At 46.0% G+C, this 1,153,433-nt stretch overlaps 3 protein-coding genes and 1 pseudogene across 4 annotated transcripts; 2 read left to right on the top strand and 2 right to left on the bottom strand.

Moving 5' to 3' along the window:
* Positions 1 to 47,080: 47,080 nt before the first annotated feature.
* SLC45A2 (solute carrier family 45 member 2) lies at positions 47,081 to 188,810 on the top strand. Its single transcript, XM_073681493.1, has 7 exons — positions 47,081 to 47,614; positions 70,943 to 71,125; positions 76,778 to 77,097; positions 129,167 to 129,310; positions 141,385 to 141,508; positions 146,336 to 146,541; positions 188,502 to 188,810. The coding sequence occupies exons 1-7, from the start codon at positions 47,167 to 47,169 to the stop codon at positions 188,724 to 188,726; spliced, it is 1,650 nt and encodes a 549-aa protein (XP_073537594.1). The 5' UTR covers positions 47,081 to 47,166; the 3' UTR covers positions 188,727 to 188,810.
* An 81,698-nt stretch (positions 188,811 to 270,508) lies between these two features.
* Positions 270,509 to 273,408, bottom strand: RXFP3 (relaxin family peptide receptor 3). Its single transcript, XM_073681486.1, has one exon. It carries the CDS (start codon positions 272,768 to 272,770, stop codon positions 271,541 to 271,543), a length of 1,230 nt encoding a protein of 409 aa, XP_073537587.1. The 5' UTR covers positions 272,771 to 273,408; the 3' UTR covers positions 270,509 to 271,540.
* Positions 273,409 to 308,930: 35,522 nt separating this feature from the next.
* ADAMTS12 (ADAM metallopeptidase with thrombospondin type 1 motif 12) lies at positions 308,931 to 948,177 on the top strand. 2 transcript variants are annotated; one of them, XR_012321927.1, is made up of 25 exons: positions 308,931 to 309,348; positions 355,578 to 355,936; positions 614,534 to 614,702; positions 743,075 to 743,271; positions 744,759 to 744,842; positions 748,687 to 748,811; positions 757,372 to 757,521; positions 763,149 to 763,292; positions 764,286 to 764,430; positions 771,666 to 771,758; positions 778,081 to 778,226; positions 778,899 to 779,068; positions 784,941 to 785,074; positions 826,331 to 826,451; positions 829,290 to 829,534; positions 833,112 to 833,250; positions 848,485 to 848,611; positions 879,388 to 879,598; positions 880,195 to 881,268; positions 903,769 to 903,921; positions 906,399 to 906,572; positions 908,617 to 908,763; positions 921,852 to 922,005; positions 945,049 to 946,452; positions 946,498 to 948,177. XR_012321927.1 is itself a non-coding variant. In XM_073681470.1 (24 exons), the coding sequence occupies exons 1-24, from the start codon at positions 309,225 to 309,227 to the stop codon at positions 945,186 to 945,188; spliced, it is 4,725 nt and encodes a 1,574-aa protein (XP_073537571.1). In that variant the 5' UTR covers positions 308,931 to 309,224; the 3' UTR covers positions 945,189 to 948,177. The 2 variants fall into 2 exon arrangements, 1 of the variants encoding a protein (XP_073537571.1); XM_073681470.1 differs by having other exon boundaries at positions 945,049 to 948,177.
* A 114,979-nt stretch (positions 948,178 to 1,063,156) lies between these two features.
* On the bottom strand, positions 1,063,157 to 1,152,273 carry LOC141271384 (class I histocompatibility antigen, F10 alpha chain-like; annotated as a pseudogene).
* Between the last annotated feature and the right edge of the window lie 1,160 nt (positions 1,152,274 to 1,153,433).

Below are 1,153,433 nucleotides of genomic sequence, written 5' to 3'. Positions count from 1 at the left end.
GCCGCCCCAGAAAATGGCGCGTTCATAGAAGCGCCATCTTCTGGCGCTGTACCCAACTCATCCAGGGCCCTGGTGCGGTGGCTCACTGGGTAATAAAGGGGTTAAGGCCAGCTTGGCATTATCAGCTGGCCCTAAGCCCAAAATTCATGGGGTCACGCCAATATTAGACATGACCGCCATGAATTTCTAGTAAAGTATTTAAAAAAACACAACACCCAGAAAAAAGTCCTTTAATTGAAATAAACACACAATTCTTTATTGTTCTAAATTAAACCATACTTACCACCACGCCCATTCCAGCTGAAGCCAACGATCTCCTGCAATAAAAGTAAAATAATAAAGCAACCTCATCCTTACCTTTCCATGGCTCCCACGACAGCTTCAGCTCTGCTACATCGAGATGACAGGCTGGACCGCAGCAGAACGCTGCCATCCATCCTGTCATCCCGCAGACACTGAGAAGCGCAGGCATACTTCCACTCCTCAGTGTCTGGCTGTGACGGCATCCAGATGAGCCGAGGTCATGTCCAATGAACTCCGCTCACTTCATGTACGTCACTGACAGCGTGGGAAAATTCTCCTGCACTCAGCACTTCAGCGTGAGAATTTTCCCACGCTGTCAGTGACGTGCATGAGGTGAGCTGAGTTCATTGGACATGACCTCACCTCATGTATGTCACTGACAGCGTGGGAGAATTCTCACGCTGAAGCGCTGAGTGCAGGAGAATTTTCCCACGCTGTCAGTGACGTGCATGAGGTGAGCTGAGTTCATTGGACATGAACTCGGCTCATCTGGATGACGTCACAGAGAGACACTGAGGAGCGCAAGCATGCCTGCGCTTCTCAGTGTCTGCGGGATGACAGGCTGGATGGCAGCTTTCTGCTGCGGTCCAGCCTGTCATCTCGATGTAGCAGAGCTGGAGCTGTCCTGGGAACCATCGAAAGGTAAGGATGAGGTTGCTTTATTATTTTTCTTTTATTGCAGGAGATCGTTGGCTTCAGCTGGAATGGGCGTGATGGTAAGTATGGTTTAATTTAGAACAATAAAGAATTGTGTCTTTATTTCAATTAAAGGACTTTACTCTGGGTGTTTGTGTTTTCTTTTAACTTTGACTATGGGGTTAGTAATGGGGGTGTCTTATAGACGCCTCTCCATTACTAACCTGGGCTTGATGTCAGCTGGCATTATAAGCTGACATCAACCCCAACCCTATTACCCCCTGCCACCGCACCAGGGCAGCGTGGAAGAGCGAGGCTAAGTGCCAGAATTGGCGCATCCTATGGATGCGCCATTTCTGGGGCGGCTGACGGCTGGTGTTTCTAGCCTGGGAGGGGGCCAATATTCATGGCACCCTTCCTGGGCTATTAATATCAGCCCCCAGCTGTCTGCCTAGCCTGTGCTAGCTATTAAATTAGGGGGGACCCCACGTCATTTTTTTGGGGGGGTCCCCCATTTTAATAGCTAGTAAAGGCTAGGTATTCAGCTGGGGGCTGATATTAGTAGCCTGGGAAGCTCCGTGGGTATTACCCCCTTCCCAGGCTTCAAACATTTGCCCCAGCTGTCTGCTTAACCTCCGCTAGAGCCTAAAATTAAGGGGAACCCCACGCCAATTTTTTTTTAAATAAATCCTTTATTTTAACACTAAATGACAAGTACAGTAATCAACACTGTCACTGTACTTCATATATATGTGACTGACATGTTTCTATCTATCTAATCTATGTGTGATTCTCTATTCCTTCTATTCTAAATTGTCGGGTACAGATGCTGAATTGCCGGCCGGCTTTCTTAAAGAGACGGTGCATGAAAACACTATTATTTTTTTAAATAAATCCTTTACACTAAATGACAAGTTCTGTAAGCAACACTGTCACTGTACTTCTTATATATGTGACTGACATGTTTCTATCTATCTAATCTATGTGTGAAGCTCTATTCTGTCTGTTATAAATTGTCGGGTACAGATGCTGAATTGCCGGCCGGCTTTTTTAAAGAGACGGTGCACGAAAACACTAATATTTTTTTAAATAAATCCTTTACACTAAATGACAAGTTCTGTAAGCAACACTGTCACTGTACTTCATATATATGTGACTGACATGTTTCTATCTATCTAATCTATGTGTGAAGCTCTATTCTTTCTGTTGTAAATTGTCGGGTACCGGTGAATGCCGCTGATGAATTGCCGGCTTTTCATGTCATTCTACATTATTCTTAGTTGTTTTACTTCATGTAGAATTAACCTACAAGGAAAGAAAAGGTTTATTTTCATTCCGATATTTGTGTCCCATTGACTTGCATTGGTTTCCGGTATCGGAATCGGCGATATCCGATACTTTTTGGGTATCGGCCCGATCCAATCCGATACGATATTTCCTGATATCGGAAGGTATCGCTCAACACTACTGACGACCCATTTGGACGTGCTGTTTTGGTTTTCTAACAACTGCCCATTGACTGTTTAGTTACTCTGTGGGCTCCAAAGTTGCTTTGGGTGTTGGGGTAGCTGGTCCATGAGTGTGAAAGGTGCACTGCACAAATCTTGGAGAAGCAGTCAGTAAGAGAGCGAAGAAGAAGGTTTTGCCATGAATGGAGGGAGAAGAGGTTGGAACACATATCAACATTTGGCTTCCTGGGACCCTTGCTCACAAACCCCCACAATCACCCTGATCTTCGAAGCCTGGCCTGATAAAATCCATAAACTTTTGAGGGACTGCTTTTCTTTTTTTCCACCTCCTTCACAACATATCAACTGACTTTTCCAGCATTGCACCTTTATCTACTTATGCACCTTAATTGGCCCTCATTATACCCCAATTCACTCTTTTGGGGCCCACCTGAATGCACAAGGGGAGACAAGGAGGGAAGATTTAAAATGTCCCAGGTTCAATGCTGGCCTCTCCGTCTTCCTCCTGTCTCGGTCAGCATTCTCTGCTCTACTTTGCAAGGCTCTCCTGAGAGGATATGCTCTCAGGCCTCATTCACCTGTTCAGGTAACTCGTTGCCTGAGTAATCAGTTAGTTGCCATCCTAGAAGCCACTTCTTCACTGCGTTAGACCCTGTAGCAATCTCAGCTCTGCTACATGCTGGGAACTCTGCTATATTGTTGGTCAGTACTTCCTTAGACTCTGTGACAAACTCAGCTCTGCTATATCGATAAGTCAGCATTGGACTCTGTAACAAACTCAGCTCTATTATATCACTGAATAAACTCTGCTGTATCACTGCTAGTTCAGCATTGGACTTTGTGGCAAATTCAGCTCTACTATAGTGCTGAGCCAAGTCTGCCATACCGCTTCCAGTTCTGTATTAGACTCTGTGACAAACTAAGCTCAGCTATATGCCGGGGTCTCCTCTGCTTTCTTGTGGATCAAAATATTTTTATGATTGAAAGGGAACATTAAAACGTCTGTACAAATTGGTCCAAGATCGGACTGGTCTCCCCACCTGAGCAGGACTGCTTCATAGAAATATATAAAGCTGTCACACTTGGTTCGGGAGACCTGCGGCCAGTCCGTTCACTGCAGTCTGATCTCGGACTGATTTGTACGGACGTCTTAATACACCCTTAGGCCAAGTTCACACGACTATCTTCACTCTATTTTCATCCAGAAAAAAATTCATCTTTATTGTCATTGGCTGTTTTTATATAATAGCAGTAAATAAAATGAACAAGACCAAAAACCGTTTTGTGTGAACGTAGCTTCACCGTTATCTCAAATCTGTTTCTTCAGACTCAACAGCCAAACTGGACTAACCATTCCTAAAAGACCCTCATTGACTTTTATGGAGGTGCTCCAGCAGCTTTTTTTTTATTCTGGTGGTGCAATATGCCCATATATCTCTAAAAATTATTTTTTGATGTCTGTTGTCTGTTCTTTATGCATGGCCAAACGATAGGACCACTATGGACCAAATTTGGCACATAGATAAATCAAGCATTTCTGAATATGGGATTCAGCTCTTCAGGACCTACATGTTCACAAAAAAATGCAATTCAAAGGAAAATATTAATTTGCAGCCAACAACTGGATCAATCTGCCTTAAATTTGGCTCATGGGTAAATCGGGCACTTTCGAAGACGGGATTCAGATCCTAGGATATATTCTCTTTTTACTGTATTAAAAAAAAATGGAATACCGAAGCAAATATTAATTTACAGGCAAAAGACTGGATAAATTACCCGAAATTTGGCATACTGGTAAATCAGGGAAGGTTTTAAATCATATTTTAGCTTTTTAGGACATACTGTTTGAGATATTTGCCCAAAAAATGGAACACAAACATAAATATTAATTTACAGCCAATCTGCCTCACATTTGTGTTGCGCCCAACGGTTGCGCAAGTGGATTTGTGGACCCACTGTGCCACAGAGCCGGGCCTACTTAGATAGGGGCATAGCTAAGCGGCTACCTGGTGTTCACGACAGGTCCAGATGGTGGAGACAGGCTGGGCTGCAGGTAGCCGCCAGGTACCACTCATAAGGAGATGCTCGGGCTCCGTTCAGACTAATAGGTTCAGGATCACCACAGAACAGTTACTGACATGGAGACTCAGACTGGTACTTCAGAGATAGGTTGTATCAGTCCGAATACATGGGATACTCGAATAGGGAAATGTTCAGATACTAGCCGCACCGGGCCCAGAGGGCTTCGGGAACAAGACTGGCCACACAGGACCAGGGAACAATTTTCAGGCACTGGCCACACCAGGACCAGGGGTCTTCTGGGACAGGACTGGCCTCACCAGGACCAGGGGACAATGGTCAGACCAAGCCGCATTGGGAACAGGGGACTTTGGGGACAAGACTGGCCTCACCAGGACAAGGGATTCGGGTTCAAGACACTGGCCACACCGGGCCAGGGGACCTAACAACTCACGAGTAGGGGAGACTACATACTAATGAAAGCTGTTGCTTCGGCGACTACCTAAAAGGAGTCATCCTGCATGTGTACTTAGATACTAAATGCCTTCCAGCTATTTGCTGGGAGCATTTTATTATGTGTGTGTGCTTCCCCTTTAAGAAAGTGGTAGCGCTTGTGCGCGCACACTAGGCGCGCTGCCCAGAAGTGCGGCGTGCACAAGCAGGATACATGCCAGCAGAGGGGAACCACGCCATGGGGTCGGAGCAGTGATTATGCCAGCATCCCTGCATGGAGGGGGAAGGTAAACCATGCAGGGAAGCTGGCAATAGAATTACAATTTGCCACGTAGATAAATCAAGGAACTTCGGAAGGTTTTACACCAGGTTCAAGATCTCACCAAAAAACATAATACAAAAGTATTCCTTGGATATTCGCCAAGAAATGGAAGACGAAAGCAAACATTAGTTTACAGCCAAGCAACTGGACGACTTTGCCCCAAATCTGCCACTTAGGTAAATCAGGCACTTTGGAAGGTTTCATCTCTCTAGGAACTACTGTCTTTTGAGATATTCCCCAAAAAATGAAGCACAAAGCCAAATATTAAATACGGTCAAACAGCGGTACCGATCTGTACCGAATTTGGCATATAGGTAAATCGGGTTCTTCTGAAGATTTTACACCAGGTTTCAGCTCTCTAAAGGCTACCACTTTCGAGATATTTGCCAAAAAAAATGAACGCCAATGCAAAGATTTGTAGCAAATAAAGTTTTTAACTATCTACAGGCAACAAACAGTTAAACCAAATGAAGCTGGGTAATTACATTAGTAGTCCCATATAGTGTACATGCCTGTAAGACGTCACCTGTGTATTGCCCGCACGGACAGTCTTTGAAGCCATCATTATCCTATAATTACGCATCTTATCTCTGCTCTTAGCAATAGTCTTTGTGATGTTGAGCCGCTCCGAGGTCTTCGCCACCATTTTACAAGCCTTCGCGTCTGTTATAAGCAGAACGAATCGCAGTTTTCCGCATACTCTTATCTGGAGCTTTGTACATTTTTCATGCAGTTCACAGCTGAAACTGAGCAGCGGGTTGTGAAGTAGCCATATAATGATAAGACTACGGGAAGAAACCAAAACGCGTGCAAGTCATATCCAGTAGAGATTTCCAAAGGCAAAGGAGGGGGATGATGGATTAAGAGGCTGGAATGTTACATGTCTGTAGAATATCATCATCATAAAACAGATTCTCAGCTGTGTGTTCAACATTTCACGTCTTTTTCATGTTTCGACAGATGTTGCTGCTAACTGATCCTTCTACTGAAACGAATGGAAACCCTTGGATGAGCTCGTATTACTTGTCAGTGCAAAATTATTCTCTCTCAGAAGGAGAGATAACTACCTAGCTAGTGCCACCTAACGGAGATAGCTATACTGTCTGCTTAACAGACAGCTGTTTGGAGGTTTTACCCCTCGTCAATGCAGAGCAAGGTTTAGCTTTCTGTATGAGCAATCCTTGATGGGAATAACCCTTTAAGATATGGAATGATCACATCAAGATAAAGATGGCGCTCAGGTAGGCCACACGTCTCTTGCTTTTGAGTCACTTCAGCGATGTATTATGATGGCCGCCTCTGTCGCCCAGAAGCCTGGCCCGTCCCCTGTGTACCGTATTGTACGCCTCAGGTCTCAGCTCCCACAATTGTCCTAGTTCCTATCTCTAGCCTCACGATCGTCTGCATCCCGTCCGTCTGCCCACACGGATCTGGCTCTACTCACACGGATCTGAATCTGCCCACACGGATCTGGCTCTACTCACACGGATCTGACTCTGCACACAGATCTAGCTCTGCTCACACGGTTCTGGCTCTGCGCACACGGATCTGGCTCTGCGCACACGGATCTGGCTCTGCGCACACTGATCAGGCTCTGCGCACACGGATCTGGCTCTGCGCACACGGATTTGGCTCTACGCACACGGATCTAGCTCTGCTCACACGGATCTGCCTCTGCACACACATATCTAGCTCTGCTCACACGGTTCTGGCTCTGCGCACACGGATCTGATTCTGCACACACAGATCTAGCTCTGCTCACACAGTTCTGGCTCTGCTCACACAGTTCTGGCTCTGCTCACACGGTTCTGGCTCTGCGCACACGGATCTGGATCTGCGCACACAGATTTGGCTCTGCTCACACAGATTTGGCTCTGCTCACACAGATTTGGCTCTATGCACACGGATCTAGCTCTGCTCACACGGATCTGCCTCTGCACACACATATCTAGCTCTGCTCACACGGTTCTGGCTCTGCGCATACGGATCTGACTCTGCACACACAGATCTAGCTCTGCTCACACGGATCTGGCTCTGCGCACACAGATTTGGCTCTACGCACACGGATCTAGCTCTGCTCACTCGGTTCGGGCTCTGCTCACTGCTCTGGCTCTGCTCACACAGATCTGGCTCTGCTCACACGGATCTAGCTGTGCTCACACGGATCTAGCTCTGCTCACACGGATCTAGCTCTGCTCACACGGAACTGACTCTGCACACACGGATCTAGCTCTGCGAAAACATGGATCTGCCTTTGTTCAAATGGTTCACTCTTCCTCACACCAGACTCAGGCCTCGCTTCATTGGTTTCTCTAGCTCTGTAAATTGTTGCTATAAGCAAGCTGAGATGCTTCATACGTCTGTTCTGATACAGGTTCAGCCATTGACTCCTTCCCCTCTCTGCCCTCCGGGGCATTTTATAATTCTTAACTGCGACATAGTTATCACATGACCTGGTGTCCCTTCTTATCTCTTCCCTCCAGGAAACACATGGTTTGATATACAGTTTCAGTTTGCTCTCTTTTTGTTCCTGTCATTAGAATCTCTGGCCTCTGGATGGCGATGTTTACTTATTTTATCTTCACTGTACATTCAGAAGTCCTCGATCTCCTTACATGCACACAACATCTTTTTTCAGGCAGATTCAGCCTGAAAAACGCAGCAAAAAATTAACATAGTTTATATCAATGTAAAACCGACATTGTGCACATCTTCAGTCTTTTGTTATTTCTTTTAACCACTTCAGGGTTCGAAAATGTTGAAGTTGTTGAAAAATGTTTATCTCCTGTTATGATGGCCTTTATAAATTCCTGTATGACTTCATGTTAAATAATCCAGATATGATATGTCAGCAGCCTGTTAATGAATTCTAGACTTATCTCAGCCGAGCATCGGAGTCGCTGCTGCCTGTACAGAAATACAGTATGGAGGAGAATAATCACTAAACCATGATTGACAGGGAAGTATGGAGGAGTCCACATGTCTCCTGGGGAAAGCATTATTAAAGAGAAAGGGACAAGCAGGAATTCTCTGCCAGAAATCAGAAAGAGACCTTTCCCTTTTATGTGCAATTGAGTAAATGGTAAAATAAAATGTTTTCATACTATAATCCAAACGGCCATTTTTGCTTTATTTCAGGGGCAAAGTGTTATATACAGATATACACATACTGTAGATTGCACATAGGACGTCCTGTCACTAAGCATGTGATTTATGAAGGGAATTGCTTTCAACAGAAATTTTTAGGGACTTCATAGCAAAAGGGGCGAATACATATGCACATGCCAATTTTAAGTTATTTGATCCCATCAATTTAATTTATGCCTATATTTTTCTCACTTCACTTCACCAATTTAGACTATTTAGTTCTGATGACATCTCACACAAATCGGATTCCAAAAATATTTAAACACAGGTTATAATGTAACAAAATATGAAAAAAGTCAAGGGGTCTGAATACTTTCGCAAGCCACTGTATATATAAATATATATACACACACACACACACACACACATATATATATATATGTGTATACACACACACACACACACACACACACATTAATGGCTGAAAGTGCTGGCACCCTTGAAATTGTTCCAGAAAATTAAGACCCTGGAACTCTCTGGGAGAGGAAGTGGTGATGTCCAACTCACTTAATGAGTTCAAGAGAAACCTGGACGCCTTTCTTGAGAACAATAAAATTACATCTTATGCTTAGTGATAGTTAATTAATCCAGGGATTTAATCTGACTGCCAGATTGGTGTCGGGAAGTGAATTTTTCCTCAATGATGTAAATTGGCCTATACCGCATGGTTGTTTTTTTTGCCTTCCCCTGGATCAACGCTGCGGAATAGCTGCAGTGCACAAGAAATAGGCTGAACTGGATGGACGCTTGTCTTTTTTCGGGCCTTATAAACTATGTAACTATGTATTTATACAAGAAAATGATTGCGATTACACGTTTGTTATACACTATTATTTCCTTTGTGTGTATTAGAAAACCACAAAAAAACAAAAAACAAAGAAAAAAGGTAAGTTAAACATAATTTCACATTAAACCCCAAAATGGGCCAGACAAAATTGTTGGCACCCTAAACTTAATATTTGGTTGCACACCCTTTGAAATAAATAACTGCAACCAATTGCTTCCTATAACCATCAACAAGCCTCTTACACCTGGAATTTTGGACGACACTTCTTGTGCAGACTGCTCCAGGTCTCTCATATGTGAAGTCTTCTTCTCCCAACAGCAATTTTAAGATCTCTCCACAGGTGATCAATGGGGTTTAGATCTGGACCCATTGCTGCCACTTCAGATCTCTCCAGCGCTTTGTTTCCATCCCTTTCTGGGTGCTTCTTGAGCCATGACCTTTGATGTAAACCCAGCTTTCTGACTCTGGGCACTACATTGAGACCCAAACTCCGTTGGTAATCTTCAGATTTCATGATGCCTTGCACACAGTCAAGGCACCCTTTGCCAGAGACAGCAAAACAACCCCAAAAACATCTTTGAACCTCCAACATATTTTACTGTAGGTACACTGTTCTTTTCTTTGTAAGCCTCATTCTGTTTTCGGTAAACAGTAGAATCATGTGCATTACCAAAAAGCTCTATCTTGGTCTCATCTGTCCCCAAGGGGGTTTCTCAGAAGGATTTTGGCTTATTCACATGCATTTTGGCAAACTGCAGTCTAGTTTTTTTATGTCTCTGTGTCAGCAGTGGGGGCTTCCTGTGTCTCCTGCCATAGCGTTTCATTTCATTCAAATGTTGATGGATAGTTTGTGCTGACAGTGATGCACCCTAAGCCTGCAGGACAGCTTGGATTTCTTTGGAACTTAATTGGGGCTGGTTATCCACCATCCGGACTATCCTGCGTTGCAACCTTTCATCAATATTTCTCTACTGTCCATCTCCAGGGAGATTAGTGCCATGGGTTGTAAACTTCCTGATTATTTTGCACACCATGGACAGAGGGACACCAAGATCTCTGAAGATGGACTTGTAACCTTGAGATTGTTGATACTGTACAACAATTTTGGTTCTCAAGTCCTCAGTTCTTTTCTCCTCTTTCTGTTCTCTAAGGGTAGTGTGGCACACACAGACACACAATGCAAAGATTGAGTCAACTTCTCCCCTTTTTATAGGGTCTCAGGTGTGATTTCTATATTGCCCACACTTGTTACTTACCACAGGTGAGTTTGAGCGAGCATCACATGCTTGAAACAAAGTTGTTTACCCATAATTTTGGAAAGGTGCCAACAATTTTGTCTGGCCTATTTTTGGCGTTTTATGTGAAATTGTCCAATTTGCCTTTTTTTCTCAGTTTTTTTTTTTTGTGGTATTCGGATACACCCAAAGGAAATAAACATATGTATAACAAAACACGTGTAATTGGAATAATTTTCTGAGCGAAAGACATTATTTTCTGGAACAATTTCAAGGGTGCCAACACTTTTGCCTATAACTGTATCTGGCACGAGGATGAAACCTATGGAGCGCCAGAATGGTCACTTCCACTGACCACCTCCATTTCTGCCCAGCCCGAAGTACCTGCCCCGACTACCACTGTCGCAACCAAAACTGTATCACCAGTTATGGCTGACGTCCCGCCACTACCAATCATCGCTGTCCCCACTCAGCTGTAAGGTGCCAGAGGTCGTGGGCGAGCTGCTGCTCCATGTCGCCCTGGCACGTTTCAGAGAATTTGTGTCCCAGATCAAATGTGCTGGTGTGTGGGGTGCCATGCGCTCACTTAATTAACAGTCCGAGTACAGCATATAGCAACTACTAGCATTGGGCACCGCACTTTCCATTTCTCGCATCCACAGCAGAGTAAACTTCTGGATTTTCCATTCATTCTACCTGGACTATCGCTGCCGGCCCTGCTTCTGACAGTTCCACGGATTCCCAGCCCAGTCCCGCAGTCCCGTTCGAGGTTCATTACTTCTCCCACACGTGTCCCAACGTCAATCTTCCTCTGTACGAAAGGCGTTAATGTGCTCGCCACAGCACCAGACATTACAGGAGTATATTCGCCCAGGGATTTTAGTAAGGCCTTGTACTGCCAAGAACACAGTGTACTTTCCTTGCTGTCCAGCCCTTGCTTCCTACACAAACTTGATCTTGGCCCTCTCTCACTAACTATCAAGAAGTTCCCCACTGCCTTCCTACCTATCCCCTCCCACTGTGGGCTAGTCCCGAAGATTAACTCTTACCTTTCCATTACGTCACTATCCAACTACTGTCAACTACCTTATCCTGCCTATGTTAAGTCCTAAGCCCTATGTGACGATACAGAATAAAATCTTAATTATGCCAGACATACTTTCTGATGGCAAGAGCAGCATTCCTTTATTTTTATGTTGACTCTTTAATCTATGTTCTTCTTTAGTTGATTAACACAGATTACTATTTGTATAACCCTGAATGTTATCTGCTCTTTGATTCTGAAACAATGATGTGTATTTACTAGAGCCCCTGTGATACCAACTATGTAAATAGATTATCTCAAACAATGATAGGTGAGCTCTGTCCCTTTACCTCTAACATGTGATATACACACTAAGCTTTGGGGGGGAGGAGGGCGAGACCAGTTCTGCCATTCAGGGGGCTGCGCCTAGAGAAGTAGAAGGGACATGTGTTTCTGAGACAGAGGGAGTCTTGGGACAGAGATTCAGACAGACTTTGGAAGGAGAATGAGAGACATCCTCCAGGACAGCAGATGTATTGCATGGGATTACCAAAAAGACACAGATTTGAATTCTATATTATTCTAGCCTAAGGGTACCGGCCTTGACTGGAAAGATTCGGATCTGCTCCATTAACCGTCAAAGAGACATGGATACATTTTGGGGAGTCCAGGAGAGGACGAGAAGTCACCTGGCCCCATGGATATGTTGTTTTGGGGTTGCTAGGAGGGACCCACCGGTCGCCTAGAACCCATAGAGACATTTGGAGTTGCCAGGAGGGACCCACCAGTCGCCTGGCCCCATGGAAACTCTCGGAGAGGCCAGGTTGGGACCCTCGGGTCTCCTGGTCTTGTACCTCGATGGACTTCTAGCTTCCTAAGCTTGCCGCTACCTCCTCTCTGTGTGGGTCCGCCAGAAGCGGGGGGCCACTTGTTGATGTAGTCGGCCATGGAAGTCTCCAAAGTCGCAGCTGTTCTATCCCAGGCAGGCGGAGAAGGAAGGGTGAGACTGTGTCATGTTGTACCATCTTGGGCATTTGCTGGGACTGTTCTTTGTGTTTATTGTCTGCTTTGTGGTTCAATAAAGTATTGCCTCGCTGTTTTACCCTCACCCTGTGTTGTCTGAGTAGCATTACGCCCACGGAAGACCCCGGGTCTTCACACCCTATATTATGTCTTACTATGTGCTATCCTATGCTGTACACTACTACATTATACATTATCTTATCATACTCTATATCACAATACACTGCAATTCACATAGTATAACATGATTACACAATATATACCGAAAACCGCAGGACATAGTTTACACTACAATAATACGTGATTCGTGTCTTCAGGGGTAGGAACGCGATAGTACAGTCCACCACCTTTCACAGCTTGCACCTCCCGTCACTGTTACCAGCTCGCATGCACCATCTACTGTTTTTTGCTCCAGATTAGCCAGGCCGGGCCGCTTCCCCTCCTAACATATCTGAGGAGCCTGGAGATGACATCGTCCCACCACCCGAGATGAGGCCAGCAACACGACCCAGAGCTACACCATCTGCATATCACCAGCAGGAGGCGCAAAGAGACCCTTATGAAACCTGACGATCCAAGGCTAATGCAGAAAAGAAGTTCATCAAGAATTTCGCCTTACAATGACTGGAAGGCCTAAATGCTAAAGAAGCAGAAAAGAAAATGGTACATGGAACGGTGTTGAACTTTGTCAAATTCTGGGGCTATGTATTCATCTGCATAAACGCAACCAGACAGGACATGTTTGTCAACAGGAGGCAACAGAAGTGTGACAACCTATGCCAGAGCTTGCAGAACCTCAAGCCAGGAGTAGAGGTGAGATTCTTAAAGATGTGTGGACCAAGGGGCTGGTACGCCTTTGTCGTGACCCTCGTGGAAGAACTGACAGTTGCGGATCAGAACAACTGGGAGGATGCCAAAGGCCCCAAGGCAAAAGGCCAAACAAAGGGACTGTACCCAACAGACAGCGGTCGCAGGTTCGGAATCCTAACCCTACGGCCATCTGAGCCCCAATACCAGCCAGTAGCCAGCACTGAATCCACCACATCAACCGCCTCCTGAAGAGTCCCAACTCCAGTGGCCCCATCATCACTGTCCATCTATGCTAAGGGTCCGTGGCATACTATATGTCATCGCAGGCCAACCCAGTCCCAACAGACCAACTCTAGGCCAAACAACTCCCCAAAAAGGAAAAAGAGCCTCCAAGCAAGTGAGCCGCCGCAAGAAAAAAATTGAAGGAAAGTCGCTCAGTTGTGCTGTTTGCATTTTAACAATTTTAAAGAGACAGCTCCCTGTCTCTTTGCCAAGTGACTGTTCCTGCTGGGCCAGTCAGGCCCTGGGCTCCAGTTGTTGTTTGTTCCTTAAAGGCTGGAAAAGCCATGATTGTCACCATATATGAGTTATGAGGAACGGTTCTATGTACCCTCAAAGGCCGAAGCTAGGCCTATACTACCTGAAGAGATGGACAAGCTGCATTTTATTTTCATTTTTATTTGCACCTGTTGCGCCATTTTCTGCTGGATATCGGGCACTAAAGCGGCTGGAGGGCTCTACACCCTCAGGGATGAACTGTGCCATATCCATCTTAAGGACTATTTTTGCACTTTAATGGACCTTGCCCTGTTATAAGAAATGAACTGAGTTCCTGTCCCTCCTTTGTTCCAGGGTCCTTTCCCAGAAGAACTGGGGATCCCTGCTGTTTTGTCTTCTTACACGCTCTCAGAGTGTGCAATCTGACATACCGCATAAACCTCTTCTGTCTTCCAAAATAAGCAGTCTGTTCTCTGTAGTCTAACTTGTTTATTGGTCAACAGATGGATGTATAAAATCAAAATGTATGAATCTTTAGTAAAACTACAAGAATACAAATAACAGGTATTAGTATTGCGCTTAGAATATCACATAACTTTGACATTTACAATTAACAGTGAAAGCACACAGCAAGATGGAGCCTGTACATGTGAACACATGACTTAGTAACCATTACCATCTGATTTAACAACAGTTCTGAATAGTGTTGAGCATTCCGATACTGAAATATCGGGTATCGGCCGATATTCGCGGTATCGGAATTCCGATACTTAATTCCGATACTTTTGCAATATCGTATACCGGAATCGGAAGTTCCCATAATGCAATGAGCCATTTTCATTTTATTCAGCCAATGAGGATCCTAAGAAGTGTGGGCACATCCTGTTAGGCATGTAGGCATCTTAACTAATGGCATGGCTGTGATTGGCTGCTGAAATGATGTCATGGTGCACTATAAAAGCCGCCGCCGCCATTTTCAGCTCACTCTGCTGTGAATTCATTTAGGGATAGGACGCTGTTGTTCTGAGGGACAGTTTTAGCTACCTATTTGGTCTATTCTGCTTTACCCAAGCTACTTTATAAATCGCTGTGCCTTGCAGTGCTAGTGCACAGTTCTCTGTGCTGTTCACCGCTGTCTGCAAGGTCTGTGTGTGAGTGCAGCTCACGCTGTAGTGTGTGCTTCAGCCACGTCTGGTTGTAGTGCACTCAGTGTGTGTCACTGCCTCATACATTGTCCTTTTTTGCCAATTCATAATTTTTCCTGATATCTCCTATTAGTGTGGTGGTTCCATCCGTATTCAGCTAAATTGGTTCTAAACACACTATATAGGAGTAGATAGAGAATTTTTTTTTGTCTTGCAGTGCTAGTGCACAGTACTCTGCATCTGCACTGTTCACCGCTGTCTGCAAGGTCTGGTGTGTGAGTGCAGCTCACCCTGTAGTGTGTGCTTCAGCCACGTCTGGTTGTAGTGCACTCAGTGTGTGTCACTGTCTCATACATTGTCCTTTTTTGCCAATTCATAATTTTTCCTGATTTCTCCTATTAGTGTGGTGGTTCCATCCGTATTCAGCTACATTGGTTCCAAACACACTATATCGGAGTAGTTGGAGGAGCCTTTCTGCAGCATTGTGCCCTGCAGCCCCAGCCAGATTAGTATTAGCCTATTTTTTGTAGCCTCATCTATGTTGTGATCTGCTACAAGCACTAAGGAAAGACAGGAGATCTGTCCCTACAATAGAACTAAGCTAGATCCCTACGATGTAATGGGGAACCTGATCCTGCGATCAGACCCACTAAAGTCCTCAGCTAGTCTGAACGAAGACCTATAGATGTGAGGGAGGGATCCCTACAAGAACTAGGGACTGGGAGAAAGATGGACACCTCCTAGCAGAAATTGTAGCAGTAAAAGACAAACAAACAACATAGAACATAGAGGTCAAAAGACCTAGCTAAACTGACTGAGAAAGGTAACAAAGCACCTGGCTAGCTTAAGAGTAGAAATTACAATGAAGTCCAGCAAGGCCAGAAGGGCGGAGCAGGATAAAATAGGCAAAAACGGTCATGTGACCAGCAAGATAGAAAAAACCTAACAGGAGAGTTCTAACAGTACCCCCTCTTCTAAGAGGATCCTCCGGATCCCCTAGGCCCAGGCTTATCAGGAAGCCTCTTGTGAAACGCTCTGACAAGTCTGGAAGCAGAAACATCATCTGCCCTCACCCATGAGTTATCCTCGGGACCGAAACCCTTCCAAGCGACGAGATACTGCAAATTCCCTCTATACCATCTAGAATTAAGGATGCGGGAAATTTCATATTCCCCGTCCTCCACCACCGGAGGAACAGTGGCAGTGGCGTCTCTATCTGATGCATAAGCTTTTTTCAATAGAGAAACATGAAACACCGGATTAATCTTCCAGGAGGTGGGAATCTCCAACCTAACAGCAGATTGGTTAACTACCTGAAGCACCTTAAAGGGCCCTACAAACTTGGGACCCAATTTTTTAGAAGGAATCCTCAACCGCAGATTCTTAGAGGACAACCAAACCATGTCACTAACCATAAACAAAACCTCTTGACGTTTCCTGTCAAAGTACCTCTTAGATTTTTTGTTAGCCTCCTGAAGATTACCACGCACATCCGTCCAAACTCTTTCCAAATCACCGGAAAAACTCTCCTCCTCAGGCACAGCCGATACCAATTTGGAGAATGACCCAAAAGACGGATGTCTCCCAGAACAACAAAAAAAAAGGCGAACACCCAGCAGAAGAGGATGTATGGTTGTTAAGAGCAAATTCAGCAAGCGGCAGAAACTCAGACCACCCCTCTTGATTGTCTGCCACAAAACAACGCAAGAACTGTTCAACATCCTGGTTCTTCCTTTCTGTCTGGCCATTAGACTCAGGATGATATCCGGATGAAAACGACAAATGAACTCCCAACCTGTCACAAAAGGCACGCCAAAAACGAGCCACGAACTGAGGTCCCCTATCAGAAACAATGTCAGTAGGAACACCATGGAGTCTGACAATCTCCTTGACAAAGGCCTTAGCGAGTGTCTTAACGCAGGGAAGTTTGATGAAGGGAACCAAGTGACACATCTTGCTAAAACGGTCCACGACCACCCAGATGACCGTGAAACCCTCAGAGGGGGGGGGGTCAGTAATAAAGTCCATAGCCAGATGTGTCCAAGGTGCACTAGGAACCTCCAGAGGGCAAAGCAACCCCGCAGCAGGAGTATGTGAAGACTTAGATCTAGCACACACAGTACATTAAAGCACCCACTTAATGACCTCCTTCTGCCATCCAGGCCACCAAAAACTGCGACCCACAAGTCCCTTGGTCTCAGAAATTCCTGGATGACCTGCCAACCGAGACTCATGACACTCAACAAACAAGTCTCTCCTAAAGGTCCTAGGCACAAACAACCTCCCATGGGGAGTGTTAGATGGGGCATTCTCCTGTGCTTTAAGAATCTCATCTTCCAAAATGGAGTCCAATGCAGCAATCACAACACCTTCTTGCAAAATGCTCTCCTCCTCCTCAGCATCGACCATGGGAGAAAAGCTGCGAGACAAAGCATCAGCTTTAACATTCTTGGTACCCGGGATGTAAGAAACGGAAAAATTAAACCGCGAAAAAAAAAGTGCCCACCTAGCCTGATGGGCATTCAAGCGCTTGGCAGCATCAAGATAGATCAGATTTTTATGATCAGTGAAAACCTGAATGGGAAAATCAGCACCTTCCAAGAGATGACGCCAGTGTTCAAATGCGAGTTTAATCGCCAGCAATTCCCGATTACCAATATCGTAATTAAGTTCAGTCTCAGAAAAAATTTTGAAAAAAAGGCACAGGGATGTACTCCATCCTTGTTTTCCTGAGACAACACCGCACCGACCCCCACAGAAGAAGCATCAACCTCAACAAAAAACGGCTTAGTCACATCAGGCTGCATAAGGATGGGGGCAGAGCTGAACCTCTCCTTTAGAAACACAAACGCTTCAATGGCCTCAGTAGTCCACTGAACCGTATTAGCACCTTTCCTGGTGAGATCGGTCAGTGGTTTAACAATAATAGAAAATTTTTTAATGAATTTTCTGTAATAATTGGCGAAACCCAAAAACCTCTGTATCGATTTCAAACCAATAGGCCTAGGCCATTCCTCCACAGTTTGAACTTTCACCGGGTCCATCTCAAAGCCCTCGCTGGAGATAATGTAGCCCAAAAAACTAATTCTCTGTACAGCGAACTCACATTTCTCCAGCTTAGCAAAAAGCGAATTGTCAATCAATAACTGCAATACCTCACGTACACTCCGCCAATGGGACTCCAGATCTGGCGAATAAATCAAAATGTCATCCAAATACACAACCACATTTTTGCCGATCAAAGGTCTAAGGATGTCATTAATAAGATTCTGAAAAAATGCTGGTGCATTGGTAAGACCAAAAGGCATAACCAAATTCTGAAAATGACCCACAGGAGTGTTAAAAGCAGTCTTCCATTCATCACCCTCCTTCATGCGCAACAAATTGTATGCCCCCCGGAGATCAATTTTAGAGAACCACTTGGCCCCCACTAACTGTTTAAACAAATCAGGAATCAATGGCAGTGGGTAGGGATTGTGTACAGTAATTTTATTAATCTCGCGAAAGTCCAAACAAGGACGTAAACCGCTGTCCTTTTTTTTAACAAAAAAAAATCCAACAGCCACAGGTGACTTAGAGGGTCTGATATGACCGGCGGCCAAGCTCGTCTGTATGTATTCCTCCAAAGCCTTTCTCTCAGGAATAGTCAGATTAAATAAACGACTTTTAGGAAGAGTTGCTCCAGGGACAAATTCAATGGTACAATCGTAGTCTCTATGGGGAGGCAAAATTTGCGACTCCTCCTCAGAAAAAACTTTCCAAAAATCCTGAATAGGTACAGGTAATTCCCCTTTAACCACAGCAGCAATGCGCCCGTTACAACACTTGTCATAACACTTAGGGCTCCAGGACTTAATTTCATTGGTAGACCAATCCAGTACAGGATTGTGCAATTTTAACCAGGGCAACCCCAAAACTACTGGAGAAGGCAAATTATTTAATACCACCAAGTCCAAATTTTCTTGGTGAATACCATTAATAGTGAGGGGAAATTCATAAACTTTGTGAGTAACACATTTCAAGGGAGTGCCATCGACAGAAACCACGGCAATAGGGGATGACAAAAGTTTGGGTTTTAAATTAAGTTTTTCCAAGAATCCCCCATCAATCACATTCAGAGTTGAACCACAATCCACAAATACCCGAAATTCAATTAATTCTTCCTGAGCTGCGGTAGTAGCAGAAAGAAATACACCCTTAGTGTTTAAACAGGCTATACGGGCATAACTAACCTTTTATTTTTCTTTGTTCATACGAAGCACACAGTTCTTAATGAAATGGTCAGATTTGCCGCAATAGAAGCACAAAACTTCAGAAAACCTGCGGTCTTTTTCCTGAGAGCGGGGTGACATCGCCCCAATCTCCATCGGCTCTCCAGTGTCAGTACAGACCCTCTCAAGACTCGGAGCTGACATGGCAGAGGATTTACTCTCATTAACCCTTGCACGCAGTCTCCTGTCCACCCGTATAGCTAATTGCATTGCCTCCTGCAGGTTTCCAGGTGTAGGATAAGCAATCAGCAGATCCTTAACCCTTTCACCTAGCCCAGCAATAAACAAACTTTTCAGAACTGAATCGTTCCACCCCACCTGATCAAACCACCGACGGAAGTGAGTACAATAATTTTCCACATTACCTGATCCCTGCCTCAAATGTCTCAATTCCATCTCAGTTGATGAGACACGATCAGGATCATCATACAACAACCCCAAAGCAGAAAAAAAACTATCCACTGATCTAAAGCACGGATCACTAGGTTGGAGAGAAAAGGCCCATCCCTGAGGTTCTTTGCGCAAAAGTGACATTATGAACCCTATGCGCTGTGATTCATCACCAGAGGTTCTGGGTCTCAAACAAAAATACAATAAACAAGTATTTTTAAAGGAAAAGAAATCTTGTTGTTCACCAAAAAATAAATCAGGCAATCATACCTTTGGCTCCACAAAATGTGCTCCAGAACAGCTACTCACGTGTTGTTGGAGCTCGGCCACCTCCAGAGAGAGTCCCTGCAGGCGTTGAGCCAAATCCTGAACCGACACCATGATGGAAACAGGAAGTCTTTCCTTAGAGAAAATTTTTTGGGCTGGACTTACTGTTGTGATCTGCTACAAGCACTAAGGAAAGACAGGAGATCTGTCCCTACAATAGAACTAAGCTAGATCCCTACGATGTAACGGGGAACCTGATCCTGCGATCAGACCCGCTAAAGTCCTCAGCTAGTCTGAACGAAGACCTATAGATGTGAGGGAGGGATCCCTACAAGAACTAGGGACTGGGAGAAAGATGGACACCTCCTAGCAGAAATTGTAGCAGTAAAAGACAAACAAACAACATAGAACATAGAGGTCAAAAGACCTAGCTAAACTGACTGAGAAAGGTAACAAAGCACCTGGCTAGCTTAAGAGTAGAAATTACAATGAAGTCCAGCAAGGCCAGAAGGGCGGAGCAGGATAAAATAGGCAAAAACGGTCATGTGACCAGCATAATAGAAAAAACCTAACAGGAGAGTTCTAACAATCGAATGCATTGTAGGTTACCTTCCTACATTGTAATAGCTACAAAAAGTTTGTGATACTATCGGTATTACATCTTTGGGCACATCCAGTGTCTTTTTGTGACAAAAAAAAACCTAAATAAAGTTCACCAAACACTCCACTTTACAGTTGTATAGGCCACATTAGCTCATATTAAAGTCTAGTCCACTCTTTATAAAATTAGTGTTTCTTATACCTGTTAGCAGCTGTTCAGGAATAAGCACACTAAGCCCTTAGTACTTTTCTGCCTATCTTTATCAGTCTACCAAGATGAAGAAGGCAGGGAGTAAGGCATGTGGTCGTGGTCGTGGGCGTGGAGTTTCTGCAGGGAGAGGACGTGAGGATTCTGTGCCTGCAGGGAGAGGATGTGGTGATTCTGTGCCTGCTGCGGGCACCAGTGACTCAGCATCCCCCAGTTTTACCAGGGAACAGTCCTTTATGCACAGCTTTGTAGGAGCTAGCCGTACCCCACTGCTGCGGGAGGACCAAACTGAAGCCGTTGTCGGATGGATGGCAGCTAACGCATCGACTTCAATTTGTTCCAGATCCTCTCAGGTCCTGAGCACTGAAGAGCACACATTTGTCTCTTCACCACCTGCCAAATTGCCCAGGCAGTCAGAGAGCCCAGGACAGGAGCCATCTCTACTTCTGTTCTCTGAATCTCTTGGCTTGGAAAGAGGGGGCCAGCCAAGCAGAATTCGAGAATTTGAAGAAGAGGTAGTATGCAGTGATGCGCAACCGTTTTGTCTCTCTGAATCTGAAGAGGCGTTTGGGCCAGTGCCTATGGTCAGCAGTACACCTCAGTACGCATCTGATGATGAGACTCAGGTGCCACTTTCTGGTGCGTACTGTGCTGTCGAGACTACCCAGGAGAAGCAGTTGTTTGAAGAGGGTGGTGTAGATGATTAGGTCCTTGACCCATCATGGCGTGAGGGACAGGAAGGTGGTGGGAGCAGCTCTGAGGAAGAGATTCCCCGAACAGCCCAAAAAGGAGGGAGAGGGAGGGGGCAGACTTGGTTGCCTGTAGCCTCCACTTCGGCACCCATTAGGAGCATGGCTCTTCCAAAATCCAATGCGGGCGCTCCCAAGACTTCCAGTGCCTGGTCCTTTTTTGACACAGTTGCAGATGACATCTTTGTCAAATGCAAGCTGTGTAATCAGAGGGTGAAAAGAGGGAAAAGTGTCAGCAACCTCAATACCACAAATATGTGGAAACATGTGTGGACCAAGCACGTGGTGGAGTTACAAAAACACACTGAAGACCTAGGCCAACCTACAGCGCCACCTACCACCTCTTCAGCTCGTGTTGTAGCCTCTTCCTCCAGCTCACACACAGCTGGTTCGGCTTCCTCACAGGATCGCCATGGAAGAATCTCTGGCACTGTTGTACAGAGACACAGTGTAATTCCACCCACAACACCACTTTCCCAGTCATCCTCACACTCCCAGGCCAGTCTACAGCCATCGTTAGCACAGGCATGGGAGAAAAGGCGCCCATACTCGGCAAACCACCCCCGAGCACAGGCTCTGAATGCTGGCATTGCTAAACTACGGGCCCTTGAAATGCTATCATTCAGGCTGGTGGAGACTGACACATTCCGTAACTTTATGGCATTGGCAGTCCCACAATACAACGTGCCCAGCCGCTTTTATTTCAGCAGGCAAGCCGTCCCTGCCCTGCAACATCATGTGGAGGGAAAAATTAAACATGCGCTACAAAACACCGTCAGTAGCAAGGTCCACCTGACCACCGATGCGTGGACCAGTAAGCATGGACAGGGACGATACCTTTCCCTCACTGCCCATTGGGTAAATGTTGTGGAGCCGGGTACAGATCTTGAGAGTGGCGCTGTACGTGTTCTGCCAACTCCAAGGATTGCAGGAATCCAGTCTGAACACATTGACTCCTCCTCATACTGCAGTTCCTCTGAATCAGCGCTGCAGGAGCCGTCACGGTCTACCTCCACATCGACCCGTGAACGGGTTACCTGCTATGATGACCGATATGAGCACAGCCGTGGCCGAAACGTCAACAGGCCGTATTAAAATTAATTTCTTTGGGGAATCGAAGCCACACAGCGCAGGAGCTCTGGAATGTCATCAAGCAGCAGAGCGACGTGTGGTTTGTGCCAGCGAATCTCCAGCCAGGCATGGTAGTGTGTGACAATGGAGGAAATCTGGTGGCAGCTCTGGGCCTAGGCAACCTCACTCACATCCCATGTCTGGCACATGTGCTCAACTTGGTCGTGCAGAGTTTTTTGAGGGACTATCCGGATCTTGATTCACTGCTTCACAAGGTCCGCATAGAGTGCGCTCACTTGCGGCATTCCAGCAACGCAAGATCGTGCATTGCAGCTCTGCAGCGCCGATTACGTCTTCCGGAACATCGCATCATATGTGACCTACCCACCAGGTGGAATTCAACGTTACATATGTTGGAGAGGTTGTGTGAGCAGCAGGCAGCAGTAATGGAGTACCAGCTGCAGCAGGCGCAAACAAGTCACAGTGCGCGCCGTTCACACTTCACCACCACTGAGTGGGCCTCTATGAAGGACTTTTGCTACGTTTTGCGTGCCTTCGATTATTCCACGCGGATGGTGAGTGCAGATGATGCACTAGTCAGCATGACTATCCCCCTTATCTGCCTGCTTGAAAAAACACTGCAAGCACTAAGGGACGAGGTTTTGGAAGAGGTGGAGTCACAAATGCCATCTGCTTCTCTACAGTCTGCGCAACGTGGTTCCTCACAAAGGCCTAGGCAGGGGACACTTTGTGAGGAGGATGAGGAGGAGTCAATGGATGAGGAAGACATCTGTCCAGAGGAGGGAGGTACACAATGCTCTAGTAGTCAGTATCTAGAGCGAGGGTGGGGTGATGCAGAGCAGGCAGAGATCACGCCTCAAGCAGGGGACTGCGTTTCTTGGCCAGTTGGCAGTCTGCAGCACATGGTTGATTTCATGCTGCAGTGCTTGAGAAACGACCGCCACATCGCCCACATTCTCAACACGGCTGATTATTGGGTGTCCACCCTCCTAGATCCTCGCTACCGGGACAACTTACAAAGCCTCATAACACCGTTGAACCGGGAGCGTAAAATGCGGGAGTACCAAGACGCACTGGTGCATTCCATCATGTTCTCCATTCCAACCGAGAGCAGTGCTGCTAGTGCTTTACAAAGCAGCTCAGTGCGTCGAGGCAGTGGAGGAAGCTCTGCACAAAGAGGGAGCAGAAGCAGCGCCTCAGCACAAGGCAAGACCAGTATGGCCGAAATGTGGCAAAGTTTTGTGTCCCCGCCCCCACAAATGTCTACACCATCACAGACGGCTCCAGTCAGCAGGAGGCAACGTTTCCGTCAGATGGTGACAGACTACATGTCTTGCCCTCTTAGTGTACTCCCAGACGGCTCTTCTCCCTTCAAGTTTTGGGTCTGTAAGCTGGATACATGGCCAGAGCTTAGTCAGCATGCATTGGAGGTGCTAGCTTGCCCTGCTGCTAGTGTATTATCGGAACCCGTCTTTAGTGCCGCAGGTGGTGTACTAACAGACCACCGCATGCGACTATCCTCCGATAACGTTGACCGGCTTACTTTTCTCAAAATGAACAAGGCCTGGATCTCTCATGCATTTGCCAGTCCTCTTCCAGAATAAATAATTGGTTGGCAACAGTATCCAGGTCTTCTGTTGTGTTCATGTTTCTACCACCTGAACTGTAATCCCTGAGCTCCAACACTGCCAGTTGGCGCTCGGAAGTGCCGTCTGCACAGTCAACACTTGCTGCCGTGTTATTGGGGTTCAGTAACGTCAGCTGTTCCCCTGCTGTGTGTCCGGCAAATTCTCCTGCTTTGTCCACATCCACTGTACTACTGATTTAAAACTTGCTCCAATTACACCTCTGGCTCCTCTGTTTTCAGTATTTACCCTGGGCTCCAATACCGCTAGTTGCTGCTCGGATGTGCCGTTTGCACAGTCAACACTTGCTGCCGTGTTATTGGGGTTCAGTAACGTCAGCTGTTCCCCTGCTGTGCGGACGGCAATTTCTCCTGCTCTGTCCACATTCTCACTACTACAGATTTTAAAGTTGCTCCAATTACACCTCTGGCTCCTCTGTTTTCAGTATTATCCCTGAGCTCCAACACCGCCAGTTGGCGCTCGGAAGTGCCGTCTGCACAGTCAACACTTGCTGCCGTGTTATTGGGGTTCAGTAACGTCAGCTGTTCCCCTGCTGTGCGGACGGCAATTTCTCCTGCTCTGTCCACATTCTCACTACTACAGATTTTAAAGTTGCTCCAATTACGCCTCTGGCTCCACTCTGTTTTTAGTATTTACCCGGGGTTCCAGCACCGCCAGCTGTTTCCCAGCAGTGTCTTTGGCACGGGTACTCCCTCCTGCCCAGCCTGGTTCCAGCACGCCAGCTGTTTCCGGGTAGTGTCAACGTCACTTTGCCTCCAATGCGTTGTCCTGTCGTGTTGCGGTCGGGTTAGCCGACTCTATGGTGCCTGCAGTTTAGGTGACTCCTATGTGGGCTGCGGGATCTGGCAATGAAGGCTGGTTCCATAGTGCCAATAGGACAAGCACCCCCTGTAGGACTGTGGGTTTTGGTAACTGCGGCCGGCACGCGGCCTTGAAACTTTTTTTACATGGGTACCTTCTGCTACCCATCCGGGTTCCAGTACCGTTAGCTGGTTCTCGGCAGTGCCTTTGGATTAGGTGCCTCCTTCTCGGTATCCAAGTTCCACCAACGTCTGCTGGTCCTTGGTAGTGCTTTCTGGCACAGGTACCTCCTGCTTAGTAACCGAGTTCCAGTACCGTCAGCTGGTCTTCGGTAGTTCCATTGGCTCTTGTACCTTCTGCTACCCATCCGGGTTCCAGTACCGTCAGCTGGTCCTCGGTAGTTCCATTTGCTCTTGTACCTTCTACTACCCATCCGGGTTCCAGTACCGTCAGCTGGTTCTCGGCAGTGTCTTTGGCACGGGTACTCCCTCCTGCCCAGCCTGGTTCCAGAACGCCAGCTGTTTCTGGGTAGTGTCAACGTCACTTTGCCTCCAATGCGTTGTCCTGTCGTGTTGCGGTTGGGTTAGCCGACTCTATGGTGCCTGCAGTTTAGGTGACTCCTATGTGGGCTGCGGGATCTGGCAATGAAGGCTGGTTCCATAGTGCCAATAGGACAAGCACCCCCTGTAGGACTGTGGGTTTTGGTAACTGCGGCCGGCTCGCAGCCTTGAAACTTTTTTTTACATGGGTACCTTCTGCTACCCATCCGGGTTCCAGTACCGTCAGCTGGTTCTCGGCAGTGCCTTTGGATTAGGTGCCTCCTTCTCGGTATCCAAGTTCCACCAACGTCTGCTGGTCCTTGGTAGTGCTTTCTGGCACTGGTACCTCCTGCTTAGTAACCGAGTTCCAGTACTGTCAGCTGGTCTCCGGTAGTTCCATTGGCTCTTGTACCTTCTGCTACCCATCCGGGTTCCAGTACCGTCAGCTGGTCCTCGGTAGTTCCATTTGCTCTTGTACCTTCTACTACCCATCCAGGTTCCAGTACCGTCAGCTGATTCTCGGCAGTGTCTTTGGCACGGGTACTCCCTCCTGCCCAGCTTGGTTCCAGCACGCCAGCTGTTTCCGGGTAGTGTCAATGTCACTTTGCCTCCAATGCGTTGTCCTGTCGTGTTGCGGTCGGGTTAGCCGACTTTATGGTGCCCGCAGTTTAGGTGACTCCTATGTGGGCTGCGGGATCTGGCAATGAAGGCTGGTTCCATAGTACCAATAGGACAAGCACCCCCTGTAGGACTGTGGGTTTTGGTAACTGCGACCGGCTCGCGGCCTTGAAACTTTTTTTTACATGGGTACCTTCTGCTACCCATCCAGGTTCCAGTACCGTCAGCTGGTTCTCGGCAGTGCCTTTGGATTAGGTGCCTCCTTCTCGGTATCCAAGTTCCACCAACATCTGCTGGTCCTTGGTAGTGCTTTCTGGCACAGGTACCTCCTGCTTAGTAACCGAGTTCCAATACAGTCAGCTGGTCCTCGGTAGTTCCATTGGCTCTTGTACCTTCTGCTACCCATCCGGGTTCCAGTACCGTCAGCTGGTTCTCGGCAGTGCCTTTGGATTAGGTGACTCCTTCTCGGTATCCATGTTCCACCAACGTCTGCTGGTCCTTGGTAGTGCTTTCTGGCACAGGTACCTCCTGCTTAGTAACCGAGTTCCAGTACCGTCAGCTGGTCCTCGGTAGTTCCATTGGCTCTTGTACCTTCTGCTACCCATCCGGGTTCCAGTACCGTCAGCTGGTCCTCGGTAGTTCCTCAGCCTTTTTGTACCTTCTGCTACATTTCCAAGTTCAAGCTTTTTGAAATGGTTCTTGGTAATCACTCTGAATCTCCCTGACGAGGACCCTGAAGACGAGGACCCTGAAGACGACGAGGACCCCGAAGACGACGACCCTGAAGATGAGGACCCTGAAGACCACCCCGAAGAAGATGAGGACCCTGAAGACCACCCCGAAGAAGACGAGGACCCCGAAGACGAGGACCCCGAAAACGACGACCCTAAAGACGAGGACCCTAAAGACGAGGACCCTAAAGACGACGACCCTAAAGACGACGACCCTGAAGACGACGACCCTGAAGACCACCCCGAAGAAGACCAAGAAGATGACCCTGAAGAAGTTGACCAAGAGGACAAAGAAGAGAAGACAACCACCAAGATACAGAAGAACAAGAGACAGAAAACCAAGAAGCAGAAGTACAAGAAGCTGCAGAACAAAAAGCGGAAGAACATTAAGCATAAGACTAAAAATCAGAGCAAAAGATAATATCTAAACTATAAGCAGAAGATGACTAAGCAGTGTATCGGGTTGAGTCCGTTCCTCCTCGTGGTGCCCCTGGAAAAGACCTGCCGCTGCAGGCCAAACTGAACGCGGACAAATCCTGTTGTAAATCTTTTGTGACCGGCGGAACGAAAGGTGTAATGTTCAAACTTTTATAGATAACAACTACAGGAATGCCTGTCACAAATAAGAATATTATGAAGAAGAATATGAAGAAGATGAAGAAGTAGAATATGAAGAAGAATAATAGTTGAATAAGAAGAATATAAAGAATGTAAAAAAAAGAATAATACGAAGAAGGTGAAGAAGAAGAAGATGAAGAAGGTGAAGAAGAAGTTGATGAAAAAGATGCTGATGCTGAGGATGATGAAGGAGAAAGTGTGGGAGAAGTAAAAAAGAAGGTGAAGAGCATGGAAGTAGTGAAACATAAATATCTGACAAAATATAAAAATACTTAACATAGTCAATATTTCCGTAACTCAGAACGTCTTAAAAAAAATATTAATTCCTGCTATTCCATTTGATTGGGCTAAACCTCTATGCCTTTACTGTCTCCCCCACCTCCCCCAATACATTCTACATTATTCTTAGTTGTTTTCCTTCATGTAGAATTAACCTACAAGGAAAGAAAGGGTTTATTTTCATTCCGATATTTCTGTCCCATTGACTTGCATTGGTTTCCGGTATCGGAATCGGCGATATCCGATACTTTTGGGGTATCGGTCCGATCCAATCCGATCCGATATTTGCAGATATCGGAAGGTATCGCTCATCACTAGTTCTGAATACACAATACCACAGAACAGAGAGAGTTCCCTTACCAGATATACTTTATCCAGGATAATGGATGTCAGGGATCACCACAGCGACAACACCAGGGAGATCACGCAATATCTCACCGTGCCGTCACTATGCTAGTGATTTCGTCCGGAATCGCGAGCACACGATCCAGACTACTCACTCTTTAGGTATTGGCAAGCGACCAGCGAGAGTATGGCGTCACACCTCGGGATTCCAACGCATGGAATACGTGTTAATGCCCCCCGTATTGTCACTGTCAGCTTCACAATAGCCCAATTATTATTATTCCCTGCCACCACCAGCTGAGTTTGAATTATAATATAGGCCTGGCTGGACGCCTGCATTTTGGCAGCGTATATGGCTTCGGGGAAGGGAACGATTACAGGACAAAAGAAACAGAACTATAAAATTTTATATTTAATCCAAAAGGGAGGCAATGTTTAGGAAAAATATATACACAAGGATGTTACATAGGAGACATTAAAATACATAAGCAGTTACATAAAATAAACAGGATAAAAGAAGATAGCTTGCTATACGATCGCTATGACGATTCAATATAGGTGGAGGAGGGGCTCCCCAGTTTGATTTGAGTGTTATCGAACGCAAACCCATTGCTTATAATCCTTATACCCCCCTGGCAATGAGTGCTCCTGTATTTTCCATGGGTTCTCTTATACCTAAGAGAAGATCTGTCCACACGCCCCTTGTGGTGACATCATGTGGGCTGGACTCCAGCCTGCACATTTTTATTAAAAATGCTAACTTCTGCGATAACTCATCGCTCATTGATCGCAGAAGCTTGCAAACTACGCCATTTTTTACATTATGATTTTACCTGCATTTAGAGACCACACATCGCATAGTTGCAGTCTGCTATTCTGGTGTTTTTGCGCTACAGCTCCCTGATTTTGTTTACAGGAATGAAAAACTATGTATACCTTCCTCGGCTGTCCCTGCCACTAAAAATATAGGTCCCATTATTGTCAGACATATGAGATTTACAATATTTCATATTTCGTTTTGGAGTCAAAGTGTCTATAAACTTCTTTTTGAAGCTTGGGAAACAAGTTTTCCTAGTTACATGCAAATTAGTGCAATCCTGCCGCTAATTACCCCCTTCGTGTGCCAGGGACAAGATGCTCGCATCTTAACGAAGTTATAACACTTCTGGGATGCCAGCAGTTTGTTTGTGTGAGCTATTTTGGCTGTGAGTGATAATTTGCAGGAAGACACTGTAGATTGTCATCTCTGGACTGTGTTAATTGGGGCTTTGTGCTGAGATTTTTATGGAGACAGCTTGGTACTGACAAAGGGAGAAATGGTCAATATCCATGTCAGGGAAATATGGAAGAACATTTTCCTGACATCAATATCTCCCTGACAATGGAATTTCAGTAACATAAAGCAGGAGACAGTTTTACACAAATGTTCTGCTAGTCTGCTTCTTACAAAATGACTGCTTCACCAGGACCTTCTTACCCACAATGCATTGGTCCCTACCACAATGCAACAGATTGCTGTACAGAAAAACAACATGTAATATAATTAAACATGACCTGATGGTGCTATTACCACATTAGACATCACTAACAAAGTATTACAGCTTAATTAAGTGACAACAGAAATTTAAAATAGTCTTCTGCCCTAATGGGCAGAACACCTGCTAAAGACCTGCTTTTTTTTCTACAACTGCACAAGCTACCTCAATAGTTTTACCATAGAAACTGTCTATGCGTGTTGTTTACTGTTTTTACATGTTCTTATTTCTTATAGGGTAAAGAAGATTTGCAAGGACTTTTGTACTATTTTGATACAAGTTTCATAAAATGTGACATAGAAAACAATTGTATTCCATAAGGCCTCTCCAGTGAGGGGGCATTCAACCCCCTCTATCACACAGAATCTCCAGTAGGAGAAAGAGCTTACCATCTACAACCCTCCTTGAAGTAGAATTACACAATTGACATATGGGGCAGAAAGGAAATTAGTGGTAGCTAAGAAGCTACAAAACGAATTAAAACTCTTTTTGAAGTCCAGAATCCCTGGTGTGGACAGATAATTAAGATATATTTGCTGGGAATAGACATGAAGTATGGGGTTTGTTTGATAAAAAGCAGAGAAGTAGGCTCTTCTCTTCTCTGGGATGAGCTTCTATGATGAAAGAACTTCCCCAGACTTTGTGTATCCAATGTTCAGTTATTAATATTGGGGTTAGCATTGATTCGATATTGATGGGACATACATTTTTAACTTCATGACTAATAGGGGAAGAACATGTATATTTTTTCATAACTGTGAGACATGCCATTCAGCCCCAAATCAATAGTGACCAGATAGCTGACAACAGCCATCCAAGTTTCCTATCAATGAAAAGGTAAAATCCGGATAAAAAACATGACGGTGATGTCGAATGCCTGCGACCCTCCTGAGCAAAAAAATCATGAATGTTGGGAATATCATAATTTTCTGAAACTGAAGCCACATTGCATGACCAGCCCTGTTACGAGTTATCAAGGAGAGGTATGAGGGTATAACTTAGGTGATAATAAAAAGACAAGGCAAATTATGATCTGTGTTCAATGTTAAGGAAGATACATATCAGTGTAGAGTTGATCCACGATAACCAGATGTTTTTCACTCAGATTGCTACCATAAGATGAGCCATGTCTGTGACCAGCGTTTAGTAAATCTTTTATTAATCCTGTTTATTTTATGTAATTATATATGCTATATTGTGTTGTGCCCTTGTAAAATCTTTTGTATATACAGTACCTACAAGTAGTATTCAACCCCCTGCAGATTTTGCTGGTTGACACATGCGGAATTAACTTGGCATTGTGACATTTGTACTGTAGATCAGCCTGGAAGTGGGAAATGCACTGCAGCAACTTTTTTTTTTTTTAAACGTTAAAAGTTAATTCAGAGTGTCATTTATTATTAAACCCCTCAAACCACAAGAATTCTGTTTGGTCCCCTAAAGTATTAAGAAGTAGTTCAGGCACCAAGAATAATGAGCTTCACATGTGTGGATTAAAGATCTCTTTTGCCAGCCTTTTCTGACTATTTAAGACCCTCCCCAAACTTGTGAACAGCACTCAGACATGGTCAACATGGGAAAGACAAAGGAGCATTCCAAGGCCATCAGAGACAAGATCGTGGAGGGTCACAAGGCTGGCAAGGGGTACAAAACCCTTTCCAAGGAGTTGGGCCTACCTGTCTCCACTGTTGGGAGCATCATCCGTAAGTGGAAGGCTTATGGAACTACTGTTAGCCTTCCACGGCCTGGACAGCCTTTGAAAGTGTCCTCCCGTGCCGAGGCCAGGCTTGTCCGAAGAGTCAAGGCTAACCCAAGGACAACAAGGAAGGAGCTCCGGGAAGATCTCATGGCAGTGGGGACATTGGTTTCAGTCAATACCATAAGTAACGTACTCCACCGCAATGGTCTCCGTTCCAGACGAGCCCGTAAGGTACCTTTACTTTCAAAGCGTCATGTCAAGGCTCGTCTACAGTTTGCTCATGATCACTTGGAGGACTCTGAGACAGACTGGTTCAAGGTTCTATGGTCTGATGAGACCAAGATCGAGATCTTTGGTGCCAACCACACACGTGACGTTTGGAGACTGGATGGCACTGCATACGACCCCAAGAATACCATCCCTACAGTCAAGCATGGTGGTGGCAGCATCATGCTGTGGGGCTCTTTCTCTGCCAAGGGGCCTGGCCATCTGGTCCGCATCCATGGGAAGATGGATAGCACGGCCTACCTGGAGATTTTGGCCAAGAACCTCCGCTCCTCCATCAAGGATCTTAAGATGGGTCGTAATTTCATCTTCCAACAAGACAACGACCCAAAGCACACAGCCAAGAAAACCAAGGCCTGGTTCAAGAGGGAAAAAGTCAAGGTGTTGGAGTGGCCTAGTCAGTCTCCTGACCTTAACCCAATTGAAAACTTGTGGAAGGAGCTCAAGAATAAAGTCCACATGAGACACCAAAAGAACCTAGATAACTTGGAGAAGATCTGCATGGAGGAGTGGGCCAAGATAACTCCACAGACCTGTGTCAGCCTGATCAGGTCTTATAAAAGACGATTATTAGCTGTAATTGCAAACAAGGGTTATTCCACAAAATATTAAACATAGGGGTTGTATAATAATTGACCCACACTTTTATGTTTAAAATTGAATAAAATTCAACTGAGCAACATAACTTTTTGGTTTGTAAGATTTATGCTTCTGTTCATAAAACCTACTCTCATTTGCAGTTTGAAGGCTCTAACTTATTTGCATCTTATCAAACCAGCTAAATCTGCAGGGGGTTGAATACTACTTGTAGGCACTGTATTTAATTAACACTGCCTATTTTTCTGAATTAAATATAAAATTTAATAGTTCCTTCTGTTCTGTAAACCACACTCCTGAAAGCCATAAGCTACCTGTCAGGTGTAAAATCGGCCTATAAACGATTGGTGGTGTCAGATAATAATCTTACTTGGGTTATTGTGGAGTTAGCAATGACCATACCGAGGTATGTACATATTCCATGATTTGGAATCAGAGGTGTATATACCATACGCTCACCGTTAGTTCTCCAATAACTGCCCTAGTAGTGGAAACAGCCTGTGGACTCCTCCGTTAATCTTCAGTCAATTGTGTAATTGTCCTGACGATAGGGGGCAGCAGAGGGCTCTTAGTGACAAAAAGGTAACAGCATTGTGAGTTCAGCGTGACTCCCCTGGCTGAGATCTTTGGCAAACTGTTTTCAACTAATTTCGTACTGTACATGGATTGGATATATGTACGTAAAATGTTTTTATAATGTGTATTGAATGTTCTTACTGTTTTCACTTTAGTGCCAGAGGGCACCGTTGGGCTAGTACATGTTGCCTCTTCCAGTCTTTACTGCCCGTGTCCCATGCTTGGGGACAGGCATGTAAATGAAGGGTGAGGATGTAATAACATTATAGTAATACTCAACTCTAGGGTACCTTATTTATAATATGAACGTCTTGCACTATTTTCTGTAAGGGTTTGTATTATTGTCCACTGTGAGTCAGCACTTATTGCATCAGTTTAGAAAGTATATAGTTAACCTCTCCACTGAGCCAGTTTCTAGGAGAATATCTTGGTGGGAGGAGTTTTTGGGTGCACTAAAACTGCAGCAACCATAGTTTTCTTCAGTCTAGTCAAAGTTCAGTTGGAGATCAGCTAAAGGACAGTCAGAAAACATGTGAGGGAATTATTTCCCCCATTCCAGTGGGCCGTATGGTGATGGACTGACCTGAAGAAACCTGCAGAATAGCCTGAGGACTAGCACCCAAGGGGCAGATGTAATTCCCTTGTCTGCACAGCACACTTAGCCTAAAAAAACAATACGTCGTGGATGTAGCAGGAGGACTGGTCTGGAGTGTGGTCCCCCACGAGGAAGATGGGAACACAGAAATTATCACAACACTGTTGTTAGATATCCTGGAGCTAAGGGCTCCTTCCCTATCTCTAAAACTAGGGGCGCCCTAGCTATCCCTGCTCCTCGGCTTACTTCTAATGGTGAAGATGCCGGGGTAGCGTGCCTTGCAAAGCTCCTAAATCATCCTGTATCTGTCCCCTCCCCCACCCAGGGAAGTGGGGAATAGTAGTCTATAACAAAACACAAACCAGACTAAAAAGGGAAGACATACAGGGATAAATTAAATTACCAATCATACAAATATGCACTCACAAGCAACAGAGGGGAACACCGGGAAGGAAAGGGAAGGAGAAACCAAGTAGGAAAGGATGAGGTTATGCACACAGACAAATCAGAAAGCAAGAGTGTTTACTACACTGTTTAAGTGTAAAGTCCTACCTGTACTTTACATTTGGAGGCTTTTTACCCAGGAGAGGCTTATCTGATACAAAAAGTAAAAAATATTGTCACCTTGTCATGGCTTGTGGGCACAGAGGAATTAGCCAATTTATGCACTAAAGTACCTTCATAGTATTGTCTATGTGGCAGTAATGCAATATATATATTTTATATAATCAATGTCAAAATTTGCCACGTTTTGCTATTTTATGCCACTTTTGAAAAGTGGATGTGGTTACCTAGGAAAATTAGTTTTAAAAGGAATCTGTCATCAGGTTTTTGAGAGCAGCATAATATAGGGTAAGAGACCCTAATTCCAAAAATGTATCACTTACTGAGCTGCTTGCTGCAGTTTTGATAAAATCCCTGTTTTCTCTGCTTCTAGCAGTTCTCTGAATGCTTAGCTCTGTATAACCACTCCCACACCACTGATTGGCAGCTTTTGTGACCACTGTGCATAGGCAGAAAGCTGCCAGTCATTGGTGGGGACAGGGTTATACAGAGTTTGTGAATGTTGAGGATCTCATGGTAATAGGTTTACTAGTCCTCTAGTGATAATCTCCTGCTGATAAAAAGTCCAGTAAGTGACACATTGCTGGAATCAGTATATCTGTAAGGCTTTCACAGGGTCAATGTGTTCTGTTGCAACTCCAAACACCAGTGACATGGGATCCTCTGGGTGTGCATGCATTACTGGCTTATTCAGATATCTCTTACTCTAGTTGCATATTGTATGACTGTATGGGAACCCTCGATTTATGCTGTACACAAGGAAGATCTCAGACCACTTTATGAAAATAGAACGTTCTTCACTGTTAAACTTGTTAGCAACTATGTACACAAAGTAGCAGGTAGTCAATACATTACGCAAATCTTCTGCATAGAACAGAGCCATCAGCTAGATGGTTACAAGTGGTGGCATAGAGCTGACATAATACTTTTCAATTACACAGCATCTAATATATATAATTGTTTTATCCCGTCTGTCTGTCTGTCTGTCCAGGAAATCCCGCGTCGCTCATTGGTCCGGCCAGCGGTCAATCAGCGACGCAGGATTTCAGAAAAAAGATGGCGGCCGTTAGTGGCTCATCTGCCGGACGGAGGTCAGCGGCGATGCAGCCAGGAGATGAGCGGCGCTAGCAGCAGAAATACCCCGACCGGCGGCGCCGCTGACCTCCATGCGGCTACGACCACTGATCTCCCGACGGCAAGTGTGAATGGAGGACCAGGGAGCGGCGCCGCCGGTCGGGATGCTTCTGCTGCGAGCAGCCGCTCATCTCCCAGCTGCTCGCAGCGGAAGTACCCGCACAGGCAGCGCCGCCCCCCGGTCCTCACTAATACGACGCTGATTGGTCGCAGCCGCCGGCCGCGACCAATCATCGATATGGGCGGCAAATTTAAACGCCGCTCTGCTGATTGGTCGTGGCCGCTGCCCGGGACCAATCAGATATTTGGGCGCCAAATTTAAACTCGCTCTCCAGTACTCAATAACACGGTTCGCTGATTGGTCGCGGCCGCGACCAATCACCGATGTTGCTGCGAAATTTAAAACCCGCTTCTGTGATTGATTGCGCCCAGCCGGCCGCGATCAATCAGCGACGGCTGCAGCACGTCCGCGAATTGGCGCCGGATTTTAAACACGCAGGCCACCGTCTGGAGATCAGCGGCGACGCAGCCGAGAGATGAGCGGTGCCAGACGCTCATCTCCCGGCTGCTCGCAGCCCAAGTACCCCGACCGGCGGCCTCGCTCCCCGTTCCTCCCTTCACACTTGCCGTCGGGAGATTAGCGGCACTAGCCGCTGATCTCCCGACGGTCGCCGCATGGAAGTCAGCGGCGATGCAGCTAGAAGTACCCGCACATCAACGCCACAACGCGGTCGCGACAAATCAGCAGAGCGGCGTTTAAATTTGCCGCCCATATCGCTGATTGGTCATGGCTGGCCACCGCGACCAATCAGCATTATTGGCGCCAAATTTAAACCCCGCTCTGCTGATTGGTCGCGTTCGCTGGCCGCGACCAATCATAATTATTGGCACTAAGTTTAAACAACGCTTTGCTTAATGGTCGCGGTGGCCGGCCGCGACCAAGCAGCGATATTGGCGCCAAATTTAAACACCACTCTACTGATTGCGCCCGGTCGGTCACATACATATTCTAGAATACCCGATGCGTTAGAATCGGGCCACCATCTAGTAAAGCATAAATAACTTGAACTTTCCATCTCCATGTTATTTTCTTTCTGTCTATCTATAGCCCACTACGGCAGTAGTGGCCGTGCCTCGATCTGTTCAGCCTTGTCTTTTATTGCTATGGTTCCAAGACCAGCTTACACGTTGCCTCTTGAGCCCCACTGCTTTATAGCTGCCTTGGGCCCACAGCTCTATTTTGGACTTCAGGCTGTAATCACTAACTATACAACCAAAAAATTGATATTTGAAAAGGACACCATAAATATATTTTAGTATTAATTCAGATATATTAAAAAACACCAGATAAAATACAAGGACATGTTAAACTACAAAAAAACAATAAAAAAAACAATAAATAATGAATATAAAAAGTAGCTCAGGAGGGGGAAACAAGGGGTATGTCTATCATAAGCAAGATGTATACACCAGATTGGGGGGAAAGATAGGTAGTTATTACCATTTAATTATTTATATGATCATTGTCCATATATGTACAGTATATATTACCAAAAACAATACATAAATTAAAGTAAGTATAAATACCCACAGGAATTATATAAAAGTTATATATTCAAAAGTGCAAGTGCAAGTACTAATGTTATTATAATTCCAGAAATTAAAAATCAATCCGATCAAAAAATTAATTGAAAGTGAAAGTGCCCTATTATATACAGAATTGTACATCCAAAGATGACTCCTAATAAGTTATAATGGAGTAAGCAGAACAATGGTTCTCCATCCAGTCATAAGGCAGGAGAGTAAATTCCTGTGCTTCTCTTGAATCGTCCCTTTCCACCTGGTCTGGTAATTCTGCTACTCCTAAGTGTCGATCGGTCTCTTCAATGACAGGTGTTCGATTGTCAGATCTGTATTGGTCTTCATCTGTATTCCTTGGTACAAACTCTGATGCTTCGGGACTTAGTTCACTCTCCTGAGGGTGGTACATCCCTCACTTTGCCGGTCCAAGAAATAAAAAAGCGTGCTCTTCATCAGAACTCTCAAGGTCACTATCCACCTCCAGAGCTTCTGCCGGTGGTAGTCTCGGTTGATGGCGATCTGCTCCTGGGAAGTCTTGCAGTGATGGGAGATAATCACAGGGTAGTATTAAATTCCAATGGACTACTCTGGTTTTCTTGTCCCCTGTTTCCAATCGGATTTCATACACTTGATTATCATCGGCTTTCCTCTTCACGACCATATGCACCTTGTCTTCCAAGTACGAATGAAGTTTTCCTGGACCACCTTTTTCATGTACGTTCTTGACTAGCACCCAACTTCCCGGTGTCAATTCTGCTCCATAACATTTTCGATCACAGTACTCCTTACTCTTGCTATGCCCTTGAGTAACAACTTTGGACGCTATGTTGTATGCCTCTGCCATCCGTTCCTTCCATTTCCGAATGTACTCCGGATACGTTTTGTAAGTCTCTGACACCCGACTATCAAATATGATGTCGACTGGCAGTCTTGGCAATCGTCCATACAATAGGAAGAAAGGTGAGTAACGCGTTGCCTCGTTCTTTGTACAGTTATAGGCATGTACCACTTTTGACAGGGAACTCTTCCAGTCTTTCTTCTCGTCAACTGTTAAAGTGCGCAACATCGACAATAATGTCCGGTTAAAACGTTCCACTTGTCCATTACCTTCGGGGTGATAGGGCATTGTGTGGGATCTCTGAATTCTACAGTACTTTCCTAGCTTGGCAAAGAGCTGGGTCTCAAATTCTCTTCCTTGGTCGTGGTGTAACCTCGTGGGGAACCCAAACCTCAAAGCAAAATCATTGAAGATCTTTTCTGCCGCTGTTCAACCAGCTTTATTGCTGGTGGCATATACTTGGGAAAATCGAGTAAAATGGTCCATCACCACCAATATGTATTTGTAACCACCCTTGCACGTCTCGAAATGTAAAAAGTCTATTGAGACCATCTCAAACGGATACGTAGTTTGGATGTTGCCCATAGGTGCCCGGGTTGATGTGTTGGGACGTTTATCTTTCAGACACCCACACTCCCCGGTCACGTACTTCTCAATATCTCTCTGCATGCACGGGCAGAAAAAATGTTCACAGATTAAGTTGGTTGTCCTTTCCACTCCCAGGTGTCCCATGTTTTCATGAAGTTCTTTGAAGACCAACCTACGTAATACTCTGGGTAGTACCAACTGCAGGTTTTGTCCTCCTTTACAATACAGGATACCGTCTTCATTTTTTAACTAAAACAGATACTACTGGTGACTTATTTTCTCTCTCCCGTTTACTTGGAAACTGATTTTGATCCACATAAAGTAGTATTCTACCAATTATCTGATCTTCCCGTTGTGCTCTATGGATTTTTCCTTTTGGCAGTTATTGAATGGACAGGGGGTGATCTTGTTCTCTCGCTTTTATGGTGGTTTCCACCGTCAACGGACACCACAACGGTGTGTCTTCCTCTTGATAAGCTTGCACTGCTTGGGTAGTGCTCTCAATTGCTTCCAGACTGACTACATCCGAGCATTCTAGCATGAACTCCTCAGGCTCTAGTGGCATTCTCGACAATCCTTCAGCATCCGCATTGCATTTTCCTGGCCTGTACTTGATGCTGAAATTGAAGTCTGCTAGTTCAGCGACCCATCTCTGACCCATTGCATTCAGTTTGGCTGTAGTGAGGACATAGGTCAAAGGGTTGTTGTCAGTGTATACCTCAAACTCTTTGCTGTAGTAGAGATAATCTCTAAATTGTTCACAGATAGCCCAATAGCCCATTTCAATGCCAGGAACTCCAATTTACCGGAATGTAGATGGTAATTCTTCTAGGAGTCTGTCAACTTTCTAGAACCGTAACCTATGACTCTCAATTTTCCATCTTGATGCTGATACAGGACAGCTCCCAGTCCAACTTAAGAAGCGTTACAATGAAGAACAAATGGTAAATTGAAATCAGGATATCCCAAGATGGGTGGTTTTACCAGGTTGTCTACTAGTTCTTCCAATGCCTCCTGGTGGTCTGCTGTCCAGAAAATGGGCTGTTGGGACGAAACGGCGTTGTTTCTTTTAAGCCCAGTCCTACTCGCGTTCTTCTTTTTCTCCATGGGTGTTGTTGACTGTCTCCCCCCCAAGAGGAGGTATAGTGAGCCGGCAATCCCGGAGAAGTTCCGAACACAAGTACGATAGTAGGAGAGGAATCCTAAGATCTGCCTCAACTTCCCAACAGTAGAGGGCAGCTTGTCTTTTAAGGCCAGTACCAGAGCGATTTCTGCTGGGTCCATGGTATATCTTTCTCCGGACACAATTTTCCCTAGAAATCGGACTTGTCTTTTGAACAGTTCATACTTCTTTGGGGTCAACTTAACGCCATGTTGTTGATACTGCTGTAATACGGTCTTCACGTGTTCGGCATGCCCTCGGAAGGTTTTGCTGTGTACCACATTGTCATCCAAGTACGGCTGGCAGTTATCATCCCTCAATCCTTCCAAACAGGTCTCCAGGCTCCTCTGAATTTCTTCTGGAGCTGAACTGAGCCCAAATGGTATGCAGATCCACTCATATAACCCCCACGGTGTGATGAATGCTGTCAAGGGTCTACTGGACTCTTCAACAAACCGTTGATGGTATGCTTTACCCTGATCGAGGACAGAGAACCAGTTCCTGATAGGCTATCCAGCATATCTTGAATCTTTGGTATCGGGTGCCGATCAGGTACTGACTTTTGGTTTAGTTCCCGGTAATCACAGCAGAGTCTCAACATACCGTCCTTCTTCCTAACACAAACAATAGGAGAGGAATAAGACGTCTTCTACTTTTGGACCCATCCTCTGTTGATTAAATCTTGTAAATACTCTTTCACTTCACGGTGTAATGGTTTCGGCACAGACATGTAAATTCTGGTTACTGGGGTTGCGTCTTTCAAATTGATTTTCAATTGCAACGACGGGATACAGCCTATATCAGAGTCATCTTTAGAGCATGCATGATACTCTTCTCTCAGTATCTGTTTTGCTACCGCTCGATCTTAAGCACATAAGTGTTCCAGGGGTACTGGGGGATCCCAGTACCCCAAGGTAGGTAGTGCAATTTCCTCCCCTGGGCAACTCCTGTTCCTTGGTGGGGAGACTGAATTCACGGTAGACCCCTGGGCGGGTCTCATACTGGCTGGATATACAGTTTTAACGGTTTCGATGTAACCTAACACAGTCTTTGGATCCAGTCTAATTTCGTGTTTCATAGTATTCATCACCGGTACTGTCACTCGAGCAAACCCACCAGTAGGAATCGTAAGCACAGTCTCACCCCAACCATTTGGTTTGCAGGGATGATGGTTGGGCACCAGCCTACCTTGACTTCTTATAAGTCCATTGTATTCTGTGCTTTCTTTCCTTTATGAATCACATTTTCCGCCACGGTGTTGAATATGGCAAGCAATGTGGCAATTGCATCCACCACCAGAGTCCCTGACTTGTGTTTCATGATGACCTCACATTATAACCCAGGATAGAATCCTCTGCCACATGCTGATCACTGGTCATGAGAAAAGGTACCAAAATCTCAATAGCGTTGCTGTTCTTCGTGGCCCTCAGTTGGAAAGTCACTTCCACCCAACCTATGAGAGGCATTTTGATCTGGTTGATGGCTTTGCTGTGGAGTTCCATTGGTCCTAAAAGTTCTTTTAGCGACGGAAGGCAGGTATGTGGCAGGTAGCGCCTTCTCTATTCTTCATTTAAAAGGCTCGCTTACGCTCCTGTGTCCCACAGTGCTTTTACCAGGAGTCCATCTAGCTGGCACTGTATAAATAATCTTTCACCAATTAGGCTGATGAGGCTATCTTTACTGACCGAGGAATCCTCCTCCCAGGAGTACATCATTTGACCTCCACACTGGGCATTAAATAACTGATGCCCCTGTCTCTCTTGAAGTCGTTGTAGACGGGAACACACTTGGGATAGTACTGACGCAGCCTTTTTACCTCATGCGCTGTTCTGGGGTTTGGTGAGATTTGGATTTGCTTTTGGGGCCTCCTCCGTGTCGCAGTTACCAGTTGCCCTGCACTGGCAACCTCCTGCCTTTTAACCTCAAACGACCGTGACCATTGGCATTCCTTGGCATAATGTCCTTCCTCACCACATCTTAGACAGTGAACACACACCGTACTCCGATTTGATGAACGGCACGCTTCACAAGCCGGGTGTCTTCTGTTTTGGAACCCACTCCTGGGTCTGAGGGATACAGGTTCTGGCCTGGAACGAATCAACTTTTTCACCTCAATCAATTCGGCTCACAGTTCTCCTATTACTTCCTGCCAGTCAGCGCTGGCGGTCCTCTCTTTTGTTGGTGGCTCTGGAGGGTCTCCATGATTATCTTTATCATTTTTTCAATTAGGAAATTCATTCAGAATGCCAGGACCTTATAAGTACTGTTTCAGCTGCAACTTGATGTCTTTACTGATTAACCCTGTTCCCAATGATCTCAAGAACTTCTTCTGGACTAGTCCAGCATCAAACCTCCGCTTCTACACTGTGTTCCAAATTATTATGCAAATAATATTTTCTCAGATTTTACCAAATTACCTATATGAATTGCAGTCATTGTAATTTTCCAATCAAATAACTATTAGAGTACAATTGAAAGGTTTTTGTACAAACTGCCTATGATAACAGTATATTTTTTAAAAAATTAAAAACTCAAACTGTACTCAAAATGCATGTTCCAAATTATTATGCACAGCAGAGTTTTCAACCTTTTCATTTTAATAAAGAACAAAAAAATGGTCATTTTTGAAATTATAAGCATTAGCAGGTTATTACAAACTGAAATCAAACAGTTTTCAACTCAAAACTTTATTCTAGGTGATGCTACATTTGCACATAGGACCCCTTGTTAGAAAGGAGCTTCTGAACTCTCTCGGCCATTGCATTTGTCAGGTTTTGGATGGCTTCTTCTTTAATTGTTTTGCATGAGGACAGAATACCCTCCCAGAGCTGTTGCTTAGATGTGAACTGCCTCCCGCCATCATAGACACTCCTTTTGATGATGCTCCAGAGGTTCTCAATGGGGTTGAGGTCAGGGGAGCATGGGTGCCACACCATAAGTTTGTGCCCTTTTATGCCCATAGCAGCCAGAGATGCAGATGTGTTATGTGCAGCATGAGACGGGGCATTATCATGCATGAAATGATCTCGATGGTCCAGATGGATGGAGTGGAGGATGGCTGGTTGATGGACACTCCATGCAAACACGGCTATGGTGATAACAAGGAGGAGGTGGAGTAATGTTTTGGGCTGGAATCATGGGGAGAGAGATTGTCGGCCCCTTTAGGATCCCTGAAGCGGTAAAGATGAACTCCCTAATGTATGTGGAGTTTCTCAAACAGCACTTCCTTCCATGGTTCAAGAAGAAAAACCGTGCATTCCGCAGCAAGATCATTTTCATGCATGATAATGCACCGTCTCATGCTGCACATAACACATCTGCATCTCTGGCTGCTATGGGCATAAAAGGGGACAAACTTATGGTGTGGCACCCATGCTCCCCTGACCTCAACCCCATTGAGAACCTCTGGAGCATCATCAAAAGGAGTGTCTATGATGGGGGGAGGCAGTTCACATCTAAGCAACAGCTCTGGGAGGGTATTCTGTCCTCATGCAATACTATTAAAGCAGAAACTATCCAAAACCTGACAAATTCAATGGACGAGAGAGTTCAGAAGCTCCTTTCGAACAAGGGGTCCTATGTGCAAATGTAACATCACCTAGAATAAAGTTTTGAGTTGAAAGCTGTTTGATTTCAGGTTGTAATAACCTGCTAATGCTTATAATTTCAAAAATGACCATTTTTTTGTTCTTTATTAAAATGAAAAGGTTGAAAACTCTGCTGTGCATAATAATTTGGAACATGCATTTTGAGTGCAGTTTGAGTTTTTAATTTTTTAAAAAATATCCTGTTATCATAGGCAGTTTGTACAAAAACCTTTCAATTGTACTCTAATAGTTATTTGACTGGAAAATTACAATGACTGCAATTCATATAGGTAATTTGGTAAAATCTGAGAAAATATTATTTGCATAATAATTTGGAACACAGTGTACATCTCTGGATGCAAACACCAGTCTTTCCTTCAGTTCAATTGCTCTGAACAAGAAACTTTGGGGTGATTCATTATTTTTCTGTGAGAGGTTAATGAGTCAGTAGAACAACTCTGAAGTACTCTCTTCTTTATAGTGCCCTTTTAAAATCATCTTCAGCTGTTGCAAGGTCAATTGACTCTTTGTTTCTAGCATACTACGGAGGTTCAATCCTGGGCTGATCGCTTTCACCACCCCCTCAACTATCTCATCTGGCTGGTAGCCTTTCTGTAAGCCTGCATCGATCTGGTGCAACAAGTTCATATAAGACAGTTTCTCTTTCTGTTCACACTCTCCAATCTGTCCCAGGATCTTGAATTCTTTCCTAATGGTGATTTGTGGTGTTAGAGAGGACTGTCTTTCTGATTTATCTAACCCAAACAGGTTAAAGGTTCTGTCTAAGTCTGTCACCCATTCAGAGGCTTTGGTCGATTCCTGCAGGGCTGTTAGGGCTTTGAGTTGTTCTTTTAATTCTTGTAGTTCAGTCTGCAGATGGAGATTCCCGCTTTTGGTAATTGGTGCCGCCCCTCCATCCTCCAACTTCAACCTGGTTAGAAACTGTGTTAGCTCCTGGAGGAACGTCCCCATGACGTCTTCAGTTTTTCTGCCCCAGCTCATCCATTTTTGCATTAATGGCAGCTAACAGTTGACTGCGGTTGTGTGCTTTAGAAATCTGTTCTTCTGACATCTTTATATGTTCTGCTACTGTTGTCAATTCTTCACAGGCTAACTGAAAAAACAGCTAACTAGTTCTGTCCATTTGTATTTCCACATCCATTGCTGCTAGTGAATTTTCTTTAGGGCTGGTCCCCTGGTGTAGCAGAGTTGAATTGAGGTGCTGTGCTGCTGTGTTTTTCTAGAAACTTTTCCTCTTCTCCCTCTACATGCTAATTCCCGCTCAAGACTCCCCGTAGGGGCCACCAATGTTACACGCCACTAGGTTCAGATAGGGCGAGACGGGTTTCATGAATTCTTTGGAATCCTGGGGAACCATTACTCAGGGCGACCATAGGCTGCAGCTACTCTCAGGCACACAATAGATTCAGTTGCTGACCAGACACATCTGACAAGAGTCTTGTTTAACAGTGGAATTTAATCTGATGCACGCTCAGGGCAATTCAAAGATATTAAAGCAACAATCTTCATTACAGTACAGTCTCAGAAAGCAGGTACAGTAACGTCAGGGTCTTCAGTAGCATAATTCAGCACAGATTCGATCTCTTGGCAGCACACTTCTATGCATAAACAGCAGGCTTTTTATTCACAAGGACTCACTAGTACACATCATTCTTTATCCTGCATGGAGATGGAGGGGGGAGGGTTTGATGAGGGAGATAATCCCTGTGACACAATTCCTTCCAGTCCTTATCTTCCTGCCCGATAATACTCTGCACTGTTAGTTCAGGGAGTCTATCTGACCTGTGTTTAGTTTCTCTCCTGATCTGAATCCTGTTCAGTTGCCTTCTGTCAGATACAGATAACACACTACCTTTCTCTTCGGCTTCAGCCAGACTACAATAACAAGTTCCCCACAATCCCCCTGGGGCTCTGCTAAAACACTCCCTGTCTCCTGTGACTGTGTTAACCCCTCTAGTTGCTGGATGCTTCTGAAGCACAACAGTTCCTGTCTCCTGTGCTTGTGTTATTTGTAATAGTTGCTGGATGCCTTTGAAGCAACAGCATTACTTCTGCATATCACAGTACGGACCCCGAACTTTACTGTTCGGGTTCGCCCATCACTACTCATGAATATACCTAGAGGTATATTGCAGTTTTTGGCAATGATTTTTTGCAAAAATACAGTTCATATAAGATAACTGATTTCATCCATATATTCTTGCCAGACCACAGGTTTCATAATCCGACACCCAGCATCATATAAAATGTAGTAAATTATGGTCACAAGATCCAAAGTCATGTTGGAAGCTGTGATTGTACGGGTGAGAAAATATAGGAAAAAGCAGTTGTGTGAGCTTTGGCTTTGACTGCTCTGTGTGTATGCACCCTAAGGCCACGTTCACACGTTCAGTATTTGGTCAGTATTTTACATCAGTATTTGTAAGCTAAAACCAGAAGTGGGTGATAAATACAGAAGTGGTGACATGTTCCTATCATACTTTTCCTCTGATTGTTCCACTTCTGATTTTGGATTACAAATACTGATGTAAAGTCCTGACCAAATACTGAACATGTGAACTTGGCCTAAGGCTATGTACCCACGATGAGCTTTTGGTGACTTTTTGACATTGCAAAATTTCTGCACCATTTCTGCACTTATTATTCGAATTAGGTTACTTGCTTTTTTCATTGCGTTTTTGTGTGTGGTTTTTTAACGTGTTTTTATCTAGTTTTTTTTTGTCTCTTTTTGGTTCGTCATGCTTTAAATAAAGCTGCTTTGTTTTTGATTCTTCCTGGTATTTGGCCTTTTCAAAACTTTATGTAGTTAGGTGCAGATTACATGCGATTTTTATGTGTTTCCACAGCGAAAATGCACTAAAAATGTATGTGGGTTTTTTTGCCTGTGGATTTTCTGCATCTAATGCAAGTCTATGGGAAAAAATCTGCACAGAAAACTCAGCGTTTAAGAGAAATTGACATGTTGCGAATTTGAAACCCGCACTGCAGGTCAGTTACCCTGAGTAAAAGCAAAGTGGGCAGGAAATTTCTATAAATCCAATCTAATCTACTTTTTATGCAGAGAATATACACAGCATCAAAAACGCACAAAAAGTTTTGGGTGAGTTTTTGACACTGTTTATTTTTGAAAAAAATACAAGTAGCCTATCTTATTTAAGGGGTACAGAAATGCTGCAGAAAATCTGTAACACCAAAAAGCTCTTCATGGGAACATAGCCTTATAGTGTACATGGTGCATGTTCTTCTACATTGAAAAAGACCCAGCATGTACGTTCTTAAAGGGATCCTGCCATGTCCTCAAATGCTCTTAACCTGCACATGGAGTTAATTTACAGCTTAATAGAGTTACAAAGCTTCCTGGCTGCCCTTACTGAAAGCACAGCTGCTGGGAGAAAAAAAAACTTTGTTCCTCCTGGCAGCCCCTAGCTTTCAGTTACCATTCAGCACACAGTGAGCCGTGGTGACTGTAAGCAAGCGCCAGCACTTTAATAGACAGCTCGCTCAGATGCAGAGCGATCTTCACCTTGGTAAACTCAGCAGCGGCAGCGGCGTCTACATGTGGGCGTAACTTTGGAGAGGTTTTGGAGGAGTTTTTCTGTTCTAGAAGCAGTTTTGAAGAACCCTGAAATAATTTTGGTTTGAACATTTTTTTGCAGCTTTCTTCACACAGTTTGAAGCTGATTCCGCCTGGATCCTCTTCAAAGAAGCGAAAGGCACTTTTCTTTTTCTCCAGGAGTTTTGCAAAACCTCTTCAGTGAAAAAAAAAAAAAAAAAAAAAAAAAGCTCAAAAAACTTCTCATTTAAACAGCAAAGTGGATTTATCACAGAAATGAATAAGAAGAAGGTTTGGAAAAGGTTTTGGAGTGGAAAATTCTTCCTATTTATTTCTATGGAAAATCTACTTCAAAACCTGTCTGCACCGAGTCTAAGGCGACGTTCACATGTTCAGTATTTTACATCAGTATTTGTAAGCCAAAACCAGGAGTGGGTGAAAAATACAGAAGTGGTGACGTGTTTCTATTATACTTTGTTTGTTTCATTGTTCCTCACTTGGTTTTGGAATACAAATACTGATGTAAAAACAGTGACCAAATACTGTACGTGTGAACATGGCCTAATAATCCTGACCTGATATTGCAGACACCTTGCTTTATAACGAGGCACGTTACATATGATATCTCGCCGGAACATGGAGTAAATGAACCCCGTGGAGTTAAGACGTCTGAAGTTGACATTCACATGACTTTTTTTTTTTTTTTTTTGCTTTCTCCCAAACTTGTGATCGTCCAGCTATGTGAGGAGTCACGCCTTCCCTAAGCCTAGAAGCTGGAAGCTGCTCCATTACAAAGGAGAAAGCGTCTGACCCTCACTAACAAACCATGACTCTCTCCAAGGATGTGGAGTATCAGGCCCCTACTACTACTCTCATCATTGCAGGAACAAGCATGCAACCCCCTCCGGCTGACATTGACTACAGCAGCAGCCTTGAGCAGATGGAGGGGGTCTTCAATTTGGTGGAGCCCCCCAGAAGGTCGACTGGCAGGCTTATCATGCACGGCATGGCCATGTTTGGTAGAGAGTTTTGTTACGCGGTGGAAGCTGCGTTTGTCACCCCTGTTTTGCTGAGTGTTGGACTCCCTAGGAGTTTGTACAGCCTGGTCTGGCTCATCAGCCCCATCTTGGGTTTCATTCTCCAGCCGGTGGTAGGATCGGCCAGTGACCACTGTCGGTCTCGCTGGGGGAGACGCAGGCCTTATATTCTTACGTTGGGGATTTTGATGATTTTGGGTATGACGCTCTACCTCAATGGTGACACGGCAGTAACCGGTAAGTAGAATAACTCATTCATTATAATACACATTGTGGGAGATATATTAAAACTGGGGCAAATGGAAAATGGCGTTGTTTACCTGGCAACCAATCAGATTTCAGCTCTCATCTTTCAAAAGCCTTTTTTTAAATGAAAGCTGATTGGTTGCTATGGGCAACTGGTTTCCACCATTTCCTAGCCTAGGCCTTAGGCCATGTTCACACATTCAGTATTTTGTCAGTGTTGTTCATCAGTATTTGTAAGCCAAAATCAGGAGTGGAACAATCAGAGGAAAAGTATAATAGAAACACGTCACCACTTATAAGTACATAAAATACTGACCAAATACTGATCATGTGAATATGGCCATACCTAACGTTCTGATTCCTATAGAAAACTACACTTAAATATATGAAGTTGTCATAGCAACCAGTGTCTGAATATTAAGGATTTTAGCTCAGTGCCAATATAGTACAAAGGGGCACAAAATATATAAGGCGACTTGGCGGTACTTTGACTTCAGGTTTATTAATTTAGATGAAGAAAGAAACCCGCAGTCCTATGTAAAACCAGATATAAAATGGAAACAAGAAACCCGCAGTCCTATGTAAAACCAGATATAAAATGGAAACAAGAAACCCGCAGTCCTATGTAAAACCAGATATAAAATGGAAACAAGAAACCCGCAGTCCTATGTAAAACCAGATATAAAATGGAAACAAGGAACCCGCAGTCCTATGTAAAGCCAGAAAAAAAATGGAAAATGTCAGCTCTGCTACATTTAGGCTAGGATTATACATTGACAGTCATCCCATCTCATAACTTCTATTGATTTCATATGATGTCACATTGCGACTTGCCGCGACATCGATAGAGTCACAAACGTCATCAAATATGTTGGGCTTCGTGTTGTAAGACTCAAGTGGCACGAGAGTCGCTCTGCCTTAGACTTCAATGTGAGCCGCACGCGACTTATCAGTGATTTGGAAATTTTTAATTTTTTTCCACAGCAAAGTCATAGCTTTAAAAAATAGCCACATGGCTTAAACTTGTTTCTAGCTGCGTGACACTATCGTCATTGGGTGCCAGTCTTTCACTGTGTTTTTTGGAGGGGGGTTTGCTATGATTTTCTAAAATTTCCGCTGCAGTTTTCCTGCAATTTCACAAAATCTTTGCAAAAAACTCAATTTGTGATTACAAATATCAGACGCGTGCAGCACACACACACATCACTCAGGCGTCTGACGCGTGCAACACACACACACATCGCTCAGGAGTCTGATGCGTGCTGCACACACACACACACACACATCGCTCAGGAGTCTGATGCGTGCTGCACACACACACACACATCGCTCAGTTTCATCCAAAGAAGGTGAGAGTGAAGCGACCTATTATCGGCTGCTGACTGGCTGCAGGGCTCATGTAGCATAACAAGGTCACGCAAGCCCTGGGAGACGCAATGCCATCATGTCTGGAACAGCACCGACACCGCACAGGCTGCTGTTTTTATTTTACATTGGTTAATATAGCAATTGAGAAGTGGCTTTCTAAGTAGTGGGCATCCCCTTAAAGGGGATATCCGGGAATTAAAAAAAAAAATGCCTAAGTACTAACAGGCAGCTAGTTTCTACCTACTTGCCTGTTGTGCCCGGTGCTGTTTTCTGGCTGCACGCAGCAGTCACAGACTTCCTCTGACGTCACATCAACAGGGCAGCAGTTTCTCTTCCTGTTGACAGGGTGGGACTACTGGCGTCATGATGATTGACAGCTGGCTCTCCGCTGCCTAATTGGAGAAAGCCAGCTGTCAATCAACATGACACCAGTAGTCCCGCACAGTCAACAGGAAGAGAAGCTGCTGCTCTGACAGGGGGCACCTGAATCTCCAACAGAAGCCTCTGTTGGCAACTACCTGCTTAGTCACATTTTTTTTTTCTTAAGGCTCCGTCACACTAAGCGACACTACAGCGATTCCGACAACGATACGACCTGTCAGGGATCGTTGCTGCGTCACTATGTGGTCGCTGGTGAGATGTCAAACAGTCAGATCTTCCCAACGATGCGGCGACCCGTAACGTTCTGTATAACGATGCACGCCTATGTGTTTCTGTGTCTGAGTCATTAACAAGGTCGTTGGTAAGGTGTCAAACACACCGATGCATGCTACCCAGCGGGGCCTCAACGATCAAAGAAATGTCCAGACCTTTCCGACACGACCAGCGATCTCACAGCAGGGGTCTGGTCGCTGCTACATGTCAAACGTAACGAGATCGCTACTGAGGTCGCTGTTGCATCACAAAACTTGTGACTCAGCAGCGATCTCGCTAGCGATATCGCTTAGTGTGACGGGGGCTTTAAAGTCCCAAATATTCCCTTTAAAGCCCATTGTCACAGGTCAATAATCAGGAATGAGTGTTCCTAGAGAGCAAGTGACCCTACCGGCCAGTCTAAAACGCTTGTTTTTCAGGGAAAATTATTTTTAAATGGGTTCGCCGATCTTATAAGTAACGTCTGCTGAATCATGACAATCTGCGCTGCGCTTACTATCATGGTATCTCTGTATGGGTGGGTGGTCTCATCCATTCTTTCAATAGAAGAGCATAAAGGGAAGCCAAATGAGACCAGTCGGTGCCTGATCGCTACTACCTTGGAGAGCCCTCATTGGTTAATGCAGGAACCTATCACACAGTCTCTGCCATTGCCAAGAGCTTGTAATAACCAATGAGAGTTCTCCTTTGCGGTGATTGGTCATTGAGCAGCAGAGGAACTGCCGGCCCCAGCGGTCTACAGCTTTATGCAAATAGGAGCTGTGAGGGCCCCATGTGGTCTGGGTCTCGCGGGTTGTGCACCCATTCGAGTGGCTTTGCAAGTAACAATTTTTCTTTTTCGGAATGACTGTATAAAGGAAATAAATCGATCGCTAAAAATATTTAGTCAAAAATACAAGACCTCATTCAGATCTCAGCATCTCACAGATGTGAAAACCACAGATAATTCATGTGCCAATTATAGTCTATTGGGCTGTTTTTATGTCTGCTGTGTGCGTGTTTTTTTTTTTTGGGACATTTATGTTTTTCTGAGACTTTTCTTTTGTTTTTGATCCGATTTGCAGATCAAAACCACCTATTCAAATGAACGGGTCCATGAGAAAAAAAGCATAGCATTCGAATGTAGAAATGATCAATAAAGGTTCGATCTACCCAGAATCGGCATGCAGTTCGGTTCTCTGGCGCAGGGGCTAGTAAGTGGCAGTGGTGCCCAGGATGCCGGGCAGAGGATTACTGGCTCAGATGTCAAAGTCTTGGGATTTTACTGTAGTTAGTTGGCTGGATGTAAATCAGTGGATGATTGCTACTTCACTAGGGTTGAATGAATCTTTTGAACTTCGATTTTGTTGCCTTTGATTAATTTTCCTCCCAAAATTGATTTTTGATGAATAAATTAACTGCGAATCTCAATTCTAAAAGGCCTCCAATTGTCCTGTTTAGTATCCGAAACAACATGATTATATTACATTCTCCATACAATATAGCACTGAATTCCATGAAATAGTTTCGATTATTAAAAGATTCCTTCCTATGCTGAATCATGATATTAAACTCGCACAAATTTTACAGAACACGGATATAAGATTTGTAGCTAAAAAAGCCTGTACTTTGGGTAGTAATCTTTCACCCAACTATTATATGGATAAATCATTGCCTGCCAGTAATACAGGCACATGGTTATCTACAAAAGGCTTTTTTAGATGTGGTCATAATATTTGTAAGTCCTGCAATTATGCAAATGTTTCCCCAACCTTCGTATCTTCAACCAATGGACGTGAATATTCTATTAAGAGTTTCATAAACTGCAATACGACTTCTGTGGTTTATGTAATAGAATGTGTGATATGTAGGATGTACTACAGGTCCTCTTAAGAAACGCATTCGTAGACTGGAATTGGATGTTTTGCCCCAGGTACATTTCGCCCCCGCACATTTCACCCCAGCACATATCGCCCCCAGTTCGAAATGTGCGGGGGCGAATCTTCCTGGGGGCGAAATGTACCTGGGGGCGAACTGCTGGGGGCGAAACTTCCTATAACCTTCGTAGACCTATTTCTGACACTACTAGCACCTCTGCGACTAATATCTCTGCGGTTTCAAAGCACTTTACCACTAAACACGGGGGAGATACTCGATATCTAAAGTACATGGGTATAGAAAAAGTTTTTAAACCCGTCAGAGGTGGTGACTTCAGGAGAAAAATTCTGAATAGAGAGAGTTTTTGGATTTTTAAATTACAAACCCGTATCCCTTATGGTTTAAACACTCACCAGGATTTAATTCTACAGTACAATTGATGTTAGTTAATTCATGAGTTGGTTTTCTGGGGATTGTTTTTAGCAGTTTTCTTTTCTTATGGAGCTCGCGTTCCTCATATTGCCCGCTAGCTGTGTTGCTGATTTGAACCCTTTTCCTCCCATTTAGACAGCTTGTTATTTCATTCACTAATGAGTGCACCTGTTTCTGGATGGTGGCTTACTAACCCTATATATGTGAGTTGCCTCTTTTTGACTATAGATCATGAATAAGACTCAGTCTGAGTCGAAACGTGTCGATTTGACTGATGTAATTCCTCACTGGAGCAGATTGATGTGATGCTTGTATTTCTCGGATGAACTCAAAGATTTTTTTTTTTATCTTGGACTCAATAAATTACGACTATGTTTTAACTTTATCCTACTCTGGAGATTTTCCTCTTTTCTCTTAATTGTCCTGAAAAGACGCATGTGACACTGTGAGGTCTCCTAGGAGTGTAGTGAACCCCATGTGAGTTCTCAAAAGTAAACTTATCAACTGACTTCTGCTGCCCAAACAGCAGGCAGCATGAATCAGAGCCTGGTGCACAGTTCCAGCCAGGTATATTGTTTTATGAAATGCTCCGGTGTTTCGGAGAAAATAGCTTTAAAGATTCGGCTGCTGCAGATGATTGACAGCTCTTGCATAACAGAGTACCTATCAATCACCTCTAGAGGCGCTGGGAAGAGTCGGCTAGGGGCAGAGCCGGACTAGTCTACTCTATATAGTATTCTACTATACTTTAATTAAAAAGTCCCTATCCTACACTATTTAACAGATTTATTTTTTTTACTACTTCCTTTTTGAGAACACTTTGTTTGAGAATCCCATTGCATGCTGGGATACCAAAGCAAAGCATCACCAGGGGGCAGAGGCTGCAGTCACTGCAGCAGCTTCTGTCCCTATCCTGAAACGAAGCATCATCAGTGAGCATCGTTTCAGGGGCTACGTGAGTCCATGCTCTACTGAGCGTGTGTCGGTTGTTAATTCCAATGGATGCTCAGTAGATTCTTGTCACTGTGTGATGTGCACAATGACAGTGCACTCTCTCTCCGGTTAATGTGCTCTTGCAAACTCTGATCGGAAATAACGAGCCAGCAACAAAGCGCACTGACAGTACACAGTGTACTCTTTTTCAATGCAGGTCTGCTAACATTAGGACCATGGCTCCTTCTCCTTCAGTGCTTTTCCCTATCTGCCTAACAAGAGGAACCTAGTTCTTTTTGCCCACTTAGCTCCTACCACCTGGCCCCCTATCCACTGGCTAACTAGGTGTTGCAGGCCCCAAAATAGAAAAACTGCATATCAAAAATAGGAATGCATTCTATAACCATTAAATCTTCAAGGGGGAATGTCGACAGCTTCTCCACTCACTCTTTTACACAGCCAGGCTCCAATTCATGCGGTTCATGTTTTCTGTAACATGAATCACTTGACGGGTTCCCTTTAATGCAAACACAGCCTTCTTAATCTGAAAGTGACCTTAACATATCTGGCTAGGGAAAAAAGAGGGGACAGGACAAAAAAATCTAGGTCATGTCCCAAAAGCCAGCACGTCCAACAGGCCACAGTAGTCGGGTGGCATATATGGCTCTATATTGGACAATTACAACAAGGAAGTGTGCACATTTTTTTTAATGTTTTTAGAACACATGCACTTTACCCCCTAACAGGCTGCACTACACCGTGTCATGTAATAGCTCCAAGGCATGATAGGGAAGCCCATGTGGCTGCGCCAGATGTCATGAGCCCGCTCTATGGCTGATGTGTGAAATGGTACCAGGCGCTTTGCAAATTGTTTGAATTCGTTGGGACCTGCGATTTCCAGAAAAGTTGATTCACAGGGAAGTGATTGGCTCATCTCTACTTATTACCAATCTGCAGAATAGATGATTACTTGCTGATCTGTGGACGTCCAGTACTGGTTGGCAGATGCGGGAATTTTTATCTCCAGAAGAATGGCGTAGTGGTGCACATGCACGACCGCGCACAATTCATTCCCAGTTGGGCTGTCAAGCGCTGTGCTTGCTTTTTTCTGGCAGCTCCAAAATAAATGGAGCGGCGATTGGGTGTCCAACCTGCAGCACCATCTTGTAATTGGGTTAAAAGTTCCCTGATCTACTGATTAGTGTAACATACCTGGCGGCGTCCTTGCATAGTGGTCCATCTCCCACTGTGCAAGAGCGCGCACTTGATCTCCAATCTAGAATGTCTCTCTGGCTTCCCTCCATGCTGTCTGTTTGCTTCTGTTTCTGCTGCTTAAGGGAGGCGCCCGATCACTTCCTGCTTTTTGTACCTGCTGCAGACACAACCCTTGTGCGTCCTCAGCCTATTGCTGTCTGTCACCTGGTATTTAAACCAGCTGCTCCAATTAACCCATGCCTGAGCATCTTGCCCTGTCAGTTGGCTTCTTGTCTCTGACATGCCAGGTCCTGTGTATGTTACCTGTCTTGCAGTATCTGTTCCCGTGTCTGTACTGTGTCCTACCTGTGTATTCTAACCTGCAATCTGTACACGCTCTCTAGCCTGTTGTCTTCTGCCTATCCTGGAGGCTGTATTTCCAGGCCCGTGTGAACACGCTCCTAGCCTGTTCTTTCCGCCTTCTAGGGGCCGCATACCTAGACCTGTTCCTGTATCTTGCCTGTTCTTGTCTGTATACTCTCCTAGCCTGTTACCTGTTTTTCTCCATGTCCGTACCTTCACTTTTCTTGCAGAATCTGATCCCATACCTATCTCCTACTCGTTGTCTCTGTACTCCCGTTTGTGAGTTTAGAGTCCACTCGCTACTTCATTGCAAGCATCCTGTGTGTATCTGGTTCTGCCTTTCCCTTCCAGTCTGTTCCGTGTGAACAGAGCCCTGTCCCCTCCGCTCTGCCTTGCTTGCCCCTTCGGCGGTTCTTGCCTGCTCAGCCCTGTCCACCGCGTCAGCGGTTTCGCTTTGCTCAGCCCTGTCCACCGCGTCAGCGGTTTCGCTTTGCTCAGCCCTGTCCACCGCGTCAGCGGTTTCGCTTTGCTCAGCCCTGTCCACCGCGTCAGCGGTTTCGCTTTGCTCAGCCCTGTCCACCGCGTCAGCGGTTTCGCTTTGCTCAGCCCTGTCCACCATGTCAGCGGTTTCGCTTTGCTCAGCCCTGTCCACCGCGTCAGCGGTTTCGCTTTGCTCAGCCCTGTCCACCGCGTCAGCGGTTTCGCTTTGCTCAGCCCTGTCCACCGCGTCAGCGGTTTCGCTTTGCTCAGCCCTGTCCACCGCGTCTGCGGTTTCGCTTTGCTCAGCCCTGTCCACCGCGTCTGCGGTTTCGCTTTGCTCTGCCTTGTCTACCGCGTCTGCGGTTCTGCTCTGCTTGGCCTTGACTATCTCACCTGCGGTTTCGCTTTACTCTGTTTGTTTACCGCATCTGCGGCTCCGAATTTGTCTCCCAGTCTGTACTGGACCCTACCCAGCCTGCGCTCTAGTCTGCCTGTTCCTGTATTCCCCGGTGTGGGTTAACAGCCGTGTCCGGAGTCTGACCTGGAGTAGACCCTGGTCCCTCTGCTCGGTTCCTCCCTGGTGCACTGGCGTCGTATGCCGTCGTGCGACCTTGGTCGGATCTGGCAGATACTTAGTTACGCCCCTCCAGGCACTCTCCGGTTCATGGCACAGTGGAATCACTAAACACGCACACGCCAGTCAGTCCGGGCGTGTGCATTACAATTAGTAATGAGCAAGCATGCTCAACACTGCTTGATATTCGATCGAGCATCGGGGTGCTAGAGTACACTCGTTACTTGTGTTAGGAATCAGAATTCCATGCTCCCACCTGGGAATGGAGCAGGTCCGGTGCTATGCTACTCCTGTCGCAGGCGCCGCCTGTCCTGACCCTGGAGGCAGAGCTACTACATGTGCCCAGAGACTGTCCCAATCTTATGGAGCATCGTGTTCTGGTGTTGTAGGGTGTGTGAGGACGCGGGACGCCATGTCTGTCACTGATTTCACCAGTTGCCATGCAATGCAGGATGCTGCATTGTCTGGCACTAAGCAGTGGTGGAATTTTGTTCATTCTGCTGTGCAAGCTAGCAAGTAGTGGCTGTCTGGGGATGATTAGGAGGTATTCAACACCTGATCATTTGGCGGGCTATTTAATCCTGCTCCCTTCTCAGTCCTTTGCTGTTTATTGCAGTTTCTATGTGCTTGGTGGTGAGTGGTGCTAGCATTAGTGTTGCTATCTTTTCAGGGTTTTTTTCATTTACTCTTGCAGGGGTGCTCACCTGTTTCTTGACTAGACATCAGCCTTGTCACCAGATGCCAGCTGTCTGGTGACAGTGGGCCTGGGAAGTGCTCTGCCAAAGACTCCCTTTCATTTACTGGAATCTGGGTGAAGAGTATTCCCGGCCCTCAAGGGCTCGCCTAACTAGCTTGTGCCAAGGGCGTCTGTGGCTGCACCTTTGCTGGTTTGGTGCCGGTCTTGCTGGGCCCCTCTGCAAAGTGCATAACAACTCGATCAAGTATCCTCGGTGCTCGAGTCCCCTCCCCACATGTTTTGTGGCTGTTAGACAGCTAATAAACATGCAGCGATTGACTACCATACACGGTAATGCTGTAACCATGTTGGCTACTGGCACTACTGTGATTGGCCAGCCGCATGGCATCATATATAAAACTCGGTGACGCGATGCTCGGCAAGCTCTCCTCTGGAAGCATTCAGGGAGAGTTGATCTAGGAGGGAGAGGTTATCTAAGAGCAGGCTTATAGTTGGGGTTTAATTTCTATTGCAGTATTTGTATACCACAGCTGCACCATTAAAACAAAAGTCTTTTCAGGGCTACATACTGTCCTTTCTCTAGTAAAACCGCAGTTACCTGCATTCAGTGTAGGTAGCTCGTGGAGGAGGGATAGTTTTGGATTAGAGGCATATAGGCAGGGTTTATTGCCTTACAGTCCTTCTATAGGTATACAACCTAAAAGCAAAAGTCCTTTTCAGGTATACATATTTTCTTTTCCCTATGAATACCAGAAAGTTTACAGGCTTGTCATTTTCAGAGGGTCATCGGGCGGCCCTCGCTCATAATTTTTCCAGGATGTGTATGATGCCCTCCTTCATAATTTTTACAGGATGTGTATGATACCTACCTCTACAATTCTCTTATGTCGTTGCCACATAATGCGAGACGTTCTGAGATGATGTGCCTGTTCCAAATTAAATTGTAAAATTCAAATACATGCACAGAAGAACCACATCTGATACATTTGAGCATCAGGGCAGATCTGTTTTTATTACATTATTGGTCAGGGTCTTATACTTTGTTAATAGTCATACGTGGTAACAATATAATTGGCTCAGCTTATCTCCACATATGTGCAGACATTAGCATACATACATCTCATTGGCTAAGGGTAATTCTGTCTACACCCAGCTTTTAAATTCCTAGTTTCGTTATCTTCCTTATGTTTTCTCTAAGTCTTTAGACAAAGACATTCTAAAGACTCCTTATCTCACACACACATACTGACTCAAACTCCATTCTGGTAAGCAGAAGATACCCATACAAAAATGGAGTCAGGATAGGTAAACTAACTCCTGCTCTCACAATTACATATATACCCCCCAGGGATAAATGTTTTTCAGCCCTTGCACTTGGTGCATAGGCTTTACCAGTCTAGGAGTCCCACTCCTAAAAAATGGAAAAAAATGTTTTCTGAGGCCATCCTCTATGTGTCTTCCATGGTGTATTGCAGTTCCTCCTTCTAATTTTTGGCAGCCCTTGCACTTAGTTCATAGGCTTTGAGTCTAGGAGTCCCAGTACCTAACAATTTTAACAGAATGTGTATGAGGCCCTCCTTTATGTCTAATACAGGGAGTATCTGAGTCCCTCTTCCTTCTAAATTTTGGCAGTTCTTTTGTTGTTCGCACAGGCTTTGTGACTTTGAGTCCCTCCTTCATAAATTAAACAGATGTGTCTGACCATGTCACACACACCACATGCCCAGATAAGGTAGTAAAATGTTAAAACTACACTGGTAACTGTAATTTTATTTCCCTCCTACTATGTCATCTACTGTAGTCATAGGGGACGGCGAAATGAGGTCAGAGATGGCCCGGCTATTAAGGGGTGGAGGAGTAAATTTTTTTTTTCTCCTTTTAATCTTGCCTTATATGCAAGTCATTATACAGGAAAGCATGTTTCCTAACTTTTTTTTTCTTGTAAAATCCATTTTATCTTCGTTTTTGTATGTTTTATCAGTCTGTAAAAGTGGAGTAATACTCTGACAACATTGTTCCCAGCAGCGACCCGGGTGTCAGAGATGCTTCCAGGAGTCTTCCCCATGCTGTTCCCATTTGAGCATTGATTCCATCCATTTCAGCGATTTTTCTGCCCCCCCTCCCCCACCCAGCCCTGCTGTTAGGGTCTTCCACAAAAATGCTTGAGTTTCCCATTGACTTCCATCATGTTATTCAAGACCAGCCCGTCCGAGCATTTGACCTGATCGATTTGAGTACGGAGCACTCGAGCCCTTTACTGATCAGACTGGGACACCCATCAATCAGCAAGTTGTAACCCATCCTGGGAATAGGTAGTAACTTTCTTTAAATGGACAACCCCTTTAAAGACTATGAACACCTTTTTGGGACTTTTTTTATTTTTACGTGCATGTATTTTTATTAAAAAAAAATTTTTGCAATTGGGTTTCATTAAAAATGTAGCAGTTTGCTTTCTATCTCCTCTGCGTTACCTTGTTACTGGTTGCAGAATGTGAGACTGTTCAGACAAGGTTTGTCACTTTTTGGCTCCATTTCATGAAGACTGGAGTTGTTTGCCAAAATCTTGATGAGGGGGTGTGCTGGAGTCGGCATGTGCTGACTTCTTTGAAGTCCAGCGCAGACACTTTTATCATCCGGACTCCGAAAGCCTCCATCATGTGTAGTGAGTATAAACCTCAGGTCACTGTGTATGATAGAGGCGTTCTACGCCCACGTGACGCAAGTGTCTGCGCTGGATTTCACAGACGTCGGCACTGACATCACCTGGCTGAAGCGATCAATAAGAGAGAGGACTTTTCTTCATACCATAACTCAATGATTCTGCTAGTTTATCGTACTCAAACGGTGCAAAATTTTTAATGAGAGACAATTGTAAAAAATATATATATATTTAGCCCAAAATAATTGCATTTAAGTAAAATAACAAATTGCCCCAGAAAGTTTCCATATCCTTTTAAGATTTCTATGGTCTAAGAGGAGAGTTCCTTCATCTGGTGAAAGAGCTGTTCGTATGTCTAGAAATGTTGGTGCATTTAGAGGTGCAATTTTAATTGGAGAAAAAAAAAAAGGCTGCTGTTTTTTCTAATACGGGGTCACTTTTGTCCTTGGACTGTGCATTACAGTATTCATTTGAATGAGGCTAAGCTGCCTCAACATGACCCATGGACAAGCATGTGATAAAGGGAGCCTGTCAGCCCAAGCTGACAGTATAAATTAAGCACATAGGACATTCGGTTGAAAGTCATTGAGGTGCAGAGAACCACTGGCTCCCTGCACCACAATAGCTAAACAAGCTACTGGCCAATCAGAGGCCGGCAGCTGACAACGCTCGGCCTATTGCGGCACTGATATGTGCCAGACTCCCCCCACAAACCCTCTGCACCGACTATATTGAGCAGGGAGAAAACGCAGCTCATCATGGGAGCAGGGACTGGTAAGAAGAATTGCTTATTTTTTTTAAATGTGGGGCCAAGATGGGGGACATTAAAACAGGATGAGGGCCAGGACGGGTGCATTATTGCAGGATGGGGGGCCCTATTGCAGGATGGGGGCTAGAATGGGGGCAGTATAACATAAAACCCTTTATAGATGCATGCATTGGCTGTTTCGAGCATGGCTCACAGTCAGCAGTTAATGTGGCAATTGATCAACGTGGGCCCTTTCGGGTGCATATGAAACAAGAAGTAAGAGAAAAAATATGAGATGATGAGTGTGATTTTTTTTGCCCAAAAAAAAAGAGCAGGAGCAGCGGAGGTAATGCTTGATTCTTTGCACGTTTGCTAACTGGCTTCAGGCATTTGCAATCTTGGCCAGTGTGGTAAAAAAAAAAAATGTTCGCTATCTTTTGTTACTTGGATGAGATAGGTGAGGCCTATCGTACTTATGGGGGTATTGGTTGACTTTACGATGAAACGTTTCAGCAGAGGAAATTGGTCTGGCCTATTTTTCAATAGATGTGGGTGAGGTTGATGACAACACGCTGGTCTGCTCCTCAGTCCTTTGCCAGGTCCGCTTGAGGTTCTGCTGACTCTGGGCGATCTTTGGTGGGTACCCGGAATGAACTTTGCTGGCATTTTAATAAAAGTACAATTTTGTGGCTTTGTGTAGGTTTAAAGAGGTTGTCCACTACTATAGATAATGCCCCAATGTATTTAAATGGTGTAAATAAGTTGTTTGGTAAACACCTTGTGTTGTGCTTCTTGCCTGTGAGCGGCACTATCGCTGACCGCTCACAGACATCACGTGACCTCCGCATCTGCTGATGTCACATCAAGGTCCGTCTGCAGCCGGGCGTGACTCAGTGATTGATAGGCTGTGGGTGAGGTTTCCCTGCGCATCACAGCCCAGTATCCACCGCGCCCCACTCCCAGTGAATGAGGAGAGGGAAAGCACACGGTGGATGCTGGGCTGTGACGCGTGGGAAAAAAACAGTACCGGTGAGGTCCGTGGTCCATGTGCCATCCGTGTGCCAGTGTGACACCATCTGTGTGGCATACATATGTACATGTGTCTGTGTGCTGTCCGTGTGCACCATCAGTGTGACAAGAACTGGAATAGAATGAAAACTACAAATGACAGATGTTTAGGTGTTAGAGAAAGGTGATAGATAGAAATATGTCGGTGAGATATATAATCAGTGGTTTGCGTGTGTACTTTTCTCTACTTGTATTTATCTAATAAGTAAGTAAATAAATAATTTAAAAAAATGGCGTGAGGTCCCCTTTATATTTATTAACCAGTTGAGGGAAAGCAGTCTGGTGTTATTATTCTGGGAAGGGGCCAATATCCATAAAGGTTCCCAGCCTATTAATATCAGCTCACAGCTGTCTGCGTAGCCTTTACTGGCTATTAAAAAGGGGGAACCCCACATCATTTTTTTGAGGGGGTCCCCCATTTTTAATAGCAAATAAAGGCCAATTTTTAATAACCAACAAAGGCAAAACAGACAGCTGATATTAATAGGCTGGGAAGGGGCCATGGATATTGGCCTCTTCCCAGACTAATAACACCTGCCCTCAGCAGCCCCATAAATTGAGCATCCATTAGATGCGCCAATTCTGGAACTTAGCCTCGGCTCTTCCCGCTTGCCCTGGTGTGTTGGCAAGCGGGGTAATAGTTTTGGCATTGATGTTAGCTGTGTAATGTCCACTGACCTCAAGCTCAGGAGTTAGTAATGGAGAGGCATCTGTCAGACACCCCCATTACTAACTCCGTTGTCAAAAGTAATAAACACAAACTCAGAGAAAAGTCCTTTAAAAAGCACTCCCCGACCCTCTTTTATCCATTTATTACTATATATATATATATATATATATATATATATATATATATATATATAATATATACAGTACAGACCAAAAGTTTGGACACATCTTCTCATTTAAAGATTTTTCTGTATTTTCATGACTATGAAAATTGTACATTCACACTGAAGGCATCAAAACTGTGAATTACCACATGTGGAATTATATACTTAACAAAAAAGTGTGAAACAACTGAAAATATGTCTTATATTCTAGGTTCTTCAAACTAGCCACCTTTTGCTTTGATGACTGCTTTGCACATTCTTGGCATTCTCTTGATGAGCTTCAAGAGGTAGTCACTGGAAATGGTCTTCCAACAATCTTGAAGGAGTTCCCAGAGATGCTTAGCACTTGTTCGCCCTTTTGCCTTCACTGTGCAGTCCAGCTCACCCCAAACCATCTCGATTGGGTTCAGGTCTGGTGACTGTGGAGGCCAGGTCATCTGGCGTAGCACCCCATCACTCTCCTCCTTGGTCAAATAGCCCTTACACAGCCTGGAGGTGTGTTTGGGGTCATTGTCCTGTTGAAAAATAAATGATGGTCCAACTAAACGCAAATCGGATGGAATAGCATGCCGCTGCAAGATGCTGTGGTAGCCATGCTGGTTCAGTATGCCTTCAATTTTGAATAAATCCCCAACAGTGTCACCAGCAAAGCACCCCCACACCATCACACCTCCTCCTCCATGCTTCACGGTGGGAACCAGGCATGTAGAGTCCATCCGTTCACCTTTTCTGCATCGCACAAAGACACGGTGGTTGGAACCAAAGATCTCAAATTTGGACTCATCAGACCAAAGCACAGATTTCCACTGGTCTAATGTCCATTCCTTTTGTTCTTTAGCCCAAACAAGTCTCTTCTGCTTGTTGCCTCTCCTTAGCAGTGGTTTCCTAGCAGCTATTTTACCATGAAGGCCTGCTGCACAAAGTCTCCTCTTAACAGTTGTTATAGAGATGTGTCTGCTGCTAGAACTCTGTGTGGCATTGACCTGGTCTCTAATCTGAGCTGCTCTTAACCTGCGATTTCTGAGGCTGGTGACTCGGATAAACTTATCCTCAGAAGCAGAGGTGACTCTTGGTTTTCCTTTCCTGGGGCGGTCCTCATGTGAGCCAGTTTCTTTGTAGCGCTTGATGGTTTTTGCAACTGCACTTGGGGATACATTCAAAGTTTGCCCAGTTTTTCGGACTGACTGACCTTCATTTCTTAAAGTAATGATGGCCACTCGTTTTTCTTTACTTAGCTACTTTTTTCTTGCCATAATACAAATTGTAACAGTCTATTCAGTAGGACTATCAGCTGTGTATCCACCTGACTTCTGCACAACACAACTGATGGTCCCAACCCCATTTATAAGGCAAGAAATCCCACTTATTAAACCTGACAGGGCACACCTGGGAATTGAAAACCATTTCCGGTGACTACCTCTTGAAGCTCATCAAGAGAATGCCAAGAGTGTGCAAAGCAGTCATCAAAGCAAAAGGTGGCTTCTTTGAAGAACCTAGAATATAAGACATATTTTCAGTTGTTTCACACTTTTTTGTTAAGTATATAATTCCACATGTGTTAATCCATAGTTTTGATGCCTTCAGTGTGAATGTACAATTTTCAAAGTCATGAAAATACAGAAAAATCTTTAACTGATAAGGTGTGTCCAAACTTTTGGTCTGTACTGTATATAATATATATATTAAAAATAATCAAAAGTGGTCTGCCCTAAATCCATTCCACTTCCCGCGACGACAACGATCCCCAAATCTCCTACATCTGGATGCTGTGCTGAGCGGTGACATGAGTAATCTGATGGCTCAGTACAGCTGCCAGAACACAGACAGTAGCGTGAGAATGTGGCTGCAGTGACACAATTAAGGTTACCACCAGTCACAGGCAGCAATTCTCATGGTAACCTCTGTGTGAGCCGGACTCCGAGAAATTATGGCGGAGATTGAGTTAAACTTTCATAAAGGATTATAGCCAATGAGATATGGATTTTCAAAGTAAATACATAAGCTTCATTGGGCTTAAGAGATCGAGTTAGTAAGGTATGCAGTTTACATTGTGAAATCTGGTAACAGATCTGTTTTAAATTTGAGATTGTGTTCCATTAGAGAAAAATCCCTTCTGTTCTTCCAGAAGTCGCCATTCTTTTCCATGACTGTCTGATATTGCAGTATTTATTGAGTCTGGGGTATAATACCAGATACAGCCCATGTAGAAGATTATGCTGAGGATTGGCACATTAGATTACTATTCTAGTTGGTTGAATGTAATTTAGATGATTATTGGTAGTTGATATTGTGCTGTGACTGTCTGCTGTGCTAGTGTAGCGCCCTGAGGGTTCGGTTGCTACAGGGGTATTGCACCTCAACAAGAGGTGTGATATTCCACTCCCAGGTAAGGATGGAGTATGGACCAGGGCTCAGTTAGCTGCATACAGCACACACACCCCATTTCCAGGGGACAGCTCGACCGTGCTCCCAGCTGCGGGCACAACTGACCATGTCCCTGGCTGGAGTGGGGAGGGGGGAGAGAACCCAGTGGTGTAGGAGCAGAAAGGGGGCGGTTTCTGGAGCACAGGAAGGAGCTCATTGGGTGCAGGTCACCTGAGCTCAGACACAGAGAAGAAGATAAAAGGTGGGAGCCATCTTGAGTAGAGTAGAGAGAGAAAAAGGAGAGCAGAAGTTCAGTCAGAGCTGACAGGGAGCCGCGGCTCAGCCTGAGCTCAGCTCCACGAAGCAGGCCTAAAGAGAAGGCCGGGGCCGGAGAAGGAGGAAGAGAAGGAAGGAAAGAGGAGAGACAGAGGAGTAGAAAGGCTCCAGAAACAAGAAGGCAGAAGGGACCCTAAGAGAGCAGAACGGACAGCAACCGTTGCAAACCCGCGTTATATCAGGTGAAGGGTCAGGCTGTGGAAGGGTACCGGATTCCCAAGTTGGTGGAGGTAAATCATCCCTCAGCCAAGAACCAGAGGTCGTGATCATTTATTGGTGCGACCCCCCCCCCCGCCAAACCTGCTAGGAAGGCGCCATATAGGATAGCGGGAAGCGGAGGCCAACGCTTACCCGACACGGTCCGCGGTAGCTGGACAGAAGTTTGGTCACTGGTGGGGCATGAGAGGCCAGAGAAAGGACAGAAGGGGGTCCTGTGCCATACTCCTGAATTGCCTGGGGGTTGACCGAGCTCCTCACCTGGTGGACGCAGCACGGCTTGGGCTGTCATTGCTGACAGAAGTGACTTGGATAACAACTGTGAGTAAAAGACCCTGGACTGCATCATTGGACTCTGTGTGATTTCTGCTGCGCTGGCACCATCACCCCCAGCATCCACCTACACTGCCCTGAGGCTACACTCTTCCCGTGGGGAGTTATCCTATCCCTGTGCTGCACACCAACACCAGCCTCAGCGGTCTGCCTTGCAGCGGTGGTTATCTCTGACCGCAATCCACGGGTGGCGTAGTCGGACATTCAAAACACTAATAAATAGACTGCCACAATTTGGTCTGACCACCCTGAGCCACGGGATCGGGTTGCCACTACTACCCCCATCAGCACCGTACACCAGAAGGCCCGGTTCCGGGTACCCCACGGCCCTGGGGGCGAGTCAGCTTTGGCATAGTCGGCAGGATTGTGACCAACCCGCCACAAACGGGTATTGCGTGCCTGAAAAGAGACTGTTTCACTGTATTGAAAATGGCGCCCGCCCCGGCAGAACGGACACCATAATGTGCGCGCCAAAAGATAACAGGAAGCCACCTCCCATCGTGGGCCAGGTCCCAGAATGGCGCCAAAGAAGGAGCCCACCCCCAACAGCCATGAGTGCGGCTGTAGAGATGTCCATCAAGGTGGGGGGGCTGCCCCTGAGAGTGATTGTCAGCAGATTGCCCCGGGCCCACCCCCAACAGGGGCGGAAAGAGAAGAAAACCGAGGGGCAGGGTGTGGTTTGGATCAGTCTCGCCAGATCACACCCGGAGATGGAGAGGAGCACCAACTCCAGCACCCTGGCAAGCGGCCTGCTGCAGGCCGAGGCGTCCCCATGCAGCCTCACGGAGCTGATGGAGCAGCTCCCCGCAGAAGACCCTGAGTTCCTGCGGACTGTGCTGGAGGAGCTGGATCGGAGGATGGTCCGAGCGCAGAGGGAAGTCATCGTCGTATGGAGGGAGGAGATGGCCCGGCGGGTTGCGACCCGGCAGCAAGAGACGCTGCCAGCACCCGGCAGCGCGCCTGCCCCTGAGGACAGAGAGAGGGAACCGGAGGCCGAGAACAGCGCTGCCGCGGAGCCTGGTAAGGTGGACACCCCTGCCCCGGGTCCTGACGCCGTAAGCTTACCCCTGGATCCCGCCGCGGAGCCAGAAGTCCCGGGAGCCGCTGATGCTTCCACGCTCCCGCCACATGCACCTGGGCCTCAAGCCGCGAACACCACCGCAGAACCACGCCCCACGTCATGCCCCCTGACCCCGGATGCGGTCGGAAGCGGCCCGCTCTAGGCCCGGTTGCAAGGCCTGGCCTTCCCAGGCGCCTCCCAACCGCGTGCGCCCCCGGTCCCGAAGCCACCACCCCTTGGGACTGACCTGTGCAGCCAGCTCGCTGGACCCGATGGAGAACCGGTCCCCGTACCAGAGGGATGGGATCACCCGAGTCAGCGGAAAAACCTGTCCGCAGAGGACGGAGCCATGCTTCGTCCGCTCCTGCCTGCTCCCCAGTCCGTTGATGTCCCCCAGCTCCTGATCGAAGAGGTCCAGCACGAGTGGGACCAGGCGGGGGGGAGGACCTCATGGGGTTCTCGCAGGAGACGCGGGCGGCCGCAGCCCGCAGGCGGGAGTTCTGTCACCGATAGGTGGCGCTGTTGGAGAAGGAGAGGAGGGTGCGGCGCCAGAGGCATGAGCAGCTGCAGGCCCGGAGTGCGGAACAGAAAATGCGCGCCCGGCGAGACCCCCAAACTGTACGCAGTCCCAGAATCATAGGGACCGTGGTGAAATTCCAACAAGAGGTGGGGTAGGGTTTCATCAGAGACCCGACGACGGACACGGATGTGTTTGTTACCCGGAGGGACGTGGAGAGCCACCTGCCAGAAGGTCACCGGGGGCGGGATTTGTTCCCGGGAGATCGGGTGTCCTACACCAGACACAGAGGTCTGCGGGGGTGGTACGCCCTTAACATCCGGAGGGTGGAAGAGGAGCAACACTACCCCGAACCCGGCTATTCAGAGGACCCGGACGGGTCTGAAGAACACTATGAGGAGGAAGAAGGTGCGCAGGGAGGACACCGCTACTAATGAGCGGCAGCGTACAATGTATATAATTACCTGTCAGGGTAAAGAGACTGTTACATAGAGTTACCTGGCATCGGGTCAGTTAAAACCGGCTGAGGACTGGGAGCAGCCAACTTAGTGAACTATCCGGCCGAGGACTGGGAGCGGTCAACTTTGTATATATTTGCACTTCTTAAAGTGCCCCCTACTGGTTTTATAAAGTACTGCAACAACTGACCTCAGAACAAAAACCCGTTGGAGGTGGCTGAAGACGAGGTCCAGCAGCTGGATCAGCTACGCCCTGCAGCCACCCCAGGGCCTTCGTTGAGGGTTTACGAACGGGTCCCTCATGTTTGTGTTCATAAGTTTGCACTTAATAGAAAGATGGATACCTGGTCGCAAAGCGCACTGTGACCAGTTAACCAAAGTTTTACATGAAGAATGTTTATAAGAAAAATGTTTTATATGTGAAAAATGTGGTTATAAAACTGAAAAGAGTTTTATATATGAAGAAAGTCTTATAATAATTGCTAAAAGAGAAAATGTGCCAGTAATGTTAAAAGAGAAAAATTGCCTCCCATAAAGGGATGAGTAATAATGGTTTACAAATTTATATATGGATGCATTCTAAAAAACTTGCATGTTTTTGAATTGTTCTTTTGCTCTGTTCCAGCCCAAGGACGTGCTGTGGTTTACCAGGTGGGAATGTAGCGCCCCGAGGGTTCGGTTGCTACAGGGGTATTGCACCTCAACAAGAGGTGTGATATTCCACTCCCGGGTAAGGATGGAGTATGGACCAGGGCTCAGTTAGCTGCACACACATACACTCCCCATTTCCGGGGGACAGCTTGATGGTGCTCCCAGATGCAGGCACAACTGACCATGTCCCTGGCTGGAGTGGGGAGGGGGGAGAGAACCCAGTGGTGTAGGAGTAGATAGGGGACGGTTTCCGGAGCACAGGAAGGAGCTCATTGGGTGCAGGTCACCTGAGCTCAGACACAGAGAAGCAGATAAAAGGTGGGAGCCATCTTGAGTAGAGCAGAGAGAGAAAAAGGAGAGCAGAAGTTCAGTCAGAGCTGACAGGGAGCCGCGGCTCAGCCTGAGCTCAGCTCCACGAGGCAGGCCTAGAGAGAAGGCCGGGGCCGGAGAAGGAGGAAGAGAAGGAAGGAAAGAGGAGAGACAGAGGAGTAGAAAGGCTCCAGAAACAAGAAGGCAGAAGGGACCCTAAGAGAGCAGAACGGACAGCAACCGTTGCAAACCCGCGTTATATCGGGTGAAGGGTTAGGCTGTGGAAGGGTACCGGATTCCCAAGTTGGTGGAGGTAAATCATTCCTCAGCCAAGAACCGGAGGTCGTGATCATTTATTGGTGCGACTCCCCGCCAAACCTGCTAGGAAGGCGCCATATAGGATAGCGGGAAGCGGAGGCCAACGCTTACCCGACACGGTCAGCGGTAGCTGGACAGAAGTTTGGTCACTGGTGGGGCACGAGAGGCCAGAGAAAGGACAGAAGGGGGTCCTGTGCCATACTCCTGAATTGCCTGGGGGTTGACCGAGCTCCTCACCTGGTGGACGCAGCACGGCTTGGGCAGTCATTGCTGACAGAAGTGACATGGATAACAACTGTGAGTAAAAACCCTGGACTGCATCATTGGACTCTGTGTGATTTCTGCTGCACCGGCACCATCACCCCCAGCATCCACCTACACTTCCCTGAGGCTACACTCTTCCCGTGGGGAGTTATCCTATCCCTGTGCTGCACACCAACATCAGCCTCAGCGGTCTGCCTCGCAGCGGCGGTCATCCCTGACCCAATCCACGGGTGGCGTAGTCGGACATTCAAAACACTGATAAATAGACTGCCACAGCATCTGGTCTGACCACCCTGAGCCACGGGATCGGGTTGCCACTACTACCCCCATCAGCAGCGTACACCAGAAGGCCCGGTTCCGAGTACCCCACGGCCCTGGGGGCGAGTCACTAGGGGAGGGAGGGAGCTCCTACATTGAGAATTTGGAAATACAGGTAAACTTACTAATGATGTTCCTGAAACAGCACCTCACTTACTGGCATGAAGCTGAGCTGTTATACCAGAAACAACAAAAAGATTGTCGCTGCTCCCGTTTACGTTGGCAGCCAGATTAAGTGGCATTAGCTGGTATTATCTATTCTGAGAATTCAGGCTCTGCTGTTACTGCAAGAGATGAAGCTCTGGGAAATAATTTTCCTTCTTCACAGAGGATACGAGGTAGCATATCAAAAACGCAAAGGCCATTTTCATTAAAAACTAATTTCAGTACAAATGAAACAGTAAAATGCCAAAATAGAGGAAAATGTGATATCAGCACCAGGAACATTAACCCCTGGTGCTGTGCACACAGATCCAGCAGAGCCCGTCATCCTACATGAATACCGGGGAGGGATTTCTCCAAACGAGAGGACTTTATGCTTTTTGATTTTGAATGAACCTGAAATTGAGTCTGTAATTAATAGGAATGTGTGGTTTTATTTTAAGATTTCAGAGCAACAACAGTCAACGGGAGAATTTACTGAGACACCGACTTTTTAATAAATTGGTCACATCTTTGCCTAGTTGTGGTCCAAAAAATCAGATCTGTATCTGCCATGGTAAATTCTGGATTTGCTACAGTATTTCTGCCAGTTTCTGGGGCACATTGTGCTAAATCTGTCATTAAGAGGCCTCTCCCTTCTCACTAATCCCCACTCACTTTTTTCATCACTTTTTAAAAGTGACAAAAAAAAAGCACAAAACAACGAAAAGTCACATTTTTGTGTGCAAATGAGGCTTGCAACAAATGCATGACTTCTGTGTGACAGATTTATGGTATTAACCCAATTATAAATTCCCCCAATGAGTCTTTTATTCTATCAGTAAAAATGAAAAAAAATCCTATGCAAAAAAACACCTCTTTCACTGTGCCAATTTCTTCTTTCTCTCTTATCTTTTCTTCCTTCCTTTCTCTTTCCCCTTTCCTTCCTTTCCCCTTTCCTTTCTTTCCCCTTTCCTTCCTTTCCCCTTTCCTTCCTTTCCCCTTTCCTTTCTTTCCCCCTTTCCTTCCTTTCCCCCTTTCCTTCCTTTCCCCCTTTCCTTCCTTTCCCCCTTTCCTTCCTTTCCCCCTTTCCTTCCTTTCCCCCTTTCCTTCCTTTCCCCCTTTCCTTCCTTTCCCCCTTTCCTTCCTTTCCCCCTTTCCTTCCTTTCCCCCTTTGCCCTCTCCTTCTTAACTCCTTTGCCCTCTCCTTCCTTCCTCCTTTGCCCTCTCCTTCCTTCCTCCTATGCCCTTTCCTTCCTTCCTCCTTTGCCCTTTCCTTCCTTCCTCCTTTGCCCTCTCCTTCCTTCCTCCTTTGCCCTCTCCTTCCTTCCTCCTTTGCCCTCTCCTTCCTTCCTCCTTTGCCCTCTCCTTCCTTCCTCCTTTGCCCTCTCCTTCCTTCCTCCTTTGCCCTTTCCTTCCTTCCTCCTTTGCCCTTTTCTTCCACCCTTTTCCTTGCTTTTCCTTCCTTTCCCCCTTTCCTTCCTTTCCCCCTTTCCTTCCTTTCCCCCTTTCCTTCCTTTCCCCCTTTCCTTCCTTTCCCCCTTTCCTTCCTTTCCCCCTTTCCTTCCTTTCCCCCTTTGCCCTCTCCTTATTAACTCCTTTGCCCTCTCCTTCCTTCCTCCTATGCCCTTTCCTTCCTTCCTCCTTTGCCCTTTCCTTCCTTCCTCCTTTGCCCTCTCCTTCCTTCCTCCTTTGCCCTCTCCTTCCTTCCTCCTTTGCCCTCTCCTTCCTTCCTCCTTTGCCCTTTTCTTCCACCCTTTTCCTTGCTTTTCCTTTCTTTCCCTTCCCTCCTTTCCTTTTCTTTGTCTTCTTTTATCCCTTTCCCCCTCTGTACTCCCATTGTAAGTGCTAATGACTTCCAGTAGAGATTGTAGTACCTGACACCTCATTTTCTTGCCTTTTGCCTCCATACTTAGAACTTTAAAAATTAGCACAGTTCTGCAAATTGGGCACACCTGTTGATGCCAAATTCCGTCTCAGCCGGGGAAGCAGAGGCGGGTGGTGCTGTCATATTCCAGCGCATCATGTGATTTTACCTTCTGGCTGCAGGTGACCCGGGGAGATCTCAGCTCATGCTGTTATCAGATACAATACAGAACATATTTAGCTCTGCTACATCTTGAGAACAAGCTGGTGCGTCACAGTGTAACAGTCCTTTTTTTTATCTATTGCAGCTATATTTATGAACAGCAGCAGCTCGGAGAAGAAGACCTGGGCCATCGTCATCACCATGCTGGGAGTTGTGGCCTTTGACTTTGCGGCAGATTTCATTGATGGACCCATAAAGGCCTACCTGTTTGATGTGTGCTCGCACCAGGACAAGGAGCGCGGCCTGCACTACCACGCGCTGCTCACTGGTAAGAGCTACTACAGGTCTCTGCTCATTCCAAGCCATATTATAGTACAAGGAGGGGGCTGTGGTCATGAGACCGGGCGCACGTGACGCACCGCTGATTGTAGTCACACAACTCCCCAATCTCGGCACTAGAACTGCTTGCTCTGCAGCTATCCACCAAGATATTTCCAACTGTGCACCAAGACCGCCAGGGACCGGCCACAAGACCAAAGTGAATAAGTGAAGAAGATAAAATAAATCCTGCCGAAATGGCCAATGTCACACGTCCAATCTGATATTCTCCGCAAATTTGTTTCTTTTTTTCTTTTTCTTTTCCCTGCATTCCACAATCTTTATATTACCACCAATGTGGCCGTTATAAGCTTTTAATTGAAACATACATATTTTTTATTTCACCTCGGACACGTTGCAGCAGGGTGTCCGCTGTATGTTTAGGCTTAGGTGATTGTGTTAGAATAGCAATATTTAAAAAAAAAAAAAAAAAAAAAAAAAAAAAAGTCACATTGCAGGCAAGTTTCAGAGTCTAGAAGTCAGCAGCTCATAAGTTGCGACTTGGGACCAGCGACCATAAATCCAACACATGGAACGCACCTTCACGAAGACTGACATGGGCTTATGGTCCCTTTCCCCCTGGAGCGCTGGCTTATGGTCCCTCTCCCGCCTGGAGCGCTGGCTTATGGTTCCTCTCCCTCTGGAGCATTGGCTTATGGTCCTTCTTCCCCCTGGAGCATTGGCTTATGGTCCTTCCCCCCTCTGGAGCGCTGGCTTATGGTCCCTCCCCCCCCGGAGCGTTGGCTTATGGTCCCCCCCCCCCCCGGAGCGTTGGCTTATGGTCCCTCCCCCCTGGAGCGTTGGCTTATGGTCCCTCTGACGCGCCCCCTGGGCCGTGAGGTACTCGGTGCCGGGCCAGTCGTCACTTAGGGAAAGGTCAGTGGCGGTTACCCGGTCCGTGACCCAGGGCGATCATTCAATAGGGGATTTTTATAGGGGATTATGTACAAAGTTCGTGACGCCACCTGTGGTATGCGGCTAAGGAGCCGCCGCTGCGGAGCAGGTCCTCTGGAGCTGATGTTACTGCAGCAGGGATGGTGTGGCTCTCCACAGATAGAGCTTAACTCCAGGGCAGTGTAGATGTTATGGGTTATGCTGGGCATTGTAGTGCAGGGGTTGATGGCGCAGCAATAATCACAGAGACAATGAAGTGCAGTCCCCAGGGTCTTTACTCACTGTTGTTGCAGTCCAAGTTACAGGTACCATAGTTACTTCCCTCGTCGTGCTGCGCTTACTCAGGGAGGGGTTCAGTCCACCCTCAGATATCTCCGGAGTACTTAGCAGGACCCCCTTCTGTGTCCTTTCTCTGGCCGTCTCCCTGCACCTCATACCTAGTGTCTCAATCCAGTACCTGCGGGCCTTGTCGGGCGACGTCTGTTCCGTCCCCTGGGTCCTCTATGGCTACCTTCTTGGTGAGACTGATATGGACTGTTGGCTACAGGACTTGAAATACTGCAGCCTCCGGTTTCTAGTTCAGTCATAATGCTAGTTGAGGGACCGGTCCTCTTTGTGTGGCCTGACCCCTCCACCTCCCGGTAGATTCGGACGTACGGGTGGCTCCCAGCACTGCCCGTACCCCTGGGGTCCCTTCTTCCATTCCTGGAGCCCTTCCTGCTCCCTCTCCTCTTTCTTCAGCCCTGGGCCTCTCCTCAGGCCCTCCTCCTGAACAGAGCTCCTGCAGAGCCCTGCTCCACTCCTCTCACTGTAGACTGTTCTCTCTCTCTCTCTCTCTCCTCAGACTGAACTGACTTTCTAAGATGGCTTCCCTTTTTATACCTTCCTCTCATGTGCTCCCCTAAGCTACATCCTCCACCCACACCCACTACATAGTTCCTGCCCCCCCCAGCTAGGGACCTGGGACTGTGCTCTCCCTTAGGAGCAATCTCGCCCTACCCCCACTGCGGGTATGTGTTGGATGCAGGTGTTAGGGTCCTGAGCTGTACTCCTTCCTTACCTGAGAGTGAGAGACCATACCTCTAGTTGAGATGCAGTACCTCTGTGGCGACCGAACCCTCAGGGGCGCCACACCTCCCCCCCCCCCCCTGAAGCGCTGGCTTATGGTTCCTCCCCCCTGGAGCACTGGTTTATGGTCCCTCCCCCCTGGGGCCGTTGGCTTATGGTCCATCCACCCCATGGAGCACTGGCTTATGGTCCCTCTCCCCTGGAGCATTGGCTTATGGTCCCTCCCCCCCGGAGCGTTGGCTTATGGTCCCTCCCCCCACCTGGAGCGTTGGCTTATGGTCCCCCCCCGGAGCATTGGCTTACGGTCCCTCCCCCCTGGAGCACTGGCTTATGGTCCCTCCCCCTGGGGCGTTGGCTTATGGTCCATCCACCCCATGGAGCACTGGCTTATGGTCCCTCCCCCCCATTGAGCGCTGGCTTATGGTCCCTCCCCCCCTGGAGCGTTGCTTATGGTCCTTCTTCCCCCTGGAGTGCTGGCTTATGGTCCCTCCCCCCACCTGGAGCATTGGCTTATGGTCCCCCCCCCCCCAGAGCGTTGGCTTATGGTCCCTCCCCCCTGGAGCGTTGGCTTATGGTCCCTCCCCCCTGGAGCGCTGGCTTATGGTCCCTCCCCCCAGGGCGTTGGCTTATGGTCGCTCCCCCTCCCTGGAGCGCTGACTTATGGTCCCTCCCCCTAGAGCCCTGGCTTATGGTCCCCCCCCTGGAGAGCTGGCTTATGGTCCCTCCCCACCAGAGCACTGGCTTATGGTCCCACTCCCATCCCCGGTGTGCTGGTGTGTGGTTTACCCTTGACATGCTGGTGTATTGCCCCCCCTCCAGTGCACTGCCGTATTGTCCTGCCCCAGTACACTGGTGGATTGTTTCCCCAAGTAAGTTAGTGCATGATTCTACCGAATCAGCAATGTGCTGACGTATGATCCCCCATGGGGCGCTGGCATATGGTTCCTCCTCTACCTCCCCCCTCTCGGGGCACTGGTGTATGGCTTACCCCTGGCATGCTGGCATATGGTTCCCCCCCCCCGTGGCACTGGTGTGTGGTTTACCCCTGGTATACTGGCATATGGCGCCCATTCCCATTCCCTGGCATATAGCTCTGGTGCACAGTACTCTGCTGTGTTTATGAGTTTCAAAGAAAATCAGCGCTATCCGGGAATGACTGCGGGAACCGGCGTTAAGTAACAGCCGACAATCTCATTAATGGCTTTATAATGACTCTTGTTATCGATTTGATTCATGTTATAATTGTGGAATTTGCATAATTCTGGGTGACAGCAATTTGTTGCTCAACCTATGATTAATGCTCCCCACAATGGATCACCAAGAGACCGACCAACACTAAGAAAATCTGCCTGATAAATGAGGCCTAATGTGGAAGTAATTGTATAATGTGTCATGGCAGCTGCTTCTTCTCTGGATTGTAAGCAAGGGGCGCAGGTCAAAGGGAAAAACGTAAATGTGCTGAATATAGAATTAAAATACTAAAGAAGTGACTTCATTGTGATACATCACTTTATAAAATATTTCCATAAATTTAATTTCTGTTATTCATCATATTATTTTTAGGCACAAAGTTTATTTTTTTAAATTTCTTTATAGCAGTCAGATAGGCCTTTTTTTTCTGATACAAACGTCTAAATCTGCTGCATAGTAATAGATTTTAAAATATTGCAATGCGGTTACCTGCTGTCACCACCAGGGGGAGCTCACTGCATACAGTCTTATCACTGGGTTCAATGTTTAAACAGTATACAATAAACACCAGAGCTCCCCCTGGTGGTGGCTGCAGGTAGGTCTTAAAATGCAACCTTCTGACTATGTCAATGCAGCAGAAAAAGTTTTCACCTTTTATCAAAAAATATTATTTAGAAATTATTCGGCTCTAAAATTTGAAAGATTTTGAAAAAAAATATAGGTCCTAATTCATCATTTGTGGGGTTTGCTATTTTTTGACTTGGGATATTTAATTTTTTTTTTGCGACAGATTCTTCAAAATGGCGCAAGGGTTCATGAATTTTACAAAAAATTAAAAAATGTTCTTTATTTTTGTTTTTCAACTTTGGAACTTTTTAGTGTAAAAAAATGAGTTCTTCTTAATAATGTTGCATAATTTAAATGAAAATTCCAAGCGCACATAAAATCTTTTGATAAGGGAAGGGACGTTAGATTACAGTTGTGCAATTTTTTTTTTTTTTTGAAGTTGCAATTGATGAATTAGTTAAAATTATCTGTAAAGCCGAAACAACGCCGAACCTAAAAAAAATGACGAACTTATAGCAAAAAAACTGTTTAAAAAAGGCAAAAATTTAAATAAAAATAAGGCACAAATGAAGCTCAACGGGATTCGTCATAGGATGGATCTAACACTGTGTCATGGCTTCTGTATTGAGCCCAGAACAGAACAAAGTCCCCTAAAGTTTTTCTAAAAAAATGTAAATTAAATGTCTAAACATCATGTTGTAGAATCTGTACTGTTTAATTTCCTCATATATTTGAAAAGGGGCTGAAACTCCATTTTTCTGATACAGAGTTCCAAATTCTCTACATAGACAATGTGGTAATTGATCAAATTCTACCTGCCTGCTGCCACCACTAGAGGACTCTCACAGTCAGTGTGTGAACAGTATACTTTGGGCTCCCTCTAGTGGTGACTACTGTAATTTTTTTCATGACTTTTCTTGTTATATTTTCTGCAATAAATACAGCTTTTTCCCCGGTTGGACTTTGCTTTTATTACATCGTTACATGTGGTGCAGTTGGTTATCTGGCGTTTTCTTTCTCCACTTTATTTCAGTGTTTTCCTCCCCTCCACCCCCTCCGAGCTCTCCTGAGCATCTTCACAATGTATAATTTCAGAGAAGCCGACTCACGCTGCTTTATCAGTCCGTCATGAAAAGTATAGCTGAATACCGTTATTAAATCCTGCTTAAAATTCCCTTGGAAACCTTTTCTGTTTTGTTTTTTTTTAAGCCTTGGAACGAGAGATTCTTTCCAACAATTTATTCTATCCACCCACATGTACATTGCAAAAGGAAATTAAAGCTTATGTCCACTTTTACATTCCTTGTTTTTATCTCTTCGTTGCATCTAAAATAAGAAATGAATTAACTTTATTAAAAGGCTTGATAACAAAAATCTACCGTTTTGTGTTTACAGCTCCTATGTAGATCAATGTATTTCTGTGGTTGCAGACTACAAACAAACAGGGCGTAGTCTGACACTATAGTCAAACCCCATTACTTGGTCATTAGTTCTTACAAACTTAATTTCTATCAGCAGGCTAATTTTTATACGAGGGCGTTTTGAAGAGAGTCTGATCACTTTTGAGAAATCGTCATCTTTTTTTATTTACAGTTTCCCACCCGGGTCCCCAAGAATAAACAATGCCCATCACTCTGGTGGACCTGGTCCACCTATATGCTACACAGCGGGCCATTCAATTGAGTAGTTACATATAATACCATATTTTCCCTCTAGTGGCCGCTGTAGGGAAAATGAGCAGCTGTTGATCTTGAGAGCGATCAGATGATTTTTGGGCACCACTTTAATGGACAAGAGCCAATGTGATGGATTATGTTGGTGCTGTATAGATAATAGGCAATACATTCCCACCTGATAAACCTAATATCTGTTTGTCTTGCAGGACTAGGAGGAGCGCTGGGATATCTCACTGGAGCAATAGATTGGGGGTCCACGTTTCTCGGAAGATTGATGGGTTCAGAATTTCAGGTCATGTTTTTCTTCTCCGCTTTAGTCTTCGTCTTGTTCCTCGTCGTACATCTGTGCAGCATCCCAGAGACTCCGCTGAAAGACGAGACATCCGAAACCAAACTCCTTCTAAAACATGAAGGGTTTAATGTGTACGGATCCATAGACGGCGCTCAGAATAATAACATCGAGAAGAAGGAACTCCGAGTAAGATCTCTATCTATTGTAGAAGGCGAGGAAGAAGACGACACCAAGGTACGATTTATACATTGGAACGCTTTCATCTGACATCTCAAGCTGAGTGTTCTCTAGCCACAAATTCGTTACACGCTCTGACTTAAAGCTACGGATGACGGTCACGTGACACTTGATAAGGCGTCTGATAGGTGCCCTTTAAGCTCTTTCCACCTGGGGCCATAATATGTCATTCCAGGAAAATTCTATACTTTTACAGCACAGTGATGGTGTGGTGAGAAGAGCTTATGATAACCTCATCTGCAGATCAGCCAACACCCCACTCCAATGTCCGTGATCAGAGAGAATTCCAATCCCGGCTGTTAAGCCACTTAGGTCCCCACCTAAATTGGCAACAAATCAGTATCCTGCACTTATGACGGCAACTAACAATGACTCCCAGGTTTGCCATGTCCCATAGCCTTTTTGACTAAGGCAGAGCTAAGTTAATACATTGCAATCAAGAGATGAGAGAGACATGCTCATGAATCAAATCTCAAATTTTGAGAAATTTGACTCAAAGTCGATCCTCCCAGGATCGATCCGCTCATCTCTACTTTGGAAACATTTGCTAATTTGAGATGTTCATCTTGTGTCCTCTGTAAAAAGAGCCCATGTACCATAGAGGCAGATTATGGAGAGCAGGCCAAGCTGGGGCTGGTTATTGGCTGGCAAGGACTCTCCTCCCTAGAGGAACTGGATTTTTCACAGTAGGGTAGAGAATTGTCCAAAGGGTCATGGAAATAAGGTAAAGGGAAGGTCTTCAGACTTAATTGGCAAAAAAACTGCAGCCATGCAGCATAATGTACTGGTGGTTTGATCCAGGTGTCAAATTCTATGGGGGCATAAAATTTGGCCCCTTTCTTCTGCCTCCACTGTCAAAAGGTCCAGGACTCCACTGCCCTTGGCTATTTCTTCCTGGAGCAATGCTTGTGAGCTGTGAGTGCCAGTCCATCAGCCAGGAAGATGCCAATGCTCTCAGGGTAATGAAGTAAGCTTTGTCACCCTGGTCGCTGTCTTTGTCACACCGACTGCGGTCTTTGTCACCCTGGTCGCTATCTTTGTCACATCGATGGCTGTCGCTGCCTTTGTCACACCGTTTGCTGTCGCTGTCTTTGTCACCCTGACTGCTGTCTTTGTCACACCAGTCGCTGTCTTTGTCACACCAATTGCTGTCTTTGTCACACCGGTCGCTGTCTATGTCACCCTGGTCACTGTCTTTGTCACACCGACTGCTGTCTTTGTCACAACGGTCGCTGTTGCTGTCTTTGTCACCCTGGTCGCTGTCTTTGTCACCCTGGTCGCTGTCTTTGTCACCCTGGTCGCTGTCTTTGTCACCTTGGTCGCTGTCTTTGTCACCTTGGTCGCTGTCTATGTCACCTTGGTCGCTGTCTATGTCACCCTGGTCATTGTCTTTGTCACCTTGGTCGCTGTCTATGTCACCCTGGTCATTGTCTATGTCACCCTGGTCATTGTCTTTGTCACCCTGGTCGCTGTCTATGTCACCTTGGTCGCTGTCTATGTCATGGGCTGCACCACTCTGATTACTCATCTTGGCTATTTTGCCCTGCATAGACAGCAACACTACTGTATTGTGCAGATTTGTGAGAGGAGAGTTGGAAACCTGCTATGAGAGTGGTCTCGAAATAATATAAACTTAAAACACTAATATTATCATTTTTTATTTTTTTCAAGCCTTAAAAAAGAGCTAGAGCTAAGTCGAGGGTTAGGATTGGGGTAGAAAATAGTTAAATAAAAAAAGAAATAAAAAATAAAAATTTAGAACTTAATTAAAATGTTATGCCGGATTTAAAAAAAATAAATAAAAAAATCTAGAGGGTTAAAGGGTTACTTATAACTATACCAGGATTCTCATAAAGTACAATATATATCAATATATGTTCTTGGGGAATAAAGGTTTTAATACTGGACTAGTGGAAGGGAATCTGAGTTTTAGGGGGTGCAAAATACTTTTCTAGACCCAAGTGTTCGGGAAAACAGGCTACACCTGCGTAATTGGAGTGCTCATTTTGATCTTGGTAGGTGCCCACCTTTCTTCTATGTTCGCCCCTGTCCATGCACTGGTATGTAGGGGACACGTCCGATGCTTATTTTAGGGAAATCTCTAAAATTATACACAGAGCGTAAAGCCGTGTCCTATGCTTCTGTTTATTGTACAGTGCCAGATGTCAGCCATAGGTACCTTGCTTAAAAAATACACACACAAAAGTCATCGTCCATGGAGGGCATCTTTTCCCTCCGTATAGAAAAAGTGTAGCAGAGTATTCTTATGTGTTGAGAAAGTGTGAACTGAATGATATCTGCCCGGTGCGGGCTGCAGAATCCATCTATCGGGTGTACAGGGATCCATGGAGCCGCGCGCTGTGAGACTGAGCGTGTTGTGAATACCAAGCTCCTTTTATGAAGAGTCCTTCGTGGTTAATGTCGTCTATTAAAATCAATGGGAATAAACTCTCAGCAATCAACATCCATAAAGGCAGTGAAGTCTGCGGAGCGTTGTGTAATTAGCCACAGAGTGACTCACGCTGATGAGCACTGCTCGGTCTATGCCTTGTAGACAAGAGGTGCCGTTACCACCATTGTCTGCTCCATTCACTATAATAACAGACTCTCTTACACGGTGAAAGAGAATAAAGGATAAAAACTAAGAACTTCGTCGCCTCGGCCCACAGAGCGACCCGCCTGCGGTGTGTCATGGAAGTCTATCACTATATTTAACATCCATTTGCTCATGATTCGATTAGAGCACATGTGCGGTAAGCAGGGCTGAAATGCGGGGAAGATGGGGGTAGGCGGACACTTCAGGAATGGGGCACTATTTATGGACCAGATGAGCAAATAAATTCACAAACCTTGGGCCAACGACCACGTCAGTAGTCCAGATAGTTGGGAGGCCTGGAGATCTTGTCCCACATGCTGGTATCCCTGGCACCTTTTGTGATGTGTAGGCGTACACGTGATGTCATGCCAAGCCTAGTAATCAGAAAAGGAACTAGGGATGTAATTAGGTTGGAGGCCTTAAAGTGGGCACCGGACAAAGGTCTTGTAAATCTATTCCCTCAGCTCTACTCTTGTCTGTAGAACGGAGAAAGTGAGAATGACGATATTGTTATGTTCTGCTACCAGAGCTAAGGAAAGAGAGGAGATCTGTCCCTACGATAGAACTCAGCTTTATCCCTACGATGTAACAGGGGACCTGATCCTGCGATCAGACCTGCTAAAGTCCTAAGCTAGTCTGTACGGAGACCTATAGATGTGGGGAAGGAATCCCTACAAGTACTAAGGACTGGGAGGAAAATGGGACACCTCCTAACAGAAATAGTAGCAGACAGACAAACAAACAAAATATATAGAACACTGAGGTCCGTAGACCAAGCAAACTAACAGAGTTAGATACAGAGCACAGGCTAGCTAGAAAGTAGTTATACAATGAAGTCCAGCAAAGCCAGAAGGGCGGAGCAGGATTAAATAGGCCAACAAGGTCATGTGACCAGCAAAGGAAAAAACCTAAGAGCAAGGTTCTAACAGATATATATCTGATGGATTTGAGCTTCTCCGACAAAGAGAATGGGGGCTCAAGCAGAAGTCACACATGCGAAGCATTGCCCGTTCAAAGTCTATAGAATTAGCCGCTCCCCAATGTAGGATGTACCAATATGTCCTAGATTGGGTGCGGGGAATTGGGGAAGACTCTTATCACCTAAAATATATTGGATGACTCAGACCCATTTGTGGAGCTTATTTAGATGAAAGCCCAGCTTCAAACTTAGCAGGTAAAATGATGAGTTTTATGAGTTGTCCTGTCTGTACACCCTTTTGTGTCCTCTGTTATTTCTGTTAATGTCGATGATTATGGCTTTGTCACTCTGTCTCAACGACAGGAGGTCAGGGGCCTGAGCTGACCCTAAATGGGGGCCCTGACTAATCCCTCAACCTGGAGGTACTGTTAATGGTACAGAGGTCCAGGCCGCCAGCATAACCCTAAACTCCTGAATATCCCTGAACCTCAGTAATCTAGTCCTGAGAAGGACCCCGATCACAACAATGGGGAACAGGATAGAAAATGCCCAAACACAGTACTAAACAAACGAGACAGTACAAGGGGAAAACCAAAAACCACCTTGCATACAAAAACTCACACCACAATTACAGAGGGAACAACAACAGGTTAGGAGATAAATGATATAGGGAGGAAGGGAAGAAACCACACCGTATACTCTTCGCTCCGAACTCCACCAAACAACGATCTGCTCTGAAGGTCTGCAAGAAATGCTTTCACCGACAACTTCCCTATCAGACCAGCAGGTATTTGAAGGAATCCCAATCCAGCAGCATTAACTGCAGCTGGGCGAGGCTGAGCCTCGTCAAGCACAGAGGGAGAGAATTAACTCCCTCACTACCAAAACACAAAGCACCAAAAACTCAGCTGCGAGAAGTCAGGCTGTGTAGTCGCGACGATCTTCGTGGTGACACACCCGTGACAGTACCACCCCTTCTATGAGGGGCCTCCGGACCCTCAGGGCCAGGTTTATCCGGGTGAGTCGTGTGGAAGGCCCGAATTAACCGGTCTGCGTTAATATCTGACGCAGGAACCCACATTCTCTCCTCAGGACCATACCCTTTCCAATGAACCAGGTACTGAAGGGACCGGCGACTAAAACGTGAATCGATGACTTTCGATACCTGAAACTCCAAATTTCCATTGACCACCACTGGAGGAGGAGGTAAAGGTGACGGTATTATTGGCGCCACATACCTCTTAAGCAAAGATCTGTGGAACACGTTATGAATTTTAAACGTAGGGGGGAGGTCAAGACGGAATGCCACCGGATTAATTATAGAACTGATCCTGTACGGCCCGATGAACCTGGGACCCAGTTTCCAGGAGGGAACCTTGAGTTTTATATTCTTAGTAGACAACCATACCCGATCGTTCACACTTAGGTCCGGACCAGACACTCTCCTCCTATCAGCCATACGTTTGTATCGGTTCCCCATAGTACACAGATTATTCAGTACCCCTCTCCACACTGAAGCGAGTGATGACGAAAATCGTTCCTCCTCAGGAACCCCCGAAGAGCCCCCTCTACTGAAAGTACAAAACTGGGGGTGAAAACCATATGCCCCAAAAAACGGGGACTTACCAGTGGATTCGCTCTGCCTATTATTAAGAGCAAACTCCGCCAGAGGTAAGAAAGAAGCCCAGTCCTCCTGGTTCTCTGCCACAAAACACCGGAGATATGTCTCCAAACTCTGGTTCAGACGTTCTGTCTGACCATTGGTCTGAGGATGAAAAGCCGATGATAACGATAAATGCATCCCCCGCCGAATACAAAAAGCCTTCCAGAATTTGGACACAAGCTGAGACCCCCGATCCGACACCACATCGGAGGGTACCCCGTGAAGCCTCACAATCTCTCCAATGAACACCTGCGCAAGAGTTTTAGCATTAGGAAGAGCAGGAAGAGCGATAAAATGTGCCATCTTGCTGAACCTGTCTACTACAACGAGTATGACCGTTTTACCCGAGGACGGCGGGAGGTCCATAATAAAGTCCATAGACAGATGAGTCCAAGGACGCTCCGGGATCTTCAAAGGTAAGAGGGCCCCAGACGGACGGGTATGTGGGGTCTTAGAGCGCGCACAAACCCCACAGGACGCAACAACAGTTACCACCTCCTTATGTAAGTTAGGCCACCAAAACCGACGCGAGAGGAGATCCACAGTTGCTTTACTTTCTGGGTGTCCTGCCAAAGCTGAGTTATGGTGTGCCTCGATCACCTTTTGTCGTAGCTGATCTGGAACAAACAGTCTCCCTGGAGGTCCAACAGGGGCGTCCCCCTGAGCCTCCAATACCTTCTCCTCAAGCTCAGAGCATACTGCCGACACCACCACCCCCTCTTGAAGGATAGGAACCGGATCATCCGTATTCCCGGCCCCAGGGAAACTACGAGATAAGGCATCCGCCTTCACATTTTTTGACCCAGGACGATATGTAACGACAAAATTAAACCTGGTAAAAAACTATGACCACCTGGCTTGTCTGGGATTCAGACGTTTTGCGGACTCCAGATATAGCAGGTTCTTGTGATCGGTGATAACGGTGACCGGATGGACTGCCCCCTCCAAAAAATGGCGCCACTCTTCAAAAGCTAACTTAATGGCCAAGAGTTCCCTATTGCCGACATCGTAATTCCTCTCAGCGGACGACAATTTTTTGGAGAAAAAAGCGCACGGACGCCACTTACCAGGGGACGAACCTTGTGATAAAACTGCTCCCACCCCTACCTCAGAAGCGTCTACCTCTACAATGAACGGCTGTGACGCATCAGGTTGAATGAATATGGGTGCCGAGGCAAAACATTTTTTCAAGGAGGAGAAAGCTTGACAAGCCTTGTCAGACCACCTAGAAAAATCCGTCCCCTTTTTTGTCATGTCTGTGAGAGGTTTAACCATGGATGAGAAATTACGAATGAATTTCCAGTAATAATTAGCAAACCCCAGGAAACGTTGTAGTGCCTTAAGATTCTCTGGCAGATCCCACTCCAGAACTGCCCGCACTTTCCCTGGGTCCATACGAAAACCGGACGCTGACACCAGGAAACCTAAAAACTGGAGTTCCTCTATGGCGAACACACACTTCTCCCATTTGGTGTACAGTTTGTTATCCCGCAAGATCTGTAACACCTGCCTAACATGCTCCTGATGAGACACAAGATCAGGCGAGTAAATTAAGATGTCATCCAGATATATGACCACAAATTGACCCACCAGGTGGCGAAAAATGTCATTAACAAAGTGTTGGAACACCGCCGGGGCATTAGTCAGACCGAATGGCATGACAAGGTTCTCATAATGCCCCTCCGGAGTGTTAAACGCCGTCTTCCACTCATCCCCCTCCTTCATCCTAATCAGATTGTACGCCCCCCTGAGATCCAATTTAGAGAACCACTTGGCGCCCACGATCTGATTAAAGAGATCGGGGATAAGTGGGAGTGGATACGGATCTCAGACCGTAATCCGATTAAGTTCACGGAAATCCAGGCAAGGGCGTAGGCCTCCATCTTTCTTCTTCACAAAGAAGAACCCCGCGGCCACCGGGGAAGATGAAGGTCTAGTATGCCCCTTAGCCAGACTCTCTGAAATATAATCCTTCATGGCCTGCCTTTCCGGACCAGATAGGTTATACAACCTAGATTTAGGTAAATTGGCCCCAGGAAGCAATTTTACAGAACAGTCATACACGCGATGAGGAGGTAGTTCCTGACACCCTTTCTCCGAGAATACATCCTCAAAGTCCGCCAGAAATGGAGGTAAGACCCTAGGAGTGAGAGCACCGATGACCATATTCATGCAGTTTTTATTACAGAATTCACTCCATTGGCTTATCTCCCTGGATTGCCAATTAATAACCGGATTATGCTTAGTTAACCAAGGAAGGCCCAACACAATAGGAGTGGGAAGACCCTCCAACACGTAACAAGACACCAGTTCTTTATGTATCGCCCCCACTTGAAGATTTACGTTATGCACCACTTGCAAAAAACTTCCCTGACCGAGAGGCCTGGCGTCGATCGAAAATATAGGGATGGGTTTAGCCAACATATTCAATAGCATACCTTGAACCCGGGCAAACCGAGCGTCCACCAGATTAGCCCCGGCCCCACTATCTAGAAGAACAGATATCCTCTCAGTTCTCGTACCCACCACCACCTCCGCCGGCACGAGAAACTGAGACGAACCTAGGGACGAAATACCTACTCCCAGATTGCCGTCCACCACACAACCTGGGATCAACAGTTTTCCGACGACTCTTTACTCTGCAAAGGACGGGATGGACACCCCCCAATAAAATGTCCCTTTCTCCCGCAGAAGAAGCACCTTCCAGTCTTGTGGCGCACCGCCGGTCCCCTCCCCCGGAAAGATGTCCCTCCTAACTGCATAGGCTCCTCTGGACTGACCAGGGGAACCTCCATATGAGGGGACCTTGTAGGAGGTGGAGTCATCACAGGGAACGGAGTTATCCCGCACCTCTCCCGAAGCCGTCTGTCAATGCGAATAGCAAGGGCCATAGCGGCTTCCAGTGAGGCGGGAGGATCATACTGTGCCAACACATCCTTTAATTTGTCAGATAACCCTTGACAAAACTGGCTCCTAAAAGCCGGGTCATTCCACTGGGTGTCCGTGGCCCACCTACGGAACTCCGAACAGAATTCCTCCGCCGGACGATCTCCTTGGTGGATCCTACGTAACTTAGATTCAGCAAGGGAGATCCGATCCGGGTCATCATATACGAGTCCCAGAGCAGCGAAGAACCTATCCACTGACTGGAGAGCCGGGGAGCCCGGGGGAAGAGAGAACGCCCAAGATTGTGGGTCCCCTTGTAGGAGCGAGATGACAATTCCCACCCTTTGCTCCTCACTCCCCGATGACCGAGGCCGCAGCCGAAAGTACAACATGCATGCCTCCCGGAAAACAAAAAACTTGTCCCACCCCCCAGTGAACCTGTCAGGGAGAGCTACTTTAGGTTCTGGTCCGGCTTGCTCCTGGGGATACAAAACCTTGGACTTAACGTCCGCCAGCTCCATGGACAAACTCTGCAACTGCCGAGCAAGACTGGCTACTGGATCCATGGTGGCTGGAGAGAATTTTTTTTTTTTTTTTTTTGTGTGTCGGTCGGTGAAAATGTCACGCTGTCTCAACGTACAGGAGGTCAGGGGCCTGAGCTGACCCTAAACGGGGGCCCTGACTAATCCCTCAACCTGGAGGTACTGTTAATGGTACAGAGGTCCAGGCCACCAGCATAACCCTAAACTCCTGAATATCCCTGAACCTCAGTAATCTAGTCCTGAGAAGGACCCCGATCACAACAATGGGGAACAGGATAGAAAATGCCCAAACACAGTACTAAACAAACGAGACAGTACAAGGGGAAAACCAAAAACCACCTTGCATACAAAAACTCACACCACAATTACAGAGGGAACAACAACAGGTTAGGAGATAAATGATATAGGGAGGAAGGGAAGAAACCACACCGTATACTCTTCGCTCCGAACTCCACCAAACAACGATCTGCTCTGAAGGTCTGCAAGAAATGCTTTCACCGACAACTTCCCTATCAGACCAGCAGGTATTTGAAGGAAACCCAATCCAGCAGCATTAACTGCAGCTGGGCGAGGCTGAGCCTCCTCAAGCACAGAGGGAGAGAATTAACTCCCTCACTACCAAAACACAAAGCACCAAAAACTCAGCTGCGAGAAGTCAGGCTGTGTAGTCGCGACGATCTTCGTGGCGACACACCCGTGACAGGCTTACAGCCAATGAAAACACAAAAGTCATTAACTCAGTAAATTAGAGTAGTTAACAAAAAAACACCTGCAAAGGCTTCCTAAGCATTTAAAAAGATCCCTTAGTCTGTTTCAGTAGGCTCCACAATCATGGGGAAGACTGCTGACTTGACAGATGTCCAGAAGGCAGTCATTGACACACTCCACAAGGTCCCAGAGTCTGGGGGAAGAGTGGAGAGGCCACAATCCAAGCTGCTTGAGGTCTAGTGTGAAGTTTCCACAATCAGTGATGGTTTGGGGAGCCATGTCATCTGCTGGTGTAGGTCCACTGTGTTTTATCAAGACCAAAGTCAGCGCAGCCGTCTACCAGGAAATTTTAAAGCACTTCATGCTTCCCTCTGCCGACAAGCTTTTTGGAGATGGAAATGTTATTCTCCAGCAGGACTTGGCCCCTGTCCACACGGCCAAAAGTACCAACACCTGGTTTACACACAACAGTATCACTGTGCTTGATTGGCAGCAAACTCACCTGACCTTAACCCCATAGAGAATCTATTATAGAGAATCTATGGGGTATTGTCAAGAGGAAGATGAGAGACACCAGAGCCAACAATGCAGACGAGCTGAATGCTGCTATCAAAGCAACCAGGGCTTCCATAACACCTCAGCAGTGCCACAGGCTGATCGCCTCCATGCCACATTGCCGCATTGATGCAGTAATTGATGCAAAAGGAGCCCCGACCAAGTATTGAAGGCATTTACTGAACATACATTTCAGTAGGACAACATTTCAGATTTTAAAAACATTTTTCAAGCTGTTGTTATAAAGTATTCTAATTTACTGAGATAATGACTTTTGTGTTTTCATCGGCTGTAAGCCATAATCATCAACATTAACAGAAACAAACACTTGGAATAGATCACTCTGTTTGTAATAATTCTATATAATATATGAGTTTCACTTTTTGTATTGAAGAACTGAAATAAATGAACTTTTTGATGACATTCTAATTTAGTGAGATGCACCTGTATATATATGTGTGTGTATGCACCATGTTGTCTCGATGCAAAGAATACATACACCGCAAAAGTAGTAAACTAGAGCTGCTACTCTCAAAAATGTCCATGGACCATAGATAACTCTTCATCCTGTCTGGCATGGTCATTTGAGCATGTCAGCCCTACATAAAGCTGCCCCTGTCCCTAATTCCAGAACTTTGTGTCACCCAGGGGGAATATAGGGGGCTCGGTACTCGGGCCTTTTACCTTGTTTAGGAGGTCACGGCAGTCGGCTCGCGGGCCCGTACTCTGGGTCTCTCTTTAAAAAGGGGTTTTAGTATACAGTTTGTCTCGTGACGCCACCTGTGGTTTCCGGTAATGGTTACCGACGCTGCTGCAGACATCCGGGGGTGATGGGATGGCAGCTGGGATGTTTCTGCTCCCCACAGGCGGAGCAGACCCCCAGGACAGTGTACGCGCAGATGGTGGTGATGCTGGGGCTTGTAATGCAGGAGAGATGGTGCAACAGGGGATTCACTTCAGTACCTTTACTGGTGCGGATGTCAGGTACGGTCCAGGGTACTCGGTAGGAAGGGTACACTTCAGGACTTCTCACCAGTGAGCGGGTATAAGGCCTCCTCGTCCATGTCTACCTCTCTCTAAGCTCCTGGCCAGCCTGCAACTGGGCCTAGCTTCTGTGTCGTGCTGTTCCTTCACCTGTCGCTTGGTAGTAGGACCTTTTTCTGGCAACCACTATCCCTGGATGCCGGGGCCTTCATGGTTCCTAGTCCTGTAAAGGGTTTAGCTTCAGGTCGACCAGGGACTTGTAGTCCTCCTGGTATGCCGGTGATCCCTACTGGGTATAAAGGACCCTGTAGGCGCAGACCCGGTGTCCGGTTCATGTCTTGGGGTGAGCCTATGATGCTACTCTGCCCCCTCAACTCCTTTCTCCTCTCCTCTTTGCCTCCGGCCACACTCGGGGCCCTCAATAAAGCAGCAGATGTGCTGCGTCTTCGCTGCTCTCAGCGTCAGCACGCTCTCTAAACAACTAACTTCTGATTGAACTGCCTGGCTCCACCCTCCATATATATATCCCTAACAGGGCTCCCTCTGGTGGTATGAGGCGGAAGGGTGAAGGTGTTTGTTTGTAGTGAGGGCCTCTTGTGGAGAAGTCCATCCATGCACCCTTTTGGGTCCTGTGGTACCTGTAGTATAGCAGGGTGCCACATTTACAAAGGTCTGACAAGACCATTATCAAGTGAAGAAATGTGCAATTGTCTACAGATTCGCGAGTATTCAGAATTAGGAATGCCTGCCCATGATATTTTCTACGGGACTCTTTGACATCGGAAGATGCTGGTTTCTCTTCATGAGCTCAGATCAATGAGAATGTGGGAGCTTGTATGGTTGGTTATGCAAGGTGTTTGTATGGACCCATCTCCAACCTCTTTGGGCCAGGTAGAGGTCAATAGTAAATGACACCTAGAATATGGCGCCACACACACTCCATGGAAGGTCCATTGTATAAGATAAGAGAGGTACCCTGTGTTGGCAGTGGATCAGTCAGGATACTCTCAAACCGTGTTGACAACAGAACGAAGCTTTAATTAGCTATAAACAGGTACAGATATGATCGGCTTTGTGGAATCAGGAATATACATCTAATATATATAATTGTCTTATCCCGTCAGTCTGTTTGTCCAGGAAATCCCGCGTCGCTCATTGGTCCGGCCGCGGCCAATCAGCGATGCAGGATTTCAGAAAAAAGATGGCGGCCGTTAGCGGCTCATCTGCCGGACGGAGGTCAGCGGCGATGCAGCCGGGAGATGAGCGGCGCTAGCAGCAGAACTACCCCGACCGGCGGCGCCGCTGACCTCCATGCGGCTACGACCACTGATCTCCCGACGGCAAGTGTGAATGGAGGACTGGGGAGCGGCGCCGGTCGGGATGCATCTGCTGCGAGCAGCCGCTCATCTCCCAGCTGCTCGCAGCGGAAGTACCTGCACAGGCAGCGCCGGCCCCCGGTCCTCACTAATACGACGCTGATTGGTCGTGGCCGCCGCCCGCGACCAATCAGCGATTTGGGCGCCAAATTTAAACTCGCTCTCCAGTACTCCATAACACGGTTCGCTGATTGGTCGCGGCCGCCGGCCCCGACCAATCACCGATGTTGCTGCGAAATTTAAAACCCGCTTCTGTGATTGGTCGCGCCCAGCCGGCCGCGATCAATCAGCGACTGCCGCAGCACGTCCGCGAATTGGCGCCGGATTTTAAACACGCAGGCCACGGTCTGGAGATCAGCGGCGACGCAGCCGAGAGGTGAGCGGTGCCAGCCGCTCATCTCCCGGCTGCTCACAGCACAAGTACCCCGACCGGCGGCCTCGCTCCCCGATCCTCCCTTCACACTTGCCGTCGGGAGATCAGTGGCATTAGCCACTGATCTCCCGACGGTAGCCGCATGGAAGTCAGCGGCGATGCAGCCAGAAGTACCCCCACATCAACGCCACTCCCCGTTCTCAGTAACACCGGTCGCTGATTGGCCGCAGCCGCCGGCCGCGACCAATCAGCGATATGGGCGCCAAATTTAAACCCCGCTCTACTGATTAGTCGCGATCGCCGGCAGTGACCAATCAGCGATATTGGCGCCAAATTTAAACACCGCTTTGCTGATTGGTCGCGGTCGCGACTAATCAGCGATTTTGGCGCCAAATTTAAACACGCTCTCCAGTCCTCACTAACACGGTTCGCTGATTGGTTGCAGGCGGCGGCCGCGACCAATCAGCAGTATTGGCGCCAAATTTAAACCCCACTCTGCTGATTGGTCGCGTTCGCCGGCCGCGACCAATCATAATTATTGGCGCTAAATTTAAACAACGCTTTGATTATTGGTCGCGGTGGCCGGCCGCGACCAAGCAGCATTATTGGCGCCAAATTTAAACACCGCTTTGCTGATTCGTCGCGGCCGTGACCAATCACCATTATTGGTGCCAAATTTAAACACCGCTCTGCTGATTGCTCGCGACCGCCGGCCGCAACTAATCAGCATTATTGGCGCCAAATTTAAACCCCGCTCTGCTCATTAGTCGCTACCACCGGCCGCAACCAATCAGCGATTTTGGCGCCAAATTTAAACACGCTCTCCAGTCCTCACTAACACGGTTTGCTGATTGGTCGCGGCTGCCGCCTGCGACCAATCACTGATATTGCTGCCAAATTTAAACAACGCTTTGCTGATTGGTCGCGGTTGCCTGCCGCGACCAATCAGCGATTTTGGCGCCAAATTTAAACACCGCTCTGCTGATTGCGCCCGGTCGGCCACATGTATATTCTAGAATACCCGATGCGTTAGAATCGGGCCACCATCTAGTATATACTAAGTGTCTCTGTGCAGCATTAGCAGGCTGCTTCTCCTCTCATGCACAGACACAGGAAACTGAACACAGTCACATGGTCTTTTCTCTGTTTTCTCTGTGTGATCCTCTGGGAGTTTTTTTTAACTTTATAGACAATACACAAACCTAGCAATAGAACATTTTTCATACACCGGAATGGACTTGTTGCACTAAACATATTTCAACACCCCCACTCAACAACTACTTATCCTGTTAGTCCCATTGCGGTTTTGAAGTCCTCAAACTTGGCACTTGGCAATGGTTTTGTCATACCATCAGCTAACCTCTTGTCAGACTCACAATAGACTAACTCTAGTACACCACTTTCTACTAAGTCACGTAAGTGGTGATGTTTAACGTCGATGTGTTTAGTCCTTGCACTAATCTTCTCACTGCTGGCAAGTTTAGTACATCCTTGGTTGTCCTCATAGATAACTGTTGGCTGAGCTAGTGGCTTGCCGAAATCTTCCAAAAGTTGTTTCAACCAAATAACTTCTTGACTTGCATAAGCAGCTGACACATATTCTGCTTCTCGTGGACAGGCAGTTTTTGCATCTCTTGCCATGACTGTGGCTCTGATTCAGGAAGTGTTCTGACCATATAAGAAAGGCGTCCGGCTGGGATACCTTTGTTTGGTCTTTCTGATCTCCTGACTGGAGGTTGACTTGGTTCTCCTGTTTCTTTCTTGCTGGCTTCAGAGCTTATCCAGACTTCAGTGTTTTCTTTTTCAGTGTCTGAGTTTGGTTATTGAGATTCTTGTTCTTGGTTCTTGGCTTGAATGACTGGTGTAACTTCATGGAATTTGAGCGAAAAGGAGTTCTCATCAATCACTCCGTCTCTCCTGATTGTTACTGTGTTGGTCTCTGGGTGCAAGATTCTGTATCCCTTTTGAGTTTCGCTATAGCCCACCAGGACTCCTTGCTTTGCATGTGATTCCCACTTGGAACGTTTTTTCTTTGGGAACATACACAAACGTTTTGCTTCCAAATATCCTTAGGTGCTTCAAGTTAGGCTTCTCACAGTTCCATAGCTCGTATGGAGTTTTATTTGTGGCTTTCCCTGGCAGTCTGTTTTGAAGATAGCAAGCTGTCGTGATGGCTTCTCCCCAATACGTTGTAGGTAGAGATCGCATCAAACAACATACTTCTTCCACTTTCACAGAGAGTGCGGTTCTTTCTCTCTGCAATGCCATTCTGGGTTGTATGGGATGGTTAGTCTGCACCTTACCACTTGTATATTCAGTCCCATTATCTGCACGCAGGGCTTTTGGCATTCTTCCAAATTTGTTAAATACTACGGCAAGATATTCTTCAAGTTTCTGTGGAACTTCATCCTTACTGTGAAGCAGGTAGGCGACTGTATACCTGGAGTAGTCATCAATAAATTAAGGAAAGAGAAACAAAACAAAGCTTTAATTAGCTATAAACAGGTACAGATATGATCGGCTTTGTGGAATCAGGAATATACATATCTTAAGTGTCCCTGTGCAGCATCAGCAGGCTGCTTCTCCTCTCACGCACAGACACAGGAAACTGAACACAGTCACATGGTCTTCTCTGTGTGTGAGCCTCTGGGAGTTTTTTTTTTTAACTTTATAGACAATACACAAACTTAGCAATAGAACATTTACATACACAGGAATGGAGTTGTTGCACTAAACACATTCCTTGTGGTCAGGAGAAGTGATGGATAGTTGGGTGAAGTGCACAGCCCCCCTCTCCAGCGTGCTGCATGTGCCCCTAAATGCCGCTGTCATTAGTTAAATGCCGCTGTTAAATGCCGCGCTGGAATCGTGTCACTGGCTCCGCTCGATCACGAAAAATAGAGACGCTACGGATCTCAGAAAATGGTGCCTTTTTTTTTTTATACAAACTTTGGAATTTTTTTTCACCACTTAAATAAAAATGAACCTATACATTTTTGGCATCTACAAACTTGTAATGACCTGGAGAATTATAATTCCAGGTCAGTTTTAGAATTTAGCGAATGTGTTTTTTTTTTTTTTACCAAACAGTGGAATTGCACTTTCTTTGAATTTTTTGCCCATTTTCCAGTACACGATATGGTAAAACCAATGATGTTGTTAAAAAGTACAACTTGTCCCTCAAAAAATAAGCCCCCACATGGCCATATTGACCGAAAACTAAAAAAGTTATTGCTCTGGGAAGAAGAGGAGCAAAAAACGAAAAATGGCCCGGTCATGAAAGGGTTAAAGGGAGAAAATGGGGAGGATTCTAATCCTCCCCATTTTCTCCCTTTAAAATATTATTACAAACAATCATATTTGATTTGCCGCCTGACTGCCAAAATCTAAAATGATTTAAGCCATAAAATAAACACCACAAAGCAAAAAAAAAATTTGAAACTCCTGAATTGCCATTTTTCGGTCGCCGTGCCTCAAAAAATGCAATAAAAAGCAAACAAAACATTGTATGCGAGTCAAAATATTATCAATACATGCAAAAGCTTATGAAATACAAACCACCACACAGCTCCATCAATGGAAGAATAAAAGTTACAGATCTCAAAAACTTTGACACCAACCCATTTTTTTTTTCTGTTTCGGTTTTTAAGCAAATTTCAGAATTTTTTCACCACTAAAATACAGGTGCATCTCACAAAATTAGAATATCATCAAAAAGTTAATTTATTTCAGTTCTTCAATACAAAAAGTGAAACTAATATATTCTATAGTCATTACACACAGAGTGATCTATTCCAAGAGTTTATTTCTGTTGATGTTGATGATTATGGCTTACAGCTAATGAAAACACAAAAGTCATTATCTCAGTAAATTAGAATACTTTATAACAACAGCTTGAGAAATGTTTTTAAAATCCGAAATGTTGTCCTAGTGAAATGTCTGTTCAGTAAATGCCCTCAATACTTGGTCCGGCTCCTTTTGCATCAATTACTGCATCAATGTGGTATGGAGGCGATCAGCTTGTGGCACTGCTGAAGTGTTATGGATGCCCAGGTTGCTTTGATTCTCTATGGGGTTAAGGTCAGGTGAGTTTGCTGCCAATCAAGCACAGTGATACTGTTGTTTGTAAATCATGTATTGGTACTTTTGGCAGTGTGGACAGGGGCCAAGTCCTGCTGGAGAATGACATTTCCATCTCCATAAAACTTGTCGGCAGAGGGAAGCATGAAGTGCTGTAAAATGTCCTGGTAGACGGCTGCGCTGACTTTGGTCTTGATAAAACACAGTGGACCTACACCAGCAGATGACATGGCCCCCCCAAACCATCACTGATTGTGGAAACTTTACACCAGACCTCCAGCAGCTTGGATTGTGGCCTCTCCACTCTTCCTCCAGACTCTGGGACCTTGAGTTCCAAATGAAATGCAAAATTTACTTTCGTCTGAAAACAACTCCTTGGAGCACTGAGCAACAGTCCAGGTTTTTTTCTCCTTGGCCCAGGTAAGCCGCTTCTGGCATTGTCTATTGGTCATGAGTGGCTTGACACAAGGAATGCGACACTTGTAGCCCATGTCCTGGATACGTCTGTGTGTGGTGGCTCTTGAAGCAATGACTCCAGCAGCAGTCCACTGTTAGAACCCTCCTGTTTGTTTTTTCCATCTTGTGTTTTGCGGTCACCTGACCATCTGCCTTTATATTTCAGCTCCGCCCTTCTGGCTGTGCTGGACTTCAGTGCTTGACTGTTTCTCTAGCCTGGTGCTTTGGTGCCTTTCTCTGTCAAGTTCGCTTGGTCCTCTGGGACCTCTAGTACATTTTTGTCAGTTTGTCTTTTTGTGTTTTGCAACAACTTCTCTGTTTAGGAGGTGTCCCATTTTTGTCCCAGTCCTTAGTTCTTTTAGGGACCCCTCCCTTAATTCGATAGGTCTTCGTTCAGACTAGCTGAGTACTAAGGCGGGTCTGTTCACTAGGGATTCAGCTTAGTCTTTCTGTAGGGACAGCTTTCCCCTATCTTTCCTTAGTACATGTTGCAGATCATAACATCCACTCCTTTTGAATCTCCCCCAAATTTTTGAATGGCCTTTCTTAGCAATCCTTTCAAGGCTGTGGTTATCCCGGTTGCTTGTGCACCTTTTTCTACCACACTTTTTCCTTCCACTCAACTTTCCATTAATATGCTTGGATACAGCACTCTGTGAACATCCAGCTTCTTTAGCAATGACCTTTTGTGGCTTACCCTCCTTGTGGAGTGGGTCAATGACTGCCTTCTGGACATCTGTCAAGTCAGAAGTGTTCCCCATGATTGTGGAGCCTACTGAAACAGACTAAGGGACCTTTTTAAACACTTAGGAAGCATTTGCAGGTGTTTTTTTATTAATTATTCTAATTTACTGAGATAATGACTTTTGTGTTTTCATTGGCAGTAAGCCATAATCATCAACTTTAACAGAAATGAACACTTGGAATAGATCACTCTGTGTGTAATGACTCTATATAATATATGAGTTTCACTTTTTATATTGAATAACCGTTTGTGCAGACACATGCACATTTGTGGCCTGCTGGAGGTCATTTTGCAGGGCTCTGGCAGTGCTCCTCCTGTTCCTCCTTGCACAAAGGCAGAGGTAGTGGTCTTGCTGCTGGGTTGTTGCCCTCCTACAGCCCCCACCATGTCTCCTGGTGTACTGACCTGTCTCCTGGTAGCGCCTCCAGCCTCTGGACACTACGCTGACAGACACAGCAAACCTTCTTGCCACAGCTCGCATTGATGTGCCATCCTGGATGAGCTGCACTACTTGAGCAACTTCTGTGGGTTGTAGAGTCCGTCTCATGCTACCACAAGTGTGAAAGCTCAACCAACATTCAAAAGTGACCAAAACATCAGCCAGAAAGCATTGGTACTGAGATGTGGTCTGTGGTCCCCACCTGCAGGACCACTCCTTTATTGAGGGGGTCTTGATAATTGCCAATAATTTCCATCTATTGTCTATTCCATTTGCACAACAGCATGTGAAATTGATTGTCAATCAGTGTTGCTTCCTAAGTGGACAGTTTGATTTCACAGAAGTTTGATTTACTTGGAGTTATATTCTGTTGTTTAAGTGTTCCCTTTATTTTTTTTGAGCAGTGATATATATATATATATATATATATATATATATATATAATGTGTGTGTATATAGAAAAAAAACTTCACCAGCTTGGTACTGCTGTAATTGTCCTGATCTGGAGAATAATGTTAATGAGTAATTTTCATAAGGTGATTTTTAAAAGAACCCAAAAAAAACGACAGAATTGCATTTTATTCCCCATTTCAACACACCTGGAATTTTTTTTTTTTTCCAAAAGTAAAACCTCATATGCCTCTGCTGATAAAAAAGTTATGACTCTCGGAAGAAAAGGAAAAAGAACGAAAGCAAAGCAGAAAGAGCTTAATGGGGGAAAACTGCCAGGCTCTTCTGCCATTGGTGGGAAAAGTTAGCACCGAGTGGGGGGTGGGGTGGGTATTTGATTTTTGGCTAAGGACATCCTATTTTTTTGCACACCCTTCACATAGGGCTCCATTACTAAGTCAAGTGGAGGAGGCTCATAGGATCCAACTTCTCTATTGTATAAGCACAGAGGGTAAAGTCAGAGTCCTCACTGACGTTATTCCTATGGGAAACCCAAAGTATTGGACGATGTTTCAGCACATTGCGATACATGACAAATTCAGCTCGGCTACATCTGACATGCACAAATTTGCTTCTCCTGTAATTATAAACTCAATTGATGATCTCCAGTTGCCAACAATCAGCACTTGGGGAATAAAGATCTATTGTAGTTAAAGCACAGGGGAGAAGGACGAGAATGGGGGAGGATGGGCACAACAAGCTCGCTAATGATAGATTATCACAGGGTCAGATACTTTTTAGGGTTTTTCTTTTCTTTAACGCCTGAGGTGTGAGCCGCGGCAGAGCTCATTTTATCAGAAGCAGGAGTGTAAATCCCCTGGTGTCCAAGTGTACAGAAGTGTGAAATGAAAAAAGCACCCTAAGGCTGCGAAAACTTCCCGAAAGTGTAAAAAGCCAGACTTGTTCTTTATTAGCAGCCGACGCGCTTGTCTCGCTCAGTGTACTTGACATGATATTCTCTGCAGGATGTCAAGAAAACAAAGCACTTCACAGATAATATCCCACAGTACTCCAGTCTTTAAGGACCGTTTACTGACCCTTCATTTCATGCAGATAGCAAGTAAACACCTGACTCGAAGAGTTATATTGTGAGACAAAGCCTTTAAGGGGATCTCTAGAGTAGACAAACCCTTTAGGCTATGTGCCCACGATGCAGAAATGAAGCAGAAAATTTCTGCAGCATTTCTGCATCTCCCTGGCAGAAAAAACGCATGCAGATTGTACATGCAGATTGTGCATGCGTTTTTCCTGCAGAATACATGCGGATCCACATGCGGATTCACTTGCGTTTCCGCATGCAGATTGACAAGCTCTTTCCAGGCGATAGCATCACTTGGAAAGTGCTTGACAACTAGGTCACACTGTATAAATCCATGCAAACAGCATGGATTTATACAGTGTGAACCGTAAAAATTAAAACAAATAAAGCTATACTCACCCCCGATGCCCGGCGTGGCTGCAGCGCTGCTTCCTGGCTGGTTCCCGGCTGCCGACATATCGCGAGACAGAGCGGTGAAGGGCCTGCGGTCACATGACTGTGACGTCACCGCAGGTCCTCAAGCGATGCCGGCATTCAGAGAGAAGCCGCTGGACAGGTGAATATAAACTTTATTTGTTATTTTATTCTTTTTTTACAGGTACAATGGTACCCAGGTCTGGATGAGAGTCTCCTCTCCTCCAGAACTGGGTACCATCCGCACATAGAGACGCATAGAAGCCGCTTGTAAAAATGTACAGTCGCGGTTTCTATGCGTTTCAATGCAAGTCAATGGCGGGAGTTCCGCTGCACTTCCGCAAAATTAAATGACATGCTGCGGATTTTTGTACGCAGCATAAACGCTGCGGAAAAATCCGCAGCATGTGCATAGAACATGCGGAATCCCCTTGGGGACCATGGGGTGCGGATTACCTAGCGTTTTACAAGCGTTTCCGCTGCGGAAATTCCGCAGCATAAACGCTTGAAAAATGCTACGTGGGCACCCAGCCGAAATGCATTTGTCACACACCTGGGTAGAAGGAGAGTTGCTATAGAAGGTGGAGAGGAAGTAGTCGTATCTGGGTCTTGGTGACTAAGGGAGCTTAAAGGGGACCTATCACTTGCCATAAATATCTAACCCGGTATAAATGCCACTGTTCTCCTGAATTCAGCCTTGCTTTTCTTTTGTTTCTGTGCCTTAATGTTCCTGAGATATGGCCCTCTTTTCTCTGTATGTAAAATAAGTATTTTTCGTAAACAGGGCGTGGTCCCAAACTCTCCTCTGTGGGTGTCCTCTTCAGGACCACACCCACTTGCTAACAAGAAAAGCTTTACGTACAGAGAAAAAGGGGCCATATCTCAGGAATGGAGAGGGGTAGAAACAAAAGAAAAACATCAGCGGATTCAGGAGAACAGCCGTATTTGCACCAGGTAAAAAAAAATTACATACTTATGGTACGTGGCAGGTCTCCTTTTCGGCCCTTCAGCCACGCCACATAGAAGATGCCAATACTATAAATGCAGATGCTTCCCCAGCAGCTTCACCTGCTGCCATATTTATGCCCTGGATGTAGGCACATGTATATCTATATAGTTACAGTTATATGAAAAAGTTTGGGCACCCCTATTAATTTAACGCTTAATGTTTTATAAAAATTTGTGTTTTTGCAACAGCTATTTCAGTTTGATATATGTAATAACTGTTGGACACAGTAATGTTTCTGCCTTGAAATGAGGTTTATTGTACTAACAGAAAATGTGCAATCTGCATTCAAACAAAATTTGACAGGTGCATAAGTATGGGCACCCTTATCATTTTCTTGTTTTAAATACTCCTACCTACTTTTTACTGACTTACTAAAGCACTTTTTTTGGTTTTGTAACCTCATTGAGCTTTGAACTTCATAGCCAGGTGTATGCAATCATGAGAAAAGCTACTTAAAGTGGCCACTTGCAAGTTGTTCTCCTGTTTGAATCTCCTCTGAAGAGTGGCATCATTGGCTCCTCAAAACAACTGTCAAATGATCTGAAAACAAAGATTATTCAACATAGTTGTTCAGGGGAAGGATACAAAAAGCTGTCTCAGAGATTTAACCTGTCCGTTTCCACTGTGAGGAACATAGTAAGGAAATGGAAGAACACAGGGACAGTTCTTGTTAAGGCCAGAAGTGGCAGGCCAAGAAAAACATCAGAAAGGCAGAGAAGAAGAATGGTGAGATCAGTCAAGGACAATCCTCAGACCACCTCCAGAGAATTGCAGAATCAACTTGCTGCAGATGGTGTCACTGTGCATCGGTCAACTATACAACGCACTTTGCACAAGGAGAAGCTGTATGGGAGAGTGATGCGAAAGAAGCCGTTTCTGCAAGCACGCCACAAACAGAGTCGGCTGAGGTATGCAAAAGCACATTTGGAGAAGCCAATTTCTTTTTGGAAGAAGGTCCTGTGGACTGATGAAACCAAGATTGAGTTGTTTGGTCATACAAAAAGGCGTTATGCATGGCGGCAAAAAAACACAGCATTCCAAGAAAAACACTTGCTACCCACAGTAAAATTTGGTGGAGGTTCCATCATGCTTTGGGGCTGTGCGGCCAATGCGGGCACCGGGAATCTTGTTAAAGGTGAGGGACGCATGGATTCCACTCAGTATCAGCAGATTCTTGACAATAATGTTCAAGAATCAGTGACAAAGTTGAAGTTACGCAGGGGATGGATCTTTCAGCAAGACAATGATCCAAAACACCGCTCCAAGTCTACTCAGGCATTCATGCAGAGGAACAATTACAATGTTCTGCAATGGCCATCCCAGTCCCCAGACCTGAATATCATGGAACATCTGTGGGATCATTTGAAGAGGGCTGTCCATGCTCGGCGACCATCAAACTTAACTGAACTGGAATTGTTTTGTAAAGAGGAATGGTAAAAAGTACCTTCATCCAGGATCCAGGAAATCATTAAAAGCTACAGGAAGCGACTAGAGGCTGTTATTTTTGCAAAAGGAGGATCTACTAAATATTAATGTCACTTTTCTGGTGAGGTGCCCATACTTATGCACCTGTCAAATTTTGTTTGAATGCAGATTGCACATTTTCTGTTAGTACAATAAACCTCATTTCAAGGCAGAAACATTACTGTGTCCAACAGTTATTACATATATCAAACTGAAATAGCTGTTGCAAAAACACCAATTTTTATAAAACAATAAGCTTAAGATTAATAGGGGTGCCCAAACTTTTTCATATAACTGTGTGGGGGTCGTGATGACATTCCACTCGTCCTCTAGTCACTCCAAATTCAAACTATGAGCATGGGTCAACCATTCAAAGAATGAGTCAGACAACAAGCTGGTTCAAGCTCAGAGCATGCTCAGAAGACTACTACAGTCAACGTCCTCAGCATTGTTCTGAATTTATTTTTTACATGCACAAATCTAAATACACTACATAATGGGAGGGGAAAGGGGTTGTCCGGGGCGGGGTAAGCCATGAAAGTCCAATGTCTGGCCACTCCTGATTGGTCCACATCTCCTTATCTCAGTCTCTGGGCAGATATTGCAGCCGTCAGCTTATAATCTTGTTTCGTTTCTCTGAAATAAGTCTTGGCAACGCTGGAAATGTCTTAGTTTAAGTTTCGATTTGAGTATTACGTAGCAAGGAAAGCTTATTGTTATATGACACAAAATGGTGGTTAGTACATTAGCAAAAAATCGTATAAAAGTTACAAAAGTATAAAAGTTACAAATATATATATTCTCTTTTACCCCGACATTCCCCCCTAAACACTAAGCTTTCCTTTGCTTTGGGGCCTTTGAGACTGTCCATGTGTGGGGAGAGGGGAGGTGGATTTCTTCACCCAATCATCTTAGAAGCTGCCCCCTTATGGGACGCCCCCAGACAATCGAGCCCTACCCTAAATGACACATGGAGTTCTCCCAACTGATCCTAAACTGAATCTTTCAATTGAACTTTGTTATGGGGGGTCTGGTTAGACTTGTTCAAAGAAGTGTATTTCTCTATATAAGGGGACTATGCAGCACAGGACCACCAGGCCCAATACTAGTAGGCCTCCCATTACTAGACAAACTTGTTGGAAGAATCCCTTGAGCCCTCCCAACCAACTTGAGAAAAAGGAGGTATCTACCCCTGTGTGGTAGCTGTCCACCCTGGGACAGACAGTAAGCATATGGAAAGGATATAGAAGAACGTAGTCATCTTTTATAGACTCGTTCTGTCTCTCGTGCAGTGGGAGGCGTGAATCCAGGTGCTCTTGCCCTCAAGCTTCAGAGCCGTCGGGGTGGTGAGAAGCACAGTGTACGGTCCCTCGAACCGCGGCTGGAGGCAGTCTTTCCGGACAAACTTCTTCACATACACTAGATCGCCTGGGATGAAATCATGTACTGCTTCACCTGTAGATTCTGGGAGAGAAACAGATACTGGAGAGCGGGTGTTAGTCAATTCTCTAGACAAGGCAATCACAAATTTTACCACTCTATCATGTGTTTCAGACAACTCTTGGGGCCTAATCTCTCCTATCTTGGGTGGGGTCCCAAACAAAATTCTATAGGGAGTCAGCCCATGTTTGGCCTGAGAAGTGTGTGTGATATGATACAATACTATAGGGAGTAGGTCGGGCCAGGGGAGGGGATGATCTTAGGTCATTTTCAAGAGCTGGGTCTTGAGTGTGGAATTCATCCTTTCCACTTTGCCTGAACTGGCAGGATGGTATGGAGTGTGGAGGCCCAAATCTGTTCCCAACATGTTCCAGAGTTCTTCGTAGATATTTGCTGTGAAAGCTGGTCCTTGATCCGATTCTATGACTTGGGGAACTCCAAATCTGCAGGCAATTTCGGTGATCAGTTTCTTGGCTGTGACTTTAGCAGTCATGTTGACAACCGGGTAGGCCTCGGGCCAGGCTGAGAACATATCCACGGCTACCAAAACGTACTCCTATTTTCTTGCTTTAGACATTTGGATATGGTCGACTTGTATTCTCTGCCAAGGGTAGTCTGGTTTAGCCAGGTGTTGGAGAGGGACCCGTGCCGTACACGTTGGGTTGCAGGTAGCGCAGACAGAGCAGGATTTTGAGTACGCAGTCACAGTGGAAGAGATTCCGGGTACAAAGTACAGTTTCTTGATCCATGCCAAGGCTTGCGGCTTCCCATCCACTTGGTAAAGAGTCGAGTTGACCTTTGAATCTTTGCGACCTGCCAGCACGGCTCCTGCCGCTTTCCATTGCTTGACTTCTTCAGTGGGGGGGTCTTCCTTTGTTCCTCACACAATTTTTCTTTAGGCATCCTGACCCCCCTGGATTCCACTCGTGTCTCCACTGGACTTGTATGGTCTTCCGCCGGCTGTTTTTTTTTTTTTTTGGCTCTTGCTCTAGTGAGCGCCACAGCTACGGTTTGCAGAGTCTCCCCCATCTCTTCTTCCTTTTCCTGCCACTTTGATGACACATTCTCTACTGCTGCAGTCTTGGCTGCTTGGTCAGCTAGGTGGTTGCCCCTGGCTTCCCTGGAATCTAGTCTTCCATGAGCCTTGACCTTGATAACAGCAACCTGAATGGATAGTTCCAGGGCCTTCATTAGGGCCTTAATCCATGAGACATGTTTCACTGGTGTACCTGCAGCTGTGATGAATCCTCTAGACTTCCACAAGAGTCCAGAATCATTGCAAATTCCATGTCCATACCTGGAATCGGTATATACATATTCGCCTTTGTTCCTGCTGCCAGGTGGCAGGCCTCTGTGAGAGCCACAAGTTCAGCTTCTTGTGCAGACATGTATGGTGGTAGAGCTTCAGCCTTCAGAACTGTTAGGTCTGTTGTGACAGCATATCCCGTGTGGAACCTCCCTTGAGGGTCTGCGAAACGGGATCCATCAGTCCATAGGTGCAAGGCAGGGTCTGCGAGCGGATGTGCCACCATATTCTCTGGAGCAGAAGTCTCTTCCTGCAAAATTTTTATACAATCATGAGGTTCCACCAATGGATCTTCACCCTGTTCACCTTCCCCCCTAGAAGGTGGAGGCAAAGTGGCAGGATTGATAGTCAGACATCTGGTCAGCTGACTTGTCAAGGAGGATGTGAGCAGCGTGGAACGCCTTAAGGCACGGGGGGGGCAGTTCGGGCGACAGGGTCCAGGCGGGCTGAGTAGTAGCCCAAAGGCCGATACTTATGATCATAGCGTTGTGCTAGAACTCCAGAGGCATGACCTTCTGATTCCGAGACAAAAAGGTGAAATGGCTGAGTATAGTCTGGTAAGCCCAAGGCCGGGGCAAAAACAACAGCCTGTTTAAGGCGGTCAAAACATAGTCTGTGTTGATGAGAAACACGTGGATCTTCAGCATGAAGCCAAACTGAGCCTTCATCCTTGAGACAGTCGTACAGAGGTTGCATGAGCTTTGAGACATCAGGGATCCATTGCCTGCAGTAAGTGATGAGGCCCTGGAAAGTCTGCATAGTGGAATAGGTGGTTGGGAAGGTGATATCCACGATGGCTTGTTTTCTTTCTTCAGTCAGATGTCTAGCACCTTGTGATATACAATGTCCGAGGAAAATGACCTTGGGCAGACACCATTGGACTTTGCCTTTCGAGACTTTACAGTTAGCTGAGTGAAGAAACCAGAGAAGGGATGCTGACATCTCTGGCAAATTTTCTTCAGTGCCACAGAGTAAAAGATCATCCACATACTGTAGAAGGGTGACCTGAGGGTTCTCTTGAACCCATAGCTCCAGAATAGACTTCATAGAATGAATGAATTGGTTAGGAGAGTTCTGGGCTCTTTGCGGAGTCCTGGTCCATATAAGCTGTGCTCCTTGAAAGGTGAAGGCAGAAAGAAACCACGAATCTTCATGTAAGGGTATACTGAAGAAGGCGTTGGCCAGATCTAACACCGTAAACAAGGTGGCCGTTGGAGGCACCTGAGACAAAAGGGTGTTTGGGTTGGGTACCACTGGAGTTTCTAAAATGGTAGCTGCATTGACGGCTCTGAGATCCTGAACCAACCGGTATCTTGGAGGCTCTCCCGGAGCGGTTTTCTTTTTTACAGAAAAAAAGGGGTGTATTGCATGGATATACACATCTGACAAGGACTCCTGATTCCAGGAGGGAAGCGATTTGGGTACCCAAGCTTTGTTCTTGTGCAGCCTTGAGGGGGTATTGTGGCAACCGTGGATACTTGTGTCCAGGCTTGAGGTGTACTCGGACCGGGGGAACCTGCAGGAGGCCGACGTCCTCTGGCCCACTGGACCACAGAGAGTGAGGTTGTATGGTCATCATCATGAGAGGGAAGGCTTTAAGAACACAGCGGTCTTCAGTCCCTTGTTCGGAATGAGGGTCCCGCAAAAGAAGCTCCATACCATGGTTTCCGAAGGTAATTGTTGCCTTCATCCGCTCTAAGAGATCGGCTCCCAACAAATTAACGGGGCAAGTTTCAGAGACCAAGAATCTTGTGAGCACTCCGGTGAACGGTCCTGCAGACACAGGGACTGTGAGTGGAGAGGAAATATGTTGGCCTTCCACCCCAACACAGGTGAGGATATCTGGTGATAGGGATACAGAAGGAGGGAGCTGTGCAGAGGAAATGACAGATGTGGCCGCCCCAGTGTCCACCTGTAAAGTGACAGTCTCTGAGGATGTGGTCAAGGCTACCACACTCCCAACATAACATTCATCCTTCAGAATCACGAGATTGTCTTCTGTTTCTAGATGATCCCTTGTCATCTCTTCTGTCTTGTTTTCTATATGTGGGAGGAGTATCATCACCTGTGCCTTTAACCATTACCCACTTGATTCCATGTTGGTTGCCAGGGGGTGGGTAGCTTTCTTGAAGTTGATATAGCATGGCAGGTGCGGCTTTCTTCTTTGGCTTAGTATCTTTTTCCATTTTTAGCATTGATTTTTGGAAAGCTTTAACGATGTCCACCGCGTCGTTGAAAGAAGAAGAACGAATCTCGGGCCGTACTCTCAGGACTTCATCTCTGAGAGCGTCTTGTAGGCCATCTACTAGGGCCTGAACCAACAGGGCGGCCTGCGTCCTGACGTGAAGACTGTATCCGAGATCCTCAAAATGCATGCTGAGTCTTGCAGCATATCTTTCCACAGATTCATTAGGGTTTTGTTGAACATCTTGTACAGACCCAGCTTGATCTGACAAGCGATCCTGAGCCCAGGCCTTTAACTGTTTCATGTATTCTAGGCCGGATTCATACGTACTAAGGGGTCCTGCTTTTGTGGAAACCATGGCCTTTTGAAAGCTCTCCGTTTTCGGCTAAGTGAGCCTGGCATTCTGCAGCCAGAGTAGAACCAACAGCAAGGGAAATTTTGCGAGCCAATCCTCCAACATGGCTCATACAGGTGTTTGCAGGGTTGACTATGGCCCCCACCCGATGTGTAAGGATGTCACCATAGCCTATTGACAGAGTGACAGGGCGTCCTGATGGGTCTACTAGATTACGGGAGCGGCAGGGGTCCCAGACTTCTGAGAGGCTGGGGGGGGTGGTGCTCTTTCAGCAGTTGCTTGGAGCAAGGGCCGGAGTACGGGTAATGGATGTGGGGTGAAGGATGCCATAGGAGACGTATGGGGTAAAGGGGGGGGGGGCTGGAGTATCTTGAGCCCATCCCTCATCTGGCTCCGTATCGTCTTGAGTAACAGTATGTTGGCGGAGGGAGAGCAGTCTGGCCTGAAATTCTGGGGAGTTGAGGAGGATATCCCCAGGGTTGTGGGTGACTCCCATAGGAAACAGGGGAAGCGTCTCAGCATCGTGGACTGGAGCAGAGGGTGTCACATTAGTTTCAGATGGGTACTCTGGGACTACGGGCTTTTCCACCTGTGCTGGTGGCTGGTAATATGCACCGGACGGATCTAGTAGTGGATATAGGCTGGATTGGGGCTTTCCGGGCCTCCCACAACAAGTAAGAGGTGTAGCAAGATGGCTGTGGGAGGGAGGAGTTGGAATGGAAATGGGATAGTTCTTGGAAGCAGGAAAAGGTGTAGTAAGATGGCCGTTGGAGGGAGGAGGGGGGAGTGGGGGTGGGATTGTTCTTGGGGGCAGGCTGGGCATCGTGCCATGGGCGGCCCCCCCCCCACAGACACAGCAGAACTTCGGGTTCTGCTGTCAGCACATACGACACATCCATCCTTCCGATGATTTAGCGTCGGCGCCATTATAGGGTGGTGGCTGAGGGCTCGGTGTAGTGACAGGCATCAACGGGGTTACGGCCAATTTAGGGTCACATAACAAATCACATTCTGCAGCTTTCATGTATCCGAACAAAGGCTCGGCATTCTCTGTTCCCCCCTGCACCATCTACTCTAAGATGTGCTTGAGTCTGGTGCAAAAATCCTCACCCAACTTTCCCAACTTCTGTGTAACACATTCTTTCCAAACTGAAGACTAAAGCCTGCCTGTACTGGATAAGCTTATCATATTCTACAAATTCCTAACATTCTTCTTGCCTTCTTGCCTTCCCGTAACTCCACTAATTGGCTTAACTCCCACAGTAGCATTCCACAACTTACGAGATCTTTCAAATTTGAATATACTCAACATTTTCTTATAGAATGCAATGATCTGTCGCGACTCAGATCACTGGTGCAGTCCACAGGTCGCCATTCCTCAGTGTAGAGCCACCTCAATACACTGATGAGATAGAGAGACACCTCAATCTAACTCCTTTCCTAGCCTTGAATGGCGACTTTACAGTGCGACTCACCACGGCACCCTGACTACAGGTCACCACCCGTCAGTGTAGAGACACCTCGATACACTGATGAGATAGAGAGACACCTCAATCTATCTGCTTTCCTACCACGGTACCACCCGACAGTGTAGAGACACCTCAATACACTGTTTCCTAACCTTGACTTTACAGCAGTCTCTGTGTTAGACGAAGAGCACACCTCAATTCGTCACAGATTCTTTCTCCCTTACACTACAATTCAGGAATGCTTTGTAACCTTGACTATCAGTTACGGGAGGCAGCTATCTAAGAAAAGTACAGTGACCGGGGGAGGAGGAGGTGGTGTTCACACGAGCACGCGCAGGCATGCGACGTCACTCGTTTTAACACTTGCTGGTTCAGGACGTGGTGCGGGACGCCCAAGGTCTCACCACTCGACCGGTCACCCACCCAGATCCAACCTGACAACCCAACAGGAACTGCTGCGGCTGACACACAGGCAAGTGAGACATATAAAATACATCTCAACTTACCGTGTTCGATGGAGGTTGATCAGGCCTCAAATTCAGCCACCGCGGTCACCACCAGGGAAATCAGCAATATGGGTCCGGGAGGGCGGCGTACCGCTAGCCACGCCGCACGTTGAGCGCCATTTGTGGGGGTCGTGATGACATTCCACTCGTCCTCCAGTCACTCCAAATTCAAACTATGAGCATGGGTCAACCATTCAAAGAATGAGTCAGACAACAAGCTGGTTCAAGCTCAGAGCATGCTCAGAAGACTACTACAGTCAACGTCCTCAGCATTGTTCTGAATTTATTTTTTACATGCACAAATCTAAATACACTACATAATGGGAGGGGAAAGGGGTTGTCCGGGGCGGGGTAAGCCATGAAAGTCCAATGTCTGGCCACTCCTGATTGGTCCACATCTCCTTATCTCAGTCTCTGGGCAGATATTGCAGCCGTCAGCTTATAATCTTGTTTCGTTTCTCTGAAATAAGTCTTGGCAACGCTGGAAATGTCTTAGTTTAAGTTTCGATTTGAGTATTACGTAGCAAGGAAAGCTTATTGTTATATGACACAAAATGGTGGTTAGTACATTAGCAAACAATCGTATAAAAGTTACAAATATATATATTCTCTTTTACCCCGACAACTGTATGTACACCTATAATTGACTTCCATTTACGCTAACTCAGCTAACTTCCATCATAATGTAATAATCCAGAATTCAGGATGAACTCTCTACACTCCGCTAATATCCATGCACTCACTTCTCATGCGTCTAAATGGAGTTTTCACTGAAGAGGCATTGAGTTCTAATAATTGATACAATACAATATGTACCGAGATCAAAATGTGCTAAGTGATCATTTATGGCACGGAAAGGATAAAAGCGCAATGTAATCCATACAAGCTGCAGACAATGCAGGAAGATGAAGACTTCATATTAGAGGAGAGAGGTTGAAAACTAATACAGAAATGTATCAAGAGACACCGACATGCACTATAAACTCAAGAACTGGCTTGTATGGTTATATAAATGAAAAGTTCTTATACTTTCCAAGATATTTTGTATTTCAATTCTTTGCCATTTTCAAGAAGTGTAGCTGTCAGGAAAAGAGAACGCTCTTGTTTCCATTCAGAGGCAGTAACTTTGCACATAGCTGGTCCTGCTCTCAGCTGATACAATGTATCTATTACAGACAATGCTCTGTGAGCTAAACATCCGAACTCCAGACTGATACATTGAAACAATCCAGCAGAGATCTGTACAGCAGCTGATGATGTGTTTCGCTCACAGAGCATTGTCTGCACTGGATACATTGTAACAATCCAGCAGAGATCTGTGCAGCTGCTGCTGATGTGTTTCGCTCACAGAGCATTGTCTACACTGGATACATTGTAACAATCCAGCAAAAAAGAAGCAAGACAAAAATATATCTCATACCCTACCATAATTATATATAAATGTAAAGCAAAATTGCATAATAAATATAGGGTACTTAGTGAACTATTTTTGATCAAAAAAAGTATACAAGCCGTCCCACCAGCGGCAAGGTGACCCTAAATTGGGACGGTACCTATACTGCCTATATTAAAAACCTTACTGTATATCAAAGTTGAAGTAATGCATATAAAAGGGTAGACAAATAGGACCGGGTCCCAACTCCAGACCACCTAGGCCCGTGGTAAGCTACATATATACCAATCAGCTCAACAAAGGGCATGCCACACCCTTAAATTGCACAGAATGCAAACAAGTCAAAAAACCAGACAATGTGAACTGAGGTCTAAGATGGCAGACATACAAGAAACAGAGGCATGTTCACACTAGCAAAAAAGAAGCAAGACAAAAATATATCTCATACCCTACCATAATTATATATAAATGTAAAGCAAAATTGCATAATAAATATAGGGTACTTAGTGAACTATTTTTGATCAAAAAAAGTATACAAGCCGTCCCACCAGCGGCAAGGTGACCCTAAATTGGGACGGTACCTATACTGCCTATATTAAAAACCTTACTGTATATCAAAGTTGAAGTAATGCATATAAAAGGGTAGACAAATAGGACCGGGTCCCAACTCCAGACCACCTAGGCCCGTGGTAAGCTACATATATACCAATCAGCTCAACAAAGGGCATGCCACACCCTTAAATTGCACAGAATGCAAACAAGTCAAAAAACCAGACAATGTGAACTGAGGTCTAAGATGGCAGACATACAAGAAACAGAGGCATGTTCACACTAGCAAAAAAGAAGCAAGACAAAAATATATCTCATACCCTACCATAATTATATATAAATGTAAAGCAAAATTGCATAATAAATATAGGGTACTTAGTGAACTATTTTTGATCAAAAAAAGTATACAAGCCGTCCCACCAGCGGCAAGGTGACCCTAAATTGGGACGGTACCTATACTGCCTATATTAAAAACCTTACTGTATATCAAAGTTGAAGTAATGCATATAAAAGGGTAGACAAATAGGACCGGGTCCCAACTCCAGACCACCTAGGCCCGTGGTAAGCTACATATATACCAATCAGCTCAACAAAGGGCATGCCACACCCTTAAATTGCACAGAATGCAAACAAGTCAAAAAACCAGACAATGTGAACTGAGGTCTAAGATGGCAGACATACAAGAAACAGAGGCATGTTCACACTAGCAAAAAAGAAGCAAGACAAAAATATATCTCATACCCTACCATAATTATATATAAATGTAAAGCAAAATTGCATAATAAATATAGGGTACTTAGTGAACTATTTTTGATCAAAAAAAGTATACAAGCCGTCCCACCAGCGGCAAGGTGACCCTAAATTGGGACGGTACCTATACTGCCTATATTAAAAACCTTACTGTATATCAAAGTTGAAGTAATGCATATAAAAGGGTAGACAAATAGGACCGGGTCCCAACTCCAGACCACCTAGGCCCGTGGTAAGCTACATATATACCAATCAGCTCAACAAAGGGCATGCCACACCCTTAAATTGCACAGAATGCAAACAAGTCAAAAAACCAGACAATGTGAACTGAGGTCTAAGATGGCAGACATACAAGAAACAGAGGCATGTTCACACTAGCAAAAAAGAAGCAAGACAAAAATATATCTCATACCCTACCATAATTATATATAAATGTAAAGCAAAATTGCATAATAAATATAGGGTACTTAGTGAACTATTTTTGATCAAAAAAAGTATACAAGCCGTCCCACCAGCGGCAAGGTGACCCTAAATTGGGACGGTACCTATACTGCCTATATTAAAAACCTTACTGTATATCAAAGTTGAAGTAATGCATATAAAAGGGTAGACAAATAGGACCGGGTCCCAACTCCAGACCACCTAGGCCCGTGGTAAGCTACATATATACCAATCAGCTCAACAAAGGGCATGCCACACCCTTAAATTGCACAGAATGCAAACAAGTCAAAAAACCAGACAATGTGAACTGAGGTCTAAGATGGCAGACATACAAGAAACAGAGGCATGTTCACACTAGCAAAAAAGAAGCAAGACAAAAATATATCTCATACCCTACCATAATTATATATAAATGTAAAGCAAAATTGCATAATAAATATAGGGTACTTAGTGAACTATTTTTGATCAAAAAAAGTATACAAGCCGTCCCACCAGCGGCAAGGTGACCCTAAATTGGGACGGTACCTATACTGCCTATATTAAAAACCTTACTGTATATCAAAGTTGAAGTAATGCATATAAAAGGGTAGACAAATAGGACCGGGTCCCAACTCCAGACCACCTAGGCCCGTGGTAAGCTACATATATACCAATCAGCTCAACAAAGGGCATGCCACACCCTTAAATTGCACAGAATGCAAACAAGTCAAAAAACCAGACAATGTGAACTGAGGTCTAAGATGGCAGACATACAAGAAACAGAGGCATGTTCACACTAGCAAAAAAGAAGCAAGACAAAAATATATCTCATACCCTACCATAATTATATATAAATGTAAAGCAAAATTGCATAATAAATATAGGGTACTTAGTGAACTATTTTTGATCAAAAAAAGTATACAAGCCGTCCCACCAGCGGCAAGGTGACCCTAAATTGGGACGGTACCTATACTGCCTATATTAAAAACCTTACTGTATATCAAAGTTGAAGTAATGCATATAAAAGGGTAGACAAATAGGACCGGGTCCCAACTCCAGACCACCTAGGCCCGTGGTAAGCTACATATATACCAATCAGCTCAACAAAGGGCATGCCACACCCTTAAATTGCACAGAATGCAAACAAGTCAAAAAACCAGACAATGTGAACTGAGGTCTAAGATGGCAGACATACAAGAAACAGAGGCATGTTCACACTAGCAAAAAAGAAGCAAGACAAAAATATATCTCATACCCTACAATAATTATATATAAATGTAAAGCAAAATTGCATAATAAATATAGGGTACTTAGTGAACTATTTTTGATCAAAAAAAGTATACAAGCCGTCCCACCAGCGGCAAGGTGACCCTAAATTGGGACGGTACCTATACTGCCTATATTAAAAACCTTACTGTATATCAAAGTTGAAGTAATGCATATAAAAGGGTAGACAAATAGGACCGGGTCCCAACTCCAGACCACCTAGGCCCGTGGTAAGCTACATATATACCAATCAGCTCAACAAAGGGCATGCCACACCCTTAAATTGCACAGAATGCAAACAAGTCAAAAAACCAGACAATGTGAACTGAGGTCTAAGATGGCAGACATACAAGAAACAGAGGCATGTTCACACTAGCAAAAAAGAAGCAAGACAAAAATATATCTCATACCCTACCATAATTATATATAAATGTAAAGCAAAATTGCATAATAAATATAGGGTACTTAGTGAACTATTTTTGATCAAAAAAAGTATACAAGCCGTCCCACCAGCGGCAAGGTGACCCTAAATTGGGACGGTACCTATACTGCCTATATTAAAAACCTTACTGTATATCAAAGTTGAAGTAATGCATATAAAAGGGTAGACAAATAGGACCGGGTCCCAACTCCAGACCACCTAGGCCCGTGGTAAGCTACATATATACCAATCAGCTCAACAAAGGGCATGCCACACCCTTAAATTGCACAGAATGCAAACAAGTCAAAAAACCAGACAATGTGAACTGAGGTCTAAGATGGCAGACATACAAGAAACAGAGGCATGTTCACACTAGCAAAAAAGAAGCAAGACAAAAATATATCTCATACCCTACCATAATTATATATAAATGTAAAGCAAAATTGCATAATAAATATAGGGTACTTAGTGAACTATTTTTGATCAAAAAAAGTATACAAGCCGTCCCACCAGCGGCAAGGTGACCCTAAATTGGGACGGTACCTATACTGCCTATATTAAAAACCTTACTGTATATCAAAGTTGAAGTAATGCATATAAAAGGGTAGACAAATAGGACCGGGTCCCAACTCCAGACCACCTAGGCCCGTGGTAAGCTACATATATACCAATCAGCTCAACAAAGGGCATGCCACACCCTTAAATTGCACAGAATGCAAACAAGTCAAAAAACCAGACAATGTGAACTGAGGTCTAAGATGGCAGACATACAAGAAACAGAGGCATGTTCACACTAGCAAAAAAGAAGCAAGACAAAAATATATCTCATACCCTACCATAATTATATATAAATGTAAAGCAAAATTGCATAATAAATATAGGGTACTTAGTGAACTATTTTTGATCAAAAAAAGTATACAAGCCGTCCCACCAGCGGCAAGGTGACCCTAAATTGGGACGGTACCTATACTGCCTATATTAAAAACCTTACTGTATATCAAAGTTGAAGTAATGCATATAAAAGGGTAGACAAATAGGACCGGGTCCCAACTCCAGACCACCTAGGCCCGTGGTAAGCTACATATATACCAATCAGCTCAACAAAGGGCATGCCACACCCTTAAATTGCACAGAATGCAAACAAGTCAAAAAACCAGACAATGTGAACTGAGGTCTAAGATGGCAGACATACAAGAAACAGAGGCATGTTCACACTAGCAAAAAAGAAGCAAGACAAAAATATATCTCATACCCTACCATAATTATATATAAATGTAAAGCAAAATTGCATAATAAATATAGGGTACTTAGTGAACTATTTTTGATCAAAAAAAGTATACAAGCCGTCCCACCAGCGGCAAGGTGACCCTAAATTGGGACGGTACCTATACTGCCTATATTAAAAACCTTACTGTATATCAAAGTTGAAGTAATGCATATAAAAGGGTAGACAAATAGGACCGGGTCCCAACTCCAGACCACCTAGGCCCGTGGTAAGCTACATATATACCAATCAGCTCAACAAAGGGCATGCCACACCCTTAAATTGCACAGAATGCAAACAAGTCAAAAAACCAGACAATGTGAACTGAGGTCTAAGATGGCAGACATACAAGAAACAGAGGCATGTTCACACTAGCAAAAAAGAAGCAAGACAAAAATATATCTCATACCCTACCATAATTATATATAAATGTAAAGCAAAATTGCATAATAAATATAGGGTACTTAGTGAACTATTTTTGATCAAAAAAAGTATACAAGCCGTCCCACCAGCGGCAAGGTGACCCTAAATTGGGACGGTACCTATACTGCCTATATTAAAAACCTTACTGTATATCAAAGTTGAAGTAATGCATATAAAAGGGTAGACAAATAGGACCGGGTCCCAACTCCAGACCACCTAGGCCCGTGGTAAGCTACATATATACCAATCAGCTCAACAAAGGGCATGCCACACCCTTAAATTGCACAGAATGCAAACAAGTCAAAAAACCAGACAATGTGAACTGAGGTCTAAGATGGCAGACATACAAGAAACAGAGGCATGTTCACACTAGCAAAAAAGAAGCAAGACAAAAATATATCTCATACCCTACCATAATTATATATAAATGTAAAGCAAAATTGCATAATAAATATAGGGTACTTAGTGAACTATTTTTGATCAAAAAAAGTATACAAGCCGTCCCACCAGCGGCAAGGTGACCCTAAATTGGGACGGTACCTATACTGCCTATATTAAAAACCTTACTGTATATCAAAGTTGAAGTAATGCATATAAAAGGGTAGACAAATAGGACCGGGTCCCAACTCCAGACCACCTAGGCCCGTGGTAAGCTACATATATACCAATCAGCTCAACAAAGGGCATGCCACACCCTTAAATTGCACAGAATGCAAACAAGTCAAAAAACCAGACAATGTGAACTGAGGTCTAAGATGGCAGACATACAAGAAACAGAGGCATGTTCACACTAGCAAAAAAGAAGCAAGACAAAAATATATCTCATACCCTACCATAATTATATATAAATGTAAAGCAAAATTGCATAATAAATATAGGGTACTTAGTGAACTATTTTTGATCAAAAAAAGTATACAAGCCGTCCCACCAGCGGCAAGGTGACCCTAAATTGGGACGGTACCTATACTGCCTATATTAAAAACCTTACTGTATATCAAAGTTGAAGTAATGCATATAAAAGGGTAGACAAATAGGACCGGGTCCCAACTCCAGACCACCTAGGCCCGTGGTAAGCTACATATATACCAATCAGCTCAACAAAGGGCATGCCACACCCTTAAATTGCACAGAATGCAAACAAGTCAAAAAACCAGACAATGTGAACTGAGGTCTAAGATGGCAGACATACAAGAAACAGAGGCATGTTCACACTAGCAAAAAAGAAGCAAGACAAAAATATATCTCATACCCTACCATAATTATATATAAATGTAAAGCAAAATTGCATAATAAATATAGGGTACTTAGTGAACTATTTTTGATCAAAAAAAGTATACAAGCCGTCCCACCAGCGGCAAGGTGACCCTAAATTGGGACGGTACCTATACTGCCTATATTAAAAACCTTACTGTATATCAAAGTTGAAGTAATGCATATAAAAGGGTAGACAAATAGGACCGGGTCCCAACTCCAGACCACCTAGGCCCGTGGTAAGCTACATATATACCAATCAGCTCAACAAAGGGCATGCCACACCCTTAAATTGCACAGAATGCAAACAAGTCAAAAAACCAGACAATGTGAACTGAGGTCTAAGATGGCAGACATACAAGAAACAGAGGCATGTTCACACTAGCAAAAAAGAAGCAAGACAAAAATATATCTCATACCCTACCATAATTATATATAAATGTAAAGCAAAATTGCATAATAAATATAGGGTACTTAGTGAACTATTTTTGATCAAAAAAAGTATACAAGCCGTCCCACCAGCGGCAAGGTGACCCTAAATTGGGACGGTACCTATACTGCCTATATTAAAAACCTTACTGTATATCAAAGTTGAAGTAATGCATATAAAAGGGTAGACAAATAGGACCGGGTCCCAACTCCAGACCACCTAGGCCCGTGGTAAGCTACATATATACCAATCAGCTCAACAAAGGGCATGCCACACCCTTAAATTGCACAGAATGCAAACAAGTCAAAAAACCAGACAATGTGAACTGAGTATAGGTACCGTCCCAATTTAGGGTCACCTTGCCGCTGGTGGGACGGCTTGTATACTTTTTTTGATCAAAAATAGTTCACTAAGTACCCTATATTTATTATGCAATTTTGCTTTACATTTATATATAATTATGGTAGGGTATGAGATATATTTTTGTCTTGCTTCTTTTTTGCTAGTGTGAACATGCCTCTGTTTCTTGTATGTCTGCCATCTTAGACCTCAGTTCACACTATTGTAACAATCCAGCAGAGATCTGTGCACCTGCTGCTGATGTGTTTCGCTCACAGAGCATTGTCTGCACTGGATACATTGTAACAATCCAGCAGAGATCTGTGCAGCTGCCTCTGATGTGTTTAGATCACAGAGCATTGTCTGCACTGGATACATTGTAACAATCCAGCAGAGATCTGTGCAGCTGCTGATGATGTGTTTAGCTCACAGAGCATTGTCTGCACTGGATACATTGTAACAATCCAGCAGAGATCTGTGCAGCTGCTGCTGATGTGTTTAGCTCACAGAGCATTGTCTGCACTGGATACATTGTAACAATCCAGCAGAGATCTGTGCAGCTGCTGCTGATGTGTTTAGCTCACAGAGCATTGTCTGCACTGGATACATTGTAACAATCCAGCAGAGATCTGTGCAGCTGCTGCTGATGTGTTTAGCTCACAGAGCATTGTCTACACTGGATACATTGTATCTGCTGAGAGCAGGAGCAGCTATAGACAGGGTTACTGCCTCTGAATGGAAACATATACTGTATCTTTATATCTTTGTAGCCTGAAGTAATTGGTAGGACTAACTAAATATCTACAATGGTATGTAAAAGTTTGGGCACCCCTGATCAAAATTACTGTTAAGCAAGTTGAAGATGAAATAATAATCTCTAAAAGACCTAAAGTTAAAGATGGCACATTTCCTTTGTATTTTGGGCCCAAAAATATATATTTCCATCTTTTACATTTTAAAAATTACAAAAAGAAAAATAGCCCTATCCAAAAATTTGGACATCCTGAATGGTTAGTACCTAGTAGCGCCCCCTTTTGAAAGTATCACAACTTGTAAATGCTTTTGTAGCCAGACAAGAGTCTTTCAATTCTTGTTTGAGGGATTTCCATCCATTCTTCCTTGAACAATTCTTCCAGTTCTGTGAGATTCCTGGGTCGTCTTGAATGCTCTGCTATTTTGAGGTCTAGCCACAGATTTTCAATGATGTTCAGATGAGGGGACTGTGAGGGCCATTGTAAAACCTTCAACCTATGCCTTTTGAGGTCGCCTCTTGTGGATTTTGACGTGTGTTTAGGATCATTATCCGTTTGTAGAAGTCATCCTCTTTTCAACTTCAGCTTTTTACAGATGGTGTTATGTTTGCATCAAGAATTTGTTGAAATTACATTGAATCCATTATTCCCTCTACCCTAGAAATGTTCCCTGTGCCATTGGCTGCAAAACAACCCTAAAGCATGATTGATCCACCAACATGCCTAATGGTTGGCGAGATGTTCTTTTCCTGAAATTCTGTGGTCTTTTTTCCCCTCACATCGGTCCACAGGATTGTTTCCAAAATGCTTTAGGCTTATTTAGATGTTCTTTTGCATACTTCTGACACAGAATTTTATGAAGAGGACGCAGGATAGGTTTTCTTCTGATGACTCTTCCAGCTCCAGAGTCTGCTAAATCTTTCTGAAGGTCTTTTGCAGTCAAGCGGGGGTTCTAATTTGCCTCTCTGGCAATCCTACGAGCAGCTCACTGAAATTTTGCTTGTTCTTCTTGATCTTATCTTGACCTCCACTGTTCCTGATAACTGCCATTTCTTAATTACATTTTCAACTGAGGAAAGGGCAACTTGAGAACACTTTATCTTCTTAGGCTGTGTGCCCACGTAGCGTTTTTCAAGCGTTTATGCTGCGGAATTTCCGCAGCATAAACGCTTGTGAAACGCTAGGTAATCCGCACCCCATGGTCCCCAAGGGGATTCCGCATGTTCTATGCACATGCTGCGGATTTTTCCGCAGCGTTTATGCTACGTACAAAAATCCGCAGCATGTCATTTAATTTTGCGGAAGTGCAGCGGAACTCCCGCCATTGACTTGCATTGAGACTAGAGATGAGCGTTGTTCTACTCGAACTGTAAGCCAATCTCAAATTCGAGCTGTTTTGGGCGGTGTTCGAGCCGGTCGGCGAACACGAACAATTTGAGAAAAATTCGGCTGTTCGAGGTTATGTTCGATAACTGTTCGTGCACCAAAATCATAACTGGATTTTTTCTCAGTAATGATGAAAATAAATGTTAATACGCAGTTTGAGTGTACAGCGGGGCGGGGGGAGGGGCAGGGGATGGATCTCTGCAGGAACAATGAAGATCTCCATTTTTTTTTCTCTTTCCCGCATTTGCAGTGGGGAGGTGCAATCTGTCAGCCTATCAGCAGCGCACACACGGAGCGAAGTGCTTTTTTTCACACAAGCAAGGGCATGTGTGATTGGCAGTGTATGTCACATGTCCTTGCCCTATAAGACCAAGCCATTTTCCCCGTCGCCACCATTTTCTCACTGCTGCAGCTGCGTGTTAGACGGCACCGCTGTTGCTGTGTGCGCTATACCTTGTTAATTTCAAGCCAATTTTCGCACAAATATACAGATAGCTTGGGAGTAGGGAATAGTTGTGATTGCAGTCCTTTTAAGGACTAGGTTACAGCATTTCCTACGACTTTTATCAGGGAGGTCTGTGCTCTTAAATAGATAGATTGTGGGAGTAAAGACTAATTGTAATTGGAGTCCTTTTCAGGACTAGGTTACATGAGTTCCTATCAGTTTTTGCCAGGCAGGTCTGTGCCAGTGCTGTGCAAGTTTTTTTTACAGCATTTGGCTGAATCTAGCAAAGCTAATCCTTTTTGGCCTATTGCAGAGTGTGTTAGTCAGTGGAGTAGCCTATCTGTGTTGCAAGATATACCACCTGTGTATAGAATACCAATTTTTTTACTGCACCTAGTGAAGTAAAATCTTTTGGGCATAGCATCATTCTATTAGTCCATCTATACTGACCTCCATCAGGTTGCAAACTGAATATAATTTTTTTCTGCATCTAGCTCTGAAAAAATATTTGGGCTTCTAGCAGTGTGTGGGACTTGGTCTATTAGTCCATCTATACTGACCTCCATCAGGTTGCAAATTAAAAATATTTTTTTTCTTCATTTAGCTCTGAAAAAATATTTGGGCTTCTAGCAGTGTGTGGGACTTGTTCTATTAGTCCTTCTATACTGACCTCCAGCAGGTTGCAAATTTGAATATAATTTTTTTCTGCATCTAGCTCTGAAAAAATATTTGGGCTTCTAGCGGTGTGTGGGACTTGGTCTATTAGTCCATCTATACTGACCTCCATCAGGTTGCAAATTAAAAATAATTTTTTTCTGCATCTAGCTCTGAAAAAATATTTGGGCTTCTAGCAGTGTGTGGGACTTGGTCTATTAGTCCATCTATACTGACCTCCATCAGGTTGCAAATTAAAAATAATTTTTTTCTTCATTTATCTCTGAAAAAATATTTGGGCTTCTAGCAGCGTGTGGGACTTGTTCTATTAGTCCATCTATACTGACCTCCATCAGGTTGCAAATTAAAAATAATTTTTTTCTGCATCTAGCTCTGAAAAAATATTTGGGCTTCTAGCGGTGTGTGGGACTTGGTCTATTAGTCCATCTATACTGACCTCCATCAGGTTGCAAATTAAAAATAATTTTTTTCTTCATTTAGCTCTGAAAAAATATTTGGGCTTCTAGCAGTGTGTGGGACTTGTTCTATTAGTCCTTCTATACTGACCTCCAGTAGGTTGCAAATTGAATATAATTTTTTTCTGCATCTAGCTCTGAAAAAATATTTGGGCTTCTAGCGGTGTGTGGGACTTGGTCTATTAGTCCATCTATACTGACCTCCATCAGGTTGCAAATTAAAAATAATTTTTTTCTGCATCTAACCCAGCCAATAGTTTTGGCCTAATACCACAGTTTGGCCACTCAGCTCTGCTCGGTTACCATCCATTGTTTTTTTGTGCAAACAACTCCAGAGTTGTGAATTAGTTAACCACCAAAATGAGTGGAAAAAGGCCTGCTGCTGGTGGAAAGGGGAATAGGCGTGTTGGGAAGGGGAAAAAAGGTTGTGTCCGTGGGGTAGGTGCAGAAGAAAGACCATCTTCCAGCCAAACTAAAATGTCTACTTCTTTTAGCGGACAATGTGATAAGATCCCTTTCTTACGGCCACGCCAATCGCTACAAATTCCAGATGAGGCACAAAAACAGCAGGTGCTTCAACGGATATCAAGTGCTCCTTTAAGTGGGCTCTCCTCCACATCAACTTCAACATCACAAATACTCCAGTCCTCAAAGGTGTCACCCAAATCGCACTTACTTCCTCACAGCTCCCAAATCTCCAGCTGCCCGTCTGAGTATGAGGTAGAACAGATGGTTGAGTCTGCAGAGCTGTTTACTCATACTATAGCCTGGGAATCAGAGGTCGACTCCAGCGCTTCTGTGAATCCAGACGAGGAAATGATCTGCACTGATGCCCAGAATCTTTATGAGTCGGATCCAGGACCAGACGCAGAAGGTTCTGACCATAATGTAGACCCTCATTCCCAAACTGTAACTCCTGTTGGTGGAGACAATGAGGAAGACGATGATAAGACTCAAATACCTGATTGGAGCGACAACTTTAGTTTTTTGTCAGGGCAGGAACAGGTTGGCTCTGAGGACGACGGGTGTGATAACGCACAGGGTGATGATGATGAGGTCGGAGATCCCACTTACTGTCAACCCACAGTCAGCCAAGAGATGAGGTCAGCAGAGGAGGTGGAGGAAGATGCTAGTGACGACGAGGTCAGGTTGCGCCTTCCTGGACAGAGACGTAGTACTGGAAGCACGTCAACAACTGCATCCTCAAACACAACTCTGCCTCTCACCACAAGTCGTGGTGGCTCTTCAGGTCGCATGGGTGCTAAGCCTTGCATAGCCTGGGCATTTTTTCAGATCGATAAAGATGACCCAACTCGTGTTATCTGTAACATTTGTCAGCAAAAGCTAAGTAGAGGCCAAAAAATACATAGTTTGAGTACTTCATGCATGAACCGGCACATGGACATGAAGCATAAGTTGCAGTGGGAAGCTCAGTGTGCTACAATGCGGCCTAGCCGGCCGGGCCAACCACCGTCTGCCATATCTTGTGCATCCGCGGCCTCTTCATCCTCTGTGACTGGGGGGACAGCAGTCACACCTGTTTTGGGGCGCAGACCTGCCACCTCTTTACCCGCAACAGCCAGCGTGATTGGCAGGTCATCATTTTCTTTGGAGGTGGTAACACCAGCTGGTCTTGAGCGCTGTCCGACATCGATAGCACCACCTTTGGATCAAGGCAACCTAACATGTCCGCCTGCATCTTCCTCACAGACCGGCAGTTTGCCGGGGACACCCTTATCAACCCCGTCTAAGCACAATAGCCAGCCCTCGGTCCCTCAGATGTGGACAAGTAAAAGACCATTTCCTCCTAGCCATGAGAAAGCTAAGAGGTTGAATTTCACCATCTGCAAGCTCTTGGCTACAGAAATGCTGCCTTTCCGCCTGGTGGACACAGAGGATTTTCGAGACCTTATGTCCGTCGCAGTGCCCCAGTACCAGATGCCCAGTCGGCACTACTTCTCAAAGAAAGGTGTGCCTGCGCTCCACCAGCATGTCGCACACAACATCACCGCTTCTTTGAGAAACTCTGTGTGTGACAGGGTGCATTTCACCACAGACACTTGGACGAGTAGGCATGGACAGGGGCGTTACATGTCGCTGACTGGGCACTGGGTAACTATGGTGACAGCAGGACAAGGGGCTGCTGTCCAAGTCTTGCCGTCCCCACGAGTTGTGCGTCAATCATCTTTATGTCAAAGTTCCTCCACTGCTTCTGCCTCCTCAACCTCCTCTCGGTCTTCCACCTGCACCCAAAGCCTGTCTGGTCATGCCACAAGCTTTCTAACTGCGCAGAAGGGATCCTGCACACCTCCTTACTATGCTGGCAGTAGGGCTCAACGTCATCAGGCGGTTTTTACATTGAAATGTCTGGGAAATGTGAGTCACACAGCTGAGGAGTTGTGGTCAGCTCTGGAGAACCAATTTCATGAATGGTTGTCTCCACTGGACCTGAAACCAGGGAAGGCCGTGTGCGACAATGCTGCAAACCTGGGTGCGGCCCTTCGCCGGGGCAATGTCACACACGTGCCTTGTATGGCTCACGTGTTGAACCTGGTTGTCCAGCAATTTTTAGCCCACTATCCCAGACTAGATGGCCTTCTGCAGAGGGCACGGTCGCTGTGTGCTCACTTCCGCCGTTCGCATCCCGCAGCTCAGCGACTTACATCTCTACAGAAGTCGTTGGGCCTGCCACTTCACCGGCTAAAATGCGATGTGCCTACCCGGTGGAATTCAACTCTGCACATGTTGCAGCGACTGTGGCAGCACCGACAAGCCCTGGTGCAATACGTTCTGACGTATAGCCTGGGCCAACGAGATTCAGAGGTGGGGCAAATCACGCTGGAGGAGTGGTCTCGGATCAGGGACCTATGCACCCTTCTGCACAGTTTTGAAATGGCGATGAAGATGTTTAGTGCTGACGATGCCATTATCAGCATGACTATTCCGGTGATTTACATGCTGGAGCACATGTTAAACAGAATTCGGAGTCAGGTGGTGGCACAAGAGGAGGTGGAGGAAGTAGAGGAGGAGGAGTTGTATGCGGAAGGGCTAACATCTGCAAGGTCCAGACGGTCGGCAGCACCAGGGCGGCAGGCATGTGAGGGTGGGGGAGATGATTTTACCAGGGCGCATGGTAGCAGCCAAACTAGTGAGGAAGGTGCAGGAGCCCAGGAAGAAGTGGAGGACAAACTGATGGAAGACTCATCAGATGAGGGAGACCTTGATCACATTTCTGTTGTGCGAGGTTGGGGGGAGAGGACAGAGGAAGGAAGCATGATTGTTACCTCGCCACCAACACAACAGGGACTTGGTGCTCCTGGATGCGCAACACACATGAGTGCCTTCTTGCTGCACTACCTGCAACATGACCCTCGAATTGTGAGAATTAGAAATAATCCTGACTACTGGGTTGCCACACTGTTAGATCCCCGGTACAAAAGTAAATTTGCAGAAATTATTCCTGCCATAGAAAGGGATGCACACATGCAGGAGTATCAGCAGAGACTGTTGCAGAATCTTACATGTGCTTTTCCACAAAATACCAGTGGTGCACGTAGTGAATCTCACAGTTCCAACTTGCCAACCGTGGGACCGTCAAGTGTTCAGCACTCAAACCGTAACAGAACCACAGTATCTGCTGGTAACATCAATTTTGCGGAATCATTTCACCACTTTTTTAGCCCATCCTTTGCAAGGCCACAGGAGACAAGAAGTCTGACACATAGTCAACGCCTAGAGACGATGGTACAGGAGTATCTCCAAGTAAACATTGAAGCCACGACTGTGTCACTGGACCCTTGCTCTTTTTGGGCTTCCAATCTGGATAAATGGCCGGAGCTAGCCACTTACGCCTTGCAGATCTTGTCATGCCCCGTAGCCAGCGTTCTGTCTGAACGTGTGTTCAGCGCTGCTGGTGGTGTGCTGACAGATAAGCGCACGCGGCTCTCCACTGATAATGTAGACAGACTCACGTTCATAAAGATGAACAAATCATGGATCCGAAACGACTTTTCTACCCCTGTGTCATCCTGGGGAGAGTAAAAGCTTGATGATTGGTTAAAATCACCCTACCAACCGTTTTAAGCTTTCAAATTACTAATCATGTTTATCTGTATCTTGACTGGAAAATAATTTGGGCTTTGTAGCAGTGTGCAGCACTGATCCTATTAGGCCATCTATAATAAGCTTCACCAGATTTAAAATTAAAAATAATTTTTAGCTGCATCTAGCCCGGAAAATAATTTTGGGGCTCCGAGATGCGCAAGACACATAAGTGCCTTCTTGCTGCACTACCTGCAGCATGACCCTCATATTGTCAGAATTCGAAGTAATCATGACTACTGGGTTGCCACACTCTTAGATCCCCCAAACTTTTCGATCAACCTTTTCATTTTAATAAAGACCAAAAAAATGGTCATTTTTGAAATTATAAGCATTAGCAGGTTGTTAGAAACTGAAATCAAACAGTTTTCAACTCAAAACTTTATTCTAGGTGATGTTGCATTTTCACATAGGACCCCTTGTTCGAAAGGAGCTTCTGAACTCTCTCGTCCATTGAATTTGTCAGGTTTTGGATGGTTTCTGCTTCAATTGTTTTGCATGAGGACAGAATACCCTCCCAGAGCTGTTGCTTAGATGTGAACTGCCTCCCGCCATCATAGACACTCCTTTTGATGATGCTCCAGAGGTTCTGAATGGGGTAGAGGTCAGGGGAGCATGGGGGTCACACCATAAGTTTGTCCCCTTTTATGCCCATATCAGCCAGAGATGCAGATGTTTTATGTGCAGCATGAGATGGTGCATTATCATGCAGAAAAATGATCTTGCTGTGAAATACACGGTTCTTCTTCTTGAACCATGGCAGGAAGTGCTGTTTGAGAAAATCCACATACATTATGGAGTTCATCTTTAGCGCCTTCAGGGATCCTAAAGGGGCCGACAATCTCTCTCCCCATGATTCCAGCCCAAAACATTACTCCACCTCCTCCTTGTTGGCGCTGTAGCCGTGTTTGCGTGGGGTGTCCATCAACCAGCCATCCTCCACTCCATTCATCTGGACCATCGAGCGCTGCACGGCACTCATCCGTGAACAAAACAGTTTTGAAATCAGTCTTCATGTAATGTTTGGCCCACTGGAGCCGTTTCTGCTTGTGTGAAGTGGATAGAGGAGGTCGACAGGATGGCGTATGCACAGCTGCAAACCTCTGAAGGACCCTGCATCTTGTTGTTCGGGGGACGTTGGAGGCACAAGCAGCTTCAAAAACTTGTCTGCTGCTATGACAAGGCTTTTTTGCCGCTGCTGTTTCAACCTGACGTAATTGCCTGTAGGAAAGAGTCCTCAATTTGCCCTTATCAGCACGCACACGTGTGTACTGTGAATCAGCTACATACTTCTTGATTGCCAAGACACTTCATCCTGATCATCGCACAATGTTGATTGTAGTCATGCCTTGACCTAAACACTCCACAATTTGTTGCTTCTCAGCAGCCGACACATCCTTTTTCTTTCCCATTTTGGCAGAAAATGTAGGCTGCTTAATAATGTGAGAGAGCCTTCTTAAGTAGTCTTGCCTTTCATTGGACACACCTGCCAAACTAATTAGCACAGGTGTCTGCAATTGCTTACAGTGATATAAAGAGCCCTGACACACATCACCATCAATGAGTTTAACTGACAAACAAACAAATTCTTCCCTTATCACTCCTAAACACTTTTTGCATAATAATTTGGAACGCGGTGTACATGTGCTTTTCCACAAAACACCAGTGGTTCACGTAGTGAATCTTACAGTTCTAACTTGCCAACCGTGGTCTGTATGGAATTGTTCAATAAAGGGCCCAAAATTAAGATAACATAGATGGGAGAGGTCTCTATGAATAGGAATTCCTAAGTATTTGATACCCTGTGAGGGCCAGGCAAAGGGAAAGTTGGACTGGATGGAATCCTATATGGATTTAGGGAGGGAGACATCGAGGGCCTCAGACTTCGCTGCATTGATTTTAAAATTTTACCATGTAACAAAGTGATCTATTTCAGCCATAACAGCAGGGATGGATATATGTGATTGAGTGATGTATACTAGGACATCATCAGCAAATAGAGAGCACTTGTACTCGGTGCCTCCCACCTCAATCCACCTAATATTGGGGTTATGGCGAATTGATGAGAGCAGGTGCTCCGTCACTAGGATGTATAAGAGAGGGGACAGAGGACATCCCTGCCTTGTCCCATTGGTGATTGTGAAAGGTGATGAAAATGTTCTGACGCACCCCCTGGGCCTTGGGACACCCGGAGCCGGACCCTTTTTGGTGGATGCTGGTGGTTGTAGTCTTCGTGGCGGCGATCCGGTTCCGTGGCTCAGGGCGGTCAAACCAGTGGCGGAACTATTTATGTGGTTTTGATGTTTAAATGTCCGACTACGCCACCCGTGGATTGCGGTCAGAGTGAACCGCCGCTACAGGGCAGACCGCTAAGGCTGGTGTTGTGGGTGCAGCAGAGCGTAGCATAACTCCCCACGGGAGGAGTATAGCCTCAGGGCAGTGTATGCGGAGGATGGGGGTGATGGTGCAGGGCAGCAGCAGTAACGACACGGAGTCAGTGATGCAGTTCAGGGCCTTTACTCACAGTTCTTATTATCCAGACCACGTCTGCAGGTAACGGCTGCCCACGTCGTACTGTGCTCACCAGGTGAGGGGCTCAGACAACTCCCAGATAACTTTGGAGCGCTTCACAGGACCCCCTTTGTGTGTCCTTTGTCTGGCCTTTCTTACCAACACTTCTGTCCGGCTGCCTCGGGCCTCCTCTTGGTAAACTTGGCGCCAGTTTCCCTGACCCTATGTGGTGCCTTCCTAGCGGGTGGAGCAAGGGGCTGCGCCACATAAAATGTCAGAGCCTCCGGTTTCTAGCTGAGGGTCGTTTCCTGCCTCCACTAGTTCGGGGACCGGTCTCCCCCTTTGGCCTGACCCCTCCACGCAGGTGGATTCGGGCGTGCGGTGGCGACTCGCCCGTCCGCACCCCTGGGATCCCTTCATTCCTCATTCCTGGAGCCTTCTCCGCTCCTCTTCCTTCCTTCTCCCTCTTGCAGGCCTGGGCCTCTGTTACTAGGCCCGCCTCCGGAGCAGAGCTCATGCAGAGCCCCTGCTCCCTGCCACTTCTGCTCAGACTTCTCTGCACTGAACTAAGATGGTGCCCACCTTTTATACTCCCTTCTCAATGCACCCAGGAACTGCTTCCTCCCTGCTCCTGCACTGCAGGGTTCCCCTTCCTCAGTGTTCCCTCCCCCCACTCCAGCCAGGGACAGGGACTGTCGTGCCCATCTCAGGGGCATATTGGTCGCCCTGCCCCACGGCAATGTGGTGTAATGCATGCAGGTGTCGGGTCCTGATCCACACTCCATCCTTATCTGAGAGTGAGATATCACACCTCTGGGTGAGGTGCAATACGTCTGTAGCAACCGAGCCCTCGGTGCTACAGTTCCATTTATCTTCAGCCTAGGTGACGTATTGTGATACAGGGCCGTGATTTTGGCTATAAAAGGGTCCCCTAGACCCCTACCCCAAGCTTTTTAAGAGAATCATATATGGCGTGCCAGGAGACTCTATGGAATGCTTTCTCAGCATCCAACGAGAGTATCTACTTACAAATTTTTAACTGCATCTAGCCCAGGAAATACTTTGTGCCTAGTAGCAGTGTCTGCTAGTCAGCGGATTATCCCGGCTGTTAAGCAAGCTACACCACCTGTAGTTTGGACACTTAATTTTTTCAAAGGAAATGCTTCGGGACCACGGGATACTTAGTGAAGAGCATCAGGAGGCACCCCAAGGCATAGGGGCTGGGACTGGCACTAGGATGCCTTGCGGTGGACAGCCGAGCTCGATCCTTATAAAAGCTTTTTAACTGCAGCAGCTTTAGTGGACGCTACTGGAGCTGGAATTACGCGGCTGCTGGCATGAGACTTGCCCTCCAATAGATCCTTGTAAATGGATTTAAAGTGTATTCATTCAAATTAGAGGGACAATTTAAATTAAAAAGCTTAGAGCTGCCTCCACCACAGGGGGGCTCTCTCGACCCACCAGCGGACAGGCACCAGTATTGGGAGAGGGGGGCTGGCCGTCAGGGTTCACCGCGGCTCTGGCACAAACCCGGCGACACGGAGGTGGCACGGGCAGGAGCGGACTGGCTGTCTCGGCTTCTCACTTTTTGGATTTTAGAAGGGCATGACATGCCTATATCTGTGTCTCCCCCCTCCTTTTACTCCTCCACCTCTTTTCTTTTCGCATGCCTATATGTACTTGTCACTTTTCCATGTGTTAGTTGTGTCTTCTGAGCAGTTTGTCAGCTTTTGGACACCTTTGAAGGTGTTTTCTATGTGTTTCTATGTGTTTTTGTTTGCCTGCCATTGGTTTTAACGGTGTTCGAAGGAGTTCGACGAACAGTTCGGCGAACACACGGGTGTTCGACGAACCGAACCGAACTCGAACACTACGGGGGTGGCTCAACACTAATTGAGACGCATAGAAACCGCGACTGTACATTTTTACAAGCGGCTTCTATGCGTCTCTATGTGCGGATGGTACCCAGTTCTGGGGGAGAGGAGACTCTCATCCAGACCTGGGTACCATTGTACCTGTAAAAAAACAATAAAATAACAAATAAAGTTTATACTCACCTGTCCGGCGTCTTCTCTCTGAATGCCAGCAGCGCTGAAGGACCTTCGGTGACGTCACAGTCATGTGACCGCAGGCCCTTCACCGCTCTGTCTCTCGATATGCCGGCAGCCGGGAACCAGACAGGAACAAGCGCTGCTGCACACACCGGGGACTCGGGGGTGAGTATAGCTTTATTTGTTTTAATTTTTACGGTTCACACTGTATAAATCCATGCTGTTTGCATGGATTTATACAGTGTGACCTAGTTGTCAAGCACTTTCCAAGTGATGCTATCGCCTGGAAAGCGCTTGTCAATCTGCATGCGGAAACGCATGTGAACCCGCATGTGGATCCGCATGTATTCTGCAGGAAAAACGCATGCACAATCTGCATGCGTTTTTTTCTGCCAGGGAGATGCAGAAATGCTGCAGAAATTTTCTGCTTCATTTCTGCATCGTGGGCACATAGCCTTATAGTCTTCTCCTGCGTTGTGCGTTTCCACCATTTTCATTTTCAGAGTGCTAGGCAGCTGCTTAGAAGAAACCATGGCTGCTTCATCACCTGGCCTTTCCTAATGATGATGATGAACAAGCCATAACCCTAACAGGCTAATTAAGGTCTAAAACCTTGGTCAAAGTTATCTGAGCACAGAAATCTCCAAGGGTGCCCAAACTTTTCCTTTTTGTAATTTTTAATATATATATATATATATATATATATATATATATATATATATATATATATATATATATATATATATATATATATATATATATATATATATATATATATATATATATATATATATATATATATATATATATATATATATATATATATATATATATATAATATAATATAATATATTTTGCCTAAAACACCAAGGAAATGTGTCATCTTTACTCTTAGGCCTTTTAGAGATCATATAATCTTCAACTTGCTTAACTGTTCATAACAGTAATTTTGACCAGGGGGGCCCAAAATTGTATACGCCACTGTATGTATAAAGGTCTCCTTACTCTGTCACCTATAGAAAAAAAAAAAAATTATATATTAAAAAAATTCCCTTCAATGAAAACGCAAACACGCTCAGCAAATATAGAAGCGCAGACAGAAGGAATAGATGCTGAGTGTTCAGCCCGCAGCTTTAAGGAGGTAAACACAAATATGTTCAGATCATGTTTGCTCATATTTTAGTTTTCTATTATATATATTTTTTATATTTTTCTTCTTTTTTAGGCACAGAAGCGAATGACCCTGAAGTCTCTTATCCACGCTCTCTTAACAATGCCGTCACATTATCGTTACCTGTGTGTGAGTCATCTAATCGGATGGACGGCTTTCCTCTCTAACATGCTTTTCTTTACCGATTATATGGGACAGGTGAGCTGAAAAAAAAACAAAACAAATGAAAAACTAAGCTTAGACACAAATTTTCCCCCTTTGGAAACCACATTGTCCATTTTAATCTAATTTTTTTGGCCAATTAATTTCTTACTGGAGCTTTCGAGGACTTGAAGCTCAGTTTAAAGTGGACCTGTCACTATATATAAATATATATGTGTGTGTGTGTGTGTGTGTGTGTGTGTGTGTGTGTGTGTGTGTGTCTATATACACACACGTGTTCAAAATTGTTGGTACCCCTCGTTTAATGAAAGAAAAACCCACAATGGTCACAGAAATAACTTGAATCTGACAAAAGTAATAATAAATTAAAAATCTATGAAAATGAAGAAATGAAAGTCAGACATTGCTTTTCTGCTTCCACAGAATTTAAAAAAAAATTAAACTCATGAAATCGGCCTGGACAGAAATGATGGTACCCCTGAAAATAATGTGACAAAAGGGACATGTTAAATGAAGTTGTGTCCACTAATTAGCATCACAGGTGTCTACAATCTTGTAATCAGTCAGTGGCCTGTATATAGGGCTACAGATACTCACTGTGCTGTTTGGTGACATGGTGTGTACCACACTCAACATGGACCAGAGGAAGCAAAGGAAAGAGTTGTCTCAGGAGATTAGAAAGAAAATTATAGACAAGCATGTTAAAGGTAAAGGTTATAAGACCATCTCCAAGCAGCTTGATGTTCCTGTGACTACAGCTGCACAAATGATTCAGAAATGTAAGATCCATGGGACTGTAGCCAACTTCCCTGGACGTGGCCGCAGGAGGAAAATTGATGACAAATCAAAGAGACGGATAATATGAATGGTAACAAAAGAGCCCAGGATAACTTCTAAAGAGATTAAAGGTGAACTTCAAGCTAAAGGAACATCAGTGTCAGATCGTACCATCCGTCGTTGTTTGATCTAAAGTGGACTTTATGGGAGATGACCAAGGAGAACACCATTGTTGAAAAAAAATCATAAAAAAGCCAGACTGGAATTTGTCAAACTACATGTTGACAAGCCACAAAGCCTCTGGGAGAATGTCCTATGGACAAATGAGACAAAAATGGAAGTTTTTGGCAAGGCACATCAGCTCTATGTTCACAGATGGAAAAATGAAGCATATCAAGAATAGAACAGTGTCCCTAATGTGAAACATGGAGGAGGCTCTGTAATGTTCTGGGGCTGCTTTGCTGCATCTGGCACAGGGTGTCTTGAATCTGTGCAGGGTACAATGAAATCTCAAGACTATCAAGGGATTCTAGAGAAATGTGCTGCCCAGTGTCAGAAAGCTTGATCTCTGTCGCAGGTCATGGGTCTTTCAACACGTAATGACCCAAAACACACAGCTAAAAACACCCAAGAATGGCTAAGAGGAAAACATTGGACTATTCTGAAGTGGCCTTCTATGAGCCCTGACCTAAATCCTATTGAACATCTTTGGAAAGAGTTGAAACATGCCGTCTGGAAAAGGCAACCTTCAACCACGAGACAACTGGAGCAGTTTGCTCATGAGGAGTGGCCAAAATACCTGTCGAGAGGAGCAGAAGTCAGTTACAGGAATCGTTTGATTGCAGTGATCGCCTCAAAAGGTTGTTCAACAAAATATTAAGTTAAGAAGAACCATCATTTCTGTCCAGGCCGATTTCATCAGTTTAATTTTTTTTTTAAATTCCGTGGAAGCAGAAAAGCAATGTCTGACTTTCATTTGTTCATTTTCATAGATTTTTAATTTATTATTACTTTTGTCAGATTCAAGTTATTTCTGTGACCATTGTGGGTTTTTGTTAAATTGAACGAAGGGTACCAACAATTTTGATCACGTGTGTATGTATATGTGTGTGTGTGTGTGTATCTATATGTGTGTATATCTATATTTCTGAGCTCCCCTGATTCTGCCGCTCTATTCTGTTATGCTCTGTGTCGCTCCTTTGTTTGTCACATTTGTTGTTTCTGGAGCGCAGTATGTGAAATCTCTGCTTTTAGTACAACTGGACTTTTCTTCAGTTCATTCTCTAGGGACGTGCACCTTCACCATTCCTTCATAGACGCTGCCAATCACAGCAGTCTCAGACGCTGCCGAACTTTAAGGTGCCCAGGACGGTAGCCGTGGGCGAACTGCTGCTCCATAACGCCCTGGCATTTTACAAAGAAATCATGTTCCAGTCCATATGTGTTGTGATGTGTACACTGCATTGTACTCACTTGTAGGCTGGAGGTCTTCGCTGTCTCCACATCCTCAGTTCGATGAACAGCCGCACACACATCAGGGGACACCCAGTTCGTTTTAACAAGTTCAACTTTACTGGACAATTCAATTACTTCAGTCTTTAACACGCGGTATCCGGCACAGCACCCTCCAGTTCTTGTTTCATCAACACAGTACATTTCAAACATTTTCTTAAGTTGATCTCGGACTATCCCTACTTTAACAGGTCCTGCTAGCCCTAGGGATTCCCCATCCGGCACCACAGTATTCCCGAGATCCACTATGTTTCCCTCACCCAGTTCCACATCAATCTTCCACTGTACGGAAGGCTATCTGTGCTCTTCATAGCCCCCGACTTGAGCCTTGAGCTCCAGATGTTGCAGGAATGTCTGCTGGGAGTTTTGTACTACCTCATACTGCCAAAATGTTTTGTGCTTCAGCCAACCTGAATGTGACCTTGCCTCCAACAAACACTTTTACTGACTAAATCAGGAAGTAGTTCCCATTTCTACTTGTCGTAGCCCCCTCTCAATTCTGCTATAGTCCCAAAATAATAACTGTAACTCGCCCTACTGTATCTACAGTCACTATCTCTATCCTAACCACTAATCTATACCCTATACTTTCCCTACACCTGAGCTAAGTGCATGTTACTCAAAATAGACGTTACCTTTTACAGTATTTACACAGCAGCGTCAGTAACTACAACACTATACATTAGCTAAATTACATTACTAAAAACCGCATGACATAGTACACGCTTGACATGGCACAATAAAACGGAGTTAAACCGCATAACACTATTCTTGTGGTTCAACGCTGTCTTCAGGGGCAGGGACAGGGCGGTACACACCCTTACAGAACTATGATTGGCAGCGTCTGGAATGGAGTGGTGAAAATGCACGCCCCCAGGAATAAAAGACCAGTGGTGCTACAAGCAGAGATTTCACATACTGCACTCCAGAAGCAACAAATGTGAATATGCAATGCACTCTTCTGAGTCATGTGACTACAGCGCAGACTATCTGGATCACGATGTGCTGTATATGTGAGTGAGATGTCTATTTTACAATGTAAGTCAATGGAGCCTTGTTCTGATGCTGCATGATCTTGCATTGTAAAAACCACTCGTGGATCACACACAGAGCGCAGTGTGACCTGGAGAGTCTGAAGAGCAGTGACGTCACTCAAAATAGGACCAAAACGGAGCTGGATGTCGAAGAAGACAACGGTAGGTAAGCATATTAACACACTGACATTACAGTATACATTCATGGTTAGGGGGAAAAAAAGTTAATGGGAGGGTTTCTTTAAATATTTTGTAAAAATCCCTGAGCTCCCCTGATTCTGCCGCTATTTTCCATTTTGCTCTGTGTCGCTCCATTGCAGAGATATTCACATTTGTTGCTTTTGGAGCGTAGTATGTGAAATTTCTGCAGATCAACTGTGTGTTTCCTCAGAGTCTTCTCTCGGGGCGTGCACCTTCAACCCTTCCTCTCAGATGCAGCCAATCACAGCTCTGTTGCATCTGAGATTGATAGACTGCTAGATCAGCTGCAAGCTGTGATTGGCAGCATCTGTGAGGAAGGGATTAAAGCACTTGCCCCCAGAGAAGACTCTGGGATCTCACAATTAGTCTGCAGAAATTTCACATACTGCGCTCCAAAAGCAACAAATGTGAATATCTCTGCAATGGAGCGACACAGAGCACAATGGAAAAGACCAGCAGAATCAGGGGAGCTCAAGGATTTTTACAGAGTATTTTTAGGAACCCTCCCATTTACTTTTTTTTTTGAAGAAGAAGAAACGGCCACGTGCACTAAAAGCAGAGATTTCACATAGTACATTCCAAAAGCAATAAATGTGAATATCTCTGCATTGGGGCAATGCAGCACAAAACTAAAAAAAAGCAGCGTAATCAGGGAAAGCTCAGAGACAACTCAATACATATAGTATTTTTTAAGTACATTTTTTTTACTTTATTTTTTCGCCCCTCTTAGGGGGCTGGACTAATTGATTGTTTTATCTATGCTCTCAAATTCCATAGTATTTTAGTATATAGGGAAAATGTTGCCCTATGTAGCCCAGTGACACGTTTGGCTTCACATGAGAACCAAGATAGCAGTCATGGGGGCTTTCAGCAGACCCCAAGGTGCCATGGCAGCCCATTGGTGCTTTAAATGCTGTTGTCAGAGACAGTCAGTTGCATTCCTATGATGCAAACATCACAGGCAGATGCCAGCTGCATAAAACCACTCTCGAGACCACTCTATACACAGCACCCAATGTACGTGTACGTCAGGAAGGAGTTATAATGCCTCTTAGGCAGGGCCGGCTCCAGGTTTTTCTGGGCCCCGGGCGAAAGAGTCTCAGTGGGCCCCTTTAACACATACCATGATTCATGATGCACAGATACCGCAGAGAAATATATATATATATATATATTACAATGCAAAGATTTCACTTCTTACATTACATGAGCGATATCTATTGTAAATTCTACAAAAGCTCAGAAACGGGCGAATCGCTCCACACAGAATACTGGCCCCCATATAAGGCCCCATACGGAATACTGGCCCCCATATAAGGCCCCATACGGAATACTGGCCCCCATATAAGGCCCCATACGGAATACTGGCCCCCATATAAGGCCCCATACGGAATACTGGCCCCCATATAAGGCCCCATACGGAATACTGGCCCCCATATAAGGCCCCATACGGAATACTGGCCCCCATATAAGGCCCCATACGGAATACTGGCCCCCATATAAGGCTCCATACGGAATACTGGCCCCCATATAAGGCCCCATACGGAATACTGGCCCCCATATAAGGCCCCATACGGAATACTGGCCCCCATATAAGGCCCCATACGGAATACTGGCCCCCATATAAGGCCCCATACGGAATACTGGCCCCCATATAAGGCCCCATACGGAATACTGGCCCCCATATAAGGCCCCATACGGAATACTGGCCCCCATATAAGGCCCCATACGGAATACTGGCCCCCATATAAGGCTCCATACGGAATACTGGCCTCCATATAAGGCTCCATACGGAATACTGGCCCCCATATAAGGCTCCATACGGAATACTGGCCCCCATATAAGGCTCCATACGGAATACTGGCCCCCATATAAGACTCCATACAGAATACTGGCCCCCATATAATGCTCCATACAGGATACTGGCCCCCTTATAAAGCTCCATACAGGATACTGGCCCCCATATAACGCTCCATACAGGATACTGGTCCCCATATAATGCTGCATGCAGGCTGTTACCCGCCACATAATGCCCCATACAGGCTGCCCCCCCCCTTATAATGCTCCATGCAGGCTGTTACCCCCCACATAATGCCCCATACAGGCTGCCCCCCCTTATAATGCTCCATGCAGGCTGTTCCCCCCACATAATGCACTATGCAGGCTGTCCCCCCTCCCCCCTTATAATGCCCCATGCAGTATGTCACCCCCCCTCTCTTTATAATGCCCCATGCAGGCTGTCACCCCCTCTCTCCATAACGCCCCATGCAGGATGTCACCCCCTCTCTCTATAATGCCCCATGCAGGCTGTCACCTCCTCTCTCTATAATGCCCCATGCAGGCTGTCACCCCCTCTCTTCATAATGCCCCATGCAGGATGTCACCCCTTCTCTCTATAATGCCCCATGCAGGATGTCACCCCCTCTCTCTATAATGCCCCATGCAGGATGTCACCCCCTCTCTCTATAATGCCCCATGCAGGATATCACCCCCCTCTCTTTATAATGCCCCATGCAGAATGTCACCCCCTTTCTCCATAATGCCCCATGCAGGCTGTCACCCCCTCTCTCCATAATGCCCCATGCAGGCTGTCACCCCCTCTCTCCATAATGCCCCATGCAGGCTGTCACCCCCTCTCTCCATAATGCCCCATGCAGGCTGTCACCCCCTCTCTCCATAATGCCCCATGCAGGCTGTCACCCCCTCTCTCCATAATGCTCTATGCAGGCTGTCACCCCACCCCATATAATGCCCCATGCAGGCTGTCACCCCCTCTCTCCATAATGCCCCATGCAGGCTGTCACCCCCCCCATATAATGCCTCATGCCTCTGTAGCACCCTGAGGATTCGGCTGCTACAGGGGTATTGCACCTCAATCCAGAGGTGTGATATTCCACTCCCGGGTAAGGATGGAGTGTGGATCTGAGCTCGGTAGGCTGCATGCACTACATACATCCCATTTCCGAGGAACAGGCCGACGGTACTCCCACTTAGAAATGTGCAGGTACGACCGAGTCTGTTCCTGGCTGGAGTGGGAGGGGGGGTGGAACATCCCAAGTAGTGTAGGGGCAGATAGGGGGAGCAGCCTGGGTAAAGATAGGAGCTCATTGGGTGCTGGTCACCTGAGCTCACACATAGAGGGTGTATATAAGGTGGGCACCATCAAAGAACAGGGTCAGTCTGTCAGCCTTTGCAGAGAAGTCAGAGGAAGAGGAGCAGAGCAGTCCCAGAGAGAGAGAGAGGAGAAAGAAGGAAAGACCCAGAGAGGGGACAAAGAGAGGACTCTAAGAACCCAAATTCAATCCCCGGGTGAAGAGTCGGCATCAGGGTACCGGAACCCAAGCTGGTGGGGGCAAAAACACACCCCAGCCAGAGACCGGAGGCCGTGGGCAGCGTCTGCCACGGCCACCCACCACATCCACCACAAAGGCATACCACGTGGAGGGTCAGGGAACCCAAGGCCAAGGGTCTCCCAACAGAAGGCCCGAGGGAGCTGGACCTGGGTGGATCACTAGTGGGGACGGCCAGAGAAAGGACAGAAGGAGAGCTCAGGGTCACGCTCCGGACTCGCTTGGGGGTTGGCTGGATCCAGGACCTGGTGGACGCAGCACGGCTCGGGTGGTCACTTGAAGCTGGAGTGACCGGAACATCAGCAGTGAGTAAATACCCTAAACTGCACAACCCGACTCTGTCTTCATTTTACATCTACGCTGCACCACCACAACCCCCATCCTCTGCACCTGACCCCCTGAGGCTATACCCCACCCGTTGGGGGTTATACCACCAAAAGCTGCACCTACACCATCAGCCTCAGCGGACCCTGCTGCAGCGGCGGCCATAGTGACCGCAATACAACGGGTGGCGTAGTCGACAATAAAGAACTTATAACATCTGTAGGACTGCCACATACAACTGAGTTTGACACCCTGGGCACGGACCGGGTCACAGCCACTCGGAAGACTACAACCCCCATCTGATCCGGCTCCGGATATTCCCCCTAAAGAATATGGCCCAGGGGGCGCGTCAACTTTGGCGTAGTCGGCAGGATTACGTGCCCGCAACACCCGGGTACTGCGTGCCTGAAGAAAAGAACGAATTTACCTCAAAAAGAAGTCTCCTGCCGGTTCCGGAGGGTCCCCGCCATCGGACTCCATCGCAGGTCGATTCCCGCCGGTTGTCCGCCATTAACAGCTTTTTCCCGCCATCTGCAGAGTTTCCCGCCACTGGGAAGCGATTCCCGCCATTTCCGAAGATTTCCCGCCTTGGAAGAGCGGACGCCATTATGGGCGTGCCAGAGGGTGGCGAGAGGCCACCTCCCATCGTGGGCCAGGACCGAAAATGGCGCCAAAAGTGGAAACCGCCCCCACCAACAGAGACTGTGATGCTAGAGGTGTCTGTCAGCGTGAAAGAACAGCCCCTGGAGCTGACAGTCACCGAGTGGTCCCGGGACCGCCCTCGAAGGGGGAGGAGATGAAAGGAGAGAACAAAGATGGGTGTCGCTTGGAGCAGTCTAGAGCGAGCGCACCCGGAGGCAAGAGGCCGGGAGAAGAATATCGGAGGAGCTTACCCGGAGATGGCGAGAAAGCAGAGCAGCACCGGCCCGCTGGCCAGGAGCCTGCTGGAGACAGCAGAAGGAGAGCAGAGCAGCACCGACCCGTTGGTCAGGAGCCTGCTGGAAACAACGACCCCACTAGGCCTAGTGGAGGTCCTAGCACAGCTCCCCCGAGATCGGGAGTGTGCGCAGACCGCTCTGGAGGGCCTCGCAAGGAGGATGGCCCGGGTGCAGCGAGAGACGTTGGCGGAGTGGAGCCGTGAGATGGCCCAGCAGACCGAGACCTGTCAGCGGAGCACGCCACCCAAGACGAGGAGACCGACCGCCTCTGAGGATGGCGCGGGAGGACTCAAGGCCGGAGACGGCGCCGAGAAGGGAGCCGAACGAGTGGAGGCAGGTAAAGGGGACGTCTATACCCCAAACCGGGAAACCGCGAACCTGCCCCAGCTCCCCGTCGCAGAGCCCGAAGTCTATCCTGCCGTGCCCGTCGCTGCAACGTCACCGCCGCAGACTAGGCCTCAAACGGGAGCCGCGACCCCTGTGACGTCACACGCCTCGACCCCGGGCGTGACCAAGCAGGAAGTACCACCAGCCTGGTCGCAAGGCCTAGTACCCCCGGGCGCCGCAATACCAACAGCGCCCCCTACCTCCGCGGAGCCCCCGGCCTGGTCGCAGGGCCAAGTAGCCCAGGGCGCCGCCGTCCTTACGGTGCCCTTCACCTTCCAGATACCCCAGGCCTGGCCGCAAGGCCCGGGCAACCCGGGCGCTAACACCACCGCGCCCATAAGACCTAAAGTGCCGCATCTGGGAGAGGACCTGTACGCCCAGCATACGTGCCCGGATGGGCAGCCATTTATATGGCCACCGGAGTTCCACCATCCCCGACTCCGGAGAGAGAGACCCCTGGATGAACCCCTGATCCCGGCTCCAAAGCCCGTAAAGAGGATCTCGCCCCCGCTAGCGGAAGCGCAGTTCGAGTGGGACCCCACCGGAGAAGATCTCATGGGGTTCACTCAAGAGACTCGGGCAGCTGCAGCGGAGCGTGCTGAGTGCTGCCGCCAACAGCTCGAGGACTTTGAGAGGGAGCGGAGAGAGAGGCGGGTCCGGGAACAGCAAGCTCAAATAAGGAGCGCGGAGCAGAAGAGCCGGGCCAGGAGAGACCCCCGTGCAGCGCATAGTCCCCGCACCACCGGGACTGTGATAAAGTTTAATATGCAGCATGGGTGGGGCTTCATCCGAGACCACCGCACCCTAGGCGACGTCTTCGTGACCAGGAGAGACGTTGAGTCCCACCTACCGGAGGGACACAGAGGTCGTGACCTTTACATCGGGGACGAGGTCACCTTCACCCGGCACAAGTGTGCCAAAGGACCCTACGCCCTCCATGTGCATCGTCTGACGGAGGAAGAGCTGCGGTGTGAGGAGGAAGAACAAGAGGACCCGGACGGGTCTGAAACTAGAGCCAAAGGTAACCATAAAGCAAGAGCAGGAGGACGCCGTCGTTAAGTACAGCGAAGCAGGAGCTGTATATAGTTGCCCGTCGGGGCACCATAAACTGAAACTGAAACTGTTGCTGTTGCTAAAAATAGTCCCCGTTGGGACCAGCAAGTGTGAACTGTTACCCGTTTAACCCCTAAATCCCACTGACCGAGGACTGAGAGCGGTCATTCCTCCCCAATACCTGGCCGAGGACTGAGAGCGGCCATATCCCTGTATATAGTTGCGCGTCCTAAAGCGCCCCCTACCGGTTTTATAGGAAAACCAGTTTTCCAGAGAGACTGTCGCACTTTACCCGGTCACACGTTGCACAGTGACCGGAGGAGGAGCCAGAGGCGACGAGAATGTTTTATTTGCTAATATATGTTGTTTTATATGTTTATGCAAAAATTTGTATGTTTTTGTGTTATGTCTTACAGCCCGAGGACGTGCTGTGATTTACCAGGGGGGAATGTAGCACCCTGAGGATTCGGCTGCTACAGGGGTATTGCACCTCAATCCAGAGGTGTGATATTCCACTCCCGGGTAAGGATGGAGTGTGGATCTGAGCTCGGTAGGCTGCATGCACTACATACATCCCATTTCCGAGGAACAGGCCGACGGTACTCCCACTTAGAAATGTGCAGGTACGACCGAGTCTGTTCCTGGCTGGAGTGGGAGGGGGGGTGGAACATCCCAAGTAGTGTAGGGGCAGATAGGGGGAGCAGCCTGGGTAAAGATAGGAGCTCATTGGGTGCTGGTCACCTGAGCTCACACATAGAGGGTGTATATAAGGTGGGCACCATCAAAGAACAGGGTCAGTCTGTCAGCCTTTTGCAGAGAGAAGTCAGAGGAGGAAGAGGAGCAGAGAAGCCCCAGAGAGAGAGAGAGAGAGAGAGGAGAAAGAAGGAAAGACCCAGAGAGGGGACAAAGAGAGGACTCTGAGAGCCCAAATTCAAGCTACGGGTGAAGAGTCGGCATCAGGGTACCGGAACCCAAGCTGGTGGGGGCAAAAACACACCCCAGCCAGAGACCGGAGGCCGTGGGCAGCGTCTGCCACGGCCACCCACCACATCCACCACGAAGGCATACCACGTGGAGGGTCAGGGAACCCAAGGCCAAGGGTCACCCAACAGAAGGCCCGAGGGAGCTGGACCTGGGTGGATCACTAGTGGGGACGGCCAGAGAAAGGACAGAAGGAGAGCTCAGGGTCACGCTCCGGACTCGCTTGGGGGTTGGCTGGATCCAGGACCTGGTGGACGCAGCACGGCTCGGGAGGTCACTTGAAGCTGGAGTGACCGGAACATCAGCAGTGAGTAAATACCCTGAACTGCACAACCCGACTCTGTCGTCCTTTAACACCTATGCTGCACCACCACAACCCCCATCCTCTGCACCTGACCCCCTGAGGCTATACCCCACCCGTTGGGGGTTATACCATCACAAGCTGCACCTACACCATCAGCCTCAGCGGACCCTGCTGCAGCGGCGGCCATAGTGACCGCAACACAACGGGTGGCGTAGTCGACAATAAAGAACTTTATAACATCTGTAGGACTGCCACATACAACTGAGTTTGACACCCTGGGCACGGACCGGGTCACAGCCACTCGGAAGACTACAACCCCCATCTGATCCGGCTCCGGATATTCCCACTAACGAATATGGCCCAGGGGGCGCGTCACCTCCATACATTAAAAAAAAATAAATCAAATACTCACCTCCCTCCTCCTCACCTGCTGCAGCTGCTCAGGTCCGGACTCCAGCGTTGTCGGTGTCTTCCCGCTCTGCGCTCCCTGTGACAGCTCAGGGGGACGGCGCGGTGGAAAGACGTCACCGCGCCCTCTGACCTGAGACGTCACAGGGAGCGCAGAGCAGGAAGACAGCGGATCTGCGGAGGCACGGGGAGAGGTAAGTATCCGGCTGCCGGGGCCCTGAGCAAGCGGGAGGGAGCGGGCGCTGACACCGCTCTCCTCCGCCCATAGCCCAGCGGGGTGCGTGACTGCCAGTGGGCCCCTCTGCCTGCTCAGGGCCCCGGCACTTGCCCGGGTGCGCCGGGTGCTGACGCCGGCCCTGCCCTTAGGCTTATTTTAGTGTCCTCTGACTATCTGAAGGAAGGTCAATATTTCAGAATTGAGCATGCATCCTAAAAGGAATGTCTGAAATACAATAATAAGAAATTATGAATTAATAAGGGACTTTCAGGACCTTTCTTTAATATTTGCTCTACAAAATGGTGTTTTTCTCTTTGGAGGATCACACATTTCCCTATAATATTACATAGTCAGAACTTTGATTTCTAAGCTAATAATGCAATACTTCATTTCACCTCCGGTGGTGCTGTATTAAAAATGAACACTTCCTGCCTGAAACCTCAACTGAATTAGATCTGATTGAGAGTAAAATGCTGGATGCTCTTCTTTTTGTGGGAGTGATTGGGGGGAATTGGGGACACTTCAACAAAAGCGGAGAAAATAAAGGAAAATTTGCAGAAAATTAAGTATGTTTTCAGTGTAGCATTTTTTTGTTTTTTTAAACTGTTTTTTTTTTTTTTCCAGATTGTTTACCATGGGAATCCATACGCTCCTCATAACTCTACCGCGTACCTTATCTACGAGCGAGGGGTAGAAGTAGGATGCTGGGGCATGTGTATTAATGCCATCTCCTCATCCTTGTACTCATGTAAGTAAATGGCTGAGTTGTTCCTATAAATATGGAGTCAAAATCCCTCATTACATGTACTCTGTATATATCCACAAAGTGCATGTAGGATGCACAGCATTATTACAGTTACTGTGCATCCTCCATATTAATGGAATATGGAGGATGCAGAAGCTTCAGAAGCTGAGAGTGAGGAGGAAGGGCAAGGCTCACAGGATGGCAGTGTGCAGACAGGACAGGAAATAGCATACATATATATAGAGCATATAGTGTGTTGGAATTAGGATATTATTATAATACATACGGGACATGTATGTGTGTGTGTACAGAACAGCGCTGTTGTAGAATAGTTAATAATTACGCTTAATGCAAATTAAAAATTTGGGAAATTTTGGTTGCCAAAATCTACAGTGTCGGCACTGTGGGTGAGATTTTTAGGAAATCTTCTGACCCTGGAGAAAATTAGCAGCAGTGATTGATCTGTGCTGCAGATTCAACACTTGCAGCTTGTCCGTTTTCTGCTTTGGATGTTTTCCCGCAGTTTTCAAGTCATTTGCATTGCACAAGGTTGATCTCTGCCTTACTTAAATCAGCAGCAATTGCCTGCAAAATCCACACAAAGTGGTGCAAATATTGTCGCTATGCAGGTAAGTCCTATGTGATCAAACCCTAATAGGGCTCTCCAACAATGTAAAAAAAATGAGTGCAAATGATAAATCGCCCTCCGCTCCAGCACCACCGGTGGTCTCTGCCAGTGTTCTTGTGGATAGACCTTAGCGGCAAAGTAACTGAAGACCAGCAGCGACCTCTGGAACAGCAGCATCAGAGCAGGAGCTGATAAAAAGGTCATATTCCCCAATCATCCCCTGTTATAACACTTATTTTTATTTGTGAGGCAGGTCGGGTGAATACAGTCATGTGTTCCTTTTTCTTTTCTACATAATTGCATTGGTTTTAACATGTCGAATTGACCATGACCGTGTTGTTGGTGGAATATTTCTGGATTCTGGTCCCATTATGAATTTTGCCCAGTCTCACAATTTGTCAAAAACTTGACCTGGCCGTGCAAATTGGCTGATTTTTTTTTTTTTTTTAATTTTGATAGCAAAATTGCAGCATTAAAATAGTCACATGACAGCAAACTGAACAATGATTTTCTTTGGCCACACGACTTGTCTGAGAATTTCTGGCATGCAACACATCTCACCGTAAAGCCAAATTCTAAATTTGCTCACTCCAATACCAGATTTCTATTAGCGAGGAAAAAAAGGTGCGGCGCTCGACCCTTAAGATCTGTGTGGTAGACGACCCCTGACAAATGTCACTACTGTCCTTTAAGAACTCGACTTGGCTCTTTTGCGCTAAAGATTAAAAACAATTTCAATTATTGTCAAGAAAAATGTCAGGTTTGTGGTTCTGAGAACCCAAAAATTTTTCCCCATTTTTTAATTTTGATGTATTCTTGAATTTATACTTTAAAATAAAATCACATCACTATTTAACTGGGCAGCACAGTGATGATGGTATATTTCATGTCCTTCATTTACTCTTGATCTTTTTTATTTTTTTCCCATCCCCACTGTCCATTTAATGTCAATTCCCGGGAGGCCGGCTGGTTCGGAAGCTTTGATCTTGACTAGGAGTGAAGGAAGCAGAGCTTTTAATCTTGGCAGCGCATTGATCCATCCTAACTAAGTGGGAAGGTTTGATGGATTCTCTGCAAGTTTACGACATCTCCCTCTTTTTTTACAAAAAAAAATAAATTAGAATTTAATATGCCGAAATCTCTTATAAAATTTATTTATTAAATTATTTAGCAATTTTTTTTAATTCTTTAAAAAAATTGGCAACTTTGCAAATAAGCTTTATTAAATATATCCTACTGATTTATACAAGCAACGCAGAATAACACATAATGGTACTGTTGTGTACGCAGCTCCTAAGCAGACCTCTCTGACTTCGTGTCCTTTGCTTGATATTTGCTATTCACACTAAATAGTTGACGATCTCACCCAAAATGGCAGGTTCAACCGATTTTTGGTTAATGAGGATGACCTCTTTTAAGCCTTGGAGATCTGGAAATTCCTGCTGGGAGGCAGATAGAGTTGTTTAATTCACTGTCACCACACAGAATATTAAAGTAATAATTAACAAAAAAGTTAACAAACAAAGTGCAAATCACATTTTTCTTTTTCCACTTAAAAAAAATATAATAAAATTGGAATTGCCGTATCTATAAGAGTCCGATCTATCAAAATAATCAACTATTTAAACGGTATGCTAAATGCCAAAATTAAAATAAACATCGAAACTCCAAAATTTCCATTTTTTGGTCTCCACCTTTCCTCCACAAAAGGTATTAATAAAATTTCAGCTCGCCCTGCAAAAATAGCAAGCCCTCAAATAGGTGCATCAATGAAAGAATAAAAAAGTACCGGTCTCAGAATTTTATTTTATTTTTTTTTATACAAGGTTGTTTTCTAATAGACTTTCTATCTTGAGTGGCGTCCGTTTTGATGACCCACAGGTTCTTCTTCTGATGCTCCAGTTCTGTAATTTTTCTAGTTCTAGTTCCTGTGACGTCCCGTACTTTGATCATCTTGGTCTGGGGGAATGTTTGGGATTTCACAAGCAACTTTAAATATTAAGAGGCGACTGTGTCCACATTTGAGCTGGATTGGGTGAACTAATAAACTGCAAGGAAGCGTCTCTGCCAGTGTGAGACTTGATGGATATGGCAGTGCTGGAAGCTGCCTCATCTAGAAGTGTCACATGTAGGAGAGCATGATGGTGGTGGCTTTGTGCAGGGGGTGATAAATATACAGGGGCTTCTCACAAAATTAGAATATCATTAAAAAGTTAATTTATTTCAGTTCTTCAATACAAAAAGCGAAACTCCTATATTATATAGAGTCATTACACACAGAGTGATCTATTTCAAGTGTTCATTTCTGTTAATGTTGATGATTATGGCTTACAGCCAATGAAAACACAAAAGTCATTATCTCAGTAAATTAGAGTAATTAACAAAAAACACCTGCAAAGGCTTCCTACGCATTTAAAAAGACCCCTTAGTCTGTTTCAGTAGGCTCCCCAATCATGGGGAAGACTGCTGACTTGACAGATGTCCATAAGGCAGTCATTGACACACTCCACAAGGAGGGTAAGCCACAAAAGGTCATTGCTAAAGAAGCTGGCTGTTCACAGAGTGCTGTATCCAAGCATATTAATGGAAGGCTGAGTGGAAGGAAAAAGTGTGATAGAAAAAGGTGCACAAGTAACCGGGATAACCACAGCCTTGAAAGGATTGTTAGGAAAAGGTCATTCAAAAATTTGGGAGAGATTTACAAGGAGTGGAGTGCTGCTGGAGTCATTGCTTCAAGAGTCACCACACACAGACGTATCCAGGACATGGGCTACAAGTGTCGCATTACTTGTGTCAAGCCCCTCATGACCAATAGACAACGCCAGAAGCGGCTTACCTGGGCCAAGGAGAAAAAGACCTGGACTGCTGCTCAGTGGTCCAAGGTGTTGTTTTCAGATGAAAGTAAATTTTGCATTTCATTGGGAAATCAAGGTCCCAGGAGTCTGGAGGAAGAGTGGAGAGGCCACAATCCAAGCTGCTGGAGGTCTAGTGTGAAGTTTCCACAATCAGTGATGGTTTGGGGGGCCATATCATCTGCTGGTGTAGGTCCACTGTGTTTTATCAAGACCAAAGTCAGCGCAGCCGTCTATCAGGACATTTTAGAGCACTTCATGCTTCCCTCTGCCGACAAGCTTTTTGGAGATGGAAATGTCATTCTCCAGCAGGACTTGGCCCCTGTCCACACGGCCAAAAGTACCAATACCTGGTTTACACACAACAGTATCACTGTGCTTGATTGGCAGCAAACTCGCCTGAGCTTAACCCCATAGAGAATCTATTATAGAGAATCTATGGGGTATTGTCAAGAGGAAGATGAGAGACCCCAGACCCCACAATGCAGACGAGCTGAAGGCTGCTATCAAAGCCACCTGGGCTTCCATAACCCCTCAGCAGAGCCACAGGCTGATTGCCTCCATGCCACATTGCCGCATTGATGCAGTAATTGATGCAAAAGGAGCCGACCAAGTATTGAGGGCATTTACTGAACAGACATTTCAGTAGGACAACATTTCGGATTTTAAAAACATTTTTCAAGCAGTTATAAAGTATTCTAATTTACTGAGATAATGACTTTTGTGTTTTCATTGGCTGTAAGCCATAATCATCAACATTAACAGAAATAAACTCTTGGAATAGATCACTCTGTTTGTAATGACTCTATATAATATGAGTTTCACTTTTTGTATTGAAGAACTGAAATAAATTAACTTTTTGATGATTTTCTAATTTTGTGAGATGCACCTGTATTTGGGGGCACTTTCTGAAGTCTATTTAACATGGAGACACCTTTTTCCAAAATCTGTCTCTCTGTTGGAAAAAAAACCCTTTAATTTGTCCTCATTTTACAATTTGCAACACCCAATCATTTTTGAAAAACTGTCTGATAACTCCAAAAACTTTTTAAAAAAAGGTTATAGGTAGGGATTAGCACACCCGTGTAATTTAGGGTTCTGGTTCCCGACCCTAACTTTAGTCCAAAGTTTAGTTCGTGTACCTGAAATTGAACCAACAGAGCCCACTCCCCATTGGAGATCGGAACTTTGGATCTGGAAAAATTTCTATCTTTCTTTTTCTCCCCACCCTGGAATTCTGAACTTTTTTCCGGACACTACTTGTCCGGTACACTCATCTCTAGATATAGGACTAAATGCTAAGTTGTCAATTCACAAATTCCGAATATATATACTTTTTTTTTTTTGTAGACCTCCAGAAGGCTCTTCTACCTTTCATTGGATTAAAGGGTCTTTATTTTGTCGGCTATCTCCTGTTTGGATTAGGAACGGGCTTCATAGGATTGTTCCCCAACGTTTACTCCACGCTGGTTCTGTGTTCGCTGTTTGGGGTGATGTCGAGTACTCTATATACTGTGCCGTTTAACCTGATCTCCGAGTACCACAGAGAAGAAGAGGTAATTTATGACTGGAGTCATTTTTGAATGTTTGTGGCTCAATCTCAATTGTAAAATGTAATATCTTCATGGAGTTCTCCACTTTTGTACACTATCTACTTGAAAGGTTTCATTAACAATGTGCTGTTGTTTACACCCCAAGCAATCATCTGTAATTTGTGAATAAGCCTGACACTACGTGATCTACTTTGTTTTTTCCCTTCCCTTCTTCCCAGTGCCATAACTAAATTTTTCCATTGATCTAAATTTTTTTTTGCATGACCCGTTGTAGGTGTGAAGGACGCCATTCATTTTACTGCATACAGTGGATTTAAAAAGTCTACACACCCTTGTTAAAATGCCAGGTTATGTCAGGTAAAAAAAATAAACCAGAAGAATCGATTCAGAACTTTTTCCGCCTTTTAATTTAATTTTACCCATAATCTGTACAAATCCATTGAGAAACTGAAATAATTTTGAAGTGGGGAGGGGGCGAATAAAAATGACCAAACTAATGCCCCCGCAATCTGGCAGATGTGGAGCTACTGCAAGGAAGAGTGGTGCAAAGACCGCCAATTCTAGTTGTGCTCTGCCGATGGACTCCGACCCAAAAAGTCTGAATGCTGCCAGAAATTCAAAGGGAAAGCAAAATATTAGTAGAAGGGTGTGCAGATTAATTCAACCATATTATTTTCGTTCTCTTTTTTTCCTCTCGAAAAGATTTTAGTTTCTTTTTCTATTGAGTTGTCTTTTTTTAATGTTTTTAGTGCTTAAAAAAAAAAAAGAAGAACTTTTGGAAAAAAACATTGGATTTGTGTCGCCATTTTTAGTTTTCAATTGATGGAGTTGTGTGAGGACTTGCTTTTAGGGATGTGAGGCACAATTTTCAGTTTCTTACAACTTTTTAATTGCTTTTTACTTTACTTTAGAGAGAATTATGGCCTTATCTATAAGAGGACTCCAAGAGGTATTGTGTCATTGTGATACTGTTTCCACGTTTCTGGTGCTAGGAGGAAACCTCGTTTTCTCTTGGTAGCTGGTGTTTTAACCCATTTAAAGCCCAAGATGTACTAATACATATCAGTGCCCTGGGCTTTAAGAGCCTGGTACATATTAGTACGTCTTTGCGATCGCGCCCGTACACAGGCTGTGCAGGCGCGATCGCCGCCGGGTGTCAGCTGATTGTCACAGCTCACACCCGATGCTATGTGTAGGTAGCGGTCCCGCACCGCTCCCGGAACATTAACCCCCGCAATGCTGCGATCTAAGTCGATCGCAGCATTGCAGTGGCAAGGGGAGGTGATCGGGATACTCACCTCTCCTGCTGGTCTCCAGCGCTGTCTGCTGCGGCTTCCCGGATGTTGCCATGACGCCCCATTGTCGTCATGACAACATCCAGGTCACCAGACAGCAGGAAGATATTTTGGTCATGCGCATTGCATGACCAAAGTATCTTCTGCATCTGCAGTGCTGACATCCTGTATAGCACAGGGATGGGCTAGGGTTAGGGTTGGGCTAGGGGTGGTTTTAGGGTTGGGGTTGGGGTTAGGGTTGGGGTTGGGATTAGGTTTGGACTAGGGTTGTGTTAGGGTTAGGGTTGGGGTCAGGGTTGGGGTTAGGATTGGGCTAGTGTTGAGGTTGGGCTAGGGTTAGGGTTGGGATTTTTTTCAAAAGTAAAAAAAAAAAAAAGATGACGATATGGCGACTAGTGTTGAGCGCAAGTGCTCACTACTTGAGTTTGCATTGGGTGCTCAAGACTAACTTATTTAATATGATGACCTAATGTTATGAAATTCTGTGTTGTACCTCTGGGTTAAAAATGTTCACTATTCCCTTTGATAAAATCCTTGAGGAGTGTAGTTTCCAAAATGGGGTCACTTGTGGGGGTTTTCCACTATTTAGGCACATCAGGGGCTCTCCAAACGCGACCTGGCGTCCGCTCTCAATTCCAGCCAATTTTGCGTTCAAAAAGTCACACAGTGCTCCTTCCCTTCTGAACTCTGAGGTACTCAGGAGAAATTGCACAAACGTTTTTGGGGTCCATTTTCTCCTCTTACCCTTGTGAAAATTAAAAAATTGGGGCTAAAACATCATTTTTGTGGAAAAAGTTAGATTTTTTTATTTTCAAGGCTCCATGTTATAAACTTCTGAAAAGCACTTGGCAGTTCAGGGTGCTCACCACACATCTAGATAAGTTCCCTGAGGGGTCTAGTTTCCAAAATGGTGTCACTTGTGGGGGGTTTCCACTGTTTAGGCACATCAAAGGCTCTCCAAACGCAATATGGCGTCCGCTAATTATTCAAGCAAATATTACATTCAAAAAGTCAAATAGCGCTCTTCCTTTCCGAACCCTCCTGTGCGCCCAAACAGTGTTTTTTCCCAACATATGGGGTATCTGCGTGCTCAAGGGAAAAATTGCACAACAAATTTTGGGGTCCATTTTTTCCTGTTACCCCTGCGAAAATAAAAAAAATTGGGTCTAAAGTAACATTTTTGTGAAAAAAGTTAAATGTTCATTTTTTTCTTCCACATTCCAAAAATTCCTGTGAAGCACCTGAAGGGTTAATAAAGTTCTTGAATGTGGTTTTGAGCACCTTGAGGGGTGCAGTTTTTAGAATGGTGTCACTTTTGAGTATTTTCTGTCATAAAGACCCCTAAAAGTGACTTCAAATATGATGTGGTCCCTAAAAAAATTATTTTGTAAATTTGTTGGAAAAATTAGAAATCACTGGTCAACTTTTAACCCTTATAGCTCCCTAATAAAAAAAAAATAATTTGGTTCCAAAATTATGCTGATGTAAAGTAGACATGTGGGTAATGTTATTTAGTAACTCTTTTGTGTGACATATCTCTCTGATTTAAGGGCAGAAAAATTCAAATTTTGAAAATTGCTAAATTTTCAAAATTTTCACCAAATTTCCATTTTTTTCACAAATAAACGCAAGTGATATCGAAGAAATTTTACCACAATCATGAAGTACAATATGTTACGAAAAAAACAGTCTCAGAATCAGGGGGATCCGTTGAAGCGTTCCAGAGTAATTACCTCATAAAGTGACAGTGGTCAGAATTGTAAAAATTGGCCTGGTCATTAACGTGCAAACCCTTGGGTTGTAAAGGGGTTAAGCATATATTTATGTAGGTATAAGTCTCTCCTACACTTGTGAAATTGTTTTCCTGCGACTGTGGGGGGGATCTGGATGTGTTTTGAACTAGTTTATATTTCTGAAAATAAGTAAGGTTCTTCCTCTTGGGAGTGTAGGTTCCTTCCACCAGAACTTTGGTGAAGCTCTTGTCTGTGCTGAGTGAACTTTTCTATCTGCTTCTTGGTCATCAAATATTGCTTTTCCTTAAACATAAGCAGGTGAACTTCAGGGTTTCAATATTTTTTCCTTTTTTGAGAAAATGATCACAAGCAGTAATCTGTCCCTATCCGATCATTTCTGTCTCACTGGTGCTGTCCTGGTTGATAGGAAAAAAGTCATTACTTACGGTAACGTTATCTTCCAAAAACCATGACAGCCCCTTTCTAATTCCCTCCCTTTAGATATGGCAGAAGCATTCATAATTTTTTCTATTAAACATATTTACAGGGGCGACTCCTCCGGAAAATACTCTGTAAACCACCGAAGGAGGAAGTGGGTGTTACTTTTTTATTTTACGCTAGGCTTCCCGTCCAGCTGAGGACTCCTATCTCATTGGGGTTGTCACGTGTTCTGGAAACTAACACTACTGTAAATAATTACTCTTTTTTTTTTTTTTTAAATATTATTTAAAAGCTTTTGTTTTTCAAATTTTTTACATTTTTGAAGCCTTTCATTTTTTAAAAATTTTTTTTAGACTTTAACATTATTATTTTTTAATTTTTTCATGTTTTACAGATTTTTTAGACTTTTTTTTTTTTATCTCTTTACGTTTTTTACTTTCACATTTTTTCCACCTTTTTAGACTTTTTCATTTCTTTTACAATTTTTTTTTAGACTTTCGTTGTTTTTACTTTTAAATTTTTTGCATTTTTTTTTAGACTTTAATATTAGGGTTTTTTTTACATTTTTTTTCCCCCAAGTGAAATTGAACCTTCAACTGTTTGATACTTCAGTGTTTCAATATATAGTAAAATTAATAATTTCCTATGGAGAGCCACATAGGAAGTGATCGCGTTGTGTAAAGTAGGGTGCTGGACTATGGAACAACCCTCTACACCTAAATATCTGACATTGACAACGGAATTTCACTGGTTAAACATTAGTAGTCGGAGCTACAGTAATTCCAGTAGCTGCTGTTAGGGGCGGATGTCTGATTCGGAGCCTGCTCTATATACACGCACCCGACATCCACCGTTCACGTAGGGTGGGTGTCAGGAAGAGGTTGATTTCCCTACAGTGCCACCACTGGAGAAATTAAGTATTGCACTGCCAGACTCTTAGGACATCCACAAGTTTCTCCACCTTTTCCTTTCTGACCATCCATGAAAATCAAACTTGACTTGGGTGTCATCCGAGTACAGTCCAATTTTTTCATGAACTCGTAGACTTGCATTGCTTTTTTTAATCCGTTCCTCGGATAAAAATCGGACATGACTTCACTATTTTCTGTGGACCGCAAGGACATGTGAATGGCCCTAAAGACTATAACAGGTATGATTAATATCTGTGTAAAAAACACGTACGAGAAAATCAGATGTGTGAATGAGCCCCAACACTGCAGAATTTCTGCACCAAGTACGCCGCGGGTGCATTTACCGTAAATTTTCAGCATTCAGCAAATGTTTTTTTTTTCCGCTGCTAAATTCACACGGAAAACTTTGCACATGTGAATGTACATTTTAGTTTCTGAATTCTTAAATACTAAATTAAATGAATTTTCCTGGATTTTAGTCCATGATATTTTGGCCTGACATTACGTTATCAGTATGGGAGCTGGTTCTCCTCCGCTCCGGACTCGTTCATCAGTACAGCTATCGCCTTCCATTACCATCGCTCCCTCTTCTGCCTTTCATCTCCCTTCCCACAGGACAGTCCTCGCCACAAGACCACAGACAGGTCCGGAGATGAGATTAGCATTTAGAGTACTGAAGATAAAATAATTCTGTTTAATCCTCCATCCAGTTATTATATCTGCAGATCGCACTGAGCAGATGTCACTGGCCCTGCCAAATGCAATGAATACATGACTTTAGCGGAAAAGGATAAAAAGAAGTGCGCAGTCTATTTTCAGAATATGGCCGGATATTTTACACCATCGGTGTCTGGGCATAGACCAAATTAACTGGAGATAAAAGGTGGACGCCCATCAGATGGATATGTAGTGGTTCGCTATTACCTAGAGATGAGAGAATCTTTTAAAATTCAAATTTACAGCTTTGTTGCATTTTGCCAGGTAATTCAATTTGCTGCAGATTGAAAGTCTTCGAATGGGCTGAAAAGGCGTATTTATGTGATAGAATTGCAACAGTACTATAACCATACTGATCAAGCAAGGAGAGTCACTGTGTCTGCAGTGATTCTCCGGCGTCACGGATACAGTGACTCTCCCGCCTCACGGATGCAGTGACTCTCCCGCCTCACGGATGCAGTGACTCTCCCGCCTCACGGATGCAGTGACTCTCCCTCCTCACGGATGCAGTGACTCTCCCTCCTCACGGATGCAGTGACTCTCCCGCCTCACGGATACAGTGACTCTCCCGCCTCACGGATACAGTGACTCTCCCGCCTCACGGATGCAGTGACTCTCCCGCCTCACGGATGCAGTGACTCTCCCTCCTCACGGATACAGTGACTCTCCCGCCTCACGGATGCAGTGACTCTCCCTCCTCACGGATGCAGTGACTCTCCCGCCTCACGGATGCAGTGACTCTCCCGCCTCACGGATACAGTGACTCTCCCGCCTCACGGATACAGTGACTCTCCCGCCTGACGGATACAGTGACTCTCCCGCCTGACGGATACAGTGACTCTCCCGCCTCACGGATGCAGTGACTCTCCCGCCTCACGGATACAGTGAGTCTCCCGCCTCACGGATACAGTGACTCTCCCGCCTGACGGATACAGTGACTCTCCCGCCTGACGGATACAGTGACTCTCCCGCCTGACGGATACAGTGACTCTCCCGCCTGACGGATACAGTGACTCTCCTGGATACAGTGACTCTCCCATCTCATGGAAACTCTGACTTTCCTGTCACACGGATACAGTGACTCTCCCGCCTCACGGATACAGTGAGTCTCCTGGATACAGTGACTCTCCCATCTCATGGAAACTCTGACTTTCCTGTCACACGGATACAGTGACTCTCCCGCCTGACGGATACAGTGACTCTCCCGCCTGACGGATACAGTGACTCTCCCGCCTGACGGATACAGTGACTCTCCTGGATACAGTGACTCTCCCATCTCATGGAAACTCTGACTTCCTGTCACACGGATACAGTGACTCTCCCGCCTCACGGATACAGTGAGTCTCCTGGATACAGTGACTCTCCCATCTCATGGAAACTCTGACTTTCCTGTCACACGGATACAGTGACTCTTCTGCGTTACAGTCAGTGACTCGCCCGCCTCGCGAACACAGTGACTCGCCCGCCTTGCGGACACAGTGACTCTATTTCACTTCCTATTAATTAAATCAATACTATTCTCTTTTCCTCGCACATTAATTTTCTTCACTGTTGTTTTCACTCACTGACTGTATATGTTACGATTCATAGTTCCAGGCTCCCACCTGGTAATGGAGCTGGTCCAGTACGGCGCGTCTCTGGTCGCAAGCGCCGCTTTTGTCCTGACCCATGAGGTGGAGTAACCACGCATGCAGGCAATCTGTCCCAATCTGCTGTAGCTTCTAGTTCTGGTGTTGTGGGATGTGTGAGGACATGGGACGCCATGTTCATCACTGATTTCTCTGCCCAGGGAAGATGGGACGCTGTCTTCCTTGGTTGCCAAGCAAACGAGGACTCTGCTTTGTTTGGCAATGAGCAATGGTGGGATTTTGTCCAGCCTGTGGAAGAAGAGTGGCTGTCTGGAGATGATTGGAAATTAGTCAACACCTGATCGTTTTATACTATATGACTTGATAGCTGCAAGGCCATTTGAACCTTCCTTTCTGATGAAGTTTTCTGCAATATGTAACAAAGCCATGGTCATATCATTAGGCAATTCGCACAAAGAGAATTGCAAATTCCAAAAAATTGACATGCTGAAGATTCATGAGGAATAGATTTTCTCCTCTCTACTATTAACCCTTTTATTAAACCTCAATAGGAATACAATGACTCGCCCCCAGGGCCGTGGGGTACTCGGCAGCCGGGCCTCTGGTTGCCGGGGGATATCACGTTGGCTGGCCCGGTCCGTGACTTACTTGGATTGAAGTGAGGGTTTGGCTTCTGGCTATAGAAGTCAGAAGCCTCCGGTTTTTCCAGCCGAGGCTTGAAGCTGCACGACTGGGCCAGGGGCCGGTCCCCTTCTTGCGGCCTAGATCCTCCTGACACTTGGCAGGTTCGGGGTGTACGGGTGCCGCCTGCACTCGCCGTACTCCCCTAGGATCCCTTCTGTAGAATGGAGCTTGCTCCCTGCTCCCCTCCTGGGCCTCTGTCCTAGGCCTTTGTAGTAGAGCAGAGCTCCTACAGAGACTCTGCTCCCAGACTGTTCCTACTCCATCACACACTACTGTTAAGATGTCTACCTTTTATATATCTACTGTATGAGTGCTCCCATGAACTACTTCCTCCACCCACACCCACTACTGGTTCCCGCTAACTTTGGCTCCCCCGCCTCTACTCCAGCCAGGGTCAGGGCTCAGCAGAAAACTACATGGCGTCTTGCCCCTCCTGCTGGCCTGGGGTAGTGTAGTGTTGGATGCAGGTGTTGGGGTTCCGGGCAGCACTCCCTCCTTACCTGAGAGAAGTGAGACACCACACCTCTGGGTGAGGTGCAGTATCTCTGTGGCGACCGAACCCTCAGGGGCGCCACAACAACATACAGTGTATACCATCCTGAAGGTAAAGTAATTTAAATTAGGAAAAAAAAGCTCCTGGACATAGGACATTCATGTACGTGCGGCGGTATGGAGCGAGCTCAGGAGTTGAGCCCGTTCCAAACATAGTGAGTGCCAGCTCTAACAGCCCTGATCATTGCCATATATCTCTGGTAGCAACATTTAATTGGTTTTCAATTGTGTGGGTGTCTGTTTGGAAGGGCATCACTTGGACTGAGCTTCATAATAGATTGTTCATTTTGCAGAGATGCAAAACATTTTTTGGTTCAAGGGCCGCAATGCCATACTGAACCAATTCTAAGGGCTGCAAAACAATAAAAAAAAATTACACCAATACATCACCAGGACCAAGTTTTAAGAATTTGAGGAGGATTTAGAGAGATTTTTGTTAGTTTCTGCTCAGTTTCTTATACTGAGTTTTTTAGCAGAAACTGAGCAGAATCTCACCAATCCTCCTCATAAAACTCAAAGTATTGAGGATTTTTAACATGGCCATGAAGCAAGTTTTGTATTGCTACATGTGTACAATATCAAAACCACCGTTAGTACATGAATGTGGTGCCAGAAACACCGTCAGTCCTTGAATGCAGTGGCATAATCACCGTCAGTACATAAATAAATCACCAAGTATAACGATCATTTGGAATCTCAGGGTCAGCCCCACGTACAATTGTATCGGAAGAACCTACAACTCTTAGTATGTCTTTAACAATGGAAAGGAGACACTGGGAGTTGTTGTTAACAGTCATCAGACTGCAAACTATACAGGAACCACAGCACTGATGAAACATAGTATCACAAATAAACAATTACATCCAGGTACCTTTATATTTCACATCTTCTCTGATTGAAGTCATTCCCATCACTTTTTGTCTCCATGTAGCACAGATGCCTTGATGAGATTTCATGCCCGGAGCTGGTCTCTGCAGATTTCCCTCCTCTCTATCTTCAGCAGCAATTCCCGACACCATGCCCCTAAAAACTTAAGTATCATTATAATGCCCTATAAATAAAGATATATCCCATGCTGAATACCTGAATAATTGCCTGTGCTTTCTGTTCAAATTATCCCCCGCACACTGCCCCTCTGCAAAATGTCCCCCGCACTCTGCCCCACTCCAAAAATGTCCCCTGCACACTTCACCACTCCAAAATTTCTCCCACACACTGCCCCTCTCCAAAATTTCCACCTGCACTGTCCTTCTGCAAAATATCCTCCCTCTGCACTGCCCCACTGCAAAATATCCCCCATGTGCACTGCCCCACTGCAAAATATCCCCCCTCTGCACTGCCCAACTGCAAAATATCCTCCCTCTGCACAGCCCCACTGCAAAATATCCCCCCTCTGCACTGCCCAACTGCAAAATATCTCCCCTCTGCTCTGCCCCACTGCAAAATATCCCCCACCCACACTGCTTCTCTGCAAAATATCCCCCATCTGCACTGTCCCTCTGCAAAATATCCCCCTCTGCACTATCCCTCTGCAAAATATCCCCCCTCTGCACTGTCCCTCTGCAAAATATCCCCCCTCTGCACTATCCCTCTGCAAAATATCCCCCTCTGCACAGCCCCACTGCAAAATATCCTCCACCCACACTGCTTCTCTGCAAAATATCCCCCATCTGCACTGTCCCTCTGCAAAATATCCCCCTCTGCACTATCCCTCTGCAAAATATCCCCCCTCTGCACTGTCCCTCTGCAAAATATCCCCCCTCTGCACTATCCCTCTGCAAAATATCCCCCATCTGCACTGTCCCTCTGCAAAATATCCCCCCTCTGCACTATCCCTCTGCAAAATATCCCCCTCTGCACTGCCCACCTGCAAAATATCCCCCCTCTGCACAGCCCCACTGCAAAATATCCCCCACCCACACTGCTTCTCTGCAAAATATCCCCCATCTGCACTGTCCCTCTGCAAAATATCCCCCTCTGCACTATCCCTCTGCAAAATATCCCCCCTCTGCACTATCCCTCTGCAAAATATCCCCCTCTGCACTATCCCTCTGCAAAATATCCCCCATCTGCACTATCCCTCTGCAAAATATCCCCCATCTGCACTATCCCTCTGCAAAATATCCCCCCTCTGCACTATCCCTCTGCAAAATATCCCCCCTCTGCACTATCCCTCTGCAAAATATCTCCCCTCTGCACTGCTTTGCTGTAAAATATCCCCCACACTATCATGCTGTAAATTAGCCTCGGCAAACTACCCCTCTGCAAAATATACCGCCCCCCACTGTGCCTCTCCAAAATATCCCCCCACACTGCCCCTCTGCAAAATACCCCCCCCACACTGTGCCTCTCCAAAATATCCCCCCACACTACCCCTCTGTAAAATATCCCCCTTCCACACTGTACTTTGCAAAATGCAAAATATCCCATGCACTGTGCCTCGCCAAAGTAGCCCCCCATACTGCCCATCTGCAAAATATCCCCCCCCACACATTACCCCTCTCCAAACTGCACCTCTGTAAAATAGAATACTACTGAACTGCAATATATAGTAAAAGCAATCAAACAATCACAGATTCAAATCCTTCAAGGGATTAAAAAAAATGTTAAAATTGAAAAACTATAAAACCTAAAATGACCTCCCTTTTACCAATTCAAAATAAATAAATAACATTTGGTATCACTGCGTCCATAAAAGTCCGATCTATCACAATGTCTAATAATTTACGCCTCATGGTAAATCCTGTAAAGAAAAAAATAAAGGTCAGAATTGCTGATTTTTTTTTTTTTTTTTTTGGGGTCACACACCTTCCCCCAAAAATGCATTAAAATGTGATCAAAACATTATACAGTATATATCAATAAAACTACAGTAAAAACAAACACTCTGCAGAAAGAGAAAATGGTGATGCAAACCAATTTTTTTTAAAACAAAATTCAGATTTTTTTAAAGCCAGTAAAGCGCACCCCAGTCAGTACACACATCCACACCACACTTTTTGCAACCACCAAACGCTATTTTGATAGGGAACTGATAGATACCCTGCGTATGCCAGAGTGCAAGAAGAGTAACATAACATAAAGCTATACTCTCCTTCTTCAGGGTTGTGGGTACATTTCGAGCAGCAAGGAACAAACCTAATACATTTTAGATTTTTTAGATACAAAAAGATTGCAGAGCTTAAAAATAGTTTACAAAACATGAAATCATAAAAAGACATGGATATATAGGCAAAAACAATATAAAATAAAAGGGCCAAAATATAGATTCTACTTACAAACTGCATCTGTGAGAGCTTCTGGCACAGGAGAACGCCATGAAAAATATGGACAGATCTGCTTCTTTTTTGGGTCTGACCCAAATATTATCGGTATATGAGATAATATAAAAGGTCTCACCAGACCCACTCACTAAGAAGGGGACGGCTGATTATATGTGATATTAACGCAGTTTGGGCCCTAATTTCTTATCTGGGTCATATTTTCCCCCAGGAGCCTCCTAGCGAAACAATATGGCTGTCATTTTACGGAACATACATACTCCACACGTGAGAATGATATATCCATAATTCGGGGACATATTACATTTCGGTAGGTTGACAGCTAACAATACTTTTTTGTGATTTTACTCAAAGATACCAATATATTCCCAGATCATGGATTGTGTCAAATTTGGATTATTCTAAAGATCGCATCAAAATATTATTTTTCATTATGTCTTGTGGGCTCTCTGTAGCTGAGAAGTCAGAGTTTTTGGGGCTTCTGAGACCCTTTTTTCACCTCTGGTTAGCTAACGAGGAGGCATTGTGTTTTAGCTATCAAAAATTGCCAGTTATTTGCTAATTAATCTATACACAGAAACAATGTTTTATCTACCCAGGGATGTTCACATAGGTGGCACTGCCGGTCTTCAAATGACCTAAGATTTTGATTGATACAATTCATAACTCCATTTATAACAAGGAGGAAAAAATTAAAAATAGTTCAGATAAGAAGAGGCTAAAGCCTTTACAGACTCGGTCATTGGGTGGTAGAGAAAATACATCTTGTCTTGCAAAAATTCAAGCTACGTCGATGGAAAAAAAAAAAAAGTTTTGGCTCTCGAAAAGTATGGATGAAAAATGTAAAAAAAAAAATAACTGTCTGTGTCCTCGAGGCTCAAAATGTCTTTCTAAAAGTCGGCTGAACGCAGTTGTGAGGATAAAGTTGAAAGTATCTGTTGTATTTTGATGTTTGGCCGGGTTCGCTAATGTGCCAGTTTACGTGTTTGTTTGTGAAGGCCATTATGTGGAAACGTGTCATTAACTTGGAAAGAAAGCCGTATATCCAGGTAGTCAATTTACCCTGAAACCACTCGGTAGCGTTCCTTGTTGTGAACGCTTTTAATGTTTTGTCCTGTTCCCATTAACAATAGACGCTTGGCAAAAATATGCAAACGAGAAAAGATTGCAGAGATAATGGAGTGAATATCAAAATACCTTCACAAATTGAAGGAAATCGTTATTTCTGCTGCCATGGCTTCCAACTCTAAGCACATTATTTGGAATATTTTGCCAGAAATGGAGAAAGGATTTGGAGATCGATCCATAGTTTTATACATGGGTGTTAATATTGTGTACTCAGGGTCCATGAACTTTTATGTGGCTGGTTGATGCATGCTTTGGACACCTACTTTGGATTTAAAGGAAAACATTACTTTTGACTTCCTCAGAGATGATCGATCAGTCAATGTGCATAATACAGTGCGCTATGGTTATAGAGCCACCGGTGTCAAAATCTGTAATTTATAGTCTTTATTTATGGAGCAGCTTAGGAAACAGTAACCAATGCTGGGATGACATCTGTGCCCTTTTGAGGGGGCTGACATGGTCTAGTCTATTTGTAAAATAGATCCTGAAATATTTAGACAGTGACACAAGGTTTTTGCATTTTAGCTGTTTACCAACATGTATTCAAGGTATACTTATATAATCAATATGGGCTTAAAGTGCAGACTCTCTGCTTTAATTTCAGGGTATTCACATCCTAATTGGAGTAACAATTTAGGAATACCAGCCTTTTAATATGTAGCTACCTCTTTTTCAAGAGACCAAAAGTAATTGGATGATTATTTCAAAAGCTCTTTAATGGGCTGGATGGGCTTTTCCCTTATTAATCCATCATCAATTAAGCAGGTAAAAGGTTTGGAGCTGATTCCAGGTGGGGCATTTGCATTTGTAAGCTGTTCCTGTGAACCCACAACATGCAGTCAAAGGAGTTCGCAATGGAAGCGAAACATTATTAGGATGAAAAAAAGAAGAAATCCATAGGAGTGGCCAAATCAACAGTTTGGGAACTCAGAAAGTACTGGAGGTCCACGGAGGACAACAGTGATGGATGATCACAGAATCCTTTCCATGGTGAAGAAAAAACCCCTCACAACATCCACCCAAGTAAAGAAAACTCTCCAGGAAGTAGGTGTTTCAGAATCTAAGCCCACCATAAAGAGAAGACTTCATGGGAGCAAATACTGAGGGTTCACCCCAAGGTGCAAACCATAAATCAAAGGCCAGATTAGATTTTACCAAAAAAAAACATATAAAGAAGCCTCTCAATTCTGGAAAAGCATTCACAGGACAGATGAAACTAAGATCAACCTGTACCAGAATGATAGGAAGAAGAAAATATGGAGAAGGCTTGAAACGGCTCCTGGTTTTTGGCACAGCACACCCTCTGTAATACATGGTGGAGGCGGTGTGATGGCGCCAACATGCAAGGCTACCAGTGGCTCCGGGTCACTAGTGTTTATTGATGATGTGACTGAAGACAGAAGCAGCCGGATGAATCCTGTGTGTACAGGGCTATACTTTCTCCTTAGATTAAACCAAATGTTGGTTGGACGGCGCTTCACAGTACAGATGTACAATGACCCAAAACATCCTGCGAAAGCAAAGAGGAATATTCTGCAATGGCCGAGTCATCACTAGATCTCAGTCTCATCAAGTCGCATTTCACAGGCTTAAGACAAAACTTAAGGCAGAAAGACCCAAAAACAAACAACAACTGAAGGCACTGCAGTAAAGGCTGGCAAAGCATCACAAAGGAGGAAACCAACGTTTGGTGACATCCATGGCAGTGGTGTACCAACAATGGCGGCAGGCCACGCAACTGCTGGGGGGCGCGGTGTCAGTGCCCGCACCGGGCCTCCCCCTCCAGCCAGCCGTTACTTCATCGTGCCACACTGTATCAGACAGTGGAGCTGCTGAGGTGAGGAGATGTATTGCAGAGACTGAAGCAGCGAGGAACGAGGAGAGGTGAGTATTGTATTTATTTATTTTTAAAATCAGTGAGTACGTGGTGGCAATGATACTGGAGGACTGTGGGTGCATTTTACCCTATGGGGGCTGCATTATACTGTGTGGATGACTATGGGGAGTGTATTTTACTCTGTGGAGGAAGATGTGGGAGTTACAGTTGGGGGATCATACTGTGTTGGGGTCACCATACTTTTGCCTTGGGAGTTGAGGTTGGGGTACAGTAGGGTCATTATACTGTGCATGTGGAGTCTAATGTGGAGAAATTCACCATGGGGGTATCATACTGTGTTTGGGGGACACTTTTGTTGGCATCACACTTTATGGGGGCAATGAAAGAGGGATCTAGGACTTAAGCAGGAGGAAAATTACTATGTAACGGCTGCTGGAAAGTTGTGAGATCTGCTCTTCTGTGACCCCGACAAATATATGTAATTTTTCTTTTTCTTTTTTTTTTTTTGAAGGGGGCTTAATTAGAACTTCTGCTATGGGGCCCCATGATTTATATGTACGCCCCTGGTCCATGGCTTCCAGACGTTAGGTTGTCATTACCTGCAAGGGATTCTCTACATAGTATTAAAAATGAACAGTTTATTTATGATAATTTTAATTTGTCCAATTACATTTGAGCCCCTAAAATGAGGATGCTTTGTAGAGAAATGGTTGCAATTCCTAAACGTTATACAGGATACTTTTATTCAACACCTTTAATTAAACCTGAAAATCTCCACTTCAATTGCATCTCGGTTGTTTTATTTTAAATTCAAAATAGAGACCTGCAGAGCTGAAATTACAAAGATTTTGTCACTGTCCAAATACTGTATATCTGGTCCTAACTGTAGCATAGGTGGACTTTACAAATTGACAATTAAATAGAGTGGCTCCTAAACCTTGGCATAATTAGAAGCTCCCACATCCTAAAATCTGAAACGGAGTCCATGTGTCTTTAGGTACCCTGAGCCTTGGTGTGTCTATGTTACGATACTGGTGTAGTACTGCTGAAAACCAGTGGCTGAAGGAGCACGAACAGAAACAGCAAGCAGAAGTAGAAGTTCTTGGAGTTAGCAAAAGGAGTTGTAGGAAACATTCCGTAGATAGGTGAGAACAGCCTGGGTAAGAATGTTGAGGAGCTGGAGACTGGAACTAGGCTAACAGCTAGATACAATACTCAAGCACTGAGTGAGAGATCCATGCGGCTTTAAGTAGGCCCAAACAGGAAACCAGATGGATCCCACATGTTCAGAATCTGCCATCTTAGTAAAGGGCAATTGCAGAACACAACAGCAGCCTCCAGTGGTAAGGAGTGGGCTAGCAGCACAATTAAGGTGAACAGTAGCAGCCACAGGTGGTCAAACTGTAGAAGGACAACAGGAATTCTGACAGTCTGCCACCTAGGCACAGAGATGAGTACAGTTTCATATGGGACTGTGATACTGAGTTGTAAAGAGGTTGAAATTAAATTTTTACCCCCATGTATCAGTATTTTTATACTTTTTTATATAAGGCATACTGTATATGCATTGGATTTAAAAAGTCTACACACCCCGGTTATAATGACTGTTTTTTGTCATGGAAAAAATCATACCAAGAAGAATAATTTCAGAACTTTTCCATTTTTAATGTTACCCATAATCTGTACAAATGCATTGAAAAATATATTGAAATCTTTTTGGAAAAAAGAAAAAAATAAAGAACTAAAAGAATGTGTTTGAATAAATATACACACCCTTAAACTAATATTTTTGCTATAATAAATCATAGAATCATAGAATGGTAGAGTTGGAAGGGACCTCCTGGGTCATCTGGTCCAACCCCCTGCTCAAAGCAGGATTCACTAAATCATCTCAGACAGATGTCTGTCCAGCCTCTGTTTGAAGACGTCCATTGAAGGGGAACTCACCACCTCTCGTGGCAGCCTGTTCCACTCATTAATCACCCTAACTGTCAAAAAGTTTTTTCTAATATCTAATCTGTGTCTCCTCCCAAATTCAAAGGGTACTTCATCATTCAGCCTTTTGGGTCAGAGACTATGAGCACGGTACATCTAAAATTGCAATCTTTGCCCACTCTTCCTTGCAGTAGCTCCAAATCTGTTAGATTGCGGGGGCTTTTCCTGTGTATAGCGTCCTCCTCAGGTCACCCACAGATTGTCACTTGGATTCAGGTCTGGACTCTGTCTGGGCCATTTCAAAACTTTGATCTTCTTCTGGTGAAGCCATTCTTTTGCTGATTTGGAGGTCGCTTAGGGTTGTTGTAGTGCTGTAAGGTGAAATTCCTCTTCATTTTCAACTTTTTAGCAGAGGCCTAAAGGTTTTGTTGCAAAATGTACCAATACTTGAAACTGTTCATAATTCCCTCCACCGTGACTATAACCCCAGTTACAGCTGCTGAAAAACATCCCCAAAGCACAATGCTGCCTCCAAGATGCTTAACTGTAGGTATGAGGTTCTTTTGGTGATGCGCCAAACATAGCTTTAGGAATTATGACCAAATACTAGGTAATGTCACTGTCATGCCAAATTTAAGCCACTTCATGATGACATCTTCACAGTCCATGCTACATCTAATGACTTGAAATTATTTTTGTACACTTCTCCTGATAACTTTTATCAATGAGGTCCCTTTGCTGTGTTGTAAGTTGTTTATAGCTTATGCTGTAAAATGCAACTTAGAAAATGTTTGGTGAACTCCACAAGAACATATTAACTTTATGTGGGGTTAATCAGAGTCCCTTTAAATGTTAGCATCCATGTAGTGACTATTATGTAGCATGAATGTAAATGTGATTGATTTATTCTGAAACAACCACATCACCTATTGATGTGTTCACACTTATACAACCACATAATTTCAGGTTCATTTTTATTTCCTCATTTAAAATGATTTCAGGTTATTTCTCAATGAATTTGTACAGATTATGGGGGACAGTGAAGGTGGAAAATTCTGAAATTATTCTTCTTTTTATATATTTTTTTTTATCACCTGACAAAAACCTGACATTTTATCATGACTGTGTAGACTTTTTATTTCAGCTATAGGGCTGAACATCACCATATCCTAAAGGCTACTGAGAAAAATGGATAATTTGTAAAAAAAAAAACAAGTTAAGCTCCATTTACAGATTGAGAACATTAAAGAAGTATTCCAGGAAAAAATTACCTATCCATTAACTTTCTACGGGGCTGCTGGAGATGACAATTTTTTTCCAGCACACTTACTTATTGCCTGAATTAGGATCCTTGCTGCTATAATCACAGGTCTTTATTATCTAACTGGTGCTTTCTCCAGATGGACAAACCACTTGTATTTACCTCCCAGGGTAAAGGCCCTGTCACACTAAGCAATGCAGCAGCGATCCCGACAACGATACGACCTGTCAGGGATCGTTGCTGCGTCGCTAATACATCGCTGGTGAGCTGTCAAACAGGCAGGCTCACCAGCGATCAGGGGAGCAACGATATCGTGGAAAGAATCGTTCCACGATGTCCTGCTCCCGGTTACCAGCCTGCTGCTGAAGCAGGAGCAGGCTCGTAACCATGATAAACATCGGGTTACTAAGGAGGAAGAAACTCAAGGCGGGGCAGGGGCAAGACTGCAAAATAGGAGGACATCTAGGAACAGGTCCCTTCCTGAGTGTCATCCGTTTCTGCAGACTTATCCTTGACCCTCCCTGGTTGTCCTTTTCTGAGTCCGTCTTCCCCTTGTCCCTCTCTAGGGGTCCTCCTCTGTTTCTTTTTTATTATCTCTTCCCTGGGACTTTTCTTGTCTTTGTCCTTCCTTGGTCCTTCGTGGTCCTTCTCTGCAGCTTTTCTGATGTCATCCTCCTCTATAGATTCTTTTGGTTTCTCTCTGGGTGTCTTCCTCCTCCTGTAGTTTTTGTTCCTCCCTAGCTGTCCTCCTCCTATGCAGATTCTTTTTGTACTTCTCTGGGTGTCCTCGTCCCTGTCTTCTTCTTGTCCCTTCCTGGTAATCCTCCTCCTCTGCACACTTATCCTTGAACCTCCCTAGTTGTCCTTTTCTGAGTCAGCCTTCTCCTTGTCCCTCACTAGGGGTCCTCCTCTTCTGTTTCTTTCCCTTATCCCTTCCCTGGAAATACTCTTCTTTTGCAAAGAAGAACACCCAGGAGGAACCAAAGGAAGACTGCAGAGAAGGTGAATAGGACATGGTGAAAAAGCACCACATTGTTTTAATTTAGATACATGAGCATAGATGTGGTCTGGTTACTTGGCAGAGTCTACCTGACTACCTGTGCTCCCCTGAGATGTGAATCCAGTACTGAGCTCCGAGAATGGCTCTATGTGCTTCCCTCTATGGTGAACATATAGAAGAATGGACTAATATACAGATATAAGAATTCATACACAGATGGTTTGGAAATGACCTTTCACAAATCTTTCTTCCTTCCATCCTTGACACTCTGCAGCCTTTGAACTTGGTGTTTTCCTGCTAATACTAAGATTAATCGGTTTCTCTAAGACAGACGATCAATGCAACTTCATCTAGACAGCATGGCTGCCAGGTAGCTCACTGTTCAGTCAGGGGAAATAGGTCATGTTTTCGCTTCCAGCCTATAAAGCTTTTATAATGTCTTTTTCTTCCCAGAACTCACATGTGGCGTTTGGACATAATGGTGAAATTTACTGTGTTTAATCTAAAGAAATAGGTGCCAGACTCATTGTGTAGTACATAAAACTGCGAGAATATTCTCGTTCAGTTAATCGCTATTGCTAGAAGCCCCAAAGAGCTAATAGAAAATGTTGATGTTGGAGATTTATCTAAAAAGCGTCACAATGCCTTGCAAAATCACACAGATTTTTGGCCATATCCGGTCTTTCTTTATCGCATTTTTTGGGGAGAAGTGGGAATACTGCTATATATTTTGGCAGTGCTTGGTATTCCAGATCAGTACCATTTGCCTGATTTTTCAGTGGGCTGTAGCACCAGGCACTGTCAGTATCAAAAGTCTTTACTCAGACACTCAGTAGAGAGCCATGACTCCCACAATCGACTCCTTTTCAGTGGTGCTGAGAATCTGTCTCCAACCAATTTGATGTTGATGGCCAACCCAATCTTCTACAACTCCAAGGAACCTAATGTAATTTTTCTTAAAAAGGTTAACTGGAATTTAAACATGGATGGTCCATATTTGGTGGAGCAATGGTCACTGTTTCAGAGTCTAACTGAGATGGATATGGATCACTTGTTACATCGGCACATTGGCTTGTCTTTATAGACAGCCATTCCTGAAACTTTTGTTTTGTCACATTAAGTCAAATTTAGAGGTGTTGTTCAGTTGGAACAAATTATCAATTATTTTTAGGATAGGTACGAACTTATAGATTGGTGAGAGTCTGTCTGTTGGGTGCTCACCAGAACAGGGCTCTTTTATCCCCATTAGATTGGAGCTGCAGTGGGCATGGTTGACCACAACTCCACTTATTACCTATGGTGCTGCTGGAGAAATCAGAGTACAGTGATCTGGCAGTTCAGCATGTGCACTAATGCTTCACTCTTATGGGTATAAAAGTGCCCCGTTCTGGTGAGCTGAGAAGGTCCCAGCCTTTGTACCCCCACCGATCTAGAAGTTGTCACCTACCTTATGAATGGTGGATAACTTGCTCCAATTGAACAACCTCTTTTAGTTAACAAGACAGATTTCAGCACCTGAGAGGTGTGTATATGTAAAGAATGTAGGAAGCGACATCTTTGTGCTAATCTTAAGGATCAGAATCCTACTGATTAAACATTGATGAATTCCCCTAGGACAGAGCATAATTAAGTCCCCGAGAACCCATTTTGATCATGGCTTTAGCTGCTTCCTCTAGCTTTTGACCAGTGAGATTTCAGTATTATGTGCAGAGCTTTTAAAAAACTGCAGGTAAAGCAGGAAGTCTGTGAGAATCAGCTTCAACCAATAGCTACAGAGTAGGAAGTGACATCACAGAAAGTGGCAGCCATTTTGTTATAACCTGTAGTTTAGGGACATAGTACACAGAGCTTCTTGTAAACTTGCATTTCAGGGAGCAGAGTGGAAGAATTTTGGCCCTACGATATTATGAGGTCACTGGTGGATCCACAATTGGAGTTTCACTTTTATATGTTTTAAAAATATGATATATTAGTGAATCTGGAAGCACTTTAATAAGTGGCATGTCTCTTGGGCTTTGAAGGTTTCCATGGGGAAATCTCATTCTACATCACTGACCCATTGGGTTTCCATGAGCGTGTCTCAAACTTTATCAAATATGGAGTGAATTGAACAGGAGCAGGAAGGGCATGGACATCAACCTCATCCATCTAGTGATCAAAAGGTTTGCAGCACATGGATTAGGTTTGTTGTTAGCCAGTTTGTTTCAGTGGTACGTTAGAAAACGTAAAGGTAGAAATGCTTAATATTAGCTTAATCTAATTATTACACCTCAAACTATTGAATATATCAATGTATGCTCTACTGTATGTTCTCCTGCTCTCCAAAATTTTGGATATAATTTGGGGGCCACAATGCACAATATTGGTGACCCCTATGAAATTCTAGCATCGAACTAAGATCAAACCAGTTCATAAAAAAATAGATTGCTTCATGATGATAAAGAATTTTTTTTTAAGAAAACATAGTACAAACAGGGCTGGAGAAGTGCTTGAACCACTCGACCTGGTATTAGCTGAGAACCCAAGTCTTCTAACTTGAAAACAAAATAAGTGCCTCGTGCACACAACCTTCCATATCCTTTTGAATCACAATGCAATAAGCAAAGTACATCGGGTATCTTATTAAGGGCTTACTTTCATCTATTTGCTAACACATCACTGAGACATATCAGAAGAAAGATTGTGTGAGCCTTCCCATCATGTTGGCCGCTTCTTAGTGTTATTCTTATCTCCTACATGAAAGGCAGAGATGGGAATAACTACTTATAAGTTGCAACCACCAGACACGGGGTTTCGAAAATTGTTAAGCTAAAATGAATGGTAGTTGACCAACATCATAGCTCACATTACTGTGGTGTTTCGATAACTTTAATTCATTTCTACCTTTGAGTGATTCACAAAAAATGTATTTCAGCTGCACTCGGCTGTTTTTGTGTCTGCATCCCTGGTGGTCTGGACCTATAAGCCGATGCCTCCATCGAGTCAGGAAAGACAGAGTTCTCTTTTTAAGGTCCTGTTTTGTTTTTAAAATGTTTATATGTTCTTACAAAATTAGGTAGAGGATTGTGGTGTGTTTTCCTCAACACCAAGTATCACCTGCTTTCTTCCCCTTAATGATAATAATTTTTATTTCTATAGCTCCAACATAATCCGCAGCACTTTGCAATTCAGAGGGTACTTGTACAAACAATATAAGACATTACAGGTTAACATATAATTCAGTCCATACCATGCGGAGTGAGGGTCCTGCTCGCTAGCTTACAATCTATGAGGAAATAGGGGTAATACAAAAGGTAAAAATTAGGACATGGATGGTCCAGCCATCAGTATAATAAATAGGGGCATTCAAATAACAGTGCATGAACGGGTCACTAGCCAGTTTGTGTACAAGTACAGGTACAAAGTGCTACTGAGTACGTGGAAGAGCAAACAAAGAATAGTTGCTTAGATTAGTAAATTGGTGATAGAAATGTGTTTTTAGCTCGCGCTTAAATCTGTGGATACTGGGAATTAACTGGATTCTCCGGGATACCGCATTCCAGAAAACTGGTGCAGCACAAGAGAAAAGGCAGAAAAAGTCAGCTCACCCATACGAAGATCTGCTGCACGGAGACTTGTATTGTGGCAAGAGATTAACAGGAGCAAAACCGAAAATCCAGCATCAGATATTTCTGTTTAAAAGCGATAAATTCATTATACAAAGGACAGTCGTCTGAAATGCATTTGCACACCTTTTTAAAGATTTTTTGGAGGTGTAGTTGCGACTTTTTCTTATATATATATATTTTTTTTGTATGATAAAGTTATGAATTTTAACAGAAGAATCTGATGCTGGATTTTCACTTTTGCTTCAGCACAAGAGAAGTCCTGGAGATGAGTGAGGGGTTCAGATTATAGAAGATGTTAGTATTTGTTCATTAATGGAAAGAAGAGGATGAGTAGGGTGGTAGACAGAGATGAGGGAAAAGCTGTAGGATGGTGCAGAATTGTGGAGAACTTTGTGTGTAAGAGTGATAAGTTTATATTGTACTCTGGAGTGGATGGGCGACCAGTGCAATTACTGGCACAGTGTAGAGGCAGCAGTGTAGCGGCTGGACAGAAACCTGATCCTGGCGCTGCACAAACAATAGCAAGCACAATACTTTTGGTACATTTCTTCTGTGGCACACAAAGGCTCTCTTCTTATGTGTAACACACACTGCATATCTTTGGTATAGGTTGGTATTATATATGGCTGTCAGAGTACTTCACAGGCTTCCTCGCAGTGTTCTTACTTTCTTTATCCTCCACTGCAATGGGTGCCACGTATGCCCTACTGGTCAGAACACAAATTCTCTAAACCTCCAGAACCAGCTAACACGCTGCCCTGTAGCCCACTCCTTCTAGCTGCCTAGGGGAATTATGCCTCCTTCAGCTCTGCTATTGACGCGCCCCCTGGGCCATCTTCAAGGGATACCCGGAGCCGGATCTGTATGGGGGTAGTAGTCCTTGTGGCGGTGACCCGGTCCGTGCCCAGGGTGTCAAACTAAGTGGCAGTCTATGGCAGTAGATGTTAATTTGATGTGTCGACTACGCCACCCGTTGAGTGCGGCTTTGAAGCCGCCGCTGCAGAGCAGTCCACTGAGGCCGGTGGTATATGTGCAGCAGTGATGGTATAACCCCCAACGGGAGGGGTATGGCCTCAGGGCAGCAGGTGTGGATGATGGGGGTTGTGATGGTGCAGTAAGGAGAGGCAGAGTCAGGAGATGCAGTTTCAGGGTTTTTACTCACTGATGTTGCTTTAGTCACTCTGGCCTTGAGTGACCACCCGAGCCGTGCTGCGTCCACCAGGTCCTGGACTCGGCCAACCCCCAGGCAATTCCGTAGCGTGGTCCTGAGCTCCTTTCTGACTCTCCCTTCCTCTGGCCGTTCCCACCAGGGATCCACTTTTGGCCGGCTCCCTCGGGTCTCTTGGTGGTCAAGCCTCCTCTGGGCTCCCTGACCCTATACTTGGTGTGCCTTTCTAGTGGATTTGGTGAGGGTCATGGCAGATCCTGACCACGACCTCCGGTTCCTGGCTAAGGTTTGTTTTGGCCTCTGCCAGCTTGGGATCCGGTACCCTTGTCCGCCAACCCCTCACCCTTCTGTCCTTATTCTGGGATCTTGGGGTTCCTTCTGTCTTTCTCTGGGTCCTTCTGACTCCTCTCTCTGCAGGCCTTGCTCTGGAGCTGGGCCCAGCCGGAGCCACAGCTCCCTGTCAGCCCTCCTGGCTGAGCTCCTCTGCTCTTCTCCTCCTGCCTGAACTCACCCTGATCTAAGATGGTGCCCACCTTTTATACTCCCTCTATGTGTGAGCCCAGGTGACCAGCACCCAATGAGCTCCTAGCTTTACCCAGACTGCTCCCCCTATCTGCCCCTACACTACTGGGATGTTCCACCCCCTCCCACTCCAGCCAGGGACAGACGCTGTCGTACCTGCACATATACTGGTGGGAGTACCGTAGTTCTGTCCCCCGGAAATGGGATGTATGTAGTGCATGCAGCCTACTAGCTCAGTTCCACACTCCATCCTTACCCGGGAGTGGAATACCACACCTCTGGCTTGAGGTGTAATACCCCTGTAGCAGCCGAATCCTCAGGGTGCTACACTATGGCTGTACCCACTGCCAATGAAAGGGAACATGGTATTACTCCTTTAATCTCTGCACTCCAACCATGTAAGAAATCAGTTGCTGATGAACTTGTTCTTGAACTTGCTAACCTTAGATCTTTTGTGGCTGAACACACTTGTGGCCTATAATCTGACAGCACAATATAACCCGTTCTTCTTCTTCAGTAGTTTCTCTGCAACTCCTCACAAACAGGAAATAAGTGCCTACATGCCCACTTATCTCCTCCCAACCTGGGCTGACTCTAAACAGTTAACCCTGTCACCTCTAAAATAACAGGAAACTGCAGCCACATGAGAATAAGTCACATTAAACAGCAGGACCATACACCTGTGGTGTATTTATATATATATAATATATATATATATATATATATATATATATATATATTTATATTAGTACCTGGGTGTACAGTACTTATCTGTGTATATATTATAATGTGTGTATGTATGTTTGCATATATGTATGTGTGACTCGCCCCCTGGGCCTGTGCTGGGAACCCGGAGCCGGGCCTGTTGTAGGATGCTGGGGGTTGCAGTCTCCGTGTGGCGGTGACCCGGTCCGTAGCTCAGGGTGGTCAAACCAGTGGCAGTCTATTGGTATTGTAATTGTCCGACTATGCCACCCGTGGATTGCGGTCAGTGGGGACCGCCGCTGCGCTGCAGACCGCTGAGGCTGATGTTATATGCGCAGCCAAGAATGGGATGACTCCCCACGGGAGAAGTATTGCCTCAGGGCAGCTAGAGTGAATGATGGTAGTGATGGTGGGAGCGTCCCAGTACTAATGGTGCTGGTGCGGCGATGAAACACAGAGACGTGTGGTTGCAGTTCAGGGTCTTTACTGATGTTATAAGGCAGACCCTCCCGGGAGTACTGGCTAGTATAAGGGGCCTGGTCAGTCTGTGAGCAAGCAGGATCTCCCCTGGCCAGGCGGAGTTGTAGGCCTCCCCGTCTATCTGCACTCTTCCTGGCTACCTTGCTGTAAGCGGTTACAAGTAGCCCACGTCCCTGAGTATACCGTGTGGTGCTCACCCGTATGGCTGGTGACTTGGGGCCTTCTGTTAGCCTCCGCTCCAGGATGGCGGCGCTGGTCCCTTCTTTGTGACTGAGCCTCCGGGCTTCTATGGCCAGAGGACCTGGAATCCCCTGCCGGCTGGTTTCTGCTGCTGGGTGTATATCAGTCCCCACAGCCTCGGACTCCGGTGTCCGGTTACTAAGTTGCTCTCCCAGGGCGAGCTATATCTCTGCTTCCAGCCCCTGGTCTTCTGCTCCTACAGAGCTCCTAGTTCTTGCTTTCCCTGTGTCTGCTGTCCTCTAGACCAGACTGCATCTCTGTCTGGGACTTCACTCCCTAATCCCGCCCCAGACCCAGTTTATAAGGGCAGATTCCTCCCCTCCCAGGTCTGGGTGGGCCGTGTTGCATGCTTAGGGCTCCTGACCAGAGAAACCTCCCACTTGCTCTCAGACATAATATTTCTATTACTGTGGCAACCAGACCCCTGGGGTGCCACATTCCCCCCTAGTAAACTTTAGTACTCCGGGACTAAACACATTTTTAAAGAAACATAAATACAAGGTATAACAATAACAAGACAACATATTTACAAGAAACTTTAGTCTGTAGAGGTCACGGCGTGTCCGTAACCGGGTGTCCATATCACCCAAGGTGAAGTTTGTGAAACAAGGGGGTGTCCATGTCACCCAAGGTGAAACTTTAAGCGAAGTAGGGGACCTGTCCAAAGCAAACCCCTTGCGTTGGCCTTGGGCGTGGCTGCAAGGCTGGAGCTAACTACTTTAGGCCGCAAGGAGGCCACGCCAGACAGGTTTTCTCTTCCGCGGCCGTCTTCGCAAGAGGCACCAAGGTGCAACTATCTACAAAACTGTTCCGGTTATCCAGCGTCCATAACCTGTTAGTCCAAAGAACCCTGCAGGGTAACTGAGAAACATAATTAATAACAGGCAACAAACATAAACCATAAACAGTTAACAGATAAATTCACAGTGCATTAGTTTAGATTCTCCAGCGAGCGGGCATCTGACCTCTAGTGACTCTAGTGGACCTACGAAGCTCACTAACTGGTTCTGCACTACAGGGTGTAGGGGAGGTTGTAGGTAAGCTGGGCAGCTGTCTGCGCACTCTTTGGCTCACTAGGGGCACGGCAGGCTCACTACTAGCAGAGGGTTGATTCTCCTGGACTGCTGGTGTGGACTCTTCTGCCTCTTGGGCCGGCTGCTCTTCCAGCTCTACCGGTTCCTCTGTAGGCACTTGCGGGGCTGGCTGGAGAAAGGTGAGGACGGGTACCACGACAGCGCCGTTTACTTGTGTCCAAGACAGGGGGAAGTCTCCGAGTACGGTACTGATCATTTCTTCCCTTTCCTCTGCGGGTTGAGGGTTTTCTTGATCTTCTTCAGGGCTTTGCAGCTGCTCAGGACACTTCTTCAGGTAGTCTCTGGAGACAATGGCTGTGGTTTCTCCTCCATCCTTACTGATTACACAGATTTTTGGGTGCTCATGGCTTGAGGGCAGTACGGTGTACGGGTCCTTCTCCCACTGGTCTTCCAACTTGTGGAGCCGCCTCTTCCTCTTCAAGACCTGCTCTCCAGGTACCAGGGGAACAGCGGGAGCATACTGGTTATAAGCCTTCTCTTGCCTTTCTCTAGCTTGAGACAGACTTCGCTCGACGCTCTCCTGTACTTTCCGATACTGCTGCTGCAGTTCTGTATCCCAGTCTGCCTCTGGCGAGGTGTCCTCCCATATCCAGGTCAATAGGCAGCTTACCAGGTCTTGCTCTCATTAGGTAAGCCGGGGTACAGTTGGTGGAACCTACAGGGATGTGGTTATACAGGTCCACCAGATCGGGCAGTTTCTCAGGCCACAGACTGCGTTCTTCCAGGGGCAATGTTTTTAGCAGATCTATCACCACCTGGTTCATCTTCTCGCAGAGTTCATTGGTTTGAGGGTGATAGGGTGTTGTTCTTATCTTCTTGCAGCCATACAGGTTGCAGAACTCCTGGAAGACCTCCGCTTCGAAGGCTGGTCCTTGGTCTGTCAACACTTGGTCCGGGTACCCGTGTGAACGGCAGAAGTGCCGCTGGAAGGCTCTAGCTGCTCTTTGAGCTGTTAAGTCCTTGACCGGGACCACCACCAGGAACCGGGAGTAATGATCTACGATTGTGAGGGCGTAGACATACCCAGATCTGCTTGGAGCCAGTTTCACATGGTCCAGGGCTACCAGTTCCAGTGGCTGTCTGGTGATGATGGGCTGCAGGGGAGTCTTCTGGCTGGCACGGTCTTTTCTTCTCAGGTGGCATGGGCCACAGTCTCTGCACCACCTCTCGATGGCTCCTCTCATGCCTACCCAGTAGAACCGTTCACGCAACAAGAACTCCAGCTTCTTCCATCCAAAATGCCCTGCTCCGTTGTGGTATGCCTCCAGAACCATAGCCGCGTCTCGTCTTGGGACCACCACCTGCCAGGTCAACTCATGTGTTCGAGAGTTAACCATTCTCCGGCACAGCTTCTCCCTGTAGAGGAACAGCTTACTTTTCTCCTTCCACAGTTGCTTGGTCTCCTCCGGAGCGTCTGGGTCAAGACGGGCATCGGCCTGCGTCAGCATTTCCTTCACCAAACGGACTGCGGGATCACTGTCTTGCGTTTCCGCCCAGTTGTAGTGGGGCAAGGGATTGAACGTCACGGAGCACCTGTCCTTCACACGGTGGGAATACAGGGTAATCCCATGACGGTGGAACGCAGGGAGCTCGACTTCTTCCAGATCTTCTTGATCTTCCCCTACGTCCGGTAAGTTCGGCATTCTAGACAGGGCATCCGCGTTGGCATTTCAGCGTCCCGCCCGGTATTTGATGGTGAATTCAAAGTTGGACAGGCGGGCCATCCATCTCTGCTCCAGAGTACCGAGCCTTGCAGTGTCCAGGTGTGTCAACGGGTTGCTATCCGTGTACATGGTGAACTTGGAAGAGGCAAGGTAATGCTTGAAACGTTCGGTCACTGCCCACACCACTGCCAGGAACTCTAGCTTGAATGAGCGATAATTCTCAGGGTTTCTCTCCGTGGGCCGTAGCTTTCGGCTGGCGTAAGCGATTACCCGTTCTTTCCCCTGCTGGATCTGGGACAGTACGGCTCCTAGCCCGATGTTGCTTGCGTCTGTGTGGAGGATAAAGGGCTGGCTGTAATCAGGGTATGCCAGGATTTCATCCCCCGTGAGGGCCATCTTCAGCTGACAGAAGGACTCCTCTTCCAGCTTTTCCCACCTGAAGGGCGGCTTCTGGTTTTTGGCTTTCCAAGATTGACCTATCAGGAGGTCTTGCATAGGGGCTGCCATTTTGGTGAAACCGGGAATGAATTTTCGGTAGTAGCCTACCAACCCGAGGAACTGACGCACTTCCTTTATGCTGGAGGGTCTTGGCCAGTCCTTAATCACGGTGATCTTATCGGGGTCGGGAGCCACTCCGTCAGCACTCACCACGTGTCCCAGGTATTGCACGTTTGGTTTCAGGAGGTGACACTTGGAGGGTTTCACCTTTAGGCCGTAGTTTGCCAGAGCTTCAAACACTTCTGCCAGGTGTTTCAGGTGGTCCTCGTAGGTCTTGGAATAAACGATGACATCGTCCAGGTATAACAGGACCGTCTCTAAATTCCGGTGTCCCAGACAGCATTCCATCAACCGTTGGAAGGTTCCTGGTGCGTTGCAGAGCCCGAACGGCATACAGTTAAATTCGCTGAGTCCCATTGGGGTGGTGAATGCGGTCTTCTCCTGGTCCGCCTCTGCTACAGGAACCTGTCAGTACCCGCTAGTGAGATCCAAAGTAGAGAAGAAGTTAGCAGATTTTAATGCAGCTAAGGACTCTTCTATCCTTGGTAACGGGTACGCATCTTTGTGTGTGATACGGTTGACCTTCCTGTAGTCTACACACATTCTTATGGTGTTGTCTTTCTTTTTCACTAAGACTAGTGGAGCCGGCCAGGGGCTACAGCTGTCCCTGATTACCCCAGCCTCCTTCATGTCTCTTAGCATCCCCTTGGCGTGTTGATAGTGTGCAGGGGGTACGGGTCGGTATCTCTCCTTTATGGGAGGATGGTCTCCCATGGGGATGTGATGTTCTACCCCCTTTACTCGCCCGAAGTCTAGCGGGTGTTTACTAAACACTCTCTCGTACTCTTGAACCACCCGATAGACTCCCTGTTTTTGGTGTGAGGGAGTGGAGTCAGTACCCAAATGCAGTTGCTGACACCAGTCCTCCATTGGTTTCTTAGAGCCGTTACCTTCCTCTGGTTGAGATGGAGGCAAGGGTTCTACTGCCTGTACGGAGTTCTGGTTGATGGTGAACAATTTGGCTAACGTGGCATACCGGGGCAGGTATACTTCTCTCTCTCCGATATTTATGATGCGGACGGGCACCCTCCCATGGCGTACATCGACCACCCCCCGTGCTGTCAAAATGGTGGGCCTACTGTCCGAGTAGACTAGTTCTACCATTGCTTGGTAGTCTCTACCTCTTAGACCAATAGCTGCCCGGCACCAAATCATCATTTCACTTTTCGGGGGCATGGCAATAGGGAACGGGTCACACATCCTCACGCTACCAATCTCACCACCAGATAGTTCCATCTGTTGCCGCTTCATCAGTGCCCGGATCTCTTTTTGGAGCACACGCTGCTGGCCGGAACTCGCCAGTTCCTGGCAACCTGCTGTAAAATGAGAATCACCTCTGCAAGACAATTTTCAATCACATTAGTTCCCAAGGTTATTCTAGGGTGACTCTCATGACGGTCTATGTCCACTATAATCAGTCCTTGTGCCGCCAGTTCGACTTTACCGATCTTAATGGTCACCTCCTTGAATCCCACCTGCGGCACGGGCTGACCATTGCTGGCGATGATACTCAGGACGTCATCTGGGTAGCGGGTTATGTCCGAGTTATTACAGTACTGCTTAAAGAGCACGTACGGGATGGTGGTCACCTGTGACCCAGTGTCTAGTAGGGCACTCATAGGAATGCCATCCAGTACCACAGGCAAGATTGGACGTCCCCTTATGTATTTATCACGCCAGTTTGATGGGCCTGATGATCTTATGCCTGGGGGTTGGCCCTCTACCCCAGGTTGTGCCCGTTTAAATGATAGTACCTTGCCATATGTCCGGGTTGATTGCAGCGGCGGCAGATGGGTCGTCCGTCCTCGTTGTATCTGTCGCTGGGTCTTCCTCTGGCCGGTGGGGTCCTCCTCAGTCGGCGCCACGGGACGTCCTCCGGTCCGGATGCCAGCTGGATCTTTCCTGGAGAAGAGACCTGTAGAGACTGCACAGTTCTGGTTAGCTCGGCAACGCTCTTAGTCAGCTCTTGGATCTGATGGTGCAGGTCTGTAGCCGGGTTGTTGTTCAAAGCCTGCGCATCAACTCCCACAGGCCCTGCAGACAAGGGCGCCGCGTCCTGGTGATAAGTGATAGCAGGGCGCCTGTGGGTCACAGCGCCACCTGGTGCCGGTTCTCGGAGCACCCGGATGGCTCTGTCCTTGAACTGTGCAAAGTCCAGGTCAGGGTCCTGTAAGGCCATTGCCCGCAACTGGGTTCGGTGGGCATTGCACAGTAGACCCTCAATAAATTGTTCGGTCAACAGCTTGTCTTCATTTCCCACGCTGTCAGGGTCTGCCTGCTTAATGGCTCTCAGGGCCTCTTGTAGGTTTAGAGCATAGTCTCTTATATTTTCATGTGCCCGCTGTTTGCACCCGTAAAATCAGAGCTTTATTTCGGCTGAGGTGCGGGTGTCAAATGTGTCTTTCAGCCAGGCTAGTATTTCTCTGACAGTTCTCTTCCTCCTAGGTGGCAAGGACTTTACCTCCCTTTGGGCTGCCCCGATTAACTGGGCCACCAGGATGCTTACTTTTTGCTCCTCCGTGAGGGGGTATACCTGGAAGAGGCTATCCAGTCTTTCCCTAAAGTCACTTAGGGTATGTGACTCCCCTGAGTACTGGGGTAGCCAGGTTGCCCCCGGGATATAGGGCATGGTGAAAGGCATGACCGCAGCAGCGGTTGCGCTGGCGGCCGGTGTGGCGGTGGAGCTCCCCTCGGTGTCCGACATCCTCCTTCCCCCCTAGTGGACCGTGGCCTACCTTGCGATGCTCTTCTTCCATAGGCCGCGGCTCCGCAGTCGATCGTCGGGGTCGAGGACCTGCCGTCGCGCTCTGATGACGTCAGCATCGCTCTTCCTCCCTTCCAGGACCTTGCGCAGCGTCGGTGCGTGGGGCGGAGCTTCGGGTCTCGCGCGCTTTCGGCGTCCACGCCCCTCTTCTTCCTGCTCGGCGTCCTAAAGATGGCGTCCGATGGCGGGAAGCAGCTGCGGATGGCGGGAAGACGGCAGAAGATGGCGGGAAACGGTCCAAGATGGCGTCTGATGGCGGGAATCGGCTCCGGATGGCGGGAAACGACTCCGGACGGCGGGAAACTTCGCCACAGGTAAGTTACAAAAGTCTTTTTCAGGCACGCAGTACCCGGTGGTTGCGGGCACGAAATCCTGCCGACTACGCCAAAGTTGACTCACCCCCTGGGCCTGTGCTGGGAACCCGGAACCGGGCCTGTTGTAGGATGCTGGGGGTTGTAGTCTCCGTGTGGCGGTGACCCGGTCCGTAGTTCAGGGTGGTCAAACCAGTGGCAGTCTATTGGTATTGTAATTGTCCGACTACGCCACCCGAGGATTGCGGTCAGTGGGGACCGCCGCTGCTCTGCAGACCACTGAGGCTGATGTTATATGCGCAGCCAAGAATGGGATGACTCCCCACGGTAGAAGTATTGCCTCAGGGCAGCTAGAGTGAATGATGGTAGTGATGGTGGGAGCGTCCCAGTACTAATGGTGCTGGTGCGGCGATGAAACACAGAGACGTGTGGCTGCAGTTCAGGGTCTTTACTGATGTTATAAGGCAGACCCTCCCGGGAGTACTGGCTAGTATAAGGGGCCTGGTCAGTCTGTGAGCAAGCAGGATCTCCCCTGCCCAGGCGGAGTTGTAGGCCTCCCCGTCTATCTGCACTCTTCCTGGCTACCTTGCTGTAAGCGGTTACAAGTAGCCCACATCCCTGAGTATACTTTGTGGTGCTCACCCGTATGGCTGGTGACTTGGGGCCTTCTGTTAGCCTCCGCTCCTGGATGGCGGCGCTGGTTCCTTCTTTGTGACTGAGCCTCCGGGCTTCTATGGCCAGAGGACCTGGAATCCCCTGCCGGCTGGTTTCTGCTGCTGGGTGTATATCAGTCCCCACAGCCTCGGACTCCGGTGTCCGGTTACTAAGTTGCTCTCCCAGGGCGAGCTATATCTCTGCTTCCAGCCCCTGATCTTCTGCTCCTGCTCCTACAGAGCTCCTAGTTCTTGCTTTCCCTGTGTCTGCTGTCCTCCAGACCAGACTGCATCTCTGTCTGGGACTTCACGCCCTAATCCCGCCCCAGACCCAGTTTATAAGGGCAGATTCCTCCCCTCCCAGGTCTGGGTGGGCCGTGTTGCATGCTTAGGGCTCCTGACCAGAGAAACCTCCCACTTGCTCTCAGACATAATATTTCTATTACTGTGGCAACCAGACCCCTGGGGTCACATGTGCGTATGTGTATATATATATATATGTGTGTGTGTATACACATTATACACACACAGATAACTACTGTACATTCAGATACAAATATATATATACAGTACAGACCAAAAGTTTGGACACACCTCATTTAAAGATTTTTCTGTATTTTCATGACTCTGAAAATTGTACATTCACACTGAAGGCATCAAAACTATGAATTAACACATGTGGAATTATATACTTAAAAAAGTGTGAAATACAGAAAAATCTTTAAATGAGAACTTGTGTCCAAACTTTTGGTCTGTACTGTATGTGTGTGTGTATGTATGTGTATATATATATATATATATATATATATATAATGTGTGTACTGTGGTTATCTTTGTGTGAATACACAGATAACTAGAGATGAGCGTTGTTCAACTCGAACTGTTCGCCATTCTCAAATTCGAGCTGTTTTGGGCGGTGTTCGAGTCGTTCGACGAACTTGAACTATTTGCAAAAAATTCGAGGTTATGTTCGATAACTGTTCGTGCACCAAAAGCGTAACAGGATATTTTCACAGTAATACTGTTAATTAGTGATGACCGAGCATGCTCGCCACTGCTCGGTACTCGCCCGAGCTTGGGTCCCCGTTCTGCATATCTGGCGCTATTTAGAGCACCAATCATGGACGGATTGTCTGCTACTCACTGTAATGTCACAGCCATGGTGGTTGTGACATTACAGTGTTTCCCAAATCGATGGGAACAGTGCTCACAGTGAAACATGGAAAGCCAGCAATTCAGTAGCGGCGTACACCGGTACCCGACAATTTATAACAGAAAGAATAGAGCATCACACATAGATTAGATAGATAGAAACATGTCAGTCACATATATAATAAGTACAGTGACTGTTGGGTACTTTACTTGTCATTTAGTGTTAAAGGATTTATTAAAAAAAAACATTGGCGTGGGGTTCCCCGTAATTTTAGTCTCTAGCAGAGGTTAAGCAGATTGCTGAGGCAGCCTGGGAAGGGGGTAATACCCACGGAGCTTCCCAGGCTACTAATATCAGCCCCCAGCTTAATACCTAGCCTTTACTAGCTATTAAAATGGGGGACCCCCCAAAAAAATGACGTGGGGTCCCCCTATTTTAATAGCTAGCAAAGGCTAGGCAGACAGCTAGGGGCTGATATTAATTGCCCAGGAAGGGTGCCATGAATATTGGCCCCCTCCCAGGCTAGAAACAGCAGCCGTCAGCCGCCCCAGAAATGGCGCATCCAATGGCAGTGGGGTAATAGGGCTGGGGTTGATGTCAGCTTATAATACCAGCTGACATCAAGCCCAGGTTATTAATGGAGAGGCGTCTATAAGACACCCCCATTACTAACCCCATAGTGAAAGTTAAAAAAAACACAAACACCCAGAATAAAGTCCTTTAATTGAAATAAAGACACAATTCTTTAATGTTCTAAATTAAACTCTACTTACCGTCACGCCCATTCCAGCTGAAGCCAATGTCTTCTGCAATAAAAGTAAACCAACCTCATCCATACCTTTCCATGGTTCCCAGGACAGCTTCAGCTCTGCTACATTGACATGACAGGCTGGATCGCTGCAGAACGCTGCCATCCAGCTCGCCATGCCGCAGACACTGAGAAGCTCCTCAGTGAAGCTCCTCAGTGTCTGGCTGTGACGGCATCCAGATGAGCCGAGTTCATGTCCAATGAACTTGGCTCACCTCATGCACGTCACTGACAGCGTGAGAGAATTCTCCTGCACATGCGGTGCCGGCAAATAAAGTCACCGCTTGAGCAGGAGAATTTTCCCACGCTGGGACGGCATTGAGATGGCAGGCTGGATGGTAGCAGAACACTGCCATCCAGCTTGTCATCCTTCAGAGACATTGCCTGCGATACTACTACGTCTTGTAAGGAAAGTGATCTGAATGGAACCGCCATTCTACCTAAAGATATTTCTTTTTTTAATTTTCTTGTCATGACGTCTGGGTGTTGGTAGGCTGATTTTAGATATTTACTCCAGCCTTTCTTGATTTTAGAAGGGCATGACTTGCCTATATCTGTGTCTCCTCCTCCTTTTACTCCTCCACCTCTTTTCTTTTTGCATGACTATATGTACTTGTCACTTTTCCATGTGTTAGTTGTGTCTTCTGAGCAGTTTGTCAGCTTTTGGACACCTTTGAAGGTTTTTGTTTGCCTGCCATTGGTTTTAACAGTGTTTGATGGTGTTTGACGAACCGTTCGATGAACATGCCGGTGTTCGACGAACCAAACCGAACCCGAACACTACGGGGGTGGCTCAACACTACAGATAACCACAGTACACCAGTGCACAGAGATACAAATAAACACTGCACAGGTACATACAGTACACATACTTACATATGATGTCCCTCTGGCAGGTGCATTTCTCCATGCTGGTGGTCGTCTGTCCTCCAGAAGCACTACAGGCCAGATCTGCAGCTGTCAGCCAGTCCTGTCTCCTCACTACCTCTGATAGCTGCAGGGAGCAGTCTCCGAGCAGTCAGTGAGTCTGACACTTCTCCTCCTTCCTCCTGAGAAGTTCTAAGCTGTCTGACCCATATTAACATTGGCCATCACATCAATTTCCTCTCCCTTCTGTAGCCACTTACCACCCCTGCACTGAGGGGGCTTTATTGGGGAACTGAGCCATTCAGGCAGCATTCACACTGCAGCTACTGCTAGTGAATGGGCCAGTGCAGAGATTTTTCAATAACGCCCCCTCAGTACAGAGGGTGGAGGTAGCTGCAGGGGGTGCTGGGGGGATTGGTGTAATAGCTCATGCAAACATTGATCAGGCAGTTCATTTGTCAGAACTGCTGGGAAGGAAGAAGAGTTGTCAGATGCACTGACTGCTCCGATTCCAGCAGCAGTCAGAGGCAGTGAAGAGGCAGGAGACAGGAGTGGCTGAGAACAGCAGCCATACTCTGCCAGGCCTGCTTCCTCCTGCCTGTGCCTGAACTGAGAGGCCGGCGGCTTTTCCAGGAATCCCGAGCTCCTGCATTATAGAGCAGCAGCAATTAAGAGGAGAGAATGGGGCCCTGCTGACATATTTTGCAGAGTTCAGGCCCCTGCAAACGACTCAGTTACGGGTCCCCTTCCGCTACTCTTATTGCAGATGCTGCCGCTGGCTTTATGTGAGAACCAGACATTGCAGCTGCTGATCGGACCCTCTCTCCTTTGGGGCCCCTGTGCAGCTGCATCGGCGGTATGTCCGCCCCTGGACTTCTCCACCTTTTACAATGGTAAAGTTAACCAAATCTGCTGAGGTTCTGTCCAATATGGGCAGTGTATAGAATAACTAAAACAGTAGTACAGTTCTATAAGGAGGGTAGAGTAGGAATTCTCCACACACCCCTCACATATCATTAGAGACTTTTAGTAAGGGCATTTATCTGAGAGTAGATTAGACGATAGTGGAGGGTAGTGGACCAAGCGTTCCAGAAGTTTAGAGATAAAGGAGAGATTAGGTACAGGTCTGTAGTTGGCCGTGCAGTTCTGGTTGAGGAATGTTTTTTTTTTTGTTTTTTTTTTTTTTTAGTAATGGATTTCTGACGGCGTGTTTGAAAGAGGAGGAACAAATACCATAAGAAACTGAGAATTAAAATATTTTAGTTATGTGGGCAGTAACAGCCGGGGGAGGAGGTGAGAAGGAATAGGGTCACTGGTGCACATAGTAGGGTGAGAAGATGCAAGGAGCCCCGAAACTTCTTCTTTGATCAGTTCAAAGAGGGAAAGTGCACTTAGTGAAGTGCGGTAGGGAAGAGGAGCCATGGTATTGGGGGGTTGGGAGACTATTTACTGTCGTATATGATCAATTTTTTCTATGAAATAATTGGCCAGATCGTCAGTGCTGAGATTGGTGATCGGGGTGTATACTTTAGGACTGAGGAAGGACTGAAAGGTGTCAGATAGTCATTTAGGATTGTTGGATAGGGAGGTGAGGAGGGTGGTGCAGTCGCTTGTTTGAAGAGGTGAAGAGCAGAGTTGTATGTTTCTTCAGCCAAGGGGGGTATCAGCCAAATTTTCAGCCAAAAGGGATTTTCTCCACAGACGTTCGGCGCAACTGGAGCACCACTGGAGAAAACGTGTTTGCAGCGTGTGCCAGGGATGCCACCATCCGTGCAAATGTGCTGTGTGTGTAAGAGGTGCATCTTCACCCAGGGCACTTTCCGGTGTTTCATTATAATGTTTCAGAGCTGAATGAGGACATGAGGAGGAGAAGATGGGGGACCAATGATGAATGTAAATTCTTTATAAGTTGCTGGATATTGATGGCACATACAGTGTCTTGAAAAAGTAGTTATATATATTTGGTTTTGTGCTATTAATTATTACGTTTATGTCCCCTTCTTTGAGAAATTTTAGTGCTTAGATTTTTGTAGACCTCAGTCCAGAGCCTCTCATCTAGCCAAATCCGTTCTCATACTTTGCACTCACGAGGGGCAATACCCCCGAAACACAGTGTCCTCAAATTGAGATTCTGATTTGCCTTTTTTTCCTAAGTCATATACAAGGCTAAAGGGTCAATAATGACTTGTAGGATGGCTGCTTCCAATAGGTGGCGCTAGAGTCCAAGTCCTCTTCCTCTCTGAAGAGACAATTTGCATATTCAATTTTTGTAGTAGTCATTTACAGTGTTCCTGGGAAATGGATAATGGAACTTGCTCAAATCACAAAACCCTTTTTCAGCATTCCCTGTGGAGGTACGTGGGAGGTTTTATCCTAAAGTATCATAGTGTGTCTAGATTTTCTAAGCGATATCTAATATTAATGGAGTTGTCTTTTAAATGGTAAAATTGCAAAGTGCTTATAAAAAATTAGCAACTTTGCAATTTACCTCTTATTAAAATCCTTATGATTCTCCAGAATGGAGAGATTTTTAATCTTATAGTGTATAGCTCATTGCTAACGTTACCTGCCCCCCTGCAGTCTCGGAGCAGCTGGCTGTTTAGGCAGGGAGCGTGTGCCACTAGCACAGTTTGAGGCCCCCCAGAGTGTCGTTTCCCCACATACAATATGATGCCCTACAGTCTTCAAAACAGCATGGTGCACCCAAAGTGGCCCAACACAGAATGATGCCCTCACTGTCCTCCCACAAAACAGTATGATGCCCCCACAGACCCTCCATACATAGTATGATGCTTTCATACCCCCCCATACACGCAGCTTGATACCTCTTACAATCCCCCATACAGTATCATTCCCCCCCAGATGTATCAGACTTCCTGTCCCATCTCTGCTTGCTACTCCCTCCTGGGTTACTGAATTGGCCACATACAAGGCTCTACTTAGATGAAACAGTGGAGCAAGGAATTGTTGGCTGCTTGTGTGGTACCCCACGGCCCAGGGGGCGCGTCACTTTCTCCATCAATACATTCTACTGTGTCTGTGTTCTGTGGACACAAATGCAATTTAAGTTGGGACATATCCCCAACCTCCTAGGACAGTAGTACAGCTCCCGAAATTCAGATCTGTCCCTCTGGATCTGGGACAGTTGAAAGGCATACAAGCTACAGAATCAAAACTTTCCGCTAGCAGCCTAAGAAAGCGATCAGTTCAGAACATCAATGTGACTATGCAGAGCGTTAATCTTCAGGAGCGCACCAACCCTGAGAACCAGCAAGTCATCAGCCAGGACAAGGTCACCTGTTTAGAATCAATTAATTAACTCCATTCAACTCTGCCAAGGATCACAGGTCCCTTCCTTTTTACAGAGCCAAGTCCAAGAGGTGTTTTAACCTCTACTATCAGACAACTCTGGAGCCACTCAGCTGCCTTTTTACACCAGGTGCACCCACTGGATTGGAGGATTGGAACGACAAGTCGCGCCCAGCTTTTCGAGTCGTTCATAAAACCAGGACCCAAAATCCAGGCCAATTAAGAAAAAAACAAAAAAAAAAAACCACCTCTCAGCTCTATACGTGCTAGAGCCAGCTTCTCCGGGTTTCACATCACTGAGGCTTGGCACCTCAGTGACACACATACTCCATTTAGGACCTGTCTACCTGCTTTCTTACAACTTGTATAAAAAAATTGTTTTGTGTCACCATTTTTTGAGACCCCGTAAGTATTTCTCTGTCAGTGGAGTTGTATGAATGCCTGCTTTTTTGCAAGGTAACAGAACATATCTATTTATACTATTTTGGAGTATATTTAACATTTAGATACATTTTTATTACATTTTTTGGGGGAAGGCAACAATGGATATACCAGTGTTTTTTTGATTTTTTTTTTTCTCCTCTTTATGCTTTTTACTTCTATGGGTTAACTTAATATTTTGATAGATCTGACTTTTGTAGACACCAAACTATTTCTTTTAGTTTGTATCAAAAAGAAGAAGAGAAGAAGGTGGGGATTAAAACTTTTTTTTTAACTTATTTTTTTTTTATATTCTTAACTTTTATTTGTGTTTACTATAGTTTTAGCCCCCCCACCCCCAGGCAACTTAATCCTTTGATCATTTAACTGTCTATACTACTGTATATACTGCAATACAATTGTATTGCTTTATGTAGTAGAAATCTTCTATGAAGCAAAGCCTGTGGCTGGACTTCATGGGAGTATGAAGATGGTGGCAACAGGGGGCCTTCAGTAAGAACAGTCGCTACACTTGATCGCGCCACTTAAATTTAGCTCCTTTTAGAAGGGGGGTGCTGATTGTATAACACAGCTGTCATCTGCGTTATGAAGTTCTGTCTCAGCCCCTGATCTATATACTCGCACCTGACATAGGACATGCATGTACGTCACAGTTAAGGAGATGGTTAATTTGTGCTTGGCCATTGGGGCATCCCAAGCCACGGCTTTCCAATAGGTTTCCGCTGGATCCGGGAGGGTCTACAACTTCTCTGGGAGTTTTGCAGGACTCCCCTTTTGTCACGACTTTCCAGAAAGTAACCAAATAATGGATTGGATGACGTGAAGCTCATGGGTCCAAATGCAAAATTTGCTACAAGCCCTTCATCTACCAGCTGTCATTTATAATATTGGGACCCACCAGGGCCTGGGTGTAAGTTCTACCCTCACACCCCCTAATAACTACACCCCTGACAATTGCATTTTGAGCTCTTTTTTTAATGATATTTTTACACAAATGTATTTTCTGGAAACCAATGTAGAAGCTGATGGAACAAAAGGAGGATGTGATTATGGTCGTCTATGTCCTAATGTGTTCAGTCACTTTAATCATATCCATCAATATCTACATACAGGTTTATATCGCCATGTTACAATACGCGGCTTCATGATGTACATACAGCCGACCTCATTTACGGCCTCTCCGCACTCCACCCTATTATTACCACTCTCCATTTGCACATTTCTTGCAAATAGGTCTTTCATTTAAGCGGCGGCGATTTCCATCCACAATGACGAGCTGAAGTCACTTATTTTTTTATTCCTGTATCTGGAGCGTTGTAGCTTTTTAAATGAGATCTGGAAATGGATATTAGTGGCAGAACACAAAACGAATACAGTTATTATACTCACCGAGCTGGAATATATTAGGATATTTTTTTCTTTATTCCTTTACGAGGCATCTCCCTCCCTAATATCCTGCGATATAGAAAATGTGGTGGGTTTTTTTTTGCTTTTTTTTCCCTCCTTGGATAAAGAATGTGAGAAATTAATCCATTACTGCAAATGCAATCGAACATGTTAAGTGGCTAAATGTTTTATTAATGTCTTGTTGTAGGGCATTAAATATGGCTTCCCGGAGGGAAATAGGATCTTAATCCACCCATTCGATATGGGGATTTGGACAAACTTTTCTCAGGGCGCTTAGTACAAACTCTTTAATGTGTTATCAGCTATTTACAGGACTCTCACCCCTATCCTGAAAATGGGGCTCTGCAGTGTCCCCATGAATGGATCCATTGTCAAATATGAGGACCACTAGCGCTGTGCTTCCAGCCCCATAGATGATGAATCGAGCGAGGTGCTCAAACACTAATCTGTTGAGACTGGCTACACTCTCCGGATCAATGGGGGGGTCCCAGCGATCATCCAGTTAACTTCTATCCTGTGGTTTGGTAATTACTTGCTAATTTAGAAGGAGGATTTCTCCACATTATTGACTAGAAAACTGAAATAACAACCAATGCCAGGCAGCTGCTGCCAAGCATATCAGATTAAAGGATGCATTAAAATATTCAGCCAGTGGTACAAGGTCAAGTGTGACTGCCCCAGCCTCAATAAATGCAAGAATACCCGTCTCAGTATGGCACATATGGTGGTGATCGTGGCAGCTAATTCTCTTTTGTGAGGTAGTTTTGCACATAGGTGTTGCACTTTATTTTGCCTTCTAGTCTAAGTAGATGCAAATGTTTATGCATATGGAAATCCTTGAATTAAAAAAAACACTTCCCTTCCAGAATCAATAGTTTGCAAATTATACCGGACAATTGGCCATAACATCAAAAGTATAGCCAAGTGGTGGACAGTAATTAGATAACAATTTTTTCAGTTAGTGATTTCAATACTATAACATGCTTGAATGGTTTGTACACATGGTAATTTCAAACCTAATCCCAGTGGGTGGGAAGATCTAGTAGCTACAGCAAAATATACAGCTGACAATAATACGTCAAGGAAGGATAACAATAACCAACCTGTGAGAAAGTAGCCTGACTGAAGTTGCCCCGCACCCCGACGCACGTTGAATCCTGCATCCTCATACACGCCCCCTGAGGTAGTAGGGTGAAACTCACGTCAGTCAGGCTACTTTCTCACAGGTTGGTTATTGTTATTCTTACTTGATGTACTATTATGAACTGTATATTATTCTGTAGCTACAAGATCTTCCCACCCACTGGGATTAGGTTTGAAATTACCATGTCTACAAACCATCCAAGCATGTTCTAGTATTGAAATCACTAACTGAAAAAATTGTTTTCTAAATACTGTTTGTGCTATGTACCACTTAGGTATACTTTTGATGTTCTTATAGCTATATGGCCAATTGTCCGGAATAATTTTCAAACTATTGACTGTGCCTTGTACCATTAGGCTATAATCTAATAGATTAATATAAGGATTGTTGGTCATACCTTCAGTAATGATAATCTAGGGCTGGCTCGGCTTCAATTGACATAAGAATGCACTTCCCATCGAGTCCTTGGAGCCTTTGACTATCAGTGTTGAGCATTGAAGATTCACAAGAACTAGAGGAACGCAGTTTGCACACTACTGGCCAAGAACATCATGCACCTAATAAGAAATACATTTGTACGTTGCAGAGGGTCTCGATTTGTCATACACGGTAATGCCTTGTTCTATCATGGATGACACGACTTTTCCTGTGGTTCGGTGACTCGCACATAATAATCCTGATTTCCTGCTGTTTGATCTTTCAGGATGAAGCGCAGCTGGATGGAAAGATGAGCAAAGTTCACAGAGGAAAAGGAATAGACTGTGCGGCTCTTACCTGCATGGTGCAGCTGGCTCAGATCATTGTCGGCGGTGGTCTCGGATTCTTGGTCAGTCTCGCTGGGAGTGTGGTGGTTGTCGTCATTTCTGCCTCTGTCGCGTCACTGATTGGCTGCTGCTTTGTCGCATTGTTTGTCAGATATGTTGAGTAAACCCTGATCTCTACTTTGCTGCTATTTGTAATAAAAAATAAAATAACGTAATATAAAAGTTTTTGTAAAATAAAAAATTAAAAATGGACAAAGTTTTATTTTGTTTTGCATTTGAATGTCCAGATTTTGGGTCCTCATTGATGGGACAGAGTTACCCCCACTTGGTTTTTAGTATCCTCATACAGGGCAAAGGAGTTATTTTGGCCCCTTAGGTGCCTAGTTTCAGCTACAACCACTGTACTGTATATTTATGTCTCTGATTGTTTCCCATGTTGCTTTTGTTGGCCAATTCTGAAAGAAATCAGGTTTTTTAACTGGTTAGTGTAACTGTCTGATGTTTTTCATCGTGCAATCTAGGCGGTGAGACCACAACCATCTTCTAGAATATATCAAGGACAGCACATTGCAGCTTTGGCTCCCGATGGCTTTTTCTGGACAGGGATCCAAAGACTGAAGTGTAAGACTATGGATCACCTTTAGTACTCCAAAAATAAGGCGTGGGGAAGCTGGAGCTATAAGCTGATACCCTTGTACTCTCTTATATAATCAGGCACAAAAAAATGTAAATGTAAAATGTGAGCAAATGTATAGCATGTGGATGCAGCTCTGGCACCTCATAAAGCGTCCTGTGTACATGAGGAATCACTCTTTTGCTGGTTATTATTTGACTTGCATCCTGCATTTTCACAAGTTTTCTCTCTGTGAGCTCTGGCTCTATTTGTAAGTTGTCTGTGAGCTAGTGAGTGGAGACTAGCTGCTATGTTATCTCCCATTCACAACACTCACAGGCATGACGGATTCCGGCTCTTCAGTCTCTCTGTAGCACATATTCAGAAGAAGCAGCAACATAAAGGAAAATGAACAGCCGTACTGAGCAGAGTTGCTGTGAACTCAGAATTGAAGGTGAAAGATACTGTTACTGTCTCGGGTCTGGGCTCTGCTACCTTCATTCTTGACCACTGAACTCTTTTGTACCGGGCTTTGCAAGTGGCCCAGCGTGCTCTTATGTGATTGACTTCCTAAGCCTGTATAAGGCCCACCAAGACACGCGCCTGTGCCTTGGTATTAAGACTCTTAGTTTCCTATGTGCTGTCTGCCTGCGGTCTCCAGTGTTTCTAGTACCTGCTCTATACCTGCTTTCTGGTGTCCTGTCTGCCTTCGGCCTCCAGTGATTTTAGTACTTACTCCATACCTGCTTTGCAGTGTCCTGTCTGCCTGCGGCCTCCAGTACCTGCTCCATACCTGCTTTCCACTGTCATTTCTGCCTGTGACCTCCAGTGCTTCTATTGCCTGATCTGTACCTGCTTTCTTGTGTCCTGTCTGCCTGTGGCCTCCAGTGTTTCTAGTACCTGCTCCAAACCTGCTTTCCAGTGTCCTTTCTGCCTGCGGCCTCCAGTGCTTTTAGTACCCGCTCCGTAACAGATTTCCAGTGTCCTGTCTACCTGCGGCCTCCAGTGCTTCCAGTACCTGCTCCATACCTGCTTTCCAGTGTCGTTTCTGCCTGCGACCTCCAGTACTTCTAGTACCTGCTCCATACCTGCTTTGCAGTGTTCTGTCTGCCTGTGGCCTCCAGTGCTCCATACCTGCTTTCCAGTGTCCTGTCTGCCTGCGGCCTCCAATGCTTCTAGTACTTGCTCCATACCTGCTTTCCTGTGTCCTGTCTGCCTGCTGCTCCATACCTGCTTTTCTGTGTCCTGTCTGCCTGCTGCCTCCAGTGCCTCTAGTGCCTGCTCCATACCTGCTTTTCTGTGTCCTGTCTGCCTGCTGCCTCCAGTGCTTCTAGTGCCTGTTCCATACCTGCTTTCTGGTGTCCTGTCTGCCTGCTGCCTCCAGTGCTTTTAGTACCTGCTCAGTAACAGCTTTCCAGTGTCCTTTTTGCCTGCGGCCTCCAGTACTTCTAGTGCCTGCTCCATACCTGCTTTGCACTGTTCTGCCTGCCTGTGGCCTCCAGTGCTTCATACCTGTGTCCTGTCTGCCTGCGGCTTCCAGTACTTCTTGTCCTTGTTTCCTGCTTGCCTTACCTGGCTGCTGCACCAATGCTCGTGGCCCGTGTGCCCACCCTGACCTGGAGCTTGGAGGATCCACCTCATCAGGTGAGCTGAAACAAATACACTTACCAAACAGATGCAGATCTGTGCCTCTCTGTGCTTCTCTGTCTTCCATAAAAATTAATTTCCTTGTACTATTGATTTATGAAAAGTTTGCTAAAATGGCAGTGACCATTTAAAACTCTACAGTCCAAAATGAAATTTGCCGCTGTGACCTCCGCCTTCCATGTCCGATTTACAACACTGGTTGTTTCTTATGCGAATGGAAAGCGTTTCTGCACCTGTACCCAGGTGTACCTGCCAATACTGTACCCCAAAATTGAAGTTTTATGGGTCGACTGTGTACACTTAAGGAATGTTCTTATGTATTCATCAAATGTGCGCTCTGTCGTTTCTGCGTCATTGGTTACATTCCATAAATGCTCATTCAGTCTTCTGCCAGCATTGATTGATCTACCGGTCTCACTTAATTTCTGTGCGGCTTTTATTAAAGTGCATTGATTGGAAAATCATTTCATATTATTTCCCCATGTGTTCATCCTACAGTTTTATTCTTGACCTTTCCATTATTTCCTTAAGAGAATAAATTCCCCTTTAAAGCATACTTAATATAGAAGCAAATGGATTCCTACTTGGAAAACAAAATCTCCAGAAGGTAGACAAAGTAAGAAATAATTCACTTAGATCCACTGTGAAAGAAAATAGCCTGCAGTTTATCGCCTGGCTCCATAGTCAATACTGAAATCGGATTATGGCACATTTCCTTCCATAAGTAGAATATGCATTAAATTATGAGGAATCAGGAGCGTCAGCATGTAATGTGATAATAACGTGTAAGGACCACAGGGACCAAGAAATAAATTCATCACCAAACTCCTGGAAGATTTGGATTCTATACACACAGTAATATAAAATATATAAAGTGATAGAACATAAAACCAAATGTATTATTTCATTTTCCTTAAAGAGGTATTCTCATCTTTGACATTCGTTACCATTGTAAAGTCAGTTCTCACATGAAGTAACTAAGGTGACTATTTATTCTCCGTGTGTGATAATAGAAAAAGGGGGGTGATTTGAACAAGATTCGTTCAGGGATAACAGGGTAATTACAGAGGACAATGTTCAATATACAATAATATTACAGAGGTTATCAATGCACTATAACTCTTACAGAGAGACATTACATATATTCTGTTTCTGATGGGAGCAATGTTCATAGTTATAAGCGTGACACTACAACGTTAGTCTTTATATTGTAGGTCCTAGCGGGGGTCCAAAGTTCTGCCCGCTAGGCCGCAAGTCCTTTTGACATAGTCAATCAGTGCTCTCTGTGTCTCCTGCACTCTGGACATTCACCACCTCATAAGTTGCACCACCCTCGACTGACCCCTGTACCTATGTCAGTGTCGGAAATAATGGCCCGGCTCACTTGCGCCTCTTGGTCACTATCGTAGACGTCCACTCCCGGATTGGAGTCCTCACCCTAACTTCGGTGCTTGACCTGCGACGAGCGTCTGTTTGTTCAAGACGAACAAGGGCTGAACCTTGGGTCTTGCCCAGCGTAGTCTTGTCTCTTTATCTTGCAAAGAGCAGGGCTAGGTATCAGGTGTTGACCGGCCTGGTCTGGTCCATGGACCTCCCTGTGTCCACTTGGTGGATGACTAGCTGTGTATTCCCTGGTACACCCGTGATGATGGTCAGGTAGGGCCGGAACACCTCCTGCAGCTGATACCTCGGGTCTATGGATAGCTGCATTTTGAATTCTGCGTGCTCAATAGACCCTCTGTCCTGGGCTACTGTAAGCAGGGTCACCAGAACTTCACTCTTGCCTTCCTCGAGCAGGCTACACACAGGAAGGGCACAGGCTTCTCTGTTATGATGAGCTTTCATCATGTTGACATGGAAGACCTTCTGCCTCTTTCTGGCGTGGTCAGTATTGACCATGTAATTTACGTAGTTGAGGCGCTGATATGTGAGGTATGAACCTTCCCAAGCTGCCTGAAGCTTGTTCTGGGTCATAGGGACTAGGACCTACACCTTCTGACCCACTTTGTACACCAGCTCCCGGGTGTTTTGGTTGTGCTACAGCTTCTGGCTGGCCTTGGCCTGTACCATATTCTCATGCACCAGCCGCGTCATTGAATGCATTTTGTCATGGAGCCACATGACATACTCGATGATGGACACTTTGGGGGTGTTCAGTTCCCCTTTCCAGAATTCCCTTAGCAGGCAAAGAGGCTCCCGATTCGTCTTCCGTACAGGAGCTGGAGGTGGAGAACCCTGTTGAGGCCTTTGGTACCTCTCTGTAAACAAGCAGCAGGTGGGGAAGGTACCGTTCCTAGTGGCGCCCATGGGACTCAACCAGCATCTTAAGCATCTGTTTAAGGGTACCATTGAATAGTTCACACAAACCATTGGTCTGTGGGTGTTAAGAGCCTGATACCAGGTGCTGCATCTGCATTTTCTTACAGAGAGTCCCCAATCTGTAAGCATCTCCATGGAAAATCCTACTTGAGAAAATGTTGCCAAAGGGGGATCTGCCACCTTATCAGCCCTAATTAAGGACAGTGCCATTGCCTTCGGCACCGGGTAGCATAGTCTACCACAGTAAGGATGAAATGTTTTCCTGAGCTGCTGGGGATGGCTAGCGGAACAATGATGTCCATAGCAATCCTCTGAAACAGCTCCTCTATCACCAGCAAAGAGATCAGGGGAGCTTTGAGTGCAGGTCCTGACTTCCCCACTTTTTGACACATGATACAAGAGCAGCACTAGTAGGCAACATCGGTCCCCATTTTGGGCTAATAGAAATGGTGGGACAGCCAGGCCTTGGTTTTGCTGACCCCATGTGTCCAGCCGGCGGGATCTCATGCGCAATCTGCATCGACTCCTCCCTAAACTGATAGGTCATGGTCAGCTGTCTTTCCCTCAGTCACTCATGTTGGGGGTTACAGGGAACAGTCTCCCTGTACAACCGGGCCTGGTCACAGAATACCTTCTCCTTATCTGACTTGGAGATGGGCTTCTCTGCAAGGTCCCTAAATATTTCTAGACTGGCATCTGGATGCAGAGCCAGCTGGAACTCCTGGCTATAGACAGCCAGAAGCGACGTTAAGGCCCCAACTTCACTGGACCCCTCTGGGACCTGTTCTGGGTCCGCAACTGGTTCTGTTATCCCTCTGGATTATGAGGGTCCAGAAATCAGTGCTTACCTGTGTCCTAGGTAATCTGACTGCGGCTATGTAGACTGTCTCCCGGGGGGGGGGGATAACACCACTTCCCTGTCAACCTGACAGGCTATGGGTACTATTTTCCCATCCTCTTCTAATACCTCAGGGGGTAATCATGGGGCAGCTACCAACGGCCATGTCACAGTCCGCTTTGACAATGGTCAGCTGCACGGTACCACCTGCTTCATGATCACCGTGTCTGTCCCCATCGCCCTTAGCCCTTGCTCTCTTTAGGTGGTCTTCAGCAACATCACCCAGCACATCATCATCGTGCATAACTTTGCCATTCAAGTTATTGACATTGGAAATACAGGAAGTACCAGATCTGAGAGGGTTGTCAGGAATATATTGAGAGACCAACTGTCCCAGATCAGTTCCCAATAGAACATTTGTGAGGAGGTTCTCTGACATCCCCACTTCCCTTAACCCCCTCCCGGCACACAAATCTAGGAAAACCTGGGCCATCGGCAAAAGACAGTAGACACCCACAATCCCGGTGACAGTCAGGGTCTTCCCAAGGATAAGGTCTTCAGGGTACATCAATTCAGGATGGATAAAGGTTCTTTCTGCGTCATTGTCCTTGAGCCCCACAGTGATGGTGTCGCCCACAGTAACTGGCTGCAACTTGTCACAGGCCCTCCGGACCGCCCTACCCACAAAAAGAACAGCTGCATTAGGCTCTCCTGGGCCTTTGATATGAGGTTCTTATTCTGTCTCTGTGGGCTGGTGAAGTTGATGTGGCCAGTTTGGTCTCAGATATAGCATCAGCGGGAGTCCGATGCAGGCAGGGTGCTGGAAGATGGGAAGCAGGACCCCCCTGACGACCGGTTGGCAGGGACATTGGGTGTCTGCTTACCCCCTTTCCAGCTGGCGACTGCTGACTTTCACACCTCAGGTGTATGGTTGTCCTCATAGGTATCGGCAATGTGTGCTCCTTTGGCTCCCTGTCCATCACAAACTGTCGCACCTCCACAGGGCAAAGATGGAGAAACTGGTACGTCACCATCAGGTCCTTCAATTACTTGAAGGTGGTAGCCGATAGTCCCTGGTCCCACTGCTTGAAGTTTATTCTGAGCCCGTAAACCACATTACTGTAGCTGTCACTATGTCCACTTTTTCTGGTACACCTCAGGAGTCAGCTGATATTGCCTTATCAGGGCCTGTTTGATGGCCTCAGAGTCTTAATATTAATCTCGAAGGAGAGGCGCGAACACCTCCTTGTGTGGCACCCTGCTACCACAGGTACCACAGGACCCAAAAGGGTGCATGGATGGACTTCTCCACAAGAGGCCCTCACTACAAACCGACACCTCCACCCTTCCACCTCAGACCACCAGAGGGAGCCCTGTTAGGGATATATATATGGAGGGTGGAGTCAGGCAGTTGAGTTCAGTCAGTAGTTCAGTCGGAGAGTGTGCTGGCTTAGACCATTGAAGAAGCAGCACGTGAGCTGCTGTGTACTGAGGGCCCCGAGTGTGGCCGGAGGCAAAGAGGTGAGGAGAAAGGAGTTAAGGGGGCAGAGGAGCATCACAGGCTCACCCCAGAATACAAACCGGACACCGGGTCCGCGCCTACAGGGTCCTCTACACCCAGTAGGGAGTACCGGCATACCAGGAGGATTACAAATCCCTGGTCAACCTGAAGCTAAACCCTTAAAAGGACTAGGAACCACGAAGGCCCCAGCGTCCAGGGATAGTGGTTGCCAGAGAAAGGTCCTACTACCAAGCGACAGGTGAGAGAACAACACAACACAGAAGCTAGGCCCAGTTGCAGGCTGGCCAGGAGCTTAGAGAGGGAGAAACGGACCAGGAGGCCTTATACCCGCTCACTGGGTAGAGTCCTGAAGTGCACCCTTCCTACCGAGTACCCTGGACCGTACCTGACATCTTCACCAGTAAAGGTACTGAAGTGAATCTCCTGTCTGTCAGTTAGTCCTGCTGCGTCATCTCTTCTGCACTACAACGCCCAGCATCACCATCTGCACCTACACTGCCCCGGGGGCCCGCTCCGCCTGTGGGGAGCAGAAACATCCCAGCTGCCATCCCATCACCCTCGGAGGTCTGCAGCAGCGCCGGTAACCATTACTGGGAACCACAGATGGCATCACGAGACGAACTGTACACTAAAGCCCCTTTTTCAAGAGAGACCCCAGAGTACGGGCCCGGGAGCCGACTGCCGTGACATCCTAAGCAAGGTAAAAGGCCCGGGTAACGAGTCCCTTATATCCCCCTGGGTGAGACACTCTCTTTCTGGCGTCACAAACAGGATTTTGTGCCCGTTGCCACCGGGTACTGTGTGCCGTATTTGAACTGTTTGTACTGTGGTGAACATCGCCGCGCGGGAAGAAGAGGGGCGTAACCACGGGAACCAGAGAGGCGTGACTGTTGGTAGCGCGCAAAGCCCAGGCCCCGCCTCGCGCCTCGACGCCGAACCAGGAAGCGTCAGGTCCTGGAAGGAGACCATCGTCAAGCGCACGCTCTGACGTCAGCTGCGAGGGAAACGCAAGGTCCTGAAAGAGACCGTCGCCTGCGGAGCTGCGGCCTACCCGATCAAAAGTAAAGGAGGTAGGCTACGGTTCTCTAGGGGGGCGCAACCGTGGCCGACGACCAGAAAAACGCCGGCGCACCGGTTAACGCTCCTGATACTCAACTCGCACCCGGCGCTGCTCAGGCCGGCTCAGCCGCCCCACCAGCAGGGGTCCAGATTCTAGTCATGCCCATGGCCCTGCCGTACATCCCCGGAGCAAAATGGCTTCCTCAGTATGATGGCAAACCAGACACCCTGTCTGGATTCAAGAGAAAGATATGCGGTGTATTGGACATGTATTCAATGACTGGTAAACAGAGAGCTGCTGTTGTGCTGGGACAATTGACTGGTGCCGCCGAGCGGGAATTTGAAATCTGGCCAGCCGCAGACCAGGAATCAGTATCTATCATATTTAAGAGACTGCAAACTGTCTTTGAAAACCGCACTGAGACAGATCTCCGGATGAGGTTCTACCACTGTACCCAGGAACCTGAGGACAGTATCCGCGACTATGCCAGGCGTCTACAAGAGGCCTTGTGGGCCCTGAAACAGGTTAGTCCAGCCAGCATACATGATGAGGACAAAATGCTGACAGAACAATTCATCCGGGGGTTGAGGTCCCAGGAGGAGAGCAGAACCGTACGCTGGTGGGCCTTAGATCATCCAGATGCCACCTTTGACGCCCTGAAGGACATGGCTATTAAGGGTCTGCAGCCACTGGAACCATCAGATACTGCTATCCAGCGCTACCAGGGTGGGGCCACCCCAGTGCCCGCAGCACCCACTGCTCCTTCATTAACGGCTGAAACAAAGGTGCAAACAGTGCCCCCTAGTGAGCTGGACAGCCTGCGCTCTGAAGTGCGTCAGCTAAGTAAAACCCTGACCACTGTCCTGAGCGCCCTGCAACTACAGGCGGAGCCCGAGCCGGAGGGAAGGATCCTACTCGCCGACAGTCCTGAGGATGTCCCCTGGATGAGGAGAAGGAGGACCAACGACCAACGTCGCTCTCCAAGAGAATTCGTCTGCTACCGCTGCCACAAGGCAGGCCATACCACCCGGACCTGTCCTTTAAATGGGCAAACCCTGGGGCCGAGGGCCGACACCCAGGAGTAGACCAACCAGGCCCATCCAGCTGGTACCACCGGTTTGTAGGAGGAAGGCCTTTCCTGTCTATCGTGCTGGACGGAATAGCAACACCTACACTACTGGACACCGGGTCACAGGTAACCATCATACCTGACATCCTCTACAAAAGATACTGGTCCCTAGATGAACTCCATCCGCCAGTCCCAAATCTCTCTGTGTATGCATCCAATGGCCTTCCTCTTAACCTAGTAGGGGTTAAAGATGTGACAGTGAAAGTGGGGAGAGCGGAACTAAAGGACCAAGGGCTGATTGTAGGGGAGTCTAACCCTGGTGATACAGACTTGTATATGATACTTGGTACAAATGTAGTTGGTAACTGTTTGGGAGAAGTGTTGTTCTTACTCCAACAGATGGCTGACACTGCCAAACCGGGGCAGAGGAAGGTGCTCCAGAAGGAAATTCGAGCCCTCCTGTACCAGCAGCAAGTAAAACTAACAGGTGGTGAGATTGGTAATGTACGGGTGACGGACCCGATACCCATTGTGATTCCCCCAATGACTGAAATGCTGATTTGGTGTAGGGCAGCAATAGGTCTCAAGGGACAGAACTACCAGGCGGTAGTGGAGCCCATCAACTCGGAGCACAGACCTACACTCCTAACTGCTAGAGGGGTAGTTGATGTACGCAATGGGAGGGTACCCGTACGTCTCCTAAATTGTGGGGAGGAGGAAGTTAAATTGCCACGATACGCCACTGTTGCCAGACTGTATACTGTGAATAATGATGCCATACACAGTGGAATCCTTGACCCCACCGGATACAGTGGAGGACAATGACTCCTAAGCTCAGCTGGAGGAATGGTGTCAACAGCTCCATGTTGGGACTGACGCCACTCCTGTCCATCAAAAACACGGTGTCTACAGAGTGGTTCAGGAATATGAACAAGTGTTTAGTAAACCCCCACTTGATTTTGGAAGGGTTAAAGGGGTACAACACCACATACCCACCGGTAACCATCCACCCATTAAGAAGCGTTACAGACCCATACCACCAGCACATTACCAAAAAGCCAAAGAAATGTTGCATGACCTGAAAAAGGCAGGGGTAGTAAGGGATAGCTGTAGCCCCTGGGCAGCCCCCCCTGGTCCTGGTCAGAAAGAAGGATGGTAGCATGAGGATGTGTGTAGATTCCAGACAAATTAATTGAATAACACATAAAGATGCATACCCTTTGCCCTGTATAGAGGAATCCCTGGCTGCACTGAAATCTGCCAATTATTTCTCTACATTGGATCTCACTAGCGGGTACTGGCAAGTCTCTGTTGCTGAGGAAGACCGGGAGAAGACAGCCTTCACCACCCCGATGGGATTATGCGAATTCAACATCATGCCTTTTGGACTCTGCAACGCACCCGGAACGTTCCAGAGGTTGATGGAGTGTTGCTTGGGACACCGGAACTTTGAGATAGTGCTGCTATACCCACATGACGTTATCGTGTACTCGAGGACGTATGAAGACCATCTAAAGCACCTGGCGGAGGTATTTGAGGCATTGTCCCAGTATGGGATGAAACTAAAACCTTCCAAGTGCCACCTGCTCAAACAGAAGGTTCAGTACCTGGGACACGTGGTCAGCTCAGAGGGAGTAGCACCAGACCCGGAGAAGGTCACTGCCATCCAGAAGTGGCCTGAATCAAGGAACCTCAAAGAAGTACGTCAATTTCTGGGACTGGTCAGGTACTACAGGAGGTTCATTAAGGACTATACCAAAAAGGCAGCAGCTTTACAAGACCTCCTAGTAGGACAGTCCAAAAGAGGTAAAAATCCCCCTTTCCAGTGGGGCAAAGAGCCGACTGAGTCCTTTGCATTAATGAAGTAAGTCCTAACCAGTGAGGAAATCCTGGCTTACCCCGACTACAACCAACCTTTCCTGTTATACACAGATGCCAGCAGCGAGGGACTGGGAGCTGCGTTGTCCCAGAAGCAAAACGGCAGAGAAAAGGTAATTGCCTATGCCAGTAGGAAGCTTCGCCCTACTGAGAGGAAACCGGATAATTACAGTTCCTCTAAGCTGGAGTTCCTGGCCTTGGTCTGGGCTATCACTGAAAGATTCAAACATTACCTAGCCTCAACTAAATTCACAGCCTTTACCGACAATAACCCCTTGACACACCTGGAGACAGCCAGGTTGGGAGCCATGGAACAGCATTGGGTGGCCAGATTGTCGAATTACCAGTTCACAATCAAGTACTGGGCAGGTCACAAGAACACCAATGCTGATGCCCTGTCAAGAATGCCCCACCAGTCGGACACCGAGGATGAAGTGGATGACCTAGAAGTAATTGAACTACCTGCTTTCCACAGAAGCGGAATAGTCCACGAGCAACACGCCTCCAGAAGACGTCATGGTAAGACGTTAAATTCTCTACCTCATCACAGCTGGAAGGAGACCCAGGACAGTGACCCGGTTGTCAGCCTCATCAAAAGACTGATCACCCAAGACGGTTCTCACCTGGAGAAGGATGCTCTTCCACAAGCCAAACACCTGTGGAATGATAGAAGCCGGCTGTTCATCTACAGAGAGAAGCTGTGCAGAAGGTATGTCAACCCCAAGACCCATGAAATGGTGTGGCAGATTGTTGTACCCAGGACAGATATCCAGATGGTGTTAGAGGCCTACCAAGACCAAGCAGGTCACTTTGGCTGGAAGAAGCTGGAAACCCTGCTGAAGGACCGATTCTATTGGCTTGGAATGCGGAGTTCCATAGAAAGGTGGGGCAGGAATTGTGGGCCTCAGAAGGAAAGACTACGGCAGCCAGAAAGCACCTTTGCAGTCCATCAAGACAACCCAACCCCTGGAGATTGTCGCTCTGGATCACGTCAAACTGTCACTTAGCAGATCAGGCTATTCCTATGCCCTGACCATGGTGGATCACTATTCCCGGTTCCTGGTGGTAGCCCCTGTCAAAGATCTGACAGCAGAAACTGCAGCAAGAACGTTCCAAGCCTAGTTCTGCATACCCTATGGATATGCGGACAAGGTGCTAACAGATCAAGGCCCTGCTTTTGAAGCTGAGCTATTCAAGGAATTCTGTCACATGTATGGATGCAAGAAGATCCGGACTACGCCATATCATCCGCAAACCAACGGTATGTGCGAGAAAATGAATAACATCGTCATAGACCCTGCCTTTGGAAGAGAGGAACCAGTGGCCAGAAAAGCTACCTGACCTAGTGGACCTGTATAACCACATACCCGTGAGTTCTACAAATTGTACCCCAGTGTACTTTATGAGAGCAAGACCTGGAAAATTGCCCGTGGACCTGGAGCTCGGAGTGGTAGAACCTACTGCAGATATGTCCACTGAAGATTGAGACACGAGTCGGCAAGAGGAGTACAGGAAAGTACAGGCCTGTGTCGAAGACAGTCTAAACAAGGTGAGGGAAAGACAAGAAGAGCAGTATAACAAACATGCACCAGCAGAACCCTTGGCACCTGGAGAGATAGTGCTAAAGCGGAAAAGAAGAGGTCACAAGCTCGATAACCAGTGGGAAAGAGAGCCCTACACTGTGCTAAACTCCAGATTTGACAACAGTAAAACCTGCCTGATCAGTAAGGATGGAGGTAAGACGACCGCAACAGTCTCAAGAGACCAATTGAAATTGTGCCCAGGTCTACTGAAGACACCGGAGGAAGAAGCACCTCTAGTAATACCGGAGAAACCCAAGGAAGATGTACGTCATACAGTTCTAGGAGACTTCCCTGCTGCCTCAACTTCATGGAGCAGTTATTATACCAGTGATACACTTCTATCAGCAACCAGAAGAACCTCAACCACCAGTAGAAAACCTGTAAGCGCCCTAGAAGAACCTGCTCAGGAACAGGAAGAGTCCCCAGTATGAGGAGGATTACCCGTTGAGGCGGAGCCTGAAGGCCCAGTGATCAGTGCACTTGCCAGTCCCATAGAGAGATTGAGGCAGTTTTATGACTTACCTACACGTAGACCTGAAAGGTTGGCGGATAGTGTATGCACAAACACCAGTGCCACCCCAGTGCTACAAAGGTCCGCACGTAGCACACAAGGCCAAATTCCTGCCAGGTTAGGGATTCAAATACAAAATGCCTAAAGTATAAATAGTTACCCAGTTGGGTATTGTTACTGTTATTTGTTATATGAACTGCAAATAATGTACTCATTTAGTTTAGCCAAAAACTTTCCTTGTAAATAGTTGCACTTATCAAAGTGCCTCCTTATTTGTTGCATATAAAAAGGACCTCAGAACAAAAACCCGTTTGGCATGGCCGAAGACGTGGCCCAGCACCTGGATCACTTATGCCCTGTAGGGTTTTCAGGCGGGTCCCTCATGCTGCTTATGTTACACCTTCATCAGTGAAATGGACACCTGGTGACGGGACTTACTGTAACATTGTTATTGTTGTTGTAATTACGATTGTTGCTTTTTGTTACCTGTTTAAAATGTTTCAGTCCAGGAGTACTGAATTGTACTAGGGGGGAATGTAGCACCCTGCTACGACAGGTACCACAGGACCCAAAAGGGTGCATGGATGGACTTCTCCACAAGAGGCCCTCACTACAAACAGACACCTCCACCCTTCCACCTCAGACCACCAGAGGGAGCCCTGTTAGGGATATATATATGGAGGGTGGAGTCAGGCAGTTGAGTTCAGTCAGTAGTTCAGTCGGAGAGTGTGCTGGCACTTAGACCAGTGAAGAAGCAGCAAGTGAGCTGCTGTGTACTGAGGGCCCCGAGTGTGGCCGGAGGCAAAGATGTGAGGAGAAAGGAGTTAACGGGGCAGAGGAGCATCACAGGCTCACCCCAGAATACAAACTGGACACCGGGTCCGCGCCTACAGGGTCCTCTACACCCAGTAGGGAGTACCGGCATACCAGGAGGATTACAGATCCCTGGTCGACCTGAAGCTAAACCCTTAAAAGGACTAGGAACCACGAAGGCCCCAGCGTCCAGGGATAGTGGTTGCCAGAGAAAGGTCCTACTACTAAGCGACAGGTGAGAGAACAACACAACACAGAAGCTAGGCCCAGTTGCAGGCTGGCCAGGAGCTTAGAGAGGGAGAAACGGACCAGGAGGCCTTATACACGCTCACTGGGGAGAGTCCTGAAGTGCATCCTTCCTACCGATTACCCTGGACCGTACCTGACATCTTCACCAGTAAAGGTACTGAAGTGAATCTGAAGTGAATCTCCTGTCTCTGTCATTTACTCCTGCTGCGCCATCTCTTCTGCACTACAACGCCCAGCATCACTATCTGCACCATCAGCATCACCATCACCTTTTCTGCGTCGCACAAAGACACGGTGGTTGGAACCAAAGATCTCAAATTTGGACTCATCAGACCAAAGCACAGATTTCCACTGGTCTAATGTCCATTCCTTGTGTTCTTTAGACCAAACAAGTCTCTTCTGCTTGTTGCCTGACCTTAGCAGTGATTTTCTTGCAGCTATTTTACCATGAAGGCCTGCTGCACAAAGTCTACCTCTTAACAGTTGTTGTAGAGATGTGTCTGCTGTTAGAACTCTGTGTGGCATTGACCTGGTCTCTAATCTGAGCTGCTGTTAACCTGCGATTTCTGAGGCTGGTGACTCGGACAAACTTATCCTCAGAAGCAGAGGTGACTCTTGGTCTTCCTTTCCTGGGGCGGTCTTCATGTGAGCTAGTTTCTTTGTAGTGCTTGATGGTTTTTGCAACTGCACTTGGGGACACTTTCAAAGTTTGCCCAATTTTTCGGACTGACTGACCTTCATTTCTTAAAGTAATGATGGCCACTCGTTTTTCTTTACTTAGCTGCTTTTTTCTTGCCATAATACAAATTCTAACAGTCTATTCAGTAGGACTATTAGCTGTGTATCCACCATATTTCTGCACAACGCAACTGATGGTCCCAACCCCATTTATAAGGCAAGAAATCCCACTTATTAAACCTGACAGGGCACACCTGTGAAGTGAAAACCATTTTCGGTGACTACCTCTTGAAGCTCATCAAGAGAATGCCAAGAGTGTGCAAAGCAGTCATCAAAGCAAAAGGTGGCTACTTTGAAGAACCTAGAATATAAGACATATTTTCAGTTTTTTCACACTTTTTTGTTAAGTATATAATTCCACATGTGTTAATTCATAGTTTTGATGCCTTCAGTGTGAATGTACAATTTTCATAGTCATGAAAATACAGAAAAATCTTTAAATGAGAAGGTGTGTCCAAACTTTTGGTCTGTACTGTATGAAAGCCCGCATAGAGTTTGCTCAAAAACACATGAAGGACTCCCACACTATGAGAAATAAGATTCTCTGGTCTGATGAGACGAAGATAGAACTTTTTGGTGATAATTCTAAGCGGCATGTGTGGAGAAAACCAGGCAATGCTCATCACCTGGCCAATACAATCCCAACAGTGAAACATGGTGGTGGCAGCATCATGCTATGGGGGTGTTTTTCAGCTGCAGGGACAGGACGACTGGTTGCAATTGAAGGAAACATGAATGCGGCCAAGTACAGAGATATCCTGAATGAAATCCTCTTCCAGAGTGCTCTGGACCTCAGACTTGGCCAAAGGTTCACCTTCCAACAAGACAATGACCCTAGCACACAGCTAAAATAACAAAGGAGTGGCTTCAGAACAACTGTGACCAGTCTTGACTGGCCCAGCCAGAGCCCTAACCTAAACCCAATTGAGCATCTCTGGAGAGACCTGAAAATGGCTGTCCACCAATGTTCACCATCCAACCTGAGAGAACTGGAGAGGATCTGCAAGGAAGAATGGCAGAGGATCCCCAAATCCAGGTGTGAAAAACTTGTTGCTCCATTCCCAAGAAGACTCATGGCTGTACTAGCTCAAAATGGTGCTTCTACTCAATAATGAGCAAAAGATCTGAATCCTTATGACCATGTGATATTTCAGTTTATCTTTTTTAATAAATTTGCAAAAATTTCTACATTTCTGTTTTTTTTCAGTCAAGATGGGGTGCAGAATGTACTTTAATTAGAAAAAAATTAACTTTTTAGAATTTACCAAATGGTGCAATGAAACAAAGAGTGAAAAATTGAAAGGGGTCTGAATACTTTCCGTGCCCACTGTAAGCTTCATTGCGCCGCCTGTAAACAAACTGTTGATTGGCATTGCCAAAAAGCTCTATTTTTGTTTAATCTGTCAACAGAACATTTTCCCAGAAGGATTGTGGCTTGTAAAGGTACTCTTTGGCAAAGATCAGTCGTTCCTTTTTATGTCTTTTCTTCAGCAATGATTTCTTCCTTGGCCTTCGCCCCATAAAGCTATACTTGGTTTAATGTGCTGCGTATGGTACTTGTTGAAACCATGTCCTCAAACTGTTCCAGGTTGGCCTTCCGGTCTTTGGATGTTTGACGTGGTGATTTTTCCACTATTCGCACCAACCTTCAAAGATATCTCTTGTCAATTTTCCTCTTTCCCCCACAGGGATGTTCTTGACTGTTCCATGCTTGGCAAACTTCTTAATAACATTGCGCACTGTTGAAACTGGGATACCAAGGTCTTTGGAGATGGCCTTATACCCTTTGGAAGTCTTGTGTTTGCTAATAATAGCAGTTCTGATGTCCTCAGACTGCTCCTTTGTCTTCACCATTGTGGCAAAGGAACGGGGCCTACCATGTGTTTTTTTAAAACGCTGAAGTCATCATTCATTGGCTAATTCATGTCACATGGACACCAACAATTAATCACAGGTGAATCTCTTTTGTGACTTACCACACGCGAGTCAAAATGTGTTTCCATACTAAATTATTGTAAAGAGTGCCAATACCAATGATACAGCAAGCTTTAGGTTTTTCGATTTTTCCTTCCATTGTTTTTTGTTTTAACTTATTGTTTTTCATTTGCTCTTTTGTATTTAGCACGAGTGCTCTTTAAAAAAAATACGTTTTCACTTGATTCATTTTTTTCAGGAGATGTTCCACATTATAATAAGTAATAATAATTGACTTAAACTTCATGGGTGCCAAAATGGTGAGCAGGACTTTATGTATATACCCCCCATATGATCACTGCCCGCTCTGCAATAACAAAAAGAACTACTAGCTGCCACCACTAGTGTTGAGCCACCCCCATAGTATTCGGGTTCGGTTCGTCGAACACCGGGATGTTCGTGGAACTGTTCGTCGAACACCTTAGAACACCGTCGAACACCGTTAAAACCAATGGCAGGCAAACAAAAACACATAGAAACACATAGAAAACACATTCAAAGGTGTCCAAAAGCTGACAAACTGCTCAGAAGACACTCTCTTTAAAAAAGCCGGCCGGCAATTCAGCAGCGGCATACACCGGTACCCGACAATTTAGACAAGAAGGAATAGAGCATCACACATAGATTAGATAGATAGAAACATGTCAGTCACATATATAAGAAGTACAGTGACAGTGTTGGTTACTGTACTTGTCATTTAGTGTTAAAGGATTTATTAAAAAAAATATGCAGAGAGAGCCAATGAACATGCAGGGATTGTCTGCCACTCACTGTAATGCCGCAGCCATGTTGTCTTCAGGCCTATATCAGACCTGGCGCCGCCATGCTCGTCACAGTCTACCCCAGAATCAGGCAAGGTGTTGTATGAGGAACAGAATTGGTGGTGAAATAGTTAGATATAAGTAGTGGTACTCCAGGAGTATATATATATATATATCCATCTGAACTAACAGTCCTTCTGAGGACTAATCCAGCAGCATATATTAATCCTGATAGCAGGAGTTAGGCAGGCAGGGTTTGTGGCCGTGTATACAGCACAAGAGGGTCCATTGCAGATTCTGTCTGCTCCTGCTGTTACAGATATCCGTAGACATAGCCCCAGATATCAGGAGCCAGGGTTATTTTTTTTTTATCTTAATCCTGATTATTTGCTTAAAAAGCAATTCAGAGTACACCATTTTACTGCTCCATTTGCTTGTTCGCAGAATACAGACAGATCTTTTTTATTTTATTCACATTACTGTATTGTGGAAGCAGAGGAACTTTTTTCAATGATCAGACGCACGTGATCCATATGACTGCCATAATAATACAGAAATTTTGTGGAGCGTGCCAAATATTCCACTCCATTTAAAGTCAGCCACCTGTGTTTTATTGAACCAATTGACACTTGGTCGCTGACAAATACCATACTATTAGACGATTTCCTGAAACCGTGGCTATCAGATGTGATCCCATATGACTGCCCTAATAATCCAGCAATTTTTGTAATTCAAATATTACACTCCATTTAAAGTATGGCAGTTGTGGGTTCAAACCTATTCACAGTTAGTTGCTGTTAAATACCATATCTGTGAACTTTGTTGTCAAAGTATTACGCCACTTTTACGGACTGAAAAAAAAACATAGAAAAAACAAGTTAGAATGGAAAAAATGTTAAGAAACTTTCTTTCCATTGTAATGACTTGTATAAAAGGCCATATAAGGCCAAAGAAATACTAAAAAAAAAAGTTATGGACTGTAGAAGACATTTATGCGACCAGAATGAACACTCATCTGTAGCTGGTGATGATATCACCTAGCAACACCTGTCCCTATTGTAAATGCATTTAATAGCGTTATTAATAGGGAATAGAATAGATTTTACATTTTTTTGGGCAGCACCGGCAGCACGCAGTATAAGGCAATAATATCTGTTTGGATAGGTGTAATACGCTATCCATACTGCGATACCTCACCCGTAAATGAATTTCAGATAAGACAATTAATATTCTAGAATATAGAATCTATATGAATTGTCCTTCCCATTATTAAGGAGTGTGTCTACTATACTGTTATTGCATATGCAGCAATTTTAAGGGCTGCCAAAAATTAGGATGCACTCCAATACACATTTCAAAAGACATAAAAAAACAAAAAAAAACACAGTAGGATCTTTCTTTAGTATAAAAACCAGGCTCACCAATGTAACCACAATGTAATCACATTCTTAAGCTCCTGCACCTCCTCCTCCTGTTTGGCCTCCATTTCCAAAATGACCACATCAGTCACAAGCTGGAAAAACTGCAGCACCGCCTTGGTCAAGCAGCAATAGGCTGTGCTGAAGATAACATGCTTAATGCTTAGGTGACAAACCGCCCAGCGCTGCAGAGTTGTTGAAAGCTGTAACACAGCAGCTTGATCTGTGGCTCTCACCACTGAACATACAGCCAGGCATGGTCGTGTGTGACAATGGGCGTAACCTGTTGACGGAGAAATGACAGCCGCAGTACATACAGTTTCCCTGTATGCCAGTCCTTTCATCCGACCTAAAGTATATGGCTGTGGTGAAATATAACTCTCACCGAGAAGCCGCCCTGGCTAAGAATAGTTTGTGTGAAGGTTCCCGGACACTCTATGGCTGCTTTTTTTTACTGTGGATTGGACGTACTTATGAATGTTATTTCTTAAAACGCATTGCCAATCAGTCCATTGCCAAACTCTGTAGTCATAAAATTCAAGGCGCAAAGAAAGATCTTTGTGTGTCGAAGCACCACCGATAAGTGGGAGCTGATGTTGGATGGGCTGCCATTGCTTATGCAACAAGCTGCATTAGAGGACTTCCTGGGAAAAATGACACCCAGAGTAGATACGGTTTCCCTCTATGTCAGTCCTTTCACCGAGGTAAAGAATATGGCTGTGGTGAAATACAACTCTCACTGAGAAGCAGCGTCAGACTGAAGAGCATTAGGCCCACCAGAGGATTTGATTCTGAGGGTCCACCTTTCTCCCCCGCTCAAGAGCCCCTTAGCAGCTGCAAAGTTTGCACTATGAACTTTCCTGAAGGAGAAGCCAGGGCCCACTGGAGGAGTCTCTGGTGGGCCCGTCCAACCCTGCCGAGAAGCAGCCCTGGCTAAGAAAAGTCTGTGTGAAGGCTCCTGGACAGTCTATGGATGCTATTTTACTTAGGGGGAAACCCACGCAAACACAGGGAGAACATACAAAATCCTTGCAGATGTTGTCCTTGGTGGGATTTGAACCCAGGACCTCAGCGCTGCAAGGCTTCAGTGCTAACCACTGAGCCACTGTGCTTCCCTCTCTGTTCTCCCTCTGATATCTAACATGTTGGAGAAACTTGCACCTACTGCCACTCAGTATCTTCAGCTCCTTTGTGAGAAACTAATGCATTTGGGAAGCCACTCAGTCTACCAAATAAAATTCCTGAGAAGGAATTTGTGAATGGCTTCGCTACTGGTACTGGGGGCACTGCTAATACCATGGTGTTGTGCCATAGTTCACTGGAAATATTCCAGGCTGGTAGGAGCCAAGCTGATTCCCACAGAAAAGTACCAGCAGCAAGCTAAGGAGATGGTGGCCTCTATCATCATCATGACCTTAAAGGTTTGCACTATGAACTCTCCTGAAGGAGAAGTAAAGGCACACTGGAGAAGTCTCTGGTTCTCTGGTGGGCCCGTCCAACCGTGTCGAGAAGCTTAGAAAAGTCTGTGGGAAGGTTCCTGGACAATCTATGGCTGCTTTTTTTTATACTGTGGACTGCCTCCAACAATCTATAAGTTTGCAATCTATAAGATCCCATTGCCCAGAGACTCTAATTCAAAACCCTAACCATGACATGCAAAGCCATCCACAACCTGTCTCCTCCATATATCTGTGACCTAGTCTCACGGTACATACCTGCACGCAACCTCAGTTCCTCACAAGATCTCTTTCTCTATTCCCGTCTTATCTCCTCTTCCCACAATCGCATACAAGATTTCTCCCGTGCATCCCCCCTACTCTGGAACTCTTTAACCCAACATATCATACTCTCGCCTACTGTTGAAACCTTTAAAAGGAAGCTGAAGACCCACCTCTTCCGACAAGCCTACAACCTGCAGTAACCCTCGCTCCACCATACCGCTCCACGACCAGTTGTACCCACACCTACTGTATCATCACCCATCCCTTATAGACTGTGCGCCCTCACGGGTGGGATCCTCTCTCCTCTTGTACCAGTCGATGACCTCTTTTCACCTGTAAAGTGCCATGGAATAAATGACGCTATAATAATGAATAATAATAATTATACTACTTGTACTCTGGGTCAATTGATGGCACCTTCTTGGTGTCTGCCCATAAATTTATGAGTTTTGGCAGCTTTTGGTCCCGTTTGAAGGTGTTGTGTATGCATTTGGTTTTGGCACCCATTGAATCCAATGGCGTTCGACAATATTCGGTGAATATTTTCCAGTTACATTGGCGAATATTGCAAAAACAGCGATCGTAATCTGATATGAATATTGGAGTATTCGCTCGTCTCTAATCAGAAATTCCCTTTAAAAATTATGTGGACATGGCATGATGGTCACCCTGGTGATATGGTGGTGGAGGATGCGGAGAAGGAGGACGGCGACATAAAATAGAACAATTCCTGAAGCGTATACCCATGTTTGGGTGTGAAGGGGTGCATGGGAATAGACCCCCAAAAAAATAACCACTGGATTTGAGTTTATGTTCGATGCTATCATCTGGTAGTGTTGAGAAGCCTAATCCAGCACTTGTTCATTTTGATAAGTCAGCCTGTCAGCATTTTCAGTTGACAGGTGGATGCACCTATCAGTTATAACAGTTATAATGCCCCGGGCGGCACTAAAAATCATCTCTGACAATCATCTCTCCTGGCGGACAGGATCTCCAAGGCGTAGAGAGACAGTTCATGCAACATGTCCATCTTGGATACCCAACAGTTGTAATGCACAGCGAGGAATCATGGAGGACGCTGGTACGGTCGCCAAGGTAAACCTTCAGCATCTTCCAAAACGTTTCTTTCCTTGTCAGAGTACCCCGTGTATCAGGGCCTGGGCACTGGGAGGGTCTGAGAAAACTGTCACAGACCTTTGACAGCATTCCTCTACCGCGTCTGGTTTGTGTCTCCCTCCCTTGTACTCCTTGGTTGTCCAATGAACTGTCTGTGAGTCGTGAAATTTGCCGCCAGCATTGTCAGAAGGGAATATTTTTTTTGTTAGAATTCTATCTTCAACAAGAGCCTGAACTTAATATCTCCAAAATGAACTCCTTCGGTTTCCTACCTCTACTAACCTACCTATATCTGACATTGCAATTTACTTTAGGTGGTGCCACCATAATTCCCACTCGGCACGCCTAGTGTCTTGGAGTCATATTTGACACAATTTCCTTTATTCAACGTGAAAAATCACTCACTCGCTCATGTTACCTGCACCTTAAAAACATCTCCAGAATTTACCTTTTCTCACCTTTGATACTGCAAAAACTCTTACTGTTGCTCTTATTCACTACTGCAACTGTCTTCTAATCTGTCTCCCGCTAAACAAACGGTCTCCTCTCCAATCCCTTCTGAATGCAGCAACCAGGGTTGTATTTCTTTCAAGCCGCATCACAGACGCCTCTACCCTGTGCCAGTCATTGTTTAACCTAACCAGTGCAATCACTACAGAATACAATACAAACTCATCTCTCACCCACCAAGCTGTCCACAGTTCTGCACCACCCTATATCTCATCCCTCATTTCTGTGTATCACTTCTCCAAGGCCCTCCGATCTGAAACTGATCTAAGACTGACATGCTCCTTAATCAGAACCTCACACCTCCGTCTCCAAGAATTATCTCGTGCCGTGCCAGTTTTCTGTAATGCCCAAAATGAGTACAACGCAATTGTCACGGTAAAAGCAGCGGAACATAAAGTTGACCATGTGTTCCAGACTGCCAACAGCCAAGACTTCCCTGTTCTCACCAAGAGGATGATTGTCCATGTTTTTCCTCCTCCTCATTATCACCCAATCTGCGTTGAGATGAGATGAGGCTGGACTGCGTAGCATCACCCAGTATAGTTCCTTGCTCCGCCTGTAATGCCTCCTCTTTAATTGTGAGCAGCGAGAGTTTCAGTAGACAGAGAAGCGGGATGGTGACGCTAATTATGGCGTCATCATCGCTCACCATCTTGGTGGAGTCCTTATAGTTTTGGAGGACGGCACAGAGGTCAGACATCCATGCCCACTCATCAGGTCTTATGTGCGGAGGCTGACCTGAATGCTAACGGGCTTGTTGGACCTGGTACTCAACAACTGCTCTCTGCTGCTCAAAATCATTCCAAACATCTGCAACGTTGATTTCCAATGTGTGGTCACATCGCACACCAGTCGGTGAGCTGGAAGCTGCAAACGGTGACTTTCTGAAATGGGCACACACGCAGCGTACTTTCACAAGTCGCTCTGGCAGATCCAGGTAGGTTTTGAGAAACAGCTGAACCACTAAGTTGAGCACATGGGCCAGGTATGATATGTGTGCGAGCTTGCCTAGCTTCAGAGCCACCACCAGGTTCTCTGATATAGCTTTCAGCAACTCTGCAACAGTGTGCGGTTTGTCACCTAAGCATACAGTCCTGCTTATTGTTATTGGCACCCACGAAGTTTAAGTACATAATCTGGAATATCTCCTGAAAAAAATGAATCAAGTGATGGAGATGGAGGCTAATGATGAGGAAGATGAGGTGATGCAGGAGCATTAGAAGGTGGGGGCAACCCTGATTGACCCAGTTTATTATTGCGGCCCGTAGGTGGGTGGGTGGCTGGCTGCATACTTGCGCTTGCATTCCAAGCTAAGGAGATGGATGGCCTCATCATGAATAATTTGCTTGTTGTCTAGGAGACCGAACACTGCTGTTGTCTACATTCTGAACATTGTGTTGAAGCTTTATTGACCCAGGGCCCGCAATCCTCTGCGCTGGGAGGACATGCTCCGTCCCAGGGTCCACTAGATCACGGCTTCCACAATATTAACCCAGTGGTATACGTCAGTGAGATGTACCGTCCCTGGCCACATTCACTTGTCCATGTGTTTGTGGTTAGGCAGTCCTTCCCACTAAGTGCTCTGGGGACAGCACAGGCAATGTTCTGGGACCCGTGTTTGTGTAAGGCGGGGACGACATCGGGAGAAATAGTGGTGACTGGAGACCAAATAAGGAGCTGCCGCCATGAGTTCGTGGAAAGCTTCCGCCTCCACGAGCCTAAAAGGCAACATTTCAAGTGCAAGCAGTCCAGAAATGTGGCAGTTTAGTATTGCGGCCTGTGGGTGGGTGGCTGGCTGCATACTTGCGCTTGCATTCCAAGGATTGGGGTAGGGAAAACTGAATGCTGCGCTGGGAGAAGGACGTGGATGGTTATGTTGCAAGTCTGCAATGATACTTGCAAGGCGGGAGGCATCTTCGCATGCGCCATGGACAGGGGATTGGCGTGCACGCACAACAGCGGAAGAAGCAGTGGTGTCACCTGCAGACACTGTTTTTGGGCCTTGGTGTTCGGCCCAGTTAGTCGGGTGCTTTGTTGTCATGTGCCTGAGCATGCTGGTGGTGGCCAGGCTGGTTGTGCTAATAACTAACAAACAAAGTAGCACACTATGAATAGCATTACTGCTGTAGAAAATAGAAATAAATGAGAGGTCTTAGAGCATAAATTGGGCAATTCATGTGTACCTGGTAGCCGCGATAAGGTGTTTCTCAAAATACCAGGACCTTATCAATGTGAATACCTCTCTAAGGGACATCCATCTGCTTATGTGTTGGATTTTGAGAAATGCTATTCATGTTTCATATACGTCATGCTCGCATACTTAGCGTTACAGTGTGCTACTTTGTTTGTTAGTTATATATGGAGATGGCTGCTCCTAGTAAGCACCTGTTTACACCTATTTCTTGTTTTGGAAGTGCCGGTCAGTTTTTTTCTGTGGCAGTTTTGATGCTCTTGCTGATGCTGGCCTGGCAGATGTTGCAAATGGCCTTTTGGGGTTATCTAAACAGTCTTTAAAAAAGAACCAGACTCGGGAAGACCTAACAGTTGTACTGGCAACTTCCGTCGTGTTGGTGTTCCTGGGAACAGTTGCCCGCCTTGTGTCTGTGGCCACCACACTGCTTGTTCCTGCCTGTTTTGGTTCTACGCCACCCTCCCCCTGTGTGCTGCTGTCCTTGCTCTGCATGTCCCCTTGCCAGGTTGGGTCAGTGATTTCATCATCCACCGCTTCGTCTTCCACTTCCACACCCTGGTCCTTCTCCTGACTTTCTGTCCATTGTGTCTCATCATCATCCACCTCTTGCGACAGTAATTGCACTTTTCCACCGTCACCTTTGGATGGCCATGGCTGCTCAAATCGCTACATGCAATCTGCTATTGCCTTGCTTGAAGCTGGCCGGGCGAGAAGCCAAAATCTATCAATGGAAAGCTGAACAGCACTTGGGGTAACCCTGGACTCTAATCTCTCCTTCAAACCACATATCCAAGCTCTTTCCACTTCCTAGCGGACTGAGCGAGAGGCCAGAATCTATAAATGGAAAGATGAACAAAACAGCTCTTCGGAGTGTCCAAGTGTGGGATTAGTTGTCTCAGGGCACTCGGAATGGGTGGGAGGAAGTGCTCCCAGATCCGCACATTCCTCAACCACAAATCGACAAAAACACTAGTGCATGCCCTCATCATCTTCCGTCTCGACGACTGCAACCTCCTGCTCTGTGGCCTCACTTCTAAGGCTATGTGCACACGTAGCGTTTTTGGTGCGTTTTCGAGGTGGTTTTCCTGTTGTGCAAACGCTGCGAAAACTCTTGTTAATAGGTCTTCCATGCATAGCAATGCTAATCCGGATGTGCTGTGCACATAATGCGGAAATTTCCACTCTGGATTCACATTGCGTTAAAAAACGCAGCAGGACCATTTCTAGCGAGATCCCGCAGCGAATTTGCGCCCATTGAGGTCCTTTGAAACGCAGCAAACCCGCAGATATATGGGGATTTGCTGTGTTACAATTAAAGTCAATGGCCGCAAATTTGCGGTGTGGGTGGTACCCAGGTTGGAGAGGACGACTACAACTCCTCTCATCCCAACCGCCGCTCCCGCTGATAACAGCGGGAGCGGCGTGGATGGGAGGAGCAGTAGTCTTCCCAGCCAAGCCGGCTACCACGCGCTGTAAAAAAAAAAAAAGAAAAACAAAGTAAAAATAAAAAAAACCCTCATACTCACCTGTCCGGCGGCCTGCGGTGTCCTCCTGGTCCCCGGCGGCGATCCTCTCATCCCGGAGGGTGGCGGTATACTGCGGGGAGCGGGCTGTACTGAGCTGCCCAGGACCTGCGGTGACATCATAGATCAGCTGATCGGTCACGTCACCTAACCCTGGGAACTTTCAGAATAAAGTTCCCAGGGTAATATGGGTGAGAGCTCACCGGGGCTGATCAGCTGATCTTCAGCTGATGAACCCCAGTGACCTCCTGCACAGCAATGTACACTGACAGGGGTGATTTTACACCCCTGTCATTATACATTGCTGTCTTCTACAGCAGTGACATCATGATTGCTGATGTCCCTGCTGTAGAAGTGACACGGATCGTCGTGGGACACTCGTTGGCGGTACATGGACTGCATCGTTGACGGAGGACAGGTGAGAAATAGGGTTGTTTTTTATTTTACGTTTTTTTCAGAAGATCGATGGCTTTGCAGACCCGTACAATAAATTTTTTTTTAAAAACAGTGTGTTTTTTATTTCATTAAAATACTTTATTCTGGCTGTGTTTTTATTGAAAAGGCGATGAACATTTTACAACGCAATTAGTCTTATAGACGCCCTCCATTACTAACCTTGGTTTCACGTCAGCCACCAATACAAGGCTGACGTGAACCACAAACGCATTACCCCACTCGCCACCACTATAGGGCAGGGAAGAGAGGAGGCTAAGCGCCAGATTTGGAGCATCTTATGGATGCACCATTTCTGGGACTGCTGAGGGGTGATATTAATAGCCGTGGAGGGGGCTAGTATTCATGGCCCCTTCTCTGGCTATTAATATCAGCCCGCAGTTGTCTAGTTTAGCCTTTTCTGGTTAGATTTTATAGGGGGACCCCACATCAATTTTTTTTTGGGTCCCCCTGTAATCTAGCCAGTAAAGGCTAAACAAACAGCTGTGGGCTGATATTAATATCCAGGGAACATTGTTGGCTAATGGCCCTTTCCGCGGCTACTAATATCAGCCCCCAACAGTCGGCTTTCCCTTTTCTGGTTATAAAAATGAAGCGGGAGCCCACGCCATTTTTTCTTTTAAATTTTCGTCTCTGTGCCCACGATCCATCCACTATACCATAACATCTGTATGCTGTGGGTTTGACGCTGTATAAGCACACAGCATGTCAAACCTGCAGCTGCTCCTGACCGTGGCCACGTACCCAAACTCACCCACAGCATGTCAATTTCTGTAGCGGACACGCTACTTTCCGCTGCAGATTTTGACAGACTGAAGTGTCATTATATGCGGTGGATTCACATGTACCGACAACAAAAGTACGGCATTAGAACACCGCGTTTTGGACGCAACAATAATACGCTGTGTCCAAATCACTGCTGAGTGTTGATTGGGGGGATGTAGCGGCTAATGAACCAGCTGTGAGATGCTAATTATGGCCAAGGACCATGTTTGCAAATGGCACCTTCCCAGGCTAAAAATACCAGCTCACAGCAGCCGCATAAATTACATGAATAGAAATGCTAAAGAAGATTGGGTGAATTGGACTAGCTGACACCCAGCTCTTTTGTTTGGTAATAACAAGGTGTCAATCAGAGCTTTTCATGACCAAACTTAATTAAAGTAAAGTAATGAGTTAAATAAACACACAGAGCAAACACTTTATTTGAAATACAACAGACACATTCTTTAATCATTCAAATTAACCAATATACTCACCCCAGTTCTGATGGTAGTCTAAGGTTTAAGCAATGTCCCACCAAATAACTTTATTTAGCTCCAAAAAGCATTCATTGATGTACAAAAACCATATGTGTTTTCCTGCCAAGGATATGCAGAAACGCTCAGGAAATTTCTGCTTCAAATACGTATCGTGCACACATAGCCTAACATTCTCGCATTTCTCCAATCTATCCTAAACTCTGTTGCCCGACTAATCCACCTGTCCCCTCGCTTTTCCCTAGCCTTTCTTCTCTGTCAATCCCTTCACTGGCTCCCCATTGCCCAGAGACTCCAGTTCAAAACCCTAACCTTGGCATGCAAAGCCATCCACAACCCGTCTTCTCCATACATCTGTGACCTAGTCTCCCAGTACTTAACTGCATGCAACCTCCAATCCTCATAAGAGCTCCCCTCTTATCTCCTCTTCCCGCAATCACATACAAGATCGCTTCCGTGCATTCCCCCCTTCTCTGGAACTCTCTACCCCAACATTTCTGACTCTCACCTACTGTTGAAACCTTCAAAAGGCACCTGAAGACGCAACTCTTCCGACAAGCGTACAACCTGCAGTAATCCTCGCTCCACCATATCGCTGCTTGACCAGCTCTATCCTCACCTACTCTATCCTCACCCATTCCTTGTAGACTGTGAGCCCTCGTGGGCAGGGTCCTCTCCTCCCCTAAAGCAATCGCTGTCACATACATGCCTCACCTTTGGTGACTCATAACAGGGTTGGACTACAGAGAACTATAGGATGTGTTTTAGTCTTAAAGAATTATGAGATTCCCAACTTTTATACTACACCACACGGGACACATCCTCTATATACTACACCACACGGGACACATCTTCGATATACTACACCACATGGGACACATCCTCCATATACTACACGACATGGGGCACATCCTCTATATACTACACCACACGGGAATCATCCTCTATATACTACACCACACGGGACACATCCTCCATATACTACACCACACGAGATTCATCCTCTATATTCTGCACCACATGGGGCTCGTCCTCTATATACTACACCACATGTGACACATCCTTTGTATACTACATCGTACAGGACACATCACATACTATATCACATGGGAAACATCCTCTATATACTACACCACACGGGACACATCCTCTATATAATACACCACACGGGACACATCCTCTATATACTACACCACACGGGACACATCCTCTATATACTACACCACACAGGACACATCCTCTATATAATACACCACACGGGACACATCCTCTATTTACGACACCACACGGGGCACATCCTCTATATACCACATATCAAGGACTTATCACAAATATCACAGGCCGTGAGTCACTCAGAACCACCTGCTGTGATCTTTGTGTCGAACAGCTCTCTGCTGCCTCCTATCATCCTCACAATTACACGATTGGCCAACGATCAATGGAGAAGGCCACAGGCTGTTCGCACTAACAGGCCGGTTATCAGAAAACTAACAGTGACCATATGGTATATGCACCTCCAGATTCCAAGACATGGAATATGTATATACCTCCGTACGGTCACAAATAGCTCCACGATAACCCCAGACTATTTGCTGCCCCCACCAGTCATTTTTTTATTCAAAATACACAGGTTGACTGTAGGCCTGGTTTCTGGCAGAGTATGGCTTCAAGGCACAGTTACAGAACAAAAGGAACAGGAACAGAACTATTCAATTTTATATTCAATTCAAATGGAGGCAGTGTTTATGAAAAATATACAAAAGATTTTACAATGGGGACAACACCATACAGCATAAACGGTTACATAAAATGAAAGGCGTAAAACAAAAAAAACTTACAACATTGATTGCAGAGATGATTCAGTTTAGCTGACGGAGAGCACTTTGATTCGATATTCAGGGATCGTGATTCCTGCATTCATGATATGTATCTTTCTACATGAACTCAAATCTAATTCAGCTTGATCTTTTATAAACCCTTGAGTCCCACCCACGCACTCCCCCGTGATAACTTCATATGGGCCAGGTTGTAAACTGGTCTCAGTCCTTCATGATTTCATGAAATACCCAAGTTAAGCAATAACTCCTCTCTGGATGATCGCAGAAGCTCAAGATCGACGCCATATATTCCATTGAGATTTAATCTTTACTTAGGTAGTAAACATGGCATAGCTGTTGTCAGTTATCTTCCACTGTAGATTTGTGGCTCATTGGCACGGGTTACAGTTTTGAAAAATTATGTGTCTTCTTCCCGTTAGCCCGGTGCTGAAAATGTACATCCCATCCATATCGAGTTTATACAAACTCCAATATTCATACTTTTCTATCAGTGCCTCTGTGTCTATCAAATATGTTTGCATGAAAGGAATATGCACATGTGAAGGACAATAGCTATCTCTATGGCATGTGAGGTATTTAATCCTCTCCCAAACTTAAAAGGGCTTTTTTTCTGTGGACAAAAGGGCTACCACTGCTCTGTTTATGTATAAACACATGTACCCTTTTTTGTTGTCCAACTCTTTGAAAAGAGTTCTCTTGTCTTGATGTTAAATCTCTTTATCTTTCTCACAAAAGGCATCTTCTTTCAGTCATCTGGGCATCAAAAGGAGTTCATGCATTTTAACTAAGATGGTTCACATCTCAGAGACTTAAACCTGTCAGCTATTGTGTGATGCTGCACTCTGGGTGTCAGAAAAAAAGGAGGGAGGGGGGATGTGAGTGACTCCACAGATTTTTAATATTTTCTATGACACTACACCACACGGGCCACATCTTCTATATACTACACCACATGGGACACATTGTCTATATACTACACCATGTGGGACAAATCCTCTATATACTATGTAATGTGGCACGGGTCGATAGCCGCCGGTGAGACACTCTTCTGAAGCGCCCCAGCACGTTATATGAAAGTGGGGGTCCTGGCTGGGTGTGTGGACTTGTGCTGTTAAGGTTTTCCACCCGTGCTGGCCACATGTAACTGATGTTGCAGGTTTGCCAGAACCAGATGTTTCACAGTTCAATGAGGGAGACCACCATTCAAAAATTAATTCTTTACTGAATGGTAACTTGGTAAGGGTTATGTACAAGAGATAGCGGGTACAAAGTGTCATGAACAATTCCTTTACAACTTTAATCATTTTCCACAGAACTTTACTCCAGGGCTCTTTATGTCCACTCTTTCTCCCTACTTCACCAAAACTCAGCTTTAACACAAAAGTCCTGATCAACAAGTGTTATCTAAGTGTTCTGCGGTTCCGCGTCCTCTTTTCCCTTCAGTTTGCCAGTATGGCCGGTAAAGCTGATTCTCTAGAATTCCTGCCCGGAACACTTTGCTCACCCCACGACCTCAGTCCTGCTTTAGGCCCATTACCGTCAAGTGTTATAAACTCTGGGCCTTGTGGCTAGGTGTTCTCTCTCAAGACCTGTCTCCAGACGATCGCTCTGTTTCTTAGTCACTTATGTTCTGGATCTCTCTCTCCCTTTTAATAATAATGAATTTTATTTTTATAGTGCTAACATATTCCGCAGCACTTTACAATTTTAGGGGGGACTTATTATACAGACAATACAGAATAAGCATATCTCATATCGAAAGGAGTGAGGGCCCTGCTCATAAGCTTACAGTCTATGAGGAAATAGGGGGGACACAAAAGGTAAAGTGTACAAGTATTGTATAATACAGCCATAATATACTAAATAGGGGAAGTACATGAACTGGTCGCCAGCCAGTATGTGTACAGTATAGACGGAGGCTATTCAGTGCATTGATGGTATGAACATGATTTTGAAGAAAATTTTAATATGGGCCAAACTGGGACAGTTAGATAAGTGTGTTGAGGCTAAACGCCAGTCTAAAGAAATGTTTAAAACTGTGGGTATTGGGAATTAATCGAATTGTCCTGGGTAGTGCATTCCAAAGAATTGGTGCGGCACGTGATAAATCTTGGAGACGGGAGTGGGAAGTTCGGATCATGGAGGATTTTTTTTTAAGCCATTGGCAGAACGGAGGGCACGGGTAGGGTGGTAGACTGAGACGAGGGAGGAGATGTAGGGTGGTGCTGAAGCATGGAGTGCTTTGTGGGTAAGTGTGATAAGTTTAAATTGAACTCTGCATTGGATGGGCAACCAGTGCAATGACTGGCACAGGGAAGAGGCATCGGTGTAGCGGTTGGCGAGGAATATGATCCTGGCTGCTGCATTCAGGATGGATTGGAGAGGGGAAAGTTTAGTAAGAGGGAAGCCGATTAGTAAAGAATTGCAATAGTCCAGACGAGAATAAATAAGAGCTGCAGTAAGAGTTTTTGCCGAGTCAAAGGTAAGAAAATTTTTGATTCTAGAGATGTTTTTGAGATGTAAATTACATGAATGAGCGAGTGATTTGATATGAGGAGTGAAGGAAAGATCTTAATCAAATATGACCCCAAGACAGTGGGCATGTTGCTGGGGAGTAATGGTAGAGCCACAAATGGAGATGGCAATATTAGGCATAGGCAGTTTTTGACAGATTCAATTTTAGATAGAGGGAGGACATAGTGTTAGAGACCACGGAAAGACAATCACTGGTCTTTTGTAGTAATGCCGGGGTGATGTCCGGAGCAGAGGTGTATAATTGGGTGTCATCAGCATAGAGGTGGTACTGAAAACCGAATCTGTTGATTGTTTGTCCAATAAGAGCAGTGTATAAGGAGAAAAGAAGGGGGCCTAGGACTGATCCTTGAGGAACCCCGACAGTAACGGGAAGGGGAGAGGAAGAGGAGCCGGCAAAAGACACAGTGAAGGAGCGGTCAGAGAGATAGGAGGAGAACCAGGAGAGAACAGTGTCCTTGAGGCCAATATAGTGGAACATAGTGAGGAGGAGCTTGTGATCCACAGTGACGAATACTGCGGAGAGATCTAGGAGAATCAGTCTCCTCTCCCTTAGGGTCACCCCAGAATACGGTACTGCTCTCACTATGCACTCCAGGTCCTATCTAACTCTCTGACAGGAAATTGTCATTTTTCCTGTAACTCATCCCCTCCCACTCTGGGCTAGTCCCAAATATTAAATCTACTTATTCTAATGCCTATGGTCAAACTACACAAATCATTAACGCATAACACTATTAACATTACACAACACAGTTCACATTACATCATAACATTGCATTATATATTACATTTCACATTATACCACATAACATAATGACAATAAAACTTGTTTCTTCAAGAGGGAAACGTGGTCCATATCCTTTCAACTACATCATACAGGACACATTCTCTGGAACATTTATTTATATCAGCACGCAATGATATATATTTAATGTCTAATATTTGCTTACGTTTCCCATGAGTTGGTGTCTGCAAAACGTTCTATCGTCTTGATTTTCTATAACAAGTGCTTTTGTTTTACAGCGAGACTCATACAGGGGTTTCACGAGCAGAGTTTTCATCTTTCTTACATATTCATCCTCATATATATTTTAACAATATGTTCTGTTCGATAAGAGAAAAACAAGTCACAATCTCCGCTGCTACATTTCTGGAAATATTAGGCATTTTTCAAGAAAGGATTTTAAACTGAACTGATAGATTGGGAACGAAACATTGGTAGCATTGTCATAAATCTGCTATAGTCCGTGCAGCTGGGGCTCCAACATCTCGAAAGCTTCACATAATAGGTGTTTTTATTTGACATTTCTTGCTATTTTTTTGCATTTTCTGTCTTTCTTTGCAGACAGTTTTTGTGGTCGACTGAGTGGTTAAGAACAAGATTAGGACACGCTCAGGGAATTTGGCTTTATCTGCACTTTGTGGGCTCGGTTTGTCTTTCTCATAGTCCAACTATATGTAATATAAAGCAAAAGGGGAGAAATAGTAAAATATAAAAGGAAATTAGTGATAAAAGGCCACTGAAATGTATCCGCTTGGCCTTAAGAGAGAAGGAAACAGCCAAGGCTGTCCATAGTTAGTTTGGAATTGGAGAAGACGACTGGAAAATTAAGGCCCCAGCCAAGTAAGAAATCTTGTTTAAGACCTACAAAATGTGTATTGGAACCTCTCCAAATAACATCTACAGGAGCTTTTATGACATCTCAGTAATATGGAGTCAGTTCGTGGCAAAACTAGAGTTCTATGTTCCCTTTGGCAAACTTTGGACCTGGGCCCCACCAGCCTCTTGGTCAGATGTATGAGCCCCTGTAGTGTTCTAGGTCCTATAAAGACATCTGTTTGCTCCTAACCCCATTAAAAAAAAACCTGTAGATAAAATATGTAAATCTCATAGAAAAAAACAACAATAAATTGTAGTCATACGGAAACCAAATATCACCATACTGTTACTGAGCAAGTACAATATACCAAAATCACAAAATACCGCAACACCATAACCATATATTACCACAAAATAATGAATACTGAATAATACTACCATACCGATCAGTATAAAAAACCACAGTAGTAACTAATCAAACCACCAATGACATTATACACAGGAGTAGAGATGAGTGAATATGTTCAGGAAACGATCGCCAATTTTAAATTCGGCACGAATATGGCACATTCGGATTTGTGTTCGGTTACCGAGCTTTTTGCACAAAAATCGACAAAACACGATTATCCCTGGTTTCACTGCATCAGGGGCTGTGACCGGCGGTAAGATCGCTACCGCCGGTCACAGCACTGCAGGATCATGCTGTCAGGTGTCAGCATGATCCCGCAGCTGTGACAGTGACCCGCGGTAAAAAGCTTACAGAGGGTCACAGGTGCGGGCTGATGGGACTACTACCCCCATCATCTGGCACCTGCTGTCACGGTATACAAGCTGCGCAAGCGCCGCTGATGGGAAGAGTAATCTCTCATCATCCGGCGCTTGCGCATTGAAAGTGAAAGTTAAATAAAAAAGTTAAAATAAATAATTATTTAAATAAGAATAATAAATACATTATACTCACATACCACTTACCTACACCTTGACCCCGATGTTCCCATCTCCAGTAAAAAATAAAAAACATCATATGCTCATGTGGCACCCCAGGGGTCTGGTTTTCCACAGTAATGTAATGTTATGTCTGAGAGCAGGTGGGAGGTCCTTTGGTCAGGGATCCTGTGCATGCCACACCTCCTGCCCAGTCTTGGGAGGGGAAGAACTTCCCCTGTATAAACCCTGGGCTGAGGCAGGGTTAGTCAGTCAAGGAGAGTAGAGACAAGAAACAGTCACAGGAAGAAACAGCAGAAGCTCAGTGGGAGCAATACTACTACGAGTCAGGGGCTGGCAGCTGCAGAGCTCGCCCTGACTGAGAAGCTTTCTTACCGGACCCGGCGTCCGAGGCTGTGGGGACTAACTCTTACCCAGCAGCAGAAGCCGACCGGCAGGGGATTTCAGGTCCTCAGGCCCAGAAACCCGAAGGCACGGTCACACGCGTGGGACCAGCACCGCCATCGTGGAGCGGAAGCCATTAGAAGGCCCCGAGTCACCGGCCATACGGGTGAGCACCACACGGTACACTCAGGGACGTGGGCTACTTATATCCGCTTCTAGCAAGGTAGCCAGAAGAGTACAGTCAGTTTGGGAGGCCTACAACTCCGCCTGGCCAGGGGAGATCCCATCTGCTCAAGGACTGACCAGGCCCCGTTCACTAGCAAGTACTTCGGGAGGGTCTATCGTTGTTACCAGTAAAGACCCTGAATTACACCGCACCGTCTCTGAGTGGTTCCTGCTACCCCCATCATCCACATCTGCTAGCCTGAGACCATACCCCTCCCGTTGGGGGTTATACCATCTACGCTGCACCATCCATCCACCGGCCTCAGCGGACTGTCCTGCAGCGGCAGCTCCATAGCTGCATTCAACGGGTGGCGTAGTCGTCCTGCATCTACCGCTGTTACCTCGCCGCTCAGTTTGACTCCCTGGGCACGGACCGGGTCACCGCCACGAGACTACAACCCTCAAGAGATCCGGCTCCGGGTAAGCTCCCGCGTGCGCAACGCAGCGCGACACAGGCCCAGGGGCGCGTCAAATTTGGCGTAGTCGGCAGGATTTCGTGCCCGTAACCACCGGGTACTGCGTGCCTGAAAAAGAGACTTTTCAAACTTACCTGTGGTGAAGATTCCCGCCATCCGGCGCCATCTTCAGCCTTCTTCCCGCCATCGGTGAAGTTTCCCGCCATCCGGCGCCATCTTCTGCCTTCTTCCCGCCATCCGTGGAGTTTTCCCGCCATTGGACGCCATCTTGAGGACGCCGCGCGGGAAGAAGAGGGGCGTGGACTCCGAAAGCGCGCGAGAACTGAAGCCCCGCCTCACGTCCGGACGTTGCGTAAGGTCCTGGAAGGAGCCCAGCAGACGCCGACGTCACAGGAGCGCGACGGAAGGTCCTCAACCCTGACGATCCACTGCGGAGCCGCGGCCTACGGAACAGGATCATCGCAAGGTAGGCCACGGTCCACTAGGGGGGAGGAAGATGTCGGATACGGAGGAGAGCTTCACTGCCTCAACCCCCGCCAGCGCTACCGCTGCTGCAGTTATGCCCTTCACCATGCCCTATATCCCGGGAGCAGCTTGGCTACCCCAGTACTCAGGGGAGTCACATACCCTGCATGACTTTAGAGAAAAGCTGGATAGCCTCTTCCAGGTGTACCCCCTCACAGAAGAGCAAAAAGTGAGCATCCTGGTGGCCCAACTAACCGGGGCAGCCAAAAGGGAAGTAAAATCCTGGCCACCTGGGAGGAAGACTGTCGCAGGGATACTAACCCGGCTGAAGGACACCTTTGATACCCGCACCTCAGCCGAGATTAAGCTTAGATTCTACGGGTGCAAGCAGCAAGCGCATGAGAGTATAAGGGACTATGCACTAAACCTACAAGAGGCCCTGAGGGCCATTAAGCAGACCGACCCTGATGGAGTGGGAAACGAGGACAGGCTGTTGACCGAACAGTTTATAGAGGGACTGTATTGTAATACCCACCGAACCCAGTTGCGGGCAATGGCCTTACAGGATCCCCATCTGGGCTTTGCACAGTTCAAGGACAGAGCCATCCGGGTGCTCCGAGAACCAGCACCGGGTGGCGTTGTGACCCACAAGCGCCCTGCTATCACTTACCACCGGGAGGCGGCGCCCTTGTCGGCAGGGCCTGTGGGAGCTGATGCGCAGGCTTTGGACAATGACCCGGCTCCAGACCTACACCATCAGGTCCAAGAGCTAGCTAAGAGCGTTGCTGCGCTAACCCGAACTGTGCAGTCTTTACAGGCTTCCACCCCAGGGAAGATCCAGCTGGCATCCGGACCGGAGAACATCCCGTGGCGTCGACCAAGGAGGACCCCACCGGCCAGAGGAAGACCCAGTGACCGATACAGCGAGGACGGACGACCCATCTGCCGCCGCTGCAATCAACCTGGACATATGGCAAGGTACTGTTCTTTAAACGGGCACAACCTGGGGTAGAGGGCCAACCCCCAGGAAAAAGATCACCAGGCCCATCGAACTGGCGCGACAGATATGTGGGAGGACGTCCAGTCTTGCCTGTGGTACTGGATGGCATTCCCATGAGTGCCCTACTGGACACCGGGTCACAGGTCACCACCATCCCGTACGTGCTCTTTAAGCAGTACTGGAATGACTCGGATATTACCCGCTACCCTGACGACGACTTGAGTATCATCGCCAGCAATGGCCAGCCCGTGCCACAGATCGGATTTAAAGAGGTGACCATCAAAATCGGTAGAGTCGAACTGGCAGCACAGGGACTGATCATTGTAGATACTGACAAACATGAGAGTCACCCAAAAATAACTCTAGGAACTAATGTAATTGAAAATTGTCTTGCAGAGGTGATTTTCCTTTTACAGCAGGTTGCCAAGAACGCCAGCTCCGGCGAGCAGCGGGTGCTCCAGAAAGAGATCCGGGCACTGATGCGACGGCAACAGGTGGAACTCTCCAGCGGTGAGATTGGTAGCGTAAGAATGTGTGACCCTTTTCCTATTGCCATGCCCCCAAAAAGTGAAATGATGATTTGGTGCCGGGCAGCTATTGGTCTGAGAGGTAGAGATTACCAGGCAATGGTAGAACCAGTTTACTCGGACAGTAGGCCCACCATTTTGACAGCACGGGGGGTGGTTGATGTACGCCATGGGAGGGTGCCCGTTCGCATAATAAATATCGGGGAGAGGGAAGTGTACCTGCCCCGGTATGCCACGCTAGCCAAATTATATACCATTAACCAAAATTCTATACAATCTGTGGAACCCTTGCCTCCATCTCACCCGGAGGAAGGTAACGGCTCTAAGAAAAACATGGAGGACTGGTGTCAGCAACTACATCTGGGTACTGACTCCACTCCCGCACACCAGAAACAAGGAGTCTATCGGGTGGTTCAGGAGTACGAGAGAGTGTTCAGTAAACACCCGTTAGACTTCGGGCGAGTCAAGGGGGTAGAACACCACATCCCCACGGGAGACCATCCTCCTGTAAAAGAGAGGTATCGACCCGTACCCCCTGCCCACTACCAACACGCCAAGGGGATGCTTAGAGACATGAAGGAGGCTGGGGTGATCAGGGATAGCTGTAGCCCCTGGGCAGCTCCACTAGTCTTAGTCCGAAAGAAAGACAACACCATGAGGATGTGTGTAGATTACCGGAAAATCAATCGTATCACACACAAGGATGCGTACCCCTTACCAAGGATAGAGGAGTCATTGGCTGCTTTAAGATCTGCTAACTTCTTCTCTACCTTGGATCTCACTAGCGGGTACTGGCAGGTTCCTGTAGCAGAGGCGGACCGGGAGAAGACCGCATTCACCACCCCGATGGGACTTAGCGAGTTCACCTGCATGCCGTTCGGACTCTGCAACGCACCGGGAACCTTCCAACGACTAATGGAGTGTTGTCTGGGCCACAGAAACTTCGAGACGGTCCTGTTGTACCTGGACGATGTCATCGTATATTCCAAGACGTATGAGGACCACCTGAAACACCTGGCGGAAGTGTTCGAAGCTCTGGCAAGTTACGGCCTAAAGGTGAAACCCTCCAAGTGTCACCTCCTGAAACCAAAGGTGCAGTACCTGGGACACGTGGTGAGCGCTGACGGAGTGGCTCCCGACCCTGATAAGATCACCGCAATTAAGGAATGGCCAAGCCCCTCCAGCGTAAAAGAAGTGCGGCAGTTCCTCGGGTTGGTAGGCTACTACCGAAGGTTTATTCCCGGTTTCACCAAAAAGGCAGCACCTATGCAGGACCTCCTGATAGGCCAGTCCCGGAAGGCCAAGAACCAGAAGCCGCCCTTCAAATGGGAGGAGCTGGAAGAAGAGTCCTTCCGCCAGCTGAAGATGGCCCTCACGGGGGACGAAATCCTGGCGTACCCGGATTATAGCCAGCCCTTTATCCTCTACACCGACGCCAGTAACATCGGGCTAGGAGCCGTACTGTCCCAATTCCAGCAGGGGAAGGAACGAGTAATTGCCTACGCCAGCCGAAAACTGCGACCCACCGAAAGGAACCCCGAGAATTACAGCTCATTTAAGTTAGAGTTCCTGGCCGTAGTATGGGCAGTCACCGAGCGCTTTAAGCATTACCTCGCTTCTTCCCGGTTCACCGTGTACACGGATAACAACCCGTTGACACACCTGGACACGGCAAGACTCGGTGCCCTGGAGCAGAGGTGGATGGCCCGTCTGTCCAACTACGAGTTCACAATCAAATACCGGGCAGGACGCTCCAATACCAACGCGGACGCCCTGTCCAGGATGCCCAACCTGCCGGACGGAGGAGAAGATCCGGAGGTACTGGAAGAAGTTGAACTCCCTGCATTCCACCGTCATGGGACTATCCAGTATTCCCACCGGGTAAGGAGTAAGCAGGCTGCTACGTTGAACCCCTTACCCCACTACAACTGGGCGGAAACGCAAGACAGCGACCCTGCCGTCCGACTGGTGAAGGAGATGCTGACTCGGCCGGAGGCTCGCCTTGAACCAGACGCTCCGGAGGAAGCCAAACAACTATGGGCAGAGAAGAGTCGACTGTTCCTTTACAAAGGGAAGTTGTGCCGCAGAATGGTTAACTCCCGGACGCATGAATTACTCTGGCAAGTAGTGGTGCCACGAAGAGACGCAGCCATGGTGATGGAGGCATACCACGACGGAGCTGGACACTTCGGGTGGAAGAAGCTGGAGTTCCTGCTGCGCGAGCGGTTCCACTGGGTAGGCATGAGGGGAACCATCGAGAAGTGGTGCAGAGACTGTGGCCCGTGCAACCTGAGAAGGAAGGACCGTGCCAGCCAGAAGACTCCCCTGCAGTCCATCGTCACCCGGCAACCGTTGGAACTGGTAGCCTTGGATCATGTAAAACTGACCCCAAGCAGAAGTGGCTACGTCTACGCGTTAACCATCGTGGATCATTACTCCCGGTTTCTGGTTGTCGTCCCCGTCAAGGACTTAACGGCTCAAACAGCAGCTAGAGCCTTCCAGCAGCACTTTTGCCGTCCACACGGGTACCCGGACCAAGTGCTGACGGACCAGGGACCTGCCTTTGAAGCGGAGGTCTTCCAGGAATTCTGCAATCTGTATGGCTGCCGGAAGATAAGGACGACACCCTACCATCCGCAAACTAATGGACTTTGTGAGAAAATGAACCAGGTGGTAATGGATCTTCTAAAAACGTTGCCCCTGGAAGAACGCAGTCTGTGGCCTGAGAAGTTGCCCGATCTGGTGGACCTATACAACCACATCCCGGTAGGTTCCACCAACTGTACCCCGGCTTACCTAATGAGGGCAAGACCTGGTAAGTTACCTGTTGACCTGGAAATGGGAGTCCTGACACCCGAGGACACTTCACCAGAAACAGACTGGGACACAGAGAGGCAGCAGCAGTACCGGAGAGTACAGGAGAGCGTGGAGCGAAGTCTCTGTCAGGCTAGGGAAAGACCAGAGAAAACTTACAACCAGTATGCTCCCGCTGTTCCCCTGGTACCCGGAGAGCAGGTCTTGAAGAGGAAGAGACGGCTCCACAAGTTGGACGACCAGTGGGAGAAGGACCCGTACACCGTACTGCCCTCAAGCCACGAGAACCCGAAGGTTTGTACCATCAGTAAAGACGGAGGGGAAACCACAGCCATTGTATCCCAGGACCACCTGAAGAAGTGTCCCGAACAACTGAGGAACCCTGAAGAGGAACAAGAAGACCATCGACCCGTAGAGGAAAGGGAAGATATGGTTAGTACTGTGCTCGGGGACTTCCCTCGGTCTTGGACTCAAGTCAATGGTGCAGTTGTGGTACCCGTACTCACCTTCCTCCAACCAGCATCCCAAGCACCTACGGAGCAACAGGTAGAGCTGGAAGAACAGCCGGTCCAGGAGGCAGAAGACTCCACACAAGCAGAACAGGAGGATCAACCCTCTGCTTATAGTGAGCCTGCCGTACCCCTAGTGAGACAAAGAGCCGGTAGACAGCTGCCCAGTTTACCCTTGACAGCTCCTACACCCTGTAGTTCAGGGCCAGACAGTCAGCTCCGTAGGTCCACTAGGGCCACTAGAGGCCAGTTACCCGCACGCTGGAGGATTTGAAGTGTATAAATTGTTTTATTTATCTTTATCTGTGTATTGTTGCTTGTGTATAATTTTGTGTTTCCAGTTATTTTTAGGAATCCTTGGTGGATTTACCGGGAATCCTTGTACATAGTTGGAGCGTAACCCAGGATGGACTAGAGACTGTTAAGGACTCGGGGTAGGACAGACCCCTACCTGGTTACGTCTCCCTGTTTTGGTGAAATGGACACCTTGCTTTTCTTCAAAGACTGCACCCGGTTACGGACATGCCGTGACCACCTTTATGTGATTCTTCTTATTGTACTATTATTGTTGTTATATCTTGTTATGTTTTTTCTAAAATATGTTTAGTCCCGGAGTACTAAATTTCACTAGGGGGGAATGTGGCACCCCAGGGGTCTGGTTTTCCACAGTAATGTAATGTTATGTCTGAGAGCAGGTGGGAGGTCCTTTGGTCAGGGATCCTGTGCATGCCACACCTCCTGCCCAGTCTTGGGAGGGGAAGAACTTCCCCTGTATAAACCCTGGGCTGAGGCAGGGTTAGTCAGTCAAGGAGAGTAGAGACAAGAAACAGTCACAGGAAGAAACAGCAGAAGCTCAGTGGGAGCAATACTACTACGAGTCAGGGGCTGGCAGCTGCAGAGCTCGCCCTGACTGAGAAGCTTTCTTACCGGACCCGGCGTCCGAGGCTGTGGGGACTAACTCTTACCCAGCAGCAGAAGCCGACCGGCAGGGGATTTCAGGTCCTCAGGCCCAGAAACCCGAAGGCACGGTCACACGCGTGGGACCAGCACCGCCATCGTGGAGCGGAAGCCATTAGAAGGCCCCGAGTCACCGGCCATACGGGTGAGCACCACACGGTACACTCAGGGACGTGGGCTACTTATATCCGCTTCTAGCAAGGTAGCCAGAAGAGTACAGTCAGTTTGGGAGGCCTACAACTCCGCCTGGCCAGGGGAGATCCCATCTGCTCAAGGACTGACCAGGCCCCGTTCACTAGCAAGTACTCCGGGAGGGTCTATCGTTGTTACCAGTAAAGACCCTGAATTACACCGCACCGTCTCTGAGTGGTTCCTGCTACCCCCATCATCCACATCTGCTGCCCTGAGGCCATACCCCTCCCGTTGGGGGTTATACCATCTACGCTGCACCATCCATCCACCGGCCTCAGCGGACTGTCCTGCAGCGGCAGCTCCATAGCTGCATTCAACGGGTGGCGTAGTCGTCCTGCATCTACCGCTGTTACCTCGCCGCTCAGTTTGACTCCCTGGGCACGGACCGGGTCACCGCCACGAGACTACAACCCTCAAGAGATCCGGCTCCGGGTAAGCTCCCGCGTGCGCAACGCAGCGCGACACAGGCCCAGGGGCGCGTCACTCACCTTACAGCTAATCCCCGAAGCCAATGTCCCCTGCAATAAAGATAAAATAATAAACCACCATATTCCTCACCTGTCCGCCGCAGTCCATATAATGAGTGTCCCACGTCTATGTCCGGAGATGTGACCGTCCTATCAGGAAGGTGACGATACACTGACAGGAGCGCGCTCGCTCCCGCAGTGTATCGCAAGAAGCTGCCAGCACTGAGGTAACTGGAGTTCAAACAACTGAAGATCAGCTGAGCGCTCCGAGACCTCACTTACGGCACCAGTGCTGTGTGAGAATTTTCCCAAGCAACACTGATCATCAGCTGTTTGAACTCCGATGAACTCAGCCCCAGCAGCACAGCACTATACACTGACAGGAGTGATCACACTCCTGTCAGTGTATATAGTGCTGTCTTCTACAGCAGTCTCATCAGTGACTGCTGATGTGGCTGCTGTAGAAGTGACCCGGAGTTATGAAGTGTCCTGGTTATGAAGTGACCCAGTTAGTAATGGCGGCATCTTATATATGCCTCTCCATTACTAACCTGGACTTCATGTCAGCCGCCAATACAAGGCTGACATGAACCCCAACCCTATTACCCCACTTGTCACCACTACACAGCAGTCGGAAGAGCAGAGGCTAAGCGCCAGAATTTTCGCATCTTACGGATGGTCAGATGTATGGGCAATAGTAGCATTCTAAATACTATAAGGACATAAGAATTACCCCCTTTCCTCTTCCTGGTATATATGTCCCTCATCCTGGCTCCATCATGGTGTGTGTATATATATATATATATATATATATATATATATAGAGAGAGAGAGAGAGAGAGAGAGAGAGAGAGAGAGAGAGAGAGAGAGAGAGAGAGAGAGAGAGAGAGAGAGAGAGAGAGAGAGAGAGAGAGAGAGAGAGAGAGAGAGAGAGAGAGAGAGAGAGAGAGAGAGATCGATAGATATCTATATATAAATATATGTGTGTCCTCCATCCTGGTATATATGTTCTCTATCCTGTGGTATATATGTCCCTCATCCTGGGCACATCTGGGTATATATATTCCCTATCCTGGCATATACAGTGAAGGAAAAGGAAATAATTATTTGATCCCTTGCTGTTTTTGTAAGTTTGCCCACTGACAAAGACATGAACAGTCTATAATTTTAAGGGTAGGTTAATTTTAACATTGAGAGATAGAATATCCCCCCAAAAAATCAAGAAAATCACATTGTATAAATTAGATAAATTTATTTGCATTTTGCAGAGAGAAATAAGTATTTGATCCCTCTGGCAAACAACACTTAATACTTGGTGGCAAAACCCTTGTTGGCAAGCACAGCAGTCAGCCTTTTTTGTAGTTGATGATGAGGGTTGCGCACATGTCAGGAGGAATTTTGGTCCACTCCTCTTTGCAGATCATTTCTAAATCATTCAGATTTTGAGGCTGTCGCTTGGCAACTCGGAGCTTCAACTCCCTCCATAAGTTTTCTATGGGATTAAGGTCTGGAGACTGGCTAGGCCACTCCATGACCTTACTGTGCTTCTTTTTGAGCCACTCCTTTGTTGCCTTGGCTGTATGCTTTGGTCTTGCTGGAAGACCCAGCCACGACCCATCTTCAATGCTCTTACTGAGAGGAGGTTGTCACTCAGGATTTTACAGGACATGGCTCCATCCATCACCCCCCAAACATAATGTTTCCACCTCCATGCTTGACAGTGGGGACGGTGTTCTTTGAGTCATAGGACGCATTTCTCTTCCTCCAAACACGACGAGTTGCGTTAATGCCAAAGAGTTCAATTTTTGTCTCATTTGACCACAGCAGCTTCTCCTAATAACTCACAGAAATTCAGGTGTTCATTGGCAAACTTCAGACGGGCCTGCACATGTGCCTTCTTGAGCAGGGGGACCATGCGGGCACTGCAGGATTTTAATATTTTAAGGCATAATGTGTAATGTGTTACCAATGGTTTTCTTGGTGACTGTGTTCCCAGCTGCCTTGAGATCATTAACAAGTTGCCCCCGTGTAGTTTTATGCTGATCTCTCACCTTCCTCATGATCAAGGATACCCCACGAGGTGAGACTTTGCATGGTGCCCCAGATCGATGCCGATTGACAGTCATTTTGTATTTCTTCCATTTTCTTACTATTGCACCAACAGTTGTCTCCTTCTCACTCAGCGTCTTACTTATGGTTTTGTAGCCCATTCCAGCTTTGTGCAGGTCTATGATCGTGTCCCTGACATCCTTAGAAAGCTCTTTGGTCTTGCCCATGTTGGAGAGGTTAGAGTCTGACTGATTAATTGAGTCTGTGGACAGGAGCCTTTTATACAGGTGACTATGTAAGACAGCTGTCTTTAATGCAGGTAATGAGTTGATTAGGAGCGTCTAAACTGGTCTGTAGAAGCCAGAACTCATAATGGGTTGTAGGGGATTGAATACTTATTTCTCACTGCAAAATGCAAATAAATTTATCTAATTTATACCATGTGATTTTCTTGATTTTTTGGGGGGATATTCTATCTCTCAATGTTAAAATTAACCTACCCTTAAAATCATAGACTGTTCATGTCTTTGTCAGTGGGCAAACTTAGAAAAATAGCAAGGGATCACATACTTATTTCCTTCACTATATGTCCTCCATCTGGGTATACTGTATATGTTCCCCATCTTGGGCACATCCTGGTGTATATATTCCCCAAATATATACACCAGTGCTGGTGCGTTGGTAATCTGACCTGGTGTTGGTAAGTCTGGTTTCTTTTCTGTGACATTTTTGGAATTTTTGTCCTTTTCTGCGAGCTTTATTTATTCTCCATCCTGGTACTTATGTCCCTTATCCTGGACCCCATCCTCATATACTTATCCCCCATTCTGCCACTGTTCTTTAATGCATAGAAAAAAAAAAAGATAATATTGACCTTCCCTCCTCCGCTTGACGTCCTCTTCTGAAGCCGGTAGCTGACTTGAGCATGCAAGTGTCGGGAGCGCATGATGTCACTGCCATATGCCCCCAGTCACGTGCACGCCGACGTCAGCAACAGGCATCTAATTAGTCCGCAGCTTGTTTTGCAGCGCTCGGACCTGGTGGGTCCCCTGCGCCGTAATACACTTTAGCTGCGTGTGCGTCCGAGGACACACATACAGTTGAAGTTTGCGCTGGCATGGCCGTGCCACTACCTGCACGGAACTGGTCGCGTGCGTGACCTCTGCGACTGCGATCATTATCCCCCTGCTGATCACTTCTACAGCACCTCTGTCAGGTGAAGCTGGAAAGTGCAACAATGCTCTCCATACAATAATAATGTCCCCATCTCATTTTAATGTTCACCATTCTGTAATAATGTCCTCCATCCTGTAATAATGTCTTCCATGCTGCTGCTTTCTTGTAAATGTTTTATCTCACCCCAGAGCTGGAATCACAGCTACACTGCTCAGCACTGCAGTATAATGCCCCCATGTTGCTGCTGCTTCTGAACATGTGCTACATAGAGACAGTAGAGTAAGAACCCCTCATGTTTGTGTGCAGTGTATATGAGACATTAAAGCAGTTAGTCTTCAATTCTTCAAAATTTTGATTTTGATGCCTTAAAAAAAACTCAGCAGAGGCACTGGGTGACAGAGCATTATTAAGAAGTGCTCGGCTGGAAATACAAATCTTGGACAGAACATGAAACCAAGTGAGTCTGCAATAAACAGATTTGCAAGATGTGGAGGTGCAAAATCACAGTTCTTTGTTTTGTTTTTTTTGCAATCTATTACAATGAAGATTCATGAATCTTCATATGAGCTGTATACATAAAATGGGGGATTTTAAATCAAGGCCATAAGAAAAATTACATTTTAGATGAAATTTCACTATAAAACATGGTCACAATTGTGTATTACGCATTAACTAACTAGCAAGGGAAAGTTCACTGCAAGAAATAATCTGCTTAATATACAGAACCTGTTCCAAAAATGCCAGAATGTCACTTTCTGCTTCAAGAAAAATATATTGACCTTAGGTTTGCTATAAATATATTTAAGTACATGCCTTATAAATCAGAGATAAATATGGGTCAGATGACCTCATCTCCAGTTTCGGTCGACATTTTAGAGTAATTGGCACATTGGCGTGCTCTGATATACAGGGAGAGGTAGCGATATGATGGGTGACTGACAAGGTAAATACGACTCCCTATGGAGTATAATATTATGTCTGGTTGGTTTTGAAATAAGTGTTTTATAAAAGAAGCTTGCAGAGCTTGCTTGCTGGACCACAGAGTGAAGGCAAAAGGGCCAACAAGTGATAAGCATCTCTGGGAACTCCTTCAAGATTGTTGGAAGACCATTTCCAGTGACTACCTCTTGAAGCTCATCAAGAGAATGCCAAGAGTGTGCAAAGCAGTCATCAAAGCAAAAGGTGGCTACTTTGAAGAACCTAGAATATAAGACCTATTTTCAGTTGTTTCACACTTTTTTGTTAAGTATATAATTCCACATGTGTTAATTCATAGTTTTGATGCCTTCAGTGTGAATGTACAATTTTCATAGTCATGAAAATACAGAAAAATCTTTAAATGAGAAGGTGTGTCCAAACTTTTGGTCTGTACTGTAGATTCTGCCACGGGAACAGAACTGGTGATGATTCCAGTATTCTGATCTTTTTCCTGCACTTTCGCTTGCATGCGTTACACATTGGTACCAGGCAGTCATAAGATTTGCACAACTTCACTAAATTAACTGCGATTCTGGTGTTTAATGTGATCCTAATATTCATAGATGGGCGATGGCTACCTTTCTACTTATCTGCAATCATCCCCTAATACAAGGATGGATCATTTCCCCTTAACCCAGGACTGGAGCCTTTTGACTTCATGGGTAAATCCTCCCTGTCCTTTTCACGTGTGGAGCCCCCCATGCTCGGTATTTCTTATACTAATATTTTTTCTGTCTTTTTCCCCTCATGGGTGGAGCTCCTCTGCCGTGCTTCCTATGTGGGTGGAGCCTCCCTGCATTGTTCTTTTTATTGGTGGAGCCTGTCTGCATGGGCGGAGCTTTTCTTTATTGCCTTTTGTGAGGCATTGACTGGGATCGTATACGAGGGACGTTATATCTCCCCCAGAATGTGTACAGAGACCTATTAAATCCATTGGAGTGCATTGCAGTCACAGACACAGCTGCGGCTGCAATGCAGGAATGAAGGTGAGCATTGACCTGGTCAGACTACCTGGCTAAGGCAGATTAAGTAAAACCCGGCAGGGCCTTCATTTCTTGGGGGAGGCTACAGGAAGGCAGTGGGGCGGCCTCCTCCCTCCAACCCGGGTTTTCCAGTGGCTCTTGCCTCAGGTCCTTTAAAATCCCTGCACTAAGGATTAGTGGTGTTCAGTGTTGGGACCTGCTAGGAGCACAGCAGGAAAGCTCAGCAGGACTGTGTGTAGCTAAACCCACGCCTAGGAAGGCTCTGCACCCGTCAGGCTCTAAGCGGCCCGGCGCGACCGTTGCCCACGTTATTTATGGGCTTATGTTAACCCGGCTGCGAACCGGATGACTTTCTGTTTACCCGTAAGTTGCTGAATAAAAGCCGTTTATGTTGGACTTGCTTGGTTTACTGCCTCAGTTACTGCACGGTGTGAACACCGCCGCCTTACACTTTTCATGAGTTTAGCCTTCCAATCTTGTTTTCTTTATGGATGGAGTTTATTTCTTTCTTTTCTGTTCATAGGTGAACAGAAGGGTGGAGCCTTTATGCACTGTTCTCTCGGGAAGTAGTCTCCATTCCTTATTTTCTTCATGAGAACAACATCACTTTCCTGTTTTCTATATGGGTGAAGCCGCACTTCACTTCCATACTGTGTGTTCTACTGGAGTAGAGCCTCCCTTACCTGTTCAGTTTATGGGTGAAGCCTGGTTTTAGTATGTGTAGACTGAGTACCAGGGTAATCTCCCCAAAATACAGCGAGCTGTGGACAAACAACACGACCAGGCAACTCGTGAAGGAACTATTCTTTATTGCAAACGGAGCCTGAGTTCCTCCAACACAACGGAAAACACAGTAAAGTTTCACACACACCTAGTCAAAGTCAACAAGGACCCCTGTGCTGCACAACCTATAGGACTGGAATGTTCCATAATATACACTATAATTTGCCTGGTTTATGCTTCCGCCTAATGCAGGAGCCGAAGAGTTAACCAAGTAAAACAATAAAATTTGATGAGTGCAAGGGGCCGGTCAAGCAGTGGTGCAGCACAGCAGTTCACAAACTTAACGATTTTCTAACCCACCCTTGTCTAGCACCCACAGGTGATTCTCCGCGGAGAGGGTTTTGTTCAGAGTGTGTGTATATGAGTCTCTCTAATGCAGTGACCAATTAACTCGAGTTCATACAGTTCTGCTAGCAATCTCTCTGCCTGAGAATCTGCGTTTGGCGCCAAACTTTCTCTCTAGGTCTGCGTGCACACTCCCAACGTGATCGCTGTGGCGGGGCCTAAGCTCAGGACTTAACGACCATAGGCTGGTTGCTGAGGAGGCCGCCTGATCGTTCATTCGGCCGTTAGGAGGAAGGCCGAGGAGTGGATGGTGGACTTGTCGCACAAAGCATGGTTTAACCTGATAGTCTCGCAGGAGGCTCTCCACGTCACAGCAGATGGCTTGGGGGAAAACCAACTCTGCATCCAACTGTAGTCATCCCCCAAGGTAATTCTGTCCCTCTAACAGGTGTTACGGGATCAGGTACACATTTTTCCAGTACTGCAAGGATGGCAGCGGATCTCCTTCACGCACATCCTCCTCTTCTCCGCTCTTTCCTAGTTCTGAAAACTCCATGAAGTGTACAATAGAGTCTATCTAAGAGGTGACAGTGATGTCTTATGGCCAGAGACCAACACTGCGAGTCCATTCACCAACGTCTCACATATGGGTGAAGCCTTTATGCACTGTCCTCTCTAGATGTAGAGTGTCCCGTGTTCTGATTTAATCATGAGTGAAGTCACTTTGCCCTGTTTTGTGCATGGTTGGAGCCTCCATACCCTGTTTTCTTCATGGGTGGAGCTTCCTTATTTTCCTAATGAGTAAAGTCAGTCTGCCGTGCTCTCATTCATCATTGTGGAAGTATTCGCTGCTCTTTTCCTTTTATACTTGAATTTTTTGGAATAACTTATTGATTGCTGGTGGGACTCCGAACAATCACAGCCCAGGTCCCAGCGGTATGGAGCAACGATTGAATGTGTGCTGCATTCAAAGTGTATGAGACTGACGGAGATAGCCGAATGCGCTACCCGGCAGCTAACTGATTTGGACCTGTCACCAGATCAAAGGGATCAGTTTTTGCAAAACAAACTATGCAGAAGGGAGAGACCTAGCGGCTGGCATTTTGTAGGGATATTTTGCTTGCAAGAAAACCTTAAATTTATAAATTAAGAGAAATGCAGATTGTCTATTTATCACATTATCTCAAATTAGATCACGTTGTCTAAAATCAGTGACCATTTATAGGCAACCTGCCAGGCAACTCATCCTGCGCCAACCACAGGCAGCACAAATCGCACCTTGGCTGCGCGATGGCAGTCGGAGCATTTCAGATAACATGTACTTTAAAAAGTGGGTGACAAATGCAGATGTGGTGACGTGTTTCTATTATACTTTTTCCTCTGATTGTTCCACTCCTGATTTTGGCTTACAAATACTGATGTCAAATACTGACCAAATTCTGAGCGTGTAAACGTGGCCTAAGAGTAATAACATCCCATCAGTGTCTCAGCAGCTACCTTCCCGTCTCAGCCGGACAATGAACACTTGTCCGAGCGTCTAGAAATTGCAGTGAAAATAGACATGAAATTATTACAAAAGGACGAGTATTAATGGCTAAACAGAGATGAGAAAAAAAGATTTACAGGACTCTGGTCTGGTGACCACATGGGTAGTCCATGGTCACTGGACCAAAGCCCTACAGATCTACTCTTGCTTGCTGAGATCCCTGGCACCTCTTCAGATATTATGCCTAACGTGATGCCATTATTGCAGGCCTGCGAATCTTTTTGAACAACTGTACCGTTGAAGTTTACTGAAGTGACACAAAACATCAAACCTGGCTGCAAGAGGGAAGAATCAGAACCACCCAACATGGCACCTGCTTTACAACCAGCAATCTGGGATTGTGCTGACTCTTTAAGTGTTGGGTATTGTCGTCTGCTCCTAATGATTATTGCAAGGATCACATTTAATTGTTGCCTCCAGCTTTGAGCACAGCTTATATCACAGCAAATCTTATCATTCCAGCCTCGGCGGCACATAAACTACAACAGGAGAGACTGATGAAGAAATGCAAGTGTATAATTAAAGTAAATGGGTTTACACAAAACACTTTCTATCACTTTCACCAGCTCTTACCTCTTGCTTAGACCATTATTGATAAATTTGGTGCAAATTATGTCTCTACTTCGCTACCTTTAAACAAGGATCGGGCACATGCGTAATAAGGGTATGAGCAAATGACGTCTTTTTCAGATGGATTTCGCTCCAAAAACCACCTGAAAAAGCATCAACTAGACGTCAAATGATCCAAAAAATAACCAGCAATTCCTCTTGAAAATCTCAACGGGCCGGCGCTTGCTACATTTATATGAACTATATACAATGACTTCTCCACCAAAGAAAATGTAGATGAGCTGCTTTACGACGCACAACCTGTAGAGTGGGGTGGCGTTGTGTTTGGATGACAACACCCATGATTTTTACAATCTTTTCAACACATATTAATATGTTAAAAAAAAATTTGGGATTTATTCACACAAAGCATTTATTTTTTACTACATTCAGTTGTTTTTGGCTAAGAAACAAATGGAAAGCATGAAATGCTCTGCGCATTTTTTGTTCAGTTTTCTTTTTTGCACAATTTTCTGAGCATTTTTGGGAGTCTTGCTGTTTTTATAAAATGCAGTATATCCTTGGTGTGGTTCTTTTTTCTATATATTTTCCTATAGTCATCTCTATACGGAAAAAAAATGCATATGTGCATAAAAAAAATGGGCACAAAAATGATGGTAAAAAAAAGGAAAAAGGAAAATCATGGCTGTTTTTTTTTTTTTTTTTACAGTAAAAAGCACAACAAAAACTCTACAGATCAAATTGTTTTGTGCAGCAGGGACGCGAGTGTTCTCTCTGTACGTTACTGATGTTTGGATTTCAGTTTACCGTTCTAATTAATTTTCATGATCCCTGGAGCGTTTCTGAATCTCGTTAATTAATCTTAAGTGCTCCTGATAGTGGCCGCGATCTGATAGTGGCCGGGATCATCCTCAACCAGAGGGAAGACATCAGGATGAGTAATGAGGAAGGGGATGCCCTGGGAGGGTGCACATAAAAGAGAAGGGTCTCATCGACTGTATCCAGAAATGAGGCAATTGAGGTAATGAGCCGCAGTCACTTCGATGGACGGATCTCTTCAGTGAGCTACATGGATTTCTTTGGTTTTAACAGGGACAATTTTACACAAAGTGGGTCCCTGGGCAAAAATTAAAAGGAGGGGCCCCAAATGCTAACATATTGCACCTTCACACAGAAACATTTAAGGTGCGAGGTGTAACTAGTGCCATGTGACTATATTGAAGACGGTCGGTGCTTGTTTTCCAGTCTCTTTACACAGACTGATGAAGACGAAGAATGATGGGCGCAGAACGATCAGTCTTTCGGCAGCACATCTCTTATTTACACAGAGCGATGTGCTGCTGAGAACAATGATTTTTGCTAAACGATATACAAAAAACAAGACTGTTATAACCGCCATACGGTGACCATATAGTGGTAGATATCAGTTCTGAAGATCAAGTTAAGAGATTACAGTACAGCTATGTATAGTGACTTACAGCTGACGTTCTTTCTGATGGAATGGTTCACTTTTCCCGTCTTTTATATCTGGCCCAGACCGACATGACAACTTCTCCAGCAACGATTCGTCTGCAGAGATTACAACAAAGACATTTGATTGCTCACCTTTCCAGCACCATCAACATTTATTCCCAATCTGCACAAGCGCCTCATCCTACTGATACCCCAATACTGAGCAGCTGCTGCCGTATGTGTCCCTATTACTGCACCTGCTGTGTAGGACATAAACAGCGCTTCTCTTACTGCCCCACATACTAAAACACCCCCCACCCCTTTATGCCATCAAGATGGTAAAATTGCCCCCAAGTGGATATTAAAGACCTCTGAGTGCACTAAAAAATAATAGTGTTCACGTTTTGCTCCTAGAAAATAATAATGCCTCATGGGTTGCCTTGTGACTGATATAATACCCTGAGTGTCCCTATAATGTAATGATGACTCTTAAGTGCCCAGTTAACTTTTAATATTTTCCAGAGTGCCCCTAAAAATCAATAATGCCCACTAATGCCCCAACAGCCCCCTATACACAGTATGATGGCCCACACAGCTCCCCATATACAGTATGATGTCCCCTCACAACCACCTATATACAGTATCATGGCCCCCACAGCTCCCTATATACAGTATGATGGCCCCAACAGCCCCCTATATATAGCATGATGGCCCTGCAGCTCCCTATATACAGTATGATGGCCACCACATGTCCCTATATACACTATTATTTCACCTACGGCTCCCTATGTACAGTAATATGGCCCCCTCAGTTCCCTTTATACAGTATGATGGCCCCACAGCTACTTATATACAGTTTTATAGCCACCACAGCTCCATATATACAGAATGATGGCCTCTACAGTCCTTATATACAGTGCGGTATCCATATAGCTCCCTATATACAGTATTATGTCCCCTATAGCACCCTATACACAGTATAATGGCTCCCACAGCTCCCTATATGCAATGAGTCCCCCTGCAGCTCCCTATATACAGTATGGGGACCCACATCTCTTCCACAAACAGAGTGTTGACTCCACAGCTCTCCTATATACAGTATGATGTCCCCCACAGCTCTCTACTAAAATATGATTTCATTCACAGCTCCCTATGTACAGTATGATGTCATACAGTTTCCTATTTACAGTGTGATTCCCCCACAGCTTCATGCTGTGCATCCCAATATAGTAATAGGTAGAAGTCTCTTCGGCCCCGTTGTGACATAACTAACAAGGCTGAAGCCAACCTCTCTAGGGCCCCTGTTACATTCATGCCACTAGGTACAGATAGGGGCGAGACAGGTTACATGAATTCTTTGGAATCCTGGGGGAACCATTACTCAGGGTGACCATAGACCATATGCTGCAGCTTCTCTCAGGCACACAGGGGTATTGACCCTCAGGCACAGACACGTAGGTTGTTTCACTTTCTGACCAGACACACTTGATAAGAGTCATCATAAAAGGTAGAACAGTAGCATTTAATAAGAAGCCGTACAGCCAGTGCAAGTTAAGTCTTATGAGCAGCAGGCTCCAGTGACAAACAGCACAGTTCCCTTAGCAGCACAGCAGTTCACAGTCTTCCCAGTAGTACAGGACAGCACAGTTCTAATGCAAAGGCACATTAATGAACACAGCATTCTTTACAGCACAGTGAGATGGATGGGTGGGGGGGTTCTGAGGGCGATGATCCCTGTGACACCATTTCTTCCAGTCCTTATCTTTCTGCCTGACAATACTCTGCACTGTTAGTTCAGGAACTCTACCTGATCTGTGCTTAGGTTCACTCCTGACTTGAATCCTTTTCACTTGCAGGGGCGCTTCTGTGAGATACAGAACACACACACCACCTTTCTCTTGGCTCCAACCAGACAGTAAACAACTTCTCCACAATTCCCATGTGGTTCTGCTAAAACACTCCCCTTTTCCTGTGACTGTGTTAGCCCCTCTAGTTTCTGGATGCTTCTGGAGAACAACACTTCCTGTCTCATGTGTTTGTGTTACTTCTAATAGTTGCTGAATGCTTTTAAAGCAACAGCACTACTTCTGCATGTCACACTCTGCAACAGCACTACTTCTGCACGTCACACTCTACCCTCCTTTTTGAATGTCGTCCTCGACATTTTTCTTAATTGATCAATCTGACCAATTTTGAGACAGTGGTGAAAGTTGGATAACTTTATATACAAATTGGCATTGTGAAATTGGTATAACGTTCATAAACATTGATAACACACTAATCTTACAACCTTTTTCTTGTAGGATGCCTGTAAGAAATAAACAATTAACACAATTAAAACAATCAGCATCTCTTCAGCTGGAGCTTTTCGTACATATTCAACCAGCTCTCTCTCTCTATGCTGTAACAGTTCTTTGTTTCTACAAAGTCTTTTAAGGAAAATCAAAGCATGAAAACAAGTCTTTCCACCAGGCAACATCTTCAATACTGCCTCTCGGTGGTGAATACCACTCAATTGGGCTTACCTGGTCCACAGGCAGAGATATCTGTTTCCAGTCGACAGTCCTTGGCACTTGACTCGGTTCACCAAGTGTTTCATACGTCAGCATCACGGACCTCCTCACTTCTCGAGTCGACATCCTCCTGGTGAGTTGTTCCTCAGAGACCATGGGTTCTTCAGTCACAGAAGTTTCTTCTGTCGCACTCATTTCCCGTGCTTCCTCAGATGCTCTTGGAGCTGTCTCCGTAAGTTCCTGTACTTCTCGTGGGTCGCTTGTTTCCGCATGTTCTGGTAATTCCGCTCCTCCAGAGTGTCGATCGGTCTCTTCAGGGGCCGGTGTTCGATCATCAGATCTGAATTGGACTTCATCTCTACTCCTTGGTACAAACTCTGGAGCCTCAGGACTTAGTTCACTATCCTGAGGATAGTACATCCCTCTCCTTGCCGGTCCGAGAAATGCAACGGTGTGTTCTTCTCCATCGGAACTTTCAAGGTTACTATCCACCTCTGGAGCTTCAGTCTGTGGTGGTTCCTTAGTCGATCTTGGACGATGTCGGTCTACTTCTGGGAAGTCTTGTTATGGTGGGAGATAATCACAGGGTAGCACTGAATTCCGATGGACTATTCTGGTTTTCTTGTCTCCCTTTTCCAAACGGATTTCATACACTGGGCTGTCATCAGCTTTCCTCCTTACGACCACATACACTTTGTCTTCCCAGTATGAATGAAGTTTTCCTGGACCGCCTTTCTCATGTACGTTCTTGACTAGCACCTGGCTTCCCGGTGCCAATTCTGCTCCATAACATTTTCAATAATAGTACACCTTACTATTGCTCTGTCCTTGTGTAACCACTTTGGACGCTATGTTGTATGCCTCTGCCATCCGTTCCTTCCATTTCCGAACGTACTCCGGATACTTTCTGTAAGTCTCTGACACTGGATTATCTAACATGATATCGATTGGCAGTCTTGGCGATCGTCCATACAATAGGAAAAAGGGTGAGTAACCCGTTGCATCGCTCTTTGTACAGTTATAGGCATGTACCACTTTTGACAGAGAACTCTTCCAGTCTTTCTTCTCGTCAACTGTTAAAGTACGCAACATCGACAATTTTGTCCGGTTAAAACGTTCCACTTGTCCATTACCTTCTGGGTGATAAGGCGGTGTGTGGGATCTCTGAATTCTACAGTAATTTCCGGCAAAGAGCTGGTTCTCAAATTCTCTTCTTTGGTCGTGGGTGGTGTAACCTTGTAGGGAACCCAAACCTCAAAGCAAGATCTTCTCTACTGCTGTTCGACCCAATTTATTGGTGGTGGCATATACTTGAGCAAATAGAGAGAAATGGTCCATCGCCACCAAGATGTATTCGTAACCACCTTTGCACGTCTCGAGATGTAGAAAGTCTATAACGTTTTTTGGATGTTGCCCATAGGTGCCTGGGTTGATGTGTTGGGACGTTTATCTTTCAGACATCCACACTCCCTGGTCACGTGGTTGCTATTTGACCAAGAAGGAGAGTGATGGGGGGCTACGCCAGATGACCTCGCCTCCACAGTCACCAGACCTGAACCCAATCGAGATGGTTTGGGGTGAGCTGGACCGCAGAGTGAAGGCAAAAGGGCCAACAAGTGCTAAGCATCTCTGGGAACTCCTTCAAGAATGTTGGAAGACAATTTCCGGTGACTACCTCTTGAAGCTCATCAAGAGAATGCCAAGCAGTCATCAAAGCAAAAGGAGGCTACTTTGAAGAACCTAGAATATAAGACATATTTTCAGTTGTTTCACACTTTTTTGTTAAGTATATAATTCCACATGTGTTAATTCATAGTTTTGATGCCTTCAGTGTGAATGTACAATTTTCAAAGTCATGAAAATACAGAAAGATCTTTAAATGAGAAGGTGTGTCCAAACTTTTGGTCTGTACTGTACTTCTCAATATCTCTCTGCATGTACGGCCAGAAGAAACATTCACGGAACAAATTTGTTGTCCTTTCCACTCCCAGGTGTCCCATGTTTTCATGGAGTTCTTTGAAGACCAACCTACGGAATACTCTGGGTAGTGCCAACTGCCGGTTTTGTCCTCCTTTACGTTACAGGATACCGTCTTCACTGAGGTAGAGCTTCGTCCATTCTTTAATTAAAACAGATATTGCTGGTGACTCATTGTCTCTCTCCCGTTTACTTGGAAACCGATTTTGGCCCACATAAAGTAGTATTCTACCAATTATCTGATCTTCCTGTTGTGCTCTACGGATTTTCCCGTTTGGTAGTTGTTGAATAGACCGGGGGTGATCTTGTTCTCTCGCTTTTATGGTGGTTTCCACCGTCAACGGACACCACAATGGTGTGTCTTCCTCCTGATAAGCTTGTACTGCTTGGGTAGTGCTCTCAATTGCTTCCAGACTGACTTCCTCCGAGCATTCTTGCATGAACTCCTCAGGCTCTAGTGGCATTCTTGACCAAGCGTCAGCATCTGCATTGCATTTTCCTGGCCTGTACTTGATGCTGAAATTGAAGTCAGCTGGTTCAGCGACCCATCTCTGACCCGTTGCATTCAGTTTGGCTGTAGTAAGGACATAGGTCAAAGGGTTGTTGTCAGTGTATACCTCAAACTCTTTGCTGTAGTAGAGATAATCTCTAAATTGTTCACAGATAGCCCATTTCAATGCCAGGAACTCCAATTTTCTGGAATGTAGATGGTAATTCTTCTCTGCGTCTGTCAACATTCTAGAATCGTAACCGATGACTCTCATTTTTCCATCTTGATGCTGATACAGGACAGCTCCCAGTCCAACTTGAGAAGCGTCACAATGAAGAACAAATGGTAAATTGAAATCAGGATATCCCAAGATGGGTGGTTTTACCAGGTAGTCTACTAGTTCTTGCAATACCTCCTGGTGGTCTGCTGTCAAGAGAATGGGCTGTTGGGACTAAACGGCGTTGTTTCTTTTAAGCTCTGTCCTACCCGCGTTCTTCTTTTTCTCTGTGGGTGTTGTCTCTGTCGTCCGAAGTTCCAAACGTAAGTACGATAGTAGGAGAGGAATCCTAATACCTGCCTCAACTCCCCGACGGTAGAGGGCCGCTTGGCTTTTAAGGCCAGTACCGGAACGATTTCTGATGGGTCATTGGTATATCCTTCTCCGGACACAATTTTCCCTAGAAATCGGACTTGTCTTTTGAACAGTTCACACTTCTTTGGGATCAACTTAACTCAGTGTTGTTGATACCACTGTAATACGGTCCTCACGTGTTCAACATGCTACCGGAAGGTTTTGCTGTGTACCACATTGTCATCCAAGTACAGCTGGCAGATATCATCCCTCAATCCTTCTAAACATGTCTCCATGCTCCTCTTGGATTCTGCTGGAGCTGAACTGAGCCCAAATAGTATGCGGATCCACTCATATAATCCTCACGGTGTGATGAATGCTGTCAAGGGTGTACTGGACTCTTCGACAAACCCTTGGTGGTATGCCTTACCCTGATTGAGGACAGAGAACCAGGTGCTTCCTGATAGGCTATCCAGCATATCTTGGATCTTTGGTATCGGGTGTCGATCAGGTACTGACTTTTGGTTTAGTTCCCGGTAATCACAACAGAGTCTTAATGTACCATCCTTCTTCCTAACACAGACAATAGGAGAAGAATAATACGACTTCGACTTTTGGACCCAACCTCTGTTGATGAGATCTTGTAAATATTCTTTCACTTCACGATGTAATGGTTTTGGCACAGACATGTAACTTCTGGTTACTGAGGTCGTGTCTTTCAAATTGATTTTCAAATGTAACGACGGGATACAGCCTATATTAGAGTAATCTTTGGAGACACTCTTCTCTCAGCATCTGTTTTGCTACCGCTAGATCTTCAGCACACAAGTGTTCCAGGGGTACTGGGGGATCCCAGGACCCTGAGGTGGGTTGAACAATTTCCTCCCCTGGGCAACTCCTGTTCCTTGATGGGGAGACTGAATTCACTGTAGACCCCAGGGCTGGTCTCACACTGGCTGGATATACCGTTTTAACGGTTTCGATGTGACCTAACACAGTCTTTGGATCCAGTCTAATTTCGTGTTTCATAGTATTCATCACCAGTACTATAACTCGAGCAAACCCACCAGTAGGAATCGTAAGCACAGTCTCAACTTGAACTAGGCCTTCTGAAAGTTCTGAGTAGACTTTTGGCATGAACAGTCTTTTCTGGAATTTTCTTCCCGGGTCTTCACACTGCTCCCCCACCATTTAGTTTGCAGGGATGATGGTTGGGCTCAAGCCTACCTTGACTTCTTTTAGGTCCATTGTATTCTGTGCTTTCTTTACTCTATGAATCACGTTTTCTGCCACGGCGTTGGGTATGGCGAGCGATGTGGCAATTGCATCCACCACCAATGCCCCTATCTTGTATCTTGTATTTCGTGTTGCCATCACTGATTACATTATAACCACGTTCTGATCACTCGTCACAAGAAAAGGTACCAAAAGCTCGATTTTGTTGCTGTTCTTCGTGGCCCTTAGTTGGAAAGTCACTTCCACCCAGCCTATGAAAGTGATCTTGGTCTGGTTGACGGCTTTGCCGTGGAGTTCCACTGGTCCCAAGAGTTCTTTTAGTGACCGAAGGCAAGTGTGTGGCAGGTAGCGCCTTCTCCATTCTTCATTTAAAAGGCTCGCTTGGGCTCCTGTGTCCCACAGTGCTTTTACTAGGAGTCCATCTAGCTGGTACTGTATAAAGCACCTTTCACCGATTAGGCTGATGAGGCTATCTTTACTGACTGAGGAATCCTCCTCCCAGGAGTACATCGTTTGACCTCTGCACTGGGCATTAAGTAACTGATGCCCCTGTCTCCCTTGCAGCTGTAGTAGACTGGAACACACTTGGAGATAGTACTGTTGCAGCCGCTTTACCTCATGCGCCGTTCTGGGGTTTGGTGAGATTTGGATTTGCTTCTGGGGCCTCCTCCGTGTCGCGGTAACCAGTCGCCCCGCGCTGGTAACCTCCTATCTTTTAACCCAAGCGACCGTGACCATTGGCATTCCTTGGCATAATGTCCTTCCTCACCGCATCTTAGACAGTGGACACACACTGTACTCTGATTTGATGAACGGCACGCTTCACAAGCCGGGTATCTTCTGTTTTGGAACCCACTCCTGGGTCTGAGGGATACCGGTTCTGGCCTGGAACTAATCAACTTTTTCACCTCAATCAACTCGGCTCGCAGTTCTCCTATTACTTCCTCCCAGTCAGCGCTGACAGGCCTCTCTTTTGTTGGTGATCTAAGGTTCCCTCTTGGAGGTGGCACTGGAGGGTCTCTATGATGATCTTCGGACTTGCCACCGGGGGTCTCCAACTTCAGCTGAGTCATTTTGGTGATTTTAGGAGCAGAGCCTTTTTTTTAACTTCTGTTCACTCTCTGACTCCAAACTAGCTGCCTCATTCATTTTTTCAATTAGGACTTCATCCAAAATGCCAGGATCTTCTAGGTACTGTTTCAGCTGCAACTTGGTATCTTTGCTGATTAACCCCATTCCCAATGATCTCAAGAACTTCTTCTTGGCTAGTCCAGCATCAAACTTCTCTTCAGCTTCTACATCTCTGGATGAAAACAACAGTCTATCCTTCAGTTCAATTGCTCTGAACAAGAAATTTTGGGGTGATTCATTATTTTTCTGTGAGAGGTTAATGAGTCAGTGGAACAACTCTGAAGTACTCTCTTCTTTATAGTGCCCTTTTAAAATCATCTTCAGCTGTTGCAATGTCAATTAACTTTTCATTTCTAGCATACTACGGAGGTTCAGTTCTGGGCTGATCGCTTTCACCACCCCCTCATTGATCTCATCTAGCTGGTAGCTTTTCTGTAAGCCTGCATCGATCTGGTTCAACAAGTTTCTATAAGACAGTCTCTCTTTCTGTTCACACTCTCCAATCTGTCCCAGGATCTTGAATTCTTTCCTTATGGTGATTTGTGGTGTTAGAGAGGACTGTCTCCCTGATTTATCTAACCCGAGCAGGTTAAAGGTCCTGTATGAGTCTATCACCCATTCAGAGGTTTTGGTAGATTCCTGCAGGGCTGTTGTTAGGGCTTTGAATTGTTCTTTCAATTCCTGTAGTTCAGTCTGTGGACGGAGATTCCTGCTTTTGGTAACTGGTGCCGCCCCCTCCATCCTCCAACTTAAACCTGGTTAGAAACTGTGTTACTTCCTGGAGGAATGTTCCCATGACATCTTCAGCTTCTTTCTCCCCCAGCTCATCCATGTTTGCATTAATTGCAGCTAACAGTTGCCTGCGGTTGTGTGCTTTGGAAATCTGTTCTACTGACATCTTTATATGTTCTGCTGCTGTTCTCAATTCTTCACAGGCTAACTGAAAAAGCAGCTCACTAATTCTGTCCATTTGTATTTCCACATCCATTGCTGCTAGTGAGTTTTTCTTTAGGGCTCTTACTCTTTAACGGGTGTAGCAGAGTTGAGTTGAGGTGCTGTGCTGCTGTGTATTCCCAGACACTTTTCCTCTTCTCCCTCTACACTCTAATTCCCGCTCAGGATTCCCCGTATGGGCCACCAATGTTACACGCACGCCGCTAGGTTCAGATAGGGGCGAGACAGGTTACATGAATTCTTTGGAATTCTGGGGGAACCGTTACTCAGGGTGACCATAGACCAAGTGCTGCAGCTTCTCTCAGGCACACAGGGGTATTGACCCTCAGGCACAGACACGTAGGTTGTTTCACTTTCTGACCAGACACACTTGACAAGAGTCATCATAAATGGTAGAACAGTAGCATTTAATAAGAAGTCGCACAGCCAGTGCAAGTTAGGTCTTATGAGCAACAGGTTCCAGTGACAAACAGTACAGTTTCCTTAGCAGCACAGCAGTTCACAGTCTTCCCAGTAGTACAGGACAGCACAGTTCTAATGCAAAGGCACATTAATGAACACAGCATTCTTTACAGCACAGTGAGATGGAGGGGGGGAGGGTTTTTCTGAGGGAGATGATCCCTGTGACACCATTTCTTCCAGTCCTTATCTTTCTGCCTGACAATACTCTGCACTGTTAGTTCAGGAACTCTACCTGACCTGTGCTTAGCTTCACTTATGACTTGAATCCTTTTCACTTGCAGGGGCCTTCTGTGAGATACAGAACACACACCACCCTTTCTCTTCGGCTCCAGCCAGACAGTAAACAACTTCCCCACAATCCCCCTGGGGCTCTGCTAAAACACTCCCCTTCTCCTGTGACTGTGTTAACCCTTCTAGTTGCTGGATTCTTCTGGAGCACAACACTTCCTTTCTCACGTGCTTGTGTTACTTCTAATAGATGCTGAATGCTTTTAAGCAATAGCACTACTTCTGCATATCACCCTCCCATAGCAGCTGCATGGACTGTCTCTCTGTTCCATTATGATTCCTATATATTCCGAGCACTAGAACAATATTTCTCGCCTTGTCATTCTCCTATAATTAATGTGACAAAAGATCAATGGTCTTGAACCTTATACAGTATATGTTTAAATGATGCTTGCTGTAGATGTATCCTATATGTACCATACATCATCTCACTCCCGATATGTGTACCATATGATATCCATCTTCGTTCAGCTTCTTGAGTAATGGCGCTACTTACATGAAGTACTTTACATCGCGATTAACCTCCTGGCACATGACAAGATCTTACGGGAGATCTCGGAGTATGGTGGTCTGTGCTGAGCACATTTCATTTCGCTGCCTCATTCTTTGTTTCTGATGGCACTTAATGTAAATGGGGGCATGGATATGATGAATCGAGATTTTGTTCCCATAGCAGAGATGAATGGCATGAGATTAAAAGCCCTCCTCTCTACATTAATGTCTTTACAATTAGATCTGATCTAGATGGTGGAGTAATATATATTGGATGCATTGAGCGCAGAATAGATATAAATACAGTGGTGGCCAAAAGTATTGGCACCCCTGCAATTCTGTCAGATAATACTCAGTCTCTTCCTGAAAATGATTGCAATCACAAATTCTTTGGTATCTTCATTTAATTTGCTTGCAAGGAAAAAACACAAAAGAGAATGAAGCAAAAATCAAATCATTGATCATTTCACACAAAACTCCAAAAATGGGCCAGACAAAAGTAGTGGTACCCTCAGCCTAATACTTGGTTGCACAACCTTTAGCCCAAATAACTGCGAACAACCGCTTCCGGTAACCATCAATGAGTTTCTTACAATGCTCTGCTGGAATTGTAGACCATTCTTCTTTGGCAAACTGCTCCAGGTCCCTGATATTTGAAGGGTGCCTTCTCCAAACTGCCATTTTGAGATCTCTCCACAGGTGTTCTATGGGATTCAGGTCTGGACTCATTGCTGGCCACCTTAGAAGTCTCCAGTGCTTTCTCTCAAACCATTTTATAGTGCTTTTGGAAGTGTGTTTTGGGTCATTGTCCTGCTGGAAGACCCATGACCTCTGAGGGAGACCCAGCTTTCTCACACTGGGCCCTACATTATGCTGCAAAATTTGTTGGTAGTCTTCAGACTTCATAATGCCATGCACACGGTCAAGCAGTCCAGTGCCAGAGGCAGCAAAGCAACCCCAAAACATCAGGGAACCTCCGCCATGTTTGACTGTAGGGACCGTGTTCTTTTCTTTGAATGCCTCTTTTTTTTTCCTGTACACTCTATGTTGATGCTTTTTCCCAAAAAGCTCTACTTTTGTCTCATCTGACCAGAGAACATTCTTCCAAAACGTTTTAGGCTTTCTCAGGTAAGTTTTGGCATACTCCAGCCTGGCTTTTTTATGTCTCGGGGTAAGAAGTGGGGTCTTCCTGGGTATCCTACCATATAGTCCCTTTTTATTCAGACGCCGACGGATAGTACAGGTTGACAATGTTGTACCCTCGGACTGCAGGGCAGCTTGAACTTGTTTGGATGTTAGTCGAGGTTCTTTATCCACCATCCGCACAATCTTGCGTTGAAATCTCTCGGCAATTTTTCTTTTCCGTCCACATCTAGGGAGGTTAGCCACAGTGCCATGGGCTTTAAACTTCTTGATGACACTGTGCACGGAAGACACAGGAACATTCAGGTCTTTGGAGATGGACTTGTAGCCTTGAGATTGCTCATGCTTCCTCACAATTTGGTTTCTCAAGTCCTCAGACAGTTCTTTGGTCTTCTTTCTTTTCTCCATGCTCAATGTGATACACACAAGGACACAGGACAGAGGTTGAGTCAACTTTAATCCATGTTAACTGGCTGCAAGTGTGATTTAGTTATTGCCAATGTAACGGGTCCGGGAGGCGGAACCTCAGAGCTACTATACAAGGGGGCGGCCCTTGTAAGGGAGCGGGTGGCAGTCTCTGGGTGAACGGACAGGGAGTTACGGCAAGTGATCAGGGCAGTCTCTGGGTAAGGGGTAGGTACGACCTGTGATGGCGGAGCCTCCGGGTAGGCTAGCAGGCAGATGGTAGATGTGTGCTCCCAGGTGAGCAAGCGAGAGTCTCTGGAATAGCAGGTGGTCACGGCACGTGACGGCGGAACCTCCGGGCTGGCAGGCAGGTAGGTAACGGAGAAGCGCTCCCAGGTGAGCGGGCAAGAGTCTCTGGAATAGCTGGTGGTCACCGCACGTGACAACGGGACCTCCGGGCTGGCAAGCAGGCAGGTAACGGAGATGCGCTCCCAGGTGAGCGGGCAAGAGTCTCTGAGATAGCTGGTGGTCACAGCACGTGACAACGGAGCCTCCGGGCTGGCAAGCAGGCAGGTAACGGAGAAGCGCTCCCAGGTGAGCGGGCAAGCTGGTCCATAGACAGACTGACCGGAGTTGTAAGGCAGACCGTCGGACCTCAGGCTAGCAGGCAGGTAGCTGATGTGCGCTCCCAGGTGAGCGGACAAGTTGGTCCTTAGACAGACTGACCGGAGTTGTAAGGCAGACCGTCGGACCTCAGGCAGGCAGGCAGGTAACAAGTATTCAGGCAGGAATCAGGCAGGTAACTAGCAGGAAACTGGCAGGTAACTGGCAGGTAACTGGCAGGTAACTGGCAGGTAACAGGCAACGGGACCTGAGGGCTGAAGCACAGGTGAGACACAGGTGCAAACAACATTGCTCGGGCACCTCCATTTTGGAGGAGGTGCCTTTTATATGATGAAGTCCTCCGGCCATTGGCCGGGGACTCTTTAGGGCGGCGCGCGCGGCCCCTTTAAGAGGAGGGGAGCGCGCGCGCGCGCGCCCTAAGCACAGGGGCCGGGAAGGAGCGCGCGCCGAGAGCAGAGCAGGAGGAGGACGCCGGGACGGAGCGCGTGCTGACAGCAGAGCGGGGAGAGGACGCCGGGCAGGAGCGCGCGCTGATAGCAGAGCGGGGAGAGGACGCCGGGCACGGAGCAGAGCGGTGAGGGGAGCAGCGTCCCTGCCTAGCAGAGGGCAGGGACGCCAGCGCTACAGCCAACACCTGTTAGGTGCCACAGGTAAGTTACAGGTGCTGTTAATTACACGAATTAGAGAAGCATCACATGATTTTTCAAACAGTGCCAATACTTTTGTCCACCCCCTTTTTTAGGTTTGGTGTGGAATTATATCCAATTTGGCTTTAGGACAATTCTTTTTGTGTTTTTTCATTGAAGACAAATTAAATGAAGAGAATAATACCAAAGAATTTGTGATTGCAATCATTTTCAGGAAGGAACTGAGTATTATCTGACAGAATTGCAGGGGTGCCAATACTTTTGGCCACCACTGTATGTATTTCCTTACTTTTCCTCCTTACTTGGAAAAAGTGGAATAAAATTGCCATCTTTGAAATAACACATGATACTCTGTCAGGAGATGTTTATGCTATATGTGTCTAAGTTTGGCCACTCCATGGTTGCAAAAGTACTATGATGAATTGGTTACTTTGATATGGGGCACAATATTGCAATATTGACTGGTGTCTGTATGACACTATTATCTGGGTGCTATATTTATTTTATTTAGTGGCTGAACGACTTGATGGATGAATGCTCTATAGGAAGATCGATCTTGTGCAAGCCTAGATAGGTCCTCCTGTGTTTTCACCGCCATTATCTTGATAGTATAAAGCCATCGGGTTGCTGGTCTTCCTCTTTGCCTTGTTCCTTCTAATCTCCCGACCATGATATCCTTCTCCAGTGAATGCTCTTTGTATCATGTGTCCAAAGTAGGCAAGTCGTAGCTTGGTGATCGTTACATCCAGTGACATGTCTGGCTTGATTTGTTCCAAAATTGATTAGCTTGTTGTCAGAAAGAGGTTTTTCCAAGTATCACTAACTGTCATAGTGGCGTCAGGGTCTGTGCAATCCACAGATTCTTACACTTTTCCTTCTAACTTCAATGATAGCTATGATCAGCGCAGGATGACTCGGGTGTTGACTCTAAGAGCTGCAGCTCCTAGGCAGATTAGCAAGAGTTAAATCTTTGCAGAGCTAAGCTTGTTAAATCTCCTTTAGTCACATGATGTGGGAAAACCAGTCATGTCTGCTCTCCTTCAATATATGCTGGTGTGACGCCTCTCAAGCCCTGCCCTGGGAAGATGGGGTACTCGGAGCCAGGTCAGATGTTGAGAAAGGGGGATGCAGTCGTGGCCTTGACCCAGTTCCGTGCCCAGGGCCGTCACATTGAAAATAATGTTAGAGCTATCCGGGTTGAGTGGTAATTGTCGACTACGCCACCTGTGGTGTCTGGTGATGCGCCACCAGCGCCGCTAGCAGTCCGCTGAGGCCCGGTGTCATGGCGGCTAAAGTTCTCGCTGCTCCCCACAGGCGGAGCGCGGTCTCAGGGCAGGCAAGGCAGGATGAAGGGAGTAGTAGTGTGGGAGAGGGGACGTGGCGTCGCACTGTATGGCGCGTAATGAACAGTCCGGAGGCCATAGGGATGAGTTTCCAAGGCTTTACTCACAGTTCTCATGAGCAGCGCAAGGCTTCTCCCTGCTCCTCGCGGAGTCCTGCGGCCACCAGGGACGAGGGTTCGACTACCTCCAAGGAAGTCCAGTGTTTGGTAGCGTCCCTACACCAGAGTGTTCCTGCACTACAGACTTTACCCTTTCCCGTCTGTGCGTGTGTAGATAGGCCGGGTCTCCCTCTGAGCTCCTCTTAGGACTAGGGCACGGGTGGCAATTCCTCTCCAGCCGAGGCCCGCCGGGATCCTCAGGGCCTAACCGGGCTTTCCCGTCCTGGACATAGAGTACGAGGTCGGGTGTCGGGGGCCGGTACCCCTCTTGCAGCCGGAATCCTTCTGAATAGATCAGGTAGAAGAGGACAGGTGGCGTACTCCGCTCAGTCTGCATCTTCCCCAGGACCCATTTGCTAGGGAGCCACACTCTAAAGCTCCCGGGCCTTCTTGATCCTGGTCCTTGGTCGGGTTGAGACATTCCTTGTCTGTAACCTACCTCTCGTCCCATAGATTGGGGTACGAGGGCTGTGTCCCATGCCGGTGCAGGCCACACAGGATCTGCGCTCCCGGAGGGAAGTCACTTTGCACACAGTATTTTGACAGCACAGTGCGACCACTTGACAGTCACACTGTCGGAGACCACACAGGTCAGAAGAACAAAGGACCTCAAGACCAAGATCAAAGATGGCATTCTATTAAATATGAAATTAGAAGTCTCACTAACTAACTGTTCCTCCACCCACACCCACTAAATGGTTCCTACCACTTTGTGTTCCCCAGTCTCCCTGTAACCAGGGGAGCAGCACCTAGTGCATACTAGCTCCCTCTGGTGGAAATGTGTGGTGTTGGATGCAAAACTAGGTAGCTACCATCACACCGGACTTACCTCAGAGGAGGAACACCACACTCCATTAAAGAAGTGCAGCATTCCTGTGGCGGCTGAACCCTCAGGGGCGCCACACTGGCTTTACTACGCAGGTAAGCCAGCTATAGTTAGTCTATCCTGGCCTGGAGAGGTGGACACATCCTGAATAACTGGTGGTTATTCCAAAGTTGTAGTTTTAGGGGAGCTAGTAAGGCAATCACTCAGACCTGCAGCGGATAAAAACAGCTACCACAGGCTGTGAGGGTTTTAAAATAGTAAACAATCAAAGGATAGATCTTCGCTGGACTGAGTGAGTTAAAAGCATAGGAATTACATGAACGTAGAAGTAGTACACTTAACAGATTAGTGCTACTCAGGAGCATAGTGAGAAACGAGACCCAGGCGTCCCCACCATCAGGGGTAATCCTGGGGACAGGGATAGCTAGGGACCCCTAGACTGAGGAACAGTGTAGGAGCCCATTTGCTATCTCACAGTCACACCATGATATTTTTCTTCATCTAGCCATCCATGGTATTAATAGTATCCTTCTCCAGCACCATATTTCTAAGGGGTTGATTCTTATTTTGTCTTGTTTCTTTATCGTCCAGTTTTCGCATCCGTATGTTACCACAGAAAAGACAAAACTATGTACAAGCCGTGTCTTCCTCGACGGTGAAATCTTCTTTGACTTGAAGACCTTGTCCAGGGACTTATTGTTTATTTGCACATAGCTATTCTTATATTGACTTTCGGTGTTGTCGCTGTATCTAGAGTGAACATTGATCCGAGTAGGTTAAAGTCTTTTACAAATTTTGTTGCCGTCAGTCAAAGATCACAGCCAGGGATTTTGTCGCTTAACCTGCCATGCTGTTATGTTTGCAGCGAACAGCTCTCTGCTGCCTCCTATCATCCGGACAATTACACTATTGGCTGATGATCAACGGAGGAGGTCGCAGGCTGGCTCCACTAATAGGCCAGTTATGGGGAAACTAACAGTGAATGTATGGTATATACACCTCCAGATTCCAATGCATGGAATATATGTATATACACGGTCACTGCTAACTCCACGACAACCCCAGAAAGATTATTAGCTGCCACCAACAGTCGTGTTTTAATCAGGCTCACTGGAGGCCTGGAAGGTAGCATATAGGTTCGAGAAGCAGTTTACAGAACAAAGGAACAGAACTATTAAATTTTATATTTAATCCAAAATGGAGTGTTTATAAAAAGTATACAAAGAGGACAAAACCATACAGCATATACAGTTATATAACATAAAAGGGATTAACATGAGAATTTACTACACTGATCTCAGAGATGATTCCGTTTAGCTGAAGGAGAGTGCTTTGCTTGGGGCCATTTAGTGAACGGGATTCTTGCCTACATGATATATATTTCTCTACATGAACACGGATCAAAATTCGGCTTGATCTTTTATTAGCACCTGAGTTACACCCACACACCCATCCCCCGTGACAACCTCTCATGGGCCGGGTTGTGTGCCCTCCTCAGCCCTTCAGGATTTTATGAAAATCCCACTTATGCGATATTCCTCTCTGGATAATCGCAGAAGTTTGAGAGCGGCGTCATAATTTTTATTGCGATTTTACCATTACTGTCAAGATTATCACAGGCCGGTAGTCACGCAGAACCACTGACTGTGATCTTTGTCTCGAACAGCTCTCTGGTGCCATCTATTGTCCGGACAATCACACGATTGACCCACGATTAAAGGAGGAGCCCGTAGGCTGTGTGCACTAACAGGCCAGTTATCAGAAAAATAACAGTGAGCATATGGTATATACTGTACACCTCCAGATTCCAACACATAGAATATATGTATATAAACCCATATGATCATCGCTAACTCCACGATAACCCCAGACTACTCTCTGTCACCACCAGTTATTTTTACAGGCTAACTGGACGCCCAATAGGTAGCGTATGGCTTCGAGGTGCGGTTACAGAACAAAAGGAACAGAGCTATTAAATTTTATATTTAATCCAAATGGAGGCAGTGATTATGTCAAATATACAAAGGTCTTACAAAGGGTACAAAACAATAGCACATAGACAGTTTCATGAAATAAAAGGGCTGTAGCCTTCCTTACTGCAAATAAGAGAGGGGAGGAAGGAGAAGGGTGAAAGGGGTTTCTGAGATTTTAATATTTTCTATGACACCGTCCATCTCAAATGTGCCCTGGTCATACCTGGACATAGTCAATATCTTTATCTTCTTTGTATTGAGTAGCAGTTGTTGGAGCTTTCCATCTTGACGCTCTGTAATAAGTCCTTCCTTCCATCTGCGCTTGTTGCTATCAATGTTGTGTTGTCTGCGTATTTAAGATTGTTGATGATTCGTCCAGCAATTTTTATTTCTTCTTCTTTTTCGGCAAGTCCAGCCTTCCTAAAAGTAGTTTCTGTATATAAATTGAAGAGAAATGGTGACAGGATGCAGCCTTGCTTGACGCCTCGCTCTACTTTGAACCATGCCGTGTCGCTGATTTCCATTTGGATTGTTGCTTATTGGTCGATGTAAAGGTTCCTAATGAGGCTGATCAGAGTACCTTCATGGTATTGCAAAAAATCAAACCCGCCAAGAAATTAGAAAAATAATTTGTGCACCTCCACATGCCTTGTACATCCTTGGGAGCAATTTTCAAACATCGGAAGGTACCACGGTCATCTGTACAAACCATAATCTGCAGGTCTACATACCATACCGAAGAAGATTCATTTGGTTACCTACAGATTTTTACTCACCTGTTCTGGCTCCGATGTCGGGCTCTGTACCTTTCGGCCTTTATGGCCAGCTCACTGTCTGCTATGCCGTGCTGATGTCATAATCAAACATATTTTGACGCCAGCTCAATAGCTGCGTTCTGCCTGAATATTGAGGCAGTATAGTACTCTATTGCCAAGTGTTTGTCAACTTACTTTTACCTTGTACTTAGCTCAGCTTCAGCCAGATGTCTAATTATCTCCTCAGCTACTCCTGCCTACTTCTGACTTCTAGATATTTACCAGTTTGCCTATACATCTCTGCTATTCCTGTGTGTAACTCCTGTTGCAAGATACCAGTTCGGTTACACATCACTGCTATTACTGCATGTACCGTAACTGTACTCCAGTGCAAGATATCATTTTGCCTATACATGTCTGCTATTCCTTTGTGCAACTGAACTCTTGCTGCACAATAGCAGTTTGCCTATACATTTTTGCTGTTCCTGTATGTAACCTTACTTCTTTTGAAAAATACCAATTTGCCTATACATCTCTGCTCTTCCTGTGTGCAACTGCCCCCCTACTGCATGATACCAGCTTGCTTATGTTACGGGTCCGGGTGGGGGAACCACTGTGCCGTGGTACAAGGAGGGACCAGAGGGGCGTGACTAAGTGCCTACCCGGACCAACCCTGGCTACACGGCGGCTTAGTCAACTCCGTGATCCAAGGAGGGACCGAGAAGGTGGACCAGGTGCCACTCTGGGACCGACCTCATGTGAGAGCAGGCGACTCCCACGGGACTGACAGTCGAAGCAGGCAGGCACGGCAGATGAGCATGGCTGGTAGGCAGGCGGGCAGCGCAGGAAGACAGGCAGGCTTGACTGACAGGTGGACACGGCTGATGGACAGGCTGGCGGGCACAGCAGATAGACAGGCTGGCAGGCTCGGATGATAGACAGGCTGGCGTGCACGGCTGGTAGACAGGCTGGCGGACACGGCTGATAGACAGGCTGGCGGGCACGGCTGATAGACAGGCTGGCGAGCAACACTGGAAACTGAGGGCTGGAGAGAGTAAAAGAACACTAACAACAACTTTGCACAGGCACCTCCTTTTTGGAGGAGATTCACTAAATAACAGAAGTCCTCCGTCCATTGGCTGGGGACATTTTAGAACGGCGCGCGCGGTCCCTTTAAGAGGCAGGGAGCGTGCGCGCGCCCTAAGTAAAGTGCCCAGGGATCTGCGCGTGATGTGTGCACCCTGGGGAGATGCGGCGATGGAGTTAGACAGAGAGGTGGAGGATGCCGGACCAGGGCCGCGACGGTAAGTGGATGCAGAGACGCCGACGACACAGCTTACATATCACTGCTATTCCTGTGTGTAACCACACATCTGTTGCAAGATACCAGTTTGTCTATAAATCTCTGCTGTTCTTGTACAATCCGCACATCTGTCTCAGCTGCATCTAGTGCTTCCCACTCTGCTTGCCCATCTGCTGTCCTGCGTGTCCTGCATGCCCTGCTCCTCACTGATCATTTTCTCATCCGGCAAGTCTCGCTACACTGCACTGTCACCTCCAGACTGTACTATTCTTGCTGCCTTACTGTTTAGAGAATCCACCCCAACAGTTGAGCCCATGATATAGACCAACGTACTAAACGCCATGAAAGTACGCAGCCATCATAACATTCAGGAATGAGACCCCTAAAACTACATCTCAAGACATTAAGCAGAAAGTAAAAGCTTGAGCACAAATATGTCTTCTAAATAAACAATGACCCAAAAATATTTTCAAATTTGTGACAAAATGAAAAGATATATATCAGATTTTGATCCTATTTATCTTGCATATTCCAGTAAATGGTTCCACAAAAATAAATAACATTTGATGGACGAATCGGAAGCTTCTTCTATCATTAGTCATTGAAATACAGACAGCAAAAAGATGCCATTTGTGTTGTATCCAAATGCAGTCTGCTTATCACTGACTTTCAACTTTCATCAGTTTTTAAGCTGGAGAAATGGAAAATAAAAATTGACACGGATGAAAATCGGATCCAGCAAATTGATAAAAAAAATTGCCCATTTTTGGGCATAAAAGAAAAAACACTAACAGGTTAATTGGGCCTGAAAGTCCCATTGTGGTCCCACAAAAAGTAATAAAAAGTTTAATAAAAGGTGACCCAGTTACATTGTATTATAATGCTGGATCTCCTTTCGTGGTTCCTGCATGTTTCCTGTAATATTTCTGTGTCCTGCTATGAACTGATGTTTAGTGTAATGTTTTGCAGACAAAGGTGACATTAAAAAAATACCGTACAGATAAAGCCACCGACGACGAGGTAAAGCCAAGGATATCACTTCTCATCTGATGCCCTGCATAATGCAAGGAGCCGGCGTCAAGACTTTTGTGTTCTTGTATTGCAGACACTTTATAATGATATTACTTTATACTATTGTAAGGCTTTATATTACTGCAAAGACCCCGTGCACTCCCTGATTAATCTACCTGCCAATCATTTAAGAGCATGTATATCATAGAGGTAGATCCCCTTTAATATTGGCTGATGAGAATCTGGGCTGGACTCCCCTCCCTTGAGGAGCTGCATTATGGAGGAGGGGACAGGCAGTACAGTCACATTAATGGTGAAGGGTTTTTCTCATGTCTGCTTTTCATGGCCGAGATGGGAATAACTACTTCTAGGTCCCGGCCACCTGATTTGAGGTTGTTGCATACCACAGTTCCTACAGGTGTTCCCTTCTTCTCTCTTGCAATCTGCAACCTTTCTGATGAAGGTCTGCATGGTAGACCAAAACGTCAAAATTGTTATAATACATTCAACTATTTTGAATTGCACCAAATATATTTTCTTTGTAACTTACATATTGACAAGTGTGAGTTTTTCATATTATTGCATTAAGGATTGGACTCGGGCAATACCCCTACACGGAGCGACGTATGCTACATATTAATGTATATTAAAGAAGGTTAAGGTTTCAGCAGAGTAACCTGTATCGCAAAATTAAAGGAAAATTTTCTATGAAGTAGTTCAATGAAAAGAAACAAAGAAAAATATTCACCCGAAGAGATTGTCTGTCGTGATTGGCTACATAGAGGCTTATCAGTGGCCATTTACTGGCCTTTTATCTGGACCAACAAAGATTCTGTGCATGTAAAGTGATTGTTGGCACAATCGTTCTGTGTACATAGAATACCATGTTCTCTGCAGCACTTGTGCTTTTCACACAATGATTGGGCGTTTTGCTCGTTTGTTAGGTGATAAGACAGGCAGATAATCAGGTTCCCTGATCATTGGCCCAACTAAATGGCCCAATACTGTCACTTTTCAGCTTGTGCAGGGTCAGCACTTGCTTTATCATCATCACAGGCAGGTCCTGGGTGCCAAATAAAAACTGATTATTAATGAGAGGGGTCAGAACAGAATATTTTTTGTACTAATAATTTTCTACTTCTTAAATTTTTTTACTCTTCTTGGATCGTCAGGTGTCATGGCAGCATTCAGCATTTCATCTTCCACTGTCATCTATTCATTCTTTGCCTGGCTCGTTCAGCACAGGGCACTAAGCTCACAATTTCCCGACACTCCAAGAGGTTTGTTCTGGATGGATATTAAAGGTGATGTGCTATGTGGAAAGTAAAGCCAAGGTCCTTCATCATCATCATCATGTGTAATCCCTGTCATCTCCACAGTGACAGAGACGATCTGTGTAATGCTGAAAGTTTCCGGGATCTAAATACAGTATATGGAGAAAAGTATGAGCCCCCTCCACATCCTCCTGTTCTACATCCATAGACATTAACATGGAGTCGCCCCTCTGCAGATATAATGGCTCTCGCTCTTGTGGGAAGAATTTCTACAAGATTTTGGAAGTGTCTGTGGGAATTTTTGCCCCTTCATCCAGAAGATCATTTGTGGGGTCAGACCTTGATGTTGGAGGAGGTCGGGCTCATAATCTCCATTATAGGATGGGGCTGAGGTCCGGGCTCTGGGTGGCCGCTCATGTTCTCCCCCTCAATGTCTGTATGGAGCTTGTGCACTGGGCACAGTCATGGGGAACAGAAAAGGGTCTTCCCCAAACTGTTCCCACAAAGCTGAAGCTACAATTGTCCACAATGTCTTGTACTTAACCATTAAGATTTCCCTTCACTGGAACTAAGGGCCCAATGCCAACCCCTGATAACAGCCCAATAACATTATCCTCCTCTACCATTTGTACAGCGGGCACAATGGAGTCAGGGGTAACGTTCTGGGCCGGATGTCATACACTGGGGGCAATGGGGCTGAATGTGAAACCTGAACTCAGTGATTTTGATGTGCAGACAAAGACTTTTCTCAATATTTTGTACATTTAGTACATTTTTCAACTTTACAAAATTGCACCATCAAGAAAAAAAGTTGTGTAATTATGGAAGTCACAGGCTGACAAAGCATGAAGACGATGTATCAGATCACTCAGTCCCCATACATATCATGTTATTGACAGCATATCTCCTGTTTACACAGGGCAATGTGCTGCCGAGAAAAATGATCTTGTTAAACAATATACAGAAGCCAAGCCCGAAATTACTGCTATACAGTGACTATATAGTGGTGGGGATACCAGTTCTAAAGGTCATGTTAAGAGATTACAGTACAGTTACAGATAGTGACTTACAGCTGACGTTCTTTCTTATGGAGTCGTTCACTTTTCCCGTCTTTTCCATCTGGCTCAGACCACAATGACAACTTCTCCAGCAACAACTCGCCTGTAGAGTTTACAACACAGACACATTTGACTTCTCACATTTCCAGCACTGTCCTCATCTATTCCCAACCTGCACAAACTCCTTATCCTGCTGATATCCCAATGCTGAGCTGCTGCCATATGTGTCCCTATTACCTGCTCTGTGACATGGTAAAAATGCTCCTCTTACTGCCCCACATAATAATGCCCAACATTGTGCCCCTTACATAGTAAAATGTCCCCTTATGCCCTCTAGGTGGTAAAATTACACCATAGAAAATATTAAAACCCTCTGTGAGTGCCCTAAAAAGTAATAGTGAGCAAAATTACAAAATAATAATGCATCTTGTATCCTCCTCTGACAGTTATAATACCCTGAATGCCCCTGTAATGTAATGATGCCTCTTAAGTGCCCATTGAACATGCAATATTCTCCCCTGAATGATGGCCCCCTCAGCTCCTCTATATACAGTATGATTTCCCCAACAACCACCTTATATCCAGTGTGATGATCCCAACATGATCCCATTTATATACAACATGATGGCCCCACAGCTCCCTATATACAATATGATTACCCACATCTCCCCCTGCATACAGTATGATGCCCCCACTTCATTGTTATATGGTAAGGGCCCCCCACAGCCACCTACATACAGTATAACATCCCCATGGTTTTCTATACACAGTAATGGCTCCCCACAGTTCCCTACAAGCAGTATTATATCCCCCACAGCTCCTTATATACAGTATGATGGTCCTAACACATAGTCTATATTAAATATCATGTCACCTACAGCTCCATATATACAGTAAGATGGTCACACAGCTCCCTATATACAATATGATGGCTCCACAGCTCTCTATATACATTATGATTTTCCCCAAAGCTCCCTATAGAGTATGATGTTCCCACAGCTCCCTTATTTTCAATATCATGGCTCACAGCTCACCTATATATAATGTGGAGTTCCCCACAGCCCACTATATACAGTATGGGGCAAACACAGCATCCTATATACAGTATGATGCCCCATCAGCTCCCTCACATACAGTATGATGGCTCTACAGCCCCCCTATTTACAGTGTAATGTTCCCCAGAGCCCCCTATATACAGTATGATATCTACCACAGCATCCTATAAACTGTTAGGAATTGTGGTTCTGTGCTCCCACCTCAGAATGGATCAGGTCCGGTACTACACTACTCCTGTCGCAGGCGTCGCCATTGTCCTGACCCTGGAGGTGGAGCTACTACGTGTGCAGGGAAACTGTCCCAATCTTATGGAGCATCACTTTCTGGTGTTGTAGGATGTGTGAGGACGCGAGATGCCATGTCTGTCACTGATTTCTCTGCCCAGGTAACATGGGACGCTGTCTTCCCCGCATGCCAGGCAACACAGGACGCTGCTGTGTCAGGCACTAGGCAGTGGTGGAATTGTGTCCATTCTGCTGTGCAAACTAATAGGGAGTGGCTGTCTGGGGATGATTGGGAGGTATTCAACACCTGATCATTGGGTAAGCTATATAATCCTGCTCTCTGCTCAGTCCTGTGCTGTTTATCGCAGTTCCTATGTGCTGTGGTGGTGATTGGTGCTAGCAGTAGGTTTGTTATCTTTTCAGGGGTTTTCTCTTTTTCTCTTCTGCTACACTTCCTGGAGTTCTTGCAAAGGTACTCACCTGGTCCTTGACTAGGCACCAGGCGCATCACCAGACGCCAGCTGTCCGGCGACAGTGGGTCCTGGAAGGGCTCTGCCAAAGTCCCCTTTCCATTTACTGGGAGCTGGGTGAAGAATATTCCCGGCCCCCAAGGGCTCGCCTAGCTGGGCAGATTGTGCCAAGTGTATCTGTGGCTGCGCCCTTGCTGGTTTGGTAGTTTGGGTCCCTTTGTGTAGCGCATATCATGAACAGTATGATACCCCACGGCACCATATATGCAATATGATGTCTCCCACAGCACCCTATATACAGTGTGATGCCCCACGGCACCCTATATACAGTATGATGTCCCCTACAGCACCCTATATACAGTATGATGTCCCCCACAGTACTCTATATACAATATGATGCCCTACAGCAACCTATATACAGTATGATGATCCTAACAGCTTTCTATATACATTATGATGTCAAAACTAGTGATGAGTGAGCATATTCTGTTAACCTTTTTGGCGAGCATGCTCAGGTGCTCGCCGAGTATTTGCAGCGTGCTCGAATGTTATGTTTGAGTCACTGTGTGTGCATGATTTGTGATAGTTTGACAGCTTTAATACATGTGTGGAATGACTAACAAACAGGCATTCCTCACATGTATTAAAGCTGTCAAGTGACTCAAACATAACTCCCTATATACAGTATGATGCCCCAGAACCCACTATATAATGTATGATGTCCCCCACAGCACTCTATACACAGTATGAAGCCCCCACATCCCCCTATACAGTATATTAGCCCTTACAGCTCCTTATTTGCAGTATGGGACCCCCTCAGCCCTCTATATGCAGTATAGTGTCCCCACATTCCTCTAAGGCTGTGTGCCCACGATGCGTTTTTAATGCGTTTCCACAGCGTTTTTGCAGCTGCGGAAACGCATTAAAAACGCATTAAAATGCATGGTAGAAGGGCAGCAATATTCCCCAATGATAATCCGCATGTGCTGTGCACATGCTGCGGAAATTTCCGCTGCGGATTATCATTGCGGACAAAAACGCAGCACTCCCAATTATTTTGCGGAAATGCTGCGTCTTCGCCGCCATTGACTTGCATTAGACCTCATGGATTATGCATCACTGTATATGTAGATGCGTAATCCAAGCGTTCTAATGTGCGGATGGTACCCGGGTGTAGAGGACAGGAGACTCTCCTCCACACCCAGGTACCATTAAAAATCTGTAAAAAAAGAATAAAATAAAAAATAAATGTATACTTACCTTCTGTCGGCCCGCGCACCGCTCCTGCTTGCTTCCCGGCACTTTGCAGTGAGTTGAAGGACCTGCGCTCACGTCGGCAGGTCTTTCAATTCATTGCTGCCGGCAGCCGGGACCGAGCGAAACAAGCCAGCGCGGGCCATCGGAGGGTAAGTATACATTTATTTTTTTATTTTTAACCACTCTCTCGGTCACCGTATATAAATCCATGCAGTTTGCATGGATTTATATAGTGTGACCTAGTTGTCACAAGCACTTTCCAAGTGATGCTAATCGCTTGGAAAGCGCTTGTCAATCCGCATGCGGAAATGTCAGTGAATAACGCTCCATTTCTGCATGTCCCTGGCAGGAAAACGCATGTACAATCCGCATGCACAATCCGCATGTACAATCCGCATGTACAATCCGCATGCGTTTTTTTCTGCCAGGGAGGTGCAGAAACGTTCAGGAAAAAATCCTGAGCATTTCTGCATCGTGGGCACATAGCCTAAAAGTGCTGACTTTTACAATTAACAATAAACTCAATATACTCACCACTCCCTGAGTCTTCCAGCATAGTCAGCGCCCGATTGCGGGTGTAGTGACATGGTGACATCATCACACCATCTGTGCCAGTTCCTATACGTGCTCCTGGCGTTCTATAGGTTACAGGTGTAAAGGAACCTGCGGCTTACAGAACTGTGAGAGTTAATGCAGGGAGACCATGTCGCTCTGCTCTACTGCAGAGTTTAACTGTGCTTGCTAATATGGTTGTAAGTGACGGTCACTTCTGGTGGGCCCCTTTATGTGTGTGGGTTTGGGGCAACCCCCTTTGCTCTGCTGTACTATTGCTGAGGACCCCCTACCTCCGGCCCTGAGCTCAGGATGGATAGATATGTTAATGATTCGCAAACAGTCTAATATTTTTCACTGACAGTGTGTGCCCCCCACTATACACAATGTAACAGGTAATCCGCCCCATATATAAGATTGCACCCATATATGATATCCTGGGCTTCCTCTGGAGCAGTGATGTAGAGGGTGATTACCTGATACATTGTGCAGTGCAGGAGCACACAATGTCAGTGTACAATTTTATACTACTGATATTACTTTTTGAGTCAGCAGTTTCGCTCTTACTGCTGCTGCCCCCGGAAGAAGCCTGGATTCCTATTATACAGTCACACTTCTAATTTTAGTGGAAGCCCTGATGTCTTTTATGTCATTTTTTAATGTTATGCAAATGATGAAAAAATGGAAACAGAATTTTCAAAACTTTGCAATTTCTCAAGTCTGGAGTCTGAGCCACATGCAGAAATCCCGGCACTTCCAGCCTTGGCTGCTGTCACTGAGGAAGGATCTGCTGTTGAATGCACTTGGGGAAATCATCAAGATCTGCTGCTGGCAGCTCCTGTGTAATCACGGACCAATGACGTCCTAAATGTGCTCGATGGGAGACAAGTCCGGAAACGCTTTGGCCATTGGTGCAAGTTTAGGGCACGCAGGCGCTCACCATAACACCAGCAATATGCCTCCTGGTGTTGCTGAGTTTAAGAACAGCTAGTGGGTCACTTTCATGGCGCTGCCCACATGGTTGTCAAACCAATCTCCGAATTTTATTGCATTCAAGACAATAGCGGGACTCATCACTGAATAGGACAGACCACCATTCCAGCCTCCTAACGAAGATTTTTGAAACGCGCGTTGGGGTCGGGGACACACGACTGTCACTATTGTCATTAATGTAAAGATTTAAAGCTTATATGTATATACGAGTTTTTGTCACTGTTTTATTATTTATGTATTGCGGTATTGATCATTATTGGATGCAATTACTATCCCAAGCTTTTAAACTTCACATATAGTGTATTATACTATACATGGCAGTTTTGTGTTCCCTTTTATGTTTTTCCTTGTCATTAGAAGATTAGATTTCTTTGAGAAATCACCACTATTTTTCTGTGGTTTTATGCTACATACAATGCAGTTTCCTTCATTATTACATGTTCCCATGAGGGTTGTGTTGTTTTGCACCATGATGGCCTGTGATCGGGGACATGAGGTCAATGGACACCTGTATCTGGACATCTGGTTCGTAGCCGAATGTTGTGCAAACGCTTTCTGATGGTTGGTGTAAACACTGATTGATGCCTTAGGCTTGGTATGGATCTAGTGATCCACTGAGTACAGAATGGATCACTATGTTCCATTCTTCTAATCTGAAGGCAACGTCATGAAGAGGCCTACATGAGAGAACATCACACCGGTCATGTTTATGGGATTATGATGTGGGGAGGAATAATGTACAATGGCCGGACCCCTCTTGTCTTCATTCCGGCGTTACATTGATTTCGTAGAGGAATCAATGGTGAGGTAATTTCTGCAAAGTGTCCCAGGAGCCATTTTTCAACAGGACAACCCCAGGCCATATGTTACTCATGCTACTGTGAGCGCCTGTGTGGCCTAAACCTGCTCCAGTGGCTGCAGCTTCTCCAGACTCGTCCCCCATCGAGCACATCTGGGACGTCATTGGTCGGTGATTACACAGGTGCTGCCAGCAGCGGATCTTGATGATTTGCAGCAGAACCTTCCTCAGATGACTATTAATAACCTCAGTGATAGCAGCCGAGGCTGGAAGTGCTGGGATTTCTGCATGTGGCTCAGACTCCGGACTGAGGAAATCAAGATGTTATGAAAATGTTGTTTCCATTTTCCACCATTTGCAGATCATTGACGTCTCTATCCGGTGATTTCCGTGATTTCCATCATTCCACCACTTTTCCTTCTTGGTGTTATAATTTCAATGTTGAGCAGTCAAAATGAGAACCTGGAAGCAAATGTTCAGTTCTCTACAGCGCCACCGCAGGGGAAATGAAGCATTACACAGTTCATAAGTAAAGTCAATGGGCTGGATATGCCATGGGCTATCATCCCAGGTTCTCCAGAGAGAGAGAAGCCCATTCCAGCTCCTGATAATCGGACCTCTGCCCCTTTATTAGCCGATGTTCCCTAACAGGCTGCAGTCATTTACCTTTTCCTTTTGGTTATTTTGCAGCAGTGTGTGCCACTGACAAACCCAGCTCTGCTACACTGGCACACATTAGTGTCCGTACTAGAAATGACACTTTATTGCATTTTCATTAACAAAATAATATTTATTTATTTAAACAAAAAAAAACAAAAAAATTAAAAAAAATCCTCTGGAGCTGATGGAGAACGTGTTGTCATTAAATACGGGACAATTAAGGCTGCGCCTTTAAGTGGTTGCTATATGGCTGAATGGGTCATAAAAAGCGTGTGGCGCTGAGCAGATGGCACATAAAATGGATATTTACACTGCTCATCTCAGGATCGAAGAAATCCTCCCCCACAGTGTATACAGAAGGTGTGGATATACAGATGCAGCAGAGCCGAATGTGTCCTTCATTGGGCTTTATGCTTTGCTCGCCTTTATTAGGTTCGCCTGATAAACATCACCATGCACTACATGACAAACTCAGCTCTGCTGCATCTGCACACTACATGACAAACTCAGCTCTGCTGCATCTGCACACAACATGGAGAAACCTAGCTGGGAAATGCAGTGACTGAGATTTTTTTATAATCATGTGTATAACCTTGTGTCGGGTGAATAAAATCAGGACTAACATGTCTCTGAATCTTGATCACAGGGTGGTATAAAGAAGATGTAGCAGAGCTGGTTGTGTTTTCAAGCAAACATCACACATGGAAACAGGTGAGTGACATAGTGGGCTCTGCTTCATCTATAAAAACACTATCATTAATGAATTGGAGAAAATAGCCCTAATCAGAAGTGACCTCATGTCTAATGATTATTTTATGCCTGTTCCCTCCCACACTGCATTTATGCAAAAATTTCTCTTTAATAAAAAAAAAAGATATTGAGGCCATGTTTACATGAACAGCTGTAAAATCATTGCATTTTTACATAGAGAAAAAAATGCATAGTGTGAACATCCCTCAAGTGATATTGTGCTATATCCAATGACATTTACCATTTGTATCCAAAAGAGTCTGATTAAAAAGAACATCTTCAATAATTCCTCTGGAAAGATCCTGACATAAAATAAAAAGTCTTGGATACAGATGTAGCAGAGCTGAATTTGTCATCTTCCCATATTAATGAGTATGAAGCTCTACAACTCCCTACAATTCCATCTGTACAACTCACTACAATTTCATCTGTACAACTCCCTACAATTCCATCTGTACAACTCACTACAATTTCATCTGTACAACTCCCTACAATTCCATCTGTACAACTCACTACAATTTTATCTGTACAACTACCTACAATTCCATCTGTACAACTCCCTACAATTCCATCTGTACAACTCTCAACAATTCCATCTGTACAACTCTAGACAATTTCATCTCTAAAACATCTGACAACTCCATCTCTACAACTTCAGACAATGTTAACTCTACAACTCCTGACAATTCCATCTCTACAATTCCTGACAACTCCATCTCTACATCTCCTGACAATTTAATCTGTATTACTCCCGACAATTCCATCTCTACAAATCCAGGCAATTTTATCTTCATAACTCCGGACAATTCCATCTTTACAGCTCCTGACAACTCCATCTCTACAACTCCCGACAATTCCATCTCTACAACTCCCGACAATTTAATCTCTACAACTCCTGACAACTCCATCTCTACAACTCCTGACAATTCCATCTCTACAACTTCCGACAATCTCATCTCTGCTCCATCTGTAAGCACAATGTGCTTGACATAAGCATATCCTATATGCATCTTTTTATATATATAAAGGCATGTTCCTTTAAATGTCACATAAAGGCTAGATCCTGTAATACAGGACCTTCATGTCTCCTGGTGGCCAGTCCTTCTCCAGTCCCTGGCAGGCTAGTAGCGCTGCCCTGTGGAGCTGCTCGGTAGAAGATCATATCTGCCATTGTAGATCACAGCTCCAGGAGGGTAACAGATCACATCAGGTTCCACAGGGTTCAGGGGCACCATGCCATGACCCTGCTCATCCTGCTCGGGCTTGGTTGTGGCAGTGAAGGGTCGCATGTTGGTAAGAGAAGGAGAGGTCATCCTCCAGAAAAGGTTCTTCAAGGCTTTGCGAAATTCCCTGCGCATCAAGCAATAAAGAATGGGGTTCAGGCAACTATTGGAGTGTGCCAGGCAAACTGTGATGGGGAAAATGTAAGCCTGGGTGGTAAAGTACTCATAGCCAAACTGCACCACATTCAGCTTGATCAAGATCCCCCAAGTAGTCAATGCTTGGTTGGGTAACCAGCAGAGAAAGAAGGACAGGACCACAATGGTCACAGACTTGGTCACCTTAGATCTCCTCTTGGTGCTGGAGGAACTGACATTTCTATCACTGATAAAACGAACCAGCAGTAAATAACAAATAGTAATGATGGCTAAAGGGATGACAAAGCCCACCAGGACCTTCTGGGCATGGTAAAGCCCCAACCAGAACTGGGCATTGCCATGGTTGACTGGAAACTTGACCAAGCAGAGGACCTCACTGGAGACTGTGGCAGTGGTGGAAAAAATGGCATTGGGTAAGGATGCAACGATGGCTGAGACCCAGATCAAGACACTCACCCACTTAGCAGAGCATCCTATAGGTCTGCGCTTGGATTTCAGCGCTGAAGCCACAGAGTAATACCTGGCCACACTCATGGCAGTGAGGAAGAACACGCTGGCATACATGTTCATGGCTGTCACATAGGACACGATTTTACACATGGCTTTACCAAACAACCAGCTGAAGTCCAGGGCATTCTCCACTGCCCAGAATGGTAAGGTCAATACAAACTGGAAATCAGTGATGGCCAGGCTGGTGACGAAGAGGTTAATGGAGGATTTCTTCCATCCTTGCTTGGTCTTCATGAGGTAGAGCACCAGGACATTGCCCACCAGCCCCAGGGCGCAGACCACCGAGTAGACGATGGAGATCATGATCCTCACTATGGCAGAGCTGTCCCCGATGATGTCCGATTTCTCAAAGTTGAAGCCCCTGAAGAAGTCCTGCAGGGACTCATTGCTGCCGTTCAGTTGCTTCTCCTCGAAGAAGAGTGGAAACATCCCCAGCAGATCGCTCTGCTCTGCCTCCTGCATGATCGCTGCTACTGAGCAATTACAGTCCAAGCCATGGCACAAGGGGGCTCATCTGCAACCAGTCCACAATCATCACTGTCCGATGCAGGTCCAATCTTTATCTACATCCAATGCAATTATCATCCATGTGCATTAGGCAGCAGGGAGTCCAACCAAATCCCAGGGCAGAGCAGTGATCAGCCCAGGCTGCAGACAGGTGCACAGTCCTATGTGTCTGCCCTCCAGTGAGGAGGGAAAAGTCTGCATGACTTCTTCATGGCTCCAACTTATATTTCATATTGAACCCTCGTCATTCAGGGCTATCCCTGTGCTGGAGCATGCGCAGTACCTGCTGCTGTAGCTATCCAGGGTGCTGGAGAGATCAGTGCAATGAGCTGCAAGTGACAGGTGGTGTTCTCCAAGGTGCTGAACTGCTGCCTCCAGAGAGCACAAGTGACAGCAGACTACTGTGCATCCATCATGGATGAGATAGAGGAGAGGGATGCAATAGAAATAGCCCCTTTAAGTGGACATGCAATGATATAATACAAGGTAGTCACTGGCTGTGACTGGCAGGGTCTGCAGAGCTCCAGTGGGAGTCAGCAGCATTTCCCTCTCCTGGATACATTGTACCTGCTGCATCCTGCACTGGAACAAGGAGAAGTGTAAATATTTATTACAGACTTGCAAATGTATCAATTCAGGCAAAGCAGAAAAAAAAGAAAATACCTTCTAATGGCCACCAGGGGGAGATCATGGTATAAGTTCTTAGAAATAGCTCCTTTCAGGGGAGGAGGAGGGAGAGGAGGAGGAGGAGGAGGGGATCCAGGAATATTTGGACCACAGATCTATTTTTATGTTGCTACAAGTCAAGTTTTGTGATTGTTATGAATTGATCGTCGTGGTGGTAATAATCCGGGTCACGTCATAAGGGCTCTAGGATGATATTGGAGAGCGCATGATAGGAGGTTAATAAAGGCAAGATCAGAAAATGCATTTTTGTAACTGAGTGGATGTGAAAAAGCCTCAATTTGTTTTCTGTTGTTTCTTTAGTGACAACGTATTCCGTATCTGATGTATTCAAGTCATCAAGGTGGTGCAGGGGTAACTCCGGCCTCATTCTACAGAATACCTATCGTACTAATTTATCACTTGTTCAAGAAATCTGCATGCAATCATTGAATATGAACTTTCATTGCGAGATATAAAACTTGTGATAGACATGTGATGGACACATAGGTGCACTGTTGCTTACAGTTACAGTACTATTACATCTTGTATCGAGCCATGCACCCAGGGGCGGACATATCATTTGTGCAACTTTTGCAGCCGCACAGGGGCCCAACAGGTGAGGGGGCCCCTTTTGACCTCCAAAGGTGCAATTGTGCATTATGAGGAGTTATTGGACTGGAAAGAGCATGGATATTGTTCTTGCATTGTCCATGTCCATCAGTGCGTGCACCTGTGTATGCTTCTCATGACCAGGACAGAGGATTATCCATTGGATGTAATAATTAAAGTTTCTGTTCAATGACAGAAAGCAGAGATCTAGAGAAAAAGTCAATGCATTTGTTATATTTCACATGGTAAGGAGGATCCTCCAAACCCTCGGATGAGCAGCACGGACAGATGACGTTGGTGCAGCAGGGAGGTCCGCATGGAACAACAGAAGCTGTGGTGGCAACAAGTAAATCAGATCCAATCAAGCAGAGTGGATCCAGTGATGAAGATCCGGCAAAGCTGGAACGAGTATCGCAATGATGTGGCAGTGGTAAAGCAGAGCTGAGTTTGTCACAGAGATCAAAGTTGAGTATCAAGGAACATAGCAGAGCTGGGTTTGTCAGAAAGTTCAAGCAAGAACTGGGCAGCAAATTAGAAGAGTACCCAATGATGTAGCAGGACGAGTTTTGTCAAAGGGTCCACGGAAGGCAGTCCATGGTAACAGCTTAGGCACCAACCATCTGAATCCTTAAAGGGGTTGGGGCTCAAGTCTACAGTCTCTGTCTGGACTGAAGACTTCTGAATCCTCACTGCACACACATTGTTTGCTGTCAGGATTCACTGGTGTCGGCATGGTTGGTCATGTGACCACAAGTATGTGATTCGCATAGTTCCGGTCACATTCGGTCTAGACGTGACCGGCTTTGCTCCATTGACTTGTACTGAGCATGGCTCGGCATGTCTAGTTGGCATGTGACCGAATTAATGCAAATCACATACTTGCACCCACCGCCCCCAGTGCCAGCACTGGAGAATCTGCACAGCGGGCACTTGTGCGAGCTGTGAGGCTTCATAAGTTTGCCGTCTCATAGAGTGACTGCAGACTTAAGCCCTAAGCCTGGAAATCCCCTTTAAGGGTGCTGCTGCCTAAGCCGGCTATAATGCCTCGAAGCTTGATGTTATAGGAATGTATGAGATTACAATGTCAATACAACATGACAAAGAGCATGGAGAGCCATAAGAAGAAGCTCAGTGCTGGATGTAGGAGAGGTAATGTTAAAAAATCAATGCCCCTGGAAGGCTAGCTCATGGAAAGCAGATGCCTGGTGCTTACTACTGAGCTACTGGCGCAATTAAAGGGGTTGTTTCAGGAAGGCAGTCCCCTCCTATATTCAATAATAAAGCATATGGACATCAGAGGGGACCCCCTCTAAGAGAGAGGATGGAGAGCAACTAATGTACAGTACAGACCAAAAGTTTGGACACACCTTCTCATTTAAAGATTTTTCTGTATTTTCATGACTATGAAAATTGTACATTCACACTGAAGGCATCAAAACTATGAATTAACACATGTGGAATTATATACTTAACAAAAAAGTGTGAAACAACTGAAAATATGTCTTATATTCTAGGTTCTTCAAAGTAGCCACCTTTTGCTTTGATGACTGCTTTGCACGCTCTTGGCATTCTCTTGATGAGCTTCAAGAGGTAGTCACCGGAAATGGTCTTCACTTCACAGGTGTGCCCTGTCAGGTTTAATAAGTGGGATTTCTTGCCTTATAAATGGGGTTGGGCCCATCAGTTGTGTTGTGCAGAAGTCTGGTGGATACACAGCTGATAGTCCTACTGAATAGACTGTTAGAATTTGTATTATGGCAAGAAAAAAGCAGCTAAGTAAAGAAAACCGAGTGGCCATCATTACTTTAAGAAATGAAGGTCAGTCAGTCCGAAAAATTGGGCAAACTTTGAAAGTGTCCCCAAGTGCAGTTGCAAAAACCATCAAGCGCTACAAAGAAACTGGCTCACATGAGGACCGCCCCAGGAAAGGAAGACCAAGAGTCACCTCTGCTTCTGAGGATAAGTTTATCCGAGTCACCAGCCTCAGAATTCGCAGGTTAACAGCAGCTCAGATTAGAGACCAGGTCAATGCCACACAGAGTTCTAGCAGCCGACACATCTCTTCAACAACTGTTAAGAGGAGACTTTGTGCGCTGGCCTTCATGGTAAAATAGCTGCTAGGAAACCACTGCTAAGGACAAGCAACAAGCAGAAGAGACTTGTTTGGGCTAAAGAACACAAGGAATGGACATTAGACCAGTGGAAATCTGTGCTTTGATCTGATGAGTCCAAATTTGAGATCTTTGGTTCCAACCACCGTGTCTTTGTGCGACGCAGAAAAGGTGAACGGATGGACTCTACATGCCTGGTTCCCACCGTGAAGCATGGAGGAGGAGGTGTGATGGTGTGGGGGTGCTTTGCTGGTGACACTGTTGGGGATTTATTCAAAATTGAAGGCATACTGAACCAGCATGGCTACCACAGCATCTTGCAGCGGCATGCTATTCCATCCGGTTTGCGTTTAGTTGGACCATCATTTATTTTTCAACTGGACAATGACCCCAAACACACCTCCAGGCTGTGTAAGGGCTATTTGACCAAGAAGGAGAGTGATGGGGTGCTACGCCAGATGACCTGGCCTCCACAGTCACCAGACCTGAACCCAATCGAGATGGTTTGGGGTGAGCTGGACCGCAGAGTGAAAGCAAAAGGGCCAACAAGTTCTAAGCATCTCTGGGAACTCCTTCAAGATTGTTGGAAGACCATTTCCGGTGACTACCTCTTGAAGCTCATCAAGAGAATGCCAAGAGTGTGCAAAGCAGTCAGCAAAGCAAAAGGTGGCTACTTTGAAGAACCTAGAATATAAGACATATTTTCAGTAGTTTCACACTTTTTTGTTAAGTATATAATTCCACATGTGTTAATTCATAGTTTTGATGCCTTCAGTGTGAATGTACAATTTTCATAGTCATGAAAATACAGAAAAATCTTTAAATGAGAAGGTGTGTCCAAACTTTTGGTCTGTACTGTAAATCTGAGCCATATATTATATGGATGATCATTCTTCAGATTAATAATGGCCTCGATGTAATACCACATTTCTCCACTCCACTCCACTTTGAAACAAGTTGTCACTGATGACACTACCCATATAAAGGACAATTACAAGTTGCTGTTTTTTTCAAATAGACAAGGCAAACTCTAAATTGGGACCCACTAAACATCCAGCAACTGAAACCATAAAAAGCAGCTATTATCTCTAGGCAAAATTGCCAGCAGTCGCACAACTCTCCTTCAGTAGCCGCCCACTGGTGAAAACATGGTATTACATGGCACTCTTTCCAGTGAATTGGCTTCATAAACTGGAACTGGCAGTGAAGGTAATTGACACAAGGTGCTATAAACATAAAGGTCAAGTCACGCCTTGCAATTATAGTGCAGTTTTACCACAATTTAAGGAAAATTGTGTTACAAAGCAAGATGTCACCTCACCGTGTGAGCAGTCTCTTGGTGTGAATCTCTATGCTTTATCATTATGACATTTTTAGAAATCTTGAGTTGAATAATTTCTTAACACACTTTTATAGCAATCAGAGCTCCGTTTCTCTTATCAAGAGCTCCATTGCATTGTTATAGATAAAAAAGTCGTTTTGTCTACATGCAGTCGCCACTAGAGGGAGCTCCAGAGCTTTCTACATACTGTGTTATTATAATTATGAGCTGTAAGCTCCCTCTAGTGGGAGATACAGGTAGCAAACATGCTGTATTTTCACTCGTTAGGGAGGGGATTTGTAACTGTGTATCAGTAAAGCAAAGCTTCTACTGTTCTAAAGATATATTAGAAATTAAAATAGAACAGAATTCTGAGACTTTTTAAATTAACTCCTTCCTCCCCCAACCGATAGAATATTTTTAACCTATCCTGTGCTTCTGTTATAAAATTTACAGGTAGCAGGACATCAGAAAATGATCTATTGTTTATATCAGGTTTTGTGTTACATGTATTTTACATTTTTGGGGGGAAGGTGGGGGGGGTGCGGAGTCAAGTTTTTCATACAACAATTTTATAGTAATATATATATATATATATATATATATATATATATAGATAGATAAACTTGCCATTTTCACATTTCCACACTGGCCAATGGGGCTTTTTTTGACTGATACCTCTTGTCCTTTCAGGAAGAGTTTTCAGCAGCCTCATTATCATCAGAGACAGGATTAAAATGGCAGGTAACACTGCTGGGCATCTATATACAGGATCCACCAATCACAATAGGTAATGTTACAGCTCACCTCCTCCCCCTCCTGTATAATGACTGATAACACCTCTATATTCAATAGATGGCACAGGATCCACCATTCACAACATGTGATGTCACAGCTCACCTCCTCCTCCTGTACAATGACTGATAACACCTCTATATACAGTAGATAACTCAGGATCCACCATTCATAATAGGTGATATCACAGCTCACCTCCTCCTCCTCCTGTACAATGACTGATAACACCTCTATATACAGAAGATAACACAGGATCCACCATTCACAATAGCTGATGTCACAGCTCACTTCCTCCCCCTCCCTTCACAATGACGGTTGCACATGCTTATTAGACACTTTAATACAAAAATATTGGGCCTGAGTCTGCTAATATTCATGTGAAATTCCAAAATTAACAGGAAATAGTAGTCTCGCTGAAAAAAAATCTTACATCGTTTTCACATTCCCTTCAAAGGTTTGATTTCCTCTTTAACGAGGATGTCCAGGATAAGAAAAACAGTTTTTATTTTTTTTTCTTGAAACAGTGCCTCTCTTGCCCAAAGGCTGAATCTGGTATTACACTTTGAATGGATAAAAATGAACTGCAATAAGAAACACAGTCTGTGGGCAATTGTGCTGTTATTATCCCCCCTCCCCCAAAAAAAATATATATAAAAAAAAATCCTATTTTGGCAGGTATTTATGGCAAGTGACGGATCCTTTTTAGGCAGTTTTGTTCTCCAAAGAGGACGGCCTTGTCTAAGGATAAAATCCTTTTGTAAAGTGACATAAATAGATTTCCTATATTGTCTGACAGGTGCTCCTTTTTAAAGGGACGGCAGCTACGTTCCTATAACGCTTTGACCTTGGGCTCGTCTGAAAGCTTCGGAAGAGAAGTGGTGATTACTGACATTAATCATGTGCAATCACGGTACTTGTTCACACGTGAATCCGCCGATGCACTTCTGAGATGATTGAGGCTGTTCTCTATATGTCTGGCGAGGACATTTTGTCATGGGGAGGGAGGGGCAAAGTTATAACTTAAACAATTAAAGGAATAAAAATAAAATGTCATTGTAAGGTAATGGGAAATAAACTCAAGAAAGTGAATTATTACAATAATTACACTGAAATATTTCCCTGAAATAAAAAAAAAAATAATATAGAAATTATATCTACAATGTAAGTATAAATATAGAAATTTGCAAAAGTGTTTAACTCCCTTAACGCCGGGAAGCAAATATCTTAAAAGAAGAATATTGTTGCACCAAGTACATCTCCTAGGGGATTGAACACTTGTGAAAACTTGCTTTTAGGTTTAAGTGAACAATCCGCTGATCTGTGAACATAGTGGTCTGTAATGAAAACTCTTTGAAATATTGGGTTTAGATGGGCATGCTTAAACAACTCCTAACCCCATTCTATGCGCACAGACCGATCATTAAAACAATAGTTCTGTACGCATAGGACATCATGTTATCGGCAGCACATCACATGTTTACACAGGACGATGTGCTGCCAAGAACAATGATTTGAAAACTTGGCTTAAAAAAAACATTTTCCCGACGCTTATTCGTCGGATGAAATGATTCTTAAACCAAGTTTACAAATTATCATTCTCAGCAGCACATCGTCCTGTGTAAACATGTGATGTGCTGCCGATCATATGATGTTCTATGCGCACAGAACCAATGTGCTACTGCATTCCCTGCCTCGGCTTTTATGCAGGCTACAACAGTCCCTCCTGATTGGCTGCGCAAAAACACCTTTAATTAAAGAATGGAATGAAAAGAAATAACACAATGCAGCAGACGATGCTTCAGTGCCGGACTTACTTTATTATCTTGTTATTTTTACTTTATTCTATTTTTTTTTATTTCTATTTCTTATTTTGTAAGATGAAACTGTGGCCTGAAAAGTGAGTAATAATAACATGGAGCATCTGCTCCACATCGGCGTGGAGGACAGGAGGGGCGCACGTCTGATACTTCACATAATTCACTGGTGTAATAACTGAGCTTCAGCCCTTTAACTAACTGAGGAGCGAGAAGTCCGCCGGTGCCGTGTGTGATGGTGGCCCACGTAATCCGCGAGATTGCAGCTGATGTATGTGATAAATGCAGTAATCATGGCGGCAACACGGTCCAGATATTCCATTCTTGATCCCTACTTGCCCCTAGTTGGATGATTTTATTTCCTTTTTTTTATTTACATTTTAAATAATAATAATAATAATAATAATTCATTATTATTATTATATATATTTTATTATTTTTTATTGATTGACTTTATTTCATTTTCTATTTTAATAATAATAAAATTTATTAAACAATGAAATACAATCAATCAATACAAATGAGTAAAATAAATCTAAAGTATGCAATAATAACAGTAATAATAATAATAATAGTTACCTTTCTTTATCATTTTTATTGGTTTTGTCAGTTTTTATTTTATTATTAATAATACTAATAATAATAATAATAATAACAACGACAACACTTACTTAAATAAAAAATGAAATAAAACCAATGAATAAAAATGAATAAAATAAATATACATCATAATAAAAGGTAAAAGGTAATAAAATAAGTCAATCAATAAAAAATGATTAAAATAAATATAAAATACGCAATAATAAATAATTAGCACTATCATTATTATTATATTTATGTTACTCATTTTTATTGATTGATTTTATTTATTTTTTTCATTATAATAATAACAATAATAATTATTTAAATTAAAAATGAAATTAAATCAATAAAAATTGATAAAATAAATATAAAATATAATTATTATTATTATTATAAAAATTGAACAAAATCAGTCAATCAATAAAAACAAATAGAATAAATATAAAATATACAATAATAATATTATTGGTATTATTATTAAAATTAAAAAATGAAATAAAATCAGTCAATAAAAATAAAGAAAATAAATCTAAAATGTAATAATAATAATTATTATTATTATAAAAATTGAATAAAATCAGTCAATCAATAAAAATGAATAACATAAATATAACATATACAATAATAATATTATTATTGGTATTATTATTATTATTATTATAAAAAAATGAAATAAATCAATTAAAATAAATGTAAAATATACAATTATTATTATTATTATTGTATTTTATATTTATTGTATTCATTTTTAATTATTTGGATCGTTTAGATGGTGCCCAATGTGGTACATTTTATTAATGCCCCAATGGTTATAAGCTACCATGTAGCAATGTAAAAATCACACAGAATATAAATAACACTGCCATAAGGAGCACAACATAATACCGTCATATAGTTTTCTCCACAGCACTGGAAGGCTCAGGGCCACCATCACCTCTTACCATGGTGATAAATTATGTGCCCTTGTACATATGACCAATATGAGGAGTCCACTTGAGAAATGTGTTTTATGCTTATACTATTAATTTGTCACATTTTGCACTATGCTGCCACCTTTTGATATCATGTAGGACCTTAAAGACTCTTTTTTGCTGTTTTGCAATAGTTGGGCAAAGTATGGACCAAAATATTGCACCCTGGTCACTTTTAGACAAATCTGAGCACAGTATGGCACTACTATGTATGTACTATATGGCTCTATGTTGCAAACTACTTAGTGCTACAGAAAAAAGATTCCTGTTCCCTCTCCTTCAACCTTTGATAGGGTGGCAATTAAGGTAGTTGTCTAGGGCAGCCATTTTTCAGGGGCTCTTAGGAGAGAAAGGAAAAACATTACTGAGCTCTGACTTCGCCTGAATGCTCTTCCTGACAGTCTCTTAGTATTATGTAGCAGTGTATGGTGGTATTATTGAAGGGCAATATTATGTGTATTATTTAGACGCTGCTTAATATTTGGGAACTACAGTATATGGCGGTAATATATGCTGTATTTGTATTATGATATGGGCACTGTATGGGAGTATTATTTAAAGAGGACCCGTCACTTGCCATGTACCAGAATGCCAGGTCAATATTTCCATAGAAAACAGAATATCTGTGTCTGAATATCGCCATATAAAGCTTAAAGGGGATCTGTCACTTGCCAAAAATATACATATATTTTCACTTGGTGTAAATGCCGCTGTTCTCCTAAATCCGGCGATGTTTTTCTTTTGTTTCTGCCCCTCTCCATTCCTGAGATATGGCCCCCTTTTTCCTTGCATATAAATGTAGCCATTTAAGCCAAGTGGAGGTAATCCTATGGGAGGGCCTTTTAGGACCACGCCCATTTGAATAACAAAGCTAGATTTAAATACAGGGAAGATGGGACCATATCTCAGGATCGCAGAGGCGCAGGAAAAAAAGAAAAACAACTTTGGATTCAGTGAAACAGCGGCATTTACACCAGGTAAAAAAATATATGTATTTATGGCAAGCGACACATTACCTTTAAGTGTTATATGGCTGTATTCAGACACAGATATTCTGTTTTCTGTGGGAAAATTATCAGACCTGGTATTATGGTAAAAGCATTGGAGTAAATAGTATACATTTATCTGTTTCTTGTATGTGCATTTCCACAGTTTAGTCCATTAGTTTAGAGAAGTCGCCGCTCACATAGCCATAAGCAGTAAACCAGCATGTTAACCTCCCATTCGTAAAGAGCAGACAATCAGCAATAATAACAAGACTGAGAACCGCACGCATCCTCTAATGGCCCATTAACTCATTTAGTGTGCATTAGGTCTGATTGTGTATTAACCTTTTAATTGTGGCTTATAATAAAAAAAATGAGGATATTATTCAGACAAAAGTTTCATTTTTTTTAATGTTTAAAGAGAATCTATAAATAAGTGCAACTTCTATGTAACGGAGGACTTTTTTGTGCACCATCGAAGGTGCATAGAAGTTCTTTATTGAGATATCATCAGGTACTTTGAGGCTTTTGGGCATCAATTTCAAGTAAAAAAAATAGCCTCAAAATGCGTAGTACCTGATGATATCTCAATAAAGAACTTTTATTCACCTTCTACATCTCCATCTGGTCATCTGCACCCTCCACTACATAGATGCTCCTTTTATATCCCAGTGAGGTTTGGCACACCCGACTTGGTTGTAGGACACAGTCTCCTATGGCTTTGCATTCCTACTGGAGTCATGTCTACAGTATAACTTTTCAAGGCGAGCCTTTTTGACCAGTGTATTGTCGATTCTCTCCGGACATACTTACCCTATTAGTGCCTTCTCTTTTTTGTTGGGTGCAGATGCCTAATGTATTCTACAAATGGAAAGAATGGCAACAAAAATGGAAAATCCATTGGGATACATGTAAAAAGGGACACTTTTCCTATTCCCTCTCTCCACAAAACAGGCTACTCTGGTCCTGGATAGTGGGCAGTAAACCCTGCAGTTCCTAAATTTCCTTTTTGCTCTTAGTACCCAGAGTGCAAAAAAATATGAATTTTTTGCTGCAGTTTGCAAAAACTGTGGTTAGAATACAGCCTCAACCAAAAGAATTTGGTGCACAAGCCCTATTTATTTACTATTTTACATGAGTCCATCCACGAGAAAGGGTTGGATCCATGGCAGCATTGAATGGCCACTGTACATTATATTGTGAATATTTGGTCGATATATGGGACTGTTACTTGGGCACCATATTGTGCGATGCAGATAACCAGGCCTGTACAAATATTTGCAGTGTGTATGACACACATTATAAAATGTAAGGTTTAAGGCTGGCCCCGATCATCTTACACTCACTTTTCTGATTTGAGGTGATGACTGTCGGAAGCAATTTTGGTTAGTAAGTATTTGTGAGGATGGTCTATGATTTAGGGTGCTTTCACATTGCGTTTTGTCACACGCTTGGTGGCCCTATCAGGGCTTGCATCCGGACGCCCCCACATTTGGGCGTATGCGTCGACAGTGCCACAGACTATAATGGTGCTGACAGAGTGGACATGTGCTCTGTCGTGCATCATTTTCAGCCATATACGCCTACTGGAGATGGACACCCATGTAGTAGACTGCATCTGGGTGTGCGTCTCCTGGAGGTGTATACGCCCGGAAATGATGCATGGCAGAGCATGAGTTCACTCTTTCGGCACCATTATAGCTATGGCTCCGTCGGCAAATACGTCTTACGGAGGGGTTTGGACATAAGCTCCGACGGGGCCAGCGAGCATGTGACAAAACACAATGTTAAAGCGCCAGTAGGTTAAGATACATAAAGACATTTTGTAGCGCTACGGATTAATATTAACTATCAACCTCCAGCTGCAGCACACATACATTGAGCTGCATGTCATCTTGTCATGAAACAGGTAAACGCATCAGGAGGACAGCAAAAAGTCTCCGTGTAGCCCGGGTTTTATTTGTGGACCACCTTAAATTAGCCACCAGCTCCTCTGACGCTTCGTGGCTCCAGCCTGATGCATTAACCATGATAAGATTATATTCTTGGGTTCATCAGGAGAATTTCCCATCTCTGTAATGAGTGATATGATTACATGCAGGCGATCTGCTCCCGGGCAGTCACATATGTGTTGGCTGTGGAAAGTGATGTTTTGCGGATATGTGTCTTGGGAGTCACATATTGTATGTTGCATGCTGCAGGAGCAGATATCATAATGGCAAGATTTCACTAAAGCATTCATTATAATTTTACTTTGCAATAGTTATACATTGTAACAAACACCATATATATCGGACAGTAGGGAAATCCATGTCTATGTGCCACCACTTTTCCCGCTACTGAAAGGGTAACTAAACCTTTTTTTAAAAAAGAGGGTTTAAAAATGTTGTTGTCCCTGTTTAGTCATTTTTAATCGCTGGGGGTCCACGTCCTGAGATTTCCTACGGTTGCCTAAACCAAGGAACAAAAGTAAAATAAAAGCAAAATTAGCACATAAATAAATAAATAGCAATAGTACATGAAAATAACATAAAGTACATAGCATAATTTTGATTAAAAAAAAGCAAAAGCCTTACCACCGCGTCAAGGTGACCCTATTTGGGATGGTCCTAACCTCTAGTATTAAAATTTTACAATTTTTTTGGCTTCCAAAAGGGAGTCAAAATTGCCACCTTACCAGTATAAAGTTTATTATTTGCTATGTGAAGCTCACTAAGCTTTTGCCTAGAAAATACTTGCTGACTAGTGATGGGCAAGCCTGAACAGTAAAGTTGTTTCCCCCGCTGTCATCTTTCTGACAATGCGAAAAACACTGGCTCTGATTGACGATAAGTTAGTTACCACTGGTCAGATGACAGCATGTGAGCCAGCAGTTGTGACCAGCGGTAAAAAGATTACCGCCGTTCACAGGCGTCGGCTGATGAGAGTACTACTCTGATAGCAGCGAGAGCAGGCCAGGATGATGACAGTATTAATCAGCCGGCGCCTGTGCCATAAATAAATACTTTTTTTTTTTTTTAAAAAGGCGTGATTTCCCCTCTATTTTTGATAACCAACACAGGTAAAGCTGACAGCTGTGGGCTGCAATCCCCAGCTTTCAGCTTTATATTGGCTGGTTATCAAAAATAGAGGGGACTCTTTATTTGAAATAAAACTCCCCATCCTCTTTTACCCATTTATTTTCAAAAATAAAAAACACCATATTTCTCACTTGTTTGACGAGAAGATAATCCATATCTGTCCCACAACGATCCGGATGGTTGAGAGAGCAGTCACATTAGTGATGATTACACTCCTGCAGTGTATAGCGCTGATGTGAGGAAGGTCATCTCACTTATGGCACCGCTCACTGCATGAGAACTTTCTAGTGTGGAGAGCAGTCGCAACACTGATGTGACAGCTCTCCAATTAATCCGGATCGTCTTATAGACGCCTCTCCATTACTAACCTGTGGGCTTCTTGTCAGCGGCCATAAAATAGCTTACATCAACCCCACATATATTACCCCACTTGCCACCACACCAGGGCAAGTGGGAAGAGGCGAGCAAAGAACCAGAATTGGCACATCTAATAGAAGCACCTTCTCTGGGGTGGTTGTGGGCTGTTATTTTTAGGCTGGGGAGGGCCAATATCCATAGCTCCTTCTCAGTCTGAGAATACAAGCCCCCAGCTATCTGCTTTAGCTTGGCTCGTTGTCAAAAATGGGGGAGGCCTCACAACATTTTTTAAAATTATTTAAAAAAAAGCTGTCAGCTTTACCTGCGTTGGATATCAAAAATAGAGGGGAAACCACACCATATTTTTATTATTTATTGCATAGGCACCGGCTGATGAATACTCTGAAAAGCCTTGCCTGCTTTCACTGCTATCAGCGAGTACAGGTGTACGCTGATGAGAGTAGTACTATCATCAGCCGAAGCCTGTGACCGGTGGTAACCTTTTATTCTCTGGTTACAGCTGCTGGCTCACATGCTATCATCTGATTGCATAGGAACAGTTGCTTTCTGACCGGCGGTAACGATCTTACCACTGATTAGAGCCCGTGTTTGCCGCACGGTCACGCAGATGACAGCGTGGGAAACAATGGATGTTCAGGCCCCCGTTTTTCTGAATGGGGTTAGGGTTCGAGTTCGGGTATGGTTCTTGTACCCGAACCAAACTTTTTTTTATGTTTTGCCGAACCCGCAGAACATGAACATCCACGGGTTCACCCATCACTACTATTCGACCAAGAGACCCTTTACGACTCCCTGCAGAGCTTCCCCATCTGTGCCAGGATTAGGGCTACAACAAGTAGCCAAGACAACAGCCATCACATTTTATTTGGACCAAATATTTTATCTGTCACTTCTCTAAGCTGCCACACTTCAGCAAGCAGAGACGCAACGGCTGAACAGCCAAGTTCAGTTGTACCTAGGCTGTGTCCTTTCTCAGGCAGATACCCTGAGCCCAGATCCCATGGACTTTTGGTTCAGCAAATTGGACCACTGGCAAAAACTGGCCCAGTTTGCCATGGCTGCACTGTTTAGTCCAGCTTCCAGTGTACTGTCAGAGAGGGAATTCAGCACAGCAGGTGTCCTTGTCACATCAAAGTGGACCAGATTGTCTTCCACAAGCATGGAAAACCTTACTTTTGTCAAAATGAATCTGGCATGGATTAGTGCAAAAATTCATTCACCTAAAGTTGATACCAATGATAAAATTGACCTTAGCATCTACCAGCATGTCCATTGTGTTCTGTACTGTTCTGCTGCCACCAGTTCTGGGTCCCTCTCCCACAGCCCAGCATCTCCTGCTTGTCTATCATGTTTTATCTAAACCGTGCTACTGCTGCTACCTGGGCTGCTAGTGCAGGCCATACACCGCTTAACATCCCTTTACAGATCCTTTGTATTCTATAATGTGCGGATGCTGCCACTACTACTAAACAGCCGCACACATCTCTGCCTTGTCCATTTGTAGCTATACTGTACTGTTGCTGGGAACCCTAAACTGTACAAGAAAACTTGAGACTGCTCATAAATTAGGGATTATTTTTAGATGACTTGTTAAAATGCAATTGCTTCTTCAGTTAACAAACAAAACTTGTTTCTATTCCCCAATCTGGAAAATTTTTGGACCAGCGCTTGTCAAAAATCTACGACGTATTCCGTATGCATCACCTGCGAATAAACACTTGCAAGTCAGACTTCTGCCACCAAAAAGGGATAATTTTTGGAACATGTTTACATTTTAAAAAGCATAACAAATCTGATGCTGCAGTTATCATCCAGTTCCCCCTAGCCAGATATGTTGAGTTCACTTGGACATTACTAAAGCTGTGTTTGCGTAAAGAGCTCGAAAGGGGTCCAATATGATCCTAGGAGACCACAGATTGTTAGTCACATATTTTTCCAGGCAATTAGAGGCTTTGAAGTTCGCGGTGAAACAAGTTGCTGAAAATCACATTTTTGGAAGTAATTTGGCAAAGCTGGCGAATCTGAATTTCAAAAGATTTGCTCATCTCTACCATTTACCCATCTCCATAAATAATGTGATAACTTTCTAGTTGAGGCTGTTCTGGAGAAATTATATATGTTTATATTATACACTGTTACATGACATTCATTTAATAAAATCTTTGTGTGTGTTGTTACATTTTGTTTCATTTTGACATACTATTTTACATCTTTTTCAACTATTTGTGTCTTAGTAAATCTTTATATATTTGTACCAGTATACTAGTATAATATGCCAGATAGTAATACTATTAGTATTGACCGAGCGTGCTCGGTTAACCATTTCACTGAGCACGCTCGGGTGCTACCCGAGTATTTTTGGTGTGCTCGACAACTATGCTCAAGCATAGTTGTCGAGCATGCCAAAAATACTCGAGTAGCACCCGAGCGTGCTCGGTGAAAGGGTTAACCAAGCACGCTCGGTCAACTCTAAATACTATGGCAGAATCTTTTTACAAAAGTTTGGGAAATAGTAGATGGCAATATAAATGAAAAAAAGTTGATTCCAAAGAAACTTCTATTATAAACATAATTGTAAGCTCCCGGGCCCAAATATAAAATCTGTATCAGGGCCTACACGTACCATTTGCTATTTTTAATACTGGTATCTTCCTGTCTGGTAGGAGGATTTTTGGCCCACTCTAGGCTAAAGGCCCAGATGCAAGCATTATCTCCGCACCAATACATATACTTCTGCTCATCTCTCTTGATTTCAGTGCTAAATACTGCAGAACAGTCCCATCACTTCCCCTGTGCGTCTGGTGGCAGTGGCAACCTGACCCTCTCTAGTGATGTCATCCACCTGGGTCATTTAAATCTGTCTGAGTATTCAGATTGTTGAAGTCTTACTGCTATATCACTTCATTCTATCAATTGGCCATCTCGGCTTCATCAGCCCTCACTATAACAGCTCTGATACATCAGTCACCACTGTGCCAGCTTTGCTACATCAGCTATCTATGTGCCATTTCTGCTGCTATATATCATCTTATCTGCTACATCAATTTCCATTGCCTCATCATTGGTGTCCCAAGTCTACTCTGCCCTGCTGTTCCAGCTCTGCTCATTCAGCTGCCTTTATCTCAGCTCTGCTACTTCAGCTGCCATTATCTCAGCTCTGCTACTTCAGCTGCCTTTATCTCAGCTCAGCTACTTCAGCTGCCTTTATCTCAGCTCAGCTACTTCAGCTGCCTTTATCTCAGCTCTGCTACTTCAGCTGCCTTTATCTCAGCTCTACTATTTCAGCTGCCTTTATCTCAGCTCTGCTACTTCAGCTGCCTTTATCTCAGCTCTGCTATTTCAGCTGCCTTTATCTCAGCTCTGTTACTTCAGCTGCCTTTATCTCAGCTCTGCTACTTCAGCTGCCTTTATCTCAGCTCTGCTACTTCAGCTGCCTTTATCTCAGCTCTGCTACTTCAGCTGCCTTTATCTCAGCTCAGCTACTTCAGCTGCCTTTATCTCAGCTCTGCTACTTCAGCTGCCTTTATCTTAGCTCTGCTATTTCAGCTGCCTTTATCTCAGCTCTGCTACTTCAGCTGCCTTTATCTCAGCTCTGCTATTTCAGCTGCCTTTATCTCAGCTCTGTTACTTCAGCTGCCTTTATCTCAGCTCTGCTACTTCAGCTGCCTTTATCTCAGCTCTGCTATTTCAGCTGCCTTTATCTCAGCTCTGCTACTTCAGCTGCCTTTATCTCAGCTCAGCTACTTCAGCTGCCTTTATCTCAGCTCTGCTACTTCAGCTGCCTTTATCTCAGCTCTGCTACTTCAGCTGCCTTTATCTCAGCTCTGCTACTTCAGCTGCCTTTATCTCAGCTCTGCTATTTCAGCTGCCTTTATCTCAGCTCTGCTACTTCAGCTGCCTTTATCTCAGCTCTGCTACTTCAGCTGCCTTTATCTCAGCTCTGCTATTTCAGCTGCCTTTATCTCAGCTCTGCTATTTCAGCTGCCTTTATCTCAGCTCTGCTACTTCAGCTGCCTTTATCTCAGATACTTCAGCTGCCTTTATCTCAGCTCAGATACTTCAGCTGCCTTTATCTCAGCTCAGCTACTTCAGCTGCCTTTATCTCAGCTCTGCTACTTCAGCTGCCTTTATCTCAGCTCTGCTACTTCAGCAGCCTTTATCTCAGCTCTGCTATTTCAGCTGCCTTTATCTCAGCTCTGCTATTTCAGCTGCCTTTATCTCAGCTCTGCTATCCTAAGTCTCCACTGTTCCAGCTCTACTACATCAGCTGCTGTATTCTCAGCTCTGTTGTTCCAGGTTTGTACCATTCCACTCTACCAGCTCGGCTTCATCTGTAACTGCTGTTCCAGCTGTGCTTCACCAGTTTGGCACACACTGAATGTTAGGATGTTACTTTTTCTCCATCTGCAAGATTAGTATTGTAAATTTGACAAGTACAACTTAAAGGGAACTTGTCACATTGTACATAGTGTCTGATCTGAAAGCAGCGAGATATAAAGGAGGAGAAGCTGAGCAGATTGATATATACTTTTCTGGAGGAAGAATCAGTATAACTTCTATTTCACACATTGAAATCTATGTTTAGGAGTCCTTATTCAGGGAAGGCTGTTGATCACAGATTAGGACCACCTACTGGACTCCTAAGCCTAAAGTGAGAAAGGATTTCAATGAATATACAGTAGTACAAGTTATACAAAATCTTTTCCTCCAAACCTATATATCAATCTTGTCAGCTTCTCCTGCTCTATAACACGCTGCCCTTAGTGCCCCATTTATAAGGTGACAGGTTCCTTTTAACAAATACATTAAACAAATACATGAAAATAATTTAAATAAAATGATGTTACATGAGATTGATCTAAATGTGAGGGAAATCAATGTAATTAGATATGTACCGTATTTTTCGGACTATAAGACGCACCGGACCATAAGATGCACCTAGGTTTTAGAGGAGGAAAATAAAAATAAAAAAATTTAAGCCAAAAATGTGTTCATGATGCACTTTTAAGGGGGAGGGGGTCTTCTGCTGACACTGGTATAGGGGTAATGTCCCCCAATTCTGACAACATCCCCCATCCTGGAATATATGCCCCCCCTTCCTTTTATAAGTGGTCCCTATCCCCATCCTGGTATGCATGGAACCCCTCCATTCTGGTATGCATGGAACCCCTCCATCCTGGTAGGCATGGAACCCCTCCATCCTGGTAGGCATGGAACCCCTCCATCCTGGTATGCATGGAACCCCTCCATTCTGGTAGGCATGGAACCCCTCCATCCTGGTAGGCATGGAACCCCTCCATCCTGGTATGCATGGCTCCCTCATCCTTATCCTGGTATGCATGGCTCCCTCATCCGTGTCCTGGTATGCATGGCACCCCTCATCCCTGTCCTGGTATGCATGGCACCCCTCATCCCTGTCCTGGTATGCATGGCACCCCTCATCCCTATCCATGGCACAGCAATCCCCATCCTGGTATGCATAGCACAGCAATCCCCATCCTGGTATGCATGGCACCCCTCATGGCACCCCTAATCCCTGTCCTGGTATGCATGGCACCCCTAATCCCCGTCCTGGTATGCATGGCACCCCTAATCCCCATCCTGTTATGCATGGCACCCCTAATCCCTATCCTGGTATGCATGGCACCCCTAATCCCTATCCTGGTATGCATGGCACCCCTCATCCTTACCCTGGTATGTATGGCACCCCTAATCCCTATCCTGGTATGCATGGCACCCCTCATCCTTAGCCTAGTATGCATGGTCCCCCTAATCCCCAACATGCTGCACATAAAAAAAAAATAAACACTCCTACTCACCTTTCTTCTCTCCTCCAGCTCTGCGTCCTATCTGCCCGCACTGATCTCTCCATGTGAGTCGCGCATGGCGTCACTGCCATGCACGGTTCACAAGGAGAGATCAGCTGCCGGAAATCACTGCTCCCCACGCCGGGACTGAGTGCGCGGGGAGCCGTGACTTCACTCTCCTTCATAGCCGGCACACAGCGGAGTCGAGCTGCGGCTCCTGCTGCTGCCGGCTATCTCGTGTGCCCGCTTATTAAAGGGCATGAATATTCACCCCTCCCCACGCCCATGGGAGTGGAGAGAGGTTGAATATTCATGCCCTTTAACAGCGGGCACAGGCGATTCCGGCAGTAGCAGGAGCTGCAACGCGGCTACACTGTGTGCTGCTATTAAGGAGCATGAATATTCAGTGCTCCCCACGCCCCATGGGCGTGGAGAGCAGTGATTATTCATTTTCTTTAGCAGCGGGGGACAGAGTAGGCTGCAGCAGGCGGCTGCTGCCTCCTGTGCCCCGCTCCTCCACCGATACCGCTCCCCCCACACCACACATAGATATACACCCCCCCCCCGACATTCGGACTATGAGACGCACCCCCCATTTTCCTCCAAAATTTTGGAGGAAAAAAGTGCGTCTTATAGTCCGAAAAATACGGTAATTAACCTCCAGTTCTAGGTCAGGGATTAACATCGGTTACTAAAAAACGATTAACTTTCCGTGTAATTAGTGATATAATTAAAACATATTATTAACTATCAATGTCACTGATGGCTGGATAATTCCTTTTTGTTGAGGAGAGGGAGCACCACATGTGGCACATTTCATGGACTGAACATTTGCCTGTAATGCTAATGGTCGCCACTAGATGGCTGTTTTCATCACAGAATATAAATAATGGCTGTAGACTGGAAGTGAGTGAGATTGTGGCTGAAACCACGGCCGGCTCCAGGTTTTCATGGGCCCCGGGTGAAAGAGTCTCAGTGGGCCCCTTTAACACATACCACGATTCATGATGCATAGATACCGAAGAGAAATATATATATAGTACAAGGCCAAAGATTTCACTTCTTCTATTACATGAGCGATATCTATAGTAAATTCTACAATAGCTCAAAAACCGGTAAATCCTCGAAGCGCACAGAGCAGACTGGACAGTATAGTCCTCCATACAGTATTATGGGCACCACATAGTCCTCCATACAGTATTATGAGCCCTATATAATGCTCCACACAGAATAATGCACCCCAAATAACGCTCCACACAAAATAATGGACCTCATATAATGCTCCATACAGAATAATGGGCCCCATATAATGCTCCATAGGGAATAATGGGCCCCATAAATTGCTCCATACAGAATAATCGGCCTGGTATAATACTCCATACAGTATAACGGACCCCATATAATGCTCCATACAGAATAATGGACGCCATATAATGCTCCATGCAGAATAATGGGTCCCATATAATGCTCCATACAAAATAATTGACCCCATATAATGCTCCATACAGAATAATGGGACTCCATATAATGCTCCATACAGAATAATGGACCCCATATAATACTCCATACAGAATAAAGGAGCCATATAATGCTGCATACAGAATAATGAACCTCATATAATGCTGCATACAGAATAATGGGTCCCATAAAATGCTCCATACAGAATAATGGGCCTGATATAATGCTCCATACAGTATAACGGACCCCATATAATGCTCCATACAGAATAATGGGTCCTATATAATGCTCCATACAAAATAATTGACCTCATATATTAATCCATACAGAATAATGGACCCCATATAATGCTCCATACAAAATAATGGACCCCATATAATGCATACAGAATAATGGGACTCCATATAATGCTCCATACAGAATAATGGACCCCATATAATGCTCCATGCAGAATAATGGACCCCATATAATATTCCATACAGAATAATGGACCCATATAATGCTGCATACAGAATAATGAACCTCATATAATGCTGCACACAGAATAATGGACCCCATATAATGCTGCATACAGAATAATGGACCCCATATAATGAACCCATATAATGCTGCATACAGAATAATGGACCCCATGTAATGCACCATACAGAATAATGGGCCCCATATAATGCTCCATGCATAGAAAAATAAAAAATATCAAATTCCTCTCCTCCGGACTCCTCGGTGGACGCACTGTAGTGACATCAGCGCGCCCTCTGACCTGAGATGTCAAAGTGTCAGAAGACGCCGCAGCTGCGGAGGAAAGGAGAGCGGTAAGTATTGCAAGTGCCGGGGCCCTGAGCAAGCAGGGGGGGCCCAGGTGTTGGCACCAGACTCCCCTGACTCACGGGCCCCATAGTGTGTCAGGGTCCCCGAAGGTGAGTGGGCCCCCCCCGCTTGCTTAGGGCCCCGGCACATGCCCAGGCGAGCCGGGTGCTGACGCCAGTCCTGGCTGAAACCCCCTGAGAGGTGACAACGTGAACTCACCAAGTGGACCACCAAGTGCTGAAGCGCGTGACACATGATTGTATTTCTTACTATGTAATTCTAAACTACCTCATAAAGTGACATCAGCACAAGAACTGTGCACTGGGAGCTTCATGTTCAGCTACTTGACCATGCAAGCCATATATCACCAAGAACAATGCCGAGCGTCTGATGGAGTGGTGTAAAGCCGCCACCACTGGACTCTGGAGGAGACGTGTTCTGTGCAGTGACGGATCGCTCTTCTCTATCTGCATCTGATGGAGGAGTCTGGGTTTGGTGATTCCAGGAGAACGTTCCTCCTGACTGCATTGTGCGCTGTACAGATGGTGGAGGATAATGCTATAGGGAATATTTTCCAAAAGTTTGGTCCTGCTCCAGGTGACTTCACAATCTGCCCATTTTATGGTCTCTACTCCATTCTTTCCTTGTGAACCTGTGAGTAGTGTCCACCAGCAGCGGCTACTTGAGTGTCCACCAGCAGCGGCTCTATGAGTGTCCTGGCATTCAGACCTCCACTAATTAGGAAGTGAGGGTCTAGAAATGTGACATCTGACAAATTACTGTTGGAGGAAATCACGAACTACTACAGAGGTGACAATTCATTCATGCTCCAATATCCACTAACCATTGGACCAAGTCTTATTGCGACCATGACCGTCACAAAATATCCAACACATCACACACAATCTTTCCACCATAGACATTAGCGCATGTGATTCCTCTACAATTTGGCTATGTCATCACTTCTAAATTATAGCTCTGAAGGTTGCAGACAAGTCTTTTTGGTCAGATGTGTCATCTTCAGTTACTCGAAACCCAAACCCCATAAATCTCCTTTCAGAGTGCTGAATAACACATGTAATTGCCTTTGCCGTGATACATTGACGATGCACATCTCAGCATCATAGATATGTGAATTGGTCTTTTCAGGGATCTGGGAAAGCTGAGTGACAACCTCCATTGTGAGATTTTATAGCAGTCAGATGCATAATTGTAGGACCTGCAAAAATTAGCGAAAAACTGGGCTTCTAATGGTCGTCCTTCGGGACGCAGAAGATGACAGGAGATGAGCTTGTTCCTTCCCGAGATGAGGACATTTCAATAATGCACATTATTTACTCGTCTCCCCAGGAATGCGCGGCCATTGTTTGCTGCAAACATCTGAATTTACGGAGACTGCAAGAAGCTCAATATCCAGGCAGCAACATGTAGTGTGAAGATTAAATACGAGGCAAAGAGAAGCTCCTGCAGAAACATGAAGACACTCCTACAGAGCTCCAAACTACATGGTGACCCCAGCACTGAATCCGAACCTGTCCAGTGGCCATGGACTGCCCAGAGAATAACACCAGACTGTATAATATAAGTGAGCCATACAATGCACAAATGTTACCGCTATACTGTCCTCATATAGCACTGTCCATATAGCACCAAAATACAGTTGCAATCAAATTTATTCAATCCCCATTACACATTAGGTTTTAACCAAAATGTACTCCTTATGAAAAGCGTAAGGAGACTTATAGGCCATGCAATGCTCCTCTGCAAATAGCCTTCTCAAAAAGAAACAGGACAGAAACTTTACTAACTATTGGATGTAGGAATCTTAAAAGTCAATATCGACCCTTTAAATGGGGCTTTGCCACATAACCTAGGATACAAGCCAAACCAGAAATTCCATAGACTGTAAATGTCCTGGCTTTGAGCATATTACTCTGCAGTGGCGCTCCAAAAAAGTGAGCAGCTGCACAAGATCATGCAAGTGCAGGGGCTGAAAGCCTTTGTCAGACACAGCTGATCTCCCCATAGAGACGGCAGAGATGGTCTATTACCATTTCTGCCTTTCTGATTGCTGTATATGAGCAAGTATTGTGTATATAGCACTGACAGTGCTTCTTTCTCCGGACCCAGTAATCGTGTGATCGCCAGGTAGAGGAGAGAACAGTTGTTGCTAAGTCCTAGGAGACCATGTCCGCTCCGCTATGCAGGAAGGAGGCTAAATTTACCCTGTACCTGGGGCTTTTATGTCAGTCCCAGTTACAGGGAAAATCAAATGTACAAAAAAGTATCTTGAAATGTTGAAATGTCTTTTATGAACTCATGGGGGACACAATGTGTGAAATAAATAAAAGAATGCATGTCTATAAAAAGCAGGAAAATAAATAAGAGCAGCTGCTTCCAATCCTAATTGCTGTTGCTAGCCCTGCCCCAATGGAAAAAAATATATATGTGTCGATATATATAAAACATTCTAATACAAAGGGGAACAAAACTGAAAATGTATTTCAGTGGTCCTTTGTGGTCATAGAAAAAAAAATTAGAATAAAAAAGTTTGAAAAACAGACACTTATTTCAAGGACGCTTATATTAAAAAAAAATGGAAAAAAAAACAGAGTTCTTAAAACTTCACGTATGAAAAACCACAAAATGTAGCTGGTCAGGAATTGGGGACAATTGGCTGCTCTTGAACTGGTTAATAATGGCTTTTTTTGTAGGACAGATATAGGACTGTATTGTCCTTCTAGGTGATAACAAGTACTACAGACTCTCCTCATGAAGAGGTGAATGATCCTGAGACCGCAGGAGTCGGTAAAAGTGACATTTTGCTCTATTTTCCTCTTGTTATTTTAGTTTTCTTCAGTTATTGAAAACAGCTGAAAATTTGTACATTTAATGGGAAGGAGGAGGGTGAATAATTGTGATTGCAACTGTAACAGTCGCATCTGTTGTCCAAGCACTAACACTACAAAGTATTCATATAACCGCCACATGCACTACATAAGTAATACCACCATGCCATGCACTGTGCAAACAATAGCAACATCCCAAACACACTGTGCTCATCAGTATAACATTACCATGCACTGCTGAAACAGTACCACCATAGAGTACTTACTGTATATAGCAGTATCATGCGCTGCCTAATAATGCCAACGGATAGTGCCCGATTCACAGTACCAGGGGCGTAACTAGAATAGACGCAGGGGTTGAATTCACACACGGGCCCTGGAACCTAAGGGGCCCAAAAAGTCCCTTTGGCCACATGTAAGGAGTAGGATCAATATTATTGAAGAGTTATTATTGGGGCCACGTTGGAGTTTTTGCATTGGGGCCCATGAGCTTGAGATTACGCCACTGCACAAAACCATCACATAGTAATCATACAGCAATGCATTACCTTATAATACCGTTATACAGGACTCGTATAACAGAACTATGCATGTCCAACATATACAACCGTACTGGACCCATATAATAGTGACATGCACTGCCCAAATAATACCATCATACAGTACTCATACAGCATAACAGCATTGTGCTGCACACAATGATAACATCATATAGTTATCCCTTATACTGCCACACACTACTCTTACAATCACCAGCACTGTGCAAATAATACCCTCATATAATACCTTTATAACAGTACCATACAATACCCAAATAATACCACCATATAATACCTTTATAACAGTACCATACAATACCCAAATAATACCACCATATAATACCTTTATAACAATACCATACAATACCCAAATAATACCACCATATAATACCTTTATAAGAATACCATACAATACCCAAATAATACCACCATATAATACCTTTATAACAATACCATACAATACCCAAATAATACCACCATATAATACCTTTATAATAGTATCATACAATACCCAAATAATACCACCATATAATACTTTTATAACAATACTATAAAATACCCAAATAATACCACCATATAATACCTTTATAATAGTATCATACAATACCCAAATAATACCACCATATAATACCTTTATAACAATACCATACAATACCCAAATAATACCACCATATAATACCTTTATAATAGTATCATACAATACCCAAATAATACCACCATATAATACTTTTATAACAATACTATAAAATACCCAAATAATACCACCATATAATACCTTTATAATAGTATCATACAATACCCAAATAATACCACCATATAATACCTTTATAACAATACCATACAATACCCAAATAATACCACCATATAATACCTTTATAATAGTATCATACAATACCCAAATAATACCACCATATAATACCTTTATAACAATACCATACAATACCCAAATAATACCACCATATAATACCTTTATAATAGTATCATACAATACCCAAATAATACCACCATATAATACTTTTATAGCAATACTATAAAATACCCAAATAATACCACCATATAATACCTTTATAATAGTATCATACAATACCCAAATAATACCACCATATAATACTTTTATAGCAATACTATAAAATACCCAAATAATACCACCATATAATACCTTTATAATAGTATCATACAATACCCAAATAATACCACCATATAATACCTTTATAACAATACCATACAATACCCAAATAATACCACCATATAATACCTTTATAATAGTATCATACAATACCCAAATAATATCACCATATAAGACTTTTATAACAATACTATAAAATACCCAAATAATACCACCATATAATACCTTTATAATAGTATCATACAATACCCAAATAATACCACCATATAATACTTTTATAACAATACTATAAAATACCCAAATAATACCACCATATAATACCTTTATAATAGTATCATACAATACCCAAATAATACCACCATATAATACCTTTATAACAATACCATACAATACCCAAATAATACCACCATATAATACCTTTATAATAGTATCATACAATACCCAAATAATATCACCATATAATACTTTTATAACAATACCACACAATACCCAAATAATACCACCATATAATACCTTTATAATAGTATCATACAATACCCAAATAATACCACCATATAATACTTTTATAACAATACTATAAAATACCCAAATAATACCACCATATAATACCTTTATAATAGTATCATACAATACCCAAATAATACCACCATATAATACCTTTATAATAGTATCATACAATACCCAAATAATACCACCATATAATACCTTTATAATAGTATCATACAATACCCAAATAATACCACCATATAATACTTTTATAACAATACTATAAAATACCCAAATAATACCACCATATAATACCTTTATAACAATACCATACAATACCCAAATAATACCACCATATAATACCTTTATAATAGTATCATACAATACCCAAATAATACCACCATATAATACTTTTATAACAATACTATAAAATACCCAAATAATACCACCATATAATACCTTTATAACAATAGCTTACAATACCCAAATAATACCACCATATAATACCTTTATAATAGTATCATACAATACCCAAATAATACCACCATATAATACCTTTATAACAATACCATACAATACCCAAATAATACCACCATATAATACCTTTATAACAATAGCTTACAATACCCAAATAATACCACCATATAATATTTTATAATAATACCATACAATACCCAAATAATACCACCATATACTCCGCATATAACATTGCTTTGTACAGCCAAATACAGTAATACCAATATACAGTGTGCATACTGTATAAAAGTATTGTGGTCCCCTATGATATCACCCATTAATAATCCTCCAACAGGTAACTGCACGGTCTAATAATACTGTCATATGATGCTATTATAACAATATATGCAGGGGCCAAATAACACGCTATATAGTACTGTTATAACAGTACCATACAGTGCTCAGATATCACTGCCATGTAGTGCCTACAGCATAAAAGAATTGTAAGAATTGTTTAACCAAAACGGCAAAAAATGATTAAGCGTGACATAGGAAGAGACTTTCCTATTCCTATTTCCTTTTCTTTTTTTACTGCCAGAAGAATAATTATCTGAGAATTTGGAATATTTGCAGACTTCTCGGAATTCTTTGCTCCCACACTGGATATCTTATCACACAGCCACAGACTAAGAAGAATGGAAAGAGCATGACGTCCTTCTATAAACGTGGGGAATCGGTCATTGAACAGTTACATTGTGATATGTGGGGTCCAACTCCCCTCCCCCACTACCGGGACTCTGCTTATTAGCAATATATAGGGGGTCTTTCCATAGTTTGTACCATGCACAAGGGACTGGCTGCAAAACCAGGCAGATCTCCCACATCCAGCAGATCCATTGTCGAAATGGAACTTGGGGAAAATTGCTTTTTTTACATTTGCTGGTTTTATTTGGTTGTTTTTTTAAAATTAAAACAAAATGCATAAGATTCCGAATTTGGGGAGGTCATGGGAATGCCCCAACTGCAATCACATCCATGTGTCCTCAGTACACAGATAGAGGTGAATGCTGATGGAAGGAGCTGGCGGATCCTGGCTTCATCATTCTGTCTAGGTCACACATGGCAAACTCTGGCCTGTGGGCTAAATCTGGCCCTCAGTGTGATTATATTTGGCCCACAACGCTGGGGACTATGTGGGGCCATTATTCTGTATGGAGGACTATGTGGGGCCCATTATACTGTATGGAGGACTATGTGGGGCCATTATTCTGTATGGAGAACTATGTGGGGCCCATTATACTGTATGGAGGACTATGTGGGGCCCATTATACTGTATGGAGGACTATGTGGGGCCATTATTCTGTATGGAGAACTATGCGGGGCCATTATACTGTGTGGAGGACTATGTGTGCCCATTTTACTGTATGGAGGACTATGTGGGGCCCATTATTCTGTATGGAGGACTATGTGGGACAGATTATACTGTATAGAGGACTATGTGGGGCCCATTCTACTGTAAGGATGACTATGTGGGGCCATTATACTGTATGGAGGACTATGTGGGCTCATTATTTTGTTGGAGGACTATGTGGGGCCCATTATTCTGTATGGAGGACTATATGGGGCCCATTCTACTGTAAGGAGGACTATGTGGGGCCATTATACTGTGTGGAGGACTATGTGGGGCCCATTGTCCTGTAAGGAGGACTATGTGGGGCCCATTCTACTGTAAGGAGGACTATGTGGGGCCATTATACTGTGTGGAGGACTATGTGGGCCCATTATACTGTATGGAGGACTATGTGGGGCCCATTATTCTGTATGGAGGACTATGTGAGGCCCATTATTCTGTATGGAGGACTATGTGGGCCCATTATACTGTGTGGAGGACTATGTGGGGCCCGTTATACTGTATGGAGGACTATGTGGGGCCCTTTATTCTGTATGGAGGACTATGTGGTGCCATTATACTGTATGGAGGACTATGTGGGGCCATTATTCTATATGGAGGACTATGTGGAGCCATTATTCTGTATGGAGGACTATGTGTGGCCCATTATTCTGTATGGAGGACTATGTGGGGTCATTATACTGTATGGGGGACTATGTGGGGCCCATTATACTGTATGGAGGACTATGTGGGGCCCATTATTCTGTATGGAGGACTATGTGGGGCCCATTATTCTGTATGGAGGACTTTGTGTGGCCCATTATTCTGTACGGAGGACTATGTGTGGCCCATGATTCTGTATGGAACACTTTATTCTAAGTTCTATTAAATAAAATGTACTTTGTTCGTGGGACAACTCCATTAAGTTTGTTTCCATATGAAAAGTTTAATCGCTATATTTGATGATAACGAAAAACTTCCTCAGTTGTAGACCTTTTTTTTTAATAAATATGAAGGTTGGCCTGCGACTTTGTCCAAGTTTTTAATTTTGGCCCTCTGTGTATTTGAGTTTAACATCCTTAGTCTCGGTGTAGTCTGAAAGGCATGCAAGGACCGTCAAGTCAAATGACCTCAGAATGTCACATGACTTGAAGTTCTGGGCAGGTTTTCAGGCTCAATCTAGGTTGGCAGCACAGACAAGTAGCACAGGAACAGTGAGCAGAAATTTGACAAGTGTGATGCTTGTGTGGGGGTACATCATACTGTGTGTGTGGAGTGGAGGGCACCATAATATGTGGGGTAGCTGTGGGGTTATTATACTATATGTGGAGGGCTTTGGGGTGTCATACTGTGAACACTGGAGGTATGATAATGTGTGTATGGGGGACACTGGGGGCATAATACTCTATTTTTGGGGGACACAGTGGCATTAAACCGTGTGTGTGTGTCTGTGGGAACAACTGGGACATCATACTGTGGTGGGAGACTAGAACGTAGTGATTACCTATTTTCTATGGCAGTAATGCAGTTCCAATTTTCTAAATTTACTATTCTTAGCATTTCAGAGTGCAGCTATATTTTCTCTTAGAAGTGCCATACTGTGTGTATGGAGGACACTGGGTTATCACACTGGTATAGGGGGACACTGGGGACATCATACTGTGTGTGGGGAACACTGGGGACATCATACTGTGTGTGGGGAACACTGGGGACATCATACTGTGTGTGGGGAACACTGGGTACATCATAATGTGTGGGGGCATCAAACTGTATGTGAGGGACACGGGGCATAATACTGTGTGTGGGGAACACTGGGTACATCATAATGTGTGGGGGCATCAAACTGTATGTGAGGGACACGGGGCATCATACTGTGTGTGGGGAACACTGGGTACATCATAATATGTGGGGGCTTCAAAGTGTATGTGAGGGACACGGGGCATCATACTGTGTGTGTGGAACACTGGGGACATCATACTGTGTGTGGGGAACACTGGGGTCATCATACTGTGTGTGGGGAACACTGGGGTCATCATACTGTGTGTGGGGAACACTGGGTACATCATAATGTGTGGGGGCATCAAACTGTATGTGAGGGACACGGGGCATCATACTGTGTGTGGGGAACACTGGGTACATCATAATGTGTGGGGGCATCAAACTGTATGTGAGGGACACGGGGCATCATACTGTGTGTGGGGAACACTGGGGACATCATAATGTGTGGGGGCTTCAAAGTGTATGTGAGGGACACGGGGCATCATACTGTGTGTGTGGAACACTGGGTACATCATAATGTGTGGGGGCGTCAAACTGTATGTGAGGGACACGGGGCAGCTTACTGTGTGTGGGGGGACACTGTGTGCATCATGTTTTTCCAGGCTGTAGTGGAGACACCAGGGGCATCATACTGTGTGTGTCAGGGCCTGGATGCATCATACTGTGTGTTGTGGACACTGGGGCATCTTACTGTGTGTCGGGATACTGGGTGCATCATATTGTTTGCAGGCTGTGGGGAAAACACCAGGGGCATCATACTGTGTGTTGTTGACGCTGAGGACATCTTACTGTGTGTGGAGGGGTACTGGGTGCATTATATTGTTTCCAGGCTGTGGGGGAGACACCGGGGGCATCATACTGTGTATGTGTGTGCATCATTTTATTTATGGGGAGGACACTGGTCACAATCACATCATACAGTGTGGAGGACTGTTGGGGCATAATACTGTGTGGGGCCATCAGTTCGGCATCACATTAACATAGTAACATAGTAACATAGTTTGTAAAGCCGAATAAAGACTTGCGTCCATCAAGTTCGACCTGTTAGTTCTGTAATTGCTAAAGTTGATCCAGAGGAGGGCAAAAAACCCAAATGATTTAGCCAATCTTCACCTGAGGAAAAATTCCCTCCCGACTCTGAAACCAGCAGTCAGAATAAATCCCTGTATCAACCTACTATTTTATTCTATTTTTAAGTATATGCTGAAATCTGCCTGGTATCTAGAAATGCATCCAGTCCCCGCTTGAACTGGTGTAGTGAATCCGACATTACCGTCTCCTCACTCAGTGAATTCCATATTCTCACTGCTCTTACCGTAAAGAACCCCTTCCTATGCTGGTGCTGAAACCTTTTCTCTTCCAGTCTTAGTGAATGCCCTCTTGTTACCGTAATATCCCTCCTTTTGAACAAATCCCGGGCAAGATCTCTATACTGTCCCCTAACATATTTGTACACATTTATTATGTCCCCCCTCAACCTTCTCTTTTCCAGGCTGAATAGTCCTAGTTTTGCCAACCTCTCTGGGTATTGCAGTCCCTCCATTCCCTTTATTAATTTTGTTGCCCTCCTTTGTACCTTTTCAAGCTCATTTATATCCTTTCTATATATTGGGGCCCATAACTGAGCACAGTATTCCAAGTGTGGTCTGACCAGTGCTTTGTACAGTGGAAGAACAATGTTCTCATCTTTTGCAGCTATACCTCTTCTGATACATCCCATTACCCTGTTTGCCCTTACAGCAGCCGCCTGACTTTGGGCACTCCAATTTAGTTTGCTATCAATCAAGATGCCCAAGTCCTTCTCCATCTCTGAATTCCCCAATGATTTCCCATTCAGTGAGTACTGGTGACTTCCATTTTTCCTTCCCATATGTATGACCTTACATTTCTCCTCATTAAACCTCATTTGCCATTTAATGCTCCACCTACCCAGCTTATCCAAATCCCTCTGTAGGTCTGCATTGTCCTCTTTTGTATTAATTGTTTTACATAACTTTGTGTCATCTGCAAATATTGATATTTTACTATTTATCCCGTTGACTATGTCGTTAATAAAGATATTAAATAACATTGGGCCTAGTACAGACCCCTGTGGTACCCCACTAGTGACGCTTACCCAATCTGAGTATATTCCATTTATAACCACCCTCTGCCTTCTATCCTTTAGCCAGTTAGCTACCCACTTGCAGACATTTTCCCCCAGCCCCATCATTCTCATTTTGTATACCAACCTATTATGTGGCACGCTATCGAACGCTTTTGAGAAGTCGAGATACACGACATCCACTGGTTCCCCCTGATCTACTCGAGAGCTAACCTCCTCGTCAGTCAATCAGGTTTGTTTGGCAGGAGCGATTCCTCATGAATCCATGTTGGTTCGGGATTAAAAGATTATTAGCATCAAGATGCTCCGTAATTGCCTCATTAATGAAGGTTTCAAAAATTTTGCCCACAACGGACGTCAGACTCACCGGCCGATAGTTTCCGGTGTTACTTTTTGCTCCCTTTTTGAATATTGGCACTACATTCGCCTGTCGCCAATCAAGTGGTACAGACCCAGTCTCAACAGAGTCCTTAAATATAAGATATAACGGTCTGTCTATCACATTACTTAGTTCCCTTAGTACCCGTGGGTGTATGCCATCAGGTCCTGGTGATTTGTTTATTTTAATGTTACTGAGGCGTTTCTGTACCCCAGCTTGGGTTAGATTTGTCATACTTAGTGGAGGATTAAGTTTGTCACTTCTCATTTCTCCTGTTAGTTCTATTTCCTTTGTGAAAGTTGTCGAAAAAAAATGATTTAATAGATTAGCTTTATCCTCATCTTTCTCTATGATTTTGCCTTCCTCACTTTTTATTGGTCCAATATTATCTGATTTAATCCTTTTACTATTTATATACGTAAAGAATAGTTTGGGATTTGATCTACTTTCCCTAGCAATACGTCTCTCTGTTTCCTCCTTCGCTATTTTTATTTGTTTTTTGCAGGTTCTCGTTTTTTCCTTGTAACACATTAGTGCCTCCTTACTGTTTTCCTGTTTTAATCTCTTGAATGCCTCTTTTTTGCTATTTAACGCCCCTTTTACGTTCTTGTTCAACCATATTGGTTTCCTCTTATTTCTGGCCCTTTTATTCCCATACGGTATATACCTCTCGCACTGAGTATTCAGAATTCTTTTGAAGGTTTCCCATTTACTATTCGTATTCCATTGATTAAGTACTTTGTCCCAGTCAATAAGTTGAAGGTTTTCTATCAGCTGATCAAACTTCGCCCTCCTAAAGTTTAATGTTTTAGTTGTTCCCTTATTGATAACCCTACTGAAGGGCATTTTGAAGTCGATAATATTATGATCGCTATTACCTAGGTGCCCCCCTATCTGTACCTCAGTTATTCTATCAGGCCTATTAGTCAATATTAAGTCCAACACGGCCTTCCCTCTCGTTGGTTCCTGCACTAGTTGGGAGAGATAATTATCCTTAATATTTGTCAAGAACCTTTTTCCTTTCTGCGATCTACAGGTTTCTGTTTCCCAGTCAATATCCGGGTAGTTGAAATCCCCCATTACAATCACTTCATTATGTTTTGCTACTTTGTCTATTTGTCCTAATAGCAGATTCTCATTCTCCTCTGTTATATTTGGTGGCTTATAGCAGACCCCCAGTAATATTTTATTATTATTTTTAGTTCCCTCTATCTCTACCCACATGGACTCGACCCCCTCTTCTCCCTCTCCTATATCTTCCCTTAGTCTGGGCTTTAGACATGACTTTACATATAAGCAGACTCCTCCGCCTTTCCCCTGTTTCCGGTCCCTTCTAAATAAACTATAATCTAATAAATTTACCGCCCAGTCGTAGCTATCGTCTAGCCAAGTCTCTGTTATACCTACGATGTCATACCTCTCCTCCGATATAAGCGCCCGCAGCTCATCCGCCTTATTGGTCAGGCTTCTTGCGTTGGTCAGCATGCAAGATAAAACTTTGGGGTTATTTAGCATCCTATTCTTCTCTAACGATCTAACTGTACTATCCCCACCCCCCTCTCCACCCTCATTATATTCACTTCTCCCCTTCCCCCTTGCTTGCCTCACATCCCACCTATTTCCTTGGTTCCCCCCCCCCCGTCACTAGTTTAAAAACTCCTCCAACCTATTAGCCATCTTCTTCCCCAGCACCGCTGCACCCTCCCCATTGAGGTGCAGCCCGTCCCTACGGTAGAGCCTGTAGCCGACCGCGAAGTCGGCCCAGTTCTCCATGAACCCAAACCCTTCTGCCTTGCACCAACTCTTTAGCCACTTATTCACCTCCCTAACTTCCCGTTGGCGCTCCTGTGTGGCTCGTGGGATTGGTAGTATTTCTGAGAAAACTACCTTGGAGGTCCTTGCCCTAAGCTTCCTACCTAGGTCCCTGAAATCATTTTTAAGGACCCTCCATCTACCACTCACTTTGTCATTGGTGCCGATGTGGACCATGACCGCTGGGTCTTCGCCAGCCCCACCCAGTAACCTGTCAACCCGATCCGCGATGTGCCGGACTCGAGCGCCAGGGAGGCAGCACACCGTTCGGCAATCCCGGTCTTTGTGACAGATTGCCCTGTCTGTCCCCCTAATAATAGAGTCACCCACTACCAGAACCTGTCTTGCCTGCCCTACACTTCCCCCCTCCCCCTCATTACTGGAGCATACACTCCCCCGGCGGTCAGAGGATCTGTCGTGCTCCAATAATGCCGGTTCTGAACCAGCCTTCCTATACTTCTTCCCACTATCCCTCCTAGCTGTTATCCAGCTCCCTGCCTGTTCAGCCTGCACTTCCCCTCTATGCTCCACCCCCAGTATTGACCCATTGAGTGTCTGCTCGGTGAGCAGCAAACTCCATTCCATGTTGTCGATGCTCCTCAGTATCGCTATCTGAGCACTTAGATCCAGAATTTGGGCTTCCAAGTGCACGATATGCTCACATCTCTCGCAGCAGTATGGATCCTCGAGCGGTTGCTCACGGAATGCATACATTGCGCAAGATGTACACTGCACGGCTCCGGCCAACATGGACGTCATTCTAAATATGGGGATACAGTCAGTATATATATACAAGTACAAAACACAATTATTTATATATAGGTGTATGGACAGGGATCAATTAGGGATGTGCAAGTGTATCAATTAGATATCGGCGGGGGATCAGTTAAGTATGGACGGGGGATCAATTAAGTATCAAGTATGGACGGGGGAATCAGCTAAGTAGGTCAGGTGGATTAATTAAGTAAAAAGTAAAGTAAAGAAAGAATGAAATACAGTCAGCAATTCAGTCCTAAGTCCTCCCTTCCAAACTCCCTGAATCCAAAGTCACTGAAAAACAAGTCACACACTTACTTTCGTTCGCACTTACGCTCCGGACACACGCAGCTCGTTCACACTCGCAAACTAAGAGATTTAAAGAGTTTTTTTTTATTTTCTTTTCCTTTTCCAGCATTGACTGCGTGGCGGCACTATTTTAGTGTGGGTACATATAAGGAACTGGCATGGTTAGAAGTTTGGATTAGCTACCGAAAATTAAAAAAATTGTTGTGCCATGCCGTGGGCTGCACATAGGGGCTCTTTTTCTTCAGGTTGAGGTATATCATGGTACTTGGTATAGCTGTATGTACACTATACAAAAAAACTAAAGCTGGCCCCGTCGTTGCTCCTGTGGTCAAAGCAAATGAGAAGCTCCAAGGAATAAAATTTCTGTTGCTAGTATAGCGCCAATATACTCCATGGCGGTGTACAGGTATCGACATCAGTCCCACCAGTCCCCATCCATTAGGATTGTCTGTAAGTTTTTGGAATGTGGGAGAAGTTGTAGATCCAAGGGGTAACGTTTCTCCTTGTGGAGAGTGACATGTCAAGGTGAGGAGACTTTTAGGCTGCAATGCACTAAAGTTCTAGTCCACTTCCTCCCTGAAGAGACAATTTGGAGAAGTTGTAGGAAAACCGGCGGAGAACATACAAATTCCATGCAGATGCTGCACTTAGTTTACTGGAACAATCCCAGCTCTGCTACCTCGTATACAGATGGAGGCTGTTTGCCTGCGCTGACATGGAAGAAGCGAGAGAAGGAGGGTCACAGAAAGTTTATTGTGTGGAGTGGAAAGTGAAGATTTTCCTGGGGCTAATGAAACACTAGAATCTAAGAGCAGAAGCATGTAAGGAGAGGACTCCCTGGGAACTCCCAGATGAAACCCTCCTCTTAAGAAACCAGACACTGGGGCCTGGAATCACTCCCCTCTCCCAAATACAGGAATGCACTTTCCCCCCAGCACCAGGACAGTGGGCTTCGTCTGCGCTCCACTCACTCTCGGGAAATCCTTCTTTTTGCGCTTTTAATGACGATTTTTGCGCTTTCTTCGTGGCCGTCTCAGACATGCTGCCATGTGCGCGCAGAGACTGGCATCTCCCCTTTTTGATTCCCTTTCTCTACATTATCTCTTCTTGTGGAGGTGAAGATGTCCGGCTCTCAGACACACACGTTCTACACAGCAGGAAAGGTGAGTGACTCCTGCGAGCGCCGCCTGCTGTTACCTGTGTCAGGCTACCTTATGGCTGTCATTTGATGTTTTTGTGGTTTATCCCTTTAAATATTTACATAACGTGTCAATGTTATTTAATTGCGTGCTACGTAGGCGCAGCTTATCGCTTTATTGCAGTACCGGTCTGTGACAGATAACGTCTGTAGGAAATACCTTCTACAGTGACGACCAATAAATTGTAGTGCTCCATCTATAATAAAAAAGATTCTTCAGCAGCTGCAAGGGGAACATAGATGGGTAAAGCTGCTGTGAAAATTCATGTTACATACATCAGCTGCTGCAGAACCTCATAATACACCTTAGCTGCTGCAGAACCTCATAATACACCTCAGCTGCTGCAGAACCTCATAATAAACACCTCAGCTGAGCAGAACCTCATAATACACGTCAACTGCTGCAGAACCTCATAATACACCTCAGCTGCTGCAGAGCCTCATAATACACCTCAGCTGCTGCAGAACCTCATAATACACCTTAGCTGCTGCAGAACCTCATAACACACCTCAGCTACTGTAGACAGAACTTCATAATTCATCTCAGCTGCTGCAGAACCTCATACTACACCTCAGCTTCTGCAGAACCTCATAATACACCTCAGCTGCTGCAGAACCTCATAATACACCTCAGCTGCTGCACAACCTCGTAATACACCTCAGCTGCTGCACAACCTCATAATACACCTCAGCTGCTGCAGAACTTCATAATACACCTCAACTGCTGCAAAACCTCATAATACACCTCAGCTGCTGCAGAACTTCATAATACACCTCAGCTGCAGAACCTCATAATATAACTCAGCTTCTGCAGAACCTCATAATACACCTCAGCTTCTGCAGAACCTCATAATACACCTCAGCTTCTGCAGAACCTCATAATATAACTCAGCTTCTGCAGAACCTCATAATACACCTCAGCTTCTGCAGAACCTCATAATACACCTCAGCTGCTGCAGAACCTCATACCACACCTCAGCTTCTGCAGAACCTCATACTACACCTCAGCTGCTGCAGAACCTCATACTACACCTCAGCTGCTACAGAACTTCTTAATATACCTCAGCTGCAGAACCTCATAATACACCTCAGCTGCAGCAGAACCTCATAATACACCTCAGCTGCTGCAGAACCTCATAATACATCTCAGCTGCTGCAGAACCTCATAATACACCTCAGCTGCTGCAGAACCTCATAATACACCTCAGCTGCTGCAGAACCTCATAATACACCTCAGCTGCTGCAGAATCTCATAATATACCTCAGCTGCTGCAGAACCTCATAATACACCTCAGCTGCTGCAGAATCTCATAATACACCTCAGCTGCTGCAGAACCTCATAATACACCTCAGCTGCTGCAGAGCATCATAATGTACCTCAGCTGCTGCAGAACCTCATAATATAATTCAGCTGCTGCAGAACATCATAATACACCTCAGCTGCTGCACAACCTCATAATACACCTCAGCTGCTGCAGAACCTCGTAATACACCTCAGCTGCTGCAGAACCTCGTAATACACCTCAGCTGCTGCAGAACCTCGTAACACACCTCAGCTGCTGCACAACCTCATAACACACCTCAGCTGCTGCACAACCTCATAATACACCTCAGCTGCTGCACAACCTCATAATACACCTCAGCTGCTGCACAACCTCATAATACACCTCAGCTGCTGCACAACCTCATAATACACCTCAGCTGCTGCAGAACATCATAATACACCTCAGCTGCTGCAGAACCTCATAATACACCTCAGCTGCTGCAGAGCCTCATAATACACCTCAGCTGCTTCAGAACCTCATAATACACCTCAGCTGCTGCAGAGCCTCATAATACACCTCAGCTGCTGCACAACCTCATAACACAGCTCAGCTGCTGCAGAGCCTCATAATACACCTCAGCTGCTGCAGAACTGCATAATACACCTCAGCTGCTGCAGAACCTCATAATACACCTCAGCTGCTGCAGAACTGCATAATACACCTCAGCTGCTGCAGAACCTCATAATACACCTCAGCTGCTGCACAACCTCATAATACACCTCAGCTACTGCAGAACCTCATAATACACCTCAGCTGCTGCACAACCTCATAATACACCTCAGCTGCTGCACAACCTCATAATACACCTCAGCTGCTGCAGAGCATCATAATGTACCTCAGCTGCTGCAGAACCTCATAATATAATTCAGCTGCTGCAGAACCTCATAATACACCTCAGCTGCTGCAGAACCTCATAATACACCTCAGCTGCTGCACAACCTCGTAATACACCTCAGCTGCTGCACAACCTCATAACACACCTCAGCTGCTGCAGAACCTCATAATACACCTCAGCTGCTGCACAACCTCGTAATACACCTCAGCTGCTGCACAACCTCATAACACACCTCAGCTGCTGCACAACATCATAACACACCTCAGCTGCTGCAGAAAATCATAACACACCTCAGCTACTGCAGAACCTTGTAATACACCTCAGCTGCTGCACAACATCATAATACACCTCAGCTGCTGCAGAAAATCATAACACACCTCAGCTACTGCAGAACCTTGTAATACACCTCAGCTGCTGCACAACCTCATAACACACCTCAGCTGCTGCACAACCTCATAATACACCTCAGCTGCAGCAGAACATCATAATACACCTCAGCTGCTGCAGAAAATCATAATACACCTCAGATGCTGCAGACCCTCATAATACACCTCAGCTGCTGCACAACCTCATAATACACCTCAGCTGCTGCACAACCTCATAATACACCTCAGCTGCTGCACAACATCATAATACACCTCAGCTGCTGCATGTGATCACAATGTAAAATATTTGGTTTTGAAATGTTGTAGTTCTCACACTGACCACTAGAGCATAAAAAGTCTTATGCAGCTCACTTGCCAGCTTTGCTATACAGAGTGAGACAGAATGAGTAGAGTCATCTCATAATTATTATTAGAAGGTGAGAAGTTAATGATGGCTACAGACCTAGATAAGGCAGGATGATAACATCACTTCCTGAAGGTTTAATAACCTATAATATTTCTATGTAAAGTAACTTCCAATCTTTACAGCTTATACCAGGGGTCTCAAACACACGGCCCGTGGCCTTCAGGCTGCTTCATGCGGCCCGCAGGCACCATAGACCCCGATCGCGGCCCGGTCCAGGAGCAGCCGGCAGCTGCGCTTCAGTTCAGTGTATTGCCGCGCAGGGACTGGTTCTCTGCACAGCAATACCTGTGCCAGCCGCCGACCTATCAGAGGCCAGCAGCTGACATCTGCGCATGGCAGTGACATCATATGCTGCTGTCTGCACAGCAATTCCGGCGGCTGGCACTGGTATTGCTGTGCAGAGAGCCGGTGTCTGCGCGGCAATACACTGAACTGAAGCGCAGCTGCCGGCAGCTCCAGGACCGGGCCGCGATCGGGGTCTATGGTGCCTGCGGGCCACAGGTGCAGAAAGGACGCCGAGGGAATGGAGGACAGGTGAGAAGAATCTTTTTTTTCTCTTGTATGTGTAGAACGGCACAAGGGACAGTCCTTCAAGCAGGGGCGTACATAGGAATCATGGGGCCCCATAGCAGAAGCTCTAATTGGGGCCCCCCCCAAAAGAAAATGTAAATAATAGTTGGGGTCACCAAAGATTAGATCTCACAACTTTCCATCCTTTACATAGTAATTTTCCACCTGCTGAAGTCCTAGATCTCTCTTTCATTGCCCCATAAAGTGTGATGCCAATAAAAGGGCCCCCCAAACACAGTATGAAACCCCCATGGTGAATTCCTACACATGCACAGTATAATGACCCTACTGTGCCGCACCTCAACTCCCAGGGCAAAGTATGCTGACCCCAACACAGTATGAGCCGCTAGAGAGGATGGTACATAATAAGAGAGGGTGTTATACATAATAAAAGAGGAAACTATATAACTAAGGATGGCGCTATACATAATAAGTGAGTACACTATATACTAAGGGACTGTGCTATACATAATAAGGCTACATTCCTGCATCTGTGTGCAGTGTCGATGTGCTGCCCTGCATTGAGCATGTCCTATTCTAATCCTCAAAATCGGATCAGAACAGGACATTCTCTGACCCTCTTAGATCTCATTCTCAGATCCGTGATTTTCATGGATGTGTGAATGGATCTATAAAACTGTACGAGTCCGTGGACCATCCGTTAAAAAGATCTGGCAGCACACGGACATTTCACACAACTGTGAGAATGCAGCCTAAGGGATTTTACAGATCACACTATCACTCCAAGTCACACAGCGCAGATACAGAATAATATTTACATCCAGGCACTTACCGCTGACGTCTCATCTGATTAGAGCCGGTTTCTGCTGCTTCTTCTCCGTCTGGTCAGACCTTCATGTCGACATCTCCCAGCCACGACTCGTCTTGCCACGATGATCTCCAGCCTAGAAAATAACAAGGTCACATATTGTATGTATACATGTGTCTCCCCAGCTCTGCGTCCTCGAATACAGATATGTAACCCCCCCCCATTAATACACTATTAGCCACTTAGTAATCAAAATATAAAGTGATAAGCAGCACTGTGCCCCCCATTAACTATAATCTGCACCGGCCAATGATATAAATTATTCATTCTCTGTGACTCTCCCCAATTAACTGTAAGGCTATGTGCACACGGAAAACATACAAGGCTTCACAGTACAAGCAAAGTGAAACCCCCATCATTTCTCTCTCCCAGCACCCCCATCATTGCTCTCTCCCAGCACCCCCATCACTGCTCTCTCCCAGAACCCCCATCACTGCTCTCTCCCAGAACCCCCGTCATTGCTCTCTCCCAGAACCCCCGTCATTCCTCTCTCCCACCACCTCTATCATTTCTCTCTCTCAGCACCCCCATCACTGCTCTCTCCCAGAACCCCCGTCATTCCTCTCTCCCACCACCTCTATCATTTCTCTCTCTCAGCACCCCCATCATTGCTCTCTCCCAGCACCCCCGTCATTGCTCTCTCCCAGCACCCCCGTCATTGCTCTGTCCCAGCACCCCCGTCATTGCTCTGTCCCAGCACCCCCGTAATTGCTCTGTCCCAGCACCCCCGTCATTGCTCTCTCCCAGCACCCCCATCATTGCTCTCTCTCAGCACCCCATCATTGCTCTGTCCCAGCACCTCCATCATTGCTCTGTCCCAGCATCCCATCATTGCTCTGTCCCTGCAACCCCATCATTGCTCTCTCCCAGCACCCCCATCATTGCTCTCTCCCAGCATCCCTATCATTGCTCTCTTCCAGCAACCCCATCATTGCTCTCTCCCACCACCCCCATCATCATTGCTCTCTCGAACCACCCCCATCATTGCTCTCTCCCACCACCCCCGTCATTGCTTTCTCCCAGCAACACGTCATTGCTCTCCCCTTCCCCACCATCCCCATCATTGCTCTCCCCAGTCCTATCAGCCCCATTATTGCTCTTCCCAGCCCCATTATTGCTCTTCCCAGCCCCATCATTGCTCTCCCCAGCCCCATTATTGCTCTTCCCAGCCCCATCATTGCTCTAACCAGCCCCATCATTGCTCTCACCAACCCCAGCAGTCCCATTGCTCTTCCCAGACCCATAAACTCCATCATTCCTCTCCCCAGCCCCATCATTGCTCTCCCAAGCCCCATCAGTCCCATCATTGCTCTCCCCAGCACCATCATTTCTCTCCCGAGCCCCATTATTGCTCTTCCCAGCCCCATCAGCCCCTTTATTGCTCTCCCCAGCCCCTTCATTGCTCTCCCCGGCCCCATCAGCCCCATCATTCCTCTTCCCGGCCCCATCAGCCCCATCATTCCTCTCCCCGGCCCCATCAGCCCCATTATTGCTCTCCCCAGCCCCATCAGCCCCATTATTGCTCACCCCAGCCCCATCATTGCTCTCCCCAGCCCAATCAGCCCCATTATTGCTCTCCCCAGCCCCACCATCCCATTATTCCTCTCGCCAGCCCCAGCCCCATCAGCCCCATTATTGCTCTTCCGGCCCCATCATTCCCCTTCCCGGCCCTATCAGCCCCATCATTCCTCTCCCTGGCCCCATCAGCCCCATTATTGCTCTCCCCAGCACCATCATTCCTCTCCTCAGCCCCATCAGCCCCATTGTTCCTCTCCCCAGCCCCATCATCTCATCATTCCTCTCCCCAGCCCCATCAACTCCATTATTCCTCTACCCAGCCCCATTATTGCTCACCCCAGCCCCCAGCAATGATGCGGATGGTGGGGCTGGGGAGAGCAATGATGGGATCATCATTGCTCTCCCCAGCCCCACCATCCCCATCATTGCTCTCCCCAGTCCCCGTCATTCCTCTCCCCAGCCCCATCATTGCTCTCCCCAGCCCCACCATCCCATTATTCCTCTCCCCAGCCCCATCAACCCCATCATTCCTCTCCCCAGCCCCATTATTGCTCTTCCCAGCCCCATTATTGCTCTTCCCAGCCCCATTATTGCTCTCCCCAGCCCCTTCATTTCTCTCCCCAGCCCCATTATTGCTCTTCCCAGCCCCATTATTGCTCTTCCCAGCCCCATTATTGCTCTTCCCAGCCCCATTATTGCTCTCCCCAGCCCCATAATTCCTCTCCCTAGCCCCATTATTCCTCTCGCCAGCCCCATTATTGCTCTTCCCAGCCCCATCATTCCTCTCCCCAGCCCCATCAGCCCCAATATTGCTCTCCCCAGCCCAAAAACCCAATTTTTCCTCTCCCCAGCCCCATCATTCATCTCCCCAGCCCCATTATTGCTCTGCCCAGCCCCATCAGTCTCATTATTGCTCTTCCCAGCCCCATCACTCCTCTCCCCAGCCCCATCAGCCCCATTATTGCTCTTCCCAGCCCCATCATTCGTCTCCCCAGCCCCATCAGCCCCATTATTGCTCTCCCCAGCCCCACCATCCCACCATTGCTCTCCCCCCACCTCTCCTCCCCAGCGTTTCAGTAAAAAAAAAAACAAAAAAAAAAAACAACAAAGCTCGCTCCCCTGCAGCATCCTCCTGGTTGCCGGCAGCTTTCTTCCTGACCCAGGCGCGCGCTGCATGGTGACGTCATCAAGCTGCGCGCGCCTGGGTCAGGGAGGAAGCAGAGGACGAACCCTCCAGCTCCGCTGACAGCAGCAGAGCTACAGGGATCGCTCACTTACCGCCACGTGCAGGGAACAGCTGCACATTGCGGGCCCCTTGGTGCAACAGCATGATGGGGACCCGGCGCAGCTGCACCGGCGACGGTATGTCCACCCCTGGACTGCTATGGGGCCCCCCGGCTCACGGGCCCCATAGCAGTCGCGTGGTCTGCCGCCATTGGCGGTACCCCACTGCCTCCAAGATGGGGACCAGGCTGGGGACAGTCCTCCAAGATGGGGACCAGGCTGGGGACAGTCCTAAAAGATGGGGACCAGGTTGGGGACAGTCCTAAAAGATGGGGACCAGGCTGGGGACAGTCCTAAAAGATGGGGACCAGGCTGGGGACAGTCCTCCAAGATGGAGAGCAGGCTAGGGACGCGTTTTTGATGCGTTTTTTGCGGCGGTTTTCCTGCCGCGGAGTTGCTGCGAAAACACTTGTTAATAGGTCTGCCAGCTATTGCAATGGTAATCCGGATGTGCTCAGGATTACCGTTGCAGAAAAAAATGCAGCATGTCCATTGTTCGGGCTTTTCCTGCACGAATTCGCGCCCATTGACTTGCAAGTCCACAGGTATAATATCTATATCATGATGACTTTTCACATCCACATCTCATTCTCCGGTCTTGTACAGCACAACCTCACACGATATCCTTAAAAATAATAGTGTTGTTATAATGTCCCTGAATAAAAATATCTACCCTACTCTGTGTCCTTGAATAAATAATTGCCCCTCACTGTGCTCCCTGCACAAATCACTCCCACACTGTCCCTCTTTGGTACATATTCTCTATACTGTCCCCTCCTATAACATATTGCCTCCACACTGTCCGCCCTTATGAACTGTGAGGCTATGTGCCCACGATGCAGAAATGAAGCAGAAAATTTCTGCAGCATTTCTGCATCTCCCTGGCAGAAAAAATGCATGCAGATTGTGCATGCGTTTTTCCTGCAGAATACATGCGGATTCACATGCGGGTTCACTTGCGTTTCCGCATGCAGATTGACAAGAGCTTTCCATGCGATAGCATCACTTGGAAAGTGCTTGACAACTAGGTCACACTGTATAAATCCATGCAACCGGCATGGATTTATACAGTGTGAACCGTAAAAATTAAAACAAATAAAGCTATACTCACCCCGGAGGCCCCGGCGTGGCTGCAGCGCTGCTTCCTGGCTGGTTCCCGGCTGCCGGCATATCGCGAGACAGAGCGGTGAAGGGCCTGCGGTCACATGACTGTGACGTCACCGCAGGTCCTCAAGCGATGCCGGCATTCAGAGAGAAGCCGCCGGACAGGTGAATATAAACTTTATTTGTTATTTTATTCTTTTTTTACAGGTACAATGGTACCCAGGTCTGGATGAGAGTCTCCTCTCCTCCAGAACTGGGTACCATCCGCACATAGAGACGCATAGAAGCCGCTTGTAAAAATGTACAGTCGCGGTTTCTATGCGTCTCAATGCAAGTCAGTGGCGGGAGTTCCGCTGCGCTTCCGCAAAATTAAATGACATGCTGTGGATTTTTGTACGCAGCATAAACGCTGCGGAAAAATCCGCAGCATGTGCATAGAACATGCGGAATCCCCTTGGGGACCATGGGGTGCGGATTACCCAGCGTTTAACAAGCGTTTACGCTGCGGAAATTCTGCAGCATAAACGCTTGAAAAACGCTACGTGGGCACACAGCCTGACACCACACTGTTCCTATCTTCAGTGCCCCATTTCCATAATGGACCCCCACTTCACACTAATGACAATAAAAACTCCTCTGTATCTTATGCTCCATTGGAGTGCTTACCTTCCCGCTGTCTTCTCCTTTTCTGCAGCTCATCAGTGACATCAGCAGTGTGATCAGATGATGTCATCAAGCTGCTGTATGTCACATTGACTTGGAGGTGTGGGCAGTCAGAGCTTCTATTGCACTCGCGTCTGCCACTTGTGCACTCACTTAGCTCCTCCACACAAACAAGCGCTCACTCAGCCCTGCCACACATAGACACACTCAGCCCTGCCACACATAGACACACTCAGCCCTGCCACACATAGACACACTCAGCCCTGCCACACATAGACACACTCAGCCCTGCCACACATAGACTCACTCAGCCCTGCCACACATAGACACACTCAGCCCTGCCACACATAGACACACTCAGCCCTGCCACACATAGACACACTCAGCCCTGCCACACATAGACTCACACACTTATATTTGCCTGTGTCTTGCACCTCTTCCCTTTTTGTCACTGTCACCGATGTGACCAGAGACCATTACGTGACCCCATGTTCCTGGCAGATGGAGGAAGGAGCTGTCGGTTTTTGCAATACCATTATATCCAGCTGCAGGAATGACCTTAGGATGTCGTGACATAGGAGACACCACAGATCGCTGCATGAGGCTAGATGCTAATCTCACCTCGTGGAAGAAGTGACCCATGGACGCACCACTGCTGACAGTACAATAAAACAATCCAAAGTCTTTAATGTAAGCCTAGTTAAAGTTAGAAAAAGAGGAAAAAATGCAAAAGCAACTCTTAGTAATGAATGAATAGTGCACTGCGCTGCACATGTTCCAATACCATCCTCATTCATTAACTGCTCATCTTCTGTCATCTTGGTTGCTGCATATGCCCCATTGCCCCAGTGTATAACATCTTGCCCCTCACCATCGGTGTATATCCTCCGGCCCCCCGCCATGCCGTCTGCAGTTACTGACATGTGACAGAGCGGCCGGTGGTGCAGATCTCACTGATACCAGTGCGGTCCTGTAATAGGAGCCACTGGGGTAACCAGTCCGTCTATGACATTTCTTCCCCCATCAACTGTGAGTGATATTACTGAGAAGTGGAAGGAACCGCAGAAACTCAGGGATGAAGTGGAGACCCCCTAACGTTACAGAGTGGGGGGCCGAGTGCGGAGGAGCAGAGGGCAGAAAAGTCACCACCGCTCTGCTGACCCCATAACTGCAGAGTCCAGACCTCTTCATCAGCACAAACACTGTACCCCCGCCGGGAGTTTCATGGCCGAGCAGCTGCATGCAAGCTTACATCACCAAGCACAATGCTGAGCGTCGGATGCATAGTATAAAGCCGCCACCTCTGGACTCTGGAGGAGACATGTTCTGTGCAGTGACGGATCACACTTCTCTATCTGAGTCTGATGAAGGAGTCTGGGTTTGGTGATTCCAGGAGGACGTTACCCCCTGACTGCATTGTGGCCGCTGTACAGATGGAGGAGGAGGATTATGCTCTGGGCTTGTTATCAGGGGTTGGCATTGGGCCCTTAGTTCCAGTGAAGGGAAATCTTAATCTTCAGCACAAGACATTTTGGACAATTGTAGCTTCAGCTTTGTGGGAACAGTTTGGGGTTCTCCCTTTTCCTGTTCCCCATGACTGTGCTCAGTGCACAAGCTCCATACAGACATGGAGGAGAACATGAGCGGCCGCACAGAACCCGGACCTCAGCTCCATCCTACAATGGAGGATGTGAGCCCGGAGCCCCCAACATCAGGGTCTGACCTCACTATTGATCTTCTGGATGAAGAGGCAAAGATTCCCACAGATGCCTCCAAAATCCTGTAGAAATCTTTCACAGAAGAGAGGAGCCATTATATCTGCAGAGGGGCGACTCCATATTAATGTCAATGGATATGAGATGGGAGGTCAGAAAATCTCCAGGAAGGGGAATTTGGAGGGGGCACATACTTTCTCCATATAGTGCAGGTATTATTCATATAGTCAATGTTCTCATATACTTTAGCACTCATTGTGCTGCTGGATGTATTTCTATGCATCTGTAGAGCAATCAGTCCTGTTCACATTTGCTTCACCGTGTTAGGAAATGTTTCACATGTAGTGACCCTGTAGAACGCTTGTCTTGCTCTTAGCTGATGCAATGTATCCAGTGTAGACAATGCTCTGTGAGCGAAACAGATTGATACATTGAAACAATCCAGCAGAGATCTGTGCAGCTGCTGCTGATGTGTTTAGCTCACAGAGCATTGTCTGCACTGGATACATTGTAACAATCCAGCAGAGATCTGTGCAGCTGCTGCTGATGTGTTTAGCTCACAGAGCATTGTCTGCACTGGATACATTGTAACAATCCAGCAGAGATCTATGCAGCTGCTGCTGATGTGTTTAGCTCACAGAGCATTGTCTGCACTGGATACATTGTAACAATCCAGCAGAGATCTGTGCAGCTGCTGATGATGTGTTTCGCTCACAGAGCATTGTCTGCACTGGATACATTGTAACAATCCAGCAGAGATCTGTGCAGCTGCTGCTGATATGTTTAGCTCACAGAGCATTGTCTGCACTGGATACATTGTAACAATCCAGCAGATATCTGTGCAGCTGCTGCTGATGTGTTTGGCTCACAGAGCATTGTCTGCACTGGATACATTGTAACAATCCAGCAGAGTTCTGTGCAGCTGCTGCTGATGTGTTTGGCTCACAGAGCATTGTCTGCACTGGATACATTGTAACAATCCAGCAGAGTTCTGTGCAGCTGCTGCTGATGTGTTTCGCTCACTGAGCATTGTCTGCACTGGATACATTGTAACAATCCAGCAGAGATCTATGCAGCTGCTGCTGATGTGTTTCGCTCACAGAGCATTGTCTGCACTAGATACATTGTAACAATCCAGCAGAGATCTATGCAGCTGCTGCTGATGTGTTTAGCTCACAGAGCATTGTCTGCACTGGATACATTGTAACAATCCAGCAGAGTTCTGTGCAGCTGCTGCTGATGTGTTTCGCTCACAGAGCATTGTCTGCACTGGATACATTGTAACAATCCAGCAGAGATCTGTGCGGCTGCTGCTGATGTGTTTCGCTCACAGAGCATTGTCTGCACTGGATACATTGTAACAATCCAGCAGAGTTCTGTGCAGCTGCTGCTGATGTGTTTCGCTCACAGAGCATTGTCTGCACTGGATACATTGTAACAATCCAGCAGAGATCTGTGCAGCTGCTGCTGATGTGTTTAGCTCACAGAGCATTGTCTGCACTGGATACATTGTAACAATCCAGCAGAGATCTGTGCAGCTGCTGCTGATGTGTTTCGCTCACAGAGCATTGTCTGCACTGGATACATTGTAACAATCCAGCAGAGATCTATGCAGCTGCTGCTGATGTGTTTAGCTCACAGAGCATTGTCTGCACTGGATACATTGTAACAATCCAGCAGAGATCTATGCAGCTGCTGCTGATGTGTTTAGCTCACAGAGCATTGTCTGCACTGGATACATTGTAACAATCCAGCAGAGTTCTGTACAGCTGCTGCTGATGTGTTTCGCTCACAGAGCATTGTCTGCACTGGATACATTGTAACAATCCAGCAGAGATCTATGCAGCTACTGCTGATGTGTTTCGCTCACAGAGCATTGTCCGCACTGGATACATTGTAACAATCCAGCAGAGACCTATGCAGCTGCTGCTGATATGTTTCGCTCACAGAGCATTGTCTGCACTGGATACATTGTAACAATCCAGCAGAGATCTATGCAGCTGCTGCTGATGTGTTTAGCTCACAGAGCATTATCTGCACTGGATACATTGTAACAATCCAGCAGAGATCTATGCAGCTGCTGCTGATGTGTTTAGGTCACAGAGCATTGTCTGCACTGGATACATTGTAACAATCCAGCAGAGTTCTGTGCAGCTGCTGCTGATGTGTTTAGCTCACAGAGCATTATCTGCACTGGATACATTGTAACAATCCAGCAGAGATCTATGCAGCTGCTGCTGATGTGTTTAGTTCACAGAGCATTGTCTGCACTGGATACATTGTAACAATCCAGCAGAGTTCTGTGCAGCTGCTGCTGATGTGTTTCGCTCACAGAGCATTGTCTGCACTGGATACATTGTAACAATCCAGCAGAGTTCTGTGCAGCTGCTGCTGATGTGTTTCGCTCACAGAGCATTGTCTGCACTGGATACATTGTAACAATCCAGCAGAGATCTGTGCAGCTGCTGCTGATGTGTTTGGCTCACAGAGCATTGTCTACACTGGATACATTGTAACAATCCAGCAGAGATCTGTGCAGCTGCTGCTGATGTGTTTAGCTCACAGAGCATTGTCTACACTGGATACATTGTAACAATCCAGCAGAGATCTGTGCAGCTGCTGCTGATGTGTTTGGCTCACAGAGCATTGTCTGCACTGGATACATTGTAACAATCCAGCAGAGATCTGTGCAGCTGCTGCTGGTTTCGCTCACAGAGCATTGTCTACACTGGATACATTGTAACAATCCAGCAGAGATCTGTGCAGCTGCTGCTGATGTGTTTAGCTCACAGAGCATTGTCTATGCTGGATACATTGTAACAATCCAGCAGAGATCTGTGCAGCTGCTGCGGATGTGTTTAGCTCACAGAGCATTGTCTGCACTGGATACATTGTAACAATCCAGCAGAGATCTGTGCAGCTGCTGCTGATGTGTTTAGCTCACAGAGCATTGTCTACACTGGATACAATGTAACAATCCAGCAGAGATCTGTGCAGCTGCTGCTGATGTGTTTAGATCACAGAGCATTGTCTGCACTGGATACATTGTAACAATCCAGCAGAGATCTGTGCAGCTGCTGCTGATGTGTTTGGCTCACAGAGCATTGTCTGCACTGGATACATTGTAACAATCCAGCAGAGATCTGTGCAGCTGCTGCTGGTTTCGCTCACAGAGCATTGTCTACACTGGATACATTGTAACAATCCAGCAGAGATCTGTGCAGCTGCTGCTGATGTGTTTAGCTCACAGAGCATTGTCTATGCTGGATACATTGTAACAATCCAGCAGAGATCTGTGCAGCTGCTGCGGATGTGTTTAGCTCACAGAGCATTGTCTGCACTGGATACATTGTAACAATCCAGCAGAGATCTGTGCAGCTGCTGCTGATGTGTTTAGCTCACAGAGCATTGTCTACACTGGATACAATGTAACAATCCAGCAGAGATCTGTGCAGCTGCTGCTGATGTGTTTAGATCACAGAGCATTGTCTGCACTGGATACATTGTAACAATCCAGCAGAGATCTGTGCAGCTGCTGCTGATGTGTTTAGCTCACAGAGCATTGTCTGCACTGGATACATTGTAACAATCCAGCAGAGATCTGTGCGGCTGCTGCTGATGTGTTTGGTCACAGAGCATTGTCTGCACTGGATCCATTGTAACAATCCAGCAGAGATCTGTGCAGCTGCTGCTGATGTGTTTCGCTCACAGAGCATTGTCTGCACTGGATCCATTGTAACAATCCAGCAGAGATCTGTGCAGCTGCTGCTGATGTGTTTCGCTCACAGAGCATTGTCTACACTGGATACATTGTAACAATCCAACAGAGATCTGTGCAGCTGCTGCTGATGTATTTAGCTCACAGAGCATTGTCTACACTGGATACATTGTAACAATCCAGCAGAGATCTGTGCAGCTGCTGCTGTGTTTAGCTCACAGAGCATTGTCTACACTTGATACATTGTAACAATCCAGCAGAGATCTGTACAGCTGCTGCTGTGTTTAGCTCACAGAGCATTGTCTACACTGGATACATTGTAACAATCCAGCAGAGATCTGTGCAGCTGCTGCTGTGTTTAGCTCACAGAGCATTGTCTACACTGGATACATTGTAACAATCCAGCAGAGATCTGTGCAGCTGCTGCTGATGTGTTTAGCTCACAGAGCATTGTCTACACTGGATACATTGTAACAATCCAGCAGAGATCTGTGCAGCTGCTGCTGATGTGTTTTGCTCACAGAACATTACCTGCACTGGATACATTGTAACAATCCAGCAGAGATCTGTACAGCTGCTGCTGTGTTTAGCTCACAGAGCATTGTCTACACTTGATACATTGTAACAATCCAGCAGAGATCTGTACAGCTGCTGCTGTGTTTAGCTCACAGAGCATTGTCTACACTGGATACATTGTAACAATCCAGCAGAGATCTGTGCAGCTGCTGCTGATGTGTTTAGCTCACAGAGCATTGTCTACACTGGATACATTGTAACAATCCAGCAGAGATCTGTGCAGCTGCTGCTGATGTGTTTTGCTCACAGAACATTACCTGCACTGGATACATTGTAACAATCCAGCAGAGATCTGTGCAGCTGCTGCTGATGTGTTTAGCTCACAGAGCATTGTCTGCACTGGATACATTGTAACAATCCAGCAGAGTTCTGTGCAGCTGCTGCTGATGTGTTTCGCTCACAGAGCATTGTCTGCACTGGATACATTGTAACAATCCAGCAGAGATCTGTGCAGCTGCTGCTGATGTGTTTAGCTCACAGAGCATTGTCTGCACTGGATACATTGTAACAATCCAGCAGAGTTCTGTGCAGCTGCTGCTGATGTGTTTCACTCACAGAGCATTGTCTGCACTGGATACATTGTAACAATCCAGCAGAGATCTGTGCAGCTGCTGCTGATGTGTTTGGCTCACAGAGCATTGTCTACACTGGATACATTGTAACAATCCAGCAGAGATCTGTGCAGCTGCTGCTGATGTGTTTAGCTCACAGAGCATTGTCTACACTGGATACATTGTAACAATCCAGCAGAGATCTGTGCAGCTGCTGCTTATGTATTTAGCTCACAGAGCATTGTCTGCACTGGATACATTGTAACAATCCAGCAGAGATCTGTGCAGCTGCTGCTGGTTTCGCTCACAGAGCATTGTCTACACTGGATACATTGTAACAATCCAGCAGAGATCTGTGCAGCTGCTGCGGATGTGTTTAGCTCACAGAGCATTGTCTGCACTGGATACATTGTAACAATCCAGCAGAGATCTGTGCAGCTGCTGCTGATGTGTTTAGCTCACAGAGCATTGTCTACACTGGATACAATGTAACAATCCAGCAGAGATCTGTGCAGCTGCTGCTGATGTGTTTAGATCACAGAGCATTGTCTGCACTGGATACATTGTAACAATCCAGCAGAGATCTGTGCAGCTGCTGCTGATGTGTTTAGCTCACAGAGCATTGTCTGCACTGGATCCATTGTAACAATCCAGCAGAGATCTGTGCAGCTGCTGCTGATGTGTTTCGCTCATAGAGCATTGTCTACACTGGATACATTGTAACAATCCAGCAGAGATCTGTACAGCTGCTGCTGATGTGTTTAGCTCACAGAGCATTGTCTGCACTGGATAAATTGTAACAACCCAGCAGAGATCTGTACAGCTGCTGCTGTGTTTAGCTCACAGAGCATTGTCTACACTTGATACATTGTAACAATCCAGCAGAGATCTGTACAGCTGCTGCTGATGTGTTTAGCTCACAGAGCATTGTCTACACTGGATACATTGTAACAATCCAGCAGAGATCTGTGCAGCTGCTGCTGATGTGTTTTGCTCACAGAACATTACCTGCACTGGATACATTGTAACAATCCAGCAGAGATCTGTGCAGCTGCTGCTGATGTGTTTAGCTCACAGAGCATTGTCTGCACTGGATCCATTGTAACAATCCAGCAGAGATCTGTGCAGCTGCTGCTGATGTGTTTCGCTCATAGAGCATTGTCTACACTGGATACATTGTAACAATCCAGCAGAGATCTGTGCAGCTGCTGCTGATGTGTTTAGCTCACAGAGCATTGTCTTCACTGGATAAATTGTAACAACCCAGCAGAGATCTGTACAGCTGCTGCTGTGTTTAGCTCACAGAGCATTGTCTACACTTGATACATTGTAACAATCCAGCAGAGATCTGTACAGCTGCTGCTGATGTGTTTAGCTCACAGAGCATTATCTACACTGGATACATTGTAACAATCCAGCAGAGATCTGTGCAGCTGCTGCTGATGTGTTTTGCTCACAGAACATTACCTGCACTGGATACATTGTAACAATCCAGCAGAGATCTGTGCAGCTGCTGCTGATGTGTTTCACTCACAGAGCATTGTCTGCATTGGATAAATTGTAACAATCCAGCAGAGATCTGTGCAGCTGCTGCTGATGTGTTTAGCTCACAGAGCATTGTCTGCACTGGATACATTGTAACAATCCAGCAGAGCTATCTGTGCAGCTGCTGCTGATGTGTTTGGCTCACAGAGCATTGTCTGCACTGGATACATTGTAACAATCCAGCAGAGATCTCTGCAGCTGCACTGGATACATTGTAACAATCCAGCAGAGATCTGTGCAGCTGCTGCTGATGTGTTTCGCTCACAGAGCATTGTCTGCACTGGATACATTGTAACAATCCAGCAGAGATCTGTGCAGCTGCTGATGATGTGTTTAGCTCACAAGAGCATTGTCTGCACTGGATACATTGTAACAATCCAGCAGAGATCTGTGCAGCTGCTGCTGATGTGTTTCGCTCACAGAGCATTGTCTACACTGGATACATTGTAACAATCCAGCAGAGATCTGTGCAGCTGCTGCTGATGTGTTTGGCTCACAGAGCATTGTCTGCACTGGATACATTGTAACAATCCAGCAGAGATCTGTGCAGCTGCTGCTGATGTGTTTGGCTCACAGAGCATTGTCTGCACTGGATACATTGTAACAATCCAGCAGAGATCTGTACAGGTGCTGCTGTGTTTAGCTCACAGAGCATTGTCTACACTGGATACATTGTAACAATCCAGCAGAGATCTGTGCAGCTGCTGCTGATGTGTTTAGCTCACAGAGCATTGTCTACACTGGATACATTATAACAATCCAGCAGAGATCTGTGCAGCTGCTGCTGATGTGTTTCGCTCACAGAGCATTGTCTACACTGGATACATTGTAACAATCCAGCAGAGATCTGTGCAGCTACTGCTGATGTGTTTGGCTCACAGAGTATTGTCTGCACTGGATACATTGTAACAATCCAGCAGAGATCTGTGCAGCTGCTGCTGATGTGTTTGGCTCACAGAGCATTGTCTGCACTGGATACATTGTAACAATCCAGCAGAGCTCAGTGCAGCTGCTGCTGATGTGTTTAGCTCACACAGCATCGCCTGCACCAGATACATTGTAACAATCCAGCAGAGATCTGTGCAGCTGCTGCTGCTGTGTTTAGCTCACAGAGCATTGTCTACACTGGATACATTGTAACGATCCAGCAGAGATCTGTACAGCTGCTGCCGATGTGTTTCGCTCACAGAGCATTGTCTGCACTGGATACATTGTAACAATCCAGCAGAGATCTGTGCAGCTGCTCCTGATGTGTTTCGCTCACAGAGCATTGTCTGCACTGGATACATTGTAACAATCCAGCAGACATCTGTGCAGCTGCTGCTGATGTGTTTCGCTCACAGAGCATTGTCTGCACTGGATACATTGTAACGATCCAGCAGAGAGATCTGTGCAGCTGATGATGTGTTTACCTCACAGAACATTGTCTGCACTGGATACATTGTAACAATCCAGCAGAGATCTGTGCAGCTGCTGCTGATGTGTTTCGCTCACAGAGCATTGTCTGCACTGGATACATTGTAACAATCCAGCAGAGATCTGTGCAGCTGCTGCTGATGTGTTTGGCTCACAGAGCATTGTCTGCACTGGATACATTGTAACAATCCAGCAGAGATCTGTGCAGCTGCTGCTGATGTGTTTCGCTCACAGAGCATTGTCTACACTGGATACATTGTAACAATCCAGCAGAGATCTGTGCAGCTGCTGCTGATGTGTTTGGCTCACAGAGCATTGTCTGCACTGGATACATTGTAACAATCCAGCAGAGATCTGTGCAGCTGCTGCTGATGTGTTTGGCTCACAGAGCATTGTCTGCACTGGATACATTGTAACAATCCAGCAGAGATCTGTACAGCTGCTGCTGATGTGTTTAGCTCACAGAGCATTGTCTGCACTGGATACATTGTAACAATCCAGCAGAGATCTGTGCAGCTGCTGCTGATGTGTTTAGCTCACAGAGCATTGTCTACACTGGATACATTGTAACAATCCAGCAGAGATCTGTGCAGCTGCTGCTGATGTGTTTCGCTCACAGAGCATTGTCTACACTGGATACATTGTAACAATCCAGCAGAGATCTGTACAGCTGCTGCTGTGTTTAGCTCACAGAGCATTGTCTACACTTGATACATTGTAACAATCCAGCAGAGATCTGTACAGCTGCTGCTGATGTGTTTAGCTCACAGAACATTGTCTACACTGGATACATTTTAACAATCCAGCAGAGATCTGTACAGCTGCTGCTGATGTGTTTTGCTCACAGAGCATTGTCTGCACTGGATACATTGTAACAATCCAGCAGAGATCTGTGCAGCTGCTGCTGATGTGTTTCGCTCACAGAGCATTGTCTGCACTGGATACATTGTAACAATCCAGCAGAGCGATCTGTGCAGCTGCTGCTGATGTGTTTAGCTCACAGAGCATTGTCTGCACTGGATACATTGTAACAATCCAGCAGAGATCTGTGCAGCTGCTGCTGATGTGTTTAGCTCACAGAGCATTGTCTACACTGGATACATTGTAACAATCCAGCAGAGATCTGTACAGCTGCTGCTGATGTATTTAGCTCACAGAGCATTGTCTACACTGGATATATTGTAACAATCCAGCAGAGATGTGTGCGGCTGCTGCTGATGTGTTTCGCTCACAGAGCATTGTCTATACTGGATACATTGTAACAATCCAGCAGAGATCTGTGCTGCTGATGATATGCTTAGCTCACAGAGCATTGTCTGCGCTGGATACATTGTAACAATCCAGCAGAGATCTGTACAGCTGCTGCTGATGTGTTTCGCTCACAGAGCATTGTCTGCACTGGATACATTGTAACAATCCAGCAGAGATCTACGCCGCTGCTGCTGATGTGTTTCGCTCACAGAGCATTGTCTACACTGAATACATTGTAACAATCCAGCAGAGATCTGCGCAGCTGCTGCTGATGTGTTTCGCTCACAGAGCATTGTCTACACTGGATACATTGTAACAATTCATCAGAGATCTGTGCAGCTGCTGCTTATGTGTTTAGCTCACAGAGCATTGTCTGCACTGGATACATTGTAACAATCCAGCAGAGATCTGTGCAGCTGCTGCTGATGTGTTTAGCTCACAGAGCATTGTCTACACTGGATACATTGTAACAATCCAGCAGAGATCTGTGCAGCTGCTGCTGATGTGTTTAGCTCACAGAGCATTGTCCACACTGGATACATTGTAACAATTCAACAGAGATCTGTGCGGCTGCTGCTGATGTGTTTCGCTCACAGAGCATTGTCTACACTAGATACATTGTAACAATCCAGCAGAGATCTGTGCAGCTGCTGCTGATGTGTTTGGCTCACAGAGCATTGTCTACACTGGATACATTGTAACAATCCAGCAGAGATCTGTGCAGCTGCTGCTGATGTGTTTGGTTCACAGAGCATTGTCTACACTGGATACATTGTAACAATCCAGCAGAGATCTGTGCTGCTGATGATGTGTTTAGCTCACAGAGCATTGTCTACACTGGATACATTGTAACAATCCAGCAGAGATCTGTGCAACTGCTGCTGACGTGTTTAGCTCACAGAGTATTGTCTACACTGGATACATTGTAACAATCCAGCAGAGATCTGTGCAGCTGCTGCTGATGTGTTTAGCTCACAGAGCATTGTCTACACTGGATACATTGTAACAATCCAGCAGAGATCTGTGCGGCTGCTGCTGATGTGTTTCGCTCACAGAGCATTGTCTATACTGGATGCATTGTAACAATCCAGCAGAGATCTGTGCTGCTGATGATGTGTTTAGCTCACAGAGCATTGTCTACACTGGATACATTGTAACAATCCAGCAGAGATCTGTGCAGCTGCTGCTGATGTGTTTGGCTCACAAAGCATTGTCTGCACTGGATACATTGTAACAATCCAGCAGAGATCTGTACAGCTGCTGCTGATGTGTTTCGCTCACAGAGCATTGTCTGCACTGGATACATTGTAACAATCCAGCAGAGATCTGCGCAGCTGCTACTGATGTTTTTCGCTCACAGAGCATTGTCTGCACTGGATACATTGTAACAATCCAGCAGAGATCTGCGCAGCTGCTGCTGATGTGTTTCGCTCACAGAGCATTGTCTACACTGGATACATTGTAACAATCCAGCAGAGATCTGTGCAGCTGCTGCTGATGTGTTTCGCTCACAGAGCATTGTCTACACTTTATACATTGTAACAATCCAGGAGAGATCTGTGAGGCTGCTGCTGATGTGTTTAGCTCACAGAGCATTGTCTGCGCTGGAAACATTGTAACAATCCAGCAGAGATCTGTGCAGCTGCTGCTGATGTGTTTAGCTCACAGAGCATTGTCTACACTGGATACATTGTAACAATCCAGCAGAGATCTGTGCAGCTGCTGCTGATGCTTTTAGCTCACAGAGCATTGTCTGCACTGGATACATTGTAACAATCCAGCAGAGATCTGTGCAGCTGCTGCTGATGCGTTTGGCTCACAGAGCATTGTCTGCACTGGATACATTGTAACAATCCAGGAGAGATCTGTGCAGCTGCTGCTGATGTGTTTCGCTCACAGAGCATTGTCTGCACTGGATACATTGTAACAATCCAGCAGAGATCTGTGCAGCTGCTGCTGATGTGTTTCGCTCACAGAGCATTGTCTGCACTGGATACATTGTATCAGCTGAGATCAGGGCAATGTACAGGGTTCCTGCCTCTTAATGGAAAGAATTGTCCTCATTCACTGACAGCTATTGCTGTATATCTTGAAAATGCAGAGGATTTGAAGCACAAAGTCTATGAGAACTTTTCTTCTATTTTCTGGTTTTCGTGCTGGTGTTGGTAGTGCCCCGTGGTTATCGCAGATGATACACACAGGCTCCAGCCCTGCAGATCTACATGGTTTCTCTGGATTTTCTCACGTCCGTCATTCTTCTTCATTTTCTGCCTGCGATGGTCAGATCCGTGCACGGCTGTGATGTGCGGCTCCACATGGGAGCTCTGCGTACAGACAGATATGCTCAGACCGCAGGGCGCTCTATCTATCTCATCTACGCAGGCTTTAATATCATTTTTCATGTGTAAATTCAATGAATTTCATTTTTTTTTGTCTGAAGGATTAGTGGTAACATTATGGGAAAAAAAATGTATCAAGGGAAGTCGCTGTTCAAGGAGACACGAAGGAGACGCTGTTCAAGGAGACACGAAGGAGCCGCATGGCGTCGGCTTCATTTACAGATAAGAATATTCCGGATTGCGAGAACGTATTGTGAAGACCATGAAGCATTAAATGACCGATTATGTGCCGAGGACCGGACACATTCCACTTATCGAGCTCGCTGACAGTAACAACATGTGCACAGGAAATGCCTGACGAGAAACACATGTCATCAGATTTCCAACGACGTCCAGTATCTAAATATCATTAGTTGCATTAAAGGAAGTAGTAAAATAGTCAAAGCTCAGTCCTGGACTTAATGCACATGGACAACATATTGTACGCAGATCACAGTGACATCTAAGGGGTTAAACAGCTGCAATAAGGGTTAGCTCCAGTGCTGGATGTATAACACAGCTGGCACCCGCAGTGTACGGAGCACGCTCAGCTCCTGGGCCTGCCACGGATATCCTCAGTAGATGTATATGTCGCCAGCAGATGATCTTGAAATTTCTGTCACATCGGTGCTCCTGTCCACCCCCTGAGCAGAGAACTGCAACATTCAGATGTTTCTTTACCTTTGATCTGAGCTCTCGTGAAATGATCACCTTGGAAGAAAATTTTGTTTCTATGATACTCTGTCAGGAAATGTTTCTACTACAATATTTGTGGCCATTCAGTGGTTGTGGGGTGTATTGCAGCCTGTTAATTATTTTTCTAGCATGTTGCTATGATTTGTATCAAGAGAATTTGGAGTCCTTAAAGAGGCTTGAAGAAAGATGAGAGTGTATAATGCAGGTAAACAGTATGCAACAGTGGAGACACAGGTGGATCAACAGTATATTTATTTTATTTAACAACTAATATTAATTGTAAAACACGTATTATAGGGTAACAATTTCTTTACAATGTTTGACAGTAAAATAAGTAGGAAATCACATAACTGAATAAAATATCTGAATACACTAGAATTCAGGGGCTGGTAGTTTTAAAATGATCTACTGAAGGGAAGGGGAACTAGATTGTCATTACCTATACCGGGGTAGTCTTTTAAAGCCGTGGCAATACTCTGTTCCTATCACAACTCTCTGCCCGTTTCCCCCGTCACTCTCTATCCACTTTTGCGATGCCGCTCTGGCGTCTGCTGGTCGCCATATGACCACTCTCTTTCCCTCTATCTGTGCCCGGTACCATATGTCTCTGTCAGAGGTGACGGCTTGTCTCGCGCGTCCATCCTGGTCGCCAACCCAACTGTGAATCTCCGATCTGACACCTCTGACAACTTCTGTGATGTCCTGTCACTGGTGCACATGTCTGAGAACCGTTCCGCCGCAACCTGATTCCGTTTTGTCGACCAACGTCACCCGGGTGAGGAACCTTGACTGGCTTCACTCGGATCTTCGGGGCTTGACTGTCGATGTCTGGGCTGGGAACCTTGACTGGCATCGCTCGGGTCTTCGTGGCTTGACCGTCAACATCACTCGGGTGAGGAACCTTGACTGGCGTCTCTCGGATCTTCGGAGCTTGACCGTCGATGTCAGAGCTGAGAACCTTGACTGGCGTCGCTCAGGTCTTCATGGCTTGACCGTCGACTTCACTCGGGGGAGGAACCTTGATTGGCGTCGCTCGGACATTCGGAGCTTGACCGTCGACGTCTGGGCTGGGCGGATACGTGGCACCTTTCTTCCTGACAAGAGCTTCTGTCGCTCCTTCCGTCTCTCTCTTCAGCATCAGACTCACCTTAGAACTTGCACATGAGCTGATTTTCTCCTCAGCTCATTTCCCTGACATCACTGTCCCCAGAGTCCTGATCAAACTCCTCCCCTTTGCCACGCTTCCACGCTGCTCCGGTTCCTCAATGTCTTGTCTCCTTACAAGTGGACCATATGTAGTTCCCCACTAGGAGGTAGTTCTCACCCAAGCGGGAGCCAGCAGGAACCATTAAGTCTAAGGCTGGTTCTACACACCCTTCTGTTACGGTCTAAGTATTGACCGTCCCTTGGTCTCCTGACCTACAACAGCTTCATATACTGCCTAGGAGGCTTAAATTGGGCCAGGGACGATTTGGACTTTGTGGACCGTACATGAACTGTGAACATTGGACTTTGATACGAGTCTAGCTAGCACTGTGACCCCTTCATTGTAAGAATTAGCGGTGGTCTTGACATTCAGTCCCCCATCAATCTGTATATACTGGTAATTACCTTAGTCGGAACACCAAACAATGGGGTTGTCCATAGGATAGATGATAATTTATCGATCAGTGGAGCCGCACCGATCGGTAGAACTGGCAACTTTTATCCCCATTAGAATGGAGCAACGCTGCAACATTCATTCTCTATGGGTCTGCTGGAAAATGGAGCACATCGCTCAGCAGCCCCATAGAGAATGAATGAAGCAGTAGTTGATCAGTGCAGATCCTAGCAGATGTTCTCCCCCCTACCGGTTAACTATCTTCACTGGACATTCCCTTTAAATTACATAGAAATCATATTTTCCACACTCTGGGGGTCCACACTGTGCTTTATACAAACGGACACAGATGGATTTTTCACTGATTTATAGGAAACGTTCCATCACCTTCCACATTATACACTGCTCAAAAAAATAAAGGGAACACTTAAACAACAGAATATAACTCCAAGTAAATTAAACACCATGTCTCGCTCCATCCACCAACAGACTGTCCAGGAGTTGGCGGATGCTTTAGTCCAGGTCTGGGAGGAGATCCCACAGGAGACCATCCACAACCTCATCAGGAGCATGCCCAGGCGTTGTAGGGAGGTCATACAGGCACGTGGAGGCCACACACAATACTCAACCTCATCAGGAGCATGCCCAGGCGTTGTAGGGAGGTCATACAGGCACGTGGAGGCCACACACAATACTCAGCCTCATCAGGAGCATGCCCAGGCATTGTAGGGAGGTCATACAGGCACGTGGAGGCCACACACAATACTGAGCCTCATCAGGAGCATGCCCAGGCGTTGTAGGGAGGTCATACAGGCACGTGGAGGCCACACACAATACTCAGCCTCATCGGGAGCATGCCCAGGCGTTGTAGGGAGGTCATACAGGCACGTGGAGGCCGCACAATACTCAGCCTCATCAGGAGCATGCCCAGGCATTGTTGGGAGGTCATACAGGCACGTGGAGGCCACACACAATACTCAGCCTCATCAGGAGCATGCCCAGGCGTTGTAGGGAGGTCATACAGGCACGTGGAGGCCACACACAATACTCAGCCTCATCAGGAGCATGCCCAGGCGTTGTAGGGAGGTCATACAGGCACGTGGAGGCCACACACAATACTGAGCCTCATCAGGAGCATGCCCAGGCGTTGTAGGGAGGTCATACAGGCACGTGGAGGCCACACACAATACTCAGCCTCATCAGGAGCATGCGCAGGCATTGTAGGGAGGTCATATAGGCACGTGGAGGCCACACACAATACTCAGCCTCATCAGGAGCATGCCCATTCATTGTAGGGAGGTCATACAGGCACGTGGAGGCCACACACAATACTGAGTCTCATTTTGATTTGTTTTAAGGACATTACATCAAAGTTGGATCAGCCTGTAGTGCGTTTTTCCACTTTAATTTTGGGGGTGACTCCAAATCCAGGCCTCCATTGGTTGATAAATTTGATTTCCATTGATGATTTTTGTGTGATTTTGTTGTCAGCACATTCAACTTTGTACAGAACAAAGTATTCAATGAGAAGATTTCATTCATTCAGATCTAGGATGGGTTATTTCAGTGTTCCCTTTATTTTTTTGAGCAGTGTAGATGTCTCCTGTGACCCCAAGGCTCTGAGGCACCAGGCGGCAGCACATTGAGCACCTATGGATCCATAGTAAGGCATCGTCAGGGCTCCATCTGCCGCCATACAGGCTCTGCACACTTTATTGCCGATGACCCTTTGCTTGTCATCTATCTACAGTATTTACTATAAAAATGATTTATTGATCATCTCATTAGCGCAACATGAAATCAATATCCCGGCTTTAGCCTGAGGAAGGATCGTGATTTAGGAGTCTCCTGAGCTATGGAAATCCATTAGTAGATTGTAGTGATATTGGCAGATTGTTGGGACTTATTAGACTGGTGAAGTGTGAAATGGTGGCGGATCTGTGTGCCCGGAGCCCGTACAGAAGCACCGGGCGACCACGAGCCTCCGAACTCTGGAGTCATATGTGTGCCTCCATGTGGAGGATCACTATGTCATTTGGTTATTCTGAATAATACCTCCGTCCAGTTGGGCATGCCATCATTATGTTCTTTGTTGGATTCAGTATTACAGCCTCAGTATTGGTTAACATCTGTATTATCACTCCATAGGCATCATGGGAGCCATGTTTGGTTACATGGATCTATCATATATTAAAGTGCACAAACCCTTTTAAAAAAATTAAACTGGCGACCATCTCTACTTGTTGATATTTAAGTGTTATCGCTGGTATAATTTACTATACAGATTATACGATTGTGACTGGTTAAAATAAAAAAAAAAATTAACGCTGTTATCAAAAGGCATAAAAACCATCCCACTGCGACAAGGTGTACCTTTTGGGACGGCTGTCTCCATTGGGCCCTGCCCTTCTCTGCCCTTATTCACATTGACGCTGTATGACACGTGGTAAGGTCTTAATACTAGAGACAGGTTAGGACAGTCCCGTTGGGTACACCCTGTCGAGGTGAAATGGCTTTTATGCTCTTTTGATCAAAATATTAACTTAGTCCCCTATGTTATTTACATGTAATATTACTATTTACTTACTTTACTTGCTTTAGGGTATAGGGTATGTTGTTTGTTTTTTTGTTTTTTTCTTGGGTTACCAGCCTATAGTCCAGCTCATTTCTTTGGCTTGCTGTTGTAGTACGTTTTAATATACAGTTTTCTCTTTGCTGCCACCCCCGTATCAAGTACCAATATAGAAAAATGCACAGGGCTAATAGAGAAAATCATACGAGCAGCGCTCGCTCTCGAGAGTCTCATTCTTTCTATCTATTGATTTTTTTTTTTCCCTGATAATCCACTTGACCAAAGAGTCTGGCAAATTGCTCGCGACATTTCAAGTATTCAAAAGCAAAACTCGGTCATTGTATCATTCAGTGTTTGCGTATGTGCCGTAACTAATACATATGACAATACCATCAGATATTACACCCAGAAATCTGATTACAATGACATTGGTGATTAATGACCTTGTGATGACCTTATGTTACGATACTGACATAGTATTGCTGAAAACCAAGGGCCGAAGGAGCACAAGCAGGAACAGCAAGCGGTAGTAGAAGTTCTTGGAGATAGCAAGGAGTTGTAGGTAACAATCTGTATATGAGTAGAACAGTCTGGGTAAGAATGTTCAGGAGCTGGAAAACTGGAACTAGGCTAACAGCTAGACACAATACTCAAGCAATGAGTGAGAGATTCCTGCGGCTTTAAGTAGGCCCAAACAGGAAACAAGATGGATTCCATAGATTCAGAATCCGCCATCTTGATATAGGGCAATTGCAGAATACAACAGCAGCCTCCAGTGGTAAGGAGTGAAACTGCACACAATATTAAAGTAAACAATAGCGGCCACTAGTAGTCAAACTGTAGAAGGGCAACAGAATCCTGACACCTTGTGATTCAATCTAAATCTGTTAGGTCAGCATTTTGATTTTTCTTTTCTTTGCGGCTTTTTCTCTGCAGGTTAATTAATTTTCATACGCATCAATACTGAATATGGTTATTATTTTATTCATTTTCATTTGTTTTTTAGCATGGATAACTTTTTAGGTTTTTTTTAACCTTTTTTTATATATTTTTTTACAGTTTTGAATTTATTTTAGACTTTTTTTGCATATCTTTCTACATTACACTTTATTTTAGTGTTTGACAGAGATATTTAAGTAGTTATACAGCAGTAATATGAGTTTTCTCTGTTCTCTCCTACTAGAGGCAGGTGCTGGCTGTATAACACAGAGGTCACCTGCCCTTTGGAGAACGGGAGCAGCTACCGAGCCCACTGCACAGATCCCAACCCACTCCATGATGGATATATACACTTGGTGTGTGCATGGGTTTATTTTGTACAACATTAGTAAATAAATATTTAATTAAATTAAAAAGTAATTTAAAAGTTTTTGAAAGCTTTATAAGAAGCAGATTGAGTGCAGTTACGTGAGATTCATGGGAAAACCCGAAGGTCACAGTATAAATAGTTCGCCTTTTTCGTCCACAGCTGCAAGAAGAACTGGGATGGTAAAAGTCAGATAACATTAACTCCTTTCTGAGTCTTTGTGCTTTTACAGAGAAATATTGCTGAAGTCTAATTTTAAAGTCAATGTCAAACTGGACTTGGAAATAAAGAAGTGCAGATGTTTATTTCATCATCCGGGTGATGAAAAATGTCCAAATACATTACATAAGGAGAAGCATTAGAAGCGCAATGTTATATCAGATGCTTGGCCTCTATTCACACACTGTAGATTACATTAAAAAAAATTGACCAAAGTCCATAAAGTACAACCTTATATCTGGAGAAATACAAAGCGACAAAGTCAATGACTGCATGTAAAAGTCACTAGTAGCCATAACTTGCCCATCAGAGGCATGCGGAGGTCGATACGGCCTCGTAGAAACCTATGGGTGTCCTTCTTCAGGAGTTGTTAATTCAGGATCCACTCTACCTTCTATTTGGGTGTCCACCACTTTTGTGTCTATATTCATCTATGTGGCACGTGTGTTGTATAGGAGACTTTCTTCCTGTGCTACATCGACTTATTTTTAAGTTCTCAGGAAAAAGGAATCATGATGAGGGGTTGAGAACGCGTTCTACAAAAAGGGGGAAAAGGGCAAGAACAAGAAAGATTGCTCGTCATGCTGTGTCTACCTATTCTCCTAAAATGTTCCAGAGACTCCAGGGAAAAGGGATGACATTCTGGACTCCTGGAAGTGCAAGCAAATGCCTTATCCTGACTAAATACTCCTAAACTCCTCTCCTAATGCCACCAGAGACAATGCCAGGAGGCCACGGACGGCATCAGGACATTGCCTGCATTTAGGAGGAAAGAGGACTTCAAGCTGCAGAAACATGGAGACAATGTGTAGAGTTGGGTTGAAGGTTTGTAATTGTTCAGAAGGTCAGTATTAATATAGGTGGTCCGGGTCTGGTATTAGCTTAGGTTCTCTGGTTTGGATATGTATTTGCTTTGGGGGTGTGAATTTGTTTGGTGAGTCTTGTCTGGGGGTTTGTTTTTCTTCGGAGTGTCTGGTTTTGGAGTAAAAAAAGATGGATGTGTGGCACCCCAGGGGTCTGGTTTCCACAGTAATGCAATGTTATGTCTGAGAGCAGGTGGGAGGTCTCTTGGTCAGGAATCCTATGCATGCCACACCTCCTGCCCAGTCCTGGGAGGGGAAGGACTTCCCCTATATAAACCTGGGGTCTGAGGCAGGGTTAGAGAGTTGAGAGGGAGAGTTCAGCCAGGAGGGCTGACAGGGAGCTGTGGCTCCGGCTGGGCCCAGCTCCTGGGCCATGCCAGAAGTAGAGAAGAGAAGCAGCATAGGAAGAAACAACAGGAGCTCGGTGGGAGCAGTGTTACAAAGAGTCAGGGGCTGGCAGCTGCAGAGCTCGCCCTGACTGAGAAGATTTCTTACCGGACCCGGAGTCCGAGGCTGTGGGGACTAACTCCTACCCAGCAGCAGAATCCGTCAGGCAGGGGATTTCAGGTCCTCTGGCCAAGAAACCTGAAGGCACGGTCACACGCATGGGACCAGCACCGCCGTCGTGGAGCGGAAGCTACTAGAAGGCCCCGAGTCACCGGCCATACGGGTGAGCACCACACGGTACACTCAGGGACGTGGGCTACTTATACTTGCTTCTAGCAAGGTAGCCAGAAGAGTATCGTTAGTTTGGGAGGCCTACAACTCCGCCTGGCCAGGGGAGATCCCATCTGCTCAAGGACTGACCAGGCCCCAACCGCTAGCCAGTACTCCGGGAGGGTCTATCTTTGTCACCAGTAAAGACCCTGAAATACACCGCATCGTCTCTGAGTGGTTCCTGCTACCCCCATCATCCACGTCGGCTGCACTGAGGCCATACCCCTCCCGTTGGGGGTTATACTATCACGCTGCACAATCCTACCACCGGCCTCAGCGGTCTGCCCTGCAGCAGCAGCTCCTTAGCTGTACTCAACGGGTGGCGTAGTCGTCCAACATCTACCGCTAATACATCGCCGCTCAGTTTGACTCCCTGGGCACGGACCGGGTCACCGCCACGAGACTACAACCCTCAACAGATCCGGCTCCGGGTAAGCTCCCGTGCGCGCGATGCCGCGCGACGAAGGCCCAGGGGTGCGTCAACTTTTGGCGTAGTCGGCAGGATTTCGTGCCCGCAACCACCGGGTACTGCGTGCCTGAAAAAGACTGTTCAAACTTACCTGTGGTGAAGATTCCCGCCATCCGGCGCCATCTTCCGCTTCCTTCCCGCCATCGGTGGAGTTTTCCCGCCATCCGGCGCCATCTTCAGCCTTCTTCCCGCCATACGTGGAGTTTTCCCGCCATTGGACGCCATCTTGAGGACGCCGCGCGGGAAGAAGAGGGGCGTGGACTCCGAAAGCGCGCGAGAACTGAAGCCCCGCCTCACGTCCGGACGTTGCGTAAGGTCCTGGAAGGAGCCTAGCAGACGCCGACGTCACAGGAGCGCGACGGAAGGTCCTCAACCCTGACGATCCACTGCGGAGCCGCGGCCTACTGAAGAGGATCATCGCAAGGTAGGCCACGGTCCACTAGGGGGGAGAAGGATGCCGGATATGGAGGAAAGCTTCACCGCTTCAACCCCCGCCCGCGCCACCGCTGTTGCGGTCATGCCTTTCACCATGCCCTATATCCCGGGGGCAGCCTGGCTACCCCAGTACTCTGGGGAGTCACATACCCTGCATGACTTTAGAGAAAAGCTGGATAGCCTCTTCCAGGTGTACCCCCTCACAGAGGAGCAAAAAGTGAGCATCCTGGTGGCCCAATTAACCGGGGCAGCCCAAAGGGAGGTAAAGTCCTGGCCACCTGGGAGGAGGACTGTCGCAGAGATACTAACCCAGCTAACCGAGGAGGAGCTGCAGTACTACCAATACGAGGAAAGCCAAGAGGACCCGGACGGGTCTGAGGACTACCCTCAGGAGGGAGCACAAAGAGGACATAGCTACTGAAGGGAAGTAGCGTGAATAAAGAGCTGTAAATAGTTACCCGTAAGGGTACAAGGACTGCTGCTAATTAAAATATGGTCCCCGTTGGGATTAGTGAATTGTTCCCCATGTGCCCCTATCTTAAACCAGGCTGAGGACTGTGAGCAGCCATTCCTTATCCCCACTGGCCGAGGACTGAGAGCGGCCATATCCTGTAAATAATTATGTGTTTCTAGTAATTTATGGGAGTCTTTGGTGGATTTACCGGGAATCCTTTGTACATAGTTGGAGCGTAACCCAGGACGGACTAAAGACTGTTAAGGACTCGGGGCAGGACAGACCCCTACCTGGTTACGTCTCCCTGTTTTGGTGAAATGGACACCTTGCTTTTCTTCAAAAACTGCACCCGGTTGCGGACACGCCGTGACCATCTTTACATGTTTTTCTTATTGTACTATTATTGTTTATACCTTGTTATGTTTAAAAATATGTTTAGTCCCGGAGTACTAAATTTCACTAGGGGGGAATGTGGCACCCCAGGGGTCTGGTTTCCACAGTAATGCAATGTTATGTCTGAGAGCAGGTGGGAGGTCTCTTGGTCAGGAATCCTATGCATGCCACACCTCCTGCCCAGTCCTGGGAGGGGAAGGACTTCCCCTATATAAACCTGGGGTCTGAGGCAGGGTTAGAGAGTTGAGAGGGAGAGTTCAGCCAGGAGGGCTGACAGGGAGCTGTGGCTCCGGCTGGGCCCAGCTCCTGGGCCATGCCAGAAGTAGAGAAGAGAAGCAGCATAGGAAGAAACAACAGGAGCTCGGTGGGAGCAGTGTTACAAAGAGTCAGGGGCTGGCAGCTGCAGAGCTCGCCCTGACTGAGAAGATTTCTTACCGGACCCGGAGTCCGAGGCTGTGGGGACTAACTCCTACCCAGCAGCAGAATCCGTCAGGCAGGGGATTTCAGGTCCTCTGGCCAAGAAACCCGAAGGCACGGTCACACGCATGGGACCAGCACCGCCGTCGTGGAGCGGAAGCTACTAGAAGGCCCCGAGTCACCGGCCATACGGGTGAGCACCACACGGTACACTCAGGGACGTGGGCTACTCATACTTGCTTCTAGCAAGGTAGCCAGAAGAGTATCGTTAGTTTGGGAGGCCTACAACTCCGCCTGGCCAGGGGAGATCCCATCTGCTCAAGGACTGACCAGGCCCCAACCGCTAGCCAGTACTCCGGGAGGGTCTATCTTTGTCACCAGTAAAGACCCTGAAATACACCGCATCGTCTCTGAGTGGTTCCTGCTACCCCCATCATCCACGTCGGCTGCCCTGAGGCCATACCCCTCCCGTTGGGGGTTATACTATCACGCTGCACAATCCTACCACCGGCCTCAGCGGTCTGCCCTGCAGCAGCAGCTCCTTAGTTGTACTCAACGGGTGGCGTAGTCGTCCAACATCTACCGCTAATACATCGCCGCTCAGTTTGACTCCCTGGGCACGGACCGGGTCACCGCCACGAGACTACAACCCTCAACAGATCCGGCTCCGGGTAAGCTCCCGTGCGCGCGATGCCGCGCGACGAAGGCCCAGGGGTGCGTCAGATGCTTCTAGTTAATACTCAATAGTACCTTTATTACGCGTTTCAAGTTCCTACCAAACTCTTTTTCAAAAATAGACTACATCCCATGGTCTGGGGGTTTCCATTTGTTTAAGGGGTCTAGTCTTGGGTTTGGTTTTGTGTTTGTTCATGGGGTCTAGTATGGGGGGTTGTATTTGTTTAGGTTGACTGGTTCTTCATAGGGTTTTTGTTTGTTTATGGGGTGTGCTCTGAGGGTTTACATTTGTTTAGGGGGTTTAGTCTTGGGGTTTTTATTTGATTAGATTGTCTGATCAGGGGGTTTGTGTTTGTTCACAGGGTGTCGTCTGGGGGTTTGCATTTGTTTAGGGGTGTTGTGTTTGTGTTTGTTCACAGGGTGTCGTCTGGAGGTTTATATTTGTTTAGGACATCTGGTACGGGGGGGTTGTATTTGTTTTGGGGAGTCTAGTCTGGGGGTTTGTATTTGTTTAGGGGGGTATAGTTTGTGGGGTTGTGTTTGTTCCGGAGGTCTCATTTGAAGAGGTTGAATTTGTTTAAGATGTCTGGTTTGGGGGCTTGTATTTGTTTGGGGGGTCTGGTTTGGGGGTGTATAATTGTTTAGGGAGTCTGGTATGGGGGGTTGTATTTTTTGGGAGTTTGTATTTGTTTAGGATGTATGGTTTGTGAGGGGTGTTTTTAATCAGGAGATCAAGTGCTGGGGTTTGTATTTGGTTAGGGGATCTGATCTGGGGGTTTGTATTAGTTCACTGGTTTTGGTTTGGGGATTTGTATTGGTTTAGGGCACCTGGTTTGAGTCTACATTAGTTTAAGGATTCTTGTTCAGGGTATTTTTTTAGTGGGTGATTATTTGTTTCTGGGATCTAGTCTGTGTTCTGGTATAGTTTAGGTCTTCCGGTTTGGGTCACTGTTTGTCTGGAGATTCTTGTCTGGGGTCTAATAGTAATTAAAAATATAAATAAAATGGGAGTAACTCTACACTGTTGAAGAAGAAGAATCCAGTGTTCTTCCAACACTTATTCATACATTCATTAAAGAGCGTCCCACAACCTCTTCAACCCCTTAAAGACAAAGCACATTTTCATTCTTACCTTTAATTTTTGTTAGAACTCTCCTGTTAGGTTTTTTCTAGTTTGCTGGTCACATGACTATTTTTGCCTATTTAATCCGGCTCCGCCCTCCTGGCCTTGCTGGACTTCATTGTATTTTCTACTCTTGAGCTAGCTTGGTACTCTGTTACCTTTCTCTGTTAGTTTTGCTAAGTCTTCTGACCTCTATGTTCTATGTGGTGTGTTTGTCTTTACTGCTACAATTTCTGCTAGGAGGTGTCCAACTTTATCCCAGTCCCTAGTTCTTGTAGGGATCCCTCCCTTGCATCTATAGGTCTTCGTACAGACTAGCCGAGGACTTTAGCGGGTCTGATCGCAGGATCAGGTTCCCCGTTACATCGTAGGGATCCAGTTTAGTTCTATTGTAGGGACAGATCTCCTGTCTTTCCTTAGTGCTTGTAGCAGATCATAACAATTTTTTTCTTCCTCTTCTTCTAAGACTAGTGTTGAGCGATACCTTCCGATATCAGGAAATATCGTATCGGATTGGATCGGGCCGATACCCAAAAAGTATCGGATATCGCCGATTCCGATACCGGAAACCAATGCAAGTCAATGGGACACAAATATCGGAATGAAAATAAACCCTTTCTTTCCTTGTAGGTTAATTCTACATGAAGTAAAACAACTAAGAATAATGTAGAATGACATGAAAAGCCGGCAATTCATCAGCGGCATACACCGGTACCCGACAATTTACAACAGAAAGAATAGAGCTTCACACATAGATTAGATAGATAGAAACATGTCAGTCACATATATATGAAGTACAGTGACTGTGTTGCTTACTGTACTTGTCATTTAGTGTAAAGGATTTATTAAAAAAAAATATTAGTGTTTTCGTGCACCGTCTCTTTAAAAAAGCCGGCCGGCAATTCAGCAGCGGTACCCGACAATTTATAACAGAAAGAATAGAGCTTCACACATAGATTAGATAGATAGAAACATGTCAGTCACATATATATGAAGTACAGTGACAGTGTTGCTTACTGTACTTGTCATTTAGTGTAAAGGATTTATTTAAAAAAATAATAGTGTTTTCATGCACCGTCTCTTTAAGAAAGCCGGCCGGCAATTCAGCATCTGTACCCGACAATTTAGAATAGAAGGAATAGAGAATCACACATAGATTAGATAGATCGAAACATGTCAGTCACATATATATGAAGTACAGTGACAGTGTTGATTACTGTACTTGTCATGTAGTGTTAAAATAAAGGATTTATTTAAAAAAAAATTGGCGTGGGGTTCCCCTTAATTTTAGGCTCTAGCGGAGGTTAAGCAGACAGCTGGGGCAAATGTTTGAAGCCTGGGAAGGGGGTAATACCCACGGAGCTTCCCAGGCTACTAATATCAGCCCCCAGCTGAATACCTAGCCTTTACTAGCTATTAAAATGGGGGAACCCCCCCAAAAAAATAACGTGGGGTCCCCCCTAATTTAATAGCTAGCACAGGCTAGGCAGACAGCTGGGGGCTGATATTAATAGCCCAGGAAGGGTGCCATGAATATTGGCCCCCTCCCAGGCTAGAAACACCAGCCGTCAGCCGCCCCAGAAATGGCGCATCCATAGGATGCGCCAATTCTGGCACTTAGCCTCGCTCTTCCACGCTGCCCTGGTGCGGAGGCAGGGGGTAATAGGGCTGGGGTTGATGTCAGCTTATAATGCCAGCTGACATCAAGCCCAGGTTAGTAATGGAGAGGCGTCTATAAGACACCCCCATTACTAACCCCATAGTCAAAGTTAAAAGAAAACACAAACACCCAGAATAAAGTCCTTTAATTGAAATAAAGACACAATTCTTTATTGTTCTAAATTAAACCATACTTACCATCACGCCCATTCCAGCTGAAGCCAACGATCTCCTGCAATAAAAGAAAAATAATAAAGCAACCTCATCCTTACCTTTCGATGGTTCCCAGGACAGCTCCAGCTCTGCTACATCGAGATGACAGGCTGGACCGCAGCAGAAAGCTGCCATCCAGCCTGTCATCCCGCAGACACTGAGAAGCGCAGGCATGCTTGCGCTCCTCAGTGTCTCTCTGTGACGTCATCCAGATGAGCCGAGTTCATGTCCAATGAACTCAGCTCACCTCATGCACGTCACTGACAGCGTGGGAAAATTCTCCTGCACTCAGCGCTTCAGCGTGAGAATTCTCCCACGCTGTCAGTGACATACATGAGGTGAGGTCATGTCCAATGAACTCAGCTCACCTCATGCACGTCACTGACAGCGTGGGAAAATTCTCACGCTGAAGCGCTGAGTGCAGGAGAATTTTCCCACGCTGTCAGTGACGTACATGAGGTGAGCTGAGTTCATTGGACATGACCTCGGCTCATCTGGATGCCGTCACAGCCAGACACTGAGGAGTGGAAGTATGCCTGCGCTTCTCAGTGTCTGCGGGATGACAGGATGGATGGCAGCGTTCTGCTGCGGTCCAGCCTGTCATCTCGATGTAGCAGAGCTGAAGCTGTCGTGGGAGCCATGGAAAGGTAAGGATGATGTTGCTTTATTATTTTACTTTTATTGCAGGAGATCGTTGGCTTCAGCTGGAATGGGCGTGGTGGTAAGTATGGTTTAATTTAGAACAATAAAGAATTGTGTGTTTATTTCAATTAAAGGACTTTTTTCTGGGTGTTGTGTTTTTTTAAATACTTTACTAGAAATTCATGGTGGTCATGTCTAATATAGGCGTGACCCCATGAATTTTGGGCTTAGGGCCAGCTGATAATGCCAAGCTGGCCTTAACCCCTTTATTACCCAGTGAGCCACCGCACCAGGGCCCTGGATGAGTTGGGTACAGCGCCAGAAGATGGCGCTTCTATGAACGCGCCATTTTCTGGGGCGGCTGCGGACTGCAATTTGCAGCGGGGGTGGCCCAGAAAGCTTGGGTCTCCCTGCGCTGCGGATTCCAGCTCCCAGCTGCCTAGTTGTACCTGGCTGGGCACAAAAATAGGGCGAAGCCCCACGCATTTTTTTTTTTTAATTATTTCATGCAATTCATGGAATAATTAAGAAAAAAAGGGCTTCCCTATATTGTTGTGTCCAACCAGGTACAAATAGGCAGCTGGTGGTTGGGGGCAGCCCATTCCTGCCTGCTGTACCTGGCTGGACACAAATATAGGGCGAAGCCCCACGTCAATTTTTTTTAAAATAAATCCTTTATTTTAACACTAAATGACATTTGAGGAGTTAATAAAGATGCAGTCCCTAAATTATTATTTATTTTTTAATTAATTTTTCCCAAAACTTTTGACGTGGGCTTCGCCATATTTTTGTATGCCAGCCAGGTACAGCATCCAGCCATTTTCCGGGGTGGCTGCGGACTGCAATTTTCAGCGGGGGGCAGAAAGCTTGGGCCTCCCTGCGCTGCAGATTCCATCCCCCAGCTGCCTAGTTGTACCTGGCTGGACACAAAAATAGGGAGAAGCTTCACGTATTTTTTTTTTTTTTAATTATTTCATGAAATTCATGAAATAATTAAGAAAAAAAGGGCTTCCCTATATTGTTGTGTCCAACCAGGTACAAATAGGCAGCTGGTGGTTGGGGGCAGCCCGTTCCTGCCTGCTGTACCTGGCTGGACACAAATATAGTGCGAAGCCCCACGTCAATTTTTTTTAAATCATTTCAGGAAATTCATGAAATAATTTAAAAAAATTGATGTGGGGCTTCGCCCTATATTTGTGTCCAGTCAGGTACAGCAGGCAGGAACGGGCTGCCCCCAACCACCAGCTGCCTATTTGTACCTAGCCGGACACAACAATATAGGGAAGCCCTTTTTTTCTTAATTATTCCATGAATTTCATGAAATAATTAAAAAAAAAAAAACGTGGAGCTTCTCCCTATTTTTGTGTCCAGCCAGGTATAACTAGGCAGCTGGGGGATGGAATCTGCAGCGCAGGGAGGCCCAAGCTTTCTGCCCCCCCCCCCCCGCTGAAAATTGCAGTCCGCGGCCGCCCCGGAAAATGGCGTGTTCATAGAAGCTGGATGCTGTACCTGGCTGGCATACAAAAATATGGCGAAGCCCACGTCAAAAGTTTTGGGAAAAATTTATTAAAAAATAAATAATAATTTAGGGACTGCATCTTTATTAAGTCCTCAAATGTCATTTAGTGTTAAAATAAAGGATTTATTTTAAAAAAAAATGGCGTGGGATCCCCCATAATTTTAGTCTCTAGCGGAGGTTAAGCAGACAGCTGGGGCAGATGTTTGAAGCCTGGGAAGGGGGTAATACCCACGGAGCTTCCCAGGCTACTAATATCAGCCCCCAGCTGAATACCTAGCCTTTACTAGCTATTAAAATGGAGGACCCCCCCCAAAAAAATGACGTGGGGGCCCCCCTAATTTTAGTCTCTAGCGGAGGTTAAGCAGACGGCTGGGGCAGATGTTTGAAGCCTGGGAAGGGGGTAAAACCCACGGAGCTTCCCAGGCTACTAATATCAGCCCCCAGCTGAATACCTAGCCTTTACTAGCTATTAAAATGGGGGACCCCCCCAAAAAAAATGACATGGGGTCCCCCCTATTTTAATAGCTAGCAAAGGCTAGGCAGACAGCTGGGGGCTGATATTAATAGCTCAGGAAGGGTGCCATGAATATTGGCCCCCTCCCAGGCTAGAAACACCAGCCGTCAGCCGCCCCAGAAATGGCGCATCCATAGGATGCGCCAATTCTGGCACTTAGCCTCGCTCTTCCACGCTGCCCTGGTGCGGTGGCAGGGGGTAATAGTGGTGGGGTTCATGTCAGCGCCAGCTGCCATGAAGCCCAGGTTAGTAATGATGGCCGTCTATATGACACCCCCATTACTAACCTACAAAGTGTTAAAAAGAAAAAACACACTACACCCAGAAAAAAAAAATTTATTTGAAATAAAACACCATTTTATTTAATTCTTAGTTTACTAAAAAAAAAATAGTTACCTGTCCACGTTCCTGCGCTCATCTCCCATGCACAGCTGTCACATCTGGAGATGGTGACAGCTGTGCATGGCTGCTGTAAGCTCACGCTGCCGGGAACACGTCCGCTCCCGGCAGCGGGAGCCACTGACTGAGGTCACCGGAGTGCATTCAGGCAGCGCAGCTCCGGAGACCTCCTTTACGGCAGTGCTGTACCGTGGGAATTTCTCACGATACAGCAGTGCCGTAAAGGAGCTAACCGGAGCAGCGCTGCCTGAACTCCGGTGAACCCTTACGGCCCCGTCATTCTAGCGGCGGCAGCGGTTCAGAGCGGTCACATTCTATGTGGCTGCTCTGAACTGGAGATCTTCGTGGGACACTCGTGGACTGCTACGGAGCGGTAAGGATAAGGTTGTGGTTTATTATTTTATATTTTATTACAGGAGATCGATGGCTTCGGGGAATTAGGTGTCTAGGTGAGTATAGGTGTAGTTTTTTATTTTTTACTTTATTTTAGGTGGCGATCGGCGGGGACAGGTAATGTATGAACTAATTTCTTTTAGGTAACCACTGGCCACCAATGACATGTATTTAAAATTTATTGGGGACACAGTAGGGCAATTTAAATAGCAGGATCAGGCTGATGGGAACTACTGCTCCCATCGAGCTGATCCTGCTGGCAGGAGTGGACGGGGGACAGACATAGGCCGATGGGAGTAGTAGTGTCACATCGGCCTATGTCTGCCTGCACGCACAGACACCCCGCACACACACCCCGCACACACACACACCCCGCACGCACACACACCCCGCACACACACACACACCCCGCACACACACACACCCCGCACACACACACACACCCCGCACACACACACACACCCCGCACACACACCCCGCACACACTAATCATGACGGGTTTGGGAGGAGTGGCTGACCTGTGCGGCCGTGGGAAAGTTCATGTGAGTTCATGCAGTCAAGCATGAACTCACATGAACCCTCTGAGGGCACCGCGGCTACTTCAAATTAACAGCTGATCGGCATCACCTGATACCTCAGCTGTTCATTTGAAATAACCGGCGGGAAAGCGCAGCACAGAACGGGAAAGCCGGCGGTGAAGTCTTTTCACTGCCGGCTTCCCCGCCCGGGTCCTTCGCTCCTTGGTGCTGCACTCCCCGCCCGGTCCTAATTTACGATTGGGATTGGAGGTGGCGAGGGGAGCGGAGGATCGGGGTGGGAGGCTGCGGGGAAGCAGTATGGGGCTGCGTGATTGTTTAAAAGCCGGCGGCTTTTTACCGCGCGCCGGCTTTTAAACAGTCAGGAGAATTCTCCCACGCTGGGATGGCATTCTGATGACAAGCTGGATCGCAGCTGAGCGCTGCCATCCAGCTTGTCATCCTTCACAGACACTGCAGAGCGCAGGCATTATGGGAACTTCCGATTCCGGTATTCGATATTATAAAAGTATCGGAATTAAGTATCGGAATTCCGATACAGTGAATATCAGCCGATACCCGATATTTCAGTATCGGAATGCTCAACACTATCTAAGACCCATAACTTTTTTTCATCTTCCCTCCACATTGCCATACGAGGGCTCATTTTTTTGTGGGACGATTTGTGGTTTTTACCATATAATGACTAAAAAAAGGAAAAAACTTGTAATTGAGATGAAATGGTGGGAAAAAAAACATTTCTAGCAGCATTCAGTGTGTGGTAGAAGTGACCCAATGACACGATTCTTTGATGATACCGAACGTGTATCATTTTTGCATAGTTTTAGAATCTTAAAAACAATTTTATCTTTTTCCATTGATAGAGCTGTGTGAGGGTTTGAACCAGCGCTGTCCTTGGGCGATGATGCCGTAACAAACATCAGATATTCATATACAAGAGAAAACCATATACATATACATTTTATATACAGGTCAATGGTCAAAGCACCAAAGAGGATGAAAAATACAATTTCTAAATGGCTGTGTTTAAGCCCAGAACTCCAAAATTTAGACTGCATCAATATAGGCCGCGTGGCCACTGAACCATGTCTGAAGATGTTTGTGACAATCCATAAGTACTAGTATGGAATATAAAAGGCAAGAAACACAATGTGGTCAGACTGCACTCAGCACGACATCAAAGGTTACACAGATACAAAATAGGTGAAAACAAACAATTTATTCTTCTGCGCTGCAGAGATGTATGGAGAGGTGTAGTATAAAACGAATGACCAAAGCAAATATTATCTTACATCTTATTCAATATCAAAGTGTTTTGAAACTCCATGGGCAGACACATCAGAGCTTTTATGCCTCAAAAGTGGCAGAAAAGTCGTAAAATTTTTGAGCAAATATTTAGCTATTTTTGGTATTTCCACACCAGTTTGAATCAGCTCTGCCGAAATAGATGGCGCTAAAGAAGAACCGGGATAGGACAAGCATGGTCACAACCACCCGATCCGTTAAAAGTGGCATTTTATATGCCAGAAATGGTACTCCAGTCCCCAACATTTTTCTGTTTTCACTGCTCTCAGCTGAGAAGTAGATACATTGTTTCCAGTGTAGACAAGGCTCTGTGAGCTAAGCACATCCGTACCAGCTGCACAGATCTCTCTGATGGTTTGTTATAATGTATCAGCCTGGGGTTCAGGATGTTTAGCTCACAGAGTATTGTTTACACTGGATACAATTGTTTCTCGATTTTATTCCTGACCATGACCTCCTGAAACAGACCCAGCACTCTTTGCAGCTACTCTATGGACACAACCCAAGGGTCCCTGCATTCGTCCAGATCCCTGTATAGGGGTTAAAAAATAAAGCCCACGGTTCAACTGGAACCTTCTAGTTTATGTCGCTTGTTCAAATTCTGTCTGTGGAAGCCCTAGTATGAGCTGCAAGCCTTCCATTGATAGTGCCCCATCACAATTTTCACGTGAGAAATACAGGGCAGTATTTTGTGTCCTCCTGTAGTCAGAGTTATTTGTAGTCAGCATATTATTTAGTCAAAAATGGAGTAGCCTTGCTGGCGCATTACACTCCAGTAAGACTGGTGTTGTGTGAGCATATGCTATGCCATTGTTGATGAATCGGCCCCTATGAGCCAAAAAGACTTTGGAGCATTGTCACATGTTGTCGTGCGGAGTACAGTCCGGCTACATCTTCTTTCTGTAATTTGCCTTTCATATTCCACACTAGTACTTATGGATTGTTACAAATATCTGTTGACCTTGAGTCCTAATTCTGTAGCAGAACGGTCAATACTGTTATATTCCAACTACCGGAGCTCTGGGCTCAAACCCAACACCGGAGGCTTTATGAATTATGTATGTGTAATGCAGGTGCCGGAATGGAACACACAGAGACACAAGGCAAGGACAGTCAGAGATGAATATAAACAGTTTATATATAGATATAACAGGTATTCTAAGCAAGGGAATGGCAACAGGGGTAATGAACGGTAATTTGAAATATTAATAAAATGCGAAGTCTCTCAAGGTAGTGTGGTGCACCCAATCATGGGAGTCACCACGTCAGTTCTTTAACTCTGTATATGGCCCTCGCGGGGGTCACCAGTTATGTCCGCTAGGCCGAAAGTCTTTTCTGGACAAAGTCAATTAAATCACGTTTAGCTTCTGCCGCCCCAACCGTTCCCCTCCCAACCTGAGTATATAAACCCAACTGGCCCCGGTACCGTGAGTGAACAGTAGAAGTGACGGCCCTGTTCACGTATGCAGCTCCCCTGCTTTCACTGGCGTGACTTTCCTGGCGCAACCGTATCCCAACTCCTCTCTTCTTGGCTGTTGGAGGCAGTCTCTCAAGTCTTGGATAGGGGGGTCCAGAACTTGTCTGTCGGCAGACGACGTCGGGTTCCGCAAACTCACTCAGCACCGCAAGCAAGCACCGAGTCTCCTCAGCAGGCACAGCGCTCGGGGCACATCTGTGAGGGATCCGGCTGTGGCACCTCGCAGGCCCCTGGCTTAGGCCTGCCACGCGGGTCTTCTCAGCACGTAGGGAGCATGTCTGCTCCTCTCTGTTGCTTGGCGCCAAAACCACCTCAGGCTTGGCGCGCTGGCCTCTTATACCTAGGAACTCCTTCCTAGACGTCACCTGACTGGGTCCAGTGTCTAAATCTGCTACCCCTTCAACTTCCCTTGCACATCTTGGTTCCGCTTGACTGTGCCTGACCAGCAGATGGCAGTCTCTCTCCATATTTGAAGCATCCTGTAAGAATTCTCTTAAAGCCTCTCTCGCCTCTACTACATATGTATCAATTATGTATTTTATTTTCCATCTTCTCTGCTGTTGTGATCCAGCTCTAAGATGTCATTTACTTTTCTTGATTTATCGTGTTCATACTTCTCTGATGTTTGTTTGCTTTAATGTCTGCATTACGGTCTGAGGAAGGCACTGCCAAAACGTGCAGCCATGGTTTTATATAAATGTATGAATAAATGCTTAGAAAAGACACCTGGGATTCATCCAGTGTTACTCCGGCTCTTTTATATTTTTAATTATTGTTGGATTCAACGGCAACCTCCCCCAGCCGACCGATTAGACGGAAAGAGCGGCAGCTGATCCTCTACATCCCAAAGCATTGTGCCTGGTAGCAGCACATCCATTATCCTAGCCCCGTTTGTCCACATGCACGTCACACACTTTTTTATTCTTTTAATCACCGTTCTGCACTATGGAGCATTCTGTGTTTTTCCTGTTTCTCTTTTGGTGATTATTTCCCAGGGTCTGTATTTGTTTAGAGGGTCTCTTTGGGTCTATGCTTGTTTCCGTAGTCTGTATTCATTTTTGGTTCTGGCCTGGGGTCTGTATTAGTTTTGGGGGGTCTAGTATAAGGTCTATATTAGTTTAGGCAATCTGGTTTGGTTGAGTATTTGTTTGGGGTATTTATTTGCATAAATATTATTGTCTGGGGTCTAAATTTGTTGAGGGGTTTTTGTTTGGGTCTATGTTTATATTGGGGGTTTGTATTGGTTTATAAAGTCTGAATTGGGGGATGTAATTGTTTTGGGGGTCTGGTCAGGGGTATGTATTAGTTTAGGGAGTTTTGTCTAAATTTTATATTTTATTTGGTTTTGTCTATTATAAAGAGGGTCTTTATTCTGGAGTCCCGTTTGAAGTCTGATATCTGTATTTGTTTTTTGTAGTCAGTATTTTTAGATGTTTCTTGTGTTGCGTCCGTAACTATTCTGAGGTCACATCTTGGAAGCTGATTTAATTTCGGGAGTGTGGTCTGGGGTCTGTATCTATTCTGAGGTCATATCTGGGGGCTGATGTAGTTTAGAGTAGAGCGGTCTGGGGTCTGTATTAGTTTAGGCAGTTTTGTCTAAGGCTTATATTTTATATGGTGTTTTTTGGGTCAATATTTATATAGAAGGTCTTTAGTCTTTATTCGGAGGTCCTGGTTGAAGTCTGTATTAATTTAGGAATCTGCTCTGGTATCTGTATTTGTTGTGGTCTGTATTTTTAGATGTTTCCTCTGTGGAGTCCGTATCAATTCTGGGGTCACATCTTGGGCACTGATGTAGTTTATGGATTGTGATCTGTATCTTTTCTAGGGTTGATGTAGTTTAGGGATTGCGGTCTGGGGTCACATCTTTGGACTGATGTAGTTTAGGGATTGCGGTCTGTGTTCACGTCTTGGGGCTGATGTAGTTTAGGGATTGCGGTCTGGGGTCACGTCTTGGGACTGATGTAGTTTAGGGATTGCGGTCTGGGGCCACGTCTTGGGGCTGATGTAGTTTAGGGATTGCGGTCTGTGTTCACGTCTTTGGACTGATGTAGTTTAGGGATTGCGGTCTGTGTTCACGTCTTGGGGCTGATGTAGTTTAGTGATTGCGGTCTGGGGTCACGTCTTGGGGCTGATGTAGTTTAGGGATTGCGGTCTGGGGTCACGTCTTGAGGTTGATGTAGTTTAGGGATTGCGGTCTGGGGTCACGTCTTGGGGCTGATGTAGTTTAGTGATTGCGGTCTGGGGTCACGTCTTGGGGCTGATGTAGTTTAGGGATTGCGGTCTGGGGCCACGTCTTGGGGCTGATGTAGTTTAGTGATTGCGGTCTGGGGTCACGTCTTGGGGCTGATGTAGTTTAGTGATTGCGGTCTGGGGTCACGTCTTGGGGCTGATGTAGTTTAGGGATTGCGGTCTGGGGCCACGTCTTGGGGCTGATGTAGTTTAGTGATTGCGGTCTGGGGTCACGTCTTGGGGCTGATGTAGTTTAGTGATTGCGGTCTGGGGTCACGTCTTGGGGCTGATGTAGTTTAGTGATTGCGGTCTGGGGTCACGTCTTGGGGCTGATGTAGTTTAGGGATTGCGGTCTGGGGCCACGTCTTGGGGCTGATGTAGTTTAGTGATTGCGGTCTGGGGTCACGTCTTGGGGCTGATGTAGTTTAGAGATTGCGGTCTGGGGTCACATCTTGGGGCTGATGTAGTTTAGGGATTGCGGTCTGGGGTCACGTCTTTGGACTGATGTAGTTTAGGGATTGCGGTCTGTGTTCACGTCTTGGGGCTGATGTAGTTTAGGGATTGCAGTCTGGGGCCACGTCTTGGGACTGATGTAGTTTAGGGATTGCGGTCTAGCGTCACATCTTGAGGTTGATGTAGTTTAGGGATTGCGGTCTGGGGTCACATCTTGGGGCTGATGTAGTTTATGGATTGCATGCTGGGGTCACATCTTGGGACTAATTTAATTTAGAGAGTGGTGTGGGGTCTATATCTATTCTGGGGTCAAGACCTTGGTCTGATTTTGTTTAAGGAGTATGGTTTGGGGTATTTAGCTATTCTGGGTCCTGTCTTAGATCTTTTAATTTAGGGAGTGTGATTGGGGGTCTGTATCTATTCTTGGGTCTGATGTATTTGGGAAATGTTGTCTGAGGTCTTTATTCTTGGGTCACGTCTTGGATCTGATTTAGTTTAAGGAGTGTGGTCTAAGGTCTGTATTTATTTCAAGGAGATCATACTCACTACTGGCTTGGGGCATGCTATGGCTGTCAACTCAGTACATCTAATTTTGGAATTGCCCCAAAGTGACTTACCAAAAAGAGGCAAATATGTGTTATGTGTTATGTACTGTCTGGTTGGCCAGACAAAGGCTTGGTGGACAATGTAGCTTTAGACTTCTAGATAGTTTTGATAAAATGAAAGCTGCGCTGTGTCTGGTTGGTGTTGTAATATTGTAGAGTACATAATGGAGGGAGACCTTCATAGTTATTGTTGTACAGACATAAGATACTAAGTTTTTCCATCTCTCGGTTCTTTCAGAACATCTCACCAGGAACTTACCTCCAGCGTATGAACTGGTTGATCCCGTCAAGGTAGACGAGTACGGAAAATTCTTATCCTATACCCTAACCCATCATGAAAATCTCCGGCGAAGAAAGCGGGACGCCCATCCTGAGAAAGTGCACTACAGGGTCCAGCAGGGAACTACAGACTTATACTTCAACATGACCGTAAATGAAGGATTTCTCTCTGATGACTATATTCTTGAGAGACGAACTGGAAACCAGATTGGAGTAAGGATTACCCCTCGATCGGGACTTACCTGTCATCTCACTGGCACGGTGCTACATCCTAAGGTCGGGATCGGATACGCGACTTTTAGCGCTTGCAATGGACTGGTAAGAAGAAACTAAATTGATATTATATAAAGATCTAAAAAGTATTTCTACCAAAATGTTACATTTTTTTTTTAATTTATCATTTCCTAGTTATCTGGGAAAAGCCTATGACAACCAATATTGCCACCAGTATAGCTTCCACTGTATTTGTCACTCCTTGACTCCAGACTCCTCGATATGGAGACATCAATGTTCTCATGTACATGATCTCTAGAATACTTCGCCCTTCACCAGTGTTCGTAGCCCTCAACGCATTTCTGTCCACCGAGATGAGAATTGATGAAAGCATCTCAAAAAGTCATGGGCAGCTGCCATTATTGTCAACACATCACTTTATTATTTTTGCATCTTAGACTAATTACGGTAAATTTTTCTTCCAGATTAAATTTTAAAAAAATTCCTTTTCTGCGTCAAAAGGCTCATGTTGCTCTGATGATTTCGGTATATCCTATAATATTATGTGTTGAACCCATGCTTAAAGGGTCACCAAACTTTAGAAAAACTTTTCATACATTGTAGATACTCTTTAGCAATTGGTGGAGGTCTACCGATTGTCATTACTAAAGATCAGCTACAACAAAAACTACAAAAGTTTTTTAAAAGTTTCTTAATTCCTTAACAGTTCATATTTTAGAAATTCCTTCTGTGCTGATATTCAGTGTAAAGGGTCAATATGGAGGATTAGTAATGGGCACTTGATTTGTGTTTGTTTTTGACTCACTGGTGGTAGTATTTGGAAATTGTACTATTACTGTACTGTATATCATCTTAGGGAAATATTATAAACTTTTTAAGAAATTTTATTTGGATGTAGCACAACATTTGGACGATATATCATGTAGGCTGTATATGGTGGAATTATCTTTGCTTTATATAGCAGTATTATGTTGGCTGAAATTATAGAAAAAAAACCTTTTTAAAAATGTCAAATGGGTGGCCTACGTTTGCTTGTTTCCCTGCTTAATTGTCTGTAAATCGGGCCCTGGTAACACCCAGACTTAACATGGTCCTGCTGAACCAGATCAGAAACCTATGGCGATCTACATTTGGATCAGCAGAACTGTGACCATCTGTATTAAAATGTGTTTGTGATTGGATGGAAAAAATGCATAATCCTTTAGAGCCCCTTACCTGTGCTATACTGCCATTTGTATGCCTTTTTGTTGTTTTTACTGCTCTCAGAAGTGGGTACATTGTATCCAGTGCAGACAATACTCTGTGCGCTAAACACATCAGCAGCAGCTGCACAGGTCTCTGCTGGATTGTTACAATGTATCCAGTGCAGACAATGCTCTGTGAGCCAAACACATCAGCTGCAGCTGCACAGATCTCTGCTGGATTGTTACAATGTATCCAGTGCAGACAATGCTCTGTGAGCCAAACACATCAGCTGCAGCTGCACAGATCTCTGCTGGATTGTTACAATGTATCCAGTGTAGACAATACTCTGTGCGCTAAACACATCAGTAGCAGCTGCACAGATCTCTGCTGGATTGTTACAATGTATCCAGTGCAGACAATGCTCTGTGAGCAAAACACATCAGAAGAAGCTGCACAGATCTCTGCTGGATTGTTACAATGTATCCAGTGCAGACAATGCTCTGTGAGCCAAACACATCAGCTGCAGCTGCACAGATCTCTGCTGGATTGTTACAATGTATCCAGTGCAGACAATGCTCTGTGAGCCAAACACATCAGCTGCAGCTGCACAGATCTCTGCTGGATTGTTACAATGTATCCAGTGTAGACAATACTCTGTGCGCTAAACACATCAGTAGCAGCTGCACAGATCTCTGCTGGATTGTTACAATGTATCCAGTGCAGACAATGCTCTGTGAGCAAAACACATCAGAAGAAGCTGCACAGATCTCTGCTGGATTGTTACAATGTATCCAGTACAGACAATACTCTGTGCGCTAAACACATCAGTAGCAGCTGCACAGATCTCTGCTGGATTGTTACAATGTCTCCAGTGCAGACAATACTCTGTGTGCTAAACACATCAGCAGCAGCTGCACAGATCTCTGCTGGATTGTTACAATGTATCCAGTGCAGACAATACTCTGTGCGCTAAACACATCAGCAGCAGCCGCATAGATCTCTGCTGGATTGTTACAATGTATCCAGTGCAGACAATGCTCTGTGAGCTAAACACATCAGCAGCAGCTGCACAGATTTCTGCTGGATTGTTACAATGTATCCAGTGTAGACAATGCTCTGTGAGCGAAACACATCAGCAGCAGCTGCACAGATCTCTGCTGGATTGTTACAATGTATCCAGTGCAGACAATGCTCTGTGAGCTAAACACATCAGCAGCAGCTGCACAGATCTCTGCTGGATTGTTACAATGTATCCAGTGCAGACAATGCTCTGTGAGCTAAACACATCAGCAACAGCAGCAGAGATCTCTGCTGGATTGTTACAATGTATCCAGTGCAGACAATGCTCTGTGAGCGAAACACATCAGCAGCAGCTGCGCAGATCTCTGCTGGATTGTTACAATGTATCCAGTGCAGACAATGCTCTGTGAGCTAAACACATCAGCAACAGCAGCACAGATCTCTGCTGGATTGTTACAATGTATCCAGTGTAGACAATGCTCTGTGAGCTAAACACATCAGCAGCAGCTGCACAGATCTCTGCTGGATTGTTACAATGTATCCGGTGCAGACAATGCTCTGTGAGCTAAACACATCAGCAGCTGCTGCACAGATCTCTGCTGGATTGTTACAATGTATCCAGTGTAGACAATGCTCTGTGAGCTAAACACATCAGCAGCAGCTGCACAGATCTCTGCTGGATTGTTACAATGTAGTCAGTGTAGACAATGCTCTGTGAGCTAAACACATCATCAGCAGCTACACAGATCTCTGCTGGATTGTTACAATGTATCCAGTGTAGACAATGCTCTGTGAACTAAACACATCATCAGCAGCTGCACAGATCTCTGCTGGATTGTTACAATGTATCCAGTGCAGACAATGCTCTGTGAGCTAAACACATCAGCAGCAGCTGCACAGATCTCTGCTGGATTGTTACAATGTATCCAATGCAGACAATGCTCTGTGAGCTAAACACATCAGCAGCTGCTGCACAGATCTCTGCTGGATTGTTACAATGTATCCAGTGTAGACAATGCTCTGTGAGCTAAATACATCAGCAGCAGTCGCACAGATCTCTGCTGGATTGTTACAATGTAGTCAGTGTAGACAATGCTCTGTGAGCTAAACACATCATCAGCAGCTACACAGATCTCTGCTGGATTGTTACAATGTATCCAGTGCAGACAATGCTCTGTGAGCTAAACACATCAGCAGCAGCTGCACAGATCTCTGCGGGATTGTTACAATGTATCCAGTGCAGACAATACTCTGTGAGCTAAACACATCAGCAGCAGCTGCACAGATCTCTCTGCTGGATTGTTGCAATGTATCCAGTGCAGACAATGCTCTGTGAGCTAAACACATCAGCAGCAGCTACACAGATCTCTGCTGGATTGTTACAATGTATCCAGTGCAGACAATGCTCTGTGAGCTAAACACATCAGCAGCAGCCGCACAGATCTCTGCTGGATTGTTACAATGTATCCAGTGCAGACAATGCTCTGTGAGCTAAACACATCAGCAGCAGCTGCACAGATCTCTGCTGGAATGTTACAATGTATCCAGCGTAGACAATGTTCTGTGAGCTAAACTCATAAGCAGCAGCCACACCGATCTCTGCTGGATTGTTACAATGTATCCATTGTAGATAATGCTCTGTGAGCCAAACACATCAGCAGCAGCTGCACAGATCTCTGCTGGATTGTTACAATGTATCCACTGCAGACAATGCTCTGTGAGCTAAACACATCAGCAGCAGCTGCACAGATCTCTGCTGAATTGTTACAATGTATCCATTGTAGACAATGCTCTGTGAGCGAAACACATCAGCAGCAGCTGCACAGATCTCTGCTGGATTGTTACAATGTATCCATTGTAGACAATGCTCTGTGAGCGAAACACATCAGCAGCAGCTGCACAGATCTCTGCTGGATTGTTACAATGTATCCAGTGTAGACAATGCTCTGTGAGCTAAACACATCAGCAGCAGCAGCACAGATCTCTGCTGGATTGTTACAATGTATCCAGTGTAGACAATGCACTGTGAGTGAAACACATCAGCAGCAGCTGCACAAATCTCTGCTGGATTGTTACAATGTATCCAGTGTAGACAATGCTCTGTGACCGAAACACATCAGCAGCAGCTGCACAGATCTCTGCTGAATTGTTACAATGTATCCAGTGTAGACAATGCTCTGTGAGCTAAACATATCAGCAGCTGCCGCACAGATCTCTGCTGGATTGTTACAATGTATCCAGTGTAGACAATGCACTGTAAGTGAAACACATCAGCAGCAGCTGCACAGATCTCTGCTGGATTGCTACAATGTATCCAGTGTAGACAATGCTCTGTGAGCTAAACACATCAGCAGCAGCTGCACAGATCTCTGCTGGATTGTTACAATATATCCAGTGCAGACAATGCTCTGTGAGCGAAACATCAGCAGCAGCTGCACAGATCTCTGCTGGATTGTTACATTGTATCCAGTGTAGACAATGCTCTGTGAGCCAAACACATCAGCAGCAGCTGTACAGATCTCTGCTGGATTGTTACAATGTATCCAGTGTAGACAATGCTCTGTGAGCGAAACATCAGCAGCAGCTGCACAGATCTCTGCTGGATTGTTACCATGTATCCAGCGCAGACAATGCTCTGTGGGCGAAACACATCAGCAGCAGCTGCACAGATCTCTGCTGGACTGTTACAATTTATCCAGTGTAGACAATGCTCTGTGAGCCAAACACATCAGCAGTAGCTGCACAAGTCTCTGCTGGATTGTTACAATGTATCCAGTGCAGACAATGCTCTGTGAGCCAAACACATCAGCAGCAGCTGCACAAGTCTCTGCTGGATTGTTACAATGTATCCAGTGCAGACAATGCTCTGTGAGCGAAACACATCAGCAGCAGCTGCACAGATCTCTGCTGGATTGTTACAATGTATCCAGTGTAGACAATGATCTGTGAGCCAAACACATCAGCAGCAGCTGTACAGATCTCTGCAGGATTGTTACAATGTATCCAGTGTAGACAATGCTCTGTGAGCTAAATACATCATCAGCAGCTGCACAGATCTCTGCTGGATTGTTAGAATGTATCCAGTGTAGACAATACTCTGTGAGCGAAACACATCAGCAGCAGCTGCACAGATCTCTGCTGGTTTGTTACAATGTATCCAGTGTAGACAATGCACTGTGAGTGAAACACATCGGCAGCAGCTGCACAGATCTCTGCTGGATTGTTACAATGTATCCAGTGTATACAATGCTCTGTGAGCCAAACACATCAGCAGCAGCTGCACAGATTTCTGGTGGATTGTTACAATGTATCCAGTGCAGACAATGCTCTGTGAGCGAAACACATCAGCAGCAGCTGCACAGATCTCTGCTGGATTGTTGCAATGTATCCAGTGCAGACAATGCTCTGTGAGCGAAACATATCAGCAGCAGCTGCACAGATCTCTGCTGGATTGTTACAATGTATCCAGTGCAGACAATGCTCTGTGAGCTAAACACATCAGCAGCAGCTGCACAGATCTCTGCTGGATTGTTACAATGTATCCAGTGTAGACAATGCTCTGTGAGCTAAACATAGCAGCAGCTGCACAGATCTCTGCTGGATTGTTACAATGTATCCAGTGCAGACAATGCTCTGTGAGCTAAACACATCAGCAGCAGCTGCACAGATCTCTGCTGGATTGTTACAATGTATCCAGTGCAGACAATGCTCTGTGAGCTAAACACATCAGCATCAGATGCACAGATGTCTGCTGGATTGTTGCAATGTATCCAGTGCAGACAATGCTCTGTGATCTAAACATATCCACAGCAGCTGCACAGATCTCTGCTGGATTGTTACAATGTATCCAGTGTAGACAATGCTCTGTGTGCTAAACACATCAGCAGCAGCTGCAAAGATCTCTGCTTGATTGTTACAATGTATCCAGTGCAGACAATGCTCTGTGAGCAAAACACATCAGCAGCAGCTGCACAGATGTATGCTGGATTGCTACAATGTATCCAGTGTAGACAATGCTCTGTGAGCTAAACACATCAGCAGCAGCTGCACAGATCTCTGCTGGATTGTTACAATGTATCCAGTGTAGACAATGCTCTGTGAGCTAAACACATAAGCAGCTGCTGCACAGATCTCTGCTGGATTGTTACAATGTATCCAGTGTAGACAATGCTCTGTGAGCCAAACACATCAGCAGCAGCTGCACAGATTTCTGGTGGATTGTTACAATTTATCCAGTGCAGACAATGCTCTTTGAGCTAAACACATCAGCAGCAGCTGCACAGATCTCTCTGCTGGATTGTACAATGTATCCAGTGTAGATAATGCTCTGTGAGCTAAACACATAAGCAGCAGCTGCACAGATCTCTGCTGGATTGCTACAATGTATCCAGTATAGACAATGCACTGTGAGTGAAACACATCAGCAGCAGCTGCACAGATCTCTGCTGGATTGTTACAATGTATCCAGTATAGACAATGCACTGTGAGTGAAACACATCAGCAGCAGCTGCACAGATCTCTGCTGGATTGTTACAATGTATCCAGTGTAGACAATGCTCTGTGTGCGAAACATCAGCAGCAGCTGCACAGATCTCTGCTGGATTGTTGCAATGTATCCAGTGTAGACAATGCTCTGTGAGCCAAACACATCAGCAGCAGCTGTACAGATCTCTGCTGGATTGTTACAATGTATCCAGTGCAGACAATGCTCTGTGAGCGAAACACATCAGCAGCAGCTGCACAGATCTCTGCTGGATTGTTACAATGTATCCAGTGTAGACAATGCTCTGTGAGCCAAACACATCAGCAGCAGCTGTACAGATCTCTGCTGGATTGTTACAATGTATCCAGTGTAGACAATGCTCTGTGAGCGAAACATCAGCAGCAGCTGCACAGATCTCTGCTGGATTGTTACAATTTATCCAGTGTAGACAATGCTCTGTGAGCGAAACACATCAGCAGCAGCTGCACAGATCTCTGCTGGATTGTTACAATGTATCCAGTGTAGACAATGCTCTGTGAGCGAAACATCAGCAGCAGCTGCACAGATCTCTGCTGGATTGTTACAATGTATCAAGTGTAGACAATGCACTGTGAGTGAAACACATCAGCAGCAGCTGCACAGATCTCTGCTGGATTGTTACAATGTATCCAGTGTAGACAATGCTCTGTGAGCGAAACATCAGCAGCAGCTGCACAGATCTCTGCTGGATTGTTGCAATGTATCCAGTGCAGACAATGCTCTGTGAGCGAAACACATCAGCAGCAGCTGCACAGGTCTCTGCTGGATTGTTACAATGTATCCAGTGTAGACAATGCTCTGTCAGCCAAACACATCAGCAGCAGCTGTACATATCTCTGCTGGATTGTTACAATGTATCCAGTGTAGACAATGCTCTGTGAGCCAAATACATCAGCAGCAGCTGCACAGATCTCTGCTGGATTGCTACAATGTATCCAGTGTAGACAATGCTCTGTGAGCTAAACACATCAGCAGCAGTTGCACAGGTCTCTGCTGGATTGTTACAATGTATCCAGTGTAGACAATGCTCTGTGAGCTAAACACATAAGCAGCAGCTGCACAGATCTCTGCTGGATTGCTACAATGTATCCAGTATAGACAATGCACTGTGAGTAGTGTTGAGCGATACCTTCCGATATCAGGAAATATCGTATCGGATTGGATCGGGCCGATACCCAAAAAGTATCGGATATCGCCGATTCCGATACCGGAAACCAATGCAAGTCAATGGGACACAAATATCGGAATGAAAATAAACCCTTTCTTTCCTTGTAGGTTAATTCTACATGAAGTAAAACAACTAAGAATAATGTAGAATGACATGAAAAGCCGGCAATTCATCAGCGGCATTCACCGGTACCCGACAATTTACAACAGAAAGAATAGAGCTTCACACATAGATTAGATAGATAGAAACATGTCAGTCACATATATATGAAGTACAGTGACAGTGTTGCTTACTGTACTTGTCATTTAGTGTAAAGGATTTATTAAAAAAAATATTAGTGTTTTCGTGCACCGTCTCTTTAAAAAAGCCGGCCGGCAATTCAGCATCTGTACCCGACAATTTATAACAGACAGAATAGAGCTTCACACATAGATTAGATAGATAGAAACATGTCAGTCACATATATAAGAAGTACAGTGACAGTGTTGCTTACAGAACTTGTCATTTAGTGTAAAGGATTTATTTAAAAAAATAATAGTGTTTTCATGCACCGTCTCTTTAAGAAAGCCGGCCGGCAATTCAGCATCTGTACCCGACAATTTAGAATAGAAGGAATAGAGAATCACACATAGATTAGATAGATAGAAACATGTCAGTCACATATATATGAAGTACAGTGACAGTGTTGATTACTGTACTTGTCATTTAGTGTTAAAATAAAGGATTTATTTAAAAAAAAATTGTCGTGGGGTTCCCCTTAATTTTAGGCTCTAGCGGAGGTTAAGCAGACAGCTGGGGCAAATGTTTGAAGCCTGGGAAGGGGGTAATACCCACGGAGCTTCCCAGGCTACTAATATCAGCCCCCAGCTGAATACCTAGCCTTTACTAGCTATTAAAATGGGGGACCCCCCCAAAAAAATGACGTGGGGTCCCCCCTAATTTAATAGCTAGCACAGGCTAGGCAGACAGCTGGGGGCTGATATTAATAGCCCAGGAAGGGAGCCATGAATATTGGCCCCCTCCCAGGCTAGAAACACCAGCCGTCAGCCGCCCCAGAAATGGCGCATCCATAGGATGCGCCAATTCTGGCACTTAGCCTCGCTCTTCCACGCTGCCCTGGTGCGGTGGCAGGGGGTAATAGGGTTGGGGTTGATGTCAGCTTATAATGCCAGCTGACATCAAGCCCAGGTTAGTAATGGAGAGGCGTCTATAAGACACCCCCATTACTAACCCCATAGTCAAAGTTAAAAGAAAACACAAACACCCAGAGTAAAGTCCTTTAATTGAAATAAAGACACAATTCTTTATTGTTCTAAATTAAACCATACTTACCATCACGCCCATTCCAGCTGAAGCCAACGATCTCCTGCAATAAAAGAAAAATAATAAAGCAACCTCATCCTTACCTTTCGATGGTTCCCAGGACAGCTCCAGCTCTGCTACATCGAGATGACAGGCTGGACCGCAGCAGAAAGCTGCCATCCAGCCTGTCATCCCGCAGACACTGAGAAGCGCAGGCATGCTTGCGCTCCTCAGTGTCTCTCTGTGACGTCATCCAGATGAGCCGAGTTCATGTCCAATGAACTCAGCTCACCTCATGCACGTCACTGACAGCGTGGGAAAATTCTCCTGCACTCAGCGCTTCAGCGTGAGAATTCTCCCACGCTGTCAGTGACATACATGAGGTGAGGTCATGTCCAATGAACTCAGCTCACCTCATGCACGTCACTGACAGCGTGGGAAAATTCTCACGCTGAAGTGCTGAGTGCAGGAGAATTTTCCCACGCTGTCAGTGACGTACATGAAGTGAGCGGAGTTCATTGGACATGACCTCACCTCATGTATGTCACTGACAGCGTGGGAGAATTCTCACGCTGAAGCGCTGAGTGCAGGAGAATTTTCCCACGCTGTCAGTGACGTGCATGAGGTGAGCTGAGTTCATTGGACATGAACCCGGCTCATCTGGATGCCGTCACAGCCAGACACTGAGGAGTGGAAGTATGCCTGCGCTTCTCAGTGTCTGCGGGATGACAGGATGGATGGCAGCGTTCTGCTGCGGTCCAGCCTGTCATCTCGATGTAGCAGAGCTGAAGCTGTCGTGGGAGCCATGGAAAGGTAAGGATGAGGTTGCTTTATTATTTTACTTTTATTGCAGGAGATCGTTGGCTTCAGCTGGAATGGGCGTGGTGGTAAGTATGGTTTAATTTAGAACAATAAAGAATTGTGTGTTTATTTCAATTAAAGGACTTTTTTCTGGGTGTTGTGTTTTTTTAAATACTTTACTAGAAATTCATGGTGGTCATGTCTAATATTGGCGTGACCCCATGAATTTTGGGCTTAGGGCCAGCTGATAATGCCAAGCTGGCCTTAACCCCTTTATTACCCAGTGAGCCACCGCACCAGGGCCCTGGATGAGTTGGGTACAGCGCCAGAAGATGGCGCTTCTATGAACGCGCCATTTTCTGGGGCGGCTGCGGACTGCAATTTGCAGCGGGGGTGGCCCAGAAAGCTTGGGTCTCCCTGCGCTGCGGATTCCAGCCCCCAGCTGCCTAGTTGTATCTGGCTGGGCACAAAAATAGGGCGAAGCCCCACGCATTTTTTTTTAAAATTATTTCATGAAATTCATGGAATAATTAAGAAAAAAAGGGCTTCCCTATATTGTTGTGTCCAACCAGGTACAAATAGGCAGCTGGTGGTTGGGGGCAGCCCATTCCTGCCTGCTGTACCTGGCTGGACACAAATATAGTGCGAAGCCCCACGTCAATTTTTTTTTAATTATTTCATGAAATAATTTTTTTAAAAAAGGGCTTCCCTATATTGTTGTGTCCGGCCAGGTACAAATAGGCAGCTGGTGGTTGGGGGCAGCCTGTTCCTGCCTGCTGTACCTGGCTGGACACAAATATAGGGCGAAGCCCCACGTCAATTTTTTTTAAAATAAGTCCTTTATTTTAACACTAAATGACATTTGAGGAGTTAATAAAGATGCAGTCCCTAAATTATTATTTATTTTTTAATTAATTTTTCCCAAAACTTTTGACGTGGGCTTCGCCATATTTTTGTATGCCAGCCAGGTACAGCATCCAGCTTCTATGAACGCGCCATTTTCCGGGGTGGCTGCGCACTGCAATTTTCAGCGGGGGGAGGGGGGGGGGGCAGAAAGCTTGGGCCTCCCTGCGCTGCAGATTCCATCCCCCAGCTGCCTAGTTGTACCTGGCTGGACACAAAAATAGGGAGAAGCTTCACGTATTTTTTTTTTTTAATTATTTCATGAAATTCATGAAATAATTAAGAAAAAAAGGGCTTCCCTATATTGTTGTGTCCAACCAGGTACAAATAGGCAGCTGGTGGTTGGGGGCAGCCCGTTCCTGCCTGCTGTACCTGGCTGGACACAAATATAGTGCGAAGCCCCACGTCAATTTTTTTTAAATCATTTCAGGAAATTCATGAAATAATTTAAAAAAATTGATGTGGGGCTTCGCCCTATATTTGTGTCCAGTCAGGTACAGCAGGCAGGAACGGGCTGCCCCCAACCACCAGCAGCCTATTTGTACCTAGCCGGACACAACAATATAGGGAAGCCCTTTTTTTCTGAATTATTCCATGAATTTCATGAATTTAAAAAAAAAAAAACGTGGAGCTTCGCCCTATTTTTGTGTCCAGCCAGGTACAACTAGGCAGCTGGGGGCTGGAATCTGCAGCGCAGGGAGGCCCAAGCTTTCTGGGCCCCACCCGCTGCAAATTGCAGTCCGCAGCCGCCCCGGAAAATGGCGCGTTCATAGAAGCGCCATCTTCTGGCGCTGTACCCAACTCATCCAGGGCCCTGATGCGGTGGCTCACTGGGTAATAAAGGGGTTAAGGCCAGCTTGGCATTATCAGCTGGCCCTAAGCCCGAAATTCATGGGGTCACGCCAATATTAGACATGACCACCATGAATTTCTAGTAAAGTATTTTAAAAAAACACAAACACCCAGAAAAAAGTCCTTTAATTGAAATAAACACACAATTCTTTATTGTTCTAAATTAAACCATACTTACCATCACGCCCATTCCAGCTGAAGCCAACGATCTCCTGCAATAAAAGAAAAATAATAAAGCAACCTCATCCTTACCTTTCCATGGCTCCCACGACGGCTCCAGCTCTGCTACATCGAGATGACAGGCTGGACCGCAGCAGAACGCTGCCATCCAGCCTGTCATCCCGCAGACACTGAGAAGCGCAGGCATACTTCCACTCCTCAGTGTCTGGCTGTGACGGCATCCAGATGAGCCGACAATGAACTCGGCTCACCTCATGTACGTCACTGACAGCGTGGGAGAATTCTCCTGCACTCAGCGCTTCAGCGTGAGAATTTTCCCACGCTGTCAGTGACGTGCATGAGGTGAGGTCATGTCCCATGAACTCGGCGCACCTCATGCACGTCACTGACAGCGTGGGAGAATTCTCACGCTGAAGCGCTGAGTGCAGGAGAATTTTCCCACGCTGTCAGTGACGTGCATGAGGTGAGCTGAGTTCATTGGACATGACCTCGGCTCATCTGGATGACGTCACAGAAAGACACTGAGGAGCGCAAGCATGCCTGCGCTTCTCAGTGTCCGCGGGATGACAGGCTGGATGGCAGCGTTCTGCTGCGGTCCAGCCTGTCATCTCGATGTAGCAGAGCTGAAGCTGTCCTGGGAACCATGGAAAGGTAAGGATGAGGTTGCTTTATTATTTTACTTTTATTGCAGGAGATCGTTGGCTTCAGCTGGAATGGGTGTGGCGGTAAGTATGGTTTAATTTAGAACAATAAAGAATTGTGTCTTTATTTCAATTAAAGGACTTTTTTCTGGGTGTTTGTGTTTTTTTTAAATACTTTACTAGAAATTCATGGCGGTCATGTCTAATATTGGCGTGACCCCATGAATTTCGGGCTTAGGGCCAGCGGATAATGCCAAGCTGGCCTTAACCCCTTTATTACCCAGTGAGCCACCGCACCAGGGCCCTGGATGAGTTGGGTACAGCGCCAGAAGATGGCGCTTCTATGAACGCGCCATTTTCCGGGGCGGCTGCGGACTGCAATTTGCAGCGGGTGGGACCCAGAAAGCTTGGGTCTCCCTGCGCTGCAGATTCCAGCCCCCAGCTGCCTAGTTGTACCTGGCTGGACACAAAAATAGGGCGAAGCGCCACACATTTTTTTTTTTAATTATTTCATGAAATTCCTGAAATAATTAAAAAAAAATTGACGTGGGGCTTCACACTATATTTGTGTCCAGCCAGGTACAGCAGGCAGGAACGGGCTGCCCCCAACCACCAGCTGCCTATTTGTACCTAGCCGGACACAACAATATAGGGAAGCCCTTTTTTTCTTAATTATTCCATGAATTTCATGAAATAATTAAAAAAAAAAAAACGTGGAGCTTCTCCCTATTTTTGTGTCCAGCCAGGTACAACTAGGCAGCTGGGGGATGGAATCTGCAGCGCAGGGAGGCCCAAGCTTTTTGCCCTCCCCCCCCCCGCTGAAAATTGCAGTCCGCGGCCGCCCCGGAAAATGGCGCGTTCATAGAAGCTGGATGCTGTACCTGGCTGGCATACAAAAATATGGCGAAGCCCACGTCAAAAGTTTTGGGAAAAATTTATTAAAAAATAAATAATAATTTAGGGACTGCATCTTTATTAAGTCCTCAAATGTCATTTAGTGTTAAAATAAAGGATTTATTTAAAAAAAAAATGGCGTGGGATCCCCCATAATTTTAGTCTCTAGCGGAGGTTAAGCAGACGGCTGGGGCAGATGTTTGAAGCCTGGGAAGGGGGTAAAACCCACGGAGCTTCCCAGGCTACTAATATCAGCCCCCAGCTGAATACCTAGCCTTTACTAGCTATTAAAATGGGGGACCCCCCAAAAAAAAATGACGTGGGGTCCCCTCTATTTTAATAGCTAGCAAAGGCTAGGCAGACAGCTGGGGGCTGATATTAATAGCTCAGGAAGGGTGCCATGAATATTGGCCCCCTCCCAGGCTAGAAACACCAGCCGTCAGCCGCCCCAGAAATGGCGCATCCATAGGATGCGCCAATTCTGGCACTTAGCCTCGCTCTTCCACGCTGCCCTGGTGCGGTGGCAGGGGGTAATAGTGGTGGGGTTCATGTCAGCGCCAGCTGCCATGAAGCCCAGGTTAGTAATGATGGCCGTCTATATGACACCCCCATTACTAACCTACAAAGTGTTAAAAAGAAAAAACACACTACACCCAGAAAAAAATAATTTATTTGAAATAAAACACCATTTTATTTAATTCTTAGTTTACTAAAAAAAAAATAGTTACCTGTCCACGTTCCTGCGCTGATCTCCCATGCACAGCTGTCACATCTGGAGATGGTGACAGCTGTGCATGGCTGCTGTAAGCTCACGCTGCCGGGAACACGTCCGCTCCCGGCAGCGGGAGCCACTGACTGAGGTCACCGGAGTGCATTCAGGCAGCGCAGCTCCGGAGACCTCCTTTACGGCAGTGCTGTACCGTGGGAATTTCTCACGATACAGCAGTGCCGTAAAGGAGCTAACCGGAGCAGCGCTGCCTGAACTCCGGTGAACCCTTACGGCCCCGTCATTCTAGCGGCGGCAGCGGTTCAGAGCGGTCACATTCTATGTGGCTGCTCTGAACTGGAGATCTTCGTGGGACACTCGTGGACTACTACGGAGGGGTAAGGATAAGGTTGTGGTTTATTATTTTATATTTTATTACAGGAGATCGATGGCTTCGGGGAATTAGGTGTCTTGGTGAGTATAGGTGTAGTTTTTTATTTTTTACTTTATTTTAGGTGGCGATCGGCGGGGACAGGTAATGTATGAACTAATTTCTTTTAGGTAACCACTGGCCACCAATGACATGTATTTAAAATTTATTGGGGACACAGTAGGGCAATTTAAATAGCAGGATCAGGCTGATGGGAACTACTGCTCCCATCGAGCTGATCCTGCTGGCAGGAGTGGACGGGGGACAGACATAGGCCGATGGGAGTAGTAGTGTCACATCGGCCTATGTCTGCCCGCACACACACCCGCACACACACACCCGCACACACACACCCCGCACACACACCCGCACACACACCCCGCACACACACACACCCCGCACACACTAATCATGACGGGTCTGGGAGGTGAGGCTGACCTGTGCGGCCGTGGGAAAGTTCATGTGAGTTCATGCAGTCAAGCATGAACTCACATGAACCCTCTGAGGGCACCGCGGCTACTTCAAATGAACAGCTGATCGGCATCACCTGATACCTCAGCTGTTCATTTGAAATAACCGGCGGGAAAGCGCAGCACAGAACGGGAAAGCCGGCGGTGAAGTCTTTTCACTGCCGGCTTCCCCGCCCGGGTCCTTCGCTCCTTGGTGCTGCGCTCCCCGCCCGGTCCTAATTTACGATTGGGATTGGAGGTGGCGAGGGGAGCGGAGGATCGGGGTGGGAGGCTGCGGGGAAGCAGTATGGGGCTGCGTGATTGTTTAAAAGCCGGCGGCTTTTTACCGCGCGCCGGCTTTTAAACAATCAGGAGAATTCTCCCACGCTGGGATGGCATTCTGATGACAAGCTGGATCGCAGCTGAGCGCTGCCATCCAGCTTGTCATCCTTCAGAGACACTGCAGAGCGCAGGCATTATGGGAACTTCCGATTCCGGTATTCGATATTATAAAAGTATCGGAATTAAGTATCGGAATTCCGATACAGTGAATATCGGCCGATACCCGATATTTCAGTATCGGAATGCTCAACACTAACTGTGAGTGAAACACATCAGCAGCAGCTGCACAGATCTCTGCTGGATTGTTACAATGTATCCAGTATAGACAATGCACTGAGTGAAACACATCAGCAGCAGCTGCACAGATCTCTGCTGGATTGTTACAATGTATCCAGTGTAGACAATGCTCTGTGTGCGAAACATCAGCAGCAGCTGCACAGATCTCTGCTGGATTGTTGCAATGTATCCAGTGTAGACAATGCTCTGTGAGCCAAACACATCAGCAGCAGCTGTACAGATCTCTGCTGGATTGTTACAATGTATCCAGTGCAGACAATGCTCTGTGAGCGAAACACATCAGCAGCAGCTGCACAGATCTCTGCTGGATTGTTACAATGTATCCAGTGTAGACAATGCTCTGTGAGCCAAACACATCAGCAGCAGCTGTACAGATCTCTGCTGGATTGTTACAATGTATCCAGTGTAGACAATGCTCTGTGAGCGAAACATCAGCAGCAGCTGCACAGATCTCTGCTGGATTGTTACAATTTATCCAGTGTAGACAATGCTCTGTGAGCGAAACACATCAGCAGCAGCTGCACAGATCTCTGCTGGATTGTTACAATGTATCCAGTGTAGACAATGCTCTGTGAGCGAAACATCAGCAGCAGCTGCACAGATCTCTGCTGGATTGTTACAATGTATCAAGTGTAGACAATGCACTGTGAGTGAAACACATCAGCAGCAGCTGCACAGATCTCTGCTGGATTGTTACAATGTATCCAGTGTAGACAATGCTCTGTGAGCGAAACATCAGCAGCAGCTGCACAGATCTCTGCTGGATTGTTGCAATGTATCCAGTGCAGACAATGCTCTGTGAGCGAAACACATCAGCAGCAGCTGCACAGGTCTCTGCTGGATTGTTACAATGTATCCAGTGTAGACAATGCTCTGTGAGCCAAACACATCAGCAGCAGCTGTACATATCTCTGCTGGATTGTTACAATGTATCCAGTGTAGACAATGCTCTGTGAGCCAAATACATCAGCAGCAGCTGCACAGATCTCTGCTGGATTGCTACAATGTATCCAGTGTAGACAATGCTCTGTGAGCTAAACACATCAGCAGCAGTTGCACAGGTCTCTGCTGGATTGTTACAATGTATCCAGTGTAGACAATGCTCTGTCAGCTAAACACATCAGCAGCAGCTGCACAGATCTCTGCTGGATTGTTACAATGTAAACAGTGTAGACAATGCTCTGTGAGGGAAACACATCGGCAGCAGCTGCACAGATCTCTGCTGGATTGTTACAATGTATCCAGTGTAGACAATGCTCTGTGAGCTAAACACATCAGCAGCAGCTGCACAGATCTCTGCTGGATTGTTACAATGTATCCAATGCAGACAATTCTCTGTGAGCGAAACACATCAGCAGCAGCTGCGCAGATCTCTGCTGGATTGTTACAATGTATCCAGTGTAGACAATGGTCTGTGAGCTAAACACATCAGCAGGAGCTGCGCAGATCTCTGCTGGATTGTTACAATGTATCCAGTGCTGACAATTCTCTGTGAGCGAAACACATCAGCAGCAGCTGCGCAGATCTCTGCTGGATTGTTACAATGTATCCAGTGTAGACAATGGTCTGTGAGCTAAACACATCAGCAGGAGCTGCACAGATCTCTGCTGGATTGTTACAATGTATCCAGTGTAGACAATGCTCTGTGTGCGAAACATCAGCAGCAGCTGCACAGATCTCTGCTGGATTGTTGCAATGTATCCAGTGTAGACAATGCTCTATGAGCCAAACACATCAGCAGCAGCTGTACAGATCTCTGCTGGATTGTTACAATGTATCCAGTGCAGACAATGCTCTGTGAGCGAAACACATCAGCAGCAGCTGCACAGATCTCTGCTGGATTGTTACAATGTATCCAGTGTAGACAATGCTCTGTGAGCCAAACACATCAGCAGCAGCTGTACAGATCTTTGCTGGATTGTTACAATGTATCCAGTGTAGACAATGCTCTGTGAGCGAAACATCAGCAGCAGCTGCACAGATCTCTGTGGATTGTTACAGTTTGTCCAGTGTAGACAATGCTCTGTGAGCGAAAAACATCAGCAGCAGCTCCACAGATCTCTGCTGGATTGTTACAATTTATCCAGTGTAGACAATGCTCTGTGAGCTAAACACATCAGCATCAGATGCACAGATGTCTGCTGGATTGTTGCAATGTATCCAGTGCAGACAATGCTCTGTGAGCTAAACACATCAGCATCAGATGCACAGATGTCTGCTGGATTGTTGCAATGTATCCAGTGCAGACAATGCTCTGTGATCTAAACATATCCACAGCAGCTGCACAGATCTCTGCTGGATTGTTACAATGTATCCAGTGTAGACAATGCTCTGTGTGCTAAACACATCAGCAGCAGCTGCAAAGATCTCTGCTTGATTGTTACAATGTATCCAGTGCAGACAATGCTCTGTGAGCGAAACACATCAGCAGCAGCTGCACAGATGTATGCTGGATTGCTACAATGTATCCAGTGTAGACAATACTCTGTGAGCTAAACACATCAGCAGCAGCTGTACAGATCTCTGCTGGATTGTTACAATGTATCCGGTGTAGACAATGCTCTGTGAGCCAAACACATCAGCAGCAGCTGCACAGATTTCTGGTGGATTGTTACAATGTATCCAGTGCAGACAATGCTCTGTGAGCTAAACACATCAGCAGCAGCTGCACAGATCTCTCTACTGGATTGTTACAATGTATCCAGTGTAGAAAATGCTCTGTGAGCTAAACACATCAGCAGCAGCTGCACAGATCTCTCTACTGGATTGTTACAATATATCCAGTGTAGACAATGCTCTGTGAGCGAAACACATCAGCAGCAGCTGCACAGATCTCTGCTGGATTGTTACAATGTATCCAGTATAGACAATGCACTGTGAGTGTAACACATCAGCAGCAGCTGCAAAGATCTCTGCTGGATTGTTACAATGTATCCAGTGTAGACAATGCTCTGTGTGCTAAACACATCAGCAGCAGCTGCAAAGATCTCTGCTTGATTGTTACAATGTATCCAGTGCAGACAATGCTCTGTGAGCAAAACACATCAGCAGCAGCTGCACAGATGTATGCTGGATTGCTACAATGTATCCAGTGTAGACAATGCTCTGTGAGCTAAACACATCAGCAGCAGCTGCACAGATCTCTGCTGGATTGTTACAATGTATCCAGTGTAGACAATGCTCTGTGAGCTAAACACATAAGCAGCTGCTGCACAGATCTCTGCTGGATTGTTACAATGTATCCAGTGTAGACAATGCTCTGTGAGCCAAACACATCAGCAGCAGCTGCACAGATTTCTGGTGGATTGTTACAATTTATCCAGTGCAGACAATGCTCTTTGAGCTAAACACATCAGCAGCAGCTGCACAGATCTCTCTGCTGGATTGTACAATGTATCCAGTGTAGATAATGCTCTGTGAGCTAAACACATAAGCAGCAGCTGCACAGATCTCTGCTGGATTGCTACAATGTATCCAGTATAGACAATGCACTGTGAGTGAAACACATCAGCAGCAGCTGCACAGATCTCTGCTGGATTGTTACAATGTATCCAGTATAGACAATGCACTGTGAGTGAAACACATCAGCAGCAGCTGCACAGATCTCTGCTGGATTGTTACAATGTATCCAGTGTAGACAATGCTCTGTGTGCGAAACATCAGCAGCAGCTGCACAGATCTCTGCTGGATTGTTGCAATGTATCCAGTGTAGACAATGCTCTGTGAGCCAAACACATCAGCAGCAGCTGTACAGATCTCTGCTGGATTGTTACAATGTATCCAGTGCAGACAATGCTCTGTGAGCGAAACACATCAGCAGCAGCTGCACAGATCTCTGCTGGATTGTTACAATGTATCCAGTGTAGACAATGCTCTGTGAGCCAAACACATCAGCAGCAGCTGTACAGATCTCTGCTGGATTGTTACAATGTATCCAGTGTAGACAATGCTCTGTGAGCGAAACATCAGCAGCAGCTGCACAGATCTCTGCTGGATTGTTACAATTTATCCAGTGTAGACAATGCTCTGTGAGCGAAACACATCAGCAGCAGCTGCACAGATCTCTGCTGGATTGTTACAATGTATCCAGTGTAGACAATGCTCTGTGAGCGAAACATCAGCAGCAGCTGCACAGATCTCTGCTGGATTGTTACAATGTATCAAGTGTAGACAATGCACTGTGAGTGAAACACATCAGCAGCAGCTGCACAGATCTCTGCTGGATTGTTACAATGTATCCAGTGTAGACAATGCTCTGTGAGCGAAACATCAGCAGCAGCTGCACAGATCTCTGCTGGATTGTTGCAATGTATCCAGTGCAGACAATGCTCTGTGAGCGAAACACATCAGCAGCAGCTGCACAGGTCTCTGCTGGATTGTTACAATGTATCCAGTGTAGACAATGCTCTGTCAGCCAAACACATCAGCAGCAGCTGTACATATCTCTGCTGGATTGTTACAATGTATCCAGTGTAGACAATGCTCTGTGAGCCAAATACATCAGCAGCAGCTGCACAGATCTCTGCTGGATTGCTACAATGTATCCAGTGTAGACAATGCTCTGTGAGCTAAACACATCAGCAGCAGTTGCACAGGTCTCTGCTGGATTGTTACAATGTATCCAGTGTAGACAATGCTCTGTGAGCTAAACACATAAGCAGCAGCTGCACAGATCTCTGCTGGATTGCTACAATGTATCCAGTATAGACAATGCACTGTGAGTGAAACACATCAGCAGCAGCTGCACAGATCTCTGCTGGATTGTTACAATGTATCCAGTATAGACAATGCACTGAGTGAAACACATCAGCAGCAGCTGCACAGATCTCTGCTGGATTGTTACAATGTATCCAGTGTAGACAATGCTCTGTGTGCGAAACATCAGCAGCAGCTGCACAGATCTCTGCTGGATTGTTGCAATGTATCCAGTGTAGACAATGCTCTGTGAGCCAAACACATCAGCAGCAGCTGTACAGATCTCTGCTGGATTGTTACAATGTATCCAGTGCAGACAATGCTCTGTGAGCGAAACACATCAGCAGCAGCTGCACAGATCTCTGCTGGATTGTTACAATGTATCCAGTGTAGACAATGCTCTGTGAGCCAAACACATCAGCAGCAGCTGTACAGATCTCTGCTGGATTGTTACAATGTATCCAGTGTAGACAATGCTCTGTGAGCGAAACATCAGCAGCAGCTGCACAGATCTCTGCTGGATTGTTACAATTTATCCAGTGTAGACAATGCTCTGTGAGCGAAACACATCAGCAGCAGCTGCACAGATCTCTGCTGGATTGTTACAATGTATCCAGTGTAGACAATGCTCTGTGAGCGAAACATCAGCAGCAGCTGCACAGATCTCTGCTGGATTGTTACAATGTATCAAGTGTAGACAATGCACTGTGAGTGAAACACATCAGCAGCAGCTGCACAGATCTCTGCTGGATTGTTACAATGTATCCAGTGTAGACAATGCTCTGTGAGCGAAACATCAGCAGCAGCTGCACAGATCTCTGCTGGATTGTTGCAATGTATCCAGTGCAGACAATGCTCTGTGAGCGAAACACATCAGCAGCAGCTGCACAGGTCTCTGCTGGATTGTTACAATGTATCCAGTGTAGACAATGCTCTGTGAGCCAAACACATCAGCAGCAGCTGTACCTATCTCTGCTGGATTGTTACAATGTATCCAGTGTAGACAATGCTCTGTGAGCCAAATACATCAGCAGCAGCTGCACAGATCTCTGCTGGATTGCTACAATGTATCCAGTGTAGACAATGCTCTGTGAGCTAAACACATCAGCAGCAGTTGCACAGGTCTCTGCTGGATTGTTACAATGTATCCAGTGTAGACAATGCTCTGTCAGCTAAACACATCAGCAGCAGCTGCACAGATCTCTGCTGGATTGTTACAATGTAAACAGTGTAGACAATGCTCTGTGAGGGAAACACATCGGCAGCAGCTGCACAGATCTCTGCTGGATTGTTACAATGTATCCAGTGTAGACAATGGTCTGTGAGCTAAACACATCAGCAGGAGCTGCGCAGATCTCTGCTGGATTGTTACAATGTATCCAGTGCTGACAATTCTCTGTGAGCGAAACACATCAGCAGCAGCTGCGCAGATCTCTGCTGGATTGTTACAATGTATCCAGTGTAGACAATGCTCTGTGAGTTAACACATCACACTAGCAAAAAAGAAGCAAGACAAAAATATATCTCATACCCTACCATAATTATATATAAATGTAAAGCAAAATTGCATAATAAATATAGGGTACTTAGTGAACTATTTTTGATCAAAAAAAGTATACAAGCCGTCCCACCAGCGGCAAGGTGACCCTAAATTGGGACGGTACCTATACTGCCTATATTAAAAACCTTACTGTATATCAAAGTTGAAGTAATGCATATAAAAGGGTAGACAAATAGGACCGGGTCCCAACTCCAGACCACCTAGGCCCGTGGTAAGCTACATATATACCAATCAGCTCAACAAAGGGCATGCCACACCCTTAAATTGCACAGAATGCAAATAAGTCAAAAAACCAGACAATGTGAACTGAGGTCTAAGATGGCAGACATACAAGAAACAGAGGCATGTTCACACTAGCAAAAAAGAAGCAAGACAAAAATATATCTCATACCCTACCATAATTATATATAAATGTAAAGCAAAATTGCATAATAAATATAGGGTACTTAGTGAACTATTTTTGATCAAAAAAAGTATACAAGCCGTCCCACCAGCGGCAAGGTGACCCTAAATTGGGACGGTACCTATACTGCCTATATTAAAAACCTTACTGTATATCAAAGTTGAAGTAATGCATATAAAAGGGTAGACAAATAGGACCGGGTCCCAACTCCAGACCACCTAGGCCCGTGGTAAGCTACATATATACCAATCAGCTCAACAAAGGGCATGCCACACCCTTAAATTGCACAGAATGCAAACAAGTCAAAAAACCAGACAATGTGAACTGAGGTCTAAGATGGCAGACATACAAGAAACAGAGGCATGTTCACACTAGCAAAAAAGAAGCAAGACAAAAATATATCTCATACCCTACCATAATTATATATAAATGTAAAGCAAAATTGCATAATAAATATAGGGTACTTAGTGAACTATTTTTGATCAAAAAAAGTATACAAGCCGTCCCACCAGCGGCAAGGTGACCCTAAATTGGGACGGTACCTATACTGCCTATATTAAAAACCTTACTGTATATCAAAGTTGAAGTAATGCATATAAAAGGGTAGACAAATAGGACCGGGTCCCAACTCCAGACCACCTAGGCCCGTGGTAAGCTGAGAGCCAAATACATCAGCAGCAGCTGTACAGATCTCTGCTGGATTGTTACAATGTATCCAGTGTAGACAATGCTCTGTGAGCGAAACACATCAGCAGCAGTTGCACAGGTCTCTGCTGGATTGTTTCAATGTATCCAGTGTAGACAATGCTCTGTGAGCTAAACACATCAGCAGCAGCTGCACAGATCTCTGCTGGATTGTTACAATGTAACCAGTGTAGACAATGCTCTGTGAGGGAAACACATCGGCAGCAGCTGCACAGATCTCTGCTGGATTGTTACAATGTATCCAGTGTAGACAATGCTCTGTCAGCTAAACACACCAGCAGCAGCTGCACAGATCTCTACTGGATTGCTACAATGTATCCAGTGTAGACAATGCTCTGTGAGCTGAACACATCAGCAGCAGCTGCACAGATCTCTGCTGGATTGTTACAATGTATCCAGTGCAGACAATTCTCTGTGAGCGAAACACATCAGCAGCAGCTGCGCAGATCTCTGCTGGATTGTTACAATGTATCCAGTGTAGACAATGGTCTGTGAGCTAAACACATCAGCAGGAGCTGCACAGATCTCTGCTGGATTGTTACAATGTATCCAGTGTAGACAATGCTCTGTGTGCGAAACATCAGCAGCAGCTGCACAGATCTCTGCTGGATTGTTGCAATGTATCCAGTGTAGACAATGCTCTATGAGCCAAACACATCAGCAGCAGCTGTACAGATCTCTGCTGGATTGTTACAATGTATCCAGTGCAGACAATGCTCTGTGAGCGAAACACATCAGCAGCAGCTGCACAGATCTCTGCTGGATTGTTACAATGTATCCAGTGTAGACAATGCTCTGTGAGCCAAACACATCAGCAGCAGCTGTACAGATCTTTGCTGGATTGTTACAATGTATCCAGTGTAGACAATGCTCTGTGAGCGAAACATCAGCAGCAGCTGCACAGATCTCTGTGGATTGTTACAGTTTGTCCAGTGTAGACAATGCTCTGTGAGCTAAACACATCAGCATCAGATGCACAGATGTCTGCTGGATTGTTGCAATGTATCCAGTGCAGACAATGCTCTGTGAGCTAAACACATCAGCATCAGATGCACAGATGTCTGCTGGATTGTTGCAATGTATCCAGTGCAGACAATGCTCTGTGATCTAAACATATCCACAGCAGCTGCACAGATCTCTGCTGGATTGTTACAATGTATCCAGTGTAGACAATGCTCTGTGTGCTAAACACATCAGCAGCAGCTGCAAAGATCTCTGCTTGATTGTTACAATGTATCCAGTGCAGACAATGCTCTGTGAGCGAAACACATCAGCAGCAGCTGCACAGATGTATGCTGGATTGCTACAATGTATCCAGTGTAGACAATACTCTGTGAGCTAAACACATCAGCAGCAGCTGTACAGATCTCTGCTGGATTGTTACAATGTATCCGGTGTAGACAATGCTCTGTGAGCCAAACACATCAGCAGCAGCTGCACAGATTTCTGGTGGATTGTTACAATGTATCCAGTGCAGACAATGCTCTGTGAGCTAAACACATCAGCAGCAGCTGCACAGATCTCTCTACTGGATTGTTACAATGTATCCAGTGTAGAAAATGCTCTGTGAGCTAAACACATCAGCAGCAGCTGCACAGATCTCTCTACTGGATTGTTACAATATATCCAGTGTAGACAATGCTCTGTGAGCGAAACACATCAGCAGCAGCTGCACAGATCTCTGCTGGATTGTTACAATGTATCCAGTATAGACAATGCACTGTGAGTGTAACACATCAGCAGCAGCTGCAAAGATCTCTGCTGGATTGTTACAATGTATCCAGTATAGACAATGCACTGTGAGTGAAACACATCAGCATCAGCTGCACAGATCTCTGCTGGATTGTTACAATGTATCCAGTGTAGACAATGCTCTGTGTGCGAAACATCAGCAGCAGCTGCACAGATCTCTGCTGGATTGTTGCAATGTATCCAGTGTAGACAATGCTCTGTGAGCCAAACACATCAGCAGCAGCTGTACAGATCTCTGCTGGATTGTTACAATGTATCCAGTGCAGACAATGCTCTGTGAGCGAAACACATCAGCAGCAGCTGCACAGATCTCTGCTGGATTGTTACAATGTATCCAGTGTAGACAATGCTCTGTGAGCCAAACACATCAGCAGCAGCTGTACAGATCTCTGCTGGATTGTTACAATGTATCCAGTGTAAACAATGCTCTGTGAGCGAAACATCAACAGCAGCTGCACAGATCTCTGCTGGATTGTTACAATTTATCCAGTGTAGACAATGCTCTGTGAGCGAAACACATCAGCAGCAGCTGCACAGATCTCTGCTGGATTGTTACAATGTATCCAGTGTAGACAATGCTCTGTGAGCGAAACATCAGCAGCAGCTGCACAGATCTCTGCTGGATTGTTACAATGTATCAAGTGTAGACAATGCACTGTGAGTGAAACACATCAGCAGCAGCTGCACAGATCTCTGCTGGATTGTTACAATGTATCCAGTGTAGACAATGCTCTGTGAGCGAAACATCAGCAGCAACTGCACAGATCTCTGCTGGATTGTTGCAATGTATCCAGTGCAGACAATGCTCTGTGAGCGAAACACATCAGGAGCAGCTGCACAGGTCTCTGCTGGATTGTTACAATGTATCCAGTGTAGACAATGCTCTGTGAGCCAAACACATCAGCAGCAGCTGTACATATCTCTGCTGGATTGTTACAATGTATCCAGTGTAGACAATGTTCTGTGAGCCAAATACATCAGCAGCAGCTGCACAGATCTCTGCTGGATTGTTACAATGTATCCAGTGTAGACAATGCTCTGTGAGCTAAACACATCAGCAGCAGTTGCACAGGTCTCTGCTGGATTGTTACAATGTATCCAGTGTAGACAATGCTCTTTGAGCTAAACACATCAGCAGCAGCTGCACAGATCTCTGCTGGATTGTTACAATGTATCCAGTGCAGACAATGCTCTGTGAGGGAAACACATCGGCAGCAGCTGCACAGATCTCTGCTGGATTGTTACAATGTATCCAGTGTAGACAATGCTCTGTCAGCTAAACACACCAGCAGCAGCTGCACAGATCTCTGCTGGATTGCTACAATGTATCCAGTGTAGACAATGCTCTGTGAGCCAAACACATCAGCAGCAGCTGTACATATCTCTGCTGGATTGTTACAATGTATCCAGTGTAGACAATGTTCTGTGAGCCAAATACATCAGCAGCAGCTGCACAGATCTCTGCTGGATTGTTACAATGTATCCAGTGTAGACAATGCTCTGTGAGCTAAACACATCAGCAGCAGCTGCACAGATCTCTGCTGGATTGTTACAATGTATCCAGTGCAGACAATGCTCTGTGAGTTAACACATCAGCAGCAGCTGCACAGATCTCTGCTGGATTGTTACAATGTATCCAGTGTAGACAATGCTCTGTGACCGAAACATATCAGCAGCAGCTGCACAGATCTCTGCTGGATTGTTACAATGTATCCAGTGTAGACAATGCTCTGTGAGCGAAACATATCAGCAGCAGCTGCACAGATTTCTGCTGGATTGTTACAATGTATCCAGTGCAGACAATGCTCTGTGAGCTAAACACAGCAGCAGCAGCTGCACAGATCTCTGCTGGATTCTTACAATATATCCAGTGTAGACAATGCTCTGTGAGCGAAACATATCAGCAGCAGCTGCACAGATCTCTGCTGGATTGTTACAATGTATCCAGTGCAGACAATGCTCTGTGAGCGAAACATATCAGCAGCAGCTGCACAGATCTCTGCTGGATTGTTACAATGTATCCACTGCAGACAATGCTCTGTGAGCTAAACACATCAGCAGCAGCTGCACAGATCTCTGCTGGATTGTTACAATGTATCCACTGCAGACAATGCTCTGTGAGCTAAACACATCAGCAGCAGCTGCACAGATGTCTGCTGGATTGTTGCAATGTATCCAGTGCAGACAATGCTCTGTGATCTAAACATATCCACAGCAGCTGCACAGATCTCTGCTGGATTGTTACAATGTATCCAGTGCAGACAATGCTCTGTGAGCTAAACACATCAGCAGCAGCTGCACAGATCTCTGCTGGATTGTTACAATGTATCCAGTGCAGACAATGCTCTGTGAGCAAAACACATCAGCAGCAGCTGCACAGATCTATGCTGGATTGCTACAATGTATCCAGTGTAGACAATGCTCTGTGAGCTAAACACATCAGCAGCAGCTGTACAGATCTCTGCTGGATTGTTACAATGTATCCAGTGTAGACAATGCTCTTTGTGCTAAACACATAAGCAGCTGCTGCACAGATCTCTGCTGGATTGTTACAATGTATCCAGTGTAGACAATGCTCTGTCAGCTAAACACACCAGCAGCAGCTGCACAGATCTCTGCTGGATTGCTACAATGTATCCAGTGTAGACAATGCTCTGTGAGCTAAACACATCAGCAGCAGCTGCACAGATCTCTGCTGGATTGTTACAATGTATCCAGTGCAGGCAATTCTCTGTGAGCGAAACACATCAGCAGCAGCTGCGCAGATCTCTGCTGGATTGTTACAATGTATCCAGTGTAGACAATGGTCTGTGAGCTAAACACATCAGCAGGAGCTGCGCAGATCTCTGCTGGATTGTTACAATGTATCCAGTGCTGACAATTCTCTGTGAGCGAAACACATCAGCAGCAGCTGCGCAGATCTCTGCTGGATTGTTACAATGTATCCAGTGTAGACAATGCTCTGTGAGTTAACACATCAGCAGCAGCTGCACAGATCTCTGCTGGATTGTTACAATGTATCCAGTGTAGACAATGCTCTGTGACCGAAACATATCAGCAGCAGCTGCACAGATCTCTGCTGGATTGTTACAATGTATCCAGTGTAGACAATGCTCTGTGAGCGAATCATATCAGCAGCAGCTGCACAGATTTCTGCTGGATTGTTACAATGTATCCAGTGCAGACAATGCTCTGTGAGCTAAACACAGCAGCAGCAGCTGCACAGATCTCTGCTGGATTGTTACAATGTATCCAGTGTAGACAATGCTCTGTGAGCGAAACATATCAGCAGCAGCTGCACAGATCTCTGCTGGATTGTTACAATGTATCCAGTGCAGACAATGCTCTGTGAGCGAAACATATCAGCAGCAGCTGCACAGATCTCTGCTGGATTGTTACAATGTATCCACTGCAGACAATGCTCTGTGAGCTAAACACATCAGCAGCAGCTGCACAGATCTCTGCTGGATTGTTACAATGTATCCAGTGCAGACAATGCTCTGTGAGCTAAACACATCAGCAGCAGCTGCACAGATGTCTGCTGGATTGTTGCAATGTATCCAGTGCAGACAATGCTCTGTGATCTAAACATATCCACAGCAGCTGCACAGATCTCTGCTGGATTGTTACAATGTATCCAGTGCAGACAATGCTCTGTGAGCTAAACACATCAGCAGCAGCTGCACAGATCTCTGCTGGATTGTTACAATGTATCCAGTGCAGACAATGCTCTGTGAGCAAAACACATCAGCAGCAGCTGCACAGATCTATGCTGGATTGCTACAATGTATCCAGTGTAGACAATGCTCTGTGAGCTAAACACATCAGCAGCAGCTGTACAGATCTCTGCTGGATTGTTACAATGTATCCAGTGTAGACAATGCTCTTTGTGCTAAACACATAAGCAGCTGCTGCACAGATCTCTGCTGGATTGTTATAATGTATCCAGTGTAGACAATGCTCTGTGAGCTAAACACATCATCAGCAGCTGCACAGATCTCTGCTGGATTGTTACAATGTATCCAGTGCAGACAATGCTCTGTGAGCTAAACACATCAGGAGCAGCTGCACAGATCTCTGCTGGATTGTTACAATGTACCCAGTGCAGACAATGCTCTGTGAGCTAAACACATCAGCAGCAGCTGCACAGATCTCTGCTGGATTGTTACAATGTATCCAGTGTAGACAATGCTCTGTGAGCCAAACACATCAGCAGCAGCTGTACAGATCTCTGCTGGATTGTTACAATGTATCCAGTGCAGACAATGCTCTGTGAGCTAAACACATCAGGAGCAGCTGCACAGATCTCTGCTGGATTGTTACAATGTATCCAGTGCAGACAATGCTCTGTGAGCTAAACACATCAGCAGCAGCTGCACAGATCTCTGCTGGATTGTTACAATGTATCCAGTGCAGACAACGCTCTGTGAGCTAAACTCATCAGCAGCAGCTGCACAGATCTCTGCTGGATTGTTACAATGTATCCAGTGCAGACAATGCTCTGTGAGCTAAACACATCAGCAGCAGCTGCACAGATCTCTGCTGGATTGTTACAATGTATCCAGTGCAGACAACGCTCTGTGAGCTAAACTCATCAGCAGCAGCTGCACAGATCTCTGCTGGATTGTTACAATGTATCCAGTGTAGACAACGCTCTGTGAGCTAAACACATCAGCAGCAGCTGCACAGATCTCTGCTGGATTGTTACAATGTATCCACTGCAGACAATGTTCTGTGAGCGAAGCACATCAGCAGCAGCTGCAAAGATCTCTGCTGGATTGTTACAATGTATCCAGTGCAGACAATGCTCTGTGAGCTAAACACATCAGCAGCAGCTGCACATATCTCTGCTGGATTGTTACAATGTATCCAGTGTAGACAACGCTCCGTGAGCTCAACACATCAGCAGCAGCTGCACAGATCTCTGCTGGATAGTTACAATGTATCCACTGCAGACAATGCTCTGTGAGCGAAGCACATCAGCAGCAGCTGCAAAGATCTCTGCTGGATTGTTACAATGTATCCAGTGTAGACAATGCTCTGTGAGCGAAGCACATCAGCAGCAGCTGCACAGATCTCTGCTGGATAGTTACAATGTATCCACTGCAGACAATGCTCTGTGAGCGAAGCACATCAGCAGCAGCTGCACAGATCTCTGCTGGATTGTTACAATGTATCCAGTGCAGACAATTCTCTGTGAGCTAAACACATCAGCAGCAGCTGCACAGATCTCTGCTGGATTGTTACAATGTATCCAGTGTAGACAACGCTCTGTGTGCTAAACACATCAGCAGCAGCTGCACAGATCTCTGCTGGATTGTTACAATGTATCCAGTGCAGACAATGCTCTGTGAGCTAAACACATCAGCAGCAGCTACACAGATCTCTGCTGGATTGTTACAATGTATCCAGTGCAGACAATGCTCTGTGAGCTAAACACATCAGCAGCAGCTGCAGAGATCTCTGCTGGATTGTTACAATGTATCCAGTGCAGACAATTCTCTGTGAGCGAAACACATCAGCAGCAGCTGCACAGATCTCTGCTGGATTGTTACAATGTATCCAGTGCAGACAATTCTCTGTGAGCTAAACACATCAGCAGCAGCTGCACAGATCTCTGCTGGATTGTTACAATGTATCCAGTGCTGACAATTCTCTGTGAGCGAAACACATCAGCAGCAGCTGTACAGATCTCTGCTGGATTGTTACAATGTATCCAGTGTAGACAATGCTCTGTGAGTTAACACATCAGCAGCAGCTGCACAGATCTCTGCTGGATTGTTACAATGTATCCAGTGTAGACAATGCTCTGTGACCGAAACATATCAGCAGCAGCTGCACAGATTTCTGCTGGATTGTTACAATGTATCCAGTGCAGACAATGCTCTGTGAGCTAAACACAGCAGCAGCAGCTGCACAGATCTCTGCTGGATTGTTACAATGTATCCAGTGCAGACAATTCTCTGTGAGCTAAACACATCAGCAGCAGCTGCACAGATCTCTGCTGGATTGTTACAATGTATCCAGTGTAGACAACGCTCTGTGTGCTAAACACATCAGCAGCAGCTGCACAGATCTCTGCTGGATTGTTACAATGTATCCAGTGCAGACAATGCTCTGTGAGCTAAACACATCAGCAGCAGCTGCACAGATCTCTGCTGGATTGTTACAATGTATCCAGTGCAGACAATGCTCTGTGAGCTAAACACATCAGCAGCAGCTGCAGAGATCTCTGCTGGATTGTTACAATGTATCCAGTGCAGACAATTCTCTGTGAGCGAAACACATCAGCAGCAGCTGCACAGATCTCTGCTGGATTGTTACAATGTATCCAGTGCAGACAATTCTCTGTGAGCTAAACACATCAGCAGCAGCTGTACAGATCTCTGCTGGATTGTTACAATGTATCCAGTGTAGACAATGCTCTGTGAGTTAACACATCAGCAGCAGCTGCACAGATCTCTGCTGGATTGTTACAATGTATCCAGTGTAGACAATGCTCTGTGACCGAAACATATCAGCAGCAGCTGCACAGATTTCTGCTGGATTGTTACAATGTATCCAGTGCAGACAATGCTCTGTGAGCTAAACACAGCAGCAGCAGCTGCACAGATCTCTGCTGGATTGTTACAATGTATCCAGTGCAGACAATTCTCTGTGAGCTAAACACATCAGCAGCAGCTGCACAGATCTCTGCTGGATTGTTACAATGTATCCAGTGTAGACAACGCTCTGTGTGCTAAACACATCAGCAGCAGCTGCACAGATCTCTGCTGGATTGTTACAATGTATCCAGTGCAGACAATGCTCTGTGAGCTAAACACATCAGCAGCAGCTGCACAGATCTCTGCTGGATTGTTACAATGTATCCAGTGCAGACAATGCTCTGTGAGCTAAACACATCAGCAGCAGCTGCACAGATCTCTGCTGGATTGTTACAATGTATCCAGTGCAGACAATTCTCTGTGAGCGAAACACATCAGCAGCAGCTGCACAGATCTCTGCTGGATTGTTACAATGTATCCAGTGCAGACAATTCTCTGTGAGCTAAACACATCAGCAGCAGCTGCACAGATCTCTGCTGGATTGTTACAATGTATCCAGTGCTGACAATTCTCTGTGAGCGAAACACATCAGCAGCAGCTGTACAGATCTCTGCTGGATTGTTACAATGTATCCAGTGCAGACAATTCTCTGTGAGCGAAACACATCAGCAGCAGCTGCGCAGATCTCTGCTGGATTGTTACAATGTATCCAGTGTAGACAATGCTCTGTGAGTTAACACATCAGCAGCAGCTGCACAGATCTCTGCTGGATTGTTACAATGTATCCAGTGTAGACAATGCTCTGTGACCGAAACATATCAGCAGCAGCTGCACAGATCTCTGCTGGATTGTTACAATGTATCCAGTGTAGACAATGCTCTGTGAGCGAAACATATCAGCAGCAGCTGCACAGATTTCTGCTGGATTGTTACAATGTATCCAGTGCAGACAATGCTCTGTGAGCTAAACACAGCAGCAGCAGCTGCACAGATCTCTGCTGGATTGTTACAATGTATCCAGTGTAGACAATGCTCTGTGAGCGAAACATATCAGCAGCAGCTGCACAGATCTCTGCTGGATTGTTACAATGTATCCAGTGCAGACAATGCTCTGTGAGCGAAACATATCAGCAGCAGCTGCACAGATCTCTGCTGGATTGTTACAATGTATCCACTGCAGACAATGCTCTGTGAGCTAAACACATCAGCAGCAGCTGCACAGATCTCTGCTGGATTGTTACAATGTATCCAGTGCAGACAATGCTCTGTGAGCTAAACACATCAGCAGCAGCTGCACAGATGTCTGCTGGATTGTTGCAATGTATCCAGTGCAGACAATGCTCTGTGATCTAAACATATCCACAGCAGCTGCACAGATCTCTGCTGGATTGTTACAATGTATCCAGTGCAGACAATGCTCTGTGAGCTAAACACATCAGCAGCAGCTGCACAGATCTCTGCTGGATTGTTACAATGTATCCAGTGCAGACAATGCTCTGTGAGCAAAACACATCAGCAGCAGCTGCACAGATCTATGCGGGATTGCTACAATGTATCCAGTGTAGACAATGCTCTGTGAGCTAAACACATCAGCAGCAGCTGTACAGATCTCTGCTGGATTGTTACAATGTATCCAGTGTAGACAATGCTCTTTGTGCTAAACACATAAGCAGCTGCTGCACAGATCTCTGCTGGATTGTTACAATGTATCCAGTGTAGACAATGCTCTGTGAGCTAAACACATCATCAGCAGCTGCACAGATCTCTGCTGGATTGTTACAATGTATCCAGTGCAGACAATGCTCTGTGAGCTAAACACATCAGGAGCAGCTGCACAGATCTCTGCTGGATTGTTACAATGTACCCAGTGCAGACAATGCTCTGTGAGCTAAACACATCAGCAGCAGCTGCACAGATCTCTGCTGGATTGTTACAATGTATCCAGTGTAGACAATGCTCTGTGAGCCAAACACATCAGCAGCAGCTGTACAGATCTCTGCTGGATTGTTACAATGTATCCAGTGCAGACAATGCTCTGTGATCTAAACATATCCACAGCAGCTGCACAGATCTCTGCTGGATTGTTACAATGTATCCAGTGCAGACAATGCTCTGTGAGCTAAACACATCAGCAGCAGCTGCACAGATCTCTGCTGGATTGTTACAATGTATCCAGTGCAGACAATGCTCTGTGAGCCAAACACATCAGCAGCAGCTGCACAGATCTATGCTGGATTGCTACAATGTATCCAGTGTAGACAATGCTCTGTGAGCTAAACACATCAGCATCAGCTGTACAGATCTCTGCTGGATTGTTACAATGTATCCAGTGTAGACAATGCTCTTTGTGCTAAACACATAAGCAGCTGCTGCACAGATCTCTGCTGGATTGTTACAATGTATCCAGTGTAGACAATGCTCTGTGAGCTAAACACATCATCAGCAGCTGCACAGATCTCTGCTGGATTGTTACAATGTATCCAGTGCAGACAATGCTCTGTGAGCTAAACACATCAGGAGCAGCTGCACAGATCTCTGCTGGATTGTTACAATGTACCCAGTGCAGACAATGCTCTGTGAGCTAAACACATCAGCAGCAGCTGCACAGATCTCTGCTGGATTGTTACAATGTATCCAGTGTAGACAATGCTCTGTGAGCCAAACACATCAGCAGCAGCTGTACAGATCTCTGCTGGATTGTTACAATGTATCCAGTGCAGACAATGCTCTGTGAGCTAAACACATCAGGAGCAGCTGCACAGATCTCTGCTGGATTGTTACAATGTATCCAGTGCAGACAATGCTCTGTGAGCTAAACACATCAGCAGCAGCTGCACAGATCTCTGCTGGATTGTTACAATGTATCCAGTGCAGACAACGCTCTGTGAGCTAAACTCATCAGCAGCAGCTGCACAGATCTCTGCTGGATTGTTACAATGTATCCAGTGTAGACAACGCTCTGTGAGCTAAACACATCAGCAGCAGCTGCACAGATCTCTGCTGGATTGTTACAATGTATCCACTGCAGACAATGTTCTGTGAGCGAAGCACATCAGCAGCAGCTGCAAAGATCTCTGCTGGATTGTTACAATGTATCCAGTGCAGACAATGCTCTGTGAGCTAAACACATCAGCAGCAGCTGAACAGATCTCTCCTGGATTGTTACAATGTATCCAGTGCAGACAATGCTCTGTGAGCGAAGCACATCAGCAGCAGCTGCAAAGATCTCTGCTGGATTGTTACAATGTATCCAGTGCAGACAATGCTCTGTGAGCTAAACACATCAGCAGCAGCTGCACATATCTCTGCTGGATTGTTACAATGTATCCAGTGTAGACAACGCTCCGTGAGCTCAACACATCAGCAGCAGCTGCACAGATCTCTGCTGGATAGTTACAATGTATCCACTGCAGACAATGCTCTGTGAGCGAAGCACATCAGCAGCAGCTGCAAAGATCTCTGCTGGATTGTTACAATGTATCCAGTGTAGACAATGCTCTGTGAGCGAAGCACATCAGCAGCAGCTGCACAGATCTCTGCTGGATAGTTACAATGTATCCACTGCAGACAATGCTCTGTGAGCGAAGCACATCAGCAGCAGCTGCACAGATCTCTGCTGGATTGTTACAATGTATCCAGTGCTGACAATTCTCTGTGAGCGAAACACATCAGCAGCAGCTGTACAGATCTCTGCTGGATTGTTACAATGTATCCAGTGCAGACAATGCTCTGTGAGCTAAACACATCAGCAGCAGCTGCAGAGATCTCTGCTGGATTGTTACAATGTATCCAGTGCAGACAATTCTCTGTGAGCGAAACACATCAGCAGCAGCTGCACAGATCTCTGCTGGATTGTTACAATGTATCCAGTGCAGACAATTCTCTGTGAGCTAAACACATCAGCAGCAGCTGCACAGATCTCTGCTGGATTGTTACAATGTATCCAGTGCTGACAATTCTCTGTGAGCGAAACACATCAGCAGCAGCTGTACAGATCTCTGCTGGATTGTTACAATGTATCCAGTGTAGACAATGCTCTGTGAGTTAACACATCAGCAGCAGCTGCACAGATCTCTGCTGGATTGTTACAATGTATCCAGTGTAGACAATGCTCTGTGACCGAAACATATCAGCAGCAGCTGCACAGATCTCTGCTGGATTGTTACAATGTATCCAGTGTAGACAATGCTCTGTGAGCGAAACATATCAGCAGCAGCTGCTCAGATTTCTGCTGGATTGTTACAATGTATCCAGTGCAGACAATGCTCTGTGAGCTAAACACAGCAGCAGCAGCTGCACAGATCTCTGCTGGATTGTTACAATGTATCCAGTGCAGACAATTCTCTGTGAGCTAAACACATCAGCAGCAGCTGCACAGATCTCTGCTGGATTGTTACAATGTATCCAGTGTAGACAACGCTCTGTGTGCTAAACACATCAGCAGCAGCTGCACAGATCTCTGCTGGATTGTTACAATGTATCCAGTGCAGACAATGCTCTGTGAGCTAAACACATCAGCAGCAGCTGCACAGATCTCTGCTGGATTGTTACAATGTATCCAGTGCAGACAATGCTCTGTGAGCTAAACACATCAGCAGCAGCTGCAGAGATCTCTGCTGGATTGTTACAATGTATCCAGTGCAGACAATTCTCTGTGAGCGAAACACATCAGCAGCAGCTGCACAGATCTCTGCTGGATTGTTACAATGTATCCAGTGCAGACAATTCTCTGTGAGCTAAACACATCAGCAGCAGCTGCACAGATCTCTGCTGGATTGTTACAATGTATCCAGTGCTGACAATTCTCTGTGAGCGAAACACATCAGCAGCAGCTGTACAGATCTCTGCTGGATTGTTACAATGTATCCAGTGCAGACAATTCTCTGTGAGCGAAACACATCAGCAGCAGCTGCGCAGATCTCTGCTGGATTGTTACAATGTATCCAGTGTAGACAATGCTCTGTGAGTTAACACATCAGCAGCAGCTGCACAGATCTCTGCTGGATTGTTACAATGTATCCAGTGTAGACAATGCTCTGTGACCGAAACATATCAGCAGCAGCTGCACAGATCTCTGCTGGATTGTTACAATGTATCCAGTGTAGACAATGCTCTGTGAGCGAAACATATCAGCAGCAGCTGCACAGATTTCTGCTGGATTGTTACAATGTATCCAGTGCAGACAATGCTCTGTGAGCTAAACACAGCAGCAGCAGCTGCACAGATCTCTGCTGGATTGTTACAATGTATCCAGTGTAGACAATGCTCTGTGAGCGAAACATATCAGCAGCAGCTGCACAGATCTCTGCTGGATTGTTACAATGTATCCAGTGCAGACAATGCTCTGTGAGCGAAACATATCAGCAGCAGCTGCACAGATCTCTGCTGGATTGTTACAATGTATCCACTGCAGACAATGCTCTGTGAGCTAAACACATCAGCAGCAGCTGCACAGATCTCTGCTGGATTGTTACAATGTATCCAGTGCAGACAATGCTCTGTGAGCTAAACACATCAGCAGCAGCTGCACAGATGTCTGCTGGATTGTTGCAATGTATCCAGTGCAGACAATGCTCTGTGATCTAAACATATCCACAGCAGCTGCACAGATCTCTGCTGGATTGTTACAATGTATCCAGTGCAGACAATGCTCTGTGAGCTAAACACATCAGCAGCAGCTGCACAGATCTCTGCTGGATTGTTACAATGTATCCAGTGCAGACAATGCTCTGTGAGCAAAACACATCAGCAGCAGCTGCACAGATCTATGCGGGATTGCTACAATGTATCCAGTGTAGACAATGCTCTGTGAGCTAAACACATCAGCAGCAGCTGTACAGATCTCTGCTGGATTGTTACAATGTATCCAGTGTAGACAATGCTCTTTGTGCTAAACACATAAGCAGCTGCTGCACAGATCTCTGCTGGATTGTTACAATGTATCCAGTGTAGACAATGCTCTGTGAGCTAAACACATCATCAGCAGCTGCACAGATCTCTGCTGGATTGTTACAATGTATCCAGTGCAGACAATGCTCTGTGAGCTAAACACATCAGGAGCAGCTGCACAGATCTCTGCTGGATTGTTACAATGTACCCAGTGCAGACAATGCTCTGTGAGCTAAACACATCAGCAGCAGCTGCACAGATCTCTGCTGGATTGTTACAATGTATCCAGTGTAGACAATGCTCTGTGAGCCAAACACATCAGCAGCAGCTGTACAGATCTCTGCTGGATTGTTACAATGTATCCAGTGCAGACAATGCTCTGTGATCTAAACATATCCACAGCAGCTGCACAGATCTCTGCTGGATTGTTACAATGTATCCAGTGCAGACAATGCTCTGTGAGCTAAACACATCAGCAGCAGCTGCACAGATCTCTGCTGGATTGTTACAATGTATCCAGTGCAGACAATGCTCTGTGAGCAAAACACATCAGCAGCAGCTGCACAGATCTATGCTGGATTGCTACAATGTATCCAGTGTAGACAATGCTCTGTGAGCTAAACACATCAGCATCAGCTGTACAGATCTCTGCTGGATTGTTACAATGTATCCAGTGTAGACAATGCTCTTTGTGCTAAACACATAAGCAGCTGCTGCACAGATCTCTGCTGGATTGTTACAATGTATCCAGTGTAGACAATGCTCTGTGAGCTAAACACATCATCAGCAGCTGCACAGATCTCTGCTGGATTGTTACAATGTATCCAGTGCAGACAATGCTCTGTGAGCTAAACACATCAGGAGCAGCTGCACAGATCTCTGCTGGATTGTTACAATGTACCCAGTGCAGACAATGCTCTGTGAGCTAAACACATCAGCAGCAGCTGCACAGATCTCTGCTGGATTGTTACAATGTATCCAGTGTAGACAATGCTCTGTGAGCCAAACACATCAGCAGCAGCTGTACAGATCTCTGCTGGATTGTTACAATGTATCCAGTGCAGACAATGCTCTGTGAGCTAAACACATCAGGAGCAGCTGCACAGATCTCTGCTGGATTGTTACAATGTATCCAGTGCAGACAATGCTCTGTGAGCTAAACACATCAGCAGCAGCTGCACAGATCTCTGCTGGATTGTTACAATGTATCCAGTGCAGACAACGCTCTGTGAGCTAAACTCATCAGCAGCAGCTGCACAGATCTCTGCTGGATTGTTACAATGTATCCAGTGTAGACAACGCTCTGTGAGCTAAACACATCAGCAGCAGCTGCACAGATCTCTGCTGGATTGTTACAATGTATCCACTGCAGACAATGTTCTGTGAGCGAAGCACATCAGCAGCAGCTGCAAAGATCTCTGCTGGATTGTTACAATGTATCCAGTGCAGACAATGCTCTGTGAGCTAAACACATCAGCAGCAGCTGCACATATCTCTGCTGGATTGTTACAATGTATCCAGTGTAGACAACGCTCCGTGAGCTCAACACATCAGCAGCAGCTGCACAGATCTCTGCTGGATAGTTACAATGTATCCACTGCAGACAATGCTCTGTGAGCGAAGCACATCAGCAGCAGCTGCAAAGATCTCTGCTGGATTGTTACAATGTATCCAGTGTAGACAATGCTCTGTGAGCGAAGCACATCAGCAGCAGCTGCACAGATCTCTGCTGGATAGTTACAATGTATCCACTGCAGACAATGCTCTGTGAGCGAAGCACATCAGCAGCAGCTGCACAGATCTCTGCTGGATTGTTACAATGTATCCAGTGCAGACAATTCTCTGTGAGCTAAACACATCAGCAGCAGCTGCACAGATCTCTGCTGGATTGTTACAATGTATCCAGTGTAGACAACGCTCTGTGTGCTAAACACATCAGCAGCAGCTGCACAGATCTCTGCTGGATTGTTACAATGTATCCAGTGCAGACAATGCTCTGTGAGCTAAACACATCAGCAGCAGCTGCACAGATCTCTGCTGGATTGTTACAATGTATCCAGTGCAGACAATGCTCTGTGAGCTAAACACATCAGCAGCAGCTGCAGAGATCTCTGCTGGATTGTTACAATGTATCCAGTGCAGACAATTCTCTGTGAGCGAAACACATCAGCAGCAGCTGCACAGATCTCTGCTGGATTGTTACAATGTATCCAGTGCAGACAATTCTCTGTGAGCTAAACACATCAGCAGCAGCTGCACAGATCTCTGCTGGATTGTTACAATGTATCCAGTGCTGACAATTCTCTGTGAGCGAAACACATCAGCAGCAGCTGTACAGATCTCTGCTGGATTGTTACAATGTATCCAGTGCAGACAATTCTCTGTGAGCGAAACACATCAGCAGCAGCTGCGCAGATCTCTGCTGGATTGTTACAATGTATCCAGTGTAGACAATGCTCTGTGAGTTAACACATCAGCAGCAGCTGCACAGATCTCTGCTGGATTGTTACAATGTATCCAGTGTAGACAATGCTCTGTGACCGAAACATATCAGCAGCAGCTGCACAGATCTCTGCTGGATTGTTACAATGTATCCAGTGTAGACAATGCTCTGTGAGCGAAACATATCAGCAGCAGCTGCACAGATTTCTGCTGGATTGTTACAATGTATCCAGTGCAGACAATGCTCTGTGAGCTAAACACAGCAGCAGCAGCTGCACAGATCTCTGCTGGATTGTTACAATGTATCCAGTGCAGACAATTCTCTGTGAGCTAAACACATCAGCAGCAGCTGCACAGATCTCTGCTGGATTGTTACAATGTATCCAGTGTAGACAACGCTCTGTGTGCTAAACACATCAGCAGCAGCTGCACAGATCTCTGCTGGATTGTTACAATGTATCCAGTGCAGACAATGCTCTGTGAGCTAAACACATCAGCAGCAGCTGCACAGATCTCTGCTGGATTGTTACAATGTATCCAGTGCAGACAATGCTCTGTGAGCTAAACACATCAGCAGCAGCTGCAGAGATCTCTGCTGGATTGTTACAATGTATACAGTGCAGACAATTCTCTGTGAGCGAAACACATCAGCAGCAGCTGCACAGATCTCTGCTGGATTGTTACAATGTATCCAGTGCAGACAATTCTCTGTGAGCTAAACACATCAGCAGCAGCTGCACAGATCTCTGCTGGATTGTTACAATGTATCCAGTGCTGACAATTCTCTGTGAGCGAAACACATCAGCAGCAGCTGTACAGATCTCTGCTGGATTGTTACAATGTATCCAGTGCAGACAATTCTCTGTGAGCGAAACACATCAGCAGCAGCTGCGCAGATCTCTGCTGGATTGTTACAATGTATCCAGTGTAGACAATGCTCTGTGAGTTAACACATCAGCAGCAGCTGCACAGATCTCTGCTGGATTGTTACAATGTATCCAGTGTAGACAATGCTCTGTGACCGAAACATATCAGCAGCAGCTGCACAGATCTCTGCTGGATTGTTACAATGTATCCAGTGTAGACAATGCTCTGTGAGCGAAACATATCAGCAGCAGCTGCACAGATCTCTGCTGGATTGTTACAATGTATCCAGTGCAGACAATGCTCTGTGAGCGAAACATATCAGCAGCAGCTGCACAGATCTCTGCTGGATTGTTACAATGTATCCACTGCAGACAATGCTCTGTGAGCTAAACACATCAGCAGCAGCTGCACAGATCTCTGCTGGATTGTTACAATGTATCCAGTGCAGACAATGCTCTGTGAGCTAAACACATCAGCAGCAGCTGCACAGATGTCTGCTGGATTGTTGCAATGTATCCAGTGCAGACAATGCTCTGTGATCTAAACATATCCACAGCAGCTGCACAGATCTCTGCTGGATTGTTACAATGTATCCAGTGCAGACAATGCTCTGTGAGCTAAACACATCAGCAGCAGCTGCACAGATCTCTGCTGGATTGTTACAATGTATCCAGTGCAGACAATGCTCTGTGAGCAAAACACATCAGCAGCAGCTGCACAGATCTATGCTGGATTGCTACAATGTATCCAGTGTAGACAATGCTCTGTGAGCTAAACACATCAGCAGCAGCTGTACAGATCTCTGCTGGATTGTTACAATGTATCCAGTGTAGACAATGCTCTTTGTGCTAAACACATAAGCAGCTGCTGCACAGATCTCTGCTGGATTGTTACAATGTATCCAGTGTAGACAATGCTCTGTGAGCTAAACACATCATCAGCAGCTGCACAGATCTCTGCTGGATTGTTACAATGTATCCAGTGCAGACAATGCTCTGTGAGCTAAACACATCAGGAGCAGCTGCACAGATCTCTGCTGGATTGTTACAATGTACCCAGTGCAGACAATGCTCTGTGAGCTAAACACATCAGCAGCAGCTGCACAGATCTCTGCTGGATTGTTACAATGTATCCAGTGTAGTGTTGAGCGATACCTTCCGATATCAGGAAATATCGTATCGGATTGGATCGGGCCGATACCCAAAAAGTATCGGATATCGCCGATTCCGATACCGGAAACCAATGCAAGTCAATGGGACACAAATATCGGAATGAAAATAAACCCTTTCTTTCCTTGTAGGTTAATTCTACATGAAGTAAAACAACTAAGAATAATGTAGAATGACATGAAAAGCCGGCAATTCATCAGCGGCATTCACCGGTACCCGACAATTTACAACAGAAAGAATAGAGCTTCACACATAGATTAGATAGATAGAAACATGTCAGTCACATATATATGAAGTACAGTGACAGTGTTGCTTACTGTACTTGTCATTTAGTGTAAAGGATTTATTAAAAAAAATATTAGTGTTTTCGTGCACTGTCTCTTTAAAAAAGCCGGCCGGCAATTCAGCATCTGTACCCGACAATTTATAACAGACAGAATAGAGCTTCACACATAGATTAGATAGATAGAAACATGTCAGTCACATATATAAGAAGTACAGTGACAGTGTTGCTTACAGAACTTGTCATTTAGTGTAAAGGATTTATTTAAAAAAATAATAGTGTTTTCATGCACCGTCTCTTTAAGAAAGCCGGCCGGCAATTCAGCATCTGTACCCGACAATTTAGAATAGAAGGAATAGAGAATCACACATAGATTAGATAGATAGAAACATGTCAGTCACATATATATGAAGTACAGTGACAGTGTTGATTACTGTACTTGTCATTTAGTGTTAAAATAAAGGATTTATTTAAAAAAAAATTGGCGTGGGGTTCCCCTTAATTTTAGGCTCTAGCGGAGGTTAAGCAGACAGCTGGGGCAAATGTTTGAAGCCTGGGAAGGGGGTAATACCCACGGAGCTTCCCAGGCTACTAATATCAGCCCCCAGCTGAATACCTAGCCTTTACTAGCTATTAAAATGGGGGACCCCCCCAAAAAAATGACGTGGGGTCCCCCCTAATTTAATAGCTAGCACAGGCTAGGCAGACAGCTGGGGGCTGATATTAATAGCCCAGGAAGGGTGCCATGAATATTGGCCCCCTCCCAGGCTAGAAACACCAGCCGTCAGCCGCCCCAGAAATGGCGCATCCATAGGATGCGCCAATTCTGGCACTTAGCCTCGCTCTTCCACGCTGCCCTGGTGCGGTGGCAGGGGGTAATAGGGTTGGGGTTGATGTCAGCTTATAATGCCAGCTGACATCAAGCCCAGGTTAGTAATGGAGAGGCGTCTATAAGACACCCCCATTACTAACCCCATAGTCAAAGTTAAAAGAAAACACAAACACCCAGAGTAAAGTCCTTTAATTGAAATAAAGACACAATTCTTTATTGTTCTAAATTAAACCATACTTACCATCACGCCCATTCCAGCTGAAGCCAACGATCTCCTGCAATAAAAGTAAAATAATAAAGCAACCTCATCCTTACCTTTCGATGGTTCCCAGGACAGCTCCAGCTCTGCTACATCGAGATGACAGGCTGGACCGCAGCAGAACGCCGCCATCCAGCCTGTCATCCCGCAGACACTGAGAAGAGCAGGCATGCTTGCGCTCCTCAGTGTCTCTCTGTGACGTCATCCAGATGAGCCGAGTTCATGTCCAATGAACTCAGCTCACCTCATGCACGTCACTGACAGCGTGGGAAAATTCTCCTGCACTCAGCGCTTCAGCGTGAGAATTCTCCCACGCTGTCAGTGACATACATGAGGTGAGGTCATGTCCAATGAACTCAGCTCACCTCATGCACGTCACTGACAGCGTGGGAAAATTCTCACGCTGAAGTGCTGAGTGCAGGAGAATTTTCCCACGCTGTCAGTGACGTACATGAAGTGAGCGGAGTTCATTGGACATGACCTCGGCTCATCTGGATGCCGTCACAGCCAGACACTGAGGAGTGGAAGTATGCCTGCGCTTCTCAGTGTCTGCGGGATGACAGGATGGATGGCAGCGTTCTGCTGCGGTCCAGCCTGTCATCTCGATGTAGCAGAGCTGAAGCTGTCATGGGAACCATGGAAAGGTAAGGATGAGGTTGCTTTATTATTTTACTTTTATTGCAGGAGATCGTTGGCTTCAGCTGGAATGGGCGTGATGGTAAGTATGGTTTAATTTAGAACAATAAAGAATTGTGTGTTTATTTCAATTAAAGGACTTTTTTCTGGGTGTTGTGTTTTTTTAAATACTTTACTAGAAATTCATGGTGGTCATGTCTAATATTGGCGTGACCCCATGAATTTTGGGCTTAGGGCCAGCTGATAATGCCAAGCTGGCCTTAACCCCTTTATTACCCAGTGAGCCACCGCACCAGGGCCCTGGATGAGTTGGGTACAGCGCCAGAAGATGGCGCTTCTATGAACGCGCCATTTTCTGGGGCGGCTGCGGACTGCAATTTGCAGCGGGGGTGGCCCAGAAAGCTTGGGTCTCCCTGCGCTGCGGATTCCAGCCCCCAGCTGCCTAGTTGTATCTGGCTGGGCACAAAAATAGGGCGAAGCCCCACGCATTTTTTTTTTAAATTATTTCATGAAATTCATGGAATAATTAAGAAAAAAAGGGCTTCCCTATATTGTTGTGTCCGGCCAGGTACAAATAGGCAGCTGGTGGTTGGGGGCAGCCTGTTCCTGCCTGCTGTACCTGGCTGGACACAAATATAGGGCGAAGCCCCACGTCAATTTTTTTTAAAATAAGTCCTTTATTTTAACACTAAATGACATTTGAGGAGTTAATAAAGATGCAGTCCCTAAATTATTATTTATTTTTTAATTAATTTTTCCCAAAACTTTTGACGTGGGCTTCGCCATATTTTTGTATGCCAGCCAGGTACAGCATCCAGCTTCTATGAACGCGCCATTTTCCGGGGTGGCTGCGCACTGCAATTTTCAGCGGGGGGAGGGGGGGGGGCAGAAAGCTTGGGCCTCCCTGCGCTGCAGATTCCATCCCCCAGCTGCCTAGTTGTACCTGGCTGGACACAAAAATAGGGAGAAGCTTCACGTATTTTTTTTTTTTAATTATTTCATGAAATTCATGAAATAATTAAGAAAAAAAGGGCTTCCCTATATTGTTGTGTCCAACCAGGTACAAATAGGCAGCTGGTGGTTGGGGGCAGCCCGTTCCTGCCTGCTGTACCTGGCTGGACACAAATATAGTGCGAAGCCCCACGTCAATTTTTTTTAAATCATTTCAGGAAATTCATGAAATAATTTAAAAAAATTGATGTGGGGCTTCGCCCTATATTTGTGTCCAGTCAGGTACAGCAGGCAGGAACGGGCTGCCCCCAACCACCAGCAGCCTATTTGTACCTAGCCGGACACAACAATATAGGGAAGCCCTTTTTTTCTGAATTATTCCATGAATTTCATGAATTTAAAAAAAAAAAAACGTGGAGCTTCGCCCTATTTTTGTGTCCAGCCAGGTACAACTAGGCAGCTGGGGGCTGGAATCTGCAGCGCAGGGAGGCCCAAGCTTTCTGGGCCCCACCCGCTGCAAATTGCAGTCCGCAGCCGCCCCGGAAAATGGCGCGTTCATAGAAGCGCCATCTTCTGGCGCTGTACCCAACTCATCCAGGGCCCTGATGCGGTGGCTCACTGGGTAATAAAGGGGTTAAGGCCAGCTTGGCATTATCAGCTGGCCCTAAGCCCGAAATTCATGGGGTCACGCCAATATTAGACATGACCACCATGAATTTCTAGTAAAGTATTTAAAAAAAACACAAACACCCAGAAAAAAGTCCTTTAATTGAAATAAACACACAATTCTTTATTGTTCTAAATTAAACCATACTTACCATCACGCCCATTCCAGCTGAAGCCAACGATCTCCTGCAATAAAAGAAAAATAATAAAGCAACCTCATCCTTACCTTTCCATGGCTCCCACGACGGCTCCAGCTCTGCTACATCGAGATGACAGGCTGGACCGCAGCAGAACGCTGCCATCCAGCCTGTCATCCCGCAGACACTGAGAAGCGCAGGCATACTTCCACTCCTCAGTGTCTGGCTGTGACGGCATCCAGATGAGCCGACAATGAACTCGGCTCACCTCATGTACGTCACTGACAGCGTGGGAGAATTCTCCTGCACTCAGCGCTTCAGCGTGAGAATTTTCCCACGCTGTCAGTGACGTGCATGAGGTGAGGTCATGTCCCATGAACTCGGCGCACCTCATGCACGTCACTGACAGCGTGGGAGAATTCTCACGCTGAAGCGCTGAGTGCAGGAGAATTTTCCCACGCTGTCAGTGACGTGCATGAGGTGAGCTGAGTTCATTGGACATGACCTCGGCTCATCTGGATGACGTCACAGAAAGACACTGAGGAGCGCAAGCATGCCTGCGCTTCTCAGTGTCCGCGGGATGACAGGCTGGATGGCAGCGTTCTGCTGCGGTCCAGCCTGTCATCTCGATGTAGCAGAGCTGAAGCTGTCCTGGGAACCATGGAAAGGTAAGGATGAGGTTGCTTTATTATTTTACTTTTATTGCAGGAGATCGTTGGCTTCAGCTGGAATGGGTGTGGCGGTAAGTATGGTTTAATTTAGAACAATAAAGAATTGTGTCTTTATTTCAATTAAAGGACTTTTTTCTGGGTGTTTGTGTTTTTTTTAAATACTTTACTAGAAATTCATGGCGGTCATGTCTAATATTGGCGTGACCCCATGAATTTCGGGCTTAGGGCCAGCTGATAATGCCAAGCTGGCCTTAACCCCTTTATTACCCAGTGAGCCACCGCACCAGGGCCCTGGATGAGTTGGGTACAGCGCCAGAAGATGGCGCTTCTATGAACGCGCCATTTTCCGGGGCGGCTGCGGACTGCAATTTGCAGCGGGTGGGACCCAGAAAGCTTGGGTCTCCCTGCGCTGCAGATTCCAGCCCCCAGCTGCCTAGTTGTACCTGGCTGGACACAAAAATAGGGCGAAGCGCCACACATTTTTTTTTTTAATTATTTCATGAAATTCATGGAATAATTAAGAAAAAAAGGGCTTCCCTATATTGTTGTGTCCGGCTAGGTACAAATAGGCAGCTGGTGGTTGGGGGCAGCCCGTTCCTGCCTGCTGTACCTGGCTGGACACAATTATAGGGCGAAGCCCCACATAATTTTTTTTTAATTATTTCATGAATTTCCTGAAATAATTAAAAAAAAATTGACGTGGGGCTTCACACTATATTTGTGTCCAGCCAGGTACAGCAGGCAGGAACGGGCTGCCCCCAACCACCAGCTGCCTATTTGTACCTAGCCGGACACAACAATATAGGGAAGCCCTTTTTTTCTTAATTATTCCATGAATTTCATGAAATAATTAAAAAAAAAAAAACGTGGAGCTTCTCCCTATTTTTGTGTCCAGCCAGGTACAACTAGGCAGCTGGGGGATGGAATCTGCAGCGCAGGGAGGCCCAAGCTTTTTGCCCTCCCCCCCCCCGCTGAAAATTGCAGTCCGCGGCCGCCCCGGAAAATGGCGCGTTCATAGAAGCTGGATGCTGTACCTGGCTGGCATACAAAAATATGGCGAAGCCCACGTCAAAAGTTTTGGGAAAAATTTATTAAAAAATAAATAATAATTTAGGGACTGCATCTTTATTAAGTCCTCAAATGTCATTTAGTGTTAAAATAAAGGATTTATTTAAAAAAAAAATGGCGTGGGATCCCCCATAATTTTAGTCTCTAGCGGAGGTTAAGCAGACGGCTGGGGCAGATGTTTGAAGCCTGGGAAGGGGGTAAAACCCACGGAGCTTCCCAGGCTACTAATATCAGCCCCCAGCTGAATACCTAGCCTTTACTAGCTATTAAAATGGGGGACCCCCCAAAAAAAAATGACGTGGGGTCCCCTCTATTTTAATAGCTAGCAAAGGCTAGGCAGACAGCTGGGGGCTGATATTAATAGCTCAGGAAGGGTGCCATGAATATTGGCCCCCTCCCAGGCTAGAAACACCAGCCGTCAGCCGCCCCAGAAATGGCGCATCCATAGGATGCGCCAATTCTGGCACTTAGCCTCGCTCTTCCACGCTGCCCTGGTGCGGTGGCAGGGGGTAATAGTGGTGGGGTTCATGTCAGCGCCAGCTGCCATGAAGCCCAGGTTAGTAATGATGGCCGTCTATATGACACCCCCATTACTAACCTACAAAGTGTTAAAAAGAAAAAACACACTACACCCAGAAAAAATAATTTATTTGAAATAAAACACCATTTTATTTAATTCTTAGTTTACTAAAAAAAAAATAGTTACCTGTCCACGTTCCTGCGCTGATCTCCCATGCACAGCTGTCACATCTGGAGATGGTGACAGCTGTGCATGGCTGCTGTAAGCTCAGGCTGCCGGGAACACGTCCGCTCCCGGCAGCGGGAGCCACTGACTGAGGTCACCGGAGTGCATTCAGGCAGCGCAGCTCCGGAGACCTCCTTTACGGCAGTGCTGTACCGTGGGAATTTCTCACGATACAGCAGTGCCGTAAAGGAGCTAACCGGAGCAGCGCTGCCTGAACTCCGGTGAACCCTTACGGCCCCGTCATTCTAGCGGCGGCAGCGGTTCAGAGCGGTCACATTCTATGTGGCTGCTCTGAACTGGAGATCTTCGTGGGACACTCGTGGACTACTACGGAGGGGTAAGGATAAGGTTGTGGTTTATTATTTTATATTTTATTACAGGAGATCGATGGCTTCGGGGAATTAGGTGTCTTGGTGAGTATAGGTGTAGTTTTTTATTTTTTACTTTATTTCAGGTGGCGATCGGCGGGGACAGGTAATGTATGAACTAATTTCTTTTAGGTAACCACTGGCCACCAATGACATGTTTTTAACATTTATTGGGGACACAGTAGGGCAATTTAAATAGCAGGATCAGTCTGATGGGAACTACTGCTCCCATCGAGCTGATCCTGCTGGCAGGAGTGGACGGGGGACAGACATAGGCCGATGGGAGTAGTAGTGTCACATCGGCCTATGTCTGCCCGCACACACACCCGCACACACCCGCACACACACACACCCCGCACACACACCCCGCACACACACACACCCCGCACACACACACACCCCGCACACACACACACACACACCCCGCACACACACACACCCCGCACACACACACACCCCGCACACACACACACCCCGCGCACACACACACCCCGCACACACTAATCATGACGGGTCCGGGAGGTGAGGCTGACCTGTGCGGCCGTGGGAAAGTTCATGTGAGTTCATGCAGTCAAGCATGAACTCACATGAACCCTCTGAGGGCACCGCGGCTACTTCAAATGAACAGCTGATCGGCATCACCTGATACCTCAGCTGTTCATTTGAAATAACCGGCGGGAAAGCGCAGCACAGAACGGGAAAGCCGGCGGTGAAGTCTTTTCACTGCCGGCTTCCCCGCCCGGGTCCTTCGCTCCTTGGTGCTGCGCTCCCCGCCCGGTCCTAATTTACGATCGGGATGGGAGGTGGCGAGGGGAGCGGAGGATCGGGGTGGGAGGCTGCGGGGAAGCAGTATGGGGCTGCGTGATTGTTTAAAAGCCGGCGGCTTTTTACCGCGCGCCGGCTTTTAAACAATCAGGAGAATTCTCCCACGCTGGGATGGCATTCTGATGACAAGCTGGATCGCAGCTGAGCGCTGCCACCCAGCTTGTCATCCTTCACAGACACTGCAGAGCGCAGGCATTATGGGAACTTCCGATTCCGGTATTCGATATTATAAAAGTATCGGAATTAAGTATCGGAATTCCGATACAGTGAATATCGGCCGATACCCGATATTTCAGTATCGGAATGCTCAACACTAATCCAGTGTAGACAATGCTCTGTGAGCCAAACACATCAGCAGCAGCTGTACAGATCTCTGCTGGATTGTTACAATGTATCCAGTGCAGACAATGCTCTGTGAGCTAAACACATCAGGAGCAGCTGCACAGATCTCTGCTGGATTGTTACAATGTATCCAGTGCAAACAATGCTCTGTGAGCTAAACACATCAGCAGCAGCTGCACAGATCTCTGCTGGATTGTTACAATGTATCCAGTGCAGACAACGCTCTGTGAGCTAAACACATCAGCAGCAGCTGCACAGATCTCTGCTGGATTGTTACAATGTATCCAGTGTAGACAACGCTCTGTGAGCTAAACACATCAGCAGCAGCTGCACAGATCTCTGCTGGATTGTTACAATGTATCCACTGCAGACCATGTTCTGTGAGCGAAGCACATCAGCAGCAGCTGCAAAGATCTCTGCTGGATTGTTACAATGTATCCAGTGCAGACAATGCTCTGTGAGCTAAACACATCAGCAGCAGCTGCACATATCTCTGCTGGATTGTTACAATGTATCCAGTGTAGACAACGCTCCGTGAGCTCAACACATCAGCAGCAGCTGCACAGATCTCTGCTGGATAGTTACAATGTATCCACTGCAGACAATGCCCTGTGAGCGAAGCACATCAGCAGCAGCTGCAAAGATCTCTGCTGGATTGTTACAATGTATCCAGTGTAGACAATGCTCTGTGAGCGAAGCACATCAGCAGCAGCTGCACAGATCTCTGCTGGATAGTTACAATGTATCCACTGCAGACAATGCTCTGTGAGCGAAGCACATCAGCAGCAGCTGCACAGATCTCTGCTGGATTGTTACAATGTATCCAGTGCAGACAATTCTCTGTGAGCTAAACACATCAGCAGCAGCTGCACAGATCTCTGCTGGATTGTTACAATGTATCCAGTGTAGACAATGCTCTGTGAGCAAAACACATCAGCAGCAGCTGCACAGATCTGTGCTGGATTGTTACAATGTATCCAGTGCAGACAATGCTCTGTGAGCTAAACACATCAGCAGCAGCTGCACATATCTCTGCTGGATTGTTACAATGTATCCAGTGTAGACAACGCTCCGTGAGCTCAACACATCAGCAGCAGCTGCACAGATCTCTGCTGGATAGTTACAATGTATCCACTGCAGACAATGCTCTGTGAGCGAAGCACATCAGCAGCAGCTGCAAAGATCTCTGCTGGATTGTTACAATGTATCCAGTGTAGACAATGCTCTGTGAGCGAAGCACATCAGCAGCAGCTGCACAGATCTCTGCTGGATAGTTACAATGTATCCACTGCAGACAATGCTCTGTGAGCGAAGCACATCAGCAGCAGCTGCACAGATCTCTGCTGGATTGTTACAATGTATCCAGTGCAGACAATTCTCTGTGAGCTAAACACATCAGCAGCAGCTGCACAGATCTCTGCTGGATTGTTACAATGTATCCAGTGTAGACAATGCTCTGTGAGCAAAACACATCAGCAGCAGCTGCACAGATCTCTGCTGGATTGTTACAATGTATCCAGTGCAGACAATGCTCTGTGAGCTAAACACATCAGCAGCAGCTGCACAGATCTCTGCTGGATTGTTACAATGTATCCAGTGCAGACAATGCTCTGTGAGCTAAACACATCAGCAGCAGCTGCAGAGATCTCTGCTGGATTGTTACAATGTATCCAGTGCAGACAATTCTCTGTGAGCGAAACACATCAGCAGCAGCTGCACAGATCTCTGCTGGATTGTTACAATGTATCCAGTGTAGACAATGCTCTGTGAGCTAAACACATCAGCAGCAGCTGCACAGATCTCTGCTGGATTGTTACAATGTATCCAGTGTAGACAATGCTCTGTGAGCGAAACACATCAGCAGCAGCTGCACAGATCTCTGCTGGATTGTTACAATGTATCCAGTGTAGACAATGCTCTGTGAGCTAAACACATCAGCAGCAGCTGCACAGATCTCTGCTTGATTGTTACAATGTATCAGTCTGGAGACCATGATGCTTAGCTCACAGAGCAGTTTCTACATTGCTGAGAGCAGATCCAGCGATCTACCGGGTTAATGTAACATTGTCATTCAATAACAGCAAGTGCAGATCTAGAAAATGATGAGGAATTGAATGCAGAAGCCGCGATTCATTTAGTGGCTTCAGTATTTTCACCTTATTCAATTTACATTTTGTGTCATTTTTTTAGGTTGTCTTTCGCTTTTTTAAACCTTTTTTTCTCAACAACTTTGCTTATCCAGACACATCTTTTAGACAGATTTATGGAATGCAATTTTTTTTTTTTTACCAAATGTTGCACTTTTTTGGTACATTTCACTCTAGTTTTCACTCTCTGGAATAAGTTTTCTGGTGGAGTTTTTGGTGCATACTTTTTGCACTAACAAGTTGCAAAAAAATTGTTAAAGACAGAAATAAAGAGCATTTTTTTAATCTTTTTTTGTTCCAAATTCATAAATTGCGATCGCTATTTCGAAGAATTTGGCACAAAAAATATAATACCACACAAGACAAAAAGAAAAGTGACTTAAAAAATAATGAGTCGGGGCCAAGGTATATTAGAAAGTTGGAGAACTTTATATTTCTAGAACATTTAACCTGTATCCATGTGAAACTGGAATCCCCCTTTAAATTTAGACAAGAACGCCGCTGCCTCTTTATTTTCGCGTTTGTCTCAGAATTACAAAGCTTTTCCGATTTTCTGTTTGACTTACAAAATGTAGAGAAACAGCTGTCGCTTTTTTTCCCGGCTTGGATATTAATAACCCGATATAAAGCAGCCAGAAGCCGTCTGTTGACAGTGAATGCGCCGACGGTACCAGCTGCCTGTTTTGGACACTGGTTTTAGACAATGCGCCGCTCTGCTTGTTTGGCATTTTTAAGGATCGCTTTGAAGAACTCTATCCTTTTGTAGAAGAAAAGGAGCAGCCATGCGGACGGCGATTGAATGATGAGTGTTGTTGTTTTCTCAGCAGTTTTAAATAATCTAGTTTATGCAGAAAATAGCTGAAGAAGCACTACATGTATTCAGTGCCAGGCAGCAATATCTTAAGGAAAGAAATTGGATAATCCTTTACATACAAGTATATTGTTTCTGCCTGTGAGAGTCTGGCTGCCAAAAAAATTGCATTCTGTCATTTTGGATGGAAAAGTGTAAAGATTAATTAAAGGGGTTGTCTTATCAGTAAATATCCCTTTAAAGGAAACTTATCAGTATGATATTACTACTGAAACTAGTGGTACGGGTGTTTAGGTCATATTACAACAATAAAAATGATACCTGTCTTGTAGCAATCCGATGTGCCATAGCTGAGAAATCAAGCTTTGAAATAATATGCAAATTAGCCTGGAAGTGCTCTTCAAATGTTTGACACGCCCCCAATGCACTTCCTGGCAAATATGCATGTGACTTCAAAGTTTGATTTCTCAGCACTGGTACATCCGATTACTACAAGACAGGTGTCATTTTTATTGTTGTACTAGAACCTATACAGCCGTACCACTAATATTAGTAGTAAAATGGTCCTGACGGGTTTCCTTTAATTGAGGTTTAGCGCTTCAAACACATCAGAAAACAGTTGAATTTTGCAGGGGCAATCCAGAGTCAAACATATGAGCTATCAGTGTGCATAAATTTATGAAGGTTTCTATGTTGCCATATGGTGTCTCCATAATTCTAAGGGAAAATACCTCCATAATGCAGAATCTCTTGTAACATGATACAATTGTTTTGGCAGGTTCATTAGAGACATTCTAAAGTTCAGTAGGGTCCATACACGTCTATGGATGCCTAATATTGCTCCTTACAACTCAGTGATCAGTCACATTATGCAGTAGTACAGCATTGCAGCAAAGCCAAATTAAAGGCATGATTTTGTTTTTTATTGTTGCTTTTTTTTGCAGTGTGGTAAAGCCATAATTGTGAGTAAAATGACATTACAGTTAAAAGGAAGCACTAATTAAAAGTAGACCAGGTACAGAACCTGAGCATGTAGTAAAAGACACAGGCACAAAAACAACAATGTTGGTGTGACGAAACAGCTTCTTATCTTAATCAGACAGATGTCTAAATTTGTTAAGCCAAGAGAAATACACTATTGTGTTTGTGTTGACTTGTGAATGTATATGTATTTCTGTGGCTGCTCAAGAAGCACATACTATTATGTGTATAAACCTGAATGTTGACTTCTCTTAGTCTGGAAACAATAATGTTTGTTAATATGCTAATTGCATATTGTACTAAAGCCAGCTAGATGTCGATTTACAAGAGCCCCCTGCTATACCAACTATGTAAATTGATTAAATGCTCAAACAATGAGAACTGAGCCCTGTGGAATAATACCCTCCATAATCCTTGACCTGTGGATGTGTGCTTGAAAGAACAATTGTGAACTATTTAAGGAAGAAGGCCTCTGTAGCACGCAGACTTTACAAAGAGAATCAAAGATCAGACAGACTCTTCAGGACATCAGCTTGGTAGCATGGATCGATCCAGAGAGACACAGATTTGGATTCTACGTGATTCCGGCTTAAGGGTATACGGCCCTAACTGGCAGGATATGGATCTGCTCCATTGACCATGAGAGAACCCATGGATACATTTGGGGAGACCAGGTTGGGACGATGAGGTCATCTGGCCCCGGGATATGTTGTTTGGGGTTGCAAGGTGGGACCCTCCGGTCACCTGGAACCCATGGAGACATTTGGAGAAGCCAGATTGGGACCAGTCGGTCATTTGGCCCCATGGAAACTATCGGAGAAGCAAGAGTGGGACCCTCGGGTCTCCTGGCTTTGTACCTCAATGGACTATCAGCATCCTAAGCTTGCCGCTATCTCCTTTCTGTGGGGGACCACCAAAAGCGGGGGGCCACTGGTTGAGGTAATTGGCCCTGGAAGTTCCAAAGTCGCAGTTGCACTATTCCCATCGGGCCAGCAGAAAGATGAGACTGTGTAATTTTGCACCATCCTGGGTATTTGCTGGGACTGTTCTGTGTGTTTATTGTCCACTTTGTGGTTCAATAAAGTATTGCCACGCTGTTTTACCCTCACCCCATGTTGTCTGAGTAGTATTACACCCACAAAAGACCTCGGGTCTTCACAGTTGAAGGACGCCTTAGTCCCACAACGTTCCTTCCTTAGTTGCGCACCGTTCAATTCCACTCTGGGACTTGCAGATGAGGTTTATGTAAGCACAGCTTTTTTTTTCTGCCCAAGACACCAGAAATTTGCCTAAAAATGAAAAAATGAGGGCGGTTGACATCTATGTAATAATAATTAAATAATAATTTCCATAGCGCCAACATATTCTGTAGCACTTTACAATTCATAGAAGACGTGAACGAACTATATAAGACATTACACAGTAATACATTATTCAACAATTAAGCAAGAGGAGTGAGGGTCCTGCTCACAAGCTTACAATATATGAGTAAATAGGGGGATACAAAATGGAAAAAGTGCTTGTCATGTATGGTCATTCAGATAACACTGCATAAACCGGTCATCAGACAATATCTACAGTATATATGTACAGATACAAAGCGCTATTGAGTGCATGGAGGGAGTGGGAACAGATTATAAGAGGAATGAGATTATCTAGAAAGGTCAGGAAAGGAGAACAGTGAATAGTTTGATTAATAAGGTGAGGAGACAGGCCAATCTAAAGAAATGTGATTTTAGATCACGCTTAAAAATGTGGATACTGGAAATTAACCAGACTATCTGGGGAAGTGGTGCAGCACAAGAGAAGTCTTAGAGACGGTAGTGGTAAAGGTACGGAGTATAATAGATTTAGCCTTAGGTCATTAGTGAAATGGAGAGGACGGGTAGGGTGGTAGACAGACATGAGGAGGAGATGTAGGGTGGTGCAGAACTGACCCCTCAGAGGAAGCTGAACGCGAAACGCGCATCAGGGGTGCTTCTGTGGCTCCCACGCAGGCTTATTCACCTCCTTTCACCTCATACCATTATTGGTTCTATCTTCTCTATACAGCTCTTGTTTAGTCCTGCCCTGGGCTATGACCACTGTACAATCTACTGACCTTTAACTATTCTAGTGGTTTCTATAGGGGGATAATACGTATTACTTTACATTTGACTTATTATTTGGTTTTTAGAATTGCTCTTTCTCCTGAACCAGTGATTATACTCCTGAGGCTATTGCACTAACTCTTTTTATCAAGGATTTGTCTTGTTCACATTTTTCTTCTATCAGCAAAGATTTTCAATACCTCTAGTTGCTCTTTGGAATCTATTCATTTATTTGTAGACAAAATTATTCCACTTTGTGTTCAGCGTATTTCGATGCTAACCTTAAGAAATCAACCATTCTATTGCTGTACATTCTCTTATGTCTATATATGAAATCCTTGGTGTGTATATGTACTACTATTTTGACTACCGTTAGCCTTATCTGGAGGCGTCCTGTTTGGCTTTGCATATGTCTGATGCTCTCCTTTTAGATTGTTTCATCATGTCTTGAAATTTTGTTCAATAAAGATTTGTTCTTTTATCTTTGGTTACATAGTCCTGTATATCTATAAATTTTTGGTTGCCCTTTATGATGTTGGTTGATTAGGTAATTCTGCTTTCATAGTCTTGTGCTCAGGTTTTTGGTTCTTGCGGCGTTAATGTCGTGGGGCAGTGTCATTGATGTCAATAGGCGGCGTAAGGAGCTAGGTGAATGTAATGTTTTTTCTTTATTATTTTTAATCCTGTTCAGCCATCTAAAGAAACAAGCAAAATGACGTCCAGAATACGAAATTTTAGGTAAATTCGTAATTAATTTGATTTGTTGCTATTGTAGTGGCTCATCGCTGCACATTACCAATAAATTACCAAGGTACCAACATCAAATGTCACCATTCAAAGAAATTACATTGTAGAAAAAGGAGTCAAGTGGCCACATAAGGAGACGGCAGTATATATATGGCACATGGTGGTTTTGGAACTTTTTTTCTTCTGCCTATGCTTATTTATCTAAGAATACCTATAAAAGATGAGTCAAGAGTTTAGTTCTCTTTGTTTGTTCCAATTTTGTCTCATATGACAAATAAATCTGGGAAATATATAAAGAAGTGTTCTTTGAATTTAATGAACCATGTTCCCTCTTCCTCAATGTCATGTGACTGTTCGACATCCGGCTGCAGCAGGAGCCTCCCCCCTCTGCCCTGTGTGCAGCGGGACAATAAATTGCTTAGCCACACAGACTTGGCTAAGGAGCCGGAAGCAGCAGCCGGCCACCAACTGATCCACAGCAGATCAACCTTTGTGTTCTCTGCAGGATTTCTACAAGACTGACTGATCATGCAGAAAATTCTGCAGACTAACAAACAGTGAGGACGACTATATTTCTGTTTTAATTTAAAATTTAATTTCTAGGCTTAGCATTTTTAAAGAAACACTCCATACAAGGCTATTCCCAGTTTTATGCATAGTACTGGGTCCGAGGAGGAGGAGAAGACGCAGATATTCAAATTTACTGTGTCACGTTCCGCCCCCTCGGAACAAGCTCTATACATAACACAGTATATCGATCCATTTAAGTACAATTGAACAATTTCTTTAATTTAAGAGAATGGATACTTTGATTTGCACCCCCCACATGAGGCCAATCACTGGCACCAGCACCGAAAGAACCGAAGACCTCCGCAGAGCACTGGAGAGCTACCATCAGATGGGGACCTAGGAATACCCTTTATTATTCTTTAACCTCTGTCCTTCCCTGCATGTATTATGTTTTTGAGTCCGGAGAGACCTCAGAGCATAATAAATGTATTTTCTTAACAATTGGGATACTTTTCATCCAGATCAGTTTGAACCGAATCAAATCTGGCAGGTAAATTGAGCAACTCTGCTCAAAACAAATTTTGAGAGTTTCGCTCATTCCTAGGAGAAAGAAGAAAGTGAATATCAGTCATCTCCGGCGGCGTCTTATCTCCTGGAGGGACAAAAGGATTGGGGCTTAAATCCATAAATCAGATAGTCAATCAGTTTACCGAAATCTGCTGATTTGACCAAAGTTTGCAGAAAGCATGCGGAGGCCCCTGAGGTGGCATCAAGTCCTACCGTCCATTGCCTATGATTTAGGATGAAAGGGAAATCCTACGCAGAGACTTGGCTTTTGTAGATTCCGCAATAAATTTTTCTGCAGTTAATTTGTACTTGAAAGAACGTGAAATATTAAGTAAGCCGAAGAACCGGGCAAAGTGTATCTGACATGTACACAGCGAGAGCAAGAAGACATCAATGTGCGGGCTACAGGCTGCATTGTGCAGTAGGTCACGCTGTCGCTCCAAGCGATAAAACTGCCCGGACTATTAAGTCATTTCTCGAAATGTTAGGAAACGATGTTTAAGGTGTTACGGAATGTCTGGAGGAAATATTCCGTTCACACGTCGCCGTCTTATAAATCACGGTAACTATGTAATTTTACTGTCACATCTGCGCTTTCCATAACCCTAAAGGAAAAAATAATCGTAATTAAAAAATCAGCAATAACAGAATGGAAACAAAACTTCTTAAATTTCATTATGACAACATAAAATTAATGTTACTCCGAGCAGGTGGGTGTAGGAGGGGAGTCATCACCTTCTCTCTGCCTCCATTACTGTACATCAGAACAGGCACAGTGGGTCACGGACTATTGGCATTCAATATAACTCGTGATAATGTGTGTTATTAGCTTTCAAAAAAAAGTTTTACGTAAAATCTGTTTGGGCGAGATACAATAACATGGGAGTTATAGAGAATTCTTAGAAGCCGACAATAGACGTTTACACCGACGCTATCCTTGGTGGTAGAATGGTCGATCTCCTGCTGATTTCTTGGCTTCCAGCTAGAAAAAAACAATAGAATCTCCGTATACTGTGTAATTTTATTTGATCGGATAGCACTCGGCTCAATGTTATACTGTGGGGCAGTGCAGATCAGTGTTGTCATCCGAGTGCAGTCCGATTACCACGAATGCCGGAAATGGCGAAGATGGAGAAATTACTTTCTCCGTCTCCTCCGCACCTGTGCTGTGATTCTCTCATGCCAGAGGATCGGAGCACAGAGCACTGACACTCGGATCACGCTCGCAGCAGAATTTGAGCCGAGTGTCATTTGCCCAATTCTCTCACACGAGGGAATCGACGGCTGTGTGACCCCGGCTTTACAAGAAAACCAGGATTGTTCTGCAGGACAAGGTTCCAATGCAGCATGGAAGTCTCCACTGCTCGGTGCCAGGAAAGGCCCTAAAGATGAATATTGATCTGACCCCGTCCTCACCGGACCTAAACCCTATTGAGAACTTTTGGGCCCGTCTTAAACAGGAGATTTGCGGTGAAGGAGAACAGTCACCTCTCTGATCAGTGTCTGAGGCTATGGTCGGTGCTGCCCGAAAAGTTGATCACCAGAAGAAGACACTGACAGACTCCATGGATGGAGCTTATAGCTGTTATTGAGAAGAAGGGCGGCCATATTACTATATTGCCCAATGAGATTTTTTTTGCCAATTTTAAGAAATGTATTTTGTACATTGAGCTGTTTGGTTCTTATTCTTATTGCAACTGATGAAAAGAAACCATTGAGATGGAAAATGTATGTTTTTATCTAGTCGCTCAATAATTCTGCACAGAGAGATATTCTCCTAAGAAAGACAAAACCACACTTTTACTTTCTTAAACATTCAGGTTCTCAGGTTTACTAACCTTTTGGATTGACCGACAGCGCTGGAGATGTTCAATAATAAAATTAATGATCAAAAATACAAATTGCCTAATAATTGTGCACACAGTGTAAAGCCAAATCTAGGATTCTAAGGGGTTAGACAACAGCGACCGGAGTTTTGCTCCGGTTGATGCTGTTAGCGGCTGATACCGGTTGGATAATGTTACGTGGTGGGCTTGACTCCTGAATCCTCTTCATATACAAATTATTATCCCTTCCTGAATGTATCTTGTTTGTAGTGGGCCCCGCGATCAGCCTTCTGGTTCTTCTTATTCCTACAGCACAAGCGTAAGACATATACAAGCATTAGACATGTATAACAGAAGGAAAGATTGGGAAAATGGTCCAGGTCAGGGGTGATATAAGCTAAGCAGGCACGTTGTAACCTTTCATGCTCTGTTGCATTTGTTTTCGATGTTGCATCGTCTATGAGCAGATGATTCGGAGGAAAGTGAAGGGTCCCGGGTCTCTGTGGACATCATGCTCCCTGCTTTCTGATTGCTGTAGACATTTGCACACCTACACTCCACCAGGTACCAGACGGAGCCGAGCGCTGCAGCAGATGAACCCCCGGAGACTCCTGCTGTAATGGGGGTCCGTGATTGATCTCTCTGCCCCCCTTCCACAAGCCGCACACTGGAGACTGCAAAAACTTTACGGCAATAACAGCATGACAAAACTTCTAACATGTTAAGTCTAGTTTTTTTTTATTAAAAAATCCCCAGATTGTGCTTTTCATTATGAAGTAATACTAAAATAAAGCTACATAAAACACAAAAAAGTGCACAAAGATGTGGGGCATCACAATCCCTCTGCTCAATGAGACTGCCCCCCATAAACTTACTCCTCGACCCTCCAGAACAGAAGGTCCTCCAAAAGTCACCCCTGGCTTCTGACCAACCTGACACTCCAGCATTTATGAAGGTTTGGCTACTTTAAAGGCAACCTTCGATGGTTAGCATACAGAAGAAGGGCAACTTATTGGCCCAACTGTCTCTCTTTTCAAGGTCAAGTCCCTCCATTGACAATTCTTTGCCCCTTCCATGCCTCTGTTCTCATCTACCCTAGATGTCAGGGAAAGACAACCTTTCTCACGTTGATTGGGGGAGGCTTCAACTCTTTTTGGCAGGGTCTGTGCTTTGGCCACTTTTCCAAAGTCTAGGGTTTCTCCCCCCTTTTCTTGTAGCCTCCTGGACACTTTGGGACATGTTGGAGATTTGCTTAATGATCCATCACTGCCTTACATTTTTTTCTTTTTCTTTTTCTACTGACTGTGTGGCTATGTGTGGTGTTGATTTATGGGGGAGAAATGATATTTTTCTGCTTTCTTTGAAGTTACGTATAAATTACTTTGTGTAGAATATAGGAACAAATTAACTGTTTTTGCAATTTTTTGTCACCAAAAGTAGAATGTTTTGCAAAAATGGCGCAAATAACGCCCTTCAAATATTGATGTTCTCCAATAAAACACCAGGTGAAAGGCGACTGGAGCAGAGTTGGTCCAAGTTTTGCAACTGTTTAAAAAGTCGCAATTGACGAATTAGACGAAAGCATATGAGTTAGGTGCGGACAAAAAAGAAAGGCATAAAACTAGACAAAAAACAAGAACAATGATGAATCGAGCCTATAAGTCTTGATGTGGCTTCCTACTAGGTGTGAATTGAAACTTGTGGAGGTTTTTGCAAACTTTTATGAGAATTAATTGAATTTAAGCCACTACTTGCAGAACTTTGCAGAAAATCAAGGGTGGACACATCTGAATAACGGGGTCCACCATCTTGGCGGGAAGAATGGAGATGCATGCTCCATTAAATAGGACAGCATTTGCAATGGCGGCTCCCTATACAAACGTGGCCTAATTGATTTTTTTCTATGACTTTGATGCTATCGGTTTCATTAGCTGAAAAGTTTCACATATAAGTGTTGAATTCCAGATATTGGAACAGTTTGCACAACATGTGTTCCACAGATTCTCACTTGCTGCCAATAATCCGATCCCTGTGGGTGTAGATGGGAAATGGTATTTGCATTTTACGGTCTCTTTTTGCTTTCATTACATAGGAAATTGGTGTTTGGGGATGTTGACGAGATCAGCAGAGTGAAACAGCTGAACGCCGGGGATGAAAAGTTCACAATGGTTCAATAACATGTTCGAGCCAATGTTCCTCTAGGCAAACTCATAATCAAGCTTAGGTTTTTATTTTTGGAGAAGTAGGAAATCCAAAAAAAAAAATGGAAAGAAAAAGTAAAAATTAAAAAAAAATTGTAATTCATTATTTTCTCTACCCATTTTTACATCAATGTCATTAATATTGCCGTAATTGGGAAAAGATGCCTTACAATTCTATCTGAAATTCTGTATCCGTTAACAAGTGTTATCCATCAAGTTACCCCCATGAATACAATAAGATTTATTGTGGTACAACTTAGTCAGTAGACAGTATGGGTTGGCTTTAGTGATGAGTGCAAGTGCTCGTTACTTGAGTTTGCCTGTGTATGCACCGAGTATTGCGGGTGCTCAAGTGACATGTTCAAGTCCCCATGTATGCCAGGCAATCCCCACATGTTTTGTGGCTGTGTAACAGCAGCGAAACATGCGGCCGCGGGGACTCGAACATGTTACTCGATCACCCGCGATACTCTGTGCATACCCGAGGTCCCTCGGCAAACTCAAGTAACGAGCAATTGCGCTTTCTTTTTTTGTTGGCACTCGCGTTTTTACGAAATGTAGAATAAAACCTGTTCACCCCGAATATGACGGCTACTGTCCTCGGCACGGAAGAAGCCACTCCAGTCCCAATTGTGGCATCACATAAACCCAAGTAAGACTATACTCCAGCCGTGTGATTCCAGAAAAAATGATTGATTTTATTCCAACAAGGTTAATAAAACGACATCCAAATGTAATATGTGACTTTCCAACGTGTTTCAGACTGCAGCTTTAAGGACTAAGCTGCAGTCTGAAACGCGTAGGAAAGTCACATATTACATTTGCATGTCCTTATTCATGGATCAGTCACTCTCATTTTTACACACAAGTGTTGGTAATGTCTGGCACACGTTGGCACATTTTAAGCCATGTCCACTTTCCTCTAAGCAGCATCCTTCGAATGAGGTGCAGAAAGTGTCAGAAACATAATATATACCACCCCTAGGTGTAAAATCTGATGCCACATTATACAGAAAAATGCACCAAATTTTCACCAAATTTTCACCAAGATTTAGGCAAGCCTTTAGAACTTCGGCTATAACAAAACGACAACTATCAGCATTCTCTGAGAGATATACCCTTCTGGCAGATGTAGTTTAGTAACAGCTGGGGTTCACCTCTGATTTACATTAGTAAAACTGGTCCAACCCCATTTTTGGGGGGCAGCACTGGGGCACAGCAATTTAGTCCTTAACAATGTTGCTCAGGGCTCAAATCTGTCCAAAGACAACCTATGTGAGCTTATATATTCTCTCTCATTCATGTCCTGCTCCGCGGGGGCGTGGTTTTGGCAACTTCTGTCGTTCAGCCCAGAAACCTGCAGCAGTAGTTATTATCTGTGGTGTAGGAACCTGTACTGTACAAAGCATAAGGAAAATGTGCATATAGGTGACCAGAGTGAAAGAATTACCAACCCCAATGAGATTAATGAGACAGTCTAAGGCTACATTCACACATCCATGTGACATGTCCTGGAGCTGGCCGTTTTTTTTTCTCGGCTGTACACTGACCCATAGACTTTCACTGATCCATACACACATCAGTTTTAATAACAGGTCCGTGGGACTCAGACGGCGTCCTATTCTCAACCGATTTAAGGATAAGACTCGGCCATTAAAGTCTATGGGGATCTGTGTGAAATGGATGACGCTCTAAAGACAGAACTTTGTACTCTAGAGTATCCATCCGAGTTTCAATCGTTTCTAACTGATCCATTGATCCAAACTGATCCATAAGTCATTCGATCATAAAGTTAAGAAAAAAAAAAGGGATGAGAAAAAATCTGGGATGACAAATAAATAAATCGCTCTTGGATGGCGTCACTCACACGGATGGGAGAATGAAGCCTATGAGGGTTTTTTTTTTTGCAGAAAATGCGAATTTAGTCTGAGAAACTTGTATGCCCCAATACATGGACTTAAGATGATCAATACACATTCTGCCGGGGTGAATGAGTCCTAGAACGCTGCTCCGACAATGGCCGCTTATTCTACACTCAGCGTAAGACGCCATTAATCTCCGTTTTCAGTTCTTAGAAACCTCGTCTTAATATCCTGGCTTGGTTAAAAGCATCGATCAACCAATTTAAAGCTAATATTACAAATCTTACAATTACGTTACTCTCTCTGTGTGATATAGGTATAGACGGAGACCTGGCCTTCATTAATATTGTGTTATCACAACTGCATATACTGTGAGTCTACTCCTGGGATGAAAAAGAGAATATGTACTCTACAAAATGTCATTATCCAGATATTAAAGGAGTTTTACAGGATTAGAAAATCATGTCTATATTTTTTTTTAGAGAGCAGCGCCCCTCCTGCCCACAGGTTGTATGTGGTATTACATCTCAGCTCTATTTACTTCAGTAGATCTGGGCTGCAATGCCAAACATGTACAGATGTGGTGCTGTTTCTTCTGTACAACTAGTTTAACCTGTTCTTAAAGGCAGTGTAACATCTAGATTATTTTTAATAATTAAAACACTGATATATAATATATTTTTTTTCCAATCTGTCTTTATTTTATAATTGTACATATTTTTTTTTTTTATTCTCTGCACATCATTATGAGGGTGGCCACCGAGTCTGAGCTTCTTGTTAACAGCATTTCTTCCCTGGTGACATGAATTTATGAAACCTTTCACCAGCATGAGCAGTTGTAGTGCGGCACGGACATATGAGGTTGGTGCAGTGGAATCACCATGGAGGATGTAGAGATTGGATAGAAACTTGCCACGTTACAGCCACAAACTGAAATGTATTTTTGGGATTTTATGTGATACCAACACAAAGTAGCAAGTATTTGTGAAGTGTAAAGGAAATGATACAAGGTTTTCTAAATATTTTAAAAATATATATCTGAAAATTGTGAGGTGCATTTGTATTTAGCCCCTTAGTCTGTAAACCCCTAAATAAAATCCTGAGTGACCAATTGCCTTCAGAAGTTACATAATTAGTAAATTGCTTCTACGTGTGTGTAATTTATTCTCAGTATAACTACAGCTGTTCTGTGAAGGCCTCAGAGGTTTGTGTGAGAACATTAGGGATCAAACAGCATCATCAAAACAAGGGAGCACAACAGACAGGTCAGGGATAAAGTTGTAAAGAAGAATAAAGTAGGATTAGGTTATAAAAATATCTCAAGCTCTGAACATCTCACTGAGCACTGTTCAATCCAAAAATGGAAGGAGTATGGCACAAACCTACCGAGACATGGCCGTCCACCTAATCTGACATCCCAAGCAAGGAGAGCAGTAATGAGAGAAGCAGCCAAGAGGCGATGGTCACTTTGGAGGAGCTGCAGAGATCCACAGCTCAGGTGGAAGAATCTGTCTACAGGACAACTATTAGTCGTATACTCCACAAATCTGGCCTTTATGGAAGAGAGGCAAGAAGAAAGCAATTTTTGAAAGCCATAAGAAGTCCCGTTTGCAGTTTGCAAAAAGCCAAGTAGAGAACACAGCGAGCATGTGGAAGAAGGTGACGAAGGAGCCGGCTGCATCAGAAGTAGGACAGAGAGCACAAGAATGGAGTTGAGACAGGTGAGTAACAATTTACAGATCAGCTTTACATCAGCCATGTGGACAATAGGCAGCAATAGTCTTGAGATGTTCATTGAGAGTGTTGTGGGTATGCTGTGTGATGTGTGCAGAGGTCATGGTGCAGGGAAGGGGAGCAGATGAGCTAAAGCAATTACTTAAAATGGCATGTAAAAGTTTGGGCACCCCTGGTCAAAATTACTGTTATTGTGAACAGTTATTAAGCAAATTGAAGATGAAATGAAAGATCTCTGAAAGGAGTAAAGTTAAAGATGACACATTATCTTTGTATTTTAGGCAAAGAAAAAAAATATTGTAATTTTTTTACATTTTTAAAAATTACAAAAAGGAAAATGGGCCAATGCAAAAGTTTGGAGATTTGTGTTCTAAGATAACTTTGACCAAAGTTTCAGACCTGAATTAGCCTGTTGGGGTTATGGCTTGTTCACTATCATCATTCGGAAAGGCCAGGTGTTGCAAATTTCCTGGCCTTATAAAAACCCAGCCTCCTCTAACCTTGTGCCAAAACCAGCAGCCATGGGTTCTTCTAAGCAGCAGTCTAACACTCTGAAAATGAAAATGGTGGAAACCCAGAAAGGAGGAGAAGGCTATAAGAAGATTCAATGAAATTTCAACAAATTGTTGACGCAAACATAAGACTATTTGTTAAAAAGCTGAAGGTGAAAAGAGGATGGCTTCTACAAATGGATAATAATCCTAAACACGCATCAAAATCCATAATAGACTACCTCAAAAGGCACAAGCTGAAGGTTTTACAATGGCCCTCACAGTCCCCTGATCTGAACATTATTGAAAATCTGTGGCTAGACTTCAAAACAGCAGTGCATGCAAGACGACCCAGGAATCTCACAGAACTAGAAGAATTTTCCAAGGAAGAATGGATGAAAATCCCTCAAACAAGAATTGAAAGACTCTTTTCTGGCTACAAAAAGCGTCTACAAGCTGTGATACTTGCAAAAGGGGGGCGCTACTAAGAACTAACTATGCAGGGTGGCAAAACTTTTGCATTGGCCCATTTTCCTTTTTGTAATTTTTAAAATGTAAAAGATGAAAAGATATATATATATATATATATATTTTGCCTAAAATATAAAGGAAATGTGTCATGTTTAACTTTAGGCCTTTCATCTTCACCTTGCGTAACTGTTCACAATAACAGCAATTTTGACCAGGGTTGCCCAAACTTTTCCATGCCCCTGTACTCTGTCATTGGATTCCTGTATGTGATGATAGTGAGAACTGCTGAAAAGTCATCTCTACAGAACATGAAGTGGCCGCTTCTGCTGTGCAGATTGAAAAGATCAGCTTGAAATTTTGCATTTGGGCTACCGAACTGCAAAAAAATAACTAGATAACAGCCCCACCACATTACATGGGCGAAGTAGCTACATGCCTACAAGTGACAGATTCAGGCCCATAGTATACACAGTACCTTGAAAATTTTAATATATGCTTGCATCTGTCTGGGCATATTAAGAATTGTAGTTTCACAACAGTTGGAAAGACACAGATCAGAGGTCGAGATCTGCCGCACCCTCTGAAGCCACCACCACACAGTATATTTCTCTTTCTAGGAAAGCTCAGTACATTTTTTTCTTTTTGAAAGGTTAAGTTTAAGGTAACGTCTAATTTCATGTCATCAGCTAAACATGAAAAATCAAGTGGAAAAGTGCCCTGCAGCCAAAGCAAACCTGCTAAGCATATAGGCATACACCTGCACATTTTTTACATACTTCATTTGTCCCGTAGGACATTGTACATGATGGTGATGGAAAGCATGTAAGCGGCACCGATGAAACGCATCAAGATCGGGGTCAACTTCTCTAAGTACAAATCAAATGTCAAATGCAAAAAAAATAAATAAAAAATATAAGAAATTACAAGAAAGAAGAACCAGAAGGCTCAGCTTTATACTTTCCCATGAAAGGAGACGGTCATTGGTGAAGGTTCATGCAGTTAGAAAAGTCGCTAAGTGCTAAAATATTGATGACCCATTCAATATGTGATGTTATGCTTGTGTAGCAACTCACTTGGCAAAATAGGTAATATGTGACATGCAGAAGTAGTGCTGTTGCTTCAAAAGCATCCAGCAACTAGAGGGGTTAACACAGTAACAGGAGACGGGGAGTGTTTTAGCAAAGCCCCAGGGGGATTGTGGGGAACTTGTTATTGTAGTCTGGCTGAAGCCGAAGAGAAAGGTGGTGTGTTATTTGGATTTGACAGAAGGCAACTGAACAGGATTCAGATCAGGAGAGAAACTAAACACAGGTCAGATAACCTCCCTGAACTAACAGTGCAAAGTATTATCAGGCAGAAAGATAAGGACTGGAAGGAATTGTGTCACAGGGATCATCTCCCTCATCAAACCCTTCCCCCTCCATCTCCATGCAGGATAAAGAATGCTGTGTACTATTGTGTCCTTGTGAAGGAAAAGCCTATGATTGTGTATGCATAGACGTGTGCTGCTAAGAGATCTAATCTATACTGAATTATGCTACTGATGAGACTGCAATACTGTGCCTTGTGAAGAAACTACTGTATTGTTATTGAAGCCATTTGCTCAAGAAACTCAGACTGTACTGTAATGAAGATTGTTGCTGTAATATCCCTGAATTGCACTGGCCGTCGTTCAGATTAAATCCCACTGTTAAACTGTTGAAAAAGACTCTAGTCAGATGTGTCCGGTCAGCAATTGAATCTATCGTGCGCCTGAGAGAAGCTGCAGCCTATGGTCGCCCTGAGTAATAGTTCCCCCAGGATTCTAAAGAATTCATGAAACCCGTCTCGCCCCTATCTGAACCTAGTGGCGTGCGTGTAACAAATATACTAAAAACTGCAATTGACTCTGTGTCTCTGCAGGTTCCTGTATAGACTAGAGGTCCTGACCCCACAGTCCCTAGTGGTTCCTGAATGAGCTGAGATGGCCCTAACCACAGACTAGACGATGGTAACTCAGACATATGCAGCCTGAAAGGCTGTTGATGTTGAGCGCTTCACACTCCTCCTAAAAAACTGGAGAGCAGAGTGTAAATTACCTATAGCAGTATGGCTGGACATCCAAATCAGACTATCACTAGCAGGAAATACCATCAGGGAGAAACTATATAAAGCTGCACCCGAAAGGTGATCGGGCAGACAAATGAGTAAATGTAAACACCAGTTACCCTAACAAGACTGCAATAAGGATAACAGAAACTAAGCACCCGGAGAAAAGGTGTATCTGCTGTAGCTTGGCAGACAGATTAACCGACCACAAAGCACAGGCTCAAGGGTTTGAACCCAGATGCATGACTGGTAGAGTGTATACACCGTATCCACTGGTAGAGCAAAGACACCTGGTGGCCCTTTTAGTATAATGATTGTTTTCCCAAAAACGACATTGGAAATAGACAATGATTACACTACAGCTGAACTTTGTATGCAGAGGTAGATCTGTGAAGTGACTCATGGACCCCATTAATTTAATCTGGTGGGCTACAGGGGTTTAATCAATGTTTTCATAATTTTGACAGTGAGAATACTGAAAAAAGTGACTGACACGCCAACTGAACTCCTGATGGAGTCCTTGAACTGTTATGTCTGCTAAGGTAGATTCTTGAAGTTCGGTGTCTGGGTAAGTAGTTCTTATGCAGCATGGACATTTGGCATTGGTGCAGCGGGGAGATTTATAGAATCAACGGTGGCAGATGAGGAAGGGCGGCTTTATGACAATTAAAGTAGCAGAGTTGTAATCCGAAATGAAGCAGAGTTGGAGTAATGGCAACTGGTCTAGTGGAGTAAGTACAAAAATGAAGTACAGTTGACTCAATGATGTAGCAGAACTAAATTTGCAGCAAAATTCAATATGATGAGTTGTCATTGCGATGTATCAGTGCTAAGTTTGCAGTGGAGTTCAATATGGAAAACTGGCAAAGCGATATAGTAGAGTTGTGCTCAGTGATGAAGAACCTGTGTTGTAGAGCTGAGTTTGTAACAAAGTTTAAAAAGCAGAGATGGCGTAGGGATTTAGCAGTGCTACCTTGAAATATGAGAAAGGAGTAGCAGAGCTGCATTTGTAATAGAGTTCAATACAAGTGTTGGCAAAAAATTTATGATAATGGCATGAATTCCACCTACCGGAATACTCAAGGTGATGTCCGGCCACCTAAGCCGGACTTTATGGCCCAAGAGAATGACATCACAGGAGTGCGTTGGGTTGCTTCAGGCTGAATGAAAAGGAGGACGCAGTGCCTGACATTGGAGCCAGGACAGGTGAATAATTAAATAAGTGTGAACAGATCCTAATATCTATATCCAAGGAATTAGATAATGGCAAGAAAATGTGCTTATTGTTCTAAACATGTCCTTGCTATCATAAAATAATGACTTCCAACAGGGGGCACTACAGAGACTGAGAGACTGCTTACTTTTGTCTGAGAAGAACTAATTTGCATGCACAGACTTATAAGACTTAATAAGACAGCTCAACGGCCCCCAAAAGGAGAAACAGTGACCCCCTAGACCCAGAGCATGCTCAGCAGGACCCCTTGGCTCTGTGTTCCTCCTGCTTGGTCTCTGCTGTGAGTAGAACAGTTTGGGGAGGGTTTTGATGCTTAGTTATGTCTATTTCCAAACCTACTGCTCTATTATGGTGTTTCCGAGAATGAAAAGGGAAAAATAAATGACCCCAGGGAAATGCAAAGACCATAATATTATCGGTCGCCTTTCACCCTTATACAGAGAAGTGGACTTTGCTGCAGGGTCAGAAATCCTGGAGTAGCGGCCAAATAACAGGTCACAGCTAATGGGCGAAAATGATGGAGTGAGGTCATACACAGAAGTGAAGAAGACAGACATCAAAGGAGAGGAAGAGGAAGGAATCAGTCAGGAGTCATCCAAGGTCAATATCCAGAGTAGTAAAGAAGTCTCAAAATGTGACAGTGCAGAATTAAGCAACAAGAACATCAGAGCTAAAAACCCCCAAATCGACCAAATCATAGGTCATCAATATCAGATCAGTGGTGGTCTTGTACCCCTCGATCAGCTGTTTGCAGGCATCAACCGGATGTAAAAGTGTACAGCTCTATGTAGTGACCGATCTCAAGTACTGGAGATCAGTTCCCATTGAAGTGAATGTGATTTGAAGATGCAGTACTAAGATTGAGTGTGATCCGATTTTCGAGGATGAGGAGAAGATGGAAAAAAAAATATCTCCATCTTCTCCATTGTGTCAGTCCATGGAAATCGGACCACACTTGAATATCATCTGAGCGCAGTCCGAATTTTTTCCATGAACTCAATGACTTGCATGGCCAAGCGCGATCCGAATACCGGATGCAACTCATGCACGCTGCAATTTTTGTCCTCAGACATGTGAACGGCCCCATAGAATAACATTGGCCTGAGTGCGATCCCATGTGTTGTCAGATCGCAGTTGGACTGAAAATCTTGTTGTATGCACGAGCCCTAAGGAAAAGCCATTAACATCTAAGAACTGGAGGACCACTTTGAAAGGTTTTTGGTTTTATACAAACGATCTGTAAAGCTTAATCAGTGCACGCAATTTTCTAATATGATATTTTTACCATTTTTATAATTTATTTTTCCAGTCAATGAATGAAAACCCTTTTATTTCTCCATTCAGAGGCAGTAACCCTGGACAAAGCTCATGCTTCTCTGTGCGGAGAAGTGGATACCATTGTATCCTGTCTAGAAAAAGTTTTACTCCAAATGTCTTAAAAAAACAAACACTTAACAGGTTTACAGATTTTGATAAGATTTTTAGTGCAGTTTTCGACTTTACGGTCCTTTAGGGCATCCAGGAGTTTTTTGGCTGACCCCGCATGCTCCAGTGTCAGTCGGTAAGGCATCTCCTGCGGGGACTGAAGACTTCATTAGTGTCTAACACACCAATTATTGAGCTGACGTCGGCAATTATCACCTCACGACCTTTCCGAGACCTTTACACAGTCTCGCTCGTCAGGGCTTTGTGATGACAGCCTGGAATGATCCTTGTACTTGTGCGAACCTTCACGGTCACGTTGGCCGCCCGCCCGGGCCCATCATGGAACTGTGACGTTTTCATACACACCCGTCTCCCGCAAAGAGAGAGAATAAAAGTGAATCTGTAATGCAGTAGATATTTAATACCTAATGGTGGCCGCCATCTTCCCATGTGCAGGTCCAATTTATATTCCCTGGGAGAAAACATTGAAATTCCTATTGAATAACAGCAAGCAGAGGTCTTCGAAATAGGAAGCAATAAAAAAAATTTTTAATAATGCCCCATGTGCACCTTTGACAATCACAGTAGTCTGAGTGTTCCTATAATGAGTCATACCCATATGTGTGAAAAAAAAAAAACGTTCCGATATCTGGACCGAAAAAACGGACGAGTGCCATGCGTTTTCTCACCTAATATCCATATGCAATCCGTATGCAATGCAATTTTAATATGGGCTTTTACATAGGGGAATTGTCTAGGTCATTTACACAATTTTCTATCGCAATATTCTTCACTACATATATAAATAAGTGTATATATATGTATATAGATAGAGAGATATTTTTATTTATCTATCTCTCTCTCTCTCTCTCTCTCTATATATATATATATATATATATATATATATATATATATATACAGATTGATAGATACATACACAAAATCAGATTTATATATACATATATATAAATATATGAGTGAGTGATTTATATATATTCTGTGCATGTAATTTATTGTTAAATTAAAGAATTTCATTAAAAAAAATTGGCGTGGGGTCCCCCGTAATTTTATTAACCAGCAGAGGTTAAGCAGACGGCTGGGGCAGATGTTTTTAGCCTGGGAAAGGGGTAATACCCATGGAGCTTCCCAGGCTACTAATATCAGCCCCCCAGCTGAATACTTAGCCTTTACTGGCTATTAAAATGGGGGACCCCCAAAAAATGGCATGGGGTCTCCCTATTTTAACAGCTAGCAAAGGCTATGCAGACAGCTGGGGGCTGAAACTGAATATTCGTGAATAAGGCTAATTTGGATATAAACAGATATCTATTGTGATCCAAATAGTTTTCTACCTATGGAAACTGGAGACTGCTGGACACCTGTGAGACCAGTTTAGTTGTACATATAAGCAGTTTCCTCTTGCTACGTATAGCATAATCACTTATATCCAATTTCTTGATAAATAAGCCAGCATAATAAAGGGAATAGTGTGTGTCGAGTGTGATTATATTGAGGATTCACTATTTGTGGCTATTCTGAAGAACTCGAAGTACAACTGCTATTATATAAGCACAAGCACTTTAATAGTTATGGGTCATATAATAATCCATCGCTGAATTATTATAAACATCCAGTATAATGTGTTTTTAAAGTATGTGTTATTTTTTCCATTAATAATACAGTATCTAAAAATCGAAATAAAAGTTATGTTTTATATTTAGGTCTTTATTAAGGGATTTCTATTTGCCTTTGGCAATTTGTGTGTACGTTAAGTTATCCCTAAGCTGACCTTTGAACAGAATTTCTGTGTCTAATTCTGGCACTTAGCCCCACTCTGCCCACTGCCCACTGCCAGGTTAGTAATGGAGAGCCGTCTATAAGACGCCCCCATTACTAACCCCATAGTGAAGGTGAAATGTAAAATAAAGACACCCACACCCAGAATAAAATATTTTATTTGAAATAAACACATCTTTTAATGTTATAAATTAAACCCTACTTACCATCACGCCCATTCCAGCTGAAGCCATTGTCACCTGCAAGAAAAGTAAAATAATAAAGCAACCTCATCCTTACCTTTCTGACGTGAGGAAGATCCATGTGTCCCACGGGCCGTGACGGCTCCAGCTCTGCTACATCTAGATAGTACAGGTGAATTTAGAACATTAAAGGGTGTCTGTGTTTATTTCAAATAAAATATTTTCTTCATGGTGTGGGCGTCTTTATTTTGCATATCACTTCCACTATGTGGTTAGTAATGGGGGCGTCTTATAGACGCCTCTCCATTACTAACCTGGGCTTCATGTCAGCTGGCATTATACATTGGGTATGGAAAGTATTCAGACCCCTTTAAATTTTTCTGTTTCATTGCAGCCATTTGGTAAATTCTAAAATGTTAATTTTTTTTCTAATTAAACCACACTCTGCACCCCATCTTGCACCCCATCTTGACTGAAAAAAAACTGAAATGTAGACATTTTTGCAAATTGATTAAAAAAGAAAAACTAAAATATCACATGGTCATAAGTATTCAGACCCTTTGCTCAGACACTCATATTTAAGTCATTTCCTTGTGATCCTACTTGAGATGGTCTACTCCTTCGCTGGAGTCCAGCTGTGTTTAATTAAACTGATAGGACTTGATTTGGAAAGGCACACACCTGTCTATATAAGAGCGCACAGCTCACAGTGCATGTCAGACCAAATGAGAATCATGCGCTCAAAGGAACTGCCCAAGAAGCTCAGAGACAGAATTGTGGCAAGGCATAGATCTGGCCAGGGTTACAAATTAATTTCTGCATTACTCAAGGTTCCTAAGAGCACAGTGGCTCCATAATCCTTAAATGGAAAAAGTTTGGGACCACCAGAACTCTTCCTAGATCTGGCCGTCCAGCCAAACTGAGCAATCGTGGGAGAAGAGCCTTTGTGAGAGAGGTAAAGAAGAACCCCAAGATCACTGTGGCTGAGCTCCAGAGATGCAGTAGGGAGATAGGAGAAAGTTCCACAAAGTCAACTATCACTGCAGCCCTCCACCAGTCGTGCCTTTATGGCAGAGTGGCCTGATGGAAGCCTCTCCTCAGTGCAAGACATGTGAAAGCCTGCATAGAGTTTGCTCATAAACACATGAAGGACTCCCAGACTATGAGAAATAAGATTCTCTGGCCTGATGAGACGAAGATAGAACTTTTTGGTGATAATTCTAAGCGGTATGTATGGAGAAAACTAGGCACTGCTCATCACCTGCCGAATACAATCCCAACAGTGAAACATGGTGGTGGTAGCATCATGCTATGGGGGTGTTTCTCAGCTGCAGGGACAGGACGACAGGTTGCAATTGAAGGAAATATGAATGCGGCCAAGTACAGAGATATCCTGGATGAAAACCTCTTCCAGAGTGCTCTGGACCTCAAAGTTGGCCGAGGGTTCACCTTCCAACAAGACAATGACCCTAAGCACACAGCTAAAATAACAAAGCAGTGGTTTCAGAACAACTCTGTGACCATTCTTGACTGGCCCAGAAAGAGCCCTGACCTAAACCCAAATGAGGATCTCTGGAGAGATCTGAAAATGGCTGTCCACCAACATTCACCATCCAACCTGACGGAACTGGAGAGGATCTGCAAGGAAGAATGGCAGAGGATCCCCAAATCCAGGTGTGAAAAACTTGTTTCATCATTCCCAAGAAGACTCATGGCTGTACTAGCTCAAAAGGGTGATTCTACTCAATACTGAGCAAAGAGTCTGAATACTTATGACCATGTGATATTTTAGTTTTTCTTTTTTAATAAATTTGCAAAAATTTCTACATTTCTGTTTTTTTCAGTCAAGATGGGGTGCAGAGTGTACTTTAATGAGAAAAAAATGAACTTTTTAGAATTTACCAAATGGCTGCAATGAAACAAAGAGTGAAAAATTTAAGGGGTCTGAATACTTGCCGTACCCGCTGTAAGCTGACATTAACCCCAACCCTATAACCCCACTGCCACCTCTACAGGGCAGTGGGCAGAGCGAGGCTAAGTGCCAGAATTTTCGCATCCTATGGATGTGACTTTTCTGGGGAGGCTGAGGGCTCCTGTTTCTAGCCTCAGAGGTGGGCCAATATTCATGGCCACTTCCTAGGCTATTAATATCAGCCCCCAGCTGTCTGCCTAGCCTTTGCTAGCGGTTAAAATAGGGGGACCCCACGTCTTTTTGGGGGGGTCTCCCATTTTAATAGCTAGTAAAGGCTAGGTATTCAGCTGGGGGCTGATATTAGTAGCCTGGGAAGCTCCGTGGGTATTACCCCCTTCCCAGGCTTCAAACATCTGCCCCAGCTGTCTGCTTAACCTCTGCTGGACTATAAAATTATGAGGGACCCCACGTCAATTTTTTTTTAAATAAATTCTTTATTTTAACAATAAATGACAAGTACAGTAATCAACACTATCACTGTACTAATTATGTATGTGACTGACATCCTTCCATCTATTCTATGTGTGTTGTTCTATTCTTTCTGTTCTAAATTGTCGGGTACCGCTGTGATTTTACAGTACACCGGCTGATGAAATGCCGGCTTTTAAAGAGACGGGTGTGTGAAAATCAGACAGCAATTGCATGGTCCGAGTGCCGTGCAATTTTTTTCATGCACCCATTGACTTGCATTGGCGCATCTCGTCCAAGATACGTGGCAAATCGCAGCATGCTGCGATTTTTTTCTCAGCCCGATTTCAGCTGAGAAAAAAAATCGCAGATGGGATGTCACTCACTGATTAACATTGGTCCGAGCGCAATCTGATTTTTTATCTGACTGCACTCGTCCGTTTTTCTCGCAAGTGAGTTTGAGCCCTTACAATAATTCTTAAGTCCCCACTTAACATTTTAAAGAGATTTTCCACTACTGATTTAACCTCCTTTCATTAGTCCTCCTAACTCTTCCTAGCTAACACTTTTTCTAATACACTTTTATTACCTGCCCTGCTCCTGTAAGCTCATCTCTCTGTGGGTCATATATGATTCTGTTTTGATACTGGCTTTGCTAGTTTCCATCTGGAGACTGGAATTAGATGAACAAAGCAACGCACATCACTGGTGGGGGCGGGGCTACATCTTGGTGAGTGACAGCAGTCTGGGCACGCATACTAAGGTCAGACGTCACTCTCCTCTCTGCTTGGAGATGACACTTCAAAACATCAGCAGACTCAGTCTGCGCATGACTGAGCTCACAAGCCGAGCTGTTCCTTCAACTGACAAGCCCTGTGATATACTTTCTAATGATCAGCACATCGCAGAGCTTGTCAGCTGAACGGACGGCACTTCAAATCAGCATCCAAGCAGTGAAGAGAGTGAAGTGTGATCTGAGCATGAGTGTTAATTAGGAAGAGCTAAGACTAATGAAAGGGGGTGAAATTAATAGTAAAAAATCTCTTTAATAATGTCCCCTGAGTGCCCCCATGTACGGTTCCCCCATACACAGTATGATGGGCCGACAGCTCCGCTATACATAATATGATGGGCCCACAGCTCCCCTATACATAGTATGATGTCCTCACTGCTCCCGCAAAACAGAGTTAAGCTCACCGATACAGTTAAGTGTAGCGTAGCATCAGGTGGGCACCTCTGAGCGTGGGGCCTGGGACTTCCACACCCTCTGCTCTCCAGTAACTACGCTACTAAGAGCTGGGCTTTGCTACCTTCCCTGATGGCTTGTTCCTTTTTTGCTAGTCTCTCCTGGCTTACTATGGTAGGGGGGTAACCATCTCTAATGTCATCATCTAAGACCTATGAATAGCAGCTGAGGCAGTTGTGTGCCACCTGAGTATTCAGGTTGTAGTGTGCTCTGCTACCATCTGCTTTCCTGGAGCCATACCACGCTTCCCACTTGGTTGTGCTCAAGCCAGTTGACTGATTATCTTCTCAGCTACCCGTGACTGATATCCAGCAGATAGCTTCTACTACCAAGGTCAGTTACTGCTATCCTAGTGTTATCTGAACCCTCAACTTTGCTTAATCAAGACACTTGATTACAAACTTGTCTCTGCTATTCTTGGTGTTGTCCACACCCTCAGCTTTGCTGAATCAAAGTACCTGATTACGAATAAGTCTCTGAGGCTACTTTGTACTACTGCGCTGCTACAAGAAGATCCCAGATTTCCTACACATCTCTGCTGTTCCTGTGCTGTCTGCACATTTGGCTCTGCTGTATCTAGTACTCCCAGCTCTGATTATCCACCTGCAATCCTGTATATCCAGCAATACTGGTCCTCACTTTACCATGTGCAGTCCCGCAAGTCCAGCTTTACTGCATCATCGCCTTCAGTCCGTGCTGCTCATCCTCATGTATGGCTTGAGAATCTACCTCATTAGATGAGCCCATAACATTTATACTGCCATACAGATTCCTGCACACCCAATGCCCTGTTCATGAGCCCAAAGGGTGCTTCTGGACTTGGTGTCGGCACTCGACAAACACTGGGGGCCACTGCTCCTCGGAATAGCACTTGATCCAGATTTTCTGACTTATACGGCGGATGTGTATACGGATTGTATGGCGGACTCAAAAGGTTGCAAGCTGGTTCTAATTGCAGCAGTTTAACCCCTTAGATGCTGCAGTCAATCATTACAGCGACATTTAATAGGTTACATATTGGCATAAAGTAATTGCGAGGTGCTGATGGCATTGTCATGGCAGCCGTGGACCTACTGATAGCTCCCATAAGAGAACGGTAACTTTACAATATACTGCAATATTACAGTATTGAGGTATTGTACAAATGAGCATGTGATCGAAGGTTTTTTTATTTTTGCAACTTTTGTGTTGGAGCAAATCAGTATATCCGGAGGAAAAAGTGAAATTCACTGTGAAAACGCAATGCAAGATCTGTACCAGGCCCCCACTCATCATGTGTCATCTATAACACTGGGGTCTTTGATGTGGCAGAGAGACCTTGGGACCCCTCCGGCTCCAGGGCCCAGGTGCGTTTGCTGTCTCTGCACCCCCCATAGCGATGTCTGTGACATTGGAGTATCTACAGCGTCTCCGTTGCCTCAGCTCCAGCCTCACCCGTGGCTCCAGGCCGCCTCGGCTGCTCCAGCTGCACAGATGTCTTATGCTATCAGCTAGCAGATTCTTCTTCACCTTCCTGGACTACCCGAAGATCAAGAAATGGGTTTATTAACCTATTAATGACCAGTGTTTTGGTTCTAAATGGCACCATTTTTTATATTACCTAATTTTATTTATTTTTTTTTTTTTTTACTTTTGTAAAATTATTAGGACTACATTGTAAAAAAAAATAATTAAAAAAATGACAGTTCTTTATATGTTTTTTTTTAAAAATTTGCAAAATTCGAACTAAATAAAATTTATTGTATAGAGTCCTCTTTTAATTTTGGTCACCTTGGATGCATATGGTAGTTTTTTTTTTATAATTAATGAGGCGGCATTGTCTGGGGTTCAGAATGGCGTTGAAACGTTTTTATAGGTAGTTTTTTTTTTGCATTTAATTTGACATATTTACAAGACATGTGTTGCATTCCCTAGCCCAATAATAATGCCCAATTTAGAAAGTATTAATGGCCGATAAAAAAGTAATGATATCCTCCGGTAGCCCCTCTAAATTATTATTATTTAACTGCCTTCAGCTCGATCTGGAGCCATGGAGTCTTGATGGATGAACACTTTGTAGGAAGATCGATCTTGTACAAGCCTAGATAGGTCCATCAGGGTCTTCTCCACCGTTATCTTCATTGTATCAAGCCATCAGGTTGCTGGTCTTCCTCTTCGCCTTGTTCCTTCTATTCTTCTGACCATGATGTCCTTCTCCAGTGACTGCTTTCTTCAATATGATTGTGTCTTTGCTTCCAGTGACATGTCTGGCTTGATTTGTTCCAGAATTGATTTCTTTGTTCTTCTTGCCATCCATGGTATTGATATCATCCTTCTCCAGCATCACATTTTGAAGGTGTTGATTCTTCTTCTGTCTTGTCTTTTTATCATCCAGGTTTCTCATCTACATGTTACTACAGAAAATACCAGACTATGTAAGAGCCGTGTCTTCGTCACCAGTAAAATGTTCCTCGAAGCCCCACTAAAACTAAAAATAAAATTTATACTCCCCTAATCCAAGCAACTAAGAACTCTTCTCCCCGGCACACAGATGGGGGCGAAGCAGTGCAGTGACGTCATGATGCCACTGGTGCCAGGAAGCTGACGACTTATTGCCCATTGATCTGTAGCAGCCTGCTGTCATGGGTGTGGTCTGGTGTTATAGACATTCGCTCTGGATCTGGCTGTAGAAGGTCACTGTGCTTGGCATTGCAGACACCTTCTTAATCCTTCTTCTTTTAAGACCCAGCGGCGACCTCCCTCCTGCTGTTGATTTACACACCGTAGCATGGAAGTTAAAAACTCTCAGTTTGCTGCAGGGAATCACCGGTGATACTTCTATGTACCTTTGTGCATGCTTGGAGCACTAGCTGTTGGCTGGCTTCTTCTCTGGTGCCCTTGGAGGACAGTTGGTGTTACTCCTCTGGTGTCTGCTCAAGCTAAGTTTATCCCTTTTGTTTGTCTACCTTGTTGTCTTTAGTTTGTAGTGGGGCCTGACTAGTGCTCACTGCTCCCCCTCCCTATCTAGGGCCAAACTCTAGAGATATACAGGGTTTAGTGTCCTGCTCGGCGATAGGTGTGGAACCTATATAGGGATGGTAGAATAGGCAGGGTGATAAAAGATCTGACTAGGGGTCTCCACTCCCACTTTCCCTAGTGTTCGGGCTTCTTCCCCCTCTTCCGTCCGTGTTGCACTTAGTCTTTCCCACACCTTGCGTGACACCTGCAGGATGGAGCGTGATGGGGCAGGTCATTTCCTTCCTTACTTCAGGTTCCAACCTCATCTGCATTAGGTTGATGCCAATATGGCACAAGGTTACATTTGCTCGGAGATCAGGGCACTTTGGCATTAGCACTGCCCCAAATCTCCAAATTTTGTATCCCTTAGAATTTTGTGCCCAAGCCACCCATCCCTGTGCCGCCCATCTCTGTGCCCCCATCTCTGTGCTGCCCATCTCTGCGCCCCCATTTCTGTGCCCCCATATCTGTGCCCCCCATCTCTGTGCCCCCCATCTCTGTGCCCCCATCTCTGTGCCACTCATCTCTGTGCCCCCATTTCTGTGCCACCCATTTCTGTGCCCCTCACTCTGCGCCCCCATCTCTGTGCCGCCCCTGTGCCCCCCACTCAGCACCACTGCCTATTTGTACATACTGTATATCGTTTTCTTTGCACAATAATTCTCCGAATAACTTTGGTATTCACCTTTATGGATTGATTAATGCCCTTTTCCTTTGGTATTCATAGCGCCCCCTAATAAAGCGGAGAGCAGCCATCTTTATAGACAACAGAAAGTTTTGTTAAATGGGTGGAAAAAAAATCCAAAGCACTTAAAGTGATAAAAAAAAATGATGATCCAATCTTGTCTTTCTTGTCTTGGGAATATCTGATTAGCCAATCACTGGCTGAGGTGAGGCATTGGTGCCGCCACTGATTGGCCAACTATCATATTCTGTCATTTCCTGTTATCAACACGGGAGCAGGAAGTAGACACTCATGCAGACTGAGTAAGGAGCTGCGGCGGATCCGTGAAGCAGGTAAGTATCACCTCATTTATTTATTTTTTTTAGACCTCTCTATAAACCTATATGAAAAATATTGTCAGCTGGACAACCCGCTTAATCTGGAACAATGTTTTTTTTTTACTTAAATGCATGTATTTGAGGCTAGTAATCAATTTTGCAATCGGGTTTCATTAAAAATGTTGCACCATTTGGCTTTTACAGACTCTTTATTTTCCCGCACATTCAACTTTGTGGTCATTAATCAGCTGATAGGCGCTGAAAAAAAGGCAGATAAGAGTTAAAAACTCTCCACTTAGATTGTCAGAATGAGCTCACTGACAGGTCCTCATTTAACTCAATCTGCAGCCAACAATAGACAGTATAATATAGAGGATATAGAAGGCAAATGGTGCAAACTTTTTAATGACACCCAATTCCAAAAATGATTTTTAGCCCAAAAAACATGCAGTTAGGGAAAGAAATGCAAAATTGTCTCCTAAGGTGGACAACCCCTTTAAGTACATAAGGATGCATTGCCGCTGGCTCTGTTCGCGCTGGGCATTGAGGGCATAGCACTTGCTATTGCTGCATGGCAGGAACCTGAAGCCCATGCGGTGCAGTGTTGTGCTGTAGACGGCTCGCTGAACGCGGCTGCACCCTACCGCCCATAAATCATGCTGACAGCTGTAGTATGAGGTACATCGATATTGTGGACATCACGCTGGTTAATGGCATATTTCTGGAAGTATTCCAGCTGCGTAGACACAACAAGGTGATGTTTTAAATGAGGAATGTGCCTTCTATTTGTGCTGTCAAACCGTGCCAGCATCAGCAGCCTGTATTAAATGAGCCCCCGTTACAGCGCGGAGCAGATCAATACGGGGTCAAGGTTTGTGTGATTCTTGTTATAACTCATTATCTATAGAATTATAGAATTATAGAATCATAGAATGGTAGTGTTGGAAGGGACCTCCTGGGTCATCTGGTCCAACCCCCTGCTCAAAGCAGGATTCACTAGATCATCTCAGACAGATGTCTGTCCAGCCTCTGTTTGAAGACGTCCATTGAAGGGGAACTCACCACTAGTGTTGAGCCACCCCCGTAGTGTTCGGGTTCGGTTCGGTTCGTCGAACACCGGGATGTTCGAGGAACTGTTCGTCGAACTGTTCGTCGAACACCTTAGAACACCGTCGAACACCGTTAAAACCAATGGCAGGCAAACAAAAACACATAGAAACACATAGAAAACACCTGCAAAGGTGTCCAAAAGCTGACAAACTGCTCAGAAGACACTCTCTTTAAAAAAGCCGGCCGGCAAATTCAGCAGCGGCATACACCGGTACCCGACAATTTAGACAAGAAGGAATAGAGCATCACACATAGATTAGATAGATAGAAACATGTCAGTCACACATATAAGAAGCACAGTGACAGTCTTGGTTACTGCACTTGTCATTTAGTGTAAAGGATTTATTAAAAAAAATATTAGTGTTTTCATGCACCGTCTCTTTAAAAAAGCCGGCCGGCAATTCAGCATCTGTACCCGACAATTTAGAACAGAAAGAATAGAGCTTCACACATAGATTAGATAGATAGAAACATGTCAGTCACATATATAATAAGTACAGTGAGAGTGTTGCTTACTGTACTTGTCATTTAGTGTAAAGGATTTATTTAAAAAAATAATAGTGTTTTCATGCACTGTCTCTTTAAAAAAGCCGGCCGGCAATTCAGCAGCGGTACCCGACAATTTAGAACAGAAAGATAGAGCATCTCACATAGATTAGATAGATAGAAACATGTCAGTCACATATATATGAAGTACAGTGATAGTGTTGGTTACTGTACTTGTCATTTAGTATTAAAATAAAGGATTTATTATTAAAAAAATTGGCGTGGGGTTCCCCTTAATTTTAGGCTCTAGCGGAGGTTAAGCAGACGGCTGGGGCAGATGTTTGAAGCCTGGGAAGGGGGTAATACCCACGGAGCTTCCCAGGCTACTAATATCAGCCCCCAGCTGAATACATAGCCTTTACTAGCTATTAAAATGGGGGACCCCCCAAAAAAAATGACGTGGGGTCCCCCCTAATTTAATAGCTAGCAAAGGCTAGGCAGACAGCTGGGGGCTGATATTAATAGCCCAGGAAGGGAGCCATGAATATTGGCCCCCTCCCAGGCTAGAAACACCAGCCGTCAGCCGCCCCAGAAATGGCGCATTCATAGGATGCGCCAATTCTGGCACTTAGCCTCGCTCTTCCACGCTGCCCTGGTGCGGTGGCAGGGGGTAATAGGGTTGGGGTTGATGTCAGCTTATAATGCCAGCTGACATCAAGCCCAGGTTAGTAATGGAGAGGCGTCTATAAGACACCCCCATTACTAACCCCATAGTCAAAGTTAAAAAAAACACAAACACCCAGAATAAAGTCCTTTAATTGAAATAAAGACACAATCCTTTATTGTTCTAAATTAAACCATACTTACCATCACGCCCATTCCAGCTGAAGCCAACGATCTCCTGCAATAAAAGAAAAATAATAAAGCAACCTCATCCTTACCTTTCCATGGTTCCCACCACAGCTTCAGCTCTGCTACATCGAGATGACAGCCTGTCATCCCGCAGACACTGAGAAGCGCAGGCTTGCTTGCGCTGCTCAGCGTCTCTCTGTGACGACATCCAGATGAGCCGAGTTCATGTCCAATGAACTCGGCTCACCTCATTGCAGGAGAATTTTCCCACGCTGTCAGTGACGTGCAGGAGGTGAGCTGAGTTCATTGGACATGAGCTCACCTCATGCACATCACTGACAGCGTGGGAGAATTCTCCTGCACTCAGCACTTCAGCGTGAGAATTTTCCCACGCTGTCAGTGACGTGCATGAGGTGAGCCGAGTTCATTGGACATGACCTCGGCTCATCTGGATGCCGTCACAGCGAGACAGTGAGGAGCGCAAGCATGCCTGCGCTTCTCAGTGTCTGCGGGATGACAGACTGGATGGCAGCGTTCTGCTGCGGTCCAGCCAGTCATCTCGATGTAGCAGAGCTGAAGCTGTCGTGGGAACCATGGAAAGGTAAGGATGAGGTTGGTTTATTATTTTTCTTTTATTGCAGGAGATCGTTGGCTTCAGCTGGAATGGGTGTGATGGTAAGTATGGTTTAATTTAGAACAATAAAGAATTGTGTCTTTATTTCAATTAAAGGACTTTATTCTGGGTGTTGTGTTTTTTTTAAATACTTTACTAGAAATTCATGGCGGTCATGTCTAATACTGGCGTGACCCCATGAATTTTTGGCTTGGGGCCAGCTGATAATACCAAGCTGGCCCTAACCCCTTTATTACCCAGTGAGCCACCGCACCAGGGCCCTGGATGAGTTGGGTACAGCGCCAGAAGATGGCGCTTCTATGAACGCGCCATTTTCCGGGGTGGCTGCGGACTGCAATTTGTAGCGGGGGGGGGGGGGGGGCAGAAAGCTTGGGCCTCCCTGCGCTGCAGATTCCAGCCCCCAGCTGCCTAGTTGTACCTGGCTGGACACAAAAATAGGGCGAAGCCCCACGTACTTTTTTTTTAATTATTTCATGAAATTCATGAAATAATTAAGTAAAAAAGGCCTTCCCTATATTGTTGTGTCCGGCCAGGTACAAATAGGCAGCTGGTGGATGGGGGCAGCCCGTTCCTGCCTGCTGTACCTGGCTGGACACAAATATAGTGCGAAGCCCCACTTCAATTTTTTTAAATTATTTCAGGAAATTCATGAAATAATTTAAAGAAAATTGACGTGGGGCTTCGCCCTGTTTTTGTGTCCAGCCAGGTACAACTAGGCAGCTGGGGGCTGGAATCCGCAGCGCAGGGAGGCCCAAGCTTTCTGGGCCACCCCCGCTGCAAATTGCAGTCCGCAGCCACCCCGGAAAATGGCGCGTTCATAGAAGCGCCATCTTCTGGCGCTGTACCCAACTCATCCAGGGCCCTGATGCGGTGGCTCACTGGGTAATAAAGGGGTTAGGGCCAGCTTGGCATTATCAGCTGGCCCTAAGCCCGAAATTCATGGGGTCACGCCAATATTAGACATGACCACCATGAATTTCTAGTAAAGTATTTAAAAAAAACACAACACCCAGAAAAAAGTCCTTTAATTGAAATAAACACACAATTCTTTATTGTTCTAAATTAAACCATACTTACCATCACGCCCATTCCAGCTGAAGCCAACGATCTCCTGAAATAAAAGAAAAATAATAAAGCAACATCATCCTTACCTTTCCATGGTTCCCATGACAGCTTCAGCTCTGCTACATCGAGATGATAGGCTGGACCGCAGCAGAACGCTGCCATCCAGCCTGTCATCCCGCAGACACTGAGAAGCGCAGGCTTGCTTGCGCTCCACAGTGTCTCTCTGTGAGGGCATCCAGATGAGCCGAGTTAATGTCCAATGAACTCGGCTCACCTCATGCACGTCACTGACAGCGTGGGAAAATTCTCCTGCACTCAGCGCTTCAGCGTGGGAGAATTCTCACACTGAAGCGCTGAGTGCAGGAGAATACTCCCACGCTGTCAGTGACGTGCAGGAGGTGAGCTGAGTTCATTGGACATGAGCTCACCTTATGCACGTCACTGACAGCGTGGGAAAATTCTCCTGCACTCAGCGCTTCAGCGTGGGAGAATTCTCACGCTGAAGCGCTGAGTGCAGGAGAATTCTCCCACGCTGTCAGTGACGTGCAGGAGGTGAGCTGAGTTCATTGGACATGAGCTCACCTTATGCACGTCACTGACAGCGTGGGAGAATTCTCCTGCACTCACCGCTTCAGCGTGAGAATTTTCCCACGCTGTCAGTGACGTGCATGAGGTGAGCCGAGTTCATTGGACATGAACTCGGCTCATCTGGATGTCGTCACAGAGAGACGCTGAGCAGCGCAAGCAAGCCTGCGCTTCTCAGTGTCTGCGGGATGAGAGGCTGGATGGCAGCGTTCTGCACGTCACTATGGATGCGCCATTTCTGGGGCGGCTGACGGCTGGTGTTTCTAGCCTGGGAGGGGGCCAATATTCATGGCTCCCTTCCTGGGCTATTAATATCAGCCCCCAGCTGTCTGCCTAGCCTTTGCTAGCTATTAAATTAGGGGGGACCCCACGTCATTTTTTTTGGGGGGTCCCCCATTTTAATAGCTAGTAAAGGCTATGTATTCAGCTGGGGGCTGATATTAGTAGCCTGGGAAGCTCCGTGGGTATTACCCCCTTCCCAGGCTTCAAACATCTGCCCCAGCCGTCTGCTTAACCTCCGCTAGAGCCTAAAATTAAGGGGAACCCCACGCCAATTTTTTTAATAATAAATCCTTTATTTTAATACTAAATGACAAGTACAGTAACCAACACTATCACTGTACTTCATATATATGTGACTGACATGTTTCTATCTATCTAATCTATGTGTGAAGCTCTATTCTGTCTGTTATAAATTGTCGGGTACAGATGCTGAATTGCCGGCCGGCTTTTTTAAAGAGACGGTGCATGAAAACACTATTATTTTTTTTGATAAATCCTTTACGCTAAATGACAAGTACAGTAAGCAACACTGTCACTGTACTTCGTATATATGTGGCTGACATGTTTCTATCTATCTAATCTATGTGTGAAGCTCTATTCTGTCTGTTATAAATTGTCGGGTACCGCTGCTGAATTGCCGGCCGGCTTTTTTAAAGAGACGGTGCATGAAAATACTATTATTTTTTTTGATAAATCCTTTACGCTAAATGACAAGTACAGTAAGCAGTACTTTCACTGTACTTCGTATATATGTGGCTGACATGTTTATATCTATCTAATCTATGTGTGAAGCTCTATTCTTTCGGTTCTAAATTGTCGGGTACAGGTGTATGCCGCTGCTGAATTGCCGGCTTTTCATGTTTCACTGTTGGCACTGTTCCCATCGATTTGGGCAATCACTGTAATGCCACAACCACCATGGCTGTGGCATTACAGTGAGTGGCAGACAATCCCTGCATGATTGGTGCTCTAAATAGCGCCAGACATGCAGGACACGCTTTTGGTGCACGAACAGTTATCGAACATAACCTCGAACAGCCGAATTTTTTGCAAATCGTTCGGGTTCGTCGAACAACTCGAACACCGCCCAAAACAGCTCGAATTTGAGATTGGCGAACAGTTCTAGTCGAACACCGCTCATCTCTACTCACCACCTCTCGTGGCAGCCTGTTCCACTCATTAATCACCCTAACTGTCAAAAAGTTTTTTCTAATATCTAATCTGTGTCTCCTCCCATTTAGTTTCATCCCATTGCTTCTAGTCTTTCCTTGTGCAAATGAGAATAAAGATGATCCTTCTACAATGTGACAGCCCTTGACATATTTGTAGACAGCTATTAAGTCTCCTCTCAGTCTTCTTTTTTGCAAGCTAAACATTCCCAAATCCTGCAACCGTTCCTCATAGGACATGGTTTGCAGACCAGTCACCATTCTGGTCGCTCTTCTCTGAACTTGCTCCAGTTTGTCTATGTCTTTTTTAAAATGTGGTGCCCAAAACTGTACACAGTATTCCAGATGAGGTCTGACCAAAGAGGAGTAAAGACCAATAATGACTTCACGTGATCTAGACTGTATGCTTCTGTTAATACATCCCAGAATTGTATTTGCCTTTTTTGCTGCTGCATCACACTGTTGACTCATGTTCAGTCTATGATCTATTAGTATACCTAAGTCTTTTTCACATGTACTGTTGCTTAGCTCTATTCCTCCCATTCTGTATATGCTTTTTTCATTTTTATTGCCCAGATGTAGTACTTTGCATTTTTCCCTGTTAAAAACCATTCTGTTGGTTGCTGCCCACTGCTCCAGTTTATTTAGGTCTTTTTGAATCCTCTCTCTCTCTTCTCTAGTATTAGCTATCCCTCCTAGCTTTGTGTCATCAGCAAATTTAATCAGTTTACCCTCAATTCCTTCATCTAAATCATTGATAAAGATGTTGAACAATACAGGTCCCAGGACGGAGCCCTGTGGTACCCCACTTGAGACATTCATCCAGCTGGATGTGAAGCCATTTACAATCACCCTTTGAGTCCGATCACTAAGCCAGTTATGAATCCACCTAACAGTTGCCTGGTCCATTGCATGCTTGGTCATTTTTTCAATAAGGATGGTGTGAGATACTTTGTCAAATGCTTTGCTGAAGTCAAGATATACTATATCTACAGCATTTCCCTGATCCACCCAGTCAGTGATTCTGTCATAGAAGGAAATTAAGTTAGTCTGACATGACTTGTTAGTTATAAACCCATGCTGACTCTGGTTAATCACTTCATTCTTATCCAGGTACTTACATACATGTTGTTTAATAATTTGTTCAAAGATCTTTCCTGGTATAGAAGTCAGACTCACCGGCCTATAGTTCCCTGGGTCTACCTTCTTCCCCTTTTTGAAGATAGGAACAACATTTGCTCTTCTCCAGTCTTCTGGGACTTCTCCTGTTCTCCAAGAATTTTCAAAGATTATGGAGAGTGGTTCTAAAATTTCTTCTACGATCTCCTTCAGTACTCTGGGGTGTAATTCATCTGGACCTGGAGACTTGAACTCATTTATGTTAGCTAAATATTCCCTCACAATCTTTCTGTTTACAGATAACTTGGATTCTTCTATTCCTTTAAAAGGACAGTGAAGATCAGTTGATGTTACATTTTCTTTCTGAGAGAAAACAGATGCAAAATAGGAATTAAAAAGTTTGGCCTTCTCAACATCCTCTCTTACCATTTCTCCATTTTCATCCTGTAAAAATCCTATAGCATCTTTGACTTTTCTTTTACTTTTGACATACCCCCAAAATCCTTTTTTATTGCTTTTGACATCTCTTGCAAGCCTTAATTCATTGTCAGCTTTAGCTAACCTGATACATGCCCTGCAGGATCTGCAGACTGCATTATAATCTTCTTTAGATATGCCTCCCTCTTTCCATTTAATAAACATTTCTTTCTTTCTTTTTAGCATGTGTTTAAGTTCTGTGTTCATCCATCCTGGTTTCCTTAAATGCTTCCCATTCTTCCTACTTTTCGGGATTGTTAACGATTGTGCTTTGAGAATCTCATTTTTAAAAATTTCCCATCCTTCCTGGACATTTTTGTCCTTAAGGACATCCAGCCATTGGATCCCTCCTATTCTCTTTCTGAGTCTCTTAAAATCTGCCTTTCTAAAATCTAACCTTGAAGTTTGAGTCTTCACATGTCTTCCTCCTCTAGTTATCCAAAATTCTATAATAGCATGATCGCTGCCTCCTAGGGTCCCAGCCACTTTTACCTCCTCAACCATTTCCTCCTTGTTTATAAGGATTAGATCCAAAGTAGCAGATCCCCTTGTTTTCTCCCCTACCTTTTGGAAGATAAAGTTGTCAGCAAGAGAGGATAAGAATTTGCTTGACCTGTTAGTTTTACTTGAGAGAGATTCCCAACAAATGTCTGGATAGTTGAAATCTCCCATGACCACTACGTCATATTTTTTGGAGAACTTGGTCATTTGATACATAAAGAGTTCATCCATATCTTCAGCTTGCCCAGGTGGCCTGTAGTAAATGCCTACAATGGTGTCCTTTCCGTTGTTCTCTCCTTGTATTCTTACCCAAACAGTTTCCACAGAACTCCCAGTCTCTGAAGCTTCAATCTCTGTGCAGATATACGCTTTTCTAACATACAATGCGACACCTCCTCCTCGTTTATCAAGTCTGTTTCTTGCAAATAAGTTGTATCCTTTTAGCCTTTTATTCCAATCATGTGTATCGTCCCACCAAGTTTCAGTGATTCCAATGACATCATATTCCTTTTCCTGCATTAGTAGTTCCAATTCTCCTTGTTTGTTGCCCATGCTTTGTGCATTTGTATAAAAACATTTTAGTTTGTGATTGGTTTCTCTTCCTGCCATATTTTTATTATTTAAATTGTTTTGTCTTTGTTCTTCTTTTCCACTTCCAGTAGCAGAGATCTCAATAGTATTTGTCAGCTGTATGGCTGTTTCTGGCCTTTTGCTTCCCTTCCCACATTGTTCTAGTTTAAAGCTCTCCTGATGAGTGCAGCAAGGCAATTTCCAAATACACGTTTTCCAGTCTTCGTAAGGTGCACCCCATCTCTAGCAAGTAGTCCATCGTATAGGTAATTCATTCCGTGATCCAGAAATCTTGTCTGGTTATTAATCTAAATAATTATCAGCAATGCTCCATGGGAAAAAAGTATGCAAATTAAAATTAGAAGAAAAATATCTCCCTAGTGCCACCTACTGGTGATGGCTATAATTCAATGTTCCAATTGATTTAAAGGAGTTGTCCACTATTAGGGTGAAAACATTTTTTACTTAAATACATAAATTCAGGACTAAAAATTATTTTTGCAATTGGGCTTCATTAAAAATTTTGCACCGTTTTGCTATTACAGGCTCTTGATTTCTCTGAACATGTGGTCATAAGTCAGGTGAGAGGAGCTCTGCTGGGTGGGAATTTGCCCATAGGGTTCATCAACATGTGACGGTTACATGCTGATTTTGTCTCTAGGGGCATGTGCACATGTTAAGTATTTGCTGCATTTTTGTTGCATTTTTTTTTCCATGCAGATTTATCACAAAATCTGAAGTATTTCTTAGCATCAGTAAAGTGAATGAGATTTCTGAAGTCTTCGTGCACACATTGCATATTTGCAGCGTCAATTCTTTCATAATTTTTGCAGTTTTCACTCATTCTGTGACTGCAAAAAAAATGCATAAAAAAAAAAAAAAAAATCATAGAACTTTGCTTATTTTATTGCTTATTTTATCATTAGGCTATGTGCCCACGATGCAGAGATGAAGCAGAAAATTTCTGCTTCATTTCTGCATGTCCTTGCCCGGAAAAACGCGTGCGGAATTTTACACGCGTTTCTTGCTCGTTTTTCGTGCGTTTTGCACATGCGGAATTGCCATGCGGAAAAATCCACAGCATGGGCATTGAAAGTGCGGAATTTCATTGGGGACCATGGGGGAAGGATTACAAAGCGTTTTCCAAGCGTTTACGCTGCAAAAATTCCGCAGCATAAACGCTTGAAAAACGCGTCGTGGGCACGGACCCTAAATATATAATATCTTAACATCTTTCCGCTCAGTTTCCACCCAGTTTCCGCCCAATTTCCGCTCACTTTCCACTTTTTCCTCCCAGTTTCCGCCTACTTTCCGCCCAGTTTCCTCTCATTTTTTGCCCAGTTTCCACCAAGTTTCGGCCCTGTTTCCACCCAGTTTCTGTCCAGTTTCCACTGTTTCCTCCCAGTTGGCGCCTACTCCGTTCACTTCCCGTCCAGTTTCCGCTCAGTTTCCACCCAGTTTCCGCTCAGTTTCTGTTCCAAAACCTACTCACTGTGTACAAAGGTTTCACAAATCAGTTATTTTTGTAGATAAATCTCAGACGCTTTAGGCTATGTGCCCACGATGCAGAAATGCTCCGGATTTTTCTGTATCTCCCTGGTAGAAAAAACGCACGCAGATTGTACATGCGTTTTTTCTGCCAGGAACAAGCGGAAGTGAAGCGTTTTTTGCATGCATTTCCGCATGCGGGTTGTCAAGCGCTTTTACAAGCGATTTTAGCATCACTTGGAAAAATGCTTGACAACTTAGTCATACTATATAAATCCATGCAACCAGTATAGATTTATATAGTTGTGACCAAGTTAAGTAAAAAAAAAGAGTAAAAATGGTGAAAAATAAAAAAAACATTATACTCACCTTCCAATGGCAATCGGTCTCCTTCTCTGGTGTCTTCGGTGGCTCGTGGTGGTGTAAAAGGACCTTCCATGACGTAATTTAGTCATGCTACAGGTCACGCGACCGCCGAGACTACGTCAGCGGTCGCGTGACCTGTCACATGACTAAATGGAAGGTCCTTTTACACCACCACGAGCCACCGTGGAGCCAGGATGCTCCATACCGGAGACCGGGGGCCATCAGAAGGTGAGTATAATGTATTTTTTTATTTTAAATTATTTTTTTTTTTACAGGTACTATGGTACCCGGGTCCGGAGGAGAGTCTCCTCTTCTCCGGACGCCGGGTACCATCCGCACATTGAATCACTTAATATCTGCATGTGGACATGTAGTCATACGAATATTAAGCGATTCAATGCAAGTTAATGGCGGCGAAGACGCCGCACTTCCGCAAAATAATTGGTAGTGCTGCGTTTTTTTCCGCAATGATAACCCGCAGCGGAAATTTCAGCAGCATGTGCATAGCACATGTGGATTATCATTGGGGAACATGGCAGACCTTCTACCAAGCGTTTTTTAAGCGTTTTCGCGGCAGAATTGCCGCTTTGGAAACGCTTAAAAAACGCATAGTGGGCACACAGCCTAACAATTAATGTGCCTTTTCATGTGTCTTTTTTTATTGCCGACTGATTATCTGTTAATGGGTAAGAGAAGCTAAGAATTTATATATATAAAAAACAAGGATTGTAAAAACTGATCAAAAACAGATCAATTACGCTGAAAAAAAACATGGACTATTTTTCATACATGAGAAAAAAAACTGCCGTGAGACCGGGGTATGGGGTAAATGCACACGGTGAGGATTTGGTGCACATTTTCTGCAAGGAAAAACTGCAGTGTAATACACTAATGTCTAAGATAATGAGACTTTAAAAATTGTATCTACACGTTCTGGAAATTTTCCGCACATAAATTGTCCTGCTTGGTGGATTTTAATATCAGCGGGTGAACTGTTTGTCTGGAATTCATTGCGCTCTTCGCTCATGCAATTCATAGAGTGAAATTCTCAATAAAATCAAAGAGCACGAGCAGATTTAGATGCAGAAACGGTGCGGATACACAGCAGAAGATCTGCTTCAAGTCCACAATGTGTGCAGTCGGTTTATGGGCGAATTCCCAGACTGCAGATTTTGTTGCAGAACTTTCTAGGCCCCATAGCAAAAGTCCTAATTGCAGCTCCGCACCCTCTTATCAGTCCCCACAACTAAAGGAGGGGTCATACAACTTTTATAAATAGGTAGAGGAATATGTATTGTGACACGTACACAATAATTATACCAATACTGAATCCCCTTAGTGTTCTCCACCCTACCATACCCCTTTCATGGCCATTAAAGGGTATTGCTTCCACACACATGTGGCACGCCAGGGGTCCGGTTGCCACAGTTGGCATTGCCTCCCTCACAAGGGGTGATGCCATGCCTGGAAGGGTCCCCTAGTCAGGTATACTAGCATGCAACACTTTCCTGGCTCCAGACCGGCAAGGGGAGCTCCTCCCCTTAGCAACTGGAATCTGGAGGCGGGGTTAGTTAGAGTTAGTGAGGGGAGTTGAATACAGGACAGCGACGAGGAAAGACCTGGGGAGTGGAGCTGCACGGCAGCTCACCCCAGAGAGGAGCGCAGAAGAACCGGACACCGGAATCCGAGGTTGTGGGGCTCTGAAGGCCGAGCAGCAGAAACCGGAGGGCAGGAGACTGCAGGTCTCCTGGCCCCACCAGACGCCCAGAGGCTCAGCAGCACGATAGGGCCCAGCACCGCCACGTGGGAGCGACGCTCCAAGAAGGCCCGAGCTGCCTGCCATACTGGAGAGCACAAAGACATTTTACTCAGGGACAAGGGCCGCAGCACAGCTATAAGCAGCAGGGCCAAAGAGATTAGCGCAGAGGGAAGGCCTACAACTTCACCTGGCGAGGTGGATCCCCAACCTGCTTCCAGGCCGCCTGGACCTCTACTACCAGCTAGTATCCGTGCCCCGTTCTGCTTAGCAACCGCAAGTAAAGATAAGAGGAAACCGCCATTAAGTTGTGGACTGGTCATTATCTGCGCCATCACCTGCATTATACCGCACCAACCACATCCACCCTCCATATAGCCGCATACCACAGGTGGCGTCATGAACATTATATATATAAAGACTTTATTCCCCTTTTACCTTCCCCTTTTATTGACCGCCCTGGGTCACGGACCGGGTCACTGCTATCGTGACATCCCCCAGCATCAACCGGCCTGGCTACCGAGTACCTCACGGCCCAGGTGGCACGTCACACACACACAGCATGATACCCCAACACTGAATCCCCACACACATTATGATGACCCCCACAATGCCTCCAGCATAGAATGATGCAGCCACAGTGACCCCAACATCATTTATTGTCTCCCACAGCATTTGTCCCACACATAGTATGATGACCCCATAGTTCCCTTCCCCCACACACAGTATCATGTCCCACACACACAGAATGATGCCCCTACAACTACCACATACAGTATGATGGCCCCCATAGTCCCCTACACAGTATGGTGGACTTCAGAGCCTCTCACACATGGTATGATGCTCTCCACACACAGTATGATGCCCTCACAGCCCCACTAACACAGTAAGATGGACTTCAAAGCCTCTCACACACAGTATGATGCCCTCCACACACAGCATGATGCCCCCCCACAGCCTTTCCTCCTCACAGTATGAAACCACACACACTCAAAATGATGGCCCACACAGTATGATGCCCCCACAGCCCCGCCAACACAGTATGATGGACTTCAGAGCCTCTCACACACAATATAATGCCGTCTACACACAGTATGATGCCCCCACAGACCTTCATCCTCACAGTATGAAACCCCACACACTCAGAGTGTTGGCCCACACAGTATGATTCCCCCACAGACCTTCCTCCTCACAGTATGAAACCCCACACACTCAGAATGTTGGCCCACACAGTATGATGCCCCCACAGCCCTACAAACACAGTATGATGGACGTCAGAGCCCTCCACACACAGTATAATGGACGTTAGAGCCATCCACACACAGTATGATGGACGTCAGAGCCCTCCACACACAGTATGATGGATGTGAGAGCCCTCCACACACAGTATGATGGACGTCAGAGCCCTCCACACACAGTATGATGGATGTGAGAGCCCTCCACACACAGTATGATGCCCCCACAGCCCTACAAACACAGTATGATGGACGTCAGAGCCCTTCACACACAGTATGATGGACGTTAGAGCCCTCCACACACAGTATAATGGACGTCAGAGCCCTCCACACACAGTATGATGGATGTCAGAGCCCTCCACGCACAGTATGATGGATGTCAGAGCCCTCCACACACAGTATGATGGATGTCAGAGCCCTCCACACACAGTATGATGGACGTTAGAGCCCTCCACACACAGTATAATGGACGTCAGAGCCCTCCACACACAGTATGATGGACGTTAGAGCCCTTCACACACAGTATGATGGACTTTAGAGCCCTCCACACACAGTATGATGGACGTCAGAGCCCTCCACACACAGTATGATGGACGTCAGAGCCCTCCACACACAGTATGATGGACGTCAGAGCCCTCCACACACAGTATGATGGACGTCAGAGCCCTCCACACACAGTATGATGGACGTCAGAGCCCTCCACACACAGTATAATGGACGTCAGAGCTCTCCATACACAGTATAATGGACGTTAGAGCCCTCCACACACAGTATGATGGATGTCAGAGCCCTCCACACACAGTATGATGGACGTTAGAGCCCTCCACACACAGTATAATGGACGTCAGAGCCCTCCACACACAGTATGATGGATGTCAGAGCCCTCCACGCACAGTATGATGGATGTCAGAGCCCTCCACACACAGTATGATGGACGTTAGAGCCCTCCACACACAGTATAATGGACGTCAGAGCCCTCCACACACAGTATGATGGACGTTAGAGCCCTCCACACACAGTATAATGGACGTCAGAGCCCTCCACACACAGTATAATGGACGTCAGAGCCCTCCACACACAGTATGATGGATGTCAGAGCCCTCCACACACAGCATGATGGATGTCAGAGCCCTCCACACACAGTATGATGGACGTCAGAGCCCTCCACACACAGTATGATGGATGTCAGAGCCCTCCACACACAGTATGATGGATGTCAGAGCCCTCCACGCACAGTATGATGGACGTCAGAGCCCTCCACAGACAGTATGATGGATGTCAGAGCCCTTCACACACAGTATGATGGACTTTAGAGCCCTCCACACACAGTATGATGGACTTTAGAGCTCTCCACACACAGTATGATGGACGTCAGAGCCCTCCACACACAGTATGATGGACGTCAGAGCCCTCCACGCACAGTATGATGGACGTCAGAGCCCTCCACACACAGTATGATGGACTTTAGAGCCCTCCACACACAGTATGATGGACTTTAGAGCCCTCCACACACAGTATGATGGACGTCAGAGCCCTCCACACACAGTATGATGGACGTCAGAGCCCTCCACACACAGTATAATGGACGTCAGAGCCCTCCACACAGAGTATGATGGACGTCAGAGCCCTCCACACACAGTATGATGGACGTCAGAGCCCTCCACACACAGTATGATGGACGTCAGAGCCCTCCACACACAGTATGATGGACGTCAGAGCCCTCCACTCACAGTATGATGTCCTTCACCAGATAAATAATACTTCTCTTCCCCATTTCCCTGCTGCTCCGGTCTGTACAGTGTGCAGACTGAGGCTCTAAACAACAGGCATGATCTAGTGACATAACCGTGTCTGCTGAAGTCTCGGACGCACAGACTAAATGGTGCAGCAGGGAGCCGGGACTCTCTCCTCCATCATTATGGTCAATTGTATCTTCATCTTGAAGATGCAAATACAATTGAAATTGTGGCAATAGATTGGTGGTAAAGGGCAAGGCAGAGATGTTCGGCATGCCACTATATAATCTTGCTGCATTTTTTATGTTTTTTGTTGTGGCGCCTCCATATAGGGTAGAGAATCCCAGCGACACATATCTCTCACACTGGCATACAAGGGGTCTCTGCGGCGTGCATTCAGCAGACGTGTCATCCATAGTAATGATCGTCCTGGGATTTCACCACTTTATTAAATGCAGGAAACTTTCCCTTGATTATTGGTCAAGACTGAAATAGCGATTTTTCTGTTTCTCGTATACAAAATCCATTGGGAAATCTACTTCCAATAGATTACATATAATTACCATAATAAACCGAATAATGGGATGGGAAATATGTCAATTACTGGAGAAAATCATGGCGCGATATGAACGAGGGAAGGGATTTATAAAGCGTAAACGGCGGCATTACCATCTCGTATGCTAATTCCCCGACTCTTCTAATTATGGACCAAACTGAGTCTTAAATTGACTTTTAGATGATGTATTAAAGTTTTACTATTTCTTCACCCCATGGAATAACAATGTGTAAGAGCGGCTGTTAGCCCATAATCCTAGATGGTCCTGTGGCGCCCCTGAGGGTTCGGTCTCCACAGAGGTACTGCATCTCACCAAGAGGTGTGGTATCTCACTCTCAGGTAAGGAAGGAGTACAGCTCGGTACCCTAACACCTGCATCCAACACATTCCACACCAGTGGGGGCAGGGCGAGATTGCTCCTAAGGGAGAGCACAGTCCCTGGTCCCTAGCTGAGGGGTGGAACTATGTAGTGGGTGTGGGTGGAGGAAGTAGCTTAGGGGAGCGCATGAAGGAAAGTATAAATAGAGAAGCCATCTTGTTTAGAAAGGTCAGTTAGTCAGAAAGATCAGTCTGAGGAGGAGAAGTGTGGGAGCAGGAGCTCTGTAGGAGCTCTGCTCAGGAGGAGGGCATGAGGAGAGGCCCAGGACTGAAGGAGAAGGAGAGAGGAGCAGGAAGGGCTCCAGGAACGAAGAAGGGACCCCAGGGGTACGGGCAGTGCTGGAGACCACCCGTACGGCCGAATGTACCAGGAGGTGGAGGGGTCAGGCCACACAAAGGGGACCGGTCCCTCAACTAGCAGAGGACTTTATGTCTCAACTAGAAACCGGAGGCTGCAGTATTTCAAGTCCTGAAGCCAACAGTCCATATATTAGTCTCACCAAGAAGGTAGCTATAGAGGACCCAGGGGACGGAACAGACGTCGCCTGACAAGGCCCGCGGGTACCGGATTGGGACACTAGGTATGAGGTGCAGGGAGACGGCCAGAGAGAGAACACACAGAAGAGGGTCCTGCTAATTACTCCGGAGATATCCACTGGTGTGGAATGTGTTGGATGCAGGTGTTAGGGTCCCGAGCTATACTCCTTCCTTACCTGAGAGTGAGATACCACACCTCTGGGTGAGATGCAGTACCTCTGTGGTGACCGAACCCTCAGGGGCGCCACAGTCCCCACTGCTCCGCTCTTAAAGGGAATGTCTCGTTTATGTGCATTTTACTCTCATTGATTAGAATGGAAACATCGGGGCAGATTTATTAATAATAAGATGGAAATAGACCGACGCTACGAGAACAGTTTGGGTTATTTTGCTAAACATGTTAGAAACTTTTTTCAGCTTTATTGCACTTTTTGTCTAGTTTGCTTTAAATCAACTTTTGTAACAAAACTTTGGTGCGTGCCATCTTTTAATCTGCTGTATTTTACGGATTCTCTTAAAATGGCTTTGTCCAGGACTTTAATATGGGTGACGTTTCCTTAGTACTTGATGCGCTTGCAGCTCCTATAGTGTATGGAGTCAGAACAGCACAGCGCCATACATCGTGTAGTGGCCATTCTCCATACTGCAACTCAACTCCAATTTAAGTGACTATGATCTGAGCTGCAGTACTTAAGAATGGCCAGTACACTCTAATAATAATAATAATCTTTATTTATATAGTGCCAACATATTCTGCAGCGCTTTACAATTCAGAGGTTCATATACAACAGTCATAAGTAACATAGCTAAAGATAAGGGATGAGGGATGAGGGATAGATAAAGGCTGCATGAGCTCATCACCAGCCAGTATCTGTGGTGCTTTTGGGTGCGGTGGAGACTTATGTTTGGAGAAATAATGAATGGGCTATAAGAAGATAAAAGGACTTTGATTAGGGAACGAGATAGGCCGCCCTAAACAGGTGTGTTCTTAGGGAGCTCCTAAAACTGTGTAAGTTGTGGTTCGTCCTAATTTCTCGAGGTAGAGCATTCCAAAGAATAGGTGCAGCTCGGGAGAAGTCTTGGAGCCGGGAGTGGGAGGTACGGATTAGTGCGGAAGTTAGTCGAAAGTTGCTTGCGGAGCGTAGAGAACAGATAGGCCGATAAACAGAAATGAGGGAAGGGGGGTGCCACACTGTGGAGAACTTTGTGGGTGAACACAAGCAATTTAAATTGGATCCTATAATGTATGGGCAGCCAGTGCAATGACTGGCATAGAGCGGAAGCGTCCGAGTAACGATTAGCCAGATAGATGACCCTGGCTGCTTCATTAAGGATGGACTGGAGAGGGGAAAGTTGAGTGAGGGGGAGGCCAATTAATAGAGAGTTACAGTAGTCGAGGCGGGAGTGGATCAGGGCAACAATGAGGGTTTTTTGTTGTTTCCAAGGTGAGAAAGGGGCGAATTCTAGAGATGTTCTTCAGGTGCAAGCGACAAGAGCCGGCAAGAGATTGTATATGGAAGGTGAAGGAAAGATTGGTGTCAAACACAACGCCCAGACAGCGCGCCTGCTGGCTCAGCGTTATTGTGGTGCCACGCACGGAGAGGGAGATGTCAGATTACACTGTGCTGTTCCAACTCCATACACTGTTTACTGCAGTGTAAACAGCTCATCATGGGGGTAGCTGGTGTCAGACCCCCCCACCAATATAACATTGATAAGGAAAAGTCATCAATATATAAGACTTGGACAAACCTTTTTGACCAAACCTCTCATTCTAAACTCTAATTAGGAGTTAATAATATGTAAAAACACATGGTAAATTTGTCCACTTTTGGGGCACAATTTGCAGCACAATACCAAAATTTCTGCAGGAAAATCAGAGTATATTGTAGCAGATCTTGCTGCTAAAAGAAATAACATTGGGCCGTTAGCAGTTCTTTAGATCTGGCTGAAGAAAAATAATAATAATTGTATTTCTACGTCTGTGCAGCTAATAAAATATTACATTATTTTACACAAACAATTAATGCCATAAAGTGAAAAGAAAAAAGAAAATAACTAAAACAAGCAGGAAAATGTTAGGATACAATGCCTTAAAAAAAAGAAAAAAAAAGAAAAACAAATGAATAATAATAATAAAATTACAAAATATATATATCATAATATTCATACACATCAAAAAAGGTGATAAAAATTAATAACTGGATCTCACAATTTCCTGGCACTTTCGGTACTTTTTTTTTTATTCTGAATTCATTAGGGAAAAATTAGAACAAATCCACAAGTGATCGACTACATAATATTGTACAGATATGGACCACGTGATAAATGAAAAATACACAAATAATATACAGTAACTACAGCATATTTCACATAGAAATTGCATAAAGTGTAACCATCCTTTTGATTTGTATTCCATAAATCAGTAGGACAAGTGAAAAGAAGAAACTTTGTAATATGTCTTATGAGGAAAATTTGATTCTTTATCTACTAGGACTGACATTCATTCTTACTTCAGGGATATAATCTGTAAAATCTGTAGTCAGTGAAGATAAATATCCCTATTACTGAGATAGGAGATGACAGTTGGTGCTTATTAAATTCTATGGAGAGGGGAGGAGTTAGAGGCAGACACAGACATTCTAGGGAGGAGCTAGAGGAACACATACATTCTAAGGAGGAGCTAGAAGAACACACAGAAATTCTAGGGAGGAGCTAGAGGAACACACAGACATTCTAGGGAGGAGCTAGAGGCAGACATAGACATTCTAAGGAGGAGTTAGAGGAACACACATACATTCTAGGGAGGAGCTAGAGGAAGAGACAGACATTCTAGGGAGGAGCTAGAGGAACACAGATATTCTAGGGAGGAGCTAGAGGAACACGCAGGCATTCAAAGGAGGAGTAAAAACACATAATTTGAGCTTGGTTTAAGTTGATATACATGCAGCACATAAATGCATGTTCACAATGGTCATAAATCAGAAAAAACCTACAAGAATCAAAATGAACATAAACCCTGCTGTAAATAAATAAAAAGCAAAAGTCAATTTAAATAAAATAGGGTTCTTAGTAACACTGTTTTTCATCAAAAATAGCATGATAGCTATCCTACCACAGCAAGGTGAACCATTTCAGGATAGTCCTACTCTGTAATATTAAAAACCTTACCATGTGTTAAAGTTGACCTTAGTGTGTGAATAAGGCCAGATGTTCATTTAGCTTCGGGTAAGTTTATTCTAAGAAGGAGTTAGAGGAAAACACAGACATTCTAAGGAGGAGCTAGATGGACACACAGATATTCTAGGGAGAAGCTAGAGGTAGAGACAGACATTCTAGTGAAGAGCTAGAGGAACACACAAACATTCTAGGAAGGAACCAGAGTCAGAGACAGACATTCTAGGGAGGAGCTAGAAGCAGAGACAGACATTCTAGGGAGGAGCTAGAGGCAGAGACAGGCATTCTAGGGAGGAGCTAGAGGAACACATGCATACTAGGGAGGAGCTAGAGGCAAAGACAGACATTCTAGGGAGGAGCTAGAGGAACACAGACATTCTAGGGAGGAGCTAGAGGAACACACAGACATTTTAGGGAGGAGCTAGAAGCAGAGACAGACATTCTAGGGAAGAACTAGAGGAACACACAGACATTCTAAGCAGGAGCTAGAAGCAGAGACAGACATTCTAGGGAGAAACCAGAGGCAGAGAAAGACATTCTAGGGAAGAGCTAGAGGAGCACAAAGACATTCTAGGGAGGAGCTAGAGGAACACAGACATTCTGGGAAGGAGCTAGAAGAACACAGACATTCTAGGGAGGAGTTAGAGGAACACACAGACATTCTAGGGAGGAGCTAGAGGAACACACAAATATTCTAGGGAGGAGCTAGAAGCAGAGAAAGACATTCTAGGGAAGAGCTAGAGGAACACACAGACATTATAGGGAGGAGCTAGAAGCAGAGACAGACATTCTAGGGAGAAGCTAGAGGCAGAGAAAGACATTCTAGGGAAGAGCTAAAGGAACACAAAGACATTCTAGGGAGGAGCTAGAGGAACACACAGACATTTTAGGGAGGAGCTAGAAGCAGAGACAGACATTCTAGGGAAGAACTAGAGGAACACACAGACATTCTAGGGAGGAGCTAGAGGAACACACAGATATTCTAGGGAGGAGCAAGAAGCAGAGAAAGACATTCTAAGGAAGAGCTAGAGGAACACACAGACATTCTAGGGAGGAGCTAGAAGCAGAGACAGACATTCTAGGGAGAAGCTAGAGGCAGAGAAAGACATTCTAGGGAAGAGCTAGAGGAACACAAAGACATTTTAGGGAGGAGCTAGAGGAACACACAGACATTCTAGGGAGGAGCTAGAGGAACACATAGACATTCTAAGGAGGAGCTAGAGGCAGAGACAGACATTCTAGGGAGGAGCTAGAGGCAGGCGTGGATTACAGCGTCCTAAAAACGTTCTACCCATTATTGGGGAGTGGGTCTCCCTTAGTTTTCGCCTTTGCATTGAAAAGCAAAAGCTGACTAAAATTAGGAGAAAATGCAATGCCCGTTGGAAGAGTCGTGGAGGTTAGAGGTAATTAAAAACAACACTTCAATGCCCCTTGGAAGAGCTGTGGAGTTCAGAGTGGCTTAAGAAGACGCTTTTAATGCCCCTCGGAAAAGACGTGGAGGTCACAGTAGCTTAACAAGACTGTTTTAATGCCCCTTGGAAGAGACGTGGAGGTCCCAGTGGAATAAAAAGACAATATCAATGACCCTTGGAAGAGACGTGGAGGTCACAGTAGCTTAACAAGATGATTTTAAAGACCCCTACAGGAGCCATGCAGTACAGCATATTAAAAACATTATTCCCATTATTGGGGAGTGGGTCTCCCATAGTCTTTGCCTATGCCTTCGAAGCAAAAGCTGCCAAAAATTAGGACGGAGGAACTTGCAATGCCCCTTACAAGAGCCATGCAGTACAGCATATTAAAAACATTATTCCCATTATTGGGGAGTGGGTCTCCCATAGTCTTTGCCTATGCCTTCCAAGCAAAAGCTGCCAAAAATTAGGACGGAGGAACTTGCAATGCTGGCAACATGGACCACGGTTACCCTGGTGGTATAGTGGTGGTGGAGGCTGAGGATAAGAGCCAAAAACAGCCGAAATGAGGAAGTGCATACCCATGTGTGGGTGTGAAGCAGTGCATGGGAATACACCTCCCGAAATAACACAGTGGATTTGACTTTATGTTACTCTGCTGTCATTTGGTGGTGATGAGAAGTCTGGCCCAATCCAGCCCTTGTTCATTTTGATAAGGGTCAGCTTGTCAGCATTGTCAGTTGATAGGCGAGTGTGCTTATCAGTTATAATTCCCCCAGCGGCACTAAAAACACGCTCCGATAACACGCTAGAGGCAGGGCAGGCCAGGACCTCCAAGGCGTACAGAGCGAGTTCATTCCAAGTGTCCAGCTTGGATACCCAATAATTAAAAGGCACAGAGGAATCACGGAGGACGCTGGTACGGTCGGCAAGGTACTCCCTCACCATCTTTTGAAACTTTCCACTCCTTGTGAGAGTACCCCGAGCCTCAGGGCCTGTAAGCTGGGCGGGTGTCAGAAAACTGACCCAGAACGTTGACAGTGTTCCCCTGCCTCTGCTGGATTGGAGTTGCGTCTCTCTCGCCTGTACGCCTTGGTTGGGCAACGAACTGTGTCCTCTGCCACTAGCGTGTTCAGATGGGAATTTTTTTAACAGTTCTGCAGCGAGGGCCTTCTGGTACTGCCCCATTTTTGTAGACCTCTCCACCTCAGGAATAAGAGAGTGAAAGTTCTCCTTGTAGCGGGGGTCTAAAAGTGTCACCAACCAGTAATGACTGTCACCCAACATTTTGACAACGCGAGGCTCACGGTTAAGGCAGCGTAACATAAAGTCAGCCATGCGTGCCAGACTGGTAACGGGCAAGACTTCCGTGTCCTCACCAAGATGAAGACTGACCATGCTCTCCTCCTCCTCCTCCCCCCTGTCCTCAGGCCACCCACGCTGAACCAACAGTATGACAGTTGTACAGGTACTACCGTCTACAACGCATGTTATCCAGTTCCTGTTCTTCCTCCTCCTCCTCCTCCTCTCCCCCATTGTCCCCCAATGCACGTTGGGATGAGATGAGGCTGGGCTGTGTGTAATCGCCTGCTATGGCTTCTTGATCCATCTCATCATACTCTGGCTGCAATGCCTCCTCTTTAATTCTCTGCAGAGAGCGTTGCAAAAGACAGACAAGTGGGATGCTGACGCTAATGATGGCGTCATCGCCACTCACCATCTTGGTGGACTCCTCAAAGTTTGTCAGGATGGTACATTTTTCAGACATCCAGGTCCACTCCTGAGGTCTTATGTGTGGAGTCTGACCTGAATATCGACGGCCTTGCTGGTACTCCACAACTGCTCTCTTCTGCTCACAAATCCTTTGCAACATTTGGAGGGTAGAGTTCCAACGTGTGGGGACATCACACACCAGTCGGTGTGCCGGAAGCTGCAAACGCTGCTGCAACACAGCAAGGGCGGCGGAAGCTGTTGCCGACTTCTGAAAATGAGCTGACAGGCGGCGTACTTTGACGAGCAGATCTGGCAACTCGGGGTACGATTTAAGAAACCGTTGAACCACGAGGTTAAGCACATGAGCCAGGCATGGTACGTGTGTGATCTCGCCTCGCCTCAGAGCCGCCACCAGGTTACGGCCAGTGTCACACATGACCATGCCTGGATGTAGGTTCAGTGGTCTCAGCCACAGATCTGCCTGCTCTTTCACAGCTGTCCACAACTCACAAGCAGTGTGAGGTTTATCACCTAAGCTTATGAGTTTCAGCACAGCCTGTTGCCGCTTGGCTGAGGCAGTACTGCAGTGCTTCCAGCTTGTAACTGATGTGGTGATATCTGAGATGAAGGCTGAACATGAGGAGGATGATGTGCAGGAGTTGTTCACTGTGGGGCAACTCTGACTGACATAGGGCCCGCAATGCTCGGTGTGGGGAGGATGTGTTCCGTCCCAAGGTCCGACTGGGTCCCGGCTTCCACTATGTTTACACAGTGTGTCGTCAGGGAGATGTACCGTCCCTGGCCACAAGCACTTGTCCACGTGTGCGTTGTCAGGTGGACTCTCCCAGTAACTGCATTGTTGAGGGCACGGCAGATGTTTTGGGACACGTGCTTGTATAGTGCGGGGATGGCGCATCGGGCAAAATAGTGTCGGCTGGCGACCGAGTACCGAGGGACGGCCATCGCCATAAGGTTGTGGAAGGATTCCGTCTCCACCAGCCTAAAAGGCAGCATTTCCAACACAAGCAGTCGTGAAATGTGCGAATTTAGGACTGTGGTCTGTGGGGCGTTGGCTGCGAATTTGCGCTTTCGTTCAAAGGTCTGGGATATGGACAATTGAACGCTGCGGTGGGACGTGGACGTGGACGTTGATGCTGTTTCTTGAGAAACTGCCATAACAAATGAAGACTGAGAGGAGAGGGCATCTTTGCATGCAGAACGGACAGGTGATTGCCTTCCACGCACAACAGGGGTTCTCTCACACGCACAACAGCGGAAGAAGCAGTGGTGACACCCGCTGACACTGGACGTGGACCCTGGGGTTCGCCCCACAAAGTCGGATGCTTTGCTGACATGTGCCTGATCATGCTGGTGGTGGTCATGCTGGTAGTTTTGTCACCCCTGCTGATGCTGTCCTGGCAGGTGGTACAAATGGCCTTTTTGGGATTATCAGCAGAGTCTTTAAAAAAATTCCAGGCTCTGGAAGACCTACCGGTTGTACTGGCATCGTCCCTCGTGTTGGTGTTACGGGGAATGGTTGCCCGCCTTCTGTCTGCGGCCACCACACTGCTTCTTCCTGCCTGTTGTGGTACTCTGCCTCCCTCCCCCTGTGTGCTGCTGGCCTCGCTCTGCCTGTCCTCCTGCCACGTTGGGTCAGTTACTAGATCATCCACCACCTCCTCCTCTTCCACTTCCGCACCACGGTCCTCCTCCTCACTTCGTGGCAATTGTGTCTCGTCATCGTCCACCTCTTGTGACAAATTGCCAGCATCGCCTACCTGTGGCCGTGGCTGTTCAAATATTTGGCCATTGCTACATGGGATCTCCTCTTCCACCACTTCAAGCGGAGCAGGCGAGGGGCCCAAATATGGAAATGGACCAGTGAACAGCTCTTCAGAGTGTCCAACTGTGGGATCAGTTGCTGTATGACGACACTCGGCATGGTGGGAGGAAGGAGCATCAGGGTGAGAAGGAGTCGAGACTCACGGCTACTAACACTTGACCGTGTGGAAGACAGACCGGAGGTGGTGGTGCCCAGGTGACTGGAAGTATTATCTGCTATCCAATTAATAACCTGTTCACACTGATCAGTTCGCAATAGTGGTGTTGTTGTGTGCTTCCCTAGTAATTCGGTCAAGAACTGGGAGCGAGAAGATGTGGTTGTTGGTTGTGGCACATTTTCACCTTGGCCACGGCCCCATCCTCTGCATTCACCATCACCAGAACGTCCAGTTCCACGTCCCTTGCCACGCGCCTTGCCCATTGTATATGACGTAAAATAGCTTACACTCGCACTATCAATGGCAAAAGGGTAATAAAAAGGAGATTAGAACCGTGGAAGAGGAAAACCACAGTTCTATTTCTCTGGCCTACACCAGAATCTTTTAAACAGATATATTTGTGCCTGAACAGTCAGCGAGACACTCAAACTGTTTATTTTTATGGAAAAAAGGCAAAAAAGTGGATAATACAGAGATTTGAACTGTGGAACTGCAAAACCACAGTTCTAGTTATCTGGCCGAAACCAGACTCTTTTAAGCAGATATATTTGTGTCTGAACACTCACAGACACACTCAATTTTTTTTTTTTGGGGGGGGGGGAATACCAAAAGGTTAATAAGACGGGTATTTGTACAGTCTGACTGAGGCTGGGGGGGGGGGGAAAGAGGATTTAGATGAAAAAAAAAAAGGATTTTTCCTGGCCCCTGAGACCTGGGGCTAAGTCTAGCAATTTGAGCAGCAGCAGCACACAGGACTGTAATGCAGTGTTTGTTGGTATAACCACTGCGTCTCCTATACAGCCTGCCTGCCTGCCTGATATCTGGGATGGATATTAGTCCTCAGAAGGACTGTTTGTTTGATTTTGCAGGCTTTAGAGACCCTACACTACCTATTTCGCGGTATAAATCTCTCCCTAACTCAGCGGCACTCTCCCTACACTGTCTGATCCGGAGCGACTGTGTTCAAGATAGCGGTGCCCGATTTTAAATACTCGAGGTGACGCTGTGCGACCAGCCAATCACTGTAATGCCCACAACCAACATGGCTGCGGCATTACAGTGACTGGCTGGCAATCCCTGCATGTTCATTGGCTCTGTAAAGAGCGCCAAACATGCAGGGCGGAGACCCGAGCTCCCGCCCGAGTAACCCGGAAATGCTCGGTGCTCGCCGAACATCCCGAGTAGTGAGATGCTTGGGCGAGTACCGAGCAGTGTTGAGCATGCTCACTCAACACTAGTAGTTATGTCTTTTTTAGACCTTAAAGGTGTTGTCTACTACATGGACAGAGTGGTGGGAAAAAAAATTATACTACCCTTCTCAACAATTCAAATGGTGTCCCTCTGGCACCAACCTTCGGTGGGACATCATGGTTGCTGATCAGCTGCAGCCTTCACATTGTGGACAGCAGGGTTTAGGGCAGAGGAGGCACAAGAGTCCCACAGAGGGCCAGTCACCGGGAGTACACAGAGTGCATGGCTAGTGTTGTGTAACTAGTGCTATAAAACTAGTAAACATGACATCATTATATGGTACTCGGCATGGGGTATGGGTCTGATGTAACAGCACCATTTTACCTATTACTAGGACAAATGCTTAGGACTTGAGGAGGTCGATGTGTTTATGCTTCACCTAGTGACAGAGATAGATTTAGAGCATACCTCCAGCCACCACTAGAGGGAGCTTGAGAGCTCACTGCATACAATCAGTATGATGTCAGCTCTGATGGCTGCAGAGATTGCACGTGTTTGCGATTGTCTTTGCAGGAGATTTAGAGCACAATCCATGTCGAATGTTGAAACTATTACTCTTAGAAAACAGAAAACGGTATTTAAGGCTGGGAATTCACTATAAAGAGGTACAAGGTTTACATCTGTAGAATCTGTCTCCTGAGCAGAGAAATCTATATCTCCCATTACCTGCGTCATTGCATTTCCTTTTCGAATGAATCCGGCCACAAGCGACGTGATTTTGGAGCAGAGAAGGAAGCTCAGATGTAATAATCTGTTCTGCAGACTCAGAAGGAGAATAGTGAAGTGTTACAATATTACTCGTGGGTGTATTTAATAGCGTCCCGGAGGAGGAAATGGCATTTAGTGTCAGCATTCACATATGTAACAAACTGAGCAGAGGAAAGACGTCTGAAATCTGGAAAAAAAAGGGAAAAGTTCAACATCGGGAGGAAATAACAGAATATCATGAAAGAATGGCAGAAAATTCTCTACCAGATTTATTCCTAAGTGCGATATTCAATAAAGGAACAATGAAAAGGGAGACATTGTATCAAGCGAGTGTCGGGGGAGACCTCATAATTACCAACCACTGAGGGGCAGAAGCCACAGAGCGATGTGATAACCCCCCCCCATTATTACAGGGTCCTCCAACCTGTAAATCACAAATAGTGCACATGAGCCCTCCATTACACCCCAAAATGTATTCAGCTCCTAGACTAGATCCCCAAACTAATACAGACCCCAGACCAGACCAATAAACTAATACAGACCCTGGATTAGACCCATAAACTAATACAGACCCCGGATCAGACCCATAAACTAATACAGACCCCAGACCAGACCAATAAACTAATACAGACCCCGGATCAGACCCATAAACTAATACAGACCCCAGACCAGACCAATAAACTAATACAGACTCCGGATTAGACCCATAAACTAATGCAGACCCCAGACCAGACCCATATACTAATACAGACCCCAGACCAGACCAATAAACTAATACAGACTCCGGATAAGACCCATAAACTGATATAGACCCCAGACCTGACCCATATACTAATACAGACCCCAGACCAGACCCATAAACTAATACAGACTCCATATCAGACCCATAAAATAATACAGACCCCGGATCAGACGCATAAACTAATACAGACTCCGGATTAGACCCATAAACTAATACAGACCCCAGACCAGACCAATAAACTAATACAGACTCCGGATTAGACCTATAAACGAATGCAGACCCCAGACCAGACCCATATACTAATACAGACTCTGGATTAGACCCATAAACTAATACAGACCCCGGATCAGACCCATAAACTAATACAGACCCCAGACCAGACCAATAAACTAATACAGACTCCGGATTAGACCCATAAACTAATGCAGACCCCAGACCAGACCCATATACTAATACAGACCCCAGACCAGACCAATAAACTAATACAGACTCCGGATCAGACCCATAAACTGATATAGACCCCAGACCTGACCCATATACTAATACAGACCCCAGACCAGACCCATAAACTAATACAGACCCCATATCAGACCCATAAAATAATGCAGACCCCCGGATCAGACCCATAAACTAATACAGACCCCAGACCAGACCAATAAACTAATGCAGACCCCACACCAAAACCCTAAACTAATGCAGACCCCGGATCAGACCCATAAACTAATACAGACCCTGGACCACACCCATAAACTAATACAGACCCCAAACCAGGCCTCCTAAGCTAATACAGACCCCAAACCAGACCCCCTAAACTAATATAAATCCCAAACCAGCCCCCCTAAATTTACAGTCCCTAGATCAGACTCCCTAAGCTAATAAAGACCTCAGACTAGACCTCATAAACTAATACAGGTCCCAGACCAGACCCCCTAGACTAACACAGGCCCCCAAAACAGACCCCCTAAACTAATACAGACCACAGGCCACACCCCCTAAACTATTACAGATCCCAAACCAGACCCCCTAAACTAATACAGACCCCAGACAAGACCTCCTTAAGCTAATACAGACCCCAGACCAGACCCCTCAAAATAATGCAAACCCCAGACCCGATCCCTAAACTAATACAGACTCCAGTCTGTATTAGTACAGACCCCTGACCAGACCCCTTGAAATAATATAGACCCCAGACCAGACCCCCTGAACTATTACAGACCCCAGACCAGACATACAGACATTCAGCTCATCCAGTCCCTGCTCCTGATTTTACTCCGGGGCTCGTCTGCAGAAAATGTTCAGAGATCGGTCCCACAGTCCTGATATCACCATCAGTCCTGATTTTAGTGGGACGGTCATCTGAAGCGGTGTGTGGCTTATCAGGGCCATGCCCACCAGGGGCCATTCGGGGGCGTTCCTGTGCATTTCAGGAGCAGACACTATAACTAGATAAAGGTTACATGTAGTGTATTTAGGCAGCACAGACTTTTCTCCGGAGATCTTTCCCGTCCCACCTTTCTATTAGAGAAGATTACAGCTCCCTCAGTCGACATTAATTAATCTGTTTGACGTTTGTCGACAGTTCAAAGAAATTCATTTACCAGGCGGAGAGATACAAGTGATAAATGACTCCGGGCGACGACTAATCTGTCAAATTACAATTAAAAATTCTATTTCTCATAACTCCTGGGTTCAAGTTTAGTGCCGCTCCCCCGCCACGTTCCTATAACAGATGCCGCGTGCTGAAAATGACTGCGCTGGGCTTATATAAGCCGATCCACAGTTATTTGTTACTTTTCTGGTTCAATGTCAATTTTGCTCAGGTTGTAACTTCCTCAAAAATGTATGGAAAACCCTTTGCAGAACTGTAATCTCCACCAGTATTCTGTATGCTATCTCCAGTCATCCACAGGAGTCAAGAGGGTGTGTCTATGGAATAAAGACTCCACCCTATTGTCATTTTCTTTCCATGGGCTGAATAGTTTGATGAACTGTTAACACGCTCTGGTGATTTATAGCATTGCCTTTCCAGGAGCACACTTTATCTGCAGTGAAATCTCACGAGTATTAGGTGATGACCATTATTGAACCTATTAGCCACCATCACAATTCCACTAATGGTTGTCACCCAGATTTCCTAAGAACTGTAGGAAACTCCACAATGAAGTTTATGTTGTGGACTCACAGGGAGAGATGGATTATCTAAGTCACAGGTCAGGGTGAACAACATGGCCCCAAGGCAATGGCAAAGAGGGCAGGCCTTGCCAGATGGACCAGGACAGCAAGGTATGCTGGACAGGGATGCAGGAAACATCAGAAGACACAGATCCAGGAACTGAAGATTTATAGTTGTTCCAGTACTTGTAATGTGAACAGCTACAGAGAAGAGTTTGTTATGCCTACAGCAGATTATGGGGCAATCACCACACAAATGGATAGCTATTGGCAGCAGTGATAAGAAGGCAAACTAGATTGTAGACAATATATACTCTGTTGCAGCAGAATTTGTAGCATGAATAAGTCCAGATAACAATTTCTAATACTTACAGCGGATGAAGGGGTAATTGCAGGTCTGAGAAGTAAATGCAGATTGTAAAAACAATCAGGAGTTTGTTCGCTGATTGCAGCTGAAATAACTGGGGTGACAAACTCCATGGCACAAGGTAACTAAACACAAACATTACTCAATACTCAAATACACATGGATTTCAAAGTTGGGTGAAAAAAGCCTTGGTTGATGATATCACTGGAGTTCACTGGTAACTTGCAAAACCCGGCACCAGCACAGTAAAGGGTGATGGCCTTAGAGGAAGGCAGCAGGGCCTGGCCCTATATCTGATACAGGCCAGTAACAGTTGATTTGACGAAATCAAGCTGTTACTCGCCTGTATCGGAAGGGAGTATTTGTACTCAGCTGTATCGGAAGCAACATTTGTAGTGTGAAAAAATCCAGATGTTATGCTTACAGCAGGTAAAGGGGTAATTTCAGGTCTAAGCCAACAACTAAATGCAGCTGGTAGAAACAACAGGAGTTTGTTAAGATGGTTGATTATGTCACTGGAGTTCACTGGGTAACTTGTAAAATTCAGCATGCAGCTCAGTAAAGGGGGGTTGGCCATAGAGGAAGGGAGCAGGACCTGGCCCTATTTCTGATCCAGGCGAATAACAGTTGATTTGAGGAAATCAAGCTGTTACTTGCCTGTATCGGGAGTATTTGTACTCAGCTGTATCGGAAGCAGCGTTTGTAGTGTGAAAAAATCCAGATGTTATGCTTACAGCAGATGAAGGGGTAATTTCAGCTCTAAGCCAATAAGTAAATGCAGCTGTTAGAAACAACAGGAGTTTGTTAAGATGGTTGATTATATCACTGGAATTCACTGGGTAACTTGTAAAATTCAGCATGCAGCTCAGTAAAGGGGGGGGTGGCCATATAGGAAGAGAGCAGGACCTGGTCCTAGAGCTAATCCAGCGGAGTAACAGTTGATTTGAGGACATCATTTTACTTTACACAATAGAATTACATTTCTTGTTTCATAAATTCTTTGTTATGTCATAAATTACCAAAAATAACCGAAACAACGGTGATTATAACTGTGTAATTGCTCTGCCGAAGGGCATTCATTGGTCTCTTCATTACGTCATGTATTTCGCTCTGTCTATTTATACCTTATATATTCTAAATGTGTTTTTTTGTGTGTTTTATTACAATTCACTCAGGTTATAAGTGATTATTATTATTAGATACTATTATTATTGCCCTCAGGGCCTTCAGGCTGTATACACTTTTATATACTTGCAGAGCAGCTTTTGCAGCAATATCAGCTATTAGATAATGGAGGTCACAACCCTGTCCATATGTCTAATAAAAGCATATGGACATCATATAGGGAGGTACCCTGGTCTGGACGCCCATGAGCCCAGCTGCTCTCATTGTAGCAGTGAGCGCTCATCCATGCATTAGCATGTTAACGAATGCCTTGTAATGGTACTTGTATGACCACACATGGCTTCTCCGATCACCCTGCCAACTTTTATTTAAAAAGGATTTGTCTATATGAGACAACCCCCTCAACCCCATCCTCATTTAAAATGTACCTCTCCTTTCACGAAAAAAAAATGTAGAAAAATATGGAAGTGCTTTCATACCACAAAACAAGGGTAAACTGCTTTTTGTGCATTTGTCAAGGAAGTGATCTGACTATCATGATCTGTTAATTAATATCCGCTTTTTTGAGTGGAAAGCTCAATTTCACCAGTGTTTTACCAGCACTATAGGTTCTGGAACTTCCTTTCCTCTCGTTTCCCAGCATGCTTTGAGGCTGCAATTGCCCAATGACCTGCCTGCACTCAACCTGCAAGTCTGCCTCTCTGTTATGCCTGTATGCAATGTGACATACAGAAGATATGGACTTGAGCTTAGGAACGCACCCCCATATCGTGTAGATAGAGAAGACCTGCCCCCAATATTTTAAAGAAAGACAAAGACTCACCCCATTTCCTATAGAGAAACTAAGACCCTTCTCCACTCCTTATGTACACACGAGGGAGAGACGTATCAATCACCATTAGTGGTGCTGAGAAGAGCCGGTCAAGACGGCACTGGACTCGTCTCGTCTTTGGCTATGAATTCAAAATCCTGGAGCATTACGGTGAAAATATATCTGGCTTCAATTGTTCAACCAGGCTCTGATTCATGCTGCCCATGGTTTAAGCAAAAGGAATCAGCTGACAGGTTCCCTTTTAAATATAAATATTCTGGCTGCCAGCATCCACCACTAGTGGGAGCTCATGCGCTAATGCTCCCTCTAGTGGTGACTGCAGGTACAAAATATTGGATTTACCTCTATATCTACATGGAGTATATACAAAAACAAAACTCCAGCGCTTATAAAGATATATAAAAAAAAAAATACCTGCCATAAAATTTTAAAACAAATCAGGTGAAAAAAACAATTAAACAAATAAAACAAATGTTTTCCAAGTTTGGAAATGTAATTCATATACATATGTGTTTGGAAAATGTTTTTAATTTTTGCCAAAGTAATTAAAATTATCATCATATGAAAACAATCACTGTGGTTTCGTATTGCAGATTCAGATAGAGCGAATCAGAAACATTCAAAATCGCTAAATATTTTATATAAGGAGAAAATGTCCCCTTGTTATCTGGACTTGTTCACACTACAAACGCTGCTGCAACCTAATGTGTTTTCTCTACAAACTAGATTCCCTCTTTATCACCGCTGCCAGCTGCTATCCATTTGTTCGGAGATTAACCCTTCATCTGCTGTAAGCACAAGCAAACTCTTCTCTGGAGCTCTTCTTTTTTTGGCACTTAATGAAACGATTTTAACAATATTCCGAACACTTTGTTGTTGTGTTTTGCATTGTTGTCATATTCATGATGTTTTCGTGTGTGGCAGGGCTCAGGTGCATAACAAATATAAAATATTTGGCCCGAGATGCTTGTAAACACTTGACAACGGCGTCATCAGGTCATGGATCCATATCTCGTTCCTATCCGGAGTCCCAGGTGTTTAGAGGAAGATAAATGTGATTTAATCATTTTAATGCTCTGAGCAGCTGTTTAGGGCTGATAAACTGCACCATTGTAACGACGCCTCCGTGCCGGGATCCGTACAGGACATTCCCTGGCCGAACCAACTCTGACGGTCTCTGATGTTCTCATCGCTGAATTTGTACAGGATGACGATTATTCTTTGGCCGGGGACATTTATTAGTTCCTGTTCACATATATCGAAGACTATGATTGTCCACCTTCTAAACCAAATTTAGTGTTCCAATAAATCTAAAATAAAAAATTAGGCAACTTTTGCAGATAGTTTCAGTAAAGAAAAAGCCTCTACCGTTTTGTGTACACAGCTCCTATGCAGACCTTAAAGGGATTTTGTAAGATTTTGCAATATGGTAAAATACAGAAATTACAAGCTCTTTTCTCTTGAGCTTGTAAGCGCTATTTTGATGCTGGCCAGGATCGCCGGAGTGCGCGGTTACCTCCTAATCCTGGCCAGCTTCAGTGCAGCGCTTACAAGCTTGACAGCAGCGGTGGTCGATCTCCTAGGTAACAAGCTATAAACAAAAGAAAAGTTTTAATATCTCAAGAACGGCTGCAATTTTTAAGAAACAGTAAATTGCAAAAATGTTTCTATATACAGGCTCTGTCCGACGGTATTCACTAATAACCCTTTAAGGATATCTACAAAGTTGCTTCATTCCTTGAAACAGTTCTAAAATATTGTTGTAAAGGTGATCTTAATCAATTTATTCCTTAGGTTATGTCATCAATTGACTACAATTATTATTTTTATTTTATTTTACTTGCTTATATAGCGCCATTAGTTCCACAGCTATGCAGACATTATCATCACTGTCCCCATTGGGGCTCACAATCTAGATTCCTTATCAGTATGTTTTTGGGGGAAACCGGAGTACCAGGAGGAAACCCATGCAATCACGAGGAGAACATACAAACTGGATGATGTCATCCTTGGTGGGATTTGAACCCAAGATCCCATAGCTGCAATTGTAAAAAAAAATGTATATCTCATGGGTAGTCTAGGGTATACAAAAAATACACTTTTGGCATATACTGGGTACATGGGGTCATACATAATGGAAAACGAGATGAACAAACAGTGGCCCACCTTATAAGACTGAACAGGCCATGGTACCTGGTCGTGGGTGCCAGACCATGGACCGATTGTTGCCTACTCATATAATAAACATATTGAAAAAGGAGAAAACATGAGTATAGTGGCATAAAAAACATTATTTTATTCGATAAAGATTACATAACAGCGTATACAAAAATCACATTTAGAGGATGAGATATAAAGTGCAAGGTGCCAGACAAGCGAGGGTCATCAATGGTGGATCATAACAAGTATATACATATAGATATGGCTCTATATAGGAATTAGTGGTGAGTGTGGGGATATGTACCATGGGAATCACCATTTCAAATTATGCTGCACAGTGCTAATGGAAACCTGTTGAACCAGGGTATGTAGGTAATCCCACTTCCCATATGACAGACCCCCCTGGCCTGATAACATCGCAGGCAGCACTTCACCCAAAAGTTAGAGCAGTAAAGTCCTCAAGCCACTGTGACCCCCTGGCAGTCGTGGTGAAGATGACAATGCGCCCCGACGCGCGTTTCGGCTACCTTTCTCAAGAGACGCATATCTATTTGTGTATACTTGTTATGATCCACCATTGATGACCCATGCTTGTCTGGCAACTTGCACTTTACATCTCATCCTCTAAATGTGATTTTTGTATACGTTGTTAAGTAATCTTTATCGAATAAAATAATGTTTTTTATGCCACTATACTCATGTTTTCTCCTTTTTCAATAATGGAAAACGAGGTCTGAATGGAGTCCAATACCACCATACAATGTTCAAATAATACTATCAGTTGATGCATAAATAATATTGCCATATAGTACTCTAATAATTCTGCAGAGCAACAGTTCAACAACAACACTAAGTAATACCTAAACAATATCATAAAAACATCACCATATGGTGCTCAAAAACATAAATATATGGAGCATAAATAATACCGACATTCATTGCATAAATACCACTACCCAAAGGATATTGCTCGGGCCATGTATTTCCACAACTTCTAACTCTAACACTTCAAGGATTTTAAGTTTGGAGTTTGGAGAAGGATGTTAGTAGTTACAGATGGTGGAGGATACGGGCACTTGCCTCTTTCCTTACATTATCCCCTTAATATATGGGATCAGGTATGTGGGGATATAGACGGTATAACTCCTGATTGCATGTATCTTTCCTATCACAAGCAGAAGATTTAAGGTCACATATCCTTATGTTACTCCAGTTTTCTGGCTGATCACAAAGAACCTGTCTCATGTCCTGGCGATTATCCTCCACCATCGCTGCACAAACAAGGACCCTGCAGCAATGAAACACAAACTTCTCATATTCAAGGACTAGCATTTGCATGCCATTACCGGCCAGACCCTGGAAAGCAATACATCAAATGCACAAAATTAAGATATTGTCATGTCCCAGTAGCAAACATCTGCGCACTTGGAAAGGATTACTCGCTAAAATTAGGGAGTCAACGATGTTACAAGTCGTTGTGGAGGATAACAGAACAGGATGTAGGGATTTTTCGTGCCTAACACATGTAATTACTGATCATATCTGTCTCTACTCCTCTTGTATAATTCTAACTATTTACTAAAACAGTTTCCAAAGCTTTTTTTTTATTTTTCAAAAAATACTGCCCCCTCTAGGGCTATGTACGATATTGCAACTCATCCTATCCACAATTATTAAAACGTGGCTAATTTCTTTCAAAAACAGCGCCACACTCATCCTCAGGTTGTGTCTGATATTGCAGCTCAAGCTGCAATTCACTTCAATAGATCTGAGCTGCAATACCAGATACAACCCCTGGATAGAGGTGGCGCTGTAGCAAGTAATTTCTTGGCTCATACCAGTCTAATATGACAAAGAACTGTCCTGATTCTCATGCTTTTAACTTGCTGTTCACTCTTTTTGAGTATGTGGTTCCTCCTCCTAAAATTTCTGCCAGAACTATAGGTACAGAAACTTCCTTGCCCTCATTTTCCAAACATGAATGACTCTTGCCATTATCTAATGGCTTCCTGTCCTAATCTTAAAGCTGCCTCTTTGTCATGTCTGTATTTAGAGAGACAGGAACATTGTCTCTCTTTTCCTAAGACCCACCCCAACCTCATGTAAAAAGACAAAGGCCCACCTAATTTCCTGTAGAGAGACAGATGCCCACCCCCACTTTCTGTAGAGAAGCAAAAACTCGCCTCCACTTCCTGTTGTGAGACAAATGACCACCCCAAGTTCCTATGGACCATCCCCACTTCCTGTAGATAGACAAGGACCCTCCCCCACTTACTCTATAGAGATAGACCCTCCCCACTTACTGTGAAGAGACTGCCGCTCTACAGTAAGTGGTCGAGAGTTTCTAAGACCTTCACCCACTTTCTGTAGAAAGACAAAAACCCTCTCAATCTTGTTCTGGTGAGGCAAAAACCCTACCACACTTATTGTAGAGAGGCAAAGACCCTCCCCTACTTACTGTACTTAGACAAAGACTCTCTCACTCGTCTTGTAAAGGGACAAAAACCCTCCCCCACTTACTGTAGAGTGGAAAAAACACTTCCATACTTAATGTAAAGAGGCAAAGACCCTCCATCACTTACAGTTTAAAAACAAAGACCCCCAATCACTTATTGTAGAGAGGAAAAAAGATCCTCCTCAACTTATTGTATAAAAGCAAAAACCCTCCCTTACTGTAAAGAGGCAAATACCCTCCCCCACTTACTGTGGAGAAGCAAATACCCTCCCCCACTTACTGTGGAGAAGCAAATACCCTCCCCCACTTACTGTGGAGAAGCAAAAACCCACCCCCACTTACTGTAGAAAGACAAAGACCCTCTTCTTCTTCTTGTAAAGGGACAAAAACCCTCCCACTCTTACTGTAGAGAGGCAAAAACACTACCACACTTACTGTAAAGAGGCAAAGACCCTCCCCCACTTACTGTTTAAAGACAAAGACCCTCCCCCACTTACTGTAGAGAGAAAAAAGACCCTCTTCAACTTATTGTATAAAAGCAAAATCCTCCCCTACTTACTGTAAAGAGGCAAATACCCTCCCCCACTTACTGTAGAAAGACAAAGACCCTCACCCACTTACTGTACAGAGGAAAAAAGACCCTCTCCAACTTTTTGTAGAGAGGCAGAAACCCTCCCCTACTTACTGTAGAGAGGTAAACACCCCCATCACTTAATGTAGGGAGGCAAAAACTCTCCCCCACTTTCTGTAGGAGACAAAGACCCTCACCCAACTTGGTGTAGAGAGACAAAGACCCTCACCCAACTTAGTGTGGAGAGACAAAGACCCTCACCCAATTTACTGTAGAGAGACAAAGACCCTCACCCAACTTAGTGTACAGAGACAAAGACCCTCACCCAAGTTAGTGTAGAGAGACAAAGACCCTCTCAAACTTCCTGTAGAGAGACAAAGACCCTTTCATATTTCCTATAGAAAGGAAGACCTGCTCCCGACTTCCTATATTCCATATCAGTGTCTCTGCAGCTCTGTTAAAAAAGGATTACACCTGACAACAGGCAGAAGACAGAAAACTAAACAGAAGGGCCAGTGGAGGATACTAAGGAGTGATTTTTGGGATAAAACAACATAATTTTTAAATGTAATGATTTGCGAAAATGAGATCACGTTGTCTGAAAGTGCAGGGACCATTTTAGATCTGCAGTGTCCGTACGTGACCTTAATAGCACCACCATATCCCAAAGTGCAGTTCATTCATTCTTCTAGGAGAACTGAAGACGTTACTTCTGAATGCAGCTCTGTTGTGAGGAGCTGAACATATTCTCAGATTTCTAGTAATTCTCTCAGGCTACGAATTCCAATCCCCTGAATAGAATCGTTATTAATTTTGGAAGGTAATGAACTGAATGGCAGACATAATAAAGTGCTGCTCGTGTGGAGTCATGTCGGGTATTGACAGAACAGGTCTGTGCGCTGAGATAATGGAGCCTTCTCTCCCTCGTCCTCTGCACTGAATAACAGGTCAATTTGCGGAATGTGGCGGTATTCTGTTTCATGGCTTGCAGAGAAGAATGAAATACATCTTAAACACCATGCAAAAAAATGCAAAGTGAAGGCGAATGGCTCCATATATATGGAGCCCACTGGAGGTAGCAGAGGTCCATCCTAAGAAGCTCCATACTTCTGGGCACTGCTGTATTGGCCCTTACTGGTATCGGAGCAGAATGATGTTTCGCCAATGTCAAAGGTAAAGCTCGCAGGTCGGAGACCTTGTGCAAGTGCATCGCTATGAGTTACAATCTGGCACGTTCCTGTATGCTGAGTGTTGGGGTGAAGGAAAGCCTAGCTATGGCTCTGCCATGTGCATTATATGTACTTTGCTGGTGGCATTGCATCATAACTAGGGATGAGCGGACTTTTGGAAATTCGGGTTCTGGTACCCGACCCAAACTTTATTCCAAAGTTTGGTTCAGGTACCAGAACTGTAACTGAACATGAAGCAGAACCCGAACCCCATTGCAAACAATTAGGACCTGAACTTTTGAGCTGAAAAATTCTCTCTCTCCCCTCTCCCGGACATTCCTTTGAACTCCGAACATTGCAATGGACTTCCAGGAGATGTCCGTGTTCAGTGTTTAGCACCTGGCACTAACCCCAAACCTTTAAACTACAAACCCCAAACTTTTAAGTTCGGGTTCGCTCATCTCTAATCATAACCCTCCTGTGATTTTAGTACAGGTTTTTAAAAACAAGGTGGTGATCTTGACAGAGATATAACTGGAGGATTTTGCGCCTCAGTGCACAATCTCTAATGGGGCTCCTACTTTGTGCCATTTATGATGCTGGTGTCTTCTTTTGTGCTGGAGGAGACTATGGGCACCCTTCGGCACCAACGTGTGCATAGTATTGGCACAGATGTACAATGGCCACGTTGTAGGCTCAGGTTAGTCTTTGCTGGACACACTTGCAGTAGGGTGGCCATCATTGGTAATTACTACCAATGTGGAGTGTAGACAAGACGTGCACACTTGGCAGGATATGGTCATAAACCACTGAACCTGGATATTCTGGATGTCACTGGGCACTGGTCTGCTGACAGGTAGTCCACACTGCTATTACTTAGCCTATAGCTGTAACATCCCTGGTGGCGTGCTGGCATGGCTTACCACCTCCCACCATGCAAGACCGCCATCTTACCTATCAGTCCTGGCTGCACATTTTGCTCCAGTACCTGCTGTGTGCATGTCTCTTATCTGATTGCTCAGGGCGGCGGCGCGGTTACTGCCTGATTCTTATAGTTATTGTGTGCGCACTCCTAATGCATCCCCAGCCTATTGCTGTGAGTCACTGGATGCTTAACCCCCCTCCACCCAGTAGGAGGTGCCTGAGCAACACTTTCTTTCAGTGTGTTCTGTGCAACTGAGTTGCCAGGTCCTGTCCTGTATCTTATCTGTTTCTGCCACCCTGGGGGCTGAGCACCCAGGCCTGTTACCTGTATCTGTGACTTCTAGTCTGTTCCGCCACCCTGGGGGCTGTATACCCAGGCCCGTTATCTGTATCTGTGACTTCTAGTCTGTTTCCGCCACCCTGGGGGCTGAGTACCCAGGCTCATTCCTGTATCTTATTCCTGGTTCAGTTCCTGCCTGAACAGTGTCCTAGCCCATTACTTGTTTGTCTCTATTTTCGTATCTTCCCTTTTCCTGCAGTGTCTGAACCTGCACCTAACTCCAACTCATTGTCTCTGTACTTCTGTTTGTGAGTTTAGTGTCCACTCGCTACTTCATTGTAAGTACCTTGTGTGTATCTGCTCTGCTTTGTAATGCACACGCCCGGACTGACTGGCGTGTGCGTGTTTATGTAGTGATTCCACTGTGCCATGAACCGGAGAGTGCCTGGAGGGGCGTAGCTAAGTATCTGCCCGATCCGACCAAGGTCGCACGACGGCATACGACGCCAGTGCACCAGGGAGGAACCGAGCAGAGGAACCAGGGTCTACTCCAGGTCAGACTCCGGACACGGCTGTTGACCCACACAGGGGAATACAGGAACAGGCAGACTAGAGCACAGGCTGGGTAGGGTCCAGTACAGACTGGGAGACAAATTCGAAACCGCAGACGCGGTAGACAGAGCTGAGCAAAGCGAAAACCGCAGACGCGGTGGACAGAGCTGAGCAAAGCGAATACCGCAGACGCGGTGGACAGAGCTGAGCAAAGCGAAAACCGCAGACGCGGTGGACAGAGCTGAGCAAAGCGAAAACCGCAGACGCGGTGGACAGAGCTGAGCAAAGCGAAAACCACAGATGCGGTGGACAGAGCTGAGCAAAGCGAAAACCGCAGACGCGGTGGACAGAGCTGAGCAAAGCGAAAACCGCAGACGCGGTGGACAGAGCTGAGCAAAGCGAAAACCGCAGATGCGGTGGACAGAGCTGAGCAAAGCGAAAACCGCAGACGCGGTGGACAGAGCTGAGCAAAGCGAAAACCGCAGACGCGGTGGACAGAGCTGAGCAAAGCGAAAACCGCAGACGCGGTGGACAGAGCTGAGCAAAGCGAAAACCGCAGACGCGGTGGACAGAGCTGAGCAAAGCGAAAACCGCAGACGCGGTGGACAGAGCTGAGCAAAGCGAAAACCGCAGACGCGGTGGACAGAGCTGAGCAAAGCGAAAACCGCAGACGCGGCGGACAGAGCTGAGCAAAGCGAAAACCGCAGACGCGGTGGACAGAGCTGAGCAAAGCGAAAACCGCAACGCGGTGGACAGAGCTGAGCAAAGCGAAAACCGCAGACGCGGCGGACAGAGCTGAGCAAAGCGAAAACCGCAGACGCGGCGGACAGAGCTGAGCAAGGCGAAAACCGCAGACGCGGCGGACAGAGCTGAGCAAAGCGAAAACCGCAGACGTGGCGGACAGAGCTGAGCAAAGCGAAAACCGCAGACGGGGTGGACAGAGCAGAGCAAAGCAAAAACCGCAGATGCGGAAGGAACAGGGCTCTGTTCACACGGAACAGACTAGAAGGGAAAGGCAGAACCAGATACCCACAGGGTACTTGCAGAGAAGTAGCGAGTGGACCACAAACTCACAAACAGAAGTACAGTGACAACGAGCAGGAGTAGGTACGAGTTCAGACTCTGCAGAAAAAGGAAAGGAACGGACATAGAGAAAAAAACAGGTAAAAGATAGGAGAGAGTTCAGACTGGAACTGAGTGTACGGAGGAGACCGACACTGCAGCGGGATACAGGAGCGGGTCTGGGAATACGGCCCCCAGAGAGGCGGGACGAACAGGCAAGGAGCGTGTTCAGACTGGCCTGGAAATACAGCCTCCAGGAAGGCGGAACGAACAGGCAAGGAACGAGTACAGACTGCAGGTTAAGGTACACAGATAGGACACAGTACAGACATGGGAACAGATACTGCAAGACAGGTAATATAGACAGGACCTGGCATGTCAGAGACAAAAGCCAACTGACAGGGCAAGATGCTCAGGCATGGGTTAATGGGGCAGCTGGTTTAAATACCAGGTGACAGACAGCAATAGGCTGAGGACGCACAAAGGGTGTGCCTGCAGCAGGTACAAAAAGCAGGAAGTGATCGGGCGCCGCCCTTAAGCAGCAGACACAGAAGCAAACAGACAGCATGGAGGGAAGCCAGAGAGACACCCTGGACTGGAGATCAAGTGCGCGCTCTTGCACAGTGGGAGATGGACCACTATGCAAGAACGCCGCCAGGTATGTTGCAGTACCCCCCCCTTACGCCCCCTCTTCTTCAGGCCTGCCAGAATGTTCCGCAGGGAATTCAAGGGCCAATCCTTTACTTCAAGGAGATCACTTCCACTGTCCACTGGAGAAACTGGTCTCATCTGGGTAGCTAGGATGCTACCTCCTATCCAGCCATCCTCAGCAACAGACGAAACAGGTGGAGTACCAGGAACAGCACACAGGGAAGTCTCTCTCCACTTATTATCAGGTAGCACCCCAGAGGGTTCAGGAGACAACTGGAAGTCCTCCGCCGGGTTGAAGGAGTGCAGAGACTCGGGGAAAACCTCTGCTTCGAGGTACATCTTGTCAAATTCACAGGAAGAAATAGACAGGTTATCAGGTACAGGGTGAAAAAAAGTCACTGTCTCTTTGTTATCTGGTGGTACCCCGGAGGAGTCAGGAAACAACTGGAGGTCCTCTGCCGGGTCAGAAGAGTGCAGAGGCTCGGGGAAAACATCTGCTTCAGAGTACACTAGGTCGGACTCACTGGACGAAGCAGGTGAGGTATCGGGTACCGAGTATTGGAAAGTCTCTGTCCATTCACCACCAGGTGGCACCCCGAAGGGTTCTGGAGACAACTGGAGGTCCTCCGCCTGGTCAGAGGGGTGTAGAGACTCATGGGTAACCTCTGCTTCAGAGTACACTAGGTCGGACTCACTGGACGAAGCAAGCGAGGTATCAGATCCAGGATATAAGAAAGTCTCTGTCCATTCACCACCAGGTGGCACCCCGAAGGGTTCTGGAGACAACTGGAGGTCCTCCGCCTGGTCGGAGGGGTGTAGAGACTCGGGAGTAACCTCTGCTTCGGAGTACACTAGGTTGGACTCACTGGACGAAGTGAGCGAGGTATCAGGTACAGAGTATAGGAGAGTCTCTGTCCTTTCGCTACCAGGTAGCACCCCGAAGGGTTCTGGAGACAACTGGAGGTCCTCCGCCTGGTCGGAGGGCTGTAGAGACTCGGAGGTAACTACCACTTTGGGGTACCCATTGTCAGGCTCACAGGACGAAGCAGACAAAGTATCGAGTACCGGGTGTAGAGAAGTCTCTCTCCATTTGTCATCGAGTGGTATCCCGGAGGATTCAGGAGGTAACAGGGGGCCCTCCGCCAGGTAGTAGAGGTGCACAGACTCTGAGGTAACCACAGCTTTGGAGCATCCTTGGACATGCACACCGGTTAAAGTGGGTGAAGCATCTGATGCCGGGTGCAGGAAGTTCTCCTGTGTGGAGTCTGGATGGGCAGAAGTCTCTTCGGGCAGGAGAACTGGTGCACTACCCACGCACATTACCCGTTGGGGCTTCTCCAGGATACAGGGAGATGAAGCTTCAGTAGGGACTTCAAGGTTGGGGTCAGGAGGTCTCAGGGAGGACAGACCCTGGCGTGACGGCTTGCCTCTACGCCTAGCACGTCTGGACTGCCTCTTGAGGTTGGGAGAAGTATTCCGGAAAGCGTAGTCACCCTGTGAGGATTCTGGGTGGGCAGTAGTCTCATTGGGCTGGAGGACTATTGCGCTACCCACACACATTACCCATTGGGGCTGCTCCGGGATATTGGGAAGTGAAGCTTCAGCAGGAGCCTCCGGGTTAGGATCATCGAAGACCATTAGAAAGGCCACCAGGAAGGCCATTAGGTCCAGGAGGATCGGATCCTGTGTTTCATATAGGGGGTTGATCCATTCCAAGGCATCACCCGCCAGGTAAGACATAATGCATGCCACCTTAACCCGATCGGTGGGAAAACATAGAGGGTAGAACTTGAAGTGTAGCATGCATTGCTCCACAAATGCACGACTTTGTCTTGGATCCCCATAATAACGTAGCGGATCCGCAGGAACGAGAGCAGATAGATCCATCTGGACGGGTGCGTAATTCGCCTGGAACTCCGCTAAAGGGAAAAAAAAAAATTTATTTATTTATTTTAATGCATGTATTCGCTGGAAAACTTCTCAGAGAGCGAAGGCCGTGGGGCTCAACGGGAACCATGGCCTGAGCATGCTGTAATGCACACGCCCGGACTGACTGGCGTGTGCGTGTTTATGTAGTGATTCCACTGTGCCATGAACCGGAGAGTGCCTGGAGGGGCGTAACTAAGTATCTGCCCGATCCGACCAAGGTCGCACGACGGCATACGACGCCAGTGCACCAGGGAGGAACCGAGCAGAGGAACCAGGGTCTACTCCAGGTCAGACTCCGGACACGGCTGTTGACCCACACAGGGGAATACAGGAACAGGCAGACTAGAGCACAGGCTGGGTAGGGTCCAGTACAGAGTGGGAGACAAATTCGAAACCGCAGACGCGGTAGACAGAGCTGAGCAAAGCGAAAACCGCAGACGCGGTGGACAGAGCTGAGCAAAGCGAAAACCGCAGACGCGGTGGACAGAGCTGATCAAAGCGAAAACCGCAGACGCGGTGGACAGAGCTGAGCAAAGCGAAAACCGCAGACGCGGTGGACAGAGCTGAGCAAAGCGAAAACCGCAGACGCGGTGGACAGAGCTGAGCAAAGCGAAAACCGCAGACGCGGTGGACAGAGCTGAGCAAAGCGAAAACCGCAGACGCGGTGGACAGAGTTGAGCAAAGCGAAAACCGCAGACGCGGTGGACAGAGCTGAGCAAAGCGAAAACCGCAGACGCGGTGGACAGAGCTGAGCAAAGCGAAAACCGCAGACGCGGTGGACAGAGCTGAGCAAAGCGAAAACCGCAGACGCGGTGGACAGAGCTGAGCAAAGCGAAAACCGCAGACGCGGTGGACAGAGCTGAGCAAAGCGAAAACCGCAGACGCGGTGGACAGAGCTGAGCAAAGCGAAAACCGCAGACGCGGTGGACAGACCTGAGCAAAGCGAAAACCGCAGACGCGGTGGACAGAGCTGAGCAAAGCGAAAACCGCAGACGCGGTGGACAGAGCTGAGCAAAGCGAAAATCACAGACGCGGTGGACAGAGCTGAGCAAAGCGAAAACCGCAGACACGGTGGACAGAGCTGAGCAAAACGAAAACCGCAGACGCGGTGGACAGAGCTGAGCAAAGCGAAAACCGCAGACGCGGTGGACAGAGCTGAGCAAAGCGAAAACCGCAACGCGGTGGACAGAGCTGAGCAAAGCGAAAACCGCAGACGCGGCGGACAGAGCTGAGCAAAGCGAAAACCGCAGACGCGGCGGACAGAGCTGAGCAAAGCGAAAACCGCAGACGCGGCGGACAGAGCTGAGCAAGGCGAAAACCGCAGACGCGGCGGACAGAGCTGAGCAAAGCGAAAACCGCAGACGCGGCGGACAGAGCTGAGCAAAGCGAAAACCGCAGACGCGGCGGACAGAGCTGAGCAAGGCGAAAACCGCAGACGCGGCGGACAGAGCTGAGCAAAGCGAAAACCGCAGACGCGGCGGACAGAGCTGAGCAAAGCGAAAACCTCAGACGCGGCGGACAGAGCTGAGCAAAGCGAAAACCGCAGACGCGGTGGACAGAGCAGAGCAAAGCAAAAACCGCAGACGCGGAAGGAACAGGGCTCTGTTCACACGGAACAGACTAGAAGGGAAAGGCAGAACCAGATACCCACAGGGTACTTGCAGAGAAGTAGCGAGTGGACCACAAACTCACAAACGGAAGTACAGTGACAACGAGCAGGAGTAGGTACGAGTTCAGACTCTGCAGAAAAAGGAAAGGAACGGACATAGAGAAAAAAACAGGTAAAAGATAGGAGAGAGTTCAGACTGGAACTGAGTGTACGGAGGAGACCGTCACTGCAGCGGGATACAGGAGCGGGTCTGGGAATACGGCCCCCAGAGAGGCGGGACGAACAGGCAAGGAGCGTGTTCAGACTGGCCTGGAAATACAGCCTCCAGGAAGGCGGAACGAACAGGCAAGGAACGAGTACAGACTGCAGGTTAAGGTACACAGATAGGACACAGTACAGACATGGGAACAGATACTGCAAGACAGGTAGCATAGACAGGACCTGGCATGTCAGAGACAAAAGCCAACTGACAGGGCAAGATGCTCAGGCATGGGTTAATGGGGCAGCTGGTTTAAATACCAGGTGACAGACAGCAATAGGCTGAGGACGCACAAAGGGTGTGCCTGCAGCAGGTACAAAAAGCAGGAAGTGATCGGGCGCCGCCCTTAAGCAGCAGACACAGAAGCAAACAGACAGCATGGAGGGAAGCCAGAGAGACACCCTGGACTGGAGATCAAGTGCGCGCTCTTGCACAGTGGGAGATGGACCACTATGCAAGGACGCCGCCAGGTATGTTACATGCTTGTCTACCGCACCTGCGGTTTTGCTCTGCTCTGCTTGTCTATCGCACCTGCGGGTTTTGCTCTGCTCTGCTTGTCTACCGCACCTTCGGGTTTTGCTCTGCTCTGCTTGTCTGCCACACCTGCGGGGTTTTCTCTGCTCTGCTTGTCTACTGCACCTGCGGGTTTTGCTCTGCTCTGCTTGTCTACCGCACCTGTGGGTTTTGCTCTGCTCTGCTTGTCTACCGCACCTGCGGGTTTTGCTCTGCTCTGCTTGTCTAGCGCACCTGTGGTTTTGCTCTGCTCTGCTTCTCTACCGCACCTGCAATTTTGCTCTGCTCTGCTTGTCTACCGCACCTGCGGGTTTTGCTCTGCTCTGCTAGTCTACCGCACCTGCGGGTTTTGCTCTGCTCTGCTTGTGTACCGCACCTGCGGTTTTGCTCTGCTCTGCTTGTCTACCGCACCTGCGGGTTTTGCTCTTCTCTGCTTGTCTAGCGCACCTGTGGTTTTGCTCTGCTCTGCTTGTCTACCGCACCTGCGGTTTTGCTCTGCTCTGCTTGTCTACCGCACCTGCGGTTTTGCTCTGCTCTGCTTGTCTACCGCACCTGCGGGTTTTGCTCTTCTCTGCTTGTCTAGCGCACCTGTGGTTTTGCTCTGCTCTGCTTGTCTACCGCACCTGCGGGTTTTGCTCTGCAATGCTTGTCTACCGCACCTGCGGGTTTTGCTCTGCTCTGCTTGTCTACCGCACCTGTGGGTTTTGCTCTGCTCTGCTTGTCTACCGCACCTGCAGGTTTTGCTCTGCTTTGCTTGTCTACCGCACCTGCGGGTTTTGCTTTGCTTTGCTTGTCTACCGCACCTGCGGGTTTTGCTCTGCTCTGCTTGTCTACCGCACTTGTGGGTTTTGCTCTGCTCTGCTTATCTACCGCACCTGCGGGTTTTGCTCTGCCCTACTTGTCTGCTGCACCTGCGGCTCTGTTCCTGTATCCCAGTTTGTACTGGTCCCTATCCTGCCTGCGTTCCTACCTGCCAGTACCCACCTGTCTGTATACCAGCCGTGCTTGTCAGTACCCACCTGTCTGCATACCAGCCGTGCCAGCCAGTACCCACCTGTCTGCATACCAGCCGTGCCTGCCAGTACCCACCTGTCAGTATGCCAGCCTAACCTGCCCGTTCCTGCATTCCCCGGTGTGGGTCAACAGCTGTGACCGGGGTCTGACCTGGAGTAGCACCTGGTCTCTCTGCTCGGCTCCTCCCTGGTTCACGGAGTCGATTGAGCCGCCGTGCAACCTTGGTCGGACCGAGTTTATACTTAGTTACGCCCCTCCATGCACTCCTCGGTTCATGGTCTAGTGGGATCACTAACCACGCTCACGCCAGTCAGTCCGGGCGTGTGCGTAACAATAGCTTCTGCCTGTACGTGGCGCCATTATCATCATTAACACTGAAGGTATAATAACTCAAATGGAGAACATGTAAACAGAAAATGGGTGTACTGAACACAATAACGTCACACAAATGTCCAGATACCTTCGTCGGCATCAGCAGACTAACGTTAATATTAAGTCTACGTGCTCAACTGGGATCATAGTCATTACGTACATTGTGCTGGAGCAGATTTATTCCCATACTTTCTCCCCAATGCTGTTACTATTTGTATGTATTCCAATACACAGACTTTATACTGTAATATTAACAGTTACCACTAGATGTCTCTATTCTAGTAGAGAACAGGAGCAGATACTATAAAGGAGCTGTTAGCAGGAAGTAGAGTCTGTGTGTGGCTGAAGCCACTTAAAAGGCACAGAGCCCCTGCTACTTAGAAGAGAAGAAAGCCATGGATCAGATCCCTGCCTGTGATATCAGTACAGCCTGAAAGCCAGGGTTAGGGCTAGACAGAAACATAACTCAAAGCTTTGAAACTCCATCTATCCCACCAGTGGTATTTATAATGCTGATTACTACATCTGTGCCAGAAGAGTCTGAGGGCACCAGAGTGCATCTATATATAGATACTACAGGCACTGATGCATGCTAGGTGCAAAGTAATTCTGAATAACAAACACTCTGTAGGCTCAGGTAAGTGCAGTTACAGTCTGCACTTTGCTCCGGCAACAGGTACTGCAGGGGGCATCGGGAGATGTTTTAATTACCTGTGTTTTCTTAGGGGTAGGGTCATATGGGTCCACGCGTATCGCTATGACCCTAGTACCCTGAGTCTTTGCCTATGTCAGTCCCGGGGCCTCTCGTTGACGCTAAGCTCCCTGTTTTAGTACTCACAGCAGAGCGCTCACATTTCCCAAGGTCCCCATCTTCCCCTGCACTGTACTTTTCCCAGACTTGTAAGCTTTCCTTTCTGCAGGGGTCCCTTCTTGCCTGTGATATCCTGCTGCCCCTGTAGCTAGCTTCCTCTCCAACACACGGCCTACTCAACACTGGCTAAGTACTTCCTATATCCCTATAACCTTCCCACTGGTTCCCCCCTATAGGGACACCCTCCTATACCCCCTGGGGACTGCGTTTCAGTTTAACCCTACAGGAACCTGACACACACAGACCGGCCATAAGGATAAAATAATTTTTATAATTAGCATAAACTTTAGCCATGCAACATATCAATTTTAGCACACTTGTCACGACGTCTTCTTGAGGGGGACAGGACTCATGTACAGGGATGGGCTGGCCCACCAGAGAACCGGAGAATCCTCCGGTGGGCCCTGACTTCTCCTTCAGGAGGGTTCATAGTGAAAACCTTGCAGCAGCTATGGGCCTCTTGAGTGGGGGAGAAAGGTGGGCCCTCAGAATCAAATCCTCTGGCGGGCCCAATGTTCTTCAGTCTGACACTGCTCATGTCCACCCTTTCACACTGGTCATCGACCACCCAAACTTCATAGTCTAGGGGATGCAGAAAGAAACATTGCGGTTCTGCTTTTGCAGCATCAGTTCCCAAAAGTTTTAATGAGTATTCGGCATTACTTTGCTGACAGTTAGCACGCACTATATGCTCATGACAAGTACTACATTTTCTTAATCTTCTTCCACCATAGCACAGTAGCTCCATGTTATTACATTCACGCACTCGATCAGACGCAATTACTTAGCCTACAGATCCCATCTGTTCCTAATGCAATTATCATCATTATCACTAGAGGCGCCATAGCTGAAAAGCAAAACATGTAAACAGCAAACAGAAAATGGATGCACTAGCCAAATCCCTTATTTGTCCAGTAGCATAAATATTCTGTCTGCGTGCTCAACTGTGTACTCGGTATTATACATTGTAGTGGAGCACCACCTTACAGACTTTCTTGCATTGTTTTTCTTCACTCCTGTAACTATATAATGTAATATCAGCTGTTACCACTAGATGGCCCTGAGTTAGTAGAGAACAGAAGTAGAGAGGCGGTAGCAGGAATAAGAGTCAGTGTGTGGCTGAAGCCACACTAGAGGAAGAGGTCCTCCCGCTGCTCAGTAAGAAGAAAGCCAGGCCAAAATATGAAGTGGTTTCCATAGAAGGAGCCTGACAGAGGGGGAACAGTCTTCAAGCGCATTGTATCTGCAGTGAGACAAGATACTGATGATTGGGCCCCAGGCAATACCCTTTGGGAAATGATAAGAGACTATGGCATGGAAGACAATAGCCCAGAGGACTCTGCACTGAAACTGACTTTTTGACAATATTGATTCAGATGGAGAGTTCTTTGGCAGTGGAGCAGACAGTGTGCATTTTGCCCCGTTCTGACTGATGTCTGTTGACAAGGTTCCTTCATTGCATGTTCTTGATATTAGATGTGAATAGATTTATCCCAAGCCATGCAACCTCACAGTGCACTGGAGGGGAGATGGTGGGCTGCCTTCCGGCCCACTGAAGTCACCAAACTATACAAGCCAGAATAAGAATTACACTTCTGGATAATGGCCTCTTGGGAATGACCATCTGGTCCAGAGATCTCCGGTTTTCTGCAGAACAGACACGCATGTCTCTTGCTGTACGCTCCGTCTCTGGAATTAGCTATAGATAGATGTGTGAATATATTTTTTCGTAAAGCTGAACTACATAGCAGTAACTGCCTACATGGCATTTAACCCTCTAAAACCTGGAAACCCCTATTGTTAATTAAAGGGAAATTCTCAAGATAGTAAGTTATCTCCTATCTATGGGATCCAGAATAAGTCAGTGATTGCTGGGATGCCCAGTGTTCCTAGGAATGGATCTCTAGAACTAGAGGAGTGGGCTCTTCAGATCCCTGTCTGGAATGGAGCAGAGGTGGACATGCTCCACTTCTGCTCCATTCTCTATGGGAGTTTTGGAAACAGCTAAGTATAGTGCTGCAGAATCATGGATGTTGTATGGAGTGGAGGTCAAGTATGCACATCTGTGCTTTATTCAAAACGGGACTTTCCAAGTTCCAAAGCTTCCGATTTCTAGATGGTGAGTGGAGTCTCTTATCGATGATGATATGCCGTAAATGTCCGTCATGGGAACTTCCCTTAAAAGTCCAGGGACCAATAGAGCATCAACACTTAAAGGGGTGGTCGGAAACTAATATTGATTTTCATCCTAAATGCCTCTCTATCTTAATAATTTAATACTTTTTTTAATACAGTTTAATTAAAAAGTCCTTACCCTTCCCTCTCTAATCTTACTGCTTTATTTTATTTTTTTCACTCTCTTCTGTTTTCATGATGTTTCATTTGAAAATCCCCAGTGCATGCTGGGATACTCAAACGAAGCATCATCAAGGGGCAGAGGCTGCGGTCACTGCCACAGATTCTGTCCCCACCCTGAAACAAAGCGTTATAAGTGATATCCGTTTCAGGGGCTGGACTAGTCCCTGCTTTACTGTGCATGCGCTGGTTGTCAATTCCAGCGTATGCTCAGTACGAGCTCCTATTGTGCAATATTCCTCTTAGTGCGCTCCATCACCGGGTCTGATGAGAAGTGAAGAGCCAGCAAGAGAGCGCACTGTCAGTTACTTGAAACCACAGCTACCCTTTAAAGGGGTAGTGTGAAACTCATATAGATTTTCATCCTAAATGTCTCTCTATTTAATTTAATAATATAATATTTTTTCTAATATGGTTTATTAGTTGGATGTCAGTTCTGAAGTACGCTCAGTACGAGCTCCTTTCTTACTGTGCAATATTCTTCTCAATGCGCAGTGACAGTGCGCTCCTTTGCCGGCTCTAATTAGAGATAATAATCCAACAAAAGAGTGCACTGTCAATGCACATGGTAAGGAGAGAACGCAGCAAACAGGGACCATCCCCATCCTTGAAAGAGATGCCACTTTCAGGGGGATGGCTGGTCTCTGCTTGCCATGCGTGTAGATGAGGAATAATACTTTCTCTGGCCATTATATCTCTTGTATCCTGCAGATTTACCAGTTTCTCTCTCTGAAGGCTCTACCACTTAATTTGCAGGTCACGCTGACCTAATGGTATGAGAACAGCTGCTACAACCTCTCCCCTGAACAGTTATTAAGGATTGCTGCTCTTCATTCCTTAGTTAGCACACAGACAAAAGCAGGAGTGGTATATAGGACATTGTACAGCAGTACTGAGAAATATGGATGTGAATCCAGCTCTGTATGAGGAGCAGAGTGAGAAAACAAGAAGGAGACACAGAAAGACCATGCTGAGCTTTATAGCAAATCTACTCTACTCACTTTCTCACTCTCCCCCACCTCCTCTCTCCATAGACTATAATGGGGGTGTAACCTGACATCTCCCTGCCATGACAGTTGAGCTGTTTTTAGGAGGCAGCGAAAGGGAAACAAGTGGCTCATAAGTGGGGAAGGAAGCAGACTTCTCTAATTAAGATATATTACAAAGTTTATTATATTCACCTGTACTATTGATTTATGCAAAGTTTGTTGACAGTACATTTCCCATTTAAACCAAATCCCTGGAATAAAAATCGTTCTTAAAAGTAAAACGTGCAGCTCTGTAGCACAGCACAGATCTCAACGGAGTTTAGCAAATGATTGCACAATCAGGAACACTCATACATAAATAAAAATATGAAGACAATGTAGTGAGACTTCAGAGACCGGGAACCTTAACTTTTCCGATGTTGTACATGCTCAGACATAAATTTTAGAAAAATAATGCGTTTGAGGTTTTGCAAATTCCCAGCAAGTGCAAGTCTGAAATCTCGTCCTGTTCTGCCCACCAAAATTCTCATAGTAAAAGGTGAGTCCATGTTGTGCAGGAGGTAGTAATATACAGAGGTTAGGTTCCTACTAATTAGCCTTGGCCTTCATAGGTCTCTAAAGGACAATAAGAGCATGATCTATGTTAATATCGCTAATTACAATTCAGTAAGTTTGTGTCTTACTATATTTAACCCCTTTTCCCCCTGCACAGGGAAGCAGCTGGGATACACCGGCCAGCCTTGTACATGTATCCCGCTCAGCAGCGGTGACGTTGTTGGCTGTGTATTCCCATGCATTCTAAAAAAAAAAAAAAATAACAAGTACAGAAAAAAACGCTAGTAAAAGAAATAAAGTTGTTGTTTTTTAAGTAAAAAAAGTAGCAGAGATAGTAACTAGAATATTCTAAAAGATATCTGGATTAAATAAAAATGATAAAACATCAACTAGATACTAACTGCAAAAAAAGATAAAATATTATATGTACGGTAATTAAAATAAAATCAGAAACAGAATAAAATGTCTTTGTTTTGTTTTTTTCTTAAAGACATTGTCCGACCAAGATTTCTTAATAATATATATGATAATTATTATCATTATTATTAGTATTATTAATAAATAGATAATAATTATTATAAAAACATATTTGTTTTTAATAGATTCTAATAATAATAGTAATTAATATAATTATTAATTAATAATTAGTATAAAAAGTAAAGATATTTTAATAATACTAATAAGTATTGTTAATATGCAAATTCATATTAATTATAATTATGTATTGATTACTTATGATTATATAATAATAATAATTATATTTATTATTATTATTAATATTAGCTCTTAAAAAATATATATATTTTTTTTTTAACAAACCTTCTTGGCTCCATTTCCGGCGATGCCATGGTTGCCCAAAGGTCATCATTCTCCCTCTTCTGACTATATAAGCATGTGAACGAGTTGTTAGTAAGTGATTGCTCGGGCAAAGTGTTAGCTCCTTCGTGATCAGCAGGCTGAGTATGGTCATCATTAGGGCCAGCTCCCTGTAGATCCTTCTTGGCTCTTATTTTTTATCTTCTCCTTCCTGGAGCTATAAGATTTTTTTTTTTAAGCCAATAGAGTTGTAGCAGGACTTGTCTTTTGCAGTCCAACATGTTTTTTTTTTTTATCATTACTGTTTTGGGCTCTTTTTATTCCATAAAGAACAGTAATTCTGCCATTTTGATTTTTTTTTCGGGCAATCACCATATGCGAAATAATATTCTGATATTTTATTTGTTCAGACAATTACTTTTTAATTTTTCAGATTTTAATTACGTCCCAGGAAAAGAGGATTGGGGTGATATAAACTTTTATTATTTTTTTTTTTACATTTTTAATATTTTAATTATTTTTTTTATTTACCTTTTTTTTTTTTCTGGGGGACTTGAACCTGCGATCACTTGTTCAATATACTCTAGTACTGTAATATTGCAGCGTATTATAAAATTACCGCAGGTTGGCCTCCAAGGGTGAGATATTAGATATTACATGACAAACAGAAGGGACAGCTTCCAACATTTCCAACCAACTGACAGTGGCATCTAAGGGGTTAACCTTAGGGGGGTCTATCAGCAGTAAAGAAACACCATTATATTAAATAAATAATTACCCTTATAGACGACTAATATCTCACCCTTGCAAATCAGACCTCTTGCTTTACACTGATGAGGGGCGAAAACTCCAAAACACATGTCTGCAAATGGAGTTTCTGATTTTGGTTCCTAAGTCATGCGCCAAGGCATTGAATTTTAGGATTGCTACTTCCAATAGGAGGCGCTAGAGATCAAGTCCTCTTTCACTCTTGCACATTTAACTTCCCAGGGGAACATTGCATGGCCTATAAGTCTCCTTACACTGCCTTGGCACCCTCTACAAGGAGAGATGTTACCCTTTAGACCCTACGATCTCTACAGTGATAGCTCAGAATAATGATACCTACAGCTGACATCTAACTTCCAAAGCTTAAAAATGCATTAAAATCTGCAATAATAGATAAAAAGTAAATAGAAAAAAAATTGCAGAAAGTAATTACCAAGAAAGCCAAGTACTGAAGGATCTCAGTATTCAGACATCTTCATGCAGATAACATGCTGACTGTCTCAGCAAGCAATGTCTTACATCTACTGACTGTCGCCACTTGTAAGTCGTCACATTATACTCAGCCATCGGTGATTATATATTTATAGGATGGAGAGAGCCGGATTTATGTAATGCAAAGTGCTGTCTTCAGCGATTCAATAGAATAAATGTTGGTCTGATTTAGCGCCACGGCTCGGGATTTTCACGGCTGCCAAATATTATTAAGGAATTGTAATATAAAATAAATATCATAGTGGTACATAATGTCTAGCCCCGAAATATTCAACCTCGAGCAAAAAATAAATGAAACATCAGCGGCAGATCCTGTAAGTCTTGTGCGTTGCTCCACGAATCAAACTTGTTTTCCAGCCCATCCAGTAGATGATGTCTCCAAAGTGCCAAAATTTCGTTTGGATCTAAATCACCACCTTGATCTTTGTCTTGTTCTTCAGACCATTCCTGACCGACCATTGTCCTGCTGAAAAAGGCATTGCCGGTCAAGAATCCCGCAGCCATGAAGGGGGTTCTGTACAATGTTTATGTATGTAGTTGCTACATGTCCCATCCACATTGTGCTGGGACCCAAGGTTTCCAGCAAAAACGTAAGAGTTAGCTCTCCAGGATCAGCCAATGAAAGGGTCCATGGAGCACCAAAACGGTACAAAATTGTATAGTGTTTGTGAATGATTCTGTAACTCTCTCATTCAAGTGAGCGTAAGTCTTGGGCGTTCATGACCCTGTCACCAGTTCTCCAGTTTTCCTTTTTTGAGAAAACCCTGCAAAACCAGTCGTTTTGGAGATGCTCTGATCTACAAGAGGTCACAATTTGGCACTTACGCTTGCCCATTTTTCCTGCTTCCACATCAACTTCAGGAAAGACTGATAACTTTCCTCTAGTCATGAACGAAATTTCTGAAATTCAAATTTATCAGTTCACTCAAATTTGGCCCAAAAATTATATTCAAGCTGGGGTTTCTGATAAGGCGTAGAGTGAAGATGCAGAAGAGGACATGGTGTGCAATGCAGAAGGAACGGAAAGACTGGTGGGAGGTGAGGGACAGGTCAGCGGTGGAGTTTTGTTGTGTATTCATTGTTTTTTCACCCCTTTCTTGGCCCTCCACAAACCATTTTGCTGAAGTAGCGTGAAGCGAGTCACAAAAAATCTGAATAAAAAAGTCCCAATTTTTGCAAAATTAAATTGTACCCTGACACGTGTTATGTGGTGTATATCAGTTTTCTTACTCCCATGAACTGATGGAAGCCCATGCAATATCTGGATGTATCGCTTCATTATGCAGTGCCTGATCGCTCATATCAGATATGCAAATCAGTTTGATAATCAGATGATTTCTATATTTTTTTTTCCATTCCATTTACTGCTCGGCTTAATTACCTGCAGCTAATTAAATTAATTGAAGTAAAACACTTGTTTCTCCATCGTGTAATTAACCGAGGCCGGCTAAATTCAGTCAAAAAGTGAGAAGCGGATGAATGCCTCCCTCATGTAATGGATTGTGCAAGCATGTCTAATCCAATTATTCATAGACGATCTCCCATGGAGTAAAAAGTGTTCGATGCTCGCTGTGCACAAAATATTATAGACCATCAAAAATCTGCCAGTGATGGCAGAATATCAGAAAAAAAAGTCAACAGGTCACCATTAAAGGGGTCATCCAGGACTAATTTTTTTTTTTCTACTATGGGCCTTAAAAAGAGAGCCTGCAGAAATCGATGCCGGGCACAACAGGCAGATACTGTAGATGGCAACTACCTTCCTGTTAGTTTTTAGACCATGCTGTCTATCCATGTGACCACTACAGCCAATCACTGGCCTCAGTGGACTCATCACTAAGGTCAACGATTGGCTGCAGTGGTCACATGAGTAGACAGAACATGATTGCTGCAGCAATGTAAATAGAAACTGACAGAGAGCACCGGAGTGGCAAGGATTTATCTGACAAGTCATATTTATTTTTTCATTTTATTCCTTTTAGCCTGCTTTTAGTCAATCCTGAAAACCTTATTTCTTCACAGACTTCTGTCTATAACATAAAAACAATCAAGTCTTTCAGGCTGACAGTCATTTTTCAGCCATTTTTATTGTGATATTTAACAGCTTATTTTTCAGTTCTTAACAAAGTTGTCCACTACCCTGAAACAGTTACTGGTTTTGCCATCAATTCTTAAGGCTAATGCCCCTAAATATCCCCATATACCTTTTCTGCCAAGTAGAAATTTTTGCTTTTCTTCCTGTGTCCTGGCACCAACTCTGTTGTCACAGCCATCACTTCGTCTTCAGAATCCCCTGCTCCCTTCTTACTACATTTTCCATCATTCCTTGTGTTGGGCTGCAAGCCAGCAGTGAGCACAGACCTGTAACTCAGCCTACACCCCTCCTACTCCGCCCCCAGAGTCACACACATTCCCAGCATGACCTCCTGTACTGGTTACTGCTGGGAATAGAATAATACACAAAGCACCATTACACCAACCCTGACAATAAAGATTATACCCTGCTCCCAGTCACTGACATGGATGATGGGGTGGATCAACGGATGGACGGATGAGGAGAGATCTGAATGTAAATAATCTCTTCACTATTAGTTTATGAGACAAAATGATTTACACAAGTCTCATACATAGAAGATCTGTGGTCAGTTCTACAAGATAATTGGGACATCTTCTTGCCAAGTTCCTTCAAAACCTTTGCGCAAGTGACAAGTGTATCTTTAAGAACTGATCAAAGCAAAGGGCGGTCAGCAAATATTGATTTGATTTAAATGTTCAGTCACTTTGAATTGTGCCAATTGGTAAAATTAAACTATTAACTCTTCTATTTCTGAAAGCTTCTTACTTTGCAGTATTTTTTCCACACCTGACTAAAACTTTGCACAAAACTATAAATATAGACTTATATGTGATAATATTTCACAACCTTATGGAATACCATGAGGATTATTCTATTTTTTATATGTTGCATTAACCCATTCCTATGTAACAAGGGTACTTTAGATGCAGTGACACAGAAACACAGAGCAGCCAATACAGGGTTAATAAACAGGGGTGGTTTATGATAACAGGGTCAATCTCCACGCAGGGAGTAACAGGGGAAAATAAGGGGAAAAACAAGGGAAGTAGCAGGTAAAAATCTATAACTGACAGTTCACAGTTTAACTAGATCTAGCAGAGTCGAACCGGTTGTAATCGACAGTTTTTACACTTAGCTGACTCTTATCCTCCACAAGGCAGTTGCCAGCTGATGCCGGTGTTGCTTTCTTCAGGCTTCCCCGCCCAAACAATGCTCCGTCTTCTGACGGCAGTGGGCGGTCTCCGGTTTTACCCGCTGAGCCCCTAGTCCTTAACACGGCACCTAACGTGCTCGGCTCCATGGAACCTGCGTCTCTTCTCCCTCTAGTCGGCTTGACTGCTCCGGTCCACTGCACTCGGATCTTGCTCCAAGTACTGGAGCCAGGAGCCTGGACCCTCTCACACTGCTCTGCTGAGCGGGACTCTCCTGCCGCTTTCCCACACAAATGTCCTCGTCTCCCCCTCTGTCTAGCCACGCCACCAGTTTCCCAGTCACCTGACCTCCCTGCTCTCACTCTGGACACGCCCCCAGCTTCCCAGTCACCTGACTCCTGTGCTCTCAGTCTGTCTTCCCCCTGCAACCAGAGTTACGGCCCCAGCAGTTCCGGATCCCTTGTTCTGAAAGTACTTACACCCCGGTCTTCCCCCTTACACCTACATCAGTGGTGTAATATAACAGCGTGCGCTATTTTGTCAAACAATGTTTATTGTAACATACGGGCCAGCGATAGGAAGCGAGTAAGTGCGATGACACATGTTAATTATCTTCTAAGCTTTACATCATTGTTCACCACTGCGCTGCCATAATGTTACACGTAGATGACAGTATGATGCCATTCACATACCCGTCACCACCGCAAATCTGCGCTGTCAAACCCAACACTGTAAGATATAAAAACATATATAAAGTGTCTGCATCTCTGCAAGAGAAATGTATGAACTGAGGAGAAAATTGTCATTTGAAATCTCCAAAAACTGTCAGTAAAGTATTAGACCTAAATATGGAAGGAGATCAGTGATTGTCAAGATTCATTCACAGACCAATGTGACCAACGTGTTTCCACCTCATCTGACGAGTAATCTGGATTTCATTTTATACCAGGACAGTAGTAAAGATCGACCAATCTAAAAGGCAAATACTGTGACCCAAGGAAAGCAATCAAGGATGGACCGGCCCCCCCAGAGTAGCAGAGGACCCTCATTTAAGTGCAGATTCTGACAATATAATACGCCCATAGATTTACTTACCAACTTTTTAAGTCTGCTGTCCAAGAGAGAACTTAGTTTGGAAGGTGAAGCATGAGGATAGGAACCTTCAGGCAGAGCTACTTTTTGGGTTGTTTCTCTGTAGATTTTCCAGAAGGTCTCACCCTCACGGACATTTCAAGGGCGTAGCATAGTGGGGGGCAAGGGGCAATTACCCTGGCACAAAATTTCTATCCTCCCCACCTCCGATCCAACTGCCTACTGTCTACTCGGCAAAGCTGCCAAAAATTTGGTGGAACTCCAATGCCCCTTGCAAGAGACGTAGAGGTCAGAGAGCCTCCTAAAAACAATGTTCCCATTATTAGGAAGTGGGTCTTCCATAGTGTTTGCTTATGCAGTGAAGCAACGGCTGCCAACAATTTGTAGGAACTCCAATGCCCCTTGGAAGAGACGTAGAGGTCGGAGAGCCCCCTAAAAACAATGTTCCCATTATTAGGAAGTGGATCTCCCATAGTGTTTGCCTATGCAATGAATGCAAAAGCTGCCAAAAATTTGGAGGAACTCCAATGCCCCTTGCAAGACAAGTAGAGGAGGTGATATAGTAGATATGGTGGTGAAATAAATGGTGATGGAGGATGAGGAGAAGGAGGAGGACAAGAGCAAATGGACAAAATCAGGAAGCATATACCCATGTGTGGGTGTGAAAAGGTGCATGGGAATACACCGCCCAAAAAAAGATACTGGATTTGAGTTTATGTTACGCTGCTATCATTCGGTGGTGTTGAGAAGTCTGGCCCAATCCAGCTCTTGTTCATTTTTATAAGAGTCAGCCTGTCAGCATTTTCAGTTGACAGGCAGATGCGCCTATCGGTTATAATTCCACTGGCGGCACTAAAAACCCGCTCTGATAAAACGATGGCGGCAGGGCAGGTCAGGACCTCCAAGGCATAGAGAGCCAGTTCATTCCACGTATCCAGCTTGGATACCCAGTAATTATAAGGCACAGAGTAATCACGGAGGACGTTGGTACGGTCGGCAAGGTACTCCCTCACCATCTTCCCAAACTTTGCACTCCTTGTGAGAGTACCTCAGGGCCTGTAAGATGGGAGGGTCTGAGAAAACTGTCCCAGAACTCAGTTCCCTGCCTCTGCTGGATTGGAGTTGTGTCTCTCTCGCCAGTACTCCTTGGTTGTCCAACAAACTGTGACCTCTGCCGCCAGCGTTTTCAGATGGGAATTTTTTAAATAATTCCGCAACAAGGGCCTTCTGGTACTGCCCCATTTTAGTAGACCTGTCCGCCTCAGGAATAAGAGATATAAAGTTCTCCTTGTAGCATGGGTCTAGAAATGTCACCAACCAGTAATGACTGTCACTCAAAATTTGGAGAACGCGAGGGTCACGGGAATGGCAGCTTAACATAAACTCAGCCATGCGTGCCAGACTGCTAACAGGCAAGACTTCCGTATCCTCACCAAGAGGACGACTGACCATGCTCTCCTCCTCCTCTTCCTCCCTGTCCACCACGGTGAACAGACGGTATGACAGTTGTGCACGTAGTACTGTCTAAAGCGTATGAAACTAGCTCCTCTTCCTCCTCTTCCTTATTGTCACCCAATCCACGTTGGGATGAGATGAGGCTTGGCTGTGTGTAATCACCCGGTATGATTCCTTGCTCCATCCCATTGTGCTCCGCCTGCAATGCATCCTCTTTGATTGTGAAAAATTCATGGAAAACAGCAGCATACTAAATATAATATAATAATAGGCAAAGAATTAATACATACTACTGTAGATGCTATCTGTTGGACTCATATGGACAGATCATAACACGTTTATAGAAAGGGAGGGAGAAAAAATGATCATAAAGTCCACTTATTAGGTGAAAAAATATCACATTTATTATTAAAAATAGTCACAGCAGACTGGGGGACGTAATACATATGCAAAGGGGTATGCATAAGATGCACAGGTCAAGAGCATATCATAACAATGGCTAATCAGATTACATAATTAACATAGTACATGACAGTAATAAGCCATAACATGTTGCAACTACCACACATGGCAATAAATAACATAAGAGCACTTGGTCAGTAACAGTAGTAAACCATGCATAATGATAGTGGTGTCAGAGAACAGAATTCTAACTCATCAATCTAAAGAATGCATTACCGTGTATGGGTGCTCAAAAAGGACCTGCGCGTCCGCCCCCCACACAGGTCCTGTTACTGACCAAGTGCTCTTATGTTATTTATTGTCATATGTGGTAGTTGCAACATGTTATGGCTTATTACTGTCATGTACTATGTTAATTATGTAATCTGATTAGCCATTGTTATGATATGCTCTTGACATGTGCGTCTTATGCATACCCCTTTGCACATGTATTACGTCCCCCAGTCTGCTGTGACTATTTTTAATAATAAATTTGATATTTTTTCACCTAATAACTGGACTTTATGAACATTTTTTCTCCCTCCCTTTCTCTTTGATTGTGAGCAGAGAGCATTTCAGAAGACATAAAAACGGGATGGTGACGCTAATTATGGCATCATCGCCGCTTACCATCTTGGTGGAGTCCTTAAAGTTTTGGAGGATGGTACATATATCTGACATCCATGTCCACTCCTGAGGTCTTATGTGTGGAGTCTGAACTGAATACCGACGGCCTTGTTGATGCTGGTACTCAACAACTGCCCTCTTTTGCTCACAAATCCTTCCCAACATCTGCAGTGTAGAGTTCCAACGCGTGGGGACATCACACACAAGTCTGTGAGCCGGAAGCTGCAAACGCTGCTGAAACACTGCAAGGGCGGCGGAAGCTGTAGGTGACTTTCTAAAATGGGCACACAGGTTGTGTACTTTGACAAGCAGATCCGGCAGCTCCGAGTAGGTTTTGAGAAACCGCTGAACCACGAGGTTAATCACATGGGCCAGGCATGGTACGTGTGTGATCTTGCCTCACCTCAGAGCCGCCACCAGGTTCGGGCCATTGTCACACACGACCATGCCTGGCGGTAGGTTCAGCGGTGTCAGCCACAGATTTGTCTGCTCTTTCAGAGCTGTCCACAACTCTTCAGCATTGTGTGGTTTGTCACCTAAGCATATTAGCTTCAGCACAGCCTGCTGCCGATTGGACGAGGCAGTGCAGCATTGCTTCCAGCTTGTAACTGATGTGGTAATTGTTAGAATCTGTGTCTTTTTGACCATTCGCCATTTTGTTGTAGTTTCTGGCTGCTGATCTTTTTCCCTAGTGTTGGGTTTGTTTTGGTCAGGTGATTGTGACGCGCCCCCTGGGCCTGTGTTGTGCAGGGGAACGAAGAACCGGGCCTGTTGTTGAATGCTGGGGGTTGTAGTCTCCGTGTGGCGGTGACCCGGTCCGTGCCCAGGGTGGTCAAACCAGTGGCAGTCTTAATGTATAGCAATTGTCCGACTACGCCACCCGTGGATTGCGGTCAGTGGGGACCGCCGCTGCGCTGCCGACCGCTGAGGCTGATGTTGTTTGCGCAGCCGAGTATGGGATAACTCCCCACGGGAGAAGTATTGCCTCAGGGCAGCTAATGTGAGAGATGATGGGAGTGATGGTGTGAGGGTCCCAGTGCTAATGGTGCTGGTGCGGCAAGGAATCGCAGAGACGTGAGGTGCAGTTCAGGGTCTTTACTGATGGTACAAGGCAGACCCTCCCGGGAGTACTGGCTAGTATAAGGTGCCTGGTCAGTCTGCGAGCAAGCAGGAGTTCCCCTGGCCAGGTGGAGTTGTAGGCCTCCCCGTTTATCTGCACTCTTCCTGGCTACCTTGCTGTCAGCGGTTACAAGTAGCCCACGTCCCTGAGTATACCGTGTGGTGCTCACCCGTATGGCCGGTGACTTGGGGCCTTCTGTTAGCCTCCGCTCCTGGATGGCGGCGCTGGTCCCTTCTTTGTGACTGAGCCTCCGGGCTTCTATGGCCAGAGGACCTGGAATCCCCTGCCGGTTGGTTTCTGCTGCTGGGAATATATCAGTCGCCACAGCCTCGGACTCCTGTGTCCGGTTTTAGTAACTTCAGCCAGGGCGAGCTATATCTCTGCTCACAGCCCCTGGCCTTCTGCCTCTGCTCCTACAGAGCTCCTGTTCTCACTTTCCCTCTCCAGGCTCTGACTGCTCTGCTTGTTCTGCAGGCTCTGTCTCCAGCTTCACTCTCTAATCCCGCCCCAGACCCAGTTTATAAGGGCAGATTCCTCCCCTCCCAGGTCTGGGCGGACCGTGTTGCATGCTTAGGGCTCCTGACCAGAGAAACCTCCCACTTGCTCTCAGACATAATATCTCTATTACTGTGGCAACCAGACCCCTGGGGTGTCACATTCCCCCCTAGTAAATTTTAGTACTCCGGGACTAAACACATTTTTAAAACATAATAACAGGGTATAAACAATAATACGATAACATATTTTCAAGAAGCTTTAGTTTTTTTTTTAAAGGTCACGGCGTGTCCGCAACCGGGTGTCCATATCACCCAAGGTGAAGTTTTAAGGGAAGTAGGGGACCTGTCCAAAGCAAACCCCTTGCGTTGGCCTTGGGCGTGGCTGCAAGGGTAGACTAACTACTTTGGGCCGCAAGGAGGCCACGCCAGACAGGTTTTCTCTTCTGCGGCCGTCTTCGCAAGAGGCACCAAGGTGCAACTATCTACAAAACTGTTCCGGTTATCCAGCGTCCATAACCTGTTAGTCCATAAAAATCTGCAGGGTAACTGAGAAACATAATTAATAACAGGCAACAAACATAAACCATAAACAGTTAACAGATAAATTCACAGTGCATTAGTTTAGATTCTCCAGCGAGCGGGCATCTGACCTCTAGTGACTCTAGTGGACCTACGGAGCTCACTAACTGGTTCTGCACTACAGGGTGTAGGAGGTGTTATGGGTAAGCTGGGCAGGTGTCTGCGCACTCTATGGCTCACTAGGGGCACGGCAGGCTCACTACTAGCAGAGGGTTGATCCTCCTGTACTGCTGGTGTGGACTCTTCTGCCTCTTGGGCCGGCTGCTCTTCCAGCTCTACCGGTTCCTCTGTAGGCACTCGCGGGGCTGGCTGGAGAAAGGTGAGGACGGGTACCACGACAGCGCCGTTTACTTGTGTCCAAGACCGGGGGAAGTCTCCGAGTACGGTACTGATCATTTCTTCCCTTTCCTCTGCGGGTTGAGGGTTTCCTTGATCTTCTTCAGGGCTTTGCAGCTGCTCGGGACACTTCTTCAGGTGGTCTCTGGAGACAATGGCTGTGGTTTCTCCTCCATCCTTACTGATTACGCAGATTTTTGGGTTCTCATGGCTTGATGGCAGTACGGTGTACGGGTCCTTCTCCCACTGGTCGTCCAACTTGTGGATCCGCCTCTTCCTCTTCAAGACCTGCTCTCCAGGTACCAGGGGAACAGCGGGAGCATACTGGTTATAAGCCTTCTCTTGCCTTTCTCTAGCTTGAGACAGACTTCGCTCGACGCTCTCCTGTACTTTCCGATACTGCTGCTGCCGTTCTGTATCCCAGTCTGCCTCTGGCGAGGTGTCCTCAGGCGTCAGGACTCCCATATCCAGGTCAATAGGCAGCTTACCAGGTCTTGCTCTCATTAGGTAAGCCGGGGAACAGTTGGTGGAACCTACAGGGATGTGGTTATACAGGTCCACCAGATCGGGCAGTTTCTCAGGCCACAGACTGCGTTCTTCCAGGGGCAACGTTTTTAGCAGATCTATCACCACCTGGTTCATCTTCTCGCAGAGTCCATTGGTTTGAGGGTGATAGGGCGTTGTTCTTATCTTCTTGCAGCCATACAGGTTGCAGAACTCCTGGAAGACCTCCGCTTCGAAGGCTGGTCCTTGGTCTGTCAACACTTGGTCCGGGTATCCGTGTGGACGGCAGAAGTGCTGCTGGAAGGCTCTAGCTGCTGTTTGAGCCGTTAAGTCCTTGACCGGGACCACCACCAGGAACCGGGAGTAATGATCTACGATTGTGAGAGCGTAGACATACCCAGATCTGCTTGGAGCCAGTTTCACATGGTCCAGGGCTACCAGTTCCAGTGGCTGTCTGGTGATGATGGGCTGTAGGGGAGTCTTCTGGCTGGCTCGGTCTTTTCTTCTCAGGTGGCACGGGCCACAGTCTCTGCACCACCTCTCGATGGCTCCTCTCATGCCTACCCAGTAGAACCGTTCACGCAACAAGAACGCCAGCTTCTTCCATCCGAAATGCCCTGCTCCGTTGTGGTATGCCTCCAGAACCATAGCCGCGTCTCGTCTTGGGACCACTACCTGCCAGGTCAACTCATGTGTTCGAGAGTTAACCATTCTCCGGCACAGCTTCTCCCTGTAGAGGAACAGCTTACTTTTCTCCTTCCACAGTTGCTTGGTCTCCTCCGGAGCATCTGGGTCAAGACGGGCATCGGCCTGGGTCAGCATTTCCTTCACCAAATGGACTGCGGGATCACTGTCTTGCATCTCCGCCCAGTTGTAGTGGGGCAAGGGATTGAACGTCACGGAGCGCCTGTCCTTCACACGGTGGGAATACAGGGTAATCCCATGACGGTGGAACGCAGGGAGCTCAACTTCTTCCAGATCTTCTGGATCTTCCCCTACGTCCGGTAAGTTCGGCATTCTAGACAGGGCATCCGCGTTGGCATTTGAGCGTCCTGCCCGGTATTTGATGGTGAATTCAAAGTTGGACAGGCGGGCCATCCATCTCTGTTCCAGGGCACCGAGCCTAGCAGTGTCCAGGTGTGTCAACGGGTTGTTATCCATGTACACGGTGAATTTGGAGGGGCAAGGTAATGCTTGAAACGTTCGGTCACTGCCCACACTACTGCCAGGAACTCCAGCTTGAATGAGCTATAATTCTCAGGGTTCCTCTCCGTGGGCCGTAGCTTTCGGCTGGCGTAAGCGATTACCCGTTCTTTCCCTTGCTGGATCTGGGACAGTACGGCTCCTAGCCCGATGTTGCTTGCGTCCGTGTGGAGGATAAAGGGCTGGCTGTAGTCTGGATAAGCCAGAATTTCATCCCCCGTGAGGGCCATCTTCAGCTGGCAGAAGGACTCCTCTTCCAGCTTTTCCCACCTAAAGGGCGGCTTCTGGTTTTTGGCTTTCCGAGATTGACCTATCAGGAGGTCCTGCATAGGGGCTGCCATTTTGGTGAAACCGGGAATGAATCTTCGGTAGTAGCCTATCAACCTGAGGAACTGCCGCACTTCCTTTATGCTGGAGGGTCTTGGCCAGTCCTTAATCACGGTGATCTTATCAGGGTCGGGAGCCACTCCGTCAGCACTCAACACGTGTCCCAGGTACTGCACCTTTGGTTTCAGGAGGTGACACTTGGAGGGTTTCACCTTTAGGCCGTAGTTTGCCAGAGCTTCAAACACTTCTGCCAGGTGTTTCAGGTGGTCCTCGTAGGTCTTGGAATAGACGATGACATCGTCCAGGTATAACAGGACCGTCTCGAAGTTCCGGTGTCCCAGACAGCATTCCATCAACCGTTGGAAGGTTCCTGGTGCGTTGCAGAGCCCGAACGGCATACAGTTAAATTCGCTGAGACCCATCGGGGTGGTGAATGCGGTCTTCTCCCGGTCCGCCTCTGCTACAGGAACCTGCCAGTACCCGCTAGTGAGATCCAAAGTAGAGAAGAAGTTAGCAGATTTTAATGCAGCTAAGGACTCTTCTATCCTTGGTAACGGGTACGCATCTTTGTGTGTGATACGGTTGACCTTCCTGTAGTCTACACACATTCTCATGGTGTTGTCTTTCTTTTTCACTAAGACTAGTGGAGCTGTCCAGGGGCTACAGCTGTCCCTGATTACCCCAGCCTCCTTCATGTCTCTAAGCATCCCCTTGGCGTGTTGGTAGTGTGCCGGGGGTACGGGTCGGTATCTCTCCTTTATGGGAGGATGGTCTCCCGTGGGGATGTGGTGTTCTACCCCCTTTACTCGCCCGAAGTCTAGCGGGTGTTTACTAAACACTCTCTCGTACTCTCGAACCACCCGATAGACTCCCTGTTTCTGGTGTGAGGGAGTGGAGTCAGTACCCAAATGCAGTTGCTGACACCAGTCCTCCATTGGTTTCTTAAAGCCGTTACCTTCCTCTGGTTGAGATGGAGGCAAGGGTTCCACGGCCTGTACAGAATTCTGGTTTATGGTGAACAATTTGGCTAGCGTGGCATACCGGGGCAGGTGTACTTCTCTCTCCCTGATATTTATGATGCGAACGGGCACCCTCCCATGGCGTACATCGACCACCCCCCGTGCCGTCAAAATGGTGGGCCTACTGTCTGAGTAGACGGGTTCTACCATTGCTTGGTAGTCTCTACCTCTTAGACCAATAGCTGCCTGGCACCAAATCATCATCTCACTTTTTGGGGGCATGGCAATAGGGAACGGGTCACACATTCTCACGCTACCTATCTCACCACCAGATAGTTCCACCTGTTGCCGCTTCATCAGTGCCCGGATCTCTTTTTGGAGCACACGCTGCTGGCCGGAACTGGCGTTCTTGGCAACCTGCTGTAAAATGAGAATCACCTCTGCAAGACAATTTTCAATCGCATTAGTTCCCAAGGTTATTCTAGGGTGACTCTCATGACGGTCTATGTCCACTATAATCAGTCCTTGTGCCGCCAGTTCGACTTTACCGATCTTAATGGTCACCTCTTTGAATCCCACCTGCGGCACGGGCTGACAATTGCTGGCGATGATACTCAGGTCGTCATCTGGGTAGCGGGTTATGTCCGAGTCATTCCAGTACTGTTTAAAGAGCACGTACGGGACGGTGGTCACCTGTGACCCAGTGTCTAGTAGGGCACTCATAGGAATGCCATCCAGTACCACAGGCAAGATTGGACGTCCCCCTACGTATTTATCACGCCAGTTTGATGGGCCTGATGGTCTTATGCCTGGGGGTTGGCCCTCTACCCCAGGTTGTGCCCGTTTAAATGACAGTACCTTGCCACATGTCCGGGTTGATTGCAGCAGCGGCAGATGGGTCGTCTGTCCTCGTTGTATCTGTCGCTGGGTCTTCCTCTGGCCGGTGGGGTCCTCCTCAGTCGGCGCCATGGGACGTCCTCCGCTCCGGATGCCAGCTGGATCTTTCCTGGAGAAGAGACCTGTAAAGACTGCACAGTTCTGGTTAGCGCGGCAACGCTCTTAGTCAGCTCTTGGACCTGATGGTGCAGGTCTGTAGCCTGGTCACTGTTTAAAGCCTGCGCATCAGCTCCTACAGGCCCTGCTGACAAGGGCGCCGTCTCCTGGTGGTAAGTGATAGCAGGGGGCCTGTGGGTCACAGCGCCACCTGGTGCCGGTTCTCGGAGCACCCGGATGGCTCTGTCCTTGAACTGTGCAAAGTCCAGGTCAGGGTCCTGTAAGGCCATTGCCCGCAACTGGGTTCGGTGGGCATTGCACAGTAGACCCTCAATAAATTGTTCAGTCAACAGCTTATCTTCATTTCCCACGCTGTCAGGGTCTGCCTGCTTAATGGCTCTCAGGGCCTCTTGTAGGTTTAGAGCATAGTCTCTTATACTCTCATGTGCCCGCTGTTTACACCCGTAAAATCTGAGCTTTATTTCGGCTGAGGTGCGGGTATCAAATGTGTCTTTCAGCCGGGCTAGTATTTCTCTGACAGTCCTCTTCCTCCCAGGTGGCCAGGACTTTACCTCCCTTTGGGCTGCCCCGATTAATTGGGCCACCAGGATGCTCACTTTTTGCTCTTCTGTGAGGGGGTACACCTGGAAGAGGCTATCCAGTCTTTCTCTAAAGTCATTTAGAGTATGTGACTCCCCTGAGTACTGGGGTAGCCAGGTTGCCCCCGGGATATAGGGCATGGTGAATGGCATGACTGCTGCAGCGGTTGCGCTTGCGGTGGCTGTGGCAGTGGAGCTCCCCTCGGTGTCCGGCATCCTCCTCCCCCCTAGTGGACCGTGGCCTACCTTGCGATGCTCTTCTTCCGTAGGCCGCGGCTCCACAGTCGATCGTCAGGGTTGAGGACCTGGCGTCACGCTCCGATGACGTCAGCGTCTCTCTTCCTCCCTTCCAGGACCTTGCGCAGTGTCAGAGCGTGGGGCGGAGCGTGGGGCGGAGCTTCGGATCTCGCGCGCTTTCGGCGTCCACGCCCCTCTTCTTCCCGTGCGGCGTCCCGAAGATGGCGTCCGAAGGCGGGAAGCAGCTGCGGATGGCGGGAAGAAGGCAGAAGACGGCGGGAAACGGTCCAAGATGGCGTCTGATGGCGGGAATCGGCTCCGGATGGCAGGAAACGTCTCCGGACGGCGGGAAACTTCACCACGGGTAAGTATAAAAGTCTCTTTTTCAGGCACGCAGTACCCGGTGGTTGCGGGCACGAAATCCTGCCGACTACGCCAAAGTTGACGCGCCCCAGGGCCTGTGTTGCGCAGGGGAACCCGGAACCGGGCCTGTTGTAGAATGCTGGGGGTTGTAGTCTCCGTGTGGCGGTGACCCGGTCCATGCCCAGGGTGGTCAAACCAGTGGCAGTCTTAATGTATAGCAATTGTCCGACTACGCCACCCGTGGATTGCGGTCAGTGGGGACCGCCGCTGCGCTGCCGACCGCTGAGGCTGATGTTGTTTGCGCAGCCAAGTATGGGATAACTCCCCACGGGAGAAGTATTGCCTCAGGGCAGCTAATGTGAGAGATGATGGGAGTGATGGTGTGAGGGTCCCAGTGCTAATGGTGCTGGTGCGGCAAGGAATCGCAGAGACGTGAGGTGCAGTTCAGGGTCTTTACTGATGGTACAAGGCAGACCTTCCCGGGAGTACTGGCTAGTATAAGGGGCCTGGTCAGACTGCGAGCAAGCAGGAGTTCCCCTGGCCAGGTGGAGTTGTAGGCCTCCCTGTTTATCTGCACTCTTCCTGGCTACCTTGCTGTCAGCGGTTACAAGTAGCCCACGTCCCTGAGTATACCGTGTGGTGCTCACCCGTATGGCCGGTGACTTGGGGCCTTCTGTTAGCCTCCGCTCCTGGATGGCGGCGCTGGTCCCTTCTTTGTGACTGAGCCTCCGGGCTTCTATGGCCAGAGGACCTGGAATCCCCTGCCGATTGGTTTCTGCTGCTGGGTATATATCAGTCCCCACAGCCTCGGACTCCTGTGTCCGGTTTTAGTAACTTCAGCCAGGGCGAGCTATATCTCTGCTCACAGCCCCTGGCCTTCTGCCTCTGCTCCTACAGAGCTCCTGTTCTCACTTTCCCTCTCCAGGCTCTGACTGCTCTGCTTGTTCTGCAGGCTCTGTCTCCAGCTTCACTCTCTAATCCCGCCCCAGACCCAGTTTATAAGGGCAGATTCCTCCCCTCCCAGGTCTGGGCGGACCGTGTTGCATGCTTAGGGCTCCTGACCAGAGAAACCTCCCACTTGCTCTCAGACATAATATCTCTATTACTGTGGCAACCAGACCCCTGGGGTGTCACAATTGTATCACCCTTTATTACCCAGCACCTGCCTCCTAGTCCTTGCCGGACAACAGTGTTTATCCGTTAGTGTTCTGGCCAGGAGGTTTGATAGTAGTGTTTCTGTGTTTAGTTTTGTGCAGTTCTGGGATCTTCTAGTTCTGCCTGCTGAGATTCCTTTTAGTCCTTTTTCGTTACTGCAGCTTCCTCTTTTCCTTCTAGGAGGACACCTGTTTGTTATCCCAGCCCTTAGATCTTTCAGGGTTCCCTTCCCTCTTCCTTTAGGTCTTCTATTGAGTTTAGTCTAGGAACTGTTGGTGGGTCTATTCGCCAGGAATAGTTTGCCCACTCAGTCGTAGGGCTACAGACTAGACCTAATGCAGGAACAGCTTTCCCCCTCTTGTCCTAGTTCTTAGTTGCAGTATCGTAACAGTTTGTCCGGCCCGGAAAAAATAAAAAATGAACAGCGTCCAAGAGTTTGCACAGCGCCTGCAAGGGTTAACTCAGCAAGTAGCCAGTCTGCAGCAGCACGTGAGTAATTGCCCTGGGGCACGCCCCAAAGAACCAAAGGTTCGATTAGGCTGCGTGCCCACGTAGTGTAGCACCCCGAGGACTCGGCTGCTACAGGGGTATTGCACCTCGAACCGGAGGTGTGGTATTCCACTCCCGGGTAAGGATGGAGTGTGGAACAGGGCTCAGTTAGCTGCATGCACTAAACTCACCCCATTTCCGGGGGACAGACCAACGGTACTCCCACCAGATAGATGTGCAGGTACGACAGCTTCTGTCCCTGGCTGGAGTGGGGAGGGGGGAGGAATATCCCAGTGGTGTAGGAGCAGACAGGGGAGGGACTCTGGGCATAGGTAGGAGCCCATTGGGTGCTGGTCACCTGGGCTCGGGTGTCAGAGGGAGTATATAAGGTGGGCACCAGACGAGATCAAAGTCAGTCTGTTCAGAGAGGAGCTCAGCCAGAGAGGGCTGACAGGGAGCTGTGGCTCAGTCTGGGCCCAGCTCCAGAGCCAGGCCTGGAGAGGAGGCCTGAGGCAGAGAGAGAGAGAGAAAGAAGAAGAAGGAGGAACAGAAACACCAGGAAAGGCCCAGAGACGCAAGAAGAGAGGGAACCCTGAGATCCCACGAGTTAACGGGTGAAGGGTTGGCAGAACAGGGTACCGGATCCCAAACTGGTGGAGGCCAATTATCCTCAGCCAGGAACCGGAGGTCGTGGTCAAGTCTTGGCGCGACCCCTCACCATATCTACCAGGAAGGCATACCACGTATAGGGTCAGGGGAGCCGGGAAAGGTTCCGCCACCAGAAGGCCCGAGGGAGCCGGACAAAGGTGGGTCCCTGGTGGGGACGGCCAGTAGGAAGGAAGAGAGGGGAGCCCTGGACCACGCTCTGGAATTGCCTGGGAGTTAGCCGAGTCCCTCACCTGGTGGGCGCAGCACGGCTCGGGTGGTCCTTACTGCGCACAAGTGACCTGATAAAGAACTGTGAGTAAAGCTGTGAAAACTGCAACCGCACGTCTCAGTGATTCCTTGTCACACCACCACTTCCACCATCATTCCTCCCTGCCTCACTAGCTGCCCTGAGGCTATACCCCTCCCGTTGGGGGTTATACCATCCACGCTGCACCACCGTACCACCGGCCTCAGCGGTCTGCCCTGCAGCGGCGGCTTCATAGCCGCAATCAACGGGTGGCGTAGTCGAACTCTATAACATCTATTAAATTCCGCCACTTAGTTTGACACCCTGGGCACGGACCGGGTCACCGCCACAAGAAGACTACTACCCCCATCGGATCCGGCTCTGGGTATCCCCCGCATGCGCAACGCAGCACAACATGGCCCAGGGGGCGAGTCAACTTTGGCGTAGTCGGCAGGATTACGTGCCCGCAACCACCGGGCACTGCGTGCCTGAAGAAAAGTGCATATATACCTCAAAAAGGAGTCTCCCGCCAATTCCAGAGGGTTCCCGCCATCGGACGCCATCTGGGGTCGTTTCCCGCCGTTTGCCCGCCATCTGCAGCCTTTGCCCGCCATCTGCGGAGTTTCCCGCCAACAGTGGACGATTCCCGCCATCTTGGACAGTTTCCCGCCCTGGCAGAGCGGACGCCATTGCGGGCGTGCCAGAGGGTGGCAAGAGACCACCTCCCATCGTGGGCATGGTCCCAGAGTGGCGCCAAAGGAAGAGACCGCCCCCACCAGCCGAGAGTACAATAATGGAGATGTCCATCAGAGTGGGGGGGCTGCCCCTGAAACTGACAGTCACCAAGTTGCCCCGGGACCACTCCCAATGGGGGCGGATAGAGAACAAAACTGAGAGGATGGGTGCGGCCTGGAGGAGTCTGGATGGATCGCACCCGGGAATGGAGGAAGCGCCCAGCAATGCCAGCACCTCGGGCCGGGGCCTGCTGCAGGCCGCAACGCCAGACAGCCTAGTGGAGATCCTGGCACAGCTCCCCAGAGATCCGGAGCGTGCACAGGCTGCGCTGGAGGACTTGGACCGGAGGATGGCCCGGGCACAGCAGGATGCGCTGGCCGAGTGGAGAAGGGAGATGGCCCGGCAGGCTGGGATCCGCCAGCAGGAGGCGCCACCTGCAACAAGGAGCATGTCCGCCTCTGAGGATGGTACAGGAAGGACGAAGGCCGGAGCCGATGCCGCGGAGGGAGCTGCAAGGATGGAAGCAGGTAACGGGGACGTCATTACCCCGAGCCCAGTAGCCGTAAGCCTGCCCCAGCTCCCCGTCGCAGAGCCCGAAGTCCTACTCACCGCGCCCGTTGCCGCACCGCCACTGCTCCCAACTAGGCCTCAAGCGGCAGGAGCCGCGGTCACGCCCTCTTCCGCGCCACGCCCCTTGACCCTGAGCGCGGCAAAACAGGAAGTGCCACCGGCCTGGTCGCAAGGCCTGGTGGACCAGGGCGCCGCTGCCCCTCCAGCGCCCTCTGCCTCAATGGTGCCATCCCTAGTACAGAACAGAATTCCCCCGGCCTGGTCGCAAGGCCGAGTACCCCCGGGCGCTGCCGCCCCTACGGCGCCCTCTACCTCCACAGTGCCACCCCTGGGCGCAGATCTTTACGCACAACATACCAGCCCGGACGGGCTGCCCTTCGTGTGGCCACCGGAGTACGTCAACCCCCGACTCCGGAAGGAACGGCCCCTGTGTGAGCCTCTGATTCCGGCTCCTGCCAAGATTGCTCCGATCCCGTTAGAGGACGCCCAATTTGAATGGGATCCGACCGGTGAGAACCTCATGGGGTTCACCCAGGAGACCGGGCGGACGCAGCCCGGCGTGAGGAGTGCTGCCGTCAACAGCTGGAGGTATTTGGAAGAGAACGGCGAGAGAGGCGGATCCGCGAGGAACAGCTGCAGGCCCGAAGCGCGGAACAGAAGCGCAGGGCCCGACGAAACCCCCGTACCGCCCACGGTCCCCGCGCCAACGGGACCGTAATAAAGTTCCAGCTAGAGAATGGCTGGGGCTTTATCCGGGACCACCGAACTCCCGGCGACGTCTTTGTCACCCGCAGGGATGTCGAGAGCCACCTGCCGGAGGGACACCGCGGACGTGACCTCTACCCGGGTGATGTGGTCGCCTTCACCCGGCATCAGTGTGCTAAAGGACCGTACGCCCTTCACGTACACCGGCTGACTGAGGAGGAGATGCAGTATGAGGAAGACCAAGAGGACCCGGACGGGTCTGAAGACTACCCTCAGGAAGGAGCAGGAGGACATTGTTACTAATGAACGGTAACTGAAACTGTATATAGTTACCAGTAAGGGTACCTGTCATGCTGCTAATTGGAGTGTGGTCCCCGTTGGGACTAGTATGGAGTTATTAAAGGGACTGTTACCTGTGTGCCCTAATCCCTAATCAGGCTGAGGACTGTGAGCAGCCATTCCCTATTCCCACTGGCCGAGGACTGAGAGCGGTCAACACCCTGTAAATAGTTGCGCTTCTTAAAGTGCCCCCTACTGGTTTTATAAGGAACTGTTTTTCTACTACGGAATTGGTGACTGTTGCACTTTACCTGGTCACAAGTTGCACCGTGGCCAGAAATCAAGAATATGTTCTGAAAACGTTGTATGTGAAAATGTCTTATAATAGAAAGTTTATTATGCTGCTAAAACAGTAATGCCAAAGTCTTGCATAATGTTTTACAAAAGAGTTCCGGTGGCATTAGCCAGATATTTTATAATGTCATAGGAAAATGTTTTATACCTGTAACGTTCTAAGAAAAGAGTACCTCCCATAAAGGGATGAGTTCATAGTTAATATCTTATATGTGAGTGCACTTTAAAATTTTTGTATGTCTAATTGTTTTGCTCTATTCCAGCCCGAGGACGTGCTGTGATTTACCAGGGGGGAATGTAGCACCCCGAGGACTCGGCTGCTACAGGGGTATTGCACCTCGAACCAGAGGTGTGGTATTCCACTCCCGGGTAAGGATGGAGTGTGGAACAGGGCTCAGTTAGCTGCATGCACTACACTCACCCCATTTCCGGGGGACAGACCAACGGTACTCCCACCAGATAGATGTGCAGGTACGACAGCTTCTGTCCCTGGCTGGAGTGGGGAGGGGGGAGGAATATCCCAGTGGTGTAGGAGCAGACAGGGGAGGGACTCTGGGCATAGGTAGGAGCCCATTGGGTGCTGGTCACCTGGGCTCGGGTGTCAGAGGGAGTATATAAGGTGGGCACTAGACGAGATCAAAGTCAGTCTGTTCAGAGAGGAGCTCAGCCAGAGAGGACTGACAGGGAGCTGTGGCTCAGTCTGGGCCCAGCTCCAGAGCCAGGCCTGGAGAGGAGGCCTGAGGCAGAGAGAGAGAGAAAGAAGAAGAAGGAGGAACAGAAACACCAGGAAAGGCCCAGAGACGCAAGAAGAGAGGGAACCCTGAGATCCCACGAGTTAACGGGTGAAGGGTTGGCAGAACAGGGTACCGGATCCCAAACTGGTGGAGGCCAATTATCCTCAGCCAGGAACCGGAGGTCGTGGTCAAGTCTTGGCGCGACCCCTCACCATATCTACCAGGAAGGCATACCACGTATAGGGTCAGGGGAGCCGGGAAAGGTTCCGCCACCAGAAGGCCCGAGGGAGCCGGACAAAGGTGGGTCCCTGGTGGGGACAGCCAGTAGGAAGGAAGAGAGGGGAGCCCTGGACCACGCTCCGTAATTGCCTGGGAGTTAGCCGAGTCCCTCACCTGGTGGGCGCAGCACGGCTCGGGTGGTCCTTACTGCGCACAAGTGACCTGATAAAGAACTGTGAGTAAAGCTGTGAAAACTTCAACCGCACGTCTCAGTGATTCCTTGTCACACCACCACTTCCACCATCATTCCTCCCTGCCTCACTAGCTGCCCTGAGGCTATACCCCTCCCGTTGGGGGTTATACCATCCACGCTGCACCACCGTACCACCGGCCTCAGCGGTCTGCCCTGCAGCGGCGGCTTCATAGCCGCAATCAACGGGTGGCGTAGTCGAACTCTATAACATCTATTAAATTCCGCCACTTAGTTTGACACCCTGGGCACGGACCGGGTCACCGCCACAAGAAGACTACTACCCCCATCGGATCCGGCTCCGGGTATCCCCCGCATGCGCAACGCAGCACAACATGGCCCAGGGGGCGAGTCATAGCGTTTTTCAAGCGTTTATGCTGCGGAATTTCCGCAGCGTAAACGCTTGTGAAACGCTAGGTAATCCGCACCCCATGGTCCCCAAGGGGATTCCGCATGTTCTATGCACATGCTGCGGATTTTTCCGCAGCGTTTATGCTGCGTACAAAAATCCGCAGCATGTTCATTAATTTTGCGGAAGCCCCGCCATTGACTTGCATTGAGACGCATAGAATGTGCGTCTGTACATTTGTACAAGCGGATTCTATGCGTCTCTATGTGCGGATGGTACCCAGTTCTGGAGGAGAGGAGACTCTCCTCCAGACCTGGGTACCATTGTACCTGTAAAAAAAGAATAAAATAAAAAATAAAGTTTATACTCACCTTTCCGAAGGCTCTCTCTGCATGCCGGCAGCGCTGAAGGACCTTCGGTGACGTCACAGTCATGTGACCGCAGGCCCTTCACCGCTCATTCTCGCGATATGCCAGCAGCCAGGAACCAGCGAGAAAGCAGCGCTGCAGCACACGCCGGGACATTTGGGGTGAGTATAGCTTTATTTTTTTATTTTTACGGTCACACTATATAAATCCATGCCGTTTGCATGGATTTATATAGTGTGACCTAGTTGTCAAGCACTTTCCAAGTGATGCTATCGCCTGGAAAGCGCTTGTCAATCTGCATGCGGAAACGCATGTGGATACGCATATGAATCCGCATGTATTCTGCAGGAAAAACGCATGAACAATCTGCATGCGTTTTTTCTGCCAGGGAGATGCAGAAATGCTGCAGAAATTTTCTGCTTCATTTCTGCATCGTGGGCACATAGCCTTACCTGAGTTTTTTTCTGGTAAACGGCAGGAATTTTTTACGTTTAAAAATGCATGTTTACTGTATTTTCAGCTTAGACCTGCTTCTTCAGGGAGCAAATTACAGCGTGTGGGGGTTGTTATGTTTTTATTGCGAGGCAAACCCCAAATATGGGCATTTTCATTGCATCCTAATGATCCTTGTTTGACGTCAGTAGAAGCATTTTGTACTGCAATGGGGTTGTTATATGATGATCCTGATCGAGTCACACCAGCTGAGGCAGAGCTCAGGCAGCTTAAACAGGGTTCTAGTGATGCTGAGAAGTATTGCACCCTGTTCAGACGATGGTCCGCAGAGGTCACATGGAATGACCTAGCACTCAGTTTCTGGCAGGTTTGAATGAAAGGGTTAAAGATTTGCTCATTGCATATCCTGCTCCTGCCACTTTGGAAACAGCTATGCAGCTAGCTATCCCTGTTGATAGAAGATTGAGAGCCAGGCTAAGTGGCGAAAGGGGTCTTGTAATGTTGGACCCCGTCTCTCAGGTTGGTCTCATCGACAGCAGGGAACCGATGCAAGTTGGGTCATTGTCCTCCTGTTCCCAGGAGAGGGACAGGAGGCTCTCTGAGAGGCTGTGTTTGTATTGTGGTAAGGCTGACCATTTTGTTATATAATGCAAGGTGTGCATAAGGAAGGAAAAAACATTCTTGCGTTCCGCAGGAGTGTTTTTATCTGGTAATACCACCTTTTGTGGCCATTCTATTGATTTTCAGTTAATGGTTGATTGTGGCGCTGCTCTTAATTTGATTGATCAACAATTTTTAAACAAGTATAAGTTTGATTCTGAACCACTGTCGTCTCCTTTCCCTGTTTTGGCAATTGATAACACTCCCCTGGAGCATGGGCTCATTTTTCGGAGGGTCACCGGGTTCCCACTAATTGTGACTATGGAACATAAGGAGAGTATAGACCTATTTGTACGTGCTGATTTGCCTGTTCCAGTGGTCCTGGGCTTACCTTGGTTAAAGGCACACAATCCATTGTTGGACTGGTCGTCTAGTACTATAAGGTCCTGGGGTCAGGGGTGTTATGGTAATTGCTGTAGTATTCACATTGCTGCAGTTTTGAAGAGGGAGCTACCTGAGGCCATTCAGGATTTCAGGGAGGTATTTTTGGAAGTTGAGTCGCAAGCTCTACCGCCCCATAGAGAGTACGATTGCGCTATTGAGTTTGTCCCAGGGGCTACACTCCCTAAGAGTCATTTATCATATATTCCTGGGACAAAGAATGTTAAAGCGGATGCCCTGTCTCGTAGTTTCACTCCAGCAGTTAATGCTGAGAGGGAAGAATGTATTTTGCAGAGAGGGGTGGTGGTAGCAGCATTGGGTTCGGAGTTGGAGAATAGCATCTTAGACGGCCCAGAATGTTGCACCAACAAACACTCCGTATGGTAATTTATTTGTGCCTAAAGCCTTGAGGAGAGCTTTATTTGCTGAATGTCATGAGTTTCGGTTGGCGGGTCATCCAGGGATTTCAGAAACTAGAAAGTCGATCGGTCGAAGTTTCTGGTGGCCAGGGTGGCAAAGAGAAATCATCAAGTGGGTGCGTCAGTGTACTGTGTGCTCTTGGTCGAAGGCCTCACATGCCCCGGCTGCGGGGTTGCTATGCCCTTTGGAGGTCCCTAGTTCACCATGGATGCATCTTGCTATGGATTTTATCACCGATCTGCCGGTCTCTGAGGGTTTTTCGGTCATCTGGGTTGTTTTTTGCACAGCTTCTGGATACCCACAGTTGCGGTAGAAACTTCACAGAGCAGATTACATGGGATAACAAGCTTTTACTTCTCAGAACATGAGGTAAAGGAAAAAACGCAGTCACACAGTACTGCACCAGGATGTAAGAACAAAACAGAAAGTACAAGAGAGACTTTTTTCTTTTACAATACAGTAAACAAGGAAACTTTACACAACATCGCCATCTACTGTCAGATCAGCATAAAGCCCTCCTTCACACAAACAAAGAAGTCCACAACTGTTGCATATACCAACTCCCTTTCTCATCAGTAAGGACTTATTCAGTCAAACCTAATTTCTTCATTAGTCTCTGATGTTTTTCAGCATTCAATGCCTTTGTGAAAATGTCTGCTGTCATATCTTCAGTTGGACAATATTCTAATTTCAGGATTCCTATTTTCTGATGGTCCCTCAAGAAATGATACTTCACATCAATTTGCTTGGTTCTTGGGTTAACTCTTTCCATCTGAGCAAGAGCAAGATATCCATGATTGTCCTCATTTATTTTTGTAGGTTCCAACTGTGCTTGTCCTAGGTCTGTTAGCAATTGTCTTAACCATAGAACTTCTTGACTCGCATGTGCTGCTGCAACATATTCTGCTTCTGTTGACGACAGCGTTACTATTGATTGTTTTTTACTAGTCCAACTAATTGGTCCACTACATGTGAGGAATGTGTAAGAAATAGACATTCCTCACATGTAGTAAAGCTGTCAAACCGTCGTAAATCATGCACACGGGAGTGATTCAAACATAACACCGAGCAGCTGTAACTACTCGGTGCTCGCCCGAGCATACTCGGCGAATGGGTTTACAGAACATACTCGCTCAACACTACCCATAACCTGTTGCACAGCTTCTGGATATCCACAGTTGCGGTAGAAACTTCACAGAGCAGATTACATGGGATAACAAGCTTTTACTTCTCAGAACATGAGGTAAAGGAAAAAATGCACAGTCACACAGTACTGCACCAGGAAGTAAGAACAAAACAGAAAGTACAAGATAGACTTTTTTCTTTTACTATACAGTAAACAAGGAAACTTTACATAACATCGCCATCTACTGTCAGATCAGCATAAAGTCCTCCTTCACACAAACAAAGAAGTCCACAAATGTTGCATATACCAACAGTTGTGGACCGGTTTAGTAAGATGTGCAATCTGGTCCCGTTCAATAAACTACCCTGCGCCAAGACTCTAGCTAAGGCTTTTGTAAAAGAGATTGTCAGGCTCCATGGTGTCCCCATGGACATTGTTTCCGATAGAGGACCTCAGTTTGTGGCTCGCTTTTGGCGTGCTTTCTGTGACAGATTAAAGGTTCATTTGTCATTTTCGTCTGGGTATCATCCGGAGTCCAATGGACAGACCGAAAGTAAGAACCAGGATGTCGAGCAGTTTTTAAGATGTTTTGTAGCAGACAATCAGGAGATGTGGTCGGAATATCTACCACTAGCTGAGTTTGCTCTTAATAACCATACGTCTTCTTCGGCTGGGTGTTCTCCTTTTTTTTGCTGTACAGTGAGGCATCCATCTTTCGGACCATTTTCTAAAATTGGGGCGGCGGTGCCTGAGGAGGAGAGTTTTTCAGGAAATTTGGAAAGGGTTTGGACCAAGGTACGCCATAATCTAAAAGAGGCGAATAGGAGGTCCAAAAAGTATTTTGACAAGAAAAGAAGGGAGACGTTGTTTGCAGTTGGGGACATGATCTGGTTGTCCTCTAAGAATCTGCGTTTGAAGATCCCTTCTAAAAAACTTGGGCCTAAGTTTATTGGACCCTTCAAAAGTGGTCCAGGTGGTCAACTCGGCAGCAGTGAGATTAGACATCCCCTCATCCTGGAGAATTAATTCAGTTTTTCATGTACCTTTACTGAAGAAAGCGGACACGCCAGATAAGGAGGCTATGCCGACTGTCCCTCCAGTTGATGAGGACGGCGAATTTGAAATTTCTCGCATTTTAGATTCTAGGTGGCACAGAGGAAGGTTACAGTATCTCGTGGCCTGGAAGGGGTTCGGTCCCTAGGATAATTTCTGGGTGAAAGCTGGGGACGTCTCGGCCTCAAGGCTGATTAAAACTTTTCACAGGACATTCCCGAATAAGACTCGGCCAAGAGGATCCGGAGGATCCTCATTAAAGGGGAGGTACTCTTAGAATCTGTGTCTTTTTGACCATCCACCATTTTGTTGTGGTTTCTGGCTGCTGGTCTTTTTCCCCTAGTTCTGGGATCTTCTAGTTATGCCTGCTGAGATTCCTTTTAGTCCTTTTTCGTTACTGCAGCTTCCTCTTTTCATGCTATGAGGTCACCTGTTTTTTATTCCAGCCCTTAGATTTTATTCCAGCCCTTAGATCCAGCCCTTAGGTTCCCTTCCCTCTTCCTTTAGGTCTTCTATTGAGTTTAGTCTAGGAAATGTTGGTGGGTCTATTCGCCAGGAATAGGTTGCCCACTCCATCATAGGGCTACAGACTAGACCTAGTGCAGGGACAGCTTTCCCCCTTTGTCCTAGTTCTTAGTTGCTGTATCGTAACAGTAATTTCGGAGATGGATGCTGAAGAGGAGGCGGAGGAGGTGCTGGAACTGTAGAATGTGGGGGCAACCCTGATTGACCCAGGGCTCGCAATCCTCGGTGTCGGCAGGACGTGTTCCATCCCAAGTTCAGACTGGGTCCCGGCTTCCACTATGTTAACCCAGTGTGCTGTCAGCGAGATGTACGGTCCCTGCCCACAAGCACTTGTCCACGTGTCCGTGGTTAGGTGGACTTTCCCAGTAACTGCGTTGTTGAGGGCTAATATTGTGGGACACAAGCTCGTGTAATGCAGGGACGGCACACCGGGAGAAATAGTGGCGGCTGGGGACTGAGTACCGAGGGACGGCCGCCGCCATCAGGTTGCGGAAAGCTTCCATCTCCACGAGCCTAAAAGGCAGCATTTCACTCGCAAGCAGTCGCGAAATGTGGGAATTTAGTAGTGTGGCCTGTGGGGCGTTGGCTGCGTATTTGCGCTTGCGTTCCAAGGACTGAGGTATGGACAACTGAACGCTGCGCTGGGACAAGGATGTGCTTGTTGATGGTGCTAGTTGAGAATGTGCCATGTGTAAGGCAGCGCTAGTCATCATAATGGCGGATACTCGCTGCACCGGGTAAATTAAGCACACGTGCAATGTCCTTCCGGTATTTTCTCAATACAGCAGTTTATTATGTTATCATAAACCACTGTTCACACACATAATGTCCATCTTAGTTTGTCACCGGCATGTTTACACACTTAACATCCGGGAGTCTCTCAAATAGCAGACAGGCCCAATTGGCCCAGGTCACAGCCTTCAGCAAGGTAATAAATTATCAATGTCCATAACACAGTCCATGTAACAAAGTGTATTACCTTTGCCGGGTTTAGTTGCTGCAGTCCCTTTAATCCGCCAACACTGTGGCTTTGTGGCTTCCCAGGTAGGGGTCTCTAGCCGTCGTCCCGTCTAAGGCTACTGGAATGTTTCACTCACACACATCCAGTCTGCGCCTTTCCGGACTCTTCACCAAGTCTCTGCCTTCCAAGGCCACTAGCATCCACTCACAGGATCCAGTCTCAGCCTTTCAGGCTGCCAGGCTTCACTCAGCCTCACTAGGCAGAACGGTGTCCCACACACATGGGGAACAGGCCTCATGTCTCTCACACCGAACACACCTGTCTCCAATTACCGGGGTTTATATATCCTGTGCACACATACACCCATACTGACAGGACCTGTGTGATGTCACAGTCATGTGATCAGTCAGCTGTATGTATAGGTCCTGTGTGCTGTCCCAGTCATGTGTACAGACCTTTACTGTGCATACAGGACCTGTGTGATGTCAGAGTCATGTGACCATTCAGTTAAAGGGGAAGGTACATGGTCAGGTAAAACACATCCTGGACCATTTACAGTAATGCTAGCAAGCTGCTGCATTACACATGACAGGTGCAGGGCAGGAGGCATCTTTGCATGCACTATGGACAGGGGGTTGGCTTGCATGCACAACAGCGGAAGAAGCAATGGTGCCACCCGCAGACACTGTTCCTGGACCCTGAGGTTCGGCCCACAAAGTCGGGTGCTTTGGTGCCATTTGCCTGATCATGCTGGTGGTGGTCAGGCTGGTTGTTTTGTCACCCCTGCTGATGCTGGCCTGGCAGGTGGTGCAAATGGCCTTTTTGGGGTTATCAGCAGAGTCTTTAAAATACAACCAGACTCAGGAAGACCTAACAGTTGTACTGGCAACTTCCTTCGTGTTCGTGTTACGGGGAGCGGTTGCCTGCCTTCTGTCTGCTGCCACCACACTGCTTCTTCCTGCCTGTTGAGGTGCTCTGCCTCCCTCCCCCTGTGTGCTGCTGTCCTCGCTCTGTATGTCACCCTGCCAGGTTGGGTCAGTTACTATATCATCCACCACCTTGTCTCCCACTTCCGCAACCTGGTCCTCCTCCTGACTTTCTGGCAATTGTGTCTCATCATCTTCCACCTCTTGTGACAGTTTCCCACCATGGCCTTCGTGTGACTGTGGCTGTTCAAATATTTGGGCATTGCCACATGCGATCTCCTCTTGCCCCGCTTCAAGTGGACTGGACGAGAGGCCCGAATCTATAAATGGAAAAGTGAACAGCTCTTCGGAGTGTCAAAGTGTGGGATTAGTTGTCTCCGGGCACTTGGCATGGTGGGAGGAAGGAGGATCAGAGTGAGGAATATGCGGTCCAGACTCACGGCTACTGAGACTTGACCGTGTGGAAGACAGGGTGGTGGTGGCTATGTGACTGGAAGCATTATCTACTATCCAACCAATAACCTTTTCACACTGCTGTGTGTTCAATAGTGGTGTTCTGCGGTCCCCTATTAATTGGGACAGGAAGGTCGAGCGAGAAGATGTGGGTGTTTGTTGTGGCAAAATTTCAGCCTGCCCACGGCCTCGGCTTCGTCCTCTGCATGCACCATCATCACCATCACGTCCACTTCCCCGTCCCTTGCCACGCGCCTTGCCCATTTTAAATGGAGGACAATATTTTCCACGTTCAGTACAAATGACTGGATTTGAACCGCAGTGATATGTGATACGTGTGATGGAAAACCATAGTTTTAAATAGCTGGCCTGTAGATAACTATTTTAATCTGCAACCTAGTGTCAATAACTTTGCTGACATACTGCAACAAAATTTCAATGGAGGCCAGAAATGGCAGAATTTTCAGCTCAATTATATGTGATCCGTGTGACGGACAAACCACAGTTTTAAATAGCTGGCTTGTAGGTAACTATTTTTAACAGCGCTGATCTGGTGTCAATAACTTTGCTGACACACTGCAACAAAATTTCAATGGAGGCCAGAAATGGCAGAATTTTCAGCGCAAATATATGTGATCCATATGACGGACAAACCACAGTTTTAAATAGATGGATTTTTAGCTCTGTAATATGGAAAGGATCTGGCTGTATTCTGCAGTGCCAACAAGCAAATGGAGCAGAAAAACTGTGTTCTCTGGATTGCTTTTTAAGCAAATAATCAGATTCAAAATAAAATTATTCCTGGCCCCTGATACCTGGGGCTATTTCTAGAAATATCTGTAAAAGCACCAGCAGACAGAACGGGAATGGACCCTCCTGCTATATGCACTGCAGTCTGCCACATACACTGCCTGCCCAGCACTGATATCTTTGCAGCTGGATTAGTCCTCAGAAAGACTGTTAGTTGAGATGGATATGTGTAGAATATGTTGTGGTATACCTACACTAAGTAAGAAACAAGCGAATCTCTCCCTAGCTCGGCAGCACTTCTCCCTACACTGCCTGATTCCAGAGTAGACTGTGACGAGCATGGCGGACCAGGTCTGATATAAACCTGATGACGCTGTGCGACCAACTAATCACTGTAATGCCACAACCAACATGGCTGCGGCATTACAGTGTGTGGCAGACTATCCCTGCATGTTCAATGGCGCTCTAAAGAGCGCCAAACATGCAGGGAGGGGACCCAAGCTGAGCAACCTCGGAAATACTCGGCAAGCGCCGAGCATCTCGAGCAGTGAGATGCTGGGGCGAGCACCGAGCAGTAGCGAGTATGCTCACTTATCACTAATCTAGATCAGTGCTACAGGATTCTTGGCAGAGCACAGCAGTCGAAAAGAGTTTGTCTTTGGCTGCTTCACTATGCATAGGGAACAAGCGAGATAATAAAGTTCTCACTATGATGAAGTGAACTTTGTCATCTCAGTCGCTGTCATGCAGAGAGCAGCAGCAACTTATCACAAACTCATTTCGATTGCTGCACTCTGCATTGACAGAATCTTACATGAGAAAGGCTGCACTCTGTGTTCCCAACCTCTCCACTCAATTGCAATTTTGTAGACCTGCTATCACGCAAGGTGTGGGAAAAACTTTGTGCAACACAAAGGAAAGAGGGAAAGGGAGCCCAGACTCTAGGTAAAGGTGGGAGTGGAGACCTCCTAGGCTGATCTAGTGTCACCCTGTCTCCACTAACATCCCTATATTGGTTCTTCACCAGTCACCGCATGCGTACCTCACCCTGTCTTCCCCTAGCATTAGGCTCAGGCTAGGGAAGGGAGGGGATGAGCACTAGTCGATCCCCACTGAACACTAATAACAACAAGGGAAAATCGCTTAGCTTTAGTTGACTCCAGACAAATGTGCACACGTCCTCTAGCACCAGAGAGGAAAAAGTACTGCTCTTGCTCAAGCCTTCACTAGGAGTAATGTAATGAATATCGCCGACACCTCCCTCTTGCACACAGCAGGTATTTATACACCCAGGCCGGGGTGTTAAATAGCCAGAGGAAGGTAGCCGTTGGGTCCTAGGGATACAGCTTCTAAGAGGTTGTCTGTAATGCGAAAAGAAGAGATCTCCTGCAACCAACTGCAGGATGACTGTCTGTCACTTCTGACACACTCATGACACCTGCTGGGAGAGCTCTCCCAAATTTTAAAACGTGTCCCCTGAGATAAACAAAAATGTCATTAATGTAATACTAAAATTAACTCTAGTAAATTCTTTTTCTAACTTGGGTTAGCAGTGGGGTTAAGTCTAAGGTTATGACTAGGGTTAGGGTTAGAGTTCGGACAAGGGCTCGGACTAAGGTTAGACTAGTGATAGGGTTAGGTTTAGAGCTGTGGTATTAAAATAGTTTAATAAGCACGAAAATGTAATGAAAATGAAAAGAGTAAAATAATATAAGCATACTGTATATAACTTTATTTTTTACATTTTATGTCTAATGGTCCACTGGCTTCGATGCCCAAAATACTTGCCTTGCCCCCGGCGTAGGCAACACATGCTACACAACTGTCCCAATAGGTCTAGGAGAAGATAACCCCATTGGTCTTGAAGTGAGTCAATTTTGAGTTTGTGGATTATGACATTTAACCCCAGACCCCACACGTAGATTACACAGTGGTCTTAACCTGGAACAGGTGTTTACTCAATCTTAGGCTTCTCTTATAGCTGTTATACAAATATGGCACAAATCATGGCTATTATATATTCTGTTAGGAACAGTCTAATGGTAAATCATCGCAACATGAGACATAGGAACCATTTCAGAAACACTTTAGGAAGTGCTAAGGAGATTTGCCGTCCCTACCTGGAGTCCCCTTTTCCCAAATACCATCCTGATGATGAAGTTGGCAGGAATGAGAACTCCTTAGGGGACGGAGTCGCATGCAGGACCAGAACTGGGTTCTTGTTCTCTAAGAGTCTCATAACATCTAACTTTATGGAACTTTCACCCTTGGACACCTGTTTTGTTTTTTTTTGTACCCTACGTACAGTAATTAGGAAAACTACACCTAAAAGTAAAGTAGCCAAACGGGATGCAGAGTCATGATTATCAATATTGATATTGGGAATTTTGGGATATATTACCCCCACATGAGACCACCCGCTAATCCCACCCTGTTTCACCCATTCAAGGGCTACTTTTCTGTAAACAACATTTCCTTTCAGTCCAAGATATCCCCAAATTTGCTGGCACCGCTCCCGAATAATTGGGAGAGTCCTGGCAAATCCGGGACTGTTAGAATATATGCAGAGGTGGGTGCTTGAGGGGGTCAGAAAGACCACCTATGACCATGCTAGCATGATACACATGGAGGGCAGGTTTTGCACTGGTGCTCGACCATGAGTAATGAATCTGTGCTTGCATGTAATCGGTCCAGGTGCGGTGATATTTTGGGCAGTAGACATGTTCCGCTGATCTGGAGTGCCGTTGCTCTTCAGACATTTTTGATAGGTCACTTAGAGGTGATCCTGGCACATCGAGTCTCACATCACGCTTTCATGTTCTTCACACATCGTCATGGCATCAGTTTGCCAGGAGTAGTTCTTGGAAGCCATCTGGGATAAAGTCCAGCTATTGTTTGCTTTCTACGTGTGCATGCCAGGAAATGCGAGACCATAAAACGTATGTGACATTCACCGCAGTCCATCTGTCTGACATCCCGAGTGTCACACGCATTCCACACCTTGCAGGAAATTTCTGTTTCCAACTGAATAGAATTCGCACAACCTTTATTTTACAACGCAAAAGTGATCTGCAGATGAGGAATTGCCAAGAGCCGCTCAGGTATAAGACAGAAGCAGATAGCTGCAGTGCCGAACCGGAAAACATGGCTGACAACATTGCAAATATATATATAGGATATACAGTACCAGTCAAAAAATTTGGACACACCTGTTCATGCAATGGTTTTTTTTTTGTTTCCATATGTGTTCCTTCGAGGTTTTGCTGCCTGCAGTCTGAATCTATAATGTGCACATGCCATTAATGAGTAAAGAGACACATGTGAAACGAACCAGAATGTGTGTTTCACCTTAGATACTCTAATGATGGCTTTATACTCCTTTGGCATTCTTTCCAACAACTTCACCAATTTGTCACCTGGATTGGCTTCCAACAGTCCTGAAGGAGTTCCCAGAGGCGCCGAGCACTGATCGGCTGCTTTGCCTTCACTCTGTGTCCAGTTCATCTCAAACCATCTCAGTTGGGTTGAGGTTGGGTGATTGTAGAGACCATGTCCTCTGACGCACTCTACTTCCCTCTCCTTCTTGGTCACATAGCCCTTCCACTGCCTAGAGGTGTTTTGGGCCATTGCCTTGTTGCAACCCAAATGATGATCCCACTAAAAGCAATCCTGTTGGGATCATCACAGAACACTGTGGTCACATGCTTGGTGCCCTGAATTTGGAATAAGTCCAATGGGCGGGTTATTTTCTGGGCTCCTCTTAGCTGATTTATGACCTCAGACCACATCAAAGTTGAATGTGTCGGGAATCAAAGATCCTATAGAAGCCAAGCACTGCAAAATTTTGAATAAAACCTAACTGTAAAATTTACCTTTAGCCTCAAGTACATGCATATAAGTAAATAAAATTGTCCCCAGAGCCAAGGGAGGGGTAATCTTTCCGCCATGTTTCCCTAGAGGTTTCCTCTAAAACATGTCAAACTCTGGCCTGTGGGCCAAATCTGGCCCGTAGGGTGGTTATATCTGGCCCCTGACACCAGAACAGCCACCCCTATGTGGGGCCATAATTCTGTATGGAGGACTATGTGGGGCCGATTATTCCGTATGGAGGACTATGTAGGGCGCATTATTCTTTATGGAGGACTATGTGGGGCCGATTATTCCGTATGAAGGACGATGTGGGGCCCATTATTCTGTATGGAGGACTATGTAGGGCCCATTATTCTGAATGGAGGACTATGTGGGGCCATTATTCTGAATAGAGGACTTAGTGGGGCCATTATTTTGAATGGAGGACTCTGTGGGGCCATTATTCTGTATGGAGGACTATGTGGGGCCCATTATTCTGTATGGAGGACAATGTGGGGCCATTATACTGTATGGAGGACTATGTGGGGCCATTATTCTGTATGGAGGACTATGTGGGGCCATTATTCTGTATGGAGGACTATGTGGGGCCATTATTCTGTATGGAGGACTATGTGGGGCCCATTATACTGTATGGAGGACTATGTGGGGCCCATTATACTGTATGGAGGAATCTGTGGGGCCCATTATACTGTGTGGAGGACTATGTGGGGCCCATTATACTGTATACTGGTTGGACTTTGTCCAAGTTTTTCATTAGCCCTTCATGTGTTTGAGTTTGACATTCCTGCTCTAAAGGGATTTTTCTTGCCCTGAGAGGTGTAGGATGACTGTTTGTTAGTTGGGTGTTTGTTTAGCCTCCTTTTTTTACAGCTTTTTTGTAGCATCTAGTTTATTTGTCCACTACATTAAATTAAGTGTAAAAAAAAAGAATGTGTCAAATGCAGCTTGGAATCTTTTTCTAAACTGTCACAGCTTTGGTTTAGGAATCAGGTGGAAGTTGCAGGCAAGTTGCGGTGGACTAATTTTATCTAATGCAGGATGTAAAATCTCATGGTGGTGAACAGGCTCGGCTATGGGGGTGCCAACCTGAAGAATGTGGTATGGAAACGTCAATTAGGGGTATATGCGGTGGTTAAGCACTGGAATGAGGCTCTTCAGTAGGGTCGATGGTGCACTTCGAGAGAAGCTAGCATTAGAAAATATATGTCGTTTTTTTTAAAATTGTTGACATTGTTTTAATATAGTACAATCTTTATTAAAAATAAAAAATAAAAATCTTGCAATTTTCATACCGGCCACTGGGGCTTTTTTAGACTCTAACTTCCTGTTGGTTCAGGAAATCCACATGCACATTAGCTACAATGAAAATACACCAACCCTATTTTTTGTATTAAAGCATCTAATGAGCGTGTGCTCAAGGGAGAGGGAGCTGTGACATCAACCTATTGTGATTGGAAGATCCTTTGTTATCAGCTGTGTACAGAGATGTTACCTGTCATTGTAATCCTGACTCTGATGATAATGAGACTGCTGAAAACTTTTCCTGAATTATGAATCTAAAAAAGCCCCAGTGGCCAGTGTGAAAATTACAAGGTCACAAAGTTTGTTTTTACTAAAAATCACGACATGCAAAAATGCATGTAACACAAAAACCTAATTTAAAGAATAGGTTATTTTCTGATGACACATTCCCTTTATAGTTTACTGGCTCTGCTATAATGGCAAACCAGTGCATGCCGTCCCTTTATGGCTGTCTGGCCCAGTGTGATATGTCAGACTGTGGGGGGTATTACAGTATTGTAGATTACTTTAGTTTGCACCCCGTCTCCTTTCGAAGGTTCAGCACTGTTGCGTTCCTGGCCATAGAACTTTTAGTGCTGTTCTAGGTGTCCGAGAGGCCGTGCAGCAAGGCAGGGCGGGCCTTTGGAAGGGGTTCTTGCTGACCCTGGATCAGACAAAAGCCTTTGAATCGGGTTAACCACAAGTACCTCTGGTCCACTCTTTTGAGGTATGGTCTGCCTGGAGGGTTTGTGGACTGGTTTAAGACCTTGTATGCAGGGGCTGATACTTTCTCTCTGGTAAATGGGTGGCTTCGACAACCTTTCGGGGTAGGATCTGGTGTCCGTCAGGGCTGTCCTCTTAGCCCTTTGCTTTACGCGTTTGCAATTGATCCCTTCCTCAAAAGGATCAATTGTGGACCGTTGGTGGGGGTGCGGATGGGCGGGGGGTGCCAGAGGCTATCCTGAGAGCAGTGGCCTACGCGGACGATGTCACCGTCTTTGTTTCTTCGCAAGAGGAGGCAGTGGTGGTGATGTCAGAAATGGAGCGCTACTCGGAGGCATCCGGGTCCAAGGTCAACCAGGATAAGTGTGAGAGTCTCCGGCTGGGATGCGGAGATCCCGGGTTTGATCTTCCAGACACACTCCCCGAACCCCAAGAACATGCCAAAGTCCTGGGCATCGAATTCGGCCAGGGTGATTACCCCACGAAAAACTGGAAAGGCAGAATTAAAGATGTCGCCCAAAGAGTGGACCAATGGAGGAGTTGGTCTTTGACCCTGAGGGAAAGGGTTGGCCTGTGCAAAGCTTTCCTGCTCCCCTTGCTAATCTACTTGGACAGTGTCTGTTTCCCTAGATGTTATGGGGGAACAGACTGAACCTAGTCAAGCGGGAGAACACTTATCGCACGAGGAGACTAGGGGGTTTGAATATGGTGAACCCCGTGGTGTTCCTAATGAACACCTTCTTGAAAGTGAACGTGGCAAACCTCTGGAAAGAGAGGGCTCCTCCGTGGGTATTCTCCTGCAAGGGATGGTTTCAGTCTTTTGACGCGCCCCCAGGGCCGTGGGGTACTCGGCAGCCGGGCCTCCCTGTTGCCGGTTGGGGGATATCACGGTGGGTGGCCCGGTCCGTGGCCCAGGGCGGTCACTGAAAAGGGGAATTATTAGGGGATTTTGTCGTGACGCCACCTGTTGTGTCTGGTGAGGATCACCAGCGCTGCAAGAGTCCTCTGAGGCAGATGTTAGGGCAGCTTGTGATGGGACGGCTTCCCACAGGTGGAGCAGGCCTCCGGGCAGTGTAGTAGAAGAGAGTGGGTCGCGCTGGGCGTTGTAGTGCAGGGGGAATGATAGCGCCGATGAAGAATGGACAGAGGCAGTGCAGCGCAGTCATCCAAGATTTTACTCACAGTTCTTTAGACACTTCACAGGTGCACTATACAGGTAAAGGCCTCCCGCGTCGTGCTGCGTTCACCGGGCAGAGGTTCAATCCTTCCTCAGGCAACTTGGGAATACCTGGCAGAACCCCACGTTCTCGTGTTCCTATTTTGACCGTCTTTACTCTGGTCCTTCTCCCTCCTGCTCTGCGCTGCCCACTCTCAATCCCGCTCGGGTGCTCTGGAGTCCTTCCTGTACGTCGGATCCGGGACCTACTTGACCCTGCTGGGGATTAGAATGCCGCAGCGATCCCTCTGTCTTCTGACAGATGCGGGGTGTACGGGTGCCTTCCTGCACTCGCCGTACCCCCTGGGATCCCTTCTCAAAATGGAGCCTACTCCCTGCTCCCCTCCGGGGCCTCCTGACTTGGCCCTAACTGCAGAGCAGATCTCCTAATGAGACTCTGCCCCCGGACTGTTCCTCCTCACCTCAGGGTGAGGTGCAGTACCTCTGTGGCGACTGAACCCTCAGGGGCACCACACTTTCTTCCAGGAATGGGAGACAGGGGGAAGATTGAAGGATCTTCACACACCACATGGGCATCTCCCGCCTTACGTTACCCCGGTTCTGAAAATGATCCGCCTGTGGGGTCTGGGAATGTGGGAGGTGTGGTCCCTCCCGAGGAAACTCCTCGATATGAGGGTCTTGCTTTCTCATTTTCAGAGTCCATTGGTCCTCAAGGACTGCCCAAGTCGGGATCTGGAGGTTGGGTTGAGTTTGTTAAATTCTAGCAGGATCCCCAAGAAGTACTGGGACTTGAAGTGGCGCTGCTTCCAAGGTAAGTTGTATGTGAGGGACAATTTGAAGTACAGGAACTCCGGGGACAGGAATTGCCCCCGTGAGGCTTGTGCTAATGTGCAGGAAAGCATGGAGAACTTCCTGCTTCATTGTCTCTTTAATACAGAGGTGTACAACAGGGTGGGAGCTTCCATTGGTTGGCCGCGGCTGGCTACTCTGTCCTATGCCGGGTGGGCCTATGGAGCATTCGGAGACCTTGGGAGAAGGGACCGAACCACTTTTTTCATAGTAAGCACAGTGGTCCGGTATTTCACGTGGAAAGCACGAGTTTTAGTTTCGACGCAGAGCAAAATCCTCCATGTAGATGAAGTTTGTAGGAACATCCTAGGTGACCTGGTGAAGGTACGTTCTCTGGAGTATGAAAGACAGGGTGCCCGGAGGGGCTTTTCCTTCAGGGTGCCTTAGTCCGGTAGTACTCCTATATCCTGGTGGTGGGCTGATGTCTTTGCACCCTAGATTTTTGTTTTGTATTTCTGTTTTCTGAATAGAAGGTTTGCAGGTATCGAACTTGAGCCTTAGATGGTGAGTATGTGACGCGCCCCTGGGCCTACTTGGTGTAGCGTTGCGCACGCGGGGACTACCCGGAGCCGGGCCTGTTGGGGGTAGTAGTCTCGTGGCGGTGACCCGGTCCGTGCCCAGGGAGTCAAACTGTGTGGCTGAGTATTAGCAGTAGATGTTGGACGACTACGCCACCCGTTGAATGCAGCTATGGAGCTGCCGCTGCAGGGCAGACCGCTGAGGCCGGTGGAAGGATTGTGCAGTGTGGATGGTATAACCCCCAACGGGAGGGGTATGGCCTCAGGGCAGCCGACGTGGATGATGGGGGTAGCAGGAACCACTCAGAGACGATGCGGTGTAGTTCAGGGTCTTTACTGGTGACAAAGATAGACCCTCCCGGAGTACTGGCTAGCGATCGGGGCCTGGTCAGTCTTTGAGCAGATGGGATTTCCCCTGGCCAGGCGGAGTTGTAGGCCTCCCCAACTAATTGTACTCTTCTGGCTACCTTGCTAGAGGCGGGTAAAAGTAGCCCACGTCCCTGAGTGTACCGTGTGGTACTCACCCGTATGGCCGGTGACTCGGGGCCTTCTAGTGGCTTCCGCTCCACGATGGCGGTGCTGGTCCCACGCGTGTGACCGGGCCTTCGGGTTTCTTGGCCAGAGGACCTGAAATCCCCTGCCGATCGGTTTCTGCTGCTGGGTAAGGATTAGTCCCCACAGCCTCGGACTCCGGGTCCGGTGGTAATTCTTCAATCAGGGCGAGCTCTTCAGCTGCCAGCCCCTGATTCCTTGTAGCACTGCTCCCACTGAGCTCCTGATCTTTCTTTCCTTTAGCTGCTCCTCTTCTTAACTCACTAACCCTGCCTCAGCCCCAGTTTTATATAGGGGAAGTTCTTCCCCTCCCAGGACTGGGCAGGAGGTGTGGCATGCACAGGATTCCTGACCAAGAGACCTCCCACCTGCTCTCAGACGTAATATCTCTATCACTGTGGCAACCAGACCCCTGGGGTGTCACATTCCCCCCTAGTGAAATTTAGTACTCCGGGACTAAACATATTTTTGTAACATGACAAGTAAAAACAGAAACAGTACAATAAAGAAAAACACATTAGGATGGTCACGGCATGTCCGCAACCGGGTGCAGTCTTTGAAGAAAACAAGGGTGTCCATTTCACCAAAAACAGGGAGACGTAACCAGGTAGGGGTCTGTCCTGCCCCGAGTCCTTAACAGTCTTTAGTCCGTCCTGGGTTACGCTCCAACTATATGCAAAAAGGATTCCCGGTAAATCCACCAAAGACTCCTACAAATAACTAGAAACACATAATTATATACAAGCAACAACAAACAGGTAAACATTAATAAAATAGCTTGAACATTTAGATCCTCCACCGTACGGGCAACTGGCCTCTAGTGACCCTACTGGACCTACGGAGCTGGCTGACTGGTCCTGTGCTACAGGGTATAGGAGCTGTCAAGGGTAAACTGGGCAGCCGTCTACGGACTCTTTGGCTCACTAGGGGTATGGCAGGCTCACTATAAGCAGAGGGTTGATTCTCCTGGTCTGCTTGTGTGGGGTCTTCTGCCTCCTGGACCGGCTGTTCTTCCAGCTCTACCTGTGTCTCCGTAGGCACTTGGGATGCTGGTTGGAGGAACGTGAGGACGGGTACCACAACAGCACCATTGACTTGAGTCCAAGACCGAGGGAAGTCTCCAAGCACAGTACTAATCATATCTTCCCTTTCCTCTACGGGTCGAGGGTCTTCTTGTTCCTCTTCAGGGTTCCGTAGCTGTTCGGGACACTTCTTCAGGTGATCCCGGGATACAATGGCTGTGGTCTCCCCTCCGTCTTTACTGATTGTACAGATCTTCGGGTTGTCGTGGCTTGAGGGCAGTACGGTGTACGGGTCCTTCTCCCACTGGTCGTCCAACTTGTGGAGCCGTCTTTTCCTCTTCAAGACCTGCTCTCCGGGCACCAGGGGAACAGCGGGAGCATACTGGTTGTAAGTTTTCTCTTGTCTTTCCCTAGCTTGACAGAGACTTCGCTCCACGCTCTCCTGTACTTTCCGGTACTGCTGCTGCCTCTCTGTGTCCCAGTCTGCTTCTGGTGAAGTGTCCTCGGGTGTCAGGACTCCCATCTCCAGATCAACAGGAAGCTTACCAGGTCTTGCCCTCATTAGGTAAGCCGGGGTACAGTTGGTGGAACCTACAGGGATGTGGTTGTATAGGTCCACCAGGTCGGGCAGCTTTTCAGGCCACAGACTACGTTCTTCCAGGGGCAATGTTTTCAGAAGATCTATCACCACCTGGTTCATTTTCTCACAAAGTCCATTAGTTTGCGGGTGATAGGGTGTTGTTCTAATCTTCCGGCAGCCATACAGGGTGCAGAACTCCTGGAAGACTTCCGCTTCAAAGGCAGGCCCCTGGTCCATCAGCACCTGCTCCGGGTATCTGTGCGGACGGCAGAAGTGCTGCTGGAAGGCTCTAGCTGCTGTTTGAGCCATTAAGTCCTTGACGGGGACGACAACCAAGAACCGGGAGTAGTGATCCACGATGGTTAACGCGTAGACGTAGCCACTTCTGCTTGGGGTCAGTTTTACATGATCCAAGGCTACCAGTTCCAACGGCTGTCTGGTGATGATGGACTGCAGGGGAGTCTTCTGGCTGGCACGGTCCCTCCTTCTTAGGTTGCATGGGCCACAGTCTCTGCACCACCTCTCGATGGTTCCTCTCATGCCTACCCAATGGAACCGCCCGCGCAGCAGGAACTCCAGCTTCTTCCATCCGAAGTGCCCAGCTCCGTCGTGGTATGCCTCCATCACCATAGCTGCGTCTCTTCTTGGCACCACTACTTGCCAGATTAGTTCATGCGTCCGGGAGTTAACCATTCTGCGGCACAACTTCCCCTTGTAAAGGAACAGTCGACTCTTCTCAGCCCACAGTTGCTTGGCTTCCTCCGGAGCGTCTGGGTCAAGGCGTGCATCTGGCCGAGTCAGCATCTCCTTTACCAGTCGGACGGCAGGGTCACTGTCTTGCGTCTCCGCCCAGTTGTAATGAGGTAATGGGTTGAACGTAGCGGATTGCTTACTCCTTACACGATGGGAATACTGGATAGTCCCATGACGGTGGAACGCGGGGAGTTCAACTTCTTCCAGTTCCTCTGAATCTTCCCCTACGTCCGGTAGGTTCGGCATCCTGGACAGGGCGTCCGCGTTGGTATTGGAGCGTCCTGCCCGGTATTTGATTGTAAACTCATAGTTGGACAAGCGGGCCATCCATCTCTGCTCTAGGGCACCGAGTCTTGCAGTGTCCAGGTGTGTCAACGGGTTGTTATCCGTGTACACGGTGAACCGGGAAGCAGCGAGGTAGTGCTTAAAGCGTTCGGTGACTGCCCACACCGCTGCCAGGAACTCTAGCTTAAATGAGCTGTAATTCTCAGGGTTTCTTTCGGTGGGTCGCAGTTTTCGGCTGGCGTAAGCAATTACCCGTTCCTTCCCCTGCTGGATCTGGGACAGTACGGCTCCTAGCCCGATGTTACTGGCGTCGGTGTAGAGGATAAAGGGCTGGCTATAATCAGGGTACGCCAGGATTTCATCCCCCGTGAGGGCCATCTTTAGCTGGCGGAAGGACTCTTCTTCCAGCTTCTCCCATCTGAAGGGTGGCTTCTGGTTCTTGGCCTTCCTGGACTGGCCTATCAGGAGGTCCTGCATAGGAGCTGCCTTTTTGGTGAAACCGGGAATGAACCTTCGGTAGTAGCCTACCAACCCGAGGAACTGCCTCACTTCCTTTACGCTGGAGGGGCTTGGCCATTCCTTAATTGCGGTGATCTTATCAGGGTCGGGAGCCACTCTGTCAGCACTCACCACGTGTCCCAGGTACTGCACCTTTGGCTTCAGGAGGTGACACTTGGAGGGTTTCACCTTTAGGCCGTAACTTGCCAGAGCTTCGAACACTTCCGCCAGGTGTTTCAGGTGGTCCTCGTAGGTCTTGGAATAGACGATGACATCGTCCAGGTATAACACGACCGTCTCAAAGTTTCGGTGTCCCAGACAGCATTCCATCAATCGCTGGAAGGTTCCTGGTGCGTTGCAGAGTCCGAACGGCATGCAGGTAAACTCGCTAAGTCCCAGCGGTCTTCTCCCGGTCCGCCTCTGCTACAGGAACCTGCCAGTACCCGCTAGTGAGATCCAAGGTGGAGAAGAAGTTAGCAGATTTTAAAGCAGCCAAAGACTCCTCTATTCTTGGTAAGGTGTACGCATCTTTGTGTGTGATACGGTTAATTTTTCGGTAATCTACACACATTCTCATGGTGTTGTCTTTCTTTTTGACCAAGACTAGTGGAGCTGCCCAGGGGCTACAGCTATCCCTGATTACCCCAGCCTCCTTCATGTCTCTGAGCATCCCCTTGGCGTGTTGGTAGTGTGCAGGGGGTACGGGTCGATACCTCTCTTTTATGGGAGGATGGTCTCCCGTGGGGATGTGGTGTTCTACCGCCTTGACTCGCCCGAAGTCTAACGGGTGTTTACTAAACACTCTCTCGTACTCTCGAACCACCCGGTAGACTCCCTGTTTCTGGTGGGAGGGAGTGGAGTCAGTACCCAAATGCAGTTGCTGACACCAATCCTCCATTATTTTCGTAGAGCCGTTACCTTCCTCCGGGTGAGATGGAGGCAAGGGTTCCACAGACTGTATAGAATTTTGGTTGATAGTATATAATTTGGCTAGCGTAGCATACCGGGGCAGGTATACTTCCCTTTTCCCGATATTTATTATACGAACGGGCACCCTCCCATGGCGTACATCAACTACCCCCCGTGCTGTCAAAATGGTGGGCCTACTGTCTGAGTAGACTGGTTCTACCATGGCCTGGTAATCTCTACCTCTCAGACCAATAGCTGCCCGGCACCAAATCATCATTTCACTTTTCGGGGGCATGGCAATAGGGAAAGGGTCACACATTCTTACGCTACCAATCTCACCACCGGAGAGTTCCACCTGTTGCCGTCGCATCAGTGCCCGGATCTCTTTCTGGAGCACTCGCTGCTGGCCGGAGCTGGCGTTCTTGGCAACCTGCTGTAAAATGAAAATCACCTCTGCAAGACAATTTTCAATCACATTAGTTCCTAGAGTTATCTTTGGGTGACTCTCGCGCTTGTCAATGTCTACAATGATCAGTCCCTGTGCTGCCAGTTCGACTCTACCGATTTTAATGGTCATTTCTTTAAATCCGATCTGTGGCACGGGCTGACCATTACTGGCGATGATACTCAAGTCGTCATCTGGATAGCGGGTTATATCCGAGTCATTCCAGTACTGCTTGAAGAGCACGTACGGGATGGTGGTGACCTGTGACCCGGTGTCCAGTAGGGCACTCATAGGGATGCCATCCAGTACCACAGGCAAGACTGGACGTCCTCCCACATATTTGTCGCGCCAGTTCGATGGGCCTGGTGATCTTTTTCCTGGGGGTTGGTCCTCTACCCCAGGTTGTGCCAGTTTAAAGGACAGTACCTTGCCATATGTCCGGGTTGATTGCAGCGGCGGCAGATAGGTTGTCCGTCCTCGTTGTACCGGTCGCTGGGTCTTCCTCTGGCCGGTGGGGTCCTCCTTGGTCGACGCCACGGGATGTCCTCCGGTCCGGATGCCAGCTGGATCTTCCCTGGAGTGGAAACCTGTAAAGACTGCACAGTTCGGGTTAGCGCAGCAACGCTTTTAGCTAGCTCTTGGACCTGATGGTGCAGGTCCGGAGCCGGGTCATTGTTCAAAGCCTGCGCATCAGCCCCCACAGGCCCTGCCGACAAGGGCGCCGCCTCCTGGTGGTAAGTGGTAGTAGGGCGCCTGTGGGTCACAACGCCACCCAGTGCCGGTTCTCGGAGCACCCGGATGGATCTGTCCTTGAACTGTGCAAAGTCCAGATGAGGATCCTGTAAGGCCATTGCCCGCAACTGGGTTCGGTGGGCATTGCAATATAGTCCCTCTATAAATTGTTCGGTCAACAGCCTGTCCTCGTTTCCCACGCCGTCAGGGTCGGTCTGCTTAATGGCTCTCAGGGCCTCTTGTAGGTTTAGTGCATAGTCCCTTATACTCTCATGTGCTCGCTGCTTGCACCCGTAGAATCTAAGCTTAATCTCGGCTGAGGTGCGGGTATCAAAGGTGTCCCTCAGCCGGGTTAGTATCCCTGCGACAGTCCTCCTCCCAGGTGGCCAGGACTTTACCTCCCTTTGGGCTGCCCCGGTTAGTTGGGCCACCAGGATGCTCACTTTTTGCTCTTCTGTGAGGGGGTACACCTGGAAGAGGCTATCCAGCTTTTCTTTAAAGTCATTCAGGGTATGTGACTCCCCTGAGTACTGGGGTAGCCAGGCTGCTCCCGGGATATAGGGCATGGTGAAAGGCATGACTGCAGCAGCGGTGGCGCTGGCGGGGGTTGAGGCAGTGAAGCTCTCCTCTGTATCCGTCATCTTTCTCCCCCCCTAGTGGACCGTGGCCTACCTTGCGATGATCCTCTTCCGTAGGCCGCGGCTCCGCAGTGGATCGTCAGGGTTGAGGACCTTCCGTCGCGCTCCTGTGACGTCAGCGTCTGCTGGGCTCCTTCCAGGACCTTGCGCAACGTCCGGACATGAGGCGGGGCTTCAGTTCTCGCGCGCTTTCGGAGTCCACGCCCCTCTTCTTCCCGCGCGGCGTCTTCAAGATGGCGTCCAACGGCGGGAAAACTCCACGGATGGCGGGAAGAAGGCAGAAGATGGCGCCGGATGGCGGGAAAACTTCTCGGATGGCGGGAAGAAGGTAGAAGATGGCGCCGGATGGCGGGAAACCTCCACGGATGGCGGGAATCTTCACCACTGGTAAGTTTGAACAGTCTTTTTCAGGCACGCAGTACCCGGTGGTTGCGGGCACGAAATCCTGCCGACTACGCCAAAAGTTGACGCGCCCCTGGGCCTACTTGGTGTAGCGTTGCGCACGCGGGGACTACCCGGAGCCGGGCCTGTTGGGGGTAGTAGTCTCGTGGCGGTGACCCGGTCCGTGCCCAGGGAGTCAAACTGTGTGGCTGAGTATTAGCAGTAGATGTTGGACGACTACGCCACCCGTTGAATGCAGCTATGGAGCTGCCGCTGCAGGGCAGACCGCTGAGGCCGGTGGAAGGATTGTGCAGCGTGGATGGTATAACCCCCAACGGTAGGGGTATGGCCTCAGGGCAGCCGACGTGGATGATGGGGGTAGCAGGAACCACTCAGAGACGATGCGGTGTAGTTCAGGGTCTTTACTGGTGACAAAGATAGACCATCCTGGAGTACTGGCTAGCGATCGGGGCCTGGTCAGTCTTTGAGCAGATGGGATTTCCCCTGGCCAGGCGGAGTTGTAGGCCTCCCCAACTAATTGTACTCTTCTGGCTACCTTGCTAGAGGCGGGTAAAAGTAGCCCACGTCCCTGAGTGTACCGTGTGGTGCTCACCCGTATGGCCGGTGACTCGGGGCCTTCTAGTGGCTTCCGCTCCACGATGGCGGTGCTGGTCCCACGCGTGTGACCGTGCCTTCGGGTTTCTTGGCCAGAGGACCTGAAATCCCCTGCCAGTCGGTTTCTGCTGCTGGGTAAGGATTAGTCCCCACAGCCTCGGACTCCGGGTCCGGTGGTAATTCTTCAATCAGGGCGAGCTCTTCAGCTGCCAGCCCCTGATTCCTTGTAGCACTGCTCCCACTGAGCTCCTGATCTTTCTTTCCTTTAGCTGCTCCTCTTCTTAACTCACTAACCCTGCCTCAGCCCCAGTTTTATATAGGGGAAGTTCTTCCTCTCCCAGGACTGGGCAGGAGGTGTGGCATGCACAGGATTCCTGACCAAGAGACCTCCCACCTGCTCTCAGACGTAATATCTCTATCACTGTGGCAACCAGACCCCTGGGGTGTCACATATGTAGGTTGTGTTCTGTGATGTTGGTTTCTGTATATATTGTGTATAATGTATAACAGGGGTTTTTAGTTAGGTTGGGTGGGGGATTTGGGAGGTTTTCATCAGCGGTGATAAGATGACTGATCTGGCCTGGCCTAGGCCCCACCTAGGGAAAAGCTTTGGGGCCTGATCTTAGGTCGGAGTATCCTGAACTTTGTGGCCAGAGCTGGATTAGGGGTGGCGGGATAGTTAGTGTAGGTGTGTGTTTTATATATATAAAAATAAATAAATAAAATTAAAAAATATATACCGTATTTTTCGGACTATAAGACGCACCGGACCATAATACGCACCTAGGTTTTAGAGGAGGAACATAGGAAAAAAAATATTTAAGCAAAAAATGTGATCATGATGCCCTGTTACAGGGGAGGGAGTCTGCTGCTGACACTGGTATTGGGGTAATGTCCCCCAATTCTGTTAATATCCTCCATCCTGGTATGTATGGCCCCTCCTTCCTGGTATACGTGGCCCCCATCCCATCTTGGTATACGTGGCCCTCATCCCCATCCTGGAATGCATGGCACCCCTTCATCCCCCCATCCTGGTATTCATGGCACCCCTTTGATCTACCATCCTGGTATGCATGGCACCCCCTGATCCCCATCCTAGTTTTCATGGCACCCCTTGATCACCCATCCTGGTATGCATTGCACCCCTTGATCCCCCATCCTGGTATGCATGGCACCCCTTGATCACCCATCCTGGTATGCATGGCACCCCTTGATCCCCCATTCTGGTATGTATGGCACCCCTTGAGCCCCCATCCAGGTATGTATGGCATCCCTTGATCACACATCCTGGTATGTATGGCCCCCCTCATCCCCATCCTGGTATGCATGGCACCCCTTGATTCCCCCATCCTGGTATGCTTGGCACCCCTTGATATCCCATCATGGTATGCATGGCACCCCCCTGATCCCCATCCTGGTATGTATGGCACCCCTTGATCACCCATCCTGGTATGTATGGCACCCCTTGAGCCCCCATCCTGGTATGCTTGGCACCCCTTGAGCCCCTATCCTGGTATGCATGGCACCCCTTTATCCCCCATCCTGATATGCATGGCATCCCATTATCCCCCATCCTAGTATTCATAGCACCCCTTGAGCCCCCATCCTGGTATGCTTGGCACCCCTTGAGCCCTCATCCTGGTATGCATAGCACCCCTTGAACCCCCATCCTGGTATGCATAGCACCCCTTGAGCCCCCATCCTGGTATGCATAGCACCCCTTGAGCCCCCATCCTGGTATGCTTGGCACCCCTTGAGCCCCCATCCTGGTATGCTTGGCACCCCTTGAGCCCCCATCCTGGTATGCTTGGCACCCCTTGAGCCCCCATCCTGGTATGCATGGCACCCCTTTATCCCCCATCCTGGTATGCATGGCACCCCTTTATCCCCCATCCTGGTATGCATGGCACCCCATTATCCCCCATCCTGGTATTCATAGCACCCCTTGAGCCCCCATCCTGGTATGCTTGGCACCCCTTGAGCCCTCATCCTGGTATGCATAGCACCCCTTGAGCCCCCATCCTGGTATGCATAGCACCCCTTGAGCCCCCATCCTGGTATGCTTGGCACCCCTTGAGTCCTCATCCTGGTATGTTTGGCACCCCTTGCACCCCTTGAGCCCCCATCCTGGTATGCTTGGCACCCCTTGAGCCCCCATCCTGGTATGCATGGCACCCCTTTATCCCCCATCCTGATATGCATGGCACCCCTTTATCCCCCATCCTGGTATGCATGGCACCCCATTATCCCCCATCCTGGTATTCATAGCACCCCTTGAGCCCCCATCCTGGTATGCTTGGCACCCCTTGAGCCCCATCCTGGTATGCTTGGCACCCCTTGAGCTCCCATCCTGGTATGCTTGGCACCCCTTGAGCCCCCATCCTGGTATGCTTGGCACCCCTAGAGCCCCCAATCATACTCACCTTCTCTCTCCTCCAGCGCTGTCCCGCTCTGCTGCTGACACTCTCACTGCGTGAGCCGCGCATGGCGGGGCGCGCATGGCGTCCCTGCCATGCGCCCTCACACAGTGTGAGAGAGCGCACACTGTATCGCAGCATGGCTCCTGCTGCCGCTCTGCGGTCAGTGTGCCTGATATTAAAGACCATGGATATTCACTACAACCCATGGGAGTGGGTTGTAGTGAATATTCATGAGCTTTAATAGCAGGCACAAAGACCGCAGAGCATAGCCAGAGCCGCGCTGCGGTACAGTGTGCCGGCTATTAAGGAAAATGAATATTCCCTGCTCCCCATGCTCGCTGAAATATTCATTCTCTTTAGTAGCGGGCACAGCGCAGGCTGCAGCAGTCGGCTGCTGCCTCCTGTGCCCCACTGATCCCCCTCTGCTGCTCCCCCAGACCTCCTACCACGCAGAGCCACAGTATATACTGGGAGATAGTATTCGGACTATAAGACGCACCCCCCACTTTCCTCCAAAATTTTGGAGGAAAAAAGTGCGTCTTATAGTCCGAAAAATATGGTATATAAAAAAATGTCATTGTCACTATTGTATATATTGTTGTTTTTGGTTTGCTGTGGTGTGAATGAGGTGCAGTAGGGGTGTGACTGTAAGGTAAGGCAGTGGGACCAGTAGGTTAGTATTAGTTTCCGGTTGTATATACGTTGTGTGTTACATTATATTTAAGTTTAGTGTTTTGTGTTTATACTGGTTTTATTGTATATAATATTGTATATAGGACGGCGTGTTTTAAGTGTATATAGGACAGTGTGAATGTTGTGTGGGTTTGTATATAGTAGTATGAATTAAGCTAGGCCGGTGGTTTTATAGGATTTTATAATATTTATTTATTGTTTATATAAAAAGAAAAAAAAAAGTATATATATATTCCTGTGGTGATGGTTATTTTGTTACTTTAATTTTCTAATTTTTGTTTTTTTTTCTCAGTAGATCGAATCTTCTCCCCTTTTTTTTTTTGGTTGATTTATTTTGCTTCTATTTTCTGTGATTTGTGTTGGGTTTTGTCGTCTTGTTCTGTTCTGGAGTTTTGTTCTTATGTTTTGTGTCCTGTAATGTATTACTTTTGTGTCATGTAGTGTACTTCTTCTATAAAATAAAAAAGACCTACAGTATTGTAGATATGGTTGTTTAAAGGTGGAATGAGGGTCCATCTTGTGTCCATGAGTCGTGTACCCTCCTCACTCTTCATAGAACTTTCTGTTCGGTTGTCGCTGTCTCTTCATTCTCCAGAAATCTCCGGCTGAAGCCTCATTTCTTATCTGTTTGTTACAATATAATTAAAATTCCTTCAATTAACATTTCACCTAATGAATATTCTCACTGATTCTTTTTGATAAATCCTCTGTAGAGTTGCCAGCGTCTTCTTTGATCTTTAGTTTTATGCTACAATTTCTCCATTCTTTTGACTCGACCCATGAAATTTCACAGCAGCCTCCGTACTGTGCGACTGCAGAAGAATCAAAAACCTACTTCTATAGAGAGAAAATGAGAAAAGGCTCAGTCCTTAAAAACGGGACCCCCCAGCGATCATAAGAGCAAGGGCCCGAAACAATGAAGTGTTCATGTATGCACACTAGGACCAATCACGCTGGACACTTTAGGGCCCCTGTTCTTGAGTTCAATGAAGGTCTAATCAGTCGGATCCTCACCGATCATAGATTTATTATGGTTAAACAAATTTATCAAAATTCAATTCAGACAGATTGGCTCAATTCAGGGGGGAAATTGAATTTGTATCGAATAAATTAGATGCCAATTGAATTGACGAGGAAGTGGTTAAGAAAATTCTTAGATTTCTTAGCTCTCCCAGTACTTGTCCTGCCACCACTGGTCCTCCAATCCTTCCTTTCAGTTGGGTCTTTTCTTATACTTCTCAGCCCCCCTTGTACTTGTCCTGCCACCACTGGTTCTCCAATCCTTTATTCCAGCCAGGTCTTTTCTTCTACTTCTCAGCCCTTCCTGCACTTGTCCTGCCAGCACTGGTCCTCCAATCTTTCCTTCCAGCCGGGTCTTTTCTTCTAATTCTCAGCCCTCCCAGCACTTTTCCTGCCAACACTGGTCCTCCAATCTTTCCTTCCAGCCGGGTCTTTTCTTCTACTTCTCAGCCCTCCCAGCACGTTTCCTGCCAACACTGGTCCTCCAATCTTTCCTTACAGGTGGGTCTTTTCTTCTACTTCTCAGCCCTCCCTGCACTTGTCCTGCCACCAATGGTCCTCCAATCTTTCCTTTCAGCTGGGTCTTTTCTTATACTTCTCAGCCCTACCCGCATTTGTCCTGCATTTGTCACTTTTACTGACTACTAGTGTTGAGCATTCAGATACTGAAATATCGGGTATCGGCCGATATTCGCGGTATCGGAATTCCGATACTTAATTCCGATACTTTTACAATATCGAATACCGGAATCGGAAGTTCCCATAATGCCTGCGCTCTGCAGTGTCTGTGAAGGATGACAAGCTGGATGGCAGCGCTCAGCTGCGATCCAGCCTGTCATCAGAATGCCATCCCAGCGGGGGAGAATTCTCCTGATTGTTTAAAAGCCGGCGGACAGTAAAAAGCCGCCAGCTTTTAAAGAATCACACAGCCCCATACTGCTTCCCCGCAGCCTCCCACCCCGATCCTCCGCTCCCCTCGCCACCTCCCATCCCGATCGTAAGTTAGGACCGGGCGGGGAGCGCAGCACCAAGGAGCGAAGGACCCGGGCGGGGAAGCCGGCAGTGAAAAGACTTCACCGCCGGCTTTCCCGTTCTGTGCTGCGCTTTCCCGCCGGTTATTTCAAATGAACAGCTGAGGTATCAGGTGATGCCGATCAGCTGTTCATTTGAAGTAGCCGCGGTGCCCTCAGAGGGTTCATGTGAGTTCATGCTTGACTGCATTGCATGAACTCACATGAACTTTCCCACGGCCGCACAGGTCAGCCTCACCTCCCAGACCGGTCATGATTGGTGTGTGTGGGTGTCTGTGCGGGTGTGCGCGGTGTGTCTGTGCGGTGTCTGCGGGTGTGTGCGGTGTCTGTGCGGTGTCTGCGGGTGTGTGCGGTGTCTGTGCGATGTCTGTGCGATGTCTGGGGGTGTGTGTGCGATGTCTGGGGGGGTGTGCGGTGTCTGCGGGTGTGTGTGTGCGGTGTCTGTGTGATGTGTGCGGGTGTCTGTGCGGGTGTGTGAGGGGTGTGTGTGCGATGTCTGCGTGTGTGTGCGGGGTGTCTGTGCGATGTTTGTGCGGGTGTGCGCGGTGTCTGTGCGTGCAGGCAGACATAGGCCGATGTGACACTACTACTCCCATCGGCCTATGTCTGTCCCCCGTCCACTCGTGCCAGCAGGATCAGCTCGATGGGAGCAGTAGTTCCCATCAGCCTGATCCTGCTATTTAAATTGCCCTACTGTGTCCCCAATAAATGTTAAATACATGTCATTGGTGGCCAGTGGTTACCTACAATAAATTAGTTCATACATTACCTGTCCCCGCCGACCGCCACCTAAAATAAAGTAAAAAATAAAAAACTACACCTATACTCACCTAGACACCTAATTCCCCGAAGCCATCGATCTCCTGTAATAAAATATAAAATAATAAACCACAACCTTATCCTTACCCCTCCGTTGTAGTCCACGAGTGTCCCACGAAGATCTCCAGTTCAGAGAAGCCACATAGAATGTGACCGCTCTGAACCGCTGCCGCCGCTAGAATGACGGGGCCGTAAGGGTTCACCAGAGTTAAGGCAGCGGTGCTCCGGTTAGCTGCTTTACGGCCCTGCTGTATCGTGAGAAATTCCCACGGTACAGCAGTGCCGTAAAGGAGGTCTCCGGAGCTGCGCTGCCTGAATGCACTCCGGTGACCTCAGTCAGTGGCTCCCGCTGCCGGGAGCGGACGTGTTCCCGGCAGCGTGAGCTTACAGCAGCCATGCACAGCTGTCACCATCTCCAGATGTGACAGCTGTGCATGGGAGATCAGCGGAGGAACGTGGACAGGTAACTATTATTTTTAGTAAACTAAGAATTAAATAAAATTGTGTGTTTTATTTCAAATAAATTATTTTTTTCTGGGTGTAGTGTGTTTTCTTTTTAACACTTTGTAGGTTAGTAATGGGGGTGTCTTATAGACGCCCATCATTACTAACCTGGGCTTCATGGCAGCTGGCGCTGACATGAACCCCACCACTATTACCCCCTGCCACCGCACCAGGGCAGCGTGGAAGAGCGAGGCTAAGTGCCAGAATTGGCGCATCATATGGATGCGCCATTTCTGGGGCGGCTGACGGCTGGTGTTTCTAGCCTGGGAGGGGGCCATTATTCATGGCACCCTTCCTGGGCTATTAATATCAGCCCCCAGCTGTCTGCCTAGCCTTTGCTAGCTATTAAAATAGGGGGAACCCCACGTCATTTTTTTTGGGGGGGTCCCCCATTTTAATAGCTAGTAAAGGCTAGGTATTCAGCTGGGGGCTGATATTAGTAGCCTGGGAAGCTCCGTGGGTTTTACCCCCTTCCCAGGCTTCAAACATCTGCCCCAGCCGTCTGCTTAACCTCCGCTAGAGACTAAAATTATGGGGGATCCCACGCCATTTTTTTTTTAAATAAATCCTTTATTTTAACACTAAATGACATTTGAGGAGTTAATAAAGATGCAGTCCCTAAATTATTATTTATTTTTTAATTAATTTTTCCCAAAACTTTTGACGTGGGCTTCGCCATATTTTTGTATGCCAGCCAGGTACAGCATCCAGCTTCTATGAACGCGCCATTTTCCGGGGCGGCTGCAGACTGCAATTTTCAGCGGGGGGGGGGGGCAGAAAGCTTGGGCCTCCCTGCGCTGCGGATTCCAGCCCCCAGCTGCCTAGTTGTACCTGGCTGGACACAAAAATAGGGAGAAGCTCCACGTTTTTTTTTTTTAATTATTTCATGAAATTCATGGAATAATTAAGAAAAAAAGGGCTTCCCTATATTGTTGTGTCCAACCAGGTACAAATAGGCAGCTGGTGGTTGGGGGCAGCCCGTTCCTGCCTGCTGTACCTGGCTGGACCCAAATATAGGGCGAAGCCCCACGTCAATTTTTTTTGAATTATTTCAGGAAATTCATGAAATAATTAAAAAAAATTTATGTGGGGCTTCGCCCTATATTTGTGTCCAGTCACGTACAGCAGGCAGGAACGGGCTGCCCCCAACCACCAGCTGCCTATTTGTACCTAGCCGGACACAACAATATAGGGAAGCCCTTTTTTTCTTAATTATTCCATGAATTTCATGAAATAATTTAAAAAAAAAATACGTGGAGCTTCTCCCTATTTTTGTGTCCAGCCAGGTACAACTAGGCAGCTGGGGGCTGGAATCCGCAGCGCAGGGAGACCCAAGCTTTCTGGGCCCCACCCGCTGCAAATTGCAGTCCACAGCCGCCCCGGAAAATGGCGCGTTCATAGAAGCGCCATCTTCTGGCGCTGTACCCAACTCATCCAGGGCCCTGGTGCGGTGGCTCACTGGGTAATAAAGGGGTTAAGGCCAGCTTGGCATTATCAGCTGGCCCTAAGCCCGAAATTCATGGGGTCACGCCAATATTAGACATGACCACCATGAATTTCTAGTAAAGTATTTAAAAAAAACACAACACACAGAAAAAAGTCCTTTAATTGAAATAAACACACAATTCTTTATTGTTCTAAATTAAACCATACTTACCATCACGCCCATTCCAGCTGAAGCCAACGATCTCCTTCAATAAAAGAAAAATAATAAAGCAACATCATCCTTACCTCTCCATGGTTCCCACGACAGCTTCAGCTCTGCTACATCGAGATGACAGGCTGGACCGCAGCAGAACGCTGCCATCCAGCCTGTCATCCCGCAGACACTGAGAAGCACAGGCATGCTTGCGCTCCTCAGTGTCAGGCTGTGACGGCATAAAGATGAGCCGAGGTCATGTCCAATGAACTCAGCTCACCTCATGCACGTCACTGACAGCGTGGGAAAATTCTCCTGCACTCAGCGCTTCAGCGTGAGAATTCTCCCACGCTGTCAGTGACGTACATGAAGTGAGCTGAGTTCATTGGACATGACCTCGGCTCATCTTTATGCCGTCACAGCCAGACACTGAGGAGCGCAAGCATGCCTGCGCTTCTCAGTGTCTGCGGGATGACAGGCTGGATGGCAGCGTTCTGCTGCGGTCCAGCCTGTCATCTCGATGTAGCAGAGCTGAAGCTGTCGTGGGAGCCATGGAAAGGTAAGGATGAGGTTGCTTTATTATTTTACTTTTATTGCAGGAGATCGTTGGCTTCAGCTGGAATGGGCGTGATGGTAAGTATGGTTTAATTTAGAACAATAAAGAATTGTGTGTTTATTTCATTTAAAGGACTTTATTCTGGGTGTTTGTGTTTTTTTTTTAACTTTGACTATGGGGTTAGTAATGGGGGTGTCTTATAGACGCCTCTCCATTACTAATCTGGGCTTGATGTCAGCTGGCATTATAAGCTGACATCAACCCCAGCCCTATTACCCCACTGCCACCGCTACAGGGCAGTGGGAAGAGCGAGGCTAAGTGCCAGAATTGGCGCATCCTATGAATGCGCCATTTCTGGGGCGGCTGACGGCTGGTGTTTCTAGCCTGGGAGGGGGCCAATATTTATGGCACCCTTCCTGGGCTATTAAAATCAGCCCCCAGCTGTCTGCCTAGCCTTTGCTAGCTATTAAATTAGGGGGGACCCCACGTTATTTTTGGGGGGGGTTCCCCCATTTTAATAGCTAGTAAAGGCTATGTATTCAGCTGGGGGCTGATATTAGTAGCCTGGGAAGCTCCGTGGGTATTACCCCCTTCCCAGGCTTCAAACATCTGCCCCAGCCGTCTGCTTAACCTCCGCTAGAGCCTAAAATTAAGGGGAACCCCACGCCAATTTTTTTAAAGATAAATCCTTTATTTTAACACTAAATGACAAGTACAGTAACCAACACTATCACTGTACTTCATATATATGTGACTGACATGTCTCTATCTATCTAATCTATGTGTGAAGCTCTATTCTGTCTGTTATAAATTGTCGGGTACCGCTGCTGAATTGCCGGCCGGCTTTTTTAAAGAGACGGTGCACGAAAACACTAATATTTTTTTAAATAAATCCTTTACACTAAATGACAAGTACAGTAAGCAACACTGTCACTGTACTTCGTATATATGTGACTGACATGTTTCTATCTATCTAATCTATGTGTGAAGCTCTATTCTTTCTGTTGTAAATTGTCGGGTACCGGTGTATGCGCTGATGAATTGCCGGCTTTTCATGTAATACATTCTACATTATTCTTAGTTGTTTTACTTCATGTAGAATTAACCTACAAGGAAAGAAAGGGTTTATTTTCATTCCGATATTTGTGTCCCATTGACTTGCATTGGTTTCCGGTATCGGAATCGGCGATATCCGATACTTTTTGGGTATCGGCCCGATCCAATCCGATACGATATTTCCTGATATCGGAAGGTATCGCTCAACACTACTGACTACTGCAATTTAAGGATTACTCACCCCATTCATGACCAGTGTATTCAGTACTTACGAGTAGTAGAGCCCATCTGGTTGTTATGACTTGCTGCCCCTCTGGCTGTTATCAACTGCTGCAAACATCATGCATAACCAGACACCAGCTTCTGGCAGTGTTTCTGAGAAATCTTAGCCCATTCCTCATGGGCAATGACCTCCAGGTCACTAATATTACTGGGTTGTCAAGAAAGTGCTCCAAAAAGTGAAGAGTGTAAATCTTTGCCTGCACAAATCAGGAGAAGGAGACAAAAGAATGTAAAAGTATTGAATATCCCTAGAGATATGGCTGGAAGCAGAGTTCACAAGTTCAGAGTTACAAAAACACCAACTACAGTACTTAGACGTGGCAGAAAGAGGAAGCATGGTTTTGGCTCATTGATAACTACAGTAAAGCATGAAGATGGCTCAATAATGCCTACAGTGAAGCATAGCAGTAGCTCAGTGACGTCTACAGTGAAGCATTGCAGTGGCTTGGTAATGTTTACAGTGAAACATGGAGATGACTCGGTGATATCTACAGTGAAGCATGGCAGTGGCTCAATGATGCCTATAGTGAAGCATGGTGGGGGCTCAGTGATTCCCACAGTGAAGCATGGTAGGGGTTCCATGATGTCTACAGTGAAGCATGGCAGGGGATTAGTGATGTTTACAATGAAGCAATGCAGCAGCTCAGTGATTCCCTTTAGTAATGCATGGTGATGGCTGGATTTTGAGGCTTATTGCAGGAATGTAATAATGAGTGTAGAGCATTGAACGGTATTATACTATATGTATGGGCACTGCTGAGGAATCATACTGTCTGATGTGCACTATGATAGTACCACAGTAAACATGACACTATGGGTACATCATATTGTGTGCTGGCACTATGTGGGAATAATTAGGTGTGAGGGGATCACTGTGGGGGCATCATAACGTATGAAGTGCACTGAGGGGCATCATACTTTGTGAGGTGGAATTGCGGGGGGAACCATAATGTATGAGGTGCCTTTTGGGGCATCATACTGTGTGTATGTATGGGGCATCATATTGTGTTTGTGTGTGGGGCATCAAACTGTGTTTATTTGTGGGGCATCATACTGTATTTATGAGTGGGGCATCATACTGTGTTTATGTGTGGAGCATCATATTTTGTTTATGTATGGAGAATCATACTGTGTGTGTGGGGCATCATACTGTGTTTGTGTGCGGGGCATCATACTGTGTTTGTGTGTGAGGCAGCATACTGTGTTTATGTGCGGAGCATCATATTGTGTTTGTGTGTGGGGCATCATACTGTGTTTGTGTGTGGGGCATCATACTGTGTTTATGTGTGGGGCATCATACTGTGTTTATGTGTATGGCATCATACTGTGTTTGTGTGTGGGGCATCATACAGTGTTTGTGTGTGGGGAATCATACTGTGTTTGTGTGTGGGGCATCATACTGTGTTTGTGTGTGTGGCATCATACTGTGTTTATGTGTGGGGCATCATACTGTGCTTATGTGTGGAGCATCATACTGTGTTTGTGTGTGGGGCATCATACTGTGTTTATGTGTGGAGCATCATACTATGTTTGTGTGTGGGGCATAATACTGTGTTTATGTGTGGGGCATCATACTGTGTTTATGTGTGGGGCATCATACTGTGTTTATGTGTGGGGCATCATACTGTGTTTATGTGTGGGGCATCATACTGTGTTTATGTGTGGGGCATCATACTGTGTTTATGTGTGGGGCATCATACTGTGTTTGTGTGTGGGGAATCATACTGTGTTTGTGTGTGGGGCATCATACTGTGTTTATGTGTGGGGCATCATACTGTGTTTATGTGTGGGGCATCATACTGTGTTTATGTGTGGGGCATCATACTGTGTTTGTGTGTGGGGCACCATACTGTGTTTGTGTGTGGGGCATCATACTGTGTTTATGTGTGGGGCATCATACTGTGTTTATGTGTGGGGCATCATACTGTGTTTATGTGTGGGGCATCATACTGTGTTTATGTGTGGGGCATCATACTGTGTTTATGTGTGGGGCATCATACTGTGTTTATGTGTGGGGCATCATACTGTGTTTATGTGTGGGGCATCATACTGTGTTTGTGTGTGGGGCATCATACTGTGTTTATGTGTGGGGCATCATACTGTGTTTGTGTGTGGGGCATCATACTGTGTTTATGTGTGGGGCATCATACTGTGTTTATGTGTATGGCATCATACTGTGTTTGTGTGTGGGGCATCATACTGTGTTTGTGTGTGGGGAATCATACTGTGTTTGTGTGTGGGGCTTCATACTGTGTTTGTGTGTGTGGCATCATACTGTGTTTATGTGTGGGGCATCATACTGTGCTTATGTGTGGAGCATCATACTGTGTTTGTGTGTGGGGCATCATACTGTGTTTATGTGTGGAGCATCATACTATGTTTTTGTGTGGGGCATAATACTGTGTTTATGTGTGGGGCATCATACTGTGTTTATGTGTGGGGCATCATACTGTGTTTATGTGTGGGGCATCATACTGTGTTTATGTGTGGGGCATCATACTGTGTTTGTGTGTGGGGCATCATACTGTGTTTATGTGTGGGGCATCATACTGTGTTTATGTGTGGGGCATCATACTGTGTTTATGTGTGGGGCATCATACTGTGTTTGTGTGTGGGGCATCATACTGTGTTTATGTGTGGGGCATCATACTGTGTTTATGTGTGGGGCATCATACTGTGTTTATGTGTCGGGCATCATACTGTGTTTATGTGTGGGGCATCATACTGTGTTTATGTGTGGGACACCATACTGTGTTTGTGTGTGGGGCATCATACTGTGTTTGTGTGTGGGGAATCATACTGTGTTTGTGTGTGGGGCATCATACTGTGTTTGTGTGTGGGGCATCAGACTGTGTTTGCATGTGGGGCACGGTGAGGTATCATACTGTGTTTGTGTGTGGGGCATCATACTGTGTTTGTGTGTGGGGCATCATACTGTGTTTATGTGTGGGGCATCATACTGTGTTTATGTGTGGAGCATCATACTGTGTTTGTGTGTGGGGCATCATACTGTGTTTGTGTGTGGGGCATCATACTGTGTTTATGTGTGGGGCATCATACTATGTTTGTGTGTGGGGCATCATACTGTGTTTATGTGTGGAGCATCATACTGTGTTTGTGTGTGGAGCATCATACTGTGTTTGTGTGTGGGGCACGGTGGGGTATCATACTGTTGAATGGGCATCATGCCAAGCAGGGGCAATGAAAGAGGTATCATAATGGGTAGAAACACTACAGGGCTTGACTATGGGCACTATTGAGTTGATGCATTATAAGTACTGGGCAAGTATAGGAGAGGGGTTTAGCAAAACACACTTTCCTGTACTTCAGAGTTGGAAGGTATGATAAGTTTGATAATACTGACGTCAGGAGAAGTAGAGGATCATCCAGTCGCTGCGCCTACTGTATGACGTGGAAGCCTCAGCCGCATAAGAGCTTTTGTATTAAAACCTGGAGGAGAAATAACTGTATGATTGTGACTGTAAATTACACAAAGCCCTGCGCTCACTGCGATCACTTTACCAGCCCCGCGCTTCAGCTTCAGACATAAGAGAGGAATATAGTGCGCACCTGATGTCTCCCAGCTCCCGCGCCCCTTCTCTTGGATTTCTATATTTTATGGTAACTGCGGTGCACAATGCTTCCAGATGTCATATCAATGGCTGCTCCCGTCATAAAGTCCCCACAATAATTGTAATCAATAATGTCCCTCCACATGCGGGAACACGGGGGAGATAAGTGGCAGCTGAGCAGAATTACAATTGTGCCTCAGTCTTGTAGCTTGGTCCATTAACAATGCAAGCGCCGTGCCAAGCAGATGACGAAGCATGCAAAGTACAAACAAGGGGTGGGCAGGGAATATTACATGGCTGCTTCACTCAATAGTTTGTGCTAAGGCCTAGCCCCCTCTAGTTGTCAATCATCTCCTGTATTAGGGGCCACAAGCCGCACGACTCTTAGCTTAAACCATCAATATCTGATCATTTTGGGTTCGTCCCCTGCAGATCCTTCATTGTTCGCCAGGCACAGCGCCATACATTCTGTAGTGGCCGTGTTTGGTACTGCAGCTCGCTGCAATGAAATCCAAGCGAATGATATTTAGCTGCAATACCAAGCACAACCACTACAAAGTATAAGCGCTGTGTCTAGAAATCGATGGAGGTGAGTACTACGACCCCTTTAACCCTTTCATGATGCCATTTTTCATTGATGAGTTTTAATTTTTTTTCTCCTTGATTTCCAAGCGTCACACATCTTTTTTTACTTTTCAATCGATATAGCCGTATGATGACTTTTGTTTCTAGCGTCACAAGTTCTGGTTTTGAATGAAAAAAAACTAATTTTACTATATAACATACTGGAAAAACAGAAAAAAAAAAGATCCAAGTGAGGTGAAATGGGGAAAAAAAGGGCAATTTTACCATTTTTTTAAATATTTTCCTTATGCAGTGTTCACTGTGCATTAAAAATTAGCTGATGACATTGTTTTCCAGGTCAGTACACTATAGCGATGCCAAACTTTTTCAAGGAGTTTTTGGAGCTCAACGGAAACTCTCCAAATCCTCCTCAAAACGTATCAAATACTTTGAGTTTCTGATCAGTTTTCCTTCCAAAAATTCAGCAAAATTATTCAGTCACATGCCCTTCCTTATATAGCTTTTCTTTTATTCCTTTAGTAGCTGAAAAAAAAAATTAAATAACATTTTTGAGACTAAGATTTTTATTTGAGGGCTTACTGTATCTCTCGCATTCCGAGCTGTATTTTTCTTTGTATTTGTATTGGTAACATTTTGGGGAAATCACAATGTTTTAAAAACTTTTTCCCAGCAGCTTTTCAAGTATGTTTTTCTCTGAAAATCTGCAGCGTTTAGAGTCAAATATACCTAGCCAGAGTCCAACACATGCTGCTTGTGGATCGGGCAGCATATATCTGCTGTCAGGTTCACTCTAAGGCTATGTGCCCACGTTGCGGACCTGAAGCATATTTTTTACGCTTCTCCCTGGCGGAAAAATCGCATGCGGATATTACATGCGGTTTTCCCGCCAGGTAGAAGCGTTTGTGGGGCGTCTTTGCATGCATTTCCGCATGCGGGTTATCAAGCACTTCTCCAAGCATCACTTGGAAAAGTGCTTGACAACTTGTTCAGAATGGTAAAAAATAAAAAAATAAACTTTATACTCACCTTCTGATGCATTCTCTGCCCCGTCCGGAGTCTTGAGCGGCTCACGCTGTTGTGTGCAGGACCTGCGGTGACGTCATTAAGTCATGTGGTGGGTCACATGACTCAATGACGTGGCAGGTCCTTCAGACAACAGCGCGACGGAGGGAAAACATCGGAAGATAAGTATAAACTTTATTTTATTCTTTTTTTTACAGGTTCTTTGGTACCCAGGTCTGGATGAGAGTCTCCTCTCATCCAGACTTGGGTACCATCCGCACATTGATTCCGCTGCGCTTCCGCAAAATTAATGAACATGCTGCGGATTTTTGACCGCAGCATATATGCTGCGGAAAAATCCGCAGCATGGGCATTGACATTGCGGAATGCCATTGGGGACCATGGGGTGCGGATATACATGCGTTTTTCAAGCGTTTACGCTGCGGAAATTCCGCAGCATATACGCTTGAAAAACGCTACGTGGGCACACAGCCTAAGACTAAATGCCAGATTGTTATACTTTGATACATTGAAGCAATAAAAAAGGATGCAAAGGTGAACATATTCTCTAGAGGCCAACGCCACTGCAACAAATGAGCTACAGATTGCAATGTATTACTTATCTATATTGCTTGCAGCCTTCTTAGTGTATTTTCAGCTGCCTATTAAAGTCTATGGAGTGGTACATAGACTTCAAATACCTGTGTTACTAGAGCTACCTGTATGAGTTCAGGTCCTATCTGGGTGACCAATATATAAGTACGTTTAGCTACCTATGCAGAAGTGGTCACCGGCTGTTGTACCTACTATACAGCAGAATGGATCTTCAGGCTGCACTTTCTTGCTTTTAATTGAGAAGCAGACCTGGGCTCCAATGCCCTTTCTGTAACGGGTTCCCCACTTACAGTGTGGTATACGTTAATTCTGACAAAAAAGTATATCTCTCATTTCAGGTGACTTTTCAGAATAATCTGTCCCGTGTGTACATGAGGAATTACACTATTTCTGGCCATTAAATAAAGTCTATTCTGGATTTTACACCAATTTTTGTCTCTAATTTTCAGTTGTCTCTGAGCTAGTGAGTAGAGACTAGCTGCTATGATGTCTCCCATACACAGCACACGCAGGTATGAGGGATTCCTGTTCTCCTGTCTCTGAGTTCAGAAGTAGCAGCAGCAGTATGGATGATATTATACAGCAGTATTAAGCCATGTAGCTGTGAATCCAGCTATGAGATAAGATAATACACTTGCTACAAATAAGCAGCACTTTCTCTTATCTCTCCTTTCTCCAAAGAGTGAAATCTGATCCCTCAGTGACAGTCTGTTTTGTCTTGTGTTTTTTTTTTATAGTCAATGAAGGATTCAGGAGGAGGCATGGCTAAGAGAAGTGGCTCCTAAATGGGGAAAGAAGCAGCATCTGATCAGCTATATTATAAAGTTTTTTAAAATTGCTTGTGCAAAGTTTGTTAACACAAAAGTGACCGTTTGATAACATCTACCACAAGATAACAGAATACAGTTTGGAAATAGAGGATAGAAATCCAGGGTGATGAGACTGGGAAGAGGCCGGGAACCTCCTTTATTGACCATCTATGATACGGTTAATATGACCGGGCAGTTCCCGGTGACGTCTGTCATATTCATCCATATTATTCCTGGCCTTTTTTTTCTCCCCATTCCTATTTTAATTAGCTAAAAGTGACGGATTCCTGCCTTAAGGTATAAAGGATTGGAACAATAAATCACAAACTGTAATGATCCCTGTAATTACACCGGCTCAGATGACAACAGCGAGTAATAGAAAAGTAATCTCAGTAACAATTCTATTATATAACGTGATAATAATGTATCACACAGGTTCACTATTGATATAATGGGCTGCAATGTGCCCGAATACGAGATTTAAAGGGAAGCTTTACTTAGCCATAGGGTTAAAAAATAAAGACATTCTGAAATTACCAACGATCTCCTACCTATAAGAGACGTCGCATCGATCAACTGATCGCTGAGCGCTAAGAATCTGGTCAATGAGGGAAGCTGCTCATTTTCCCTAGAGTGGCCTCTACAGGGCAAACGTACGTAGTTTTGCACACTGCTATTTAAGTGTTTGTCCATAACACATATGTATGCACTATATCTATATATCTGTATATATAGATATAGTACACACACAAAATACTGAAAAATATCTACATTAAAAAGCTAATGTTATATAGAATTTGGTGTTCCAGTATGTGGTAGTTACAAGCTAAATATGTGTTCTATCCAAGAATTACTCTGCTTTCCAGGGGGTTCTGGGAATCTTCAGTAACACTCATGAGATTTGGAAACTAATCTGGAAATCTATAAGGTTCCTGGACGCTTCAGGACAGTCAGCAGCTGTGTTGCGAGGGCAGAATACCACCGAATACTCTCATCAGTCAACGTCACAAAAAACTTGTACGAAGTAGCTAATTTATTGAGCAATATTAACAACTCTGTAGTTGAAATCTCTCCTCAACTAGTTTTGTTCTCGCTTGATTCAAATCAACTCCCCCCAAAAAATTAAACATCTTGCAATTCATCTATTTGCAGTAACAAAAATACTTATAGCATCTAAGTGGAAATCAATAAATGTTCCTTCCCTTCCAGAAATAATGAAAAGAATGTCTACCCATTTCAGGGAGATATTAATGTCAGGAAAATGTTCGTCCATATTTGTCTGACATAGATATTCACCCCCCTCCCTTATCCCCTTCACCACTTGTCAGCACCGAGCTGTCCCCTTTTGCTCAGCACAAAAGCTCCAATTAACACACACCTGAGAAATAGCTTACGCAAACAATGCCAGCCAAGGAGTGTTATAACTTTGTTAGGAAACAAGCATCTTGTTTCTGAAGGACAGATTCTTCTTTGGATAGAACTTCTTACTTACTTGTTTAGTTGAACTAGTTTTAAATCATTCTGTTTCATCACTCACTTTATTGACTATAATCCTCTCCCTAAAAATTGTTAAAAAATCCCCCAAATAAAAAGAATATTATTGAAAAAACTTGTACGAATACAGAGGACTTATTGGTATAAGTACAATGTCTTCATTTTGAAGAGCCCTTCCCTTGTTTCTCCTCATCAACTTCTATTGGTTCACTGTATCTGTGTGATTCTGTGTGTAACGAGCAGACAGGATAGAGCGATGACAGCGCACACGCACTGTCATTATGTGCACTCGGCTGTTGGGCTCCTGCAGTGCCAGTGTGGACATGAAGGGCCCGGGAATTCAATTCAGGCAGTTCTCACTCTGGGCAAGTGAGAGCTGCCAGTCAAGGTAAGGAAAAATGTGCAGCATGTTGATTCAGGGGATGGACTGGTGCATTAAACCCTTGGCCATGCCAGAAATGCACTGACAAGTAGGGATAAGCAGACCCGTGGAAGTTCAGGTACGGCGGGTTTGGCCAAACATGAGTCCAAAGTTCGGTTCGGGTACCCGAACGTGACCCGAACTTGATCCTGGACCCAAATCCCATATATAATAATAATAATATAATAATACTTTTTATTTTTATAGCGCCAACATATTCCGCAGCACTTTACAATTTTAGGGGGGACTTATACAGACAATGAATAAGCATATGTCATATCGAAAGGAGTGAGGGCCCTGCTCGCAAGCTTACAGTCTATGAGGAAATGGGGGAGACACAAAAGGTAAAGTGTACATATATTGTATAATGCAGCCTTGATATACTTAATAGGATAAATAATACATGGACTGGTCGCCAGCCAGTATGTGTACAGTCCTGACCGAGGCTATTAGGTGCATGGTTGGTATGAACCTGAAATTGAAGAAGATTTTAATATGGGGGAAAACTGGGACGGACAGATAGTGTGGGAGTATAGTATGGGAGTAAGAGAAGGACAATTGCCTCGCAAACAAATATGGATAGGAAAATTACTTAAAATAACATAGAATAAAAAAATAAATACATATAATCTTTCACAACGTCAAACTGGGTCACGTTCTGCGCCGGCTAATCACAGCCATGCCAATACTTGGCATGGCTGTGATGGGGCCAGAAGTGCCCACAGCCTTAAAACTTGTTGATTGGCTGCGCATCAGCCTTTCAACAAGATTTTTTAGGCTGCCGAACCCAAACAGTAACATGGACTTACAGTAAGAAGTCCATGTTCGGGGTTTGGTACTGGACACTAAGTGTCCAGTACGAAACCGGAACTTTACATCTCGTGTTCGCTCACCCCTACTGAAAAGCTTTCTTTTGTAAAGGCAATAAAACTCTTTTTGAGTATTATTCAAGATGGGACATCTATATTGCAGGAGTGAATTTTATAGGGTTAATTCTCTTTTAATTCTCTTTTAAGGCTGTATAAGCAGTTTAATCAAGTTTTGGGGATGTCAGACTTTCCTGAAACCTCGCCAGGCTTCTCACTCAGTGTCAGTGCAATTACTTCTGGTTCTCTTCCAGTTCCTGTCTTCTCGCCTGCCTCAAGTCATCTACCACCTGTACTCTGAGTCTCATCCTGGTATCTATTCTGAAAGGGAACCTGACAACAATATCTACACCTATTAACTAATTATATGGCTGCATTTATCTTTTAATGATGATTTCAAGGCAAAGTTTACAGTACACTATATAAACTTTCACCTTTGCAAAGTTATTTCACTACATATTGTTACGAATAGGACTAGTCCAAAAGGTGTCCTGTCTAGTTTCTCATTAGCATACCCATTGGGACCAGTCCTGCCCAGTTTCTCAATAGCATACCCATTAAGACCAGTCCTGCCCAGTTTCTCAATAGCACACTCATGGAGACCAGTCCTGCCCTTCTCCACGTCTCTGTCCTAGCTCCACATCTGGTCTTGTTCCTTTACAATCATGACTACTTGATCCAGTTGATAACTGTGGACAATTCTTGGTGTCTGACACCCATGGACTACTTTACGGCAAAGCCTATGCCTCCTTGTAGGGGCTAGAGTTTAGAAACAGGGATCACTTTGATTGCACACCTCAGGACCGATCCGATTAGAGAGTTTAGTATCTAAGTCCACCATTAAGAAACATACCACTCATACCTGAGAGATCAATGTATGATTTTGTTACTGATAATGCTCCACATTTGTGCCATTTTGGATATTAAGAGTAAAGACTTGACCCTATATACTGTATATATATTTATATCGCTCTCAAGTCTGTCTGGGATTACATGAAGAGATGGCCTCATACACAAAAGATCTGAGGTCAGTACTCCAAGATGTTTGGAACAACCTCCTGCCGAGTTCCTTAAAGGGGTTGTCCACTACTTTTACATTGATGCCCTATCCATAGGATGTATGATTGGCCGGGGTCAAGCACGCGGCACCCCCGCCGATCAGCTGTTATCGGTGCCGGCGGTGGCCAGAAGTGCTCACCTGCGGAGCTCCGCCGTCAAGTGGTAATGGCCGCTGCAGTGTACTGCAGATCCGCCTCCCATTCAATTGACACTACAACTTGACGGTGGAGCCCCGTAAGTGAGCACTTCCGGCCGGCGGCCGCCACCGCCGGCACCGATAACAGCTGATTGGCGGGGGTGCCCCGTGCAAGACCCCGGCCGATCATACATTGATGACCTATCCTATGGATAGGGCATCAATGGACAAGTAGTGGACAACCCCTTTAAAAAAAAACTGTGTGCAATTGACAAGAAGAAGTGATGGAGGCGACAGTCAGTCACCAGATACAGATGATGGAGGCGATGGGCGGTCACCAAATATTGAAGCGATTTATAATTCTCTTTTGTTTATTCACTTTGAATTTTATTAATTGATAAGAAGAAACTGTTACTATTATTATTTCTATTTTCGAAAGCTTCTCACTTTACAGCATTTTTCTTAAACTTTTGCACAGTTCCGTATATTGTCCTTCCGTCTAAGTGCAGACATATCTGCCTCTGTATTTGCTTGGGCTGTCATTTTTCTTTTATACCTTTCATCCTGTCACTTTGCCATCCCTCTCCAGCTGCCGATATAAATAATGAAGCCTTACAATACCCACTGGCTAATGCGCAATGACTCCTAATTACCATAGCGCTAAATTAATATGCAAATGAGTTCCTTTTACAGGCGCCATCTAAATACAGGCACAGATATTTCCTCTCTGACTAAAAGCTATAAAGTTAATCACATATTGCGTGCAATTTACATTTACGCATAATTGATCCAGGTTTTTTACCCCTCATATTGAAAAAAAGTGGTAATTGTCGTATATCACAAAGGTTGGCGTGCAGAGGTGGACAATTAGCATAATAAAGCAATAGGTGATTGACTTTTCTTTTCATATTAACCTCAGGTTTCGTCACTTTATAAAATAACCAATATTACCATGTATGAGCTGAACAGGTATGTGTGTGTGGAGGGATGCAGGCTGCTATGTGCTGTTTCAACGCACTAATGATGTTAATATTTAATAGCAGAACCTTCTTGTAAAATAAAGTATTGAAATGAATTCCCCTTTCTGGTATGATCAGTTTGATATATGACATGCATAGGTTTAGACTCATCCCGAAAAGAATCTCTTAGGGGAGGAGCTATATATGCTAATAAATTAGTATATGTGGTGCACTGTGACGTAAAACAATAGGAGGAGGAGCATTTCATATTCATGATTTGATGATACGTGCCCTAAATGAAAGTCATGTTATAGAGTCCCATCTACAATATGCTTTTAAAATTCTGGACCCCTCAGGCACTAGGGCCCCTACTTCTAACTGCTGGCTCTAAACTCACTAGTTGTACCCTTGGGATAATTAGCATATACACAGTAGCCAAGCTTTAAAAAGAGACACTTGATACCTTGATTTGGTGACAGTTCCCCTTCCAATAATAATGCTTCACACTGAAGTAGAGAAGCAGTGTCGTAACTAGAGTCTGATGGGGCCCCGGTGCAAAATTTAGACCCGGGCCCCCATCTACATGTTGGTCAGGTGTATGGGCCCTTGTAGCTTTCTAAATCCTATAAAAACTTACATGTTGGTTCCCCCCATAATGTAATAATGTCCCCCATCTTATTCTAATGTCCTACATCCTGGGCCCCTTCCAGTAATAATGTCCATATCCTGGTGTAATATCTCCATCCTGACCCCTTCCAGTACTATATGTCCCCCATCCTGGACACCTTCCAGTAATATATGCCCCCCATCCTGGACTCCTTTCAGTAATAATGTCCACCATCCTGGTGTAATGTCACTATCCTGACCCTTCCTGTAGTATATGTCCCCCATCCTGGGCTCCTTCCTGGTATAATGTCCCCCCTCCTTGGCCCAGCCTGTAATAATGTTCCCTATTCTGCTGCTGTTCTCTGACTTTGGTGTGCCTGCTATGGGCGATGTATGACGTCACTGTTATGCGTTGCCTGTGACTAACACGCCGATGTCAGCTGCTGGCCTTTGATTGGTGTGCGGCCAGTATTGCGGTGCAGGGGCCAGGCAGGTCCCTGCGCCTAAATACATTTCAGCTGAAAGTGCGTCCTTGCAGGAACATCCGGCTGAAATAGGCGCTAGTATCAGCAGGCCCCCCTCCCGGTCGAGTTCGCACCGTCTGCAACTGTTAGCGTTACACCCCCGTAGACAGGTAATTTGTGAGCCAGTGCAAAACCTGTAATAGCCATTACAATTTCCACTTGCCATTCACAATACTGATGTCTTCTTATGTGGCGGATGGGCCCCAATATGGCTATTAGCACTGAAGCCCCTTTTACTATAACTTGCTTATGGTGCTTGAAACTGTGTTGGGACTTCCTGCTGAGGGAGAGGAAGAGAGAGCTGCCTCTCTCTCCTGAATGTGAGCTAGAGATTAGTTTTGGGCAGATTTGATTTGCTCTGAATCAAAAGGAACCCAATTGCTGTATGGGGAAGGATGGGGTTAAAAAAACATCTGCTCATCTGTCCTTATTTTTCTTACTCCACCACAGCTCATTGGTCCTACGCAGCTGTTTTCTTTTCTTCTGGCGTTTAGGGAAATCTGACACTTGTGATTGGTCTCACATGGTCACGTAAGAGGGCAATAGATGCCATGATGTGCATTTCCCATTCCCTCAACCCATCTGACCCTCACCCACAAGAGGCCAGTCACAGACCTTAGAATGGCCGTAATGCCGGAATGGAAACGTTAAAAAAAAAACAATGGCTTGATCAACCAGGGATGGTTGTGGTGTGGATGGTGTGGAGGTGATGTAACAACAGCTGAGGACAGGAGAATATGAAGTTTTTTTTTAAGTATTTCTATTTTTTCCCAGCCATCAAGAGAATTTAGTAAAATGGCCTTTATGAGGTTTCAATATTCCCAGACAGGATGAAGTTGTTTTTTCATTTTTCCTTTAAAAAGTAACTAAACTTTCTTTTTTTAATAATTTTGTCCTGCAAGGAAAGGTGGAGTGCTGAGCCCATTCCTGCATGGGGGCCCACTGGTGGATCCTCCTGTTCTCCTGTGGGCCAGTCTGAGGCTAGGCGTGAATATAGACTGGGGAAAAGCCGGGGGTTTGGAAACCATTTACATGCAATTTTTTACAGGAATGAAGAAAAATCCCATATTAAAGTGATTTGCAAAGTTTTATAACTTTCCATGTTGGACAAAACTATAAAAAAAAAAAGTTTATTTATTTTTACTTATTGTAATTCTTTACATATCTATTCTTCTTAACCAATGAGAAGTGAGTTCTGCACCTCTACGAGTAATTTTGCTTAAATCGGATTGACAGAAGACTCACAAAAATGTAAGGGAATGTCTCACCAGATTGTTTAAATCTGTTTGTGTTATTTTTTGGGGGGGTAATTTTTTTGTTCATATCACAATCTTTATTAAAAATAAAAAAAAATCTTGCAACTTTCAAACTGGCCACTGGGGCTTTTTTAGACTCCTACTTCCTGCTGTTTCAGGAAATCCACATGTACATTAGCAGCAATAGAAAGGTCATTGTGAAAGGAGGGGGAGGAAGTCTGCTGGGATATGCCCTATTGTGATTGGTGGATCCTGTTTTGTCAGCTAAACTTAGAGGTGTTACTTGTCATTGTAATCCTACCTCTGATGATAAGGAGCTTGCTGGAAAGTCTTCCTGAAAGGACAGGAAGAGTAAAGCATCAAATAGCCCTAGTGGGCATTATGGAAATTGCAAGAATACTATTTTATTTTTTTTTTTTTTTTTGTAAGATCGTATATGAAAAAAATACAAAAATACATTTCAGCAAAAATAGATAATTTTTTGTGACACATTCCCTTTGCGCACTTTGTAAGGAGCGGTGAGCAGTGGTAATACTCTGCATTTTGCATGCTGAATTATATGAATTTTATTGTTTTGGTTTCCTGATAGTTTCTCTATAATTTTAGAAGGTTTCTCTGTTCCTGGACAGGATCAAGAGTTCATTAGAATTCCGGTCTTTGAATATTGTAATCTGTATCTGCCGCGCCGATGACAACTGATCTGACCTCGACAAGTAATTCTGCCGAAACCTGATTGAAATTGTTCCTGGAGAATATTCCCACTGCGTTCTACCCTCTTGTTGTGGAGAGTCGTGCCATTGTAGGACGTGGATAGATTGCTTTTTATGCTGATTACATGTTATTGGCTGCTCCGGGGGCACGGGGAACTTTTCATAAAATATCGACTTAACTTTTTGAACTTACTGGATTTGACTACAATAAAGGGACGGCTGCAGAAAATATAGGAGCCAGTGGGAGAAAATACAATGATGTATGCAAATCATACCAATCAATATACACTGTACAATAGATACAGGTGTAACAAGCGCTACCTTATAATGAGATGGCGGAAGGAGAATGAGACTTCCAATAATGCACATAGTGCAGAGTTTGGATATTGTTGGGATTGAGAGGAACAAGAATTTATAGGTTACCTGAGCTTTTTTAAATCCAAAAAAATATACTGTAGATAGATAGATAGAAAGAAAGAAAAACTCTACACACCCCTGTTAAAATGTCAGGTTTTTGTCATGTAAAAAATCTTACTAAGAAGAAAATTTTCTGAACTTTTTCCACCTTAAATGGTCATCCATAATCTGTACAAATCCATTGAGAAACAAACTGAAATCATTTTAAAGGGGAAATAAAAATAACAAAATTAAAATAATGTGATTGCATAAGCTTGAACACCCTCTTATAAATGGGGATGTGGTTGTGTTGAGTCAATCCCATTTACACACATTGCATAGTAGTCAGTGCACGACCACCAAAATTTACAGTGATTCTGATTAACCCCCACATAAAGTTTTTGCTGTTTTAGAAGGATTTCCCTAACATTTTATTAGTTGCTGACAACACAGCAAAGGGATCTTGTTGTCAAAAGTTATCCATCAAGAGCTTTAGATCACTGAAGACTGTCATCTAGAAGTGTCTTAAATTTGGCACAACAGTGACATTACCTACTACTGGTCGGCACTCAAAAACTGATGAAAAGACCAGATAAAAATTGGTCCAAGAGGCCTACAGGCACATTAAAGGAGTTGCAGGAATTTTTGTCAATTACTGATTGTGTACTGCATGTAACTACAATCTCCCGTATACTTCATATATCCGGCCTGTGGGGTAGGATGACAAGATGGAATCCTTTTATTACAAAGAAAAACATCCGAGTCCGGCTATGCTTTGTCAAAACCTACATCATTTAATGAGATCGAGGTTGAACTTTTTTGGCAATAATTCCAAAAGGCATGTTTGTCATAAAGCAAATATAGCATATCACCAAAAGAACATCATACCCACAGTGACACATGGTGGAGACAGTAATATGCTTTGAGGCTGTTTTTCGGCAGATGGAAATAGGGTTATAGTCATGGTTGTAGACACACTTGTATGACTAAAAGCCAGCAGCTCCTGGGAGAAATAAAGTTTATTTTCTCCTGGGATCTGCGCTTTCAATACAGTGACCAGGCAACTTCCTTATTCTATTATCCTACAGTTTAACTCTATATCGGGCAGGATAATAGCGATATCTGACTTGGCCGGTTCCATTTAAAAGGCTGTAAAAAGGTGGCACTGAGATAAAAGAGAATGCCTTACCTAGTAGGCAAAGAAACCTCCGGTAGCTGAGACCCTGGAGTGCTGGTTCATTTTTTTTCAGTTCCTTATCACGTTAGTGCAGTCATTCAAAGAATCTAGGTGATGATGTTAAAAAAGTGAATCTCCTAGTAAAAATGATTTCTATCTGACAAGATACAATTTGCCAAGCCCACCTGTACCATCTCGCCCACCATCACCATCACGTCAGAAAATGACTGCAAGCGTATACAGTGGGTACAGAAAGTATTCAGACCCCTTTAAATTTTTCACTCTTTGTTTCATTGCAGCCATTTAGTAAATTCTAAAAAGTTCATTTTTTTTCTCATTAATGTACACTCTGCACCCCATCTTGACTGAAAAAAAACCAGAAATGTAGAAATTTTTGCAAATTTATTAAAAAAGAAAAGCTGAAATATCACATGGTCATAAGTATTCAGACCCTTTGCTCAGTATTGAGTAGAAGCACCCTTTTGAGCTAGTACAGCCATGAATCTTCTTGGGAATAATGCAACAAGTTTTTCACACCTGGATTTAGGGATCCTCTGCCATTCTTCCTTGCAGATCCTCTCCAGTTCTGTCAGGTTGGATGGTGAACGTTGGTGGACAGCCATTTTCAGGTCTCTCCAGAGATGCTCAATTGGGTTCAGGTCAGGGCTCTGACTGGGCCAGTCAAGAATGGTCACAGAGTTGTTCTAAAGCCACTGTTATTTTAGCTGTGTGCACTGCTTAGGGTCATTGTCTTGTTGGAAGGTGAACCTTCGGCCAAGTCTGAGGTCCAGAGCACTCTGGAAGAGGTTTTCATCCAGGATATCTCTGTACTTGGCCACATTCATATTTCCTTTAATTGCAACCAGTCATCCTGTCCCTGCAGCTGAAAAACACCCCCATAGCATGATGCTGCCACCACCATGTTTCACTGTTGGGATTGTATTGCGCAGGTGATGAGCAGTGCCTGGTTTTCTCCACACATACCGCTTAGAATTATCACCAAAAAGTTCTATCTTCGTCTCATCAGACCAGAGAATCTTATTTCTCATAGTCTGGGAGTCCTTCTTGAGTTTTTGAGCAAACTCTATGCGGGCTTTCATATGTCTTGCACTGAGGAGAGACTTCCGTCAGGCCACTGTGCCATAAAGGCCTGACTGGTGGAGGGCTGCAGTGATAGTTGACTTTGTGGAACTTTCTCCCATCTCCCTACTGCATTTAAGGAGCTCAGCCACAGTGATCTTGGGGTTCTTCTTTACCTCTCTCACCAAGGCTCTTCTCACACGATTGCTCAGTTTGGCTGGACGGCCAGGTCTAGGTAGACTTCTGGTGGTCCCAAACTTCTTCCATTTAAGGGTTATGGAGGCCACTGTGTTCTTAGGAACCTTGAGTACTGCAGAAATTCTTTTGTAACCTTGGCCAGATCTGTGCCTTGCCACAATTCTGTCTCTGAGCTCCTTTGGCAGTTCCTTTGAGCTCATGATTCTCATTTGGTTTGACATGCACTGTGAGCTGTGAGGTCTTATATAGACAGGTGTGTGCCTTTCCAAATCAAGTCCTATCAGTTTAATTAAACACAGTTGGACTCCAATGAAGGAGTAGAATCATCTCAAGGAGGATCACAAGGAAATGGACAGCATGTGACTTAAATATGAGTGTCTGAGCATAGGGTCTGAATACTTATGACCATATGATATTTCAGTTTTTCTTTTTTAATAAATTAGCAAAAATTTCTACATTTGTGTTTTTTTCAGTCAAGATGGGGTGCGAGAGTGTACATTAATGAGAAAAAAAATGAACTTTTTAGAATTTACCAAAAGGGTGCAATGAAACAAAGAGTGAAAAATATAAAGGGGTCTGAATACTTTCCGTACCCACTGTATATCTCCCAGTTGGCACCCAACATAATCATGAACCAAGTTCATTGATTCCTGATAGGATTTATCACATAGATTAAACTATCACAGTGGCCAAAGTCATCAACGCAGCAGAGAAAAAGGTTACTAGGTTTCTGATTCATCTTTCATAGGGCACAAGGTTTTTAGTGTTAGCTTAGTTTACTTTTTTTTGTTAAAAAAATAAAAAAAAATAAAGCAAAAGGAATAAAATAAAATGACATATTATTTTGTAGTGGGCAGGAATTCTAATAAAATGGCCAGGAAAATGTACAATTAAAGCCTCCAATTGCCCTGAAAATATATGTAGAGCACAGTCTCCCGGGACTGTATTGAACTAATGAAAACAAAGCCTTATTAATGTCCAAATGACCTCAACATATCTCGCTATGAGTAATCAGATGGTAGCTGGTTTTCTCTGCTGTGCTGTAACACACTATCTGTACAGTTTGTTCAGTGTTTTATTATTTTCTTTCCCAATTAACTAAACTGTGAGCTGTGATGTCTTTTCACCATCCAGATTGACTTCAAAATGACTGCTGCATTCCCTGCCTCAGCTTTCATGCAGGCTATGATAGTTCATCCCGATTAGCTGTGCCAAACCTCTCACTCTAGGGATTACTAATCGTGAGTGTTCCTAGGAAGTCTTGTTTCCCAATAATTGCACATTGTAAATAGGCGGCCAATCACTCAAAGAATGAGCAAAACACTCGCTTGTTGGGGGAAATTAAAAAATCGTCATTCTCAGCAGAATATGATCCTCGGTAAACAAGACCGGTGCTGCTGAGAACAATGGCAGCCTATCTAGTACAAATTGTTCTGTGCATATGACAAGTGCAGTTGGATTGTCTGAACAGATAAACTGACCACCGATCGGCGCACTTTTAGCCACTTGGTGGTCGCTTAACATTGCAAGTCATCTAGGCTAAATCCACTCTAGAGCTGAAGATGTGCTAAGATGAGACAATTTTTTCGTCTCATGGCTCTCTTTCATTACTTATCAGTAATCACCTTCTAATTAATTGTTCTGGCCAATGTGACTGCTGGAGATAAGGAGGAGAAATGTGGAGAGAACATCCTCAGGATACAACATACAAGGATACAAGGATACATTTTTTACCACACTACCATTCTGAGCTCACATCGATGCTTTATTACATGCATTGAAATTTATTCATATGTTGAGCTGAAGTATATGAGCGATTACTCAATCATATATATATATATATATATATATATATATATATATATATATATATATATATACAGTACAGACCAAAAGTTTGGACACACCTTCTCATTTAAAGATTTTTCTGTATTTTCATGACTATGAAAATTGTACATTCACATTGAAGGCATCAAAACTATGAATTAACACATGGGGAATTATATACTTAACAAAAAAGTGTGAAACAACTGAAAATATGTCTTATATTCTAGGCTCTTCAAAGTAGCCACCTTTTGCTTTGATGACTGCTTTGCACACTCTTGGCATTCTCTTGATGAGCTTCAAGAGGTAGTCACCGGAAATGGTTTTCACTTCACAGGTGTGCCCTGTCAGGTTTAATAAGTGGGATTTCTTGGCTTATAAATGGGGTTGGGACCATCAGTTGTGTTGTGCAGAAGTCTGGTGGATACACAGCTGATAGTCCTACTGAATAGACTGTTAGAATTGGCAAGAAAAAAGCAGCTAAGTAAAGAAAAACGAGTGGCCATCATTACTTTAAGAAATGAAGGTCAGTCAGTGCGAAAAATTGGGCAAACTTTGAAAGTGTCCCCAAGTGCAGTTGCAAAAACCATCAAGCGCTACAAAGAAACTGGCTCACATAAGGACCGCCCCAGGAAAGGAAGACCAAGAGTCACCTCTGCTTCTGAGGATAAGTTTATCAGAGTCACCAGCCTCAGAAATCGCAGGTTAACAGCAGCTCAGATTAGAGACCAGGTCAATGCCACACAGAGTTCTAGCAGCAGACACATCCCTTCAACAACTGTTAAGAGGAGACTTTGTGCAGCAGGCCTTCATGGTAAAATAGCTGCTAGGAAACCACTGCTAAGGACAGGCAACAAGCAGAAGAGACTTGTTTGTGCTAAAGAACACAAGGAATGGACATTAGACCAGTGGAAACCTGTGCTTTGGTCTCATGAGTCCAAATTTGAGATCTTTGGTTCCAACCACCGTGTCTTTATGCGATGCAGAAAAGGTGAACGGATGGACTCTACATGCCTGGTTCCCACCGTGAAGCATGGAGGAGGAGGTGTGATGGTGTGGGGGTGCTTTGCTGGTGACACTGTTGGAGACTTATTCAAAATTGAAGGCATACTGAACCAGCATGGCTACCACAGCATCTTGCAGCGGCATGCTATTCCATCCGGTTTGCGTTTAGTTGGACCATCATTTATTTTTCAACAGGACAATGACCCCAAACACACCTCCAGGCTGTGTATGGGCTATTTGACCAAGTAGGAGAGTGATGGGGTGCTACGCCAGATGACCTCCACAGTCACCAGACCTGAACCCAATCGAGATGGTTTGGGGTGAGCTGGACCGCAGAGTGAAGGCAAAAGGGCCAACAAGTGCTAAGCATCTCTGGGAACTCCTTCAAGATTGTTGGAAGACCATTTCCGGTGACTACCACTTGAAGCTCATCAAGAGAATGCCAAGAGTGTGCAAAGCAGTCATCAAAGCAAAAGGTGGCTACTTTGAAGAGCCTAGAATATAAGACATATTTTCAGTTGTTTCACACTTTTTTGTTAAGTATATAATTCCACATGTGTTAATTCATAGTTTTGATGCCTTCAGTGTGAATGTACAATTTTCATAGTCATGAAAATGCAGAAAAATCTTTAAATGAGAAGGTGTGTCCAAACTTTTGGTCTGTACTGTATATATACATATATATTTATATACGCTGCTCAAAAAAATAAAGGGAACACTTAATCAACAGAATATAACTACAAGTAAATCAAACTTCTGTGAAATCAAACTGTCCACTTAGGAAGCAACACTGATTGACAATCAATTTCACATACTGTTGTGCAAATGGAATAGACAATAGATGGAAGTTATTGGCAATTATCAAGACACCCTCAATAAAGGAATGGTTCTGCAGATGGGGACCACAGACCACATCTCAGTACCAATGCTTTCTGGATGATGTTTTGGTGACTTATGAATGTTGTTTGTGCTTTCACACTCGTGGTAGCATGAGACGGACTCTACAACCCACAGAAGTTGCTCAGGTAGTGCAGCTCATCCAGGATGGCACATCAATGTGAGCTGTGGCAAGAAGGTTTGCTGTGTCTGTCAGCGTAGTGTCCAGAGGCTGGAGGCGCTACTAGGAGACAGGCCAGTACACCAGGAGACGTGGAGGTGGCCGTAGGAGGGCAACAACCCAGCAGCAGGACCCCTACCTCCTCCTTTGTTTAAGGAGGAACAGAAGGAGCACTGCCAGAGCCCTGAAAAATGACCTCCAGCAAGCCACAAATGTGCATGTGTCTGCACAAATGATTAGAAACCGACTCCATGAGGGTGGTATGAGGGCCCGACGTCCACAGATGGGGGTTGTGCTCGTGGAGAGCGATCTGCTGCCTGCAACATCCTTCAGCATGACCGGTTTGGCATTGGTTCAGTAATTGTGTGGGGTGGCATTTCTTTGGAGGGCCGCACAGCCCTTCATGTGCTCGCCAGAGGTAGCCTGACTGCCATTAGGTACCGATATGAGATCCTCAGACCCCTTGTGAGACCATATGCTGGTGTGGTTCGCCCTGGGTTCCTCCTAATGCAGGACAATGCCAGACCTCATGTGGCTGCAGTGTGTCAGCAGTTCCTGCAAGATGAGGGCATTGAAGCTATGGACTGGCCCGCCCGTTCCCCAGACCTGAATCCGATTGAGCACATCTGGGACATCATGTCTCGCTCCATCCACCAACGTCACGTTGCACCACAGACTGTCCAGGAGTTGGCGGATGCTTTAGTCCAGGTCTGGGAGAAGATCCCACAGGAGACCATCCGCAACCTCATCAGGAGCATGCCCAGGCGTTCTAGGGAGGTCATACAGGCACGTGGAGGCCATACACAATACTGAGCCTCATTTTGACTTGTTTTAAGGACATTACATCATAGTTAGATCAGCCTGTAGTGTGTTTTTCCACTTTAATTTTGGGGGTGACTCCAAATCCAGGCCTCCATTGGTTAATAAATTTGATTTCCATTGATGATTTTTGTGTGATTTTGTTGTCAGCACATTCATCTTTGTACAGAACAAAGTATTCAATGAGAAGATTTCATTCATTCAGATCTAGGATGTGTTATTTGAGTGTTCCCTTTATTTTTTTGAGCAGTGTATATATATACTGTAATATAACATGGAAACCTCTCACAGTTGCAGTTAAAAAGTGTCTGCAAGACGTGCCATGGCTTCTGAAATGATTATCTTTTCTTCTAAGAAAATTTTCCATTTCACTCGTAGCTCTAAAACATGAGTAGTATTGCAATATAGAGGTTGGTGACTTCCATCTACACCGCTCCAGGGAGAAGATACAAGGTTTTATAGCTCATTTATCCGGTATGATGGGTTCACCTGCCGCCATGTGCTACAGAAAAGACCCCATGCGACCACCAGAGCAGCTTCAATCTGAGTCCCAGATGTCTCCTCACTGGTAAATAGGAGCGATTAACCCCATCTAGCTCTGCACGTAATAGTCTATTAACCTCGTCTCTGCTCTTCTGATTGATATCTTTCCAGCACTCTGACTCCCCCAGTAATCACACAGGATGGTCTGTTTTGAAGAAAGTGAACCAGTTTCTTCTATGTAATTTGCAAAGTATCAAGTGTGTTATATAGACTGAGCACAGGGCTGGACTTAGCTATTGGTGGCCTTTGGATGATAATGTGACCCTTTATGAGTATGGAACTATAGTGGCCCTTGTTCTAGAGTGATTGCCCTACTTAGTTATGGTGGAGAAGATGCAGGTGTACAGAAGAGACAGTCTAACAATTTCACTGCAAAGAGGATGTGAACTTGATGGTTATAATGAGTTTGATGGTTTCAATATTACAATCCTGCTCACTCCCAAATGCTACCCACACAGGTGACACATATCAGTTTATCATGCACTGTATTCATACACCCCTCTACTCACTCTGTGGAGGCACCCCTCTTCACACTAAGGCCCTCACTGTGGTGGCACTCCTCTTCACAAAAAGGCCCACCTCACTATAGTGCCACTCCTTTTCACACAAAGGCACTCCTCACTGTGCTGGCACTCCTTTTCACACTAAAGTACTCCTTACTCTGTGCTGGCACTCCCTTTTACATCAAATCATGCTTCACTCTGCTGGCACTCCTCTTCACACTCAGGCTCTCCTCACTATGGTGGCACTCCTCTTCACACTCAGGCTCTCCTTATTATGATGGCACTCCTCTTCACACTCAGGCTCTCCTCACTTTGGTGGCACTCCCCTTCACACTCAGGCTCTCCTCTCTGTGGTGGTAATCCTCTTCACACTCAGGCTCTCCTCTCTGTGGTGGCATTCCTCTTCACATTCAGGCTCTCCTCAATTTGGTGGCACTCCTCTTCATACTCAGACTCTCCGCACTCTGGTAACTCTGCTCTTCTCACTCAGAATCTTCTCATTGTGGTGGCACTCCTCTTCACCATAATTCACTCCTCACTCTGTGGTGGCACTCCTGCATGCACCAAAGCATTCCTCACTCTGTTCTGTGGTTGTCCTCCTCTTCACATCAAAGCACTCTTCAATACTCATTCTTTCATGGAAATATTTTTTCATATTCAGTTCTTCCTCACTCTGTGGTGGCACTCTTCTTCAAACCAAAGCAGTCCTCACTGTGGTGGCACTCCTCTTCACGCTGAGGCACTCCTCACTCTGTGGTAGCTCACCTCTTCATACTCTGGTCCTCTTGTCTTTGTGCTGGCACTTCTCTTGTCCAAACACCCTCTCTGAAGACTTCTCTTATGTTATTGTATGAATTTGCTGTTTTATGTGACATAGTTATGTGATTGTACAGTCTTTAATCTGAAGCAGCTTGTTAGCCTAGGATAGGGTTAACAGTTAGTGACAGCCCAGGTGGGGAGGAGTTACTGGGGCATTTGTACAGGAAGCTGGTCCCTGTTAGTCAGTTCTGGTTGAGCTACTGAAGCAATAAGAAGTGTGATATAGCTACAGGCCACAAGTAGAAGTGTGGAGCAACTGGAAGTTCAGATCAGGATTCAGAACATTGCTAAAGAAAATTACACAGTCCAGAGCCTCTCACCCAGCCAAATCAGTTCTCATACTTTGCACTGATGAGGGCCAACAGCCCGAAACACCGTGTCTGCAAATTGAGATTATGATTTGGCTTTTATCCTAAGTCATATTGCACGACTCGTTAAAGGGTCGATTGTGACTTTTAGGATTGCTGCTTCCAATAGGTGGCGCTGTAGAGTTCAAGTCCTCTTTCTCTCTGAAGAGGCAATTTGCATAAAGAAAATTACTAACATCTATATGGATGGAATACAGAGACAGCAAAGGGAGTCACAGCGACACCCATTGACCCGTGTGACTTACTGTATATAGAGGGTATTCTTCACTGACTATGACTACCTGCACAGGCATTAAATAGAGCTGACGGAGGTATGCTCCCATAGGCTGCTAGTGTGGAGTGGGCTACTGACAATGTGTGAAACCGGCCCTGGAGGTGTAGAGATGGCATCCTATTGTGGCCACAGAGGAGCACGGGGTCCTGCACCGTAGTGTGGGATCTTTGAAGCATAGAACATTGTTCTTCCTCTGTATAAAGCGCTGGTAAGGCCGCACTTAGAATATTGTGCACAGTTCTGGGCTTCGGTGCTCAGGAAAGACATATTGGAGCTAGAGAGGGTACAAAGGAGGGCGACTAAGGTAATAAAGGGAATGGAGGGACTAGAATACCCAGAGAGGTTGTCAAAATTAGGCCTATTTACGTTGGAAAAGAGAAGGCTTAGGGGAGACCTCATAAACATGTATAAATACATCAGGGGGCAGTACAGAGATCTCTCCCATGACCTGTTTATACCAAGGATGGTGACAAAGACGAGGGGGCACACTATGCGTCTGGAGGAAAGGAGGTTCCTGCACCAGCATAGAAGGGGATTCTTTACGGTCAGAGCCGTGAGACTCTGGAACTCTCTGGGAGAGGAAGTGGTGATGTCCAACTCACTTAATGAGTTCAAGAGAGGCCTGGACGCCTTTTTTGAGAACAATAAAATTACATCTTATGCTTAGTTAATTAATCCGGGGATTTAATCTGACTGCCAGATTGGTGTCGGGAAGTGAATTTTTCCTCAATGATGTAAATTGGCCTATACTGCATGTTTTTTTTTTGCCTTCCCCTGGATCAACGCTGCGGAATAGCTGCAGTGCACAAGAAATAGCCTGAACTGGATGGACGCTTGTCTTTTTTCGGCCTTATAAACTATAAACTATGTAACTATGTAAGAAGATATGCCATTTGTGTCTGTAACTGAAAATAAGCCTCTGCCTGAAGCAGGAGAAATGTGCAAGGTTTGCCATGTTTTCTACTAAGAAATGTTTTATGTGAAGTTTCACAGTAAAAATGTTTTTAACTTTTTAAAACAGACTCTGGCTCTACTGAATTATGGCAAAAGTAAAAGGCCCCCATTCCATCATCCCACTTGTGGCCCGAAAAGGGGTAATCAACTAGTCCCCTCAAAGCACACGCACACTCGGGTACCATAGCAGGGTGTTTTGGGAGGTAGAAAGTGATGTTGGCCAAATCCCTACCTTGCAACCCAATGGCAAACCCTACCGTAATTTGTGATGGCACTTGTCTGCACACTCAGGTTCTTCTTACTCTATGGTGGTACTTCTCTGTACTCGTTTAGATTCCCTCTGGTGTAGCACTTTCTAAGCTAAATTTCACCTAATTGTCAGATGTGTCTTTGCAAGACTAAGACTCTTTGCTCCCCTCTGGGGCAGTAGTCCTCTATTACTCTCAGCAATGGTGGTACTCTATGCAGGTGGACCATTCGCCTCAACCTGAAAAAAGCTACAAAGACAGCAGAAGAGACTGGAGCTTCCTATTTGCTCCTCTCTGGTGCTCTCTTTAGCCCCCAGGTAACCCATTATACAGATATAGTAGGCTTTAAACAAACAAACATGACAGTCTACAATCTTAACACGCTAGAGTGCTTCCACAAAGTTTCCGCAGCACGGCCACTCATTTAATTTGTATTAGAGCAGCTATGTTACACAGCTTTTGTACCAATGTTTTTTTGTCAGCAAAAGAACACTTGTGGCTTAATCAATGTTTGTCCAACAAATGATACATATTTTATACTGAGTTCTACTCACCCTCACTTCTAACTTGCTGTAATGCAGGCTCTACCACTTCTTCCTCCTTCCTCACAGGCTGTTTTTCTGCATGTGTCTTGACTGTTACTAGTGGGAAATGGAAACTTTGTATACTCTCTGTCCTGCTTAAATTGTACTGGGAATAGTATTATGGTGCTGACTCTACACTGCTTTCTGAACATGACTTCTCACAAGCATTTTAGTCCAATAGTTCTTAAAGGACACAGCTCAATTCTTGTTACTAATGAGCAGCCCTTTTGACTTTCTCACCACTACCAGTGGCATTTTGGCAGCCCACTAGGTATTTCTTGACAAGGGCTGTTATGGCATTCATACATTTTGTCACATGTGATGTAGTACTGTCACAACACCCACACTCATAAATGGCTGTCAATAGTTAATATTAGTAGCACATCAATTAGCATTGCAGTGTGTACCTAACTATATGTGAATAATGCTACCTAGCAATAGTGTAAATAGCTGGTAGCAGTAGAAACATAACATAATGCCTTGGTACTCTTTATACTATAGCTACCACCAGGTTTGGACTGGCCCACAGGAGAACAAGACAGTTCTCCGGTGGACCCCCTCTTATATGAGCAGTACTTGGCACTATATACTTGAATCACTATGTACAGACAAAGGCAGCGTATTATTCATTTAACAATCTACCGAGTTCATTGTTATATAAGTTTGTGATTGAGGATAATGTCACATTTCCATGTGGTTAAAAAGTGGGGACCTGGAGTTTGTTACTGGTGCGCCGTTGGCTCCCCAGTCCGAAATTGGCTATCACCCTCCTGTATATAAAAATAGCAGATCAAGTTACAGGTTATAAATATTTTTATTACCCACATGTCCTAGAATCCTGAATGACCAAACTCTATATTAATTAAAAGTGTCTAACAGTATATAATAGCACCACACCTGTTATCAGGTAGTGCTTGGTATTGCAGGTCATCCACATTCACTTCAATGGAGCTGAGCTGCAATGCCAGATACAACCCATGGACAGTCGAGATGCTGTTTTTAGAAGAAAGCAGCAATGTTTTAGTAACCCTGTGCCTTTAAGTAGCGACCATGCTTTTCCAGAAGCTTACTAACAAGAAATCCTCTTTTATGTGAGTTCGGGGATGGTTAGTAATCTGGAGCTCCTCTGCCGCTCGCCATTATACTTTAGGTGCAATGTAGAAGTGACTGGAAGGTTTAGACAGAACCATTACTATAAATCACAATAAGTATAATAGGAAATCCTCCTGGTGCCTGTCTGGGTGACAGTGACAGACCGGAGGATAATATTACTAGCGGATACAAGAGGTGGAATTGGTTTTCCAGGTTTGCATTTCACATATGGAGGAACGCAATGATTAAAGGGAACCTGTCAGCACAGTTTTACCTCTGAGACTACTGGTATTGCTATACATGTCTGTGAGGCAGTGACCGGGATCGTATACGAGGGATGGTATATGACTCGCCCCCTGGGCCGTGGGGCACCCGGAACCGGGTTTCAGTGATGATGGGGGTAGTAGTGGCAACCCGATCCCGTGGCTCAGGGTGGTCAGACCGAATACTGTGACAGTCTATTTGTAGAGTTATGAATGTCCGACTACGCCACCCGTGGATTGCGGTCAGAGTAACCGCCGCTGCAAGGCAGACCGCTGAGGCTGGTGTTGGTGTGCAGCACAGGGATAGGATAACTCCCCACGGGAAGAGTGTAGCCTCAGGGCAGTGTAAGAGGATGCTGGGGGTGATGGTGCAGGCGCAGCATAGATCACACAGAGTTCAATGGTGCAGTTCAGGCCTTTTACTCACAGTTGAAATCCAAGTCACATCTGTCAGCAATGACTGCCCAAGCCGTGCTGCGTCCACCAGGTGAGGGGCTCGGTCAACCCCCAGGCAGTTCAGGAGTATGGCACAGGACTCCCTTCTATCCTTTCTCTGGCCTCTCGTGCCCCACCAGTGACCACGCTTCTGTCCAGCTGCCTCGGGCCTTCTCTTGGTGAAACTTGGCGCCAGTTTCCCTGACCCTATGTGGTGCCTTCCGTAGCGGGTGTAGCAGGGGGTCGCACCAATAGATGATCACGACCTCCGGTTTTTGGCTGAGGGATAATTTACCTCCACCAGCTTGGGAATCCGGTACCCTTCCACGGCCTGACCCTTCACCCGATATAACGCGGGTTTGCAACGGTTGCTGTCCGTTCTGCTCTCTTAGGGTCCCTTCTGCCTTCTTGTTTCTGGAGCCTTTCTACTCCTCTGTCTCTCCTCTTTCCTTCCTTCTCCTTCTCCTCTCTGGCCCCGGCCTTCACTCCAGGCCTGCCTCGTGGAGCTGAGCTCAGGCTGAGCCACAGCTCCCTGTCAGCTCTCTCTGGCTGAACTACTTCCGAGAACTGAACTCTCCCATTCTCCACTCTCTTCTGACTTAAGATGGCTCCCACCTTTTATCTACCTCTCTGTGTCTGAGCTCATGTGACCTGCACCCAATGAGCTCCTTCCTATGCTCCAGAAACCGTCCCCTCTGCTCCTACATCACTCGGTTCTCTCCCCCCTCCCCACTCCAGCCAGGGACATGGTCAGTTGTGCCTGCAATAAATGGGAGCTCCGTCGAGCTGTCCCCCGGAAATGGGGTGAGTGTAGTGTATGCATGCAGCTAACTGAGCCCTGGTCCACACTCCATCCTTACCTGGGAGTGGAATATCACACCTCTGGTTGAGGTGCAATACCCCTGTAGCAACCGAACCCTCGGGGCGCTACATATATATCCCCAGAATGTGTGCAGAGACCTATTAAACCCATTGAAGTGCATTGCAGTCACAGACACAGCTGCGGCTACAATGCAGGACTGAAGGTGAACATTGACCTGGTCAGGCTATCTGGCTAAGGCAGATTAGTAAATCCCGGCAGGGCCTTCATTTCTTGGAGGAGGTCACAGGAGGCAGTGGGGCGGCCTCCTTCCTCCAACCCGGGTTTTCCAGTGGCTCTTGCCACAGGTCCTTTAAAAACCCTGCATTAAGGATTAGTGGTGTTCTGTGTTGGAACCTGCTAGGAACATAGCAGGAAAGCTCAGCAGGACTGTGTGTGGCTGAACCACCGCCTGGGAAGGCTCTGCACCTGTCAGGCTCTGAGCGGACCGGCGCGGCCATTGCCCACGGCAACCGTTGTTTAAAGACTTGTGTTAACCCGGCTGCGAACCGGAGGACTGCCCTGTTTACCCGTGAGTTGCTGAATAAAGCTGTTTATGTTGGATTTGGTCACTGCCTCTGTTACTGCACGGTGTGAACACCGCCGCCTTACTGTTTGGTGGAGAATGCGGGCATAGTGACTGAGGCACCCCAACCGGCAGCTGCATGGCCACAATCCGACCTGCCACCTTTCAGTTCCACCCCATGGACAAAATGGAGGAGCTGTACTAACAGTGGATACTCTCCCAGCAGCAGCGTGATCAGCAGCAACAGTTACTGTCCCTGCAGCAGCAGAAAACAAACAAACTGTTGCTGCAACAGATTGTTGCCATGCGGAAGACGCCGACGGCACCAGCCCCGGAACATCGAGAGGCCCGGGACAAGGTTCGCTCAGCGTTGAGGAAGATGGGACTGGAGGACGACAAACTTATGGTGTGGCCCCCATGCTCCCCTGACCTCAACCCCATTGAGAACCTCTGGAGCATCATCAAAAGGAGTGTCTATGATGGCGGGAGGCAGTTCACATCTAAGCAACAGCTCTGGGAGGGTATTCTGTCCTCATGCAAAACAATTGAAGCAGAAACCATCCAAAACCTGACAAATTCAATGGACAAGAGAGTTCAGAAGCTCCTTCCGAACAAGCGGTCCTATGTGCAAATGTCACATCACCTAGAATAAAGTTTTGAGTTGAAAACTGTTTGATTTCAGTGTGTAATAACCTGCTAATGCTTATAATTTCAAAAATGACCATTTTTTTGTTCTTTATTAAAATGAAAAGGTTGAAAACTCTGCTGTGCATAATAATTTGGAACATGCATTTTGAGTGCAGTTTGAGTTTTTTATTTTTTAAAAAATATACTGTTATCATAGGCAGTTTGTACAAAAACCTTTCAATTGTACTCTAATAGTTATTTGACTGGAAAATTACAATGACTGCAATTCATATAGGTAATTTGGGAAAATCTGAGAAAATATTATTTGCATAATAATTTGGAACACAGTGTACATACGTGAGGGCTCAGCGTGTATTTTCATGGGCCTATGTGGAGACCCGACCTGCCCGGTCTCAGGCTTATGACCTTCTGCAGCTGGTAAAGAAGTGGCTCCAGCCTGAGACTTTGTCTCCAGCCCAGATGGTGAGGAGCGTGGTGGTTGACCGGCTGGTTAGGACTCTGCCAGCCGCTATCCAACGTTGGGTGGGGCAAGGGGACCCCGACACCCTCGACCAGGTGGTCAGTCTGATCGAGAGCTACTCGGCCACTCAGGACTTCATTCGAGACTCTGCCCCCTCTTGGCTGTCACGCCGATCCCTGCCAACCCAGGAATCGGGAAAGGGGTCGCGTTCCTCTGCTGAGGACAGTCAGCACCGTGCCCGTGCTGAAGGAGCACTCCGGAGTGAGAGTGGCCGGAGACCGGTTCCCTCCCAAACAGTCATAAGACCTAACAGTACCTCCAGCATTAGGTGCTGGCGGTGTCAGGGGCCGGGACATGTGGTTGCTAACTGTCCCCTGACTACGGAACCCATGGACTGCGGGTATAACCGCCGGGTCTCAATGTATGCCCAGACCGTCTGCATGGCGAGCGCCGACCCCCGGGACATTGAACTCCAACTATGCCAGGTACTGGTTAATGGGGACCCCACGGAGGCTTTCTGGACTCAGGGAGCCTCGTGACTTTGGTACATGGGTCGCTGGTGGCAGGAGGCAACCCGGCCAGTCGGGGTTGTGTGTATCCATGGGGACCTCCGAGAGTACCCAACTGCCTAGATAGTTTTGTCCACACCATGTGGAGATATAAAACATGTGGTGTGGGTGGTAAAAACTCTTCCCTATGGGACTGTGTTGGGAAGAGACTTGCCCCTGTTCTGGCTTCTGTGGAGAAACAAAATTCACTCTCCCCTGGTAAAATGTATTACAGGCGCTGTACCCGACGAACCCGAGTCAGGGGAACCTGCCGTAGGGGTGTCCAACATAGGGACAGAGTGTGACCCCGATAGGTTTCCCTTAGAGGTGCTAGCAGGAGAGGTCGAGGAGACTCCATCGATCCCCGAGCTGGAAGTGTCCCGGGACACATTTGGGACGGCTCAGCTACAGGATCCCACCCTGACTCAGGCGCGGGAAAGGGTGGTAGAGGTAAATGACATAGCCCAACTGCCCGATGCAGATACTGTATTTCCACGCATGGTAGTCAACGGTGAGTTGCTTTATAGGATAGACAAGATCAGGGACGAGGTCGTGGAACAGTTAGTGGTACCTCAGTCGTACCGTCGGGTGGTTCTAGATTTGGCACACACACACCTGCTGGGTGGACACTTAGGGGTTAAAAAGACACAAGAACATATCTTGCAGCGGTTCTTTTCGCCGGGGGTTTACGCGGAGGTCCAAAGGTACTGCGAATCCTGCCCCGAATGTCAGTTGACCACACCCACCGCAAGTTTCCGTAGCCCATTGGTACCCCTGCCAGTGATAGATGTACCTTTTGAACGGATTGCAATGGACTTGGTAGGGCACATTGTAAAATCCGCCCGTGGTCACCAACATATACTGGTGGTCGTCGACTATGCCACCCGGTACCCGGAGGCTATACCGCTACTCCACACCTTGGCAAAACTGATTGCACGGTAGCTGTTTGCCATGTTCTATCGCCTTGGACTACCTAAGGAGATCCTAACGGATGAGGGGACCCCTTTTATGTCCAAAGTGACATGGGCACTGTCCAAATTGCTAAAAATTAAACAATTGCGCACTTTGGTGTACCAGCCTCAAACCGACGGGCTAGTAGAACGGTTCAATAAAACCCTCAAATCCATGTTAAAAAAGGTGGTTTCTAAGGACGGAAGGGATTGGGACATGTTGCTATCCTATTTAATGTTCGCCATCCGTGAGGTACCCCAGGCTTCCACAGGATTCTCTCCCTTTGAGTTATTGTACGGCAGACACCCTAGGGGTCTGTTGGACGTAGCCAAAGAGACATGGGAACAAGAGCCGACTCCACATAGGAGTATAATTGAACACGTGGCTAGTATGCAGGACCGGATCGCGGTGGTCATGCCCATCGTGAAAGAACATCTGTTAAATGCCCAGGCAGCCCAGAGGCACACAATAAAAGAACCAGAGTCAGTTCTTTTAACAAGGGCGATCGGCTATTAGTACTGGTACCCACAGCCGAGAGTAAGCTCATGGCCAAGTGGCAAGGGCCATATGAGGTTCGAGAAAAAGTGGGAGAGGTAAATTACCGGGTGTATCAGCCCGGAAGGAGGAAACCTGAGCAGCTTTATCATGTAAACCTGCTAAAGCCTTGGAAAGATCGGGAGTGTTTAGTTACAGATGTCACTCCGGGCATATCGCCTCAGAGTGCTCTACCTTCAGCCAGGGAGGCGTCTGGGGGAGAGGTCAGGTTAAGTGATGCTCTGACAAAACAGCAGCGATGGGAGGCTCGCTCACTGGTGCAGCACAATACCGACGTGTTCTCAGAGCTACCGGGTAGGACTACGTTTCTCCAACATGACATTGGGGTAAGGGTGCGAATGAGACCGTACCGGATACCCGAAGCCCGGAGGCAAGCCATCACGGCTGAGGTAAAACAGATGCTTCAGTTAGGCGTCCTAGAGGAATCACGGAGTGAGTGGGCTAGCCCCATCGTACTGATTCCAAAACCAGACGGATCGTTACGCTTCTGTAACGATTTCCGGAAATTTAATGAAGTGTCAAAGTTTGACCTCTATCCAATGCCCAGGGTGGACGAGCTGATTGAGAGACTGGAGCAGGCCCAGTACTTTACCACGGTCGATCTCACCAAGGGTTACTGACAGGTACCTCTCACAGATTCGGCGAAGGAAAAGACCGCCTTCGTAACTCCGGAGGGTCTATACCACTATGTGGTCTTACCTTTTGGGTTACATGGGGCCCCGGCTACATTCCAGGAGGTTGATGGACATAGTGCTCAAGCCTCATCAAGAGTACGCGTCCGCGTATCTAGATGATATTATCATCTTTAGCACCGACTGGTATACGCACCTTTCACATGTACAAGCAGTCCTGGATTTTCTCAGAGCCACAGGGTTAACGACAAACCCAAAAAAATGTGTGATAGGGCTAGAGGAAGCCCGGTATTTGGGGTATGTGATAGGCCGAGGAGTTATCAAGCCCCAAATCAATAAGGTTGAGGCCAAAAAAACTGGGCGAACGGCGGCCCTGACCGATCTCAAATTGGTAATGGTTCAGTGGAACCCTCAGGCAGAAGAAGCCTTTCAGTCCATGAAGGTGGTCCTGTGTGGACAGCCAGTCCTCATCAGCCCCAACTTCAAGGAAACCTTCATTATACAGACAGATGCCTCGGAGGTAGGCCTAGGGGCGGTATTGTCACAAAAAGTGAATGGTGAAGAGCACCCGGTCACCTACTTGAGTAGAAAACTTGTCCCGGCAGAGAAAAACTATAGCGTGGTTGAGAAGGAGTGTTTGGCTATTAAGTGGGCCTTGGAATCGCTACGTTATTATTTACTCTGGCGTCAGTTTCGCTTGGTGACGGACCACTCACCCTTTGTATGGATGAGAAATGCCAAGGAGAGGAATGCGCGAGTCACCAGGTGGTTCCTGTCACTGCAAAATTTCAGTTTCTCTGTAGAACATCGCCCTGGGATGTCGCAGGGAAACGCGGATGCCCTGTCCCGGGCACCCTGTATGATGGCAAATGTTCAACCCCACAAGTTTGAACAGAGGGGGGGGATATGTGAGGCAGTGACCGGGATCGTATATGAGGGACGTTATATCTCCCCCAGAATGTGTACAGAGACCTATTAAAACCATTGGAGTGCATTGCAGTCACAGACACACCTGCAGCTGCAATGCAGGAATGAAGGTGAGCAAAGACCTAGTCAGGCTATCTGGCTAAGGCAGATTAGTAAAACCCGGCAGGGCCTTCATTTCTTGGAGGAGGTCACAGGAGGCAGTGGGGCGGCCTCCTCCCTCCAACCCAGGTTTTCCAGTGGCTCTTGCCACAGGTCCTTTTAAAATCCCTGCACTAAGGATTAATGTGGTTCTATGTTGGAACCTGCTAGGAGCACAGCAGGGAAGCTCAGCAGGATTGAGGGTGGCTGAATCCATGCCTGGGAAGCCTCTGCACCTGTCAGGCTCTGAGCAGCCCGGCGCGGCCGTTGCCCATGGCAACCGTTGTTTAAAGACTTGTGTTAACCCGGCTGCGAACCGGAGTACTGTCCTGTTTACCCGTGAGTTGCTGAATAAAGCTGTCTATGTTGGACTTGCTTGGGTCACTGCCTCAGTTACTGCACAGTGTGAACACCACCGCCTTACAAGGTCCTAGCACAACAATAAAAATGATACCTGTCTTGTAGTAATCTGATGTGCCAGCACTGAGAAATCAAGGTTTAAAGCCACATGTAAATTAGCGTGGAAGTGCATTGGGGGCGTGTCAATAGATTCTGAGTACATTACCACTCCCCCAATGCACTTCCATGGGTCCTTGAGGGTGTTCATCATTTATGTGAAAACATAGAGCTGGATCTAATTCTTTTTTGTTAGAAAATGTAACATAATCTGCAATTAAGGCAGATGTGAACACTGTCTTATAGTACTGTCCAGTGTCGGACTGGATTGGCGAAGGTCTATCAGTAACATTGATTTTTGTGGCCCACTGGTTAGTTACCTGACCGTAGTACACTAATTTACTTTTGCTCCTATGTAATATTAATTTGGCTAGCTTGTTTAATAAATTACTAAGTTATACCTTTTTCTGCAAATTGTGAATCAAGTCTAATAGCACTCATTCACAGCGGCCTACCGGAGGATTGTCCTGTTCCACCGTGGGCCAGTCCGAGCCTGGTACTGTCTCCTCCTGAGGGGAGAAAACCTTTTTGGCCATGATCTGGATGTGACGGCAATCGCTCTACGCCTTATAGCACTGTTGCTACTGATACTATGTAGCAAGCTCACCTATGTCAGGCCGCATTATCACAAAGAATGTTCTCATGCACTGACAGCATCCGGATGGCTCGAACATCGTGAGGGATTGATACAATTACTTTTCAGGATTTACTATAGTTTTCTTTCTGATAATAGACTCATTTTGGTGACTTTTCCGACTATGTTAATGTAATTGTGGTGTGTTTGTCAGTAACAAGCTGTCACTAAGGCACGGAAGAAGAAAGATCCGATCGGAATCTTTAGGTTGTCACATTCATTGTCATCTTATACAATGTAGGAGAAGATGGATTCCTGCATTCAAGGTTAATGATCCATCCACATTCATTAGTGTCAGGATTCGACAGTCAGGTCTTCTATCTCCATGCTGATTTACTTTGATCACTATAAAGGCATGTAAGTTGTAACACGTCACATAGTACACACTATGAAGGTACTGAACACCACTACGAAGGTTCAGTAACTCACGCTGGATGCTAAAACACATTAAAGTGAACCTGCTGTATCAGAGGACCTCAGAATCAGCTGTCATGTGTGTACGTGTAGTAAAACAATACCTCTGGCCATAATAGGACTTCTTTGTCCTGCATTTTTCACCAGTTTTCCCCTCTGCAGGCTATAGCTCTAATTTTCAGTTGTCTCTGAGCTAGTGGGTTGAGTCTAACTGCTATGATGTCTCCCATACACAGCACACACAGACATGAGTGATCCTCGCTCCCCTTTCTCTATTATAAATTAGTGAATCTATTGAAATTAAAGTTTGCTGACTTTGCCAAATTTTCCTCAAAAATATTATTCACAGAGAATAAATTTGAAATGAAATATGCCGGAAAGCTTGTAATTGCTCAGAAAATATACGTGGGGGAGAGGATAGCGAGAGGCCATGCTGACCATAAGAACTTACACTCTACAGAAGATAGAGAGGATCCTGCTGACCATAAGAGCTTACACTCTACAGGATAGACAGAGGGGACATTGCTGACCGTAAGAGCTTACACTCTACAGGAGAGAGAGAGAGAGGACCCTGCTGACCATAAGAGCTTACACTCTACAGGAGAGAGAGAGAGGACCCCGCTGACCATAAGAGCTTACACTCTACAGGATAGACAGAGGGGACATTGCTGACCGTAAGAGCTTACACTCTACAGGAGAGAGAGAGAGAGAGGACCCTGCTGACCATAAGAGCTTACACTCTACAGGAGAGAGAGAGAGGACCCCGCTGACCATAAGAGCTTACACTCTACAGGATAGACAGAGGGGACATTGCTGACCGTAAGAGCTTACACTCTACAGGAGAGAGAGAGAGAGAGAGAGGACCCTGCTGACCATAAGAGCTTACACTCTACAGGAGAGAGAGAGAGGACCCCGCTGACCATAAGAGGTTACACTCTACCGGAGAGAGAGAGGACCCCGCTGACCATAAGAGCTTACACTCTACAGGATAGACAGAGGGGACGTAGTGGACCATAAGAGCTTACACTCTACTGGAGAGAGAGAGAGAGAGAGGACACCGTTGACCATAAGAGCTTACACTCTACAGGATAGACAGAGGGGACATTGCTGACCATAAGAGCTTATACTCTACAGGAGAGAGAGAGGTCCCTGCTGACCATAAGAGCTTACACTCTACAGGAGAGAGAGAGGTCCCTGCTGATCATAAGAGCTTACACTCTACGGGAGAGAGAGAGAGAGGACCCCACTGACCATAAGAGCTTACACTCTACCGGAGAGAGAGAGGACCCCACTGACCATAAGAGCTTACATGCTACAGGAGAGAAAGAGAGGACCCCACAGACCATAAGAGCTTACACTCTACCGGAAAGAGAGAGGATCCCGCTGACCATAAGAGCTTACACTCTACATGAGAGAGAGAGGACCCCGCTGACCATAAGAGCTTACACTCTACAGGATAGACAGAGGGGACATAGTGGACCATAAGAGCTTACACTCTACTGGAGAGAGAGAGAGAGAGGACCCTGTCGACCATAAGAGCTTACACTCTACAGGATAGACAGAGGGGACATTGCTGACCGTAAGAGCTTACACTCTACTGGAGAGAGAGAGAGAGGACCCCGCTGACCGTAAGAGCTTACACTCTACAGGAGAGAGAGAGGACCCCACTGACCATAAGAGCTTACACTCTACAGGATAGACAGAGGGGACATAGTGGACGATGCGAGCTTACACTCTACGGGAGAGAGAGAGAGAGGACCCCGCTGACCATGCGAGCTTACACTCTACAGGAGAGAGAGAGAGGACCCCACTGACCATAAGACCTTACACTCTACAGGAGAGAGAAAGAGGTCCACGCTGACCATAAAAGCTTACAATCTACAGGAGAGAGAGAGAGAGGACCCCGCTGACCATAAGAGCTTACACGCTACAGGAGAGAAAGAGAGGACCCCACTGACCATAAGAGCGTACACTCTACCGGAGAGAGAGAGGACCCCGCTGACCATAAGAGCTTACACGCTACAGGAGAGGAAGAGAGGACCCCACTGACCATAAGAGCTTACACTCTACCGGAGAAAGAGAGAGGATCCCGCTGACCATAAGAGCTTACACTCTTCATGAGAGAGAGAGAGAGGACTCCGCTGACCATAAGAGCTTATACTCTACAGGATAGACAGAGGGGAAATTCTGGACCATAAGAGCTTACACTCTACTGGAGAGAGAGAGAGGACCCCGCTGACCATAAGAGCTTACACTCTACTGGAGAGAGAGAGAGAGAGGACCCCGCTGACCATAAGAGCTTACACTCTACAGGATAGACAGAGGGGACATAGTGGACCATAAGAGCTTACACTCTACTGGAGAGAGAGAGAGAGGACCCCGCTGACCATAAGAGCTTACACTCTATAGGAGAGAGACAGAGGGGACATTGCTGACCGTAGGAGCTTACACTCTACAGGAGAGAGAGAGGTCCCTGCTGACCATAAGAGCTTACACTCTACGGGAGAGAGAGAGAGGACCCCGCTGACCATAAGAGCTTACACGCTACAGGAGAGAGAGAGGACCCCGCTGACCATAAGAGCTTACACTCTACAGGAGAGAGAGAGGACTCTGCTGACCACAAGAGCTTACACTCTACTGGAGAGAAAGAGAGAGAGAGAGGACCCCGCTGACCATAAGAGCTTACACTCTACTGGAGAGAGAGAGAGGACCCTGTCGACCATAAGAGCTTACACTCTACAGGATAGACAGAGGGGACATTGCTGATCGTAAGAGCTTACACTCTACTGGAGAGAGAGAGAGGACCCCGCTGACTGTAAGAGCTTACACTCTACAGGAGAGAGAGAGGACCCCACTGACCATAAGAGCTTACACTCTGCAGGATAGACAGAGGGGACATAGTGGACCATAAGAGCTTACACTCTACTGGAGAGAGAGAGAGAGGACCCCGCTGACCATACGAGCTTACACTCTACAGGAGAGAGAGAGAGGACCCCACTGACCATAAGACCTTACACTCTACAGGAGAGAGAAAGAGGTCCCCGCTGACCATAAAAGCTTACAATCTACAGGAGAGAGAGAGAGAGGACCCCGCTGACCATAAGAGCTTACACGCTACAGGAGAGAAAGAGAGGACCCCACTGACCATAAGAGCGTACACTCTACCGGAGAGAGAGAGGACACCGCTGACCATAAGAGCTTACACGCTACAGGAGAGGAAGAGAGGACCCCACTGACCATAAGAGCTTACACTCTACCGGAGAGAGAGAGAGGATCCCGCTGACCATCAGAGCTTACACTCTTCATGAAAGAGAGAGAGAGAGGACTCCGCTGACCATAAGAGCTTATACTCTACAGGATAGACAGAGGGGACATTGTGGACCATAAGAGCTTACACTCTACTGGAGAGAGAGAGAGGACCCCGCTGACCATAAGAGCTTACACTCTACTGGAGAGAGAGAGAGAGAGGACCCCGCTGACCATAAGAGCTTACACTCTACAGGATAGACAGAGGGGACATAGTGGACCATAAGAGCTTACACTCTACTGGAGAGAGAGAGAGAGAGGACCCCGCTGACCATAAGAGCTTACACTCTATAGGAGAGAGACAGAGGGGACATTGCTGACCGTAGGAGCTTACACTCTACAGGAGAGAGAGAGGTCCCTGCTGACCATAAGAGCTTACACTCTACGGGAGAGAGAGAGGACCCCGCTGACCATAAGAGCTTACACGCTACAGTAGAGAGAGAGGACCCCGCTGACCATAAGAGCTTACACTCTACAGGAGAGAGAGAGGACTCTACTGACCACAAGAGCTTACACTCTACTGGAGAGAAAGAGAGAGAGAGAGGACCCCGCTGACCATAAGAGCTTACACTCTATAGGAGAGAGACAGAGGGGACATTGCTGACCGTAAGAGCTTACACTCTACAGGAGAGAGAGAGGTCCCTGCTGACCATAAGAGCTTACACTCTACGGTAGAGAGAGAGAGGACCCCGCTGACCATAAGAGCTTATACTCTACCGGAGAGAGAGAGGACCCCGCTGACCATAAGAGCTTACACTCTGCATGAGAGAGAGAGAGAGAGGACTCCCTGACCATAAGAGCTTATACTCTACAGGATAGACAGAGGGGACATTGTGGACCATAAGAGCTTACACTCTATTGGAGAGAGAGAGAGGACCCCGCTGACCGTAAGAGCTTACACTCTACAGGAGAGAGAGAGGATCCCGCTGACCATAAGAGCTTACACTCTGCAGGATAGACAGAGGGGACATAGTGGACCATAAGAGCTTACACGCTACAGGAGAGAAAGAGAGGACCCCACTGACCATAAGAGCTTACACTCTACAGGAGAGAGAGAGGACCCCACTGACCATAAGAGCTTACACTCTGCCGGAGAGAGAGAGGATCCCGCTGACCATAAGAGCTTACACTCTACATGAGAGAGTGAGGACTCCCTGACCATAAGAGCTTATACTCTACAGGATAGACAGAGGGGACATTGTGGACCATAAGAGCTTACACTATACTGGAGAGAGAGAGAGGACCCCGCTGACCATAAGATCTTATGTAGCACCCTGAGGATTCGGCTGCTACAGGGGTATTGCACCTCAACCCAGAGGTGTGATATTCCACTCCCGGGTAAGGATGGAGTGTGGAACTGAGCTCGGTAGGCTGCATGCACTACACACATCCCATTTCCGAGGAGCAGACCGACGGTACTCCCACTTAGAAATGTGCAGGTACGACCGAGTCTGTTCCTGGCTGGAGTGGGAGGGGGGTGGTACATCCCAAGTAGTGTAGGGGCAGATAGGGGGAGCAGCCTGGGTAAAGATAGGAGCTCATTGGGTGCTGGTCACCTGAGCTCACACATAGAGGGTGTATATAAGGTGGGCACCATCAAAGAACAGGGTCAGATGCAGAGAACAAGTCAGCAAGCTGAGGAGAAGAGAGACCCAGAGTGAGAGAGGAGAAAAGAGAGAAAGACCCAGAGGGGGTGAGAGAAAAGGACTCTGAGAACCCAAATCCAATCCACGGGTGAAGAGTCGGCATCAGGGTACCGGAACCCAAGCTGGTGGGGGCTAAAACACACCCCAGCCAGAGACCGGAGGCCGTGGGCAGCGTCTGCCACGGCCACCCACCACATCCACCCCGAAGGCATACCACGTGGAGGGTCAGGGAACCCAAGGCCAAGGGTCTCCCAACAGAAGGCCCGAGGGAGCTGGACCTGGGTGGATCACTAGTGGGGACGGCCAGAGAAAGGACAGAAGGAGAGCTCAGGGTCACGCTCCGGACTTGCTTGGGGGTTGGCTGGATCCAGGACCTGGTGGATGCAGCACGGCTCGGGAGGTCACTTGAAGCTGGAGTGACCGGAACATCAGCAGTGAGTAAATACCCTTAACTGCATAACCCGACTCTGTCTTCCTTTAACATCTAAGCTGCACCACCACAACCCCCATCCTCTGCACCTGTCCCCCCTGAGGCTATACCCCTCCCGTTGGGGGTTATCCCACCAAGCTGCGCACCCACCATCAGCCTCAGCGGACCCTGCTGCAGCGGCGGCCACAGTGACCGCATCACAACGGGTGGCGTAGTCGACACAAAAGAACTCTTAATAACATCTGTAGGACTGCCACATAACACTGAGCTTGACGCCCTGGGCACGGGCCGGGTCACAGCCGCTCGGAGACTACAACCCCCCATCTGATCCGGTGCCGGGTATTCCCCTCAAAAAGGAATATGTCCCAGGGGGCGCGTCAACTTTGGCGTAGTCGGCAGGATTACGTGCCCGCAACACCCGGGTACTGCGTGCCTGAAGAAAAGTGCAAGTTTACCTCAGAAAGAAGTCTCCCGCCGGTTCCGGAGGGTCCACGCCATCGGACCCCATCACAGGTCGTTTCCCGCCGATTGTCCACCATTTCCAGCTTGTTCCCGCCATCTGCAGAGTTTCCCGCCACTGGGCGACGCTTCCCGCCAAATCCGAAGATTTCCCGCCTTGGAAGAGCAGCGGACGCCATTATGGGCGTGCCAAAGGAGGGCAAGAGGCCGCCTCCCATCGTGGGCCAGGACAGAAAATGGCGCCAAAAGTGGAAACCGCCCCCACCAACAGAGACTGTGATGCTGGAGGTGTCTGTCAGCGTGAAAGAACTACCCCTGGAGCTGACAGTCACCGAGTTGCCCCGGGACCGCCCTCGAAGTGGGAGGAGACGAAAGAAAAGAACGAAGATGGGTGCCGCCTGGAGCAGTCTGGAGCGAGCGCACCCGGAGACAAGAAGTCTAACGAGGAGTCTGGAGCGAGCGCACCCGGAGGCAAGAAGCCTGGAGAGGAGTGGCGGAGGAGCTTGCCCGGAGATGGAGAGAAAGCAGAACAGCACCGGCCCGCTGGCCAGGAGTCTGCTAGAGACCGAGGAAGGAGAGCAGAGCAGCACCGACCCGTTGGTCAGGAGCCTGCTAGAAACCACGACCCCACTAGGCCTAGTGGAGGTCCTTGCACAGCTCCCCCGAGACCGGGAGTGTGCACAGACTGCCCTGGAGGGCCTCGCACGGAGGATGGCCCGGGTACAGCGAGAGACATTGGCGGAGTGGAGCCGAGAGATGGCCCAGCAAACCAAGACCCGGAGCACGCCAGCCAAGATGAGGAGACAGACCGCCTCTGAGGATGGCGCGGGAGGACCCAAGGCCGGAGACGGCGCCGAGAAGGGAGCCGAACGCATGGAGGCAGGTAAAGGGGACGCCTATACCCCAAGCCGGGAAACCGCCCACCTGCCCCAGCTCCCCGTCGCAGAGCCCGAAAGTCCCCCTGCTGTGCCCGTAGCCGCCATGTCACCGCTATGGACTAAGCCCCGACCGGAAGCCGCCGCAGCGACCCCTGTGACGTCACGCGCCTCGACCCGGAGCGTGACAAAGCAGGAAATACCACCAGCCTGGTCGCAAGGCCTAGTACCCCCGGGCGCCGCATCACCAACAGCGCCCCCTACCTCCGCGGAGCCTCCGGCCTGGCCGCAAGGCCAGGTAGCCCAGGGCGCCGCCGTCCTAACGGTGCCCTTCACCTTCCAGGTGCCCCAGGCCTGGCCGCAAGGCCTGGGCAACCCGGGCGCCACCACCACCGCGCCCGCGCCCGTAAAACCAAGGGTGCCACACCTGGGGGAGGACTTGTTCAGCCAGCTCACATGGCCGGACGGGCGGCCCTTCATCTGGCCCGAAGAATTCCATGAGCTGGAACGGCAGCAGAGATTAGGGCCCTTGTGTGAGCCCCTGATTCCGGCTCCGAAGCCCGTGGCACGGATCTCGCCCCCGCTTGAAGAGGCCCAATTTGAGCGGGACCCCACCGGAGAAGACCTAATGGGGTTCACTCAGGAAACCAGGGCAGCTGCAGCGGAGCGTGCTGAGTGTTGCCGACAGCAGCTCGAAGAGTTTGCGAGGGAGCGGAGAGAGAGGCGGGTCCGGGAACAGCAGGCCCAAGTACGGAGTGCCGAGCAGAAGAGCCGGACCAGGAGGGACCCCCGTGCAGCGCATTGTCCCCGCACCATCGGGACAGTGATCAAGTTCAACCAGCAGCATGGGTGGGGCTTCATCCGAGACAGCAACACCCCCGGCGACGTCTTTGTCACGCGCAGAGACGTGGAGTCCCATCTGCCGGAGGGGCACAGAGGTCGTGACCTCTACATCGGAGACGAGGTCACCTTCACCCGGCACAAGTGTGCCAAAGGACCTTACGCCCTCCACGTACACCGCCTGACGGAGGAGGAGTTGCGGTGCGAGGAGGAGGAGCAAGAGGACCCGGACGGGTCTGAAACTAGAGCCAAAGGTAACCAAAAAGCAAGAGCAGGAGGACGCCGTCGCTAAGGACAGCGAAGCAGAAGCTGTATATAGTTGCCCGTCGGGGCACAGTAAACTGAAACCGTGAACTTAAACCGTGAAACTGAAACTGAAACTGTTGTTGCTAATATAGTCCCCGTTGGGACCAGCAAGTGTGAACTGTTACCCGTTTTTCCCTTAATCCCACTGACCGAGGACTGAGAGCGGTCATTCCTCCCCAATACCTGGCCGAGGACTGAGAGCGGCCATAGTCCCTGTATATAGTTGCGCGTCCTAAAGCGCCCCCTACCGGTTTTATAGGAAAACCAGTTTTCCAGAGAGACTGTCGCACTTTACCCGGTCACACGTTGCACAGTGACCGGAGGAGGAGCCAGAGGCGACGAGAATGTTTTATCTGAAAAGTTTTATATATATATAATGTTTTATATGTTTTATATGTTTATGCAAAAAAAAAAAAAAAAAAAATTTGTATGTTTTGGTGTTTTGTCTTACAGCCCGAGGACGTGCTGTGATTTACCAGGGGGGAATGTAGCACCCTGAGGATTCGGCTGCTACAGGGGTATTGCACCTCAACCCAGAGGTGTGATATTCCACTCCCGGGTAAGGATGGAGTGTGGAACTGAGCTCGGTAGGCTGCATGCACTACACACATCCCATTTCCGAGGAGCAGACCGACGGTACTCCCACTTAGAAATGTGCAGGTACGACCGAGTCTGTTCCTGGCTGGAGTGGGAGGGGGGTGGTACATCCCAAGTAGTGTAGGGGCAGATAGGGGGAGCAGCCTGGGTAAAGATAGGAGCTCATTGGGTGCTGGTCACCTGAGCTCACACATAGAGGGTGTATATAAGGTGGGCACCATCAAAGAACAGGGTCAGATGCAGAGAACAAGTCAGCAAGCTAAGGAGAAGAGAGACCCAGAGTGAGAGAGGAGAAAAGAGAGAAAGACCCAGAGGGGGTGAGAGAAAAGGACTCTGAGAACCCAAATCCAATCCACGGGTGAAGAGTCGGCATCAGGGTACCGGAACCCAAGCTGGTGGGGGCAAAAACACACCCCAGCCAGAGACCGGAGGCCGTGGGCAGCGTCTGCCACGGCCACCCACCACATCCACCCCGAAGGCATACCACGTGGAGGGTCAGGGAACCCAAGGCCAAGGGTCTCCCAACAGAAGGCCCGAGGGAGCTGGACCTGGGTGGATCACTAGTGGGGACGGCCAGAGAAAGGACAGAAGGAGAGCTCAGGGTCACGCTCCGGACTTGCTTGGGGGTTGGCTGGATCCAGGACCTGGTGGATGCAGCACGGCTCGGGAGGTCACTTGAAGCTGGAGTGACCGGAACATCAGCAGTGAGTAAATACCCTTAACTGCATAACCCGACTCTGTCTTCCTTTAACATCTATGCTGCACCACCACAACCCCCATCCTCTGCACCTGTCCCCCCTGAGGCTATACCCCTCCCGTTGGGGGTTATCCCACCAAGCTGCGCACCCACCATCAGCCTCAGCGGACCCTGCTGCAGCGGCGGCCACAGTGACCGCATCACAACGGGTGGCGTAGTCGACACAAAAGAACTCTTAATAACATCTGTAGGACTGCCACATAACACTGAGCTTGACGCCCTGGGCACGGGCCGGGTCACAGCCGCTCGGAGACTACAACCCCCCATCTGATCCGGTGCCGGGTATTCCCCTCAAAAAGGAATATGTCCCAGGGGGCGCGTCACTTACACTCTTCAGGATAGACAGAGGGGACATAGTGGACCATAAGAGCTTACACTCTTCTGGAGAGAGAGAGAGAGAGAGAGAGGACCCCGTTGACCATAAGAGCTTACACTCTATAGGAGAGAGAGAGGTCCCTGCTGACCATAAGAGCTTACACTCTACGGGAGAGAGAGAGGGAGGACCCCGATGACCATAAGAGCTTACACTCTACAGGAGAGAGAGAGGTCCCTGCTGACCATAAGACCTTACACTCTACATGAGAGAAAGAAAGAGGACTCCGCTGACCATAAGAGCTTACACTCTACTGGAGAGAGAGAGAGGACCCTGCTGACCATAAGAGCTTACACTCTACAGGAAAGAGAGGACCCCACTGACCATAAGAGCTTACACTCTACTGGAGAGAGAGAGGACCCAGCTGACCATAACAGCTTACACTCGAGAGAGGACCCCGCTGACCATAAGAGCTTACACTCTACAGGAGAGAGAGAGAGAGAGGACTCTGCTGACGACAAGAGCTTACACTCTACAGGATAGACAGAGGGGACATAGTGGACCATAAGAGCTTACACTCTACTGGAGAGAGAGAGAGAGGACCCCACTGACCATAAGAGCTTACACTCTACAGGAGAGAAAGAGAGGACCCCACTGACCATAAGAGCTGGCAATCTACCGGAGAGAGAGAGGATCCCGCTGACCATAAGAGCTTACACTCTACATGAGAGAGAGAGAGAGGACTCCGCTGACCATAAGAGCTTATACTCTACAGGATAGAAAGAGGGGACATTGTGGACCATAAGAGCTTACACTCTACTGGAGAGAGAGAGAGGACCCCGCTGACCATAAGAGCTTACTCTCTACAGGAGAGAGAGAGAGAGGACTCTGCTGACCACAAAAGCTTACACTCTACTGGAGAGAGAGAGAGAGGACCCCACTGACTATAAGAGCTTACACTCTACAGGAGAGACACAGAGAGGACCCAGCTGAGCATAAGAGCTTAAAATTTAAAGGCGAGTGAGAGAGAAGACCCCGCTGGCTGTAAGAACTTACAGTCTACATGAGAGAGAGAGAGAGGACCCCGCTGACCATAGGAGCTTACACTCTACTGGAGTGAGAGACTTACTCAAAGACTTTTGAGATGGAAAACAACTCTGCTGTACAAACTGTGCTCCATTGGGAATCTCTGATTTCTGATGGCCCAGGTACTGACCACACTGACAAGGTATGATAATCCGTAAAATGAAATAGCGGCAGGACATTATGGGGATGCCGGCGCAGCAACTCAAGATAATGTGAGCCCACTCTCTGATTTTTCTTCAGCATTGGAAATGGTGCCGGCCAATGTTTTTCTTTTGTGCAAATCGAATCTCTAAATGTTCAAATACACATGGAATTGCGAATTTCAGGAAATTACACTCGAACTTGATTCTATGCAGATTGATCTGCTAATCTTTAGTCTCTATATAGGACATGTTCAAAATAAGCAGCAGCATGGAGAACATTATACAGCAATACTACTGAGCATTATAGCTGTGAATCCAACACTAGTGAGATAAAAGACTAGAGACATGATGTAGCCTTACTGAGCAGTGTATATGTGAATCCACCTCTCGGGCAAACTAAAACACTTAATCAAAAGCTGCAGCAGCAGTATGGAAGACTTTATACAGCAGTATTGAGCAGTATAGGTCTAAGTTTAGGTCTGGGGTGAGATATAACATTTACTATGGAAGAAGCTGAACAGGTCTGTGCGGGTTGGTGCCCAAATTCTGGTACCTCTTTCTTCTATCAGCTGTAATCTAATTTCTAGCAGTCCATCTTATTTTGAACAAGATGGATTTTAGTAGTTTTCAAGAGTGAATGATGAGTTCAGGAGGCAAAGAAAAAATGGCTCATATGTGGAGAAAAGAAATCATATTTCTCTGGTAACATATATTACAGAATTTCTTTTATTGACTTGTACTATTGACTTATGCCAAGTTTGTTGAAATGACAGCGACCATTTAAAGTCCAATTCCATCTTAACTTTGGCTTTATAATTGGCAAAATGAAATCTGTCATGTCATATATTTCCATTAAAGTGAACAGAAGTAGCAAACGCCAAGCTAAGGGCTGTAGCAAGAGGTTGGCACAGGATTCTATTTCAATAGCGCAGCCTGATACAAAGCACTTTGTGTTAACTTAAAACAGACACACTATGCAAATTTGTTAGATCTCTACCTCCCGTGATCCACTTAAAACCATCTGAGGATATGTCTTTTAATATGTAAATTCAACCTTCAACTTTAGTATTCAGAAATTATGTTTTATATTGTTTGGAAGCTTCATTTACCAGATTTTCAGTATAGGACATAGTAGAATTTAAGTTACTGCAGTCATTTACTTCCTCCCTGCTGATATAAGCTGAAAAAAACAGATAGGTAAAGAGATAGAAAGTAGAGAGAGAGATCTTAAAGGAGTTGTCCACTACTTTCACCTTGATGCCCAATCTATAGGATAGGGTATCAATGTATGATCGGCTGGGGTCCCGCACCCGGCACCCCCGCTGATCCGCTGTTATTGGTGTCGGCGGCAGCGGCTGCCAGCCGGAAGTGCTTACCTGCGGTGCTTGGCCATCCATCTGTAGTGGCCGCCGGGGGGGTACTACACATCCGCCTCCCATTTTGTTGAATAGGAGGCGGATGTGTAGTAACAAGCACCGGCCACTACAACTTGATGTCAAAGCACCAGAGGTAAGCACTTCTGGCTGCCGGCACAGATAACAGCTGATCGGCGGGGGTGCCGGGTGCGAGACCCTGGCCGATCATACATTGATACCCTATCCTATAGATTGGGCATCAAGGTGAAAGTAGTGGACAACTCCTTTAAACTTCTTAAGTATCTTACCCTAACAGGGAATTATAAGCTATCCGTGTGTATGTAAAGGACAGTTACTAACCAAACAAAAGTCCTGTGATTACGGCAGCATCAGCAGTGATTTAAGCAATGTTCAAAGTATACTATAAGGAGAAGGAAGAGAGGAAATATAATATTGGCTATCAAGCTTGTAGAGACAATGGCCGGTGACTGGATTGCAGTGGCACTCTATATCACGAGAGTCGGTAAAGTAATTTCCAAAAGTTCTTTATATGAGGGTCTTGGAGCAACAGGGAATCTGTCAGCAGGATTTCACCCCCCAAACTATTTATATGCATATGTTGCTCTTTCAAAGACAAATCCAGCAATTCTATTATATGGCCAGTCTTTTACTCAATTACTGAGGCACCAGCGTATGAATGGATATGCAAATGAGGCTGAAGTGCTTTCATTGCATGGTAGCACTTTCCAATCCTCCGGCTTTATTAACTGCCCAGTGCTGCCTCCCTCAACTTTTTACTGACTGTTCCTTTTCTGTGTAACTTCAAGTGTCAGGCAAGCAGAAGGAGGCGATGCTGGGTGAGGAATAGAACCGGAGTGACACAGGCTTGGGAAGAGCTTTCTCATACCGAAAGCACTTCAGCCTCATTTGTATATCAATTCCAAAGCTTATTTCTCAGTCATTAAGGAACGGACTGGCCATGTAAAGGTATTGCTGAAATTGTCTTTCAAATAGCTGCATGAGCATATGAATAGTCTGTGGGGGTGAAATCCTACCGACACATTCCCTTTAAAGCTTTCTGCCTATTGCTGGCAAATATGTGAATATCATTCCGAAAAGACTTGATGTACTGAGCAGATACTTCACTGATTTTATTTGGTACTTTATTATATTTTTAATTTTTAGATATAATACCAAGCAGTAGCAGTGGATATCTGATATTTACAGAGGTCTTATCACAAGTGAAGTCTCACCTCTATGCCTCCAATTACTCGGAATATGCTTCATCATCACCGCTGGTTACTTTTTTTTGTCTTGATGTTTTTCCTCCTTCCACAATTTTTGTGACCTTCTCCAGGGAATTGAAGTGCTTTAGGCTTTTGGAAATAACCAGACCGTAGTGGAGGAACGAGGATTGATTATCTTGTAAGGTGCCCACCTCTACGGCTCACCCTTCATTTCCCGCAGTTCTTTTCGCTCGATTGTAGGTCTGTAGTTTGTGTGATTATTTTTCACATGAAGAAGCAGAAGATTGTCAGGTTGTTTCGGAGTTGAAGTATCTTCCGTGTCACCGTGTCGTGTTTACAGTCAGAAGGGAGCTGGTTGGTTTCTTGATCCATTTTCCCAAATGACTTTGTGCAGATTACGGAATGATGAGGATGAAGGGCAGGGAGGATTTTTTTTGAAGAGTGAAAGTACTCAGAGAAGAGACAATGAGAGAAGATCAGCAAAAGAAAAGGACCCTTTCTGCAATCCTCTTGCCATTGGGGGCAAACTAATGCCATGTTTGATTTTTCACATTTTTGTTTTATAATTTCAAGGGCAAAATTTTACTTTTTATTCTTCACGACCATACAGCATTTTAGGATTTTTTATATCTCATCATTTTGAGATTTTTTTATTTTCACAGGACAAGCTGCAGTTTGCACATGGACCATTTTGGGCACATATATTGTATGCTCACATTTCATTTTATTAGTTTATTTTTAGGAGGAAAAACAAAGAAATGTTGTCATGTTATGTGTTTTTTTGCTAAGTTTTTCACCACTGACTCCTACAAGTGTAGACATTTATGGGGCTAGTTATCATGGTTATGGAGATAAAAAAAATGAGTTTTTTTATTACTCATGTACAGTATGCCAGTTGATATGACTGATATGTCCTAACAGACTTTTACAAGAGACAGTGTCACAGGTTTACCACGACAAAGAGGGGCCAGAAAACCGCAGCGTCTGATTTCACATACTCCCGGACTGATTAGAAGCACTTCACCTTCATATTAGACAATACAGGTTTCTGCTAGAAGTGCAGGGGTTAATCTGTTCAGTTGAGAGCTTCTGAAGCTTTCCTGCTTTGATGGTCTCAGCTGTTCAGTGTTGTCCACTCCCCCCTACTATATATACTATATACTAGCCTCTGGCAATCTGGGGTTGCCAGTTTTAGTTCATACTGCCTGGTTCTGGAGTAGGAGGTGTTGGTTATTTGAGGAGGCGTTTGGGGTGTTGCTATAAAGACTGTTGTTTGGTAATTTGTCTGTGTGCATTTCCTCATCATCTCCTATTTGGTTTTTCCTTCCCTTTACTCCCTGGTGTTCCACTCTGTTGTTTGTGAGTGCATATTTGTATGATTGATATTTTCATTTATCCCTGTACGTCTTCCCTCTTTAGTCTGGTTTGTGTATTCTTAGATGCTACTACTTCCCACTTCCCTGGTGGGGGAGAGGACAGGTAAGGGCTGATTTAGGAGCTCAGCAAGGCACGTGGCCCCAGCGTCTTCACCTTCAGAAGTAATCTGGGGAGAAGGGATAGCTTGGGCACCCCTAGCTTTAGGCATAGGAAAAGAGCCCCTAGCTCCGGGATATCCTACTACAGTGCCATGACAGACAGCCCTTTATATGATCCCAAGTAGTCTACATAGTGATAACGACCCAATGGTCTGACCATGACAGCCTCTTATAATAGATGATGCCACAGTTGACCACTGCTCGTCCAACTTCTGAAAACCTTGGCGATCAGCTGACATCATCAAGTCAACTATATATCTGCCTTTCGACTGAGAAACTTCTGGATGGCAAACTTGCAAAGTCTGTATATTCTGTATATATATATATATATATTTTTTTTTTACATGGCAACCATTCAAGTGAACGCCCATCCAAGTAATAGAAACACAGGCCATGTCTGGCAAAGTGGGAGTGAAGGCTCATAGTGGAGGGTCTAGAGTGGGTCCACTAATACAGTGTATGGACAGAGGCTGTACCGTTATTTGGATTACTATGAAATTAGCCAAAGGTCTCATTCAGACGTCTCTGAATCACATCCGTATTCCCTCTCTGATTTTCTGGCTAGAACACATACTCATTACCATAGGCTTATTATAATGAGGGCAATCTGGGCTACTGCCTGGGGCTCCAGGGGGCCCGGGGCTCTGGGGGGTCCATGGCCAGATTGCCCTCATTATAATATATGTGGCACCGCGGCACATACCGGCAGTCAGAGGCGGGGGGCCCCCGAACCGCTCCCCCAGCAGCGGCGCACGGCCGCTACTTCTTCTTCGGCCGGGCCAGCACTGCACCTGTTAACTTCCCTGTGTGCTGGCCCGGCCGCGTCACAGCTAGGAGACACGGTCCTATGCGCGGCCATGTCTGCTAGTGTGACGTCACGCAGTGCGCGCCCGCCCTGCACTGCTGCACCAGAGAGGAACTGGAGGACTGGAGCCGGGGGATGGTGAGTGTGTGTGTGTGTGTGTGTGTGAGTGACTTAGTGAGTGTGTTTGTGTGTGTGCAGGCAGATATCATTGTGTGATGTCTGTTTATATGTATTTTTGTGTTTCAAATGTGTTTATGCGTGTATGTATATGTCTGTATATGTTTGTATGTGTGTGCGTGACTGCGTGCGGCCTCCCGCTGTGTATAGATGGCGCCATGCGGCCTCCTGCTGTGTATAGATGGCTACGTGCGGCCTCCCGCTGTGTATAGATGGCTACGTGCTGCCTCCCGCTGTGTATAGATGGCTACGTGCGGCCCCCTGCTGTGTATAGATGGCTACGTGCGGCCCCTGCTGTGTATAGATGGCTACGTGCGGCCTCCCGCCGTATATAGATGGGTACGTGTGCTCAATATTAAGCCATACAATTAATGTAAGGCTATGTGCCCACGATGCAGAAATGCTCCGGATTTTTTTTGAGCGTTTCTGCATCTCCTTGGCAGAAAAAACGCATGCGGATTGTACATGCGGATTGTACATGCGTTTTTCCTGCCAGGGACATGCTGATGTGAAGCGTTCTTCACATGCATTTCCGCATGCGGGTTGACAAGCGTTTTCCAAGTGATTTTAGCATCACTTGGAAAGTGCTTGACAACTTGGTCACACTATATAAATCCATGCAACCGGCATGGATTTATATAGTGTGACCGTAAAAGAATGGTAAAAAATAAATATATACTTACCTTCTGATGGCCTGCCGACGTCAGCGGTCGCGTGACCCGTCACATGACTAAATGACGTCACGGCAGGTCCTTTTCAGACCATCGTGAGCTGCCGGCAAGCCAGGACGCATCGGATAAAGACACGGGGGTACAAAACGGACACGCCGACCAAACACTGATGAAAATCGGTTCCGAAACACTGATCAAGCTGGGACCATTTTTTAGCATACAAAAAGAATCACAGACATCTGAATGAGGCCTTAAAGTATGTCGTAAGGGAATTAACGTTATTTGCAGTACGGCACATACAGTGCTGGCCAAAAGTATTGGCACCCCTGCAATTCTGTCAGATAATACTCAGTTTCTTCCTGAAAATGATTGCAATCACAAATTCTTTGGTATTATTATCTTCATTTAATTTGTCTTCAATGAAAAAACACAAAAATAATTGTCCTAAAGCCAAATTGGATATAATTCCACAACAAACCTAAAAAAGGGGGTGGACAAAAGTATTGGCACTGTTTGAAAAATCATGTGATGCTTCTCTAATTCGTGTAATTAACAGCACCTGTAACTTACCTGTGGCACCTAACAGGTGTTGGCAATAACTAAATCACACTTGCAGCCAGTTAACATGGATTAAAGTTGACTCAACCTCTGTCCTGTGTCCTTGTGTGTACCACATTGAGCATGGAGAAAAGAAAGAAGACCAAAGAACTGTCTGAGGACTTGAGAAACCAAATTGTGAGGAAGCATGAGCAATCTCAAGGCTACAAGTCCATCTCCAAAGACCTGAATGTTCCTGTGTCTTCCGTGCGCAGTGTCATCAAGAAGTTTAAAGCCCATGGCACTGTGGCTAACCTCCCTAGATGTGGACGGAAAAGAAAAATTGACGAGAGATTTCAACGCAAGATTGTGCGGATGGTGGATAAAGAACCTCGACTAACATCCAAACAAATTCAAGCTGCCCTGCAGTCCGAGGGTACAACAGTGTCAACCCGTACTATCCGTCAGTGTCTGAATGAAAAGGGACTGTATGGTAGGATACCCAGGAAGACCCCACTTCTTACCCCGAGACATAAAAAAGCCAGGCTGGAGTTTGCCAAAACTTACCTGAGAAAGCCTAAAACGTTTTGGAAGAATGTTCTCTGGTCAGATGAGACAAAAGTAGAGCTTTTTGGGAAAAAGCATCAACATAGAGTGTACAGGAAAAAAAAAGAGTCATTCAAAGAAAAGATCACGGTTCCTACAGTCAAACATGGCGGAGGTTCCCTGATGTTTTGGGGTTGCTTTGCTGCCTCTGGCACTGGACTGCTTGACCGTGTGCATGGCATTATGAAGTCTGAAGACTACCAACAAATTTTGCAGCATAATGTATGGCCCAGTGTGAGAAAGCTGGGTCTCCCTCAGAGGTCATGGGTCTTCCAGCAGGACAATGACCCAAAACACACTTCCAAAAGCACTATAAAATGGTTTGAGAGAAAGCACTGGAGACTTCTAAGGTGGCCAGCAATGAGTCCAGACCTGAATCGCATAGAACACCTGTGGAGAGATCTCAATATGGCAGTTTGGAGAAGGCACCCTTCAAATATCAGGGACCTGGAGCAGTTTGCCAAAGAAGAATGGTCTACAATTCCAACAGAGCATTGTAAGAAACTCATTGATGGTTACCGGAAGCGGTTGTTCGCAGTTATTTTAGCTAAAGGTTGTGCAACCAAGTATTAGGCTGAGGGTGCCAATACTTTTGTCTGGCCATTTTTTGGAGTTTTGTGTGAAATGATCAATGATTTGATTTTTGCTTCATTCTCTTTTGTGTTTTTTCATTGAAGACAAATTAAATGAAGATAATAATACCAAAGAATTTGTGATTGCAATCATTTTCAGGAAGAAACTGAGTATTATCTGACAGAATTGCAGGGGTAAAACCTACAAAAGACAAAAATATATCTCATACCCTACCATCATTATATATAAATGTAAAGCAAAGTTGCATAATAAATATAGGGTACTTAGTGAACTATTTTTGATCAAAAAAAGTATACAAGCCGTCCCACCAGCGGCAAGGTGACCCTAAATTGGGACGGTACCTATACTGCCTATATTAAAAACCTTACTGTATATCAAAGTTGAAGTAATGCATATAAAAGGGTAGACAAATAGGACCGGGTCCCAACTCCAGACCACCTAGGCCCGTGGTAAGCTACATATATACTAATCAGCTCAACAAAGGGGATGCCACACCCTTAAATTGCACAGAATGCAAACAAGACAAAAAACCAAGCAATGTGAACTGAGGTCTAAGATGGTAGACATGCAAGAAATAGGAGCATGTTCACACTAGCAAAAAGAAGCAAAACCTACAAAAGACAAAAATATATCTCATACCCTACCATCATTATATATAAATGTAAAGCAAAGTTGCATAATAAATATAGGGTACTTAGTGAACTATTTTTGATCAAAAAAAGTATTCAAGCCGTCCCACCAGCGGCAAGGTGACCCTAAATTGGGACGGTACCTATACTGCCTATATTAAAAACCTTACTGTATATCAAAGTTGAAGTAATTTTTTGTCTTGTTTGCATTCTGTGCAATTTAAGGGTGTGGCATCCCCTTTGTTGAGCTGATTAGTATATATGTAGCTTACCACGGGCCTAGGTGGTCTGGAGTTGGGACCTGGTCCTATTTGTCTACCCTTTTATATGCATTACTTCAACTTTGATATACAGTAAGGTTTTTAATATAGGCAGTATAGGTACCGTCCCAATTTAGGGTCACCTTGCCGCTGGTGGGACGGCTTGTATACTTTTTTTGATCAAAAATAGTTCACTAAGTACCCTATATTTATTATGCAACTTTGCTTTACATTTATATATAATGATGGTAGGGTATGAGATATATTTTTGTCTTTTGTAGGTTTTGCTTCTTTTTGCTAGTGTGAACATGCTCCTATTTCTTGCATGTCTACCATCTTAGACCTCAGTTCACATTGCTTGTTTTTTTGTCTTGTTTGCATTCTGTGCAATTTAAGGGTGTGGCATCCCCTTTGTTGAGCTGATTAGTATATATGTAGCTTACCACGGGCCTAGGTGGTCTGGAGTTGGGACCCGGTCCTATTTGTCTACCCTTTTATATGCATTACTTCAACTTTGATATACAGTAAGGTTTTTAATATAGGCAGTATAGGTACCGTCCCAATTTAGGGTCACCTTGCCGCTGGTGGGACGGCTTGTATACTTTTTTTGATCAAAAATAGTTCACTAAGTACCCTATATTTATTATGCAACTTTGCTTTACATTTATATATAATGATGGTAGGGTATGAGATATATTTTTGTCTTTTGTAGGTTTTGCTTCTTTTTGCTAGTGTGAACATGCTCCTATTTCTTGCATGTCTACCATCTTAGACCTCAGTTCACATTGCTTGGTTTTTTGTCTTGTTTGCATTCTGTGCAATTTAAGGGTGTGGCATCCCCTTTGTTGAGCTGATTAGTATATATGTAGCTTACCACGGGCCTAGGTGGTCTGGAGTTGGGACCCGGTCCTATTTGTCTACCCATTTATATGCATTACTTCAACTTTGATATACAGTAAGGTTTTTAATATAGACAGTATAGGTACCGTCCCAATTTAGGGTCACCTTGCCGCTGGTGGGACGGCTTGTATACTTTTTTTGATCAAAAATAGTTCACTAAGTACCCTATATTTATTATGCAACTTTGCTTTACATTTATATATAATGATGGTAGGGTATGAGATATATTTTTGTCTTTTGTAGGTTTTGCTTCTTTTTGCTAGTGTGAACATGCTCCTATTTCTTGCATGTCTACCATCTTAGACCTCAGTTCACATTGCTTGGTTTTTTAGAATTGCAGGGGTGCCAATACTTTTGGCCAGCACTGTATAATGCACTCACACACACAATCTGCTGGTACTGTGGTTTTTTTTACTGCTGAGAGTCCTGATTTATTCATCGGTTGAGGTGCACTTTATGTTTGAGAAATCTTTCATCTCATCTGGTTCAATGACCATGAATCAGTCTCACTCTTCATACCGCAATTTCTTCTGAGCAGTGAGAGATCGGTGAGAGTAAAACTGCTGATTTACGAGATACAATCCGGCAATCACGCACCACCCGTCCAGCGAGAGCAGTTTACCTTATTTGCTTTGCATTCTGCAGGTCTCTTTAGGGTAAAATCCGTGCACGCAACAAATAACACGGAAGTGCTTCACAAATCCAATCAATTCTTATAGGAAAATCAATTTTCAGAAGACAAGGAAAAATATCAACGTGTTCTCAATGGGAAAATGTTGTGTGTGCAGAGTTCCCCATGAAAAAGTGTAGGCTGAGATCTATTTTTTTTTCACAAATATAAACTTTCTACCATTTTTGCAACTTGATTCATTGTATAGAAATTGTAAAGATGTGCAGGTGACATATCTTTGCACAATGTGTTCTTCTTGTAGCTTCTACTTATGGTATGCTGGAGAAAAGATAAAGATTCATTACTTGACTTTCTATTCGAGTGACCATCTGGGATGGACAGAAGTGACCCTTTTGGAACTATCTATATTTATGCATTGATTACTAATAAAATGTGGTCTTTGAGATGAAACTAGAATTGTGAGTGTCCATTAAGTAAAGGCACACAAAGCCTGGTTACTGACAAATCGGTTCTGTACTGACTAAATTGACTTGTCCAAGACATGCGTCAAGGCAAACAACTTTCAGAAGACCTTAAAAGTCATGTTATAGAGATGCAAGAAACTGGAATGGCTACAAAAGCTAAAGACCTGGGAATACGTCCATTCCTAATTTACAAAGTCATGACTGTGTGGCAATTCAGAATGGGTTAAAAAAAAGTGAGTCTTATTTTTCTTTTTTATTATCATGTTTTAAACTCAAATTTCTTAATCTTAAAACTATTTGCATTTTGGCAAATAGAGATGAGTGAACCCAAAGTTAAAAGTTGTTAGAAATTGTGGTTCTGTGCTCCAACCTTGGAATGGATTAAGTCCGATTCTGCGCTACTCCGGTCGCTGGCGCCGCCATTGACCTGACTCTGGAGACTGAGCTACTATGCGTGCAAGGAGACAGTCCCAATTTTATGGAGCGTTGCGTTCTGGAATAGAAGGGTGTGTGAGGACGCGGGATGCCCACTGATTTCATTGCACGAGGAACATGGGATGCTGTTTTCCCCGGTTGCCAGGCAATGCAGGACACTGCTGTGTCTGGCACTAGGCAGAGGTGGAATTGTGTTCATTCTGCTGTGCGAGTTAGCAGGGAGTGGTTGTCTGGGGCTGATTGGGTGGTATTCAACACCTGATCTTTCCTTCAGCATTGGGCGGGCTATTTAACCTGTTCCCTGCTCAGTCCTTTGCTGTTTACTGCAGTTCCTATATGCTGTGGTGGTGAGTGGTGCTAGCATTATTGGTTGTTATCTTTCCAGGGTCTTTCTTAGGGGTTTTCTCCTTCCCCCTTCATTCTTCCCAGGCGTTCCTGCAGAACTTCCCACCTTGTTCTTGACTAGGCACCGGCCACGTCACCAGATGCCAGCTGACCAGCGACAGTGGGCCTGGGAAGGGCTCTGCCAAAGTTCCCCTTCAATTACTTGGAGCTGGGTGAAAAGTTTTCCCGGCCCTCAAGGGCTCGTCTAGCTGGGCAGCTTGCGCCAAGTGCATTTGTGGCTGCACCTTTGCTGGTTTTGTGCCAGTCTTGCTGGGTCTCTTTGCATTAGTGCATTCGTACTGGACAGTTAGCGTCCGGTGCTAAACACCGAACATGGACTTCTCCTGGGAGTCCGTTGCAATGTTCAGAGTTCTTGGGGAAGTCCATTGCAGAGAGAGAGGAAAGAGAGAAATATGTATTTTTCCTGTTCCAAAGTCCAGCTCCCCATTGTTTTTTTGGCTCTGGTACAAGTTCGGGCACAGTGCTGGTACCCAAACTGAACTTTGGAATAAAGTTCAGGTAGGGTACCAGAACCCGAACTTCCACAGGTCCGCTCATCCCTACTGGCAAATCAAAAAATGTTTGTGAAATTCGAGGTGAATTCACGGTTTGCTTCTCTCTACTAGTGGATTGTTGGAGAGTTGCAAGAAAATAGTAAGGCAAACAAAGCCAGGTTGCTGACATATCGGTTCATCTCAAGAAAATTGGCTTGTGTGAGTCATGCCTCGCAGCAAACAAGTTTCAGAAGACTTTAAAGACATGTTATAGGGATGCAAGAAACTGGAATGGCTGCAAAAGCTAAAGACTAAGGAGTACATCAATCCCTGATCTACAAACTCATGGCTGTAGGTCATCTCCTTTCAAGTGGCTGTCCTGTTAATCACTCCAGAATATACGGTAAGTAATTTCAAAGGATCCACTTTTTTTTCCTGGATCTCTCTAACAATTCATCAATCAAATTCACTTTGAATTTTCACCCCCAAAAAATGGATTTGCCAGAATCTATATTTTTTACAACTCAATTTGTGCTTATTCAAAAAGGGTTAAACAAGTGAATACTATCCTAGTTTTATTATCATACATTTTCAACTCTCTTTTTAACTCCAGTTTCTTAGCCCTTTTCGTAATTTGTGCATATCATGTTGCAAAAATATTTGCATTCTGGCAAATCAAATTGTTTATGAAATTCGAGGTGAATTTGCTTATCTCTACTGGTTTATTGTTGGAGAATTGCAAAAAAATAGTAAGTGAACCCTTTGAAATTACTTTTATTTATCTTTTTCACCTTCCTTTATTATGCTGTAGGGTCTGCATTGACCCCAGAGTATAAAAAGACACATTTGACATTCAGGCTTCTTGTACAGTTTTAGGGAGTAGTATTGCCTCTTAGTTACCCAGAGTCCCTGATTGTCCCAATTTTTTGATGAGTACTGTCAAATTCAACAATGTCCTTCATCAAAAACAAAGACGCCACAACCACACATGAGTGGTCCCATTGAATTTGGGGTGGAATTAAAGTCATTCCTGGGTGATACTGGGGACGGCACTTACACATCCTACATTACCAACATCAATTTTGGTAATGCGATCCAGAGAATGTAAATTTCATCATCTTTGTAGACCAAAAGAGAATAACAATTAACACTTTATCGACTTAGATGCAAGGGATTTTTTAAATTATAAAAACAAAAAATTGTCGAAAAAATACTGCTGTATTTTTCTACACTCAACTTTGGAAACTATGAACTTTTCCGTAAACTTCTACATAATTCAGACCTGCAAATAATTTATACCCTCAGATCAAAGCTCATGGTGGGTAACCTCTGAAAAATAACCTGTCAGTGACCTGTGGACAATGGCATGGAGGAAATATCGAGACAGACCGTTGTTTTTTGCTCATAATTTGACAAACTAATGGTGTGCGTACAGTATCTGTTCAATGCCAGAGTAGACGGGGGCTACATAGGGGCTTATGGCCGGCAGTAAATTGCTTGGACTTGTAATTTGATTTGGGTATTATTTCAGAAATATACAAAACTTCTTTATTAGACTTTAAGCATGTAAAAGCTATGATTTTCTAATATATGTTTCCAGCTGTGGCTCAAAATCACTGGAAGTCGCTCAGATTAATTTGTGCACAAGAAATTAAAACTCCAGCATACGGAGAACAAGGGCAAGCTGGCTCTTTCGGATTGTATTCATACAATTTTAAATTACACGTTTTGGGTAATAATAGAGGAGGATGTTGAGCCATTGAAAGCATAAGATTGAAATGACAGTACTATGAATGGAAACTTTAAAAAGAAAATATGCACAAGACTGTAATTTTGGCGTATTGGTCCATTTTTATTTATTTTTCGTATATTTTTATTGAATTTATGATGTCCAATTCCATTTGAGTCACTGGTTGGGCAGTGGGTGAGATAAATGTCAGCATACATCCCATCATGTTCAATCTAATGACATGAAAGAAGACAAAAATCTTGATTTTTTTTTTAGTGTACAGGGGATATTTCTTGGTTATCTTTTTTAGATAAGAAATAGTAAGGAAAATCCAACAGAGGAGGAATGTCAAACATCCAAGGTGGAAATTTCAGAGTTGTCAGGCAAATATGAGCTCTGGAAAATGGTATCATCAATTTTTTAATACACGGTCTCATGTAGGATGCCGAGTAGAGAATATACAGGATTATTCTGACTCCATAGCTATGCTGGGAGTGTGAGGCTCTTGAGATACCATTTCTATGGCTGTCTCTATGTACCAGTACTCACACGAAGAGATTTCATCAGATAGCTTTACTCGACTGCAGAGGCACGTATGAAGATTCCAGAAGAAGGTTTATTTTCAAGCTGAATTTTCATAGTTATGCACAATTACAGTAGGTAAAAAAGACTATTCTGAACCAAAGATGCAAGACATGAGGTTCTTAACATGGCTGACATACTCAGAATGAGGAAGAAGAAGGGAAAGGTAACTGACATCAGAGCTAGGGAGGCAGAGAGGGAGAGAGGGAGGTCAAACTTTTAAAAGGCAACCTTATTGCATAGCAATGCAACAGCAACAATACAATACTGTATGGTTCCCAAGTCATGGAACATGATAAGAATGGTTCTGTAGACAAAACAGATGATTGCCAATCTTTTAGTCACCCATGCATACCGTGCAGGATTGTAGATTTTCATTACTGGTAAAGTAGAAGAGGAGACATGCTCAATTTGCCTGTTTCTTCTAACTCTAGCTGGCGTCTACCATTCATCTGCCTTTTGTAATTGGCTTGTAAGGTTAACTGCAAGGTGGGAAGAAGTTAACTGGTGTTTGGTGTTGGTTCCAACAGCCTCTTTGCTGAGAAGTCAGTAATTTGTTACCAGATCAGAAGTGCTTCACTTGTTCTGGATCTAGGTGTTGGTTCTTCCAGGGTTACTTGATAGGTAAGACTTCGGTTAGGATGCTTCCGCAGTTCAGGTCCCATCTGTGGGTTGTTTCTGTATGTTTGATGGTCTCATGTGATATTGGGTCCAGGTTCTACCCACTTTTTCTTACTGCAAACAGTGACTTTGTGGAACTTGACCTCCTTTTAGTCTCTTGTTGGGGTCAGAGTCTCTTTTAGTGTCCACTTGCTAATTCCTTCTATATCTTTCATACCTCAGCCTTCAATCAGACATGTCAACTCACCCAGTTTAACAAGGAGTTAACCTGTTTTCAGCCTCCTTTACCGGAGCACACTGTGAGATGTACTGTAGGCATCAACTTTTTTTGTGGTGAGTGGGGTGTGGTAGTGCGGACAGGGATAATTGGACTGTGTATTCTTGCACTTAGATTTACTTTTTTCTGGTGCAATCACACATATTTGGCTTCATGGTTTTGGTACTGTTTATATAAAGTAAACTTGGTTCTGTTACTGTATATATGTAGCGATCTTGGTTCTGTTACTGTGTATATACAGTGATCTTGGTTCTGTTACTGTATATATGCAGCGATCTTAGTTCTGTTACTGTACATATATAGTGATCTTGGTTCTGTTACTATATATATACAGTGATCTTGGTTCTGTTACTGTACATATACAGTGATCTTGGTTCTGTTACTGTGTATATACTGTGATCTTGGTTCTGTTACTGTACATATACAGTGATCTTGGTTCTGTAACTGTGTATATACTGTGATCTTGGTTCCGTTACTATACATACATAGTAAAGTTGTTTTTTTTTTATCTGTAATTTATTAAGCTCTTACTATTATAGCACTTGTGGCATCAAGGAATATTATTACAGCGGCCACTCACTCCCAGAAACTGGCTATGCTGCAGTTCCCAAAGGTCAAATCCCATCAATCATACAGTGATTGCATATCCTAGCCACATATGCCATTACTCTATAACATGAGAATACATTTTCAAAGTCTGGAAATCTAACTATCCAGCAACCAATTTCCAGATTATGGGAGGTACATGGATTTTTATTTGTATACCCAGTAAACAGCATGCATAAAAAGTTCATGTCCAGATCCATTAGAACATTTTTTCATCACTTTCTGAAGTTCACCTGGGATTAAAAATGAAGGACTATGAAATAACGTGATAGCTCCTGTCAAAGCCGCTTCTGTTACCCTGTCCGCCATTAATTAGACATTTACCATCCACAGCGAGCTTTGCATTTGGTCGATCTCCCTTTGTTCTCAGAGTTTGTCCTCCAAGCTTCTAAATGATTCCCGGCAGATGAACATATTGATTAAGTGAGATTGCAATATACCATACTACAGGCGGTTTCAGCTAAAAGTCACTTTATTTAAATTGCTAAGAATAATTAAAGCCGTAAAAAGATAGAAATACATGACCCAAATCGTAAAAACCAATTACATAAAAAGTAATAACCTTTATGTTTGCAGATTTTTATGACATGGTCTAGTGAGCAATATCCAGCTGCCATATAGAACAGGCTGCGAGTTACTTGCATGACCCTAGGGTTCATATTTCATAGAAAATCCATTTTTGGTGAGAAGACTACCCCAAGTGTTAACAGATTAGTGCTGGAACCCTCAAGAGGTTGGCTGTGATCTATATCCTAAGTTCACTCAATAGGAAAAATGAAGTATTACTCTTCTTCTCCATCAACTGCCTTCCAGTGTAATGGAGGACCAATGGGCCCGGCCCATCAGAACCCCAGAAAGAGAGATGCTCTTTGTAGCCACTTTCCACTTCGAGTAGCAGATGCTATGGACCCCTTTTATTAATTGAAAATGTTCCAACAGGCTGCATGAAGGGTAATTTTCCCAAGGTAGTAAGTTATGCCCTGTCCATTGGCATACTTACCAACAATGGAATCCCACATTCTTCATCCCTACCTCATTCCACCGAAGAGAGTCCTAGCAATGGCCAAAATCCATTAATACACATCCTACATTGGACGTTAACCCCTTCATGACCTTGCGATTTTCCGATTTTGCTCTTTCATTTTTTCCTCCCTTTCTTCCAAGAGCCATAACTTTTTTATTTTTCTGTCAATATGGCCATATGAGGGCTTGATTTTTTTTATGGGACGAGTTTACTTTTAAATGACACCATTGATTTTACCATATAGTGTACTGGAAAATGGGAAAAAAAATCCAAGTACAGGGAAATTGCAAAAAAAAGTGCAATTCCACGATTGTTTTTTGCCTTTTTTTTATTGGGTAAAACTGACCTGGTAATATGATTTCCCAGGTCAGTATGAGTTTGCAGATACCAAACATGTATAGTTTATTTTATTCAAGTGGTTAAAAAAAAATCTGAAATTTGTAAGAAAAAAAAATTTCACTTATGTCGCCATTTTCCGAGACGTGTGGCGTTTTTATTTTTTAGGATCTGGGGCCTGGTGAGGGCTTATTTTTTGAACCATGAGCTGAGGTTTTTATAGACACCATTTTGAGGTAGAAACGATGTTTTAATCGCCCATTATTGCATTTTATTGCAATGTTGCGGCAACCCAAAAACTTAGTTATGGCTTTTTGATTTTTTTTCTCGTTACACTGTTTACCGATCGTTGATAGATCGGACTTTTCTGAACACAGCGATACCAAATATGTGTATTTTTTTAATTGTTTTATTTTTAATAGGGCAAAAAGGGGGGTGATTTGAACTTTTATGTTTTTTTAATTTTTTTCATATTTTTAAAAACTTTTTTCTTTTTTATGACTGGCTTCTATAGTCCACTTAGGAGACTTGAAACTGCTATTGTCCGATCGCTTGTGCTATACATAGCAGAAATCATGATCTCTTATGCATGTCGGCCACGAGCCGGCGTTCACAGGAGTATTGTAATGACAGGCACGGGGGTCTTCTGCAGAACCCGAATGTCATAACTCATCGGCGCCCCCAATCACGTGACAAGGGCGTGATGGTGCCTATGGGCACGATTTGTGATGTGTTTCTGTTGGTGCGTGTTAAATCCCACTGTCAGCTCTTCTCCACCCACAGCTGTTAAAGGAACATGCAGAATAATTGCATGTAAATCTAGTTGTATTAGCCAAGTGGGCGTTGTCCTCAACTGTTCCTCATGGGTGTTTTCTTGAAGACCACACCCGTGTGGGCTAACAAGACATTATTGACATACAAGGAAGAGGAGGCCATATCTCAGGACCAAAGCGGCACAGTAACAAAAGATTAACAATGCTGGAATCAGGAAAACAGCAGCATGTACTCCAATTTACATATTTATTGTAGGTGATAAATCTTCTATAACCACTGTGCTATGTGTACTATACTATACATTCTACATACTTCAATATTGACATTGGCTATAATACTATCTGACTCTCAGAACTATAGGATGAGCCACCAAAAACAGAACCATGCTGTAAGAAACAATACTTGCATTGGTGATCAGTTATCTGATCATAGTATTGCCGGGAGATCACAATTTTATTGGAGAATACTGAACCCAATTTTCATTTTCCCCCTGGGCCATCATGTATTGTTCTGTGAATTATCACACCCAAATATATGTACTTGTACCTCATTTTCGGGCTAAAGCCCCAAATTCATCAAGACTCATGTCAAGTATCAAAAATAGTTTTGAGTGATCTGGTATAACTACTTTTGATTCATAGAAATTATTGAATCTTTTGAAATGTGAATTCGAAAGATTACACAATTTATTTCTAAAAAATTAATTTGCAGCAAATTATCCCCTTTAAAGCTCTTTAATACAAACACAGCCTTAGTAATTTCAAAGTGACCTCAGCACAGAGACAGATGGTAACCGGGTAGTAACCAGTAGCCCATTAAATTCCTGCTCACTAACAGACTTTTCATGTTTTTTTAAAAATTAAAAAATTGTCCAAAAATTATCCTTCTTCGTCATTTATGCTCAGGAAGGTTCAGTGATGCTCTCCACACTGCTTTATGTCTTTCAAAGGACATTGTTTAAAAAAGGAGGGCACAACCTGACAGTGCTCCGATAATGCCTCTGTTTATTTGACTTTTATTCAACCTCTTTGTTTGTCAGGTCTCTGCTGGATGTCAAAAGGCAGGAACAATAACAGTGATCGAAAGTCTGCATTGCTATCTGTGGGCGGATTTTCTCAGACTACATATCCCAATATTCTTCAGAGTTGTAATGTAATGGTAAATCTCTATGCAGTTATCAGAGATCAGCAAATTGACTTGTAGCAAATCTTATTTCTCATGGATTTTTTAAAAATACCGGGATCTGGGAAATCTGAAATTTTTGGGACTAAGTTCTGATGAATAGAGCGGCAGAAGATCCAAAGATTGGAGGGAAGGAGCAGAGGACCGGGTTTGTAGCAGCAGCCAGACACGTGAATGGAAGGTTAGGACATATAGGTCTAGCGCTGCAGCCAATCAGCGAGTTCAGCAGTTCTACCTGAGTTGGTGGCACAAGCCAATCAAATCTACTTAGCTCACTGATTGGCTGCCGCACTGTCAATTTGACGTCAGCACTGCAGACAATGGGAAGAGCAATGGAGACTCAGTCCTGGACTAGGGGAGGATGAGTAAAGGATAGTTTACTGCATTTGGGGATACCAAAACCGGAACACCCCTGTGAAGAGTCTGGGCCTGATTGGACGGCTCTAAAGTTTGTAAAGACACTCTGTCAACTGGTAACACCCAGTTGTCAATTTTTTCAGAAATCTTCAAGAGGAATAACAAAGGAGAGACACAATGCAAAGTTCTAAGTAAAGCTCCTCCAGAACTGATTATTATTTTTAGACATTTCCAGTTCTTGTGCAAAATGCTACAATTATATGGTGAAGATCTTATTACGTCACATCATTAATAGAAAAGATCCGTTATTCTGCTGCCAGGTGGAGTAAGATCCTGTCTGCTGCTCTTGGTTTCTCTTATTTAGATGATGATTGTGAATTCATTATCCTGTATTATTTTATCTCTTATTTGATGAGAACCTTTGCTCCACACGTTCCATTGCTAGTTGCGTCCATCAATCATGTTTATTCATCGCGTGAGCAGAGGAAGCCGAAGGAGAAAATCAGCTTCCAATTGGCGATGTTTCCCGCAAATCATTACAAGACAAACCATATTGATTAGTCGAGAAGGGAAGTCCTTGGGATATAGCAACGAAACATACTAATGGGTCTATTATCTATTAAGGGCTTGTCTAGAAAAATAAATAAATCAGTAAAGACGCTCAATGGATGAGACGTTTATATTCAGGAAATATGTTTTTTAGGTATTCTTTTAGCAAGCCGTGGTTTGCGCTTAATATATACATTAGTAATAAATAAAATGAGCAAGGTCCAGGGTGGAGTGTGGAGTATGAGAAACAGGCAGCAGATTAAAAATTATATTTTTTATACTCCTAAGCACTCAAGCTGCAACATCAAGAATGAGAAGTCTTGGAGGCGAACGAATAAGTGTGGGTGAGAGGAGGTGGTCTTGGGAGGACCGGAGAATACGTGAGGGAATATATTGGGAGATTAGTTCAGAGATGTACGGAGGAGAGAGGTTATGGATGGCTTTGTAGGTCAGTGTTAGTAGTTTGAACTGGATACGTTGGGCAATTGGGAGCCAGTGAAGGGATTTGCAAAGGGGGATAGCAGAGGAGTAGCGAGGCGAGAGATGAACCAGTTGGGCGGCAGAGTTAAGTACAGACTGGAGGGGTGCGAGAGTGTTAGCAGGGAGGCCACAGAGGAGGATGTTGCAGTAGTTGAGGTGGGAGATGATGAGGGCATGCACAAGCAGTTTAGTAGATTGAGGGTTGAGGAATGGACAGATTCTGGAAATTTTTTTGAGCTGGAGGCGACAGGAGATGGTGAGGGCTTGGATGTGTAGTTTGAAGGACAGAGCAGAGTCGAGGGTTACGCCAAGGCAGCGGATTTCTGGTACAGGGGAAAGAGTGATGTCAGTTATTGTGATAGATAGATCAGATGGGGAAGATATGCAAGATGGGAAAGATTCCTAGGACCCTGGTCCATTCTTATTGATGGTCCGTGTTCACCCCTTCTAATTAGTTAGCCCATCACGACATCATGCGTCACGGTCACACCACAACATCACCACACCGTGCCTACAAATCAAAAGAGGTGCAGGGTATGCCGGCAGGTAGGAGGCTGTTCGCAGAGCTCCTGTCCGGCAGCCACTGAAACAGGGTTCTGCAAATCGATTTGCCCATTTTTACATTAAGAAAACCTGTCATGTGATTCATTCTGCCAAAACCACGAGCTTCCGGATGCAAGAGCAGAGCTCAGCAACCCCATAGAGAAAGAATGGAGCAGCAGCTGGCAATGCACACCACGCTCCATACTAATGGAAATGAGAGTCGCCTGTTCTGGTGATCAATGATGGTCCCAGTGGCTGGATCTGTAAATTATCACCGATCCTGTGGATGGGTAAAAACATCTTTTCACTGGACAAACCTCTTAAAATCTCACAAAGCCAAATACATATCTATGTTTCCTCAAGTATTTCTGCAGCTCACGTGCTCCTCACTTTTTTTTTTGAGCATTTCTGTAGGAACCTTTGCTTTTATGAACATGTCTTGACTAAATTTGGGTGCATTTTGGCATATTATGTCTCTTGTAGTTCCTGGTTGCGGCTCATTGATAAGTCGTCATCGCTTCATGGGAAGGAGGAGGTTTGCGGCAAAGTTGGTGTGGCTTAATATATGCCAATGTGCGGCAAAATTTTGGTAAAAAAATTGGTGTAAAAACAATCCAACCAAGTAGTATAAGGTTAGATAAAAGGATTCAGCATGAGCCACTAGCAAATTTGGCGCAATGTAAAGCCGACTCGTGTAAATTTATGCTATGTATCTATTAGGCGTAGGATACAGCTGGATAATATCATCTAGACTTTATTGGGTAGATTATTTTTTTTCTGCAGTTTTAAGCATTAAATATGTTTTTCTTTTTACATTTTTTTGCAGATAATTTTCATCTCTAATGTTTTATCTACATTTCAGGCCGGATTTTTCCGTCTTCCCCATGGAGATTATTTCATTGAACCTTTACATAATAAAGAAGCTGCAGGGAGGCAACATAAGCATATAATATACAAGAGAGAAGCGGCACCCCGGCAGCGGCATCGCAGAGACCTTCACTTTACTGGGAATCGGTCATGTGGACTAATTGGTAGGAATTTCATTTCCCTATGTATATGTTAAGCTGCCGTGATGAAATGATTCAGAAGCGTTACCTGTGGCACCGGCGGCTATTTCTGCATTGTTAATGATTGATTTCTGCTTAAACCTGACTTCACACAGGTAGAAAACGTGACGCGCGCTCATCATACAGTCTTTTTGATTTTCTTTTTCAACCTCTCACTCCAATTTTTGGTTTGAGGGCCATTAGGTTCTTTTATTTTTTGTTTTGCCTCTTTCTGATCAGATCTTTCCAGATAACAATGTCGACCTTGTCTTTTTTTTTTTACATATTTGGATTAATTTCTCCACAAAACTTCACGTTACCCAATTTACCAAGCAAATTTTCCATGTACAATAATACCGAGATGCTCTACTTATCTGCATTTAATTTCCTAATTCAAGCGCATATCCCCCCAATTTACCCCAGGAATGGGAGCCTTCTAGGGATGATAGGAAAAGTGGAGCCTCAATATTGTCCTTTTCAAGAGGGGAGGCTAATTGCTTTGTTCTCTTCATGGCTGGAGGCTCATTGCCTTGTTCTCTTTATGGGTTGAGCCAAACTGCCCTACTCTTTTAATGGATGGAGCTTCACTGACCTATTCTCTTCATCTCTTCATGGGTGGTACCTCACTGTTATATTCTCTTCATGGGTGGTGCCTCACTGCCCTGTTCTCTTCATGGGTGGAGTCTCACTGATCTATTCTCTTCATTCGTGGTGCATCACTGCCCTATTCTCTTCATGGATGGAGCTTCACTGACCTATTCTCTTCATCTCTTCATGGGTGGTGCCTCACTGCCCTATTCTCTTCATGGATGGAGCTTCACTGACCTATTCTCTTCATCTCTTCATGGGTAGTGCCTCACTGTTATATTCTCTTCATGGGTGGTGCCTCACTGCCCTGTTCTCTTCATGGGTGGAGCCTCACAGACCTGTTCTCTTCATCTCTTCATGGGTAGTGCCTCACTGCCCTGTTCTCTTCATGGGTGGAGTCTCACTGATCTATTCTCTTCATTCGTGGTGCATCACTGCCCTATTCTCTTCATGGATGGAGCTTCACTGACCTATTCTCTTCATCTCTTCATGGGTGGTGCCTCACTGCCCTATTCTCTTCATGGATGGAGCTTCACTGACCTATTCTCTTCATCTCTTCATGGGTAGTGCCTCACTGTTATATTCTCTTCATGGGTGGTGCCTCACTGCCCTGTTCTCTTCATGGGTGGAGCCTCACAGACCTGTTCTCTTCATCTCTTCATGGGTAGTGCCTCACTGCCCTGTTCTCTTCATGGGTGGAGTCTCACTGTTATATTCTCTTCATGGGTGGTGCCTCACTGCCCTGTTCTCTTCATGGGTGGAGCCTCACTGACCAAATCTCTTCATGGGTGAAGCCTCACTGACCAATTCTCTTCATTGGTGGAACCTCACTGTCTTATTCTCCTAATGGGTGGAGGATCGCTACCTTGTTTCTTCATGGGTAGAGCCTGTATTCCCTGTTTACTTAATTTTCATCGTGGGTGGCTTCTATGTTAATCATTTTCTGCTATCAAGAAAGTTAAAGGTGTGGTCAAGGTTGTCTTTAAATTAGAAATAAAAAAAGCCTAGCAGCAGTAAAATAATAAAATATCCGTTAGTTACTTCTTATTATCTAGTGATGCAGCTCCATTGGTCCCAGATGATCATGTTGTTATTCACCATTCATATGATAGCAAACTTCAGCAGTCACATGCCATCCATACAAATGTCATTGCTGAGGATAATGGTTTGCTGCAGTTGTATCTTGAATGATCAATGTGACATTATCATTGAAGGATTACTAAGGAGTGGACTATCCTTTTATTCTTTTTTAAAGAATGCCAGGTGACCCCTTTAAGTGTTGAAACTGGTTACTGAGTCACAAAGCAATTTTATTTCACTGACATATATTTTTTCACGATTCGTCAGGGTGATACACAACAGTCTGCCAAAATCAATAATCCTGCTTTATGGCAGGTTGACATATGTTGTTCTGTCCCTGACTGGGTAAATTTCACTTTTTGTGCTTTAGTTTTTTCCTCCTTTCGCTTAAAAGTCATAATTTTTGTAATTTTGCATGTACACACCCGTAAACAGGCTTGGACTGGCCCACAGGAAAACAGGGAAATCCTCTGGTGGGCCCCTATGCAAGAGTAAGCCACTTACCTCCAACATGAGCAGTAGTTGGCCAATACATTAATTCATTATGTACAGACAAAAGCAGGATCCCATCATTCATTCATTCATTCATTCATTCATTCATTCATTCAACAAACTACCTAGTTTATTTTTATATCAAAGCAGAAGTAAATTTGTGAAAGAGGGTAATATAATATTTGCATGAAGCTAAACAGTGGGCCCCCAGAGTCAATGTTACTGGTGGGCTCTTGCCAACCCAGTCCAACACTGCCCGTAAAGGCTTGTTTTTTTGTGGGACAAGTTGTAGTTTTGAAAGACACCGCTCACATTATTATAAAATGTACTGAACAATTTTAACAAAAAATTACAAAAATGAATCTTCTTTCGGATGTTTATCAAGTGGTAAAAATGACCTGACCACATTATCCTCTGCATCCACATGATTGCTGTGATACCAGATTTGTATTGTTTTTTATGTTTATTTGTGGTTAAAGCTTTGTGATCTTTGTAAAAATACATTTAGTTTGTGCAAACATTTTCATAACTTTTTAATTTTTCTATCAAATTCCTTATTTTTTTTGCTTACCAAGCTGTCGTTTTTATTGGTACCATACAATATACTGTATATGCAATGTTTTTGGAGCGAGGTGCGGTGACCAAAGAAATAGCAAATCTGACATTGGGAATTTTTTTTTCTTTATACTATTTGCTCCATGGGGAAAATTATTTTATATTTTCATAGATTGGATGCGGTGATATTAAATATGTTTATTTTTTTTATTTTCTTATTTTTGATTTTGGGAAAAGCTGTGGTGAGTCAAACTTTTATGATTTTATTTTTTTTTTTATGTTTTTTTTTTTTTTTTTTTTTTTAAACTTTTATTATTACTTTTCACTTATTTTTTTTTATATTTTCTTTAGTGACTTGGACCTGCGATGGTTTCGTTGCTTTCTACTATATACTTCAGTATTGGAGTACAGTATATGGTAAAAATTATACTCCCCTATGAAGCCAAGTTACAGGCTGGACTTCATAGAAGTACAAAGATGGCAGTGACAGAGGGCTTCAGCTAATCACACACTGCTATGGCAATGCATCAGCAGCTCATCTTCTTGTTGATAGGAGCCTGAACGGACACCGACACGGGCGTTGCGCCACTTAAGTTAAAGTGGGAGAACAGCAGCAATCAGAGTTGGATCCCATTGCTACTGTTAGAGGCTTGTATAATACAGCTGGCACCTGCCCTGTATGGAGCGGGCTCAGCTGCTGAGCCTACTACATACACCTGCACCTGACTATGTATGTCCTATATCTGGAAAATGTTAAACTGGTTTTACTTTCTTTGCTCGGATCCTACATTTTGTAGTCGGCCATAATTTTCATAAAAGAGTTTCACTATCTATAAGTGATAAAATATAGGAAAGAAAGGAACCAAAGCTTGAATAATACTCCGGGAACATGAAAAATGAAATGATGGATAAATCTGCCGAAATTAGAATTTGTCAGCTTCGCTCGAATTTGGCCAAGAATTTTGATTTGCTTCGAAGTTATCCGTTGCAAATCGATCGTTCCTTATTATATTCTGAGATCTCCCCAGACTTTGTAGGTAGAAAAAAAAATGACTAAAAAATAACTCACCTCGCATGGTTGCTTCCATCAGTTCCTTTCAGTCATTGGTGCAGCTCCCAGACATCGCTCATCCACGTAGTCATTCGCGCAGCAACCAGTAATCTAAACAGCTTCATCCATCTAGCTCTCAAGCTACGTCCTCTCCGACTCTTCCAGAAATCTCCAATCACTACTGGCGCTTCCAGTGCCGAATAGGCCTCTGACATCAATATGTGCATTGTGACTTCAAAGGCTTATTCAGTGCAAAAAGCCCCGGCACAGAGTGAAGATGCTGGAAGAGCCTGGAGGACATTGCACACAGTGCTGGTAAGAGCTGCTCGGAGGTGTTCTGTAGCCGTGGGACATGTGAATGGCGAAGTACTGTTTTTTTTTTTTTCTGACCCTCTACAAGTCAGCAAAATTTACGAATCACAAAAAAATCAGATTCTGGAGAACCTGATTTTTTTTTCCAAAATTCTGGTGAATTCGGTTTTCTTCAAACCGTTTTGCATATTTCTAGTAACAGAAAAAATACAATTACAGTTTATAGAAGGGAAGGAACCTAATGGAAGTCATAAGTGCGGTATAACAATATAACACAGTCATGGACATTAGAAGGAATTACGGCTTATAAAGGGAAAATCTCCCCTCTAAGTACTTAGAAGAGTAATAGAGCCGAAAGAAAGTCTCCGATCCCATTCAGAGGAGTAATTAACTGCAGAAATGTATAAAGTGAATGCCGACAATAGCTCCGTGCTGGAAATTATTGACTTCATAGATGTGTTTTATACAGGCACATTTTGTGGGTAAAGCAAGAAGAATGACTTTAAAAAGGGGATTTAAAAGCACATTTGTATCCGAGGGTGAACACAATAAGAACCCTCCAACCCACCAAAAAAAAATAATGATGTACATACATTATATTTTTTTTCATAGGGTGATTTAGACATTAGTGATAGTATTCATGGTAATATTCACAATGGGCAGCATGGTGGCACGGTGGCACCTACTCAGTCCCTTGAACTAGGGGCGCCCTAGTATATCCCTGTCTCCCGGATTACTCCTGAAGGTGGAGATGCCGGGTTCTCGTACCTATCTATGCTCCTAATTTTTTCCTGAGCGTTTCTGCATCTCCCTGGCAGAAAAAAACGCCTGCGGATTGTACATGCGTTTTCCTGCCAGGGACATGCAGAAGTGAAGCGTTCTTCACTTGCATTTCCGCATGCGGGTTGACAAGTGCTTTCCAAGTGATTTTAACATCACTTGGAAAGTGCTTGTCAACTTGGTCACACTATATAAATCCATGCAACCAGCAACCGACATGGATTTATATAGTGTGACCGAGAGAATGTCAAAAAATAAAAAAATAAATATATACTTACCCTCCATGGCCCGCGCTGTCTTGCTTCACCGTCCCGCTGCCGGCAGTGGTGGATTGAAGGACCTGCCGACGTCAGCGTCGCGTGACCCGTCACATGACTCTGACGTCAGCGCAGGTCCTTCATTCCATCGCGAACTGCAGCCAAGCAAGGAGGAGCGCACCACGGGCCACCGGAAGGTAAGTATATATTTATTTTTTATTTTATTCTTTTTTTTACAGTTTTCAATGGTACCCAGGTCCGGAGGAGAGTCTCCTCTTCTCTAGACCTGGGTACCATCCGCACATTAGAACGCATGGAATGCGCATCTACCTATGCAGTGATGCGTAATCCATGCAGTCTAATGCAAGTCAATGGCGACGAAAACGCAGCACTTCCGCAAAATAATTGGTAGTGCTGCATTTTTTTCCGCAATGATAATCTGCAGCAGAAATGTCCGCAGCATGTGCACAGCACATGCGGATTATCATTGGGGAACATGGCAGGCCTTCTACCATGCATTTTTTAAGCGTTTCTGCAGAGTTTTTGCCGCTGTGGAAACGCTTAAAAAACGCATCATGGGCACACAGACTAAATACCGACTCCAAACACTGAACTTTCTCCTTCACCACCAAACCAGGAAGTAGAACTATCACTGGCAACTGTCTGCAATGCCAAATGTAGAGATCTCCTGCAACCCACTGCAGAGCGACTGTCTGTCACCTCTGACACACCTGTGACACCACCGTCAGATTGCTGCCCTCCTTTTTCCCACCAATATTCGGTAGTGAAACTACACAAGACGAAAAGCCATGTGGAGAGCAGGGACGAACCCTCCCTACTCCAGTGAGCTGCGGTTCTCCCTGACCTTCATAGTTGCAGATGGGACTTAATATGGCTACGGGCAGGGAAAGTCTAGGGCACAAGCGACTTTACGTTCTTCTCTCAGTTATGGCGCAAGGATTCAGAAGCTTTAATTGTTGACTTGAGCTTTGCTATAATGCTACATCAGTGATCTTGCTCATTAGTATTTCTCCTGTGTATGTACCAGCAGTGTTCTTTACAAGGGATTAAATGGAGGAATTAGTAATCTTTATGTAAATTTTCCAGAGGATATACAGTACAGACCAAAAGTTTGGACACACCTTCTCATTTAAAGATTTTTCTGTATTTTCATGACTATGAAAATTGTACATTCACACTGAAGGCATCAAAACTATGAATTAACACATGTGGAATTATATACTTAACAAAAAAGTGTGAAACAACTGAAAATATGTCTTATATTCTAGGTTCTTCAAAGTAGCCACCTTTTGCTTTGATGACTGCTTTGCACACTCTTGGCATTCTCTTGATGAGCTTCAAGAGGTAGTCACCGGAAATGGTTTTCACTTCACAGGTGTGCCCTGTCAGGTTTAATAAGTGGTATTTTTGCCTTATAAATGGGGTTGGGACCATTAGTTGTGTTGTACAGAAGTCTGGTGGATACACAGCTGATAGTCCTACTAAATAGACTGTTAGCTGCTTTTTTCTTGCCATAACACAAATTCTAAGTACAGAAAAATGAGTGGCCATCATTACTTTAAGAAATGAAGGTCAGTCAGTCCGAAAAATTTGGAAAACTTTGAAAGTGTCCCCAAGTGCAGTTGCAAAAACCATCAAGCGCTACAAAGAAACTGCCTCACATGAGGCCACCCCAGGAAAGGAAGACCAAGAGTCACCTCTGCTTCTGAGGATAAACTTATCCGAGTCACCAGCCTCAGAAATGGCAGGTTAACAGCAGCTCAGATTAGAGACCAGGTCAATGCCACACAGAGTTCTAGCAGCAGACACATCTCTTCAACAACTGTTAAGAGGAGACTTTGTGCAGCAGGCTTCATGGTAAAATAGCTGCTAGGAAACCACTGCTAAGGACAGGCAACAAGCAGAAGAGACTTGTTTGGGCTAAAGAACACAAGGAATGGACATTAGATCAGTGGAAATCTGTGCTTTGGTCTGATGAGTCCAAATTTCAGATCTTTGGTTCCAACCACCGTGTCTTTGTGCGATGCAGAAAAGGTGAACGGATGGACTCTACATGCCTGGTTCCCACCGTGAAGCATGGAGGAGGAGATGTGATGGTGTGGGGGTGCTTTGCTGGTGACACTGTTGGGGATTTATTCAAAATTGAAGGCATACTGAACCAGCATGGCTACCACAGCATCTTGCAGCGGCATGCTATTCCATCCGGTTTGCGTTTAGTTGGACCATCATTTATTTTTCAACAGGACAATGACCCCAAACACACCTCCCGGCTGTGTAAGGGCTATTTGACCAAGAGGGAGAGTGATAGGGTGCTACGCCAGATGACCTGGCCTCCACAGTCACCAGACCTGAACCCAATCGAGATGGTTTGGGGTGAGCTGGACCGCAGAGTGAAGGCAAAAGGGCCAACAAGTGCTAAGCCTCTCTGGGAACTCCTTCAAGATTGTTGGAAGACCATTTCCGGTGACTACCTCTTGAAGCTCATCAAGAGAATGCCAAGAGTGTGCAAAGCAGTCATCAAAGCAAAAGGTGGTTACTTTGAAGAACCTAGAATATAAGACATGTTTTCAGTTGTTTCACACTTTTTTGTTAAGTATATAATTCCACATGTGTTAATTCATAGTTTTGATGCCTTCAGTGTGAATGTACAATTTTCATAGTCATGAAAATACAGAAAATTCTTTAAATGAGAAGGTGTGTCCAAACTTTTGGTCTGTACTGTACATACATTACACGCAACCTTAGTGACCTCGTGTTTAACATGTGTATAATGGCCGGTGAACGCCAGCACTGCATGTCCTCCAGCCTCAAAGATTTAGCGCTGTTGGATTTACCAGTATGTCACGCCGCACAGGAAATTACATTGGTGCACTGGTGGGATTCTCCAACGGAGGCTGTGTAAGGTGCACAGGGAGGTAGTCGTGGGCGAGGGGCAGCTGTGTTCCCACACCCTGGCACCCAACAAACAAACGATGTCCCAGTTCCCAAGTGCTGTAAGGGCAGCGCAGTTCACTCACGTTTTGGTCGCAGGCCTCCACTGTCTCCATGATCCCTGATCCAAGAACAGCCGTATATTCAATAGGGGATGCCTGGTTTGTTTTAAAAAGTTTGTCTTTATTAAACAGTTCAAGTACAGCCATCTTTAATACACAGTATCGGGCATAGCACCCTCCGTCACTTCCTTCCGCCACTCAGAACATCTCACTCCAGTTCTTATGTTCAGCATAGATTTCCCCTACACTTGATCCTCCTGTCAGCCCCAGGGTTTCCCAATTCGGCTCCGCAGTATGCCCGAGATTCACAACATTTCCCTCACATGGTTCCACCCCTATCTTCCACTTGTCTGAAAGGTTGTCAGTGCTCTCCATAGCACCCGACTCAAGCCTTAGGCTCCAGATGTTACAGGAATGTCCATAGGGAGTTTTGTGCGACTGTTAGAATCTATGTTGTTTTTCTTTTCAGCCATCTTTTTGTGGTTTTCTGGCTTCTAGTCTTTTCCTCTGGTGCTGGGTGTCTTGGTCACGTGATCTCTTCACTCTTTATTACTCAGCACCTGTCTCCCTTTCCTCGCTGGACATCAGTGTTGTTTCGCTTGTGCTCTTGCTAAGTTGCCTTGTTAGTTCTTTGTGCTTAGGACAATTGATATCCTGGGACTTCTTGTTCCACCAGTTTTGTGTCCTTTTATCTTGGCTTCTGCAACTAACTTTTCTTTTAGGAGGTCTCCTGTTTTTGCTCCCAGTCCTTAGATCTTTCAGGGACACCCTTTCCCCTTCCTTCAGGTCTTCGTTTGAGTTCAGTGCAGGATCGTCGGTGGGGCTATTCACAAAGAATAGGGCACCCACCCCAGCATAGGGTTTAAGCTGAGTCTCAGTGCAGGGACAGCTTTTCCCTCCTATTCCTTAGTTCTTAGTTGCATAACATAACAGCGACCACATACCGCCAGAACGTCTTTGCCCACACCATACTTCAGCCCACTGCACTTTGAACTCGCCCCAGCAACTGTCACCAACAAACTCCTTCACTGACTCACTAAACCAGGAAGTCGTTGCCTTTTAGTGGCTTTAGCCCTTCCCATTTTGGGCTTGACCAATCACTAACTGTCTCCTTTCTCTTTCGCAGTCTGTTGCTGGGCAGACTTCACCTTTCACTTATTTAACTTCAGTCACTACCTTTTAACAGTATGCACTGAACTTCCTATATCTAATGTGCCCCCAACTAAATCTTCCCCCTTCTAACTTAATCCCTAAGTCCTTTGCTATGCTTTATATACTCTAAACTTAACTCTACACCTAAGCTGAGTGCATGTGTAGCACCCTGAGGATTCGGCTGCTACAGGGGTATTGCACCTCAACCCAGAGGTGTGATATTCCACTCCCGGGTAAGGATGGAGTGTGGACCTGAGCTCGGTAGGCTGCATGCACTACACACATCCCATTTCCGAGGGGCAGGCCGACGGTACTCCCACTTAGAAATGTGCAGGTACGACCGAGTCTGTTCCTGGCTGGAGTGGGAGGGGGGTGGAACATCCCAAGTAGTGTAGGGGCAGATAGGGGGAGCAGCCTGGGTAAAGTTAGGAGCTCATTGGGTGCTGGTCACCTGAGCTCACACATAGAGGGAGTATATAAGGTGGGCACCATCTTAGATCAGGGTCAGTCTGTCAGAGTCAGTAAGAAGCAGAGGTCCAGATGAGCCTGCAGAGAGAGAGTGGAGCAGAGAAGGAAAGACCCAGAGAGGGAAAAAGAAAGGACTCTGAGAACCCAAATTCAATCCCCGGGTGAAGAGTCGGCAATAGGGTACCGGATCCCAAACTGGTGGGGGCAAAAGCACACCCTAGCCAGAGACCGGAGGCCGTGGGCAGCGTCTGCCACGGCCACCCACCACATCCACCCCGAAGGCAAACCACGTGGAGGGTCAGGGAACCCAAGGCCAAGGGTCTCCCAACAGAAGGCCCGAGGGAGCTGGACCTAGGTGGATCACTAGTGGGGACGGCCAGAGGAAAGGACAGAAGGAGAGCTCAGGGTCACGCTCCGGACTTGTTTGGGGGTTGGCTGAATCCAGGACCTGGTGGACGCAGCACGGCTCGGGTGGTCACTTGAAGCTGGAGTGACCGGAACATCAGCAGTGAGTAAATACCCTAAACTGCACAACCCGACTCTGTCTTCACTTAACATCTACGCTGCACCACCACAACCCCCATCCTCTGCACCTGACCCCCTGAGGCTATACCCCACCCGTTGGGGGTTATACTACCAAAAGCTGCACCAACACCATCAGCCTCAGCGGACCCTGCTGCAGCGGCGGCCATAGTGACCGCAATACAACGGGTGGCGTAGTCGACAATAAAGAACTTAATAACATCTGTAGGACTGCCACATACAACTGAGCTTGACACCCTGGGCACGGACCGGGTCACAGCCACTCGGCGACTACAACTCCCATCTGATCTGGCTCCGGGTATTCCCCCTAAAGAATATGGCCCAGGGGGCGCGTCAACTTTGGCGTAGTCGGCAGGATTACGTGCCCACAACAACCGGGTGCTGCGTGCCTGAAGAAAAGAACGAGTTTACCTCAAAAAGAAGTCTCCTGCCGGTTCCGGAGGGTCCCCGCCATCGGACCCCATCACCAGTCGATTCCCGCCGGTTGTCCGCCATTAACAGCTTTTTCCCGCCATCTGCAGAGTTTCCCGCCACTGGGAGACGATTCCCGCCATTTCCAAAGGTTTCCCGCCTTGGAAGAGCGGACGCCATTATGGGCGTGCCAGAGGGTGGCGGGAGGCCGCCTCCCATCGTGGGCCAGGACCGAAAATGGCGCCAAAAGTGGAAACCGCCCCCACCAACAGTGACTGTGATGCTAGAGGTGTCTGTCAGCGTGAAAGAACTGCCCCTGGAGCTGACAATCACCAAGTGGCCCCGGGACCGCCCTCGAAGTGGGAGGACTGAGAACAAGAGAACAAAGATGGGTGCCGCCTGGAGCAGTCTGGAGAGAGCGCACCCGGAGGCAAGAAGCCTGGAGAAGAGTATCGGAGGAGCTTACCCGGAGATGGCGAGAAAGCAGAGCAGCACCGGCCCGTTGGCCAGGAGCCTGCTAGAAACAGAGGAGGGAGAGCAGAGCAGCACCGGCCCGCTGGCCAGGAGCCTGCTGGAAACAGTGGAAAGAGAGCAGAGCAGCACCGACCCGTTGGTCAGGAGCCTGCTGGAAGCAACGACCCCACTAGGCCTAGTGGAGGTCCTAGCACAGCTCCCCCGAGACCGGGAGTGTGCACAGACCGCTCTGGAGGGCCTCGCAAGGAGGATGGCCCGGGTGCAGCGAGAGACGTTGGCGGAGTGGAGCCGTGAGATGGCCCAGCAGACCGAGACCTGTCAGCGGAGCACGCCACCCAAGACGAGGAGACAGACCGCCTCTGAGGATGGCGCGGGAGGACTGAAGGCCGGAGACGGCGCCGAGAAGGGAGCCGAACGAGTGGAGGCAGGTAAAGGGGACGTCTATACCCCAAACCGGGAAACCGCGTACCTGCCCCAGCTCCCCGTCGCAGAGCCCGAAGTCTATCCTGCCGTGCCCGTAATCGCCACGCCACTGCTGCAGACTAGGCCTCAACCGGAAGCCGCCGCCGCGACCCCTGTGACGCCATGCGCAATGACCCCGAGCGTGGCCAAGCAGGAAGTAACACAAGCCTGGTCGCAAGGCCTAGTACCCCCGGGCGCCGCAACACCAACAGCGCCCCCTACCTCCGCGGAGCCACCGGCCTGGTCGCAGGGCCAAGTAGCCCAGGGCGCCGCTATCCTTACGGTGCCCTTCACCTTCCAGATACCCCAGGCCTGGCCGCAAGGCCCGGGCAACCCGGGCGCTAACACCACCGCGCCCATAAGACCAAGAGTGCCGCATCTGGGAGAAGATCTGTTCGCCCAACATACGTGCCCGGATGGGCAGCCCTTTATATGGCCACCGGAGTTTCACCATCCCCGACTCCGGAAAGAGAGACCCCTAGACGAACCCCTGATCCCGGCTCCAAAGCCCGTAAAGAGGATCTCGCCCCCGCTAGAAGAGGCCCAATTTGAGTGGGACCCCACCGGAGAAGATCTCATGGGGTTCACTCAGGAGACTCGGGCAGCTGCAGCGGAGCGTGCAGAGTGCTGCCGCCAACAACTCGAGGTCTTCGAGAGGGAGCGGAGAGAAAGGCGGGTCCGGGAACAGCAAGCTCAAGTAAGGAGCGCGGAGCAGAAGAGCCGGGCCAGGAGAGACCCCCGTGCAGCGCATAGTCCCCGCACCACCGGGACTGTGATCAAGTTTAATATGCAGCATGGGTGGGGCTTCATCCGAGACCACCGCACCCCAGGCGACGTCTTCGTGACCAGGAGAGACGTTGAATCCCACCTACCGGAGGGACACAGAGGTCGTGACCTTTACATCGGGGACGAGGTCACCTTTACCCGGCACAAGTGTGCCAAAGGACCCTACGCCCTCCATGTGCATCGCCTGACGGAGGAAGAGCTGCGGTGTGAGGAGGAAGAACAAGAGGACCCGGACGGGTCTGAAGCTAAAGGTAACCACAAAGAAAGAGCAGGAGGACGTCGTCGTTGAGTACAGCAGAGTACAAGCTGTGTATAGTTGCCCGTCGGGGCACAGTGAACTGTTGCTGATAATATAGTCCCCGTTGGGACCAGCATGTGTGAACTGTTTACCCGTTTATCCCTTAAATCCCACTGACCGAGGACTGAGAGCGGTCATTCCTCCCTTATACCTGGCCGAGGACTGAGAGCGGCCATATCCCCTGTATATAGTTGCGCGTCCTAAAGCGCTCCCTACTGGTTTTACAGGAAAGCCACGAGTTTTTCAAGAAAAGACTGTCGCACTTTACCCGGTCACACGTTGCACAGTGACCGGAGGAGGAGCCAGAGGCGACGAGAATGTTATTTATATGAAAAGTTTTCTGATATATATATGATATTTTATATGTTTTTATTATGTTGTTTATATGAAAAAAAAATTTGTATGTTTTGTGGTGTTTTGTTCTTACAGCCCGAGGACGTGCTGTGATTTACCAGGGGGGAATGTAGCACCCTGAGGATTCGGCTGCTACAGGGGTATTGCACCTCAACCCAGAGGTGTGATATTCCACTCCCGGGTAAGGATGGAGTGTGGACCTGAGCTCGGTAGGCTGCATGCACTACACACATCCCATTTCCGAGGGGCAGGCCGACGGTACTCCCACTTAGAAATGTGCAGGTACGACCGAGTCTGTTCCTGGCTGGAGTGGGAGGGGGGTGGAACATCCCAAGTAGTGTAGGGGCAGATAGGGGGAGCAGCCTGGGTAAAGTTAGGAGCTCATTGGGTGCTGGTCACCTGAGCTCACACATAGAGGGAGTATATAAGGTGGGCACCATCTTAGATCAGGGTCAGTCTGTCAGAGTCAGTAAGAAGCAGAGGTCCAGATGAGCCTGCAGAGAGAGAGTGGAGCAGAGAAGGAAAGACCCAGAGAGGGAAAAAGAAAGGACTCTGAGAACCCAAATTCAATCCCTGGGTGAAGAGTCGGCAATAGGGTACCGGATCCCAAACTGGTGGGGGCAAAAGCACACCCTAGCCAGAGACCGGAGGCCGTGGGCAGCGTCTGCCACGGCCACCCACCACATCCACCCCGAAGGCAAACCACGTGGAGGGTCAGGGAACCCAAGGCCAAGGGTCTCCCAACAGAAGGCCCGAGGGAGCTGGACCTAGGTGGATCACTAGTGGGGACGGCCAGAGGAAAGGACAGAAGGAGAGCTCAGGGTCACGCTCCGGACTTGTTTGGGGGTTGGCTGAATCCAGGACCTGGTGGACCCAGCACGGCTCGGGTGGTCACTTGAAGCTGGAGTGACCGGAACATCAGCAGTGAGTAAATACCCTAAACTGCACAACCCGACTCTGTCTTCACTTAACATCTACGCTGCACCACCACAACCCCCATCCTCTGCACCTGACCCCCTGAGGCTATACCCCACCCGTTGGGGGTTATACTACCAAAAGCTGCACCAACACCATCAGCCTCAGCGGACCCTGCTGCAGCGGCGGCCATAGTGACCGCAATACAACGGGTGGCGTAGTCGACAATAAAGAACTTAATAACATCTGTAGGACTGCCACATACAACTGAGCTTGACACCCTGGGCACGGACCGGGTCACAGCCACTCGGCGACTACAACTCCCATCTGATCCGGCTCCGGGTATTCCCCCTAAAGAATATGGCCCAGGGGGCGCGTCACATGTTACTCACAATAGGCATTACCTTTACAGTATTTAGTTAGATTATATTACTAAAAACAGCCTGACACAGTTTACATTTCACATGGCACAGTAAAACGCAGTAAAGCTGCACAACACTATTCTTGTAATACGACGCTGTCTTCAGGGGCAGGAACAGGGCAGTTCACACCCTTACAGCTGCTGTGACCGCCACAAGCCTGAGGTTGGGGAGGAGCATAAGAAAAACACTTAGATCCCGGACTGTCAACCTCATTGGGGTTGCAATCAGTAAAACTTATTGCAGCAATACGGAAAAGAGAACTGGTAAAGCTTCCTTTGTTTCCTCCATACCAGTTACCACAATTATTTAGGAGATTAATAAAACAAAATATACCGTATTTTTCGGACCATAAGACGCATTTTTTTCCTCCAAAATTTTGGAGGAAAATGGGGGGTGCGTCTTATGGTACGAATGTTGGGGTGGGGGTATATTTATGTGGGGTGTGGGGGGGAGCGGTATCGGCGGAGGAGCAGGGCACAGGAGGCAGCAGCCGCCCGCTGCAGCCTACACTGTCCCCACTGCTAAAGAAAATGAATATTCACCATGGGCGTGGGGAGCACTGAATATTCATGCTCCTTAATAGCGGTATACAGTGGAGCCGCGCTGCGGCTGCTGCTGCCGGCTATCTCCTGTGCCCGCTGTTAAAGGGCATGAATATTCAACCTCTCTCCATGCCCATGGGCGTGAGGAGGAGGTGAATATTCATGCCCTTTAATGAGCGGGCACAGGAGATAGCCGGCAGCAGCAGCCGCAGCGCGGCTCCACTGTGTGCCGGCTATGAAGCAGAGTGAAGTCACTGCTCCCCGCGCACACAGACCCGGCGTGGGGAGCAGTGACTTCTGGCAGCTAATCTGTCCTTGTGAGCCGCACATGGCAGTGACGTCATGCGCGGCTCACATGGAGAGATCAGTGCGGGCAGACAGGACGCAGCGCTGGAGGAGAGAAGAAAGGTGACTATGAGTGTTTATTTTTTTTTAATGTGCAGCCTGATGGGGATTAGTGGTGCCATGCATACCAGGACAGGGATTAGGGGTGCCATGAATACCAGGACAGGGATTAGGGGTGCCAAGCATGCCAGGACAGGGATGAGGGGTGCCATGCATACCAGGACAGGGATGAGGGGTGCCATGCATACCAGGATAGGGATTAGGGGTGCCTGCATACAGGACAGGGATGATGGGTGCCATGCATACCAGGACAGGGATTAGGGGTGCCATGCATACCAGGACAGGGATGAGGGGTGCCATGCATACCAGGACAGGGATGAGGGGTGCCATGCATACCGGGACAGGGATGATGGGTGCCATGCATATCAGGATAGGTATGAGGGGTGCCATGCATACCAGGATAAGAATGACGGGTGCCATGCATACCAGGACAGGGATGAGGTGTGCCATGCATACCAGGACAGGGATGATGGGTGCCATGCATATCAGGATACGGATGAGGGGAGCCATGCATACCAGGACAGGGATGATGGGTGCCATGCATATCAGGATAGGTATGAGGGGTGCCATGCATACCAGGATAAGGATGAGGGGTGCCATGCATACCAGGATGGGGATGGGGACCACATATAAAAGGAAGGGGGCGGCATAGATACCAGGATGGGGGATATTGTCAGAATTGGGGGACATTACCCTATACCAGTGTCAGCAGAAGACCCCCTCCCTCTTAAAAGTGCATCATGACCACATTTTTTGCTTAAATTTTTATTTTTTTATTTTCCTCCTCTAAAACCTAGGTGCGTCTTATGGTCCGAAAAATACGGTAAGTGAAAGTTTATTAAAAAAAAATTCAAATGTAATAAAGTCGAATCATTTCCTTCTCTTTATGTTATCCAAAAATAATAAAGTAAAAAATGTAAACAGAACAAAAACCTATTTTGTTATCGTTATTCCCTAAAAACCTGATCAATCAATAAATAAATCAACTCAAATGGTAAACTGTATAAAGACAAACAAATCTAAAAACCATCAGTCCTCCATTAAAGAAAATGTCATATGTACCCCAAAATAATACCAATGAAAATGACAGCTCACCAATCAGAAAACATCTCCAAAAAGAAAAAATTACAGGTCTCAGAAAGTTCAGAAGTTTTTTTAACTACTAAAATATTACCAAAAAATACAAGTTTGTTATCGTCGTAATCAGAATGATCTGGAGAATCACATTGCAAGGTTATTATTACCCCAAAATAAATTCTGTAAAAGCAAAACCTTGCAAACATTTTTATTCCCCTTTCCCAGTAAATTATTTGGTAAAATGAATTGTGCCATGAAAAATTACAACTCTTCCTGCAAAAAAACAAATCCTCCTACTTCTATGTCGATAAAAAAAAAACAGAAGCACAAAAACTAAAATTAAATAAAAGAAAAAAAAGTAAAATCAAAAGTGAAAAAAACCTTAGTGTAGAAAAAAGTCAAATAAAGCTTCTTAAAATTATTGTGAAAAAAAGTAAAAAAAATTATATACTGTACATGTTGCATATATATGATTTGTGATAAACATATCATTTAAACAAACGCTCATAATACATAGGATGTACTAATTAATATATAATAAATTACACTAAGTTATAGGGTAGGTTCACGCAACTGATGTCTCCATATCCGTGAAAAATGGAGCGATTATTTTGATCAGACTTTGATCAGAGGGTGATCCCAGTGTCATCAGCTTCTTTCATACGAGGAGGGTAAAATGAAAAGTTTCTCCACTTTCTCCTTTATGTCAGTCGGAACACACTTGGATGTCACCTGAATGTGGTCTGATTCTTTTCACGGACCCATAGAATTGCATTGCTGATTTCGCTCTGACACCTTGGATCAAAATCAGACATGTTTCCAATTTTTTCTGTGGTCCCCTAGGTCCGAGGAAAAAATTGGACATGAACACGGTCCCATAGAATATCATAGGTACGAGTGCTGTCTATGAAAATCACAGATAGAACTTGCGGAAGAAACTCGGACTAGTGAACCAGCCCTTATAGATATAATCGGCATCCCATACAACAAATGCCGTATTTTTCAGACTATAAGACACACTTTTTCACCCCTAAATATTGGGGGAAAATTGGGGTGCATCTTATAGACCAAATTTAGCTTATCAGGTGGCAGGCGGCAGCAGGAGTCGGGCTATACTGCAGGTCCCGAGCTTGGAGGAGGCGCCGAGGTCTCAATCTGCGCAGGCGCCGCCTCCGGTGGCCATTTTCCTGGAGTCCACCGCATACAAAACCTGGAAGTGCGAGGGCTCAGCACTTTCACAAAATGTCGACGTAGCCCCCGCACTGCAGAGTATCACCAAGAACCGTCAAACACACCCTCCTACGTACCCTGGGACACCCCCTCCTCCAAGCGCATGACCCGCAGCATCGCCCGACTCCTGCTGCGAAGCACCGCTGAGCAGCCCTTTCTTCCAGCCTGGGATGGGACTCGGAGCATCATCCCATTGCTTCGCACCTCCGAACACCTCCTGTGTCCCTGCTCGACCACCGCCGCCGCCCCTCGCCGGTAAGCTGAATTCGGATTGTAAGAAGGTTCCCCTATTTCACACATTACATTTTTTTCCTTATTTTCCTCCTGAAAATTTGGGGTGCGTCTTCTGGTCCGGTGCATCTTATAGTCCGAAAAATACGGTAAATGTATGATGAAAAAAAAAGAAAGAAACTGTGGCACAACTAATTTTTTCACTTAAAAAAATGCCTGCCTGGACCCTAAGAAACTGGACCAAAGGATGAGTCCTCATAAGACGACATTGACTTTATAGGGGATTTCAGCAGCAGGACCCACATTGTACAAATGGCCACTTGGTTTTGTGTTTTCTGAAAGAGAGTAATGCAGTCAGAAACAGAAAAATCTGATCATGTCATGTGCGCTATTTCTGAATATTATTCTCTGGTACCATCCTAGCGTATTCAATGACAGTCACACTGCAATTAGAATTTGCAATCACGCCGTGCTCCTCGCTGTTCCATGATGTTACCTGATTGAGTTGTAACGTACCAAGATTTTCATTAATTAAATTCTAAGGTGAATGAGAATGTAATTGCTTTTATGATGTAAAACATAAGAAGACTTTATATCTGTGACAGGTAAAACACAGTAATGAGATATGGCGACGGGTTCCTAATTATCGCTGCACTCAAACGAATAGAAAATGCCGCAATGGAAGATGTAGTAAATCATTGCAAAATATTACGAACTCTAGAAAATTTCTCTAAAGTCAAAAACATACAGGATTGAAGATTTTTTTATGTTTTTCCCAAGTATTGACCAGTGTGTGGTCTCATGTGAACAAATCTGAGTCCTGGTGGAAAATCCAGATGCCCACAGTAGATCTAAGTGAAAAAAAGCAAACTTTTTCTGCCATTGGTATCGGTGACGACAATGGGTGTGTGTGGACCCACTGCACCACTGGCTGGGCTTACCTTGGAGGGGCATAAATAAGTGACTACCTGGTCTTCACTGGAGCCTCTGATGGTGAGGATAGGCTTGGCCCAGGAGGGTAGTCACCAGGTGCCACTTCAGGGCAGTGCCCAGACCTGCGGGTTAGAGGCACAAATACGAAGCACAAGGGGCGAGGACAGAGATGTGGTCAGACAGTCCGAGGTCAGGGCGGGTTGAAAATACAGAACCGGGGTCAAGAACGGAGAGATCAGGCTAAATGAGGAAACAAGCCGGGTAAGTAACACGAGAATCAACACAATAATGCACCTAGACAGGAACCTAGTAGTAACTGCAGCTAGAACCTAAGCTCAGGTGTGGAGGGAGGAGCTGCCTAAAATATCCACTGCTGGCAGGGGATAGGCCAGGGAAGCAAAATGTGACAGATACCACACATGGTGTTGTTCAGCATCCAGCAACTGGAGGGGTTAACAGGGTGCAGCTAGGGGGAGTGGCCAGGCCTGCCTCATAGTGATGGGTAAAATGCGATTTTTTGGTGAGCCGGCTCTTTTGGCTCCGAAAACGGCTCTTCATTTCCTATTACCTTTGGCTTTAAATTTGAAGCCAAATTCTGGTATGTTTTAACCCATGATTGTATACCTTTTAGTAAAAATCTACACATGTGCCAATTTATGACATAAAACAGAATAGTTTCCAGAATAACCAGATTTTATATTATTTGCTGTAAAAACTTTAACAAACACAAAATGAACATGCAAAATACCAACAAGATACTAATTATCAGTGGCACATTTTAAAGCTACCTTCACACTTGGCGAGTTCGCTGTGGGCTGTCTGCTGCAAACAGTCTGCAGCAAAACTGCAGTGTCAAATGTGGCATCTGCATCCAGGCGGATTTAGATAAGGAATTTGCTGCGGAATTCACCCGTCCATTGACTGCAATGAATTTCGCATATCGGATATTCTGCACATATTCACATGCTGCTGCTGAAGCCAATTTCACACCTCACGTCAGATTCTGAATTTTTCCACGAAGTGAGAATGTGTTTTGGATAAAAACCATTGCCACTGTTGGCTTCTGTAAATGCCATGGAATTTCCACGCTGATGATCTGCATGGAAACTCCGCTGCAAATCCACAAAGTGTGAAGGCCGCCTAGAATTGTCTTTAGGGCCCATTGGATAGATAAACTAAGTGCCATAGCTTGGATTCACTGATTCAGTTTATTTCCTCTGTTATTATCTGTTTTGGACAAGACTGTTTTTTTGGTGTCCCATCAAGGACCAATGTCTTTTGCCATCACTAATATAATGTCATTAAAGGGGTTGGATCACATGGGCATTAGTGGCATTAATTGAAGAGAACTTTTTAAAATAGGTATATTCTCCATATACTTATTTTAAAAATTCTGCTTCAATCCTGCTGGTATTCCATAAAAACCTATGTAACTGTTTACATGGGTTTCCATGGAAGTTGTCCTGTGCCGGAGCCCTATTCAGCAAAAGACACACAGGATGCGACCATGTTGTCGGCCAGCGCTCGCTGACTGACCACATGGACCATGCAGCACCCGAGCCTGCGATCCAGTGATGCTCAATCCAGCGATGGTATGTCTGCAGAGGAGATCCTTATCTGCCCTGCCCATATGCATCGCTGGATCATTTGTTCTCTTCCATTCAAGTGAATGGGAGAGAACAAGGGACGCACATTTACATCCGCTGTTTCTCCCTCGCTCAGCGAGGATTTACAAGCTGGCGGTAAATAACTATAATCAGGCTAAATCCAGATGTCCGTGTTCCTTTAATAAAGTGCCTGACTGCTGCTTGCTTGTCACAGATTGGAGGGGTGCGGGGCTGTGAGTCAGTGCTATGTGCGGCAGCAGGAGGAGCAGGCATTCTCAGTCTCCTGGATAAGATCAGAGTGACTACTGCCGGGAGGGAGGGGCCGGGAGGGGCGGGGCCAGAGGGGAGGGAGGGGCGGGGCCAGAGGGGACTGACTGTGGAACGTGAACTGGCAAAGAGCCGTTTAAATTTCAATTGGCTCCCTGCCAGGAGCCGACTCATATGATTCACTATATAGAGCCGGCTCGTTCAGGAGCTACCCATCACTACTGCCTCAGAGAGTCTGAGGAGAGTCAGTTCTGAGTTGGGGAGCAAGCTTACAAGATGCAGACCTCTTCACCAGGCTGATGAGGACCCTGGGACTCTCTCACTACCACTGCCGTCTGGTTGCTAGTGGTATCTACAGGAGAAAATAGTGAAGAAAGGAGTCAACTGTTGTCTAGCAGAAGCAAGGATTGAACACCCCATCTGAGGACTGGACTCATACTTCTGTTCTAACCCCCCCTCGTACCTCATTGCACTAGAACGTAAAGCCTGTGACACTGTGGACCAGGGACTGCTGGTGGGAGCACTGCTTTTGACGCGCTCCCGGGGCAATGGGGTACTCGGCAGCCGGGCCTATGGATGCTGGTGGGGGATATGTCACAGTGGCTGGCCCGGTCCGTGGCCCAGGGCGGTCAACCAAAAAGGGGGATTGTAACTTGGATAAAAAATAAAAATAAAGTAAATAGTTTGTGACGCCACCTGTGGTACCTGGTAAGGTTTACCAGCACTGCTACAGACCTCCGGGGGGTGATGGGATGGCAGCTGGGGTGTTTCTGCTCCCCACAGGTGGAGCGGGCCCCCGGGGCAGTGTGGAGTTTGATGGTGGTGATGCTGTGACTTGTAGTGCAGTCGGATGACACAGCAGGAGTAACTGACAGAGACAGGGGATTCGCTTCAGTACCTTTACTGGTGCGGATGTCAGGTACGGTCCAGGGTACTCAGTAGGATGGGTGCACTTCAGGACTTCTTCCCAGTGAGCGGGTATAAGGCCTCCTGGTCCGTGTCTCCCTCTCTGTATGCTCCTGGCCACCCTGCAACTGGGCCTAGCTTGTGTGTCGTACTGTTCCCTCACCTGTCGCTCGGTAGTAGGACCTTCTGTTGACAATCACTCTCCCTGGACGCTGGGGCCTTGTGGTTCCTGGTCCTGTAATGGGTCTAGCTTCAGGTCAGCCAGAGACTTGTAGTTCTCCTGGGATGCCGGTGATCCCTACTGGGTATAAAGTGACCCTGTAGGCGCGGACCCAGTGTCCGGTTTGTATATCAGGGTGAGCCTATGATGCACCTCTGCCCCCTTAACTCCTCTCTCCTTTCTCCTCTTGCCTTCGGCCACACTCGGGGCCCTCAGAACTCAGCAGCAGACGAGCTGTGTCTTCGCTGCTCTCAGCGTCAGCACGCTCTCAGACTCTCCCTGTCTGACTAAACTCTAAAACTGACTGACTGCCTGGCTCCACCCTCCATATATATATCCCTATCAGGGCTCTCACTGGTGGTATGAGGTGGAAGGGTAGAGGTGTTTGTATGTAATGAGGGCCTCTTGTGGAGAATTCCGTCCATGCACCCTGGGTCCTATGGTACCTGTGCACAGCAGGGTGCCACACTTTTGTGTATGAATAGAGGTTTGCTGCTAAGAGATCTAATCTGTGCTGAACTGTGCTACTGAAGAGACTGACTTTACTGTGCCTGCTTTAATAGACTGTACTGTTGAGAAGCCTGTTACTTCCAAAGAGTTAAATGGTACTGGCCATATTTGATTAAACTCCACTGTTCTACCTTTTATGAGGACTTTTGTCAGATGTGTCTGGTCAGCAAGTGAATCCACCCACCTGTCTGTGCCTGAGGGTCAATACCCCTGTGTACCTGAGAGAAGCAGCAGCATATGGTCTATGGTCGCCCTGAGTAATGGTTCCCCCAGGATTCCAAAGAATTCATGTAACCTGTCTCGCCCCTATCTGAACTTAGGCGGCGTGCGTGTAACAAAAACTCTGTAGGACACAGTGGAGTTTGGGCCTCTCTGTAGCTGGGTGGGGACTCACCAGCAATAGAAGGAAGTTGCAGTGCTAGAAGTATTGCATGAGGCAGCTCAGCGAGATGTTTTGATACTGGGAGGAGCAGAGTGGTGCACGCAGTGAGTACAACAGCACCTATGATAGTATGTTTTTCGTATTCGATCCTTTTTAATATTTCACTGCAGATTGTGGATCTGTTATATTAAGGATTCTTAAATTAAAAATAAGGGAAAGTATTGCCCTTGAGTTGCGCTCAAGAATAATTCCTGAATAACAGATATATTATGTTTGACCAAGATTATTAGTCTTTTTTCCCAATATTTGCCATTGTGTTGTCTGTTATGTGTACATCTCTGTCCTTATTGCAATGGAGGCAGCATTATCTGCCTCTCTCGCAGCAGAAAAATCCAGATCTTCACAGTAGACCTAAGTGCAAATGAACAAAGAAATTATTTTCTACCAGAAGACATTGAGAAAACTTTTAAAATTCAAATTTGCCTAGTTTTTTTAAAAAAAAAAATGATTTATGGTCAATCACAGTGAATCTACTTGCTCTGAAATGATGTGTGTAACACTCTCAAATGTCCTATGACTCTATCATACCCCTTTCATACTCTTTTAACACAAAAATACCCCCTTAGTAATGTCAATGTCATAGTGACCTCAATATATATAGCTATGGATAAACAGATGTTTCTTCACTGCTGTGCCATCACACACTATATGTAATGTTTGTTCAGTGCTTATGGCTTTCTCTCCCTGTTGTCATGGATAAGATGTGACGTCCTCTCACTATCCAGATTCACCACAAAACGGCAGCTGCATTCCCTGCCTATGCTTTTATTCTGGCTATGACAATCCCTCCTGATTAGCCATGATATTCCATATGATGTGATAGCTGCAAGGCATTATGGTGGGATCGCACCACAGTTCTAGCTGATACTGTCTTCTAGAATGTGAAAAATGACAGAGGCCATTTTAGATGATTCCCTCAAATCAAATTGCAAATTGTTCAAATTCTATAAAAAATTCTACACGGATTCATATCAAATCGATTCGCTCCTCTTTATGTACCAGAGCTGTATTTTATATACAGTGGTGGCCAAAAGTATTGGCACCCCTGCAATTCTGTCAGATAATACTCAGTTTCTTCCTGAAAATGATTGCAATCACAAATTCTTTGGTATTATTATCTTCATTTAATTTGATTGCAAGGAAAAAACACAAAAGAGAATGAAGCAAAAATCAAACCATTGATCATTTCACACAAAACTCCAAAAATGGGCCAGACAAAAGTATTGGCACCCTCAGCCTAATACTTGGTTGCACAACCTTTAGCCAAAATAACTGCGAACAACCGCTTCTTGTAACCATCAATGAGTTTCTTACAATGCTCTGCTGGAATTGTAGACCATTCTTCTTTGGCAAACTGCTCCAGGTCCCTGATATTTGAAGGGTGCCTTCTCCAAACTGCCATATTGAGATCTCTCCACAGGTGTTCTATGGGATTCAGGTCTGGACTCATTGCTGGCCACCTTAGAAGTCTCCAGTGCTTTCTCTCAAACCATTTTATAGTGCGTTGGAAGTGTGTTTTGGGTCATTGTCCCGCTGGAAGACCCATGACCTCTGAGGGAGACCCAGCTTTCTCACACTGGGCCCTACATTATACTGCAAAATTTGTTGGCAGTCTTCAGACTTCATAATGCCATGCACACGGTCAAGCAGTCCAGTGCCAGAGGCAGCAAAGCATCCCCAAAACATCAGGGAACCTCCGCCGTGTTTGACTGTAGGGACCTTTCTTTGAATGCCTCTTTTTTTTTCCTGTACACTCTATGTTGATGCTTTTTCCCAAAAAGCTCTACTTTTGTCTCATCTGACCAGAGAACATTCTTCCAAAACGTTTTAGGCTTTCTCAGGTAAGTTTTGGCAAACTCCAGCCTGGCTTTTTTATATCTCGGGGTAAGAAGTGGGGTCTTCCTGGGTATCCTACCATACAGTGCCTTTTCATTCAGACGCCGATGGATAGTACGGGTTGACACTGTTGTACCCTCGGACTGCAGGGCAGCTTGAACTTGTTTGGATGTTAGTCGAGGTTCTTTATCCACCATCCGCACAATCTTGCGTTGAAATCTCTCGTCAATTTTTCTTTTCCGTCCACATCTAGGGAGGTTAGCCACAGTGCCATGGGCTTTACACTTCTTGATGACACTGCGCACGGAAGACACAGGAACATTCAGGTCTTTGGAGATGGACTTGTAGCCTTGAGATTGCTCATGCTTCCTCACAATTTGGTTTCTCAAGTCCTCAGACAGTTCTTTGGTCCTCTTTCTTTTCTCCATGCTCAATGTGGTACACACAAGGACACAGGACAGAGGTTGAGTCAACTTTAATCCATGTTAACTGGCTGCAAGTGTGATATAGTTATTGCCAACACCTGTTAGGGGCCACAGGTAAATTACAGGTGCTGTTAATTACACGAATTAGAGAAGCATCACATGATTTTTCAAACAGTGCCAATACTTTTGTCCACCCCCTTTTTTAGGTTTGGTGTGGAATTGTATCCAATTTGGCTTTAGGACAATTCTTTTTCTGTTTTTTTCATTGAAGACAAATTAAATGAAGAGAATAATACCAAAGAATTTGTGATTGCAATCATTGTCAGGAAGAAACTGAGTATTATCTGACAGAATTGCAGGGGTGCCAATACTTTTGGCCACCACTGTATGCATTTTGATAATAATGAAGCATATTACATGTAATGGGAAGTAGTGCTCTGACGTGATATAATAGGGACATTATATTCTGGCCAGAAAATTATATTCATACTGTTCAATATTCAATCTTCCGAGTCTGCGGCTCTGTCTCCTTATAATAATCAATATATGACATTGTACTAGAGGACGTACAGCAGAAAATGTAAAAACACATCTACTGAAGAATACAGACAATAGCAAGCCGTGATTTTCTAGACAGAGAACATGTTATTATTATCCACGTGAATGTCTAATATGCGCTGAAATAATTAATGTTCAACCTTTCCATTGTGTTGTTATTTCCTTACTGTAAAATGATGTATATATAAAAGACAATGTACAGAGCCAACGAGAGATCAATCTCCTCCGCAGCTATCAGAACCAAGGCTGGGAAGAAGGTTACCAAGTTCGAGCCACTTACAGTAGGTCTATGACAGATCTTTTTCTTCTATCCATGTAATAGAGATGAGCAAAGTGATTTGATGTAAGTTGAACTTGTGTCAATTTTTTAGAAACTTGCTGAACTCAGGTAAGTTGAACAATATGCGCTCTGTGTGAATTTCCGAAAATTTTCAAGGGCATTTTACACATTGCAGAAGATTGTACAAACTAGAGAAGGCTCCCATGACCTCAGGTGCAGCCTGAGCAGCTATCACGTTATATGATATAGCACAGGAAGGACTATCCTAGCCAGTATAAAAGCCAATGCAGGGAATGCAGCAGACATTTAGTGGTAAACCTGGATAGTGAATGACGTCACAGCTTAGAAATAGGGAGAAAAAGCCATAAAACATGCATGAAACCATACAGATAGTGTGCGATAGCACAGCAGTGAAAAAGATCAGTGTGTGAGGAAATGTTTTCAGGCAAATGGACACTTTGGAGTACTTTGAAATCACAACAAATTTATCTATCTATATCTATTATCTATCTATTATATATTATCTATCTATTATCTATCTATTATCTATCTATATCTATTATCTATCTATATCTATTATCTATCTATTATCTATCTATATCTATTATCTATCTATATTATCTATCTATATCTATTATGTATCTATTATCTATCTATTATCTATCTATTCTCTATCTATATTATCTATCTATCTATTATCTATCTATTATTTATTATCTATCTTTTATCTATCTATATTATCTGTCTATTATCTATCTATATCTATTATCTATATATCTATTATCTATCATCTATCTATTATCTATCTATCTATCATATATCTAGTATCTATCTATTATCTATCTATATATATTATCTATCTATTATCTATATATCTATTATCTATCTATTATCTATCTATTATCTATCTATATCATCTATTATTTATCTATTATCTATCTATTATCTATATATTATCTATCTATCTATTATCTATCTATATTATCTATTATTTATCTATTATCTATATATATATTATCTATTATCTATCTATTATCTATCTATATTATCTATCTATTATCTATCTATATCTATTATTTATCTATCTACTTATCTATTATATTATCTATCTATTATCTATCTACAGTGCCTTGTTAAAGTATTTGGCCCCCTTGAACTTTTCTACCTTTTGCCACATTTCTGGCTTCAAACATAAAGATATAAAATTCAAATTTTGGGGGGAAGAATCAACAACAAGTAGGACACAATCATGAAGTGGAATGAAATTTATTGGATATTTCAAACTTTTTTAAAAAATTAAAAACTGAAAAGTGGGGCGTGCAATATTATTCGGCCCCCTTGAGTTAATTCTTTGTAGCGCCACCTTTCGCTGCGATTACAGCTGCAAGCCGCTTGGGGTATGTTTCTATCAGGTTTGCACATCGAGTGGCTGAAATTCTTGCCCATTCTTCCTTGCAAAACAGCTCGAGCTCAGTGAGGTTGGATGGAGGGCGTTTGTGAACAGCAGTTTTCAGCTCTTTCCACAGATTCTCGATTGGATTCAGGTCTGGACTTTGACTTGACCATTCTAACACCTGGATACATTTATTTTTGAACCATTCCATTGTAGATTTTGCTTTATGTTTGGGATCATTGTCTTGTAGGAAGATAAATCTCCGTCCCAGTCTCATGTCTTTTGCAGACTCCAACAGATTTTCTTCCAGAATGGTCCTGTATTTGGCTCCATCCATCTTCCCATCAATTTTAACCATATTCCCTGTCCCTGCTGAAGAAAAGCAGGCCCAAACCATGATGCTGCCACCACCATGTTTGACAGTGGGGATGGTGTTTTGAGGGTGATGAGCTGTGTTGCTTTTACGCCAAACATATCATTTGCATTGTGGCCAAAAAGTTCGATTTTGGTTTCATCTGACCAGAGCACCTAATTCCTCGTTATCAGTCATTTAGGACAACATTGGATCATTCAGAGATCCTCACTGAACTTCTGGAGTGAGTTTGCTGCACTGAAAGTAAAGGGGCCGAATAATATTGCATGCCCCACTTTTCGGTTTTTCATTTTTTTAAAAAGTTTAAAATATCCAATAAATTTCGTTCCACTTCACGATTGTGTCCCACTTGTTGTTGATTCTTCCCAAAAAAATTTGAATTTCATATCTTTATGTTTGAAGCCAGAAATGTGGCAAAAGGTAGAAAAGTTCAAGGGGGCCAAATACTTTCACAAGGCACTGTATCTATTATCTATCTATCTATCTATCTATCTATCTATCTATCTATCTATCTATTATCTATCTATAATCTATCATCTATCTATATAAGGAGAATAATAGGCCCTGATTCCTCATTGGTCCAGCAGGTGGTCTAGAAGTGCAGCAACGAGGGTGCAGCCAATTTCCGTCCTCAACAGATGGACATATAGATTAAAATAGGAATCAAATACCAATGAAGGAACCTGAATCTGTTGTGTAGTTATGGAATCTGCTTTCTGTACAGAAGTCATTATGGTTTTCTCTCATTGGATCGTCCTTTATAGCTGCACACGCCTGACCGATTTCCTATTATACCATAAATACTAACAGTAATATTGACCACATGGGTGAACATTTCCATTTCATACAAACCCTTTGTGCATAATAAATGTCAGTTGTATCATTAACATCAATTAACCACATCAGCGGGCGCTGAGATTGCACTGCTTTTTGTAATAAATATAATTAAAGCTTAAATTTGCATATGCGGCAATGTATTTTAAGCATCCGATTTCAACGAGCATCCAAAATAGTCACTGTTATAATATACTGGGCATAAACAAGTAGTGAAAATAAGAACAAGTGAGAAGAAACATTGTAATATACCTTATTTAAGAAATGCCCTTCTTTCTCCAATTATGAGCCACTTCTACGCCCCGCCTCCTGCTTGCATCATTCAATTTAAAAAAAAAAACAACTCTCAAGACGACTGTAAGTTCAATGAGGAATCAGATGACATCTTTCTATTAAAGTCTTTGAAGAGAGGAAAAGAGAGAAAGAGATTAAGACCCCTGTTGAAGCTTTCTAGTGTGTTTCATCTCATCCCAGAGTTGGATTCACAGCAGCACTGCTTAGCACTGCTGTATAATGTTCTCCACGTTGCCACTTTCTAAGTCTTTTATTTCACCCCAGAGCAGGATTCGCAGCAGCGCTGCGACATCAGTATGTCCAAAGACATACTGACAGAGAATGTAGATTGTGAGCCCCAATGGGGACAGTGCCAATCATATCTGTAAATTGTCTGAATTGTAAAGCGCTGCGGAATATGTTGGCGCTATATAAATAAAAAGTTTATTATAATGTTCTCCATGTTGCCACTTTCTATTGTCTTTTATTTTACCCCAAAGCAGGATTCACAGCAGCACAGCTGTATAATGTTCTCCATGCTGCTGCTTTCTATTACAGAAGCACTCCTCCCATCAAAGTTTTTATCCTTTTATTATATTGCAGTCATCATATTATATAGCACTGTGCACTCACAGTTGATCATTTTGCCTTCCTACCCAGCTAAATCTTCTCTTTTCTCTGCTCTATGTAGAAACAGGAACTATCTTGTGCCTGCAGAAATTATTCCCCTCTTCAACTCTTGACCCAGCTGATCCACCCTTCCTCGCTCCATTGACTTTTGCCCATGTACAGTACATAGAGACATGAGAGATTCTTGCTCTCCTGCTTCTGTAGCACATGTCCAAAAGCAGCATAGATGACAACATACAGCGTTACTGAGCAGTGCTGCTGTGAATCCTGCTCCGGAGTGAAATAAAAGACTTAAAGAAGCACTCCCATCAAAAATTTGTCTCCTTCCCCATTATCCTGTAGCATGTAAGCAGGGTCCTCTCCTTTCTGTACCAGTCTGTCATTGTTCCTTGGCTGTAATTTATATTTATACCTTGTATATAACCGTTTCTCATGTACAGCACCATGGAATCAATTGTTCCCTAAAAATAAATAATAATAATAATAAAGGAAAAGAGAAGAATTAGCTGGGTAGAAGGGAAAAATTAGCAATTGTTAGTACACAGTGCTATATAATATCATCTCTGCAATATATTGAGAGGATAAAAACATTGATGGGAAAAGTGATTATTTAAGCAATTAAGCTTTCGAGAGTCCTGATTAGGCATAGTAACATCTTTTCAGTTTAGTCATTAAAAGGTATCAACCACTGAGGACTCTCAAACTTTAGTGACGCGCCCCCTGGGCCGTGGGGTACTCGGTGCCGGGCCGGTCGTTGCTAGGGGAGATGTCACAATGGCGGTTACCCTTTGCGTGACCCAGGGCGGTCATTAAAAGGGGTTATATTTACAGGGGATTTATAGTTTTTATATACAGTTCGTGATGCCACCTGTGGTATGCGGCTATATGGAGCCACCGCTGCTGTGCAGAACCTCTGGAGCCGATGTTAATGCAGCAGAGTTGGTTTAGCTCTCCACAGGGCGGTGCTGAGATGTTATGAATGTTGCGATGTAGTGCAGGGGATGATGGCGCAGCAATAACTTCACAGAGACAGTGGGCTGCAGTCTTCAGAATTTACTCACAGTTGTTAAGTTCCTGAGGTTTCACTGTCCAGCTTACAGCCTCCCACGTCGCACTGCGTTCACCAGGCAGGGGTTCAGCAAACTCCCAGGTGTGCCTGACAAGACCCCGTTCTGTGTGTTCCTTCTGGCCATCTCCCTACGCCTCACACCTAGTATCCAAATCCAGTGGCCTCGGACCTTGTCGGGGGACGTCTTCTCTGTCCCTTGGGTCCTCTATGGCTACCTTCTTGGTGAGACTGATGTGGACTGTGGCTGCTGTACTTGAAATACTACAGCCTCCGGTTTCCTAGTTGAGACTTGAAGAACTCTGCTAGTTTAGGGACCGGTCTCCTCTGTGCGACCTGACCCCTCCACCTCCTGGCAGATTCGGGCATACGGGTGGCCTCCAGCACTTCCCGTACCCCTGGGGTCCCTTCCACGTTCCTGGAGCCTTTCCTGCTCCTCTCTCTCTTCAGTCCTGGGCCTCTCCTCAGGCCCTCCTCCTGAGCAGAGCTCCTACAGAGCTCCTGCTCCCAACTCCTCTCACTGTAGACTGACCTCTCCTCTGACTGATCTGTTCTTTCAAGATGGCTTCTCTATTTATATCACTTCCTTTCCTGTGCTCCCCTGAACTACGTCCTTCACCCACACCCACTACATAGTTCCACCCTTCAGCTAGGGACCAGGGACTGTGCTCTTCCTCAGGAGCAATCTCGCCCTGCCCCCACTGAAGTGGAATGTGTTGGATGCAGGTGTTAGGGTCCCCGGCCGTACTCCTTCCTTACCTGAGAGTGAGATACCGCACCTCTGGGTGAGATGCAGTACCTCTGTGGCGACTGAACCCACAGGGGCGCCACATTAGTATTTTCATCAAGCTACAGAACAATGAAATAGAGACATCCTTGTACCGGAAACCAATCGACCGTCCTACATACCTTAAATGGGACAGTTTCCATCCAAAACACATAAAAAACTCTATTGTTTACAGCCAAGCCATCAGATACAATCGGATATGTTCCAACCCTATGGATAGAGACAAACACCTTGATGGCCACAGAAAGACCTTTTTTAATCAGGGCTTCCATCCAAGAACAATTGAGAACCAGATTACTAGAGCCACCAGAATATCAAGGAATCATCTCCTACATTACAAAACCAAACAAGAAAACAACCGGGTGCCTCTAGTAGTCACTTACAATCCAAATCTGGAGGCGCTATGAAGAGCTGCACGGAAACTACAACCCTTACTACAAAAAGATGCCCGATTACAATCCATATTTCCAGACCCCCCCACTTCTGTGTTTCAGGCAGTCCCCAAATCTAAGAAGCATCATTGTCAGAAGCTCCCTGTCATCTCCACCAGCTACAGGTACCTTTCCTTGCAACTAGAAAAAATGTAAAACCTGTCCGTTTATAACGACCACAGACAAGGTAAAGATCCCCAATTCACATCAGGACTATGTCATTCTACATCAACTAAGGAATGTGCTCCTCAGAATTTTGAGGCCATCACAACACTGGACCTAGTCACAGGACAATAAAACCTTCACACTCCTTATCTATTAACTGCTAAAATATTTATAGCCAGAACTGTTTATCTCTTCCATAATAACTCTGCTTTTCATCACCTGTCTTACCTATTGCATTTTTTGTGTGTCTTATTGTGTATAAATATGTGACTCTTCAGATTTTGTGGTATACTACGCCTGATGAAGAGACCTGAGTAGTCTCGAAAGCTTGCAATCTGTTACCATCTTTTCAGTTAGCCATTAAAAGGTATCAACCACTGAGGACTCTCAAATCTAAGTATTTTCCTTAAAAATAGAAAATTGAAATATGACGCAAAAGAGAATTGTTGGTTTTGCATAAATAAAGTGCGGCTCTTACATAATGAAATGATTTTTTAGTATTTTTAGGATCTCTACTTGCTCTTAGTAAATAGAAATATAATTTAAGGGAATCTGTCAATAGATTTTTAATACATCACCAGCAATGTATTGACTCCTTCAAATCCGCCCAGCATGTCCTTATCAAAGAAATCCATTTAAGCAGTTTTGAAAAACTCACTTTTTTAATAGCATCACATATGTAACTCGCCTACACCTGGCAGCAGGCAGCAAACAGAGTCATTCATGTCACCATTTAAACATAAAGAAATCTTTCCTCTGTGTCCCAACAGATCAGCTCTCTGCTCTCTTAACCTCTTCATGATCCTGTGTCTTTGGACTGCATCTGGTTGCAGCAGAAGCCTCCCCCCACTGCTCTGCCTATTATTAATAGAGAGCCGCGCATGCGCTGACACTAGAGATGAGCGAATCTGATGAAATTTTCCAGGAAATTCAATTTCCTGGCAAATGAGGAACGCTAAGAGGATTTGGGAATCTTTAGCTTGCAAAAGAGAAGACTGAGAAGAGACTTAATAGCTGTCTACTAGTGTTGAGCGAGTATGCTTCATTAACTCTTTCGGCGAGTACGCTCGGGTGCTCGCCGAGTATTTTGGCGTGCTCGGTTTTTTTTTGTCGAACAGGCAATCTCTGCATATGTCACAGCTTTCTAACAGCCGTGACACTTGCAGCCTCGGCGGCAGTAAAAAAAAAAAAAAAAACGAGCACGCCAAAATACTCGGCAAGCACTCGAGCATGCTTGCCGAAAGAGTTAATGAAACATACTCGCTGAACATTACTGTCTACAAATATCTGAAGGGATGTCACAGTGTAGAGCAGGGCTCTCAAACACGTGGCCCGAGGGCCGCATGAGGCCCCTGAGGCTGCTTAATGTGGCCCACAGGCACCGGAGCCCCGTAATGATTGCAGACTGGTCCTGAGGGCCGACAAAGTCAGTGATTCTTTTCAGTTGAATGTTCTACAAGTAAGGGACCAGCATGGGCCATTACTGTAAGATAGGGACCAGGATGGGCACATTACTACAAGATGGGGACCAGGATGGGCGCATTACTACAATATGGGGACCAGGTTGGGCCCCTTTCACCACTCTCTGGGTGATGTCTCTCTGGCAATAATTGAGTGCCGCCCCCTTTCACTTCCATAGGTCGTCCTCTGTGTGGTGTGCGCTTCCGTCTTGCGGGCGGAGCTGGTTGCCGGGGCGACGCGTCATGTGATGTCGTCCCTCTCCTCCCTCTGTGCTGACGCGTCGGCCGGTGGGTGGAGACAGGTGACGTGGAGCACTGCAGCCTTGGACTTCCGCTCTGCCTTAGCTTCCGGAAGCGCCGACACAGCCACACATGCTACCAGTGTAGCACTATATAAGGGAACACATATGGCTCCTATGAACCACTCCCCCGAAGAAGCGGAACGCGAAACGCGCGTTGGGGCTGTCTCTTCCTACAGTGACAAGTTTGTATTGCTTCCTTTCCGTATTTTGTTCACTTTAGTGCCTAATGGATTCTTTGCATTTCGTGGTTATCTCTTGATTTATCAAGATTGACACTTGTCTATTATGTTGCCTCTATTTGCCCTATACAATTTGTTGATATTCATCTCCATGGCATTAGGACTGTATTGAAGCTTTTTACTCTAGACATATTATATCTCCACTAAGGGATATTTTTCTCCTATATATTTTGGTGGTCACCCTTTAACCCCTGATAATCTTTTTTCATTTTTTTACTAGATGAATAATTTTGAATACTGATTCACTTTTTGCATTAAGCACGTGTCACTTTATTGCATCAGGTTAATTGATGGGATCCAATATTTGGGATACTTTATGTCCATTTGAATAATGATTTGTCATCTATACCACTTGTCATTGTGGGTACCTTCATTGTTTCACTTCTCCTTTATGTAATATTATCCTAATTTTTTTTAAATAATTTAATAACATTTAAGAATCTTTTTTTAAAAAAACGTGCATTTATACTTCCTTGGTTTGATTGGATGTGTGTGGGCACATTACTACAAGATGGGGACCAGGATGGGCACATTACTACAAGATGAAGACCGGGATGGGCACATTACTACAAGATGGGGACCAGGATGGGCACATTACTACAAGATGAAGACCGGGATGGGCACATTACTACAAGATGGGGACCAGGATGGGCACATTACTACAAGATGGGGACCAGGATGGGCACATTACTACAAGATGGGGACCGGGATGGGCACATTACTACAAGATGGGGACCAGGATGGGCACATTACTACAAGATGGGGACCAGGATGGGCACATTACTACAAGATGAAGACCGGGATGGGCACATTACTACAAGATGGGGACCAGGATGGGCACATTACTACAAGATGGGGACCGGGATGGGCACATTACTACAAGATGGGGACCAGGATGGGCACATTACTACAAGATGGGGACCAGGATGGGCACATTACTACAAGATGGGGACCAGGATGGGCACATTACTACAAGATGGGGACCAGGATGGGCACATTACTACAAGATGGGGACCAGGATGGGCACATTACTACATGATGGGGACCAGGATGGGCACATTACTACAAGATGGGGACCAGGATGGGCACATTACTACAAGATGGGGACCAGGATGGGCACATTACTACAAGATGGGGACCAGGATGGGGCACATTATTACAAGATGGGGACCAGGATGAAGCATTACTACAAGATGGGGACCGGGATGGGGCACATTACTACAAGATGGGGACCCGGATGGGCACATTACTACAAGACGTGGACAAGGATGGGCACATTACTACAAGATGGGGACCAGGATGGGCACATTACTACAAGATGGGGACCAGGATGGGCACATTACTACAAGATGGGGACCAGGATGGGCACATTACTACAAGATGGGGACCAGGATGGGCACATTATTACAAGATGGGGACCAGGATGAAGCATTACTACAAGATGGGGACCGGGATGGGCACATTACTACAAGATGGGGACCCGGATGGGCACATTACTACAAGACGTGGACAAGGATGGGCACATTACTACAAGATGGGGACTGGGATGGGCACATTACTACAAGATGGGGACCCGGATGGCACATTACTACAAGAAGGGGACAGAGATTGACACATTACTACAAGACGTGGACAAGGATTGGGACTATATTACTATAAGAAGTTGGTCAAAATTACTATATGGTGCTAATAGTAAAAAAAAAAAAAATCACATTAAGTGGCCAATTAGGGGACACAAAAAGGAAATAAAAATGGTAAAACTGTACCATAGCCCATAAAATGAATGACATTTAAAAGAATAAAATAAAAAAAGCAAAAATGTTCAAAAAATTATCCAAAAGGTGTTTAGAAAAAACAATATGTTATCATTAAAAATTTCATATCATCTTGCAAAGAATGCGGCCCTTCAAATTAACATTTTTTCTATGTGCTGCCCATATACTTAGCCGAGTTTGAGACCCCTGGTGTAGAGGGATCATCCTTATTCTCATTAGCACATGGAAGCACGAGAAGCAATGGAATGAAACTGAAAGGGAGAATATACAGATTAGATATGAGAAAAAACTTTCTGACCGTGAGGGCGATCAATGAGTGGAACAGGCGGCCACGAGAGGTGGTGAGTTCTCCTTCAATGGAAGTATTCAGAGGCTGGACAGACATCTGTCTGAGATGGTTTAGTGAATCCTGCATTGAGCAGGGGGTTGGACAAGATGACCCTGGAGGTCCCCTCCAACTCTAACGTTCTATGTTTCTATGTTTAATTTGCATCAAAACTATTTGTTGCTGGTAAAAAGCTGTTTATTGTGCTCTGATTATTCTCCAGACCCCATATTATAACATTTTTAATTTTCTAACCCCTCTATTTATTATTTTCACCTCGCCCCTCACCAGTCATGGTTCACAGCTTCCGATTCAGTCTTCATTTACTCCCTCCAGCTTCAGACTATTATCTTCGGTCTTCTTCACCTTTTGGCACCTTCATTGCTCAGTTTAGTACTTCTCACGTGACATTATGATGTCACCCGAGGCCTTAGACGTTGAAGAGTGAACTTAGAAGAGAAGACTGGAGTCAGGGGTGCTAAGACAAGTAAAGGGTAAAGTGAATATAATGGGAGTTTTTAATATTTTTTAACCTCTTTCTATCTCTAAAAGGAATCAGCAAACCGCCATTTTGCTTGATTTTACTGCGTTGAATGAAAAAAAATGTTGGCTTTGTTGAACCCAATTTTTTTTAAGTTAAAAGCGAATTTAATTTGTCTCAAATCAATTTACTCAACTCTACCTGACACCTATTCATGTAGGCAGCACACAAAGGGGCCCCCTATACAGGGTACATGTCGATATGCCGATTATATATGTTTATACTCTGATAGAGCCAGAACGGCTTCACATTGAGATGGTGCAACTAATTCCAACAATACATGTACGATATAGCACATGGAGGTGACGCAGCTCAATCCAATGATGCCTGTACGACAGCACTTAGAGGTGGTGAAGCTCATCCTGATGGAGACTGGACGGAAGCACATGGAGGTTGTGGATCTCATTCTGATGGAGCCTGTATCGCAGCACTTGGAGGTGGTGCAGCCCATTCTGATATGGCGCCTATATGGCAGCACTTGGAGGTGGTGCATCTCATTCTGATGGAGCCTGTATGGCAGCACTTGGAGGTGGTGCAGCTAATTCTGATGGAGCCTGTACGGCAACACTTGGAGATGGTGCATCTTATTCTGATGGAGCCTGTATGGCAGCACTTGGAGGTGGTGCATCTCATTCTGATGGAGCCTGTATGGCAGCACTTGGATGTGGTGCAGCTCATTCCGATGGAGCCTGTATGGCAGCACTTGGATGTGGTGCAGCTCATTCTGATGGAGCCTGTACGGCAACACTTGGAGATGGTGCATCTTATTCTGATGGAGCCTGTATGGCAGCACTTGGAGGTGGTGCATCTCATTCCGATGGAGCCTGTATGGCAGCACTTGGATGTGGTGCAGCTCATTCTGATGGAGCTTGTATGGCAACACTTGGAGATGGTGCATCTCATTCTGATGGAGCCTGTATGGCAGCACTTGGAGGTAACATAGTAACATAGTTTGTAAAGCCGAATAAAGACTTGCGTCCATCAAGTTCGACCTGTTAGTTCTGTAATTGCTAAAGTTGATCCAGAGGAGGTGGTGCATCTCATTCTGATGGAGCCTGTACGGCAGCACTTGGAGGTGGTACAGCTCATTCTGATGGAGCCTGTATGGTGGCACTTGGAAGTGGTGCAGCTAATTCTGATGGAGCCTGTATGGTGGCACTTGGAGGTGGTGCAGCTAATTCTGATGGAGCCTGTACGGCAACACTTGGAGGTGATGCAGCTCATTCTGATGGAACTTGTATATCAGCACTTGGAGGTGATGCAGCTCATCCTGATGCAGCCTGTACAGCAGCACTTGGAACTGGTGCAATTAATGCTTATGGAGCCTGTGCAGCAGCACTTGAATGTGGTGCATCTCATTGTGATGGAGCCTGTATGGAGGTAAATGGAGATTGTGCATCTCATTCCAATGGAGCCTGTACTGCAGCACTTGGAGGTGGTGCAGCCCATTCTGATATGGAGCCTGTGTGGCAGCACTTGGAGGTGGTGCAGCCCATTCTGATATGGAGCCTATATGGCAGCACTTGGAGGTGGTGCATCTCATTCTGATGGAGCCTGTATGGCAGCACTTGGAGGTGGTGCAGCTAATTCTGATGGAGCCTGTACGGCAGCACTTGGAGGTGGTACAGCTCATTTTGATGGAGCCTGTATGGCAACACTTGGAGATGGTGCATCTCATTCTGATGGAGCCTGTATGGCAGCACTTGGAGTTGGTGCATCTCATTCTGATGGAGCCTGTACGGCTGCACTTGGAGGAGGTGCATCTCATTCTGATGGCGCCTGTATGGCAGCACTTGGAGGTGGTGCTTGTGACTCGCCCAGGGGGATATATATGGGGGAGACTCGGTACCCGGGCCTTTACCTTTTTTGTAGGATATCACGGCAGTCGGCTCCTGGGCCCGTCCTCTGGGGTCACGCATTAAAAGGGGTTTTGTTAACAGTTTGTCTCGTGACGCCACCTGTGGTTTCTGGTAATGGTTACCAGCACTGCTGCAGACCTCCGGGGGGTGATGGGATGGCAGCTGGGATGTTTCTGCTCCCCACAGGCGGAGCGGGCCCCCGGAGCAGGGTTGATGGAAGGGATGCAGGTGAGAGATGGCCCGGTCAGGTCAGAGGGAATGACGGACACGCACACAGGGGAATCGCTTCAGTACCTTTACTGGTGTAACGGCAGGTAGGGTCCAGGGTACTTATTAGGAACGGTGCACTTCAGGACTCTCCCCAGTGAGCGGGTTGTAGGCCTCCTGGTCCGTGTCTTCCTCTCTCTAAGCTTCTGGCCAGCTTGGAACTGGGCCTAGCTTCTATATCGTTTTGCTCTCCTCCTGATTACTTGGTAGTAGGACTTTTCTTTGGCCACCACTATCCCTGGACGCTAGGGCCTTCGTGGTTCCTAGTCCTTTAATTGATGGTAGCTTCAGGATGACCAGGGGTCTGGAAGCCTCCTGGTATGCCGGTTGTCCCTACTGGCTGTACAGAACCCGGTAGGCGCGGACCCGGTGTCCGGCTTGTGTCTTGGGGTGAGCTTCAGATGCTCCACAGCCCCCCTCAACTCCTTTCTCCTCTCTCCTTGTCTCGGCCACACTCGGGGCCCTCAGCACAGCAGCAGATGTGCTGATCTCAGCCTGCTCTCTGACTGACTAACTACTCACTAACTAACTAACTAACTAACTGCCTGGCTCCACCCTCCATATACAGTTAGGTCCATATATATTTGGACAGAGATAACATTTTTCTAATTTTGGTTCTAGACATTACCACAATGAATTTTAAACAACACAATTCAGATACAGTTGAAGTTCAGACTTTCAGCTTTCATTTGAGGGTATCCACATTAATATTGGATGAAGGGTTTAGGAGTTTCAGCTCCTTAACATGTGCCACCCTGTTTTTAAAGGGACCAAAAGTAATTGGACAATTGACTCCAAGGCTATTTCATGGACAGGTGTGATCAATCCCTTCGTTATGTCATTCTCAATTAAGCAGATAAAAGGCCTGGAGTTGATTTGAGGTGTGGTGCTTGCATTTGGAAGGTTTTGCTATGAAGTAAACATGCGGTCAAAGGAGCTCTCCATGCAGGTGAAACAAGCCATCCTTAAGCTGCAAAAACAGAAAAAAACCATCCGAGAAATTGCTACAATATTAGAAGTGGCAAAATCTACAGATTGGTACATCCTGAGAAAGAAAGAAAGCACCGGTGAACTCATCAATACAAAAAGACCTGGGCGCCCATGGAAGACAACAGTGGTGGATGATCGCAGAATAATCTCCATGGTGTAGAGAAACCCCTTCACAACAGCCAACCAAGTGAACAACACTCTCCAGGAGGTAAGCGAATCAATATCCAAATCTACCATAAAGAGAAGACTGCATGAAAGTAAATACAGAGGGATCACTGCACGGTGCAAGCCACTCATAAGCATCAAGAATAAAAAGGCTAGACTGGACTTTGCTAAAAAACATCTAAAAAAGCCAGCACAGTTCTGGAAGAACATTCTTTGGACAGATGAAACCAAGATCAACCTTTACCAGAATGATGGAAAGAGAAAAGTATGGCGAAGGCGTGGTACAGCTCATGATCTAAAGCATACCACATCATCTGTAAAACACGGCGCAGGCAGTGTGATGGCTTGGGCATGCATGGCTGCCAGTGGCACTGGGTCACTAGTGTTTATTGATGATGTGACACAGGACAGAAGCAGCCGAATGAATTCTGATGAATTCAGAGCCATACTGTGTGCTCAGATCCAGCCAAATGCAGCCAAACAGATTGGTCGTCGTTTCATACTACGGATGGACAATGACCCAAAACATAAAGCCAAAGCAACCCTGGAGTTTATTAAAGCTAAGAAGTGGAGTATTCTTGAATGGCCAAGTCAGTCACCTGATCCCAACCCAATTGAGCATGCATTTCACTTGTTAAAGACTAAAATTCAGACAGAAAGGCCCACAAACAAACAGCAACTGAAAACCACCGCAGTGAAGGCCTGGCAGAGCATCAAAAAGGAGGAAACACAGCGTCTGGTGATGTCCATGAGTTCAAGTCATTGCCAACAAAGGGTTTTCAACCAAGTACTAGAAATGAACATTTTATTTACACTTATTTAATCTGTCCAATTACTTTTGGTCCCTTTAAAAACAGGATGGCACATGTTAAGGAAACTCCTAAACCCTTCATCCAATTTTAATGTGGATACCCTCAAATGAAAGCTGAAAGTCTGAACTTCAACTGCATCTGAATTGTTTTGTTTAAAATTCATTGTGGTAATGTCTAGAACCAAAATTAGAAAAATATTGTCTCTGTCCAAATATATATGGACCTAACTGTATATATCCCTAACAGGGCTCCCTCTGGTGGTATGAGGTGGAAGGGTCGAGGTGTCTGTTTGTAATGAGGGCCTCTTGTGGAGAAGTCCGTCCATGCACCCTTTTGGGTCCTGTGGTACCTGTAGTATAGCAGGGTGCCACACATCTCATTCCGATGGAGCCTGTACGGCAGCACTTGGAGGTGGTACAGCTCATTCTGATGGAGCCTGTATGGTGGCACTTGGAGGTGGTGCAGCTCATTCTGATGCAGCCTGTACAGCAACACTTGGAGCTGGTGCAGTTAATGCTTATGGAGCCTGTACGGCAGCACTTGAATGTGGTGCATCTCATTGTGATGGAGCCTGTACGGAGGTAAATGGAGGTTGTGCATCTCATTCCAATGGAGCCTGTATCGCAGCACTTGGAGGTGGTGCAGCCCATTCTGATATGGAGCCTATATGTCAGCACTTGGAGGTGGTGCATCTCATTCTGAGGGAGCCTGTATGGCAGCACTTGGAGGTGGTGCATCTCATTCCGATGGAGCCTGTACGGCAGCACTTGGAAGTGGTGCAGCTCATTCTGACGGAGCCTGTACGGCAACACTTGGAGATGGTGTATCTCATTCTGATGGAGCCTGTACGGCAACACTTGGAGGTGGTGCATCTCATTCCGATGGAGCCTGTACGGCAGTACTTGGAGGTGGTACAGCTCATTCTGATGGAGCCTGTATGGCGGCACTTGGAGGTGGTGCAGCTAATTCTGATGGAGCCTGTACGGCAACACTTGGAGGTGATGCAGCTCATTCTGATGGAACTTGTATAGCAGCACTTGGAGGTGATGCAGCTCATCCTGATGCAGCCTGTACAGCAGCACTTGGAGCTGGTGCAGTTAATGCTTATGGAGCCTGTACGGCAGCTCTTGAATGTGGTGCATCTCATTGTGATGGAGCCTGTACGGTGGTAAATGGAGGTTGTGCATCTCATTCTGATGGAGCCTGTACAGCAGCACATGGAGGTTGTGCTTCTGATGCGTCCTCTGGGGCCGAGGGGTACTCGGTAGCTGGGCCGGTCATGTATTGGGGTAGTCACGGTGGCAGTGACCCGGTCCGTGGCCCAGGGCGGTCAATAAAGAACAGTCAATTGGTCAATTTGGGGAAATAAAGATTTGGGGATAATGTTCGTGACGCCACCCGTGGTATTTGGCTATATGGGGCCGCCACTGCGGTGCAGATCCACTGGGGCTGATGGTGACGCAGCAAAGATGGTTTAGCTCTCCACGGGTAGAGCTAAGCTCCAGGGCAGTATATGGTGATTGATGAGGTAGATGTTGCTGGTGTAGTGCAAGGCAGGTGGCACAGCAATTATTCAAGGACACAGCCGGGTGCAGTCTTCCAGTATTTACTCACAGTTATTAAAATGCTCCGGGTTACAACTGCCAGATTATAACCGCCCACTTCGTCCTGTGTCCTCCGGGGAAGTGAACCAGCCAACTCTCAGATAACTTAGAAGCGCTGGATCTCGCCCTCCTGCCCTGCGCCTCACACACACAGTGTCCCGAGCTAGTGGCCGGAGGCCTTGTCGGGCGACGTCCAGTCTGTTCCCTTGGTCCTATATGGCCACCTTTTCAGCGATTATGTGTGGATTTTGGCTACAGCACATGAAGATATAGCAACCTCCAGTTTGCTAGCTGAGCCTTAAAGTACTCCACTAGTCTGGGGCCGGTCCCCTTCTGCGGCCTTGCTCCCTCCACGTCAGCGTGAACTCGGGCACACGGGTGGCATCCCACACTCGCCATGCCCCTAGGATCCCTTCTGTTTCTGGAGCCTTTCCCACTGCTCCGGTCTTCCCTCCTCACTCTCCTCCTGGTCCTCTCTGACTGGGCCCCTTTACTCCATGGTCCACTGAACTCCTCCCTTGCTCCCCTGAGCAGAACTGAACTTCTGCTCCAAGCACTGGAACAGGAGACTGGACCCTTCTAGATGTTTCTACCCTTCTTTTATACTGTTCTGTCTGTGCTCCCCTAAACTACTTCCTCCACCCACCTCCTCTACTTAGTTCCACCTTCCTGACAGGGACCAGGCCTGTGCTCTCCCTTAGGAGATATCTGGACCTTCCCTTATGTAGTGGTGTAGTGTTGGATGTGAGTGTTTGGGTCCCGGGTAGTGCTCCCTCCTTACCTGAGAGTGGGGTACCACACCTCTGGCTGAGATGCAATACCTCTGTGGTGACTGGACCAGCAGGGGCGCCACACATCTCATTCTGATGGAGCCTGTACAGCAGCACATAGAGGTTGTGGATATCATTCTGATGGAGCCTGTATGGCAACACTTGGAGGTGGTGGATCTCAATCTGATAGAGCCTGTACGGCAGCACTTGGAGGTTGTGGACCTCATTCTGATGGAGCCTGTACAGCCACATATGGGGGTGGTGCATCTTATTCTGATGAAGCCTGTACGGCAGCACTTGGAGGTGGTGCAGCTCATTCTGATGGAGCCTGTTTGGCAGCACTTGGATGTGGTGCAGCTCATTCTGATGGAGCCTGTACGGCAGCACTTGGAGGTGATACAGCTCATCCTGATGGAGCCTATATGGCAGCACTAGAAAGTGGTGCAGCTCAACCTGATGGAGCCTGTATGGCAGCACTTGGAGGTGGTACAGCTCATGCTGATGGAGCCTTTATGACAGCACTTGGAGGTGGTTTAGCCCATTCTGATGAAGCCTGTATGGCAGCACTTGGAGGTGGTACAGCTCATGCTGATGGAGCCTGTATGGCAGCACTTGGAGGTGGTACAGCTCATGCTGATGGAGCCAGTATGGCAGCACTTGGAGGTGGTACAGCTCATGCTGATGGAGCCTGTATGGCAGCACTTGGAGGTGGTACAGCTCATGCTGATGGAGCCTGTATGGCAGCACTTAGAGGTGGTACAGCTCATGCTGATGGAGCCAGTATGGCAGCACTTGGAGGTGGTACAGCTCATGCTGATGGAGCCTGTATGGCAGTACTTAGAGGTGGTACAGCTCATGCTGATGGAGCCAGTATGGCAGCACTTGGAGGTGGTACAGCTCATGCTGATGGAGCCAGTATGGCAGCACTTGGAGGTGGTACAGCTCATGCTGATGGAGCCTGTATGGCAGCACTTGGAGGTGGTACAGCTCATGCTGATGGAGCCTGTATGGCAGCACTAGGAGGTAGTGCAACCTATTATGATGAAGCCTTTACGGCAGCAAACAAAGATGGTGCAGCTCTATTCTTGGCCATGTGTACAGGTCCTAACCCACAAATACATGGACTGTGTAACAAATACAGTCTCCTAATCTATTTTCTGTACACACGGTTATCAGTCATATTTATTACAGCTTTTCTTTCCACTTTATAAATAATAACATTATAATTCTTATCACTGAAATGAAAATAATGAAATAGTCGACAACTAATTAAAATTGTATCTGATGCCAGAGGGTAAAAAACTCAATTGCGAGAGCATGAAATGTGTTCTCTGCAGGTTTCAATAGTATAAATTAATTTTATTTTGTGTTGTTGAATGATAGATAATGAGATAATTCCCCCTCCATCTAAATACGTGAACTGCGAGATCTGGATTGTTATTGCGAGGTCTGCGCTAACCGGAGCAAAGATGCAGTAAAATTACAACCTCTCTGTCACTTTGCATTAATGTCACAGAATGATCGACATTTTACCATGACCTGGAAGCAATTTCTAAATTTCCTTTGACTCCAACTAGATGCCAAGATCTCAGTATTACCAGTATTGTGTACAAAGTACTGACAGTGGACGGGCAGTGCATAAATCCTGTGAGTCAGTTTCAACCAATAGCTGCAGAGCAGAATGTCTGTGAGTCATGGTTTCAACCTATAGCTGCAGAGTAGAAAGTATGTGAGTCAAAGTTTCAGCCAATAGCTGCAGAGTAGGAAGTCTGTGAGTCAAAGTTTCAGCCAATAGCTGCAGAGCAGGAAGTCTGTGAGTCACAGTTTCAGCCAATTGCTGCAGAGCAGGAAATCTGTGAGTCACAGTTTCAGCCAATAGCTGCAGAGCAGGAAGTCTGTGAGTCACAGTTTCAACCAATAGCTGCAGAGCAGGAAGTCTGTGAGTCAAAGTTTTAGCCAATAGCTGCAAAGTAGGAAGTCTGTGAGTCAAAGTTTCAGCCAATAGCAGCAGAGTAGGAAGTCTGTGAGTCAAAGTTTCAACCAATAGCTGCAGAGCAGGAAGTCTGTGAGTCACAGTTTCAGCCAATTGCTGCAGAGCAGGAAATCTGTGAGTCACAGTTTCAGCCAATAGCTGCAGAGCAGGAAGTCTGTGAGTCACAGTTTCAACCAATAGCTGCAGAGCAGGAAGTCTGTGAGTCAAAGTTTTAGCCAATAGCTGCAGAGTAGAAAGTATGTAAGTCACCGTTTCAGTTAATAGCTGCAGAGCAGGATGTGACATCAGAACACATGAGCATCATTTTGAGTCCCAACTCCCTGGAACTGGGGTTGGTACTTTGTCTCTTTACAGGAAGTGGGGGTAGGTCTGCTCTTGATCTTCTGTCTGTCAAGTTGCATACTGGCATAATACAGAGGCGGGTATTAATTCAGGATACACAAGCCATTGGATATTGACAGGTGCAACGCATACTGGAAGATGATGAAATGGAAGATGTAGCACCTATAGTGCTGATAGGATACTGATGAAGTTGAAACTCATCATAGAGCATGAGAATCAAGACTTTTCCTCTACATTAGACAGGTATGTGCACTAAAATTAGTTTTATCTTGTTATGAGGTATGAGAGCAGAAGACCATTCTTTTCTACAAGTTTTACGTGAAAAACAGGTAGACTAAGCTTTACTTATATATAACTAGAAAATCCATTTTTAAAAACTTTCCTGATCTTGGCTCTTTGCCAAGGCAGAGAGCAAATATTTCTGCCGGTTATATGTTGTACATTTATCATTTACAGTAGATCTTTCACCAGATTTCATAGGATACATTATTAAATAGATCTCTAAAATCTGATGAGGCTGGTATACTTACTATGAAAGTAATGTCAGAATGGCTGCCGCTGCTAATCAGCTTGCGGACGCTGGACTCATTTTAGTATTAGGTAGGAAAACATTCACAAGGGATTACATAGCCATTCAGACAAGGATTTTCACAGTAAATACACCAGCCTCATTAGGTCTAAATGATCGATCTAATTATGTAAGTACTTTGTATGGTGAAATCTGGTAACAGATCCTCTTTAATGTGTTAAAAGTAACTTGTAAAGGGGAGTATGAGATTTATGGCCAGATCAGGAAGGCACAAGTGGGAGAACAAGAGGGACTTGAACTAAGATATGACTGTGGAAAGACAAGATGGCAGCTCATGTTATTGCTTATATAGTAAAAAAGGTATTTATGAATAGTATATGGCCAAAAGTATGTGAACCTCCCAATTAGTAGGTTTTTCAGTTTCAGTCACATCCGTTACAAAGAGAAGCATAAAATGAAGCACACAGTGATGCGAGCACCATAGATAAAGATGGGGTCGTACTGAAGAGCTCAGTGACTGTGAACATGGCGCTGTCGTAGGATGACAACTGTGCCCACTCGTCAGTTCACTTATAGCTTTATTTTTTACGTTATGTAATGTAACGAAGATTGACCATAAATAGCAGATGATGAAGGTGGGGAAGATTTCTGTTACAGAAAGTTTCCCCCCAGCTAAACATACTGAACTGAACCCGGACACATTAGCTGAGCGTCAGCTAGATCGATCAGTTTTGGCTGCCAGACGACCATCAAATGTACACAGAGGCCTTATGGGTTTCCCGGACTGATTACGCCAGAGACAGGGAGGATTGGGCATGTAAATTTCAACATGCCTGATCCTTTGTTTTCATGGGAGGTAAGCCATCACCATAAGGAGCCCATACATATTAGATAAAAGTTGTCTAAAGCCACGGCCCCAAATCCAGGTGAGGAACAATCAGAGAAAAGGTATAATAGAAACAAGTCGCCAATTCTGCATTTATCACACACTCCTGGTTTTGGCTTCCACTCCTGAGAAAAAATACTGACCGAATACTGATAGTGGGGCCGTAGCCGAAAGCCACCGCTTTTGGCCAACCATCTAATCCATATGGGGGCCTCCCAATTCTACTTTTGTTCTGCAGGCAGTTATTTTTGATGAGCCTGGCAGCGTCTTACTCTGCTCTCCCCATAGAGAACACCTGAACGTTTTGCTGTGTTTTTATTTGTGTAGGTTAGGAAACACTCAAGCGTGCACGAGTTCTCAGTGGAGAGAAAAGGTGACTATACACTTTATACTTTACATGTATACACTATATACACCTTCTAGGCTATGTCGGCTGGCTAACCTATATGAAAAAAAACTCAGCAAAATCTTCAGGTGTTTTTTGTTTTCCATATGCAGAAACAGGGAACATTTATACCAGAAAAAGGCCAAGGATAAGGGGACATTTATACCCGGAAGGGGGACATATATAGCAGGATGGGGGACATAGAAATACCAGGATGGGCCCAAGGATTGCAGACATATACCAGGAAGGGGCACAGGATAAGGGACATACTGTATATACCAGGAAGGGGGTCATATATACCAAGATAGGAGACCTATATACCAAGAGGGGGGGGCATATATACCAGAATTGGGGACATATATACCAGGGCAGGAGACAATATACCAGGATTGGGACATATATTTCAGGATGGGAGACATAAAGGTGATTCTCACAAAATTAGAATATTATCAAAAAGTTAATTGATTTCAGTTCTTCAATACAAAAAGTGAAACTCAAATATTATATAGAATCATTACAAACGGTGATCTATTTCAAGTGTTTATTTCTGTTAATGTTGATGATTATGGCTTACAGTCAATAAAAACACAAGTCATTATCTCAGTAAATTAGAATAATTAACAAAAAACACTTGTAAAGGCTTCCTAAAAGTTTAAAAAGGTCCCTTAGTCTGTTTCAGTAGGCTCCACAATCATGGGGAAGACTGCTGACTTGACAGATGTCCAGAAGGCAGTCACTGACACACTCCAAAAGGAGGGTAATGTGACATGCAGAAGTAGTGCTGTTGCTTAAGAAGCATCCAGCAACTAGAGGGGTTAACACAGTCACAGGAGAAGGAGAGTGTTTTAGCAGAACCCTAGGGGGATTGTGGGGAAGTTGTTTACTGTTCTGGCTGGAGCCTTAGACAAAGGTGGTGTGTTACCTGTATCTAACAGAAGGCAACTGAACAGGATTCAGATCAGGAGAGAAACTAAACACAGGTCAGATAAACTCACTGAACTAACAGTGCCGAGTATTACGGGCAGGAAGATAAGGACTGGAAGGAATTGTGTCACAGGGATTATCTCCCTCATCAAACCCCCCCATCTCCATGCAGGATAAAGAATGCGGTGTACTATTGTGTCCTTGTGAAGGAAAAGCCTGCTGTTTATGCATAGAAGTGTGCTGCCAAGAAACCTAATCTGTGCTGAATTATGCTACTTAAGAGACTGACTTTACTGTGCCTGCTTTATGAGACTGTACTGTAATGAAGATTGTTGCTGTAATATCCCTGAATTGCACTGTCTATGCTTCAGATTAAATTCCACTGTTAAACTGTTGAAAAAGACTCTTGTCTGATGTGTCTGGTCAGCAACTGAATCTATCGTGTGCCTGAGAGAAGCTGCAGCCTATTGTCGCCCTGAGTAACGGTTCCCCCAGGACTCCAAAGAATTCATGAAACCCTTCTCGACCTATCTGAACCTAGCGGTGTGCGTGTAACATTGGTGGCCCGTACGGGGAGTCCTGAGCGGGAATTAGCGTGTAGAGGGAAAAGAGGAAAAGTGTCTGGAAAAACCCAGCAGCACAGCACCTCAACTCAACTCTACTACACTAGTTAAAGGGGACCAGCCCTAAAGAAAACTCACTAGCAGCAATGGATGTGGAAATACAAATGGACCGAATTTGTGAGCTGTTTCTTCAGTTAACCTGTGAAGAATTGAGAACAGTAGCAGAACATATAAAGATGTGAGAAGAACAGATTTCTAAAGCACACAACCAAAGACAAGCTGCCATTAATGCAAAAATGGATGAGCTGGGGGAGAAAGAAGCTGAAGACGTCATGGGGACATTCCTCCAGGAACTAGCACAGTTTCTAACCAGGTTGAACCAAAAGTGGGAATCTCCATCCACAGACTGAACTGCAGGAATTGAAAGAACAACTCAAAGCCCTAACAACAGCCCTGCAGGAATCGACCAAAACCTCTGAACGGGTGATAGACTCAGACAGGACCTTTAGCCTGCTCGGGTTAGATAAATCAGGAAGACTGTCCTCTGTAACACCACAAATCACCATAAGGAAAGAATTCAAAATCCTGGGACAGATTGGAGAGTGTGAACAGAAAGAGAAACTGTCTTATATGAACTTGTTGCACCAGATCGATTCAGGCTTACAGCCCAGGACTGGACCTCCGTAGTATGCTAGAAATGAAGGGGGGGGGGACCCCAGAACGGTGCATGAGGTAAAATGGCTGCGTCAGTACTATCCTCACGTGTCTTCCCGTCTACAACAGCGGCAAGGGAGACAGGGGCATCAGTTACCTAATGCCCAGTGCAGAGGTCAAACAATGTACTCCTGGGAGGAGGATTCATCGGTCAGAAAAGATAGCCTCATCAGCCTAATCGGTGAAAGATGCTTTATACAGTGCCAACTAGATAGACTCCTAGTAAAAGCAGTGTGGAACACAAGAGCCCAAGCTAGCCTTTTAAATGAAGAATGGAGAAGGCGCTACCTGCCACATACCTGCCTTCGGTCGCTAAAAGAACTCTTAGAACCAATGGAACTCCACGGCAAAGCCGTCAACCAGAACGAAATCCCTTTCATAGGCTGGGTGGAAATGTGTTCAGTGGTCCAAGGTGTTGTTTTCAAATGAAAGTAATTTTGCATTTCATTTGAGGTTCCAGAGTCTGGAGGAAGAGTGGAGAGGCCACAATCCAAGCTGCTTGAGGTCTAGTGTGAAGTTTCCACAATCAGTGATGGTTTGGGGAGCCATGTCATCTGCTGGTGTAGGTCCACTGTGTTTTATCAAGACCAAAGTCAGCGCAGCCGTCTACCAGGAGATTTTAGAGCACTTCATGCTTCCCTCTGCCGACAAGCTTTTTGGAGATGGAAATGTCATTCTCCAGCAGGACTTGGCCCCTGTCCACACTGCCAAAAGTACCAATACCTGGTTTACACACAACAATATCACTGTGCTTGATTGGCAGCAAACTCACCTGACCTTAACCCCATAGAGAATCTATTATAGAGAATCTATGGGATATTGTCAAGAGAAAGATGAGAGACACCAGAGCCAACAATGCAGACGAGCTGAAGGCTGCTATCAAAGCCACCTGGGCTTCCATAACACCTCAGCAGTCACAGGCTGATCGCCTCCATGCCACATTGCCACATTGATGCAGTAATTGATGCAAAAGGAGCCCCGACCAAGTATTGAGGGTATTTACTGACCATACATTTCAGTAGGACAACATTTCGGATTTTAAAAACATTTTTCAAGCTGTTGTTATAAAGTATTCTAATTTACTGAGATAATGACTTTTGTGTTTTCATTGTCTGTAAGCCATAATCATCAACATTAACAGAAATAAACACGTGAAATAGATCCCTCTGTGTGTAATGACTCTATAGAATATAGGAGTTTCACTTTTTGTATTGAAGAACTGAAATAAATTAACTTTTTGATGATATACTAATTTTGTGACAAGTACATGTATACAGTATACCAAGACAGGAGACATAGACTGTATACTAACATGGGAGACATCTATATCAAGAGGGGGGAACACTGTATATACCAGGATTGGAGATATATATACCAAGATGGGAGACATACAGTACAGACCAAAAGTTTGGACACACCTTCTCATTTAAAGATTTTTCTGTATTTTCATGACTATGAAAATTGCACATTCACACTGAAGGCATCAAAACTATGAATTAACACATGTGGAATTATATACTTAACAAAAAAGTGTGAAACAACTGAAAATATGTCTTATATTCTAGGTTCTTCAAAGTAGCCACCTTTTGCTTTGATGACTGCTTTGCACACTCTTGGCATTCTCTTGATGAGCTTCAAGAGGTAGTCACCGGAAATGGTTTTCACTTCACAGGTGTGCCCTGTCAGGTTTAATAAGTGGGATTTCTTGCCTTATAAATGGGGTTGGGGCCATCGGTTGTGTTGTGCAGAAGTCTGGTGGATACACAGCTGATAGTCTTACTGAATAGACTGTTAGAATTTGTATTATGGCAAGAAAAAAGCAGCTAAGTAAAGAAAAACGAGTGGTCATCATTACTTTAAGAAATGAAGGTCAGTTAGTGCGAAAAATTGGGAAAACTTTGAAAGTGTCCCCCAAGTGCAGTTGCAAAAACAATCAAGTGCTACAAAGAAACTGGCTCACATGAGGACCGCCCCAGGAAAGGAAGACCAAGAGTCACCTCTGCTTCTGAGGATAAGTTTATCCGAGTCACCAGCCTCAGAAATCGCAGGTTAACAGCAGCTCAGATTAGAGACCAGGTCAATGCCACACAGAGTTCTAGCAGCAGACACATCTCTACAACAACTGTTAAGAGGAGACTTTGTGCAGCAGGCCTTCATGGTAAAATAGCTGCTAGGAAACCACTGCTAAGGACAGGCAACAAGCAGAAGAGACTTGTTTGGGCTAAAGAACACAAGGAATGGACATTAGACCAGTGGAAATCTGCAAAGGGTCTGAATACTTATGACCATGTGATATTTCAGTTTTTCTTTTTTAATAAATTTGCAAAAATTTCTACATTTCTGTTTTTTTCAGTCAAGATGGGGTGCAGAGTGTAGTTTAATGAGAAAACAATTAACTTTTTAGAATTTGCCAAATGGCTGTAATGAAACAAAGAGTGAAAAATGTAAAGGGGTCTGAATACTTTCCGTACCCACTGTATACCAGGATTGGGACATATATATCAGGATGGGAGACATATATAAAAAAAAACAGGAGACATATATACTAGCATAGGAGACATATATATCAAGGAGGGGAAATATATACCAGGACAGGAGACATATATATGGTACTTGTATGAGGGACATATATACCGGAATGGAGAACATATATACCAGGATGAGGGACATTAGTACAGGACGGGGGACATTATCACATAATGAAAGGGAGGGCGAAACACATATATCTTTATAGGATTTTAAATGCTACAAGGGCCCATACATCGGACCACCATGGGAAACCCATGTCCAAAATTTTGCACCAGGTCCTATTGGACTCTACATACGCCACTGAGGAGGATTAAATGTAAAGGCACGGAGTATTTCCTACTAAAGATTTTTATGACAGTTTCACCTCTGGTACCTCATTTATCTCCAAAATGGGAGTCCCCTGACCCCGTCCTGACTAGTGAGACGTCCGTCACATCGGAAACAGCTGAACTCATTATAAAGAAATACTCACGAAATGACTATATCTATATGATGGACAAGAGCGTATCCTTGGAGATACCTTCTACCTGGGGTTGCAGACCACAATCACTCGTTCCTGCTGCTGCCGGTGAATCTACCGTGAAGTTCAGGCTCAGATTTATTGATATGAGCTCGGTGTTTGTGCACAGTTAAGACTGTAGTAAAATAATTATGTAAAGGGCCATTAACCTTTATCTCCGCATCGATCCTGGAAGGAATATATTGATTTACACACAGTAAAACATTCTCTCTGTAATGTGCTGCAGTCAGTCACCAGAAGTGTTAGTAGGATTCTGCATCGCTAACAGGGACGGACATTTCACTTTGGTCAGAATCAAATCTGAAGTGAAGGTCAAAACTGAATATTTAATGGGGTTCATGAAATTATAAAAACGTAGCTGTTTTCTTCCAGAAATAGCGCCACTCGTGTTCTCTGGCTGCGTCTGGTATTACAGCTCATTTCTATGCATGTAAATATTATAAGATGGCCACCGGGCAGGTCCTCAAGGGGAGATATGTGTCATCGAGGTGGTTAATCTCGATGATGTAAACCTAAAAAACATCCTCCAGCACAGATAGTGCTAACAATGTTAATAGGGCTTAGAAAGGGCCAGGCTTAGGAGCAGTCAGAAAGATGGGTGGGACTGGCTGCTCCCATATCTCCTCCCTTGGGTGTGGTATGGCCTATATAAAGCAGCCAGACTGTCTCAGTAGTATCTGTGTGTGGAGGAGGTTTTATTGCTCAGACTTTGTCAGAGCCTGAGATTGGAGGACGGTTAGCAGGTGATCTCCTGCGGTATATACAGACTATTTATTTTCTCTTACCTTTATGCCCAGAAAATGTCTATTTTCTGTTCATATCGACTTTACTGAAGTTTATGACGGTTAATAAACTTCCAAAATACTTTGTACCAGAACTAAAAAGGCCTGAGCTTTTACCTCAACTACTGCCAGAGGCTTAGAAAATAATGATCCTCAGCCTAAATATTTTTTTGGAAGTATCTTTTAAAGAGGTTGTCCGGGCTTTCTGTATAATTTGTGTGTGTGCGTAGTCTGCAGAATGCTGACAGGTTGTCTGATAGACGCCTCTCCATTACTAACCCCAGGGCTTAATGCCAGCAGACATTACAAAGCTGACATCAACCCCAGCTACCATTACCCCAATTAACACCGCACCAGGGCAATCGGGAAGAGTCGGGCCAAACGCCAGAATTGGAGCATCTGATGTGATGTGCCATTTCTGGGGCGGCTGCGGGCTGGTATTTTCAGGCTGTTAAGGGACAATAACCAGGGACCTTCTCAGCCTGATAATTGAAGCCCGCATCTGTCTGCTTTACCTTTGCTGGTTATTAAAAATAGGGGGAACCCCACGTCATTTATTTCTATTTATTTATTTGATTAATACAAAGCTGTACAAGAAGCTGTACATGCCAGGCACTAAAGGGTGACATTTTATAATGTCTTGTGTGGTTGTGAAGGTATATCTATCTTTCTATTATCTATCTCTATATGTATCATTATCTTTGTACATTCTTAACACATAAAAATCAGTCATTTCTTGAATGCATTTTATTCCGGTACGTGTCACATGGACGGCACAATATATACACAGATGGTAAAAATGAACCATGCCACACTTTCACGCGTACATGTGAAGGAGGCCTAAGATGTATTGTCAGGTTCTATAGCAGCTGAGGTGTCTATTATGAGGTTCTGCTGCATCTGAGGCAAGCATTATGAGGTTCTGCAGCAGCTTAGGTGTGTATTTTGAGGTTCTGCAGCAGCTGAAGTGTATTATGAGGTAGATATATACAGACACATATTTACACTCTTGCGCACACACATGACTATAGACTTTTCACTTCACACAACTCGTATGTCAGGGGTGATGTGGAGATATGTGAAGTTCTATCACTACTGTGGATGTGGATGTGGAGTGATTGTGCTGCTTTCCACAGATGAGGACACAGGATTGCTGCTGTTATTTCCAAAACTGGAGTGATGGAGGGTGGAGGAGTGATGGAGGGTGAAGGAGTGCTAGAGGGTGGAGGAGTGATGGAGGTTGGTGGAGTGCTGGAGGGTGGAGGAGTGCTGAAGGGTGGAGGAGTGATGGAGGGTAGATGAGTGCTGGAGGGTGGAGGAGTGATGGAGGGTGAAGGAGTGCTAGAGGTTGGAGGAGTGCTGGAGGGTGGAGGAGTGCTGGAGGTTGGAGGAGTGCTGGAGGGTGGAGGAGTGCTGGAGGGTGGAGGAGAGATGGAGAGTGGTGGAGTGCTGGAGGGTGGAGGAGTGCTGGAGGGTGGAGGAGTGCTAGAGGGTGGAGGAGTGATGGAGGTTGGAGGAGTGATGGAGGGTGGAGGAGTGCTGGAGGGTGGAGGAGTGATGGAGGGTGGAGGAGTGCTGGAGGGTGGAGGGGTGATGGAGAGTGGTGGAGTGTTGGAGGGTGGTGGAGTGATGCGGGGTGGAGGAGTGATGGAAGGTGGAGGAGTGATGGAGGGTTGTGGAGTGATGGAGGTTGGAGGAGTGATGGAGGGTTGAGGAGTGCTGGAGGGTGGTGAGTGATGGAGTATGGAAGAGAGCTGGAGGGCGGAGGAGTGCTGGAGGTTGGAGGAGTGCTGGAGGGTGGTGAAGTGATGGAGGGTGGTGGAGTGATGGAGGTTGGAGGAGTGCTGGAGGGTGGAGGAGTGCTGGAGGTTGGAGGAGTGCTGGAGGTTGGAGGAGTGCTGGAGGGTGGAGGAGTGCTGGAGGGTGGAGGAGTGATGGAGGGTGGAGGAGTGATGGAGGGTGGAGGAATGCTGCATGTTGTGTGATATAACGGGCTACCAGAAAAAGTGACAATGACCGGCTGCAGCTCTGCTGTATCTGTAACATGTCAGACAATCTTTGTGTTAGTGAATTAGGAGGAAGGAAGTTTTTAAAAGAGAAAAGATGGTGGATTGCATTAAAATCCTCCCTCCGAGCTGAATATCCACACACATATATTATCTATCGGCGTCTGTACCCATTCCAGTTCTGCTTTATTTTCCTGGTGTTCGAGCTTGATCTGTCTGGCAATTTACATAAAGGTTTTTTTGGGGGCTTTTGTATAATCTAGTTTCTATTTTGATCTTTTCATTTTTTATGTTTTTTTTTTACCTTTTTGCAGTGAGTTCATAAATCGTAGGAAACAGCTGCCACTGCTAACGAGAATGGTAAAGAAATTCCAGGATAGCAGGCAGGCAATTAGATGGCTTAATTCAATTAGATGAAAAGCTTTGTAGCTTGGAACAAACAAAATAATAATAACTCTGTTTTCCAACTATAGATGAAGGGGAGCCGAGAAAAACAAACATCGCTCGCCTGGATGACGTTCACATTAACTATCGGTGACAGGTTTTATTATCAGACACGCCAGGGAGCATGACCAATACGCACCTGTACACACCACCTGATGACTCCTCAGTATGGCGTTGGCCATACATAGCTACTCAGTGGTCACCTGGTTCAGGAAAATAATTATCAAATAGCCTGATAGGAAATTCGGAGTCCATATTTGGGGGGATCCTCATCTATTAATCAGAACCAAGAGTGGTCCTTCTTTCTGGAGGACCCAATTTGTCAGTGTATCACACGGACAACCCATTGGTATGAATGTGCACTGTGTAATGGTTCATCTGTCTGACGCACCCCCTGGGCCGTGTGTGTGGGGGAATACCCAGAGCCGGGTCTCTGTGTAATGCTGGGGGTTGTAGTCTCCGTGGAGGTGACCCGGTCCCATGGCTCAGGGTGGTCAAACCAGTGGCGGATCTGTTTATTTGCTTTTGTAATGTTTAAATGTCCGACTACGCCACCCGTGGATTGCGGTCACTGAGAACCGCCGCTGCGGGCAGACTGCTGAGGCTGATGTTGTGTGCGCAGCAAGGGGTAGTATAACTTCCCACGGGAGAAGTATAGCCTCAGGGCAGTGAGTGCAGATGGTGGGGGTGATGGTGCGCGGGAACAACAGTAATGACTCAGAGTCCAGTGATGCAGTCCAGGGTCTTTACTCACAGTTTTACACTCCAAGCCACTTCTGCAGGTAATGGCTGCCAACGTCGTGCTGTGCTCACCAGGTGAGGGTCTCGGCCAACTCCCAGGTACCTTTGGAATGCTTTTCAGGACCCCCTTCGTGTGTCCTTTCTCTGGCCAGTCGTACCCCACAATTGACCACGTTTCTGTCCAGCTGCCTCGGGCCTTGGCGGGCAAACGTATGTTCCATTTCCCTAAGTCCTATATGGTGCCTTCCTAACGGGTGTAGTGAGGGGCCGTACACGTACAATGCCACGGCCTCCGGTTACTAGCTGAGGGTAGTTGCTCTCCTCCACTAGATGAGGGATTCAGTTCCCTTTCTTTGCCTGACCCCCCTACTCTGGTAGCGGCGGGCGTACGGTGGCGACTGGCCGGTCCGCACCCCTGGGGTCCCTTCACTCCACTCCTGGAGCCTCCTCCGTTCCTCTCCTCTCCTTTCTTCTCCTCCAGGCCCAGGCCTTGAGATTTGGCCTGCCTGCGGAGCAGAGCCCATACAGAGCCCCTGCTCCCTGCCTCCTTCTCTCTCTCTGCTCTCCCACTTTCTACTCTGACTCTAAGATGGTGCCCACCATATATACTCCCCTATACAGTGCACCCGGGATCTACTCCCCCCACCCACACACTACCGGGTTCCCCCTTTCTAGGTGTTCCCTCCCCCCACTCCAGCCAGGGACAGGGGCAGTTGTGCTCACCCTTGGGAGCATTGTCGCCCTGTCCCCCGGAAATGTGGTGTAGTGCATGTGGGTGTTAGGGTCCTGAGCCACACTCCATCCTTACCTGGAAGTGAGATATCACACCTCTGGGTGAGATGCAATACCTCTGTAGCGACCGAACCCTCGGGGCGCTACATTCCCCCCTGGTAAATCACAGCACGTCCGCGGGCTGGAACAGAGCAAAAGACAATTGATTTCAAGACATGCATAATTAAAGTTTTTTTTGTTTTGTTTTTGTTTTTTTTGTTTTTTTAAACGTTACTTGTTATAAAACTTTTCTCTTTTCAAAAATATTATAATACTTTCTTCACATACAGTACATAAGACATTATAAAACTCTTTTCACTTGCATAAACACATCTGTCACATATAAAACATTTTTCTTCATAAACATTCTTTTAAGTAGAAAATATAAAACATTATCAGCAACATTTCAACGGCGAAGTCTCTTTAACAGACTACAGTCCTTGCCGCGACCAGGTGTCCATGTCACCCTACAAGGTGCAATTTTACTAAGTGCAAACTTTCAAACACCTTCAGGTGTCCGTTGAGGTAGGTGTCTATAAAACCAATAGGGAGCACTTTAAGAAGTGCAACTGTTTACAGGGGTTGGCTGCTCCCAGTCCTCAGCCGGATAGAAAGGGTTGGCTGCTCCCAGTCCTCAGCCGGATAGTTCACTGACCATTTTCGGGTAACTTTAGCAAACAAATACACTGTCAACAATCCCAAACCGGGTAAACTCTTTATAATCCGCAAATGGCATAACTCTTTTTCCTTCACCCTGACGGGTAACTATGTACAACTTCTGCCGCTGCTCTCTAGTGGCGGTGTCCTCCTCGTGGACGTTCCTGCTCCTCATAATCTTCAGGCCCGTCCGGGTCCTCGGTGTAGCAGGATTCGGGGTAGTGCTGTTCCTCTACCCGCTGAACGTTGAGGGCGTACCACCCCCGCAGGCCTCGGTGTCGGGTGTATGACACCTGATCCCCCGGAAATAGATCCCGTTTCTGGTTACCCGCGGGCAGGCGACTCTCCACATCCCTCCGATTGACAAAGAGGTCTGTGTCGGTTGTCGGGGCCCGAATGAACCCACACCCCTTCTCCTGTTGGAACCTGACCACGATCCCGGTGACTTTGGGACCGCGTGCAGCCTGGGGGTCTCGGTGGGTCCGGGTCTTTTCCTCCGCGCTCCGGGCCTGTAGCTGTTCCTGTCTCTTGCGCCGCGCCTGCTTCTCCTTCTCTAACTGTGCAATCTCCCGGCGGCAGAATTCACGCCTGAGGGCTGCGTCCGCCCGCGTCTCCTGCGAGAACCCCATCAAGTCCTCCCTGGTCTGGTCCCACTCTATTTGGACCTCTTCATCTGGGAACTGGGGGATGGTGACTGGCTGCGGAGCGGGCAGGAGCGGAGGAAGTGGGGCTTTGGCCGCTGCGGACAGGTCCCTCCGATGGCAAGGGTGAACCCATCCGCGTAGCAGGGGGACCGGCTCTCCACCAGGACTGGCAAGCTGACTGTATAAGTCCGTGCCCAGGGGTGGCAGTGTTGGGACCGGGGGCGCCCTTTGGTGGAAGGCGCCTGGGGGCATCAAGCCTTGCGACCAGGCTTGGAGCGGGCCGCTTCCGGCCGCACCCAGGATCAAGGGGCACGGCGTGGGGCGTGGTCCGGCAGCTGCGCTCGGGGCTTGGGGCCTAGGTGGAGGCGGCGGGAGCAGAGTAGGTGCAGCGACTCCCGGGGCGATCGGCTCCACGACGGGGTCCAGGGGCAGGCTAGTGGCATCAGGGCTTGTAGCAGGGGTGTCCCCCTTACCTGCTCCCGCTGCAGCGCTGCTCTCGGCCTCCGGTGGTCTCTCTCTGTCCTCAGGGGCAGGCACGCTGTCGGGTGCTGGCAGCGCCACTTGCTGCCGGGCCGCGACCTGCCGGTCCATCTCCTTCTTCCACCCAGCGATGGCCTCCCGCTGCGCCTGGACCATCCTCCGGTCCATAGAATCATAGAATCATAGAATGGTAGAGTTGGAAGGGACCTCCTGGGTCATCTGGTCCAACCCCCTGCTCAAAGCAGGATTCACTAAATCATCTCAGACAGATGTCTGTCCAGCCTCTGTTTGAAGACGTCCATTGAAGGGGAACTCACCACCTCTCGTGGCAGCCTGTTCCACTCATTAATCACCCTAACTGTCAAAAAGTTTTTTCTAATATCTAATCTGTGTCTCCTCCCATTTAGTTTCATCCCATTGCTTCTAGTCTTTCCTTGTGCAAATGAGAATAAAGATGATCCTTCTACAATGTGACAGCCCTTGACATATTTGTAGACAGCTATTAAGTCTCCTCTCAGTCTTCTTTTTTGCAAGCTAAACATTCCCAAATCCTGCAACCGTTCCTCATAGGACATGGTTTGCAGACCAGTCACCATTCTGGTCGCTCTTCTCTGAACTTGCTCCAGTTTGTCTATGTCTTTTTTAAAATGTGGTGCCCAAAACTGTACACAGTATTCCAGATGAGGTCTGACCAAAGAGGAGTAAAGACCGATAATGACTTCACGTGATCTAGACTGTATGCTTCTGTTAATACATCCCAGAATTGTATTTGCCTTTTTTGCTGCTGCATCACACTGTTGGCTCATGTTCAGTCTATGATCTATTAGTATACCTAAGTCTTTTTCACATGTACTGTTGCTTAGCTCTATTCCTCCCATTCTGTATATGCTTTTTTCATTTTTATTGCCCAGATGTAGTACTTTGCATTTTTCCCTGTTAAAAACCATTCTGTTGGTTGCTGCCCACTGCTCCAGTTTATTTAGGTCTTTTTGAATCCTCTCTCTCTCTCTTCTCTAGTATTAGCTATCCCTCCTAGCTTTGTGTCATCAGCAAATTTAATCAGTTTACCCTCAATTCCTTCATCTAAATCATTGATAAAGATGTTGAACAATACAGGTCCCAGGACGGAGCCCTGTGGTACCCCACTTGAGACATTCATCCAGCTGGATGTGAAGCCATTTACAACCACCCTTTGAGTCCGATCACTAAGCCAGTTATGAATCCACCTAACAGTTGCCTGGTCCATTGCATACTTGGTCATTTTTTCAATAAGGATGGTGTGAGATACTTTGTCAAATGCTTTGCTGAAGTCAAGATATACTATATCTACAGCATTTCCCTGATCCACCCAGTCAGTGATTCTGTCATAGAAGGAAATTAAGTTAGTCTGACATGACTTGTTAGTTACAAACCCATGCTGACTCTGGTTAATCACTTCATTCTTATCCATGTACTTACATACATGTTGTTTAATAATTTGTTCAAAGATCTTTCCTGGTATAGAAGTCAGACTCACCGGCCTATAGTTCCCTGGGTCCACGTTCTTCCCCTTTTTGAAGATAGGAACAACATTTGCTCTTCTCCAGTCTTCTGGGACTTCTCCTGTTCTCCAAGAATTTTCAAAGATTATGGAGAGTGGTTCTAAAATTTCTTCTATGATCTCCTTCAGTACTCTGGGGTGTAATTCATCTGGACCTGGAGACTTGAACTCATTTATGTTAGCTAAATATTCCCTCACAATCTTTCTGTTTACAGATAACTTGGATTCCTCTAAAAGGACAGTGAAGATCAGTTGATGTTACATTTTCTTTCTGAGAGAAAACAGATGCAAAATAGGAATTAAAAAGTTCGGCCTTCTCAACATCCTCTCTTACCATTTCTCCATTTTCATCCTGTAAAAATCCTATAGCATCTTTGACTTTTCTTTTACTTTTGACATACCCCCAAAATCCTTTTTTATTGCTTTTGACATCTCTTGCAAGCCTTAATTCATTGTCAGCTTTAGCTAACCTGATACGTGCCCTACAGGATCTGCAGACTGCATTATAATCTTCTTTAGATATGCCTCCCTCTTTCCATTTAATAAACATTTCTTTCTTTCTTTTTAGCATGTGTTTAAGTTCTGTGTTCATCCATCCTGGTTTCCTTAAATGCTTCCCATTCTTCCTACTTTTCGGGATTGTTAACGATTGTGCTTTGAGAATCTCATTTTTAAAAATTTCCCATCCTTCCTGGACATTTTTGTCCTTAAGGACATCCAGCCATTGGATCCCTCCTATTCTCTTTCTGAGTCTCTTAAAATCTGCCTTTCTAAAATCTAACCTTGAAGTTTGAGTCTTCACATGTCTTCCTCCTCTAGTTATCCAAAATTCTATAATAGCATGATCGCTGCCACCTAGCGTCCCAGCCACCTTTACCTCCTCAACCATTTCCTCCCTGTTTATAAGGATTAGATCCAAAGTAGCAGATCCCCTTGTTTTCTCCCCTACCTTTTGGAAGATAAAGTTGTCAGCAAGAGAGGATAAGAATTTGCTTGACCTGCTAGTTTTACTTGAGAGAGATTCCCAACAAATGTCTGGATAGTTGAAATCTCCCATGACCACTACGTCATATTTTTTGGAGAACTTGGTCATTTGATACATAAAGAGTTCATCCATATCTTCAGCTTGCCCAGGTGGCCTGTAGTAAATGCCTACAATGGTGTCCTTTCCGTTGTTCTCTCCTTGTATTCTTACCCAAACAGTTTCCACAGAACTCCCAGTCTCTGAAGCTTCAATCTCTGTGCAGATATACGCTTTTCTAACATACAATGCGACACCTCCTCCTCGTTTATCAAGTCTGTTTCTTGCAAATAAGTTGTATCCTTTTAGCCTTTTATTCCAATCATGTGTATCGTCCCACCAAGTTTCAGTGATTCCAATAACATCATATTCCTTTTCCTGCGTTAGTAGTTCCAATTCTCCTTGTTTGTTGCCCATGCTTTGTGCATTTGTATAAAAACATTTTAGTTTGTGATTGGTTTCTCTTCCTCCCATATTTTTATTATTTAAATTGTTTTGTCTTTGTTCTTCCTTTCCACTTCCAGTAGCAGAGATCTCAATAGTATTTGTCAGCTGTATGGCTTTTTCTGGCCTTTTGCTTCCCTTCCCACATTGTTCTAGTTTAAAGCTCTTCTGATGAGTGTAGCAAGGCGACTTCCAAATACATGTTTTCCAGTCTTCGTAAGGTGCACCCCATCTCTAGCAAGTAGTCCATCGTATAGGTAATTCATTCCGTGATCCAGAAATCCAAATCCTTGTTGACGGCACCATCGACGTAGCCAGTTGTTCACCTGTAGAATCTTATTCCACCTCATTGTTCCATGGCCATCCACTGGGAGGATGGATGAGAAGACCACCTGCGCTCCCAATTCTTTCACTTTCTTGCCTAAGTCTTCAAAGTCACTGCAGATGGTTTCCAGGTCCTTTCTTGCGGTGTCATTTGTCCCCACATGTATTAGCAGGAATGGGTAGTGATCTGTAGGTCTGAAGAGTCTTGATATCCTGTCAGACACATCTTTAATTTTTGCTCCTGGAAGACAGCACATTTCTCTTGAGGTTATGTCTGGTCTGCAGATAGCGGCCTCTGTTCCTCTTAACAGGGAATCCCCCATGACCACCACTCTCCGTTTTTTCTTCACAACATTCTTCTTTCTCCATCCAGGAGGATTCTGAGGGCTTACAAGGTTATTCATTGCTGGCAAAGTCTTATTTTGCTGTATTTCTTCATGGTTCTCCTGCGTGAGAGCCTGGTACTGGTTCCTGAGCAGTATGGGTGCTGACTGCCTCTCGATCCTCCTGCTTCTGTGGGTCACATGCTTCCATTCCTCTGTTTCGTCAGGTGCAGTTCGAATTTCTTCTCTTTCTGAATCATGAAGAGATAATTCTGCTCTGTCTAAGAACTCTTCACCTTCCTTAATGATTTTCAAGGTAGTTAACCTCTCTTCTAGATTTCGCAACTTTTCCTCCAACAGGGACACAAGCTTGCATTTCTGGCATGTGAAGTTTGGCTCTTCCACTGGCGAGTCTGTGAACATGTAGCAGGATATGCAGCTCACCAAATGGCTCCTGGACTCTTCCATGTTCTTATTGTTAATGTTCTGAAAACAGTGAAAAAAGCTTAAAAAAAAAGCTGCAAAATGCGCGCGCCGATAGGCGCGCAGTTTACCGATGTCCTCTTTTCAGCTCCAACAGCCAAAATCCAGTGTTCTTTGAGCTCGCGGAGACTCTTCACTTACCCCAAAATGCAGTGGGAATATGCAAATTATCTCCTCAGGACTCCTCCCCTGGTTTACCGATGTCCTCTTTTCAGCTCCAACAGCCAAAATCCAGTGTTCTTTGAGCTCGCGGAGACTCTTCACTTACCCCAAAATGCAGTGGGAATATGCAAATTATCTCCTCAGGACTCCTCCCCTGGTTTACCGATGTCCTCTTTTCAGCTCCAACAGCCAAAATCCAGTGTTCTTTGAGCTCGCGGAGACTCTTCACTTACCCCAAAATGCAGTAGGAATATGCAAATTATGTCCTCAGGACTCCTCCCCTGGTTTACCGATGTCCTCTTTTCAGCTCCAACAGCCAAAATCCAGTGTTCTTTGAGCTCGCGGAGACTCTTCACTTACCCCAAAATGCAGTAGGAATATGCAAATTATGTCCTCAGGACTCCTCCCCTGGTTTACCGATGTCCTCTTTTCAGCTCCAACAGCCAAAATCCAGTGTTCTTTGAGCTCGCGGAGACTCTTCACTTACCCCAAAATGCAGTGGGAATATGCAAATTATCTCCTCAGGACTCCTCCCCTGGTTTACCGATGTCCTCTTTTCAGCTCCAACAGCCAAAATCCAGTGTTCTTTGAGCTCGCGGAGACTCTTCACTTACCCCAAAATGCAGTAGGAATATGCAAATTATGTCCTCAGGACTCCTCCCCTGGTTTACCGATGTCCTCTTTTCAGCTCCAACAGCCAAAATCCAGTGTTCTTTGAGCTCGCGGAGACTCTTCACTTACCCCAAAATGAAGTGGGAATATGCAAATTATCTCCTCAGGACTCCTCCCCTGGTTTACCGCTGTCCTCTTTTCAGCTCCAACAGCCAAAATCCAGTGTTCTTTGAGCTCGCGGAGACTCTTCACTTACCCCAAAATGCAGTGGGAATATGCAAATTATCTCCTCAGGACTCCTCCCCTGGTTTACCGATGTCCTCTTTTCAGCTCCAACAGCCAAAATCCAGTGTTCTTTGAGCTCGCGGAGACTCTTCACTTACCCCAAAATGCAGTGGGAATATGCAAATTATCTCCTCAGGACTCCTCCCCTGGTTTACCGATGTCCTCTTTTCAGCTCCAACAGCCAAAATCCAGTGTTCTTTGAGCTCGCGGAGACTCTTCACTTACCCCAAAATGCAGTGGGAATATGTAAATTATCTCCTCAGGACTCCTCCCCTGGTTTACCGATGTCCTCTTTTCAGCTCCAACAGCCAAAATCCAGTGTTCTTTGAGCTCGCGGAGACTCTTCACTTACCCCAAAATGCAGTGGGAATATGCAAATTATCTCCTCAGGACTCCTCCCCTGGTTTATCCTCCAAATCCTCCTGTCCAGCCCGGAGGAATTCAGGGTCCCCTTCGGGGAGCTGGGCCATCAGCTCCGCGAGGCCGCACGGAGCCGCTTCGGCCTGCAGCAGGCCACTCGTCAGGGTACCGGGGCTGGCACTCCTTGCCATCTTCGGGTGTGGTCTGCCAAGGCTGATCCAAACCACACCCTGCCGTTCGGTTTTTTTGTCCTTCCGCCCCTGTTGGGGGTGGTCCCGGGGCAATCTGCTGACAATCACTCTCAGGGGCAGCCCCCCCACGTTGATGGACATCTCTACAGCCGCACTCATGGCTGTTGGGGGTGGGCTCCGTCTTTGACGCCATTCTGGGACCTGGCCCACGATGGGAGGTGGCTTCTTGTTGTCTTTTGGCACGCACATAATGGCGTCCATTCTTCTGGGGCGGGCACCACATTCAATACAGTGAAACAGTCTCTAGGCACACAATACCCGATGATAACGGATTGGTTTAGATCCTGCCGACTACGCCAAAGTTGACGCGCCCCCTGGGCCGTGTGTGTGGGGGAATACCCGGAGCCGGGTCTCTGTGTAATGCTGGGGGTTGTAGTCTCCGTGGCGGCGACCCGGTCCCATGGCTCAGGGTGGTCAAACTAGTGGCGGATCTGTTTATTTGGTTTTGTAATGTTTAAATGTCCGACTACTCCACCCGTGGATTGCGGTCACTGAGAACCGCCGCTGCGGGCAGACCGGTGAGGCTGATGTTGTGTGCGCAGCAAGGGGTAGTATAACTCCCCACGGGAGGAGTATAGCCTCAGGGCAGTGAGTGCAGATGGTGGGGGTGATGGTGCGCAGGAGCAACAGTAATGACTCAGAGTCCAGTGATGCAGTCCAGAGTCTTTACTCACAGTTTTACAATCCAAGCCACTTCTGCAGGTAATGGCTGCCCACGTCGTGCTGTGCTCACCAGGTGAGGGGCTCGGCCAACTCCCAGGTACCTTTGGAATGCTTTTCAGGACCCCCTTCGTGTGTCCTTTCTCTGGCCTGTCGTAACCCACAATTGACCACATTTCTGTCCAGCTGCCTCGGACCTTGGCGGGCAAACGTATGTTCCGTTTCCCTGGGTCCTATATGGTGCCTTCCTAACGGGTGTAGTGAGGGGCCGTACACGTACAATGCCACGGCCTCCGGTTACTAGCTGAGGGTAGTTGCTCTCCTCCACTAGACGAGGGATCCGGTTCCCTTTCTTGACCTGACCCCCCTACTCTGGTAGCGGCGGGCGTGCGGTGGCGCCTGGCCGGTCTGCACCCCTGGGGTCCCTTCACTCCACTCCTGGAGCCTCCTCCGTTCCTCTCCTCTCCTTTCTTCTCCTCCAGGCCCAGGCCTTGAGATTTGGCCTGCCTGCGGAGCCGAGCCCATACAGAGCCCCTGCTCCCTGCCTCCTTCTCTCTCTCTGCTCTCCCACTTTCTACTCTGACTCTAAGATGGTGCCCACCATATATACTCCCCTATACAGTGCACCCGGGATCTACTCTCCCCACCCACACACTACCGGGTTCCTCCTTTCTAGGTGTTCCCTCCCCCCACTCCAGCCAGGGACCGGGGCAGTTGTGTTCACCCTTGGGAGCATTGTCGCCCTGTCCCCCAGAAATGTGGTGTAGTGCATGTGGGTGTTAGGGTCCGGAGCCACACTCCATCCTTACCTGGAAGTGAGATATCACACCTCTGGGTGAGATGCAATACCTCTGTAGTGACCGAACCCTCGGGGCGCTACATGTCCAGCTGTGGCGCTGCAGTGAAATAGAACACTTGCTGCTACGTTCCTTCACAGTTCATAGCCGATCGCCAGTGATTAGGGGTGAGCGGATCGCTTTCTGCTACCCCAGTCCACCATCCAGGTCTGTGCTCTCTGGCTGTTAAAAGGAGCTGCGTGAAGTTCCTTACTCTCCCAGATCACAGGCTCGGCTTGTGATCAGCCAAGCTGGCGAGACGTCGCCTCTGTGCCGCACAGGTGATTTCACGCCAGGCTGGAGAGTCAAACACTGCGCAAAGGAAATTCACGCAGCTCCTGTGCACGGCCTGAGAGCACGGACCTGGACTGTGGATTTGCGCAAGGCGATCTGCTCATCTCTTCCAGAGACCCACCATTGGGGCACCTAGTGATCAGCTTTTTTTGGTGGACCCTGAAGACGCAAATGGATTTCAAAAGGGGCATAAAAGGATTTACAAACGGGAGAACTTTTATATTGGTCAAGTATGCATGGTATTCCATGAAGTGATCGAGATAGGAGGGTGAGGCCACTCACCACCTGCGGCAGATTCTACGGACCTGGCTTCTCTTTCCATGCATCAGCTATCAGGGAGGGGATGACGCAATGGACGAGGCATGCATCCCGAAAGTCCTGGCACAAGCTTACCTTTCCAGAGCACTCCGCCCTCTCTATAATGTGGACTGTTTCTTCTGCCCAAAAAACCCTGATCAGCACAAAACCAGAACTCTAATGAGGCCACTGGACCTCCAATTGATGAAATTGTGTGCAGGAAAGCCATAAATAAGACTCTTTTGCTTGAAAAAAAGTGTGAGACAAACCTCCCACAATATGGTGGCCAGGGAAATAGGCCCCATATATACATAATAGTACCCCACATACTTGGGTAGCTTAAAGGGGTTTTCCAGAATTAAGACATTGATGACCTGTTCATTGGTTAGGTTATCAATATCCAATCAGTGGAAGTCCTACAACCAGCATTCCCACTGATCAGCAGCTTTCAGCTCCAATGGCGGCTGGTTCTATGGTGAATTGAGCAAAAATGGCACAGCTCCGTTCATTGTGTATTGGCCATTCCAGGTACTGCAGCTTAGCGCAAATTACCTCTAATCGGACCTAAAATGTAGTACCTTAGAACGGCCACTACATAGTGAATGGAGCTATGCTGTTGGGTTCAGTTCACGGTTCACATCCGGCCTTCTTTGGAGCTGAAGACAGTTGATCAGTGAGGATGTTGGGGGTCGGACCCCTGCCAATCTAGTATTTGATGGCCTATCCTGAGCAACCATAATATGGTGGCCAGGGCAGTGGTTCATTGTTCACAATAGGCCACATATGCACTTGAAAGTGCCCTACGTTCAGTACCTCAAAGGGGTTTTCCAGAATTTAGATATATGACCTATCTATAGTTTAAGTAAACTGTATTCAATAAGTGGGAGCCCAACACCCAGCACCCCCGACTGATCAGCTGTTTTCAGCTCCATCTGTGGTGGTTGTAAGCAGTGAACTGAGCCAAAGAGCATAGCTCCATTCACTGTGTAGTGGTCATTCTGGGTACTGCGACTTAACTAAACTGCAGTACCCAAGAACAGCCACTACACAGTGAACGGAGCTGTTCTGTTTGGCTCAGTTCACTGTTTACAGCCAGTGGCCATTGGAGGTTTAAACAGCTGATCAGTGAGGGTGTTGGGGGTGGGACCCCCACTGAACTAATACTGATGGCCTGGAAAACCTTTTATGCAAAAGTATCCAGTAGGATGTCAGTCGTGTCATTGGTTTCTAATAACTATAATGCTCAGCCAGTGTTATAGATATTGCATGACTTAGTGATGGCATGGTCCCCCGCTGGTCTTTGGTGGTACTGCAGCCTCCGTAATTTATTATGACACGTTTTATATTTTTCCACATTGGCGTCCAATAAAATCTAAGGTCTCCGTTGCGCGTCTTAAACAATAAACCAGCAAGTAAATTATGGCGTTAGATTCTTACAATAATGTATCTATGGACCGAGTCCTCCTGTTAGCCTCAATGTCTAATTTTGATAATTATCAGTAATTTACTCTCTTTATCTAGAAATGCTTCTGTCCTTTTCATTCTGAAGGTCACGTCACTTCATGCAGCTGACTTGCCCTTGGATCATATTGTAAAGGGCTTCTCCAGAATAAAATTCCCCGCGGGGCTATTTCAGAAATTAATTGTCAAAGTAACCTCCATGTAAATGGCCATGACAATTAAGAAGGTCTGGAATGGCGGAGGAAAGGGCCGCCGCAGTTATCTCCCTGCCATACCGGAAGACAATGGCACGTTGAATGGTGGCCACAGACTTTGATGAGACGCTCATTATATTAACATGCATTTTAATTGTGCCAGTAACGTAATTGAGGGGGATGCAATTAAATTATACCAACCTCAATTAGTGAAGCCGAATCCGCAGGAGAGTTTCATCCTAGCAAGAACAAAGAGATGGAAATTTATGTCATATAGAAGGGACGGAAAACGAGAGAAGATTAAAGATTGGAAACTCAGACGCTATTCAGTGTTATCCAACTGTGGTCGTTACGGGAAAATAAGATGGGATTTGTCCAGAGATAAAAAAAAGTAACTTTTTTCCTTATGATAAGTTATGTGAAGCCGTAGAGTAAGACAGTGCACCGACTCATTGTATAGAAAAGGCGTATTACTGGACTGATACCTCCAGTAGATACCTCCAACTAGAGATTTCTTTCTTTTTCTTTCTTTCTCTTTCTTTATATTTCGTTCTTTCTGTCTCTTTCGCTCTTTCTTTCTCCCTCTTTCTTTATATTTCGTTCTTTCTCTCTCTTTCTCTCTTTCTTTCTCTCTTTTTTTCTCTTTCTTTTTCTCTCTCTCTTTCTTTCTCTCTCTTTCTTTCTCTCTCTCTCTCTCTTTCTCTCTCTCGCTCTTTCTCTCTCTTTCTCTCTCTCTCTTTCTCTCTCTCGCTCTTTCTCTCTTTCTCTTTCTTTCTCTCTTTTTTTCTCTTTCTTTTTCTCTTTCTCTCTCTTTCTCTCTCTTTCTTTCTCTTTCTCTCTCTCGCTCTTTCTCTCTCTATCTCTCTCTTTCTTTCTCTCTCTTTCTTTCTCTCTTTCTCTCTCTCTTTCTTTTTCTCTTTCTCTCTTTCTTTCTCTCTCTTTCTTTCTCTTTCTTTATCTTTCTTTCTTTCTCTTTCTTTCATTCTTCCTATGCCTACTGGCAGTCTCAACAAAAAGAAATGGTGTACCACTTTCCCACCAGACTTCCATCGAAGTCCTTACACCAAACCAACTAGTATCCTGCAATGTATTGATGAGAGACAATAACAGGTGTCTGTAGATGGGCTGATATACTACATCATTTTCCGTTTTTTCCTTCCCTTCTTCCAAGAGCCATAACTTTTTTATTTTTCCGAGGGCTTGTTTTTTGCAGGACAAGTTGTACTTTTGAACGGCACCATTCATTTTACCATATAACGTACTGGAAAAAAAATTCCCAAAAAAAGTGCAATTCCACAATTGTTTTTTGTTTTTTTTATTTACCACGTTCACTATATGGTAAAACTGACCTGGCAATATGATTCCCCAGGTCAGTACGAGTAAGCATATATCAAACATGTATATCCTTCTTCTTTCTTTTTTTTTTTTTATTTAGGTGGTGAAAAAAAAATTGGATATTTACAAATAAATAAAAAAATATATTGTTTTGTTGCCATTTTAGCATTTTAATTTTTGGGGATCTGGGTCTGTGTGAGGGCTTATTTTTTGCACCCTGAGCTGACATTTTTATTGATACCATTTTGGGATAGATACGATGTTTTGATCGCTTGTTATTGCATTTTATCGCAATGTTTGCAGCTGCCCAATGTAGCGCCGGCGTCCCTGCCCTCTGCTAGGCAGGGACGCTGTTCCCCTCACCGCTCTGCTCCGTGCCCGGCGTCCCTCTCCCGCTCTGCTGGCAGCGCGCGCTCCTTCCCGGCCACTGTGCTTAGGGCGCGCGCGCGCGCTCTCCCTCCCTCTTAAAGGGGCCGCGCGCGCCGTCCTAAGGAGTCCCCGGCCAATGGCCGGAGGACTTCACCATATATAAGGCACCTCCTCCAAAATGGAGGTGCCCGAGCAATGTTGTTTGCACCAGTGTCTCACCTGTGCTTCAGCCCTCAGGTCCCGTTGCCAGATACCTGCCAGTTACCTGCCAGATTCCTGCCTGATTACTTGTTACCTGCCTGCTAGTCTGAGGTCCGACGGTCTGCCTTACCATTCCTGTCAGTCTGTCTAAGGACCAGCCTGCCCGCTCACCTGGGAGCGCACATCAGCTACCTGCCTGCTTGCCTGAGGTCCGACGGTCTGCCTTCCAAACTCCTGTCAGTCTGTCTATGGACCAGCTTGCCCGCTCACCTGGGAGCGCACATCTGCTACCTGCCTGCTAGCCTACCTGGAGGCTCCGCCGTCACGTGCTGTGACCACCTGCCTGTCCAGTGACTCCTGCCCGCTCACCTGGGAGCGCTCATCTGCTACCTGTCTGCTAGCCTACCTGGAGGCTCCGCCGTCACGTGCTGTGACCACCCGCCTGTCCAGAGACTTCTGTCCGCTCACCTGGGAGCGCTCATCTGCCGCCTGTCTGTTGGTCTTCCTGGAGGCTCCGCCGTCACATGCTGTGACCACCCGTTCATCCAGAGACTCTCGCCTGCTCACCTGGGAGCTCACGTCTATCTTCAGCCGCCACAGGTCGTACCAACCCTTTACCTAGAGACTGTCCCGGTCACTTGCCGTGACCACCAGCCCGTTCATCCAGAGACTGCCTCGGTCACTTACCGTGACCTCCAGCCCGTTCACTCAGAGACTGTCCCGTTCACCTGCCGTGACCACCAGCCCGTTCATCCAGAGACTGCCTCGGTCACTTGCCGTGACCTCCAGCCCGTTCACTCAGAGACTATCCCGTTCTCCTGCTGTGACTTCCAGCCCGTCTTTCCTGGTCGCCACCCGCTCCCTTACAAGGGCCGCCCCCTTGTATAGTAGCTCAGAGGTTCCGCCTCCCAGACCCGTTACAGTTTGCTCGGGCCATGGAACCCGGTGGCACCCAAGCTCCCTCGCTCTCGGACTTGTGTCATGAACTGTCCCGTCAAAGGTCCCAACAGGAGTCCATCCTGGGTCACCTGCGGAATGTCAATACTCGCCTGGACACTCTGACTGCTCCACCAGCAACCTCCGCCAGTGCCATGACTCGCAACCCGGCAGCCCCGCTGCCCACCAATACCATGGTACCTTACCCCGGACCCCGGCTTTCTGCACCTCCTCGCTTCGGAGGCGACTCCGCCCAGGCTCGGGGCTTCATAAATCAGTGCACCCTGCACTTTGAACTATTATCTCACCAGTTTAACTCCGACCGGGCCAAAATTGCATTCATCATGTCCCATCTCACCGGGGAGGCCCTGGCCTGGCTAAATCCTCTATGGGAGAGAGGAGACCCCCTGGTATCCAACTTGCCTGCTTTTCTCACGGCTTTCCGGAAAGTCTTCGACGAACCCGGACGGAAGACCTCATCCGCATCATCTCTGCTACGCCTCCGTCAGGAAAGTCTCACCGTGGGCCAATATGCCATACGGTTCCGTACCCTTGCCTCGGAGCTGGCCTGGGATAACGACGCTCTGGTATCCGTCTTCTGGGAGGGTCTGTCCGGCCGTATTAAAGATGAGCTTGCCGGCCGGGACATTCCTACCACTCTCGATGACTTAATAACTCTTGCTACCCGGATTGACCTACGGTTCCAGGAGCGTGCCAGAGAGGTCACCCGTGAGAGGAGATTACCCCGTCTAGCTCCTACTTTTCAGAAACCCGTCATTCCTTCTGTCTCTTACCAGGTACACTCTCCTGAGCCTATGCAGGTCGACCAGACCAAGATGGTCAAGACCCGTCAGGACTTACGCCGTGCCGAGGGGAGCTGCTTCTACTGCGGCAGTAAGGAGCACCGGATCCGTGCCTGCCCGGAGAGGTCGGGAAACGCCTGTGTCTAGGTTCGCTCAGAGAGGTCCACCTAGACAAGAATAAATCCTCTCCATCCCTGCTGTTGTCAGTTTCAATCGTCTACGGGGAGAACCGTTATTTCGAACTAGCCCAACTTGACTCTGGAGCAGCCAGGAATCTTATTTCACAGTCCCTGGTAGAGAAATACCGCATCCCCACCAAACCTCTGGCTGTACCCTTGCCCGTTGCTGCCGTGGATGGGGGGCTCTTACCACGCCCCATCCAACTCATCACCGAATCCATTACTCTGCAGGTGGGAATGCTGCATTCTGAAAGTATCTCCTTCCATGTTCTGCCTGGACTCTCTCACGCCCTCTTGCTAGGTCTACCTTGGCTCCAGAGACATGCACCCGTTCTTGACTGGCAGACCGGAGAGGTCCTTCGCTGGGGACAGGGCTGCCATAAGACCTGTCTGGTTCCCGTTCATCCCGTCCGTCCTTCTCCTACCCCAGCTAATCTACCTGGACTTCCGATCCCGTATTGGTCTTATGCTGATGTCTTTAATAAAAAGGAAGCAGAGACACTACTCCCTCATAGACCATACGACTGCCCTATCGACCTGTTACCTGGTACTTCTCCTCCCCGTGGGCGTATTTATCCATTACCCGCTGCTGAGACCCGCTCGATGTCCGAATATATTGAGGAGAATCTGGCCAGGGGATTCATCCGGAAATCTACCTCCCCGGCGGGAGCAGGCTTCTTTTTCGACAAAAAGAAGGACGGCTCCCTCCGTCCCTGTATAGACTATAGAGGCCTTAACCAGATCACGGTGAAGAATAAGTACCCCCTTCCGCTCATTCCGGAGTTATTTGATCGTCTGAGGGGGGCTAGAATCTTCACCAAACTGGACCTCCGTGGGGCGTACAACCTGGTTCGTATCCGTCAGGGGGATGAATGGAAGACGGCATTCAACACCCGGGACGGCCACTATGAATATCTGGTAATGCCCTTTGGCCTCTGTAACGCTCCTGCCGTCTTTCAAGAGTTGGTCAATGACATCTTCCGGGACCTTCTCTACTCCTGCGTAGTGGTGTACCTGGACGACATCTTGGTCTTCTCTCCGGATCTCCAGACTCACCGGAGGGACGTTCGTCAGGTCCTGCTCAGGCTCAGGCAGAACCATCTCTACGCTAAATTTGAGAAGTGCCTCTTTGAGCAGACCTCGCTTCCGTTTCTGGGCTACATTATCTCTCAGACCGGCCTACAAATGGATCCTGAGAAACTGTCTGCCATCGAGAAATGGCCCCGACCGGAGGGGTTGAAGGCCATTCAGCGATTCCTGAGCTTCGCCAACTACTACCGCCTCTTCATACCACACTTCTCTTCCCGGACGGCCCCAATTTCCGCGCTCACCCGTAAAGGTACTAATCCCAAAGAGTGGCCACCCGAAGCAGAGGAGGCCTTTCTTTCCCTGAAACAGGCCTTCTCTTCCGCCCCGGTGCTGCATCGCCCAGATGGCAACAAGCAGTTCTTCCTGGAAGTTGACGCCTCCTCCTCTGGAGCCGGAGCGGTACTTACTCAAAAATCATCCTCCGGGAGGATGGTAACTTGTGGCTTCTTCTCAAAACTCTTCTCCTCCTCAGAGCGCAATTATTCCATAGGAGACCGAGAGTTATTGGCCATCAAACTGGCATTGGAGGAGTGGCGTTACCTGCTCGAGGGGGCTCTTCACCCGGTAATAATTTACACTGACCACAAGAACTTGGCTTACCTCCAGCATGCCCAGAGACTTAACCCGCGCCAAGCCCGGTGGTCCTTGTTTTTTGCTCGCTTTGATTTTGTTCTTCATTTTCGCCCGGCTGACAAAAACGTCAAAGCAGACGCCTTGTCCCAATCCTTTCTAGTGTCAGATCTCGAGGATGAACCTAAACATATCATCGATCCCGCCAGAGTAATGCAGGTGGCTCCCGTGAGTCTAAATCGTCTCCCTCCCGGTAAGACGTTTGTTTCAGTACCTGATCGGGAGAAGATCCTACACTGGGGCCATTCGTCTAAACTAGCTGGCCACGCCGGTCAGAAAAAGACCCTCCAGCTTATTGCCCGGCACTACTGGTGGCCTACCCTGCACAAGAACGTAATAGACTTCGTTTCTGCCTGTGTGTCCTGCGCCCGCAACAAAGTCCCGAGACACCTGCCAGCCGGTCGCCTCCTTCCGCTTCCTGTGCCTGCTGCCCCCTGGCAGCATATTGCTATGGACTTCATAACTGATCTCCCAGTCTCTGCCGGTTGTACGGTCATTTGGGTGGTCGCTGACCGCTTTTCCAAGATGGCTCACTTTATTCCTCTGCCAGGCCTCCCGTCTGCACCCGAGCTGGCTAAAGACTTTATCCGCCACATCTTCCGTCTTCATGGCCTGCCCCTCCACATCGTGTCGGATCGTGGGGTACAGTTCACCTCACGTTTCTGGAGAGCCACCTGTAAACTGCTAGACGTCACCCTGGACTTCTCTTCCGCTTACCACCCACAGTCCAATGGTCAAGTGGAGCGGATCAATCAGAACCTGACCAGTTACCTCCGGCACTTCGTTAATGCCCATCATTCAGACTGGGTGGATCTCCTACCATGGGCCGAGTTCTCTTATAATAACCACCAGAGCGAATCCTCCTCCAAATCCCCGTTTTTTGTAGTCTTCGGTCAACATCCTCGGATTCCTTTTCCTGTCTCCACCTCTGTGGACAACCCGGCTGCGGAATCTCTCGTTAGCAAATTTTCCTCCATTTGGGAGAGTACCCGATCCGCACTCCTTCAGTCGTCCGAACGGATGAAAAGACACGCTGACAAAAAACGCCTGGATCCTCCACAATTTCGTCCTGGAGATAAAGTCTGGCTCTCATCTAAATATGTCCGACTCAAGATACCTTCTTACAAGTTAGGGCCTCGGTTCATCGGTCCTCTGGAGATCATCAGCCAGATCAACCCGGTGGCCTATAAATTGAAACTCCCGGCCAACTTACGGATCCCTAACTCTTTCCATGTATCTCTCCTCAAACCTGTGGTACTTAACTCTTTTTCCAAGTCTACAGGTACGCCTCCTGCTCCGGTTTCTGCTGAGGACGAGTTTGAGGTAGAGAACATTCTTGCCACCAAAAGGGTAAGAGGAAAGACCTTTTTTCTAGTAGATTGGAAGGGGTTTGGTCCTGAGGAGAGAACGTGGGAGCCCCGGGAGAACATCCATGCCCCTCTCATCTTAGCTAAATTTCTGTCTGGCCTAAAAAAGGGGGGGCCTAAAGGGGGGGGTACTGTAGCGCCGGCGTCCCTGCCCTCTGCTAGGCAGGGACGCTGTTCCCCTCACCGCTCTGCTCCGTGCCCGGCGTCCCTCTCCCGCTCTGCTGGCAGCGCGCGCTCCTTCCCGGCCACTGTGCTTAGGGCGCGCGCGCGCGCTCTCCCTCCCTCTTAAAGGGGCCGCGCGCGCCGTCCTAAAGAGTCCCCGGCCAATGGCCGGAGGACTTCACCATATATAAGGCACCTCCTCCAAAATGGAGGTGCCCGAGCAATGTTGTTTGCACCAGTGTCTCACCTGTGCTTCAGCCCTCAGGTCCCGTTGCCAGATACCTGCCAGTTACCTGCCAGATTCCTGCCTGATTACTTGTTACCTGCCTGCTAGTCTGAGGTCCGACGGTCTGCCTTACCATTCCTGTCAGTCTGTCTAAGGACCAGCCTGCCCGCTCACCTGGGAGCGCACATCAGCTACCTGCCTGCTTGCCTGAGGTCCGACGGTCTGCCTTCCAAACTCCTGTCAGTCTGTCTATGGACCAGCTTGCCCGCTCACCTGGGAGCGCACATCTGCTACCTGCCTGCTAGCCTACCTGGAGGCTCCGCCTTCACGTGCTGTGACCACCTGCCTGTCCAGTGACTCCTGCCCGCTCACCTGGGAGCGCTCATCTGCTACCTGTCTGCTAGCCTACCTGGAGGCTCCGCCGTCACGTGCTGTGACCACCCGCCTGTCCAGAGACTTCTGTCCGCTCACCTGGGAGCGCTCATCTGCCGCCTGTCTGTTGGTCTTCCTGGAGGCTCCGCCGTCACATGCTGTGACCACCCGTTTATCCAGAGACTCTCACCTGGGAGCTCACGTCTATCTTCAGCCGCCACAGGTCGTACCAACCCTTTACCTAGAGACTGTCCCGGTCACTTGCCGTGACCACCAGCCCGTTCATCCAGAGACTGCCTCGGTCACTTACCGTGACCTCCAGCCCGTTCACTCAGAGACTGTCCCGTTCACCTGCCGTGACCACCAGCCCGTTCATCCAGAGACTGCCTCGGTCACTTGCCGTGACCTCCAGCCCGTTCACTCAGAGACTATCCCGTTCTCCTGCTGTGACTTCCAGCCCGTCTTTCCTGGTCGCCACCCGCTCCCTTACAAGGGCCGCCCCCTTGTATAGTAGCTCAGAGGTTCCGCCTCCCAGACCCGTTACACCCAAAAACCGTAATTCTGGCGTTTCGATTATATTTCTCGCTATGCCATTTACTGATCGGATTAAATGTTTTTCTATTTTGATAGATCGGTCATTTTTTAACGCAGCGATACCAAATATGTGTATATTTTTAATTGTTTTACTTTCAATGGGGCAAAAGGGAGTGATTTGAACTTTAAAAACTTCTTAAAGTCAGTCTTGAAGCTATCATTCGATTGCCTGTGCTATACATAGTAGGGCTTCAGAATTTGTAATGTGCTTCCGGTTGGCGAGTGTTAAATCCCGCTGTCAGCGATTGACAGCAGAGTTTAGCCACCTTTTGATTTGATGACTGCTTTGCACACTCTTGGCATTCTCTTGATGAGCTTCAAGAGGTAGTCACCGGAAATCATAGAATCATAGAATCATAGAATGGTAGAGTTGGAAGGGACCTCCTGGGTCATCTGGTCCAACCCCCTGCTCAAAGCAGGATTCACTAGATCATCTCAGACAGATGTCTGTCCAGCCTCTGTTTGAAGACGTCCATTGAAGGGGAACTCACCACCTCTCGTGGCAGCCTGTTCCACTCATTAATCACCCTAACTGTCAAAAAGTTTTTTCTAATATCTAATCTGTGTCTCCTCCCATTTAGTTTCATCCCATTGCTTCTAGTCTTTCCTTGTGCAAATGAGAATAAAGATGATCCTTCTACAATGTGACAGCCCTTGACATATTTGTAGACAGCTATTAAGTCTCCTCTCAGTCTTCTTTTTTGCAAGCTAAACATTCCCAAATCCTGCAACCGTTCCTCATAGGACATGGTTTGCAGACCAGTCACCATTCTGGTCGCTCTTCTCTGAACTTGCTCCAGTTTGTCTATGTCTTTTTTAAAATGTGGTGCCCAAAACTGTACACAGTATTCCAGATGAGGTCTGACCAAAGAGGAGTAAAGACCGATAATGGTTTTCACTTCACAAGTGTGCCCTGTCAGGTTTAATAAGTGGGATTTCTTGCCTTATAAATGGGGTTGGGACCATCAGTTGTGTTGTGCAGAAGTCTGATGGATACACAGCTGATAGTCCTACTGAATAGACTGTTAGAATTTGTATTATGGCAAGAAAAAAGCTGCTAAGTTAAGAAAAACGAGTGGCCATCGTTACTTTAAGAAATGAAGGTCAGTCAGTTTGAAAAATTGGGCAAACTTTAAATGTGTCCCCAAGTGCAGTTGCAAAAACCATCAAGCGCTGCAAAGAAACTGGCTCACATGAGGACTTCCCGAGGAAAGGAAGACCAAGAGTCACCTCTGCTTCTGAGGATAAGTTTATCCGAGTCACCAGCCTCAGAAATCGCAGGTTAACAGCAGCTCAGATTAGAGACCAGGTCAATGCCACACAGAGTTCTAGCAGCAGACACATCTCTTCAACAACTGTTAAGAGGAGACTTTGTGCAGCAGGCCTTCATGGTAAAATAGCTGCTAGGAAACCACTGCTAAGGACAGGCAACAAGCTGAAGAGACTTGTTTGGGCTAAAGAACACAAGGAATGGACATTAGACCAGTGGAAATCTGTGCTTTGGTCTGATGAGTCCAAATTTGAGATCTTTGGTTCCAACCACTGTGTCTATGTGCAACGCAGAAAAGGTGAACTGATGTACTCTACATGCCTAGTTCCCACCGTGAAGCATGGAGGAGGAGGTGTGATGGTGTGGGGGTGCTTTGCTGGTGACACTGTTGGGGATTTATTCAAAATTGAAGGCATACTGAACCAGCATGGCTACCACAGCATATTGCAGCGGCATGCTATTCCATCCGGTTTGCGTTTAGTTGGACCATCATTTATTTTTCAACAGGACAATGACCCCAAACACACCTCCCGGCTGTGTAAGGGCTATTTGACCAAGAAGGAGAGTGATGGGGTGCTACGCCAGATGACCTGGCCTCCACAGTCACCAGACCTGAACCCAATCGAGATGGTTTGGGATGAGCTGGACCGCAGAGTGAAGGCAAAAGGGTCAACAAGTGCTAAGCACCTCTGGGAACTCCTTCAAGATTGTTGGAAGACCATTTCCGGTGACTACCTCTTGAAGCTCATCAAGAGAATGCCAAGAGTGTGCAAAGCAGTCATCAAAGCAAAAGGTGGCCACTTTGAAGAACCTAGAATATAAGACATATTTTCAGTTGTTTCACACTTTTTTGTTAAGTATATAATTCTACATGTGTTAATTCATAGTTTTGATGCCTTCAGTGTGAATGTACAATTTTCAAAGTCATGAAAATACAGAAAAATCTCGTGTCTTCATCACCAGTGAAATGCTCCTCTATTTGAAGACCTTGTCCAGTGACTTCATTGTTGATTTGTCCATAGCTATTCTCCTATTGACTTTCGGTGTCATTGCCGTATCTTGACTTACTTAGAAAAAAGCCACATGTAATCCACATGTAATATCTGCTGGTACAATAATATAACCTGCAACTGGAAATGCAAATTGATGGGGTATAAACTGTATAAATGGAGCCTAAAGTATTCTTCCACTTTTCACAAGGAAGTTTTGGATGTATCTGGTTAGATTCCCTCGTAGTTCTGAGAGTAGTCACAGTCCAGTACTGTAGCTGGACTAAGCGGTGATGACAGAGCTATAGAGCACTTGCATGGTCAGAACAATAAGTTATAACAATCCAGAAGGGGCAAATAAAGGCAGAATCAAAGGTCAGGAGTCCCAATCAGGAAATACACAGGAGAGCGAGGATCCAAAGGTCAGGAAAACAGGAATCATAGAATCATAGAATCATAGAATGGTAGAGTTGGAGGGGACCTCCTGGGTCATCTGGTCCAACCCCCTGCTCAAAGCAGGATTCACTAGATCATCTCAGACAGATGTCTGTCCAGCCTCTGTTTGAAGACGTCCATTGAAGGAGATCTCACCACCTCTCGAGGCCGCCTGTTCCACTCATTAATCACCCTAACTGTCAAAAAGTTTTTTCTAATATCTAATCTGTGTCTCCTCCCATTTAGTTTCATCCCATTGCTTCTAGTCTTTCCTTGTGCAAATGAGAATAAAGATGATCCTTCTACAATGTGACAGCCCTTGACATATTTGTAGACAGCTATTAAGTCTCCTCTCAGTCTTCTTTTTTGCAAGCTAAACATTCCCAAATCCTGCAACCGTTCCTCATAGGACATGGTTTGCAGACCAGTCACCATTCTGGTCGCTCTTCTCTGAACTTGCTCCAGTTTGTCTATGTCTTTTTTAAAATGTGGTGCCCAAAACTGTACACAGTATTCCAGATGAGGTCTGACCAAAGAGGAGTAAAGTGCGATAATGACGTCACGTGATCTAGACTGTATGCTTCTGTTAATACATCCCAGAATTGTATTTGCCTTTTTTGCTGCTGCATCACACTGTTGACTCATGTTCAGTCTATGATCTATTAGTATACCTAAGTCTTTTTCACATGTACTATTGCTTAGCTCTATTCCTCCCATTCTGTATATGCTTTTTTCATTTTTATTGCCCAGATGTAGTACTTTGCATTTTTCCCTGTTAAAAAACATTCTGTTGGTTGCTGCCCACTGCTCCAGTTTATTTAGGTCTTTTTGAATCCTCTCTCTCTCTTCTCTAGTATTAGCTATCCCTCCTAGCTTTGTGTCATCAGCAAATTTAATCAGTTTACCCTCAATTCCTTCATCTAAATCATTGATAAAGATGTTGAACAATACAGGTCCCAGGACGGAGCCCTGTGGTACCCCACTTGAGACATTCATCCAGCTGGATGTGTAGCCATTTACAACCACCCTTTGAGTCCGATCACTAAGCCAGTTATGAATCCACCTAACAGTTGCCTGGTCCATTGCATACTTGGTCATTTTTTCAATAAGGATGATGTGAGATACTTTGTCAAATGCTTTGCTGAAGTCAAGATATACTATATCTACAGCATTTCCCTGATCCACCCAGTCAGTGATTCTGTCATAGAAGGAAATTAAGTTAGTCTGACATGACTTGTTAGTTACAAACCCATGCTGACTCTGGTTAATCACTTCATTCTTATCCATGTACTTACATACATGTTGTTTAATAATTTGTTCAAAGATCTTTCCTGGTATAGAAGTCAGACTCACCGGCCTATAGTTCCCTGGGTCCACCTTCTTCCCCTTTTTGAAGATAGGAACAACATTTGCTCTTCTCCAGTCTTCTGGGACTTCTCCTGTTCTCCAAGAATTTTCAAAGATTATGGAGAGTGGTTCTAAAATTTCTTCTACAATCTCCTTCAGTACTCTGGGGTGTAATTCATCTGGACCTGGAGACTTGAACTCATTTATGTTAGCTAAATATTCCCTCACAATCTTTCTGTTTACTGATAACTTGGATTCCTCTATTCCTTTAAAAGGACAGTGAAGATCAGTTGATGTTACATTTTCTTTCTGAGAGAAAACAGATGCAAAATAGGAATTAAAAAGTTCGGCCTTCTCAACATCCTCTCTTACCATTTCTCCATTTTCATCCTGTAAAAATCCTATAGCATCTTTGACTTTTCTTTTACTTTTGACATACCCCCAAAATCCTTTTTTATTGCTTTTGACATCTCTTGCAAGCCTTAATTCATTGTCAGCTTTAGCTAACCTGATACGTTAAAGAGAGAATGTTCAGACATGGAGGGTCAATATACCCATGTACCAGCTTGACAATCGAAATATAATATAACTGGGCACAATAATACTATATTATAAATCATAATAACAAAAGAACAATTTGTATAACTTTTCTCAGGTCTTTGTTCATCTCTCAGAGGTCACATCCAGGACTGTTACCCCTCATAGTTCTGTCTCAGTCTTTGCACTCTGAAATTGTCCACCAAACTAGACCCTGCTGAAGGATTGTGTCTACTCATGTCTCCACTTATGGTGCCATCCAAGAAGCTATCTTATTCTGGGAGAGCCAAGCCAAACTTCAGTCCTTTCCAAATCTGCTCAGTAACGCAGCCACCCCACTATAGCCCTGACTTTTAAGGGCATCCGTTATGCCACCTTCCTCTCCATATACTTTACCCAGTCCAGTCTAGATTGTGACTATACCCAAGCAGTCCCGCAGGGTAACCAGATCTCACTGTAGCTATTTTTCTGGCCCACAAGACCCGAGATCTTCATTGGACAGTCTCTCACCACACTGGCTTCATTATTGGACTAACTATCCCACAGCCCCAGGACATTAGTGAACACTTCTCCTCTAAGGCCAGACATTATCGGACCAAAGGCCATTAGTGTTCACCATCTGTCATGGGACAGACGCTCAAGGTCCATCTGAAATGCTTGCAGGTGACCTTCCTTGTCAGCTCCACACTGGCCCACAGCTCAGTTTTTAGCTGTAGTCCACCGATGCCACATCCATCAGTCCTCCCTGCATCTCCACAGAGGGACAATCCCTCTGGCAGCCAGATTTTGGCCTCCATATATCTCCATCTGTGCTCTCTCTCAGCCAATAGGCCTAATCCACAATGGCTCAATCTATGCCTATCTCATTATCGATCAGTGTAGGTTTCCATAACACTCCATGCGGCTTCAGCCACAATCTGCCCTCTTATTCTCTTTTCAGCTCATTGAACCACAATAACCTCCAAAACAAAGGCATAAAAGAAATCTATAATTGCATTTCAAGTGCATATAATCTCGTGTACACAGCATAAACTAATAAATATTTTCACCAGTCTTTAATCCAAATATGTCCATATAAAAGACCCATGCGAGGGTCCATTGCTGAAAGGGAAAGGCGTGTTTTACCCCCTTGCATGCTTCCAATATGGTTATCCCAGTTGATCAAGCAGCAAAAAAGAATCACTCCTCTGCCATATTGTAATAATACTAAGAAAACTTCCCTCCAGTGAACATCAGCTCATTGTATCCACACGGATAATGACCATTAATATGGAAAATGACGCATTCGGGCGTCTGTTTACTCGCTGCTGATTTCTGAATAAATGGTGCAGAACATGTCGTCGTATAAAATGTATTCATTAATAGCAGCAATTAAGAGCAGCGGCAGCACAGATCTATATACCTTACAACCTGTTCGATGAAGCGTCCATCAGACCTAGAACATGGCGTCCGGCTCTGCGGTGTAGATATATGAGAGTCGGCTGTAAGTGCTGTGTTATCTGGCCAATAATTGTCCTTAAGGAGCTTTTTCTAGATAAATATATTGATCCCAATATTTATTAGGCTAGTTACTGTGATAACCGGCTCCACTTGGGTTGTCACATACACAAATGTGCATGGCGTCCGAGCAATCACGTCCGTAGCCCAGCATAATATGTGCATTGTGTAACCGATACAATGTACCACCATGATATATTGTGCCCGTCACGAGACTCCCAATACAACAATGGATTACTCGTCTGCATATGTTGCTGATTATTTGCTCTATGGAGAAAGTGGCTACGCTTTAGGTAATTGCAGTTTTTGCTAAAACTGGTTTCTTGGGATTTCTTTCCATTAACTGCAGCAAATGTGCCATAATCTAAGGTTATGTCTCATGCTGGCATGGCTATAGCTGAGCTGGAATCAGGACCGTATTGTGGAGGTATCGCTGTATCCCTTGTGACAAAGTCACTGGCAAAGTACTGTAGGGGAAATATGAATCACTGAGGTTATTAGCTTCAGTGATATGAACCTAGAAAAGTACTCCAGCACACTATGTGCTGAATGGGGTTAATCGGCCATGTTTAGAGCTAGGTTGATTGAACAGCTGTAGACTGGGTGGGAGGCTGTTCACCATATCTCCATCCCACGGTGGAGTCCAGAGGATAAATACACAGCCTTCTAGCTCATTTATTGTTGGGTGTGTCTGGAGTTAGTGTAGCATCCCTGGCGGCGTGCTTGCATAGTGCACCACCTCCCACCATGCAAGACCGCAATCTTACCCATCAGTCCAGTCTGCAAACCTTGCTCCAGTTCATGCTGTGTGCATGTCTCTTGTCTGACTGCTTAGGGCGGCGGCCCGGTTACTTCCTGATTCTTATACCTGCTGTGGGTGCACTCCTAATGCATCTCCAGCCTATTGCTGTGAGTCACTGGATATTTAAACCCTCTCCACCAAGAAGGAGGTGCCTGAGCAACACTAACTATCAGTGTGCTCCTTGCCTCTGAGTTGCCAGGTCTTGTCCTGTATCTTGTCTGTTTCTGCCACCCTGGGGGCTGCATACCCAGACCTGTTATCTCTGACTTCTAGTCTGTTTTCACCACCCTGGGGGCTGTATACCCAGACCTGTTATCTGTGACTTCTAGTCCATTTCCGCCACCCTGGGGGCCGTATACCCAGGCTCGTTCCTGTATCTCGTTGCAGTATCAGTTCCTGTCTGAACTGTCTCCTAGCCTGTTACCTGTTTGTCTCTATGTCCGTACCCTCCCTTTTCCTGCAGTGTCTGAACCTGCACCTAACTCCAACTCGTTGTCTCTGTACTTCTGTTTGTGAGTTTTGTGTCCACTCGCTACTTCATTGTAAGTACCTTGTGTGTATCTGGTTCTGCTTGTCCTTTTTCCCTTCCTCCATATCTACCTCCTGTGTTCTAGCCATCTTCCTGTATCTTCCAGTCTGTTCCATGTGAACAGAGCCCTGTCCTCTCTGCCTGCACCGTCAGCCCTGTTCTGCTCTGCTTGCTCACCGCTCTGGCGGTTTTCCTCTGCTCTGCCTTGCCCACCGCTCCGGCGGTTCCTCTCTGCTCTGCCTAGCCCACCGCTCCGGCGGTTCCTCTCTGCTCTGCCTTGTCCACCGCACCTGTGGTTTCGCTCTGCTCTGCCTTGTCCACCGCTCCAGCGGTTCCTCTCTGCTCTGCCTTGTCCACCGCTCTGGCGGTTTCGCTCTGCTCTGCCTTGTCCACCGCTCTGGCGGTTTCGCTCTGCTCTGCCTTGTCCACCGCACCTGCTATTTCGCTCCGCTCTGCTTGCTCACCACTCCGGCGGTCTCGCTCTGCAATGCCTTGTCCACCGCTCCTGCGGTTCCGCTCTGCTCTGCCTTGTCCTCCGCTCCAGCGGTTTCGCTTTACTCTGCTTGACTACCGCATCTGCGGCTCTGTTCCTGTCTCCCAGACTGTACTGGACCCTATCCAGCCTGCGCTCCAACCTGCTAGTACCTGCCTGTCTGCACTCCAGCCGTGCTTGTCAGTACCCACCTGTCTGCATACCAGCCGTGCTGCCAATACCCACCTGTCTGCATACCAGCCGTGCGTGCCAATACCTACCTGTCTGTATGCCAGCCTAACCTGCCTGTTCCTGCATTCCCCGGTGTGGGTCAACAGCTGTGACCGGGGTCTGACCTGGAGTAGCACCTGGTCCCTCTGCTCGGTTCCTCCTTGGTTCACGGAGTCGACTGAGCCGCCGTGCGACCTTGGTCCGATCGGGTTGATACTTAGTTATGCCCCTCCAGGCACTCCTCGGCTCACGGTACAGTGGGATCACTAATCACGCTCACGCCAGTCAGTCCGGGCGTGAGCGTAACAGTTTGCTCAGGCCATGGTTCCCGTTGAGCCCCACGGCCCTTCGCTCTCAGAGACATTTTGAATCCTTGTCTGGCGAATACGTACACCAAGAAAAAAAAAATGTCTCAAGCTGTGGCCCAGGCGATTTACGCACCAGCCCAAATGGATCTATCAGCACTCCTTCCTGCGGATCCACCACGTTACTATGGGGATCCAAAAGGAAGCCGTGCATTTGTGGAGCAATTCATGCTGCATTTCAAGTTCTATGCTCACTATTTTCCTACCGATCCGGTTAAAGTGGCATTTATGATGTCCTACCTAGCAGGTGACGCCTTGAAATGGATCACCCCCCCTATGGGAAGCATGGGACCCTATCGTCTTTGACCTGCAGGCCTTCCTGGTGGCCTTTCTAATGGTCTTCGATGACCATAATCCTGAAGCCTCTGCTAAAGCTTCCCTTCCCAATATCCCAGAGCAGCCCCGATGGGTAATGTGTGTTGGTAGCCTACCAGTTCTCCAGCCCGAAGAGACTGCTGCTCACCCAGAATCCACACAGGATGGCTATGCTCCACAGAATACTTCTCTTCCCAACCTCAAGAGGCAGTCCAGACGTGCAAGGATTAGAGGTAAACCGTCACGCCAGGTTCTGTCCTCCCAAAGACCTCCTGTTCCCCAGCCTGTAGAGGCAGCTTTCTGCACAGAATCCATGAAGGATGACTATGTTCGTCAGGCAAAGCAGAGGCCAGAACTCAGTCACAAAATCGGATTGCGGTCCCGCTGTGGTTGTTTGGAACCCCCTGACGGTCTTTGTCCAGCGAAGGTTGGAGAATCCCAAGACATTAGGCCTGTAGGAGAGGCTGCCTTTGGCGTAAGTGTTTCCTCTCCACAGATGACCATGACTGTCTCCATGGCAAGTGAAGGCCTCGGATTAACCGGAAGTTTTGGGCTTAAAGCCTTGAAGAGTCGGTGTCTGATTCCCGTCCGACAACTCCAGAAGCCGGTTTCGGCATTGTCAGCAGAAGGACGAGCCCTACTCAGAAATCTGTACAAATTAAGTTCCAGATTGGAGCATTACAAATGAAGAAGTTCACATTCCAGGTACTGACTGGCTTACCCACAGGTCGTCCAGAGCCGAGAGATCTAGTGCTCACTCAGGTCTGGAGATCCTGCATGGTGTATCCTGGGGGACTGCTAAGGTACAAGGGGTGTCCAGTTCCCATATCTTCAGGACAGTCAGCAGTTTCTTCTTCTTCACCAGATCTGCTAGTCGCTGACTCGCTGTGCGCTGAAGGAAGAGAAGCGGAGGTGATGTCCCCACACAGTCTCGACGATTGTAGCAATGATCTGTCTTCAGGTACCGTCCCGCCTCACAGACATGTCATCTCTAAAACTAGATTGAAGATGGTCCCAAAGCAAGGACCCTCCATCTCTAATAAATTTGGTCTTATGTCCATCAAGGCGGTGTTTACCCCCGAGTCTCTGCACCCCTCCAACCAGGCGGAGGACCTCCAGTTGTCTCCTGAATCCTCCGGGGTGCTACCTGATAACAAATGGAGAGAGACTTTCCTACACCCTGTACCTGGTACTTCGCCCACTTCATCCAGTAAGCCTGGCAAAGTGTACTTCGAAGCAGTGATTACCCCCGAGTCTCTGCACCCCTCCAACCAGGCGGAGGACCTCCAGTTGTCTCCTGAATTCCTCGGGGTGCTACCTGATAAACGGAGAGAGACTTTCCTACACCCGGTACCTGGTACGCCGCCCACTTCATCCAGTAAGCTTGGCAAAGCGTATGTCAAGGCGGTGGTTACCCCCGAGTCTCGGCACCCCTCCAGCCAGGCAGAGGACCTCCAGTTGTCTCCTGAATTCCCCGGGGTGCTACCTGATAAAAGGAGAGAGACTTTCTTACACCCGGTACCTGGTACACCGCCAATTCATCTACTAAGCTTGGCAAAGTGTACGTCAAGGCGGTGGTTACCCCCGAGTCTCTGCACCCCTCCAAGAAGGCGGAGGACCTCCAGTTGTCTCCTGAATCCACCAGGGTGCTACCTGATAACAAATGGAGAGAGACTTTCCTGTGTGCTGTTCCTGGTACTTCACCCACTTCATCTGTTGCTGAGGATGACTTGATAGGAGGAAGCATCCTAGTCACCAAGATGATGAGACCAGTTTCGTTTCCTCTAGTGGACAGAAGAGGTAATCCTCTTGAAGAGAAGGATTGGCCTCCAAATTCTCTGCAGAAGACCCTTGCAGGCTTGAAGAAGAGAGGGCGTAAAGGGAGGGGTACTGTAACATCCCGGCGGCGTGCTTGCATAGTGCACCACCTCCCACCATGCAAGACCGCAATCTTACCCATCAGTCCAGCCTGCAAACCTTGCTCCAGTTCATGCTGTGTGCATGTCTCTTGTCTGACTGCTTAGGGCGGTGGCCCGGTTACTTCCTGATTCTTATACCTGCTGTGGGCGCACTCCTAATGCGTCTCCAGCCTATTGCTGTGAGTCACTGGATATTTAAACCCCCTCCACCCAGAAGGAGGTGCCTGAGCAACACTAGCTATCAGTGTGCTACTTGCCTCTGAGTTGCCAGGTCTTGTCCTGTATCTTGTCTGTTTCTGCCACCCTGAGGGCTGCACACCCAGGCCTGTTATCTCTGACATCTAGTCAGTTTCTGCCATCCTGGGGGCTGCAAACCTAGGCCTGATATATCTGACTTCTAGTCTGTTTCCGCCACCCTGGGGACTGTATACCCAGGCCTGTTATCTGTGACTTCTAGTCCATTTCCGCCACCCTGGGGGCCGTATACCCAGGCTCATTCCTGTATCTTGTTGCAGTATCAGTTCCGGTCTGAACTGTCTCCTAGCCTGTTACCTGTCTCTATGTCCGTACCCTCCCTTTTCCTGTAGTGTCTGAACCTGCACCTAACTCCAACTCGTTGTCTCTGTACTTCTGTTTGTGAGTTTTGTGTCCACTCGCTACTTCATTGTAAGTACCTTGTGTGTATCTGGTTCTGCTTGTCCCTTTTCCCTTCCTTCGTATATCTACCTCCTGTGTTCTAGCCATCTTCCTGTATCTTCCAGTCTGTTCCATGTGAACAGAGTCCTGTCCTCTCTGCCTGCACCGTCAGCCCTGTTCTGCTCTGCTTGCTCACCGCTCCGGCGGTTTTGCTCTGCTCTGCCTTGCCCACCGCTCCGGCGGTTCCTCTCTGCTCTGCCTTGTCCACCGCACCTGTAGTTTCGCTCTGCTCTGCCTTGTCCACCGCTCCAGTGGTTCCTTTCTGCTCTGCCTTGCACACCGCTCCGGCAGTTCCTCTCTGCTCTGCCTTGTCCACCGCTCCGGCGGTTTCACTCTGCTCTGCCTTGTCCACCGCACCTGCAGTTTCCCTCCGCTCTGCTTGCTCACCGCTCCGTCGGTCTCGCTCTGCTCTGCCTTGTCCACCACACCTGCGGTTCCGCTCTGCTCTGCCTTGTCCTCCGCTCCGGCGGTTTCACTTTACTCTGCTTGTCTACTGCATCTGCGGCTCTGTTCCTGTCTCCCAGTCTGTACTGGACCCTATCCAGCCTGCGCTCCAACCTGCTAGTACCTGCCTGTCTGCACTCCAGCTGTGCTTGCCAGTATCTCCCTGTCTGCACTCCAGCCGTGCTTGCCAGTACCCACCTGTCTGCATGCCAGCCGTGCTTGTCAGTACCCACCTGTCTGCATACCAGCCGTGCTTGCCAGTACCCACCTGTCTGCATACCAGCCGTGCTGCCAGTACCCACCTGTCTGCATACCAGCCGTGCCTGCCAATACCCACCTGTCTGTATGCCAGTCTAACCTGCCTGTTCCTGCATTCCCCGGTGTGGGTCAACAGCTGTGACCGGGGTCTGACCTGGAGTAGCACCTGGTCCCTCTGCTTGGTTCCTCCTTGGTTCACGGAGTCGACTGAGCCGCCGTGCGACCTTGGTCGGATCGGGTTGATACTTAGTTACGCCCCTCCAGGTACTCCTCGGCTCATGGTACAGTGGGATCACAGTCCGGGCGCGAGGGTAACAGTTAGGAGCTCCAGAGCTGTGTCTGAATATAAGGAAAGTTGAACCTTTTATGTTTGTTCCCTGAGTGGACGGATCCGCAGCATCACAGACTGTGCCATACATTATGTTCTTGTTTTTCCATTAGGCCAGAAAGGCCGTGTTTGTTTTTGCTAACACTGCACTGGTTTCTGCAGTATCTTTAATAAACCAGTGGAAGATTTAAAGAAATAGCATTCCTCTATCTACCTCTATGTGCAGCCGAGTGAGACGAACTACCACATCCTATACAGGTATGAATGTGCACCTATATTGTATATCTACACCATTTCCCCGACATTTTACGTAGTATGCAGGTAGTTTGTGGCTAGAAAAAATTATGCATACATCCTTGAAACCATTTGTCTAAAATTGCGTAAGACCCCTTTGTGCTTTGACCCTCAGGGGCATAAACTCCACGAGATCTTTGCTGGAGTCCTGTCATAACTACTACCATTATGAGAGTAATGGATCCTTAAATTGGACTTGTTTTCCAGCACGTCCGTTAGATAATTGATCAGACTGAGATTCGGGAACTTGGAGATGAGTCATCACCTTGATCTTTGTCACGTTCTTCAGATGATTCCTGAAATAGGCATGTAGGGAATATCGCTGCCATGATTAAAGGAGTTCTCCAAAACTGGCATGCTCATTCTTCAGGACCCCCACAGATCCAGCACAGGTGGATCAGGACATCTTTGCCGGCTAAAGAAGTGATATCTGCTCTGTTCGGAAGTTAGTAGGACTGCTGCAACTTATGATTGGCACATGTCATACCTGCATTTTACCAGGTGCCAAGGTTTCCCAGCCGAACTGTAAGGCTCCCCTGTTGAGGTAGATTCACAAAGCAGCAGGTCAGTGTGTACTCATGGACCCTGGGTGTTGGCATAAAAGGCACATAGGACAGTAAGGACTTGGACACACCAGAAGCCATGGAAACTGGAGGCAGATGAAGTCGAACAAGGCAAGTTGCAAATAATGAGTTTCCCAGCTAGTCTAAGAGTTTGTAGGAGTCACAGGAGATTGCAAAGATGAATGGTTCATAGTATGAATAGTCTGTAAATATCTGTTTGTGATGCTTACCGCAAATGATGGGTTAACCAGTAGGTAGCAAGTGGAGGGTTAGCCTGCAGGAATCACAGGAGTTTGTAAAGATGAATGCAACAGAAAACACTGGACGTCAGAGTGAAAGAACACATTAAAAAGTCAGTTCTTAGACACACAGGGTGTGTCCAAGAGACCTTAAAAGGCTTTGGAAGATGATGTCACAGAATAACATCAGGCAAATTGGAAGACCCACATGGAACACAGCAAAGGGTGGTGGCCATAGGGGAAGGAAGATGTGCTTGGCCCTGAAGATGAGACAGGTTAGTAACCATTGCATCTTCACTCTGCCTCTGCTGGCTTGTCTTCTTCCCACAGTGCATCTTGGTGCCATTTCTTTCCTCAGGTAACACAAGATGCACAAATCTATGTCGGTGCCTGCCCTTCCTGTCTCTGCTTCTGTCACTCTCTTTTTGTGGATGACGTGAGGCGACTTCTCAAGTTCAGTGTCCTCAGGTACCTGTAGTTCTGTCCATAGTGGGAGAACAGGAGTTATTTTTTTCTGTGTTTACTTCCTTCTATGTGGCCTGGGTGTGGCTGGAAGTTATTTAAGCTCCTGAAAGCCTGCTGTCACTGCCAGTTATTTGACTTGCTCCTAGAGAACTTATCATCCTGCTCGACTCGATTTTCCTGATTTTGACAATGGTTCATTTTTTGACTACTCTCTTGCCTTGTGATTTTGTCCCTGTTCAGATCCAGCTACCGGACTATTCCACTTGCCAACTTGCACCACGGAACAGCAGCTAACACCGTGGCACCAGCCTTGGGGTCCTTGTTAAATCCACATCCCTGTATATGGGTTTAAGTGTGAAAGCCTGGGTAATCCCTGGGATCTGGAAAACGGAGCAATGTCAAACCTGTTCATGGTAGCCCTCTTTAGAGTTGCCAGTGCAATTCATCAGAGCAGGCCTCCTCCATTGCTCCATGGTCCATTTCTGATGCTTACATGTTCAATTTAGTTGCTTTCAGCAAGGAATAAGGGTCAGCATATGAACTGTCAGGGTTTCACAAGGGCGACATGGGGGAGATCACACAATAACTCACCGTGCCGTCACTTTGTCAGGATTTCGTCAAGGATTAGCGAGCACACTATCCCAACTACTTACTACGTAGCTATCGGCAAGCAATCAGAAAGCGTATGGCATCACACCTCCGGATTCCAATGCATGGAATATGTGTATATGCCCCATATGGTTACTGCCAGCTTCATGAAAGCCCAATTATTATTATTCGCTGCCACCACCGGCCGAGTTTGAAATATAATACAGGCCTGGCCAGACACCGGCATTCTGGTAGCATATGGCTTTGGGGGAGGGAACGATTACAGAGCAAAAGAAACAGGACTATTACATTTTATATTTAATCCAAAAGGGAGGCAGTGTTTAGGAAAAATATACAATATTTTACAAAAGGGGACAATTACAGTACAGAATATACAGTTACACAAAATAATAAGCATTAAAGAAGAAACTTACTATAAAGATCGCTGAGACGATTCAATATAGCTATAGGGGAGTTCTCCTATGACCGTTCAGCGAACGCGACCCCTTGCTTATGATACATATACTCCCAGCAACGAGTATGGATCAATCTTCAGTTGGATCTTTTATGCCGAAGAGGGGACCTGCCCACACTCCCCTTGTGCTGACATCATGTGGGCTGGGCTCCACCCTTCATGTTTCTATTAAAAACTCTACTTCTTTGATAACTCCTCACTGGTTGATCATAGATCATAGAGGCCTGAAAGTGATACCACTTTTTCCGAAGAGACTACACATGGCATAGTTGCGGTCTGCTATTTTGTTACTTTTGCACCACAGCCCCCCAGAGGGGCTTACAGCGATGGGAAAATATCCATATTGTTCCCTAGCTGACCCTGTCGCTAAAAATATAGGTCCCATTATTATCGGAATTATGGAACTTACAATATTCAATATTTCGTATCGGCTCTGGCCGTCTGCGATACCTCTTTCCTTTGAAGTCCTGGGAATAGAAATTCCTCAGAGAGATGTAAATTGTCGCAAGCCTGTGTCTAATTATCCCCTGCCTTGGCCAGGGGGAAATACACTCGCCTCTCTTGTGCCAGCATTTGTTTACAAGCCCCTTGTGCTGTGGGTGATAATTTGCAGAGAGATCGCTCTTTAGATTGTCAGCTCTTCTCTTGTGACAAATACTATAGGAGGGGGGGTGAGAGGGGCTTCAGGGAGAAATTGTTAATATTTTCTTAATATCTCCATGACAGGAACGATGACCAGTCTGCAATTTCACAAACCAATACACCTTACCTGAACCACTTTTGGTATTCACTAATCCAAGAACACTCCACAAGCCCTGCCATATACAGGAAACGCCACACAAGACCTTCTGTTTTGCATATGTTCTGACCTAGAGGTGTAGACATCACAACTTGGCCATTTTCAAAGATGCTCAGATCTTTGCACTTGTCCATTCCTCCTGATTCCAACGCAATAGCTTGAACTGACTGTTAACTTGCCTAATATATCCCACTTTAAAATAAAGTAGCAGTCGAGCAGCCACTCGAGTCAAAATCTGATAGAGGTAACCAAGAGCGATAGAAATCCCTCAGATTCCTGACAGATGGATCCCCAGAACCCAAAAGAATATCAAATATCATTTGTATCCTTGTATAGATAATAACATTAAATAGACAAAAAGTATGTGACCCCCCACTTTTCACCTACAGGAGATTTTCTGACCTCCGATCCTACATCCATAGATATTAATATGGAGTCACCCCTCTGCAGATATAACGGCTCCCGCTCTTCTGGGAAGGATTTGTACAAGATTTTGGAGGCGTCTGTGGAGATTTTTGACCCTTCATCCACAAGATCATTTGTGGGGTCAGACCCTGATGTTGGGGGGCGGCCGGGCTCACAATCTCTATTATAGGATGGGGCTGAGGTCCGGGCTCTGTGCGGCCGCTCATGTTCCCCCCTCCATGTCTGTATGGAGCTTGTGCACTGAGCACAGTCATGGGGAACAGAAAATGACGAACCTCAAACTGTTCCCACAAAGCTGAAGCTACTATTGTCCACAATGTCTTGTGTGGAAGATTAAGATTTCCCATCACTGAAGCTGAGGGTCCGCGGCGCCCTCTGATACCAGCCCAGAGCATTGTCCTTCTCCTCCATCTGTACACAATGCAGTCAGGGGGTAAGATCATCTTGGAATCACCAAACCCAGACTCCTCCATTAGACACAGATAGAGAAATGCGATCCGTCACTGCACAGAACACGTCTCCTCCAGAGTCCAGTGGTGGCAACTTTACACCACTCCATCCGACGCTCGGCATTGTGCTTGGTGATGTACGGCTGCATGCAGCTGCTCTGCCATGAAGCTCCCGGCGGGGGTGCAGTGTTTGTGCTGATAACAGAGGAGGTCTGGACTCTGCAGTTATGGGGTCAGCAGAGCGGTGGTGACTTTTCAGCTCCTCTCCTCAGCACTCAGTGACCCCTCTCTGTAAAGTTACGGGGTCTCCACTTTGTGGCTGAGTTGCTGCGGTTCCTTCCACTTCTCAATAATATCACTCAACAGGTGATGGGGGAAGATTCAGGAGGACGGACTTGTTAACCCGGTGGCTCCTATTACAGGACCTCGCTGGGATCAGTGATCTCTGCACCACCGGCCGCTCTGTCACACGTTAGTAAAGGCAGACGGCATGGCAAGGGGGGATGGAGGTTATATACCAGGGGCGAAGGGCTGGATGTTATACACCGGGGACCGAAGGTTATACACCTGTGGCCGAAGGTTATATATCGAGGGCCGGAGGTTATACACCGGGGGCGATGAGGCCAGATGTTATACACTGGGGGACAATGGAGCCAAACTTTTATGCGGGGAGAAATCGGACTGAATGTGTAACCGTATGTCAATCATTAAGCTGTGTGTCCCAACACACTGTGGCTCGTTGTCTTCCATATAATTTCTCGAGTTGCTAATTTCTTTTTTACATAAAATGTAGTTACTAAAATTGTAAGTATAAGGGATAAATCAATGATCAATAGCAGTCTGACCACTGGGACTCCAGCGATCCGGATAACAGGGCTCTGGATCCCAGCTCTGCAGAGCACCATCTTGAATGGAGCATGGGTGCGAATGCTTGGCCTCTGCTCATTCATTACAGGACCGCCAGATATGTGAGCCTTGTTCTCAACTTTCTCTGCCAGTCCCAGTGAATGGAGTGGAGGTCGAGCATGAGCACTTCCCCGCCAGTCCAGACGGGGATTTACATAGACTGGTTCCTGGGATATAGAGTCTCAATCTTAGGATCACTGGGGGTCCCAGCGGTTGAAATCAGTAAGTTATCCCCCCTTCTATGGCTAGGTGATAATTTGAAATTTTGAGAATAACTCTTAAAGCTTTCCATTAACTCTTGCCAATCCCACCAATTTTTTGTAAGGCCATAATGCCGTTCTCCCTTCCTCTCTATGCAAGGACACGATTTTCGCTCGTAAAGTAAAAACACATCAGGTATTCTTCCATCAGGACGGTGTCAGCCGGGACAGAGCTTCCATCCTAATTTATAGCCTATAAAGATACAAGGTGACCAAGTTCAAAAACAAAAAACGAAGCGCTTTTCTTATTGTTCACTTTTATGGCATTCAGCAAAGAACAGTCTGATTAATTCTTGAGCCCCGAGCTATATATCTCCAACAAAGCACAAAATAGATTAAAGGCTAAAGACGGCTTCACCGAGGAGGGGGCACTTATTTGTCCAATATCTATATATACAATGGATGCATTAAATAAAAAACAGCTGTGAATCCACATTAGTGATTGAAGGCCTGAAAAAATAGTCATTATGGGAAAATCAATGATGATCCTAATAACATGGGGTAAAAGTCATAAATGGTGCGGTGCGATATACGAGCATCGCCTATAAATAATGCCCTATAATAAAAGTCCTGGGGTCATCGTCTCCTCTCAGGTCGCCATCCCCGGACTAATAATGTAATGATGGCTTTATTGCTTGTCACACTTGTTTTCCTGGACACATTCACAGGAATAATTAAGCATCCTATAATATTTAAGGATAACTCAAATCCCCATTATTGGAAGAAAGTGGCCGTCATTTGTAAACTGTGAATGGAGCAACAACAGCACAGCTCAATACACTGTATAGTGGCCATTTTAAGTACTGCAGCTCAGCTTACATTCATTAAAATAAGAGCCAAGTAGTACCCGGGAGCAGACAAGTTCCAGTACCTATTGTGCTGCCAGAATGCTAATAAAGAGGAACCACTACAATCTGCCTTTAAAGAAGAAGAATTCTAGTTTGATCTTTAGGCAGAGTAAATCCTCCTGTACTTAGAAGTGACCCTGCTGCTCAATGCTAAAGTTTCTGTCTGTCATGCTACAGGATGTGAGTTGGAATCCTGCCATACACCACACTCGTTTGTTGTGGAAGACACAAGACACCACAGTTCTCCAGGAACAGAAGCTCCAGTGCTGCTCTAGGAAGTGAATATACACTGTTTTTTTATATGGAGCACTGATTTGATTAACTGGGGTTTTCCAGTAGTATTCAACCTCTTTAAGCATAATTTTGCCAAACACATGCATCGGTATTACATATAGTACCATAACTTTCTTATGGGCTTGATGAAGATAAAAAAAAAATCATGCCATCTTTACTCCATTTACTGATTACTGTACATAAGCTGTTCACTATATTTTACATATTTTACAAGTTGTTACAATTACAGTGATATCAAATATGTTGGTGTTATTTATTAATTTCTGCCATCTAGTTATTTTTTTTTTAACTGTGTATTAATAAATGTGCCAGTGAAATTGTTTTTCATTATTTTTTAGCAATTTTATTTGCAAAAAAAATATCAGTGAATTTTATTGTATCCCCTAATATACAAGTATATAGAGAAGCAACTCTAGGTACCCGTACAAAATGCCTGTAAAGAAGAAGAATACTATTTAGATCTTTAGGCAGAGTAAATCCTCCCATACTAAAGTTTCTGTCAGTAATGCTACAGTTTGTGAGTTTGAATCCTGTCAAAAAAAAAAAACACACTTCGCGAAATAATTAACTATGTACTGTATGAAAGCATCTACAGGGCATAGACAAATATCAGTGTGCTGAGTTGAAGAAGGAGAATATACACTTGGAAAAAAATAAAAAATCTATAGCAGCGTCCAGACTTAGTGTGACTGAGCCCTTACGCAGCTGTGTATGTCGTATCCCCGCCTCGGTTCTACCCTGATATACTGTACATTTTGTACATGCTTTTGACAGTAGTTTTTGCACCAGCATAGGAGACTGCTTCACATTGCTGCACTAATTGGCTGAATGGAAAATGGAGGCATGAGAAAAAACTGCTTTTGGTGCACATATCAGTCTAATATGTCCAGGAACCCAATTCTCATGCATTTTTAAGGAATGGGCGGTATCTAGAGTTGCATCTCTATATAAATGTACACGCCTACAGTGGCATGTAAAAGTTTTGGCACCCCTGATCAAAATGACTGTTATTGTGAACAGTTAAGCAAGTTGAAGATCAAATGATCTCTAAAAGGTCTAAAGTTAAAAAATAATACATTTTCTTTGTATTTTAGAAAAAAAAAAAATATTGATAATTTTTACATTTTAAAAATTACAAAAAGGAAAATGGGCCTATGCAAAAGTTTGGGCAACCTGCATGGTTAGTACCTAATAGCACCTGCTTTTGCAAGTATCACAGCTTGTAAATGCTTTTTGTAGCAAGACAAAAGTCTTTCAGTTCTTGTTTGAGGGATTTTCATCCATTCTTCCTTGTAAAATTCTTTCAGTTCTGTGAGATTCCTGGGGTGTCTTGCATGCTCTGCTATTTTGAGGTCTAGCCACAGATTTTCAATGATGTTCAGATCAGGGGACTGTGAGGGCCATTGTAAAACCTTCAGCTTGCGCCTTTTGAGGTCGTCTATTGTGGATTTTGATGTGTGTTTAGGATCATTATCCATTTGTAGAAGCCATCCACTTTTCACCTCCAGCTTTTTTACAGATGGTGTTATTATAGGTGTCATTGAATTCATTCTTCCCTCTACCAGTAAAATGTTCCCCGTGCCATTGGCTGCAACACAACCCAAAAGCATGATTAATCCACCCCCATGCTTAATGGTTGGCTAGGTGTTCTTTTCCTGAAATTCTGTGCTCTTTTTTCTCCACACATACAGTATACGGGTGTGGCTGCACTAGAGGGGGCGCAGTCACAGGTCCTACACAGGGGCTTTTCTCTGTTAGTGTCCTCCTCTGGGTTAGTATGTGTTCTGTACAATGCTATTAAATGAGAAATTTACTGAAATGCCGATAAGAGCTGAAATATTTATATTTTCGGCGATGTTCTTTTTGTGAAAGACACTTATTGTACTTCACCCGAGGTAGCGGCTCTCAGCAGCATCCTCTCATCACTCCCTTCTGTTCGGCAGCTCGCTCATCTACTCATTAGAGCTGTCAGTGAGAATGACAGCTATGCAGAAATCCCATAATTGGCTGTAAGGGAGCGCCCTCATTATGTCATCAATTGTGTTAAGTGGAAATATCACACACACAAAGTTTCACTTTTGTAAAAGTTTTTTTCAGCGAGGAAATGACAAGGAGTAAGACGATTCCCTCTTCTGACATCCTGAGATGGCAATTATTTCCCAATGATAGATACTGATGTCTGCAAAAAAATGATGTTGTGTAATGCACTGGATCTGGTTCTGGTTCTGTCTGGAGCAGAAAAATCCTAAAATAGTTATAACGGTGGGGAACCACATTACCGGGGTTTTATGGTTCAGGATTACAAGTGTAATCCATAGTGATGAGTGCAAGTGCTCGTTACTTGAGTTTGCCGAGGGTGCTCGGGTATGCACCAAGTATCGCAGGTGCCCAAGTGAGATGTTCACATACCCGCGGCTGTTAACCACAAAACATTCGGGGATTGCCTGAAGCTAGATACTTCCTATGATACATTTAATTGATATTGCATATGCACTTTTATATGGCTACTCTTCTATATTCTAGCTTACAGCTATTTTGCTTATAGATGCATTCATATACAGTACAGACCAAAAGTTTGGACACACCTTCTCATTTAAAGATTTTTCTGTATTGTCATGACTTTGAAAATTGTACATTCACACTGAAGGCATCAAAACTATGAATTAACACATGTGGAATTATATACTTAACAAAAAAGCGTGAAACAACTGAAAATATGTCTTATATTCTAGGTTCTTCAAAGTAGCCACCTTTTGCTTTGATGACTGCTTTGCACACTCTTGGCATTCTCTTGATGAGCTTCAAGAGGTAGTCACCGGAAATGGTCTTCCAACAATCTTGAAGGAGTTCCCAGAGATGCTTAGCACTTGTTGGCCCTTTTGCCTTCACTCTGCGGTCCAGCTCACCCTAAACCATCTCGATTGGGTTCAGGTCTGGTGACTGTGGAGGCCAGGTCATCTGGCGTAGCACCCCATCACTCTCCTTCTTGGTCAAATAGCCCTTACACAGCCTGGAGGTGTGTTTGGGGTCATTGTCCTGTTGAAAAATAAATGATGGTCCAACTAAACGCCAACCGGATGGAATAGCATGCCACTGCAAGATGCTGTGGTAGCCATGCTGGTTCAGTATGCCTTCAATTTTGAATAAATCCCCAACAGTGTCACCAGCAAAGCACCCCCACACCATCACACCTCCTCCTCCATGCTTCACGGTGGGAACCAGGCATGTAGAGTCCATCCGTTCACCTTTTCTGCGTCGCACAAAGACACGGTGGTTGGAACCAAAGATCTCAAATTTGGACTCATCAGACCAAAGCACAGATTTCCACTGGTCTAATGTCCATTCCTTGTGTTCTTTAGCCAAAACAAGTCTCTTCTGCTTGTTGCCTGTCCTTAGCAGTGGTTTCCTAGCAGCTATTTTACCATGAAGGCCTGCTGCACAAAGTCTCCTCTTAACAGTGTTGAAGAGATGTGTCTGCTGCTAGAACTCCGTGTGGCATTAACCTGGTCTCTAATCTGAGCTGCTGTTAACCTGCGATTTCTGAGGCTGGTAACTCGGATAAACTTATCCTCAGAAGCAGAGGTGACTCTTGATCTTCCTTTCCTGGGGCAGTCCTCATGTGAGCCAGTTTCTTTGTAGCGCTTGATGGTTTTTGCAACTGCACTTGGGGACAGATTCAAAGTTTTCCCAATTTTTCGGACTGACTGACCTTCATTTCTTAAAGTAATGATGGCCACTCGTTTTTCTTTACTTAGCTGCTTTTTTCTTCGCCATAATACAAATTCTAACAGTCTATTCAGTAGGACTATCAGCTGTGTATCCACCTGACTTCTGCACAACACAACTGATGGTCCCAACCCCATTTATAAGGCAAGAAATCCCACTTGTTAAACCTGACAGGGCACACCTGTGAAGTGAAAACCATTTCTGGTGACTACCTCTTGAAGCTCATCAAGAGAATGCCAAGAGTGTGCAAAGCAGTCATCAAAGCCAAAGGTGGCTACTTTGAAGAACCTAGAATATAAGACATATTTTCAGTTGTTTCACACTTTTTTGTTAAGTATATAATTCCACATGTGTTAATTCATAGTTTTGATGCCTTCAGTGTGAATGTACAATTTTCATAGTCATGAAAATACAGAAAAATCTTTAAATGAGAAGGTGTGTCCAAACTTTTGGTCTGTACTGTACATACTTTGTGGGGAAGCAATTTATTGTTTTGGTGACATAATCTTTGACATCTAACAGATTTGAGGATTGACCAAAACATTATAATGTTGTGGCCATGTATATTTGCATAGCGTTTCTTTGCTTTTCTTAATTGTTTTTAACATGTTTTGTTTTGGCTTGTTTTGTTAATAAATTATCTGATTCTATCTGGTGATTCGTGTCAGTACATACTGCTTTTTCTTATGTATGCTACAAAATGTCTTGGTATATTACATGAGCACGGCAGTCAATATTAGTATAGTTTAATTAAATTAGTGATATGTATGAAAGTAATCAATGCCCTACCAATGTCCTAGGTAAACTATGCCTGACCAACTCAATTCCCTACCTGTCACGCCAGGTGTGGGAAAGACACAGAGGGAAGAGGGAAAGGGAGCCCAGACACTAGGGAAAGGGGAAAGTGGAGACCTCCTAGTCTGGTCTAGTGTCACCCTGTCTCAACTACCATCCCTATATTGCCTCTTCAGCAATCGCCGTACGCATGCCTCGCCCTGTCTTTCTCTGGCGTATGGCTAAGGCTAGGGATGGGAGGAGATGAGCCCTAGTCGATCTCCACTAAACTATATAGACAACAAGGGTAGACAAACAGGGGGAGAATGCTTAGCTTGAGACGACTCCAGACAAATGCGAACTCGACCTCAAGCTCCAGAGAGGACGAAGTACTGCTCTTGCTAAGCCTTCACAAGTAGAAATGAATACAGCCGGCACCTCCCTCTCAGACACACCAGGTATATATACACCCAGGCCAGGTAGCTAATTACCAGAGGGAGGTAGCTGCTAGGTCCTAGAGACAGTCTCTCATATAAGAAGATGTCTGTAATGCCAAACGTAGAGATCTCCTGCAACCAACTGCAGGGCGACTGTCTGTCACCTCTAATATACCTGTGACGCTACCAATGTCTTCAGTAAACTATGCTTGACCAACTCAATGTACATACTGCTTTTTCTTTTGTATGCTACAAAATGTCTTGGCATATTCCATGAGCATGGCAGTCAGTATTAGTATAGTTTAATTAAATTAGTGATTTGTGTGATAGTAATCAATGCCCTACCAATGTCATAGGTAAACTATGACTGACCAACTCAATGCTCTACCAATATATTAAGTAAACTATGCCTGACCAACTCAATGCCCTGCCGACTCAATGCCCTACAAATGTCTTAGGTAAACTATGCCTTTCCAACTCAATACCCTACTAATGTCTTAGGTAAACTATGCCCGACCAATTCAACTCCTCCCCCCGCTGTTTGCAATTGTGTATTTTTTCATGAACTTAGGTGAACTTTTTGGTTCAGACTAGTCACTAATTTTTCAGACAAAAGAAAGCTTTTTCCACTAAATAACTTGATCAAATTGCCCTTTTTTTTTAAAAAAAAAAAAAAGGTTTTATGGTTTGCCATACGTCTTGCATTGGTGGCCTAAAATTGTTCATACTTTTAGGGTGTAAGCAAAGCTGAACTTTTGGATCCTGAATAATGCAGCAAGTTTGCAGTCTGCAGGTTTTTTTACTGCCAAGAGATCAGGTTTTGGCTGCAGAAATAAAAAAAAAAACAGCAAAAAAAGTAATGTGTGAACATAGCCTTAAGGGGTTTAATAGTATTGGTTTATAAATCAAAAAAAGTATTTTAGAAAATCATTCTTCTTTTCACATCAGGGTGCATTTATCAGCCGAAATCTTTAGAAACGACTATTAATATATTCTGAATTACTGAAGGATATTTCCGCCTATAGTTTTCCATTACAAAAATCCCTCTCCAGCTTCGGCGCCTATAATATCCAGCGGAGCGTAATAATTACCGGCATTTTGTTTACCTATTACAGCATCTGTGCTCTGTGTGCAGCCGGCCATCGCTCCGGGCCCTGAGAACCACGACTATAGAAAGTGTTCATATATAGAAGATAAAGTTAGCTGGGGACCAGTCATTAATGATGGCTATAATGCGATGTCGCCATACAGTGACATATGTCGTTAATAGGCTCCCATTAGGAGAAAATAATTGTTATATGCTCATCATCTCTGCGTGGAGCAGCGCAGTCTACTATCCATATCCATACAGTTCTAAAAACCATCTGTTTCCTTCTGGCCCAGCAATTGCAAAAGGACGTTATTTTGGAAAATAATGGATCAATAAAGCCCTACGGCTGCTTAGCGGCATATTGTCGTTGCACAGTTGTGTAGTTTTATATCTCACACTAAAGATTCTTTTTTTTTTTTGACGTTATTACTGAACCATATTTTATTAATTTATTTAATTTTTGCATCACTGAGTGCGATGACTTTTATAATTTACTGTTTTTTTTGCATATATTAGCACTACTTGGGGGGACACAAAACAAGCAAGTTTACCTATAAAAGAACATGAAAATAACCCTTTAATTTTTGCACTTTTTACCATGTGACGGACTGGAAATAACGTGTTACCTCTACATTACCTACAACAATATTCTCAGAAGAGTCAGTGTAACCCCCCCAGAGTTATAATCACCAGCCACAAATACAGGAAAAAGCTGTGGACAATCACCAATCAGAAATGACTGATAAACTTCTATATCCTGCATATACAACCTCCATGTTCCCTCTATCCTTCGGGTCAGTGTGACTACGGTCAGTGTGATTATGGTGATACAAATTGAAATAGTTTTTTTTAATGTTTTTCTACTTTTAACACTTAATAAATATCAATATTTAGTTTTTTTGTGTTACCGGATTGCAAAAGGCAAAGCTTTTTAATTTTTCTGCCATATGAAAGTTTGTTCATATATTTAAATAGGACTATTTTGGAATACATAGAATTTATTAATTTTTAGGGAGGATTGAAAAAATAATGAAATCTCACTCTTTTTTGGGGTGTTTTTTACAGCATTTAATAAAATCTGTCATCCCACCCAATGCTTCATCAAGGGCGTCTCATTCAGGGGGCGAAACCGTGCTTTATCCAAGGAAGGTCAAGTAGCATGAAACAGCTGCCTGTAGATAGCGCTGGTTTGGTTAATATCCCTTGTCATGGTGCAAGACATATTAGAGGGTCGGACATTGACTTATAGGGAGGCTACAACCAAAAAGTGACGCTAGACTGTTTTATTTCTTATTGGAAGAGCGATGATACAAGTTTTAGTTCACAATTATATTTTTTAAATACGCAAATTACCTCTTCAGAGAGGAAAAGGACTAGAACTCTAGCGACATCTATTGTAAGCATAGGTGGTGCTAGAGTTCTAGTCCTCTTCCTCTCTGAAGAGGCAATTTACATATTTAATTTCCCAGAGGAGCATGTAAGGCCTATAAGTCTCCTCATTCTGACATGCCAGGCTTGGCTTGTCATTCTCCAAAAGGATAAACATTACTTCTTAGACCCCAATCTTTTAAAAACGCAATTGTGCCTCTATATACAGGAGGATGGAGAAAACATCAGAGGGGACAGGGGGAGCTGGTGGGGCATTTGCTCCAGATATTGAGAACAATGGTGGAGGGAATCTGTCACCTGTTTTTGCTATATAATCTGACAGCAGCATGATGTAGGGGCAGATACCCTGATTCCTGCGATGTGATAAATGTTTCTACTTTTCGACACTAAAAAAAAAAGCAGCTCTGGAGCACGATAATTCTGCTCTAGGACATCAGCTGCCACAAAGCAAGATCAAAGGAACGTTCCGGAGAACATGGCAGGAAAAAGCAATCTTGGAAATCCTGAGATTCTAGAACGTCCTCCTGAATTTAACTCTCTTTGGATTCTATTGTATCTATTATTCTCAGCAAGTTGATACATTGTTGTGAAACATAACGACACCATTAGTCATTCTACCCGTCTGCACCCCGCCGGACCCTAAATGTCTTTTTTATTATTATGATTACATTTCATATGCGATTCTCGGAATTTCTGATTACACGCGGAGGTTTTTTTTTCCTCTTTTTATTTCATTGTATCCACAGTGAATGTTCAATGTCCAATTATATTCCTGCAGGTTTATGGTTGCTGAACTCCGGGGGATGTGTAATCCCGTAATGTGTGTGTTCTGATAGTAGATTGTCATTTAATAATTAAATGTAGCAGGAAGAAATGAAAGTATCTCAGTATCGAGACGATATGTATCTCACGTGAGGAACAATGTCTTCCTTTCGTTTGGTTTTATAGTCCTCTGAGTCCTTCCTTGGATGGTGCCTTGTGTGAGTGCCACCACCTCCTGCATATAGTGCCCGGTCATGCACTTTACAAATGGTGATACCAGACGGTACCTAGATAGGCTTCACATTGTTGGGATGAGCAAAAAGATTTTTTTTACCCTGGTCAGGTATCCAAAATGGCAGCTGGAACAAGGCTGGGTGACCTTCCTTGGCCGATGCTCAACTACAAGAAACCTCTTGCAAAAAAATGCTGTGGTGCCACATCACGATGCACATCATGATGTCGCGTGTGACCTAGTAATTGCTGAAGACTCGCTGGAGGCTTCTCAAGAACCGGCCAAGGAAATCGGCATTGCCCTGGAGCACCTGTTCCATGGTGTAAAAAGTTGGTCTTCAGTCCAGGTTTGCGTGACTCTTTAATCTCATCTCTACCCCATTGGTATGGTGCCCAAATACCAAAACTTTGGAGAAATAAGGGCAACATTGAACTAAAAACAACTCGTTTTTGCAGGTGACAATGGGATCTCTGCTGCAAATTTCAACTTTGAAAAATTGGCTCTGTGGGTTTAATCCGCAATTGGCCACTGTTCCCACGTTAACTATTTCTATAAAGTGACATCTCATTTATTTGTAATGGTATATGGAGTAGGGGGTGGCACTTGCAGAAAGACTTTCTATAGGTGACGCGTCCTTTATTAAATCCAAAACTATCTGGCGGAATCAGCAGCAACGTGGATCTCCCGAAGATTTTGGTGTAGAATGCGGGCAAAAATCAATGTAAGAAACCAAAACATTCCGTCCACAAATCTGAAAGCCACCAGTGTTCTACATTCCACATAGTAGATCATGCATGGCCCGTGAGGCTCCTAGACCCCTATTCATAATAGGACCCCCCACCTACAATGTGCCACCATTGATAATTCTGATCGCTTCTTATGTAGAAGGAACGAGGCTCCAGGTAAAATCGGTATCTTCTGTCACAAGCTTCTATGGCTAATGGCCGACAGTTCAGATTTTACTGGGAATATCCTGCAGTTCTACCTGTAAAGGGGGCACGGTGTGCCAAAGCCGCCCAAAAGTGGGCTTCTACAAGGCATTCCTGAGCATTCATTGGGGCTGGGCTTCTCAAATGTACAAATTTGGGGGATTAAAATGTTTAAAGGATCGTCCACCACTCAGGACCTTATTTTGTACTTAAATGCATGTATCAATTTTGTAATTGGGTTTCAGTGAAATTTTTGCTAAATTTGGCTTTTACAGTCTCTTTGTTTCCCTGTACCTTCTCCTTGGATGTGATCTGTGGCCATAAATCAGCTGAGAGGAGCTCAGAAAAAGACAGAGAAAAGAGTTACAAATTCTCCCATTGTACCAGCAGAACAAACTCACTGAAGGATTCTCAGTTAACTCATTCTGCAGCCAGCAATAGTCAATGCAACACAAAAGGAGTAATAGAAGTCAAATGTTAAAGTTTTTAATGAAAACCAATTGCCACCGCCATTTATGAGTATGCTTATAGTGAGACTGCTTGCCGTTACTGAGGCTACGGAAAGGCAGTCAGTCGATGGTCCTGGCTTTACAAGCCTAGTTACACCCTATGAGGGTCGCCCCTGAGTGTTCCCCCGCTGATATCCCCCTCATGTTCTGTACGGATTATTCCAGGAATGAATTGCAGTGTTAACCGTTTTCCTCTGTGAGGTTAAATAATTCTACACCCCACAGCGGAGCACCGACACCGCAGCTTTACAGACGGAGGCTCCCGGGTAACACTGCGCAGAGGTCACATCATTTATTATTTCATGCCTGTCCATCAACAATTCTGTCTCCTGCTCACAAGACCGAATCATATTCACCGGAGCTGCAATCAGCGACACAATACAGACAGAGATACTGTACGAGCGGAGCAGCGAGCACAGACACCGACTGCAGAAATGCAGGACGACATGTGAGTCACATCCTGCCGCACAGACAGATCAGCAACACAGGAGCCGGGGGGAGAAGCCACAGAGACAAGAGGGGAGAAGCGGAGTAATGTGGGACAAAGGAGGAAAGTGACACAATGTAATGTATCTACACAGTGACTGCAGAATAATGAGCGCAGCTCTGGATTATAATACAGGATGTCATTCAGGATCAGTACAGGATCAGTAATGTAATGTATGTACACAGTGACTGCACCAGCAGAATAGTGAGTGCAGCTCTGGAGTATAATACAGGATGTCATTCAGGATCAGTACAGGATCAGTAATGTAATGTATATACACAGTGACTGCACCAGCAGAATAGTGAGTGCAGCTCTGGAGTATAATACAGGATGTAACTCCGGATCAGTACAGGATCAGTAATGTAATGTATGTGCACAGTGACTGCACCAGCAGAATAGTGAGTGCTGCTCTGGAGTATAATACAGGATGTAACTCAGGATCAGTAATGTAATGTATTTACACAGTGACTGCACAAGCAGAATAGTGAGTGCAGCTCTGGAGTATAATACAGGATGCAATTCTGGATCAGAACAAAGTACAGACTAAGGATAAATAGATACTGTAGATAGTGGTAGACTCTACTTATACTCTTCTCTTTCTTTATAGAAACATGGAAAATCATAATCAAGAAGGATTTGGAGAATTAGTTTAGTATATTCTGTTTCCTAGAAGCCTCGGGTCATTTCCGTACATTTTGCCACATGAATGATTACATACATTGAAGCTGATTGATGTTCCATGACAGCTTTATAAATGCATCACCACTGCCCCTCAGCGACTGCACCTAATGCCGTTATTATTTCTTTCTCCAACTAAACCGTGAAACATTAAATTCTGAATAACTTATTCTCAGACTCCAGCCTGGTGCCGACACAAGGACCGGACCGTGCCCTCCAGGAGCAGAACATGAGCTCAGGGTCCCTTGTATGAGTTGAGGAGAACGATCATTTTGGATTTTCCTATTAATACCTCGATCCCATTGAAGAAATATTTTAGTGTAAATATTTTCATTGTGGACTCAATATTTATAGAACACAAACATTTCTCGGCTGTTATGTCCTCCTCTGCTCCTGCACAATGCTCCTTTGTTTATTTTTCTGGAGCAGTGACATCATGTACATCCACATGACCTTTACAGCCAATCACTGGCTTCATTGGTGATGTGAGCATGAATGGTCAACGCTGCTGAAGTCAGTGATTGGCTGCATCAGTCACATGGAAAAAAAAAAGGCAAAATCATCCTTGTCTCTTGAAAATAAGTTGATTGCAACGTGCTGGAACTCCTATGATCATCTGTCACCTATAGGAACCTCCGGCAGTTATGTCCCAATTCATTAAGGCACCAAATTCATTAGGAGGTGTGCTGTGCACTTTTTTAATTAATTTAGTGCATCTTTCACCTGCCATCCGCCAGAGGCAGTGTGCGCTGGTCAGCGGGTGACACATTTCTCTCATGATTTATGTCACTTTGTGGTATTATTTATGGTGCATTTGCTGGGCGCGCTTAGCCTTCCCCCATCCTGTCTGAGCTTTGCCCACTTTTCTAAAAAATTGGCATAAAAAAACTAAAGTTGCTCCATTTTTACACAATTTTGAGTTGCGCAAAATTTTAGCAACATTTCAAAAAGTTTTACAAACTGCTTGATGGATTGGACATCATTGCTTTTATGCTTTTTCTTGTTTAGGTTTCTATACTTTTTTACTTCTTTTCACCTTAGTCATCTTTTTATTTGTACCTTTTTTAAAGTCCGTTTTTTATTTTCTCATCTTGTAAAGGACATATTAATATTCATGCTATCCAAGTGTGAAGGATGTATTGATACTCATGCTATAGCAACTCCATTTTGTCTGCTTGCTTTAAAATCATGTTATTATACTCCTTGCATAACATACATTCTTTCCTTCTTTTCTCATGCAACTTTCCCACACTAACCTTTTCTCACAAGAACATTCTGTGAGACACCCCGCTCCTGTTATCTGACTAGTCTGAGCCAGGATGGGAAACCTTGTAAATTTCCATCCTGTGCCGAACTAACGATAATATGACCATATGTGTATTTCCGTAATAATTGTACTAACATTGGTTCAAGCCTGTAGTATGTCTGTAGGTGATTGGCTATTGATATACTCAAAACAATAAAAAATGCTAAGTAGAAATAAACGAGATTAGAGATTCTCTGAATCCTCCCATACAGAGCACTGCCTCCGTTTGGTTTTCTGTTGGATTGCACAATCAACATAATAATTTGACACTCACTTGGTCAACCGTGAAGGGAAGTTGGTGCCCTCCCTCAACAATCTGTTATTTTTTGTTGTTTTTTTTTTCAGTTCACCCTTATGGTTGAGGTTTAAGATTTTACAGATGTTTCTGCCTGATTCATCATTTGCAACTTTTTGAAAATTTGCTACATTTTTGCGCAAATCTACTCTAGGACCCCAATCACCACCTCCTCCGGAGTGATTTTAGGTATGCCACGATTATTATTTCGTTGTGCAAAATTTGGCAAAATGTGAAACTTTTAGAGCTTAAAACGTCACAACATTTTTGCTCATCTTTATGTTGCACAAAAATATTGCGACTTTTCTGGCGTAATCTCTTTGATGAATTGGGGTCTGTGTTTCCCTGCACATTTAACTCTGATGTGATTTGTGGTTATAAATCACCACAGAGGAGCTAAAAAAATATACAGATGAAAGAGTTACAAACTCTCCCTTCTTAGCATCAGAATGAGCTCACTGACAGATCCTAAGTTGACTCATTCTGCAGCCAACAACAGATGTGAAACAGCCTCTACATTCCATGGACTGGAGGTCAGCACCGCTCTCTGCTTCTCTTCAGGGAGAATGTAAACTAGAAGTTGGGTATCGCTGTAATCGTACTGACCTGGAGTATACCGTTATCAGGTCATTTTTACCGCACAATGAATGTTGCAAAATTTAAACACGTAAATAAATAAATGGAAGAATTTAGTTTTTTCATCATTCCTCCCCACTTGGAATTTTGATGAATTTTTATGATATGCTAAAATGAATGTTGTCATTCAAAACTGCAAATTGTCCTGCAGAAATACGAGTCCTCATTCGGCTATATGGACGGAAAAATGAAAAAAAGTTATGGCTGTAGGAAGAAAGTGGGAAAATGGTCCTTAAGTTGAGAAAAAGAAGTCGAGCTCTGATTGGGCAATGAAAATCATTTTGTTTAAACAGTTTTGATCAATAAACCCTGTTTTTGTGATTGATTTTTAGATTTTTTTTTATCTAGTTTCCTATGTTACTGCATTAAAAAAAAGTTTGAAAAAATTGCAATTTTCATATTGGCCACTAAGACATTAGGCTGACACTTCCTGTACATTTGCAGCGTGTGCTGTGTACACTTTGGGGCATCACCGGCAGGATTACTATGACTTCTATTATAATGCAGGAGGCTGATAACACAGGATGCACTGCTGATGACAGGGATGTTCACAGTTCACCTCCTCCCCCTCACCGCACTGGTTACTGAGCATGCCAAACCACCGATCATGCCCTTTCACCACACAGTTCACTGAGCATGCCCACAACACTGAGCATACTCTCTCACTGCACAGTTCACTGAGCATGCCCACAACACTGAGCATACTCACGAACTGCACAGGTCACTAAGCATGCCCACAACACTGAGCATACTCTCTCACTGCACAGGTCACTGAGCATGCCCACAACACTGAGCATGTCCTCTCACTGCACAGGTCACTGAGCATGCCCACAACACTGAGCATACTCTCTCACTGCACAGGTCACTGAGCATGCCCACAACACTGAGCATGTCCTCTCACTGCACAGGTCACTGAGCATGCCCACAACACTGAGCATACTCTCTCACTGCACAGGTCACTGAGCATGCCCACAACACTGAGCATGTCCTCTCACTGCACAGGTCACTGAGCATGCCCACAACACTGAGCATACTCTCTCACTGCACAGTTCACTGAGCATGCCCACAACACTGAGCATGCTCTCTCACTGCCGAGGTCACTGAGCATGCCATCTCACCACACAGTTAACTGAGCATGCCCACAACACTGAGCATGCTCTCTCACTGCCCAGGCCACTGCACATGCCCACAACACTGAGCATGCCATCTCACCACACAGGTAACTGAGCATGCCCACAACACTGAGCATGCGCTCTCACTGCCCAGGTCACTGAGCATGCCCACAACACTGAGCATGCCATCTCACCACACAGTTAACTGAGCATGCCCACAACACTAACCATACTTTCTCACAACACAGTTACCTGAGCATACCCACAACACTGAGCATGCTCTCTAACTGAACAGGTCACTGAGCATGCCCTCTCACTGTACATGTTTCTGAGCATCCCCAAAAACACTGAGCATGGCCACTCGCCACACTGGTCACTGAGCATGCCCACAAAACTGAGCATGCCCTCTCACCGCACAGGTACCCCGCTGGGTATGGGGAGAACCCAGCATATAAAAACAGGAAAAGGGAAGGGTGCCCTACAAGTAGGGAAAGGGGGAGTGGAGACCTCTAAACAGCTCAAACAACAAACCCTGACTCCCCTATGAACATTCTACAGGTTCTGCACCTATCGCCGAGCAGGAAACCTGGCCCTAGCTGACCCTAAAGCTAGGCCCTAGGTAGGGAGGGGAAGGGGGGAGCACTAGTCAGCCCTACTGCAAACTAAAGTACACAAAAGGGTATCAAACAAGGGAATACACTTAGCTTCAAGATGACACCGGAGAGAAAACAAGGCAAAAATCCACGAAGGAACTCCGAGAAAATTCTAGCCAACTACTAGAATTCCAGGCCTGAACAGGATCAGAACACTCTATCGCCAGCAACTCTCTGGGGAAACTGAGTGTATTTAAAGGGGTATTCCCATCTCCAATATCCCAATATGTAGTAGGTGTAATAATAATAATAATAGCAATATTAGCAATTACCTCCAATTAGAAATGTAGTATAGTTCTTCTGATTCGCTATGTCTCTTTCCTCATGTGCAGGCATTGAAGGACCTTAGGTATCCATGGTTACGACCACTATTATAGTCACTGTTAGTTAGCTGGCTGCTAGTAGTCGTAACCATGGATACCTTAGGTCCTGCAATGCCTGCACATATGAAAAGAGACATAGCGAATCAGAAAAACTATACTACATTTCTAATTGAAGGTATTTGTTAATATTATTATTATTATTACACCTACTACATATTGGGATAGGATCTTGGAGATAGGAAGACCCCTTTAAGGGTACAGTTAGGGCGTGCTACTTAGCAGCAGAAGGTGTGGATAACCGCTGGGTCCTAAAGTGAGAGGGATCATGAAAAGATCAGGAAGATGTTTACAAGGCTAAACGCAGTGAACTTCTACAGCCGGACCCGTATGACTGTCTGTCAACCCTGACACACCCGTGACAACAGGTCACTGAGCATGCCCTCTCATCAGACAGGTCACTGAGCATGCCCTCTCATCAGACAGGTCACTGAGCATGCCTTCTCACCAGACAGGTCACTGAGCATGCCCTCTCATCAGAAAGGTCACTGAGCATGCTTTCTCATCAGACAGGTCACTGAGCATGCCCTCTCATCAGACAGGTCACTGAGCATGCCTTCTCATCAGACAGGTCACTGAGCATGCTTTCTCATCAGACAGGTCACTGAGCATGCCTTCTCATCAGACAGGTCACTGAGCATGCCCTCTCATCAGACATGTCACTGAGCATGCCTTCTCATCAGACAGGTCACTGAGCATGCCCTCTCATCAGACAGGTCACTGAGCATGCCCTCTCATCAGACAGGTCACTGAGCATGCCTTCTCATCAGACAGGTCACTGAGCATGCCCTTTCATCAGACAGGTCACTGAGCATGCCTTCTCATCAGACAGGTCACTGAGCATGCCTTCTCATCAGACAGGTCACTGAGCATGCCCTCTCATCAGACAGGTCACTGAGCATGCCCTCTCATCAGACAGGTCACTGAGCATGCCTTCTCATCAGACAGGTCACTGAGCATGCCTTCTCATCAGACAGGTCACTGAGCATGCCCTCTCATCGGACAGGTCACTGAGCATGCCTTCTCATCAGACAGGTCACTGAGCATGCCCTCTCATCAGACAGGTCACTGAGCATGCCTTCTCATCAGACAGGTCACTGAGCATGCCCTCTCATCAGACAGGTCACTGAGCATGCCTTCTCATCAGACAGGTCACTGAGCATGCCTTCTCATCAGACAGGTCACTGAGCATGCCCTCTCATCAGACAGGTCACTGAGCATGCCCTCTCATCAGACAGGTCACTGAGCATGCCTTCTCATCAGACATGTCACTGAGCATGCCTTCTCATCAGACAGGTCACTGAGCATGCCTTCTCATCAGACAGGTCACTGAGCATGCCTTCTCATCAGACAGGTCACTGAGCATGCCCTCTCATCAGACAGGTCACTGAGCATGCCTTCTCATCAGACAGGTCACTGAGCATGCCTTCTGATCAGACAGGTCACTGAGCATGCCCTCTTATCAGACAGGTCACTGAGCATGCCTTCTCATCAGACAGGTCAGTGAGCATGCCTTCTCATCAGAGAGGTCACTGAGCATGCCCTCTTATCAGACAGGTCACTGAGCATGCCTTCTCATCAGACAGGTCACTGAGCATGCCTTCTCATCAGACAGGTCACTGAGCATGCCTTCTCATCAGACAGGTCACTGAGCATGCCTTCTCATCAGACAGGTCACTGAGCATGCCCTCTCATCAGACAGGTCACTGAGCATGCCTTCTGAACAGACAGGTCACTGAGCATGCCCTCTTATCAGACAGGTCACTGAGCATACCCTCTCATCAGACAGGTCACTGAGCATGCCTTCTCATCAGACAGGTCACTGAGCATGCCTTCTCATCAGACGGGTCACTGAGCATGCCCTCTCATCAGACAGGTCACTGAGCATGCCCTCTCATCAGACAGGTCACTGAGCATGCCTTCTCATCAGACAGGTCACTGAGCGTGCCCTCTCATCAGACATGTCACTGAGCATGCCTTCTCATCAGACAGGTCACTGAGCATGCCTTCTCATCAGACAGGTCACTGAGCATGCCCTCTCATCAGACATGTCGCTGAGCATGCCCTCTCATCAGACAGGTCAATGAGCATGCCTTCTCATCAGACATGTCACTGAGCATGCCTTCTCATCAGACAGGTCACTGAGCATGCCCTCTCATCAGACAGGTCACTGAGCATGCCTTCTCATCAGACATGTCACTGAGCATGCCCTCTCATCAGACAGGTCACTGAGCATGCCCTCTCATCAGACAGGTCACTGAGCATGCCCTCTCATCAGACAGGTCACTGAGCATGCCCTCTCATCAGACAGGTCACTGAGCATGCCTTCTCATCAGACATGTCACTGAGCATGCCCTCTCATCAGACAGGTCACTGAGCATGCCCTCTCATCAGACAGGTCACTGAGCATGCCTTCTCATCAGACATGTCACTGAGCATGCCTTCTCATCAGACAGGTCACTGAGCATGCCTTCTCATCAGACAGGTCACTGAGCATGCCCTCTCATCAGACAGGTCACTGAGCATGCCTTCTCATCAGACAGGTCACTGAGCATGCCTTCTGATCAGACAGGTCACTGAGCATGCCCTCTTATCAGACAGGTCACTGAGCATACCCTCTCATCAGACATGTCACTGAGCATGCCTTCTCATCAGACAGGTCAGTGAGCATGCCTTCTCATCAGAGAGGTCACTGAGCATGCCCTCTTATCAGACAGGTCACTGAGCATGCCTTCTCATCAGACAGGTCACTGAGCATGCCTTCTCATCAGACAGGTCACTGAGCATGCCTTCTCATCAGACAGGTCACTGAGCATGCCTTCTCATCAGACAGGTCACTGAGCATGCCTTCTCATCAGACAGGTCACTGAGCATGCCCTCTCATCAGACAGGTCACTGAGCATGCCTTCTGAACAGACAGGTCACTGAGCATGCCTTCTCATCAGACAGGTCACTGAGCATGCCTTCTCATCAGACAGGTCACTGAGCATGCCTTCTCATCAGACAGGTCACTGAGCATGCCCTCTTATCAGACAGGTCACTGAGCATACCCTCTCATCAGACAGGTCACTGAGCATGCCTTCTCATCAGACAGGTCACTGAGCATGCCTTCTCATCAGACAGGTCACTGAGCATGCCCTCTTATCAGACAGGTCACTGAGCATGCCTTCTCATCAGACAGGTCACTGAGCATGCCTTCTCATCAGACATGTCACTGAGCATACCCTCTCATCAGACAGGTCACTGAGTATGCCTTCTCATCAGACAGGTCACTGAGCATGCCTTCTCATCAGACAGGTCACTGAGCATGCCTTCTCATCAGACAGGTCACTGAGCATGCCCTCTCATCAGACATGTCACTGAGCATGCCTTCTCATCAGACGCGTCACAGAGCATGCCCTCTCATCAGTCAGGTCACTGAGCATGCCTTCTCATCAGACAGGTCACTGAGCGTACCCTCTCATCAGACATGTCACTGAGCATGCCCTCTCATCAGACAGGTCACTGAGCATGCCTTCTCATCAGACAGGTCACTGAGCATGCCCTCTTATCAGACAGGTCACTGAGCATGCCCTCTCATCAGACAGGTCACTGAGCATGCCTTCTCATCAGACAGGTCAGTGAGCATGCCTTCTCATCAGAGAGGTCACTGAGCATGCCCTCTTATCAGACAGGTCACTGAGCATGCCTTCTCATCAGACAGGTCACTGAGCATGCCTTCTCATCAGACAGGTCACTGAGCATGCCTTCTCATCAGACAGGTCACTGAGCATGCCTTCTCATCAGACAGGTCACTGAGCATGCCCTCTCATCAGACAGGTCACTGAGCATGCCTTCTGAACAGACAGGTCACTGAACATGCCCTCTTATCAGACAGGTCACTGAGCATACCCTCTCATCAGACAGGTCACTGAGCATGCCTTCTCATCAGACAGGTCACTGAGCATGCCTTCTCATCAGACGGGTCACTGAGCATGCCCTCTCATCAGACAGGTCACTGAGCATGCCCTCTCATCAGACAGGTCACTGAGCATGCCCTCTCATCAGACAGGTCACTGAGGATGCCTTCTCATCAGACAGGTCACTGAGCATGCCTTCTCATCAGACAGGTCACTGAGCATGCCTTCTCATCAGACAGGTCACTGAGCATGCCCTCTCATCAGACAGGTCACTGAGCATGCCTTCTCATCAGACAGGTCACTGAGCATGCCTTCTCATCAGACAGGTCACTGAGCATGCCTTCTCATCAGACATGTCACTGAGCATGCCTTCTCATCAGACAGGTCACTGAGCATGCCTTCTCATCAGACATGTCACTGAGCATGCCTTCTCATCAGACAGGTCACTGAGCATGCCTTCTCATCAGACAGGTCACTGAGCATGCCCTCTCATCAGACATGTCGCTGAGCATGCCCTCTCATCAGACAGGTCAATGAGCATGCCTTCTCATCAGACATGTCACTGAGCATGCCTTCTCATCAGACAGGTCACTGAGCATGCCCTCTCATCAGACAGGTCACTGAGCATGCCTTCTCATCAGACATGTCACTGAGCATGCCCTCTCATCAGACAGGTCACTGAGCATGCCCTCTCATCAGACAGGTCACTGAGCATGCCTTCTCATCAGACATGTCACTGAGCATGCCTTCTCATCAGACAGGTCACTGAGCATGCCCTCTCATCAGACAGGTCACTGAGCATGCCTTCTCATCAGACATGTCACTGAGCATGCCTTCTCATCAGACAGGTCACTGAGCATGCCCTCTCATCAGACAGGTCACTGAGCATGCCTTCTCATCAGACATGTCACTGAGCATGCCCTCTCATCAGACAGGTCACTGAGCATGCCCTCTCATCAGACAGGTCACTGAGCATGCCCTCTCATCAGACAGGTCACTGAGCATGCCTTCTCATCAGACATGTCACTGAGCATGCCCTCTCATCAGACAGGTCACTGAGCATGCCCTCTCATCAGACAGGTCACTGAGCATGCCTTCTCATCAGACATGTCACTGAGCATGCCTTCTCATCAGACAGGTCACTGAGCATGCCTTCTCATCAGACAGGTCACTGAGCATGCCCTCTCATCAGACAGGTCACTGAGCATGCCTTCTCATCAGACAGGTCACTGAGCATGCCTTCTGATCAGACAGGTCACTGAGCATGCCCTCTTATCAGACAGGTCACTGAGCATACCCTCTCATCAGACATGTCACTGAGCATGCCTTCTCATCAGAGAGGTCACTGAGCATGCCCTCTTATCAGACAGGTCACTGAGCATGCTTTCTCATCAGACAGGTCACTGAGCATGCCTTCTCATCAGACAGGTCACTGAGCATGCCTTCTCATCAGACAGGTCACTGAGCATGCCTTCTCATCAGACAGGTCACTGAGCATGCCCTCTCATCAGACAGGTCACTGAGTATGCCTTCTGAACAGACAGGTCACTGAGCATGCCTTCTCATCAGACAGGTCACTGAGCATGCCTTCTCATCAGACAGGTCACTGAGCATGCCTTCTCATCAGACAGGTCACTGAGCATGCCCTCTCATCAGACATGTCACTGAGCATGCCTTCTCATCAGACGCGTCACAGAGCATGCCCTCTCATCAGACAGGTCACTGAGCATGCCCTCTCATCAGACAGGTCACTGAGCATGCCTTCTCATCAGACAGGTCGCTGAGCGTACCCTCACATCAGACATGTCACTGAGCATGCCCTCTAATCAGACAGGTCACTGAGCATGCCTTCTCATCAGACAGGTCACTGAGCATGCCCTCTTATCAGACAGGTCACTGAGCATGCCCTCTCATCAGACAGGTCACTGAGCATGCCTTCTCATCAGACAGGTCACTGAGCATGCTTTCTCATCAGACAGGTCACTGAGCATGCCTTCTCATCAGACAGGTCACTGAGCATGCCCTCTCATCAGACAGGTCACTGAGCATGCCCTCTCATCAGACAGGTCACTGAGCATGCCTTCTCATCAGACAGGTCACTGAGCATGCCCTCTCATCAGACATGTCACTGAGCATGCCCTCTCATCAGACAGGTCACTGAGCATGCCTTCTCATCAGACAGGTCACTGAGCATGCCCTCTCATCAGACAGGTCACTGAGCATGCCCGCTTATCAGACAGGTCACTGAGCATGCCTTCTCATCAGACGGGTCACTGAGCATGCCCTCTGATCAGACAGGTCACTGAGCATGCCCGCTTATCAGACAGGTCACTGAGCATGCCTTCTCATCAGACAGGTCACTGAGCATGCCTTCTCATCAGACAGGTCACTGAGCATGCCCTCTCATCAGACATGTCACTGAGCATGCCTTCTCATCAGACATGTCACTGAGCATGCCTTCTCATCAGACAGGTCACTGAGCATGCCTTCTCATCAGACAGGTCACTGAGCATGCCTTCTCATCAGACAGGTCACTGAGCATGCCTTCTCATCAGACAGGTCACTGAGCATGCCTTCTCATCAGACAGGTCACTGAGCATGCCCTCTCATCAGACAGGTCACTGAGCATGCCTTCTCATCAGACAGGTCACTGAGCATGCCCTCTCATCAGACAGGTCACTGAGCATGCCTTCTCATCAGACAGGTCACTGAGCATGCCCTCTCATCAGACAGGTCACTGAGCATGCCTTCTCATCAGACAGGTCACTGAGCGTACCCTCTCATCAGACATGTCACTGAGCATGCCCTCTCATCAGACAGGTCACTGAGCATGCCTTCTCATCAGACAGGTCACTGAGCATGCCTTCTCATCAGACAGGTCACTGAGCATGCCTTCTCATCAGACAGGTCACCGAGCATGCCCTCTCATCAGACAGGTCACTGAGCATGCCCTCTCATCAGACAGGTCACTGAGCATGCCTTCTCATCAGACATGTCACTGAGCATGCCTTCTCATCAGACATGTCACTGAGCATGCCCTCTCATCAGACATGTCACTGAGCATGCCTTCTCATCAGACAGGTCACTGAGCATGCCTTCTCATCAGACAGGTCACTGAGCATGCCTTCTCATCAGACAGGTCACTGAGCATGCCCTCTCATCAGACAGGTCACTGAGCATGCCCTCTCATCAGACAGGTCACTGAGCATGCCTTCTCATCAGACATGTCACTGAGCATGCCTTCTCATCAGACATGTCACTGAGCATGCCCTCTCATCAGACATGTCACTGAGCATGCCTTCTCATCAGACAGGTCACTGAGCATGCCCTCTTATCAGACAGGTCACTGAGCATGCCCTCTCATCAGACAGGTCACTGAGCATGCCTTCTCATCAGACAGGTCACTGAGCATGCCTTCTCATCAGACAGGTCACTGAGCATGCCCTCTCATCAGACAGGTCACTGAGCATGCCTTCTCATCAGACAGGTCACTGAGCATGCCCTCTCATCAGACAGGTCACTGAGCATGCCCTCTCATCAGACAGGTCACTGAGCATGCCTTCTCATCAGACATGTCACTGAGCATGCCTTCTCATCAGACAGGTCACTGAGCATGCCCTCTCATCAGACAGGTCACTGAGCATGCCTTCTCATCAGACAGGTCACTGAGCATGCCTTCTCATCAGACATGTCACTGAGCATGCCTTCTCATCAGACAGGTCACTGAGCATGCCTTCTCATCAGACATGTCACTGAGCATGCCCTCTCATCAGACATGTACTGAGCATGCCTTCTCATCAGACAGGTCACTGAGCATGCCTTCTCATCAGACAGGTCACTGAGCATGCCCTCTCATCAGACAGGTCACTGAGCATGCCTTCTCATCAGACAGGTCACTGAGCATGCCTTCTCATCAGACAGGTCACTGAGCATGCCTTCTCATCAGACAGGTCACTGAGCATGCCCTCTCATCAGACAGGTCACTGAGCATGCCCTCTCATCAGACAGGTCACTGAGCATTCCCACAACACTCCCCAGAAACTGAATCATTTTCTGATGTATCATTTTATGGCTTTGATTAGTAAAACACGTCCAGAGAATACATTTCCTTTAGGATATAACAATATTATTTTCCCCAAACGACTTTATTTCCCCAAAGTTTTACCTCCAAATTACTTTCTCAGTTTTCTTCATTTATTTGTTTGATTTCAACCCTACAAGTGAAAAGTTAATGATATCTGAGCCAGAATGCGCGCCTCTCCGGGAAGGTGATAATTGCTGCCCCTGGACGGATCTGTCTGTAAACTGACGGTAAATACCGCAGGATTATTTATCAGAAACGCTTTGAAGTTTTTCCTTAATTTCAACCATGAAAAACACATTTCACAGCGAAAATGAAAACGACAGCGAGCGCTTCACATTAGTAATTCATGTGACAGCGATAAATGGCTTGTTGGCCTCCACCATTACAGTAATTTAATGTCGACTCCGGCTCCGACGCAAAACTTATTATTTGTTACAAAGTCGAGAGAAAGGAATTGACTTCATCGCCGCGTATCGGCAGTAACATTATGTTATTTCCACGCTGCCGCTTTTCCTATTAAAGGGTCACTGTGAAGTTGTCAGAAAACATTAAAATGGAACTTTTGCTTCATAATGTCGATCTTGGTGGAGGACGACGGCTCTCCTTGTTATAATTTTTATTATGTGATAATAAGAAGCAACTTTGTAATATATCTTATCACAGAAATCTGCTTCTTTCTCCTTCTTCTGCCTTCTCAATTCATGGTTAACATCTGTATTCAGTGAAGACATTACTGAGATAGGAGATGACAGTTGGTGCTTTCAAAATTCTATGGAGGAGAAAGCTAGAGTCAACACAGACATTCTAGGGAGGAGCTGGGGGCAGACACAGACATTCTAGGGAGGAGCTAGAGGAACACACAGACATTCTAGGGAGAAGCTAGAGGAACACACAGACATTCTAGGGAGGAGCGAGAGGCAGACAGACATTCTAGGGAGGAGCTAGAGGAACACACAGACATTCTAGGGAGGAGCTAGAGAAACACACAGACATTCTAGGGAGGAGCTAGATGAACACACAGACATTCTAGGGAGGAGCTAGAGGAACACACAGACATTCTAGGGAGGAGCTAGAGGAACACACAGACATTCTAGGGAGTAGCTAGAGGAACACACAGACATTCTAGGGAGGAGCTAGAGGAACACAGACATTCTAGGGAGGAGCTAGAGGAACACACAGACATTCTAGGGAGGAGCTAGAGGAACACACAGACATTCTAGGGAGGAGCTGGGGGCAGACACAGACATTCTAGGGAGGAGCTAGAGGAACACACAGACATTCTAGGGAGGAGCTAGAGGAACACACTGACATTCTAGGGAGTAGCTAGAGGAACACACAGACATTCTAGGGAGGAGCTAGATGAACACACAGACAGTCTAGGGAGGAGCTAGAGGAACACAGACATTCTAGGGAGGAGCTAGAGGAACACGCAGGCATTCTAGGGAGGAGCTAGAGGAACACAGACATTCTAGGGAGGAGCTAGAGGAACACACAGACATTCTAGGGAGGAGCTGGGGGCAGACACAGACATTCTAGGGAGTAGCTAGAGGAACACACAGACATTCTAGGGAGGAGCTAGAGGAACACAGACATTCTAGGGAGGAGCTAGAGGAACACACAGACATTCTAGGGAGGAGCTGGGGGCAGACACAGACATTCTAGGGAGGAGCTAGAGGAACACACAGACATTCTAGGGAGGAGCTAGAGGAACACACAGACATTCTAGGGAGGAGCTAGAGGAACACATAGACATTCTAGGGAGGAGCTAGATGAACACACAGACATTCTAGGGAGGAGCTAGAGGAACACAGACATTCTAGGGAGGAGCTAGAGGAACACAGACATTCTAGGGAGGAGCTAGAGGAACACACAGACATTCTAGGGAGGAGCTAGAGGAACACACAGACATTCTAGGGAGGAGCTGGGGGCAGACACAGACATTCTAGGGAGGAGCTAGAGGAACACAGAGACATTCTAGGGAGGAGCTAGAGGAACAGATAGACATTCTAGGGAGGAGCAAGAGGAACACACAGACATTCTAGGGAGGAGCTAGAGGAACACAGACATTCTAGGGAGGAGCTAGAGGAACACACAGACATTCTAGGGAGGAGCTGGGGGCAGACACAGACATTCTAGGGAGGAGCTAGAGGAACACACAGACATTCTAGGGAGGAGCTAGAGGAACACACAGACATTCTAGGGAGGAGCTAGAGGAACACATAGACATTCTAGGGAGGAGCTAGATGAACACAGACATTCTAGGGAGGAGCGAGAGGAACACAGACATTCTAGGGAGGAGCTAGAGGAACACAGACATTCTAGGGAGGAGCTAGAGGAACACACAGACATTCTAGGGAGGAGCTAGAGGAACACACAGACATTCTAGGGAGGAGCTGGGGGCAGACACAGACATTCTAGGGAGGAGCTAGAGGAACACAGAGACATTCTAGGGAGGAGCTAGAGGAACAGATAGACATTCTAGGGAGGAGCAAGAGGCAGAGACAGACATTCTAAGGAGGAGCTAGAGGAACACACAGACATTCTAGGGAGGAGCTAGAGGAACACACAGACATTCTAGGGATGAGAAAGAGGCAGAGAAAGACATTCTAGGGAAGAAACAGTGGAACACACAGACATTCTAGGGAGGAGCTAGAGGCAGAGAAAGACATTCTAGGGAGGAGCTACAGGCAGAGACTGCCATTCTAGGGAGGAGCTACAGGCAGAGACAAGCATTCTAGGGAGGAGCTAGAAGAACACACGTTCTATGGAGGAGCTGGTGTCAGACACAGACATTCTAGGAAGGTGCTAGAGGAACACACAGATATTCTAGGGAGGAGCTAGAGGAACACACAGACATTCTAGGGAGGAGCTAGAGGAACACACAGGCATTGTAGGGAGGAGCTAGAAGAACACTCAGACATTTTAAGGAGGAGCTAGAGGAACACACAGACATTCTAGGGAGGAGCTGGAGGAACACACAGACATTCTAGGGAGGAGCTAGAGGAACACACAGACATTCTAAGGAGGAGCTGGGGCAGACACAGACATTCTAGGGAGGAGCTAGAGGAACAGAGAGACATTCTAGGGAGGAGCTAGAGGAACAGATAGACATTCTAGGGAGGAGCAAGAGGCAGAGACAGACATTCTAGGGAGGAGCTAGAGGAACACACAGACATTCTAGGAAGGAGCAAGAGGAACACACAGACATTCTAGGGATGAGAAAGAGGCAGAGAAAGACATTCTAGGGAAGAAACAGTGGAACACACAGACATTCTAGGGAGGAGCTAGAGGCAGAGAAAGACATTCTAGGGAGGAGCTAGAGGCATAGACAAGCATTCTAGGGAGGAGCTAGAAGAACGCACCTTGTATGGAGGAGCTAGAGGCAGAGACAGACATTCTAGGGAGGAGCTAGAGGCAGACAGACATTCTAGGGAGGAGCTAGAGGCAGAGACAGACATTCTAAGGAGGAGCTAGAGGAACACACAGACATTCTAGGGAGGAGCTAGAGGCAGAGACAGACATTCTAGGGAGGAGCTAGAGGCAGAGACAGGCAGTTACTGTTCTCCCTAGAATTTTATGAGCACCATCTGTCATCCCCTATCTCAGTAATGGGAAAGTTAGTCTACACTGGAGATAAATTTTATCCATGAATTTCGAACACTGAGAATGAAAATTCAGTCTATGAGGAGAAAGAAGCAGATTGCTCTGATGAGATACATTATAACGTTTCTTATTTTTACTTTTACTATTAATTAAAAATAAATAAATAAATAAAGAGAAAATCTGAGAATAGATTCTAATTGGTGAAATATGCAAATTAGCTCACTTCAGAAGAAGGAAACTCACAAGTGCCACCTACTGGAGGCACCTATGCTAAAAGTCAGTGTCTGAAACCTCAGGGCTTATAAATTGGATGTGTGCTATTTGATTTTTGGTTGGACACACACAGACTGAACACTGACCCATGTTCTTCCATAGGACTGTTCAGGTGAACGATTTTTCTCTTGGGCCGACCGTCTGTGAGAAAAAAACGGCAGCATGCACTATTCTAAAATTAGTTGAAAATTGTTCAAAAATCAAGTTTTCTGGAAACTCGGGTGATTTTTCATATACTGGGGAGTCTTGGCATTAAGTGTTTAATTTCCCTGCAGCATTGTGTCGGGTCCTCCAGAGGGAGAGATGCTTTTTACAACATCTCTGACCAAGAAACAAGAGAATAAAATCACCAAATGGAAATATGGAGCTTTCCAGTTGATTAAAAAGAAAAGGAAAAAATAAAATATTTATTACAAAATATAATTTTTCTTGGTGAAAAATAATTTCCACGGTTCTCCCTTTGGATCTTCACTTCCTTTTGGGCACGTTAATGATAATCTCTGCCAGTTTTCTAGCACAAGGCACAGAAATAATCTCATGATAGGGAAATACGAAAGAGTTTGGGCTCAATATGAGATAAAACAATTTACAGCATCAGGGGCTGCTCTATCCCCCGTCACATCGCTCCGGGGCTGGGGAGTTTTATGTGCGGAGAAGGATCAGGACCTTAAAGTGCTGGCAAACTGATCACGCCCTGGAACTGATAGCAAAGAATTAGTACAGTGGGATTGGAGTCTAAGGGGTAGCGTTTCTCATTGTGGAGAGTGACAAGCCAAGCTTGGCATGTCAGAGTGAGGAGACTTGTAAGCCATGCATGCTCCTCTGGGAAATTAAATATGCAAATTGTCTCTTCAGAGAGGACGAGGACTAGAACTCTAGTGCCACCTATTGGAATCAGCGATCCTAAATATGAGGCAATATTGACTTTTTCCAATAAGTGGCGCTACAGTTATAGCCCTCTTCCTCTCTGAAGACACAATTTGCATATTCAATTGGATTGAAATTCAGCAAAAGCATCAAAGACTCAAGGTGGTCAGATAGTTCGTGTGATGGGAGGTCGCACTTTTGAAAGGAGATAGACAGCAGGCATTTATTAGGATTGTGCATGGGGTCGGTGCAGCCGTGCACTGAGATCATATGGGAGCATATTACGGAACTATAGGAGCTTTGCGAGGCTGCCATACTGTAGCTCAATGAGGCGCCGCTTGGCTCCTTAATGCAACAGCAAATCTGTAAAATTTTACAATTATGTTGAGCAAAAGAGAGGGTTCATGTTCCATATTTTTTTTCTTTTATTTTTAATCAAATTTATATTTAGTGATTGCATTCTCTTGTCTCTTGACTCCTCTCTTGCTCCTCACTCTGGAGGACACAACACAACTCATTGTTGTGAATGGGCACAGAGTAATATTTTATTCTCCTTGTGTTGGTGCTGCAGGGAAAATACTTTTACATGAGTTTTCCAGTTTTGGAAAATCCCTGTCTTCCGGCTTCTTGCTTTTTTTAAATAAAAAATAACATACCAACTGCGCCTTTCTCACCCTCCCTAGGTCCAGTGCTCAGTCTCTGCCACTGCTCCCAGTTCAATCACTGCAGATTGATATATAGTTTTGTGAGAATAAATTTAGTATAAATTGCAATTTCTTCATTTTAGTTCCAGCTCATTTTAGGATTAGGAGTCCAGTGGGCGGCACCACTCTCTGATTGACAACTAGCTCTATATGCACACCTAGAAAAGTAAGGCTGTCAATCACTAATAAGACCAACCACTGGACTCCTAAGCCAAGAATGAACAGGAATTAGAATAAAATAATTGTAAGTTACACAAGTAGACCCAGTCAAATGAATGACAGTGTGTCAGTGTGTTTACAAGGGCTGTAAGTCCGTGGGAAAAATGCGCTGACATGTCCGTTTTTTGCACGCAGCATGGGCCGCAAAATGTCCCTCACACGTGCACACCGATGACACACGGATGACATCCATGTGTCATCAGCGTGACGCGTACCGGTGCCTGGGAATCAGTGGTACAGTTAGTTCTGTTCCTCAGTGTCGGGTGCTGAATGCAGCTCACATCATTGTCGCCTGCTCTCCCTGCGATCAGCGTGACCAGGCAACAATGACGGGAGTTGTATTCAGCATCCGCAGTGTACATTGTGTGTAAAATCAAGAACTAAATAAAAAAATTAGCGTGGGCTCCCGCCGATTATTCATAACCAGCAGAGGGAAAGCCGCCTGCTGGGGGCTGATATTACTAGCCAGGGAAAGGGGCCAATAGCCCAAAATGTTCCCTGGCTATTAATATCAGCCTACAGATGTCTGTTTAGCCTTTGCTCGTTAGAATTTATAGGGGGACTCTATGTAAATTTTTTTCTGGGGTTCCCTTGTAATCTAGCCAGTAACTGCTCTGAGCTGTTGTTAATGTCGCCTGGTTGCGTTGATCTCAGGGAGATCAGGCGACAATGATGTGAGCTGCACTTAGCACCCGGTGCCTCAGAACAGCGCAAACTGTGCCGGCATTTCTCAGGCGCTGGTACGTGTGATAATGATGCAGCACACGGTTGCCACATGTGTGCCACATGTATAAAACAAATGGACAGGCATATTTTTGGTACTGCCTTTTCCAGTACCGGAAATATAAGGACGTGTGAAAGAGGCCTAAAGCAGTATTGCTCCAGAAAATGGGTGTGAATACCTTGATGAATCGGGGGCCTTAGAGTCAGCTTTTCATGTGGTCAGCAGTCAGATGGGCGGGTCTACTCTTTGATTGACAGTTCTCTCTGTGTGCACACTCATAAAAGGAATTCTTTCAGTCACTAATAAGACTGGCACTTAGAATTTTAATAAATGATTTCCCATAATATTATATATCAATCTGCTCAGCCCGAAATACTGAAAAACCTGCCGCCTTCTCAAAAAACTGACTGGGTTTGTGTGCGTTGTAGAAATCCGGGGCGTATGAGTAGAACTTTTAAATGACGTCCAAGTGCTGAAAACACACATTAGCCGCATTGTTCTGTGAAATACATGAATATAGTAAGAAAATTACAGCTGATTAGTTTCCGGGTCATGATCCCTGGAAATTATCTATGCAGAACATCAACCTGTTCTCATGTGTCATGTGGAATAAATTGCTTATCAGCCGCTTGTCATTGTGAAATGTGTGTCTGAAGTCAGGTGGGAATATTCCTGAGACGTGTTCAGCTGCTGAAACCTCCAAAAAAATGATGAAATTGCTCCTCCATTATGTAAAAAAAAAATCTCTTTGTTGCAAAACTTCACATAAATATCAAATCATCCAGTGATTGCAACCAACCGGCTGTGACGATGTGACGTCGTTTACGGGATTACTTATCTAAAACCATTTATCATATTCACGTATTATTGGAAGGATTAACCCATCAAGACAACCGGTTTCCCTGCCTACGGGTGTAATACAGGAGGTCTTCCATTTGGGATCTCGTTTGTGAGACACAACAAAGTTGTAAATAGTCATTAAAATGCTGATTCTTCTGACTTCTGTCTCCTGACTTCCTGTACACATGCACACTCTCTCCAGCACAGCGTGCATGTGATCTCCGTAGGAAATGGGTGGGAAATCGATGCCAGACACCTCTGGTGGTTTAGCTCTCCTAGAACAAAAGGATTGGAGCATTGGCTTCTTATCTCCCCCAATCTTGTGTCAGGATGCCCCCCCATACACATAAAAGCATAAGACAATAGAAATCTCTACCATATCCATTCTCCATATCCGGCTACACTCCTCCATGCCCTGTCCAAACTTTTGCTTGGCATTTCCCTATCAGAGAGAGGACCGGTGTCCCCCATAAGTTTCCTAGAGCCGAAGTTAGAAAAGAGCGTTCCTTGGGTTGTGCCTCTATCATGACTAAGCCGTACTGTCTTGTCCCCATGAGAAGTGGCAAGTAATACTCTGCCAACACAAAACTTTGGGGGACATCCCAATACAGACCCTCTCCCAGTCTGGTAACATACTGGGAGGAGGAAGAGAGGGTGATTATTGTACTCCCCCCAATGGCAGATGCTATCGGAGTGCTACCAATGAGGGTTTCCACCTACATCACCCACAAGTGGTTTGGTCTCCTCATGGATGCCTCCAGGGGTGACACCAATATTTGATGAGTCTCTCCATAGATGCATTCAAAAGTGACATCTATGTTTTGGTCATTCTCCCAATGGATGTCTTTAAGAGTTTCACCAATGTTTGGTGGGTCTCCCCATGGATGGCTCCTGTAGTGCCACCAGTGTTTAGTGACTCCCCCATGGATAGCTCTTGTAGTGCCATCAACATTTTGTGATTATCCCCATAGATGGCTCCTGTAGTGCAACCAATGTTTGTGATTCTCCCCATGTATGGCTCTTGTGGTGTCACCGATGACAGGTGATTCTCCTCATGGATGGCTCCTGTAGTGCCACCAATGTTTTGTGAGTCTCCCCATTGATGCCTCCTGTGGTGTCACGGATGTTTGGTAATTCTTCCCATGGATGGCTTGTGTATCAACTCCACTGTTTGATGATTCTCACCATGAATGTCTCCTGTAGTGCCATCGATGTTTAATGAGTCTCCCTATGGATGGCTCTTGTAGTGCCACCAATGTTTGGTGACTCTCCCCATGGATGCCTCCTGTAGTGCCACCAATGTTTGGTGACTCTCCCCTTGGATGCCTCCTGTAGTGCCATCGATGTTTGGTGACTCTCCCTATGGATGGCTCTTGTAGTGCCACCAATGTTTGGTGACTCTCCCCATGGATGCCTCCTGTAGTGCCACCAATGTTTGGTGACTCTCCCCTTGGATGCCTCCTGTAGTGCCATCGATGTTTGGTGACTCTCCCCATAGATGCCTCCTGTAGTGCCACCAATGTTTGGTGACTCTCCCCATGGATGCCTCCTGTAGTGCCACCAATGTTTGGTGACTCTCCCCATGGATGCCTCCTGTAATGCCACCAATGTTTGGTGACTCTCCCCATGGATGCCTCCTGTAGTGCTATTGATGTTTTGTGATTCTCCCCATGGATGGCTCCTGTAGTGCTATTGATGTTTGGTGACTCTCCCCATGGATGCCTCCTGTAGTGCCATCAATGTTTGTTGACTCTCCCCATGGATGGCTCCTGTAGTGCCATCGATGTTTGATGATTCTCCCCACGGATGCCTCCAGGAGTGCCCTGACAGATGGTGGTCCTTAACCATGACTGATGCTTTTCCCAAATATTTTTGTCCATTGCATCTCTAGATACATTAGTTTACTAATGACTGTGTTGTCCAGATAATGGAAAAAATGACAGTGATACATTGCAACACACAGGGAACAGCACCAGGATAATAGAGAAGCACCAGGTACATTAATTTTAGTCTTACCAGTCTTTGGATCTTTTCGTGTTTTACAGATAATTTCAGCTCTGTTGTCCTGCAAGAACGCCAAAGGGAGAAATGGGAGAGGACGCATCTGAAGAATAGAAAAATCTCACCACGGTCAGTCAGCAAAGAACGATGGGTGGAAACGCTGGTGGTTGCCGACACCAAAATGATTGAATATCATGGGAGTGAGAGCGTAGAATCCTACATCTTCACCGTGATGAATATGGTACGTTCTGTCCATAGTGTTATCTCTCCACCATCACAAGTTCATTGTTTATAAAGGCCAATGTGTAATCCTGCTTTTCTCCTGTGGGGGCGCTGCAGAGGAATTATACACAGACCTTCTCTTCTCATTTTATTATTTTTATTGGTAGTCCTTACCTCCATGGTTTTAAATGTGTGGTCCAACAGATTAAAAAAAAATATTTTGTAGAGCTGTAGGATATGTTTAAAACAAATAAAATAAGTGATTACCTCACCAACCCCCGCCACATTCGTTCTGACACTTTCCTGGTCCCTGCTGGTCCTCACTTTTTCAGGAAATGTCCTCTCAGCCAATCACAAGCTGAGGCCAGCAAACTCAGCGACTGGCTGGTTCCTAACAATTCCTAACATTTCCGGTATGTGTCGAAAGCCCCGTGGGCACTGGGTCGGAGTGGAGCTGTGGGGGATCTGTGAGTTGAAGTCAGACATTAAACAAGTCTGTGTTCTATGAAAAATATTTTTATCTGCTGGATAAGATAATCCCAGAGGGAGTCTGATGGTCCTTTCTTCAGGAGCGCTCCTCTCTCCTGCCTTCAGATTTCCTGCCTTCCGGAGGCGGGGTACTCCTGATGATTGACAGTCTGGACCAGTAGCATGTCTGCACCTTTGTCCAGAATTGTGCACTCTCCCATGCTGCTAGCAGACAACGCTTTATCCCTGTAGCATAGGAGGAGCACAATGGCAGCGAAACTATCCGGTCAGCTTCAGATCTGCACTTACAAGCTTTATGGCAAAGAAATTGTGAGCGCTGCTCTCCTTGTCCAGGACACCGGCCACTATTGATAGACTGCAACAAGCAGTAAATTCTAGAATTAAAAATCTCTTCCGTTCTTGATAGCAAAGAGGATTTTTAATAAAGGTTAAGTTGCAATTTTGCTCGTTTTTGCAAGTATCCACTTAGTCTGCGTTCACACATTGCGACTCCATTGCATTTTTTTGCCTCAGTTGTGCTAGAGCTGCAACATTTTTCAGTAACTTTTTTAAATTGAGACAAAACTATACATTTTTGCTACACTTGTTCACACATCACAGATTTGTAGCAGATTTCCGCACAGAAAATCTGCAGTAATTTGCAGTACAATGGTGCGGATTGGTGCTGATTCTCGTTCAGAATTTCATTGTGGGTTTCACATTATTGGAAACTTAGTACAAGAATAGGATGAAAACTGCAGGAAAATCCGCAATGAAACCTGCAAGTAAGACATGCGGCATCATCCAAATCCGCAGCAGAAGTTTTCTGCGAGGAGTGAACACGGCCTTAGTATTCCTGTTTGTTCTTTGCATTATAAAGCTGATTTTACACTTTTTCTTCTCCGGTAACAGAATATCAGACAATGTAGTAATTGTTCTCATTCTTTCCATGCCTGCTGGTTCTGATGACACGTGCGCAGCAATGCTCGTCTCCCGGGTTATCACAGGTCACTAATTACCTCTCATTATTTCTCACAGGTAGCCGGATTGTTCCATGACCCAAGCGTTGGGAACGCAATTCACATAAAAGTGGTGCGGGTGATATTGCTGGAAGAAGAGGAGGTAAATGGCGACACTGTATCATCGCTCGCCATCTCGTCACTTATATTTACTGTATTATGATGATTTCTCTACTTCGACTTTAAAGGAGAATCGCACTTTTAGAAAAGTGGACCCCAAACGTTTCCTGTAGTTAAAAAAATCCATTAGTACTCACCCTCCCCTGGTCCAGCACCGGCTCTCTGCTACTGTAGCAGGGGTTAAAATCACGTCTCTCTCTGCCACTTCTCCAGTCTCAGTGGTTTGGCTGCAGCGGTGACGTCATGTCGACAGCTCACATCACTTCTGCAGCCAATCACTGAGCTATGCAACTCAACCAATGAACACAGCACAAGCCACTGAGCTGAGTGATTGGCTGAAGTGGTAATGTCACATCGCTGATGCAATCAATCGCTAAGCTCTGCAACTCGACTGATGTAGAAAGCACAAGTCGCCGAGATCACTGATTGGCTGCAGTGGTAACGTCACATCACTGATGCAATCAATTACTAAGCTCTGCAATTCGGCTGTTGTAGAAAGTACAAGTCGCTGAGTTCAATGATTGGCTGCAGTGGTAATGTCACATCAATGATGCAATAATCCACTAAGCTCTGCAACTTGGCTGATGTATAAAGCTTAAGCCGCTGAGCTCAGTGATTGGCTGCAGTGGTAAGATCACATCACTGATACAATCAATCACTAAGCTCTGCGAATCAACTAATGAACACAGCACTAGCCACTGAACTCAGTGATTGACTGCAGCGAAGCATTACATCACCAATGCAATAAATTACTACGTTTTGCAACTCGGCTGATGTAGAAAGCACAGGTCGCTGTGCTCAGGGATTGGCTGCAGTGGTAACATCACATCACTGATGCAATCAATCACTTAGCTCTGCAACTTGGCTGATGTAGAAAGCACAATTCGCTGAGCTCAGTGATTGGCTGCAGTGATGGCATCACAGTGACAGCTCACATCACCCCTGCAGCCAATGACTAAGCTCAGTTACTTGGCTAATGTAGACAGCACGAGCCACTGAGCCCAGTGATTGGATATAGAGGTGACATCACAGTGACAGCTGACATCACCGCTGCAGCCAATCGCTAAGCTCAACTTCTTGGCTCATGTAGACAGCACACTCCACTGAGCGCAGTGATTGGCTGCAACGCTGATGTGATGTGACATCAATGCTGCAGCCAAACTACTGAGACGAGAGCAGCAGCAGAGACCCGACGCTGGCCCGGGGACGGTGAGTGCTATATCTGCATTTGTTATTTTACATTACAGGAAACATTGAGGTCCATTTCTTTAAAAATGCAAAACTCCTTTAAGCACTTGTCTGTTTGCACCCTGCACTGGCAGGACCCGGGCATTGCTGCTGATGTGCAGGACAGAAATGCGTCGGTGACATAATCTACAACAGTCATAAAGCAGCGCCGCGTTCGGCTGACTGACACATAACTCCAATAATAGGGAGAAGGGAACTGGAATATATGACGAGGTCCACAGAGGTCACAGGCCTCATATTGTGCTGATATTTGGTCAGTTTATTACTCCTGTTGTCAGGCTGTTTGGATTCACATTTGCTTTCAGCGTTGTCAGACTATTGGGATCAATGGAATAATCAATGTCATTGGATGTGGATCTGACACAGAGATTTATGCTTCACCTTAGGGAAATCAGAGTTAAAAGCTGCTACCAGGTGCTCGCCACTTATAGGAAAGCCTTATAGACCATGTGTGAGTATACATGTGTGATGTAGTTTCAATAAAGTTTATAGAAATCAATAGTACAAGGGAATAAAATAAACTTTAATATACAGTATATCTAATCAGAGACATCTGCTTCTTTCTTCACTTCACTTCCCCTTCTTCTGTCTCCTAACCTTATCATTAATTCTAAAAACGTATAAAATAATTCCTTATAAAGACAAGACGTATTGTCAACTACACCGCAATTAGATAACAGCTGAATATTTTAGTATATGGAGAGGGGAGAAGCAGAGTGAAAGAGAGAGAAAGAGGTAGAGACAAAGACATCAACCAGTGATTTTTTTAAGTGTTTCTCCCACCCTGGTGCTGGATTCACAGCTACACTACTCAGCAGTACTGTGTAATACTTTCCTAGCTTCTGCCGCTTTCCTGTAGGTGTATTATAGATCTAGCAGATGTTACATTGACTACAGATAACACAGCAGTGAGATATTACAGCACAAAAAGTGTAATTTGTCTTCTACAGTAACTTGATATCAGTCAATGGATTTTGCATTGTTATCTTAATAATCTTTATTGAGATAACTTGTAACAGAAAGTTATCAAGATGATACATTGTGAGTAATGATAATCTTTGCTACATCTGAACCTCACCACAGAGATGGATTGACAGCTACACAATGTGACACTGATTCACTGCTCACGGACAAGCTGTGAGACGGGATAGTCAGGAGGTCCGAGGTCAGATATCAGGAGAGCTCTTAGTACAGAGGGGCAAGACAAAGGTGTGGTCCAGTCACAGTCTGGGGTCAAATGCCAGGAGGGTACGTTAAGGTAAATGGATAAGAAAAATGGATAGTCAGAGGCCAAGTCCGTGGTCAGGTACCTGAGGTCAGAGAGCGTCAAGAGCAAAAGGGATAACACACACGAGGAGTCAAGACAAATCCAAGATCCGGCAACAAAGTTCAGGAAATCAGACACAGAGCACTGAGCACACACATCACTGAGCAAAGCTACAACTGACAATGGTCTGCTCATGGCTAGTTAGTTAAGTAGCTAGCGGATTATCAAGAACAGGAGACACCTGGAGTAAAGCTCCCAGGCTAGGCCAAACTAAGCAGCAGGGCTGTCAATCAAAATACTGGCAACCCAGCACGCCCCAGCCTCAGATTACACGACTGGGCTGCCACTCATCATACTGACAGTCCAGCACACTCCAGATCCTATAGGGTGGCTGTGCTGTCACTCATAGTGTCCCTAGGCCACAGTGAGTGATGATACTGTGACACGCTGCTTAGTACCGATGTATAATGTCCTCCATCCTGCTGCTGCTTTTGCACATGTGCTGCAGAAAGACAAGAGAACTGGAATCCCTCATGTCTGTGTGTGCTGTGTATGGGAGACATCATAGCAGATAGTCTCCACCCACCAGCTCAGAGAAAACTGAATACTGGAGGAAAAAGCCTACAGAGGGAAAAGCTGGTGAAAAATGCAGGACAGAGAAGTCATATAATGGCCAGAAACAGTGTTATTCCTTATATACACACACGGCAGTTTATTCTGAACTGTCGCTCGAATTTACAGGTAAAGCTTTAAAGAAGCTTCCCACTAAGTTTTATATTCATTAAATGAGTGTACATGCATGTAATGCAGTTTGAGTGTATTAATGTACTCATCTATTGCTGCTTTCTCCAATGTCTAGTGCTGTTCTCTTCTCAGCGACCAGCCGGCACATTCTGTGCACTTTGCGTGAGGCGAAAGTCGCTGTTACAATGAAAACCTATGGAGCCGCGTTCTGACGCTCTATAGACTTATATTGTAAAAGGTACATCAGGGTCACGCAGAGTGCAATGGTGGTCTGGCCAGTCACCCACCCATGGCCTGGTGGTAGAGGAGAACTTGAGGCTTATTTGCCTCCATCTTATTAAAATGATCTTTGGGTAAATAGAAGATCTGGTAACATCAAACTGGACCTGGTGGTGGATTCCTCTTTCTTTTTTGCGTTACATTTCCTATATACAATGTTTTTCTTTAAAATGTCCTATTTATTCTCCAGCACTTTTGGATGAATAATATTTGCCCCCAATACTATCTCTGAAATGTAAAAGAATTGCTGTTGTTGAAAAAAGTATTGACCTCATTGTTTCTTGTCCAGGAAGGCCTGAAAATCGTCCACCATGCCGATCAGACTTTGGCCAGTTTCTGTAAATGGCAGAAAAGCATAAACCCGAAAAGTGATTCCCACCCAGCACATCACGACGTCGCCGTGTTATTAACAAGGTATTTATCGCTCACATAGAAAATACATTTATTTGTCTGTTTCCTTTTAAAGGTAACATTTCACTAGAGAAGGACATGTCATTAAATAAGATATTTTGTTTACTTGTGTAGAATGGGGCACATTCAGCAGAGTCATCTCATTAACATTAGACAGCAGTGTTATCCAATGATTGTCAGCAGCATAGACTTGTTGTCCTTAACAAGCAGGGTCAGCAGAGTCATCTCATCATTAGAAAGTGGTGTCAGCAGAGTTTAAAGATTAGAGAATAAAGTCAGCAGGGTCATCTCATTATCATTAAAGGGAAACATCAATAGTCATCTCATTATTATTAGAGGGTAAGCTTAGAGTTACCATGTAATTACCAGTAGACACAGGGGTGAGCAGAGACATTCTTATTACATTAGGTGGAGTGGTCAAAAGAGTTATCTCATCATTTAAGAACAAAGTCACCTCATTATCATTAAAGGACAGAGTCTGCATAGTCATCTCATTATCATTAAAGGACAGAGTCTGCATAGTCATCTCATTATCATTAAAGGACAGAGTCAACAGAGTCATCTCATTATCATTAGATGACAAAATCAGGAGAGTCAGGTCATTAAGAACTAGAGGACATAGTCAGCAGAGTCAGGTCATTATCTCCAGAGGACAGAGCCGGGAGAGTCAATTCATTATCATTAGAGAACAGAGTAAAGAGAGACATGTCATTATCATTAGAGATCAGGGTTGTGGCACCCCTGCGGGTTCAGTCGCCACAGAGGTACTGCATCTCACCCAGAGGTGTGGTATCGCACTCTCAGGTAAGGAAGGAATACTGCCCGGAACCCAAACACCTGCATCCAACACTACACTACTCCAGACCAACAGGCAAGGCAAGATGCAGTGGCTTATGCTGAGCTCTGTCCCTGGTTGGAAGTGGGGGAGGGGAACCGAGTGAGGGGGAACCATATAGTGGGTGTGGGTGGAGGAAGTAGTTCAGGGGAGCACCTTCAGTAGGAGTATAAGAGAGGAACCATCTTGTGGGAGACAGTTCAGTCTGAGAGGAGGAAGAGTGGGAGCAGGAGCTCTGTAGGAGCTCTGCTCAGGAGGAGAGGAGGAAGGAGCGGGCCTAGTCTGGGAGGCCCAGGAGGACAGACTGAGAGAGGATGGGAGCAGAGGGAAGGCTGTAGAGGAACAGAGGGGATCCCAGGGGCACGGGAAGTGCAGGAAGCCACCCGTGCGCCCGAATCCACACGGACGTGGAGGGATCAGGCCGCAGAGGAGACCGGCCCCTAAACTAGTGGAGAACAATCAGGCTCAGCTAGAAAACCGGAGGCTACTGTACTTTAAGGGTGCAGCTGCCCAAAACCACAATTACATCGGCGAAAAGGTGGCCACATAGGATTCAGGGGACTGCACGTCGCCCGACAAGATCCGAGGCTACTGGCTTGGGACACTGATTGTGAGGTGCAGGGCAGGATGGTGAGAGCCAGCGCAGGAAGACGATCGAGGAAGGCACATAGAACGGAGTCCCGTTAAGTACTCTTGAAATACCTGAGAGATTGCTGAACCCTTTTCTTGGTGAACGCAGGGCGACGTGGGAGGTTACACACTGGCGCTGGTAACCTGGAGTCTGAACAACTGTGAGTAAACCTTGAAGACTGCACCCCATTGTGTCCTAGAATTATTGCTGCACCATCACCAGCCCTGCACTACACAGCACCAGCAACATTTACTTCATAACATCACTATTTCCTGCCCTGGAGCTAAGCTCTGCCTGTGGAGAGCTGAACCAACTCTGCTGCGTCACCATCAGCTCCAGAGGATCTGCACCGCAGCGGTGGCTCCATATAGCCGCATACCACAGGTGGCGTCACGAACATTATCTATAAAAACTGTATTCCCCTTTTACTAATCCCCTTTAATTGACCGCCCTCGGTCACGGACCAGATCACTGCCACCGTGACACCCCCAGCACCGACCGGCCCAGCTGCCGAGTACTCCACTGCCCAGGGGGCACGTCAGGGTCATAAGAGTCATCTCACTATCATTAGAGGACAGAGTCAGCAGAGTCATCTCATTATCATTACAGGAGAGAATGAGGAGAGACATCTTATTATCATTAGAGCTCAGAGTTAGAAGAGACATTTCATTATCATTAGAGAAAGAGTCAGGAGATTCATCTCTTTATCATTAGACAGCAGAGTTATCTCATTACAGGAATTAATCAGGAGAGTCATCTCATTATCATTAGAGGACAGAGTCAGAAGAGTCATCTCATCCCTAGAGAGAGAATTAGCAAAGTCATCTCATTATTACAGGACAGAATCAGCAAAGACATCTCATTATCATTAGAGGGCAGGGTCAAGAGAGTCATCATATTATCATTAGAGGACAAAGATAGAAGAGTCATCTCATTATCATTATAGGACAGAGTCAGAAGAGTCATCTCATTATCATTAGAGAACAGAGTCAGCAGCATCATCTCATAATTATAGGACAGAATCAGCAGAGTCAGAAGACACATCTCATTATCTTTAGAGGGCACGGTCAAGAGAGTCATCTTATTATCATTAGAGGACAAAGACAGAAGAGTCATCTCATTATCATTATAGGACAGAGTCAGGAGAGTCATCTCATTATCACTAGAGGACAGAGTCAGGAGAGTCATCTTTTTATCATTAGAGGACAGAGTAAGAAAAGTCATCTCATTATCATTATATGACAGAGTCAGAAGAGTCATCTCATTATCACTAGAGGACAAAGTCAGGAGAGTCATCTTTTTATCATTAGGGGACAGAGTAAGAAAAGTCATCTCATTATTATTAAAAAGTGTCAGGAGAGACATCTCATTATTTTTAGAGGGCAGGGTCTGCAGAGTCATCCCGCTATCATTAGATGGGTGCACATACATGAATTTGACAGTCCTGGCAAATTTGGAACATTGGCAACTATGGCAGAGTAATATAATTACTACTAGAGGAAGGGTTCAGCACAGCTGATTATTATTAGAACCGATAGGTATAGCTCAGTTTATTCTTATGTTTTTCACATGTTCTCAGGTAAACTACTTTCATCTGCACCTTGTCCAGCCCACAAATACTGGCCATCAGCCTCCTCCAATTGGATGAGACTGACCGAACGATGTGGTCACACGCCGCTCCATCAGCAGCCAACATAGGATAGGAGATCTGTGCAGTTTGTGAGGACGGAAGAGGAGAACCTGTAATCCTTTTTATGTTAGTAAACGCCACAAAACCATGACTCCAATATATTTGGTAAAATAAATAGAAATTGAACAACCCCTTTAAATGCATAGTCAGGGAGTATTTAGAAGATCTGACCAAAAATAAAAAAAGCTAAATGTTTTTGAAACTGTAATCCATTTTAAGGATTAAATTGAATGTGCCATCTATGCAGCCGCACCTGACATGACGCAATTGCGCATTTGCTTAATACAATATCACCAATGTAGATAGCATTTGGCTGTGCTCGTCATCTCATCTGAACGTCCCCTCGGCTTCCCGATACCATTCAGACACTCAAGAGATTTGATTTCAAAATAAGTACTCGTCAGAAAGTTTCAAGATGGATATAATCAAGCAATAGGACACTCGTCCTCGAGGGACGACTCTTCTAACTTTTTGAAGAAGTTGAGTTGGGTGAGTGCAGGCTATTAATCAGGAATATTATGCAGCTAAAATATGTAATGAATCGAATTGTTTTTAAGAATTTCTGTCTCAGAAGATTAAGATTGACATTAACTTTTTATGTCTTTCTTTGGGGAAGTTTACGCTACAATTATTCAATAATAAACAGGGTTCCATGAAAAGGCTGAAAATACTAAAAATGACAGCTGGGAAATGTGCAGCGGCACTAAAAAGAGGAGATTTTCATGGGAAACTAATGCACTGTTCCAATTGAGAAAGTTGAGGATCTGCTGTATGAATAGGTGGGAAGCGCCATAATTAAGGATGTTTAGAAGAGTTTCGCATGAGCATGCTTCTTCTGGGACATAACATGTGAGGGGACCATTAGACACAGCAGAAGACCAAAGCAGGGCACCAGTGTCAGAGCTCCTGCTAGAGAGAAAGGGAGAGAGAGCTCACAAATCAAAAATTCCCATAGATATTAGAAAAAACTTTTTGACAGTGAGGGTGATCAATGAGTGGAACAGGCGACCACGAGAGGTGGTGAGTTCTCCTTCAATGGAAGTCTTCAGAGTCTGGACAGACATCTGTCTGAGATGGTTTAGTGAATCCTGCATTGAGCAGGGGGTTGGACACGATGACCCTGGAGGTCCCTTCCAACTCTAACATTCTATGTGCAAGGTAAATATCTAAAGTAAAATCCCATCTTTATACATATACAGTCAAAGTGACATAAGGTAAAAGAGCTGGGAGTCAGAGACCCACTGAATACAATGCACGTTTCGCTTGGAAAACTTCTTCTTGGGCTGACTGGGTGCTGAAAGGCTTAATGCTTGGCTCTTCATTTACTAGATTCCCAGGGGTTGCCCTGGCCTTCATCATTTAACCCTTGTACAGGGTTGTGGACTTACCCAGGTGCCCCTGGTTTGGGACACTGGAGTAAGCTGCTGGCCGGTGTAGCAAGGTAGCGTCAAGAAGGTTTTTCACGCGTACCATGAGGTAAATTCATAGGCTGAATTGCTAGGCATGAGAATCATCAGAATATGGTAAACACAAGCAGAACAGGAGCAAACAGGCAGAAGATAACCAGAGTAGTATTCACTGTAACTGGCACCGACAACTGACTCTCAGGAGTTTATATAGAGTGCAGCCCCACCCAGTGGTCACAAAAGGGAGAAACACTAACTAGCCAAAAAGAAATCCCCAAGCTGCCAAACTGGGAGGAAATCACAAGTCCCAAGAGTAAAACAGAGCTACTGCATTCTTGCCCTGGGCTGCCAGCCAACCGAAGCGGGCACAGAGGGGACAGGCACCGTGACGGATGTCACAGTACTATGTTTTCTGTGTTCGTGACCCGGTTGACTCAATGTGAAAAGTCAATCAGGATGACCCACTTCACGCCATCTATATTCCTTGCTGTTTGCACTCAGTGATCCAGAACTGTTCCTAGTTAATCTCGCCATAAATCTACATGGACAGCACGGGAGGAGAGTATTGACCGACAGGCAGAGTTAATTAGGGGAATTGGACTTTTATATATGTACAATACTTTTGCATTTGCTAAATCAGTGAGTTCTGCTCCCATTCATCCAATACATTTATGACTTATCCTATAACTATCCCAGAATTGGAAGTAATTACGGGAAATCTCCTCCTTTCATTGGTTATAACTTTATTATATACATATTTATTTCTGCTTATCACTTTCTATGTCACACTGAGCAGTGGCCCTCACAGCGTGCGGACGCGTCCTGTATTCTGTTTGTCGACCAGCGATTTTCCATTTTGCGAAATTTACTTCCCCACCCCCCCTTCATTCAGAAGCCATACGTTTTTTATGTGAGGGTTTGGCTTCCGTGTGGCAAGCTAACATTTCTATTGATACCATTTTGAGATACATATCACATTTTTGTTGCATTTTTTGCTGGATTTATAGCCCAAAAAAACACAATTCTGGCTTTTTTTTCTTTCTCATGGCAGCATTTATCGATTGGGTTATTTAATTTTAAATTTTGATTGATCAAATTTTTTTAAGTGCAGCAATAGGAAATACAGTTATATGAAAAAGTTTGGGCACCCCTATTAATCTTAAGCTTAATGTTTTATAAAAATTGGTGTTTTTGCAACAGCTATTTCAGTTTGATATATGTAATAACTGTTGGACACAGTAATGTTTCTGCCTTGAAATGAGGTTTATTGTACTAACAGAAAATGTGCAATCTGCATTCAAACAAAATTTGACAGGTGCATAAGTATGGGCACCCTTATAATTTTCTTGTTTTAAATACTCCTACCTACTTTTTACTGACTTACTAAAGCACTTTTTTTGGTTTTGTAACCTCATTGAGCTTTGAACTTCATAGCCAGGTGTATGCAATCATGAGAAAAGCTACTTAAAGTGGCCACTTGCAAGTTGTTCTCCTGTTTGAATCTCCTCTGAAGAGTGGCATGATGGGCTCCTCAAAACAACTGTCAAATGATCTGAAAACAAAGATTATTCAACATAGTTGTTCAGGGGAAGGATACAAAAAGCTGTCTCAGAGATTTAACCTGTCAGTTTCCACTGTGAGGAACATAGTAAGGAAATGGAAGAACACAGGCACAGTTCTTGTTAAGGCCAGAAGTGGCAGGCCAAGAAAAACATCAGAAAGGCAGAGAAGAAGAATGGTGAGATCAGTCAAGGACAATCCTCAGACCACCTCCAGAGAGCTGCAGCATCAACTTGCTGCAGATGGTGTCACTGTGCATCGGTCAACTATACAACGCACTTTGCACAAGGAGAAGCTGTATGGGAGAGTGATGCGAAAGAAGCCGTTTCTGCAAGCACGCCACAAACAGAGTCGGCTGAGGTATGCAAAAGCACATTTGGAGAAGCCAATTTCTTTTTGGAAGAAGGTCCTGTGGACTGATGAAACCAAGATTGAGTTGTTTGGTCATGCAAAAAGGAGTTATGCATGGCGGCAAAAAAACACAGCATTCCAAGAAAAACACTTGCTACCCACAGTAAAATTTGGTGGAGGTTCCATCATGCTTTGGGGCTGTGTGGCCAATGCCGGCACCGGGAATCTTGTTAAAGTTGAGGGATGCATGGATTCCACTCAGTATCAGCAGATTCTTGACAATAATGTTCAAGAATCAGTGACAAAGTTGAAGTTATGCAGGGGATGGATCTTTCAGCAAGACAATGATCCAAAACACCGCTCCAAATATACTCAGGCATTCATGCAGAGGAACAATTACAATGTTCTGGAATGGCCATCCCAGTCCCCAGACCTGAATATCATTGAACATCTGTGGGATCATTTGAAGAGAGCTGTCCATGCTCGGCGACCATCAAACTTAACTGAACTGGAATTGTTTTGTAAAGAGGAATGGTCAAAAATACCTTCATCCAGGATCCAGGAAATCATTAAAAGCTACAGGAAGCGACTAGAGGCTGTTATTTTTGCAAAAGGAGGATCTACTAAATATTAATGTCACTTTTCTGGTGAGGTGCCCATACTTATGCACCTGTCAAATTTTGTTTGAATGCAGATTGCACATTTTCTGTTAGTACAATAAACCTCATTTCAAGGCAGAAACATTACTGTGTCCAACAGTTATTACATATATCAAACTGAAATAGCTGTTGCAAAAACACCAATTTTTATAAAACATTAAGCTTAAGATTAATAGGGGTGCCCAAACTTTTTCATATGACTGTATGTTTAGTTTTTTTTTATTTATTTTTTATTGGGGAACTTTTTAATTCTAATTTTTTATATATTTTTTTATATATTTTTTTTTTACTTTATTTTTTAGTCCCCTTAGGGGACTTGCTTGATTGCTTATACTATCTACCACAATACCACAGTATTGCTATATATGAGGAAATTTAATTTCTATGGAGCTCAGCCTGTGGCCGAGCTTCATAGGAGTACCAAGATGGCCGTGATGGGGTCTTCTGCAGACTCACAGCTGATATGATAACTCATTAGAATCCGTGATGGTGATTTGTCATGCGTGTTCACCAGCAATTGTGTCATTTAACTTCCATTGTCAGAGATTGACATGAGCATTTAAATGGCAGCATTACAGCAAATGGAGAATGCTCCGGACGCTGCAGTTACCTGCCAATGTCAGCTGTGTAACACAACCGATATGTGCCTGGAATGGTGCCTCAACCCGCCCCAAAATAAGGGACCAGAAATCGGGCGTACTATTATATCCTTTGTCTTGAAGGGGTTAATATTATGAAAGTCAGGGGTACAATGAAGAAGGATCCACCATAGACAGCTTCGCTCCTCCTCCCTCTCTGCACAGTGACCTCTGCACATGTCACCAAGCATGCCCACTAAGTCAGTAAATTATTTCTTATTTACTACAGGTCAGAATGGAAATGTTTTATCGATTTATTAGTCATTCAATCATTAGGATGTAGGATACAACATATTATGTTGCATTGTTCTTGGCGATCCTGTGAATTATGCTCATATAAGCTGAGGAATATCTATTAAGTGCGTCCCCAGGGTGATAGTTAGTGGATACCATTGCATATGGATAAGTAAGCTCCAGGACACAGGTCTCCTAGCTTTGCTTCCCTGCACTCCGATGCGTCACCGCGCTGATAAATGAACGCCATTCCAATATATCTGCGGCTGATCGATACTATTAACTGGAATATATGAAAAGTTAATGCTATTTGTAAACCACTGGGCAATCGCCCGGTTTTATTTCCTAAAAGAATTCATAAGAACGGTGATGGAAACAAAAGAATATTATGTCTTTTCTATTTTCTATTTGCTTCTATATTTATTTATATTTTTCAATATTTTATTTTTTTAAATATTTTTCTATATCAATTTTAGATACTTCATACGTATATACATTTTATTCTATTTTCTGTCATTTATATATGTAAGGTTTAATTCACAATTTTTGTTTATTTTAGGAAGGATATCTGTGCAGGTAGGAACAGTCCCTGTGAAACTCTGGGATTGTCCCATCTGTCCGGGATGTGTCAGCCGTTCAGAAGCTGCAACATCAATGAAGACTCGGGCCTTCCAATGGCGTTTACCATCGCTCATGAGATTGGACACAGGTAAGATGGATGGGTGGGTGGGTGGATGGGATGTGTGGATGGATTGGTGGGTTTTGGATGGATGGGTGGGTTGGATGGATGGGATGAATGGATGGGTGGGATTTGGATGCATGGATTGGTGGGTTTTGGATGGATGGGTGGGTTGGATAAATGGATGGATGGAATGAATGGATGGGTGAGATGGATAGATGGGTGGGATGGATGCGATGAATTAATGGATGAATGGGATGTGTGGATGGATGGATGGTTGGGTTTTGGATGGATGAGTGGGATTTATGGGATGGATGGATGGATGGGATGGATAGATGGGCGGGATGGATGGGATTAATTAATGGATGGATGGGTGGATGAATTAGTTGGATGGATGAATGGATGGGATGAATGGATGGGTGGGATGGATAGATGGGTGAGATGGATGGGATGAATTAATGGATGAATGAAATGTGTGGATGGATGGATGGTTGGGTTTTGGATGGATGGGTGGGTTGGATGATTGGGATGGATGAATGGATGGGATGAATGGATGGGTGGGATGGATGGATGGATGGGTGGAAGGATGGGTGGGATGTATGGGTGGGATGGGTGGATGGATGGGTGGAATGAATGGATGGATGTGATTAATGGCTGGATAGGATAGAGGGAATGAAATAAAAAGAGGCAACTCTGAAATAAAATTTTGAAAAAAGTGGACGTTTATTACACCATGTAGCAACGTTTTGTTCCCACCACAAGACCTTTCACAATCCCTTTTCACTGGCATGAAAAAAGTCCTGTGATAGGACCGAAACATCGCCACATGGGCTAATAAAAGTCCACTTCTCGCACAATTTTATTTTTATTTAATTCTATCAAGTGGACAAATTGAGGATATGTCCAGAAGGCTTTAGTACCTACCATTATGTATATTTGAACTGCTCCTCCACTTTATGATGGTAATTAGATAGATAAATAGATATTTTCCTGGTATTTTTGTATCATTTCCTTCCATAATTAATGTTTATGAAATCTGAGGGAAAATAATTGATAGCGATAAATGATATGAAACGTCCGGATATCTGATTTGGTTGCTCTATCAATCAGTGTAATGGACGGTTATGGTCTTTTTCATTCAGCTATAAATATAGCAGATATTTCTGGACATTAATAGGATAATCTAATAAATCCGCACATCTTATCATTTCATATTTAGATCAACTTTTAATTGTATTAATATAGTAAAGTGTTACTAATCTCACAGATCAGCTGGAAATTTCCATCCAAACATTTCTATCACGCAGAATTTATCCTTCATTTGCTTTTGAGCGTGAAAAGCTTGAAAAGATATTTAGATGTGTTATTCCCTTACGTTTTCTAAACTTATAACGTGTAACTCAGGATGTATAGCCAAGTAAATTAGATGGGGGGAGGGGGGCGTCTGAACTGTACAGCAAAAGTTGGCAAAAGCAAACCCCTACTCTGACATTAGTTCCTGCCCAGCGGTTATTGGTTGAAACTAATGCTTACAGATGTCCTCCTCTGTCAGCATGCACTCTGCACCATGTACTCTTTATAATGGGAATTCTGCTCCATTTTAAGTATATCCAAAAAGCAGGGAGAATTGTGGTAACAAAGCAGAGTGTATGCAGAGGTGGGCAGAGCAGAAAAAGTCTGCGAGGAGCAGCTTCAGCCAATAGCAGCAAAGCAGGAAGTCTGAGAGGAGCAGCTTCAGCCAATAGCAGCAAAGCAGGAAGTCTGAGAGGAGCAGCTTCAGCCAATAGCAGCAAAGCAGGAAGTCTGAGAGGAGCAGCTTCAGCCAATAGCAGCAAAGCAGGAAGTCTGCGAGGAGCAGCTTTGTAAGAGGGTGACCGGGACGGTCATTTGCCTCTTCCCTCTTAATGCACATAATGCTGTGTTCTATGTTTATATATGAGCATTCATATGATCTAATGACCGATGCGGTCGCAGGTTCCCTCCTTAAGCAGGAAAAATGGTTATAAATTGTGTGTTAAATAGAATTATACCTTCTGCATAGAATCTCATAAGCACTAAAGTTACAAGGTTAAAGTACTGCTTTAATATGTTTTCTGCTAAATGCATAATGTTCTTGTGTCACATGTAGAGATTAGTGCCTAGATCTGTGTTAAGAGACAGTTAGAGGTTAGGTATGAGAGTAAGATGTGGGCACTGTAGCACACAGAGTATGCAGTTATAAGTTAGGAAACAGTTAATAGTCTTGTGAGCAGCTTTAGTGTGGGAGGAGCAGGTTCAGTGAAGGATGGAGACACTTCCTGATTGCAGGGAGTTGGAGTTGAGTGAGGGACAGTAACCAGTGGAGATGTGTCAGGAGGACACAGGAGAAAGTACAGGAGAAGGGTGTGTGTGTGTCACAGTTTGGGAGTTGTCGGACAACCAGAACAGATGTACAGTACATGAAGAGGTCAATGTGGGAACTTCACCTTACATGCCAGGACAGGACAGCCTCATCAGGAAGGTGGATCCAAGCAGGTCAGGCAGTGGGACAGAGAATGGAGTTACCCGGAAAGCTGGCGCATTCGGCATTAATCTTCATATCCAAATCGGCGTCTGTGTCTTTCATCACTGGTAGAGTGCCGCTGTATGTGAAGAGATCACAAAGAGACTGTATCACTTGTTACTCCTTGTATGTGACTGTAGCTGCAAGTAAAGAAGTTTTTACGTTTTCAAGCTGGTCTGGTTTTCTCCTTCTGAAGGCTAAAAGACTCAACATCCGGGACGGCGAGACAGAAGTGCGTATGGAGGTATCCTCCATGGAGACACCACAACACACACACACCCAGGGACGCTCCGAGTCCCCTTTTTCTGTAGCGGGCCAGGGTGAGGGTTTAATCACTGAAACTGACGTGCCACTCGCCACCGACTGCCACCCTGCCCCCCGTTACAGCTTCAGCCAATAGCAGCAAAGCAGGAAGTCTTCGAGAAGCAGCTTCAGCCAGTAGCAGCAAAGCAGGAAGTCTGTGAGGAGCGGCTTCAGCCAATAGCAGAAAAGCAGGGAGTCTGCAAGGAGCAGCTTCAGCCAATAGCAGCAAAGCAGGAAGTCTGTGAGGAGCGGCTTCAGCCAATAGCAGAAAAGCAGGGAGTCTGCGAGGAGCACATTCAGCCCATAGCAGCTAAGCAGGAAGTCTGAGAGGAGCAGCTTCAACCAATATCTGCAAAGCAGGAAGTCTGAGATTAGCAGCTTCAGCCAATAGCAGCAAAGCAGGAAGTCTGAGAGGAGAAGCTTCGGCCAATAGCAGAAAAGCAGGAATTCTGGGAGGAGCAGCTTTAGCCAATAGCAGAAAAGCAGGAAGTCTGAGAGGAGCAGCTTCAGCCAATAGCAGAAAAGCAGGAAGTCTGAGAGGAGCAGCTTCAGCCAATAACAGCAAAGCAGGAAGTCTGAGAGGAGCAGCTTCAGCCAATAGCAGCAAAGCAGGAAGTCTGAGAGGAGCAGCTTCAACCAATAGCAGCAAAGCTGGAAGTCTGAGAGGAGCAGCTTTAGCCAATAGCAGAAAAGCAGGGAGTCTGCGAGGAGCAGCTTCAGCCAATAGCAGCAAAGCTGGAAGTCTGCGAGGAGCAGCTTCAACCAATAACTGCAAAGCAGGAAGTCTGAAATTAGCAGCTTCAGCCAATAGCAGCAAAGCAGGACGTCTTCAAGGAACAGTTTCAGCCAATTGCAGAAAAGCAGGACATCTGAGAGGAGCAGCTTCAGCCAATAGCAGAAAAGCAAGAAGTCTGAAAGGAGCTGCTTCAGCCAATTGCAGCAAAGCAGGAAGTCTGCGAAGAGCAGCTTTAGCCAGTAGCAGAAAAGCAGGAAGTCTTCGAGAAGCAGCTTCAGCCAGTAGCAGCAAAGCAGGAAGTCTGAGAGGAGCAGCTTCAGCCAATAGCAGCAAAGCAGGAAGTCTGAGAGGAGCAGCTTCAGCCAATAGCAGCAAAGCAGGAAGTCTGAGAGGAGCAGCTTCAGCCAATAGCGGAAAAGCAGGGAGTCTGCGAGAAGCAGCTTCAGCCAATAGCAGCAAAGCTGGAAGTCTGCGAGGAGCAGCTTCAACCAATATCTGCAAAGCAGGAAGTCTGAAATTAGCAGCTTCAGCCAATAGCAGCAAAGCAGGACGTCTGAGAGGAACAGCTTCAGCCAATAGCAGAAAAGCAGGACATCTGAGAGGAGCAGCTTCATCCAATAGCAGAAAAGCAAGAAGTCTGAAAGGAGCTGCTTCAGCCAATAGCAGCAAAGCAGGATGTCTGCGAAGAGCAGCTTTAGCCAGTAGCAGCAAAGCAGGAAGTCTTCAAGGAGCATCTTCAGCCAGTAGCAGCAAAGCAGGAAGTCTTCAAGGAACAGCTTCAGACAATAGCAGAAAAGCAGGGAGTCTGCGAAGAGCAGCTTCAGCCAATAGCAGCAAAGCAGGAAGTCTTCGAGGAGCAGCTTCAGCCAATAGCAGAAAAGCAGGGAGTCTGCGAAGAGCAGCTTCAGCCAATAGCAGCAAAGCAGGAAGTCTGTGAGGAGCAGCTTCAGCCAATAGCAGAAAAGCAGGAAGTCAGAGAGGAGCAGCTTCAGCCAATAGCAGCAAAGCAGGAAGTCTGAGAGGAGCTGCTTCAGCCAATAGCAGCAAAGTAGGAAGTCTGAGAGGAGCAGCTTCAACCAATAGCAGCAAAGCAGGAAGTCTGTGAGGATCAGCTTCAGCCAATAGCAGAAAAGCAGGACGTCTGAGAGGAGCAGCTTCAGCCAATAGCAGCAAAGCAAGAAGTCTGAGAGGAGCAGATTCAGCCAATAGCAGCAAAGTAGGAAGTCTGAGAGGAGCAGCTTCAACCAATATCTGCAAAGCAGGAAGTCTGAAATTAGCAGCTTCAGCCAATAGCAGCAAAGCAGGAAGTCTGAGAGGAGCAGCTTCAACCAATAGCAGCAAAGCTGGAAGTCTGAGAGGAGCAGCTTCAGCCAATAGCAGAAAAGCAGGGAGTCTGCGAGGAGCAGCTTCAGCCAATAGCAGCAAAGCTGGAAGTCTGCGAGGAGCAGCTTCAACCAATATCTGCAAAGCAGGAAGTCTGAAATTAGCAGCTTCTGCCAATAGCAACAAAGCAGGCGTCTGAGAGGAACAGCTTCAGCCAATAGCAGAAGAGCAGGACATCTGAGAGGAGCAGCTTCATCCAATAGCAGAAAAGCAAGAAGTCTGAAAGGAGCTGCTTCAACCAATAGTAGCAAAGCAGGAAGTCTGCGAAGAGCAGCTTTAGCCAGTAGCAGCAAAGCAGGAAGTCTTCGAGGAGCATCTTCAGCCAGTAGCAGCAAAGCAGGAAGTCTTCGAGGAGCAGCTTCAGCCAGTAGCAGCAAAGCAGGAAGTCTGAGAGGAGCAGCTTCAGCCAATAGCAGGAAGTGGTGTATGATACGGGGTGTGGTGGTGGCAAATACAACCCAGTAATATGCAGCAGTAGTTGGTGTATAGATTTATAGAGCTCAGAGCAACATGGAAACTTGGACTTAAAGGATCTTCAATAAAAAAATGTAATTCAATTGTAATGTCACATGACCTTTATAGACCCATTTTTCTTATTTTAAAAATTAGCATTTTGAGATTGTAATATGATTGTGTGAATAAGGTTCATGACATTTGTTCAGAAATGTAATGTCTATTCTCATTTTCATCCAGTTTTGGAATCCAGCACGATGGCCAAGGAAACGACTGTGAATCTTCAGGAGGACAACCATACATAATGTCCCGTCAGCTGCAGTATGACACCTCGCCACTGACATGGTCGCCCTGCAGCAAAGAATATATTACCCGGTTTTTAGAGTGAGTCACCTGGGATTCTGTTTACTCCTTGATACTATTAATATGTGACCGTGGCCCAGCCCTACAGACCCCTGCAGACATAAAATCTATGCCTCTCATTTACCACCATATTTTTATTGAAATAGTTTTAAAATTTTGTGCTGATTTCTGTGATTATTTCCTTATAAGAATTTGAAGGTTTTTTTTCTCATGCAGAGGTCCAAACCCCCAACATAGACATAGATTAAAATAAAACATTCTGGATGCCAACAGTCACCACTAGATGGTGCACAAGTGCTGCCGGTATACATTTATACAGTGCACTCAATAATAACACAATATGCTCCCTCTGGTGGTGGCAGCCGGTAAGAGCAGATTTCATTTAGATCTACAGTATGCAGAAGTTTTGCAGCTCTGTATCAGAAAAGAAATAATAAGAAATTCATATAAAGTGTTGATAATTATAGTTGATTCGCTTTTTAGAAGTTTTTCAAACCTGCAGTGGATTTTTCACTTAAATTTTTCAACACACGGCTTTTCGGATCTATGTATCCGTATCTGGTACTTCAACTCAGCCCCATTTACATAGATGGGGCTTCACTGCAGTACCAGATGCAGCCACATGGACTAGAGTAGCATTGTGTTGGTACTGCCATTTAGGACTGAAAAAAAATCTACTAATGCTTCCTGGAAACCATCAAAAAGCAGGAGTTGTAGAGTTTGATAGTTTGATATACCATTCTAAATAATGATGGGTCCTTTACGTCTTCATACCCCCCCAGTGTACCTACATTAATGATTAGCAGAGCACTTGTGCGTCAGGTTTTGTCGGGCAGAAAACCATTCAAAAGAGAAACAAAAGAATGAAATCCATAAACCACAGTTGGCATACCTGCTGACAGTTTCTAGAAGAGTAATAATGGATAGATCTTAATGTTGCTAAGCTTTTATTATTCATTGGGTAATCTATGTCTTATGACGTGGCTTTGATTTGGTTCTCTTCTTGCTCTACAGTCGCGGATGGGGTTCCTGTCTTGATGACTTACCTGCAAAGAAGGATTTTAAGCTCCCACTGATTGCCCCGGGAGTGCTGTACGACGTCAATCACCAGTGCCAGCTGCAGTACGGACCCAACGCTACCTTCTGCGAATTAGTGGATGTAAGTCCGTATCCTTTACTCTATTCGATAGATATTGTAGGGTTGCAGCTGGACAGGTCGTGGACGGGAGGTATGTGTCCCCAAGGTGCCAAGCTTCGGTGATGTAGGACCCGGAGAAGCAGGCTCCAGCACATATAGTGCTGAGAGGTAGTTAATGGGCCCGGATTAAACGGCCGGGTTTTACGAGCAGCTGAAAGAGCTGGGGGGGACAGCTGCTCACTTATCTCCAGTCCAGGTCTTGGAAGGCTTGATTTTAAGACAGCTGCGCCTGTCTCAGTGGTGCTGTGGGTTGTGCAAGGTGAGCGGACCTTACATGTGCTGCTCAGACTCTGCTGGAGGCAGAGAAAGGCAACTGCATTTAAACGGCTGAGGCCGTGCTGTATGGACTTGTTATTTTGAGTTTTGTTCTGTTATACCCTTTTGTGCCAGAAAGAAGCTGTTATGTTTTGTTTTCCTGACTAGTTTATGGACATTTAATAAACCACCAGTTTGTTTTGGAACCTGCGGACTGCATCCCTGTGTGAACTTTCCTCTACCCAAGAGCTAATCCTTCCCTTCACTGTATAAATTTTGTCACTCTCCACAAGGATAAACGTTACCCCTTAAACCTCAGTCCAGAGCCTCTCATCTAGCCAAATCAGTTCTCATACTTTGCACTCATGAGGGTCTACAGCCCGAAACACCGTGTCTGAAAATTGAGATTCTGATATGGCTTTTATCCTAGGTCATATTGCACGACTCGTTAAAGGGTTGATTGTGACAAGTGTTGAGCGAATTTGTTCGGCATTTCAAATTCGTGTTCAGGGTTCCGGCTTATTCACGCCAAAAAAATCAGCTCCGCCCATGAACATTCCTGATTTGCCACAATGTCACACAGATGTTATCTGCGTGACATCATGGCAAATCAGGGATGTTCGTGGGCGGAGCAGATTTTTTGGCGCAAACAAGCCGGAACCCCGAACACGAACCCGAATTTGAAATGGCAAACAAATTCGCTCAACACTAATTGTGACTTGTAGGATTGCTGCTTCCAATAGGTGGCGTTATAGAGTTCAAGTCCTCTTTTTCTCTCAAGAGGCAATTTGCATATAAATTTGGTAAAATTCCATATGACCCTTTGGCTCTCCGTAGAATCAGTGCCCTTGGTTGGGCACAGACTGCGGGGAGCTGCAGTGCAAAAACTGGTCAGTACCAACTTTTATGTCACATCCCATAATTATTGCCAAAGACATACTTTTGTCCCCATATGCATGTCCATGTACCTCAACACAGACTAGATAGTAAATCTTCAGACCGTCAAGAGAACCTTAGAATGAAAAGTTATTTTCAGATCGTTGTATCCTCAAAACCTCTTTCTGGATGAACAGATGTTAAGCTGCACAGACAGGCGACACTGATGCAGCTGGCAGATGAGTCTGTAGTGTAGCAGTACTGGAGATGTAGAGATTTGCAGTAGTGTAGCCATGCTGATGTAGCAGAGCTAAGAAGCCTAACTGGAGTAGAAAAGACTGTATGTAGCTGAGCTGGAACAGCGGAATTGTACCGGAGGAGATCAGATGAGGCTGAGCTGGAACAGCAAAGTTGTAATAGAAAAGACCAAGTGTGGCTGAGCTGGAACAGCTGAGTTCTAATGAAGGAGACCAGGTGTCGCTGAGCTGGAACAGTGGAGTTCTAACAAAGGAGACCAGGTGAGGCTGAGCTGGAACAGCAGAGTTGTAACATAGGATACCTGGCGTGGCTGAGCTGGAACAGTGGAGTTCTAATGGAGAAGACCAAATAAGGCTGAGATGGAACAGCGGAGTTCTAACAGCAAGTGGGACTGAGCTGTAACAGCAGAGTTCTAACAGAGGAGACCAGGTATAGCTGAGCTGGAACAGCAGAGTTCTAACGAAGGAGACCAAGTGTGGCTGAGCTGCAACAGTGGAGTTCTAACAAAGGAGACCAGGTGAGGCTGAGCTGGAATAACGGAGTTGTAACAGAGGAGACCTGGCGTGACTGAGCTGGAACAGTGGAGTTCTAATGGAGAAGAACAGATGAGGTTGAGCTGGAACAGCGGAGTTCTAACAGAGGAGAGCAGGTGTGGCTGAGCTTGAACAGCAGAGTTGTAACAAGGGAGACCAGGTGTGGCTGAGCTGCAACAGTGGAGTTGGAATTGTAACAGAGGAGACATGGTGTGGCTGACCTGGAACAGTGGAGTTCTAATAGAGGAGACCAGGTATAGCTGAGCTGGAACAGCAGAGTTCTAACGAAGGAGACCAAGTGTGGCTGAGCTGAAACAGTGAAGTTCTAACAAAGGAGACTAGGTGAGGTTGAGCTGGATCAGCGCGGTTGTACCAGAGGAGATCAGGTGTGGCTGAGCTGTAACAGTGGAGTTCTAATAGAGAAGACCAGATGATGTTCAGCTGGGATAGCGGAGTTCTAACAGAGGAGACCAGATATAGCTGAGCTGGAACAGTAGAGTTGTAATGAGGGAGACCAGTTGTGACTGAGCTGCAACAGTGGAGTTGGAACTATAACAGAGGATACCAGGTGTGGCTGAGCTGGAACAGTGGAGCTCTAATAGAGGAGACCAAGTGAGGCTGAGCTGGAACAGCAGAGTTGTAACATAGAAGTCCAGGTGAGGCTGAGCTGGAACAGCGGAGTTGTAATAGAGGAGACCAGATGTGGCTGAGCTGGAACAGCAGAGTTTTAACAGAGAAGACCAAATGAGGCTTAGCTGGAACAGCAGAGTTCTAACATAGGAGAGCAGGTGTGGCTGAGCTGGAATAGCAGAGTTCTAACAGAGGACACCAGGTGTGGCTGAGCTGTAACAGCAGAGTTCTAATGGAGGAGACCAGGTATAGCTGAGCTGGAACAGCGGATGTCTAACAGAGGAGACCAGATATAGCTGAGCTGGAACAGCAGAGTTCTAACAAAGGAGAACTTGTGTGGCTGAGCTGGAACAGCAGAGTTCTAACAGAGGAGACCAGGTGTGGCTGAGCTGTAACAGCAGAGTTCTAATGGAGGAGATCATGTATAGCTGATCTGGAACAGCTGAGTTCTAACAGAGGAGACCAGATATAGCTGAGCTGGAACAGCAGAGTTCTAACGAAGGAGACCAGGTGTGGCTGAGCTGCAACAGTGGAGTTGGAGTTGCAACAGAGGAGACCTGGTGTGGCTGAGCTGGAACAGTGGAGTTCTAATGGAGGAGAACAAGTATGGCTGAGCTGGAACAGCGGAGTTCTAACGGAGGAAACCAGGTGTGGCTGAGCTGGAACAGCGGAGTTCTAACGGAAAAGACCAAGCGCGGCTGAGCTGGAATAGTGGAGTTCTAATGGAGGAGACCAAGTGTGGCTGAGCTGGAACAGAGAGTGGAGATCTGTGATAGTGAGGTTGTTGAAATGAGGGCTGGATGTAACAGTCTGGAACAGCAGAGCCACCTACCAGATCAGATGAAGCAGAGCTGGAACAGTGGATTCATAATAACAGAGTCCATATGAAGTTGAGATAGAACAATAAAGTAATGGAAATCAATGAGAAGTAATTATGAAATTTTTAATTGAGAATAATTTTACTATTTTTGAAATTTTAATTTATTTTACAAAACTCAGACCTTTTTCTGACTGTAAAGCATTGGCTGCAGCATCTAACAGCAGAGTTCTAACAGAGGAGACCAGATATAGCGGAGCTGGAACAGCAGAGTTCTAATGAAGGAGACCAGGTGTGGCTGAGCTGCAACAGTGGAGTTGGAGTTGTAACAGAGGAGACCTGGTGTGGCTGAGCTGGAACAGTGGAGTTCTAACAGAGGAGACCAAGTGAGGCTGAGCTGGAACAGCAGAGTTGTAACAGAGGAGACCTGGTGTGGTGGAGCTTGAACAGTGGGTTACTAATGGAGAAGACCAGGTGAGGCTGAGCTGGAACAGCGGAGTTGTAACAGAGGAGACCAGGCGTGGCTGAGCTGGAACAGCAGAGTTCTAATGGAGAAGACCAGGTATGGCTGAGCTGGAGCAGCAGAGTTCTAATGAAGGAGACCAGGTGTGGCTGAGCTGCAACAGTGGAGTTGGAGTTGTAACAGAGGAGACCTGGTGTGGCTGAGCTGGAACAGCAGAGTTCTAACGGAGGAGACCAAGTGTGGCTGAGCTGGAACAGCGGCGTTCTAATGGAGGAAACCAGGTGTGGCTGAGCTGGAACAGCGGAGTTCTAACGGAAAAGACCAAGTGTGGCTGAGCTGGAGCAGTGGATTTCTAATGAAGGAGAACAAGTATGGCTGAGCTGGAACAGCGGAGTTCTAACGGAGGAGACCAGGTGTGTCTGAGCTGGAACAGCAGAGTTATAACGGAAAAGACCAAGTGTGGCTGAGCTGGAACAGTGGAGTTCTAATGGAGGAGACAAAGTGTGGCTGAGCTGACAACAGTGGAGTTGATGTGGAATATTGGTGTTAGAGTGGAGATCTGTAATAGTGAGGTTGTTGAAAAGGGGGCTGGATGTAACAGTCTGGAACAGCAGAGCCACCCACCAGATCAGATGAAGCAGAGCTGGAACAGTGGATTCGTAATAACAAAGTCCAGATGAAGTTGAGCTAGAACAATAAAGTAGTGGAACTCCAACTACCTGAATACTCAGGCAGTGTCCCTTTTTCCTAAGCCGTGCTTAAATGACTCGGTAAAGTGTTTGTGGCAACCTGAGGATAGATGAAACAGTCTGGAAAAGAGGAGCAACGCAGTGCTCTATCAGGGAGAGATGAGTAACACTATCTCATTGTAATAATTCTCTACAAGGAGCAGACGTGTAGTCTTGGTATGTTTCTCAAGTCCTCTCTCATTGTGCAAAAAAATCCATGAGAAGTAATTATGAAATTATTAATTGAGAATAATTTTACTATTTTTGTAATTTTAATTTATTTTACAAAACTCAGACCTTTTTCTGACTGTAAAGCATTGGCTGCAGCATAAGCCCTCCCCCATTGCTATGCTACATGTCTCCAGGAAAGTCTGCCAAAATAGTCAAAAATAGGAAAAAATGACAAACTGCGAGAGATTTCTGCTCTTTCAGACTGATAAACACTGCGAACAAATATTTATTATTGTGTGGCTATTTATTATTATTTGCCGGTCACGACTTGGACCCCAGTGACTTGTGATGGTTCCATAGTCACCTACACTGGGCTGGACTTATAGGGGCTAATAATGGATGAGATACCGGCCCCACCGGAGGAACATTTGTTACTCTGATTGGCACGTCTCGCCCTGTTTACTGGATTTGCAGATGGTAAATATTCATCTCCCACATCTACTTTTCATTATCACATTTCCCGAAAAATAACCGAGGCCGAGGCCAGATAAGGTTGGCTAAAAGGTTTGTTGGGGTTCACGGTTCTGTTATATGTGTAATATGCATCTTAAAATGCTCACGCCAGTTAATTTAATCAGATTAGCGGCTTTCCATACTTATTAGCGTGGCCATTAGAGACGTGAAACCTGGCGAATAATCACAATAATGGAAACATATGTAGTCCCCGATACACTGGATAATGATTAACTGGCGTAATAGTATTGCAGCCGTTATGGATGAGGTTCCTAATATCAACAAGCCCGGTGTCCTCTTACATTATTAATATATATTTCCTGGGAATGGTGAAGCGAACGATACACAAATGTATCTAATCTGGTGTATGCAAAATGAATGTAACATGTACTGAGATACAATGACAAAATGTGATTAAAATGTAGCCTTAAAATATACAAAGATCTTCACTGAAAAATGTAATAAAATAATACCGTAAATGGATTAATAAATGATACCGCACAGTGGCTCACCTCTTTTATTTCAGCTATGAACATAATAATAAATGTGAAGAGTACACAAAACTGATTGAAAAATTTCAAGAATTCCGCCCTTTAAAGGATTGTCCCCTACACAACAAAATACCGTATAGAACCTACCCACAGGAGAGGTGATGAATGGATGATCACTTTATGATCCGACTACTGGGACCTCCGCTGATACTGAGGAATAGGTTGGGTTATAAACAGTTATTGGAGCTGTGGTTACTCAATTCATTAACATGGGAAGGTGGGATCCTCATTGAAGTGATCGATGAGGATTCCTGCTGTCTTACCCCCGGCAATCATATATTGATCACCTATTTTGGTGTAAGTTGTCTAATGGATAAGTTCTGTAATGAGGTGGCAGAATATTTTGGATTTTACGAATCAGACACATATTAGTCCTTTTCAGTACGTGTTAGGTGACCAGCTATAGCTTTTTTATTTATTGGGATATCAGTGTGATTTTTGTGACATTTTTATATGACAAATGCAGCTTTTTTTTTTCTTTCTTTCTTTATTTCTTTCCTTCCTTCCTTCTCTTTTATTTTTTTTATAAAATTTTAGGCATATAGTTAAAAAAATAGCAAAATAAACTTTCTATAGCAACATTTTTTTTGATATATTACACTTTTTCTTTAGAATAATTTGTAATTTGTTCAGGCTAGATTTGCAATCGTAATTGGTGGTGGTCATTTATTATTTTTTTTGTTTTGTTTTGGGTTTTTTTGCCCATTTTTTATTTTTGTTATCAGACTGTCACTCAAAGGTCGACAAGACTGTGGTATTAGTTGACTTTATATATTAATTTTTTTTATGATAAACTTTTTTTTAGTGTAACTGAGACCAGTTCTATTACAGTGGGTCTTGTCACTTCACAACCTCCAACTAAAGGGATCCTGTGCTCACCGAGGCTAGTAGAACTAACAGCCCCGCTGCTGCCTCTATTTCATACGCAAAGATGGCAGAAATACAGCATTCAGCTGCCCAGCTTAAACCTGATCTTCAGCTATACACTCCCATGAGGACTACCTATCGGTAATTTACAGTGGGTGGTCCTCACCTCTATGGATGTCTCAGGAGATCAGCAGATCATCCATCACTCATCATTTCTCCACTATCACCAACCGTCTCTGTCTGCAGATCAACTTCCTGCAGAAAGATCCTGCCCCTGCGGTTCTTCCTGCAAAAAAATACCAGGAAAGTAAAGCTCCACCCTCGCTGTCTTGTTAGACAAAAATGAGGAGGAAATAAACTTATTAACCTTTACATACCCGCATCATGGAGTTGCATGGGGGTCTTTAAACTTGCAGATTCTTATTCCCAGGCAACTTATGACAAGCAAATTCAAAACTATAGTACAAGTCAGTACCGTGTTAATTAATACTAGAACGATATCTCATGTTTTGGCTCCATTTTTTTTTTTTGCAGAATGTTTGCCAGACTTTGTGGTGTGCAGTAAAGAATTCATGCAGATCCAAACTTGATGCTACAGCAGATGGGACCAGATGTGGGGAAAATAAGGTATTGACCCTACCTTCTATTGCCCCTACCTTCAGGAAACCTTGTATTATATGAGATTAAGAAAAACATATGTTAGCCTTCTTCAAGAAACAGCGCTACCCTTGTCTATAGGTCAGGTTGTGTATTGCAGAATGGCCTTATTCAAGTAAATACCAAAATCAGAACAGTAGCTTACTCTTTTCTGGGGGAAAGGAGAATTGCTCTCCTTAAAGAGTTCTGGGAAATATAGTCTTCTTGGCTAAGCTTCATGGGGGGGGGGGGGGACATGCAAATTATCTGTTTCCCAGAGCGCGCCACCAATAGAAGGCTCAATTAAGGAAAGCTGTTACTTGCCATAAATATACATTTTTTTTATTATTATTAGATGGTGTAAACGCCGCTGTTCTCCTGAATCCGGCGTTGTTTATTTTTTTTTCCTGCTCCTCTCCTTTCCTGAGATATGGCCTCCTCTTCCCAGTTAATAAATCTGTCTTCTTAGCTTAAGAGGCGTGGCCCACATGAAGACGCCCACAAGGAAGCGTTGAGGACCACGCCCAGTTGCCTAACAAGTCTAAATTTACATACAGGGAATAAGGGGCTATATCTCAGGAACAGAGAGGTGCAGAAAAAAAAGAAAAGCATCGCCGGATTCAGGAGAAAAGCGACATTTACACCAGGGGAAAAAAATTACATATTTATGGCAAGTGATGAATGCCCTTTAAATAGTTGAACATTTACTCATATTGTCGCTATCTCCATAGCTATCTCCATTTCCTCTGTGAGAAAGCTAATTTGCATACCTGATTTTCTAATTTACATTTTATGTTTTAATCGCTCTTTATTTCCAAGATTGCTGTCAGTGAAACTATTAAACCGCTCCAAGTCCTGCAATGTTATCAGATAAACCAAGCAGGTTTTCAGTCTCCGATTGTTCTCCTTTACTGACAACAAGCAGAGATCTTGAAAATGGAAATGAATTGAAAAAGAAAATATATTAGAAAGTTGTAGGATTCTCCATCCTGCGATGATTATGTTTTACCTACACTATAATGGACGAGCCCTTTAAATGTAGATTGCACAATAGACGTGGGGCCGCTCTCACCACTGGGTATTAAAAAAAATCAATTTCTGCAGGAAGAACCTTGGTAACGGCACATTACAGATATCATAATTATGCTGAAGGAGGAGATAGGGCATCGACTGCAGATAAGATGTATGCAGCTGCCCTGCCATCTCATACAGTACCCGAGACATTATTGCATGAGGTCTGAGCGATATTGACATTTTCATAATTCTCTTGTAATTGTTCGATAGCAAAACCGCTCAGTGCAGAAGCCAACAAGCAGTAAAGATAAGGAGCGGCAAGTGCTCGCAATGGAGATGTAGGGGGCGGTAGTCTCCGAACAAGGCAAATATGTATGGTATAGCCACATGCCTAAAACATTGATTTGTGGGGGTTTGCAGACCCCACTGATCACTGAAACAATATCTATTGTCAATTCATGCTCACTCTTTTCACTCTCCCAGAACGAGCTGAGCACTTCTGTGCCCTAATTTCAGCCATCAGTCTGGGTTTCCTGACACTGGGCCCAGCTAATCAAAAAAAAAAGTTGTTTAAATATATTTTTATTGTGGTCAAAGCTTTGTTGTTTTTTTTTGCTTCTCCAATTCACCTGTATAGACAAAGAAGTAAATGATAAAATTCCGTCTTCTTGATGCCACCACTAGAGGGAGCTCAGAAGCGTAATGTATACTGTTGTTTAATTGGGAACAATATTGATAAATATGCAGTGAGCTCCATCTACTGGTGGCAGTCAGCAATTTATATTTTTTTGAATGTATTTTTTTGAGCATTTTTACAAAATAATAAACATAGGCATAAACATCGTAATGAAGTAAAGCAGGTTTGTACAATGATCTTTGCACATCTGGAACAGGAAATAATAGGACAACAGTGGACATCCACAAGAATGGGAAAAAAAGAAAAAGCCATGGTAGCATTACTTATCAAGGACATTAAACCAGTGAAGCTCTATATATATAAAGGCCAAAATTCATCAATTGTGGGGGTTTTTTTTAATTAATTTTCTTTTTTTGACTTGTTGCTTTCGCTGAGATTTTTCGTACCAAACTCATTGAAATGGCGCACAAGAAACATATATTTTTCACAGAGCCCAAAATTGTCTCTATTTCTGTCTTTAACTGGTTTTGAGACTATTTAGCAGGAAAAGTTCAGTTTCACGAAAAAATGCTGTAAAATAACTGAGGTACATAAAATTAGTTTGGAGAGACTTGAGTAGAGTTACGCCAAATTTAGCAACTTTTTTTTTAAAGAAAAGCTACATTGATATAAAAATCAGAAAAGTACAAAAATGTGAAATCTTGCAATTTTCACATTGGCTACTTATACTTCCTTTAGTTTCAGGAAACACATGCACATTAGCCACAATTATAAGATCCCACCCTTATCTTTTGCATCAAACCATCTAATGAGCGTGTGCAAAGTGTCTTTGTGAAGGGAGGGGGAGGAGGTGAGCTGTGACATCGTCTATTGTGATTGACAGATCCTGTGTTGTCAACTGGTGAGGTGTTACCTATCATTGTAATCCTGACTCCGATGATAAGGAACCTGCTGAAAACTCTTCCTGAAAGGACAGGATGTACGAGCCTAAAATAGCCCCAGTGGCTGGTGTGAAAGTTGCAAGATTAATAATTCAACTTTTTTTTTTTTTTTTACAAAAGATTGTGATAAAAAAAAAACATTGACAAAATTAAAAAAAAAAAACGATTTAAACTAAAAGAATAAAATACATGTTGGCAATGATGGAGAAAAGAAAACAAGGAAAGCGAGGGCAGGAGGGAATAAAGTGGTGCAATCTCCATGTATCAGGAGCAGACATGTAGATGTCCCCTAGATCCCGCGTCTCCTATGATGTAAGGCGGTGCGATGGTCTAAGCTTTTGATGGCCTCAGTCGTCTGGTCACTACCTGTCCAACAACCATATCAAATAAATTGTTGAGATTGGACCGAGGATCCAGGACTCAATGAATAAGAGATGTTACCTCCAGCCATAACGAACAGTCCTAGCAGATGTGGAACAATGGCCGTCCAAAGACTGGTGGAATTACAGGACAATGTTTGTGCAGAACTTCGGGGATTGGTTACCAAATAAGTGGTGTTTTGTATTGATTCAGTCCATGGTAAATTCACGTGGTGGTTTTAGACGCTCTCCTCCAAATTAGGTGCCATTTATTGTCAGACAGGGACCCATCGCAGTAAACATTCGCGGGTGTCTCGCTGAGTATTCTTGGGAGGGATTAAAGGGTTCTCTGAGACTTTTACATTGTGGCCTATTCATAAGATAGGTCCTTAATATCTGATCAGTGGGGGTACAACACCTGACCCATCCACCGATCAGCTGTTCTCAGTGTGGATGGCGGCCAGAAGTGATCAGTTGCGCGGCTCCATCAACTTCGGTTGCAGTCCGGTACTGAACATCCGCACCCTATAGATTCGAATAGAGGACAGATGTGCAATATTAAGCAACTAAACAGTTGATGGCGTTAACCAGCTCTGCAACTCATCCGTTCCTGCTATCATCGGCACCGGGAAAAACTTATCGTTGGGGATGTCGGGTGTCCTGGAGAACCACTTTAAGTGACATACCATCAATGACTGAGATTAGACCATTAATTGAGGATCCGGCTCTGCATATTCTCTTAGACCTAGTAGCGATAGAAACTTGGGCACCTTGAAAGAAAGAGGAAGCCAATTTGGAACTAAGTGATATCTACTTTTGGCTTGGGAGGGAAAATTTCGGTTGAAAGGTCTTCAAAGGAGGGCAGGGATCTAAGGCCTATAGGCCACTATATGCGCAAAGATATGCAGCTCAGCTGGAAACCAAGGTTCAGACAAAATGGCTGGAAAGCTGCCAGGGAACTGTGGATGGAACGGGAAAGAGGTCAATGCCGAGTGCGGAGAGGCTAACTTAAAGAGGTTGTCCGATGAAAACAAGTTGTCACCTATGCATAGGATACCTTATAGATTGGTGGGGGTCTGACCACTGGGACCCGCACGGAAATGAAGAATGGGGAACTTTTAAACCACTAGAATGGAGTCGCAGTGAGCATGCTCTGCTGCCACTCCATTCATTCCCTATGGGACTGCGCTCTTCTTTTTCCGGCAACACAATAGAGAATGAATGGAGCGGCGTTTGGGTGTCCGACCTGCAGCTCTGTTTTATAACATGCATTAACGTGCCCCATTGGAGATGGAAATTGGTGTGTATCCCAATGGTCGGACCCATTGGTAAGTTATCACCTATCCTGCAGATATATGATAACATGTTTTAACTGGAGAAACTCTGGAGGGTCGTCCAGGGGAGATCTCATCTCAGATGTGCTGTCTAATAGTAGACATATGGCAGCAACAGACAAAGCAAAGCCTCGCAAACCGGGTAAAAGAACGGATTTTACAAAAGTTAGGAAGAGAAATGTGTAGATCAGTAGAGAGAGCATGCCGTCTGCAAATAGAGGTAATCTAACCTGTTCACGCAACATCAAATCCATTTACATCATTGTTGGGATCCCGAGTGTGGCGGAAGCTCAGAGGCTGATCCCTCTGCCCACACAGTAGATACTGGCTATATTACATAGCCAGCATGTGTGTCTACCAGCAGCAGCCACAGCTGAGCTCCGGACGCTGCTGTTAACTATTTTCATGCTGCTGTCAGTTTCTTACAGCAGCATTTAAATGGCGTGGTCACTAGATCTGTGGTATGTCAGTATATATAGTATCAGTAATCACAGGTTCAAGTACCTAAAAGGGATTAAAAAAAAAATCTGTAAAATAAATGAAAAAAAAAGTTTTTAAGAACTATAAAACTTTTAAACATCTCCCCTTACCTCCCATTAAAAATAAAATAATGATATTTATTAAAATAAATATATTTGGTATTTCTGCAGTCATATAAGTCAAATCAGTAAAAATATAAAATGAATTAACCCATAAGGTAGATGCCGTAAGGAATTGCTGTCACCATTCCTCCCTAAAAGGAATAAAAAAAAATCAAAAGATTTGTAGGTGGAACACATTATCAATAAAACCGTCAGCTTACCATGCAGCTCCATCGATGTAAAAATAAAAACATTACAGGTCTTGGAAGATGGCGACACAAACCCCCAATTTTTTTTTTTTTGCAGACTTCTGTTTTGTTTTTTTTGCCACTTAAATAAAAAAAAAAGGTTGATAATGCCGTAATCGTACTGACCTGGAGAATCATGTTTCCAGTTAGCCATATAATGAACGCTGTAAAAACAAAATCCAAAAGACAATGTCGGAATTGCATTTTTTTTTACTTTTTTCTTCCCAAATGGAATTTTTTCTGTTTTCCAGTACATTTTATAGTAAAATGGATGGTGTCATTCAAAACTACAATTTGAGACATTTTATGGCTATATCGACTGAAAAAAAAAAAAAGTGATTGCTTTTGGAATCAGGAGAGGAAAAAACAATAATTGGCTGCGGAAGTAACGGGTTAAGGCCCATGGATAAAACACCTACCCCAACCCCAACCTCTTACTAGTCCGGCTTCTGTAGGGATGAATATTGGGCATGGTGGACATTACACAGGTGGGATTTTTAGTGCTTTAAAGCCAACAGTCAATTCCTAGGAGTAAACGTGGTGCGGGCAGATTGTCCCCTGAGGTTTTTGGCTTGGAGGACCCTGTTGGTATTACTCTAAAATATTTTGTATCAAGGTTTATTCCAGATTTTGCAGCCTTTATAGACTGTTTCCCGGATACCTGTATTCTACATTTTAGGCATTTCACACTTATTTTAATGTTTAGTGTATGTGCTAATTGGTTTTTAAGGCTAAGAGTGTCTTTTCAGCACGGACTTGTTTGTAATAAGGAACCTGTGGGCCATTGCCTGGGGCGGCAAAAAGAAGAGGGCGGCCGGCACTTAACATAAAAAAAAAACTCTAAAAATCTGTGGAAGGCATTTTAAACTGAATGGTATATAGTCTCATATGCTGGGACTATATGTCGTATTAGTTAAAGAGTTTCTCCAGGATTGGGAAAAAATTACTTCTTTCTTCAAAAAACTCCACCGCACTTATCCAGTTGTAGTTGCATCTGATTCATCAGCTACACTTTATTGAAGTGACTGAACTGCAATTTTGCATGCCGGCAGCCATGTTCATTTAATCCTGGACTACTCCTTTAAGGAGTTCTCAAGTCAGAAGTTGCTGACTTTTGTCTCCAGTGATCGTTTTGCTTATACCCTTTACCATCCTGTTATTATTTATCTGTTTTGACTATGAATGTTGTCATTTTGCAGTGGTGCATCAATGGTGCTTGCGTCACCGTAGGAAAACGGCCGGACACTGTAAATGGAGCTTGGGGGTCATGGACGTCATGGTCGCACTGCACACGAACGTGCGGAGCCGGGGTACAGAGTGCAGAGCGGAAATGTAACAACCCAGAGTGAGTATCATACGGATATTCTGCTACATTCACAACTTCATTCAGAAAAAAACGACAAGAATAAAAATCTAACATTTTGTGTACGCAGGACCCATGCAGAGCTATATGTGTTCCTAGGTATAGACTACCATCCATTCGCTACTTCCATTAGGTAGGGTACACTCGCAAGCTGTTCATCTAGCCATTCATTTAATGTAGAGTCAGCAGTAAATTTCACCATCTGACTACACAGTTTAATTGTTGTCTGTTACCATGGAGACCCATAGCTCTGCCTAGGAACTGTAGACCTATTGCAAATTTAGAGATGTTTTTAAGGGGTTTCCACCAAAAAAAAATGTAATTAGACAATTTACTAACATACCCAACATCTAAAAGGTGCCCCTGTCTTCAACCGCAAGCTCTAGTCCTGGGTGCTGACTGGGCAGCGTTTCCTGTCCTGATACCTGTGTGTGAACGGGGCTGACTGATTATTAATTTTAATAGCTAAGCCATCTCCCTTTTCTCTCTATGCCCTGACCGGTTCACAGAATGGGGCTGGTTATTGAATTACGACAACCTGTAGATACAGCTTCCTGCCAAATCACAAATGTAATTAATCTTCACAATTTTTACTTGCTTTTTTTTTTTCTCTTGAGTGTTTTTTTTTTATATATATATTTTTTTCATTTTTAGACCAAAGTTTGGAGGGAAATATTGTACTGGGGAAAGGAAGCGATACAGAATGTGTAAGACGAACCCCTGTCCTAAGAACCGGCCGTCCTTCCGTCAGATGCAGTGCGCTGAGTTCGATACCGTGCTCTATAAAAATGAGCTGCATTCATGGTATCCCATATATAACACAGGTATGTGCACTATTGATGATAGGGGTGCTACAGTGCCACCCTTGCCCATAGACGGCGCCTGGTATTGCAGCTCAGCCCTAATCACTTGTATCACCGCAAGATGTCATAAAAGAATGTACATTTCTTCTACATTTACATCAGTGATTGGCAACTCAAATCTCCAGCTGTTCTGCGTTAGGTTTCCAATGTCCATGCACACCGCCATATACTAAAATTGAGCAAAATTTGTTAAAATCTTTATAAAGCTAAAATTAGTTCAATTAATTTAACAAAATTAACTTTTAATTAGTTAAAATTAGTTGGAAAAAAAAATTGTGATTTGCTTTGAGCGAATTGAGGAAAATTGGGGATCTATATTTATCGTGCGCTGGGGACTTCAGAGACACCAGGACGTCCATTAGGCTCATTCAATTCATATAAAATAAATTCAATATAAATCCAATGTCTGGTCAAATTTGAGCAAACTGCTGAATCTTATTTCTTCAGATTCACTTATCACTATCATGTATACATGTAGCCTTCAGCAATAGGGAGCTGAATAATACATAAGCTGTCCCTGTACGGTAGAAGGAATTTACTAGATATGGTCCTGTGATTACAGCAGGCTCTGCACTGATTCAGTTACACAGTCTCACTCTGTAGAGGCAGAAAGGAAAAGGAAGATGGGGGGAATGATATGTGTGTTAGCAGGCTTTCAGAAATGGTGACCATGACAGGGGCGGCATTTCCACTGTGTCTGTGACATGGCGGACAATAATAACGACTTCTTGTTAGGGAATTAGATAAAATGAGAGCTCTGCGTTGGCCAGAAAGGTGAGCGGCGAGGTGAGGATTATTTTTTTTTCATCCTATGTTTATTATGCTCTGGGGTCTTGTAATAACAGACATTCAATTTGCATGCAATAAATTCGATACAAATGTAATTTTATGGTCATATTTGAGCAAACTGCTGAATCGAATATCGGCAAATTCACTCATCACTGCCATGTATATGTAGCTAAATAATAAAGTCCTGTGATTACAGCAGCCTCTGCACGGATTCAGTTAGACATATTCTACAGAAACAGAAAGGAAATTGATATGTGAATTAGCAACGGTTTGAAATGGTGACCAGGACTGGCTGCGCCTTTCTCTGAGTCTGTAATATGGTGGACAATAACAACTTCCTTTTAGGGCAGTGTTCCCCAACTCCAGTCCTCAAGGTCCACCAACAGGTCATGTTTTCAGGATTTCCTTAGTATTGCACAGATGATAATTCCATCACCTGCACAGGCAATAATTCCATCACCTGCACAGGCAATAATTCCATCACCTGCACAGGCAATAATTCCATCACCTGCACAGGCAATAATTCCATCACCTGCACAGGCAATAATTCCATCACCTGCACAGGCAATAATTCCATCACCTGCAAAGGCAATAATTCCATCACCTGCACAGGCAATAATTCCATCACCTGCACAGGTAATAATTCCATCACCTGCACAGGCAATAATTCCATCACCTGCACAGGCAATAATTCCATCACCTGCACAGGTAATAATTCCATCACCTGCACAGGCAATAATTCCATCACCTGCAAAGGCAATAATTCCATCACCTGCACAGGTAATAATTCCATCACCTGCACAGGCAATAATTCCATCACCTGCAAAGGCAATAATTCCATCACCTGCACAGGTAATAATTCCATCACCTGCACAGGCAATAATTCCATCACCTGCACAGGCAATAATTCCATCACCTGCACAGGTAATAATTCCATCACCTGCACAGGCAATAATTCCATCACCTGGACAATACTAAGGAAATCCTGAAAACATGACCTGTTGGTGGACCTTGAGGACTGGAGTTGGGGAACCCTGTGTTAGGGGATTAGAAAAAAGAAAAGCTCTGCTGTCCAAACGTGTCAATATGAAAGGAAAGACTTCACAAAGGTTGTAGAAATTAAGGTCCATAGGCAATGTGTCATTTGTAGCTTACACTAGATATATATAGTAGGTTCATGGAGTAAGTTCTATAAAGACAATAACTTTCTTATAGCTTAGAATAAATATCCTGAAGCATTATAGATGATAATTTATAGTGCAAACAAATATATAAAAAAATATATATTTTGGCATCAGCGCGGCTGACGGACATATCTGTTTTCATAAATATTTTTATTCACCTTGTAATAAAAAATTGTTCTGTTCCTCTGTTATTCCTCCTCGAAATTAAAAATTAAAGAAATATATGGTATTTATCAGTCTCTTTGTCACCTGGGTGTGGCCCCAAATGTTCTGCCACTCTGGCAGCACTGATTGGACAGTGTGAGAGCATGCAGAGACACGCCCCTAACTGGTAACACTCAGTTGTCACTTTATTCAGAATTCCCCAGGGGGAATAACAGAGGAACTGTGACGCTGAGTCACTTGTCAAGGGCAAGCTGTGAGACAAGGAAGTCAGGAAGTCCGGGGTCAGATACCAGGAGAGTCAAAGGCAAAGGGGTAATACAAAAGAATGGTCAAAAGGCAAAGGCCGAGGTCAGGCAACAAAGATCTGAATAGCTGAACACAGAGCACAAGGCGCCCACACTACCCATCAAAGCTGCTACTGGCAATGGTCTGACCATTATCATCTGGCTAAATAGCCAGGTAATCACCCAGAAAAGGCGACACCGGGAGGAAACCCAGGAAGCCCGGCCAGATTAGGCAGCTGGGTTGTCACTCACAATACCGCACGCCCCTGATGCTATAGGGCCACTGTGAGTGGTGGAATTGTGACAGAAACAGCACAATGCAGAGTCCTAAGAAAATATGCTTTAGAAATGCCATATCAACATATCAAGGAAATAATTATTACTAAAAAAAAGGCATGTAATAAAAAATGGAGGTTAAAGGGGCATACCACATTTCCTTTTATTAAGTCCCAAAAATCTGAGACAAGTGTAACTATCAGCCTCCTCTATTACCCTATAATGTAATTATCCCGCCCAGCGGACTGGAGCCGTATTTCATGCGCTGTCTCATTAAACAGTATTCCTAATTGACACAAGGAGATGATGCTGCTGCGCGGCTATGAAAGGATGGACTCCTCATAATTTCACAGGAGCTGAGGAACGCAGGAACATCTGACGGTTTTGTTGTGTCGTTTGCTTGTTACGCTGTTCAGAACTTTATTTTTCATACTGGATGTGTCTTGTGTGGCCGTTATTGTGTGACGCCCTCTGCTGGGAGACATGGCTCTAAACATATATCTATATGTTGCCACCCAGTCGTTGTGATGTGAATTACAGCCAGTTTAGAGTTTTGCTATGACCCAATAATGTATTGAATTTGTTTTGTGTGAAATTGGAATCCTTGAGAATTGGGGAAAAAGGTGGACATATACAGTACAGACCAAAAGTTTGGACACACCTTCTCATTTAAAGATTTTTCTGTATTTTCTTGACTTTGAAAATTGTACATTCACACTGAAGGCATCAAAACTATGAATTAACACATGTGGAATTATATACTTAACAAAAAAGTGTGAAACAACTGAAAATATGTCTTATATTCTAGGTTCTTCAAAGTAGCCACCTTTTGCTTTGAGGACTGCTTTGCACACTCTTGGCATTCTCTTGATGAGCTTCAAGAGGTAGTCACCGGAAATGGTCTTCCAACAATCTTGAAGGAGTTCCCAGAGATGCTTAGCACTTGTTGGCCCTTTTGCCTTCACTCTGCGGTCCAGCTCACCCCAAACCATCTTGATTGGGTTCAGGTCTGGTGACTGTGGAGGCCAGGTCATCTGGCGTAGCACGCCATCACTCTCCTTCTTGGTCAAATAGCCCTTACACAGCCTGGAGGTGTGTTTGGGGTCATTGTCCTGTTGAAAAATAAATGACGGTCCAACTAAACTCAAACCGGATGGAATAGCATGCCGCTGCAAGATGCTGTGGTAGCCATGCTGGTTCAGTATGCCTTCAATTTTGAATAAATCCCCAACAGTGTCACCAGCAAAGCACCCCCAACACCATCACACCTCCTCCTCCATGCTTCACGGTGGGAACCAGGCATGTAGAGTCCATCCGTTCACCTTTTCTGCGTCGCACAAAGACACGGTGGTTGGAACCAAAGATCTCAAATTTGGACTCATCAGACCAAAGCACAGATTTCCACTGGTCTAATGTCCATTCCTTGTGTTCTTTAGCCCAAACAAGACTCTTCTGCTTTTTGCAGTGGTTTCCTAGCAGCTATTTTACCATGAAGGCCTGCTGCACAAAAGTCTCCTCTTAACAGTTGTTGAAGAGATGTGTCTGCTGCTAGAACTCTGTGTGGCATTGACCTGGTCTCTAATCTGAGCTGCTGTTAACCTGCGATTTCTGAGGCTGGTGACTCAGATAAACTTATCCTCAGAAGCAGAGGTGACTCTTGGTCTTCCTTTCCTGGGGCGGTCCTCATGTGAGCCAGTTTCTTTGTAGCGCTTGATGGTTTTTGCAACTGCACTTGGGGACACATTCAAGGTTTGCCCAATTTTTCGGACTGACTGACCTTCATTTCTTAAAGTAATGATGGCCACTCGTTTTTCTTTACTTAGCTGCTTTTTTCTTGCCATAATACAAATTCTAACAGTCTATTCAGTAGGACTATCAGCTGTGTATCCACCTGACTTCTGCACAACACAACTGATGGTCCCAACCCCATTTTTAATTCAAGAAATCCCACTTATTAAACCTGACAGGGCACACCTGTGAAGTGAAAACCATTTCCGGTGACTACCTCTTGAAGCTCATCAAGAGAATGCCAAGAGTGTGCAAAGCAGCCATCAAAGCAAAAGGTGACTACTTTGAAGAACCTGGAATATAAGACATATTTTCAGTTGTTTCACACTTTTTTGTTAAGTATATAATTCCACATGTGTTAATTCATAGTTTTGATGCCTTCAGTGTGAATGTACAATTTTCAAAGTCATGAAAATACAGAAAAATCTTTAAATGAGAGGGTGTGTCCAAACTTTTGGTCTGTACTGTATATACTATACCGTCACTTTATACTGTGCCATATGACAGAAATACTTATAAAAATAAAACTGTACCGCAAACTCGTGAAACTGTCAAGAAAAAGCAGCTTGTCAGTAAAGGAGAGAGTTCTTTATATTAAGAAAAGTTACACTTTTTAGAGCAGTCTACCAAAAGACTTAGCACTGGAAAAACATTGGAAAAAACATTCTTGATCTCTTATCTAACAACTAACAGTATGGAGAAGGGTACAGAATAAGGAAGTGCCGTTCCCCAAAAGGAAGCTTACACTTCTATTACATTTATTGCTCTACAGTCATGGTGTTCAAACTCTGGTTCACCACTATATGGCTATCAAGGCATGCTGAGAGTTGTAGCTTCACAGTAGCTGGCTAGCCACAGGTCTGAGATCAACAAAAATGCTTCAAACGGTAGCTAATGGCATAAAATACAAAAGAACCACTTCCTCCAAGATTAATTCCTTGTGGCTGCAGCGCCGTTGCTCCAGTGCTCCTCACCGGTATTTGTAGATCCGTGCAGTCTAATCATGCTACTACTACTCATGCCATCCACCCCAGCCTTACCACTCATATAATAATTGGATGCAATGATCATAATGGTAGATGATATATGACCATTACAAAGAAAATAAGTGGTGAGGAGCACTGGAGCAACAGCACCACAGCAACCTGAAATTTATCTAGTAATTAATAGATCTTTTGTTATTTTATGCCATTTATTTTATTTTTTGCCTTTGGTTAAGTATTGATGACCCTCAAAATTCTCTATAGGGACCACTGATGTGGAGTATTGATACTGCTATTACAAAATATGTGGACACAGACGGACGGCTGCGATCACTTGCCTATACTGTCCTGATTCTCCCCACAGCTAATCCCTGTGAACTTCATTGCCGAAATGCAGAAGCAAATTATGTGAACAAGCTCCTTGACGCAGTCATCGATGGGACTCCGTGTTTCGAGGGGAATGACAGCCGAGACGTCTGCATTAATGGCATGTGTAAGGTATTTGGTATGTTTCACTTACTTCAGTATTTAATGCTGGATGATGTGGTGGCGCCGAGCGGCCATGTAGAATGGAAATGTAGAATCATTTATAATCTTTTGCATTAAAAAAAATTATATTAATTATATTAATAAAATTTAGATTTACATTTATACACTTTAACCAGGAGCGTTAGAGGAAGTCCATAATGGAGGATTAAAAAAGAAAATCTTAAAGGGAATGATTTTTATATATTTATTTGTTTTATTAATTATTAAGTAAATCTGCTTTTATATTCTGTTGTTATTTTCTGATTTTATGTTTTTAATTAATATTTATAATTCCATTATGTTTATAAGGGCCAACATCATGTCTGAGGTGTGAACTGTAGCTCAGAAATTTGCTTCACAGCAGTTACATTTATATGTTTCACTCCAAAATAACATGTTTACCTGTTGCATAGAATGCAATTATTATTATTATTTTTTTTTTACGTCTCATCAGAACTTGCTCCATATTTGGCACCAAACTTTATAAGAGGGATGTATCTTTAAATAAATTTGGTGATTTTTTTTTCTCCCAGAAACAATACTGCTCTTGTCCAGAGGCCATATCTGTTATTGCTGCTAAAGTCCATTCAAGTAAATAGCTCTTTGATGCAATCTTAATAAACTAGACGATTAGATTAGTTAAGCCAAGAGAAATACCTTATTGTGTTTTATTAGAGATTGCTGGCTATGTTTTATTAATGTTCTGCTTGCTAGTCAGTTTATGTACACTAATTTAACTTGTAAAGTGTCCAGCATTCCACTAATCTCATTAGTATCTTGGGAGCCTCTAACCATTGTTCAAAAATCTTATAGGCACATTGTGTAAGTGTTGAAAGAAGATCCAGTGGAGCCTTCACCACAGGGAGTCTCACATGTAGACCCAGGATATGTGGTCAACCTGAGAAAGATACCTCCACTAATGCACACTTAGATTTGGGGGGGGTGGGGGGTGAGAGCAATTCTGCCATTCAGGGGGCTGAGCCCAGAGTAGCAGAAGGGACTAGTGTTTTTTTAGCAGTCAGTGTTGAAACAGAGATTGGAGAAAGACTTTACAAGGAGAATGAGAGACATCATTCAGGAAAGTAGATGGATAGCATGGCATCCAAAGAGACACAGATTGGAATTCTATATGATTCTAGCCTAAGGGTACCAGCACTGACTGGAATGATTCTAATCTGCTCCATTGATGCTCCATTGATTATCAGAGAGACATGGATGCATCTTGGAGAGGCCAGGTTGGGACGAAGAAGGTTTAAAGATACCTTACATTCCTCCCCCCTTTTTTAGGGTGTAATAGTGATAGCCACTGTTTAGCAGGGGTGCCATTTTGTGTTATTATCCTTTAGTGTGCCAACCTCCGTGGTCTAGGCAGGAGAAAAGCTTAAGGATAATTCAGGATTATAGGTATTTTGTACTGTTATCCCTGGACTTGTGTATATTCTATTTTTGACCTGATCTCCTCCTAGTTGAGCTGATTTTTCACCTGCTGTTGATGTGTTATTTATTAAGCATCTTTAGGGCTTATTTACTTGTATTACTGTGTTAGCAGGTTTAGCCCTGACGCTTATATCCTTACTTTCGATAAAGGGTAGAGCTGTTGAGGGAGGGCAGCAATGACCCTTCACGGTTGACCAAGTGATTGTCAAATTATTTTACCTGGTTGATTGAGCAATGCAATAGAAAACCAGACGGAGGCAAAGCTCTGTATGGGGGGATTCAAAGAATCTCCAACCCCGTTTATTTCTACTTAGCGTTTTATATTGTTTTGAGTTTATTAATATCCAATCACCTACAGCCATACTACGAGCTTGAACCAATGTTAGTACAATTATTACGGAAATACACATATGGTCATATTATCGTTAGTTCGGTGTACGATGGAAAGTTACAAGGTTACACATCCCGGCTCAGAATAGCTAGATAACAGGAGCGGGGTGTCTCATAGAATGTTCCTGAGAGAAAAGGTTAGTGCGGGAAAGTTGCATGTGAATCAAGAGGAAAGAAGGAAAGAATGTATGTTATGCAAAGAGTATAATAACATGATTTTGAAGCAGGCAGACAAGATGGAGTTGCCATAGCATGAATATCAATATGTCCTTTACAGATCTATTTACCTACACAATAACCTTATTATTACTATATTTAGAGGAATTATTCCTCACTGTGGGATAGATACCACTGCTGCCAATTCACATTATAGGTTGAATAATATATTGATTTTTCCTTTTTGTCTTTGTTGGTTTGCTTTTTGGAATGGGTGTTTTTAAAATACAGTATTTTGCGGACTATAAGACTTTTTTCCCTCAAAATTTGAGAGGAAAATGAGGGTGCGTCTTATAGTCTGAATGTAGCTTACCGGTGGAGCGGGGTCACAGGAGGCAGGGTCACGGCTGCAGGAAGTGGGGCGATGCTGCGGGCCCTGGGCTAGGAAGAGGGGGATTCCCGGTGGTGGGCTTCATGAAAATGTCGGCGGTGCAGGCAGGAGCTGAGTCCCCACTCTACATGTTGCTCTCCCGTCGGTGGGCTTCAGGAAAATGGCCGCTGGAGGTTCCACCGCCACCGCCCCCCCGATAAGATAAATTCGGACTATAGGACGGACCCCCATTTGACACATTAAAAAAAAAAAATTGCCGTTTGGGGTGCGTCTTATGATCTGGTGCGTCTTATAGTCCGCAAAATAAGCTATCTCATAAATATTGTTTTTAGGGAATATATTTTTGTTAGCTTTCCATGATTGATCCTCTGATACATATATCTAACATTGAAAACATTTCGCTAATTAGTATTTGCATTAAAAAAAATCTGGTAAAATTGCAAAAATTGAAGCAATGGGTAAGTTCTTGTGCCGTGCCGCCACATCTGGCACTGAGGAACGAGGAGGCTGCGCAACTGATTTTCATGGCTGTTTATTAATCTGACACGTACATATATATTATGTTAATGCTGTTTCTGTGCAGTGTTTTTCCTTGTGTTTAGTCCAAGGCTTGTAATTGACTTATGTACTCGGCATCTCATCCCAACGTCTCCGGCTCCGGATAATAAGTCACAGGAGAGCTTAATCAGGCAGATGAAATGCACATCTGTCTGCGGCGTCCGTCAATAGGCGGTTTATAATCTTCTGTGTATATTAACGCCGACCCTCCTCACGTGAGACCCTCCGTGTTCATTTACTTCTAATCAGCGGAGATTTATTAGAATATTTATAAGTCGCGCTCTGTGGGTACGGGTTTATTTTAGCTTTTTAAGGCAGTTATTAATTATTCTTGACGAGCCTTGCAATCAGTGACCACCTTTTTGGAGCCGAATCAACACAAAGCCGGTGGGATCCACAGGGGACCACCAGGGGAGGATGCCACCATGTATTTGTGAGCAACGGATGGAGAGGGGGCCGCCATGTGTATATATATATATGTATATATATATATATACATACACATATACATACAGTGGGGAAAATAAGTATTTGATACACTGACGATATTGCAAGTTTTCCCACCTACAAAGAATGAAGAGGTCTGTCATTTTTATCGTAGGTCACTTCACCTGTGAGAGACAGAATCTAAAAAAAAATCCAGAAAATCTCATTGTATGATTTTTACATAATTAGTTTACATTTTATTGCATGAAATAAGTATTTGATACAATAGAAAAACAGAACTTAATATTTGGTACAGAAACCCTTGTTTGCAATTACAGAGGTCAGACGTTTCCTATAGTTCTTGACCAGGTTTGCACACACTGCAGCAGGGATTTTGGCCCACTCCTACACACAGATCTTCTCCAGATCTTTCAGGTTTCGGGGCTGTCGCTGGGCAACATTGAATTTCAGCTCCCTCCAAAGATTTTCTATTGGGTTCAGGTATGTAGACTGGCTATGCCATTTCAAGACCTTGAAATGCTTCTTACGGAGCCACTCCTTAGTTGCCCTGGCTGTGTGATTCGGGTAATTGTCATGCTGGAAAACCTAGCCAGGAGTCATCTTCAATGCTCTTACTGAGGGAAGGAGGTTGTTGGCCAAAATCTCGTGATACATGACCCCATCCATCCTCCCTTCAATATGGTGCAGTCGTCCTGTTCCCTTTGCAGAAAAGCACGCCCCCAAAGTATGATGTTTCCCCCACCATACTTCACGGTTGGGACGGTGTTCTAAGGGTTGTACTCATCCTTCCTCTGCCTCCAAACGAGTGGAGTTGATACCAGCAAGTTCTATTTTGGTCTCATCTGACCACATGACCTTCTCCCATGCCTCCTCTGGATCATCCAGATGGTCATTGGCGAACTTCAAATGGGCCTGGACATGTGGTGGTGTGAGCTGGGGGACTTTGTGTGCACTGCAGGATTTTATTCCATGACTGCGTAATGTGTTACTAACGGTAATGTTTGAGACTGTGGTCCCAGCTCTCTTCAGGTCATTGACCAGGTCCTGCCATGTACTACTTCACTGATTCCTGACCTTTCTCAGAATCATTCTTACCCCATGAGGCGATATCTTGTATGCAGCCCCAGACCGAGGAAGATTGACAGTCATCTTGTGTTTCTTCCATTTTCTAAGAATTGTGCCAACAGTTGTCTTCTCACCAAGCTGCTTGCCTATTGTCCTGTATTGTCCTGTACCCCGTCTTGTGCAGGGCTACAATTTTATCCCTGGTGTCCTTAGACAGCTCTCTGGTTTTGGCCATGGTGGAGAGGTTGGAGTGTGATTAATTGAGTGTGTGGACAGGTGTCTTTTATACAGGTAATGAGTTCAAACAGGTGCAATTAATACAGGTAATGAGTGCAGAGTAGGAGGGCTTCTTAAAGAAAAACTAACATGTCTGTGAGAGACAGAATTCTTGCTGGTTGGTAGGTGATCAAATACTTATTTCATGCAATAAAATGCAAATTAATTATGTAAAACTCATACAATGTGATTTTCTGTTTTTTTATTTTTAGATTCTGTCTCTCACAGGTGAAGTGTAACTACGATAAAAATTACAGACCTCTCCACTCTTTGTAGGTGGGAAAACTTGCAAAATGTTTAGTGTATCAAATACTTATTTTCCCCACTGTATGTGGGGAAGGGATTGAGAGGGGGCCGCCATATATATATGTGATGAACGGATGGAGAGGGGGCCGCCATGTATGTGTGGGGAACGGATGGAGAGGGGGTCGCCATGTATATATGTGATAAACGGCTGGAGAGGGTGCTGCCATGTATATGTATGATGAATGGATGGAGAGGGGGCCGCCATGTATATATATGGGGAATGAATGGAGAGGGGGTTGTCACGTATATATATGATGAATGGATGGAGAGGGGGCTGCCATGTATACATATGATGAACGGATGGAGAGGGGGCCGCCATTTATATATGTGGGGATCTGATGGAGAGGGGGCCGCCATGTATATATTTGGGAAACGGATGGAGAGGGGGCCGCCATGTATATATATGGGGAACGGATGGAGAGGGGGCCGCCATGTATATATGTGATGAACGGATGGAGATGGGGTCGCCATGTATGTGTGGGGAACGGATGGAGAGGGGGTCGCCATGTATATATGTGATAAACGGATGGAGAGGGGGCCGCCATGTATATGTATGATGAATGGATGGAGAGGGGGCCGCCATGCATATATATGGGGAATGGATGGAGAGGGGGTCGTCACGTATATATATGATGAATGGATGGAGAGGGGGCTGCCATATATACATATGATGAACGGATGGAGAGGGGGCCGCCATTTATATATGTGGGGAACTGATGGAGAGGGGGCCGCCATGTATATATTTGGGAAATGGATGGAGAGGGGGCCGCCATTTATATATGTGGGGAACTGATGGAGAGGGGGCCGCCATGTATATATTTATGGGGAACGGATGGAGAGGGAGCCACCATGTATATATATGGGAAACGGATGGAGAGGGGGCCGACATGTATATATATGATGAATGGATGGAGAGGGGGCCGCCATGTATATGTATGATGAATGGATGGAGAGGGGGCCGCCATGCATATATATGGGGAATGGATGGAGAGGGGGTCGTCACGTATATATATGATGAATGGATGGAGAGGGGGCTGCCATATATACATATGATGAACGGATGGAGAGGGGGCCGCCATTTATATATGTGGGGAACTGATGGAGAGGGGGCCGCCATGTATATATTTGGGAAATGGATGGAGAGGGGGCCGCCATTTATATATGTGGGGAACTGATGGAGAGGGGGCCGCCATGTATATATTTATGGGGAACGGATGGAGAGGGAGCCACCATGTATATATATGGGAAACGGATGGAGAGGGGGCCGACATGTATATATATGATGAATGGATGGAGAGGGGGCCGCCATGTATATATATGATTAATGGATGGAGAGGGGGCCGCCATGCGTACACACTAAAAAATTCTCTTGACAATTATTAAATAAAGGCTTCCAAAGGATGACATTAAAGGGGTTGTCCGGTCTTAGGCTACAAGTCTGCAGTCACTCTATGTGACTGCAGACTTGTGAATCCTCGAACTGCATGTTGTGATGATTGTCCGGAGCTGGCATTGGGAACAACGGGCACATATTCGCAAGTATGCAATTTGCACATATGCGGCCACAAGCAGACTAGTTGGCGCAGTCACGCTCAATACAAGTGTATAGAGCGAGGCCGGACACATCTAGTCGGAATGTGGCCAGAAGTATGCAAATCGTACATGACCGCCCACTCACAGCACTGGCTCCGGAGAATCCTCACAACATGCAGTGCAAGGATTCACAAGTCTGCAGTCACATAGCACTTTTACCCCTCCCTTATGCAGCCAATAGCTGCTCAGCAGTATCTGAGACTGATCAATTGCTAGATCAGCTGCCGAACTGTGATTAGCAGCATCTAGGAGGGAGGGGTTAAAGTGCACAACCCCAGAGAAGACTCAGAAGCAACGCCCAGTTGGACTTCAAAGCAGAGATTTCACATAGTGCGCTCTGAAAGTAATAAATGTGAATATTTCTGCAATGGAGCGACGCAGCACAAAACAGAAAAAATAGGCAGAATCAGGGCATATAAGGGATTTCTACAAGGTATTTAATTAAATCTTTAAAGCAAGTCTGTGTAGCATGGAGAGTAAGTTTGCTATATAGCTGAGAGATCTGTTTTCGGTGTAACTTTAGCCCTAGTGTAAAATTAGTCACAGCGCCCCCCATATACCATGACTTATTTATAATATGGAAGGTCCCCCAGTGTCGTCTACTTCTGCACCCCTATAACTACCCCCGGATCCTGTGACCATTATGTGCCCTACACTAGGCACAGATTACATCATATGTCGTGGTGTTGTGCAGTCAGACCTCAACTATTATGAAATTTTGCAGCACTGAGACGAGACACGGCTGCAGCGTATGAGAGCCCGCGGGATGAAATAATTGGTATATATCTGCAAATGGAAGCAAGGACAAGGTTAATCCCTTAATGACGGTGCCGTTTGTAAATGCGCTAAGGTTTAAAGCAAATTTACCAATTAAAGTAACGTTTAGCGGTTGCAGAAAACTCCAACCTAAATGGCGATTTCCATCTCTATCATTAACTGCAAACCGAGCGCAGTTTGCTACTGGTTTCCCTCCTATTATATCACACGTGACCAGCGACTTCTGCATCTTCTCTGTATGTGATATGTTCTGTATTTCCATCCCAGTTTCAAAATAAAACTCTAATTCCAGCCGAGCGCCCATAAGGACAGGAGACCTGTGTCCAATGGGGTAACATTTCTTATTAATTTAATCCCTTAAATTTTTAGTTTTTGTGTTTTCATCTTCTCCTCCACCTCATTTGTAGACCCATAACTTTTGTACCTTTCCATCCACTTAATTGTACGAGGGCTTGTTTTTACATAGTTACATAGTTACATAGTTAGTAAAGCCGAATAAAGACTTGCGTCCATCAAGTTCGACCTGTTAGTTCTGTAATTGCTAAAGTTGATCCAGAGGAGGCAAAAACCCAAAATGATTTAGCCAATCTTCACCTGAGGAAAAATTCCCTCCCGACTCTGAAACCAGCAGTCAGAATAAATCCCTGTATCAACCTACTATTTTATTCTATTTTTAAGTATACGCTGAAATCTGCCTGGTATCTAGAAAAGCATCCAGTCCCCGCTTGAACTGGTGTAGTGAATCCGACATTACCGTCTCCTCACTCAGTGAATTCCATATTCTCACTGCTCTTACCGTAAAGAACCCCTTCCTATGCTGGTGCTGAAACCTTTTCTCTTCCAGTCTTAGTGAGTGCCCTCTTGTTACCGTAATATCCCTCCTTTTGAACAAATCCCGGGCAAGGTCTCTATACTGTCCCCTAACATATTTGTACACATTTATTATGTCCCCCCTCAACCTTCTCTTTTCCAGGCTGAATAGTCCTAGTTTTGCCAACCTCTCTGGGTATTGCAGTCCCTCCATTCCCTTTATTAATTTTGTTGCCCTCCTTTGTACCTTTTCAAGCTCATTTATATCCTTTCTATATATTGGGGCCCATAACTGAGCACAGTATTCCAAGTGTGGTCTGACCAGTGCTTTGTACAGTGGAAGAACAATGTTCTCATCCTTTGCAGCTATACCTCTTCTGATACATCCCATTACCCTGTTTGCCCTTACAGCAGCTGCCTGACTTTGGGCACTCCAATTTAGTTTGCTATCAATCAAGATGCCCAAGTCCTTCTCCATCTCTGAATTCCCCAGTGATTTCCCATTCAGTGAGTACTGGTGACTTCCATTTTTCCTTCCCATATGTATGACCTTACATTTCTCCTCGTTAAACCTCATTTGCCATTTAATGCTCCACCTACCCAGCTTATCCAAATCCCTCTGTAGGTCTGCACTATCCTCTTTTGTATTAATTGTTTTACATAACTTTGTGTCATCTGCAAATATTGATATTTTACTATTTATCCCGTTGACTATGTCGTTAATAAAGATATTAAATAACATTGGGCCTAGTACAGACCCCTGTGGTACCCCACTAGTGACGCTTACCCAATCTGAGTATATTCCATTTATAACCACCCTCTGCCTTCTATGCTTTAGCCAGTTAGCTACCCACTTGCAGACATTTTCCCCCAGCCCCATCATTCTCATTTTGTATACCAACCTATTATGTGGCACGCTATCGAACGCTTTTGAGAAGTCGAGATACACGACATCCACTGGTTCCCCCTGATCTACTCGAGAGCTAACCTCCTCGTAGAAGTCAATCAGGTTTGTTTGGCAGGAGCGATTCCTCATGAATCGATGTTGGTTCGGGGTTAATAGATTATTAGCGTCAAGATGCTCCGTAATTGCCTCATTAATAAAGCCTTCAAAAATTGTGCCCACAACGGACGTCAGACTCACCGGCCGATAGTTTCCGGTGTTACTTTTTGCTCCCTTTTTGAATATTGGCACTACATTCGCCTGTCGCCAATCAAGTGGTACAGACCCAGTCTCAACAGAGTCCTTAAATATAAGATATAACGGTCTGTCTATCACATTACTTAGTTCCCTTAGTACCTGTGGGTGTGACGCACCCCCTGGGCCATGTTGTGCAGCGTTGCGCATGCGGGGAATACCCGGAGCCGGATCTGATAGGGGTAGTAGTCCTCGTGGCGGTGACCCGGTCCGTGCCCAGGGTGTCAAACCAAGTGGCAGAACTTAGAATAAGATGTTATATTGTTCGACTACGCCACCCGTTGATTGCGGCTATGAAGCCGCCGCTGCAGGGCAGACCGCTGAGGCCGGTGGTACGGGTGTGCAGCGTGGATAGTATAACCCCCAACGGGAGGGGTATGGCCCCAGGGCAGCAGGCGAAGAGGGGATGATGGTAGTGATGTTATAGTAGTCCCCGTCCTAATAGTGCTAATGCGACAAGGAATCAGTGAGACGTACAGCTGCAGTTTTCAATGCTTTACTCACAGTTCTTTATCAGGTCCCTTGTGCGCAGTCAAGACCGCCCGAGTCATGCTGCGTCCACCAGGTCAGGGACTCGGCCAACTCCCAGGCAATTCCAGAGCGTGGTCCAGGGCTCCCCTCTCTTCCTTCCTACTGGCCGTCCCCACCAGGGACCCACCTTTGTCCGGCTCCCTCGGGCCTTCTGGTGGCGAAGCCTTTCCCGGTTTCCCTGACCCTATACGGTATGCCTTCCTGGTGGATATGGTGAGGGGTCGCGCCAAGACTTGACCACGACCTCCGGTTCCTGGCTAAGGATAATTGGGCTCCACCAGTTTGGGATCCGGTACCCTGTTCTGCCAACCCTTCATCCGTTATTCCGTGGGATCTTAGGGTTCCCTCTTTTCTTGCGTCTCTGGGCCTTTCCTGGTGTTTATGTTCCTTCTTCCTCTTACTTCTCTCTCTCTCTCTGCTTCAGGCCTCCACTTCAGGCCTGGCTCTGGAGCTGGGCCCGGACTGAGCCACAGCTCCCTGTCAGCCCTCTCTGGCTGAACTCTCTCAGACTGCACTCCTCTGCACCTCTCCCTCGTTCTATCATGGTGCCCACCTTTTATACTCCCTTCTGACACCCGAGCCCAGGTGACCAGCACCCAATGGGCTCCTACCTATGCCCAGAGTCCCTCCCCTGTCTGCTCCTACACCACTGGGATATTCCTCCCCCCTCTCCACTCCAGCCAGGGACAGACGCTGTCGTACCTGCACATCTATCTGGTGGGAGTACCGTTGATCTGTCCCCCGGAAATGGGGTGAGTGTAGTGTATGCAGCTAACTGAGCCCCGTTCCACACTCCATCCTTACCCGGGAGTGGAATACCGCACCTCTGGTTCGAGGTGCAATACCCCTGTAGCAGCCGAGTCCTCGGGGTGCTACATTCCCCCCTGGTAAATCACAGCACGTCCTCGGGCTGGAATAGAATAAAAACATTTTAAACATACAAATATTTTTAAAGTGCACTCGCATATAAGACATTAACTATGAACTCATCCCCTTTATGGGAGGTACTCTGTTCTTCTTAACGTTACTGGCATAAAACATTTTTAAAACATTCTACTAATGCCACCGGAACTCTTTTGTAAAACACTATATAAAACTTTTGGCATTATCATTTTAGCAGCATATTAAACTTTCCATTATAAGACATTTTTTTTTTTTTTTTTTTTACACAAACATTTTCAACACATATCCTTGAGCTCCGGCCACTGTGCAACTTGCGACCAGGTAAAGTGCAACAGACACTACTTCCAAGGTAGAAAGGCAGTTCTTATAAAACCAACAGGGGGCGCTTTAAGAAGCGCAACTATGTACAAGGGTATGGCCGCTCTCAGTCCTCGGCCAGTGGGAATAGGGGAATGGCTGCTCACAGTCCTCAGCCTGGTTAGGGATTAGGGGCACACAGGTAACAGTTCTTTAACAGTTCCATACTAGTCCCAACGGGGACCACACTTCAATCAGCAAGAGTCCTTGTACCCCGACGGGTAACTATATACAGTTCCACTTTACCATTCTCTAATAATGGTGTCCTCCTTGTTCTTCCGGGTAGTCTTCAGGTCTGTCCGGACCCTCGATGTACTCTGTTTCTTGGTGGTACTGTAGCTCCTCCTCCGTGAGCCTGTGAACGTGGAGGGCGTATGGTCCTTTGGCACCCTTGTGCCGGGTGAAGGTGACCACATCACCCGGGTAGAGATCACGTCCGCGGTGTCCCTCCGGCAGGTGGCTGTGGCAGTGAAGCTCTCCTCTGTATCCGACATCCTCCTCCCCCCTAGTGGACCGTGGCCTACCTTGCGATGATCCTCTTCCGTAGGCCGCGGCTCCGCAGTGGATCGTCAGGGTTGAGGACCTTCCGTCGCGCTCCTGTGACTTCGGCGTCTGCTGGGCTCCTTCCAGGACCTTACGCAACGTCCGGACGTGAGGCGGAGCTTCAGTTCTCGCGTGCTTTTGGAGTCCACGCCCCTCTTCTTCCCGCGCGGCATCCTCAAGATGGCGTCCAATGGCGGGAAAACTCCACGGATGGCGGGAAGAAGGCAGAAGATGGCGTCGGATGGCGGGAAAACTCCACGGATGGCGGGAATCCTCTGGAATTGGCGGGAGACTTCTTTTTGAGGTACATGTGAACTTTTCTTCAGGCACGCAGTACCCGGTGGTTGCGGGCACGAGATCCTGCCGACTACGCCAAAGTTGACGCACCCCCTGGGCCATGTTGTGCAGCGTTGCGCATGCGGGGAATACCCGGAGCCGGATCTGATAGGGGTAGTAGTCCTCGTGGCGGTGACCCGGTCCGTGCCCAGGGTGTCAAACCAAGTGGCAGAACTTAGAATAAGATGTTATATTGTTCGACTACGCCACCCGTTGATTGCGGCTATGAAGCCGCCGCTGCAGGGCAGACCGCTGAGGCCGGTGGTACGGGTGTGCAGCGTGGATAGTATAACCCCCAACGGGAGGGGTATGGCCCCAGGGCAGCAGGCGAAGAGGGGATGATGGTAGTGATGTTATAGTAGTCCCCGTCCTAATAGTGCTAATGCGACAAGGAATCAGTGAGACGTACAGCTGCAGTTTTCAATGCTTTACTCACAGTTCTTTATCAGGTCCCTTGTGCGCAGTCAAGACCGCCCGAGTCATGCTGCGTCCACCAGGTCAGGGACTCGGCCAACTCCCAGGCAATTCCAGAGCGTGGTCCAGGGCTCCCCTCTCTTCCTTCCTACTGGCCGTCCCCACCAGGGACCCACCTTTGTCCGGCTCCCTCGGGCCTTCTGGTGGCGAAGCCTTTCCCGGTTTCCCTGACCCTATACTGTATGCCTTCCTGGTGGATATGGTGAGGGGTCGCGCCAAGACTTGACCACGACCTCCGGTTCCTGGCTAAGGATAATTGGCCTCCACCAGTTTGGGATCCGGTACCCTGTTCTGCCAACCCTTCACCCGTTATTCCGTGGGATCTTAGGGTTCCCTCTTTTCTTGCGTCTCTGGGCCTTTCCTGGTGTTTATGTTCCTTCTTCCTCTTACTTCTCTCTCTCTCTCTGCTTCAGGCCTCCACTTCAGGCCTGGCTCTGGAGCTGGGCCCGGACTGAGCCACAGCTCCCTGTCAGCCCTCTCTGGCTGAACTCTCTCAGACTGCACTCCTCTGCACCTCTCCCTCGTTCTATCATGGTGCCCACCTTTTATACTCCCTTCTGACACCCGAGCCCAGGTGACCAGCACCCAATGGGCTCCTACCTATGCCCAGAGTCCCTCCCCTGTCTGCTCCTACACCACTGGGATATTCCTCCCCCCTCCCCACTCCAGCCAGGGACAGACGCTGTCGTACCTGCACATCTATCTGGTGGGAGTACCGTTGATCTGTCCCCCGGAAATGGGGTGAGTGTAGTGTATGCAGCTAACTGAGCCCCGTTCCACACTCCATCCTTACCCGGGAGTGGAATACCGCACCTCTGGTTCGAGGTGCAATACCCCTGTAGCAGCCGAGTCCTCGTGGTGCTACAGGTGTATGCCATCAGGTCCTGGTGATTTGTTTATTTTAATGTTACTGAGGCGTTTCTGTACCCCAGCTTGGGTTAGATTTGTCATACTTAGTGGAGGATTAAGTTTGTCACTTCTCATTTCGCCTGTTAGTTCTTTTTCCTTTGTGAAAGTTGACGAAAAAAATGTATTTAATAGATTAGCTTTATCCTCATCTTTCTCTATGATTTTGCCTTCATCACTTTTTATCGGTCCAATATTATTCGATTTAATCCTTTTACTATTTATATACGTAAAGAACAGTTTGGGATTTGATCTACTTTCCCTAGCAATACGTCTCTCTGTTTCCTCCTTTGCTATTTTTATTTGTTTTTTACAGGTTCTCGTTTTTTCCTTGTAACACATTAGTGCCTCCTTGCTGTTTTCCTGTTTTAATCTCTTGAATGCCTCTTTTTTGCTATTTAACGCCCCTTTTACGTTCTTATTCAACCATATTGGTTTCCTCTTATTTCTGGCCCTTTTATTCCCATACGGTATATACATCTCGCACTGAGTATTCAGAATTCTTTTGAAGGTTTCCCATTTACTATTCGTATTTCCTTGATTAAGAACTTTGTCCCAGTCTATAAGTTGAAGGTTTTCTTTCAGCTGATCAAACTTCGCCCTCCTAAAGTTTAATGTTTTAGTTGTTCCCTTATTGATAACCCTACTGAAGGGCATTTTGAAATTGATAATATTATGATCGCTATTACCTAGGTGCCCCCCTATCTGTACCTCAGTTATTCTATCAGACCTATTAGTCAATATTAAGTCCAACACGGCCTTCCCTCTCGTTGGTTCCTGCACTAGTTGGGAGAGATAATTATCCTTGATATTTGTCAAGAACCTTTTTCCTTTCTGCAATCTACAGGTTTCTGTTTCCCAGTCAATATCCGAGTAGTTGAAGTCCCCCATTACAATCACCTCGTTATGTTTTGCTACTTTGTCTATTTGTCCTAATAGCAGTTTCTCATTCTCCTCTGTTATATTAGGTGGCTTATAGCAGACCCCCAGTAATATTTTATTATTATTTTTTGCCCCCTCTATCTCTACCCACATGGACTCGACCCCCTCTTCTCCCTCTCCTATATCTTCCCTTAGTCTGGGCTTTAGACGTGACCTTACATATAAGCAGACTCCTCCGCCCTTCCCCTGTTTCCGGTCCCTTCTAAATAAACTATAATCTGTTAAATTTACCGCCCAGTCGTAGCTATCGTCTAGCCAAGTCTCTGTTATACCTACGATGTCATACCTCTCCTCCGATAAAAGCGCCCGCAGCTCATCCGCCTTATTGGTCAGGCTTCTTGCGTTGGTCAGCATGCAATATAAAACTTTGGGGTTATTTAGCATCCTATTCTTCTCTAACGATCTAACTGTACTATCCCCACCCCCCTCTCCACCCTCATTATATTCACTTCTCCCCTTCCCCCTTGCTTGCCTCACATCCCACCTATTTCCTTGGTTTCCCCCCCCCCGTCTCTAGTTTAAAAACTCCTCCAACCTATTAGCCATCTTCTTCCTCAGCACCGCTGCACCCTCCCCATTGAGGTGCAGCCCGTCCCTACGGTAGAGCCTGTTGCGGGACAAGCGGTAGTTTAGAATAATACCATTTATATTAACCATTAAGTACTGGAAAACAAGAGTAAAAAATTCCAAGGGCAGTGAAAATGCAATAAAAAAACCTTTTCCATCGTTCTTTGGGTTTTGGTTTTGCGCTGTTCATTGTGTGGCAAAAATGACCGGACAACAGGATCCTTTAGGTCAGCCAGATTATGCCGATACTGAACTTATCCATTTTTACCATTGTTTTAGAGGTTACAAAAATTCTGAAATTTGTGAAAAAAATGTGATTTGTGTCGCTATTTTCAGAGACCCGTAGTTTTTTTATTTTTCTATCGATGAAGCTGTGGGAGGACTTGTTTTTTTGCCCTAAGCTGAAGTTTTTATTGATATAATTTTTAGGATAAATAAGATATGATAAACCCTTTTTATACAAAGGTTTAGTGAATCCTGCATTGAGCAGGGGGTTGGACACGATGACCCTGGAGGTCCCTTCAAACTCTAACATTCTATGAAATAACAGATGTAACTGACTTCATGTACAGCTCTGTGTTTGCCCGCACTGCAGATGGGCGCCCGAGCTGCCTCTTCTGATCTGCAAAACGTACCAGATTAAGACATGCTGTGATTTTTATTTTTTTTTACCCACGGACCAGGTGCAATTAGTATATAAGATCCGTGTGAGGTCCATGGCACACACCGAATATATGCGGTGGTGCTTGACCATTAGATAGAGATCCATCGTACAATTGCAACTTCAGGGGGCATTTAAATGAGTTGAGAGGGTATGAGAGGTTGACATTGCATAATTACTATAGTTTGGTCTTTTCTGTAGTAACATACAGATGCGAAACCTGGACGATAAGAAAACAAGACAGAAGAAAATTTGACGTCTTCGAAATGTTGTGCTGGAGAAGGATGTTATCAATACCATGGATGGCAAGAAGAACAAACAAATCAATTTTGGAACAAATCAAGCCAGACATGTTACTGGAAGCAAGGATCACCAAGCTACAATTTGCCTACTTCAGACACATCATACAAAAGCAATCACTGGAGAAGGACATCATGGTCAGAAGAGTAGAAGGAACAAGGCGAAGAGGAAGACCAGCAACCTGATGGCTTGATACTATCAAGATAACGACGGAGAAGACCCTGGTGGATCTATCTAGGCTTGCAGAAGATTGATCTTCCTACAGATCATGCATCCATCAAGTTGCCATGGTTCGCGATCGTACCGAATGCCATTAAATAATAATAAAATAAAAAAGTCCAAAAAGATGCATATCCATAGTAGAGTCGATACCGTTTTTGATGTTCCCTGTGACTGTGTCCACCATTATTCTAGTTCTCTTACAGTTATTTCATTTCCCGCATTCTCATGTCTCTATTATTCCTAAGACGGACTGATGGCGGCCTATTACTCTGTCAGTGACTATGTTACCAGACTTTCTTTACCTCTTCTGTGGTGACCGGCTTCCTAGCGACACATGAAATGAATGGTGTCACAATAACAGCCCTAATCCAACTGATTGCCGTTCCTTGTGATAATCTGCTTCACATGTGGAATATGGAGGCTGAAAACACAGGAGAAAGAATTTACATCAACGACATGAAGAACAGGGAACATTTCACAACATTTTAGCAAATAAAAGGTGTCAGGTCGCTGGGTAGAGCTTCATTTATGATCTCTGCTTGAGTGTCTGGTAATTTGGTTAGGAATTAGATTCAGTAAAGGAGGACAAGACTCATTAGCGCCTTCCAACTAAGCAGCGTCATGGCTCACCATCACTGACTAAGCACAGAAAGTCGAACTAATGATTGACTCACGTCTCCATATCGGAAAAAATGTATGGAAAATACATTCATCAGCTCTGGTCAACGGCCACGTCGGAAAGATTCATCCATACTGGAGAATGGCCATACCGCAGGAATGCGATTTGTGCACATGGGTATATGTGTGTAACGTGGCGCAGGGCGGTAACCGTGGGCGAGGTAACTGTCTTCCTGAAGATCAGGGTCCTGGGTGTGTGCTCTGTGTCTGCAGGGGCACTACACCCTTGCAAGCAGCATGATGCCGGTGACTTCAACTGACCAGGACCAGATGTTAAACAGTTCAATAAAGGAGACCACCACTCAAAAATAAACTGTTTTTTTAATTAACATTAACTTGGTGGGAACTATGTACAATAGATAGCGGATGCGTAACTTCACGATCGTTTCCTCTACAACATGGAGCATCTTCACACATGGTCTCTCTACCTCTTCTATACTTACAGTGGTGGCCAAAAGTATTGGCACCCCTGCAATTCTGTCAGATAATACTCAGTTTCTTCCTGAAAATGATTGCAATCATAAATTCTTTGGTATTATTATCTTCATTTAATTTGCTTGCAAGGAAAAAACACAAAAGAGAATGAAGCAAAAATCAAATAATTGATCATTTCACACAAAACTCCAAAAATGGGCCAGACAAAAGTATTGGCACCCTCAGCCTAATACTTGATTGCACAACCTTTAGCCAAAATAACTGCGAACAACCGCTTCCGGTAACCATCAATGAGTTTCTTACAATGCTCTGCTGGAATTGTAGACCATTCTTCTTTGGCAAACTCCTCCAGGTCCCTGATATTTGAAGGGTGCCTTCTCAAAACTGCCATTTTGAGATCTCTCCACAGGTGTTCTATGGGATTCAGGTCTGGACTCATTGCTGGCCACCTTAGAAGTCTCCAGTGCTTTCTCTCAAACCATTTTATAGTGCTTTTAGAAGTGTGTTTTGGGTCATTGTCCTGCTGGAAGACCCATGACCTCTGAGGGAGACCCAGCTTTCTCACACTGGGCCCTACATTATGCTGCAAACTTTGTTGGTAGTCTTCAGACTTCATAAAGCCATGCACACGGTCAAGCAGTCCAGTGCCAGAGGCAGCAAAGCAACCCCAAAACATCAGGGAACCTCCGCCATGTTTGACTGTAGGGACCGTGTTCTTTTCTTTGAATGCCTCTTTTTTTTCCTGTACACTCTATGTTGATGCTTTTTGCCAAAAAGCTTTACTTTTGTCTCATCTGACCAGAGAACATTCTTCCAAAACGTTTTAGGCTTTCTCAGGTAAGTTTTGGCAAACTCCAGCCTGGCTTTTTTATGTCTCGGGGTAAGAAGTGGGGTCTTCCTGGGTATCCTACCATACAGTCCCTTTTCATTCAGACGCCGACGGATAGTACGGGTTGACACTGTTGTACCGTCGGACTGCAGGGCAGCTTGAACTTGTTTGGATGTTAGTCGAGGTTCTTTATCCACCATCCGCACAGTCTTGCGTTGAAATCTCTCGTCAATTTTTCTTTTCCGTCCACATCTAGGGAGGTTAGCCACAATGCCATGGGCTTTACACTTCTTGATGACACTGCGCACGGAAGACACAGGAACATTCAGGTCTTTGGAGATGGACTTGTAGCCTTGAGATTGCTCATGCTTCCTCACAATTTGGTTTCTCAAGTCCTCAGACAGTTCTTTGGTCTTCTTTCTTTTCTCCATGCTCAATGTGGTACACACAAGGACACAGGACAGAGGTTGAGTCAACTTTAATCCATGTTAACTGGCTGCAAGTGTGATTTAGTTATTGCCAACACCTGTTAGGTGCCACAGGTAAGTTACAGGTGCTGTTAATTACACGAATTAGAGAAGCATCACATGATGCATCAAACAGTGCCAATACTTTTGTCCACCCCTTTTTTTAGGTTTGGTGTGGAATTGTATCCAATTTGGCTTTAGGACAATTCTTTTTGTGTTTTTTCTTTGAAGTCAAATTAAATGAAGATAATAATACCAAAGAATTTGTGATTGCAATCATTTTCAGGAAGAAACTGAGTGTTATCTGACAGAATTGCAGGGGTGCCAATACTTTTGGCCACCACTGTACTTGATTCTATCCCTAAGTTCCTTTGTCTTCACCACAATCCAGCACAGTACTACAGTCCAATAAGTGAGAGTCCTGTCCTCAACCCCCAGTTCTGCGTCATACTCTCCCTTAGGGGATCAAGTTTGCCACTATGGCTGTTACTTATCTTCTTTGCTTGCTGACACCTTGGAACTCCCGCCCCGGACACTTTCTCTTTGTCTCACATTTCCTGTTCCTTTCTGGCCCGTTACCTCTCTGGCGAAATTGGGGCCGTACTGCTAGGTGTCTTGTTCCAGAACCCATTTTCAGTGCACCACTCTGTCCTTCTGTCACTTTTCCTTCCTCTACTCCATGTGACATGCCGAACTAGTGCTGTTGCAGAGTGTGACATGCAGAAGTAGTACTGGTGCTTTAAAAGCATCCAGCAATTAGAGAGGTTAACACAGTTACAGGAGAAGGGGAGTGTTTTAGCAGAGCCCAAGGGGGATTGTGGGGAAATTGTTTACTGTCTGGCTGGAGCCGAAGAGAAAGGTGGTATGTGTGTTCTGTATCTCACAGAAGCGCCCCTGCAAGTGAAACGGATTCAAGTCAGGAGTGAAGCTAAGCACAGGTCAGGTAGAGTTCCTGTGCTAGCAGTGCAGAATATTGTCAGGCAGAAAGATAAGAACTGGAATAAATGGTGTCACATGGATCATCTCCCTCAGCAAACCTTCCCCCCCTCCTCCATCTCACTGGGCTGTAAAGAATGCTGTGTTCATTAATGTGCCTTTGCATTAGAACTGTGCTGTCCTGGACTACTGGGAAGACTGTGAACTGCCCTGACGCTAAGGGAACAGTACTGTTTGTCACTGGAGCCTGTTGCTCATAAGACTTAACTTACTCTGGCTGTGTGGCTTCTTATTAAATGATACTGTTCTGCTGTTTATGAGGACTCTTGTCAAGTGTGTCTGGTCAGCAAGTGAAACAATCTACTTGTCTGTGCCTGAGGGTCAATACCCCTGTGTGCCTGAGAGAAGGTGCAGCACATGGTCTATGGTCTTCCTGAGTAACAGTTCCCCCAGGATTCCAAAGAATTCATGTAATCTGTCTCGCCCCTATCTGAACCTAGAGGCGTGCGTGTAACATCCAGATCTCGCTATCCTCTGCTTTGGTCTCCACTCACGTCAGGGACACACACATCACATGGCTCTGCTGACTATTCAGACCTTAGGTCTGCTTCTCTTGGACTCTGGGCCCTATCTAAAATCCTGACAGGAAACTTTCTCTGTTCCTTCACTTTAGCCCCTCCCACTCTGGGCTAGTGCCAGCTATTCTAACTCTTCCTATTTTTGGGCAGAACATAACACTGTCGCAATGTATGTCACAATACACATTAAAATACGCTACAACAATACATGTTCTCAGGATTTGACATACACAGCCTGTAAGATATGCTGTGGAGGCAATGCAGTGGGTGAGATCTGTGGTAAATCCGCAGTATTTCCACAAGGTAAATCTACAGCAGAAATCCAGACAGGCCCGCTGATTGCAGAAAGGAAACTTATGTTCAAAAGGTGCGGCGTTGTAGAAACTGGCTTAAAAAATTAGATGGGTACGTGGAGAGGAGTCCACAAAGAGTCATCTAGTAGACTCTTCTCCCCATCATGGACTTTTACCCCATGTACTGTACAGTACAGTTGTGGCCAAAAGTTTTCAAACTTACACAAATTTGGTTTTTCACATTTTGCTGCTTCAGTGTTTTTTTTTATTTTTTTTTCTTATGGTTACTGCGTACAAGCATTTCATAAGTTTTTACACTTTTAGTGACAAATACAATAAATTTCTGTAAAGCCTCAATATTCCCAGTGCTGCCCCTGCTTCCCGGGCAGATCCTGACGAATGGTTGCCCCTTCTTGTCTCATCCTTACTTGGAGTTTATCACAATTTCTGGGGTTTGTTTGTTGCTCTTTGAGAATTGACCATAGATTCCCAATGACACTGGGATCTGGGAAGTTTCCAGCTATGGACCCAAAATGTCAATGTTTTGTTCCCTGAGCCACTTAGTTCTCACTTTTACCTGGTCTCCATCATGGGGGGTAAAAGCATCATCACTCCATTGTCCTGGATCATTGGAGAAGTTGCTCGTACAGGATGTTAGATCTTTATTCATGGCTGTGTTCTTAGGCAATATTGTGACTGAGCCCCCTCCATGGATGAGAAGCCCCTACACAAGTGATGTCAAAAAATGCTTTACTGCTGGCAGACACAGGACTCATGGCAGCATCGCCTTTTCTTCTCCTGAAAATCATTCTTCCATTCTGAAGATGAAGATGAGGCCCCCGTCTGACTGTTTAGTACATCATCTACAAATCTAGATTTATCTCTTAGTTCTCGGATCTTCTCCTCATTCTCTGACTCTTCTCTCCATACTTAGGGTATATGCATGACGCGCCCCCTGGGCCAGTGTTGTTTGGGGGATACCCGGAGCCGGATCAGATGGGGGTTGTAGTCTCCGAGTGGCTGTGACCCGGTCCGTGCCCAGGGTGTCAAGCTCAGTGTGTGGCAGTCCTACAGATGTTATTAGAGTTCTTTGTGTCGACTACGCCACCCGTTGATTTGCGGTCAATACGGCCGCCGCTGCAGCAGGGTCCACTGAGGCTGATGATGTGAGTGCAGCTTAGGTAGTATAACCCCCAACGGGAGGGGTATAGCCTCAGGGGGTCAGCCGTGGAGGATGGTGGTTGTGAAGGTGCAGCAAGGAGACTCAGAGGCATAAAATGCAGTTCCAGGGTTTTACTTACTGGTGTTGCTCGGGTCACTGTGTACAGCAGTGACCACCCAAGCCGTGCTGCGTCCACCAGGTCCTGGACTCGATCAACTCCCAGGCAACTCCGGAGTGTGGTCCTGAGCTCCTTTCTGTCTCTCCCTTCTTCTGGCCGTTCCCACCAGGGATCCACCTAAGTCCGGCTCCCTTGGGCCTCTTGTTGGTCAAGCCTCCTCTGGGCTCCCTGACCCTATTCTTGGTCTGCCTTCCGGGTGGATTTAGTGGGTGATCGTGGCAGATCCTGCCCACGACCTCCGGTTCCTGGCTAAGGTGTGCTGTAGCCTCTGCCAGCTTGGGATCCGGTACCCTGTTGCCGACCCTTCACCCTTTTAGCTCTCTTATGGGCTCTTGGGGTCCCCTCTGCGCCTCTGGGTCTCTCTCTCTTCTCCTCTGCTCTGCTTCTCAGGCTCTCAGACAGACTGTCTGACTGGCTGACTGACGTCTCACAGACTGACCCTGATCTAAGATGGTGCCCACCTTAAATACTCCCTCTATGTGTGAGCTCAGGTGACCAGCACCCAATGAGCTCCTAGCTTTACCCAGGCTGCTCCCCCTATCTGCCCCTACACTACTGGGATGTTCCACCCCCCTCCCACTTCAGCCAGGAACAGACACTGTCGTACCTGCACATTTCTCTAGTGGGAGTACCATCGGTCTGTTCCCCGGAAATGGGATGTGTGTAGTGCATGCAGCCTACTAGCTCAGTTCCACACTCCATCCTTACCCGGGAGTGGAATATCACACCTCTGGGTTGAGGTGCAATACCCCTGTAGCAGCCAAATCCTCAGGGTGCTACATTCCCCCCTGGTAAATCACAGCACGTCCTCGGGCTGTAAAATATAAACATCCAAAACATACAATTTTTTTTTTTTTTTTTTAAACATAAACATATAAAACATATAAAACATCATATATATATATCAGCAATAAACTTTTCATATAAATAACATTCTTGTTTCTGGTTCCTCCGGTCACGGTGCAACTTGTGACCGGGTAAAGTGCGACAGTCTCTCTTGGAATAAAACAGTTCCCTATAAAACCGGTAGGGGGCGCTTTAGGAAGCGCAACTATATACAAGGGGAATATGGCCGCTCTCAGTCCTCGGCCAGGTATTAGGAAAGGAATGACCGCTCTCAGTCCTCGGTCAGTGGGAATAGGGACACACGGGTTTCAGTTCAATTGACTGGTCCCAACGGGGACTATATTTTAACTAGAACAGTTCTTATACCCTGACGGGTAACTTTATACAGTCCCTCTCTACCGTACTTCAACGACGGCGTCCTCCTGCTCTTTCTTTAGATTCTTCAGACCCGTCCGGGTCCTCTTGCTCCTCCTCCGTCAGGCGATGCACATGGAGGGCGTAGGGTCCTTTGGCACACTTGTGCCGGGTGAAGGTGACCTCGTCCCCTACATACAGGTCACGACCTCTGTGTCCCTCCGGCAGATGGCTCTCTACGTCTCTGCGGGTTACAAAGACGTCGCCGGGGGTCTGATGGTCTCTAATAAAGCCCCATCCGTGCTGCATGTTGAATTTTATCACAGTCCCGGTGGAAGGGGGACCATGTGCTGCACGGGGATTCCTCCTGGTCCGGCTCTTCTGCTCCGCGCTCCTTATCTGCGCTTGCTGTTCCCGGACCCGCCTCTCTCTCCGCTCCCTCTCGAAGACCTCGAGCTGCTGGCGGCAGCACTCTGCACGCTCTGCTGCGGCCGCCCGAGTCTCCTGAGTGAACCCCATGAGGTCTTCTCCAGTGGGGTCCCACTCGAACTGTGCCTCCTCCAGCGGGGGCGAGGTCCTCCTTGCGGGCTTCGGAACCGGAATCAGGGGCTCGTCTAGGGGTCTTGCTCTCTGGAGTTCCAGCTGAATGTACTCCTGGCGCCATATGAAGGGCTGCCCATCCGGGCACGTATGCTGGGCAAATAGATTTTCACCCAGGTGCGGCACTCTAGATGTTGAGGGCGCGTTGATGGTAGCGGCGCCCGGGTCGACCAGGCCTTGCGACCAGGCTTGGGGCACCCTAAAGGCAAAGGGCACCGTAAGAACGGCGGCGCCCGTGGTTACTCGGCCCTGCGGCCAGGCCGGTGGCTCCGCAGAGGTAGGGGGCGCTGTTGGTATTGCGGCGCCCGGAGGTACTAGGCCTTGCGACCAGGCCGATGGTATTTCCTGTTTGGTCGCGCTCGAGGTCGAGGCGTGTGACGTCACAGGGGTCGCGGCCGCGGTTTCCGGTTGAGGCCTAGTCGGCGGCGGTGACGATGCAGCGACGGGCACGGCAGGGGGAATTTCGGGCTCTGCGACGGGGAGCTGGGGCAGGTACGCGGTTTCTCGGCTCGGGGTAGAGACGTCCCCTTTACCTGCCTCCGTCCGTTCAGCTCCCTTCTCGGCGCCGTCTCCTGCCTTCATTCCTCCTGCGCCATCCTCAGAGGCGGTCTGTCTCCTCGTCTCAGGTGGCGTGCTCCGCTGACGGGTTTCGGTCTGCTGGGCCATCTCTCGGCTCCACTCCGCCAACGTCTCCCGCTGCACCCGGGCCATCCTCCGTGTGAGGCCCTCCAGCGCGGTCTGTGCACACTCCCGGTCTCGGGGGAGCTGTGCTAGGATCTCCAGCAGGCCTTCTGGAGTGGCGACCTGCAACAGGCTCCTGACCACTGGGTCGGTGCTGCCTGACTCTCCCTCCATCTCCGGGTAGGCTCTCTCTGGACTCTCTTCCAGACGTCTTGTCTCCGGGTGCGCTCTCTCCAGACTGCTCCAGGCGACACCCATCTTTGCTCTCTTGTTCTGTCTCCGCCCACATTGAGGGTGGTCCCGGGGCAACTTTGTGATTGTCAGTTCCAGGGGCAGTTCTCTTACGCTGATGGACACTTCCAGCATCACAGTCTCTGTTGGTGGGCGCGGTTTCCGCTTTTGGCGCCATTCTTCGACCTGGCCCACGATGGGAGGTGACCTCTTGCCACCCTCTGGCACGCCCATAATGGCGTCCGCTCCCCCAAGGCGGGAAATCCTTGGAAATGGCGGGAGTCGTCTCCCAGTGGCGGGAAACTCCATGGATGGCGGGAAAAAGCTGCAAATGGCGGACAACCGGCGGGAAACGACCTGTGATGGGGTCCGTTGGCGGGGACCCTCCGGAACCGGCAGGAGACTTCTTTATGAGGTAACGGTGAACTTTTCTTCAGGCACGCAGTACCCGGTTGTTGCGGGCACGTTATCCTGCCGACTACGCCAAAGTTGACGCGCCCCCTGGGCCAGTGTTGTTTGGGGGATACCCGGAGCCGGATCAGATGGGGGTTGTAGTCTCCGAGTGGCTGTGACCCGGTCCGTGCCCAGGGTGTCAAGCTCAGTGTGTGGCAGTCCTACAGATGTTATTAGAGTTCTTTGTGTCGACTACGCCACCCGTTGATTTGCGGTCAATACGGCCGCCGCTGCAGCAGGGTCCACTGAGGCTGATGATGTGAGTGCAGCTTAGGTAGTATAACCCCCAACGGGAGGGGTATAGCCTCAGGGGGTCAGCCGTGGAGGATGGTGGTTGTGAAGGTGCAGCAAGGAGACTCAGAGGCATAAAATGCAGTTCCAGGGTTTTACTTACTGGTGTTGCTCGGGTCACTGTGTACAGCAGTGACCACCCAAGCCGTGCTGCGTCCACCAGGTCCTGGACTCGGTCAACTCCCAGGCAACTCCGGAGTGTGGTCCTGAGCTCCTTTCTGTCTCTCCCTTCTTCTGGCCGTTCCCACCAGGGATCCACCTAAGTCCGGCTCCCTTGGGCCTCTTGTTGGTCAAGCCTCCTCTGGGCTCCCTGACCCTATTCTTGGTCTGCCTTCCGGGTGGATTTAGTGGGTGATCGTGGCAGATCCTGCCCACGACCTCCGGTTCCTGGCTAAGGTGTGCTGTAGCCTCTGCCAGCTTGAGATCCGGTACCCTGTTGCCGACCCTTCACCCTATTAGCTCTCTTATGGGCTCTTGGGGTCCCCTCTGCGCCTCTGGGTCTCTCTCTCTTCTCCTCTGCTCTGCTTCTCAGGCTCTCAGACAGACTGTCTGACTGGCTGACTGACGTCTCACAGACTGACCCTGATCTAAGATGGTGCCCACCTTAAATACTCCCTCTATGTGTGAGCTCAGGTGACCAGCACCCAATGAGCTCCTAGCTTTACCCAGGCTGCTCCCCCTATCTGCCCCTACACTACTGGGATGTTCCACCCCCCTCCCACTCCAGCCAGGAACAGACACTGTCGTACCTGCACATTTCTCTAGTGGGAGTACCATCGGTCTGTTCCCCGGAAATGGGATGTGTGTAGTGCATGCAGCCTACTAGCTCAGTTCCACACTCCATCCTTACCCGGGAGTGGAATATCACACCTCTGGGTTGAGGTGCAATACCCCTGTAGCAGCCGAATCCTCAGGGTGCTACATGCACACATTCTGTATTTACTGCAGAAAAATCTTCTGCAAATAGTGGAGTACTGACCGGAAAAAAGCTGCGTTGAATATGAGGGGGGTTTTTTTTGCACATTTTTTGTTGTGCTTTTGCATGACTTTTTGATGCGTTGTTTTATGCATTTTTTCCTCTTCATTTAAATGTGTGAAAAAAACACAGAAAAAAACTGGCATGCTGCATATATAGTATGAAACTGCTTCAAATCTGAAAGGAAAAATAAGCAGTGTGTGCATTGCTGATACAGTAAGACAAGCTGGGAAAAATTGCAGGAAAAATGCAGCGAAAACACAATGTGTGAACATACCCTCAGGCTTTTTTCCCCATGTCCAGACTCTTCTATCCCTCCCACTCACTCTTCTCCCCATATTCATGTATCCAGACACAACTCTCCTGATATTTAGACTCTTTTCTCTGTGCCCATATTCTTCTCCCCATGAATGGAATCTTCTCCCGTGCTTAGACTTTTTGTCTCCATGCCGGACTCGCTCCCCTTGCTGGGACTCTTCTCCCAATAACTCTTCCCTCTGTGTTGAGACTCTTGCCCGGACTCGTCTCCCCATGTCTAGACTTTTTCACTTGCTCAGACTTTTCTCCCCATGCCCAAGGGTTCCTGGACTGCTTAAAAAAGCTTAGAGAAACATGGCTGATTTCTTCTATATCTGCCCCCAAGTTGGACGTTATATTGCAGCTCGGTGGCGTTCTTTTCAATACAGCTAAGCCACAGTTCCGACACAACCAGTGGACAGGTGTAGCGCTGTTTTGGGAAAAAAGTGGCTATGTTTTTCTAATTCTTTACAATTCCTTTAAGCAGCTGTAAATTCACAATACAGTGCAGGGTTTTGTTATTCCTGGTGTTTGTATGTAGCTGTTCGATAACAATGCAAATCTTCAGGAGAAATTCTGCACAAATTTTTACCACTTGTGTTAATGAGACGAAGTAGCATGCCGATCTGAACTGAAGTACCCAACAGTGGCCATATTGTCTTCTAATGTATTTTTGATGTTGATTCTTTCTCTGTCTGATGGTAACTCTATATACTGGTCATTATGGTAGATCCACTTGTACAGACCCTATACGACAGCATACGGAGCCCCCATAGGCCCATGTTAAAAAACCTATAGGCACATGCTATGCTGCCTCATGGTAGTGTGGCGCCCCTGAGGGTTCAGTCGCCACAGAGGTACTGCACCTCACCCAGAGGTGTGGTGTCTCCTCTCAGGTAAGGAGGGAGTGCTGCCCGGTACCCCAACACCTGCATCCAACACTACACTGCTCCAGGCCGGCTTGAAGGGCAAGATGCAATGTGTTTTCCTGCTGAGCCCTGTCCCTGGCTGCAGTGGGGGGAACCCAGAGGTAGGGGGAACCAGTAGTGGGTGAGGGTGAAGGAAGCAGTTTAGGGGAGCACCATAGAGTGTGATATATAAAGGGAAGCCATCTTAGGGTGGCAGTTCAGACAGTGAGAGGAGTGAGAGAGGACAGTCAGTCAGGGAGCAGAGTCTCATCAGGAGCTCTGCTCCACAGGTGGGGCCTAGTGATAGAGGCCCAGGTGGGGAGCAGAGGAGTAGGCTCCGTTCTGTTGAAGGGATCCCAGGGGGTACGGCGAGTGCAGGACGGCACCCGTACGCCCCAAATCTGCCAGAAGACAGAGGGATCGTAGGCGGCAAGAAGGGGACCGGCCCCTGGGCCAGCTGTGTTACTCCAAGTCTCAGCTGGGAAAACCGGAGGCTTCTGGCTTATATAGTCAGTTGCTGAAGCCTCATTCTAATCCCTGTGAGGGTCAAGCAGGTCCGGGAACTCCAGTGAGACAGTAGGGACTTCAGAGCACCCAAGCGGGATTGAGAGTGGGAAGCGCAGGGCAGGAGGGAGAAAGACCCAGCGTGAAGACAGTCTAGCTAGGAACACAAGAAAGTAGGGTTCTGTCAGGTACTCCTAATCTGCCTGAGGAAGTGCTGAACCCCTGCCTGGTTAACGCAGCGCAACGTGGGAGGCTGGCACCCGTACAGTGCACCAGTGGAACTGCCATAGGAACTGTGAGTAAAGACTCGGATGACTGCACCGTACTGCCTCCATCCATTCTTTCATCTGCGCCATCTTTCCCTCCCTGCACTACATCGCCCAGCGCAACCTACACTGCCTACACTGCCCTGGAGCTAGCTCTACCTGTGGAGAACCACACCATCTCTGCTGCCGTAACACCAGCTCCAGAGGACTGCTCCGCAGCGGCGGCACCCTTTAGCCGCAATTCACAGGTGGTGTCACGAACTTTCTAAATCCCCTATAAATATTCCCCTTTTTGATTGACCGCCCTGGGCCACGGACTGGTCCAGCCACCGTGATACCCCCCCATCGGCATCCGTAGGCCTGGCTGCTGAGTACCCCAAGGCCCTGGGGGCGAGTCAGTAGCAACACATACTCTATAAGAAATAATGCTCCGGGGAGACAACACCTCTATAATAATGCTAGCAATCGAACAATCCTCCTCCAATCATTTCTTCTTCTTACCAAGGGTTGGACAGTCTTCTACTCTTCTGATCGGTCTCCCTCTGACCAAACTTTCTCCTCTACAATCCATCCTGAATGCGGCAGCTGGGGTCGTATTTCTGTCCAGTCGCTTCACTGATGCCTCCATCTTGTGCCAGTCATTACACTGGTTGCCCATTCGCTACAGGGTCCAATATAAACTCATCGCTCTCACCCACAAAGCTCTCCACAGTTCTGCACCGCCTTATATCTCCTCTCTCATCTCTGTCTATCGCCCTACATGTGCCCTCCGTTCTACAAATGACCTAAGACTAACATCCCCCATAATCTGAACCTCGCACCTCCGTCTCCAAGACTTCTGTCGTGCTGCGCCAGTTCTCTGGAATGCACTACCCCAGGCAATCCGACTGATGCCTAGCCCCCATGTCTTCAAATGCGCTTTAAAAACCCATCTATTTAAACAAGCCTACCACCTCAACTACTCAATAAACCAACTTTCCCCTGTCCCCGCCTTCTAAATATTATTCAGAATCTGCTCCCTACTATTCATCTGTCTCCACACCCTCCATGCACAAGATAGCGGCACTTGATACTTGTATTGCACTTAAACATACTGGCTGATGACCGGATCATGCAGCTTTATATGAAAATCCCTATTTATTATTATTGCCAGACCTGAAATAACAAGCACTTTCCACCTATTGTGTCCCCCCCATTTCCTTGTAGATTGTAAGCTTGCGAGCAGGGACCTCACTCCTAATTTAAACTGTTTAAACTCTCTTAAATTGTATTGAATTCATTGTCTGTACATGTCCTCGCTTAATTGTAAAGTGCTGCGGAATATGTTGGCGCTATATAAATAAAAAATATTATTATTATTATTATTATTATTAGTACTCCATCATCAGATAAATCCAAAACAGACGAGACTGAATTTTACAGCAGCGACGTAGACGATGCGTCCGAGATTCTGAATCCGATAAACTGTCCATTTACTTACACTATTCCTTCTTCACTCCACAACAGGCACGACTGCAAAGTCTCCTGTATCCGGCCGCTGACCGAGCCGCGTGGGTGCTCAGGTCATTACCTCTTACCGTGGAATACTAATGTCGTGATTAACAAGTCATGTAACATTGGCAATTTCAAGCACCAGCGATTACAGCTATTAATCTCATTAAAGGGCTCCTCTGCTCATCACTCCGTCCTTCATTTCATATTTCTACAAACCAACTCGTAATAAACTGGAGCGCGGTCACAGGGCACTTTTGAGGGTCCTCCATTTGCTCCATTAACCCTCTCACTGTGCAGTTACTCTGCGTCCAGCAACAACCCCTGGATCCATAAAGAACTATTCCCATCTCAGCAAGTTAATACTTATCCACAGGATAGGTGATAACCTGCTGATTACTGGGGGTCTCATTATTGGGACCACCACCAACCCAGAGTTGGGCCTTGAAATGAAACAGCATGTGGTTATCACCAGCAGTCCCATGAAAAATTAATGGAGCAGTGGCGCCCAACTCAGCCACCTCTCCATTCCAATGGGGCTTTTCGGACCCTTGTTCACAGTATCTGTGGTGGTCTCCAGTGATCGACAAGTCAGGTATCCTATTCATAACTTAGTTGGTAATAACCCTTTAGTGTCAATGTTTTAAAATTGTAGTGAGTTTGAACAATGGGGGACGTTGGAGTGCAAAAGAGAGAGCTGACGTCATTGAGGAGTTACTTCTAGATGTTTCATTACATTACAATGTGTATATTCTCACTTCTCTATATTCTGATTTTCCCAACAATTTTCAGACTAATTGAGTCTATGGGGTGTGTCTATCTCTGTATTAGTCCAAGGGGTGGAGCTGCAGTAAGACCTGAATCATGTTCACTGTTTCTGAGCATTCTGCATTCCTAAATGGATAATATATTGTATATACTTGTTAACATTGATGGCAAAGCAAAATTGGGTTTGTAGAAATTATTAAAAATAAAAAAACTTAAACATCAAATTTTTATACATTTGGGGGCACTTCACGGGTTTTAAGATGCTCAGCCTCAAATTCTTATTAAAGTGATTTTCTTTGATATTGAAGACTTATCCTTAGGATAGATTATCAAATCAGTGACACCCGGCACCCCGAAGATCAGCTGTTTGCAGATCCCACAGAGTTCTGATATTCACAGCACATCTCTATACACAGTGTAGTGGCCGTTCTTAGGTACTGCAGCTTAGACAACATTCACTTCTATAGGAGCTGAGCTGAAGTACATGAATAAGCCCCACTCCGTTCATAGCCGAGTCTCACATTGGATGATTGTCACAGGTCTGGTAAAAAGGGACATTTTATTGGGGTCTGTCCCTCGATTCCTAAGCTAGCACAAACTCGATTAACCCTTGGTAGGGTGGAGTTGAATAATCAGGGGGTGTGTTTGTCTTCAGCATGCAGTTCTCGTTTTGTCCTGACGTCAGAGGTGGTGCAGGAGAGCAGGACTGAGAAAATGTTGGTGTTTGTGGACAGTGGAGCTAGAGTCAGCATGGTTGAGGCTGGGTTTGTGAGAACTCATGGACTTACTTGCTGTACGTTAACTAAGCCCATCCCTATTTATGCCATCGACTCAGCACCACTTGCACAGAGATGTCTGACACAGATTGTACATGATATAAGACTGAGGGTGGCGTTCCTTCTTATGAAGTAATTCATTGTTATGTCCTGGAGGGCCTTCCCACTCCTATTGTACTGGGTCTACCATGGTTGGTGAAACATAATCCGATAGTGGATTGGCAATCCAGGGAAATTGTGGAATGGAGAGATTAATATCATGCTAGGTATGGGAATAACCCAGCGTACAATGACGGGAAAAGGGGGTAAGCCCTGCAACTAGGGAAAGGAAGAGTGGAGACCCCTAAGCAGATCTAACGACACCCTGACTCCCCTATCGTCCCTAAATAGGTTCCGCACATAATGCCGAGCAGTATACCTTAGCCCTGGCTGAACCTAAAGCTAGGCCCTAGGTAGGGAGGGGGAGGGGTGAGCTCTAGTCAGCCCCATTGCAACTAAAGACAAACAAGGGAAACAGACAAGGGGATACACTTAGCTTTGAAAAGACAACAGAGAGATCATGACTACTATTCACAAAGGAATTCCAAGAAGAATCCAGCTGACTGCTAGAATTCCAGACCTGAACAAAAGGAATTTACTCTATCACTAGCAAATCTCTGGAGAAACTGAGTGTATTTAAAGATCCAGCAGGGGTGTGTTAATTAGCAGAAGAAGGTGGAGATCACTGCCGGGTCCTAGAGAGGGAGGGATGATGAAAGGATCAAGAAGGTGTTTGCAAGGCCAAGCGCAGCGACCTTCTAGAGCCGGATCTAGAATGACTGTCTGTCAAACCTGATACACCCATGACAATGATATGCATATGTTGATATTCAGTCCGATGTGTTTATGGACGGTGGAAAAATTTGAAACTGTACAATTCCTCCTGAAATATAGGAGGAGCTCATGGAGAATATGGCGAAGATTCTGCCCTGTCTATTCACCCTATTTTGGTCACTTCCAAAATGGGGTTATCCCATGAACATAATTTTTTACCTATCCACAGAATAAGTTATCAATGTATGACCACTGGGGTCTGACCACTTGGATCCTCACCAATTGCTAGAATGGGGTTTCAAGTGAGCGGATGCTAGTGCCCAAGAGTGACCACCACTTTATTCACTTCCCTTGGTCTTTGGGATTTGTAGTTTATAAACATTCATATAGACAGTGAATAGAGCAGTGATCATACATGTTCACTACCTCTCCATTCATATGGAGGACACTGGACCATCTTACCATGATCTGCCTCACCCAGAATTTACTAAATACTTTTCCCAGATTCACTATCCATATGGGTAATTTATATATTTCTCACCATTTGGACCCCACCTGCTGGGAAAATTGGGATCCTCAATGGCTGTCTGGTGATCCTATCTAGCCGAGAATAGGTGAAATATGGCAACATATTTGTGTTGTTCCCTTGAAGTTTAAGTGTTTGCCCCCCATAGACCTTGGTGGAGATTATGCTCATTTGCAGACCCTTGATCTATAGTAATTTAAGTGGTGAAAATCCTCCCATACACATTAGGTAGCTGTTGACCGAGCTATGATTTGCCCAACTTCTATCTCACTCAATTCTCCTATTCACTCTGCCAGGTGCTCCTGCATTCTCTATGAGAAAGCCGACATGGCAGACATGTCTGGTGGAGGCTTATCTTTTCAAGAATGAAAGGATCGTTAGTCCAAAATTGAACATGCCCGTCTTTATTCCCCCCACCAATATTGGTTAAACCTGCCAATAACGACAAGTATGGCCAACATTAGTCTAATATGTATTGGGGGGGGCTTTATCTAAGGGGTAATGTGTCTCCTTGTGGAGAGTGACATGCTTGGCATGCCAGTGTAAGGAGGGTTGTAAGCCTCCCTACGCTGGCATGCCAGGTGTGAAGAAATGGCACCAGGGGGGCCTTGCAGAATACCCACACCCCGCCACCTGCCTGACGTCACTACGCCAGACGGAGCGCGTGATACGGATCTACCCTTTGCACCGTGACTTTCCGCACCCCTCAAGGACGCGTAAGGTCAGATCGGCACAGTTCTACACCGCCACCTCCTGTCCACACGGGTACAAAGAGGCGCCAGGGAGTGGGAAAAGGTGGTCCACTCAGACACTGACGTGGCCCCACACTCCTGACAGGCTGAGAGGCTTTCACTACTCCAGTGAAGCAGAGCCTTGTCGGCCTGGTAGAGCTGCCACCAGTTTCTATTTGATATAACAGACTTATATCGGGCTAGAAACAAGCCTAGTAGCACGTTCGTTGGACCGAACAACAGATGTAGAGTTCGTGGATCGAGATACAAGAACAGCCCAAGATTAAATTACATATTTAATCGCCATAAGGGCTACTAAACAATCTACTATATACACAAGATTATACATATTCAGTGGTCAGAGTTACAAATACAAAAGCATGGTACATCAAGCATAACATATCTTAAAGTCAGTTACCAGTAGATGGAAAGCATGGCTCGGGGGATGGGCGGCCACGGCCGGGCCCCTGCTACTTGTGGAAACCAAACACACTGGTTTTAGGAGGCTCCAAAAGGCTGGGACGTGTATCTCCTCTTCCCTACACGCTAGATTGGGCAAGGATGCAGTCTGGAATTTGCTATCTCCCCTTGAGCTAGAAAATCTATTTTGTGAAGAGCTGGGACATATAGTTCTCCCACAAGTCGGTATTGAAATATAGTACCTTAACAAAACAGCACATGTTAGTGAACAAAGGAAAGGATCACGGCAGGGAGCCCGCCTGTCAGCTCAGCTCACAGCTCCAGAGGGACACTCTCACTGAAGCCCCCTCCCTTTTCTCTTACAGCTATGAATCAGGTTACGCTGTGCCTGGAAACCTGACAACCAGGGCACATGTGATTATTCTAGAATATTCCCCCACGAGCCCATCCGCAACTTCCCCTTGTCGGGATAAGCCGTCGGCATTACCATGCTCGCGGCCCTTTCTGTGGCGAATGGCAAAGTGGTACTGCTGGAGCGCGAGGCTCCAGCGCAGCAACCTCCCATTTATTCTGGACATGGTATGTAACCAGCTCAGGGTATTGTGGTCTGTTTCCACGGTGAATTGGCATCCGTACAAGTATGGCTGCAGACACTGCTGGGCCCACAAAATAGCCAGACATTCCTTTTCCATCGTGGAATAGGCCACCTCCCTCGGCAGGAACTTCCGGCTCAGGAACAAAACGGGGTGTTCATGGCCTGTAGTGTCGATCTGGCTGAGCACTGCACCGAAGCCAAAGTCACTGGCATCGGTCTGCACTACAAACGACCTCGTGAAGTCGGCTGCCTGTAGTACAGGGGAGCTAGAAAGGGAGGTCTTCAGCGCCCGGAAGGCCATCTCACAGTCGTTTGTCCAACCGACTGCGGAGGGCAGCCTCTTCTTGGTGAGGTCTGTCAGGGGCTTTGCCAGGCTACTATAGTGAGGGACGAACCTCCTACAGTACCCAGCGGTGCCCAGGAAGGACATCACCTGTTTCTTGGTTCTGGGGGGGGCCAGGATGCGATGGCATCCACCTTCCCGGGCTCTGGCTTCAGAGCTCCCCCACCTACCCGGTGTCCCAAGTAGTGGACCTCACTCATACCCAGCTGGCACTTTTCCGGCTTAATGGTCAAGCCTGCTAGTTGGATCCGCCCGAGCACCTGCGCCAGATACTCTAGGTGATCCTCCCAGGTGGGACTGAAGATGGCAATGTCATCCAGGTATGCGGCCGTGTATCCTTCGAGTTCTTTGAGCAGCCTGTTGACCATCCGCTGAAAAGTGGCAGGGGCATTCTTCATACAGAAGGGCATCACCGTGGACTCGTACAGTCCGAATGGGGTGATAAAGGCAGAGCGTTCCCATGCCTCAGGGGTCAGGGGAATCTGCCAATATCTCAGATCCATGATGGTCAGGTACTTAGCCCCGGCCAGCTGATCGAGCAGGTCAGCGATGTGCGGCATTGGGTACGCTTCTGTGACCGTGACAGCGTTGGGCCCCCTGTAGTCCACGCAGAACCGGGTTGTCCAGTCCTTCTTTGGGACGACGACCACAGGCGAGGCCCAAGCACTGCTGGAGGGTTGGATGACCCCCAGCTTCAGCATCTCGTCAACCTCCTGGCGCATGTGCCGCTGCACTTCCAGGGAGACCCGATATGCTGAGCGCCGGATCGGGGGGTGATCCCCAGTGTCCACGTGATGGACAGCCGACTCAGTCCTTCCGGGCTTGCTGCTGAACAAATCTCGGAAGGGGTGCAGGGTTGCCCACAGCTGGGACCGTTGGTCCGACAACAGCTTGTGGCAAATCTTCACGTCCTCGATGGTCCCACCGGCCCTGGCCTGGGCAAGCATGTCCGGGAGGGTCTCCGTCTCTCCATCCTCTGGTAGGTTGCACATGGGAAGGGCGCAGACCTCCCGTTCATGATGTGTCTTCATCATGTTCACGTGGAAGGCTTTCCGCCTTCCCCGTGCGTGGTCCAGGGTGACCATGTACGTCACTGCATTGAGCTGCTGGTGCACGAGGTACGGGCCTTCCCAGGCCACCTGAAGCTTGTCCTGGGGTACGGGGACCAGTACCCACACCTTTTAACCCACCTGGTAGGTCCTCTCACAAGCATTCTGGTCATACCATCGCTTCTGGTAGGCCTGGGCTCGCGTCATATTGTCGAGCACCAGCTGCGCCAAGGCCTGCATTTTGTCACGGAAGCATACGACATATTCTATGACCGACACTCCAGGGGTGGCTAAGTCCCCTTCCCAGACCTCCTTCACCAGAGCCAGAGGGCCCCGCGCATGCTTGCCGTACAGGAGCTCAAAGGGGGAGAACCCCGTTGGGGCCTGTGGAACCTCCCAGTAGGCAAATAGCAGGTGTGGGAGGTACCACTACCAGTTGCGCCCGTGGGAATCGACCAACATCTTAAGCATCTGCCATTGAACCGTTCGCACAGGCCATTGGTCTGTGGGTGGTACGGGCTGGTCACCAGATGTTGCACCTGTATTTGCTTACAGAGGGACTCCATCAGCTGCTCCGGGTCGGTGAGCATTTCCTGGGGAAAACCCACACGGGAGAAAATCTCCAGTAAGGCGGTGGCCACCTTGTCGGCCTGAATGGACGACAAGGCTACCGCTTCCGGGTACGGGGTGGCATTGCCTACTACCGTCAGTATAAAGCATTTCCTGGAGCTGCTGGGAGTGGCCATGTGGCCAACCAAATCCACAGCTACTCTCCTGAAAGGCTTTTCAATGATGGGCAGAGTTACCAGTGGGGCTTTGGGGTGCCGCCCCGCCTTCCCCACCCTCTGACAGGTGTCACACGAATGGCAGTAGGCAGTCACCTCGGCACCCATCCTTGGCCAGTAGAAATGCTGGGCTAACCTGACCTTGGTCTTATGGATCCCTAGATGTCCTGCCATCGGATCTTGTGCGCCATCCGCAACAACTCCGCCCGGAACGGATAGGGTGCCACTAACTGTCGGTCCATGGGCCACACCTCCGGTGAACCTCGCTGGACCGTTACCCGGTACAGCCGTCCTTGGTCCCAGACCACCCGCTCGAGGTCTGAGTCCGAGGGAGGCTGTGCCGCCTGCTCCTTAAGAGCTTTCAGGCTGTTGTCAGTCTCTAATACCGCCTGAAACCCCTCACTTGACGTGGCCAGAATAGACTAAACTGCCACGTCTTCTGTCAGTTCCCCGGGACCTGTCTCCTGGCCTCCGTCTGACCCGGCAGCCACTTGGTCAGAAGGGGAGAAGTCGTCGGACTCCCGAGGGGCCCAGGTGCCACCACTGTGCGTCACAGCGGCCACGGCTGCTGTGTCTGCGGTTAGTGTCCGCTTCTCCTCTGCTTCTGACCAAGCCCCTGGTCTAAATGGACTACTCTGGCCCTCTGACATCATGGTTGTGGGGGAACCCTGCCTTGAGGCCTTACCTGGGAGCCCTATCTCTCCTGGGACTGCCTCGCTCTCCATGGCATGCTCCCCCTCCTCCGCTGTTTGCCCCCTGTCGGCCACCTCGGTGATGCCCTCACAGGACGAACTGTTCCAGCCAGCCGGCTGGCCACACTCTAAGGCTTTATCACAGCCAACTTGATCAATCTCCTCCCCCCTCTAGGGGAGCGGGACACAGTACATCACCCACCCCCGCATCCCCATCAGTAGGCATGTTAATAACATTGGACTCAATAGGGGTGGACATGATGTTGTTCAGGAAGTCAGGCCTTGGATGTTCAGTGGCCACATAGTTGGACACTAGCTGCCCAAGTCCCTCCCAAGTAAAACACTCTCGGAAATTTTCGGGGTTACCCCCACCTTCCGCACTCCCCTCCAAATACATCTTGGCAAGGGGCAGCGGCGGCTCGACGCCTCCAATCCCGGAGATGGCGAGAGTTTTTCCAGGTATCAAAATCCTTGGACGACACCAGTTCAGGCCATACCAGAGTCATCTTAGCGCCGGTGTCTCATAGTCCCATGGCCCTGGTCTGGCCTATGGTAACAGTTTTCAGGTTGTCAAGGGACCTCCCACCACCCCCACCCACACACAAAACAGTGGCCGGTCTCTGGGACGGGGATGGGCCCTTCTGGCGCTGGGGACACATGGCTTTGAAGTGGCCCGGCTGTCAGCAAAAGTGACACAGTCGGGGTTCCCCTACCGGCGTGGAGAGGGAAGCATGGGTAGGTGCCCCCTTGGGCTTGGGGGCAGGGACAGCAGGCACCGCGTTCGACTTACTCCCTCTCCAGCCGGCAAGGTTCCTGGCCTCTGGAGTCCTGTTGTTGGAATACTCGTCTGCAAGTGTCGCTGTTGTACAGGCCCCCTGCGGCTTCCGGTCACGGAGGTACTGTTGGTGGTCCTCCGGGCAGTTCCACAGAAACTGCTCAGTCGCAATGAGTTCCTTCAGCTGCTGGATGGTGTTGAGCTCCAGTCCTGCGGTCCATTGATCAACAGCACTCAGTAGGGCCCGCATGTGATCGACCCTGCTGTCTGCAGGACCCCGCTGCAGACTCTGGAGCTTCTTCTGGTACGTCTCAGGGGTCAGGTTGTATTGCCAGACCAGAGCCAGCTTGATGTCCTTATAGCTCAGGGTGGTCTCACTGGGCAGGTACCCAAAGATTTCCAGGGCCTTACCCCTAAGGCGAGGGGTTAAGTACCGGACCCACAGGCAGATGGTACTGACGGCAGGTTTTTTCAAATGCCAGCAAGAAAGTGTCCAAGTCCCCTTCTTTGTCCAGCAAGGGGAAGTCCTCCACCCGTAGCTTCGGGACGTGGAGCTCAGGGGACTCGGGACTGCCTGGGACTGGCCGCTTGAGCTGGAGCAAATCGCATATTTTCCCGGTGCTCACTCTGCCGCTGACGTTCTGCTAGCTGCTGCCTTGAAAAAGACAAAAACGATCGCACTCCTGATTAATACTTGGTGCACGGGTAGGGTACCAAGCCGAATACAATATATTAGAAAAACCCGGCACTCAAGATTTTAGTGAAAAATTATATAGAGTTTTTAATGAAGTAGGTACAATAAAATTGACAAACGTTTCGGTCCCTCGGGACCTTCATCAGTGTACAAGGCAAGGGTCATGAGGGTGGATAAAATCCACTATGGTTGCTGAACTGGAGTGTGCAGTGTGACTGCACCACCATTGAACAAGCGGTGGACACCGCGTTCTACAGGTCAGCACACCACAGCCATTGCCACGAACATACCATCTCTGATTTATACTCCAAAGTATACATTAACAGTTTTCAGTTCAGCTGCTGCCTTGAGACGTTCCTGATGCTTGCAGGCCTTGCGACATTCCTCCATGAGGGTCTCTAAGATGGCCCTGTCCCCAGCCTGGAGACTCGCAAGGGCAACTTGCATGAGGGGGTCAGAGCCTGCCTGGCTGGGGGGAAGGGCAGGTGGTGGGCGGTCTTCCACTCCTTCTGGAGCGACATCGACTTCCACCTTCCCCCTACCATCTGGAGCATTAGACATCTCATTGGTTCTGCTCCTGGTGCCACTGGCCATCCTTGCATGCTACGGTCACTGACACCAAACTGCAACCTGATGCACCCACACACCTTACAGTATTTGCACTCTGACTGTCTAGTGCTGAGCTGATCTTAGGACCCCAGCAGCAAAAGCTGTCAGTCCTAAGTGTCTGTGAGTATGTGTTAAACACTCACACACACTATTATCTCGATCCCACCGCTGCCACCAATGTGAAGAAACGGCATCAGGGGGGCCCCGCAGAATCCCGCTATCGCCGCTTCTTCCGGTGGATCCACACCCTGCCATCCACCTGACTTCACACTACGCCAGATGGAGCTCGGTGATACAGATCTACCCTTTGCACCAACGTGACGTTCCTCACCCACTCAAGGACGTGTAAGGTCAGATCGGCACAGTTCTACACCATCACCTCCTGTTCACACGGGTACAATAGAGGCACCAGGGAGTGAGACAAGGTGGTCCACTCAGACGCTGACATGGCCCCACACTCCTGACAGGCTGAGAGGCTCTTCCACTACTCCAGTGAAGCAGAGCCTTGTCGGCTTGGATAGAGCTGCCACCAGTTTCTATTTGATATAACAGACTTATATTGGGCTAGAAACCAGCCCGATAGCGCATTCGTTGGACCGAGCAACAGATGTAGAGTTCATGGATTGAGATACAAGAAAAGCCCAAGATTACATTATATATTTAATCGCCGTAAGGGCTCAATAAATGATCTACTATATACACAAGGTTATACATATGCAGTGGTCAGAGTTACAAATACAAAAGCATGGTACATCAAGCATAACATATCTTAAAGTCAGTTACCAGTAGATGGAAAGCATGCCTCGGGGTATGGACGGCCACATGGGGAAAGTTGTGAGCCCTGCTTGGTTGCTGGACTTCTCCCACACTTCTTGATGTCATGAGCTTCCCCAGGAAAAGACAATAGGATTTTGGCTACAGAGACCTTCAAACTCTCTGGGAACTCCCACTCCCTCCTCCCGGCTCAAACCCAAATCTCCACCCCTGTGCCTTCCTAGATAAGAGACTCCAATAACTAAAGTGGCCCATACCTCCTTATTGGAAGGTCCCAGGGAACCGGTTCTGGTGTCAACGGACCCGACCGGACCCCTGCTACGTGTGGAAACCAAACACACTGGTTTTAGGAAGTTCCAAAAGGCTGGGACGTGTATCTCCTCGTTCCTACACGCTAGATTGGGCTAGGATGCAGTCTGGCATTCGCTATCTCCCCCTGAGCTAGAAAATCCGTTTTATGAAGAGCTGGGACATATAGTTCTCCCACAACTCGGTATTGAAATATAGTACCTTAACAAAACAGCACATGTTAGTGAAAAAAGGAAAGGATCACGGCAGGGAGCCCGCCTGTCAACTCAGCTCACAGCTACAGAGGGACACTCGCACTGAAGCCCCCCCCTCCCTTCTCTCTTACAGCTCGGAGTCAGGTTAAGCTGTGCCTGGAAACCTGACAACCAGGGCACATGTGACTATTCTAGAATATTCTAGAAAGGTTATCCCTTAGACCCCAGTCAGAAGGCTCTCGTACAGCTAAATCGGATCTCATGCTTTGCACTGATGAGGGGCAACACACTGAAACACTGTGTCTGCAAATTTAGATTCTGGTTTGACTTTTATCTTAAGTCAGATGGCAAGGCTCAATAAAGGGTCAATATTGACTTTTAGGTTAGCTACTCCTGATAGGTGGGGTGGCACTACAGTTCCAATCCTCTTCCTCTCTGAAGAAGCAGTTTGCATATAGGGAGCTTTAGACATGGGGAATTGGGTCTCCACCAATGCTGCTCACACCTCAGACTTGAGAATTAGTCTCTCTCTTTTATGAACATCAGTAAATCCTTATCCTATCTCCTCCCTCCTTCATGTTTAATTGTGTCAGGCTGTGGGTTAGACTGGAGTGGATTGGATTGGCCTGCTACCATCTCTTCAATAGAAAACAGAAGTGGTACCAGGCTATGCCCGGAGTGGTCCCGCCATGTCACCATCTAGCAGCTGTTTCTTCCACAGTATGATTGTACTTCGGAGCTATTTGCTTCTCACGGTAACGTGTTTCTTGCAGAGCGTGGGCTGCGACTATGAAATAAATTCCAATGCCACCGAGGACCGATGTGGAATATGCCTTGGAGACGGATCAAGCTGTCAGACCGTTAGGAAAACTTTCCATCAAATTGAAGGATTTGGTAATTATATTTTTCTACTTGGCTTGAAAGACGAAGTTTGCAACAATTCACAGAGGTTTTGTATAAATTATTTACGTGTCAGTTATAATATTAACTCCTTAAAGGGGTTATCCGGACTAAATACAACCTATGCCGGGGGCATAGATTCTGTAAAATAACAAAACTTGCCATAATCTCCGGCCGTCACCCCGTGGATCCTGCAGCACCGGAAGTCACTGTTCCCTTGTCACAGGACCCCTGGGGCCAGTCAGCAAATGTGAGCTGAGCACAGCCTGATCAATTAATTTGTGACCCGTTGAAGCTATTATAGAAGCTCAAACTGCTTCTGTTATTAAGCCTTAAAGAGTTTCTCCAAGAATGTAATAAATTGGCCTCGGTCATGTAATTCCTGTCCGAATGACGTGTCAGGGCGGGCTGCAGTCTAATGAAACACTACTCCCGAGACCTGTGTCTTAACTGACAGTAGAGCTGTATCGTAAGCCCACACACCAGTGAGCTTCCCAGGAAGGGCTGTGACAGGAGACAAAACAAATCTTCTGCTTGGCTGACTGAGCACAAAGTATTTTTTTCTCCATCCTCAGTCCTCCATAATCATTCAGTGGAAGAAAATATCTATTTCTTCTCCTGTTATAGCCTTTCATCAACAGCTCCAGTATGCATGCTTACAATTCAGCTCCTCTGTCAGTTGAGACACAGGTCTTGTTAGTTGTTTCTTCAGACTGCAGCCCAAGCTGACATATGACTAGGAAGGGCTGCCAAATTAATTACTCTAGAGGGGCCATTTTATTACAATCATGGAGAACCCATTTAAGTTTAATAAGTATAGATGTAGCTGGGTCAGCCGACACATAGAATGATGCCCCTACAGCTCCCCCATAGAGTAAAATGATCCATGCAGTCCCCCACACAATATGATATCCCCACACACAATAAGATACCCTCAGTCACCCCACAAAGTATGATGACCCAACAACCCACACACACAATTTGATACCAACACAGCCCTCCTTACCACACAGTATGATAACCCCATAGCTCCCTCGGGAATTGGATGTTTCGCCCCCAGCAGTTCGCCCCCGGGTACATTTCGCCCCCAGCATTTGGCCCCTGCACATTTCACCCCCGCACATATCGCCCCCAGGTCGCCCCCGGATGTTTCGCCCCCAGCAGTTCGCCCCCGGATGTTTCGCCACCAGCAGTTCGCCCCCGGATGTTTGTACCCTGTTTTGCCCCCAGAATTTTGTGTTTGGATGTTTCGCCAGTTTGTCCTTGTGGTTCATAAATTCCCGTCCGTCATCAATCCACATGTCACCAAAGTACTGTACAGAGTGCTGCACTTTTGTGACATGTTAAATCAACTGTTTCCATCAGAGCATTTTGCCCGCAATTTTAACAAGACATTTTCCAAGACGTTTCTAAAACGCTTTTGTGTTACAAAAACATAACACGAAACAAATAAACGGATTCAAAAAATGAAGTGTGAATGAGGCCTGATTTATGTGGGGAATGTAAACCACTCTAAAATCTAAACATTTTGTGACCTTTTACCTGACCCAGCACTGACCTGCTTTTTTGCAAGTTTTGTTGCAGCAAGTTGCGTTAGACTAGCTTTTATTCCATCTTTACATCAGAATATAGCAGTGTCTAAAATCTCTACAAAGAGAGAAGTGTACGAGCACAAAAAAATCAGTCCGCTTTCACAGCAATTCACTGTCTACAAGTATGAACTCTGTTCTATCCAAACGTGGGAAGAAGTTGGTCTACGAGAATCACATTTACGTATTTTCCAAACGAACGTCTGACGATGTCCATTCCATCTGGGTGTGTGAAAAACGGTCGACTTGCAAGGGACTTGTTTGGACCAATGAAGCATCTGGTGAAAGTAACCAATCCCAACAACCATGCAGCACAAGCAGCAAGACCTGAAGCAATCCGACAATGAGGCGGTCACCAGGGCAAGGACAACACAGGAGACTCCACAACAGATTCTCACAGAAGTGATTTCAGGAGCCCGTTCCATTTCCCATGCGAAACGTGTGGGGGCGAAATGTGCGGGGGTGAATCTTCCTGGGGGCGAAATGTACCTGGGGGCGAACTAATGGTGGTGAACTGCTGGGGGCAAATTGCTGGGGGCGAACTGCTGGGGGCGAAACTTCCTATAACCAGCTCCCTCACACAGAATTATGACACACACACAGTATTCTGCTCCCCACAGCTCCCCTGCACAATATGATGGACACTAAAACTCCCACATACAACATGATGGATGCCACAGCAACCTCTCACTATATGATGGCCCTTACAGAACCCCACATACAGCACGATGCCCCCACAGATTCCTTCAACTACAGACTGAAAATGTAATATAAAAATAAGTAAATAAAACTAGTACTACTCACTAACACTCAGGTCTACGCACTGTGGAAACTGAGGCTCAGTGCAGCAGGTAAGATCTAGTGACATCATCACGCCTGCTGCGCTGCGCATCTGAATGGTGCCATTAGCTTCCTCCTCGACCATTGCATTAGTTGCATGGTGCATTAAGCAATAATTTCCAGTCCTCCGGGGGGCCAGACAGGAAAAGCCAAAGAACCGCACTTTGCCCAGGTCTGCCCACAACCCAAATTCATAAGCGTTGGCATATCATTGTTTGTTGGTCCATGAAGTGTAAAATCTGAGGGTCAACCTTGGATTTTTGGTTTGGAAAATATAAACATTGCCTAAAACTATAATAATGATGTTCTATATAGGATCATTCAGAAATGTAATCATTTAGTGATCTGATAAGAAATGTTCCCTTCCCTAGAACATTCTGAACCTCTCTTCTTCTTCTCTCAGGATATATTGATATTGGGATTATTCCAAAAGGCGCCAGAGCCATAAAAATACAAGAAGTCGCTGCTGCGGGAAATTTTCTCGCCATAAGAAGTGAAGACCCCGAGAAATATTACCTGAACGGCAGATTCATTATACAATGGATTGGAGATTATAAGGTGGCCGGGACGACGTTTCATTACGAGAGGAGTGGAGATCTGGAGAACCTTACCGCCGCGGGGCCCACCAACGAGTCCATCTGGATCCAGGTAATTACAGAAAAACGCGGGATGAGTGCAACCTCGGAGAAGACTTCTGTGTTACACTACCGGATATTGCTTTACAAACATTTGTAGGTTCAGATGTTCCTTTATTATTCCGCAGGTTAATAAAACATTACATGACGGGATCAGGAATACGCAAGCTCATTGATATTCCTGCAGACAGAAATGAAATGTTTGAGCTGCTGAAGTGGCGGCAGCTGAAGGGGATTTTCAGATGTGCGTTGGGTTTTATAAATGTGTTCAAGGTTTCAGTGGCGGCATGTATGGAATGGTTAATCATCAGAGACTCTCCGAAAACAGCGCAATTGCTCAATAAGCAGAGGAAACATTATCCCTAGAAGCCATTAGGAAGCCAGATGTTTGTGCACGGTGCTCGGGGCCGGTTGTATAGACTGGAGCCCTGGCTGACCGACAAGCAACGCGCCCCCTTCTTCCATGGACGTAAATACACTAAATAGTCAAAAGTATTGACCAAACCACCAATAGGAGCTGGTTGGACATCTCATCACAATCTCATGGAGATGGGATCCACAAGATATTGGGGTGTCCATGGGAATTTGAGAGGTCAAGCACCGATGTTGGGGAATAAAGTTTGGCTTGTGATTGGCATCTTCTTAAAGATGTTGGATGGGGTTGGGATCTGGATTGTGTGTTGGTCACCCAAGAAGTCTTTATAAAGCTCGCTATGTGTGCATTGGTCCAATCTTGGTAAAAAAGGGGCCAGACCCTAAAAAAACAATTACCACATACTATCACCCTTCCTCTAAAATGTTACATTAGGTATTTTGGGTATCTAGTAAACCTATATTTATCTATTATCAGACTGCCAAATACTAGTAAAATTGGATCCATCACTCCAGAAAAACAATGTGACGATGTGTTTACAGCTCTCCAGCAGCTATCTGGCATTGTGCATGCTGATCTTAGGTTTATGTAGCTGCTCCACCAGGGAAACCATCTCATGAAGTTCCAGCTTATCAGTTCTTCTGTTGTTGTCACTTCCAGTGTCAGTTGAGAACTCAGTAAGGAGGGATACAACAGAGGATAGGACATTTTTATACTCCGTGCACTGCAGTGTTTGTGCGATCTACCAATTCACGGCTGAGATGCTGTTACTCCTAGACCCTTCAATTATAGATGACGGAGGCAGATCTAGCAAATCACTACCTGACGACATATGGAAAAGATGGCATCCTATAATAGTGTCATGTTTATAGTCACTGAGCTCCTCAGTTCGACCCAATTACCTATGTATCTATGGAGATTATGGAAACACATAGGCAGTTGGGTCGTAGTTGGGTTATAGATGGAAAACTAAAGCGGTAGCAGAGATAACATTTTTACTTAAATGTCTTTGTTACGCACTATGTAAAATATATCAAGTTAAAGGATGCAATAGAAAAACTGGTACTTTTTTTTTCAGTAACAGCGCCACCCTTGCCCACAGGCAACAACTAGTATTGCAGCTCAATCCTGGTCACTTGAGGATATTGGCACTGTTTCTGGAGAAAAGTGGACATTTTGTATATTAATATAAGAACCCTGTTAGTATAAACTTTCAGGTTTTATTATCATGTTATTTTTAAGTACAAGATTCTGCGCTGAATAATTTCTTTATTTATGTTTATAGTAATGAAATCTGATATGAAGCCTCATATCTTCTGCATAGGCACAGGGGTGAACAATGAAATCTTGGCTGCCTGCAGCCACCACTAGAGGGAGCTGACTGCTTACTGACTATACATTGAGCTCAATGATTGCACTGTATGCAGTAAGCTCCTGAGCTCCCCCTAGTGGTGGCTATAGGTAACCAGAATCTTATTGTATATCTTTATGTCTCAGCAGCAGATTGGGGGTCTCAGAGAACTATAGATACAACCAGGTGTGAATGTTTCATGCAAACGCTTGAGAAATCACCCAGGTTACTGAACCTTTTATATACTGAATATACAGTGAGTACGGAAAGTATTCAGACCCCTTTAAATTTTTCACTCTTTGTTTCATTGCAGCCATTTAGTAAATTCTAAAAAGTTCATTTTTTTTCTCATTAAAGTACACTCTGCACCCCATCTTGACTGAAAAAAAAACAGAAATGTAGAAATTTTTGCAAATTTATTAAAAAAGAGAAACTGAAATATCACATGGTCATAAGTATTCAGGCCCTTTGCTCAGTATTGAGTAGAATCACCCTTTTGAGCTAGTACAGCCATGAGTCTTCTTGGGAATGATGCAACAAGTTTTTCACACCTGGATTTGGGGATCCTCTGCTATCCTCCCTTGGAGATCCTCTCCAGTTCCGTCAGGTTGGATGGTGAACGTTGGTGGACAGCCATTTTCAGATCTCTCCAGAGGTGCTCAATTGGGTTTAGGTCAAGGCTATGGCTGGGCCAGTAAAGAATGGTCACAGAGTGGTTCTGAAACCACTCCTTTGTTATTTTAGTTGTGTGCTTAGGGTCATTGTCTTGTTGGAAGGTGAACCTTCGGCCAAGTCTGAGGTCCGGAGCACTCTGGAAGAGGTTTTCATCCAGGATATCTCTGTACTTGGCCGCATTCATGTTTCCTTCAATTGCAACCAGTCGTCCTGTCCCTGCAGCTGAAAAACACCCCCATAGCATGATGCTGCCACCACCATGTTTCACTGTTGGGATTGTATTGGGCAGGTGATGAGCAGTGCCTGGTTTTCTCCACACATGCCGCTTAGAATTATCACCAAAAAGTTCTATCTTTGTCTCATCAGACCAGAGAATCTTATTTCTCATAGTGTGGGAGTCCTTCATGTGTTTTTGAGCAAACTCTATGCGGGCTTTCATATGTCTTGCACTGAAGAGAGGCTTCCGTTGGGCCACTCTGCCATAAAGGCCTGACTGGTGGAGGGCTGCAGTGATAGTTTACTTTGTTGAACTTTCTTCCATCTCCCTACTGCATCTCTGGAGCTCAGCCACAGTGATCTTGGGGTTCTTCTTTACCTCTCTCAACAAGGCTCTTCTCCCACGATTGTTCAGTTTGGCTGGACGGCCAGGTCTAGGAAGACTTCTGGTGGTCCCAAACTTCTTCCATTTAAGGATTATGGAGGCCACTGTGCTATTAGGAACCTTGACTAATACAGAAATTCTTTTGTAACCCTGGCCAGATCCGTGCCTTGCCACAATTCTGTCTCTTAGCTTCTTGGTCAGTTCCTTTGAGCTCATGATTCTCATTTGGTCAGACATGCACTGTGAGCTGTGAGGTCTTATATAGACAGGTGTGTACCTTTCCAAATCAAGTCCTATCAGTTTAATTAAACACAGCTGGACTCCAATGAAGGAGTAGAACCATCTCAAGGAGGATCACAAGGAAATGGACAGCATGTGACTTAAATATGAGTGTCTGAGCAAAGGGTCTGAATACTTATGACCATGGTCAAGATGGGGTGCAGAGTGTACTTTAATGAGAAAAAAAATGAACTTTTTAGAATTTACCAAATGGCTGCAATGAAACAAAGAGTGAAAAATATAAAGGGGTCTGAATACTTTCCGTACCCACTGTAAGCCGTGGATCAGACCTTGATACAGTGTGTGCTTAGCTTCTGTTTCAGGAAAACAACCCCGGGGTAATATATGAATACATCATACAGAAAGACGTCAGCTTGGACAATGAGGTGGATAGTGCTTATGTCTGGAAGTACGGGATCTGGTCAGATTGCAGCGCCACCTGTGGAGCGGGTGAGTCTTACATAAATATATATATATATTCTGTATATATATATATATATATATATATATATATATATATATATATAAAACCTCATGCAGACAAGATTACCTATCTCACGTGATACCTTGTACCCCTCTGCCATTGAGAGATCTGGTAGGTTGAAAGTGATATGGGCACAGGATGGTGCAACAACATTTCTGGGGCCGGGGCAACTACTCTTAGTGCCGTGTTACAACTCTGCTCTTGCCCTCTTTCTGGTTCAGGCCATCTTACTTATCACACGTGCTCCCGCATGCCCCTAATTTCCATAAACAACATTATTACTTCTAATACGTGGAGCCCCGCACTCAGTTACAGAGAGGAGTGGGGCCAATATAAAGGTGTTCCTCATCTATGGGAGATAGAAGCTGTTGGGGGTTCCTCTTTGGTAGGTCTGCACCGGAACATGCGTATGTAGCAGAGGTGAATGTATAATAGGTGCAATAGATGGATGGATAACACTAGCACTTTTGTATGCAAAAATGGGTGCAAAGCCCCGCTCTGTAACATTACGGGGTCTCCACTTCGTGGCAGAGTTGCTGCGGTTCCTTCCACTTCTCAGTAATATCACTCACAGGTGATGGGGGAAGAAATGTCAGGAGCAGACTCTTTACCCCGGTGACTCCTATTTCAGGACCGCGCTGGTATCAGTGAGATCTGCCCCACCGGCCGGTCTATCGCATGTTAGTAAAGGCAGATGGCATGGCGGGGGGGCCGGAGGGGTGAGGGGTAGGATGTTATACACCAGGGACAAAGATGCTGGATGTTATATGACATGCCCCCTGGGCCGTGGGGTACCCGGAGCCGGGCCTGTAGATGCTGGGGGTTGTAGTCACCGTGGTGGTGACCCGGTCCGTGACCCAGGTGGTCAATCCAAGGGTAGTAGATGTATATAGGTTATATAATGTCAGACTATGCCACCTGTGGAGTGCGGTTAATAGAGACTGCCGCTGCGGAACAGTCCTCTGAAGCCGGTGGTATGGCAGCAAAGGTGGTATAACTCCCCACAGGAAGAGTTAGCTTCAGGGCAGTGTGTGGATGATGGTGGTTGTGCAGGGTGTCGCGGTGCAGAAATAACCACAGAGTCCGTATAGTGCAGTCCCAGGGTCTTTACTGGTAGCAATTAGACAGGCCTGGACTGGAGTACTGGCTAAAGATAAGAGTCTGGTCAGTCTGGGAGCAAACATAGAGTCCTCCTGGGCAGGTGGAGTTGTAGGCCTGCCGTTCTCACTCTTCTCTTTGGCTATTCTACTTGTAGCTGTGATGTAGCACACGTCCCTGAGTGTAACATGCGGTGCTCACCCGTATGGCGGGCAGCTCGGGCCTTGTGGATGCCTCGCTCCTCCTTGGCGGTACTGGTCCCTCGGTGCTGCTGAGCCTCCGGGCGTCTGATGGAGGCCAGGAGATCTGCAATCTCCTGCCCTATGGTATCTGCTGCTGGGTCTGGAATAAACTAGAACAATGTGGGAAGGGAAGCAAAAGGCCAGAAAAAGCCATACAGCTGACAAATACTATTGAGATCTCTGCTACTGGAAGTGGAAAGGAAGAACAAAGACAAAACAATTTAAATAATAAAAATATGGGAGGAAGAGAAACCAATCACAAACTAAAATGTTTTTATACAAATGCACAAAGCATGGGCTACAAACAAGGAGAATTGGAACTACTAACGCAGGAAAAGAAATATGATGTCATTGGAATCACTGAAACTTGGTGGGACGATACACATGATTGGAATAAAAGGCTAAAAGGATACAACTTATTTGCAAGAAACAGACTTGATAAACGAGGAGGAGGTGTCGCATTGTATGTTAGAAAAGCGTATATCTGCACAGAGATTGAAGCTTCAGAGACTGGGAGTTCTGTGGAAACTGTTTGGGTAAGAATACAAGGAGAGAACAACGGAAAGGACACCATTGTAGGCATTTACTACAGGCCACCTGGGCAAGCTGAAGATATGGATGAACTCTTTATGTATCAAATGACCAAGTTCTCCAAAAAATATGACGTAGTGGTCATGGGAGATTTCAACTATCCAGACATTTGTTGGGAATCTCTCTCAAGTAAAACTAACAGGTCAAGCAAATTCTTATCCTCTCTTGCTGACAACTTTATCTTCCAAAAGGTAGGGGAGAAAACAAGGGGATCTGCTACTTTGGATCTAATCCTTATAAACAGGGAGGAAATGGTTGAGGAGGTAAAGGTGGCTGGGACCCTAGGAGGCAGCGATCATGCTATTATAGAATTTTGGATAACTAGAGGAGGAAGACATGTGAAGACTCAAACTTCAAGGTTAGATTTTAGAAAGGCAGATTTTAAGAGACTCAGAAAGAGAATAGGAGGGATCCAATGGCTGGATGTCCTTAAGGACAAAAATGTCCAGGAAGGATGGGAAATTTTTAAAAATGAGATTCTCAAAGCACAATCGTTAACAATCCCGAAAAGTAGGAAGAATGGGAAGCATTTAAGGAAACCAGGATGGATGAACACAGAACTTAAACACATGCTAAAAAGAAAGAAAGAAATGTTTATTAAATGGAAAGAGGGAGGCATATCTAAAGAAGATTATAATGCAGTCTGCAGATCCTGTAGGGCACGTATCAGGTTAGCTAAAGCTGACAATGAATTAAGGCTTGCAAGAGATGTCAAAAGCAATAAAAAAGGATTTTGGGGGTATGTCAAAAGTAAAAGAAAAGTCAAAGATGCTATAGGATTTTTACAGGATGAAAATGGAGAAATGGTAAGAGAGGATGTTGAGAAGGCCGAACTTTTTAACTCCTATTTTGCATCTGTTTTCTCTCAGAAAGAAAATGTAACATCAACTAATCTTCACTGTCCTTTTAAAGGAATAGAGGAATCCAAGTTATCTGTAAACAGAAAGATTGTGAGGGAATATTTAGCTAACATAAATGAGTTCAAGTCTCCAGGTCCAGATGAATTACACCCCAGAGTACTGAAGGAGATCGTAGAAGAAATTTTAGAACCACTCTCCATAATCTTTGAAAATTCTTGGAGAACAGGAGAAGTCCCAGAAGACTGGAGAAGAGCAAATGTTGTTCCTATCTTCAAAAAGGGGAAGAAGGTGGACCCAGGGAACTATAGGCCGGTGAGTCTGACTTCTATACCAGGAAAGATCTTTGAACAAATTATTAAACAACATGTATGTAAGTACCTGGATAAGAATGAAGTGATTAACCAGAGTCAGCATGGGTTTGTAACTAACAAGTCATGTCAGACTAACTTAATTTCCTTCTATGACAGAATCACTGACTGGGTGGATCAGGGAAATGCTGTAGATATAGTATATCTTGACTTCAGCAAAGCATTTGACAAAGTATCTCACACCATCCTTATTGAAAAAATGACCAAGTATGCAATGGACCAGGCAACTGTTAGGTGGATTCATAACTGGCTTAGTGATCGGACTCAAAGGGTGGTTGTAAATGGCTTCACATCCAGCTGGATGAATGTCTCAAGTGGGGTACCACAGGGCTCCGTCCTGGGACCTGTATTGTTCAACATCTTTATCAATGATTTAGATGAAGGAATTGAGGGTAAACTGATTAAATTTGCCGATGACACAAAGCTAGGAGGGATAGCTAATACTAGAGAAGAGAGAGGGAAGATTCAAAAAGACCTAAATAAACTGGAGCAGTGGGCAGCAACCAACAGAATGGTTTTTAACAGGGAAAAATGCAAAGTACTACATCTGGGCAATAAAAATGAAAAAAGCATATACAGAATGGGAGGAATAGAGCTAAGCAACAGTACATGTGAAAAAGACTTAGGTATACTAATAGATCATAGACTGAACATGAGTCAACAGTGTGATGCAGCAGCAAAAAAGGCAAATACAATTCTGGGATGTATTAACAGAAGCATACAGTCTAGATCACGTGAAGTCATTATCGGTCTTTACTCCTCTTTGGTCAGACCTCATCTGGAATACTGTGCACAGTTTTGGGCACCACATTTTAAAAAAGACATAGACAAACTGGAGCAAGTTCAGAGAAGAGCGACCAGAATGGTGACTGGTCTGCAAACCATGTCCTATGAGGAACGGTTGCAGGATTTGGGAATGTTTAGCTTGCAAAAAAGAAGACTGAGAGGAGAGTTAATAGCTGTCTACAAATATGTCAAGGGCTGTCACATTGTAGAAGGATCATCTTTATTCTCATTTGCACAAGGAAAGACTAGAAGCAATGGGATGAAACTAAATGGGAGGAGACACAGATTAGATATTAGAAAAAACTTTTTGACAGTTAGGGTGATTAATGAGTGGAACAGGCTGCCAAGAGAGGTGGTGAGTTCCCCTTCAATGGACGTCTTCAAACAGAGGCTGGACAGAAATCTGTCTGAGATGATTTAGTGAATCCTGCTTTGAGCAGGGGGTTGGACCAGATGACCCAGGAGGTCCCCTCCAACTCTACCATTCTATGATTCTATGATTCTATGATCCCCCACAGCCTCGGACTCCGGTGCCCGGTTCTCTGTGTAGCTCCAGCTAGGACGAGCTTGCTCCAGCTCCAGTCCCTAGCTCCTCTCTCTTCAAAGTCCTAAACTCGACTCCTCACTAAGCTAACTAACCCTGCCTCCAGATCCAGTTGCCAAGGGACCCTCCCCTTGATGGTCTAGAGCCAGGAAGTGTTGCATGTATTGTGTTCCTGACCAGGAAACCCCTGCTTGCCTCCAGACATGGCATTACTTCTTTTGAGAGAAGCAATAGCACTGTGGCAACCAGACCCTCTGGGGTGCCACATATACACCGGGGGTGCAATGGGGCCGGACGTAATACCCTGGGGGTAATGGAAGGGCCGGATGTTATACACCTGGCACAATGGGGCCATGATGTTATATACCAGAGAGCGAGGGGCTGGATGTTATACACTGGGGAAAAAGGTGCTGAATGTTGTACGCCGGGGGCGAGGGAGCAGATGTTATAAAGCAGGGTGTGGGGCCAGATGTTATACACATGGGGCAGGATGCTGGATGTTATACATCGAGGGGGAGGGAGGTTGAGAGGCCAAATGTTATGCACTCGAGGGGAGAAGCTGGGTGTTATGCAACAGGGGTGAGATGCTGTACGTTATACAACAGGGGTGGGATGCTGGATGTTATACAACAGGGGCGGGATGCTGGACGTTATACAACAGGGGCGGGATGCTGGACGTTATACAACAGGGGCGGGATGCTGGACGTTATACAACAAGGGTGGGATGCTGGACGTTATACAACAGGGGTGGGATGCTGGACGTTATACAACAGGGGCGGGATGCTGAATGTTATACAACAGGGGCGGGATGCTGGATATTATACAGTAAGGGTGGGATGCTGGATGTTATACAACAGGGGTGGGATGCTGGATGTTATACAACAAGGGTGGGATGCTGGATGTTATACAACAGGGGCAGGATGCTGGATGTTATACAATAGGGGCGGGCGGGATGCTGGATATTATACAACAGGGGCGGGACTTGCAATCAGCGGACGGTGTGATGTACCCCAATATGTACTTAACTCACTGAGCCACTGAGACAGGCATCTTTTCTTATGTAGGTGGATCAGCCATATCATTTATGCTACCTCTAGTATACTGGACATTAATGTAGGGTATTTGATTAGTAGCTAAAACACTCATGATCTACACAGGAGAAATTAATGGCTGCCAGTGGGAAAATAAATCCCGCAGCCCATGAGCAGAATCTATTATCCCGCCGCAGGCTGAGTTCAGGTCAATATTCTGTAGCCGCTGGACAGGAGCCCCGGAGAAAGCTGGGTGACGCTTGTACTGGCAGCCATGTTGGTTGCCACTCAGCTTTCCTAGAATCAGATGCAAAATAGAAGAATGGAATTTTCAAAAGTGATTGATGCCGCGTTTCCACGTGCAAAACCGCTGCTTTTTCCCACTGCTTGCTGGTTAGGTGGATGGATATTCTATATAGTTTAGATTTTTTGTTGTTGCTGCTTTGGCTTTATTTTGGCTTTTAGGCAGCAGGAGCGGCTGATGTGATCTGATTATCTTCCTGAGGACGCGCTCTTGCTGCGGGCAGTTTGTTTTGCACGTTCTGTACTCTGCATTCCTAATTTTTCTGATGTGTGAACGTTTTTTTGCGATTCACAAGACTTTTTAAAATATTAAAATAAGAATCAAGTCAGAAGTAATGTAATAGAAGTAAGTTTACATGTTTGGAAAGTAAATCAAAGCTCCAGTGCGTCGGCTTTATGCCGAATATTGAAAAGTCCTTGAATATAGAATAAAGCAAGTGCAACGAAATCTGTTTTCTGCTGAATGGACTCTCAGCATTGATTATTGATTAATGTAAAACTTCTTCTGCGGCTAGGTCCATTCTGTGCTGATAAATGTTATAATCTACAGAGCCTTGAAAAAGTATCCATACTCCGTGAGCTTTTCCACATTTTTTCACGTTACACCGACAAAGTTAAATGTATTTTATTGGGATTTTATGTGAATTACCAACACAAAGTAGCAAGTATTTCTGAAGTGTAAAGGAAATGATTCATGTTTTTTTAAATATTTAAAAAATATAAATCTGAAAATTGTGAGGTGCATTTGTTTTCAGCCCCCCAGAGTCAATATTTTATAGGACCACCTTTTGCTGCAATTACTGCTGCAGTCTTTTGGGATCTGTCTCTACCAGCTTTACACATCTAGAGGTGACATTTTTGCCCCTTCTTCTTTGCACACTCGCTCTCGCTCAGTGAGATTGGGTGGAGACGTCTGTGATCAGCAATTTTCACATCTGGTCACAGATTCTCAATGGGATTTAGATCTGGACTGTGGCTGGGCCATTAACACACATGAATATGCTTTGATCTAACCCATCCCTTTGTAGCCCTGGCAGGATGTTTGGGGTCGTTCTCCTGCTAGAAGGTGAACCTACGCCCTAATCTCAAGTCTTTTGCAGCCTCTAACAGGTTTTCCTCCAGGACTACCCTGTATTTAACTCCATCCATCTTCCCATCAGCTCTGACCAGCTTCCCTGTCTCTGCTGAAGAAAAGCCTCCCCACAGCACAGTGCTGCCTCCACTATCTGTGACAGTGGGGATGGTGTTTTCAGGGTGATATGCAGTGTTAGTTTTTCTCCACACATAGCAATTTGCATTTAGCCCAAAAAGTTCTCCTTTGCCCTCTTCTGACTAGAGCATCTTCTCCCCCATGCTCGTTGTGCCTGCTACATGGCTTTTTATAATCTGCAAATGGGACTTCTTGAGGCTTTTTCAAAAATGTCGTTCTTTTTGTCACTCTTACATAAAGGCCAGATTTGTGGAGTATACAACTAATAATTGTCCTGTAGACAGATTCTCCCACCTGAGTTGTGGATTTCTGCAGCTCCTCCAGAGTGACCATGGCTGCTTCTCTAATTACTGCTCTCCTTGCTTGGGATATCAGTTTAGGTGGACGGCCATGTCCTGGTAGGTTTGCAGTTGTGCCATACTCCTTCCATTTTTGAATGATGGATTGAACAGTGCTCCATGAGTTGTTCAGAGCTTGGGATATTTTTTATAACCTAACCCTGCTCTATTCTTCTCCACAACTTTATCCCTGACCTGTCTGGTGGGCTCCTTTTTATTTTAATGATGCTGATTGATCCTTAATTTTCTCTCACAAACCTCTGAGGCCTTCACAGAACATCTGTAGTTATACTGAAAATAAATTACACACAAGTGGACTCAATTTACTAACTACGTGACTTCTTGAGGAAATTGGTCACACAGGATTTTATTTAGGGGTATCAGGCTACATGAGACTGAATACAATTGGACCTCACAATTTTCAGATTTATATTTTTAAAATAATTAGAAAACCTTGTATCATTTCCTTTACACTTCACAAATACTTCCTACTTTGTGTTTTGTATCACATAAAATCCCAATAAAATACATTTAAGCTTGTGGGTGTAACGGGAAAACAAAATGTGGAAAATATCACTGGGTATGAATACTTTTTCAAGGCACTGTATATAACATATGTAAGGAAGGAGATAAAGAATGTGACATAACTAACAGGGCTGACGCCCACCTCTCTAGGGCCCCAATAGCAGCTGCATAGACTGTATCTCGGTTCCATTATGATTCCTATATATTCCAAGCAATAGAACGATATTTCTCGCCTTGTCATTCTCTTATAATTAATGTGACAAAAGATCAATGGTCTTGACCCTCATACAGTATATGCATAAGTTTGATGCTTGCTGTAGATGTATCCTATATGTACCATACATCTTCTCACTCCCGACATGTGTACCATATGATATCCATCTTCGTTCAGCTTCTTGAGTAATGGCGCTACTTACATGAAGTACTTTACATCGCGATTAACCTCCTGTCGCATGACAAGGTCTTACGGGAGATCTCGGAGTATGGTGGTCTGTGCTGAGCACATTTCATTTCGCTGCCTTATTCTTTGTTTCTGATGGCACTTAATGTAAATGGAGGCATGGATATGATGAATCGAGATGTTGTTACCATAGCAGAGATGAATGGCATGAAATTAAAACTTAAAAGCCCTCCTCTCTACTTTATGTCTTTACAATTAGATCTGATCTAGAAGTTTGAGTAATATTTATTGGATGGATTGGGCGCAGAATAGATATAAATGTGTATTCCTTTACTTTTCCTCTTTTCTTGTAAAGAGTGGCATAAGATGACCAGCTTTGAAAAAAACATGCAAGCCTTGATAGGTCCACCAGGTTCTTCTCCGACATTATCTTGATTGTATCAAGCCATCGGATTGCTGGTCTTCCTCTTTGCCTTGTTCCTGCTACTCTTCTGAACATGATGTCCTTCTCCAGTGGTCGCTCTCTTCGTATCATGAGTCTGCAAGTCGTAGCTTGATGATCCTTGCTTCCAGTGACATGTCTGGCTTGATTTGTTCCAAAATTGATTTGTTTGTTCTTCTTGCCATCCATGGTATTGATAACATCCTTCTCCAGCACCACATTTTGAAGGCGTCAATTCTTCTTCTGTCTTGTTTCTTTATCATCCAGATTTCGCATTCATATGTTACTTCAGAAAAGACCAAACTGTACAAGTCGTGTCTTTGTCTTCACAGAAATGTTCCTTGATTTGAAGACCTTCATTGTTGATTTGCCCATAGCTATTCTCCTATTGACTTCCAATGTCGTCGCTGCATCTTGAGTGATCATTAATCTGAGTAGGTTGAAGTCCTTTACAACTTCCAGTTTGTCAACGTCCATCTCAAATGTGTCCCGGTCGTATCTGGCGGTAGTCAATATCTTATTTGTGTTGAGTAGAAGTCCCATGCTCGAGCTTTCCATCTTGACACTCCATAATAAGTCCTTCATTCCATCTACGCTTGTTGCTATCAATGTTATATCATCTGCGTATTTAAGATTGTTGATGATTCGCCCAACAATTTTGATTACTTCTTCTTTTCTGGCAAGTCCGGCCTTCCTGAAAATAGCTTCTGCATATAAATTGAAGAGGATGCAGCCTTGTCTGACACCTCGCTCGACTTTGAACCATGCCGTGTCGCCATGTCCCATTCGGACTGTTGCTTCTTGGTCAATGTAAAGGTTTCTAATGAGACTGATCAGATGGTTCTGATATCCTTCATGATATTCCAAAGTTTCTGGTGATCAACACAGTGGAAGGCTTTGCTGTAGTTGATGAAGCAAAAATAGGTCTCCTTGTTGTATTCTTTGGCCTTTTCCATTATCCATCTTATGTTAGACATCTCTTGTTCCTCTGCCTTTTCTGAATCCTGCTGGTTCCTCTGGCAGCTCCTCTTCAGTAAGGCTGTAACCGTCTTTGTAGGATCTTCAGTAGTATTTTGCTGGCATGAGGTATGAGCACAATAGACCGATAGTTGGTGACATCTCCTTTCTTCGGAATAGGAATGAACACGGATCTTGCTATATATGACCATTTATATCAGGGGTCCACAAACTACGGCCTGCGGGCCACATGCGGCCCGCGGAGGACTTTTATCCGGCCCGCCGGGCTATGGGCGGAGGAGAGGAGAGCGGTGCCATTGCACGCCCTTCTCCCCCGCTTGCTCAGGGCCCTGGCAGGCGGATACTTACCTCTCCCCGTGCCTCTGCAGATCCGCTGTCTTCCTGCTCTGCGCTTCCTGTGACGTCTCAGGTCAGAGGGCGCGGTGACGTCTTTACACCGCGCCCTCCCGAGTGCCGTCACAGGCAGCGCAGAGCGGGACGACGACGCCGCGTCCGGACCAGAGTAGAGCAGCGGCAGCAAGTGAGAAGTGAGGTGAGTATTAGATTTTTTTTTTTTTTAATGTTTGGAGGCATAGGTCATTATATGAGGGGGGGTGGCATCCTGCAAGGGGTATAATATTGGGGGGGGGTGACATCCTGCATTGGGCATTATATGGGGGGTGACATCCTGCATGGGGCATTATATGGGGGGGTGACATGCTGCATGTGGCATTATATGGGGGGGGTGACATGCTGCATGTGGCATTATATGGGGGGGTGACATGCTGCATGGGGCATTATATGGGGGGGTGACATGCTGCATGGGGCATTATATAGGGGGTGACATGCTGTATGGGGCATTATATGGGGGGGTGACATGCTGCATGGTGCATTATATGGGGGGGTGACATGCTGCATGGGGCATTATAAAGACAGGGGAGTGATATCCTGCATGGGGCATTATATGGGGGGGTGACATCCTGCATGGGGCATTATATGAGGGGTGACATCCTGCATGGGGCATTATATGGGGGGTGACATCCTGCATGGGGCATTATATGGGGGGTGACATCCTGCATGGGGCATTATATGGGGGGTGACATCCTGCATGGGGCATTATATGGGGGGGAAAGGGACATCCTGCATGGGGCATTATATGGGGGGAAAGGGACATCCTGCATGGGGCATTATATGGGGGGAAAGGGACATCCTGCATGGTGCATAATATGGGGGGGTGACATGCTGCATGGGGCATGATATTGGGGGGTGACATGCTGCATGGGGTATAATATGGGGGGGTGACATGCTGCATGGGGCATAATATGGGGGGGCTGACATGCTGCTTGGGGCATTATATGGGGGGGTGACATGCTGCATGGGGCATTATATGGGGGGTGGCATCCAGCATGGGGCATTATAAGGGGGGGAACAGCCTGCATGGGGCATTATAAGGGGTGGAACAGCCTGCATGGAGCATTATAAGGGATGGAACAGCCTGCATGGGGCATTATAAGGGGTGGAACAGCCTGCATATGGCATTATAACCGGGAAACAGCCTGCCTATTGGGAACATTTACCTGCCCATTGAGGACCTATGCTGCCTATTGGGGATATTTACCTGCCTATTGGGGACATTTACCTGCCTATTGGGGACCTATGCTGCCTATTGGGTATATTTACCTGCCTATTGGGGACCTATGCTGCCTATTGGGGACCTATGCTGCCTTTTGGGGACATTTACCTGCCTATTGGGGACATTTACCTGCCTATTGGTGACATTTGCCTGCCTATTGGGTACATTTACCTGCCTATTGGGGACATTTACCTGCCTATTGAGGACCGATGCTGCCTATTGGGGACATTTACCTGCCTATTGAGGACCGATGCTGCCTATTGGGGACATTTACCTGCCTATTGAGGACCGATGCTGCCTATTGGGGACATTTACCCGCCTATTGAGGACTGATGCTGCCTATTGGGGACATTTACCTGCCTATTGAGGACCGATGATGCCTATTGGGTACATTTACCTGCCTATTGAGGACATTTACCTGCCTATTGGGGACATTTACCTGCCTATTGGGGACCTATGCTGCCTATTGGGGACATTTACCTGCCTATTGGGGACCTATGCTGCCTATTGGGAACATTTACCTGCCTATTGAGGACCTATGCTGCCTATTGGGGACATTTACCTGCCTATTGGGGACCTATGCTGCCTATTGGGGACATTTACCTGCCTATTGAGGACCTATGCTGCCTATTGGGGACATTTACCTGCCTATTGGGGACCTATGCTGCCTATTGGGGACATTTACCTGCCTATTGAGGACCGATGCTGCCTATTGGGGACATTTACCCGCCTATTGAGGACTGATGCTGCCTATTGGGGACATTTACCTGCCTATTGAGGACCGATGATGCCTATTGGGTACATTTACCTGCCTATTGAGGACATTTACCTGCCTATTGGGGACATTTACCTGCCTATTGGGGACCTATGCTGCCTATTGGGAACATTTACCTGCCTATTGAGGACCTATGCTGCCTATTGGGGACATTTACCTGCCTATTGGGGACCGATGCTGCCTATTGGGGACATTTACCTGCCTATTGGGGACCTATGCTGCCTATTGGGGACATTTACCTGCCTATTGAAATACCGGTTGATTTAACTTTACTTGTTCTTCATTTTAAATATTGTATTTGTTCCTGTATTGTTTTTTTTTACTACAAAATAAGATATGTGCAGTGTGCATAGGAATTTGTTCATAGTTTTTTTAAAAAACTATAGTCCGGCCCTCCAATGGTCTGAGGGACCGTGAACTGGCCCCCTGTTTAAAAAGTTTGAGGACCCCTGATTTATATCATGATGCTGTTTTACACTATTTACACTGTTGCCTATCTGACGTCTGTCGCAGATGCAAAGAAAAAAGTGAAGTTCACCAAAATTGCATTAAATCCTTTTTTTGGACAGATCAATAGCCGTTCCCACAAAAAATCTCGTCCCAGATTATTGTTTTGTGTAAACGAGCCATAAGACGGAGATAAAACCTGTTGGATGCTCTGTGCGTCCTGTGATCCTGAATTCATGCTCCTTTGATTATTTTGGATTTTTCCGCCTGTTGAATGTTCCGGTTTTCTTTTCCTTTCTGCACCTGTTTATTCATTTATATCGACTTTATCTCTTGTTACATTTCCCAACATACAATATTTCCACCAAGGTCAGAATTTATTATACGGCTTTGATTACATTCCCGGCAGGAGGATTTATACATATATTCGCCTTTTAGTTATATTTTCCTTACTTTGCTCCTTCACCGTTGGTCACAGCGGGTCACAGCGGTATAATACCATTAGATGTACGGCATCCAAGGCCGGCGCCTCATACATACAGATACAATATGTGCATTTTTACATAATTAGGACTGTAATTATGTGTTTCTGTAGCAGAACATTGCTGGACGGTGGGGGGCCGAGTAGGGACACGGGGCCATTAGGATCAAGAAAGAGAAAAACGTCTTTAACCTTAATTGATCCAGATGGACAAAAACCTTAACAAAAGCAACAATAAAGGTAAAAGAACAAAGGGAATAATGTGGATAGTATCGACTTGTACAGCGGCGCATGCAGTCACTATGATCCATAGTAGGGAGCCATAAATGCTCCGCACGACACTATATGGCGCCTTTTTACAGAACCATATATCAGATGTGTTCTGTCCTAATAACAAAGCTTCAAGGGAGACTTTTCCACAATTTGACATCTGATGGAACATGATATGCATGAAATCAGAGGCATTTGGAAGAACAATGAGGCCAATATAATGCAGAGCTGTAATTCCTCCATGTGCCTCAGCCATAGGCCACGGCCCCACTATCAGTATTTGGTCAGTATTCGGTCAGTATTTTTTCTCAGCAGTGGGAGCCAAAACCAGGTGAGGAACAATCAGAGAAAAGGTAGAATAGAAACAAGTCACCAATTCTGCATTTATCACCCACTCCTGGTTTTGGCTTCCACTCCTGAGAAAAAATACTGACCAAATACTGATAGTGGGGGCTGTGGCCTAAAGGAGAGCCATTGTTCCACACTATAGCCTTTTTATTGGAGAGTCTCAAAGTTGGACCTTCGCTGATCATAAAGTGATGACATATTTCTAGTAAGATGCCATCACTTTCATAATAGGAATAACTCAGAAGAAGCTGCCATATGTGTGCGAATGAGGAATAATTCTGGTTATTACTTGTCTTGTATCCTGCATTATTCACTAGGTTTCCCCTCTGCGGCCTCTATCTCTAATTTTCAGTTCTCCCTGAGCTAGGGGAGAGATAGCTGCCATCATGTCTACCATACACGGCACCGACAGACATGAAGGATTCCTACTCTCCTGTCTCTTAGGAGCACTTGTTCAGAAGCAGCAGCACAGAGGACATTATACAGCAGTACTGAGCAGTGTAGATGTGAATCCAGCTTTTGGGTGAGCAACAGCATGGATGATAAAATACGACGATACTGAGCAGTGTGGCTGTGATTCCAGCAATGGAGTGAGATAAAGCACTTACTAGAAAGAAGCAGCAGCATGGAGGATATTATACAGCAGTATAGCTGTGATAGCAGCACTGACATGGGCTTAAGCATTTACAAGAAAGCAGCAGCGTGGAGGATATTATAAATCAGTACTGAGCAGTATAGATGGGATTCCAGCATTAGAGTGATATAAAGCCCTTACTACAAAGCAGCAGCAGCATAAAGAATATTACACGGCAGTGCTGAGCAGTGCTGCTATGATTGCAGCCCTGAAGTGAGCTAATGCACTTACTACTGTTTTCTAGTAGAATGGAGAACATTATACAGCAGTTCTGAGCAGAGTAGCAGTGAATCCTGCTCATGGGTGAAACAGAACACTTACTATAAAGCAGCAGGTATTTGTATCTGTCTCTCTACCTTTCTCTCTCGCTCTGCTCATCCTTCCTCCCTTCCCTCTCCATAAGCTTCAGTTGTCAGCTGTAATCTGATACCTCAGTGAGCTAGCTGTCCATCTTACCTTTATCAGAATGGATTTTAGCAGTTTTTCACAGTGAATGGTGAGTTCAGGAGGCATGGAGGGGGGAAGAAGTGGCTTATAAGTGGAGAAAGAAGTATATATATCTGATAAAATATATTACAAAATTTTGTGAATTCGCTTGCACTATTGATTTATGCAAATATTGCTGAACTAACTGTGTCCAATTAAGCAACAGATTCAGAGCTCATGAACACAGGTTTATACGGTTCTGTTCTGCCGGAGACGATCAATAGTTCCCTTTACTCAATACTATGTGACGTGTGATAGTTCGTGGCCACGTTTTTGCACTGAGGCTTTACATTACTCATTTTGATGTAGCAGAGATGATTTATCATTGAATTGGTCTAAGATGACTCAGAACTTTCATTAAATGACAGTACATTGAAATGACAATCTCAGCACTGCTACATCTGTAATGGTTCCTTGTATCTCCCTCCCAGGGGTTCAGCGCCAGGTTGCCAGATGTGTTAGCAAAGGAAAAGGTGTGGTGAAATATACCTTCTGTGATCCGAACGAGCAGCCGATGCCACGGCAGAAGAAGTGCAACCTGCAGGACTGCCCGGCCAGGTGAGCACACGCCGATCTAGTACTGAGGTGGAGTGACAATGTAGACAACTGTTCAGTGTAATTCCTGTACTTTACACTCTCAGTTTTCAGGATCTCTGCTTGCTGTCATTCAGTAGGAACATCCATTGTTGCATTGTCAACAACATGGAAGCGCGATACGGCCGTCAGTATGGAGGATTTGGTCAGACAGGAAAATTTCTCCCATCCCCTTTTGAGGTTTTAAGATCAGCAAGTAGAACAAGGAGTCGAATGGTCAAGAAATCTTAAAGGGTTATTGCCAGAAAATCAAATTCTCAAGGGTATCCAGAGCCCCATTCTCAGGATTACTGCGGGTCATCACGTTAATCCTCTGTTGTATGGATAGAGCCTTTGGTATAAGCCTTTACTGTTTGCTTACTCCTCATTCATTGTGCTACAGTATATACATGCTATAGCTATGACGAGAGGCGCACATAGAAATCATGGCGCTCCATAATAAAAGTTCTAATTGGGACCCATTACCCTCCCCCCACTACAAAAAAAAAACAGGGAGAGGGATATGTATTGTGGCAAGTACATAGTAATTATGCATATTGAAGCCCTTTAGTGTTCTCATCCAGATTCCCTTTGTTGGCCATTATAGTGTATGATGCTCCCCAAAAACGCCCCCAACCACACACACTTAGTATATCCCCACAGTGAATCCCTACAATTTCAACCCACAGTCCCCCTACACACACATATACAGTATGACGACTCCATTGTGCCATCAAAGTGTAACACCCCTTCAATGCCCCCAGCACAATATAATACCTCCACAATGCCCGTAAAGTCTGCCTACACAGTATGATGGCCCCTACTCTGTATGATGACCTACAATCAGTAGGATTCCCAAAAAGCCCCCCACATATTGTCTCCTCAGTATGATGCTCCGTAGCCCCACACTCAGTATGTTGGCCCCCACAGTATCATGTCCCCTACAGACCCTCAATTGGTAAGATGGCCCCAACTGCTCCTCACTTGATATAATGGCCGGCACGCCCCCCCTCCTCACTCAATATGATGGCCTCACACATAGTATCATGACCCCTACATCCCCTCATTTGGTAAGATGGCCCTCACTGTCCCTTCCTTGTTGTAGAATGACTCACACAGCCCACCCCTCACTCAGTACGATGGCTCACAGCCCCTCACTCAGTATGATGGCTCCACTGCCCCTCTCTCAGTATGATGGCCCCACAGTCCCTCACTCAGTATGATGGCCCCACAGCCCCTCATTCAGTATGATGGCCCCACAGCCCCTCACTCACTATGATGGCCCCACAGCCCCTCACTCAGTATGATGGCTACACTGCCCCTCACTCAGTATGATGGCCCCACAACCCCTCTCTCAATATGATGGCCCCCACAGCCCCTCACTCAGCATGATGGCCCCACAACCCCTCACTCAGCATGATGGCCCCACAGCCCCTTACTCAGTATGATGGCCCCACAGCCCCTCTCTCAATATGATGGCCCCCACAGCCCCTCACTCAGTATGATGGCCCCACAGCCCCAAACTCAGTATGGTGGCTCCACTGCCCCTCACTCAGTATGATGGCCCCACAGCCCCTCATTAAGTATGATGGCCCCACAGCCCCTCATTCAGTATGAGGGCCCCACAGCCCCTCATTCAGTATGATGGCCCCACAGCCCCTCACTCAGTATGATGGCTACTCTGCCCCTCACTCAGTTTGATGGCCCCACAACCCCTCTCTCAATATGATGGCCCCCACAGCTCCTCACACAGTATGATGGCCCCACAACCCCTCACTCAGTATGATGGCCTTACAGCCCCTCACTCAGTATAATGGCCCCACAGCCCCTCACTCAGTATGATGGCCCCACAGCCCCGCACTCAGTATGATGGCTCCACTGCCCCTCACTCAGTATGATGGCCCCACAGCCCCTCATTAAGTATGATGGCCCCACAGGCCCTCATTCAGTATGATGGCCCCACAGCCCCTCACTCACTGTGATGGCCCCACAGCCCCTCACTCAGTATGATGGCTACACAACCCCTCTCTTAATATGATGGCCCCCACAGCTCCTCACACATTATGATGGCCCCACAACCCCTCACTCAGTATGATGGCCCTACAGCCTCTCATTCAGTATGATGGCCCCACAGCCCCTCACTCAGTATGATGGCCCCACAACCCCTCTCTCAATATGATGGCCCCCACAGCACCTCACACAGTATGATGGCCCCACAACCCCTCACTTAGTAGGATGGCCCCACAGCCCCTCACTCAGTATGATGGCCCCACAGCCCATCACTCAGTATGAAAGCCCCACAACCCGTCACGCAGTATGATGGCTCCACCGCCCCTCACTCAACATGATGGCCCCACAGCCCCCTACTCAGTATGATGGCCCCACAGCCCCTCTGTCAATATGATGGCCCCCACAGCCCCTCACTCAGTATGATGGCCCCACAGCCCCCTACTCAGTATGATGGCCCCACCGCCCTTCTCTCAGTATGATGGCTCCACAGCCCCTCATTCAGTATGATGGCCCCACAGCCCCTCATTCAGTATGATGGCCCCACAGCCCCTCATTAAGTATGAAGGCCCCACAGTCCTTCATTCAGTATGATGGCCCCACAGCCCCTCACTCGTTATGATGGCCCCACCACCCCTCTCTCAGTATAATGGCCCCACTGCCCCTCATTCAGTATGATGGCCCCACAGCCCCTCACTCGTTATGATGGCCCCACCGCCCCTCTCTCAGTATGATGGCCCCACTGCCCCTCAATCAGTATGAGTTATTAAAAGAGAAATAAACACTGCTTACCTCTCCTCATTTCAGCAGCACAAACTTGGAAGTGTGCAGTGTGAGGACTGAGTCTCAACACTGTCTCGAATGACACCAGGTTCACCCGAGTCACGGTCCCCATAGCGGCCTCATGGTCTGCCGCTATGGACAGCCCCTGGCTGTGAGAAAGCTTAGCACCAGCTGCATTCATATAAATCCCCTGCTGACCGCATCCATCAGGCCACACACCTGCTTATCTGGGCCTCAGTCATTCAGGAACACATTCAGGGAGTACAGAGAATGCACCATCATTAGTCAGCGCCATCCTCATGGATCATAGATATTGGTACAGAACTTGTTAGATACATGTCCAGAGTTATAATGTACTAACGGTGCTCTTGATGATGGGTACTGTTATGAGGGGCACTGTGTGGATGCTGTTACTGAGGAGGTACCATGTGGTTTGTACTATTATTGAGGGGGCAATGTTAGGCAGACATTAAAAAATGTGCATTGTATGGCTGGTTCTTTTATGTGGGTATTGTATGGCTGACATTACTTAGGGGACATTGTGTACCTGGAGACATTAGACAATGCAAATAATGAGGGGACACTATATGGCTGGTACTGTTTTGAAGGGCACTGTCTTAATGCCATTATTGAGAGGACACTTTTTACTGGTACCTGACACTACTGAGAATTCACTTTGTGGCTGACACAATTATAGGGAGTACTATGGGGTTGACATTATTGAGTGGGCATTGTGTGACTGATACTTTTATGGGGGCGCTGTATTACAGACATTACTCAGAGGGCACTGCACTATTGAAGAACCATTGTAGTTAGCACTTTAGTGGAGGGTACATTATGGCTGGCACTGTTATGCTGGGCATCTTGAAGCTGGAATTCATAGCCACCTCATGTCCTCCTCTCTGGAGTGCAAAATTGGGGGAGCAGGAGATTCCAAATCTCCAGACAGATATGGATTCCACTCGTGGACCTTCAACCTGTCAGATATTTATGTCATGTACCTGGTTATAAATCGGCTTAGAGTGATAAGAAGAAAGTGTAGAATAGGGAATATGGTAAAAGACAAAAAGGACAGGGGGTAAAGGTCTCTGCCACTGAAACAGACAGGAAATGGCATTTTTTTTATAAACCACACCCCCGCTCAATAGGACACGCCTACCTCTAATAAGCTCCACCCCCGCTTATACACACAGCATAGCCTATTCCTGTGAAAAAGCCAAGTTCAGTTGCTAATATTTTTTGTTTTTGCAGAGGACATGGTCTTTTTGTCATCTATAAAGCCGGGTGGGCACAAAAATATACAGAAGTGATATTGGGAACCTAAGTCTTGTCTTCCGAGGAGTCTGACTACGACTACAGTGAAGGGTTAACACCTAGACACGTAAAATGATGAAATGCCACATTAGAGTCACTCTACAGTTTGCGGTTTCCGGATTAATCTCACAATCGCTGAATTTCAACAAGACATTTGTGCTGCGTTGCTCGACGGCTCGGCTCAGGGCTTCATCTCTTCAGGAGTCAATAGTGTGAATAACTTTCCATTACTTTGCATTTAGCACAATGCGAGCTGCTGGTGAGGAGCGCGGCGGGGCGAGCGCCACATTACATTGATTTCTCTATTAGCACTTTCCCTTCTCTAAATTGTAAATCATCATGTTTTATATTTATGACGATCCAGGACAGGATTTTGCTGCCTGCAGTTGTACATACAGATGTGGACGAGATTAATCTAAGTAGAGCGGCCCGAACTGCACAGGAATGGCTGACTGTCAGTCACACAGAAAAGTTCATAGATTGCCTATAGATTCAGCACCACGTCCACTTCCAGTACCCAGGGCACAAGTCCCACTAGACCCCAAAGGATTGGTGCAAAGATCTTGATTAGGTAGGCATGCCTATAGTTCCAGTGGTGTCCCCACACTCCTAGGACCTAAAGCACAAGACTCCCTGCCTTCCTTCCCCTCTCCCTGGTGGTGATACAATAATTACATTCTCATAAAAGTGACGTTCAGTCCAGTGTCAACCTCTACGTTCCCAGCCACTAAGGCACCAATTCCACCATACACCTTAGCCCTGATACCATTATTTCTATTACATAGGAGTGCCTATATTTCCAGTGGTGTCCCTATGCTCCTAGTCCCCAGGGCGCAAGACCCCACAGCCCCCAGCATCATACAATGATTTCAATCACATAGGAGGGCCAGACCACCAACTTTTGCAATGATTCCAATCACACAGGAGTGCCTATATTTCCAATGGTGCCACCTCAACCCCCAGCACTCAGGGCACATGTCCTACAAGACCCCTAACTTCTGTAATGATTCCAATCACATAGAAACTCCCATAGTTCCACGGGTGCCCTTCTACCTTCAGCACTTGAGGCTCATGTACCTCCCGAGCCCCCTAATGATGATACCAGTGGTGCCCATCAATCCCCAGCTTGTGTTCCATCACCCCCTAGTATTGATGCAAAGACTCCAATCACATGCAGGTGTTCTAGCTTCATCTCCAGAATCCTAGCGCATAGGGCACATATCCCACCAGACTCCATAGTGATGGTACAGTGACTCAATAATATAGAAGTGCCTATAGTTTTGGTGACACTTCCTTAACTCTTTGCACCTTGGGTTCATGTCCCACCAACAAACCCCCAACCCCACAACCCTAGCGCTGATGCCATGAATCCAATCACATAGATGTGGTATATTTCTAGTGACATCTCAGTCCTTAGTCTCACTCTCTTAGCCAGACGCTAATATCCTGCTCTACTGTCCACCAGCACCGCAAACTTCTGATAACTGACTTTATCCCTCTTACTATGAGCAGCCATCTTGGGGTCTATGGAGAGTTGTCTTTGGTTACCCAGTCACCCACCTCCATTAAAGTCCAAACAACGCTTTGCTCCCATCTGTTCTCTCCATTACTGATTGTTAACAGGGCCGGGACAAAGTATTTTGGTGCCCTAAGCAGATGAAGCCAGTGGCGCCCCTTCCCCTGATGAACCTTCAGCCCCCAAGTAAAGGAATGGGTCAGAGACTAAGGTAAAAGGACACCCACCGCAGCCCCTCTCCCTCACCGAGGGGTCAGATATCAAGCTCTGACAACCACTTCCACTAGAATTGTTACCTTTTTCACCAAAAAATACCAGCAAAAGTAAAAAAAAGTTATGTACTTTAGGGATGAGGCTCAATAGAGAGCATATTTTCAAAGTTAGATATTGAATCATTCATTGTTTTTATACCATTTACACAATACATGGGACAAATAGCGATATTCATACCTGATGTCCTATATTTTCAATGTCAGAACCACGAATGGACATGGAACCTAACATAATAATTTAATAATAATATTTTTTTTTTATAGCGCCAACATATTCCTCAGCACTTTATTATTTTAGAGGGGAATTGTACAAACAATAAAGACATTACAGAATAAACATAACTCATAATGGGGGCCGTTTGGTTTCAGTTAAGGTGTCCATCATTTAGCGGATACCCTAATGGAAACTAAACAGACCCCATTATAGATAAAGGGATACAGATACGTATGATTGTTTTTAAATCCGTCATGTGACAAACGCAGTTTTCAACAACACTGATGGTGGATCTGGTGCTGTATTCCAGGAGGGTGCAGGAGTTGGGCGTAGCTAGAGGGAAGCCCCGCATGACTGGGATTGGCCAGGAGGAGCCGAGTTTGGAAGATGCGGGGGTTTAGGATTGGGTGAGGACGTATGGGGGCGTGCATTAAAGAGTTGAGGGGTCGTCTGTGAGAATTAGTGCAGTAAAGTGCCATTCTCCTGTAAGGACTCGGACAATGAAGATCCCATATAACACAAAATTGCTACCTCTATGGAGTCCGTGGAAGCATTGGTAGCCCAGCTGCGGGACACGGCCCGTTATAGAGAGGGAGGCTGGCTGGCGTCCCAGCTGTCAGCCTTGCTGGGGGCAGCACGTGTGGAGGAGGAGGCACCAGAACCCAGCGGGAGATCAAGAAGATCGCTGCCTCCGGAGCGGCTGTCGCCCGAAGTACTTGCGGTGGCTGCGGAGCCCCTCACGGGACCCTGCGTGTAGTGAGCAGCAGAGTGCGGTGACACGCCGCCGGGCTCGCACCGACAGGAATCCGCATAGCCGGCCTGTGGGTTCTGGTCGGCGTGCATCGGGGACCAGCGCCGAGGTACAAGCTGCACAGGAAGTGCGGGCCGCACAGGAAGTGCGGCCGGCTGCAGCAGCGCAGCCCGCACCGGAAGTCAGGGCAGCGCCTAGCAGGGACATCCCTGCATCAGACAGATCTGCCTGCACACGGCACAACGCCTTGGATCGGAGGCGCGCAGCAGTGGAGCCGGCGGGACAGACATCTGTAACGGCAGGTGTCCCTGGCAATGTTCCTGTCGAGGTACCTGCCAGACGGAGCGGGAGACTCACCATACGGCGGCGATCGGAGGGCTGGCAGCAGAGAGAAGCGGCACTGGCAGGCCCAGCTCTTCAGTCTGCGGCGGGCGGCAGAGTGGAGCTGCCTGGCAGTCACATCCCATCCAGCACGGGCCGGGCCGGTCGGTCCGGGACTGGGGGCGATCGGGGTCACAGGCCTACTAAGCGGAGCAGAGTGAGGACAAGCAGGAGGCGAACTTCAGACGTGGGAGTACCAGCAGCTGCGGCAGGCGCTCGGGTCCCCCCCCAGTGACGAGGAGGCCGGGTGTTCGGGCCTGGAGCATGGCCGCCAATCGGAAGGATCGGATTTGGAACAAAGAACGGAAAACTCACGGGATCGGCAGGACTCAGGATTGTCGGCTGGAGGGGACACAGCACCTGCGCAGCTACGTGAGTATGATTATATGTCTGGCTTGTTGCCCGCAGGGGCTGTATCACAGGGGGTAGCGAGTAGTCAATTAGTGGGGTACGATGTGAGGAATGTGGGTGGGCCGAGTGGGGCACAGGTCCCGGGGCTTAGTGATATTTTACGCACTATGTCGCAAGTCTTGCTGAGGTTAGACGGTGGGACAGCAGGTGAGACGGGTGTCTCACCCGTGAGAGCTTGGTTGACTGGGCAGGCGGCGGCGCAGCGGGCTGGGCCTGAAGGGGTCAGGTCAATGGTTGCTAGCGAGGAGGTGTCATCTGGGGTTTCAGTATCGGTGCAAACTGAAAAAGAAAAAGGCGATACGGTGAAGCTGGATGATAGGGCAAGGGGTGAGGTGTACGTGTGTTTTGAGGGGCCTTTGGGGGCACATTTAAAAAAAGAGGTAAGGGAAAAAATTTGGCGGGATGAGTATGTTGAAATTTTTTCCCTCCTCCCCTTGGAAAAGTTCAATTTAGATAAGGGAAAGAAGGACGATAGCAAGAAGGAGGAGGAAGAAAAGCGGAGGTGGCGTTTGATTCCCCAGACGTTTGTAAATTGGTTGCAAGCGTTTGCAATATTGGCTAGCGTTATCGGGAAGAAGTTTCCGGAAAATTGCTCCGGTTTATTTTGTTATTTGGATTCTATAGTCAAGGCCCACCGTACATACGGGGGGCAGACATGGTTACGTTACGACGAGCAGTTCAGGCAGAGGAAGGCAGTGAGGCCAGAAATTAAGTGGGATCAGAAGAACATAGGGTTGTGGCTTAAGGTAATGGCTCCGGCCAGGTACGGGGCAGTCCTTTCACGGGAGCGGGGGCAGCGGTAGTCAATCGTCTGGACACGGGGGGGGTAACGCGGGGGCGCAAGGAGGAAAAGAAAAACCGGGAACGTGTTGGCAGTTTAATGACGGTCAATGCAAGTACGGGAACAGCTGTAAATTCAAACACGTGTGTTCCCATTGTAGCGGGAGTTCCCACGGCGCCTCCAAATGTTTCAAGAAAGGAAAAGGGAAGCCTTCAGTGGGTCCTGGTCAAGGGGGAGACTCCAATGAAACTTCCCGGGATGCCCCCCTTTTTAAGTAGATATCCAGATCGGGAAAAAGCGGATGTTATTAGTCACGGTTTTTTAGAAGGTTTTAGGATTCCTCCACTCGCACATAAAGTTCCTTTTTCACTTAAGAATTTGAGGTCGGTCCAGTTGCATCCGGACGTGGTCAGTGCAAAGTTGTCTAAAGAGGTGGAGTTGGGTCGTATGGCTGGTCCTTTTCAGCGTTTGCCGGGTGAGGGTGTGATTTGCTGGTGACACTGTTGGGGATTTATTCAAAATTGAAGGCATACTGAACCAGCATGGCTACCACAGCATCTTGCAGCGGCATGCTATTCCATCCGGTTTGCGTTTAGTTGGACCATCATTTATTTTTCAACAGGACAATGACCCCAAACACACCTCCAGGCTGTGTAAGGGCTATTTGACCAAGAAGGAGAGTGATGGGGTGCTACGCCAGATGACCTGGCCTCCACAGTCACCAGACCTGAACCCAATCGAGATGGTTTGGGGTGAGCTGGACCGCAGAGTGAAGGCAAAAGGGCCAACAAGTGCTAAGCATCTCTGGGAACTCCTTCAAGATTGTTGGAAGACCATTTCCGGTGACTACCTCTTGAAGCTCATCAAGAGAATGCCAAGAGTGTGCAAAGCAGTCATCAAAGCAAAACATGGCTACTTTGAAGAACCTAGAATATAAGACATATTTTCAGTTGTTTCACACTTTTTTTGTTAAGTATATAATTCCACATGTGTTAATTCATAGTTTTGATGCCTTCAGTGTGAATGTACAATTTTCATAGTCATGAAAATACAGAAAAATCTTTAAATGAGAAGGTGTGTCCAAACTTTTGGTCTGTACTGTATGTTCGGTGGTGTATACATCATTTGATGCGGCAGTAAAATGGGTGCGCAGGTACGGGCCTGGGTCATTGTTGGCTAAGACCGACATTGAATCGGCGTTCAGATTGCTTCCGGTGCACCCGGATAGCATTCCGTTGTTAGGCTGTTTTTGGTGTGAGGAGTACTACCTAGATAGATGTTTGCCCATGGGTTGTGCAATTTCTTGTTCGTTGTTTGAAACTTTTAGCACTTTCTTGGAATGGGCGGTACGGGACGTTGCAGGTGTACAGTCGGTCATTCATTATTTGGATGATTTTTTATTTTTAGGTCCTCCAGAATCATTAGTGTGTGGGAACTTGTTGGCATCTATGTTTTGGGTGGCTAAGTGTTTTGGCATTCCGCTGGCAGAACAAAAAACAGAAGGGTCTTGTACTGTGTTGAGTTTCTTAGGTATTCTGATTGATTGAGAAAAGATGGAATGTCGTTTACCGGAGGATAAATTGCTCATGATGAGGCAGGAGGTGGACAGGGAGGGGAGCTTGCGTAAGGTAACGTTGAAGGAGTTTCAGTTCCTGTTGAGGAGGTTGAATTTCGCTTGCAGAATTATGCCTATGAGCAGGATTTTTTGTCGCAGGTTGTCCGGGGCGACTGCAGGTGTGAGGGCACCGCACCATTTCATTAGGTTGAATAGGGATCACAGAGATGACTTGGAAGTGTGGAAACTTTTTTTGGTGAATTATAATGGGAGGTCGTTAATTCAGCAGGATTTCGTGGACAGTTTTGATTGCAAGATCTATACGGATGCAGCCGGCGGGGCAGGTTTCGGAGCGTACTGTAAGGGGAGGTGGAGTGTTGGAGCGTGGTCAAAATTGTGGAAACAGTTGGGTTACACAAAAAACTTGGCCTTGTTGGAGTTGTTCCCAATAGTGGTGCCGGTTTCTATTTGGGGGGGAATTTTTCTTGAATAGGAGAGTACGTTTTCATTGCGACAACATGGCAGTGGTGGCGGTGATTAACAGTTTGTAGGCCTCGTCCCCTCCAGTCATTAAGCTGCTCAGGGAACTCGTGCTCAGGTGTCTTGAATTGAATGCTTGGATTTCGGCTGTACATGTTTCGGGTGTTTAGAATTCTATAGGGGATGCATTGTCTCGTTTTCAGTGGGATCGTTTCCGGGCTCTGGCGCCAGAGGCGGAGGACGTGGGAGACGAATGCACTTCGCACTTGTGGCGACTGATTACGGAGGAGCAGGAAGGCTAATTCGGGAATCTATTGCGATTAATACCTGGTCTGCTTACGAGGCATCATGTCGAGTAGTGCAAAGTTGGGTGGCTGAATGGGGGCCAATTGTAAGTGACGAGGATAGAAGTATGGCGGTTTTGTTTCTGATTGGCTAGGCATTAGAGATTGGGTGGTTCGGGTCAAGGGTTAGTAAGTTCATGGCTGGGCTGGCGTTCGGTTTTAAATTGCAGGGAGTAGGGGATGCCACAAAATCTTTTTTAGTCAGGCAGGCATTAAAGGGTTTCAGGAGGGGCAGACACATGCCGGACAAGCGAAGACCAGTGTCGTTTACTACGTTAGATGGTTTGGGCGCAGTACTAAGAACGATTTGTAGTTCTAGTTTTGAGTTGGCATTGTTTAAGCTGGCTTTTTCGTTAGCTTTCTTTGGCGCAATGCGAGTTGGGAATTTGTGGCTCCAAGTAAAAGCAGGGCGGAGGACTGTGGGCCTAGGATGTGGGATATTGGGTTGGGGGCATTGATTTTTGGTTAAGACACTCTAAGACGGATCAAGCTGGAAAAGGCAGGCGTGTGGTGTTGGGTAAGGTGGACGGGGCAATGATGTGCCCAAGGAGATGTTTGGAAGAATATTGGCAAGTATGGTCGTGTCGTGTTGGCCCGCGTCTATGCCATGAGGACGGAACGTTTTTGTCCCATTTTCAGTTTACTGCAGTACTCAAAAAAGGGATTCTCAAGTTGTGACTTAGCCCCGAATTATATGGCTCACATTCATTTAGGATTGGCGCAGCGTCAGAGGCAGATAGGTGCAGTTTGGGTGCTGAGGTGATAAAGTGCATCGGCAGGTGGAATTCTGCCTGCTATCTCACGTATGTGAGGTATTAATTATGTTAAGGCAATGGCAAAAGTAGTTTGTCAAGTTGGTTAATATGCTTTTGTTAATCATTTTAGGTGCTGGTCCATTGTTAGCCTGGATTTTCGGACATTCATTCGTGCATTGGGGGGCACGGTGGGCCGACGTAAGGCCAGACCGTAGGCAATTGGGTTTTGGTAGGGAGCAGATTGTTGTCCGCTGGCTGGGTTTTAGGGGGTTGGTGTGGAGTCGGTTTTTGCCTGAATTCCACAAGGTGGCACGGTTGGATAGAGCACCTGATATCTTGGTGGTTCACATAGGTGGGAACGATTTGGGATCAAGGCCCATTAGGGAATTAATTTGTGACATTCGCTTTGATTTTTTGAGATTATGGACAACTTTTCCGGGGTTGCTGACGGTGTGGTCTGACATCGTGCCTAGACAGTAGTGGAGGGCGGTGAGATCATTAAAAGGGATCAATAGAGCGAGGGTGAAGTTGAATAGGGCCATAGCGGCCTTTGTATCCAGGAATGGAGGTGCAAGCATCAGACATTTAGATTTAGAACCCAGAACGGGTAATTTTTTCCTGGAGGATGGTGTTTATTTGAATGCCATCGGAATTGATCTCTGGGCTTTTGCAATACAGGATGGGATTGAAAGGGCATTGTTGGGGTTGGGGCACTCACGAGCCTGAGGTGTCAGGGCTGTACGTGGTTGGCTGGGGGTGGGGTTCTTGGAGTTGGTACTGATTTGTTGGTACAAGGAATTTGCGAGAATTCCGGGCAATTTGAAGTTACATGGGGGGTGGTCTGGCAATTTTTGATCAGGGCTTTGGAGAGGGGTTTTACCCTGGGAGCTCTTAATCTTTTACGTATTGTGGAAGTATGGTGCCCTCGCTGGTGGTGCACGGCTGAGGGTAAGATGGCGGTTGGATTTCTTTCGTGTATAAAAGCCAGACCTATTAGCTCCAAGAACCCTCCCCTCTTATGTTATCTGGTATTATTATTGTTAAAATGTTAATGTTTGTATGTTAATAAAATGGCCGCTATGGCCAAATTTATCCAAAGAATCCACTGGTGAAATGTTTTTATTCAGGGGGGTAAGGTGTAGCATTGGAGAAGGTGGAACGAGGTAAATACGGTAAGAAGCCGTACTGGCCGTACCCGGTCATGTACTGATGGTATTTCTTGTGTCATATTCCTGTACTGACATTGGTTCTAGTGACCTATTTAATTACTGATTATGGTTCTGGTGCTGTATTTATCTACTATTGATGGTTTTGGTGTTCTATTTATGTACTTATGATAATTTTGGTTTCGTGTTCATATACTGATGATGGTTCTGGTGATGAATACAACACCAGAACTATCATCACTGCATGAATGCATGATCAGAGCTATCAGTAGTACATGTATACAGCACCAGAACAACCATCACTACATGAATACATCGCCAGAGCCACAATCAGTACAGAAACATGACACAAGAATCACCATCAGTACGTGAGTATGTCACCACAACTACCATCAGTACAGGAATACCTTACCATAAACAACTGATGGTGGTTCCCATGCTGTGCTGAATGCCTGCAGAAGGAGGAAGATGCCAAGCTGCCGGCAGGCATTCAGCAATGTCAGTCATTTTTTCATAAAGTACACCCCCTCAGGGAGGCAGGAGGCCGCGCCCTAGACAGGTGCCTACTCTGCCTGCCTCTCGTCCAAGGCCTGATTGTCATTATCTAATTTCGACCTTCGTGCCTTCCTCTTTAAGGCATTATTCACAGATGCGGTTCCTTTTTTACATCCGTTTTTCATCCATTTGCCTTCTATGTGTCTATTTTTTATCATCCGCGTGTCATCCATTTTTTACATATGTTAAAAAAATTCAAGGAGGATCAAGAGAGGATTTCACAAGCTTCTCCTACAAACCAGTGAGTGAAAAGCAGACAGAATGTGGATGACTATCGTGCGCTGTCTGTCATTTTCTCTAACCCATACATTGACCCTGTCGGACTCTACTCCAATTCTTTAATGAGCACCACTGGTAAATATGGGATGACGAATAGCCCCCTAGAACAAGAAGGAACGGCCAAAGAACAGCCTTCATATACACTGTGCAATCCGCTGTGGATTCCGCCATGGAATTGACGCTGATTTGGTGCAGACTTCATCCTACTCATCGCACGGTGAAAATCCTCAGAAAAAATTACATGATGCAGATTAAAAATTGTGCTGCACAGGTCAATTTATAGCATGGAAATTACCAACCTTCTTAATAATCTCATTCATTTTACTAATGCGGTCATTCTCTGCAGAATTTCCAGTTGCAAATCCAGACGGAAAATCCGCAGCAAACTTGCAACGTGTGAACACAGAATTATGGTAGTGTATGTACAGGAGGAGAAAGAGTTAACCCGCAAACTCCGATGTGCCCCATTTGTGCTGCATTCATACTTCAGCTCCATGACACGACCAATGAAGCGAACATGTCGAATTTTTTAAAATCCATAAAATGAATTTATTAGTTTACTGAACCGTGTGCGGGAGATTGGCCAGAAAGACGCTCACGTATTGTGTCCCAGAATATTTCTGATTAAGCAGATTTTCTCTCTAGACCTTCACTGGGAAATGTGTTTGATACATAGAAGATAAAAAATGTACCGAGAAAACAAATAATTTGCTGATGTATGAGACAGCGCTGCATTAATATTCCCGCTACGAGCTTTGATGATGAGAGTTACAGTAGTTGGTGCAGAGATTCTGCCTAGAACATGGAGGCTATAGAAGGCAGGAGCCCACCGGACGGCTCAGTGCAGGAGCTGGTACAAGGAAGATATTCTCTGGTTAATAACCTTCATTTATAGGTTTATATGAGCTGCAATTAAAGGAACATTAACATTATTTTAATGTCTTCCATGTGGGCAGCCATATTGAAGACGCACTTCTCTCCTGCTGGTTGTGTGTGCTGTACGGCAGCTGCAGTGAATGGGAGTAAATGGACAGAATGCGGTTAATACCCTAGGAAGTGATGACATCAGGGGCCTACTGCTAATAGTGGTAGTCCACACAGCCGCAATGGGGCCAGTGAGTCAGAAGGAGGGGGCCAGAACCAAAGTTATCCACCATTCAGCCTGTGTGTCTGAGTCACTAGATCGCGCCTGGTGCAGACCCCCTCCATATGCAGCGCTGAGCAGAGCAGCACATCAATGGAACAGGGGGGGATGAGTAGTATTCATTCTGTGTGTGGGGGATGTGGGGTTCAGCATACTGTGTGTGGGTGGATGTAGGGTCCATCATACTGTGTGTGGGGGGATGTGGGGTCCATTATATTGTGTGGGGGGGATGTGGGGTCCATTTTATTGTGATTGGGAGGGATGTGGGGTCCATTATACTGTGTGAGGGAGGAATGTGGGGTCCATTATATTGTGTGTGGGGGGAGTAGGGTCCATCATACTGTGTGTGGGGGCATGTGGGGTCCATCATACTGTGTGTGGGGGGATGTGGGGTCCATTATATTGTGTGTGGGAGATGTGGGATCAATCATTTTGTGTGTGGGGGAATGTGGGGTCCATTATATTGTGTATGGGAAGGATGCGGGGTCCATCATACTGTGTATGTGGGGATGTGGGGTCCATTATATTGTGTTGGGAGGGATGTGGGGTCCATCATACTGTGTGTGTGGGGATGTGGGGTCCAATATATTATGTGTGGTGGAATGTGGAGTCCAATATACTGTGTATGGGAAGGATGTGGGGTTCATTATATTGTGTGTTGGGAGAGAGGGGTCCATCATACTGAGTGTGGGAGGCATGTGGGGTCCATTATACTCTGTGTGGGAGATGTGGGGTCAATCATATTGAAAGGGGGTATGTGGAATCTATCATACTGTGTGTTCGAAGATGTGAGGTCCATCATATTGTGTGTGGAAGGAATATAAGGTCCGGCATACTGTGTTTGGAGGGCTGTAAAGTCCATCACAATGTGTGCGGGGGATTTGGGATCCATTATATTGTGTGGGCGGTATGTGGAATCTGTAGTTCTGTGATGGGGACCATCCTATTGTGTGTAAGAGATTGTGTGGGCCATCATACTGTGACCTATAGTATAATAGCGCTGTGTACATCTCCCCCACCCTCTTATGATAATGCAATATCTTTGCTAACCCTAATGATTGTGCTGACTCTCTTATGATGACCAGTCCAAGTTTACACAGTAAAGCTGAAGAATAAGCTTCAAATAAATCGGAAGTGTCAGCGATTAGTGTAAATATTAAAACATTTCAATTCTTTTTGTTTAGGGCTAGCCAGTAGCCATATAAAAAAAGCCCTAAAATAAATATTGCATTATATAGCCATGATAATGCCTGATACTGTCATGGGTGTATCAGAGGTGACAGACAGTCGCCCTGCAGTGGGTTGCAGGAGATCTCTACGTTTGGCATTGCAGACAGCTCCTTAGATCAAAGGCTGTCTTTAGGACCGAGCGGCTCCTCCCTGTTGCTAATTAGCTCTCTGGCCTAGGTGTATATATACCTGGTGTGTCTGAGAGGGAGTCACCGGCTATATCCATTTCTACTTGTGAAGCTTAGCAGGAGCAGTACTTCGTTCTCTCTGGAGCTTGAGGCCGTGTGCATATTTGGAGTGTTCTAAAAGCTAAGCAATTTCCCCGTTTTGCCTTCCCTTGTTGTCTTTAGTGTTTGGTGGAGGTTGACTAGGGCTCATCACCTCCGTACACCAGGGAAAGTAGGGCGAGGCACGCGTGCGGCAATTGCTGAAGAGGCAATATAGGGACATTAGTTGAGACAGGGTGACACTAGACCAGACTAGGAGGTCTCCACTCCCCCCTTTCCCTAGTGTCTGGGCTCCCTCTCCTTTTCCCTCTGTGTTGCACTAACACCTGGCGTGACAGATGCACAGCTGTTCTCTTTTAAAGGGATATTCTCATCTTCATATATGGATATTGTTAGTAGGTTTTGTAAATACAAACAATTTTGCAATTTACTGTTTATTAAAAATTTCAGCCATTCTTGAAATATTAACACTATTCTTTTGTTTACAGTTTGTTGCCTTGGAGACTGACCACTGCTAGATGTTAGAACATGCAAAGTGCTTACAAGCTCTTTTCTATTGAGCTTGTATGAACTGCTTTTAAGATGGCCGGGATCGCTGGAGTGTGCCTTTACTTCATAATCACAGCCAGTTTCAGCTCAGTGCTTACAAAGCAGTCAGCAGCGGTGGTCGGTACCTTAGACAACGAGCAGTAAACAGAATAAAAGAGTTAATATCTCAAGAACAGCTGCAAATTTTAATAAGCAGTAAATTGCAGAGGTGCTTGTTTTTCCAAGCACTATCCAAATTATTGATCTATGAGGTTGGTAATAACCCCTTTAAGGAAAGTATCTTCCAAGCTGCATACAACTTTGCTTTGCATTGATGAGGGGCAAGAACTTCAAAACAGCTGTCTGTAGATGAGAGACTGGCTTGGCGAATATCCCTTTTACAAGGCTTGTTAAAGGGTCAAATTTTTTCACATATAAGGTTGCTACATCCAATAGGAGGCACTAGCAGGATGGTTTTCTCCCTACAGACTAGTAATTCTTGCTTTATGGCACTTCTGTATATCATGAGGTTCTGCACACAAGAATGCAACTCTAAATCCTGCTGACAGGTTCCCTTTAAGAGATGGATCAATACTTAGCGTTGATTTATATAACCTTCATTCTGACATGAAAGACTCACACAGGCAGCCGCTATCTCCACAAACACTTGTGCGCTACATTTCTTGATTGTAGGGTGGATTACCAGGAAGAAAAACACAAAGCGTCTCTGATCACAGCCTGACATTTCCGCACACAACCAAGGTTGACTTTGATTCCTCACTTGCTCTGATAATGTTTCTCTGTGCAGAGAAAATGGAAGAAATAGAAATATTAGCATCTTGTTGCATAAGAGATAACAATGTTTCACCTTTAAAGGGGCCCTCCATTGCAAATGTTGTGATAAATCATTAAAGGGGTTCCTATTTCAATTGATGTTCTTTACCAGTTTTGTATCATGTTTCCTCTACTGGTCTCCAGCTCTTCTCTCTTTAAGACCCTATGTGGCTACGGTGGCCACAACTAAGGTGACCATACTCTTGATACTATTCAGACAGTGTCAGGGGGCAGGGAAACTTGTGCAAAACCATAAAGGTAAGTAGATTAAAAAGTTTACTATTTAAAAACATATTGCCACCTTTTGACCACTGACGGGGCTCTTAGTGATGTATTCATGTACTGATGGTGGTTCTGATTATGCAGCAATTTAACGTGCTTCATGGTAAAACTGAAAAATCCTCAAAACTTAGTTTTGAGATTATGAGGAAGATTTGGTTGAGTTTCTGCTTAGCTTCTGCTCCAGTTCACACTGATTTTTTTGGGAGCAGGAGCTTTTCAAAACCTTCTCAAAACTTGGTTCTGATGACGTATTAATGTACTGACGGTGGTTCTGGTGATGTATTCATGTAGGTACCCATTTCATAGAATCATAGAATCATAGAATGGTAGAGTTGGAAGGGACCTCCTGGGTCATCTGGTCCAACCCCCTGCTCAAAGCAGGATTCACTAGATCATCTCAGACAGATGTCTGTCCAGCCTCTGTTTGAAGACGTCCATTGAAGGGGAACTCACCACCTCTCGTGGCAGCCTGTTCCACTCATTAATCACCCTAACTGTCAAAAAGTTTTTTCTAATATCGAATCTGTGTCTCCTCCCATTTAGTTTCATCCCATTGCTTCTAGTCTTTCCTTGTGCAAATGAGAATAAAGATGATCCTTCTACAATGTGACAGCCCTTGACATATTTGTAGACAGCTATTAAGTCTCCTCTCAGTCTTCTTTTTTGCAAGCTAAACATTCCCAAATCCTGCAACCGTTCCTCATAGGACATGGTTTGCAGACCAGTCACCATTCTGGTCGCTCTTCTCTGAACTTGCTCCAGTTTGTCTATGTCTTTTTTAAAATGTGGTGCCCAAAACTGTACACAGTATTCCAGATGGGGTCTGACCAAAGAGGAGTAAATTTGTTTACAGCCCTTCGGAATGCCTCAGTATGACAATGTGGCCCTTGACCAAAAAATGTTGTGCACCACTGCCCTAAGGGCTGTAATGTAATCCTATTGACCTGCATTACGCTGCGATGTAGCTGCAACTGCACAAACCTATATTTGGCCACAGGATCAGTGTCCATATGAAAGTCATTATTTAGCCCCTATCTAACGTCCACTGCATGCAGCATTATCCTAGAGTAAAAAGTAGTTGTACAAAAACACTTCTAAAAAAAAAACAAACCTTGCGATTTGCGTGGACAGCTCAGGCGTTGGTGCAAAGCATGGGATACCATGGAGCAGGGTATATGGACAGGATATCTGGAGCATCAAATGAAAGCACTTTGGTGTAGTAGAGCCGAGTGAGCAGACAGCACCCAGGAACAGCAGAGACAGACTGGTAGACAGGCACCTAAATGCAGTTTAAGCCAATTCTGTGAACAGCACTCAAGAACAGAAGAGCGGGATTGGCAGACATGCACCTTGTTGAAGCTGAACAGAATATGCAAGATGGCAGAGATGTGTTTGTTTGGAGACACACTTTTGGATCACTGAGGCATAGACCAGTGATGCAAAGTTGGATTTGTCTTATGGCAGACCAAGCAAGGTGGTCAGCATGAATGCTGCACTACCTAAATACTCAGGTGTCATGCAGCTGCCTGAGCGGGCCCTTAAATGCCCAGGGGCATCAGAGGTGTGTGTCGTGATAAAAGTGATGAAATCAGACAGAGTCAGCCACCAAAGAGGGAAGATGTGCAAGCTGGTGCTGGATCCAGGACAGGTGAGTAACATTTTGCAATAATTTTTGGCTACAATTTTCACTAATCGAGTTAACAAAATGCTACAAATCTGCTCGAATAAAGTTGTAATCACACGTCATAATTCGGACATATTTTTTCCAAAACGAACACAATTTTGCTTTGCAAAAACTACTCCAGCTGTTTTGTGACACGGGGCTCAGGCCCCTCCATTCTTGTGATTTGTGGGGGTCCCCAAGGATCATAGATTTATTAGCTATCCTGAGGAGAAATTAGAAATGTTTAATTTTTTTTTTCAAAAATTCATGTAAAATATAACAGGAGACAGAGAGCAAACAGCGCTGGCCATGACATGATTCCCCATGCCTTGTTACAAGTGGCAGGAGAGGTCAGCAAGGAGTCGCATCGCAATTTATTCACCATATTTTGCAGATTTGATATTCGTGCATTTTCCTCTCATTTGGTCCTCTCCTATTGCTGAATTTGCAGATGGCATTTTCCCTTTAGTACGAGATTTATCATCCTCTAATTCTGATTTATGACTCCAGCCGCAGAGATCATTATGGCCGGGGTAATGCTGAACCCATTATCTGATAATAACCCGCACTCCTATGAATGTACATTGTAAGCAGTCTCTGTGATTTAAAGGACATGACATGAAATGCGTGAGACGATTATTTGCTTTTTGGCCGGAGTCTGCTTTTCGTCTGCGCGTCAATTAGAAATAATCAGACTGGATATCTCAGCACAAATTGAAGCGACAGACCCATTATCGGAGGTTTTTATACCAAACCTGTTTAGTGTCAGTCAAAACCAAATTATCTGTCATCTACTTCAGTTCTGTTTTGTGGATTCGTTGAGGAGCGGACACAACGTTCTCGACAGCTCTAGACTTTTGAGAAGCGATCCATTAATTATCAAAGTCATTACGAATTTCCCAACAATTTTGGATTTCGACGAATCTGAAATTGTGGCGATTTGAGTTGCACGAATCCATCAAAATGACGGTCTACCAATTTGTTACCTTTATTCTCACGTGTCCTGGACCCACACCTGACCACCTGGGCCACCTTCATCTAGGCTCTCTGGTTCTACGCTCAGTCAGGTCTTCGGTTTTTCGGGCTCCGAGGCTCACACAGTTATTATGGAGGTGGGTGGCTCGGACCACATCGAATCTCCTGGATGGTTCAAGCATATCTATGAATTTCAGAAGAGTTTTGCTCACCTCTCCATTAACTCAAGGGTTTCTAAAGGTTAAAAATAACAGAGGTCTACTCATCAACCCCTGCTCCAGCACAAGTTCTCCACCACTGCTCCTGACTTAGAGCTCACATCGGTGAAATCATGACTACAGTGCCTTGTGACCGCTGCAGCCACTCGTTGGGCTCAATGTTTATGCTGTGGTAGATGGTACGGGACCCCTATCTGTGTGGGGAGCGGGTAGTTCTACAGTGGGTGACTTCTGTGCCATTGACCATGGGACCAAAGTAGATTCACCGAGCGAGGAGGCGCCTTTTGTAAGCCAATCTACGCCACCACAAGGTGATTATGGGATGCCGATGAGTTGTCATAGCAACTGAGGGTCTAACATTGATCCTCCTGTCTTCCAAGACCGGCATTATACACTGCAATGAAGGAGTAATGTAGTATATTATCTACGCAATGAAAGGATTGCAAGGTCAAGTCCCATTATGAGCCTAAGGAAAGTGCAAAAACAGTAAAAGCAAAGAAAATATATCAACTTGGTTGCAATGACCCCGTGAATTAGGTGAACGTATTATTTATATCACATACAGTAACAATACTGTAGAAAAAGAGCTCAAAAAACAACACAAATTGCTGTTTTTTGCACTCCTCCATAATATTGTTTTATATAGAGTATATGTATATATATATATATATATATATATATACACAGTATATTTATTCCCGAAATGGTTCCATTAGAAAGAAAACTTATACTTAAAAGATAAACTCCTCTCCTTGGGTGGAAAAATAAAAAAATGTTAGTTTTAAAAATGTGGATATGCTGCGACGTTAAGGGTTTCATCAGTATTGCTGTAGTTTGTGCAGATTGGAACAACTCTCCTAGAAATTGTGTGTTACCTGCAGAGACGCCAGGCGCAATCCTGTTTGATTTCCTCTTAATGTGTTTTTGTGTCCGAGAGCGCGGAGACGTCTATTACATAAGATGATGAAGGGATCTGGGCGATTGTGGCCCATGGATGACGCTGATCACGGCCGTGACGCTGAATACCGCGGTTCTGCTGCTCTTCTGATTTATTCTGTAATTTTTGTGTTGGTGTTTACAAAATGAAGTTGTTACAAAGGCTGTTGAGAGACGTCAAAAAAGCTTTTAAAAGAGGAAATGCACAAAATAATAATAATAAAATATATATATATATATATATATATACAGTATATATATGTATATACAGTTATATGAAAAAGTTTGGGCACCCCTATTAATCTTAAGCTTAATGTTTTATAAAAATTGGTGTTTTTGCAACAGCTATTTCAGTTTGATATATGTAATAACTGTTGGACACAGTAATGTTTCTGCCTTGAAATGAGGTTTATTGTACTAACAGAAAGTGTGCAATCTGCATTCAAACAAAATTTGACAGGTGCATAAGTATGGGCACCCTTATCATTTTCTTGTTTTAAATACTCCTACCTACTTTTTACTGACTTACTAAAGCACTTTTTTTGGTTTTGTAACCTCATTGAGCTTTGAACTTCATAGCCAGGTGTATGCAATCATGAGAAAAGCTACTTAAAGTGGCCACTTGCAAGTTGTTCTCCTGTTTGAATCTCCTCTGAAGAGTGGCATCATGGGCTCCTCAAAACAACTATCAAATGATCTGAAAACAAAGATTATTCAACATAGTTGTTCAGGGGAAGGATACAAAAAGCTGTCTCAGAGATTTAACCTGTCAGTTTCCACTGTGAGGAACATAGTAAGGAAATGGAAGAACACAGGGACAGTTCTTGTTAAGGCCAGAAGTGGCAGGCCAAGAAAAACATCAGAAAGGCAGAGAAGAAGTATGGTGAGATCAGTCAAGGACAATCCTCAGACCACCTCCAGAGAGCTGCAGCATCAACTTGCTGCAGATGGTGTCACTGTGCATCGGTCAACTATACAACGCACTTTGCACAAGGAGAAGCTGTATGGGAGAGTGATGCAAGCACGCCACAAACAGAGTCGGCTGAGGTATGCAAAAGCACATTTGGAGAAGCCAATTTCTTTTTGGAAGAAGGTCCTGTGGACTGATGAAACCAAGATTGAGTTGTTTGGTCATACAAAAAGCCTTTATGCATGGCGGCAAAAAAACACAGCATTCCAAGAAAAACACTTGCTACCCACAGTAAAATTTGGTGGAGGTTCCATCATGCTTTGGGGCTATGTGGCCAATGCCGGCACCGGGAATCTTGTTAAAGTTGAGGGACGCATGGATTCCACTCAGTATCAGCAGATTCTTGACAATAATGTTCAAGAATCAGTGACAAAGTTGAAGTTACGCAGGTGATGGATCTTTCAGCAAGACAATGATCCTAAACACCGCTCCAAATCTACTCAGGCATTCATGCAGAGGAACAATTACAATGTTCTGGAATGGCCATCCCAGTCCCCAGACCTGAATATCATTGAACATCTGTGGGATCATTTGAAGAGGCTGTCCATGCTCGGCGACCATCAAACTTAACTGAACTGGAATTGTTTTGTAAAGAGGAATGGTCAAAAATACCTTCATTCAGGATCCAGGAACTCATTAAAAGCTACAGGAAGCGACTAGAGGCTGTTATTTTTGCAAAAGGAGGATCTACTAAATATTAATGTCACTTTTCTGGTGAGGTGCCCATACTTATGCACCTGTCAAATTTTGTTTGAATGCAGATTGCACATTTTCTGTTAGTACAATAAACCTCATTTCAAGGCAGAAACATTGCTGTGTCCAACAGTTATTACATATATCAAACTGAAATAGCTGTTGCAAAAACATCAATTTTTATAAAACATTAAGCTTAAGATTAATAGGGGTGCCCAAACTTTTTCATATAACTGTATATATACATGCATACAGCTGAAACCAGAAGTTTCCATACACTATATGAACAGACACATATGATGTTTTTCTCAATATCTGACATGAAATCAGAATAAACCTTTCCCATTTTAGGTCAATTAGGATTACCATAATTTTTAATATTTGCCAAATGCCAGAATAATGAGAGAGCGAAAATGTTTTAAGGCATTTTTATTACTTGCTGCAAAGTCAAAAGTTTACATACATTTCATTAGTATTTGGTACCATTGCCCTTAAACTGAATGACTTGGGTCACACGTTTGGGATCTCCTTCCACAAGCTTCTCACAATAGTTGGTCGGAATTTGGGCCCATTCCTCCTGACAAAACTGGTGTAACTGATCCGGGTTTGTAGGTCGCCTTGCTCGCAGCCTTTTCAGCTTTGCCCATAAATTTTCAGTAGGACTGAGATCAGGGCTTTGTGATGGCCACTCCAAAACATTGACTTTGTTATCCTTAAGCCACTTTGTTACCATTTTTGCTGTTTGCTTAGGGTCATTGTCCATTTGGAAGAGCCATTTCCGCCTAAGCTTTAACTTCCTGACTGATGTCTTGAGATGTTGCTTCAGTATTGCCACATAATCTTCTTTTCTCATGATGCCATCTATTTTGTGAAGTGCACCAGTCCCTCCTGCAGCAAAACAACCCCACAACATGATGCTGCCGCCCCCATGTGTTTCACAGTTGGGATGGTGTTCTTAGGCTTCAAAGCTTCTCCCTTCTTCCTCCAAACGTAACGATGGTCATTATGCCCAAAAAGTTCAATTTTAGTTTCATCAGACCACAGGACATGTCTCCAAAAATTAAGGTCTTTGTTCCTATGTGCATTTGCAAACATTAATATGCCTTTTTTATGTTTCTTTTGGAGTAATGGCTTCTTCCTGGCAGAGTGGACTTTGTTGATACAGTACTCGTTTCACTGTGGATATTGACACAATCTTACCAGCTTCCGCCATCATCTTCACAAGATCTTTTACTTTTGTCCTTGGGTTGATATGCACATGTCGGACCAAAGCACGTTCATCTCTGGGACATAGAACCCGTCTCCTTCCTGAGCGGTATGATGGCTGGACATTCCCATCTTGTTTGTACTTGCGTATAATTGTTTGTACAGATGAACGAGGCACCTTTAGGTATCTTGAAATTGTACCCAAGGATAAGCCAGACTTGTGCAAGTCCACAATTCTCTTCCTGATATCTTGGCTGATTTCTTTAGACTTTTCCATGATACTACACAAAGAAGCAGTGTGTTTCAGGTGTGCATTAAAATACATCCACGTGTGTGTCTCTAATAAACTCAGATGTTGCCAAAAAATCAGAAGTTTCCAAACACATGACATCATCATATGGGCAGTCCAGAATGGTTTAAAGGCATAGTAATCTTAGTGTATGTAAACTTTTAACTTTGCAGCAAGTAATAAAAATGCCTTAAAACATTCTCTCTCTCATTATTCTGGCATTTGGCAAATATTAAAAATTATGGTAATCCTAATTGACAACGGGAAAAGTTTATTCTGATTTCATGCCAGATATTGAGAAAAACATCATATGTGTCTGTTCATATAGTGTATGTAAACTTCTGGTTTCAACTGTACATATTCCAGTATCCTTTCCTTCTTCCGGTCTCCTTTCCCAAAAGCATTAAAGGAAATCCATCAACAAGTTTTTGCTATGTAATCTGAGAGCAGCATGATGTAGGGGCAGAGACCCTGATTTCAGCGTTGTGTCACTTAATGGGCTGCTTGCTGCAGTTTTGATAGAATCACAGTTTTCTCTGCTGCAGATCTAGCAGTTCTCAGAATACTGACCTGATTGGCTGCTTTCTGTGTTACACTGTGCTTGGTCAGAAAGCTGCCAATCAGTGGTGTGGGCATGGTTGGACCAGAAGGCGGGAAACACCTAGTCCTGGAGTGATAATCTCCTGCTGATAAAACGCTGAATTTATTAAAATGACAACACACAGCTTAGTAAGTGACACATCACTGGAATCTGGGTTTCTAACCCTACATCATGCTGCTCTCAGATTACATTAGAAAAAAAGCTGCTGACAGATGGTCGCCCGGTCTCCTTCATGAAAAGCATCACTGATCTCCCAGCCTCCTTTCTCAGAAATAGCTCTGCATATCCTTGGCACTGCCCCATACTACGGCAAGAGCAAAAAGTAGCACCCATTGGGGCTATTAATGTACAGTGTGTGAAGGGCATGCACACAGCAGTATATTGCAGCTGACATCTCACTGCAATGGTTGGGAACATGGATGTCCATCTTGGCCATTTACCCTTTATGTGCTGCAGTCTGTAGCATCCAACCACAACATGATCGCGGGACACCTATGTATTGTCACCCAGAACATGATCACGGGGCACCTATGTATTGTCAGTGCATCTCACTAAATTAGAATATCATTAAAAAGTTAATTTATTTAAGTTCTTCAATACAAAAAAGTGAAACTCATATATTATATAGAGTCATTACACACAGAGGGATCTATTATATAGAGACATTACACACAGAGTGATCTATTATATAGAGTCATCACACACAGAGGGATCTATTATATAGAGTCATTACACACAGAGTGATCTATTATATAGAGTCATTACACACAGAGGGATCTATTATATAGAGTCATTACACACAGAGGGATCTATTATATAGAGTCATTACACACAGAGAGATCTATTATATAGAGTCATTACACACAGAGGGATCTATTATATAGAGTCATTACACACAGAGGGATCTATTATATAGAGTCATTACACACAGAGTGATCTATTATATAGAGTCATTACACACAGAGGGATCTATTATATAGAGCCATTACACACAGAGGGATCTATTATATAGAGTCATTACACACAGAGGGATCTATTATATAGAGTCATTACACACAGAGGGATCTATTATATAGAGTCATTACACACAGAGAGATCTATTATATAGAGTCATTACACACAGAGGGATCTATTATATAGAGTCATTACACACAGAGGGATCTATTATATAGAGTCATTACACACAGAGTGATCTATTATATAGAGTCATTACACACAGAGGGATCTATTATATAGAGCCATTACACACAGAGGGATCTATTATATAGAGTCATTACACACAGAGGGATCTATTATATAGAGTCATTACACACAGAGGGATCTATTATATAGAGCCATTACACACAGAGGGATCTATTATATAGAGTCATTACACACAGAGGGATCTATTATATAGAGTCATTACACACAGAGAGATCTATTATATAGAGTCATTACACACAGAGGGATCTATTATATAGAGTCATTACACACAGAGGGATCTATTATATAGAGTCATTACACACAGAGTGATCTATTATATAGAGTCATTACACACAGAGGGATCTATTATATAGAGCCATTACACACAGAGGGATCTATTATATAGAGCCATTACACACAGAGGGATCTATTATATAGAGTCATTACACACAGAGGGATCTATTATATAGAGTCATTACACACAGAGGGATCTATTATATAGAGCCATTACACACAGAGGGATCTATTATATAGAGTCATTACACACAGAGGGATCTATTATATAGAGTTATTACACACAGAGAGATCTATTCCAAGTGTTTATTTCTGTTAATGTTGATGATTATGGCTTACAGCCAATGAAAACACAAAAGTCATTATCTTAGTAAATGAAAATAATTAACAAAAAACACCTGCAAAGGCTTCCTATGCGTTTAAAAGGTACCTTAGTCTGTTTCAGTAGGCTCCACAATCATAGGGAAGACTGCTGACTTGACAGATGTCCAGAAGGCAGTCATTGACACACTCCACAAGGTCCCAGAGTCTGGAGGAAGAGTGGAGAGGCCACGATCCAAGCTGCTGGAGGTCTAGTGTGAAGTTTCCACAATCAGTGATGGTTTGGGGAGCCATGTCATCTGCTGGTGTAGGTCCACTGTGTTTTATCAAGACCAAAGTCAGCGCAGCCGTCTATCAGGACATTTTACAGCACTTCATGCTTCCCTCTGCCGACAAGCTTTATGGAGATGGAAATGTCATTCTCCAGCAGGACTTGGCCCCTGTCCACACGGCCAAAAGTACCAATACCTGGTTTACACACAACAGTATCACTGTGCTTGATTGGCAGCAAACTCGCCCGACCTTAACCCCATAGAGAATCTATTATAGAGGATCTATGAGGTATTGTCAAGAGGAAGATGAGAGACCCCAGACCCCACAATGCAGACGAGCTGAAGGCTTCTATCAAAGCCACCTGGGCTTCCATGACCCCTCAGCAGTGCCACAGGCTGATCGCCTCCATGCCACATTGCCGCATTGATGCAGTAATTGATGCAAAAGGAGCCCCGACCAAGTATTGAGGGCATTTACTGAACAGACATTTCAGTAGGACAACATTTCGGATTTTAAAATCATTTTTCAAGCTGTTGTTATAAAGTATTCTAATTTACTGAGATAATGACTTTTCATCGGCTGTAAGCCATAATCATCAACATTAACAGAAATAAACACGTGAAATAGATCACTCTGTTTGTAATGACTCTATATAATATGAATTTCACTTTTTGTGTTGAAGAACTGAAATAAATTAACTTTTTTATGATATTCTAATTTTGTGAGATGCACCTGTATATACAGTATATGTAATAATTGACTCTGATGACAAGAATTTATTTTTATTGGTAAACAAACAACAATTCACTTACAAAGTTTTACAAAATGCAAGTTGAAGATCTCAGTCCTGCAGGATTTTCCACCCAGTCCGGTCAAGCATATTTCAGAAGCTATGCGCCTCTCTGGGTCATGGAGGAGCCACCTGGTATCATCATGAATACAATGGACTGAATTTGCACCAATTATCTAGTCTCTGACTAGGAATCCTGCACTGGACATGAGGCAACAGCAGCACAACCCGCCGCTCAGCGTACATGGGATAAATGTTGACCCTGTAGACCCCGGTAGGGTAGAGGATCATCACCTTCAATGTATCACACGAGGTGCATCCTTTTTTTTTATCAGCTGTGATCAGTAGTTGTTCAGTTTTTCTGTAGCACCCCCACAGGAGAGATGAAGTATTACACAATTCTTATTTCAAATCAATGGTGGGTCCTGGGTAGCTGATCCCCATTTCTGCTAATATATGTATGGTTCTATTGGTGGATTCCTACTGTAGACTCCCTAATATTCCTTTCAAAATAAATCTGTTACCAGGTTTCCCAATACAAACTATTTAGGAGACATATTAGACCTGATGAGACTGTTGTGCTTATTGTGAAAAAGTTACATTTCTGTATTCCAGTATGGGTGCAGATTCAGCAACAGCAGGGAGGAGGGACACCGAGGAGTTGTCAATCAGGCTAGATGGGCGGAGATTCAGACAAAGCCTACAAGAAACAAAATGCGCATAAACTGAATAAGTAAAAAGCAATAGTGCATTTAAATAACATAGGTTTCTTAGTAAGACTGTTTTTGATCAAAAATTGTATAAAAGCCATCCCACCATGACATGGTGACCCTATTTGGGACGGTTCTACTCGGTCTAATATTAAAAACCTGACCATGTGTCAGATGTGACCTGTGTGAATAAGGGCACACAAAGGACTGGGTCCAGAACTGTGGACACCCCAGCCTTGGGAAGCCTTTTAAATGTAATGTTCAGCTCAAGGAGGGGATGCTATGCCCTCAGTTGCACAAAATATCCCCCCAAAAAACACACACATTGAGCTGGTTCAGCAGCAGGTAGGAGGGACACCGAGGAGTTGTCAATCAGGCTCTCTGGGTGGAGATTCAGCAGCTGGGAGGAGGGACACTGAGGAGCTGTCAATCAGGCTATATGGACAGAGATTCAGCAGCAGGGAGGAGGGACACTGAGGAGCAGTCAATCAGGCTATATGGACAGAGATTCAGCAGCAGGGAGGAGGGACACAGAGGAGCTGTCAATCAGGCTAGGTGGGCAGAGAGTCAGAAGCAGAGAGGAGAGACATTGAGGAACTGTTCATTGGATTTGATAACTAGGTAATGTTAAACTTCATAAAAAGATTATACAGGCAATCTGACAGGTTTTGACAGTAAGTACTCCAGTCTCATCAGGTCTAAGAGATGTAGTTTGTATTATGGGATTTTGTGAGCGCTGCAGTGTCAGCCTCAGCGTATACATGAGATATAATATATGAAGACACAGAGCCATCGCCTGTCACAGTGATATGTTGGGATGGAGCCAGCGCCGCTGTGATAATGTTTCCTCCTTACACCTGCCGGATTGTGTTGGGTTTCTCATTGGTCTAATGATGACACAATCCAGCGCTGCTTTATTCTATTTCCTCCTGATAATTCTTATCTCTGCTGAGGGGGAAATTTGACACGATTGATTACAGTGATTTCCTGACGAGCTCCTCTCCGCAGCTGCACACATTGACATGCAGAGGACGCGGCTGCTCCCGTCAGCGCAGGTGTCACCTGTACGAGAACAAACAGCGGCCTCCTGCGGGGAAACATCACAATGGTCGCCATATGGAGCAGCTATTAAAGGGATAGACAAGTTTCATCCAACCAAAACTATTAATTGTATAATGTAAAGTTCTGCAATTAATTTACTAATATCTTTGTTTGCTGACAATCAATGTCCACTTCTATGATTTCTATGACTTTTGCGAATTCTTGTTTTATGGCACTACCTCTGCAAAGCAGGCTCCCCATTCTCACAGCATGTCCATAGGCAGGAGCCTCTAGTGCCTTATGGAAAATCTGTCCCTGTAGAATTGAACCAGATGACAAATTCAGCACTGCTACATCCATTATTTACATGACAAACTCATCACGACTGGTATCATCTTCCTTAACCAGGGCACCAAATTCTATATGGACTCAAAATTTTTTGACACCTACCCACTGGCCCCACTTTCATAAGATCCAAGGTGACCAATAAACGTCACCTGTAAGAGTCGTCCTTTCCAACGACACAAGTTCTGCTGTTGTCTTCTTTGTCATCTGTGATGGTGCCTTCAGCTCCTAAGGAGAGGGCACCAGTCGAGATGAGTTTGTCACTAGCTCCTGCGCGCCGCATAGGCAGCAACCAAGATGACAAAGCTCTCAGAATAAATAAAGTATTAAGCAGTCATCGAGATGACAAAGTAGTAGCTTTGTCATCTCGATCATCATGATCATCACTTTTATAATGAGCTGTTTCCTTCATTCTGGTGACATCACGAGTCGTCTCTGCTTTCAGGTGGTGGACCGGGGATTGGCAGGAATGCTCGGCTACCTGTGGCCCGACTGGTGAGAAGAAGAGAACAGTCCTGTGCATTAGAACGGTGGGGACGGATGAACAAGCCCTGTCTTCTCAGGACTGCCACCATCTCACCAAACCAAAAAACTATATGTCCTGCAACCGAGATATATCATGTCCATCCGACTGGTCCGTGAGCAACTGGACCGAGGTAAACTCTGTTCTGGGGTGTGACCCCCATCAGCACCCCTAAAAAATTAATAATGAGGCAACTGTTTAAATAGTCTTGATTAAAAATATCCTTACTTTTTTTGTATACAGCTCCTAAGCAGAACTATGTGTCTTCATGGTTACAGACTACAAGCACACCCTGTGTAGTCTGATTATACCTTCATTTAGATGGTAGAAGAAGAATCTGATTGAAAAGAGGGTAAAGTGACTGTGAGACCAGACTACACAGGGTTTGCTTTTAGTCTGTCTCCATAGAGACACATAGGCCTGCACAGAAGCTGTATACATTAAAGAGTAGGATATTTTTAATATAGGTTGCTTTATTTTAGATGGTTTGAAGCAAACAATATTTGGTTGCATATCCCTTCAAATCTGCATGATTTTATTGCAGTACCATGCCAGACCACTGGGAGTGCAATCCATCAGAGGCATATCTATGAGTAGAGAAAGGCAAAATTTGCATATTGTGGCTAATTTTTACTCTGTGTTCCCAGGACTATTGCATGACTATACTTGTACATCTGTTCTGCACACAGCATATATGTATACAGATACTTGTTTCCCCTCACATTTCAGTGTTCGGTCTCCTGTGGAGGTGGCATCCGAACCCGGAACGTGACATGCGCAAAATACAACAACGAATCATGTGACCCTACTAAAAAGCCCTACTCCAAAGCTCTCTGTGGACTTCAGCAGTGCCCATTGCAGAAAAGACCAGACCAACTTCCTCCCAAATACAAGAACCTCAAAACAACCCTCAAAATCTACCCCAAGATTACACACGGACCAAAGAGACGTTTTTTCCTGATCAAAAAGAATCCCAGATTTCTATCAGCAACGAAAGCTCCGGAGCAAAGTGCAGAGACCACACTGCCATCTACTACAGCCTCACCACTCCCTCCCGTCAACTCCATAGAAGACGATTTCCAAATCTACGACATCCCTAACTCCACCCGCTTCAACGTGGTCTACAAATACAACTTCGTCCTCGTGTCCAGTAACAAGAAAAAGGTTGCAGCAAATTCGACCGAAGTTTCCCCCAATCCCAAAGAAGTCAACGAGACCCTCGTAATAAAGGATGAAAACGTGACACAAGGTGGCCTTGACTTGGTCTTCAATGCCACCAGCTCTCCTATCAACGTTACCCGAATGCTGAGTGTAACGCCGAGGTACGACTATCTGACTCAGGAACCAGACACCCAAACAGACTTTGAGGTAAGTGACGTCCCAACCGAAGAGCCGGACATCTACTACGATACTGAAAGTAACAACATCATTGAGTCCAGGAGTAAGAGACACAAGGGTAGGGTGAAGGTTCACCCTGAGAACCACACAATCCACCCTCAATCGTCATCTCCGGTGATGATCACAACGGAAAGCTCAGGACCACTCAACCTGGCGTCAACTACTGGGAGTCCGCCAGACAATACTACGTATGAAGACTGGGATGAGCAGGATCCAGAAGTGGTCGGCATCGCCAATCATGATCATCTGCCAGTACCTGAACAAAATATTTCCCAGGAGGCATCTCCAGACATAGAGAAGACCCATAACAGCAGTATACTGAACGACACGGCAAGCGACAACACTACCGAGCCCACCGGGAATAGGACAGACCTCAGATACTGGATAGTCGGCGACTGGAGTGAGGTAAGAAGCTGTATAAAATAATGAAAAGTTCTGAAAAGTTTTAGCATAATTTTTCACTATTTTTAGGTATTTTTTGGTTTCTTCCAGAAACAGCACTACCCTTGCACATAGGCCATGACTGGTATTACAACTTAGATGCAATCAAGTGAAAACCAGGCATGGCCCATGGAAACAAGTGGTTCTGCACCTACAAGAAAACAGTCATCTTTATAACATTTCTGGGGCAAGTTTTCTTAGAAAGGCATTGTGCCTCTGTTATTACTCCTGGAAATATATCAAGTAACCACTGGACATTACTATTACTCCTATCCATTGATAAATATCCCACAATAAGCACTTATAGGACAAAAGTAACAGGAGCACACTCAAAATCAAAAGACACAATATAGAAGCAGAATGAAAAAGAACAAGACATTTAATTCCTTAAAGGGGTTGTCCGACTTCCAAACAAATTTTTTAAAAGGCAGGAAATGTTATAAAATAAGAAAAAATAGGTGCACTCACCGGCTCTAACCCCCCACGTTTCAGAACAGGATGCTTCGGTGGACTTTCATGGGACAGGAAGTGATGAATTTCCTTACTTTTGTCACCTGACAGTTGAGGACTTTGATTGGCTGCACTAATCAGGTGGTTAGAACAGGGAGGAGGTGCATATACCAATCACAGGCAACAGCAGTCAGGTGACCAACCAATGGGACGCCATCACTTCCTGTGACATGGAAGACAGAACGGTCAGTGCCATGTGAAACTTTCCACAGGAACCGTTAGATTTGGGCGCAGTTTCCCTTTAAACATCCTGTTCTGTATCCTAACAGAGTAACACAAATAATAAACCAAAGAAATGAGTCAGCAGGTAAAAAGCTGAATACCCGCGTTCTCGGCGGCAGCTTTCAGCTCGGCTTTTAAATCATTTTCCAATTTATTCCTTGTGTCACTGCCGCTTTTTATCTACTACTCCCATCATTATTTCTCAATTCCAGCTCGTGGCTCGCGGTGGACAGGGCGGAAGTCAGGTTTCCAGAACAAACTGTTCAACAGAAAGAACTTAGTAGCAAAACTGCCAATAGAAAGACTTTGCGTTACATAAGTGAAGGCCACGGCGAATACTGCGGCCGACAGCGAGCGAAGGAACGAGAGCAACATTGTAGAGGGAAAGCAAATGTGATGGAGGCTTCTGTGCATCTCATATCGTATATCTACTGTATCTACTATATCTATATACCAGCAACTATCAGTCCCATATAAATGATGGAGGATGGATGGATAGAGAGATAGATAGATAGATATATAGATAGATAGACAGATAGATAGATAATAGATGATAGATAATAGATAGATAGATAGATAATAGACAGATAGATATATAGATAGATAGATAGATAGATAATAGATAGATGATAGAGAATATATAGATGATAGAGAATATATAGATAATAGATAGAAAATACATAGATGATAGAGAATATATAGATAATAGATAGATAATAGATAGATGATAGATAATAGATAGATAGATAGATAGATGATAGATAGATAGATGATAGATCATAGATGATAGATAATAGATAGATAATAGATAGATGATAGATAATAGATAGATAGATAGATAGATAGATAGATGATAGATAATAGATAGATAGATAATAGATAGATAGATGATAGATAGATAGATGATAGATAGATAATAGATAGATAGATAGATAGATAGATGATAGAGAATATATAGATAATAGATAGATAATAGATAGATAGATGATAGAGAATATATAGATAATAGATAGATAGATAATAGATAGATGATAGATAATAGATAGATAGATAATAGATAGATAGATGATAGATAGATGATAGATAGATAATAGATAGATGATAGATAGATGATAGATAGATGATAGATAGATAGATGATAGATAGATGATAGATTATAGATGATAGATAGATGATAGATAATAGATAGATAGATAATAGATAGATGATAGATAGATGATAGATAGATGATAGATAATAGATGATAGATAGATGATAGAGAATATATAGATAATAGATAGATAATAGATAGATGATAGATAATAGATAGATAGATAGATACATAGATATATGGATAGATAGATGATAGATAATATATAGATAATAGATGATGGATAATAGATAATAGATAGATAGATAATATATAGATAGATGATATATAATAGATATATAGATAAGATAGATAATAGATAGATGATAGATAATAGATAATAGATAGATAATAGATAGATGATAGATAATAGATAAGAAAAAAGAGATATGAAAGCAACACTAGCAAGCAGTATATAAAAATCTGGTGCCGATCTTTTTGCATTAGATAGTTGCTGATTTATCTATCGCTCTTCTAGCTAAAGAAACATTAATAGTTTTTTTTCAGGTCCAAACTATAAAAATATCACATCATTTCTGCTACAGTGAATTCTGGGAAAACATATCTATAAAACTTCCATCTTACACCTAATAAAACAGGCCCTCATCAAGGGTCCTCTTAGTTGCAAGTCCCTACACTAAATTCAGAAATGGCTCACAGAAAAAAGGACAACAATTCAAAAAACATCACAGAAAAAGAAGCGTGTTATTTGAATTTATCTCCTTTTTATGCGAGCCGTTTCAGAATTTAGTGTAGGTACTCGCAACTATGAGGACTAGTGTTGGGTGAGCACTAAAATGCTCGGGTGCTCGATGTTCGGGTCGAGCACATTGGAATACTCGAGTGCTCCGACCCGAGCAACGAGTCCAATGTAAGTCTATGGGAAACTCGAGCATTTTTCAGGCAGCTCCCCCCGGCGGTCTGCAGAGGCCTAAAAATTGCCCAAATCGATGGGAACAGTGCTCAAATGACATGGGAACAGCATGGGGAAGACCCCTGGAAGCATCTCTGACTCCCAGATCACTGCTGTCAACAATGTTGTCAGAGGTATTACGCCACTTTTACGGACTCACAATAAAACATACAAAAACGAAACCAAAATGGATTTTCCTGGGAAATATGTTACGGAACATCCTTTCCAGGGTAATGACTTTTATATAAAGCAAAATAAATAACCAAAACCAAAAATACTCCTCCACACCTTGGGCTATATTCACACGTAGCGTTTTGATGCGTTTTTTCACTTTTGCATTGCTTTCAGCCGTAACAAATGCATTCACCAGGAAATGTCATTTTAACATTATACAACCTTATCTGGCCATGTGGTGTGTGAGATATCATCAGACACATCGTGTTTCATTTATGAAGGAGGGACTCTGAAAGTCACAAAGCCTATTTTTATAGGGCCATCAGGCGGCTTTTACTATTCTTAAAGGGCCAGCAGTTGGCCCTCACTATTCTTAGAGAGCCATCAGCCGGCTATGCTTTGTTGTTCCCATTACTAAAGAGTGGGTCTCCTATACTGTTATTGCATATTCAGTGAGTGTCAGGGCTGCCCAAAATTTGGATGCACCCCAATACCCCTTTGAAGACACTTAGAGGAGGGCCTTCTGAAAACAATGTTCCCATTATTAGGAAGTGGGTCTCCCATTATGTTTGCCTATGCAGTGAATGCAAGGGTTGCCAAAAATTTGGAGGCACTCCAATGCCCATTGGAAGAGACGTGGAGGTCAGAGGGCCTCCTGAAAACAATGTTCCCATTATTTGGAAGTGGGTCTCCCATTGTGTTTGCCTATGCAGTGAATGCAAGGGCTGCCAAAAATTGGGAGGCACTCCAATGCCCCTTGGAAGAGACGCAGAGGAGGACCTCATAAAAAAAAGTTCCCATTAGAAAGGAGCGGGTCTCCTATACTTGTAATGCCCATGCACTAAGTGTATGGGCTGACAAACATTTACCTCTGTGGGGTATACAACCCCTGCCAAAAATTATGGAATGACCGGGCTCGGAGGATGTTCATTCAGTTGTTTAATGTTGTTGAAAAAAAGCAGATCACAGACATGGCACAAAACTAAAGTAATTTCAAATGGCAACTTTAGGGCTTTAAGAAACACTAAAAGAAATCAAGATTAAAAATGTGGTGTGGCACCCTGCTGTTCACAGGTACCACAGGACCCAAAAGGGTGCATGGATGGACTTCTCCACAAGAGGCCCTCATTACAGACACCTCCACCCTTCCACCTCATACCACCAGATGGAGCCCGTTAGGGATATATATATGGAGGGTGGAGCCAGGCAGCTCAGTTAGTCCAGTGAGTTTAGTCAGACAGAGTCAGAGAGTCTTAGAGCGTGCTGACGCTGAGAGCAGCGAAGACGCAGCACATCTGCTGCCGTATTGAGGGCCCCGAGTGTGGCCGACGGCAAGGAGGAGAGGAGAGAGGAGTTGAAAGGGGCAGAGGAGCATCATAAGGCTCACCCCGAAGATACAAACTGGACACCGGGCCCGCGCCTACAGGGTCCCTTTATACCCAGTAGGGATCACCGGCATTGCAGGAGGACTACAAGTCCCTGGCAGACCTGAAGCTAGACCCATTACAGGACCAGGAACCACAAAGGCCCCAGTGTTACCAGGGATAGTGGTTGCCTGCAGAAGGTCCTACTACCGAGTGACAGGTGAAGGAACAGCACGACACATAAGCTAGGCCCAGTTGCAGGCTAGCCAGGAGCATACAGAGAGGCAGACACGGACCAGGAGGCCTTATACCCGCTCACTGGGTAGAAGTCCTGAAGGGGAGCAGAAACACCTCAGCTGCCATCTCATCACCCCCCGGAGGTCTGCAGCAGCGCTGGTAAACCTTACCAGGTACCATAGGTGGCGTCACGAACTATTTACTTTATTTTTATTTTCTATCCAAGTTACAATCCCCTTTTTGGTTGACTGCCCTGGGCCACGGACCGGGCCAGCCACTGTGACATATCCCCCCAGCATCCATAGGCTCGGGCACCGAGTACCCCACAGCCCTGGGGGCGCGTCAGTGGTAATCAGTAAGGGTAATTTTTTTCAGACCAAGCAGACCACAGTTTTAAATACATGGCCTGTATATTTTGAACAACAAACCAGTGCCGAAAACTTTGCTGACACACTGAAAAAAAATTAGAGTGGAGGCCAAAAATGGCAGTATTTTCAGCACAATTACATGTGATCCGTGTGACGGGCAAACCACAGTTTTAAATAGCTGGATTTTTAGAGCTGTAATATGGAAAGGACCTGGCTGTATTCTGCAGTGCCAACAAGCAAATGGATCAAAAATTTTGTTCTCTGGATTGCTTTTTAAGCAAATAATGAGGATTAAGATCTCAAAAAAATTATTCCTGGCCCCTGAGACCTGGGCCTTTGTCTAGAAATATCTAACAGCAGCAGAAGGCAGAACTGGTCCTATGTGCACTGCAGTCTGCTATATACACTGCCTGTCTGACTATATACACTGCCTGCCTATATACACTGCCTGCCTGATATCTCTACAGATGGATTAATCTTCAGAAGGACTGTTTGTTGAGATGGATATGTGTAATGTACGTGTTTTCTCCCTACACTACCTAATACACAAGCAAATCACTCCCTGACGCAGCAGCACCTCTCCCTACACTGCCTGGTTGCGGAGTAGACTGACGAGCACAACGGCGCCAGGTCTGATATAGACCCGATGATACTGTGTGTCCAGCAAATCACTGTAATGCCACAACCGACATGGCTGTGGCATTACAATGAGTTGCAGACAATCCCTGCATGTTGATTGACTCTCTTAAGAGCGCCAAACATGCAGGGAGGGGAGACGAGCATCCGCCCGAGCATCTCGCAAGTACTCGGCGAGTACTGAGATGCTCGGGCGAGTACCGAGTACTTGCGAGTATGCTCGCTCATCACTAATGAGGACCTTCGACTAGTACTTCATGTATTTTATACATTATTTTCCATCTTTTTTTGCACATTTTTCCATTTTTATGCAGCCAGGTCACTTAGTGTTGGTTGGGTGAATTGGGGTGTCTGTCTTTGTGGGGTGCACTAATATAGTGCTGGGCAGCCCGAATTATCTAATAGTATGAACGTCATCAATAAGCTGTAATTCAGACACTGTGCATCACACGTATCTGTGCAGAGGTGTATCTAGGTTTTCTGGCAATCGAGGCATGAATTCTGTTTGACGCCCCCCTCCTCCCCTAAGCATATATGCGATTTGCACACTTAATCATGTGCCGATGAGCTGCTCTCCCTAATTCTCCTAGGTGTCCCCTGCTGTATCCATGCGACCGCTGCTGTCGAGGAGCCGAGGAGAATGAGCCGCTCAGGAGCTATGTTCAGTGAGTGACAGAACACAACTCCTGAGCTGCAGCTCTGGAGCGGCTCATTCTTCCCGGCTCCCTGGCTTCAGCGGTCGCATGGATTACAGCAGGGGACGCCTAGGAGAGGTGAGTATATGGATTTTATTATTTTTACACAGGTGGACACCGGGAGCAAACTACCACTACCCTCATCATAGTCCCTGCTGGTGCTGATCACAGCGCCGGCAGGGAACCATGATGAGGGCAGCGTTCAGCACCCGCCACTGGGGAACAGCGCTAAGTGTAGCGCTGATTCCCAGGCGCCGGTACATGTCACATGGATGACACACGAATGTCATTCGTGTCGTGCATTTTGCGGACCGTGTATCCGCAAAAAAACAGACTTGTCTCCATGTAGAGCACACGGACACACGATCCGTGAAAACACACTGAGATGTGCACAGACCCATTCATTTGAATTTGTGTCAGTGTCTCCTCTACATATGCAAATTGTCACCACTCGTACCGGAGATACTGACTTGTGAAAGAGCCCTTAGGATTGACTGCAGGGCTTCATTTTATAATTAAAGGGCTTTTCCAGATTTGAAATAAAAGTCTGCAGTCACTCTATGTGACTGCAGGCTTCTGAATTCTCACAGCGCATGCACTGCACACTTTTAGCATTCTCCCTTGCACAAGTATGCGATTTGTATACTTCTGGTCACATTCTGACTAGACGTGTCCGGCCTCGCTCAATTCATTTCATTCAGTGAAGCCACACATGTCTAGTCTGCACATGACCGCATGTATGCAAATCACCAGCACGAGAGAATCCTGACAGCGTGCAGTGCGCACTGTGAGTATTCAGAAGTCTGCAGTCACATAGAATGACTGCAGACTCATCACAAACTTGAACAACCCCTTTAAGGCTCCTAACATAAATAAAAATATGAGAGTTAGTCAGTATCACAAATAACATTTACATCCAGGTACCTGATAGATGACGTTGTCTCTGGAGTCGTTCTCTTTCTTTTCTTCATCTTGTTCAGACTCAATGATGACTTTTCTCATCCACAGCTCGTCTCTGCAGACTTCCATCTTCTCCGGTCTTCTGCAGCACATCCCCACACGATGCTCTTAAAGACAGCAGTGTCATTATATAGCTCCTGAGTAAAAATATCCGCCCTACACTGAGCCCCTGAATAAATAATTGCCCCTCACTATATTCCCTGCACAAAATATGACCCCCACACTGTCCCTCTTATGGTACATGCTCTCCACACTGCCCTCTCCTTTTCATACTGGGCCACCTTTTCACACTGTCCTCACACTGTGTCCCTCTATAAGGCCCAGTCTCTATACTGTGTCCCCTCATCACACTCTTCCTCCTTCAGTTACTATCCCTTCCTGACTGTGCCCTTACACTGTCCCTCAATGCTACACCTACCCCCACACTACTCAGTCTCTATTCTGTGCCCACTCACACTTTTCTCCCCCCATACTGTCTCCTCACACTATTCCCCTCAATAGTCTCCTCACATGTTTCCCCCTCCCTCCTAGTACATTTACCCTCACACTTTCCATACTGCCTCCTCACACATCTCCCCCACTCCCCATGCTGTGTCCGCGCCCATCCCCCCACTCACCATACTGTGACTGCACCTACTGTGTCTCCTTGCTCCCAAACTTGTGTACTCAAATCTACACTAAATCTCCCACACACTAAATTTCCCCCACACAGTAAATCTCCCCCAACCCCTTTACACTAAAACTCCCCCATGCAGTAAATACCCCCGTACAGTAAATGCCCCCCCCAGACACAGAGTATATACCCACCACACAGTAAATACCCCCCACACAGAGTATATACCCACCACACAGTAAATACCCCCCCCACACACACACAGAGTATATACCCACCACACAGTAAATACCCCCCCCACACACAGAGTATATACCCACCACACAGTAAATACCCCACACACACAAAGAGTATATACCCCCACACACAGAAAATCTCCCCCTTCTCCTCCCTGTAATCTTCGGTGTCTTCAGCTCCAGGAGCACTTACCACCGCTCTTTGCACCTCTGCAGCGCCGGCGAGTGACGTCAGCAGCGTGATCACATGACCCTGCGGTCAGAGCTTCCATTATACTCGTGTCTGAAAGAATGCAGCCACCGGGGGAGACACTTTGGACCGCCGCATTAGGTAGCCAGACTGCGCCCCCTGCTGGCTGCGCCCGGGGCAGATGCCCCGCCCTACGCAAGAACATCTGAGTGCAGCCACCCCCTCCATGAATTGGTTGGTGTGTGAGTGGTTGCTCCATCAGTATTTTGCACCTATGCTGCCCCCACCTTTATCATGGGGGTCTGCTGCATTGCATTGGTATTGATGCATTGGTAATCTGGCCTGGTGTTGGTAAGGCTATTTCTTTTTTTTGTGCAGGTCACATGATCCAGTATGACTTTTCGGGTCCAGCGGTCGCCTTTCTCTCTTATACTTGAAGCTGTAACTTTAGATCACAACATTTAGGAAATTTCACACTTATAATATATAAGAGTCCTGAAAGTCAGAAAGCATTATATACAGACAGGACAGATCCACAAGGAAAGACGGAGGTGAGAACTTAGGTGATGACGGGTGGATTCTGGCTCCCTACAATATACTGTGGGGCCGGAGTGGGGGGTCCCGCCCTGCTCTCCCACCATCTGTTACAGCTCTGCTCAGAACTCCGCCTGTGTCCTGACATCTCACCTTATATGAACCCATAAGCTTCACTATCCTAAAAAGTGACCGAATGTAAACTATATAGTATAATGTCACTGTACATTAAAAATATAGCATATGTAAGGGGGGTTAGACCCTTTCCTTCAGCAGGATCCTCTCCCCATATCAGGGATCTCACAGCTCAGGTCCAAGCGACAGTTTTACCTTTCGATATTTAAGTGTCGCCTGTTAATTTTTGCTCTATGTTCTGCCATGATCCATGGCCTCAGGGATCTAAGCAAGAAAGGATCTCCCCTCCATGCTGACGGCCTCATACTCCTCATCAACGACTTTCTCGTATTTTGTCAAAATTTTAACTTTATCCCAAACTTTTACAGCTTTTTCAGCTTTCATTCATAGGGCATTAAAGAGTAAATACATAATTTTTTATTTAATTATTATATAGTTGTGTAAACTTATGAATCTTTCTGATGTTCTCCATGACCTTGTTTTGCTTCCCTAGTTCCATGTGCTGAAAGTGCTGAAAGTGCGGGCTCATCTCCCTGGTTCGTCCTGTGTTAGTAGCTGATGTGAGCTGCAGGTGAAGATCCGTGTTCAGTGATTTTCTCTGCTCTCCTTACCCTCTTGCTCAGACATTATTCCCTATCTGAGCATTGGAGGCAGAAAACCACTGAGCACGGATCTTCACTAGACCGGCCGATCACATCAGCTACTAAAACAGGGCGAACCAGGCAGATGAGCCCGCACTTTCAGCACTTTCAGCATATGGTGCTAAGGAAGCAAAGGAAGGTCATGGAGAACATCAGAAAGATTCATAATTTTACAAAAGTGATCAATAATTAAATTAAAAAAAATATTTAGTTACTCTTTAAATGTTTAGATGTAAATTTACCTCCCTGTATAATGGGCAGTCACATGGTTACCAACGGCAGGTGATTTGTACTCTGTATCCATCAAGACACACAAGTCTGTACAGGAGCTGTGGATACAAAGTGTAAGGAGGTTAATACATTTTTGCAGAGTTGCTTCACTATTTACTGTAATTATTACTCCTTTAATAATGGTTTTACACAATTGTTATGGCACCCCCTGCTGTTAGATACTTGTTAAGACTCCCCCTGCTGTTACAGTACAGACCAAAAGTTTGGACACACCTTCTCATTTAAAGATTTTTCTGTATTTTCATGACTTTGAAAATTGTACATTCACACTGAAGGCATCAAAACTATGAATTAACACATGTGGAATTATATACTTAACAAAAAAGTGTGAAACAACTGAAAATATGTCTTATATTCTAGGTTCTTCAAAGTAGCCACCTTTTGCTTTGATGACTGCTTTGCACACTCTTGGCATTCTCTTGATGAGCTTCAAGAGGTAGTCACCGGAAATGGTCTTCCAACAATCTTGAAGGAGTTCCCAGAGATGCTTAGCACTTGTTGGCCTTTTTGCCTTCACTCTGCGGTCCAGCTCACCCCAAACCATCTCGATTGGGTTCAGGTCTGGTGACTGTGGAGGCCAGGTCATCTGGCGTAGCCCCCCATCAGTCTCCTTCTTGGTCAAATAGCCCTTACACAGCCTGGAGGTGTGTTTGGGGTCATTGTCCTGTTGAAAAATAAATGATGGTCCAACTAAACGCAAACCGGATGGAATAGCATGCCGCTGCAAGATGCTGTGGTAGCCATGCTGGTTCAGTATGCCTTCAATTTTGAATAAATCCCCAACAGTGTCACCAGCAAAGCACCCCCACACCATCACACCTCCTCCTCCATGCTTCACGGTGGGAACCAGGCATGTAGAGTCCATCCGTTCACCTGTCGCACAAAGACACGGTGGTTGGAACCAAAGATCTCAAATTTGGACTCATCAGACCAAAGCACAGATTTCCACTGGTCTAATGTCCATTCCTTGTGTTCTTTAGCCCAAACAAGTCTCTTCTGCTTGTTGCCTGTCCTTAGCAGTGGTTTCCTAGCAGCTATTTTACCATGAAGGCCTGCTGCACAAAGTCTCCTCTTAACAGTTGTTGTAGAGATGTTTCTGCTGCTAGAACTCTGTGTGGCATTGACCTGGTCTCTAATCTGAGCTGCTGTTAACCTGCGATTTCTGAGGCTGGTGACTTGGATAAACTTATCCTCAGAAGTAGAGGTGACTCTTGGTCTTCCTTTCCTGGGGCGGTCCTCATGTGAGCCAGTTTTTTCAGCGCTTGATGGTTTTTGCAACTGCACTTGGGGACACTTTCAAAGTTTGCCCAATTTTTCGGACTGACTGACCTTCATTTCTTAAAGTAATGATGGCCACTCGTTTTTCTTTACTCAGCTGCTTTTTTCTTGCCATAATACAAATTCTAACAGTCTATTCAGTAGGACTATCAGCTGTGTATCCACCAGACTTCTGCACAACACAACTGATGGTCCCAACCCCATTTATAAGGCAAGAAATCCCACTTATTAAACCTGACAGTGCACACCTGTGAAGTGAAAACCATTTCCGGTGACTACCTCTTGAAGCTCATCAAGAGAATGCCAAGAGTGTGCAAAGCAGTCATCAAAGCAAAAGGTGGCTACTTTGAAGAACCTAGAATATAAGACATATTTTCAGTTGTTACACACTTTTTTGTTAAGTATATAATTCCACATGTGGTAATTCATAGTTTTGATGCCTTCAGTGTGAATGTACAATTTTCATAGTCATGAAAATACAGAAAAATCTTTAAATGAGGTGTGTCCAAACTTTTGGTCTGTACTGTACATACTTGTTATGACGCCACCTGCTGTTACATACTTGCTATGGCGCCACCTGCTGTTACATACTTGTTATGGCGCCCCCTGGTGTTACATACTTGTTATTGTGCCCCCTGGTGTTACATACTTGTTATGGCGCCCCCTGCTGTTACATACTTGTTATGGTGCCTCCTGCTTTTACATTCCTGTTACGGCACCTTCTGCTGTTACATACTTGTTATTGCGCCTCCTGCTGTTACATATTTGTTATGGCGCCCCCTCCTGTTACATACTTGTTATGGCAGCTCCTGTTGTTACATACTTGTTATTGTGTCACCTGCTGTTATGTATTTGTTATGGCGCCCCTGGTGTTACATACTTGTAATGGCACCTCCTGCTGTTACATACTTGCAATGGCGCCCCCTGCTGTTACATCCTTATTATGACACCTCCTGCTGTTACATTCTTTTTATGGTGCCACCTGGTGTTACATATTTGTTATGGCACCCCCTGCTGTTACACACTTGTTATGGCGCCCCCTGGTGTTACATACTTGTTATAGAGCCCCCTGCTGTTACACACTTGTTATGGCGCCCCTGGTGTTACATACTTGTAATGGCACCTCCTGCTGTTACATACTTGCAATGGCGCCCCCTGCTGTTACACACTTATTATGGCGCCTCCTGCTGTTACATTCTTTTTATGGTGCCCCCTGGTGTTGCATACTTGTAATGGCGCCTCCTGCTGTTACATTCCTGTTATGGTGCCCCCTGCTGTTACATATTTGTTGTGGTGCCCCCAACTGTTACACACTTGTTATGGCGCCCCCTGCTGTTACATTCTTTTTATGGTGCCCGCTGGTGTTACATACTTGTTATTGTGCCCCCTGCTGTTACATACTTGTTATGGCGCCTTCTGCTGTTACATACTTGTTATGGCGCCCCCTGCTGTTACATACTTGTTATGGCGCCCCCTGCTGTTACATACTTGTTATGGCGCCTTCTGCTGTTACATACTTGTTATGGCGCCCCCTGCTGTTACATACTTGTTATTGTGCCCCCTGCTGTTACATACTTGTTATGGCGCCTCCTGATGTTACATACAGTACTTGTTATGGTGCCCCCTGCTGTTACATACTTGTTATTGTGCCCCCTGCTGTTACATACTTGTTATGGCGCCTCCTGGTGTTACATACTTGATATGGCGCCACCTCCTGTTACATACTTGTTATGGCGCCCCTGCTGTTACATACTTGTTATTGTGCCCCCTGCTGTTACATACTTGTTATGGTGCCCCCTGTTGTTACATACAGTACTTGTTATGGTGCCCCCTGCTGTTACATACTTGTTATGGCGCCCCCTGCTGTTACATACTTGTTATTGTGCCCCCTGCTGTTACATACTTGTTATGGCGCCTCCTGGTGTTACATACTTGATATGGCGCCACCTCCTGTTACATACTTGTTATGGCGCCCCTGCTGTTACATACTTGTTATTGTGCCCCCTGCTGTTACATTCTTTTTATGGTGCCACCTGGTGTTACATATTTGTTATGGCACCCCCTGCTGTTACACACTTATTATGGCGCCCCCTGCTGTTACATACTTGTTATTGTGCCCCCTGCTGTTACATACTTGTTATGGCGCCTCCTGCTGTTACATACTTGATATGGCGCCACCTCCTGTTACATACTTATTATGACGCCTCCTGCTGTTACATTCTTTTTATGGTGCCACCTGGTGTTACATATTTGTTATGGCGCCCCCTGCTGTTACACACTTATTATGGCGCCTCCTGCTGTTACATTCTTTTTATGGTGCCCCCTGCTGTTACATATTTGTTGTGGTGCCCCCAACTGTTACACACTTGTTATGGCGCCCCCTGGTGTTACATACTTGTTATTGTGCCCCCTGCTGTTACATACTTGTTATGGCGCCCCCTGCTGTTACATACTTGTTATTGTGCCCCCTGCTGTTACATACTTGTTATGGCGCCTTCTGCTGTTACATACTTGTTATGGCGCCCCCTGCTGTTACATACTTGTTATGGCGCCTTCTGCTGTTACATACTTGTTATGGCGCCCCCTGCTGTTACATACTTGTTATTGTGCCCCCTGCTGTTACATACTTGTTATGGCGCCCCCTGCTGTTACATACTTGTTATTGTGCCCCCTGCTGTTACATACTTGATATGGCGCCACCTCCTGTTACATACTTGTTATGGCGCCCCCTGCTGTTACATACTTGTTATGGCGCCTCCTGCTGTTACATACTTGTTATGGCGCCTCCTGGTGTTACATATTTGATATGGCGCCACCTCCTGTTACATACTTGTTATGACGCCCCTGGTGTTACACACTTGTTATGGCGCCCCCTGGTGTTACATACTTGTTATTGTGCCCCCTGGTGTTACATACTTGTTATGGCGCCCCCTGCTGTTACATACTTGTTATGGCGCCTTCTGCTGTTACATACTTGTTATGGCGCCTCCTGCTGTTACATACTTGTTATGGCGCCTTCTGCTGTTACATACTTGTTATGGCGCCTCCTGCTGTTACATACTTGTTATGGCGCCTCCTGGTGTTACATATTTGATATGGCGCCACCTCCTGTTACATACTTGTTATGACGCCCCTGGTGTTACACACTTGTTATGGCGCCCCCTGGTGTTACATACTTGTTATAGAGCCCCCTGCTGTTACATACTTGTTATGGCGCCTTCTGCTGTTACATACTTGTTATGGCGCCCCCTGGTGTTACATACTTGTTATGGCGCCCCCTGCTGTTACATACTTGTTATGGCGCCTCCTGCTGTTACATACTTGTTATGGCGCCTCCTGGTGTTACATACTTGATATGGCGCCACCTCCTGTTACACACTTGTTATGGCGCCCCCTGCTGTTACATACTTGTTATGGCGCCCCCTGCTGTTACATACTTGTTATGGCGCCTCCTGCTGTTACATACTTGTTATGGCGCCTCCTGGTGTTACATACTTGATATGGCGCCACCTCCTGTTACACACTTGTTATGGCGCCCCCTGGTGTTACATACTTGTTATGGCGCCCCCTGCTGTTACATACTTGTTATTGTGCCCCCTGCTGTTACATACTTGTTATGGCGCCTCCTGCTGTTACATACTTGTTATGGCGCCTCCTGGTGTTACATACTTGATATGGCGCCACCTCCTGTTACACACTTGTTATGGCGCCCCCTGGTGTTACATACTTGTTATGGCGCCCCCTGCTGTTACATACTTGTTATTGTGCCCCCTGCTGTTACATACTTGTTATGGCGCCTCCTGGTGTTACATACTTGATATGGCGCCACCTCTTGTTACATACTTGTTATGGCGCCTTCTGCTGTTACATACTTGTTATGGCGCCTCCTGGTGTTACATACTTGATATGGCGCCACCTCCTGTTACACACTTGTTATGGCGCCCCCTGCTGTTACACACTTGTTATGGCGCCCCCTGGTGTTACATACTTGTTATGGCGCCCCCTGGTGTTACATACTTGTTATGGCGCCCCCTGGTGTTACACACTTATTATGGCGCCTCCTGCTGTTACATTCATTTTATGGTGCCCCCTGGTGTTACATACTTGTTATTGTGCCCCCTGGTGTTACATACTTGTTATGGCGCCCCCTGCTGTTACATACTTGTTATGGCGCCTTCTGCTGTTACATACTTGTTATGGCGCCTCCTGGTGTTACATACTTGATATGGCGCCACCTCCTGTTACATACTTGTTATGGTGCCCCCTGCTGTTACATACTTGTTATGGCGCCCCCTGCTGTTACATACTTGTTATGGCGCCTCCTGCTGTTACATACTTGTTATGGCGCCTCCTGGTGTTACATATTTGATATGGCGCCACCTCCTGTTACACACTTGTTATGGCGCCCCCTGCTGTTACACACTTGTTATGGCGCCCCCTGGTGTTACATTCATTTTATGGTGCCCCCTGGTGTTACATACTTATTATGGCGCCCCCTGGTGTTACATACTTGATATGGCGCCACCTCCTGTTACATACTTGTTATGGCGCCCCCTGCTGTTACATACTTGTTATGGCGCCTTCTGCTGTTACATACTTGTTATGGTGCCCCCTGCTGTTACATACTTGTTATTGTGCCCCCTGCTGTTACATACTTGTTATGGTGCCCCCTGTTGTTACATACAGTGCTTGTCATGGTGCCCCCTGCTGTTACATACTTGTTATGGCGCCCCCTGCTGTTACATACTTGTTATGGCGCCCCCTGCTGTTACATACTTGTTATGGCGCCTCCTGGTGTTACATACTTGATATGGCGCCACCTCCTGTTACATACTTGATATGGCGCCACCTCCTGTTACATACTTGTTATTGTGCCCCCTGCTGTTACATACTTGTTATGGCGCCTCCTGCTGTTACATACTTGTTATGGCGCCTCCTGCTGTTACATACTTGTTATGGTGCCCCTTGCTGTTACATACTTGTTATGATGCCCCCTGCTGTTACATACTTATTATGGCGCCACCTCCTGTTACATACTTGTTATGGCGCCCCCTGCTGTTACATACTTGTTATGGCGCCCCCTGCTGTTACATACTTGTTAGGGTGCCCCCTGCTGTTACATACTTATTATGGCGCCACCTCCTGTTACATACTTGTTATGGCGCCCCCTGCTGTTACATACTTGTTAGGGTGCCCCCTGCTGTTACATACTTATTATGGCGCCACCTCCTGTTACATACTTGTTATGGCGCCCCCTGCTGTTACATACTTGTTAGGGTGCCCCCTGCTGTTACATACTTATTATGGCGCCACCTCCTGTTACATACTTGTTATGGCGCCCCCTGCTGTTACATACTTGTTAGGGTGCCCCCTGCTGTTACATACTTATTATGGCGCCACCTCCTGTTACATACTTGTTATGGCGCCCCCTGCTGTTACATACTTGTTAGGGTGCCCCCTGCTGTTACATACTTATTATGGCGCCACCTCCTGTTACATACTTGTTATGGCGCCACCTCCTGTTACATACTTGTTATGGCGCCCCCTCCTGTTACATACTTATTATGGCGCCTCCTGCTGTTACATTCATTTTATGGTGCCCCCTGGTGTTACATACTTGTTATTGTGCCCCCTGGTGTTACATACTTGTTATGGTGCCCCCTGCTGTTACATACTTATTATGGTGCTTCCTGCTGTTACAAACTTGTTATGGCGCCCCCTGCTGTTACATACTTATTATGGCGCCTTCTGCTGTTACATACTTGTTATGGCGCCCCCTGCTGTTACATACTTATTATGGCGCCTTCTGCTGTTACATACTTGTTATGGCGCCTCCTGGTGTTACATACTTGTTATGGTGCCCCTTGCTGTTACATACTTGTTATGGCGCCCCCTGCTGTTACATACTTGTTATGGCGCCCCCTGCTGTTACATACTTGTTAGGGTGCCCCCTGCTGTTACACACTTGTTATGGCGCCACCTCCTGTTACATACTTGTTATAGAGCCCCCTGCTGTTACATACTTGTTAGGGTGCCCCCTGCTGTTACATACTTGTTATGGCGCCTCCTGGTGTTACATACTTGATATGGCGCCACCTCCTGTTACATACTTGTTATGGTGCCCCCTGCTGTTACATACTTGTTATGGCGCCCCCTGCTGTTACATACTTGTTATGGCGCCTCCTGCTGTTACATACTTGTTATGGCGCCTCCTGGTGTTACATATTTGATATGGCGCCACCTCCTGTTACACACTTGTTATGGCGCCCCCTGCTGTTACACACTTGTTATGGCGCCCCCTGGTGTTACATTCATTTTATGGTGCCCCCTGGTGTTACATACTTATTATGGCGCCCCCTGGTGTTACATACTTGATATGGCGCCACCTCCTGTTACATACTTGTTATGGCGCCCCCTGCTGTTACATACTTGTTATGGCGCCCCCTGCTGTTACATACTTGTTATGGCGCCTTCTGCTGTTACATACTTGTTATGGCGCCCCCTGCTGTTACATACTTGTTATTGTGCCCCCTGCTGTTACATACTTGTTATGGTGCCCCCTGTTGTTACATACAGTGCTTGTTATGGTGCCCCCTGCTGTTACATACTTGTTATGGCGCCCCCTGCTGTTACATACTTGTTATGGCGCCCCCTGCTGTTACATACTTGTTATGGCGCCTCCTGGTGTTACATACTTGATATGGCGCCACCTCCTGTTACATACTTGATATGGCGCCACCTCCTGTTACATACTTGTTATTGTGCCCCCTGCTGTTACATACTTGTTATGGCGCCTCCTGCTGTTACATACTTGTTATGGCGCCCCCTGGTGTTACATACTTGTTATGACGCCCCTGGTGTTACACACTTGTTATGGCGCCCCCTGGTGTTACATACTTGTTATGGCGCCCCCTGGTGTTACACACTTATTATGGCGCCTCCTGCTGTTACATTCATTTTATGGTGCCCCCTGGTGTTACATACTTGTTATTGTGCCCCCTGGTGTTACATACTTGTTATGGCGCCCCCTGCTGTTACATACTTGTTATGGCGCCTTCTGCTGTTACATACTTGTTATGGCGCCTCCTGGTGTTACATACTTGATATGGCGCCACCTCCTGTTACATACTTGTTATGGTGCCCCTGGTGTTACATACTTGTTATGGCGCCTCCTGCTGTTACATACTTGTTATGGCGCCTCCTGGTGTTACATACTTGATATGGCGCCACCTCCTGTTACACACTTGTTATGGCGCCCCCTGCTGTTACACACTTGTTATGGCGCCCCCTGGTGTTACATACTTGTTATGGCGCCCCCTGCTGTTACATACTTGTTATTGTGCCCCCTGCTGTTACATACTTGTTATTGTGCCCCCTGGTGTTACATACTTGTTTTGGCGCCCCCTGCTGTTACATACTTGTTATGGCGCCTTCTGCTGTTACATACTTGTTATGGCGCCTCCTGGTGTTACATACTTGATATGGCGCCACCTCCTGTTACATACTTGTTATGGCGCCCCCTGCTGTTACACACTTGTTATGGCGCCCCCTGGTGTTACATACTTGTTATGGCGCCCCCTGCTGTTACATACTTGTTATTGTGCCCCCTGCTGTTACATACTTGTTATTGTGCCCCCTGGTGTTACATACTTGTTTTGGCGCCCCCTGCTGTTACATACTTGTTATGGCGCCTTCTGCTGTTACATACTTGTTATGGCGCCTCCTGGTGTTACATACTTGATATGGCGCCACCTCCTGTTACATACTTGTTATGGCGCCCCCTGCTGTTACACACTTGTTATGGCGCCCCCTGGTGTTACACACTTGTTATGAAGCCCCCTGCTGTTACATACTTGTTATTGTGCCCCCTGCTGTTACATACTTGTTATTGTGCCTCCTGGTGTTACATACTTGTTATGGCGCCCCCTGCTGTTACATACTTGTTATGGCGCCTTCTGCTGTTACATACTTGTTATGGCGCCTCCTGGTGTTACATACTTGATATGGCGCCACCTCCTGTTACATACTTGTTATGGTGCCCCTGGTGTTACATACTTGTTATGGCGCCCCCTGCTGTTACATACTTGTTATGGCGCCTCCTGCTGTTACATACTTGTTATTGCGCCCCCTGCTGTTACACACTTGTTATGGCGCCCCCTGCTGTTACATACTTGTTATGGCGCCCCCTGGTGTTACATACTTGTTATGGCGCCCCCTGCTGTTACACACTTGTTATGGCGCCCCCTGGTGTTACATACTTGTTATGGCGCCCCCTGGTGTTACACACTTGTTATTGTGCCCCCTGGTGTTACATACTTATTATGGTGCTTCCTGCTGTTACAAACTTGTTATGGCACCCCCTGCTGTTACATACTTATTATGGCGCCTTCTGCTGTTACATACTTGTTATGGCGCCTCCTGGTGTTACATACTTGTTATGGTGCCCCTTGCTGTTACATACTTGATATGGCGCCCCTGCTGTTACATACTTATTATGGCGCCACCTCCTGTTACATACTTGTTATGGCGCCCCCTGCTGTTACATACTTGTTATGGCGCCCCCTGCTGTTACATACTTGTTAGGGTGCCCCCTGCTGTTACATACTTATTATGGCGCCACCTCCTGTTACATACTTGTTATGGCGCCCCCTGCTGTTACATACTTGTTATGGCGCCCCCTGCTGTTACATACTTGTTATGATGACCCCTGCTGTTACATACTTATTATGGCGCCACCTCCTGTTACATACTTGTTATGGCGCCCCCTCCTGTTACATACTTATTATGGCGCCTCCTGCTGTTACATTCATTTTATGGTGCCCCCTGGTGTTACATACTTGTTATTGTGCCCCCTGGTGTTACATACTTGTTATTGTGCCCCCTGGTGTTACATACTTGTTAGGGTGCCCCCTGCTGTTACATACTTGTTAGGGTGCCCCCTGCTGTTACACACTTGTTATGGCGCCACCTCCTGTTACATACTTGTTATGGTGCCCCTTGCTGTTACATACTTGATATGGCGCCCCTGCTGTTACATACTTGTTATGGCGCCCCCTGCTGTTACATACTTGTTATGGCGCCCCCTGCTGTTACATACTTGTTAGGGTGCCCCCTGCTGTTACACACTTGTTATGGCGCCACCTCCTGTTACATACTTGTTATAGAGCCCCCTGCTGTTACATACTTGTTAGGGTGCCCCCTGCTGTTACACACTTATTATGGCGCCACCTCCTGTTACATACTTGTTATGGCGCCCCCTCCTGTTACATACTTGTTATGGCGCCCCCTGCTGTTAAATACTTGTTATGGCGCCTCCTGCTGTTACATACTTGATATGGCGCCCTCTGCTGTTACATACTTGTTATGGCGCCCCCTGCTGTTACATACTTATTATGGCGCCTCCTGCTGTTACATACTTGATATGGCGCCCTTTGCTGTTACATACTTGTTATGGCGCCCCCTGCTGTTACATACTTATTATGGCGCCTCCTGCTGTTACATACTTGTTATGGCGCCCTCTGCTGTTACATACTTATTATGGCGCCTCCTGCTGTTACATACTTGTTATGGCGCCCCCTGCTTTTACATACTTATTATGGCGCCTCCTGCTGTTACATACTTGTTATGGCGCCCCCTGCTGTTACATACTTATTATGGCGCCTCCTGCTGTTACATACTTGATATGGCGCCTCCTGCTGTTACATACTTGATATGGCGCCACCTCCTGTTACATACTTGTTATGGTGCCCCTGGTGTTACATACTTGTTATGGCGCCCCCTGCTGTTACATACTTGTTATGGCGCCTCCTGCTGTTACATACTTGATATGGCGCCCCCTGCTGTTACATACTTGTTATGGCGCCCCCTGCTGTTACATACTTGATATGGCGCCCCCTGCTGTTACATACTTGTTATGGTGCCCCCTGCTGTTACATACTTGTTATGGCGCCTCCTGGTGTTACATACTTGATATGGCGCCCCCTGCTGTTACATACTTGTTATGGCGCCCTCTGCTGTTACATACTTGTTATGGCGCCCCCTGCTGTTACATACTTGTTATTTTGCCCCTTGCTGTTACATACTTGATATGGCGCCCCCTGCTGTTACATACTTGTTATGGCGCCTCCTGGTGTTACATACTTGATATGGCGCCACCTCCTGTTACATACTTGTTATGGCGCCCCCTGCTGTTACATACTTGTTATGGCTCCTCCTGCTGTTACATACTTGATATGGCGCCCCCTGCTGTTACATACTTGTTATTTTGCCCCCTGCTGTTAAACACTTGTTCAATTATTCTAAGAAAAAAATGTAATATTTAAGGGATTATGTCAGAAAAAAAAAATGAATTTCTGATAAAATATTACAGTATTAATTTTTCATATGTTCTTAAATTATATTCTACCTATTACAATTTAGAACATATGAAAAATTAAATAATTTTTACTTACTTACCACTTTCAGCCACTAGAGGGAGCAAATGCTCACATTTGCATCGAAATGCAAACTTATCTAGCTAGCTATTGCTGCAAATGTGGGGAGGAACTGCGCCCTCTAGTGTGACAGTGCGCCCCCTTACCCTTTTATATGCAGGTAAGGAGAATATCGTTAGTAATCCCAGTACCGCACCTTTTTTTGGTGACTGCCCTGTGATGTACACATACAGCTGCATGTGGACAGGATCTCCCCGATTGATAGCAGCGCTGCTCACCAGATTACTATCATCCACAGCCTTTTACCTGTTAGATACAACATAGGGTCAAGTTACCATCCCTACTTTCCTATACCCTTTGTGTAAGTGGCACAAAGAAAACATATGGCAGCCTCAAATGAAACATTAATACCTAAATATGTAAAAAGAAACTCAACAAATATTATTTTTTTTTTTATAAAATCACACATTTTATATATACACAACATTTAATGAAAAGAGTCACACATTTCCGGATAACCCCTTGAAATTTTATTGTTAGTGCTACTCTTCTGTCCAATTTGTCATAGGGGACTGTACAGGTATAGAAATCTCTATGCACTGAGCTCCCTCTAGTGGTGGTTATAGGAAAATACTACGACTACCAAAACACACAGGAGGATTTTCATGGCATATTGCTCTTACCGTGGTCATCCCCGACACTAGGAGGTTACCATAACTGGGAATTCTGGATGTGTACCCTGAAAAAAAAAAATTAAAACTTCCTCCAGGAAGAGTAGAGTAGTTATCCACAGCATCAGAATCCAGCCCTCGTTTTTGGAAACTTATAAAAATACAAGCTGCGCCTGCTCCCTTTTGATAAATCGGATGTTTGCAGTGAGATAATGCGACCGTCTCTCATTACAGTGCTCTACGACATGCGGCGTGGGCGCGTACTGGAGACACGTGGTATGCAGCACAGGAGACGAAGAGGACTGCGGACACGTGAAAAAGCCCGATCCTGCTAGAAGATGTCACCTCCGTCCGTGTGCGCACTGGAGATCCGGGAACTGGAGCAAGGTGGTGATTATGTTCCATTATTGCCACAGAATCATTAAGATTATCCAGTCTTTTTTTAATTTACTTTGGCCGTGTAGGCGCTTGTAAAAAGGATACTTTTCATGTAGAGATCCGATGGGCTAGTCATGATCTAATGTAGAAGTCATATGCAAATTAGACCCGATGGGCTAGTCATGATCTAGAAGTCATATGCAAATTAGAGTGGAAGTGCACTGGGGTTGTGTCATTGCACTTCGAAGAAACAAGTAAATTGAGACCCCCACTCCACCCCTCCCCAGTGCACTTCCAGCCTGATTTGCAAATGACTTTTACATTAGATTCTCATGACTAGCCCATTGGATCTCTACATGAAAAGTATCCTTTTTACAAGCGCCTACACAGCCAAAGTATATTAAAAAAAAAGACAGTGTCACCTTAATGATAGTGTGACAATAAAGACCAGATAGATTTCTTATTTATGTCACATCAGATCGTAATAACAAATGTACCATTTTTATTAGAGGACCAGCGCTTATAAGGCCATACAACTTCTATATGTAAAAAAATTTCCTTTAAAGTGAATTTTCACCTTTTACTTTTTTTTTTTTTTTTTAATCTCCAAAATGTTTCCTTTTTAACTATATAACATATTTTTATATCTGTTTTTTTTTGGGGGGGGGGATACAGAGCTCCAAAAGATAAATTAACTCCTCTTAGCTGCCTGCAGTCACCACTAGAGGGAGCTCCCTGCACTTGAAGTTCAATATATAATCAGCGCAGTGAGCTCTTTAGCCCCTTTTGTTCACCTTGATGTACATGTACTACAATCCGAAATAAAAAAAATAAAAAGTTCTTAAAAACATACAAAAATATATATTTTTTTTAATATTTGCTACTTCAAAAATAAAGTAATTATAAAGAAAAATAACACATTGTGGATTACTGCTTCTGTGACAACATAAAATTAATGACCCCAAACAGTAAACCGCATTAACGTGAAAAAAAAAAATTGAAAACGGCAGAATGGCTGTTTTTCAGTTGCATCAGCTTCCTCAAAAATGCAATAAAAAGTGATAAAAATGTCATATTTACCCCAAATTGCTACCAATAAAACTACAGTTCCGTGCACACAAAAAAAAAAAGAATTCCTCACACAGCTCAAGCGATGATAAAAAAAAAAAAAATGATGGGTCTGGAAAATGGTTTCACAAACCAACATTTTTTACAAAGTTTTTTAATTTTTTTTTAAATTCTTCCCAATTTATGATGTGCTCTAATGTTAGATGGCAGCTCCCTGTTTTCGATGCGGGCTCACAAGCTGAGCCAGCATCTTTCCCGGCAGATGATGGCTGTATTATTCAGCCATCATCTGCCCCTTAATAGCCACGAGTAGAGTTGACCCCTGTGTCTGTTATGAGAATCATAGACCATGATTTTTACTGCAATACTGTGGAACTGATGAATCTGGAAGGGACAAAAAAAAAAACTCAGTAAAAAAAAAAAATAAAAGTCATTAAAAATAAAGAACTAAAAAAAAAAAAAAAAAAAAAAAAATACGTGGTATCTCCATATCTTTAAATGTCCGATCTATCAAAATATAAAATGAATTATCCTGAGTGGTAAATGCCATAATGAGGAATAAAATCTAAACTTCAGAGTTGTGATTATTTTTTTTTATTTTTTTTACCTCCACAACGCTTAAAAATTTGCAATAATTGATGATCAAAAAACATTGTATCTACCACTAAATGGTATCAATAAAAACATCAGCTCAGGGCGCAAAGAGACAAACCCATCAATATAAAAATGAAACATTACAGGTCTCAGAAAATGGTGACACTAGTAAAAAAAAAATAAAAATTACGAATTTTTGAATTTTTTTTCACCTCTAATTTAAAAAAATGTATATTTGGTATCACCATAATCGTATTGACCTGGAGAAAAATCATGTCGCCCGGTCATTTTTAACGCAGAATAAATGTCATAAAAAGTCAAAAAACTATTGAGGAATTGCCTTTTTTTTTTTCGCAATTTCACCGCACTTGGCAAAATTTTTTTCCCGTTTTCCAGTTCATCGTATGGTAATATGAATGTGGTGTCATTCAGAAGTGCAACTTGTCCCACAAAAAATCAAGAAGCCCCCTCATTCATCGATGGAGATGGGAGAATGAAAAAAAAAAAGTTATAACTGTTGTAAGAAAAGGAGGCGAAAAAAAAACGTAAAGCTGAAAAATGTGCCTGGTCCTGGGGGGGGGGGGGCGATAAGGTTAAGCTCAGGGTTCTCTGTGGGAGATTTGGAGCTCCGGCCACGGAAAAAATATACTGATGTGTGAATCAGCTGGACCAAAAGCAAAATGGTTATCACGGTGGTCCTCCGTGTTATCCTCCATCACTAGCGGTGTTGGTATATCTTTATTGATTTCCTCCATGTTTCTCTCCATCTCCAGACACATATATCTATATATCTACAAGCCTTGTATGTCTCATTTATCGCGCAGTGCTCGGCTAATTGCGGCGGTGGATTCATGACCCGAGAGATCCAGTGCATGGATATCCGTGAAAACCGTCCCCTGAGACCCTTCCACTGTCAGTCTCCCGGACACAGTCCGCTGCAGAACACGTCCTGTAATCCAGAGCCGTGCCTGTCATGGCTCGCCAAACCATGGAGTGAGGTAGTGTGCCGAAAACACGTACAAACAGCGATCTGATTAATACTGAAAGCTGCACATCATGGTAGCAGTATACAACCTGTATATGTCCTTCCTTCCTTATCTTTCTGCTTGACTTTAGCTATCCTGAAATGAGGGGAATCAGATGATCAGCTGGGAAAAAAAAAATGATGATACTCTGTGGGGAGATGTTTATGCTCTATGTGTCTATATGTGGTCTTGATGTGAATTGCAGCCTGTGGACGATTTTGCAATGATGTATCCTCCCCCGATGTTCTCCTCCTCACATCCTCACCAGAGCTTTGTCCTCGCTTTTAGCTCTTTTATGTACCGACTTTGCAGGAGAAAGAGTTTTAACAGAAAGCATTCCGAAAAAAATCTTGTCCTCTAAATGCAGAATTGTCAGGATTGTCTTTATTCATGAGCGAAATCTGCAATAAAAATCCAAATGAAAAAGGAAAGGAAGCCGAAATTATACCCCAGGGTCTATGAGCAATCATCGGATTTCGGCTTGTGTACTCGGAGTCTTTTTGCTGAGTTTTCAGAGCAGAAACTGAGCGGAAACTCCAATGATTTTGGGTGGAATTTTGAGATTTGCAGGAGGATTTGGAGAGTTTCTGCTCTATTTCTACTCTAAAATGTCCTCGAAAAACTCCTTAGAATGATTATCAAAACCCTTCTATAACCCTACAAATAATGATGGTGGTCAGACAAGGGTCCTCTCCAGCAGAGATTGTAGATCCTTCCTTCCGTCTGGCCATGGTTAGATCAGTATATTCTCTCTTTATTGCATCTATTTGGCTTAATGATCAATTCGCTGTCAGGGAAGAGTAATTTCAGCCGCGCCGTGGGCGATCTAATGCATGTGTTTATGTCGTCAACTGTAATGGCAGCTTTGGCATTTTGCCCTTTTTCTTATCATTTTATTCTATCTTTGTACTTAGAAACGTCATTAAGTCAGTGATATTTACATCCAACAGAGAAGGAAGGTTTTCCTCCGGTAAGGCTGGAGGATGAGCACAGATTTACCGCCTTAAGGATGCGGCTATTTTGGGTCTTCAGTTTGCAGGGATTGTTTTTTTTCATTGGTGGGATAGGAGTCATACGAGGCTTGTATTTTGTAGCCTCCATAGACTTTTATAAGCAGCTTCTGTAATATGATACCTCACTGAAGACAGAACTGTAGACAGATATTTGAGGAAGAATAATCAGTCATAATATTGTTGTTATGATGCAATGCTGCAAATCTTTTTGCTCATTTGTTGCCAACGTGTACTTTTTTTTCTTTTATTCTTGCCATAATAAAGCATTTTGTAAGAAGGATTTTTTTTATTATTATTTTTAATATTTCAGGACATTTTATTTAAGTTTATGCTGAAGACATTCATGGCATATCAGGCAACTGTTGAGAATAATCTGCCATATGTGTGTACATGAGGACTAACACTATTTCTAGGCATTATAGGACTTTTTTCAATTTGTTCCTCTCTGCTTGTGTTTCTTTCCTGCCCTGTTCCCCTTCCCTCTCCATAGACTTTTATAAGCAGGCGCTGCAATATGATACCTCACTGAAGACAGAACTGTAGACAGATATTTGAGAAAGAATAATCAGTGCAGGAGAGACACAAAGTATATTAGAAAGTTGCAGAACTATTCTTTTAAACAGAGATAAAGCTTGATTTACATAAAATTTGAAAACCCCTTTTAACTTTATTTATCCCCTTTAACTTCATTTATCCCCTTCCTGGAGTCCATGTTTATAGAGGGAGCTCAAAAGTGGGTCCCTCTCAAGACATGGAAGGTATTGACTGTTTAACACACCGGACTGTAACTGCTGCTATCGGTTCTAGCTCTGATTGCGGCAGTTTAACCCTTTAAGTATTGACATCACCATCAATAGCGACCGCGACATCTGAGTGGTCAGATAGCGGGGGTGATCTCAAGCAAGGCTTCATGGGAGATTGCTTAAGGGACTCTGTGCTGCAGTGTATTGTACGAGGTTACATTACATCTTCATAGGAAATTTGTACATTACTTTTAATTTCAGTGTTCGAAGACCTGCGGAAATGGAATCCGTCAGCGAGAAGTGTTTTGCCCGAAAGAAAATCGTTGTGATTTGAAAAAGAGCCCGATTGTTACATTAAACTGCAGCCTGGAGCCGTGTGTCAGCTGGAGGACAAGCAACTGGACGGAGGTACAACGTATATATCAGTGTGTTATACGTAAGTAATGAGCAACGAGTCCATATCAGATTCACCTATCCTGAAAGGGGGCGCCATAGAAGGAACTGCAGCCGCTCCCGTGTCTCCAGGAGTAAAGGAAAAAAGTACTAAGGAATCTGTAGTCCTTTCATTTTTTTAGGATTGTTGGGGGTCCCAGTAGTTGAACCCCCACCAATTATAAAATGATATCATATCGTAGCAATATGTCTTACTTTGTAAGAATAGAAAATCCCTTTAAGAGGTTAAATTGTAACTAAACTTTCCATTTTTTTTCCAAAGTTATGAAACTTTGCAAATCACTTTTTTAGGATATTTGTCTTCATTCCTGTAAATAATTGCATGTAAGGGATTTCCAAACACAGCTTTTCCCCAGTCTAGTTCCTGGTCTCCAGCTGCACTGATATTAGAACGTCTTCATTTGGAGTACAGATGATGGCAGTGATGGGTCAGTGCCTGTGTGTCATTACCTCTGGGGATAAGCTGCTGCAGGAGATTGTTCTGATAGGCAGAAATCTCAGAGGAGGAGACAGGAGCTAACCCATCACTGCCATCATCTGTACTCCAAATAAGTATGCTCTGATATTAATACAGGTAAAATCAGGAAAATATACTGGAGAAAATTAGGGGCTCAAAAGACATGTACATGAAATTTTTGTTTTACAAGAATGAAGACAAATCCCCCTATAATGAGATTGCAAAGTTTTAGAACTTTTCATGCTGGCCAAAATTATTAAAAAAAAAAAAGTTTATTTCCTCTTTAACAACATCCGGACTTACTGCCCATAGATTTTAAACATCTGGGCAGTCAACATATTACTCTGCACTGATGGTCTAAAACATCACTGTATAATATATACGGTTTATTTCCCCAACGAGATCGCTTGATATTTTACAAAAATAAATTTAAAAAAAGTATGAAAATAACATAAAAATCAGGATCTACACGTTACAAAAAAAAGATGCAAAAAATGATTTAAACATTCGAACAAGACAAATTTTTTATAGCTCTTTAAGCCTAAAAAAATGTATGGAAAAAAAAAATTGTGCCTGATCAGGAACGGAGGAAAATGGCCTGGTCCTATACTGGTTCAAGTATTTCTCCTCTTTGAATAATCCTTCTTCGTTAGAAGCTTTTTCTGACCATAAACTGATAACTTGGTGTCCAACCTATGAGCTGTAATCTGTCAGGGTGTTTCATTTCCCTGCAGCGCCACCACAGGAGAAACAAAATATTACACAGTATCTATTAAAATACTGGAACGTGCTGAGTCCTCCAGTAAGGTCACAGCCCCACTATCAGTATTTGATCAGTATTCGGTCAGTATTTTTTCACAGGAGCAGTAGCCAAAACCAGATGAGGAACAATCAGAGAAAAGGTATAAAAGAAACAAGTCGCCAATTCTGCATTTATCACACATTACTGGTTTTGGTTCCCACTCCTGAGAAACAATACTGACCGAATACTGACCAAATACTGATAGTGGCCTTAGAGCAACCCTCTTTGTAATTGATTTCCACAGACAGGACATGAAGCAGTTAATAGTCATAAACTAAGAACCTACTTCTTTTAACCATTAGATATGCTTAATAGATTTTCTAAACCAAACAACCCCTTTAAATGCTTCATATATTTTATTATTATTATTATTATTATTATTATCATCATTATTATTATTTGCATAATTGATATGAATTGAATTTTTTTTATAAACTAATACTATATAGTATATGTATTATTGTTACTATTATTTTATTAGTAGTAGCAGTATTGTATATTATATGAATTATCTGAACTATTAGCTTTAAGTAAAATATGTATTATAATAATTATATGCATTATTAGTTTGAATAAAAATATTTGATTATTATATAGTATTATGCATATATGTTTATTAGTATTTTAACATTTCTTTAAATTATGATTATTGTTATTATGTGTATTCTTACTATTTGTTATAATCATATCCATGTATGATATGTATTTTTATAATAATAAAATATTATTCCTGTTACTATTATTATATATAGCATTTACATGAGACCATTTCAGCGATCACATAAGCCATTTATCATCCATTCTAACTACGAGCTGCGATTAACCGTATTTAAAATGATTTACTCCTACATGAAGAATTAGAAACGTCAAAAAAGTGCGAGCGCTCTGCTTTCTACTCTCCTTTATAATCACTCGTAGAAATGATCAGACAATTCCCAGTGATCGGAATTATTTTGTCTATAATTATTTTTGAAGCTTCTATTATAAACTGTTTTTTTAATTGACCCTTGTGTCACCAGGACTTTGTGTTTATGTTAATTTATGTTACATATTGTAAAATGTACATCAAATATTTCTTCCAAGGAGAGTTATATCCTCAGTGTACGAGACCCAGGTCATCCCTAATTGTGACGTGCTTTACGTGGCCCCAGATCGCTGTGCGAATCCTCCAGGTCTTATTAGGTGATAGAACATTGCTAATCGTCATGTAATACCGGCAAATGTCATCGACAGCGTCAGGAGGACAGAGACCTTAACAGAACTCAGACAGCCATTATAAGTCTACGTGGTCCATTGACCACTTGAATCCATCATACAATTATGACCAAAAAGCATATTTTCATATTTCAGTGAATGTTTCGCAATTATTCACATAAGATATCTTAAAATATTACAGTTCTTATACTGTAACAGAGCACAACAGTGGCCACAATAGGCTGACACTTCCTAATTATTGCAGCCCACTTGTCATCTTTGCTGTATAGACTGGGGCTGGATAAGCAGAGTCATCTCATTATGACAAACAGTCAAAAATGTTAAAATCCAATATATTTTATCCTTCTTTCCCCAAAACAATAAACTTCCCAGAACTGTCAGGAGGTTCCCATACAGTTAGGTCCATATATATTTGGACAGAGACAACATTTTTCTAATTTTGGTTCTAGACATTACCACAATGAATTTTAAACAAAACAATTCAGATGCAGTTGAAGTTCAGACTTTCAGCTTTCATTTGAGGGTGTCCACATTAAAATTGGATGAAGGGTTTAGGAGTTTCAGCTCCTTAACATGTGCCACCCTGTTTTTAAAGGGACCAAAAGTAATTGGACAGATTAAATAATTGTAAATAAAATGTTCATTTCTAGTACTTGGTTGAAAACCCTTTGTTGGCAATGACTGCCTGAAGTCTTGAACTCATGGACATCACCAGACGCTGTGTTTCCTCCTTTTTGATGCTCTGCCAGGCCTTCACTGCGGTGGTTTTCAGTTGCTGTTTGTTTGTGGGCCTTTCTGTCTGATGTTTAGTCTTTAACAAGTGAAATGCATGCTCAATTGGGTTGAGATCAGGTGAGTGACTTGGCCATTCAAGAATACTCCACTTCTTTGCTTTAATAAACTCCTGGGTTGCTTTGGCTTTATGTTTTGGGTCATTGTCCATCTCTAGTATGAAACGACGATCAATCAGTTTGGCTGCATTTGGCTGGATCTGAGCACACAGTATGGCTCTAAATTAGAGATGAGCGTTGTTCGACTCGAACTGTTCGCCAATCTCAAATTCGAGCTGTTTTGGGCGGTGTTCGAGCCGTTCGGCGAACACGAACGATTTGAGAAAAATTCGGCTGTTCGAGGTTATGTTCGATAACTGTTCGTGCACCAAAATCATAACTGGATTTTTTCTCAGTAATGATGAAAATAAATGTTAATACGCAGTTTGAGTGTACAGCGGGGCGGGGGGAGGGGCAGGGGATGGATCTCTGCAGGAATAATGAAGATCTCCATTTTTTTTTCTCTTTCCCGCATTTGCAGTGGGGAGGTGCAATCTGTCAGCCTATCAGCAGCGCACACACGGATCAAACTGCTTTTTTTCACACAAGCAAGGGCATGTGTCATTGGCATTGTATGTCACATGTCCGTGCCCTATAAGACCAAGCCATTTTCCCCGTCGCCACCATTTTCTCACTGCTGCAGCTGCGTGTTAGACGGCACCGCTGTTGCTGTGTGCGCTATACCTTGTTAATTTCAAGCCAATTTTCGCACAAATCTACAGATAGCCTGGGAGTAGGGAATAGTTGTGATTGCAGTCCTTTTAAGGACTAGGTTACATCATTTCCTACGACTTTTATCAGGCTGGTCTGTGCTCTTAAATAGATAGGTTGTGGGAGTAAAGACTAATTGTAATTGCAGTCCTTTTCAGGACTAAGTTACATCAGTTCCTATCAGTTTTTGCCAGGCAGGTCTGTGCCAGTGCTGTGCAAGTTTTTTTCACAGCATTTGGCTGAATCTAGCAAAGCTAATCCTTTTTGGCCTATTGCAGAGTGTGTTAGTCAGTGGAGTAGCCTATCTGTGTTGCAAGATATACCACCTGTGTATAGAATACCAATTTTTTTACTGCACCTAGTGAAGTAAAACCTTTTGGGCATAGCATCATTCTATTAGTCCATCTATACTGACCTCCATAAGGTTGCAAATTGAATATAATTTTTTTCTGCATCTAGCTCTGAAAAAATATTTGTCCTTCTAGCAGTGTGTGGGACTTGTTCTATTAGTCCATCTATACTGACCTCCATCAGGTTGCAAATTCAAAATAATTTTTTGTCTGCATCTAGCTCTGAAAAAATATTTGGCCTTCTAGCAGTGTGTGGGACTTGTTCTATTAGTCCATCTATACTGACCTCCATCAGGTTGCAAACTGAATATAATTTTTTTCTGCATCTACCTCTGAAAAAATATTTGGGCTTCTAGCAGTGTGTGGGACTTGTTCTATTAGTCCATCTATACTGACCTCCATCAGGTTGCAAATTGAATATAATTTTTTTCTGCATCTAATCCAGCCAATAGTTTTGGCCTAATACCACAGTTTGGCCACTCAGCTCTGCTCGGTTCCCATCCATTGTTTTTTTGTGCAAACAACTCCAGAGTTGTGAATTAGTTAACCACCAAAATGAGTGGAAAAAGGCCTGCTGCTGGTGGAAAGGGGAATAGGCGTATTGAGAAGGGGAAAAAAGGTTGTGTCCGTGGGGTAGGTGTTAAAGCAACAGTAACATCTGCAGAAGAAAGACCATCTTCCAGCCAAACTAAAATGTCTACTTCTTTTAGCGGACAATGTGATAAGATCCCTTTCTTACGGCCACGCCAATCGCTACAAATTCCAGATGAGGCACAAAAACAGCAGCTGCTTCAACGGATATCAAGTGCTCCTTTAAGTGGGCTCTCCTCCACCTCAACTTCAACATCACAAATACTCCAGTCCTGAAAGGTGTCACCCCAATTGCACTTGCTTCCTCACAGCTCCCAAATCTCCAGCTGCCCGTCTGAGTATGAGGTAGAACAGATGGTTGAGTCTGCAGAGCTGTTTACTCATACTATAGCCTGGGAATCAGAGGTCGACTCCAGCGCTTCTGTAAATCCAGACGAGGAAATGATCTGCACTGATGCCCAGAATCTTTATGAGTCGGATCCAGGACCAGACGCTGAAGGTTCTGACCATAATGTAGACCCTCATTCCCAAACTGTAACTCCTGTTGGTGGAGACAATGAGGAAGACGATGATGAGACTCAAATACCTGATTGGAGCGACAACTTTAGTTTTTTGTCAGGGCAGGAACAGGTTGGCTCTGAGGACGACGGGTGTGATAACGCACAGGGTGATGATGATGAGGTCGGAGATCCCACTTACTGTCAACCCACAGTCAGCCAAGAGATGAGGTCAGCAGAGGAGGTGGAGGAGGATGCTAGTGACGACGAGGTCAGGTTGCGCCTTCCTGGACAGAGACGTAGTACTGGAAGCACGTCAACAACTGCATCCTCAAACACAACTCTGCCTCTCACCACAAGTCGTGGTGGCTCTTCAGGTCGCATGGGTGCTAAGTCTTGCATAGCCTGGGCATTTTTTCAGATCGATAAAGATGACCCAACTCGTGTTATCTGTAACATTTGTCAGCAAAAGCTAAGTAGAGGCCAAAAAATACAGAGTTTGAGTACTTCATGCATGAACCGGCACATGGACATGAAGCATAAGTTGCAGTGGGAAGCTCACTGCGCTACAATGCGGCCTAGCCGGCCGGGCCAACCACCGTCTGCCATATCTTGTGCATCCGCGGCCTCTTCATCCTCTGTGACTGGGGGGACAGCAGTCACACCTGTTTTGGGGCGCAGACCTGCCACCTCTTTACCCGCAACAGCCAGCGTGATTGGCAGGTCATCATTTTCTTTGGAGGTGGTAACACCAGCTGGTGTTGAGCGCTGTCCGACATCGATAGCACCACCTTTGGATCAAGGCAACCTAACATGTCCGCCTGCATCTTCCTCACAGACCGGCAGTTTGCCGGGGACACCCTTATCAACCCCGTCTAAGCACAATAGCCAGCCCTCGGTCCCTCAGATGTGGACAAGTAAAAGACCATTTCCTCCTAGCCATGAGAAAGCTAAGAGGTTGAATTTCACCATCTGCAAGCTCTTGGCTACAGAAATGCTGCCTTTCCGCCTGGTGGACACAGAGGATTTTCGAGACCTTATGTCCGTCGCAGTGCCCCAGTACCAGATGCCCAGTCGGCACTACTTCTCAAAGAAAGGTGTGCCTGCGCTCCACCGGCATGTCGCACACAACATCACCGCTTCTTTGAGAAACTCTGTGTGTGACAGAGTGCATTTCACCACAGACACTTGGACAAGTAGGCATGGACAGGGGCGTTACATGTCGCTGACTGGGCACTGGGTAACTATGGTGACAGCAGGACAAGGGGCTGCTGTCCAAGTCTTGCCGTCTCCACGAGTTGTGCGTCAATCCTCTTTATCTCAAAGTTCCTCCACTGCTTCTGCCTCCTCAACCTCCTCTCGGTCCTCCACCTGCACCCAAAGCCTGTCTGGTCATGCCACAAGCTTTCTAACTGCGCAGAAGGTTATTCCTGCCATAGAAAGGGATGCACGCATGCAGGAGTATCAGCAGAGACTGTTGCAGAATCTTACATGTGCTTTTCCACAAAACACCAGTGGTGCACGTACTGAATCTCACAGTTCCAACTTGCCAACCGTGGGACCGTCGAGTGTTCAGCACTCAAACCGTAACAGAAACACAGTATCTGCTCGTAACATCAATTTTGCTGGAATCATTTCACCACTTTTTTAGCCCATCCTTTGCAAGGCCACAGGAGACAAGAAGTCTGACACATAGTCAACGCCTAGAGACGATGGTACAGGAGTATCTCCAAGTAAACATTGAAGCCATGACTGTGTCACTGGACCCTTGCTCTTTTTGGGCTTCCAATCTGGATAAATGGCCGGAGCTAGCCACTTACGCCTTGGAGATCTTGTCATGCCCCGCAGCCAGCGTTCTGTCTGAACGTGTGTTCAGCGCTGCTGGTGGTGTGCTGACAGATAAGCGCACGCGGCTCTCCACTGATAATGTAGACAGACTCACGTTTATAAAGATGAACAAATCATGGATCCAAAACGACTTTTCTACCCCTGTGTCATCCTGAGGAGAGTAAAAGCTTGATGATTGGTTAAAATCACCTCACCAACCATTTTAAGCTTTCAAATTACTAATCATGTTTATCTGTATCTTGGCTGGAAAATTATTTGGGCTTTGTAGCAGTGTGCAGCACTGATTCTATTAGGCCATCTATACTAAGCTCCACCAGATTTAAAATTACTAATCATGTTTATCTGTATCTTGGCTGGAAAATAATTTGGGCTTTGTAGCAGTGTGCAGTACTGATTCTATTAGGCCATCTATACTAAGCTCCACCAGATTTAAAATTAATAATAATTTTTAGCTGCATCTAGCCCGGAAAATAATTTTGGGGCTCCGAGATGCGCAAGACACATAAGTGCCTTCTTGCTGCACTACCTGCAACATGACCCTCAGATTGTCAGAATTCGAAGTAATCCTGACTCTTAGATCCCCCACACTCTTCGATCAACATTTTCATTTCAATAAAGACCAAAAAAATGGTCATTTTTGAAATTATAAGCATTAGCAGGTTATTAGAAACTGAAATCAAACAGTTTTCAACTCAAAACCCTATTCTAGGTGATGTTACATTTGCACATAGGACCCCTTGTTCGAAAGGAGCTTCTGAACTCTCTCGTCCATTGAATTTGTCAGGTTTTGGATGGTTTCTGCTTCAATTGTTTTGCATGAGGACAGAATACCCTCCCAGAGCTGTTGCTTAGATGTGAACTGCCTCCCGCCATCATAGACACTCCTTTTGATGATGCTCCAGAGGTTCTGAATGGGGTAGAGGTCAGCCAGAGATGCAGATGTGTTATGTGCAGCATGAGACGGTGCATTATCATGCATAAAAATGCTCTTGCTGTGGAATACACGGTTCTTCTTCTTGAACCATGGCAGGAAGTGCTGTTTGAGAAACTCCACATACATTATGGAGTTCATCTTTACCCCTTCAGGGATCCTAAAGGGGCCGACAATCTCTCTCCCCATGATTCCAGCCCAAAACATTACTCCACCTCCTCCTTGTTGGCGCTGTAGCCGTGTTTGCGTGGGGTGTCTATCAACCAGCCATCCTCCACTCCATCCATCTGGACCATCGAGCGTTGCCGGCACTCATCCGTGAACAAAACAGTTTTGAAATCAGTCTTCATGAAATGTTTGGCCCACTGGAGCTGTTTCTGCTTGTGTGAAGTGGATAGAGGAGGTCGACAGGATGGCGTATGCACAGCTGCAAACCTCTGAAGGACCCTGCATCTTGTTGTTCAGGGGACGTTGGAGGCACCAGCAGCTTCAAAAACTTGTCTGCTGCTATGACAAGGCTTTTTTGCCGCTGCTCTTTTAACCTGACATAATTGCCTGTAGGAAAGAGTCCTCAATTTGCCCTATCAGCACGCACACGTGTGTACTGTGAATCAGCTACATACTTCTTGATTGCCAAGACACTTCATCCTGATCATCGCACAATGTTGATTGTAGTCATGCCTTGACCTAAACACTCCACAATTTGTTGCTTCTCAGCAGCCGACACATCCTTTTTCTTTCCCATTTTGGCAGAAAATGTAGGCTGCTTAATAATGTGGGACAGCCTTCTTAAGTAGTCTTGCCTTTCATTGGACACACCTGCCAAACTAATTAGCACAGGTGTCTGCAATTGCTTACAGTGATATAAAGAGCCCTGACACACATCACCATCAATGAGTTTAACTGACAAACAAACAAATTCTTCCCTTATCACTCCTAAACACTTTTTGCATAATAATTTGGAACACAGTGTACATGTGCTTTTCCACAAAACACCAGTGGTTCACGTAGTGAATCTTACAGTTCTAACTTGCCAACCGTGGTCTGTATGGAGTTGTTCAATAAAGGGCCCAAAATTAAGATAATATAGATGGGAGAGGTCTCTATGAATAGGAATTCCTAAGTATTTGATACCCTGTGAGGGCCAGGCAAAGGGAAAGTTGGACTGGATGGAATCCTGTATGGATTTGGGGAGGGAGACATCGAGGGCCTCAGACTTCGCTGCATTGATTTTAAAATTTGACCATGTAACAAAGTGATCTATTTCAGCCATAACAGCAGGGATGGATATATGTGATTGAGTGATATATACTAGGACATCATCAGCAAATAGAGAGCACTTGTACTCGGTGCCTCCCACCTCAATCCACCTAATATTGGGGTTATGGCGAATTGATGAGAGCAGGTGCTCCGTCACTAGGATGTATAAGAGAGGGGACAGAGGACATCCCTGCCTTGTCCCATTGGTGATTGTGAAAGGTGATGAAAATGTTCTGACGCACCCCCTGGGCCTTGGGACACCCGGAGCCGGACCCTTTTTGGTGGATGCTGGTGGTTGTAGTCTCCGTGGCGGCGACCCGGTTCCGTGGCTCAGGGCGGTCAAACCAGTGGCGGAACTATTTATGTGGTTTTGATGTTTAAATGTCCGACTACGCCACCCGTGGATTGCGGTCAGAGTGAACCGCCGCTACAGGGCAGACCGCTAAGGCTGGTGTTGTGGGTGCAGCAGAGCGTAGCATAACTCCCCACGGGAGGAGTATAGCCTCAGGGCAGTGTATGCGGAGGATGGGGGTGATGGTGCAGGGCAGCAGCAGTAACGACACGGAGTCAGTGATGCAGTCCAGGGCCTTTACTCACAGTTCTTATTATCCAGACCACGTCTGCAGGTAACGGCTGCCCACGTCGTACTGTGCTCACCAGGTGAGGGGCTCAGGCAACTCCCAGATAACTTTGGAGCGCTTCACAGGACCCCCTTTGTGTGTCCTTTTTCTGGCCTTTCTTACCAACCCTTCTGTCCGGCTTCCTCGGGCCTCCTCTTGGTAAACTTGGCGCCAGTTTCCCTGACCCTATGTGGTGCCTTCCTAGCGGGTGTAGCGAGGGGCTGCGCCACATAAAATGTCACAGTCTCCGGTTTCTAGCTGAGGGTCGTTTCCCGCCTCCACTAGTTTCGGGGACCGGTCTCCCCCTTTGGCCTGACCCCTCCACGCAGGTGGATTAGGGCGTGCGATGGCGACCCGCCCGTCCGCACCCCTGGCATCCCTTCGTTCCTCGTTCCTGGAGCCTTCTCCGCTCCTCTTCCTTCCTTCTCCCTCTTCCAGGCCTGGGCCTCTGTTACTAGGCCCGCCTCCGGAGCAGAGTTCATGCAGAGCCCCTGCTCCCTGTCACTTCTGCTCAGACTTCTCTGCACTGAACTAAGATGGTGCCCACCTTTTATACTCCCTTCTCAATGCACCCAGGAACTGCTTCCTCCCTGCTCCTGCACTACAGGGTTCCCCTTCCTCAGTGTTCCCTCCCCCCACTCCAGCCAGGGACAGGGACTGTCGTGCCCATCTCAGGGGCATATTGGTCGCCCTGCCCCACGGCAATGTGGTGTAATGCATGCAGGTGTCGGGTCCTGATCCACACTCCATCCTTACCTGAGAGTGAGATATCACACCTCTGGGTGAGGTGCAATACCTCTGTAGCAACCGAGCCCTCAGGGTGCTACAGTTCCATTTATCTTCAGCCTAGGTGACGTATTGCGATACAGGGCCGTGATTTTGGCTATAAAAGGGTCCCCTAGACTCCTACCCCAAACTTTTTAAGAGAATAATATATGGCGTGCCAGGAGACTCTATGGAATGCTTTCTCAGCATCCAACGAGAGTATCTAATTACAAATTTTTAACTGCATCTAGCCCAGGAAATACTTTGTGCCTAGTAGCAGTGTCTGCTAGTCAGCGGATTATCCCGGCTGTTAAGCAAGCTACAACACCTGTAGTTTGGACACTTAATTTTTTCAAAGGAAATGCTTCGGGACCACGGGATACTCAGTGAAGAGCATCAGGAGGCACCCCAAGGCATAGGGGCTGGGACTGGCAGTAGGATGCCTTGCGGTGGACAGCCGAGCTCGATCCTTATAAAAGCTTTTTAACTGCAGCAGTTTTAGTGGACGCTACTGGAGCTGGAATTACACGGCTGCTGGCATGAGACTTGCCCTCCAATAGATCCTTGTAAATGGATTTAAAGTGTATTCATTCAAATTAGAGAGACAATTTAAATTAAAAAGCTTAGAGCTGCCTCCACCACAGGGGGGCTCTCTCGACCCACCAGCGGACAGGCACCAGTATTGGGAGAGGGGGGCTGGCCGTCAGGGTTCACCGCGGCTCTGGCACAAACCCAGCGACACGGAGGTAGCACGGGCAGGAGCAGACTGGCCGTGTCGGCTTCTCACTTTTTGGATTTCAGAAGGGCATGACATGCCTATATCTGTGTCTCCCCCTCCTTTTACTCCTCCACCTCTTTTCTTTTCGCATGACTATATGTACTTGTCACTTTTCCATGTGTTAGTTGTGTCTTCTGAGCAGTTTGTCAGCTTTTGGACACCTTTGAAGGTGTTTTCTATGTGTTTCTATGTGTTTTTGTTTGCCTGCCATTGGTTTTAATGGTGTTCGAAGGTGTTCGACGAACAGTTTGGCGAACACACGGGTGTTCGACGAACCGAACCGAACTCGAACACTACGGGGGTGGCTCAACACTACTCTGAATACATCAGAATTCATTCGGCTGCTTCTGTCCTGTGTCACATCATTAAGAAACACTAGTGACCCAGTGCCACTGGCAGCCATGCATGCCCAAGCCATCACACTGCCTCAGCCGTGTTTTACAGATGATGTGGTATGCTTTGGATCATGAGCTGTACCACGCCTTCGCCATACTTTTCTCTTTCCATCATTCTGGTAGAGGTTGATCTTGGTTTCATCTGTCCAAAGAATGTTCTTCCAAAACTGTGCTGGCTTTTTTAGATGTTTTTTAGCAAAGTCCAGTCTAGCCTTTTTATTCTTGATGCTTATGAGTGGCTTGCACCATGCAGTGAAGCCTCTGTAGTTACTTTCATGCAGTCTTCTCTTTATGGTAGATTTGGATATTGATACGCCTACCTCCTGGAGAGTGTTGTTCACTTGGTTGGCTGTTGTGAAGGGGTTTTTCTTCACCATGGAGATTATTCTGCGATCATCCACCACTGTTGTCTTCCGTGGGCGCCCAGGTCTTTTTGCATTGATGAGTTCACCAGTGCTTTCTTTCTTTCTCAGGATGTACCAAACTCTAGATTTTGCCACTCCTAATATTGTAGCAATTTCTCGGATGGGTTTTTTCTGTTTTTGCAGCTTTAGGATGGCTTGTTTCACCTGCATGGAGAGCTCCTTTGATTGTCTTCAGTGATTGCATGACATAACAATGTCACACGATCCCCTGGAGAGCCAGTGCTGACACCACTGGAACTGTGGTGGCATCAGAGGTGACCATATGTTTTATTATAAGGAGGAACATAAGGATTGAAAATATTTGGGTAATTAAGTCCTTGCGCATAAATATCTAATGGGCTTCATACATGAAAACAGCTTGTAATGTGTTTCTCCAAGGACATAATATCGAAAGTGGAAAAAAGACACAAAGATTACAGCAGATCGTGATACAAGGTGTGTAATTACATGGAATCTCAGCCGTGTTTTACGTCTATCCATTATATCCCAAAATTGCTTTAAGTTATAACTATAAGAAATCGGAGCACATATGAAAAGTAGAATTCACTTTGTGTAATGTCTATTCCAGTGTTCGGTATCGTGTGGTGAGGGCGTCCAGCAAAGAACCGTACGGTGTGTCGACACCGATAATAACCGGACCGTGAACAGCAGTGATTGCGCAAAAGAACCAAAACCTCAGGAAAGTCATTTGTGCAATTTCCAGGAATGCGCTAAAGTCCCAGGTAAGTTTCAAGGACAGAGATGCAAAAAAAAAGATGCGCTCTACTGGGCTCTCTCAGTTGAGTGAGCCTCATCTACATCTCAGAAGCTTGTAAGTCCACTCCAGTATAAAGCAGAAATGCCATTATAAATGGAAGGCTACAGTCGCACTATTAGCATTTGGATAGTTTTTGGTGTTGCAGATTTTCTGCACCAAAAGCTAAGTTAAGTTACTTTCACTGAGTTTTTTCTCATTTTTTCCGCTGTGTTTTTTTTCTCATTTCGGCATGTCAAACACTACTTTGTTTTTTGATGCTTTGTGTTACTTAGCTTTCATAAAGCTGTATTGTGCTGTCATATGTGAACTAAAGGCATTTTTAATGCTTATCTGCTGTGGAAACTCAATAAAAATGTATATGCGTTCTTTACCTGCAGATTTGGGGAAGATCTGCAAATAAAACGCATATTTGCCTCAAGAGAAATTAACATGTTGCGGATTTCAAAATCGCACCGCAGGACAGTTTCCGCAGTGTTAATAAAAGCATAGCAAACATGAGAGTTATATAAATCCCATATAGTTTATACTGTAATATACTACATTTATTATGCACGGAAATACACAGCAGAAAAAGCGCATAAAATACTCATCATGGTCGCTTAGCCAATAGACAGAACCAGTTCTTCACCACAGAGGCTGATAGGTTTCCTGTGCAATTAGCGCATATGCACAGTGCTCCGAGGGGGAGGGGCCATCCTCTGCACACAGGAAATCTTGGCTCCGAGGGGGAGGGGCCATCCTCTGCACACAGGAAATCTTGGCTCCGAGGGGGAGGGGCCATCCTCTGCACACATGAAATCTTGGCTCCGAGGGGGAGGGGCCATCCTCTGCACACAGGAAATCTTGGCTCCGAGGGGGAGGGGCCATCCTCTGCACAAAGGAAATCTTGGCTCCGAGGGGGAGGGGCCATCCTCTGCACACAGGAAATCTTGGCTCCGAGGGGAGGGGCCATCCTCTGCACAAAGGAAATCTTGGCTCCGAGGGGGAGGGGCCATCCTCTGCACAAAGGAAATCTTGGCTCCGAGGGGGAGGGGCCATCCTCTGCACACATGAAATCTTGGCTCCGAGGGGGAGGGGCCATCCTCTGCACACAAGAAACCTTGGCTCCAAGGGGGAGGGGCCATCCTCTGCACACAGGAAATCTTGGCTCCGAGGGGGAGGGGCCATCCTCTGCACACATGAAATCTTGGCTCCGAGGGGAGGGGCCATCCTCTGCACAAAGGAAATCTTGGCTCTGAGGGGGAGGGGCCATCCTCTGCACACATGAAATCTTGGCTCCGAGGGGGAGGGGCCATCCTCTGCACACATGAAATCTTGGCTCCAAGGGGAGGGGCCATCCTCTGCACACATGAAATCTTGGCTCCAAGGGGGAGGGGCCATCCTCTGCACACAGGAAATCTTGGCTCCAAGGGGGAGGGGCCATCCTCTGCACACAGGAAATCTTGGCTCCTTTGGGGGAGGAACAATCCTCTGCCCACAGGAAATCTTGGCTCTGAGGGGGAGGGGCCATCCTCTGCACACAGGAAATCTTGGCTCTGAGGGGGAGGGGTCATCCTCTGCACACATGAAATCTTAGCTCCGAGAGGGAGGTGCCATCCTCTGCACACAGGAAATCTTGGCTCCGAGGGGGAGGGGCCATCATCTGCACACAGGAAATCTTGGCTCCTTGGGGGGAGGAACAATCCTCTGCACACAAGAAATCTTGGCTCCGAGGGGGAGGGTCCATCATCTGCACACAGGAAATCTTGGCTCCTTGGGGGGAGGAACAGTCCTCTGCGCACAAGAAATCTTGGCTCCGAGGGGGAGGGGCCATCCTCTGCACACAAGAAACCTTGGCTCCGAGGGGGAGGGGCCATCCTCTGCACACAGGAAATCTTGGCTCCGAGGGGGAGGGGCCATCCTCTGCACAAAGGAAATCTTGGCTCCGAGGGGGAGGGGCCATCCTCTGCACACATGAAATCTTGGCTCCGAGGGGGAGGGGCCATCCTCTGCACACAGGAAATCTTGGCTACGAGGGGGAGGGGCCATCCTCTGCACAAAGGAAATCTTGGCTCCGAGGGGGAGGGGCCATCCTCTGCACACATGAAATCTTGGCTCCGAGGGGGAGGGGCCATCCTCTGCACACATGAAATCTTGGCTCCAAGGGGAGGGGCCATCCTCTGCACACATGAAATCTTGGCTCCAAGGGGGAGGGGCCATCCTCTGCACACAGGAAATCTTGGGTCCAAGGGGGAGGGGCCATCCTCTGCACACAGGAAATCTTGGCTCCTTTGGGGGAGGAACAATCCTCTGCACAAAGGAAATCTTGGCTCTGAGGGGGAGGGGCCATCCTCTGCACACAGGAAATCTTGGCTCTGAGGGGGAGGGGTCATCCTCTGCACACATGAAATCTTAGCTCCGAGAGGGAGGTGCCATCCTCTGCACACAGGAAATCTTGGCTCCGAGGGGGAGGGGCCATCATCTGCACACAGGAAATCTTGGCTCCTTGGGGGGAGGAACAATCCTCTGCACACAAGAAATCTTGGCTCCGAGGGGGAGGGGCCATCATCTGCACACAGGAAATCTTGGCTCCTTGGGGGGAGGAACAGTCCTCTGCGCACAAGAAATCTTGGCTCCGAGGGGGATGGGCCATCCTCTGAACAGAGAAAATCTTGGCTCTGAGGGGTAGGAACCATCCGCTGGATACAGGAGCTCCGATCGGGAGGGACCATCCTCTAGACACAGGACGTCTTAGCTCTGAGGGGGGAGGAACCATCTTCTGGACATAGGAAGTCTTAGCTAGGACCCGGGATGAACCATCCTCTGGAGATAGGAAGTCTTGGCTCAAAGTAAGGGGGAACCATCTTCTGAACTCTGGAAGTCATCCTCTGGACATAGGAAGTCTTAGCTAGGACCCGGGAAAAACCATCCTCTTGACATAGAAAGTCTTGGCTCTGAGGAGGAGGAACCATCTTCTGACCTCCGGAAGTCTTAGCTAAAACAAGTCCTACTGGGAGCATAACTATATCTCTTCCTCCCATTACATAGACATAACATCCAGGGGTGGATTAAGAGTAGCAAGGGCCCCGGGCAGTTTAGAAGGCGCGGCCCCCCCCCACACCTGATTTATCACGTGACATGTCACATGATCCCCTGTGATAGATCATGTGATAGTTCACGGGAAATTAATTTGGCACAATATTAATTGTGCTGCCCCATCTGAGAGCAGCACAATATAGGGGCAGATACCCTGATTCCAGCGATGTGTCACTTTTTCAGCTGCTTGTTGTCATTTTGAGAAAATCACCGTTTTATCTGCTGCAGATCTAGCAGCTCTCTGAATGCTGCGCTCTGTATAGCCCCGCCCACATTACTGATTGGCAGCTTGCTGCCCATGCTCAGTGTACACAGAAATCTACTGATCAGTGATGGGGGTGGGGTCCTACAGAACTTACTAGTCATCTAGTGATAATTACCTTCTGACAAATCAATGATTTTATCAAAACAACACTAAGCAGCCCAGTAAGTGACACATTACTGGAATCAGTGCCTCTAACCCTACATTATGCTGCTCTCAGATTAGGTGGCAAAAACCTGATGACAGATTCCCTTTAAATGAGCTGTGAAGACAAAAAAGTTTGTATTAAAAAAAAATACAAGCCATTTGTGAAATTAACTTTTTTTCATTGTTAATTCACATTAGACTGTATCTTCAACACTTTTGTCAGCAGGTCTTATTACAGACTCTGAATAGGGCAGCTCTCTCCCTCTCCCTCAGCAGAAAGTCACAGCATGGTTAAAAAACGGGATCTTTTATGATTTTCTCATAATAAATAAAAAAGGACATGCTAGTCCTCCAAACTATTTTCCGTTTCTCTATAGGGGAGGTCCTAAATCTTTCTTGTTCTTTAGTTGATCACATGTCAAAAAGGCAAAGCATTTACTATGAACTCGCCTAAAAAAATATACACTTGGAGAGTAATATCATCATCTGCATGTAAATATTCCTTGACTCTAAGGGCTCGCTCACACTGCCGTATAACACGGCCGAATGCTATGTGATGTTTTATCAGATAGGACTCGGCCCTATGTTATACTATGGGACAGTGCAGATCTGCGATTATTGGCATGAGAAAATAATCTCATTCGATATTAGGACCATGTGCACCCATACAAGTCTATGGGTGCACGTAAAACATTGGACTGCACTCGGATGTCATCCAAGTGCAGTCCGATGAACACTCACTGAGACTATGGAGAAGATGGAGAAATTAAGTTCTTCATCTTCTCCATATCTGTGCTGCAAGAGAATCGGATCACACTCAGTTGAAGCTCTGACAGAGTTTGAGCCGAGTGTCATTAGCATAATTGGCCATATTCTCTTGCATGAGAGAATATATGGCTTAGTGAGTGGACCCTAAAACTGAATAGTAGTGACGGACAGGCACCTCACAAGCGGGATCCATGTAGCTCTCAGATGTCATGTAGGTAGGGCTTCATTCCATGGGGTAGGGCTTAATTTCAAGGTATATAAAAAAATGGACTTCAAATAAAAATTAAATGAACACAAAAAGCACTAATTGAATTATTTTTTTCGTATTTATGTTTGCAGCCCCTTTAAAAACCCTTTGAGGACCAAGGCACATATATGTCCCATAGTTTTAAACTGGAAAAAAAATTGATTGAATAAAATTTAAGGTCCTCCAAGGTTTAAGTAGGTCATAAATTCATATGAATACTTGCTCATACAATTGCACATGCCAAAAGATGAAGAAGAACAGAATCAAAAATATGACATTAAGTGGAGCACTTACAGGTATTCAAGGTGAAAGAGACCAGCAAAGGCATCGTCTCGAATGACAGTAAATGAGCTTGAATTCAGCAAGCTGAAAATGAAGACAGCAGGTTAGAAGCGAACCAGACTTTATGGTGCTCAGAATTAGTCAAGCAGAATTTATTGACTGCTGTTGCAAAGCACTGAGACTCCCGCTGTGTATAGATGGCGCCGTGCGGCCTCCCGCTGTGTATAGATGGCGCCGTGCGGCCTCCCGCTGTGTATAGATGGCTACGTGCGGCCTCCTGCTGAGTATACGTGTATAGATTGCTACGTGCGGCCTCCAGCTGAGTATAGATGCCGCACGGCGCTCCCCCCAGAGACAGCAGGAGGCCGCACAGCGCCATCTATACTTAGCGGGAGACCGCACGGCGACATCTATACTCAGCGGGGGGCCGCACGTAGCCATCTATACACAGCGGGAGGCGCACGTAGCCGTCTATACACAGCGGGGGGCCGCACGGCGCCGTCTATACACAGTGGGGGGGCGCACGTAGCCATCTATACACAGCGGGGGGCCGCACGTAGCCATCTATACACAGCGAAGGGCGCACGTAGCCATCTATACACAGCGGGGAGCCGCACGGCGCCGTCTATACACAGCGGGGGGGCGCACGTAGCCATCTATACACAGCGGGGGGCCGCACGTAGCCATCTATACACAGCGGGGGGCGCACGTAGCCGTCTATACACAGCGGGGTGCCGCACGGCGCCGTCTATACACAGCGGGGGACCGCACGTAGCCATCTATACACAGCGGGGGGCTGCACGTAGCCATCTATACACAGCGGGGGGCGCACGTAGCCATCTATACACAGCGGGGGGCCGCACGGCGCCGTCTATACACAGCGGGGGGGCGCACGTAGCCATCTATACACAGCGGGGGGCCGCACGTAGCCATCTATACACAGCGGGGGGCCACACGTAGCCATCTATACACAGCGGGAGACCACACGGCGCCCCCCCCAGAGACATCAGGAGGCCGCACGGCACCAACTATACTCAGCAGGAGGCCGCATGCAGTCATACACACACACAAACATATACAGACACACATAAACACATTTGAAACACAAAAATACATACAAACAGACATCACACAATGATATCTGCCCACACACACACACACAAACAGACAGACACCACACACACACACACCTGCCCACACACACATCTGTGTGTGTGTATGTATAGTGTGTGTGTGTATAATGTGTGTGTATGTATAGTGTGTGTGTATGTATAGTGTGTGTGTATGTATAGTGTGTGTGTGTGTGTATAAACATTGGACAACCAAGAGGTGGTGGCCTCAAGTCAGGTGTAGTGTTCAACAGGGCAAGACTTTCTAACCTGCCCACACACACACATCTGCCCACACACACACACACACATATACACACACCTGCCCACACAGACACACACACACACCTGCCCCCACACACACACACACCTGCCCACAAACACACACACACCTGCCCACACACACACACACACACACACACCTGCCCACAAACACACACACACACCTGCCCACACACACACACACACATATACACACACACATATACACACACACACACCTGCCCACACACACACCTGCCCACACACACACACACACACCTGCCCACACACACACACCTGCCCACACACACACACACATATACACACACACACCTGCCCACACACACACCTGCCCACACACACACACATATACACAAACACACACCTGCCCACACACACACACACCTGCCCACACACACACACCTGCCCACACACACATACACACACACTCACCATCCCCCGGCTCCATTCCTCCTGCCTGCTCTGTCTCTTTTCCGGTGCAGCACTGCAGGCCGGGGCGCACTGCTTGACGTCACAGCTAGGAGACACAGCCGCGCACAGGGCCGTGTCTCCTAGCAGTGACCCGGCCGGGCCAGCACAGGGAAGTTAACTGCTGCAGTGCTGGCCCGGCCGATGAAGAAGTAGCGGCGGCCGCTGCTGGGGGAGCGGTCCGGGCCCCCCCCCCTCCCGCCACTGCTACCGCTATGTGCCGCGGCGGCCCGCACATATAATGAGGGCAATCCGGCATTAGACACCCCGCCTGGAGCCGTGGGCCCCCTGCCGGCTCGGGGCCCCGGGCGGTCGCCCGGATTGCCCTCATTATAATCCGCCTATGATAACATCACTCACCTTAGCCAATTACTTACTTCTAAATGTATAGGTACAGGGGAGGAAGAGCTGAATGTTTACCATGGTTGACAGAAAGCCTAGCTTTTGATGTGAAAACAGAAGAAAAAGCCTTGGCTGTAGTAAAGTAACCTTGTATGCAATGTAATGCCCCCAAGTGCTGCTGCAATAATTAATCATCAAGTCAGATTCACAAGTAGGGAGCCCATTTTTAATAAACATATTGCAAAGCCCTCTTATATGTCAAGAATAAGGCGATTAAATTAAAAAAGATGATAAATCCCATAATAATTTCTCAAAAAGAACTTGTCATCAGGAACCAAGTGTCACGATACTGTAGAGGGAATTTCTGGGGCACTGGGCTCCTTCCCTGTCCCTCAAGCTAGGAGGACCCTAGGCTATCCCTGTTTCCCAGATTACCTTTGATGGTGTGGATGCTGGGGTCTCGAACCTTATTATGCTCCTATATGCACGCTGATCTGTTTCCTCCCCCACCCAGGGAGGTATGGGACAGAAGTGCATAGGATAACACAAACCTGACAGACAGGGGAAACAAACCAGAGATAAAAGAAAACTACAATCATACAAATACACTCACTAAATGACTGAGTGGGAATAAAGGGAACAGTAGGAGTGACAAACCAAATGGGAAAGAGTATTACACACACAAACCAAATCCATGCAGTTATCTCCTTTAAACTACACCAATCAACTGCTACTAATTCAGAACTCTCCTTCACCACCAAACCAGGAAGGTCTATCACCAGCGACTCCCTAGTGCCAGTGGTGAGCATATAGACTTGAGAGGAGTGGCCAACACAGAACAGCTGAAATAATTCAGGATGGAGAGCTCCAGGAGACCATGCAGCACTGATTAACCTTTGCAATAACAGAGCAAGGAAGACCTGCACTGCTAAAAGAAAGGAAGCTGCTCTAATATGAGACGGGGTTTGTGTAAACAGACGCCGTGATCTTCTGACCCCCTCTCTGTTGCAGTATCCTCGTGACACTAAGCCCCCAAATAATCACCAACCTGTTACCCAGGATGCACTTCTATTTCTGTCAAATTTGTTATCATACGGAAAAGGCTGTAATCCCAAGCTTGTATGCAGTCACTGCGGTGGAGTCATTTTTTGATAAGAAGTCAGGCTGGCTGGATACGTCCCGGTATGATTGATGTCCCGCAGTCTAGATAAGTCACTACAAGCTCCTTCCAGCAGCTTCTGGCGTATGTGAGGTCGACAGGCACATAGACCGGAAGTGAGTGGTGATGTACCCAGTCTAGCCAAGAGCAGCTAACTTCTCCGGAGAATAGCTCCCCAGCAGGTGACTTGGTAATAAAGCCTCCAAAGTTGCAGGAGAAACAGTTTGGGGCCCAATTCCTTTAATACCATAGAGATGAGAATATAGAAAATAGAGACGGCGACAACAGATGAAACTTTTCACAATTCTTTGTTCTAGTTAACAAGGACATCAAAGCTTGGTGTAGAACTAAATGTAATGTACTTAACTTCAGTTAAGTACTTTACATATAGTTTAATTGTTCCACACTGCGGAGATCCAGTGATATGCACAATGTTCTTAATGACAATATCCGTACAATATGTCCTCGGCAATTACATGAGGTCGTCATCCAGACTTTGCTTAAGTAATGAGAAATAAGTTTGAGCAGGGATCTATGTATTATTAACATGAAGGACAGTTTTCCTATAGTCGAAGCAGTGAAGGCCTTATGGGTGGATACATTTGTATGTACATTATACCATATTATTCTCATTGTATTCCAAGCACATCACACTGTATACATGTATAGATCTGTCCCTACAGACTGCGAGTTCTTATTTCTTGGCACGAATCCTCCAGTTTCATCACAATCCCTTCTGCTAAGTCAAGGTTTTCTCTGGCATGGTCACCTCAATGTGAATTCTACCAATTATGTACATTGATTTCCAAATAAACATTTTCTTATGTCTGTAAAATGTAAAAACACGGTAAGGACAAAGATTGCATTAAAGCTGATGGACAATTCTAGGCAAAAAAAAATTGGTGGAGGATGCGGGCAGCAGTGTGACCAACTGAAACAAGACAGCCAATCCTACGCAAAAAAAAATTTGGTGGATGCTACAACGGGCAGCAGTGTGACCAACTGAAACCGGATGGACAACCCTAGACAAAAAAAATTGGTGGAGGCTACGGGCAGCAGTGTGACCAACTGAAACCAGATGGACAACCCTAGACAAAAAAAAATTGGTGGAGGCTACGGGCAGCAGTGTGACCAACTGAAACCAGATGGACAACCCTAGACAAAAAAAAATTGCTGGAGGCTACGGGCAGCAGTGTGACCAACTGAAACCTGATGGACAACCCTAGACAAAAAAAAATTGTTGGAGGCTACGGGCAGCAGTGTGACTAAGAGAAACCAGCCCCAGATTACTTTGAATTCTACAAGATCAGAAGACAATCGAGTTTACATGGTGACAAATTGTCTGTCATTTAATATCTGTTGAGGAGCAACGGGATTTGGCTTGTGATAATTAATAGGCTCCTATGTTCCTCCAGAGGTGATCAAAGCTGGGGTGGTATTGCAGACGCGTATCCTCCTTTACCTATTGTAATAACCAGTTTTCAAACTCCGATGATTTTCTACTTTGTATCTGGTAAATGCTTAAAGGGGATGTTGACATTTGGGGACAATTTTTTTTTCCTTGCTTAAATGCATAAACTTTCGGCTAAAAAAAAAATCATTTTTGTAATTGGGTTTCATTAAAAATGTTGCTCCATTTGCCTTCTATAGTCTTTCTTGCACTGGCTATTGCTTGTAAAAGCAAAACGGTGCAAAAGTTTTAATGAAACTGAATAGGAAGAATTATTTTTAGCCACAAATACATGCCATTAAGTAAAAAAAAAAAATTCAATTGTCACCATAGTTGAGCAACCCCCTTAAGTGAGCTGGAGACTGGAAGGTCATCGGTGGTTCTGACCTGAGGGCAATTGTCCTCATCATCTGGCGCTAGTTGCACAGATGAGGCAGTTAGGCCCAGAGGGAAGATTACTAATAGTCCATAGGTTCAGTTACCCAACTTGGTCTCTGTCGGGGTCATTCACAGGTAGGATGGTATGTCTCCGCAGCCTCTGTACCTGACGTGATCTGTGAGTCACAGCGGATACGTGCCGAGCATTTCACCTCCTGGTGTATGTAGCAATTTAATGACTTGTATTCCTTTATCATCACAATGTAGCACTCAGTGTATATTACAGAAAGGTTAAGTATCCAATCAGCCAATTATCTGCAATTTATCTGACAATGTAACTGAAGGATTTTCTATAGATGTTAACGAGGTACACTTGTCTTCTAGGCACCTACACTTAGTGTGATGTCCTCGCTTCAGCACATTATTGTTTACAGGCGCCCGTTGTGGTCTCAAAGTATCTGCGGAAAACATGGAAAAATGGAGATAATTAATATCTATAATGTCTGCATGCATTTACGGCACTCAATCTGGGGGAATTGTAGTGTTCCCTATGTGCAGAGTACGATGTGTTGTCCTACAGGTTACCCCATACATTGTACTGTGAGATGAGATGGAAATCTCCTCCAGTATGAGACTATTGTACCCCTGCACTACTGTCCATGAAATAGCCTTGGAGTCAATTGTCCAATTACTTTTGGTCCCTTTAAAAACAGGGTGGCACATGTTAAGGAGCTGAAACTCCTAAACCCTTCATCCAATTTTAATGTGGACACCCTCAAATGAAAGCTGAAAGTCTGAACTTCAACTGTATCTGAATTGTTTTGTTTAAAATTCATTGTGGTAATGTCTAGAACCAAAATTAGAAAAATGTTGTCTCTGTCCAATTATATATGGACCTAACTGTATGTTTATAGGAATTGGAGATTAGTTTTTGTATCTGATACAGTACTCCGAGTTCCCTTGGAGGTAATTTATAAACTTCTGTCCAACTGGAGCCACCACTTGGGGGAGCTCTAAAACATAGTATACAGTGAGCTACCCAGACAGTGAAGGGGATTTGCAGCTTTGTATAGCAAGAATAGAAGTCCAATTAATATAAAGATATATTATGAAACAACCCATCAATCTGCATTAATTTTAGGAGGGCAAACATATATGTCTGATTATTACGGCAGTCTATCCAACCCTTATAGCTACACCACTGTATTGTATTAACTGTTAGATTCTGAGGAAGGTGTTTGAGGCAGAATCTTGAAAAAGTCATAATCAGATGACCAGTCAATGACCACAGCGTGTAGCCATAGCCACGGAAGTCCCAATAGCACCAGTGCATCAGAGAGTGGTAAAACTAAAAAAGAAATGTCTTCCACATGTACTGCGTCAACCTGAAGAGTTACCTTTTCTTGAATACAATCACCTGAAATAGTTGAGTCCCTTCACTTTTCCCCTCCCACTCTGGGCTAGTCCCAATCATTAATCCTAACTCCCAACTGTCAGGAAAGCTACAACATCGTCACTAATAACGCATGTTGCAATACGAATTACACGTTACAACAACCCATGTGTCTTCGAGGGGGAACGTGGGCAGCATGTCCACCTCCTTACAGTATCAATGGGTCTTCATGTCAGCGTAGCGGTAAGCCCCCAGGTCTGCCATCTGCCAGCAACATCTACTGGTGCTCACCAACCGCTTGAGTGCTGCTTCCTTGACAGTTTCTGCCAAGACTGGAAGGTATGGCACCCCGACCACCAGTCACCTGCCCACTGCAGCCAATCAGTGTCCTCAGCAGTCAGGTGACTGATGGTTGTGATGCCATCACTTCCGCTACCTACAGAAACCGTCAGGGCAGCAGCGATCAAGCAGGAGTGTACTCCATTGGTAAGAATTGTTTATTTACTACTTTTTTTTAATTATGATCACTATTCTCTGTAAGCTTTGAAAAATATCACAAAAACCCTTTAAGTCCGGCCACAGTCACAACTCTGCAAAATAAAGTGTTACTACAACCACATGATGGCCCACATGGGTATCCTAGTAGCTAATAATGCAACTAATACTTTTTTGGAGCATCCATTTATTTCAATAGAAGCAAAACATTTTAACCAAAGCTGCTGTATAAGTTGTGTGCTCCAGAGCAGCACTCGATTCTTTCTGAGGATGAATTACATCTACACATGAGCAATTCACATGCCCTTATCTGCTCCGGCGTGTACAGGAAGGATTGCAGGGAGCTTCCATGTGCAGGTCGCTGGGCGGCTGCATCATTAGACTGAGCCCCAGTGTCTAGACCTGATATGTAGTGGGAACAGTCTTGCTGCCTGAGGCTTGATCACATAGGTTCCCCTCCCCTCCGATGTGTCGTTTCTCCTGTTCAAGCCATTTTTGATTGTCATTAATAAAAATCATAATAGTGGGCGCTATAATTTGCTCTCAAAAAGATGGCGTCCAAAATAATTACACAGTTTACATATGTGTATGTCACTTGGCTAAGTTGCAAAATCACGCATGACCATTGAGGGCGCCATTGTGCGCACAAAAATCAGACCTCTTATTCGAGCCTTGGAGGAAACTAATTGTATAACACGGTGGCTCAGTGGTTAGCACTGCAGCTTTGCAGTGCTGGGGTCCTGGGTTCAAATCCCACCAAGGACAACATCTGCAAGGAGTTTGTATGTTCTCTGTGGGTTTTCTCCGGTTTCCTCCCACTCTCCAAAGACATACTGATAGGGAAGTTAGATTGTGAGCCCTGATGGGGACAGTGCCCATAATGTATGTGAATTGTAAAGCACTGCAGAATATGTTGGCGCTATATAAATAAAAAGATTATTATTAACTGAAAATAGAACTGACTTTCACCATCCACTGTCAACCAGCGACCTTAACACTGTTCTTCAACTTCATACCTCTCTTACTAAATGTTTTTTAACCTTGGAAGAAACATAGATATGAATAGAGAGATGTGAAAGCTTCGGCACACAACTGCTTTGACACTTATGATTAGAAAAGGCTACATCTTGGAAATCGTTCGAGGCAGCGCTTTACAGGCTGTTTTTGTTCCCTTACGAGGTTATATTCACTCTTCAAGGTGCACAAACTTTCTTTGCACTCATAAATTTCCTTATACCCTCTGGGTTCTGACATCATCTATTCAACTATATGTAAAAATTTACTTATAGAGAATCAAAAATGCCCAAGCTGGGCATGCAGATGTAGAAGAAACAGCCTAAAATAATGGTGACCTACCCAACATATTGTGGGGTCCTAAATACAGAGTCACACATCATATTTGTTAGCCTTACCTTGTGAAGTGGACCCACAAAGTACCAGATCCAGGTGGGTACTCGAAACCTGGGCACTGGAGCATTTGGCAGGATGACATGTGGCAAGCGAGAACGTGGCACACTCAGGAATCTTGGGAGCAGCAGGACGGATAAAGTGGAAGTCATCAGGGAATGAAGCAGATTAAGCACAGTGTGCACAGAAGGTGGAGTACACCAAAGTAAAGTCTTGAATCTGATCCCTAACACATGGGTGATGAACTTTAAGTAGGACTTGAGAGATGAAATCACTGAGTCACACCGGGCAGTCTGCAAAATCTGATGTGGAGCACAACAGAGGGCAGCAGACCAAGGTGAAGGGAGAAGAGCCCGGGAAACCGAGGACAAGTGTGTAAAAATATTGAGCTAAGGCTATTCTCTCACACATAGATATGAATTTCATATACAGTACAGACCAAAAGTTTGGACACACCTCATTTAAAGATTTTTCTGTATTTTCATGACTTTGAAAATTGTACATTCTCACTGAAGGCATCAAAACTATGAATTAACACATGTGGAATTATATACTTAACAAAAAAGTGTGAAACAACTGAAAATATGTCTTATATTCTAGGTTCTTCAAAGTAGCCACCTTTGCTTTGATGACTGCTTAAGTATATAATTCCACATGTGTTAATTCATAGTTTTGATGCCTTCAGTGTGAATGTACAATTTTCATAGTCAAGAAAATACAGAAAAATCTTTAAATGAGAAGGTGTGTCCAAACTTTTGGTCTGTAGTGTAGATTTGGACATAACAGAAATAAAATCCAAAAAGTTTTTAAGCTAAGTCCAAACAACAGGATACTCCAGAGGCTGCTGACCTCCGGGGACAGAGGGATAGCTTACGACATCCACAAATGTTCTGCTGGATCTGGGATGGATGGGAAGTTTGCCACAATGATAGCAAGAAATGTGGTTATTATTGGACGGGGACATGTCTGACATTGACATAAGATGACAATACTACCACAGTGCCCCCATGTTCTGAAGAGCAATCGTGGTATATGGCGCTCATGTCTAATCTGAAGAAGGGAGCAACAGCAAATGCAGAAAACTTGTCTTCCTCTAGGAATGACACGATGGACATAGGACTGACATAAAACCAGCAGAAAAAGAGCATTTATTAGTGAAATACAGTGCTCATGTTATACCGCCATACAGTGATCAAAGTAACTCTGCTGCATCCAGCGCTATGAGAAATGTTCGATATTGTCTACCCAGGAGGAGGTTTTACGAGGCTATAATAATAATAATGTTGTAATTAGGTAAAGAGATTTTTTTACTTCTATTCTAACTTTGCAAAATAGGGGAAACTTTGGCTGACGAGTTTTGTCTCCTGATTCGGTTCCCACCAGGTTCACGCCTTTTCTTCACACTTAAGGAACGTTCCTTAGTTTCCCCGCAGGCCGCATGGAATTGATCAGACTTCCTGTGATGTTGGAAATCAATAATGTAAATCTTGTCTGGTTTCGTGGATGTTCCTATTCTTGTTCTTCAAATTCATTGTTAAAATATTTTTTTTTTCTTTTGTAATAGAAACACTTCACTCTCTTTTTTAAATGGGTTGTCCACTTTGGAAACTTCCTTTCCCTGTAACCGAAAAAATGCTGCAGAATCTGATAGCGCTATAGACCATCAATAAAGGTATTATTAGTGACTGTAGAGTTCATACAGGGGAGCCTTCTGTTCAGCAGTGTCTCTCTCTCTCTCTCTCTCTGGAGGACCTGACCTGTCCTCTTTTACATTAACAACTTACTGTGTAATACTTTTTTTCCCCTGTGGAGGCACTGCAGGGAAATTGTTCACTTGCTACCTTGTTTCCCACAGAGCTTTGGGAGTCCTCATGGGGAAAATTCTATGTTCAACTTTTTATTAGGAGACCCTTCTGTTGAATAGGGATTGCAACCATTTAAGAGATGCATAATTTGTGGTAATATTCCTTCCATTAGTAGACCAAAAAATATTGCACTATGTGACTAACAGAAGCTGTTGCAGGGTCCACCACACCTGTTGTTATTAGTCCATTGTATTTTTTAGGAAGTCACTCATCCACCTATTCTTACTCTTCTCATAGTAATTGATGGGCAGCCATGTCCGCACACAGCATTCACCAGTCATTACTGTAAATGGTGAGACCATACAGCAAACTCTTAACTATGAGTCCTTTACACCTCATACATATGTATATTGTATATCTATAGATAGATATTTACTGTATATACACTACCGTTCAAAAGTTTGGGGTCACCCAGACAATTTTGTGTTTCCCATGAAAACTCATACTTTTATTTATCAAATGAATTGCAAAATAATTAGCTAATATAGTCCAGACATTGACAAGGTTAGAAATAATGATTTTTATTAGAAAGAATAATTTCCTCTATCAAACTTTGCTTTTGTCACAGAAAGCTCTTTTGCAGCAATTCCAGCATTGCTGACCTTTGGCATTTTAGCTGTTAATTTGCTGAGGTAATCTTGAGAAATTTCCCCCCATGCTTCCTGAAGCCCCTCTCGCGAGTTGGATTGGCTTGATGGGCACTTTTTGGGTACCATACGGTCAAGCTGCTCCCACAACAGCTCAATGGGGTTGAGATCTGGTGACTGCGCTGGCCGCTCCATTACAGATAGAATACCAGCTGCCTGCTTCTTCCCTACATAGTTCATGCATAATTTGGAGGTGTGCTTTGGGTCATTGTCCTGTTGTAGGATGAAATTGACTCCAATCAAGCGCTGTCCACAGGGTATGGCATGGCGTTGCAAAATGGAGTGATAGCCTTCCTTATTCAAAATCCCATTTACCTTGTACAAATCTCCCACTTTACCGGCACCAAAGCAACCCCAGACCATCACATTACCTCCACCATGCTTGACAGGTGGCGTCAGGCACTCTTCCAGCATCTTTTCAGTTGTTCTGCGTCTCACAAATGTTCTTCTGTGTGATCCAAACACCTCAAACTTTGATTCGTCTGTCCATAAAACTTTTTTCCAATTTTCCTCTGTCCAATGTCTGTGTTCTTTTGCCCATATTAATCTTTTCCTTTTATTAGCCAGTCTCAGATATGGCTTTTTCTTTGCCACTTTGCCCTGAAGGCCAGCATCCAGGAGTCGCCTCTTCACTGTAGACATTGACACTGGCGTTTTGCGTGTACTATTTAATGAAGCTGCCAGTTGAGGAGCTGTGAGGCATCGATTTCTCACACTAGAGACTTTAATGTACTTGTCTTGTTGCTCAGTTGTGCAGCGGGGCCTCCCACTTCTCTTTCTACTCTGGTTAGAGCCTGTTTGTGCTCTCCTCTGAAGGGAGTAGTACACACCGTTGTAGGAAATCTTCAGTTTCCTCGCAATTTCTCGCATGGAATAGCCTTCATTTCTAAGAACAAGAATAGACTGTCGAGTTTCACATGAAAGTTCTCTTTTTCTGGCCATTTTGAGAGTTTCATAGAACAAACAAATGTAATGCTCCAGATTCTCAGCTAGCTCAAAGGAAGGTCAATTTTATAGCTTCTCAAATCAGCCAAACCATTTTCAGCTGGGCTAACATACTTGTGCAAGGGTTTTCTAGAGTTTTCTCAACATCCATTAGCCTTCTTACACAGTTAGCAAACACAATGTACCATTAAAACACTGGAGTGGTGGTTGTTGGAAATGGGCCTCTATACACCTATGTAGATATTGCAATAAAAACAAGACGTTTGCAGCTAGAATAGTCATTTACCACATTAACAATGTATAGAGTGTATTTCTGATTCATTTAATGTTAGCTTCATTGAAAAAAAATGTGATTTTCTTTAAAAAATAATGAAATTTCTAAATGACCCCAAACTTTTGAACGGTAGTGTATAAGTAAATACACTTGAGGTCCCAATATCATTCCATGCAGGGGAATATGGGATAATGGGTGAAACACCATGTTACAAACACACACCAACATTACAGATCTTGCATATCTCCCAACCGTCCCGGATTCAGCCCCAACACGTCAGGGCTTTCTCCCGACTTCTAATACTCATCTTTCTGCTCTGACATAAAATCAACTATTCAGTTCTTTTGGAATCTTGTCTCCCCGAGACTCAAACTTACAATCTCAAGCAGCATTTCTTGCTATGAGCCAAAGCCCACTATGGTAAGCGTAGGAGAATTTTGTAACCTTGAGCTGTATTGAAGCCATTGACCCCAGAAGCAGATACAGGTACATAGAGATACATCTGTACATAGCAGTGTATCTAAATGTACCGGTATTCTAGAGATGAAGAAATATCAGATTTTTGTTCTTTGGAAGTGCATTGAGGTGAAGGGTGCATTGCTGGAAAAGGGAGAAAAAAAAAACCTCTTTAAATCTCTTAATTTGCGAGTGTGAATGAGCTGAGTGTGACCGGAGCGTAAGTGCGAACGAAAGTAAGTGTGTGACTTGTTTTTCAGTGAAGAGGTATTTGGGAATCCTGCAGAAATACCTGTGTGAATTGCGGTGAGTGCTGCATTGTGACCTGCTGAGTGCTTTTCTACCTGTTTAGTTTTATTGAGCTTTTTAAAACCTATTTTCTCACTGCAGTTTTAGTTTCTTAGTTTACTACCTGTGTATTTAAGGGTTAACTACATTGCACTAAAATCCTGAGGTGTAGCTTTACTCACAAGGGGTTAATTAAGGGGAAGGGGTCATAATTAAGGGTTTATAAGGGGCAGCTGGTTGGGCATCCAGTCCTTTGGAAGTGCATTGAGGTGAAGGGTGCATTGCTGGAAAAGGGAAAAAAAAAAAAAAAACCTCTTTAAAGCTCTTAATTTGCGAGTGTGAACGAGCTGAGTGTGACCGGAGTGTAAGTGCGAACGAAAGTAAGTGTGTGACTTGTTTTTCAGTGACTTGGATTCAGGGAGTTTGGAAGGGAGGACTTTGGACTGAATTGCTGTCTGTATTTCATTAATTCTTTACTTTTCTTTTTACTTAACATTTTGTCTATTGCAATCCCGATTAGGAAATGAGCTCCATTATTGAAAATGCTATCCAGTGTACATCTTGCCATATGTATGCATTCCTTGAACAGCCGGTCGGGGTTGCTTACTGCTGCGCGAGATGTGTGCACGTTGTGCGTTTGGAAGCCCAGATACTGGATCTAAATGAGCAGCTGGCAACACTGAGATCCATTGACAACATGGAAAGGAGTCTGCTGCTCACTGAGCAGCAGCTCACTGGGGTAGATGTGGGGGAGGGTGGTAGTCGGGAGCTGCAGGACAGTGAGGCCGCCAGTTGGGTTACAGTTAGAAGGGGGGGTGGAGGGAAGAGTGCCAGGGAGGCTAGTCCTGATCTGGCACACCCCAATAAGTTTGCAAAGTTGGCAGATGAGGGGAGTGACGGTACAGGGGTAGCACTGCTGCAGCAAGGCATGTCCCCTGAAAGCCGGAGGAGTGTCAGCTCCAGTAAAGAGGGAAATAGGAGAGTAGGGCAGGCCAGGCAGGTGCTGGTAGTGGTGGACTCAATTATTAGGGGAACAGATAGGGCAATCTGTCACATAGACAGGGATCGTCGAACAGTGTGCTGCCTACCTGGCGCTCGAGTCCGGCACATCGCTGATCGGGTTGACAGATTACTGGGAGGGGCTGGTGAGGACCCAGCGGTCATGGTGCACATTGGCACAAATGACAAAGTTAAAGGTAGGTGGAAGGTCCTTAAAGATGATTTCAGGGAATTAGGCTGCAAGCTGAAAGCAAGGACCTCCAAGGTGGTATTCTCTGAAATACTACCGGTACCACATGCCGCGCCAGAGAGGCAACGGGAGATTAGGGAGATAAATAAGTGGCTCAAGAACTGGTGTAGGAAAGAGGGATTTGGGTTCCTGGAGAACTGGGCCGACTTCTCAGTTGGCTACAGACTCTACGCTAGGGACCGGCTGCACCTTAATGGGGAGGGTGCAGCTGTGCTGGGGGAGAAAATGGCTAGAAGGTTGGAGGAGTGTTTAAACTAGGGATTGAGGGGGAGGGTATTCATTTTATAGGTGGGGAAGATTGTGCCCAGGTCACTATCTGCACTAATAAAGAAATTGGGGGTGGGGTTAGAACAGTCAATAAAGTAAGAAAGAATAGAGGTACAGAGAGATACATAAAATGCATGTACACTAATGTCAGAAGTCTCACCAGCAAAATGGAGGAATTGGAATTAATTTTGTTGGAAAATAATTATGACATGGTAGGGATACCTGAGACGTGGCTGGACGAGAGCCAAGACTGGGCAGTTAATTTACAAGGCTATAGTCTGTTCAGAAATGACCGTACAAACAAGCAAGGGTGGGGGGGTGTTTATATGTAAAATCATCCTTAAAACCTGTCTTGCGGTAGGATATATGTGATTCTAATGAAAATGTAGAGTCCCTGTGGGTGGAGATAAGGGGAGGGGGAAAAAATAATAAATTACTGATAGGGGTTTGTTATAAGTCTCCAAAAATAATGGAAGTAGCGGAGAATATCCTCGTAAAGCAAATAGATGAAGCAGCGACTCAAGGAGAAGTCATTATTATGGAAGACTTCAACTAGCCTGAAATACATTGGGGGACAGAAACATGTAGTTCAAGCAAAGGTAATAGGTTTTTGACAACTATGAGAGACAATTACCTTTCACAACTGGTTCAGGACCCAACAAGAAGGGGGGCACTGCTAGACGTAATATTAACCAATAGGCCAGACCGCATATCAAATATACGAGTTGGGGGTCACTTGGGTAATAGTGATCACAAAATAATACGTTTTCATGTAACCTTTAATAAGATGTGTAGTAGATGTGTAGTAGAGGGGTTACAAGGACACTAAACTTCAGGAAGGCTAATTTCCAACAGTTGAGAGATGATCTTAGTGCAATAAACAGGGACGATATCCTGAGACATAAAGCTACACAAAGCAAATGGGAGACATTTATTAACATCCTGAATAGTACCTGTGCACAACATATACCCTTTGGGAATAAACATGGTAGAAATAGGAGGAAACCACTATGGCTAAATAGAGCTGTAAGGGGCGCAATAAGTGACAAAAAGAAAGCATTTAGAGAACTAAAGCAAGTAGGTAGTGATGAGGCATGAAATAAATATAGAAAATTAAATAAATTATGTAAAAAACAAATCAAGGCAGCAAAGATTGAGGCAGAGAGAATCATTGCCAGAGAAAGTAAAAATAACCCCAAAATATTCTTTAACTACATAAATAGTAAAAACCTAAAACATGATAGTGTTGGCCCCCTTAAAAATAGTCTGGGTGAAATGGTCGATGAGGATGAGGAAAAAGCCAATATGCTAAATGATTTTTTTTCAACCGTATTTACACAAGAAAATTGCATGACAGAAAACATTATACTTGAGCTGTATTGCAGCCCCTGACTCCACAAGCAGACAATATAGGTACATAGAGATACGTTGTATAGAACAGTGTATTTCTATGTCCTCATATTCTAGAGGGAAAATAAAGAGATTTTTTTCTTCCCATAAAATTACTAAAAAATATTGAAAAACAATTTCAATAATTTCATTTTTCATTTGATTGTTTTAAAAATAATAAACATCACAAATCAGCAAATTTACACAGATATATTTAGTGTCCCTGTAATCGTAACAACCCGCACACACAGCAATCAGATTATTTACAGGGATCGGTAAATGGAGTAAAAAATGGCGTGATTGATATTTTTTCCTATTAAACTGATAAAAAGTAATTGAAATGCAACGCAGAGGCTGTGTTCACATGTAGCGTAAATGCTGTGTTTTTTCGACTGCGTTTTTTTCTGCAGGTGTCCGCACCACACAACGCAATAACAATCGTTTCTGATTATGGCGTGTTTGCTGTCTTTCTTTCATGCCTTTTCCCTCATATTTGATGCGTTTTTGGTGCAGATGTGAAGCCGCCTTTTTTATATATTTTTTTGATATTATATAAAAGCTTTGATTCTGTGCTTAAACATGCAAGCGTTTTTTTTTCCCTTGCGTTTTTTTTCAGGCTGCACATAGAAGCCTATAGAGAAAAAAGCTCAAAAACCGCAGAGTTCAGCAGCGTCTTTAGACACACCGAGGGCAGAGTTTTCATGAAATACTATCCACTTTGCTTGGGCATTTAAGCCGTGTTCACATGTAGCGTAAATGCTGCTTTTTTTTTCTGCTGCTTTTTTTGCACAGAAATTCTGCAGTCTTTAACTGTCCAAGCAAAGTTGATGTGATGCCATGAAATCTGCGCCCCCCGTGGTGTAAACACGCTGATGAGCTCTGCGGTTTGGTGCTTTTTCTTGATACCAGCCATACGAGGTATCAAGAAAATCACATACCTGGTATAAAGAGTTAGTCATTTACTTGTTTCAGGTGGCCACATATAATTCTTTTGTATTGTACCTTCCTTATCAGGAATAGGTCATTAAAAATCTTGTTTTTGCAAATGTTGTCCCCATTCATCTGTTAAAAGACTCACCGAGCGACATTTTGTTTTCCATCCAGCAACAGAAATAAGAAAGACCCCCCAGAGAAGATGTTGTGTATGAACCAAGAGAGGAATGAGGCGTGGTATCCGCTATTAGTTGCCTCATTGCCCATCATTACCAGCCTTATGCCTCACTGACTGCTTTAAAATCTTATACACAGAACCACATTTTTAAACTATATTAATTTATCCAATTTATCTCATTTTGTCATGCAAGCATATGGTTTATTTAGTGAATGTCACATTCGAGGAGAGCTCGTTTAACAATTTTTGTAGTGTGTGTCTCCAGAGATACAATCCGGGCACAATATATTGGCGCTACGCAATGGGGTTAGTTTTAGAGTTTCTACTGTTTTGGCATGTCAGGGGCTCTGCAAATGTGATAAGGCGTCCGCAATCTATTCCAACCAAAATTTGCCCACCGAAAATCAAATAATGCCCCATCCTTTCTGAGTGTGCTGTGACCATCTATTTTATAAGAATAGAAATTCAAAGTTTGAAAATGGCAAATTTTTTTAAATTTTTGATCATTTCATAAATGAGCGCAAATCTTATCAACCAAAATTCACCACTTACATAGTACAAAGTGTAACGAAAAAACGTTCTCCAGATCACTGGAATATGTGGAAACATTCTAAAGTTATAATAACCTCATAAAGTGACACGGGAATTGAAAAATTTGGCCTGGTTGGGAAGGTAAAAACTGGCTTTGGCGTGAAGGAGTTAAGCAGATTTATGGAATCCGTCCCCCGCTCTTCTGGGAAGGATTTCTACAAGAATTTGGATGGGTCTGTGGGGATTTTTGCCCCTTAATCTAGAAGAGCATTTGTGAGGTAAGACCCTGATGCTGGGAGAGGCCAGACTCACAATCTCCAGTCTAGTTGTTTGATGGGGTTTTGAGGACGGTCATGTTCTTCCACCAAACTCCCTCTCCATGTCTGTATGGAGCTTGTGCACTGAGCACCGTCATGGGGAATAGAAAAAGGCGAACCCCAAACTGTTCCCACAAAGTTGGAAGCTACAATGTCTTGTGCTGAGGCATTAAGATCTCATTTCACTGGGACTAAGAGGCCAGACGGCATGGCGAAGGGCCGAAATTATACACCGGGGGGTAAATGGCTGAATAAGAAATGGGAGTTCATAGACTCAGACGTGTCCTATGCTTCTCTCCAATATCATACATGTATGTGTTATAGCTGGCGTCTGTTAGTTTGCTGCTTATTCGATCTTCCATAATTATTCCGTCTGATGTTTCCCTTCTCTCTTTCCTCTCACAGATCTATCCTGCAAAAAAGACAAGCTGTCAATTAATTTCTGCAATACTGTGAAATCTGTCGGGAAGTGTTCTCTGAAAGGCATCCAGTCTCAGTGCTGCGTCACGTGTGCAAAAATCGAGGATTTCCCTCCCGGAGGCTGAGTCATTGTTTCCATCACATCCATTACTGTACCGTGTCCAGACATAACTAATAGTGACGTATCCAGCTTTGCGACACCTACAATCCAGGAACTAATACAGAAGAATTTTTTTCAAACTGGGGTGCAATTCTGAATCCTGCCAGTAGGATTCGTCACAATGATGATGTGCAGAAAGGAAAAATGTCCCTGTACAGAAAACTCATTCACAAAGCTCCTGTCTGGTTGCAGATATATTAGATCTGTGCTCATTTACCCTTTAGTGTGTTTAAAAAAAAATGTTAAAAAAGTCCAGATTTTGGCTTTTCCGTGCAGAACTTCTTCTCTGCTTTTCCCTAAGATAGCACTGCATGGTCAATGTCAGCTTAGGATCAGGAAGCAGGCTCGGACTGGCCAACAGGAGGACAGGAGAATCCTCCGGTAGGCCCTTGTCAAGGAGTGCTAATGAGCACATTACACATAATTCACAATTTGCTAAAAAAAAGTATATTCTCATTATTAAACAAGATAGCCAAATTAATATTACATGAAAGTAAAAGTACATTTTTGTACTAGGATCAGGTTATTTTTGCATGTAGCTGAACAGGGGGCCCAATGAGTCAATGTTACTGGTGGGCCTTTGCCAACCCAGTCCGACACTGTCAGGAAGTGTTGTCATACGGATAAGATGTGCAGCAAGATAAAGGGTTCTATTCTGAGAATTAGGTATATTGGCTTCTCACATACCTACCCCGGTCATTTTTTAAAGGGCTAGTACAGCTATAAAATGCATAAATTAAAGGGATTTTCCAGTTTCAGAAAAAAAGGAAAAATATTTTTGCATAACGAAGTTATTCACCAATATGAATGCATCAATTTGTTGGGGATTGTAAATATATTTTTCCTACCACCTGTTAATAGCAAATTATGCTTTCCAGAAGAAAGTACATTTTCATCCAACTTGCCTTAAGGCATATATTTGCCCAGTATATTGCATTAGTTTTTTAATAGTCAGTTGCAAACATCTGTAAGCTGCATTTGGTGAATTGTTTCATATGGTTTTGCTGAACGTAATCACTAAAAATTGTGTGAAGTTTGGAAAATGATAAGTAGCACTGGCAGAGAGAGGCAAACGATGATTTACATGCTGCTGTGTGAGCTAATTCAGCTGCCATTGTTGTTTTAGTTTCTGCTTGGATTTCCCACTGGGAGAGGGGGAGAGAGAGCTGCTCTCCAGCACTGCTCAGATTATAAAATGCTGCTAAATGTAAAAAAGAACATGAAGGCAAGTAGCTGAAAACTGAATGTAAATGTAAAAAAGAACATGAAGGCAGAGAGCTGAAAACTAATATATTGATACAAGACAGTAAGACAATTGTATATCATTTCTTTTTTTTTTTTATGAAACTGGGATGTTCCTTTAGATATCGAGCTCATTTTGTTTTTATTTCAGTAATAGGAAAATCTTTTCTCACTGAAGACGTATTTTAGTCCTGAATTCATAAAGAAAGAATCTGATTTCTCTGATAAAATATATTACAAAAGTTCCCTATTATTTTGTATACTATTGATTAATGAAATTAAAATGAAAATGGTGGTTAGTCTTTAAGTAAAATTGATTCTGAAGGTAGCGATGTTCTGGTCTTATTTAACAGATCCAGGTGGTGTATAGAGACTTACAGGCAATGCTCCATGGGAGAAAAAATATGCAAATTAGCTCTCCACAATGTTCGTTCGATCTCAGGAAATCTCCTTTAGATCTGACTCTTTACATTAGGCCACTTATGAGATGTAGTGAGGCTTTGTGGAGCCATCAGATCCTTCAATTTGATGGAAAGAGATTGAGGGATTTTCTTTCTATACACAAAAAACATTTTTGGAAAGAAAAGTTTGATTCTTCACAGCCAATCAGCTATATGTAATTTTTGAACAAGCCCTACTGTGGTGCTGTCCGAGCCTCCAGATTTATTACTTACAGCAACAATGTGACCATCTCTGCTCTGTACAATGTATGGGTGGAGGTGCAGCTGCAACGTGGACATGCGGCTGCAACCAGCAAAGAAAAAGCTATGCTGTGGTATGTCCATCCATCAGCTGCACTGCTGCTCCCTGGAAGACAAGAAGGAGCTAAGTTGCCAGTCCTGACTTGGTCTCCCCTTATACAAGTATTATTGTTTACACATGGAAATAAGTGAAATCTCCCGGTACGTCTGTAACATCTACGATAGTAAGATACTTATATCTAATGTACTGTACCTATAGCTGGTACTGCAGTGTGTTCTTCTGCAGGTGCTAATTATGGCCTGGTGCTGCGTCTGTAGGTACTGATTTAATGACCACTTTTACATCAGTGATTCCGTTCTTCCACATTTTCTTAAAAACATCTGTAATTTATTTGTGTGTTAATGACTTCAGCTGATGTGGTGCTAATTATAAAACGGTGCTAATTGGGAACTTTTCTGTGTTATCAGAGACGATTGTTGCTCCCACGGTCCCGATGCTGCCGGTGATGTTAGGTTGCCTTCTTCCCTTCATATCTAGGTGACCATTATCTGCAAAGACATAACTGGAAGCTTCCAGGGCCCTAATGCACAATCTATATTGTCGCCCGTTCTATCATCTTCCATTTATTATACCAATGTCTTAGGTGATGGAGGGTCTCTACAGGCACAATCGGGTAACAGAGCCGGGTAACTATGATGGAGTCTTGGAGACTCTCAGAAATAGAAGCAGAAGAGTCTTCACACCTCCTGGGCCCCGACAGGCCTGTTGGCGATGGATGCCCAGGCGGATTACATTCTGCATGTCCTGTTATTACAGGATTCCTGATGGTGCCATTAGTACAAATGTTGTGTCCATTAGGAGCCATTATTCCTCAATGTATGATTATCCTGTACTGACGCTCAGTCGCTCGCTCCATATCTCAGAAAATAATTCCTCTTATGTGAAACAATCTTCATATTGTACCGATGGAATTATAACTGTGAAATAAAAATAAAGGATATTATGTTTTATGAACGTTTCCATTTATTCTGTAGTGAAGTCTTGTCTGCTTTTTTTCCATTAACAGCGCCATTTTTACTCACTGGCTGTGTCTGGTATTGCAGTTTTTCTCCATTCAATTAATTAAAGGAGTATTCCTATCTTATATAATACGTTCACATGGCCATAGAGAAAAATTGCATATACAGTTTTTGCATCCGTAAGTCAGTGGTTTTAATACATCAGCAGTGAATAAAATTTACAAGACCAAAATAAGAATTGCAATATATCCGTATAAATCGGAAGCTTTTGAGGGTGATCCATGAGGGATCTGATTTTTTTTGCACACTCATAAACTTGAATGGGCGAGTTTCATCAGAATTATGGCAGATACTAATGCATGCTGACATTTCTTTCACGCGGACATTCGGCCCGGTACAGGAAAATATAAAAAAATAAAATGCACAAATTATATTAAAAGGCATGTGTAACTAATAAATAAAATAAATAATACATAAATATATTTAGTTTCATTTTCATTTGTCCTAAAGTTTAAAAAATGGAATGTACATCTACGAGCAGCAGCAGATTTGCGTTCCAATTTGTGACATTTTTTGGTGCAAAGCTTAATAAATTTGTCTAAAAGTTGTTAGCCACATTGCTTAATACTTCAGAACAACTTTCTCAACATTTTTGACAGGATACTTTAGAATTTGAAAATTATGCACAATTTGTAGCTTTTTGCAAATTTTTGCAAAAATAGCAATTTTTTGATACTTGGTTTCTATCAGTGGAGTAAACAGTTTAATAATCATGGACCAAAATATATAAAAAACTTAGGATGCAAATTTGTACCCCCTGGATATCAAGGATTATATTCCACTGATTCATCGGTGTCTTTGTGCCTTTTTTCTGGCATAAAAATGGTTCTAGCAGTGTCCAACCCATTTATGGTTGTTCCACCTGGGAATGAATATTGTATCTCTCAGGATATCAGCTCAGCGGCTCGGTGGGTATGCCATGTATCAGCTCCAGGTTCCTGGGGTCAAATCCAACCACATAAGATGCTGATAATGTCCTCACTCCATGAACCTTGCCTTGTATTATGCGATCAGTGGGACGATCCTTGCGGTCACCGCGGACAAATCCTAATGACTTTATGCCTCCACTTTGCTGTCTGGTGATCAGGGAGTACTCAGGACTGCGTGGAGCGTTCCTAACGGCGGCTGTTCCCGTCTCACCTGATATTCCTATTGTCATTCTAATGCAGGGACCACAATGAGGATCCATACATGATGTTCTGCCAGACAAGTGGATGCACAATGGATGGAAGCTTCTTCCCGATACAAATGTATTCAGAGATGCGTCTGTATCTCCCGGTATAATGCAAGGTATCATAATGGGAAACATCATACCCAGACAGCGGCTAATATTTGCATTGTTTGTGGTTCTGCCGCCTGTGCAGATAACTGAGAAAATGGATTTTCTTTTACAACGTGTGCACTACTTTACAAGAGTTTAGGCTCAAGAAAATTAACTTGATCCTAAATTGCAATTATTAGAGGCAAAAAATTGCAAAAAAAAAAAAAGAAAGTAGCAAAGCGGTTGCTAGTGTTGAAGATCCAGGACCGTGCAAATGCCCTGGAATTTTACTCGGGTGACCCAGATCACCACTTTGAGCATTACTATGACACAGGACCAGTTGTATCTCGTGATAGAGGAGATTGTCGTATATTCCTTCCCCCACCACTCAGCATCCTATAGGCTGCAGGTTTCTGTAGGAGTAGGGAATACAAGACGTCAATGTCTTGGCACATGTGCCAGCCCGCTCTCTGTGCACGGATTAGGTGAGCATAAAAGTAGCAAAAGGACGTCCATCTCAGTCACAATCAGGGATCATATAGGGATATAAATCCACCGATACCAACAATCTGGAAAAATCCTAGATTGGCTTTGTTGATATATCCACAAATGACAATACAGACGCGTTTCGAATCAATTTTGATTCTTAATCATATTTGGTTTTTAAGGGCATTACTGGGTAGGTGGCACAACACTTGCCTTGACCAGGGTGCTATGCAATGAGTGAAGTTTCTAGATTATCCTAGCACTGGTTATCAAAATGAACTAAATAGGCATCTCCAGCCTATGGTGGGTTCCCCGGCTAACTAGGGTGGACTTCAGCTGTCCATCTTTTAAAAAGGAGAAACGTTACCCCTTAGACCCTAGTCCAGAGCCTCTCACCTAGCCAAATCAGATCTCATACTTTGCACTGATGAGAGGCAATACCACAAAACATTGTGTCTGCAAATTGAGATTCTTATTTGATTTTTATCCTAAGTCATATTGCAAGACTCGTTAAAGAGTCGATAGTGACTTGTAGGATTGCTGCTTCCAATAGGTGGCGCTATAGAGTTCTAGTCCTCTTTCTCTCTGAAGAGGCAATTTACATATTTTAATAGACAGCCTTTCATCAGAACAGCTGCAGAAAAAGTGCAGAATTGGGTGCAGCTTTTCTTGGTACAATAATCTTTTCACCAGGAGTCCCCATGAGTCAAATATGTTGATTGCATGTGTAGCTCCTTCATAAAGGGGACTTATATGAATAAGAATAGATCCCACCCTCTGGACCCCACTGATCAATGTGCAGGAAAGTCACTGCCCCAATGTTTTTCATACACAAGTCCTGGGACTGCAACTACTTATAACTGCCTGCCCTGCTGGGTCCGGCCTGCCAACTGCTCGATGCTGCTGGTAGTGAGCCCAACGCTGAGTAGCTGCAACCAATCAGTGTTAGGGTTGCTAACCCTACTTAAACCCCCTCCACCCAGTAGAAGGTGCCTGAGCAACACTTTCACTCAGTTTGTCTTTTGCAACTGAGTTGCCAGGTCCTGTCCTGACTCTAGTCTGTTTCTGCCACCCTGGGGGCTGAGTACCCAGGGCCTCTACCTGTACCTGTGACTTCTAGTCAGTTTCTGCCACCCTGAGTTCCCAGGCTCGTTCCTGTATCTTGTTCCTGGTTCAGATCCTGTCTGAACAGTGTCCTAGTCCGTTACTTGTTTGTCTCTTTGTCTGTATCTTCCGTCTTTCCTGCAGTATCTGAACCTGCACATAACTCCAACTCGTTGTCTCTGTACTTCTGTTTGTGAGTCTTGTGTCCACTCGCTACTTCATTGTAAGTACCTTGTGTGTATCTGGTTCTGCTCGCTCTGTTTCCCTCCCTCTGTATCTATCCCCTGTGTTCCAGCTATCTTTTTGTGTTTTCCAGTCTGTTCCATGTGAACAGAGCCCTGTCCTGTCTACCGCATCTGCGGGTTTTGCTTTGCTCAGCTTGCTCACTGCACCTGCGGTTTTGCTCTGCTTTGCTAGTTCACCGCATCTGCTGGTTTTGCTCTGCTTTGCTAGTTCACCGCATCTGCGGTTTTGCTCTGCTTTGCTTGTTCACCGCATCTGCGGGTTTTGCTCTGCTTTGCTAGTTCACCGCATCTGCGGTTTTGCTCTGCTTTGCTTGTTCACCGCATCTGCGGGTTTTGCTCTGCTTTGCTAGTTCACCGCATCAGCGGGTTTTGCTCTGCTTCGCTTGTTCACCGCATCTGCGGGTTTTGCTCTGCTTTGCTTGTTCAACGCATCTGCGGTTTTGCTCTGCTTTGCTTGTTCACCTCATCTCCGGGTTTTGCTCTGCTTTGCTTGTTCACCGCATCTGCGGTTTTGCTCTGCTTTGATTGTTCACCGCATCTGCGGGTTTTGCTCTGCTTTGCTTGTTCACCGCATCTGCGGGTTTTGCTCCGCTCTGCTTGTCTACCGCACCTGCGGCTCTGTTCCTGTATCCCAGTCTGTACTGGTCCCTATCCTGCCTACGTTTCTACTTGCCAGTACCCGCCTGTCTGCATGTCAGCCGTGCCTCCCTGTGCCCACCTGTCTGCATGCCAGCCGTGCCTGCCAGTGCCCACCTGTCTGCATACCAGCTGTGCCTGTCAATATCCACCTGTCTGCATACCAGCCGTGCCTACCAGTACCCACCAGTCAATATACCAGTTTAACCTGCCTGTTCCAGCATTCCCCAGTGTGGGTCAACAGCTGTGACCGGGGTCTGACCTGGAGTAGCACCTGGTCCCTCTGCTCGGTTCCTCCCTGGTTCACGGAGTCGACTGAGCCGCCGTGTGACCTTGGTCGGATTGGGTTGATACTTAGTTACGCCCCTCCAGGCACTCCTCGGTTCATGGTACAGTGGGATCACTAATCACGCTCACGCCAGTCTGCCCGGGCGTGTGCGTAATACTTTGCAAAAAAATGCAATCAAAACATTCTATCTACTCCAAAATGGGATCAATAAAAACATCACACTGCCCTGCAAAAAACAAGCCCTCAAACAGCCACATTGATCGGAAAATTAACAAGTTGTAACACAAATGGTGGCAAACAAAAACAATTTTTTTGGACAAATTTCAGAATTTTTCACTATTAAAATAATAATAAAAAAAAACCTATACAAGTTTGGCATTGCTGTAATCATATTGACCTGGAGAATCAAGATGACAGCTCATTTTTTACCATACCATGAAGGTCTTAAAAATAAAACCACAAGTTCCAATTTATTTACATTTTTGCATTTTCACCAAACGGGAATTTGTTTCCCATTTTTTAGTACATTATATGGTAAAATGAATGATGCCTGAGCGAAATAGACATGTAGTATATATAAATGGCCACAAGAGGGCAGCAGAGTATAACATGGTGCACACTTCTATAGCAAAAGAACGTCGTATAGGATATAAATTCCACGAAAATTAATAACTATATAAAAAGCATAATCATGAAAGTAAGGCATAAATACTAATATCCAAGTGAAACTGTAATTTTCTCTGGGATTGTATCAACCCCGACGTGTGTTTCGACGTGTTTTCATTAGGGGTGTAGTCATCTCAAGTGGGGAACTTTTAAAGGGAATCTGTCACCACTTTGGAGTTATCAGACCTATACTATGGGCATAAAGGGTATAGAAAAGTAAATCTATACATACGTGAATGTATAGCAGATTGGCAGGGATAGCTTGGCGTTCAGGGGACGCCAAGCCTGTGAAAAACCAAGAAGATAAAACTACATTTCTCTGCATTCAGACTTCTACTATGGGCCATACAGGAATGTATAGATTTACTTTTCTATACCATGTATGGCCATAGTAGAGGTCTGATAACTCCAAAGTGGTGACAGATTCCCTTTAAAGTGAATCTGTCAGCCAGATTTCATCCCCGCACACTATTTATATGTGCATGTAGCTCATTCAAAGACAAATCCAGCAATAAGTTTACATGGCAGATCTGTTCCTACGTTACAGAAAGGCCAGGGAGCCCAAAATTGAGCATACAGGCAGCATGACAATATAGAGTGGGGGGAGTAAAGAGTTAAATTTACAAGAGGTCAAATGGGGGGCAGTAGTTACGGACTTGTAGATGTGTAGGGTTTTGGATTAGAAGGGGAAAAGGGAGCAGGGTTATGGGGGAGGTATATAAGGTCAGGAAGGGGGTTGGTACCTCATTTTGGTGTCTCAGGAATCGTCACTATAGGAAGCTCCAGCTGAAGACGGCGGATCTGGCAGCCTTAATTGACCCAGTGTAGGCAGCTATGTCTGTCCATGGTGCCCAGCTGGTGCAGGACCAGCTTCATGTGGCCTGCACATCCCCTACAGCTGCGGTGAGTTCGTCACCCACTCGTGCAGTGTGCACTCGGCGGGCCCGACCGCCAAAGCACTACTCTCTGGAGGGGGATAAAAGACCCAGGAGGCAATCCAGGAGCCTCCCAGGGATCCCTTGGGGTTGGGGGAGCAGCGTGGGCCCGAGTCTTCTCCTGTGGTCCCCAAGAGTAATCCTTATTTATCTATAAACCTATCTATCTATCTATATATTTCTATATAGATAGATATATGGATAGATAATAGATTGATAGATAGATATATGGATAGATAATAGATTGATAGATAGATATATGGATAAATAGATAATAGATAATTAGATATGTAGATAGATAATACATAAATATATATAAGATAGATAGATAGATAGATTGATAGATTGTTTATGGATAAATAGATAAACATAGAGATATATGGATTGATAGACAGGTATATTGATAGATAATAGATAGATATACAGATAGATATATATATGATATATACAGTGCCTACAAGTAGTATTCAACCCCCTGCAGATTTAGCTGGCTGACACATTAACTTGGCATTGTGACATTTGTACTGTAGATCAGCCTGGAAGTGGGAAATGCACTGCAGCAAATTTTTTATTTTTTTTTTAAAACGTTAAAAGTTAATTCAGAGTGTCATTTATTATTCAACCCCTCAAACCACAAGAATTCTGTTTGGTCCCCCTAAAGTATTAAGAAGTAGTTCAGGCACCAAGAATAATGAGCTTCACATGTGTGGATTAAAGATCTCTTTTGCCAGCCTTTTCTGACTATTTAAGACCCTCCCCAAACTTGTGAACAGCACTCAGACATGGTCAACATGGGAAAGACAAAGGAGCATTCCAAGGCCATCAGAGACAAGATCGTGGAGGGTCTCAAGGCTGGCAAGGGGTACAAAACCCTTTCCAAGGAGTTGGGCCTACCTGTCTCCACTGTTGGGAGCATCATCCGTAAGTGGAAGGCTTATGGAACTACTGTTAGCCTTCCACGGCCTGGACAGCCTTTGAAAGTGTCCTCCCGTGCCGAGGCCAGGCTTGTTCGAAGAGTCAAGGCTAACCCAAGGACAACAAGGAAGGAGCTCCGGGAAGATCTCATGGCAGTGGGGACATTGGTTTCAGTCAATACCATAAGTAACGTACTCCACCGCAATGGTCTCCGTTCCAGACGAGCCCGTAAGGTACCTTTACTTTCAAAGCGTCATGTCAAGGCTCGTCTACAGTTTGCTCATGATCACTTGGAGGACTCTGAGACAGACTGGTTCAAGGTTCTATGGTCTGATGAGACCAAGATCGAGATCTTTGGTGCCAACCACACACGTGACGTTTGGAGACTGGATGGCACTGCATACGACCCCAAGAATACCATCCCTACAGTCAAGCATGGTGGTGGCCGCATCATGCTGTGGGGCTGTTTCTCTGCCAAGGGGCCTGGCCATCTGGTCCGCATACATGGGAAGATGGATAACACGGCCTACCTGGAGATTTTGGCCAAGAACCTCCGCTCCTCCATCAAGGATCTTAAGATGGGTCGTAATTTCATCTTCCAACAAGACAACGACCCAAAGCACACAGCCAAGAAAACCAAGGCCTGGTTCAATAGGGAAGAAGTCAAGGTGTTGGAGTGGCCTAGTCAGTCTCCTGACCTTAACCCAATTGAAAACTTGTGGAAGGAGCTCAAGAATAAAGTCCACATGAGACACCCAAAGAGCCTAGATAACTTGGAGAAGATCTGCATGGAGGAGTGGGCCAAGATAACTCCACAGACCTGTGCCGGCCTGATCAGGTCTTATAAAAGACGATTATTAGCTGTAATTGCAAACAAGGGTTATTCCACAAAATATTAAACATAGGGGTTGCATAATAATTGACCCACACTTTTATGTTTAAAATTTAATAAAATTCAACTGAGCAACATAACTTTTTGGTTTGTAAGATTTATGCTTCTGTTCATAAAACCTACTCTCGTTTGCAGTTTGAAGGCTCTAACTTATTTGCATCTTATCAAACCAGCTAAATCAGCAGGGGGTTGAATACTACTTGTAGGCACTGTATATATATATATAATCCGTACTTAGCGTGTGTACCTTACTGTTCATGTAATGTAATAATAAATTAGTACATTTCTGGGGAAAAAAAATAGTGTGGGGTCCCCCGTAATATTATTAACCAGCAGAGGGAAAGCGGATAGCTGGGGCTGATGTTTTTAGCCTGGGAAGGGGGTAATAACCATTGAGCTTCCCAGGCTACTAATATCAGCCCCCAGCTGTATTCTTAGCCTTTATTGGCTATTAAAATGAGGGACCGCAAAAAAAAATTTGACATGGGGTCCCCTTATTTTAACAGCTAACAAAGGCTATGCAGACAGCTGGGGGCTAATATTAATAGCCTAGGAAGGGGCCATAATAATAATAATAATCTTTATATAGCTCTAACATATTCTGCAGTGCTTTACATACATTATTGTCACTGTCCCCATTGGGGCTCACAATCTAGATTCCCTATCAGCATGTCTTTGGAGTGTGGGAGGAAACTGGAGAACCCAGAGGAAACCCACACAAACACGGGGAGAACATACAGACTCCTTGCAGATGTTGTCCTTGGTGGGATTTGAACCCAGGACCCCAGTGCTGCAGGGCTGCAGTGCTAACCACTGCGCCACTGTGCCACCATGAGTATTGGCCCCCTCTGAGGCTAGAAACAGCAGCCCTCAGCCGCCCCAGAACTGGCACCTCACCCTGCCCACTGCTCTGTAGCGGTTGCAGTGGGGTAATAGGGCTGGGGTTGATGCCAGCTTATAATGCCAGCTGACATCAAGCCCATGTTAGCAATGGAGAGGCGTCTATAACAGGGTTCCCCAACTCCAGTCCTCAAGGCCCACCAACAGGTCATGTTTTCAGGATTTCCTTAGTATTACACAGGTGATAATTGCATCACCTGCACAGGCAATAATTCCATCACCTGTGCAATACTAAGGAAATCCTGAAAACATGACCTGTTGGTGGGCCTTGAGGACTGGAGTTGGGGAACCCTGGTCTATAAGACGCCCCCATTACTAACGACATAGTGGAAGGGATATGTGAAAGACACCCACACCCAGAATAAAATACTTTATTTCAAATAAACACAGACACCTTTTAATGTTCTAAATTAAACCATACTTATTATCACGCCCATTCTAGCTGAAGCCATTGTCACCTGCAATGAAAGTAAAATAAAAAAGCAGCCTCATCCTTACCTTTCTGACATAAAGAACATCGATGTGTCCCGTGACGGCTCCAGCTCTGCTACATCTAGATGGCAGGCTGGATTGTAGCTGGACGCGACCATCCAGCCTGCCATCCTGCAGAGACACTGAGGAGCGCAAGCATATTTGCGCTCCTCAGTGACTCGCACTGCCGTAAGTGAGCTGAGCCGAGTTCACGTCACATGAACTCAGTTCAACTCACTGACGTCAGCGCGAGCGTGAGAAAGTTCTCACCGCGCATGCACTGACCTCATTTGCCCGCACAGCGCGCGTGAGAACTTTCCCACGCTTCTGGTGACGTCAATGAGGTGAACTGAGTTCATGAGACATGAAACCCAGCTCAGCTCATTGACAGCAGTGCGAGTCACTGAGGAGCGCCTCACAAAGTCACATGTGTACCATGGTTAATGCCTTCTGGATCGCTCCGGGTTTCAGTTACGCAGCTGCGAAACACGTGCAGTCCTGCCTCATCTGCGCACATCACAACCCAGGTAAAACAGTAAAAGTCCCCAAGAAAGCGACTGTACCCGCTTCAGAGACTGCAGATTGACTACATACAACTATGACACGCCCTCTAAGCCGTGGGGTACTCGATAGCCGGGCCGGTCGATGTCACGGTGGCAGTGACCCGGTCCGTGACCCAGGGCTGTCAATTAAAGGAGAAAGTAAAAGGGGAATAAAGTTTTTATAGAGATAATGTTTGTGACGCCATCTGTGGTATGCGGCTATATGGAGCCGCCGCTGCGGTGCAGATCCTCTGGAGCTGATAGTGATGCAGCAGAGTTGGTTCAGCTCTCCACAGGCAGAGCTTAGCTCTAGGGCAGGATATAGTGATGCTATAAGGTAGATGTTGTTGGTGCGGTATAGTGCAGATGATGGCGCAGATAATGACCAGTCCACAGCTTAATGGCGGTTTCCTCTTATCTTTACTTGCGGTTGTTAAGCAGACCGGGGAAAGATACTAGCTGGTAGTAGAGGTCCGGGCGGCCTGGAAGCAAGTTGGGAATCCACCTCGCCAGGTGAAGGTAGGCCTTCCCTTTGTGCTAATCTGATTAGCCCTGCTGCTTGTAGCTATGCTGCGGCCCTCGTCCCTGAGTAAAACTCTGAGTAAAGCAGCTCTCAAGTATTTCAGGAGTACTTAAACGGGACCCCATTCTATGTTCCTTCCTCGGTCGTCTTCCTGCGCTTGCTCTCTCCCTCCTGCCCTGCGCATCACAATCAGTGTCCCAAGCCAGTAGCCTCGAGTCTTGTCGGGCGATGTGCAGTGCCCTGGACCCTATGCGGCCACCTTTTCGGCGATATAATTGTGGTAGTTGGCAGTTGCACCTTGAAAGTACAGTAGCCTCCGTTTATCTAGCTGAGCCTGATTCTTTTCCACTAGTTTAGGGGCCGGTCCCCTCTGCGGCCTGATCCCTCCACGTCCGTGTAGATTCGGGCGCACGGGTGGCATCCACACTCACCGTGCCCCTGGGATCCCTTCTGTCTCTGGAGCCTTCCCTCTGCTCCTGTCCTCTTCTCACAGTCTTTCCTCCTGGGCCTCTCAGACTAGGCCCTGCTCCTTTCTCCACTCCTCCTGAGCAGAGCTCCTCCAGAGATCCTGCTCCCAACTCTCTCTCCTCTGTCTGTCTCCTCTGTCTGACTGATCTGCTTCAAGAGGGTTCCCTTCTTTCTTATACTCCTCCTGAAGGTGCTCCCCTGATCTACTTCCTCCACCCACACCCACTACATGGTTACCCCTCTCTCGGTTCCCCCCTTCCAACCAGGGACAGGGCTCAGCACTGTACACATGCATCTTGCCCCTCCTGCTGGTCTGGAATAATGTAGTGTTGGATGCAGGTGGGTGGGATCCGGGTAGTACCCCATCCCTACCTGAGAGTGGGGTGCCACACCTATGGGTGAGATGCAGTACCTCTGTGGTGACTGAACCCGCAGGGGCGCCACATCTACCCAAGGTAGGAGTGTATGAATATGTCCTGGTGTGTGTAGATCTCTTCTTAGGTTGGCCAGGAGCTTATCCAGTAAAATTTGCCAATGCTAAAACGACTGCAGACAAACTGATGAAAGAACTGATTTGCCGATATGGTGTCCCAGAAACCATAGAAAGTGACAGGGGTACACACTTCACTTCTAGGAATAAAACAAGCATTTCACACCCCACATAGGCCACAAAGCAATAGGAAAGCGGAGAGGTTAAATGGGACACTTAAACTAAAGCTATGGCAGACACAGGAAAGAACTGGGTAGAGTGCTTGCCTCTTGCACTATTTTCAGTCAGACACACTTCAAGTAAAAAGACAAGTTGTCTCCTTTTGAAGTCCTGTTTGGAAGTACCCCAAAGACAGGGTCTGTACTTCCCACCGGTACTGCAAATGCAACACGGTACTATGTTCAGGCCTTGCAGAAAAGACTTGATGTGGTGCATAAACATGTGTTTTCATCCATTCCAGATCCTAATGCAAGTGCAGGCGTGTATCAGTCGAATCCAGATGATTTTGGTGGTCGTGTGCAGACATGTGAGAAGGAGCCTAAGGCTATGTGCCCACAATGCAAAAATGCTTCGGATTTTTCCTGAGCGTTTCTGCATCTCCCGTGCCAGAAAAAACGCATGCGGATTGTACATGCGGATTTTACATGCGGATTGTACATGCGGATTTTACATGCGTTTTTCCTGCCAGGAACATGCGGATGTGAAGCGTTCTTCACATGCATTTCCGCATGCGGGTTGACAAGCGCTTTCCAAGCGATTTTAGCATCACTTGCAAAGTGCTTGTCAACTTGGTCACACTATATAAATCCATGCAAACGGCATGGATTTATATAGTGTGACCCGAGAGAATGTAAAAAAATAAAAAATAAATCTATATTTACCTTCAGATGGCCCCCGGTGTCTTGCTTCACTTGGTGCTGACTGCCGGCAGATCGCGGTACACTGAAGGACCTGCAGACGTCAGCGCTGCGTGACCCATCACATGACTATGACGTCAGCGCAGGTCCTTCAGTCCATCGCAATTTGCCGGCATGAGAGGAGGAGCGCACCGGGGGCCGTCAGAAGGTAAGTATCATATTTATTTTTGATTTTATTCTTTTTTTTTTTTACAGTTTCTATGGTACCCGGGTCCGGAGGAGAGTCTCCTCTCCTCTAGACCCGGGTACCATCCGCACATTGGAACGCGTGGAATGCGCATCTACATATGCAGTGATGCGTAATCCATGCGTTCTATTGCAAGTCAATGGCGGTGAAAACGCAGCATTTCCGCAAAATAATTGGTAGTGCAGCGTTTTTTTCCGCAATGATAATCTGCAGCGGAAAATTTCCGCAGCATGTGCACAGCACAAGCGGATTATCATTGGGGAACATGGCAGGCTGTAGCATTGGCGTCTCTGCCTCCTGCCCGGCAGAGACGCCATCCCCCTTACCGCCGCGGTCCTACTCCGGCGTCTTCTGGCCTCCCTGCAGCTGCTGCTAGTGCACGCAGCTTCCCTGGCCCTGTGCTTAGGGCACGCGCGCGCTCCCTCCCTCTTAAAGGGGCCGCGCGCACCGTCCTAAAAAGTCCCCGGCCAATGGCCGGAGGACTTCCCCTATAAAAGGCACCTCCTCCAATATGGAAGTGCCCGTGCAAGGTTGTAGCTTTGTGTGTTATACTCTGCTTCAGCCCTCAGGTCCCGCTGCTAGCCTGGCTACCAGTCCAGCCCGCCAGCCAGACTACAAGTCCAGCCCGCCAGCCAGACTACAAGTCCAGCCCGCCAGCCAGACTACAAGTCCAGCCCGCCAGCCAGACTACAAGTCCAGTCCGCCAGCCAGACTACAAGTCCAGTCCGCCTGCTTGTCTACTCTCTCCAGCCCGACAGGTTGTCTACAGTCCAGTCCGCCAGTCTGTCTATGGGCTCTGTCCGCCTGCTTACCTGGAAGCACCTGCCCATTACTTGCCGTGCCTACCAGCCAGCCTACCTGGAGGCTCCTGCCTGTTATCTGCCGTGCCTACCAGCCAGGCTACCTGAAGGCTCCTGCCTGTTACCTGCCGTGCCTACCAGCCAGCCTACCTGGAGGCTCCTGCCTGTTACCTGCCGTGCCTGCCAGCCCGCTTACCTAGAAGCACCTGCCTGTTACCTGCCGTGCCTGCCAGTCCGTCTGCCCAGATCACCCGTCAGCCTGCCTGCCGTGCTCATGTGCTGTACCGGTCAGTCCCTGCCTTCTGACCCGTGGGAGTCACCTGCTCTCATACAAGGTTGGTCCCCAGAGTAGCACCTGGTCCCTCTGCTCGGTCCTTCCCTGGTCACGGAGTCGATTGAGCCGCCGTACGACCTGGGTCGGTCCGAGTTGATACCTATTTATGCCCCTCGGGTCCCTACTTGCACCGCAGCACAGAGGTTCCACCACCTGGATCCATAACACAGGCCTTCTACCATGCGTTTTTTAAGCGTTTCTGCAGCGTTTTTGCCGCTGCGGAAACGCTTAAAAAACGCATCGTGGGCACACAGCCTAAATCCACGATTTGATGGCCCCTTCCAAGTTCAGCTGACCACATCCACCTCAGTGAAGCTTGAGTGAAGGCCCACCTGGAGCCACGACGGTCACTGCAAAAAGGTCACTTTACCGACAGATTGACTGTCCAACTGTGCTTGTTATCACTCTGCTGGGAGTAGCAGGATGATTGCACCCTACAAGAGACTCTGGATAAACTTTTAAATATGGACTAGGACAACAAATTATTCGACATCATGCTTTTCTTATAAAGGACATGAAAAGAGCAATGCCCAAAGACTGTTGACTGTTGGATCTGCAAGGACTATGCCGTACCTAGAGTATCCGCAAACACTATGCCATACTTAGCCTTACCTCTGGAGCTATGGGAGGTATTAACACCACACTTTATACACAATAAGAACTGGACTGAATCTAAATTTTGGAGAAAGGATGTGCCCCGTGTCATATCTGTTTCATGGACTATAGTCGGATGAGTCAATAATCACTAATGAGTAACTAATCCCTGATTACAGTTAAATATATATGCATCATCAAACCCAGGTTAATGAGACAGTATACCAAAATGGTGTTGGAGTAAAATAGTAAGGAAGGAAAGAGATAAATGTACATTTGGCATAGACGGAGAACAAATGAATAATACTTGTTGCGCCCATAAAGCCATGTTGGGGCTTTTGAATTTATACCAATGTATACTGACCCCTTCCCATGTTTGTGTTCTCCCAGAAGGAGCATTCTTGGTTTGCGGACACCGTGCTTACAGGCCCTCTCTCAAACCAAAATTAGTGAACTTAGAGACAACTGGTCAAAGCAAAATAGTGCAAACAGAGACTCCTGGTGGGGGAATACATTCTCCTTTTTAACAGGTTCAGTGGCCTAGCAGGTTGGATTTCTAGTATTGTACAGATTTGCATGTAGATTTTATTGTTTTGTTTATTGCTCTATGCAACTGTAAAAGCACTGAGATATACTGTATATTTCCCAAGCTATTGAATAATGTATGCGTTAATCTAATGTTGAACCCTCCATAATGTATCATAAACCGCAGATAATCACTACTGACGGGGGAATTGGGGGTCCACAATAAGGGTGGATGGGCGAAGCAGGTAGGAAGCCCCCTTAAGAGTATTAGACTCATAAGACAGTAACTCCTTTGTGGACACCAGCTGACCCCGTAGTAGAGGCTATATATATATATATCCATACCATTTACAAAAGGGGGAAATTGTTATAGAAGGGTTAATGTTTTTCCTCTCTGCTCTATATTTCTCTAAGAAGTAGATTAGAAAAACTCCAGCACCTTCTCCGTATCCATCACAAGAGATGTAAAGTTAAAACGTCCATTTTATTAGTTCCATTAAAAAAGCGCCATATGTAATGCAGACATTACGCGTTTCGAACCAAACAGGGGTTCTTAATCATAGGTTACATTGCTGTAGTTAAAAGACATATATATATACTGTGAGGCAGCGCTAGTCATCATACTGGGGGATACTCGCTGCACCGGGTCAATTAAAGCACACCAGCCACGTTTTTCAGTTTTCACACTTCAGCAGTTTATTGCACTTCATAACTGCTTATCACACAGTCCATCTTAGTGGCTCCCCGGCATATTACACACATAACATTCGGGAGCCTTTCCAGCGACAGACACTTCCACTTGGCTCCAGTTACAGCCCTCAGCTAGGCAACAACATAAATGTCCATATAACGCAGTGTTTTTACCTTTAGCGGGTTCTTAGCTGCTTCAGGTTTATTCTGCCACCACTGTGGCTTTATGGCTTCCCAGATGGGGGTCTCCAGCCCTCGTACCATCCAAGGCTACTGGTATGCTTACACGGCTAAAGATCCAGTCTCCGCCTTTCAGGCTTCAATAGGCCTCACTAGGCCTCACACTCTAGCGGTGTCCCACACAGGAACAGGCCTCACGCCTTACACACCCTGTCTCAAGACTACCAGGGTTTATATATCCTGTAGTACACACCAGAAGACCTGTGCTGATGTCACAGTCATGTGATCAGACATTCTGTGTGCACAGGACCTGCACTATGTCGCAGTCATGTGACCAGTCACCTGAGGGGGAGGTACATGGTCAGCCCAAAAACACATCCTGTACCATTACCGTAATGCCAAGCAAGCCGCTGCATTACATATCCCCCATCCCCCCCCTCTGTTCAAACTTGTGGGGTTGAACACATAGTATACACAATTACCTCATAACCCACAGTTCACACCGAGACCATGTACTCGACAATTGCGCTGTTCAGCGCCTGGAACATTAGTCATCGACATTAGCCCATTCCTTATGGACCTACCATTCGTCATTGTCACTGACCTCGTCAAGTCACATTTCTGGGTCGTAACTTTGTCAGACCTCCCCCGCTGTCAGCGGTCAGTCATCACCTTGTCAGACCTCCCCCGCTCCCAGTGGTCAGTCGTAACCTTGTCAGACCTCCCCCGCTCCCAGCGGTCAATACAGCAGTGTGACTCACATGCCCTGGTATCTAAGGTCCGGTTTGACTCAAACCTGAGCTACTGGAGGTCTCACTACCTCTAAACCCACGCCCACTACTCTCAGGACATCTTGAAAGGTCCCTAACTTCAGCTGTAGCTGTTCTGTTACTTAGGGGGCCCTTTCTCTGTCTGGTCTCACAATTTCTAGACGGCTGCCATCTTCTGTTGCTCAGATGATGCTGTCTATCCACTCGCAGTCTAGCGAGATTCAACTGTTCTACCTCCCGCAGGTAGGTCACTCGGTACTCCATCAGCATGCGCACATATGCAAGACTTTCTTCCGTTCCTACAGCGGAGAATGACACCATGCCGTCTTCATCTGGTATCCAGTCCTGACGATCACGTGGACTGCTTACTTTCACCACACCAGACTTCTTTACCATCATCTGCATGGCTCGGCCATTCCTCCCAATGAGCTTTCTCACCAGAACATGAGGCACCCGGATGACCTCTTCCCGCAGACTGTGAGCTTTTCTCATAAGCTCCAGTTGTCTAACGGCTTGTTCCGTCTTCAACCGGAGAAACCGCTTCGTGCGAATACATCGCCAGTGCATGTCACTTAGGATCGCCACCCTCTTCACGGTGACTTTGGTTGTGGACAGGACCACCAGCTGTTTAGCTTCTGAGGTCGAGTACACCTTACAGACTCCCACGGCCTTCTTAAACGCTTCATGCACGGACTCACTGGTGCATTCTTTCCTCAAATCCTCGGGTACATCTATGAGACACTTGTACCGAGACGCCTCTGTCTCACCAGTGGGTTCAAAACAGTCATACGGCTCAGGTTGCAGGGACAACTGACTCTCAGCTTCTTCACCCTGTATGCTTCCCCTGAGCCGACTCGCAGCTACAACTTCAAGAATTTTCGTCTTGACCACTTCCATCTCATATTTATCCTCTGTTAACACTCTCTTAGCTCTCCTCAGGTCCACCTTCTCATGGTATAAGGGAGTGAGTGCAACTTTTTTTTCCTTTTCCTTCTCCAAGGAGGCCTCGTTCACTGAGTGATACTTTGCCAGGCGACTTTTGAGCTTGAAAACTTCTTCCTCTAGCTCAGCTACTCGCCTCTCAGCAGCCCATCTCTGAAGCTCTTCCTGCTTCAGCTGCTCCTTTAACAGTAGAGTTCTCTCAGACCTCTCTGTCTCCAATGCGCCCACTCGGCTCTCAACAGCCAGTCTCTCAAGCTTCTCTTGCATCATATGGGCTTGTAGCGACTCCTTGAGCCCCTTGATCTCGGCTCCTATATCCACCGAATCATCCGAGCTCGTATTATTCAAGGAGGTATCTGTTTTGACTCGCCCCCCCCTGGGCCGTGGGGCACCCGGGACCGGACTTCAGGGCAATGCTGGGTGTAGTAGTGGCGACCCGGTCCCGTGGCTCAGGGTGGTCAGACCAATATTGTGGCAGTCTCTGTATCAGTATAACGCAATGTCCGACTACGCCACCCGTGGATTGCGGTCAATCAGAACCGCCGCTGCTGGACCGACCTCTGAGGCTGATGTTGTAAGGGCAGCAGAGTGTAGTATAACTCCCCACGGGAAGAGTTTAGCCTCAGGGCAATGTAGAGAGATGATGGTGGTTGTGGTGCGGGGCGTCCCAGTACTAGTAGTGCTGTATGCGGTGAGAAAGCACAGAGACAAGGTGTTGCAGTTCAAGTTCTTTACTCACAGTTCTCATCCAGGTCACTTGTGCACAGGTAGGACCGCCTGAGCCGTGCTGCGTCCACCAGGCAGGGGGCTCGATCAACCCCCAAGTAATTCCGGAGTGTGGCACAGGACTCCCTTCTATCCTTTCGTCAGCCGTGCCCCACCAGTGACACTACTCCTGTCCAGCTGCCTCGGGTCTTCTCCTGGGAGGCTGGGTACCTACTTCCCTGACCCTATGTGGTGTGCCTTCCTAGTAGGTGTAGTGAGGGGTCGCACCAGTAAATGATCACGACCACCGGTTCTTGGTTAAGGATTAGTCACCTCCACCAACTTGGGATCCGGTACCCTGTTCTGCCAACCCGTCACCCGTGATCTCCTGGGTCCTTAGGGTTCCTTCTGCCTTCGTGTCTCTGGGCCCCTCTTGATGTTCTGTTCCTTCTTACTTCCCTTCCTTTTCTCCTCTCTTCTCTTGGGCCCCGGCCCTTACTCTAGGCCTGGCCCTGGAGCAGGGCTCCTGCAGAGCCTCTCCTCACAGACTGCACCTCTTCTCTGCACGACTGAACTCTCCCAGAACTAAGATGGTGCCCACCTTATATACCTCCCTCTCTGTGTATGAGCCCAGGTGACTTGCAACCAATGGGCTCCTACCTATGCCCAGAAACTGTCCCCTCCTGCTCCTACATCACTGGGTTTTCCTCCCCATTCCCCACTCCAGCCAGGGACAGGATCTGTCGTGCCTGCATTACCGTACTAATGGGAGCACCGTTGAGCTGTCCCCCGGAAATGGGGTGTGTGTGATGCATGCAGCTAACCGAGCCCCGGTCCACACTCCATCCTTACCCGGGAGTGGAATATCACACCTCTGGCAGAGGTGCAATACTCCTGTAGCGGCCGAACCCTCAGGGCGCTACAGTTTCATACCTCCCATCTCCAGTGGCCAACTCCTGGCCGTGGTCTGTGGCTTCTCCGAAAGACTCCTCCATCTGTTTCCACTCAGCTTCCATCTTGCTGATTCTTTCCTTAAGGCACGTCTCTGCCCTCTGGAGATTATCACAGAACGTCTGCAGCTCCTTCACCTGAGCTTCCAGACCTAGGGTCTTTCTGCGGAGATCACCATTTTCATCACGGGTGTCCTGCAGAGTGGTCTCAACCACTTGGCGCATGTGCTCTGCATCCGCCTTATCATCCTCTAGTTTTTCTTTCACCCTGAGGAGATCCTCATAGTCTCTCTTAATTTGTTGCAGTTCCCCACTGTGTTCACCATATTCCTTCTTGGATTCACACAGCTCCCAGTTGAACTGTTCACGTAGTCGTTCTAGGTTTTGTTCACGCCCAGAAACTTTATCCTGCAGCGCCTCCTTGAGGGCAGACAGCTCTAACTGTACCAGAGAGAAGCGACCTTTCACCTCGCACAACTCATCTTCACACTCTGCTTTGTCAATCTCCAATTGAAAAACCTCGTCCTTGATTTTGCGGCGGTCCTCCTCTATTTCGTAGAACGCTTCCTTCCATTGGTTAACCTCCTCATCGTTTCCCTCCAGGTCTCGCTGCCAGTTCCTCACAACCTGGTATATTTTCTGCTGTTCAGACTCCAGGTTCAGCTGGTCTGAGGACACGTTCTCCAGGTTTTTCCTTAGTTGCTGCACGTCACTCTGATACTGCTGCCTGATAGGCTCCAGCTCTTGGTCAGGACTGGCCGCCTCCTCTTTCAGGGCTGTCAGATCCTTCTGTCTCAGTACTGTACCGGAGGTTGCTACTGGCAACGTCACCTCCTCTTCTGCTTCTAAAGGAGGAGCCACACTTGAAACAAAGGCACACAGAACTACATTTTCTTTATTTTCACTTGCAGCAAAGACTACAGGAGCAACCTTTTTGTGGCCCTTGCGCCGTTGACGACGAGAGGGGGACTCTCTCCCCTCGTCTAGCCCCTCCTGACTGACCTCTCTTTCTACTTTTGTAGTGTCACCGTCAGTTGTGGGGTCTGCGTCACTCCCTATGGTGTCGTGGACCAACAAGTCACCTCCCACCTTGACGTCACCCCCTTCTACTGGAGCTACTCCATTATCAACGGTCACATTGTCATTTTTAGGCGGTACCAACCCACCACCAGTAAATTTTTTTGATTTTCTATACTCCACGCTGTTTTGAACAACCGTCCCTTTTTTAGACTCCGCCCCCTTTTTAACAACCACACCGGTAGGGGAATTTTTACAAGAAAAATCAACAATAGTCTTAGGACTCAGTTCACAACAGCTCTTACAACCTCCCCGGGCACTCTGGGACAACAATGGTTCCCCCGGAGAGTTCACAGAATGGTTCACTGCCACCATTCTATACGGTGCCCACAGCTCCTGCGGTTCCAGCACCATGTCCAGTAGACATTTCTCAAATTCCTGCTGCGGTTTTAACAGGCACTTTAATCGCTCAATAGCTTCAGACTCATTTGCTGCTCCCTTCACAGCCATCTTTATCTGCTCCTGCATTTCTTCAGGACACTCCATCGCTTTCCCCGGAAAAATTTTCGTGGCCCCGCCGAGCCACAGCAAACCAGGTTTGAGTGCAAAGGACAATTTTCGCAACCCCTGCCGAGTTACCGCAAGATGCTTTAATCTTCGTGACCCCGCCGAGCCACAGCAAAACCGGGTTTGAGTGCAACGACAATCTTCGCAACCCCACCGAGTTGCAGCCAGATGCTTTAATCTTCGTGACCCCGCCGAGCCACAGCAAGATGCTTACATCCACACTCATCGTTCAATGCCGTTACTGTTAGAACTCTCCTGTTAGTTTTTTTTTAGTTTGCTGGTCACATGACCATTTTTGCCTATTTAATCCGGCTCCGCCCTCCTGGCCTTGTTGGACTTCATTGTATTTTCTACTCTTGAGCTAGCTTGGTGCTCTGTTGCCGTTCTCTGTTAGTTTTGCTAGGTCTTCTGACCTCTATGCTTTTTGTTGTGTGTTTGTCTTTGACTGCTACTATTTCTGCTAGGAGGTGTCCAACTTATCCCAGTCCCTAGTTCTTGTAGGGATCCCTCCCTCTCATCTATAGGTCTTCGTACAGACTAGCTGAGGACTTTAGCGGGTCTGATCGCAGGATCAGGTTCCCCGTTACATCGTAGGGATCTAGTTTAGTTCTATTGTAGGGACAGATCTCCTGTCTTTCCTTAGTCCCTGTAGCAGATCATAACAGTTACCTCTAGCAACAAGGCTGCCGTTGCCCCTAGCACCCGGGCTGCGGTTGCCCCTAGCAACCGGGCAACAATTGCCCGCATTCTCGAACCACATGTGAGGCAGCGCTAGTCATCATACTGGGGGATACTCGCTGCACCGGGTCAATTAAAGCACACCAGCCATGTTTTTCAGTTTTCACACTTCAGCAGTAGTGTTGAGCCACCCCCGTAGTGTTCGAGTTCGGTTCGGTTCGTCGAACACCCTTGTGTACGCCGAATTGTTCGTCGAACTGTTCGTCGAACACCTTCGATCACCGTTAAAACCAATGGCAGGCAAACAAAAACACATAGAAACACATAGAAAACACCTTCAAAGGTGTCCAAAAGCTGACAAACTGCTCAGAAGACATAACTAACACATGGAAAAGTGACAAGTACATATAGTCATGCGAAAAGAAAAGAGGTGGAGGAGTAAAAGGAGGGGGAGACACAGATATAGGCATGTCACGCCCTTCTAAAATCCAAAAAGTGAGAAGCCGACACGGCCAGTCCGTCCTGCCCGTGCCACCTCCGTGTCGCCGGGATTGTGCCAGAGCCGCGGTGGACCCTGACGGCCAGCCCCCCTCTCCCAATACTGGTGCCTGTCCGCTGGTGGGTCGAGCGAGCCCCCCTGTGGTGGAGGCAGCTCTAAGCTTTTTAATTTAAATTGTCTCTCTAATTTGAATGAATACACTTTAAATCCTTTTACAAGGATCTATTGGAGGGCAAGTCTCATGCCAGCAGCCCGCGTAATTCCAGCTCCAGTAGCGTCCACTAAAGCTGCTGCAGTTAAAAAGCTTTTATAAGGATCGAGCTCGGCGGTCCACCGCAAGGCGTCCTACCGCCAGTCCCAGCTCCTATGCCTTGGGGTGCCTCCTGATGCTCTTCACTGAGTATCCCGGGGTCCCGAAGCATTTCCTTTGAAAAAATTAAGTGTCCAAACTACAGGTGGTGTAGCTTGCTTAACAGCTGGGATAATCCGCTATCTAGCAGACACTGCTACTAGGCACAAAGTATTTCCTGGGCTAGATGCAGTTAAAAATTTGTAATTAGATACTCTCGCTGGATGCTGAGAACGCATTCCATAGAGTCTCCTGGCACGCCATATATTATTCTCTTAAAAAGCTTGGGGTAGGGGTCTAGGGGACCCTTTTATAGCCAAAATCACAGCCCTGTATCGCAATAAGTCACCTAGGCTGAAGATAAATTGAACTGTAGCACCCCGAGGGCTCGGTTGCTACAGAGGTATTGCACCTCACCCAGAGGTGTGATATCTCACTCTCAGGTAAGGATGGAGTGTGGATCAGGACCCCGACACCTGCATGCATTACACCACATTGCCGTGGGGCAGGGCGACCAATATGCCCCTGAGATGGGCACGACAGTCCCTGTCCCTGGCTGGAGTGGGGGGAGGGAACACTGAGGAAGGGGAACCCTGTAGTGCAGGAGCAGGGAGGAAGCAGTTCCTGGGTGCATTGAGAAGGGAGTATAAAAGGTGGGCACCATCTTAGTTCAGTGCAGAGAAGTCTGAGCAGAAGTGACAGGGAGCAGGGGCTCGGCATGAGCTCTGCTCCGGAGGCGGGCCTAGTAACAGAGGCCCAGGCCTGGAAGAGGGAGAAGGAAGGAAGAGGAGCGGAGAAGGCTCCAGGAACGAGGAACGAAGGGATCCCAGGGGTGCGGACGGGCGGGTCGCCACCGCACGCCCGAATCCACCTGCGTGGAGGGGTCAGGCCAAAGGGGGAGACCGGTCCCCGAAACTAGTGGAAGCGGGAAACGACCCTCAGCTAGAAACCGGAGGCTGTGACATTTTATGTGGCGCAGCCCCTCGCTACACCCGCTAGGAAGGCACCACATAGGGTCAGGGAAACTGGCGCCAAGTTTACCAAGAGGAGGCCTGAGGCAGCCGGACAGAAGCGTTGGTAAGAAAGGCCAGACAAATGACACACAAAGGGGGTCCTGTGAAGCTCTCCAAAGTTATCTGGGAGTTGTCTGAGCCCCTCACCTGGTGAGCACAGTACGACATGGGCAGCCGTTACCTGCAGAAGTGGTCTGGATAATAAGAACTGTGAGTAAAGGCCCTGGACTGCATCACTGACTCCGTGTCGTTACTGCTGCTGCCCTGCACCATCACCCCCATCCTCCGCATACACTGCCCTGAGGCTATACTCCTCCCGTGGGGAGTTATACTATGCTCTGCTGCACCCACAACACCAGCCTCAGCGGTCTGCCCTGCAGCGGCGGTTCACTCTGACCGCAATCCACGGGTGGCGTAGTCGGACATCAAAACCACATAAATAGTTCCGCCACTGGTTTGACCGCCCTGAGCCACGGAACCGGGTCGCCGCCACGGAGACTGCAACCACCAGCATCCACCTAAAAGGGTCCGGCTCCGGGTGTCCCAAGGCCCAGGGGGCGCATCAGAACATTTTCATCACCTTTCATAATCACCAATGGGACAAGGCAGGGATGTCCTCTGTCCCCTCTCTTATACATCCTAGTGACGGAGCACCTGCTCTCATCAATTCGCCATAACCCCAATATTAGGTGGATTGAGGTGGGAGGCACCGAGTACAAGTGCTCTCTATTTGCTGATGATGTCCTAGTATATATCACTCAATCACATATATCCATCCCTGCTGTTATGGCTGAAATAGATCACTTTGTTACATGGTCAAATTTTAAAATCAATGCAGCGAAGTCTGAGGCCCTCGATGTCTCCCTCCCCAAATCCGTACAGGATTCCATCCAGTCCAACTTTCCCTATGCCTGGCCCTCACAGGGTATCAAATACTTAGGAATTCCTATTCATAGAGACCTCTGCCGTCTATGTTATCTTAATTTTGGGCCCTTTATTGAACAACTCCATACAGACCACGGTTGGCAAGTTAGAACTGTAAGATTCACTACGTGAACCACTGGTGTTTTGTGGAAAAGCACATGTACACTGTGTTCCAAATTATTATGCAAAAAGTGTTTAGGAGTGATAAGGGAAGAATTTGTTTGTTGGTCAGTTAAACTCATTGATGGTGATGTGTGTCAGGGCTCTTTATATCACTGTAAGCAATTGCAGACACCTGTGCTAATTAGTTTGGCAGGTGTGTCCAATGAAAGGCAAGACTACTTAAGAAGGCTGTCCCACATTATTAAGCAGCCTACATTTTCTGTCAAAATGGGAAAGAAAAAGGATGTGTCGGCTGCTGAGAAGCAACAAATTGTGGAGTGTTTAGGTCAAGGCATGACTACAATCAACATTGTGCGATGATCAGGATGAAGTGTCTTGGCAATCAAGAAGTATGTAGCTGATTCACAGTACACACGTGTGCGTGCTGATAAAGGCAAATTGAGGACTCTTTCCTACAGGCAATTACGTCAGGTTAAAAGAGCAGCGGCAAAAAAGCCTTGTCATAGCAGCAGACAAGTTTTTGAAGCTGCTGGTGCCTCCAATGTCCCCCGAAAAACAAGATGCAGGGTCTTTCAGAAGTTTCAGCTGTGCGTAAGCCATCCTGTCGACCTCCTCTATCCACTGCACACAAGCAGAAACGGCTCCAGTGGGCCAAGCAATACATGAAGACTGACTTCAAAACTGTTTTGTTCACGGATGAGTGCCGTGCAACGCTCGATGGTCCAGATGGATGGAGTGGAGGATGGCTGGTTGATGGACACCCCACGCAAACACGGCTACAGCGCCAACAAGGAGGAGGTGGAGTAATGTTTTGGGCTGGAATCATGGGGAGAGAGATTGTCGGCCCCTTTAGGATCCCTGAAGGGGTAAAGATGAATTCCATAATGTATGTGGAGTTTCTCAAACAGCACTTCCTGCCATGGTTCAAGAAGAAGAACCGTGTATTCCACAGCAAGATCATTTTCATGCATGATAATGCACCGTCTCATGCTGCACATAACACATCTGCATCTCTGGCTGATATGGGCATAAAAGGGGACAAACTTATGGTGTGACCCCCATGCTCCCCTGACCTCTACCCCATTCAGAACCTCTGGAGCATCATCAAAAGGAGTGTCTATGATGACGGGAGGCAGTTCACATCTAAGCAACAGCTCTGGGAGGGTATTCTGTCCTCATGCAAAACAATTGAAGCAGAAACCATCCAAAACCTGACAAATTCAATGGACGAGAGAGTTCAGAAGCTCCTTTTGAACAAGGGGTCCTATGTGCAAATGTAAGATCACCTAGAATAAAGTTTTGAGTTGAAAACTGTTTGATTTCAGTTTCTAATAACCTGCTAATGCTTATAATTTCAAAAAAGACCATTTTTTTTGCTCTTTATTAAAATGAAAAGGTTGATCGAAGAATGTGGGGGATCTAAGAGTGTGGCAACCCAGTAGTCAGGATTACTTCGAATTCTGACAATCTGAGGGTCATGTTGCAGGTAGTGCAGCAAGAAGGCACTCATGTGTCTTGCGCATCTAGGAGCCCCAAAATTATTTTCTGGGCTAGATGCAGCTAAAAATTATTATTAATTTTAAATCTGGTTGAGCTTAGTATAGATGGCCTAATAGAATCAGTACTGCACACTGCTACAAAGTCCAAAATATTTTCCAGCCAAGATACAGATAAACATGATTAGTAATTTTAAATCTGGTGGAGCTTAGTATAGATGGCCTAATAGATTCAGTACTGCACACTGCTACAAAGCCCAAATTATTTTCCAGCCAAGATATAGATAAACATGATTAGTAATTTTAAATCTGGTGGAGCTTAGTATAGATGGCCTAATAGAATCAGTACTGCACACTGCTACAAAGCCCAAATTATTTTCCAGCCAAGATACAGATAAACATGATTAGTAATTTGAAAGCTTAAAACGGTTGGTGAGGTGATTTTAACCAATCATCAAGCTTTTACTCTCCCCAGGATGACACAGGGGTAGAAAAGTCGTTTCAGATCCATGATTTGTTCATCTTTATGAATGTGAGTCTGTCTACATTATCAGTGGAGAGCCGCGTGCGCTTATCTGTCAGCACACCACCAGCAGCGCTGAACACACGTTCAGACAGAACGCTGGCTGCGGGGCATGACAAGATCTCCAAGGCGTAAGTGGCGAACTCCGGCTATTTATCCAGATTGGAAGCCCAAAAAGAGCAAGGGTCCAGTGACACAGTCATGGCTTCAATGTTTACTTGGAGATAGTCCTGTACCAGGCGTTGACTAGGTGTCAGACTTCTTGTCTCCTGTGGCCTAGCAAAGGATGGGCTAAAAAAGTGGTGAAATGATTCCGCAAAATAGATGTTACCAGCAGATACTGTGTTTCTGTTACGGTTTGAGTGCTGAACACTCGACGGTCCCACGGTTGGCAAGTTGGAACTGTGAGATTCATTACGTGCACCACTGGTCTTTTGTGGAAAAGCACATGTAAGATTCTGCAACAGTCTCTGCTGATACTCCTGCATGCGTGCATCCCTTTCTATGGCAGGAATAATTTCTGCAAATTACTTTTGTACCGGGGATCTAACAGTGTGGCAACCCAGTAGTCAGGATTATTTCTAATTCTCACAATTCGAGGGTCATGTTGCAGGTAGTGCAGCAAGAAGGCACTCATGTGTGTTGCGCATCCAGGAGCACCAAGTCCCTGTTGTGTTGGTGGCGAGGTAACAATCATGCTTCCTTCCTCTGTCCTCTCCCCCCAACCTCGCACAACAGAAATGTGATCAAGGTCTCCCTCATCTGATGAGTCTTCCATCAGTTCGTCCTCCACTTCTTCCTGGGCTCCTGCACCTTCCTCACTAGTTTGGCTGCTACCATGCGCCCTGGTAAAACCATCTCCCCCACCCTCACATGCCTGCCGCCTTGGTGCTGCCGACCGTTTGGACCTTGCAGATGTTAGCCCTTCCGCATACAACTCCTCCTTCTCTACTTCCTCCACCTCCTCTTGTGCCACCACCTGACTCGGAATTCTGTTTAACATGTGCTCCAGCATGTAAATCACCGGAATAGTCATGCTGATAATGGCATCGTCAGCACTAAACATCTTCGTCGCCATTTCAAAACTGTGCAGAAGGGTGCATAGGTCCCTGATCTGAGACCACTCCTCCAGCGTGATTTGCCCCACCTCTGGATCTCGTTGGCCCAGGCTATACGTCAGAACGTATTGCACCAGGGCTTGTCGGTGCTGCCACAGTCGCTGCAACATGTGCAGAGTTGAATTCCACCGGGTAGGCACATCGCATTTTAGCCGGTGAAGTGGCAGGCCCAACGACTTCCGTAGAGATGTAAGTCGCTGAGCTGTGGCATGCGAACGGCGGAAGTGAGCACACAGCGACCGTGCCATCTGCAGAAGGCCATCTAGTCCGGGATAGTGGGCTAAAAATTGCTGGACAACCAGGTTCAACACGTGAGCCATACAAGGCACGTGTGTGACATTGCCCCAGGGAAGGGCCGCACCCAGGTTTGCAGCATTGTCGCACACGGCCTTCCCTGGTTTCAGGTCCAGTGGAGACAACCATTCATGAAATTGGTTCTCCAGAGCTGACCACAACTCCTCAGCTGTGTGACTCACATTTCCCAGACATTTCAATGTAAAAACCGCCTGATGACGTTGAGCCCTACTGCCAGCATAGTAAGGAGGTGTGCAGGATCCCTTCTGCGCAGTGAGAAAGCTTGTGGCATGACCAGACAGGCTTTGGGTGCAGGTGGAGGACCGAGAGGAGGTTGAGGAGGCAGAAGCAGTGGAGGAACTTTGAGATAAAGAGGATTGACGCACAACTCGTGGGGACGGCAAGACTTGGACAGCAGCCCCTTGTCCTGCTGTCACCATAGTTACCCAGTGCCCAGTCAGCGACATGTAACGCCCCTGTCCATGCCTACTCGTCCAAGTGTCTGTGGTGAAATGGACCCTGTCACACACAGAGTTTCTCAAAGAAGCGGTGATGTTGTGCGCGACATGCTGGTGGAGTGCAGGCACACCTTTCTTTGAGAAGTAGTGCCGACTGGGCATCTGGTACTGGGGCACTGCGATGGACATAAGGTCTCGAAAATCCTCTGTGTCCACAAGGCGGAAAGGCAGCATTTCTGTAGCCAAGAGCTTGCAGATGGTGAAATTCAACCTCTTAGCTTTCTCATGGCTAGGAGGAAATGGTCTTTTACTTGTCCACATCTGAGGGACCGAGGGCTGGCTCTTGTGCTTAGACGGGGTTGATAAGGGTGTCCCCGGCAAACTGCCGGTCTGTGAGGAAGATGCAGGCGGACATGTTAGGTTGCCTTGATCCAAAGGTGGTGCTATTGATGTCGGACAGCGCTCAACACCAGCTGGTGTTACCACCTCCAAAGAAAATGATGACTTGCCAATCACGCTGGCTGTTGTGGGTAAAGAGGTGGCAGGACTGAGTCCCAAAACAGGTGTGACTGCTGTCCCCCCAGTCACAGAGGATGAAGAGGCCGCGGATGCACAAGATGTGGCAGACGGTGGTTGGCCCGGCCGGCTAGGCCGCATTGTAGCACACTGAGCTTCCCACTGCAACTTATGCTTCATGTCCATGTGCCGGTTCATGCATGAAGTACTCAAACTATGTATTTTTTGGCCTCTACTTAGCTTTTGCTGACAAATGTTACAGATAAGAAAAAGACAAGGGGGATTGGGACAAATCCAGGGCACCAAATACAATTAATAAATAGATATAAAGACACTAATGTACAAAAATATGCAAAATTTTATTAGTCTCAAAGCACACTACATAGGACAAAAAAAAAAAACATGATAAAAAACATACACAGGACAAAGAAGGAAAAAAATTCACCCAAACAAAAGAAAAATAATCAATAGATATGTCAAAGATGTATTACACAACTGTGCAAGATAAATGTACTTCAATAACAATGGTACATAATTCCAAATATCGCTAAAATATATATGGCATGTTATAGATAAATCAATTGGTAAGAGAGCATAGTAGAAAATATCTATGCTCCACTATCAAGCCCACAAATAAATTAAGTATAAAGCAATATAGGAATAAGGAGAGTACCAGAAAATAAAGATGAACAGAGAAAAGGAAAAAGTATAAATAACCTACGCGTTACGCCAAATGCTTATGGCTTCATCAGGGGTGTGATGTTGGTGTCCCAGATGCTGGAGGTATATATACTGAAAGAAAGTCAAAAATCCCAAATGGACAAAGTAGAGAGGTTGAGGACAAAGTGTGAGATGGATTATGCAAGGTTAAGGTAGTCTCAAAGTCCACATATCTAGCAGTGATGAGAGAATCCCAGGAAATAGTCCCATATCCATGTTTTAGTATTCCCCTTTGAGAACATGTGCAAACAGACTGTGTCTCATAATGAGGTGGGCACCTGGCTGGAGGGGGATGGTGTGCGGTTCACAGTGGAACGCACCACCACACACACAGACCAGGAAGAGCCCAGGCAAATAGAGGATTTCCCAGCACACATGTATCAATACGATGCACGTGACCAGGGGAATCCCAGAAGTGACGACACAGAGGGGCAGAGACAGGAGACGACTCACCTCAGCCATGCGTTCCACATTGGAGCCACTGGCAAGGGAGGGGAGGCAGGGAATGTGGACCAATAGGAAGAAGGTGCAGGAATACACCCACAGACATGTGCATCATCTTTATTTTCTGGTACTCTCCTTATTCCTATATTGCTTTATACTTAATTTATTTGTGGGCTTGATAGTGGAGCATAGATATTTTCTACTATGCTCTCTTACCAATTGATTTATCTATAACATGCCATATATATTTTAGCGATATTTGGAATTATGTACCATTGTTATTGAAGTACATTTATCTTGCACAGTTGTGTCCTATGTAGTGTGCTTTGAGACTAATAAAATTTTGCATATTTTTGTACATTAGTGTCTTTATATCTATTTATTAATTGTATTTGGTGCCCTGGATTTGTCCCAATCCCCCTTGTCTTTTTCTTATGCTTGTTTGCATTCATGGGGACATTGGCACAAATACATAATTTATATTTAGTGTGGTGCTAGGTCTGCCCCTTACTTCTTACAAACGTTACAGATAACACGAGTTGGGTCATCTTTATCGATCTGAAAAAATGCCCAGGCTATGCAAGGCTTAGCACCCATGCGACCTGAAGAGCCACCACGACTTGTGGTGAGAGGCAGAGTTGTGTTTGAGGATGCAGTTGTTGACGTGCTTCCAGTACTACGTCTCTGTCCAGGAAGGTGCAACCTGACCTCGTCGTCACTAGCATCTTCCTCCACCTCCTCTGCTGACCTCATCTCTTGGCTGACTGTGGGTTGACAGTAAGTGGGATCTCCAACCTCATCATCATCATCACCCTGTGTGTTATCACACCAGTCGTCCTCAGAGCCAACCTGTTCCTGCCCTGACAAAAAACTAAAGTTGTCGCTCCAATCAGGTATTTGAGTCTCATCATCGTCTTCCTCATTGTCTCCACCAACAGGAGTTACAGTTTGGGAATGAGGGTCTACATTATGGTCAGAACCTTCAGCGTCTGGTCCTGGATCCGACTCAAAGATTCTGGGCATCAGTGCAGATCATTTCCTCGTCTGGATTCACAGAAGCTCTGTAGCCGACCTCTGATTCCCAGGCTATAGTATGAGTAAACAGCTCTGCAGACTCAACCATCTGTTCTACCCCATACTCAGACGGGCAGCTGGAGACTTGGGAGCTGTGAGGAAGCAAGTGCGATTGGGGTGACACCTCTGAGGACTGGAGTATTTGTGATGTTGAAGTTGAGGTGGAGGAGAGCCCACTTAAAGGAGCACTTGATATCCGTTGAAGCACCTGCTGTTTTTGTGCCTCATCTGGAATTTGTAGCGATTGGCGTGGCCGTAAGAAAGGGATCTTATCACATTGTCCGCTAAAAGAAGTAGACATTTTAGTTTGGCTGGAAGATGGTCTTTCTTCTGCAGATGTTACTGTTGCTTTAACACCTACCCCACGGACACAACCTTTTTTCCCCTTCCCAACACGCCTATTCCCCTTTCCACCAGCAGCAGGCCTTTTTCCACTCATTTTGGTGGTTAACTAATTTACAACTCTGGAGTTGTTTGCACAAAAAAACAATGGATGGGAACCAAGCAGAGCTGAGTGGCCAAACTGTGGTATTAGGCCAAAAGTATTGGCTGGGTTAGATGCAGATAAAAATTATATTGAATTTGCAACCTGGTAGAGGTTAGTATAGACGGACTAATAGAACAAGTCCCACACACTGCTAGAAGCCCAAATATTTTTTCAGAGCTAGATGCAGATAAAAATTATTTTTAATTTGCAACCTGATGGAGGTCAGTATAGATGGACTAATAGACCAAGTCCCACACACTGCTAGAAGCCCAAATATTTTTTCAGAGCTAGATGCAGAAAAAAATTATATTCAATTTGCAACCTGATGGAGGTCAGTATAGATGGACTAATAGAATGATGCTATGCCCAAAAGGTTTTACTTCACTAGGTGCAGTAAAAAATTGGTATTCTATACACAGGTGGTGTAGCTTGCAACACAGATAGGCTACTCCACTGACTAACACACTCTGCAATAGGCCAAAAAGGATTAGCTTTGCTAGATTTAGCCAAATGCTGTGAAAAAAACTTGCACAGCACTGGCACAGACCTGCCTGGCAAAAACTGATAGGAACTGATGTAACTTAGTCCTGAAAAGGACTGCAATTACAATTAGTCTTTACTCCCAACCTATCTATTTAAGAGCACAGACCTGCCTGATAAAAGTCGTAGGAAATGCTGTAACCTAGTCCTTAAAAGGACTGCAATCACAACTCTTCCCTACTCCCAAGCTATCTGTAGATTTGTGCGAAAATTGGCTTGAAATTAACAAGGTATAGCGCACACAGCAACAGCGGTGCCGTCTAACACGCAGCTGCAGCAGTGAGAAAATGGTGGCGACGGGGAAAATGGCTTGGTCTTATAGGGCAAGGACATGTGACATACAGTTATATGAAAAAGTTTGGGCACCCCTATTAATCTTAAGCTTATTGTTTTATAAAAATTGGTGTTTTTGCAACAGCTATTTCAGTTTAATATATGTAATAACTGTTGGACACAGTAATGTTTCTGCCTTGAAATGAGGTTTATTGTACTAACAGAAAATGCGCAATCTGCATTCAAGCAAAATTTGACAGGTGCATAAGTATGGGCACCTCACCAGAAAAGTGACATTAATATTTAGTAGATCCTCCTTTTGCAAAAATAACAGCCTCTAGTCGCTTCCTGTAGCTTTTAATGAGTTCCTGGATCCTGGATGAAGGTATTTTTGACCATTCCTCTTTACAAAACAATTCCAGTTCAGTTAAGTGTGATGGTCGCCGAGCATGGACAGCCCTCTTCAAATGATCCCACAGATGTTCAATGATATTCAGGTCTGGGGACTGGGATGGCCATTCCAGAACATTGTAATTGTTCCTCTGCATGAATGCCTGAGCAGATTTGGAGAAGTGTTTTGGATCATTGTCTTGCTGAAAGATCCATCCCCTGCGTAATTTCAACTTTATCACTGATTCTTGAACATTATTGTCAAGAATCTGCTGATACTGAGTGGAATCCATGCGTCCCTCAACTTTAACAAGATTCCCGGTGCCGGCATTGGCCACACAGCCCCAAAGCATGATGGAACCTCCACCAAATTTTACTGTGGGTACCAAGTGTTTTTCTTGGAATGCTGTGTTTTTTTGCCGCCATGCATAACGCCTTTTTGTATGACCAAACAACTCAATCTTGGTTTCATCAGTCCACAGGACCTTCTTCCAAAAAGAAATTGGCTTCTCCAAATGTGCTTTTGCATACCTCAGCCGACTCTGTTTGTGGCGTGCTTGCAGAAACGGATTCTTTCGCATCACTCTCCCATATAGCTTCTCCTTGTGCAAAGTGCGTTGTATAGTTGACCGATGCACAGTGACACCATCTGCAGTAAGTTGATGCTGCAGCTCTCTGGAGGTGGTCTGAGGATTGTCCTTGACTGATCTCACCATTCTTCTTCTCTGCCTTTCTGATGTTTTTCTTGGCCTGCCACTTCTGGCCTTAACAAGAACTGTCCCTGTGTTCTTCCATTTCCTTACTATGTTCCTCACAGTGGAAACTGACAGGTTAAATCTCTGAGACAGCTTTTTGTATCCTTCCCCTGAACAACTGTGTTGAATAATCTTTGTTTTCAGATCATTTGACAGTTGTTTTGAGGAGCCCATGATGCCACTCTTCAGAGGAGATTCAAACAGGAGAACAACTTGCAAGTGGCCACTTTAAGTAGCTTTCCTCATGATTGCATACACCTGGCTATGAAGTTCAAAGCTCAATGAGGTTACAAAACCAAAAAAAGTGCTTTAGTAAGTCAGTATAAAGTAGGTAGGAGTATTTAAAACAAGAAAATGATAAGGGTGCCCATACTTATGCACCTGTCAAATTTTGTTTGAATGCAGATTGCACATTTTCTGTTAGTACAATAAACCTCATTTCAAGGCAGAAACATTACTGTGTCCAACAGTTATTACATATATCAAACTGAAATAGCTGTTGCAAAAACACCAATTTTTATAAAACATTAAGCTTAAGATTAATAGGGGTGCCCAAACTTTTTCATATAACTGTATACTGCCAATGGCACATGCCCTTGCTTGTGTGAAAAAAAGCACTTCGCTCCGTGTGTGCGCTGCTGATAGGCTGACAGATTGCACCTCCCCACTGTAAATGCGGGAAAGAGAAAAAAAAATGGAGATCTTCATTATTCCTGCAGAGATCCATCCCCTGCCCCTCCCCCCACCCCGCTGTACACTCAAACTGCGTATTAACATTAATTTTCAGCATTACTGAGAAAAAATCCAGTTATGATTTTGGTGCACGAACAGTTATCGAACATAACCTCGAACAGCCGAATTTTTTTCAAATCGTTCGTGTTCGCCGAACGGCTCGAACACCGCCCAAAACAGCTCGAATTTGAGATTGGCGAACAGTTCGAGTAGAACACCGCTCATCTCTATTCAGCAGTTTATTGCACTTCATAACTGCTTATCACACAGTCCATCTTAGTGGCTCCCCGGCATATTACACACATAACATTCGGGAGCCTTTCCAGCGACAGACACTTCCACATGGCTCCAGTTACAGCCCTCAGCTAGGCAACAACATAAATGTCCATATAACGCAGTGTTTTTACCTTTGGCGGGTTCTTAGCTGCTTCAGGTTTATTCTGCCACCACTGTGGCTTTATGGCTTCCCAGATGGGGGTCTCCAGCCCTCGTACCATCCAAGGCTACTGGTATGCTTACACGGCTAAGGATCCAGTCTCAGCCTTTCAGGCTTAAATAGGCCTCACTAGGCCTCACACTCTAGCGGTGTCCCACACAGGAACAGGCCTCACGCCTTACACACCCTGTCTCAAGACAACCAGGGTTTATATATCCTGTAGTACACACCAGAAGACCTGTGCTGATGTCAAAGTCATGTGATCAGACATTCTGTGTGCACAGGACCTGCACCATGTCACAGTCATGTGACCAGTCACATGAGGGGGAGGTACATGGTCAGTCCAAAAACACATCCTGGACCATTACCGTAATGCCAAGCAAGCTGCTGCAATACAATACATATGGACTGAAAACAAAAGAGAAAATAGGGTGGAGACCAACAAAGAACAGAAAGTTCATTAGTGAATGAAAAACCTCCTGAGGATAACTGCTCAATAATATGCATAAATTAAAACTTATGTGCATGGTTTGCTAGAAAATTATGTACACCATTAGAAAAAAGTATCAAAAAATGTACATTAGATCATTGCGAAAAGTTTAAGAATCCAGGACGCTTCTCTGGCTAAGAGAAGCTTGCCTCTGTCTCCTCCACGTATTTGTCTTTGCACCTTATCTATACCAATAACCTTCCTAAACTGCACAATGAAATATTTCTACCCCCATTCCGCCCCATTGTGGCTGGAATTGGTTCACTTACTGAAAGAACTGCAGCATGGATTGATCAGCAACTACAGACTATAGTTTTGGCCACTACAGGATATATCAGGGATAGCAAGCATTTATTATCTGCTTTGAAATCCTTTGAGTGGGAACGTAATGAGAGATGGGTCACCACAGGTATTGTGTCATTATACACTAGCATCCCACACCATCTCTCATTACAATCTGTCTCCCATCACCTTAACAATACCAATTTCTATACAAAAGAATTAAATTAGTTTATACTAAATTTAATACAATTCTTTCTTGAAAACAATTTTTTTTACTTTAATGGAGATTTTTTTCTGCAGACCTGTGGTTGTCCTATGGGTGTGTCTTTTTCCCCATCATTAGCTAATTTATACATAGCTTGGTGGGAATTATTTCATATTCACACCTTTGATAATCCTTTTTTGCCTTACATCAGGTGGTACTCCAGATACATTGATGATGTCATCATGATCTGGCGTACCCCCGATGATGAGGCACTTTATATGCTATCCACGTTTTTACAGTTTTTAAATGACAATACATTTAATTTACAATTTACCATTAACATCTGTCAAAATGAGACCGCCTTTTTGGATGTATATTTAACTGGAGACAGCAGCAATAATTGCATCGACACATGTCTGTACAGAAAACCAACCAGTGGCAATTCGACGTTGATGGCAAATAGCTGTCATCCAGCACATACTATTAAAAGCCTACCACTAGGTGAACACATTAGAGCCAGTCATCTATGCTCCACGGATGAGAGCTAATTTCATGAATGTGACATATTGAAGCGCAGGTTCATTCATAGAGGTTATTCAAATCCATATATTTGCAGAGCCCGTAATATAGCCTTTCACAAAACACAAACATCTCTTCTGGAGAATAATACGGTTTGTAAGAGAAATAAACAACAAGTTACTTTCTCCACAGCTTATAGTACAGACTATCAGGCTATTACAGATTTAATTCGGAAATATGCTTGTGTACTACATCAGGACAAAGCACTTCAGAGCATCCTTAAGGAAGGAATTAATTCTGTTGTTAAAAAATCCCCCAATATAGGAAATGTATTATCTCCAAGTTTTTTGTCCACCAAAAATCCAAGGTCAGACACATGGCTTCATTATTAATGGATCCTATAAATGTGTAAGCACCAAGTGTAACATTTGCAAATTTATGTTTAAGACCCAGACATTTACTGACAGTGCAGGCAAAATATATAATATAAAGCATTTTATTAATTGTTCTAGTACATATGTCATTTATCAAGCATTGTGCACATCTTAAAAAAAAATTGATGTGGGTTGCACCAGCCGCATACTTAAAAGATGCATCGCAGAGCATGTTGCTGGAGCGACTCCGAATCCTAATGCAGGGAGTCGCTCCATGTCAGGGCTCAGCAAACATTTTCCTGATTTTCACTGCAGTGATCTTTCCCAACTTAAGGTTACAAATATGTGGAGGAGATAGAGGCAAGCTTCTCTTAAGCCAGAGAAGTGTCCTGGACTCTTAAATGTAACTCTTGCATTCCCAATGGTCTCAATTTTCGCAATGATCTAATGTATATTTTTTGATACTTTTTTCTAATGGTGTACATAATTTGCTAGCAATCCATGCACATAAGTTTTAATTTATGCATATTAGGCTGTGTGCCCACGGAGAGTTTTTTAAGCGTTTCCGCAGCGGCAAAAACGCAGCAGAAACGCTTAAAAAAACACATGGTAGAAGGCCTGCCATGTTCCCCAATGATAATCCGCATGTGCTGTGCACATGCTGCGGAAATTTCCGCTGTGGATTATCATTGCGGAAAAAAACGCAGCACTACCAATTATTTTGTGGAAGCGCTGCGTTTTCGCTGCCATTGACTTGCATTGAATCGCTTGGATTCCACATCACTGCATCTGTAGATGCGGAATCCAAACATTTCAATGTGCGGATGGTACCCGGGTGTAGAGGACAGGAGACTCTCCTCCGGACCTGGGTACCATAGAACCTGTAAAAAAAGGAATAAAATAAAAAATAAATATCATATTTACCTTCTGATGGCCCCCAGTCTCCTTGTCTTCACTTGCCGGCAGATCGCGGTGGACTGAAGAACCTGCGCTGACGTCATAGTCATGTGACAGCAGGTCCTTCAGTGTAGTGTACCACGAGCTGCCGGCAAGCCAGGACGGAGGAAAGCAAGACTCCGGGGGCCATCGGAAGGTAAGTATATGTATATTAATTTTTTTATTTTTACACATTCTTTAAGGTCACACTATATAAATCCATGCCGTTTGCATGGATTTATATAGTGTGACGAAGTTGACAAGCACTTTCCAAGTGATGCTAAAATCCCTTGTAAAGCGCTTGTCAACGAGCATGCGGAAATGCAAGTGAAGAAAGTTTCACATCCGCTTGTCCCTGGCAGGAAAAACGCATGTACAATCCACATGTACAATCCGCATGTACAATCCGCATGTACAATCCACAAGCATTTTTTCTGCCAGGGAGATGCAGAAACGCTCAGGAAAAAATCCTGAGCATTTCTGGATCGTGGGCACATAGTCTTATTGAGCAATTATCCTCAGGAGGTTTTCCATTCACTAATGAACTTCCTGTTCTTTGTTTGTCTCCACCCTATTTTCTCTTTTGTTTTCAGTCCATATGTATATATATTAGTGATGAACGAGCATATGACGCGCCCCCTGGGCCTGTGTTGTGCAGGGGAACCCGGTACCGGGCCTGTTGTAGGATGCTGGGGGTTGTAGTCTCCGTGTGGCGGTGACCCGGTCCGTGCCCAGGGTGGTCAAACCAGTGACAGTCTTAATGTATAGCAAATGTCCGACTACGCCACCCGTGGATTGCGGTCAGTAGGGACCGCCGCTGCGCTGCCGACCGCTGAGGCTGATGTTGTTTGCGCAGCCGAGTATGGGATAACTCCCCACGGGAGAAGTATTGCCTCAGGGCAGCTAATGTGAGAGATGATGGGAGTGATGGTGTGAGGGTCCCAGTGCTAATGGTGCTGGTGCGGCAAGGAATCACAGAGACGTGAGGTGCAGTTCAGGGTCTTTACTGATGGTACAAGGCAGACCCTCCCGGGAGTACTGGCTAGTATAAGGGGCCTGGTCAGTCTGCGAGCAAGCAGGAGTTCCCCTGGCCAGGTGGAGTTGTAGGCCTCCCCGTTTATCTGCACTCTTCCTGGCTACCTTGCTGTCAGCGGTTACAAGTAGCCCACGTCCCTGAGTATACCGTGTGGTGCTCACCCGTATGGCTGGTGACTTGGGGCCTTCTGTTAGCCTCCGCTCCTGGATGGCGGCGCTGGTCCCTTCTTTCTGACTGAGCCTCCGGGCTTCTATGGCCAGAGGACCTGCAATCCCCTGCCGGTTGGTTTCTGCTGCTGGGTATATATCAGTCCCCACAGCCTCGGACTCCTGTGTCCGGTTTTAGTAACTTCAGCCAGGGCGAGCTATACCTCTGCTCACAGCCCCTGGCCTTCAGCTGCTGCTCCTACAGAGCTCCTGTTCTCACTTTCCCTCTCCAGGCTCTGACTCACTTAATCCCGACCCAGACCCAGTTTATAAGGGCAGATTCCTCCCCTCCCAGGTCTGGGTGGGCAGTGTTGCATGCTTAGGGCTCCTGACCAGAGAAACCTCCCACTTGCTCTCAGACATAATATCTCTATTACTGTGGCAACCAGACCCCTGGGGTGTCACATTCCCCCCTAGTAAATTTTAGTACTCCGGGACTAAACACATTTTTAAAACATAATAACAGGGTATAACAATAAAACAATAACATATTTACAAGAAGCTTTAGTTCTTTAAAGGTCACGGAGTGTCCGCAACCGAGTGTCCATATCACCCAAGGTGAAGTTTTTGAAACAAGAGGGTGTCCATGTCACCCAAGGTGAAACTTTAAGCGAAGTAGGGGACCTGTCCAAAGCAAACCCCTTGCGTTGGCCTTGGGCGTGGCTGCAAGGGTAGACTAACTACCTTGGGCCGCAAGGAGGCCACGCCAGACAGGTTTTCTCTTCCGCGGCCGTCTTCGCAAGAGGCACCAAGGTGCAACTATCTACAAAACTGTTCCGGTTATCAGTGTCCATAACCTGTTAGTCCAAATAAATCTGCAGGGTAACCGGAGAAACATAATTAATAACAGGCAACAAACATAAACCATAAACATTTAACAGATAAATTCACAGTGCATTAGTTTAGATTCTCCAGCGAGCGGGCATCTGACCTCTAGTGACTCTACTGGACCTACGGAGCTCACTAACTGGTTCTGCACTACAGGGTGTAGGAGGTGTTATGGGTAAGCTGGGCAGCTGTCTGCGCACTCTTTGGCTCACTAGGGGCACGGCAGGCTCACTACTTGCAGAGGGTTGATCCTCCTGTACTGCTGGTGTGGACTCTTCTGCCTCTTGGGCCGGCTGCTCTTCCAGCTCTACCGGTTCCTCTGTAGGCACTTGCGGGGCTGGTTGGAGAAAGGTGAGGACGGGTACCACGACAGCGCCGTTTACTTGTGTCCAAGACCGGGGGAAGTCTCCGAGTACGGTACTGATCATTTCTTCCCTTTCCTCTGCGGGTTGAGAGTTTTCTTGATCTTCTTCAGGGCTTTGCAGCTGCTCGGGACACTTCTTCAGGTGGTCTCTGGAGACAATGGCTGTGGTTTCTCCTCCATCCTTACTGATTACGCAGATTTTTGGGTTCTCATGGCTTGATGGCAGTACGGTGTACGGGTCCTTCTCCCACTGGTCGTCCAACTTGTGGAGCCGCCTCTTCCTCTTCAAGACCTGCTCTCCAGGTACCAGGGGAACAGCGGGAGCATACTGGTTATAAGCCTTCTCTTGCCTTTCTCTAGCTTGAGACAGACTTCGCTCGACGCTCTCCTGTACTTTCCGATACTGCTGCTGCCGTTCTGTATCCCAGTCTGCCTCTGGCGAGGTGTCCTCAGGCGTCAGGACTCCCATATCCAGGTCAATAGGCAGCTTACCAGGTCTTGCTCTCATTAGGTAAGCCGGGGTACAGTTGGTGGAACCTACAGGGATGTGGTTATACAGGTCCACCAGATCGGGCAGTTTCTCAGGCCACAGACTGCGTTCTTCCAGGGGCAATGTTTTTAGCAGATCTATCACCACCTGGTTCATCTTCTCGCAGAGTCCATTGGTTTGAGGGTGATAGGGCGTTGTTCTTATCTTCTTGCAGCCATACAGGTTGCAGAACTCCTGGAAGACGTCCGCTTCGAAGGCTGGTCCTTGGTCTGTCAACACTTGGTCCGGGTACCCGTGTGGACGGCAGAAGTGCTGCTGGAAGGCTCTAGCTGCTGTTTGAGCCGTTAAGTCCTTGACCGGGACCACCACCAGGAACCGGGAGTAATGATCTACGATTGTGAGGGCGTAGACATACCCAGATCTGCTTGGAGCCAGTTTCACATGGTCCAGGGCTTCCAGTTCCAGTGGCTGTCTGGTGATGATGGGCTGCAGGGGAGTCTTCTGGCTGGCTCGGTCTTTTCTTCTCAGGTGGCACGGGCCACAGTCTCTGCACCACCTCTCGATGGCTCCTCTCATGCCTACCCAGTAGAACCGTTCACACAACAAGAACTCCAGCTTCTTCCATCCGAAATGCCCTGCTCCGTTGTGGTATGCCTCCAGAACCATAGCCGCGTCTCGTCTTGGGACCACTACCTGCCAGGTCAACTCATGTGTTCGAGAGTTAACCATTCTCCGGCACAGCTTCTCCCTGTAGAGGAACAGCTTACTTTTCTCCTTCCACAGTTGCTTGGTCTCCTCCGGAGCATCTGGGTCAAGACGGGCATCGGCCTGGGTCAGCATTTCCTTCACCAAATGGACTGCGGGATCACTGTCTTGCGTCTCCGCCCAGTTGTAGTGGGGCAAGGGATTGAACGTCACGGAGCGCCTGTCCTTCACACGGTGGGAATACAGGGTAATCCCATGACGGTGGAACGCAGGGAGCTCAACTTCTTCCAGATCTTCTGGATCTTCCCCTACGTCCGGTAAATTCGGCATTCTAGACAGGGCATCCGCGTTGGCATTTGAGCGTCCTGCCCGGTATTTGATGGTGAATTCAAAGTTGGACAGGCGGGCCATCCATCTCTGTTCCAGGGCACCGAGCCTTGCAGTGTCCAGGTGTGTCAACGGGTTGTTATCCGTGTACACGGTGAATTTGGAGGAGGCAAGGTAATGCTTGAAACATTCGGTCACTGCCCACACTACTGCCAGGAACTCCAGCTTGAATGAGCTATAATTCTCAGGGTTCCTCTCCGTGGGCCGTAGCTTTCGGCTGGCGTAAGCGATTACCCGTTCTTTCCCTTGCTGGATCTGGGACAGTACGGCTCCTAGCCCGATGTTGCTTGCGTCCGTGTGAAGGATAAAGGGCTGGCTGTAGTCTGGATATGCCAGGATTTCATCCCCCGTGAGGGCCATCTTCAGCTGGCAGAAGGACTCCTCTTCCAGCTTTTCCCACCTAAAGGGCGGCTTCTGGTTTTTGGCTTTCCGAGATTGACCTATCAGGAGGTCCTGCATAGGGGCTGCCATTTTGGTGAAACCGGGAATGAATCTTCGGTAGTAGCCTACCAACCCGAGGAACTGCCGCACTTCCTTTATGCTGGAGGGTCTTGGCCAGTCCTTAATCACGGTGATCTTATCAGGGTCAGGAGCCACTCCGTCAGCACTCACCACGTGTCCCAGGTATTGCACCTTTGGTTTCAGGAGGTGACACTTGGAGGGTTTCACCTTTAGGCCGTAGTTTGCCAGAGCTTCGAACACTTCTGCCAGGTGTTTCAGGTGGTCCTCGTAGGTCTTGGAATAGACGATGACATCGTCCAGGTATAACAGGACCGTCTTGAAGTTCCGGTGTCCCAGACAGCATTCCATCAACCGTTGGAAGGTTCCTGGTGCGTTGCAGAGCCCGAACGGCATACAGTTAAATACGCTGAGACCCATCGGGGTGGTGAATACGGTCTTCTCCCGGTCCGCCTCTGCTGCAGGAACCTGCCAGTACCCGCTAGTGAGATCCAAAGTAGAGAAGAAGTTAGCAGATTTTAATGCAGCTAAGGACTCTTCTATCCTTGGTAACGGGTACGCATCTTTGTGTGTGATACGGTTGACCTTCCTGTAGTCTACACACATTCTCATGGTGTTGTCTTTCTTTTTCACTAAGACTAGTGGAGCTGCCCAGGGGCTACAGCTGTCCCTGATTACCCCAGCCTCCTTCATGTCTCTAAGCATCCCCTTGGCGTGTTGGTAGTGTGCCGGGGGTACGGGTCGGTATCTCTCCTTTATGGGAGGATGGTCTCCCGTGGGGATGTGGTGTTCTACCCCCTTTACTCGCCCGAAGTCTAGCGGGTGTTTACTAAACACTCTCTCGTACTCTCGAACCACCCGATAGACTCCCTGTTTCTGGTGTGAGGGAGTGGAGTCAGTACCCAAATGCAGTTGCTGACACCAGTCCTCCATTGGTTTCTTAGAGCCGTTACCTTCCTCTGGTTGAGATGGAGGCAAGGGTTCCACGGCCTGTACAGAGTTCTGGTTGATGGTGAACAATTTGGCTAGCGTGGCATACCGGGGCAGGTGTACTTCTCTCTCCCCGATATTTATGATGCGAACGGGCACCCTCCCATGGCGTACATCGACCACCCCCCGTGCCGTCAAAATGGTGGGCCTACTGTCTGAGTAGACGGGTTCTACCATTGCTTGGTAGTCTCTACCTCTTAGACCAATAGCTGCCCGGCACCAAATCATCATCTCACTTTTTGGGGGCATGGCAATAGGGAACGGGTCACACATTCTCACGCTACCTATCTCACCGCCAGATAGTTTCACCTGTTGCCGCTTCATCAGTGCCCGGATCTCTTTTTGGAGCACACGCTGCTGGCCGGAACTGGCGTTCTTGGCAACCTGCTGTAAAATGAGAATCACCTCTGCAAGACAATTTTCAATCACATTAGTTCCCAAGGTTATTCTAGGGTGACTCTCATGACGGTCTATGTCCACTATAATCAGTCCTTGTGCCGCCAGTTCGACTTTACCGATCTTAATGGTCACCTCTTTGAATCCCACCTGCGGCACGGGCTGACCATTGCTGGCGATGATACTCAGGTCGTCATCTGGGTAGCGGGTTATGTCCGAGTCATTCCAGTACTGTTTAAAGAGCACGTACGGGATGGTGGTCACCTGTGACCCAATGTCTAGTAGGGCACTCATAGGAATGCCATCCAGTACCACAGGCAAGATTGGACACCCCCCTACGTATTTATCACGCCAGTTTGATGGACCTGATGGTCTTATGCCTGGGGGTTGGCCCTCTACCCCAGGTTGTGCCCGTTTAAATGACAGTACCTTGCCACATGTCCGGGTTGATTGCAGCGGCGGCAGATGGGTCGTCCGTCCTCGTTGTATCTGTCGCTGGGTCTTCCTCTGGCCGGTGGGGTCCTCCTCAGTCGGCGCCACGGGACGTCCTCCGGTCCGGATGCCAGCTGGATCTTTCCTGGAGAAGAGACCTGTAAAGACTGCACAGTTCTGGTTAGTGCTGCAACGCTCTTAGTCAGCTCTTGGACCTGATGGTGCAGGTCTGTAGCCGGGTCACTGTTTAAAGCCTGCGCATCAGCTCCCACAGGCCCTGCAGACAAGGGCGCCGTCTCCTGGTGGTAAGTGATAGCAGGGGGCCTGTGGGTCACAGCGCCACCTGGTGCCGGTTCTCGGAGCACCCGGATGGCTCTGTCCTTGAACTGTGCAAAGTCCAGGTCAGGGTCCTGTAAGGCCATTGCCCGCAACTGGGTTCGGTGGGCATTGCACAATAGACCCTCAATAAATTGTTCAGTCAACAGCTTATCTTCATTTCCCACGCTGTCAGGGTCTGCCTGCTTAATGGCTCTCAGGGCCTCTTGTAGGTTTAGAGCATAGTCTCTTATACTGTCATGTGCCCGCTGTTTACACCCGTAACATCTGAGCTTTATTTCGGCTGAGGTGCGGGTATCAAATGTGTCTTTCAGCCGGGCTAGTATTTCTCTGACAGTCCTCTTCCTCCCAGGTGGCCAGGACTTTACCTCCCTTTGGGCTGCCCCGATTAATTGGGCCACCAGGATGCTCACTTTTTGCTCTTCTGTGAGGGGGTACACCTGGAAGAGGCTATCCAGTCTTTCTCTAAAGTCATTTAGAGTATGTGACTCCCCTGAGTACTGGGGTAGCCAGGTTGCCCCCGGGATATAGGGCATGGTGAATGGCATGACTGCTGCAGCGGTTGCGCTGGCGGTGGCTGTGGCAGTGGAGCTCCCCTCGGTATCCGGCATCCTCCTCCCCCCTAGTGGACCGTGGCCTACCTTGCGATGCTCTTCTTTCGTTGGCCGCGGCTCCGCAGTCGATCGTCGGGGTTGAGGACCTGGCGTCGCGCTCCGATGACGTCAGCGTCGCTCTTCCTTCCTTCCAGGACCTTACGCAGCGTCGGAGCGTGGGGCGGAGCTTCGGATCTCGCGCGCTTTTGGCGTCCACGCCCCTCTTCTTCCCGTGCGGCGTCCCGAAGATGGCGTCCGAAGGCGGGAAGCAGCTGCGGATGGCGGGAAGAAGGCAGAAGACGGCGGGAAACGGTCCAAGATGGCGTCTGATGGCGGGAATCGGCTCCGGATGGCGGGAAACGACTCCGGACGGCGGGAAACTTCACCACAGGTAAGTATAAAAGTCTCTTTTTCAGGCACGCAGTACCCGGTGGTTGCGGGCACGAAATCCTGCCGACTACGCCAAAGTTGACGCGCCCCCTGGGCCTGTGTTGTGCAGGGGAACCCGGAACCGGGCCTGTTGTAGAATGCTGGGGGTTGCAGTCTCCGTGTGGCGGTGACCCGGTCCGTGCCCAGGGTGGTCAAACCAGTGGCAGTCTTAATGTATAGCAAATGTCCGACTACGCCACCCGTGGATTGCGGTCAGTGGGGATCGCCGCTGCGCTGCCGACCGCTGAGGCTGATGTTGTTTGCGCAGCCGAGTATGGGATAACTCCCCACGGGAGAAGTATTGCCTCAGGGCAGCTAATGTGAGAGATGATGGGAGTGATGGTGTGAGGGTCCCAGTGCTAATGGTGCTGGTGCGGCAAGGAATCACAGAGACGTGAGGTGCAGTTCAGGGTCTTTACTGATGGTACAAGGCAGACCCTCCTGGGAGTACTGGCTAGTATAAGGGGCCTGGTCAGTCTGCGAGCAAGCAGGAGTTCCCCTGGCCAGGTGGAGTTGTAGGCCTCCCCGTTTATCTGCACTCTTCCTGGCTACCTTGCTGTCAGCGGTTACAAGTAGCCCACGTCCCTGAGTATACCGTGTGGTGCTCACCCGTATGGCTGGTGACTTGGGGCCTTCTGTTAGCCTCCGCTCCTGGATGGCGGCGCTGGTCCCTTCTTTGTGACTGAGCCTCCGGGCTTCTATGGCCAGAGGACCTGGAATCCCCTGCCGGTTGGTTTGTGCTGCTGGGTATATATCAGTCCCCACAGCCTCGGACTCCTGTGTCCGGTTTTAGTAACTTCAGCCAGGGCAAGCTATATCTCTGCTCACAGCCCCTGGCCTTCAGCTGCTGCTCCTACAGAGCTCCTGTTCTCACTTTCCCTCTCCAGGCTCTGACTCACTTAATCCCGCCCCAGACCCAGTTTATAAGGGCAGATTCCTCCCCTCCCAGGTCTGGGTGGGCAGTGTTGCATGCTTAGGGCTCCTGACCAGAGAAACCTCCCACTTGCTCTCAGACATAATATCTCTATTACTGTGGCAACCAGACCCCTGGGGTGTCACACATACTCGCAAGCACTCGGTAATCGCCCGAGCATCTCAGTACTCGAGATGCTCGGAGCTCGCCGAGGACTTGCGAGATGCTCGGGCGGATGCTCAGGTCCCCTCCCTGCATGTTTGGCGCTCAGAGATTGCCTGCCACTCATTGTAATGCCGCAGCCATGGTGGTTGTGACATTACAGTGATTGGCTGGCTGCACAGCGTCATCAGGTCTATATCAGACCTGGCGCCGCTGTGCTCGTCACAGTCACTCCGGAATCAGGCAGTGTAGGTGACGCGCCCCCTGGGACATATTCCTTTTGAGGGGAATACCCGGCACCGGATCAGATGGGGGGGGTTGTAGTCTCCGAGTGGCTGTGACCCGGTCCGTGCCCAGGGTGTCAAACTCAGTTGTATGTGGCAGTCCTACAGATGTTATTAAGTTCTTAATGTCGACTACGCCACCCGTTGTGTTGCGGTCACTATGGCCGCCGCTGCAGCAGGGTCCGCTGAGGCTGATGGTGTAGGTGCAGCTTGTGATGGTATAACCCCCAACGGGAGGGGTATAGCCTCAGGGGGGGACAGGTGCAGAGGATGGGGGTTGTGGTGGTGCAGTGCAGACGGCAATGAAGACAGAGTCGGGTTGTGCAGTTAAGGGTGTTTACTTACTGCAGATGTTGTACTGGTCACTCCAGCTGCTAGTGACCACCCGAGCCGTGCTGCGTCCACCAGGTCCTGGATCCAGCCAACCCCCAAACAAGTCCGGAGCGTGGCCCTGAGCTCTCCTTCTGTCCCGTTCTCTGGCCGTCCCCACCAGTAATCCACCTAGGTCCAGCTCCCTCGGGCCTTCTGTTGGGACACCCTTGGCCTTGGGTTCCCTGACCCTTCATGTGGTGTGCCTTCGGGGTGGATGTGATGGGTGACCGTGACAAACGCTGCCCACGGTCTCCGGTCTCTGGCTGGGGTGTGTTTTCTGCCCCCACCAGCTTGGGATCCGGTACCCTGTGCCGACTCCTCACCCGGTGCTTTAATTTGGGTTCTTGGGTCCTCTCTGTTCTCCCCTCTGGGTACTCCTTCTCTGCTCCTCTCTCACTCAGGGTCTCTCTCTTGCTGCAGGCTGACTTCCTCTCTGCTTGCTGTCTGCTCCTCTGCAGCTGTCTTGCTGTCTCCAACTGACTTGTTCTCTGCATCTGACCCTGATCTTAGTTGGTGCCCACCTTATATACACCCTCTATGTGTGAGCTCAGGTGACCAGCACCCAATGAGCTCCTAACTTTACCCAGGCTGCTCCCCCTATCTGCCCCTACACTACATGGGATGTACCACCCCCCTCCCACTCCAGCCAGGAACAGACTCGGTCGTACCTGCACATTTCTAAGTGGGAGTACCGTCGGCCTGTTCCTCGGAAATGGGATGTGTGTAGTGCATGCAGCCTACCGAGCTCAGTTCCACACTCCATCCTTACCCGGGAGTGGAATATCACACCTCTGGGTTGAGGTGCAATACCCCTGTAGCAGCCAAATCCTCAGGGTGCTACATTCCCCCCTGGTAAATCACAGCACGTCCTCGGGCTGTAAGACATAAAACACCAAACATACATTTTTTTTCATAAACATAAACATATAAAACATCATATAAAACTTTTCATATAAACATTCTCGTAGTCGTTTCTTGTTTCAGGTTCCTCCTCCGGACACTGTGCAACGTGTGTCCGGGAAAAGTGCGACAGTCTCTTAGAAAAACTGGTTTTCCTATAAAACCGGTAGGGGGCGCTTTAGGACGCGCAACTATATACAGGGATATGGCCGCTCTCAGTCCTCGGCCAGTTAGAGGGAAGGGAATGGCTGCTCACAGTCCTCAGCCTGTGGGATTAAGGGGTTAACGGGTAAACAGTTCACACTTGCTGGTCCCAACGGGGACTATATATATATGTATCAACAGTTTCTTTGGTACCCGGTCGGGTAACTATTTACATCACTTGCTCTGCCGCACTCAACGGCGTCTTCCTCCTGCTCTTTGAACTTCAGACCCGTCCGGGTCCTCTTGCTCCTCCTCCTCGCACCGCAACTCCTCCTCCGTCAGGCGGTGTACGTGGAGGGCGTAAGGTCCTTTGGCACACTTGTGCCGGGTGAAGGTGACCTCGTCTCCGATGTAGAGGTCACGACCTCTGTGCCCCTCCGGCAGATGGGACTCCACGTCTCTGCGCGTGACAAAGACGTCGCCGAGGGTGTGGTTGTCTCTGATGAAGCCCCACCCGTGCTGCTGGTTAAACTTGATTACAGTCCCGGTGGTACGGGGACTGTGCGCTGCACGGGGGTCCCTCCTGGTCCGGCTCTTTTGCTCGGCGCTCCTTATTTGGGCCTGTTGTTCCCGAACCCGCCTCTCTCTCCGCTCCCTCGCGAACTCTTCGAGCTGCTGTCGGCAACACTCAGCGCGCTCTGCTGCAGCTGCCCTAGTTTCCTGAGTGAACCCCATTAGATCTTCTCCGGTGGGGTCCCACTCAAACTGTGCTTCCGCTAGCGGGGGCGAGATCCGTGCCACGGGCTTCGGAGCCGGAATCAGGGGTTCATCCAGGGGTCTTAGTTTCTGCTGCCGTTCCAGCTCATGGTATCCTTCGGGCCAGATGAAGGGCCGCCCGTCCGGCCATGTGAGCTGGCTGAACAAGTCCTTCCCCAGGTGTGGCACCCTTGGTTTTACGGGCGCGGGCGCGGTGGTGGTGGCGCCCGGGTTGCCCAGGCCTTGCGGCCAGGCCTGGGGCACCTGGAAGGTGAAGGGCACCGTTAGGACGGCGGCACCCTGGGCTACCTGGCCTTGCGGCCAGGCCGGAGGCTCCGCGGAGGTAGGGGGCGCTGTTGGTGATGCGGCGCCCGGGGGTACTAGGCCTTGCGACCAGGCTGGTGGTATTTCCTGCTTTGTCACGCTCCGGGTCGAGGCGCGTGACGTCACAGGGGTCGCTGCGGCGGCTTCCGGTCGGGGCCTAGTCCATAGCGGTGACTTGGCGGCTACGGGCACAGCAGGGGGACTTTCGGGCTCTGCGACGGGGAGCTGGGGCAGGTGGGCGGTTTCTCGGCTTGGGGTATAGGCGTCCCCTTTACCTGCCTCCATGCGTTCGGCTCCCTTCTCGGCGCCGTCTCCGGCCTTGGGTCCTCCCGCGCCATCCTCAGAGGCGGTCTGCTTCCTCTTCCAGGGTAGCGTGCTCCGTTGACTGGTCTCTGCTTGCTGGGTCATCTCCCGGCTCCACTCCGCCAGTATCTCGCGCTGTACCCGGGCCATCCTCCGTGCGAGGCCCTCCAGGGCAGTCTGTGCACACTCCCGGTCTCGGGGGAGCTGTGCAAGGACCTCCACTAGGCCTAGTGGGGTCGTGGTGTCCAGCAGGCTCCTGACCAACAGGTCGGTGCTGCTCTGCTCTTCTTCCAGCAGGCTCCTGGCCAGCGGGCGGGTGCTGCTCTGCTCTCCTTCCTCGGTCTTTAGCAGACTCCTGGCCAGCGGGCCGGTGCTGTTCTGCTTTCTCTCCATATCCGGGTAAGCTCCTCCGATACTCTTCGTTAGACTTCTTGCCTCCGGGTGCGCTCGCTCCAGACTCCTCCAGGCGGCACCCATCTTTGTTCTCTCCTTTCGTCTCCTCCCACTTCGAGGGCGGTCCCGGGGCAACTCGGTGACTGTCAGCTCCAGGGGCAGTTCTTTCACGCTGACAGACACCTCTAGCATCACAGTCTCTGTTGGTGGGGGCGGTTTCCACTTTTGGCGCCATCTTCGGTCCTGGCCCACGATGGGAGGTGGCCTCTCGCCACCCTCTGGCACGCCCATAATGGCGTCCGCTCTTCCAAGGCGGGAAACCTTTGGAAATGGCGGGAATCGCTTCCCAGTGGCGGGAAACTCTGCAGATGGCGGGAAAACGCTGTTAATGGCGGACAACCGGCTGGAATCGACTGGTGATGGGGTCCGATGGCGGGGACCCTCCGGAACCGGCAGGAGACTTCTTTTTGAGGTAAACTCGTTCTTTTCTTCAGGCACGCAGTACCCGGGTGTTGCGGGCACGTAATCCTGCCGACTACGCCAAAGTTGACGCGCCCCCTGGGACATATTCCTTTTGAGGGGAATACCCGGCACCGGATCAGATGGGGGGGGGTTGTAGTCTCCGAGTGGCTGTGACCCGGTCCGTGCCCAGGGTGTCAAACTCAGTTGTATGTGGCAGTCCTACAGATGTTATTAAGTTCTTAATGTCGACTACGCCACCCGTTGTGTTGCGGTCACTATGGCCGCCGCTGCAGCAGGGTCCGCTGAGGCTGATGGTGTAGGTGCAGCTTGTGATGGTATAACCCCCAACGGGAGGGGTATAGCCTCAGGGGGGGACAGGTGCAGAGGATGGGGGTTGTGGTGGTGCAGTGCAGACGGCAATGAAGACAGAGTCGGGTTGTGCAGTTAAGGGTGTTTACTTACTGCAGATGTTGTACTGGTCACTCCAGCTGCTAGTGACCACCCGAGCCGTGCTGCGTCCACCAGGTCCTGGATCCAGCCAACCCCCAAACAAGTCCGGAGCGTGGCCCTGAGCTCTCCTTCTGTCCCGTTCTCTGGCCGTCCCCACCAGTAATCCACCTAGGTCCAGCTCCCTCGGGCCTTCTGTTGGGACACCCTTGGCCTTGGGTTCCCTGACCCTTCATGTGGTGTGCCTTCGGGGTGGATGTGATGGGTGACCGTGACAAACGCTGCCCACGGTCTCCGGTCTCTGGCTGGGGTGTGTTTTCTGCCCCCACCAGCTTGGGATCCGGTACCCTGTGCCGACTCCTCACCCGGTGCTTTAATTTGGGTTCTTGGGTCCTCTCTGTTCTCCCCTCTGGGTACTCCTTCTCTGCTCCTCTCTCACTCAGGGTCTCTCTCTTGCTGCAGGCTGACTTCCTCTCTGCTTGCTGTCTGCTCCTCTGCAGCTGTCTTGCTGTCTCCAACTGACTTGTTCTCTGCATCTGACCCTGATCTTAGTTGGTGCCCACCTTATATACACCCTCTATGTGTGAGCTCAGGTGACCAGCACCCAATGAGCTCCTAACTTTACCCAGGCTGCTCCCCCTATCTGCCCCTACACTACATGGGATGTACCACCCCCCTCCCACTCCAGCCAGGAACAGACTCGGTCGTACCTGCACATTTCTAAGTGGGAGTACCGTCGGCCTGTTCCTCGGAAATGGGATGTGTGTAGTGCATGCAGCCTACCGAGCTCAGTTCCACACTCCATCCTTACCCGGGAGTGGAATATCACACCTCTGGGTTGAGGTGCAATACCCCTGTAGCAGCCGAATCCTCAGGGTGCTACATAGGGAGAGCTGCTGCTGAGCTAGGGAGAGATTCGCTTGTGTATTAGGTAGTGTAGGGAGAAAACACGTACATTACACATATCCATCTCAACAAACAGTCCTTCTGAGGACTAATCCATCTGCAGAGATATCAGGCAGGCAGTGTATATAGGCAGGAAGGCAGTGTATATAGCAGACTGCAGTACATATAGCACAAGAGGCTCCATTCCAGTTCTGCCTTCTGCTGCTGTTAGATATTTCAAGATAAAGGCTCAGGTATCAGGGGCCAGGAATAATTTTTTTTTGGATCTTAATCCTCATTATTAGCTTAAAAAGCAATCCAGAGAACACCGCTTTTCTGAGCCATTTGCTTGTTGGCACTGCAGAATATAGCCAGGTCCTTTCCATAATACAGCGCTAAAAATCCAGCTATTTAAAACTGTGTTTTCTCCGTCACACGGATCACATATACGTTTTCCGAAAATACTGCCATTTTTGGCCTCCATTCAAAAAATTTTTCACTGTGTCAGCGGAGTTTTTGACACCGGTTTGATGTTCAAAATAGTTACCTACAGGCCAGGTATTTAAAACCGTGTTTTCGCCATCACACGGATCACATATACGTTTTAAGAAAATACTGCCATTTCTGACCTTCATTAAAAATTTGTTTCAATGTGTCAGTGAAGCAATTGACACCAGATTGCTGTTTAAAATAGTTACCTACAGGCCAGATATTTAAAACTGTGTTTTCTCCGTCACACAGATCACATATAAGTTCGCCCCAAATTCAGTCATTTGTAGTGATCATGGAAGATATTGTCCTCCATTTAAAATGGACAAGGAACGTGGCAAGGGACGTGATGGTGATGGTGCATGCAGAGGCCGAGGCAAGCTGAAATTGTGCCACAACAAACACCCACATCTTCTTCCCCGACCTTCCTGTCCCAATTCCTAGGGGACTGCAGCACACCACTATTGAACCCAGAGCAGTGTCAAAAGGTTGTTGGTTGGATAGCGGATAATGCTTCCAGCCAGCCAATCCCCTGTCCATGGTGCATGCGAAGATGCCTCCTGTCCTGCACCTGTCGTTGCTCACTCTCAAGTAGCAGCATCAGGAAGCACTTCCATGTCCTTCTCCCAGCGCAGCGTTCAGTTGTCCATACCCCAGTCCTTGGAACGCAAGCGCAAATATGCAGCCAATGCCCCACAGGCCACACTATTAAATTCTCACATTTCACGACTGCTTGCGCTCGAAATGTTGCCTTTTAGGCTTGAGGAGACGGAAGCATTCCGCAACCTGATGGTGGCGGCCGTCCCTCGGTACTCGGTCCCCAGCCGCCACTATTTCTCCCGGTGTGCTGTCCCCCCATTACACAAGAACGTGTCCCAAAACATTAGCCGTGCCCTCAACAACGCAGTTACCGGGAAAGTCCACCTAACCATGGACACGTGGACAAGTGCTTGTGGGCAGGGACGGTACATCTCGCTGATGGCACACTGGGTTAACATAGTGGAAGCCAGGACCCAGTCGGACCTTGGGACGGAACACGTCCTCCCGACGCCAAGGATTGCGGGCCCTAGGTCAATCAGGGTTGCCCCCACAGTCTACAGCTCCTGCACCTCATCCTCCTCAGCCTCCTCCTCCTCTTCAGCCTCCATCTCCGAAATGACCACATCAGTCACAAGCTGGAAGCACTGCAGCACTGCCTCGGCTAAGCTGCAACAGGCTGTGCTGAAGCTAATATGCTTAGGTGACAAACCACACAATGCTGAAGAGTTGTGGACAGCTCGGAAAGAGCAGGCAGATCTGTGGCTCCCACCGCTGAACCTACAGTCAGGCATGGTCGTGTGTGACAATGGCCGGAACCTGGTGGCGACTCTGAGGCGAGAAGAGCTCACACACGTACCATGCCTGGCCCATATGCTAAACCTCGTGGTTCAGCGGTTTCTCAAATCCTACCCGGAGCTGCCGGATCTGCTTGTTAAAGTACGCCGCCTGTGTGCCCATTTTAGAAAGTCACCTACAGCTTCCTCCGCCCTTGCCGTGTTTCAGTAGTGCTTGCAGCTTCCGGCTCACAGACTGGTGTGTGATGTCCCCACGCGTTGGAACTCTACACTGCAGATGTTGGGAAGGATTTGTGAGCAAAAGAGGGCAGTTGTTGAGTACCAGCATCAACAAGGCCGTCGGTATTCAGTTCAGACTCCACACATAAGACCTCAGGAGTGGACATGGATGTCAGACATATATACCATCCTCCAAAATTTTGAGGACTCCACCAAGATGGTGAGCGGCGATGACGCCATAATTAGCGTCACCATCCCGCTTCTCTGTCTTCTGAAACGCTCTCTGCTCACAATCAAAGAGGATGCATTGCAGGCGGACCATGATGAGATGGAGCAAGGAACCATACAGGGTGATTACACACAGCCCAGCCTCATCTCATCCCAACGTGGATTGGGGGACAATGAGGAAGAGTAGGAGGAGGAAGAAAAGAAGCTAGTTTCATGCGCTATAGATGGTACTACTTGCACAGCTGTCATACCGTCTGTTCAACATGGATGGCAAGAGGAATGAGAGGAGGAGGAGGAGGAGAGCATGGTCAATCATCCTCTTGGTGACGACACGGAATTCTTGCCTGTTAGTAGTCTGGCACGCATGGCTGAGTTTATGTTACGCTGCCTTTCCCATGACCCTCGCGTTCTCAAAATTTTGGGTGACAGTCATTACTGGTTGGTGACACTTCTAGACCCACGCTACAAGGAGTACTTTATATCTCTTATTCCTGAGGCAGACAGATCTACAAAAATGGGGCTGTACCAGAAGGCCCTTTTTGAGGAACTATTGAAAAAATTCCCATCTGAAAACGCTGGCGGCAGAGGTCACACTTCATTGGACAACCAAGGAGTACAGGCAAGAGAGACACAACTTCAATCCAGCAGAGGCAGGGGAACACTGTCAAAGTTCTGGGAGAATTTTCTCAGCCACTCCCATCGCACAAGCTGAGGCGCAGGATACTCTCACAAGGAGTGCAAAGTTTGGGAAGATGCTGAGGGAGTACTTTGCCGACCATACCAACGTCCTCCATGATTCCTCTGTGCCTTATAATTATTGGGTATCCAAGCTGGATACGAGGAATGAACTGACTCTCTATGCCTTGGAGGTCCTGGCTTTCCCTGCCACCAGCGTTTTATCAGAGCGGGCTTTTAGTGCCGCTGGTGGAATTATAACTGATAAGCGCATCCGCCTGTCAACTGAAAATGCTGACAGGCTGACTCTTATAAAAATGAACAAGGGCTGGATTGGGCCAGACTTCTCAACACCACCGAATGATAGCAGCGTAACAAACTCAAATCCAGTGTCTTTTCCTGGGAGGTGTATTCCCATGCACCTTTTCACACCCCGACATGGGTATACGCTTCCTGATTTTGGCTATTTGCTCTTGTCCTCCTCCTTCTCCTCCACCACCATATCACCAGGGTGACCGTGGTCCGTGATGCAACACCCACATAAATTTTTTAAGGGGTGTTTATGATGCCCGTAAAAAATTTTTTTTATACAGTATGTTCATGTATACCCCCCAGGTAAATGTTTGTCAGCCCATACACTTAGTGCATGGGCATTACAAGCATAGGAAGACCACTCCTTTTTAATGGGAACATTTTTTTATGAGGCCCTCCTCCACGTCTCTTCCAAGAGGCATTGGAGTGCCTCCCAATTTTTGGCAGCCCTTGCATTCACTGCATAGGCAAACACAATGGGAGACCCACTTCCTAATAATGAGAACATTGTTTTCAGGAGGCCCTCTGACCTCCACGTCTCTTCCAAGGGGCATTGGAGTGCCTCCAAATTTTTGTCAACCCTTGCATTCACTGCATAGGCAAACACAATGGGAGACCCACTTTCTAATAATGGGAACATTGTTTTCAGGAGGCCCTCTGACCTCCACGTCTCTTCCAAAGGGCATTGGAGTGCCTCCAAATTTTTGGCAACCCTTGCATTCACTGCATAGGCAAACACAATGGGAGACCCACTTCCTAATAATGGGAACATTGTTTTCAGGAGGCCCTCTGACCTCCACGTCTCTTCCAAGGGGCATTGGAGTGCCTCCAAATTTTTGGAAACCCTTGCATTCACTGCATAGGCAAACACAATGGGAGACCCACTTCCTAATAATGGGAACATTGTTTTCAGGAGGCACTCTGACCTCCACGTCTCTTCCAAGGGGCATTGGAGTGCATCCAAATTTTTGGCAACCCTTGCATTTGTGGCGCCCTGCTGCGCATGGTGCCACAGAACCCAGAAGGGTGCATAGATGGATTTCTCCACAAGAGGCCCTCACTACATGCAAACACCTCCACTTTCCACCTCATACCAGCAGAGGGAGCCCTGATAGGGATATATAAAGAAAGGTGGAGCCAGGCAATTAGAGTCTAGTCTAAATTCCAGAGTGTGCTCTGAGTAGAGCAGCACGTAGGCTGCTGTGTGAGGCAAGCTAGGCCTCCAGCAGTACTGAAGCCTAGTGAGGGCCCCGAGCGTGGCTGACGGCGAGGAGGAAAGGAGAGTGGAACTAAGGGGGCAGAGGAGCATACCAGGCTCACCCCAGTATATATACTGGACACCGGGTCCGAGCCTACAGGGACCCTTTACGCCCAGTAGGAATAACCGGAATCCCAGGAGGACTACAAGTCCCTGGCAAACCTGAAGCTAGACACATACAGGACCAGGTACCACGAAGGCCCCGACGTCCAGGGAAAGTGGTTACCAACCGGAGGTCCTACTTCAGAGCAACAGGTGGAGTAGAAAAAGCAAGACACATATGTGACGCCTCTACTCAGAAAGCCTGTGTTTTACCCTGGGTGTTGGGGGACTCGGTGTCGGGCCCTGCGTTGAAGAAATGGGATGCAGCCATGGCCCGGGCCCGACCCGTGCTCAGGGCCATCACATTAGAAAGAGATGGTGTGGGCTAATCCGGGTTGAGTGGCTGATTAACGACTACGCCACCTGTGGTGTCTGGTGAAGGGCCACCAGCGCCGCTACAGTCTGCTGAGGCCTGGTGTCATGGCGGCTGGAGTTCTCACTGCTCCCCACAGGTGGAGCGTGGCCTCAGGGCAGGCAAGGCAGAATGAAGTGGGGTAGTAGTAGCGCGGGGAGTACGGGCACCGCGTCGCGTGGTATGGCGCGTAATGAACAGTCCAGAGGCCATAGGGGTGAACTTCCAAGGCTTCACTCACTCAGAGATGTTAGCGGGAAGGCGACTCCCTGCTCCTTGCGTAGTCCTGCGGCCACCAGGGACGGGGGTCCGACTACCTCCGAGGAAGTCCAGTGTTTGCTAGCGACCCTACACCAGAGTGTTCCTGCACTACAGACTTCACCCATTCCCGTCTGAGTGTGTGTAGATAGGCCGGGTCTCCCTCTGAGCTCCTCTCAGGTGTAGGGCTCGGGTGGCAATTCCTCTCCATCCGAAGCCCGGCAGGATCCTCAGGGCCTAACCGGGCTTTCCCGTCCTGGACGTAGAGTACGAGGTCGGGTGTCGGGGCCGGTACCCCTCTTTCAGCCGGAATCCCTCTGAATAGATCAGGTAGGCGAGGACCGGTGGCGTAATCCGCTCCGTCTGCATCCTCCCCGGGACGCATTTGCTAGGGAGCCACACTCTAAAGCTCCCGGGCCTTCTTGATCCTGGTCCTCGGCCGGGTTGAGACATTCCTTGTCTGCAACCTCCCTCTCGTCCCAAAGATCGGGGTACGAGAGCTGTGTCCCATGCCGGTGCAGGCCCACACAGGATCTGCGCTACCGGAGGGAAGTCACATAACGCACAGTATTTTGACAGCACAGTGACAGCCAACAGACTAGCAAAGGCTAGACTGATGGACCACAGAAGAACCAAACAGAAGACCAACCGAAGACCAAGATCAAAGATGGCATTCTATTAAGTATGAAATTAGAAGTGTAACTAACTAACTGTTCCTCCACCCACACCCACTAACTGGTTCCTACCACTTTGTGTTCCCCAGTCTCCCTGTAACCAGGGGAGCAGCACCTAGTGCAAACTAGCTCCCTCTGGTGGAAATGTGGTGTTGGATGCAAAAGGTTAGGTCACTACCATCACACTGGCCTTACCTCAGAGGAGGAACACCACACTCCATTGGAGAAGTGCAGCATTCCTGTGGCGGTCGAACCCTCAGGGGCGCCACACATAAGCTAGGCACAGTTGCAGGCTGGCCAGGAGCTTGCACAGAGGCAGACACGGATCAGGAGGCCTTATACCCGCTCCCTGGGGAGAAGTCCAAAAGTGCGCCCTTCACCTGGAGTGCCCTGGACTGTATCTAACAGCTGTACCAGTAAAGGTAACGAAGCAAAACCCCCTGTCTCTGTCCGTTACTCCGGCTGCGCCATTTACCTGCACCACAACGCCCAGCGCACGCACCATCTATCTATCTACACTCCCCTGTGGGGAGCTGTACCATCTTAAGCTGCCTTGACACCTGCCTCAGATGACTGCAGCAGCGCTGGTGACCTTCACCAGACACCACAGGTGGCGTCACAAATTTCTCTGAACTTTTATTAGTAATTACTACCCCTTTTGTGCACTGACCGCCCTGGGCCAGCCACCGTGATATACTGCCCCAGACAGTAAGGCCCTCGGGGGCGAGTCATCCCAACTGGCGTCACGAACAGGATTGCGTGCCCGTTGCCTCCGAGTACTGTGCGCCTTAAGGAACTATGTCGCATACCGTGGTGAAGTTATTCCCGCCAATTGCTGCTGTTTCCCGCCATTATCCGCCATTTTCGGGTCGCCGCGTGGGAAGAAGAGGGGCGTAACCGCTGGAAGTGCGCGAAGACGAGGACACGCCCCGCCTCTGACGTCGAACCAGGAAGCGTCAGGTCCTGGAAGGAGCCAGAGGGCGCCCTGACGTCAGAAGCGAGCGACGCAAGGTCCTGAACGAAGACCGTCGCCTGCGGAGCTGCGGCCTACCTCAAAGAAAAGTTCAGAAGGTAGGCTCCGGTTCACTAGGGGGGCGCAACGATGTCCGAAGCCCAGCAGAGCGCCGATGTCCCACTTGCGCTCGACGCTGAGCAGGCTGAAGCGGCCGCTCCACCAGCAGGACCAGTAACCCCTGTCATACCTATGGCCCTGCCGTATATCCCGGGAGATAAGTGGTTCCCCCAGTATAACGGCAAACCGGACACACTGTCTGGATTCAAGAGGAAAATATGCGGCATACTGGACATGTGCTCTATGACTGGCAAGCAGAGAGCAGCTGTGGTGTTAGGACAATTGACTGGTGCCGCTGAGCGAGAAGTTGAAACCTGTCCAGCCGCCGACCAAGAATCAGTGTCCACCATCTTTAAAAGACTGCAAACAGCATTTGAAAACCACACTGAAACAGATCTCCGTATGAGGTTCTACCAGTGTGTCCAGAAACCTGAGGACAGTATCCGGGACTATGCCTGGCGCTTACAGGAGGCCCTGCGGTCCCTGAAACAGGTTAGTCCAGCCAGCATCCATGATGAAAATAAAATGCTGATGGAACAATTCATCCGGGGGTTGAAGCCCCAGGAGGAGAGCAGAACTGTACGGTGGTGGGCCTTAAACCATCCAGATGCCACCTTTGACACCCTTAAGGACATGGCTATAAAGGGCCTGCAGCCCCTGGAAACCACAGACACTGATATCCAGCGTTACCAGGGTGGGGCCACCCCAGTGCCTGAAGCACCCACCGCTCCTTCACTAACGGCCGAAACAAGGATGCAAACAGTGCCCCCTAGCGAGCTGTACAGCCTACGCTCTGAAGTGCGCCAGTTAAGTAAAACCCTGGCCACTGTCATGAGCACCCTGCAGCTGCAGATGGAGCCTGCGCCGGAAGGAAGGATCCTGCTAGCCGACAGCCCTGAGGATGTCCCCTGGATGAGAACAAGAAGAAGGACAACGCCACCCCGTGGGAGGACCAACGACCAACGCCGCCCTCCAGAAGACTTCATCTGCTACCGCTGCCATAAAGCAGGCCACACCATGCGGAGGTGTCCTTTAAACGAGGAAACCCTGGGGCCGAGGGCCGACACCCAAGAGTAGACCAACCAGGCCCAACAAACTGGTACCGCCGGTTCGTGGGAGGAAGACCTTTCCTGTCCATTGTGCTGAACGGCATCGTGACACCTGCCCTGCTGGACGCCGGATCTCAGGTAACCATTATGCCTGATGTCCTCTACAAAAGGTTCTGGTCCATAGACGAACTGAGCCCGCCAGCTCCAAACCTTTCCGTGTATGCCTCCAATGGCCTTCCCCTTAACCTAGTCGGGATTAAGGATGTGGCAGTAAAGGTGGGAAGAGTGGAACTGAAGGACCAGGGACTAATTGTAGTAGAGACTAATCCTGATGATACAGACTTGTATATGGTACTTGGCACAAATATTGTTAGTAACTGTTTGGGAGAAGTGTTGTTCTTGCTCCAACAGATGGCTGACACCGCCAGACCAGGGCAGAGGAGGGTGCTCCAGAAAGAGATCCGAGCCCTTATGTACCAGCAACAGGTAAAGCTATCAGGTGGTGAAATTGGTAATGTACGGGTGACAGACCCGATACCCATTGTGATCCCCCCGATGAGTGAGATGCTGATTTGGTGTAGAGCAGCAATAGGTCTAAGAGGACGGAGCTACCAGGCGGTAGTAGAGCCCCTTAGCTCGGAGCATAGACCTACACTCTTGACTGCCAGAGGGGTAGTGTATGTACGCAATGGGAGGGTGCACGTACGCCTCCTAAACTATGGGGAGGACGAGATTAGACTACCACGCTACGCCACTGTTGCTAAACTGTACACAGTAGATAACAACTCCATACACACGGCGGAGTCCTTAACCTCACCAGACGAAGTGGGGGATAATGACCGGGGAACCCAGGTGGAGGATTGATGTCAACAGCTCCATGTTGGGACAGACACCATTCCTGCCCATCAGAAACAGGGTGTACACCGGGTGGTTCAGGAATACGAGCAGGTATTCAGTAAACACCCACTTGACTTTGGGAGGATTAAAGGGGTACAACACCATATACCCACAGCCCACTATAATAAAAGTGCACCAGCAGAACCCTTCACACCAGGAGAAGTGGTGTTAAAGAGGAAAAGGAGAAACCACAAACTTGATGACCAGTGGGAGAGAGAACGCTACACTGTGTTAAAGTCAAGATTCGATAGCAGGAAGACCTGTCTAATTACCAAGGACGGAGGAAGAACAACTGCAATGGTATCAAGAGAGCACCTGAAGTTGTGTCCAGGTCTGCTAAAGCCCCAGGAGGAAGTGCCTCTCACCGTACCAGAGGAGCCTAAAGAAGCAGTAATCCACACTGAATTAGGAGATTTCCCGGCAGATTGGCCCCAAATAGGAGGAGCGGTGATAATACCTGTGATCCCCTTCTTCCAACAGCCAGAAGACCCTCCACAGCATGTCGAACCTGTGAGTGCCCCAGAAGAGCCTGCTCAAGAAGAATCCCCGGAAGAAGGATCCCAGGTTGGAGCAGAGCAAGAAGGCCCAGTCAATGGTACACTTGCCAGTCCCATGGAAAGGTTAAGGCAGTTTTACAATCTACCCACACATAGAGCTGACAGGGTAACAGACGCAGATACCATTCACACTCCCGTACTACGCAGATACACACGTAGCACCAAAGGCCAGGCCCCTGTTAGGTTTAGCGAATAAATAGAAATACCTACAGTATAAATAGTTGCCCCTGGGGTATGTCATAATTGTAAAATTTTTCATGCATTCATTTATTGTTGTGTTTTGCCTTGCTTATGGATAATTTAGGTGACATGGACCCTTTTCTATTGTATTTAGTTACCCGTAAGGGTATATATAAAAAGACTCTGAGGCTGAGGACTGTGAGCAGCCCAAAAACTATTCATGTACATAACTGCACTCCCTGGAGTGCCTTGTTACTGACCACTGAACAAAAACCCATTTGGCGTGGCGGAAGACGTGGTCCATCACCTGGATCACCTATGCCCTGCAGCCACGCCCAGGGCCTATGTGGAGGGTTTGCGGACGGGTCCCTCATGCTACCATGTACTTTTGGTGAAAAGGACACCAGGTTACGGGACTTGCTGTAACCTTATTGTAATTGTTATTATTGTTTAACCTGTTTTTGAAAAAATGCTTCAGTCCAGGAGTACTGAGTTTTACTAGGGGTGCATAGATGGATTTCTCCACAAGAGGCCCTCACTACATGCAAACACCTCCACCTTCCACCTCATACCAGCAGAGGGAGCCCTGATAGGGATATATAAAGGGAAGGTGGAGCCAGGCAGTTAGAGTCTAGTCTAAGATCCAAAGAGTGCTCTGAGTAGAGCAGCACGCAGGCTGCTGTATGAGGCAAGCTAGGCCTCCAGCAGTACTGAAGCCTAGTGAGGGCCCCGAGCGTGGCCGACGGCGAGGAAGAAAGGAGAGTGGAACTAAGGGGGCAGAGGAGCATACCAGGCTCACCCCAGTATATATACCGGACACCGGGTCCAAGCCTACAGGGACCCTTTACGCCCAGTAGGGATAATCGGAATCCCAGGAGGACTACAAGTCCCTGGCTAACCTGAAGCTAGACACATACAGGACCAGGTACCACGAAGGCCCCGACGTCCAGGGAAAGAGGTTACCAACCGGAGGTCCTACTTCAGAGCAACAGATGGAGTAGAAAAAGCAAGACACATAAGCTAGGTACAGTTGCAGGCTGGCCAGGAGCTTACACAGAGGCAGACACGGATCAGGAGGCCTTATACCCGCTCCCTGGGGAGAAGTCCAAAAGTGCGCCCTTCACCTGGAGTACCCTGGACTGTATCTAACAGCTGTACCAGTAAAGGTAACGAAGCAAAACCCCCTGTCTCTGTCCGTTACTCTGGCTGCGCCATCTACCTGCACCACAACGCCCAGCGCACCCACCATCTATCTATCTACACTGCCCTGAGGCCTGCTCCACCTGTGGGGAGTTGTACCATCTTAAGCTGCCTTGACACCTGACTCAGAGGACTGCTGCAGCGCTGGTGACCTTCACCAGACACCACGGTTGGCGTCACGAATTTCTCTGAACTTTTATTAGTAATTGCTACCCCTTTTGTGCACTGACCGCCCTGGGCCAACCACCGTGATATACTGCCCCAGACAGTAAGGCCCCCGGGGGCGAGTCACATTCACTGCATAGGCAAACACAATGGGAGACCTACTTCCTAATAATGGGAACATTGTTTTCAGGAGGCCCTCCTCTAAGTCTCTTCAAAGGGGTATTGGGGTGTGTCCAAATTTTCAAAGTGGTATTGGGGTGCGTCCAAATTTTGGGCAGTCCTGCCACTCACTGCATATACAATAACAGTATAGGAGACCCACTCTTTAGTAATGGGAACAACAAAGCATAGCCGGCTGATGGCTCTCTAAGAATAGTGAGGGCCGACTGCTGGCCCTTTAAGAATAGTAAAGGCTGCCTGATCGCCCTATAAAAATAGGCTTTGTGACTTCCAGAGTCCCTCCTTCATAAATGAAACACAATGTGTCTGATATCTCACACACCACATGGCCAGATAAGGTTGTAAAATGTTAAAATGACATTTCCTGGTGAATGCATTTGTCACGGTTGAAAGCAATGCAAAAGTGCAAAAACGCATAAAAAACGCTACGTGTGAACATAGCCCAAGGTGTGGAGGAGCATTTTTGTTTTTGGTTATTTATTTGGCTTTATATACAAGTCATTACCCTGGAAAGGATGTTCCTTAACATATTTCCCAGGAAAATCCAGTTTGGTTTCGTTTTTGTATGTTTTATTGTGAGTCCGTAAAAGTGCCGTAATACTTCTGACAACGTTGTTGACAGAAGTGACCTGGGAGTCAGAAATGCTTCCAGGGGTCTTCCCCATGCTATCCCCATGCATGTCATTTGAGCACTGTTCCCATTGATTTGGGCAATTTTTAGGCCCTCTGCAGACAGCCGGGGGGGAGCTGCCTGAAAAATGCTCGAGTTTCCCATAGACTTACATTGGGCTCGTTGCTCGGGTCGAGCACCCGAGTATTCCAATGTGCTCGACCCGAGCATCGAGCACCCGAGCATTTTAGTGCTCGCTCATCACTAATATTTATGTCTTTTAACTACAGCAATGTAACCTATGATTAAGAACCCCTGTTTGATTCGAAACGCGTAAGGTCTGCCTTACATATGGCGCTTTTTTAATGGAACTAATAAAATGGACGTTTTAACTTTACATCTCTTGTGATGGATATGGAGAATGTGCGAGTTTTTCTAATCTACTTCTTACTGCTTCTCATCCCTGGATTTGCTACCAAGGATTTCCGTGCACCAGTGGACCCTTATGGCATATGTATGGTAGGCTGAAATTTTCCTTTTTTTTTTCTTTATACATCTATATTTCTCTACATACTCTGGATTCCTGACCTTTCCCTATCTTATACTTTATTTGGAGTTTCTCCGGCTCCTAGTCTCCATTCAAGGACCTTATGCTCCTTATCTGCATATGTAACATTCTGCTAAAATCATGCTATAGAACAGGATGAATAAAGTCATCATGACCTGGAGTTGCATTGCTTGTAAATGGTATAAAATATACTACTGCTGATGTGAATAAACAGAAACTGGTTTGCTCACGACTAGTGTTGAGCGATACCTTCCGATATCAGGAAATATCGGATCGGATTGGATCGGGCCGATACTCAAAAAGTATCGGATATCGCCGATTCCGATACCGGAAACCAATGCAAGTCAATGGGACAGAAATATCAGAATGAAAATAAACCCTTTCTTTCCTTGTAAAATTACGGGGAACCCCACGCCAGCTTTTTTTTTAATAAATCCTTTATTTTAACACTAAATGACAAGTACAGTAACCAACACTGTCACTGTACTTCATATATATGTGACTAACATGTTTCTTTGTATCTAATCTATGTGTGATGCTCTATTCTTTCTGTTCTAAATTGTCGGGTACCGCTGCTGAATTGCCGGCCGGCTTTTTTAAAGAGACGGTGCATGAAAACACTATAGTAACATAGTAACATAGTATGTAAAGCCGAATAAAGACTTGCGTCCATCAAGTTCGACCTATTAGTTCTGTAATTCCTAAAGTTGATCCACAGGAGGGCAAAAACCCCAAATGATTTAGCCAATCTTCACCTGAGGAAAAATTCCCTCCCGACTCTGAAACCAGCAGTCAGAATAAATCCCTGTATCAACCTACTATTTTATTCTATTTTTAAGTATACGCTGAAATCTGCCTGGTATCTAGAAATGCATCCAGTCCCCTCTTGAACTGGTGTAGTGAATCCGACATTACCGTCTCCTCACTCAGTGAATTCCATATTCTCACTGCTCTTACCGTAAAGAACCCCTTCCTATGCTGGTGCTGAAACCTTTTCTCTTCCAGTCTTAGTGAATGCCCTCTTGTTACCGTAATATCCCTCCTTTTGAACAAATCCCTGGCAAGATCTCTATACTGTCCCCTAATATATTTGTACACATTTATTATGTCCCCCCTCAACCTTCTGTTTTCCAGGCTGAATAGTCCTAGTTTTGCCAACCTCTCTGGGTATTGCAGTCCCTCCATTCCCTTTATTAATTTTGTTGCCCTCCTTTGTACCTTTTCAAGCTCATTTATATCCTTTCTATATATTGGGGCCCATAACTGAGCACAGTATTCCAAGTGTGGTCTGACCAGTGCTTTGTACAGTGGAAGAACAATGTTCTCATCCTTTGCAGCTATACCTCTTCTGATACATCCCATTACCCTGTTTGCCCTTACAGCAGCTGCCTGACTTTGGGCACTCCAATTTAGTTTGCTATCAATCAAGATGCCCAAGTCCTTCTCCATCTCTGAATTCCCCAGTGATTTCCCATTCAGTGAGTACTGGTGACTTCCATTTTTCCTTCCCATATGTATGACTTTACATTTCTCCTCGTTAAACCTCATTTGCCATTTAATGCTCCACCTACCCAGCTTATCCAAATCCCTCTGTAGGTCTGCACTATCCTCTTTTGTATTAATTGTTTTACATAACTTTGTGTCATCTGCAAATATTGATATTTTACTATTTATCCCGTTGACTATGTCGTTAATAAAGATATTAAATAACATTGGGCCTAGTACAGACCCCTGTGGTACCCCACTAGTGACGCTTACCCAATCTGAGTATATTCCATTTATAACCACCCTCTGCCTTCTATCCTTTAGCCAGTTAGCTACCCACTTGCAGACATTTTCCCCCAGCCCCATCATTCTCATTTTGTATACCAACCTATTATGTGGCACGCTATCGAACGCTTTTGAGAAGTCGAGATACACGACATCCACTGGTTCTCCCTGATCTACTCGAGAGCTAACCTCCTCGTAGAAGTCAATCAGGTTTGTTTGGCAGGAGCGATTCCTCATGAATCCATGTTGGTTCGGGGTTAAAAGATTATTAGCATCAAGATGCTCCGTAATTGCCTCTTTAATGAAGCTTTCAAAAATTTTTCCCACAACGGACGTCAGACTCACCGGCCGATAGTTTCCGGCGTCACTTTTTGCTCCCTTTTTGAATATTGACACTACATTCGCCTGTCGCCAATCAAGTGGTACAGACCCAGTCTCAACAGAGTCCTTAAATATAAGATATAACGGTCTGTCTATCACATTACTTAGTTCCCTTAGTACCCGTGGGTGTATGCCATCAGGTCCTGGTGATTTGTTTATTTTAATGTTACTGAGGCGTTTCTGTACCCCAACTTGGGTTAGATTTGTCATACTTAGTGGAGGATTAAGTTTGTCACTTCTCATTTCTCCTGTTAGTTCTATTTCCTTTGTGAAAGTTGTCGAAAAAAAATTATTTAATAGATTAGCTTTATCCTCATCTTTCTCTATGATTTTGCCTTCCTCACTTTTTATTGGTCCAATATTATCCGATTTAATCCTTTTACTATTTATATACGTAAAGAACAGTTTGGGATTTGATCTACTTTCCCTAGCAATACGTTTCTCTGTTTCCTCCTTCGCTATTTTTATTTGTTTTTTACAGGTTCTCGTTTTTTCCTTGTAACACATTAGTGCCTCCTTACTGTTTTCCTGTTTTAATCTCTTGAATGCCTCTTTTTTGCTATTTAACGCCCCTTTTACGTTCTTGTTCAACCATATTGGTTTCCTCTTATTTCTGGCCCTTTTATTCCCATACGGTATATACCTCTCGCACTGAGTATTCAGAATTCTTTTGAAGGTTTCCCATTTACTATTCTTATTCCTTTGATTAAGTACTTTATCCCAGTCAATAAGTTGAAGGTTTTCTATCAGCTGATCAAACTTCGCCCTCCTAAAGTTTAATGTTTTTGTTGTTCCCTTATTGATAACCCTACTGAAGGGCATTTTGAAGTCGATAATATTATGATCGCTATTACCTAGGTGCCCCCCTATCTGTACCTCAGTTATTCTATCAGGCCTATTAGTCAATATTAAGTCCAACACGGCCTTCCCTCTCGTGGGTTCCTGCACTAGTTGGGAGAGATAATTATCCTTAATATTTGTCAAGAACCTTTTTCCTTTCTGAGATCTACAGGTTTCTGTTTCCCAGTCAATATCCGGGTAGTTGAAATCCCCCATTACAATCACTTCATTATGTTTTGCTACTTTGTCTATTTGTCCTAATAGCAGATTCTCATTCTCCTCTGTTATATTTGGTGGCTTATAGCAGACCCCCAGTAATATTTTATTATTATTTTTTGCCCCCTCTATCTCTACCCACATGGACTCGACCCCCTCTTCTCCCTCTCCTATATCTTCCCTTAGTCTGGGCTTTAGACATGACTTTACATATAAGCAGACTCCTCCGCCTTTCCCCTGTTTCCGGTCCCTTCTAAATAAACTATAATCTAATAAGTTTACCGCCCAGTCGTAGCTATCGTCTAGCCAAGTCTCTGTTATACCTACGATGTCATACCTCTCCTCCGATATAAGCGCCCGCAGCTCATCCGCCTTATTGGTCAGGCTTCTTGCGTTGGTCAGCATGCAAGATAAAACTTTGGGGTTATTTAGCATCCTATTCTTCTCTAACGATCTAACTGTACTATCCCCACCCCCCTCTCCACCCTCATTATATTCACTTCTTCCCTTCCCCCTTGCTTGCCTCACATCCCACCTATTTCCTTGGTTCCCCCCCCCCCGTCTCTAGTTTAAAAACTCCTCCAACCTATTAGCCATCTTCTTCCCCAGCACCGCTGCACCCTCCCCATTGAGGTGCAGGCTGTCCCTACGGTAGAGCCTGTAGCCGACCGCGAAGTCGGCCCAGTTCTCCATGAACCCAAACCCTTCTGCCTTGCACCAACTCTTTAGCCACTTATTCACCTCCCTAACTTCCCGTTGGCGCTCCTGTGTGGCTCGCGGGATTGGTAGTATTTCTGAGAAAACTACCTTGGAGGTCCTTGCCCTAAGCTTCCTACCTAGGTCCCTGAAATCATTTTTAAGGACCCTCCATCTAGCACTCACTTTGTCATTGGTGCCGATGTGGACCATGACCGCTGGGTCTTCGCCAGCCCCACCCAGTAACCTGTCAACCCGATCCGCGATGTGCCGGACTCGAGCGCCAGGGAGGCAGCACACCGTTCGGCGATCCCGGTCTTTGTGACAGATTGCCCTGTCTGTCCCCCTAATAATAGAGTCACCCACTACCAGGACCTGTCTTGCCTGCCCTACACTTCCCCCCTCCCCCTCATTACTGGAGCATACACTCCCCCGGCGGTCAGAGGATCTGTCGTGCTCTAATAATGCCGGTTCTGAACCAGCCTTCCTATACTTCTTCCCTCTATCCCTCCTAACTGTTATCCAGCTCCCTGCCTGTTCAGCCTGCACTTCCCCTCTATGCTCCACTCCCAGTATTGACCCATTCAGTGTCTGCTCGGTGAGCAGCAAACTCCGTTCCATGTTGTCGATGCTCCTCAGTATCGCTATCTGAGCACTTAGATCCAGAATTTGGGCTTCCAAGTGCACGATATGCTCACATCTCTCGCAGCAGTATGGATCCTCGAGCGGTTGCTCACGGAATGCATACATTGCGCAAGATGTACACTGCACGGCTCCGGCCAACATGGAAGTCATTCTAAATATGGGGATACAGTCAGTATATATATACAAGTACAAAACACAATTATTTATATATAGGTGTATGGACGGGGATCAATTAGGGATGTGCAAGTGTATCAATTAGATATCGGCAGGGGATCAGTTAAGTATGGACGGGGGATCAATTAAGCATCAAGTATGGACGGGGGAATCAGCTAAGTAGGTCAGGTGGATTAATTAAGTATGGACGGTGTGTCAGTTAACTATGGACTGGGGATCAATAAATATGGACTGGGGAAATAATTAATTGTGGACTGGGGAATCAATCAATTAATTATGGACAGGGGGTTAATTAAATATGGATGGGGATAAGGCAAATAAATAGGGACTGGGGATCAGTAAACGTGGACAGGGGGAATCTATTAAATATGGACAAGGGGGATCAATTGATTATGGGCTGGGGGGGTCGATCAGTTAAATGTGGTCGGGGGGATCAATTTAATATGGACGGGGGTGGTTGGGGGATCAATTAAATGAGGACGGGGGGTCAATTTAAATGTGGTCAGGGGGATCAGTTAAATATGGACGGGGGGTGATCAGGGGATCAATTTAAATATGGACGGGGGGTGATCAATTAAATATGGACTGGGGGATCACTAAAGATGGCCGGGGGAGTTGTATTAAATATGGATAGGGGGGAGATCGATCAAGTATGGACAGGGGATTAATTTAAATAAGGCCGGGGGGGGAGCACTTAAATATAATACAATTACAATACAAATACAATACAGTACAGTACAGTACACACTCGGGTTCAGTAGGGCCGCTTATCGCGGCCTCCTGCCCCTCACTCACCTCCTCTAGGGATGCCGCACGCTATCACAGCGCGCTCGCCCCTCCGGTCGCCTCTTACCGGTCCTCCTGATCACCTCCTGGTCACCACCACCTGGCGCCCTCCGCCGGCCGGCGCTGCACGCTATCACAGCGCTCTCTTGCGCTCGTCCCTCCGGTCGCCTCCTACCGGTCCACCCGGTCCACTCGGTCACCTCCGCCTGGCTCCCTCGCCGCACGCCGCTCACCACAGCCCACGTGCTCACACCCCGCGCGCGCTCTCACTTCCGGTCACGTGCTCTCTGGTGTGTCTCAAACGGTCGTATGTTTCCCTGGACACCAGCTGGGGGCGGCAGGATTCAGCCCTTTATATGGTGGGAGTGCCGGCAGAACTCTCCGAGCCCTTGATGTCACTTGCTTCACAGGGTGACAAGGCCGCGCTTTCTCCAGCAGCGCGGGTATATCAGAGGGGACGGCAACACTCTGCAGCGTAGAGGAATACAAATCCACAGCGCTCCGTCTTTCACCGGTATATGCCGCTGATGAATTGCCGGCTTTTCATGTTTCACTGTGAGCACTGTTCCCATCGATTTGGGCAACCACCTCCCCCAATACATTCTACATGAAGGAAAACAACTAACAATAATGTAGAATGTATTGGGGGAGGTGGTTGCCCAAATCGATGGGAACAGTGCTCACAGTGAAACATGAAAAGCCGGCAATTCATCAGCGGCATATTCCGGTACCCGACAATTTAGAACAGAAAGCATAGAGCTTCACACATAGATTAGATAGATAGAAACATGTCAGTCACATATATATGAAGTACAGTGACAGTGTTGCTTACTGTACTTGTCATTTAGTTTAAAGGATTTATTTAAAAAAATAATAGTGTTTTCATGCACCGTCTCTTTAACCCCTTAACAACATCTGACGCACTAATACGCGTCTGTGCCCTGGGACTTAAGAGCAAGACCCGTATTAGTACGTCATGGCGATCGCGCGCGCACACAGGCTGTGTGGGCGCGATCGCCGCCGGGTGTCAGCTGATTGTCGCAGCTGACACCCGATACTATGTGCAGGGAGCGGTCCTGCACCGCTCCCAGCACATTAACCCCCGCGATGCTGCGATCGAAGTCGATCGCAGCATTGCGGGGGCAAGGGGAGGTGATCGCAGATACTCACCTCCTCTTCCGGCTTCCAGCGCTGTCTGCAAAGGCTTCCCGGGTGTTGCCATGACGACCCGATGTCGTCATGACAACATCCGGGTCACCAGACAGCAGGAAGATTGTTTGGACATGCGCAGTGCATCTCCAAACAATCTTCTCCCTGTCCGGCGCTGACAGCCTGCATGGCACAGGGATGGTGCTGCATTCCTGTGCCATGCAGGCGATCAGAGAAAAAAAAGTGAAAGTCCCACAGTGGGACAAAGTAATAAACTATATAAGCTTCCAGAAAGTGAAAAAAAAATAAAAAAAAAAATTGGAAAAATATTTAAAAAAATAAAAAAAATAATCCACCAAAAATAAAAATATAATGTACCCATCAATAAATATTATTATAAAAAAAAACAAAACAATAAAAGTACACATATTTGGTATCGCCGCGTCCGGAACAACCTGACCTATAAAACTGTCCCACTAGTTAACCCCTTCAGTGAACACGGTAAAAAAAAAAAAAAAACGAAGCAAAAAACAATGCTTTATCACCATACCGCCAAACAAAAAATGGAATAACACGCGATCAAAGAGACAAATATAAATAAAAATGGTACCGCTGAAAACGTCATCTCGTTCCGCAAAAAACAAGCTGCCATACAGCTCCATCATCCGAAAAATAAAAAAGTTATAGCTCTCAGAATAAAAAGATGCTAAAAAATATTTTTTTCTATAAAATTGCTTTTATTATGTAAAAGTGCAAAACATAGAAAAACGATATAAATGTGGTACCGCTGTAAGCGTACTGACCCGAAGAATAAAGCTCCCTTATCAATTTTACCACACGCGGAACACAATAAAAAAAATTCTGGAATTGCTCGTTTTTGTTTATTCTGCCTCCCAAAAATCGGAATAGAAAGCGATCAAAAAATGTCACGTGCCTGAAAATGGCACCAATAACAATGTCAAGTCATCCCGCAAAAAACGAGTCGTCACATGACTGTCTGCCAAAATCTGGAAAAATTATAGCTCTCAAAATATGGCGATGCAAAAACTAGATTTTACAAAAAATGCGTCTTTTAGTGTGTGACAGCTGTCAATCATAAAAACCCCATATGATTCTGGTATCACTGTAATCGCACCGACCCGAAGAATAAAGTCGTCTAATCACTTATACTGCACAAGGAACGGCGTCAAACATAAACTCTTGGGTTAGGATTGGGCTAGGGTTAAGGCTGGGTTTGGGGCTAGGGTTGTGCTAGGGTTAGGGTTGTGCTAGGGCTACGGTTGTGCTAGGGTTAGGGTTGTGCTACGGTTAGGGTTGTGCTAGGGTTAGGGCTGGGGTTGGGGTTAGGGTTGGGGTTGGGGTTGGGGTTAGGGTTGGGGTTAGGGTTGTGATGGGGTTGGGATTTTTTTCAAAAGTAAGAAAAAAAGATGACGATATGGCAACTAGTGTTGAGCGCAAGTGCTCGCTACTTGAGTTTGCATCGGGTGCTCTGGAATGCATTGAGTATCGTGGGTATTTGAGTGACATGCTCGAGTCTCTGCCCCATATGCTTCGCGGCCAAAAAAACTTTACAGGGATTGCCTGCCATGCACGAGCGATCCCCCCATGTTTTTTTTTGGGTGTCTAATAACCGTGAAACATGCGGAGCAGGGACTCGAGCATGTCACTCGAGCACACGCTGTACATGGTGCATACCTGAGTACCCGATGCAAACTCAAGTAGCCAGCACTTGCGCTCAAGACTAATGACAACTTATTCAATATGATGACCTAATGTAAATGACGCGCCCCCTGGGCCTGCGCTGTGGTGCAGCGTTGCACACGCGGGGAATACCCGGAGCCGGATCTGTTGGGGGTAGTAGTCCTCGTGGCGGTGACCCGGTCCGTGCCCAGGGTGTCAAACTAAATGGCAGTCTTTAGCAGTAGATGTTAGAGTGTTCGACTACGCCACCCGTTGAATGCGGCTATGAAGCCGCCGCTGCAGGGCAGACCGCTGAGGCCGGTGGTACGGATGTGCAGCGTGGATGGTATAACCCCCAACGGGAGGGGTATGGCCTCAGGGCAGCCGACGTGAATGATGGGGTTAGCAGAGTTGCACGCAGGCACCAGGAACCACTCAGAGACGGTGCGGTGTAGTTCAGGGTCTTTACTGGTGGCAAAGGTAGACCCTCCCGGAGTACTGGCTAGCGATCGGGGCCTGGTCAGTCTGTGAGCAGATAGGATCTCCCTTGGCCAGGCGGAGTTGTAGGCCTCCCCAACTAATTGTACTCTTCTGGCTACCTTGCTAGAGGCGGGTAAAAGTAGCCCACGTCCCTGAGTGTACCGTGTGGTGCTCACCCGTATGGCCGGTGACTCGGGGCCTTCTGGTAGCTTCCGCTCCACGACGGCGGTGCTGGTCCCTTGCGTGTGACCGTGCCTTCGGGTTTCTGGGCCAGAGGACCTGAATTCCCCTGCCGGTCGGTTTCTGCTGCTGGGTAAGGATTAGTCCCCACAGCCTCGGACTCCGGGTCCGGTGAGAACTCTTCAATCAGGGCGAGCTCTACAGCTTCCAGCCCCTGACTCCTTCTAGCACTGCTCCCACTGAGCTCCTGATCTTTCTTTCCTTGCTTTTGCTACACTCCAGACCAGACTGTGTCTCTGTCTGGGCCTCCTCTTCTTCTCTTTCTTTCTCTGCTTCAGGCCTAGCTCTGGAGCTGGGCCCAGACGGAGCCACAGCTCCCCCTCAACCCTCTCTGGCTGAGCTCCTCTCTCCACTCCTCCAGGCTGAACAGACCCTGTCTAAAGATGGTGCCCACCTTATATACTCCCTCTGACACCCGAGCCCAGGTGACAATGCAACCAATGGGCTCCTACCTATGCCCAGAGTCCCTCCCCTATCTGCTCCTACACTACTGGGATGTTCCTCCCCCCCCCCACTCCAGCCAGGGACAGACGCTGTCGTACCTGCACAACTATCTGGTGGGAGTACCGTTGTTCTGTCCCCCGGAAATGGGGTGAGTGTAGTGAGTGTAGTGCATGCAGCTATCTGAGCTCTGTCCCACACTCCATCCTTACCCGGGAGTGGAATACCACACCTCTGGTTTGAGGTGCAATACTCCTGTAGCAGCCGAGTCCTCGGGGTGCTACATAAACAAATTCTGTGTCGTACCTCTGGGTTCAAAATGTTCACTATACACCTTAATAAAATCCTTGGGGGGTATAGTTTCCAAAATGGGGTCACTTGTGGGGGAGCTCCACTGTTTAGGCACATCACGGGCTCTCCAAACGCGACATGGTGTCCGCTAACAAATTGAATGAAAAATCGTCTCAAATTGTTAGCGGACGCCATGTTGCGTTTGGAGAGCCCCTGCGTGCCCAAACATTGGAGCTCCCCCACAAGTGACCCCATTTTGGAAACTAGACCCCCCACGGCACCTATCTAGATGCATAGTGAGCAGATGACAGGCTGGACCGCAGCAGAAAGCTGCCATCCAGCCTGTCATCCCGTAGACACTGAGAAGCGCAGGCTTGCTTGCGCTCCTCAGTGTCAGGCTGTGACGGCATCCAGAGGAGCCGATGTCATGTCCAATGAACTCAGCTCACCTCTTGCACGTCACTGACAGCGTGGGAAAATTCTCCTGCGCTCAGCGCTTCAGCAGCCAGACACTGAGGAGCGCAAGCAAGCCTGCGCTTCTCAGTGTCTGCGGGATGACAGGCTGGATGGCAGCTTTCTGCTGCGGTCCAGCCTGTCATCTCGATGTAGCAGAGCTGAAGCTGTCGTGGGAACCATGGAAAGGTAAGGATGATGTTGCTTTATTATTTTACCTTTATTGCAGGAGATCGTTGGCTTCAGCTGGAATGGGCGTGACGGTAAGTATGGTTTAATTTAGAACAATAAAGAATTGTGTGTTTATTTCAATTAAAGGAATTTATTCTGGGTGTTTGTGTTTTTTTGTAACTTTGACTATGGGGTTAGTAATGGGGGTGTCTTATAGACGCCTCTCCATTACTAACCTGGGCTTGATGTCAACTGGCATTATAAGCTGACATCAACCCCAACCCTATTACCCCACTGCCACCGCTACAGGGTAGTGGGAAGAGCGAGGCTAAGTGCCAGAATTGGCGCATCCTATGGATGCTCCATTTCTGGGGCGGCTGACGGCTGGTGTTTCTAGCCTGGGAGGGGGCCAATATTCATGGCACCCTTCCTGGGCTATTAATATCAGCCCCCAGCTGTCTGCCTAGCCTTTGCTAGCTATTAAAATATGGGGGACCCCACGTCATTTTTTGGGGGGGGTCCCCATTTTAATAGCTAGTAAAGGCTAGGTATTCAGCTGGGGGTTGATATTAGTAGCCTGGGAAGCTCCGTGGGTATTACCCCCTTCCCAGGCTTCAAACATCTGCCCCATCCGTCTGCTTAACCTCCGCTAGAGACTAAAACGCCAATTTTTTTTTTTAATAAATCCTTTATTTTAACACTAAATGACAAGTACAGTAACCAACACTATCGCTGTACTTCTTATATATGTGACTGACATGTTTCTATCTAATCTATGTGTGATGCTCTATTCTTTCTGTTCTAAATTGTCGGGTACCGCTGCTGAATTGCCGGCCGGCTTTTTTAAAGAGACGGTGCATGAAAACACTATTATTTTTTTAAATAAATCCTTTACACTAAATGACAAGTACAGTAAGCAACACTGTCACTGTACTTCTTATATATGTGACTGACATGCTTCTATCTATCTAATCTATGTGTGAAGCTCTATTCTTTCTGTTCTAAATTGTCGGGTACCGGTATATGCCACTGATGAATTGCCGGCTTTTCATGTTTCACTGTAAGCACTGTTCCCATCGATTTGGGCAACCACTGTAATGCCACAACCACCATGGCTGTGGCATTAACGTCTTAAAAAAAATATTAATTCCTGCTATTCCATTTAATTGTAATGTAAGGGAGATAATGTAATATCAGCTCTTGAGCAGGAGAATTCTCTCGTGCTGGGATGGCATTGAGATGACAGGCTGGATCGCAGCTGAGCGCTGCCATCCAGCTTGTCATCCTTCAGAGACACTGCAGAGTGCAGGCATTATGTGAACTTCCGATTCCGGTATTCGATATTGTAAAAGTATCGGAACTCAGTATCGGAACTCCGATACAGCGAATATCGGTCGATACCCGATATTTCAGTATCGGAATGCTCAACACTACTCACGACCTGTGCGGCAGTCATTTCTCCAAGCGCTCGTAATATTGGAGGGCCTAATCTTTTAATTCGGCCTCACTGGTGATCGGGCATATCTGACTGTCGGATCAGAATCAAAACAGCTACAACACCGGTGACAATGGCTTCAGGTGGAATCGGCGTGATGGTAAGTATAGTTTAATTTATAACATTAAAAGGTGTCTGTGTTTATTTCAAATAAAGTATTTTATTCTGGGTGTGGGTTTATTTATTTTACATTTCACTTCCACTCTGGGGTTAGTAATGGGGGGCGTCTTATAGACGGCTCTCCATTACTAACCTGGGCTTGATGTCAGCAGGCATTACAAGCTGACATCAACCACAACCCTATAACCCCACTGCCACCGCTGCAGGGCAGTGGAGAGAGCGAGGCTAAGTGCCAGAATTGTCGCATCCTTTTGATGCGCCATTTCTGGGGCGGCTGTTTCTAGCCTCGGAGGGGGGCCAATATTCATGGCCCCTTCCTAGGCTATTAATATCAGCCCCTAGCTGTCTGCATAGCCTTTGCCAACTGTTAAAATAGGGGGACCCCACATCAAATTTTTTTTGGGGTCCCCCATTTTAAAAGCCAGTAAATGCTAAGTATTAAGCTGGGTGCTAATATTAGTAGCCTGGGAAGCTCCATGGGTATTACCCCCTTCCCAGGCTAAAACATCAGCCCCAACTGTCCGCTTTCCCTCTGCTGGTTGATAAAATTACAGGGGGACCCCACGCCATTTTTTTTCTCCAGAAATGTAATCATTTATTAATAAATGACATGAACAGTAAGGTATACACGCAAAGCACAGATTATATATTTCACATATTTATATCTATCTATTATCTATCTATTATCTATATATCTAGCTATCCATATATCTATCTACATATCTATTATCTATCTATATATCTATTAGGTTTGAAAGCACTGTTTATTTTTTAGTATTTTGACGCTTTATCATTTGCTGCAAATAAATACAACATAGGATGCACCATCCAATGGATGCACCATTTCTGGGGCGGCTGACGGCTGGTGTTTCTAGCCTGGGAGGGGGCCAATATTCATGGCACCCTTCCTGGGCTATTAATATCAGCCCCCAGCTGTCTGCCTAGCCTTTGCTAGCTATTAAAATAGGGGGGACCCCACGTCATTCTTTGGGGGGTCCCCCATTTTAATAGCTAGTAAAGGCTAGGTATTCAGCTGGGGGCTGATATTAGTAGCCTGGGAAGCTCTGTGGGTATTACCCCCTTCCCAGGCATCAAACATCTGCCCCAGCCGTCTGCTTAACCTCCGCTAGAGACTAAAATTAGGGGGAACCCCACGCCAATTTTTTTTTTAATAAATCCTTTATTTTAACACTAAATGACAAGTACAGTAATCAACACTGTCACTGTACTTATTATATATGTGACTGACATGTTTCTATGTATCTAATCTATGTGTGATGCTCTATTCTTTCTATTCTAAATTGTCGGGTACCGATGCCGAATTGCCGGCCGGCTTTTTTAAAGAGAAGGTGCATGAAAACACTATTATTTTTTTTAATAAATCTTTTAACACTAAATGACAAGTACAGTAAGCAACACTGTCACTGTACTTCATATATATGTGACTGACATGTTTCTATCAATCTAATCTATGTGTGATGCTCTATTCTTTCGGTTCTAAATTGTCGGGTACCGGTGTATGCCGCTGCTGAATTGCCGGCTTTTCATGTAATACATTCTACATTATTCTTAGTTGTTTTCCTTCATGTAGAATTAACCTACAAGGAAAGAAAGGGTTTATTTTCATTCCGATATTTGTGTCCCATTGACTTGCATTGGTTTCCGGTATCAGAATCGGCGATATCCGATATTTTTTGGGTATCGGCCCGATCCAATCCGATATCGGAAGGTATCGCTCAACACTAATAATCAGTCCTTTGCGTGTGTACCTTACTGTTGATGTAATTTATTAAGAAATAATTACATTTCTGTAAAAAAAACGGCAGGGGTCCCCCGTAATTTTATTAACCAGCAGAGGGAAATCGGACAGCTGGGGCTGATGTCTTTAGCCTGGGAAGGGGGTAATAACCATGGAACTTCCCAGGCTACTAATATCAGGAGGAGGCTCCATCTCTCTCAATGTTATCTCACTCAGTTACCTCAGATAACATGGAGGAGGGTCCATCTTACTCAGTTACCTCAGATAAAATGAGGGAAGCTCTATCTTACCAGTTACCTCAAATAATATGGAGGAGGCTCTATCTTACCAGTTACCTCAAATAATATGGAGGACGTACTATCTTTCTGTTACCTCAGATAACATGGAGGAGGCTCTATCTCTGTCAGTTGCCTCAGATAACATGGAGGAGGCTCCGTCTTAACACTTACCTCAAATTAAATGGAGGAGGCGCTATCTTTCTCAGTTACCTCAAATAAAATGGAGGAGGAGTTATCTCTTTCAGCTACCTCAGATAAAATGGAGGAGGCTCCATCTCTCTGTTACCTCAGATAACATGGAGGAGGCTCTATCTCACTCAGATGAAATGGAGGAGGCTCTATTTTTCCCAGTTACATTAGATCAAATGGTGGAGGCTCCATCTTTCTCAGTTATCTCAGATAAAATGAAAGAAGCTCTATATCTCAGTTACCTCACATAAAATGGAGGAGGCTCTATCTTACCAGTTACCTCAAATAATATGGAGGAGGTGCTATCTTTCTGTTACCTCAGATAACATGGAGGAGCCACTGTCTCTCAGTTACCTCAGATTAAATTGAGGAGGCGCTATCTTTCTCAGTTACCTCAAATAAAATGGAGGAGGCGTTATCTCTTTCAGCTACCTCAGTTAAAATGGAGGAGGCTCCATCTCTCTCAGTTACCTCACATAAAATGGAGGAGGCTCCATCTCTCTCAGTTGCCTCAGATAACATGGAGGAGGCTCCATCTCTCTCAGTTACCTCAAATAAAATGGAGGATGCGTTATCTCTTTCAGTTACCTCAGATTAAATGGAGGATGATCCATTTTTCTCATTCACCTCAGATAAAATCTGCTCTATGTTACTTCAGATAACATGGAGGAGGCTTCATTTCTGTCAGTTACCTCAGATACCATGGAGGAGATGATATCTCACTCTGTTACCTCAGAAAACATGGAGGAGGCGCTATCTTTCAGTTACATCAAAAAATGCAGGAGGCTCTATATGACGCGCCCCCTGGGCCTGTGCTGGGGAACCCGGAACCGGGCCTGTTGTAGGATGCTGGGGGTTGTAGTCTCCGTGTGGCGGTGACCCGGCCCGTGCCCAGGGTGGTCAAACCAGTGGCAGTCTATTTGTATTGTAATTGTCCGACTACGCCACCCGTGGATTGCGGTCAGTGGGGACCGCCGCTGCGCTGCAGACCGCTGAGGCTGATGTTATATGCGCAGCCAAGAATGGGATGACTCCCCACGGGAGAAGTATTGCCTCAGGGCAGCTAGAGTAGATGATGGTGGTGATGGTGTGAGCGTCCCAGTACTAATCGTGCTGGTGCGGCGATGAAACACAGAGACGTGTGGTTGCAGTTTTCAATGCTTTACTCACAGTTCTTTATCAGGTCACTTGTGCGCAGGTAGGACAGCCCGAGTCATGCTGCGTCCACCAGATGAGGGACTCGGTCAACTCCCAGGCAATTCCAGAGTGTGGCACAGAACTCCCTTCTCTTCCCTTCTCTGGCCGTCCCCACTAGTGACCCACCTTTGTCCAGCTTCCTCGGGCCTTCTGTTGGCGAAACCTCTCTCCGGTTTCCCTGACCCTATGTGGTATGCTTTCCTGGTGGATGTAGTGAGGGGTCGCACCAAGATGTGGTCACAACCTCCGGTTTTGGCTGAGGATTAGTCGCCTCCACCAATTTGGGTTCCAGTACCCTGCTCTGCCAACCCTTCACCCTGTATCTCCTGGGCATATGGGGTTCCTTCTGTCCTCGTGTCTCTGGGCCTTTCCCTGTGTTCCTTGCTTCCTTTCTCCTCTGTTCCAGTTCCTTCTCCTCTCTCTCTGCTGTTTCTGGCCTCCACTCCAGGCCTGCCTCTGGAGCTGGGCCCAGACTGAGCCACAGCTCCCTGTCAGCCCTCTCTGGCTGAACTCCTCTCCTTTTCTCCTCCTGACTGAACTGAACTCTGTCCTAAGATGGTGCCCACCTTATATACCTCCCTCTATGTGTGAGCCCAGGTGACTAGCAACCAATGGGCTCCTACCTATGCCCAGAGACCCACCCCTATCTGCTCCTACACCACTGGGTATTCCTCCCCCCGCCCCACTCCAGCTAGGGACAGATGCTGTCGTGCCTGCACTTCTGTCTAGTGGGAGCACCGTTGAGCTGTCCCTCGGAAATGGGGTGTGTGTGGTGCATGCAGCTTACTGAGCCCTAGTCCACACTCCATCCTTACCCGGGAGTGGAATATCACACCTCTGGTCTGAGGTGCAATACCCCTGTAGCAGCCGAGCCCTCGGGGTGCTACATTCCCCCCTGGTAAACCACAGCACGTCCTCGGGCTGGAAAAGAGTAAAAACAATTTAAAACATACAAATTTTTAAAGTGCACTCGCATATAAGACATTAACCAAAAACTCATCCCTTTATGGGAGGTACTCTTTTCTTTTTAAACGTTACTGGTATAAACATTATAAAACACTTTTGCTAATGCCACCGGAACTCTTTTTGCAAAAACACCATATAAAACTTTGGCATTACTATTTTAGCAGCATATTAAACTTCTCACATTAAGGCATTTTCAAGTAAAACATTTTCAAAGCATATTCTTGGATACCGGCCGCCGTGCAACTTGCGACCGGTTGCTCCTCCTTCTTAAGGTGCAACAGTCCATTTGATTCCGAGGTAGACGTTGCAGTTTTGCATAAAACCAGTAGGGGGCGCTTTAAGAAGCGCAACTATATACAAGGGATTGGCCGCTCTCAGTCCTCGGCCAGTTGGGATAGGGGAATGGCTGCTCACAGTCCTCAGCCTGGTTTGGGATTAGGGGCACACAGGTAACAGTTCACACAGTCAACAGTTTCACAACAGTTCTTGTACCCTGACGGGTAACTATATACAGTTCCACGTTACCGTTCACTGGTAAAGGTGTCCTCCCGATGCTCCTTCCTCGTACTCTTCAGACCCGTCCGGGCCCTCAGGGTAGTCCATGTCTGGGCGGTACCGCAGCTCCTCCTCTGTTAGACGGTGGACATGGAGGGCATACAGTCCCTTTTGCTCCTGGGGAGTTCAGGCCTTGTGACCGGGCCTGGAGAGGGCCGCCGTTGATGACGCCCGGGATCAGAGGGTGCGACTTTGGGCCTGGGCGCGGGCTGGTGGTGGCAGCGACCAGGGCTAGAGGGCTCGGCAGCAGGGCTTGTTGCGGGGTCTGGAGCAGGTCGGTGTTTGCAGCGCCCGGGATCGGCAGCTCCACCAGGGGGCCCGGGAGCAGGCTGACGCTGGCAGCGTCCGGGACAGGGAGACTCCTCTTACCTGCTCCCGCGACCGCTCCTGCATCACGCATCTTCTCCTGGTGCTGGTCGGGGCCCGCGACGGCTGGGGCACTGCCGATGCTGGGCAGCTTGGTCTGCTGCCGGTCCGCCATCTTGCTCTCCGTTCCTGGTGTCCTCCTCCCCCCTGGTGGACCGTGGCCTACCTTGCGATGATCTTCCTCCGTAGGCCGCGGCTCCGCAGTCGATCGTCGGGGTTGAGGACCTTGCGTCGCGCTCCTGTGACGTCAGCGTCGCTCCCTCCCCCTTCCAGGACCTTACGCAGCGTCAGTGCATGGGGCGGAGCTTCGGGTCTCACGCGCTTTCGGCGTCCACGCCCCTCTTCTTCCTGCTCGGCGTCCTGAAGATGGCGTCTGATGGCGGGAAGCAGCTGCGGATGGCGGGAAGACGGCAGAAGACGGTGGGAAACGGTCCAAGATGGCGTCTGATGGCGGGAATCGGCTCCGGATGGCGGGAAACGACTCCGGACGGCGGGAAACTTCGCCACAGGTAAGTTACAAAAGTCTTTTTCAGGCACGCAGTACCCGGTGGTTGCGGGCACGAAATCCTGCTGACTACGCCAAAGTTGACGCGCCCCCTGGGCCTGTGCTGGGGAACCTGGAATCGGGCCTGTTGTAGGATGCTGGAGGTTGTAGTCTCCGTGTGGCGGTGACCCGGTCCGTGCCCAGGGTGGTCAAACCAGTGGCAGTCTATTTGTATTGTAATTGTCCGACTATGCCACCCGTGGATTGCGGTCAGTGGGGACCGCCGCTGCGCTGCAGACCGCTGAGGCTGATGTTATATGCGCAGCCAAGAATGGGATAACTCCCCACGGGAGAAGTATTGCCTCAGGGCAGCTAGAGTAGATGATGGTGGTGATGGTGTGAGCGTCCCAGTACTAATCGTGCTGGTGCGGCGATGAAACACAGAGACGTGTGGTTGCAGTTTTCAATGCTTTACTCACAGTTCTTTATCAGGTCACTTGTGCGCAGGTAGGACAGCCCGAGTCATGCTGCGTCCACCAGGTGAGGGACTCGGTCAACTCCCAGGCAATTCCAGAGTGTGGCACAGAACTCCCTTCTCTGGCCGTCCCCACCAGTGACCCACCTTTGTCCAGCTTCCTCGGGCCTTCTGTTGGCAAAACCTCTCTCCGGTTTCCCTGACCCTATGTGGTATGCTTTCCTGGTGGATGTAGTGAGGGGTCGCACCAAGATGTGGTCACAACCTCCGGTTTTGGCTGAGGATTAGTCGCCTCCATCAATTTGGGTTCCGGTACCCTGCTCTGCCAACCCTTCACCCTGTATCTCCTGGGCATATGGGGTTCCTTCTGTCCTCGTGTCTCTGGGCCTTTCTCTGTGTTCCTTGCTTCCTTTCTCCTCTGTTCCAGTTCCTTCTCCTCTCTCTCTCTGCTGTTTCTGGCCTCCACTCCAGGCCTGCCTCTGGAGCTGGGCCCAGACTGAGCCACAGCTCCCTGTCAGCCCTCTCTGGCTGAGCTCCTCTCCTTTTCTCCTCCTGACTGAACTGAACTCTGTCCTAAGATGGTGCCCACCTTATATACCTCCCTCTATGTGTGAGCCCAGGTGACTAGCAACTAAGGGCTCCTACCTATGCCCAGAGACCCACCCCTATCTGCTCCTACACCACTGGGTATTCCTCCCCCCGCCCCACTCCAGCCAGGGACAGATGCTGTCGTGCCTGCACTTCTGTCTAGTGGGAGCACCGTTGAGCTGTCCCTCGGAAATGGGGTGTGTGTGGTGCATGCAGCTTACTGAGCCCTAGTCCACACTCCATCCTTACCCGGGAGTGGAATATCACACCTCTGGTCTGAGGTGCAATACCCCTGTAGCAGCCGAGCCCTCGGGGTGCTACATATATCTCTCTGTTATCTCAGATAACATGAAGGAGGCTCTATCTCACTCATTTACCTCAGATAAAATGGAGGAGGCGCCATCTCTCTTAGTTACCTCAGATACATGGAGGAGGCTCTATCTCAGTTACCTCAGACTGAATGGAGGAGGCTGTGTCTCAGTTACCTCAGATAACATGGCGTCGTCCTATCAGGCCGCACCTGGTGAGGAGGATTCCCGGCTCCTTCCTGCAGTCAGGACTGTGCGGTGGCGGCTCCGCTCCCTGCTCGTCTTCCTGTGCCGCCTTCAGGGCTTCCCTCCAGCTGCACACAGCAGCTCCTGCCCGGGGACATGATGGTGAGATGCAGACACGGTTGCGTCTAGATCGGAGGTGATTTCTTGTGCTCCTCCCTTCAGCCTCCACTGTAGACGGTTCAGTGCTGAGGTGAGTAGATCGGAGTTGCTGGAGCGCGGCCTCAGTAATCCCCTCCGCTGTAGACAGGTCAGCACTGACACCACTAGATCGAGTAGATTCCAGGATCCTCATACTCACTGCTGTCTAGTCGCCTCATCTGGCTTTTGATCGTTTTTTTATGCTTTTATTTATGGAATTGCTCATATTTTTAATGTAGCAAACATCAGAAATGATTTTTTTACACTGTTATATATTTTATATATTTTTCAATATTATATATTTTATGGAATTTTTACATTGTTATATATTTTATGGAGTTTTACAATATTATATATTTTATGGAGTTTAACACTTCTACATATTTTATGTATTTTTACACTTATGTATTTTATGTGTTTTTACACTGTTATATATTTTATGTATTGGGGAAAAATTATTATTTTTTCTTGATTAATAAAACATGCATTTTTATTATCGCTTCATGTAATATAATAAATGACCCTCATCCCTGAGGACACAGGACTCAGGGTTGCATCGGGAAATGGCCGCTGCTACTTTTATGGGGCTGTTTATTGGGGGAGGGGGGGCTTTCACAGGAAAAGGGTTCATGTTATTTCAGTGGAGCTGCATGGAGAAGGTGATGATGAAGGGTTGTGCGGAAAAGGGGTTTGATGATGAGGGGTGGTGTGGAGAAGGGTGGGTGATGATGAGGGGGGTTGTGTGGAGGGGGATGATGATGATGTACTGTGTAGAAGGGGATGATGATGATGATGGGCTGTGTGGAGGGGGATGATGATGATGTACTGTGTATAGGGGGATGATGATGGGCTGTGTGGAGGGGGGTGATGAGGGGCTGTGTGGAGGGGGATGATGATGGGCTGTGTGGAGGGGGATGATGAAGAGGGGCTGTGTGGAGGGGGATGTTGATGGTGACAATCAGGAGCTGTGTGGAAAAGGGAGGATGATGATGAAGGGCTGTGTGGAGAAGGGGGATGATGATGAGGGGCTGTGTGGAGAAGGGGGATTGATGATGCGGGGCAGCATAGAGAAGTAGGGGATGATGTGGAGCTGTGTGGGGAAGGCGGTAATGTCACTCTCGTGAGGCTGCATGCAAGGTGGGGTTGTGGGCTGTGCTTTGATGTTACTCATGTGGCGATGCATGCGTGTTGAACGGGTTGATGTTACACTCGTGGGGCTGCATGCTGGGGGCTGTGCAGGGATAGGAGTGATGTCATCATTTTACAGTGACTGCAGCTATTGTCTTAATATCAGAATTATGGGCTGTAGAGATGTATCATTTACTGTCATAATGCTTTATTAAGATATTTCAATATGTACATAAAAAATTTTTTGACCGTCTGATTTTTTTGATAAGCTGTGCAGAAAAAAATAAAGTTAAGTTGGCAACCCTATCGGCATCCCAATGTATAATAGAGGAGGCAACTCTTCCAGCGTCCCAATATATAATGGAGGAGGCAACCCTATCGGCATCCTAATGTATAATGGAGGAGGCAACCCTGCCGACATGAATGTATTGGAGGAGAGGGAGCCGCTGTTTCCTCCCACTATTCAGCGCAAGCAACTGTGACAGCAGACGAGATGATGTCACTATATCGCGTCTGTTGTGCAGAACGTCAGTGCACACAGGAAACACAGGACCAGAACGCCGGGGAAATGGGAGCAAGGTATTTTTGTGTGTGTGTGTGAATGTGTGGGGTCTCATCAGTATATAGGGGGGCTGTGTGTGGTGGCTTATGCTATATAGGGGGGCTGTGGTGGATCATATTGTGTGTGGGGGCCTGTGAGAACCATTATACCATGTGTTGGGCCCTGTGAGGGCAGTCCTACCGTGTGGCTGGCTGTGAGGACCGTCCTGTGTGTGGGGAGGGCTGTGAGGACCATCATTACTGTCTGTGGGGGTATATGGGTGCCATCACTGTTTTTAGGGGGCTGTGAGATTCATCATACAGTCCGTGTGGGACCATGAAATTATGTTGGGGAGCTGTGGGGGCATCGTAATGTGTGTGGCTAGGGCTGTGGGGGCATTGTACATTGTGTGGGAGGGATGTGGTCAGATTGTACTGTGTGTGGGGGCATCGTGCTGTGTGAGAGATCTTTGGGGACATCATACTGTGTGGCTGATGCTGTAGGGTCATCGTACTGTGTGTGGGAGGGTTGTGGTGACATTGTATTGTGTGTGCGCATTGTTCTGTGTTTGAGGGCTGTCAGTGGAATTAATTCTGCTCAGTATTACATAATACAAATAATATAAAATAGTAATAAGTATATTAATGTTGAGCAGAATTAATTTCAGCCTATTGGTTTGGCTCTCTACAGCAGTCACAGTCTCTCAAAATAAATTGGCCACCCGTGGTGTACATAATACTAAAATATCACTATTTATGAGGGAAAACTGTATCTTATAATGATAATTCCAAGCATGAATAGAGAGAATAAGTTTTCATCAGATGACGCCTTTATCGCCAATCCACAGGATAAGTGATCGGTGGTGTCCAACAGCGGGGACCTGCACTTGTCGGCACAATGGGGCAATTTTATCTCTATAAGGCCTCACTCACAGTGGCATATAACTCAGATGAGAGCAATTCGATAAAAAAATCTGATTGCAATCAGACCAATGTTATAATGAGGCCGTGCAGATCTGCTTTTTTGACTCAGATGTATTCGGCATGAGAAAAACAATTGCAGTATGCTGCTGTGATCTCACTCTGAAATCTGATGGGTGTGAGACAAAAATCAGATGCCGTATGGACCATCAGTATGGCATCCGATTTTTACGGATACATTACAATTCTGAAAGATGAGAAACTGCAAGTGATTCTGACGCGCCTCCTGGGACGTGTGTATGTAGGGGAATACCCGGAACCGAGTCTCTGTGTAATTCTGGGGGTTGTAGTCTCCGTGGAGACGACCCGGTCCGGTGGCTCAGGGTGGTCAAACCAGTGGCGGATCTGTCTACTTGGTTCTTGTAATACTTAAATGTCCGACTACGCCACCCGTGGATTGCGGTCACTGAGAACCGCCGCTGCGGGCAGACCGCTGAGGCTGATGTTGTGTGCGCAGCAGGGGGTAGTATAGCTCCCCATGGTAGGAGTGTAGCCTCAGGGCAGTGAGTGCAGATGGTGGGGGTGATGGTGCACGGGAGCAGCAGTAATGACTCAGAGTCCAGTGATGTAGTTCAGGGTCTTTACTCACAGTTTTACACTCCAAGCCACTTCTGCAGATGATGGCTGCCCACGTCGTGCTGTGCTCACCAGGTGAGGGGCTCGGCCAACTCCCAGGTACCTTTGGAGTGCTTTTCAGGACCCCCTTCGTGTGTCCTTTCTCTGGCCTGTCGTACCCCACAATTGACCATGTTTCTGTCCAGCTGCCTCGGGCCTTGGCGGGCAAACGTATGTTCCGTTTCCCTTGGTCCTATGCGGTGCCTTCCTAACGGGTGTAGTGAGGGGCCGTGCACGTACAATGCCACGGCTTCCGGTTACTAGCTGAGGGTAGTTGCTCTCCTCCACTAGATGAGGGATCCGGTTCCCTTTTCTTGGCCTGACCCCCCTAATCTGGTAGCGGTGGGCGTGCGGTGGCGGCTGGCCGGTCCGCACCCCTGCGGTCCCTTCGGTCTCCTCTTAGAGCTTCCTCCATTCTTCTCATCTCCGTTCCTCTCTTCCAGGACCAGGCCTTAAGACTTGGCCTGCCTGCGGAGCAGAGCCCATGCAGAGCCTCTGCTCCCAGCCTCCTTCTCTCTCTTCTCTCTCTCTTCTTCTACTCCACTTTCTACTAAACCCTGATCTAAGATGGTGCCCACCATATATACTCTTCTATACAGTGCACCCGGGATCTACTCTCCCCACCCACACACTACCGGGTTCCCTCTTTCTAGGTGTTCCCTACCCCCACTCCAGCCAGGGACAGGGACTGTTGTGCTCACACATGGGAGCATTGTCGCCCTGCCCCCCGGAAATGTGGTGTAGTGCATGTGGGTGTTAGGGTCCTGAGCCACACTCCATCCTTACCTGGAAGTGAGATATCACACCTCTGGGTGAGATGCAATACCTCTGTAGCGACCGAACCCTCGGGGCACTACAATTCTGTAAATGATTAATAGCTGCTGAGGAAAAAAACATTGTATACGGATGACAACTGAGAGAAAATCATCCCACTCTCCTGGATGAGAATTGGAGAGATTATACGCTCGTGTGAGAGAGCCCTTAGAATTGAGCAGCAGTGCACATGCTCAGTCTGAGCTCCATTCTAGTCCTATGGAGCTGCAGAGCGCTCTACTTTTTCCAGCAGCCCCATTGACAAAGAACAGAGTAGTGGTCGGGCATCCAACCAGCCGCTCCATTTTGTAACGGGATAGAAAGTCCCAGTTTTGCCAATCGGTGCAGGTCCCAGCGGTCACTCACCCACTAATCAGCAAGTTATCACCTATCCCATAGTTAGGTGATAACTTGTTTTTAATGCACAACCCCTTTAAAAGGACTCTGTCAGCACAGAATGTCTATTCAAAGCAAGTACTGGTGCTCGGTGCACCCTCGGTGTGGCCAAACACTTAAGTGCTCCTTCCCATTTACTTGTTTTTTTTTCTCTATCTCCGCCCTCCCTCTATTTTGATTGACATCTCTGGCTTTATACAACCTATGTGTGTGTGTGTGTATGTATGTGTATGTATGAGTAAACATATTTGCATATTTTGGTTTATGTATGATTCTCCTATTCTTTACAATTGCAGTATTGACCTGACTCTTTGACTCTTTAAAGGGTTATTCACCAAATGATCAAGTTATCCCCAATCCATCGGATTGTGGATAACTTGCTGATCACTGGGGATGCAACCACTAGGCCCCCCAGAGATTCTGAGAACAGGGCTCTGCAGTCTTGTCCTGAATGGAGAAGAGTTGTGCATACTTGGCCTCTGCTCTCCTCATTATCTATAGAGCTGCTGAGCGCTGCGCTCGGCTATTTCCATCAGTTCCATAGACAATGAAGAGCAAAAGTTAAGCATGCACCTCTCCAATCAATTCATGGCTGAGCTGCAGAGTCCTGTTCTCAGGATTGCTGGGGGTCCCAGTGTTCAGTCCCCCGTCAGTCAGTAAATTATTCCTTATCATCGGGGATAACTTGATTTTTTCAGAGAATAACCATTTAAGACCAAATAGCTTCTGTTTAGCGTATACACCATGATACAAATGTTAAACAGTTGTCTCCTGTTGACGCCATACAGTGGTTTCAACATCCACTGTAAAAAATAAAAAAAAAGTTAATATTTTAAGTATGTCATTTACAGAATACCATTGTATGGAATAGTTCAGTCACTACACTATTCCATACTTTTATGTGTAGTATACTTCCATATACAGTACAGACCAAAAGTTTGGACACACCTTCTCATTTAAAGATTTTTGTGTATTTTCATGACTATGAAAATTGTACATTCACACTGAAGGCATCAAAACTATGAATTAACACATGTGGAATTATATACTTAACAAAAAAGTGTGAAACAACTGAAAATATGTCTTATATTCTAGGTTCTTCAAAGTAGACACCTTTTTGCTTTGATGACTGCTTTGCACACTCTTGGCATTCTCTTGATGAGCTTCAAGAGGTAGTCACCGGAAATGGTTTTCACTTCACAGGTGTGCCCTGTCAGGTTTAATAAGTGGGATTTCTTGCCTTATAAATGGGGTTGGGACCATCAGTTGTGTTGTGCAGAAGTCTGGTGGATACACAACTGATAGTCCTACTGAATAGACTGTTAGAATTTGTATTATGGCAAGAAAAAAAAACAGCTAAGTAAAGAAAAATGAGTGGCCATCATTACTTTAAGAAATGAAGGTCAGTCAGTCCGAAAAATTGGGAAAACTTTGAAAGTGTCCCCAAGTGCAGTTGCAAAAACCATCAAGCGCTACAAAGAAACTGGCTCACATAAGGACCGCCCCAGGAAAGGAAGACCAAGAGTCACCTCTACTTCTGAGGATAAGTTTATCCGAGTCACCAGCCTCAGAAATCGCAGGTTAACAGCAGCTCAAATTAGAGACCAGGTCAATGCCAGACAGAGTTCTAGCAGCAGACACATCTCTACAACAACTGTTAAGAGGAGACTTTGTGCAGCAGGCCTTCATGGTAAAATAGCTGCTAGGAAACCACTGCTAAGGACAGGCAACAAGCAGAAGAGACTTGTTTGGACTAAAGAACACAAGGAATGGACATTAGACTAGTGGAAATCTGTGCTTGGTCTGATGAGTCCAAATTTGAGATCTTTGGTTCCAACCACCATGTCTTTGTGCAAACGCAGAAAAGGTGAACGGATGGACTATACCTGCCTGGTTCCCACTGTGAAGCATGGAGGAGGAGGTGTGATGGTGTGGGGGTGCTTTGCTGGTGACACTGTTGGGGATTTATTCAAAATTGAAGGCATACTGAACCAGCATGGCTACCACAGCATCTTGCAGCGGCATGCTATTCCATCCGGTTTGCGTTTAGTTGGACTATCATTTATTTTTCAACAGGACAATGACCCCAAACACACCTCCAGGCTGTGTAAGGGCTATTTGACCAAGCAGGAGAGTGATGGGGTGCTGCGCCAGATGACCACAGTCACCAGACCTGAACCCAATCGAGATGGTTTGGGGTGAGCTGGACTGCAGAGTGAAGGCAAAAGGGCCAACAAGTGCTAAGCAACTCTGGGAACTCCTTCAAGATTGTTGGAAGACCATTTCCGGTGACTACCTCTTGAAGCTCATCAAGAGAATGCCAAGAGTGTGCAAAGCAGTCATCAAAGCAAAAGGTGGCTACTTTGAAGAACCTAGAATATAAGACATATTTTCAGTTATTTCACACTTTTTTGTTAAGTATATAATTCCACATGTGTTAATTCATAGTTTTGATGCCTTCAGTGTGAATGTACAATTTTCATAGTCATGAAAATACAGAAAAAACCGGCTCTGCCGGTTCCCACAGTAATCACGTAACCACGAGGATGCGCTTTTCACACTTAATGTCATATGCTGAGTGTCAGCCACGTCTTGCAATGTTCTACTCACTGACAGAGCTGACGCTAGTTGTCACCTGACTGCAAGTATGACTGAGCTGGAACCAACAGAGCAGATTCCTAACATACATGTATCTAGACAACAGAGAAAGAAAAAACCCACACTAAACAACCAGCATGCCCTTAATAGACTGATTTGGTTCAGAGCAAGATTATCGCCAACAGAACTTACGGGTTGTAACATACCTGGCGGCGTCCTTGCATAGTGGTCCATCTCCCACTGTGCAAGAGCGCGCACTTGATCTCCAATCCAGAATGTCTCTCTGGCTTCCCTCCATGCTGTCTGTTTGCTTCTGTGTGTTGCTGCTTAAGGGCGGCGCCCGATCACTTCCTGCTTCTTGTACCTGCTGTGGGCACACCCCTTGTGCGTCCTCAGCCTATTGCTGTCTGTCACCTGGTATTTAAACCAGCTGCTCCAATTAACCCATGCCTGAGCATTGTGTTTCATTCAGTGTGTGCTTTCACTCTGAAGGTGCCAGGTCCCGTTCTGTGTTCTCTTGTCTGCCTATCCTGGAGGCTGTATTTCCAGGCCTGTCTGAACACGCTCCTAGCCTGTTCCTCCCGCCTTCTAGGGGCCGATTACCTAGACCCGCTCCTGTATCTTGTCTGTCCTGTCTGAACACGCTCCTTGCCTGTTCGTCCCGCCTCTCTGGGGGCCGTATTCCCAGACCCGCTCCTGTATTCCGCTGCAGTGTCGGTCTCCTCCGTACACTCAGTTCCAGTCTGAACTCTATCCTATCTTTTACCTGTTTTTTCTCTATGTCCGTTCCTTTCCTTTTTCTGCAGAGTCTGAACTCGTACCTAACTCCTGCTTGTTGTCTCTGTACTCCCGTTTGTGAGTTTGTGGTCCACTCGCTACTTCACTGCAAGTACCCTGTGGGTATCTGGCTCTGCCTTTCCCTTCCTGACTGATCCGTGTGAACAGAGCCCTGTCCCCCCTGCTCTGCCTTGCTCACCGCTCCGGCGGTTCTAGCCTGCTCTGCCTTGCTCACTGCTCCGGCAGCCTTGCTCCGCTCTGACCATTTTGCTCGCTGCTCCGGCAGCCTTGCTCCGCTCTGACCCTTTTGCTCGCTGCTCCGGCAGCCTTGCTCCGCTCTGACCCTTTTGCTCACTGCTCCGGCAGTCTCGCTCCGCTCTTATCCTTTTGCTCACTGCTCCGGCAGTCTTGCTCTACTCTTGCTCACCGCTCTAGGCGGCCTCGTCCTGCTCTACTCTTGCTCACCGCTCCAGGCGGCCTCGTCCTGCTCTACTCTTGCTCACCGCTCCAGGCGGCCTCGTCCTGCTCTACTCTTGCTCACCGCTCCAGGCGGCCTCGTCCTGCTCTACCCTTGCTCACCGCTCCAGGCGGTCTCGTCCTGCTCTGCCCTTGTGTAGCGCCCCGAGGGTTCGGCCGCTACATGGGTATTGCACCTCAGCCCAGAGGTGTGATATTCCACTCCCGGGTAAGGATGGAGTATGGACCAGGGCTCAGTTAGCTGCATACAGCACACACACCCCATTTCCGAGGGACAGCTCAACGGTGCTCCCACTAGACAGAAGTGCAGGCACGACCGACTATGTCCCTGTCTGGAGTGGGGAGGGGGGTGGAACACCCAGTGTTGTAGGGGCAGATAGGGGTTGGTTCCTGAGCGTAGGAAGGAGCCCATTGGTTGCTGGTCACCTGGGCTCATGGTCAGAGGGAGGTATAAAAGGTGGGCACCATCTTAGATCTGGGTTCGTTCGTTCAGTCAGTTCAGCCAGAGGAGAAGACAGGGAGTAGAGGCTCTGTAGGAGCTCTACTCCAGGAGGGCCTAGTGAGAGGCCGAGGAGGAGGAGAAGGGGAGCTGGGATTTTGGCTCATCTCAGCTCCAAGAGAACGGAACAGAAAGGAACAGAAAGGAACAGAGAAAGAGAAGGAGAGACAGAGAAACAGAAGGGCTCAGGAACAAGAAGGTGGAAGGGACCCTAAGAACCCACGAGAATCCAGGGTGAAGGGTCAGGCAGATTAAGGGTACCGGATCCCAAGTTGGTGGAGGAGAAACTACCCTCAGCCAAAGACCGGTCGTCGTGATCATCTATTGGTGCGACACCTCATCAAACCTGCTAGGAAGGCACCATATAGGACAGCGGAGGACGGGGCCCACGTTTAACCACACAAGTCCGCGGCAGCTGGACAAAAGTGGGTCACTGGTGAGGCAGGCCAGAGAAAGGATTAAAGGGGGTCCTGTGCCATGCTCCTGAACTGCCTGGGAGTTGACCGAGCCCCACACCTGGTGGACGCAGCACGGCTCGGGCGGTCACTACCTGTACAGAAGTGACCTGGAGTACCTGAACTGTGAGTAAACGACATTGGACTGCAGTACGTTGTCTGTGTGCTCTTTCGCTCCTCCAGCACTACCGGTACTGGGACTCTCACCACCATCACTCCCACCATCCACTACACTGCCCTGGGGCCGCACTCTTCCCGTGGGGAGTCACACCATCCCAGCTGCATTCATCATCGGCCCCAGCGGACTGCCTTGCAGCGGCGGTTCCTAATAACCGCAATCCACGGGTGGCGTAGTCGGACATTATCTAAAGCACGTAGCAGACTACCATTGGTCTGACCACCCTGAGCCGCGGGACTGGGCCGCCACTACTACCCCCATCGTTCCCCTATCGCCCGGATCCGCGTGCCCCACGGCCCAGGGGGCGAGTCACTTGCTCACCGCTCCAGGCGGTCTCGTCCTGCTCTGCTCTTGCTCACCGTTCCAGGCGGTCTCGTCCTGCTCTGCTCTTGCTCACCGCTCCAGGCGGTCTCGTCCTGCTCTGCTCTTGCTCACCGCTCCAGGCGGTCTCGTCCTGCTCTGCTCTTGCTCACCGCTCCAGGCGGTCTCGTCCTGCTCTGCTCTTGCTCACCGCTCCAGGCGGTCTCGTCCTGCCCTGCTCTTGCTCACCGCTCTGGGCGGTCTCGTCCTGCCCTGCTCTCGCTCACCTCTCTGGGCGGCCTCACTCTGCTGTGTTTGTCCGCCACATCTGTGGTTCTGTTCCAGAGTCCCAGTGTGTACTGGGTCCTATCCCGCCTGTGTTCCTACCTGCTAGTGCCTTCCTGTCTGCACTCTAGCCGTGCTTGCCTGTACCCCCCTGCCTGCATACCCGCCTGCCTGCATACCAGTCGTGCCTGCCTTTTCCCACCAGTCTGTGTGCCAGCCTAACCAGTCTGTTCCTGTATTCCCCTGTGTGGGTCAACAGCCGTGTCCGGGGTCTGTCCTGGAGTAGCACCTGGTCCCTCTGCTCGGTTCCTCCTTGGTGCACTGGCGTCGTATGCCGTCGTGCGACCCTGGTCGGATCGGGTGAATACCTAGTTACGCCCCTCCAGGCATTCACTCTCCGGCACGGTCCAGTGGAATCACACGCACACGCCGCTCAGCCCGGGTGTGTGCATTACACGGGTGCTTACTAGTGGGAAAACAGTCCATATGTCATAGTGAAAAAAGAGTAGAAGTAGCACTCACCAGTTCTTCAAACTTCAAAGTCTTTACTTAAGGCATAAAAAATTATTTGCAGGGAGGGATGTGGCACAGTGAACAAACTGCGGCCGTTTCACATGGTGTGCACTTCAATAGCTCCTGGAGTGCAGGTGGGTGGAAAAGAATACAGTTTATGATGATTACCACCTCGTGGAGGATAGGGCACTTTTGCTATTCCTGCAAAATGCAGCATACAGTATTTGGGTCTGAACTGTGTTCTGCCCGAATGTGTTAAATTAGCCTGCTGGAACCTTTTCCAGATGAAATAGATTTATAATGTTCCATGAACCTTACATAGAGAGAGGTCTGATTGTCTTTCCTATGTAAAAATGCTGACAAGGACAAAAAATAACATATACAATAAATTTATATGCCCTATTTGGATACTTTTTGATACCAGGTGAAGATTGCTAAATGGGCAGCTTCCACATTTATGGTTTCCTACAGTTTTTAAGTACCTATTGAAGAAGGGAGAATTGACAGGAGAGGTATTTGGGGAGACCTTGTTACTTTGTTACCTGTGATACGTTGGTAATTATTGAATACCTTCTCCCAAAATGGTTTAATTCTAGAACATTCCCACCAGATATGAATCATGGAACCAACTTCACATTCACATCTCCAACACATTTCTGAAACTGTAGGGAATATTGCATGTAAGTTAGAAGGGTAGTGATACCATTGTGTAAGTATTTTCTAGTTCACTCCCAGCATTAGTGAGATTATGTGTGAAGAGAAAACCTTTTGCCCATTCAAGAGGGGACAAACTAATCCCAAGTCCCTCTCTCCCATGCTCGCTGATATGCCAGCTTCTCCGTTCCCTTTTCTCTAGCCAATCCCTCATAGATCACAGAAATAGCGTGAGTTGGTCCATTTTCCTGAAGGAACATGTTCTCAAAGAAGGTGTAATTTGAGAGCGAATTTACATTAGGGTTATGAGCTACTAGAAAAGATCTCATTTGCAAGTATTTATACCACTTGATTTTCACATTTGGAGACTTTGTTTGTAAAGATACAAAAGAAGGTATCATACCATTTTCCAATATTTGAAACAATCGGGTGTCCTCCACTACCCTCTGACCGAGGAAGGACCCGCGTAGATATCCGTGTAGAAAGGAAGGGTTATAAAATATTGATGTGAGTGGACTAATAGTTTTATCTGGAAACACTTTTTTCCTCGGGGCATGCCATGTTCTAAGGCTATGTGCCCACGATGCAGAAATGAAGCAGAAAATTTCTGCAGCATTTCTGCATCTCCCTGGCAGAAAAAACGCATGCAGATTGTGCATGCGTTTTTCCTGCAGAATACATGCGGATCCACATGCGGATTCACTTGCGTTTCCGCATGCAGATTGACAAGCTCTTTCCAGGCGATAGCATCACTTGGAAAGTGCTTGACAACTAGGTCACACTGTATAAATCCATGCAAGCAGCATGGATTTATACAGTGTGAACCGTAAAAATTAAAACAAATAAAGCTATACTCACCCCCGAGGCCCCGGTGTGGCTGCAGCGCTGCTTCCTGGCTGGTTCCCGGCTGCCGGCATATCGCGAGACAGAGTGGTGAAGGGCCTGCGGTCACATGACTGTGACGTCACCGCAGGTCCTAAATCGATGCCGGCATTCAGAGAGAAGCCGCTGGACAGGTGAATATAAACTTTATTTGTTATTTTATTCTTTTTTTACAGGTACAATGGTACCCAGGTCTGGATGAGAGTCTCCTCTCCTCCAGAACTGGGTACCATCCGCACATAGAGACGCATAGAAGCCGCTTGTAAAAATGTACAGTCGCGGTTTCTATGCGTCTCAATGCAAGTCAATGGCGGGAGTTCCGCTGCGCTTCCGCAAAATTTAAATGACATGCTGCGGATTTTTGTACGCAGCATAAACGCTGCGGAAAAATCCGCAGCATGTGCATAGAACATGCGGAATCCCCTTGGGGACCATGGGGTGCGGATTACCTAGCGTTTCACAAGCGTTTATGCTGCGGAAATTACGCAGCATAAACGCTTGAAAAACGCTACGTGGGCACTCAGCCAAAGTGTTTCCCTAGTTAATTTGCACTTGACCAAGGTCACTGAGTCTTCTTGACATCATGGTAGATGTCCTAGAGGGACTTCTAAGCCTTCCTGTCCCATCCCCACCCATTGTTTAGTGTCTGCATAAAAGTGCCAATCTAGGATCCTCAGCAAGGCAGAGGCCTGAAAATATCTCTTGAAATTCTGAAGGCTTGCACCACCCATTGATTTATGACAAGAATGTCTGTATGTTTAATCTTACCCCAAATGAATTGAATCATAGCTAACCTTAGTTTACAAAAGAAACTATGGGAGGAAAGATCGGGACTGTTTGAAAAATGTACAAGAAATGAGTTAAAATGTCCATTTTGATGGTGTTCATTCTTCCAAACCATAGCTTCAATTTACCATATTTCAATAGATCTCCATATGTTCTGTTCAGTAAAGCTTGATGGTTAAGCTCAATAATTTATTAGGATCCGAGGGAATATGGACCCCTAAATATTTAAATGATTCTTTCTGCCATTTGAATGGAAATTTAGTCATAACTTGTGAGACTTCAGTCTGTGGGAGAGATATATTCAAGGCCTCTGATTTAGAGTAATTGACTTTAAAATTACTGACTGCTCCAAACCTATCAAATTCTTTTAGAATCATTGGAAATGTTATTTGTGGTTGGGATATATAGAGAAGTAAATCATCTGCATACAGAGCTGCTTTATAAGACTTAGATCCCATCTTGTATCCGTGAATATTGGGATTATTTCTGAGAGCATTGGCCAGATGCTCCATAACCACTAAATATAGCAATGGAGATAGGGGGCACCCTTGTCTAGTTCCATTGTTGCAAATGGAGCAGAAAGAGAATTATTTACTTTCACTCTTGCTGTTGGGCTTTTATATAGTGCCTTCATTTTCTGTAGGTAGCAAGGGCCCAAACCTATCTGTCTTAAAGCTTCCTCCATGAATTCCCAGTGAACTCTATCGAAAGCCTTCTCTGTGTCTAGATAGAAGACTTTGTGGAGTGGACCCAATTCTTGCTTTAGAAATAACAAGTAGTGTCGTAATGGTATTGTCCTTGGCTTCTCCTCCTTTGACAAAGCCTACTTGATCATTACTAACTAAAGAGGGGAGTAAAGGAGCTAACCTATCGGCCAAGATTTTTGAAAATAATTTAATATCTACAGTTGTGCTCAAAAGTTTGCATACCCCAGCAGAATTTTTGCTTTCTTGCCCTTGTTTCAGAGAATATGAATGGTAACAAAAAAACTTTTTCTCCACTCATGGTTATTGGTTGGGTGAAGACATTTATTGTCAAACTACTATGTTTTCTCTTTTTAAATTGTTGAGGGAGGGCAGTAATGACCCTTCACGGTTGACCAAGTGAGTGTCAAATTATTATGTTACAAGGGTGATTGCGCAATCCAATAGAAAACCAGACGGAGGCAAAGCTCTGTATGGGGGGATTCAAGAATCTCTAACCCCGTTTATTTCTACTTAGCATTTTATATTGCTTTGAGTTTATTAATATACAATCACCTACAGCCATACTACAAGCTTGAACCAATGTTAGTACAATTATTACGGAAATACACATATGGTCATATTATCGTTAGTTCGGTGCATGATGGAAAGTTACAAGGTTATACGTCCCGGCTCAGACTAGCTAGATAACAGGAGCGGGGTGTCTCATAGAATGTTCCTGAGAGAAAAGGTTAGTGTGGGAAAGTTGCATGTGAATCAAGAGGAAAAAAGGAAAGAATGTATGTTATGCAAAGAGTATAATAACATGATTTTGAAGCAAGCAGACAAAATGGAGTTGCCATAGCATGAATATCAATATGTCCTTTACGAAATCTTAATGACAACCAAAAACATCCAAATGACCCTGATCAAAAGTTCACATACCCTGGTGATTTTGGCCTGATAACATGCTCAGAATTTGACACAAATTGGTTTGAATGGCTACTAAAGGTAACATCCTCACCTGTGACCTGTTTGCTTGTAATCGGTGTGTGCATAAAAGCTGAGTGAGTTTCTGGGATCCAGACAGACTCTTGCATCTTTCATCCAGCTACTGACATTTCTGGATTGTAAGTCATGGGGAAAGCTAAAAAATTGTCAACGTATCTACGGGAAAAGGTAGTTGAACTGTATAACACAGGAAAGGGATACAAAAAGATATCCAAGGAATTGATAATGCCAGTCAGCAGCATTCAAACTGTGATTAACAAATGGAAAATCAGGGGCTCTGTAAAAACCAAACCACGGTCAGGTAGACCAACAAATATTTCGGTCACAACTGCCAGGAAAATTGTTTGGGATGCAAAGAAAAACCCACAAATAACATCAGCTGAAATTCAGAACTCTCTGAAAACTAGCGGTGTGACTGTTTCAATATGCACAAAATGGGCTGCATGGTCGAGTCGCCAGTTAAAGGAGATTTTAGCCAGAAACTTTGTAAATTACACAGGTAATTTGCGCAAATGCCACAAAGTATCTCGCCTACAATACGCCAAAGAGCATAGAGACAAGCCTCAAAACTTCTGGAACAAGGTAATTTGGAGTGATGAGACCAAAATTGAACTTTTTGGCCACAACCATAAACTTTACATTTGAAGAGAGGTCAACAAGGCCTATGATGAAAGGAAGGCCATTCCTACTGTAAAGCACAGAGGTGGATCGCTGATGTTTTGGGGATGTGTGAGCTACAAAGGCACAGGAGACTTGGTAAAAGTTGAAGGAAAGATGAATGCAGCACATTATCAGCAAATACTGGAGGCAAATTTGCACTCATCAGCCCGGAAGCTGCGCATGGGACGTACTTGGACGTTCCAACATGACAACAATCCAAAACACAAGGCCAAGTCGACCTGTCATTAGCAGCAGAACAAAGTGAAGGTTCTGGAGTGGCCATCTCAGTCTCCTGACCTCAATATCATTGAGCCACTCTGGTGAGATCTCAAGCGTGCAGTTCATGCTAGACAGCCCAGAAATTTACAGGAACTGGAGGCTTTTTATCAAGAAGAATGGGCAGCTTTACCATCTGAGAAAATAAAAAACCTCATCCACAACTACCACAAAACACTTCAAGCTGTCATTGTGTGACGCCCAGCTGTGCTTGGTATCACAGATCCTAGAAGGGTGTATTGAAGGATTCCTCCACAAGAGGCCCCCATACCATTCACACATCTCCACCTTCCACCTCAGACCACCAGAGGGAGCTCCTTAAGGAGATATATAATGGAAGGTGGAGCCAGGCAGCAGTCAGTCTAGCTGTGGCTAGAATCGAGTACAGTCTGGTTTAGCAGTGAGTCCAGTGCAGTCTGAGACGAGTTACCTCAGAGGACAAAAGTCTGTTCCAGCTCCTGCAATTGCTATCCTGCAGTGGAGCTTATCCAGATCAAGACTCGGTGTAGCTCAGAGAGGTGAGCTGTAGGTGTGCCGGCGCCATAAGATCGGTGAACTGCGGCACGCTGCCGTTAGTGTGAGTAGCCTATTGAGGGTCCGAGTAGGCCGAAGGCGAAGAGCAGAGGGAGTTAGTTCATAAAGGGGGCAGAGGAGCTTAACTAGCTCACCCCGAAGAAGTAGTTGCCGGACACCGGGTCCGAAGCTTACCGGGATCTCCACGACCCAGTAAGATAAACCGGAATCCCTGGAGAACTCCAAGTCCCAGGATCGCTAAAAGTGCTGATACGTACCAGAGCCAGGAGATACATAGGCCCCGTAGGTCGGGAGCGTGCACTCCAAGAGAAGGCCCTACCACAAGGTCAGCCAGCGCAGGACAGAGACAAAGTTAGGCCTAGCACCAGGCAGGTCAGAAACTTATTACGCAGCAGCAAGAACCAGGAGGCCCAAAACCTGCTCATTGGGGAGGATCCGGACATACACCCTTCACCCTACAGTGCTCCGGGGAGTGCCTGAATTTCCATCAGTAAAAGGTACTGAAGTGACTTTTGTGTCCGTCCCTGTTCTTGCTCTGACCCGGCTGAGTCTCTCCGTCCTGCATACCCTGTCCTTACACTGCCATGAGGCCTAGCTCCACCTGTGGGGAGCCATACCATCTAGCTGCCTTATCACCGGCCTCAGTGGACAGTGCAGCGCTGGTGAATATCATCAGAAACCATAGGTGGCGTCACGAACTTTTATAAACTTGATATCTATCAACGCCTTTTTAAAGAGAGACCCCAGAGTATGGGCCCGGGAGCCGACCACCACGACCTCCTTAAGGCTAAAGGCCCGGGTAACCGAGTCATCCCCCATCCCCTGGGCTTGTCAATTGATGTTAAAGGGGGCAATACACGATATTAAGAACTGGGGTATGTGAACTTTTGATCAGGGTCATTTGGAAGTTTTTGGTTGTCATTAAGATTTAAAAAGAGAAAACACAGTAGTTTGACAATAAATGGCTTCACCCAACCAATAACCATGAGTGGAGAAAAAGTTTTTTTAGTTATCATCCATATTCTCTGAAACAAGGACAAGAAAGCAAAAAATCTGCCGGGGTATGTAAACTTTTGAGCACAACTGTATATTTAATAAAGAGATTGGTATAAAATTAGCAGTTATTGAGGGGTCTTTACCTGGCTTGGGGAGAACACTAATATGTGTCTCTAGAGATTGGGGGACAAATCCAATATTTCCATTAATTGCATTAAAGGTTTTAGCCATTATTGGAGAGAGTTGCTCTCTAAACGGTTTGTAAAATGCTGGCGTAAAGCCATCTGGGCCAGGGCATTTACCTGACGGGGAGGCTCGTATCGCAGAATCAATTTCTTCTATGGATATTACCTCTTCCAGAGTTTCCACCATTAAGTCACTCAACATGGGCAGAGGTGTCTCCTGGATGTATTCTTTAATCTTATTGGAGCGATCTGAGGGAGACATGTCTGCAAATTGGTTCTTAATGTTGTATTGATTCTCATAGTAAGACCTAAAAAGATCTACAATTTCTTTGGGATTATGTTCATACCTACCCTCCTTCCCTCTGACATATGGGATAAATGTAGCTGTCATACGTGGGTGGAGCAATCTGGCCGGTGGTCTCCTGCATTTATCTGAAAAATCGTAGAAAAAAACATTTTGATTTTTCCCTGGATTGCAAATATTTTTTATCTAAGATTCCTTTTAATTTGTCTCTTTTCTTTGTTAACGCAACAAGAGTGGAGGCATGGATATTTTTTTATGTAAAATTTCAAGGGAGTGAATTTGGTTTAATAATTCTTCCACTTTCCGAGCCCTCTCTTTCTTTAACCTTGAACCATGCTATATCAGGATCCCTCTCATGACACATTTCAAAGTCTTCCACTGTAAAGGGATTGAGGTTTGATCAGAAGCATGTGTTTGGATGAAAGAGTCAATAGCCTCTTTTAACTCTGATTTACACAGAACATCTTTGATATGGTTATCATTCAATCTCCAAGTCCAAGAGAGTTGGGCTAGGGATGGAAGAGATAATGTCAGAAAAACCGGAGCGTGGTCCGACCACAAAATATCTCGGATTGTGGTCTCGGGTTTCCAGGTCAAAGCGTGATGGCTCAAAATAAAGAGGTCTATGCGACTATATGAATTATGTATATGCAAAAAATACGTGTAATCCTTACCCTGAGGATCTTGCAGGTATGGTGTGGTATATGGGGTACAAAGATAGTGGGGCCATTCTTCATCAATGGAAACCTCAATGCCACTGGATATCTGAAATTGCTCCATGATGATGTGTTGCCCTCTTTATGCACTGAAGATGGCACGTTCTCTGAGTTTTTCCAACAAGATGGTGCACCAACACATTATGGGTGTCAGGTCCGAGCATTCCTACATGAACAGTTTCCTGGAAAGTGGATTGGTCGTCGTGGGCCAGTTGAATGGCCACCAAGGTCTCCCGATCTGACCCCCTTAGATTTTTATTTTTGGGGTCATCTGAAGGCAATTGTCTATGCTGTGAAGATACGAGAGGTGCAGCATCTGAAACAACGGATACTGGAAGCCTGTGCTAGCATTTCTTCTGCGGTGTTGCAATCAGTGTGTCAAGAGTGGGAGAAGAGGGTTGCATTGACAATCCAAAACAATGGGCAGCACTTTGAACACATTTTATAAGTGGTCATAAACTTGTAAAAAAAATCATGAAAGAATAGAGTTAAGTTAAAACCAAGCACACCATTGTTTTTCTTATGAAATTCTCAATAAGTTTGATGTGTCACATGACCCTCTTCCCATTGAAAAAAATAAAGTTGGATCCAAAATGGCCGACTTCAAAATGGCCACCATGGTCACCACCCATCTGGAAGTTTTCCCCCTCCCATATACTACTGTGCCACAAACAGGAAGTTGATATCACCAACCATTCCCATTTAATTTAGGTGTATCCATATAAATGACCAACCCTGTACATGTCTGCTTATATCAACTTTGTATAGGATTCCCCGACTGCTAAGCATTAATCAGTATCAAAGAGATCAAAGAGAACAATGAGTGAGAATAGTGAAGTCAGTCAATCCGGTGATGCTCCTCTTTCTTCCATATTGCGACCTCCATTTCACATGCCAAAATTGTGTGTCTTCCTTTTTTGTGGGCGAGGTGTGTCATTCCTTCCAAGGCCTCTAGGAAGACCCGGCCACTCTGATGGAAGCCCTTGGACCGATGGAATTTCCAGTCCATTAGTGAACGTTGATAAATCTCCCAGACTTCGCAAAACATGTAGAGTTCCAGATTGTCTCACTTGAAGTCTAAAAGGAAAGCCCCAAGAATAAAGGATTTTTTGTTGTCTTAGTATGTCGAGCAGGGGCTTCAGGGCACGTCTCTTCTGAAGTGTGCACAAGGACAGATCATGCATAATCTGAATAACGTTCATTGAAGAGGATAGGTTCTCTAACATACCTGGCGGCGTCCTTGCATGGTGGTCCATCTCCCACTGTGCAAGAGCGCGCACTTGATCTCCAGTCCAGAATGTCTCTCTGGCTTCCCTCCATGCTGTCTGTTTGTGTCTGTTTCTGCTGCTTAAGGGCGGCGCCCGATCACTTCCTGCTTTTTGTACCTGCTGTGGGTCACACCCCTTGTGCGTCCTCAGCCTATTGCTGTCTGTCACCTGGTATATAGTTCAGCTGCTCCAATCTATCCCTGCCTGAGCATAGTGTTTCATTCAGTGTGTGCTTGCACTCTGAAGGTGCCAGGTCCTGGAGGCTGTATTTCCAGGCCTGTCTGAACACGCTCCTAGCCTGTTCCTCCCGCCTTCTAGGGGCCGATTACCTAGACCCGCTCCTGTATCTTGTCTGTCCTGTCTGAACAGACTCCTTGCCTGTTCGTCCTGCCTGTCTGGGGGCCGTATTCCCAGACCCGCTCCTGTGTCCCGCTGCAGTGTCGGTCTCGTCCGTACACTCAGTTCCAGTCTGTACTCTCTCCTATCTTTCATCTGTCTTTTCTCTATGTCCGTTCCTTTCCTTTTTCTGCAGAGTCTGAACTCGTACCTAACTCCTGCCTGTTGTCTCTGTACTCCCGTTTGTGAGTTTGTGGTCCACTCGCTACTTCACTGCAAGTACCCTGTGGGTGTCTGGCTCTGCCTTTCCCTTCCTGTCTGTTCCGTGTGAACAGATCCCTGTCCCCCCTACTCAGCCTTGCCTGCTCTGACTCCTTTGCTCACCGCTCCGGCGGTTCTAGCCTGCTCCGACTCCTTTGCTCACCGCTCCGGCGGTTCTAGCCTGCTCTGACTCCTTTTGCTCGCTGCTCTGGCAGCCTTGCTCCGCTCTGACCCTTTTGTTCGCTGCTCCGGCAGTCTTGCTCCACTCTGACCCTTTTGCTCACTGCTCCGGCAGTCTCGCTCCGCTCTTATCCTTTTGCTCACTGCTCCGGCAGTCTTGCTTCCCTCTTGCTCACCGCTCCAGGCGGCCTCGTCCTGCTTTACTCTTGCTCACTGCTCCGGCAGTCTCGCTCAGCTCTGACCCTTTGCTCTCCGCTCCTGGCGGCCTTGTCCAGCTCTACTCTTGCTCACCGCTCCAGGCGGTCTTGTCCTGCCCTGTTCTCGCTCACCTCTCTGGGCGGCCTCACTCTGCTGTGTTTGTCCGCCACATCTGTGGTTCTGTTCCTGAGTCCCAGTGTGTACTGGGTCCTATCCTGCCTGTGTCCCTACCTGCTAGTGCCTCCCTGTCTGCAATCTAGCTGTGCTTGCCTGTACCCCTCTGCCTGTATTGTTCCTGAGTCTCAGTGTGTACTGGGTCCTATCCCGCCAGTGTCCCTACCTGCTAGTGCCTTCCTGTCTGCACTCTAGCTGTGCTTGCCTGTACCCCTCTGCCTGTATCGTTCCTGAGTCCCAGTGTGTACTGGGTCCTATCCCGCCAGTGTTCCTACATGCTAGTGCCTCCCTGGCTGCACTCTAGCCGTGCTTGCCTGTACCCACCTGCCTGCATACCAGTCGTGCCTGCCTACCAGTCGTGCCTGCCTATTCCCACCAGTCTGTGTGCCAGCCTACCAGTCTGTTCCTGTATTCCCCTGTGTGGGTCAACAGCCGTGTCCGGGGTCTGTCCTGGAGTAGCACCTGGTCCCTCCGCTTGGTTCCTCCTTGGTGCACTGGCGTCGTATGCCGTCGTGCGACCCTGGTCGGATCGGGTGAATACCTAGTTACGCCCCTCCAGGCATTCACTCTCCGGCACGGTCCAGTGGAATCACTACAATCACACGCACACGCCGCTCAGCCCGGGCGTGTGCATTACAGCATGCTCAGGCCATGGTTCCCGTTGAGCCCCACGGCCTTCGCTCTCTGAGATGTTTTCTAGTGAATACATGCATTAAAAATAAATTTTTATTTTTTTTTTCCTTAGCTGAGTTCCAGGCGAATTACGCACCCGTCCAGATGGATCTATCAGCTCTCGTTCCTGCGGATCCGCCACGTTACTATGGGGATCCAAGACAGTGTTGTGCATTTGTGGAGCAATGCATGCTACACTTTAAGGCCTACCCTCTCTATTTTCCTTCCGATTGGGCTAAGGTGGCATTCATTATGTCTAATCTAGCGGGTGATGCCTTGGAATGGATCAACCCCCTATATGAAACACAGGATCCGATCCTCCTGGACCTAATGGACTTTCTGGTGGCCTTTCTAATGGTCTTCGATGATCCTAACCCGGAGGCTCCTGCTGAAGCTTCACCTCCCAATATCCCGGAGCAGCCCCGATGGGTAATGTGTGTGGGTAGCGCAATAGTCCTCCAGTCCAATGAGACTACTGCCCACCCAGAATCCTCACAGGGTGACTACGCTTTCCGGAATACTTCTCCCAACCTCAAGAGGCAGTCCAGACGTGCTAGACGTAGAGGCAAGCCATCACGCCAGGGTCTGTCCTCCCTGAGACCTCCTGACCCCAACCTTGAAGTCCCTACTGAAGCTTCATCTCCCTGTATCCCGGAGAAGCCCCAACGAGTAATGTGCGTGGGTAGTGCACCGGTTCTCCTGCCCGAAGAGACTTCTGCCCATCCAGACTCCACACAGGAGAACTTCCTGCACCCGGCATCAGATGCTTCACCCACTTTAACCGGTGTGCATTTCCACGGATGCTCCAAAGCTGTGGTTACCTCTGAGTCTGTGCACCTCTACTACCTGGCGGAGGACTCTCTGTTGCCTCCTGAATCCTCCGGGATCCCACTCGATGACAAATGGAGAGAAACTTCTCTACACCCGGTACTCGATACTTTGTCCGCTTCGTCCTGTGAGCCTGACAATGGGTACCCCAAAGTGGTAGTTACCCCCAAGTCTCTACACCCCTCCGACCAGGCGGAGGACCTCCAGTTGTCTCCAGAACCCTTCGGGGTGCTACCTGGTAGCGAAAGGACAGAGACTCTCCTATACTCTGTACCTGATACCTCGCTCGCTTCGTCCAGTGAGTCCAACCTAGTGTACTCCGAAGCAGAGGTTACTCCCGAGTCTCTACACCCCTCCGACCAGGCGGAGGACCTCCAGTTGTCTCCAAAACCCTTTGGGGTGCTACCTGGTAGCGAAAGGACAGAGACTCTCCTATACTCTGTACCTGATACCTCGCTCGCTTCGTCCAGTGAGTCCAACCTAGTGTACTCCGAAGCAGAGGTTACTCCCGAGTCTCTACACCCCTCCGACCAGGCGGAGGACCTCCAGTTGTCTCCAGAACCCTTCGGGGTGCCACCGGGTGGTGAATGGACAGAGACTTTCCTATATCCTGGATCTGATACCTCGCTTGCTTCGTCCAGTGAGTCCGACCTTGGGTACTCTGAAGCAGAGGTTACCCATGAGTATCTTCACCCCTCTGACCAGGCGGAGGACCTCCAGTTGTCTCCAGAACCCTTCGGGGTGCCACCTGGTGGTGAATGGACAGAGACCTTCCTATATCCTGGATCTGATACCTCGCTTGCTTCGTTCAGTGAGTTTGACCTAGTGTACTCTGAAGCAGAGGATACCCATGAGTCTCTACACCCCTCTGACCAGGCGGAGGACCTTCAGTTGTCTCCAGAACCCGTTGGGGTGCCACCTGGTGGTGAATGGACAGAGACTTTCCTATACTCGGTACCCGATACCTCGCCTGCTTCCTCCAGTGAGTCCGACCTAGTGTACTCTGAAGCAGATGTTTTCTCTGAGCCTCTGCACTCTTCTGACCCAGCGGAGGACCTCCAGTTGTTTCCTGAATTCTCCGGGGTACCACCAGATCACAAAGAGACAGTGACTTTTTCTCATTATGTACCTGATAACCCGTGTATTTCTTCCTGTGAGCTTGACAAGATGGACCTCGAAGCAGAGATTACCCCCAAGTCTCTGTCCCCTTCCAACCCGGTGAAGGACTTCCAGTTGTCTCCTGTACCCTCTGGGGTGCCACCTGAAAATATGTGGAGAGAGACTTCCTTGTGTGCTGTTCCTGGTACTCCACCCGTTTCGTCTGTTGCTGAGGATGGCTGGATAGGAGGTAGCATCCTAGCTAACCAGATGGGATCAATTTTTCCTGTGGACAGTGGAAGTGATCTCCTTGAAGTGAACGACTGGTCCTCGAATTCCCTGCGGAAGATTCTGGCAGGCCTGAAGAAGAGGGGGCGTAAGGGGGGGGGGGTACTGTAACATACCTGGCGGCATCCTTGCATGGTGGTCCATCTCCCACTGTGCAAGAGCGCGCACTTGATCTCCAGTCCAGAATGTCTCTCTGGCTTCCCTCCATGCTGTCTGTGTCTGTTTCTGCTGCTTAAGGGCGGCGCCCGATCACTTCCTGCTTTTTGTACCTGCTGTGGGTCACACCCCTTGTGCGTCCTCAGCCTATTGCTGTCTGTCACCTGGTATATAGCTCAGCTGCTCCAATCTATCCCTGCCTGAGCATAGTGTTTCATTCAGTGTGTGCTTGCACTCTGAAGGTGCCAGGTCCCTTTCTTTGTTCTCTTGTCTGCCTTTCCTGGAGGCTGTATTTCCAGGCCTGTCTGAACACGCTCCTAGCCTGTTCCTCCCGCCTTCTAGGGGCCGATTACCTAGACCCGCTCCTGTATCTTGTCTGTCCTGTCTGAACACGCTCCTTGCCTGTTCGTCCTGCCTCTCTGGGGGCCGTATTCCCAGACCCGCTCCTGTGTCCCGCTGCAGTGTCGGTCTCGTCCGTACACTCAGTTCCAGTCTGTACTCTCTCCTATCTTTCATCTGTCTTTTCTCTATGTCCGTTCCTTTCCTTTTTCTGCAGAGTCTGAACTCGTACCTAACTCCTGCCTGTTGTCTCTGTACTCCCGTTTGTGAGTTTGTGGTCCACTCGCTACTTCACTGCAAGTACCCCGTGGGTGTCTGGCTCTGCCTTTCCCTTCCTGTCTGTTCCGTGTGAACAGAGCCCTGTCCCCCCTACTCAGCCTTGCCTGCTCTGACTCCTTTGCTCACCGCTCCGGCGGTTCTAGCCTGCTCCGACTCCTTTGCTCACCGCTCCGGCGGTTCTAGCCTGCTCTGACTCCTTTTGCTTGCTGCTCCGGCAGCCTTGCTCCGCTCTGACCCTTTTGTTCGCTGCTCCGGCAGTCTTGCTCCGCTCTGACCCTTTTGCTCACTGCTCCGGCAGTCTCGCTCCGCTCTTATCCTTTTGCTCACTGCTCCGGCAGTCTTGCTTCCCTCTTGCTCACCGCTCCAGGCGGCCTCGTCCTGCTTTACTCTTGCTCACTGCTCCGGCAGTCTCGCTCAGCTCTGACCCTTTGCTCTCCGCTCCTGGCGGCCTTGTCCAGCTCTACTCTTGCTCACCGCTCCAGGCGGTCTTGTCCTGCCCTGTTCTCGCTCACCTCTCTGGGCGGCCTCACTCTGCTGTGTTTGTCTGCCACATCTGTGGTTCTGTTCCTGAGTCCCAGTGTGTACTGGGTCCTATCCTGCCTGTGTCCCTACCTGCTAGTGCCTCCCTGTCTGCACTCTAGCTGTGCTTGCCTGTACCCCTCTGCCTGTATTGTTCCTGAGTCTCAGTGTGTACTGGGTCCTATCCCGCCAGTGTCCCTACCTGCTAGTGCCTTCCTGTCTGCACTCTAGCTGTGCTTGCCTGTACCCCTCTGCCTGTATCGTTCCTGAGTCCCAGTGTGTACTGGGTCCTATCCCGCCAGTGTTCCTACATGCTAGTGCCTCCCTGGCTGCACTCTAGCCGTGCTTGCCTGTACCCGCCTGCCTGCATACCCGCCTGCCTGCAAACCAGTCGTGCCTGCATACCAGTCGTGCCTGCCTACCAGTCGTGCCTGCCTATTCCCGCCAGTCTGTGTGCCAGCCTACCAGTCTGTTCCTGTATTCCCCTGTGTGGGTCAACAGCCGTGTCCGGGGTCTGTCCTGGAGTAGCACCTGGTCCCTCCGCTCGGTTCCTCCTTGGTGCACTGGCGTCGTATGCCGTCGTGCGACCCTGGTCGGATCGGGTGAATACCTAGTTACGCCCCTCCAGGCATTCACTCTCCGGCACGGTCCAGTGGAATCACTACAATCACACGCACACGCCGCTCAGCCCGGGCGTGTGCATTACAGGTTCCAATGTGAGGGCTTTAGCAAGAATGTTCTCTTTCACTTTATATCTATGTATCCGGCATATGACATCTCTAGGTCTGTTTACATCAATAGACTTGGGTCCCAGGGATCTGTGAGCCCTGTCAAATTCTATGTCTGCGTCACGTGGTAGATTTAATATAGAATTAAAGATACAGCGTAAAGATTCCGCCAGCTTATTCTGTTCCACGGATTCTGGGAGGCCTCTAATTCTGATATTATTGTGTCTCCCTCCATTTTCTATATCGACCACCAAATCAGAAAGGTATTCCAATTGCTGAGAGTGAGCTGCAGCCGTCTGTTCTTGTGTGTGTAATCTCTGAGAGATGGCCTCTGTATGGCTTTCATCATTAGCCACCCTTTCCGACAGCTGCTGCTGAAGTTCCCCTCTGGTGGTAGCAGTCTCAGCCCTATAGGATGCTTCCAGCCTAGAGATATAGTTCTCTGAATGATCAGAAATGCCACATGATAAATCTCTCAGTCTGGGCAAGGAGCTGCTCACTGCATGTGAATAAGAAGCATGAGATGTCCCCTTCTGCCCCTGGATATCATCTTTAGAGGCCTGTATCATGTGAGTCCCGACAATATTATTATGTAATTCACGGTCCCTGATGTAGATAATGCTGGTCCTCAATCCTCCATCTTCTTTCCAGTCAGAGAGCTTGCTAGCTCTGGTGTGAGGCCCCCAGAACTCCTCAGATATTGGGAAATACCCGTCGCAGGCACCACTGAAGGACGTCTATTTGCTTGGCCAACACTGGGACGCTTAGCTGACATTTGGTGGTAAATAGTGTTTCTTAATTGAGCCTGCAGATATCACCCAGGCAGGAGCTGAACTGCTGCATGCCCTCACTGCTCCATAGCCAGGCCTCCCGTTTTCTCATTTTTATCAGTATTTTTACTTTTTAATAATTCGTTCCGTGAATAAGAATTGTCTCTTTCTAGAGCTGCATCTAAAATATGTTCAGGATATGTTGTTAATCTTTATAACCTAAGGAACTGGCTATAAGGTATGGCTTTTTTGCATGCTGAGGGTGTGCGCTCCGGGGTCATTTTTCGGGATCTGGGGCTGTGAGAGGGCTTATATTTTGCCCCCCCTGAGCTGATGTTTTTATACAGTTGAAACCAAAAGTTTCCATACACTATATAAAAAGACACATACGCATGTTTTTCTCAATATCTGACATGAAATCAGAATAAACTTTTCCCGTTTTAGGTCAATTAGGATTACCATAATTTTTTTTATTATTTGCCAAATGCCAGATTAATGAGGGAGAGAAAATGTTTTAAAGCATTTTAATTACTTACTGCGAAGTCAAAAGTTTACATACACTAAGATTACAATGCCCTTAAACAATTCTGGACTGCCCATATGATGATGTCATGGAAGCTTCTGTTTTTTTTGGCAACATCTGAGTTAAATAGAGAAACACCTCTGGATGTATTTTAATACACACGTGAAAAACACTGCTTCTTGGTGTAGCATCATGGGAAAGTCTAAAGAAATCAGCCAAGATATCAGGAAGAGAATTGTGGACTTGCACAAGTCTGGCTCATCCTTGGGTACAATTTCAAGATACCTGAAGGTGCCTTGTTCATCTGTACAAACAATTATACGCAAGTACACTTTTTATCTAGTGCATGTAAACTTCTGCTTCCCACTGTAGATATCAATGTGAGGTAGATACAATGTTTTGTTTGGCTCTGATTGCATTTTATTGCAATGTTGCGGCTGCCAAAAAAAGTAATTCTGGCGTTTCGATTTTTATTTTGCTATATCATTTACCAATCTGATTAATTTACTTTATATTTTGAGAAATCGGACATTTCTGAATGCAGCAATACCAAATATGTGTTTTGTTTTTATTTTTAATTGTTTTATTTTCAATTGGCAAAACGGGGGTTATTTAAACTTTTCAGCATTTTTTTTTTGTGTGCAAACATAGGCACGCAGCATCAAACCCGCAGCGGCTCCTGATAGTGTGCACATACCCTTAGACTATGTTCACAGATTGCCTTTTTGCTGCGTTTTTTGATATTTTTTTTTAATGAAAATTTGCAGCTGCGTTTTACAGTACCAGCAAAGTCTATGAGATTCCAGAAATCTCATGCACACATCTTTGTTTTTTGTTTTTATTAGGATTTTGTGCTCTGCATGTTTTTTAGCAAAATAGAGCATGTCACTTCTTTCAGCATATTTCACCCATTGGAAGTAGTGGGTGGTGAAAAAACGCAGGTGTCAGGTTTTTCAGCATTTTTTGTGCCAAAACCAGTATGAGTTTTTTTTTTTCACTGAACTTTATGTACATGCATAAAGAGACAAAAGGACAGTGAAAAAAACGCAGCAAAAAAGCAAGAAAAATTCTGAACAAACCTGCCAAGAGATCAGGTTTTGCTGCAGAAAAAAAATGCAGCAAAAATGCAATGTGTGAACGTAGCCTTAAAGCGATGTCCCACGTTTCTTTTTTCCAATATCTTTATTTAGCGCCAAAAAACATTCATTGCTGTACAAAAATGCACCAAAATCTCTGCAGCAAAGTGGATGAGAAACGTGAAGTGTCATGCACAAGAGTAGTTTTTGACTTGCAGATTTGGTGAAGAAAATAATTATCAGCATGACAAATCTCTGTGTTTTTTTGCCTCGATTTTGTCGCGTTTTTGTTGCGTTTTATTACCTGTGCTTATGCCAAGATTTTAATGCTTTTTCTTGCCTGCGTTTTTATCACAATTCTGATGCGTCTTTTGCCGTGATTTTGATGCGTTTTATTGCCTGCATTTTTACTGCGATTTTGATGCGTTTTCTTGCCTGCCTTTTTTCAGTGCATTCAATAGGAGAAAAAAGCAGGCAAAATGCACCAAAAGCAAAAATCATGTCAATTCTCTGTGCATTTTTGCCTGTGTTTTTCACCCATTGAATGCACTGAAAAAACGCAGGCAAAATCGTGGCAAAACACAGGCAAGAAAACGCATCAAAATCGCAGGCAATAAAATGCATCAAAATCGCTGCAAAAATGCAGGCAAGTAAAAGCATCAAAACTGCGGTAAAATCGCAGGCAGTAAAACACATCAAAATCGCAATAAAACACATAAAAAACGCAGGCAATAAAACACATCAAATCGCGGTAAAATCGTGGCAAAAAACGCATCAAAATTGCTGTAAAAGCACAGGCAAGCAAATGCATCAAAATCGCAGCAAAAACACAGGCAATAAAACGTATCCAAATGGCGGCAAGAACGCATGCAACAAAAATGCATTAAAATCGCAGCTAAAACGCAGGCAATAAAACGCACCAAAATCGCGGTAAAATCACAGCAAAACTGCAGGCAATAAAACGCATCAAAAATGTGGCAAAATTGATGTAAAAACACACAGAGAATTGACATGCTAATGATTATTTTCTGCACCAAATCTGCAAGTCAAAAAATACTCAACGTGCGCATGACACTTCACCTTTCTCATTCACTTTGCTGCAGAGTTTTTGGTGCGATTTTTGCATGCCTTTATTGTACAGCAATGAATGCTTTTTGGAGCTAAATAAAGATATTTTTAAAAAAAAGAAACGTGGAACATCGCTTTAAGGCTATGTTCACACATTGCATTTTTGCTGCGTTTTTTTTTTTTCGGCAACAAAACCTGATCTCTTGGCAGGAGGATTGTTCAGAATTTTTCTTGCTTTTATGCTTGTTTTTTTGCTGCGTGTTTTCACTGTCCTTTTGTCTCTTTTTTGCATGTACATAAAGTTCAGTGAAAAAAAAAATCTAATTCTGGTTTTGGCACAAAAAACGCTGAAAAACCTGACACCTGTGTTTTTGGTGCATTTTTTTCACCACCCATTACTTCCAATGGGTGAAAAAATGCTGAAAGAAGTGACATGCTCTATTTTTCAAAAAAGTTTGCAAAGCACAAAATCCTGATAAAAAAAACCCAACCAAGATGTGTGCATGAGATTTCTGGAATCTCATAGGCTTTGCTGGGACTGTAAAATGCAGCTGCAAATTTTCATTAAAAAAAACACAGCAAAAACGCAGTGTGTGAACATAGCCTTAGACTATGTCTGTTTTTACCATCAGTGTTTTTCACAAATGGATAAAGAAGTAAATGACAAAGCTTCTCCTATAATTTGCCGTGTTACATACATACAGCACATGGACTGTACACTGATATCATCCGTGTGCTGTACGTGTTTTTCACGGACCCATAGACTTGTATTGGTCCTGTTTATCCTTGATGCCAGATAAAAACATACGTCTCCTTGAGTTTTGCATGGACACACAGTCCGCAAAAAAACAGAGACATGTGAATAGCACCATAGATTATAATGGGTACATTTTATACATGCCACACGGACTTCTGAATGAGGACTAAGTTTTTATTCACGTACTAGTAAAACGGACTGAGTTTCATAAGTGTCATCACAGTTTGGTCAGAGTCAGTTTTTTTCACTGATGGGAGAAAAAAAACTTTCTCCACCGTGCATCAGTCAGTGAAAAAGAGACAGCAGTCAGATGGCATCCGAGTTTGTTTTTTTCCACTGAATCACAGATTTGTGTTGCCAATTTTTATCTGACACTTGGATTAATATCGGACATGTTTCCGTGATTTTGCACGTAATGCTCGGTCCACAAAAAATCACTTCTATGTGAACAGCCCGATAGACTATCACAGGTACGAGTGCTATCCATGAAAATCTCTGACAGCGGCATTTAACATCGCCGCGCCGGAAGCGCGTCACTTACCTCGCCCATCGGTGACCCTGTCACGTGATCGCGGGTCACTGATGAGTGGGCATGACAACCCTGGGTCTGCAGCAGACCCCAGTGGTTGTCATGTGCTGATCGCTTGAAATTGTCCCAGAAAATTAGTGTAATTACACGTTTGTTATACACATGTTTATTTCCTTTGTGTGTATTGGAACAACACAAAAAAAAACAGAAAAAAAAAAAGGCAAACTGGACATCATTTTACACAAAACCCCATAAATTAGTAAATCCTGATCTTTACTTTGGTCATACAATGCATTGATCAGACTGTGGTTATAAACAGGATACGGATTATTCTTACACATTTATTATGGAGTTGTTCATTTTATCATCCAGTGCAGATCTGTGAGCAATTATCTGCTTTATACATCGTATTTTATAGCTGCTGGTAATGTCCACAATCTAATATCATAGAAATCACATGCAATGTGTGTGGACGATGCTGATTGTATATGGATCTACTTCATCCATAGCTCAGTGATTCCCGACCTTATTTCTGCATGGGAAACCCTGAGAAATGTCTCTGCTCCTCGGACCCCTGATGCCGTCGCTGTCAGGGGGTCCTGGTGTCGGGTGGGTCTGGCATCCTATAATTCTTCTCCAGTGTTAATAGTTTAGCTCAGATACATTTATTGCTTGGAAAAGCCTCTGCGCCGGCTGTATGGAGTCTCCATATTGTAACGTGACCGGTCTTGTTGTGTTCTGGGAAATCCCTGATCAAGGCAAAAAGAACGCGGGATGTGAAATACTACAAAAACGTGACGCTCACATCCCAATAATCACATACCCGTCACTACTGGAGGATGGGATATTGTCTCCACAAGTCATGGGACTACTGCCCGGTGTCTACTACTCTACCCATCAGCTGCTGCCACGTGGCTGTCTCCCAGAAGAGAAAAAACTTTGATCTGTGACATATAAAGGGGTTGTCCAATGCTGATGAACCCCTTACATTCAAGTGTGCCCCACATAAAATTAAGATCACATGTACTTACCTCCCGTACCGGCTCCTCGCCTGCGTTGTCAGAGCTGTGATTGCTTGCTGACATAATATCACATGGCCGCTGCAGCCGATCTGCGAGTAGTGATTGGCTGCAGCAGTCACTTGTCATTACAATGCCACATGGCCGCTGAGAAACAGTCACTGACATCACAGGAAGCAAGTATACTTTTTATTTTATGTGGGGCACAATAACAGTTATAAAGGGATTGTCCATTACTGGACGTCCCCTGTAAGTGGTTATAGGGATGTATTGCAGGGTATTATGAGTGATCGAGGGGATTTAAGTCCTTATCCCCAGAATAAGCTTTCAGAATGTATAACAAAAACTCACATTTTCCCATTTATTTATTATAGAAAAAAATAATTTAAAAAACCCACATAATTGATATTGCCGCATTGGTAATGACCCCAGCTACCAAAAATGTCCAATTACTGAACCTACATGGTGAACGCAGTGAAAAAAATAAATATACCAGAAGTGCCGTTATTAGTTTACCTTCCTCCCCAAAACATGGAATAAATATACATTAAAAATAAAAACATATGAACCTCAAATTGTATTGAAAGATTTTATTTAATAAATGAAAAAAACCCTAAGTGTAAATCACCCCCCACCCATTTCCAAACCAAAAATAAATAATAATATGGATACTTGGTAATGTTACAAATGTAAAAGTCCAATTTTTCATTATAAAATCTATTTCCTCATGCATTAAACTCTGTTGCCGCTTGTTTGTTCACTACAACTTTTCCAAAAATGTGCAGTAGTAATTAGAACATAACAGTAATGGAGGCATAAAATGACAACAATTTCTTAAACCCAATAAAACCAGGAAATCTGGAAAAAAAACGTAATTATCGCCACAATCACACAGACCTGCAGAACAAGTTACAGCTCATCTTTATCCCACAGTAAGTGAAGGAAAAATGAAATCCAAAACTACAAGTCCCGAAAAAGTCCTCATACGACCCGACTGACGGAAAAATAAAGTTATGTAAAAAGCGACTCTGCCGGAAGGTTTTATATTCATGGAGATAAACTCCCAGTACGTTTCTTATCCCCAGTAGAATGAATTGCAGTTTTCTAATATTCTGACGTTTGCAGATTTTTGTAATTATAATAAAATGTTTCCCATTTCATGTCAGTGCAGTCACAGTCCACGTCCAAGCTAATCTGCACGAGGCGTCAGAGCTGGATTTCTTGGTGTTTGTGCATCGGATCACTACAATACAGGTGTCATTATTATTGTCGCACTAGTGATATACAGTCTGACCTCTAGTTTCTGTATTAAACTCGTCCCTATACAGTCTTCTTATAATAACCCGACCCCAATCCTCCTCTTCCCGCTGGGATCACATGACGCAGATGGCGGTGTAAATGTGAGATGAGCGATCAGTGCGGAGCTAATAATGGTGAGCGATCAGTGCGGAGCTAATAATGGTGAGCGATCAGTGCGGAGCTGATAATGGTGAGCGATCAGTGCGGAGCTGATAATGGTGAGCGATCAGTGCGGAGATCATTATGGTGAGCGATCAGTGCGGAGATGATAATGGTGAGCGATTAGTGCGGAGCTGATAATGGTGAGCAATCAGTGCGGAGATAATAATGGTGAGCGATCAGTGCGGAGATGATAATGGTGAGCGATTAGTGCGGAGATGATAATGGTGAGCGATCAGTGCGGAGATCATTATGGTGAGCGATCAGTGCGGAGATGATAATGGTGAGCGATTAGTGCGGAGCTGATAATGGTGAGCGATCAGTGCGGAGATCATAATGGTGAGTGATTAGTGTGGAGCTGATAATGGTGAGCGATCAGTGAGGAGCTGATAATGGTGAGCGATCAGTGCGGAGATCATAATGGTGAGCGATTAGTGCGGTGCTAATAATGGTGAGCGATCAGTGCGGAGCTGATAATGGTGAGCGATCAGTGAGGAGCTGATAATGGTGAGCGATCAGTGAGGAGCTGATAATGGTGAGCGATCAGTGAGGAGCTGATAATGGTGAGCGATCAGTGCGGAGATCATAATGGTGAGCGATTAGTGCGGTGCTAATAATGGTGAGCGATCAGTGCGGAGCTGATAATGGTGAGCGATCAGTGAGGAGCTGATAATGGTGAGCGATCAGTGCGGAGCTAATAATGGTGAGCGATTAGTGCGGAGCTGATAATGGTGAGCGATCAGTGCGGAGCTGATAATGGTGAGCGATCAGTGCGGAGCTGATAATGGTGAGCGATCAGTGCGGAGATGATAATGGTGAGCGATCAGTGAGGAGCTGATAATGGTGAGCGATCAGTGCGGAGCTAATAATGGTGAGCGATCAGTGCGGAGCTAATAATGGTGAGCGATCAGTGCGGAGATGATAATGGTGAGCGATTAGTGCGGTGCTAATAATGGTGAGCGATCAGTGCGGAGCTGATAATGGTGAGCGATCAGTGAGGAGCTGATAATGGTGAGCGATCAGTGCGGAGCTAATAATGGTGAGCGATTAGTGCGGAGCTGATAATGGTGAGCGCTCTGCTGCTCCATCTAAGGCCCCTTCCCGCATAAAACCGGTACCGGAAAAACAGTACCACTGTCATCAGTGTATTGGATCAGTGTGCCGGCCGTGTTCTTCCAGGTGCCAGCCGTGTTCTTCCGGTATGGATAAAGAAAGAATGAAATGACAAAGCTTCTCCTATACTCTGCAATGTTACACACAGACCGTACACTGCTGCCATCCCTGTGCTGCACATGTCTTACACTGACTCATAGACTTGTATTGGCTTTTAGTATCCGGCTGCTGGAAAACACGAACATGTGAAGATCACCATAGGTTATAATGGGGATGTGTGGTGTTCATGACAAAACAGGGTGTCACACGTACTGGAAACATGGACATTTCAAGGAGGCCTTACATGGGACCTCCAGTGTCAGTGTAACACGGGTACTTTAGATGCAGTGACACAGAAACACAGAGCAGCCAATACGGGGTTAATAAACAGGGGGGGGGTTATAAGAACAAGGTCAATCTCCATGCAGGGAGCAACAAGGAAAATATGGGGGGGGAATCAAGGGAAATAGCAGGTGAAAGTCTATAACTAACAGCTCACAGTCTGAGAAGATGTAGCAGAGCCGAACCGGTTGTAAACGTCAGTTTGTACACTTAGCTGACTCTGGCTCCTCACAAGGCAGTCGCCAGCGGATGCAGGTGATGATTTCTTCAGGCTTCCCCGCCTAGACAATGCTCCGTCTTCTGGCGGCAGCGGGCGGTCTCCGGCTTTACCAGCTGAGCCCCTAGTCCATAACACGGCACCTCACGTGCCTCGGCTCCACGGACCCTGTGTCCCTTGTCTCTATAGTCGGGCTTGACTCTTCCAGTCCACCGCACCCGACTCCTGCTCCCAGTACTAGAGCCAGGAGCCTGGACCCTCTCACACTGTTCTCCTGTGCAGGACTCAGCTCTGCTTTCCCGCGCAAAACGTCCTCGTCCCCTCCTCTCTCTAGTCACACCAGGAGTCCCTCAGTCACCAGACCTCCCCGCTCTGTCTCTGGACACACACCCAACTTCCCAGTCACATAACTCCTGAGCTCGCAGTCGGTCTTCCCCCTGCAACTCGAGGTACGGCCCCGGCAGTTCTGGATCCCTTGCTCTGAAAGCACTTACACCCCGGTCTTCCCCCTTACATCAGGAGGAGGAGTAAGGACAATTCTTCAGTCTGTTACCAGCAGACATTTCCCTGTGTAACATGTAAGAAAGGATAATGACCCCTCAGGTATAATACAACATTCGCTCTGTGCTCCGATGTCTCCTGTACAGATATCAAATCGTACAAATAGTAAAATATCACCAAAATCAGAAAAAAACTGAAGCTACAATAAAACGAAACCCAAATCCTTAAAGGAAATGTAATAACAAATGTAAAAAGCATGAAATAAAGCGACATAATGTTATATCCACTAATCCCGTCCTCAGTATAATGCGCCATTAATGAGAATACTTGTGTAAGATACAGAAATATGTAAAGACTTCACCCAAAAGTTTCCTGTAATCTCCCAGCAAATGTGACCGGGAATCAATAGTACAGGAGACGTCTCATCAATGTCAGGTATTTTACATCATTTATCGGATCCTCTTACAGCCGATCTGTCAGATTAATAATCCGCCTGTCAGTCACCGATGTGAGAGGTGGGAGAGGAGGAAACATGAGCGTATTCCCCCCGCGCTCCCAGTAGCCGAACACAAGAAGTGTTCTCACCCCAAACCTGTCAGCCCTTACATAAAGCGGCATATTAAGCCGACACGCACTGTAATATGTCATTTATTAAAGGGGATGTTCCAAATTCTCAGCAGAGAAGCCGCCCTGGGGATCAGCGGCTGATACAGGAGATCGACCACTATTACAGGAACCAGCCGGAGGCCTCACAATTCTTCTGCTTTGTGTTTGTTTTTACCGATCGGTCTTTTTATTTCGGGATTACACTAAATAATAATGAGATTATTGTATACGGCCAGTTCCTGTACAATTACACACAATGAAGTAATGACAGATAAAAGGTGACATTCTTCATAGTCCACAAGGATGGAGGCAGAAGACGTCTCTCGTCCGGTTCTGTAATGACAAAAAGTACAAACCGTTCCCATTAGAGGTCATTACACCGCTCTAATAATGTCCTAAATGCCCCATCACCTTCTATAACGGGAAAGTACCAGTAATACATGCAGTGGCGTAACGACCATGGTTGCAGCAGCCGCCGCTGGACCCGTGAGGGTGAGGGGCCCGTCGATGCCAGCCCCTTCTTCAGCTGGATGTGCGTACTTGGACGCACATCCAGCAGAATGCTGCAATACTCGCTGTCGCCCAGCCAGTAGCTGACGTCATGTGTTCCTGTCGCTTGGATGCTGAAGTCAGCTGCCGGCTTCAGAAGAGGACTCCGCACAGCGGGGGAATGGAGTGAAGATAAGTAGGAGCGTTTATTTTATTTTTTCTATGTATTGGATAACAGCTTAAAGGAGGCCAAACTACATAGGTGGAGAACTGTTTATCTACAAGGATGATGATGAGGTGATTATTGGGAATCTGTCACTAGGTTGATGCTTCCCAAGCAGAGAAAATCCTTGAATAGGAGCAGAGATCCTGATTCCAGCAATGTGTCACTTTCTAGGCTTCTTGCTGTAGTTGACAAAATGGCTGTTTTTTTCTGCTGCAGCTCAGCTAGTCCTCTCAATAAGCTCCACATAATCACGACCACAACACTGACTGACAGCTTATGGCCTACAGAAAGCTGACAATCAGTGCTGTATGGCGGGGACAGACTAAGCTCATTAATATACAGGACTGCAAAGCAGGATCTCATCACTGAGAGGACTAGCAGAGCTGCAGCAGATAACACGCTGTTTTATCAAAATACAGCAAGAAGCCCAGTAAGTGACCCAGCGCTGGAATCAGGGCCTCTGAACCTACTTTATGCTGCTCTCAGATAAGACAGCAAAAACCTGGTGACAGATTCTCTTTAATCCCGGTAGAGAAGGGAGGACTGAAGACTATTAATGATAGCGTCTCTCCCAGGCTGTAATAGAGAACCTTTTCCTGCACTAATTGTTTTTGCAATTTTTTCTTTTTTTTTTCTTTACTTTCTCCATTTTCAGTGTGTCATCAACTGTAAAGGAATCTGTCTGCTCCCCCCAGTCTGCACAGTTCATGTCGCGGGAATATACAGCATTTATATTCTGCTTTTGTAAGTGACGATCACATTATTATGATCAATACATATGAAAAAATACAAAATTCACTTTTCTTCTTCACGATGTCTTTACATTCCTTCCCTCCTCCCCACTTTGTTCTTTATCCCAGTAACTTTCTCCTAATTCTTCCTTCATTGTGAAGCGGCAGCAATTACAGAAGACGTCACCACTCACCATTAGGCATTGGCCGGATTATTGGAGTCAGAAGATGTGTCCGAAGCTGTGAAAATAGGAAATGATTTATAGAAAATCCCACAGTTTTATAAAATGTCACAGATGAAATGTGAGTAGAACAGACCTGGGCAAAGTGCGACCCACGGGCCACATCCGGCTCTCTGGCTGTTCCAGTCCAGCCCGAGAATGGAGACAGCCGAGGGGCTGATACAGTTATATGAAAAAGTTTGGGCACCCCTATTAATCTTAAGCTTATTGTTTTATAAAAATTGGTGTTTTTGCAACAGCTATTTCAGTTTGATATATGTAATAACTGTTGGACACAGTAATGTTTCTGCCTTGAAATGAGGTTTATTGTACTAACAGAAAATGTGCAATCTGCATTCAAACAAAATTTGACAGGTGCATAAGTATGGGCACCTCACCAGAAAAGTGACATTAATATTTAGTAGATCCTCCTTTTGCAAAAATAACAGCCTCTAGTCGCTTCCTGTAGCTTTTAATGAGTTCCTGGATCCTGGATGAAGGTATTTTTGACCATTCCTCTTTACAAAACAATTCCAGTTCAGTTAAGTTTGATGGTCGCCGAGCATGGACAGCCCTCTTCAAATGATCCCACAGATGTTCAATGATATTCAGGTCTGGGGACTGGGATGGCCATTCCAGAACATTGTAATTGTTCCTCTGCATGAATGCTTGAGTAGATTTGGAGCGGTGTTTTGGATCATTGTCTTGCTGAAAGATCCATCCCCTGCGTAACTTCACTTTATCACAGATGGAACCTCCATCAAATTTTACTGTGGGTAGCAAGTGTTTTTCTTGGAATGCTGTGTTTTTTTGCCGCCATGCATAACGCCTTTTTGTATGACCAAACAACTCAATCTTGGTTTCATCAGTCCACAGGACCTTCTTCCAAAAATAAATTGGCTTCTCCAAATGTGCTTTTGCATACCTCAGCCGACTCTGTTTGTGGCATGCTTGCAGAAAAGGCTTCTTTCGCATCACTCTCCCATATCGCTTCTCCTTGTGCAAAGTGCGTTGTATAGTTGACCGATGCACAGTGACACCATCTGCAGCAAGTTGATGCTGCAGCTCTCTGGAGGTGGTCTGAGGATTGTCCTTGACTGATCTCACCATTCTTCTTCTCTGCCTTTCTGATGTTTTTCTTGGCCTGCCACTTCTGGCCTTAACAAGAACTGTCCCTGTGTTCTTCCATTTCCTTACTATGTTCCTCACAGTGGAAACTGACAGGTTAAATCTCTGAGACAGCTTTTTGTATCCTTCCCCTGAACAACTATGTTGAATAATCTTTGTTTTCAGATCATTTGACAGTTGTTTTGAGGATCCCATGATGCCACTCTTCAGAGGAGATTTAAACAGGAGAACAACTTGCAAGTGGCCACTTTAAGTAGCTTTTCTCATGATTGCATACACCTGGCTATGAAGTTCAAAGCTCAATGAGGTTACAAAACCCAAAAAAGTGCTTAAGTAAGTCAGTAAAAAGTAGGTAGGAGTATTTAAAACAAGAAAATGATAAGGGTGCCCATATTTATGCACCTGTCAAATTTTGTTTGAATGCAGATTGCACATTTTCCATTAGTACAATAAACCTCATTTCAAGGCAGAAACATTACTGTGTCCAACAGTTATTACATATATCAAACTGAAATAGCTGTTGCAAAAACACCAATTTTTATAAAACATTAAGCTTAAGATTAATAGGGGGGTGCCCAAACTTTTTCATATACCTGTAACAGTGGCCCACGGGCCGCACTGTGCCCTTCCCCACCCGCACACCATCACCACTGTCTCCATCCGCGGTGAATGCCAGTGTACCATACAAGTGTAACATAGAAGTGTACAGCTCTGAAGAAGTATACAGCTATGAATTATATCAGAATTGAGCCAGAAGGTACCGTATTTGCCGGCGTATAAGACAATTTTTTTGCCCTGAAAAACATGACTCCAAGTGGGGGGGCTCGTCTTATACGCCGGGCAGATGCCGGGGCCCCGAGCAGGCGGGGGAGACCACTTGCGGTCGGGCACCCCGCCGGGCTATGGGGGGAGGAGAGCGGTGTCAGCGCCTGCCCTTCTCCCCCACTTGCTCAGGGCTCCGGCAGCCGGATACTTACCTCTCCCCGTTCCTCCGCAGATCCGCTGTCTTCCTGCTGTGCGCTCCCTGTGACGTCTCAGGTCAGAGGGTGCGGTGACGTCTTTACACTGCGCCCTCTCTTGAGCCGTCACAGGCAGTGCAGAGCGGGAAGACGCCAGCGACGCTGAGGAGTCCGGACCTGAGCAGCGGCAGCAGGTGAGGAGAAGTGAGGTGAGTATTGTATTTTTTTTTTTAATGTATTGAGGCATGGGGCATAATATGGGGGGTGACATCCTGCATGGGGAATAATATGGGGGGTGACATCCTGCATGGGGCATAATATGGGGGTGACATCTTGCATGGGACATAATATGGGGGGTAACATCCTGCATGGGGCATTATATGGGGGGGTTACAGCCTGCATGGGGCATAATATGGGGGGTGACATCCTGCATGGGGCATTATATGGGAGGGGGTGAGTATATAACAAACTCTATATTTTGAGTGGAAATGTTGGGGGGTCGTCTTATACGCCCAGTCGTCTTATACGCCGGCAAATACGGTAACTGGATACTTAGTCACAGTAAACAATGTTCCTGTTTGTTTTCACTCTCTCCTCTATAGTCCTTCACTCTCTACTAACCCCGTTAAACCCTACACCTAGTAAGGAACTGGTCACCTCTCCCTCCATTCTCCCCATTCATCTCACCTAATCCTCAAAACTATTCCGCAACATACAATCCTGTGTATTCAAACACAGACACTCACCTCATGCTCTCTCCTGTTCCCACCTACTAACACTTTCTCCGCTCCTCTTCACTGCCGGCGACATCTCTCCAAACCCCCCCCCCCCCACCACATCCCCACAGTCACTTCTACCTCTCATCCTAAATCTATCACACATTTCCACAACCTTCCTATTCTTATACCCATCCACCCAGCCCCCGCTTCCTTAGTCCCTCTAATAGGAGCTCTATGGAACACTTGCTCTGTCTGCAACAAACTTTCCTACATTCACGATCTTTTCATTACTAACAAACTTTCCTTCCTCGCCATCACCGAAACCTGGCTCACAGCCTCTGACACAGCCTCTTCATCTGCACTTTCGTATGGCGGATTCCACCTTTCCCACACCCCCCACCACAGCGGCAAGCATGGTGGAGATGTTGGCTTTCTCCTGTCAGATAACTGCTACTTTTCACATATCCCACTGCCACCCTCCATTACCTAGCCCTCTTTTGAGGTGCACTGTGTGCACATCTACTCCCCCTCCGACTGACTGTCATTTACCGCCGCCGAGGACCAGCCACCACCTTCTTAGACCACTTCACTACCTGGCTACTTCATTTCCTTTCCGCTGACATCCCCACTATCATCATGGGAGATTTTAACATCCCCATTGACACTTCCCACCCCACTCATCTGTCTCTAAGCTTCTATCTCTCACTTCCTCCTTCGGCCTTGCTCAATGGTCTTCCACAGACACTCAAAAAGATGGCCACAGTCTGGACCTCATCTACACCTGCCTCTGTTCCCTCTCTAACTCTCCTCTCCCTCTTTCTGACCACAACCTACTCACGTTCTCTCCCCTCTCCTCTCCAGGTCCACAATCCCCCATCAAGAAGCTTGCACACCCTCGCAGAAATCTCAAACACCTCAAAGTACACTCACTCTCCAAATCCCTTCTCCTTCTTATATACAAAAATTCCTTACACGATGCAGATGCTGCTGCTGCTTTATATAACACCACAACAGCTGCAGCTCTTGAATCGGTCGCCCAACTCACACATACCAAAGTTCGCACAATCAACAGGCAATCCTGGCACAACAGTCCGACTAAAGAACTGTGACAGGCTTCCAGGGTTGCTGAACGGAGATGGAAAAGGTCCCACTCCAATGGGCACTTCATCGAATTCAAACAGTCCCTCACTACTTTAAAGTCCACACTCACTGCAGCAAAACATACCTACTTCTCATCTATCATATCCTCCCTGTCTCACAACCCTAAACAGCTATTCAGTACTTTCAATTCTCTCCTCCGTCCCCAGCTCCCCCTCCCTCTCCACTCATCTCAGCTGAAGACTTTGTCTCATTCTTCAAGCAGAAAATTGACAACATAAGGCAAAGCTTTTGTCATAAGTCCCCACAGCCCCTTCTTATAACTATTCAACTCTCGTCCTCCAAAACCAGCTTCTCCGTCACCACGGAAGATCAACTTTCCTCCTCACTCTCCAAGTCACATCTCACCACCTGTGAACTTGACCCAATCCCGTCCCACCTCATCTCAAACCTTAACGCAGTCTTCATTCCAACCCTAACCCACCTATTCAACCTGTCACTAACAACTGATGTCTTGCCCTCATGCTTCAAACATGCCTCGATCACACTCATCCTCAAAAAGCCCTTGTCACGCAAGGTGTAGGAAAGACTGAGTGCAACACAAAGGGATGAGAGGAAGGGAGCCCGGACACTAGGGAAAGGGGGAGCGGAGACCTCCTAAGCTCATCCGATATCACCCAGTCTCCCCTACCATCCCTATACTGGTTCCTCACCAATCGCAGCACGGGAACCGAAAACCTTGTATTTCCTTAAAACTAGGCCCTGGCTGGGGGGGGTGGTGGATGTGCACTAGTCAGTCCCCACTACTCAACTAAAGACAGCAAGGGGGAGAAAACAGGGGAGAGCAACTTAGGTAGAGGCGACTTCAGAGAGATCGCAACACGTCCTCTCAGCTTCAGGAGAAAGTAATCAGACTGCAACAGCTCCAAGCCTTCACAAGGGGTCATGTGAATATCACCGACACATCTGTGTAGCAAGAGGTATTTAGGAAGTATGTAAACACCCAGGCCTGATTGTCAATTAGAGCAGGAGGGAGGTAGCCTAGAGTGAGACAGCTAAGAAGATGTCTGTAATGCCAAACGAAGGGATCTCCTGCAACCAACTGCTGGGCACAGCTGACACACCCGTGACAGCCCTCCCTTGACTCATCCTCTCTGTCTAGCTATTGCCCTAATATCACTTCTCCTCTATGCCTCAAAACTACTGGAATGACATGTCCATTTTGAACTGTCCTCCCACCTCTCCTCCTGCTCCCTCTTTGACAGCTTACAATCTGGCTTCTGACCGCAGCATTCCACTGAAACTGCCCTGACTAAAGTCATCAACGACCTACTAATCGCCAAATCCAAGCAACACTACTCTGTCCTCCTCCTCCTGGACCTGTCATCTGCCTTCGACATAGTGGACCATTCCCTCTTACTAAAGACTCTCTCATCTATCGGCATCACGGACTTGGCCCTATCTTGGATATCCTCATACCTAACAGACCGGACATTCAGCGTCTCCCACTCACACACCACCTCCTCATCTCACCCCCTATCTGTCAGTGTCCCCCAATGCTCAGTTCTAGGACCCCTGCTCTTCTCCATCTACATATTCGGCCTCGGACAGCTCATAGAGTCTCACGGCTTTCAGTATCACCTCTATGCTGATGACACACAGATCTACCTCTCTGGACCCAATATCAACGCCTTACTAACCAGAATCCCACAATGTCTGTCTGCTATTTAATCTTTGCTAGATTCCTAAAACTTAATATGGATAAAACCAAATTCATTATCTTTCCACCATCTCACTCAACCCCCCCATCTGACCTACAAGTGCTTCTCAGTAAATTAGAATATCATCACAAAGTTAATTTATTTCAGATTTTCAATACAAAAAGTGAAATTCCTATTATATACAGGGTGGGCCATTTATATGGATACACCTAAATTAAATGGGAATGGTTGGTGATATCAACTTCCTGTTTGTGGCACATTAGTATATGGTAGGGGGAAAACTTTTCCAGATGGGTGGTGACCATGGCGGCCATTTTGAAGTCAGCCATTTTGGATCCAACTTTATTTTTTTCAATGGGAAGAGGGTCTTGTGACATATCAAACTCATTGAGAATTTCATAAGAAAAACAATGGTGTGCTTGGTTTTAACTTAACTCTATTCTATTCTATCTGACCCCCTTAGACTTAGTCATCTGAAGGCAATTGTCTATGCTGTGAAGATACGAGATGTGCAGCATCTGAAACAACGGATACTGGAAACCTGTGCTAGCATTTCTTCTGCGGTGTTGCTATCAGTGTGTCAAGAGTGGGAGAAGAGGGTTGCATTGACAATCCAACACAATGGGCAGCACTTTGAACACATTTTATAAGTGGTCATAACCTTGTAAAAAACTCATGAAAGAATAAAGTTATGTTAAAACCAAGCACACCATTGTTTTTCTTACGAAATTCTCAATAAGTTTGATGTGTCACATGACCCTCTTCCCATTGAAAAAAATAAAGTTGGATCCAAAATGGCTGACTTCAAAATAGCCGCCATGGTCACCACCCATCTGGAAAAGTTTTCCCCCTCCCATACACTAATGTGCCACAAACAGGAAGTTGATATCACCAACCATTCCCATTTCATTTAGGCGTTTCCACATAAATGGCCCACCCTGTAGAGTCATTACAGAGTGATCTATTTCAAGTGTTTTTATTCTGTTAAAGTTGATGATTATGGCTTACAGCCAATGAAAACACAAAAGTCATTATTTCAGTAAATTAGAATAATTAACAAAAAACACCTGCAAAAGCTTCCTAACCATTTAAAAAGGTTCCTTAGTCTGTTTCAGTAGGCTCCACAATCATGGGGAAGACTGCTGACTTGACAGATGTCCACAAGGCAGTCATTGACACACTCCACAAGGAGGGTAAGCCACAAAAGGTCATTGCTAAAGAAGCTGGCTGTTCACAGAGTTCTGTATCCAAGCATATTAATTGAAAGTTGAGAGGAAGGAAAAAGTTTGGTAGAAAAAGGTGCACAAGCAGCCTTGAAAGGATTGTTAAGAAAAGGCCATTCAAAAATTTGGGGGAGATTCACAAGGAGTGGACTGCTGCTGGAGTCACTGCTTCAAGAGCCACCACACACAGACATATCCAATACATGGGTTACAAGTGTCTCATTCCTTGTGTCAAGCCACTCATGACCAATAGACAACACCAGAAGCGTCTTACCTGGGCCAAGGAGAAAAAGACCTGCACTGTTGCTTAGTGGTTCAAGGTGTTGTTTTCAGATGAAAATAAATTTAGCATTTTATTTGGAAATCAAGGTCCCAGAGTCTGGAGGAAGAGTGGAGAGGCCACAATCCAAGCTGCTGGAGGTCTAGTGTAAAGTTTCCACCATCAGTGATGGTTTGGGTAGCCATGTCATCTGCTGGTGGAGGTCCACTGGGTTTTATCAAGACCAAAGTTAGCGCAGCCGTCTACCAGGACATTTTAGAGCACTTCATGCTTCCCTCTGCCGACAAGCTTTTTGAAGATGGAAATTTCATTCTCCAGCAGGACTTGGCACCTGTCCACACTGCCAAAAGTACCAATACATGGTTTAAAAACAACAGTATCACTGTGCTTGATTGGCCAGCAGCCTCGCCTGACCTTAACCACATAGAGAATCTATGGGGTATTGTCAAGAGGAAGATGAGAGACACCAGACCCAACAATGCAGACGAGCTGAAGGATGCTATCAAAGCAACCTTGGCTTCCATAACACCTCAGCAGTGCCACAGACTGATCTCCTCCATCCCACGCCGCATCGATGCAGTAATTGATGCAAAAGGAGCCCGACCAAGTATTGAGTGCATTTACTGAACATACATTTCAGTAGGCCAACATTTTGTATTTTAAAAACATTTTTAAAGCTGTTGTTATAATGTATTCTAATTTACTGAGATAATGACTTTTGTGTTTTCATTGGCTGTAAGCCATAACCATCAACATTAACAGAAATAAACACTTGAAATAGATCACTCTGTTTGTAATGACTCTATATAATATATGTTTCACTTTTTATTTTGAAAAACTGAAATAAATTAACTTTTTGATGATATTCTAATTTACTGAGAAGCACTTGTATCTATCAGTCAATGGATGTCCACTCTCCCCAGTCCCGCAAGCTCGCTGCCTTGGGGTAACCTTCGACTCTGATCTCTCCTTCAAACCTCATATCCAAGCCCTTTCCACTTCCTGCCAACTCCAACTCAAAAATATCTCCCGGATCCGCACATTCCTCAACCATGAATCTGCAAAAACACTAGTGCACGCCCTCATCATCTCCCGCCTTGACTACTGCAACCTCCTGCTCTGTGGCCTCCCTTCTAACATTCTGGCAGCCCTGCAATCTATCCTAAACTCTGCTGCCCGACTAATCCACCTGTCCCCCTGCTATTCTCCAGCCTCTCCTCTCTTTCAATCTTTGCACTGGCTCCCCATTGCCCAGAGACTCAAGTTCAAGACCCTAACCTTGGCATATGTTATAGCAGAAGATGAGGTCCCTCAAGGCAAAGACCCCATCTATGCTGTATAAGTCTGATGGTTACCTTAGGTCAAAAACAACAACAACAACTAAATGTTCCTTCCTTGTATCAATAGAGACTAACGTGTCCTTGCTAGTCATCAGAATGTGTCTGATTAAATGTGTCTGATTAAATGTTTCAACTACAAACCTAGGCGTCACGAGAACAGAAATCAGCTTTTGTTTGCACAGCTAAATTGTATGATCGGACCATATATGGTAAATCCGTTTCTGCCTCCAGGGTGTATATAAACCCTATGCTTTGTAATAAAGTTAGAGTCTGTTGACACATACTACCTGTCTTGTGTCTTATTCTCTCCAGGCCTGTATACTAAAGGATAGAAGAACCAGAAAGCAGTGACCACAGCTGGCGCCTCGAACAGGGACCTGAGTTAATCTGCCCAGGGGTGCTCGACCGGTCCGAGACGTGGGACGAGCGAAGCTCTCTGTTGGTGATATATACAGCGCTGAAGTAAGAATAACTGTTATATTCTACCTAAATTATATCACTACATAGAAGAGACTCCCTCACCCCCGAGCGGTCGGCTCCCAGGTAATTCACAGATTGTTGTCTGGCTCAGGTCCCTTTGAACCAGTAGAATCCCCTCAGATAAATTGTCAGTCCTGTCTTCTATCCTTTGGAAAACTTAAGAATGACAGTATGGATCCGATGATTGTGTTGTGGGTGTGTCTCGGGATCGGTGTTTTTGGTCTGTTTTTCTGGTTGGCGTATAAGTCCTGGAAGGCTAGTAGTGGTGTGGTTCAGAAACCTTTGTGGCCCATTGTCTAAGTGACTGAGGAGTCTACTCTGAGTGAGGAGAACCGAAAAAAAATGGGGAACCAAAATGCCAAAGAAGGCATTACAGCCAAAGACTTAGTAGTACGCAGAGAAGGGAAACAGGCACTGATTGGAATTGACAAAATATTGTGTAAGGCGGGAATGAATGAAAATGGAGAGATGAACGGAGAGAAATGGAAATCCTTCTTTATCTCCTATCATGGATGGCTGAGAGATAAGGGTCTGTTAGGGACAGTGGATGTATGGATGAATGCATGTGCTCATTTTGAAGGAAGAATTGAAGAATTAGGAAACGGATGTTACAGACTGACAAAAACCGAAATGACAGATTTTCCTCCCTATCTGCCCCCGACGTCACCCCCACCCCAGTACGAGAATTCCCAGGAACCCAATTGCTGGGTTTGCCCCAGATGTGGACAGCAGAATCCCTTGACTGTAGATATCTGTGTGGCATGTGGAGGACCAAGACCCCACCCAGCTAGACTATTCCCAATGAGGACGGTAGTTGTGCCAGGAGCACCGGGAGCAGCAGCAGCAGCGGGGGGGAACGCAGTTGTTCCAGGTCAAGAAGCCCGTACAATGTTAATGTATAGACCATGGAGTCCCTCAGAACAATTGGCGTTGATTTCCCAGTTGCCAGATCCGTCCCAGTCCCCAATGGGTTTTGCCAGAATGATAAGAACCATACAGGATACGTACAATGCAACTAGGTTGGATTTACAAGGGGTAATTAAGGGAAAATTGGCAGATGAAGCCCGCTACGATAGGCTGACAGACGAAACGTACAAGCAGTATGACAATAGGACCAGACCCGAAGCCGCAGAACTCAATAATGCAGCGGCCGGAGTCCTGTTCACAACAGCATTGGTAAAGGCATGTAGAGACAGGCAGGGAGAAAGGCAGGTTACACTAGAAGACCGAGTTCAGGGTAAGGAAGAGGACCCCAAAGATTACTTTTGGGCTCTAAGGAAGACTTGGTCGGAAATGGGGTTCATTCCTGAAAATAAGACTAGTGAGAGGGTATTAGCAAGTGCTTTCATGAACGGACTAAAGAAAGAGATTGCAGAAAAGGTAAAAGCAAGTAGACCAGAGTGGAGATCAGTGAAGGCAGAGGATTTGGCCAGAATAGCTCAGGGGGCACAGCATGACATAATACAGGCAAAGAGAGCTGCCAGAATACATATAGTAGAGACAACCCCCAGAAACAACAGAGGCAGAGGACAGACTGCAGGAGGGGGACAGAGACTATGTTACGGATGTAAAAAGCCAGGACATTTTAGAAAGGACTGTAGGACCAACCCGTATCCAGATGCTCAGAGTACGGGTCCTCCAGCCAACCAAACAACGCCCCCATAGGATGAGGGTAGCTTGCACATGAACCCCCTCATCTCCTTACCCCCAACTCCCAGTTGTATACTGCAGGTGAACCTACCAGGGGGACATGAAATCGATTTCCAAGTAGATACGGGGGCCGACAATTCAGTAATTACGCGAGGTGATTGGCCATACACTGACACTGATTTTTCACATCATGTCATTGCCACCCCTTTCAATTCCCCATCTGTCCTGCTTCCTGACACTAAAAAAATTCCCCTGCAAATTCAAGGAGCTACTGTACATAGCCAGCTCATGGTATCGCCCCGAGGCCAATGTAACCTTTTGGGAAACTATGTATTGCCTCAATTACAAGCACATATCGAGTATCATCCTGATGGCACCGTCACCATGACCCCAGGTTTAAAACCAAGTACCCTTTGCAAAATTATGTCACTAGATATTGCCAGCATAGAAGAGACAAACAATTTTCCCCTGATATTGGAGCATGCTGTACCCTACGACTTTTGGGCCTCAGATAATACAGATGTTGGTAGGTTAAGAGTTCAACCAGTAATGGTGAATCTAAAACCAGGAGCCATCTTGCCTCGACAGAAGCAGTATCCCCTTAGCTGGGCTCAGGAGAATGCCATAGCCCAGCAAGTCCAAAAATTACTACACAGGGGAGTCCTAGTCAAAACCCAGTCCCCTTGCAACACTCCCCTGTTCCCAGTAAAGAAAAAGAGCGTGCCAGGACAACCAGCCGCATATAGAATGGTCCATGACCTCCGGTTGGTTAACAAAGCCACAGAACTTCTAACACCAGTTGTGCCGAACCCGCATACTCTTCTGTCACAGATACCTTCTAACTCCCTTTGTTTTTCAGTGGTCGATTTGGCAAATGCATTTTTCAGTGTACCATTACATCCTGACTGCCAGTACCTGTTTGCTTTCACGTTCCAGGGCAGTCAATATACATGGACAGTGTTGCCACAGGGTGCCCAGAATTCACCCACAATGTACACTGCAAGTCTGCAGGAAATACTGGAGGGATGGTCTGAACCACATATCGTTGTTCTGCAATATGTCGATGACCTGCTCATTTGTGCCCCCTCCAGGAAACAATGTCATAGTGCAACTATATCGCTTATGTTGCTTCTCTATCACGCTGGCTGCAAGGCATCGAAAGATAAGCTTCAGTTTTGTAAATCTTCAGTCACCTTTTTGGGACATTGCATTACACCAGGAGCCCGCCATTTAACAAATGCACGTAAACTAGCAGTACAGGCATTCACCGTCCCCATTAATGTTGCAGCCCTCAGAACTTTTCTTGGACTTGTTTCCTATTGCAGACAGTGGATTCATGCCGTCTCTGTTTTAATGCAGCCCCTCTATGACTGTCTTAGAGGTTTCCTGACGGCAGCAGGACACCCCATAAAGAATGCTGATGCGATCCAGCAGTTAATTGATGCGCTACAATTACCCAAACAAGTAGCTGTCATAAAGGTAAGAGCACATACCAGACGCACCGACCAGGTAAGCAGAGGTAATGCGATGGCAGATGCAGCAGCAAAAACAGCAGCCTGCAAGCCGCAACAAGGGTCAACAGTACGTCAGATAAGTGCCCCTAAAAACCCCTTTGTGTCGGAGGACATCTTATCCCAAATGCAGGCTCAGGCTCTGAAGGAGGAGGTTGATAAGTGGTTAAAGGAAGGTGCATGCCTGAATGAAGCAAATGGGGTATGGGGGAAAGGGACACGACGATGCCTTCAAAGGGCACTGTACCAGTCGGTGACTCGTTTTTGTTAAAATTATTGTATTTGTTGTTAGCTATGTATACCCCTTTTTCACATGTAAAGCGCCATGAAATAAATGTCACTGTAATAATAATAATAATCTCCATCTGCAGTGAATGCATTGGTGGAGGAGCGGCGCCGCCCCCCTCTTCCACCAATCAGTGTGAGAAACAGCTGACACCATGACGTCATTTCATCGCGTCAGCTGCGCACTGCAGAGAGTCAGCTCTTCGCAGACAAGAGCAGAGACAGAGCGCCGGGGGAATGGGAGTGAGGTAAGTATGTCTTCTTTATGTGTATGGAATGTTTGGCTGGTATGGGGGGCCTCTCATGCTGGACACTGGAGGGAGGCTATCATTCTGAACACTAGGGGTGCTCTCATGCTGGACACTGGGGGGAGGCTGTCATGCTGGACACTGGGGGGAGGCTGTCATGCTGGACACTGGGGGGAGGCTGTCATGCTGGACACTGGGGGGAGGCTCTGTGAGGCTCATGCTGTATATAGAGTGGCTGTGCGGGGCGGGGGGGGGGAATCATGCTGTATATAGGGGGATGTCAGCACACTTAATTCTGCTCAATATTAATCCCGTAGTGACCGGACCAATATTTTGAAATCTGACCAGTGTCACTTTATGTAGTAATAACTCTGGAACGCTTCAACGGATCCCATTGATTTTTAGACAGTTTTTTTGTGACACATGATACTTTATAATAATGGTAAGTTTAGATTGATATGTTTTGCGTTTATTTATAAAAAAAAACAGAAATTTGACAAAAATGTTTTTAACCCCTTAAGGACCCTGGGATTTTCCGTTTTTGCATTTTCGCTTTTTGCTCCCCGGTTCCCAGAGCCATAGCATTTTTATTTTTTGGTCAATATGGCCAAGTGAGGGCTTATTTTTTGCGGGATGAGTTGTACTTTTGAACGACATTACTGGTTTTACCATATCGTGCACGGGAAAAAAATTCCAAGTGCGGTGAAATTGCAAAAAAAGTGCAATACCACAGATGTTTTCTTTTTATTGTTTTTACCACGTTCACTGAATGCTAAACCTGACCTGCCATTATTATTCTCCAGGTCATTACGAGTTCGTAGATACCAAACATGTATAGGTTCTTTTTTATTTAAGTGGTGAAAAAAAATCCAAAGTTTGCTAAAAAAAAAAAAAAAATTCCAAGACCAGTAGCGTCTCCATTTTTCAGGATCTGGGGCCGGGTGAGGGCTTATTTTTTGAACGCCGAGCTGAAGTTTTTATTGATACCATTTTGGGGTAGATCCGATGTTTTGATCGCCCGTTGTTGCATTTTATTGCAATGTTGTGGCGACTAAAAAACTTAATTCTGGCGTTTAGAATTTTTTTCTCATTACGCCGTTTACCGATTGTATTAATTCTTTTTTTATATTGATAGATTGGGTGATACCAAATATGTGTATGTGTGTGGGTTTTTTTTAATTATTTTATTTTGAATGGGGCGAAAGGGGGGTGATTTAAACTTTTATATTTTTTAATTTTTTTAATATTTTTAAAAACATTTTTTTTACACTTCTTGCATGCTTCAATAGTCTCCATAGGAGACTAGAAGCAGCACTTGCCTGATCGCCTCTGCTACATAGAGGTGATGAGCAGATCACCTCTATGTGTAGAAATGCTCCTATGCTATGAGCGCCGACCACTACATGACAACAGTACATGACAACCAATGGGGTCTGCTGCAGACCCAGGGTTGTCATGCCCACCCATCAGTGACCCGCGATCACGTGACGGGGTCACCGATGGGCGGGGTAAGTGACGCACTTCCGGCGCGGCGCTGTTAAATGCCGCTGTCAGAGATTGACAGTGACATTTAACATTTTAACAGCAGCGGGTGGCTCGCGATTCCACCCGCGGCTGTTTCGGGCACATATCAGCTGCAAGAATCAGCTGACATGTGCTCGGTTCAGTGCGGGCTCAGCGCCGGAGCCGGCGCTGAACAGGGGGTGACAGCCTGGTGCGTACTATTACGCCCCAGGCTGTAAAGTAAAGGGGTTAAAATTGCAATTTTCAAACCTTGAATGTCTATCCCTTTAATCCCAATAGTCAGACCACACAAAAACATTAATAAATAACATTTCCATCATGTCTGCTTTACATCAGCACCATTTGTAAAGTGTTGTTTTATTTTGTTAGCATTTTAGAAGGTTTAGAAATGTAGCAGCAATTTTTCATTTTTTCAAGAAATTTACAAAACTTATTGTTATAGGGACCTGTTCAGTTTTGAAGTGACTTTGGGGGTCCTATATGTTGGAAACCACCCAAAAGTCATACCATTTTAAAAACTGCACCCCTCAATGTATTCAAAATTGCTTTCAGGTAGTTTATTAACCCTTCTGGTTCTTTTCAGGAAGTAATGGCATGACAAGAATGAAAAAGTTTCTTTTTACCACCTAAATTTTGATAACTTCTGAACAGGCCGCTATAGCCCGCAGAGCCTAAGGCCGTTATTTGGCCGTAACCTGCCATGGCAAACATCAGGACCACATAATCAAGATCTCAGGGTGCCATTGTGGTTAAAGAGGGGAGGGGGCCCCCACACTCTGTTAACTATTTAGATTCTGTAGTCACTATTGACAGCAGAATCTAAGGGGTTAAACATCCATGGTCGGTGCCAATGACGCGTCCCCTGGGCCTGTGTTGTGCAGGGGATACCGGGAGCCGGATCGCTGGGGGTTGTAGTCTCAGTGTGGCGGTGACCCGGTCCGTGCCTAGGGCGGTCAAACCAGTGGCAGTCTTAGGTAATAACAATGTCCGACTACGCCACCCGTGGATTGCGGTCAGTGGGGACCGCCGCTGCGTTGCAGACCGCTGAGGCTGATGTTGTATGCGCAGCCAAGGATGGAATAACTCCCCACGGGAGAAGTATTGCCTCAGGGCAGCTAATGTGGATGATGGGAGTGATGGTGTGAGTGTGGAACCCCAGGGGTCTGGTTACCACAGTAATAGCAATATTACGTCTGTGAGCAGGTGGGAGGTCTCCTGGTCAGGAATCCTATGCATGCCACACCTCCTGCCCAGTCCTGGGAGGGGAAGGACTTCCCCTATATAAACTGGGGCTGAGGTGGGGTTAGGAAAGAACACAGACAGAGACAGAGACACAGTCTGGTCTGGTGTGGATCAGTTACAGGGAAAATAAGAACAGGAGCTCTGTGGGAGCAGTGATAAAAGGAGTCCGGGACTGGAAGCTGTAGAGCTCGTCCGGACTGGAGAGATCTCACCGGACACGGAGTCCGAGGCTGTGGGGACTGTTCCATACCCAGCAGCAGAAACCGACCGGCAGGGATTTCAGGTCCTCTGGCCAAGAAACCCGAAGGCACGGTCACACGCAAGGGACCAGCACCGCCGTCGTGGAGCGGAGGCTACCAGAAGGCCCCGAGTCACCGGCCATACGGGTGAGCACCACACGGTACACTCAGGGACGTGGGCTACTTTTACCCGCTTCTAGCAAGGTAGCCAAGAAGAGTACAGTTAGTTGGGAGGCCTACAACTCCGCCTGGCCAGGGAAGATCCTGTCTGCTCACGGACTGACCAGACCCCGACCGCTAGCCAGTACTCCCGGGAGGGTCTATCTTTGTCACCAGTAAAGACCCTGAACTACACCGCACCGTCTCTGAGTGGTTCCTGGTGCCTGCGTGCAATTCTACCATCCCCATCATCCACGTCCGCTGCCCTGAGGCCATACCCCTCCCGTTGGGGGTTATACTACCCACGCTGCACAACTGTACCACCGGCCTCAGCGGTCTGCCCTGCAGCGGCGGTTTCGTAACCGCATTCAACGGGTGGCGTAGTCGAACAATATCACATCTGCCACTAAAAACATCGCCACTTAGTTTGACACCCTGGGCACGGACCGGGTCACCGCCACGAGGACTACCACCCCCAACAGATCCGGCTCCGGGTATTCCCCAAACATGGCCCAGGGGGCGCGTCAACTTTTGGCGTAGTCGGCAGGATTTCATGCCCGCAACCACCGGGTACTGCGTGCCTGAAAAAGACTGTTAAACTTACCTGTGGTGAAGATTCCCGCCATCCGACGCCATCTTTTGCCTTCTTCCCGCCATCCGTGGAGTTTTCCTGCCATCCGACGCCATCTTTTGCCTTCTTCCCGCCATCCGTGGAGTTTTCCCGCCGTTGGACGCCATCTCGAGGACGCCGCGCGGGAAGAAGAGGGGCGTGGACTCCGAAAGCGCGCGAGAACTGAAGCCCCGCCTCACGTCCGGACGTTGCGTAAGGTCCTGGAAGGAGCCCAGCAGACGCCGACGTCACAGGAGCGCGACGGAAGGTCCTCAACCCTGACGATCCACTGCGGAGCCGCGGCCTACGGAAGAGGATCATCGCAAGGTAGGCCACGGTCCACTAGGGGGGAGGAGGATGTCGGATACGGAGGAGAGCTTCACTGCCACAGCCACCGCCAGCGCCACCGCTGCTGCGGTCATGCCTTTCACCATGCCCTACATCCCGGGGGCAGCCTGGCTACCCCAGTACTCAGGGGAGTCACATACCCTAAATGACTTCAGAGAAAGGCTGGATAGCCTCTTCCAGGTGTACCCCCTCACAGAAGAGCAAAAAGTGAGCATCCTAGTGGCTCAATTAACAGGGGCAGCCCAAAGGGAGGTAAAGTCCTGGCCACTTGGGAGGAGGAGGACTGTCGCAGAGATACTAGCCCGGCTGAAGGACACCTTTGATACCCGTACCTCAGCCGAGATCAAGCTTAGATTCTACGGGTGCAAGCAGCGAGCACATGAGAATATAAGGGACTATGCACTAAACCTACAAGAGGCCCTGAGAGCCATTAAGCAGGCCGACCCTGACGGCGTGGGAAACGAAGACAAGCTGTTGACTGAACAATTTATAGAGGGTCTACATTGCAATGCCCACCGAACCCAGTTGCGGGCAATGGCCTTACAGGACCCTCATCTGGACTTTGCACAGTTCAAGGACAGAGCCATCCGGGTGCTCCGAGAACCGGCACCAGGTGGCGCTGTGACCCACAAACGCCCTGCTACCACTTACCACCAGGAGGCGGCGCCCTTGTCGGCAGGGCCTGTGGGAGCTGATGCGCAGGCTTTAAACAATGACCCGGCTACAGACCTGCACCATCAGGTCCAAGAGCTAACTAAAAGCGTTGCCGCGCTAACCCGAACTGTGCAGTCTTTACAGGTTTCTACTCCAGGGAAGATCCAGCTGGCATCCGGACCGGAGGATATCCCGTGGCGCCGACCAAGGAGGACCCCACCGGCCAGAGGAAGACCCAGCGACCGATACAACGAGGACGGACAACCCATCTGCCGCCGCTGCAATCAACCCGGACATATGGCAAGGTACTGTCCTTTTAAACTGGCACAACCTGGGGTAGAGGGCCAACCCCTAGGAATAAGATCACCAGGCCCATCGAACTGGCGTGACAAATACGTGGGAGGACGTCCAATCTTACCTGTAGTACTGGATGGCATTCCTATGAGTGCCCTACTTGACACCGGGTCACAGGTCACCACCATCCCGTACGTGCTCTTCGAGCAGTACTGGAATGACTCGGATATAACCCGCTACCCAGACGACGACTTGAGTATCATCGCCAGCAATGGTCAGCCCGTGCCACAGATCGGATTTAAAGAGATGACCATTAAAATCGGTAAAGTCGAACTGGCAGCACAGGGACTGATCATTGTGGACATTGACAAGCGCGAGAGTCACCCAAAGATAACTCTAGGAACTAATGTGATTGAAAATTGTCTTGCAGAGGTGATTCTTATTTTACAGCAGGTTGCCAAGAACGCCAGCTCCGGCCAGCAGCGAGTGCTCCAAAAAGAGATCCGGGCACTGATGCGACGGCAACAGGTGGAACTCTCCGGTGGTGAGATTGGTAGCGTGAGGATGTGTGACCCTTTCCCTATTGCCATGCCCCCAAAAAGTGAAATGATGATTTGGTGCCGGGCAGCTATTGGTCTGAGAGGTAGAGATTACCAGGCAATGGTAGAACCAGTCTACTCAGATAGTAGGCCCACCATTTTGACGGCACGGGGGGTGGTTGATGTACGCCATGGGAGGGTGCCAGTTCGCATAATAAATATCGGGAAGAGGGAAGTGTACCTGCCCCGGTATGCTACGCTAGCCAAATTGTATACCATCAACCAAAATTCTGTACAGTCCGTGGAACCCTTGCCTCCATCTCATCCAGAGGAAGGTAACGGCTCTAAACAACAAATGGAGGACTGGAGTCAGCAACTGCATTTGGGTACTGACTCCACACCCGCTCACCAAAAGCAGGGAGTCTACCGGGTGATCCAGGAATACGAGAGAGTGTTCAGTAAACACCCGCTAGACTTCGGGCGAGTGAAGGGAGTGGAACATCACATCCCCACGGGAGACCATCCTCCCATAAAGGAGAGGTATCGTCCCGTACCCCCTGCACACTACCAACACGCCAAGGGAATGCTTAGAGACATGAAGGAGGCTGGGGTAATCAGGGATAGCTGTAGCCCCTGGGCAGCTCCACTAGTCTTGGTTAAAAAGAAAGACAACACCATGAGAATGTGTGTAGATTACCGGAAAATCAACCGTATCACACACAAAGACGCGTACCCCTTACCAAGGATAGAGGAGTCTTTGGCTGCTTTAAAATCTGCTAACTTCTTCTCCACTTTGGATCTCACTAGCGGGTACTGGCAGGTTCCTGTAGCAGAGGCGGACCGGGAGAAGACCGCATTCACCACCCCGATGGGACTTAGCGAGTTTACCTGCATGCCGTTCGGACTCTGCAACGCACCAGGAACCTTCCAACGATTGATGGAATGCTGTCTGGGACACCGGAACTTTGAGACGGTCCTGCTGTACCTGGACGATGTTATAGTTTATTCCAAAACCTACGAGGACCACCTGAAACACCTGGCGGAAGTGTTTGAAGCCCTGGCAAACTACGGTCTGAAGGTGAAACCGTCGAAGTGTCACCTGCTAAAACCAAAAGTGCAGTACCTGGGACACGTGGTGAGTGCTGACGCAGTGGCTCCCGACCCTGATAAGATCACCGTGATTAAGGAATGGCCAAGACCCTCCAGCGTAAAGGAAGTGCGGCAGTTCCTCGGGTTGGTAGGCTACTACCGAAGATTCATTCCCGGTTTCACCAAAAAGGCAGCTCCTATGCAGGACCTCCTGATAGGCCAGTCCAGGAAGGCCAAGAACCAGAAGCCGCCCTTCAGATGGGAGAAGCTGGAAGAAGAGTCCTTCCGCCAGCTGAAGATGGCCCTCACGGGGGATGAAATCCTGGCGTACCCGGATTACAGCCAGCCCTTTATCCTCTACACCGACGCAAGTAACATCGGGCTAGGAGCCGTACTGTCCCAGATCCAGCAGGGGAGAGAACGGGTAATTGCTTACGCCAGCCGAAAACTGCGACCCACCGAAAGAAACCCTGAGAATTACAGCTCATTCAAGCTAGAGTTCCTGGCAGTGGTGTGGGCAGTCACCGAACGCTTTAAGCACTACCTCGCCTCTTCCCGGTTCACCGTGTACACGGATAACAACCCGTTGACACACCTGGACACTGCAAGACTCGGTGCCCTGGAGCAGAGATGGATGGCCCGCCTGTCCAACTATGAGTTCACGATCAAATACCGGGCAGGACGCTCCAATACCAACGCGGATGCCTTGTCCAGAATGCCAAACCTACCGGACGTAGGGGAAGATCCAGAGGAACTGGAAGAAGTTGAACTTCCCGCGTTCCACCGTCATGGGACTACCCAGTATTCCCACCGTGTAAGGGGTAAGCAATCCACTACGTTCAACCCCTTACCTCATTACAACTGGGCGGAAACGCAAGACAGTGACCCCGCCGTCCGACGGGTGAAGGAGATGCTGACTCAGCCAGATGCCCGCCTTGACCCAGACGCTCTGGAGGAGACCAAGCAACTGTGGGCTGAGAAGAGTCGACTGTTCCTTTACAAGGGGAAGTTGTGCCGCAGAATGGTTAACTCCCGGACGCATGAACTGATCTGGCAAGTAGTGGTGCCAAGAAGAGACGCGGCTATGGTACTGGAGGCATACCACGACGGAGCTGGGCACTTCGGATGGAAGAAGCTGGAGTTCCTGCTGCGCGGGCGGTTCCACTGGGTAGGCATGAGAGGAACCATCGAGAGGTGGTGCAGAGACTGTGGCCCATGCAAACTAAGAAGGAAGGACCGTGCCAGCCAGAAGACTCCCCTGCAGTCCATCGTCACCAGGCAGCCGTTGGAACTGGTAGCCTTGGACCATGTAAAACTGACCCCCAGCAGAAGTGGCTACGTCTATGCGTTGACCATCGTGGATCACTATTCCCGGTTCTTGGTTGTAGTCCCCGTCAAGGACTTAACGGCTCAAACAGCAGCTAGAGCCTTCCAGCAGCACTTCTGCCGTCCACACGGATACCCAGAGCAGGTGCTGACGGACCAAGGACCTTCCTTTGAAGCGGAAGTCTTCCAGGAGTTCTGCACCCTGTATGGCTGCCGGAAGATAAGAACAACACCCTATCATCCGCAAACCAATGGACTCTGCGAGAAGATGAACCAGGTGGTGATAGACCTTCTGAAAACATTGCCCCTGGAAGAACGCAGTCTGTGGCCTGAAAAACTGCCTGATCTGGTGGACCTATACAACCACATCCCTGTAGGTTCTACCAACTGTACCCCGGCTTACCTAATGAGAGCAAGACCTGGTAAGCTGCCTGTTGATCTGGATATGGGAGTCCTGACACCCGAGGACACTTCACCAGAAGCAGACTGGGACACAGAGAGGCAGCAGCAGTACCGGAAAGTACAGGAGAGCGTTGAGCGAAGTCTCCGTCAAGCAAGAGAAAGACAGGAGAAGACTTACAACCAGTATGCTCCCGCTGTTCCCCTGGTACCTGGAGAGCAGGTCTTGAAGAGGAAAAGACGGCTCCACAAGTTGGACGACCAGTGGGAGAAGGACCCGTACACCGTACTGCCATCAAGCCATGAAAACCCGAAAGTCTGCACAATCAGTAAGGATGGAGGAGAAACCACAGCCATTGTCTCCCGAGATCACCTGAAGAAGTGTCCCGAGCAGCTGCAAAACCCTGAAGAAGATCAAGAAAACCCTCGACCCGCAGAGGAAAGGGAAGAGATGGTCAGTACTGTACTCGGAGACTTCCCTCGATCTTGGACACAAGTAAATGGTGCTGTTGTAGTACCCGTCCTCACCTTCCTCCAGCCAGCATCCCAAGTGCCTACGGAAAAACAGGTAGAGCTGGAAGAGCAGCCGGTCCAGGAGGCAGAAGACCCCACACAAGCAGACCAGGAGAATCGACCCTCTGCTTATAGTGAGCCTGCCGTGCCCCTAGTGAGCCAAAGAGTCCGTAGACAGCTGCCCAGCTTACCTTTAACAGCTCCTACACCCTGTAGTGCAGGACCAGTTAGTCAGCTCCGTAGGTCCACTAGAGCCACTAGAGGCCAGTTGCCCGTACGTTGGAGGATCTAAAGTGTTTAGACTGTTTTATTAATATTTACCTGTTTACTGTTGCTTGTAAATAATTATGTTTTTTCCAGTTATTTTATAGGTATCTTTTGTGGATTTACTAGAACTCTATTGTATATATGTTTGGAGCGTAACCCAGGAACGGACTAAAGACTGTTAAAGACTCGGGGCAGGACAGACCCCTACCTGGTTACGGCTCCCTGTTCCTTGGTGAAACGGACACCCTTTTGTTTCAAAAATTGCACCCGGTTGCGGACACGCCGTGACCACCTTAACGTGTTTTTCTTTATTGTATTGTTCCTGTTTATACCCTGTTATGTTTTCAAAAATATGTTTAGTCCCGGAGTACTAAATTTTACTAGGGGGGAATGTGGAACCCCAGGGGTCTGGTTACCACAGTAATAGCAATATTACGTCTGTGAGCAGGTGGGAGGTCTCCTGGTCAGGAATCCTAAGCATGCCACACCTCCTGCCCAGTCCTGGGAGGGGAAGAACTTCCCCTATATAAACTGGGGCTGAGGTGGGGTTTGGAAAGAACACAGACAGAGACAGAGACACAGTCTGGTCTGGTGTGGATCAGTTACAGGGAAAATAAGAACAGGAGCTCTGTGGGAGCAGTGATAAAAGGAGTCCGGGACTGGAAGCTGTAGAGCTCGTCCGGACTGGAGAGATCTCACCGGACACGGAGTCCGAGGCTGTGGGGACTGTTCCATACCCAGCAGCAGAAACCGACCGGCAGGGGATTTCAGGTCCTCTGGCCAAGAAACCCGAAGGCACGGTCACACGCAAGGGACCAGCACCGCCGTCGTGGAGCGGAGGCTACCAGAAGGCCCCGAGTCACCGGCCATACGGGTGAGCACCACACGGTACACTCAGGGACGTGGGCTACTTTTACCCGCTTCTAGCAAGGTAGCCAAGAAGAGTACAGTTAGTTGGGGAGGCCTACAACTCCGCCTGGCCAGGGGAGATCCTGTCTGCTCACGGACTGACCAGACCCCGACCGCTAGCCAGTACTCCCGGGAGGGTCTATCTTTGTCACCAGTAAAGACCCTGAACTACACCGCACCGTCTCTGAGTGGTTCCTGGTGCCTGCGTGCAATTCTACCATCCCCATCATCCACGTCCGCTGCCCTGAGGCCATACCCCTCCCGTTGGGGGTTATACTACCCACGCTGCACAACTGTACCACCGGCCTCAGCGGTCTGCCCTGCAGCGGCGGTTTCGTAACCGCATTCAACGGGTGGCGTAGTCGAACAATATCACATCTGCCACTAAAAACATCGCCACTTAGTTTGACACCCTGGGCACGGACCGGATCACCGCCACGAGGACTACCACCCCCAACAGATCCGGCTCCGGGTATTCCCCAAACATGGCCCAGGGGGCGCGTCATGAGCGTCCCAGTACTAATGGTGCTGGCGTGGCGATGAAACACAGAGACTTGTAATTGCAGTTTCCAATGCTTTACTCACAGTTGTTATTCGTGTCAATCCTGCAGGCGATGACGGCCCAAGCCGTGCTGCGTCCACCAGGTGAGGGACTCGGTCAACTCCCAGGCAATTCCAGAGCGTGGCACAGGGCTCCCTTCTCTACCTTTCTCTGGCCGTCCCCACCAGTGACCCACCTTTGTTCAGCTTCCTCGGGCCTTCTCTTGGGCGAAACCTATCTCTGGTTTCCCTGACCCTATGTGGTATGCTTTCCTGGTGGATGTAGTGAGGGGTCGCACCAAGATGTGGACACAACCTCCGGTCTTTGGCTGAGGATTCTGTTGCCTCCACCAATTTGGGTTCCGGTACCCTGCTCTGCCAACCCGTCACCCGCAATCTCCTGGGTCCTTAGGGTTCCTTCTTCACTCGTGTCTCTGGGCCTTTCTCTGTGTTCCTGTTCCTTGTTTCCTTTCTTACTTTCCTTTCTGTTCCTTCTTTTCTCTCCCAGGCTCCGGCCTCCTGACAAGGCCCACCTGCGGAGCAGAGCCCATGCAGAGGCTCTGCTTCCTGTCTTCTCCTCTCACTCTTAACACTGACTCTAAGGTGGTGCCCACCTTATATACCTCCCTCTAACACCCGAGCCCAGGTGACTTGCAACCAATGGGCTCCTACCTATGCCCAGAGACCCACCCCTATCTGCTCCTACACCACTGGGTTTTCCACCCCCCCGCCCCACTCCAGCCAGGGACAGAATCTGTCGTGCCTGAACTTCTGTCTAGTGGGAGCACCGTTGAGCTGTCCCTCGGAAATGGGGTGTGTGTGCTGCATGCAGCTAACTGAGCCCTGGTCCACACTCCATCCTTACCCGGGAGTGGAATACCACACCTCTGGTCTGAGGTGCAATACCCCTGTAGCAGCCGAGCCCTCGGGGTGCTACACCAACACTGATCGTGACTGATGCAGCAAGTTGTCAGCTGTAGTGTACAGGTGATAGATACAGGATTGTCACCTGTCGGGGAACGCTAGTCTCTTATATCTCAGGTCAGTAAAAAGACGTCTATGGGTCACTAAGGGGTTAAGTTATACAATTAATATTAATATAATCATTAATAATATAATAATTAGAATTAATATTGATATTGAGCAGAATTTATTCCAGCCTATTGGTTCGGCCCTCCCCAACAGTCACAGTCTCTCATGTGGCCCCTCGGGAAAATGAATTGCCCACCCCTGGATGAGAAGGTGGAGGAACACTGGAAAACCTTCTCTTTACTGTTTTTTGTTTTTCTTCATTCCTGTGCAGCAGTTTTCAGTCTCTAGAAAATGTGTTGAGTTTTCTTTTCAGAGAGCGATTAACACACAAAATGCTGCCCGTGTCCTCATGGGGTGTAACCTGCTGCATCAGGACGTACATGTAAGTCACTGGGATGGCGCTGGGGCAGAAGTTGTGTCCGTGTCGTCCGCAGCGGGAATCACTGTAACATATAAAGCTCCGCTGCATCTTCTGGGACCGGAGCGAGTGCAATCCCAGCAGATTATCTCCTCATTCCAGAATAAAAGATGTCTGCCATCTAATCTGATAGCAGCATAACACAGAGACCCTGATTCCAGCGCTGTGTCACTTACTGCGCTGCTTGCTGTAGTTTTGATAAAATCACTCTTTTTTTCGGCAGGAGATTATCACTAGAGGACAAAGTAATCGATGCATGCGCAGTTACACTGCAGCGGTGACGCACGATACATTGACCATTGAGCCACAGGTGACAGTGCGTGCGCACTGAAGCTGGTAATCACACAGCCTCAGTGCGCACGCGCCAGACCAGCGGCCCGACGTGTGCAAATGCGCATGCGCCCCTCAAGACTAGCGCTTGCCCGAAGCAGTATTCAAATGTCATGGGCGGCGCCAGCACTAACTGAACGCGGCGCCGCCCATGACTGAATGTGAGAATCACACGCCTATGACTGAATACAAGCAGGTAGGACACAGTATATAAAACATTATAACATCATTATAATACCAACGATTTTCATGAAAACAGCTTGTTAGTGATGCGGTATATATAGCAACTAGGACGTGACAGGTTCCCTTTAAATGTTTGACCAAATACAGCATTATCATTTTAAAGTTGATACTCTTGTATGGCTGCGAATCATGTTATAAATATCCCAGTGGTTCTTGGCAGAAAAAAGGTTCCCCACCTCTGTCTCATCTGAATCCTTTTTAGGAGACGGTCTTGTTACATGCAGGCCTTTACTGGGGGCCCTGATGCCTTCTTCACGGACATTGAGCCTTTCCCTTTGAAGTTCTTGATGATGCAATAATGGTTGATTTAGGGGCAATCTTACAAGTAGCAATGTCCTTGCCTGCAAAGCACTTATGAGGCAAAGCAATGATGATGGTACATGTCTCCATGGCAAGGAATGACTTTGTAATTTTTTGTATTTCGTATGATCACTAGTGTTGAGCGATACCTTCCGATATCGGGAAATATCGGATCGGATTGGATCGGACCGATACCGAAAAAGTATCGGATATCGCCGATTCCGATACCGGAAACCAATGCAAGTCAATGGGACATAAATATCGGAATTAAAATAAACCCTTTCTTTCCTTGTAGGTTATTTCTACATGAAGGAAAACAACTAAGAATAATGTAGAATGTATTGGGGGAGGTGGGGGAGACAATAAAGGCATAGAGGTTTAGCCCAGTCAAATGGAATAGCAGGAATTAATATTTTTTTATTATGTTCTGAGTTACGGAAATATTAACTATGTTAAGTATTTTTATATTTTGTCAGATATTTATGTTTCACTACTTCCATGCTCTTCACCTTCTTTTTTACTTCTCCCACACTTTCTCCTTCATCATCCTCAGCATCTTTTTCATCCACTTCTTCTTCACCTTCTTCTTCTTCACCTTCTTCGTATTATTCTTTTTTTTACATTCTTCATATTCTACTTCTTCATCTTCTTCATATTCTTCTTCTTCATCATATTCTTATTTGTGACAGGCATTCCTGTAGTTGTTATCTATAAAAGGTTGGACATTACACCTTTCGTTCTGCCCGTCACAAAAGATTTACAACAGGATTTGTCCGCGTTCAGTTTGGCCTGCAGCAGCAGGTCTTTTCCAGGGGCACCACGAGGAGGAACGGACTCACCCCCATACACTGCTTAGTCATCTTCTGCTTATAATTTAGATATTATCTTTTGCTCTGATTTTTAGTCTTATGCTTAATGTTCTTCCGCTTTTTGTTCTGCAGCTTCTTGTATTTCTGCTTCTTGGTTTTCTGTCTCTTGTTTTTCTGTATCTTGGTGCTTGTCTTCTCTTCTTTGTCTTCTTGGTCAACTTCTTCAGGGTCATCTTCTTGGTCTTCTTCGGGGTGGTCTTCAGGGTCGTCGTCTTCGGGGGTCCTCGTCTTCGGGGTCCTCGTCTTCTTCGGGTTGGTCTTCTGGGTCCTCGTCTTCGGGGTCCTCGTCTTCTTCGGGGTGGTCTTCAGGGTCCTCGTCTTCTTCGGGGTGGTCTTCAGGGTCCTCGTCTTCTTCGGGGTGGTCTTCAGGGTCCTCGTCTTCAGGGTCATTGTCTTCGGGGTCCTCGTCTTCTTAGGGTTGGTCTTCAGGGTCCTCGTCTTCAGGGTCCTCGTCAGGGAGATCCAGAGTGATTACCAAGAACCATTTCAAAAAGCTTGAACTTGGAAATGTAGCAGAAGGTACAAGAAAGCTGAGGAACTACCGAGGACCAGCTGACGGTACTGGAACCCGGATGGATAGCAGAAGGTACAAGAGCCAATGGAACTACCGAGGACCAGCTGATGTTACTGGAACTCGGTTACTAAGCAGGAGGTACCTGTGCCAGAAAGCACTACCAAGGACCAGCAGACGTTGGTGGAACTTGGATACCGAGAAGGAGGCACCTAATCCAAAGGCACTGCCGAGAACCAGCTGACGGTACTGGAACCCGGATGGGTAGCAGAAGGTACAAGAGCCAATGGAACTACCGAGGACCAGCTGATGTTACTGGAACCCGGATGGGTAGCAGAAGGTACAAGAGCCAATGGAACTACCGAGGACCAGCTGATGTTACTGGAACTCGGTTACTAAGCAGGAGGTACCTGTGCCAGAAAGCACTACCAAGGACCAGCAGACGTTGGTGGAACTTGGATACCGAGAAGGAGGCACCTAATCCAAAGGCACTGCCGAGAACCAGCTGACGGTACTGGAACCCGGATGGGTAGCAGAAGGTACCCATGTAAAAAAAAAGTTCAAGGCCGCGAGCCGGCCGCAGTTACCAAAACCCACAGTCCTACAGAGGGTGCTTGTCCTATTGGCACTATGGAACCAGCCTTCATTGCCAGATCCCGCAGCCCACATAGGAGTCACCTAAACTGCAGGCACCATAGAGTCGGCTAACCCGACCGCAACACGACAGGACAACGCATTGGAGGCAAAGTGACGTTGACACTACCCGGAAACAGCTGGCGTGCTGGAACCAGGCTGGGCAGGAGGGAGTACCCGTGCCAAAGACACTGCCGAGAACCAGCTGACGGTACTGGAACCCGGATGGGTAGCAGAAGATACAAGAGCAAATGGAACTACCGAGGACCAGCTGACGGTACTGGAACCCGGATGGGTAGCAGAAGGTACAAGAGCCAATGGAACTACCGAGGACCAGCTGATGTTACTGGAACTCGGTTACTAAGCAGGAGGTACCTGTGCCAGAAAGCACTACCAAGGACCAGCAGACGTTGGTGGAACTTGGATACCGAGAAGGAGGCACCTAATCCAAAGGCACTGCCGAGAACCAGCTGACGGTACTGGAACCCGGATGGGTAGCAGAAGGTACCCATGTAAAAAAAAAGTTCAAGGCCGCGAGCCGGCCGCAGTTACCAAAACCCACAGTCCTACAGAGGGTGCTTGTCCTATTGGCACTATGGAACCAGCCTTCATTGCCAGATCCCGCAGCCCACATAGGAGTCACCTAAACTGCAGGCACCATAGAGTCGGCTAACCCGACCGCAACACGACAGGACAACGCATTGGAGGCAAAGTGACGTTGACACTACCCGGAAACAGCTGGCGTGCTGGAACCAGGCTGGGCAGGAGGGAGTACCCGTGCCAAAGACACTGCCGAGAACCAGCTGACGGTACTGGAACCCGGATGGGTAGCAGAAGATACAAGAGCAAATGGAACTACCGAGGACCAGCTGACGGTACTGGAACCCGGATGGGTAGCAGAAGGTACAAGAGCCAATGGAACTACCGAGGACCAGCTGATGTTACTGGAACTCGGTTACTAAGCAGGAGGTACCTGTGCCAGAAAGCACTACCAAGGACCAGCAGACGTTGGTGGAACTTGGATACCGAGAAGGAGGCACCTAATCCAAAGGCACTGCCGAGAACCAGCTGACGGTACTGGAACCCGGATGGGTAGCAGAAGATACAAGAGCAAATGGAACTACCGAGGACCAGCTGACGGTACTGGAACCCGGATGGGTAGCAGAAGATACAAGAGCAAATGGAACTACCGAGGACCAGCTGACGGTACTGGAACCCGGATGGGTAGCAGAAGGTACAAGAGCCAATGGAACTACCGAGGACCAGCTGATGTTACTGGAACTCGGTTACTAAGCAGGAGGTACCTGTGCCAGAAAGCACTACCAAGGACCAGCAGACGTTGGTGGAACTTGGATACCGAGAAGGAGGCACCTAATCCAAAGGCACTGCCGAGAACCAGCTGACGGTACTGGAACCCGGATGGGTAGCAGAAGGTACCCATGTAAAAAAAAAGTTCAAGGCCGCGAGCCGGCCGCAGTTACCAAAACCCACAGTCCTACAGAGGGTGCTTGTCCTATTGGCACTATGGAACCAGCCTTCATTGCCAGATCCCGCAGCCCACATAGGAGTCACCTAAACTGCAGGCACCATAGAGTCGGCTAACCCGACCGCAACACGACAGGACAACGCATTGGAGGCAAAGTGACGTTGACACTACCCGGAAACAGCTGGCGTGCTGGAACCAGGCTGGGCAGGAGGGAGTACCCGTGCCAAAGACACTGCCGAGAACCAGCTGACGGTACTGGAACCCGGATGGGTAGCAGAAGGTACAAGAGCCAATGGAACTGCCGAGAACCAGCTGGCGGTGCTGGAGCCCAGGGTAAATACTAAAAACAGAAGAGCCAGAGGTGTATTTGGAGGAGGTTTTAAATCCGTACTACAGTGGATGTGGACAAAGCAGGAGAATTTGCCGGACACACAGCTGGGGATCAGCTGACGTTACTGAATCCCAATAACACTGGAGCAAGCGTTGACTGTGCAGACGGCACTTCTGAGCAGCAACTAGCGGTATTGGAGCCCAGGGTAAATACTAAAAACGGAGGAGCCAGAGGTGTAATTGGAGCAAGTTTTAAATAAGTAGCACAGTGAATATGGACAGAGCAGGAGAAATTGCCGTGAACACAGCAGGGGAACAGCTGACGTTACCGAACCCCAATAACACCGCAGCAAGTGTTGACTGTGCAGACGGCACTTCCGAGCGCCAACTGGCGGTGCTGGAGCCCAGGGATAAGAATGAAAACAGAGGAGCCAGAGGTGTAATTGGAGCAACTTTAAAATCTGTAGTAGTGAGAATGTGGACAGAGCAGGAGAAATTGCCGTCCGCACAGCAGGGGAACAGCTGACGTTACTGAACCCCAATAACATGGTAGCAAGTGTTGACTGTGCAGACAGCACTTCCGAGCGCCAACTGGCGGTGCTGGAGCCCAGGGATAAGAATGAAAACAGAGGAGCCAGAGGTGTAATTCGAGCAACTTTAAAATCTGTAGTAGTGAGAATGTGGACAGAGCAGGAGAAATTGCCGTCCGCACAGCAGGGGAACAGCTGACGTTACTGAACCCCAATAACACGGCAGCAAGTGTTGACTGTGCAGACAGCACTTCCGAGCGCCAACTGGCGGTGTTGGAGCCCAGGGTAAATACTAAAAACGGAGGAGCCAGAGGTGTAATTGGAGCAAGTTTTAAATAAGTAGCACAGTGAATATGGACAGAGCAGGAGAAATTGCCGTGAACACAGCAGGGGAACAGCTGACGTTACTGAACCCCAATAACATGGTAGCAAGTGTTGACTGTGCAGACGGCACTTCCGAGCGCCAACTGGCGGTGCTGGAGCCCAGGGATAAGAATGAAAACAGAGGAGCCAGAGGTGTAATTCGAGCAACTTTAAAATGTGTAGTACAGTGGATGTGGACAAAGCAGGAGAAATTGCCGTCCGCACAGCAGGAGAACAGCTGACGTTACTGAACCCCAATAACACGGCAGCAAGTGTTGACTGTGCAGACGGCACTTCCGAGCGCCAACTGGCGGTGCTGGAGCCCAGGGATAAGAATGAAAACAGAGGAGCCAGAGGTGTAATTCGAGCAACTTTAAAATGTGTAGTACAGTGGATTTGGACAAAGCAGGAGAAATTGCCGTCCGCACAGCAGGAGAACAGCTGACGTTACTGAACCCCAATAACACGGCAGCAAGTGTTGACTGTGCAGACGGCACTTCCGTGCGCCAACTGGCGGTGTTGGAGCTCAGGGATAATACTGAAAACAGAGGAGCCAGAGGTGTAATTGGAGCAACTTTAAAATCTGTAGTAGTGAGAATGTGGACAGAGCAGGAGAAATTGCCGTCCGCACAGCAGGGGAACAGCTGACGTTACTGAACCCCAATAACATGGTAGCAAGTGTTGACTGTGCAGACAGCACTTCCGAGCGCCAACTGGCGGTGCTGGAGCCCAGGGATAAGAATGAAAACAGAGGAGCCAGAGGAGTAATTGGAGCAACTTTAAAATGTGTAGTACAGTGGATGTGGACAAATCAGGAGAAATTGCCGTCCGCACAGCAGGAGAACAGCTGACGTTACTGAACCCCAATAACACGGCAGCAAGTGTTGACTGTGCAGACGGCACTTCCGAGCGCCAACTGGCGGTGTTGGAGCTCAGGGATTACAGTTCAGGTGGTAGAAACATGAACAGAACAGGAGACCTGGATACTGTTGCCAACCAATTATTTATTCTGGAAGAGGACTGGCAAATTCATGAGAGATCCAGGCCTTGTTCATTTTGAGAAAAGTAAGCCGGTCAACGTTATCGGAGGATAGTCGCATGCGACGGTCTGTTAGTACACCACCTGCGGCACTAAAGACGCGTTCCGATAATACACTAGCAGCAGGGCAAGCTAGCACCTCCAGTGCATACTGACTAAGCTCTGGCCATGTATCCAGCTTACAGACCCAAAACTTGAAGGGAGAAGAGCCGTCTGGGAGTACACTAAGAGGGCAAGACATGTAGTCTGTCACCATCTGACGGAAACGTTGCCTCCTGCTGACTGGAGCTGTCTGTGATGGTGTAGACATTTGTGGCGGCGGGGACACAAAACTTTGCCACATTTCGGCCATACTGGTCTTGCCTTGTGCTGAGGCGCTGCTTCTGCTCCCTCTTTGTGCAGAGCTTCCTCCACTGCCTCGACGCACTGAGCTGCTTTGTAAAGCACTAGCAGCACTGCTCTCGGTTGGAATGGAGAACATGATGGAATGCACCAGTGCGTCTTGGTACTCCCGCATTTTACGCTCCCGGTTCAATGGTGTTATGAGGCTTTGTAAGTTGTCCCGGTAGCGAGGATCTAGGAGGGTGGACACCCAATAATCAGCCGTGTTGAGAATGTGGGCGATGCGGCGGTCGTTTCTGAGGCACTGCAGCATGAAATCAACCATGTGCTGCAGACTGCCAACTGGCCAAGAAACGCTGTCCCCTGCTTGAGGCGTGATCTCTGCCTGCTCTGCATCACCCCACCCTCGCTCTAGATACTGACTACTAGAGCATTGTGTACCTCCCTCCTCTGGACAGATGTCTTCCTCATCCATTGACTCCTCCTCATCCTCCTCACAAAGTGTCCCCTGCCTAGGCCTTTGTGAGGAACCACATTGCGCAGACTGTAGAGAAGCAGATGGCATTTGTGACTCCTCATCCTCCACCTCTTCCAAAACCTCGTCCCTTAGTGCTTGCAGTGTTTTTTCAAGCAGGCAGATAAGGGGGATAGTCATGCTGACTAGTGCATCATCTGCACTCGCCATCCGCGTGGAATAATCGAAGGCACGCAAAACGTGGCAAATGTCCTTCATAGAGGCCCACTCAGTGGTGGTGAAGTGTGAACGGCGCGCACTGCGACTTGTTTGCGCCTGCTGCAGCTGGTACTCCATTACTGCTGCCTGCTGCTCACACAACCTCTCCAACATATGTAACGTTGAATTCCACCTGGTGGGTAGGTCACATATGATGCGATGTTCCGGAAGACATAATCGGCGCTGCAGAGCTGCAATGCGTGATCTTGCATTGCTGGAACGCCGCAAGTGAGCGCACTCTATGCGGACCTTGTGAAGCAGTGCATCAAGATCCGGATAGTCCCTCAAAAAACTCTGCACGACCAAGTTGAGCACATGTGCCAGACATGGGATGTGAGTGAGGTTGCCTAGGCCCAGAGCTGCCACCAGATTTCGGCCATTGTCACACACTACCATGCCTGGCTGGAGATTCGCTGGCACAAACCACACGTCACTCTGCTGCTTGATGGCATTCCAGAGCTCCTGCGCTGTGTGGCTTCGATTCCCCAAAGAAATTAATTTTAATACGGCCTGTTGACGTTTGGCCACGGCTGTGCTCATATCGGTCATCATAACAGGTAACCGTTCACGGGTCGATGTGGAGGTAGACCGTGACGGCTCCTGCAGCGCTGATTCAGAGGAACTGGAGTATGAGGAGGAGTCAATGTGTACAGACTGGATTCCTGCAATCCTTGGAGTTGGCAGAACACGTACAGCGCCACTCTCAAGATCTGTACCCGGCTCCACAACATTTACCCAATGGGCAGTGAGGGAAAGGTATCGTCCCTGTCCATGCTTACTGGTCCACGCATCAGTGGTCAGGTGGACCTTGCTACTGACGGCGTTTTGTAGCGCATGTTTAATTTTTCCCTCCACATGATGTTGCAGGGCAGGGACGGCTTGCCTGCTGAAATAAAAGCGGCTGGGCACGTTGTATTGTGGGACTGCCAATGCCATAAAGTTACGGAATGTGTCAGTCTCCACCAGCCTGAATGATAGCATTTCAAGGGCCAGTAGTTTAGCAATGCCAGCATTCAGAGCCTGTGCTCGGGGGTGGTTTGCCGAGTATGGGCGCCTTTTCTCCCATGCCTGTGCTAACGATGGCTGTAGACTGGCCTGGGAGTGTGAGGATGACTGGGAAAGTGGTGCTGTGGGTGGAATTACACTGTGTCTCTGTACAACAGTGCCAGAGATTCTTCCATGGCGATCCTGTGAGGAAGCCGAACCAGCTGTGTGTGAGCTGGAGGAAGAGGCTACAACACGAGCTGAAGAGGTGGTAGGTGGCGCTGTAGGTTGGCCTAGGTCTTCAGTGTGTTTGTGTAACTCCACCACGTGCTTGGTCCGCACATGTTTCCACATATTTGTGGTATTGAGGTTGCTGACACTTTTCCCTCTTTTCACCTTCTGATTACACAGCTTGCATTTGACAAAGCAAATGTCATCTGCAACTGTGTCAAAAAAGGACCAGGCACTGCAAGTCTTGGGAGCGCCCGCTTTGGATTTTGGAAGAGCCATGCTCCTAATGGGTGCCGAAGTGGAGGCTACAGGCAACCAAGTCTGCCCCCTCCCTCTCCCTCCTTTTTGGGCCGTTCGGGGAATCTCTTCCTCAGAGCTGCTCCCACCACCTTCCTGTCCCTCACGCCATGATGGGTCAAGGACCTCATCATCTACACCACCCTCTTCAAACAACTGCTTCTCCTGGGTAGTCTCGACAGCACAGTACGCACCAGAAAGTGGCACCTGAGTCTCATCATCAGATGCGTACTGAGGTGTGCTGCTGACCATAGGCACTGGCCCACCCGCCTCTTCAGATTCAGAGAGACAAAACGGTTGCGCATCACTGCATACTACCTCTTCTTCAAATTCTCGAATTCTGCTTGGCTGGCCCCCTCTTTCCAAGCCAAGAGATTCAGAGAACAGAAGTAGAGATGGCTCCTGTCCAGGGCTCTCTGACTGCCTGGGCAATTTGGCAGGTGGTGAAGAGACAGATGGGTGCTCTTCAGTGCTCAGGACCTGAGAGGATCTGGAACTAATTGAAGTCGATGCGTTAGCTGCCATCCATCCGACAACGGCTTCAATTTGGTCCTCGCGCAGCAGTGGGGTACGGCTAGCTCCTACAAAGCTGCGCATAAAGGACTGTTCCCTGGTAAAACTGGGGGATGCTGAGTCACTGGTGCCCGCAGCAGGCACAGAATCCCCACGTCCTCTCCCTGCAGGCACAGAATCCTCACGTCCTCTCCCTGCAGAAACTCCACGCCCACGCCCACGACCACGACCACATGCCTTACTCCCTGCCTTCTTCATCTTGGTAGACTGATAAAGATAGGCAGAAAAGTACTAAGGGCTTAGTGTGCTTATTCCTGAACAGCTGCTAACAGGTATAAGAAACACTAATTTTATAAAGTGTGGACTAGACTTTAATATGAGCTAATGTGGCCTACACAACTGTAAAGTGGAGTGTTTGGTGAACTTTATTTAGGTTTTTTTTGTCACAAAAAGACACTGGATGTGCCTAAAGATGTAATAACGATAGTATCACAAACTTTTTGTAGCTATTACAATGTAGGAAGGTAACCTACAATGCAATAGATGAGGCTGCAAAAAATAGGCTAATACTAATCTGGCTGGGGCTGCAGGGCCCAATGCTGCAGAAAGGCTCCTCTATCTACTCCTATATAGTGTGTTTGGAATCAATTTAGCTGAATATGGATGGAACCACCACACTAATAGGAGATATCAGGAAAAATTATGAATTGGCAATAAAGGACAATGTATGAGGCAGTGACACACACTGAGTGCACTACAACCAGACGGGGTTGAAGCACACACTACAGGGTGAGCTGCACTCACACACCAGACCTTGCAGACAGCGGTGAACAGTACAGATGCAGAGCACTGTGCACTAGTGCTGCAAGACGGAAAAAAATTTCTCTATCTACTCCTATATAGTGTGTTTGGAACCAATTTAGCTGAATACAGATGGAACCACCACACTAATAGGAGATATCAGGAAAAATTATGAATTGGCAATAAAGGACAATGTATGAGGCAGTGACACACACTGAGTGCACTACAACCAGACGGGGTTGAAGCACACACTACAGGGTGAGCTGCACTCACACACAGACCTTGCAGATAGCGGTGAACAGCACAGGGAACTGTGCACTAGCACTGCAAGGCACAGTGATTTAGAAAGTAGCTTGGGTAAAGCAGTATAGAGCAAATAGGTAGCTAAAACTGTCCCTCAGAACAACAGCGTCCTATCCCTAACTGAATTCACAGCAGAGTGAGCTCAAAATGGCGGCGGTGGCTTTTATAGTGCATCATGACATCATTTCAGCAGCCAATCACAGCCATGCCATTAGTTAAGATGCCTACATGCCTAACAGGATGTGCCCACACTTCTTAGGATCCTCATTGGCTGAATAAAATGAAAATGTCTCATTGCATTATGGGAACTTCCGATTCCGGTATACGATATTGCAATAGTATCGGAATTAAGTATCGGAATTCCGATACCGCGAATATCGGCCGATACCCGATATTTCAGTATCGGAATGCTCAACACTAATGATCACTCTTCATAATAATTTAGAGTTAGTACAAATTGTCGCTATAAAAAGGAAACTGCAAACTTTGTGAAAAACAAAATTTGTGTCAGTTTCAAGACTTTTCTCCTCCAACTAGCTCAGAGACATCTGAAATTTAGAGACAGAGCCCTGCAGGAGGGAATCTGGAGAAAATACAGGACCTGTGATAAAAAGGCCAGAGATAGTGTTATCCCTCATGTACCCCCCCAGTATGGCTTATTTTGAACAGTCACCTGATATGACAGGTACGCTTTACTGAATGGTGTGGAAGAAAAATTTGCCAAATACATTCATCACATCTTTTGCTGTTTATTTAGGGGAATATATAATGAGAAGTGCGGAATTACTGACACTTACTTCTATAGAAGATGAATCCACTAATGCCGAGAAGAGCGACGGCCACCACAGCTACGACCACAGCGATGACCCAGACACGGGACTTCTCTCGTTCTGGTTAGAAAACAGAAATGTAAATCTGATCTGCGGATTATACTGAGAGCGTCATGTATTGGCCTCACATTAGTCTCCTCTGCTGTAGTGATGAGGTATGTACAGTGTTACAGATATGTGCACCATCTACATTTCTATCTCTTAATGCAGCGCCCCCTTAGGACATGATCAGAGGTTGCAGATTTGTAGCCGATTTTCACTGCTGATTGTGCACCAAAATGTGCAACAACTTCCCAGCGCTAAATTAGACTAAGGCTGCATGCACACGATGCGTTTTTCATGCGTTCATGCTGCGGAATTTCCGCAGCGGAAACGCATCAAAAACGCATGGTAATCCGCACCCCATGGTCCCCAATAGCATTCCGCAATGTCAATGCACATGCTGCGGATTTTTCCGCAGCGTTTCTGCAGCGCAAAAAGAAGAAACCTTGTAAGTCCTGTGCTGTCTATGTACTGATAGGGCGGGGTCACATACAGGTATATGAAAAAGTTTGGGCACCCCCCCTATTAATCTTAAGCTTAATGTTTTATAAAAATTGGTGTTTTTGCAACAGCCTCCGGCAGAACAGGCCACAGCAGCGCTGGAGCACAGGAAAGAAAGGTGAGTGGCTGCATATCCATGATGCAGATTTAATGCATTTCCGCTGCACCATTTCGGCCGCGAAAATGCATTAAAAACGCATGTTAAGTTGTCTGCCATGTTTCCCAATGATTATCATTGCGGAAAAATCAGCAGCACAACCATTAATTTTGCGGAATCGCGGCCTTTTAGCCTCCATTGACTTGCATTGGACTGCATAATATCCGCATGACTACACGTGCACATGCGGATATTATGCGATTCAATTCGCGGATGGTACCCGGGTCTGGAGAAAAGGAGACTCTCCTCCAGACCCGGGTTCCATAGTACCTGTAAATAGAAAAATAATTAAAATAAAAAATAATCTTATACTCACCTTCTGATGGCCCCCGCTCTGCTCACGGCGTCGCTGCTGGCTAAGTGGCGGGTACAGCGACGCCGGAAGCAGACCGAGGCCGCTGGAAAGGTTTGTATATGGTTATTTTTTACATTCTAATTCTTTTTTTTTTTTTACATTATGTTGGTCACACAATATAAATCCATGCCGGTTGCATGGATTTATATTGTGTGACCAACTTTCAAGCACTTTTCCAAGTGATGCTAAAATCACTTGGAAAAGCACTTGACAAAAGCATGCGAAATCGCATGCTAAAAACTCTTGACAAACATTTGTCCCTGGCAGAAACGCTCAGGAAAAATCCGGCGCATTTCTGCATCATGGGCACATAGCCTTAGCATTTATTTTTTTGTATGTGTGCAGCGTGAAAGGGATGAGGGGTGCCATACATACCAGGATTGGGGGGTGAGGGGGCCATACATACCAGGATTGTGGGGTGAATGGACCATGCATACCAGGATTGTGGGGTGAGGGGACCATGCATACCAGGATGAGGAATGGGGTGCCATGCATACCAGGATGAGGGGTACCACACATACCAGGATTTGGGGGGTTAGGGGACCATGCATACCAGGATTGGGGGGTGAGAGGACCATGCATACCAGGATTGGGGGTTGAGGGGTGCCATGCATACCAGGATTGGGGGGTGAGGGGTACCATGCATACCGGGATTGGGGGTTGAGGGGTGCCATGCATACCAGGATTGGGGGATGAGGGGTGCCATACATACCAGGATTTGGGGGGTTAGGGGACCATGCATACCAGGATTGGGGGGTGAGGGGACCATGCATACCAGGATTGGGGGAGTGAGAGGTGCCATGCATACCAGAATAGGGATGAGGGGTACCATACATACCAGGATGAGGGGTACCATGCATACCAGAATAGGGATGAGGGGTACCATGCATACCAGGATAAGGGATGGGGTGCCATGCATACCAGGATAGGGATGAGGGAGCCATACATACCAGGATGAGGGATTGGGTGCCATGCATACCAAATTTCTGGGATGAGGAGGCCATATATTCCAGAATTGGGATGAGGGGTGCCATGTATACCAGGATGAGGGATGGGGTGCCATGCATACCAGGATGAGGGATGGGGTGCCATGCATACCAGGATGAGGGGTACCATACATACCAGGATAGGGATGAGAGGTACCTTACATACCAGGATGAGGGATGGGGTGCCATGCATACCAGGATTGGGGGATGAGTGGTGCCATGCATACCAGGATGAGGGATTGGGTACCATACATACCAGGATTGAAGGATGAGGGGTACCATACATACCAGGATTGGGGATGAGGGGTGCCATGTATACCAGGATGAGAGATGGGGTGCCATGCATACCAGGATAAGGATAAGGGAGCCATACATACCAGGATTGGGGATGAGGGGTGCCATGCATACCAGGTTTCTGGAATGAGGAGGCCATACATACCAGAATTGTGATGAGGGGTGCCATGTATACCAGGATGAGGGGTACCATGCATACCAGAATAGGGATGCAGGGTACCATGCATACCAGGATGAGGGATGGAGTGCCATGCATACTAGGATTGGGGGATGAGGAGGTCATACATAATAGCATTGGAGGATGAGGGGTGCCATACATACCAGAATAGGGATGAGGGGTGGTATGCATACTAGGATGAGGGATGGGGTGCTATGCATACCAGGATGAGGGGTACCATACATACCAGGATAGGGATGAGGGGTACCATACATACCAGGATGAGGGATGGGGTGCCATGCATACCAGGACTGGGGGATGAGTGGTGCCATGCATACCAGGATGAGGGATTGGGTACCATACATACCAGGATTGGGGGATGAGGGGTGCCATACATACCAGGATTGGGATGAGGGGTGCCATGTATACCAGATTTGGAATGAGGGGTGCCATGCATACCAGGATGAGAGACGGGTTTCCATACATACCAGGATTGGGATGAGGGGTGAAATGTATACCAAGATTGGGGATGAGGGGTGCCATGTATACCAGATTTGGAATGAGGGGGCTATGCATACCAGGATGAGAGATGGGGTGCCATGCATACCAGAATTGGGATGAGGGATGCAATGTATACCAGATTTGGAATGAGGGGTGCCATGCATACCAGGATTGGGGATGAGGGGTGCCATGCATACCAGGATTGGGGATGAGGGGTGCCATGCATACCACGATTGGGGATGAGGTGTGCCATGCATACCAGGATTGGGGATGAGGGGTGCCATGCATACCAGGATTGGGGATGAAGGGTGCCATGCATACAAGAATTGAGGATGAGGGGTGCCATGCATACCAGGATTGGGGATGAGGGGTGCCGTGCATACCAGGATAGGGGATGAGGGGTGCCATGCATACCAGGATAGGGGATGAGGGGTGCCATGCATACCAGGATAGGGGACAAGGGGGCCATGCATACTAGGATAGGGATGAGGGGTGCCATGCATACCAGGATGAGGGGTACCATACATACCAGGACAGGGATGAGGGATGGGGTACCATGCATACCAGGATAGGGATGAGGAGTGCCATGCATACCAGGATGGGGGTGAGGGGCCCATGCATACCAGGATGGGGTTTAGGGGCCCATGCATACAAGGATTGGGTATGAGGGAGCCATGCATACCAGGATGAGGGATGAGGGGTGCCATGCATACCCGGATTGGGGGTGAGGGGTGCCATGCATACCAGGATTGGGGGTGAGGGGTGCCATGCATACCAGGATTGGGGGTGAGGGGTGCCATGCATACCAGGATTGGGGGTGAGTGGTGCCATCCATACCAGGATTGGGGGTGAGGGGTGCCATGCATACCAGGATTGGGGGTGAGGGGTGCCATGCATACCAGGATTGGGGGTGAGTGGTGCCATCCATACCAGGATTGGGGATGAGGGGTGCCATGCATACCACGATTGGGGATGAGGTGTGCCATGCATACCAGGATTGGGGATGAGGGGTGCCATGCATACAAGAATTGAGGATGAGGGGTGCCATGCATACCAGGATTGGGGATGAGGGGTGCCGTGCATACCAGGATAGGGGATGAGGGGTGCCATGCATACCAGGATAGGGGATGAGGGGTGCCATGCATACCAGGATAGGGGACAAGGGGGCCATGCATACTAGGATAGGGATGAGGGGTGCCATGCATACCAGGATGAGGGGTACCATACATACCAGGACAGGGATGAGGGATGGGGTACCATGCATACCAGGATAGGGATGAGGAGTGCCATGCATACCAGGATGGGGGTGAGGTGCCCATGCATACCAGGATGGGGTTTAGGGGCCCATGCATACAAGGATTGGGTATGAGGGAGCCATGCATACCAGGATGAGGGATGAGGGGTGCCATGCATACCCGGATTGGGGGTGAGGGGTGCCATGCATACCAGGATTGGGGGTGAGGGGTGCCATGCATACCAGGATTGGGGGTGAGGGGTGCCATGCATACCAGGATTGGGGGTGAGTGGTGCCATCCATACCAGGATTGGGGATGAGGGGTGCCATGCATACCAGGATTGGGGGTGAAGGGTGCCATGTATACCAGGATTTGGGGTGAGGGGTGCCATCCATACTAGGATTGGGGGTGAGGGGTGCCATGCATACCAGGATTGGGGGTGAAGGGTGCCATGCATACCAGGATAGGGATGAGGGGTGCCATGCATACCAGGATAGGGATGAGGGGTACCATGAATACCAGGATGAGGGATGGAGTGCCATGCATACCAGGATATGGATTAGGGGTACCATACATACCAGGACAGGGATGAGGGATGGGGTACCATGCATACCAGGATAGGGATGAGGAGTGCCATGCATACCAGGATGGGGGTGAGGGGTCCATGCATACCAGGATGGGGGTGAGGGGTGCCATGCATACCAGGATTGGGGGTGAGGGGTGCCATGTATACCAGGATTGGGGGTGAGGGGTGCCATGCATACCAGGATTGGGGGTGAAGGGTGCCATGCATACCAGGATTGGGGGTGAAGGGTGCCATGCATACCAAGATTGGGGATGAGGGGTGCCATGCATACCAGGATAGGGATGAGGGGTGCCATGCATACCAGGATAGGATGGTGGGGACAGGAGGGGGGCAGCACATACCAGCATGGGAGACCATATACCAATAAAAATGCTCGGCACCCGGGCGTAGAACGGGTTCAATAGCTAGTTTTGTATATTAGATCTTGCTGTCTGGCCAATGGCAGCGCCACCAACCCGCCGGCTCAGCGCCCTATTTCAGGTTTTCCCTGGCCCATTATAAGTGCTATTACAGCTCCTGGTGCAATATGCTCCTGATAATTATTTTGATACTTGACCTCTTGGATTGCTCTATGGATTTGTCCTCAGATTCATTAACTTTAATTATGTCTTCTGATTCGTCATCCTGGTTAGATCTTGGCTGATCTTCTGTTTAGGTCTCTGCCCGTTGGCTCTGTGTTTGGCGCTGCCTTCTGGATCTGACCCGGCTGGTTGACTACTGCCAACTCGCTCAACTGGCAGCTCCTCATATTTCCGGTACTGGAAAAAACAGTACTGGAGATGTCTGTGTATGTGATACGTGTGCCAACTGTGTCCCACATCACTATCACACGTACCGGCACCGAGGAATGACCGGTACAGTTCACGCTGTTCCCCTGCGACGGGTGCTGAACACTGCCCTCATCATTATCGGCTGCCCGCGTTGGGATTTATTTATAACCAGCAGAGGGAAAGCCCACCACTGAGGGCTGATATTATTTAGGAGGGAAAGGGGCCTTAGCCAAAGATGTTCCCTGGCTATTAATAACATCTCACAGCTGTTTATTTAGCCTTTACTGTCTAGATTACAGGGGGACCCCAGAAAAAAATTGACGTGGGGTCCCCCTACAAATTCTTCACAGAGTTCATAGAAGTTCATCGCTGCAGTGAGTCATTGTTTCCTGCTCATCGGTGTGAGAGGTCGCAGCAAGCCACCACTCACGCTGATGAGAAAGGTCACACAAATGGATTACGGCATGGGAGAGTATGTCGGACAGGTGAGTATTATGGTTGTTTATTATTTTTCTTTTGTTACAGGAGGCAAGAGCATCAGGGATTAGGTGTAAGGTGAGTATAACTGTTTTTTATTTTTAATTATAGGTTTAAAACAGTGTCAACTTTTATTTCAAATAAAGGGCTTTATTCTGTGTCTGTTTTTATTACATATGACTATGGGGTTAGTAATGGGGGTGTCTTATAGACTCCATTACTAACCCTTGGGCTTCATGTAAGCTGCCAATACAAAACTGACATGAACCTCAACCCTATTACCCCACCTCTCGCCGCCACAGAGCAAGTGGGAAGAGCCGAGGCTAAGTGCCAGATTTGGCACATCTTATTGATGCGCCATTTCTGGGGCCGCTGAGAGCTGATGTTATTAGCCAGGATCCATGGCCCCTTCCCTGGCTATTAATATCAGCCCGCAGCTGTCTGCCTAGCCTTTGCTGGTCAGAATTTATAAGGAGACCCCCTGTAATCTAGCCAGTAAAGGCTAATCAAACAGCTGTTGTCACGGGTGTGTCAAATGTGACAGTCACCCTGCAGTTGGTTGCGGAAGATCTCTTCATTTGGCATTACAGACACCTTCTTAGATCTGTCTCACTCCAGGACCCAGCGGTTACCTCCTTCCTGCTAATTGACACCCAGGCCTGGGTGTTTAAATACTTTCTGTTTTCTACAGGGAGGTGCTGGTGATATTCACATGTTCCCATGTGAAGGCATGGACCAATTGCAGTCTGCTTACTTCCTCCTTCCCTATCAAGGGCCAAGCTCTAGGGAATACAGAGTTTAGTTTCTTGTGTGGCGATTGGTGAGGAACCAATTTAGGGACAATGGGGGAGACAGGGTGATATCAGATCAGCCTAGGAGGTCTCCACTTCCCCTTTCCTTAGTGTCTGGGCTCCCTTTCCCTCTTCCCTTCGTGTTGCACTTAGTCTTTCCCACACCTTGTGTGACAGCTGTGAGCTGTTATTAATAGCCAGTGAACATCTTTGGCTAATGGCCCCGTTCCCTGGCTAGTAATATCAGCCCTCAGTGGTCGGCTTTCCCTCTGCTGGTTATAAAAAAATCAGCGGGAACCCAAAGCATTTTTTTTTTAATTAAATTCTTAATTTTACACAGAATATAGACAGCGGGTGCTGAATACAACTCCCAGCATTGTCGGCTGCTCGCACTGATCCTAGCACGGACAGCTGACAATGATGAGGGCAGTGTTCAGCACCTGCCGCAGGGGAACAGCGCGAACTGTATCGTTGATTCCCTGGCGCCGGTATGTGTGATAGTGACACAAAGATTTCGTCCGTGTGTCATCAGTGTGCACATGTGCGGGACGTTTTGTGGCCCGTACTGTGGGTAAAAAACGGACATGTCTGTGGGTTTTTCACACGGACACATGGTCCATGTGAGAAACGTAACATGTGGGCACAACCACTGAATACAATGGGTGTGTGTATGTCCGTATTTGCGGCGCTTAAAAAAAGGACAGCATACAGACATAAAAAATGGACGTGTGAAGAAGGCCTAACACAGAGGCCTCCACAGTAGAGACCAGATCCATGTATAGCGATGAAAGGACTGACGATTTCCCTTGAACCTGCTAAGTAGTGAGACCAGTGCTAGGACTGTCTGTGGAGCACTATGGGGAGTAGCCAGAACTCCACGTACAGAAGTGAAGATAGACTTTGTGGTGTATCCTATTAAATAAATCAGCTTCATTCTACACTTATCAGTCACTTTTCCTTTCCCTGCACTGATCATTCACTTACATCTGTCATTACTGATGGATCAAATTACAGCTACTGCCTATAAAAGTCTATGGAGAAACACAGAGAGAAAGTGCTGCCGCTTCTAGTGACTGGAGCCTGCAGAGGGGAAACTGGTGAAACTGCAGGATACAAGTAATATAATGGCCGGATATCGTGTTATTCCTCCTGTACACGGCACAGATTATTCTGCAGTTACTATTAGTCACGTACAGAACGGTTCAGTCGTTTCACATTAATGAGATGCCGGTGACTATACAATTACATGTCACAATAGTGGTCGCCAGTCATCACATATTCCAGTATTACCCCCATCATCCGCCCAGTATGGACACCACTCACCCCACACAGTGTATAGTGCCTTCTCCAGGCTGCTGTGATCCACATAACAGGAGTATCTGTCGCCATCTTTGGGGGTCACTTCTGCGCTGACCCTGATCTGATAGGTGCCGTCAGGATTGGGGAGGACGTGTGTGGTCTCATATGAGGGAACCTCGTCCTCCTTGTTCTTCATCCACTTCACATCCACAGCTCGGGGGTGAAATCCGTACACCTGGCAGTGAAGCTTCATGGTGTCACCTTTCTCCTGAGCGGACACCTTCACCTGGGGCCGAACTGAGAGGGAAGAAGAAGATATAAATGGGGTCTGTGCAGCACAGATCTGATCTGTCTCCTGTTTGGGGGTCTGTACAATCACTCATACATTTCTGATAGTGACCAAGTCACCGTACTGCAGCACTGACCGCTTATAACCACACAGCACAGTGCACTGCACAATTATGCACAGTATACATTCACTACACATCCCAGCAATACAGCAAGTTTCTGATGAAGGTCTCAGACTGGCCAAAACGTCAATTTCAGCTGTTTATCCCGGGCTGTCCTTGATTGTTAATAAATCCACAGTTCTTGCACAGCTTCCTATTGAGTGCCGAGTTTTACTGCTATTCATATTACGGATTGGAGCCGCACCTCACCAGCCGCCACCAGAGGGCGGTATACAGTGTGTGTATAGAACACGTAGGTGAGATACAGACGTCTGACAATGACGCACCTACTGGAGGTGGACACTGAGATGCATACTACGTCTTAGTGTCCATATCCAGTAGGCGCCATACACTCCCGAAAATTATGCCCAGCAGAGCGCAGGTTTGCTCTGTCAGCATCATTACACTCTATGGCCCGTAAACGCATACGCCCGAATCTACACAGCAGTATGAGACCTTATTTTTTGCCAGACGAGTTGCACTTTATCCATTTTACCATGTAATTTACTGGAAAATAGGAAAAATATTGCAAGCGGAGCAAAACTGCTGAAATTTTAAATTCTACAATAGCTTTTTTTTTTTATGGCATTCATTACAGAATAAAAATGTTCCAGCAATACGATTCTCCAGGTCAGTACAATTTCTGCGATACTAAACATGCAGAGCTTTATTTTTACTTAAGTGGTAAAAAAGTTTTTGGAAATTCTGGGGCATCTTTTCTTAGATTTCTGCCTTCTGTGGTTCCTCTGTTATTCCTCCTGGAAATGTATAAATGAATGGACAGCTGCTGTATCTCTGCACATTGTGGCCGGTCAGCACTGATTGCGCAGTGTCAGTCTGTGTAGGACGCCCCTAGCGGTCAGATAAGTCATACATGTCTAGAAGGAAGAACCGAGGATCAGGACAATATGGAGCTGTAAGAAAAGATGGATTTACAGAATAAACATCAGGAGCCAACAGGGGCTTATTACCTATATGGGGGGATTCAGTGTTAGTGCCGAGGACAGGAGGGACTACAAGTACAGCTCTGACCATAAATCACACACATGACACATATACATCCATACAGTGTCCATTTTAGGACATGATCAAATATCAAAATCAAACATCAGAATGATGTCAGTTTGAGGCTAAACACCCTGTCTGAGAACCAATTTTGATAAGTGATTCTGACAAGTGATTTTGACAAGTGATTCTGACAAGTGATTTTGATGAGCGATTCTGACGAGTGACTTTGACAAGTGACTTTTACAACTGTAATTACATAGTTACATAGTTTATAAGGCCGAAAAAAGACAAGCGTCCATCCAGTTCAGCCTATTTCTTGTGCACTGCAGATATTCCGCAGCTTTGATCCAGGGGAAGGCAAAAAAAACCAAGCGGTATAGGCCAATTTACATCATTGAGGAAAAATTCACTTCCCGACACCAATCTGGCAGTCAGATTAAATCCCTGGATTAATTAACTATCACTAAGCATAAGATGTAATTTTATTGTTCTCAAGAAAGGCGTCCAGGTCTCTCTTGAACTCATTAAGTGAGTTGGACATCACCACTTCCTCTCCCAGAGAGTTCCAGAGTCTCACGGCTCTGACCGTAAAGAATCCCCTTCTATGCTGGTGCAGGAACCTCCTTTCCTCCAGACGCATAGTGTGCCCCCTCGTCTTTGTCACCATCCTTGGTATAAACAGGTCATGGGAGAGATCTCTGTACTGCCCCCTGATGTATTTATACATGTTTATGAGGTCTCCCCTAAGCCTTCTCTTTTCCAACGTAAATAGGCCTAATTTTGACAACCTCTCTGGGTATTCTAGTCCCTCCATTCCCTTTATTACCTTAGTCGCCCTCCTTTGTACCCTCTCTAGCTCCAATATGTCTTTCCTGAGCACCGGAGCCCAGAACTGTGCACAATATTCTAAGTGCGGCCTTACCAGCGCTTTATACAGAGGAAGAACAATGTTCTCATCATATGCCCCTATTCCTCTTCTGATGCATGCCATGACTCTATTTGCCTTTGCAGCTGCTGCCTGACACTGGGCACTCCAATTTAATTTGCTATTAACCAAGACGCCCAGGTCCTTCTCCATGTCTGATTTCCCCAACGGTTTCCCATTTAATATGTATGGGTGACTGCTGTTTTTCTTTCCCATGTGCATGACCTTACATTTATCGGCATTGAACCCCATTTGCCATTTTTTGGCCCAACTCCCCAATTTATCTAAATCCTGCTGTAGCTGTGCCCTATCCTCATCTGTATTAACTACTTTACAAAGTTTAGTATCATCTGCAAATATTGCTATTTTACTATGCAACCCTTCCACTAGATCATTAATAAATATATTAAATAATATAGGGCCCAAGTCAGACCCTTGAGGCACCCCGCTAGTAACCCTGACACCCCCTGAGCTTACTCCATTGATAACCACCCTCTGCTTTCTATCACTCAGCCAGCTATTTACCCACTTGCACACATTATCCCCCAGACCAAGCATTCTCATTTTATATACCAACCTTTTGTGTGGCACGGTATCAAACGCTTTGGAGAAGTCAAGGTCTACAACATCCACTGACTCTCCCCGGTCCAGCTGTGAGCTCACCTCCTCGTAGAAGGCCATCAGGTTTGTTTGGCAGGAGCGATCCCTCATGAATCCATGTTGATATGGAGTTAGACAGTTATTATCATTAAGATATTCTACAATAGCATCTCTAAGAAATCCTTCAAACAATTTACCCACAACAGACGTTAAGCTGACTGGTCTATAGTTCCCAGGGTCACTTTTAGACCCCTTTTTAAATATTGGTACCACATTTGCTTGGCGCCAGTCTAGTGGGACAGTCCCTGTCCATAAAGAGTGCTTGAATATAAGATACAGCGGTCTGTCTATCACATTACTTAATTCTTTTAGTACCCGGGGGTGTATGTCATCTGGGCCTGGTGACTTGTCTATTTTGATATTATTTAGGCATTTCTGAACTTCCTCCTGGGTTAGGTGGGTGATATTTAGCAGAGGGTTTACTTTATCACTCTGCATTTCCTCCGATAAATTGTTTTCATTTGTGAAAACAGTGGAGAAGAAGCTATTGAGTAGGTTTGCTTTACCCTCATCGCCCTCTATGATTTTACCCAGGTTATTTTTCAATGGGCCAATGCCATCAGTTTTAATCCTTTTACTGTTTATATAGTTAAAGAACAGTTTGGGATTCGTTTTACTTTCCTTGGCAATTAGTCTCTCTGTCTCCTCTTTTGCTATTCTTATTTGTTTCTTACAGATTTTGTTTTTTTCCCTATAAGATATTAGCGCTTCCTCGCTGCCTTCTTGTTTAAGTTTACCGAAAGCCCTTTTTTTGTTTTTCATTGCCCTCTGGACTTCCTTATTTAGCCACATTGGCTTCCTCCTATTCCTAGCCCTTTTATTCCCATAAGGTATGTACCTTCTACAGTGACTATGTAGGACTGTTTTGAAAATTTCCCATTTTCTATCCGTGCTCCTATTACTGAAGATACTATCCCAGTCTATAAGGTGAAGGGCATCTCTTAGCTGATCAAACTTTGCCCTCCTGAAGTTCAGTGTTTTTGTGACTCCCTTGCTGGGCACCTACTGAAGCACATGTGGAATTGTATAATGTTGTGGTCACTATTTCCCAGGTGCCCCCCGACCTGCACCTCAGTTATTCTGTCTGGCCTGTTAGTTAATATTAAGTCTAAAAGGGTCGTCCCTCTAGTTGGTTCCTGCACAAGTTGTGACAAATAATTGTCTTTGATAATTGACAGAAACCTGTTTCCTTTCTTAGATCTACAGCTTTCGGTTTCCCTGTCTATATCGGGGTAGTTGAAGTCCCCCATAATAATCACCTCGTTATTTTTTGCTACTTCGTCTATTTGTCTCATTAATAGACTTTCCGTGGCTTCTGCTATATTTGGTGGTTTATAACAGACTCCTATGATAATTTTATTATTGTTTTTTGCCCCATATATCTCCACCCATAAGGACTCGACCTCCTCATTTCCCTCCCATACATCCTCCCATATTGTAGGCTTTAGACACGTCTTTACCTATAGACCGACTCCAGCCCCTTTCCGACTTCTTCGATCCCTTCTAAACAGACTGTAACCCTGTAAGTTAACTGCCCAGTCATAACTTTCATCTAACCATGTCTCAGTTATTCCCACTATGTCATAGTTACCTGTAGATATTTCTGCTTCCAGTTCATCCATCTTGTTTGTCAGGCTTCTGGCATTTGCTAGCACGCAGTTTACACGATTTTGTTTTGTTCCAATCTTCTCCCTGTGGATTGTATTAGAAATTTTCTTACCTCCCTTCCAAGAATCTTGTCTTGGACCATATCTTTCATTAGTATGTTCTCTGCTTGCATGTTCGTGTCCAGCGTTTTTCTTCTCATCCCCTCTTCTTCTTGTTTAACGCCCTCCTGATGAGTGTTGCGAGTCTCCTGGCGAATGTGTGTTTCCCGGGTTTGTTGAGGTGTAGTCCGTCTCTGGCAAGGAGTCCGTCATAGAGGTAATTCACACCGTGGTCCAGGAATCCAAATCCTTGTTGTCTGCACCATCGTCTCAGCCAGTTGTTCACATCAAGGATCCTGTTCCATCTCCTGACGCCATGCCCGTCTACTGGAAGGATAGAAGAAAAAACTACCTGCGCATCCAGTTCTTTTACTTTCTTCCCCAATGCTTCAAAGTCCTTGCAGATTGTCGGTAGGTCCTTCTTTGCCGTGTCATTGGTGCCAACATGTATCAGAAGAAATGGGTGGACATCCTTGGAACTGATGAGTTTCGGTATCCTATCGGTAACATCCTTGATTTTCGCCCCTGGGAGGCAGCATACTTCTCTTGCGGTTATATCCGGTCTGCAGATAGCTGCTTCTGTTCCTCTCAGTAGTAATAATAATAATAATAAAAAAAGTCACTGTTCGCTGATGGGACTTGAACCCAAAATTCTGTGTCCCAAAGCCAGTGCACTAACCACTGAGCTATAAACTAAGTTGTAAGAAAACCTAAGAGTTCTATTTTGTTATATGATTTTCAGTGCAAACTTGTCTAAAACTCATTGGGACTTATGCACAGACTGCAAGCAAGCCAGATTCAAATAATGTTTGATTTTGATGTGTGACTTTCTTCAAACATCAGAATCACAATGACTTTTAGTCACCCTGAGTATTTTCATGGTTGATCTCATAAGACAAGAAAAGCTATCAGATTGTATCACTTGACTGTGTAGCCCAATGGTAAGGTATCAGCCTCTGAACCTCCAGTGTTAAGAGTTCAAATCCTCATAGGATTAAGAGTTTTTTTTAATTATGCCTATTTAGCACACAAACTACAGGGGTGTTTTACTTTTACCCACACATAAAAATGAAGCATCATTTGAACTTGGCTTGCTTGCAGTCTGTGCATAAGTCCCAATGAGTTTTAGACAAGTTTGCACTGAAATCATATCACTAAATAGAATTAGTTTATAGCTCAGTGGTTAGTGCACTGGCTTTGAGATACAGAATTTAGGGTTCAAGTCCCAACAGTGACTTTTTTTTTTGTTATTATTATTACCGTTGTAAAAGTCACTTGTTAAAATCACTCGTCAGAATCAGTTCTCAGACAGGGTATTTAGCCTCAAACTGACATCATTCTGATGTTTGATTTTGATATCTGATCATGTCCTAAAATGGACACTGTACATCCACATCACACAGACGCATCACACACAGAGATGTGACAGGACGGAGCAGACAGCGGAGCCGTGATGATGAGCACTCACCTCTCCTCTCCAGATCTTCTCTCCCGATCTCCACATGTTTCTTCAGATACTCGATACAGATATTCTCCACATAATTCTTGTTTCTCTCCCCTACTTGTAGATCTGGACGGTTAATTCTCTATGCGATGATCTGGGCCTGGGCCATGGTGGGGACAAATGTCCACGTCTGTGTGTCCATGGCCAGGAACTCTCTCCCATCATATGCGTGCTGAATATACCCTGTGATCCCACCGTCATCTCTCAGCTCACAGCCGGACATCACCTGGAGAATATGGAAACCTGCAGACAACACAGAACATGTTACACAACACAAATATCAACCTGCATATCCTGACGATCCAGTGATGAAATGTTTCCAGTATTTCCCCATAATCGCTCCGCACTTACTGGCCCAATATCTCATGTTTATAACCGCTGTCTGGTTTTACGCCCTGCGGTCTCTCCTCACTGCGGGTCGGACATGTTCAGTTCGAGGACTAGGACTTATAGGAGGATGTAACTGGGGATTAACGTGAGTGGCTCCGCAGGGGAGGAGCACAATATGAAATAGAGGGTGGAGACACTATGGGGGCATACAGCGGAGGAGAATAGCAGGGATTACATGTCAGCAGTGCATGATGGGAGCTGTAGTGCATGATGGGAGCTGTAGTGTATGATGGGAGCTGCAGTCCATGGTGGGAGCTGGAGTGCATGATGGGATCTGTAGTGCATGATGGGAGCTGCAGTGCATGATGGGATCTGTAGTGCATGATCTGGGTGAGGACATGTGTGAGGTGTAATATCGCCCACATATACTGTAGAGCAGTGGAAGATATTGTGCGCTGATTGAATTATACAGCGATCATTACTGGTTCTAAGTCTTTATCACCGCCTTTTTCGGCTCTGAGGATATAGTTCCCCCGGCAGCAGAAACTGAGAGGGCGAAAGATGTACTGTATATATGGAGAAGATTACTCAGAGTCATTTTAATTCGCCATAGTTGCGCGCAGCGATTCTCATCTTCTGAAAATTTTATTTTGCCCCGCCCACATGAAGCTCTGTGTTACCATTCATTGGTGAGAGCGAGGCTGCTGAGCTATGTGATTGGACAGTAGAGCTGTCTGTCTTCAGCGGGGGCCGCCTGTGGAGCGGAGACGTGTACGGCGCTGCAGCACGTGACCAGGCAGCGCAGCACCTGGAGGAGACACATCTGTGTGCGCTGTGCCGGCTGTCAATCATCTGCTGTGCACACTCCTCCCAGCACACTGGTTAACCTCCGGGCAGCCGGATCACAGGTCGGATAAGTTGTTGGATCAGTAATTGCTGCATCTCCTTGCCACATCAGCTCAGCAGGAAACCCGCAATGATGTTCTCTGTGAGCAGCTTCTCCTCTTGTGCCCTCTGCCCCCTCCATTTCCCAACCTCCTCTTCTTCTCCCTGCACTTCCTCCATTCCCCGACCTCCTCTTCTTCCTGTGCCTCCACCATTCCCCGAATTCCTCTTCTCTTTCCTGTGTCTCCTCCATTCCTCGACCTGCTCTTCTCCTTCCTGTGCACCCTCTTACATTCTCCGACCTCTTCTTCCTGAGCCTCCTCCATTCCCCGACCTCATCTTCTTCCCGTGCCCCCTCCATTCCCTGACCTCAGCTTCTCCTTCCTTTGCCTCCTCCGCTTCTCCTTCCTGTGCCTCCTCCATTACATGACTTCCTCTTCCCCTTTCTGCGCCTCGTCCGTTCCCTGACTGTGCTGTTAGCTATTCTTTTGCAGAGACTTTCAGCCATTGTAGGGATACATTTTCCTAATGTTGTATGTTTAATTGTATTGTTGTTACTTTGTTGCCATCTACTGGCCGTTGTTATGTATTACCTCCACTGTGTTACCCACAATCCTTCCTGTCTGTAACTCCTCCTATCTCCTGATCCTCACTTCCCTCTTCTTGATCAGTTCCATCTTGTCTACACATGCTGCAGAACTGGAGAAAGGATTCTCTTGTTACCACTTTACCTGGCGCTTCTAATAACCAACAGTTCCTACCTTTACCTCATCGTTCAGCTTCCCTCACCTCATCAAGGTACTGTAAATAAACCTGTTGAATTCACGACTGCATCATCATTCCGTATTACCACGTGCAGTTCATGAGGAATAGAAGCACAGGTCAGTTAACGCTATCCGCCATCGCTTATACAGAGATCCGTGTTCACATCCTTCAGACACATCTCGCCCCACGTACATCGGGGACAGAATAGTAACAACAGACCTAAGTCTTCAGTGTCTGCATCCATATGCATGTCTGCTAGCAAGTCTATGACCGTCCACCATCTTAGCTGAAGCATGTCGACAAAAAGCACAGTGGATCCCTCTGTGGGAGAAACACATTGTGTTGCTGACACCACAGATGCTCCAGGAGCAGAGTCCACACTTACTGCAGAGCAGGATGTATGACCCAAATGTGTAACCAAGCCAACACAAAAGGTCAGAGAGAACCTGGAGACAATCAGAGATGAGTTCCATGATAACACAGATCATTCAAGGGGCAGAGCTGATCACTATTCAGCAGCTCTTCTACGAGCTAATAATAACGCAGCAGATTTAACCGCCAAATTGAATAGTTTGGCTGCATCCTATGATCTCTACCAGAGACTGTCTGCTAAGTACATCACATTCCTGAGTAACTGTGACATGGATGATGCCACAGCTGGCTGAAAGGGAGACTCTTCTCCAAGAAAAGACTGCGCTAGTGTGAGATGCCCAGGATAAGGCAGAACTCCGCATCGCACACCTCCATGAGGCTAGGTCACATCGTAAAACGTCGACCAATATCACATCTCGATCTTGCAGATCATCTCACTCCAGACAAGCTACTGGAAATCCGTACATCTGCAGAGGAAGCTAGAGTAAGAAGTTCCTTTGATTGGAAGGAGGCTGAAGTAGAAGCCCAAAGAAATTAGATGGAAGCTCAATTAAAAAGGCAGGGAGCAGAAGTGGAAGCTCAAAGAAACAAGATGGAGGTCCAATTAAAAATACTCCAAGCAGAAAGGGAAGAAGCAACAGCCCTCGCTAAACTGAAGGTCCTTGAACAAGCATTAGGTCATGATACTGATATGGACTGCTTTATTCCAGGAGAAATCAAGGACCCAGCTGATCGCACTACAGACTATGTGCTAAAATATTTACCATCTGTACCAGCGCCACCTTCAATCTACCACACAGATGCACCTGCAAGCCAAGAAATGTCACCACCTACTGCCGACAAGGGAATTTGCAGCACAGCACTAATCCACAATTTAGGCTGCAGCCAACAGACCCTATAGAGACTAAACTGCAGCTTAACCCTCATGCCGAATTATTTCGTCCTGATCCGTCTCAGTCATATAAGCCAGAGAGCTTACATTCCCCAGGGATATCAGAAGTAAATCCTGCAACTATGACCGGGAGATCGGACATGTCTGAATTCGCCAGATATATGATTTGCAGAGAGTTAATAAACATCAGTCTCTCAAAGTTTGATGATCGTGCCGAAAATTATGCAGCCTGGAAGTCAACCTTTCAAGCAGCAATCCAAGACCTCAACCTCACCAGCAAGGAACAACTGGATTTGCTTGTTAACTGGTTAGGCCCTGAATAAGCGGAGCGCATCAAGACAATAAGAGCAGTTCACGTGGACTATTCAGATGCAGGTCTTATTGCAGCATGGGAGAGACTGGAGCAAACCTATGGCAGCTCAAAAGCCATAGAGTCCAAACCTACCCAAAAATAACTAACAAGGACAATCGAAAACTTCAAGACCTGAGCGACTTTCTAAAGGAAATAGAATTGGCAAAATTAGACCCACGTCTTCCAGGACTGAGCTACCTCGATCCTGCTCATGGCGTGACTCCAGTAGTTCTCAAGTTGCCACACGGCATGCGGGACAAATGAGCAGACCACGGCTCACGGTATAAAGGACAGCATAATGTGTATTTTCTTCCCTTTTCATATTTGTACAGGTTCGTCAGTGATCAAGCTCGGAAGAAGAATGATCCCAGCTTCGACTTCACTGAACCTACTCCACCAACTTCATCTTCATCATCTACAAGGTATGATAATATCACCAAATGTAGAGAGTTAAGGAGCACAGTATCCGTGAGAAAAACTGACGTCCCACTTACTGTACCCTACTTCACTAAAACAAATGCTGTTGCTCCTTAAGTTATGGACAGTAACCATATGTACCCTATCCACAAAAGACCTCACCCACTTAAAGAATGCCTTGGACTCAGGGCAAAAAACTTTGCAGGAGCGCAGAGATACTCTCAAGGAGCTTGGGATATGTTATAAGTGTTGTGCCTCCTCAGACCACCTTGCGAAGGACTGTAAGGCCGTCATTAAGTGCACCGAATGCAGTAGTGACAAACACGTTACATCTATGCATCCCACACCAGCTCCACACAATTCACAACCTTCTGCAGCAGACTTCTGGTAGGAGAGCCTCTGGGTACATTATCTCTTCAATCAAGGGGAACGTACACATACCCTTGCCAACTTTAATTGAATGTGACCAGATACCCAATAACAGGAAAGAAACTCCCACTCCAGAAGCCACGCTTCATCATCCCCACATGAGGCACCTAACTAATGAAATTCCTCCTCTGGACACTAATGCTGATATTTTAATCTAACTAGGGAGGGACAGTCTAAGGGTCCACAAGGTGTGCCAACAATGCAATGGCCCAGATGATGCTCCATACGCCCAAAGACTTGATCTAGGCTGGGTAATCGTGGGCAATGTATGTCTGGATAAGAGTCACAAAGCATCCAAAGTCAACTCCTTTAAAACGTATGTACTTCAAAATGGTCGCACAACTCACTTCAAACCATGCTCTCATCACTACGAAGTGAAAGAAAGGTTCTCTGACTTCATCCAAGAGCCTGACATCATTCCCAATCCCTATGGTGACGACTTAGGGAGAACAGTGTTTCGCACAACACAAGATGACAACAAGGTCTCCTTATCCATAGAAGATAAGGAGTTTATTAAAATAATGGACAGTGGATTCTTCAAGAACGAATCTGAATGTTGGGTTGCTCCCTTACCCTTTAAAGCTACAAGGGCCAAGCTTCCTAACAACCGAGAACAGGCCTTATCGAGGTTCACCTGACTGCAGAGAACATTGAGAAATAAGCCTGAAATGAAGGACCATTTCCAAGCCTTTTTAGACAAGATATTTTGCAATGACCACGCAGAGCCAGCTCCACCCTTGCAAGCCAATGAAGAATGCTGGTATCTACCTTCCTTTGGAGTATATCATCCAAGAAAACCTAAACAAAAAATCAGAGTGGTGTTTGATTCAAGCCCCAAACATGATGGTGTATCTTTGAACGACGTTCTCCTCACTGGTCCCAACTTGACTAATAACCTGGTGGGGTGCTCATGAGATTCAGAAAAGAGCCAGTCGCCATTACTGCTGACACTGAACAAATGTTCCATTGTTTCATCGTGCAACAAGATTACAGAAATTATCTCCGTTTAATATGGCACCGAGACGACTCCAGCAAGGAAATGGTTGAATACTGCATGAAGGTGCACGTGTTTGGAAACAGTTCTTCTCCTGCAGTTGCTACATACGGCCTACGTAGGACTGCCTCTGATGGTGAAGCAGAGTTCGGAAAGGATGCCCAACAATTCATTGAAAAGGACTTCTACGTGGACGACAGTCTCAAATCCCTACCCACAGCGGAAGAAGCCATAGATCTGCTCAAACGGACACAAGGTATGCTTTCTAAAGCTCATTTTAGATGGCATAACATTGCCTCCAATAGTGCTGTTGTAATGAAGGCCTTTCACTCTAATGATCATGCTGCAGAATTCAGAGACTTAAATCTAGGTTCAGATGACCCACCAGTACAGAGAAGTCTGGGCTTGAGATGGAACTTATTAAAGGACTCCTTCAGCTTTCAGGTTAGTGGTGCAGAAAAAACATTTACTAATCGTGGGGTTCTGTCTGTGGTGAACAGTCTATACGATCCACTCGGGTTTGTTGCATCCCTGACTATACAAGGCAAGCTTCTGTTAAGGCAACTCTCAGAGTCTATTAAGGACTGGGACGTACCACTCCCTGCTGACAAACAACTAAAATGGAAGTCATGGAGGGAATCTCTTTGTGCCTTGGATAAAATCCACATAGCACGTTGCTACACTCCAGCATCCCTTGCTACGAATCAAAGGAAAGAGATCCATATATTCTCTGATGCCTCTACTGAAGCAATTGCAGCTGTTGCCTTTTTGAAGGTTATAGACTCTAACAATGAAGCTCATGTTGGATTTCTATTTGGAAAGGCTAAATTGGCTCCTAAACCCGAGCACACCATACCCAGACTTGAGCTCTATAGGGTTTTTCTAGCTATTGAGATGGCAGACTTCTTACAGAGTGAACTAGCTATTCACGTGGATGACACAAGATTCTACACAGACAGCAAGGTTGTCCTGTGCTACATATACAACCAGACAAAACGCTTCTATGTCTATGTCAGTAACCGCGTTGAAAGTATCAGGAAATCCTCTAAACCTGAGCAACGGCAGTATGTTCCATCCCATTTTAACCCTGCTGACCTTGCTATCAGACCAGTGTCTGTTGGTGCTTTTGCAAATTCTTCTTGGTTAACAGGACCGGAGTACCTTCTCAGCCAGTATGAAGAGACTGCCGTTGATGACAGCTTCAGCTTTCAGGATCCAGATGTTGACCCAGAGATCCGTCCTGACGTCAGTACCCTCGTCACCAATTCCAAGGAGAAGGTTGGCTTGGACTTTCGGTAATTTGATAGCTTCTCCAGATGGACAAGGCTTGTTCGTGCCATTGCAAGTTTAGTCCACATCGCACAATGCCATCACAATAAAGACAGTAACGCTGATTGTCGTGGTTGGCACATCTGTCATTTCAACAGTGCGCAATGTTATTAAGAAGTTTGCCAAGCATGGAAACATCAAGAACCTCCCTGTACGTGGGGGAAAGAGGAAAACTGAGTAGAGATATCGCCGAAGGTTGATACGAATGGTGGAAAAAACACCACGCCAAACATCCAAAGACCTGAAGGCCCACCTGGAACAGTCTGGGGTCATGGTTTCAATAAGTACCATACGCCGCACACTAAACCAAGCAGAGCTTTATGGGCGAAGGCCAAGGAAGAAACCATTGCTGAAGAAAAGACATAAAAAGGAACGACTGATCTTTGCCAAAGAGTACCTTGACAAACCACAATCCTTCTGGGAAAATGTTCTGTGGCAAAAATTGAGCTTTTTTGCCAATGCAAAGCAACAGTTTGTTTACAGACAGCGCAATAAAGCTTATAAGTAAAAGAACACCTTACCAACAGTTAAGTATGGTGGAGGATCCATAATGCTGTGGGGTTGCTTTGCTGCGTCTGGTACTGGAGGCCTTGACTGTATCACAGGAATCATGAAATCAGAGAATTATCAAGAAATTTTAGAGCGAAATGTTCTACCCAGTGCAAGAAAACTTGGCTTGAGTCCAAGATCATGGGTCCTCCAGCAAGACAATAACCCAAAGCACACATCCAAAAGTACACAGGAATGGTTGACAAAGAAAAAATGGACTGTTTTAAAATGGCCAGCAATGAGTCCTGACCGCAATCCCATTGAAAATCTTTGGAGTGAGCTGAAATCTGCCATTGGGAAAAAGAACCCTGCAAACATTCAAGAGCTTGAACAAAATACAAAGGAAGAGTGGGAGAAAATTCCAGCTGAGAATTGCAAGAAGCTTATAGATGGCTACAAGAAACATTTGGGGGCTGTCAGCAATGCCAAAGGGTGTGCAACCAAGTATTAATTAGGGGGGCCTTTATTGCTGCATGTGCTGTTTATTCTGTTTCGTATTTGAAATTGCAACATGTAAGTTGAAAAACAATGTTTAAACCACTAATTAAAAAATCCTGAGGATATAATTTTGATATATTTCCATTTATTTCTGAAGATATTGTACAGTCTATGAAAAAAAATGAAGGGGTGCCAATAATGGTGAGCAGCATTGTATATTAGTGTATACAGTGTAGTGTGTATTACTGTATACAATGTAGTGTGTATACAGTGTAGTGTGTATACACAGTGTATTGTGTTGATATGAAGAAGTGTTCTATAGGACCTGTAGAAGCATCAGCCGGTTACGAAACGGTCGTTGTTCTCTTTCCCTCCCCTGCATCTACTCCCTGTTTTTACCTTTTGGACTTTTAAGTCATGAAAGATCTAGTAGTAGTAGTGATGAGCGAGTATGTTTTGTTAACCCTTTCGCCAAGTATACTCGGGCGAGTACCGAGTATCTTCAGCGTGCTCGGGCTTTAAGTTTTCGTCGCTCCGTGAACATGATTTGCGACTGTTTGACAACTTTAATACATGTGAGGAATGCTGGAAAAACAGGCATTCCTCACATCTATTAAAGTTGTCAAACAGTCGCAAATCATGTTTACGGAGCGACGAAAACTTAAAGCCCGAGCACGCTGAAGATACTCGGTACTCACCTGAGCCTACTCGGCGAAAGGGTTAACAAAACATACTCGCTCATCACTACTAGTGAGTGCTGCTTTCCACATTTCTTCATATTGATGTCTGTTTTGAACTATAGCTGATGCACCACTGCAAAAGATCGTAACTAACAGCTGATATTGAGAATATCATTTGAACTTGTGAGATTGGTGCTAGTACACTTCTAAAGTCTCCCATTTGACAGTGTAGTGTGTGTGTATACAGTATATTTCTCACCTCTGCTCTGGTTGAATCGCTTCATCACTGTCTTCACATTATGTCTGAATACAGCCTCATTCACTTTAGCTCTCTGTGTCTGTTCCTCCCAGTATCTATCCTCCATTTTCTTCATCCACTGGACCTTGGGTCGGTATCTGCCACTGTTTGAGTTATAATTTGTAATCTCCCGATCATCCACATATCCAACTGATGAGTATTCCGGCAGCCCGGACCCAGAAGTTAAGACCAACGTCTTATAGTACCGCAGAGAGTGACTGTCTGAGAGAGACATACAAAGAGTTACATGTCACATATACAGGATACACTGCAGTCACAGGAAGAGGGGACACAAGTATGTGCAGGATACACATATACATGATGCATAGGAATGTACAGGATACACGGATGTGCAGGATACACATATACATGATGCATAGGAATGTACAGGATACACGGATGTGCAGGATACACATATACATGATGCATAGGAATGTACAGGATACACGGATGTGCAGGATACACATATACATGATGCATAGGAATGTACAGGATACACGGATGTGCAGGATACACATATACATGATGCATAGGAATGTACAGGATACACGGATGTGCAGGATACACACATATACACGATGCATAGGAATGTACAGGATACACGGATGTGCAGGATACACATATATACATGATGCATAGGAATGTACAGGATACACGGATGTGCAGGATACACATATACATGATGCATAGGAATGCACAGGATACACGGATGTGCAGGATACACATATACATGATGCATAGGAATGTACAGGATACACGGATGTGCAGGATACACATATATACATGATGCATAGGAATGTACAGGATACACGGATGTGCAGGATACACATATACATGATGCATAGGAATGTACAGGATACACGGATGTGCAGGATACATATGGATGTATGTAGTTTTCTTCCTTTCCTCCACTGTAGCAGATAAACCACAATCTCCTACAATCTGTGGATATCAGGAGGTCGGTAGAATAAATGAATATATAAGAAATATTAGAAATGTTTTATGACCGCAGTTGTCGGCACATAAAGTTCATTCTTGTGATCCGGGGACGTGCCAACAATGGCCGATTGTTGTATTGATGGAGATTGGAGAAAAGGGATATAATAAAAGCTGTCACATAAGGAGACCTAAATTTGCAAAATAAATAATTTGACACCCGAAGGATGAAATATTGAGATTGTCCTAAATTTAAAAAAAAAAAAAACCTTTAATAAAACACTTTTTTTTGCACTGTCAGAATCACCAATTGTAGACTCAATGCATCATTTTTTTCCCCTGATTTCCGGACACTACGTATGTGGACATTGCCGGGCGCAGAGACTCTGGAGGTTTGTGCCCATCAGTGAACATAGTCAGGATGGATCCGTTCACCAGTTATATATATGCACTTGGACTTAATTGTGTAGATTTTTTTCTCATTTTTCCCACTTCTATTGTTTATGGATTATTTTGTGTTTTATAAGGGAACCTGTCATCAGTTTGGGTTTTTTTTTAACTCCAAATCTGCCCTCTATGTGGAGCCGCTGTAATGCTGATTACATTGAAACCTTTCATTTAAAAATCTGGGTTTACGTTTTTGAGAAATTTATTATTGAAGTGTTGTGTAAATGAGCCACAAGTGCAGCGAGGGCGACCACACGTACAGCTCTGCTGCCTCTATTCCTTGCATGCCGCCTGTCTCCTGTCGCTTTTCTTTCAGTCACCTGCTCTCGCAGTTTGGGCAGCACGAATAAGGTGAGAGCTTCCTTTTAGGGATCAGTCAGACGGTCTTATTACTCTCTCTAAAGTGTGTTTATTTAACTCTTTACTTTAGTAATGAAAGGGTCTGATTGACACCTCCTTATCACTAAACAAAGAGCTAGGTGTCAGCTAATCCCATTAAAGAAGATGGCTACTACTTTTTATTATCCCCCTAAAGTATTGCCCAGGCAAACATAAGGGTTTCTGTAAATACCTTGCGTTGCAGTTACTGCCTGTGAGCGGCGCTATTGCCGGCCACTCACAGGCATCACGTGACCGGCCACTGATGTCACGTCGAGGCGTGACATCAGTGACAAGGTCCCCGCGGTGGATGCTGGGTGGTGGGTGGGGTTTCCCCGCGCGTCACGCCCAATGAATGAGGAGAGGGAAAGTGTGCAGTGGATGCCAGGTGTGACGCGCAGGGTAACCTGCCCACAGCCCAGCATTCACCGTGGACCGCAGAAGTAAGTCACCCCCGGCTGCATCCGGAACATGACGTGACATCAGCAGATGTCAGAGCCGCTGCAGCCGCAGGTCACGTGATGCCTGTGAGCGGCCAGTGATAGAACCGCTCACAGGCAGTAACTGCAATGCAAGGTATTTACAAAAACCCTTATGGGCCCCGGGGGAATACATTAGGGGGATAATAAAAATCTTCTTTAAACCTTAATCTCATTACCATTCCCATTGATGTAATTTCTGGGGCAGCTGAGAGATGCTATTTTTAGCCTAGGAAGGTGCCATTAAGCAAACATGTTCCATGGCTATTTATAACAGCTCACAGTTGTTTGTTTAGCCACTACTTCCCCACGATCAGCTACCAGCAGCACTTTGGACGCAGCGTATTTTAGCTGCGTCCAAAACGCTGTGTTCTAATGATGCACTTTTGTTGTCAGTACATGAAGATCCACCACATGTAATAACATTTCAATCGGTCAAAATTGTTGCATCTCCGCTACAGAAATTGACATATTGCAGGTGAGTTTGGGTACGTGCCCACGATCAGGAGCCGCCTCGGGTCTGAAGCTGCGTGTTTATGCAGCGTCAAACCTGCAGTGACCAGATGTTACAGCATAATGGATTGGATTTCTAGAAATCCCATGTCGACTATGCGTGCATCTGAGGCTGCGGATCACCCGCGGACACTGACACATGCAGCGCGTCTTTCAGGATCACAGCATGTCAAATTCTCTTGTGGAGTCGCTAGTCTCTGCAACAGAAATTTGACCACTAGAATGTATTGAATGCGGTAAATCCGCATGGTTCAGTGAATGGTTACCTGTGTTCAATAGAACGCAGCGTATTGGACGCAGCAAAAATATGCTGTGTCCAAAGCCCTGCTACATCCGGATCGAGGGCACATAGCCTAAAATTAATAAAAAAAATTACGTGGGCTCCCGCTTCATTTTCATAACCAGTAGAGGGAAAGCCGACTGCTGGGAGCTGATATTAGTAGCCGGGGAAGGGGTCATTAGCCAAAAATGTTCCCTGGCTATTAAATAACAGCCCACAGCTGTTTGCTTAGCCTTTATTGGCTAGATTACAGGGGGACCCCAGAAAAAAAAATTTGACGTAGGGTCCCCCTATAAAATCTAGCCAGCAAAGTCTAAACAGACAGCTGCAAGCTGATATTAATAGCCAGGGAAGGGGCCATGGATACTAGCCCCCTCAAAGGCTAATAATATCAGCTCTCAGCAGACCCAGAACTGGCGCATCCATAAGATGCACCAAATCTGGCGCTTAGCCACCGCTCTTCCCACTGCCGTGTAGCGGTGGTGGCTGGGGTAATAGGGTTAGGGTTCATGTTAGCCTTGTATTGGTGGCTGACATGAAGCCCAGAATAGTAATGGAGGGTATCTATAAGATGCCACCAACCCCGTAGTAAGGTTTTTGACGTTTTTCAAATAAAGACATGGCCGGAATAATGTCTTTTATTTAAAATAAAATTCCACAGTTTTGATCATTTATTTAAAAATAAAAAACACCATATACTCACCTAACATCCAATCCCCGAAGCCCTCGTCTCCTGTAAGAAACCAAAAATAAAAAAACAACAATATCCCACACCTGTCCGCTGTCATGACGTAATCCCAGTGTCTCACGACGATCTGGGTCACTTCTACAGCAGTTACATCAGCAATCACTGATGGGACTGTTGTAGAAGACAGCACTGAATACAGGAGTGTAATCACTCCTGTGAGTTTACATCGCTGTGCTGCTGGGACTGAGGTCACTGGAGTTCATCAACTGAAGATCAGCTGATAAGCTCTGATGTCCTCACTTACTGCATCAGTGTTGCGTGGGAAAATTCCCACGCAGCACCGATGCCATAAGTGAGGTCCCGAAGCTCGTCAGCTGATCTTCTGCTGATGAACTCCGGTGAACTCAGCCCCAGAAGCAGCGATGTACACTGCTGGGAGCGATCGCTCTCCCATCACTGTACTGCCGGCTGATGGGATTTTTATATTAATATAGATTTATTTAGACTTTTTTTTTTAAACACCGTGCACAGATGATGGCTGAGAAGACTACTTCTCCCCTCAACCGCGCCTGCTCTCTCTATTGTCAGGGGGAGTGGCCGTGGGATGACAGGAGGAGTAGTCTCCCGTGGTCCATTCTTTGTGCGTTTTTGCAGCGTTTTTGACTCATTGACTTGAATTGAGTCAGTCAAATACGCAGCAAACATCCGCAGAAAATCTGCAAATATATTTATACCTGCGTTTTTGCTGTGAATTTGACTGACTCAATTCAAGTCTATGGGTGAAAAAGGCTGCAGAAACGCACAAGGAATTGACATGCTGCAGATTTAAACGCAATGACAATCCTGACAGGAAAATTCCTGATCATGTGCACAGCACTTCAGGATTGTCATTGCATTAGCTGACACACGGATTACCTAGCGTTTTTGGTGCATTTCCTCTCTATTAACCCCTTACTGCTGAAGCCTGTTTCCACCTTCCTGACAAGTCCAAATTTTTCAATTCTGATCAGTGGTAATAACTCTGGAACGCTTCAACAGATCCCAGTGAATCTGAGACTGATTTTACATGGCACATTCAATATGATTTGCGTTTATTTCTGAAAATATCAAAAATTTTACAAAACATTTGAACATTCCGCAATGTTCAAACTTTGAAATTTTATGTCCTTAAACCAGATATTTAATAACTATTTTTTGCGGTACAACTATAATTTGCCACATATCTACTTTACATAAAAAAATTGTTTAAAAAATATTGCTTTTGCTAAGTTAGAAGGTGTGAAGAATGGCTCCAGAGAGATCCCACAGAATCCCACCGCTGCCACCACTTGTGAAGAATCCACACTTTGCCTGATGTCACAATTACGTCAGACGGAACACGTGATACGGATCTGCCCTTTGCACCAATGTGACGTTCTGCACCCCCTCGGGGATGCGTAAGGTCAGAATGGTACAGTTCTACACAGACTACAGGAAGGGCCTGGGAGTGAGAAGAGGTGGCTCACTCAGTCACTGACGTGGTACCACACTCGCTCACTCCCCTGAGAGGCCCCTTCACTAGCTCCAGTGAAGCAGAACCTTGTTGGCCTGGTAGAGCTGCCACAAGTTTCTATTAGATATACGTCCCCGGTCCGTTAACAGGAACTATATCGGGCCAGAAACCCGCCCCGGTAGCATGAGGATTAAGCCGAACAATGGACATGTGGGTTTGTGGATCGAGGTAAAAGAGCAGCCCAAGGTTAAATTATATATTTAATCGCCTTAAGGGCACACTAGACAATACACTATATACATAAGGGTTATAAATACATAATGGTCAGAGATGCAAACACAATAGTAGTGGTACAAAAGATAGAAGCAGTTATTAAGAGTCAGTTACCAGTCAGATGGAAGGCCTGACTTGCAGGGGAGGGGCTACCACATGGGAGGCTTGTGGTCCCCTTTGTTGCCAGATTTCTCCCACACGATGTACTGTCGTGACCTCCCAGGAAAAAGACACTGAACTATGGCTGCTGGAGCTCTTAACCCCTCTGGGTCACTCCCACTCCTGCCCCCTGGCTGGACCTAAATCTCCACCCCTGGTCTCCCTCAGCTAAAAACTCCAAAAGCTAAAATGTGCTATACTTCCTTAATGGGCAGTCCTAGGGAGCCTTTTCTGGTGTCATCGGATCCAGCCGGGCCCTTGCTATGAGTGGAGACCAAACACAGTGGCACTAGAGGTTTCCGAAAGGCTGTGCCGTGTATCTCCCTATCCCTGTGCACTAGATTTTGATGGAAGCTAGGGTGACATTCTTCATGTTCGGGTAGTTCCAAAAATCAATTTGGTGTATCACTGGGATGTATCGTATTCCCATAACTCGGTGTTGAATTATACTTGTCTGACACAAAGGATATTCCGCATGGCTGGGGTCCACAGGGGGCCTTCCTGCAGCAGCTCACAGCTAGCTGGTGGGAGTTTTGTCACTCCTTGTACCTCAGCACCCTCCCTTCTTCTTTAGCTGCAGAAGTGTTGGATTACAGCTGTACACTGTAGATCTGTATAATTCCCTAGCCAAACAGGGCATAATTATTGACATTGGATTATATCTTCAGTATTCTTCACAGAAGGGTTAAAAGTTTATCAGCAATTTAAAATTTTTCCAACAAAATTTACAAAACCAATTTTTGATTAGGGACCACAGCACATTTGAAGTGACTTTGAAAGGCCTATGTGACAGAAAATCCCCAAAAGAGACATCATTTTAAAAACTGCACTCCTCAAAGTGCTCAAAACCCTATAGGTGCTTCACAGAAATTAAAGCAAAAAATAATTAACATTTAAATTTCTCCTTCCCCCATGACGGCACCACGGAGAGAGGGGATCCGCCCTTCAAGGACAGGAAACCTACAGATAAAAAGGGCGGTGCCTCTCTCCCGCATCAGTTGGTTTCCTGTCCTTGATGGGATCCTACAGTCCGGCATACCTGCGGGGTGCCAGAAGACAGAAGAAGGACGTCGTGGGATGCCAGGCCTGGCCAGTCCGATACAGGCAGCGGGAGTCCCCATACCTCGGCTGGTGCGGTGTCCTGAGGCGCCACCGCTATGGTCAGTGGGCCTTTAGGGTGTGCGAAGGGAGGTCCAGACGAGGAGTGGATCACGACCTCACCTTAGAGCTATGAACTCTCCTGATGCACGTTCTCTGGTGGGAGAGGCTGCCGTGGGTGGCTCCAGCTCTGTACGTCCGTGAGAGAGCAGCTGTGGACCAGCGCCCCTGTCTGGGGTCGGCAGCTCCAGCTCCGTGCATCAGTGGATAAGCTTCTGTGGAGCTTTGCACGTCAGTGAGAGAGCAGCTGTGGACCTGCGCCCCTGTCTGGGGTCGGCAGTTCCAGCTCCGTGCATCAGTGGATAAGCTTCTGTGGAGCTCTGCACGTCCGTGAGAGAGCAGCTGTGGACCTGCGCCCCTGTCTGGGGTCGGCAGCTCCAGCTCCGTGCATCAGTGGAGAAGCTGCTGTGGAACTGCGCAGCTCCAGCTCTGCACATCAGTGGGAGCAGTATTGCTCAGGCATGGACGGAGGGAGGAACAGGCCTGTGACTCGTTCCAGCCCCCGAATCTGTACAGCTGGTGGTGAGTGATCGTCGTGAATGTTTACCTTGTTATGGGGCCCTTTCCTTGTTTGGACTAGGGAAGGCTGAAGGATGTTAGCGCAAAACTCAAAATTGGGTGTGGGTGCGCTCTGTAAGACCCCATCTGGGCTAAGGGCTTTAAAAATCGGCTGGACCTTAGACCTCTAGGCTAAAGTTGGCCACATGTCTGGGTCGCACGGAGCCTCATGATTAGCCTTCAGAATTTACCAAAAAAAAAAATAAAGCCTCAATCTGCTCAGTAAATGTTAAACTAACACTGAGGTTTTTTTTTACTGTTGTCCTCCAGTCTGTTTAATCCATCCATAGGTCGGCACATGGTGTTAATACAGCACATGGTCTCTGTGGAGGTCTGCTGTCCAGCTGCGTCTCATCAGTTGGCTCCTTCGGGTGGGGCTAGTCTGACAATTGAGATTAACCACCCAAAGGAAAGGTTTATCCTTCATTCAGATGGATTTCTTTTTTTAAAACCTTTATCTGAGCGCAGTGCCTCACAGTGCCTTATAAGCCTCTTTGCGCTCACAAAGAGCACATCATAGCTCTTTATATCACATCATAGCGTGGTGCCTCATGGCACATCATAGCGTGGTGCCTCATGGCACATCATAGCGTGGTGCCTCAAGGCACATCATAGCATGGTGCCTCTTGGCACATCATAGCGTGGTGCCTCTTGGCACATCATAGTGTGGTGCCTCATGGCACATCATAGCGTGATGCCTCATGGCACATCATAGCGTGGTGCCTCATGGCACATCATAGCGTGGTGCCTCAAGGCACATCATAGCATGGTGCCTCTTGGCACATCATAGCGTGGTGCCTCTTGGCACATCATAGCGTGGTGCCTCAGGGCACATCATAGCGCGGTGCCTCACGGCACATCATAGCGCGGTGCCTCACGGCACATCATAGCTCGGTGCCTCTTGGCACATCATAGCGCGGTGCCTCTTGGCACATCATAGCGCGGTGCCTCATGGCACATCATAGCGCGGTGCCTCACGGCACATCATAGCGCGGTGCCTCTCGGCACATCATAGCGCGGTGCCCCACGATAGCGCGGTGCCTCTTGGCACTTTATGGTGCGGTGCCTCTTGGCACATTATGGCGCGGGCACATTATGGCGCGGGCACATTATGGCGTGATGCTTTTTGGCACATTATGGCGCGGTGCCTCTTGGCACATTATGGCGCGGTACCTCTTGGCACATTATGGCGTGGTGCCTCTTGACACATTATGGCGCGGTGCCTCTTGTCAGTGCCTTTTTAGTACCTAATGGGACCTCATAGTGTCTCTGTGCTTCAGGGTGCCCCTGTGCCTTGTAGTGTTTTTATAGGGTGTCTGTGCCTCATAGTCCCTCTTCGTAAGGGTACTGGTTCCACAACTAAGTTTATGTCTAACAAAACCAGGTCAGCGACTGTAAAAAAAAAAAAAAATATCCTAGCCTCTGTTTTGAGACTGCGGGTAGCAGTATTCCTAGCTGGTGCTCAGCTGGCTCGGTGAAATACCGATTGGAGGCAGGTAACAAGAGCGCTTCCTTAGTTTTGCAAGCTAATAATAAACCTTGTACGTTTTCATCCTTAAAGGTAAGAGGCATCATGTAGTGCTCATACAGCCATTGTGGGTTTGGTCCAATCAAGCGCAGTTTTCTTGCCTTTTACATGTTGCACAGAAGTCGTAAACTTTAATATTTCTGGTCTTGTCCAAGTATTGACTAATAGGACAGACCCTGACTACTCATATACTGCTCAGCTAACCCAGCTTGATCAAACAAAACAATATTTATCCAAGGTAACCACTGATACTTGTGGAGTCTGGCCTGTGTCTCTGATTAGCTCCAAGACACATACCATCTGCTCTGCTCTCCAGCAGTCTGACTAAGGTGAATGCTTAGCCTGCTCTGGTGCTTAGCTCTCCAGGGGCCCTAATCAAGACTGGTAAAGCTATTATTTAACCCAGTCCTTTCTGGGTTTGCTTCAACCCGAAGGGGCTACTGAGATTCCTGAGAGTCAGACCATTGGAAATGGACTCTAGAAGAACTGCTAGTGAATCTGCAGTTCCAGATTGCAATATAGTAGTATACGCATTTAAGGAGGTATACAATCAGGTTCCAATTCACATGAAACATCAAATTCCTGAGAATAGTTCTTGGTATAAATGAAGATTTAGGCTTTCAATTTGTGTCCTTCCATTCAGATGTTAATGAGCCTTAAGGCTTTATGGAGGATTATAGTAGTTAGGACAACTCTCATATCGAAGGAAGAGGCATTGACAATAGTTTACCTCAACTATTTCAAGATTATCGGCAGACCCATCGAGTGCTGCAAAACTCACTGGGCAGTGAGTAAGAGCCGTAGTCTCCCAAGGTAGAATAAGGAGTCCTGCCATATGTCAAAATTAAAAGCAGTCTGGCCACAACTGTGAACAAGGCAATATTGCTGTTAATAAGTAATCTCTTACATTCCAGTAGGACATGGTCACCATGTAAAGGTCTTGTCATACAATAGAGTAGCTTTATCTTACATAAACCATTATGGAGGAACTCTGCCAAGATCCCTAATGACACTTATGTCTAATCAGTTCAGATGGTGAAGTCTCACCTTTTATCTTTAACAGCACCTCATATAAAGAGAAAGAGAATTGCAAGTGGACCTTTTTAGCCGTGAACTACTGGAACAGTGTCCGACCTTCATTGAATAAGCAAGGAATGTGAAAGTGAGTTTGGATCTAGGCCCATTTTCAGTCCAAAGATGGCACCCTGGGATGTGAATCCAGTTCTTACGGCTGTAACAAGCCTTTGCTTGAACCCATAGATTCAGGGTCTTCACAATAAAGACTATTATCCCGGTGGCCCTGACTTCAGCATGGTAAGTTATGACATTCAAGCTTTGTCGGTTAATCCTTTGTTTATACAGATCCTAGAAGATGGGTCGGTTCCGGAGCTACCTGATCTTCTGAAGATGGCTTCCAATTTCCATAGAAGTCAGGAAATTATGCACCCTACTTTCTGTGCTAATCCAGGGAATCCATGGCAGAACAATAAGAAACCTCCTGGGCGGAGAAGGCCGGGGGTACGATAGAGCAGATATGTAGAGCGGCAACCTGATCTTCCCCCTCTACCTTCTTTAACCTCTGCCGGCTAGTCTTAACCTCTTTTTCGGACCTTACTTTCGGGAGAAGGGTTCTGGAAGCTGTGGCCCCGCCTAATGAGTCACTTCTCTGTAATTCTCTCCGTGGTGCCGTCATGGGGGAAGGAGAGAGACGTAGTTACTTACCGGTAACGGAATTTCTCAGAGCCCATGATGGCACCCGTACATTCCCTCCCTTCACGTGTGGGTGCGCACACTTAGTTAATTATTGTAGCCACGTGGTGTGTCTAGCGAGGTCTTAAATTGTAAAATTTTTTGTTACTAACCTGGTGGTCCTCTCATGCTCTGTAAACAACTGATGCGGGAGAGAGGCACCGCCCTTTTTATCTGTAGGTGTCCTGTCCTTGAAGGGCGGATCCCCTCTCTCCGTGGTGCCGTCATGGGCTCTGAGAAATTCCGTTACCGGTAAGTAACTACGTCTTTTTCTCACAAAATGTTGTTTTAGCCCCAGAGATTTTCTGGCTGTGTTTTATTAATGTTCTGCTTGCTCATTAGTTTATGTACACTAAATTTACTTGTAAAGTGTCCAGCATTCCACTAATATCATCAGTATCTCAGGAGCCTATAACCATTGTTCCAACAGCGAATAAGACCATTGTGTGAGTGTTGATTATAGATACAGTGGAGCTGTCACCACATGCAGTCTCAGGTGAAGGCTTCTGGAATATTCTTCATTGTTTCAGCGAAAAGTAAATGCTTAAGGGGTAGGGTGTCATCACTTCTGACCTTGAGGGGTCGAGCCCAGGGAGGGAAAAAGACACATGTTTAGTGAAGTGTTGGTGGAAGGACGCCAAAGGGATAGGATCTATGGCTGTGAAGCTGATGGATGGATGGCTTATGGAGTGTTGGAGATCAGTTACCAACTAAGCTGGATAAATGTGCTACAGTTGTGGATCTGTTGTTTGGATTTAAACTTTCTTGAAGGACAGTTGATACTGGATTCCTGCGATTCCATCATTTTATCTGTGATTACTTACAACCCACAACCCCAGATCTTTAAAGTGACATTACAGTATATGTCTGGAAAAGTTTCCAGATGTATACAGTAGGCTACGAGCATGGACACAGTTTTTACCTAGCTTAAGCAATGTATGGGCTATATACAGCAATCCCGTACATTTCTTAGTGGCTGCTGCCTGAATACTGCAGTACATTCACTTCAATGGGAGATAAAGCTCAGTACTAGTCTACTAAGCAATGTGCAGGGCTGAAGTGTTCCGCTCATACATTGCTTAGGTCTGGCCACTGCAGTTTACAGCTGTTAGGTGGATGCGCTTGTGTCGGACCCTCACTGATCTCATATTGAAGAACGGATAGATATTGATTAGACCTAGAGAACCCCTCTAAGGCCGGTTTCACACGTCCATATATCTCTGGTACCAGTAAAATCGGTACCGGAGATATCAGTGTCCCGTGTGTCACACGTGTGGCTGCATCATGGTGTGTCAACCGTGTGCCGCATCAGGATCACACGTACCAGCACCTGGGAATCAGCGCTACAGGTAGCACTGCTCTCAAGCGCTGGTGCTGAACACTGCCCTCATCATGGTTCCCTGCCGACGCTGTAATTAGCACCAGCCGGGATGATGAGGGTAGTAGTAGTCTGATCCCGCAGTGTCCCTGTGTAAAAATAAGAATAAAATAATGAAATCCATCCACTTGTCCGGAGATGTCCCCCGCTGTAATCCATGTGACCGCTGACACAGAGGAGCTGGGGAGAATGAGCCGCTCCAGCTGGAGCGGGCCCCGAAGCTGCAGCTAAGGAGCGGTGTCCTGTAATTCAGCTCCAGAGTGGATCATTCTCCCCGGCGTCAGCGGTCAGAGGATTACAGTGGGGTACAGGTGATTATATGGATTTTATTATTTTATTCTTATTTTTACACAAGGACACTGCGGAATCAGACTACCACTACCCTCGTCATAGTCCCTGCTGGTGCTGATCACAGTGCCGACAGGGAACCATGATGAGGGCAGCGTTCAGAATCGGTGCTTAGGAACAGCGCTAACTGTAGCGCTGATTCCCAGGCGCCAGTACGTGTTACACCGATGTCACACGTTTTGCGGACCGTGTATCCGTAAAAAAACCAGACATGTCAGTGTATGATTTGAATGGGTCTGTGTGTGTCAGTGTCTCCAGTACGCGTGGAAACTGTCACCACTCGTACCGGAGATACTGACGTGTGAAAGTGCGTTCTTCCATTTGCAGCAGTGCCATGCATACTTGACGTTTAAGTGTGGTTTGGGCATGCTGCGGGGCTCAGAAGAGGCGGCCATTTGGCTTTCTCAGCTTAAATTTTACTGGAATGGTTTTTTTTGGGAGCCATGTCGCTTTTCCAGCGCCTCTGAACTACCAAGAACATGGACAACCTATATTTTACTGTTGACAGACGGCAGATCTGAGAAGGGGCTTGTTTTTTTTTGCTGAAGTTTTTATTGGTGCCATTTGGGGGTACATAATATATTTTATTTGCTTTTTATTCCAATTGTTGAGAAACATAAATGTTCACCGTGCAGGAAACGTGATAAGGCGACTTTATTCTTCGGGTCAGTACAATTACAGCCACGTCCGGGTTATAAAGTATTTTCAGAATTTGATATTTTTGTTAAAACACTGATTTACAAAACAAAGTATTTGTTATTGCATCGCCGTATTCTGAGAGCTATAAATTTTTTATTTTTCCACTGGTTGAGCTGTGTGGCGGCTTGTTTTCTGCGGGATGAGTTGATGCTATGTAGTGCAAATTGGAAAGAATAAAAACATTTATTGATCGCTTTTTTTTTTAGATTTTTGGGTGGCAGAGTGAACACAATTCAGAAATTCATAAATGTTTTTTCTTTTTTTTTTTTAATGCCCTTCACCGTGCGGTAAAAGTGATAAGGAAGCTTTATTTGTCGCGTCATTATGATCACAGAGATACCAGATGTATATAAGCTTTTTACGTTTTGCATACCAAAATCAATATTTTACAAACAATAATTTGTTTTTCCATCGTCACACTCTGATAGCTGCAAGTTTATTTTTTTGTTGACGGAGCTATAGAAGGGCTTATTTTTTTAGCAGGACAAGACGTTGATTTTATTAATACCATTCTTTTTTTGCATGCAATTTTTTTTATAACTTTTCATTCTATGTGTGTCAGTATATCGAAAAAGCTATATTTTTGGCACATTTTTTAGTTAATTTCTTTTTTTTTTTTAATTCTTTATTTTAATTTTGCAATACAGAAGAAATACTATGCAATACAGAGACACATATCAATGCTAAAAGTAGAGAAGACAAAATCACTGCAATGCACAGACTTAATACAGTAAATACAGTATTTAACAATTTTCTCTTAACAAGCAGAGAAATAATATTAATCGAAACAGTTCAAAACATTCCCAAATAGAGGATATTATCAATAAAGCGTAGCTCATTCCTAGAAATTAAATAATTCTAGAAATATACCGAAGTTAAGTATACATTAGAGAAATCTGCAATTCTCGTCCCTCGCTAAACCAATGCCCAAAGGGCAACATACTCCCAGTTCACCCTACCAGAATTGGCTATATATGTGAAAGGTTGGTATTGTGATACATAACACCTAAACCAGGATTTGATACTCAACTGACCACTGTAGGGCCCCCCAGACACCCAGGGACTAAGAAGCAGTGCCCCCCATATATTGTATCCACGGGGCCCAGATCCTCTTAAACTTCTCATGCGTCCGGGAATCCCAACTCGTCAGTTCCTCCAGCCTAAATAGGTCTCTCATTTTACATTTCCATTCATCTAAGGTTGGTGGGGTTTGCTGCTTCCACTTGAGGGCTATCAATTGTTTCGCGGCCCCTAACATCAATGGAGCCAACTCATGCTTTTTAGGGTGGAAGTTATTTGTAGGAAGAGACAAAAGTACTTCTACTACCGTCAAATCCGCAACAAGTAATTTGAGAAAACGCATAACCCCAAAAGCCTCAGACCAAAATTGTCGAAGGGCCGGACAATACCAAAAGACATGGGACAAAGTACCTCTCGACCCCTCACACCTCCAGCATTGAGGAGAACTAGCTAGTCCCAAATGATAAAGTTTATCCGGTGTGTAGTACCAACGCGAGAGCAATTTGTACCCCATTTCCTGGGACACCACACACCGTGAGAAACCATGTGAATTGAGGCATATAATTTGTTTGTCCTTTGGGGAGAGTTGAATATTCAATTCAGATTCCTAAGAGTGTAAGAATATCGGTGGGGCATTATCTATCATGTTTATGAGATTTGAGTAAAGTTTAGAAACAATTTTCGGAACAAGATGGTTAACTTTTGTTAGAATCTCAAGCCAAAGCCAATTAGTGCGGGGTTGAGGTAGTTTTTTGATCAAGTTCATATAGTGGGCAATATGTGAGTGTTGTAGAAAATTGAGAGGGCGTTTCCCCGCAGCCAATGGCCAACCGTTAACACACGGAATTTTCCCCTGAAGCAGGTGTGAAATGGGTTTAAGTGGTAAGGAGGACCACAGATCGTAAGGATCTGTAAAATCCGGAGAGAAGTGGTAAGGTAGAAGTCCCATAGGTATTTTATCTAGAAAATTACAAGATGGTGCTTGGATTGGAATCAATGCGCGTCTGGTTTGTAGAGTAGCTAGGAGAATGTCTCCCAGTCCCTCTCTAGGAAGGGGGCAGTCTGTCCATAAATATTTCAATGCATGTTTTCCCAAAAGTTGCATTTCAATGTGCGAATCGTGACCTTTTTCCGCCCATCTTATTAATTTTAGCCAGTTAGCAAGGAGAATGGCCTGATGGTAACAAGCTAAGTTAGGTATACCCATTCCTCCCCGCATTTTGAACGCATCAAGAGTTTCAAAGGTAATCTGGCTTTTTTATATTTCCAAACAAATTTGGCTATTAATTGATTGAGAGAGCGTATAAAAGAGACGGGGAGTTGAATTGGGATCATATTCATTACATAAAAATTCTTGGGAAAAACATAAGACTTAAACACGTTAACTCTGCCGAGCCATGACAGGAGAGGAATATTATAGGAATGTAGGAGAGTTTCAATTTGACCTATCAGAGGGAAAAAATTATGTTGGAAAAGTGTACTGGCATCATCTGTTATATATCCCAAGATATTTAAGTTTGTGCTGTTGCCATTCAAAAGGGGCAAAGCCCTTCAAGATTTGAACGTCCTTTTCGGCGACCGATATATTCAAAGCTTCAGATTTATCCAGGTTGATCTTAAAGTTGGAGAGTTCTCCAAATAGGGAGAAAAGCTCCAAAATCTTTGGGACTGCTATATTTGGGTTGGACAAGAGAAGCAAGAAGTCATCCGCAAAGGCAGCCGCCTTCAACTCTAAATGGTTGATCTTCAACCCCTCAATCCCAGGCTGTTGTCTGATTGCTTGGATAAAAGATTCCATCACTAAAACAAATAAAGAAGGGGAGAGAGGGCAACCCTGTCTGGTACCATTATTGATATTAAAAGGCGCAGATAAAATCCCATTCACCCTGACCCTAGCCGTAAGAAAAGTATACAGTGACATGATTGCGTCTATGAAAGAAGGGGGAAAGGCGAACCTCTGCAAAACACACTCTATGAAACGCCAACTGATACGGTCGAATGCCTTTTCAGCATCTGTGGAGAGTAATATAAGCGGCTGACGTTTGTGCTTGGCATAAGAAATCGCCTGTAAGACTTTAATGGTATTGTCCTTTCCCTCTCTTCCACGAACAAAACCAGCTTGATCAGGGTGAACTAGGTCCGCCAACACTAAATGTATTCTATTGGCTAAAATTTTTGCCCATAGTTTAAGATCCGCGTTCAACAATGAAATAGGGCGATAGCTGCTGCATAGGGTGCCGTCTCTTCCCTCCTTAGGAAGCACAGTGATATGTGCCTCTAGAGCCTGAGGTGGAGGTACCGAACCTGAGAGGAAGAGGTTAAACAATTCGACCAGATGAGGAACGAATACCTCCGCAAACGTCTTGTAATATATGATGGGAAAGGCATCTGGACCGGGGGTCTTTCCACTAGGAGTAGAGGCAAGTGCTTCCTCGACCTCACGAGAGGAAATTGGAGCGAGTAGGATAGAATGAACCAAAGCTGAGATCTCTGGCAGCACAAGACTATAGAGAAAATCATGTATGCGATGGATTGCTGTTGGAGGGTCAGACATGGAATCATGGGGGTTTATGTTATACAGGGAATGATAGTATGTGCAGAAGGCTTTCGCTATCCCTTCTGATTCCGAAGTTATTTCCCCCCCCTCAGCTCGAATCTGCCTGATGAAGCATTTGTCCCTCTGTGCCTTTAGCATTCTGGAAGTAAGTTTGCTACCTCTGTTACCGTGTACATATATTTTTTGCATACATTTTAGCTGAGCGTACATTAAGTACGTCCTTTAATTTTTCTCTTAAATCCCTCAACTCTATTCGGATGCTATCCATTTTTTTTTGTTTATGTAAACGCTCCATAACATTAATTTGGTGCAAAAGAGAGAAAATTTTTTTGTCTCTTTTCTTTTTTATATAGGAGCCCATGGAAATCAGTTCCCCCCTTAAGACAGCTTTATGGGCTTCCCATACCATGGGGGTCATTTTCCCATCGACCTTGTTCTCCCCAAAGAACCTTTGCAGTGAGGAGGCAATCTGGGAAACATTATCAGCATTACCTAAAAGAGTTTCGTTCAGACGCCAAGAGGGGGAGGTGTCGCGATAAAGAATCTATTTTAACCAAAAGGAAGATCGGGGCGTGATCCGATAGTGTTATGGATCCGATTGAAGCAGAAGTGATCAATTTAATGGCCGAGGATTGAACTAATAAATAATCGATTCTGTGGTACGTGTCATGAAGGGAAGAGTAAAATATATAATCCTTGTCATTGGGGTGTGCTAATCTCCAGGGATCTAATAAATGGATGGTTTGCAATTTATTAAACAATTTATTTTTTTAGTTAATTTCTTTATGGTGTTCACCAAATTGGTTAAATAATATGACATTTTTATAGACTGGTTTGTTCCGGATGTGGTGATACCACATATGTGTAATTCTTTTCCTTTACTTTTTATAGAAAAAAAAAAGCGTATTTTTCCATATTTTTTTCATACTTTTCCTTTTTATTTTTTCACATTTTTATAAAGTTTATTTCCCTTGTTTTTTACTTTATCTTTGCGCCGTACATGTATGGTGGTTTCTGGGAAAGCACTTTCCATTGCAGCATACATGTACGGCAGATGTCAGTAAGGGGTTAAAGTCTATGGGAGTTACAGTGGGTACGGAAAGTATTCAGACCCCTTTACATTTTTCACTCTTTGTTTCATTGCAGCCATTTGGTAAATTCTAAAAAGTTCATTTTTTTTCTCATTAAAGTACACTCTGCACCCCATCTTGACTGGAAAAAAAACAGAAATGTAGAAATTTTTGCAAATTTAGTAAAAAAGAAAAACTGAAATATCACATGGTCATAAGTATTAAGACCCATTGCTCAGACACTCATATTTAAGTCACATGCTGTCCATTTCCTTGTGATCCTCCTTGAGATGGTTCTACTCCTTCATTGGAGTCCAGCTGTGTTTAATTAAACTGATAGGACTTGATTTGGAAAGGCACACACCTGTCTATATAAGATCTCACAGCTAACAGTGCATGTCAGACCAAATGAGAATCATGAGCTCAAAGGAACTGCCCAAGGAGCAAGGGGTCTGAATACTTTCCGTACCCATTGTACAGCAAAAGCAGAGGCCTTTAAGTTCCTCACAGATGTTCCGCAGCAGCTAGGGTTATGTACTGTACAGGTCACTCACAATCTGCTGCAGAACCTCTCTCAGCTTCCTGTGTGCGCTTTTCATGTATTCTGCTGTCTGCACACTAAAGACTATGGGCCCAAATCATTATTGTATTTGCTCCTTTTTGTTGGCAAGCTTTTGGTGTTTTTAACTTGTTTCCATTTGCACCTAATTTTTATTTTAATTTGCGCCATTTTTAATGTCTGTTATAAATTTTCTCCTTTTTTTTGTTCACCATTGTGGTAGGGGTTTTGGGGTTTCCAGGAGTTTGTCTATTTTATTTAGTTTCTATGTTCTCCCTGCGTTCGTGTCGGTTTCCTCCTGTTTCTCCGGTTTCTTCCCACATTACAAAGACATACTGATAGGGAATGTAGATTGTGACAGTGATGATGATGGGGACAGTGATGATGGTGCCTGTATAGCTGCGGAATTAATGGCGCTATATAAGCGATTAAAATAAATATTTGCAGCTCGGCCGGTGATACTCATTTCTTTCCTTACACCTCATGGCTGATGGACATGTGGAGGAACCCAAGGACGAGAATGTAAGTCACCCAAGAAAGACACAATGTAACATTATCACAGTCACATACACTGGAGGGCGGAGCTCTGCTCTGATTGGATGGGAAGTACAGCTTCCTCCAATAGGAGAATGAATCTCCAGCTGATCAGCAGTTACCGGGCAGAGGGAGGACGGAGAGGTGAGACGCTGGAGAAAACAATGATAGAGCTAGTTTCTTATTTGTTCAGTTTCAGTTTCATTTGCAAACTTTTCTATTTTTGTTTTTTACAAGTTTTATAAGAAGCAAAAATTCTCACACATGAAAGCAGCAGCAAAAAATATACAAGTGGCACAAAAATGGGCAGCAAAGTGGGCAGATGATCAATTCTTGCAGATTCACATCAGTAACTGGTGTTTTACAAGGGTTGTGACCTTTAGTCAAAAATGCAGAGGAGATGCCAAGACTCAGAATCAGGTCCCTGTATCCGGCCCAAATGGGTTCTGAGCTTAAAAGCTGCATCAAAGGGGCAAATGGACAATTATTACCTATTGTGAATGAGTAACTGGTGTTCAGAGAGATAAAAGACTTTGAGCCACTGATCTCACTCCATTAACACAACTCACTGCACCTGGCCCAATGGAGCCTACCTGCTCTGATGCCAGGAACCCACTTAGACCGGCCTAGAGGGAACTGATTGTGATGTCCAAAGTAATTTAACCCTTTAAAAACACAAGTTACTTATTGAAATCATTAATAATTCACTGAATAACAAGGTTTTTGTCTCTTGAATTCTATATAGGACACCCAAATTCATTCATGGTGCCGAATTTCAGAGGTGACATCAGAATTTCTGTATCACGTAAGGTTTTTGAGATATGACGTGAAACATACTATTTATTGCTAATATGTTAAAGCAACTACTTGAAAATGTTTCTGTCACAGCAAAATTTTCCACCTAACTCGTTTGAAAAATATGTTATTGCAGTGTAAATATGTAATATACATGTATATTGTACAAATTCAATAAAGAAATCTTGTAAAAGACATACCCAGACCTGTCTATAATCGTGGCATGTTGCCATGTATACGACATTATACATACGGCGTCAGCTGTAGTCGGTCGAATTTCGAGTTCATGAACATTACTGTTTCTGCTGTCAATCCTCATTGCAATTGCTTGATATATATCTCTAGTATTTTGTCATGAATTGACTCTGAAATGTCTCGCCAGTGTCGTAATAGCCGTGACACTTTCTGTTACATTTACGGTGAGTACACTCTGAAAAGTCAGAGAAGAAACATAAGTCCATTCATCAAGAAAGCATATGAACTATATTTTGGTTGTGCAATTGGGGACCAAGATAAGTTCTGGGCACCTCATATATGTTGCACTTCTTGCTCTGCCAATCTAAGACTCTGGATAACGGGATTGCGATCTTCAATGCCGTTTGCTGTCCCTATGATCTGGAGGGAGCAGAGGGATCACGTTAGTGATTGTTACTTCTGTATTACAAATGTGTCTGGGTTTTCAGCAGAGACTAAGAAATTCATAGACTATCCTAACATTCCATCAGCAATGCGACCAGTACCTCAAGATGATAGTCTCCCAGTTCCAAAGCCACCCAAAGTATGGACGCTCGAGGAAGATGACGACGAAGCAACAATAGAGGTGTCGGCAGAAAAGGAGACTTCTGCTGATCTAGACTTCGAACCATCAACATCCACTGAGCCACATCTTCTATGTCAAGCTGATCTGAATGACCTGGTGAGGGATTAGAATTTATCAAAGAGCCAGGCAGAATTACTGGGATCAAGGCTGCGAGGATGGAATCTGTTGTCACCAGGGACGTAAAGTTCTGTATTCTGTAGTCGTGAAGGAGATCTTACAAAATTCTTCAGTCAGGTTGATGATTTAGCGTTTTGCCATGACATCACGGGTTTGTTTAGTGCGGTAGGATGTGAACATGACCCAGCAGAATGGCGACTGTTTTTTGACTCGTCCATCAGAAGTCTGAAGGCAGTTTTATTACCTAACGGCAATATATATCCTTCTATACCAGTCGGATATGCTGTGCATATGAAAGAGACTTATGAAAACATGCAGTTACTGTTGAACCACATTCATTACTGCAATTGTAACTGGAATATATGCGGAGATTTGAAGGTAGTGGCAATTCTCCTTGGAATGCAGCTTGGCTATACCAAGTACTGCTGCTTTCTCTGTGAATGGGACAGTCGTGCGAGAGATCAACACTTTGTCAGAAAGGAATGGCCACTACGTGCAAAACTGGTTGCTGGGCAAAAAAATATAAAACATGATGCGCCTGTAGATATATCAAAGATATTTCTTCCCCCTCCTACACATAAAACTCAGGCTAATGAAGAACTTTGTTAAGGGACACGCAAGAGTAGGCATTTTGTTACTTGCGATAGAAGTTTCCACGCATCAGTGACGCAAAGATTGGAGAGAGAATTTTTGTTGGCCGACAGATTAGAGAGATAATGAAAGACTGTCACTTTGATGGTCCAAAGCATTGAAAAAGTTGCATGGACAACCTTAAAAAATGTGATTTCTAACTTTCTTGGCAATAGTAGAGCACCAAACTATGTCCAACTGGTGGAAAACATTCTCTCTGCGTTCAAATCGATCAACTGTGACATGTCATTGAAAATACATTTTCTGCATTCTCACTTGGACTTTTTCCCTAACAATCTTGGATCTGTTAGCGATGAACATGGTGAAAGTTTTCATCAGTGGACAAAAAGTGTTTTTTTTCAGCTTACCCCTATTCAAAGACTTCAACTGTAGTCCAGTATTGGAGCACCGAGTCCTGTTCCTGCCAAACGTGGAATGAACTTGCACAGAAGAAAAAGTTGATCCAGCTCCAGTTTAAAATTTAGAAAAAAAATCTTTATTTGTTCATTTAAAAAATATATATAACATGTTGATACATTGAATATGAATTGGGTTGGACAGGAGGAAAACAATAGGCAGAGAAAACCAAACGTGTTTCGAACACTATGTGCTCTTAAACTCGGTCTTGAACAGGGGCAAGTGGAGTTCTTCAGTACTGTCTGACTACTGTTGACATCTGATTCATGATTCACCAATGGCTGATTAAAAGTGAAAATCGGCAGCAAAACATTTTTAACTCTTTATATTTACTGCTGATATGGTTTACAGATCAATATGCTGTCTTTGTCATTATAACTTTAATTAAGTCATACTGTTATTATATATATGTATGGCGATTGTCACGGGTGTGTCAGAGGTGACAGACAGTCGCCCAGCAGTGGGTTGCAGGAGATCTCTACGTTTGGCATTGCAGACAGCTTCCTAGATAAGAGGCTGTCTTTAGGACCGAGCGGCTACCTCTCTTTTGCTAATTAGCTCTCTGGCCTGGGTGTATATATACCTGGTGTGTCTGAAAGGGAGTCGCTGGCTATATCCATTTCTACTTGTGAAGCTTAGCAGGAGCTTCGTCCTCTCTGGAGCTTTAAGCCGTGTGCTTATTTGGAGTTCATCTAAAGCTAAGCCATTTCCCCTGTTTTGTCCACCCTTGTTGTCTATACAGTTTAGTGGAGGTTGACTAGTGCTCATCTCCTTCCATCCCTAGTTGTAGCCATACGCCAGGGAGAGTAGGGCGAGGCACGCGTGCGGCGATTGCTGAAGAGGCAATATAGGGACGATAGTTGAGACAGGGTGACGCTAGACCTGACTAGGAGGTCTCCACTTCCCCCCTTTCCCTAGTGTCTGGACTCCCTTTTCCTTTTCCCTCTGTGTTCCACTAAGTCTTTCCCACACCTGGCATGACAGCAATCGAGGATGATGTACAAAATTTTGAATTTGCTTTAATTTTAAAAACCCTACATGATAGTGTTGGCTTATATATTCTTGTTCAGCATTGTGAAATCTATATGAATCACCCAAAATTATCGAAGAGACAAAAAAATTATGAAACTTTGTTGTTCAGTGAAGTGGTCATTTGCCCACTTTGATACTATTATGCCAGGAGCTCATTTGGGCCAACTCGAGCGTTCCCTCCTGTGTGAGATCAGTGACTCAACATCATTTAACCCTTTTGATAAGTCCCTTTGATGCCAATTTCTGGGCCACTTATATAGTTTTTGCAGCCGCTTTCAGGAGTATTCACCTCCTGGCGTCGCATTGCAGTGTATTTTATTATTGAGATTTATTTATTATAAACAATAAAAAATAATAAGAAACCAACTTCAGCATCATCATACATCGGGGTTTCCTGGATCCGGTCACACCGATCGCTAGAGCCGACACGGAGACCCCAGAAACCGTGCCATGTCCCCCTCACTATGGCGCACACAACATGAGCAGCTTCTCTAGTGGATTTCTGCCTCTTATAGACGAAAACACATTGATGCATAAACTACAATCACAACATAAATAAGACATAATTGTAGCACCCCGAGGGTTCGGTCGCTACAGAGGTATTGCATCTCACCCAGAGGTGTGATATCTCACTTCCAGGTAAGGATGGAGTGTGGCTCAGGACCCTAACACCCGCATGCACTACACCACATTTCCGGGGGGATAGGGCAACAATGCTCCCGGGTGTGAGCACAACTGCCCCTGTCCCTGGCTGGAGAAGGGGGAGGGAACACCTAGAAAAGGGGAACCCAGTAGTGTGTGGGTGGGGAGAGTAGATCCCGGGTGCACTGTATAGGGGAGTATATATGGTGGACACCATCTTAGAGTCAGAGAAGAGAAGAAGGCTAGTCAGAGGAGGAGAAGGAGACAGGGAGCAAGGGCTCTGCATGAGCTCTGCTCCGCAGGCAGGCCGAGTCACAAGGCCTGGGCCTGGAGGAGAGGAAGAGAGAGGAGAGAAACGGAGGAGGCTCCAGGAGTGGAGTGAAGGGACCCCAGGGGTGCGGACCGGTCAGTCACCACCGTACGCCTGCCGCTACCAGAGTAGGGGGGTCAGGCCAAGAAAGGGAACCGGATCCCTCATCTAGTGGAGGAGAGCAACTACCCTCAGCTAGTAACCGGAGGCCGTGGCATTGCAAGTGTTACGGCCCCTCACTACACCCGTTAGAAAGGCACCATATAGGGCCCAGGGAAACAGAACATACGTTTGCCCGCCAAGGCCCGAGGCAGCTGGACAAGAAACGTCAATTGTGGGGTACGACAGGCCAGAGAAAGGACACACGAAGGGGGTCCTGAAAAGCATTCCAAAGATACCTGGGAGTTGGCCGAGCCCCTCACCTGGTGAGCACAGCACGACGTGGGCAGCCATTACCTGCAGAAGTGGCTTGGAGTGTAAAACTGTGAGTAAAGACCCTGGACTGCATCACTGGACTCTGAGTCATTACTGCTGCTCCCGCGCACCATCACCCCCACCATCTGCACTCACTGCCCTGAGGCTATACTCCTCCCGTGGGGAGTTATACTACCCTCTGCTGCGCACACAACATCAGCCTCAGCGGTCTGCCCCGCAGCGGCGGTTCTCAGTGACCGCAATCCACGGGTGGCGTAGTCGGACATTTAAACATTACAAAAGCAAATAAACAGATCCGCCACTGGTTTGACCACCCTAAGCCACGGGACCGGGTCGCCGCCACGGAGACTACAACTCCTAGCATTACACAGAGACCCGGCTCCGGGTATTCCCTCACACACGGCCCAGGGGGCGCGTCATAATAATCATCTAATATCAGGTACAATCACTGATCGCCCTCCATACTCACCAGAACACACCGCAGACACGTGAAGGAGAAGCACAATGAGGGGCAACATCCTCCTCCTCCTGCCCCTAATATATTTAGGAGGAGAACCTAAGTGTCACCCAAGACAGACACAATGTAACAGAATTACAGTCACTGTACACTGGAGGGCGGATCTCCGCTCTGATTGGACAGGAGATGCAGCTTCCTCCAATAGGAGAATGAATCTCCAGCTGATCAGCAGTTACTGGGCAGAAGGAGGACGCTGGAGGAAGCGAAAGTGAAAGCTGGAGATTTTCTAGAAATAATGTGCAAATTGCCTCCTCAGAGCGATAGAAGACTTGAACTCTATAGCATCACCTATTGAAATAATGAACATTTATAGAAGACTTGTGTGATATCAGGGCCTGAATAAGACGCATCACATAGTGATCACAGAAGTCCACCATTTATTGGGGTTTTTTGGTTATTTGGTGTTCACTGTGTACTAAAAATGACCTGGTAGGATGATTACGGAGATACAACACTTGTATAGGTAATTTTTACTGCTTTAGTGCCTACAAAAATTCAGAACTTTCAAAGGAAAAGAAAAAATTAGACTTCTTTCACCATCTTCTGAGATGCGCAACTTTTTTTATTTTTCTGACAATGGAGCAGTATGAGGACTTCTATGTTGTGTGCTGAGTCCATACGGAACCACAATACTTATACTGGGGGCTCCACATTAGAACCAACATTGCAGTGACAATGGCTTTCAGCAGGCTCCTGGCTGACATGGCGACCCATAGGCACCCTGCAATCACGTCAGGGCTGTTAGAGGCAGATGCTGGTTCTGTGACTGCTTCTGAGCACTCGCTGCATACACCCCGATCCAAAAAGGATACATCTGTCAGGAGTGTTCAGGGATTATTGAAAAAGAGCACATTTGGTATTGCTACGCTCAAAAGTAAAACCTTTTTCAAGACATCATATTATTTAACAAAAAAAAGTTGTCACAGAGCCCCGTACTCAAAAGAGAATGAAAAAGTTACGGCTCTCAGAATATGATTCAAAACAGATACCTTTTTTATGTTATATATCAAAAACGTGCATGTCTGAAGGATATGTGTCCCCGAATTGTCACAGCCTGGGAGTGATACCCCCTGAATCTGCTCCATCCAGCGTCTCCACATGTATCAGAAAGAAATATACTGATAAAGGCGGTCATGAGCGCTCGGGAGCATAGTGATTGTAAATGATTCCTGTATCGCCAGCTTTCATCTATGTTATGATACTTACAAGATAAAGATTGTTCAAACCTAATCTGCTGTGTGGACATTATCGCTTACACATTATCAGTCTATG

Source organism: Phyllobates terribilis, unplaced genomic scaffold (assembly GCF_046119375.1).
Source record: "Phyllobates terribilis strain yellow unplaced genomic scaffold, ASM4611937v1 Scaffold_1__5_contigs__length_1240528914, whole genome shotgun sequence".
Taxonomy (NCBI): Eukaryota; Metazoa; Chordata; class Amphibia; order Anura; family Dendrobatidae; genus Phyllobates; species Phyllobates terribilis.
This window is presented reverse-complemented; position numbering and strand designations above follow the sequence as displayed.

Coding starts and splice junctions, on each gene's coding strand:
- SLC45A2 (XM_073681493.1), top strand. CDS start 47,167: ATGACTCTCTCCAAGGATGTGGAGTATCAGGCCCCTACTACTACTCTC. Junction 47,615..70,942: donor TGGTGACACGGCAGTAACCG/GTAAGTAGAATA, acceptor TATCTATTGCAG/CTATATTTATGAACAGCAGC. Junction 129,311..141,384: donor TTACCGATTATATGGGACAG/GTGAGCTGAAAA, acceptor TTTTTTTTCCAG/ATTGTTTACCATGGGAATCC.
- RXFP3 (XM_073681486.1), bottom strand. CDS start 272,770: ATGCAGGAGGCAGAGCAGAGCGATCTGCTGGGGATGTTTCCACTCTTC.
- ADAMTS12 (XM_073681470.1), top strand. CDS start 309,225: ATGCTGCCATGTGCGCGCAGAGACTGGCATCTCCCCTTTTTGATTCCC. Junction 744,843..748,686: donor TATTGCTGGAAGAAGAGGAG/GTAAATGGCGAC, acceptor TTTCTTGTCCAG/GAAGGCCTGAAAATCGTCCA. Junction 779,069..784,940: donor GTATCCCATATATAACACAG/GTATGTGCACTA, acceptor TTCTCCCCACAG/CTAATCCCTGTGAACTTCAT.